Here is a 1,153,433-nt window from a genome sequence, read left to right as displayed (position 1 = left end):
TCATTTAATTCTGGACCTAACTCCCTATTTGCTAAAGGATGAGCTCTATGATTTGTCTATCTAGCTATATGTCATTTTTTCATCCACTTGGCCTATCCTGTATGATGATTAGATTAAACTCTTTTGAACACAATACTGGATTTGGAGTTAGGAAGACCTGAATTTGAATCCTGTCCCAAATACTTATTAGCTATGTCACTCTAGTCAACTCACTTAAATTCTCAGGTTCAATTTCGTCATCTGTAAAATGGGATGATAATAGCACTAACACAAAGTTATTGTGAAGCTCAAATGAGATAATATATGTCTAAAGTTCTTTTCAAACCTTAAAGTACTTCTTAATGATAATCAGAGAGCCATTAAACAAAGTTAAACCTGTTGTTCCAACTTTCAAATAATCCTGTATGTAAAGAAAATTGAGCAAGGGAGTCTGTTCAATCTCATCAAGCAAGCAAGCAACAAAATGTACAGGTGCTATGATTTCTAAACAACTGGATGAAATTTCAGGTCATGAGCCTTTGGAAAAATCTTTGAAATACCACACACAAAAAGCATAAGCACCTGTATTGGCAAAGGAAATTTCCAATCTGAAACTCCCCTGTGCCAATGATATTATAGATCCAATTCTTAGTTTCTAGTAAATGGTGAGCCTAAGTAGGTTGGTCCTCAGAAAGTGGATAAAAGCTGATACAAGAAACCACTGAAGACATTTCAGTGTGATAAAACATTTCTATGAGTTTCATTCACCTTCCAGGGCAGCCTAGAACACAGGATTATCTCTGCAATACAAAGGTTCAGGGGAAGACTTTGTAAAGGATATGAATGAAAGATCTTGTCAGAGGAAGATTGTATAGTGCAGTGATATCAAACTCAAAAAGAAACAGAGATTTCAGAATTTCTATCAGTCGCATATTGACTTAGTTTTAAAGTATGTTATTTGCACATTATTGTAATTTTATTTATTTTGTTAAGTATTTCCCAGTTGTATTTTAATCTTGTTTGAACTATTCAAGAATGTGGTAGGCCACATGAAGCCAGAAAGCAGCACATCTGAACCCTCTGGAGAGTATATGGATTGGCAGTGAGAAGACCTAGCTTCTAGTTCATACTTAGCCTCCAACTAGATATATAACTATGCAATATTTTTTGTGACATGCAATGTTGTTTGTGATAAACTGAGAAGAAAATCTATACATGTTTAATTCTTTGACTTATATCATCAGAGCCTAGTACAATGCTTAGCACAGTAAATGCTTAATAAATTTATTGATTCATTAATTATGCACATCACATGTCCTTCTAGTCTTTTTTTGGGTAATTTATCATCTTAATTCCTCCAGCATCATGATGATTCAAGATTTATCATATAGCATCAGTGAAAGAATAAGAATTAAAATAATCAGTTTTGGCAATAAGTAGTGCGGAAGCAATAAATGAATTCCACAGGGTCTCAGATATAATCCAGCTGGATCTTGTACAGCCCAATTGTTGGCCAAGGTCACTCATAATCTTCAGGTCCCATCCAAGGTATGTGTGTGTGTGTGTGTGTGTGTGTGTGTGTGTGTGTGTGTGTGTGAAGACAGTGGGGGAAAGAGGGAGGGGAAGAAACAGAGACAGAGACAAAGAGAGAGAGATAGAGGGAAGGTGGAAGGGAGAGGGAAAGGGAGGAAGAATGGCATTGTGTACTCTGGGGTAAAATTTCTTTTTCATTTACTTTGTTTTTCCACTGCGGACGTTTAAGCTAATCTTTTCTGTATCACTGTATATTTCACTAAAGAGATGTTGGAGTTTTGGGGGACTCACTGCAATTAATATAATATCACAATGTCATTTATGAATAAAAGCATTTGGAGGAGAAATTCTTCTGTATTTGTGTTTGCTTAGAAAATGATAGTAGCAATTTCCTTAAGTGATCACCTATACTAAAGTCCTGCTTCAATCCCTAAACATAATCATATGTTTCTGGGCTTTTAATGATTACATAGATGAGTGAAGCACTAGCAGTCTAACAAAATGGAAAGGTTTGGAATACAAGCACAGGGACAAGTTCTATCTGTCATCTAAGATCAAAGCTAAGTCATTTGGAGAGTTCCATCATCAGAAGGCTGCTTGCCAGAGATGAATTTTTTGGACATAAAAAATAAAGCATTAAATGGCTATTAGTCATCTGTAATTCCTTTTAACTCTTCACAAATGTGGCAATGGAGTGATTGAAAAGAAGGTAGAAGATACAAAATACATAGTACTTAGACTATCTGAAATCATTTATTTAACTCCTAGTACTTTTAACTTGCAATCTCAGTCCAATAACCAAAAAGCTAACACACAAATATATTGATCAAACCATATACATTTTGATAATTTTATAAATGTTACTCATATTAGCATTATATCTTCTAAATATTAATAGAATTGTCCAATATTGGGTTTAGGGATTTTGATGGATTGTTGGTATTAAATGGCAAGTGGGCTTGAGCTTTAACACTTTCTTAATTGGTGGCTGCTTTTAGGCCTTCAGAAGACACAAAGATTGTAGCAAAGTAAAAGGTGAGTTTGAATGTTTTGTTTATAGAAAAAAAAAATCCCTCTTAGTTCTGGTACCTATTCTTTTAAAAATTATTTTCTATTTAACCTATAAATGGCTTATTTCTACTTATTTGTACTTGTATTTGTATTTATTTAGTCATTTTCAGTCATATCTAACTCTTTGTAGCCCCTTTTTGAATTTTTTTCAGCAAAGAGATTGGAGTGGTTTGACATTTCCTTCTCCAACTAATTTGTAGATAAGAAAACTGAGGCAAATAGGAGTAAATAATATGCCCAAAATCACATAGCTAACTGCTAGGTGATACCATGGATAGAATGGTAGGCCTCAAGTCAGGAAGACTAATCTTCCTGAGTTCAAATCTGGTCTCACTTATTAGCTATGTCATAAAGTCAGATCCAACTGAAATAACTAAACAACAGCAAAATATATTTGTTTGCTTTCTATCTCCCCTGTTAGATTGTGAGCTCCTTAAGGGCAAGGATTCTCTTTTGCCTTTTTTTTTTTTTTTTTGCCAAGTGCCTGGTATATGGTAGATGCTTAATAAATGCTTATTAACTGGCTGGCTGAAATAAAGAAATTGCTGGGGTCAGAATCATTCGAAAGCAACAAGAAATATCATTTTTGGAATATTTGGTCTTCTCACCTTGCAATAATAAGAAACAGTATACAGCAATAGACAGAGAATTACCCTTGGAATCATTCAGATCCAAGTTCAAATTTAGCTCCAGATTCTTACTAATTCTGGGACTCTGAGCAAGCCACAGATCCTCTGTGCCTCCATTTCCTCAGCTACAACTACTAAGGAGATTACGCTTGATGGCCTCTAAGGTTCCTTTGAGAAATAAATTTATGATCTAATATTTAAGTAAATGACACGTGTCAACATGCAATGAACAAAAAAAACCCATTTAAAATTTCAATTGGCCAAATGCAAAAGCAGATAAAAAGCTAAGTGAAGAAAATAATTCACTAAAAATTAAAATTGAACAAATGAAAGTAAATGACTAGTGAGACTTCAAGAATCAGTCAAACAAAACCAAAAAAAGTGAAAAAATAGAAGAAGGTGTAAAATACCTCATTGGAAAAACAACTGACCTGGAAAATATATCTAAGAGACCCAATCTAAAATTAATAGACTTCTTGAAACCCATGATGAAAAAAGAGCTTAGACATCATCTTTCTGGAAATCATCAAGGAAACCTGCCAAGATGACCTAAAATCAGAGGGTAAAATAGCCATTGAAAGAACTCATCAGTTACCTATGGAAAGAGAATCCAAATTGAAAACTCCAAGGAACATTATAGCTAAATTTCAGAATTATCAAATCAAAGAGGAAATATTGCAAGCAGCCAAAAGGAAACAATTCAAATATTAAGGAATCACAAACTGGATTACCCTGAACCTAGCAATTTCAACTTTAAAAGATCAAAGGACATGGAAACTGATATTCCAAAAGGCAAAAGAACTTGGATCACAGCCAAGAATCAAATATTTAGCAAAATTCAGGGGAAAAGATGGACATTCAATGAAAGAAGTGAATTTCATCTATTTCTGAAGAAAAGACTAGAGCTGAATAGAAAACTTTTTCTTCAAATAGTAAACTCAAGAGAAGCATAAAAAGATAAAAAGGAAAGAAAAAAATTAACTTTCTTTTAAAAGTTAAAAAGCTTATAAACACATACGGAAAGGTGATATGTTTACTATTGTGATCTGTATCTCTGTTATGGGTATGCACAGAGGGTACAGGTATAATTTGATTTTATTGTGATGATTGAAAAAAGAAATTACAAGAGGAAAGTTGATTCTATTGGAAGAAGAGGAAAAAAAGACTTATTGCAATTGAGGGAAAGGGGAGAGAGATGAGTATTGTGCAAATCTTACTCTCATCAGATTTGGCTCAAAGAGAGAATATCAGACACATTTAGCTTCACAGAGAAGTTTATTTCACCCTGTATAGAAGTAGGAGGTGAAGGGGGAAAAGAAAGAGAGAGGGTAATACAAGAGAGAACAGAAGTACAAGGGGAAAGATATAAGAAAGGGAGAGGGACTGCAAAAGTAGAGGGCTGTTTGAGGGAGAGGATGATCAATGACAAAATACTGGAGAGGAGGGAAAGGGAAAAAGGGAAGGGAAAAGTATAACTGCAGGTAAACAAGATAGCAGGAAATACAGAGTTAGTAATTTTATTGGTGAATGTGAATGGGGTGAACTCTCCCAAAAAAAACAGAAGTGGATAGCAGCCTGGATTAAAGGCCAGAATCCTGCAATTTGTTTGACAAGAAACTCATTTAAAGCAGAGTGATACATTTAGAGTAGAGGTAAAAGGCTGGAGAAGAATCTATTATGCTTCAGTTGAGGTTAAAAAAAAAAAAAAATCAGGGGTAGCCATCCTGATCTCAGATCAAGCAAAAGCAAAAATAGATCTACTTAAAAGAGATATGGTTAAGGAATGGTTGTTGAAGATGGCGGAGAGGAGGCTCACAGCTGCATAAGCTCCACGCTTTCTCTCACTATCCACTTCATTACAAGCCTCTGAATCAATGCTTGACTGAAAAAAACCCACATATAGTTACCAAGAGAAGCCATCCTTGAGATTCGCCAAGAAAGGTCTGTCTTTACTGGAGGGCTGGGGCGGTTTTAGATCGGGCGCAGGCTGAGGGCAGAGGCAGTGAGAGCACAGGAGCAGACTGGAGAGGGGGTGGAGAGTGATCATAGCCGTCTCTGTGGGAAGAGCTTCCCTACAGGTTTGGATACTTTGCTCCGGCAGCAAGTCAGCAGCCCAGCAGAGAAGCTAAAAACACCGGGGCTGAAGAATACAACCCCAAACAGCTGGAGTCTCTCGGGACCTGACCGCCCCCCCTTCCCCCCCCCCCCCCCCCCCCCCAGTGACTCAGCACGCTCTGGCAACACAGTCCTGCTAGTGCCTCACTGCTGCCTCCTGCAGTCTGTAGAGGAAGCTCGATAACATACCCAGCCCCTCCCCCAAGAAAGACTCCAGTTTTTTCTGTTTTTCTTTGGTAGTTTGTCTCTGATTATTAGACAGAATGAGCAAGAAGCTGAAGAGGACTTTAACCCTTGACAGCTTCTATACAGATAGAGAGCAGACTCTAAATCCTGAGGAGACTAAAAACAGACAGTCCCCAGGTGAATCCCCAAAGGAGGAGATCATCTGTTCCTCAGCACAGATGGACCTCATAGAAGTAATTAAAAAGGCTCTCACGAGGGAGCTAGAAGAAAAATGGGGAAAGCAGAGTGAGGCTTGGCAAAAGGAGAGGGAAGCTTGGGAAAAGGAGAGGGAGGCTTGGCAAAAGGAGAGGGAGGCTTGGGAAAAGAGCCTGGAGAAAGTTAAAGAGAGAGTGGATAAAGAAGTAAAATCCTTGAAAAATAGGATTAGTGAACTGGAAACAGAAAACAGCTCTCTAAAAAACAAAATTGGCGAAATGGAAAAAAACTCCACAGAACAAAAGAACTCAATTGGACAATTAGAAAAAGATTTTTAAAAAGTGAGTGAAGAAAATACTTCACTGAAAATCAGAATTGAACAAGTGGAATTGAATGACTCGAGGAGACAAGAAGAATCAGTCAAGCAAATCCAAAAAAATCAAACAATGGAGAAAAATGTGAAATACCTTCTGGGGAAGACAACAGACCTGGAAAACAGATCCAGGAGAGACAATCTGAGAATCATTGGACTTCCAGAAAAACATGATGAAAAAAAGAGCCTGGACACTATTTTCCAGGAAATTATCAAAGAGAACTGCCCAGAAGTCATAGGAACAGAGGAAAAAATATTGAAAGGATTCATCGATCACCCACTGAAAGGGATCCTAAAATCAAAACACCAAGGAATATAGTGGCCAAATGCCAGAACCCTCAGATGAAGGAAAAAATACTGCAAGCGGCTAGAAAAACCCAATTCAAGTATCAAGGAGCCACAATAAGGATCACCCAGGATCTGGCAGCATCCACATTAAAAGATCGAAGGGCCTGGAATATGATATTCCGAAAGGCTAAGGAACTTGGTATGCAACCAAAAATAACTTACCCAGCGAGAATGAGCATCTTTTTCCAGGGAAGAAGATGGACATTCAACGAAGTAAGCGAATTTCATCTATTTCTGATGAAAAAACCAGAACTTAACAAAAACTTTGATCTACAAATATAGAACTCAAGAGAAATCTAAAAAGGTAAAGATTAATCTTGGGAACTATATTTTGACTATATAGATGTATAAAGAATACATGTATACCTTGTTCTAGAAATTGATGTGGAAAGGACATTGTATCAGAAAAAGGGTAAAGTGGGGGTAGTACATCTCATGAAGAGGCATAGGAAACCTATTATATCTGAGAGAAAGAATGGAGGGGGATGAATATAGTGGGTATCTTACTGCCTTCAGAATTGGCTTTAAGTGAAAAATCTTAAGACATATTCAATCTATGGTGAAACTTCTCCCACCTCATTGAAAAGTGAGAAGGGAAAAGTGAAAAGGGAAGGAATAAGCTAAGCAGAAGGGAATATGGGAACTGGGAGGGAAAGGGGTAAGATAGGGGGAGGAACTCTAAGGCGGGGGGAGGGATACTAAAAAGGGAGGGCTGTGAGAAGCAAGTGGTGCTCACAAGCTTAATACTGGGAAGGGGGGAAAGGGGAAAGAAGGGAGAAAAGCATAAACCGGGGTTAACAAGATGGCAAGTAATACAGAATTGGTCATTCTAACCATAAACGTGAACGGGTTAAACTCCCCCATAAAGAGGAAGCGGTTAGCAGAATGGATTAAAAGCCAGAATCCTACAATATGTTGTTTACAGGAAACACACCTGAAGCGGGGAGATACATGCAGGTTAAAGGTAAAAGGTTGGAGCAAAATCTACTATGCTTCAGGTGAAGTCAAAAAAGCAGGGATAGCCATCCTGATCTCAGATCAAGCTAAAGCAAAAGTTGATCTAATTAAAAGAGATAAGGAAGGGCACTATATCTTGCTAAAGGGTAGCATGGATAATGAAGCACTATCTATATTAAACATATATGCACCAAGTGGGGTAGCATCTAAATTCTTAAAAGAGAAACTAAGAGAGCTGCAAGAAGAAATAGACAGTAAAACTATAATAGTGGGAGATCTCAACCTTGTACTCTCAGAATTAGATAAATCAAACCACAAAATAAATAAGAAAGAAGTCAAAGAGGTAAATAGAATACTAGAAAAGTTAGATATGATAGATCTCTGGAGAAAATGTAATGGAGACAGAAAGGAATACACTTTCTTTTCAGCAGTTCATGGAACTTATACAAAAATTGACCATATATTAGGACATAAAAACCTCAAACTCAAATGCAGTAAGGCAGAAATAGTAAATGCATCCTTTTCAGACCACGATGCAATGAAAATTACATTCAACAAAAAACCAGTGGGAAGCAGACCAAAAAATAATTGGAAACTAAATAATCTCATACTAAAGAATGATTGGGTGAAACAGCAAATCATAGACATAATTAATAACTTCACCCAAGAAAACGATAATAATGAGACATCATACCAAAATGTATGGGATGCAGCCAAAGTGGTAATAAGGGGAAATTTCATATCTCTAGAGGCCTATTTGTATAAAATAGAGAAAGAGAAGGTCAATGAATTGGGTTTGCAACTAAAAATGCTAGAAAAGGAACAAATTAAAAACCCCCAGTCAAACACTAAACTTGAAATTCTAAAAATAAAAGGTGAGATCAATAAAATTGAAAGTAAAAAAGCTATTGAATTGATTAATAAAACTAAGAGTTGGTTCTATGAAAAAACCAACAAAATAGACAAACCCTTAGTAAATCTGATTAAAAAAAGGAAAGAGGAAAATCAAATTGTTAGTCTTAAAAATGAAAAGGGAGAACTCACCACTAACGAAGAGGAAATTAGAGCAATAATTAGGAGTTACTTTGCCCAACTTTATGCCAATAAATTCGACAACTTAAGTGAAATAGAAAAATACCTCCAAAAATATAGCTTGCCCAAACTAACAGAGGAAGAAGTAAATATCCTAAACAGTCCCATCTAAGAAAAAGAAATAGAACAAACTATCAATCAACTCCCTAAGAAAAAAATCCCCAGGACCAGATGGATTTACATGTGAATTCTACCAAACATTTAAAGAACAATTAACTCCAATGTTATATAAACTATTTGAAAAAATAGGGATTGAAGGAGTCCTACCAAACTCCTTTTATGACACAGACATGGTACTGATACCTAAACCAGGTAGGCTGAAAACAGAGAAAGAAAATTATAGACCAATCTCCCTAATGAATATTGATGCTAAAATCTTAAATAAAATATTAGCAAAAAGATTACAGAAAATCGTCACCAGGATAATACACTATGACCAAGTAGGATTTATACCAGGAATGCAGGGCTGGTTCAATATTAGGAAAACTATTAGCATAATTGACTATATCAATAACCAAACAAACAAAAACCATATGATCATCTCAATAGATGCAGAAAAAGCATTTGATAAAATCCAACATCCATTCCTAATAAAAACACTTGAGAGCATAGGAATAAATGGACTTTTCCTTAAAATAGTCAGGAGCATATATTTAAAACCATCAGTAAGCATCATATGCAATGGGGAAAAACTGGAACCTTTCCCAGTAAGATCTGGAGTGAAGCAAGGTTGCCCACTATCACCATTATTATTTAATATCGTATTAGAAACACTAGCCTCGGCAATAAGAGTCGAGAAAGATATTAAAGGAATTAGAGTAGGCAATGAGGAAACCAAACTATCACTCTTTGCAAATGATATGATGGTATACCTAGAGAACCCCAGAGATTCTACTAAAAAGCTATTGGAAATAATTCATAATTTTAGCAAAGTAGCTGGCTATAAAACAAATCCCCATAAATCCTCAGCATTTTTATACATCACCAACAAAACCCAACAGCAAGAGATACAAAGAGAAATTCCATTCAGAATAACTGTTGATACCATAAAATATTTGGGAATCTATCTACCAAAGGAAAGTCAGGAATTATATGAGCAAAATTATAAAAAAGTCTCCACACAAATAAAGTCAGACTTAAATAATTGGAAAAACATTAAGTGCTCTTGGATCGGCCGAGCGAACATAATAAAGATGACAATACTCCCTAAACTAATCTATTTATTTAGTGCTATACCAATCAGACTTCCAAGAAAATATTTTATTGATCTAGAAAAAATAACAACAAAATTCATATGGAACAATAAAAAGTCGAGAATCTCAAGGGAATTAATGAAAAAAAAAATCAAATGAAGGTGGCCTAGCTGTACCTGATCTAAAATTATATTATAAAGCAGCAGTCACCAAAACCATTTGGTATTGGCTAAGAAATAGATTAGTGGATCAGTGAAAAAGGCTAGGTTCACAAGACAGAATAGTCAACTATAGCAATCTAGTGTTTGACAAACCCAAAGCCCCTAACTTCTGGGAAAAGAATTCATTATTTGATAAAAACTGCTGGGATAATTGGAAATTAGTATGGCAGAAATTAGGCATGGACCCACACTTAACACCATATACCAAGATAAGATCAAAATGGGTCTATGACCTAGGCATAAAGAACGAGATTATAAATCAATTAGAGGAACATAGAATAGTTTATCTCTCAGACTTGTGGAGGAGAAAGAAATTTGTGACCAAAGATGAACTAGAGACCATTACTGATCACAAAATAGAAAATTTTGATTACATCAAATTAAAAAGCCTTTGTACAAATAAAACTAATGCAAACAAGATTAGAAGGGAAGCAACAAACTGGGAAAACATCTTCACAGTTAAAGGTTCTGATAAAGGCCTCATTTCCAAAATATATAGAGAACTGACTCAAATTTATAAGAAATCAAGCCATTCTCCAATTGATAAATGGTCAAAGGATATGAACAGACAATTTTCAGAGGATGAAATTGAAACTATTACCACTCATATGAAAGAGTGTTCCAAATCATTATTGATCAAAGAAATGCAAATTAAGACAATTCTGAGATACCACTACACACCTGTCAGATTGGCTAAGATGACAGGAAAAAATAATGATGAATGTTGGAGGGGATGCGGGAAAACTGGGACACTAATGCGTTGTTGGTGGAGTTGTGAACGAATCCAACCATTCTGGAGAGCAATCTGGAATTATGCCCAAAAAATTATCAAATTGTGCATACCCTTTGATCCAGCAGTGTTTCTATTGGGCTTATATCCCAAAGAAATACTAAAGAAGGGAAAGGGACCTGTATGTGCCAAAATGTTTGTAGCAGCCCTGTTTGTAGTGGCTAGAAACTGGAAAATGAATGGATGCCCATCAATTGGAGAATGGCTGGGTAAATTGTGGTATATGAATGTTATAGAATATTATTGTTCTGTAAGAAATGACCAGCAGGATGAATACAGAGAGGACTGGCGAGACTTACATGAACTGATGCTAAGTGAAATGAGCAGAACCAGGAGATCATTATACACTTCGACAACGATATTGTATGAGGACATATTTTGATGGAAGTGGATTTCTTTGACAAAGAGACCTGAGTTTCAATTGATAAATGAGGGACAAAAGCAGCTACACCCAAAGAAAGAACAATGGGAAACGAATGTGAACTATCTGCATTTTTGTTTTTCTTCCTGGGTTATTTATACCTTCTGAATCCAATTCTCCCTATGCAACAAGAGAACTGTTCGGTTCTGCAAACATATATTGTATCTAGGATATACTGCAACATATCCAACATATAAAGGACTGCTTGCCATCTAGGGGAGGGGGTGGAGGGAGGGAGGGAAAAAAAAATCAGAACAGAAACGAGTGGCAATATAAAGTAATTATTAAATAAAAATTTTTTTAAAAATTTTAAAAAAAGGAGGGAAAAAATATAAATAAAAAAATAAAAAAATAACAAAAAAAAAAATAAAATAAAAAATAAAAGAGATATGGAAGGAAACTACATCCTCCTTAAAGGTACCATAGAAAATGAAGTAATATCAATACTAAACATATATGTACCAAATGGTATAGCATCCAAATTCCTGGAAGAGAAGTTAAGAGAACTGCAAGAAGAATTAGACAGCAAAACTATATTAGTGGGGGATCTTAATCTTGCTCTCTTGGAACTAGATAAATTAAACCACAAAATAAATTTTTAAAAAGAATTTAATGAAGTAAATAGAATTTTAGAAAAGTTAGGTATGATAGATCTTTGGAGAAAATTGAATGTAGATAGAAAGGAATATATATTTTTTCTCAACAGTACATGGGACCTATACAAAAAAATGACTGTGTATTAGGGCATAACAATCTTAAAATTAAAGGGAGAAAGGCAGAAATAATAAATGCATTTTTTCAGATCATGATGCAATAAAAGTTATATGCAATAAAAGGCCAGGGAAAATAGACCAAAAATTAATTGGAAACTAAATAATCTAATCCTAAAGAATAAGGGGTAAAACAACAAATCATAGACACAATCAATGATTCCATCCAACAGAATGACAATAAGGAGACAATATACCAAAATTTGTGAGATGTAGCTAAAGCAGTTATTAGGGAAATTTTATATCTCCAGATGCTTACTTGCATAAAATAGAGAAAGAGAAGATCAATGAATTGGGCTTGCAACTAAGAAAGCTAGGAAAAGAACAAACTAAAAATACCCAATTAAATACCAAATTTGAAATTCTGAAAATAAAAGGGAGATTGATAAAATTGAAAGTAAGAAAACAATTGAATTAACAAATAAAACTAAAAGTTGGGGTTTTTTTGGGGGGAAACAAAAATATATAAACCTTTAGTTAATTTGATTAGAAAAAGGAAGTAAGAAAATCAAAATACTTTTCTCAAAAATGAAAAGAAAGAACTTTTCACCAATGAAGAAGCAACCAGAATAGTAACTAGGAGTTATTTTGCCCAACTATATGTCAATAAACTTGATAATCTAAATGAAATGGAGGAATACTTACAAAAATAGATATTGTTCAGATTAACAGTCAGCCACAGAGATCCCATCTTTGATCAGCCCTGTGGTGACTCTCCTGCCTCCTGAACTTTGAGAGAGAAGACTTGACTATTATTCTGGAGGCTCTCCTGCTTCCCTCCACTGAAACCAAGACCTATTTGGGAGGACCTCCAGAAACCTAGCCAGGCCTCAGGTGAAGGAGACAGACTGTGAAGGAGATAATAAAGACTCTGGACTCTATTCCTGACTATTCTCATGGTTATTATTCTGCTGAGACCAAGGCTGGTCCCAAGACCTCCAGAAAGCTAATCAAAACATTACTTTTTGGTGTCCAACATGGGGAATGAACCCACAACCCTGAGATTAAGAATCTCATGATCTACTGACTAGGCTAGCTGGGCCCCAGGTGAAGGAGATAGACTATGAAGGAGATCACAGTGGCTGACTTTATCCTCAGCTTAAATACTCTATTACAATTACATCAACTGTGGAACTATTACATCACCATGCTAAGTACTAAGTATATGTAAACTAGATAACCATTGTTTTATCAATTCCACTGAGTTAATACCTTGTTGTAGGATTAAATCAATCATACTGAACTAGAGAACTCACTTGCTAAACTAGATAACTGTTGTTTTATTAATTCCACTGAGTTAAAACCTTGTTGTAAGAATCCTTGTTTCAAATATATTTCTCCAGAGTTCTGGCCCATTACATAGCAGAAGAGGAAAAAATTACTTTAATATTCCCATTTTAGAAAATGAAATAGGGCAGACACTTAATACTTCCTAGTTTTGTGGCCTTAGCCAAGTCACTTAACCCCAATTGCCTCAGCAGAATGAAAGAAAGAAACAAAGAAACAAAGAAAAAGAAAAGAAAAAGGGAACAAAGAAAAAAAAAGAGAACAAGCTATTAATAAACTCCCTAAGAAAAAATCTCCAGAGCCAGATGGATTTACATGTAAATTCTAACAAATATTTAAAGAGAAATTAATTCCAATACTAGGCAAACTGTTTAGAAAAATAGAGAAAGGAGTGCTACCAACTTCCTTTAATGGCACAGATATAGTGCTGAGACCTAAACCGGGTACAGTAAAAAGAGAGAAAGAAAATTATAGACCAATTTCTCTAATGAATATTGATGCAAAAATCTCAAATAAAATATTAGCAAAGAGATTACAGCAAGTTATCCCCAAGATAATACATTATGACCAAGTAGGATTTATACCAGGAATACAGGGCTGGTTCAATATTGGGAAAATTATTAGTATAATTGATTATATCAATAATCAAACTATGATTTTCTCAATCCTATGATTATCTCAATAGATAAAAAAAAAAATTGATAAAATCCAACATCCATTCCTATTAAAAACACTAGAGAGTATAGGAATAATGAACTTTTCCTTAAAATGGTCAGGAGCATCTATTTAAACCCATCAGCAATAGGGCCAGCTAGGGGGTAAAATGGATAGAGCACCAGCCCTGATGTCAGGAGGACTTGAGTTCAAATCTGACCTCAGACACTTAACTATTTATGTGACCCTGGGACCTAACTTCAACTGCCTCAGGGGAAAAAAAAAAAAAAAAAACAACCATCAGCAAGCATCATATGTAATGGGGACAAACTAAAACCATTCCCAATAAGAACAGGGTGCAACAAGGTTGCCCACTTTCACCATTACTACTCAATATTGTATTAGAAATGTTAGCTTTGGCAATAAGAGAAGAAAAAGAAATTAAAGGAATTACAGAAGGTAATGAGGAAACCAAATGATCACTCTTTGCAGGTGATATGATAATATACTTAGAGAACCCTAAAGAATCAACTAAAAAACTACTAGAAACAATTCACAATATTAGCAAAATTGCAGGATACAAAATAAATCCATATACATAATACCATTTTTACATTTTACCAACAAAGTCCAACGCCAAGAGATGCAAAGGGAAATTCCATTTAAACTACCTGTTGATAATATAAAATATTTGAGAGTCTACCTGCCTAGGCAAAGTCAGGAACACAATTACAAAGCATTTTCCACACAAATAAAGTTAGATCTAATCAATTGGAAACATATCACGTGCTCATGGGTAGGCCAAGCGAATATAATAAAAATAACAATACTACCTAAATTAATCTACTTATTCAGGGCCATACCAGTCAAACTGCCAAGAAAAATAGAAAAAATATCTAGAAAAAATAATAACAAAGTTCATCCATAAGAACAAAAGTTCAAGAATTTCAAGGGAATTAATGAAAAAAAAATGTGAATGAAAATGGCCTAGATGTTCCAGATCTAAAACTATATTATAAAGTAGCCGTCATCAAAACCATTTGGTACTAATAAGTAGAGTAGTGGAATAGGTTAGGTTCATAGGGCAAAATAGTCAATGACTATAGTAATCTACTGTTTGACACACCCAAAGATCCCAGCTTTTGAGATAAGAACTCATTATTTGACAAAACTTCTAAGAAAATTGGAAACTAGTATGGCAGAAACTAGCAAGGCCTTGATCCACACCTAACACTATATACCAAGAGACGGTAAAATAGGTTCATGATTTAGATATAATGACATTATAAGCAAATTAGAACAAAGTATCATTTACCTCTCACATTTGTGAGAAAAGAAGAAATTTGTGGCCAAAGAAGAATGGAGTTCATTATTGAATACAAAACAGATAATTTTAATCATATCAAGTTTTAAAGTTTTGGAAAAACAAAACTAATGCAGACAAGATTAGAAGGGAAGCAATAAAGTGGGAAAACATTTTTTACATTCAAAGGGTCCAATAAAGGCCTCATTTCTAAAATATTATGTAGAGAATTGACTCAAATTTATAAGAAATCAAGCCATTCTCCAAATGATAAATGGTCAAAGGATATGAATAGACAATTTTCAAATGAAGAAATTGAAACTATTTTTAGTCATGTGAAAAAGAAATTGAAACTATTTTTAGTCATATGCTCCAAATTACTATTGATCAGAGAAATACAAATTAAGACTATACTGAGATACCATTACACACCTTTCAGATTGGCTAAAATGACAGGAAAAATAATGAATATTGGAGGAGATATGGGAAAGGTGAAACCGATACATTGTTGATGAAATTGTGAACTGGAGAGCATTTTGGAACAATGCTCAAAGGATTATCAAAATGTGCATACCCTTTGATACAGCTGTGTTTCTACTGGGCTTATATCCCAAAGAGATCTTAAAGGAGGGAAAGGGACCCATATGTGCAAAAATGTTTGTGGCAGCCTTTTTCCAGTGGCAGGAAACTGAGTGGATGCCCATCACTTGGAGAATGGCTGAATAAGTTATAGTATATAAATGTTATGGAATATTATTATTCTATAAGAAATGATCAGCAGGATGATTTCAGAGAGGTCTGGAAAGACTTACATGAACTGATGCTAAATGAAATGAGTAGTACCAGGAAAACATAATGCAATAGCAAGATTGCACAAAGATCAGTTCTGATGGATGTGGCTTTTGTCAACAATGAGATGACTTAGGCTAGTTCCAATGATCTTGTGATGAAGATAGCCATCTACACTCAGTGAAAGGACTGTGGGAACTCTGTGTGCATCACAGCATAACATTTTAACTCTTTTTGTTTTTGTTTGCTTGGATTTTTTTTCTAAAAAGAAAGGTAAGTCTTAGAAGTAGGTAAGACAAAGAGGCTGAGTAGGATTTGGACAAATGGAAAGATGGGAAAGGTGAATGCTAGGCCAGGATGAAAATACAAAAGATGGAGCATAAGTAGAGAATGGCCTAACTAGAACAGAGTAATTTTCTCCTAAAATAAGTTTGGATAGATAGATTAGAGCCAGGTTGCAGGAATTTTTAAACCAGGTAGAGTTTAGATGATAAGAGTGTAGTTAACTGGCCTTCTTGAAGGGAGTTGGTAGTGACTCAGGAACCAAGCAAGAGAGTGTCCAAGAGGAAGTAATAAGCCTCTGTATCAAAAGATGCTGAAAATGTGCAGAAATTGAATCTGTAAAGGATGAGAGAATACTTCAGAAGTTTTACCTCAAAAATAGGAAAAGGCAATTAATGTGAAAATTACCCTTCTGAATTAAGTGACATTACTCTGAAAGCCTTTGCAGGTAAGAATTCTAAGAGAGGAGCAGCAAACAGATTCCAAGGGAAAAGGTTCTCCTGGCATAACCCTAAAGAATGAGCTATCTTCATCAGTGACAATAGTGAAACCATTTGGATACTCATAGTGCTATAGGCAGAGGAGGTAAATTACCATACGTAAGAAGATGGAACCGGAAAGAACAACTTACCTGACCTAGTACAATCAGGTAGAATCTATGCTAGAAGCAACACACTCAAAGAGATCTTTTATCAAGAAATTACAAATAGGGGGAAATTCCTTAGAATGAAAAAGATTATAAAATGATACTTAACAAAAAAGGTTGGAGGGGGATAAGTTTAAAGCAATCAAGTACCAACCTATGTGCTTTTTTTTTTATCTTAATAAAACTTTTATGAAAAAGTTCTATTCATACAATGAGGGTAGTCTAAATGAAAACAAGAGAAGGGAGATGATTAGCTAGAGCACACCACTGATTGAAGATAATATAAGAAACATCTAAATATATTGCTTATTGGTTTTTCAAAAGCATTTGAGTTGGTAGAACAAAATAGAACTTTAAATGTTCTCCTCAGGACAAAATCATATAAAAATATTCTCAAAGAGTTATGGAAATAATTGTTCAGCAATTTCCTAAATAATGCCATCAATTAATGTTCAAGCATAAGAGTGGAAGCAACCAGTTTAATTGAAAAAGAAAAAAAAAAGAATTAGTTGATTATTTTACTCTTATCTAATTCTGATAACATAAATGAGGAAGATATTACATGTATTGCCTCAATCATAATCAGTTTTCTAAAGTATTCAAAAAGTAATAGGCATTTTAAATAATTCTGTCCTTCAAAACTGAATTACTCATTTTTTCCCAAACCTTTTCTTTCCATCCCTATGTCTTTACAAGCACTTCCTCCCAGTCTTGAAATTGACTCCTCTTTTTATCTCCTCTTTTTGACATGTTTCTCCTTAACCTCATAAAGTTATCATTGATCTTTCCCATTTTATAGAAATCTTTCTCTCCTCAAATCTCTCAGCTCACTCTGTTTGACCTCCTTAAAGGGCTTAATTGTGTTTTAACTTATATCACATTTAGTTGTGTACATGCCTATTATAATTCTATTCAGATGCTTTTTCATAGTGTGGTGATAAACTTGAGTTCTTGAAATTTGTGCAAGTGCAAGAACAAATTCTTGTAAAATTGACCAAGCTGGACAGATTTAGTAATAATATCTCCATTCCAAAGTCCATTCTGGTCCATTTTAGAGAAGCTCATCATCAAGTTGGCAATGGCATGATGAATGCTTTGCTTATAATATACTTAGAGGGAGGACATACATCCTTATGAAATCACGCGTCTCTGAAATACTGAGGCAATACATGACATAACTATGACTCTCTTGGAGTAAAGTATTCCTTATTCTCCATCCTTGTAAACCCAGTGCCTAGCAGACTGCTTTGCTCTTAGTGCTTAATATTTATTGAACTACATTAATTATCCACATTGTTATCTAAGTTATTGAATAGGAATAGAAAATCAGAGCTGTTTTTAGGACCAACATAAATACAATTTTATTCCATTGAAATCTGAGCAGTACTTTTGAAATCATTCCAATGTGACTTTTGACAATCACAGAATTTTAAAGTTACAAAGTACCTCAGCAGCTATGTGGTTCATTACATGAAAGGAATCTTCAATGTAACATACATGACAAGCGGTCATCAAATCTATGCTGAAAGATGGCCAGGAAGAGAAAACTTCCTACCACAGAAGTAACCCATTCTACCTTTGGACAGCTCATTAGGAAGTTTTTCCTGAAATAGAAACTAAATTGGTCTCTTACTCATCTCCTCTCTAGGACCAAAGCAAATTTAATTTGTCTTCCACATAAGAGCCTTTCAAATATTTGAAGACAACTATCATGTCACCCCTGAGTTTTGTCTTCTCTTTTCCAGATTAAAAGACCTCAAGGCCCCTCTGCATTCTAGTTGTCCTCTCCTGGATTTTCTCTATCTTCAAAATTTTCTTCTTAAACCATGACACCCAATACAGGTGAGATATGAGATTAGAGCATATTAGAACTATCACCTTCCTTATTCCTGGAAGTTACAACCCTTTTAAGGTAGCCTAAGATTACATTAGCTTATTAGATAGCTTCAGTATCACACTGCTAACTCATGTTGATCTTTGGGGGCAATAAAACTTTTTTTTTTCAGATCTACTGTCTATCCTTGCATTCTCCATGTTGCACATGTAAAGTTTATTTTTTTTATACCCAAGTTAGACTAATAGACTAGCTCTGAACTATGCTGCAATTATTATTGTCCTATATGGCAAGATTCAAGGTCAGGATTAAGTTCTAAAATTTACAGATTTCCTTCAAATATCTTTGGCCATTTACCAACTCTATAATTTTATTAGTGTATGAAGCTTCTAGGGAGACTCCCTTTGCTTCTGTAGATAGCAGTTTTCTTCGGTTTATATCTTAGACAATTGCTTAGAAACTTATGATTTAAATGATTTGCCCAGAGTCATTTAGCCCGTATATATGCTAGAGATTAATATTGAACTCAAATCGTCCTGAGTCTGAGGCCAAGTCCTTACCTGCTCTTCCACATTGCCTGTTTTCTATTTATAAAGCCATGATTTTTTTTTTAAAGCTACACAAAATAAAATAATATATGTCAGAAGAAAATTTTTCGTCAAGAAGAGAGCCATCTGCACCCAGAGAGAGAGAAATGTAGGGACTGAGTATGGATCACAACATAGTATTTTCACTCCTTTTTGAGTTGTTTGCTTGCATTTTGTTTTCTTTCTCATTTTTTTTCCTTTTTGATCTGATTTTTCTTGTGCAACATAATGATTGTAGAATAGGTATAGAAAAATTTCACACATTTAACATGTATTGGATTATTTGTTGTCTAGGGGACAGAGTAGAGAGAAGGGAGGGAAAAAACTTGGAACACAAGATTTTGAAGAGGTGAATGTTGTAAATTATCTATGCATATTTGTAGCGGGGCAGGAACTCTGAAAAGGTATACTTAAATTACGGCATGGTGCGTGTGGTGACACATGTTTAATGTGGTGTTGTGAAGTAATCGTACTGAAGGATTTAAGGGCTGAGGAAGGGACATAGAGATCTCTTGGCCTCAACACTCTCAGACAGAGAAGACTTCAGGCTCCAGACTCCAGAGTCCAGACTCTATCTTTGACCAACCACATGGTGGCTCTCCTGCCTCCTGCATTTCTCCACCTAAATTCCAAGGACTCTGGTTGATTCCAAGGTCCTCCAGAAAGCTAGCCCTGACATTCCACCCTGGCACCAAATGTGGACTAAGAACCTACATTCAGCAGTTCAATTGACACTAAGGTCAGTGGAGAAGTCCCTATGACCAAGAAATAGGATGAGTATAAAAATAGACAAACAGGAAACTTTGGTAAAGGCTAAACTAGTCACTTTCTTTTTTTGTTAGCTGAAATGGGGCAAATACCAAGAAAAGAGCCTCCTCCATCCCAAGGGAAGTATGAAGAAAGCATAGTTAGATTAATAAAAAGCCAAGGTTTGTTGGTAACTCGGGATCAGATCCTTGGACTTTTAGAAACATTAGAGTACATGTCTCCTTGGTTCTCTAAGGAAGAAGGATTAGAGCCAGATAAGTAGAAACTAGTGGGAGAGCAACTATTTGAATATTATGAAAATAATAGTCCTGATTCAATTCCTGAAAAAACATTCTATAAATATAATACAATTCAATTGGCTTTAAGGAATTACGTAAGTTTTAGAATAAGGAAAAAGAAGAAAGAGCAAGAAGGGACGGGTACTAACAAAACAGCAGAAAGATATGGAGAGTGGGATCTTGAGTACCATGCCAATAAGCACAGCCAGATAAGGAAGTGTGAGGAGAAAGAGGAAGAGGGGAATTAGACTGGAGGGCATAGCCAATTAGACCAACTCAAGTATCATGCTGCCTCAGTTTCACCTCCATCTACACCCAAGCAGGTTCCCTTAGGGTATTCCCCATCTTCTGACCATTCCCCTCAATTTCACCTTAGTGGGTGGAGGGAGGAGAAGGAATGGGAAAGGCAATGACACCATCACCACTGCCTATACAGAAGCTCTGCTGAGTCCCTATGACAAAATTACATTAAAGCCAAAGAGGAAGGACAGGATATATCTGATTTGAGAATAGAAACTTATCCTGCCATTGAAGAGATTAACACTTCAAGTCAAGAAAAAAAGAAGATTCACTCCTTTTAATCTAGAAATCATCAAAGATCTGAAAAAGACTGTTAAGATGTTATTGGAGAATTTGGCTTTTGAAATTTTAACCCCTAATGTTTGGAAATCTATAGAAAGGACATGTATAGAACCTGGACAAAACTTGTTGTGGCTTTCTGAGTATAGTGAACTCTGTAGGATACAAGCCCAATGAAAAAGGCTACCTGGAGTTAATATATAAGTCACCTCTGATCACCTAACAGGTGCAGATCTTTATGTAGAAACTTTAGCATAGATTAATTACCCTATAGCAGCATAGCAGCAAATTGTTACTACTGCTATCAAAGCATGGGGCACCCTCCCAGGAAGACAAGATAGAAGGGAAGCCTTCATGAAAATAGCACAAAGTACAAATGAACCCTTTGCTAATTTCATGGGATGTCGCAAACAGCTGTCATAAGAAGCATTGGTGAAAATGTAGCAACAGAAATTATGATAAGACAACTTGCTAAAGAAAATGCTAATGAGGTTTGTAGAAGAGTTATATTAGGACTACACAAGGATGTTCCTTTAGATGAGATCATAAGACACTGTGTCACAGTGGGCACAAATACCTTTTATACCCATGCTATAATGCAGACTTTTCAAAATATGAACATGGGAAGACAGAGTCCCTTTCGGCAAGGGACTTCCAAAGAGACTCATCAATGCTTTCAATGTGGTAAAATAGAGCATCTGAAAGCTCAATGTTGGCATAATGATAGAGTGAAAAACAGGGTGGGAGAACAAGACCCAAAACCCCATGTCCAAAATGCAACAGAGGTTTCCATTGGGCATCAGAATGTAGATTGATTAAAGGAAATGAGATGCCTTCCCAGGCAAAAAACAATTGAGTCATGATGGCAGCCCCTGAAGAGGTGAAATCTGTTCCTCTCCGGCGATAGATCCCTTACCTCCACACACAGTAAGCTTAACCATTTCACCTCCTGAGAGTTCTTACAAAACAATGCCCATACATACACAGATTTGGGAAACTAGGGACTGTGTAGATAATATCAAGTCACTAATACAGGTAGACCATGTGTGACTTATCAACCAGGAGAAGTAGTAGCATCAGACTCCTGATAGGCAATCTGGTAATATTTGCCCAGATTTTGACTCCCAACAACAGAATCCCAGAATATTCTGGACTGCAGCTATTACATTTGACTGACCTATGCTCACTGTCTATGTAAATGGCATACCATTGAAAGGGTTGGTAGACATAGGTGCAGATCATACAGTGATTAGAGATGCTAATTGGTAAAGTCATTGGCCAAAGATTAATGCAAACATCTATATGTCTGGCATAGGAGGATTAATAGCAACTGAAATTAGTGCTACCCCTTTGAAATGGAGATTTGAAGGTGAAATAGGAGTTTTTCCTCCTTTTATAGTTGAAAAATCCCCATCAATCTATGGGAAGAGATATCTTACAACAGTTAGGATTAGAAATGAGTACTTCAGCTTTTTTAAGCAGGGCTGCTGTTGAAGGCCTGCCAACACTCTCACCTGTTCCTATTCAATGGAAATCTGATACACCAATGTGGATAGAACAGTGATCCTTAACAAGTGATAAGATTCAGGCCTTATTAGATATAGTACAAGAGCAACTTGACCAAGGACACTTACAACCTTCTCTAAGTCCCTGGAATTCCTCTGAATTTTTTGTAAAAAAGTAATCTGGAAAATAGAGGATGTTGACTGATTTAAGAAAAGTAAATGAACAGATGGAAACTATAAGAACTCTTCAGGCTGAACTTCCATCTTCTACTGAATTGCCTAGAGAATGGCCTCTTTGGCTTATAGACATTAAGGATTGTTTCTATTCTATCCCTCTAGATAAGGAGGGTATAAAAAGATTTGCCTTTTCAATGCCCAACGATAACTTAGCTGAGCCTTATAAAAGGTATGAATGGACAGTTTTGCCACAAGGAATGAAAAATAGCCCTACTATGTATCAAATGTATGTTGCTGCTGCTCTTACTCCAGTAAGAAAAGCATTTCCAAAAGTTATGTTGTGACATTATATGGATGATATATTGGGATGTGCACCTGAGAAGCAAATGTTAGAAGCATGTCAATGAAAGGTCATAGAAACATTAAGGAACTACAAACTGCATATGGCTCCAGAAAAAATTCAAAGGCACATTCCTTTTCAACATGTAGGATATGAAGTATATCCTAAGGTACTCAAAGTACAACAGCTTTCTTTAAGAACAGAGAAGTTGAACACCTTAAATGACTTTCAGAAATTGATAGGATATATCCAATGCATGCGACCAGTGTTAGGCCTGACTACCTATCAATTGCAACTATTGTATGACATTTTAAGGGGAGACAGTGCTTTAAACTCATCACGCCAGCTTACAAAAGAAGCTCAGGAGGCTTTGAGAGAAGTTGAACTGGCTTTATCCAATGTGATTGAAAGAATCACTCAAAAACCCTTGGAAATATCAGTTTTTGCTATAAAAGAGGTACCCACAGTAGTCCTTCATCAAGGAGACAGTGTGATAAAGTGGGTGAGTCTCCAAGCATAACCAGAAGAAAATCTTACTCCTTACCCAGTTCTTGTGGCTAGAATTTTATTAAAGCCCATTAAGCGGATAGTACAATTATCTGGGATAAGACCTAACAAGATATACACATTTTATACCAATGCACAAATTAATGTATGCTGTGGAAGCATCCCAGAGTGGCAAATTTTATTGGCCACAGCTCCAAATTTTACAAACAGGTTTCCATTAAAGATAACCTGGCTATGACAAAATTGGCAATGGATTCTTGAAGAAAAGGTTTTTAAGGTTCCTCTTAAAGGACTATCTTTACAGATGCATCCAAACATAACATTTGTGCTGTATATTCTCAAGAGAGTAGTCAGAACTCCTTTTCAGTCCACTCAGCAGAACGAATTATATGCGATCATGCTAGCTCTCACTTATTACCCAGGAGACCTAAATATAATATCTCATTCAGTAGGTGTGGTACAAAGAATTGCCATAGCCCAAATAAAATTTGTAGCTTCCAATATATATCAGCTCTTTAAGGAACTTCAAGATCAAGTGAGAAAGCCTCCAGGTTAGATTTATATCTTGCATGTCCACTCTCATAGTGGACTTACAGGTCCTATTTTTTATGGAAATTCAAAGGCAGATCACCTTCTAACCATGTTGGCCAATATTCTTCTTTTTCAGGCAGCCCAAGAATCTTATTCTAGATATCATCAGGCTGCTCAAGCTTTACATTTGCAATTTGAGATAACAAAAGAAGCTAGGAGCATAGAAAAAGGCTATACAGCTTGCCTTCCTTTCCATGCTCCTACACTCCCTCCAGAGAAGGACCCTCATGCTTTGAGACCCGATGAAATTTGGTAAATGGATGTGACCCATTATAAATCTTTTGGTCATCTGTCTTTTATCCATGTTGTAGTAGACACCTTTTCATGGTTTACTTTTGCAATACCAGCAGCAAAAGAGACAGCCTCAGTGGTCACTGAATTTCTTATCCAAGCATTTGCAATTAAGGATATGCCACAAGCTATAAAAACATATAATGGACCTGCATATAATTCTAAACATTTTGCACATTTTTGTGTGTAGTATCAGATTTTACATACCACTGGCAAATCTTTTAATACTCAAGGACAGGTGATAGTAAAGAGGAGAAAGAGACATCAAGATGTTTCTCTAAAAACAAAAGAAAGGGGGAGCCACAGGTAACCATAGAGAACTTCTAAATTTAGCTCTTTATACAATTAACTTCTTGATTTTTGATAAAGATTCACTGGCTCAGGCAGACAGGTTTTATAGCCCACCAGAAGGGTAATGTCCAATGCGAGCAGCTCCACTATTTTTTGCTAATCACCAGAAGATGTGGAGAGACCTAGAAAGCAGTGAATAGAAGGGGCCAGATAGGTTAACTGCTTGGTGGAAAGGGTTTGCTTGTATCTCTACAGATGGAGAAGTGCCATCAGATGGGTGTCAACGAGCCATATTTACCTTGTCCATCAGAGAGAGATGGAGAAGACCCTTGAAATGAAGGAGAAGACCCAAGAAATATCAGATGGTTCCATCGCTGACTGTGCCCACCACTGAAAGAGCATGGCAGTTATGGCAATTGACTCATGAACATTAAACATTGTTGCTAAGACTGCTGTAGGACTTTAAAACCAGCAGGAATCATTGGATTCCCTGACACATGAATTAATGGACAATAGATTGATTTTGGACTATCTCTGGGATGCTGAAGGAGGTGTATGTGTGATTGTTATTTATATACCTTCCTTCTAGGACTTATGGACATGTATATCCATATTGTATGTCATATCACTATGTTGATTCATACTATTTGTTATATTACTACTTGCCTGTGTGATTCCTCTCATGCTAATTCATGCTGTTTGTTACATCACTACTTGCTTGTATAATTCCTCATGCTGATCCATGTTGTCTGTTACATCACTACTTGCCTGAGTTATATTACTATGTGCTTGTATAATACTATGCTGATGGATTTATGTATACTGTTTCAATTTCAGCCCAGAGGAAACCTGCTAACAATATCTGGTTTAATTCCCCATTTCCTTTCGGTTTTTTCATTTCCCTTCCTGAGAAGTCAAGAAGGGCATGACCACCTGTGTTCTAAAACAAAGGAAAACGGGAGATGCAGTGGACCAAAACTCTGAAAAGATATACTTGAATCACAGCAAGGTGCTTATAGCTACACATGCTTAATGTGGTGTAGTGAGGTAATCATACTAAAGGATTTAAGGGCTGAGGGAGGGACACAGAGCTCTCTTGTTCTGCTCTCAGACAGAGAAGACTTTAGGCTTCTGACTCCAGAGTCCAGACTCCATTTTTGACCAACTATTGTGGTGGCTCTCCTGCCTCCTTCACTTCCCAACCTAAAGACCAAGGACTCTGGCTGATCCTGAGGTCCTCCAGAGAGCTAGCTCAGACATTACACATTTTGAAAATAAAAAGTTTTAATAATTAAACAAAAGAAAAGAAAAGAAAAGAAAACTTCATCAAAACTGTAGGTCAAAAGACCTTATTAGCTTGAAAAAAATATGGTCCCTTAATCCATTGAAATAGGCAGCTAGAAGGTATAGCAAATAGAATGCCAGGCCTAGAGTTAGGAAGACTCATCTTCCTGAATTCAAATCTGGCCTTAGAAAAATGGCTCTGGGAAAGTCATTTAACTTTGTTTGCCTTAATTTCTTCATTTGTAAAATGAACTGGAGAAGGAAAGAGCAAACTACTCTAGTATCTTTGCCAAGAAAATCCTGAATGAAGTTATGAAAAATTGGATATGACTAGAAATACTGAACAACAACAAACCCAATGAAAAAATAAAGAATGAATGAAAGCAGGGTGTTAATCAATCTTCCATCAGCAAAGCCATCCATTTATGATATTTACTCTTCCACTTCTCTTGCTGTTGTTTCTTTTACAAGAACCTTAGATACATCTGATCCCAGAAGAATGAAATTAGAGGCAATAGCACATCATATGCTTTTTTTTTTTCTGAGACACACAGGAAATGTTAAGTGTCTGAGGCCAGATTTGAACACAGGTCCTCCTGACTTCAGGGCTGATGCTCTATCCATTGCACCACCTAGCTGCCCCTCATAGTATGTTTTTAATAAATGTATGCTGAAGGGATGAAATGGGTGAATTAAGGAGAAACAGGGTTTCTGTATACACATAGCTGAATTGGATAGGACTAAAATGTTTCAGTTCTTCAATGTAACATCACAGCACAAATTGCAGTTTGGGGAACTAAATAGATCTAGAATCTAAATTATATGAGTGTTAAGGTGATTTTCCAAAGACCACACAGCCAGTATTTATGAGAGATAGTCAACTCTCTATCCACTACATATAAGTAGAAACAGAATCTTAGAATTTCTGATTTGAAAGGAACCTCACTGGTCATCAAGTACTTACTATACCTATACAAAAATCTTATACACACACACACACACACACACACACACATATACGCACACATACACACACGCACACACACATACGTACACACACACGAAATTGCCACTACTGTCTTTGTTTGAAATTTCACAAAGAAGGGAGGAACCTTCCTCTTCTGCAAGGTAATCCCTCTCACTTTGGGATAACTTTGATTCTTGGGAATCTATTCCTTGTTACCAAGCTTGAATTTGTCTCATTGCAATGTCTCATTGTACTAAAACTGTTCCTAGTTCTAGTACAGAGTTAACCTCCATAGGTCTTAGTTTTTTTCATATATAAAATGAAGGGATTAAAGTATATGTTCTCTGAGATCCATATAGCTCTGGAACTATGATTCTAAGACCAATTTAAGCATTAGCCTTGTTGCCAGTTCTACATCAGCCACAAATTTCATAAGTATACCATCTATGTCTTTATCAAATTATTGATTTTTAAAAGTTGCTGAGCAAAGTCAAGTAAAGAAATCTATTTGATTTTCTTTGGGTTCTGTCAGTCGACTAGTGCTAAATCCACCTGATTATCATCTCTGCATCCACAAGCATTATAAGAGATTTTGCTAAATGTACTGCTAAAATCTAGATAAATTAATATAGTGGAAAATTATTTTATAGTAAGAGGTGATAAAAATGAGCTATATGGGAAGATTTATGTGAAATGATACAAAGTTAAATAAGCATAAGTACTAATGTATGCAATAACTACAAGGACTAAGTTACTAAAAAAACAAGAAAGGCCCAAGAGAACAGATATGAAACATAGCTTCCTCCTAATGGGAAAGAGGCAGAAGGTTAATTAAAACTAAATTTCATATGTATTATAAGATGAATCACAGCATTAAAGTTTTTGCTTGCTTTTCTTTGTCACAAGGAGGACTTAACATGACAAAGGAGACAAAGTTGAAGTGGCATTGGTATAATTAAAAATGCCACTGATAAATCATATTTTTAAAAATTCATATATGCTATATGAATGGCACTCGCGTGGCCTACGAGTCTAATGAAAACCTTACTTGTAAAGAAAAAAAAAAAATGAGGCCACATTATTATTAATTAACTTACAATAGAAATTGATCCTTCTCTTTTTAATTACTCATAGACCAGTTCTTTAGAAGGTAGCAAGGCACAGCAGAAAGAATGATGAACTGAAGTCAAAAGACCAGTATTTGAATCTTGCCTCAGATATTTAATAGTTGTGATAAATTCTTTATCCTCTCAAAGAAACAGGTTCCTCACCTAAAAAATGGAGATAATGGTTTTTGTACTCTATCTCCTAGGATCTTTCTGAGAAGAGTGCCTTGCAAAACCAATATTATCTGATTGAGTCTCATATTTTCTAATCTGAAGAATCTAATATAATCATTTTGTGAAAATTGGTGCAATGTTTAGCTCGTTTAAGTTCTTAGCAATTCTCTCATTCTTCATGATTCCTCAAAGACCACTTTTAGCACTTCAAGAATCCTATCTCCAAAGCTCTAAGTATCCTATGATATTTCCCAGCAACATGACTTAAATTTAATGAGGACTGCTAGGTTTTCACTTATCATTTCCTTAGTTATCTTAGGTTTCAATTCTCCATTAATCACATTTGTTCTGCTTTTCCTAATCTGAAGACCATTCCCCTCCACAGAGAAAACAGAAACAAACTATTATTTAAGGAAATTTGCTTTCGCTTCATACCTTATCATTGAATGAACTCTCTGAAATAATAGAATCATTTCTTTCTTGGTTTGTTTTTCATCATGTGGTGATTTTTTTTTTAGCAATTATTGTAAGCCTCTTGTTTATGTCTTTAATTTACCTATTATTAAAAAATGATTTTTCTACTACTACTACTTCTATTAATTACTACTACTATGAAAGAGAGAGAGCAGCAGACAGAGAGAGACAAAGAATACTACTATCCTACATTTACTTATACTACTATAACTACTACTACCACTATTACTATTACTACTACTAGGACTACTACTACTACTCCTACTACTACTTCTATTACTACTACTATTATCTTATATTCATTTGTTGTGCTTAATTACCTGCCTTATCTTCCATCTACCTATTCTTTTAAAATATTAACATACCATCAAGAAACATTTTAAGTCAAGTGAATCTCTTTAGGAACCTTTTTCTTATTCATTAAAATCATTTACATCTGGATTATCAGCATTTCTTTTCTAAGAACTCCTCTCTCTACTGATCAGACTTCCCTCTTAGTCTTAGAACATAGGTCCCTGCTGGTCTCTTTTCCAACTTTTGAAATTAATTATTCTGGAATATGTTTTCAGACAATGCTCAGTATTGGGTCCTTATCATCTCCTTATCAAGGACAAACTCCAGGATGGCTGTTTGTTTCCATCATTACATTGGAAACCAGTTCTTAGTGTCAAAATTAGGTCTGAAAAAATAATTTTGGGCAGTGTAATTTGGATTTCAGATTCCTCTGTTTAGGATATATTTAAAGTCTATTCATAAATAACTAGGTTGCCCTGGTAATGACTATCACAATTGAAATGTGTCTCCAAAAAGGATTTCAGCCAAGCTAGCAACTGGCTTTGTTAAACACTTAGAACATACAAATAATTTAAGATGAAACACTTGAACCTTCAAATTGCATTTGTCAATTAAAACTGCAGAGTTAATGAAAATGCACCAAAAGTATGGCCCCACATTAATGGCTCTTCATTGACTGCAGTTTGCTTTACCAGGCCTATAGTTCTTCCCCCCAGGTTTGCTGAGCAAATGTAAAATCATTATGTCTGGGACCCTATCATTGCTTTCAGAGCTCTGTCGTCCAAACTATTATCAATATTCCACACACTCCAAGGTTTCTTATAAAAAAGGACTTCTCATTTAAAATAACACTTCCCTTTGCCATGTGGAAGAAAGGTTGGCAGTGCCATTTCAAAGCATTCAACTCCAGAAGGGCAGACATGATGGAATGCAAGTAAATGAGATTGATAGGAAGAAAAAATACAAAGACACTGTGGCTTGCCATGTGGCAGGGTCATCAATTGCTGGGAAATGACAGCCAGAAAGTCCTTGCAGGCCGGGAAGATGGAGTGCTTCAATTCAAGTAGGCTGGGAGGTACAGAAACACAACTGTACATCATCAGGCGGGCAAGGCTCCTGTGGCTGAGCTGGCAAGGCAAAGGTCTGTGATGCCATGCCACTCAATGCAGCAACTTTTCCAGTGATATTGTTGGGGCAGGCATGTTAGCAGGAGGAGCTTGGCACTTGTCTAAGGCTGCCCCCTCCTTCTGGCCAGAGAAAATTCTGGCTCTTCCTCAGACCGCTAAGTAAATGTGAGAATGCCCTCTGGGGTACTCTATCACTGCCAAAAGCTACTTCATCTTGTAATATGAAGACCAATGATCTATAAACACTTACCACAACTATCAACAATTCTGAGCTTACCAAGGGAGCAATAAAGTTTCCACAATCACTTAACGTTAATGTAGCACGATTGCTCTCTTAAAACACACTTTGCTTATTTAGATCAATTAAGCAAATAATGCATGGGATGCCTATTGTGTGCCTGAGCATTTTATTAAGAATTAGGGCATAGAAAAGAAGTATAGAACATAGTTCTTAGCCTCAAAGAACTTGAAAATTTGGGGAAAATCTAAAACACATGCATTATCATTATTCTCATCATCATTGCATTCATATGATATTTTAAGATTTGCAAAACATTTTTATATATGTTGTCCATTTGATCATCAAACAATAATCCTATTAGGTTAGGTCCCATTATTTCCCTCGTTTTATAAATGAGAAAACTGAGGCATAAATAAGCTAAGTGACTTGCCCCAAACATAGAACAAATAAATGTCAGAGGCAGTACTCAGCTTTGTACTTTATCCACAGCAATACATAGCTGTCTATTTTTTTTAAATACTCTCCAGCAGTTGGTATGAGATCAGGGGCATAGTAGGCATTTAGTAAATGCTTCTTGACTGAAGTGAAACAAAGAGTATTACACAAGTAGTATGTAATATACTCAATTAATCTATGAAGTGTCAAAATGCAAAGTACGGTAGCTCTTATTCAGGAAGGGGAGAGATTGGTATGGACCAAAGTTATCAGAGTAAGCTGGATGATGGTAGCATAATTTGACATGAATTTTAAGTAATCAATAGGATTTATATAACAGAGTAAAGGAAGGTTATAATAGGAAGATCTTAAGGAAAGTTATAAAACCAAGCATGGTCTTAGTAAGCTGACCAGCCTAGTTGAAGATGTGAGAGACAGAGATGGAGCTGACATAGAGGGAGGGAGAGACAGAGACAGAGGGACAGAGAAAGACACAAATACAGAGAGATAGAGACAGAGACAGAGGCAGAGGCAGAGACAGAGAACAAGAACAATGGGCCTTGGTTTTGTCATATATAAAATGACCTCCATGATCCCTTAAGTCTCTAAATTTTTTATCTGAAGATCCTATACTTCTCTTGCACTTTAGGCTTTAAACAAAGTAAACTATCAACCTCTTAAACAGGTGATAAGGCTTAATTCAAACCTAGAATGCCTGCCTTCAGCTCCACTACTGACAGTCAATGCAACTTTTAAGTCTCAATTTAAGTGTCATCACTTCCACAAGACATCTTTGATCTCCGGGAAGGAATCTTTCATTACTTTTGCCTAGGCTTTTGTAACAGCTTATCTGATACCTTCAGCTGATCTCTCTGCCTTTAATCTCTCCCCTTTCAATCTATCCTTAGTAGTCAAACTGCTATTGCTAAATCACAGGTCTGGACATATAGGTGATGCATGGATAGAGCACCAGGCTTGGACTCAGAAAGACTCATCTTCATGAGTTCAAATCTGATCTCAGACATTTATGAGCTATGTAACCCTGGGGAAGTCACTTCACCCTGTTTGCCTCAGTTCTTTATCTGTAAAATGAGCTGAAGAAGGAAGTGGCAAACCACTCCAATATCTCTACCAAGAAAATCCCAAAGGGGGTCACACAGAGTCAGACATGACTGAAACAATTTAACAACAAAAAATCATGGGCCTGACCATGCCATTTTCCTTTTCTATTGGCATATAAAATCCTTTGCAATGTGGCTCTAGTTCACCTCCCTAGGCTTATTATGTGATACTGCCCTTTAGATAAAATAAAATACATTCCTGTCAAATGTCCCATTTGCTATTTTCCTGTGACAATCTATCCTACATTGCTATTTCTTTACATGGTCTGTCCTCCATGCACACTTCTTCCTTCTTTCCATTACAGAATTCCTAGTTCCCTTCAAACTCAAGTTTAATATTATTTTCTATATGATGCCTATTTTAATCCTTCCACTTATTTATTTATAAAATAAAATTATTCAGCAATTATTGATTGCCACTTTTCCCTTCTCCACAGGAACCACTCTCTTGGATGATGACAGAATTGGGGGGCAAACTGGGAACAATACTAAGGGGTACTGTTTTTCTAAGGATTTGGAGAACTATAGTACTTAATTGTCTTTACTGGGGTGTTAGACAAAGTTGTAATTGAGAAAATAGTAATGGTTTAATCAATCTACCTCCTAGTGTTCCTTCAGATTGCTTTGCTGTTTCAGTCAGGTTGCCTGCCCATTGGTAGCAGGTGGTAGGTAGCTAACAGGCCCCCTCCTCCACAGGAGTTTCTTTCCTGAATGATGGCTATAGGGGCCATATATGAAAGCAAAATTGGGGAACACAACTGTTCTCATATAATTTTAGTCTACATTCCTATAGCTAACATTGGTTAGCTGATGTTGATGATACCTAGAACAGGCCCCTTTACCACAAAAGGCACTCATCTCAGTGATGGCTTACCTCTAAATTGAGCCTTTGAATGAAACATATCAATTGCAATTCTTTCTATGAAGAAAATCAAAGAGTGAAAGGAAGTTGTAGCTAAATGGAAGGATAGTTAAGAGATTCTCCTCAGGAAGTAAATAAAGGCAAAAACAAAGAAAGACTTAAGGATTTTTTGAAAACCAACAAGAAGGTACTAGAAGAAAAAATGGCAAACTACTCTGTATCTTTGCCAAGAAAAAATCTGTGGACAATATCAACATCCTAAAAAATATATATATTTCACCACAGAATCCCTCAGGTCAGAAGAGCTCCTGTAGTAGTAATGAGGTGGCAGACAAAATCAAAAAGAATCTCAGTTATGGATATCTGGTGACAAAAGGAAAGACAAGTGCTATAAAAATCAATATTTCATAGGAATCTAGAATTTAAGATCTATGAACAAAGGTAAGCTGCATGTGGTTAAACAGGAGATGGAAAGATTAAACACCAATATCTTGGGCATTAGTGAACTTAAATGAATAGATGAATGCAATTCAGGTGATTAATACATACAGTACTGTAAACATAATCAATAAAAGGGTGAGAAAAGCAGTACTAAGATATAAAACTCAAAATGACAAAATGATATCTGTTCAAATCTAAAACTATTCAACATCACAGTAATACATATCTGTGCCCCAATCACTGATGCCAAAAAGGCCAAAGTTGATTAGTTTTATGAAGACTTACAACATCTTCTAAAAATAACATTTTAAAAAATGTCACATTCATCATAGAGAATTGGAATGCTAATATAGGGAAACAGAAATTAATCAGAATAACAAATGAATTTGGCCTTGAAGAAGAAAATTAAACTGGGCAGAAATTATTAGAGTTATGTCAAGATAACTCACTGGTCATAGTAAACACCCTTTTTTTTTTTAAACAACCCAAAAGGTAACTCTCCATATGAATGTTACTAGATGGTTAATATCAAAATCAGATTGATTATAGAATTTACAGTCAAAGGTAGAAATGTTTTATACAGTCAGTTAAAATAAGACATGGAACACTTAATCACAAGCTTCTTATTGAAAAATTCAGGCTCAAAGAAAATAAGTGTAGAGGGCTGAAACTCTGATTCAGACAAGAGAGCATTTAAGGCTACCTATTCAAGGTGAGACAATGGTTCTATTAGCATGTATTTGGATGATGGCTTTCCTCACCATTGGTGCTTGCTGAATGTTTAGTAGTAAGACAATCATAAGCAAGGATTGGAAGGTGGAGGGAGAGAAGTGAGTCACTTGGCAGCAGGACAAGGAGGAGAGAGGCTGGAGACTCCGGACTCCAGAATCCAGGATACCTCTCTAGCATGGCAGCTTGCCTGCCTCCTTCACTTCTCCCCCTAAAGACAAAGGACTTTGATTTATCCTGACTCTGGCTGACCCTAAGGCTCTTCAGGGAGCTAGCCCATACTTTACAAATAGGGAAAGTTATCAGATTCCATGTGTGATTTAAATAACATTCCTTATGAATATAAAGTGAAAGCAATAAATAGATAAGGAATTAGAAATGGTGGGTAGGGTTCCTCAAAAACTATGGACAGGACTTCACTATATTGTATAAGAAGCAGCAACAAAAAATATTATAGAGAAAAAGAACAGAAATAAAACAAAATGGCTGTCTGGTAAGGCTTTACAAATAGCTGAGGAAATTAGAAAAGTGAAAGGAAAAGAATGAAGATAAAGAATTCCAGAGATTAGCAAAGAGAGAGAAGGTTTTCATAAATGAGCAATGCAAAGAAATAGAAGAATATTTTATTTTAAAAATGGACATAATAAAAGAAAAATGACAGAGGACTTAACAGAAGTAGAAGAAATTGAGGAAAGGTGGCAAGAATATACAGAAGAATGATACATGAAATATCCCTGATAACTATGATATTGTGATTACCAATCTAGAGCAGAAATCCTAGAGAATATCAGGAGAATTGTAGCAATGTAGCATTGCTAACAATAAAGCAAATGGAGATGATGAAATTACAGCTAAATTATTTAAAAGCCTAAAAAATGATGCTGTTAAAGTGCTGCATTCAATATGTCAGTGAATTTGGAAAACTCACTAGGGGTCAGTAGACTGAAAAATATTAGTTTATGTCCCAATGATAAGGAAGAGCAATGCCAAATTATGTTCAAATTATTGAACAAATGCACTCTTAAGATTCTGCAAGCCAGCTTCAGCAACATGTAAACTGAGAATGAACAAAAAAGCAGGCTGATTTTTAAAGAGGCAGAAGAACTAGAGACCAAATTGCCAATATTCATTGGATTATGGAGAAAGCAAAGGAGTTTCAGAAAAATACATCTACTTCTGATCTATTGACTACACTAAAGCCTTTGATTTTGTGGATTACAATAAAATGTTCCAAGTCCTCAAAAGAGATGGGAGTGCCAGATTATCTTACTTATCTCCTGAGGAATCTGTTGATCAAGAAACAATAGTTAGAACTGAGCATGGAACAAGTGATTGGTTTAAGAGAAGATAGTGGATAGAGGAACCCGGCAAACTATGATCTCAGTCATAAAGGACTGGACACAACTGAACAGCAACAAAACCAACAAGCAACGCCATTCCATGGGACATTTGTTGTCTTGTATTATAAGTATTTGTAGAAAGACCATCATAAAAATAATTCCACTTGATTATTACTCCTGCGGCAGAAGATAAAGTTTACAAAGATCTTCCAAATTAAAGCAATTTATACTTAGTTTAATGCAAAGATATGTGCTTAAGCATATGAACTAAGGGTCAAGACCAAAAAGCCAAAGACAAGACACCACAGAAGCCTTACACGTTTTTATCATTAAATTCTTACAGAGAAAAGAATCAGATATGGATTACCAAATAATATGAAAATAAAATTATTTATATTTCAACAGACAGAAAATGGCTAGTTACTGAGATGGGAATCATTCCTGAATTACCTACCTATAGATAGATCACTGATTACGAAAACAAAGATCAATATTAGTGTAAAAAGAAAGAATGAAAATGAGAAAATGAATTAAAACAATTCCAACTTTATTTGAGTTATTCATTCCAAAATATAGGGTATGTTCAAATAAACAATGGAGTCACCAATTACAATGATTTTCTTCTATTCCTTCTTGTTCTTTTTATAAAGCAATGCTACTCATAATCTTCACCATAATCCTCTAAATATTTTACAAGTTAATTAATATTTTAAACTGACATTGCATTTGGCGGCCATGAAGGTTTTGGCAAATAAGTTGTGTTTCTGAATTTCTATTCTCTTCTTTCTCCTATAATAACTATATGTGTATGTGTGTATGTATAATGATGTTCTTGGTTAAACTTGTGCATAAAATTATTATAATCAGTGTTGATTATGAGTCAATACAATGCTGATGATCTGCATTCCAGGTGTATTATCAATATCTCTAACAAATAGAAACATTTGAAACACTCACTGTTGGTAGAAAATTATTCTTTTTTGGACTATGTAGGACATCCTTATGCCACAGACAAATATTTGAGGTGAACATATATCTTCTCATTTTATGCTTTCATCAATGATATTCATTGGGCCATTGAACAAAACCATATCCATGGAACTATTTTTCAAATTTGAATGATTTTAACATAAGCATAGAAAATGTTAAAGGAGAGTCATCAAGGCTGTATTTTGTTCTTGCAAATCAAATGTTTGTTGTTATTTGAAATGAACAAACATCAGGCACAACAGGATCTTATATTCTTTATGATTCAATAAATTTAAAATAATCTACAAAAGTTTGTCTCTTCATATTTTAAGTCTTCATTGAGGAATAATAATGATAATACTAATAGCTATTGTCATTTTTTCTTAACTAAAAGAGTAATTTGTAATTGTACTTATTTTTATCTTGGTAGATTGAGTCACTGCTATTTTAATGGATGTGAAATCTTCAAATTATTCTAAAAAGTTGTTATCATCAAAACTATTTGGTACCAATTATAAATAAAAAGAAAGTGTAGCAATAAAATAAAATGGCTAAGGAAGAATTAGAAACAACTTAATTAAATAATTGTGATCAACAAAACTTGAGAGCATGAATTACTTGGAGGGAGAAGTAATTCTCCATTGACAAAAATAACTCCAAAAACTGGAAAGTAGTTCAGCAGAAATTAGGTTTATATCAGTATCTTAGTTTGAAGCTCAAAATAGATACGTAACTTAAATATTAAAGGTAAAGAACTATAAAAAACTGAAAGACAAGCCTGTCAGATACCTGTGACAATTATAATTATCATGAGAATCACTAATCAGACAAGAGATAGAGATAGTCACCAAAAAAAAAGGTCATTTTAATTATATGAAATCGAGAAGCTTTTGTATGTATCAATACAACTAGGATAAAAAGAGAATCTATCAAATTGGAATTGTGTTAAGAAAGCAACTAAAATGTCACTTTGACCCAGAGATATCAATGTTAGGCATATATTTGAAAAGAAAATTAAAGACAGAAAAAAAAGTTTTATAATTATTCTTTTTGTGGTAGCAAAAACTAGGAAGATCATTGATTGCTAAACAAACTTTACATGAATGTAATGGAAAAATTATGTCATAAAAAACAATGAATATAAAGAATATTAAAAATACAGGAAGGCATTAATTCATACAAACTGGAGAAAAAAGCAGGAATCTGTGAGGTCTGGACAAGTTAGAATTACTATGGCAGTTGATGCTAACTCCATTACATATATATATATATGTGTGTGTGTGTGTGTGTGTGTGTGTGTGTGTGTGGGTATGGGTATGAGTGTGTGGGTGTGGGTATATGTGTATGTGTGGGAAGGGTGTATAGATAATGAGTTGTTTGCATTTTGTATCCCGTATTAGACTGTGTACTCCTTGAGGACAAGGATAGAATTTTTTATCTTTTTTGTGCCCTCAAGCACTTAACACAGTTGCTATTACATTGTAATTACTTAGTAAATGTTCACTGTGGGTGATGGGAAGCTAGGAGTCATTAACTACAATTCTACATTATTTTATAACACTCCATCTCTCAGCTGCAGATATTTTCTTTGGCCATCCTACATGCCTGAAATGCTTTTCCTCTTTAACTTTGCCTATTCACCTCACTGGTTTCCTTTAAGTCCCAACTAAAATCCCATCTTTTATTGGTATCCTTTGATAATCTCTATTAATTCTCATGCCTTCCATCTATTATATATATATATATATATATATTATATATATATATATATATATATATATATATATATATATAGCTATATACAGGACAAATAGAAAAGTGTATATATAATATGTTTAATGTTTAAATGTTTTCTCCTCCACCAGACTGGAAGTATCTTGAGGGCAAGGACTATCTGTCTTTTGTCTCTTTTTGTACTCCCAGAACTTAGCACAGTGTCTGATCTATAACAGGAGCTTAATAAATACTTAGTAAAATTTGGGGGTTTGTCCTATATCATATTTGTCACTTTTATTTTTACAAAGGATTTTTAAATGGCATAACAAGCATATGTACTCCATGTAATTACAGCCCTAATAAAAGTTTCTCTTCTTTGAGTCTTCTGGTGATTGAACACTTGGTATGTGATTTGTTTTCTAATTATAATCAATCATTGCCTCTTTGAAGCCATTCTGCCAATGCATCCCTGTGACTATTTTTAGAGGTATGACAAATCTTGGGTTCTGAACTAATTCAGAAATGTTTGCTATTGAATAGATTTTTTTTCAAATGCATGTCTTAAGAAGGTATAAGAATCTAATCAGAGGAGCTCAAAATTGAAAGAGATCTCAGAGGGCATCTAATTTGATTCTACACCTGAAACATAAATCCTCTGTATAATATTCCTCATCTATTAAGACTTCCAGCAATGGGGAGCTCACTACCTCTCAACCCATTCCATTTTTAAATGAGTCTAATTGTTAGACAATTTTCTTTTTACTGTATCAAAATTATTTTTTGATGTCAAGTATTGATTATGGTTTTATCCTCTCATAACTATTGATATGTGCATCCTAACACATACACATATAGAGGCAGACAGAGAGAAAGAGAACTAAGTTGTTGGAATCTTTACAAATTGTTAAGTTATTAGAGTTGATAGAGACAATAATTATCTAATTTAGTATGATTGATCTGATCTTACAAGGAGATATTATGGGCCAGAAGAAACAAGGTACTAAGTAGAACTAATTGATACAATGCTTGTGTTCACACCTTTACTCATTGGAGTTCACAAGTATGGGAGATTCACAAAGTTAACTGTGTAACTTTGTGAATTCACACCTCCCTTGAAGCTCTTAGGGTCAGAGAGCACTCTGGGAGATTGAGAGCCAGAAGCCCTCTCTCAGAGGCAAGACAGATTCAATTTGGTGCCGTCTGGAGGCTGAAGAAAGTAGAGACAGAAGCAAAGGACAAAGCTGCAAGAGCTCTTAGAACCAAGGAGAGAGGCCTCAACTAACCGGGCTATTTTGGAAGGAGAAAATAAACGTTTGCATTTTTACCAGCTGGCTGCATTTTGAGTGATTATTACTCTTAACCAAAACTAAGGCTGCCTCCAGAAAACCTCCCCAAGAAACCTGCTCTCTCCCAGAGAGAACTATTATTTTTAAAGAAGAACAAAAATACCACACTAAGTCATATCCCAGTCTAACATCTTCTAAATGACAATTCTTCAAATAATTAAAGACAGCAATTATTTTTAATTAAATTAAATTTAAATTAAATTAATCTGATTAATTTTTTAAAAGATCCTTTTACTTCAAAGAAGGGAAATTATTAAACCTTGAATGATAGAATAGTCTGTAACAAATTAAAATATATTTTATTCTACATGAAAAAGTTTTGCCATCCCCTGCTATTCATGGGAACATTAATGTTTCCCTTCAGGAAATACAGCAAAACTTGGAATTTAAGCAATTCATATTTATACAAATAAACCATTAAAAGAGAAGAGTCAGTTTCAGATTTCTTGGAAGCATTTAAAGAAAGTCCTATAACAAATATAGATGCAAGTGGAAGACGACGGAGAAATCAGTAGTTTTCAGTACTTTTTATATCCATTATTGCTGATTCCAAACAGATTTCAGGTAAGAATCAAACACTTGGAACTAGAATGCATCTGTATGAGCAGTTATCTTCTCCTGGTACAAGAACCCAGATAACAAAGGCTCCACACCTCCTAAGACAAACTTGATCCTTCCAGTTTTTGTGCCATCATCTTGTCACAAAATTGTCCTTCCTTGAAGCACTGGTATTTCATGAAACAACTTCCTCTGGTACTAGGTTCGGAAGAATGATTCCTAACCTCAAATTTCAGAACTTTAGTGAAACTGAGATTGATCTGCTGGATTCTATAAGATAAATATAGGCATAATGGAACATTTTGGTTCCAAATGAAACCCTTTTGACAAAGTGTCTGATCAAAAGACAAGCAAATTCAGGAAGTGAGAAAAAGATGATAGTAAGAAAACTGGAAGAAGCAAACTTGTCTCAGAAGTTTTTCACACAATACTGATAGGACATCCTTATCATTCTTCACACATGATATTACATCTTGTATCTATTTCTCTTTCCATTTGAAAATTAAGGTGAACTGAGAGACAGTATTCTGAGCTTGATCAACTTATTAATTACACTAACAGTAACCAATAGATCTCATTATCTTTCACAATGACTAAAGACCTGGACTGACGGATGATTGAATTTTTTTAAACCAAATCTAAGTCTTTCTGATTGGCTTGAGAGCAAAACGTTTGGACTTCCCCTGCAAAATGTAAGATAAAATGATAAGACATTTTAATTAGGAGGTAAATTGAGTTACTTCAGTTCTTTCCCATTACTCCCTCCTTGGAAAATGGAAATAATCCTCTGCTGATAGGATTAATCTGTAGATTCAGGTTTAGTTTCCAGGGGAACCATGTGGTGAAGTGGTGGATAGAGCACTGTACCTGGAGTCAGATATATCTGAACTAAAATCTGGCCTCAGACACTTATTAGCAGTATGACAGTTTGCCTCAATTTTCTCATCTATTAAATAAGCTGGAGAAGGAAATGGCAAACCACTCCAGGATCTTTGCCCAAAAAAAACCCAAAATAATTAAATTCATGAAAAGTTTAGACAAGACTGAAACAACTGAATAACAGCAATATGGTTATAGCGGCAATGGCTTTGATTGAATCAATTTGAATTTGAATTAAATGTGTGGTGAAGTTACAAACATGGAAAATACCAGTGTAGAGATATAAATTTAAATAATAAAATTAAGACTCAAAAAACTGACTGGAAGCTACCTGAGTATAGGGTGGAGACAATTACAACACAAAAGGTTGCTCTTTAGGCAAGTTTCTACAGAATATAAATGAAGGGTAAAGTTACAAGGGCAAGAAATTTAGACTCATGTGGCTATGGGAGAGGATTAAATCTATGCCAGTTTGATTATGTCTCTAAAATAGAATTAAAATCAATTTGCAAGTTTAATACATGACTGAAATGTACTCCCCTTTTGCCTCTGCTTCTTAGAATCCATGGTTATCTTGAAAACTGAGTTCAAATTATCCCACAAGGGATAATTCCTAACCACTCCTCACAACTGAAAATGTCTCCCCTGCCTCCAAAAAATTACTCTGTATATATTTTTATTTATATTTTATACATTCTTTTTGGGGTACACATTGTCTCCTCTGATAGAATATAAACTCCATGAGGTCAAATACTGTTTCATTTATATTTATATCTCCAGCATTTGGCATCATTTGGCTCATAGTAGTCACTTAAATATTCACTGGTTAACTGCTTAAAACTAAGAAAGCAAGAAGCTTTCAGTCTTTAAATTCCCACTCTTCTGGCTGGGTTATTTGTCTTCTTGGTAGTCATCTCTATGGATTGACGTAACTGTTCTTAGTTTAAAATTCTAACTTTATATCAAATCCATTCAATAAAAAAAAAAAAAAAAAAAAAATGACACCTGGAATGTGTGAGAAGGTTGATGCATGTAGACAATTGTGCTAAAAAGCAGCCTCTTCCCAGCTATCACTGCAAATGGTGTAAGTGCACTCAGCATAAAAAGGCCTTCCTGTTCTTACACCCACCACTCATTTTACTGCAGGTATTCAGTACAAATGAAAAGTTATTTGGTTGTGTTAGATTTTGTCTGAAAAGTATTTGTAATCCATTCTCTTTCCTTTAACCAGCATATAGACTAGAAATCATGTCCATACAGTTCTCCACAGCAAAATCCCTCATTTCTCAAAGTAATTCATGTGTAGCTCTCCATCAGAGCAGTTGCAGCTATACAAGGGGTAACTACCAAACATCATTTATATTTTAGTAGCCTCTGGCTCAGTTTTACTACATGGGGAATCAGATGTTGCACTTGCAGTATGATATGAAATGGCCACTGCTGACAAGAGCTAGATCTAGATGGGATTGAAGCAAAAAGAGGGATTGATACAACTCTATCCAGTGAGTTAAGGCAAAATGTTTGTTTATATCTGAATTCTTCAAGGAAGTGATTTTTTTCCCCAGAATTTGATTAATAGGAACTGTTTACCACTAACTAGGTTCTGAGTTTTTTCTACATGGAATGATGCTTTTGCTAGGGAGATAAATGACCTGAAGATTCATTTAAAAGATTATACAAGGAAATTGGTAAATTGAAGAACAAAGAAATTCAAGATTGAGACTTGGTACCACCCTAGGAAAAGATAAACTAGAAAAATTGGAATATTTCATTGTTGAGAAACATGGAAATCATTTTGATTGTAATTTGACTATTGCTTAGAAGACTTCTATATTGTAAAAATCAATCTCATACTCCCTTGGATCATTCTGTTGATTTTGATTTCCTGCATATGCAAAATCATTTACTCAAAGTGACTACAGAAGTGGAAAAATTGGAGTTTCATGGTTTACGAATTGGAATTTATACAGATTATACAGCTTGGCTTTTAAAGAAAAGAAAATGTTTTCTGCAGTTAAGAAATCACTCCAACAGATGGGCCTATCTCCTCTATTTTTATTTCTAGTTGGCTTGGGGGTGAATTACTCTGGACATAGTTATAAATTTGAAATTATAGGAACTGCTGAGGGGTAGTAAGGTTTTTTTTTTTTTTTTTGGCAGTAAAACACAATAAGGACACAGCTGCAGTGTCTAGAAAGTGAGGCAGGCTAAAGTATATAAAATTATAAAATATAAAAAAATTTCCTCTTCCTCATTTGAGATGCATGCTCAGATATAAGAACAAGCTTATTTATAATGAGACAATGTAAGGCTGTATTCCCAAAAGAATAATTAAGTAGTCAATTGCTTCACTTCAAATTCAGTCATTCTGATTGAAGGGAGGTTTACTATAACAAGTGGCAAAATATACAAAATGCCAAGATAGAAAGCAAATTTTCTGCAATACAAGGATACACGATGTCATAAGTGTTACACCTTTCACAAATGTAGATTATGAGCACTCCCTGCCTTTGGAGATAGGTTAGCGAGTTGTTGTGCCAAAAAGTTCATGATTTAAAGACAACCTCTCTGGTACTGGGCCCCCCTCTCAATTTGGCTAGGCTGATGCTCAAAGAACAGACCTTTGGCCAGGTCTGTTTTTGAAGTCTTTCTAGTTTGGTTAGACCTAAAGACTTTGAAATCTGTTGGCTTTGTCTATTAGGATTCAAGGATTTGGACTATGATGAACCATCAGAGTATATCTTTATGGAATTAAAAATAAAAAGAATGATTTGTTAGTTAATAAGGGAGGCAGGGAAAGCTTTAGGGATCATAGTGCATCAAAAGTAATGCAATACTTTTATTTATTTTGGATTTTAGTCAACTTTCAATTAGCCATTTTGTATATAATCTTTAAAAGATGTACAATTCTGATCTGGCTGGCATTGCCATCCAGTTAACCTCCATATGTGCTACCCAACTCCCTTTGGCCTTTTTATATCACAACTCTAATCCTCACTCTCCTTTTGTTCTCAAAAAATGCAAAGTAATTTTAATGTGGCCTAGGTTAAATGTGATTAAAAAGGTAAACATACTCCCCCCCCCAAAAAAAAAAAATAGTTAAATACGAGTACCTTTGGGATCCTCTAAGGCACTGTTTGCCTCTATTAGCATAACTAATTATAGGTTAGTTATATAATTTGAATAATCCACAAGGTAATATCCTCATTGCAAGGAGCAATGGTCAAAATATTATTCTATCTAGTCTCAGTTCAATACCCTGAGAGAAGCAAAGAGCTTAGAGAAGTTCAGAAATGATGAATGAAAATAATCAGAAGGTTAAAAAATAATTGAGGATTTTCTTGAACATAGTTTCATATTCTTCCTGAAAGACTGAAAGGTTACTAATAACTGTATTCAAGTGTACAATCATATTGTCTTCATCTGTACTGCTAAAATGTTTGGGTTAGTGTTGCAAAATGATCTTTTTTATATTGAGAACTAATATTGTAAGTAGAGTGCCAACCTCAAAGTAAGGAACACCTGGATTCAAGTTTTACTTCTAACATTCTGTAGGAATGTGAGCAAGTCCTTTAATGTCCCAGTTCTGAGATTCTAAGTTGCAGAGAAGATACCAAACTACAATAGAGGGAGTTTTTAGGAGTTTCTAATAACAAGGAAATCATAGTTCTAATCCCTAGTCTTATTGTCAGTGAATATTATAATATTGCTGCATATTAACTTTTTTCCCATGGTGAAATTGCAATGAAACGATTCTGAATGAAGAAGAGGGATTCTTGGTTATTGGGGAAGGAGTAGGGCTAGAAAACTTAACTGATGAAAGAGCAGAAATAGGAACTTATGGAATATCCAAAAAAATTTGAAACAAAAAGAGTAAACATTTTGCTTTTGACTCTTAGAGAAAATGGCTACAAAGGAAACAAAACTCCAACAATGACAGTGTGTATCATCAGAGTACACATCATCATCATCATCATCATCATCATGGTTAGTATTTAATAGCATCTACAATGTACCTGAACCAGGCCCTCTATAGTTCTTAGGACTTGGTCAGACATCCAAGACACTAAGGTCATCCAGATTGACTCTTGAAGAGAGAGTGAGGCTGATGACTTTGCACACCTCATTGTTTGCTGTTATCTAATTGTTTTTCAGTTGTATAGTTGTATCAGACAGACTCTTCTTGATTCCTGCTGGTGTTTTCATTGCAAAGATACCAAAGAGGGTTGTTATTCCCTTCTACAATTCATTTTTATAGATAAGGGATTGAGAGAAACAGGGTTAAGTGACTTGCCTAGGATCATATTGCCAGTAAGTATCTGAGGCCAGATTGGAATTCAGGAAGAAGAGTCTTCCTGATTCCAAACTCAGTGCTGCTCTATCCACTATATCACCTAGCTACACCCTTTGCACTACTTTGCCACATTTAAATCCAATTCTTGCATAAGTCAAGACGTCACAGTATGATGTAATTGGATCCTTCAAAAATGTAAAAAAATGAACAATATAAAATACCAGGCACTGTGAACTAAGCATGTTATAAATATTATTCCTTTTATCCAGACAACAGCCTTGGGAGAGAGATGCTATTATTATCCCCCATCTTACAGTCAAGGAAACAAAAACAAAAATGGTTTTGTATCTTTCTCAAAATCACACAGTTACTAAATGTCCAAGGTTGGATTTGAACTTATGTCTTCCTAACTACAGGCTGAGCTCTCTAACCATTAATAAGATGACAAGCCCTAGGTCTTGCCCTAGCACATTGTTTTTCTATTACCAGTGAGACAATATTGATCCACAACCATTTTTGATCGATTTTTTTAATCTTATTACTGCTACTATAAGCTATAAACCGAAAAACTGACACTTGAACCAATTGATTGATACCCAAAGTCAATACAGATGGGTCAAAGTTCTTAATTTTTTTTTTGGATGACTGATCACATATCTGAAACACAAGACCACTTGCCATATGTAGACAGATACAGTCATGATATTGAAGTAAAAATTAAGGAAGTTGCCACAGATGAGTTAATAAGTAAGTGTGTGTGTGTGTGTGTGTGTGTGTGTGTGATATAATCATGAGTTTAATATCAAGAACTCAAACAAAATTCAGTGATTAATCTAGCTACATAAGATGAACAGACTTGTTTTCTACCTCTAAATAGAAATTTAGAGAACTATGGGCACAAATTAATGTATATACAGTCAGACAAGGTCACTGCATCAATTGATGTTACTCAACTGGACCCTTTGGGGACAGTGTTCTATAAGGAAATGACTAGAGTGTTTTAAAAAGTATATTAACATTTTTTAAAACAAATAAATAAGGACAAAAATAGAACAAAACAAACTACACCTGTTCTATAATTAGGTAACATTAATTTTTTTTCATAAAACTATTTTTGAAGGCCAGAATTATGATCCACTTTACAGGCTTTTATCAGCATTTTGCTATATTGATTTGTTTCAGGAAGCATTATTTAACTCACAGCATATTTAAATCTAAGTAATAAAATATTATGGAAAAAAAATCAGCATTCAAAATGAAGAAGCAGTCCATAATACAAATATTATTATGAAAATGTATAAAGTTCACAAATGTTTATAATTCTGAGAAAATATGGTGTGTAAGCATTAATATCTGGTATTTTATGCTGAAGTATATTAGTGATATAAGGAGAAAGTTGGCCTTAGAATTTTTATGATTAATAATAGCTACAAATCTCAATTACTCAAAAACATACATTTCATATTTTTCTTCAAAACTATAAATTGCAAAATAGGTGCCAAGCTGGTAAGCATTGGTAAGAAAAAAATTCTTACTTTAAATTTTTTAGTCAATAAAATAATATATACATATATGTCTAATTATATATATATGTGTGTGTGTATAGTTAGATTTACTTATGTTGGAGTATATATATATACATACATATGTGTATATATATAATTGTATATATTTATATACATATATGTATAAATACACTCATGCACATATATATTATATATATATATAAACAAAAATCACATAGAATGAAGAGACACGGATAGATTATAATCTGCATGAATGGAGCTAATAATGACATCAAAGAAATTTCAAATATATCCAAAGATCACAGAATTATATACCTATATGTAAGCATTCATGTATATATGAATTCAAAATCTAAAGTGAATAGAGTGCTGGACCTGCAGTCAATAATATTTGAGTTCAAATCAAGCTTCAGACACTTACTAGCTATGTGACCCTGGGCAAGTCATTTAACCCTGTTTTTCTCAGTTTTCTTATCTGTAAAATGAACTGGAGAAGGAAATAGTAAAGTGTGCCAGTATGTTTGACAAGAAAAGCCTAAATGAGATCACAAAGTTAGACACAACTGAAAATGTCTAAATAGTGACAACAATGACATTATGTCCCTGTCTTTTCCAATTTATAAATTACCTTTTTTCCTTTTCCCAATTTTTATTACTTAAGTTCCAACCTGTTGATAAAGGAGTGCGGATTTGAAAAGAAAGTTATAAAATTTTCCTCATCAAGGATATTTAAAAATAACCTAGGACTTCCAGCCTTGCCCCTTCTCTTTGCTTACACTGACCTATATTCTTGGAATAAACTATTCTCTTAATTAAACTGTTGAAATACCTTCTTTATTTAAAGACTTTAGTCCAACATTACCTCTCTTAAATTTTCCATTATTTCCCTAGTTGAAAGTTATTTCTGTCTTCAAAATTTCTCATATACTTTTATTTTCTCCTTTATGTTTATCAGCTACCATTGTCAAAGGTATTTGTGTACACATCTTATCACCCCTTACTAAACTGATCCTTAATGATCAGTTTGCTTCTTTTTGAATCTATCTATTTCCAGTACTTCACACAGTGTCATGTATATAATGGGGTCTTAATAAATATTTATTTGTAAAAGCCCAAAGAATAGACTAGACTAGAATAGAATAGAATGATCTCTCTAGATTCTGAAGTCAACAATCATTCCAGTCAATGCAGGACCATCTTCTGGCATGTCTCATAAAAATAACATCAAAAGCTTTCTATTTTTATCTTTATATGAATATAATCAGATTTTCAATTCAGATAAGCTTCTAAAATATATGTATATATCAGTTTTTATATACATATGTATATATATTTTTAAAAGAATAATTTAACTCTTAGAATCTTAATAAATGTATACATTATTACATCTCCCACATTCACCATACATAAATGCTCTAATTTATATATGTGTATGTGTGGGTACGTTTAGTTAGACAATTCATCTAGACTAGACAAAATAGACTAGACTAGACAAAATAGGCAGTGTAATTTGAGGATGAAACAATTTCTTGTCCTTCCCCAAATCTTTTGTAATCATGTTTCATAGTTCTCTAAATTATATTATTAAATATTCATTCTTTACCATCTAATAGGTCCATGAAGTCTCATAAATCACTCAAAAATTAACATGTCTTTTTTTAGTGAGAATGATACATTCTATGTAATAGGCACTATTAAAAATAGAATATAGAAAATATAACACATAGTCCCTCCCATCAAATTGCTCATACTTAATAAGTGATTAATTTAAAATACAGAATAGAACATACATTTTTAAAAATTTGGCCAATTGGGAATTCATTTTGCTAGACTAGTTTTATACTGAGAATTTTGTTTTACATAGGTGGGAAGTGGTATTTACTCAAATAGGAATGGAAGCAAGGAAAGATGAACAAAATTTTTAAATGTTGACTTCATGTATTAAAAATAATTACATTAGAATGGAAATGAGTATTACCACTTTAATTTTCACAGAAGTTTGGGTTTTTTTTGTTTTTTGTTTTTGGGGGGGGTTTTTTGTCAGCTATAATGTTTGAATATCTATCATGTAAAAGAAGAATTATACTTATTTTTGTTGGCAATGGTGGGAGAGGGAAGAGAAGGGAAGAGAATAAGCATTTACATAGTCTTTACTATGGGCCAAGTACTTTGCTAACCACTTTTGCAAGATATCTTTAGCAAAGATTCAAAACAAGTCCAAGATCCAAGCAATTAGTAGAAACAAGAGTCCCATGTAAGAGGATTATTAGCCTCAGGTAGTTCTGACAATAGAGGGAATTGAACTTTGAATATACAACATCAGAGGTTCTAGTATCATCCCCATTTTATAACTAAAGAAACTGAGGCAATCAAGGTTTATTTGACTTGCTTAGGGTTTCACAACCAGTAAGTGTCTGAAGCCAGATTTGAACTCAGGTTCACTGCTCTATTCACTATACTATGCTGACTTCAAGGCTGGAGCAAGAAATAAAAAATTGTATGTGTTTGTTAAATTTCCTATTTAAGAAAATTATTATAACTTTTAGAATTATGCAAAAGCACAACATAAGTTCCTCATCACTAGAAATCTTCAAGCAGATATCATGTGATCACTTATCAAATGCTATAGAAAAGATTCCTTTTCAGGTAAAGTTTGAAGTTTATGATTTCTGAGGTCCCTTACATTTCTGTGAGGCTTTATATCTATGTAAAGCTAAATCTGAGTCTTTTATATTATTGTTCAAACTGCAAGATGAAAATAACATTTCCATAGCAACCTCAGAAAAACATCATTTGAGAATGATGAGTAAAGAAATGTAGTTAACCTCTTTAGAATGTGGCTATGCCCACTAAGTGAACACTTCAGTTCTTAGAGAAAAAACCTAAGTCCAGTAATCTTTGCAACTATGATAGTTATCAGAACCTTTAAGTTCTACCATCTTGTAGAGGGCTCAAACTATTGAGTCGATGCAATGAGTTCAGGACTGCCAAGCACTTGAGGCTAATTACTGATTGGACAATGCTCTATGGACATATGCTTGGAAAATGGTCCTTTTTACTATCCTGTGCTGGCTCAATGATTGGTATATACAGAGGATTGTAGGGGGGACTAGGAGTGGAGTAAAACTAACCAGAGTCTCTTTGGCGGGGGACAAGGAAGAAGGCAGTTTCGGAGATCCTACTTCCATCCCCTTCACTTCTACCCCTAAAAACCAAGAATAAAGACTAAGGACCTTTGCTAATCCTGACTCTGGCTGATTCTGGGGTGTCCTGGGTGCCAGCGCAGTCATCAAACCATCTTAAGTAATATAAAGTGTCTTGTCCAATTTCTGATGGACAAGTGATATAAATGCAGAAAATTAGCAGAGATTATGCCTATAGGTGTGATGACCATATATTTAAAATCAGCCGGAGTTAGGAATTCAGATTAAGCGAAAAATCTTCAATTTTATTCTCAGTAGAGGGGAAGAAAGATTGCGATAGCAATATGGGCAGCTGCGACAAGAAGCCAGCTAGCCAAGGTGAAGGGAGATTGCAGGTGAAAAGGAGATCGGAGGTGAAGAGCGGTCACGATAGCAATATTAGCAGCTGTGTCAAGACGCCAGCCAGCAGTCTCTCTTTCCGCTTCCCTTTCCACTTCCCTGCCTCCACCCACCAAAATCGTCATTTCCTATACAACACATCAGGACTTGCACAAAGAGTGTGGGTGGGGGCCATTCTTTCTCCAAGCATATATATTAATAGAGTATGGTCCAGTTACTATTTAGCCTCACATGCTTGGGATGCATCAACTCAAGCCTCAGCCCATTCCATATAGGAATACAAGTTTTAATAACCACAGTACAAACTCCAGAAAGATTAGCCAAATTGAAGAAGTTTTCAAATGTTTATTAAATTTAAGCTGAATATTAATGTTTGTTCTGAATTTAGCCACCTGACTCAGAAGCATGGTTATTTCAATAAGAAAGTTTTAGGTAGATCCATGAGGTCATATGAAGACCAGAAAGTCTGATCTTGGTGTAGTGTCCGGACTAGCTTCCTGGAGGATCTCTTAGGTGGAGAAATGATGAGGGCAGGAGAGGCACCATGAGAATGGGCAAGGATGGAGTCCACAGTCTCCACTGTGTCTGTGTCTAAGTTTCTGAGTCTGAGATCAAGCTCAATCACATACACTCATCTCCTGTCCTCTCAGCCCTTAAATACCTTAATACAGTTATATCACTACAGCACACTGAGCATGTGCCAACTGTAGAACCATTACATCATCATATCATACTAAATATATGCCAACTACAGTGATTACATCATTACATCACACTAAGTATATGTGAAATAAAGAACCATTATCTCATCAATCACACTGAGTAAACACCTTGCTGTAAGTATCCTTGCTTCAAGAATTCCTCACTATCTGCAGTTCTCTACATCTCCTGCTTTCTTTTGTTTTAGAACACAGGTGGTCATGCCCTCCCTGAGAAGTCAGGGAGGGAGGTGGGAACACCAAAGGGAAATGGGGAGCCAAACTAGATATTGTCAGCTGGTTTCCCCTGGGCTGAAGGGTCTTAGGTATATATAAATTCAGCAGCATGGTAGGTATTACACAAGTACATAGTAATATGGCACAGACTAGTAGTAATATAACCAACAATAAGAATCAATATGAGGAATTATACATGTCCATAAGTCTTAGAAGTAGGGTATATAAATAACAATCACACAACACCTCCTTCAGCAGCCAAGAGATAGTCCAAAACCAATCTATTGTCCATTATTTCATGTGTCAGGGAATTCAGTGATTCCTGCAAGTTTTGAAGTCCTACAACAGTTTCATCAACAATTGTTTAATGTTCATGAGTCAATTGCTATACACATTGAGTTAATAGCCATGTTCTTTCAGTGGCACATGTGGTCAGAGATGGAACCACCAGATTTTTTTTTTTTTTTGTCTTTTCCTTTGTCTCAAGGGTTGTCCCTTTTTCTGTCTCTCTTTGATGGGCAAGGCAAATACGGCTCATTGGCACCCATCTGATTCCTTCTCCATCTGTAGAGATACAAGCAAACCCTCTCCCCCACCCAGTTAACCTATCTGATCCCTTCCATTCACCACTTTCTGGGTCTCTCCACATCATCTGGTGATTATCCAAAGATAGTGGAGCTGCTCTCAATGGACACTGCCCTTCCAGTAGGTATAAAACCTGTCTGCCCAAGCCAGCATATCTTTATCAAAAATCAAAACATTAATAGTGTAAAGAACTAAATTTAAAAGTTCTCTAGAATTACCCGTGGTTCCCCCTTTCTTTTGTTTTTGGAGGAGCATCTTCATGTCTCTGTTTCTCCTCTCTACTATCGCCTGCCCTTGAGGATTAAAAGGTATGCTAGTGGTGTGTGAAATATGATACTGTGCACAAAAGTGTGCAAAATGTTTAGAAGTATGTGCAGGTCCATTGTCTGTTTTTATTGCTTGTGGCACACCCATAATTGCAAATGCTTGTATAAGAAATTCAGTGACCACTCAGGCCATCTCTTTTGCTGTTGGTATTGCAAAAGTAAATCCTGAAAAGGTGTCTACCACAACGTGAAAAAAAGACAGATGACCAAAAGATTTATAATGGGTCACATCCATTTGCCAAATTTCATTGGGTCTCAAACCACAAGGGTTCTTCCCTGGAGGGAGTGTGGGAGTGTGGAAAGGAAGGTAAGCTGTACAGGCTTTTACTATGCTCCTAGCTTCCTCTTTTGTTATCCCAAATTGTAAACATAAAGTTCAAGCAGCCTGATGATATTTAGAAGGAGATTCTTGTGCTGCCTGAAATAGAAGAGTGTTGGCTAACGTGGTTAGAAGGCAATCTGCCTTTGAATTTCCATAAAAAATAGGACCTGTAAGTCCACTATGAGAGTGGACATGCAAGATATAAATCTTACCTGAATGCTTTCTCACTTGCTCTTGAAGTTCTTTAAAGAACTGATATATATTAGAAGCTACAAATTTTATTTGGGCTGTGGCAATTCTTTGTATTACACTTACTGAATAGGCCAAATCAGATTTTATATTTACATCTCCTGGATAATAAGTAAGAGCTAGAATGATTCCATACAATTCATTCTGCTGAGTGGACTGGAAAGGAGTTCTGAGTACTCTCTTCATAGTTAAGTCATGAGAGTATACAGTACAAATGTTATGTTTAGATGCATCTGTTAGAATAGTTGGTCCTTTAAGAGGAATTTTAGAAACCTTTTTTTCAAAACTCCATTCCCAATTATGTCATAGTCAGGTTATCTTTAATGGAAACCCGTTTGTAAAATTTGGAGCTGTGGCCAATAAAATTTGCCACTCTGGGATGCTTTCACAGCATACATTAATTTGTGCATTGGTATAAACAGTGTGTATCTTGTCAGGTCTTATCCCAGATAATTGTACTGCTCGCTTAATGGCCTTTAATAAAATTCTAGCCACAAGCACTGGGTAAGGAGTAAGGCTTTGTTCTGGTTGTGCTGGGAGGTTCACCCACTTTATCACACTGTCTCCTTGATGAAGAACTGCTGTGAGTGCCTCTTTTGTAGCAAAAACTGATATTTTCAAGGATTTCTGAGTGACTCAACCACATTGGATAAAGCCAGTTCAACTTCTCTCAAAGCTTCTTCAGCTTCTTTTGCAAGCTGGCATGGTGAGTTTAAAGCACTGCCTCCCCTTAAAATGTCATATAATGGTTGCAATTGATAGGTAGTCAAGCCTAACACTGGACACATACATTGGATAGCTCCTATCAATTTCTGAAAGTCATTTAAGGTATTCAGTTTCTCTATTGTTAAAGAAAGTTTTTATACTGTAAGCACCTTAGTATATACTTTATATCCTAAATGTTGAAAAGGAGTGTGCCTTTGAATTTTTTCTGGAGCAATATGCAATTTGTAGCTCCTTGGTATTTTTATGGTCTTTTGTAGACATACTTCTAACATTTGCTCCTCAGGTACACACCTCAAGATCATCCATGAAATGTAATAAGATTACTTTTGGAAATGCTTTTCTTATGGAGTAAAAGAAGCAACAACATACATTTGACACATAATAGGACTATTTTTCATCCTCTGTGGCAAAACTGTCCATTCATATCTTTTATAAGGCTCAGCTAAATTAATGCTGGGAACTGAAAAGGCAAATCTTTTCATATCCTTATCAAGAGGGATAGAATAGAAATACTCCTTAATGTCTATAACCCAAAAAGGCCATTCTCTAGGCAACTAAGTAAGAGATGGAAGTCCAGGCTGAAAAGTTCCCATAGTTTCCATCTGTAGATTTATTTTTTTAAATCAGTCAACATTTTCCATTTTTCAGATTTCTTTTTTTACATCAAATACAGAGAGATTCCAAGGACTTAGAGAAGGTTGTGAGTGTCCTTGGTCAAGTTGCTCTTGTACTATATCTAATAAGGCCTTAATTTTTTTACTTACTAAGGGCCACTGTTCTACCAACATCGGGGTATCAGTTTTCCATTGAATGGGAATAGGTGAAGTGCACGCAGGCCTTCAACAGCAGCTCTGCCTAAAAAACCCAAGTACTCAATTGTAATCCTAACTGTTTTTTTTTTAATTTTTTATTTAATAATTACATTAAATTGACACTCGTTTCTGTTCCGATTTTTTTTCCCCTCCCTCCCTCCACCCCCTCCCCTAGATGGCAAGCAGTCCTTTATATGTTGGATATGTTGCAGTATATCCTAGATACAATATATGTTTTCAGAACCGAACAGTTCTCTTGTTGCGTAGGGAGAATTGGATTCAGAAGGTATAAATAATCCGGGAAGAAAAACAAAAATGCAGATAGTTTACAGTCGTTTCCCAGTGTTCTTTCTTTGGGTGTAGCTGCTTTTGTCCGTCATTTATCAATTGAAACTCAGGTCTCTTTGTCAAAGAAATCCACTTCCATCAAAATATGTCCTCATACAATATTGTTGTCGAAGTGTATAATGATCTCCTGGTTCTGCTCATTTCACTTAGCATCAGCTCATGTAAGTCTCGCCAGTCCTCTCTGTATTCATCCTGCTGGTCATTTCTTACAGAACAATAATATTCCATAACATTCATATACCACAATTTACCCAGCCATTCTCCAATTGATGGGCATCCATTCATTTTCCAGTTTCTAGCCACTACAAACAGGGCTGCTACAAACATTTTGGCACATACAGGTCCCTTTCCCTTCTTTAGTATTTCTTTGGGATATAAGCCCAATAGAAACACTGCTGGATCAAAGGGTATGCACAATTTGATAATTTTTTGGGCATAATTCCAGATTGCTCTCCAGAATGGTTGGATTCGTTCACAACTCCACCAACAATGCATTAGTGTCCCAGTTTTCCCGTATCCCCTCCAACATTCATCATTATTTTTTCCTGTCATCTTAGCCAATCTGACAGGTGTGTAGTGGTATTTCAGAGTTGTCTTAATTTGCATTTCTCTGATCAATAATGATTTGGAACACTCTTTCATATGAGTGGTAATAGTTTCAATCTCATCCTCTGAAAATTGTCTGTTCATATCCTTTGACCATTTATCAATTGGAGAATGGCTTGATTTCTTATAAATTTGAGTCAGTTCTCTATATATTTTGGAAATGAGGCCTTTATCAGAACCTTTAACTGTGAAAATGTTTTCCCAATTTGTTGCTTCCCTTCTAATCTTGTTTGCATTAGTTTTATTTGTACAAAGGCTTTTTAATTTGATGTAATCGAAATTTTCTATTCTGTGATCAGTAATGGTCTCTAGTTCATCTTTGGTCACAAATTTCTTTCTCCTCCACAAGTCTGAGAGATAAACTATTCTATGTTCCTCTAATTTATTTACAATCTCGTTCTTTATGCCTAGGTCATAGACCCATTTTGATCTTATCTTGGTATATGGTGTTAAGTGTGGGTCCATGCCTAATTTCTGCCATACTAATTTCCAATTATCCCAGCAGTGTTTATCAAATAATGAATTCTTTTCCCAGAAGTTAGGGGCTTTGGGTTTGTCAAACACTAGATTGCTATAATTGACTATTCTGTCTTGTGAGCCTAGCCTTTTCCACTGATCCACTAATCTATTTCTTAGCCAATACCAAATGGTTTTGGTGACTGCTGCTTTATAATATAATTTTAGATCAGGTACAGCTAGGCCACCTTCATTTGATTTTTTTTTTCATTAATTCCCTTGAGATTCTCGACTTTTTATTGTTCCATATGAATTTTGTTGTTATTTTTTCTAGATCAATAAAATATTTTCTTGGAAGTCTGATTGGTATAGCACTAAATAAATAGATTAGTTTAGGGAGTATTGTCATCTTTATTATGTTCGCTCGGCCGATCCAAGAGCACTTAATATTTTTCCAATTATTTAAGTCTGACTTTATTTGTGTGGAGACTTTTTTATAATTTTGCTCATATAATTCCTGACTTTCCTTTGGTAGATAGATTCCCAAATATTTTATGGTATCAACAGTTATTCTGAATGGAATTTCTCTTTGTATCTCTTGCTGTTGGGTTTTGTTGGTGATGTATAAAAATGCTGAGGATTTATGGGGATTTATTTTGTAGCCAGCTACTTTGCTAAAATTATGAATTATTTCCAATAGCTTTTTGGTAGAATCTCTGGGGTTCTCTAGGTATACCATCATATCATCTGCAAAGAGTGATAGTTTGGTTTCCTCATTGCCTACTCTAATTCCTTTTATATCTTTCTCGACTCTTATTGCCGAGGCTAGTGTTTCTAATACGATATTAAATAATAATGGTGATAGTGGGCAACCTTGCTTCACTCCAGATCTTACTGGGAAAGGTTCCAGTTTTTCCCCATTGCATATGATGCTTACTGATGGTTTTAAATATATGCTCCTGACTATTTTAAGGAAAAGTCCATTTATTCCTATGCTCTCAAGTGTTTTTATTAGGAATGGATGTTGGATTTTATCAAATGCTTTTTCTGCATCTATTGAGATGATCATGTGGTTTTTGTTTGTTTGGTTATTGATATAGTCAATTATGCTAATAGTTTTCCTAATATTGAACCAGCCCTGCATTCCTGGTATAAATCCTACTTGGTCATAGTGTATTATCCTGGTGACAATTTTCTGTAATCTTTTTGCTAATATTTTATTTAAGATTTTAGCATCAATATTCATTAGGGAGATTGGTCTATAATTTTCTTTCTCTGTTTTCAGCCTACCTGGTTTAGGTATCAGTACCATATCTGTGTCATAAAAGGAGTTTGGTAGGACTCCTTCAATCCCTATTTTTTCAAATAGTTTATATAACATTGGAGTTAATTGTTCTTTAAATGTTTGGTAGAATTCACATGTAAATCCATCTGGTCCTGGGGATTTTTTCTTAGGGAGTTGATTGATAGTTTGTTCTATTTCTTTTTCTGAGATGGGACTGTTTAGGATATTTACTTCTTCCTCTGTTAGTTTGGGCAAGCTGTATTTTTGGAGGTATTTTTCTATTTCATTTAAGTTGTCGAATTTATTGGCATAAAGTTGGGCAAAGTAACTCCTAATTATTGCTCTAATTTCCTCTTCGTTAGTGGTGAGTTCTCCCTTTTCATTTTTAAGACTAACAATTTGATTTTCCTCTTTCCTTTTTTTAATCAGATTTACTAAGGGTTTGTCTATTTTGTTGGTTTTTTCATAGAACCAACTCTTAGTTTTATTAATCAATTCAATAGTTTTTTTACTTTCAATTTTATTGATCTCACCTTTTACTTTTAGAATTTCAAGTTTAGTGTTTGACTGGGGGTTTTTAATTTGTTCCTTTTCTAGCATTTTTAATTGCAAACCCAATTCATTGACCTTCTCTTTCTCTATTTTATACAAATAGGCCTCTAGAGATATGAAATTTCCCCTTATTACCGCTTTGGCTGCATCCCATACATTTTGGTATGATGTCTCATTATTATCGTTTTCTTGGGTGAAGTTATTAATTATGTCTATGATTTGCTGTTTCACCCAATCATTCTTTAGTATGAGATTATTTAGTTTCCAATTATTTTTTGGTCTACTTCCCCCTGCTTTTTTGTTGAATGTAATTTTCATTGCATCGTGGTCTGAAAAGGATGCATTTACTATTTCTGCCTTACTACATTTGAGTTTGAGGTTTTTATGTCCTAATATATGGTCAATTTTTGTATAGGTTCCATGAACTGCTGAAAAGAAAGTGTATTCCTTTCTGTCTCCATTACATTTTCTCCAGAGATCTATCATATCTAATTTTTCTAGTATTCTATTTACCTCTTTGACTTCTTTCTTATTTATTTTGTGGTTTGATTTATCTAATTCTGAGAGTGCAAGGTTAAGATCTCCCACTATTATAGTTTTACTGTCTATTTCTTCTTGCAGCTCTCTTAGTTTCTCTTTTAAGAATTTAGATGCTACCCCACTTGGTGCATATATGTTTAATATAGATAGTGCTTCATTATCCATGCTACCCTTTAGCAAGATATAGTGTCCTTCCTTATCTCTTTTAATTAGGTCAATTTTTGCTTTAGCTTGATCTGAGATCAGGATGGCTACCCCTGCTTTTTTGACTTCACCTGAAGCATAGTAGATTTTGCTCCAACCTTTTACCTTTAACCTGCATGTATCTCCCCGCTTCAGGTGTGTTTCCTGTAAACAACATATTGTAGGATTCTGGCTTTTAATCCATTCTGCTAACCGCTTCCTCTTTATGGGGGAGTTTACCCCGTTCACGTTTATGGTTAGAATGACCAATTCTGTATTACTTGCCATCTTGTTAACCCCGGTTTATGCTTTCCTCCCTTCTTTCCCCTTTCCCCCCTTCCAAGTATTAAGCTTGTGAGCACCCCTTGCTTCTCACAGCCCTCCCTTTTTAGTATCCCTCCCCCCGCCTTAGAGTTCCTCCCCCTATCTTACCCCTTTCCCTCCCAGTTCCCGTATTCCCTTCCGCTTAGCTTATTCCTTCCCTTTCCACTTTTCCCTTCTCACTTTTCAATGAGATGGGAGAAGTTTCACCATAGATTGAATATGTCTTAAGATTTTTCACTTAAAGCCAATTCTGAAGGCAGTAAGATACCCACTATATTCATCCCCCTCCATTCTTTCTCTCAGATATAATAGGTTTCCTATGCCTCTTCATGAGATGTACTACCCCCACTTTACCCTTTTTCTGGTACAATGTCCTTTCCACATCAATTTCTAGAACAAGGTATACATGTATTCTTTATACATCTATATAGTCAAAATATAGTTCCCAAGATTAATCTTTACCTTTTTAGATTTCTCTTGAGTTCTATATTTGTAGATCAAACTTTTTGTTAAGTTCTGGTTTTTTCATCAGAAATAGATGAAATTCGCTTACTTCGTTGAATGTCCATCTTCTTCCCTGGAAAAAGATGCTCATTCTCGCTGGGTAAGTTATTTTTGGTTGCATACCAAGTTCCTTAGCCTTTCGGAATATCATATTCCAGGCCCTTCGATCTTTTAATGTGGATGCTGCCAGATCCTGGGTGATCCTTATTGTGGCTCCTTGATACTTGAATTGGGTTTTTCTAGCCGCTTGCAATATTTTTTCTTTCATCTGAGGGTTCTGGCATTTGGCCACTATATTCCTTGGTGTTTTGATTTTAGGATCCCTTTCAGTGGGTGATCGATGAATCCTTTCAATGTTTATTTTTTCCTCTGTTCCTATGACTTCTGGGCAGTTCTCTTTGATAATTTCCTGGAAGACAGTGTCCAGGCTCTTTTTTTCATCATGTTTTTCTGGGAGTCCAATGATTCTCAGATTGTCTCTCCTGGATCTGTTTTCCAGGTCTGTTGTCTTCCCCAGAAGGTATTTCACATTTTTCTCCATTGTTTGATTTTTTTGGATTTGCTTGACTGATTCTTCTTGTCTCCTCGAGTCATTCAATTCCACTTGTTCAATTCTGATTTTCAGTGAAGTATTCTCTTCACTCACTTTTTTAAAATCTTTTTCTAATTGTCCAATTGAGTTCTTTTGTTCTGTGGAATTTTTTTCCATTTCGCCAATTTTGTTTTTTAGAGAGCTGTTTTCTGTTTCCAGTTCACTAATCCTATTTTTCAAGGCTTTTACTTCTTTATCCACTCTCTCTTTAACTTTCTCCAGGCTCTTTTGCCAAGCCTCCCTCTCCTTTTCCCAAGCTTCCCTCTCCTTTTGCCAAGCCTCACTCTGCTTTCCCCATTTTTCTTCTAGCTCCCTTGTGAGAGCCTTTTTAATCACTTCTATGAGGTTCATCTGTGCTGAGGAACAGACGATCTCCTCCTTTGGGGATTCACCTGGGGACTGCCTGTTTTTAGTCTCCTCAGGATTTAGAGTCTGCTCTCTATCTGTATAGAAGCTGTCAAGGGTTAAAGTCCTCTTCAGCTTCTTGCTCATTCTGTCTATTAATCAGAGACAAACTACCAAAGAAAAACAGAAAAAACTGGAGTCTTTCTTTGGGGGGGGGCTGGGTGTGTTATCGAGCTTCCTCTACAGACTGCAGGGGGCAGCAGTGAGGCACTAGCAGGACTGTGCTGCGCCTGCGCTCTGAGATCCCAAAGCGTGCTGAGTCACTGAGGGGGGAAGGGGGGGGCGGCCAGGTCCTGAGAGACTCCAGCTGTTTGGGGTTGTATTCTTCAGCCCCGGTGTTTTTAGCTTCTCTGCTGGGCTGCTGACTTGCTGCTGGAGTAAAGTATCCAAACCTGTAGCGAAGCTCTCCCCGCAGAGACGGCTATGATCACTCTCCACCCCCTCTCCAGTCTGCTCCTGTGCCCTCACTGCCGCTGCCCGCCGCCTGCGCCCGATCTAAAACCGCCCCAGCCCTCCAGTAAAGACAGACTTTTCTTGGCGGATCTCAAGGATGGCTTCTCTTGGTAACTATTTGTGGGTTTTTTTCAGTCAAGCATTGATTCAGAGGCTTGTAATGAAATGGATAGTGAGAGAAAGCGTGGAGCTTATGCAGCTGTGAGCCTCCTCTCCGCCATCTTAACCTGTAATCCTAACTGTTGTAAGATGTCTCTTCCCCATTCCCCATAGATTGATGGGATTTATTTAACTACAAAAAGAGGGGAAAAAAAACTCCTGTTTCACCTTCAAAAGTCCATCTCAAAGGGGTAGCACTAATTTCAGTTGCTATTGATCCTCCTATGCCAGACAAATGGGTGTCTGCTGTAATCTTTGGCCAATTACTGGGCCAACTGGCACCTCTAATAACTGTACGATCTGCACCCATATCTACCAACCCTTTCAATAGTATGCCATTTACATAGATAGTGAGCATAGGTTGGTCAGCTGTGACAGCTGCAGTCTAGAATATTCCGGGATTCTGTTGTTGGGAGTCAAAATCTGGGCAAATATCACCAGGTTGCCTATCATGAGTATGGACCTCTCCTGGGTGATAAATCACACATTGTCTACATGTATTAGTGACTAGGATTTTAGCTACATTTTCCCCAGTTTCCCAAGTCAGTATATGGATAAACACTGTTTTGTGAGCACTCTTAGGAGGCAAAATGGTCAAGCCTACTGGGTGTGGAGGCAAAGAATCTATAGGCTGGATAGGAACAGATTTCAGCTCTCCAGGGGATATCTCAGTAGTCCCAGGTACATATAACTCTATTCTCCTCAACTGCAATCTCTTTGGCCCCTCAGATTGCTTCTTGGCTGATTGATCATGTTGGAGCACTGAATTTTTAAAGATTCTCTGGGTGTAACATTAGTTGCCATCATGCCCCAAGTATTTTTTGCCTGTGGCCCTGAAGCTGAGCCCTGCTTTCCATTTCTCTGAGTCACTCTACATTCTGATGTCCAATGGAAGCCTCTGTTGCATTTTGGACATGGGGTTTTGTGTTTTGTTCTCCCACCCTGTTGTTTCACTCTGTCTTTATGCCAACATTGCGCTTTCAGATGCCCTACTTTACCACATTGAAAACATTGATGAGTCTCTTTGGAAGTCCCTTGCCAAAAGGGACTCTGTCTTCCCATGTTCATATCTTGAAAAGTCTGCATTATAGCATGGGTATAAAAGTTATTTGTGCCCACTGTGACACAGTGTCTTATGATTTCATCTAAAGGAACATTCTTGGGTAGTCCTAGTATAATTCTTTTATACTCCTCATTAGCATTTTCTCTAGCAAGTTATCTTGTCATAATTTCTGTTGCTGCATTTTCACCAATAATTTGTATGACAGTTGTCTGAAGACATCCCATGAAATCAGCAAAGGATTCATTTGGACCTTACCCTCTTTTTGTGAAGGCTTCCCTTCTATCTTGTCTTCCTGGGAGGGTGCCCCATGCTTTGATAGCAACAGAAGCAATTTGCTCATATGCTGCTATAGAGTAATTAATCTGCGCTAAAGTGTCTACATAATAACCTACATCTGCAAGTTGATCAAAGGTGACTGGTATATTAACTCTAGGTTGCCTATTTTGTTGGGCTTGTTTTCTACAGAGTTCACTATACTTAGAAAGCCACAACAAGTTTTGTCTAGGTTCTAAACATGTCTTTGCTATAGATTTCCAATCACTAGGGGTTAAAATTTCATAAGCCAAATTCTCTAATACCATCTTAACATAAGACAATGTAGACTCATAAAGATTGCAAGCCTTTTTCAGATCTTTGGTAATTTCCAGATTAAAAGGAGTGTATTTTTTCCTGGATTGACCTGATGAGTCTAACTCTTCAATCACAGGGTATGCTTCTATTCACAAACCAGATGTATCCTGTCCTTCCTGTTTAGCTTTAACTAATGCCTTTTGTAATTGTGTCATAGGGGGTGGACAAAGCTCCTGCATGAGTGGTCTGATGGTGTTGCTGCCCCTCCCCTCCTCCTCCTCTCTCTGCCCATGAAGGCAAAATTGAGGGAGGAGGGTCAGCCGATGGGGAATGCCCTAAGGGCACATGCTCTGGTATAGGTGGAAGTGAAACTGAGCTGTGAAAGTGAGAAGTACTATACTCTTTAAACTCATCAGCATTGTACTTAACTCCTTACTTGTCCAGCTCTCCATGCCTTTCAGCTGCTTTGTCAATACCATCCTCCTTCTGCTCTTTCTCCTCACACTTCCTTGTCTTGCTGTCCACGTTAATATTTTTCCTTTTTTTTTTTTTTTTTTTAGAACTTGCAGGCCTCTTTAAAGCCAATTGTATTATATTGTACATAAGGAACATTTTCTCAGGAACTGAATCAGAACCCATAGCTTTGTAATATTCAGTTAGTTGCTCTCCCACTATTTCCCACATATCTGGCTCTAATTTTTCTTCCTTAGAGAGCCAAGGAGATGCTCACTCTAATATATTTAAAAGTCCGGTGATCTGCTTCCAAGTTACCAGTAAATCTTGCTTCTTTATTAACCTAACTATGCATGCTACATAATCCCCTCAGGGTGTGTGAAATACTTTTCTTAGTATTTGCCCCATTTCAGCTGAAAAACAAAAGTGACTAGTTTAGCCCTTACCAAAGTTTCTCACTTGTCTATTTTTGTACTCACCCTATTTCCAGGTCCCTGGGACTTCTCCACTGAGCTTACGAGTATGTCAGTTGAACTGCTGAGTATAGGTCCTTACATCCAGAGCCTCACATCTAGGACCACACATTTAGTTCCCATGTTTGGATGCCAAAATGTAGTATCCAGACTAGCTTTCTGGAGGATCTCTTGATAGGCCTTGGTCTTTGGTGGAGAAGTGATGAGGGTAGGAGAGTCAACTCAAGGCTGGTCAAACATGAGTCCAGAGTTTTCTCTGTGTCTGTGTCTGAGTCTCTGAATCTAAAATTGAGCTCAAGCACACAATCTTGTCTTCAGTCCTCTCAGCTCTTAAATACCTTAGTATAATTACATCACTATAACACACTGAGCATGTGCCAACTATAGAACCATTATATCACCATATCACACTAAATATATGCCAACTAAAATGATTGCATCATTACATCACACTAAGTATATGTGAACTAGAGAACACATTATCTCATCAATCACACTGAGTATACACCCTGCTGTAAGTATCCTTGCTTGATGTATACTTTTCCCAGAGTTCTCCACTAGCTTCGGTCCTCTATACATGGAAAAAAGGAAATAAGGAAATGAGGCTTATTAATGCATAGCGTCAAAGAGCCAGAGGTAGAAATGCCTCAGAGGCCATCTTGTCCAAACCATTCTTTGTACAGTTGATGAAATTGAGACTCAATGAGGTTGTCATTTTACCAGGATCACAAAGGTAGTAAGTGTGGACATACAGTGAAATAAATGGAGAATAAATAATTAATTTTGAGATGAGTCTACAGAAGAAAAGATAGTATAAGCACAAATATCATTAGCAAAGATTCGAAACAAGTCCAAGATCATATGTCATTTAAAGCAGGAATGGTGTAAGCAATTAGCAGAAGCAAGAGTTCCAGGTAAGAGGATTGTTAGCATCAGGTAGATTCAATAATAGAGGGAAAGTCTTCCACCTGTATTCTAGCTAGGCCTGCCTGCAAGAATAGAAGAGAAATATTATTCCATTAGGTCCTTTCACTGGTCCCTTCACCTGAACCACTAGTACACAGATATGATCCCACCATGAAACTGGTGACTTAGGGTGATGTTGATAACTTTCATGAATTCATTCATCTACAATTAACAAGCTCCCATCTGGTCATATCCATTTGATTTCAGTAATTTTCAACCCTAGATGAGCCCTAAACTTCATTCTCCATCCCCATGGTCCACTCCTTTATTCTCAATCTTCTTAACCCAACACCCACTACCAATATCACACTCTAAAGCTATTCATCCTTCCACTGTGCTGTCTGGAGTGCCTGCTCCATATACAACAAGCATATTTTCATCTTAAATCTTTTCCTTTCCCATTTCTTTCATCTTCTGACTCTCATAGAGCCCTGGCTCCCACCTGAATTCAGCATTTATCTCACAGGCTTCTCTTCTCCCTACACTTGCCTTCAACCTGGAAACAGCAACATACATATTGATACTTCCTCAAACACCTTAATATACCAGTTCCTCAATTTACTCATATTCCATGATCTACTTTTCACTCTGCTTCAGTTAGATATAAAAATAAAAATTATATCCTTAATCTTACTGTCACCCACAAAATCACTATTTCCACATTCACAAACTCTGAAATTTCTTTATCTGATTACAAGATGTTGATATTACTTGTCTCCTGCTTTGCAGCTCCAAACTATGTTCTTCTTCTTTGATTTCCAGGTTCTCTAAAGCTGACCATAACCCATTTGGACTGCTTAAACACCCATATGGCTTAGATGAAATAAAATTCCCAACTCTATTCCATCCTATGAACACCAAGCCTTAGTTCTTTCCAGGGCTACTATCCTCGCACTGGCTTCATTCTCCTACCGTTCCCATTCTGATACTTTTGTGAATTAGTACAAATTGTACTGGCCTTTTCTCTTGCATTCATTGTTCCTGTATTATATGGCCTATTGTGTCCTTGAATTATTCAATATGAAGCTTCTACTTCTATCCACGAGGTACCAAACTAAGCCAGAGAAATATCACAAAACCATGATGTTACATAGTTTCAACTCAGTCTTCAGAGCAATAAGTTAATACTTTCCATCTCCCCTAATTGACTCACCATCCCACTCATCACAGTAGACTTTTCAAACATTTTCATCCTTCTTCAAACCTTCCATAGCTCCATATACTCCTTCCCTCTCAGCACAGAATCTTTTTTCTCAGTTTTTATCCTTTTGATCTCTGTAGCCTCTGACATTGTTGATAACCTTCTTCTTGATATTCTCTCCATCCCCGTTTTTTTTTCTGATACTATTCTGTCCTGGTTGTCCTCCTACCTATAGATTACTCCTTTTTAGTATCTTATGCTAAATTTTTATCCAGGTCAAGTTCACTAATTGTAAGTGTTTTCCAAGGCTTTACATGAATCTTTTTCTTTGTTCTCTTTATGCTATTTTCTATGATGATCTCATCAGCTCCCATGGATTCAATTTTTATTTCTAGATTAATGATTCTCAAATCTACTTATCCAGTCCCAACCTGTATGTTGACTTTCATCTGCTTATTAAGCATCTAGAACATCCCCATAGACATCTTCATATGTCCTATATCTATTTTAGTATGTAATATATTCTACAGAGATCTTAAACTTAACATGTACAAATGGACCACATCTTCCTGTAAAACCACCCCCTTTCTAACATTCTTCCTAAAGTTAAAGGTACTAACCATCCTCCCAATAACTCAGATATATAACTAAAGTCCTCAATCTCTCTCTCTCTCTCTCACTCTCTGTCTCTGTCTCTCTCTCTTTCTCTCTCTGTCTCTCTCTCTGTCTCTCTCTTCTCTATCTCTCTGTCTCTCTCTCTCTCTCTCTCTCTCTCTCTCTCACACACACACACACACACACACACACACGCACCCCAGTCCTATCAATTTTACCTTTCCAAAATCTGTTCAGGTTGACCATCTCATTCTCTTTTCAAAAAATAAACAAAAAAACACCAATGCTTTCCTATTAAATTCAGGATCAAATATAAAGTTCTCTGGTAATCAAAACCCATCATAACTTCCCTCTCACCTTTCAGTATTATTCTTTTCTCACCTCCTTTGCTTTATTTTACAGTAATATTGGCCTCCTTACTGTTTTTCACTATAGCTTGAGACATTTTAATTGACTGCCTTCTGCCCAGAATTTTCTTCCTCTTTATCTCTGCCTCTTGAGTTTTCTGGTTTCCTTCAAATCTCTAATAAAATCACACTTTCTCTGTCAACTATCTATTTATGCTGTCTAGAGCTTGTTTGTATATAGTTGTTTTCATGTTGTCTCCCTCGTTACGTTATGAGCTTCTTGAGCACAAGGATCATCTCTTGCCTTTCTTTGAATATCCAGAAATCAGCATAGTGTCTCACACAGAGTAAGAACATAATGTTTACTGACTAACTGACCTTCCCTTTCTATACTTTATTTTCCCTTATGCTTCTCACTCCTACAGAAAACTAATCACTTCCCCTTGGGCTGTCCAGGATTCCATACAACTTTGATCTTCCCTGAGCAGAAACACAGATTCTGGGGCCATATTGCTCTCAGCTTGGTATCAGGTTAAAAGGAGTTGATTGATGCATGACTAGGTAAAAGAAAAACTGAAAAGGATCTGATTAATTCACAACTAGTTAAAAGAAAGAAAACTAAAAGATGACACCAATGTTTCAAATACGATATTGCCACTGACAAGTAGGGAAGTCAGAAGGAAAAGTAGGTTTTCAGGACCAGATTAAATTCTGCTTTGAACAAGATTACATAGTGCCAGTTGAACATCTAAGCAAAGATAGATAGTAGACAATTTGAGACATGAGTCTTAAAGCTCAGGATTTTAATCTTTTAGGGAACTTGGCATGTATAGAACATGCTTAATTCTAAAAAGTTATTTTCTAATAGTGGAATTTCAAGACTGAGAAGCAAGCCCACAAGGTGAACCTTTTTGGCAGTTCTCAAATCTCTTCTTTGATGAAGTTTCTTATGCCAACAAAATCCTAAGTCCAGTCCTTATCCAATATCCCAGTCCTCAAATATCATTTATATAGGAAACCACTATTCCATCTACTTATATAAGAATAGGCCCTGAAGCCCAGCAAAATAGTTTGTTTAAACTACTAGTAGAAATAAATGGGACTCAGATAACTGAAATATTACTTTAGTTTCCTGTTCTTTTACAGTGAACAACTACATAAACAAGCTATGTTAGGTTGCTGACTTGGTTGGCTTAACCTTAATAATGATTTACTATTGGTTGAATTTCCATATTACATTTATCTCTAAAATCTATCTCTAAAAGTGAAAGGGCTAAAATCTCTCTCCTACCTGATATAATGCAATCAACAGAAGGCCTAAAAGCCTCACTTTAATCAACCAACAATTTAAACTGATTGTTAAGGGATTTTCTCACCACAATATATGAATTAGTCATTAGACAATTTAAAAGGCTTGTATAAAAGCAGATAATACCACCAAAAACAAACCAATAAATAAACTGTATCTTGTAACTAGATAAAAGAATCAGACATACCACTAAACTTATATATAAAAACAATATCTAGTTAAGTGACATATCAGTCTGATAGTAGAGGAATCCAAATTGGAGAATGGAGGATTACAGAGTTGGAGCTAAGTCTCTAAGACAGATTTGATCTTGGCAATAGCAAGGTTTCTCTTGTTTTCTCTGCCCTCCTTTCCTCCACTAACTATGTCACTAGAGAGTTTGGGCAAGTACCAACAATGAATCCAGCTGGAGTCAGAGAAATTGGAGCATTTGGAGGCAACATAGTCATATAGGAGTAGAATAATTCACTAAATACAAATACAAAAAGATAGTCACTCTAAGTGGGAAACAAAGTCAAGAGCATGGTTCCTTTTAACAAATAAGAATCCTTGTTGGAAGTTTAAAAAGAACTTACAAGTCATAAAGTATCAGAAGTTAGGAATTACTTCTTTGCCACAATGCATTCAATGCATGTGTCCCATTACCACTCTATTCTAGGGTTAAAGCCCATTCTTCCCATGAACTTGTAAGAAAAGTGCTTCCCAGGCTTTTAGGGAGAGTACTTATTATATCACCTTAGCAAATGTCTTTTCTTCAATCTTATTAAACTGATTGGGTGATTGTTAATGGGAAATACAAAAGTGGAACTTTATGAGCAATAGTATTATGCAGCAAGGTAGTACACAGAGCACTAGACCTGTAGTCAAGACCTGAGTTCACATTTGACCTATAGTACCTATAGCTTTGCAACCCTGATAGTACAATGGATAGATTGTTGGACCGGGAGGCAAAAAGACCTTTATAATCTACTATCCCCTGTAGCTTACCCTATTTCTCATTCCAAAAGAGTGTTGTCCTCAACTAGCTGTGAATAAATTCTCCTTGTAAAATAGCTAGTCTCTCCTGTCCACACCATGGTTCTCTAAATTGAGTTGGCAGCCAATAATACTACAAACTTGATATTCCAATCCTTATTGATTGATTTCTTTGTCTGGATTTTCTGCCACCAGATCTGAGGCTCTCCGTAACAAGGTCCAAAAAGTGCTGACAGATTTCCCTAAAACCTACTCCTTGCCTTTGGGGACGTGACCATCTTTTTTTTTTTTTTCATTCTGGCATTGGACTGTGCTCTCCTCTCAATTTAATATGACAAACCTTTCCTGCCAGCTTCTAAGCCTTCTTGAGTGTCTATGAGCTGAGAGGTCTGGAAATCTCCACTGCTGCCACTAATTCAGAGGTTCCTAAGGACTTCTCCTGGTTTGCTGGAAACAGGGATAAGTTGTGTATCCTGCCCCAGACTGTGCTCTATTCTCACCCTGATGCAACAGACCTTTCCTGCTGACCTTCTAAATTGTTTCACACTGTGTGTGTGTGTGTGTGTGTGTGTGTGTGTGTGTGTGTTTTGATTTGGGGTTTTTTGGTGGGTGAGAGTTCTGACACTGGAGAACTTGTTTAGAGTCAAGGTATTTGTAGGGATTTGATGAGTCCCTAACTTTATTCTGCCGTTTTGGCTCCACCTCCAAGGCCATAATCCATCTTTCTTAGCAAGACCACTGGATCTACACCTCTGTGTGTGACTTTCTTATTGATTGTGAACTTATTGAATGTGATATGTGATTGATATGTGTGTGTATCAACATGCTACCTTGTCCCTTCACTCCAACTGCTCGTTTCAAAACCAATTTTGAGATTCATAGCTTTATCCCTAGATCAATGTGACCATAATACTTCCATGTTTGAATCTCCTCAGCTTTCTTTTTACTCATAATTTTGGTGTTGCTCTCCCCAAACTGATTCAGCCACCACCACCACTACTACCACCATCCCCTGACAACCCTGGGATTCTCCTTCAAAAGACCATACCTCCCATGGTAATCTGCATTTTAATAGGAATTTCCATCAAACTAAAAAGGTTTTAAAACACAAAGGAATAGAGCTAGGAGAGCAGAACTATAGATTGCCTAAAGCATCTACTCCTTTTCCAGCCAGTAGACTATTAATTGCTTAATCCAGTTGATAAGATTAGGCCTGTTTACTCATCCCTGACTCAAAGTGACTTGGACTTTTAAAATTGAAAACCTTTTAGCTCACAAATGAATGCATTATTCCTACATACAAATAAGCCATGTTTTAAAAAATGGGAGTTGGGAGAGAATGCTTTTGTATGACTTTTAATTCTTCCCTGAATTTGTATTCCCATAAGGTTATTGATCACTATCCTCAGCAAAAGACTTTAGCTTATTACCCCTTCAAAAGACCTCTTCTTGCACTAGGCATCAGACCCTGTCTTTTTCCTATCGATGTGTTAATGGATGAATTATTACCACTTTCTCAAAGTTAAAGGAAATTGATCCAAACATTACAAATGTAAAAATCTATCCATGAAACCATTGGACTGGAAAGATGAAATGTCTATACAAATAAAACAATTAGGAAAGAATTTGAGCAGGGGTCATGTAAAAACCCTATTGGGACATTCAGGCTAATTCCAAGGACAAATCTTTGTAAGATTTTTTTTTTTTAATATTTAAACCTTTAGCATCCTTCAAGTACCTAACTCCATGTCCAAAAATATAATAAAAATGAAATGAGGGTTGTGAATTGAGGGAGGAGAGATAGTTGTAAAAATGCTTTATGCATTGAGAATGATATAAATGAGAATGCAAATTGAAAATGAGATGCACTTTTAGACTCTGCAGAGAACTACTTGGTGAATCTGGTTATGCTAATCCATGACCTTAGAGAAAGTGGTGACAGAGTCAAACAATCTACTCACAATTATCCATTCTAAAGGAGAGTTCCAAATGGCTATAAAGTAAGTCAACACCTTTCTCCATTCCCTGAGGGAGGACTTTAGGGAAGAGGGATTTTGTGCTTCCCTTTTTCTCTCCATTAAGAAAATTACATGTACCCCAGTTTGAGAAAATAGGAGAATAGCCTTCCTTAAAAATAGCAAGGAGAGAGTAAAAGCCATTGAATCAGACTGTTTGACATGTGGAAAGTGTGACCTTAAGATGGTTTGGTGGCAAGAGGACTCTGCAGTTAGGATTGGGAAGCAATAAGATTTCATTCAGAACAAATTATCTCAGGCAATGAAAAGAGCTCTAAAGTCAGGAATTGGATTCAAATCAACTCTCTGAAGTTTATTGTCTTTGTTACTTTGGCCAAAGCAACTAGTTGGCAAAATGGAGTATAGAATCAAGCGCCTTGAAATAAGAAGGAAGACTCAATTTCCTAAATTCAGATATGGCCTAAAATTAGCTGTGTGATCTTGGGCAAGTCAATTAACCCTGCTTGCCTCTATTTCCTCACCTCTATAAGAGCTGAAGAAGTAAATGACCAATACTTCAGTATCTTTCCCAAGAAAAACTCCAAATGGGGTCATGAAGAGTCAGGCACAATTGAAAACAAATTTTGGCCAAATCAATTGACCACTAGATGGCCAAATGAATAGAGGTGCTACGCTGGAATCCGAAAAACCTGAGTTCAAATCTGACTTTAGACACTTACTACATGATTTTATATATAACATAACTTCTCTTTGCTTCAGTTTAGTCATCTGATGGGGCTGATGGGGATAATGATGATACCTATCTGAAAGCATGGTTGTAAGGACCAAAAGAAAGAGCAATTATAAAGCACTTAGCTATTTTTGTATAATTGAGTTGATTTTCATTTTGCTTAAAAGTCTCTCCTCTCTAATGCAATCTTCATGCTGACGTTACCAAATCATTTTCCTAATGTGCCACTCTGCTTATTTCTCTACCAAAAAAAAAAAAAAAAAAAAATTAGTGGCAAACAATTAATATTCAAATTAAAGAAGATTGAACCATTCAAGATCTTTCACGGTCTAATTCCAACTTACCTTTCTAGCCTTCTCATACCTTCCCAGCTTTATCTTAATTTAGCTCCCTTGACATATTGTATATTCCCTCTAAGTTCAACTAGTCAATAAATCAACAAGAATTTATTAAACTCTTATTATTTGCCCAGTTCTGTGCTAAATGCTGAGAATGCAAGTACAATCAGAAAGAAGAAAAGATTTCCCATATGAGAACATAACAAAGAAAGTCCAGAGAGTGAGGAGAAGAGCCCAGAGAGGAAATTAAAACATGGCCCACCTGGGTGTTTTCATTAAATGGCAGTCTTGGGAAGAACCAATGAATCAGAGAATGTATTCTCAGGAGCAGACTACTTATCCCCCATAATTTGTTCTGCTTTCTCCTGCATCTATGCCCTTCATACCATTTTCCAGGCATAAATTGAGAATCTCTCTTTTCTTTCAAGGTCTAAGTCAAAGTATCAGTTCCTCTGGTAAAATTTCTCTGATTCTACTCCCCACACTCCCACTTTTGGCTGAGAATCATCTCTGTTTCCTCAAAAATATCTCACATACTTTCACTGTTTGAGTTTCCCCCTTTGCACTTGGCATATACTGCTTTTTATCATAATTGGAACATAATTGGGTACATTTTTTTTCCTTCTTGCAAATTCTGAACTCCATAAGAACTATATTTGTTCTTCTCTAACAGTGCTTAATAATAATAAGCACATTAGATGCTTAGTAAACATTTGTTCCATTGGATTGTCTTCTTTTTTAATGGTGAGGAGGAACATCTGGAATCTTCCGTAGGAAGCCATGTCCCAGGATAACTAGCTTTGCCACAAAGGTCTCTTTTGCTCTGAAAATTCTGAAAGAGAGAGAGAGAGAGAGAGAGAGAGAGAGAGAGAGAGAGAATACAGGCATTCCTAAATTAATCCACTTTAAAATGACAATATGAACAAATCATTTTCAAGTTTTGGGAGAAAATGTCTTGTAGCAACATACTCTAAAAGATGTCAATCTGATGACTGCACGAGGAAGGTAGAAATAACTGAAGAAATTGGCCAGCCTTGTACATCACATGGCAGCCTTTGCCATCTGCTTCCTCTTGTTAGGATGCCAGGAAGCAGTGCCTGCTGTCCTCATGAAAGGAAATGCAAAGAGCAAGTAGGCAATCTCCCAGGAAAAAGGAAAGGGAGAGTTCTTCCTCACAGGTGACAGGGGGTTCCAATTGAAACTTAACACTGAATAGAGTTGTGTGTTGTAGTTGTTGTTCCTAAAAGGAAATAATTGAGCAGACTACCAAATAACAAAACAAAAAAGAAAACTATGTGGAGGAGGTGGGAGTGCAATGTTCAATAATTTAATTACTGTCAGGTGGTTTTGGAGCTGTGCTAGGGAAAGGGGAGGGGAGAAGCTTCTGACAAGATCTATTACTCGGAAAACAAGTTGAGTTTCTAGCTGTGTTCCTTTTAATCAAATGAACCCAACCATTTTAAAGGACTTGACTGACCGCAGGTTGATACATGCAATAGCTGCTACTTGCTAGAGCACAGTGTTAATTGAGGTCAAAGTCTTCGTTTGACAGGGACCAGTCACCTTTGCTCTGTCCCCTGGCTCTAGACTACTGATCCAACCCCAGCCAATCACCTCACAAATTCCTCCCATTGGTCAAAAGGGAGACTAAGGAAAGGAAAGCAGAGATAACTCAGCACCCACCCATCCGGGCTGGGGGAAAAAAAAAAAAAAAACTCACTGCCTTATTAACAAAAGAATTCATTCCCACATAAAGGGCACGCTTTTAGCATAATGGAAGGAAGGGAAGAAAGGAAACCACTGGAAGGGAAAGATGAAAGATTCAAGTCCAAACCTCAGTTCCTCCATCTGTAAAACAGGATTAATAATGAGACTATTATTGGGTCGTTGTTAAGAAAACAATTTGTTGATATATAAGCAAGTTGCTATATAAATTTCAGTCAGATACACTTTGATACAAATATTGAGTTACATAAACACATTGAACTTAAATTTCATTAAATTCACATTCTTTGAATGATTCCATCCCATCATTCCAATCAATGAGCTCATAAGATTATTAGAATATAAGACTATTAGATTCCAAAGTCATAAGGTAAGGCAAAATTAAGTACTGTCAAAATTACTCTATGAAGAACAGTTAAATAAACCTAAAAATTTATCTCAGCTTGTGGTAGATAGGTCTTCATGGAATAGATTCCCTTCTATGAGCTAGTGAAACTCTGCTTTACATACATCCAGCCCACATTGCCTGTCTTTCCTAGATCCACTTTCCCATCCCCACCCCAAGAGATGAAGGGAGATAGAGACAGTAAGATTCACAAGAACCTTGCAGACTGGGGAATCTCACAGACTAAGGGTAATATCAACTTTGTACATGGGCCTATTTCCTGGTGCTGATGGATGTTTTGCATATGCAAACCCATATGATAATAAACATATATTTCTCTTTCTTTCTCTTTTTGACCAGACTTGTATGTTTGAATTTATAAGTTAAATAGGTCTATGATTTGAATATGAATATGAATTGTTGGCACATACTCTGCATCCAGGCCTAGGCAACAGGAGCAATCAAAAGGAAGACCTTAACTGTCATTCAAAGTCTCTGAAGCTACCTTCCCTAGTCCCTAGGATTCTTGCCATCCCCCAAGATGTAGTCATATATCATAACCTTGACTATATGCAATTCCATTATATCAAATTATTAGTATTATTTTGTGTTGATATTTATAATGCTATACAAATCACATATTCCTATTTGCAATAGCTATACAACATTGGTTGGAATAATATGGCTTATAGAATACTCCAAATGACTAAAATTAAATTTTTAGTTTTTATTCTAGCCATCTCAGAGGGATTAAGTATACATTGATGAGAACAATTACAGTAGGACCAATAGTTACCAGCTGCTAAAATCCAAACATTAGGTTGCTTTCTAATGACTGGATTAAAAATACTATAGTCAGCTACTCATTACTATTGAATTATCTTCTTTTAGGAGTAAAATGGCACAGTGTTATTTTCTTTGGCATATATTATATAAGTCAGAGAAAGAAGCTCCACCTGAATTGATGACCACTAGGACATTATTAGCCACACTAAAGCTAGAAAATACAAGATTATAAAAAGTATGTTTGATAATAAAGCCATTATAATTACAAATTAGCCAAAAATGTATATTACTCTATATCCTAAAATTGTGATTAAATTTCAAAAGAAAATTAGATGATGGATCAATTGACCAATAGATATATTGAATCCTGTTTCTGGCCTTGATAGTCCCTCGGATGACTTTGGGGAACCAAGGAGCTTTACCATGCCCATCTGCTCATTAGACAAATATGTGTGTGTATATGTATTTAGCTGCGTGTGTGTGTGTGTGTGTGTGTGTGTGTGTGTGTGTGTGTAGGCATCTTAAGGTTTGATTGATAAGAAGTCTAGGTGTTACCATCTTATATCATCTCTAGATTTATGCATTGAAGGCTCTCTGAGGAATATGATCAACTAACTGGATTGAAGAGACCTTCCTCACCCACTCAAATCTTATCATATACTTTTCATTCATAGCCTGTGGACATTTTGCAGTTCTGCTTTCAAACTCTTTGGAAAGGGAGGCTTGACATGAAGAATACAGACCAGCAAAAGAGAAAAGTATTATTATAACTCTTGATAAATATATCATAGGATCATTTGTTAAAGCTTAAAGGGCTTTGGAGATCCAGTACAACTTTCATTTTACAAATAAGAAAATAAAGTAAGTTAGCTGACTTGCCCAAGTCATACAGCTAATAAGTGTTTGAAGCCATATTTAAACTCAGGTCCTCCTGACTCCAGGGTTAGTGCTCTGTTCACTGAGCCATCTACCTGTCCCCTACTTAACTTTCTTTTTTTTTTATTAGAACTTATTATTCACAAGTTATATGCATGGATAATTTTACAGCATTGACAACTGCCAAACCTTTTGTTCCTATTTCTCCCCTCCTTCCTCCTTTCCCCAATGGCAGATTGATCAATACATGTTAAATATTAAATTTTCATTTTAAAGTAAAAAAGGATTGGTTTTGAAAAAGGAAGAGAAGAACTTAAAAGAAATGTCATGTTATTGGCCCACAAAAGAAACTGTACTTAACAATCACTTTTTGAATTAAATTGAATTATGAGTCAATTACTAAGTAGCAGGCATCCATGGAGCACCCCCCACCCAGGATCCCAGTACCATTAGCATGTAGAGGATAAGCAAACAGCAAAAATAAAAGCATCACCCACTGGAAATGTTTTGACATTTGATATTAACAAAAGTTTCTCAAGGTCCTGATATATGGGATATAAAGTCCTAGGCACTAGAGGAGATCCCAACTAAAAGGAAAATGCTGGTGTTACTATTGGGCTTATATCCCAAAGAGATTTTAAAGAAGGGAAAGGAACCTGTATGTGCAAGAATGTTTGTGGCAGGTTTCTTTGTAGTGGCCAGAAACTGGAAAATGAATGGATGCCATCAATTGGAGAATGGCTGAATAAATTGTGGTATATGAATGTTATGGAATATTATTGTTCGGTAAGAAATGACCAGCAGGATGATTTCACAAAAGCCTGGAGAGACTTACATGAACTGATGCTGAGTGAAATGAGCAGGACCAGGAGATCATTATATACCTCAACAACAATACTATATGATGATCAATTCTGATGGACGTGGCCATCTCTAGCAATGAGATGAACCAAATCAGTTCCAATAGAGCAGTAATGAATTGAACCAGCTACACCCAGCAAAGAACTCTGGGAGATGACTATGAACCACTACATAGAATTCCCATCCCTATATTTTTGTCCACCTGCATTTTTGATTTCTTTCACAGGTTAATTATACACTATTTCAAAGTCCGATTCTTTTTGTACAGCAAAATAACTGTATGGACATGTATACATATATTGTATTTAATTTATACTTTAACATATTTTACATGTATTGGTCAACCTGCCATCTGGGAGAGGGGGTGGGGGGAAGGAGGGGAAAAATTGGAACAAAAGATTTTGCAATTGTCAATGCTGTAAAATGACCCATGCATATAACTTGTAAATAAAAAGTTATAATTAAAAAAGAAAGAAAAGAAAAGAAAAATGCTGTTCTTTCCTTTAAGGACCTAAAATGTAAATAACTATTGGTTATGTATTTAATTTCACATAGCATTGTATTGGATCTTGTACAAATAAAACTCAAAAAAATTTGATCATTATTCTCTAGTAGTTTTCATCTAAAACTCCAGCATATCTTATGGAGACAAGGTGTCTTGTAAAAGTGTTATTGATGGGCAAGCGGAAATTAGATAACACAATGAATAAAGTGCTGGATCTAGAGTCAAGAACACCAGAATTCAAATTGGAACTCAGCACTTATTAGCTGTGTGCCTCATTTTCCCTATTGATAATATGGGCATGAAAATGGTAAACACTTCTTAGGGTTATTGTGACAATAAAAGGAAATATTTTTAAAGGACTTTGTAAACCTTTAGGCACTTTATAAATGCTAAGTATTGTTACTAATCTAATTGACTATTGTTACTAATGAACTAATGATCTAGTCATTCTTTTCTCTTACAGAGTTGGAAACTAGAGATTTTCAAATGGGGAAAATACAGGACTTTATATCAGCTATTCTAAGAGTTTCTATCAGTACTGCAAATTGGAAATGAACTATGATGTGATACAGTGACTGCAAATCGAATTCTGATTTTCCCTGTGCACAGAGACATCACTGTCACACCAGGAAGGTAATAGCTCCTTCCATTCTGCTCAGGTTTGTTAGATTCCACACAGAATCCAGTTCTCAGTTCTGCCACCTCCAATAGCAAAGAGATCTCAATACCCACGAGTTTAGGATAATGGCTTTGGATTAGAGCTGGAATATTTCTTTAAGTATTTTTTTAAATGTCACTTTTATCATATATCTTGATAGACAACTAATTCAAGATAAATGCTATGGCTCTTTTATGAGTTTAAATTTCTCTGATCTACTGAATGACTGGGGAGCTGATAGAGTGCTGTTCACGCTTTTTATGTATTTCTCAGATCCCTATACACCCAGAATCATAGTTTCCAGGCTTTTTCCATATACAACTAGGAGGATGCTATAAAAAAGATTTTGCTGAGATAAATGTTTGAGAGAATCCCTTAAAACTCACTCTCAATCTTATTTTCTATTCCTCCATCCCTTTCCCCTTTGGGATCTTCTGGCAATTTTCTTAGGTCTCTGGAGGCTGAAGGGAGGGAAAACAGATGGAGCTCTATCTCTGCTCTCTGGGTTTTATAAAACTGTAGCTGCTGAGTCATATGGAGGAAGTTCCTGATCAAGTATCATAAATGAACACATTTCTGCTCTTTCAAAGAGGATTAATGTATCCTCCTTTCCCCACTCAAGTTATAAGGAGGAAATCCTCCTTGAGGGTCTAATGAGGGCTCTCTCTCTCTACCACCCATCAATGTTCTAACATGATGAGGGCTTCTTCCTTATTGGAGCAAGATTCTGTCTCTATGGCTACAGACAGGCAACAACAGTAGCACAATTGCCTGCAGTACAGCAAGAAAGGAAGGGAGCAGGGCACAGCCTAAAAGCCTTGTAGGGGGCTGTTCTAAGAATCACTTGACATGAGGGGAAATTTTTTAAAAAGTAATTAAAGTGAGAAGAGGTGGGGTCAAGTAAGAGAAATGAATTGATGGGGAAATTTTTACTTCCAACCTGAGTTCTAAATATCTCTTCATTGGGAATTTTAGAGAGGATACCTGCTAGATAAGAAAGACTGGAGATCTAGTTGTCACTTCCTCCAATACACCTGCATCAGGCACAGAATTTTCTGCTCCATTTTTCACTTTTTCTCCCAGACCTCCTCGGTTTTCATTTTGCTATGACTGAGAGCAGTCAGACATTGAAACTGATGCTTATGCTTCCCAGATAGATACACACTTCTAGGAACCATGTGATAAGATCTATTAAAATCTTGGATTTATCCAGGCTCTCAGTCATCTTTAAGGACAGCTAAGTGATACAGTGGAGTGCTGGTCCTGGAGTCAAGGCACTGGGCAAGTCATTTAATCCTGTTTGCCTCGGTTTCCTCATCAATAAAATAAGCTGGAGAAGAAAATGGTAAACTACTCAAGTATCTTTGCCAAGAAAACCCCAAAGGAAGCCAATAAGAATCAAACAAAACTAACAATGACTGAACAATTTTCTTTCAGGTGGCACACACAGCATGGACAATGTGCACTAAGCTGAGAGGCAGCAGGGAGAGATGCCTTCCCCTTAGACCTTGTGGCTCCAAGAAACAAGCTTGAGGTTTAGGTCTGTGTTCAATTGTTCTTTTTCAAATTTAGACACAGGAGTAGCTAGCAGCTAGAGAGATTTCAAAACTGCCTATTTCTTCCAGCCAAACAACAAAGTGCTGAGAAGCCAGGTGCCAGGTCACAGTCCCAGGTGTGACTAGGCTCTATAGGAAGTGAGTTAAAAAGGGAAGCTAAACTTTCCCTTCCACAGAGACTGAGCTGGTGCAGAGGGGATTATTCTCCCATACATACCAGAAGCTTTGGAGGATGGAACAGAATGTTTGCAGGTTTGTTCTACTATTTCTTTGAAATAATAATTACTATATAAAAGCTAATCAGACTACTAAATGATTAAATGGATGTGGATTGTTATTGTTTGGCCTTTTTTCTCTGTACTGCTGGGACTCCTAAAAATGGAGGAACACAAATGATAGGAGCTTGAGCCAATGGCATGGTATTGACAGCATCACCTCCCCAACTCCTTAAAGTTTTGGAGAATCCTGAATGAGAACTGAAATACAACACACTTGGCCTTCAGGTAGTGAGAGGCAGAGTTGTTAACAATTATAAAGTTGTTGGTTATTTACATTTATCCTTGTATTTGACATTTCAGTAAGATTTTAAAGCCTTCAAGTTACTTTACAAACATCTTATTTGAGCCTCACAACCCTGTGTGGGAGAAACTACAGAGATAATTATAATTATTTTACAATAAAGGGAAATGAAGCTCTAAGGAATCATTTGCCCAAGATTATTCAGCTAGTCAGCAGCAGAAGATTGAAACCCAAAGCTTCCTATTTCCACTACTATCACTGTCAGTACACTATATTGTCTCTCAATTAGTTGAGTGTTTAAATTGAATTATAAGATATAAAAGTGTAAAGATTGCTTAACTGCAACATCAGTATATAAAATCACAAATATTCTGATGATAGAGGGATAAAAGTTGAGAACTTAAAGTTACTTCTGTATCTCTTAACAAAGATGTGGCATGTAGGATGATGAAATGCCAGTCAGTGCTGGAATATAGCTTTTCCAAAGCACAATGATTTTTAGCAAAAAGGATATTTGGCTTCTGTTTCATATTTCCATTCAGAAGCAATCTTAGTAATTGTATTTTTCCACAATAAACCCATAAGTAATAAACAATAAAAAAATTTGAGTAGTGGAAAAGGAGCCAGTGAATGGAATGCATTCATCCAGAACCTTCTACTCCTACAGGCTGAGACCAATTTACTCCTTGTGACTTAAAGAGCAGGTGAGTTGGAAAACGGCACAGAAGGTCACAGAATCAAAGAATCCCATGGGCTTGGTCACATCAGCAATGAATTCTGTGTGTGGGAAAGATTCGGTCTTAGGGCCAACTTCATTTTCAAAACTTTATAAAATAGAAGTTTACTGTATCATTGCTGGAGAATACTTGCTTTTGTATATTATGAAATGATAATGTGAGAAATTTGAAAGACCAAATAGTCAGTCACACTTCATAACTCTCTCAACTACCAAATAACAAACAGCATCTCATATTATCCTTTCAGGCTTTAGTTTATTAATTTGATTCAATCTTACAATTCAAAAGAATATTTAGTAATCAAATATTGTGTGACAAATATGTGCCAGAAACAAGTATTTTGGGTATACTAGGTAGCCTCTCTCTGTGCATATAGCCCAGGGCTCTATTTTGGGTCCTCTTGCCTCATCATGGTCCATGGGATCAAGTACCAACTCTGTGCGATGATATTTACTCTTTCCATCAACAACTCCCTATCGTATATTTCTAATTGAATGTTCTATAAACATCTCAAACTCAGCATGTCCAAAGTAGAAATTACCTTTTCTCCAAAATTCCTCTTTTCTTAAATTCCCAATTCCTAAAATTACCACTTCCTTCTAGTCATTCAAGTTCTTCATTCTAGAATTATCTTCAACTCTTTATCACTATCCACTAACCAGTTCTACCACTCATGTCTATCCCCTTTTCTCCACTTAAAAGGGCATGACCTTCATCCCTTCATCACGTCTTGTTCACACTTTTTCAATAGCCTTCTAAATGGTATCTTTGTCTCTGATTCTACAACTTAGTTGTGTATTCTCCATCCATTTCTCTTCTTTCTCCTTGTATAATGTCCATCCTAGTTCAAGCTCTCAGTACCTCTTCTCTGCAATATTATAAGAGCATTCTGAATGGCACTGTTTCTGTTATCTCCCTTCTCCAATCCATACTTTACACAGCTGCCAAAATATTACTAAAGTATAAATCTGACATGTCACACTCCTACTAAAAAGCTCCAATGGCTTTTTATTGCCTGTAGGATCAAATCTAGACTCCCTGTTTGGTATTTAGAACCTATCAAAATGTGACTCTGACTCCTTCCTGACTTAGTATACATTACTCCCCTTCATGAAATTTTGGTGTAGCCAAATTAACCTACTTGCTGTCCCTCACATATACCATCCATCTCCTCCTCTATCTCCCTGTGCAGGCTATTCTCTCCTTCAAATGTGCTCACTCATCATTTGCATGACTTTAAATCCCCAACTACCTTCAGAGCTCAGTTCAAACATGACTTTCTTCATGAGGCCTTCCTGGTCACTGCTTCCCACTTGCTAGTGTATCATTATTGTTTTTGAGTTGTTATAAGTTGTATCCAAGTCTTCATTACCACATTTGGGTTTTTTGGCAAACATACTGGAGTTGTTTGTCATTTGCTTCTCTAGCTCATTTTACAGATGAAGAAACAGACTTGCTCAGGGTCATACAGAATAGTAAGTGTCTAAGACCAAACTTGAATTCAGGTCTTGCTGACTCCAGGCAGCACTCTATCCACTGCACCATTTGCCTTGTTAGGTCCTCTCCTGCTCCGAAACTTCCTTGTATTTACTCTCTGCCTGTATGCCTATAAGCATTTTTCTCTTGGTAGAATGCCAGATGCTGGAGGAAAAGGACTATTTTATATCTTTGTGTCTTCAGCCCCTAGCGTAGTATTTGGTACAAAATAGGTACTTAATGATTGTTTATTGAGTCATTACTGAGGGAGGTACAAAGCTTAGATAAGACACCATGCATTCCTTTGCAGAGTTTAACAATCCAATAGAAGGATGTGATGCTTACATATGTGACTATAGCACACAATAATACATAAGTTCACCAGAGAGGAGTAAAGCCTTATGGGGGCAGGGAGGGGGAGCTGAGGGAGTTAAAATCATTATGGATTAAAAGATTAAAGGAAGGCTTCAAGAAGTCTTTAGTAAGACAAGAAGAAAGAATAAGATTCAATAGAGATGGTGGAAGAGGATGTTCTAAGCATAGAGGCTGGAAAGGAGGAAACAACAGAGAAGGCAATAATCCCTTGAAATACAGCTTTAATGAATCCACTCCAATCCAACTCACATTTTTAAAATGCCTACTTTGTGAGAGTCACTACCAGACAGAACTGAGAAACAAAGAAGTAAAAACAATCCCTTCCCTCAAGGAGCTTATGTTCTATGGCAGGGGAGAAAATTAGTGGGAGATAAGGTTTGAAAAGCAAGGCAACAAGAAACTGGAAACTGAATAGATGCCCATCAATTGGAGAATGACTGAATAAATTGTGGTATATGAATATTATGGAATATTATTGTTTGGTAAGAAATGACCAGCAGGATGATTTCAGAAAGGCCTGGAGAGACTTACATGAATTGATGCTGAGTGAAATGAGCAGGACCAGGAGATCATTATATACTTCAACAACAATACTATATGATGATCAATTGTGATGGACCTGGCCATCTTCAGCAATGAGATGAACCAAATCAGTTACAATGGAGCAGTAATGAACTGAACCAGCTACACCCAGCGAAAGAACTCTGGGAGATGACTAAGAACCATTACATAGAATTCCCAATCCCTATATTTTTGTCCACCTGCATTTTTTATTTCCTTCACAGGCTAATAGCATACTATTTCAAGCCTGATTCTTTTTGTACAGCAAAATAACTGTTAGGACATATATACTTATATTGTATTTAATTTATACTTTAACATTTAACATGTATTGGTCAACCTGCCATCTGGGGGAGGGGATGGGAGGAAAGAAGGGAAAAATTGGAACAAAAGTTTTGGCAATTGATAATGTCAAATTGGCAATTTGGCAATGTGAATTTACCCATGCATATAACTTGTAAATAAAAAGCTATTTTTTAAAAGACTGTCAATAATAACTGTAGAAACATTTAATAAAAATGACTGGCTGATTGAAAAAAACAAAAAAAAGCAAGGCAACAACAAAGACCAGAGGGCAGCTTCATGTTACAGTGGATGGAATGTCAGGCCTGGAAATAGGAATCCTCATCTTCCCAAGTTCAAATGTGGCTATGGACACTTATCAGCTGAGCAAGTCACAAATTCCCTCTGAGCCTAGATTTGTTCATCTATAAAATAGAGATGACAATAACGTCACACACACTTGTGCTCTGTGATAGAGATGTTGTAAGAATCAGATAAGTTAGTATATATAAAGTATAGGGCAAACTGCTCCAGTAGCTTTGCCAAGAAAACACCAAATGGGGTCAGAAAGAGTCAGATACAACTGATTAATAAACTTTAAAGTGTTAAATGGTTTGTTTGGGTTTCGGGGTGTTTTTTTGTTTTGTTTTGAGGTTTAGGATTTTTTTTTTTTAGTCTTGACCTGTGTTTCATTTGTTTGAACAACTCCCAGTTAGGAAACACTATCTACCAACGCAAAATAGCAAGTGTAATTCAATCCATAGTCAAGTCACCTGAGAATTCAATGGCTTGTCCAAGTCATACAACCAACATGTGTCAGTCGGTTCGCAAATCCATTTCTCTGGGAATCTAAGGCCAGCTGCCTCTCATAATAAAATTTGTCATCTTTGTAAATGTTATCTATAGATTCAATTTTGTCATGGCAATGCTTACAAAATCATGAAGCATAAACAGTCAAGACAGAGGAAAATAGAAGCCGCTTCTGATGACAATAGTAATTTACAAGCCAAAATATCAAACCTGGCATTTCTCCCTTTTCTGTAAAGAAACAAGAATATTTTAAACTATGGCAAAGGGATTACTTGGTAAGTTATTAAAACACATATTTGGAGTGACTAATACTTTGTTATTTATGCAGATATAGAAAATCTATTATGCTGTCAGACATTAAGCACAGATGGATAGGGACTTTTGTTTCCTCCTCTATAACAAACTATTATTTTTTCTAAGATATAAACTCCACATATATGGATAATCATATCTTTCCTAGCTTTTGGTATTATCTATATTCCTATTTTAGAAGGATAGCTTTTTATTTTCAAAATACATGCAAAGGTAGTTTTCAACATTCACGCTCGCAAAACCTTCTCTTCCAAATTTTTCTCTTTCCTTTCCCTCACCTCCTTCCCTAGATAGCAAGCAATCCAATATATTTTAAACATGTACAATTCTTCTACACATATTTCCACATCTATCATACTGCACAAGAAAAATCAGATCAAAAAAGGGAAAAAGTGAGAAAGAAAACAAAAAGCAAGTTAACAACAACAAAAAAAAAAAGGTGAAAAAATTATGTTGTGATTGATATTCAGTTCCAACAGTCCTCTTTCTGGATGCAGATGGTTCTCTCTATGACATGTCTATTTGAATTGGCTTAAATCTTCTCATTGTTGAAAAGAGCCACATCCATCAGAATTGATCATTACATGACCTTTTTGTTGCTAGTACAATGGTCTCTTGGTTCTACTCATTTCACTTAGCATCAGTTCATGTAAATCTCTCCAGGCCTTTCTGAAATCATCCTGCTGATTGTTTCTTATAGAACAATAATATTGCATAACATTTATATCATAATTGATTTAGTCATTCCCAAATTGATGAGCATCCACCTATTTTCCAGTTCCTTGCCATTACAAAAAGTGTTGATACAAACATTTTTGCACATGTGAGTCCTTTTCTGTTTTTTATAATATCTTTGGAATACAAATCCAGTAGTGACACTGCTAGATAAAAGGATTAGCACAGTTTTATAGCCCTTTGAGCATAGTTCTAAATTGCTCTCCAGAATGGTTCATAACTCCTCCAGTAATGTTTTAGTGTCCCAATTTTCCCCACACCCCCTCCTGCATTTATCATCATCTTTTCCTGTCATCTTAGCCAATCTGAGAGGTATACAGTGGTACCTCAGAGTTGGCTTAATTTATATTTCTGTTATCAATAGTGATTTAGAGCATTTTTTCATATGACAAGAAATAGTTTTAATTTCTTCATCTGAAAATTGCCTATTCATATCCTTTAATCATTTGTCAATTGAAAACTGGCTTGTATTCTTATCAATTTGAGTCAATTCTCTATATATTTTAAAATGAGGCCTTTATCAGAATACAATTTTTCCCAATTTTCTGTTTCCTTTCTAATCTTGTCTGCACTGATTTTGTTTGTACAAAACTTTTTAATTTAATATGATTAAAATTATTCATTTTGCATTTCTTAATGTAGTGTAGTTCTTCTTTGGCTATAAATTCCTTCCTTCTCCACAGATCTGAGAGATAGAAATGCTGTCTATTAAGTATTGTCTATTTTCCTATAGATAAAAATACATAAATGGGGGTAGCAAGATATAGTAGAAAGTAGTTCTGTCTGTAAATCAAATTATTTACCACAGCCATTTCCATATTTACCAAAGTATACTAGAGTAAGAGCAACAGACTTTTGACAATTTCATGTTAGTTTATATGTTGACTTTTTTACATCATGATGAGATTTCTACAGTATTTCAATGTGACTTTAATATTTTAAGATCGTCTCTTTGTCTTTGGATATCCTTTAAAGGTTGGTTTTCCTGAAATTAGCATATCTTAAAAGATACCTTTAAATAAATTTTGAAACAAAATGGTGGCTAAGAAGTTATGAAATGGAACTTCTATTCTAAAATGAGCATTCCAGTTTCTCAATTTCAAGGAAGATCTGTAGCTGGATAAAGGGCATGGAACTTGAACAGAGTATATACTACAGTTGACAGAATATTAGAATGTATTTTCTAGTAATATTTTTCTACATGAGAAAGAATGTTAATTTTTTTTCTTATTTTATCTTTTCAAAGTTTGAGACAGCAATTGGTATAAAGAAAAAGGAACATGAGCCTTTAGAGAGACACTAGAATGAGATTATGGCTTAAATGAAGCCCAAGCACTAAATGGATGTGTGATATCTTACATTGATTCTGTATATAATGTCTCAAAATACAGTTCTGAGACAAATTATAAAAATATAGGGAAGTCTTGAGAGATGGTAACATTTTTGTATTGGATCTTATGGGAATCTATGCAGTAGCTATGAAATTACTGTGAAATTGCTATATGTAGCATGATGGGACTTGCAAAATTCTGATATTGGGATTGGATTTGCTTAGAATGCTTTTCATTGGAAAGCAAAGAATTGTGACTTAATGATAATAGCTTCTGAAAGCAAACTCTTTCATTATTCATATTCAGAAAATGCAAATTTATTGCACACAAAGAAATTTATTTCTTTTATGGAACAAAAGAAAAATTGGGTGCTAATACTTTAAGGGGTCCATACATAAACCAAAAAAAAATCAATTCTCTTCCTTAAATGTCTCACTAGGGAGTATCTTGGGAATTAAGGAGATTCTGTCTCCTTATGTTTGTGATTAATCAATCACTCAAAAGATTTAAGATAAATGTATTCAGAACCTTCTGTTTCATAATAAAGATGAATTGACAATTTTTAAGAATACTCACAAATGGAAATTTTCTATAGACAGACTAGAGATTATGGAGACAGAAAGAAAGAGAGAGAGAGAAAGAAGGAGGGAAGAAGGGAGGGAAGGAGGAAGAGAAGGAGGAAGGAAGAAATACATATGTATGGAAATGGAAATGAGTGGAGAGACAGACAGGTAGAAATGTGAGTGTAAATATAGATGTAAATATAGATATGAAAAAGATAAAGCTATAGCTATCAATGTTAGTAGGTACAACGGAAAGATTCTTGTGTTTGGAATCAAGGAATCTGGATTCAAATCCCAGCTCTGTCACTTACTATCTATGCCACTTCCACTTTCTGGAAAATTTCCTCAAATGTAAAATGAGGGGGTTGAACTAATTCTACTAAATTTTATTAGAGATTTGAAACTCATAGGGTCTGATTTAGTTAGGTAGTGATAGTGAGTCATCAAAATTAATAGGTAGTCAAGAACAGAAAGCCTTGTAACTATAACTCAGTATTAACTATATGAACAATTACATCAAAGTTTCTTATAAACTAAAAATAAATGGCCCTTTTTTTTTACTTTTAATAGTGGGTATTATAAGGTGTCAAACTGTCAAAAAGAGAAACTTGAGCCATTTATTAAAAATAATTCATCTTTTGACAATGAGGAGAAAAGTATATTAATCTTTACATGGAACAGAAATCATTCTTATGTATAGAGAGTCATAAATAAAATATACTCATTGTGTACATAATGACCCTTTCTTGAAGGATTTATAGACCAGGTATGATTTAACATTCAAATACATCTTTCTCCAAGGGCCTAACATCCTCCAAATACATAGAGGAAAAGATAATGTCATAATCTAGGTTTCTGGGCTCTAAAACTGAAAAAAAATTTCCAGAGGCATTTTTGTTCTTATTATATCCAACAGTAAATCATCAAGTATTTATTGAGGAGTAAGTAGGCAAAAAAATAAATAAGTATTTATTAAGTGTCCATGACATGCCAAGTATTACCATAGTAAGCATTTTACAAATATTGTCTCATATAATTCTCACAATAATCCTGAGAACTAAGTGTTATTATCTTTGGTTTACAATTGAAAAAACTGAGGCAAACAGAGGTTAAGTAATAAAGGATTGCCCTGTTCCTTCAGCTTTCTAAGCATTAACCAAAATGCAATACGCCTGCTTTTCATTTCTATAGAAGGACTATTTATGATATTTATCATCTTAAGTAAACTTTAAGTTAAAAAAAAGATCCTTTTAAAAACAAAAGCTTAATCCTTCCCAAATCCAGAAGGAAACAGAGAGCCCAGAGAAGGAAGCATATCCTAAATAAATGATAATTGTTCATAATATATTACTTCTCTAAAAAGAGGAGGAAAGGACTTTATACCTAGACTAAGCTAGATCTGTGGCACAGGATTCATCAAGGAAACAGTTCATGGTGAAAACATTCTTATTATCTGGACTTAGTACCACTGATGGTTTCTTAAAATTTCCATCATCCCACTTTTCAGGGCCCTATATTCCCACAATATACTTACTATGGCATCTATTCCCTCACCCTTTCTGCTCTCTCTTCAGATGGTCGGCTTCCCATCCTATTTATCTACAAGTGCCTTTTCCACAGAGGGAAGGAAAAGATTGCCAGGCGATATACCCAATGAGTAGTTAGTTTAAAATATCTTAAAGTAATACATGGCGTTTAGAATACTGAAATAAATGCTCAAGTTCATCCTTATCTATTGTGTTTCTTTATCAGTTACCAGATCAAGGGAATGCCATACTAATGAGGGAAAAGGAATAAGCATTTACACAAACCTATTCTGTGCCAGACACTGAACTCAGCCCTTTACAAATAATATATCATTTTACAAATATGCATAGTCAAGCAAAACTAATCCCAACATTGGGCATTATAATTCACCACCTCAGTATTATTTAATATCACAAAATTATCTACGTCTGTCTCAATCTGCACCTAAATCCATCACCTCTCTGTCTTTTTATGGGAATATTTTCAACTGAAATAGGGGTTGATCATTCCATTGATGAAAGTTCTTGAGTCTTTAAAATTGTTTGTATTTACAATGTTGCTATAATTGTATAAAATTTTCTTCTGGTTGTGTTCACTTTATATTAGTTCATACACATTTTCCCTGGTAGGTGTCTCTAAAAACCATTCTCTTTGTCATTTCTTACAGAACAACAGTATTCCATTGTTTGCATGTACCATAATTTGTTTACCTACTCACTAATTGATGGGATTGATTTCCAGCTCTTTGCTACCACAAAAAGAGGTGCTATAAATATTTTTGTATGTATAGATCTGTTTCCTCTTTCTTTTATCTCTTTGGAAAATATTTAGTAAAATAAATAAAAATACAATAGAACATAGATGATTTTAATATTGATTTTCTAAACCAATATGCCTGATAGGGATCCTTATGTATAGTTTAGTAGCCTGTTTCTATTTGAGTTTGACACCACTTTCATAGAAGATAGGCTAAATCTGAGTGAAGAGTGAAGGGAACTGAACAAGATTTAGAAATGATATGATCCTTGCCCTGATGAGGCTTGTAGTTTAATAGGGACACAACACTTATAATCATGAATTCTTACACATATACTTAATGAGTATGTATAGTTAGATTGTTTTTTGTTTTATATCCACAATAATATATGATAACCAAATTAAAATATAACAAAAACATGTTGTATGAGGCCTTAGGAAAGAAGCTTACTGTCAGGGGAGATTAGGGAAAGCTTTCTAAATGAAGTGACTTTTGAGCTGCACTTTAGTGCAATCCAATAGTTGACACAGGGAATATTATGAACAAAAATACAAAGGACAGGATCATATATGTCCTAAGAACAGGGAGCATCCTAGTTTGGTTATACCTAAAACATCGCAAAAATTATAAAGTCTAAAATTGTAAAGTGGCATCAAGTTCCCAGAAGGCCTTGATGCCAGGAGTTTAAGCTTCATTTATTGATAGGGATCATTGAATGTGTTTAAGCAAAATGATACAACAACTCCATGCCTAACTGCTTCTAATGATCTCTGCCCTTTCTAACTTCCTTTATTACTTCATTCCACTTTTAAAATAACATATGATGATATGATGCTTTGCATTGATACTTCACTATTTTATATAATCTGTACAAGTTAATAAGTAGTGTGAACTACAAAGGATTACCATGTTAAAGATGAAAAATTAACATTTATTCATCATAATATTTATCATTCACCACCTTAGTATTATTTAATATCACAAAATAAAAGAAAATAGCAAAAGGCTTATATGTCTGTATATTCCTTGTCTTTCCAAGCAAATTGTAAATTCCTAAAGGCAAGGACTGTGTTTTAATTTTTTTTTTCCTTTCAACCAGTTATGTGCACCCAGTAGGGATTCATAATTACTTAATTACCTAATTACATACTTGAAGTGAATGTAGAGGAAGATGTGATAAAATGTCCTGAGCTAGAGGAAAGAGGGTGAATTAATTAGCCAATAAACCTATCTACAAAGCTGTTTAATTTATGTATTCCTTCTTCCTCCTAAAAAGTTGATCATTTATAATTTATCCAGTGCATCACACTTCATGCATGAAATAGCAAATAGTCAATGAAATTCTGTTCAGGTTGATAAGTAATGTGTCCTACAAAGGATTACCATGTTAAAAATGAAAAATTAACATTATTCACCATAATCATTATCATTCACCACCTCAATATTATTTAATATCACAAAATAAAAGAAAATAATAAAAGACTTATACTGAATACAAGCAATATTTCTTCCCAACTCCCTAGGATATAAATATATAAAAATAATAATAAATTTCTGAAAACAATTTCACATGATCTCTACATATTTATTTAGATTTCTTTTAACTCAATGAACTATTGAAACTTGGTTCATTAATTTTGTCATAGCGAAAGCTTTGGTTTTGCAATCCAGAGCTATGTGGTATGAGAATTTCTGGAAGCCTTTTTTCTTTTTTTTATCCTAATAGCATTTCATTTTTCCAATTACATATAAAGAAAGTTTTCAACATTCATTTTTGTAATATTTTGAGTTTCAATTTTTCCTTCTTTTCCTTCCTTAGCTCCCCCTCCTCACGGCATCAAGCAATCTGATATAGGAAATTCTTTTTATAAATGTGTTGGCAAACCTTACATATGTACTGACCATTTAGAGTCAACCAAAGGTGCCTGAGATTACAAAATCTTATCATAGATTGTAAAGTCCTTGCTTTCTCTATATCCAAAGTTCAGAACCAAATTATATTGTATCAGTAACATTATATTTTTTTTATAATGAAGAGGCTTTTTGATGCAGAATGAAATAAAAATAACTCAAGTGGCTCATAATTTAGCCTTGAGGATAGTTTGAGAATTTTAATACTGGCTAAGGTAAGAAGACTAGCCAACAACTCATGATCATGGATTAAAGAAGTTTTATAGGAAATGCAAGGATTTGGTGAGATTGTACATAAAAGAAAAAGCAGCAAAATGGTGGAGTTGGTGATTTTGCAGATTCTTATTTTTGGAAACCTAGACAAATCTGAAGAAAATTGAAAAGACACAAGACAAAAAAATTATTGTATGTTTCACACAGTTAGAAAATGAAATAAGTCCAATTTATTACCCTAGAGACACAATATATTATCATAAACTGATAGACTATAAGCTCCTTGAGGGCAAAGATAGTGTGATTCTAACCTTTCTATTCCTCATACTTAGTACTTACTGACACATAGTAGGTGTTTAATAAATGCTTGTGGTTAATTGACTAGAATTAGTGAAACTGGGAACCAGAGATATGCAAGGATTCTTCTTAAAGAGTTATTCCTGATGTGTATCCCCAAAGGGGATTTATTGTGACAACTTTGAAATGACAAATAAAAACCATCCTCCTCCTCCTATCCTTAGCCATCATGCAGTTAGATGGTTTCTAGAAATTGTTTCTGGTTTATGTGAGTTTGTACTCCTGGATGATAGAGAAGTATTGGAAGAAGGCCTTTCCCATCTTCATGTTTGGGAGAGTTTGTACTCTTCTAGACCATGTTATTCAGTGGAAAGAATCTAAAATCAGGAAATCAAAAGGCCAGGCCCCAGGCTTTCTACTAACAAGTTGTATATCTTGAAAAAGTCACTTTACTTCTGAACCTCCTTATCTATAAAACAATCCAGCTGGAATAGATGTTCTCTAAGCTTGTTCTAACAATCTACAGGAGATTCAAGTAAAATGACTATTTCCTTCTGCAATTCCTTTTTTCTTTTTGAGGTTTCCATTAAGATTTTTCCTATGATTATTTTTCATTTTTCTCTTTTATTTAGAAGAGGAATTTCAGTGTAGTTTAGATTTTTTAGTCTACTCTGATATACAGAAATTTAAAGAAATTGTCCCCCTTCTTGGTACATACTTACATGATTATATTCCTATTGTCCCTTGTGTCTTTAATACTTCCTATTATTTTTTCTATTTAACATTCCAATTAATATATTTAATAAGGTATCTTATTTATTCTTTAAAGACAAAACCCTCAGGGTTTTTTGATGCATTATTATGCTTTTAAAAATGTAACTGCACTTACTTGCTCTGTAATTGGTCCCACTTTTCTACATCCATTTTAGTGGAATTTAAAAAAAAATTCTCTTACCTTTTTGTTCTGTTCTCAAAAACATAGGCTCATCTAACTTCACTTGCCTATTGATGGAGTTTTTGAAGTGACTCTAGTTATAAGTGGCACACCTGCTGAGAAACTGTTTGCTCATTGCTGAAGATCTGCAGTCCATCAGACCTGCCAGCAATATTACAAACAATTACTACTGGGCAAAAGAATTTGTATAAAATAAACCCTGAGAGATGCTCAGATTCTACAGGCCAAACTGTACTGAAAAAGAAACTTTTAAGAGGCTTCACTACCAAGACAGTAATTGTTAGAGGACACGGATATTTTACTTTCATGCAGACCTACACTGGTGGTCTTTTATATGATGGCACCTAATTGAGATAGGATATGTCAAAACATTGCAAAGACAGCTGTCACTGAAATCTCATTTTTTAGCCTGGTCAGAAGAAGGATGCTCTAAAAAGCAGATTTCAATTCCCATATTATTGATAAATAGAGCCCCATTTTATAGATTTTAGTAGGTCTCAAATATATGTCAACATGTGAAGAAGGAATAGCCAGCATTTCTAGGTATAACCTTCATCTTATATTTTTAAAGGAAAATTTTGTGATGATAGTTTGCTGAGTCAAGGAATTGAAAAATCTGATTTGCTTTATAATCACCATTTTTAAAATCATAGATTCACACACACACACTTAGACTGCAATTAGATTATAAACTCTTTGAGGACAAGGATTATCTTGCGTTCAGCATATAATAGGCATTTGATAAATGTTAATTAATTGACTAATTGACTGTTCTCTATGTTTTCACATGGCAGCCTTTCTAATAAAGTTGTCTTCTCTTATCACCTTATTTGTGTGACATTGGGCAATTCGCTTAAACTCTTTAGCCTTCATTTTACAGATGAGGACTAGAAAGCTTCTGAGATCAATACCAGCCTGATGGTCCTGATGATCCTGATGATCTGTGATTCTATGCTCCCTCTAAGTCCTCTCTTTTTCAGATTAAATACCCTAATTCTTTCACCTGATAAAAGCATGTTTCCTAATTTTCTCACAATCCTGACTATCCCCTTCTGGATATGATTCAGCTTGTCTATGTCCTTCCTAAAATGTGATCTCAGCTCTGATCACAATGTTTCCAGATGGGGTCTGACCAATGCATAATATAGTGGAAACAACAACTCCTTCTCATAACCATAACTTATTGCTTGTCATTTGATATTATTGACTCACATTAAGCTAGTAATGCTCCAAAATCTCTAGCTCTTTTTCATAGGAACTATTATCTAGCCATGCCTTTTCTATTCTGTATTTGCAATGCTGATCTTTTTCTACCTCAACTATATAGAACTTTTTATTTTTCCCTATTACATTTAATCTTTTTCAATTCGTCCCATCAGTCTAGCTAGTTAAGATGCTTTGGATCTGGATTTTGTTAGTCCATGTGATAGCTATCTCTCAAAACTTTACATCATCATCAAACTTGATGGTGATCCCACATATAACTTCCTTTAAGTCATTAATAAAAATGTTTACTAGTCTAGGATCAATGATAGATCCTTTGGATGTTTCTATAAAGATACCCCTAAATATTAAGTCCTTTCATCTCGATATATTTCAATTTTCTTCTTCTATAAAATAAGGGAATAGGGCAAGATGACTAGTTGATCTCAAAGGTCAATGAAGGCATGACTAAAGCCAAGTGCTTAAGTAGATTGTGATATAATCCAGATTCTAAAATAAACAAGAAGATTAATATTTTGACAAAAAAAAAAAAAAAGAAATGACTTCACGTACTTTTAAAAACTCAGGAAATCATGCCAAATGGGTCTACCATAAATTTATGTAAATCTCAACTGGGCCTTCAGCTGCTACACAATTCTTTTATTCTTTCCCAACTGGTTCTTTGTCACACTCCACAAAGTAGTTATTATGAACCATTTCCTATCTCTCTCCAAGGCCTGAAGGCCTCCCCTACTTATATCTCTCAACAAATGACCTTCCCTCCTACTTTACTGAGAAAATTGAAAAGTCTTTCATGAGCTCCCTTATCTCTTATTCTACTCTTCAAAACCATTATACATCTTAGCATATTCTTTCTTCCTTTTCTTCTGTCTCTGAGGAAATTACCCCACTCCTTTTCAAAACTAACTCTCCTGTACCCCTAAATTCATCCCCTTCAGCCTCTTCCAGGAGTTTTCTTGTCCCAGTGATCATTCCTTATCTATCTCTCCCTTTCTAGTTGTTCCTTCCCTATTGTCTATACACATGGTCAGTTCTTGCCAATTCTCATTCCTCTTCAGAAAGTTTTAGAGACTCCCAAATGCCTCTAGAATAAACATAAACTCCTCTATTTGGCATTTAAAACTTATCATAATCTAGTTTCTGCCAGTCTTCCCAGACTGATAACATATGATTCTGTTTCATACATGCACAAAAGGCAGTGTGATATGATGGTTAGAGAGCTAGCCTTGAAGTGAAGACCTAGATTTTCTGACAAATATTGTGACAACCTCTCCATGGTCTAGGCAACTCTTTAAAATTATATCTTGGAGAGAAGATTCTGGCCTTCATGTGAGAAAACATTTCCTCATTTAGGAATTTCTTCTATCAGTGAAATTGCAGTTTTGATATTCATCTCTTTTCTATGTATACTCTGCTACAGAAAAATGATCTTTTTCCTCTTCACCATATACATTCCATCTCCTAACATTACCTAGCTCATCATACAAATCTGGATTCACTTTTTCTTTATCTCTGAAATTTCTAGTATCCTTCAAGGCTCAGGTCAAGAGCTACCTCTTTTGAGAGTACATTCCTGATTTTCCCATGATCCCACTTCTAACTCCAAATCATTTTGGATTGATTTTGTTGAGTATATCAGGAAAGAATTCTTGTTCAAGGATGGTTGGTTTAGATGGTCTCTAAGGTCTCTTTTAACTCTAAAATTCTGCAGTGCTATGGTTCTGTAAGTCTTGAAAAGTGAAGTTCACTGTGACAGTAGTGAAAATGGAAAGGTAAGGAAATGATTCAGTCAAGAATATAATATATCATCTCAAAGCTGTAGGAAAAAAATAAGGCCAGTCAAGTGAATAAAGACTAAAGTAAATAATCATGTTTCCTAATATGGACAAAGATAGACAAGAATCCCAAAAAATGTAAGGGGGTTATTACAATATTGACTCTATAAAGTTATATCTTTGAATTAATGCTTTCAGAATTTCTTTATCAAGAAAAATAGGGATGTAGGGTTTTTTCAGGGAGGACTAGTACTTCTGGTGTGAAGACTTGCTGGGCCCTTTTCAGGATTACTCACCTACCTTTGATATCCACCCATGTCCCAATTGTCACCTGGGGCTCCAGAAGTTGTATTTTGCACAGTGTTTTCACCCCTTTAAAAGCATCTTGAGACATGGGCTAAGACAAAATTGAGAGTGACTGAAAGCCTCAAATCTGTTGGTGAGTTTGAAGGATGTCTACCCCCATGCATGTGAAGACCTTCCCCAGTGGAATGGGCAGGTAGGAACAATTTGTTCCAATGGCCATGAAGACTGCTAAAGCAGGCACTTTGGAGTGCTTAGAATTTGGTTATATATCTAATATACCAGCATCATTCACTGTACCCTAGAGCATCACCACTCATCCTGACTTTTGTCCTGCCATTGGAGTTTGATGGTTCTGGAAGAGAGAATGAGGCTGACTTTGTGCAAGTCTAATCTAATCTAATTTATGTGCAAGTCAAGACATCACTTCATGATGTCTCATTGTCTTTGAAAATGAAGGTTTAAACAACAATAGTAATAGTCACTAAATATTCACAATATCTTCTGAAATAGATGTGATGAATAACAATTTTTGTTCCACTTTTTTTTAACACACACTATCCTGCCTCACTTAAATGCAATTCACACACAAATCAAGACATTTCCAACCACATCATGATGTCCCTGATGTTCTTTGAAAATGAAGAACTAATAACAAGAACAAGAACAACCAAGAAAAATGAAGGAAAAAGACTGGCAATTAGAAAAAATGAAGATTGCAAAACTACTTATTGACAGCAGACACAAACTGACTACTTATTTATTTTCATAAATTCACGCATTAAAACAGTCGTGCTTTCATTTTAAGCAACTCAAATTATAGAATATTTATTTTACATATATGTGTATATACATATGTAAAGACCAAGTTAGCACCTGGATACCTTAGAATCAGGCAGAGTCAAAATAAACAAAAGTCCTTGGTCTTTATTCTTGGTCTTTAGGGGTAGAAGAGAAGGGAATGGACACAGGATCTCCATGACCTTCCTTTTCCACCTCCACTGCCAAAGTGACTCTGGCTTGTCTTACTCCACTCCCTAATCCTTCCCACAATTCTCTGTCTACAAAAAAATTGAACCAGCACAGAATAGTGGGAAGAGTCATTTTCCAAGCATATACTAATAGAATATTGTCCAATCGGTAATTAGCCTTAAGTGCTTGGCTGTCCAACCCCAGTGCATCAACTCAGAGTTTCAGCCCTTTATATACATATATGATTTTATTTTACATATATAATCTATTCCAGAGAATCCTAACATTGACAAAAATTGTTATGATTAGCATTTAATTATAGTAGAATTGGAGCATAGAATAAAGGGGAATGTTGGATTTGGAAATAGAGAATCAAGATTCAAATCCTGGTTTTGCTATTTATTACTTTTATTATTTGGGACAAGAAACTTAAGCAAAAGAGTAAGACCTACTTTGCTTTGGTCTCAGTTTTCTCATATATAAACTGGAACATTATATTAAATAATACTCACTCTTCTTCCTTATATCCTCCTACTATGTCCTGTTCTTATTTACCCATAATGGTGTCCAGCATAGTTCATCCATAAAATACTTATCATTCTCCTATACAATGGTGCTGATTTAGTAACCATAGCGATCCCAATTCTGATCCATGTAGCTGTGTGGCCCTAGACAATTCATTTGATCTTTTAATTTCTATTGGTAAAGGTAATTTCCTCAACTGGAAATTTCCTATACCAAGTCAAAGGTCAAATACTTATAGAATATAGAAAAGTATAGAATTAGTGGGAAGAGTGACATCTGTGGAACAATCTATGTAACATCATTATAGATAGTCTGTAATAAAGATAAAGCTTCTCTCATTTAGTTCACATACCTTGCTGTTATTTTATTATGAAGTTCATTTTTGGTAATAAGATGGTTCAGTGGATGGAGGACAAGGATAGGAGTCTGAAAGGTCTGAGTTCAAATTTGGCTTCAAACAGTACCTGTGTGACCCTTGGTAAATTATTTAAACTCGATTTGTCTTAATCTGAAGAAGGAAATGGCAAATTACTTTATTATTTTTGTCAAGAAAACCCCAAATGGGGTCACTAAGTATTGGACATGACTAAACAATACTAAAAACTTTGTTCATTTACATACCAGTTCCAAAGCGCTAAGTTTCTTGTATAGATATTTAAATTTACTCTAGCTTAAGCAGTTATCAACAAACATTTATTTTGTTGTATCAATCATTATTCAAAGAACGAGAGATATAATTAAAAGGAAAAGCAATCCTTGAACTCAAGCAACTTACATTTTAACAAGGGAGACAAGTAAATAAAAAGAGGCAAGTGATTTGAGTAGAAAGAAGGTAACCTTACATGGGAAGACTCTAATATTTTGGATATTTAGGAAAGGTCTACAGAAGATGGCATCTGAGCTTTTTTTTAAAATTCCTTTTTTATCATTGCAAACTTGCCAAAAATCAATAACTATGAACATCTTTATACAAAGAAAAACAGAAAATGAAGACTATGTAAAATCATGGATCTTTATTAAATACAAATTTAAAAAAAAACATAATTCAAATTTAATATGGTAGGTCCAACACTTCCCAGATTGTCTCAGTCCCCTTCTAAAATTCTTTTTGCTACCTGATATTTTTCTTCTTTTTTCTAAATAGTAGGCTATTCAGGATGAATACAGAGAGGACTGGTGAGACTTATGTGAACTGATGCTAAGTGAAATGAGCAGAACCAGGAGATCATTATATACCTCAACAACGATACTGTTTGAGGATGTATTCTGATGGAAGTGGATCTCTTCAATAAAGAGAGCTAATTCACTTTCAATTGATCAAGGATGGACTGAAGCAGCTACACCCAAAGAAAGAACACTGGGAAATGAATATAAACTGCTTGCATTTTTGTTTTTCTTCACGGGTTATTTTTACCTTCTGAATCCAATTCTCCCTGTGCAATAAGAGAACTGTTCAGTTCTGCACACATATATTGTATCTAGGATATACTGTAACCTATTTAACATGTAAAGGACTGCTTGCCATCTGGGGGAGGGGATGGAGGAAGGGAGGGGAAAAATCGGAACAGAAGTGAGTGCAAGGGATAATGTTGTAAAAAATTACCCTGGTATGTGTTCTGTCAATAAAAAGTTATTTTAAAAAATAAAATTAAATAAAATTTTAAAAATAAATAAATAAATAAATAGTAGGCTATTTTCCAACTACCTGTAAAGACAATTTTAGATGTTAATTTTTGTAAGATATTGAGTTCCAAATTTTTTCTCTATCCCTCCTTTACCTTTTCCCTCTCTAAGATAGTAAAAATAATCTGATGTCTGAGCTGAGTCTTGAAGAAAATTAAGACAGAGTTAAGGAGGAAAAAAAATTCTAGGAGGGGAACACAACCTATAAAAATCACACAGATAGGAGATCTCTGATACAAAGAATAGTAAGTAGATAAGTATCAATGAATCATAGCATTTTTTCCTTTTTATTTATTTATTTTTATTTTCCCCAGTTACATGTGAAAACAACAATTTTGGATTATACATTTACATCCATTTTTTTTAAACATATTTCCTTCTAAATCATATTGGGAGAGGGAAATCAGAATAAAAGAGAAAAAAACACGAAGAGAAAACAGAAGGAAAAAAAATTGAACATAGCATATGTTGACTTACATCCAGTCTCCATACTTTTCTTTCTAGATGCAGATAGCATCTTCCATCCAAAGTTTATTGGGATTGCCTTGGGTCACTGAATCACTGAGAAGAACCAAGTCTTTCATAGTTGATCATCATACATTCTTGCTGTTACTGTGTACACTATATGCTTGTTTCACTCAGCATCAGTTCATGAAATTTTTTTTCAGGCCTTTCTAAAATCAGCTTGTTTGTTATTTTTTTCTATAAATGATACTCCATTACTTTCATATACCATACCTTATTTAGCCCTTCTTCAATTGATGGATCTGAACTCAATTTCCAATTCCTTACCACCATAAAAAAAAGCTGCTACAAATATTTTTGCACATGGGGGTCCTTTATAATTTCTTTGGAATACAGATCTAGTAGAAACACTGATAGGTTAGAGAGTATGGACAGTTTTATAGCCTTTTGGGCATAGTTCCAAATTTTTCTCCAGAATGGTTGGAGCAAAAATATTTTTAAAGGGAGTAAAATATAAGAAAAGTAATAAAGAAAAAAGGGTTCAAGTTAGAAAAATATTAAATGTCACACAAAGGACTTTATATTTTATCGTGTGTATAATAGGAATGTAGCTTACTGAGCAAGAGAATGAAGCAGCCAGACCTACTATTTAGAAATTATAATAAACTTTTATTAAGAGCTAAAGCTAGAAGAAACTTTCAAGATCATTGTCTTTATTTTACCTAGAAGAACCTCGTGCCCAGAGAGCTTATCAAAATAACCCCAAATTACTCAAGATTAGACCTGCTCTTTTACCTATAAGAGACAGTCAGAACTTGAACTCATTTCTTCTGATTCCAAATCCAACTCTGTTTCTACTATATCCAGCTGTTTTCATTTAATTTGCTATTTGTGTGAAATTATCTTAATCGGGACAGCTAAACATCTTAATCAGGAATGCTCACTGTGTTGTATTTAAATTTTTCTTATCTATATCTAGCCTTGAATCCAGCCAAATGATGCTGTAATTTTGCAAGCTTTAGAGTTACCTGGTTTTGCAATAGTTAAACTAACTGTAAATAGGAAGTACTTTTCTGGATTTTCTCTCTGAGACAGGCCTGAATTAGCTCAGTTGTTTCTGATGGCTGTGACCCATCCAGAGTGAGAGTTGCGTCACCAGCTCCCATTGGCTCTTACCTTTGGCCCTATTCCAATGATAATCTGTTTTTAACCTCTAGGATGTCACAAAAAAAAGTAATTTTGGTTCCCAGGAGATGGGAATGCCTGTATGGCAGTTTCTGGGTCCCACCAGTTGCAACTTAGGTCAAAAGGACCCAAGGTTTGATTCTTCATTCTATTCCTGCCTCACAGGCCAAAAAAACTACAGGATAAAAAAATCAATGCTTTATTACTTGAAAAACCATAGAGACACCAAAAGATAAGAGGAACTGTATTTAATGTTACAAAAGGGTAGTTCTTTAGGAATTGATTCCAGTCCCCTACCATGCTGCAAATGACATCTCTTAATGGCCTACTCACCCCATGTATCTTCTCTACACATAGGAAATGAAGCAGGAAGCTACTACAAGTGGAACAAAAGAATAGCAAGGCAGTTCCTCAATCCCAAGGTTTAGACTATTAATAAATGAAATTCTTCGTTCGTGAATAAGCTTTGATCCTACAATTTAAACAACCACATATAAATTTCACATTGTTAGTATTTTCAACTCATATTATCTTTTATATGTATATCTAAATTTAACAAAATGTTTCTAAAAAGATCATCACAATTGAATAACTTAAATCATATTTTAATATTTTAGTTTCCTTAGTCTTTATTTAAAGCAAGGCTTTTTGAATCTTTTTTGTATTGTGGACCATTTTGTCAGTCTGGTAAAGCCTACAGACCCCATTTCAGGATAATGTTCTTAAATGTATAAAGTATAGAGGATAACAAAGCAAGCCATGATTTAAATAGTTATAAAAATGCTAAAATATTGAAATTAAATATTTGATACATTTTTAAACATGTTCATTGATCCTAGGTTAAGAACCCGGAGTAAATTTGGCAGATTTAGACAGTGCCAGAGTGGAAAGAACTTAAAATAGGTTTGAAATAAAATTTTAAAGGAACCCCTTTTGGCTGAATTCTTTTGTAAAATTCATAGCTACTCATCAATGTATTGTGTAAGTTGGGATTTTTTGTATAGCAGATTTTCTAAGAATGGAACACACCTATGTTGTAGCCAGTGCCTCCATTAACTGTCAACTAATTTGGTTTAACAAGATGACAATGCTGCCTTTCTTTTAAATGAGTATTCAGCAAAGGAAACAATACACAAAAGATAAACCTTGGCAGTCACCTTTAGACCCTGGATGAAATCAATAGATAACTATAAGTTGCAGCACTTTTCCATTATGAGAACTACTTACAGGTTGAACCTGACAAAGCCCATCAGTAGAACAATAAGTCATTTCATTAAAAATGGGGTGAATTGGGCCATCTAGTCAGCCAGAGTTTTTAATGGAAAATTATTTGAATCCCTTTCTGGCAAGGAAGACAAAATGAAAATGATTTCAATTACCCTGTGGTTCAAGGCTTCCAGTTCTGAGAACAGAGCACTGTTGCTAATAGTGACACACATCACAAAGTCTCCATTCAGTGTCATCCTATGTTGGGAAACCTGGTTTAGGTTTGCAGGAAGGTGGGAAATAAAATTCCAAGTCATCTAGGCTATGTCTATACCAGTGGGATAAGGCAAAGCATTGGAGCAATTGTCTGGAGAGGGCAACAATCCCTCCTCCCCTACCCCTTCACCAACCCCATAAGGAAAACTAGTATTGCTCAGAATAGATATCAATTATTTTTTAACATTAGTATAAAGAGAATACCCTTTCCCTGTCCTATATTCTTTTCATCCATTGATGGAAATTTTGTTCTGATGTTTATAATAGTCTCCTTAATAAGATGTGAAATTTTCTTAATGAGGGTAACTCTTTGATAAAGTATGAATCCTCCTTCCTCTGGACACCTGCTACCCCATTGATACCATTTTAATATCGATGGAGATTCATTTCCAGTTCATAAATATATACAGCCTAGGATTTGTTCTTTAAATAAAAGAGTAGGATCTCAGTAGTATTAAAACTTGAGTTGAGAAGTCAGAGAGAATCTAGTCATACATGGACTCTCAGGTACATTGAGAGAAGACATACAGCTATATAGCCCAACTACAGAACAGTATATTCCAAGTAACTAACAGATATTCTAAAACTGAGAGGGAATTTCCAAATCAGGAAATTTCTGTTTCAATTAAATCATAGGTCCAGACCAAAGAATAAAACTCCCATGTTATCTATAAACAAAATGAAGAAATATTAGCTAGCTAAATGGTTGTACTGTTAGGTAGACTCAATACTTTTTGCATGACCAGATCCAAAGATTAGATGTTAATCTCACTTTCAGTTTCCTCATCTGTTAAAAGAAGGAAGATCGATCATGAAGAGTGTTAAAGAAAAAACAGTGTATATTTGATCTTGGATCACTGGATTTTCTCAAATAGGAGAGTGACACCTGCACTTTAGAAAATCATTTTGGAAGTTTTATGGAAGACAAACTGGAGGGAGAGGCTAAAGAAAGGTAAATGTAAGAGTAAGTTCTAGTAAGAACTAGAACTTCAATGGAGGGGAAAAGAGAACAGGTGCAAGAGATATTATGGAGGTGCAAATGACACAATTTGGCCACTGATTGAATCTGGAGGATGAATAAGAGTAACAATCAAGCATAAATGGAAGTCAATAATCAATAAATATTTATTAAATGTCTACCAGGTACTGTGCTAAGCACTGAGATACAAATAAGAAAAAGAAAGACGGTGTCTACCTTCAGGAAACTTACATTCAAATGGGGAAAGATAGTACTCAATAAGAATATTTTTGTGGCATTGAAACCAAGCAGAGCAGCTAATTGGAAATGAAGTGGGGATAATAAGGACCCAGAGTAACTAAAGAATACAGAGTCCCAACAGAAGTAGAAAAATCCATTCATTCATTACAAATGTATTAAGTGCCTAATATGTACCAGACACTGTATTAAGCACTGAAGATACAAAAAGAAGCAAAAGGCAGTCCCTGTGTTCAGGGAGCTTATAATTAAGGAGAGAGGCAATGTGCAAAATAATATATACAGAGCAAGCTATATACAGAATAAATAGGAATAATTAAAAGAGAAAGTCCTGGAATTGAGGAGCTAGGGAAAGCAAAATGTTCTAAGCATGAGAGATAGCCAGAGAAATGGAGTGTCTTGTTTATGGAAGAGACAGGAGGCCATTATCACCAGACTGAAAAATATGAGAAATAGAGAATAAAATGTAAAAAGAGTGGAAAAGTAGAGGGGAGGCATAGATTATAAAGGGGTTTGAATGTCAAATGGAGTATTTTGTTGCTCAAGACAATAGGAAGCTACAGGAATTTGAATAGGGAAATGACATGATCAGGCCTGCATTTTAGGAAAATTACTTTAGTGGCTAAATGGAAAGTGGAATAGAGTGGGGAAAAAAGCTTAAGGAAGAGAGACCCACCATCAGGCTGTATGTCAATGAAGGGATGAGGTTTGCACTAGAAGGGTGGCAGTGTCATAGGAGAGAAGAGATTATATTCAAGAGATGTCACAAAGGTGAAACTGTTAGGCCTTGAGAACAACTTGAAAATGGGGAGTGAGAGACAGGAAGAATTCCAAAATGACTCCTAGGATGCAAGCCTGAGATCCTGGAAACATAGTATTGTACTATGTAAAAATGGGAAAAGTGGGAGAGTAGTTGAGCAATTTAGGTTTTAGAGGGAGGAGATAATGAGTAGCCATATGATTAGCATCTATACATGTTCATATACACACAGAAATATACATTTGTTATTTAAGAAAAGAATCCAGAATGTAAACTTACAATTTTAGATAAAAAATGTAAATGTCTGATTTTTTTTTGTAATAATTTTTATGCTGCTAATATAGTTTAGCAAAAGGATAATCCAATATCTGATTTGCCCATTATATTCCAATGGCCTGCCTCCCACTGAGTTTACAAATATCTGCTTCAATTAACTTTGGTAAATAAAATAGCCAAATCATTATTCAATTTTTCAATAAAGCTGCAAAATTAATCTGAAAATAGCAAGATAAATCACTGCTTCTACATATATAAGCAACCTCTAAAAATGAAATCTACATCTACCTCTGCATTGGAAAGAACCTGTATTAAATTTAGAACAGATAGATATTCACATTTTATGGGAGAAATGGGATCATTAAATCAAATTTTCATGACTATTGATTTTAACCCTAGTTTAAACTGGAATTGACAAAGTTTGTCAAATAATTACTCAGTCCTTCACTTCACATTGTATTTGTAAGCATTTACCTTACAATTGTTTCATCTTTATCTTTGAATCCCCAGAATTCAGTACATCACAGACAATTGATTGAATGATTTTTAATTGTTATATTGATTCTACAGGGGAAAGAAATTACTTGTCTGGTACTTTCTCCTTGGGGTCTTTTCCTATGTGATTTATATCCCTATCATTATATATCTATGGACAGTAAAATGGAGAACTGACTAAAGAATTTGAGTTCAGGACTACTTCTGATATATATTAGTTAGGTAAGTCATTTAATTTCTCAGTTTCAGACAACTCTCAAAGACGGTAAGTACCAAACTGCTTTAGTAGGAGTTTCCTAACCCAGGATTTCCCTATAACAATGAAAAACTTCAGTCTCCTATTCCTTATCAATATTCATGCCAATGAATCACATGCAAATACCTTTGAGTACACATGCTAATAAACCTAACAATTATCTGATCAACTTATGAACAAATTATGACATGTAAAGTAATTATTTTAGAAATTTTAAAAGCTAGAGCTATATTGATTATTAATGATTTCAAGGTGAAGTAATATTTCACTTCAAGACCTATTTCTGTAACAGAGAAGGTAAAATAGCTCTGAGAAGGACTTCAAAACTATCAGGAAAAGAAAAAAAAATTAGCCATAGGCTCAATTCTAACATTTGTCAAAGAATGCATGCTTCTTAAGCAAGAGAGATAAAAGGGATTTCTATACAGCCAGAAAAAAAAATTTTTTTAAATTCAATTTGGCTTACCTAATCAAGTCTATCTGATTTCAGAATAACGCTACCACTGGGAGTGGCGATCTGAAAGGCTTCCAACTTAGCACTTGGATGGAGAGATAGGACACTGTGCCAAAGATCAGAGCCTTGGAATCCCCTTGAATGCTCAGGTAGCCAGGCTATTGCCTGCTTAAGTCCTATGGGAGACTAACTTATGTTTCGTGGTTTAAGCAGAAGGAAGGTCAAAACTTCAAAGCATTTTCTAAATACCATTATTTCTGAGATTAATTTGATTTCCACTCTGGTGAGTTACACAGCTGGAGAATATGAACAATGAAAACCTGCTCAAGCTAACAATGAAATACAACCACAAATGCATTTTTAAAAATCCTGGCCATCTCATCAAAAGCTCTAGAGTGGGATAGGCCTATGAACTTATGCTGTTTTTGAAGAAAATATTTTTATATCACATTCAATATAATTGATTTCATTTGTGATTTTATGTATATTTTTTTTCTTTTACTCACTTAAAAATGTGTTTCTTAATGCATAGACTTTTCCAGACTGTGGCACAAAAAAAGTTTAAGAAGCCTACCTTAAAACATAGAAATAAGTCCCACATCTTACTTTTGAACAAAGATCTCCATAGATGGAATTTACTCATTATACCATATTACCTAGTCTAGTACCAACAAGAATTCATTATGCTTTATTCCATTACTTTAACTAAAGACTCATTATGGCTATTATAGTTATTGCATGTTGGCCTGGAATAGAGTGCTTAATAAATTTTCATTCATTGATTGCTATACAACCCACATATTTAGTACATTGAAAAGCAATAAATTATTGAGGCTGAAAAAAATTTTTAAGAAGCAGGTGTTTAGGAGAGTTACTAGAATATTTATGGCCAGGAATGAGCTCATACCCTTACTTTTTCACCCACTGTCCTGACTCCCAGGCACATTTTCATCAAGAACACATAACTAAAATGATGGGTACATCCAGTGAGTGTCCAAAGGTTTCTGGACACACAAATAACTTAGGGCATATAAGGAAGTATCATCTACAACTCAGGGAGCAGACATTGTAACTGAAGCAGCTTGAAAGGAATCTCCAAGAGTGCCTCCAAGTGAAATCAAGCCTTCCTCTTTCAGATATTGTTTCTAGTTATTTCTGCTCAAAATTTACCTGGCATCAAAACAATAAGGAAACTAAAGAAAGCATATTAAGCTGGATTTACAAAATAGACCATTCTGCTTTCCAACTCTTTCAAAAGACTTTTGATTCAGCTAAGGTCTTTAGAACCTGTCAAGCACAACATTCATCAATCATGCCAACCTGGGATAATATTCTTGTGGAAGGAGTAAAAATGTCTGCGAGTATTTTCTTTTTAGGATGCAGAACTTAAAAAAACACACAGGATTAAAATAAGGAATTTTGTCTTTTCACAACAGTCCTAAATTCTCAAGTTCTAAACATTTTTAAGGAGGCAGCATGTTTTTATTTTGACATATGACAAGCTGAATATATCTTCTTTGACATATAAAATTAGTAAAAACTATACCTTCCTTGAACTTCATTACAATTAAATGCATTCATTGAATGTCCGTATATATGTCATCCAGTTCACTTTGTCAACCATTCAGATGCAGAGGCAGTTGCTGAAACCAGAGAAAACAGATCATTGAATTTAATAGTATGATAGGAGGGCTATGACAGATACATGCAACCTTGGGAGAGGGTAGTGCATAGAAGAGGGAAATTACCTAGTAGGAGATGAAAGTGGGGAGATAGAGGTCCTTGTATACATGCAAGTTGATTAAAATCAGTACTTCATGAAATTACTTTCTATTTTCTGCATGAAAATTAATCATAAGTGGGGCATGGAAATAAAAGAGGGGGAGGGTATCCTTATTTGTAAGCCTAGTTTAAAAATATTTTCATGTTAACCATCTTTTGCATTACAACTCACATATTTTTCACAAGCTAATAATATGAAAAGACTCAAAAAATAAACCCTCTCCTTTTTCTGGAATGTATGGTAGTATTCACAGAATTACTTTTCCAATTATGATTTTAGCAAACTCAGTTTGAGATAGAAATATCTGTAGATCAGATGAGCAAATAAATAAATGCCTAATGCATGGGAGAAGTTAGGCCAAATATCACAAGAAATAAGACTATAAGCAAGGAAAGATTTTAGAATAAATTAAAAACTGTATTGGTAAGAACACTCTTGAGTTTGTCAATATATATTTCCTGTCATCAGACACATCATTAGCATGACATTTTATAGAGCAAGATGTGCTATTGAAAATGCAGGTTAAAGAATTAGGATTTACTCATTTTAAGATTATTTTATATTATTAATGTTCCAAAATAATACATTCTTCCATGATACCTTCTGTATATCATATAGCCAATTTGCATCTTACCCCACTTTCCAATTCAACCAATTATCCACACTCATATTCTGTCATTTACTTTGGTTGCTTCTATTTAAGTAACTGCTGACTCATCCACAACAAAAGACATATATCATGCCCATCACTGACATCTCTGAAAGACCCAGAAGCTGAACTAAAGCCTTAATAATTAACATTTTCACTCCTATTTCCATGGGAAAATTGAACAAAAAATGCTATCTTTCAAATTATAAATGGTATCTATATATAAATGGAACCAAATATGAGGTAGAGGCATAGCAGAAATCAATGACAGAAGCCCTTGCTTCTAGCTAAACTCAAAGTAAAGGAAAAGGTAAAATGATATTATAATATCAGGTATGATTTTTAAATTCCCTTTAATTATTAAAGATATTGAGTCAAGATATGAGATATCACTTTATGGATCTCTGAAAGAAGACTAATAATACTTTATCCTTATATCATTTTTAATTCTTTTTAAAAATTATTTTATGTCACAGAAGATTATATGACAGAGATTAAATATTAATTTTATTTATCCCTAATGTAAATGTTGGAATAAGGAAGAATTAGATATGACTTGATTTTGTACCTGTTTACATGCTAAATCATTAGAAGCAGTCATTCTTTTTTAATAGTATTTAACTTTTTTCCAATTATATGTAAAAACAATTTAATACATTATTTTAATAAAACTTTGAATCCCAAATTGTTCTCCCTTCCTCCCTCTCTTTCCTTGTCTCTAAGACAGCAAGCAATTTGATATGTATAATCATGAAAAATAAATTTTCATAATAAGGGGGAAATGGTGGTCATTTTTAAGACAACATCCAGCATGAACATTCCCCAACCTTAATATAGAGAGAGACAGAGAGAGAGAAAATCAGAAATTAACAACACAGCTCTAAATCTATAAAATTCTCCACCACCACTTTCCTAAACTATTTCCCAGAAAGCAAATAAATATATCCTCAGGGTTGTGGGATGATAGGCAACAGAATGGAGTAGGAAAAAAAAAAAAAAAAAAAAAAAAAAACCTTTATAAAAACTGATCATCTTAAGGAACAAAAAATAAGTTCCTGAATACTGAAGAGAATAAGACTCATTGTTTGCTGTCTCTGCAAGAGAGGAGAAAGAACCAAGTTAGAGAACATAAGAGAACATAAACAAATAGCTGGGAAAGAATTATTAAATCCCAGTTATACTAGAAATTTCCCTTTTTTATGTAGATAGGAAGGTGAGATATGTAATGTATCATTGTCAACATAATACATTTTTAGCCCTGTTTTTTCTTTTTTCTTTTTTTTTTTTAAGGAAAGCAGCAACTTTGTTTCTATCAACAAAAGTCATCAGCTCACATTTATTCACTTTGGTGTTGATCCTGATCGATCAGTAACCAAGATTTACTAGGACTTCAATTAAAATGATGGGAGTGGGCCAAAGCATATCATTATATTTATTTTGAAAAATTACAATTAAGTTTCTTGTCTGAATGTTTGACCAATTTACAACTCCACAATAGTGCAAGTCTTTTGAACTAACTGTGCCTCTGTAGTACCTACCATTCCATGACCACATTCTACCATAAGAATAATATTTCTAGAGCACTAGTTTATGATAGGCAGCATATACTTTTGATTAGGATTAGAACACTAATTTTAATTCCTTTCCACTCCCATCATTTTAATTGTGCTTCTTGCAAATCTTGCTTACTGATTGATCAGGATCAACACCAAAGTGAATAAATGTGAGCTGATGACTTTTGTTGATATTGCAGTTACGTGTAAACTCTGAGAGACAGAAAATTCTCATATAAACCAAAATGTTTCTATCAACATTTATTTTTTTTGTAGCAACAAAGACCTGGAGGAAAAAAAAATCTATTAGAGAAAGGCTAAACAAATTATAGCAGAAGAATAGAGCAAAATATTCTTTCCTTCAAGAAGGCTGAAGAACTGATGCCAAGTGAAATAAGCAAAGAAATTGAATGCTATATAATTAAAATGACCAAGCATGTCCCTAATGAAGAGATTAGAAAATAAACTTCCTTGTCTTCTTTTCAGAAGGGAATATGAGTAACACTGGATGAATTGTTAAACAATCAATATATAGGGTTTTTTTCTGAACTGTTTTTTTCCTTCTCTTTTGCCATTTTTTTCAAGACATGATTATATGTAGGAGAAAGTGAAAAGGATATATCTCAAAATAAAGGTGCCATGTCACATAAAAAACCAAACATTTTCAATATTTTTTAACCAGCTATTAATAGATCCAAGGAATTAGGCAGAAATAATATAATCTAAGACAATCAGATACAAAAGTACAGACTGTGGAAATAAATAGGGTCATGTATAAAGCAAATTCTGAGAAAAAACACATACAAAGGGGGAGATAAGGGTTTAGATACTGCCTATTGTTTCATGAAGAGATTTGGTCCCTCACTAGCTGAAAGCCCCTCCCAACTCAATAGAGGTAATTCCATTGTGTGCTCAACTTCAGGAGTTCTCTAAATCTGGAACTACCTCTTTTCTAAAACTGTATTGGACAATTTCTATGCGCATATCATATGCAGAGACTAAAAACAGTATATGCTTGTTCTCCTCAAAGACCTGACATTCTAAGAAAGACCTATGCAAACAGGAAAAATAAAAAGGGGATTGTTAATGTAACAGATCTACTTCAAGGCAAATCTTTAACATCTAGGTAAAATAAGAACTATAAGTCCTTCAAATATGTTTCCAAAAGGGTTTGTCTACTGTGAAAAATAAAAATCTTAAATATTATTAATAGTAACATAAAAATCTAGAACATGACGCCCCCTTTCTTTATAAACTATTGTCCCTATTAAATAGTAAAAAAAAAAAAAAAAAAAAAAAAAAAAAGAACAACCATGAAATACTCAACACATTCCTTTCAAAGCGGGGTTTATAGCAGAAGTGAAGTGCCATGTGCAGTCACCATCTCCATGGTAACTATATTCCTTATTAAATGGTAAAGGGAATGGTATAATTAGCTTACATGACCCCTATTGCCCATGATATTCAACAGTCTACAATGAATATGCCAGATCATTGTGACGAAAGTGTTTTGAAAACCTTAAAGCAACTTAGACGAGGTTTAATGATTATTATCATTTTCATCATTTTCAATCTTTTACAGTTAATAAATGCTGGTTGACAGTGCTTACTATGAGTCAGGCACTGTGCTAAGTGGCAGGAATATAAGTAAAGGCAAAATATTATCTTGGTTTTCAAGGAGTTCATATTTTAATCAGGGAGTCATCTTGTACAAAATTAGATACATATATGATCTATACAGTGTAGATAAAAGGTAATCTCAGAAAAGAAATCACTAGCAGCTAGGTGGAAGGGGGAATAGGATATAGGAAACAGTCTCCTGCAAAAGACAAAATTTTAAAGTTTTGAAGGAAGACAGGGAAACTAAGAAATAGAAGAGAGGTGAATAAATTCCAGGCATAGTAGAAAGCCATTGGAAAAAAAAATTCAGAGAAATGAATTGGGATGTTTTTTGTGAGGAACAGTAAATGGGTCAATGGACTGGACTATTGTGTGTATGGAGAAGAATAAAGTATAAAAAGACTGAATTGATAGGAAAGGACCATGTTGTAAAGTTTTAAGTGCTAAACAGAGGATGTTTTATTTGATCCTTTAGGAATTATGATGACATTAGAGATTCTTGGGTAGGGTAAGGAAATGGCATACTCAGACCTACACTTTAGTTAACATTGCTTTTGCAGCTTTATTGAGGATGAATTGGAGCAGGAAAAACATGAGGCAGGTATACCAATTAATAGTCCATTTGAGAAATGATGAATGTGGATAGAGAGAAAGAGACATATAGATACATAGGTATATGAGATGTACAGAGAGAAACAAGACTAAACAATAGAATAGCTATGTTGGGCGAGTTAGAATAAAGAGTTGAAAATGCATCTAAGTTTCCAGGTTGGGAGATTGAAAGTATAAGCATATGGTTAACTTCCTTGTGAAATAGAAGTGACAATGAGTTCTTCAAACTATTCCAAGGGATCATACTGAAGGTGAACTTTTTTTCCTGTTGTGAGAGACCTTTAGCTAATTTCAAGTTTTTACACCAGGCTACTCTCAGACTGATGGATTTTTCAGTCATAGCAACTCACAAGAATCATCTCTTAAAGGCTGATGAGGATCAAGATTTGGACCAATGAAAGCAGTTTCAACTATGCTGAACATTTTGAAATCAGACCCATTAGCAAAGGACATCAGTAAAGGCAAAAATATAGAATATTGAAAACTGTTAGGGTTTGGTTGTCACATACTAGTGTCTTTGCAGTGTGATATTTCTAGCTTTCAAAAGAATGGACTGATGAACTGGCTTCCTTTCATCATCAAGGCTGAATTAATATAGTCCCTAAAATTGTCAAAACTTCTCAAATCTTCTAATGGATTCATAATCTCATCCATTCAGATTCCAATATTTCAAATTACAACCCATCCATACCTATTCATTCTGTGCAACTCTTGTTTGTTTCCTCCCATAAAGTCACCAACAATGTGTTCACTCAACTGGCTGGAGGTGTACTTTGATTTCTCCTAAGTTTATAAAGATAGCAATAGAGCATTCTGGTTGTCTATTTGATTGTCCCTCTCAAACAACAACAACAACAACAACACAAAAATCACAGACTTTTGAGTGTCTGGATCATATGTTAGGATCAGCTGACCAAAAAATAATCCCCAAAGAAAATGACATATTTGAGAAATAATAAAGACAAAAATAGAATAAATAGTTTAGCTATATAAAGGACACACCTCCATTCCAAATCTTTATTTGGACAATTTGTACTTAATCTGTTGTAGAGCCTTCCAAGCTCTACTGTTATTCATATTGGTATGACCAGCCACAATCAGAAACACTGTATCTTGATTCCAAATAGTTATGTCATTTTGGTTCTCTTCAAGAACAAAGGACAATAATTAACTATATGTTTCTATTCCAATTTGATGTCTCACCCTATATTAATACTCTTATTGAGTCAATTGTTTTATTGTCCAAAAATCTTGTATATTTTGATATATGCATGGAGAGATACTATTGGAAAAAACTTTTAAGATAACATTTTTCTCTATTATCAACATACAAATAAGCATGAGGAGATTGTACATTGTCTTTGTCTTTGCAAAAGTCTCTTTTTCATATAAATATGATCACCAAAGATACCCTTGATAAATTTGTAGATTATTTTCCACAAAAAAAAAATTTACAGAGATGAGAAAGTAGAGATATAAATAGGGAGTCAATGATGTTCTCACAGTCATCTTTTCAATATACAAAGTTTTAGAATTTTCCCTACCTTTGATATCTTCTTTCCTTCAGATAGCTTGTGAATTACTCCCTATATCCTAATGTATTCACATGTGTCACGTATAGCAACAATGTCATCTATGTATACTTGGTCTAAGGAAACTGCTTTTCCTTTTTTGTTCCCTTCAGAATCATTTGTATACTTATAATTAGCATCTAGAACTGTTAGATTCCAAATTTGGGAACTTCACTATCCTTGATTTCCAAAAGTCTTATTTACTAAAAATCTTTGCAATTTACTTCCACTCTGATCCTTTTGTTCTCTTTCTTACAATTTTATCCTTAAATGCCATTGAAATGGTTTTGTTTAGTGGACTGCTGGCCAAGCTTTCAATAAACTAGTTTTTACCCTTCACTGCTTTTCTTTGTTTTATGACATGATATTGCTCATATTATTCCACTATCCTTTTTTAAAAAAGTCTTAAAATGAGTTTATGTTTTAAAGCTGAGTTGCTCTCAGATGTGTTATGTCTGCAATTTGTTAATGAAGACACTTATTAAGATCTTTTGTTTTTACAATGGATTTATATTGGTTAAATTTTATATGAATCATTTGTAATCTATGTCTACATTCTTTTTTCCAACCTTATCCATTTTTCAACATTTCATCAAATTGGTTGAAGTTGTTTTAATTGTATGTCCTAGCTTTTACTTATTTTTATTCTTTCTTCTAGCTTTGTACTAGATCCTACTCTGATACCTTATCCTAATACAGAAATTACCATGGGTTCCATAAGACTTTGCCAGCAGAGTAATTCTGGCAAGGCCTACCATGCTAGAAAGATTTTAATACAATTCCAGCAAGAGATAAAGTCAATTTTCTGAGTACCAAAGTGTAGTCAAGTAAGGAAAGGACCTTCCCTAATAGTTTGGTCACTTGATGAATTTTTTGTGCTTGGTGACCTTTGAAACAAGGAAAAATACAACACTCGACAGCCTTCAGCCTCTGTAATGTCATTTAACATACTTTTGGAAAAGGGGGAAAAGATTTTAAGAAGACAGACAGAAATTATAATTAAATGGAAAGTTGGATTACAGATTCTGTTTGGAGAGGCAAATAAATGAATTGGTAAGTTTGGTTGTATTGTGAACTTAAAGATAATACAAAATAAAATTTCATAGAACTTTTAAATTACCATAGTATTCCAGAGCTCGTACACTGATAAAAATCATAGAACTGGACAAAATAAATATGCACTAAATTGTGCAAAGCAACCAATCCATCAGCAAACATTTATTAATTTATTAGGCATTTACTAAGCACTGCAGCAACAAAGATAATACAAAATATAGATATGATTGATCTTTAAGGAATTTGAAATATAGTAGGTGAGACAAATACACAAACATGATACAAGTGAAAATATAAAGGCCCAAATAGAGTAATATGACAAATTCAAAAAAGGACCTAATAATTGAGAAGATGGGGGAGGGCTTTGTTGGAATCCTTACTAACTGCTAAGTAATTAGAGTTGATCTAATCTTACAAGAAGTTGTTTTGGCCAGAACCTGAAACAAGGTACTAAGTAGAACTAATCAAGACAAGGCTTGTGTTCCCACCTTTACTCAAAGTCCACACCTTAAAGCTCTTTGGGCCAGAGAGCACTATGGGAGAAAACCCATAATCCCATTCTCTCAGAAGGTTCACATATAAGGCGAGACAGCCATTCCAGAATACATTTTTTCCTCTTGGTTGGCTGATCGCGCTAGACTCGAGAGAAACGACTCTGCTGCAGAGAACACTTTTGACGGACTTCAGTGGAGCTACGCCAGAAGCCCTCTCTCCGCGGCAAATTGGTGGCTGGGCCCCCCAGAAGGAGATAAGAGAGATCTTCCATCTCTGTTGGAGGCAGAAGAAGGCAGAGGCAGAGGCTGAAGGACAGAACCTTTGGATTTGGAGACATCCGAAGGGCTCTAAGCCTCTAAACCGGCTGTCCTCTGAGAACAAACTCCAACATTTGAACTCTTAACATTTGGATTTAGAAGTTCTCTAGGGTTACCCGTGGCAGTTAGCCTATCTGGTTATCAAAGATTAAAAAATTAATGGTATAGAGAACTAAATTTAGAAGTTCTCTAGGGTTACCCGTGGCACTTTGTAACAGATATACATGGTATACATAAATCCATCAATATGGGAGGCATTATACATAATTTACATGAGCACATAGCAATATAACACAGGCTAGTAGTAATGTAACAAATAACAAGAATCAATCTGAAAATTTACACATCAGGGCTTCATGAAGAAGGTACAGCAGAGCTAACCCTTGAAGGAAGAGAAAGTTTTTTAACCAACAGAGACATGGATGAAGAATATTCCAAGCATAGAAAACAGTATGAGCAACATTAACAAAGCAAGAAAGGACTGTGCTAGACTTAGGAATGATTAATCTAGCGTGACTGAAATATAGGTACACATGATATGGATGAAAAGGGAAATTGGAACCTCTATTTGGCAAGCAATAGGAAGTCATTGAAGATATTTAGTTAAATTTTGATTTTGTTTGTTTATTTTAAGAAATGATGTAGCCAGAACAATGGTTTATTTAGATTTCTCTTGCAGCAATATGAAGGATGGAGTAGAGAGGAGAAATACTAGAAGCAGAGAAATCAGATGGAAACCGTTATACTAACTCAGCCAAGAAATAATAATGGTGTATAGCATTAGGAGTGGATAGCAGTAGGAGTGGAAAAAGGAGAAGGTTAAAAAAAAAAAAGACATTTCAAGGGTAAATTTTATAGTACTTGAAAACTAATCAAGACATAAGAACAAAGGTCATCTAGGCCTAAGTACCATCAGCAGAAATATAAAAGGTTCATTTTGGGGGGAAAGAATAAGAGTTCAATTTTGTATTTTTTTAAGATTGAAATTTTGGTGTGGTTGAGATAATATGATCAAAGATTTCCAACTACTCAATGATATGGTTATAAGGTTCTGCACAGGAGAGTATGAAGGCTGAATTTTGTCAGGTGGCTTGGTGTTAACAAGAGAGAAAGGTGTGGTGGTAGATGTGGCACAGGATTGTACATGCCCAAATTTGGTCTGTCCAATCTTTGACATATATGTACTTCCATAACATCTACATCAGTATGGTTAAATATCCCCCCTCATTTTCAGCCTGATTATGCTCTGATTTTGAGGACTCTTCAAGCGAGGCAAGCTACTGGGGATGTGTCTTACAGTTAAATTTGTAGCAGATGTGAAGTATATGACAAAGGTAGAATGGGTAGAACTCAACTATTCCTTTTTTCCCACAAGTAGCACTGAACATGCTCAATAATGGCACAGACATGAACCAAATACTGTTAGGAATAAGGAACTGTGTCTTGCAAAATTGTGGTAAACTCTTCATTCATCCTTTCTATAAGAGTTAGTATATAATCACAAACATGAAGTGGCTCCTTAAAATTTGATAGGTTTCACTATTTTCTAGGATATTCTCTCCAAAAAGGTGCTGTAAAAAAAAAAAAAAAGAAAGAAAGAAAGAAAGAAAAGCAATTCTTCCACTTCTCTGGTTTCATGCGTATGATCAGGTTAGAGTTGTAGTCATAAAGGGAAAATTTCATTTTCTGGAGTGCCCTTCTATTTCCTTTTACAACTATTGTGAAATTAAAGAGTCCAATTGTTCACCTTGTCAAGAACCACAAGTATTCACTATATGCAGGCCAAACATATCTAAATGAACCACAAACTTCTCTTGACCGCACTCTTTTCTTAATCTGGAACCTTATTTTGCACTATTGCCCACTTTTTCCTCTTTCATGAGGTCACCAATTATCAAGGCATATGTTGACTTGGTTTAAGCTTTACTTCAAACACTTAATAACATTCTTCTGCTTGCTTCTCCAAGGATAACATGCAAAATGGCCCTGAAACTTTATTGTGTCTTCTGTTCTGGCTTAAAGCAAGAAAATAAACACTAACATGATTAAGATCCTCTAGTAGTATATCAACTTATTTCTCATTGGACAAATATATTGTCCTCAGTGTAACAAAGTCAAAATACTGTTCAGTTAGTCTGAAAGACAATAACTCTTAGCATCCTCTACTTTCTTTTCTACTAATCAGTTGCTATAACTTTGGAAGAGGAAAGGACCCACAGAAAAGAGATGATTCCTTCACATTTCATTTATTTTATGATTTGTCATGACCAAAAAATCCATTACTTAATAAATGAACTGTTAGCAATGATACTTACTTTATTTAGATAGTCTGATTCTTAAACAGCATATATAGCTAGTCTATCATTGGAACTCTTATTTAAAACTTTTCCAACTTGGCAGATTCTTTCAACAGTGTCCACATCACTGGCAACATTTTTTAAAAACCAAGGTTACTTTCATGTTCCGAGGAAGCATTGCTATTAAATGTCTGAAAATTCTAATATATATCCTCCAAAGACTGCCGTATGTTTTGAGTTCTTCAGTGAACAATAAACTCCATGGGAACAGAGCCTGTTTGTTTAATTTTTGTGATTATATCTCCAATGACTGACAAAGTGACTAACATGTAATAGGTATGGAGTAAGTACTTTTTAAATTGAATTGAACTTCAGGATCTAGCCTTTTAGATATCCTTACATTGATAAATGGCTTAATTTGTCCTTATAAATGGCTTTATAAAAAGCATTGGACCTCAAAAATCTTTCTGGTCTAAAAATATTCCACTAATTCTAATAATGTTGGCCAAGATCATTCATTGGCTTGCCTATCCCTGGTATCTAAGGCTCTGGGGAACTCAAAACTGAATCCTATCCATTATTTTCTCTGGAGAAAAGAGAATTTAAGGAAGAACAGGCTAGCCATCTCTAAGTATTTGAAGCACTGACATGTTAAACTCTTTCTGCTTAATCCCAAGTAGTAGAACTAGAGCAGAAATTGAAAGTTGACAAGAAGAGAATTTAATAATGCTAAAATATCAGACATTTAAATATCTTTAAAATCCTCAAGTATCTTTAACATACATTGTTTCATTTGAAGCATCAGAACCATTTTATAAGACAGGTGCTATTATTTTCTCAATTTTACAAATTAGTCAAATAGTTAATAAGCATTTGTTTTTGCTTTTGTTGTTCAGTCATTTTAGTTGGGTACAACTTTTCATAACTTCATATGGCAAAATGAAATAGTTTGCCATTTCCTTCTACAATAGACATTTATTAAGCTTCTACTAAATATCCAACACTTGTTAAGTGCTAGCAATATAAAAAAAAAGACCACAAATAATGCCTATTCTCAAGAAATTAGAGAGACAGACAGAGACGAAGAGACAGATGGAGGGAGCATTAAAACAACTGGAGATCAAACAACTTAAATGACTGACTCAGAAACAAATATGTGTAAAACTGAATATGAACTTAAATGTTCATGATTCCATGACCAATATTCTATCACTAGACCATAATGACTATTTTAGGTTTCATGTAAACCTCTTAATAATTAGCTTAAAACTGGAAATCACTTATTGGATATGATATGGAGAAAATTTGGGCTCAGTTGTGGCACTGAAATAGTTTCCCTTCCAACTCTGAGGATTTTGTAATCTTTGCAGTTTCCCTTAACATTTCAATCCCATTCCTCCAGGATATCAGCTTCCTTCTCCTAGCCTCAAAATATCTTTACATACATCAACACTTTGCCACTATAGAACTACCATTTAGCTAAATCATCTTCATATCTATCACAATTGTTCATCTTCCACAGAGCCCACCAAACCATTTAACATATTAATAAATATTTATGTAGCCTCTTACTTAGGAACCTCTATTTTATGATATCAAAATAAAGTACAGATCAGCATATGGAATAAATTATCAACATTCTTCTAGAAAATCTATGAATACAGATTAGATTTTTAATTATCAGAGGTCAAGAACTCTGTCTTTTCCAAAAATACAATTTTTCTAATTTGAAAGTTCAATACATAATAGTTGTAGATGATGATGATGATAATGACAATGATTTAGAAAGCATTCAAAGTTCTCACAATCTGGCACCAACCTGTGCCACCTTTTCATCTTTATTTTCTTCTACTGCCTTTCACATATTGCATGGTCTGGCCTGAGTGGATAACTTGCTATCCCCCAAATACACCATAAGAGGTATGCAAAAAGTAGTCATTTTTTTCTAATGCTTTTCCCTTTTTCTACAATGTCTTCAGCCCCCACCTCATGTTGGATTGTTTAATACTAATCATTATTCTAGCTCCAGAGTAACGTCTATCTTTTCCTTGAAAACATATTTAACTTCCAGAAGGAAAGTGGTTTTCCTTCATCTGGTATTATAGAACTCTGAATTCTTCAAACTTTATTATATTTACCTGTGTACACATCTTTTGTCCTTATTAAATTGTAAGCATTTTGAGGACTAGCCCAGGTCTCAGCTCTGCTATCTCCCTTATAACTAGTCTAGAGTATTGCACAGAAAGAGCCTTAATAAATATATTTAAATGATCAATTTGCCCATTTATAATTCATCCCCATTTATTCATTGTCAACATTTTTTATGCCAAATGGTCTGCCAAAATCATGCTTTACACAGTAATGTATTCATTCATAAACAACACACTCACAGAGTCTTATAGTCAACAAAAAAGGCGGGGGCAGAGTTGCATTACAGGCATGCAGCAAATATTCCATGGGGCAGTTAGTTGGATAGAGGGCCAGCCCTAAAGTCAGGAGGACCTGAGTTCAAATTTAACCTCAGACACTTAATACTTCCTAGCTGTGTGACCCTGGGCAAGTCACTAAACCCCAATTGCCTCAGCCAAAAAATAAATAAATAAACAAACAAACAAAAAAACAAATGTTTCATATTAAAGCTGTTTTATAATGCCCACTATTTTATAACAAAGCAAAAAATAAAATTTTTAGCATTGAAACTGTGAAGGAGAAAGGAAGTATAGATTACTTTTTTTACTTACCATAAGAAAACATGTAAAAGAATTCCAGGAATTGTATCATACATTTTTCATGATCTGTGGCTGTCAGAAAATTCTGTCTTCTACTACTTTAATGCATAAATAGTAAAGTTCTTTAAAAACTGCACGTGAAATTATTTATTCATTTATTAGACATGAATCAAAAGTAAGGAAAGATATCATATTTATTTGATAAATCTAATTATATCTAAACTATTTCTAATAGAATATGATGAAAAATGAAAAGAAGGAACAAACAAAAGAAGAATAGGAAGGTTTTAGGAATGAAAATCATGTTTCTAAATGGATAAATGATCTTAAGATAATTTTTAAAAAGTATATCTACATATTTGAAAGAATTCCTTATTAAGAGTATTAGAGAGGAAGCCAACTACAACTGTGGGGTTATTCTAGGAAGATGTATACAAATCCCCCAAGAATTATTTTGCTCTGATGCTATTGAAAATATAAATGAGCTGGAAGACAACACAAAATTGACCTGCAAATAAGAAATACATCAGTCAGTCCACTTTGCTGGAATGATCCTAAAGGGAATGGAATATTGGACTGCTCATTTGCATGCCAGTCCCCAGAATCCTTTTAAAATTCACAGCTGTTAAAGAGCTCTTCTCACCAAAGCCTGGGAACAAACTGAAAAGTGTGAACTTCAGTGGCATGGGCAATGAACTGTCTTCTGTGTCTAGCTCTTAGGAACACAGCATGTATCTTATTGGAGACATAAATATTAGTGTTAGGTATTTATTGTTAAATTGGCCTTATGCCAATTTTTAAAGAAAACATCTCTAAGAGCACAAAGGATGCTTTTCCATCTTGATCTCAATAATACTAATGACCCACAGAGCCCCATTAATTTCTGTCTCTCAAGAAAGGCAGTGTCTTACCCTTCTTGGGACTGTCTTTCTTATTTATAGGCTTACAGTTGGTAGATGCTGTATATCTCTGGATAATTCCTTTTCTCCTTTATCTTTTTTTTAAAAACCACAGCAAAATTTATTACTACAGTACTCATCCTTTGACAATCCCACAATTTTTGATTTGAACACAATTCCTTATAAATAGTACATAATTAAGAAATTATTGTTGAATGAATAAATATCTATAGCAAAGGTATTGTTTCAAATTTACAAGCTCTGCTTCATAAAGACCACAGTTCATTTGAGCATGTTTCTTTTTTAATGTATTTAGTATTTTATTTTTCCCCAGTTATATGAAAAAAAATTTTAGCATCTGTTTTTAAAACTTGAGTTTCCAATTCTCTCTCTTCCTTTCTTCCCAGTCCTCATTGAGAAGACAAACAATTCAATATAAGTTATACATGTGTAGTCATGCAAAAATTTCCATATTAGTCATGTTGTAAACAAAAATGCTGACCAAAAAAAAAAAAAAAAAAACAAAAAACAAGAAAAATAAAGTTTTAAAATGTATATTTCGATCTATATTTAAATACTATTAACTCTTTCTCTAAGGTTGGATAGCATTTTTCGTCCTAAGTCCTTCAGAATTGTCTTGGATCATAGTATTGTTGAGAATGGTTAATTTATTCATAGCTGATCATATTACAATACTGCTGTTACTCCATATATAGTACATTTCATTTTGCATCAGCTCATGGGCGTCTTTCCAGATTTTTCTAATAGCCTCCTGCTTATCATTTCTTATGTAGCACAATAATACTCCACCATAATATTATATGATGATCAACTGTGATGACTTGATTCTTCTCAATAATTCAGTGATTCAAAGCAATTCCAAGAGACTTGTGATGGCCAAAAAAAAAAAAAAAAAAAACTGGTCTTTTCATCAAGAATATTTTAAAGATTTCTATTTCACTGAGTATCAATTTTTCTCCTGATAGGTAATACTCACTTTTGCTGAGAGGTGATTCTTAATGGTAAACCTAGCTCTTTTGCCCTTCAGAATATCATATTCCAAACTCTCTGATCCTATAATGTAAAAACTGTTAAATCTTGATTAGGGCTCCACAATTTTTGAATTGTTTCTTCCTGACTGCTTGCAATATTATCTTCTTGACCAGGTTGCTCTGGAATTAGATTTTAATATTCTTGAGAGATTTCATTTTGAGAATTCCTTTAAGAGATTATCAGTGAATTTTTTTCCCATTTTGCCCTCTGTTTATAGAATAATTTGTTTGTTTGTTTTGGGGTTTTTTTAAGTTTTTATTTTCAAAACATATGTATAGACAATTTTCAACATTCACCTTTGCAAAACATTGTTCCAATTTTTTTTTCCTTTCTTTCCCCCCACCCCCTCCCCTAGATGGTAAGTAATCCAATATGTTAAACATGTGCAATTCTTCTATACAAATTTCCATAATTATTATGATGCACAAGAAAAATCAGATAAAAAGAGAAAAAATGAGAAAGAAAACAAAATGCAAACAAACAACAAAAAAAGTGAAAGTACTATGTTGTGAATCACATTCAGTTCCCACAGTTCTCTCTTGGTACAGATGATTCTCTTTACCACAAAACCATTGGAACTGGCCTGAAACACCTTTCTGTTGAAAAGAGTCATATCCATAAGAATTGATCATCATTTATAGAACAATAATATTCCATAACATTCATATAGCATAACTTATTCGACCATTCTCCAACTGATGGGCATCCACTCAGTTTTCAGTTTATGCCACTACAAAAAGGGTTGCCACAAACATTTTTGCACACCTAGATATTTTCCCTTTTTTATGATTTCTTTGGGATATAGGTGTAATGTGCGGGCTAGGTTTTTGGAGTAGTGCAGGAGGCAGGAGAGCCACCAGGAGACTGGTCAAAAATGGAATGTCTCATTTCCCAGTCCTTCTCAGTTCTTAAATACCCTATTACAATTATATCATTACAGCATACTAATTATGTGTGAACTAGAGAACCATTACATCATCACGCTAGGTACTAAGTATATGTATGCTAGAGAACCATCATCTCATCAATTCCACTGAATTAACACCTCGTTGTAAGTATCCTTGTTTCAAGTATACTTCTCCAAAGTTCTGGCCCTCTACATCTAGGCCTAGTAAAGACATTGCTGGATCAAAGGATATGCACAGTTTTAATAATCTTTTGGGCATAGTTCCAAATTGCTTTCCAGAATGGTTAGATCAGTTCACAACTCCACCAACAATGCTCAGTTTTCCCATATCTCCTCCAATATTCATTATTTTTTTGTCCTATCATCTTAGCCAATCTGAGAGGTGAGTAGTGGTACCTCAGAGTTGTCTTAATTTGCATTTCTCTGATCAATAGTGATGCAGAGCATTTTTAAATGATTATGAATAGTCTTAATTTCTTCATCTAAAAAGTATCTGTTCATATCCATTGACCATTTATCAATTGGAGAATGGCTTGAATTCTAAGTCTTATAAATTTGAGTCAATTCTTTTTATAGTTTAGAAAAGAGACCTTTATCAGAATCACACTTGATATTTTCCCAATTGATTTGTGTGGAAAGTGTTTTGTAATTGTGTTCATATTGTTCATGACTTTGCCTTAACAGGTAGTCTTTCAAATACTTTATATTATTTACAGTTATTTTAAATGGAATTTCTTTTTGTGTCACCTGCTGCTGGATTTTGTTGGTAACATAAAAATGCTGATCATTTATGTGGATTTATTTTGTATTTTTCATTAACTAAAGTTTTGGATTTTTGCTATATAGTTTTTTAGTTGACTCTCTAGGATTCTCTAAGTATACCATCATATCATCTGCAAATAATGATAATTTGGTTTCCTCTTTAAAATAATTTCTTTAAACATGATGTCTAAACCTTTTTTTTTTTTTTGAGCATAGCTTTCAGCTAATCCAATAATTTTTAAATTATTTCTACTAGATCTAGTTTCCAGGTCAGTTTTTTTTTTAATGAGATATTTCACACTGTCTTCTATTTTTTCATCCTTTTGGCTTTCTTGTACTGTTTCTTAAATTCTCGTGAAGTTATTAGCTTACATTCGCTCAGTTCTAATATTTAAGGAATTATTTTCTTCAGTGACTTTTTGTACCTCCTTTTCCATTTGCCAATTATATTTTTAATGACTATTTTCAGTGAATTTTTGTGCTTTTTCTTCCAGTTAGCCAATTCTGCTTTTTAAGGCATTCTTCTACATACTGGCTTTTGGTACCTCTTTTATCATTTGGCTTAGTCTGCTTTTTAAGGTATAATTTCCAATAGTATTTTTGTGTATGTCTACTTTACCAAAAAGTTCACTCATTCATGATTTTCTTGCTTCACTCTTATTTCTCTTCCTAATTTTCCTCTATCTTTCTTAATATTCAGAATACCTTTTTTTGAGCTTTTCCATGCCTTAAGATCATTTCATATTCTTCTTGGAGGCTTCAGATGCAGAAGCTTTGACTTTGTTATTTTCTTCTTAGTGTGTGTTTTGATCTTCCTTTTTACCATACTAATTTTCTATAGTCAGAATATTTTTCTGTTCTTTGCTCATTTTCCCAGCCTAGTTCTTGACTTTTAACTCTTTGTTAAGTAGGGCTCTGCTTCTAAGGTAAAGGGCATACAGTCCCAAGCTTCAAGAGTTTCATACACTGTTTTCAGAAATACTTCTAGGGACTTATAAATTTTTAATTCTTCTAAGGTAGTATAATCCAAGAAGAGGCATCTTTACTGCTATTTTTCTGTCTTGTGCTCTGGTTTGTAAGCAACTACAAGCAGTCTTTTCTGCTTTGGAACTGTAATAAGGTTCCCCCTCTCCACTGCGGTCACAAGCTCTGGTATGCTAGTGTTTCTCCTTGCAGAGACTGCTACCTAGGATTGTGACCTGTATCCAAATGTGGGCAAAGCAACAAAGTCCTATCTCAGTGTTAGCAAACAGACATCTGTAATTTACTTCTGACCCCTTTGTTCCCCCAAACACCCTTCCCCCTTAATGTCTTCAGGCTGAGAGGTAAGAAAACAACTGCTGTCACTGCTAATTTAGTGGCTCCTAAGGCCTGCTTCTAGTTTGATAGGCTGGATCTGTGCTGGTGAGGCTTTTAATGGATTATAGTCCACTCTCCCCGAGGTGTGACAGATTTTTCCTGCTAACTTTCTAAACAGACTTCAAGTAGAAAATTATTTCATCCCATCCATTTGTGGATTTTGCTATTCCAGGGATTTTTTATGACATTATTTAAATGTGTTCAGAGGGATTTCGGAGAGAGCTCAAGCAAGTCACTGCCTTTTCTCCACCATCTTGGCTCTGCTCAGACCATGTTTCTATATGGATTATCAGACATATATTTTCTTTCAATAAAACTCACTTGTTTCTAAAATTTCTTCTTCCTCACATCTTTTCAAAGAACATAATTTATCATTACTTCTGAAATTGAACAAATGTCCACAGGAAAATTGTGTTAATTAGAGCACAACATAGAGCATCCCTGCCTTTAAGAAACTAACCATTTAAAATAATACTAGTGTGACAAAAATGGACATTCTTTATTACATAAACCATTCAATTCTGACCAAATTCTTGAAGGAAGAAAAAGTGTTCTTAAATACAAGCACTTGGAAGGATATATTTTTGTAGAGTTGGGAATGAAGGAGAAGGAATCCTGGGAGTTGTATTTTAGATAGATTGGAGAGTAGGGGAAATATATCTCATTTCCCATTCAGAGACATGATAGAATATCAAGAGTGAATACAAATGAACTAGGAGAGCTTCAGTGTTTCTTTATCTTCTGTAAGGAGAGGACTAGCTCTTCTTAGATGGGATTATTGTTTTAGATGTGGCTGGGTAATAGATTTCATCAGTTTCATTCACAAAGCACAGATCAACTTTGATACATGACCAACCCCACAGAGCAGGGCTGAGATTTGAATTCCCAGTCATTTTTGTTAGTAACATTCTAACAGGATCAATGGTCTGGTTGCTTAACTTCTTGATGAAGTACTACACAGGGAAAATGCATAAAGGCAATGAAGTAAATTGCACAATGGTTGTTTAAAAATAATAAGCCATAAATAGCAACATCCACACCAGAAGACCTGGCCAGATAATTCTGTAAACACCCCATGTGTTCATAGGGACACACATATACACAGAGGAGAGGGGGGGAGATGGTGAGAGAGGGAGAGAGGAAGAAAGGAAGAAAGGGAAAGAGGGAGAGAAGGAAGAAAGGGAAAGAGGGAGAAAAGAAGAGAGGGAAAAAAGAAGACAGGGAGCAAGGGAGAGAAGGAGAGGAGGAGAAGAGAGAGGGAGAGAGGGAGAGAGGAAGAAAGGAAAATAGGAAGAGAGGGACAGAAGGAGGAGAGATGCACACATACACAGTCTTCTTCCTAGTTTCTCTTGTGATCTACTGCTGCCATGACAGCTAATATCACAATCCAATTTGTGACTTACAACAACAAATCTCATTTTTTCCACTTCAAGAATCAAAAGAAAATATTTAGTATATATCTTATTAGCTTTTTATCTTCAAAGTACATTATGCCTTACATAAAGCAGATGCATGACACAGATCCAATAAGATACTATTTGTAAAGTATTTAGCACAGTACCTGGTAGATAATGACAGATAAATGCAATCTATTATTATAAATGTTAGCTACACATATTAATATTAACAACTTCATTAAAGAAACTAAGGAGGGTGGAAGGGGTGAATTACAAAGGCCTCATATCATATGAAATGGAGAACTAGAATATGAACTTTAAGGGTCCAACTATTCATAAACAAATATCACCACCAGAATGCTAGAGCTCTTACTGGGGCATAGGGAGTTCTGGCACATAGTGGTCAGGTAATTGACAGGGAGGTAGGTCAGAAAGCATACTTTTCATTATCATAAGAAAAGGAAGACTGATAGAGATAAATAAAGCATCATTAAGGAGTCCCTAGATGGAAGCAATTTGTCAAAGTACATCAGAGGAGTCATATACAAATGCTATGAACAAGAATGTTAAGAGCTTGAGTTTCTTACTCCCAGCAAATATGAAGCACAGCAGTATATTGCAATAAATTGCAGAGAACAAACAACATTTTATTTCCACCATTGCCAAATTAAGATTACATATGAACATGTTTAGATGATAAAGTAAAATATCCAAGGAAAACCTTTGCATCTGTACAAGTTAGCAGAGAAAATAATTTTTTGAGCTTCTAGAAGAAAACTGGGATTTTAGAGGGCCTTAAGATAATGCCATGTAAGGATCAATTAAAATATTGACCCTTTAGAGCTTGGTGAAAAGAAGTCTTGTGGATGGGAAAGGATATGGCAATCATACTTGAAAGGCTGCCATGGGGAAGAGAGATTAGGTTTGTTCTGTTTGACTTCAGGGCAACAAGGATCACAAGTCTCTGTGTCATGAGCCACGGTATTTATGGTATTTTACTAATAGTGGTGCTAAATAATGAAACTTTTCCTAACAGAGGTATTCAATGAAATATGCTTCATAGAGAGTCACTCTTCCCCTAGTAGAATTAGGTAATCAAAGGCCAGATGCCCAATTATTGTGTATATTATAAGAGAAGATTCTTGTTCAAGAGTTTAACTAGACAACTTCTGAGGTGCCTTCATTCCCTCTCTGTAATTTTGTGATTATGCTTCAATCAATCAATAAACATTTAAGTTCCCTCTATGTTATAGGCATTGTGCTAAGATTCTGTGAATTCATTTTCCTAAAATATAGTATTTAGAAATGAATACAAACTATTGGTATAATCTGACCAATTCAGAATACAGGGAAATTATTCCTTCCTGAGTTCTAAACTCTATGCTCTTAAAATTAAGCAAAATACTGTACCAGTTTTTTTCACTATTTCATGGTCTGACCTGCAAACTACTTATATCCACAAGCTCTTTTTCACTAGGGAGTCTTCCTCCATAATGTACTAGCTAATTTGATTTTTTTAACCCAAATTTAAGGTTTTACATTTATCTTTCATACATTTATCTTATTATATTTGACACAGCCTTCTAGTCTGTTAGGGTCTTTATTTTCTCACCTGAAATGTTCAGCATTTTTCCCAGTTTTATGTCATCTGACAGTTTGATAAGCATCAAATCTTTGCCTCTACTTAAATTACTAATAAAAATGTGAAGCAGTATAGGGCTGACCACAGATCCCTATCCCCCTAGAAGATATTTTCTTCCATTAATGGCTATCAATGACCAAGCCCTGTAGCTTCTACCTTTCATAATGATGAGATGAGGAAATTGATATGGGAAATCCCCCAACCCCAAAGGGGACTCTTGTTGTGTCCTGCTTTGCAGAGTCCCCAAGTTGGGGTGACAAAACATACTGTGCCTTCTAGAACCCCCACGCCAGGGTGATTGAAACATACCATCTTAGTGGAGGAGTGAAGAGGCAAGACTCCAGAGGATGGTGGAAATGTGGAGTCCATTTATTCCAAGTTCTTTCTCCCTTATATATCCTCACCCTTATATAACCAAAGCCACACTGCGCATATGCTAAGTATATACTGCACATGTGGAACCACATAAACAACTTGCTATTGTATGTAGATTGCCACTTAGTATCACTCTTAGCCACCTAGTATTATTCTGCTTCAATCATAACATAGGTTATCACTGCCTCCTGACTTATCAGGAAAGCTGAGAACCCTTAGGGGAGATGGGGAGCCGAACCAGACATTGTCAGCAAGCTCACTCTGGACTGAAAAATCTTATACCTCACCCAAATTTCCCTCACTATCTGCAGCCCGTTACATCTCTCCCTTTTTTTTTTTTTTGTTTTTTTTTTTTTTGTTTGTTTTAATTGAAGCAGGTTTATATTAGTGGTTAAATCCATCATCATGGGAGAAATCACACAGACAAGTTGTAGTATCACCCAAGCAAGTAGTAATACAACAAACAATATGAATAAACAAAATACTATAAAAGATTTCCATGAGTCCCAGAAGGAAAGTGTAGAAAATAACAATCAATTTACAACATTCCTGCAGGTTTTGAAGTCCTGCATCAGTCTCATTAACAACTATTTTTGATATTCATGAGTTAATTGCCATACACATAGGGTTAACTGCCATGCTCTTTCAGTGGTGGGCACAGTCAGCGATGGAACCATTCAGTGTTTCTTGGGTCTTCTCCTTCATTTCAAGGGTCTTCTCTTTTTCTGTCTCTCTCTCTCTGTTGGACAAGGTGGATATGGCTCATTGGCACCCATTGGGTTCCTTTTCCATCTGTTGAGATACAAGCAAACCCTCTGCCGAAAGCAGTTAGTCTGCCTGGTCCCTTCCATTCACCACTTTCCAGATCTCTCCATATCACCTGGAGATTATCTAAAGAGATTGGAGCTGCTCTCACTGGACACTGCTCTTTCAGCAGGTTATGAAATCTATCTGCCAGAACCAGTGCATCTCCATCAAAGATCAAAAAAATTTTAATATAGAGTTAACTTTAGAAGTTCTCTAAGATTACCTGTGGCTCCCCCTCTCTTTTGTTTTTGGAAGAGCATCTTGATGTCTATTTCTCCTCTCTACTATTGTTTGTCCTTGAGAATTAAAAGGTATGCCAGTGGTGTGTAAAATATGCAGGTCCATTATCTGTTTTTTGTTGCTTGTGGCACACCCATAATCGCAAAAGCTTGTATAAGGAATTCCGTCGCCACCTGGGCTGTCTCTTTTGCTGCTGGTATTGCAAAAGTAAATCCTGAAAAGGTGTTCACTACAACATGGATTTTCCAGATTTCTTTTTTAAAGCAAATACAGGGGACTTCCAAGGACTTAGAGAAGGTTGTAGATGTCTTTGGTCAAGTTGCTCCTGCATTATTTCTAATAAGGCATGAATTTTTTCACTGGTTAAGGGCCACTTTTCACCCACACTAGTATACCAGTTTTCTATTGAATGGGAATAGGTGAAAGTGCTGGCAGATTTTAGACAGCAGCCCTGCCTAAAAAACCAAAGTATTTAATTGTAATCTTAACTGTTGTAAGATGGCTCTTCCCCATAGATTGATGGGGATTTTTTTTTTTTACAAAAGGAGTAAAAAAACCTATTTTATCTTCAAATTTCCATCTCAAAGGGATAGCACTAAGTTCAACTGCTCTTATGCCAGGCACCCATATGTCTATATGCTATAATCTTTGGCCAGTGACTGGGAAATTAGCTACACATTCCCCAGTTTCCCACATCAGTGTATGTATGGACACTGTTTTATAAGCACTCTCAGGAGGTGAAATGATCAAGCTTACTGTGTGTGGAAGCAAGGAATCCATAGGCCAGATAGGGACAGATGTCATCCAAATGGGGTATCATCCAGGGTGGAGATGGTGACGTTTGAGAATGGGACTTTTGCAAAAAATGCATCAGGTCCCATCTATGGACCCCTTTGGGGGTGTTGATGGCACACCCAACAATCCTGAATGCCTCCACTGTCCAGAGCTTCCTTGCTGAAAAGCTAGGAAGGAGTTAACTGCTGGCAGGGGCCAAATATGAGTTAAAAAAAAAAATAATAATCATTAGAAGTGGAGTTAGTATAGGGGTTATTAGGGACCATAGCCAGGAACCCCACCCAAAGGAAGACTGGGGAAGGGGTGGTGAGGAGTTTTCCATGAATGTCTTGCATACAGCCCACTTTCTCTAAAATTCAGTATGAAGTTCAACCTTCTCTGAGTTGTTAATGTACATATAGTAAGAGATATTGACAAGGGCACAGACACCTCCACTGAAGGCAAAGAGATAATTCAAGACCATTCAGTTAGCAAGAGAAGCCAAAGATCTTGGAGCTCCCAAAAAGAGTATGTAGTTTTGTTGGCCAGCTGGTTGATTGTGGCAGTCAGGTTGGAAAGGATGTTTTCATGTTCTAAGTATCCCACCCAGAGGACTACCATTGCTGTGCCTTTCTTTAAGTATCAAAGACCATTGTCCAAGAATCCCCATCTTTGTCTCCTTGAAGGGGTCGGGGCAGTGTTTGAGGCACTGGCATTATATACACTGAAAGGAGCATTTAAGTGGCCTAGAGTGTAAAACCCATAGTGCTTAAAAGGGATTAAGCATGGAGTAGAGAGAATTGTGGGCTGGGGAGGGTTCCAGTCAGAGGCATTCCTCTTAACAGGTCCCTTAGAAACATTGAAGTAGAATAGAGATCTTACTTTACAGAGAAAAGCATATTTGGAGTCAGTATAGATGTTCACTTTCATTCTCTTCCCCAGTTCCAAAGCTCTGGGTAGGGCAATGAGTTCAGCCTTCTGGGCAGAAGTCCCAGGAGGCAGTGGCTTAGCTTCCAGAGTGCCATGGAGAGTCACCATAGAATATCCTGCCTTTCTTTCCCCATTTTAAAGAAAGCTCTACCCATCTGTAAACCATTCACCGTCTGGGTTGTTACAAGGAATGTCCCTTAAGTCAGGTCGGCTAGAGTAGACAGAATCTAAAGCTTCCTCACAATTATGAATAATATCTCCCAACTGGTGTTTCAGGGAGCAGAGTGGCAGGATTAAGAGTGTGACACACCCAGAGAGTCAGGTTAAGTAGGAGAGCCTGATATCTGGCAAGTCTCTCACCAGCAAATCACTGATGCCTTTTTTTTCTAAAATGCTCTGAACCTGGTAGGGGATTAGAACTTCTAATGGCTGTCCCAAGATTAGCTTTGAGGCCTCCTCTCCAAAGCACAAGAGCCATTCTAGGGAAACTGAGTCCAATTCCTTTGAGAATTCACAATTGGTTTGGAATCACCCAGAGCATGGCCCTGCCTTTTGGGATTGTAAATCAAGATAAGAATTCAGGTAAGCGGCTCCAAAGAATGGTTCTTAAGAAATATCTCAATCCTGGCTAAGGCTGGAGCAGGAAAAAAAAATCTATTTTCTCCCAGATTTCAGAGGAAATATGGGGAGAGCTTTGGGAGCAGCACAAAAGGTCATCTGGATGTCTGAGAAGAGAAATTTGGGTGCCCAGTTTCATCATTAAATCACTTCCCAATAAGAGAGCAGGATAGGAGGAAATAATAAGAAACGAGCATTTAAATGACAGGCCACCAAGCTGGTGAGGCAGAGGAAAGGTCTCAAAACAATTCTTAAGTTCCCCTGCAATCCCTACTCTATGGGGAGAGGGATAAGAGAGACCAGAGTGCCAGAGAGAGAATGAAGAAGTCCCCATAGCAAAGAGAAATTCAATTGACTTAATGGCCACATCCAGGGATAGCCAGGGTTCCAATGTCGTGGTGGAGCGAGGGTGAGCTTGATTCCTGTCAGAGGTTAGGGTATTGGGGAGACAGCTCCTCCCCTGCAGGCAGTCCATCCTCCAGTGCTCCTCCTACTCAGCAGCCAAGAGTAGGGACTTTTCTCCAAATCTCACTTTAATTCTGTGGTCTCTCTCCTCAGCTGCAGTTTGATCCCTATCATTAAAGACTATAACAGCTATTTCTAAGGGAGAAATTTGAAGGCCCAAAGCTGGCTTCTGTAGCTTCTTCCATATTTCTGGGGCAGATTATTTAATATTAACATCTCCCAGAACATATCAAGGAGGGCATTGGTCTTGAACCTCTCAAAAATTGGATTGGGTCCTCAGAGTAATGGCCAGGTTTTTCCTTAGTCTGGGAGAGATCTGACATTGAAAGAGGCACCTCTGCTCTGTGTCTCTCCCTGAGAGTCTGGTGCTTCTCTCAGGGGGCAGAGGTTAAAATCAGTATCCTGAGGAGGAGAAAAAAGTCTGGGAGTCTCAGGATCTGGTTCAGATAAGAGAGATAGAGTTAAAGAGATATTGCTGCACATAAGGTCCTATTCTGGAAGGAATTCATAAGCCTCCTGATAGAGACTGCATAGAGATACAGAGGACTCCAGTGTCCCAAGGAGCAAGAAAGAGGGAGTTTGATTTCCTTCTGACAAGTTTAAGCAGCATCCTGCAATGCTATTTTAAGTTTTGAAATCTTTTTTTTTTTTTTTTTTTTTTTAGTTTTGAGATCTTTTAAACCAAGTTTGTCTCTGTTTTTAAGAGACTTCCTAAAGAGAATCCTTAGAGATGGAAGCTGATTGTCCCTTCTTACCACAAGCCCCAGATTTCCCAATTCTATAGCGCCTCATCAGTCTCTAGGCATCCCCAGAGATAGAGAGATGACAAAAGACTCCCTGATTAAGGGGAGCTTTTGTCAGACCACAGGATTTCCCATTTTCAGGCATCTCAGAGAATTGTGCTTGAGCTTGGAGCTCCAACGATGACCCAAATCTTTCCTGGAAATTTTTGGGTGTCCTAACTATAGAATAGACAACAAGAAAAGGCAGATTCTCAGGGATCCCCATAATAGGCCCACCAAATGACAAGGTACAAATAATGAGGTGCGAGAATTGAAAGAGACTCTCTTAACAGCAATGGGATTCCCTTAGCCAGTAGCAGGCTTTATGAAAAAGTTCACAAATCTCAATGAATACACGAGGTTTGTGGCAAAGGATGGGTTTAATTACAGTAGAAGTCAGCTTGCTGGGAAGACAGACTTCTTAGTGGGCAAGGAATATAGCAAAAGTGGGTTACACTGAGAAGAAAATATCTTCAACAGTGGGCATAGTCTTGTTAGGATATCTGTGAAGATTGGGGTTCAGAGTTGTCTTTTATTAGCTGTCTGAGGCTTGAGGTTTCAATTGAATTCAAAATTGAATGAGATTACTTAATTGGGAGTTTGAGCCACCCAATGTTGACAATGCACCAGGCCTAGATTTCCAGATGAAAGGAGATAACTTATCTTGGAAGTTTCTCTTATGGACAGAAGGGTGTGGCCCCTCCCAAGAGGCTGGGAGAGTTTGAGACTCAGGAACTCTCCCCCAAAAGGGGACAACGTTTCAGGGCCCCTCCAAAGGTTAAAGGGGACATAATTTACATCAATAACATTATTCATATATATCCCCTTCTTTCTTCTGACACTGCCACCATACTGATAAGAACCTCATTTCCTCACACTCAGTGTAGGTAATCATCCCATATTATCTTGCCTTAGTTAAACCACTTCTAGAGTAATAATTTTAATGATAATAACAAAATTTATAGTCATACAGTGCTTTAAAGATTACAAAATACCTTCTGTAATCTATCTCTCTTTATTCTCATTATAACCAATTGAGGAAAATGAAATTATTGTGGTTATTTCCAGTTGCCACATTTTAGGAAGGATACTTTGAAATGCAATTGTTCAAAGAGAAATGACAAGAACCATGAAGTACATGTCACACAGTTCAAGGACCTAAGTGTGTTTAACTTGGGAAAGAGAAGGTTTAGTTAACATAGAAATAGTCTTCATGTAGCTAAAGGAACATCACATAGAAATGAAATTCAATTTGTTCTTCTTAACTCAAAGTAGCAAAACTAGGAGCAATAGAGGAAGAATGCAGTTTGCCATAATTTCTAAAAATACTAATAAATGGAACTATCCAAAAGTTGAATATGGAGATACAAAGAGGGGAAAATCTCAAGAGATAAAATGAAAGAGTAAGCAGAAAGGGATTCTAGTAATACCAAATCTTCAATGACACTACACAATAATAATTGCCAAAATTATTTAGTATTGGATAAAAAACCAAAATGCTAATCAATGGATCAGACTACATACACAAAATACATGAGCATACAAATATAGAAGTAAAATTTTCAATTAACCTAAAGATGCCTATGTTGGGCATTCCTTATTAAACAAAACTTCAGGGAAGCCAGAAATCAATCTAAAAGAAATCATATAAATGTAAATATCTTAAATAATATATGAAGTTGAGCTCTAAATCCATGCTTGAAAAATTTTAAAAATCAAGTTATAAACAAATTAGAGCAACAAAAAAGGAAATTGTTTTATTACTATGATTAGGAGAAAAGGTTAGGAAAATAATACTATGATTATGACAAAATAAAGGAGGAAGGATAACAGAAGATAAAATTGACAATTATTACATAAAATTAAAAGGGCAACTAAGTGGTGCAATAGATAAAGAACTGGTTTTGGAATCAGGAAGACTCAGGTTTAAGTCAAATCTTTACTCGAATACTGACTAGTTGTGTGACCTAGGGCAAATCACTTAACCCTGTTGGCCTCAGTTCCTCATCTGTAAAATGAACTAGAGAAGGAAATGGCTAGCCTCTCTAGTATCTTTGCCAAAAGAAACCAAAATGAGGTCACAAAAAAGTCAGACATCGCAGAAATGACTGAAAAGCAGCACAACATATAATTTTAAAAGTTTGGCAACTTCTGGTAGCCAAGATTGGGAAGTAAGCAGGAAATTGTTGTTAACTTTCCCATATTCACCTCCAAACATCCATAAAATAGCTCCTGAAACAAATCCCTAGAATTATAAAATGAGCAAGATAGGGTGAAACAATTTCTAACCCAAAAAATCGGTAAGGTTGATGAGAAAGGTCTGTCTCATTAAGGTAAGTGTAATTCAGAACAAGAAGTCTTCCAGCAAGCCAGCAGCAAGTCCTGCCTCAACAAACCAGTGGGAGATCCTGAGCTCCAGAGTGGTGGAACAGATAAATGTCAACAATCAACAGGACTTATTATGTGCCTTAGCATAACTAGAGCAACAAGCATCCTCCAATAGCCAGATCACCACATGCTTCAGCTAAACCCTACACAAACAGTAGACATCAACTGTACAGGTACCTTAGGAAATGGGCAGATACCAGAGCCAGGACCTCACACATATCATATCAGAGCTAGGCAAATAAGCATCTGCAGCTTCAGATCCTACCATTTGCTTCAGCGTAGTCCTAGAAAAACAGGTAGCTACTAATGCTGGTCTGTCACATACTTCAGTGTCGTTCAGAGAAAAAGACAGAAACTAAGGCAGGAAGACCACTCTGGACTCAATAAAAATGAAACACCGACATTGGAACTCTGGATCAGCACTGGAAAAGCTTTCAGGATTCTGCAGTCTCCAGTAAGACCAGCCACCTCCTCCTATCCCATTCATTCAGCGCAGCACCAGACACAAAGGGGCCCCTGGAACTTCAGGGTAACAATAGTGCAATTCCAGGCAGACAGCCAATCCCCGCAGCCCCTGACTCAAAATGCTTGAGACACTGCCTCTTTAACTCCAGGAGAAGGGCTCAAATTTAAAAGAAAGGGGAGGAAAAGATGAGCAAAAAAAAAAAAAATCTGACCATAGAAAATTATTGTGGTGATACGTAAGATCAAGACATAAACTCAGAAGAGGACAACAATAGACAAAATCCCACAGAAAACCAGGAAGTGATATCAAGTCCAGAAAGAACTCATGGAAGAGCCCAAAAAGGAGCTTTAAAATCAAAAGAGGTGGGAGCACAATTGGGAAAATGCATGAGTGTTGCAAGACAATTGTGGGGAGGGAGTATCAGCAACTTGGAAAAATAAAACAAATACTTAAAAAGAATAAATAATCAAGTGGAAAAGAAAAAAAATTTAATCTACTGAAGAAAATAACTCCTTAAAAAGTACAATTGACAAGGTTGGACAAGTAGAGCTAATTACTCTATTAGACAGAATCAATCAAACAAATTCAAAAGAAAAAAAGAAAATGTAAAATAGTTCATGGGAAAACAACTAACCTGGAAAATAAATCCAGAAGAGACCTCAGAGTCACTGGACTACCTGAAAGTCTTAATTAAAAGGAGGACCTGGTAATCATCTTTCAAGAAATTATTAAGGAAAACTGCCCTGATATCCTAGAACTAAAGGGCAAAATAGGCATTGAAAAAATTCACCAATCACCTCAGGAATGAGATCCCACAATAAAAAATCCAAAGAACATTATATCTCAATTTCAGAACTATTGAGTCAAGGAAAATATACTGCAAGTGGCCAGGAAGAAATCATCAAATATTGGGGACTTACAACCAGGACTACACAGGACTTAGCAACATTGGAAGACCAGAGATCATGGAACATGATATTCCAGAAAGCAAAGTAGCTAGGACTACAATCAAAAATCACTTATCTGGTAAAATTAAGCATAATACATTTGGGAATGGGAAGATTGACCTTTTGAAAAAAAAAAGAAATATTTTTAAGTTTTCATAAGAACAAAAATTTGATCTCCAATATTAAGATCAAGAGAAACATAAATAAGTTAAGAGGGAAAAGAAAACATGAGGGATTCAATAGAACTGAAGTGTTTACATCTCTACATGGGAAGATGGTACTTGTAATTCTTAAAAATTGTATCACTAAAAAAAATTATCTTTAAAAGAAGGAATACAGGTATAAATTACAAGGTAAATTTGAGGGCATGATAAAAAAAAAATCATGAAATGACAAAGAGGAGTACACTGGGTATAGAAGGACAGAATAGGTAGGACAGGGTAAATTAGTTTATAAGAAGAAGAGGAAAAAACTTATTATAGTGGAGGGGAAGATGGGAGAGTAGGTGTAGCCACCACTTAAATTTTACTCTCATCAGTTATACACAATAAGTTTAATATGGAAGTCCATCTTACCCAAAACAGAAGTAGGAGGGGAAGAAATTAAGTAAACATGGAGGACTGACAAAAAGGAGTGTGAGATTGGGACAAAAGATGAGCAAAACACTGGTTGGAAGGGAAAAGGTGAACGGAGAGAGAGGACAAACAGGAAAAAAAATAAGCTGTGACACATGAATATAATGGAATACTATTATGCAATAAGAAATGATGAGTAGACAGATTTCAGAAAAACTGGAAAGACTTACATGAACTGATACAAAGTGAAATGAGGAGAACCAAGAAAACATTGTCCAAGCATCAGCATTGTTTTATAATCAATTATGGATATCTTAGCTCTTCTCAGGAATACAATATGCAACTCAAGTATAAAGGACTCATGAAGAAAAATTATATATACATCCAGATTAAGAAGTGATAGATGACAACTCTGAGATACCATTACACAACTCTCAGATTGGCTAGAATGACAGGAAAAGATAATGCTGAAAGTTGAAGGGGATGTGGGAAAACTGGGACACTGGTGCCTTATTGGTGAAACTGTGAATGAATCTAATCATTCTGGAGTGCAATTTGGAACTAGGCTCAAAAAGTTATCAAACTGTGCATATCTTTTGATACAGCCTCCTACTGGGCTTATATCCCAAAGAGATCTTAAAAAAGGGAAAGGGACCCACATATGCAAAAAATGTTTGTGGCAGTCCTCTTTGTAGTGGCCAGAAATTGGAAATTGAATGGATGCCCATCAATTGGAGAATGGCTGAATAAGTTGTGGTATATGAATGTTATGAAATATTATTGTTCTGTAAGAAATGAGCAGCAAGATGAATACAGAGTGTCTTGGAAAGACTCACATAAAAAGATGCTAAATGAAATGAGCAGGATCAGGAGATCATTATATACTTTAACAACAATACTTATGATGATCGATTCTGATCTCTCTCTTTAACAATGAGATGACCCAAATCAGTCCCATTTTGCTACACCCAGTGAAAGAACTATGGGAAAAGACTATGAACCACTACATAGCATTTCTACTCCCTCTGTTTTTGTCCACTTGCATTTTTGATTTCCTCCTCAGGTTATTTTTACCTTATTTCTAAGTCTGATTTTTCTTGTGCTGCAAAATAACTATATGGATATGTATACAGTATTTAACATATGCTTTAACATATTTAACATGTATGGATCTACCTGCCATCTAGGGGAGGGGAGAGGGGGAAGGAAAAGTTAGAACAGAAAGTTTTGCAAGGATCAGTGCTGAAAAATTACCCATGCATATATCTTGTAAATTAAAAGCTATAATAAAAAAAAAAAATGTGAATAGAAAATTATCTAGTTACTTATTTAATGAGATTGAGAGAGGAAGAAAGAGAAAAAAGCAGAGAAAATGAACAGCATATGTGCTTCACTAGGATACATAAACTATTAAGAGAATACAAATATGTTCTTCAGAATATCAGGTGAATTCTCTGTAGTGATTTTATGGGAATACATGAATGAGAATTTCAATGCATAGACAATTGTGCATGTATTGTAATATGCATCGTTGGAGGGAATACATATTTTTATGAGATCATATATCTATTGATATACTAGGGTATTGTTAAGCCACAATCTGCGAGATGGAGATTATTAATAAAAGCTCACATTTCTCTTGTGCTTTAAAAAAAAAGTGATAGACTCTAAATGTAGATTAAATTACACTTTTTTTCACTTTATTTTTTTGTGGTTGTTTTCTATTAGATCAATTTTTTTCTTTTACAACTGTGACTAATATGGAAATATGTTTTACATAATTGCACAAATATAACCTATATTAAATTTACTATCATTTTAGTAAGAGGGGAGGGAACAAAAGGAGAAGAATTTGGAATTCAAAATCTTGTAAAACTTAATGCTAAAAAAATCATCTTGATATATAATTAGGGGAAAAACAGAAAAATTTTAGAAAAGATTCTGCATAAACAAGAACAATGTAGTTAAAATTAAAAGGGAAACAATTATCTGGAGAAAAATATTTGCAGTATTTTTCTGATAAATAAATATCCAAGACATGTAAAGAACTCCTTTACCAAACTTTTGATTCTCTTTTCATTTTTTTGTACCACTTTCATTTCTCTACCCAATTTTTCCTCTTGATTTTTAAGATTTTTAAAGATTTTTAAAAATCTTTTTTGAGTTCTTCCATGATCTGAGAACAATTCATATTTTTCCTTAAGACCTTGAATGTAACAGTTTTTACTTTGTTTTCTTCTGAGTGTGTTTTTTAATCTTCCTTGTCACTATAATAACTTTCTATAATTAGGATTTTTTTTTTGCTGGTTACTTATTTTTCCAGCCTATTTCTTCATTTTTAACACTATGTCACATCAGGGCTCTGCTTCTTGGGAGTAGGGAGTACATTTTCTCAAGCCTTAGGATTTTTATGCAACTGTTTTCAGAACTCATTCTGAGGGTCTGTAAGCTTTCAATTCTTCTAAAGTGCATGATCTAAAAAGAAGTGCCTTTACTACTCTCTAGGCCTGTGCTCTGATCTACCAGAAGTATTCTTTTTTATCCTGGAATTGTGAAGAGGATCCCTGCTCCACAAACTCTGATGTGCTAATGCTCCTCATAGACTGCAAAGCAGATCAGAGTATGAACAATGGAACAAAATTCTATCTCCACCACCAGCAAAGGATACCCTATAATCTCATCAGTTGTCTGTTCCCTCTTATGGTCTGTGGACTAGAAACTCTGATAAGCAACTGCTGCTACTGCTGATTCACCTGTTCCTAATTTGCTAGAACTTGGTCTGTGTTGTGTGTTCCAATCTCATCCTGGTGTGGCAAACCTTTCCTACAAAACCTGCTAAGTTATCATGGACCAGAAAATTGTTTCACCCTATCCTTTTTTCGGTTTTGCCACTCCAAAATTTGTTTTGAGGTAACATTTTAAAGTATTTAAAGGTATTTTAAAGGTAAAGGAATTTAGGAAAGTTCAGGTTAGTCTTTGAATTTTCTTTGCCATCTTTACTCTGCTTCCCTATATAAAGAACTGATTCAAATTTATAAGAACAAAAACTATTCCCCCATAGATATTTGATTAATAAATATTAATTGAATGTTCTCAGAGGAAGAATTTCAACAAATGAAAAGTTATCCCAAATCATTAATAATTAGAATATAAAATAAAATAATTCTGAGTGAGGCTTCATATCCTTTATTACCATTACAAAAATGGCAAAAATGGAAAATTACAAGTGTTGGAGAGACCAGAGAAAAATAGACATAACTAAAATAGTTGAAAAAGCTGTGAATTAACTTAGTCATTCTGGACATCAATTTGAATTATTCCCAGAAAGTCACATCCTTTGAAGTAAGAATACCACCATTAAATCTATGTGCCCAAACAGATCAAGAAAGAGGGAAAGGAATCAAAAAAAAAATTATAGTAGCTCTTTTTATCATGATAAAAAATTATAAATAATGGGGTATTCATCAGTTGGGCAACTTAAACAACAATGTAGATACAATGAAATGTTATTGTATGTTTTTGTGATAATAAAAAAAATTGGAGGAAAAGTAGATGTCTATCAATTGGTGATTGACTAAACAAATACACACCACAAAAAAATTTTAAAAATAAATATAACAAAATTCAAAAAATATTAAATAGGACTTCAATGAAGAGATATGAAAAGAAAATCTCAATTTTTGTGAAGATGGTAGATTTATAAGAGTTATATATCACATGTTTTTGAACTTTTTCACTCTATCAACTAGGTGTGTTGATTTTTTTCTCCTTTTTAAAAATATTTGTTATATTCAAGAACTCTCAGGGAGGGGGGAAAGGAGAGATGATTGGGGTGACTAGGATGATATAAGACACAGAAGATATAAAAACTTATTTTGAAAAAAATAAATATTATTATGTCATCAGAAATGATAAGAGATGCATCCAGAAGAACCTAGAATGGCTTGCATGAACTGAGAGAGTGAAGTGAGGTAACATATACAATAAAATTCCTGGGGGCAGCTGAGCTGGTGGGAAGCCTCAACTTAGAAACTTTCATCTCACAGGTAGTGTAACTGATATGATGACTGAACAGGAGAAGACTGAAGTATCTTTTACCATTAAAGGATGCCAAGCACAACTTTGCTAATCTGGGGCAGCCTTCTAAATAGAAGGAGTTAGCACATACTTGGTATTTGCATTAAAAAAGAGTCAGTGCTATGGGCAGTTGCAAGAGAGCAGAGTCCCTGGTTTCCGGTATAGGGCAAAGAGGACAGCTGATATTTGCAGCCATTTGAAGAACAGAAGTGAGCAAGATCATTTGCAGGACATCATGACCAGGGACCCTATCTTGGGAGTGGAGAGGAAAGCCCAAGTCCTGGGCAGACCTCAGAAAATAATTGTAAGAAATACCTGAGACTTGGTGCATCATTCCTCATACATCAAGACTAGAACTTGATTATATTAATAGATTCAAAAATAAACTAAAAATAAAAATGAGTAAATAAAAAACAAAGAACTTAACCATAGATAGCTACTACACAATAAAGAAGATCTCAGTTCATATTCAAAAAAAGATAAAGCTTAAAAATCTACTCCTTTTTTCCAATGAGAAATGTGAAATGGTCCTAAGCACAAAAAGAATTCTTGGAACAACTTTTTAAAATATTCTTAAAATCAAATAAGAGAAATCAAGGAAAAAATAGGAAGAAAAATGAGAGCAATCCAAAAAAATCAAGAAAATTAGGAAATGAAATTCAACCAACTTGAAATAGAAAATCAAAAATTGAAAAAAAAATTTCCTTGAAAACTAGAACTGGGTAAGGGAAAACAAATGATATTATAAGATTCTAAGAAATAAGAAAAGAAAATCAAAAACTGGAAAAAAATAGAAGAGAATCTCATCAGAAAAACAACTTATGGTTCTTTAGATCAAGCAGAAATAATATAAGAAATATAATAATATATATAAGAAATATAAGAAATAATAGAAGAATAATCAGACTACTTGAAAATTATGATGAAAAATATCTTGATAAAATATTATGAGAAAGTATTAAGGAAAATTGCTCTGAATCTCTAGAACAAGAAAGCAAAGTAGAAATAGAAAAAAAAAATCTACCAATTACTATCTGAAAGAGATTCCAGAAAGAAAACTTAGAGTAATATCATAGCCAAGTTTGAAAGCTACAGGTTAAGGAAAAAATATTGGAAGCAACAAGAACAAAAAAAGCAATTTAAATATCATAGTTTGATAATAAGAATTACATAAGAACAAGAAGCTATTACATTGCAGAACTGTAAGTCTTGGAATTTGATATTTTGTGGAGCAAAAGAGCTGGAGTTACAATCAAGGGTAGCTTACTCAGCAAAAGTAATTATAATACTGAAGTGGTTTTTTTTTTTTAATGATATTTAATGAACTGAAAAACTCTCAGGTATTTGTGACAAAAATGATAACACTTAAAGAAAAATTCAACATATCCAGGGGAAATATTAGGTAAAAATTAAAGACTAATTATAAGTCAAATAATTATAAGACATAAGGTCAATTTTTTTAATATGTGAAAATATTATGAGGAATTTTATGATTGTAATCAATATTTGAGTAGTTTGAAAGTAGGCTTAGGCTGAGCTGAGTATCATGGGGTAAATTAAAAAAAAAATAAAACTATGTAGAACGAGATAAAAAGGAATAATTACCTCATACAAATGAGGCCAAAAAAAATTTAATACAGAAAAAGCTAAAAAGGGAGAAAGCAGGTAGTGCAGGAACCTTATTCTCATGTCTTCTAAATTCAGGAAGAAATAACAAGGCAAGGAAATGGAGGGGGCCATAGCTAAAAGAAAAACTCTTGTTGTGGTATGTAGATTAAAAAATAGAAGGTCAAAGTAGTGAGTAAAAGTAAAGCAGAGGATTAAAAAGGAATGGGGTAAATAGGGTGAGTAGGATAGTGAGGAAAAATAAGGGGGGGGGGGAAATACACAAGTAATTATAGCTAAAATATGAATGGGGTAAATATACTCATAACATAGAAACCACAAATTAAAAATTTGAATTTAACAATACGTGGCTTTTAAAAACACTATAAAAATGAGAGAGATATCCAAACACAAAATAAAGGGCAAAAGTAAAGTTATTTTATTTAAAAAAAAAATAGGAGTAGTAATCATAGTATTAGACAAAGTTAAAGCTAAAATAGATTTGATCAAAAGAAAAAAATAGAGAAACTACACAATGTGTCAGGAACATTATCAATATTATTTTAGACTGTTGTAAATTACTTGATATGACAAAATGTCTGAGGATATACCTGTCAAAACAGACACAGGAACTATATGAACATAAATATAAAATGCTTTTTATCCAAATAAAATCAGATCTAGATCATTAAAGTAATACATATTATTCATGAGTAGCTAAACCCAACACAATTTTTGAAATAATAAATATATTTATTCAATACCATTCTAAATAAATTACTAAAAATTATTTTACTGAGTTAAAAAAATAACAAATTCATTTGGAAGAATAAAAGGTCAAGAATTTTAAAGAAACCAGGGGGAAAAAAAGCTATAAATAAAACAAATTCAGCAGTATCAAACTTTAAACTACATTATAAAGCAACAACATTGTTGAAGAGTAAAATGGAATGGAGAATTCTGGGAAGATGGCAGAGTAGATTGGTGAATTTCAAGCTTTCCAGATTTCTCCCAAAAACAGAAGAAATATGCTTCAGGGCAAATATTGACTGGTAAAAGATCAAGAGGACTTGGAGCAGAACAGGGGTCCTCCTGGTACAACCCAAGCAGCCCTGAGCAAGAAGGAACCAGCACATCCAATGGGTACAGAAGCAGTGAAACAAGAATACTGATGGCCACCAACACTTGTAGGAGCATGGAGTTTTTGGTTTGGGCTCCATTTTTTAAAAATGTCCAGGAAAAAATGAACCAGCAAAGAAGAAAGAACCCAACCACAGAAACACACTATGAGAATTGGCAAGACCAAGGTTCATCTTCAGAGGAGGAAATTGAAGTTTAAAAAAAAACCAGCTTCTTCTTCTATCCCAAAGAGAATGTTAAATGGCTCCCTGCCCAGAGAGAATTTAAAGAACTCAACAAAAAAAAAAAAAAAAAAAAAAAAAAAAGAATTTAAAAATCAAATAAGAGACATTGAGGGAAAACTAAAAAATAAAAATAAAAAGCATCTAAGAAAAATAAGAAAATTTTGAAAAAAAAAAGTTAATCAACTATAAAAGGAGATCCAGAGTGTTAAAGATTAAAATAACTTTTTGAAAATTAGAATTGGGCAAGGGGTAGTCATTGTAGTTATAAGAGATAAAGAAATGGCAAACAAAATATAAAGAATGAAAAAATTGAACCCAATATGAAACATAAGAAAAATAACAGATATGGAGAACAGATCAAGAAAAGAAAATGTTAAGAATAATTGGGCTACCTGAAAGTTGTGACCAAAAAAAGAACTTTGATGCGATAATGCAAGAAATAATAAAAGAAAATTACCCTGGAGTGATAGAATATGAGGGGAAAGTAGAAAGAGAAAAAATCCACCAATCACCCTCTCAAAGAGATCCTTTGTGGAAAACACTTAAGAATATTATTGCCAAATTTCAAAAACCCCAGGTCAAAGAGAAAATTCTATAAGAAACAAAGAAAAAAAATAATTCAAGTATGCTGGAGCTACAATTAGAATTGTACAGGACTTAGCAGCCACAATAAAAGACTTCAGGACCTGGAATCATATATATTGGCAATCAAAATAACTAGGCCTATGGCCAAAAATATTATATCCAGCAAAATTATCCATAATATTGAATGGAAAAATATGGATATTCAGTGAATACATATAAAAATATGTGTGTGTTGCTCTATGTATGAGTGTGTATAGATGTGTGTATGTGTGTGAGTGGATCTGTGGGTGTGAATATATAAAGATATAGATATGTGTGTGGATGTTTATGTATTGGAAAGGTAGGGAAGATGTGTGGAGTGTACATGTGTGTATGTTTATATCTATTTAGGCATGTAATATATAACTGTGCTTAACTATACCCTGCTTGTGGGAAGCGAGGGCAAGGGATTAAAGGGCACAAAAAGAATAAAGTTTTAAAAGTGCATAGTAGAGAACAAAAGAATAACCTACAAGGAAGAAAAGAAAAGATGGACACATGAATATATTTTTTCTACTATTACATATTCTTTCTTGAACAGGTAATTTATTATTATACATCATGAATCCTCCCTGATGTTCTTCTGGTTACTTGACAATGTTCTGTTCTGTTTTGTTTTTGTTTTCCTTTTATGTTTTTTCTTTCTTCTATTCTATTTTTTTTATATAAAATAAGTTACAAATTTTTCCTAGATATGGAATAGTGGATAGGATAGACTCGGATCAGGGAACACATTTTTCTGCCCAGGTGTTGCAGAATGTGATTGGGGCCTTAGAACTCACTTGGGATCTCCACACCTCTTGGCATCCTCCCTCTTCTGGGAAAGTAGAAAGGATGAATCAGGAAAACAGGAACTGACTAAATTATTTAGAGACCCAACTACCTTGGACTAAATGTCTTGCTCTTGCTCTGGTCAGAATCAGAACCAAGCCACATAGAGATAGAGGGTTTTCACCTTATGAAATAGTTGTACATCATCCTTTCCAGGCTTGTCCTATGGGAAACTGGGACCCTATCTTAGAGACAAAGGATTTATTTCTTAAGAGATGTTAAATCATCACTAAGACATTTACAAGGACTTCAACAGAAGGGTTAATAGCTCAGACTCCTCTAGGTTTCCCTGTTCATAGAATTCAGGTAGAGATTGGGTGTTGATCCGTTCCTGGAAGGATGAGAAGCTGACTCTGTGCTTAGACGGACCCTGATGGACCCTACCAGATAATACTGACCTCTCGGACACTGCAATTCGCACCCGGGAGTGAGGCTGGACATACCACACCAGAACAAAAGGACCTGTGGCTCCACCTTTATCCGAGTGGACAGTTGAAGATGGGGAGACCTCAAATTACATTTGAGGAGGGGACCTCCACTGAATGGGACACAAATTCTGAATCCAGTGCATCGTAACTGTATGACTTTTCTTACATTAATTACTTTGGAAAACTCTCATGGCGCTTTCTCTGAGCTTTGGGTTTGCCTATTTCCTCATGATAACTGTAGAAACCAGACCTTTATCTTCCAGAGATGAGAACCAGATCCTTCTACTCAGGCAGAATATAGGGAGAACTTTTAACTTATCAAATTGTTGGATCTGTGGTGGATCCCAACTACTGAGCTAATGGCCATGGGTACCTATACCCTTAAGCCCAGCCTGGATCCTTAGTAACTGATCCCAAATTCATAATGGGACTGATTTCTGGAACTTAGAAGAGAAATATCAGTGGCCATTGACAGAAGATAGGATTTGTTAAACCTAATAGGTCAATGGCCAGTTGCCATTTGTAGGAGGAAGGATCAAGGTTTATGGAAAGTCAGTATGTCACCTTTGTAGGGGAAGGTCCCCCAGGGACGAGAGAACAGCAATATTGTCCTTTTACAAGGAATAGTTCAGACGTATTTTCGAGGGAACAACCTATTCTAATGGGTCATTATTCGATCTGTGCTTTAACTGCTTATACTCACCTGACTCTTAATTGGACAGGGATTTGCTATATTGGACTAATAAGGCCAAAATTTTTCTTTCTTCCTGAATAGACAAACCAATATTTAGGGATTCAGTTGTACGATGATTTGGGAAGAGAGAAATGGGGTTTAGACACCTCCAATGGAGAGGTATACCTCCAGACTGGAGATGCAAATGGTTGGGGTGATTCCTGGCCTCCAGAAAGAATAGAGTATGAGCCAGCCACTTGGGCTCAAGATGGAAGTTGGGGATATAGAACCCCAATATATATGTTGAACAGGATAATTAAGCTTCAAGCAGTTGTAGAGATTATCACCAATCAGACAGCTGAGGCACTAGATCTTTTGGCTGACCAAACTACTCAAAACAAGAGAGGCTGTTTTACAACAGCCTTGTGCTGCATTATTTGTTAGCTGAGGAAGGGTAAGTTTGTGTGAAACTAAATTTGTATATTTTGTTGTATAAAGATGTTGAAGAGATCTCAGTGTATAAATAAGAGGGGGGACTGAACGAGATAAAGTGAGATCTTTCAAGACAGTTGTGAAAATCGAGTAAGGCTTCATATATTTCAAAGTTTGAGTAGGCCTGAAGGACTTTAAGTATTAAGTCAAGGGCATACTTAAAGTGTCTCCTCCCTGCTATTTTCCTAAGGGCATACTTAAAGTCTCCTCCCTGCTATCTTAAGGACATACTTAAAGTCTCCTTCCTGCTATCCCCTCCCTGTTATCCCCCTAAGGGCATACTTAAGCCCTCTTCTTGTTATCCTCCCTATTTCAGCCAAATATGGGCACCTATGTACTTATTGGTCAAGTTCAATTTCTTGGATAGTTCCCACATTTAGAATGTAAGATCCTCAGCCAATAAGGATGAGGGTCAGTGGTGAGAAGGGAATTTGTGTTAGGGATTAAAAGCGTAGACCCTGTTCCCTGGATGAGTGGGATGCCCGATTCTCGTGAGAACGTATAATAAACTTTGCTTTGCTTCTAAAAAAATAAAATAAATAAAATAAAATAAATTACAAAAAAAGGAAAAGGAAAGTGAATAATTTCAATTATTTTAAATTAATTTAATTTTATAATTCAATATATATTTAAATATATATAAATATAATTAAATTTATAATTCTATAAATAAAACATGTAGCAGAGTAGGAGACAGAACTTTCATAGATAATCTCTCAGATAAAATGTGATTACATTGGAATATTGATGAGGGATAGGAAATGATGAACTGGTTGATTTAGAAAAACATGGAAAGACTTGTTCTTATAAAGGAAGATGCTATCCACCTTCAGAGAAACAGACAAGCAGAAATAAGCACAGTACGGTGTTTACAAATATGTGTATCAGTATATATGTATCTAAATATACATTTATAGATTTCTAGGTATATATTTACATATACACACATTTAATTGTAGCCTTCTTTAGAGAAGAAGGAAAAGGGGGAAAAGGAAAGTAAAGTTCATAGCAGAGAACAAAAGAAAACCTACAAGAAAGCAAAGAAAAGCTATGTAGCTTTAAAAATGTGTAGAATTTATTATCTAACTTTTCTTGAAATAGAATTTTATTATTTTACATTGAATCCTCTCATGTTTTGCTGTGTACATGGAAATGTTCTTTTTTCTTTTGTCATTTTGTATTTGTTTAAAACACATTTTAAAATCTACCCCCAAAAATGAAGTCTGGAGTTGAGATAGCTCTGAATAAGATGCCCAACAGAAACCAAAGAATCCCAGGTGACAACTAGAGGGAGGGAACAACAAAGACCAAAAATCCAGGTGCAAGCCCAGGAGAAATCATTTTATAGCAGGAAGCAAGCCCAGAGAGAATTGTAAGATAAAATTACCAGGAGGCATAGGCAGCCCATTATTATTAGTAACATTAGATGGATTGCCACACATGTCCCCTTGTTTCATAGGCCACTAATATGAGTTTCTAATATATACTATTTCTTTATGTCCAGTCTTCTCACTAATGAGATTAGGGCACCTGGGAGGAAGAGGAAAGGAATAAGCAATTATTAAACACTTACTATATGCCAAACACTATGTTAAGAACTTTACAAATATCACATTTGAACCTCACAACAGTGAAGGAGGTGAGATTATCTTCCTTCTATAACTAAAGAAACTGAAGGAGACAGGGGGCTCAATGTGCCCTCTATTCACAGGGGAAATATTCTATTGCTACTTTTATCACTAAACTATTTCATCTTAAAAAAAAAAAAAAAAAAAGAACTATGTCCTTATTGAGAGTCTAAGGGGTATAATATTGAATGAATATAGACCTCCAAAATATCTCAGTTCTACTGTAGCTATTGTGAGAGCCCAACGTGTGAGGGGGAGCTTTTGTGCTACAAATGAAAAATAAAAACAAAACACCTACTTTTAAGGAACTTGTGTTTTATAGACAAAAAAAAAAAATTACACTTAAGGGGTAAAAGAGTTGTCTAAGATTTTCAGCTAATCAGTAGCAAAATCAAGATTTGAACTCAGGAACCTAGATTTCACAACCAGGGCTTCTCATACTACGAAGTGTAGCTAGCTCAAAGAATAGTTTGTGTGATCCAAAGCTATAAATGAGGATTAAACATGATTATATATATTAAGATGGGATGGTATTGACTCTTCAGTTGTTGCTGTTTATTGTTTATTCTTCATTTTTGTAGAGGATCAATGACATCATGAGGTAATATCTTGACTCCTGCATAAATTTGATTTAAGGGAGACATAAAGTCATCAGCCCCACTTTCTCTTCCTGACTCATCAAAATCAAGTAACAAGAAAAAAATCAAGCTGTCTGGTTATGATCCAAGATGCAATGGATATCCTTGGCTTCTTAAAAGCCTGGCCAAGCTTCAGCTGCTTTCATGGCCTTTGTAACAAATTGTTCTCATTTGTTCATTTCATTGGTGGAAGATTCCACGTGTTTAGGGTAGTCATCCTCACAAACTCACAGGTGAGTTTGAGACCTATCAATTACCTTCAACCTGATTTAGCCTATCTTCCAAGAAAGTTTTACTGAGTTGTGACCACTGAATATGCTACAGCTTCTTGGAACCACAGGAGAGAAATGAGTGGCAAAAGTGGATGAGCAGCCCTGAAAGGAGCTCAATAAGCTCTCACATCAAAAGTACTAGTCCTCCAAGATAATAGATCAAGAATTTGAGGAAAGCCAGGGCTAAAGTTAAAGAGTGATATTTAGCTATAAAAGATTTAAGCATAGCAAAGCAAACAAGCATTTATTAAGCACTTGCTACATTGCTGGCATTGTTCTAAAAAGTGTCCTATTGTCTCTAGGGTGAGACAGAAAAGTTAGTACTGTAATGAGATGCTGATAAAAATAAAGGTAACTAGTAACGATTGGACTTTTGTTACAGAAGTAGGTAATAATCTGTTAGCAGATATTTCAGGACAACAATCACTGAAGGACAACTGTGGGAACATAAAAATACATGGGAGAAGAGGTGACAAGCCACATTCACCACTATGACCTTGTCATTTGTATATGGTAGAATTTAAACAGCTGCCCTACTACAGTATACTTTAATATACCTTACTAAATCAATCACTATTTAAGTTTTATAATACTCTATCATTATCAGTTATATAAATAACATTATTCCCATTTGAAGATGGGCTGCCAAGGACACAAAGACACACAGAAAGCTATCCGTGGGTAACAAAGCAAATTAGTGTTGGGAGACTGGCCTTCCATCATCTTCATACCTCACCCCCACAAAAATCATTAAGTAGAGTGATGTTTAGAAAATCTTACTTTCATATTCATATAAATTTTTTAGAACTAAGAAAATATGGAATGCATCTTAAGTCGTACACTTTGGCAAAATCTGAGAGGTCAAAACTTTTTAGTCCATCAAACTATACTGTCTCTAAAACAAACAAATATTTGTCTATTGTAAGTTCCTTGAGAGTAAGGACTGTTTCATTCTTTGTCTTTATCTGTAGTGATTACATAATGCCTGACACATAGCTAGAACTTTAAAAATGTTTTTGATTAATTGATGTTTTACTCTAAAAATATACAAAAAAACTAGAATTAATTTGTCCCTATTTTGACAATTTTTCCTATATTTTGTAGGATAAAGAGAACTCATAGAATAATTTGTAGGATATCTAGTAAGGCCATGTATGAAGGGTAAATATAGTTTTAAAAGAGGCTTTTCCTCCCTTTTTCCTCTACATGTAGCTAATATTGCTTTTAGCCATTCTATATATCTACAGTAGTGAAAATTAGCAGACCTTTGTCCAAAATCCAGTTCTGCCATTTATTACATGTGAATAAGAAATGTACCTTATCTAGATCCTAGTTTCCTCATTTGTAACATTAAGGTAATATATTAGTCCAAAAGTATCAAACTCTTCATCCAAAGGTCCAATGCTCTATCCATTGAACCATTTAGCTACAAGGAAATCAAAAGCCCATAGTTGCTACATAATATTTATTGTGAGCTATAAGATTGAATGAGGATGAATGTATTTATCACACATACCAGGTAAATCAAAGCATCTCAGAAGCATCATTTTTATATAGTCTTCTGACTTCTTGTCGTCTGCTTCTATGTGTCTACCAAAAATCAGCCCTGGTAATGAAAAAAAGGGCATAATCGTGTGTGTGTGTGTGTGTGTGAGTGTGTGTGTGTGTGTGTGTGTGTGTGTGTGTGTGTGTTTTCTTACCAAAGCACTGGAAATAGCATTTAGTCTTGTTTATTTCAATAGATTTCCTCTAACCCATAATGCAGAAAGAAGAGCTTGAAAGTTCTACTCAGTTCATCAGCAGCCTTTCTTACTCCACAATGGTCAAGTAGAATCTCTCCAGCATCCCCAGAAACTATGTCAAAGCACTTAGCTTTGATCTTGACACCACTCATTTCTGTGTCAGAGACTTTTAACATGGGAAAGTGGAAATCTCTAATGACCAAGTAAACAGGACCATCTCAGATTATGTCACCTTCACTGACACAAAAAGTTTGATAGGTGATGCTGTAAAGAATCGAAGTGTCATAAATCCTACCAACACAAGTCTGATTGGAGAAAGATTTGTTGATGCAGTTGTACAAGCAGGAATGAAGCATTGGCTTTTCATAGTAGTGAATGATATAATAGGCAGGGCTAAGGTCCTAGTGGAATACAAAGGGGATACCAAAAGTCTTTATGCAGAAGTAGTGTCTTGACCAAGATGAAAAAAAAAAAAATTGCTCAAGGTTATTTTGGCAAGATTGTAACAAATAATGTCATTACAGTACCAGCCTACTTCAATGTTTTCCAACATCAGACCACCAAACCCTAGAACTGTTGCTAGTCTCATTTTCCTTTAAATCATCAGTGATATAACTACTGCTGTTATTGCTTATGGTATCTGTAGAGAAAAAGATTGAAGCTGAGAGAAATATGTTGATCTTTTACTTTACAACTGGTACTTTGAATATCTCTCTTCTTACATTGAAGATGGCATCATACTATTGTTGAACATCATTCCTCTCTCCCTTGGAATTGAAACTGCTGGTGAAATTATGAGTTTTCATCAATCATAAATACATCAACCCCACCAAGCAGATAAAAATTGTTACCACCTACTTAGATAACCAACCTGGCATGCTTATTAAGGTTTAAGAGGATGAGAGAGCAATGAGAAAAGGCAAGTTGGAGCTCACAAGATCCACACCTCCTTTCTCCAGGTGTATACCTCAGATTGAAGTAACATTTGACCTTGATGCAAATGCATATTCAATGTTTCTGTGGTAGATAAGAGAACAGGAAAGGAAAATATCACTATCATCAATGACAAAGGTTGTCTAAGTAAAGAAGATATTGAGTGTGTAGTCCCAGAAGTTGAGAAATACAAGGCTGAATATGAGAAGTATAGAGACAAGGTGTTTCCCAAGAATTCTCTTCAATTTTATCCTTTCAACATGAAAACTACTGTAGAGAATGAGAAATTCTAAGACAAAATTCCTGATGAAGACAAACAGAAGAATAATCAACTGACTGGATAAGAATCAGACTGCTGAAAAGAAAAAAATCTGAGTGTCAACAGAAGAAATTGGGAGAAAGTTTGCAACTGCATCAGTATTAAGCTGCACCAGAGTACAGGGACATTCCAGGAGACCTGCCTGGAAGGTTCACAGAAAATAGAACAATCTCATCTGAAGTGCTTCTTCCAAACCCATCATTGAAGAGGTCAACTAGGTACACTGGGAGAAAAAGCATTTCACACAACTTTCTAAAACTTTAAGGACTCAAATTTATAGCCAAGGTAGTAGTAATTTAAAAGTAACATTTAAGCTACCATGTAAATCTGGGCATTATGAATGTTTAAATGTGTGCAGAAGGAAAGAAGTGAACAACATCACACTTTATGAGTACTGTAAACCAGTGAAAATATAATCCTCATCCTGAAGAATAAAATCTACTTAAAATTGGCATCATAAAAAAAGAAAGAAAAGAGCTAGAAAGGATGCTACAGTTGGAGTTAAAGAATCTCAGTTCAAATCCAAGCTTTTCAATTTACCATCTGTATAACCTTGGAAAGTCACTCAATCTCACTCTACTTCAATTTCTTTATTTTTAAAAGGAGGAGGGTTGTAAAAGATTAGAATCCAAGTTCCTCTCCAGTTCTAAAGTTATGACCTATGAAGCAGCATTGTCTTTAAAAAGAAATATTATACTTTCACCACAGCCCACCTTTGATACAGAATCCCTTCTTATTCAGAAAAACAACTATGCTGATGACAACTTCGACAACGGCAACAGCAACAAATCTGACCTAAGTGAGTAACATCTGGTGAAAAGAAAGAATGACTTTTGTTGACTAGTCAGAACATCATTTCTTCTCACCCTTGTTTTCATTCAAGGTTATGTGCACTTTGCAAAAATATTACATGAAACCTGCTTGCAAAAGTCACCATCTCTATTGATAACAATATATAATTGAATAACAGAAAGCAAAATCTGCCTTTTTTAGCCTTCATAGATCTTTCATTTTTGTATCAAAAGATAAGAAGTGACCCTATTCCAGTTGGATTATTATGAATGTACTTTCTTGTAGGATTAAGACCTCGACACTCATACAGTTGAGACTTAGATGCAATTTTTAAAAAGGAGTATCTCCAGGGACCACCTGTGCTATGATCCAATACACAATACAGTAAATTGCGATTCAGATGTTTGAGAATGAGCCAAGACATATAATTTGAATGGAAAGGATGTGCAAGTCTCCTTTTTAAAAAACTTACATCTTTTGTAGTGTCCTCGGTATTTATGAAATGTTACACCCAGCTGACATCTCTAGCCCTTTAGGAAGTTCTTCCAAAAGAGGCCAGTCTTTCTGAGTTAAAAATAAAATGTGGCACTGTGAGGCTAAATGTTTTCCAGCACATTTTGGCGGACAGGCTGGCAGCGTTTGGCTGCATAAGAGATTTTCACCCTGCATGAGATCTAAACTTGTATCTGTCAAGGATGACTTGCTAAAAATCATTCCTTATTTTTTGTGATGGAGTACCTTAGTTGTGTCATTTAGAATTTTTCCTCAAATGAAAATTTTCTTACTGTATGCCTCTGGGAACTTGGAATACACCACCATATCCAAAAAGGACTTTTCTTTCTCCTAGCTCTTTTCTTCACCAAACTTAATTGCAACCCAAAGTACAGTTTAGCATGGGGTGGGGGGTTTCCAATTTAATTAATGGCATTTAGAAACAATACCCACAATCTCTGGGATTTTACTAGAAGATATCCCCTCATCCTCATTCACCTTCACATTTTAATGAGTTAGATCCATTGAGGGGAAGGAAATGACAATTTTTGTTTATTTTTTCCCCAAATTTATTTTATTTGAAGAAACAGAATAAGCAAAAAGAAAAATAGAAAAACAATACAAAACAAAATAAGCTCTCAAAGAACTTATACTGTATATCTATCTATAGCTATCTATCAAATATTGTATATGCTTGGTGTTTTTATGTAACAAACATAAAAACACCAAGCATATACAATATTTGATAGATAGCTATAGATAGATATACACAGATATATCTTTATATGTTTGTTTGTAGGTATGTATGTATAATATATGTAGTAAATTGTAGACAATCTTAGAGGAAAGGAACTAGCATTAAGGACAACCAGTTATCACCCCACACCAGAACTGATGCAATAGCCTGCTAGTTGGGCTGCCTGCCTCAAGTCTTTTTCCATTTTAATCTATCTCCCATTCAGCTAACAAAGTGATCTTTAAGGTCTGTATCACATACATATCACATACACAAACCACTGCCCCTACACATACATATACATACCTCTTCAGTAAATTCAATCGATCCTCCAGGATCAAATGTAAAATCCATTGTTTGACATTCAAAGTCCTTCCTAATCTGGCCCCTTCCTACATTTCCAATCTACACCTTACTTACTCCCAGGAAGTCTAAGATCCAATGATGCTAACTAGCCTTCTTGATGTTTCTAAGAATCAGGGTCTGTAACTCAGCTAAATGGCACAAAAGATAAAGTGTCAGGCTTGGAATCAGGACTCATCTTCCTGTGTTTAAATCCAGCCTCAGACATTTGCAAACTGTGTGACCCTGAGTAAGTCCTTTAACCATATTTACCTCAGTTCCTCATCTGTAAAATAAGCTAGAAGAGATTCAAAGCACTCCAGTTATCTTTACCAAGAAATCCCCAAATGAGATTTAAAAGATTTAGATAGGTCCAAATGAACAACAAGAATACCTCACTATCATTAGCAAGATACTACAACCAACTGAGACAATTAATCTTAGACAATAAAAAAGTAAATTCCAAAATGATGGATTTTTACTAGAAAACAGACCACTCTCCCTTCCCTAAAACACAGTGGGCATATAAAACTTTGCATTCAGGAGCCTATCCATATTTTCCTTTGTTAGTCACTGTTTTCCCAATAGATTTAAAAAAACACTAAATCTCATTGCTTGAAAATGAATTATTTCCTAAAAAGATTTTTTTTCTCTAATGCTACTTCCCTGTGGATTACATAACTTTTGAAGGCCTACAAGAATGAAGGTATCAGAGAAGTAGTGAAATATCCTGATTTTTTTTATCCAAGTTTAAGTTCACTTTTATTCTGGCCTAAACCCAAAAGTGACTACCACTCAATATAGACTCCCTTTAAAAAAAAAAAAAAAAAAGTATGTGAAGAGACAAATATAATTTTGCTATAAAACCAAATTCTTGCAACCTTGGAAGATCTTGAATTATGTATTATAAAGAAAACTGGTACATTTTTGAGTCTCTTATTGGTGCTTACAAAATAAAAAAGCCTAGAAAGGATAAAGTTATAGTAAGAAACCATATTTAAGAACATTTTTCCAACATACCAATGAACTCCTTAGGAAATAACAATAGGTTCTAAAGATACAGAAGTGATTTAAACATCTTTGGTAGGCTTCCATAAAGAATAACAATTATCTTTTCATGTAACACATTTGCCTCTTCTAGTTTGCTGTCATTCAGCAAATAAAAATAAATCCAATCAACATAATTCACAAGTGTTCTACCTGTCAGGAGTGATTGCCTGTTGTATTTTGGCCACCAAAATTCAAGAGTATAGACATTTAGATTCTCTTTATAATCAAGCAACTCTATAATAGGTGCCAAGAATTTACTGGTATAAATGCACTTGGCATATACTGGGAAAGCACTAGGCAGAGAAACCCTGAGTTTTTCCCATCATGCATACATAAATGAAAGAGCATCTTCAAGGATCAACAAGCTCACCCTAGTAATTGGCATATAGATTTAGACCTGGAAAGCATTTCAAAGCCCATTTTGTCCAACCCTTTCATTTTATAAATATAGGAAACTAAGGCCCAGAGAAGTTAAGTCGTTTATTCAAGATCAAATAGGTAATAAATAACAGAGTCAGAATTCAAACTCAGATCCTATGACTTTTAAGTTCAATGGAAAAAATCAATACTTTTTACTACACTCCAGTGCTCCCTTTTAGTCATTCGGGTAGGCATTAAGAAACAAGCTTAGGGGGCAGTAAGATGGCACAGTGGATAGAATTCTGGCCCTGAAGTGAGGCGGACCTGAGTTCAAATCCGGACTCAGACACTTAATACTTCCTAGTTGTGTGACCTTGGGCAAAGGTTGATTATAAGCCTAAAGAAATTCCTGCCTAAATGGAAATTTGAATATTCCTCTTTTTTTTTTTCTCCATCCCTTCCTCAGACCAGGAGTTCCAACTTGTTCAGGCAGAGTAATAGCACTTCCTAAATCCTCTCCCTTCCTCTTTCCAATCCCAAGCTGTCAGAATTCCTCATATTTATCCACTTGTCCATTAGAGTAGGACTTGGCTCAGAAGAAGCCAAACATTCTCCATTTAACCCATTTATAAGGGTTTAAGATTTTCGGAAAGATAATAAATAGCAGTTTCAAAGACAAGAAAATCAAACATATGTGTATGTATGATGTATGTATATATGAATGTATGTGTGTATATGTGCGTATGTGCGTGTGTATATATATTATATATATATATGAAAGAAAGCATGTGTGTGGTTAGTATATGCACATATCAATGGGTCATATTCTAAAACATATAAGAGTATAAGAAGATTTTCAAAGGAAATTTTAGAGTGGTCACAACTGAAAATTATGAAGAATCTAAGATTTGGCTGAATTTTTGATATTTACTGATATTAAGAAAGCATTTTCTTGGAAACTTACAAAAATGCCAGAGTAATAGGAAGTTTAATACCCTTTTTAACATGTGTTGAAAAGATTGAAGAAGATTATTACATAAAGAAGTGATCAGGCAATCCAAGGAGCAACTACAGAGGCGTTTCCAGTCTAGGTTGGCAAAGGGAGTGAGTGGTTCAATTAGGAATAACATTTACAGAAGGCTTCCAGAATATGGATCCAGTCTGGATCTACTATGTACCAAGAGCAAGAAACACCCCACCAGGGTAAGTCTACAGCTACATTGCTAAGACCCTAGATAGGGTATCTGGGAGCTTTGTAACGTGCAGGACAGGGCTGAGGTTTGAAGCTATATACAAAAAGAAGGAACCCCAAGAAGGAACAAGCTTGTAATTCTATCACTTGGACTCTCTGCAAAGCCTTTTAAAGCACAAAACAGGACTCACATGAAAAACTGTACTGGGACAAACAGGGTAAAGCTGTACAGAGCCTGAAGTTTTCATTCTCTGATCTTGTGGAACTTGCTAGCATGTTTACAGACTTTTATCTGAAACCAGTAGCTATATCCTGAAGCTCCAGGCATGTCTAAGTTTGAAACAATGTCCTCTGGACCCTGAACTAGATTTAGAAGCCTGAACAGTTCAGAACAAGAAGATAGTTATTAGACTATAACCTAGACCAGACTTCTCAGAGAAAGTACACAGCTGAGTGGCCAGAGCCACTGCTGAAGTCCTTGAGGAAAGTAGTATTTAGAGGAAACAGTGACAGAAACCTACATGATAAAGATCAAGGCCAAACAAATCTCTACATCATATATATATGCAATGAGAATAATCAAAAATGTAAGGTATCTATTATCTAAAACAATTGACCTAGAAAACAGGTCAGAGGAGGAAAAAAATCTGAGAATAACTTAGATAACTGAGAATAACCCTGAAAACCATACATCCCCATCCCCTAACACAAGAAAAAAACCTGAATACCATAATTCTAGAAATTATGAAATAAAACATTCAAGAACTAAAAAAAAAAAAAAAAAAAAGAAGGCAAAAGGAAGGGATAAAATAAAAAATTCACTGGTCACTTTCTGACAGAAACCTCAAAAATCAACACTCTCAAGCATAGCATTACCAAAATCCAAGACTTTCAAATAAAAAAGAAAATACTGCAACTAGATAAAAATGAAGAGTTCAAGTATCAAAAAACAAAAGGAGCAACTAAGTGGATCAGTGGATAGAATTCCTGGTCTAAGATTAAAAAGACTCAACTTTATGATTTCAAATTTGACCTCAACCTCTTAGAGCTGTGGGCCCCTGGATAAGTTTTAACCCTGTTTACCTCAGTTTTCTCATCTGTAAAATGAGCTGGAGAAAAAAATGGCAAATCATCCCAATATCTTTGTCTAGAAATCCTCATATGGGGCCATGAAGAATCAAATACAACTGAAAACAAATATAAACCACAGCAACAAATTAAAGAGAAACAATCAGGATCATAGTAGATTTGGCAACTACCATTATAAAGGACAGGACAACTTAGAGTATAATATACCAAAAAGCAAGATAGAAAAGTTTACCAGCAAAAATTATTTATCTGGAAAAAATAAGTATAATCCTGGTAGATGAAGGGAGAAGAAGAAACTTATGAAATATAAAACTTCTAAGCATTCTCGATCAAAAGATCAGAGCTGAATATAACCTTTGAAATGCAAACGCAGGAGTCAAAAGAAACCTGAAAAGGTAAATAAATTTGAGCATTTGGAAGGAACTATATAGAAGGATTAAATGTTTACATTCTAATGAGAAAGAAACAAATATCTCCTCAGAACCTCAATATCAGCATGTGTCATAGAAGTTTAATAAGACTGATGGCTAGGGATTGTTTCCCTACCTCTTTTATTTGCCAATCATGCCTTAAGTCACATGTACTAGACAGTACGTGTCCAGTATTTTTACTGCCACTTGTATGCTGCTGAAGAAAGATGAAGAAAATTAAAAAAAAAAAAAAAAAACTATGCTGATTGGGTCCACTACAAATCTGTTTCATCACTGAGATCATACTGAAGGAAAGTATTTTATACCTCCCTAATAAATTCACTTTCCTATTTGCTTCATCCTTCATACTACTAGTTTCTCTCTCTGTGTGTGTCTCTCTGTGTGTCTCTCTGTCTCTCTGTCTCTCTCTCTCTCTCTCTCTCTCTCTCTCTCTCTTTCTCTCTCTCCCCCTCTCTTCTTCTTCTTCCTCTCCCTTTCTCTCTCTCTGTGTCTGTCTCTGTCCCTCTATCTCTCTGTCTCTGTCTCTCTCCTCTTCTCAAAAGTATGTTTTGATTCTGACCACTTCCATGCTTAATTACCCTCTCTTTTATCATACATATCCCTTTCTTGCCCCGTCCCCCTTCTATTACTTCTTTGTTGGGAATTGAGTATGTATATGGGTATATCCTTTCCTCTTTGAACCAATTCATTAGATGTTCATTTTTCCCCTGAAAGATTGTACTCATTTTTGCAGGGTTACTTATTATTGGGCTGTGATCCCCTTTCCTCTGCTTGGCATTAAAGATGCCAAGTTCAGGAAGAGAGAATGAAACTGACAACTTCGTTCAATTCTGCCTCATTTAAATCTTATTCACATTACTTATGATGTCCATTGATCTGAAAAATGAAGGATAAATAACAATAATCTCTCATTTACTTGTTTATATAGCTTACATGTACATTGTTATTTGCATATTGTTTCCTCCAAAAGAATATGAAGTCCTATATGTTGATGGAAGTGGATTTCTTTGACAAAGAGACCTAACTGAGTTTCAATTGATAAATGATGGACAGAAGCAGCTACACCCAAAGAAAGAACACTGGGAAACGAATGTGAACTATCTGCATTTTTGTTTTTCTTCCCGGGTTATTTATACCTTCTGAATCCAATTCTCCCTGTGCAACAAGAGAACTGTTTGGTTCTGCAAACATATATTGTATCTAGGATATACTGCAACATATCTAACATATATAGGACTGCTTGCCATCTAGGGGAGGGGGTGGATGGAGGGAGGGGGAAAATCGGAACAGAAACGAGTGCAAGGGATAATGTTGTAAAAAAAAATTACCCTGGCATGGATTCTGTCAATATAAAGTAATTATTAAATAAAAATTTAAAAAAAAAAAAAAGAAAAAAAAAGAAAAAGAAAGGAGGAAGACAAGGCAGACTAGAAGATGATGATGATAATTTGTATTTTTGAAGAATGTTATGTTTGACAAATTGCCTGAAATGCATTATCTTACTTGGATTTCGTAATCTTTATAAGTTAAGCTTTCTTATGATCCCTATTTTACAGATGAGCAAGCTAATGTAGAGTGACTTTAAGTGATTTACATTGGTTGAACCATTAATAAATATGCAAGGGATTTTTTGGATTCAGGCTTTCTTCTTTTTTTTAAATTTTCTTTGATATTTTCTCCCAGATACATTCAAAACAATTTTAAACAAAAATATTTGTTTTTAATTTTTTTGAAAAAAAAAAAAGAAAAAAAATAAAATTTTTGAGTTCAAAAAAAAAAAAAAAAAAGAATATGAAGTCCTTGGGAGCAGTTTTTTTTTCATCTTTTTTTGTATTCCCAAAAATTAGAAAGTCTGTCACATAGTATTTACTAAATGTTTGCTGCTGCTGCTGCTGCTGCTGCTGATGATGATGATGATGATGATGATGATGATAATGTTGATTGATGGTTGTGGTATACTAAAAATATTTTTCTAACAGCACCCTATATTTTATTTTTAAAATATGGCAAGAGTTGAGGGCAAAGAGAATAAAAAGTTTAAGATGATAAAATGCAAAGAAATACACAATTAACAATCATAACCATGGATGTCATTGGGATGACCTCACCTATAAAATGGAAAAGAATAACAGGCTCCAACAATGTAGTGTCTACAAGAAACATTCTTGAAATAAAAAGATTCACACAAAGATAAAATATGGGACTAGAAATAGAAGATATTATTTTAGAAAAACTCAAAAAAAAAAAAAAGGGAAAGCAATTATTGTCTCAGACAAGGCAACAATAAAACATAGATATAACTAACAACATAAAACAAGGAAAATAAATATCTAAAGACACTATAAACAAGGAATATATATCAGTACTTGACATATGTACCAAATGATGTAGCATCTAGATACTTAAAGTAAAATTTCTTAGTTGATATTAAGATCTCAATATACTCTTCTCAGGCTTACACAAATCTTAAATTTAACAAAAAGTTAAACAAGCTTGTAAAAATTCAAATAAGATTTTATAAAAATTAGATATGATCTATCTCTACTACTGAATAAAGAATTATTATATTCTATACCAATTATTATTAATTAACTAAGCCTCCTAAACAAGTACATAAAAGCAGAAATATTAAAAATACCTTTTATTGACTATACCACAGTAAAATTATATTCCATAAGGGCCTTTGGAGGAAGGATTAAAAATTAATAGGAAATTAAATTACATTCCTAGTGAATAGATAATTCAAAAAGAAAATCATAAAAACAATAATAACTCTACTCAGTTACTAAACAGTGCATATACTTTATTTCAACAAGAACTATAATGCTCCCCCCAAAGCAAAAAGAAAAAGAAAAATGAATCATACATACAAAAAATATTTATAGTACTTCTTTTTGTTTATAACAAAGAACTGAATACTAAAGACTTATCCATAAGAAAAAAGAATGTATGAATAAATTATGATGTACTTATATATAAATATGTATGTATATATGTACATGTATGTAATGAAATATTATTGGGCTATAAGAAATGATGAAAGGGACTTTTTCAAAAAAAAAACTTGAGAAGACTCACACAAACAGATATAGAATAGAGAAAAATCTGAAAACTATTTAGAACAATTTATTTAATTTTTTTTTAAATCAGTCAGTAAAAAAAATTATTATTTTTTATTTGTTAACTAACTACTATATGTCAGACACTGTACTAAAGTCTTATTGCTTATTATCCATTCTTGAAGAGGACCATGAGAGCAGGGCCCAAACAATACAAAGTGGTATATGACTTACTACCTATTGCAGACCAGTCAATGACAACCAGAGTGATTTGGGTTTGAGGCATAGTCCTTAAGAAAGAATTCTAGACTGAAAGCTCCAAGGTATCTTAGAAAGTATCAATGAACCAAACTTACATTGCTTTGGGTAGAACACCCAAAAGTAAGGTAGTAAGTATTAGAAATACAGAGAAAAGCTAAAGACAGTCCCGGTTCTCAAGATTTTCACAGTTTAATGTGGGAGACAACATTGCATGAATGTTGCTTGTGTGTGTGTGTATATATATATATATATATATATATATATATACACACCCACACCCACAAGATAAATAGGAAATAATCAAAAGGAAGAAGGTACTAGAATCAAGGATGATAGGGAAAACTTCCTGTAAAAGGTGAACTTTTATCTGGGACTTAAAAAAAACAGTCAAGAGATATAGGAGGTGAAATTGAAAAGATAGAATATTCCAGGTATATGGAACAAATGCATAGGGCATGGGAAAAATGCCCAGAACTAGAAGATAGAGTGTCTTGTTTGAGAAACTTAAAGGAGGACAATGTCACTGGGTAGCAAAATTCAGGGGAAGCTAAGGTATAAAGTAAGCTAATTACAGATTCACAGTTTCATGTAAAATTCTCTTTTTCTTAATTATTTTTATATGGAAATGCTCATCTTATTTTGTTAAGGTTGGAATTTTTTTAAAAAACTAAACGCTAAAAATCTATTTAAGTATGGCAAAATATAGCTTTAAAGACTCTCTCCAAACTTCCTCAATGGAAATCATAGAAATGTGAAACAAATTGATCTAACCATCTATATTGGAGAATCAATTTGAATGAAAACTACATTTTGCCCAGGTAATGCTATACATATTAAAGTATGTACATCTATATACTATACATCTAAGCTAATATATGTTTATGGGTAAGGCTTTGAATTAATTCCCTTTGTACATTTTTGTTAGATAACAATGACAAACAAATAATGATATAGCCTTATAACTGAATAGAAAGAAAATTGAACTGGCTAACTCTCAGAAAATCATGCAATGCTTTCAATAATATCAAACTATCTTCTGATATACGTCCATCTCTTTATCACCAATATTCTCTAGACAATAATATATGACCGTGAAACTGGAAACATCATTATTTAAGAAAAATAAAATTACAACAACAGCTAGCATGCTAAAAGTTACTGTTGGGTATGCTATAATGGAAAAATAAAACTCAGAAGAAACTGGATTTGAATACCTGTTCTGCTATTTTATTCTATGTGGTCTTGACCTAGTCACTGACCCCTGACACAGCTAACAAGCTGTGTTTCCCCAAATATAAAATGGTGATAAAAATATATTCCCTACCAATTCATAGGTTCATTGTGAAGAAAGTACTTTGTAATTGTGAATCACTATATAAATGAGTAATGATATTGCTGATGATATTTAAGTAACATGAAAAATATTATCAAAAACATATATGGTTATAAAAGGACACAAACCAATCAAAAAACTTCTATAAGTGACTACTTTGTGCAAGGGGTAAATGCTGGAGATACAAAGGACAAAAGACAGTCCCTTCTTAGGAGATCACAGTCTAGTGGAGGAATACAACAAGATATAAAAACAATAAAATGGAATAATCAAGAGAGAAGTCATTAGAATTAAGAGAAATGGAGAATGACTTTTTTAGAAGGTAGGATAGCTAAGTCTTGAAGGAAATCAGGGAAGCCAGTAAGTGGAAATGACAAGGGAGAGAATTCCAGGCATAAATTAATGAAAATGCCAAGTCAGGCATCAGAAGATAGAAGATCTTATGAGAGGGACATCAAATATTCCAGTATAACTGAATTGCAGAAAGGAGGGAGGGGGAAGGCATAAGGTGTAAGAAGACTGGAAGGATAGGGGTAGGGACAGATGAGGAGCAATCATTTAATGAAAATAAGAGAGCCCTAAAGGTATATCAGTGTTGTGTCCTGCTTTCTGGAGCCCCCAGGTTGGGGTGACAAAACCTACCATGCTTTCTAGAGCCCCCACACCAGGGTGATTAAAATATACTGTCCTAGTGGAGAAGTGATGTGGCAGGACTTCTGAGAATGGTGGAAAAAAAAGAGTCCACTTATTACAAGATCTTTTCCCCTTTTATACCTTCCCACTCTTAAAGAGCAAAAACACTGCTCATGTGCCCAGAATATACTGTGCATATGGGACCACATAAACAACTTGCTATTGTTTGTAGCTTGCCACTAGGTATCATTCTTCCACCTGGTATCACTCTGCTTCAATCACAACACACGTTGTCACTGCCCCCTGACTTCTCAGGAAGGTTGAGAGCCCTTAGGGGAGAAGGGGAACCCAACCAGACATTGTTAGCAGGTTCCCTCTGGGCTGAAGGGTCTTATACCTCACCCAGAGTTTCCCCACTGACTGTGACCTTCTACATATCAGTGTCTCTGAGATACTTAAAGAAGAAGGAAGGTCTTAGCTAATTGTATAAATCCTCTATGGATCTTTTATAGGAAAACAGAGAGGATCACACAACTAAGGAAATGGTTATATCCACAAAATCAAAATTCCATCAAAATACCAAAGAAATAGAACAAAGGAAGCTATATTCTCTCCCAGACCGACCATCTGGAATATTGTGTCCAGTTTTGGATGTCACATTTTAATAAGAAAAAAGACAAATTGAAATGAGTCTAAGGGGGAATGGTGACTCAAAACAGTGTCACGCATTGATTGAATCAAGTTGGCACAGTTAGCATGACAAAGAGATGTGATTGTAGCTTTCAAATATTTCAAGGGTTGCATTATGGAAAAGAGATTAGATTTGTTCAGAAAAGCTAGAAACATAACCAATGAATGGAAGCTTTGGAAAGACAGATTTTGACTCAATATACAGAAACATTTCCTAATACTTAGAGATACCCAAAAGTTGAATGGGCTGTCTTATTAGGTAGCAAATTGCTTAGCACTTTTAATAGAGGCTGGATGATTACCTGTTTAACCTTTTGTAAAGAGGATTAATGCTTCTGTTGGGATTTGTACTAAATGGCCTCAGAGATTTCTTCTAACACTAAGATTCTATGAGTCTCTTTCCTACATAATACCCACACAAATTCAGGATTAATTTTTATTTTAAAAACCATCATATTAAAATACAATTTATTTTACCCCCAGATGATAACCATAAAATTATAAACTGACAGCAATTCTACTTTTTAAAATCCATGTCAAATTTCTTTTGCAATTGTCAAATGAAAAATATTTCTAAAAGCTTTCCCTGGTGACTAAATGATAGAATCTTTGAAACTCTCCCATAATTGATTCAATTATATCAGTAACATAAAGAAATGCACTTTGGAATAACTTTATTTGAAGATGAAATTTTTCTATAGATTTATGCTATTTGAATGACTTGATTGCTACTTGTTTTCCCATCTTAATTATAAAATAAGGTAAACATGAACTGGATTGAATTATAGTAAAAGTGATAAGCATTATAGTATTGTGCATAAATAGTATAAGAAAATCCTCTCTAGGAAAAAATATGATTCTTTGAATGAAGATTAAAAGCTGTTCTTACAAAAGTCCAGGTGGTTCTCTCCATGAAAACTTACACTATCCCCTCAATGCTTTGAATTGGTTTTCATATTGTGCTTTAAATTGGGTTCTATACTTCAACTATATTCAGAGAGAATATACAGATTAGAAAAGCAAGTGAATACCTACAGTGTAGGTAATTTGAGAGTTTCTTCCAAATCTCAAATCAAATAAATTCTGAAACTTTGTCTTATCCTAATATATATATGTATGTATACATATGATTTCATCACTTCTCTATCAGGAAGTTGTTAACATGCTTAGTCATTGGTTTTCCAGAATCATGTTTGGTCATTGAATTGATCAGAATTCTCACAGGGTTGACATAAGAATCAAATGAAATGATGTATGCAAAGTGTGTTGCCATCTCCTGAACATTATATAAATGTGAACTATTATTATCATTTGTAGATGACAGGCAGGATTTCACCAGGTTTTGACCATAATGCCCCAGGTCCCTCTCTTCATTGTTATCTCCACCTGACTTCCAACTTCACTAACGCCTCTTTGAATATATTTGGAAAGAAATCTGACAGCTACTCTAGTGGATAGAGCTTTATGTTTGGAATCAAGAAGACTCATCTTCATAAGTTCAAATCTGGCCTTAGACTCTTACTAGCTGTGTGACCCTAGGCAAGTCACTTCACTCTGTTTTGCCTCAGTTTCTTGATCTGTAAAATGAGTTGGCAAAGGAAATGTCAAGCCATTCCAATATCTTTGCCAAGAAAACCCCAAATGGAGTCATTAAGAGTAAGACACTCTTGCTGTTCTCTCTGATGATTCACTATTATCATTGCTGTCCTTGGCTATTGTAGTCAATTATTAGCTGTCAGCATTTCTGTTGTCAGAGGCATTTGAAAGCAAATAGTCTCTTCAAGTTTGGTTTTTGTTCAAAGAATATTTCAATACTTCTTTATTAATCTTTATTCATTTTTGGTTAAGCTCGAATTTGCAGAGCAGGATACTCTAATGGTTAACAGGAACTCCATTGCTCTTCAGAATACATTTCATTTGTCCCTATGGTTTTAGGTGGGTGCAGAACGGTCTTATAATGTTCAAATTTCCTTTTCTTTTAATTTGAATATCTTTTTTCCCTCATTGCTTGCAGAATTGTTTCTGAAGTGAATTGTTAAATTTAACCACTGTGTCTTTGTAACCAATATATGAATTCTTTCAACTAGCATTTCATTATCTATATTCAGAAGTTTTAAGCGGTTCTATTCTATTATTTCCTTTACTGTAGTGTTAAAGTGTTTTGCCTTGTCATGTTCTTCTGAAAGATATAATCTTTAGGTTATTTATCTATATCTAGACAGATAGATTAATATATAGAAAGAGATCTAGATAATGTGAGTATGTGTATCTTTTCTTCAAAATCAATATGTTTTGCTTACATACTGAGCATATTTTTTCTTTTAATATTAATATTTTTGCTTCTCTTCTTCTAGATTGTCCATCACTTTTGTGTACTTGAATTGCCAGTCTATTGTTCTCCTTTTGTTTCTTTGGGAAGACTTGCCATCACAGATTACGATTTTTCTATTCTGCCCAATATTTTTACAATGCAGGCCACAAATTCTGCTCTCCTAATTCTCATTTCTCCTTTAAATCATTCAGGAACAATATGTTTTAGGTCCATGCTATCCTCAAATTCCACATTTTCTATCTCAACAAGTATTAGATCATTTTCTTTTACTTTGATATATTTATTCTTAGTCGCCTAAACACATCTAATAGATCTGAAGGCCATATTTCTTTCTGCTGTTAATGTTTTTCCTGTTGATTTATCTGCCTCTGTTCAGGACATTTGAGTTTTTTCTTCCTGCGATCTTTTGGTTATTTCAGATTTTTCCCTTTAGTTTCCCTTATTGTTCAGTTTCAGAATGACGTCATCACCTACCATGGGGCTTGATCCCAAAGTATCTTAGCTCTTCCTGTTCTGGGCAATTCTCAATTTACCAAAGTAGATCTCTGACCCAAGTGATTTTTATGTTGGTAGAACTGGTCCCAGCTATGCTTGTTCCATCAGTGGAAGTGTTTGTCATGTAGCCCACCGTACACACACTGTATCCTATCTTGCATCCTATCTCATTCTTTCTTTCCTCAGTTATCTGGCCCAGTATTAACAGTTCAGAGAGCTGCCCACACTGTGAAAGGGATGATCTTTGTAGTTTGAGACTCTGAGGTTCTGTGGGAGGAGGGGTAGAAAAGGAATGTGTTGTTGAACTTTATTTTTAGCCCAGACACATATCCTGCCCCTTTCCTTCTATTCCTAACTGTCCTGCAGATATCATTTGCAGCACAGAACTATCCTCTGTGGGTTGGCTTTCTGGTTCAGCAAGCTTCTATAGTCTTCAGCAAGCTTCTATAGACTAGAGTACTGCAGAGTAGTCTGGCTCTAGCAGAGGAGATGAGCTGTGAGGTTTGGTTTTGTTGTGAGCCCCTGTGGATCAGCTAGTGTAGCTCTGCTATTTGTAGGGTGGGGCATGGAAGAAGAGTACAGAGAGAACTCAGTGTAGATATTAGTTCATGGGTTTACTTATTTGGTTGGGTTTTGGGGGGAGTTGGAGTTGGGAGAGAAACTTTTTTTTAATTCCATATATGCCAAATCATAGGAAAAATTAAAATTTCTTTACATTTGTTGCATAATTTCTGTTATGGAGAGATTTAAGAGGTTGAAGGGATCACAGAAAATGTCAAATCTTCCATCTTTTTTATGACATGAACCAGAAGAATCATCAATGAGTTTTTTTTTTTTTTTTTGCCCACATTCAGTGGGGTTTTTTTGCTATTGTATGTCCTTCTTGATTTCTCTGTACCTTTTGTCAATTTTGATCACCCCTCCTTCTGGATGTTCTCTTCTCTTTGGGTTTCCAAAAGATTGTTCTCTCCTTTTTATCTGTCTGACCAATCCTTCTCAATCTCTTTGACAGGATTATATAAATCATGCCATACTCCATATGCATCTATGTAATCCAGGGTTCCATTGTGGTGTCTTTCCTTTTTTGCTCTTCACTATTTACATAATTTCCTCAGCTTTAATGAATTCAACTATCATATCTATCCAAATAATTCCTAAATCTATATATGCAGTTTTCATCTTTCTCCTGCTCTGTACTTCTATATCTCTGGCTCTGTCTACCTAGATATCCTGTAAGTATCCCAAATGCAACATGTCCAAAACAGAAGTCATTAATTTCCCCTGCAACACCTCTATTTCTAACTTCTAACTTTTCTTTTTCTGTCAAGATCCTTCTAGGCTGATTAGGAGGTTTGCAACTTTACTCTCACTCACTCCACCATATCCAAACAGTTTCCAAATTTTTATTGATTCTGCTTCACAAACAAGTCTTACATCTGTTGTTTCTTCTACTCATACCACAACTACTCAAGTTCAGAACCACTTGTTTGGATCATTGCAACAGCCTTCTAGTTGGATTCCTTCCATAGGTATCATATTGAAATTCCAAAAGCAAAAGTTGAAACTTGACATTCTCTTGTTCAAAAAGCTTCTGTTTGGCATTTAAAGCGCTTAACAATATTATTGCAGTCTATTTTCCTAGGCTTATTACATTTGATTTCCCTTTATATAGTCCATGTTCCAATCAAACAGGTCTAAAAACAGATCTACCCATGCACAACATTATGTCTCCCACCTACATGACTCTATACAGATTGTGTCCCATCCCTGGAATGCTTTTCTCATCTCTGCCTCTTGGAAAAATCTAAATTTGTTGTTGTTGCTCAGTTGTTTTTCAATCATGTCCAGTTCTTTTTTACCCCTTTTAGGATCTTCTTGGCAAAAATATCAAAAATTACCAGGACTAGCACTCTATTCACCTAACTGCTACAGGCATAGGGACTAGCATGAGCAAAAGTAGCAATGGAAGAATACAATTAATATATATTGGGATAGTGGGGAGGCAGCTGGGACAAAAAAAAGAGTCTAGTTCTGATTGGAGAAAAGAGGCAGCTAGGTGGCACATTGGATAGAGCACCGGATTTGGAATCAAGAAGATTCATCTTCATAAATTCAAATGCACTTTCTAAACTGTACGACCCTGGACAAGTCACATAACCCTGTTTGCCTCAGTTCCTTATCTATAAAATGAGTCAGAGAGGGAAATGGCAAACCTTTCAGTATCTTTGACAAGAAAACCATAAAATGAGGTCATGAGGAGTTAGACACAACTAAAACAATTCAGCAACAAGAATTCAGGGAAAAGTGTGTAGAAGGGAATTGTAGAAAAGAATACTGGAAAGTCAGGGTAGTGTCAGACTGAGAAAGGGAATGAAATCCAAGGAGTGAGAAATTTAAAGGTTTGGGTGTTGCCTATTTGAAACAATGCCTCTGAGATGGAAATGCCTGAGGAAAACATGAGAACAATGACATTCTGGTAAGACAAAGCCCTGGAGAGAAGCACTGAAAAATAATATAGGTAACATAGGAGATCTTTGGGTATTTTACAGTCTTGCCAAAAGAGTCTGTATATTTATTGACTATTCCCTTGAAAATACTTAGAGTGGCATATTGTCTCTAAGTGCATTGCAGCAAATGCCACTGATCTAATCACAAGATCAAATTGACAACATTGGTAGTAATTGTCTTCTTACTTAATCACCACTGCAATCTCAATAAATTTATCATTGTATAATAGAATCACAACTCTAAGAGTTGAAAAAGATTTTTAAAGATCATTTAGAGCAGGGCTCTTATTTACAAATTCAATCTATTGAATTACAAATAACAAAATGAAAAATTGTTGGCACTTCCTTAGAACGCAAAGACTCCAAGTTTGGGGAGGTTATTTTTCCTTATCTTGAAAATCTCTACCCAGTCCATTACAGATGCTGTTACTTTCCCTTTAAGGTAATTCCCGACAAAAGAAAAGACCCCAGCAATAACAAAGATTATTGTAACACTCTAAGTGCTTAACAAACACACACACACACACACACACACACACACACACACACACACACACACACTCTTAGGGGAAGAGAAACAGGGATACAGAGAAAAGAGAGAGAAGAAAATGGGCAGGAAAAGCAGTTGCCCAACCTACAGACGCACTTGATGGCTGTATTCCAAGCCCCAGAGCAGGAATCTTAACAATTTCCTACTTATCCTAAGAATAAAAGGTTTATTTATTTGGCCTCTTCCCCAGTTTCTGAAAGCCCTTAGCTTACAGAATCTGGTAGAATTCTCATTCAATCATCATCTCTGAAGTAACTCAAAAAGTCAGCAAGTTTTCCACGGTTTTTCTGAAGAGAGCAAGATCCTGGCAGATGCTAAGGATACATTCATAAGTATGGTATAGTGAAGAAAGCACTGAATTTGCAAGTAAAGGATCTCGGTCTAAAACCTCATTGTCACTTATTAATTATGTGACTTTAGGTAGGTTTCTGAGTTTCAGGTTTTTTTTTTTTTCATTTATAAAATGATCTCAGAAGACCTGCAAGTGGACAGCCTTCCACTTCTAATTCCATAATTTCATTGCCACATTCCCTCAAAGCATTTTAATAGAATATTCATAATCCTTCCATAATCCAGAACAGTAGCTCTGTTTCTGCTGTGTTGTTCTTAGGTAAAACTTGTCAGAAACAATCCAGTAGTCAGTCTATTTATTATCAGCTACTGAATAGCTGGATAACTCATAAACTGTTGAAGTTTTTGGAGAGAAACAACAGCAATTTTAAAAGGATATATTTATTTAGAAATGCACCCAGAACAGAAAGAGAATAAAAAATAAAGAAGACTGCCTTTCAGATTGAAAATATACTTTTCTACTTAGGTTAATCTAGCATGGTAGTGTGACCAATTTGAATTACATTTTACTTTTTTCTCTAGAACATTCACACCAAAGAGAACTAGAAAGTTTAACTGAATTATGAAAATAACAGATTCTGAACTGGTCCAAAACAAAATATGGAGTTGAAATGAAGAAGCAATAGCTTTTATTCCATTAGATTTACCTATGGTGATCTCATTGAAAGACTATATAACTGTCATCCAAAGATCAGCCCAGCTAAATGAGAAAACACCATTATTAGATTGACTAAAGGATGATAAATTTTTCAGACACAGCAACTCTTCAAGAATTTCTATCCAGTCTTAAAAGAATTGTGATGAAGATAATGAATATAGTCCATATTTTAAAAATATTATCTCTTTTTTCTTTTGTTTTTTCAAAATTTGTTTTTTTAGACTGAATAAATCAAAGATATTGGAATCTTATTATCATTGACAATAAATCGCTTTTTCCCTCCTCCCTCCAATTTAAGCCCTTTCCTCTACCATCACCTCCAATCCTGACTATTCCAGGGTGCCCATACTCTTATGTCAATCAGACCTACTTTAGGGGTACCTAAGATCTCTTCCTAAGACTGAACAGCTGGCCACATCCTTTTTGTTTTTGTGAAAAAAAAGAAGTGTTTCTTTTTTTTTTAAGTTGAGTGAAAAACGAGCTAACTCCAGGGATCCTCAAACTATGGCCCACGGGCCAGATGTGGCAGCTGAGGACATTTATCCACCTCACCCAGAGCTATGAAGTTTCCTTATTTAAAGGCCCACAAAACAAAGTTTTTGTTTTTACTATAGTCTGGCCCTCCAACAGTCTGAGAGACAGTGAACTGGCCCCCCTATTTAAAACATTTGAGGACCTCTCTACTTTCTCTAGTTCTCCTCCTCTCAAAACCCACACACAAAGGTATAAATTAACAGAACCTTGGAAGGTGGTTACTATTATTATTCCCATTTTGTAGTTAAGTTGTTTTTTAGTTTTATCTAAGTATCCATAATCCATTTGGGTTTTCTTGACAATGATACTAGAATGATTCACATCACTGGAAATTATCTAAAGACAGTGGAGCTGCTCACTCTGGACACTGCCCTTCCAGTGGGTTATAAAACCTGTCTGCCAGAGCCAGTGCATCTTTGTCAAAAATCAAGACATTAATAGCATAAAGAGCTAAATTTAGAGGTTCTCTAGGGTTACCTGTAGCTCCCCCTTTCTTTTGTTTTTAGAGAAGTATCTTGATATCTCTGTTTCTCCTCTTTACTGTTGCCTGCTCTTCAGGATTAAAGGGTATGCCAGTGGTATGTAAAATCTTATACTGTGCACAAAAGTGTGCAAAATGTTTAGAAGTATATGCAGGTCCATTATCTGTTTTTTTTTTTTTTTGTTTTGTTTGTGGCATATGCATAATTGTAAATGCTTGGATAAGGAATTCAGTGACCACTCGGGCTATCTCTTGCTGCTGGTATTATAAAAGTGAATCCTGAAAAGATATCTACCACAACATGGATAAAAGACAGGCAGCCAAAAGATTTATAATGGGTCACATCCATTTGCCAAATTTCATTGGGTCTTAAACAACAAGTGTTCTTCTCTGGAGGGAGCGTAGGAGCATGGAAAGGAAGGCAAGCTATGCAGGCTTTTACTATGTTCCTAGCTTCTCTTTTGTTATCTCATATTGCGAACGTAAAGCTCGAGCAGCCTGATGATATTTAGAATGGGCTTCCTGAAATAAAGGAGTATTGGCCAACATGGTTAGAAAGCTATCTGCCTTTTAATTACCATCAAAAATAGGACCTGGAAGTTCACTATGAGAGTGGACATGCAAGATATAAATCTTACCTGGATATTTTCTTATTTGCTTCTGAAGTTCCTTAAAGGAACTTAAAGACTATAAATTTTATTTGGACTATGGCAATTCTTTGTACCACACCTACTGAATAAGCTGAATCAGATATTATATTTATATCTCCCAAATAATAAGAGCTAGAATGATTGCATACCATTCATTATGCTGAATAGACTGAAAAGGAGTTCTGACTACTCTCTTTATAGTTAAGTCACGAGAATATACAGCACAAATGTTATGTTTAAAATCATCTGTAAAGATAATTGGTCCTTTAAGAGGAACTTTAGAAATCTTTTCTTCAAGAATCCATCACCAATTATGTAATAGTCAAGGAGACCCATGTGTAAAATTGGAGCCATGACTAATAAAATTTGCCACTCTGGGATGGTTTCACAGCATACATTAATTTGTGCATTAGTATAAAAGGTGTATATCTTGTCAGGTCTTATCCCAGATAATTGTACTGCTCGCTTAATAGCCTTTAATAAAATTCTAGCTACAAGCATTGGGTAAGGAGTAAGGTTTTGTTCTGGTTGTGCTGGGAGGTTCACCCACTCTATCACACTGTCTCCTTGATGAAGGACTGCTATGGGTGCCTCTTTTGTAGTAAAAACTGATATTTCCAGGGGTTTTTGAGTGACTCTTTCAACCATATTGGATAAAGTCAGTTCAACTTCTCTCAAAGCCTCTTGAACTTCTTTTGTAAGCTGGTGTGGTGAGTTTAAAGCACTGTCTCCCCTTAAAATGTCATATAATGGCTGCTGTTGATAGGTAGTCAAACCTAACACTGAATGCATCCATTGGATATCTCCTATCGATTTCTGAAAGTCATTTAAGGTGTTCAACTTTTCTGTTCTTAAGGAAAGTTTTTGTATTATAAGCACCTCAGGGTATACTTCATACCCTAAATATTGAAAAGGAGCATGTCTTTGAATTTTTTCTGGAGCTATGTGCAATTTGTAGCTTCTTAGTGTTTCTATGGTCTTGTGTAGACATGCTTCTAACATTTGCTCCTCAGGTGCACATCCCAATATATCATCCATGTAATGCAATAACATTACTTTTGTAAATGTTTTTCTTATTGGAGTAAGAGCAGCAGCAACATACATTTGACACATAGTAGGGCTATTTTTTATTCTCTGTGGCAAAATTGTCCATTCATATCTTTTATACAACTCAGCTAAGTTAACACTGGGCACTGAAAAGGCAAATCTTTTCAGTTCCTCCTTATCTAGAGGGATGGAATAAAAATAATCCTTAATGTCTATAACCCAAAGAGGCCATTCTCTAGGCAATTGAGTAGGAGATGGAAGCCCAGGTTGAAGAATTCCCATAGTTTCCATCTGTTCATTTACTTTTCTTAAATCAGTCAACATCCTCCATTTTCCAGATTTCTTTCTTACAACAAATACAGAGGAATTCCAAGGACTTTGAGAAGGTTATAAATGTCCTTGGCCAAGTTGCTCCTGTACTATATCTAATAAGGCCTGAATTTTATCACTACCTTTTAGGCCACTGTTCTATCCACACTGGTGTATCAGTTTTCCATTGGATAGGAACAGGTGAGAGTGTTGGCAGGCCTTCAACAGCAGCCCTACCTAAAAAAAACAAAGTACTCATTTGTTATCCTAATTGTTGTAAAACATCTCTTCCCCACAGATTGATGGGGATTTTTTCAACTATAAAAGGAGTAAAAACTCCTGTTTCACCTTCAAAAGTCCATCTCAAAGGGGTAGTAGCACTAATTTTAATTGCTATTGATCCTCCTATGCCAGACATGTAGGTGTCTGCCTTAGTCTTTGGCCAGTGACTGGGCCAGTTGGCACCTCTAATGGCTGTATGATCTGCACCTGTATCTACCAACCCTTCTAATGATATGCCATTTATATAGATCGTGAGCATAGGTCAGTCAGCTGTTACAGCTGCAGTCCAGAATATTCCTGGATTGTGTTGCTTGGAGTCAGAATCTGGGCCACTATCATCAGATTGCCTACTAGGAGTCTGTATCAGTAAACCTGATGCTACTACTTCTCCTGGTTGATAAGTCACACATTGTCTACCTGTATTAGTGACTGGGATATTATCTACACATTCCCCAGTTTCCCACATCAGTGTAGGTATGGACACTGTTTTGTAAGTGCTCTCAGGAAGTGAAATGGTCAAGCCACTGTGCCTGGAGGCAAGGGATCCATAGGCTAGAGAGAAACAGATTTCACTTCTCCAGGGGGTAGCTCAGTAGTCCCAGTTGCATACAACTCTTTTCTCCCTAATTGTAATCTCTTTCTCCCATCAGGTTGCTTCCTGGCTGATTGATTATATAATCCTTTTCTCCCATCAGATGGCTTCCTGGCTGATTGGTCATCCCTGAGTACTGAACTTCTAAATACTCTCTGAATGTAGCATCGGCTGTGATCATGCCCCAAGTATTTTTTGTTTGGGGCCTTGGGGCTGGGCTCCCCATCCCGTTTCCCTGAATCAATCTATATTCTGAGGCCCAATGGAAGCTTTTGTTGCATTTTGGACATGGGATTTTGGGTCTTGTTCTTCTCACTCAGTCTCTATGCCAACACTGAGCTTTCAGATGCCCTACTTTATCACATTGAAAGCATTGATGAGTTTCTCTGGAAGTTCCTTGCCAAAAGGGACCCTGTCTTCCCATGTTCGGACCTTGGGAAGTCTGCATCATAGCCTGGCTATAAAAGGTATTTGTGCCCAATCTTATGATCTCCTCCAAAGGAGCATCCTTATGTAGTCCTAGTATAATTCTTCTACAAACCTCATTAGCATTTTCTTCAGCAAATTACCTTATAATTTCTGCTGCTGCATTTTCACCAGTAGTTTCCATGACAGCTATCTGTCTCACAAAATCAGCAAAGGGTTCATTTGGCCCTTGTGCTATTTTCATGAAGGCTTCTCCTCCTGTTTACCTGGGATAAAGCCCAATGCTTTGATAGCAGCAGAAACAATTTGCTCATATGCTGCTATGGGGTAATTAATCTGTGCTGAAGTGCTGCATAAGAACCTACACCTGTTAGTTGATCACAGGTGATTTGTAAATTAAATTCAATTTACCTATTTCATTGGGTTTGTATCCTGCATAGTTCACTATTCTCTGAAAGCCACAACAAGTTTTGGTCAGGTTCTAAGCATGTCCTTGCTATAGATTCCCAATCACTAGGGGTTAAAATTTCATAAGCCAAATTCTATAATAGCATTTTAACATAAGATGTTGTAGTCCCTAAAGAATGCAAGCCTTTTTCAGATCTTTGATAATTTCTAGATTAAAAGGAGTGTATCTTCTCCTTTCTTGACCTGAAGAGTTAAGCTGTTCAATCACAGGATATATTTCTATTCTCAAATCAGCTGTATTCTGCCCTTCCTCTTTGGCTTTAAGTAGTGCCTTTTGCAATTGAGTCATAGGAGGGGGTAATTGCTGAGGGGGAGGTGCTGGTGATATCACTGCCCCTCTTACTCCTCCTCTTCCCTCCACCCAGGAAAGTGAGGTTGATGAGGGAGGGTCAAGAGCCTGCTGGGATATAGGCAGAGTTGAAGATGGGCAGTGAGAGTGAGAATTACATTCTTTAAGTTCACTTAATTCCCCATGCCCTCTGGTGATATTTCTATTATTCTCTCCCTTCTCTTTCTCTTTCTCCTCACATGTCCTCATCTGGCTGTTCTTAAAACTTCTTTTTTCTAGAACTTTCAGGATGCTTTAAGGCCAATTGTATTATGTTGTATATATAGAATATTTCCTTAGAAAATTAATCAGGACCATTATCATTGTAATATTCACATAGTTGATCTCCTACTAGTTTGCAATTATCTGCCTCTATTTCTTCTTCCTTGAAGAACCAAGGAGACGTGCATTCTAATGTATCCAAGAGTTCATCAATCTGCTCCCAAGTTACAAGCAAACCTTGCTCCTTTTTTAGTCTGAGTATGTTTCCTCTAGATCTCCCTTGGGGTGGGGATGGGGGAGAATCTTTTCCTAATATCTGCCCCATTTCAGCTAAGAAAAGAAAAGTTACTAGTTTAGCCCTTAACAAAGTAAGTTCTCTATTTGTCTATTAAAATACTCACCCTATTTCCTGGTCACTGGAACTTCTTCAGTGAAATTAGGGTCCTTGGTCCACATGTTGGGCACCAAATGTAAAGGACAGGCTAGCTCCCTGGTGGGCTTCAGGGTGAGCCAGAATAGGATGAATCAAAGTCTTTGGTCTTTAGGGGGAGAAGTGAAGGAGGCCGACAAACTGCCATGAGGCTTGCCAAAGATCTCTCCTGGATTCAAGAGTCCTGAGTCACCAGCCTCTTTCCTCCTTGTCCCGCCACCAAGTACCTCTGGCCTCCCTCCCTCTGCCCTTCAATCTTTGCCTATGATTATTTTAATACCAAACATCCAGCAAGCACCAACAGTGAAAAGAGCCATTTATCCAAATATATGGTAATAGAGTCATTGTCTCACATCGAATAGGTAATTAGACTTAAGTGCTCAGTTCTGATTGTATCTGATTCAAGCATACCTTTTTGGAGTTTCAGCCCTCTATAGGAAATAAAGAAGTGAGACCCAAATGTACAGATGACTTTTTTTAGGAGTTTAGCTTCCAAAGGGAAAAGGGATAGAAGACAATAGTTTGGGGACATGCTAGGGGTAGGTGAAAGATTTTAAGAATTAAACTTGGACCCGTGTATAAGCAATAGAGAAAGAGAGAGTAAATAAGGAGACAATGAAGATGGGAATAAAGGATAAGCAGAAATGGGTACCTTGTGGGAAAACAGGAGGAGAGATAGGAGATAAAAATTCACAATTATGGGCAGCCTGAGACTTTTTTGACTCTGTACACATCTGCTATCCCTTTACAATTATTTAGTGAGAATACACAGAGGGAAAATAAACTAGTTGACATTGTATTCTCAACTTGAGAATTCACTACTCAAATTATATTAATGAAGTGGGTGGGATAGTGTTTTCCAGCCTTCTGGAGATAAAATTTATTATCTGAAATCAAGTGGAGGGAGTTAAAATTCCAGCTTTATGTTTTAGGTTTCCTAATTAATTCCTCACAGACATTGAATGATTATCAAATCTATATCCAAGCAAAAATGCTTGTGAATTCAGAAGCTCTCAATATCCAATTATCTATGTCCAATAATGTAACAATTAAAAGAATGGAGAAATTCTTGCTTTTATTGCATTTTCATGCTATAAGTTTTCAAAATTAACCTTTTTAAGATTCCAGGTCAAGCAAATCCCAATAAGTAACTAAACTGACCAAAATATATATAATCTAATCTTCAGGATTTTTTTTAACCATTCTAGTTCAGGCCCTTATTAGCTGCTTTCTAGCATGCTGCAATAGCTTTCTAATTGATTTCTCTGCACTCAGTCTCTTCCTTCTCCAATTCATCCTCCATACACCTACCAAATTGATATTCCTAAAGCAAATTGCTAAAGTCTGACTTCCTTTCTCCTTTGTTAAGAAATTTTAAGGGATCCCCATAAACTCTAGAATAAAATATACCCCTCTACAATATGTTTTGTTACCCATGCTTTCAACTTTCTCTCTTACTGCTTCTCTCTATAAACTCTATATTCCAGTCAAATTGGATTACTAGAATTCCCTAAATTGTTACTATATTTCTTACAATTGTATGTGCACAAGCCTTAATCATTGTCTAGAGCCATTCCCTACTGATCTCAACATTTTACAATACTTGTCTCTCTCCAAGTTTCATTCCATGTACTATATCTTCTCTGAAGTCTTCTCTATTCCCACTAGTTAATTCTTCATCTCTCAGTTTACCAATGTAGCTTCATATTTATTTGTTTATGTATTATATCCTTTCAATAAAATGTCATTTCCTTAAGGACAGGTACTTTCATTTTTGTCTTTGTATCCCTGACATTTAGTTTGTTTTCAATAGGCATTTACTGTTTAATTTATTGAAATAAATGTATTAAGTTTAGGATTACATGAAAACTTGAAGACATTCTCCTGATGCTGATAGTGAACTAAACAGGAATGTACCCCACAGATATTTATGATAAAGAATAGAATGAAGCCAGTGGGTACAAGAGACAGAGATTTAGTGTTTGTTTGGAGTTATTGCCTGTGTGATTAGTTGATATGATTTAAAGAGAAAATTATTGACAGAAGGCTGTGAGTAGCTGATGATTCCTGTGCAATTTGAGAATGAGTTTTATAAATCTGAGTGTGAATCTAAGATAGGAATCTGCCAGTCACCAAGAAAGAAAAAGTAAATTCTGTGTGCAGAGAAAGTAAAAGTTTCATGAAATGTGGATTCATGAGAAATAGGGGTTCTAAAAAAAACAAAACAAAAAATAAATATATCCCTTGGTTGTGTAGCTAGATAAATAGTTTGTACAGTCCTAGATCCTACTACAATATGAGACTAATGCAATACAGTTAAAAAGGTAACAGAATTAGAGGCAAGAATAGCTGATTTGAATCCTGTTTTAGATACTTATGGCAATGTGACTCTGAGCAAGTCACTTAGCCTTTCTGTAATTCGGTTTCTTCATCTGCAAAAATAAAGCTGTAGACTTAATGGTATCTAAGATCCCTTCCAAATCATCAAAGCAGATACAATAACAATGAAACAGTTTGAAATATTAGGAGAATTATCAAACTGTGAAACAGAGAGATGATGTGAACACATGCTGTTAGAAAAACAGCACTAATAGACTAGCTCAATACAGGGTTGCTACAAACCTTCAATTTGTAAAAAAAAAAAAAAAAAAAATATATATATATATATATATATATATATATATATATATATATATATATATATATATAATATATATATATATATATTTGTGAAACAATAAAATTCAATAAAATGAGGTATGCCTTTACAGGTTTATGTAAAAGCATGGAGTACAATTTCAATAAATAGAACCCATTTGTCTGTCAGGTGAGAAGTGTGAAGAGAAACAATGTGAAAGAACTTAGAAAGATGGATTGGAGGCAGATTGTGAAACACTTTTAATCCCTTTTCCCACAATCGATGTTTTGGCAAGACATTCACTTTTATAAATGGGGGAAAATCATTTTTCACTCTCAGTATTGATATTCAACATAATTTGTTGATAACTTTACTTCATTCTATTGTTGTCTTAGTGTTTCTCTTTATCAGACAATCTTTTCTCTAGTTTTTTCTACTTATCTATAAGGCTACCAGATGCTCTTTTCCTTAGGGTATAAATATTTAGATTGCTTGAACCTTTTTCATAAATCAATGCTTTTACCTTTTAGAAGTTATTATCTATGTTCCTTTCTAAATGCCCTCATTCATAAATTATCTTTTAATGCTAATGGCAATAGTAACCATCACCTAGTTTAATTAAACTTTACCCAGCTTCCATATCAATACATCTTATCAGGTGTTTTCTAATTTTTTTAATGAGAAAAAAAGCAGTTAGTCTTTTGTTATGATTCTTAAAAGATGCTAAGTCACTGGAATTGATAGGCACTCCGGGAGATTCACAAGTCAAGATTCAGTCAGGAGATTCACAAGTCAGAAGGACAAGCCCACTAGAGGAGGAGCTCACTCTCAGAGGCAAGACAGATTCATTCCATATTCCCCCTTTGTGCTAGCTGGAGGCTTTGGATTCAGAGAGAACTAGAGGCTGAAGCTGAAAGAGACAAAGGACTAGAAGAAAGAGCTCTTGGAACCAAGGACAGAGATAGGCCTCAAAGAAAGCTAACCAAGCTATTTTGGAAGAGACAATAAAGAACTGGACTTTAATAGCTGGCTCATTTGAGGTGATTATTACATAGAACTGAAAGGAAGGCTGCCTCCAGAAGCTCCCCAAGAAACCTGCTCCCAGAGAATGATTATGTTTTAGAGAAGAGAACATTACAGTCTTTCTTTTTTGAATATAAATTATTGAAGATCAGTAAACTTGAGTTGGGGTTAAGGATGAAATAGTCCCTAAATAACTTAATACAATATGTGACAAAACTGAGGCCTAAAGATATTAAGGGACAGCCAGGGTCACGCATATGGTAAATAGAAAAGCCCATATTCAAACCACATCCTCTAATCCAAATCTCCATGTTTATTCTGCTATAAAGCATTATCACTTGTACTCAATGAATAACAGGTTATCTGTGTGTTTATTACTATACTGCTTCATAAATATTTGTTGTTTTGATTTGATTACAGAAATACAAGATATACAAAAATAATCCTAATCATATAAATAATATATGTAATCATATAAAGGAATTGGGGTATAACTATTAAGAGTAATAGAATTTCAAAATAATTTATTTATAAATACCTCAAAGTAAATTAATAGTTCTCCAACTCCTTTTTGGGGGAGTTATAATTTAGAGCAGAGTTAAGGTAATAATATCAAAAAGATACTATATTTGAAACCAGAAGATCTGGAATCAAATTGCAATTTTTCTACTTAATAGCTATGAGCCTCAGTTTATTCATCTGTAAAATGAAATGTTAATTTTTAAGATCCTAGGTTTCAAACTGGAAGGGATCTTAGAAGTCATTTGTTCCAACTTCTTCATTTTAAAAATGAAGAAACTGAGGTAGTAGCAGATTTAAGATTTGAACTTAAGTCTTTCAATTCTAAATACAACACCAGATTTATATAAATCTGAGTGTGAATCTAAGACAGGAATCTGCCAGTCACCAAGAAAGAGACCAGATTTATATAAGAAACAAATACTGTGTATTACTGACTATAGATTACAAATAAATAAAATCTGAATATGACCTATAATCAGCATTATCTTTCAGTGTTATTTATGTTGGGTTTTTTTGCCTTTCCAAGAAATCTCATTCAGGAGTGTAGCCTGAATTCAAAAGGGGCCTAGATTCTAGCCTATATGATATGAAAGGGTGGGTAAAAATAAAGTGCCACAAAAACATGATATATTTTAGAAGCTATTATTGTCTCCCTTTTCCTAGGCTATAGATAACTTTTTTCTTCCTAATAAATGCATTTTTCCATAATATGACTTGTGTTCTTTCATACTGGTCATCTTAAACAAATCATGAACTTATAAGTCATCTTATTTTTTAAATACATGCCATTTTACTTTGATACATCTCTACCAATGCCTAACACAATGTCTTATTATGGCACAGAAATTAGCATGGATAATATGTTAATACAGTTCAAGCTCCAGGAAGACCTTCCAGATTGGAAAGGTTTCAAGTCCATGCTCGGAGGTGTAAATCAAATGTGCATTGGCAGACGATTAGTCCCACTGGGTTTGGAGAGGTTCATCATCAGTTGGCAAAAAGGCATGGTGAATTTTTAAACCCTGGAAACTCACAAAGACAGTCTACTAAGGCTCAGGAGGTACTCTAGTGGCCATACTGTCCACATTGATGAAATCACAGATCCGTGAAATATAAAAGTATGACATAATATAAATATGAATTCACAAAGACCAAATTAAAAGCAGAAAACCTAATTTTCATTACAATTTTTGGGTACCATTGTTCAATTTGCAATAGAAAATTGGGATTAATGCATTCTATCATACACATAGATCCCTCCTATCTAGACATGATATAGTTGTTTTTTTAAAGGCACTGAATTTGAATTTGTAGAACCTGGGTTAGAACTTCACCAAAGCCATTTACTAGCTGAATGTGGTTGGCAAGTAATCTAATCATTCTAGAGCTCAGTTTCCTTATCAGTAAAAGGATAGTGTTAGATTAGATGGTTTCAGTTTTGAAGGCATTGATTCACACTCTGTTTCTCATACCTCCCATTACTCTGACTTTTCCTTTAACACAATACTACTATTAGAAGTATAAGAAGGGAAAGGATTTATATATATATACATATATATGTATATATGTGTATATATATATATATATATATATATATATATATATATGTAAAGCAGCTGTTTTTATAGTAGAAAAGAATCAAAATCTTAAGTGCTCATCAGTTGGGGAATGACTGAACAAATTATGGTATGTGAATACAATGTCATACTATATGAAAAAAAAAATTGTGGAGGAGATGTTTTAGATTTGTATGAAGTAATACAGAATAACATTAGGACACCCAGGAGAAGAAATAATGTTTATGACACTATAAAGGCAAACTTTTTTGAATGGCTTAAGAATTCTGATCAATGCAATGAGCAATCATGATTCCAGAGGACTGATGATGAAGCATGCTGCTCACCTCCTGATGGAGAGGTGATGGTCTCAAGATGCAAAATGAAGAATATATTTTTGAATAGGGACAACTCAGGAATTTGTTTTCTTTCACTATTCATATTTGTAACAAAGGTTTTGTTTTGCTTTTGCTTTTTCAATGTGGGTGGGAAAGAAGGTGGTAGGATGAAGAAAAATATATTTTTGTCAAACAAAAACATTAAATTAGAAAAATTAAATTATATACATATATGTGTGTGTGTATATATATATATATATATATTATATACATGCATACATATGTGTGTATACATATATATAAACTCTGGCTTCTGACAGCTCAGCTGGAACAAACTAAATTCAAATCATAGCTGCCAGCTTTTTAGAGGCCCTTCATGGACAACAGGAGGAAGCTTAATGATGGACTCCAGGGACAGACATTGTCACCATTAATCACAGGAAGCATGGAGGCAAAGGCTTCACATTGGTAGAACTCTGCTACATTTTCTCTTCAAAATGAAGATAGCTTCCAGCAAAAATAATGCAAATGACTGTCATATATTCAAATCCATGCCCAAATGTCAGGACCACATCACTTCCATGCTAATTAGAGTGATGAGTAGGTTCCATGCTCTGTACCTCTCAGTGCAAATGAAGACTATTTTTTAATGTTTCATAAGTAATAAAATTATTAACAACTTGGAAACAAAGTAGAAGGCAAATAATTGCTAGTGTGGGTTTTATAGGGAAAATATTAGAATATTTGATCAAATTCATTATGGGGTAAACAATATTAATGGACTTAATAGATATAATTTGTCCAACTTTCAGAAAGGACAATTCCTATAACTTTATGAACTTTTTAAGATACAAGTAATAAGTATATGGCTTATTCAGTCTATACTTGGTCAGGTAAACAAAGGAAAGATTAGATATTCTATAGTGCTGTGGAAAGAGTATTACATTTGGAATGAGAGGATTTTGGATAAAATCCTGGCTTAATCATTTACCTATGTGTCTTTACATAAATAATAACTTCCCTGGCTTCTGATTCTTTGTTTATAAAATGTGGAAGCTGCAAGATGCCTTAATTTCTAAATGTCCAATAATATGAATTTTCTTAGAAAAGGAAATTTGTTAGTCTTTAAATGCAAACTTCCTCCAAATGTAGGCTTCCTACTGAAGTATCCCTGCCATCCAGCTTCTACTCGAACACTTCCAGAGATCATGATCTCACTACTTTGAGAACTTTTTCCATTTTTGACAGCTCTAATTTTTAGAAAGTTTTGCCCTATATTGAGCTAAAATCTTCTTCCAGCAAATTCCTATCCATTATCTGATTTCTGACTTATGAAACCATATAAATAAGTCTACTTTCTCTTCTACTTCCCTGGCTTTGTTTAAATTTCAAAGAATTTTGGGGATGTAAGGAACCTGCTTATTTTAATGAGAGGAGAATGACTTTAAGATTATCTATAACTTGCATTTTATATTCTATCCTAAAACCTAAAAGATTTTCCAAGGATCACACAGCTAGACAGCTACCATGTCTCTCTTTAATCCTCTCTTTTCAAGGTTAAAACAAATAGCCAATAATTTTTAATATAGCATAGTTTGGAGTTGATTTGATTTTATATATATAACATAATTATTAAGCACTGAACAGGTCCAAGTCAATATATAAATATACACACTATGTGTATACATGGTTGTGCATGAATATATGAATATATATATATTTATGTGTGTATATGCTTATGTACATATGTGTGCATATATACCCTTATATATAAAATATATCCTTATATATAATCTACACCCTTATATATAATAGATATATAGATATAGATATAGATACTCTTTAGAAGATATATTGTACAGAAGAAAGAATGGGAAAAAAATAGAAAACTGTCATAATGATCCAATCTGATTTAAAAGAAGACAAAATCAAATTTTAAAACAATGAACACAGTGACTCACAAGAAAACCAGAAGAAATAAAAAGAATTGTCAGAATCCACTATGCACAATTCCATACAACGTGTACTGGGAACACAAGAAAAATAAAGGAATATTTTCAAAAATGATAAAATATCCAAACAAAGAAGACCAAATACAGAGCTTAAATAATCCAATCTCAGGAAAAGAAATAACTGTGAAGGAACTACTAAGAAAAAAACATCTGGTCCTAATGGATTTAAAGGGGCATTCCATGAAATTTAAAATTAGTAACAATACTGAACAAATTATTGTCAAAAATTGAGAAAGAATACCCTTTCAGATTCCTTTCATGAGACAAATGTAATCTTACTACCTAAATCAGAAAAGGAAGACAGGAAGTAAGCATTTGTTAAACAGCAAAGACATTCCCAAGCTTCAAAGAGCATACATTCTAATGAAAGAAGACCACACATAAAAGGGAGCTGAAAAGTGGAGGCATAAGGAAAGGATAAGTGAAGGTCCACAGATTAGTTTTTAAGACCAGAAAATTAAGAAAAAAAGAACTAGAGAGAGAATAAAGATACATGTTGGGCCCTTCCACAAAATGAATGCTCTAGTAGTAAATAACCAATGATAAAGGAGAGCCAAATCTCGTTAAGGGATATTTGAAGATACAAAGATGATAGATTTTTGTTCTGTGGGAACTCAGATGTTGAGAGAAGTTCCAAAATGATTCATAGTAGAGGAGTTGTGGTTTCAAAGTCCAGAAAGTCAGGAACACAATTGAGAAGAAAATTAAAGCAGTTTCACCTGAGGTTTTCCTCAAAATAGAAATTCTAAAAGGAATTCACCAATGAGAGAAGAGGAGCAGACTTTGTGGAGCAACTCCAGCATGAGCAGATCAGAGTGGGATACAGACTATTTAAGGATAAGGAGAAACATTGACAAAGCACAAAAGAGAGGTAGATCAACATCATTTCTTGTTCAATCATTTTTCATTTATGTTCAACTCTTTGAGACCCTATTTGAGGTTTTCTTGGCAAAGATACTGGAGCGGTTTTCCATTTCCTTCTCTAACTCAATTAATAGAGGAGGAAAGTCATACAGCTACTATCTGAGGCCATATTTGAACTCATGAAGATGAGAGTTCCTGACTCCCCGCATGGCACTCTATCTACTGCACCACTTTGCTGACCAATATCATTAATAATTATCAATTTAAAAATCATAAATAAGATTCTGTCAGACTAAAGAGATTTATCCAAGAACTCATTCCCTATTAAGAAAATAAATAACAAATATGTTTTTTAAAGAAACTACAATTCCAAATTTCTCTTCCATCTATACTCTTTTTCTCTTCTCTATCATTCTCCTGTGGTACTTTTCTTCCCGGCTTTTCAGCTTCCTTTTGTGTTTTGTCTTTGCCATTTGATTATAAACTCCCTGAAAGGTAGGTAGTCTTTCTTTATAATATTTATATTCCAGTACTTAACACATTTCCTGACACATAGTAAGTGTTTTCCAAATATTTATTTACTGCTTAAGAAAACACAACTCTGATTAATGAGGAATAATACTTCCAGATTTCAAACAATTTTTTAAAGAAGCATTCATCAAACACTGATTTTTTAAAAAAAAATAGAGATAAATCAATAGAACAAATTAGTCAAAGGAAAATCAGAAATAATGGAATTCAATAATTTGAAGTTTGATAAAGCAGATAATATAAATTACTTCAGGAAAAATCCCTTATGTAATTTTAAAAAATTAGGAAAACTTAAAATCAATATGGAAAAAATTAAGCTTAGATCAATACCTTATACATTCTAAGTGGGTACATAATAACATGAAAGATAGTACCATTTAAATTTTAGAATAAGATTAAATTTCATAGTTATGGGTAGCAGATGTATTCTTAGCTAAAAAGGGATGGAGGCAATTACAAAAGATAAAATAGATAAATCTGATTACATGAAAACAAAGAGCTTCTGCACAAATAAAATTAATGCACCTAGGATTAAAAGAGAAATATTTAATAAGAAAAAAAATTTTTATCACATTTATCTGATAAAAGACTGCTATCCAAGATATAAACAATGAACAGATATATAGGTAAAGAACAAACAATTAACAGATATATAGATATAAGCAAATAACTATTTCTCAATCTATAAGCATTGTCAAATATAAACAAAGAGATTTCAAAGGAAGAATTGCAAACTATTAATAAACTTGAGAATGTTCAAAATCACTAATAATAAAGGAAATACAAATTAAATTACCTGTTAGGTTTTATCTCACTCCCTGCAAATTGGCAACAATTACCAAAGATGTGAAGAGTCAACGTTGGAGGGATTGTAGAAACATAGACACACTGGTACATTGTTAGAGGAATTAGGAATCAGCAAAATGAAAAATAATTTCAAATTATGCAAATAAGGTGACTACATTTGCTATCCATTTTGGTCCAGAGATTCCATTACTAGGCTTATGTCCTAAAAAGACCATTGATAAGAGAAAAATGTATATATATGTCAAAATATTTATAATATCACTTTTTGTAATAGTAAGAATTGAAAACAAAGTAAATACCTTTTAATTGATGAAGGTCTGAACAAATTGTGGTATGTAAATACAATGGAATATTATTATGTTGTAAAAAAAAATAAGTACTATAAATATAGAGAATATAAGAAAGAATTATATGAATCAAAGCAGAATGCAGTAAGCAGAGCCAAGAAAACACAACATACAATGACAACCACAATGTAAATGGGGAAAAACAATCTCACAAATCAAAAGTGAGTGTTTCAAAATAACTAAGAACAAAAATTATTTGAAAAGATAAACATGAGAAGACTAGCTTTCCACCAGCCCTTTGGAAAGAAGGTGTCTAAGTGTCATACATTGCACATATTTTCACACTTTTTAAAGGTACTGATCAGTTTTGCTGATATTTATCTCTTCTTCTTTTTCTTTCTTTTTTTTTTAATTTAAAACTGCTGTTGGTTATTTAGTAAGAATACCCTTCCAAGTTCTCTGAGAGAGCAAGGCGAAATAGTAGAAAAAAATCTAGTGATTTTTTAAAAAATCAATAAAAACAGATTTCAAAAAACAATAGTTCTAGTAAGAGACAACAAGGCTCTGAATTACAATAGTGTCCATGTAAATAGAGAAAGGAAAAATTTGAATTATGTGATGTATATAAGTATTGAAAAGAATAGATGATTTATTAAATATGAGGGTAACAAGCAAGACATACATGTAATATTCAGCAGGTACTTTATAGTATGGGTCTGGAATTTTATTTGGACTGAATATATAAAAGTATGATTTCATGATGAGGAATTTTAAAAAATGTGCCAAAATTATGTAAACATGACAGTGTCAGAAGTTATAGAGATGTCGTGGAGAATAAGAACTTAAAAAAGTTAATTAGGATTAGCAATTAATATATCATAGAAAATTTTTCAGAAAGCAGAATCAGTGGAGTGTTGAAATCAGAAGCCTAATTTTGATAATAGAGGCAAATTTTTAGATAATTCATTCTGGAAATTTGTCAATAAGTGGAAGAAGAATTATGATAAGAAATTCTGGGGAGTTTGTTTTTTGTTTGCTTGGTTTAAAAATGGGAAAATCTAAACATGTCCATAGATGGCAGTTAAAGTACTAGTAGATAAGGAGAGGTTGAAGATGGAAAAAAGAGGCAATGAATGAAAATGAAATATCTTAGAGGAGATAGAGAAAAAAAAATGATGGGCACAAATTAAAAGGTTGGTCTTGGTGAGGAGGATGACACTTACTTTTCAGACAATGGAGTAAAGACAGGTCAGGAGATCAACAATGAGAGTTGCACAAAATGAGCTATCATAATAGGCTTTGAAATGCACCATTTCTGAGAATTTTTTCATTTTAAGATTGTAGACCTAGACCTAGAAGAGTTTTCAGAGACCATCTAGTCCAATTCTCTCATTGTATTGATGAGATCATAGATCCTTTAGAATAGTAACGTCAAACTCAGTGGAAATGGGAGACCACTGAACCATTTTTTAATGGGCTTCATGTTGACTTAGAAAGTCACATATTAATATTATATAAGTCCAATTGCATTTTTATTTCTTTTATTCAATTTTTCCCATTACATTTTAATCTGGTTTTCCCAATTACATTTTAATCTGGTCTTATTAGAGAGTGTTCTGCCTATAACTTTAGAGGAACACATTGCTTAGAAATTTATTTGTTTTCCTCACAGGAATTACTTTCTAGCCACATCTTTCCCATCTCAAATTTGTGAAGTTGATTTTTTAACCCAAATATGGGTTAAGTCTTTGTCTTTCTTCTGTATGGTTTAGTTCTGCATCTTTGTCAATGATTTAGAATCATAGATCTAGAAGTGACAAGGACCAATCAGTTCATCATACAGATAGAAAATTTATGATTTGATAGAAAACTAAGGCCCAAAGGAAAAAATGCCTCAACCAATGTCACACAGATAAGTAGCAGAGCTTAATAAAATTCAGGTAACAAAATAATCAGCATTTCCACAACCCTTTTTAAGTTTGCAAATTGCTTTGTTCATAAGAGTTTTATGTGTACATATTACAAGTGCTATCAGCCCCAATTTATAGATGAAGAGCATGAAGCTCTCAGAGATTAAATAATTTGCCCACAATTCTACAGTGAGTGTATGAAGAAGGATATAAACAAGATCTCCCAACTGCAAGTCTAGGGCTCCAATAACAACTCTCTGCTGTTTTTCAGGCATATTATGTCACATTGCCCAATCTATAGTCTAATAAATCTATCAAAAGGGGAAAAGAGATTTGTCTAGTGTGATTCATTGTTAATAAAATCATCATAACTCTTAAAAATCACCTGTTCTTTCCTCTTACTAACCATCATAAACTATTCCCTAAAATCCATCTACAATCATGCCCCCTTTTTGTTCTATGATTTGATATTCACCTCCTCCTTTTTAAATATTATGACTCTAATATCTGAGCTTCAGTACTATGGTACATTTCCCATTTGTTATAATTTCTCAAAGCTTATTGACAAGACTATAACAACTACAGCTCTAAGTTCTTCCTCAACTCCTCTTTTTATATGTTGGATATATATACATAAACTCCTTGATTTCAGAAACTGTCTTTTTTTGCTTTTATTTGCATTCTCAGCACTTAACACAGAGCATGGCATATAGTAAAAGTTTCATAAATCCTTGTTGATTTGTCAAGTCTAGGGCCAGCCAGGTAATTTCCATATTAAATGAATTCCAGTGGCTCCCTATCATATCCAAGATCAAATGCAAAATCCTGTTTGGTGTTCAAAGCTCTTCATAACCTAATGTTCTCCCTATCTTTCCAGGAACTATTAATAAGGGAGTAAAACTTACAAATAAGTACAAATAAAGGATATGATTCATGATATATTAAACTCAACAGAAAGAAAGGTGGGAATAGGCAAAAGAAAAGAGAAACTTAAGAATTATGGTAGAATCATAAAGGGAATAGTCATGAGCAAAAAAAAAAAAAAAACATCCTGTTAGTTTGGAGGTTGATTTAAAGTGAGGAGAGAATATTAAAAGTAATAGAAGGGGCACTAGGTGGCACAGTGGATAGAGCACCAGGCCTGAAGTCAGGAGGACCTGAGTTCAAATCTGGCCTCAGACACTTAACATTTCCTTAACTATGTGACCCTGGGCAAGTCACTTAACACCAATTGCCTCAGCAAAAAAAAAAAAAAAAAGTAATAATAATAATAATAATCTTGAAGGAAAATTGTAAGAATCACTGTTCGAAGTTTGGGCAAAGAAAAGAGAAGGTAGACAGTCAAAAGAAAGCAAACTGCTTCAATTAGTGATCACCTTCCTTCATTTTCACAAACTTTTTCTATGTAGGGAGGTGGGGTGAAAGGAAAAAGACAAAAACTAAAAGAACATATGACATATACTTATACTTATGAGAATGGAGATAAATAGTTTGAACTCACCCATAAAATGGAAGACAACAAAAATGTGTTGTTCACAAGAACCATAAAGATTAACACAGAATTAAAATGAGAAACTGTAGTAAAATTTATTATATTTAAAATTAACTAAAAAAACAAAAAACAGAAGGAACAATCATGATCTGAGAGAAATCAAATGAATACTAGATGAACAAAATTATGCTTAAAATTTATGCTTAAAGGTCCCATAGACAATTAAATGATATCAATAATTGATACATGTACACTCATTGGCATATCATCTAAATATTTAAAGGAAAAGTTAATGAATTATAGTGAGAAAAATATAAGATTTGGGAGCCTTAATGTAAAATTTCTCAGACATAGGAAGCCAACTTGTACAGCAGATAGGATAATGGGCCTGAATTAAGGAAGATTTGAGTTAAAAATTCAGTTTTCAATTAATTAATTTAATTAAAACACTTATTAGTTATATGACCCTAGTCTGCCTGATTTTCTTCAACTGTTAAATGAAAATGACAATAAAGTCTCAGTACATTTACTTTTTCAGCAAAATAAAAAACTACTAAAATCTGATGGAGAAAAACATCAAACACAAAAGGAAAATGAAAAGGGAGAAAAGGAAGAACATGCACTGGAGAGTACCCAGTGCCAGGACATGATGTTCATGAAGCAGAATAGCTAATGGGAAATGAAGAGTTTATCTGGGAAGTTGTATGCCCTTAATAAAGGAACATTTAGGGAAGAGTTTTATTGCCTCACCTTTGAGTTCTCTTATTAGAAGCAAGAGGTAGTAAAAGGTGATGAAAAGGTATTGAGTATCAAAGCTGGATCAATCTCTACCCTGATGAGATTTCAGGTACTGAGTTTATCCTGGAGGAAAATGCATAATGTTCATGCAGTCCAAACCAAGTAGAACAAATAAGGATAAATGTTTTATCATTTAAAAGAATTTCAAAAATAAGTTTAACAACACAAAAAGCAAATACAATTGAACTGATAAAGTTAAATAAGCAATTGATAAATCATTAGCTAACCTAATTTTTTAAAGAGAGAAAAAGTAAATTATCCATATATTTAAGTTTTTTTTTTAATTCCAACAAATTCAAATAAAGAAAATTATTAAAATTTATTTTGTTTATTTGCCAAAAATTAGTAACTTAAGTGAAATTCTGAGATATAAAACTATAGAATATCCAGATTAAGAAAATGGTTGTTTAAAAAAACTTAATCTCAGAAAAAATAAAATTTTATTTTAAGAAAATGATTATTTAAAAAATTTAATCTCAGAAAAATAAAATTTTAAATTCATAAATGATCTAAGGAAAAAAATCAGTAACAAATGTATTTCAATGTAGATTCTATCAAGCTCTCAAAGAGCAATTAATTCCAATATTACATTTTTTTAAAGTGTGTTAATGAAGCATTTAAAAAAATAAATAGTGGGAAGCAGAAGTAAGTACTTATATGTTAAATTTAGTTTATATTTTGAAAAAAAATTTATTCTAGTAATATTCACAATTTCATATACAATCCTTTTTTCTGATCTTCTTTATGGAGGGAAATGTTCCTGTTTGTTTCTATTTGTCAAACTCAATATAACATTTTTAATTTTTTTTTAAAGATGGCCCTTTATTTCAGTAATTAAAAAAACTTTGCAAATATCCACTTGCTCTCCTGTTCCTTTTCAATTTTGGACCTAATTCTCCTATTTTTCTTCAATTTGGAGCCCAACTCATTGTATATTTGTAGCATTTGCCAAAGATACATATGCTGACAGATGTGTTCTATGAGTTGTCCAGACAAACATAATCTGGTCGATAAAAATGCTTTATCCCCTTGGTTCTTCCTAAATGGAAAATTAGGCCAAATTTTTCTGAATCATTATAGATATCATTCGGCAGGCTCTGTGATGTTTGAAATGGGGACAACATCATTTACAAATGGGAGCATCTGAGTACCTAGCCATCTACAAAACTTTTACTTAGATGTCTGCACTGGATCTCCTCCATGATAATAGTTACCTCTTTTGACAAGTACACATCTACCCCTTTTGTTCCTTGATAATAACCAAAGATCATCAATCAAGATTATGTTGTTCTGTCCTTCAAAGAATCTTATATTGTTTTTGCCTAGGTATAAGAGGACTTAGTTGGAGCATAGCCTTTGGGTGTTTTTTTTTTTTATTCTATTGAATGAAATTATTTTTCAATAATCAATGAAAAATAAGCACAGTAGTATCTTGTGTTCTCCACATTTCTCAGTCAATTAAGTGAAAATAAATATATGAACTATACTCCTGGACTAACACTGACAAAAAAATCCATTTGTTTCTTTCTAATATACTCATAAAAGGTAAATGCAGCTTACTCCATGAAAAACATAAGATGATAACCATTGATGAGATTCTCTTAGGTTTTTTTTTTAGGTTAATAAGATTCCAATTTTTGTTATGCTTTTGGTAGTTTTCTTTCCTTTAGATAGACACCTTGAGAATTGAACCTATGGACCCTCAAGATTCCATTTGTTGTGGATTGGATATCCTTTGTATTTACTTAAGCTAATCCATCTTTCTTTTTGAAAAATTTGTAAAATTTTCTTTTGTGTGATTTCTACTTCTTTCATAAAAATATCTAGGACTATAATGCTAGAGTTCACAAGTGATAGGTCTAAGGTCTTGAATAGTGCCAAAAATCTTCTAGATTTTTCATTTCTTTTCTTTCTTCTGTCTGCTTATTGTTCTTCCAGTTTCATCCTACAATGCCTTTAGTATTGTTTCAATTAATTGAATCTCTTACCAAATTTTCTTTAAATTGTTTCTTGCTCCACTGCTTTTCCTTGTTTTATTAAGTAACACTGTTCATAACCTCTCTTAATAAATGCTTGTGTTGCCTGAATGACTAACCATCCTTCTCCATAAGATTTCTAAAATGAGTACATATTCTAAATCAGCTTTGCCTTTGGCTTCAACCTCTCTCTGTTTGACCAGCATGTCAAGAATGTGCTGATTAAGGTAGCTCTTAGATTCCTTTGTTCTCCTCATTATAACAATTGATTTCCATCCATTAAATTTCTATGGAGAGTTGTTATAATCAGTGTTGATGTCCTCTCTTCCATCTGTTTCCCATTTTTCAGCATCAATAACCTGTTTAAACTGATCAGGTTGAATTGTTTTAATTGCATGCCACATCTTTGCCCCACTGTTATTCTTTCATCTGACTGTATATAAATTTTTATATTTGAACTAAGTGTTCAGTAGTCTGATTCAGGAATGACTCCTACATCAGTAACAAGATATTTCCTGTCTGTTTAAATACAATGAATTCTATTTCTTGTAACATTGTTCAGTATTTGAGATGTCTGGCACCTTCTAATTATTCTCTGAATAAAAATATTCATAATATATAAATGTGGGATGTCTTTGCAATCTACAAAATTTTGATCTTTCTCATTTAATATTTATATATATATACATATATATTTCTGAATAATATATTTCTTCATATTTTTTGCTATCCTCAAACATATCTATCTTTATATCAAAGTATATATTGATTTAATCTAGTGGGTTTTTCCAGATTCTTCACTGAATTTGTCTACTTCTTCATGAAAAGTTGTTGACACAAAAGTTGCAATTAATTTCAAGCTCTATTTTTTTGGCAAATATTTATGATAAACAGTGCAATACCATGACCAAAACTAGCTTCAACTGCAATGTCCGGACTAGCTTTCTGGAGACCCACATGGGCCTTGGTCTCAGCAGGATAGACACTATGAGAATGGTCAGGAATAGAGTCTAGAGTCTTTATTGTCTCCTTTATAGTCTATGTCTGTCAAAGTCTGATCCATTCTTAGTCTGCTTCTCTCCCAGTCTCTTGCAATCTGTGACAGTCTGCCAGTCTGACCCAGTCTTGATCTTAGTGGAGGAGTGCAGGAGGCAGGAGATCTACCAGGAGGATGGTCAAAAATAGAATGTCTCACTTCCAGTTCTTCTCAGTCCTTAAATGCCCTATTATAATTACATCATTACATCATACTGATTATGTGTGAGCTAGAGAACCATTACATCACCATGCTAAGTACTAAGTATATGTATACTAAAGAACCATTATTTCATCAATTCCACTGAGTTAACACCTTGTTATAAGTATCCTTGTTTCAAGTATACATCTTCAGAGTTCCATCCCTCTATATTCAATAACTTTCAATTCTATGTTTATAATCATCCAGTGAACCTCTTTATTTGCCTCATTGATTGAAACTGTGAACCATCCTTTCATTTAACTTCAATTTCCTTTTCTATCCTGATTTCACTTTAAATAATAATGTCAAAATTAATGTGATTTGGTATCTTTAGCAATATACATATACTTTCTCTCACAGTTTTTTTAATGATTTTCTAGATATCCAAAAATTTGTCTTAATGCTTTGCAAACTTTCCCACTATGTTTACTATTCTGCCATAATCTGTAGAAATGGAAGCAAGCTACATAGGACTGAGGGTTCTTTTGTACTTTCCTTTGTCTCATGGGTAGCCTAGTAGTGATGAATTTTTCTATCTTTAGTTGGGTTGCTACTCAGAAAGCATACTCAAAAGTCATTTCAATACACACATATTAAAGCTTGTGAAGTCAATACAACTAATAAAAAATATAATTCCACTGGACTCAGTTCTCAACTACATCTTATAATTTAGAGAACATTGATAAGTTGAAGACCACACAGAGATGGCCATTTTCTTCTAAGTTAATGATATTAGTTACAGCAAGAAGCTGTTCTGCTGAAGCTAATTTAGGGGAAGATAGAAGCAAAACCTAATTTCTAACAGGTGCAAGGCTCCAATGGGTGTAACAAATTGTCTCAAACTTATTAAGAAGATTGAGACTTACTTTCGTTTTATATTCTGAATTTTCAATCTGACTTTAGGGACATATTTCTGTGTCTGCCTCTCATACTGTGCTATCTATCACCTATTTCTGATTCAGACTTCATCTCTGGCTGCCAGTACACCTGTCTCTACATAGGTACTCCTGTCTCTAAAAAAGCTAGATGGCTCAGTGAATAGAGTGAATAGAGTGTTAGGTCTGAAGTAAGAAAAACTTGAATTCAACAGACAAGTAGAAGTCTTCTTTAGTGTGGGGGCAGCAGTGAAGAATTGAGGAGGAAGGAAAAAATAAAGTAAAAAGTGACCAGCAGAGAACAAAAGAAAACCTATAAGGAAGAAAAGGAAAGCTGGGAAGCTTTGAAAATAATGTATAGTATTTATTACATAGGCTTTTTGTGAAATGGAAATTTCTTGATGTATATTGAATCTTCTCTTATGTTCTGCTATGTAGATGACAATTTTTTTTTCTTTTTTTCATTTTTATTTCACTTCAAAATATTTTTTTTTAATTACAAGAAAACATGAAGAACGGGGTTTGGCATTGTTAGAGGGAGAGACTGTGATCAGATAGGAGAATTTCAGAGTTCATGAACATGAAAATATTCTGAAGCACAAAGATTAAAAAACATTCCAAGGGTCATACAGGTAAGTATAGAGGCCTTGACTGTCAAATTAAAGAGATTGCATTTAATCCTAGAACCAATGGAAAGCCATCTTAGTTTGGGAAGGAGGGGGTTGTTTGTTTTTTGGGTTTGTTTTTTTTTTTTTAAACAGATAATGTACCGTGTCTTAGGAAAATCATTTTGCTAAGTTTGCAAAGGATGTATAAGGAAAGCAAGACAATTTTAGAAGTTATAATAGACCACAAAAGAAGTAATAAGTCCACAGGGAAGTAGAAGGGTGAGTAGTTAGGACTTTGATAGAAGAAATACCATGGAAGTATAACTAACAGAATGGAAGCAGGAAAGAGGGGAGAGGGAAGGGTCAAGGATGACTTCTAAGATTATGAACCTCAGTGACAGAGAAGATAGTGACATCAACAGTAATAGGGAAGTTGGAAGGGCAGGTCATATCAAGGAGAAGTTGTGAGTTCAGTTTTGAACTTGTTGAGTTTGAGGTACTGTAATAACACCCAGGTAGATATTTCTATCAGGCTATTGGAAGTGTGGTACTGAATTTAAGGAGAATTAATAGAGCTAAATATAAAGATTTGGAACATCCTCTATGTCAAAATTATTGAACCTCTGAGAACATATGAAAAAGGGTTTTGGAGTCAAAAGACCAATTACAAAAAGTTAAAGACTCAATTAATTGTAAGCATTTCTAGGAGAAACATGAAGGGGAGATCTAGGACAAAAGCATGGAGAGATGGATAGTTTTAGGGAAATTTTTGTAAAGATAAAAAGACGAGCATATTTGTGGATGGTCAATCAATGAAAGTTAAAGAGGGAGAAAGGGGGAAAGGAATGATTAATGGAGCACATTTCTGTAGAAAATGAGAAAGAATGGGATCAAGGACACAAGACATGAAGAATAACCTATCATGTGAAACTGAATTAAGAGAAGACAATGGAAAAATATGTTTAAAAAATTCTGGAATTACATATTTATGTGTGTGTACACATATATATGTTGTATATATACATATATATACATGTGTGTCTGATATGTATTAGAGACATAAGGAAGCTAATGATGGATGACCTCAATATCAGTAACAGTTGGAGTCATTTGCTAAAGGAAAAGAGGGTGAATCAAGTTGGGGATTTGAGGAGAGAAAGTTAAAAAGAACTTCTTTAGAGAACAAGATTGTCAGAGATGAATACAAGGATGGATATACAATGGTGAGAGCCCAGTTGAAGTTATGCCCAAATTGATGCCTATCATCCATCTAGAGTTAACCTAGTCCACACAATTTTATAACTTCCTCGGGCAGTCTTCAGCTCATGAACAGGAACAGAAAGGGAAAAGATAAATCATGATCCATATTGAAGATTAGCAGGGTATGAATTGCTGAAGGGTAAGGAGGGGAATGATTTAAGGGTGTATGGCTGCCTTTTTGAAATAGTTAATTTCAGAGTTGTAAAGAACAGGAAAAAAAGTTAGAGGAGAGTTGATAGACTCTGAGAATAGACAGAAAATTGATGGCCTGGAAGCAGAAGGAAGAAAAGATTTAAAAGAAATAAGACAATGGCAAAGTAGAAGGGCAAGGTTTAGAGTAATAATGAAGGTATTGTAATGAATGTAGTGCTGAGCTTGGAGTCAGAAAGACCTGAGTTCAATTCTTACTTCAGTCACTTCCCAGCTACATGATGATGAGGATGTTGTTTAACCTCTCTGTGCCTCATTTTCTTTATAAATTGAATGGCTTGAGCTCAGTGGCCTATAAGTTCCCTTTCAGCTCTTGATCCTATTGTTCTTTGCCCACTATGGACACTGAGAAAGTACAGACAGAAATCTTGGGAGATGAAGTAGTTTATGAGAAGCCAAAGTTTCAATGTTTCATTTTTTTATCTTTTTTTAAAAGTTTATTTATTTAAAACTAAATACAAAATAAGATGAAAAAAATAGAAAGACAGAAAAAAGAAAACAAAAAATTGTCATGTGCCCATCAAAACATCAAGGGAAAATCAACAATAAATTTCCATTTCAAGAAAGCATATATAATTGTAGAGACATTATATTCATGACTGTGTATCTTTTCTTTGTTGTCCTATAGGTTATTCTTTTGTTCTCTTTTGTGTACTTTCTACTTTATTCTTTTTTTCTTTTTATCCTCCTCACCTCCCCCAGTAAGTTATAATTAAGCATGGAGATATAGAGAGAGATACACACACACATACATATGTATATATATAACATATATATATGCACGCACACACATACCTTCATTCATAAATACACACATAGACACATGTATATATACAAATACATTTACATATATGTAGATATGTGCATCTAAAACATTAATATGACTAAGATATAATGCAAATTTCTCTCTTGACTGACTCTTTGACTTTGAGATGAGTGATGACTAGCCTTATTTTTTTTCCTAATAAGTTCTACTCCTGATCTTTGTTATTATGTTTGTATATATCTCATATTTCCTATCCCTGCTAAATCTTCCACTTTTGTTCTACTCCTTGACTTGATTTGCTATTACTTGGTCTCCCCCCACCTATGGATCATTCCCTTATCTGCTCCCCTCACCTTTTTCCTACCCATTTATCACATTCCCATTAATCTACATAACTTATCCACTCCCATTAACCTAAACACTCTTCTGTACTCTACCTTATCCTACCTACTTTCCTTTTTATTTCTTTATAGATTTTTGGATGGTGCTATACCTTTTTTGGTGTGTGTGTGTGTGTGTGCGTGTGTGTGTGTGTGTGTGTGTGTGTGTGTGTGTGTATCTCCAGAATATCTAGATCAGTTCACCATTCCAACAATAATGCATTAGTGTCCCAATTTTCCCACATCCCCTTCAAAATTTATCATTATATTTTCCTGAAATCATAGCCAATCTGATAGATGTGAAAAATTGCATTTTTCTAATCAACAGTGATTTAGAGCAATTTTTCATATGACTATAGATGGCTTTAATTTCTTCTTCTGAAAATTGTCTATTCATACCCTTTGACTATTTATTAATTGGGAAATGACTTTTATTCTTATAAAATTTATTCAGTTGTCTATATATTTTAGAAATTAGGCCTTTATCAGAAACATTGGTTGCAAAAATTATTTCCCAACTTTCTTCTTTTCTAATCTTGGCTGCATTGGTTTTGTTTGTGTAAAAAACTTTTCAATTTATGTGATCACACCTATTCTTTCTGCATTTTATAATGTTCTCTCTTTCTCTCTCTTGTTTGGTCACAAATTCCTCCCTTCCACAAAGATCTGTCAGGTAAACTATCCCTGCTCTCCTAATTTGCTTATAGCAAATTATTTGTTTATAGCAACTTATGCCTTTATGCCTAAAATGTATCCATTTCTACTTTATCTTGATATGAGTGTGAGATGTTGGTCTATACCTTCTTTCTGGAATATTATTCTCCAGTATTCTCAGCAACTTTTGTCAAGTAATGAATTTTTATCCCAGAAGCTGGAGTTTTGGGGTTTATGAAACAATTTCATAGTCATTAATGATTATGTCTTATATGCCTAACCCATTCCACTGATCCACTACTCTATTTCTTAGGCAGTACTAGATGGTTTTGGTAACTATTGTTTTATATTTCTCTTGAAAATTTTTATATTGTCTAATATATTTTTTAGTATTTTACTTTTTCAAATACATTAAAGATAGTTTTCAACATTTTTTTAAGACTTTGTGTTCCAAATTTTTCCTTCCCTCTTCCACCACCCTCTCCTCAAGACAACAAGCAATTTGATGTAAGTTTAATATGTGCAATTTTTAAACCATATTTCCATATTTGTCATATTATGCAGGAAAAATCAAATCAAAAGTGGAAAAAATATGAGAGAGAAAAACAGTAAAGATGAAAATACTATGCTGCGATCCATATTCAGTCTCTATAGTTTCCTCTTTAGATGCAATTAGTATTTTCCATCTCATGTCTATTGGAATTGCCTTGAATTACCTCATTTTTGAGAAGAGTCAAGACCATCATAGCTGATCTTGTTGTAACTATATACAATATTCTCTTAGTTCTGCTTGCTTCACTTATCATCAGTTCATGTAAGGCTTTCCATGCTTTTCTGAAATTAGCCTGTTCATCATTTCTTATAGAATAATAATATTCCACCACATTTATATACCATAACTTATTCAGCCATTTCCTAATTGATAGGCATCCATTCAATTTCCAATTTCTTGCCACTACAAAAAAGACTGCTATAAACTTTTGCACAGGTGAGTCCTTTTTCTTTTTTTATGATTCTTTGGGATACAATCCCAGCAGCCTACAATTATTTTAAGTGGAATTTCTCTTTTTGTCTCTTGCTGCTGGTGTTTATTAGTAATATACAGAAATGCAAATGATTTATGTGGGTTTATTTTATATTCTGCAACTTTGCTAAAAATTTGTATTGTTTCAAGTAGTTTTTTTAGCTGATTCTCTAATTATACCATATCATCTGCAAAGAGTGATAGTTTTATTCATTTATTGCCTACTCTAATTCCTTTGATGTCTTTTTCTTTACATTTGCTAAAACAAATCTCTCATTTGATCTTTAAGTTTTTCTTGAGTTCTTCCCCTCTGACCTAGAAGCCCAAACCAAAAACTCCATTCTCCAGCAAGTGCCCATAACCAGCAGTGTCTCTGCCCCACTACTTCTGCACTCACTGGATGTACTGGTTCCTTTTCATCCAGGATCATGTCTCTGTAGCACAGCTGGGCTTGCTGTTCCTTATCAAAAGAAGTTCACTCAGTCTTCAGAGACTCAGATCCACAACTCCCCTTGCAGTCAGTAAAGTGAAAGTCCTTGTGGTTGGAAATGAAAATACCTCTAAACTCAGCTAGCCCCGGGGCTCCCCATTTGTAGTTTCTTCAGAGCTAGCTTAAAGGTGTTTACACTTTTTAAAAAATATATATTTTATTTTATTTTATAATAACTTTATATTGACAGAATCCATGCCAGAGTAATTTTTTTACATTATCCCTTGCACTCGCTTCTGTTCTGATTTTTCCCCTCCCTCCCTCCACTCCCTCCCCTAGATGGCAAGCAGTCCTATATATGTCAGATATGTTGCAGTATATCCTAGATACAATATATGTTTGCAGAACCGGACAGTTCTCTTGCTGTACAGGGAGAATTGGATTCAGAAGGTAAAAATAACCCGGGAAGAAAAACAAAAATGCAAATAGTTCACATTCATTTCCCTGTGTTCTTTCTTTGGATGTAGCTGCTTCTGTCCATCATTTATCAATTGAAACTGAGTTAGGTCTCTTTGTCAAAGAAATCCACTTCCATCAGAATACATCCTCATACAATATCGTTGTTGAAGTGTATAATGATCTCCTGGTTCTGCTCATTTCACTTAGCATCAGTTCATGTAAGTCTCTCCAAGCCTCTCTCTATTCATCCTGCTGGTCATTTCTTACAGAACAAATTGAGGTGTTTAAACTTAATTAAGCCTCAATCTTGGAGTCTTTCTTTGGGTTTTCTCAATTTGTCCTAAGAGGATCCTGTTCTACTCCAAGTAGTATTTGTTTTTCACTAGCCAATGTTTGCCCTGAGGCACAATTTTGCTTTGTTTGTGGATGAAATCTAGAGATATAGGAATTTTCTGACCTACTCTGCCATCTTCCCAGAATCCTCCCCTCAATGTTTCATTATTTTGAATATGGACATCAATATTCATCAGGTATTTAATGCAGGAACAAAAGAGAGAAATAAGAATCTGAATAGGCTAACATACAGATAGTGACAACTTCAAAGAAGGAGAGGTGACTGAGTTATATCCAAAGGAGGTGAGGCCTTTAAGTGTCAGGACAAAGCAATTCCTTCTCTTCACCCTATGTGTCCAGAGATGTATTAGGAGAACAATGGAAAGAGTGACAGGGATTAACTAGATTTCACTGAATCTAGAAAATGTAAAGAATTTGAGAGGAAGGGATCTGTGACAAGAATAATCTATTTCCTTTAGAAATGGAAGAGATTCTAAAAGGTACAATGGAAGAAGAGAGCAAAGAAGGAGTAAGTCTGAACTGGAAAAAGATGAGAATGTGAACAAAGGAAACAAGGAAGAAAGACTTATTGCAAAATTGTTCTGAATCACAAAGATTAAAGAAGCCATAGAGCAAGAGAAGTTCCAGACAGGGAAAAGGTTCTGATTAGAACCCATAAATTATGTTTTTCAGGTGGGATCCCCTCTGTTGATTGCACTGTGAAGGATAAAAGGGACCCAAGTCTGGAAGCAATCTATAGGGTCTTGAGGTAAAGAAACTACTGAAGAACCCATATCCTAAGGATCACTCCTTAAATTGATTGCACAGCATCAAAATAATCCATAAATCAACAATTAACCTTTTCATTACCTTTTCCTGTTTTTTACAGGTCTCAGCTTTCTCACAGAACTTCATTCTTCAGTGTCTATTCCTTTATTTTGTGTTTGTTCTTGACTATCATTCTCTCTTCTGGCTTGACCTTTGTGTGAACAAAAGTCCTACCTCAACAGAAATTGGAGATAATCTTAGATTATCAAATACTTTTTTCCAGGGGAAATTTCTGGAGGATCTTTCAGGATGAAAAACCTGAAGTTTGGACCCAGAAATGGATGGATAGCTATCATTTGAGGATTATTCTGCTTCAGTGTAGTGAAGTTCATCTACAAAAGATAGGCCATCAGATTATAATTTAATTTTGGTCAATTGATTTGTCTTTTGGTTAAGGAAGAAATATTTTTGTTTAGTCGATAGATTAAAGTATTTTGCTTTTTTGGGGGGGATGGGGGGTAGCTATTTTGCAATGGGAATTTATAACAATTATTTATGAAGCTATTGACAGACTGTGACTTAAGCTAATGGGAAAAATAGACATATTGATGAGATCATGGCTCCCTGAAGTTTTGAGATACTTGTTCCTCCTTCCATACTGAATCCTTTTAAATCTCATTTCTCTTCATCAATATTGTTATCATTAGATGTCACCTCCTTTTTTTGTTGTGTATCACTTATGAAGAGAAGCAAATTATACTGGAAAGACTCAGGGGCTTAGAGTAAAATAATTTGGGATTTAAGTTCTTATTCTATTATTTTCTGTGTGATATTGGGCAAATTATGTCACCTCGCTTGACTTCTGTTTTCTCATTTGTAAAATCCCTTTGATTGGACTAAAAAGTAATGTCTAAGACCTTTTATAGCTTAAACATATTGTAAATCCATCTGTATAAGAAAATAATCATTTAAACTTATAGGGTCTCAGTACATATCATATGTATTTTTTTAATATTTAATTTAAAAAATAATATCTGAAAATCTTAGGTTTGTGTCTGACTTCTGTCATGATTATGAGCACCAAGCTGCTTTTGTTATCTTCAGGCAGTATTTGATTCTACACCATCAACCTTTTTTTTTTCCTTGAGGCAATTGAGGTTAAGTGGCTTACCCAGGGTCACACAGCTAGGAAGTGTTAAGTTTCTGAGACCAGATTTGAACTCAAATCCTCCTGACTTCAGGGCTGGTGCTCTATCCACTGTGCTACCTAGCTGCCCCTAACCAATTTTTTCTAATTAATTAGAATTAAGTTCAGAACAATTGGATCTGGTGGTTTTTTCTCCTTTAGAGTTGGGAAATTGTTAGCAAAACAAGTCAAGAATTCATCAAATGTCTTCTTTTTAAATTTTCAGAAGATTTCTTAATTGTCAAAGTCTCTTCCTTTATCAGTACTATAATTCAATCAATTAAAAAACCAATAAACACTCATGTCCCAAGCACTATAAGCTATGCTGAGTATACAAAGGAATAAAAGAAGCAAAGAAGCTCCTGGTCTGAAACCCTTCACAATCATCATCATTATAGAACTAAAAAAAATTCAATGTAATTTAACAATCATTTATTAAGTGCACTGCACTGGACTAACAAATTCAAAAACAAAAATAAAACCATCTCTACTATCAAAGAACTTACATTCTACCTGAGGTCAAATATATACATACACAAAGAAGCAAATAAAAAGTACATACAAAATAAATGATGAATAGTCTAAAGGGAAAAGGAGAGTAAAGTAATAATGGGGAAAATCAGGAAAAAAAGTAACACTTGACCTGAATCTTGACTGGAGCCATGAATTCTAGAAAAATCAGAAGAGATGAGGATGGATTTCAGCTGGTCAATCAATAAACATTCATTAAATGTCTATTATGTGCTAGTCACTGTGATAGGCATTCCATAAATATGATCTTATTTGATTTTCACAACACCTTATGAAGTAGGTGCTATTATCTCCATTTTACAGTTAAGAAAACTATACATTTTGTAAGTCTCTGAGGCCATATCTGAATTCAGGTCTAACTCACTGAATACTTAATGTTTTTCTTACATTTCTATTGTTCTACACAAAGAAAGTGTGGTTTCCTCAAATTTGTATAGAAAAATCATTCCAGTACAACATTCAGTCCTGTAAACTAGATAATATAAATAGTATTATCCCTGTTTAGATATAAGAAACAGAAATTAAATTACTTTTCCAGGAACATACAACTACTAAATATTGGAGCCAGGATCTGAATCTAGTTCATGGACTGCATCTTTCCTATTTATCATGTACCTCTTACAATTCCATTGACCTGAAGTCTTGCTAGAAAGCTGATTTGCAATCAGAATTTCTGTCTATATTAAAAAGTATCATTCATATTCTTTGATATGTTCTATATCTGATTCACATGTCTGATCCTTTTCATATCTTCCAAAGTCAAGATTTTCCCAGTGGAACAAATGATGAAAACATTACCTCTGCCTCAAAGTCCTATAGTTTCCTATATAGGGTTTCTACAACATGAGAGATATGTTCCGGTTTTGCTTCTCAATTTATGTCTTTCCATAACCATCATAGATCATGTAGAAATGAATAATGGTCGGTAGGTTTAATGAACCATCTCTTTGATAACCACTTCTCCTCTCTCAAGGATTTTCATCTTTTTCTAAGAGAATGACTAATCTAAATTTACAATACCTATATAATCACTAACTGCCTCCAGAAAAGGAAACGTGCACATTAGTGTATGACCAGCAAATAGCTTCAATGTCCATACTTTCTGGGAATCCAACTTAATTATAGTCCTTAGTAGCTTTCCTTTAGAAACTGACTCACAATCTGCTTATTTCTGTTAAATGTTGCCAAGTCTCAAGGGGGGATGGCTATTCCTGGAATATGATGTTTTATGACTAATTATTCTGCCGACTCTTCTTTAGCTCCTAACTAGTCAACCTTATCAAGTGTCAGCAATTAACGAGGTAACAGTTGTGTATATTGATTCACTTTTACAATATGTTAAAGAATCTTCCAAAAGAATCACGGAGCCCAGTCTTCCAACTCTCACAGGAGGTCTGCACAGGAACAAGCTGTGCCCAGCTGTCTGAGAACATGCACCTTGTTTATTGATTGATTAAGTGAGTGAGTGAGTAAATCAAAATAACAGTTAATTTTTTTTATAACCAAAAGCTTACCACGAGATATGATGAACAGAAAGTAATTAGAAAGCATATTTATTAAAAATACAATATCAGCCAATTTAATTTAAGCTTCCCAGGACCTCACTTACTTCATTAGATTGTAAACTTCTTGAAGTCAGGGACTATTACGCCTTTTTTATATCCCCAGTGCTTAGCACAGTTTCTGGCACCAAGTAGACATTTAATAAATATATATTGACTCTGATTTCATCAGATACAAATTTAAAAGGGGCATTATAGGATCATTTAAGGCATACAAACAAAATTGACATAGTTAACATCAATGTAAATGGCCTTAATACTGAAATTAATTTTTAGTAATCTGCTTGTCTGTACCCACAAGCACAAAACAGATCAGACCTCCTCTATCATATTGTTCTCTAGATTATCTCCCATTTCCCCCTGTATATAATTTGTACATCGTTTTTTGTGTCTTGCCTCTCCCATTTGACTATGAGCTCCTTAAGAGCAGGGACTATTGTTTACTTTTCTTTGTATATCCAGCACCTAGCATAGTGCCAATATATAGTGAGCAGTTAATAAATGCTTATTGACTTAAGTCACCATAACTCTAGTTTCCCTAGAGCTTTTGGCCTTCACAGCTGCAAACTTTGACATTTATTGATTCTTTGTTCAGAACAGGCAAAGGTGTAGCATGAAATGAAAATAGACCTTGCCTCTAGAGTACCCAGGAATATGCATTCAATTACAACTGGGGCTCTAGGAAGAAGAGATTACTGAAGTAAGAGTGAGGTAATACTGTGGCCTCTTGGTCCCAGGCTCATTTTTTGAGTGAAAAATATCCTAACTATAAATGGATGGATGGATTGATGGATAGATAGAGGGAGGGGTGGATGGTTGAATGGTTGGGAAAAAATAATTAAGCTCTTGCCTAAAAACACAATCCTGAGAATTAAAAATGAGTTTGACATTGAGAGCAATAAAGAGGTACTGGTGTGCATGAGCAGGCAGCCTACAACATATATTCAAAGGAGGGACTCTAAAGAAAAATGGCAACATATATCCATTGAGAAACTCTAAAGAAAGAGAGTGGTAAAAAGTGTCCAAAAATTATGTGAGGAGATAAAATAAATCTGTTGTGTGGTAAAAGTAAAGGATTACTGGTTGAAAAGTCAGAATATTTACTCTTGTAATATCAAGAGAAATCTAGAAAGTATCCAGGAACATTAGGTAGATCCACCTATGTAATATATATGGAAGGATATGGGCAAGAATTGTACAGAATAAGTAGTTAACAGATGGGTTTCAATCTATGTTGTTGAAGGAAATTCCTGATTCTATGAGATCACACATCCAGTTGAGTATACATGCCAGGTGCTGTGCTGGTTGCTAAGGCCACAAAGACAAAAGTAAGACAGTTCCTATCTTTTGAAGATTAGGAACTTCTAATAGAAAGTAACAGATAGTGGACATAGGAAACAGTGGTCATCAAAGGAAGCTGTGATCTGGGAAGTCATAAGGATCATGCGTTTAGCCACACAGGTGTCACAATGATCATACATTTTCCAGACACATTGGTGGTATTGATCTGATTACAGTTCCCAGAGGAAGAAGTAGAAATTAGGTTCTAGAGGTATCCACAGTAGTAGGCTCCACAGTAGTAGGTGGAATGTCCAAGCTAGCTCTCTGGAGGGTCTCAGAATCAGTCAGTCAGGATTTGTCAAAGTCCTTTCTCTTTAGGAGAGAAGTGAAGGAGGCAGGCAAGCTGCCACATGGCTCCTCAAAGATAGATCCTAGATTCTGGAATCTGGAGCCTGAAGTCTTCCCTGCTGAGCAAGCTGCTGCAGAGAGACTGACTCTCCTCACCACACCACATTCAGTAGGTGCCAATTGTGAGGAAAAGCATCACATCACCAAATCATCTAAGTATCTCTTTATAGAATCATTATCACACGGTTGCGTAGATACTTAGCCTTAAGTGCTCTGCTATCTTAGATTCAAGTACACCTTTTCAGAGTTCCAGCCCTCTACAGAAGGGCAGAGAGCAAGATGCCCAGAATGGATACCAGGATGCCACCTGCAGCATGATCTGTTCCCAAAAAAATATAATGGGTAAGGGGGCTTTGCAATGATTTTCTCATTGAATAGTCAAGACAAGAAGAATTGATTTCCAAAACCAAATAGATTAATCTCCCCTAGAAAGGGGAGGAAATAGTTTCTGTAGTTCCTGTCTAAAAACGCTGTTGTAGGTTGGTAAAAAGGAAACACTGAAAGGAAATGGCATAGGAAATGTCAAGGTGCCTAGAATCAAGGTTAGATGGGATAAAAAGCATCATGAGAGCTTCATCTCCCCTATCAGACCCATCCTCCCCCAACCATATTGCTTTAGCATAAGAACATTGGGGAGGGTAATCAGTCATGACTTCTCCCCTTCACATATATCCTTTATTCTTTGGGCTTTAATTTTCCAAACTGAAGAAGCAAAGAAAAATTTTGGTGAGATGTTCCCCAGCTGAAATAAGTTGCTACCTTGGGAGAAGTAATGGAAATGATTTAGGGGCTAGAATACAGAGAAAATAAACTGTTCTCACCCTTCCCCTTAAAATACCTTATCACTACATAAAATGTATCAATTTATCATCATTGTGTTACTTTCCTCACGTTTTATTGAAGACTATGTGAAGAAGTATCTATTTTGGCAAAAGCTGATCTAATAATAAAACCAAAAAATCCTAAAAGAAAAAAAAAAATCCCACAAAGTCTGACGAATATTGAATCAGAAATGAGAACCATGAAAGTAGAACCTGTTTAGTGCTATGTGACTCATTCACAGAAAATAAGCCTACTCTGCCTTCTGCCTGCATCAGTAAACTGAGTACATAGGGAGAGAGACATACCTAATATGTCACAAAAGTGATTTAGTTTGCCCAAGAGGAGAAATCATTAAATAAAAACTATTAGTTATGTTTATCATTGACCAAAAATAGCAATGATAATAAAAAAAAAAGCTCTAAAAATAGCAACAAGATTTTTTCCATTTTTTTTTTAAACAAAGCAGTAATATCTGGCAACATGAGTAGATTTAGAGAGAGAATAGAGGACAGCCAAGTAGCACAGTATAAAGAGCACCAGCTACAGAGGTAAGAGAATCTGAGTTCAAATCAAGCCTGGAACAGATTATACTAGCTGTGACCACAGACAAGTCACATAACCTTGATTGCCTCACCCAAAAAAGAAGTGAGAGAAAATGAGCACGACAAATAAAATTTTCTACCTTCTCCATCTCCATCTTAATAATTATACAAAATGCATATTGCAATTAAATAGAATCATTGATTAACTGTTTTCTAAGCCCAAGATCTTTCTGAGCACAGTGAGAGTTCTATTAATGTTTGATTTATATGTGACAATGCCCTATTTGGTGAAAGTACCACATGTAAATAACTGAAGAATCCACATATGACCCAGATCACACCCAAAAGGATTGTTTGTTTCAGAAGTAAAATCCTCTGGCATCACACAGTACCAACTTTGGGGGATTTTTCTTCAAAAATTGCAATATTAAAAAGCAAAGCAAAACAATTATGATATTATAGAAAAGTCATTTTAAAATGTTACAATACTGTTTAAATAGAAAGAGGCCTACTGTCAAATGAGTTAATAATGAATGTTTTTAAGCCTTAAAGTGATCCATGAAATCAGGAATATTTTATTTACTTTGCTTTAAACATTTGTGTTTTGATTTAAAGAATATACATACAGGATATTAGTACTGAACTATTTCATTTTTAAAGCAGAGCAAGAATTTATAAGCTTGTCAAACAAAAGATGAATTATAAAGTATAAAAATCATATTAACTTTATTAAATAAAATAACAAGAAAGTAAAAGGAAATAAATTTGAGAAGAGCTGATAATCATCCAATGAAATTTTTTAAATCTAATATGATAAGGTACTTTTCCAATTATTACGAAAATTAAATTGTACAAAATTTAACGATTACAATGCTGAGTACTTCATTGAAGGGGACAAGTTGGGACATTAAGGAATCATGTAGCATTGATGTTAAACTTGAAACAGGGGCCACTGGGAGTAACTTGATGTTACCTGGAAATACCTTAGAGGCTTTGGCAAACAAAAACATTAATGACCTGGAATATATTCTTTGTCCTGATAGCACTGAGCCAGTTCAAGAACTAGAATTCAAGCTCCAAGTCTCCTGTAAAAGGGTATTTAGTGAATAGAAAGGGAGAGGGAGAATTCAACCATCATAACAAACAATATATCTTGGTTTGTTTCAGCAGAGCTTCCACTAGAGAAAGTCAATTTAGATACTACTTGCTAATCAAAACATTTCTGTAAACTTGAAGGTCTCTTAAGCACTTGCTAAATGCATCTGTTGGGAAATCCAGCATTGCTCTGCTCTGAGGAATCAAGATCATCACATGGTGAGTGGGGGGGCGAGGGGGGGAGGGAGGAGAGGAGATAAGCCCCCTTTCCCTCTTTATACTTGTGAGTATTTATATATAGAGATGTTCTAAGTAATGTGCAACAGTCGACCCCCAAGGGACTCAATAAAGCTCATTATTCATGGTATACCTAACCTACAAAAACCTAAAGTAAAAACATACTTCAAGTGTGAATAGTTTAATTTAACAAGACAATTACAAAAGATACTTCAAGGATCTTGTCAGTTTGGTGACTTGCTCCACTGAATCCAGGCAGAAACCACTTTGTACTTTAGTATATAAGTAGTCATTATGAATTCTCACAACTTAAAATTCACCAACTATACTAAAAATGAGACTGAAAACTCAGATTGGGTTGGTCCTCAGATGACAGACATGTAGGCTATAATGAAGCTATGCTCAAAGTCTTTCTAGCTTGACAGAATCCATTCTTCCCCGGAATATCTTTGGAGCATCCAAGATGATATTCAAAATGATATATAATTGGTACCTATGATAAAGAGGAATAGAATGCCCCACTATTCTCTTGGACTTCATCACATGTTCCATCCTACAAGATCACACCAAACTCCTCAGCACTCTGCCCATCGAGCAGTAAGAGTAGACATTGGAAAGCTCCTTCTAGTTCTTCCATTTAAGGAGGACATTCAAGGTAGGGGATGCTGCAATACTTTACCATGCTTCCAGACTATATCCTTTCTCCCCTTTTCCCTCTATTGCCATTTCTTCCCTTTAGTAACATTTTTTTTAATATGCTATCTTCTTCCATTAGTTTGTGAGTTCCTCAAAAGCAGGAATTATCTTTTGTCCTCCTTTATATCTCCATTCTTACAGTATCTGAGAAATCACTGGTTAAGTTTAGGGATACGCACAGGATTCTGTGGCAAAATGAGGCAGAATATAGGGCATTCCCTATATTCTCCATTTATTGGTTTGAGTAATGCCATTTTAGGAAGAAAAACCTTCCATTTCAACATAAATTATCAATCACATGTAATTCCTATGATTTGCTTTTTGTTGTCATTACATCTTGGACGAAGCCAACCAAAGAAGGAGTTGATAGTCAGATCCTGAAGACCAATTTTGATTAGCAGATTAGGAAATTTCTGTCCCTTTTCCTGAAAAACAGATTGCCCTAAAGGTCAGTGGGCAATCAAATGTGAACTCAGCATGCCTATGCATTCTTGTGTGTTTTCTATATGTGTGAGTGTACGTGTGTGCACGTGCACATGCACATGCATACATGTGAGTGGAGAAAAAGTAATATCACTTTATATTGGGGTTCCAGTTTCTCTTGAAGTATTCTTGGGTGTATTTACTCAAACCCCAAAGATATGTATATCTTCCCTCCAAGAGCTCATAAACAAACAGGAGAGACAATAAACAAACACTTATATCCAATTAATTATAAAGAAGATAAATTAGATTTAATCAACAGAAGGAACACACAAGAATAAAGAGAATCAAGAAAGGTTTCTTGTAAAAGTTGGAACTTCAGTTGAGACTTGAAGAAAGTCTGAAAAGGCAGGAAGCAGGAATAAGGAAAGGCAGTATCCCCATATGGGAATAGTCAACGGCATTGAGTCACAAAGTATGCGAACAGGAGTAAAGTGGAAAAAAAAAATACTGGAAAGGTAAGACTGGAACATGACATAAAAGACTTTTAAAGCTAAAATGAGAATTTTATATTTGATTCTGGAGGTAATGGAGAGTCACTGAAGTTTACTGAATGAAAAGGAGTCTATTTCTTCTTACTAAGGAATAAAGTTCTTGATAAGTTTGACACACCTGGGAAATATCACACAAATAGTAAGGGGAAAATTCATAATAAGGCCAATGTGAAGCATTTCTATTTCTGTTAAAGAAAAATAAAGCATTTAGTTCTCAATACTGAGACAAGTTAGAGTGTAATCTTATGGTTCTTTAGTTCAATCATGAATTATTCACATGAATTGTGACAAACATTTAACATAAGATTTCTAAAAGGAGTAATTATGTCATCAAACTTAGTTTAAAGGTATTAAGTTTCTTTCTGAAGGGAGGGCAATTAAATATTTACTTTCTCTTTCTTAACCTATATCTTAATTCAAAATAAAGCAAAGAATTTAAGTTTCTAGTTACTTTTTCCAGTACCGGTAAGTAAGACATTTCAGATAAGAAAAGAGAGTGAAAGGAAGAAATTCATTTATTGATTGACAAGACATAATTGAATCACAGAATTGCAGAGCTGGAAGAGTTGTCAGAGACCATTTATTCCAACACCTCCCTGAAGCTGAATCTCCTTTATAACCTACTCAAAAAAAAAAAAAAAAGAAAAAGAAAAGAAAAAGAAAAAGAAAAAATCTTTCCTTGAAGACCTCCAGTGAATAGAAACAATCCATTTATGAATCACAGTAATCCATTTCACTGTTTATCCAAAAGTTTATATAAAATTTATTCCATACATGTAGCCTAAATATGGATCTCGGCAATTTCTGCCCATTGCTCCTAGTGCTGCTTTCTGGTGCCAAGTACAGCACTTCATTGACTTTTTGGTGACAGCCTTCATATACTAGGACACTGCTATCATATCACTGAAACCCTAAATTCTTTCTTCAAGATAGATATTGTACATTCCTTCAGTGTTTCCTCTTATAGCGAAATTTTAAGGCACTTCTCCAATCTATTTATACTTTTGTAGATGTCTTCTTAAATTATTGATGTTTTTGAATAAATGAATGAAAACTTTTTATTTAGTGTATTCTATATGTTGGGCATTATATCTAGGCGTACTAATATAGAAGGTAGTCCCTGTCCTCAAGGAATTTGCATTGTAAAGGGAGAGGCATCACAGATGGTGTTAACCAGGGAAGGGTGAAGTTACACAAGTAACAAATAGAGTAATAGGGCAATCATGTGATGTTCCCTTTCCAGAAACATTACTGGTGTAATTACTTAGTAAAGCGGGACTGGTAGTAATAGCAGGAAGTAACTGGGGCTGGCTATGTGGAGTGAACTCTCGTCAATTAACTTGGCCCTTGTGCAGGAGCTAGATAACTAATTGAAAAGATATACAACAATAGGGAGAAGACTCCTTCCTAAAATTAAAAAAAAAAAACCTGAACTGAAGCCAATATGCTAGATGTATTTGACCAGGTCAAAGTAGGACTATCACCTCTTCACCTCTGGTTAGAATTCCTTTCTTAAAGCAATCTAAGATCACATAAAATCACATTTCCTGCCATAGATCACTTTGCTGAGTCATATCAAAGTAATGATACACTAAATATTTTTCAGACAAACTGTCTTCTAGTTCTATCTCCCCTCTTTTGTGAGTCTGATTTTAAACCATTTTTACACTTAAATATTAAATTTTATTTTCTTAGATTTATTCAAAATTCCATAAAAATCTACTCAAAATTTCATTTCAGATGGATATTTTATCTATGAACATGTCAGAGATTTTTCTAACAATGGGAACAAGTACAAAGAGGATCAGTTTTACCAATTCAAGCCTAATTAATAAAAAACAATTACAAAATTTTAAAATAAAAACAAGGAGCATAAAGAAATATATATCCATTTTCCCATTCAAATTCAAATACATTCAAATAAAATAATGTAAATAAAAAGACACAAAGTACATATAAGAAATTTATTGATATAATATTTAACAAGGAATCTACCTAATTTCAGTTACTATAAGAAAACCATTTCTCTAACCAAGAGGAGTCTTTTGGATTTTTTTCTTTTTGCTTTGCATTTAGTATACCTTAACAGAAAGAAAGGAAAGATCTTTAACAAAGCAAACCAACTAAGATCACTTTAGATACTACTTTTGTCCAGATAATAGGAGACATCCTGTTTTTCAGAGCCCAGCAAGCAAGGTTTGCCCTGAGTTTATCATAACAACAATTCTTTGTGTTCATACTCTAGATTATCTCATCCTGGACAGAACAACTAGACGAGCTCAAAAAATTACCCATGTAGTGGTCATGAAATCCTACTCTGAATCAAACTTGTCTCATCTTTGCTTTTACCCCTCATCATCAGGTCTACAACTTACTGTGTAGTCATAGATAAAAATATTGAGCTCTTCCTACACTGCCTCAGGACCCTCCAACTAGAGGCAGGACTCTGGTACATATGTTCTTGTTTCTAAGTCATTTTTCCTCATTTTGAAATTAAACTTCTGTTTGATTCCTGACTTTTCTGATTCTTGCTTGCTTAGTTCATCTCTTGTCACCCACAGGTTAGAGGATGGTTCCATCCCATTGACATCTCTGTCTTCCAATATGTTGACTATTTCTACCAGTTTGATATCATCTGCTAACGTGATAATCTGCAATTTATGACTATTTCAAAGTTATTGACAAAATTTAATCAGAAAAGCCCAAACTTAGATATCTGGGGCATACCATGGGAGATGTCCTTCCAAGTTTACATGAATCATAATGACTCCTTAGGTCTGGGAATTGAATCAAATCCAAATTTACCTAACTATACTATTTTTTATCCCATAGTTCTCCATCTCATTCACAAGAATAATATTCTCTCATATTATTGCTTTGCTAAATTCTAAGTAAAATGAATCCATGTGTGTCCTCTATGATCACTTGTAATGGGCTGAGGCTTGAGTTGATGCACTGAGGTCCCAAGCACATGAGGCTAAATAGTAATTGGACCATACTCTATTAATATATAAGCTTGGAGAAAGAATGGCCCCTGCCCACTCTTCGTGCAAGTCCTGATGTGTTGTATAGGAAATGACGATTTTGGTGGGTGGAGGCAGGGGAGTGGAAAAGGAAGGGGAAAGAGAGACTTTTTTCATTGCCATTGCAACGGTTTGCTCAGCTCAGATCTCTCTCTGTTAGCTGGCTTCCTGTCGCAGCTGCCCATATTGCTATTGCAATCTTTCTTGCCCATATTGCTATCACAATCCTTATTCATCTCTTCACTTCAATAAATATTGAAGATTTTTCCCTTAACCTGAATTCCTGACTCCAGCTGATTTTAAATACACGGTCATTACATTTGGCGCCCAACGTGGGGCTGTTTTTCATTCCCTGTGGCAAAACTGTCCATTCATATCTTTTATAAGGCTCAGCAAAGTTAACGCTGGGCACTGAAAAGGCAAATCTTTTCATATCCTCCTTATCCAGAGGGATAGAATAGAAACAATCCTTAATATCGATGACCCAAAGAGGCCACTCTCTAGGCAATTGAGTAGGAGATGGAAGTCCAGGCTGAAGAGTTCCCATAGTTTCCATCTGTTCATTCACTTTTCTTAAATCAGTGAGCATCCTCCATTTTCCCAGTTTCTTTTTTACAATGAACACTGGGGAATTCCAAGGACTTAGAGAAGGTTGTAAATGCCCTTGTTCAAGCTGCTCCTGTACTATATCTAATAAGGCCTGAATTTTATCGCTACCTAAGGGCCACTGTTCTATCCGCGTATTTAAAATCAGCTGGAGTCAGGAATTCAGGTTAAGGGAAAAATCTTCAATATTTATTGAAGTGAAGAGATGAATAAGGATTGCGATAGCAATATGGGCAAGAAAGATTGCAATAGCAATATGGGCAGCTGCGACGGGAAGCCAACTAACAGAGAGAGATCTGAGCTGAGCAAACCGTTGCAATGGCAATGAAAAAAGTCTCTCTTTCTCCTTCCTTTTCCACTCCCCTGCCTCTATCCATCAAAATCGTCATTTCCTATACAACACATCAGGACTTGCACAAAGAGTGGGCAGGGGTCATTCTTTCTCCAAGCTTATATATTAATAGAGTATGGTCCAATTACTATTTAGCCTCATGTGCTTGGGACCTCAGTGCATCAACTCAAGCCTCAGCCCATTACAATCACTAACATTTCTTTAATGATTTTTTTTTTCTTTAATGATTTTAAATAAATGTTTGAGTGATGTTCTTTTTTTTAACCTCATTGACATTTCCCCTTGATGTCATGGTCCATGCAGTGGACAGAATACTTACTTGAATCAAAAGACAAACCAGTAAACCTTAACACATTTACCAAATCTGTTAATATATGTCTCATTCCACATTTATAGTCTATCACTTTTCTGCTGAGAGAAGAGAGGCATGCTACATCATCAGTTCTCTGAAATAACAACGGTTTACAACAGTAACCAGAATTTTGATGTCTTTCAAAATTATTGAACAACGATTCTTCCTTCCTTTCCAGTCTCTTAACACCATATTCTTCTCTAAACTCTATAATTCAGTAACTGACTACCTGTTATCCTTAACATATATTATTTTATCTCCCAACTCTACATTTACACTGGTTATCTCCAATACCTACTCCACTCCAATTCTTGGCTTTCCTTGACTTTCTTTAGGTTCTAGATGAATTTCAAGAAGGGTTTCCTAAAACTAGTGCCTTACTTCTGTTATTACTATCAATTTAATCTATTTATAGTTTGTTTTGCAGAGTTGTTTGTATGTAGTATCCCCCATTAGATTGTAATCTCCATCAGGGGCATAACTTTGTTTTTCTTTGCATTTCAAAATTTAGCACAGTAACTGGCATATAAAATGTGCTTATCAAATGCTTGTTAACTTGATTTGACTTGCATTTTACAATAATGTAGCCATTGTAAAAGGTATTCTCTAGTTTCTACTTATTTCTATCCTGCATCCATTCATACAAATCTACAAATTCCTTTGATTTCTTTATATTTTGAATTCTTAGGGTATACTAATATTCTCCTTTATTTATATAGCACAATTAGAAATTTATTTATTTTGTCTATTACAAACATCTCTCTCCCTTATTACTTTAAGAATTCTCCCACTAGCCATAGTAAAAAAAAAAAAAAAAAAAAAAAAGATATTGATCTAACTTGGCAAATTGCTTTACAATTTTTCTATTTTATGGAGTAAGAAGTTCTTACCCCAATAATTTGTGTTCCTAGATTTGTTAAACTTTGGCAAGTATGTTCCATTGCTTCTAGGTCTCATTTACAAAATCTATCCTAATTGATCCCTATTTTCAATGCAATACCAATTTTGCCATTTTTATCTCATTCTATAAAATAATACTTTAGTAACCAAAGTGATATGGCAATAAATATATAGAATAATTTTGATAATATCATTTTGTCACATTGACATAACACATAGACATTGAAAATCTTTCCATCTATATTTTATTTGTGTAAAGATATTTTATATTTTGTGATATAAGATATTTTATGCAATTTACATTTATTTTGAATGAAAATTCTTCTTATAGTTTGACAAGTTTTTCTTTTAAGTACTTGTTTGTTATACTATTTGATGCATACATATATTATAATATTGATATCTTCTTTTTTCTGGTGTCTTTAAGCATGATGTAGTTTTCCTGGTCACATAACTTAGCCATATCATTTTACAGCTCCCTCACTTGAAAAAACATGATTATTTCATTTGCTTTTTTGAATTTAGTTGAGATGTAATAAGGCCTACTCCAATATCATATGTTAATATTGTATAAATCATTATTTTTAAGTGTGTTTTGTGTAAACAAAAATTTCTTGGATTTTGATTTATGATTCATTCTGCCAAACCTCTCTATTTTATGTATATTTCTGACATTCAGATTCTCAGTTATGATCATTATTCCCACCATCATATTCTTTTTTTTTTTGCTTTATCATCTTTTTTTAAATTTTATTTATATTTTTATTAAAGCTTTTTATTTACAAAACATATGCATGGATAATTTTTCAACATTGACCTTTGCAAAGCCTTGTGTTCCAAATTTCCCCCTCTTTCCCTTCACCCCATCTCCTAGATGGCAGGTAATCCAATACATGTTAAATATGTTAAAATATATGTTAAATCCAATATATGTATATATATTTATACAATTATCTTGCTGCACAAGAAAAATCAGATAAAAAAGGGAAAAAACTAAGAAAGAAAACAAAATGAAAGCAAGCAACAATAGAAAGAGTGAAAATGCTATGTTATGGTCCAGACTCAGTTCCCACAGTCCTCTCTCTAGTTACAGATGACTCTCTTCATCTATACTGGTCCATCATATTCTATTATAATGTTTTTTTCTCTTTGTCCTGTATTCTTATATTTAAAAGGACAAGAATAAAATAAAAGAAGGTATAAGGAAATTAAATCAGTGATAGTTATTTGTGTTTGGAATATTCCGATAATCTGTCTTTTTACCCTCCCTTTGTTATTCCCCCAATCCAGATCCAGATCACTAAGTTCTTTTTCTGTTTTTCTCTCTTCTGACACTGTGTGTGTATTAAGATTTTCCCCTCTGTACTTCTACCCTATGTCTTAAACTTACCATCTCTCAATTCTCCCTGCTTTGTGCAGTATTTCTGGTTCTCTCAATAGGAAAACATAGAAGTATCAATAAAAGATTTTTTTTAATTCATTCAGAACTAAAATTAGCTTCGTACAACAGTTTGTTGTTGTTTTTTTTTTTTCCCTGACTGGATCTTTTTTATTTCAGTTTTGCTACAAAATATCCCATTTTTTGCTATCTTGTCTTATACTTGGTATTAAGATTCTTTAGTAGAGCCATACACTGGATAGAGTATTGGGCTTTGAAGATCAAAAGGACTTGAATTCAAACCTAGCCTCAGACACTACATTTTTTTTAGACACTTATTTATTTATGTAAACTTGGGCAATTTACTTAACATGTCTCTCTCAGATTCATCAATGGAAGTAACAGCATCTACTTCAGAGGGTGGTTGTGAGATCAAGTGATATAATAATTTTTAAAGCACCCAGCACAGTGGCTGATATATAATATTTAATAAATGCTTGTTTGCTTTCTTCCTAGAATGTCTACAATTTGGCTACCATATCTTTAGATATTTAAATTTTTCTTCCAGATGACAATCAATGAATTCAATATATTTTCAAGTTTCCCTCTGGTTTCACTAGTTCTGGGCAACTTTCTTTTGTGATTCCTTGAAATAGGGTATACAGACTATTTTGTTTTATCATGCTTCCCTCAGCTTGTTCACAAATTGGATGTTTCAGAAAAATTCACCAATGGAAGAAGGTTAGCAGGCCTTGTAGAAAGATATCCCATGATAAACCCAAAGACCCTAGCTTCTGGGATAAGAATTCACTATCTGACAAAAATTGCTGGGAAAATTGGAAATTATTATGGCAGAAACAAAGTATTGACTCACACCTAACACCCAATAGCAAGATAAGGTCAAAATGGGTTCATGATTTAGACAAAAAGAGTGATACTATATGCAAATTAGAAGAATAAAGGATAGTCTACCTCTCAGATCTTTGGAGAAGGAAGAAATTTGTGACCAAAGAAGAATTAGGGTATATTATGGAATGCAAAATAGATAATTTTGATTATATTGAGTTAAAAGGTTTTTGTATAAACAAAATCATTGTAGACAAGATTAGAAGGGAAGCAATAAACTGGGGAAAAAATTATATCCAAGGGTTCTGATAAAGGCCCCATTTCTAAAACATATAGAGAATTAACTTAAATTTATAAGACTATAAGACATTCTTCAATTGATAAATGGTCAAAGGATATGAACAGCCAATTTTCAGATGAAGAAATTAAAATCATTTCTAGTCATATGAAAAAATGCTCTAAATTACTATTGATGAGGGAATTACACATTAAGACAACTCTGGGGTATCACTATACATCTCTCAGATTAATTAAGATAACAGGCAAAATATAATGATGAATGTTGGAGAGGATGTGGGAAAACTGGGACATTGTTGGCAGTGCTATGAACTGACCCACCATTCTGGAGAAAAATTTGGAACTATGCCCAAAGAATTATCAAACTGTGCATATTCTTTGATCCAGGAGTGCCACTATTGAGCCTATATTCCAAAGAGATCATAAAAAAAGGGAAAAGGACCCACATGTGCAAAAATATTTGTGGCAGCCCTTTTTGTAGTGGAAAGGAAATGGAAACTGAATGGATGTCCATCAGTTGGACAATGAATGAATAAGTTATGGTATATTATGTTATGGAATGTTATATAATATTATTGTTCTATAAGAAATAATTAGCAGGATGATTTCAGAGAGGCTTGGAGAGACTAACCTGAACTGATACTAAGTGAAATGAGTAGAAGCAGAACACTGTATACAACAATAGCAAGACTGTATGATGATCAATTCTGATGGATGTGGTTCTTTTCAACATCAGTCTAGATAGATGTTGGCCTGATTTTTCCTCTAGCTTTTGAAGAACAAAATAATCATTAATATAAGTAAAGCAATTATTAGCTGTTGTGACTGGATTGGAGAAAGTTTCAGAAGATGTCCAGATCATTGAAGTTCTCCCTCAATATTATATTTTAACTTCCTTCCTTCCTGAATCTCACCCATGTCATTAGCATTCCCTATTTTCTGAAATTATTTTTTTATTACTATAGATATACTTTGTATTTATTTACCTACAAGTACACAAGCTGGTAGAAACTAATGATAGAGTATTGGCCTTGGAGTCAGAGTCAAATACTACCAGTACAACATCTTGTGACTCTGGGTAAGTAATGTAACCCCTCTTAACCTCACCTTTCTTGTCTATAAAATGGGGATAATAATAATATCTACATAACAGGTAGATCAAATAAGTGGTAAAGCTCAAAAAAGAAACACATAGGCCTACTGATACTGTTATTATTGTGGTTAACTAGCTTTACTTTGTAAGTTAGCCAATCTTATTGCTTTTGAATCATTGCTGTATATTGTGAAGATGCAAGTACTTATAAAAAGTGTATTTCTTATGTCTTGTATGTAGATAAATATGTTTTCATTAGGTGATTCATTTGATGACATGTCTACTAAGTGTACTGTTAATGTGCATTTGTTTTATTTTAGTTTCAATAGTCCTAGATGCCAGGAAAATTATCCTTGTTGTTTTAAAACACTGAAGTTTGTATTTATACATTATACTTATACATTTGTACTTTCCCCAAATGATCTTCAAAAGGAACTGTAAAAGTTTTGGCCCAGGGAAGGAATGTATCCCCAGACCCAAAGGCCACTCCTTATTGGTGGAAATCACTGCTGTGCATCTGAGTGATGAAAAAGAGTGAAAGGATGAGGCTAGAGAGAAGAGAAGAGAGAAGCATCCTTCAATTCTCTTTGCGTTATGGAATCCTATGTATTTCAAGGAGTACCTCATTTTCCCCAATAATTTGGAAAGTGGAGAAGTGCTACTACATCCCTCTTTACCCTTCTCTAGACTATCCTACACTATAATGCCAGAAATACAAATATTCCACATTCTATACTGGGTAATGCAAAATTCATCCTTCTCTCTATGAGAATATTTGTAAATATTTAACAACTGCTGAAGAGGAGGAGTGAATATATATACAGCACATCTTCATATTTAAGCTTCATTATTAACATTTTTTCATCACCTTCTTAAATCAACAAAACAACAACAACAAAAACAAAAGCCCTGATTGTAGTTTTTCTACCTGAAGGACAGTTCGCATACTTCCATAAATAAGCTTAAAGGTTTTTAGCATCTGGTTCAGAGTTTTTCTTTTTAACTATAGTAGCCTGCTTAACTATACATTATAACTATACTGTGAATTGAAAAAGTCACTTTCTCTTAATTCCTGTCACTCTAAAACAAAAGATACTACCTTATATCTACATATGGGACCGGAAGGAGAGGAGAGGGAAGTTTCAGATAAGGGTGGAGTTGAACTATTAACTAACACCCTCTTGGAAAGTTCTTTTCAAAAGTAATACAAAAAAATACTAAAAGAATAATGGATCTGCAGAAATTCAAGGCAAGTAGCAAGCCTTGAACCTAACAAAATGAATGAATCAAGTTGCTGCCACTTTTCATCAAAGGAGTCCATTTAGTTCTCATGTCCAAACCACTCAGTGGTAGTGAAGGAGAAAGGAATGTAGCAATGACCTTAAAAACATTAGCTGACTTGACACAGCAGTTCTCCAAGAATAAGGAACAGGTTTGCAAACATTTTCAAAGTCACAAATCAATTGGTTAGGTGTACAATATAAATCTGCTTCAAAGGATTGAAGCAAAACCATCTTTGAAACAAATTAAATATGTGTAACAGAATTTATCAGAAAATGGTTTGGGAAACAGTATATAAAGATTTCAAAACCAGTGGATATCTGCCTGAAAAATAAAAGCACATTTTTTTTTTATAAAAAGGTCTAAAACATGAAATATGGTCTCCTAGTAACAAAGACATTACTAAGTAAATAAGATAGAATTCAGTTTGTAGCAATCAGCAACCATTCAGTTTCTAACTAAAGAGTAAACTCATTGAGATATTACTTTTTCCTTATTCTTTTTTCCTTCAGGTATAGATTACCAGATAAACAAAGTAATCAACTTAAAAAAAAAAAAAGATACTTGCTTTCTAAGCATTAAATTGCTTTTCAAATTAAATACTTTAAAATGTATGGACAACTTCATCTGGAAGGTTTAGCCTTTTTTACTAATAATAACAAGAATGATGGCAACAATGATAATAATAATAACTAATATTTATTTACAAAGTGCTTAATATATGCCTGGCACGCTACTAAGTGTTTTACAATTATTATCTCATTTGATTCTCATAACATCTCTAGGAATGGATGCTATTTTTATCCCCATTTTATAGATGAAGAAACTGAAGCAAACAGCAATTAAATAACTTGCTTAGTTGACACAGCAACAGTGTCTAAGGCCAGATATAAATTCAGGAAGATCTAAACCAGACCTAGTACTCTTAATATTATGCCACATAGATATTCCTTCTGAACATAGTGTGTAATTACTCTGGTGATGGTCAGCTTACGCTTTGGCAGAGTAATCAATAATTTTAGAAATGCTGAGAAAACCACCCCAATTGCCACATATGAAATTCTATAGCTAGAAATTCTCCTTTACTTTGACTCCTTAGTCACTAATAAAATTCAAATACCAGTTGGACAAACTTAGCTACAAAGCATTTAGCTAGATTTGAAAGGGGAAAAAGTCATAATATTATTATAAATATTTCATAGTTCATATCTTTTTTTGTATAAAATCATAGAACTTGAAAGATAGAAGGGAAAATAGAGCCTTTCCTATAGTACCACCAACAAATGATCATCCAATTTCTTCTCAAACACTTCTGGTTAAATAGTAAGGGATCTAATAGGTAATCTAGTCTAGCTTCTTCTTTTCTCAGATCTAATCTTAAAAGTAGTTAAGTGACTTATATAATGTTGCACAGACAGTAAATCAAAGAGTAAGAATTTGAATTTAAGTCCTCCACATTAAATTCTTCACTTTTTCCTATTTACCATGCTGTCTTAAATAAACACTATCTTATATAAAACTTATATTAAACTTATATAAGCCTTATATAAGGGCCAAGTATTTAATAAGATAATGATAAAGCAAATGAATGTTATAAGCACAATTCAGTTTCATCTAAGGTGTCATACAGTACCTCATTACACCCTATAGACAAAGTAAACAAAAAAAATAATAATAATAATAAGGTTAAATGACCATTGAATTGGCCTACATGTATAGAAATAATGTCCAGATGCATAAATATCACCATCTCACTCTATTCTATGTTGGTTACATACAATTTGGAGAAATAATCTATTTGATTTTGTGCAGCATTTTTAAAGAAAGAGGCACTCACTATCAGGGGCTTGTCCAGAAGAAGGAAGGCATGATAACGGGGACCAAAATTATATCTTACATGAGGAGTGTAATTCCAAGAAATGGCGTGTGATTAATCTAGAGAAAGAAGACTGAGAGGAATCTAACAATTTTATTCTGATAAATTTAAGACTGTCATGTGAAAAAGGACTTGATTTATTTTCTATAGTTCTAAAAGCAAAAGTAAGACTAATGAAATATGTGTCATAGGGCAGCTTAATGTAAGGAAGAATTGTCTAATAGACTGCTTTACATAGTAAGAAATCTTCTGTAATTAAAAGAGTTTTATCAGAAGTCAGTTTTTTTTTTCTTTTCCCCTATAGGGGAAAGTTCTTGCTTTGGGTGGATGGGATTTTAAACTTAGAGAACCTCTATAAATGCTTCCACCACTCAAATTCTATAATTCTATTTATGAAAGACATGGACTTTGAGCTGTTTTCAGTCTAGGGAGTAGAAATGCTTGTAAACTGAAGAGCATATTCTAGGGATTAAAATCATAAAGAAAAGGCAACAAAGTACAGCAGATACTGAATACTGAAGTGGTAAAGTAAAGATATGGATATAGATCTGTGGGACAAAGCAGAAAATGCTTCATAGAACTGACTTTTAAAATTCATTTCAACAATGAGATGCTTTAAGGCAATTCCAATAGACTTGTGATGAAAAGTGTCATCTTTATCCAGAGACAGAACTATGGAGATTGAATGTGGATGAAAGCATAATATTTTCTTGTTTTTGTTGTTTGCTTGTTTTCTCTCTCTTTTTTCACATTGATCTGATTTTTCTTTCATAGCATGATGAATATGGAAATACGTTTAGAAAAATTGCATATGTTTAACCTATATCATATTATGTGTTGTCTTGGGAAGGGGGTAGTGAAAGATAGAGAAAATTTTTCACTACAAGATTTTGCAAAGGTGAATGTTGAAAACTGTCTTTTCATGTATTTGGAAAAAAATAAAATGCGATAAAAATATTTTGATAAGTGTAAAAAATAAAAATAAGTGATTTGTGAGTTGCCAAATAGATAAGGGAAGAGTATCCTAGGAAAATAGAATAGCAAGATAATCTTCTGTCTGGATTTTAAGGAGAACTCTCTCTCCTTATTTTCTCCCTACTGCTCCTTTTCTCTTTTCTTTGCTGAATCTCTTCCAAATCATACTCTTTAAGCATAGATATCCCTTTATATTCTGTCCTCAGCCCTCTTTGCCCACTATTTCACTTGGTGATCTTATCAGATCCCAAGGATTTAATTACCATCTCTGTGAAGATGATTCTCAGATCTATCTTTTCAGCCCCAATCTCTTTGCTGACCTCCAATCTCACTGCTCCAATTGCTTTTCAGACATCTTGAATTGGATGTTCAATAGACATCTCAAACTCTATATAGCTATAATGGAACTCATCTCTTCCCCTAAATCTTCACTCCCCACATCTCCCCTATTAATGTACAAAGCAATGCCATCCTCCCAGTCCCTCAGACTCATAACCTAAGAGTCATCCTAGATTCTTCACTATATCTTTCCCCCTAGATCCATGCTGTTGCTAAGGCCTCCTGATTTCATCTTTGCAACATCTTTTGAATATGCTCCCTTTTCTCTTTTGATAACTTGCACCCTCTAATACCCTCATTACCTCAAGCCTGGATTACTGCAATAGTTTGCTGGTGGATCTGCTTGCCCCAAGTCTCTCTCTATTCCAATCCATCTTCCATCCAGCTACTAAAGTGATTTTCCTAAAATGCAAGTCTGATCATATCAAACCCATCCATCCACCATACCCCAACCATCTCCCACAAGGACATAGACATGCTATAGATTCCAGTAGCTCTATATTGCCTCTAAGATTAAATATAAAATGACATTCAAAATCTTTATAACCTAAGCCACTTTTTCAGTCTTCTAGCATCTTACTCCCCAATATGTACTCTTTGATCCAGTGCTACTAGTCTTCTGGCTGTTGCACAAACAAAATATTGCATCTCTCTGCTTTAGGAATTTTCTCTAGCTGCCCCTCATGCCTGAAACACCCTCCCTCCTCTCTGACTACTGATTTCCCTGGCTTCTTCCAATCTCCAACTAAACTCCCATCTTTTATGATCTATGTCCAAAGGACTATAAAATTGGTTATTTTTTTTCACTTAACAATACTACTAGTAGGTATGTATTCCAAAAGAGGCTTTAAGAAAAAAAGGAAAAGGACTTATATGTACAAATGTATTTATAGCAGCTCTTTTCTCAGGGTAAAGAATTGGAAATTGAGAAGATGCTCATTGGTTAAGGAATGGCTAAATAAATTGTGATGTATCATTATGATGGAATACTATTTTTCTATAAAAATGATGAGCAGGATACTCTCAGAAAAATCTGGAAAGTCCTACATGAGCTCATACAAAATTAAATGTATTGTATATCATATGCAAAAAATGTCGGTAGCAACCCTTTCTGTAGTAGTGAGGAACTAGAAATAGAGTGAATGTCCATCAGTTGGAGAATAGCTAAATAAGTTATAGTATATGAATGTAATGAGATATTATTGTACTATAAGAAATGGTAAGCAGGCTGATTTCAGAAAAGCCTGGAACTGATTCTAAATGAAATGAGCAGAATATTGTATATAGTAACAACAAGATTATGTGATGATCAACTGTTATGGAACTGGCACTTTACAGCAATGAAGTGATTCAAGGCAATTCCAATAGACTTGTGATGCAAAGTGCCACCTGCATATAGAGAGAGAACAATGCAGACTGAATATGGATCGAAGCATAGTATTTTCACTTTGTTTGCTTGCTTGCTTTTTTCCCTCTTTCTTGTGTTTTTTTTCCCTTTTGATCTGATTTTTCTTGAGCAGCATGATGAATATGGAAATATGTTTACAAGAATTGCACATGTTTAATCTATATTGAATTGCTTGCTGTCTTGAGGTGGGGGGAGAGAAAGAGAGTGAAAAATTTGGAACTCAAGGTTTTGAAAAGGTGAATGTTGAAAACTATCTTTGCAGGTATTTGATTTTTGTTTGTTTTTTGCTGTGGCAATTGAGGTTAAGTGACTTGCTCAGGGCCACACAGCCAGGAAGTGTTAAGTAGCTGAGGTCAGATTTGAACTCAGATCCTTCTGACTTCAGGGCTAGTGCTTTATACATTACACCAACTAGCTGCCCCTTCTTTGCATATATTTGAAAAAAAAAATACCATTAATAAAAAAAAGAGAGAGAGAGAGAAATGTACTGTGTACAGAACAGTAGCAATGTTGTGGGATGATCAGCTATGAATGACTTTACTATTCTCAGCAACTACTCTGAAGGACTTGTGATGAAAAATGTTATCCAAATCCAGAATAAAAACTGGTTATATATGAATGCAGATTGAAGCATATTTCTTAACTTTCTTTTTCTTGAGGATTTTTTGGGGGTAGGGACAGGATATATCTTTTCTTTTGCAACATGACTTTATAGAAATATTTTGTATAAATTCATATGTGCCTTCTCAATGAGGGGGACAGGTAAGGAGAAGGAAGAAGGCAGAGAATCTGGAACTCAAAGCTTTAAAAACAACTGTTTAAAAAAAGTTTTATATGTAACTGAAAAAATAAAATATTATATAATGACCAAATAAAATCTCATCTTCTAAGGAAACCTTCCCCAATCCCTATTAATTCCAGTGTTTTCCCTAGGTTAATTATTTCCCATTTATCATATATGTAGCTTGTTTCACATATATTTATTTGTATATTGTCTCCCTCTTTAGTTTATAAGCTCCTTGAAGACAAAGACTAACTTTATGTATCCCCAGCACTTGGCACAGTGCCTGATGCATAATATGTACTTAATAGATTCTTATTGATTGATTGATAGGTTGGTGTGTAAGGTCTTATTAATATATTACTGGCAAGCAATTAGGTGGAACTCAAGTTATAATCAATACTTTTAAGGAAATAAAAGGGGTGGAAGAAAAGCATGGGCCAAATTAGAAATGGGAGCATGCATTCTGAGGGACAATCTTAATTACAGAAAGCAAAATATTTCATTAGAAGTTGATCCTATCTGGGTTCAGCTCAAGTATGCTGTAAGGACTTGGCAAAGTTAGGTCTAGGAATATATACATAAAGATATGTTCCTCTGCTTTTAAGTTCCCCTGTTTTGGGGAACATATTGCTCAGGAATCCCTTAATTTTGAGATTTATATACCATATCAGTGTCTACTTATTGACCCTCTTTCCCATCTCCATCTTTCCATACTACCCCCTAACTAAGCCTCTGGTGAAGCAGGAATATCCCTTCTGTCTCTAATGGGATCAAAATCTTTTCCCAAATGTCTCTCCTTCTCAGCATTCATCACATTAGACAAAATTTCAAAAACTACCAATTTTGTTTATAATTTCATACAAAAAATATATGACAGTGCAAACTGAGGTGGAACTTTCGAAGGCAAGCAGCATCAAAGGGCACTGGCCACTTTTGCTGGGGTGGGAGTTGGGGGGAAGTTGGAGATTTCTGTCTCTTCTTTCTCTTATTAAACAATTGGGTCATTAGTGAATATCTCATCTGTTTTGTCAGACAATCTCTCTTGAAGTCCAATGATTATGGGTCTAAGATAGGACAAAGTGAAATTAAAGACACTTATTAAATACTAAGGAATCCATTCTCATTGATTACAAATTCAAATTCCTACATTACAGATTTAGTTTTTATAACTTTTCCTGGCTCACCTAGAAGTAACAATCAATCAGCATCATTCTATGACAATTTAGGATAGAAAAACAAAGCTTTTCACAGGAGAGGGAAGAATAAAGAAAAAGAGAGAATAGTCAAGGAGGAAAAGAGTTTTTAGAATGCAAGTGGCAAGATTTATTCTAAGAATAAGAAAATATTCTTTTTCTGTTCAAGAGCAGAAGACACAGGGAAGAGACCAAATACTTTTACAACCATAGAAAGAAGTCCTTTTAGACCAAACTACAAAGTCTATTATGTAAGGACAAGTAATTGTTACAACAGTGGACAAGAGGATCTGCTTTACTGTGTTACTCTATATTCCAATAATTGACACCAATGGTTGAGAGAGTTCTATCTTATTAGTCCAACAAGATGTCAAAAAAAAAAATGATCCTTATTTTTCTCTCACAATGCTAAAAACCACTATCCCATTGCTGTATCCAGTCAGAGAATGGGAAGAGAGAAACAGGAATGCTGGCATAAAGAAATAAGTTATGTTTAGACCCTATTAATGGCACAGCTGACAATCTAACTCCTCTCTTTCAACTCCCCCTTTCCAGAAGCCTCCAAACTAGTGAGTTCTAGAATAGCATCTGTCTTCCCTACAACAATACTATCTGGGCAGAGATCCCAGAAAACCAGTGTTGCATATGCAAAGACAGGAGTGGAAATAAGTAACATTTATACAAAGGAGGACAAACAGATTAATTTAATTTAAGTAGAAAGCCAAAAATAAATGAGACAAAATTGGAGAGTTGATGGAGGATCTTAAAGACTGGATTTGAAGAAAATTGGATTTGCTACCAGCTATCAAAGGCAAAAGTACAATTGATTCTTTAATCTCTTGATTATGCCTCTTTTTTTGACCTTCCCTTTTAATAGTAGCTGACATTTACATAGTACTTTACACATGTCTTCTTTGATCCTCATAATAACCCTGAGAAACAAATACTGCAGATATTAACATCATGACCATTTTATAGATAATCAAACAGATTCTTGCCCATAATCACACAACCAATAACCCAGTAATATTAGAAGTGAAATTTGAATACCCCTATTCCTGACTCCAGTTCCACCCTTTTTTTCATTATACCATTTTCAATGATTGTCCTTTTTACACTTTTTAGTATTTTCTGTGACGGCATTAAATTCATTATATAATGAAGAAAGGATGGCAAAATGATTTAACTTACTTTTTCAGTCTGAGTACTGCAACTCAGGTACCAAAAGACACAAATGGAGAGTTATACATGAAAGATATTTAATGAAATGCTGAGGAAAAAATAATCCTATACAATTAAGGAACAGGGAGAGGAGAGTCACTATTTATACTGAGAATTCCAATTATATATAGGGCACTATATGTTAGTGTTACCACTCGTTCTGTGGTCTAATGGTAGGGAGAGTCATTGTAATCTTGAATTTTGCAATTAATGGAATGAAGGAGAAATCTCTGGATTTCTATCAGTTACAGAAAACTCTATTAAAGATTGCCAGGATTAATTTATTTCAGCGAGTGCTATTAAGCATTGTAGAATGTAGAAGTTCTTGTTCAAAACCAAAACTGATGAAATATAGACAAAAACTAAAATGGTCTTTGTTCTCAAGAGTCTTACAATCTTCTGAGGGACATGCATGGACACAAATAAGTATAATATGATATTGACCACCCTGGTTCCCACTGTCATAGAACCAGATAGATTACATTTTTCACTCCTCTGTCAGTACCCTTAAGAGAATGTAAAGTTATCTAGTCTCTCTGCAAATGACTAGAGCCCCGACTAATGGTATTTCCTCCATGGTAGGGGTGGGAGCCTGCATTTCAATTCCACTTAACTACTAAAAAATCAGATTAGCATTTATGAAGGAATATTTATTTCAAGAGGTATAACATAATCACAGATATGCAAACTTACCTCCCAACTCTCCTTTGTGCCACAGCATTCTCTGGGAATAGGTTATAGTTTAGCTGAGTTCCAAAAGAGTAGTCTCAGTTACAAGTCCAAAACCCCACATATTCTGGAGTCCCAAGAATCCAGACTTCTCAGACTAGCACCCATCTAGGTACATCTGTTGGAGATAAGTAGTAAGATAAAGGCATTAATTCGCAGGTCATAGGAAAAGAGCCAAAGGTATAATCAGTCAATGCTTTATTTGAATTCAGAGAATGTAGAAGTTCTTGCTCAAAACCAAAACTGATGAAACATAGACATGTTTCAGACTAGTTGCAAATTCCTGATTAAAATCCTGACTCTAAAGTCATCATGGCTCAAACTCCCAGATCTGTGGAGATTATTGTCCAGCACCTGAGATACTGAAAAGGACAAACGAAACAGAACAGAAACATAAACACTCTCTGACTAAGAAAAATGTGAGAGCTAAGAAGTAAAAGGGAGTTTAGGGTAAGGAAGTTCTTCCTCTCTCACCTATTTAGTTCATGGTGCCCTTGACATGAGCGAGCAACAATCTCTGCCCTCTGAACAAAACAGTATGGAGCATGCAGGAAAGAGAGTATCCTAGTTAAACCAGTTTTAAGGACCTAGACTTTCTGGCTACACAGTCAACAGGAGGCTTCCTCATACTATGACGAAGGATTCAAAAAGTCTTCATGTTAGCAATCGGGTCAGATCCAAGCAAGCATCATTATACAAGCAAATGCAAAATACATTCAAAAATTCTTTGGTTAGGAAGTAGTCAAAAGGGAACTAAGAGTTTTGAAAGGCATAGGTAAGGAGAGAAAATCATTGTGATGAGCTACTGACACCATTATTCAATAAAATAATAAAAAATTAAGGAGTAGGAGAATTGGGCTATAGGCCTTTTCACTCCATCCTCACCCTTCAAGAATGCAAAATAGAATCTCTCAATAACAGACTAAGCCTCATGGAACATTTCACAGGATAATCACTGAAGACTTTTTCTTGTGGCCATAAAAAGAAAAGAATATAAGTCATGATATTCTACCATTTCCATAAGAATTCAGATAATAAGCACAGGAGCAGTAAATTTGAAGGCCTAAGATAAAGAGATTCTTGGCCTTTAATAGCCATAAGATGAATAAGCAAACTAGTCACAAGCTTTATGTGCACCAAAAAATATTTATTTCCTATAGCTTTTAGCTAAAACTAAATAGATTCAACAAAGTGCTTAGATAAATCTAGGTTCAAGCTATGCAATCTTTGACCCTGCCAATATGAAGTAATGATTAAAGAGGTCTCAAGAGAGAGGAAAACCTCGGTTCAAGAAACGCACTTTCTTTGTAACTCTAGGATATCCTCACCTCTTAGTATGAACCTCCTTTCCCTTAGCACTACCACCTCCTTTCCCTCTAACTCCCCATCCCCACAACTCTCTAAGCTTATAAATTACAAACTAGTTGCAGATCTGCCTTGGTAAATGGAGTCTTCTCAATGAGTACCCCCTTATGAAATTACAGATCCAAAACAAAGGTTTAAAAAAATAACTTGATCTTAAAAGGCACTGACAGAAAGGGGCAAGAAATAATGTTCTATATTGTGGTCATTATGCGTATAACATTAATGTAAAAACCAATGGGTTCTGGATTCTGTGACTTTCATATCAGCCTCACCAAAATGTCTTGTCTCATTGGTCTCATTAGAATAGCTCTGGGAAATCATGGTAACCCCTATATAATTTTCTGTTCTCCCAAAGTAACATTTAAAATCTTTTTTTTTTCCCTTTCTAATGTTTCCACTGTGTGTTCTATTTCGCTACCCACACATCCTTAAGAATAAAGTAAAAACACAGTATGTGGAATTACTCCTGATTCTTAATCATGGTACTATATGTCATCAGGAAAAAAAAAAAAAAAAGATCAATTCAAGAAAAAGGAGAGATTTTTTTTTTAGCCATCTTGGTACATCTGTTGAAGATAAGTAGTAAGATAAAGGCATAATTCGCAGGTCATAGGAAAAGAGCCAAAGGTATAATCAGTCAATGCTTTGTTTGAATTCAGAGAACCATGAGCTGGAAATCAAAAGCAAGCTAATAAAACCTTTGTTCAAATAATAGACCCCATGACATTATAACTTTGTGTTTCTTTGGCAAAGATCTAAGTGAGCTCTAGTTCATGTAATGAATCCATGGAGAAAGTTCTTGGATTCTCATTATAAAAAAATAATTGAGACTTGGCTTAAGATTTGACCAGCAAGAACACATGCTAGAGACCAAGAGAAAATAAATCTAAATAATTTAACATATGCAAATACAACCATAAAACACTTACATTAAATTTTTAACTCTGCGTTTGGTTGAAATGACCAAGAAATCATTGTCCTCTTCTTCCTGAATCTATAACACCTATTGTCTTCTTGAGATCTAGGTGAAATGTACTCATATGAAATAGCACACTCAGAGTTAGCTAACTAAATTAGCTTCTGTTATATCATCTATAATCCCTAAGTCCTGTGCTCTATTACAGAGCATTAAACTTAAAGGGAAAGAACATTATATTAGAATATATGTAGATCATGAGGATAGGGGAAAGGCCAAGCATTAGATTTTAAAATTCAATAAAGTAAAATCATCTATTGAGCATGTTCTAACAGCAGAATTCTATACTAGGTACTGGGAGTAGATACAAAAGAATCAGACATAAAAAATATTTGTTGAATGAATGGTGAATTGACAAACAAATAAATGAGTATGAAGAATAGTTACCCCCAATTCAAGATACCCACTTAAAATTGGAGTTTAAAAACTCCCATGGATATATGTATTGTACAGGCAGGCAGAGGATGCATCAGTTCTAAACAAAGGAAATTAAATAAAACAGCATGAAAAACAGAATAACTAGGAAATAAATCTATCCTCCAATATACACATGATGAATTTTCTCCCACAAATTACCACTATTGGAGGAGGGCATACATGAAAGATTATATACATGCATAAGGAATATATGTGCCTAGGATACATATGGAAAAAAACATTTATGACAATAAATAAATCTATGATAGAGACAACATACATCTCTGATACAGAAATGCTGATGTCCTCTGGTCATGTCATTATATAACTCTATGCTACTCTCGGTCCTTTGTATAGCCTCTTTCTACTTGCAGGGGATCAAAGAGTAATTCCATTGTTTAAGTTATCCTGACCCAAACTTCTATCAGTGAAGGGTCAGGGAAACTTGCCTATCATTCGGGGGCCTCTTCATGATCGCTTAGGGTATTTCTGGCCTACAAGGGATCAGAAAGATATCATTCCATTACCTTCTGCACCATGAACTGACCTTCTACAAGTTTGCAGAAAACCCTGCCTATAAGGGACAGAGACACTATTCCTTGCCACTCATTCCATCTGCCCAGCCTGCCTGCAAGATTAGGACAGAAAAGCTATTCCATCAGCTTCCCACACTAGTCCTGAAGCCTGAACCAAACTCCTAGAGAAATTAGTAACCTTCATGATTTCATTCAGCAATGATTAACAAACTTCTACCTGGTTATACCTCCCCATCATACTCACCCTAAATCCCCTCTATAATTATGGAAGACCTGTTCTCCAGCGTCCAATTTCCTGCCCCCTTATTCTTATCCTCCTCAGTGTAACTCCACCCCTAAGGTCATATTCTAAAGCAATCCATTCTTCACTCTACTCTGTGAAATACTCCCTTGGTAGGTAGCAAGTTCCTTTGATCTTAAATTTTTCCCTTTTCCATTTCCTTCATTTTGGTTGTAATTTCACTCATTCACTCCAACTCATTGGTCAAAGTAAGGAGTTGGAATTCAACTTGAGCACTGCCATGACCAAACTCTTCCCCTTATTTCTATCACTCAAGAACCTCTCCTCCTTTGAGGTTCATTGGTATTTCTACCAGTCAATCAGAATTCTAGTAGCTATTATCTATTGACTTTTGGGACACTTGTTTTCTTTCAATGAGTTCAATGTTGGTCTCAGTCTTTATTCCCAACTCCTGTCTTCATACTAGAAGTCATCAGTGTAGAGAGAGAGAAAAAAAGACAGAGATATATTGATGTTCTCTCAAATTCCCTAACTTCCTTTTTCCTCAACTTGCTCCTTTCCCATGTCCTATTCCTTCCTGTACTACATCTCAGCTATACAGATATTGGCACACCCTTGATTTTAGCATATAAAGCAAAAAAGCTTCTCTTCTATATTTATGAACTCTGAATTTCCTTTATCTGTTATTCCATCTCTCTCTATGCCTTACAATCCCAAACCTTGCTCTCCAATCTCTTCACCCCAGAGTTCTTTCCCAGGTTACCACACTTGCACTGCCTATACTTTTCTTTATTCCCTATCTTGATCTTTTTCTGAAGTAATTCTATTCTATACTATCCTCTTCTCCTGAATCTCTTGCCTCCATATTCTATTGCCAATCTTACCTTTTCAGCCCTGGATCACTCCCACTACCTCCTGCCCTTGGTTCTCTCACACTGATGAATGAATGTGGGAAAAAATCATTCAACTGTGCTAACTGGGTCCACTACAGATTTATGCTAACAATCTCAACTGGTCCCTCATTCCAGCAAAGCAATACTTTTATATTACCCTAATTGACTCATTGCCCCCTACTAGATTTTCTAAATCTTTTCATCCTTCCTCATGCCTCCTAAACCTCCACATCTCCCCTTCCAGCTAAGAACTTTTCTTCATATTTCACTGAAAAAAATTGAGGCCATTTAACTGAGCATTTGCCCTTCTCCTCTCCTCCACAGCTCACATCTCCCAGATGCCTTTTATCACTATCTCTTCCTTTACTTTATTTTACATAATGATGTGGCCAATCTTGCCAAGGCAACCCCCCTACATGTCCAAGTAATCCCATTCCATGCCAGCTGCAGAGGCAATTAGTGACACACTTGAAGTTAGGAAAACTTGATTCCAAATCCAGCCTCAGACACTTACCAATTATGTGATCCTGGACACTTAAGGACAGGACTTAGGGCTTGGCTGCCTCAGTTTCCTTAATTGTAAAATAGAGATAATAATGGTATCTACTCCCAGGATTGTCGTGAGGATTAATTATAAAAGTGCCTATCACAGTGCCTGACACATATTAAGCACCATAGAAATGTTAGTTGCTGTTATTGTTATTATTATCTTCTCTAATTGATTGCCTGTTCTGGCCTACCCAAGATCCTATAATTAGCATGTAGTCAAGACAAGATTTGAAGCCAGATCTTTCTTACTCCAAAAGCCAGACTTCTATCTACTTAAAAAAAAAAATTCATAGTGTAATAAAAAGAAGTGGTACCTAACATTTTGAGCAGAAGTTTCTACTAGAGTCTTCTCAGACTATACCATATTAGTGACCAGTTTTTGAGGTAGATTCAGTTATTAAAAGTTTTCTGAATGGCTGTCACTATCTTGACAGTTTCTCCTTATCTGAGTCCTTTTTTTTATTATTACTGAAATGCTATATAAAAGCCCAAATATGTTTTATCAGTTTTCTTTTTCTTTAGGGGCATAGGAGAAGAGGAGAATTTTTTTGGTTTGGATTTTTTTTTCTTTTTGTCTTGTCATGAAAGTAATAATAGATCCAGAAGACTTGCTTAAAAAAAAGTTCTTTTCAAAATTGTCTGAATTCTCCCATGAATGAGTACATAACCTTTTCTCTCTCATGTTTGTTTTAAGCATTTGAAAGAAGATTTTATGAATTAGATTTTTTAAAAACATCATATTATATCAGTGTAGTCTTCCAAGAGCCCCTGAATTAATGAAACTACATTTGAAAGTACTTATCTTTTATCATAAACTTTTAAAATGTGATAGCTATTGATGACATTTTGAATAGCATTGACCATATTGTAAATTGCTGAATCATTTTTTCCTAAAGCTGAATTTTTTGTATTCAAACAGGTTTCTTTGCTGAGATTATTAACTACCCAGGAAAGAAATGAAAGAAATATTTTTTGTTTGTTGGGATGAAAGGAATTGACAATTTATTCTATTTCTATAAAGAATGTTTTAGGGCAAATAATCAACAGTGAAATTTTCTAATCTCTACATCTTCTTTATAGAACCTTCCCTAATTCTCCCATTTATTAATGTTTTTTTCCCTCCTGAAATTAACTGTTTATTTGTCTAGTTATATGTTTTGTTGCATTTTTTTTTCTCCCAACAGAATATAAGGTCTTTGTGGGCAAGGACCATTTCTTTTTTTTTTTCCTATCTATGTGTCAATTAGGGTTAAAATGGTTTTTTATATAGAAGCCGCCCTTCTAACTTCTGGCCAGTCACATATGATTCAAGGATTAGGGGGCTTGGGTGTTTTGAGATGACAAACCATTTCTCTAATTAGCCATTAGTTCAATCTAAGAAATGTGTAATATCACCATCCCCTGACGGTGTTCTTGGAATCTCCATGTGGCCAGTATATTTTCCTTAAGGGATTTGGAGACAGACTGCCCTTCCTCCCCCAGCAGAAATCCCAAACACATCTGCTAAAGCATACGCCCTACCTGATAGAGTCTGTCTCAGATTTAAGCTAATCTTTTCTTGTTTGTGTGTCTTTGCCTGATCATAGGTGAACAAGGATAGATCCTATGTTGGACAAGTCCAGTTTTGGTGATGTTGATGGGACTAGTCAGGGACTAGTAGCAAGTGGAAGAATCCCCAGTAACTACACCAGTGCTCTTAGAAAATATGACCGTCAGTATAAAGGAGTCCTAACCCTGGCATAGTTTTCCATAAGACGTTTATCATAAAGGGAATGTTTGGGGTGTGTGGAGTGTTCAGAGGAACTAGCATCTCTGGTGAGAGCTTGTCAAGCCTTTTACAGGGCTGCTCACGCACCTTTGGCAGTATCTTCATCTAACCCTTACCTGTAGCTCCAAGAAGATATAGCTTGCCGAGTGGCTACACCCCAATAAAATCATCTTAGCAAACAAGCTAAACTACACTGAGGGTAACCAACATGTCTTAAAACCATCAGTGAGTTAGCAGAAGTCTGCCACAAGCATTGTGAAGACTTCCCTCAGCTGAACAGATAGAGGAGAACAATTTGTTCCAACAGTCACAAAGGTATTAGAAGATTCTGTGGAGTACTTGGAACTTGGTCAGACAATGCAGATGCCAAGATTATCCACTGCATGCCAGGCCATTACCAGTCATGCTGACTTTAGTGCTACTGCTAGACTTGGATGATTCAGGAAGAGAGAATGAGACTGAAGGCTTTGTGCAACTGTGCCCCATCTAAATCCAATTCACATATAAGTCAAGACATCTCCCCATATATCATTGCCTTTGAAAATGAAAGCTAAGAAACACCATAAAGGAGATAGTGCAGAGCCTAAATGAAATATAAATGTCTTCTTGATAGTCCCACAAAATTTTAAAAATAAAAATTTTTAATTGCTTAGCTGAAGTTTAAAAATCAACCTACTGGTATAGTATAACAAATTATTACTGCCATTTATTTGTATTTGTTTCTGTCAGATGAATGCTTATGAGTATATAATGTACCTACTTTTGGGTGTAAGAAATAAATACCTGTTATATAACTAATTTATATTGTACTTTGAGTATCTTTCTACATCTCCCTCTAGGAAGACTTTAAACATGAACCAAAACCTGAGCTTTAATTATATCTGCTTCACTGGGGTGTGGATATAATGAGCTGAAGAATGGGAGCAAAGGGGCCTAAGCTTTCACATTAGAAAGCAAGCTCCCCAACACTGAAACCAATCTGGACCACATGCCTGCATCCAGAGCACAGGGACCCATTAGCAGAAAAGGGAGAATGCAGTTCTTATTGTTAGATGGATAATACCAGTAACTGGAATGATACCTAGTACCTATTAGGCACTTTATAAATTTTTACTCAATATAATTTCAATGAAATTGTTTTTCACTGGTATTGGCTGAATAACAAAACAAACTCATCAACTAGTTTATTCTCTTTAAAAAGACAATTTTTCATAAGCTGACAAGTTATATTTCCATTTTCATAGCCTGAGTCTTTTCACTTTCTCCACTCACAAATCTTTAGTGGCTCCCTACTGCCTTTTCAATAACTTCAAATGTCTTCATTTATCATTCAAAATCCTCCAATAATCTGGCACCCACCTTTCCTTTTTGCCTGTATCGCATAAATCCTTATGTATATTCATTGTGCTTTTGCCAAACTCTTTTCTTTCAAAAGAATCTGCTTTTTTGGCACTTTCATGCCATTATTCATAAAGTTCCTTATATCTGGAAACACCATCACTCATATTCATCACCTATTGAATTAACATCAATCCTTCAAAATTCAATTCAAATTCTACTTATTCCCTAAATTCCTTCCTGATCCCTCTTTTATGTAATGACCTTCCCCCAAGGCAAGATTTTATTTTCCATCTCTCCAATGTCTTTATGAGGTATTATTTTATATTATAATAATATCATGTCATTCCATATAAATATGTGTATATACATTATATACATACATATATATAACCTGAGTGTGTATGTATATGTATGTAGTATATATATGGTATAAGAACATGGCCCATATCTCATCATTTTGTGTTTTGCCAAATGTCCAACAGTGCTGTGAAGACAATAGACAATTAATTTGTTGAATTTTAATTTTTGAATATTTTAATTTGCCTCTTCTATTTCAATGAATCTGACGTTGATTGCTGGCAGATTCTACATCCTATTACTAAAGGAATTTTTAGTAAATGTCTCTAGGAAAAAAAAAAGTAGATTTTACAAAGACCCATTACCAATTGCAAATGATCAATAACTATATAAAAATGCCCCAACTTTCTAATAATAAGAAAAATACAAATTAAAACAACTCTGAGGTTCTCTTACAGATTGGCAAAGATGACAAAAAGTGTGAGTGTGGAGGGGGAGAGAGGGAGACACACAACAACTACTCTAGAAGGCCAAACTTATTAGGTGATGGGCTATAGGTACAGAATGAGATGTGTTTTCACATTTAGCCAATATTTGTTTGACTATGCTTACTTATTAAAAGGGAGGATTGTGGATTTTTTTTTTTTGGAGGGGGGAGCGTAAAAGAGTTGAGGGAGGAAAGAAAGGTATTAGTGGTAATAATTTTAAAAAGTAAAAAAAAAAAATTCGAAGAAACATTTAAATAAATCCACAAAATAGAGCAAAAAAATAGGAAAGTGCTAGTCTTATAACATATTGAATTTGTTAAATATTTTTATATATAATAGAAATTTATAGTTTTATATAAAATCTATTTATTCTAATCTTCCTATTCTAATTCTAATTCTATTCCTATTCTAATCATTCTAAAATGAGGTTTAGATTTAGGGAACCAAAAATGAAATTTGAGTTTCTGGTGGTCAGAGCATTAAATGATAAGGTCTAATGGCAGGTTTGGGATTCAGGGAACCAAATGGAGAGGTTTGGCTCCCCTGCAACCCTTTGGGATTCAGCGCAAGGGTAGGAAGTTTTGAGGACTCCCTTCGGGTGATGCAGAGGTTCTCTATAAAGGAATTTACAGACCAAAAATCTAGATTGATAAAAGAGGTTTATTATGGGGATTGGAAGTAAAGTTAGAAATCCTGACAGAGAGGCATGAAGTCTGGTTAGGAAAATAGGTGAGGGTAAGGAGAGGATAACACTGGAAAAGAATATTATTCAGTGGGCAGATCTATGGAAAATGGAGTTTTGCACTGAGAATGCAGTTCTCAGTGGACAGAAGGTCCTGTAAGCAAAGGAAGCTGCCAAGGTCCATCTGCAAAGACCTTAGTTGGTGGAAACTCATTATATTGCTTGTCTTGGTGGGGGTTGGGAAACCTGAACAGATCAGAACCAGTCGGGGCTGGGAGAGCCCAAGTTGGCTCAAATCCAGTGGGGGCTGGGACAAGCCTGGATCTCTTATTGGAATTCAAAGGGATGCTTTTGACCAGGATTTGTGAATCAAAGGCCCTGGCATTCAGGAAAGATAATTTTGTCTGGAGAGGATATGTCTCAGCCAGGAGGGGCTGAGAATCTGAAAGGAATCACAGATAAATAGGAAATATAGTTTCTTAAAGGGACCACAACCCGCTTCATTCCCCCCACAAGCAGTTAAAATTTAAATTCATTTAAGAGAAAAAGGACTTGGGGCAAGGTCTCTTATTGAAGCAGAATTTAAGGAGATTTTCTCCTTCAAGGATTTTCAGAGTTTTGGGGTCCCTTCTTCAGATATGTTTATTAATTTCTTTGTGTATGTCAATTTCAGAATAACAGAATTAAAATCCTAAAAAAAAAATCAAAAACCTCATTTCCATCATAATAAATCATGTCATATTAGTTTCATTTCTTTTTTTAAACAAAAAATATCAACATAATACTGTGAATATATTTAACCTTTATTCCAGGAGGAAAAAACATTTGACAAAGTCTCTCATGTTACTTCAATAAGCAATAATATATAGAATCAAAAAAAGCTAAATGACAAGTTCCAAAAAAGTAATCATCAATTGGTTAATGTTAGTTTGGAGGGTCTACAATGCGCTGCCTCAGAAATCTCTCTTAGCCTGAACTATTTAACATTTTTATCAATTACCAGATCTTGCCCATTCTATCTCTACAACATCTCTCTCATCTATCTCTTTTCTCCATTCACAAAACACACTTTATCATCTTTCAAACTGTTATTGTAATAGATTACTACTATTTGGCCTTCTTGCTTCAAAATGATATTCTCTCCAAAATAATATTTTGCCAAAATATTGTCACTTCTGCTCAAAAAAATCTACTGGCCTCCTATTGCCTCTAGTAGTAGATGAGAAGTCCCTGTTTGACATTTAAGACCAATTACATGTGATTTCAGTCTACCTTTCTAGATGTATTATGTATTACTCTTTTCTTTACACTCTACAATTTAGCCAAAGTGGCCTACTCTCTATTCCTAATGCATAGTATTTCATCTCTGGTTTTCATACCTTTACACAGACTTTATAACCTCCATCTCCCTAATAAAATTTAGCTTTGACTAGAGCCCCCACCAAAGAACTGTTATATATAGAATTAGAAATAGAATAGACATACCTAAGGGCAGTTGGCTTGATAAGAATTTAACTGAGTAGCAGCAGGAAAACAAGGATGAAGTCCAGAAAAATAAAGTTGTAAATAGAGAAGAGGATGACAAAAGACAGAGACTAGCCCCAAGTTACATAAGTCCTTTTTTTAAGTGTTGCCTGAAAACCAGAGCAAATTGGAACTATGCCCAAAGGATTATAAAACTGTACATACCCTTTGATCCAGCAGTCTTACTACCAGATCTATATCCCAAAAGATCATAAAAGAGGGAAAAGGAAACATATATGCAAAAATGTAGCACCACTTTTTGTGGTAGCAAGAAATTGGAAATTAAGTGGATGTCTATGAATTGGGAAATGGCTGAATAAAATATGTTATATTAATGTAATGAAATATTATTGTTCTTTAAGAAATGAAGAGTAGACTAATTTCAGAAAATAATGAAAAGACTTGCATGAACTGATGCTGAGTAAAGCAAGCAGAACAAAAAGAACATTGAACACAGTAACAAAATTATAAGATGATTAGCTGTGATGGACTTGTCTCTTTTCAACCATGTGGTGATTCAAGGTAATTCCAATAGATTCAGAATGGAAAATGCCATTCACATTGAGAGAGAGAAGTATGGAAACGGAATATTGATAGAAGCATAATATTTTCACTTTTTATTTGTTTGTTTGTTTTTCTTTCTCCTGGTTTTTCCCTTTTGGTCTGATTTTTCTTGCACAATATAACAAATATGGAAATATGTGTAAAAGATTTATACATATTTAACCTATTTCAGATTACTTGCTATCTTGGGGAGGAGAGAGGGAAAGAAAGGGAGGGGAAAATTTTAAAACATAAAGTCTTACAAAAATGAATGTTGTGTGCAAAAATGTTTGGGGCAGCCCTTTTTTGTAGTGGCAAAAAACTGGAAACTGAATGGATGCCCATCAGTTGGAGAATGGCTGAATAAGTGGTGGTACATGAATGTTATGGAATATTATTGTCCTATAAGAAACTATCAGGAGGATGATTTTAGAAAGGCCTGGAGAGACTTACCTGAACTGATGTTAAGTGAAATGAGCAGAACCAGGAGATCATTGTGCATGGGAATATCAATATTATTCAATGATCAATTCTGATGAACATGACTCTTTCCAACAAGGAATTGATTAATGCCAGTTCCAATAATCTTGTGATGAAGAGAGTCATCTATACCCATAGAAAGGTCTGTGGGAACTGAATATGGATCACAACATAACATTTTCACTCCTTTTGGTGTTGTTTGCTTGCATTTTGTTTTCTTACTCATTTTCTTTCCTTTTCTATCTGATTTTTCTTATTTAACAAGAGAATTGTATAAATATGTTTACACATATTGGATTTAACATATATTTTCACATGTATAACATATATTGTATTGCTAGCCATTTAGGGGAGACATGGGGTAGAAGAAGATGAAAATCTGAAACATAAGTCTATGCGACAGTCAATGATGAAAAATTATCCATGCATGTTTTGAAAATAAAAAGTTTTAAACAAAATAAACAAAAACGAAAAAAATGAATGTTGAAAATTATCTTTACATGCATTTGGAAAAATAAACACTATTGAAATTATTTTTTAAAGAGTTGCTTCAGAGACCCCCAGTTTAACAGTAACTAGCATTTGGGAGAAAAAAGCAATTGCAAGGATAGAAAGTTGCTGTTCACCTGATCTGGCCAGAAACTATCATTCCTGAAGTCTGTTGCATGGGAAACTAGAACCAGGTTAGGAAGTGCAATAGATGTGGACTGTTGCATGCACTTTCAGATAAAATCATTATATTTTTTTTTATTTTTACTTTGTTTAAATTATTTATTTGTTACAAAAGACTTCTCATGAAGGGCAAGTAATCTGTAAATATTTGTAACATAAAAATGAAATTTTTAAAAATTTTGGTCAGAAGACAGAGAGGCAAGGAGAAAACAATTGCCTGAAACTGCTATATATTCAGATTTTCCATCATGTATCTCTGCTTCCTGAATTCTTAGCAAAAAAATATTTAACACTGTTTTAGTTTAAATATTTATTCTTTGCCAAAATGTAAATCTCAGGTCCCTCAGCAATAATTTACTTTTACACTATACCCCCTCCCAAACTTATGTTTATTTTATACAAATTTTGCATTTTCTTACATATATTTGTGTTATTTTCCCCCAAAAGCATGTAAGCTCCTTGAAGGCAAAGACATTTTGTTTTTGTCTTTGTTTTTCTAATGCCTGATGGGATCTGCCACACAGCACACAATAAAAGTCTGTTAGTTGATTGGTTCAATTAAACAAAAAGAAAGATTGAATGTTAAACAGATTTGAGTATGAAACAAAATTAGGAGAGATAACTGAATATCAGGAGTCAAAAATTATTCACAAAGGCTGTTAAACTCTATTGTTGTTCAAATGTTCAACTTTTCATGACTTATTGAACACACCAAGTTCTTCTATTCTCCACTATCTCCCAAAATCTATTCAAGCTCATGTTCATTGTTTCCAAGTCACTATCTATCCATCTCATCCTCTGCCATCACCTTTTCCTTTTGCCTTTATACTCTCCAAATATCAATCTTTTCCAGTGAGTCCTGCCTTCTCATTATGTGGCCAAAGTAAGCTTCAGCGTCAGTGTTTGATCTTCCAATGAATATTCTGAAATAATTTTTACTATTGATTATTATTAACTATTGACTGATTTGATTTCCTTGCTGTTCAAGGGATTCCCAAAAGTCTTCTCTAGTACCACAATTTGAAAGCATAGATTCTGCCCTACTCAGATTTCCTTCTAGTATATCGCTCAAAGTCATATATTGATACCAGTCATATATAGAATCATTCTGATTCTATAAACCTTTGTCAGCAAGATGATGTCCCTGCCTTTTTTTTAGTATTCTGTCCAGATTTGTCATAGTTTTCCTTCCAAGAAGAAGAGTCTTATAATTTCATGGCTTCAGTCATCTTCTATAATGATCTTTGAGCACAAAAATATAGTAGTCTGACACTATTTATATTTCTACTCTATTTGCCAGGAAGTGAGACCAATTGCCAAGATCCTAGATTTTTTCATGTTAAGCTTCAAGCCAGCTTTTACACTTTTCTCTTTCACCTTCAACAAGAGGCTTCTTAATTCTTCTTCCAAGTGTTATCATTGATCATATTAAACATTAGGTCAAATCTAGAATTAAAACTCTAAAGTCTTACATTTGGCCTCAAAAAAATGACTTCATATGTACAAGATAAATTCATGTGTTGGTCTAAGAAATCAAAGGGATAGTTAATAGAGACATTGATGAATCAAATTATCCCCCCTTTTCAAGAAGTAATATATAGCATTGATTTGATATTTCTCAGAGCAAAAGATTAGAAAAGACAATAAATTATAGAACAGGATGAATAGCAAAAAAGTAGCCCAAGTGGTTGGTGTTAAGTATATTCTGGTATTGTGGGACAAGACAGTTGAAAAGAAGATGGCCAGGGTGGGCATATAGAAAAAATATGGAGGAAAATAGCAAGAGTGTGCCTAGATAGCAGTTCATCTTTAAAAATATAAAGATGTTAGTGGACTACATCATTAATATGAGTCAACAGTATGATATAGTTATAGGAAAAGTTTGTGGAAATAGATTACAGTAAGAGAAGTATAACCTCCAAAATGAGAAGTGATCATTTCCTCACACTCTGCCCTAGTTAGATCACAACTATTTCATTCTGGGCACCACATTTTAAAAAGAACATTTGTAAATTGGAGAATCTTCAGTAAAGGCTGGTCATGACAATAAAGAGCCTCAATACTATATTGAAGGAATTAGGGATGTCTAGCCTGGTATGGACATGATGGTTATCTTTGAGCATTTTGAAAATTTAAAAAATTATTATGTAGAAAACCAATTAAGCCCATTCTGATTAATTACAAAGAAATAGATGGAAGATACAGATGGGCAGATTTGGTCTTGACTTAAGTGAAAACTTCATAACAACTAAAATAATCTAAAAGTAGAATGGGCTACCTGAGTTAGAGGTAGGTTTCACCTAAGCAAAGGTCTTTGTGCCAAGCCTTCAAAATTACTTGTTTAGGGTACAGAAAGAATTCCAATTCAAGTATGAGTTGGAATAGACAAAACCTTTTGAACTATAAAGAGATGAGATAATGCTAGTTTATAAAATATAATATAACTTTATCAAATTCGCTCATGTTTCCTGAAAGCATTAGTATATACTTTATATAAACTCAACAAAGAATTTAATCTGTGGGAAAGAATTCATTATTAACATTTTCCTTCCTTGAAGAGGATTCACCACATTCCTAAATTTGTGATTGAAGCTACCATATCATAAATAAAATAGCTTTTTTAAAGTTTTCTAATATTAAGAAAATACTTAAACATTAATATGGATTTACTTCAAAGAGTTGGAATGTTTGTTTCTAAAACAGAATGTGATTACATTCAATATTCCTTTCAGAAATAGCTCTCTCCATCCTGAATATAATCTCTGGATGATAGAGATAAGAAAATATTAAATCAAATTTTGAATGCAGATGGCTGAGATGAAACCCAACTATTGAAAACAACAAAAATAACAGCTTTTCTCATTTTCAATTGTGAAAAATTACAAATAAAGTGACCACCTGTGTTCATGAAACTAGTTTGTTAAACTTTTGACTAATGCCACCTACACATGATAGGGGAGGATGAACAGCTTTCATTTCTCAAAACTTTGCCTTTTTATTTTTTTTTTCTCTCTCTCTCTCTTTTTTTTTTTTTTTTTTTGTGAAAGCCAATATATTTTTAAATGACAAACCACATATTCCACTCTGTTGTCTTGCACATGGTTACTGCTGGGTGAATTTAGCAATTGTTCACAGTTTATATTTGCTTCTACTTTTTTCTTTGATTTGTCAACAGAGGAAGCAGAATATGATAGAAAGAGTAGTGGAGGAGTTGGAATTGGAGATAAAATAAAATCTTAGTTCAAATACGGCTGAATACTGAAGATACAAGACCAAAGAATGAAACAATCTCTACTAGCAAGGAAACAATAAGTACATATGTGCATATATAATATTACTATAAAATGGATAAATACAAAATAGTTTAGGAGGGAGTTATTACAAAAGGGGTTGAATCAACAACAGCTTCATGAAGAACATGGTGACTTAAAATATAAAATATTAACATATGTGTCTTAAAGACATAGAGAAAGTGTGAAAGGTAGAGGTAAGGAGAAAGTGCATTCCAGGCATGTAGGATAGCCAGAGAAAAGGCACAGAGATAAGATATGGAGTGTGGTAGATGAGGCATAGAAAGAAGTTTAGCTGGATCATGAAGTGTTCGAAGGGAATTAATACCAAATGGGGCTAGAAATATAAAGGTAGGACATACAGGGCTTTAAAAGCTTAACAGAGGAATTGAAACTTTATCCTAAAGGCAATAGAAAGAGCCACTAGAGTTGAGTATGGGAGTACTATGGTCAGATTTGCATTAAAGGACAATTACTTGGGGAACAATATACAGGATAAACAAAAGAGGCAAGAAATTTGAGTCAGGGAGACTGGAAAAATGAAAGCTAATGACTCCATGACACATCAAGAAATAGTCAACTAAAATCAAAACAATGAAAAAATATAATAAATGTGAAATGTCCCATTGGAAAAAAAATTTGACCTGCAAATTAGATCCATAAGAAATAATTTAAGAATTATTGTACTACCTGAAGGCCATAATTTAAAAAATAATAACAAAAAGCCTAGACATAACATTTCAGAAAATTATCAAAGAAAACTTCCCTGATATCTTCAAATCAGAGGGGAAAACAGAAATTGAAAGTTGTAATTTTCTCTTCTCTAAATTATAATGTTCTCTGGGAGCAGGTTTCTTGGGGGAGATTCTGGAGGCAGCGTTAGTTTCAGGTCAGTGTAACAATCACCTCAAATGCAGCCAGGAATTAAAGTCCAAATCACTTTATTTCCTTCAAAGACTTGTCTCTTTCCTTGGGCCCAGTTAGCTTTCTTAGAGGTCTATCTCTGTCCTTGGTTCCGAAAGCTCTTGGCACTAGTCCTTTGTCTCTTCATCTTCAGCCTCTAGCTCTCTCCAAATCCAAAACCTTCAGCCAGCACAATTGACTCCTCTTCTGAAAGTGGGCTTGTGGGCTTCTGACTTGTGAATCTAGTGGGCTTGTCCTTTAGTGGGTTCCTCCTTAAATATGCTCTCCAAAGGTGTGAACTCTAAAGGTGCAAAAGGTGTGAATTGTCTTAAAGGTATGAACTCTAATGTATGAACTCTCTTAAAGTGTGAACTCTAAAGGTGTGAACTAAATACATAAGCATTTTCTCTATTAATTCCAATATCTTAGCACCTTGTTTCAAGTTCTGGTCTATAACAGAAAGTATCCACCAATACGAAGATAAAGTCAAAATGAGTACATGAGTTAAATATAAAGGGTAATACTATACATAGTGGCGCATTTAAAAAAATTAATTTATCCAACATATCTGTGAATAATAGTCCTTTCACCATTTTCCCCATGATTGTCACAGGATGACTGATTTACTTTTCCTTTATAGAAATGGAAAGTGGAGGCATCATTGAGCTCCTGGAGAATAATCTCCTCTTGCTATATCAGCCTGGAAAACTTCAATCAGCTTTTGTATGAACAGTGCCCCACCAAGTTGTAAATATCAGCTGGAATAGAATCAATACTGGTTCTTTTGCCACAGGAAAGTAGCTTAATGTCATTCAAAATCTTTTCTTCATTTTGAAGCTCAGCTAGAGAGGAATTGACTTCATTCTGAAGTATATGATTAGTGACTTCAATTTTGATTAATGACAGTCTGTTGAGAAAACTATGGAAATGTTCAACTCATCTTTCTAGCATCATATCTTTATCACTAATCAATTTGACTCCATCAGCAATGATGGCTCATAGATCTTTGATCCCTAAATAGCCTTCAGAGCATCATAAAAGCACTTTGAATTGTTACTATCAACATAAAAATGAACTTCATCTGTCTTTTTTATTTTTTTATTATTATAGTTTTTATTTACAAAACATATGCATGAGTAATTTTTCTTTTTTTTTTTTTTTTTTTTTTTTTTTTTTTTTTTTTTTAAATAAATTTTATTTTATTTAATAATAACTTCGCATTGACAGAATCCATGCCAGGATAATTTCTACACGACATTATCCCTTGCAATCACTTATGTTTCGTTTTTTCCCCTCCCTCCCTCCTCCCCCCCCCCCCCCCAGGATGGCAAGCAGTCCTATATATGCTAAACATGTTGCAGTATATCCTAGATACAATACATATTTGCAGAACCAAACAGTTCTCTTGTTGCACAGGGAGAATTGGATTCAGAAGGTAAAAATAACTCGGGAAGAAAATCAAAATTGCAAATAGTTCACATTCATTTCCCAGTATTCCTTCTTTGGGTGTAGCTGTTTCTGTCCATCATTTCTCCAATGAAACTCAGTTAAGTCTCTTTGTCAGAGAAATCCACTTCCATCAGAATACATCCTCATACAATATCGTTGTCGAAGTGTATAATGATCTCCTGGTTCTGCTCATCTCACTTAGCATCAGTCCATGTAGGTCTCTCCAAGCCTCTCTGTATTCATCCTGCTGGTCATTCCTTACAGAGCAATAATATTCCATAACATTCATATGCCACAATTTACCCAGCCATTCTCCAATTGATGGGCATCCACTCATTTTCCAGTTTCTAGCCACTACAAACAGGGCTGCTACAAACATTTTGGCACATACAGGTCCCCTTCCCTTTTTTAGTATCTCTTTGGGGTATAAGCCCAATAGAAACACTGTTGGATCAAAGGGTATGCACAGTTTGATAACTTTTTGGGCATAATTCCAGATCGCTCTCCAGAATGGCTGGATTCGTTCACAACTCCACCAACAATGCATCAATGTCCCCGTTTTCCCGCATCCCCTCCAACATTCATCATTGTTTTTTCCTGTCATCTTAGCCAATCTGACAGGAGTGTAGTGATATCTCAGAGTTGTCTTAATTTGCATTTCTCTGATCAATAGTGATTTGGAACACTCTTTCATGTGAGTGGTAATAGTTTCAATTTCTTCATCTGAAAATTGTCTGTTCATATCCTTTCACCATTTTCCCCATGATTGTCACAGGATGACTGATTTCCTTTTCCTTTATAGAAATGGAAAGTGGAGGCATCATTGAGCTCCTGGAGAATAATCTCCTCTTGCTATATCAGCCTGGAAAACTTCAATCAGCTTTTGTATGAACAGTGCCCCACCAAGTTGTAAATATCAGCTGGAATAGAATCAATACTGGTTCTTTTGCCACAGGAAAGTAGCTTAATGTCATTCAAAATCTTTTCTTCATTTTGAAGCTCAGCTAGAGAGGAATTGACTTCATTCTGAAGTATATGATTAGTGACTTCAATTTTGATTAATGACAGTCTGTTGAGAAAACTATGGAAATGTTCAACTCATCTTTCTAGCATCATATCTTTATCACTAATCAATTTGACTCCATCAGCAATGATGGCTCATAGATCTTTGATCCCTAAATAGCCTTCAGAGCATCATAAAAGCACTTTGAATTGTTACTATCAACATAAAAATGAACTTCATCTGTCTTTTTATTTTTTTTATTATTATAGTTTTTATTTACAAAACATATGCATGAGTAATTTTTCTTTTTTTTTTTTTTTTTTTTTTTTTTTTTTTTTTTTTTTTAAATAAATTTTATTTTATTTAATAATAACTTCGCATTGACAGAATCCATGCCAGGATAATTTCTACACGACATTATCCCTTGCAATCACTTATGTTTCGTTTTTTCCCCTCCCTCCCTCCTCCCCCCCCCCCCCAGGATGGCAAGCAGTCCTATATATGCTAAACATGTTGCAGTATATCCTAGATACAATACATATTTGCAGAACCAAACAGTTCTCTTGTTGCACAGGGAGAATTGGATTCAGAAGGTAAAAATAACTCGGGAAGAAAATCAAAATTGCAAATAGTTCACATTCATTTCCCAGTATTCCTTCTTTGGGTGTAGCTGTTTCTGTCCATCATTTCTCCAATGAAACTCAGTTAAGTCTCTTTGTCAGAGAAATCCACTTCCATCAGAATACATCCTCATACAATATCGTTGTCGAAGTGTATAATGATCTCCTGGTTCTGCTCATCTCACTTAGCATCAGTCCATGTAGGTCTCTCCAAGCCTCTCTGTATTCATCCTGCTGGTCATTCCTTACAGAGCAATAATATTCCATAACATTCATATGCCACAATTTACCCAGCCATTCTCCAATTGATGGGCATCCACTCATTTTCCAGTTTCTAGCCACTACAAACAGGGCTGCTACAAACATTTTGGCACATACAGGTCCCCTTCCCTTTTTTAGTATCTCTTTGGGGTATAAGCCCAATAGAAACACTGTTGGATCAAAGGGTATGCACAGTTTGATAACTTTTTGGGCATAATTCCAGATCGCTCTCCAGAATGGCTGGATTCGTTCACAACTCCACCAACAATGCATCAATGTCCCCGTTTTCCCGCATCCCCTCCAACATTCATCATTGTTTTTTCCTGTCATCTTAGCCAATCTGACAGGAGTGTAGTGATATCTCAGAGTTGTCTTAATTTGCATTTCTCTGATCAATAGTGATTTGGAACACTCTTTCATGTGAGTGGTAATAGTTTCAATTTCTTCATCTGAAAATTGTCTGTTCATATCCTTTGACCATTTATCAATTGGAGAATGGCTTGATTTTTTATAAATTTGAGTCAGTTCTCTATATATTTTGGAAATGAGGCCTTTATCAGAACCTTTAATTGTAAAGATGTTTTCCCAGTTAGTTACTTCCCTACTAATCTTGTTTGCATTCGTTCTGTTTGTACAAAGGCTTTTAATTTGATATAATCAAAATTTTCTATTTTGTGATTGGTAATGGTCTCTAGTTCATCTTTGGTCACAAATTTCTTTCTCCTCCACAAGTCTGAGAGATAAACTATCCTATGTTCTTCTAATTTATTTATAATCTCGTTCTTTATGCCTAGGTCATGGACCCATTTTGATCTTATCTTGGTATGTGGTGTTAAGTGTGGGTCCTTGCCTAATTTCTGCCATACTAATTTCCAGTTATCCCAGCAGTTTTTATCAAATAATGAAATCTTATCCCAAAATTTAGAATCTTTGGGTTTGTCAAACACTAGATTGCTATAGTTGACTATTCTGTCTTGTGAACCTAACCTTTTCCACTGATCAACTAATCTATTTCTAAGCCAATACCAGATGGTTTTGGTGACTGCTGCTTTATAATATAATTTTAGATCAGGTACAGCTAGACCACCTTCATTTGATTTTTTTTTCATTAATTCCCTTGAGATTCTCGACTTTTTATTGTTCCATATGAATTTTGTTGTTATTTTTTCTAAATCATTAAAATATTTTCTTGGAAGTCTGATTGGTATAGCACTAAATAAATAGATTAGTTTAGGGAGTATTGTCATCTTTATTATATTTGCTCGGCCTATCCAAGAGCACTTAATATTTTTCCAATTATTTAAATCTGACTTTATTTGTGTGAAAACTTTTTTGTAATTTTGCTCATATAATTCCTGACTTTCCTTTGGTAGGTAGATTCCCAAATATTTTATGCTATCAACAGTTATTTTGAATGGAATTTCGCATGAGTAATTTTTCAACATTAACTCTTGCAAAACCTTCTGTTACAAATTTTCCCCTTCTTCCCCCCACCACTTTCCCTAGATGGCAGGTATCCCAATATATGTTAAATATGTTAAAATATATGTTAAATCCAATACATGTATACATATTTTTACAGTTTTCTTGCTGCACAAGAAAAATCACATGTAGGAATAAAGAAAAAACCTGAGAAGGAAAACAAAAAATGCAAGCAAACAATAACAAAAAGATTGAAATTCTATGTTGTGATCCATACTCATTTCCCATAGTTCTCTCTCTGGGTGTAAATGACTCTCATCATTACCAAACAACTGGAACTGGTTTGAATCATCTCATTGTCAAAGAGAGACATGTCCATCAGAATCGATCATGGAGCAGGACCAGGAGATCATTATATACTTCAACAACAATACTATATGATGATCAATTCTGATGGATCTGGCCATCTTCGGCAATGAGATGAACCAAATCAATTCTAATGGAGCAGTAATGAACTGAACCAGCTACACCCAGCGAAAGAACTCTGGGAGATGACTAAGAACCATTAGATTTGAATTCCCAATCCCTATATTTTTGCCTGCCTGCATATTTTTATTTCCTTCACAGGCTAATTGTACAGAGTCCGATTCTTTTTGTACAGTAAAATAATGTTTTGGACATGTATACTTATGTTGTATTTAATTTATGCTTTAATATATTTAACATGTATTGATCATCCTGCCATCTAGGGGAGGGAGTGGGGGGAAGGAGGGGAAAAATTGGAACAAAAGTTTGGCAATTGTCAATGCTGTAAAATTACCCATGCATAAAACTTGTAAATAAAAAGCTATTAAAAATCAAAAAAAAAAAAAAAAAAAAAGTAAAAAGAATTGTTGTTGCCGGGTATAATGATCTCCTGGTTTTGCTCATTTCACTTAGCATCAGTTCATGTAAATCTCTCCAGGTGTCTCTGAAATCATTCTACTGATCGTTACCTACAGAACAATAATATTCTATAACATTCATATACCATAATTTATTCAACCATTCTCTGACTGATGGGCAACCATTCAGTTTCCAGTTTCTAGCCACTACAAAAAGGGATGCCACAAAGATTTTTGCACATATAGGTCCCTTTCCTTCCTTTAAAATCTCTTTGGGATATAAGCCCACCAGTAATACTGCTAGGTCAAAGGGTATGCACAATTTGATAACTTTTTGAACATAGTTCCACATTCCTCTCCAGAATGGCTGGATTTGTTCACAGTTCCACCAACAATGTATCAATGTCCCAGTTTTCCCACATCCCCTCCAACATTCATCATTTGCTTTTCCTCTCATCTTAGCCAATCTAATCTGAGAGGTGTGTAGTGGTTTCTCAAGGTTGTCTTAATATGTCTGGTCAACAGTGATTTGGAACACCTTTTCATATGACTAGAGATAGTTTCAATTTCTTCATCTGAAAATTGTCTGTTCATATCCTCTGACTATTAGTAATTGGAGAATGGCTTGAACTATTATAAATTTCAGTCAATTTTCTATATATTTTGGAGACGAGGCCTTTATCAGAACCTTTGAATGTAAAAATATTTTCCCAGTTTATTATTCCCCATCTAATCTTATTTGCATTAGTACAAAAACTTTTTAACTTAACATAATCAAAATTATCTATTTTGTGATCAATAATGATCTCTAGTCACAAATTCCTTCCTCCTCCAGAAATCTAAGAGGTAAGCTGTGGTGTTTTTCTTCTTTAAAATATAATGGTTCTCTCTGGGAGCAGGTTTCTTGGGGAGGTTTTCTGGAGGCAGCCTTAGTTTTGATTAAAAGTAATAATCACCCAAATGCAGCCAGGTGTTAAAAGTTCAGATCTTTTATTGTCTCCAATATAGCCCGGTTAGTTTTCTTAGAGGCCTCTCTCTCTCCTTGGTTCTAAGAGCTCTTGCAGCTTTGTCCTTTGCTTCTGCCTTTCTTTTCTTCAGCCTCCAGCCACACCAAGGTGAAAGTTGGAAATGAATCTCCCTTGCCTCCGAGAGAGGGCTTGTGGACTTCCTCCCAGAGTACTCCTCTCTGATCCCTAGTAATGTTCCAAAGTAATTAAGTTAAAGCTCTAAGAGCTTCTACATATATGATCTCCCAAAGGTTGACTCTTCCTTCTGGAGGCAAGGATTAAGGGAGGCATAAATTCACAAAGTTACAAAGTTAACTTTGTGAATCTCCCACACTTGTGAACTCCAGTGAATACTTAAATACTGTTTGATTATATGAGCTCTCTAAAAGTGTGAACACAAGCATTGTATCAATTACATTGAGTTAACACTAGGATTCTAACATCTCCCTTGAGTTATCACCTTGTTTCAAGTTGAGATAACACTAGGATTCCAACATCTCCCCCTTTCTTTTGATTTAGAACATAGGTGGTCATTACCTCCCTGACTTCTCAAGGAGGTGAGAACCCCAAAAAGAGAAGGTAATCATGCCTTCCCTGACTGCTCAAAAAAGAAGTGAAAACACCATAAAAAGAAGGTGGTCACACTCTCCCTGACATCTCAGGATGGGAGATGAAAACACCAAAAGAAATAGGAAGTCAAATCAGATTAGCAGGTTTCTGAAGGGGCTCACTTAAAACAGGTATAAAACAAGGTGTACATAAATCCATCAATATGGGAGGCATTACACATAATTACATAAGCACATAGCAATATAACACAGGCTAGTAGTAATGTAACAAATAATATGAATCAACATAAGAATTTATACATGTCCATAAGTCCTAGAAATAGTCCAAAAGGAATCCATTGTCCATTAGTTCATGTGCCAGGAATCCAATAATTCCTGTAAGCTTTGAAGTAAACGATTTTTCATCTCAAGGAAACAGTCTCGTCTTGTGTTAGGAAATCCAATGATTCCTGAAGATTTTAAAGTTATTTTAACAGTCTCATTGTCAGCCATGCTCTTTCATTGTCAGATGTTTCTTAAATCTTCTCCTTTGTTTAGAAGTTTTTCTGCTTTTTTGTTTCTCTCTGATGGACAAGGAGAATACAGCTCATTGGTACCTATCTGATTCCTTCTCCATCCTTAGAAATACAAGCAAACCCTCTTCCCCAAGCAATTAACCTATCTAATTCCCTTCTATTTACCACTTTGGGGATTTCTCCTCATCATCTGGCAATTACATTGGAGCTATTTGCACTGGACACTGCCCTGTTAGGTTAAAAAACCTATATTTTCCCCAATTGTAATCCTGATTGCTTTTCTATTAGTTGATGATATCAGAGCCCTGAATTTCTAAAGACTCTCTGGGAGTAACCTCAGTTGCTATCATGCCCCATCTGTCTTTTGATTGATACTTTGAAGCTGGGCCCTGCTTCTCATTTCTCTGAGTCAATCTACATTCAGAGGCCCAGTGAAAGCCTCAGTTACATTTTGGACATGGGGTTTGGGGTTTTATTCTCTCACCCTATTTTCTCATTCTATCTCCATATCTACACTGAGCTCTAAGATGTCCAACTTTTCCACACTGAAAACATCTACGAGTTTCTCTAGAAGTCCCTTGCCAAGAGGGACCCTGTCTTTCCATGTTCATCATAGTTTGGGTATAATAAGCATCTGTGCCCACTGTGGCACAACGTCTTATGATCTCCTCTAAAGGAGCATCTTTGCTAGTCCCCATATAATTCTTTTGTAAACTTCATTGGCATTTTCCTTAGCCAGATGTCTGGTCATTATTTCTGTAGCTGCATTATCTCCAATGGTTCTTATTACAGCTGTTCGCAAACGTCCCACAAAATCTGCAAAAGTTTAATTGGGACCTTGTTCTATTTTTGTGAAGGTTTTACATCTATCTTTCTATCCAGGGAGAGAATTCCAAGCTTTTATTGCAGCCTTAGAAATTTGCTCATACACTGTTATGGGATAATAAATCTGTTCTGAATTCTCTCCATACTGACCTTCACCAGCTAGTTGGTTGAAAGTGATTTGTCCAATAACTCCTGTTTGCCTATTACATTGGGCTTGAATCCTACATAATTCATGAAACTCCGAAAGCCATAACAAATTTTGTCCAGGTTCTAAGGATGTCCTTGCTATGGATTTCCAATCATTTGGGGTTAAGACTTCATAAGACAAATTATCTAGTAACATCTTCATATAAGATGATGTAGCACCATAAAGAGTGCAACCCTTTTTCAAATCTTTAATTTTTTTCCAAATTAAAAGGAGTGTATTTTCTCTCTTTTTGACCTGAAGAGTCAAGCTTTTCAATCACAGGATATGCATTTATAAAATCAGATATATCTTCTCCTTCATTTTTTGCTTTAATTAATGCCTCTTCTAATCTTGTCATTCTGCTTCACAGAAGATGCTTTAATAGATGGTTCTAATTGCATTATTCCCTCTCCCCCTCTTATTTCTTCCTCCATACATGAAAGGGTAATTGAAGGGGGAGGGTCATGAGATGAGGAATGATCTAACTTCTCCTGCTGTGAAGTATCACACTCAGAATTGTACTTAACTCCATTCTTATCTGATTCTTCCTGCTTTTCACCTAGTTTAGTTGGCATCTCTCCCTCCTGCTGTTTCGTATTTTTCCTTATTTTAATACTTATAAAATTTCCTAAAGCCAGTTGTATTAAATTATATGTATTAAGTATGTCTTTGGAAATTGAGTTAGGTCCATTTTTATTATAGAATTGACAAAGATCCTCTTCTACTAATTTCCATTTGTCTAGATCCAATTCTTTTTCCAGAGAGAAATAAGGACATATGTTCTTTACAGTTTCTAAAAGTTCAGTGATCTGCTGCAAAATTATAATCAAACCTTGGCTTTCCATAACTTTGACAATGCTCTCTAAACATTTTCCTTGAACAGAAACAGAAGGCTGTTTTCTAAACATCTGTCCCATCTTAGATGAAATTCTACTTTAACTCTTTTAACAAAATTTCTTTATTGTACTCACCCTAATTTCTGGGTTGAGGAGACTTTTCCACTGGATCAGGATCAAAGGCTTTTTCATTGAGATCAGGATCGGAGCTTTTCCACTGAAATCCACTGAGGGGTCTGTCAGCCCCACATTCAGGGCACCAAAATGTGATGTTCTTTTTCTTTAAAATAATAAAATGTGGTATTTTTCTTCTTTAAAATATATTGGTTCTCTCTGGGATCAGGTTTCTTGGGGAGGTTTTCTGGAGGCAGCCTTAGTATCAGTTCAGATCAATAATTATCCCAAATGCAACTAGGTGTTAAAAGTTCAGACCTTTTATTGCTTCCTCCAAAATAGCCTGGTTAATTTTTCTTAGAATCCTATCTCTCTGCTGGGTTCCAAGAGCTCTTGCAGCTTTGCCCTTTGCTTCTGCCTCTGCTTCCTTCAGCCTCCAGCCAGCACCAAGGTAAAAGTTGGAATGAATCTCTCTTGCCTCTGAGAGAGGGCTTCTGGCTCTCAATCTCCCAGAGTGCTCCTTCCAAGTCTTGTCTCCTTGCCTGGGACTGGGCAGCTTTCTGGAGAGCCTTTCAGACCAGCTTTGGTCTCAGTGGGGGAAGTACAGGAGCCCGGCCACCACAGTGGTGTGAGATGAAGTGAATCTGGTTGTGCCTCCAAGAGAGGGCTTCTTCTGAACTGACTTGATGCTCTCCTCTCAATTTTCTCAGCTGAACTCCCTTGACTGGCTCACTGAAGCTCTATTTATGCTCCTTCTCCAAGAGAGTGGGATTATGGATTTCCTCCCACAGTGTTCTCTGGCCCTAAGAGCTTCTTGCTTATATGAGCTCTCTAAAGGTGTGAACACAAGCATTGTTTTTTATTAGTTCTACTTAGTTTCTTCTGACCCATAACATCTCCTTGTAGGATCAGATCAATCATATTGAACCATGCTAAATTAGATAATTATTGTCTCTATCAACTCTAATGACTTAACAGTTGTAAAGATTCCAACAGTAAACTATCCTTCTAATTTGTTTATTCTTTATGTCTAAATCATGAACCCATTTTGACCTTATCATGGTATACAGTATTAAGTGTGGCTCAATACCTAGTTTCTACCATACTAGTTTCCAATTTTCCCAGCAGTTTTTGTCAAATAGTGAATTCTTATCTATTATGAGCCAGAACTCTGAAACAAGGATTCTTACAAGGTGCTAACTCAGTGGAATTGATAGAGACAATGGTTGTTTAGCATGGTGCTTAACAGTTCTCTAGTTCAGTACATGTACTTAGTACTTAATATAGTTCCACAAGTTTCACACCTATGATAAGAGAGCATATAAGCTCAGACAAACAACCAGAATCAGAACTGGAAGACTGAGACAGTGGTGGTGGTCCTCCTACCTCCCCCACAGAAACCAAGACACATTCAAGAGGACCTCAAGAAGCTGGTAGAGGCAAAGGGCTGGAAGCAGGAGATCAAGCTCTCAGAACCAAGGAGGGAGAGAGAGGCTTCTAAGAAAGCTAACTGGACCCCAAGAAAGGAGACAAGACTTTGAAAGAGATAAGAAAGGATTTGGATTTTAATACCTGGCTGTACTTGTGGTAACTGAAATGAAACGAAGGCTGCTCACAGAGACCCCAAGAAAAGCAAAAAAGAGAACATTATGCTTGTCTCAAAAGATGGGGTCTTTGGATTTGTCAAACATAGATTGCTATAGTTATTGACTATTTTGTCCTGTGAACCTAACCTATTTCACTGATCAACTACTCTTTTTCTTAGCCAGTACCAAATGGTTTTGATGACCACTATTTTATTTATGGTTTATTTATATATTTATGTATTATATATTTTATTATACATAATTTGTATATTTATACTTTTAGATCTGATACAACTAGACCACCTTCATTTGATTAGCTCTCTTGAAATTCTTGACCTTTTGTTCTTCCACATGAATTTTGTTGTTATTTTTTTCTAGATCAGTAAATTAGTTTCTTGAGAGATTGATTGGTATAGCACTAATGAAATAGATTAGTTTAGGTAATATTCTCATTTTTATTATATTTCTTTGACCTATCCAAGACCACTTGATATTTTTCCAATTGCTTAGATCTTACTTTATTTGTGTGGAAAGTATTTTGTACTTTTACTCATATAGTTCCTGAATTTCCCTTGGCAGATAAGTTCCCAAATATTTTATCCTATCAACAGTTATTTTAAATGGAATTTCTCTTTGTATCTCTTGCTGTTGGATTTTGTTAGTGATGTATAAAAACACTGATGATTTATGTGGAATTATTTTGTATCCTGCAACTCTGCTAAAGTTATGGATTACTTTTGATGGTTTTTTAATTGATTCTCTAGGGTTCTCTAATTATACCATCATATTATCTGCAAAGAGTGATAATCTGGTTTCCTCATTATCTACTCTCTTTTTCTTCTCTTATTGCCAAAGCTAACATTATTAATACAATATTGACTAATAATGGTGATAGTGGGCAACTTTGTTTCACCCCTGATCTTATTGGGAATGGTTCCATTTTATCCCCATTACATATGATGCTCGGTGATGGTTTTAAATAGATGCTACTAACTGTTTTAAAGAAAAGTCCCTTTATTCCTATACTCCCTAATGTTTTTAATAGGAATGGGTGTTAGATTTTATCAAATGCTTTTTTCTGCATCTATTGGGATGATCATATGGTTTTTGTTAATTTGTTTAGTAATATAGTCAATTATGCTAATAGTTTTCCTAATATAGAACTTCCCTGCATTCCTGGTATAAATCCTACTTGGTCATGGTGTATAATCTGAGGGATGATTTTCTGTGATCTCTTTGTTAATATTTGATTTAAGATTTTAGCATCAATATTCATTAGGGAGATTAGTCTATAATTTTCTTTCTCTGTTTTCATCCTACCTGGTTTAGGTATCAGTACCATGTTTGTGTCAAAAAAAAAAAATTTGATAGGACTCCTCCATTTCCTATTTTTTCAAATAATTTATATAGTATTGGGGTTAATTGTTCTTTAAATGTTTGGTAGAATTCACATGTAAATCCATCTGGTCCTAGGGATTTTTTCTTAGAGAGTAGATTAATAGCTTGTTCTATTTCTTTTTCTAAAATGGAACAATTTAAGCAATTTACTTCCTCCTCTGTTAATCTGGATAATTTATATTTTTGTAGGTGTTCCTCCATTTCACTTAGATTATCAAATTTATTGGAATAAAGTTGGGCAAAGTAACTCCTAATTATTGCTCTAATTTCCTCTTCATTAGTGGAAAATTCTCCCTTTTCATTTTTAATACTAACAATTTGATTTTCTTCTTTCCTTTTTCTAATCAAATTTACTAAAGGTTTATCTATTTTGTTGGTTTTTTTCATAAAAACCAACCCTTAGTTTTATTTATTAATTCAAGTTTTTTTTGTTTTTTTGTTTTTTTTTTTTACTTTCAAATTTGTTAATATCTTCTTTTGTTTTTAGAATTTCAAGTTTGGTAGTTAAATTGGAGGGTTTTAATATTCTTTTTTTTTCATAGCTTTTTTAGTTGCAAGCCCAATTTATAGATCTTCTCTTTTCCATTTTATGCAAGTAAACCTCTTGAGATATAAAATTTCCCCTTATTACCACTTTGGCTGCATCCCACAAATTTTGGTATTTTGTCTCATTATTGTCATTCTCTTGAGTGAAATTATTAATTATATCTATGATTTGCTGTTTCACCCATTCATTCTTTAGGATGAAATTATTTAGTTTCCAATTACTTTTTGGTCTATTTTCCTCTAGCATTTTTATTGAAAGTAATTTTTATTGCATCATGATCTGAAAAAATGCATTTACTATTTCTGTCTTTCTGCATTTGATTTTGAAGTCTTTATGTTCTAATATATAATCAATTTTTGTATAGGTTCAATGGAGTGCTGAGGAGAAAGTGTACTCCTTTCTGTCTACATTCAATTTTCTCCAAAGATCTATCATACCTAACTTTTCAAGTATTCTGTTTACCTCTTTAACTTCTTTCTTATTTATTTTGTAGTATGACTTATCTAGTTCTGAGACTACAAGGTTGAGATCTTCCACTATTACAGTTTTGCTGTCTGTTTCTTCTTGCAGCTCTCTTAACTTCTTCTTTAGAAATTTCCATGCTATACCACTTGATGCATATATGTTTAGTATTGTTATTGCTTCATTATCTTTAGTACCCTTTAGCAAGATATGATTTCCTTCCTTATCTCTTTTAATTAGATTAATTTTTGCTTTTGCTTAATCTGAAATTTTTACTTCACCTGAAGCATAATAAATTCTGCTCCAGCCTTTTACCAGTACTCTGTATGTATCACCCTGCTTCCTGTAAACAACATATTGTAGGATTCTGGTTTTTAATCTAGTCTGCTATTTGCCTCCCCTTTATGGGAGAGTCCACCCCATTCACATTTATGGTTAAAATTACTAATTCTATATTTCCTAATATCATATTATCCCCAGATTATACTTTTTTTCCTTTCCTTTTCCCCTTTCCCCTCTCCCTAGTATTTAACTTATGAACACCCCTTACCTCAAGCAGCCGTCTCACTTTAGAATCCCCCCTTTAGAATCTCTCCCCCTTTTTTATGTCTTTTCCCTACTATTTATATATTCCTTTCTATTTAGCCTACTCCTCCCTTTTTGCCTTTCCCCTCCCACTTTTCAAAAAGGTGAGAGAAGGTTCTCTATAAACCAAATTTGTCTAATATTTTCTCTTTGAGCCAAATCTTTTGAGAGTAAGATTCACACAATGTTCATCTCCCTGCCTTCTTTCCCTCAAATATAATATGTTTCCTCTGCCTCTTCCTGAGATGTAATTTCCCTCTTTTTACCTCTACTATCCCCTTTTTTCCCACTTCTAGTTCCTTTTTTATATTATTACAGTAAAATCAAAATTATATACGCACTCTCTATGTATACCTACAACAGAAATACAGTTCTCAAGAATTCTTTTTACCTTTTTATGCTTCACTTGAGTCCTATATTTGGAAATCAAATTTTTTGTTTAGCTCTGGTCTTTTCATCAGAAATAAGTGGAATTCATCTGTTTCATTGAATGTCCATCTTCTTCTCTGAAAGAAAATGCTCAGTTTAGCAGGGTAATTTATTCTTGGCTACATTCCAAGTTCCTTTGCCTTTTGAGAATATCAGAATCCAGGCCTTTTGATCCTTTAAAGTGGAAGCTGCTAGGTCCTGAGTAATCCTTATTGTGGCTCTTTGGTATTTAAATTATTTCTTTCTAGCTGCTTGTAATATTTTCTCCTTGGTGTGATAGTTCTGAAATTTAGCCATGATATTCCTTAGAGTTTTAATTTTGGGGTCTCTTTCAGGTGGTGTTCAGTGAATTCTTTCAATGGCTATTTTACCTTCTGATTCTATGACATCAGAACAGTTCTCTTTGATGATTTCCTGAAAAAATAGTGTCTAGGCTCTTTTTTTCATCATGATTTTCAGAGTCCAATAATCCTTAGATTGTCTATTCTAGATCTATTTTCCAGGTTGGTTGTTTTCCCAAGTAGGTATTTTACATTTTTTTCTGTTTTTTCATTTTTTTTTTTTGTTTTGCTTGACTGATTCTTGATGTGTCATCAATTTATTCATTTCCATTTGTTTAGTTCTGATTTTTAGTGAATTATTTTCTTCATTTACTTTTTTCCTTCTTTTTTGTATTTGTCCAATTGAGTTTTTAAATGAGTTGTTTTGTTCTATGGAATTTTTTTCCATTTCACAAATTCTGTTTTTCAGGGAATTGTTTTCTTTTTCCATTTTGTCAAATCTATCTTTTAATGAGTTATATGGCTTTTCCAAACTCCCTTGCAAAGTTTTCCTTTAATTTCCCCATTTTTCTTCTAGCTCTCTTTTGAGATCCTTTTTAATTTCTTCTAGGAGAGTCTTGTGTGATGGGAACCAGATAATATCATCTTTTGGAGCTTCACCTTGAGGCAATCTGCTTTTAGTCGTTTCACAGTTTGAAATCTGTTCTTTGCTTTCACTATAGAAACTATCTATAGTTAGAATGTTCTTTGCCTTTTTACTCATTTTTTTAAAAAGTTAGGATCTCCTTTTAGGGCAAGGGAGGTTTTCTAAGACTCCTCTACAGGCAGCAGCAAAATAGCCATGGCCTCACTGGGTTCTGCTGACTTACTCCTAGTGCTTAGTGAGCGTAGCTACATCCTGTGAGACCTCTCTGATTCATGTTTCTCTTTTTTTCCCCCCTTTTTTTCTTTACCTTTAGTGTTTGTGTTGAATGTTTTATAACTTCTCAGCTGACCTACTGGCTTTCAGCCAGGGTAGAGTAGACAACACTGGTGTAGATTCCTCCCCAAAGATTCTCTACCACACAGAGTCTGCAGTGCCCCAAAGATACCACCCACCCACTCCATTCTGCACAACATGCACTAGTGCCCTGCATTTGGCCACCTTCTCCCATGCCTGACCAAAACAGACCTTTTCTGGCAATCTTCGAAATTATCTTCAGCTGGTAATTTGCTGCACTCACAGTATTCATGGATTCTGTCAGTCCAAAGGTAATTCAGAGGCTGGTTTTAGTAATTAGTGTGAGGGTAGTAGGACAAGATCAGTCCTTGTCCTCTCTGAACATGAAGAAACATGTGTCCTCTCTGCCATCTTGGCTTTACCTTCCCCATCTGTCTTTTACTGAACCATGAATCTTGCTTTTCTCTAGGTTTCTTTTGCTTTTTATGGAATTAAATTCTGCCTTCTTACAGAAGGATGAACTATTCTTCATACCTTGTGGAGTTCTCATTTTTCATTTAGCAGCTTCTGAATTTCCCCAATATTTTTGTCTATACAGTCTTGATGTTTTTTGAACATTCTGATCCAGATGAACAAATGCAGTTCTGTACATCAAATCTCTGAAAGCTGTGCACTCTTTTTCTGCTCCATTGTTGCCAATCATGTGTTGATTCAACTTTCCAGACAAGTTAGCAATAAATTGCTCCTGCTCAGAGAAGCACTCTAATCTGCCTTTATTAATTCTTCTGATAGTCATTTTACCTTAGGTCAATCATGTACCACAATTTCTTCAGCCATTTTCCAATTGATGGATATCCCTGCAATTTTCAGTTCTATATTACTATAAAGAGAGCTGCTATGAATATTTTGGAACATTTCCTTTTTCCATAATCATCTTTGGAAATAGATCTAATAGTGGTATTGATGGGTCAAAAAGTATAATCAGTGAATAGAAATCACAATATACTTTTTCACCTTTTTTGTTGTTTACTTGCTTTTTATTTTTTCTCTTTTTTTACCTTTTTGATCTGCTTTTCTTGTGCAGAAAGATAAATGTGGAAATATATATAGAAGAATTGTACATTTAACATATATTGGATTATTTGCTGTCTGGGGAAGGGGATAGGGAGGGGAGGGAGAAAAATTTGGAACACAAGGTTTTACAGGAGTGAATGTTGAAAAATGTCTTTGCATATATTCTGAAAATTTTTAAAAGGTATGGTCAGTTTAATAACTATTTGGGCATAATTCCAAACTGCTCTCCAAAATGGTTTGATCAATTCAGTTTCAAAAACAATGATTTAGCATACCAATTTTCCACATCCTCTCTAACAATTATCACTTTCTCCTGTAGCCAATATGATAATTATAAAATGATATCTCAAGACTGCTTTAATTTGAATTTCTCAAATCAATAATGATTTAGAGCATTTTTTCATATGATTGTAAATTGTTATAAATTCTTCACTGGAAAACTGCCTGTTTTCACCCATTGACCATTTATTAATTATAGGATGACTCATGTTCTTATAGATTTAGCAAAATTCTTTATATATTTGAGATATGAAACTTTTTATCTGAGAAACTGGCTATAAAATGATTTTTCCATACTTTCTGCTTTCCTTCTGATCTTCATTATATTTGTTCAAACCCTTTTAAATTTAATGTCATCTAAATTATCCATTTTATATCTCATACTGTTCTCTATTTTGTGTTTATTGTCCTACATCTCTTGTTTATTGTCCTCCAATAATAAGGACATTATTATTATATAATGTCTGATTATATACATCAGTCTGTAATGTATAGTCTAATATATACTATATATATATATATATATATATATATATATATCATCTAAGTCTGATAAGTAATAGGTTCCATGCTTTTCCAATTATCTTATAATGTATCCCTTTATATTAAGATCATATATCCATTTTGATCTTATATTGGTAAATGATGTAAGATATTAGTCTATGCTCAATTTCTGCTGGATTGCTTTCCAGTTTTCTCAACAATCTTTATCAAATAATGAATTCTTAGCCCAAAACTTAAGCCTTTACACTTGTTAAATACAAGATTATTATAATTTTTTGCCACTATAAATTGTATTTCTACTTTGTTTCACTAGTCTACCTTTCTATTACTTAGCCAGCACCAGTTTGTTTTGATAATTACTATCTTATAATATTGTGTAAGTTTGAGGACTACTAAACCTCCTTCTTTTACATTTTTTAAAATTATGCATGACTTTTTGTTCTTCCAAATGAATTTTATTTTTTTTCCTAATTCAGCAAAATTGCTTTTTGACCATTTAATTGGGATGACATTTGGTGGTTTGACTATCTTATTAATAGTGAAAGAGACTCTTTGAGGAACATGTGAAAGTGGTCATTCCATGTTCTTCAAATTCCTCCCTTCCTCTTTCTGAGAACTGAGGCCATATTTCGGTTCAGGAAAGAATTTAAGCAAGGAATTTGTAGGATTCCGGGTTCAAGGCTAGTAAGTATCTTAGAGATCAGCAAGTCCAACCCCCTCACTTTGTAGACTAGGAAGATATCCAGAAAGATAAAGTGAAGATCACACAGGAAAGGAGGTATTTAAAATAACTATTTGAAATAATGACAATAAGGGGCAGCTAGTAGATGTAATGGATAGAGCATTAACCCTGAAATCAGGAGGACCAAGTTCAGATCTCACCTCAGACACAACACTTCCTGGCTATGTGATCCTGGACAAGTCACTTAACCCCAATTGCCTCAGCAAATTTAAAAAAAAAAAAAAGACAATTTAAGATTAGAATATTGCTGTGGTGTCAGAAATGATGAGTTGCATTTAGAAAAATTTGGAAAAACTTGGACTTATGAAGAAACATGTTATCCACCATCACAGACACCAGCAGAGTATGATCTTACATAGATATATATGAATGAATATGTTTATATATGTGTGTGTATGATTATAGATATCTATGTATAAGTATTGTATCAATGTGTATATGTATAAATGTGTGTGTGTGTGTGTGTGTGTGTGTGTACATATCTGGACTCAATTACAATTGAGTCTTGGGGGAAGAGGGAAGTAAAGAAAGGAGAATAAAGTAAAAAGTACATACCAGAGAACAAAAAATAACTTGGACAGTTCTGAACACAAAGTATAATATATACACAGGCTTTCTTGAAATGGAAATTTATTGCTTTATATTTTGAATCCTCTCATGTTCTGCCATGTACATGTTTCTTTTCTTTTTAAAAAAAATAAATTTTTTTTTTAAAGAGCTGGTATTTGATCCTAAGCTCTATGATACCAAATTTCTTCCTACCAAACCACAAAAATGTCAACTATTTTACTTTCTAAAGGACAAGTATTTTTCCAGATTAAAAAAAGAAGTTTAAGGAAAGGAAAAAGGTGGGAAACTGTGGCCTACCTGGGTCTAAAGTACCTCTCATTTAATTCCTTTCAGGGTAGTACTAAGCCTCCATAATTTATCTTCATCGCAAATAACCATTTTCTTCTTCCTCTCATAAATCATAATTTGATCTCTTTGTCCCCTTCTCAGGCCAAGAAGAAAATTCAAAAAACAGAATTGTCCCAGATTTGTAGGAAAGAGGGAGAATGCATTGAGAGGGTCAAACTTCAAAAGATGCATTCAAGATTTTTATTATATATAATGATAAAAAATTCATAAATTAAAACATGAGACCAGCCAAAGCAAAAAGATTTCTTTTTATTTAACAATTTTTAATCTAAAAAAAAAAAAATTGAATGAGGACAGACCGTGTTATGGTCAACACAACAAAAGACATTGCCGCTCTTCTTCCATGCATTCTTCTAATCAAGATGTAGAATAGACATTTCTACATTAATTAGTGGTAAAATCTTAATCATCTCCCACCCTTTCCTCTCCTTCTCTTGTTTCTCTTAGCTCTTAGGTATTACTATGCTATACTAGACAGAAGCCAAAGCTTGACTCATCTTAAAGCCAAGAGCTGTGAAAGTTATCTGATTCACATTGGTCACACCATATTTATTTCTGTGATATGATTCTATATTTGCAACCAGGTAGGCAATTCTGCATAATGCCTGCCAAACAAGGTATTAAAACCATGCCCCAGGTTGCCCTGAAACTGCTGCCTACAACCCACCAATTAGTCTTTAATAGAACAGCAGGAGTTCCTTGGGGGGAATGTGGACAATCATAATTGGCAACCAGCATCTGATTCCCCAGAAGGAGGAGGAGTACAAACTAGCAGCAGGGAGACTATTGGGACAGACAAGCAACAATAAGGAAGTGGCAGGAAGGTGTGTGTATATGGTTGAAACCACTAAGTTTTGGTATATAGATACTTGCCTTGAGGTACTGGCAGCACCTTGTTTGGTTGCAGCGAATGAAAATTTTCATTATGGTTTGCCCTTGGTGAATTTTGCTCTCTTTCTGTGTGTGTGTGTGTGTGTGTGTGTGTGTATTTACTTCAGCATGGAACATTATGTGCTTAACAACTAAATAGAAGTCCCTATGATGCATTTTATTACCTCGAATGACAAATTGTCTCTCCCCTCAACCCTGATCTTAGAGTATGCAAATAAGGAAATGAAGGCAGTTATTTGAACAATTCAGGCAAAAACTAAAAAACAAACAAAAACAAAACATATATATGTTATAAATTACACAGGTTTCTTGAATACTGGTCAAAAAGATTGGTAATGAGGTAGAGAGGCAATATTTCTTTCTTTTCATTCAATTATAATGAGAAGATGGTAGGAGAAGGAAACCAGTATTTATATAGCATCCACTATGTACTAGGCTCCAGGGTCCTCAAACTACGGCCAGTGGGCCAGATGCGGCAGCTGAGGACATTTATCCCCCTCACCCAGGGCTATGAAGTTTTTTTTTTTTTTTAATTTAAAGGCCCACAAAACAAAGTTTTTGTTTTTACTATAGTCCGGCCCTCCAACAATCTGAGGGACAGTGAACTGGTTCCCTATTTGAAAAGTTTGAGGACCCCTGTAACTAAGCACTATACTAAATGATTTATATAAACATTCATTATAATAGGTAACATTTAGACATCACACTACATTGCAGGCACAGTTCTAAGTGTTTTACAATCATTATCTTACTTATCTTCACAACAAACCTCAGAGGTAAGTGTTATGATTATCCCCATTTTGCTGATGTCCTCATTTTGTCCAGGGTCACACAGCTAGTAAATATCAGAGGCTAAATTTGAGCTCAGGTCTTCTTGACTTCAAACCCAGCTCTCTATCCACTATACTATCAGCTTCCTCTCAGGGAAAGGGACTTAATTTGGAATCAATGAACCTGGGTTCAAATCCTGACTTCTGTCTTTTACCTGTTTAATCCTGATCAAATCATTTAACCTCTCTAGAACTCAGTTTCTTCATCTACAAAATGATGAGATTGAGATGACTTCTAAAGGTCTCTTCCAGCTTTAAATCTATGATTCTCTTTTGTCTGATTTTTACAGAAATCTGTGTTTCAAGGAGAGATTTAAGTATATATGCAGTCTGAAGTCTACAAGTTCATATTCAAGCCCAGTGAGTTCCAAGAATTTCCTTTTTTTACAAACTGTTTTAGACACCAATAATAAATTATTGTGAATTTCCAAGATAATTTAATACATTACTCATAATAACCTTTATAATTATATACTGCTTAAACTTCCATTGTAGAATTTTTAGCATGAATCCCTTAATATTGGTGAAGCACCAAATAGGAACCACTGCCCTAAATTTAAGGGGAGTAATAAAAGGAGATAAAAACCATTCCTCTGAATTTTCTAGTCTTCATATTTGGTTGCAACTTCCTTTGGTCTTTTGGCTTAATTTTTCATAAGAATGTCATCATAGATTAGGTAAGTTTGTTCCAGTAAAGTTTCAATTCATTTGTTACTGGACAAAAATAATATATTAAAGTGCTAACTGTTCATTGTATTTAGAAGTTGTCTATCCAACTCCTTCCTATTACAGATGAGGGAACTGAGACTTGTGAAAGTAATGATTTTTGATGGAATAAGAATTTGGATGTTTAAAGCCCTTCCACCTCTCTTCTTTCACCAAAGAAGCAAAATCAATCATACAGTGTTGCAGACAGTCTAGAGATTTTGGTTCATCTCATAAATTAATTATAGGCAGATCTTAACTTTGGGGTAATGAGCTTTTCTGAACTTAGATAAGATGTGTTAAAAGTACTCTTTCAGAAAAGAATCTGGAGGCACAGTTACACACACACACACACACACACACACACACACACACACACTGACCTGTAGAAATCTAAAGGAAATCCATATTGGCTAAATGGAGGACTTTTAAACAAATTAAGACTAAAAATGAGGACATAAAGTAAGATTTGTATGTGTAGAAAAGAGAAGGGTATTTCAGACAGAAGAGTCTATGCAAAGTATTTTTTTGAGAAATTTGTACATAGTATAAAGGATAATGTAGGATTTGGAGTTAGGGAAACATGGGTTGGAAAAAATTTACCTGTCATCTCTAGGATCAAATATAAAATCCTGTAGTTTGCAGAATTTACTTGTCCCCACTCACCTTTTCAGTCTTCTTACACCTTATATCACACACACACACACCACACACACACACACACACACACACATACACACACACACTTTGATCTAGTGACACTGGCTTCTTTTTTGCTCCTCAAACAAAACATTCCATCTCCTGGCTATGGGTATTTTCCTGGCTGTCTTCCACAAATTGGATGTGCTCCCTCCTATCTTTGCCTCTTGACATCTGTGACTTCCTTCAAGTCTCAGCTAACATTCAGCCTTCTTCACTTCTAGGGGTGAAGCCAAGATGACAGAGATGACCTGCATTTCTCTCTGAGCTTCTCCTACAACCCTCAGTTTAATTAGCAAATCTAGCCTCTAAATTAGCTCTGAACCATCAGAACCCACAGATATTGGGAGGGTGACAAATTACTAGCAGAAGATAATTTTGAAGATCACCAGAAAAGGTCTGTTTCAATTGGAAACAGGAGGGAGACAGCCAGCACAAGTAGCTGAGCACAAATAGCACAGAGTGGGGCTGGGGGGATGGGGGGAGGGTATGCAGACTCAAAGTGGCAGAGAATCTATGGGGAGGAAACAGACCAGAAAAAGTCTATTTCAACTGGAAATGGGAAGGGGGCAGTCAAGCACAAGCAGCTGGGCACAAACACCAGCTCAGACAGCAACAAATCACAGGGTGGTGCGGACTCCACAAGTGGTGCAGACTCCATGGGGCAGAGAATCTATAGGGAGGAATCAGAGTGTTGGCCACTCTGCCCTTGTTGTAAGAGTAGATCAGCAGAGAAGTTAGAAAACATCAAACACAAACACAAAGGTAAATAGTAAACCCCAAATTGCCAGAATCTCAAGGGACCTGGCCATGCCCACCCAGCACCAGGAGTGAGTCAGCACTGATCCAGAACAGCCATGGTGACTCCCTTGAAGGCACTGCTTGTAGAGGAAGCTTGGAAAAACCTCTCCTATTTTAAAAGCAGACTTTAACATTTTAAAAAATGAGCAAAAAAGTAAAGAGGACTCTGACAATAGATAGTTTTTATCATAAAAGAAAAGAACAGATATCAAACCCTGAGGAGACTAAAGGCAGATTGTCTCCAGATAAATCCCCAAAAGGTGACATAACCTGATCCCAATCACACAAGGCTCTCCTAGAAGAAATTAAAAAGGATCTTAAAAGAAAAATAGAAGAAAAATGGGGAAAGGAAATGAAAATTTTGCAAGAGGGTTTGGAAATATAACTCATTAAAAGATAGATTTGATAAAATGGAAAAAGAAAACTTCCAGAAAAACAGAATTTGTAAAACAGAAAAAGAAAATAATTCTTTAAAAAACAGAATTTGTGAAATGGAAAAAGAAAATAACGCTTTAAAAAACAGAATTTGTGAAATAGAAAAAAAAAATGCCATAGAACAAGACAACTCATTTAAAAATTCAATTGGAAAATTACAAAAAGAAGTTTAAAAAGGAAATGAAGAAAATAACTCACTAAAATTCAAAACTGAACAAATAGAAATGAATGATTCAATGAGACAATAAAAATCAGTCAAGCAAAACCAAAAAAATGGAAAAAAATAAAATAAAATACTTGGGAAAACAACTGACCAGTAAAAAAAAAAAAAAAGATCTATGAGAGACAATCTAGGGATTATTGGACTCTCTGAAATCCATGATGAAAAAAAGAGCCTAGACCACTATTTTTCAGGAAATCATCAAAAAGAACTGCCTAGATGTCATAGAATGAGAAAGAAAAATGACCATTGAAGGAATTCACTGACACCTCCTGAAAGAGACACCAAAATTAAAACCCCAAGGAATATTGGGGCTAAGTTTCAGAACTATCACACCAAGGAAAAAATATTACAAGCAGCCAGAAAGAAACAATTCACATACTGAGGAGCCACAATAAAGATTACTCAGAACCTAGCAGCTTCCACTTTAAAGTATCAAAGGGCCTGGAATCTGATATTTAAAAGGTGAAGAACTTGGAATGCAGCCAAGAATAAATTACCCCATTAAACTGAGCATTTTCTTTCAGGAAAGAAGATAGACATTCAATGAAACTGGTGAATTTCATTTATTTTTTGTGAAAAGACCAGAGCTAAACAAAAAAATTTGATTGCCAAATATAGAACTCAAAAGAAGCATAAAATGGTAAAAAGAAAAAAAAAAAAAAAGAACCTTATGAGAACTATTTCTGTTATAGGTATTCATAGAGAATACATGTATAATCTGATTTTATTGTTATAATATAAAAAAGAGACTAGAGATGGAAAGGAATTGTAAAAGGCAAAAAAAGGGAAAAGTGGAGATAAAATGAGGGAAATTACATCTCAGGGAGAGGCAAAGAAAACCTATAATAATTGAGGGAAAAAAGGGAGGGTGACAAATATTGTGTGAATCTTACTCTCATCAGAATTGACTCAAAGAAAGAATACTAGATATATTTGATTTTACCAAGAAACTTTTCTCAACTTATAGAAAAGTGGGAGAGGAAAGGGGAAAAGGGAAGGGGTAAGCTAAAGAAAAGGGAAAACAGAAATAGTAGGAGGAAAGTATGAGAAAGGGAAAGGTTCTCTAAAGGGGGAGGACTGCTTGAGGTAAGTAGTGTTCATAAGTAAAATACTGGGGAGAAAAGAAAGGGGAAAAGGAAAGAGAAAAGTATAATTTGGGGTTAATAAGATGGCAGGAAATACAGAATTAATAGTTTTAACTGTAAATGTGAATGGGGTGAACTCTTCCATAAAATGTAAGCAGATAGCAGACTGGATTAAAAGCCAGAATCCTACAATATGTTGTTTACAGGAAACACATTTAAAGCAGAGTGATACATACAGAGTAAAGGTAAAAGTCTGGAGCAGAATCTATTATGCTTCAGGTGAAGTCAAAAAAGCAGAGGTAATAATCCTGATCTCAGATCAAGCAAAAGCAAAAATTGATCAAATTAAAATAGATAAGGAAGGAAATGATATCTTGCTAAAGTCTACCATAGATAATGAAGTGATATCAACATTGAACATATAGGCACCAAGTGGTGTAGCATCTAAATTCCTAAAAGAGAAGTTAAGAGAGTTGCAAGAAGAAATAGATAGCAAAACTATAATAGTGGGAGCTCTCAATACTTGCTCTCTCAGAACTAGACAAATTAAATCACAAAATAAATAAGAAAGGAATTAAAGAAGTCAATAGAATACTAAATTTGGCAATTCATGGAACCTATACAAAAACTGACCATATATTAGGACATAAAGACCTTAAAATCAAATGTAGAAAGGCAGAAATAATAAATGCATTTTGTTAAGATCACAATGCAATAAAATTACATTCAATAAAAGGCCAGGGGAAAATAGACCAAAAAGTAATTAGAAACTAAGTGATCTCATCCTAAAGAATGAATGGGTGAAACAGGAAATCATAGACACAATCAATAATTTCATCCAAGAGGATGACAACAATGAGACAACATACCAAAATTTGTGGGATGCAGCCAAAGTGGTACTAAGGGGAAATGTTATATCTCTAGAGGTTTACTTGCATAAAATAGAGAAAGAAAAGATCAATGAATTGGGCTTGCAATTAAAAAAGCTAGAAGAAGAACAAATTAAAAATCTCCGATCAACTACCAAATTAGAAATTCTAAAACTAAAAGGAGAGATCAATAAAATTGAAACTTAAAAAACTATTGAATTAATAAATAAAACTAAGAGATAGTTTTATGAAAAAACCTACAAAACAGATAAACCTTTAGTAAATTTGATTAGGAAAAGGAAAGAGGAAAATCAAATTGTTAGTCTTAAAAATGAAAAGGGAGAACTATCCACCAATGAAGAGGAAATTAGAGCAATTATTTGGAGTTACTTTGCCAACTTAATGCCAATAAATTTGACAGCCTAAGTGAAATGGAGGAATACCTACAAAAATATAGATTGCCCAGATTAACAGAAGAGGAAATAAATTATTTAAGATTCAGCCTTCTCTAGGAAGCTTTCTAGATCCTTCTTACCAGCTTCCTTCTGTTTATTTCCTATTTCTCCTATACATAACTTATATATGTGGGGTTTTTTTGCATGCTGTCTCCCTAATTAGATTCACAAATACTTGAAAATAAGAACTGTCTTTTATCTTTTGGACATCCTCATAGCCTAGTGTAATGCCTGGCCCAAAGGAGATGTTTAATAAATGTTTACTGACTGAGTGACTCTCTTGGTCCAATTTATAAAATGAGAAAGTAGATTATATTACTTCTAAGCTCTAAATCTATGAACATATGACCTCATTAATTTAGACATGTTATGAATTGATGCCAAGTGAATGAGCAGGACTAGGAGAACATTGTATACAGTAACAGCAACATTGTTAGATGATCAACTATGAATGATTTAACTTTTCTCAGCAATACTATAATCCAAGACAATCTTAAAGGAGTCATGATAGAAAACACTGTCACATTCAGAGAAAGAATTGCTAGAGTCTGCAGATTGAATTATATTATTTTCATTTTCTTTGGGGTTTTTTTTTTTGTTTGTTTGTTTCTTTTGGTCTATTTTTTCGTTCATAACATAATCGATATGGAAATATGTTTTTCATGATTGCACAAAACCTATATCAAATCACTTATAATTTTCGGGAGAGGAAGGGAAGCAGAGGAATAAAAGAATAAAGCAAAGGAATAAAATAAATAAATTTGGAACTCAAGTTTTTTAATGGACATTAAAAATTGCAAGTGTCATTGTAATTGAAAAAATAAAATAATATTTTAAATAATTATACACAACAGTTATTTTATTTCAACTACAACTATGTTTAAATTTTAACAAACTTTTAGTTTCAACTTTAGAGATTTAGAATACTTTTAAAAATAGTGCTACAGAAATTGGCCCAAAAAACAAAATAAGATTTAATAAACACTTAATCAGGGCCTTCTCATGCCCCAGCTTTTTAAACTGTGGGTTGCAACCCCACAGGATCTCATAACTCAATGTGGGGATCACAAAATTGTGTTTCATTATCAATAAATATTGAATGTATTTATTTTATATATTTATATACGCAGGATTATATTAAAATTTCTCAGGTGAAAAGGGGTCATGAGTGTATGAAACAATTGCAAACTGCTATTATTATATAAACATATATTTTATAAGATGTTCCAATAGAATTAATAGTTCAAAGAAAAATGACAGGCAACTAGACAAAAGAACATGTAGGCTGATTAATTAATCCGAAATTCCAAAATGATCTATAAATTCTCAATAATTGACTGTTTAGCCCTATTCTAGACTTACTACTAAAGCAAATTCTTCAAGTTCTCAGATTGCCATTGGTGAAGTTCAAGAGGGTGGAACTTTATGAGATGAGTCTTTCAGGCACAGAGATTTCAGCATGTTTCACACTATATCTGCATCTGCTATAGTTTTAACAGCTCTTAATAACTGTGTTTTCTTGGCTAAGGAAGTGCTTGTTGAGTCATTAAGGGAGGGAAGGGAAAGAAGAGGAATACTTCATACTTCCCCTATGAATTGTAAATTTCCACTCTTCCTTTCAAATAAGGAGCTGGATTGCATGGAAGACAGGAGCCAATGTTGTCTTCTGAAGTGAGGCTGAATTCTTCTTCATTGAAGATTAGGAACTGAATACCATCACCACCATATTCAACCTCTAGTTCCTGGTCCAATCATCTGGCAAATGTGTGACCTGAAAAATGCCTCTGAAGCATTATTATAATAATAATTGTTAACATTTATGTAGTGTGCCAGGCATTGGTCTAAATACTTTACAATTATTCTCTCATTTGATGTTCAAAACAATCCTGTGAGCTAGATACTATTACTATGTTCATTTTATAGATGGGGAGGCTGAGGCAGACAGAGGTGAAATGATTTTTCTAGTTAGTAAACGTCTGAGGCTAAATTTGAAATCTGGTACCCTTGATTCCAGGATCAACATTCTACCTACTGTGCTACCTAGTTGCATCAGTATGACTAGTCTATTTTTTTAAGGACAAAGTTATATGTAAACATTTTACTATAGTCTAATGCCCATTAACAAAAAAATATTATTCAATTAAAATATTCAGGTATTATAAAATATTTAATCTGGCCTCCTTAAAAAATGATAATGGATTTATTTATAGAAATTTGGTAAAATAGAATAGAAACAGAGAGAATAATTATAAAATAATTTTAAAAGCCAGCAAATAAATACAATTTTCATACAAATATTCTATTCTCATAAACATAGATAAGAATGATGATGAAAAAAATTATCATTTGAAATTACTTTGTGAATTGAATGATATTGTGTCAGTGTTCAAAGATCAATGAAGGTTATAAAAATTTTGAAGCCAACTATAGGAAAGTCAGCTAATTTTCATACTAGAAATCATTACCTACAATGTATAATTGGATGCAGGTTTAATTTTCTATTTAATATTTTGTGATAATATTAGTAGCATAAAAATTCTCACAGAATCCCTATTCAAATCATGTGACTAGCAAGTCTCCATCTGTCATGTATGAAACCCAAACCTGAACATCCTGTCCTGATGATGATGAATAAAGGTAGCATAATTCAGATAAGAAATTCTAGCTCAGCTTTCATTCTCATTTATTTTTTAATTCTTATACTATTGTAAAGAGGCATTCAAGTATCAGGAACTACACCCCATTCAGTCACAAATGTTCATTGATGTTTCCACTTACCACAATAAAAGAAGAAGAGAAATATCCAGGAGCAAATAATTCAGTTCCACAAATATTTAATAAGTCCCTATTGTATTCAAGGCATTGTACTAGACATTAAAGATTTAAAGATTTTTTAAAAAAATACAAGGTCATTGTCCTCAAGAAGCTTGTATCTATTGGGAATGAGGGACAATGTGAATGGCAAGCACAAAGAAAAGCATAATCAAAAATAGAGCATGCTGAAACAAAAGAAAGAAAGAAAATAATGGAGAGAAATCTGAGAAAGAAGAGAATGCTTTTAACTGGAAAATTAAGCAAAACTTCACAGGGAAGGTGATCCACTAGAGCAGAGATTGGAAGGAAGAGAAAACTTTTACTAGCAGAGGTGCACTTCAGGAATAGAGGAAGGCCTATATAAAAGCATTAAAGGTAAAAGGATTGCATATCACAGTCAGGAAATAGCTAATAGGCTAGTACAACTTAGAATGTGTCAATAGTAATATGAAGTAATGCTAGAAAGTTAAGTTGAGCAATATTGCAGAAGACATTAAACAGAATGCTAAGTAATCTATTTTGTTTGTTGGGGGCAGCATTTGAGAAGTGAGGCAGAAAGAAGGAAGAAGTATATTCACTATTCCTGATGGGAGGTGGAAGTAGACTTAGTTTCACAAGATGAGAAATATTTTTTGATGGTAGCGAAGTGAACTTCATTGGAAGAAATAAAAATAAAATAAAAGCATTGAATTTAAAAACATCTTAGATGTTATATCAATTAATCCTTTCAAAACTGACATTAAATGCTCTCTACAACACCATTAACAAATAGTCATCCCGTTTTTTCTTGAGTATTTCCATTGAGACAACCAACTCATTTTCTTCAGAGACATCCCATTTGTTTATAATAATGCTCTAATTAAGGAAGGAAAGTCTTTATTCACATTGAGGCAAAACCTATTTATTTATAAATTATAACTTCTGTTTCTTATTCTGCTTTATATTATCATTAATATTCTTCTTTAACATGATAACCTTCGAAATAATCATAAAATTTCATGGTTCATGGAGTCAAAGTATTGTTTCACACTTTTAGTTTGAGATTCTAGTATACCTGGTTCTTACTAGGAGAGACCAGCCTCAAAGAAAAGATCTGACTCTTCTCAAAATTTTTTGTTCTTTATACCCCTCATTGAATCTCTGAAGACATTTGTTTAAGCTTATAATTAACTCATGCCGAAAGTATCCCTAAAAAAAGAAAAGGATTAATTCTAGAAAAGTAGTCATTGTATGAAGTAGATCAGGTATAGAACAGTTATTTATTTACTTTTTAAAATTTTTTTAAATTTAAAAGGAATTTTTAAAACACAAAAGATATTAGCAAATATTTAAAACACAATATGGTCATTCATTATATGAAACACTATGAGATTACTGAATAAAAATATGCTGTGATAAAGAAAAATCTACAATGAAGTGAAACTGAGGCACAAAATGCCAAGCATGATTATTTATTAGCAAAACTAGCAGTTGTAAATAAGCCCCTCTGCCAGGGATACACCTGACAGACAGAGCAGTTCTTATACAGTTTATTATATAAAGTATAATTGTGTAATTATGTGTAATTATGGCCTATAGCCTATAGCCTAATTAGTAATAATTATGTAAACTAAGCTAAGACTATGATTGTACTTAGATAGGCAAAGTTGAGCTTATATTTGATAGCCTACTCACAAAAGGTTTTCTGAAGCCCATGATAAAGAAAAAACACAGAGTTAGTCAATATCTTCTAGAAAGTCTGGAAAGTCCCATGTATGAGACACTACACCAGAAGGGTCCAATGCTAATTGAGGCAGAATATCTTAAGTCCAAGTGACTCAGCCTGCCTCCATCTGATAAAGAGGATTAAGTCCATTTTATAGACTCTAATGTTAAGAAGTCAAGTTTTTTTAAAAATCAAACCAATTCTTAAGTATTGAATCCAATGATTAGATAAAATTCTCAATCAATAAACAGTACAGAATAAAATGGGGTGTCAATTTTCAGTTTCACACATTCACATCATTTTAGCTCTTCACTGTCCATGCAACTCAGTAAGCTTCCTCCAAGAAGCTGTTGACAGGTAACTTCCTTTTGAGCATCCAGCATTTATTCTCTCAATCTCTAGAATTCACAAGGTTGCTAAAGATGCTAAAAATACATAGGGGACCAAAGTTCAACAACTTCTCAGTAAAAGAAATAGAAGCATAGTAACTTTGAGATCTAGTCTTAGGCTCACCAAAACAGCACAAGATTTTACCACCTCATGCAAGAAATTGTAACAGCAACCCAGAAAAGAAGAAATCATTTTACCCTCACTAAAAGTCCAAAAGAAGTTAGCAGAGTTTTTGCCAATAAGAAAGAAGAAAAAAAAAAAAAAAAAAGAGTGAGAATGAAATTATCTCTCCCTTTTAAATGCTTTCAATTAGACGATCATCTTGTTCAGCAGTTAATCCTTTTCAACACAGCCTTTCCTCTCAGCCCCATCATTAATGGGAATGGACACAAGTAGGATTACACTGGAAAATATACAATAGAGTCATTTGAAATTGTATTGCTAAGATCTAGGTCTATTATAGTTGATCATCACACAATCTTGCTGATACTATAAACAATGTTTTCCTGGTTCTGCTCATTTCATTCAACATCAGTTCATCCAAGTCTTTCCAGGGTTTCCTGAAATCTATCTGCTTATCATTTCTTATAGAACAATAGTATTCTATAATACTTATATATCATAGCTTGGTCAGACATTCCCTAATTGATGGGCATTCCCTTAATTTCCAATTCTTTGCTATAATAAGAGTTGCTATAAATATTTTTGTACATATGGATCCTTTTCTCTTTTTTATGAATCTCATTGGGATATAAGAATAATAGTAGTATTGCTAGATCATAGGGTACATTCAATTTTATACACCTTTGGGTATAGTTTCAATTTTTCTTTAGAATGGTTAGATCAATTCACGACTCCACCAACATTGCATATGTCCCGTTTCCTACATGTCCTCCAACATTTGTCATTTTCTTGTTCTGTTATATGAGCCAATCTATTGGGTGAGAGGTGTTACCCCAGCGTTGTTTTAATTTATGTTTCTCTAATCAATAGTGAGTTAGAGCATTTTTTCATATTAACTATAAATAGTTTCAGATGGAGAAATTAAAGCTATTTTTAATCATATTTTAAAAAAAAAACTGTTCTAAATGACTATTAGAGATATACTCTTGATTTTAATTGACCTCATTCCTGACCTCACTACACTTATTCTCACCATTCTCTCCTCACTATCAGAAGTTTTATTTAATCCAAAATATCTCCAACTTCTTTCCATTATTTCCTTCCCATAAAAATTCTGGTAGAAATGCCTGGGCAATCAACTGCCACAAAATTCAATTGTCCATGTCCCCTACTTCCCCATCCCAGAGAGGTCTTTATAGAATCTTTTGTACACAGTAGTATCCTATTATTTTTATTGTAATAACTCTGTGGAGCAATATTTGGGGTATACTGCTACAGAGAAGTATGATATTTTAATAACACATTAAAATTTTAAAAACATTCATTTTTAAAAGCTCACTGGCAATTTGAGGATTTTTTGGTTTTGTTTTGTTCTGGGAGAAAGGGTGATACTGGACTAGTCATTTTATTAATGTGTGCAACTCCTACTAAAGAGACTTCCTCTACTAATATAAATTGTCATTTTCTATTCAACTTATACATTTTGAGAGTTTTGGGGTCAGTGAGAAGCTAAGAAATTTGCTTAGGATAAGACAATCAGTATCAGAGACAATACTTTACCCTATACTTTCCTAACTATGAAGATACCTCTCTAACCACTACTTCACCAAGCCGCTCAACCTATTCCCCAACTTACACTAATAAAAATCTCAAATAAATACCTGAAGAAACCAAAGTAAACAACCTATTCAATTTTTATTTTATCTTACAGAATGGTATTTTTGGAGATCATGAAATCCAGTAAATCAGCCATATGGGAAATGCTCCCCTTCCCCTAAATCTTTCGGTTACTGAGCTGTTGGCTGTTACAGTTCCTGAGACAACACCTTAACAGTAGTGACCTAAATGGTCAGTAGGTGATACTAGGAACTAGCCTCTAGACCAGCAAAGGTGAGAAAAGAGCTAAAAGAGAGGAGAGAAACCACTTCAGGGACTCAAAAGGGCCCTAAAAATTAAAAATAAAAAGTTTTTTAAAAAGCAGTTTTCATTTCACACTTTGGGGCAGGGCCCTAGCTATGTTCTAGAAATATGGTGTCAAAGTCAAAACATTAAAAACAGATGAATGTATAACTACTAAAGGGATGGGGGGGAGAAAGCAGACATCTCCTTTATTGTTCTAACAGAGATAGCAATTCTCACTTTCATGTTGAAATCTAATTTATCATTTTTTCTTCCTTCCAAACATACCTTATTGAACAAGCTGAAAAATCAGTAAATAAATGCATTCATTAATGATTTAAATGAACACAAAAAGAAAAGAAAGCTGCCAGGGCCAGTCTGTAGTCCATGAGGTCTTCCACTTTGCCAAAAAAAAGGACATAGCTTTCATCAATAGTGATTGTGGGAATCATGCTCTCAAGGGCAGGGGACTGACTGCTGAGATGGTGGTTGCTGCTGCTGGCATAGTTAGAGCTTGCTGAGGTGGTAGTGCTCTGACCTGAGGATTTGCACACTCAAACTAGCTGAGAAAAGGGAAATTTTAATGTATTCATGTGGAGAGGTGTTTTTTTTTTTCCTCCTCCCTCCCCTGCCCCTTATTTTGTGCTAAGGGATGTTCTAGTTAAATTCAAGACATCAGCTTAGAATATGTTAATGCTCATAAATTAAATTGTTCACAGAAGGTGATCAATTTTTAATGTTTACACTCAAGATGTTCTTTTTAATTAACACTTAGCTACATTTGTACTCTCTGTTCGAAGCTGAAAATGTCTGAGCTTGCAGAGACTGGCAGCAAGTTGTAAGATATCCAGTTGTAGTAATCCTGAGAGTTACACCCCTCAAGCAAAAGAAAGAATGAGACACTAGATTGGGATGGATGGCACTGGGAAACCAAATTTTTCCATAAGAACAAACCTTTAAATAATCAATCAATGAATCAATCAGCATTTTTAAGGTTTCCAATGTTCTTTTTTTAAATTTTTTTATTATTATATCTTTTCATTTACAAAACATATGCATTGATAATTTTTTCAACATTGACCCTTGCAAAACTTTCTGTTCCAAATTTTCCCCTCCTTCCCCTCATCCCTTCCCCTAGATGGCAGGTAGTCCAATACATGTTAAATTATATGTTAAATCCTATGGATGTATACATATTTATACAGTTATCTTGCTACACAAGAAAAATCAGATCTAGAAACAAAAGAAAAATAAAAAAAAAATTGAGAAGGAAAACAAAAACACAAGCAAACAATAACAGAAAAAGTGAAAATGCTATGTTGTGGTCCACATTCAGTTCCCATAGTCCTCTTTCTGCATGTAGATGGCTCTCTTCATTACTGAACAATTGAAACTGGTTTGAATCAACTCATTGTTGAAGAGAGCCCCGTTTATCAGAATTGATCATCATATAATCTTGTTGATTCTAATGTATAATTATCTCCTAGTTCTAATCATTTCACTCAGTATCAGTTCATGCAAGCCTCTCCAGGTCTCTCTGTATTCATCCTGTTGGTCATTTCTTACAGAACAATATAATTTATTCAGCCATTCTCCAATTGATGGGCATTCACTCAGTTTCCAGTTTCTGGCCACTACAAACAGGGCTGCCTCAAACATTCTTGCACATACAGGTCCCTTTCCCTTCTTTAGTATCTCTTTGGGGTATAAACCTAGCAATAATACTGCAGAGTCAAAGGGTCTGCACAGTTTGATAACTTTTTGAGCACAGTTCCAAATTGCTCTCCAGAATGTTAACTAGCATTATTAAATATTTACTATTAAGTAAGTACTGTGGTAAGTTCTGAGGATACAAAGTAAGGGAAAAGATGATTTATATTTTCTGAATATGTGTCCAGAAAGTTCCAATTCTAAAGGGGGAAAACATACAACCACAAATGCACAAAATACTTGAGGTGTAACTGGGAAGTAAGACCAAAGGGAAGGCACTGAGGAGGATAGAAAGGGGAAAAGAAAAAAAAGCAAGGAGTTCAGGAAAAACTTGCATAATATAGAAGTTAAGCTGAGTCTAAAAAGAAACCGAGAAGCCAAGGCGAGAAAGAAGAATATTCCAGACTTATGGGAGGGGAGGCATAAATTGGGAGGAGATGTCCTTTTCTAGGAATAGCAAGAAGCTCACTTGACTGGAACTTTTTTTTAGGGAAGCAATCAACATTAAGTCATTTACCCAAGTTTACACAGTTGTTAAGTGTCAAGTGACTGAGGCCAGATTCAAATTTAGGTCCTCCTGACTTCAAGGCCAGTACTCCTAGCTGCCCCATAGTATCTTAAAGGGAAAGTATAAAACTAGGCAGGTAGGAAGGGGTTGTTATAAAGAGTTTAATAAAGTCAAAGAGACATTTTTATATTTGATCCCAGAAATAATAATAGGGAGTCCCTGAAGTTTATTGAATAATGAGATGACATGGGCTTTAGAAAGATCACGTTGGCCCAGAAAAATTTATATGAATTGATGCTGAGTGAGACAAGCAGAACCAAGAATATACAATACACAGTAACAGAAAGATTATGCTGTGACCAACTATGAAAGACTTGGTTCTTCTCAGCAGTTTAATAATCCTAGTTAATTCTAATAAACTTGGGATAGAAAATGTCATCTGCCTCTAGGGAGAGAACTATGGAGACTGAATGTAAATTAACACATGCTATGTTTACTTTTTTTCTCTTTTTTTTTCTTTTGTACTTTTTCCCTTTTGTTATGATTTATGATTTTTTTCTCTCCCAACATGATTCATAAAGAAATGTATATTTTTTTAAAAAGTTGATGAACACATATAACCAGAAAAAAAGAAAACGATAAAAAAGGGAAAAAAAGAAAAATCCCTTTGGCTGCTGAGTAGATGGATGACAAACTAAAGTAGGGAAAGACTTGAAGCAAGGAGAACAATGAGAAGACTACTACAATAGGCCAAGTGTAAGAGGATGATGGCACTAGAGTGGTGTTTGTGTAGATAGAGTCATAAGGGTAGATAAAAAAGCAACCTATATAATAGATGTTGTGAAGGTCCGAATTATAAGACTGAACAACTGGATATGTAGAGTGAATGCAAGAACAGCGTCAAAGATGACATCAAGGTTGCAAGCTTGATTGACTGGGAAAATAATAGTGCCCTGAAGTGTTGAAAGGAAACTGTAGAGGTCATTTAGTCCAAACCTCTCATTTTACAGATAAGGAAACTGAAGACTGGAGAAGTCAACTGACTTGTTCACAGTCATACAGGTAATAAGTAACAGTGCTAAAATTCATACACAGGTCCTACAACTCTAAATCCAGTGCTCTTTCTACTATACCATGAAGACTGCGGGAGTACTTTATGGTGATGATATTATGCCTCAATTCATGTTTGTAAATTGGCATATGCCAATGAAATATGATTGTCAGTGGTATACATAGAAAAAGAGCAAAAACATGAAAACTTGTAAAGCACTTGAGTCACATAAATGAACAGTAACATAATTCAAAACTATGGCAAAATCTCATTAATTTGAACTTCATTAATTACTAATTTGGAATAACTTAGTCCAATAATAAGTATATTGCTATATTTACTTATATAACTTATCCTGGTATTTTTATTGTAAGAGGAATAGGGAAGCAGTGGAGGAGGGAAAGGAAGAAGGATTACAGCTGGGGAAAATATAAAAATCTGACATTAACAAAGACATTCTGGGGTCTGCCAGAAAACTAGCTTCATTGTCCTTTATAAAGCTATTTCTATCCTTGTTAACTAAATGATATAACTTCTTTCCTTTTCCCCAATAAAGTATTCTAATCTAAATTACTTATTCTCTAGCTGTGAAATTTTATCACACACCCTAATGATTTTTGCAGAGAGGAAATAAAACTTCCACAGCTTCTACTACTATGGTTCTTAAATTCCAATGTGTGTTGATGTGTCATTGATACATGGTATTATTTATAATTCTGCTTCCTCCCAAATCTAGGAAAATTTTTATAATAGGGATCCAGGGCTGCTGTTGTAAACAATAGCATTCACAAGTGGACCCATGAAATCCCTTTTATTTGTTGTCAGCTACAACAGGTTTAAAAGAATTATGATTAGAAGCAGCCATTCCCGATAAACTTTTTTTTTTCTTAAAAGTAAACACTTTTAAGGTGGACGTTGTGGAATACTGTGGGGATTTTTTTAAAATGTAAATGGTCCACCATTGCAGGAAGTTGATCCAAATAATGATGAAAGGGAATTCAAGGTGCATATTAACTTCCCCTATTTCTTGGCAACAAATGTTCTCTAAATAACAGAGTTTTGTAGTATCAAGAATCATATCAGAGAAATTAAAGACAACCCATCCACACAAATTATATATCTAAACAAAATTGTCTATTGCTCATTTTGGAGGATTACAGCATTATAGCTATATACATTGTAGTGTGTGTATGTGTGTATCTATCAATGTATATAGATAGATAGATAGATACACACACATATAAACAGTGTGTGTGTGTGTGTGTGTGTGTGTGTGTGTGTGTGTGTGTGTGTGTGTAGAATGAATACAGTTCCTAATTTGGGTCCAGGACTCTTGAAATTGGGACTTGTTCTGCTAGGTGTGTGGTGTCCCTGGGCTTACACTCACTGCTGATTCCATTGGCATAAAAGTGCCAATAGTTAGGTTGAGAAAGGAGTATCTTAAAGCTTAAAGGTTATGAATCTTGTCCTTTCTTATAAACAGAAAGGTATTTCACTTCCTTAAATGAGTAGTAAACATTAAGTATCCTACTTCCAGTATTCATACTATGTAAGACTTATGGAATCAGAAGCCAAATGAATTTTAATTATATGATAATCCTTGGTCTAGATCTTTGAAAAGGCATTTTTATCTGCCCACAAGCTCAGGATGGAAGAAGAAATTTTTCAGACAGATGATTTAATACAAGAGATTACAGTTTTTGCAAGTTTGGGTGTAGAAAAAGATCATAGTAACTATAGAAATTAAGGGAATTCAAAGGAAATGATAATCAAAAAAAATTACCTAGGAAGTTTTTTTTTAACATAATCAGAGTACAGATACATATACACATCTTTAAGTGTGTATGTATAAACACTTATAAATGCATACAATCATATATATTATATAATTTTCAATTTTAAAAGCATATATATGAATAGACAAGAAATTCATTGCTAAACTAGTAGGGAATGTTTATTTCTTTTATTAATAGCTAACAAAATGTATTTCTAAAGCAGAGGTCCTTACTCTTAATCTTTTTTTGTGTCATATATCCACTTTTCATAGTATTTCAAAATGAATCAAATAAAAGATACAAATTAAGCCAAAGGTTAATGAAAATAGACATATAATTTTTTAAATCATCCATTCATTGACCCTTGCAAACTGGACTCCAAGTTAAGATCTTTTGACCTCAGGGGAGGAAAAAACCTTTTAGGCTCAGTCTCCTCAAAGTCAAAGTTTAGATTACACTAATTTCACACACACATAAAAAAAAAAAAAAAAAAAAAGAAAAAGAAAAAGAAAGAAAAAATCTTAATTCAAAATAACAAGCAAACAAATGTATTCTTAGATTGAAAAGTGGGAGAGAGTGAGGAACATGGGATTGTTTTGGTATCACTCATTGGGAGTAAGAAAAGAAAAAGTCATAAAATAAAAATATACATATTTATAACATATACATATTGTATATATATGATGTGTATGTAGCAAAAGTCTTACTGTAGGATAAGCTTAAAACTGTATACATATATTATAAATAATATATAATATATTTATATATCAATCATATATGTTATTGAACAATGATATAACATGCATATTATATATGTATTTGTAAAATGCATTTATGTAATAATGGTGCTACTTGTATTTATTCTTCTATTGATCCATGCATACAAACATATATAGTCATTTATATATTTATGTATACTTGTGTGTGTGTGTTTGATTAAATATGAGTAGCACCATTATTGTGCATGTGAATTTTATATACATAGAGAAATATAGTTATATATGCACATATATAATATACATATTGTACCACTGTTGACTAATTGATGTAATTTAAATACATATATATGTATATATACTTTTTAAAATATCTTTGATACTTCTTGAGAATTTTCTTGCATGTTCTCAAATGAAAGATCCTCTCTATCGAGTTATTATGTACAGAAGGCAAAAAGATATCTGGTAACCCTTCCTTCAGATGATTGCTTTGAAATGGAAAGCATAATTGATGATCATTCTTTCAGGTGACTGTTTTAGGCAACTGAAAATTTAATATAAAAGGGAAAATCAGAAAATAATATCATGGAAACTAAAGGAGAAAAATGTCAAGTAAAGAATTGCCATTAATATCAACAGCTTCAAAAAGGTCAAAGAACCAAAACTCTCACTTGATCTATATGTGAGTGTGTGGCACAGAAAGAGTCTTAATTCTCTTCTCATAAAAGAATATGAAAGGTCAGGAAGGGAATGAGAAGAATTCTAGATTTTTAAATGTGAGTTGTAATCAAAACAAATTCTTCAGACTAATAAAAGGTTAGTTATGGCAAAATAGATGACAGCTTCATCTCTAGAGAAGGTCAACATGTCCATTGGGCTGGCAAAATGTTAAAAAAAAATAGATATATAATTTTTTTTGTGTAACATTCCAGTTCAGGATATCTTTAAATATGTACTTGTAAGTATGCATAAAACATGAGATCTTGAAGCTATAATTAATTTTGATGTGGTCTTGGGTAATCAGGTGGGCATTGGCAGATAAAGCCTAAATCTTTGTAAACAATCTGAAAGACTAATTGCTCCCTGAAGTAAGCTGAGAAGAGAACTGAAAAGACTATAAATGGACACTTTGAATTTTTTTAGAGCTTTTGTTCTTAAATAGATCTTTTGTTCAAGTGGATTTTTGATTGCAGTACTACTTCAGGGGGAGGTCTCTAGAAACCTTGTCTTTACCACAACCAATCAGAAAGCCAAGTTAAATGTCAAATCCCTGAGTTTATATTTCCCCTATAAAAGATCTGCTCATATTTTAGAGCTCTGCTAACCTTCTCTATGAATTTAGCCCAGTCGTCAATGGCAAACCCCACCTCATAGTGTCTTCTTTTTTAATGGCATCTTCCTCTTGGTTAATTTTAAATCAAACTACAAAATAAATAAGAAAGAAGTTAAAGAGATAAATAGAATTTTAGAAAAGTTATGTATGGAGTTCCAGGAGTGGAACCAGGATGGTGGAGTAAAGTCAGGAAACTGCTTGAGCTCTCCCAGTTTCTCTCAAAAATCACATGAAACCAAGCTTTTCAACTGATAAAATAAAACCATTCTCCAATTCAAGATAGAATGAAAAAACTTCAAGACAGGTCACTCTCACTAGAGCGAAAAAAGTGTTCAGCCCAGTTCAGATAGACTCTTGGAAAGCTGGTGAGAAGGTTGTAATCACAGCAAATTGGCAATTAAGACTCTCAGTCCTAGCTCAGTAGAAGAGAAAATCAGTGGAGCAACTTCTAGCCCCAGCTCAGAAGGCAAACTCTGGGAAACCTGGCTGTTTCCTGAACAAAGCAGGCAAAGCTACCTCCTACAAACACAAAGAATCTCTGTGGTCAAAGCCAAAATTCAGAGTTGCACAAGAAGCTTGGGACAGTGTTCTTTTTTACCCCAGGAGTAGAATTCCACCTTAAAAGTAAAAAATAAAAATAAAAAATGAGGAAATACCAAAAGAAAAGGAAAGAAAATGAGCAAGAAACAGAAAAGAAACTTGACCATAGAAATCTACTATGGTGACACGGCATAAATTCAGAGGAGGACTGAAGAAAACTCCAAGAATGAGATAAATTGGTCTCAAGCCCAAAGAGGCTAATTGGAAATGCTCATAAAAGACTTCAAAAGGCGAATAAGAGAGGTAGAAATAAAAATGAGAAAAGAAATGAGAGGTATGAATGAGAGAGTCAACAATTTGGGAAAAAAAGAAAAAAATTTTTCTGAAGAAAACTTCTTAAACAGCAGAATAAACCAAATGGAAAAAGAGATACAAAAGATAACTGAAGAAATCACACTTTAAGAGTACAACTGGGCAAATGGAAGATAATGAGTTTGTAAGACAGCAAGAATAAGTCAAACTAAAAAGAATGAAAAAAATTGGAAAAAAAAATGTGAAATATCTCATTGGCAAAACAGCAGATCTGGAAAATAGATCCAGAAAAAATAATTTTTAAATTATTAGCCTACCTGAAGGCCATGACCAAAAAAAAAAAAAGAACCTGGAGAGAATTCTGTTGGAATCTTTACAAACTGCTAACTCATTAGAGTTGATAGATTATTGATCTGATCTCACAAGAAGATGTTTTGGGCCAGAACCTGAAACAAGATACTAAGTAGAACTAATTAATACAATGCTTATGTTTATACCTTTACTCATTGGAATTCACAAGTATGGGAGATTCACAAAGTTAACTGTGTAACTTTGTGAATTCACACCTCCCTTGAAGCTCTTAGGGCCAGAGAGCACTATGGGAGAAAACCCATTATCCCTCTCTCTCGCATCCCACAATTCCTCTCTCTCGAATAAATAGAGCTTCAAAGGGACCAGTCAGAAGAGTTTTCAGAGGAAGAAGCTACAAGTCGAGAGTTCAGCTGAAGATTGGGAAGGCTCTCTCAGAGGCAAGACAGATTTAACTTGGTGCTTGCTCTGGAGGCTGAAGAAAGCAGAGGCAGAAGCAAAGGACAAAGCTGCAAGAACTCTTAGAACCAAGGAGAGAGAGAGGCCTCTAAGAAAAGCTAACCGGGCTATATTTGCGATTGAGAGCCAGAAGCCTTCTCTCTGAGGCAAGAGAGATCCATTCCAATTTCCACTTGGCTGGCTGGAGGACTGAAGGACAAACCTTTGGATTTGGAGACATTCGGAGGGAGCTCTTGGAACCAAGCAGAGAAATAGGCCTCTAAGCTAACTGGGCTATATTGGAGACAATAAAAGATCTGAACTTTTATCACCTGGCTGCATTTGGGGTAATTATTGATCTGAACTGATACTAAAGCTGCCTCCAGAAAACCTCCCCAAGAAACCTGCCCTCTCCCCCAGAGAGAACCATCATATATTATTATATATTAAAGAAGAAAAACACTACAGTAAGGAATTGAAAAAGGAATGGATGCCCATCAATTGGGCAATGGCTGAACAAGTTGTGGTACATAGAATATTATCTATGTAATAAGTAATAGAATATTATCATTCTATAAAAAAAATTATGATCAAGCTGATTATAGAAAGACCTGAAAAGATTTACATGAACTGATGTTGAGCTAAACAAGCAAAACTAGGAATACATTGTGTGATGATCAACTATGAAAGGCTTGTTTAGTCTGAGTGGTTCAGTGATTTGAGCAATCCCAATAGACTTTGAACAGAAAATGATATTTACATCCAGAAAACTAAAGAGACTGAATATAAATCAACACTTCTATGTTTATTTCTTTTTTCTATTTTTTTAAATATCTCCCATGGTTTTTCCCTTTAGCTCTGATTTTTCTCTCCCAACATGATTTATAAAACAATGTGTATTAAAAATAAACTTGCTACCAAAAAAAAAAGAAAAAAAAAATGAAAGCAAAAAAGAAAATAGGTATAATAGATTTTTAGAGAAAATTGAATGAGAGAACAGAATATACTCTTTTTTTGGCAGTACATGGGACCTGCACAAAAATTAACCATGAATAGAGCATAAGAACGTCAAAATCAAATGCAGAAAGATAGAAATAGTAAACGCTTGTTTTTCAGATCATGATAGAATAAAAATTACATGTAATAAAAGATCATGGAAAAATAGACCAAAAATCAATTGGAAACTAAATAATCTAATCTTAAAGAATGAGTGGGAGAAAGAACAAATCCTAGATACAATCTGTAATTATCCAAGAGAATGACAATAATAAGATAACATACCAAAATTTATGGGATGTAGCCAAAGCAGTTCTTAGGGGAAATAGGCCTAGATGCTTTGATGCATAAAATAAAGAGAAGTTCAATGAATTGGGCATGCAGCTAAAAATGCTAGAAAAAAGAACAAATTAAAAACCCCAATTAAATACAAAATTTGAAATTCTGAAAATAAAATGGGAGATTAATAAAATTGAAAGAAAATTATTGAACTAATAAATAATACTAAGAGCTGGTGTATGGGTGAGGGGAAAATGACAACCAAGGTTAGGAAAACTATTAGCATAATTGACAATGTCAATAACCAAACTAACAAAAATCATATTATTATCTCAATAGATGCAGAAAAGGTATTTGACAAAATCCAACATCAATTTCTATTAAAAGATACTACAGAGTATAGAATAAATGTACTTTTTCTTAAAATAATCAATATAAATTTATTTGAAATCATCATGATAAACTAAAACCATTCCCAATAAGAACAGGGGTGAAACAAGGTTGTCCACTATCACCATTACTATTCAATGTTGTATTAGAAATGTTAGTTAGAGAAGAAAAAGAAATTAAAAGAATTAGAGTAGGTGATGAGGAAACCAAATTATCATTCTTTTTCTTTTTAGATAATATGCTAGTATATTTAGAGAATCCTAGAGAATCAACTAAATAACTACTAGAAACAATTCACAACTTAGTTAAAGTTGTTTCTTTTTTTTATTTTTTTTAATATCTCCCACAAAATTCACAACTTTAACTAAATTGCAGAGTACAAAATAAATCTACATAAATCATCAGCATTTTTATATGTTCCTAACAAAGTCCCTCAGCAAGAGATACAAAAAGATAAAAACTTCCATTTAAAATAAATATAAAAAATGTAAAATACTTGGGAGTCTATCTGCCAAGCCAAAGTCAGGAAATATATGAACACATTTACAAAACACTATTTATACAAATAAAGTCAGATCAGTGTCATACCAATCAAATTCCCAAGAAATTATTTTACAGAGCAAGGAAAAATAATAACAAAGTTCATCTGGAAGAACAAAAGGTTAAGAATTTCAAGGGAATTAATGAAAAAAATGAAAATGAAGGTGGTTTAGCTGTGCCAGACCTAAAACTACATTATAAAGCAGCAGTAATCAAAACCATTTGACAGTGGCTAAGAAATGCATTAGTTAATCAGTGGAATAGGTTAGGTCACAAGACATAATAGTCAATGACTATACTCTTCTAGTGTTTGATAAACTCAAAGATTCCAGTTTCTGGAATAAGAATTCACTATTTGATGGAAACTGCTGGGAAAATTGGAAATTGATATTGCAGAAACTAGTCATTGATCCACAGCTAATAACCTATACCAAGATAAGGTCAAAATGGATTCATGATTTAGACATAAAGAGTAAGAAGATTAGAAGAACAAAGGATAGTATACCTCTCAGATCTTTGGAGAAGGAAGGAATTTGTGGCCAAAGAAGAACATGAGTATATATGGAATGCAAAATGGATAATTTTGATTATATTAAGTTTAAAAGTTTGTCTACAAACAAAACTAATGCATACAAGATTAGAAGGAAAGCAATAAACTTGGAAAACATTTTTACATTCAAAGGTTCTGATAAAGGTCTCATTTCTAAAAAATATAAAGAATTGACTCAAAATTATAAGAATTCAAGCCAATCTTTAATTGATAAGTGGTCAAAGGATATGAACAAACAGGCTTCAGATGAAATTAAAACCATTTCTATTCATATGAAAAGGTGTTTTAAATCACTATTGATCAGAAAAATGCAAATTAAGACAATTCTGAGATACCACCACACACCTCTCGGATTGGCTAAGATGATAGGAAAAAATAATGATGAATGTTGGAGGGGATGTGAGAAAAATGGAACACTGATACATTGTTGGTGGAGTTGTGAATGGATCTAACCATTCTGGAGAGCAGTTTGGAACTATGTCCAAAGTGCTATCCTACTGTGTTAACCTTTTAATCCAGCAGTGTCTCTCCTACTTGGGCCATAAAAAAGGGAAAAGGACCTCTGTGTGCAAAAATGTTTGTAGCAGCTCTTTTTGTAGCAGCAAGGAACTGGAAACTGAGTATGTACCCATCAGCTAGAGAATGATTTAATAAGTTATAGTATATGATATGGAATATTATTGTTCCATAAGAAACGATTGGCAGGATGATTTCAGAGAGGTCTGGAGAGACTTACATCAACTGATATTAAGTGAAGGGAATACATTGAGGAGAACATTGTACATAGCAACAAGATTATATGATTATCAATTCTGATGGACATGGCTCTTTTCAACAATGAGATGATTCCGACCAGTTCAAATGATCTTGTGATGAAGATGCACTCAGAGAGAGGACTGAGTGTGCATCACAACACAATATTTTCACTTTGTATGCTTACATTTTGTTTTCTTTATCATTTTTTCCTTTTTGAACTGAGTTTTCTTGTGTAGCATTATAATTGTCAAACTATGTATAGAAAACTTGCACATGTTTAACATGTACATTACTTGTTGTCTCAGGAAGGCGGAAGGAAGAAGGGAGGGAAATTTTGCATGCCAATGTTCTGCAAGGGTGAATGTTGAAAATGATGCAAGCATATGTTTTGTAAATAAAAAGCTTTAATAAAATTTTTTAAAATAAATTAAACCATTTATAGCCATATGAAAAAATACTCTGAATTGCTATTGATCAGAGAAATGCAAGTTAAGATAATTCTGAGATACCACTACACACCTCTCAGATTGGCTAAGATGACAGGGAAAGATAAGGATGAATGTTGGAGGAGATGTAGGAAAACTGGAACACTAATTGTTGGTGGAGTTATGAAATGATCCAATCATTCTGAAGAGCAATTTGGAACTATGCCCAAAGGGCTATTAAATTGTGCATACACCCTTTGATTCAGCAGTGTCTCTATCCTGTAATCCAAAAAAGATCACAACAAAGAGAAAAGAACCATATGTGCAAAAATGTTTGTTGCAGCCCTTTTTATAGTGGCAAGAAACTGGAAACTGAGTGAATGTCCATCAGCTAGAAAATGACTGGATTAGTTATTGCATATAAATGTTATGGAATATTATTTTTCTGTAAGAAATGATCAGCAGGATGATTTTAGAGAAGCCAGGAGAGACTTATATTAACTAATACTTAGTGAAGTGAGTAGAACCAGAACACTGTACACAGCAACAACAAGATAATATGATCAATTCTGACGGACGTGGCTCATTTCAACAGTGAGGTGATTCAGACCATTTCCAATGATTTTGTGATGAAGAGAGTCATCTGCACCCAGAGAGCTGTGGAGACTGAGTATGAATCACAACATAGCATTTTCACATTTTTTGTTGTTGTTTGTGTGCATTTTGTCTTCTTTCTCATTTTTTTTTCCTTTTTTGATCTGATTTTTCTTATGTAGCATGATAATTGTAGAAATATGTAGAGAAGAATCATACATATTTAACATATATTACATTACTTGCCATCTAGGGATTGGGGTAGGGGAAAGGGAAGGATTTGGAACATGACATTTTGCAAGGATGAATGTTGAAAATTATCTATACACATGTTTTGAAAATAAAAAAACTTTAATAAAAAAATTAAAATAAAATTTAGCCCACTCTTAGCAGCATAATAAAATCTTTGCCTTTTGATTTGGAGGTCTATGCCTACAAATTATTTTAAGATGACTCATGACATTAGCCCATAATGTCAATATACTTTTAGTGTATCACCCCATTCCTCATCATTTAGTGGTTAACCCCATCATTCTGGTAGTTTGGTATGGAAGAAGATGACTGCCCCCTATAACCTCAACAGCTTCTAACTTGTATAATGCTAATCAATAATCTAGTATGAACTCTTCATGGTATGGTCCATACAGTGCTAGATTTGAATTCAGGAAAATCTGGGTTTGAATCCTGGCTATATAATCTACAGTGTTATACTTTGTTTTTCTAAAGGAAATTTTGGTAAATACTTGTATCATGTCACCTCTATTCAATAAATTCTTCTATTTCCCTTTACTCTAGAATTTCCAATCATTTTCTGGTTTTGATTATTACTTTTAATTCATGAGAAATTGTTCCTTATTATTCCTATTTACTTTATTGAGAATTAGTTATTGTAGGATGCTTTATTTATGATGAGCATCCTGTCTTTGTAGGTGATATGACAACACTGTCTGTGCTCAGCTGTTTTTGATTAGCATTAGTAGCCTGCTAACAATCCAGGGTACACAGAAAGCTTCCTTAGGATATCCATGAAGAAGGAATCCATTTAACAGCAAATTCTATATAATTAAATCTAACCAACCACCTCTTTTTCACTCTTCCCACTGAGAGTGAAGATATCTCCTTTTACTTCTATAACCCCCATATTCTTCATCCAAACAAACTTCTGTAGAAAAATATGAAGAGGAGAAAGATTACTACCAGCTGAATGGAACAGGAAATAAGTTAAAAAAGAGATAGGCTATGGGCTGTGACTTGATGGAAGAGAAGGATTTCCATAAATGAGGGAAAAGTTCATTCAAGATATGGAAAATGGCTTTTGTGAATTTCAAAAGTCAGAAGAGAGCTACCTCAGATGAGGAAAAGCTAGTAGTATATTTTATCAGGAACACTGAGTGTGTGAAAGAAAGTAATAAGCAAAAGACTGGAAAGGTAGATTTGAATAAGATTGTGGAAGTTCTCAAAAGCCAAGATAAAGAGTTTGGATTTTAAGCTATAGACAATAGAGCTCCACTAAAAGATTTTTGAACAGAAAAATAATATGTAAGTCTTATGCATTAGGAAGATTTAACTTTGACAGCTTTAAGAATAATAGATTGGAAAAGAAAGAGGTCAGAGCTAGCCTTGAGAATATTTACTACAGAGCAATGATGATAATTAATTTGATTCTTTCTGAGAATAAAAAATGCGATGAATGGGGGCAGGGGAAAGAAATGCTAACTCATAGAATTATAGAAAGTTACAAGCAGAAGAGACCTTAGGAATGATCTAGTATGAACTCTTCATGGTATGGTCCATACAGTGCTGGATTTGAACTCAGGAAAATCTGGGTTTGAATCCTGGCTATATAACACTGGAGGTTCAATTATCTTCAGTTCTGTCCACAATAAGATGGAATTAATAAGTAATTCAAATATTTGTTTCAATCAAATGAGGTAACAGCTAGTTACATGACACAGTAGATGGATCCAGGCCTTGGGCCCAGAATAATAAAGACCTGGAGTTCAAATCCAGACTCAGATACTTTACTAGCTATGTGCCTCAGGTTCTTCAAATGTAAAATGGGAACAATAAAAGCACCCATTTCACTGGATTCTTGTGAGAATCAAATGAGAAAATATTGTTAAATCTCTTTATACTGTGCTTGGCACACCATACATACTTGATAAATGTTTATTCCCTTCTTTTCCCAAATAACTTAATAAATCTCAAAACACACATAAATGTAAAATACATATGTGTAATGTACATATGTGTGTGTATTCTGTGTGTATAGTCATACATATATATGAGGAAACAGAAGTCCAGAAAAAAAAGGCAGTGACATTTCTTTTGTTACATTTCTTTTCTTAGAGTATTTAGCTTATCCTGTTTAATTTTTAAAAATATTAACATTAACCATAATTTTTATAATATCATTTTCTTTTTTAAAAATTTTCTCTACTTTTCCTATTTATTAATATGGGTTATAGCCCTATTTTTTTCATCCTTTAAAACAAGGCATATTTACTATTTTTAATTTTTCAGAATAAATAATATGTTTTCAGAAGAGAGATGTTTTGAGTAGAAAGATTTCATCAATGTAAGCAGCTAATTTTTAAAAAATAATTATAACTTTTTATTGACAGAACTCATGCCTGGGTAATTTTTTGCAACATTATCCCTTGCACTCACTTCTGTTCCGACTTTTCCCCTCCTTCCCTCCACCTCCTCCCCCAGATGGCAAGCAGTCCTATATATGTTACATATGTTGCAGTATATCCTAGATACAATATATGTTTGCTGAACCAAACAGTTCTCTTGTTGCACAGGGAGAATTGGATTCAGAAGGTAAAAATAACCCGGGAAGAAAAACAAAAATGCAAGCAGTTTATATTCATTTCCCAGTGTTCTTTCTTTGGGTATAGTTGCTTCTTTCCATCCTTGATCAATTGAAACTGCGTTAGATCTTCTCTTTGTTGAAGAAATCTACTTTCATCAGAATACATTCTCATAAAGTATAATTGTTGAGGTATATAATGATCTCCTCATTCTGCTCATTTCACTTAGCATCAGTTCATCCTGCTGGTCATTTCTTCACAGAACAATAATATTTCATAACATTCATATACCACAATTTACCCAACCATTCTCCAATTGGTGGGCATCCATTCCAATCTGATAGGTGTGTAGTGGTATCTCAGAGTCATCTTAATTTGCATTTCTCTGATCAATAGTGATTTGGAACACTCTTTCATATGAATGGAAATAGTTTCAATTTCATCATCTGAAAATTGTCTGCTCATATCCTTTGACCATTTATCAATTGAAGAATGGCTTGATTTCTTATAAATTAGAATCAATTCTCTATTTTTTTTTGGAAATGAGGCCTTTATCAGAACCTTTAACTGAGAAAATGTTTTCCCAGTTTGTTGCTTCCCTTCTAATCTTGTTTGTATTAGTTTTGTTTGTACAAAGGCTTTTTAATTTGATATAATCAAAATTTTCTATTTTGTGATCAACAATGATCTCTAGTTCATCTTTGGACACAAATTTCTTCCTCTCCACAAGTCTGAGAGATAAACTATCCTATGATCCTCTAATTTATTTATAATCTTATTCGTTATGCCTAAACCATGGACCCATTTTGATCTTATCTTGGTATATGGTGTTAAGTGTGGGTCCATGCCTAATTTCTGCCATACTAATTTCCAGTGTTCCCAGCAGTTTTTGTCAAATAATGAATTCTTATCCCAAAAGTTAGGATCTTTGGGTTTGTTAAACACTAGCCTGCTACAGTTGATGATTATTTCTTGTGAACCTAAGCAGCTAATTTTCTGAGTAAAATTCCCTAAAACTACAAAAAAAAAGTTTTTTTGTTTGTTTGTTTTGCAGAGTTTAAATTAGGTAAAATCTCCAAGGATTTCATATTTCAAGATGAATGTAACTTGTAAGAGACAAGTCACTTTTAAAATACTTCTTCTACCTTTCATATATTAAAGCTTAAATATGAGTAGTGAATATTAAATTATTTCGTTTCTTGGGGCACTACCCAAATATGATACTACTTAGTATTTGAGAGAAGGAAGAATTTGGTCACTATTTTGTTACAAAAATTTTCCTAAATCTGCTATTACTTGTAGCCTCCTTTTGTAAAATTAGTATTGACAATATTATCAAAAAAAAAACTTTTAAAATTGTCTAAAAACGACTTTTTGTTAAGCTCATTTTTGGGAGGAAGAGAGTTTTATTTTTGGGAACATCCCCAATGACAGTCATGTTTAACTCAAGAAAGCAAACTAAATCAATGCTGACATATCCCTAAGCCAAACAGTTCTAGAACTTTCTTATTGCTTTGAAATCATATTTTCATCCTCCTAATTTATCCTGATTATGGTACTATAATCTTCAGCACTATGTAATACAATCTCAAAAGGAAAAAGGAAGTGCAAAGAAGCATGTTCTCAAAAGAGAGAGAGAAAATATTTTAGGCATTCTCTATGTACTATTTTTGACAATAAATGAGTTTTTACTTTCTAACACACTAATTGCACTTTAAATTCAAAAAGATTTTGTTGTTATTATTGTTTTCTTATGCCACTTAACCTCTGTCTCAGTTTCTTCAAATGCAAATTGGGAATACTAATTGTACCTATTTCACAGGGTTTTATAGCAAACAGACAGCTGGTAGTGCAGTAGATAGTACAGTGAGCCTCAAGTCAAAAAGACCTGAGTGCAAAGGTGACCTTAGATATTTTACTAGCTGAATGATCCTGAGCAAATTCCTTAACTTGTTTATCTAACTTTTTTTCGACTATAAAATGGAGATAACAATAGTATATACCTCACAGGGATATCATAAGGATCAAATGAGATAAAGCTCTTAGCACAGTATCTGGCACATAGGAGTATTACACAAACGCTTGTATCTTCACATACTGATAACCAGTAATTCAAAGATATCTAATGTCATAAGACCACTTTTTGTGTTAAATAAAAAAAAATCTTTATATAAAAATATAGCTCATTAATCAATCAGTTATATGAATTAATCAATTGGCCATTAAACACTCCTAAAAAATAACAAAAAAAGCCATATTTTAAATGAATGAGAAATTATGAATGTTTAATGTACTTTCTAGTACTTAAACATACTTTCTTTTAATTGCTTTATTCTAAATTACTTACCAGTTCACTCATTCCTAAAGAAAAGATTCTCAAAAATTACAACTATGTCTCCCTTATCTCAATGATTCTCCAGCACTGATTCTATTGTTTTGGCTCATTGTTGCTTCAATACGTTTCAAGTGTTGAGACTAAGCAGGTTAAACTTTAGAACTTTTATTTTTTAAAGTGATGAAGCTGCCTTTAATGTTGGGTGTGGTTAGCAGAAGAACTGATAAAAATTAATCCTTGAGGCTAATGGAAAGAAGGAACTGATAGAGATCAGTTTAGCTCCAAGGTTCCACCCTCTGGGGAGGTCAGTCAGAAATCCAAGTTATGTTAATCCCTGAGACTTACCTTCTGTAGGAATCTCCAGCAACCTCATCTTGCCACACCCTGTCAGAAATCCCCGTCATGTCTCTGAAGTTAAATTTTCCCTTATAAAATCTACTTATGGGCCATCCCATGGCTTCTGCCTTCCTTTGAGTCAGTCCAGGAGGGCACTCTGGCTTGGTGTCTTTTCCCTTACTCTTCCCCCATGTTACCTGGTGGTATATCTTTAACCATACCACTACTTCTCCTCTTATAGCTAATTAATTCTTTTAAGGTGCTAAGTGCCTTTCAGGTTTTAGCCTACCAGCTAAGATCATACCCCAACCTCAAGGGGTGCTCCCTTTCGACTGGATAATTGTGAATTCCACTGAGGAACTTGTCTTTAATATGCTCTCCGACTCTGTTTCATATTCACCACTCCTGGTATTTATTGTATCCCTTCATTTTGTCTGTAACCACATCCCTAGGTCTACCTTTTGCCAAAGAGAATGGCCATTTTGAATTTTTCACATGACCAAACTCCAACTTTTGGTGTCTACTATCACTGGGTGTCTGCATCATCCATATCAGTAATAACATGGGCATTGATACCTGGGTGCATAAGAAAACTAAAGCCTTCTATCTCTCTTCCTATTTCTCTCAACTAATGGATATTAATAAGAATATAGTGACTGTTCTATACCAGTCTCTGAATTTCTTTATATACTCTGAATTAGTATATAAAGCTAGTAGTTTCTTTGATGGGCTCCTTATATCCAGTTTATCCTTGATTGCTTATAAGACAGCTGTCAGCCAATCAAGGAATGATAGGAGGATACTAGTGAGAAGGTGGAAACTACAAAATTCTATGAACTTTTCAAAGCTTAAAAGTTCCTCCCCTGGACAAGGAGGGAGAGAAATAATCTAAGTCCAGGCCAAGGTTAAGTCCTTTCTTTTCTTCCCAATAGTTCCCAATCAAGGATTTTATTTGTTTTATACCAGTATCTGAAATGACTCACTCTTTAGAGTGAAGCCAAAATCTGTATTGCTAGAGATGGATTATTCTTATGTTGTTTAGAAAATCAGGGAGTCTTCTTACTCTGAGTGGGATAAAGTAACTTGGTTAGATAAATCAATTAACTCCACCTATATAATGAGAAATGTAAAAAACAAGGAATGAATCTCTAACAGTGAAATTATAAGTAGTGTGGCAGATGACTAGAGAAAATTTTTGCAGGCAACTTTCCCAGCATCTCTCAAAGCATACCACATAGAAGACTACCTGCTCAAACTGAGAATAAGCCTGGCTTTGCAGGAAAGATTTAGGTGCTTCTTATATGGGGACCATCCTACTAAGATACTTTTAAAACAACTTTATATCCTTGGAAGATGTGAATAATATCAGCATAAAATAGTCTGAGGTATTTATTAATGATACCAAAGATATGCTCTTGTCCCACTCCTCTCCCCTCCCCCCAAAAAAATTACAGCTTCTGAAAGCTATGTAGAACAGTATTCTAAATAGTATATATAAAGCATTATTTCATTTCCCTCTTCCAAGCTTCCCAGAAATTTTCTACTGTTCTGGAATTGTTCACTCATAGAATTTTAAAACTCTGTCAGTTAGTTAGTTGGAGCTTTTATTTGGGCTTTTAACTTTCCATTTTCTTTAAATAATGCATATTAGGTTTTTTTTTAATAATGATCTCAATTTAGCTCATTCAGTAAAAAAGTAAAAACCAAAGCCATCACAGGTATACTTCTGAAAATTCCTTTTGACCATTAATTTTGCTTTAAAACCAACATTTATAGCAACTCACATTGGTGTTTCCAATTTTCAGTGACTAATAACATTTTATGTTACTTTTTATTTATAGTAGTGACATAACTTCTTATTATTGTTCATTACAAATGTCAGCAGTATAGAAGTAGCAATTGAAACACTCAGCAAATAATAAGAAAATTACAGTGTTGCTGTTATTATAGTTCCTACTACAGAACCTCCAGTTAATGCAAAGTTAAGGTAAAATGTTAATTTATTCCTTTAGCAATCATTTATTGCAAACCTACTATGTGCAAAACACTATGCTAGATTTGGAGAGAAATATTATTGCCTAGTCATTTAGTTGTATCTGATTTTTTGTAACATTGTTTACTATACTGTCCATAGGGTTTTCTTGTCAAAGATACTAAAGAGGTTTGCTACTTCCTTCTCCTACTTCCAGTAGTTAAAACAAACAGGTTAAGTGACTTGCCCAGGGTCACAAGCTACTAAGTATTTGAGGCTGGATTCAAAAGAAGATCTTCCTGCTCTAGGACCATTTCTGTAGCCACTGGGCTATTTGGCTGCCTCAGTAACTGAAAGAAGATATAGAAAGGAATTAGATATAGAGCATGCCCTCAAAAAGCTTACAATAGAAGAAATCAATCATGTTCATAAATAACAACAGGATAAATTAGAAATTATACAGTTCTATAATAGAGATACAAATAAAGTGCTGTAAGAATTTGGTGGAAGGAAAGAGAACTTCCAACTGAGAAATTCAAGGAATAATAATCTTATGGAGTATCTAATTTAAATTAAATTTAAACTAAGCCTGGAAAGATTGGTAAGTTTTTATTAATCATGGATAGATAAGGGGTTGGTAACAAGCATTTCAGGTTTTAAAAAATCACTACCAAAAAAAAAAAAAGTAAAGCAATATATTCAGGGGAATTCTAACAGAACTTTGAGCCATAATCTACGTCTACTTAACAACAACAAAAAAATAGGTAAAAAGAAAAAAGAGGACACTTTAGGCATGCAAAGAATGTCTTAATAAGTGGAAAAGACAGTGTGTATTTCCTCAAGGAAAGTAGACCAAAATGGCTAGAACTTAAGAGTATGTGAAGAGAAATAATATAACTTATCTACTCAGGGTAGTGATGATTCAGACCACCCCTCCATGGGTGAACATACTTTTGGTAGGCTTTTGTCCTTTGTTCTCAAAGAGGACTGAAACAATACCACTATGTTAAAGTCAAGTTACAGTGTGTCCAACTGAGACTGATCAGACAAATATGAGCTCAGAATGCTTTGCCACAGGTCAGACACAAATAGTCCCTATGAACATTTAGGGTAGACTCTAAGTTTGTGCATCTTGTGTTCTCCTGAACTAATTCTGTTGCTACGGTCTTAAGAGCCCTTTGATCTCAGAGGCCAGATGAATGAGGCAAGAAACTCATAGAGTGTGAAAAGACCTTCAGTTTATTATGCCATACAGCCTTGTTGATATACATTTTTGCAAGTGTGATCAGCGCGTGAACAGCAGGCAATCCCCAATAACCATTCAGAGAAGCAGCTTGTGGGCTCTGTATGTGCATGGTATCTGCCAATGAGAGGAGAGCCAATCCAGCAAACTAGCAACCCACTCACAGGTGAGAGGCCCTGTCAAGGCATCCCTTCTTATGAGCAAGTAGTTGAGACCTTTAGACCAAACTCATTCCCATGGTCAGGAATCATAGCTCCTTGCTCAACGAGGGTGTTTCTACAACATGGCAGAAAAGTTATTCAAAGGTCAAGGTGGCCTCTATACTCCCTCTCGGCAGGTCCCATACCTAGCATAATTCAATTCTGCTTTGTTCATAGACCACAGCACCTTCTCTGATGTAGGCATGCCTTGCTGGACAGTCCTGTGCCAGTGTCTCTCATGTTATACAATCAATTCTAAAGTTTTTAAGGGAAACCTTGAGTGTCCTTGTATCACTTTTTCTGATCATCTCGTGGGTGCTTATCCTGTGTGAGTTTTCCTTAAAAAAATAATTCTTTAGGTAAGTGTACATTTGGCATTCAAACAATGTGACCAGCTTAACTGAGTTGCACTCTCTGTGGTAGAGTTGGAACGTATAGCAATTTAGTTTGAGAAAAGACTTCCATGTCTGGTATCTTATTCTACCAGGTGATTTCCAAATCTTCCCAAGACAATTCAAATGGAAGCAATTTTATTTCCTGGCATGACTCTGACATACTGTCCTGGTTTCACAGGCATATAACAATGAGGTCAGCACAATGGCTGTGTAGACCTTCAGTTTGGTAGTATTAGAAAGTATTTTAGCTATACTTTTTTTATCTTATGAATTTAAAAACATTATTCTTTAAAGACATCCAGAAACTCTATCAGACTACCCAGACTACCTAGCTAATCAAGAAGGAAACAATTAGAAACTGTATTTTATTCCTAGTTCAGCTAAGTCACAATATTGTAACTTAAGTAATAATAATAGCTAACATTTATAGAGTGCTTACTATGGCATTGTACTAAACACTTTATAATTATTATCTTGCTTGATCCTTACAACAATCCTGGGAAATAGATGCTATTATTATATTATATGATTATATTATATATACATTATTATTTTACAAATTGTAATTATATACATTATATGTTATATATTATACTTATATACATGTTATATGTATTATGTTACATATGTATATCATGTTATACATCATAATAATAGTACTTATTATCCGTCAGAACACTGAGGCAAATAGAGGTTAAAAGACTCGTCCAGATTCACAGAGCTAGTGTCTAAGGTTGAATTTGAAGTCAGATCTTGTTTTCTTGGGTCCAAGGCTGATGTTCTGTCCTCTATGAAACTGTTCTCTCTCTAAGCTATCCTTCACACAGATGTGAAATACATATTCTTAAAGTACAAATCTGACCGTTTCAATTCCTGCTCAATAAATACCAATGGCTCCATATTTTCTCCAGAATCAGAAACAAACTTCCCCCTTCAATATTTGAAATTCTTCACAAGCTGGTTTCAGCCTGTCTTGCCTGACTTATGCATTATTCTTCATTCTGCATTCAATAACCCAGGAAAATTAACTTTTTTTGTGTTCCTTACCCATGATACTCCAGTTCCCATTTTTTTACCTGTACACCATCTTCCATGCTTAGAATACATCTGGCTCTCTCTCATCTCTGCTTCTTATACTCCAATTTCTCTCAAGGTTCAGCTCCTCCTACAAAAGTCCTCTACTGATCTTCCAGTTACTAATGTCTTCCACCAAAAATTATCTTGTGTTGATATTTAGACTTTGTATATATCGAAATATGTACGTGTTGTCTTTCCTAGGGAATGGGGGAATTATTAAGCTTCTTATTGAGGGAGGGAATGTAAAATTTATGAACTTGTATCTGACTAGTCCACTATCTGGAACATAATAGGCACTTAAATGCTCACTGACATTGCTTGTCACATAGTCGCTACTACATAAATAGATCTTCCTTTTCCTCTTCTCTCCTTGTCGGGGAGAAAGCAATATTATAGTTCTGTAGACATTTGAAATAACTGCATGCAATGTAACTATTGCTGCCTCAAGAAAGATGTGACCAAGATTCTATGTCACCCTTACTGCACAGTTTGTAAATTGCCTATTTAAGTGTGGACTCAAACTGTGTTACCCACTTTTAAACTGTGTTAAGTTTCTTAATACTTTAAAGTTGCTAGTGTGAGCCATTTTACTGTGACAAAGGACTCCTTTAAAATTGGTCTTTTACTTTAAGCAAGTGATATTTCTACTTTAAGAAGTCTGACAAAAAAGGGCAGGATTTATTAACTGTACATTCAATTCAATCAAATGAATATTTATTAATATTCTTCTTCTATGGAGAGATAATACAGCATAGTGGAAAATGTGTTGAATTTAAGAGTCAGAACACATGGGTTCAAAGCCCAACCCTCCTCCTTACTGCCGATATGACTGTGAACTAATAATGTAATCTCTCTGGTGCTCAATTTCCTCCTCTATAAAATAAGGCAGTTGGTCTAGAAGGCTTCTAAAATACCTCTTAACTCTAAGATTCTAGATGTTTAAGGTTGGATAAAAGGAGAGAAGAAGAGGGGATGCAAAAAACTTTAATTGCTTTGTCTCTGCCTTTCAGGGTTTTTCATGTGATTTATTTTTTTTTTTTTAATTTTTAAAGCTTTGTATTTTTTAAATACATGCATAGATAGTTTTCAACATTTGCTCTTGCAAAACCTTTTGTTCCAAATTTTTTTCTCCCTCTCTTCCCCAAACCCCCTCCTTTAGATGGCAAGCAATCCAATATATGTTAAACATACACAATTCTTCTATACATATTTCCACAATTATCATTCTGGACCCTCTTTGTAGTGGCCAGAAACTGGAAACTTGAGTGGATGCCCATCAATTGGAGAACGGCTGAATAAATCGTGGCATATGACCATTATGGAATATTATTATTTTGTAAGAAATGACCAGCAGGATGATTTCAGAAAGGCCTGGAGAGACTTACATGAACTGATGCTGACTGAAATGAGCAAGACAAGGAGATCATTATATACTTCAACAACAATACTATATGATGATCAATTCTAATGAACGTGGCCCTCTTCAACAATGAGATGAACAAAATCAGTTCCAATAGAGCAGTAATGAATTGAACCAGCTACACCCAGCAAAAGAATTCTGGGAGATGACTATGAACCACTACATAAAATTCCCAATCCCTCTATTTTTGTCCATCTGCATTTTTTATTTCCTTCACAGGCTAATTGTACACTATTTCAAAGTCCAATTCTTTTTGTACAACAAAATAACTGTTTGGACATGTATACATATGTTGTATTTAACTTATACTTTAACATATTTAACATGTATTGGTCAACTTGCCATCTGGGGGAAGGAGGTGGGGGAAGAGGAATAAAGTTGGAACAAAAGATTTTGCGATTGTCAATGCTGAAAAATTACCCATGCATATATCTTGTAAATAAAAAGCTATAATTAAAAAAAGAAGAAGAAATACCAGTTCAAAAAAATTATCATGCTGCATAAGAAAAATCAAATCAAAAAGAGGGAAAAATGAGATAGAAAAAAAAAAGCAAGCAAACAACAACAACAAAATGTGAAAACACTATGTTGTGATCCACACTCAGTCCCCACAGTTCTCTCTCTGGCTTTTTACATCACAAGACCATTGAAACTGGCCTGAATCACCTTGCTGTTGAAAAGAGCCATGTTCATCAGATTTGATCAACATATAATCTTATTATTTTTGTGATGTATTTTAAAAGGCAAAACATACTAAAAATGGTTGACATAAAGTATTTAAATAATGCATGATTTCATCAGCATGAGTTCTCTCTTGACACTTTTTCTTTGTGCAGGTCTCCTCTCAACTCCCCCATGCCTTAGTTGCAGATAATACTAATAATAATAACAATAATAGTAATATGTAATTTTTTGTGGCTGCTTAATCACCTGGTGACCTACCTTCTGGAAATAAGTCTCTTTGAATTTAGATGCACAGATCTTACAGCAAGAGATATATGATCATCTGTTGCCAATCCTGCACTTGAGGCTTCACTAGTTTGGTGGGACTGGCATAACCTTCTGAAACAGGGTTCCCTCCATATTACAAGTAAGCTTCAAAGGACTTTAGTGGAGAGGATCATAAACACACATTCAAATTTTACAAAAGTGGAGTTTGAATCTTTTGATATGCTAAAATCACAGAATTAAATTCATTTATTCCTTAATCTGCATGTTTCTTTGTATATTTTTCATAGGAATATAATTTAATTCCAAAATAGTATGCTTGTCAAAGTATTTGGCTGTTAGATGATTGATGCTCAAAGGAGATATTCTAAGTATTGCTAAGAGGTTGTTTGTCCTCAAATGCCTTTCTTCTAGACAACAGAAAATGCTCATATTTTGCAAAAGACTACCATTATTATCTGCAATCTTTGTATGGCATTCCACTCATAAGTACCTATAAGTAATCTGTCCTATGGAAAAGCAGTTTTCTAATATAGCAACCTCTAGCTGGGTATTATAGTTGTTGTTTGGCTATGTCCAATTCTTCATGACCTCATTTGGAGTTTTCTTGGCAAAGATACTAGGTTTGCCATTTCCTTCCCTGAATCAGTGTACAGATAAAGAAACCAAGGCAAAGAGGGTTAATTGACTTTCCCAGGGTTCTACAGATAATGAGGCTGCATTTGAATTCAGGTTTCTAACTCCAAGCAAATTGCTCTATCCACTGCATCAAAAATTGCAAGGCATTGGCTGGCTACAAAGGCCCTGTGATTTGTAGACAGTTCTTCCCAGATTGAAAAGAAGAAACTAATGGAAATTAAGATCCTCCACATATGGCAGAAGTTTGGAAGAACTAAAAAAGAGAGCAAGGAAAGGAGAATGAATGGAGGAGTGTTGGTCCTCTCATTGCAACAATGTGATCATAGCATTTGGTGTCTTCCACATCTGTAGTTCCTTTCTTCATGATCACAAGCAATGAAATACGAATGGAGAGATGGAGAAACATGTAACTGTGTTGTGTTTTGTTTTTGTTGTTTTGTTTTTTTAAGGCAACTTCAAGGAACAAGTAGTCTCTATTGCATCCCTGTCTTAACTCCTGCTTAATTGTATGGTTTTTATAAAAATTCAATTAAAAAATATATTTGCCAGATTTAATAGTTTTTTCTCATAAAAACCAGTGGTAACCCTGTTTTTATATTGCCTAGTGTCCTTTTGTTTTTAGAATAAAGGTACAATGGGAGCCACACAGAAAAATGACCTTTCCTGTCACAGGGCTTGGAGCTCAACCCACAACTCATTGTTAAAGAGAGTTGCTCTTTCACTGGAACATAAGCACAAGTCATTTCATAACTATACTTCCAAGTGCAGAATTACTATGAACTCAGGCCAAGTTTTATAAATCTGGCTCATAGACAAGAGCTTAAGTGTAACCAGATCTTACACTGACACTGGCACCATCTTTCACATTTCATTCTTTCAAGGACTCTTGAGACTTTCAGCATCTATATTCCACTTAATTCTATTTTAAAACCTCTGTCTAGTGGTTCAGTCCCAACAGACTCATCAAACTTCACATGTCTTTACTGACAAATAGGTATTGAATTTTTCTTTTTTTTTTTTCCTGAACTCTTTGTGGTGGACTCCCTGAAGGTAGCACTTTATTTCCATCAAGAAGCCACAGCTAAGTGGTCTGATAATAGATGCTTTTGAATTTTAAGCTGAGTTATGGAGCTGACATTAGGTAAATCAGCTCTTATGTAGAAGCTTGGGATTCTAGATTTTGGCACTTTGTTTATAAAATGCAAAATCATTTTATTCCTCCAAAAAACCTCAAATTGTTGTTCAGTCTGCCATATATTAACTAATTCACTTGAGATTATATCATTTTTTGAACACCTATAACTAGCATTCAGAAGTTGGCCAATATTAAAAAGTAGGTCCTGTAACAAGAGACATGTTCATGGAAACAAAAAAAAAAAAAAAAAAAAAAAAAAAAAAGTCCATAAGAACTGAATGAACTGTATATGCACAATGGAAATCAGAATTGGGGAAATGAATACAACTCTTAGACTAGCTAGTAACTACTTGTAAGACTTTGAGTAAATCACTTAATTGCAACCAACTAATCAATCAACAACAATCTTTATGATTTATATAGCATGTCCTCATTTTGTCCTCATAACAGTCCTGAGTGGCATTATCAAGGACTATCATTACCCCATTTTGCAGATGAGAAAACTGAGGCAGAGTTCCAGTGACTTGCTCAGAATCACATAGCTAACAAACATCTTTGGCTAGATTCTACCTCAGGTCTTTCTGATTCCAAGTCTAGCATTCTAAGCTCCTAGCCATAATATGTGGGAATTGGACAATACAATCTCTCAAAAAAATTTTTTTTAATCTGTGAACTTTTTTTATCAGTATTTCAATAGATTTCAATTTTGAGGGAGTATTTTATGCATTTAAAAACATTTTGAGAAGAGGTTGATAGGCTTCACCAAATTGAGAAAGGGATCCATGACCCCGTTCTAATGTGCCTTCCAATACTAAAGCTATGACTCTTTGAAGTCCATTAACTTATACTCTCCTTATCCTACTCGGTTTCACCCTTCTAAATTCTATTCATCATGAATTGGAGGAATTTTCTGCTAGGAGAATCCTGTAGACATCAGCAAATCATTCAGTTTTTCCTTTTTATTTTGGTGTACCCAGGTGGTCAAGGTGGAAAATTACAAGATGGTCATAAGGCAATTGAATCCAAACTGAAGCAAGTGCTTCTGTATCATTTAAGCAGGAATAGTCCCTGAAGGGATAAGGAGGAAGAAAGCATACAAAGCCTTAAACTTTTCCCTAGAGTCCCATTACCATTGGGAAGAGGATGTTTAAATTAAGCTCTATTTCCTCATCATACTCTCATACAAAGAACAAAGTGTAAGCATTAAGGACAAAGAATCATTCAAGGCTCTCAGTAGCCAAGGATTCAGATTTCATGAGTTCAGACATGCCAAGAACATTATGATTCTAAAATCCTCATGTTATTTCCTTTTAGGTCGGCCTCATACTATGTTGGCAGATATCCTGAGGATAGGCTGACTCATCTGACTACCCTGACTTCAGGAGCACTTCAGGAGCACTAACCCCTCAATTTCTAACTGTTAGAGTACACTAATGCATAATTTTCCCCTCTTACTCCTAGGAGTTCCAGGAAACCTCCCTTCTGAAAGTGATAGGGCCTGACAGAGTGCAGAGAAAGGCATTTAAGATGACTATGGAGTTTGGGGAACCAGAAGAAGGATATTGCCATATGAGGAAGGAAAACATAAAAAAGGGGAAGTTCTGTCAAAAAAGACAAAAGCTGAATAGAGTTGTTATTGATGTCTGAGGAACTAATGAATGGAATAGATGTGGTGAGTACAGATATATTTACCATATGCAAGAATATGAAAAGGAAATAATATTCTAAGAATTATGAAAAAGGTACTTTTAAGATATAAGTATTTCTTTTAAATGAGTAGCAAACATATGGAATTAATCATTCTAAGAGGGAGTAAAAAATAAAAAAGATAGCTATATAATAAAGTTGTTGATTTGTTTTTTTGTTTCTGTCAGAGACAGAATCCCTGAAGGGCTCAATATTTATGGCAGTGTACTTTGGCATTTCTACATTAACTCAAGCACAAATAAGAAGAGGAACACAATTATTATCTTTGTCCAGTTCAATAATGGGCTAAATATGTTTATGCTAAATAGAAGTTCCTTTGACATAAGTCAGTTTTTTACAAGTAAGCATCTTGACTGTGCATATGTGGATATAGTGAATTACTGTGGATTTTTAATTTAGTTGGCTATCCATTGAAGTATGAAATTCTATCATAAGTATAGGACAAAATTTCCTCAATGAAAACAGTTAGAAAACACCCCAATAAAAGGTGGGGAGAGGGAGGATACCACTTTTTAAATAACTGTTATGACATCTTCAGACTATAACTTTAAAGTTTAATTTGAAATTCACTCTAACACAAATTCAAATTTTTTCTGATCATTTCATCTTGAAAGCCAGAGATAGGGTGGGCTTAAAAGATGTAAAAACTAGGGGCAGCTGGATGGCGTAGTGGATAGAGCACCGGCCCTGAAGTCAGGAGGACCTGAGTTCAAATCTGGCCTCAGACACTTCACACTTCCTAGCTGTATGACCCTGGGCAAGTCACTTAACCCCAATTGCCTCAGCAAAACAAAACAAAACAAAACAAAAAAAACAAAAAAAAAGATGTAAAAACTAGAGAAAAAACATTATTTCATCCCTGTTGTTACTAAAAAGCACTGATGGAATTATAGTCTCAATAAAGATAGAGGTAGAGGTCACAGAGTAAGATTTAAGCTTCTTTCCAAATTACTTTTCTGATAATATCATCACAGAAATGAGTGGGATCTTGAAAAGGAAATAAGTTTATCTATGAACTAGGCCTCTACCTCCCTTGCCTGGCACCAGCCCTAAACCATGCTTCTTGAGGGCAGAAATTTTCTTGTTTCCTTGGATTTGTGCCCTAGTGCTTAGCTTAGCATATAGTGCTTTATAAATGATATATAATAGCAAGTATTTATATTGCACTTTAAGATTTGCAAAGTACTTTTACATTAACTCATTTTCTCCTCACAACAACCCTGGAAAATAAGTGCTATTATCCTCATTTTACAGATAAAGAAACATGAATACATATATAAATAAAGGTGTACAGGTGTATGTATTATGTTATATACGTGTCTATATGCATATGCATATACATATGTATAAACAGTTATCCCTTCCAATCATAGATATTAGAGTATGGCAGTCATGTGATCTAGAAAATTTTTGGTGCTCCTTCATACCAGAGAAGTCTGAATTATTGTGGTATTAAAAGATAAAACATGGTGATAGTATATAATACTACACATATACTTTATGTATTTCTGAATTTCTACACTTTTTCTATATGACCGTCCATTGGCCTTCACATGTCATTTGTAGCCATGCAAAACTCCCCAAAGTTTCCCATTTAATTTCTTATTATATATCACAATATTATATTATTATATCATAATATTATAAATCACAATATATCAAAACCATAATGAACAAATTGTGATATGGAAGGGATAACTGTGGGAGTATATATATACTATATATATGTATATGTATATGTATTATGGTACTAGTTTAAACTTTAGTAATTCAATACATACATATATACATATCCATATATTTATGCCCATATACATGTATATGTATGTTTTGTCCAGTCATTTTTTCAATTTTGATCATATTTGGAGTTTTCTTGACAAAAATACTGGAGTAGTTTTCTATTTCCCTCCCTAGTTCATTTTACAGATAAAGAAACTGAGGCAAGCAGGATTAAATGATTTATCCAGAGTCACACAACTACTAAGGGAGGCCAGATTTTAACTCAGGGAGATGTCTTCTTGAGTCCAGAGTCAGCATTCTAACCACTGTGCCATTTAACTACTCATATGTATGTATGTGTGTAGACACATATATGAATATGGCCACACACACATGCCCATACATATATATTCCTCCTATAGTCTTCCATTTAAATTATCATTCAACAATTTTTTATTAAGAAAAATCTAAAGGCAATTCATTTTAGGCACTGAGAATATTGATTTAGTCCTCACTTCTCAAGAAACTTACAGCTTAATAGGAAAATATGATATGCTCATGAATACTAAAATCCAAGTTTTAAGTAGTCAAAAAGAAATCATACAGAAAGGAATAAAAGATTCTGGAAAAGGAATTCTACTTAGGAGAATCAGGGAAAGTGTTAAAAATGAATCTTAAGAAAAACATTTTAACAAGCAATGATAGAGACAGTTACTATTCCAGATATTGAGAATGATCTATACAAATGCACAAATTTGGTAGGGAATTAGATGAAATCATAGCTAGTAGTTTTATTTATCTTAAACTGAGAATGTAACAAAGGAAAAGACTCTGGAGTACTGCAAAGGTAATTGGGACTTGTAGGTAGAAGAGGGCCTTGCATATATGGATAAGGAGTTGTTAATTAATCCTGCAAACAATAGCCACTTTGAACAAAGTACTGATCAGGCTCAGACAGATATTTTAGAAAGGTATAAATTAGAGAGGGGGATGACCAGACCAGGAAACCAGTTAGGAGTCATTTTTTTCACTCTAGAAATTCCCAGTAAGTTAGACTGAGTGTGTTGATCACAGTTCTACAAATATAGTTCAAATCTTCATCTGGTACCATCTCTGCCAAAAAGAAGACAGTACCATAAATTAAATAACATAGAATAGCAAAGTAAATAAAAGAAATAAAGGAACACTTTGTACCCACTATGTATAAAGAGATATAGCCTCCCATGAGATATAGACTCCCATGCTATCCTAGCAAAAAAAAGCAATACTAATCACATAATTCCTACTCCTGAGTTAGGAATCTTCTCTTGGCTGTGTTTCTTAGCATTGGCTATATTTTGAAACAGTTCCTTTCTTTCTGATCTTTTCTGACTCGATAGATTCCATTTCTTTTTACCCAAGTTGCTGCTGTCGTCTACTGAATCTGTCATCTAGCAAGTGTTATATGGGCAGCTAGATAATGCTGGGCCTGGCATCAAGAAGATCTGAGTTCAAATCCAACCTCCTCGCTATATGATCCCTGGACAAGTTATTTAACTTTACTTGTCTCAGTTTACTCATTGTAAGATGAGTTGCAGAAGGAAATGGTAAACCGCTTGGCCAAGAAAACTCCAAGCAGGATCATGAAGAGTTGAACATAACAGAACAAAAACAAATTTTTATATTCTCCTACTCTATCTGACCACTTCTCTGTCTACTTTGGTAGATCTTCATTCAGATCATAATTGACAACAATGGGTAAAGGGTAGGGGTAGAGATGGAAGTTAGGGTGGAGAGGAGTCTCTAAAATTCTGTCCTTAGTCCTCTTCTTCCTCTATATGCTATTTGACTTATTGATCTTATAAACTCTTATGGTATCAATCATTACCTCTATGCAGATAATTTTCAGATGTTCTTGCTAGACTTAACTTCATCTAGTTTCCTATCCTCAACTACCTTTCTACATCTTAAACTACATGTCCGATTATTATTATCTCAAAACTGAACTAGTTTTTGTCCTCAAAACATCTCTCATATCCTGCCTTCCTCTGATACCTCTAACACCCTATTTCAGAACTACAATGGCGTGCTTCCAGTCTTTCTATACTGCAATCCATCCTCTGTTCAGTTGTCAAATTGATCTTACTAAAATGTAGGTCTGACCATATCACTAACCTATTCAACAAATTCCACTGGATCCCTATCATCTCCAGGATCAAATATAAAAGCTTCTGTTTACCTTTTAGGCCCTTCATTGAGTATATGGGGTGTTCAAGGAGGACTAAAACCTCTGGTATAAGGACTTTCAGTCTATTCATCCATATTTTGTGTCAACCTGTTAGGGTTCTGAGTTTGTCACATTGTGTTGTCTGTAAAAGAATTCAGCTTCTGTCTGGAATCCAAGCAAGGGCATTTATTTGGGATTGGGGTAAAGCACTTAGTGGGCTCTGATCCTTAAGGGAGGCAGCAGCAATTTAGTGGAATGAGACAAAGGTTTATATAAAGAAAGAAGAATATGGGGTAGGAGGGAAGAATTGGGCAGATCAGGAAAATTGAATAATCTCAGATGAGATTTTGGGTATATTTGAACAATCTCATATAAAGTATGCATAGGAAAAGTTCCTGGGAATGGATTTATTTTAGATAAAGTAGGAATGGACAATGTCCTTTTGTTCTTATGAGGCCCAAGTATGCGTGTGAGAAACAGACAGAGACAGAGACAGAAAGAGGAAGAAAGAGAGAGAGAAAGAGAGAGAGAGGAATAGAGAAAGAATTATGGGGGATGAGGCAATTTCATCATACTTGCCACAAAACTTTCAATGGTGACTCCAAGAAGCTATAGCATGCACAAGAGCCACATCCAGTAAAAACCTTTTGACAAATAAGCTAATCCAAGTTGAGAGTAACCAAAACACCTCACAACCATTGATGAATTAGATGAATACCTACCCCTACAATGTGAAGACTTCTCCCAACACAACGAATGTATGAGAACACTGTGGAGCACTTAGAGCTTGGTCAGATATCAAAGATCCTAAGGTCATCTACTGTATCTGGGACCATTGTCAATAATCTTGACTTTTGTACTGCCATGGACTTTGATGACTTAGAAATAGAGAGTAAAGAGGATGGAGGTGGAACCAAGATGGCAGAAAGGACACATGCTTCTTTCTGAGATCTACTTCCCTCACATTAATTACAAAATTCAGCCTCTGAAATAGTGCTTGACTGGCAGAATACACAAATATTGAGAGTTCAGCAAATTACCAGCAGAAGATAATTTCGAAGATTGCCAGAAAAGGTCTGTTTTGATTGGGTGCAAGCATGGGAGGAGGCTAGGCACAGGCAAGGAGACAGAGCACAGAGACCAGCCCATGCTAAGCAGACCAGGGGCAGGGTGTCTATGCGAGGCAGAGAATCTACAGGGAGGACTCTTCCATCGTGTTGGCTATTCTGCCCTAGTTGTAAGCCAGTAGATCAACAGAGAAGTTATAAAACATCAAACACAAATGCAAAAGGTAAAAAGTGTACAAAAAAGCACCAGAGTCTCATGGGACCTGGCCACACTCACCCAGCACCAGGACTGACTCAACATGATCCCAGCACAACGCTGTCACTTCCTGGTCTGTAGAGGAAGCTTGGAAGCTCCTTGGCCTAAAAATAGATTCCCAGCAATTTTTTTTTAAATGAGTAAAAAGGCAAAGCAAGCTCTAACTATAAACTGCTTCTATATTGAAAGAGAATAACAGATTTCTTTTTTTTTTTTTTTAATTTTTTTTTAATAACTTTTTGTTGATAGAACGCATGCCAGGGTAATTTTTACAGCATTATCCCTTGCATTCACTTCTGTTCCAATTTTTCCCCTCCCTCCCTCCACCCCTTCCCCCAGATGGCAAGCAGTCCTTTACATGTTGAATGGGCAGTATATACTAGATACAATATATGTGTGCAGAACCGAACAGTTTTCTTGTTGCACAGGGAGAATTGAATTCAAAGGGTATAAATAACCCAGGAAGAAAAACAAAAATGCAAGCAGTTTATATTCATCTCCCAGTGTTCTTTCTCTGGGTGTAGCTGTTTCTATACATCTTTGATCAGTTAATGCTCTCTTTATCCAAGAGATCCACTTCCATCAGAATACATCCTCAAACAGTATCGTTGTTGAGGTATATAATGATTTCCTGGTTCTGCTCGAGAATAACAGATTTCAAACCCTGAGGAGACTAAAGCAAATTGTCTCCAGGTGAAGCCCCAATGGGTGACATAACCTGGTCCTCACCACATAAGGCTCTCCTAGAAGAAATTAAAAAGTATCTTAAAAGAGAACTAGAAGAAAAATGGGGTAAGGAAAGGAAAATTATGCAAGAAGGTTTGGAAAAGGCATATAATTCATTTAAAGAAAGATTTGATAAAGTGGAAAAAGAAAACAACTCCCTGAAATGTGAAATGAACAAGGTAAAGAACTCCCAGGAAAACAGAATTTGTGAATTGGAAAAGGTAAAGAACTCCCAGGAAAAGAAAATTTGTGAATTCTATAAAGAAAATAACTTCTTAAAAAAGAATAGTGAAATGGAAAAAATCCCATAGGGGGACAAAAAAAAAAACTCATTTAAAAACTCAATTGGACAAATAAAAAAAGAAGAAAAAAAAAAGGAAATGAAGGAAATCATTAAAAATCAGAGCTGAACAAATGGAGATGAATGACTCAATGAGACATCAAAAATCAGTCAAGCAAAACCAAAAAAAAAAAAAAAAAATAGAAAAAAATACCTACTTGGGAAAACAACAGACCTAGAAAATAGATCTAGGAAAAATAATCTCAGGATTATTGGACTTCCTGAAAACCATGATGAAAAAAAAAGAGCCTAGACACTATTTTTCAGGAAATCATCAAAAAGAACTGCCCAGCTATCATAGAATCAGAAGGTAAAATAGCTATTGAAAGAATTCATCAAACACCTCCTGAAAGAGACCCCAAAATTTAAACTCCAAGGAATATTGTGGCTAAATTTCAGATCTATCAGACCAAGGAAAAAATATTATAAGCAGCCAGGAAAAAAAATACAAATACCAAGGAGCCAAATACCAAGGATTACTCAGGATCTAGCAGCCTCCACATTAAAGGATCAAAGGGCCTGGAATCTGAGATTCTGAAAAGCAAAGGAACTTGGAATGCAGCCAAAAATAAGCTACCCAGCTAAAGCGAGCATTTTCTTCCAGGGAAGAAGATAGGCATTCAATGAAACAGGTAAATTCCATTTATTTCTGAAGAAAAAAACAGAGCTAAACAAAAAATTTGACCTCCAAATAGAGGACTCAAGAGAAGCAAAAAAAGGTAAAAAGAATTCTTGAGAACTGTATTTCTGTTATGGGCATACATAGAGAGCATATGTATAATGTGATTTTACTGTTATAATATAAAAAAGGAACTAGAGGTGTCAAGGAGATTGTACCAGAAAAAGGGAAAAGTGGAGGTAAAAAGAGGGAAATTACATCTCATAAAGAGGCAAAGGAAACCTGTTATATCTGAGGAAAGGAAGGGGGGGGGGGTAAACATGTGAATTTTACTCTCATCAAATTTGGCTCAAAGAGAAAATATTAGACATATTTGGTTTACAGAGAAACTTCTCTTACTTCATTGAAAAGTGGAAGGGGAAAAAGTGAAAAGGAAAGGGGTAGGCTAAATAGAAGGGAAAACATAAATATTAAGGGAAAGGTATAAGAAAGGGGAAGGGATTCTAAGGGAGAGGGATTTTAAAGAGAGAGGGCTGCTTGAGGCAAGTGGTGCCCCTAAATTAAATACTGGGAAGGGAGGGTAAGGAGGAAAGGGAAGAGAAAAGTATAATCTGGGAATAATAAGATGGCAAGGAAATACAGAATTAGTAGTTTTAATCATAAAGGTGAATGAGGTGAACTTTCCCATAAAAGAGTCTGCCAGATGGCAGACTGGATTAAAAACCAGGATCCTACAATATATTGTTTACTGGGAACACATTTAAAGCAGGGTGATACATACAGAGTAATGGTAAAAGGCTGGAGTAGAATCTATTATGCTTCGGATGAAGTAAAAAAAGCAGGGGTAGCCATCCTCATCTCAGATCAAGCAAAAGCAAAAACTGATCTAAAAGAGATAAGGAAGATCTTGCTAAAGGGTACTATAGATAATGAAGCAATATCAATACTAAATATATATGCACCAAGTGGTATAGCATCTAAATTCCTAAAGGAGAAGTTATGAGAGCTGCAAGAAGAAATAAACAGCAAAACTATAATAATGAGAGATCTCAACCTTGCACTCTCAGAACTAGATAAATCAAACTACAAAATAAATAAGAAAGAAGTTAAAGAGGTAAATAGATTGCTAGAAAAGAGAGGTATGATTAATCTTCAGAGAAAATTGAATGGAGACAGAAAGGAGTATACTTTCTTCTTGACAGTTCATTGAACCTATACAAAAATTGACCATATATTAGGACATAAAGACCTGAAAATCAAATTCAGAAAGGTAGAAATAGCAAATGCATTCTTTTCAGATCATAATGCAATAAAAACAATAAAAAGCCAGGGGAAAATAGAAAAAAAAAAAAAAAAACGTAATTGGAAACTAAATAATCTCATCCTAAATAATGAATGGGTAAAACAGCAAATCATAGACACAATTAATAATTTCATCCAAGCGAATGACAATACTCAGACAACATACCAAAATTTGTGGGATGCAGCCGAAGTGGTAATAAGGGGAAAATTTATATCTTTAAAGGCTTACATGCATAAAATAGAGAAAGAGAAGATCAATGAATTGGGCTTGCAATTTAAAAAGCTAGGAAAAAAAACAAATTAAAACCCCCCAATCAAACACTAAACTTGAAATTCTAAAAATAAAACTGAAAGTAAAAAAAAAAAACAAACAAAACTATTGACTTAATAAATAAAACTAAGAGTTGATTCTATGAAACATCCAATCAAATAAATAAACCTTTGGTAAATTTGATTAGAAAAAGGAAAGAGGAATATCAAATTGTTAGTCTTAAAAATGAAAAGGGAGAACTTTTCACTAATGAAGAGGAAATTGGAGCAATAATTAGGAGTTACTTTGCCCAACTTTATGCCAATAAATTTGATAACGTAAGTGAAATGAATATTTCAAAATTTACAAAAATATAGGATGCCCAGATAACAGAGGAGTAAGTAAGTTGCTTAAATAGTCCCATTTTAGAAAAAGAAATAGAACAAGCTTTTAATCAACTCTCTAAGAAAAAATACCTAGGAGTAGATGGATTTACATATGAATTCTACTAAACATTTAAGGAACACTTAACTCCAATACTATATAAACTATTTGAAAAAATAGGGAATGATTAGTCCTACTAAATTCCTTTTATGACACAGACATGATACTGATACCTAAATCAGGTAGGATGAAAACAGAGAAAGAAAATTATAAACTAATCTCCCTAATGGATATTGATGCTAAAATCTTAAATCAAATATTAACAAAGAGATTACAGAAAATCATCCCCAAGATAACACACCATGACCAAGTAGGATTTATAGCAGGAATGCAGGGTTGGTTCTATATTAGGAAAACTATTAGCATAATTGACTATATAAATAAACAAATTAACAAAAACCATATGATCATCATAATAGATGCAGAAAAAGCATTTGATAAAATCCAACACCCATTCCTATTAAAAACAGTAGAGAGTAGAGGAATAAATGGACTTTTCCTTAAAATAGTCAGTAGCAACTATTTAAAACCATCAATAAGCATCATGTGTAATGGGGATAAACTGGAACCATTCCCAATAAGATTGGGAGTGAAACAAGGTTCCCCACTATCACCATACCTATTCAATATTGTATTAGAAATTCTATTCAGCAATAAGAGATGAAAAAGAGATTAAAGAAATTAGAGTAGGCAATGAGAAAATCAAATTATCACTCTTTGTAGATGATATGATAGTATACTTAAAGAATCCCAGAGAATCTACAAAAAAGCTATTAGAAATAACATAAAACTTTAGCAAAGTTGCAGGATACAAAATAAATCCACATAAATCATCAGTATTTTTATATATCACTAACAAAATCCAACAACAAGAGATACAAATAGAAATTCCATTTAAAATAACTGTCAATAGGAAAAATATTTGGGAATCTGTCTGCCAAGGGAAAGTCAGGAAGTATATGAGCAAAACTACAAAACACTTTCCACACAAATAAAGTCAGATCTAAACAACTGGAAAAATATTAAGTGCTCTTGGATAGGTTAAGCAAATATAATAAAGATGACAATACTATCTAAACTAATCTATTTATTAGTGCTATACCAATCAAACTCCCAAGAAACTATCTTACTGACCCAGAAAAAATAACAACAAAATTCATCTGGAAGAAAATAGTCAATAACTATAGCAATCTAGTGTTTGACAAACCCAAAGACCCCAGCTTTTGGGATAAGAATTCACTGTTTAACAAAAACTGCTGGGAAAATTGGAAACTAGTGTGGCAGAAACTAGGCATTGATCCACACTTAACAGTGTATACCAAGATAAGGTCAAAATGGGTTTATGATCTAGAAATAAAGAATAAGATTATAAATGAATTAGAAAAACATTGGATAAAACTATCCTCTCAGACCTGTGGAGGAGGAAGGAATTTGTGACTAAAAAAGAACTAGAGACCATTATTGATCACAAAATAGAAAATTTTGATTATATTAAGTTATAAAGTTTTTGTACAAACAAAACTAATGAAGACAAGATTAGAAGGAAATCAATAAACTGGGAAAACATTTTTATAATCAAAGGTTCTGATAAAGGCCTCATTTCCAAAATATATAGAGAATTGACTCATTTATAAGAAATCAAGCCATTCTCCAATTGATAAATGGTCAGAAGATATGAGCAATTTTCAGATGAAGAAATTTAAACTATTTCTAGTCATATGAAAAGGTGCTCCAGATCAGAGAAATGCAAATTAAGACAACTCTGAGATACCACTACACATCTGTCAGACTGGCTAAAATGGCAGAAAAAGATAATGATGAATGTTGGAGGAGATATGGGAAAACTGGGGCACTGATACATTGTTGGTGGAATTTGGAATTAATCCAACCTTTCTGGAGAGCAATTTGGAACTATGCTCAAAAAGTTATCAAATTGTACATACCCTTTGATCCAGCCATGTTACTACTGGGCTTATAACCCAAAGAGATCTTAAAGGAGGGAAAGAGACCCACATGTGCAAAAATGTTTGTAGCAGTGCTTTCTGTAGTGTCTAGGAACTAGAAATTGAATAGATGCTCATTGATTGGAGAATTGCTGAATAAATTATAGTATATGAACGTTATGGAACATTATTGTTCTGTAAGAAATGACCATCAGGTTGATTTCGTAGAGGCCTAGAGAGACTTAACATGAATTGATGCTAAGAGAAATAAGCAGAATCAGGAGATCATTATACACGGCAACAACAAGATTATATGATGATCAATTCTGATGTGGCTCTCTTCAACAATGAGATGATTTGAACCAATTCCAATTGTTCAATAAAGAAGAGAATCAGCTACACCCAGAGAAAGAACTCTGGGAAATAAGTGAGGACCACAACATAGTATTTCCACTCTTTCCATTATTATTTTCTTGCATTTTTGTTTTCCTTCTCAGATTTTTTTTCTTTTTTCCTAGATTCGATTTTTCTTCTGCAGCAAGATAACTGTATAAATATGTATACATATATCGTATTTAACATATACTTTAACATATTTACCATGTATTGGATTACCTGTCATCTAGGGAAAGGGGTGGGGGGAAGGAGGGGAAAAGTTGGACCAGAAGGTTTTACAAGGGTCATGGTTGAAAAACTATCCATGCATATATTTTGTAAATAAAAAGCTATAATAATAAAAAAGGAAGAGAGAGAGGGAGGGAGAGAGAGAGAGAGAGAAGAGAGAGAGAGAGAGGAGAGAGAGAGAGACACAGAGAGAGAGAGAGAGAGAGAGAGAGAAGAGAGACAAAGAGAGAGAGAGAGAGACAGAGAGAAAGAAAGAAAGAAAGAAAGAAAGAAAGAAAGAAAGAAAGAAAGAAAGAAAGAAAGAAAGAAAGAAAGAAAGAAAGAAAGAAAGAAAGAAAGAAAGAAAGAAGTTGATGACTCTGGGCAACTCTGCCTCACTTAAATTCAATTCCATGGGCACATCAAGATATCACCTATGATGTCACTGGTCCTCTTAGAAAAGAAAGGATTAACTTATTCTTTTCCTACTTGTCCAATCTTCTAATACTTTGCCTCTCTTGCCCCCTCTCCCACCAACAAACACACATATATCCCCATACCTTTCTCTATTATTCAATGTTTCAGATCTCCTTGCTACTTTTCCCACATTATACTTCATCTCCTGACTCCAAATGTTTTCTCTGGATATCTCCCATCCCTGGAATGATCATGCTCTTTTCTCTCTGCTTCCTAGCTTCCCTGGCTTTTTTCTAGTTTCAGGTAGTCTCACTTCATGCAAGAAGCCTTTCCTAGTTCTTCTTAATCTTAGTACCTTACCACTGAGATCATCTCCAATTTATCCTGTCTCTATCTTGTTTGTACATACAGCACTTGTTTGTATGTTGTCTCTTCATTAGACTCTGAGCTCCTTGAGTGCTCTTAAGTGTTTGGAGGTTTTTTTGTGAGATTTTTGTTGTTGTTGTTGTTTTATTTGGGGGATTTTTTTGTTTCTAGCTCTCAGGAACTTACCCTAGGCAAGTCAGTTAACCCTCTTTGTCTCAGTTTTTTTTTTTTTATCTGTAAAATGATCTGAAGAAGGAAATGGCAAACCATTCCAGTGTCTCTACCAAGTGGGGTCCAAATGGGGTCAAGAAAAATCAGACATGATTCAATAACAGCAAGTCATTCCCCCCCCCACTACCTCCCACTCCCCCTACACACACACCCACACCCACCCCCGCCCCTTAAAAAAAAACCAGCAGAAATTAGGCCAAGGAGCGTTAGAGAAAGTAAATTACTTTCAACTTCTATTTTACCTTAGGAAACTAGGACCTGTGCTAGGTAAATGATCTTTAAACTTCACTAAATCTTAATTAAGGAAGCTTTTAATAAGGCAGAGATGTGAAATGTATTTCTGATACTTAAGCAAAGAAAGGTAGTTTACCACTTGAGGTCCAGGTGAGGATGATAATGACTTAATTAGGTAGTAAAAGTAAGAGTAAAAAGTAGCCCTAAATTCAGGAAATAAGGAGATTGGATTGGTAATTCTTAGAAGTAGAAAGGGAAGATGAGGGAAAAGTCAAAGACAAGCCAAATATTTCAAACCTTTGTGGCTGAAAAATAATATGGAGATAGTGAAATTAGGAAGGGACAGGCTTAGGGAAGAAAATAGTTTCTATTTGGAACATGCTGGTTTGGAAATACCAACAGGATTTTCAAAGAGAAGTAGTCAACAGTTAAGAATATAACACTAGCCCTGAAAGGTGAAGATAGAGATTTGGGAGTAATTGTAGTAGAGATGTAGCCTAGTATTGAGGTAATAATTGAAGCCAAAGAAGTAAATGAAATCACCAAGAGAAAGTGTATACAGAGAAAATAATGGTACATTCTGTTTTTAAAGACCACTAGGGAAAGAGTTCTCTTAGTAGTCCATCCTAGAGTCTAATAACTCTCATTTTTATAGCCAAACTAAATTCTTAAAATTGCACTGAAGCTCATTTCCCTTTCTGTAAGTCTCACTGCAGATGAAAAACAGCTAGCCATCATGACCTATATAATACCACTTTCATATTCTGAAAGATTATTATTAGAGTATACATCTTCTGCTTCATTTCTGAAGGTGCTTGTCCTTCAGAAACAATCAATGGGCTGCAGGGGCTCCAAAACCAATAGAGCCTGCTCATCAAGCTCAACCCTACAATTTTTATGCATCTCTTGGTCTTACTCCACAGCATGGTGGCACTAAGAAAACACATCTCTACCTCATCTGACAGAGAATATTCAACCTTCAAAAACTTAGGAAATTGATGAAGAGATAGTAACAAGTAAGATCACATATTTATCTTTTGATTTCGATGACAAGCAGTGGACACTTCCAAAAAACAAACTCAAAATTATTTTTAATCTCATTAGCATTTTACTTTTCACCATTATGTTTTAATGATATGCTTTTTAATTATACTCCTGTGCAAGCACTTCACAAGGTCATGCTAAATGTATATTTTAATAGTTATTCTGCCCCAAATAAGATACTGTCAACATCTCAAAATTCAATGAAAAATGAATATGTGTGTTTTGAAACCTTGATAACTTTCTTTGCAATATAGATTTTAGTGAGACTGTACATGGATTGAATTAATAAACATATAAAGTAGCTAGGAAAAGTAAGTGGTACAGTAGATAGAGCACCAGACCTAGAATAAGAACTCATCTTCCTGAGTTCAAATCCAGCCTCAGACACTTACAAGCTATGGGAACCTGGCAAATTATTTAACCCTGTTTACCTCAGTCTCCTCATCTATAAAATGAGCTGGAGAAGGAAATGGCAAGCCATTTGTCTCTTTACCAAGAAAACTCCAAAGGAAGTCACAATTAGTTGAACAAGACTATAAAATGACTAACCAACAAAAACACCACCTACTATCTGCAAGGCACTGTGCTAAGGACTGAGAATATAAAGATGAAAACGGGAATAGTTTTTGTACTCAAAGATTACAGGATTTATTGTTCACACTGATCAAGAATTATCTCTATAAAAATAGGATTGTGGAATTGAGGCAATTAATGATTTTTACTAGTTATCTTGATTTGTTGAAACTCCCCTACTATCCAAAGGAGGACAGACTGATTTGGGAACCAAAATCAGCCAAGCAGGAGGCAAACTTTGTCCTTAAGTTGGACATACCAGAAATCCTTTGAATTATTCAGTTGCTGAACCCAGAATTCCATTTGCCATGCCAACAGTTGGTTCATGTTGACGCCCAATGAACTAAGAAATCCCAACTTTTCACTCTGACCCACTTCCCTACACTCACTTCCCTATAATCTCTTTGAACAGACCAGTCCAGTAGCCAAACGTGATTAGGCCACAATATGACTTCTGAGAAATAGCTCAGACCAGTGGCCAAACCTGATGAGATCACTGTGATGACCACGTATTTAAAATCAGCCGGAGTCAGAAATTAAGGTTAAGGGAAAAATCTTCAATCTTTATTGAAGTGAAGAGGTGAAAAAGGATTGCGATAGCAATATGGGCAGCTGCGACAGGAAGCCAGCTAGCAGAGGGGGATTGGAGATGAAAGGCCGCAGCGATAGCAATGTGAGCAGCTGTGACAAGACGCCAGCCAGCAGTCTCTCCTTCTGCTTCCCTTTCTACTCCCTTGCCTCCACCCACCAAAAACGTCATTTCCTATACAACATATCAGGACTTGCACAAAGAGTGGGTGGGGGCCATTTTTTCTCCAAGCATATATATTAATAGAGTATGGTCCAATTACTATTTAGCCTCACATGCTTGGGACCTCAGTGCATCAACTCAAGCCTCAGCCCATTATAGATCACTATGCAATTACACCCCACCTCTTGATTTGTGGTGTTTCTTAGACCAAACCTTAGGAAAAGGTTGACACAATATATTGTTCTTGTTTGTCCATTTTCAAAAAGGATCAGTGACATCAAAGATAATATCCTAACTGAAGCTAGAATTGGATTTAGATGAGGCAAAGCTCTTAGCCTCACTTTCTCTTTGAGAGTCATTAAAGCCTAGTGGAAAGAGAAAAGTCAGGACAAATGGGGATGGTCCAGGATGCAGTGAATAAACTTGGCGTCTTAGATGTCTGAACACTCTAGAGCACTCCAGAGCACCTTCTTCTCTAAGAACTTCACAGCATCTTCTTCAATCACCTCCATGCCCATTGGAACAAATTGTTCTCATTGGCCTATCTCAGTGGGGGAAGTCATTATATGCTTGGGTAGACATATTTATATAGCCCTATTGGTTACCCTCAAAATGATTTAGCCCATCTGCTAAGATGGTTTTACTGGGGCATAGCTAGTATGAATGTCTTCAAGCCACAGGTGAGAATTGGTGAAAATGGACACCAAAGATGGACGGAAGTGCTAAAAAAGAGCTCTGCAAGTCCTTTCACACACCAATCTTACTAGTAAATAGGATAAAGAGTATTGCAAAAAATTGCTATAGGGAAATTTGAAAAAGAAAGATCATTCTTAGTCAAGAAAATCTAGAATACTAATAAAAAATATCAGATTATATCCTAGCTCAACTCAACACATTTAACTATCCAAAATACATTAAAACAAAAATCTATTTAATAGCTATTGCATATATAGTGTTCTATTAGATTCCAGATGCTGATTTTGACAACTCTCTAGTTTACAATTTGGAATTGACTCATCTTCCTTTCAATCACATTTACTTTAATTTAAGGGGAAAAGAAGACAAATGGTGGTTTATGAGGCCTCTTTCTAATGCTCTGGGGCCCTCTGAATACAGCCCTCCTTTCTCTACCTGCCTCCAAATTTATTCTTTTCCATTTTAGTTGGAGGGAGGGTGATGTCCTAGAACCCAACCATATTTATCTTGTGGCCAGTCAGCATATGTGTCATGAAGAGCAAAGGGTGACATTTAGGATCTAGGTCAGTAGCTGCTGACATAAAGATCCTTAGTTATACTGCATTTGAATATGAACTTAGTAGGACCAATGCTATATAGAAATGAGGTGGAAAAGAGGAGAGCACATCCCCCAAGGTGTTGGGAGGAAATATTTATACTTTTGTTCTTGCTATTCATTCAAAATAAATATCAAGTTAATTGATGTTAATTAATTAGTTACAAGGAATTAGGGTAATAGTCACTGAAGTGAAGGGAAAACAGAAAAAAAAAACAGTAGGAGGCATGCATATTGGACATGGTGATGCAGAAATTTGTTATCTTGGACTACATGTATTTTTTGTGAAGGTTTTTCTTAATTGTTCAGTAGTGTATATTTAAGAAGAATACAAGCAAGAGATAATAAATACTTGTCTAAATAAAAATAATTTGTTTAAAAAAGAAATAATAGAGCATTTAACAAGAAAGCATTACTTTGACACATGGAGATTGACACCCCCTCCTTTTATTGAAAAGTTTATAAGAGGACATGGCCAAGATTGGTTGCAATAAGCATTACTTGCTGGATTCCCCACATTAATGAGGTCACAGATACATCAATATACTATAGTTATCTAATAACACCGATGGAATTTCTTCCCTTAAATATGGACAAACTCTATTTCTTTTCATATATAGAACATAAATAGAGACAGTACTATGTAGTAATAAAACTATCTATTTGGATAGAGTCAAAAATTATCAATATCTCTAGCACTTAGTGACAATGTGCTTCAAAACCTAATTTCTCTGATTCTCAGTTGTTTCATATCTAAAATAAGTATTATAATACTTGCTTTTTCTAATGGAATTGTTGTGTCTTATAAACCTTAAAGTGTTATGTAAGTATGAGCTATTAATTTTTTTTTTAGTCTCTTACAGTTCCATTTTATTTTTCTAAAATGAGGATAAAAGGTTTAAGATTGTATAGGGGAAGAAGAAATGACATTTTTTCTCCCTTGACAATTGTTTCTTGATTTTATCAAGACCAAAAAAGGAAAGGGAAAAAAACTGCATTAGACCTTGCTATTAGTTACTATGTTACTCAACTAGGAAGAAAAATATTTTTGTCAATGTAGTAAAGACATTAGATGAGACTTGTACGTTCAATTGCAAATAATAGAGCAGATTCTGTTTGAGAGTTATACAAGGAATATTTCCTTAAGGGAATAAAACTCAAAGAATAGCATTATTGTTAACAAGTAATATAATCATGGATGATACTTACAAAGAAAACACTATTTTATGGAACAAAAATAAAAATAAGACTTAATGACATGAATATTTTCAATAATATATCAAAATGTAAGATGATATATTACAAGAAGATAGATAGCTCTTGCTCTTATTTAATCAAAAACCAATAAAACAAACTATCTTTAAATTCTTACAAAAGAACATTTCTCCACATTCTCAGATATTGCGTGCCTAGAGTCCAAACTAATTACATACAATCAAATTGGTTATATTGCAGCATCACTATTAAATCACAAATGCTTAGTTCTCACAGCAAAACCTATAATTCTGACAACCTAAAGCAAATATCAGCTAACATTTCAATATTAAGATAAGGGAAATAAAATAATAGAAAATTTAAAAAAAAACATTTTTTAATAATAGAAATATATTGAGATCTCAGATAACTTTTATTTAACCAAACTAATCTAAGATTGTTCTCAAATGTAAATATCTATCTCTTTGAAATATAATGGTCAGCATATAAGAGAGAAAAGGACCCACATGTGCAAAAATGTTTGCAGCAGCTCTTTTTAATAGTGGCAAAACATTGAAAATCAAGTGAATACCCCTCAGTTAAAGGAATGGCTGAATAAATTATGGTATATGAATGTAATGGAATATTATTGCTCTATAAAAAAAATGATGAAGAGGCTCATTTCAGAAAAACCTTGGAAAGACTTGCATGAACTAATGCTGAGTGAAGTAAGCAAAACCAAGAGAACATTATACACAATAACAGCAAGATTATGGGGTGATCAATTGTGATGGACTTGGCTCTTCTCAGCAATGTGGTGATTCAAGACAGCTCCAATAAGAACTATGGAGACTGAATGTGAATCAAACATATTATTTTCACCTTTGTTTGTTTGTTTACTTTTTTCTTCTCATGATTTTTCTCCTTTTGCTCTGTTTTTTCTTGCACAACCTGAAAAATACGGAAATGTGTTTAAAATAATTGCAAATAAATAGCTGTATGGACGTGTGTGTGTGTGTGTGTGTGTGTGTGTGTGTGTATGTGTGTGTGTATACACACACATATTGTATTTAACATATATTTTAATATATTTAACATGTATTCATCTATATGCCATCTGGGGGAGAGGGTGGGGAGGAGGGGGAAAATTGTCAATGCTGAAAAATTAACCATGCATATATCTTGTAAATAAAAAAACTATAATAAAAAATAAAAATAAAATAATTGCACATGTTTAGCCTGTATCAGATTGCTTGCTGTCTTGGGGAAAGGGTGGTAAAGGAAGAATGATGAGAGAAAAATTTGGAAGCCAAAGTCTTATAAAAATGAATCTTGAAAACTATCTTTACATATATTTGGGAAAATAAAATACTATTGAGGAAAAAAAATTTAAACAACAAAGAAACCTAATGTTCAATATATCTATCACAGATGTAAATTTATCTGTTCAAATTACTTCTGGCCTCCATTGACGGTGTAAGATATGAACATTGATCAATTGTCAGTGTTTAAAGTGATAGGGAATGCTCATGTTCCCATGTAATCATAAAATCACGAATCTAGAGATGACAAGAACCTCAAATAATCATTGTGTATGATCCCTTCACTTTACAGATGAGGAAACTGAGGCCCAAAGAGGATAAATAACTTACCTAAAGTCACATATGCAGGAAGTACCTGAGATAGGATTAAGATAGGATCCAGATAGGATCTGGTTCCATAGATTCTAAATGCATTGATCTTTTTATTTACCTTTTTTTTTACTTAATATATTTTGTCATACATGAAATGGCAATATATTCAATTAATATATTTAATGAATGCCAAAAAACATAATCTGATTTCACTTATTAAATTCAAGATATGTGAATTTCTATTTCACAGAAGGTAATATAATTATTACCTTATCTCAGCATCAAAACTACTACTATATATAAACTTAAATGGGAGAGTAATTATCTGAATCATGTTCTTCAGTACTCTTCTAAAAGCCCCAAATGCTATATCTTTTTCATTAAATAATTATGAATTGTGAATGGAAAAGGCAAATTTTTTTCTAAAATGTGTTTATCCATAGAAAATATGGAATTGACAAATTGATGTAATTTTTTATTAAACATATTTCTTGTGTGCCTACCTTAATTTTAAATATTATATTTCTTTGATTAAAATGGCCAATCAAAATATATTTGTTTTTATTGTCTATGTTTTGTTAGTTAAAAAATATGGAAATTTAGAAATTTTCTTCTGAAAAGATTATTTGCCTTTATGAGAAAGGGAAACCTCTTGAGCTGAATATGTCATTAGTTTTTGCTAGGTATATTATCATCTATCTGGGAAGATTTAGATGTGACCCACCTAAAAGCAAATACATTGGAGTAAGTGGCCATAAGAGATTTTCCTTCAATGCTTAGTTCAGGTATCATTTTCTGAAAGCCTCTCTGGAGTCCTCTCTAGAGCCCCCTCATGTATTAGTCTGTCCCCTTTCCTCTTGAAAGCACCCTGTATTTTCTTTGTATATATTCTGACACATTTCTTCTTGTATTATTTCTACAGATAGAATATAAGCTCCTTAAGGGCAGAGACTGTTTCATTCTTTATTATATCCTTGTGGCAAAGAGTAGATGTTAATGGATGCTCATTGATTGATTGATGCCTGGTCCAGAGATTCTACAATTAATATTAACTACATTGCAATCAATATTTGTTTAGATTTGCAATTTCCTCAAGGCAATCTATGAAATCATTTTACTCCAAATTTATGTATTAGTCAAGCTGAGAGACCTAGAAACATTTCACCAGCTCTAGTTCTGTTCTTTAGGAGCACAACACCACTTATTCAATCTTTTTCTAAGTATTCTCTTGCTGAAACAAAACTTATGTATCCAAATAACTGTTCATTTTCTAAGTTTTCAACTTCATGTATATAAGTGTAATTCACATTAATGGGCACTCATTAAGCACCTATCATGTTCAAAGCATTATGTTAAATTCTGGAGATAAAAAAACATGATCAGTGTAGTTTCTCCTTTTAGAGAATTGAGAGTTTAGAACATGTAGACAGATTAATGGGCAAAAACATCTGCAAAGTGATGCTGTTAACTTTCATAGGTAATTTCAAGAGAATGGGAGAGTTGACATTAGGTTATAGAAGTTCATGAAAGTACTCATATATATGACTGTGCCTGCTCTATGCTTCTAAAAGGCAGAGATGAGACAATAGCACATTAGAAATATGAGGGACCATCAATGCAAAGAAAGAAAACTGGAAAATAGAATACAAAAACATTTCATCACACAATTTTTTGTTAGAGTTTGAACTTTTTTCTTTACCTATTAACTTTGTTACAGTGCTATTAAACTGGACAAACTGGCTCACACAAATCCAATATAGCATTACAGGTCTTCCAATGGTCCATGTTTGTAGTATGGAAGAAATAATACATGTGTTTTGTGCTTGGAAAATGTAATTAATATTTTAGACAAATTGGGTTTTTCTCTAAAATGTCCCCCAAAAAGGTAATTTTCAAAACCAGAATTTTCTTCTATCTAACCATGGACAATTAGTAAATGTTCATGTTTATGGAAGCTGAATAAGATCTTTGGGTCTTTGGTAGAAAAGAGTGGCATCAGGACAGAGCCTGAATTATTATAAGCTATCTGGAGGCTTAGCTACTCCCGGAGGCAAGTAGGGGGCATGAATATAGAATTCTGATTAGGCCTTTTGTTCAAGTGAACTTTTATTATAACCCCATTCCTGGTGGAGGTCTCTGGTAGAATTCTTAGTTGAATTCGATACATTGACAAAACCATCATAACTCCACAGTTACTATATCTAATCAGAAGCCAACTTATGATGCCAATCCCCTGCGGTTATATAAAAGTTATCTGTACCTCAGTAACTCTCTAACTTTTTTGAGTTTCATTTTCTTGCTAAATGTCACAATAGCTTATGTCTGTTAGGACCCTAACTCCTTTAGGATTTAGATTAGCCTACCAATCAGTAGAGTAGTCCTCTACTTGCTATGCCTTAAAGGCATATTCCTTCTAATAATGGAATCTTCCTCCTTAATGGTGTTTTAGACCTCTTGTTAATTGCTAAAACCTCTTTTCCTTGCTTAAAAACTCTCTCATGCATTTATGAATTTAATCCTCTCTTAGCATCATAAATCTTTGTTTCTGATTTGGAGAAGATCTAAGCCTGCTTTTGAGATACTTTTGTGACACCAGTCTAAAATTCCTATACTTTTGGGATCCATCAGCCCAAAATCCTAACATTTGGTGGCCTAGATGAGGAGAGTCTGACTATACCCCTTAAACCAATCAGAGTCTTGCATTTTTAATGAAATGATATATGTACACAAGCATACCACACCTCCATGACTTCCATGAATAAATGAGGATTTAAGTGTTGTTCTTTGCTTAAAAGAAAAAAGAAAAAGAAGGAAAAACAAGAAAAGCAAGGATCTTTAAGGGCCAATTAAAATATATTCAAAATTTTTCAAGAGTTAATATAATTACAAACAGGCTTACAGGAATCTTGCATATTAAGATTTTTCATGTTACTTCTTTGGTTCCAGTGCTCTCATTAGTTTCTTTTCCCAAATGACTTTTTGGAATCCTTCAAAGTTTTTATTAAGTTTCAGCATATGAGCCTATTCATTATTAACATTCTTTGCTAGAATACTTAAAGGAAATACCCTAGAAAGCTTCTAAACAAATCATGGAGGAGAGAGAGTAGGAGGGAAAGAGAGGGAAAAGTATCTCTTGTGTGGGACAGGAGCTAGACCCCCTTTCCAAAATTAACTAACCAGAGACATATTCAGGTACAAAGAGAAAACATTTATTTAGTCCCTGCAGGAAGAAGCCCAGACACACAACTGGGAGTCATCCCAACTCCTGCCATGTGCTAGTGGAACCTGACCAGATTCCAGCTTTTCCAGGATTTAAAAAGCAAAAGATTGGAGCCTTTTCATTGGATGTCTAAAAGGACAGAACCATCCTTGATCAATGGTCACCAATGTTATCTTCTTCCCACAGGTTACGGTCACTTCCTGCAACTTCGGGTCTGACATTTTAGAGATCATGTGACTGCCTACAATCCAAAGTGCAAGACTTGATCTTCTGGGAATAAGGATGAAGTGACTTAGTCTCAAACTGAGAAAACTTCATCCAATCAGTCCCTGTCACTGTGATTTCACTGATATAGAGAACTCTCAGATAAAGAAACTCCTTTTAATAATGCAAAAAAAAAAACCACCTCTATAACTTACAATGTTAAAGAGTTATCTAGAGTCAGGCATTGGGGGGTTAAGTTATTTGCCTAAAATTTGTGAGATCCTGGGTAACCAGTGGGCATTGGCAGAGGAAGTCTGAATTATTACAAGCAATCTGGAAGTTTAGCTACTTCCAGAGGCAAACAGGGAGGAGCAAATAGGATTATAAGTGGACCAATTGGATTTTGTTTAGACCTTGTTCTTAAATAGGCCTTTTGTTCAAGTGTATTTTCCATTATAGTCCCACCTCAGGTAGAAGTCTCTAGAAACCCCAGCTTTACTATATCTAATCAGAAAGCCTTGTCAAATCCTCTGAGGTTATAGTTCCCCTATAGCAGATCTGCTCATACTTGCAGATCCTTACTAAACTTATATTCAAATTTAACCCACCACACGATGTACTTTTTTTTTTTTAATAGCTAAACTACTTTTAGATTTAACCTGCTATGGTGTATTTCCTTTCGAAATGTCTTTCCTTTAGTGGCTTCTTTCTGGTTACCATTAAGGAACTTGTCTTTCCTCTTATTGATTACTAAAGTCCTTTTTCCTTACTAAAACCCCTTCTGGATTTAACCTATCTTAGCAGCACCATAAAATTTTTGCCCTTTGATTTGGAGGATGTCTAAATCTACAAATTTTTTTTTTTTTGCAATGACTCAAGACATTGGCCTGTAATCCCAATATACTTTTGGGGTATTACCCCATGCCCCATCATTTGATGGTTGAATCCCATCATTTTGATAACCTTGTATAGAAAGAGTCTGGCTCAATCCTATAACTTCCACAGAATAATTGGAATTCAGATCTTTTTGATTTTGAGGCTCTTTTTCTGATAATTTATGTGAATAATTAAACTGACTAATATTTATAATTTTTGTAGAAGCACATTAAAACCTCCTTTTAAAATTCAGCTAAAAACATTTAAAATGATATTTTCTCCAGTCTAAAAACTCTTTATAGATTTTTTTTTTTTTTTTTACCTATTCAAACAGCTAAGTGGAACAGTATATAGAACATTGAGCCTGGAGTTAAGAAGACCATCATTCAAAACTAGATGTTTGACTCTGGACAAATCATTTAATCTGGTTGCCCAGTTTCCTCAAATATAAAATCAGAATAATAATAGCACCTGCTTCCCAGGATTTTTGTAAGAATCAAATGAAATAGTAAAGCATTTAGCATGGTGTCTGGCACATTGTAAGGGCTATATAAATATTAGCTATTATGATTAACACTGTGGAGGAGGCCAATAATAAAGGCTTTTGTAGGAGAAATGAGTCCAAGGGAGAAAACATACCTTGAACAAAGAGTACTTCTCCTCTAGTTAGATTCAATGTTTTACTCTAACCCAGAAGCTTTAGCCTGGGACTAATGGAAGGGACTGTCTTTTGCATTTAGAGAAAAGAGCCATCTTTTTCATTCAAAAATGATTGCTTTTCAATTTTTGAAGTTAAATGTCAACATCAAACTTTTTAAAAACCATATCATAACATTTTCCTTGTTCAAAAATTCCTGTACATAGAGTAAGAACATGTCTGAAGATATGGGGAAGAAGGATTATGATACTTTTTTGATAGGTCTTTCTAACCCAAAAATAACATTAAATTAACTTTAAAAATGTTTCAGGTGGGACAACTAGATAACACAGTAGATAGAGCTCCAGCCTGCAGGAGGACCTGAGTTCAAATGTGGCCTTAGATATTTAACACTTTTTAGTTGTGGGACTCCAGATAAGTCACTTAACTCTAATGACCTCAGCAAAAAAAAAAAAAAAACACACACACACACACACACACACACACACACATGCACATGTATGTTTCAGGCATATTTGTACCTAAAATGCAGAACAGACTATTATTATTTTATTGTTTTTATTATTATTTTCATTATGCAGCCAAGTGACACATGGGTAGTGTTGGAGGTGGAGTTAGGAAGACAGCTTCATACATTTGAATCTGGCTTCAGACACTTAGTAATTCTATGATCCTGGGCAAGTCACTTAACCATGTATGCCTCTGGTTTTTATCTATAAAATAAACTGGAGAATGAAACAAAATAGAAAACCATTTAAGCAGGATGGTGGGATGGAAAGAGCACTAACCTTGAAATCATAGGACCTTATTCAAATTCTTATTCTGTCTTCTATTATTTGTGTGACTCAGGGCAAGTCACTTAATCTTTCTAAATTTTTTAATTTAAAATTTTAAATTTAATTAAATGATAGAAATGAGAAAGAGATGGTAATGTAAGGGGAGTGTGATTTATGGATTAAATGATCTCCATAATTCTTCTGGCACTAGATTTATAATTCTTTAACTATGGGGGCAGGGGATGGAGGAGAGCCCTAGAAGAGCAGAGAGGGAGGATAAAGGTGGGAGTAGATGTAAAGAGTCCACCAAAGGATACCTGGCATGGAGGCATAGTATTCCAAGCCAAACAGAGCTGCTGATGGAAAATGAAATTGCCGAAAAGATTGTGAGGTTGCTTATAATGGAAGTTCTTGAGTTGACCCTGGGGAAGAATAAAAGATCAACAATGGAACCAATTGAACTAGCCAGAACTAAAACAAAATTTTTTTTATTATTTAAGAATCATAAGAGTCACTATAATGCCGGAGAAACTGAGGCAGGAGAGAGATTAGAGAGTTTTTAATATTTTATTAATGGGAGAGTAAGATTGACTGGACAGGACTCTCGTCTCAGATTATCCAGTCAGACAGAGATAAGTATACTGGGACCAAGGAATTCATATTGGTCCCAGGGCTGGAGGACCCAAAGAATCCAGCGTCCAGCATACAGCTGCCAGACGCCATTCTCCAGCAATGAATGAAGGAACCCCAACTTCTTAAATACCTTTTTGGAGACAAAGAAGAGAAAGGGAGGGAAAGTTTTTTTATCAGGGAGGGGAAGCCATAAAACCTAAAAATTCCAGAGACAAAGAAGTAAAGATATCATGGGTTAATCTTGGAATATTCTAAAGGAATATTGTAAATCCATAAAAGAATCAGGAGATCTACTCTTTTATCTTGCTAATTCATAACCCGAGAGCGAATAATCCTTAGTTTTACTGGGTCAGAGACAGAACAGTTAAGGTAACTGAGACAGGGAAACTGAGTCAGGACAGTTAAAGAAAACTGTGGCATAACATCACTAACTCTAGTTTGTTTGTTTGTTGAAATTATTTTTTGTGCTGTTTTATAAATAAAGTTTAAACTAGAGATAGCTTGGATTGAGTGCCCAATTTGGAGTCAGGAAGAAATGAATTCAAATTAGGCTCCAGGTACTAAGGTGTGGCCTAAGAAAAATGACTTAACCTCTCTGAGTGTCAGTCTCCTCCTTTGTCAAATGAGAATGATAACAGCAGTTATTTCATAGGGCTACTGTTCATTCATTCTACAAACATTTAAGTTACTAGTATGTGGCAGACACTGTTCTAATTGCTGAATATACATAACAGGAAAAGGAACATCTCCTACCTCAGTCCCTTCCTTCAAGGATCTTATAGTTTAATAAGAAACATGCAAATATGTATGTGCATATATGATATATACAGTGCCTTTGGGAAGAGGCATTGGAAGAGAAAGGAAACCAGAAAAAACATTTAGTAGATGGATTTTGAATATAATAATGCTGAATATAATAATCCTGATTAACTGATTAATTTTAGGAGGGAAGTGATCTCAGAAGGTAATCAGAAAAGGTTTCATTTCAAGGTTCCACCTAACTGAATCTTCTTAGGATTAAATGAAATAATGCAGCTGTAATCCCTCCATTGAGGTCACTGCCTTGGAACCTTTGATAGGGCAGCAATATAAGTGCTCAGTTATTACCCAAAGTTCTCAGGGTTCCAGGGTGCTAGTTTTTTTTTTGTTTATTCATTAGTTTATCTTAGAAAAGACTTCCTTTTGGGAGAGAAGTTATGTTATTTGTTCTTACTTATCAAAGAGAACCATAAAGTCAAAGAGATGATGCCATGACATGGAAGTGAATTGAATTTAAGAGACAGAGAAGAAGGATGAAAAAGAAGACCATGAGTTATATTAGTTCTCCATGCTTCTTTTTGTGGTAGAGCAGAGTTCCTGAAGTGAGGGCTAAGAAATAACAAAATGAGGCAAAGAAGATGAAGAGGAAAGAAAACAAACTAATCTATAGTACTTGTTTCCTCTATTTCCCTGGAACATTGCCCATAGAAGCCATTCCACGTAGACATTCTCAAACACTTTCTTTTAAAAAATAATTAATTAATTTTATTGTTAGTAAAGCTTTTTATTTTCAAAACATATGCATAATTTCAACACTCACCCTTGTGAGTGTTCCAAATTTTTTCCCTCCCTTCCTCTCACTCCTCCCCCAGATGGCAAGTAGTCCAAAATATGTTAAGCATGTGCAATTCTTCTATACATATTTCCATAATTATCATACTGCACAAGAAAAATCAGATTAAAAAGAAAAAAATTGGAAAAGGAGACAAAATGCAATCAAACAACAACAAAAAAGGTGAAAATACTATGTTGTAATCCACATTCAGTCCCCACAGTCCTCTCTTTAGGTGCAGATGGCTCTCTTTATCACAAAATCATTGGAACTGGCCTGAATCACCTCACAGTTGAAAAGAGCCATATCCATCAGAATTGATCATCATATAATCTTGCTGTTGCCATGTACAATGTTCTCCTGGTTCTACTCACTTCACTTAGCATCAGTTCACGTAAGTCTCTCCAGGCCTCACTGAAATCATCCTGTTGATCATTTCTTAGAGAACAATAATATTCCATAACATTTATATACCATAACTTATTCAACCATTCTCCAACTGATAGGCATTCACTTAGCACAACTATTTTCTTATTAGATAGTTTCTCCCTCTGACTAGTAGGTAAGAAAGGGTTAGGAAAAAGAAATTCAATTGTCCTCCACTGTATGTCATATTTGTCATATTATATTTAGTAGTTGTTTTAGTAGTAGGCTATTCAAAATTGCTATAAAAATATATGCTATCAATAGTGATTTGAGTCTAAGCTTACATGTCCTTGGTTTGGGATAAAGAAAGTTTGTATCCAAAAAGTAAGAGGAGATATTCCCAAGCCCAAGAATATTGGGAAAGTGGGAGGGATAAACCAAACAGAGAAATAACTTATGCAGTTTTAGACATATTTTAGGTACCCACATCCTAGACTGCTTTGTGAATCTAGAGAAAGACGCATAAAAAGGAAATGAGTTAGTAGCAGTGAAAGACTAAAGTTGATATATTTTTTTCAATTAAATACACATATAGCACTCAGTTCAAGTTTCCATCTAGATTTAGTATTACACAAATATAAATTGCTACTAGTAGTACTATCATGAGGAAGCAGGTTCAAAGCCTTAGAATGTTTCCATTGATGCCCAAAGAGGACCAAAACTTTTGGAACCCTACAAGAAGAAAACAGTCTCAAAGATTGCTTTATAGTAGTTGTCAGGAATTGCCTATCTCTGGGTCTTTATCTCAGTCATGTATTTCAAATTACCTGGTTGCCCTGGGCTGGATCCTTTTGCATTCATCCCCTATTTAAAGAGAGGAAAGTTCTGAACCTGAAGGAGAAAAGCTGCTTCAGTTAAGGCCTTCCTTTGATCTTAATGAAGATCAAATTTTATCCCCTTTCTCTTCAATACTATCTTTTCTGCTCTTAAAGGATGACCTAAACTTTTGACTTTGGTTAAGACTCTTCAACTCTTTGACATCTCATTGTTTTTAATTGAATGTCTGCCTACAAATAGTTTCATTCACCTGGTTTGTGCCTTCTTGCTTGGATTTTAACTTCATGCTTCTTCCCTTGACTCTTCCTTGCCATATATATCTTAATCTTGGCTTGTCTATATAGTTCTAACTACAAACATCCATGCTGTATCTTGCTTTTCTATTTAGTTGGTACCAGATCCCAGTTTTGCCTTGATGATGTAGGGAAATTTCTCAGCTCAAAGATCCTAAAATCCAGCTGAACAGTAATTTCTCCCATATTCATCCTTTTGATTGTAAGTCAATAAATCAGAAGGCAAGACTAGAAGATACAAAATTTAATTAACATTAACTGATGAGCAGTTGCCAAATGGCTAAAGACTCACATGAAAAAAGAGATATATCCATATACAGCACAATTTAAGGTTTTACATAGCCTTGGGATACATAATAAAAGGAGTCTATTGATTGAATCAGCTCAGTTGTTTTCCATATTTGGACACTAGGGGAAAAGGTCAGGTGATTTTAGGGGGTAAGATTGTTCTTATCTTGTTTTAACCTGATAACCTAGTAGCCCCAAAACAGGTTTATTCCAGTTGAGATGTTTCTTGGTAGTCAATCACATCAAACTATCTTGGTGGTGCCAGAGGGCTCTAGTTAATCCTATCAGAATGTCTAATTGAGCTGAATCTCCAAGATAGAGGAACCCTTCTTGAGGGAGAATTGAAATAAATCATCCAGCTGACAGTGTTGTCTCTATTTACAGAACCCTGAGGACTCAGCTACTTGGTTTTCTAAGACTCACAACACAAAGATCTTATCCATTTCCTACAAGAAGGTAATTTTGTGGTCCCAATCTAAATTGTCTCATATTTCTATTAACAATTGTATTTCTTCTTTCCTATTCCTGTAATTAAAAAAGAAGTAAAATCGTTAACACAATGTAATTGGTTTGGATGTGGAGTTTGGTCCCAAAATGATATGGGTGATGTACATACTAGATAATGGTAGGCACCAAAAGTTGGGGTTCGGTCATGTAAAGAATTCACAGTGACCATTCTCTTTGGCAAAAAGAAGGGATACAATAGACAACCAGAAATGGTAAATATGAAAGAGTTGGGAGACATATGAAAGACAAGCTCTTATTATCTCATGGAAAGGAAACATCCCATGAGGTTGGGGCATGTCCTTAGCTTGCAGGTTAAATCCTGAATGGAGATGAACACCCTAAAAAAGTTTACCAGAAGGAAGAGAAGTAGAGTTGGATGCATGATGGAGTTAGAGATACTATGTGGCATGGGGGAAGTGAAAGGGGGAAAGATACCACAGGCAGATCCTTTGATTCAAAGGAAGGCAGCAACCATAAGGTGACCCATATGTAGATTTTATAGGGAAAATTTAACCTCAGGGACATGCCCAGGATTTCTTAAAGGGTATAACAAGGTGAAACTGCTTGAGACCCTACAATGAATGAGTTTCAGGGGATTGGCACAACTTTGATTTCTGAATGACTGATCTCTATCAATGCTTTTTCCCTGCTTGCCTCAGGGATCAATTCTTTAGTTTCTCTCAGTCCTGGAAGAGAGGGGAATAATAAAAGCAAGACAACTTATAGACTTGTAGAAATTTGTTATGTTTGTCTTGCCAAGGACACTCACCAACTGTACTTGTGAACTAAACACAAGTAAAAGTTCTGTAGAATGCCTCTATATCCTGGCTAATTAGAGATAATGAAGATTTGTTAGAGGAAGAAAGAAATAATCATTGAAGTAATCCAAGAGGAAAATGACTGGAAGATACCAATGAAATCAAATGCATCATCAAAAGGCTGATAAGTAGAAGAATGTAACAGAGGATGAAGGACAAAGAAGAAACTGAACACTGGAGTGATGTGACAAACAGGCTATTTTCATAGAAGTTGAATCCCAACCTTCTAAAGAAACAGTATCCCATGCTCCTGAGAACAATAAGAATAACTCAGGTGTAAATAAAACTGTTAATTAGTCCTAAGAGGAATAAATGCATCTTGAATGTTGATGACAACCTTCTGAGGATTACAGAAGTGGATATATACAGATCTGACAAACCCACATATAGATGTGCTGCTTTCCTGTAGTAGGCATCTGAACTATGATGGAAAGCTTGCCAAGACCTATCAAACTTATTGACTCATACTTAATTGTTTTGATTCATGTGGGAATGAATGATACCATCAGGAAAACAAAACAAAAGAAACCTTCCATGAATTTAGGAAATTATTTAAAGCCCAAAGAAATACTTATAGATTTTCTACAATTGCAATTCATGGACTTTCGAAAAATTAAGACATTTTAGAAAATGAACAGCTATAATATAGATTGTGTCAGGGAGCAGGATTTAGTTTCTAGTATATGGTTGAAATAATGAAATCAGGGAGGAAAGGAGTTCCTTTTTGTGTATGTGCATGTGATGATCAACTATGATAGAGTTGGCTCTTTTATTTACAAAACATATACATTGGTAATTTTTCAATATTGACTCTTGCATTGACCTTTTGTTCCAAATTTTCCCCTCCTTCCCCCTATTCCCTCCCCCAGATGGCAGGTAATCCAATACATGTTAAATATATTAAAATATATATTAAATTCAATATATGTATACATATTTATACAATTATCTCACTGCACAAGAAAAATCAGATCAAGAAGGAAAAAAAACTGAGAAAGAAAACAAAATGCAAGCAAACAACAGAAAGAATGAAAATGCTATGTTGTCCACACTCAGTTCTCATAGTACTCTCTCTGGGTGTAAATGGCTTTCTTCATCACAAGATTATTGGAACTGATCTGAATCATCTCTGCTGGAAAGAGCCATGTTCATCAAAATTGATCATTGAATAATCTTGTTGCTGTGTACAATGATCTCTTGGTTCTGCTCATTTCACTTAGCATCAGTTCATGTAAGTCTCCTCAGGCATCTCTAAAATCATCCTGCTTATCATTTCTTTTAGAACAATAATATTCCATAAAATTCATACATCATAACTTATTCAACCATTTTCCAAATAATGGGCATTAATTCAGTTTCCAGTTTCTTGCCACTACAAAAAGGGCTGCCACATTCCTTTTTGTACATGTGGGTCCCTTTCTCTGAAAAGAGTGCATTTCATGAGTAACAGGAAGAATATGTTGAGTAGAAAGTTGTCAGTCTAATCAAAAGAATTTTAAAATTACTATAGTGAGAAAAAGTTTCCAGCTAAAAATGTTTAGCCAAGTACTACAGAAAGTAAAGTGAATATAGTGAGAGTAGTTAATTGAAAATATTTTAGTTAATAGGAAAAATTAACTTAAAAGACATTAGAGGATATCTATGACCTTATCTATCATAAGTGGGAAAAAAGGTTGGATTTGGAACTGAAATCTCTGAGTTCAAATCATATCTCTACTACTTACTATTTTTGTGACCTTAGATAAATTACCTAACCTCTCTGGGTCTTACTTTCCTCATCTGTAAAAATGAAGGAGTTAGTCTAGATAATCTATATCTATGATCCTCTAATTCTATGTTTTCATACCAAAGCACATAAAAGTGACTAAAAATTAAAATGAACTCAATACTTCAATGGAGGGAAGTGAATATAACACATATATTACTGAAATTAATTGGATGAGATTCAAAAGTAGAATGTTACAAGGGAGGGATATTATATAGTTAAATAGAACAGTTAAGGAGTGACAGAACAGTATTTTAAAATAGGTACATACCTGTGGAGTGAGACTCTGGATTTACACTTCTAATATACACATGCCCTAGCAAGTCCTGTCCCCAGAGTTTGACTAGCTATATCTCCTAGGGGAAGCCTTAAGAGAAAGTAATGCTCCTCTATGCAGTTATCTTGAAATCTCTACCTACTATATTATGCTGCCTCTTATGTTTGTCTATATGCATGTGTAAAAAATGTTTGCATTAATACTTTGCAACTATAAAGTCTCTTAAGTATAGTCAAGTCCTATGAAGTAGTTATATGTATTCAAATTCATACTATTTGAAGTTATAATTTTGTAAATTATAGTTCTAGTTTAATGAAAAGGAATAAGGCATGTTCAAATAATATAGATGTCATGGGATTCAAGAACTCACTGTGTATCATCTAATATGGTCCTCAAACAATTCTATGAATAAAGCATTAGTATTAGCTATTTATTAGTTCCATTTTATTTAATCTAATACTTTAGTGATTTATGGTTTTGATGTTGTAGGTACTCCCTTCATAAATGCAAATTACAATTCTTCTGTCTTAGTAGATAGTTACCATAAGTTATAATTTTACATAAAATATTGCTTGGGTTTTTTTTTTTTAATCACAACATACAAGCCATTCTTTCTGTGTCCTCTACTGAGCCTGTCTTCCAAGACTCTCCAGCTTGATAGAGTATGACATTCCATTTTTATTTAGCCTAGCTTTTAAGAATCCAAGATTTTCTCCATGCCATGATAAGATAATGGAGTAGGGCTTTAGGAGAGAATCAGTTCTTCAAGAATTAGTTTGGATGAAAAAAAATGAGATTCAGGGAAATAAAGTCAATGTCATAGGTAATAAGGCTTCTAGCTGAGTCTATCTCTAATTCTGGAAGTCTTCTGCAAATGAACTGGTCCATGTTAAATTGACTACTTTTTTTTTATTATTATTATAGCTTTTTATTTACAAGATACATGCATGGGTAATTTTTCAGCATTGATAGTTGCAAAACCTTTTATTCCAATTTTTCCCCTCCTTCCTCCTTCCCCCTCCACCGGATGGCAGATAGATCAATACGTATTAAATATGTTAAATTGTATGTTAAATACAATGTATGTATACATATCCATACAGTTATTTTGCTGCACAAGAAGAATTGGACTTTGAAATAATGTACAATTAACCTGTGAAAGAAATAAAAAATGTAACTAGACAAAAACAGAGGGATTGGAAATGTCATATAGTGGTTCACACTCATTTTCCAGAGTTCTTTCACTGGGTGTAGTTGGTTCTGTTCATTATTGAACAAATGGAACTAATTTGGTTCATCTCATTATTGAAGAGAGCCACATCCATCAGAATTGATCATCATATAGTATTGTTGTTGAAGTATATAATGATCTCCTAGTCCTCCTGATTCCACTTAGCATCAGTTCATGTAAGTCTCTCCAGGCCTTTCTGAAATCATCTTGCATCATTTCTTACAGAACAATAATATTCCATAATATTCACATACCATAATTTATTCAGCCATTCTCCAATTGAGGGGCATCCACTCAGTTTCCGATTTCTGGTCACTACAAAGAAGGCTGCCACAAACATTCCTGCACATACAGGTCCCTTTCTCTTCTTTAAGGTCTCTTTGTGATATAAGCCCAGTAGTAACACTGCTGAATCAAAGGGTATGCACAGTTTGATAACTTTTTGAGCATAGTTCCAAATCACTCTCCAGAATGGCTGGAAGTATTCACAATTCCATCAACAATGTATGAGTGTCCCAGTTTTCCCACATCCCCTCCAATATTTGTCATTATCTTTTCTTGTCATCTTAGCCAATCTGACAGATGTGCAGTGGTATCTCAGAGTTGTCTTAATTTGCATTTCTATGATCAATTGTGATTTGATATTGATCATCTATCTTTCATATGAATGGTAATAGTTTCAATTTCATCATCTGAGAATTGTCTGTTTATATCCTTTGACGATTTATCAATTGAAGAATGGCTTGATTTCTTATAAATTAGAATCAATTATCTATCTATTTTGGAAATGAGGCTTTATCAGAACCTTTGACTGTGAAAATGTTTTCCCAATTTACTGTTTCTCTTCTAATCTTGTCTGCATTGGTTTTGTTTGTACAAAAGGTTTTCAATTTGATATAATCAAAATTTTATATTTTGTGATCAATAATGATCTCTAGTTCTTCTTTGGTCACAAACTCCTTCCTCCTCCACTGGTCTGAGAGGTGAACTATCCAATGTTCTTGTAATTTATTTATAATCTCATTCTTTATGCCTAGATGATGAACCCATTTTGACCTTATCTTGGAGTACAGTGTTAGGTGTGGGTTAATGCCTAGTTTCTGCCATACTAATTTCCAATTTTCCCAGCAGTTTTTGTTAAACAGTGAATTTTTATCCCAAAAGCTGGGATCCTTAGATTTGTCAAACACTAGATTATTAAAGTTATTGACTATTTTGTCCTATGAACCTAACCTATTCCACTAATCAACTAATCTATTTCTTAGCCAGTACCAAATGGTTTTAGTAACTGCTGCTTTATAATATAGTTTTAGATCTGGTACAGATAGGCCACCTTCACTTGATTTTTTTTTTCATTAGTTCCCTTGAAAGTCTTGAACTTTTGTTCTTCCAGATGAATTTTGTTGTTATTTTTTCTAGGTCATTAAAATATTTTGGAGGGAGTCTGGGTGGTATAGCACTAAATAAATAGATTAGTTTATATAGTATTGTCATTTTTATTATATTTGCTCACCTATCCAAGAGCACTTAATATTTTTTCAGTTGATTAGATCTGACTTTATTTGTGTGGAAAGTGTTTTGTAGTTTTGCTCATAAAGTTCCTGACTTTCCTTTGGCAGACAGATTCCCAAATATTTTATACTATTTGCAGTCACTTTAAATGGATTTCTCTTTGTAACTTTAAGTGTTGGATTTTGTTAGAGATATATAAGAATGCTGATGACTTATGTGGATTTATTTTGTATCCTGCAACTTTGCTAAAGTTGTAGATTATTTCTAATAGCTTTTTAGTGGGATCTCTGGGATTCTCTAAGTATGCCATCATATCATCTGCAAAGAGTGATACTTTGGTTTCCTCATCACCTACTGTAATTTTTAAAATCTCTTTCTCAACTCTTATTGCTGAAGCTAGCATTTCTAGTACAATATTGAATAATAGTGGTGATAGTGGGGAACCTTGTTTCACTCCTGATCTTATTGGAAATGATTCCAGTTTATCCTTATTACATATGATGCTTACTGATGGTTTTATAGATGCTACTGATTATTTATTCATTTATTCCTATATTCTCAAGTGTTTTTAATAGGAATGGATGTTGGATTTTATCAAAAGCTTTTTCTGCATTTATTGAGATGATCATATGGTTTTTTGCTAATTTGGTTATTGCTATAGTCAATTATGCTAATAATTTTCCTAATATTGAACCAGCCCTGCATTCCTGCTATAAATCCTACTTGGTCATGATGTATTATCCTGGGGATGATTTTCTGTAGTCTTTTTGCTAATATTTTATTTAAGATTTTAGCATCAATATTCATTAGGGAGATTGGGCTATAATTTTCTTTCTCTGTTTTCAACCAACCTAGTTTAGGTTATCAGTACTATGTCTGTATCATAAAAGGAATTTGGTAGGAGTCCTTCATTCCCTATTTTTACAAATAGTTTATATAACATTTGAGTTAATTGTTCTTTAAATGTTTGATAGAATTCACATATAAATCCATCTGGTCCTGAGGATTTTTTCTTAGAGAGTTTATTAATAGCTTGTTCTATTTCTTTTTCTAAAATGGGACTATTTAAGCAATTCACTTCCTCCTCTGTTAATGTAGGAAGTTTATATTTTTGAAGGTAGTCATCCATTTCACTTAGGTTATCAAATTTATTGGCATAAAGTTGGGCAAAATAACTCATTATTTCTCTAATTTCCTCTTCATTGGTGGAAAGTTCTCCCTTTTCATTTTAAAGACTAACAATTTGATTTTCCTCTTTCCTTTTTCTAATCAGATTTATCAAAGGTTTATCTATTTTATTGTTTTTTTTCCCATAAAACCAACTCTTAGTTTTATTTATTAATTCAATAGTTTTTTTTTTCAATTTTATCAATTTCTTCTTTTAATTTTAGAATTTCAAGTTTAGTGTTTGATTGGGGGTGTTTAATTTGGTCTTTTTTTAGTTTTTTAAGTTGTAAGCCCAATTCATGGATTTTCTCTTTTTCTATTTCGTTCAAGTAAGCCTCTAAAGATATAAAGTTTCCTCTTATTACCACTTTGGCTGCGTCCCACAAATTTTGGTATGTTGTCTCATTGTTGTCATTCTCTTGGGTGAAATTATTAATTGTGTCTATGATTTGCTGTTTCACCCAATCATTCTTTAGAATGATATTTAGTTTCCAATTACTTTTTTGGATCATTTACCCCTAGCTTTTTGTTGAATGTAGTTTTTATGGCATCATGATCTGAAACGAATGAATTTACTATTTCTGCCTTTCTGCATTTAATTTTGAGGTTTTTATGTCCAAATATATGGTCAATTTTTGTATAGGTTCCATGAACTCCTGAGAAGAAAGTGTACTCCTTTCTGCCTCCATTCAGTTTTCTCCATAGATCTATCATATCTAACTTTTCAAATAACTAACTTTTACCTCTTTAACTTCTTTCTTATTTGTTTGATTTATCTGATTCTGAGAGTGCAAGGTTGAGATCTCCCACTATTATAGTTTTGCTGTCTATTTCTTCTTGCAACTCTCTTAACTTCTCCTTTAGGAAGTTAGATGCTATACCACTTAGTGCATATATGTTTAGTATTGATATTTCTTCATTGTCTATGCTACCCTTTAGCAAGATATAGTTTCCTTCTTTATCTCTTTTAGTTAAATCAATTTTTGCTTTTGCTTGATCTGAGATAAGGAGGGCTACCACTGCTTTTCTGACTTCACCTGAAGCATAATAGATTCTGCTCCAGTCTTTTACCTTTACTCTGTATGTATCCCCTTGCTTTAAATGTGTTTCCTGTAAACAACATATTGCAGGGTTCTGGCTTTTGATCCAGTCTGCTATCTGCCTCTGCTTTATGGGAGAGTTCGTCCCATTCACGTTTATGATTAAAATTACTAATTCTGTATTTCCTGCCATCTTATCCCCAGAGTATGCTTTTCTTTTTCTTACTCCCCTTACTGCTCTCCCCAGTATTAAACATATGGGCACTACTTGCCTCATGCAGCTCTCCCTCTTTAGAATCCTTCCCACCCCCTTTGAGTTCCTTCCCCTTTCTTTATACCTTTTCCTTATTGCTCTTTTCCTTTTCCCTTTCCCTCTCTTTCTTTTTTAATGAAGTGAGAGAAGTTTTTCTGTAAAGCAAATATGTCATTTATTTTCTCTTTGAACCAAATCTGATGAGAGTAAGATTTACACAATGTTCCTCCCCCTCCCTAAATTCCCTCAGATATGATAGGTTTCTTTTGCCTCTTTGTGGGATGTAGTTTCCCTCTTTTTGTGTCTCTTTTCCCCTTTTTCTGATATTATCCTCTTTCCACTTCTACTTCCCTTTTTTTATATTATATCAGTAAAAGCAAATTATACATGCACTCTTTAAATTTGTCCATAACAGAAATACAGTTCTCAGGAGTTCTTTTTACCTTTTTCTGCTTCTCTTGAGACCTATATTTAGAGGTCAAATTTTTTGTTTAGCTCTGATTTTTTTCATTAGAAACATATGGAATTCACCTGTTTCATTAAATGTCCATCTTCCTCCCTGGAAGAAAATGCTCAGTTTAGCTGGGTAATTTATTCTTGGCTGCATTCCAAGTTCTTTTGCCTTTCGTAATAGCAGATTCCAGGCCCTTTGATTGTTTAATGTGGAAGCAGCTAGATCTTGAGTGATTCTTATTGTGGCTCCTCAGTGTTTGAATTGTTTTTTTCTGGCTACTTGCAATATTTTTTCCTTAGTTTGATAGTTCTGAAATTTAACCACAATATTCCTTGGAGTTTTTATTTTAGGGTCTCTTTCAGAAGGTGTTTGATGAATTCTTTCTATGCCAGTTCTTTCTAAGGCAGTTCTCTTTGATGATTTCCTATAAAATAATGTCGAGGCTCTTTTTTTTCATTATAATTTTCAGGAAGTTCAATAACCGTCAGATTATCTCTCCTAGATCTATTTTCCAGGTCTGTTGTTTTTCCAAGTAGATATTTAACATTTTTTCCTATTTTTTTCTTTTTTTTTTTTTGATTTTGCTTGACTGATTCTTGATGTCTCAACAAATTATTCATTTCTATTTTTTCGGTTCAGATTATTAGTGAGTTATTTTCATCATTAGCTTTTTTTTTTTTTTTTTACTTCTTTTTGTATATGTCCAATTGAGTTTTTAAATGAGTTGTTTTGTTCTATGGAATTTTTTTTTCCATTTCACTAATTTTTTTTTTTTTTACTGAGTTATTTTCTTTTTCCAACTCACAAATCCTGCTTTTCTGGGAGTTCTTTATTTTTTCCAATTCACAAATTCTTTTTCCTTGAGAGTTCTTTACCTTTTTCAATTAACATTTCAGGAAGTTGTTTTCTTTTTCCACTTTATCAAATTTTTCTTTTAGTGAATTATATGTCTTTTCTGTACTCTCTTGCAGAGCTTCTCTTTCCTTTCCCCATTTTTCTTCTAGCTCTCTTTCAATATTTTTTATAATTTCTTCTAGGAGAACCTTGTGTGATGGGAACCAGATTACATCCCCATTTGGAGTTTTGTCTGGAGACTGTCTGCTATTAGTCTCCTTAGGGTTGAAAATCTGCTTTCTTTCTGTATAGAAGCTATCAATGGTTAGTGTTGGTTTGGCTTTTTTACTCATTTTTTTTAAAGACCTTAGGGTCTGCCTTCAGGGCAAGGAGGTTACCAGCTTCCTCTGCAGAACAGGGATAGATATATAGACAGTAGTCCTGCAAACAGGCTGCAAAGAGCAGCTGTGGAGGTGCTCTGGGAAGAGCCTTGCACTGAAAGTGTCTCTGCTCTGAGAAGCACAGCTTCACTTCAGAAGTCCTATTGCCCCAGGCAGAGCCCCTCTGCTGTGCAGATTTGTGGCTGCCCCAGTAAAAGCTCCACACTGCAGAATGAGGGTGCATGGCTGTGCTGCAGTCTGAGCTGAGTCACTTCTGATGATGTGTGGATCCTCTTAAATTCTGGTGTTTCTTGGAGTACACTTTACCTTTGTCCTTTTTGTAACTTCTCTGCTGATCTACTGCTTTGCAATCAAAGCAAAGCAGCCAACCTCTGGTAGAGTCCTCTCTGCAAATTCTCCACTCCCAAAGACTGCCCCCTCCCAGTCGGGTCAGTGTACTAGCTTCTGGTTCTGCCTCCTGCCTGCGCTGGCCTGCTACCAGCAGATCAGGACAAATCTTTTCTGGTGCTCTTTCAGATTATCTTCTGCTGGTAATTTGATGTACTCCCAATATTTGTGGATTTTATCAGTCAAGCACTATTTCTGAGGCTGAATTTGGTAATTAGTAGTGAGGGTAGGAGAGGAACTTAGAATGACATGTGTGTTTTTTATGACATCTTGGCTCCATTCCCCCCCTCCCCCCATTTTTATACTAAGGCCAGGAATGTAAAAAATTCTTTAAGCTAGTCACAAGATATTTCTAATGTGACACTATAGGGTTAAACCCTAAAATCCTCTTGAATGAATGACTTATACTTTATAGTGTGATTGTAAGAAAATTCCTTAACACCTAGTTTGCACTATTGCTTGATTAATTCAATAGAAGTATCTGTGCCTTCTTTAATTACATAGAATGAAATTGCGATAGAACTCACATTCTTAAAGATTATAGGTCTTTCAAGGGAAAAAAAAAGTTAAGAAAAAAAAAAACAACACAATATTTCAGGGAAATGATAAGGAACTCTTTTCCAAAAATGCTTCTTGCCCAGAAATATAGGAAGGAGAAAGTCAACCAGAGATTGGAAGATAGAGAAGAACAGACACAACAAATTTTACTCACCAATAAGCATAGTACTCCAGGTTAAGATTCCATTTAGGTTCCAATTAGTACAAATAATGAGTCCTGTGAAGTAGTCACATGCATTCTAATTCACAATATTTAAAGTTATAATTATGCAAAATATTGGTTCCAGCCCATTGGAAACATGCAAGGAATTAAAATAATGTGATGATTTCATGGGATTCTTTATTTGCACTTATCTAGCCCTGGCTATACAATATCAAACAAAAAACTTTGCAGGTAGATAGGAAAAAGAAAACCTTTTACATCATTATTCATTATTTATAGGAAATCTGAGGGAAAATTATAACATCTCTTGCAAATGTGAAAATAATACCAGAAACAAAAAGCTAGACTTTGAGCAAAATTGAAGAATTCAAGACATTCCTCCAAAAGAAAACTAAGGTGAACAGGGTATTCAACATGCAAATTAATCAAACAGAAGAAAATTAAATGTTTTGAGATAGAAATAAAATGTTTGTTTTCACACTACTAGATCTAGATAATGTAAAAAATTTAGGCAGGGGAGGAAATATTTTTGTCTGTTTCTTTAAAGAAAAAAAAATTGTGCTTCTTATGAGAGATGTCAAAAAGAGAAAGATACCATTAATAGGCTAAAGAATCTAAAAAGAACCACTCACATGAAAGAGTGTTCCAAATCACTATTGATCAGAGAAATGCAAATTAAGACAACTCTGAGATATCACTACACACCTGTCAGATTGGCTAAGATGACAGGAAAAAATAATGATGAATGTTGGAGGGGATGCGGGAAAACGGGGACACTGATGCATTGTTGGTGGAGTTGTGAACGAATCCAGCCATTCTGGAGAGCGATCTGGAATTATGCCCAAAAAGTTATCAAACTGTGCATACCCTTTGATCCAGCAGTGTTTCTATTGGGCTTATACCCCAAAGAGATACTAAAAAAGGGAAAGGGACCTGTATGTGCCAAAATGTTTGTAGCAGCCCTGTTTGTAGTGACTAGAAACTGGAAAATGAATGGATGCCCATCAATTGGAGAATGGCTGGGTAAATTGTGGTATATGAATGTTATGGAATATTATTGCTCTGTAAGGAATGACCAGCAGGATGAATACAGAAAGGCTTGGAGAGACCTATATGGACTGATGCTAAGTGAGATGAGCAGAACCAGGAGATCATTATACACTTCGACAACGATATTGTATGAGGATGTATTCTGATGGAAGTGGATTTCTCTGACAAAGAGACTTAACTGAGTTTCATTGGATAAATGATGGACAGAAACAGCTACACCCAAAGAAGGAATACTGGGAAATGAATGTGAACTATTTGATTTTTGATTTTCTTCCTGAGTTATTTTTACCTTCTGAATCCAATTCTCCCTGTGCAGCGGGAGAACTGTTCGGTTCTGCAAATGTGTATTGTATCTAGGATATACTGCAACATATTTAACATATATAGGACTGCTTGCCATCTTGGGGGGGGGGGGGAGGGAGGGAGGGGAAAAAACGAAACATAAGTGATTGCAAGGGATAATGCTGTGTAAAAATTATCCTGGCATGGATTCTGTCAATACAAAGTTATTATTAAATAAAATTAAATTAAAAAAAAAAAAGAATCTAAAAAGAAAAAATATAGAGAGAGAAAATCAGAAAGACAATAGAAAAAAAGTAAATTATTACTTTAGAGAGAAAACATATCATTCCTTCATTAGTAAATCAGTATTGGTGATATGATAACACCCTGGAACTCTTCTCAGTCAGGCAAAGATGATGGTAAAGTGATACTCACAAAAAAAAAAAAAAAAAAACTGCTCAGAACTCAAAAGGAGAGGTAAATGAAAGACATTTGGTTTCTTCCTTTGCCTTTGTGGAGGTGAGATTGTAAGGCTAGAACACTTAGGAAGAAGTCACAAAAGGAAAATTGGGATTTTGGTCTTGCCCAAAGAAAAAGAACGTTCTTAAAATATCATAAAAATAACCTTACTGAAGAAAGAAGGAATAAAACATCTTCCAATAAAACAGTACTTGTGAAGAAGGTAGCAGATGAGATTGTATACTTTAGATCAGATTTTTCAAAGCCAGGATCATGCTTCTCAGTACCAATCCTTAATCAGGGGAGAAAATGATTGGGATCTAGGAGAGAAAACTCATGATTGAAGAGGAAATTCAAAAGGGTTTCCTAAGTTTAAATGAGAAGATATCATGATATGAAAAAGAATAAGCAAAAGAGAAAAAAAAAGAAAGAATAGAATCAAGTCCAAAGTATGGGAGGACAGCTAGATAGAACAACAGATAGAGGGGTAGGCCTGGAGTCAAGTAAACCTTAATTCAAATCCAACCTCTGGTACTTATTAGCTGTGTGACCTTCGGCAAATCACTCAATCCTGTTTGGCTCAGTTTCTCATGTGTAAAATGAGCTGCAGAAGTAAATGCTATATTCCAGTATTTTTGCAAAGAAAATGTAAAAAGGAGTCACGAAATATGGGACACAATTGAAACAATTAAACAACAACAAAGTATGTGAGATTCAGTCTATTTCTCTTGGTATTCAACTATTTCTGAATTTTGCATTCCCAAAAAGGGGAAAGGAATAAGAAAGAATGCAGAATAAAACTATTTCTTGGGAGTAGATGCTACAAATTAATATTACTGAAACTGAGAAAGATAACATGGGAAAATACTGAGGGGCAGAAATGGAAGATGAGATATGACTGTACTTTTATTTGAACTTGGAAAGGGACAAACAAAAATAGGATATTAATAAAAGTAAACTTAAGGAATTTGGATTTGAGCTGGTAATTAGTGGGAGACAGAGATAAATTGAGAAGATAGGGATCAGATAAATGTAAGCAAAACAATCCACAGAAACAAAGTGCTGACTTGAGAGGAGGAAAAATACAAACCAAAAAATATATCATGGGGGGGAAACCCATAAACTTATTTATAACCCAAAATATGAATGGCTTGAATTCTTCAATAAAAAAGAAAAAGAATTGAATTACTGATTTTTCAGATCAGTAATTTACAACATAAAAGAGATTAATTTAATAATACAGATAATGTATTCACAAAGGGATGAAATAAAACTTATTTGTAGCAAAGGCCTGGAAACAAAGTAAATGCTCATCTTTGAGGGGAATAGTTAAACAAATTAGCTATAAATGTAAGAATATTCCTATCCTGTAAGAAACAATGATTATGATGAATACAAAGAAGCATGGAAAAACTAATGTGAATTGATGTAAAAAGTAGAGCTGAGAAAATAACAGACATAATGACAACAATGTTTATTTAAAAAAACCCCACAAAATATTTACAAATGAATATAGAAAAATTAAAAGAATAAGCATGACCCCAAAGAAGAGAAAAGAGAAGACAACTCCCCCATTTTGCAGAGGTGGGGAGGAGGTATGTGATTGTGGATTGCATATGTTGTCAGATTTTTTTTTCAGTATATTGATTGATTTTACTGGTTTACTGACTCAAAAAATTCCATGTCATGAAGGGAAAAGAAAAGAGATTCAGGGAGGGAATTTAAACAATATGAAAACAAATTATATTGACAAGATACATTTTTCAAGAAATTATATATATATATTTATTTACATATATATATGAAAAACTTTTAAAACTCTACAATTTGCTATATTGAAAAGATACTCTAAATGTATTTATGTTTTATATATAGAATAAAATTTGGATATGTAACAAAATCTATTACACTTCAGCTAACTCCAGAAAAGCTTAGATAAGAATAATACATTATGCTCAAAATCATCTTATATATTTTTAAATAGTCTTATGATAGTATTAAAAGGTTCCCCTCCTTTTTAGCTTTACTAGAAGCTTTACTGAGCTTTGCCCCCTACTTTTTTTTTTCTAGGATAATAATTGTTTATTCCAGTGTTATAATCATGATAAATATTAGAATTAGCATTGGCAGACTGCTCAAACTGAAATAATATTTATCCCCCAAAGTTAGTGAATATGTCACAATTAAGCTAATTACACAAAGCTGTCTGCTGCTGGCCTGCCATCCAGAGAAAAGCTACTGGAGGTGTTTAACATGTAATAACATCAAGATATTCAAAAGATCAAACTTGAGTTCCGAAAACACTAACTAGAAGATCCCTGAATCCCAGCCAATCAGTGTTCCTCAAACCTTCAAGGTCAAACTATAGGCAAAACTTTGCTGACCAATGAGAGACTTTTTTCTCTAAGGAAGTAAGAACTAGTTAATTCCAAGCTCACATCTCATCTTTCTGCTCTAACTACTTTACAGAAGCAATTGTCTCTCACACCACCTATGACTTCCTAAATGCCAAATTAAATGGGCTTCTTTCAGTCTATCTTCTTAGGCTGTAGCTTTTGACATGGTTCACCAACCCTTCCAACTGGATTCTTTTTTATTCTTTAGCTTCAGAGATAATTGTACTCTCCTTGCTCTCTTCTTCTCTAAATATTAATTCCTTTTTTCATTGGTTCTTTCTCAACTTCCATTGCACAACCTGAGTCACACACAAAGGTATATTTGACTATGTTTCATCTCTTTCTACTTTACACTCTCTTCTTTGGCAGTTTCATTGACTCTTATGGCTTGATATACCATTTCTATACATTAAATCTCTATTTCTATTACTGATCTCTTTTCTGAGATCCAGATCAACATTTCTAACTTCCTATAATACCTGTTTACCTGGATATCCCATCTTCAGCTCAAAGCATTTCTAACTTAAGCTTATTATCTTTTCCTTTTTTACCTGTACATTCTCCTTTCTTGAATATTTATATCTGTACTCATGATCTTTTGAATTAGTAAATCTAGTAACCCTATCAAAAAATAAAAAGGACATGAAGTTACAATAATCTTTAAGAAAAATATAGAAACATAGTATACCTCAATTTCTACAAGACTTCTCACAAATTCTCTCTTGATAATCTTATAGCTAAGGTAGAGAACTATCAGCTAGATGATAGTTCATTAATAGCTAGTTGAGAGATTGGACATGAATATGTTAATTAATGAGCTGTCAGAGTATTGTCCTTAATCCTTATGTTTCATTTTTTAAAAAAATCAGTGATTTGCCTAAAAACACAGGTATGTTTATCCAAATTTTGGATTACAAAGCTCAGAAGTACAGTTAATATTCCAATGGCAGAATCCATAAAGCTCATAAGATGAAATTTGATAGACAAAATACTGTAGCAAAATACAATGGATAGAGAGTAGGTCTTGTAACCAGGAAAACCTAGTTTCAAGTCCCACTCCTGACACATTGACTATGTGATCCTGGTTCCAAAGTCAACTCTCCATTGTGCAATGAAGTTACTCAAAGAATAACTTTTCTCGTCTTTTTTTTTTTTTTTTTAAGTTTTTTAGGCAGTGCTGCTTTTTTTTTTTTTTAATAACTTTTTATTGACAGAACCCATGCCATGGTAATTTTTTACAATATTATCCCTTGCACTCACTTCTGTTCTGATTTTCCCCCTCCCTCCCTCCACCCTCTTCCCCAGATGGCAAGCAGTCCTACACATGTTAAATAGGTTACAGCATATCCTAGATACAATATATGTGTGCAGAACTGAATAGTTCTCTTGTTGCACAGGGAGAATTGGATTCAGAAGGTATAAATGCTCCGGGAAGAAAAACAAGAATGCAAGCAGTTTACATTCATTTCCCAGTATTCTTTCTTTGGGTGTAGCTGCTTCTGTCCATTCTTGATCAATTGAAACTGAGTTAGATCTCTTTGTTGAAGAACTCACCTTTTCTTAAATCTTATCCCTGTCCCATTGCAATTTTTAAATCTTTTTTTTTTTTTAAAGTGATGATATATATGCCTTAGAACAGCTATTTTGTCAGCTATGGGAAAACAGATTGGCGAAAAGGAGGCCAGAAATAAAAGGACCAAATGAAAAGATTATAATAAGTGATAAGTATCTGAAATAGAGTAGTAATAGAGTAGAAAAAAGGACCTCATCTTAGAATCCCTTTCAACAGATGACTCATGAATGGAGTTCCTACTATGACTATGGAATCATGGAAGAGCTATCCATTCTCTTCTTCCACTATTTGATAAGAGTTAAATCTACTACTCATCTACTAATCTATTTCCTTGCTCACAGATTCCTCTAGGAAACTTCTCTCACCCCATTGATTACTCCAAGATTAATAGCAAGAGCCCTCTATTTCATAGTCTCACTGTCTTAATTTCCTGATACAACCAACACAAAAACATTCAATTCATACTTCCTATTTCCAAAATATCTTGTTAAAAAGAAAATTTATGGAAATCCTTTCAGATGCCTAAGCAATAATTAAAAGTGTGATGGTTCATAATGCCAACTGTGTGTTTCCATGATATTTGATTTCATAGATAAAAGAATCACTTCAAACATAATTTGCAAGATGAAAATGTTAAGTAGGACAAAATGTTGCACCAAATTCCAGAGTTCATTAATACATAACCCTAAAACTACTTTAGACATGCTTCCAGACATAAGTGATGACAGAGTTAAGGAGAAAAACTGAAAAAAAAAGTCATATTACAGAGGAAATGCCAACCCCCTCCAAAAAAGGAATAAAGATGAATACCATAAGATTCTTTCAAAAAGTCACTAAAGAAAGTACTCTACCTTGAGATCTAATTTGTAGGTAATTTACTGTATTTGAGACTCAGCATTGGAAGGACCTTTGTAATTCATACTGTACTCTGAAAAGAAGAGTCCTTAGAAGCAGTAAACAAGGAATAAAAGTAAACAAGTGCTTTTGGTCAGTTCCCTGTTATATCAGAAGGGAGAGGAGGAGATGAGGAAAGTCTGCTATCATTCCTCAGGTCAATTTTGGCAGATAGTGTTCATTTTTGAGATAAAATAATTTTATACAGTGGTTTTAAATTTATCATTAAGGTTTTTTTTTTCCTCCTTTAACAAAAATCTTTAAAGAGAATGAAATAAAATAGTAATACACCACTTGCCCCAACAATATAGAACTTTAAGGTCTGCAAAATCCTCCTGACTTCAAGGCATGTACTCCAGGGACTGTACAAATTGTTTCTATTTTGACCTAAATTATCCAATTAATCTATTTGGGACAAAATTCTGAATACCATAGGAGCATAGGCTAACAGCCTCAGAATCATTCTTTCTTCCTCTCTCTTTTGCTTTACAAATCCAATCTATTACAAAGTTTTGTGGTTTCTACCTTCACTGAATCATCAGTATCCATCCCCTTCTCTCACACAGGCACCACTTTAGTGTTATTCTCATCACCTGAACATTAGGTGCTTTCAGATTAGTTTTTCTTTTTATTTTTTCCTACTTTTAAATTGTCTGTTTGAAACTTTTTTCTCTCTTCAAGTCTCCTATACCACCTTCTCTCTATCCTCTCAGCTGAGAGCCAGTTTCTTTCTCTACAACTTTTCTTACAAAAGTTCCCTTTTCTGCATTTATATACTCACTACCTTAGTTCAGGTCCTTGCCCAGAGTATTATCATAACTTCATATTAAGTCTCCATGTCTCAGGTTCTTTTCCACTCCAATGCATATTCTATGCAATTGTCAGTAATTTTACTAAAATTGTAGAGCTGACCATTTTTCCTTACTTAGCAAACCACAATGGTTCCTTATTATATCTACAATAAAATATCAGTTCCTCTATTTTGCATTTAAAATTTGTGGTATTTTTTTAATCTTTTCATTATTCTTATGTATTTCACTTCTCCACAAATTTATTGGTCAAATCATATTTATCTACTTGCTGTTCCTTACATACAATACCTTATTTCTCATAACTGCATTTGCACAGGCTCTTACTCATACTTGGAAGGTATTGTTTCCTCACCTCTACTTCTTAGAATAGAATCCCTGATTTCTTTCAAGATTCAGTTCAAATATTATCTTCTATAGGAAGCCTTTTCCCATTTGCTAGTACTTTCTTTAAGATTTCCCCATGTAACTGGGAAGGGGCCAATGAGCCCAGTCCTTATGAGTATATATAGGTTGTTTGGGTGGAAACAATCTCCATGTGGATTGTTGAGCATGTGGGGATATGTTCTCAATGGTTCTGGTCTTCTAATTATGTAATGAAGAAAAACTTTTTTTTGATTGGCTGTATAGCTAAAACTGGGGTTACATTCAAAAGGCATCAGCCAATCAGAACTACTTTTTAGTGGATTTCATTCTTCCTATCTGGTGACATTTCAATGAGAGAATGACAGCGTTCTAATGAGAGACATCTCAGATCTTCCACATTTGAGGATATGACACATGATTTGTGAATATTTATCTTGTTCTTTGATTTAGTATTTGGTTTTTTTTTTTTTTCCCCTTGGTAAGAGTTTATAGATGAAGATTAGAGACTGTGAGCTTTGAGAAGTCAAGAGAGTCAGCCAACTAAGATTAAGATTCATGTGAGTTCTATAGCCAGTTCCACACTGAGCTTTTGAGGCAAAAAACAACCTTTGCCATCTAGCCCATGAGTAGCCAAGACAAAGATTCATCCACCAGCAGTTATTCCATATTTGGACATGAACTTGTTGGCTTTCATGCTGTATAAAAAGTACATTAAGTCTGAGCCCATTCTTCCCAAGAATCGAGGTTTTGGGTAATGGAATAGGAATGTTGGGAATAGGAAAATAAATATCCTTATGTAAAAACTAATCAATGTTAACTGGTTAAATAGAAGTGAGATGTTAATTATTGGCATTTGACAATGAGAAGATTATATGAGATTGGGATTCAATAGGGTGAAACATTCCTAATCACTTAGGGACTCTTAGAACCTTTAATGGATTGTAGCCATTCTTGCTCTGTGAAGGGGAAGACAAAGAAAAGTGTCTGACAAGTTTGGGGAATTTAGAATCTGTGTTTGTTGGTAAGGAAAATTTCCTTATGTGAAGTTACCTCTACTGTCTAAACTACAGTCTTCACCCATATATAACAATTACAACAACAATTGAGAGTTGACACTGATATGAGATTGCAATGTGTCAGGCACCATGTGAAACATTTTGCAAATATCTCATTTGATCTTCACTACAATTCTGGAAGGTGGATGCAATTATTATTCTCATTTTATAAATGAGGAAAATGAGGTAAACAGTAGTTAAGATTTTTGCCCAGGATAAATCATATTTCTAATAAGAATCTGAGGTTGGGGCAAAATTCTTCCCAACACTAGGCCCAGTGCTCTATTACTGTACCATCTTTCTTCCTTTTCTCCCATCCTTCCATCCATCCATCCATCCATCTATCATCTATAACCTGTAAAAGAAACAGAGATCTTTTGATATAGCTTTTAAAAACAGTATTAAGTTTTCTGTGTGGTTTTTCTCTATAGAAAGTCAACCAGATCATGATATCATAAATTTAGATTTGCAAAGTACCTCTAATCAAATCATTTCACATTACAAATAGAGAAACCAAGGCTAAGAAAGGTTAAATTATTTGTCTTCCATGTATATTCCATGGGAAAGTAAATATCCTTACTTTAAAAACTAATCAATGTTAACTAATTAAATAAAATATCCATCAGATTTCCATCACTTTTTCTACTTCAAAGGGAGAAGCAAAAACAAGTAGCATATTGAAGTGGGGAAAGGACACTGGGATGATAATGGAAACCACTTTCTTTTCTAAGTGTAACTTTATGTGAAACCATTATTCTTGTTGAAAAGAACACTAGATATATGTAACATTATAATTTCAAGCCATGTGACCTCTGTTCTTTTAAATCCTAGTCAATAGATAGAGTAATATTTTAACCATAATTATACTGATGATATTGCAACATTATTATATATTCCATTCAATATAAACTAAATTTGGCTACAATTGTTTTAAAGCAAATAAAGGGACCAGTAATTGAGCTGTGTTCAACAATACATACCACATGTACATTATCATAGGATTAATTCATCAATTGCACCTCAAACAAAAATAATTTTTAAAGTGCATTCATCTACCTGACACAGAAATGAACCACAGAGTGGATGTACTAGATGGCCCCTTAAGTGCTCTTAGCTCTGTTTCTCTGCTATTTTTTTTTTTTCTGCTGAAATTAATTCTCATGGTAGTAATACAGTTTTATGTATTTGAAGTTACCTGTACATATATGCAAGGTAGAGTCAAAAGTACCCATATAGTTATAGGTTAGACTTTCTAATTCCCTTTCCCCCCTCTATCTTTTCACTTTGAAAGTGCATCCCCGGTTCTTAGGTGTTAGAGACAGGTGTTAGAGCACAGGTCTGAGAATGGCCCCATGCATAGCCTGTCATTTGACAGACCAGAATGACAGGTAAAACCAGAGAAATACTATAGTTTATCAGCTGGATAGATGGCACATAACAACAGCCTTAACCTAGCCAATACCTCATGAACAAGAGAAAGGCTATAATACTTATCTGATGTGCTCTCATCCAGTGAAATACCAGGAACACAATGACACCACTCTGATTCTGAATAAATGATTGACAGTCTGTTGGCTCAAAGGCAACCGAACTTTTGCAGAAATTTTTCAGTGAATTCTTTTATGAATCTTTTTCATGTTTAAGTGAGTATTTTTCATCTGAAAAGGATTCCCATATTGATAACCAGTTTTCTACTTGAAAAAATTTAGTCACTTTTATTTTGGGAGGAGTGATGGTGAATTTTGCCATTTGTTGTGCGCTACATCCAGTGTGTTCCAACTTTCTTCTTTAAGGACAGATTCATAATTTCATAATAAATCTACAACTAAAGGCCCAAATCAATATCAAATTAGGATAAAAAATCAGAAGTCATTCCTTATATGTACAGCAACTGTTAAACAAACTTTCACATAAAAAGGGGAGGGAATAAAAATTAAAATGTTCACTTCATTATCATTTCCTAATAAAATTTGAGTAATAACAAACAATTGTCAAAACAAGAAACTTGAAACTGTCAAATTAGCAATTTGTCTGATCTCCTTACTCAGTGAATAGAATGGATACTTAAGGCAAAAGTATATTCCTATAAAACTGATTTGCAAAATATTATGGAGAAGGAAAATGGAATATTACATTACATTACATAAATAAAGAGGGCAACAAATAGATAAGATATGGAATAGATCTGCTGGCATTTTACAGTATTCAGTTCTCTTTAATGAGAACATACTGAAACTACTACATTTGAATTCCACTACTTCATTACTTATATTAAGATATAAGGTATCATATTAAGAAAGTGGCAGTAACATGTAAGAATAAATAGTTGAAAAAAGTACTTATGTGTGATTCAATAGTTACAAAAGAATGTTGTTCTGGAAGTGATATGATTTTAAAGACAGAGAATGATTTTTTCTAAGATATTGCAAAGAGAGGAAAATTACAAAAGAATAAAAAAAGAATAGATACTAGTAATACTTCTCCCTTTGTCTCCCTAACCTCTGCCAATAGGAAACAAAAATCAATATTGTTGACTCATGCTTACTTTCTCTTCTCTTTTATAGTATTGTTCTTTGTGTACATTAAAGTCATCCTAGATGAATATGAGAAAGGAATAGGCAGATTTTCTTAATTTTCCATAGCAGACTGCATCTTCTATAGTACAATTTGTTTGAGTGATATAGAATATAGTAAATGTCACTATATCTACTTTTTGACCATTCTCTCAGTAGAACAAAATGATACCTTAAAATATCTGTTCAAATAAGGTGTGTTCTATACAATTTTAAATTTGTATAAAATCCCATGACAAATCAGACCATAGAAATAACTTTATTTAAGAACTCATAGAATATCACCAAATACTATGTATACATGAAAAATATTTAACAGTCTCACATAGTATGTCCTTTGTAAAGACCAAATTCCAAAGGGATTTATTACCATTGGTGAGTGTAAGGTTACTCAGTATTTCCTTCCTCAATTGCTCTCTCCTCTACCTTGGGGAATCTTCTGAAATGGAAACTTTTAGATAAGCATCACTAGATAGAAATCAGACATTATCACTTAACATTGTTCATTACTAGAGTACATAGCATAGAAGGGACTCAAAAACAGTTTAGAGGCTCTGCCCCCAGTGCAAATTCCTATTGTAATGCATTCTTTCCTTTTGACTTCAATGCTTTCCAAAAATCAGTATATTTGAACTATATTCACAACAACTCTAAGAGACAATTCCCCAAATTCATTGCATTTATTAAAGTTTTCACCCTCATACTTAATTCCAAATCCATTCTCCAACTCACCACAACCTCTTTCAAATATCTTTCCTACTTTTTCTTAATACACACACTTCATCAATTATCCCTCCCTTACAGTTACACTTAATGCACTCAGGCTGATCTCCAAACAATATATAAAATTCTTTACTTCCTAATCCCACTAATTTCTTCTCCCTTCCTCAAAGCCAAATTACAATCACTTGCTTCCTTTTGCAGCCACCCCTCCCAGAGGGAGAAACTTCCTGAAAAAGGAGCCCATCGCTTATATCCCAGAGAAATACTAAAGAAGGGAAAGGGACCTGTATGTGCCAAAATGTTTGTGGCAGTCCTGTTTGTAGTGGCTAGAAATTGGAAATTGAATGGATGCCCATCAATTGGAGAATGGCTGGGTAAATTGTGGTATATGAATGTTATGGAATATTATTGTCCTGTAAGAAATGACCAGCAGGATGAATACAGAGAGGCTTGGAGTGACTTACATGAACTGATGCTAAGTGAAATGAGCAGAACCAGATCATTATATACTTCAACAACGATACTGTACTGGAAGTGGATTTCTTTGACAAAGAGACCTAACTCAGTTTCAATTGATCAATGATGGACAGAAGCAGCTATACCCAAAGAAAGAACACTGGGAAATGAATGTAAACTATTTGCATTTTTGTTTTTCTTCCCGGGTTATTTTTACCTGCTGAATTCAATTCTCCCTGTGCAACAAGAGAACTGTTCGATTCTGCAAACATATGTTGTATCTAGGATATACTGCAACATAGTTAACATATATAGGACTGCTTGCCATCTAGGGGAGGGGGTGGAGGGAGGGAGGGGAAAAATTGGAACAGAAGCAAGTGCAAGGAATAATGTTGTAAAAAAAATTACCCTGGCATGGGTTCTGTCAATAAAAAGTTATTATAAAATTTAAAAAAAGAAAAAAAAAAAAGGAGACCATCAACTTGTCTTCTCTTCTCAATATAGCATGACAAGCTTATCATAGTAAGGTTTTCTAAATGTTTCTTATTGCAGATGATACTAGGCCCATTGTCCAGAATATTATAGAGTATCTTCAACAAGATATATATTAACTCAAAATTAATGACAACCACCAGAAATTTTAAAACATTTACTATTTAGATTATGAAATGAGACTTGGATGAGCAGTCCACTGAATTAGCCAATCAAGACATAAAACTTGAAGAAGTGCTGTAGATCAAAGCTTCTTAAATTGTGAGTCATAACTCAATATAGGAATAACAAAAAAATTGGCAATAGTAAAAGATATCAAGTATTCTGCCATAATTTAATTCTTTATGTAAAAATAAATAGCAATACATCCTCATTAGTATGTAAATTTGCTTTAATCTTTAATAAATGGTAAAATTATATGCAAACAAAAGAATTATTATTATTTTTCTTATCATTTTTTAAAAAATAATTATAACTTTTTATTGACAGAGCCCATGCCTGGGTAATTTTTTACATTATCCCTTGCACTCACTTCTGTTCCAACTTTTCACTTCCTTCCCTCCACCCCCTCCCCCAGATGGCAAGCAGGCCTACACATGTTAAATATGTCACAGTATATCCCAGATATAATATATGTATGCAGAACTGAACAGTTCTCTTGTTGCACAGGGAAAATTGGATTCAGAAGAACCAAAATGCAAACAGTTTACATTCATTTCCCAGTGTTCCTTCTTTCAGTGTAGCTGCTTCTGTCCCTCGTTGGTCAATTGAAACTGATTTAGATCTTTTCTTTGTCAAAGAAATCCACTTCCATCAGAATACATGCTCATACAATATTGTTGTTGAAGTGTATAATGATCTCCTGGTTCTGCTCATTTCACTTAGCATCAGTTCATGTAAGTCTCTCCAAGTCTCTCTGTATTCATCCTGCTGGTCATTTCTTACAGAACAATAATATTCCATCACATTCATATACCATAATTTACCCAATCATTCTCCAATTGATGGGCATCCATTCAATTTTCAGTTTCTAGCTACTACAAACAGGGCTGCCAGAAACATTTTGGCACATACAGGTCCCTTTCCCTTCTTTAGTATTTCTTTGGGATATAAGCCCAGAAGTAACACTGCTGGATCAAACTGGATGCACAGTTTGATAACTTTTTGGGCATAATTCCAGATTGCTCTCCAGAATGGTTGGATTCATTCACAACTCCACCAACAATGCATCAGTGTCCCAGTTTTCCCGCATCCCCTCCAACATTCATCATTATTTTTTTCTGTCATCTTAGCCAATCTGACAGGTGTGTAGTGGTATCTCAGAGTTGTCTTAATTTGCATTTCTCTGATCAATAGTGATTTGGAACACTCATATGAGTGATAATAGTTTCAATTTCATCATCTGAAAACTGTCTGTTCATATCCTTTGACCATTTATCAATTGGAGAATGGCTTGATTTCTTATAAATTTGAGTCAGTTCTCTATATATTTTGGAAATGAGGCCTTTATCAGAACCTTTAACTGTAAAGATGTTTTTCCAGTTTGTTGAAAAGCTTACATTTTAATGGAAGAGACAGCAGTACTACATTTGTGATACATACAAAGTAATTTTAGAGAAGATACTAATAACTGGGAGACACCTGGAAAAGACTTGGAAGAAGGAAACACTTGAGCAGAATTTGAAGAAAGCTAGATATTCTAAGAAGCTAAGGAGAAATCTAGAACACTTGAGATTTGAGAGAAAACCAGTACAAAGGCATGAAATGAAAGGTGGATTATTGTGTGCAAAAAAATAGTGTGTAAGCCATTATAAATGAATTCAATGGATGTGGGGAAGAGTAATATAACAGGAATCTAAAAAGAAAAAGGAATCATGTTGGGAAAGAACTTCAAATACCAAACATAGGATTCTGTATTTGATCCTAGAGGTAAAGATGTAAACAATAGATGCTGAGTGGGGGAGAAGGCATGGCTTCTCAGATCTGTGTTTTAGGATATTTATTTTGGCAACTGAGTTCAGGATGGATTGTAGTAAGTGGAGATCTGAGGTAGGAAGAACTTAGGAAATTATTGCAACACTTTTGGCAAGAGGCAATGAGGAATTGAATAGGATTTTGTAAATGGAGAGATTATATTTTTTTAAAAATTTGTTGATGTGGTACTGAATCAATTTATTTAGTTCTTATTTATTTAAAATTTTTGTTTTTAGCTCCAAATTTCCTCCATCCTTTTAAAATAATATAATACCCATTATACATATGAAATCATGCAAAGCATATTTCTATATTAGCCATGTTGAAAAAGAAAAAACAAGGAAAAGGAAAAAAAACACATTCATTTGCCCTTAACATTCATCAATTCTCTCTCTGGAGGTGTATAGAATTTTTTATCAATTCTTTGGAATTGTCATGTATCCTTTTATTAATCAGAGTAAACAAGTTTTTTACAGTTGATTATTATTACAATATAGCTGTTATTATATATAATATTCTCCTGGTAATACTTATTTCACTTTGCATCAATTCATATAAATCTTCTTAGATTTTTTTTGAAATATCCCTAAAAGGGCATGAATATTATAGATTATGTAAATATATAAATGACAGAATTCAACTATTAACTAGATACATGAGGCAAGGGAGGATGTTGAGGATGAAACTTGTGTAAACATGAGTGATTTGAAGGATGAGAATATTTTGGACAATAATAGCAAAGTTCATAAGAAGTGGTTGTTTTTGGTTGGTCGTTTTTTTTTGTGGGAAATTTAAAGAGTTTTGTTTTGGACATACTGAGTCTGACATGCTCATCAAGCATCCAGTTTGAAATGCTCATTATAAGCCACTGGAACTGAAGCTCAGAAGAAAGATGGGATGAACATATAGACCTGGGAATCATCTGCATATCACTTCAAACTAACTGGAAGTTTTAGGGGAAGGAATTACGTATTACTGTAATACATTATCTTACTGCCTGGTATTATATGGTAGAAGCTCTGATATTTAGTGATTACCATTTATATCTTAGCTATTTCTTTAAAAAGAATAATGCATATTTTAGAATATATGGAACATATACTCTGATCAAATAGGATTTATGCCAGGAATGCAGGGCTGGTTCAATATTAGGAAAACTATTAGAATAATTGACTATATCAATAACCAAATTAACATCATATGATCATCTCAAAAATGCAGAAAAGCATTTGATAAAATCCAACACCCTTTCCTATTAAAAACACTAGAGAGTTAGAGGAATAAATGGACTTTTCCTTAAAACAGTCAGCATCTATTTAAAACCATCACCAAACATCACATGTAATGGGGCTAAACTGGAACCATTCCCAATAAGATCAGGGGTGAAACAAAGTTGCCCACTATTACCATTACTATTCAATATTGTATTAATAATGCTAGCTTTGGCAATAAGAGAAGAAAAAGAGAGTAGGTAATGAGGAAACCAAATTATCATTCTTTGCAGATGATATGATGGTATACTTAGAGAACCCCAGAGAATCAATTAAAAAACTATCAGAAGAAATCCACAACTTTAGCAAAGTTGCAGGATACAAAATAAGTCAACATAAATCATCAGCATTTTTTATACCTCACTAACAAAATCCAACAGAAAGAGATGCAAAGAGAAATCCCATTTAAAATAACTGTCAGGAGGATAAAATATTTGGGAATCTATCTGCCAAGGGAACAAAACACTTTCCATACAAATAAAGTCAGATCTAAGCAACTGAAAAAATATCAAGTGCTTTTGGATGAACAAATATAATAAAGATGACAATACTACCTAAACTAATCTATTTATTTAGTGCTACACCAATCAGACTCCCAAGAAACTATTTTACTGACCTAGAAAAAAATAACAACAAAATTCATCTGGAAGAACAAAAAGTCAAGAATTTCAAGGGAATTAATGAAAAGAAAAGCAAATGAAGGTGGCTTAGCTGTACCAGATCTAAAACTATATTATAAAGCAGCAGTCATCAAAACCATTTGGTACTGACTAGGAAATAGAGATCAGTGGAATAGGTTAAGTTCACAGAACAAAATGGTCAATGACTATAGCAATCTAGTATTTGACAAACCCAAAGACCTCAGCTTTTGGGATAAGAATTCACTATTTGACAAAAACTGCTGGGAAAATTGAAAACTAGTATGACAGAAACTAGGCATTGACCCACACCTAACATTGTATATCAAGATAAGGTTGAAATGGGTTTATGGTCTAGACATAAAAAATGATATTATAAACAGATTAGAAGAACATAGCATAATTTACCTCTCAGATTTGTGGAGGAGGAAGGAATTTGTGATCAAAAAAGAACTAGAGATCATTATTGATTATAAAATAGATAATTTTGATTATATTAAATTTTTGTACAAACAAAACTAATGCAGATAAAATTAGAAGGGAATCAATAAACTGGGATTACATCCAAAGGATCTGGTAAAGGCCTCATTTCTAAAATATATAGAGAATTGACTCAAATTTATAAGCCATTCTCCAGTTGATAAATGGTCAAAGGATATGAACAGACAATTTTCAGATGAAGAAATTGAAACTATTTCTAGTCATATGAAAAGGTGCTCCAAACCCTATTGATCAGAGAAATACAAATTAAGACAACTCTGAGATACTATTACACATTTGTCAGATTGGCTAAGATGACAGGAAAAGATAATGATGAATGTTGGAGGGGATGTGGGAAAACTGGGACATTGATACATTGTTGGTGGAACTGTGAATGGATCCAACCATTCTGGAGAGCAATTTGGAACTATGCTCAAAACGTTATCAAACTGTGAATACCCTTTGATCTAGCAGTGTTTCTACTATGATTATATCCCAAAGAGATCTTAAAGGAGGGAAAGGGACCCACATCTGCAAAAATTTTTGTGGCAGCCTTTTTTGTAGTGTCAAGAAGCTGGAAACTGACTAGATGTCCATAAATTGGAGAATGGTTGAATAAATTATGGTATATGAATCTTATGGAATATTATTGTTCTGTAAGAAAGACCACCAGGATGATTTCAGAGAGGCCTGAAGAGACTTACATGAACTGAATGAAATAAGCAGAACCAGGAGATATTATACCTGGCAACAACAAGATGATTCAATGATCAATTCTGATGGATGTGGCTCTCTTCAACAATGAGGTGATTCAAATCAGTGCCACTTGTTCAGTGATGAAGACAGCCATCTATACCCAGAGAGAATACTTGGGAACTGTAGCATTCTCATTCTCTGTTGTTGTTGCATTTTGTTTTCTTTCTTAGTTTTGTTTTTCTTCCTTCTTGATCTGATTGATCTGTGCAGCAAGATAACTGTATAAATATATATATATATGTATATATATTGGATTTAACATATATTTAAACATATTTAACATGTATTGGACTACCTGCCAGCTAGGGGAGAGGTAGGGGAAGGAGGAGAAAATTTGGAACAAAAGGTTTTGCAAGGGTCAATATTGAAAAATTACCCATGCATATGTTTTGTAAATAAAAAGCTCTAATAAAAAAAAAAAGGAATATGTGGAACATATTTATATTAAGTATTAAAATAACCACCTCAATGACTGGAAATATAGGTTTGGTGATTGATGTTCTTGGTAATTGTTGAAGAAATTATTTCTGAGTAAAATATGACAGATTGTTCCCCTTTATGTCACAGGTGCCTCCTATAATTGAAAATGCAAAAAAATAACTTTGTTAGCTAGTATTTTAATCTTCCAATGTAGTTAAAATCATTATGCTAAATAAAATAATCAAAATATATTAAACTCACTAACTTCTATTAATGAAAGGGAAAAGAAGTATAGAGAATTTCATATAGGTCACTTATAATTCACAAATTGTACCTACTTGATTTTGGAATGTGTTTTGATAATTATATTTTATGTGAGTGTGTCTAATCTTCTGGGAATCCATTTCAAAGAAAATAATGAAGTAACACAATAAACTCTCACTTAGGAAAGGTTGAAAAACCCTCTAGTTCCTCATTTTAACCTCTGCTCCATTACTCTGGGAGCTCAAATACCAAAACAATGAAAATTTTTCCTTTTCTTAAAACTTTCTCATACAGGATCCAGTGGTTAAATATGTATGTGTATTATGTATATATTTATATGTGTACATACATACATATGTTAATATTACATATATTTAAATAAAAGTAAATTGTAGTTTAAGTCAACCAGGAAGTGATTACAATAATTATGTGCTAGCACTCATTGACTTGAAAGGAGATAATTACACATCAAGTTCTTCTGTAGAACAGGAGTTAACTACAAATAAACTTGATTATAGCCATAAGTTAAATTTATGGATAATTGAGAGTTGACCAAAGTTTCAAATGATTTTCCAGATAGGTTTTTTTCCTACTTTAGTGGATATTTGAAACGATATTATGTTAAAACAAAAATTCACAATTCATTTGACATGATAATTTTTAGAAGCTGGTCTTTAAAATTAACATTAAAGACTTTTAATATATGTTTAGTGTTGAATAGAAAAACACAACTTTCTATCCAGCAGTGAATTCTTACTTCCAAATTAAGGTTAATCAATTCTAGAGATTTTTAAATGATCATTTTAGTGACCTCTATTAAGTATTTAATTAAATAGTTCTAACTATTCTAAGATTGTATTAATACAAACTGTCAACTTTTTTTTTTTAATGTCTTCAATATAGTTTTTCAAGGCATGCTTCTCTTGAAAATGTTTAAACTTGGGTACTTCTTGGTAATATGTTTAATAAGTATGAAGCCATCTGATACCTACTTTTTTTTTTCTTAAAATGCATTGAAAATTGCCTGGAAGTTTTCTTTTGACTAATATGTAGTATACGTAGATAGTACTCTCCATTTCTTATGAATGATCTTGATAAGGTATAAAAATAAAATGAAGATTTCAATACAGTTATAATTGGTCTATCATGATTCCACCAAGATTGCAGTGACCATTCTCTTTAATAGGAGGCTCATCATTTAAATGTCTCTGGAATTAAGAGAGGTTCGGAAAATACCTGGATTTTTACTGACAGTTTAATTCCATCCCTTTCTGGAAAAACACAATGAAAAGGCTAAGGAGAAAAAGCAAAACTTTCAGTAATGTTAAATTAATTATACAAGAAGGCAATCTAGTTTTTGCTTTCATTTCCTAAATATCCTGTTGGAGTTAGGAGAGGGTTGTACTTAAAACCAACAAGTGTTACCATTTCCTGACATGTATATGAACAGTAGCATGAATTGAAGGCTATCTTTTAGTTTATATTTACTCACTTTAAAATATATATTTTCAACTTCTGAGTGATGGTACAATATCCCAAAACAAAGCCACCAATGAATTAATTGAATCAAGGTGCTGTATATATGTGTAAACTCTGATAGGATTTCTAAATACAGAAGGTCTTAGTTTTCACTTTTGTTGTCTTAAATTTTGTAATTTTTCCGTTCTTCCATATTTAATTTTTACCTATATTAGTATTTTGTAAGAGTATTTGGTGTTTTTTTTTATTTTTTTATTTTTATTTTTTTTGAGTATTTGGTGTTAATCTTAAATTGAGATTCACATGAATATTTCTTTCAGAATACTTGTAGTATTTATAAATCAATAAATCAATTTACCTGGATAAAAGATTTCCTAGAGAAAAAAAAAAGATTTTCCTTTACAAATGTAACATGGCGCAATTCTTTTATAATTGTGGTTTGGCAAACAGGAGAAAGAACTCTTCAGATTAGCACAGTGTTTTGCACATAGTTGGTAATCATTAAATATTTTTGTCAAATTAGACTACCTGTGTTATGTAAAGCTCTTGTTGTTAAGTACACTTTTCTGTGAGATATAATTTGCCCTATAGTATATTTTAACCCGTGTGACAGAGGATTTAATTCACAATAGATTTTTTTGTATTTTTCGGTGGACATGATGCTAACTCTAACATGATTAATCTTGATGTACTAGAATCAAATAAATAGATCAATTTAATAGAATTGAGTGGGATAATATCTATAAAGTACTTAGCACAATGCTTGGCATATAGTTGGTGCTTAATAAATGCTTATTTCCTTCACTCCTGATATCCATTGATTCACTTAAAAACAACATATACCTGCCACTTCACAATAAATATCATTACTACATAAAATATATTTATTGAAGACAATTGGATATTGAAGATTGAAGAGTAATAATGTTAGCAAAAGAATCATTTTTGTTCTACTATTACTTCATTTCGATAGGAAAAACTACAGTCCTACCTTACCTTTAATTACAAACTTGCAGCAAAAATTATATTTCAAACCACATTGTTAAAACAGATGACTTTTGTTTGTGCCTGTAAGATTTACTTCATTTGGGAAGCATAACTTTATCCCAACCCTAGGGCTAGAGTGGGAATCAGTCACATTTTCATGTTATTTTAAAGTCTCTGTACTGTTTACATCTCTCAATTGGGAGGGAGGCATCATTAATCTGAAGTCCACACGAGAGAAGTTAAGAAAATATTTAAAAGCAAAGCTTTGTTCTCCTCAAAACACTCTACGTTGTTAGTGACTATATGCTTACAGGCTGGAAGACAACCATAAGAACTATTTGTTGTTCAGAGTTCTATACTGAATGCGTTACCGTGTGACAAGTTCTATTTTAAGTTGCTCGCATGTGTGCAGGTGTCAGCCTCTTTTATAGCTATAGAAAAGACCTACTAGACTCCATCTATATTTTTCCTCCTTACAATGCAGGATTGTTTCCCACGGTATTTCTGTTTCTGCTTTGCCCAGCCAGCTTTTCTCTTGGGAAGTTGCAGAGAGGGATGATGAAGAGGAGCAGAAAGAGGTCTCCTGCCACTCCCTAGTCTTCCTGGGCACCCAGAAATGACAGAAACTGCAGGGGATGCAACTCTGATGATGGTGCATCTTCTTTCTCCTAGCAAGAGGATATTAAAAGAAGGAGGCTACAGAGAAGGCAAGCTACACGCTGTATCTTTCCCTAGAGGGAAAATTTACCCTCAAGAGAATATTAAATGGAAGCCAATACCCGCCCGTACCCTGCCAGTTAGCCCTAGCTCTGGCAGCAGTCCCTGTGCACCTGCTCACCTGCCTATCCTTTTTGTGTGGTTAGGAGAGGGATGAAGGGTATAGGGGTGGTGTGTATAAGGTGGGGGGTGATAGGGAGAGGAGGGCAGGACCGGGGGAGGGGGCTGCTCTTAAGGCTCCGCCCCCTGGCGGCTCTGCGCAGGCGTAGCGGCCGCTACTGCAGGCAGGGGGCGGCAACATGGCGGAGTGAGCGGCGGCGTCGGGGCTTCACAACAACAGCGGCAGCGGCGGCGGCGGCGGCGGCGGCGGCGGTGGTGGCGACGACGGTCGCGTCCAGAGTAGCGGTCACAGCTTCAGATCCGGCTAGCGTTCGCTGCCTACGTTTCCGGCCCCCCCTTCACCTTCTCCCCTGGTGACGGCTTTTTTGGAGCCCAGCAGCATCCCCACGGGGGGCGGGCCGGATCGAGCCGGACCGAGAGAGAGGAGGGCACCGTTGCTAGCGGGGCAGCAGCAGTCGCCGCGGCGGTGGAGAATCGTTCCGGGATTAGCTTTTCGCTGCCGCCTGCGCGCCCTCCTAGGCTCGGGCTCTTCAGTCGCCCAGGCTGACCTGGCCGGCGCCGCGGCGCGGCGCTGGTGGATGCTGGGTCTCAGCGGCCGGGGGCGGGGGGGGCGGGGGCTGAGCCAGGTATAACGGTACCAGCGACGGTGGTGGCTACACCTCCTCCCTTTTCGTCTTCCTCCTCCTCCTTCTTGTTCTCCCCTTCCTCCTCCTCTTCCCCCTCCGCGGGAGAGGGGTAAATGGCGAGCGAGAAGCCCGGGCCGGGGCCCGGGCCGGGGCCGGAGCCTCAACCTGCGGGGCTCATCGCCGTCGGGGCCGGAGCCGGAGGTGGCCCTGGAGGTGGCAGCTGCGGTGGCGGTGGCGGCGGCGCGGTTAGTGGTTTGGGGGAGCTGAGAGGGGCGTCCGGCTCCGGCTCAATGGTGCTCCCAACGGGGATGATTAACCCATCGGTTCCAATCCGCAACATCCGGATGAAATTTGCTGTGTTGATTGGACTCATACAAGTCGGGGAGGTCAGCAACCGGGACATCGTGGAGACGGTGCTCAACCTGGTAAGAGAAATGGGCTTGTGTCTCTGAGAATATCTCTCTACTAACTCCCTCCACACCCACCCCATCTTCCACTCCCCCGCTCGTCCCCCTCCCCCCATGTAGCACACGCATCACGTCTCCTGGAGCCTAGATCGTCCAGCCTGTATCGCCCTGTGGGTGATCCATATGTATTCGGAGCTGCACCCTGGAGTCCCCTCCCTGTCCCCTTCTGTGATTTGAGAATAGTGTCCAACTTAACACTCCCTGGTACACTCATTGTGATTAGGAGTGGCTATAGGAAATGTTGATCATTGTAGGGGGTTCTCTTCGATCCCAGAGTTTGGTTACTGGTGAGAGGGTGCGTTGTCTTTGGGATTCTTTCCCTAGGTTTTTTTTTTTTTTTTTTTTTTTTTTAATTATATCTAGTATTGCTCCATAAAGATGAAGGTTTATCACCAGAAGCTGAAATTCCCTGCTGTTGAAGGAGTGTGAAAAGCGTTAAGCTTTAGTTGGGTGTGATGTTTTCCAGTGAAGAAGAAATAAAGATGCGGTTTGCATCTATCTTTAAATGTATCTTCATTATATTAACATATGATAGAAACTTAATGATTTTTTTTCCTATTTTCTCACACCTCTCTTCACCTCCATGAGTTTATTTCCTGCCCAGGAATTGTACATACTATGAGTTTGAAATTGAAGTATCAGAAGTATTGAAATTGAACAGATTTATTTAAATGGCCATAGTGTTTAGAGATCATGGCATGTTTGCAAAAACTAAAGGAAAGATATTAAATGTAGTCCTTTTGGGGTTTTTTTATGATAAGGAGTTGCTGCAGGACTGTGTATGACTTAATGTTTTGCGCTAACCACGAGAAAGGCAGAGAAACCTACAAGATGTCATAGGAAATAAGAAAAATGGATTCATAAATGAATCCTTTAACTATAATTTTCAGTTTTTTCTGAATGCAATTTTTATTGCAGCATAGCTTTTGAAGCAATTCAATCTACAACATTCAGACTTCATGTAACAGAGGGTGAGAAGGCATGGCTAAAACTCAATGGCAATCAGTTGTCTATTGTATTTAGTGTAGAATCATGGGAATTTTACATTAGGCTTTTATGGGTACTACGAAGTAACAATTCGATGCACTTTATTTTCTTTTAAAGAAACAAAAGTAAATGGATTGAGTTAGGGCTCTTTGGTATTTGAATATGTGCTTTTCTAATAGTAATCAATTGTTTGCATTTGACCTGCTGGAAAGCTGAAAGAAAGAACTGCAGGTACAGCAATGTGATGTTGAAAGGGGATATATTATGTTTTACTGTTTATTTCTTAAATCATAGAAAAGTTAGAACTGATTATTAGTTTGATAAGTGTTTAAATACAAAGGTGAGGACTCTGCTCAGGAGTTAACTCTTTTCATGTATAGTCTATTACTGTTTCTAAGTCAAACATCTATTTTCATAAAGATATGTACACAAAATAAATCTTCAAATAAAATTACTCTACAAAGTCATTCTGAGTTAGAGGCTACACACCATTTTGTGTTATACAATCCTATTATTTTCAAAAAGTAATAGAAATACAGCTCAATACTTATTTTAACTAGCTACTAAATAGGAGTTTTAGATTGTCTCCTAACTATCGTATTTGCTTTAACTTTTTATCTAACAACCTTTTAAAAAATATTTTATACTTTTAGGGTATGGGTTCTTAAATTATTTTTAATTTTGTGAATTTATGCACTTAATAGGTTGGTGTCAGATAAAAGCAATAAAGCTTTAATAAACTGAGAACTGATCTAAATGTGGAAACCAGTTGAGAAGCTGCTGCTGCAGCAATGTATGCTAGATCAGTCATTGCCTAACGGATGGGCTTCATAGATGTACAATGAATTAAGAAAGAGAATGAAATAACTTTTTTATCTGAAAAGATAATTTTCTGTCATTGAAGTGAAAATCTTACTTGATGTTTCAATATGCAAACCTATTTAAAAGTTTATTTAAACCACTTTAAACTTAAATATGAAGTTAGAAACAAGGAAATAAAAACTAAAATGGTCCATTCCTAAATCAGCTGAAGGTTTTGCTACTGCATTATTGATTTTTGGAATAAAGACTTTGGTAGATTTTTCTGCATTTTTATAAAGAATGATGATTTTTTTTTGGTTGTAAAATTGGAGAAAATAATTGATTAGATTTATCATTTATGATTTTACTTAGTGGTATGTGAATTGATAATTGGAAGTGTGCTTTTTTAACTTAAGAGGTTTATGTCAATCTAAGTATTTGGGACTGCCTTATAAGGCATTGAGTGTTCTTAATAATTATGTAATCTTAATTTTAATTATTCTAAAAGTTATGATGAGCACATTTAAGTATCATATTTCTGTGGCTCAGATTTTTGAATCAAGCAAAAATATAACAAATTATTCCTTCAATTTACAGTTTAATTTCTTAACAGATTTCTAAAGATCACTCACAATACAAGAAAAGAGAGTATAAGACAATTACCCTAGAAATGCCTAAGTAATTTTTTTATGCTAATGAAAATCAGAAAATTCTGTTTGATATAGTAAGAAAAACATAGGAAAAAAGACTGTTTTTTTTTTTTAATTTGAAGGTTTATAGTTTATAAAGTAGTTTTCCTGATAAACATCTTTGATAGTCATCTTCTCTATCTTATTTTCACATCAGTAAAATGGGAAGAGTCATAGAATGCTACAGTTGGAAGCAACCTAAGGGATCATTTAGTTCAGCAACTTCATTTTTACTGACCTGACCTCAGAATTTTTCTGTTAAGTGACTTTTCTGGTCAGGTAATCTTTTTACTGTGACAGAACTGAGATTTGAACCCAGGTTCACCTTATCTGGATAAATAACAATAAAAGAATGTCTTTTGTCATGCTGCTAGATGAAGTTGGCAATTCTTATGCATGAGAATAATTTCTTTTGTAGAGATTGAGAGAGTTGAGGAGAATCATCAAGGTGATAGAACTTACCAAGCTATACCCTCCATATTAAGAAAAAATAAATTATATTAATTAAACATAGTTCAAAGATCTTTATCATTTCTGATATGTGGGAATTCTTTTTACTATTTCAGATTGCAGCTTTTCCATAACTTAACATATAATAGTTTTTGAGAATTATTATGACTAAAAAAAAAAATTCATCTCCATAAAGCCAATCTAGTGATTAGTATTTAGAACTAGTCCTTAGACAACAAATAGTTCACCTGATTTTTATCTAATCAGATCTTTCATTCTTGGGTAAAGCCTTCTATATATAGCTTGTGTTCTGCTGGCATAGCTTTTAAGAACCTTTTAAGAATATCTCTCTCTCTCTCTGTCTCTCTCTCTCTCTCTCTCTCTCTCTATATATATATATATACATACATACACATACAAGACTCCATTAAAATGCCACTCATGTTATAAAGGAGTGATACTTTAGTGGAGTCTTGTACACATATATACATTTTTTGTTTACATTAAATCTGTTTAAATTTTAAGTTTAATGTTGGAAGATTAAAAAATTAATTAAAATTGCAGTGGAAAATAAAGTATACTGCTTAAAATGGTCTTAGATTTGCTTCTAATAGAAATATTCTTAAGACTTGTTTTCTCAGTTACTCAGATGAATCTATGATTTCATAGATTGGATGCAGAGAATCTTTTATTTCCCTCTCTTAAGTTTGCCACAGGCCTTATGATCAATAGACTTTTCCTTGCTTTTTCCTAACATTACAAGGATACTAGGAGTATAGTCTATTGTTTTTCGGCTTATGTGGGGTGAAATATTTAGTTTGAGTTAGCAGTTCCTGCTGAAAAAAGAATTTTATCTTAGTATTTGGGAATAGAGATTACTACCTTGAGAATTCAGTGTTTGTATTTTCACATTGTAAAGCTCTGCTACATATTTTATTCTTAATTCTTCAATTCTGCAAGCATTTTTTTTTGGTCATTATTTGTTGTTTTTCAGTTGTATCTGATTCTTCATGATCTTTTGGAGATTTTCTTGGCAAAGATATTGGAGTGATTCTCCCACTCATTTTTACAGAATGGGGAAACTAAGGAAACCAGGGTGAAGTGATTTGCCCAGGGTCACAGAGTGTAAGTGTGTGAATCCAGATTTGAACTCAGAAAGTCTTTAACTTCAGGCCCTGCAGTTTATCCACTGCATTGCCTATTTAAGCATTTTTCTGTGTTGTGTGTCAGGCATTATTTTAGGTGATGAGGATAAAAAGATAAAATGTAATTTCTCCTGCCCTCAGGGAGTTCATACTTTACTGGTGAGAAACACATATAATGGTGAATAAATAATGAAGTTATATCTTTCCATTGGCTTTCCCTAATGCCAGAGTTGCACTCCCTTCCAATATAGCTCTGCCTTCTGGCCATTTCCAGACTTCTCTCTCCTTTCCTTTCTTCGCAATTATCACCCATCTACTTTGAATATATTTTGCATATACAAAATTATTTGTATTATTTCCTCCATTAAAATGTGAGCTCTTTAAAAGCAAGAACTGTGTTTTCATCTTTTTTTGTGTCTCTAGCTCTTAGTACAGTACTTTGCATATAGTGTTTAATAAATTCTAGTTGACTGACAATTTCTGAGCAGTGGGGAGATCATTAATAACCTCAGGGAGCAGAAGAGGTCTTATGCAAGAAGTAACTTTTGGAGTGAATTTTAAAGAGAGCTTGAGATGAGGAGAGGAGACCATATCTCCTTTGGATCATCATTTATTGTATGTTCACTATCTATGGGCGTAACTCCAAAAGCTCTGTCCTATCCTGGGCCACATTCTATCTACATACTCTTTTAGTAATCTCATTTTCTCCCATCTTAGCATATTTTGCCAAGATTTGCTTGCTGTGCATTCAATTCTCTTGTGTTTCAGGTCCATATTACTATCTACATATTGGACATTTTGAATTGAATGTTCTGTAGACACTTTGAATTAAATGTGTCCAAAACTGAATTTATTGTCTCTAACCTACCCAGGATCTTCCTGAGTTCTTCTTTTTTTCTGTAAAGGGCACCATCCATCCAGTTTACAAGTTTGCAGTCTTGTCATTCTTGATGTCTCATTTATTCTATCATCACTTGCCAAATTTATTTCAGCCTTTATACCATTTCTCATATGTATTCCCATGTCTTTACTAACATAGTTTACCAGTCAAATCCCAAGTCCTCATTACCTCTCAGCTGGGCTATTATGAAAGTCTCCTATTTGGTTTCCCTGCCTCACCTATCTTTCTACTCTAATCTGTTCTTTATAGTACTGATTTTCCTAAAGTACTTAGCTGACCATATTACTTCCCTATTTGGTAAACTCTAGTGATTCTCTGTTAACACTGGATTCAAATATTTTACTAAATTCTGGTTTGTATTTAAAAACCTTTACAACCTGATTGTAACCTGTTTTTGTATCCTTATATGCCATTCTTCTTCCTGCATTTTAGAGCCCAGTCCAGCCAAATGGATCTTTTTATTATAACTCATATATACTACTCCATCTCCTTTATCTGTTTCTATCTGTAAAATGTTTCTCACGCCTGTAGTGTACTTTGTTTATACCTCTGCCTCTTTAAAATTCCTAGGAATCTTTAAGATTTAGGTTTCTACATTAAGGCATTCCTCATTTCCTCTCCCTCACTTCCATTCCCAATAGCTAATCCCTCTTTCCTTAGGATCTGCTCCCTCCTACCCTACCATGCCTTGTATCTGTTTTGTCGCTATATCTATAAGAGTAAGCCTGTCTTTATGTTCCCACTCCCACCCCTAGCCAATGACATCGAAGATTTAAATTCCTTTATTGAATCTCTCAGGCAAAGGTGCAAAATAGATCTCAACAAGTTTTTAATCTTAATTAGTTTGGAAGTAAAGTAATACTTTAACCACTGGATGAAATAAATGAATGAATACACATAAGAAATATATTGGGACTTAACAAAAAACTCAGAAACATCTCTGGAACTTTGTATATTATGGCAAGCTTGTTCCAAATGTGGATTCCAGGAACATTGAGTCCATGGTGAAGGGAGGGAAGGTTGGAGAGGGAAGAGGGTCCAATAAGGATTAGTTTTTCTTTCCTTCTCCCCTTCCCACCTTTGACCAAATGATAAACTTGTGAATTTAGGTCAAATTTGGAATTTCTCATTGGCGACAATAGTAATGACCTCCAAGAAACAGTGGCTGATGGCAGTTTCTTTATCTGGAATTGAGAGACACTAAGGACAAACCAACATGTCCAGAAAGTGTCTGAACTCTACAAGGACATTGACCCTCACAGCCTTGCAGAAAGTCATATACCTAAAGTAAATTGTATGCGTTTCTTTGTAAAGGGATAACTTCCATATAATCAGAAACTGAGTTTACCCTTTGGACATAAGAGCTCTAAGTTTGAGACCACCGTCCCCAGGAAATCTTGTACATGTATGTACATGTTTATTTTTTAAAAAAACAAAGTAAAAAGCATTTTAAGAAAGTATACTTATCTTTGAATATAATTTTCTCCTTTAAAATTTTTCTATTCTGTTTGAATAACTGAAACAACTTTTTTTTTTCAGATACTTGGAATTTTATGAAGAAAATAGGCAATTTGAGTTTGAATTAGGTCAGTTTTTAATAAAAATAGATATTGTTGCATTCTTGGTAGAAATAGACATAGGTGCCTTAATAAAACTGAATTTTGAAACATTAAGTGGCTTCATGATTTATATTTAAGCATTTTTGTAATATGATTTGCTAGTGGGTTTGACAGTATCAACAAGGGATGCTTATGGAAGAGCCTACTTGTTTTCTATTATTTTAGCTTTGAAAAAGACTTCAAAAGACCAACAACTGAAATTAGATTAAAAATGGTAAAAGAATTTTAAAATGGGTATTAGCAATGAAAAGGAGGGGGGATTTATTCCTATGCTTCAAATCCTAATTTTCTCTTACTAAAACTTTTATGAATCAAGTTATCCTGTACTTTTACTTCATGACTTAAAATATTTGGATCATTGCCCCCTGCAGCCCTACAAGCTTTTATTTTAAGAGACTTAAAGTGTTCTTTTTTTAAGGCCTTTTAGGAAAACCACTCTACAGATATTCTCTACTTTCATTATGTTTTATTGAGCTATGAGGTAAACTATAGCTTTGAGGCATAGCTCTGTTTTTATTGAGGTGTATTTAAAATATTCATGGTATTTACAGTGATTTTACTTAAGAATACCATCATAGGATCACAGATTTAGGGCTGGAAGGGACATGGAGATAATTTGGTTCAGTCCTTACTTTTTACAGATTAAGAAGCTGAATCCCAGAGAGGTGACATGATAATGACTGTCCTTTGTGAAAATGGATATGTTTCTCTGGTGGTATACTGACTGTTTTCAGAGAAAAGCCTTTAAATCTTCCTTGGACTCCTTCTTGGATTGCAACTGATAGCTCAGCATAATCTAATTTTTAAGTATCGTTTTTAATTATTCCTCTCCCATATTCACTAATACTACTTTCCCAGGTTAACATTCTTCCAATTTTTTGACTAATTTCAGTTTTTGGCTTTATGATTCAGATTATTTACCTACTTAAAACTTGTTACCTGGAATGATTTGTCATTGGGAAAAGTAAAATTTCAGTTAATTCTCCTTCGTGACCATTCATGGGAATACTACATGATTTCCAGTACTAACATTTTTGGAACTCTAATGTTAATATTTTCTCATTCAGAGAAGTTCCTGTTCATCCTTACCTCTTCTTTGAAAATATTAAAGCAGGCTAGGAAAAAGATAAGTAAATACAGCAACATAGAACTGTTGCAAGTGTAGGCTGAAGTTTGTTCAGTCTTCATCAATCAGCACTTAGTATCTGTCATGTGCTAAGAACTGTGCTAGGGTCTATTATATAAAGATAAAAAAATGTAACTTCCAACTTTTAAAGAAACTTCTTTTTTTTGGCCAAGGTAGTTGGGGTGAAGTGACTTGCCCAGGGTCACTCAGCTAGGAAGTGTTAAGTGTCTGAAGCTAGATTTGAATTTAAGTCCTCCTAACTTCAGGGCTGATGTTCTATCCATCATGCCACCTAGCTGCTCCAGAAATATTTTATTGAGTAGACATCATATAGATAAATAAATATATATAAATACATGCGAAACAAAGGAATTTTTTTGGAGGGAAAGAAGTTGTTAGAAGTACAAGAAAAATTTTTGAAGGAAATGGATTGAGAAGTGAAAATGAGATGGGAATACATTTGAGGCATGGAGAGGTGGTAGTGGTGGTGGAACAGTCAGTGCAGAGATGAAGAAATGGGGGATAGTATTAGCATGAGAAGTTTTGATCTATTGAGCAATAGAATGTAAACTTGAGGACTGAGAATGTTTTATTTTTCCTTTATCTCTAGAACCTAGCACAGTCCTTTGTATACAGCAGGTGCTTAATAAAGGTTTGTTGATTATCTTTTTCCAATAAGTATTACTTGGTAAGTTCTCTGCACTACCACAATAGTTTCTTCAGACAATTGGTTTTTTTCCCCCCCTCCTCTAAAGAATTGTTTCCCTTTCTGTTTTTAGAATTTAATGGTTAGGGGCAACTAGGTGGCATAGTAGATAGAGCAAATTGATAAAAATCTGTAAGACTAAAACACTTAACTAAAAGACTAAAAGATTTAACACTTCCGAGCTATGTGACCCTGAGCAAGTCATTTAACCCCAATTACCTCAGGAAAAAAAAAAAAAAAGAATTTAATGGTTAAAAGTTTCCTGTTCTTTCTTGGATTACTTCTTTTGTAGAATTTTAGTCATTACCTCCTACTTAACCTTTAGTTAAACTGTTTGAAATTTGTGCTCCCAAAATGTGGAATTTTGATATCTCTGTCTAAAAGAAATTGAGTAAGTAAAAGGTAAAAGGAGAAGAAGAGGTAGAATTATGTATTAAGAATGTATGCTCATGTGAAAAAAAGGAAGCATGATAGAGAAGACAACAGAAGGTACAATATTAGTGCTGCTGTAATTGTAGTATACTACATATTATATTCCTCCCCAAATCTTGGGAGTGAGTGGCCAAGATTCTCACTTTTCACTCAAGTGACCAGTTCTTGGTGAGTTTTGGCTTCAAAATACGTTTTTCCACTATTTGATTGCTTCACCTTTTGAAGAATGAAGTTATCTTGAAGACAACTCAGGAAGTCATTATCTGCTCTGAATTTGGCCAAAAAAGCAATCTAGCCAATGTTCATATACTTCAAGTCTCATCACTGAGCTCATTACTAACTTTGTGATCTGTGTGGTGAACACAAGTATTTTCTCTTTCTTTAATATAGCTTTTTTTTTTTTTTTTAGTTATATTTGTTTAGTAATTTCAGTCGTGACTGACTCTTCTTGACCAGGTCCCCTTTAGGGTTTCCTTGGCAAAGATATTGTGATGTTTTGCCATTTCCTTCTCCAGCTCATTTTAACTCATTTTGAAATCAGATATTCCTGATTGCAGGTCCTGTGTTCTGTTCACTTCACCACCATCTTTCCTTTACTAGTTGTTGTTATATAGTTTATTATAGCATACTTCAGTTCAGCAGTTAAAGCAGCACTACTGTTTTATCTTTTTTTGATCTTCACTCTTATTCTTTATGTCATGCTTCCTTTTTCTGGTTCTACATTTCTTCAGATGAATTTACCTTCTTAGAATATAATATTTTCTTCTTCCCCTCCTTTTTACTTACCCGATTCTTTTAAATAGGATATACCAATTAAACCATCTTTTCAGTTATGTGTCCTAGTGACATGTATTTTAGGGAATCTGGCTCTGTAGTTCATGTTCCTTATTACCTTACGTTTGTAAATGGACATTTTTGATTATGAGCTTTTTGATGTTTGTTTGCTGTTTGTTGCAAGGCAGTTAAGGTTAAATGAATTTTTCAGTCACACAGCTAGTAAGTGTCAAGTTTCTGAGGCTGAATTTGAACTTAGGTTCTCTTGTCTCCCGGGCCAATGCTCTATCCACTGTGTCACTTAGCTTTTCCAAGCCACAAGGTTTTTTTAAACAAGCATCAGCCTTCGATTTTTAAAATAAATTTAAGTGAACTCTGATGTCTTAGTGTTTTTTTTTTTTTAATGTAGCAATCCTCTATTTCATTTTGCTTAATAAATATAATCAAATAGCTTAGGTAGCATAGTGGGTAAAGTGGATCTGGAGTTAGAAAGTTGTGAGTTTGAATTTATTTAGCCTGAGATATTTCCTAGTTGTGTGATCCTAGACAAGTCACATAATCTTTGCTTTAGTTCTTCAATTGTAAAATCTATCTAGGTTTATTGTATGAGATGACATATAAGTTCTTTGTAATCTCACAGCATTATAAAAATAATAGCTGCTATTATAATTTTCCCTTCTCTATCCATTTAAAACCCTTTTGATGAGTACTTTGTGCAAATATGTCTTGCCTATTTTATGCGCCTCTTGGCCCTTGTCCCCTTTTTTGGTAAGGACAGGATAATAGTGGAACCCACCAGCTCTCCTTCTACTGTATTTCACTCTTTCCACATGACTGGCTCACTAGTTTTTTCAATCATACATTTCCTTGATGACATTGTTACTTTGATTCTTTATAAATACTTGTTGTAATGTATTATAGTTTGTTCGTACTCACTGCGTACTTCTCCATTGTCCTGTGGGTAATAGTTGTTTTTAATTCTTTAGAGACTGTGGCTTGAAGTAAAAACTTTTTACTTTCTAGAATGAAACAAAATAATGAAATTTCCATAAAGGAACAACAGGTCAAGAATATTTAGGGAAATCATGAAGGAAAAGTGAGAATGAAGAAATCCTTCCAATATTGGATTTCAAGTTGTTAAATTGTCAAAAGTGTCTGCTATTTGTTAAGAAGAAAAGTAAAACAGTGGAATAGAGAAGATCTATTTAATATATAGCAGTTAATTATGCAGCCTAGTTAGTTTAGTAAACTCAAGATCAGTGGTTCTCAAACTTTTGTTTTCAGTATCTTTAGCCTGTTATATTGAGGATCTCTCCAAAGTGTTTTTGTTTATCTGGATTATATTTATAGACATTTACCATATTGGAAATAAAAACTATTTTTGAATTTGTAGACCCTCTAAAAGGATTTCAGAGATTCCTCAGGATTCTCTAGACCATACCTTGAGAATCACTGCATCAAGATCATAAACCAAGTGGTAAACTAACAAGAACTTCTTAGAAAATGGGAAAGCACTTTGAAAAATGTAAATTTCAACAAGCATCTGGTACCATATGAAATTTTAATCTGAGAAGAAATTCCAAATTGGTAAAAGATATAAAGATAAGCATTTTCACTAATTTTTTCACCATTTTTAAAAATAAAAAAATTTAGAACTACTTTTTCAGTTGAAGTAAAGAAATTCAATTAGGTAAGGAGATTATAAAAGACAAAATACATAGTTTTATAGCATAAGATATAGAACTGGAAAAGATTTTTGAGGTAATAAAATCTAAACATGTTATTTTTTTTAAAATGATACTTGAAGTTAAGAGAGATTATGTGACTTGTATAATATTATATAGGTAGTAAATAGATAAGTTGGATTTTGAACCCAGGACCTGTGACTCCAAATAAAAAACTCTTTTGCGTGCGCGCGTGCACACACACACACACACACACACACACACACACAAATTGGTACAGTCAGAATAATAAAAATTATTAATTGGAGGAAAATAGAATGCATTGAAAATCTTTGCTAAAAGTGACTAAAACCTATAAAAAATTGATAAAAATCTGTAAGACTAAAAGCTTCTAACAGACAAGTGTTCAATGAATTTTAGCAGTTTTCTTAAGTAGAAATATGATCAATGACTGTAAGAAGAAGTTTTCAAAATCACTAATAAGAGAAATAATAGATGAAAACAACATACACTATCTTGTTGCTTCTGTCGTATTGTCAAAGAACGCAAAAAATGGAATGAAAGTTTAAGTTCTTTCTGGGTAACACACCTTAAGAAAGATGTTGATAATATGGAGTGTCCAGAGGAGGGCTACTAGAATGAGGAAGAGCCTGGAGTCCATGCCATACAAGCACTGGTTAAAAGAGATGATTAACCTGGAGAAGAGGAGGTTGGGGTTGGGGTGGAGGGAGTGGAGTGGAGTGGGAGACTAGCTACTTGAATTTTTAAAGAACTCACATGTAGAAGTTGGAGAGATTAGACTAGATGTTTAGAGTCTGGGCAGAACAATAACTATTTGTGTGAGTTGAAAAGAGGTAAATTTAGGTATGTCATCAGAAAAAATATAACAAGTTAGAATTGTCCAGATGTGGTAAGGGCTAATTTGGGACTAGAATTTCTTTTCTGAAGGTTTTCAGTAGAAGTAATTAAGTTTTTAAAAATCCAGTGAGACATGAGATTGAGCTTCATTATCAATGCTTGGTGTAAGGAAACTCATAAAATTAAAAAAAGTGAAGTTGCTTCTAGTTTCAGTTAAGCAGAACAAAACTACAGAAAAACAAAACAAAATATTTTCCTCATACTTCATGAAAACAGGATGTTTAAAGGGGTGAGAAGTTTCAAAAATTTTTTTTCTTAGAAAAATAAAAAGCTATCAGTGGCTCTGAAAAATAATTCAAAGAAAGTACTTGTTAAAGTATTTGGCTTAAAGAGAAAGTGATAAAAATGTAAATCTGCTGCCTCTGGAATTCAGGTGACAGAATAAATTTAGATTAGAGAATGAGTCAAATTTAACTCGCATAAGAATTATAATTTCTTTTTCTTGAATGTTCAGGGAAACAACTAGAGAAACTGGTGGGAAATGACAGGTAAATGAGTTACTTTGAATTCTTTTTCAACCTTACTTATGGCATGGAATAATGCTTTTTACTGCTTTAAACACAACTATTTCCCCTAACATTGCTATCTGACCAATCATGGAATTCAATGATGAAAAATTGGGATTTGTAAAATCTTTCAGGGTGTCTTATAAAACATTTCCTTCATTTCTTTTTTCTTTTGAAGGAGTCAGGCTAGTAGCTATTTAATGTTTTTAATTACTATCTTTTTTTAGACCTTATTGTTTTTTTTTTCCTTTAATAATTTGCAGCACAATCTGTTATAAGTCTATGGGCTAAATTTTTAAAGATTCTTTTGTCTTACCTATTTAAAAATCATTGAAATTTAAGTTGGGAAGGGGCTAAAGAAATTATCTGGTTTTAACCTTTATTTTACAGAAGATGATTCAGAGTAGGTGAAGTGAATTTGTTTAAGGGCATATACGCTCTTGCAGAGTTGTTACTAGTTTCTGTAGTTTTCTCTGGCTTCTTCTGCTCTAGAAAATTAAAATGAATTTTCAGGTGATCATTCATATGTAATTATTAACTAGTAGATCAGAATCTTGGTCTATGTAGCTTAGTTGGACCATGCTGTTGACAATAGAGATCTCTAAGAAATTATTTTTTTGCTAAATGTCAGCTTTAAAGTTTAGGTAGTTATGTCATTTTAAATGAAGCAACATGCTTTTCTCAGCTACTAAGTGTCTCAGGCTTCTCTCATTGGATTTGAACTTGCATCTTCCTGACTCCAGCCACTTAGCTGCCCTCATCTATTTTTTTTTCCTTAAAAAAAGTTCACCTCTTCTTTCATAAAATAATCTATACATTGTTAGGTCATTTTGTTAAAGTCAGAAAATAGTATTACGATTTAATAGCATATTTATTATACTTAAATCTTGAGCATTCAATAAAATAACATTAAGATACATTGATATTAATTATAACAAAATATTAAATTAAAAAAGTGAGTGTTAAGACTTATCTTTTTAATATGAAGTTTCTCAAAATGTGTTAACATTGATATTATTTTTCATATTTTTAAACCACTAATTGGGATTGATATTTTGTGTTTATAACTGTTATTGCCAGAGCAATAACATATAATAATAACATATAAACTTACATATAAATAAGATGTATGAGTAGTAGTAAATTTGCATTAGTTTGTTTGATACACTAGAGGGCTCAGCCACTCATGGTTAAAATTATTAGATTTTCAGGTTCAAGCTCTCTTCAGTACTTGTAAACATTATCATTCGTATGTGGTAAAACAAAATGTGAGCAAATTAATTCCTTATACATTAACATCTAGAAGTCTTTAAAATAAAATGAGAATTCCTTTTGAAGCCCATCCAGGTGATTAATGGGAAATATTTAAAAATTTTAAAAATTTATTATTCATAACTTTTTAAAATAAGTACACTCACTAAAAATTTTCTTGAATATTTTGTATAACAGTATCATTTAGAGTACTCAGTTTTCCACTTTTTTTCTTTGCATAATATTTTAGAGTACTCAATATTTCAAAAATACCTATACAGATTTCAGAAAATTTACTAAATGTTTCATTTTTTATCTTTAATAAAAATTACAGTTTCTTTTTTCAGCTCAAAAACTGCTGAGGATACTGTGACATGAGAAAGTGTTTCACAAAAATGTAGAAATGCCCCATACTTGGCCCCCATCGTCTTAGACAGTTTCAGTCTTTACACTTGGCAATCTTGTAAACTACTTTTATGATAGAAACAATTGTTTTAATGTAACTGGTACTTTCTTTGAAAGAAAAATAAGATATATTTAAAAATATCTAATCTTAATTCATTTTTTTTTTTAACACTTTACTTTGCAGGAATTTTTTCAAGATATTTTTCAGTTCCTTAGGTTTTATCTTTGGAAAAGATCTTATCTGTGGAAAAAACATTTGTATTAAACAAAGCACTAAAACTTTTTTCCATTGTAATTTTGAATCTCAGTGATATAGTGTATTATTTTTCCTAGATTTAGGCTTTTTAACTTAAGTTTTATATTCCTTTTGCTTAAGCTGATCTTTGCTTTTGTTCATTTCAGCTGCTCCATTAAATTTTCTCTTCAAACATATTATGTATTTATTCATAATAAAATGATGTTTTACTTTAATAAAATTTGAAATAATAAAATATAAGACAAGTAAATTTAAATTTGGTTGTTGACATTTTCAAATATCTGTTGAGTAATTTCAGTTTTTAAAGAAATTGCATTTTTTTAAATAAACTAGCTTATTACATATTGTATTTATCAAAGTGATACTGAGAAATATACTAGGTACTATATATTTGAAATTTAGTTTGCCTGATTTTTTTCAAATGTAGCAAGCAGTGCTATAAGCCAATTCAACAATGTTATAAACCTAGAACCAGTGGATATCGATGGTAGCAGATAATGCTCACATTGAGATTGGACATGAGCCAATTGAAATTTGATTTCATTTACATACATGGCATTTAATAATTGATGTTTCAGTCTTTGTTGGATTGAATTAATAACATTGATCTCTTTTTCCCTTTGAACATTTTTGTTTTCCGAGTATATTTAATCAAAAATTAATTGTAGTAGAAAATATATATATATAATTTAAAATATTTTTAAAAATTATGGCATGTAGTTGGTGCAATGGATAGAACACCAGCCCTGAAGTCAAGAGGACCTGAGTTCAAATTTGACCTCAGATGATTAACACATCCTAGTTGTGTGACCTTAGGCAAGTCACTTGACCCCAATTGCCCTGACCAAAAAAAGTATTTATGTGTATGTGTATACATACACATTATGTGGAGGGGGTGCATAAAAATTTTTGGCCATTACTTTGTGCCTCACGAATTGGAAAACTGCCATAATGTAATGAGATACTTATATTGAAGAGAATCATCTGTTAACCAATTCTGTGATTAGCCTTATTATATTTTGCTAGGTTGGGCTTTGGTTGACAACTTGTTATCACTTCTTTGTACCAAGCCAGTTTAAGCTCTTTTAGAGCTTGCACTTTATTTGGCATAGTCTTCATGTTCTTAGGATCATTTCTGGACTATGAGGAGAATTAAGAGTAGGATTTTAATGATCTATTCAGTTTGAAATATTGAACTAAAATTAATCTTTTGATTCTTTATTAAGTGACTTGGCAAATTCTATACTCTGAAGGAGAGTGCCCTGTAAAACTATTCCTGATAAAGGCAGAAAAGATGAAGTGTGAGACTAAAGTAAAGGATAAAGGGAAAAAGTGCTATAATTAATCATTAAATTATAAATAATGTATCTTTTGAGATAAAATTTATTTTTATACATTATATATACAATATATTTTAAAGCAGTTGAAGTTAGAATTTTTTTTCTGATTGTAGCTTTTATTTTGTTTACCAAATCCAATTAAAGGTATTTATTAAGTCATTGAGCAGTAACTAACTCTTTTCTAATTCAACAAAATCATAACTAGTAGAACACTTTAATTGCTATATAAGAATGACTACAATTATTGCTAAAAAGCAGTAAACTTTTTTTAAAAACAAGATTCTTTATTTTGTATATACTTAAAAATAGAATTGATTTGATAAATTACATATTTTTTGAATTTTTAGTGCTTAGTGATAAAAACTGAGAAAATAGAATCAACATAAACTTAAGCAATTAAAAAAACTTTTTATAGATGAATAAAGAAAAATGAGGTTTCCTGCTTTTTCCAGTGCAAAGTGATTTTTAATTTTAGATATTTTAGGAAGAAAATAGTCTTTTTGCAACTAACATATAGGAACTACTGCTCAGTGAGTAGGAGTTCTTGCGCTTGAAGACAGGAAGTTCTGAGTTAAAATTCAGTCTCACACACTTACTAACTCTGGGAATCTGGGCAAGCCAATTAACTTTGATTTGCTTTCATCCACTGGTAGAGGAAATAGCAAACCACTCCCATATTTTGCTATGAAAACCACATGAATATTATGCTACATGAGTCACAAAAAAGTTTGTCTAAAAGGCTAAACAATACAGTAAAATAACTGTTAGGATATGTATACTTATATTGTATTTAATTTATACTTTAACATATTTAACATGTATTGGTCAACCTGCCACCTGGAGAGGGGATGGGGGGGAAGGAGGGGAAAAATTGAAACAAAAGGTTTGGCAATTGTCAATGCTATAAAATTACTCATGCATATAACTTATGAATAAAAAGCTATAATAAAAAATAAATAAAAGGCCGAACAAAAAGTGTCACTTTATTCATTCATTTATTTATTTTGTGAGGCAATTGGGATTAAGTTACTTACCCAGGGTCACACAGCTAGTAAGTGTTAAGTGTCTGAGGCCAGATTTGAATTTAGGGTCAGTGCTCTATCCAATAATGTCGCTTAACTCATATGCTGGGTATAAATTATCTGCAAAGGAGGTGCTTAAATCCTTGTCATGAATCGTTTGACATTTTTATTGATGCCTTTTGTTTTTATACCAGGTTCATTTCTAATTAGGTCCTGTCTCCCAATTTGTACCTAGTAAGATAGGTAGTGTTCAGCAAAACAAAAATAATGTAATCATTTGGCAGCATATGTAGTATGCCATAAACTTAAAGTAAAAAGGGGAGTTAACTTTCTTTTCTGTTCTTTTTAAAGTTACACCTGTGATTTCATCTTCTTTAAGAAGTTCCCTGTGAGAAAACATCTTCACAGTTAAAGGTTCTAATAAAGGCCTCATTTCCAAAATATATAGAGAATTGACTCTAATTTATAAGAATTCAAGCCATTCTCCAATTGATAAATGGTCAAAGGATATGAACAGACAATTTTCAGATGATGAAATTGAAACTATTTCCACTCATATAAAAGAGTGTTCCAAATCACTATTGATCAGAGAAATGCAAATTAAGACAGCTCTGAGATACCACTACATACCTGTCAGATTGGCTAAGATGACAGGAAAAAATAATGATGAATGTTGGAGGGGATGCAGGAAAACTGGGACAATGATGCATTGTTGGTGGAGTTGTGAATGAATCCAACCATTCTGGAGAGCAATCTGGAATTATGCCCAAAAAATTATCAAACTGCATACCCTTTGATCCAGCAGTGTTACTTCTGGGCTTATATCCCAAAGAAATACTAAAGAAGGGAAAGGGACCTGTATGTGCCAAAATATTTGTGGCAGCCCTGTTTGTAGTGGCTAGAAACTGGAAATTGAATGTATGCCCATCAATTGGAGAATGGCTGGGTAAATTGTGGTATATGAATGTTATGGAATATTATTGTTCTATAAGAAATGACCAGCAGGATGAATACAGAGAGGACTGGCGAGATTTACATGAACTGATGCTAAGTGAAATGAGCAGAACCAGGAGATCATTATACACTTCAACAACGATATTGTATGAGGACATATTTTGATGGAAGTGGATTACTTTGACAAAGAGACCTAACTGAGTTTCAATTGATCAATGACGGACAGAAGCAGCTACACGAATGTGAACTATCTGCATTTTTGTTTTTTTTTTCCCGAGTTATTTCTACCTTCTGAATCCAATTCTTCCTGTGCAACAAGAGAATTGTTCAGTTCTGCATACATATATTGTATCTAACATATACTGGGACATATTTAACATATATAGGACTGCTTGCCATCTGGGGCAGGGGGTGGAGGGAGGGAGGGGAAAAATCGGAACAGAAATGAGTGCAAGGGATAATGTTGTAAAAAATTACCCAGGCATGGGTTCTGTCAATAAAAAGTTATTTTTTTTTTAAATGAATGTTGAATTTTATCAGAAACTTTTTCTGCATCTTGTTGATATAATCGTATAATTTAAAAAAACTTTTATTATTGATATGACCAATTAGTTTTTCTTATGTTAAATCATGCTTCCATTCATTGATGAAATTGGTATATAGTTTTCTTTTTTTATTTTTATTTCCTGGTTTAAGTATCAGTATCATATTTGTTTATAAGAAGAGATTGGTAGAATCTTTCTTTTACTTATTATTCCATATAATATATTTAATATTAGAATTAATTGATCTTTAAATGTTTGATAGAATTCACTTGCCAATCCATCTGCTCTTAGTGCTTTTCTCTTAAGATCATGGATTATTCCATTTCTTTAGGCAGATTATATTTTTGTAAATATTCTTTCGCAAAATAACTCCTTATAATTGCTTTAATTTCATCTTCATTGTTGATATATTTGTCCTTTTTATTTTTAATATTAGTGATTTGATTTTCTTCTCTTTTAAAAAAAATCAGATTAATCAATCGAAAAACAATGAACATTCATTTTTAAAAATTTTGAGTTTTAAATTTGCTCTCTCCTTCAGTTTTGTCCTTCCTCATTGATAAGGCAAGCAGTTTAATAGCTTATATGTGTGCAGTTGTACAAATGTTTTCATATTAGTCATAATGAAAAGAAAACACAGGCAAAAAAGACAAGAAAAAACACACACAAAAAAGTTTGAAAATACTCTTCAATCTGAATTCACACTATCAGTTTTTCCTTTGGAGATGGTAGTATTTTTCATCTTAAGTTCTTCTGAATTGCTTTAGTTCATTGTATTGCTGAGAATAGTTAAGTCATTCACAATTCATCATTGTACAATATTGGTGTTATTATGTATGATGTTATCCTAGCTCTGCTCATTTCATTTTGGATCAGTTAATAGATGTCTTTTTAAGAAATCTAATATGTACAGTCTTTTAAAACATTTCCATTTCAGTCATTTTGAGAAAGAAAAATCAGAACAAAAGGGAAAAACCATGAGAAAGAAAAAAAAGTGAAAAATAGTACTCTTAAGTCCACAATTAATCTATATAGTTCTTTCTCTGGATGCAGATGGCATTTTCTATCTCAAGTTTAATGGAATTTGATCATTGTATTCGATCTGAGTTACTTAAGTCTAGTGAGATATTTTACATGTTCTATTTTTTGCCTTCTTTTAATTTTTTTAATTTTTTTTTTTTGTTGTTGTTGTTGTTCTTTCATGGAGTCATTAGCTCCCATTTGCCCAATTCCAATGTTTAAGGAATTACTTTCTTTATTGAGCTTTTGTAATTCCTTTTCCCTTTGGCCAACCTTTTTAAGGAATTCTTTTCTTTAATAAAGTTTGTACATTTTTCCTCCTTGTGACCAGTTCTTTTTAAGACATTTTTCTCTTCATTGGATTTTTGTGTCTCTTACCATTTGGCCTATTCTGGTTTTTAAGATATTATTTTCTTCAATATCTTTTTGTGCTTCTTTTACTAAGTTGGTAACTCCCTCCCACTGCTCTCCCCACCAAGATTTCCTTGTACCACTCTTAATTCTTTTCAGAATCTGTCCTCTCTCTTTCTTATTTGATTTTTAAAATACTTTTTGAGCTTTTCATCACCTGAGACCAGTTCATATTTTTTTTTGAGGCTTTGGATATAGCTGTTTTGTCTCTTTTGTGTGCATCAAATTACTCCTTTGTAATATGTTTGATTTTCAGTTTATGGTACAGTTATTTATCTCATCTTATGTTTTTCATCAGGGATAAACCCATATAAATCATTGACATTTCTTTGTATTACAAACAGAGCCCATCAGCAAAAGATAAAAAGAGAAATTCCATTGACAATAACTGTAGACAGCTTAAATTTTTGGGAATCTACCTGCCAAGACAAACCCAAGAGATAGATGAACACAAATACAAAATATTTTTCACATAAAGTCAGATTTAAACAACTGAAAAAATATCAGTTGCTAATGGGTAAGTTGAGCCAATATAATAAAATTTCTGTTCTACATAAATTAATCTACTTATTCAGTGCTATACCAATCAAACTGCCAAAAATGTGTTTTATAGAGCTAGAAATAAAATAACAAGATTCATTTGGAAGAATAAAAGGTCAAGAATATCAAATGTTTTAATGGAGAAAAATGCACAGGAAGGAGGCCAAGCTATACCAGATTTAAAACTATATTATAAAGTGAAGCTATCAAAACCACTTGGCCCTCGTGAAGAAATAGAAACGTGGATCAGTGGAATAAGTTAGATAACACACAACAGTGTAATCAATGATTATAGTAATTTGTTTGATACATCCAAAGACTCTAGCTTCTGGGATAAGAACTTGATGATTTCAGAAAGGCCTGGAGAGACTTAGATGAACTGATGCTGAGTGAAATGAGCAGGACCAGGAGATCATTATATATTTCAACAATACTATATGATGATCAATTCTAATGGATATGGCCCTCTTCAACAATAAGATGAACCAAATCAGTTCCATTTGTTCAATAATGAATAGAACTAGCTACACCCAGCGAAAAAACTCTGGGAAATAAGTGTGAACCACTACATAGCATTTCCAATCCCTCTGTTTTTGTCCTGTTGGGATTCTTTTTGTACAGCAAAATAATGGTTTGAACATGCATACTTATTTTGTATTTAATTTATACTTTAATACATTTAACATATATTGGTCACCCTGCAAGAAGGCGAAGGGGTGGGGAGGAGGGGAAAAATTGGAACAAAAGGTTTAGCAATTGTCAATGCTGTAAAATTACCTATGCATATAACTTGTAAATAAAAAGCTGTTAAAAATAAAATTAAAAAGATAAGGTCAAAGTGGGTATATGATTTAGGCATAAAGGGTGATACTATAAGCAAATGAGGAGAGCAAGGAATAATTTACCTATCAGATCTTTGGAGAAGGAAGGAATTTATGACCAACAAGAAATAGAGAATGCAAAAAAGAATAATTTTGATTACATAAAGTAAAAAGTTTTTGCACAATCAAAACCAGTGCAGCCAGCATTAGAAGAAAAACAGAAAGCAGGGGAACAATTTTTACAGCCAGTGTTTCTGATAAAGGCCTCCTTTCTAAAATAGATAATTAAGTCACATTTATAAGAATACAAGTCATTCTCCAACTGGTAATGGTCAAAGGATATAAATAATTTTCAGATGAAGAAATTAAAGCCATCTATACTCATGAAAAATACTCTAAATCACAGTTCTTAGAGAAATGCAAGTTAAAACAATTCAGGCTAAGATGACAGGAAAAAATAATGATAAATGTTAGGATGTGGGAAAACTGAGACACTAATGAATTATTAGGGGAGTTGTGAGTTCCAGTCATTCTGGAAAGCAATTTAGAACTATGTCCAAAGGATTATAAAACTGCACATATAATAATGTGGATAAGGATCCATATGTGTAAAAACTCTTTTAGTGATAGCAAGGAATTGGAAATTGAGTGGATGCCCATCAGTTGGGAAACGACTGAATAAATTGTGTTTTATGAGTTTAATGGACTATAATTGTTCTATTAGAAATGATGACTAGATTTATTTTAGAAAAACCTGGAAGAACTTACATGAGTGAAATGAACAGAACCAGAAGAACATTGTATATAGTAATAGTTAAATTCTGTGATGATTAACTATGATAGCAATATAGTAATCCAAGACAATAGTGATCCAATAGACTTGGGAGGGAAGATGCCATCTGCATCCAAAGAAAGAAATATGGAGATTGAACGTGTATTGAAGCATACTATTTTCTTTTCTTTTCTTTTTTCTTTTAAAGCTCTTTGTTTTCAAAACATATGCATAAAATTATGTGATGAATGATTTTGACGGATGTGGCTCTTTTCAACAATGAGATGATTCAGGCCAGTTCCAATGATCTTAATGATGATGAGAGCCATCTACCCTCAGAGAAAGGTCTGTAGAAACTGAGTATGGATCACAACATAGCATTTTCTCTTCTTTTGTTGTTGTTGTTTGCTTGAATATTATCTTCTTTCTCATATTTTTTCCTTTTTGATCTGATTTTTTTTTGTGTAGCAAGATAATTGTATAAATATGTATGCTTATATTGGATTTACAAATATTTCTTACCATGTTTAACATATATTGGATTGCTTGCCATCTAGGGGAGAAGTTGAGAGGAAGGGAGGGAAAATTGGAACACAAGGTTTTGCCAGAGTCAGTGGTGAAAAATTATCCTTGCATGTGTTCTGAAAATAAAAAACTTCAATTAAAAAAATATATAATGCATAGCTTTCAACATTCACCCTAGCAAAGCCTTATGTTCCAAATTTTTTTTCTCCGTCCCTTCCTTCCATCCCCTTCCCTAGAGGCAAGTAATCCAATATTAAGTATGTGGAATTCTTCTATACATATTTCCACAATTATCAGCATACTATTTTCACATTTTTTATTTGTTTGCCTTTTTGTTTTCCTCATGGGTTTTTCCTTTTTTGCTCTTATTTTTCTTTCCCAGCATGACTGATATGGAAATGTTTGGAATTATTGTACATCTATAATCTATCAGATTATATATATATATATATATATATATCAGATTGTTCTTACAGAACAATCATTTTCCATTACATTCATATACCATAATTTATTCAGCCATTCTCCAGCTGATGGGCATGCACTCAATTTCCAGTTTCTTGCCACTGCAAAAAGGGCTGCCACAGACAGTTTTGCACATGTGGATCTTTTCCCCTTTTTTTATGATCTCTTTGGTATACTAGCTCAGTAATTTGATAGCCTTTTGGGCATAGTGCCAAATTGCTCTCCAGAATGGTTGGATCAGTTCACAGCTCCACCAACAATTCACCATTAATTGTTAGAGCTGAAAGAAATCTTGGAGATAATTTTGTCCAATTCTTTCATTTTATACATGAGGCCTAAAGAAGCTCCTGATTGTATCCTTTTCCTTATCCTCTCAGCTAAGAATAAGGATGAGGCTAACTTTTTCCAAGGATTTCTCTTCATTTTCTTCTCATTTTACATCCCCTTAATATCTATTTATTTAGGCTAGTCTCTGATTAAGAGATGGCTTTTATCAGGCCAACCCTTCTCAATGAACACTTAATTTCATTTCCTCTTGACTTCTCCAGCATATTGTACAGAATGTTACATTTTCTCTGTCTTTAATTTTCAGTCTTTCCTTTTGTACTTGCTTGTGTGTGTGTGTGTGTGTGTGTGTGTGTGTGTGTGTGTGTGTGTGAGAGAGAGAGAATTACAAAGCCATATCTTTTCTGTCCTTAAAAAAACTTGCAGTAGGACCTATTAGCTTAGCTTTCTTTTTCTCCTTTTCCGTTAAATTCTTTAAAAAACCATCTGTACTTAGTGCCTTGCCTCTCATTCTCTTCTAAACCTATCCTCTACAAGGTGGCTTCTGAGCTCACTCTACCAATAATTACTTAGTTACTACTGGCTTTTTTTCAATCTTCTACCTTCTTGACATCTCTAACATTTAACACACCTTTGCCTTTTGGATAACTTCTTTTCTCTGGATTTTCATGACATATTCTCTCTTGATATTCCTGTTCTCTAGATGACAATTCATTCTTAAGTCTCTTTTGCTAGATCCATCCATGTCATGCCTAAACATAGAAATCTTCAAGACTCTTCCTGGGTCATCTCTTTCTTTGTGTACTGGCTCACTTTATCTTAACATCTTCCAAGATTTCATATATATGCTGCTGATTTACCCATCTATTTACCTAGTTATAATCTGCCTTTTGAACATTTCAAACTTGATGTTCTATAAATATCTCAAAACTTTCAACATGTTTAGAACATATATACTTTATAGTTCCCCTCATTCACCTTTATTCAGAGCTTCATTATTATTGTTGAAGGCAGCAGCAGCATTCTAATCATGGTTTGTAATGTCAGCATTGTCTTCAATTCCTTATTCTCTTTCCACATTGTATTAGTTATATCTATAATTTGTTCTTTGAACCACTAATTATTTAAGTTTTCATCATCAAATTTCCATTAGGTTTGGTGTAATTTGTTCTTCCAAAATTGATTGGTATTTTTACTATGTTGTAATCTACATCTTTATTTATCATGTCTTTGCGCCCTAACACATGGTCATATGTTTATAATATATATATGAATTATATAATTCTGTTGGTACTAAGCAATATATGTAGTATATAGTAGTATCCCTTATAAGTATTTTAGCTCGAATTTCTCCAGTAATTTATTCATTTGTTTTCTTTTGATTATCTTTTTGTTATAGTTAATACAAATTTGAAAACTTGAAATCTGTCACTCATATTGAAGAAATTTGTATCTTCTTTTAATTCAGTTTATTTTTCCCCTGTGGATTTAGATGCTAAGGAATTTGTAGCATATAGCATTAATATTGATAGTGATTTGTTTGTGGTTCCTATCAACATAATGTACTTATTTGACTTTTTATGCTAAGAATTTAGTTTTTGATTTCTTTGAGAGAAAGATTGCAACTCTCTCTCTTTTTTTTTTTTTTCACCTGATGCATCATAAATTTTGTTCCAGCCTCCCATTTTTAGTTTCTGTGGATCTTTATTTTTAGGTGTGTTTCTTGTAATCAACAGTCATGGCCCTTTTTTCCTTATATAAAGTTGCTCTTTTTTTTTTTTTTCCCATATCTTGCTCAATCCATTTAAATTTAAATTCATGAGAATTGAGTTTATATTTCCCTCCATTTGTCCCTGGTATTTTTCCAAAATAGTATTCTTTCCCTCCACTTCTTTTGTGAAGACAATGCTTTTTCTTTTTAGTTATTTTAATTTAATCCAATATAAAGTAGCCCTGTTTGCATTGCCTCTCTTCCCTTTATCCTTAGTCTTACACATAAATTGACCTACTTTCTATTTGTCCCTCCTTTCCCGAGTTTATGGGGTTTTGTTTTAACTTATGAATTTCTTTTATCTGGTTATTTGAACTCCCTTTTTTTCTTCAAAGTTTGTAAGTAGTCAAGTAACTTTTCCCTTTTCTCTCATTCAGTTTTGTTAGCTTTTATTTCATTTTCTGTGCCTTTTTCTGAAAAAAAGAATTTCTTTCCCTGGTTCTTTTCCCTTTCTCTTTATTTTAGACTTTTATTCTTTGATTCATGGCTTCTGTGCTTAAATGATTCTTTAGTTCTTTATTTCTCATTGAATTAAAACTTTTAAGATAACTATTTGAGTTACCATTGCTGAGTAGTTTTTGTGTTACTGCTGCTGTACAAATCTAAAGGAGACAAGTAGTGTCAGAGTACATAGAGGTATTGAGCTGGAGTCAGAAAGAAGTATCCAGCCTCAGATACTTACTGGCTTTATGACCCTAGGTAAGTTGATTAACCTCTTCTTGTCCACTTCCTCCAGCTGTGAAATGGGGATAATAATAATATTTACCTAACAGGCTTTTTGTGAAGATAAAATGAAATAATTAAAAAAAAATACTTCCTGGTATGTGGTAGATGCTACATAAATGCTTTTCCTCATCACTATGTTTTTTTCATTATTCTTCACTCAGAAATACCAATTCAGCAGGTGATCCTTCAAAGGAATTTTCCTATTTTCTTGATTCTGCAATTTATTACCACCCTTTGCTCTCCCAATGTTAAATTTTTTTTTTGTCATTTGTCATGAAACCTTTTTAATGGGTCTGTGCCTTCCCATGATATCTGTTGCTCCTAGGAGGTGATTCCCTTTTCCCTGAGACAGACTAAGTTGTCTCTTTAAGCATCAGATCTTTTTAGATTATATCCATCATGAGATTTCCATGACGCTTATTGTAAATTATTTCTTCCTTCTTGGAAGTCTTCTGTGACATTGCCCTCTCACCACAGTACAGATTTCCTCCTTTTATGTTAAGTCCCTTCCATTGCTTCCTCACTCATTCATAGTTAACTATTTCCTCGGTTAGTATATGCACTTCTTCATCTGTATCTTCTTCCTTTATTTCTCCCCTTTTTTTGAGACCTCCATTCCACTGTTTAGGTCCACAAAAACATTGATTCACTTTGTATTTGGGTGTTGGGAATTTTAGTCCATGATATCTCACATCCATTACTCTTGCTGTCCTATTTGGTTTTTGCTATTTATTCTCATTTACTTATGTAGTTTTAGAAAGTTTTCTTTCTAAAGAAGTTGTTATTTCGTTATTGTTAACTGTATGGGAGCCTTTCTCTTTTTCTTGTGATGGTTGTGGCAATTTAGTTATCTATACCTTCTTTTGGTTTGTTTATTTGTTTACTTTTTATTATTATTATTTTGACCTTTCTGATTTTTGGGTTTTTTGCAAATCAAGAAATCTGTTCAGTTCTGGTTTTCTTTGTGGAAATGCTTCTGAACTTCCATCTGTTTTTTTGGTTAATGTTTTAGGTCAGATGTGCTGTATATAATTTACGCTGTGCTGCTCCTTTGACCTTTCCCTTTCCTTCTTGATTTCTGGTGGATGAAGACTATTTTTTTTCCTATATATTTGAAGGTCTGTATCTGAGTCTCTTGCAGAATTTGTTGTCATTGGAATTGTTAAGATTTTACCATTGTGTGTTTTGGGAATTTGAAGCATAGTTTTTTTTTTTTTTTTGGTTTTTTTTTTTTTTTGGAGTCAATCTATGAATTCTTTCTATTGGCATCATTTGTGTATGTATGTAAATTGCTAAAATTGTGAATTAAGAGTTCACATAATGTGTGCACACAATTTTAGTATTTAATTAATATTAAAGAGTGCATTCATCATTTTTGGTGGAGCTGGATTGATGGAAAAAGAAAGTATCAAAGTATTTTTAAAATAGAAAGTAATGACTATGGACTTAAATTTTAAAAAAACAAAAAAAAACTGCTTATTTCTCTGCCAAAACTTTGCTTTTGGAGTGATTAAATAACAGTAAATATATATGTATCCCCCAAGGCAGTGGGGGTTAAGTGACTTGCCCAATGTAACACAGTTAGGAAGAATTAAATATCTGAGGCAGGATGTGAACTCAGGTCCTCCTGACTTCAGGACTAACACTATCCACTGCACCAACTAGCTGCCCCTAGTGATATTTATATAAATTACATACATACTTATGTACATGGAATTATTTTGTTTAACTGTAAATGATGAGGTAGTCAAAAGGCTGACCTTATAGTATGAAGTTATGGGGTTCAAAATATCATCTTGGCTGTATAGCCTTGGACAAATAAGTCTCTGTTAGCCACTCACTGCCTTAGACTACTCTTAAGATTTTAAGTTGCTAAAAAAGTATTGATCTGTCTTGGCAGAGGAATTTTCCACACCAGAAATTTCCTATTTCAATGAAATAAGTGATCAAGTTCTTATTCCTAACGTAAATAATTGGAAAACTCTTTAGTTGCATTGATGAATGTTATTGTTCATAATAAATGCTTACAAGTTTTTAAACAAGAATTAAGCATCCTTGGTAACAAAAAGTTTTAAAAGCTATTATACATTTTTACCTGTTTAAGTTCAGTAATATGCTGTCATTATACTGTATATCATGTTGTACAATTTAGATTTTCTTTGGAGATAATGCTATTTTTCAAGTATTGGTATAAATTGCTATTAAAAGGCATACTCCATTGGAGTGAATTTCAGTTGCAAAGTTCTCTCATCAGTTTAATAATAGTATAACTTGCATAAGGCTAAAGAGGAAAATTAGCCCCAGAAGTAAAACTTTAGTTATAAAATTAGAAGTACAAAAGCTACCTATGGTTAGTGGTTAATAAAAGACTCTCTAATCACTAAAGGTTTAATGATTGAAATCTTTCAATGGAAACAGCATATTATAAATGATAATTGTATTGTACTGTCTAAGATTATGATGCTGTATTATATTTTTATTTAAGAAATTTTTTATTTTTTGAGTATTTTTGAATAGTTAAGCCATCTTGTCAGGAAGTAATTTTTTTCTTTACTTTTATGACTTTATTGTGTCCAAAAGACCATTTCCCTCAAAAAAGATATATCTGACACTGAAATGTAAGCAGATAGGAAATCATTGACTTATAAATTGGTAATTTTGTTGAGACATATTTTTAAAAATCGTATCTTATTTTTTCCCAATTACATATAAACATAATTTTTAACACTCATTTTAAAAAGATTATGAGTTCCTAATTTTCTCCTCCCCTCCCTGAGACAGGAAACAATTTGCTATTGGTCAAGCAAAACATATTTCATATTACTTACATTATAAAAGATTTATTTATATTATTTATTCTTATTACATTATTATATTTATTCTTTATTTAATTATATATATTAAAGAAGATTTATATAAAAAAAGATGTTGGAAAAACCCACAACAAATAAAGTTAAAAACAATATTCTTCCATATGCATTCAGGTTCCATCGGTTCTTTCTTGGACAGTGAATAGATAGCATTATGTCAGCATGACTGCTTTGGAATTGCCTTGGATCATTATATTGCTGAGAGGAGTTACTTCATTTGCAGCTGATCATTACACAATATTGCTGTAACTGTATACAATATTCTTCTGGTTCTTTTCTATTCACTTTACATCAATTCAAGTCTTTCCAGGGTTTGTCTGAAGTCAGCCTCCTGTCTCTTTCTTATCGCACAATAGTATTCCATTATAATCAATCATATACCACAACTTGTTCAGCTTTTCCTTAGTTGATGGTCATCTTCTTAGTTTTCAATTATTTGCCACCACAAAAAAATAGTTATAAATATTTTTGTATAAATAGTTCCCAATGCTCTGCCTTCTCATTAATCTTTTTGACATACAGACCTAATAGTGGTATTGCTGGACCAAAAGCTCTGCACAGTTTTATTGTCTTTTATAGTTCCAGATTGTTCTCTAGAATAGTTGGATAAGTTTATAGCTTCATCAACAGTGCATTAGTGTGGGGCATTTTTTTGTAGAACAAAAGATATGGGCTATAGTGATTATAACATTATATTTATATAAAGTTTTATTTTGGTATCTCATGGTAGTGAAAAGATCCTGTGTTTTTAAAAGCTATTCCAGCCTGAAGTAAAACTGAAAAATTCTACAAAGATGGAAGAAACATTAAATAGGGGCTTAACAATGTGCTGTTTAAAGACTGGCCTAAAGTTTTGAGATACTTCTGTCTTGAAAGTTAGCTACTCGATATGGACCATTGAATGAAGGAATGAAAAAGTATTAAAGACTTTCTACGAAGTCATAGCACTCTGTGAAAAATCAAGGATGCAGATGTAAAAAGTGAGATGGTTCTTACTCTAAAGGAGCTTACATTCTGATGAGAGGAAAACAGTACATATATGGGAGTGTGGTTATGGAAGGAAGTATTTAGCAAGTCACAGGGATGGTAACTGGAGCCATACTTAAGTCATTTGACATACCCTTCTTTCAAAAAAGAAAGATGATGGAATAGTTGCCTTTCCGTTTCCGGACCTCTCATCCTCTCCCTTTTTAAGTTCTATAGGCCGGTTTGCATCCTAGCAAAGAAATTATTCAAATTAAGGAGTTGATCAGAAATTGTACAGCTTTATCTTATAAAATTTATTTCACCTTTGAGGCAAAAACTAAGTATGAAATGAAACAATGCATAACTGAGATTTGGACAGACATTTTACTTCCCTTGTTACAAAATGTCTTCTTGTTCTTTCATCCCAGCAAATCACTATCAACAGATAGTGAATAGTAAAGAATGATCAATGATAATGATTTCTTCTGTGTTGTATATTTGAAGTTATTTTGATTTTTAGGTTTTTTTTGGCTTATTGTATAGTTGGCCATTGGAAATTATAATGCAACACTTCATTTATTTAGGTCTTCCTTTAGTTAAAAGATAACTTGAAAAAATGTTTTAAAGTTTTTTGAAATTATTTTCAATTTTCAATGGCAGATCTTTTCAGAACTCAGTAAATCTTTCATTTATTAATTAAAGTGGTTATTTCTATTTGTAGTGTTATGATACCACCCTCAAAAGAGTTTTAATGTTATTTTTATTGATGTTTTTTGTTTCTATAATCCTTTCAGAACATTCCTACCTCCCTTATTAAATAGCAGTTTCTCGAATAGATGAAAATTTGCAAGGGATACAAATAGAAAAATGACAATCCCTTTTCTCAAGGAGCTTACTTATATAATTGGGGGAAATAAACATGTATAGGATAATTCAGCTTTCCGGGAGGTTAGAAAGGCCTGCAAGTCCTGATGATGCTATGATAGGATTGAGCCCAAGTATTTAGAAAGACTGTACTAGGGAGGTTTTGTGTTCAGCTGACAAGGAAAGGAAGAGGGAAATTTACTGAAAATGTTAGTAAATTACTTTTGAGGCACTTGGCTCTGGTGGGCCGTGTGATGTTTTTATGGGGTCTGGGCAAGTGTGTCAAGAAAAGAGAGTTAAAAGTATCCTTTTAACAAAAGATAAAAAACACAAGCAAAAAAACTAAGTTAACCCAAACTAACCAAAATTTGTTATTATCCCAAACATGCTGGATTTGGAACTGGTCTTGGATCATTTAACCTCTCTGGGCCTCATATTCTCATCTGTAAAATAAGGGGGGTGAATTAGGTGACCTCTAAGGTCCCTTCCACTAAATCTGTGATCCTGCAATCTATCAACTTCTGATGAAGAGATTAATCTTAACTAGCCCACTTCTGGATTTGGAGTGAGTCAAGGATTCATATTTTCTTTTTTTCTTTCTTTTTTTTTTTTTTTTTTTTTTAGGGGGGTAGAGCTGTCTTTCTTTTTTTCTTTTTTTAATTAAAGCTTTTTATTTACAAAACATATGCATGGATACTTAACTCTTCCCATATTTTATCATCTTTTAAATTTATCAGCTATGAGGTAAAATCTCAAAGTCACTTTGATTTGCATTTCTCTTACCATGTTATCTTTCATATGGTTTCAAATATTTGCAGTTTTTTTGTGTATTAACATAATTTATATGTTGATGAATATCTTTTGTTTTTACATACATTTGTTAATTTCCTATATTTATCTTGAATATCAGACTTTTTTTGAAATTTATTTGATAAACATTTTTCTGAATCAACCACTGAGCTTTGTTAATTGGCAATAGTTTTCTTACAGAAACTTTAAAAATTGTAAATGATTCCGAACTAGAAGAGATTACTAACCCAGTAGATGACAAAGAATCTTGACAAGGTAGAACAGATCAATCTAATAATATAAAATTCAGCAGAGTTAATTGTAAAAGTTAGCAATTTAATATGAAAAATCATCCTATCAAATATAACATGTGAGAGTCATTGTTAGACAATATATATAAAAAATCTTTAATTGCATTAAGAATCGTAGCTTCTTAGAATAAGAAAGTAATTCCACTGCATTTTGTCCTCCTCAGATGACAATTGAAATAATTTGTTGAGTTCTTGACATCCCAATTTTAGAAAGATATTGATGAACTGAAGTGAGTTGAGAAGAAGGTAACTAGGATGGTGAAGGGCCTTGGCCATGTCAAAACTGGCATAGTTAACCTGAATAAAAAGAAGATTCAGAGGGAGTATGATAACCATCTTCAAACTTGAAGGACTATTTTGTGTAAAGAAGATTAGATGAGTCCCAGAGCATGACTACTTCTTAATAAAACTCTGCTGGCTTTTGTAATACTATTTCACTTTCTAAAAATTCACCAACTGTCGCTTTAATGATTTATTTTAGAATTTTACCTGAAATTGAAGTCAAGGTTATTGGGTTTGTAGTTTGCAGACTTTGTTCTCTTTTATTAAAAAAAATCAGAACATTTATCGTTCCTTAATGAACTGGTACCTCTCCCCTTTTCTTTATTTTTTTGGTTGTCACTGAGAGTAGCTTAGCAATCCCATTTACTAATGAGCTTCTCTCCCTGTAGTTACCTTATCTTTATTTTGCATATACTTACATGTTCATCTTTTCTTTGTTAGGAAGTTCCTTGAGCAAAGGGACTTTTCATTTTTGTCTTTCAGTTCTCTGCAGTTAACATAATACCTGGCATTTTGTAGGTATTTAACAAGTGTTGATTAAATGGTGCAATGTTGGACATCCCTTCACTCATTAGTTATCATTTATTACCATAACATCAATATTAGTAGCTTTTATCACATGGGGTTTCATACAACTTTTGAATTTAAAAGCAACCCTTATGTGAAAAAAAAAATTTGGGAACTGTTATTTCAGAATATAAAACTAGAACTACTTAGTGGTACAGAAGCAGATACTTGATTTTTTTCTAATTTTTTCTAATAATTTTTCTAATAATTAGGTTTGAAAACCATAATTTTGTTCATTGGAATAGACTAAAAATGGTGCTTAGAGAAACATTACCCATGAGTCACAAAACAAACTTAGATATGTCATAAATGTAAAATAATTGCACAGAAATATTGGTATCTTGAAAAATAGCCATTCAGTTTTTGTAAAATTATTTTCTATTTTCCATTTATAGTATGCCGTGGCATTTCCCTAGTTTTTTTTTTTTAACATTTAGCAATGTTTAGCTTGGACTAAGGGATTTGGATCAAGGGAAAGAAGGCAATATGGGGGGAAAAATGAGTTTGATACTGCTAGAGATCTTCTCATAGGCTTTTCCCCCTTTTTTATTTTGAGTTTTCAATGGTAATAATTGGTCCAAAATAAATATAGATTAAGATGAAAAATAAAGTGAAAAATTTGTACTCCTGTGAAAATCATCTTTTATATGCTCCGTAAAGTGTCAGAAATATTGGATTGAGTTGAACAAATTTATTCTAGTCTCATTTTTGCAGCTAACTGGTTACTTCAAATTGCTTAGGATTTTAGAGTTAGACGGGATGGTTCTTGCCCATAACCTTAAAGGTAGTAAATGGCCAACCAAGATTGGAATCCCAAGTCCTCCAACCTCAAATAACACTTTTCATTGCACCAGCTTTTCTTTGCATCAGTTTTTTCATCTCTAAAAGGAGTTTGGGCTCATTGGTTTTTGACTTTTTACATATTCTGTAACTTCACTGCAATGTGATCTCTGTTTATTTTACTGTTGAGTTTTTTTTTTTTAAACCACTAATAGTAATAATGAAACAATAATTGTTTTGTTGACTGGAATCACAGCCAGATATGCCAAGACATTTTGTTTTTCTCTGGAGATGGATGGAATTTTCCATCCAAAGTTTATTGGGATTGCTTTGGATTACTGAATTGCTAAGTAGAAGCAAGTCTGTCATAGTCGATCACCTCACAATCTTGCTCTTATTATGTACAACATATTCCTGGTTCTGCTTGTTTTGCTCAAGACCATTCCATGTGAATCTTTACAGGCCTTTCTAAAATCAGCTTGTTTGTCATTTTTATAAAACAATATTACTTTTATATACCATAACTTATTCAGCCATCCCTAATCGTTGGACATCCACTTATTTTCCAGTTCTTTGCCACCACAAAAAGAGCTGCCGCAAACATTTTTGCATGTGTGGATCCTTTTCTCTCTTCTCTGATTTCTTTCAGATATAGCCAGTAGTGGCACTGCTGGTTCAAAGGATATGCACAGCTCTTTGGGCATAGTTCCAAATTGCTCTCCAGAATGATTGGATCATTTCAATGCATTAGAACCCCAGTTTTCTCACATTACCTCCAACATTTATTATTATTTTTTCCTGTCAGTTTAGCCAATCTGAGAGGTACCTCAGAGTTGTTTTAATTTGCATTTCTCTAACAATGATTTAGAGCTTTTTTTTTCCATATGACTATAGATGGTTTTAATTTCTTCATCTGAAATTTATTCATATCCTTTAGCCATTTTCAATTGGGGAATGACTTGTATTATAAATTTGACACAGTTCTTTATGTATTTTAGAAATAAAGCCTTATCTTTTAACCATATTATAAATGGAAGATTTTAACTTACGAAACAATAATAAATTTAGTTTTTGATAACAATAATAATAGCTAACATTTACATAATTCTTAATGTATTCTAGGTAATGTGCTAAACATAGTAAATATTATCTCGCAACATATATTGGTCCCTTTGGAGAAAGGTCCTATCATGACAGTGAAGCTGAGGAAAAGGTTAAGTGACTTGCCCAGAGTCAGACAGTTATTATATGGAAGACCAGATTTGAATTCAGGTTTTCCTGACTCCAGGTCTAGCTTCATCACTTAGCTGCCTCAGAGACCTGAGATTACAGTGGCACTGGACTAAGTAGCTGATAAACATGAAATAGTGATCAGCATACCAAGTTATAGTGATTGTAAAGTTTTAGGTTGGAAACCAGTAGAATAATAGGGATAGGGATCATTTAAAAAGAATGAATAACTTGAGGACTAGGAGATACTGATATCCTGAATGGAAGATAAAGAAAAAAACTCCTCACTTTTATTTTATGGATGTCTTTGTTCATTTTTAAATGTATTTCTTAAAAGCTACAAGTTATGGATTTTTGAATTTGAATCCAATGTGTTACTCTTTTTCATTTTATTGGATTGTTTAACTCATTCTTATGTAAAATTATGAAAGTTGGGCTTAGATTATCTTTTAATTTGTCTCTAATATTGGTTTGTTTGATTTTTTAAAAGATTTTTTTCCCCTTTCACCATAAATAATTATTATATCTCTTCAATTACTGTAGTTTCAACATATGTTTCTCAATTCAGTTCTCATCAGCTCTCTTTCACATATCCCTTTATTTCCCTTCTCTCCCCTCCCATGTGTTATTCCTTTCCTTTTGGAGTTTTGTTTATTTTTTTTTTTCTTGCTTGCTTTTTCAAATGGTTATTTAATTCTTCCTTTCTTTCCTTTCAGTTAACAAGAATTTTTCCTTCTCTTTTTAATTAGTTTTTTTTTAATTCATATTTTGTAGAGAGGATTTCTTTACTGTTCAAGATATCTTCCCTTTCAGTCTACTCTAGATCCCTATTCTCTGGGTCTTGCCTCTTATACTTAACTATTTGCTTTCTAGACTCCATATTTCTCATGGCATCAAAACTTTGGAGGTATTCATTCTGTGTTTCCTCTTCTAAGCAGTATCTGTCAAATGTTTTGTAAATCTTCCTCTTTACCTCCTGGCCCTCTTTCTAATTGTTCCTCACTTTTTGAAGAAGACAAATTCTTGAGGATGATAAAGAGGACATTGCTTCCTGGCAATGGCCCTTGCAACTATCTTCTTCTCCCTCCTTTTCACCCTTCCCCAGCATTCCTAGTGATGTCTTTAAACATGGATCTTTATTTTCACCCAGTCATAATTCCTCTGTATTTTCCTCAGTAACTTTTCCCTGGGTTCAGGCCCTCCTACTCCCTCAGATTCAGGTTGCCTTACAGGAATTCTGACTACCTCCTCTCTCCTCCTGAGGCAAGATTAGTAGTCTCTCCAAGCAACAGTATCTGGTGTAAGTTCCCCATCTTCCTTCACAGAACATTTGTTTTCACCCATATATTTATCAGTGGTGCCTGCTCACACTTTGAAAACAAAGCCTTTCTCCTTTCTCTATTTTAAATCTCCCTACCTCCTCACCATTCCCCTATAAGCTCTTCTCTTCCTAACAAACAAAAAAAAGTCACCTTCCCCTCTTTAGTACCCTTTAGCTTGATCAGGATATATCATATATTCCTCTTTATCTTACACTTTACCTTTTCTTCTTCCCATTTTGTAATTTAATCTCAGAAAAAACATTGATTCATCTATTGACAGGGTGCCTTGAGGTTTAGTCCCATGGAGATCTCCCACCTACAATAAGAGAGACTGAGGCAGAGGTCTGAGCCAATGGCACTTTATTGAAGGGCCTATGGTTCCCTCTAATGAAGTGAACTTCACATCTTATAATCTGAGATGCCACCTCTTTCCAAGGCCCTATTTTTATAGGGCTAGATGTCCAGTCATTCCAGAACAGCTATACCAAATACAGAACAATTCTAGTGAATATGCAAAATAATATGCAGGTTCTTAAGTTAAGTGAAGCAAGGAATATCTCCACATAAGATGGACAGGTGTCTCTTTAATTCGGGCAGAAAAAAATGGTACAGGTTGTCACAGTCAGTGACCTAAGTAGTTATAAGATTTTCATCTGCTCCTATTGGCAGCTGATTGGTCTGAAGGTACAAAAATACTTTGGGAGATTTTCCATGTAGTTGTCACCTCTGCCAAGCTGGGCTTGGTCATCATCACAAAACAAAACAAGGATGGCCAAGTTTCTGTGTGAATTTAGAATCTGCAGATCACAGCTCTGGGACCTTATATATATATGGAACTTTGATATGATTCTGCAAAATTGATTAATACTGATTGAAATAGAGTAAGGATCCAAAACAAATTATTTTTCAAAGTCCATAATGCCCCAGACCTGATTTTTCTATCTTTATGTCTAGTTACTTCTGCCTTCACTCCTGTTCCTTTATATAGTTTCAGAAAGAAGTTTCTTACTGATGCCTTTGCTATCACTTTGTAGCTGTTGTTTTTCTTGGCTGCTGTATTTGTTTACCTGTCTTAGATTTTTGTTGTTTGGGATATTTGAGATGCAAATGAACTCTTCAGGTCTCTTTTTTCTTTCTGATAATATTTTTAAAACATATATATTTTTCCATTCATGGCTAAACTCACATTTTCATATTTTGTCACTCTAGACTTCATCTTAAAGTCCATTGTTCTTTAAGACACATTATTTCATTTCCTTCCTTTTTCTGGTGGGTGCAGAACAATTTTAAATTATTTGAATTTTCTTTTTCTTTTTTTTTTTTTAATTTTAAATTTGAAGGGCCTTCTATGGTTACTTGTAAAACCATGTTGTTTCTACTAATAATAATGAAATCTAACATTTATCTGCCAGGTACTGTAATAAGTGTTTTACAGTGACAGTGATTATCTCATAGTTAAATTTAACTGCTGTGTGTCTTGGAATTTGCAGCCTTGGATTTTTCTCCGAAAGTGGTCTATGCATTCTTTCTGTTGGCCCTTTATTTTCTGTGTTGAGAAGTTCTGGGTAGTTTTGTTTTTCTTTTATTATGATCAGATTTTTTGACTTGTATTCTTCTGGGAGATTTGCAATAAATAAACTATATCTTCTATATCTTGTCTTTAAGATACATATGTTTTGCTTATGTGGAGGATTTTTATTTTTTATTTTTTGATAACATCTTTTAATGTTATTGATTTTTTTCTTCTCTTCCAGATTATTTTTAAGTTCAGTGTATTTGCATTTCCAATCCTTTATCCTATTTTTTATTTTTCTGGTAAGACTTGCTGCTTGGTGTTCAGATTTACTATCCTGAAAGTTATTCCTGTAATGAGAGTCATAAATTATGCTGTCATAATTCTCATTTCTGCAATGTAATGTGCTACCATACTCTCCTTCACAGGATTTTCTCCATCTTTAGGTATTTAGGAATCATTTTCCTATGTTTTGTAATATTTATTTGTATATTTCTGAATTTCTTTCTGATGTTGATGTCTTTCTTGTTGTATTAATATGCTTATGAAATATAAGGCTTTGAGTTTTGTCCTTCTAAAATATTTGTTAATTTCACTTTTGTGAGTGTGCTTATTTTCTCCTATTGCTCACTTTGTAACTTTTTTTCTTCTGATGGTGGTTTCCATGGAGCTGAGTTTTAAAAGCTCCTCAGCCTCCTCCCATTTGGGGCAATTTATAATTCACCAGCCCAGACCTCACTGCTAAATCTGAAAGTATGGAGTAGGAGGAGATGGAGGTTAAGGTATATTGTTGAGCTCTGTTGCAAGCCCAGACATATGTCCTTTCTGACCTTCTCTATTTCTGTATGTTTCTTTTCCCCGATGTCTTGAATTTAATGCCTTTACAATCATCTCTCTTTCTCCAATCTGAGAGCTCCCTTTTCTTCCCTCTTCATTGTCTCCTATTGCTCAGGTGCCCCACTATCTCACTAATCTTTATTTTCTCCCTGTCACCTGACTCCTCTACTTCCTACAAAACCCTCACTTTCTTTCTTTACTAAAATTATAAGTTTGTTATTTTGGGGGTAATGTTTTACACACACACACATTCTTTATCCTTTCTGATCCTTATAGCCAAACTTCTTGAAATAATTGTCTATTATGCATGCCTCCATTTTGTTTCCTCTCATTTTCTTCTTAACCCTTTACAATCTGGCTTTTGGCCTTATTGTTCCATTGAAACAGTTTTATCCAAAGATCTTAGTTGTCAAATCCAATTTCTCAGTTTTCAGTCTCCTCATCTTCTATGCAACCTTTAAAACTGTTGATCACATTCTTTTCCTTATATTCTTTCTCTCTAGGTTTTTAGGATATAACTCTCTTCTGGTTCTCTTCCTACTTATCTGATCATTTTCACATAAATGCTCTCTAAGTGTAAGTAAGTAAGTGTCTTTCCTGGGCTGCCTTCTCTTCTCCCTCCATACTGCTTCACTTGGTGATTTCATTAGCTATTGGCTTCAATTGCCATGTCTGTGCTGATGTCTCTCAAATTTACCTTTCCTGTCCTGATTTCTCTGCAGACTTCTAACTTCATATTTTTAACTTTTAGCCAACTTGAATTAATATCCTAAAGACATTCAAACCTCAAAACATAATTCATTTATGCTTCCTCAGACTCTTTCTTTGTGCTAGTTTTCCTTTATTATTGAGGACCTCATCATCCTACTTAGTCTTGCAGCCTCAGAGTCATCCTCAGCCCCTCATCATCTTTCACCTTCACTATATCCAGTCTGTTGTCATGGTCTGTCAGTTTTACTTTTGCAACATCTCAAATACATTTTCCCTTTTGATATTATGTATAGGCCCTTATAACTTCATTTTGGGACTGTTGCAATAGTCTCCTGCTGGGCCAGCTTTCTGGTGGAAATGCCTACCTCAAGTTTCTTTGATTGTCCTTCAATCTGGAATGCTCTTCTTCAACTTCATCTATATAGACTTGTCTGGCTTCCTCTTAATCTCAACTAAAATCCCATCTTTTATAGGAGCTTTTTCCAACCTCTATTAATTCTAATGCCTTCTCAATTTTAATTACTTCCCATTTAAATACTTTCCATTTGTATTTCTCAAATACAAAAATATTTCCTATATTTTGTATATGTTTGTTTACCTGTTGTCTCCTCCATTAGATTGTGAACTCCCTGTGGGCAGGAATTTTTGTATCCTCACTGCTTATGACTGTATATGGCTCTTATTAGGCACGTAATAAATGTTGACTAATTGATCAATTAAGGGAAAATTATTTTAACTTGCATGAGAGAAAGAATCTGGGTATTGCTCTGCCACATATGCATTGTTTCTCCTCCGAGATTATAAACTTTTGTGATTGTGGTATCTTGTTAGCCATCAATAAATATTTGTTGAATGAACTCAAACTCCCTGGATTTTCCCCTTCATTAATAAAATAAGGAAGTGAGATCTCTAGGTTCCTAGAAGTAGTAATTAGCTTTCATGATATATATTTTCAAAAGAGTAAAACCTCCCATCAATTATGAATAAATCAATTCAAGAATTCATGAACTCAAAGAGTTTTAGATGACAAAAAAGGAAGTTTATTGTTGGATGAGAAGTCAGCTTTGCTAAGAGACTGACTTCATAGTGGCAAAGACTTATTAGGGAAATGGAGGCTGACACTGAGAAGAGAATGTCTTCTCAGTGGGTAGGGTCCTGGCAGCTATAACAAGGGATAAGGCACATTCCTGCTTTGGATATTATGCAAAGAAATGAGTAAACAGAAACCTATTATATGAGCAGATCTTGGCAGGGGGTTGGGGCAGTTTGAGCTGATCAGACCAGGGTCTTCCAAATGAAATTGCTTTGAAGGTTTTTTCAGTCTGAATTTGAATAGTGATCCGGCTTGCCTTAGAAATGGCCCTGTTGGATGATGCCACTTAACTTGTCTGGGGAGATATGCTTCCCAGGAGGGCCTGAAACTGGAATCTCCCTTCTTTACAGATCAAAGGGTACACAATTTTAGTGTTAATTTTACAGATTAAAGGGAATACAATTTCACACCTCTGTAAAAACCAGAGTGATATTTAATGCTTAAAAAAAAAGAATATAGTATTATTGCTTGCAATTTTCAAAACTACTGTTCATTATGCTTCTTTCCATATTTCTGTTTTTTACTTTTCCATTAAAAAATTGATTGGTCCTTATTTTTTGTTATTATTATTACTTTTTTCTATTACTATAATATTACTATTACTATTTTCCCTAGGTTTTCTCCTGACCCCCTAAATCTATCCCCTCAAATTAAAACCAGAGAAAATAAAATCTGTTTAATAAACAAGTAAGAGAAATCTACATAGTGGGCATGTCAAAAAAAATTATGTCTCTGAATGAAGTGAACTGTGAAAGCTGTCTCACAAGATGGAGACAGTATTCTAAAGAATGAGTGAGGGTCAGCTGTGCCCAAGGGCCAGGTTTATTGCTCCACCTTTTCTTTGTGAGACTAATTTGGAGCCACCTTGGCATTGAAACTCCCAAATAAAGTAATTTAGCAATCCTAAAGATTTGGTTGGGTTGAAAATTTTCCTCATTTATAACTTAGAATGGGAAGTCATTTGTCCTGGCTAATGAAGGCAAAGATCAGCCTATAGGGAGTGTTAGCCCAGGCCCCTATATAATTCTTGTCTGTTAACTGGACCTTACCTCTCCTTGCCTATTTTAAGACAAATGGGGAGGGAGATGCCCTTTCTGGCGAGATCATAATAAAATTCCTTTTTGGGACCTGTATGTGCAAAAAGTTTGTGGCAGGTCTCTTTGTAGTGTCCAAAAACTGGAAACTGAATGGATTCCCATCAATTGGAGAATGGCTGAATAAATTGTGATATATGATTGTTATGGAATATTATTGTTCTGTAAGAAATGACTAGCAGGAGGATTTCAGAAAGACCTGGAGAGACTTACATGAACTGATGCTGAGTGAAATGAGTAGGACCAGAAGATCATTATATACTTCAACAACAATACTGAATGATGATGAATTCTGATGGACGAGGCTCTCTTCAACAATAAGATGAACCAAATCAGTTCCATTTGTTCAATGATGAATAGAACTAGCTACACCCAGCGAAAAAACTGAGAAATGAGTGTGAACCGCTACATAGCATTTTCAATTCCTCTGTTTTTGTCCGCTTACATTTTTTATTTCCATCACAGGTTAATTATACATTATTTCAAAGTCCAATTCTTCTTGTGCAGCAAAATAACTGTATGGATATGTATACATATATTGTTCTTTAACATATACTTTTACATATTTAACATATTTTGGTCTACCTGCCATCTGGGGAGGGGGCGCGGAGGAAATTGGAACAAAAGGTTTGGCAATTGTCAGTGCTGAAAAAAATTACCCATGCATATATCTTGTAAATAAAAGCTATATAAATAAAAAAAGAAAAAAAAAAGAAAATTCCTTTCTACTTTTGCCTTGAGAAATCTCCTTGATTTTTTTGAGCTGGTGATCTCATTCCACACATCTCTATTCCAGAAATCTTTTTCTCAACAGTTATTCATTTTCTCTATCACTGATGCCTGTAATATTCTCCTTACTCCGCCTTGCCTACTGACCTTCCAGTCCTCTTTTAAGCCCCAGATAAAGTCCCAAATTCTATAGGAAGCAATCTTAATTTTTGTTCTTTTCTTTGTTATCTTCTTTATAGCTTGTTTTGTATATATTTGTTTAGACAGTAAGCTCCTAAGATCTTGAACTGTTTTTGCTTCTTTTTATATCCCTAGCATTTAGCACTTAGCTTGGTGCTTAATAAAATGTTTATTCCTTGACCATTTCCCACTTGTTTATTCTCCTGGATTTCATGATCTTCACAACCTGCAAGATATATTCAATTCTGTAATTCATATGTAGATATCAGATGAAGGTAGGCACCAATGTGAAGAATTCATAATGACCATTTTCTTTGGTAAAAGGTAGATTTATTTAGGGATATAGGTTACAGATAAAATGAAGGATTATAATAGACACCAGGAATGGTAAATATGACATAGAGTGGAAGAGCATAGAAAGTCAACTTCTTCTATGGAATTCAACAAGGGAGTGTAATGCTGGAGTAACTGAGCAAGATAGAGATTAGAGAACAATTTAATAGTTTATTAAATGGAGAGATTTACTGGGACCAAATGGATCCATGTTTGGTCCCAGGACTGAATGAGACTATCATCTCAAAGAATCCAGCCCTGAATGTTGGATACAAGATTCTTTTGTAGGGTAACAAGAACAATGACATACTGGGGGACGTACCTGTATGAAGATGACCTAAGGAGGGGGGAGGGGCACCCAGGATGAAGTAATGGGAGGTACTGGAGAAGCTCCTGATATTCTAATAATATCTAAAATGGATAAAGACCTTTATCCCATTAAACATTAAAAGGGAATGATTATAGCCTAAGGTCTAAGATATAAGATCTTTATCCTATCAAATATTAAGAGGGAATGGTTATAACCTGAGGCAGAGTAACTAAATAGGACAATTAGGGAAACTGGGTCAGGACATTAAAAGAGAACTGTGGCACAACAGAAGCACACCATGAGGTTGGGGTGTGCCCTTAGCTGTCAGGGTAAAAATCCTAAAATATATTTAGCATCCTAAAAGAGTTAGTTAGCTGTAAAGAGAAATGGGGTTGAAAAGCATAATGGAGTTAGGGGAGATACAATGTGGCATGGGGGAGGAGTAAAAAGAAAAACACCAGGAGGCAGAGTGCCATGGCAGACTGACCCAGATGAGGGCAGCAGCCAAGGATGGCCCATAAGTAGATTTTAATAGGGTAAATTTAACCTCAGGGACATGACTAGGATTTCTCACAGGGCATGGCAAGGTAAGACTGCTGGAGACCCCTACAGAGGGATAAATCTCAGGAGTTTGTCATAATTTAGATTTCTAATAACTTCCTTAGAGAGGGGGAACTTGGAGCTAAACTCATTTTTATCAATGCCTCCTCCCTCCCTGTCTCAGGGATTAATTTTTATTAATTCCTGTGCTAATCACACCCAACAGTGTAGATCTCATCAATACCTTCTCACATCATTTCCCAAAATAATTGTAGCACTTCTTTTAGGCACTTTACCTATGCCCCTCCCCTCCAATTTCTTTTTGTTTTCTTCCCCCATTATATTGTGAGCACCTTGAGATCATGGACTGTTTGTGGCTTTTTTTTTTTTTTTTTTTTTTTTTTTTGGTATCCCCAGAATTCAGCTCTGTCCTCTTGCAATGAATTCCATATCCTTGAGTTTTCCCAGGTGGCCTTCATGACCTCTGAACAAAGATCTTTGTAAACTATATGTTTCTTTCTCATCTTTAATTATACTGAGTCTTTTGGGGAATGGCTTTTCTTGGCACCCTTTTATCTTAAGTGTTTTTGGATAACGCGAGTGTGTGTGTGTGTGTAGTTTTTGATTGAAGTGGTTACTTTCTATAGTCTCTCATTGGTCATCATTATTATTTACTCCAGTAGTATTGTGCCACAGTTCCCTTTTATTGTACTGATTCAATTTTCCTAATTTTCCTGACCCAGTTTCCCTAAATTGTTCCACCTGGGATCCTAATTGTAATGCTCAATCCTGCAACACCACCGTTCCCTCTTAATCATTGGAATGTTTGATAGGATAAAGATCTTAGATCTTAGACATCACTAGAATATCAGATGCCTCTTCCCATCCCAATTAATTAGAATTATCAGGTGCTTCTCTCTCTCTGGTGCCTCTCCCATTATGTCATCCCCATCCCAGGTGCCATCATGTCATCATTCTTTTTACCCTCTAAAAGAATCTTTGTATCCGACATTCACTGTTGGATTCTTGGAGACCATAGTCTCATTCAGCCCTGGGACTATATCATGGATCCATTTGGTCCTAGTAAATCTCTTCCTTTCAAATGAAATATTAAAAACTCTCTAATTTCTATCTTGCCTCAGTTTCTCCGGCATTACAGTGTAAATTTAAGGGTTCTTTTGGATTTGATATGTGGAAACCAGGTGGCAATTATCTTGTATGGAAAACTTCAAAATAATTTTCATATAATGCTTTCTTTCAGTTGTAGCAGCCATATTTACCAAATGATATCTCTCTCTAACAACCTACTTAATTTTAGATTGATTATAAGCTGAATTTTTGGAGGTAAAGTTCACACTGACAAAACTCAAATCCTTTAAATATTCAAAATTAGTTTGTTAAGAACAAAAAAAGACTCAGAAAATTTGAGGATGAACCAAGCATTTTTAACTTGGCATGGGGGAAGATTAGGAAGGCTTTCTAATAATGTGACCTGAATTCTTCCTTAGAAGGAAGGAATACTTGGGGATTGGCCTTATGAAAATTGGAGTTTTGGAGTTATGATTCAAGTAGAAATACTAAATACTGTCCATTAAAGCTTGCCAACATGGCCAGTGGAAATGTTTTAATTTTACAAATTTTGCATAGAGTAAATTTCATATTTTATTTGTCATATGTAATAGAAAAGTTTAAAAATGTAAATAAACTTAGAGGTCTTCTTAGAATTAATGTTGCAAACAGAAATTCCCTTGTATGTAGGCTGCATTTTGCAATGTTAACCAATGAACAGATGAAATGAACTTGGTGGATTTATTTGCCATTTTGTCTTTGAAATTGTGAGAATTGAATGGGGGTTTAGTTTCCACAGAGTTATGAAAATTAAATTAGATCTTTGAGGAATGAAACAAATTAGAAAAATAAAATTGAAACAGAGCTAGGATAAGGAACAAGGAAACAAAGTTAATAAAAGGAAAATTAATCACGAGTGGGGGATACTACTCAGCCAATAAGGGATTCAGGGAATAAGGTAAATACCTAGAGAGAGGTAATGATGCAATAAGAGTTGGAAATTCACATTCACTCCTGATAGGTTGTGACTTCTTTGGTACTTAGCCAATTGGGTATCAAGGGAGGGAATTGCATTTCAGATATTAAAAAAAAAAAGATCCCAGGAGTTCCTATGCTATATAGGATACCTCTCTGTGAACTTGTGCAATTAAAGACTTTTAGCTTCACCCCTCATAAGTCCAGTGAAGTTATTTCTCACAAAGGACTTTTTTGAACTATTGAAAACAGAAATTAGCACCTCCTCTTTCCATGTATGAAGTCTGCATTTTGCAGTCATAACTGGCGAACAAATGAAATGAACTTAGTGAATTTATTTGCCAGTTTGTCATTGAAAGTCAATAGATAGACAAGAATATAGATGTAGATCTAACTTGACTGAGAACTTAAGTGTAACATCAGTGATGGATCTACTTTTCTGACAATGAAAATACAGATCAAGGCCCGTTTCCTATCTTATTCTAAGTTTACATCCTCCAGCTGTCTTGCAGTAGTATACACACACACACACACACACGCAAACACCCCAAAGATCAAATTGATTTTTATGATTAAAAGAAAAGAATTGCTTTGAAATCAATATTTGTAGAGTGCAAGTCACTATTCTAGACTTTGAGGGTACAAAGAAAGGCAAGAACCAATCCACAATCTCAAGAAATTCAGTCTGGTAAGGAAAATACACAGAGAATATCAAGGTAATCTACAAAGTCTCTTTTAAAAGGTAAATTTCGAGCTATGTCTTAGAAGAAGCTAGGGAAAAGTTGAAGGGAGATGTCCAGGCATGATGATATACAGCTACTGCAAAAGCAAAGAAATGGGAGAGGGTGTATTACTGCTGATCACATAATGTATCTGGATTGTAGAATATGGGAGACAGAGGGAAAGCATAAGAACAGATCAGTTTATAAGTAACTTTATTTTTTTTAAATTATTTTTAATAGCTTTTTATTTACAAGCATGGGTAATTTTACAGCATTGACAATTGCCAACCTTTTGTTCCAATTTTTCCCCTCTTTCCTCCCACCCCCTCCCCTAGATAGCAGGATGACCAATACATGTTAAATATATTAAAGTATAAATTAAATACAAAATAAGTATACATGTCCAAACCGTTATTTTGCTGTTCAAAAAGAATCTGACTCTGAAATATTGTATAATTAGCCTGTGAAGGAAATCAAAAAAATGCAGGTGGGCAAAAATACAGGGATTGAGAATTCAATGTAATGGTTCTTAGTTATCTCCCAGAGTTCTTTTACTGGGTATAACTAGTTCAGTTCATTATTGCTCTATTGGAACTGATTTGGTTCATTTCATTGCTGAAGATGGCCAAGTCCATCAGAATTGATCATCATATAGTATTGTTGTTGAAGCATACAATGATCTCCTGGTCCTGCTCATTTAACTCATCATCAGTTCTTGTAAGTCTCTCCAGGCCTTTCTGAAATGATCCTGTTGGTCATTTCTTACCAAACAATAATATTCCATAATATTCATATACCACAACTTATTCAGCCATTCTCTAATTGATGGGCATCCACTCAGTTTCCAATTTCTGGCCACTACAAAGAGACTTGCCACAAACATTCTTGCACATACAGGTCCCTTTCCAACTTCTTTAAGATCTCTTTGGGATATAAGCCAAGTCATAACACTGCTGGATCAAAGGGTATGCACAGTTTGGTAACTTTTTGACCATAGTTCGAAATTGCTCTCCAGAATGGTTGGATGTGTTCACAATTCCACCAGCAATGTATCTGTGTCCCTGTTTTCCCACATCCCCTCCAACATTCCACATTATCTTTCCCTGTCATTCTAGCCAGTCTGACAGATGTGTAGTGGTATCTCAGAGTTGTCTTAATTTGCATTTCTCTGATTAAGAATGACTTGGAGCATCTTTTCATATGGCTAGAAATAGTTTCAATTTCTTCGTCTGAGAATTGTCTCTTCTTATCCTTTGACCATTTGTCAATGGGAGAATGGCTTGATTTCTTATAAATTAGAGTCAATTCTCTATATATTTTGGAAATGAGGTCTTTATCAGAACCTTTGACTGTAAAAATGTTTTCCCAGTTTATTGCTTCCTTTCTAATCTTGTCTGCATCAGTTTTGTTTGTACAAAAACTTTTCAATTTGATATAATCAAAATTTTCTATTTTGTGATCAGTAATGATCTCTAGTTCTTCTTTGGTCATAAATTCCTTCCTCTTCCACAGGTCTGAGAGGTAAACTATCCTTTGTTCCTCTAATTTATTTATATTCTCATTCTTTATGCCTAAGTCATAAACCCATTTGGACCTTATCTTAGTTTCCGTGTTAAGTGTGGCTCAATGCCTAGTTTCTGCCATACTAGTTTCCAATTTTATGAGTAACTTTAAATGTCAAATAAAGGATTTCATATTTGATTCTGAGGTAATAGAGGAAAATGGAGATTATTGCGAGAATCAGGCAGGGCATGATCAGATTTTCACCTAAAGAAAATCAGTTTGCTAGTTGAGTGGAGAACATTTTGGAAGTGAGGAGAAACTGTATGCAGGGAGAAACAAGAAACAATTGTTATAGTAGCCTAGGTGAGAATGATGAAAGTTTACATAAGGGTGGTGGCTGTTTTAATGGAGAGAAAGTAATATATCTTTGAGGTTCAAGGGGACCCTTAAAAATGTTGGGGTTACAGACCGGCATTGTAAGGTATCTCAAAAGAATTTGTAGGCTCAAACCCATCTCCAGGTCAAGGAGCAAAATTTATTCTAATTGTAATACTAATTAAAATTGGCTAAGTTCCAAAAGAAGTTAGAAAAAAACCAGGGGTAAGAAGATAAATTTATAGGAAAAAGTGAGAGAAACCAGGTGCTTGTCACTGCTTTGCTTATTTTATGGCTTAGAAGTGAAGTTGAGGAGTAATCTGATTCTGACTTTGAGCACAAGTTCAATATCCATAATTTTCTGGGCAGGTTTAAGGTGGGAACCTTCTGAAAGTGTGTGTCACTAGGTCAAATGGCGAACATCCAATTTTGTTCTGCGCCTGCCTCAATTTTAAGTGCCTCATTAGTCTCAGAAATTCTGTTATTATCACTAACTAACAGACTTATCTGACAACCAACAATATTTGTAGCCCTAGCATCCTGGTCATATAGAATAAACTGGGATAGGATAACTTAGGGAAAGAAATATGTCATTTACAACTATGTAATTCCCAAACCAGGTGGCTTCAGGACCACTGCTACATCTTCCGTAGGAGTGCACCACTCAAGAATTGTTGTGAAGGTAAAAATGGTGAGGTTTGACAGATTGTGGGATGAATTCAAGTGAAAAGTCAGAATTGGCACAGAGGTTGAATCTGGTTTACTGGGAGGATGGGGGTACCTTTGACAATGATAGACATTCAGAAGTGGGGAATATTTTGGGGAAAAGATAATGAGTTTTATTTTAGACATGTTGAGCTTGAGATGTCCAAGAAGGCAGTTAAAAATATGAGATTGGATCTTAATAGAAACTCTAGAGATACTTAGGTTTGCCAAACAGTTTTAAAGAGATTATAATGGAAGCCATGGTAAGCTAATTGTTTAGATTTTAGTGAGAAGAGACAAAGTGGAAATTGCTGATTGTAGATGAATTTCTCAAGGAGTTCTGCTTGGAAGGGGAGGAAAATAGAGAATGGTTGCATATAGGAGTAAACCAAGCATGTGAGGATTTTTTTTTTTTTTTTAAAGAATGAAGAATCTACAGGCAAGTTTATAGGTAGTAGGGAAGGAGATCACAAGGAGGGAAATACAATTTCTAATTAATTAACTTATTTATTAAAGTTTTTAAGTTTTCAAAATACATTCATGGATAAATTTTTCAATATCAACTCTTGCAAAACCTTGTGTTCCAATTTTCCTCCCTTCCCCCCACCTCTCCTCCCTTAGAGGGCAAGTAATCCAGTATATGTTAAACATGGTAAAAATATATGTTAAATTCAATAAAGGCATACATATTTATACAATTATCTTGCTGCATAAGAAAAATCAAATCAAAAAGAAAAAAAATGAGAAAATAAAATGCAAGCAAACAACAGGAAGAAGAGTAAAAATGCTATATTGTGATCCACGCTCAGTACCCATTGTCCTCTCTCTGAGTGTAGATGGCTCTCTTCATCACAAGATCATTGGAATTGATCTGGAACATTTCATTGTTGAAAAGAGCCACATCCATCAGAATTGATCATTTTATAATCTTCTTGTTGTCATGTACAATGATCTCCTGGTTCTGCTCATTAGCATCAGTTCATGTAAGTCTCTCCAAGCCTCTTTGAAATCATTTCTTATAGAACAATAACATTCTATAACTTTCATATATGTTTGTAGAGTCATAGATAGTGGGGGAACTCTCAGTGAGGTATAAGACCCTTCAGCCCAGAGAGAACCTGCTAACAATGTCTCTATTGGCTCCCCATCTCCCCTAAGGGCTCTCATTCTTCCTGAGAAGTCAGGAAGTGATTGAAGCAGAGTGATACCAGGTGGAAAGCTACATACAATAGCAAGTTGTTTATGTGGTTCCACTTGCACAGTGTATACTTAGTGTATACCCAGTGTTGTTTTGCTTACATAAGGGTATTAGGGTATATAAAGGGGAAAACCTTGGAATAAATGGACTCCATATTTCCACCATCCTCAGGAGTCCCACCTCATCACTTCTCCACTAGGAAGGTATATTTTAATCACCCTGGCATGGGGCTCTAGAAAGCACAGTATGTTTTTTCACCCCAACTTGGGGGCTCTAGAAAGCAGGATACAACATACATTTCTTACAGAACAGTAATATTCCATAACATTCATATACTATAACTTATTCAACCATTCTCCAACTGATGGGCTACCACCAGTTTCTTGCCACTACAAAAAAGGCTATTACAAACTTTTTTTAAATTAAAGCTTTATATTTTCAAAACATATGCATGGATAATTTTTCAACATTGATCCTTGCAAAACTTTGTGTTCTAATTTCTCCTCAATCTCCCCACCTCCTACTCTAGATGGCAAGTAATCCAATATATGTTAAACATGTTAAAATGTATGTTAAATCCAATATAGGCATATATATTTATACAGTTAACTTGCTACACAAGAAAAGTCTGATGAGAAAGAAAAAAAATGAGAAAGAAAACAAATGTGTAATGTTCCCTTCTCTCAAATATAATCTTCTCTGGGTGCAAGTTTCCTGGGGGGACTTCTGGAGGCAGTCTTAGTTTCAGTTCAGAGTAATAATGACCTCAAGTGCAGCCAGCTGTTAGAAGTTCAAATTCTTTATTGTCTCCTTCCAAATAGCCTGGTTAGCTTTCTTAGTGGCCTATCACTCTCCTTAATTCATAGAGCTCTTTCTGTAGTCTTTTGTCTCTGCCTCTAACAGCTTCAGCCTCTCACTCTCTCTCAATCCAGAGCCTCTCAATCTCCCCAACTGACTCCTGGCTGAAGCTCTCAGAGCTTCTAGTGAGCTTGTCCTTTTATGTGCTCTTTTAGAGGTGTGAACAAAAAAGTTGACTCCTCCTCTGAGAGAGTGGGATTGTGGGAGCTGTGACTTGTGAATCTGCTCCACTGAACTTGTGAACCTCCTGGACTTGTGAATCTCCCGACTGAATCCTGATTTGTGAATCTCCCGACTGAATCCTGATTTGTGAATCTCCCAACAACAAAAAGAATGAAAATGCTATGTTGTGACACCCACTCAGTTCCCACAATCCTCTCTCTGGGTGTAGATGGCTCTTCATCACAAAATCATTGAAACTGATCTCAATCATCTTATTGTTGGAAAGAGTCATGTCCATCAGAATTGATCATCATATAATCTTCTTGTTGCCATGCATAATAATCTCCTGGTTCTACTCATTCCACAGAGCATCATTTCATGTAAATCTCTCCAGGCCTCTCTGAAATTATTCTGCTGATCATTTCTTATAGAACAATAATATTCCATAACATTCATATACCATAACTTATTGAGCCATTCTCCAACTGATAGGCATCCACTTAGTTTCCAATTTTTTCCCACTACAAAAAGGCTACAAACATTTTTGAACATGTGAGTCCCTTTCTCTCCTTTAAGATCTCTTTGAGGTATAAGCTCAGTAGAAACAATGCTGGATGAAAAGGGATATCAGATGCATATTTTGATAGCCATTTGTTCATTGTTCCAAATTGCTCTCCAGAATGGTTGGATCAATTCACAACTCCATCAACAATATATGTGTCCCAGTTTTCCCACATCTCCTCCATCATTGTCATTATCTTTTCTTGTCATCATAGCCAATCTGAAAGGTAGGTATGTAGTGGTACCTTAGAGTTGTCTTAATTTGCATTTCTCTGATTAATAGTGATTTAGAGGACCTTTTCTAATGATTAGAAATGGTTTTAATTTCTTCATCTGAAAACTGCCTGTTCATATCCTTTGACCATTTATCAGTTGGAGAATAGCTTGAATTCTTATAAATTTGAATCAGTTCTCTATATACTTTTAGAAATAGGGCCTTTATCAGAACCTTTGAATATAAAAATGTTTTCCCAGTTTATTGCTTCCCTTCTAATCTTGTCTGCATTAGTTTTGTCTATACAAAAAATTTTTAACTTAATGTAATCAAAATTATCTGTTTTGTGTTCAATAATGAACTCTAGTTCTTCGTTGTCCACAAATTCCTTCCTTCTCCACAAATCTGTGAGGTAAACTATCCATTGTTTTTCTAATTTGCTTGTAATATCACTCTTTATGGCTGAATCATGAATCCACTTTGACTTTTTCTTAGTATATGATATTAGGTATGGTGCCTAGTTTCTGCCATATTAGTTTCCAATTTTCCAAGCAATTTTTGTCAAATAGTGAATTTTTATCCCAAAAGCTGGGGAAAGAGGGAGATATTGAAATAAGAGAGAGTGGAAATGATAATGGGACCAATTTGCTGGAGAAGATGAAATGGAATGAAGTCAAGGGTACATATAATTCAAGAGATTTGTCTTTTTGGTCACAACTTTCTGGCAGTCCGATTATTCTTATATTTTCTTTTCTAAATTTTTCCAGATTTGTCATTTTTCTCATAAGATGTTTCATATTCTGTTCTGTTTTCTCATTTTTATGTGTGTGTGTGTTTTTTTTTGTTTTTATTTTTTTTTTTTTATTTCTTGCTCTCTCATAGCTTCACTGATTTTTAAAAGTATTGCTATAAATATTTGTGAAATTTCAGGGAAGGTGCTGGACTACGTTAATAGAGTTTCCTCATCCAGGGCATTTCCTGTATTAATAAAATAACAGGTCTAGTTCCCATTCCTGTGCCTCTGATTTTGATCTTTTTGGTGACTATGCATAATAGTTATATCACTGGGTCAAAGGGTTTTTAATATCTTTCAATGACCTTTTGAGTAGTTCCAAATTAGTCCTCAGAATGGATAGAAGAATTCACAGTTCTTACCAACAAGTCTTAGTTCTCCTATAGTCCTTCTCACAGTTGCTATTTTTTGTTGTTTTTTTTAGCAAAATAAAAATATATTTTAAAGAAGAAATGACCCTCCCTCCCTATAATTTGTTTTATTATTTAAATGTTTTCATTTTTGTGCTTTTCTTTCTTTCTTTTTTTTTTTTTTAAATAACTTTTTATTGACAGAACCCATGCCAGGGTAATTTTTTACAACATCATCCCTTGCACTCTCTTCTGTTCCGATTTTTCCCCTCCCTCCCTCCACCCCCTCCCCCAGATGGCAAGCAGTCCTGTACATGTTAAATAGGTTACAGTATATCCTAGATAAAATATATGTGTGCAGAACCAAACAGTTCTCTTGTTGCACAGGGAGAATTAGATTCAGAAAGTATAAATAACCCGGGAAGAAAAACAAAAATGCAAGCAGTTTATATTCATTTCCCGTTGTTCTTTCTTTGGGTGTAGCTGCTTCTGTCCATCCTTGATCAATTGAAACTGAGTTAAATCTCTTTGTCGAAGAAATCCACTTCTATCAGAATACATCCTTGTACAGTATCGTTGTTGAGGTATATAATGATTTCCTTATTCTGCTCATTTCACTTAGCATCAGTTCATGTAAGTCTTGCCAGTGCTCTCTGTATTCATCCTGCTGGTCATTTCTTACAGAGCAGTAATATTCCATAATATTCATATACCACAATTTACCCAGCCATTCTTTAATTGATGAGCATCCATTCATTTTCCAGCTTCTAGCCACTATAAACAGGGCTGCCACAAATATTTTGGCACATATGGGTCCCTTTCCCTTCTTTAGTATCTCTTTGGGGTATAAGCCCAGTAGAAACACTATTGATCACAAAATAGAAAATTTTGATTATATCAAATTGAAAAGTTTTTGTACAAACAAAACCAATGCAGACAAGATTAGAAAGGACGCAATAAACTGAGAAAACATTTTTACAGTCAAAGGTTCTGATAAAGGCCTCATTTCCAAAATATATAGAGAATTGACTCTAATTTATAAGAAATCAAGCCATTCTCCCATTGACAAATGGTCAAAGGATAAGAAGAGACAATTCTCAGACGAAGAAATTGAAACTATTTCTAGCCATATGAAAAGATGCTCCAAGTCATTCTTAATCAGAGAAATGCAAATTAAGACAACTCTGAGATACCACTACATACCTGTCAGACTGGCTAGAATGACAGGGAAAGATAATGTGGAATGTTGGAGGGGATGTGGGAAAACAGGGACACTGATACATTGTTGGTGGAATTGTGAACACATCCAGCCATTCTGGAGAGTAATTTGGACCTATGCTCAAAAAATTATCAAACTGTGCATACCTTTGCTCCTCCAGCAGTGTTTCTACTGGGCTTGTTGTTGTTTCTTTTCCAAGACTGGTAGGAAGGTAGTTTCATAGTAATTTTTAATTTGCATTTCTCTTTTTATTAGTTATTTGAAACATTTTTCCATTTTTGTTTGTAGTGTAATATTTTTTCTTTTAAGAATTGTCTAGTCCTAGGGTAGCTAGTTAGTGTAGTGGTTAAAACACCAGCCCTGAAGTCAGGAGAACCTGAGTTCAAATCTGGCCTCAGACACTTAATACTTAACTGGCTGTGTGACCCTTTGCAAGTCACTTAACCCCAATTGCCTTAGCGGAAAAAAAAGAAAGAAAGAAAGAAAGAAAAAGAATTGCCTTTTTCACATCATTTGACTATATATCTTTTGGGGGAGAATGGCTCTTACTTTTAAAAGGTTTGTACCTTGACTGACATCAAAGAAATTCCCTTCAAAATTTTTTACCCTGATTAATGATTTTTCTGGTAATTCAAACGGCATTTTTTTTTTTTTTTTTGGTAAGGGAAAGATGCAAAAGGAAAGGAGAGGTACAAAGTCTTATCAAATTTTATGTATTCAGAAGATTCTATTTCAATTCTTGAGATGCTATACTTTGGTCAACAACTCTTTCTCTCAGAACATTTTTTCCTTTACTTCTCTTCTAAATTATTTCTGTTACAACCTTTTATATTTAGATCATTTATCTGTTTCCAGATTATTGTGGCATATATAGTGTGAGGTGTCATTCAATTCATCATTTATTAAGAACTTACTCTGTGCTAGGCACTATGAGATGTTAATCTAAATATAATTTCTGATTGGTGGTTTTGTGGTTTTTGTTGATTAGTGACCTCCATTTCGGTTGTGACCCTTGACTTTGATCATTTTTATTGTTTATCTCAGTATTTGGATTTTCATGGCACTGTACTATCAATTATGCCATATTCTTTATATAAAAGCTAAGAGAATTACAGCAGGAATAGATCTCCCTAGCTTAGGTGTTTTCTTTTCCATGGTAGTAGTGGTCCTAAAGTATTTTGATATATCACCATGTACATCATGTATATAATTCTGTTAAGGCACCTTAGTTTTATCTTTAAAAGTGAGTAAACACTTTATTTTTGATTGGTAAATTTGGTAATTATTAGGGGAAACAATAAAATTGGATTTGGAATTGATTTAAGTGTTTATCTTCATGGTTTTATTCTCAACTCTAGGGCAGGGCTCTTAATCTGAGTCCATGGACTCCTCTCCCTTCCCCCCATCCTCACAAGTGGATCTGTAGATAAATTTTAGGGAGTTTTGTGAACTTCATTGAGGAAATAGTTATGTCTTTATTTTCACTAACTTCTAAGCAAAGTTCAGTATTTCTCTTAATTATGATTGTAGGCACCAAACAAATAACAGTAAGTTATTAGTAGTACCTGTGACTTTGTCATCACTAAAAATCTTAGATATTATATTACATTACAGTTGTTATTGATATCTCCAGATATAATTCACATTCATGACTACTTCAAAATTACTGTAATAGAACTGTCAGATATATTGCTAAAATATTTAATTTCCCTATACCTGGTTTCTTGTGATTTTAAATAGTATGCATTTAAAAATATTTTTTTTGAGATAAAATCCATATACTAAGTATAGAATCCCATGCTCTAGTGGTTTTATGTTGATTTTTCTTAAGGATCTTTAACTTGTGACTGAAGCTTATTAATGCATTATCTTTTTCAGTTAAAAGTGTGAAGTCTTTGAGAGCAGAGACTGTCTTTTACTTTTTTTTTTTTTTATTAATCACCAGTGCTTCCCATATTGATCGATAAAAAATATGCATTTAATGCATTTTCCTTCATTCATTCATAGAAACCTTTTTTCCCCTCCCTTTCACACTTCCTTCCTTCCCTCCTTACCTTCTTCTTTTCCTCCCTTCCTCCATTTCTTCCTTCCTTCATTCCTTTTCTTAAAATTTTGAGTTCCAAATTCTATCTTTTTTCCCATTCCTACATGCCTAGTAGGGCAGTTTGATATATAGGGCAGTTTGATATATAGGTCGTAGATGTGTAATCATATAAAACATTTCTATATTAGTCACTAGGTGCAAGAACACTAAAATTTTTAAAAAAGAGAGAATGTGAAAAATAGCAGGCTTCAATGTATTCAGATAACATCAGTTCTTTCTCTGGAGCTGGATAGTGTTTTTGTTATGAGTCTTTGGGGATTGTCTTGGATCCATGTATTACTGAGAATAGCTAAGTTATTCACAGTTGATCATCATACAGTATTGATGATACTGTGCTTACTGTGTTGGGGTTATGCTCACTTCACTTTCTCTTAAGTCTTTCCCAGTTTTTCTGTAATCATCTACTTGTTATTTCTAATAGCACACAATAAAATTCCATTACAGTTATTTATGGCAATTTATTCATTCATTCTCCAATTGATTTGCAGTTCCCAAAAAGAGCTGCTAAAAATATTTTTGCATAGAGGTTCCTTTTTCTTTCATTTTATCTCTTTCAGAAACATACCTAGTAGCGATATCAAAGAGCATGCACAATTTTGTAACACTTTGGGCATAGTTCCATATTGTTCTCCAGAATGGGTTGCATCAGTTTACAATTCTACCAACAGTGCATTAGTGTTCTAGTTTTCCCACATCCCCTTCAACATTTATCATTTTCCTTTTTTTGTTATATTAACCAACATGATGCAGATGAGGTGGTACTTCAGAGTTGTTTTAATTTGCATTTCTCTAATCAATGATTTAGAGCATTTTTTTATATGACTATAGTAATTTTGATTTCTTAAATCAGTTGGGGAATGATTCATATTCTTATAAATTTGACTCTGTTCTTTATATATTTGAAAAATAATATCTTTATCAGAAATACTGTAGTCTTTTCAGTTTTCTGCTTTCCAGTTTTGTTTGTGAAAAAAAATTAAATTTCATATAATAAAAAGGACTCATTTTATATTTTATAATGCTTTCTATATTTTGTTTGGTTTTAAATTCTTCCTTTAACCATAGATTTGACAGCTAACCTATTCTATTGTCTCCTAATTTTCTTATGGTGTCACCCTTTATGGCTAAATCATGGCCTGATTTTGACCTTATTTTTGTATACAATGTGAGATGTTAGTCTAGTTTCTGCTATACTGTTTTCTAGTTGTCTCAGAAATCTTGCCAAATAATTAGTTCTTCCCATCTTCTCCCTTCTCTCCAAACAGTAGATCTTTGGGTTTATCAAACACTAGATTAATATGCTTATTTACTACAGTGTACTGGGTATCTAATCTGTTCCACTGATCCACCATTCTGTCTCTTAGCCAGTACCAGATTGTTTTGATAATTACTGCTTTATAATATTGTTTGAGATCTGGTATTGGTAGGCCATGTTCTTTCACATTTTAAAAAATGCATTCTCTGGATATTCTTGATGTTTTTGTTATTCCAGATGAATTTTTTTAATTATTTTTTTCTGCTCTATAAAATAAACGTTTTTGATAGTTTGGCATGGTATTGAATCAGTAGATTAGTTTTGATAGAATTGTAATTTTATTTATATTTGCTTGGCCTACCCATTAGCAATTAATATTTTTCCAGTTGTTTAGATCTACTTTTGAGTGAAAAGTGTTTTGTAATTGTGTTCATTTAGTTCCTGGGTGTGTCTTGGCAGATAGACTCCTGAGTATTTTACATTTCCTACAGTTATTTTAAATGGATTTCTCTTTCTATTTCTTGCTGCTGAACTTTTTGGTAATATAACATAATGCGAATAATTTATATGAGTATATTTTATTTTATTAAAGCTTTTTATTTACAAAGCATATGCATGGGTAATTTTTTCAACATTGACCCTTGTATAACCTTTAGTTGCAAATTTTCCTTTTCTGCCCCCCATCCCCTCCCCTATCTGGCAGGTAATCCAATACATGTTAAATATGTTGAAATACATTAGATCTTGTTGTACAAGAAAAATCCAATTAAGAAGGAAGAAAAAGAAAAACTGAGAAAAAAAAATAAGCAAATAACAACAGAGAGAGTGAGAATGCTATATTGTGGTCCACACTCTGTTCCCATGGTTCTCTCTCTCTGGGTGTAGATGGTTCTCTTCATCACTGCACAAGTGAAACTGGTTTGAATCATCTTAGTGTTGAAGAGAGCCAGGTCCATCAGAATTGATCATCCTATAATCTTGTTGCAGTATGTAATGATCTCCTGGTTCTGCTCATTGCACTTTGTATCAGTTCATTAGGTCTCTCCAAGCCTTTCTGAAATCATCCTGCTGATCGTTTCTTACAGAATATATATGAGTATATTTTATATCTTGCAGCTTTACTAAAGTTGTTATTTCAAATTTTTAATTGATTCTCTAGTACACCATCATATCATCTTCAAAAAGTGATGTTGTGTGCTTTGTAGAGCCCCCAAGCTGGGGTGCCAAAATACACCATCCGGACTAGCTCTCTGGAGGACCTCGGGACCAGCCTGAGTTCTTGGTCTTAATGGAGGAGTGATGAGGTGAAACTCAAGTGGATGGTCAGATATGAAGTCCATTTATTCCACATTTTCTCACCCTTATATACCTTATATACCCTCTGGAGAAGTATACTTGAAACAAGGTGTTAACTCAGTGTAGTTGATGAGATGATGGTTCTCTAGTTCATATATATATTTAGTACTTAGAATGGTGATATAATGGTTCTCTAAGTTCACACATAATCAATATGTTGTAATGATGTAATTACAATAAGGTATATAAGGGCTAAGAAGCCCTGGAAGATAGACATTCTATCTTTGACCAGCTCTTTCTATTTCTTACCAGCCTTGTGGTGACTCTCATGCCTCCTGCACTAAGATCAAGACTGGACCAGAGTCCAGTAAAGAATCTAGGATCTATTCTTGACCATTCTCCTGGTGTCTTCCCCTTTGGGGGGAAAGAGATGTAAATTCCCTAGAGGCTGCCTTTGCCTTGGCTTACAATGTGATCCAGGAGATTGTCAAAGACCCTATTAAAACAAGGCTTTCAGAATTGAATACATTCTTCCAGTTATAGTCCTATCATTGCATTATCTCCATTGAGAAAAGAGCATTTGGTGTAGTGAATCTGGTAAACCGATCCCAGAATCAGGCTGACTAGATCTCAGAGTTTTACAGTTTTCTCTTCTTTCTCTTGTCTAATGCTCAGTTTGAGCCCCCTCCCCCCCATTCTGGTATCATTTCTTTCTACTTTTAGGTATCAGTGATTAATTTCTCTGTTTCATTAATTAGCATAATTAGCTTTTATAATGAATTAGTTACGTTGAAGATATAGCAAGAATTGAACAACTTTTGGTGGAGGTAAAGAACAGTATAAGCTGTTGTATAGAATGTAGGGTCAAATTTAACAGAATTTTTACAAAACTAAAATATCTACAGAGTTTTGATTAACAAATATTATTCTCCTACAAAAAGAATATTTTTAAAGGTATGTCTTACCTGTTGCTAGATCAGATCCTGCTCTCTAGAGTATTCAGATCTGTTTGCAAATCTGGCCAAGACTTGACTTGGGTGGATCATTTTCCTTTTCTTCCCAAACTCATAAACGTGTATCTTCCCAGATTAATATTGTTTGCTGAGTCCAAACATTGAGGAAAAGTGTGGAGGCTCACTAAATTTATGGGGCCACTTGTTAGTCTCAAGTTGGGAGGATTGAGAAACCTTTATTCTAACATTTTCTCTTTTCTCTTCATAAACAACCATTTGTTAAAATAATGAGGCGTCAGAAACTTTGCTTAGTTAAACAGAAAGCAATTTCCTAAACAGGAATCAAACCAACATAGGAATCATACTAACAAAAGAGAATATTGCTTCATTTGTCTATAACTTGGATTTCTTCTTATTGAAAATTGCCTATTCGTTTTAATTGACCATTTTATCAATTGAAGAATGATTCTTAAACTTACATATAACTCACTTGAATTTTTTTTTTCTTGGTAACAATATGGGAGTGGTTTCTTACCTTATTCTCTAGCTCATTTTATAGATGAGGAACTGGGGCAATGAGATTTAAGTGACTTGCTCACACAGCCAGCATCTGAAGTGAGATTTGAAATTGGAAGATGAGTGTTGTTGACTTCAGGACTGTCACTCTATTTTCTGTGTTGCCCACCTACTCACTGGATTTTTTAGGCTTGCTAAATAAATTATCACTTGCAAAAAAATTAATTTTGTGTTCTATTTTTGTAAGCCCTTCCCTTGATTTTTTTTTTTTTTTTGTCATTACTACAGGTAAAATTTTAAACGTAGTAGTGGATATCCTTGTTTTACCTGTAAAAGTGATGGAAAAACCTCTGTATTTTCTTCTTTATTTGTTTTCTCTTGGATTTAGATAGATTGTACTTAATATGTTAATGAAATGACCATTTATTCCTATGTTTACTCAGGTTTTCAGTAGAAATGAGTTCCAAATTTTGTGAAAAAACTTTTCATCATCATTGTTTAATCATAGTTATTATATTATTAAAATGATTTAGTGGATTGATGGTCCTCCTTATGTTTACTTAATACTGAATTCCTAGAAGAAACCCAATGTGGTCATAGTTTATAAATTCCTTTTAATAGGTATACTCTACTAACTAGTATTTTATATATAATTTTTATGACAATGTTCATTAGGAGAATTGATCTGAGTTTTTCCTTCTCCATTTTGTAGCCTCTTTTAAATATAGTGACTGTAAATCATAGGAAAATATTGAAAGATGGCCTTTTTCCATATTATTAAAAGTTTGTATAATATCAAATTTAAATATTCTGAGAATGTTTTAAGGAATTCATTTTTAAACTCCTTTTGTAATGGAATTTATTCCTTTGAGAATCCATTTTTTAGGCTTGTTCAATTTGTTGTTCTGATGTTGAACTTGATGAAGTTAGTGGCAGTGCTGATTTGAGGTATGGGAATCCCCTTCTGGTCAGCGCAGGTCCTTTGTGAAAGAATTCACGAACCCAAAAAGTTTTAAGTGGCAAAAAGGGAAGTTTATTGTTGGATGAGAAGTCAGCTTAGCTACATGATTGACTTTCTCAGTGACAATGTCAGAGCAGAAAAATAACAAAAGATTTTTTTGCTGAAAAGAGGGCCTCTTCACAGCTGGCAGGAGTCCTGACAGGCAGCTATGCCAAGGGAAGAGGCATAATCCTGCTTTGGATATTCTGCAAAGAAATGAGTTTAAAATTGCCCTTTAATAGGAAATCTAAGGTTCAGGTTTCAAGTTGAAAAGAAAGCCAGTGCCCCCAGGCCTAGATATATGAAGTTTCAAGCCACTCAGTATCAGACCCAGATTTCCCAATAGAATTTGAATGGGAATCCCCTTATCATTGCTGGGGGAAGTGGGGGGTGGGGTGGGGGGGTAATTTGCCTTAAAAAGGCCCAGCCTGAGAAATATTCTCTGTCATAAACTCTATGGAGCCTGGGAGACCAGAAATCTCCCTTCTTTTACTTATCAAAAGGGGACATAATTTCAGAGTGTTTCACACCCCCTTCAAACTCTTGTCTTTCTATTTTGATTAATCTCTTGATTTTATATTTTGTAAGTTTTCATTAATTTCCTTTCAATTTGTAGATAATTAGCCAAATTAGTTTCTGCTTATTTCCTTTGGTTTTTTCCTCTTTAATTGTAGTAAGTTCTCCTTTTTTCATTTTTGTAAGAAATAATTTGGTTTTTCTCTTTTTTAAAAAAAATTGGATTAACTTTTTCTATTTTTAATTTATTTCCCCCCCCAAATTCAATTAAGTGGCCTTTTGCTTTCAATTTTCTTAAACCGCTTCTTCAATTTTTAGAATTTCTACTTTGTTGCTTAGGTGGGATTTTTTTCTCATTCATTCAGTAAATATTCATTAAGCTGCTACTATGTTCTATGCAGGATCTACTCTAAGCACTGGGAATACAAATCAGAAAAAGGGACTGTCTTTGCCCTAAAGAAGTATACTGCCTGAAGGAGAAAGATACCACACATAGGCATAAAGCTGAAAAGTGTGAAAAGAAAGGGATGAGGGAAGTGATTATTACCTTGTATGAGAGCATCTTGTTCTATGGTGACTCAGCCAAGCAGAGCAGATAATGGATTAATGAATTTCCCAGGAAAGTTATGAGCCCTGTTTAAAAAAAATATTTGGAAAGAATTTAGTCTTTTACTCCCTACCCTCTCTCTAATCAGAGCAGAGAGTCAGCTGATGGTGATTTGAGAGTAGTAGTATATCAAAATTTAATTCATTCTTCATGGTGATGAAATTTCAGGTGATCAGCTTATAAAAGGAGGACTGTTTAAAGGTGAGGAGAACATGTTCCATCGAGTCAAATCCAAACAAACCTGCTCATGGAAGACGGGAGCTTATGTTTTGTAGTTGTATTCCCAAATCCTTGGTTTATTTACTTTCTCTTTTTGATAATGAAAAAGTATTGAGAAAAAAGAGATTTTCCCCATATTGCTTCTTTTTTGTTTGTTTGTTTGTTTTTTTTTCTCTCTCTTTTTTTTTTTTTTAAACTTTTTATTGACAGAACCCATGCCAGGGTAATTTTTTACAACATTATCCCTTGCATTCACTTCTGTTCAGATTTTTTTCCCTCCCTCTTTTCTACTCCCTCCCCCAGATGGCAAGCAGTCCTTTACCCATATTGCTTCTTTAGCTGTGTCTCCTATGCTTTGGTATTTTGACTTATCTTTCTTTCATGAGATTTTATCTGTTATTTTTATAGTTTGTTCACTGACCCACTGGTTTTTTAAAATTATATTACTCTCTTAATACTTAGAAAAATGAGTTTTTCTTGATATCTTGAATGTCTTTTTTTTTTTTTCTACAAGTTCAAATTCCTTTTCTTCCATGGTTTTTGGTGGTTGTAGAATAACATTTGATGTATTCAGATTTCCTTTCTTTTATTTTTGAAGGTCTTTATCCTAGTCAGTTACAGAATTTGCTGTCATTGGAATTGTTCAATTTAACTACTGTGTCTTGGAGTTTGCAATCTTGGATGTTTTTCTTGAGGCATATCTGTGGATTCTTTTGAGTGGCATTTGTTTTCTGTGTTCTGAAGTTCTGGACAGTTTTCTTTTATTATTTCTGCATTATGGTTGCATTATGGCTTTTAAATTTGTGTTCTTCTAGGAAACCTATTAACCCTAAATTGTCTTCTTGCATGCCATTTTTTGTTAGTGTGGAGATCTTGTTTTCTTTTAATGTTACTGCTTTTTGCTTTCCTTTCTCCAAATTGTCTTTCACTTTTATGTATGTACATTCCTATTTAGTTTTTTGTCTTCTCTGTTTCTCTAGATGAGATTTGCCACTATAAGTTTTTCAATTCTGTCAGTTAATTTTTCTGGCAAGACATAAATGTTGTTTTGATAATTGCTCTTTTAAACAATTCAGAAACATCAATGTTCTCTTGAGGCTCTAGATGTCTTCTGCTTTACTAGATGTTGATTAATTTTCCTCTTTTTTTTAATATTCCTTTGTAGATGCCTAGACTCTTAGCTGATCAAAGGGCTGTTATTATTTTTAGTTATAATTTCCTTGTTTTCATTTAAAATAATACACATTTAATGTGCATCTCATTTAAATAAATATACATTTATTTGCCTTCAATTCCCTCTTCCTCGTTTAGGGTTGGTATTTTTTTAGTGTTTTATATGCAATTCTTATTTTGGGGGACATTTCAGGCATTGTAAGGATCAGAGAAAATTATCTGGTCCCTTCTCTTGATCATATGACCTAGAATTCCTTCCAATTACTATTCAGGAAATAATGTGTACATAGAAAATTAAATACAGAATTTGTGAAAGTAATTTTGACTTGGGAGGGAGGATATATCTTTGATACAAAGGGCAATTTAATAATTGGATTGCATAGGGTATACCTAAACAGACTGGCAGCTATCAAATATTTGGTCCTGTCTGCTAGTCAAAGTAGCAGTAGATGGAATTCTAGGTAGGAATAGATATAATCCTAAAGTCTCAAAGCTAATTCTTAGCCTTGTTTTGGTATGACAGATATAAACTCTAGTTTCACAAGCCTTCTGAGAATTTGTTCTTTTTCTCATACCTTTTGAGAACAGGTCAATTTCTCACTATGATGAGACTTGCTTACTTGGGTCTCAGTCCTTCAGTAAACTACTTTTCTATTGCATTGTTTTTCTCCTTTTGATATAATATTTCTCTTAATTTTTTGCCATCTTTTTTGGTAGTTTTTTATAAAAATCATCTTCAAACCCTATATTAGTAAAAAATTGAGATTAAGTGCATTTTATCCATTTTTCAGAGTATGCAACTTGTTTAAATAGTTGGTAGTATACTTTTTGCAATTTCAAATATTTTTTTCTCATCTTTATTATTTGGTTCACATTTATTTTCATTAGTGCTCAATCTAGCCATACACAATTGATTTTTGAAATTATCTTCATCAATTACTAGTCATTTTTAAAAATATTTTATTTTATTTTATTTAATAATAACTTTATATTGACAGAATCCATGCCAGGGTAATTGTTTTTTTAATAACATTATCCCTTGCACTCGGTTCTGTTCCGATTTTTCCCTTCCCTCCCTCCACCCCCTCCCCTAGATGGCAAGCAGTCCTATATATGTTAGATATGTTGCAATATATCTACTAGTCATTTTTTGACAGTAAAATAATAGGTCATTTGATTTTTACTGATGCTGTTTGATGCTTTCCATGCCCAGTGTTTTTTGATTCTTTTTTTTTTTTGAACAGAATATTTGTGATATATTATTTAATTTAATTTTTTTTCTGGTTTTACATATAGATTAACTTTTTAAGTACACATTTCTTTGTGAATATTCAGCTTAAAGAGGTGGAATAGTATTCAATGCTCAAAGACAATGTTGTGCCAATATTGACAACACTACCAAATTTAATGCTATACCAAATTGTCAAGGGAACACTTTACAGAACTTGATATAATAATAATAATTAAATTCCATTTATAGGAACAAAAGATCTAAAATATCAGGAAAAATAATGTAGAGAAATAGGACAAAGGGAAAAACCACACTTTAAATCCTCAAGCTACAAAGCAACAGTTTTTTTTTTTTTTTTAATTGAAGCTTTTTATTTTCAAAACATATGCATGGATAATTTTTCAACATTGACTCTTGTATAGCCTTATGTTCCAAATTTTCCCCTCCTTCCCCCCACTCCCCTAGATGGCAAGCAGTCCACTATATGTTACACATGTTAAAATATATGTTAAATATAATATATGTAAGTATGTTTATACAGTCATTTTGCTGCATAAGAAAAATCAGATTAAAAAGGAAAGAAAACAAGTAAGAAAACAAATTGCAAGCGAACAACAACAAAAAGAGTGAGAATGTTATGGTGTGATCCACAATCAGTTCCCACAATCTTCTCTCTTTATCACAAGATCATTGGAACTGGCCTCAAGACTCTCATTGTTGGAAAGAGTCACATCCATCAGAATTAATCGTCGTTTAATATTGCTATTGCTATATACAATGATCTCCTGGTTCTTCTCATTTCATTTAGCATCAGTTCATGTAAATCTCTCCAGGTCTCTCTAAAATCATTCTTCTGATCGTTTCTTATAGAACAATAATATAATATTCCATAACATTCATATACCACAACTTTTTCAGCCATTCTCCAATTGATGAGCATCCCCTCAATTTCCAGTTTCTTGCCAATACCAGAAGGGCTGCCACAAACATTTTTGCACATGTGAGTCCCTTTTCCTTTCCCTCCATTAAGATCTCTTTGGGATATAGGCCCAGTAGAAAGACTAAAGCAGCAATTTTCAAAGGCATTTGATTTTGGTTAAAAAAAAAAATGAGACAAATGCTATAAATTACACAAGGGAGATTCAGAAACAAAGGAACTCAAGTAATATAAAATAAAAGTATTCTATGTTTGATAAAAAGTACTGGAAAAAACTGGAAAATAGTCTGGTGGAAATTATAATACTTTATGCCATTTTTCTACAGTGTATTTTAAATGCTTATGTGACTTTAATATTGTGTCATATCACAGAATTAGAAGAGGGAGAAGATCATGTACTTTCTCAACTATGAGTAGGAAATTTATTCTTGGTCAGACAAGAAATAGAACCATTTACAAAAGGCAAAATGAACAAATTTAATTACAAGGCACTGAAAAGCTTCTATATAAACAAAATTAATACACATAAGGTCAGAAAAAAAGTGGTTGAATGGGAGAAAAAATCTTTGTATCAGATTTTGCTAATAAGGCTTTGCTGTATCTGTGTAAACACATTCAGAAATAATATTAAAAGATATTCCCAAGTAGATAACTGGTTAAATGATCTACACATACTGTTCTCAAAAAAATTGCGAACTGTTACCCATATGAAACAATGCTCAAAATCTCTAATAATAAGATACTTGCACATTGAAAGAACCTGAGGTTTACCTTATATCTTCAGATTATTGATGATAGTACTGTGTTACTGGAGTTGATCATTATGATTACTGTTTTGGGAGGAAATTTAGAATAATGCAAATAAACTGATTAAAGATTCCATTACTAGGCTGTAATGAGGGGTGGAGATTCATGTTCTATAACTTCTGTAACATCTGATCAATGAGGAATTGGGGAGGGACTTATGCTTCAGAATAGGAAATAAAATGCGGCCTTTCGAGGTTCAAAGCTACTCATCTTGGCACCTATTCTTGCAAGAATATAAAATTTTTCCTGCATTCATCAGTGAGTCAGTGGAGTTCTTGGTAAGATATTTTGTTTCTTACAAATGGGGGCTTTTCCAGGATCCAGACATTATGAGCTCGGGGTGGCCTTGTCAAAGCAGGAGGAGATGTATCCTGTTGATTTCAATGGTCTTGGGCTTTCCCCCCTCACAGACTGTCCAAGATTTCAGGATCATATTGGTAAATAAGGTCCCTGATGAATCCAGGAATCAGGAATCAGGAAGCTAACTAGAGTAAGTTCGGCAGCAGCCAGGCAAACTCTGTGCACATTCCAAAGGTAAGAAAGTAGACTATCCAGTATTGCCTTTGGTGCTTGGGGCCATCTTATGGGGTTTGAAGTGTCAGACAGTTTAATAAAATGGAGAATTTAATGGTGCCGTGCCAACGAGTGGGAACTCTTGGGACATAACTCTCACATAGTCCTGGAAGAGAGGGGATGTCAGAAAATCTAGAGTTGAGTAAATATTAGTGATCTGGGATCCCTGAAATGTGGAGATTTCTACACTGGGGTGCAGGAAGGATCTGCACAAGATATGCACTTACAAGAAACTCTAGGGGAACTGGAGAAAAAAAGAGGGGCCTCAGAAGAGAAGAGGTTCTTTTCCAGGAAGTAGGGAAGGAACAAATACTAGACAGAAAAAAAATGAATTTAAAAGTAATTTGTGTATTAGTATGTCATTCTTCCATGTTTTTCTCAGTCAGCTGAATTACAAAGTAAAAGAAATAGCCAATTTAGGATTTAAAACTGCTTGTTTTGTGCATCTTGATGCAAAGTACCCTGAATTTGTCTTAAGCTAGAGGGGACTGAAAATGACTAATGCTGCTGTATATGGACTTACATCCTCTCCAAAGAACAATAGGCTCCCCCAAATCCCATGCTTTAGAGTCAGTCTCAGTTTTTCTCTAGATAGATCCTGATGTTCTCTGTCCGAAAATTCTTCTCAGGAGACTCTGTCTTCTGTGAAAGGGTATGGTCTATCTCCATGTGACTTGGGGAAACCTAGGGAAATCCATTTTACATAAAATCTTTCTCCCTTCCCAATGTAGCAAGCAACGTAGTGAAGAGTATAAAATTTAGGGGAGGAGATATGAGCTATTGCCATTTTTCTCCCAGAGGCCTGTGTCTCCACTGTTTGCCAGGTTTGGAAAAAACCTGGTTCTGGTTATAGAGTTCTATTTACATTTCTGAAGGTTTTTGATTGGGAATTTTGATAGTTAATTTAAAATTGAGGATTGAAAACCATGTGCTAGTTATTTGCATGATCTGTCAGCTTGAGAAGGTGAAAGCTTAAGTCCAACCTTCCCTCATTAAGTATGGCTTCTCCATAGAAGTGAGAAAACAAACCCACTCACTAGAGTTCATCCCGTTTCCAACTCCCCAGTATAATGAAATTACTTTAACATTAATTGTTTAAAAGAAAAGCTTATGTTTACATAGTGTTAATAACTGAATGTTTTTTTTTTTTCAAGTCTGTGCATTTTTTAAGGCAAAGTCATTCATGACGGCTATATATATATGCATTACTATATAGTAGTGCAAGAAACTTCAAAGAGAAGCTTCTTAGATTTCTGGTTAACGGCAAATTCTCTGAAAATGGCTATTTCAAAACCTATTCAGCAAATTATCTAATTTATTAAATGCATTATGATCTCATTTAATGAATATAATAGCAGATGTGCTTTCTTGAAGTATCTAAGGCAGGATTTCAACCTGACAATCCAAGGATCTAATTTTGTCTGTGCTATCAAGATAAAAACTCTTGGGATTATAACTGATCCTGTTTTGAGTTTTGAATTTGAGAATATAATCTGAATTAAGTTAGTAACCCACTATTTGAGAGCTGAATTGCCTAAAGTGGGATTGCTACTGCATGATTGGTTGTCAATTGTGCCCTCAGGCTAAGACCTTGAAGGATCGATTCTGATGCTATTATAATCATGAACCTGCTTTTTCCTCTTGTAAGTGGTCAATAGAAGCCATAAGCATATATAATATTTTGCTGTTTTCAATCTGAACATATGTAATATATTTTATGTATATGTAGTCAAAATGTAACTTATAATTAGGTAATAAGTATTTGGCCTGGACATTGATGTATTGCTAGATGTATGTATCTGATGAAATAAGGTCCTTTAAAGGACCTTATGTAAATATAAAAACAATTGATGAATTATTGATTATTGAAACTGAAGCTGAAATATCTTATGATTTTGAGAAGAGGTTTTCTTAGAGGGATGTAACTTATGGAATGTTTTGTTAAATCAATGGGAAAATCACTTTTATTTAAATTTGATACTAATGTGGAATAACATTTGATTGTATAATATTATGTAGTTTGTATAGTGTTTTCTTTTGAATAATTTATATTGAAAAGTTGCTGGCCGAAACTGGAAAATGAGTGGATGCCCATCAATTGGAGAATGGCTAAATAAATTGTGGTATATGAATGTTATGGAATATTATTGTTCTGTAAGAAATGACCAGCAGGATCATTTCAGAAAGACCTGGAATGACTTACGTGAACTGATGCTGAGTGAAATGAGCAGGACCAGAAGATCATTATATACTTCAACAGCACTACTATATAATGGTCAATTCTGAAGGATGTGGCCCTGTTCAACAATGAGATGAACCAAATCAGTTCCAATAGAGCAGCAATGAATTGAACCAGTTACACCCAGCAAAAGAACTATGGGAGATGACTATGAATCACTACATCGAATTCCCATTCCCTTTATTTTTGTCCGCCTGCATTTTTTATTTCCTTCACAGGCTAATTGTACATTATTTCAAAGTCCTATTCTTTTTGTACAGCAAAATAACTGTTTGGACAGGTATACTTATATTGTAATTAATTTATACTTTAACATATTTAATATGGATTAGTCAACCTGCCATCTGGGGAGGTGGTGGGGGAAAAGAGGGGAAAAGTTGGAATAAAAGGTTTTGCAACTGTCAATGCTGAAAAATTACCTATGCATATATCTTGTAAATAAAAAGCTATAAAAAGAAAGAAAAAAAAAAGAAAAGTTGCTGGCTAATCTATATTAATCTTTCCAGTCCGTCCTACAACAGATGTTTGCAAAGGAGGGGAAGATTTTTTTTTTTTTTTTTTATTTAATACTGGCAGGGGCGGCTAGGTGGCACAATAGATAAAGCACCATCCCGAAGTCAGGGGCTCCTGAGTTCAAATCTAGCCTTAGACACCTAACACTTCCCAGCTGTGTGACTCTAGGCAAGTCACTTAACCCCAGTTTTGCCTTAGCACCCCCCTCCCCCAAATTTTTTTTAAATTAATTAATACTGGCAGAGAGGCTTTACATATATACCTCATGTAGAAGTTTGGGTTATTTTCTCCATGTCAATATCCTGCTTTTGAGACCTGTTAATGAAGATTTTTTTGAATACTTCTGTTATTCTGATGGGATTCTACCTTTTTTCAAAATTGCTTTTGGGTTATAATGTAATTCCTATTTAAAGAGATGATGCTTAAGTATCTTGCAGAATCTTCAGGGGAATTATGAGCACACCCCTCAAGAATGAGGGTCTGCTCTTTGTACTTGTTCTCTTGAGTTGTGTAAGTTTGTTTTTCTCCAGGCTTTGAACAATTTACCTTCAGATGACCAGCACTAGCAACCATATTGACCAACTTCAGGGGTCTGACTCAATCCCCTCAATTTTCAATCCCCTCCAAATGGGACCCTGTAGGATGACCCAACTCAATGCTCATTCTCAGTAGGAAGTAATTTCTTCCCATACCTCAAAGGACTTTGGGTTCCTATTTGTTTGGGAAGACACTGGGATTGTTTGATGAATAGACTTCAAATTACCCAGTATCTGAGTGGGTTTCCTGTAAGGTTTCTATCAATCCTGTGAAGAGGACAGTTATTAAAACTACTCCTCTGCTGCAATAGGTTTTAGGAAGGGAACATTTGGTTAAGATTTGGATTAATATTACTGGGAAAGCCCACAAACAATTAATTTTGATGCTTGTTAAATTATAGAATTATAGAGGCTTGACTGGCCACAGAGAAGTATGTACAATAAGTGTTTGTGTCCTAATAGAGAAAAAGGAGGTATATGGAACTGATTATCCAGTTTGGAATAATGTTTAGTTTGCTACAAAGACTGGACATTCAGAAAATGCAGATCAAAGAATAATTTGGTAATAGGTATAGATCTCTTAAGAAGATTTGGAATCTAGTTAAGGACTTAAGGGAAATGATGCTTGGGTAGAATAAGTAAAGAGAGTGTGAACAAAAAGCAATTTCTGTGTTTGTGCTATAGGTTGCCCCATGCCTTGATAGTACCATTTCTTTTGGGCATAGAAAATCATGAGAACAAGTTCCTCCTATTCTCAAAATAAACATTTCTGGGCAGAATTGCAATGCTAGCCCCTTATCTCTGGTCAATTAGCTTGCCTTTCTTGGCAGGATGAAAGATTCCAAAATCTATTTTCCTTTTTGTCCCCATTCAATTTTCTCCAAAGGTCTATCTTGCTTAACTTTTCTAAAATTCTCTTTGTTCCTTGAGGTTTGTTTTGTTTGTTTGTTTGTTTGTTTTTGTTTTTGGTTTTGTTTTTGGTTTGTTTGTTTTGTGGTTTGATTTATCTAGTTCTGATAGAGCCAGGTTGAGCTCTCCAACTAGTTTAGTTTTGCTATCTATTTCTTTTTGCAGCTCCCTTAACTTCTCTAGGAATTTGGATGCTATACCATTTGGTACATATGTTTAGCATTAATATCACTTCCGTAGTATGCATTAGCAAGATGTAGCTTCCTTCCTTATCTCTTTTGATTGGACCTTTTTTTTTTTTTTTTTTTTTTGGCTTGATCTGAGATCAGGATCACTATCCTTGCTATTTTTATTTCAGCTAAAGCATAATAGAATCTGCCTCTAGCCTTTTATTTTTACTCTGTATGTATCTCCCTGCTTCAAATGGGTTTCTTGTAAATAACAAACTGTAGGATTCTGAGTTTTAATCCAGTTTGCTATCTGCTTCTATTTTATTTGCAATTGAAATCACTAACTGTGTTTTCTGCCATTCTATTTTTCCCTTTATACTTTTCTCTTTCCTTTCCCTCTTCACCAGTATTTTGATTCTCTCCCCCACTTCCCTCAATCTGCCCTTCCTTTTTTCAGGCTCTCCCTTCTTATCCATTTTCCCTTCTATTTCTGTCTTCCCTTCCATTAGCCTTCCACTTTCTTTCCCCCCTTTCCCTCCTACTTTCCCATTTAATCAGACAAGTTTCTATATCAAACTAAATATGTATGATATTGCCTTCTTGAGCTAAATCCAATGAAATTGAGATTCAAACAATGCTCACCTTCTCCCTTTCCCCCCTCAACTATAAGTCTTTTTTGCCTCTTCATGTAATATTACTCCATTTTACTTGCCTTTTCCTCTTCTTCCAGTACAATACCATTTCCACCCTTAGTTTCTTTTTTTTATATCATTATAGTAAAGTCAATTTATGCCAACACCCTCTAAATATATACTATCCTAACAAATACAGTTTAAAAATTTTTTTATTATGCTCTTTATTTACAAAACATATACATGGGTAATTTTTCAACATTGACTCTTGGAAAACCTTCTTTTCCAAAATTTCCCCTCCTTCCCCCCATCCCCTCCCCTACATGGCAGGTAGTCCAAGATATGTTAAATATGTTAAAATATATGCTAAATCCAATATATGTATCCATATTTATATAGTTATTTTGCTGCGTAAGAAAAATTGGATCTGGAAAGAAAGGAAAAAACCTGAGAAGGAAAACAAAAATGCAAGCAAACAATACCAAAAAGAGTGAAAATGCTATGTTGTGTCCACACTCATTTCTCAGAGTCCTCTCTCTGGATCTAGATGACTTTCTTCATTACTAAACAATTGGAACTGTTTTGAATCATCTCATTGTTGAAGAGAGCCACACAAAGATATAGCTCTCAGTAGTTACATATATCATCTTTTCACATAGGAATGTAAACATTTTAATGTTTAAAAAAGTTTTAAAAAGTATTTTATCTTTCCTTTGTACATCTCTGTGCTTCTTCTCTGCTTGTCATTTTTTCTTTTTCTTTTTCTCTGGCTTCTCTTTTTTATGTTTCTGTCTTTGGGTGCCTGAAGATTCTTCATTTGGTTTTATAGTGTTTTTTTCTCCTGTATTTTCTTCTTAAGCAGTCTTATCTATTCTTTTTGTTTTCAACTTTCACTGCTGCATTTACTGAGGTTTGATTGCTATACAGTTCTAGCATCTTTTCTGAGTTTTATGGATGTATCTCTTTAGCTGTCTTCAGAATGTTTTCAAATTCTATTGGTAAGTACATCAGACTTGTCCAAAACCAAACCTTTTCTCTTTCCTCTTTTTAATCTATTTCTGTCAGGAGTCAGTTAGGAGGCATAGTAGAAAGTATGCTGAATTTGGGATTAGAAAGAGCTGACTTTAAATCTAGGCTCAGACACCTCCTAGCCACATGATCTTGGAGAAGTCCCTTAACTTTGGTTTGTTTCAATTAACTTATCTGGGGTAATATTTCACTTTTAAAGTTATTGTGAAGATCAAATAAAATATTTGTAAAATGTGTTGTAAATCTAGTTAAGTGTTATATAAATGTTAGATATTATTATTGCTGTTAATATACTAGTACTCACTTTCTGTGTCACCTTAAGATTCTTATCTCATCCAAAGTCACTCTCATTATTCTATGCCCTGGATTCCCTGATTTTATCAACTTGATCTGCCTGTCACAATTTTTAATAACTTTATTTGCCATGCATACTACTAAAAAAGCCCTAGTTCTTTCTTCATTTGACTTTACAAAGTTTTCATATTCAGCAAGCTTTCTCCCTGATAAACTTCAGTCACTATAACTACACCCTTTTCAACATCCTCTTCTCATGTAGATTTTATTGTAGTATGTTAATTTGCACTCACTTTATATGTTTCTTTTAATAAAAACAAAATTCAATAAGCATTTATTGAGTTTCCAACCCTATGTAGGGTACTTTGATGTCAGAGAGAAAAATTAGCTAAGATCCAATCTTTGCCTTTAACCTTGGGCAAGTCTAATAAAAGGATTTGAATTTATTATGATAGGGAATAAATAGTTACTTTAGATTCTTGGGTACCAGAATAATGTGATGAATATGGTGGTTGAGGGAAGAAGTTTCTTCTTATCAACCAGTCTCCTGAGAAGTATAATAGAATAGAGAGTCAGTGTTAAAATTTTGATAATGATACATAACCAATACATTTATATTGTGGACATTGTGAAGTTAAAATGAAGTTAAAAGATCTCTAGGATTCTTGAAAGTTGAATGTTATTTTATTTCTTAGTTGGATTGATTTGGGATACATCAAAATTCTTGAATTTATGATTACAACATTTGGAACTGCCTCAGGGAAATTGAAAGGAATTAAAGAGATTTATTTTCCAACCTTCCATAGGTTGTCCTAGAGATAGTGACATTTATTCACAGGATTGTCGATCTCAAAGGGACCTTAGAGAGCCACCTCATTCAATTTTCTCATTTGAGATGAGGAAAATAAGTCTCAGTTCACATCTAGAATGTTGTGTTCCCTTTCAGATTCACATTTTGGGAAGCATATTGGTAGGACAATAATGGCTGCAGTAGGCAATTAAAGATTCTAAAGGGCCTTAAGTTCATGCCATATTAAAACAATTTGAGGAAATAGATGTTTAGGCAGGAGAGAAGAAGGGATGTGATGCCAATCTTTTTAGGTTTTTTGGTAAGTTTTCATGAAGAATAGAATTAGACTTATTATTATATATAGCTTAAGGAGAAAAAATGAAGAACAATGAATACAAATTGGGGAGAGAAAAATGTAGGAGTCTAGAGAAACTTCCTGGTGATTGGAGCTGTCCCACTGTGAAGTGGGCTGGTTCCTTCTCACTTGAGATCTTGGAAGAAGATAGCCATTTTTCAGTTACATTATAGAGGAGATTCCTGTTCCGGTAGAGGGTTATCTGGGAAGATGGTATCACAGAATCTCAAAGTAGGATGCCTAGCTGACATTTTCCATGGTCACATCTACTGTTAGAAATAGAGTAGAAACCTGATTTCTTCCATTTAAGCCTTTTCATTTGCCAAGTTCAGTAATATACTTATACTCAATATGTTTTTTCCTATTATTTAGGAGCAGAAAGATCAATTGTGGGATTTATTTTTCACATTGAAATGAATTTAGGGGATTGAGAGGCTTTTTATAATACTTTTTGGGACATTTTTATTAACTTTACAAACATTGCCTAACTAATATGACCATTCTATGTACAAAAGAACAGATGGGATTATAAATAAAACTATAATTGTATTATGTTCAGGTTTTTTTTGCTGAGGCAATTGGAGTTAAGTGACTTGCCTGCCTCCCTCCCTCCATCCTTCCCTGTCTCTCTGTCTCCTCTCCTCCCTCTCTCCCTCCTTCCCTCCCTTCCTCCTTCCTTCCCTCTCTACTTTCTTCTCTCTCTCCCCCCCTTCCCTATCTCAACACATTGCCTGCCCAACACACAGTCTCTAATGGTTTTTAACTGATTAATTAAAAAAAAAAAAAGAAAATTAGAGCAATTCTGAGATTCTATCTCTCTCCATATGTGCAAATATGATAAAAAAAAAAAAAGGAAAAGTGATGCATATTAGAGGGATTGTGGGAAAACAGACACATTGATTTAATGTTGGTGAATATATAAATGGGTACAACCATTCTAGAAAGCAATTAGGATTTATAAACAGAAAGTTTTTTAACTTGTATATCCTTTTATCCAGCTATATCAATATCCCAGAATGATCAAATAGGAAAAGGTCTTATCTGTTAAAAAAAAAAAAAAAATACTTAGCAGTTTATAGTTGCAAGACACTTTTTTTTCCTGTGTTGATTAACTTCATGTCTCATTTACCAAAGAAGTTATTCAGACCTTTTTTTTCCTTCTCACTCATCATGATCTCTCTTTTACTCTTTCCTCTCCCCCTAGAATCTTTTGATTTTATCCCCTAATTATCTCCTTTCCCTCCAGTTTCTGATGTTGTATCTTTGTGTATATAGAGAAATGGGGCTGGATGTAAGAGATATTTTGTAGGGGCCACAAATTGTATTTGTAATGTTAGCAGAGTTGCAAATCTTGATGACCAGAAGGATGCTGGCAACTGACAGAAAAAGTGAAGTTTGGAAATAGGAAATTTTTAAATAATAAATTTACTTTGGGGCATATTTTGAATTTTCATTAGGTAGTTGAAGTTGTATGACTATCTCAGAAGGGTGACCATAGCTGGTTATGTAGATTTGGATATTATCTGCAAATAATTAAATGTTGACAATTAAACTAGACACTTAGAGATAGCATGGAGAGAATAGAGGCTCTAATTCAGTTTAGTTATGTTCATAACAATGAGAGCTAGGCAGAGAAGCATGCTTTGTATGCTATGTTGTTTTAAAATAGTTTTAGTACAAGCAGTCCCTAGTCAATGAACACATTTGTGTTCTGATAGCTTATATGTAATTAAGTTGCTTAATATTAATCATACTTTTTCTCATAGAAATCACGTTTCAAATGGTGTGAAGTACCCAAGGCTCCCCCCCCACAAAGCAAATCCCTAATTAGTTCACTGTGTATGTGAACTTTTAATACTAAAAAATTAGCTTTATCAAATTAGAAGAATAAAGAATACTCTGCCTCTCAGGTTTGTGAAGAAGGAAGGAATTTACAGCCAAAGAAGAACTATAAAGTACATGATAAAATGCAAAATGGATAATTTTGATTATATTAAGTTTAAAAGTTTTTGTACAAATAAAACCAATGAGACAGGATTAGAAAGAAAGTAGAAACTGAGAGGGGGAGCGGGATTTTACATCCAACGGTTCTGATAAAGGCCTTATTTCTAAAATATATAGAGTATTGACTCATTTATAAAAATACAAGCCATTCTACAATTGATAAACACTCAAAGGTTGTGAACAATTTTCAAATGAAGAAATCAAAACCATTTCTAATCATTTGAAAAAATGTTCTAAATTATTATTGAGCAGAGAAATGCAAATTAAGACAACTCTGAGATACCACTACACACTTTTGAGATTGGCTAAGATGACAGGAAAAGATAATGATGAATGTTGGAGGGGGATGTGGTAAAATTGGGATACTAATGAGTAATTGGTAGAGTTGTGAACTTATCCACCCATTCTGGAGAGCAATTTGGAACTATGCCCAAAGGGTTATCAAACTGTGAATACCCTTTGGCGGTTTCTCTATTGGGTCTGTTTCTCCCAAAGAGATTATTAAAAGGGGGAAAGGGATCCACATGTGTAATAATGTTTGTAGCAGCCATTTTTGTAGTGGCAAGGAATTGGAAACTGAGTGGATGTCTATCAGTTGGAGAGTGGCTGAATAAGTTATGGTATATGAATGTTATGGAATATTATTGTTCTATAAGAAACAATCAGCAGGATGATTTCTGAAAAACCTGGAAAGTCTTACAAGAATTGATGCTAAATGAAGTAAGTAGAACCATAAGAACATTGTACATAGCCACAACAAGATTATGTGATGATTAAACTGTAATGGACATGGCTCTTTTTCAATAATGAGGTGATTCAAACAAATTCTGATAGGCTTGTGATAGAGCCACCTGCATCCAAGAGAGGATTATAGGGATGGAATGTGGATCACAATATTTTTACTTTTACTGTTGTTTTGCTTGCTTATTTTCTTTCATTTTTTTCCTTTTGATCTGGTTTTTCTTATGCAGCATGATAATTGTGGAATATATATACATGAATTGCATATGTTTAACATATATTGGATTACTTGCTGTCAAGGGAAGGAGGTGAGGGGCAAGGAGAGAAAAAATTTGGAACACAAGGTTTTGCAAAAGTGAATGATAAAAACTATCACTGCATATACTTTGAAAGTAAAAAGCTATTATTAAAATATATGTAATATTAGCTTTAGCTTTGAGTCCTGGGAGTTTTATAAGTGGAGGGAGAAATTGTTTCCTGCTTGTTTTTCACCCATGGATAAGATGGAAATGGAAAACTTGTATGTAAGTCAGCTAGCTTTTATTTTAAAAGAACCTGGCTTTTTTTTTTTTTTTTTTTTTTTTTTTTTTTTTTTTTTTTGGCACAACACTGAAGTCTGGGAATACAGATACAAGCAGAAAAAAAAATAATTTCTAATCTCAAGGAGATTATATTCTAGTGGAAAAAGAAAACATGGAATTAATAAGTTGGAAAAATAGTGGTACAAGGTTTGGTGGCATGTTAGACAAAGTCTAGAAGAATAAGGAATATATCTGGAAAGCAACGAAGATACTACCTTGGATGTACTTTTAAAATGGAGATTCTGGGAAGAACTTTGCCATCAAAGGGAGAGGTTACAAGGACCCAGGGTATGCGAATTTGAGATCTAGCATAAAAAGTTTGTAGGACATGTTGGAGAAAGTTCTAGTGATGGCAAACACAGAAACCCATTTCTTACAGATAGAAATCCATTTCCTACAACTTTTTGATATTGTTAATTTAGTTTGGTGTGAACCCTCCTCCTCTTTCCTCCCCTTCTTCCCCCCAGTGGGGAATTTTGAGTTTAGAATATGCCTGGATAGGAATAAAGTATGTTATAGCTGAGGTTTTATTTTATTCACAGATTAAGTCTTTTTAAAGCATAATCCTTTTCGTTGGTTTTAGTGACAGACTATATGCCTTTTAGGTGAGGACTAGACTACGTAGTTCAATTAAGTACCTCATTCTATAAATACTTATTAAAAATGTACATAAGGTAATGGATTTTTAACCATTTAACCATTCATTAGGATTATGAATGAAGACTCAGAAGGGCTGTTATTGTGTTGTTTAGAGGGCATAGTTAATACTGATTGCCAATCAATTGAAGTGATTTTTTTCTAAATTTTTAATGGAGATCAGTAGTAGAATAAAAAATTGGATTCACTGAATAGAAACTTTTTTTTTCAGAGAATATTACATTTTAATTTAGGCATAGAATTTTAGAACTTTAAAACAATTTTTAAGCCCAGCCCGCACATTTTATAGATGAAGTTAAATAACTTGCTCAAGATCTTGCAGTTCATTTGTATTGGACTGAATGTCTTTTGTTTATATAAAAAAGTATATCTATCTACCAATATTTTTCCATAATGTTTTTCAGTTGTGGTTAATATTGGCATGTACAAGATTTGTAATCAAAGGATTATTAGATTTTGTTAAGGTGAATTGTCACAGGTGATTTTGTGTGGTTCAGAAATAGTGAGGGGTCACCATTAATAAAAAAAGCTGGAGAGATCTCTAGAAGCAAAGCAAAGTTTATTATACATTCTTGAGATAAAGGCTTCCACCCCTCCTGCAGACAGTTAGAAGGAGGAATCACTTTCTGGGGCAGGGTTAACACTTTAAATCCCGCAAAAACCCCCTCCCACCACTGACCCTCATCCTCATTGGCTGAGGATCTTACATTCTAAACGTGGGAACTACCCAAGAAATTGAACTTGACCAATATGTACATAGTTGGCCATATTTGACTGAAATTGTTATGCCACAGTTCTCTTTAACTGTCCTGACTTTGCCTGTTTCAGTTTCCTTACCTGTTCTGTCTCAGTCTCTTATAAATTAGCATCTTCAGAGCTTTTTATTGCCCAGGCAAGGCTAAACTTGAATTTTATTGCTCTTTACTCTAGTAGGCTTTTCCTTAAAAAAATTTTTTAAATCACAAGCAAATTTTCCTTAATCATTGTTCTTAAAACTTAACAAAGCTCTTAAATCAGCAAACAGACTAGGGGCTGTTTCCAAGACCTCCACCCCCAGAGAGAGGTTTCTTTCACCTTGAATTCCCTTTTCCCATTCCAGAATCCAAAGGGGTTTCTGTGAACTTCCAAACCCATTTAGTGCTTTTCTCTGCCTTCACAGAGAATGCCTAGATATTCCATTCAAACTTCTTTCCTTTAAATGTTAGCATACTGCTGTATATTAACTTTCCAAACTTTCTAATCCCTTTCAATCTATTTTTTCATTTCCTTTTTTTTTTATTTCTTCCTTTCTCTCCCTTTTCTCCCTTTTTCTCACAGGCTGCTGATATTTTCTAAGCCTGCAACATAGGCTGAATTCTTATCTCTTACAAGCTTACTAAATTTTAACACAGACACACAGAGACACACGTGGAGCTCCAATTTACTAAGCACAGTTGCAACGTTGTTCTTAAAAATTTTCAACCAACAACATAACAGACAAACAAATCACACAGAACATAGAACACACATCACAGACTACACAGTTACAACATTAAACAAACATATAACATATACCATATACCCAGAGGATGTTTTCCAGCTTCCCAGAAAATACCCGTCTCAGAATTTTTAAACCTGTCGGTATTTATTCTGAGACCACAGGTTGCTAGCAACAGACCAGAACAGAACCAGAACCAGAACCAGATGGTACCCCAAAAGGTACCCAGACAGACTTACTCTCCCGAATGCCGAATCAAATGCCGAATCGATTTTGTTGTCCACTGTAGGCTGGACTGAGGCTGAAGAACCGCTTCCTTTTCCTAGGAGTGCTGGTCTTTTCTCAAGGAACAGACCCAGGTCCTGAGCCCCCCTCAGGCCTAGGTGGAGACCGAGAGATCTCTAATCTCTAATCCAGTTCTCAGTTTCTATTATCTCGGTGGGACCTCCAAATTGTAATGCCGGAGAAACTGAGGCAGGAGAGAGATTAGAGAGTTTTAATATTTTTATTAATGGGAGAGTAAGATTGACTGGACAGGACTCTCGTCTCAGATTATCCAGTCAGACAGAGATAAGTATACTGGGACCAAGGAATCCATATTGGTCCCAGGGCTGGAGGACCCAAAGAATCCAGCGTCCAGCATACAGTTGCCAGACGCCATTCTCCAGCCATGAATGGAGGAACCCCAACTTCTTAAATACCTTTTTGGAGACAAAGAAGAGAAAGGGAGGGAAAGTTTTTATCAGGGAGGGGAAGCCATAAAACCCTAAAAAATCCGGAGACAAAGAAGTAAAGATATCGTGGGTTATCTTGGAATATTCTAAAGGAATATTGTAAATCCATAAAAGAGTCAGGAGATCTACTCTTTTATCTTGCTAATTTATAAGAGACTGAGACAGAACAGGTAAGGAAACTGAGACAGGGAAAGTCAGGACAGTTAAAGAGAACTGTGGCATAACAAAATAGGGAGACTGATGTCATGGGAGGATAGCAGAAAGGGGACTTAGGTATGCCCTTGACTCAATACTTAAAGTCCTTCAGGCCTACTCAAACTCTGAAATAGATGAAGCCTTACTCGATTTTCACAGCTGTCTTGAAAGATCTCACCTCATCTTGTTCACTTAATATCCAGTAAAGTTTATAATCGTACCTTTTTAATTAAAACATATTTGTTTTGAATTTTTTGTTAAGGGAAGAAAATTGTGGACACAAAATTTGAGAATATTTAAAAATCAGTGGCTAAGGCTATCATTATCATAAACATAAACTTTTTTTAAAAAAAATTTTATTTTATTTAATAATAACTTTGTATTGACAGAATCCATGCCAGGGTAATTTTTTACAACATTTTCCTTGCACTCGCTTATGTTTCGTTTTTTCCCCTCCCTCCCTCCACCCCCCCCCCCCCCCAAGATGGCAAGCAGTCCTATATATATGTTAAATATGTTGCAGTATATCCTAGATATAATACATATTTGCAGAACCAAACAGTTCTCCTGTTGCACAGGGAGAATTGGATTCAGAAGGTAAAAATAACTTGGGAAGAAAATCAAAAATGCAAATATTTCACATTCGTTTCCCAGTATTCCTTCTTTGGGTGTAGCTGTTTCTGTCCATCATTTATCCATTGAAACTCAGTTAGGTCTCTTTGTCATAGAAATCCACTTCCATCAGAATACATCCTCATACAATATCATTGTCGAAGTGTATAATGATCTCCTGGTTCTGCTCATCTCACTTAGCATCAGTCCATGTAGGTCTCTCCAAGCCTCTCTGTATTCATCCTGTTGGTCATTTCTTACAGAACAATAATATTCCATAACATTCATATACCACAGTTTACCCAGCCATTCTCCAATTGATGGGCATCCAGTCATAAACATAAACATAAAACATAAAATGTTTTAAATGAGGAAGAATTTGAAAAGAATAGCTCCTTTTAAAAGTTTAATTTAATTTAAATTTTATTTTTCTTCAGTCACATATAAAATAGTTTTTTTTACATTTAAAAAAAAAAACCTCTTCTGTTCCAGATTCTCTCCTTTCCTCCTTCCCCATTGAGAAGGCATATGTGAGGTTATGCCAAACATTTCCATAAAAGTGACTTTGTGAAAGAACAGTCTCTCTCCCCAACCTCCCCTCCTCCTCCCTCCAAAAAAAACTCAAAAAAATTTTTTTTCAAAAGCCAAACCACCAAAATATGCTTCAGTCTGTATTTAGACACAATCAGTTCTCTTTCTGGGTATGGATAGCATTTTTCACTAGTCCTTCAAAATAGTCTTGGATCATTTGCATTGTATTGCTGAAAGTAGCAAAGTCATTTATAGCTGACCATCCCACAACATTGCTCGTGTTTTGTACACAGGTTGTTTCACTTTGCATGAGCTTATGGAGGACTTTCCAGGTTTTTCTGAGTGTAACCTGCTTATCATTTCTTGAAGAATATAATGTAACATCATAATCACAAAGCACAATTCAGCCATTCTCTAGTTGATGGGTGGAAGGAGAGCCCCAGGAAATAGCAGTGGCAGCAATAATAGTAGCAGTAGCAGCAGCAAAAAATTGAAATGTTATAGAGCCGAGGAAAATTTGTAGGAGGCGGGAGAAATAGGGAAGAAGAAATAAAAGGGTATATCAGGAGAATTTGGAAAATGGGAATTTGCAGAAAGGAAACATTATGTAACTAGGCAGATTTAGGCAAAAAGGAAGAGTTAAAAAATAATGAAGACAGAAAAAGCTAAGGCCTTGAAATAATATTTATAAAACATTGGAATATTTTTCAGTGGACTTTTTTGGTGTGAAAAACAGTGTTACTTATATGAAAATATTGGGCTCTCAGCATTAAAAAAAAGGGCTGCTATCAGGCAATTACAGTTTGAGCAAAATCAGATTAGTGTTTAGGAGCACATTATTTTATGAAGTTTCAAGATCAGATGTAAAATGTGACAGTAAATCATAGGTTTAAGAATTTTTTAAAAAGTACTTAAGTTAGGTGCAGCTAGTTGGTGTAGTGGATAGAGTACCAGCCCTGAAATCAGTTGGACCTGAGTTCAAATATGACCTCAGACACTTAAAAACTTCCTGGCTGTGTGACCCGGGGCAAGTTACTTACCCCCACTTAACCCCAATTGCCTCAGCAAAAAAATAATAATAATAATACTTATTAAAATAATATTATATTTCCCTTTTAAGGATTTTCTTTTTTTTTTTTTCCCAGTATCAATTTGTTTGCATTTGTGACTCTGAAATATCTTTTTTTTTTTTTTTTTTAATTTTACTACAAAAGAAAAAAAGTAGAAGATAGAAATTACAAAATGGACCTATTTCTGGAGATATGTTATTCCATTGATAATTTTTATAATTTATTTTTTATTACATTTTAATAGTTTTAATGACATTGTGATATTAAACAAACCTTCTTGTAAATTGTAAGACATACAGGAACTTTAAAAAATAATGTAGCTTTTTTAGGATACAGGGAAGTCATTCCATTTTGATGCTTAAATGTAATAGTAAGTTCAGCAAACTTGATTGGCAGTTGCTATTTGTATATGAACTAATGAACCAAATACATTTTTAATGGTTTCTTATAATAAGGTGTTATAGTGTGGTGCAGTAAAATGGATCTAGGATTTGATCCAAAATCGTAGCTTTGCCAGTTTTGCATCTGTAAAATTAGGAGATTATACTGGCCTTTTTATTTCATTCCAGCTCTCATCTATTAATGAACTATGATATTTTGGGGAGTAGTGTCAGATGATGTACATTCTGAGTAATAGTTTTTATTTTTCTTTTCAGCTTGTTGGTGGGGAATTCGATTTGGAGATGAACTTTATAATCCAGGATGCTGAGAGTATAACATGCATGTCAGAACTTTTGGAGCATTGTGATGTAACATGCCAAGCAGAAATTTGGAGTATGTTTACTGCCATTCTACGAAAAAGTGTCCGTAATTTGCAGACCAGCACAGAAGTTGGCTTAATTGAGCAAGTATTGCTGAAAATGAGTACTGTAGATGACATGATTGCAGGTATGAGTTCACATGAGAAATGTGTTATTTTAACATTCATGAAGACTCAAACACATTGATTTTGCTACTTAAAATTATGCATTCTCCTGAAATATATGGAATAATATTTACATTTTATTTTTAAAGGATATCATGAAATTGAAAGCATTTTCTTTATTAGACTTTGAATAATTTGGTGATGTAAGTGAATTGTTGATACTCCTTAATTAAGGACACATAATCTTTTGCTCTTCTAGTTTTATTTACTCTCAGTATTGTAATTTTCATCCTACCAACCTGCCTTTCAATATTCATTGTAATTCAATATATAACATATAATTGAGAGATAAGGTAGTGTAGTGAGAGTGTTGGACTTGAAGTTAGGAGAGACCTCACTTTAAATCTTTTCTCTTATACTTTATAAGTCATATGATCATGTATAATTCACATAATCTCTGAGTTCTTTTCCACATCCATAAAATGGGGATAATTTATATAAATACATAAACACATACATTTATTTATTTATTTCATATATTTGTTATGAAGATCAGATAAGAAACTTTAGTTGTAATAATTGGAAAATCTAAGGTGCAATATCAGTGTTAACTATTTTTATTCTGATCAGTCATGAAACAAATTTTTTTGCAACAAGCTTACTATTTCAGTGTTTTTTTTTTTAAATAGAATTGAATCTTACAACATACAAATTATTTTATAACAATATTTATCAAGCTTCTCCTAGAACATTCTTATCATTAACGAAGACATGAGTTGAACTCTTTTGGACATCACTGTCTTCTTTCTTCAGTATAAGCAGTCATCAGTCATTTCTTAGGTATTTTCTTTGTGTAGGTCCAGTACTAAACACTTGGGATAGAAAGACAAAAATGAAATCGTCTCTATTCTCATGAAATTTCTGTTTTATCAGGGATACAACATGTACAGATAATCTATATAAAATATGAACAAAAACAATACAAGTTTGGAGTTAAAAGTAGTTGTTGGGACCAAGAAATGTCACAGATAAAAGTCTGATCTGCTTTGAAGGAAACTAGAGATTGTAAAAGGGATAGACGTATGGAGGGAATGCAACTTGGGCATATGGGAACACTTTGTGAAGTAATGGACTCTGGAGATGGAATATCATATGTAAGGAGCTACAAGAAAGCAACTTTGGCTGGAATATAGAGTGTTTGATAAGTCATGAAAGAGAGTTTGGAAATAGGATTTGAACATTTTTGAGTGGCAAAAAGAGGAGTTAATTTTTGATTCTATATCCAATAATATTTGAATAAGGGAATATTATGATAAAAACTGATTTTGCATAACACTTTGGTGACTGTCAGGTGAATAGAAGGGAGAGAGAATAATATTGAGGCAGGGAGACTGATTAGGAAACCACTCTAATACATGGAGTGAAACGTGGATCTGAACTGAAGTGATGGCTGTGTCAAATATGGAAAGAAAAATTTGACAAGACTTGACAGTTGACTTGGATATATGGAATAAAGTAGAGTGAAGAGTTGAGAAAGAGAATGAGAACCATGTTAACTTGAGCACTTGTATCTTCAACAGAAATAGGAAATTTCCAGATGGGGATATTTTTTGGAAGGGAAGGGAAGATATTGACTTCTTTTAAATATGTTTGAGTTTGAAATGATGACAAGATATCTAATGGATATGTATAGTAGGTAGTTGGTAATGTGAGACTAGAATTGAGAAAACAAATGAGCTTTGTATAGATTTGGAAGTTAATTCTGTAAAGATAATTGAAACCAGGAGAATTGATGAGGTCACCAAGAGAATATAGAGAAAAAAGAGAGTATAGGATCCTTGAGAAGTTAACATTAGGTTCAAAGTGTGTGGGGGGGGGAGAGGGGGGAGAGGGTGATGTATGGAGTCATATATGGAGAATGACCCAACCAAGGAGTCTGAGAAGTGCTCAGACAGATATATATTTTAAGCAGATGGTTTCTGCATTAGCACATTGTATAACTTCCTTAAAAGCTTGAAAGTGCATAAATGACTCTCTAAATATCTTTTTCACCTGTATTAGAAAGATCTTGTTTCTTTTAAGTTTAGGAAAAATTAAAACATTTACAATTTATTTTATTTATTTATTGTTAGTTTCAGACTTTGATAATGATCCATTGAACTTAAAATAATTATTAATAAATGTTCAGGATTCTTCTTCCTTTCTTCATGGTAATCTAGTGAAATTCTCTTATAGAAGAAAAAGAATAATTTTGTAATCTCTTTTCATTTCCCAATGATGTTTTAAAATGATAAGTATTTTTTTGACTTTATATTTTTCCTCTGAATCTAATGTTTATCTCCTTTTATATGAAAGATTCTATCTTATTTGCTTTATATTGTTGTTTTAAATTATGTTTTATATAACATTTTATATTTTTAAATTCCCAAATCCTTTGTAGAAATTGGGTATAAATAATATTTTGTATGTCAGATATAGACTGTATAATTCCAGTTTCCTTTGTGATTTCAATTCATTTCATGAGGAGATTATATATTTGGACAACATAATATTTGATAGAAAAATAAGAAGATGCTGAGTTGTTTTAATTAAAAAGTTTGCTTTACTGAAAAGTTTTTAGCTTATTAATAGTGAACTAGCTTCTGATTTCTTTCAAGTGGATATACATACTTGTATTTAAGATAATTAAAAATCTCTTCTTTTTTATGCTCATCATTGATAAAGTGAAAGGAATAAGCGATGGCCAGTTAAATACCAAATATAAACAATCATTTGATGAAAGGAAAACATGGCATTTTATTCTCAGGATATTCTAAAATTTATCACAAAGTTATTGTGTGTAAACTGGCATTTTTGCCGGTTTTGCGTGATATCATTTGATTTTTGCAAATAAAAGTTTAGTTTCAAAAAAATTTTTTTTTCTCTTTAAGGACTATGGAGTTATCATTGAAATGAAACAGCATGGTTTTTAGGTTACTGTTGCTTCATTAATGTTTGACAGGCTTTTCCTGTTCAAGATTAAGTTGATAGCATTACAGAAGTTCACATTCTGATATAGCTTAATTCTATATAATAAAGCTTGTTGATTTATTTACCATCCCCATTTCCTCCCTCTTGTCTGTCCTGTACTTTCCAGAAAGTTTTCTTGTTTTATTCTGTTACATTGTTGATTTTATCAGAGACTGAAATCTGAAGGAAATAGTAAATAGCATTTATGTAATGCTTATGACATAAGTATTTTACTTATAGCAACCTTGTGATATAACAAAATTGAGACTCAGAGAGGTTAAAAGATTTGTCCAGTCACACAGATAGTAAGTATTGAAAACTTGAACTCAAACTTAGACCTCTAACTTTTCTACCCCATTTAGTATACTTTTAAAATATATTTGTTAAGAAATAAATATACTTTAACTGATAAATGTAATAGCAATAGTATCTGCCTTGGTGTGCAACATCCTTTAGGAGAGGAGAGAAAAGTTCAGTTTCTTTAAAAGTATTGATGGCTAAATTAAGGGAACATTTTTTTCTTTATGCAAATTTCACTTCTATTATATACAGAGAGAGATTCATATTTGAAAATGAAATTAAACTTTTCAGTAACTATTCATTTACTACCTTTCACACTTTTGTAGTAATTATCAAATTGGATGATTTTAGAAAGAAGACTTCAAAACTACTCTTTCATTATTCTACATGTATTGACGAATACTATCTCACATTAGCCATGATTTTTAAAGTACTTCAGTAAAAGATTCCAGATTGTATTATTTGAGTAGCTCAGGGGATGAAGACTCAACTTTCATTTGTATTTTGAAAGATTAAACTTTGTAGAAACTCTTTCATTATCCCATTAAGATTTCCTTAATCATTTTCCATTCTCAAATATGTGCTTTGTATATGTTCATGTAAAAGTCAGTCATTTGTTGATATGAAAATGGTTGAATATGAAACAGTTCAATCTTCAGCCATTTACGTACACAATAAAAATATTATTAACATGCTCCCAAATTATATATGAAGAGATATGATTACTGGTAGAGTTTTTAGATAATATTTATTGTTTAATCTAATTAAGCACTATTAGCAGTTTTTCAGAGTTTATGTGCATGTAAAATAAATTCTAATAAATTTTAAGGGCATTTGAGATGTACAGATATGAATGTATAATTTTTTTCATTATTTGATTAGCTTATGATATATACCATGTAGTTAAAGGAACTTCATGGATGTAATTATTGGAATATTTTTGTGGTTTTTGGACATGAAGAAATTGGATTATACATAGACATAATGTTAAGAGCATATCATTACTTTAGAAAAGAAGTTGTACATGTTACATAGTTAATTTTTGGTTATTCACTTGGGTATTTTTCAGGTTAAAACCCTGTTATCAATAATAGTTCTAATACATTTCTCCCTATAATAGATGGTATATGCTCAGAGAGGACAGTTTTAATATTAATCTTCTAGAAACCCCTTTTAGACATAATTTGTAATGAAAAAAATTAATATACATAATAAATCATTCCTTGATGTCTGAATTATTGCCTTTAATTTTCCTATTTTTTAGAATGGTTATTCAGTAAATGAATATTGTTATGGTAAAGGTTTATAGGTATTCATGTTAAAATTTGTTAATGAAACTTTTTTGTGAAAATATTTTCTCTGTTATAAAAATATTGCTTTGACTAATTCTGATTTTCAAATAAAGTTCAGAATAACTTTATTTTCCTTTGAAGATCTCCTAGTTGATATGTTGGGGGTTCTTGCAAGCTACAGCATCACTGTCAAGGAGTTGAAGCTTTTGTTCAGCATGCTTCGAGGAGAAAGTGGAATCTGGGTAAGCTGTAATAAGAGATGTTTTAAGTATCGGTGCATTAGTGCTTGTGATTCAATAAATTGTCTCTAGAGAGCTATAAACTTAAATTTTTAATGTTAATTGAATGTTTTTTCTAAAAGAAATTTTAGCAACTGATTTAAAATTAATTTACTGTTTAGTTGGAAAGTGGTCTTTTGGCTAATATGGCATGTGAGAAACTATTACTGTATGGCTGCACTGACATTTCTTCTATTTTATTGTTTCCTCAGCCAAGACATGCGGTTAAATTGCTGTCAGTCCTTAATCAGATGCCACAGAGACATGGGCCTGATACTTTTTTCAATTTCCCAGGCTGTAGTGCAGCAGTAAGTTTTTTTATGCATTTGTTTTTAAGATAAATAATTTATTTTGTCATAGAATGTTGTAGTTCTTAAAAATGTAAGTTATAGTACCAATGCTTAACATTTTATAACTCAAGAGTCATAGAGTTGTAAGGTTTAGGTCGCACCATTGTCTTTGCTTGGAATATTGCTGCTTAAATTTATGAAGTAGGTAAATTCTTTCCCTACTTTCATTTAAAAACACACACACACACACACACACACACACACACACGCACACACACACACCTCCCCCCCCAAATTTCAGGGTTGAATCAGAAAATAGAAAGGCTTAAGACTTATTCTTTATGACAGAGAAAGAGGGAGAGTCAGAGAGTTGCGGGCGGCAAGGGGTAGTGGGGAGGGAGGGAGAAGGAGAGAAGGAGGGAGAGAGAATTTTAATTAGCTTTAAAATGTTAGACCTAGACTCTGCTTTCTGGTCAAGACTTTCAGGTAGTTAAGTGATTCTAAAATTTGTTTTCAATTTTTTACTGATTTAGATGGTGTTTTTGTTGGGCTTTTTTTTTTTTTTCCTATGAGATAACTTACATTTTTGTTTCTGTTTTTTGACTTTATTTTAATAATTCTCATTTTCTTTTGATGTTATTGGCTTCTTTTTGGTTTATTCTAATTTTCAGAAAGTTTGTTTCTCGGATACCTTTTATGCAAGTTAAAAAACATCCATAAGAGGATAACCCTTGTACTAGTTAGTTAATTCTCTTTCCAAATCTTCCATAGTTCATTTCCTCCACTTTTTCTTCTGATGCTTGCATTTCATTTATAAAATCATTTTTTTCTTCTTTCTAAAACTCATGCTGAAGTAAGAGTTTCTTTTAGAATTTCAACTTGAATTTGTAATCGTGTTTTTCTTTGAAGCTTTTTTTGCAGATATTTTTGAGCCATTGTCTTCTGTTTTTGTGTCTTGACTATTCATGTCACCACAATAGTTTTTTGTAGAATTCCTTTTTTTTTTCATTTGCTTCTTTTTCTAACCTGCTTTTTGACTTTGGACTCTTGTTAGAATCAGGTTTTGCACACTTCTGGAGGCGATATCTGAAATGTTCGTGCTGCTACTTTCTTAAGTTATTGAGTATTGTGTTGTTCCATGCCTTCAGAGGCAGCTCTGGCTGGAAACCAGCAAGCTTTCAATGCTCTTAAAATGATCTGTTCCAGGCCAGGAGAAAGTCTGATTTCTGCTATCATGGTCTCAATTATGTAAGTTTCTCAACTGAATTTGGGTCTGGATTCAGCTATTATCAAGTCAGTTAAAAGGCTCTGCTTGTTTGGAAAAATAGAACTATAAATTTTCCTTTGAATTGAAATTCCTAATATAGTTATTCCTTTGCAAGCTTCAGATTAGATTAGAATCTGGAATAAGGCTTTTCTTTATTCCTAGGTCCCAAGCCATATAGATTTTATTTGCTTCTAAACTTGCTCTTTATTGGATGCACAGGAGAGGGTTCACCACTACCACTTTCCCCAGAATGCTATCCATAAGAGGTAGATCTCTTCTTCTGTCTGCCCTAGATATATGATAGTTCCAGTTGTTGATAGTTGTTCTTAAGATGATAGGCTGTACTTCTCCAAAATGTATTTTCCCCTCACTGGTGACTGTGAAGGCTGGAGTGGAAATAAGTCTAGTTGCTTATTTTCACATCTTTGGGGGGCAGAGTCTGGGACTGTCTCTAATATCTCTGAGTAGAAATAAGGATCAGACAATGGTGGTGGTGGTGGTGGTGGTGGTGGTGGTTTGACCTGTCTGGCCTTACTGTCTCTTATCTCCCTCTTACAGTTCCCTGATACTTAAGTCTCTTGGAATTTAAAAAGAAAATTAATGTGGCATTTAAAATAATTCTTTTTTAGACATATTGAGTTCAAAATTTCTATAAGTCATTCAGTTTTAAATGTTGCACAGGTGGTAGATTATGTGAGATAGAAGAAAATGGGGCTGGATATATAGAGCTTATAGTAATAAATGTAAAGAGATAATTGAACCTAGATTCTGATAAGGTCACCAAATGAATGAGTATAGTAAGAGAAAAGTGACCAAGATAGAGCCTTGGAATAAACTTAGTTGTTGGTCAGTAACTTTTTAGTTGTGTTCGACTCAGGGATAGACTGTGTCAGTTCATTAAGGGGAAGAATAACCGACAAATCTGAATCTTTTGACAATTAGCACAGTACCTGATATAGTAAACACTTAATAAATGTTTAGCTATCTGTAAGCAATGTGATTTCATTATCCAAATTAATTTCTTCAAATGCCAATCATTATTTCTATTCAAGCATTTTAGTCATGTCTCTTTGTGACCCCATTTGGGGTTATCTTGACACAGATATTGGAATAATTTCTCATTTTTAAAGATGGGGAAACTGAGGCAAACAGGATTTCCGTGATTTGCCTAGGATCAGTCAGCTTGTATTTGAAGTCCAAATGTTTAAGTTACTTGAAACCAAATATAAATTCAAGTCTTCCTGACTGGCACCTGGCACTCTATCCACTCTGCCAATTTCGCTGCCCCAGTTAAGGGACAAATATGGATAATGAGTACCAAAGGAGTGGTGTTGGTAAGAGAAGTATATCAGAATGTAGTAGTTAATTCATGGTAGTTAGCAGTCTCAAATGCTGCAAAGAAGGCAGTGAAAGATTATCAGACTTGACAATTAAAAAATCTTTGGTAATTTTGGAGTGAGTGTTTTGTGATGATTCACAAAGTTGGAGACCAGAATGCAAAAGGTTGAGATGTAAATGAGAGAAGAGAAAGTAGAAGTCTACAAAGTATCACAGGAGAAAGAGGAGGTAAACAAGCCTCTTTTGTGAGGATAATGTTTTTTACATATGAAGCGGTAGATGATATAATGCAAGACTTCTAAAAGTTTTGTGGCGGGGGGCATGTAGGTTTATAAAATAAGTATACAAATCAAATATTTACTGATGAGAAATTGTAATTTCACCTACATTCATTTAACAGTACCCCATTTGGGGTAGTGATCCACAATTTAAGAAGCTTTGATATAAAGGGAAAAGTGCTGAGTTCAAATTCTACCTCAGAATATTAGCTGTTACTTTGGGTTAGTTAGTTGACTTTTCCTTCAACACCGACATCAAGGGCCATTCAGGGGATAGAATTGAGGAAGATGAGACTCTGAGACCTGAAGAAGTAATCTTTGGAAGTCATTTGCTAAGTAGGAGAGTAATAGGCTAATTTGGGGTTTTTTCTAGCCTTAGGGTTATAGAGATTTATTGATGAATTATATTGCTCAGTAGTTCTGCCTTGAGGTGTTGGAGCCATCATTTAGGAATATGGACAATCTCCATGACTGAGGCTTTTAAGGTGGGGTCCGATGAGATTAAAAAAAAAAAAAAACCCAACAACTATGTTTCCAAATAATTGGTTGCTTTTGGAATCCTTTGTATTTTATTTTGTGTATTTTAAAACATAAAAAAGAAAGTATCTAGCAGCATCTTCAGACAGCCAGATGGTCTATGACTTGAAAAAAGTTAAAGATTCCAGTTCTGGGCTCCTGCTTACCTATTCCTCTGGGCTTGGGGGAACTGTTCTTTGAATGTGGCATTCAGTCAATCCCAAATCCTTCTTAACTGTATTAGCATCCAGTGTATATTTCTCCACAAGAAAAGTATGAAATTCTTTATGTAAAGTAAAGTCTAGTAAAATCTATAGTTGGCAAACTACATGATGTGCAGGATAATGATAATAATTGTAGAAAAAAAGGAAACAGGGTTCATTTGGCATGCTCTGTCTTGGATGAAATTATGATGGTTCTTTGTAATCAACACCTCTCTTGGCTAGATTTCATTAACTATTCCATTAAATTAAATGTCTATGGTAAAATTTTCCAGGGAATTGAAATCAAACTCAGTTCGCCTGTATTTTTTGACTGTTCATTTGTGTGCATCCACTTCTCCCTCTCTTTTTTTGGGGGAGAGGGGATTGGTACATTTCTTCACTTCCACTTGAGTGGTACCTCTGCTATTTTCCATAATCTTTCAGACAAAACTGAGAATGACTTAGTCACATCTCTTAGTTTTTTCAGTATCTGAAGAAATAGTTCATCTGGATCAAATGACTGGAGTTCATCAAGGACAACTAGGTACTCTATTACTATCTCCTTCCTTATCATGGCTATCAGCTTACTGTTATCCATTTTTGTTCTGGTGTTTTTAATTATTAGCCTTGACAGAGAAAATAGAAGTAAAATAATTAAGCAGCTGCGCCTTTTTTCTGTTGTTACCTATCTTCATATAATTCTCTTCAAATAATAGTTCTATTCTTTTTTATCATTCTTCTCTTTAATAATAATTGAAAATAAAAAGGCAAAAATCTAACATCCTTTGTGGATGTTTATTTCTCTTGCCACCATTTGCTAATTCTTAGACTGAACACTTTTGACTGCTTTTTTCCCCCAAAATAGAATCAATCATTCCGCACTTATATTTATTTGTTATTACTTGTGTCCACATTACTCTTTTGTTTGTATCTTTACAAAAATCTGAATTGGTTGGTGAGTTTCCGTTTAGCCATTTGGCTCTCTTTAGACAATTCTCTCTCTCTCTCTCTCTCTCTTTTTTTTTTTTTCTGGTTTGAATTGTTTATCTTCATTTCCTTAGAATTTAGTTTCCTAGACTAACTTTCTTTTTATTTTATTTTATTTTTTTATTCTTGGTCTCTCAGTTTATTCTTTTTTTTATTATTATTATAGCTTTTTATTTACAAGATATGTGCATAGGTAATTTTTCAGCATTGACAGTTGCAAATCCTTTTGTTCCAACTTTTTCCCTTCTTCCTCCCCCCCCCCCCCTTTCCCCCATATGGCAGGTTGACCAATACATGTTAAATATGTTAAAGTGTAAGTTAAATACAATATATGTATACATGTCCAAACAGTTATTTTGCTGTATAAAAAAAATTGGACTTTGAAATAGTGTACAATTAGCCTGTAAAAGAAATAAAAAATGCAGGCAGACAAAAGTAGAGGGATTGGGAATTCTATGTAGTGGTTCATAGTCATCTCCCAGAGTTCTTTCCCTGGATGTAGCTGATTCAATTCATTACTGCTCTATTGGAACTGATTTGGTTCATCTCATTGTTGAAGAGGGCCACATCCATCAGAATTGATCATCACATAGTATTGTTGTTGAAGTATATAATGATCTTCTGGTCCTGCTCATTTCATTCAGCATCAGTTCAGTATAGACTAACTTTTATTATTGAAATTTTGACATAGGATCCTATTTATCTTTTTTTGGGAACCTTTTCAAATCTGTTTCCCAAAAATCTAGAGTTCATAGACTATACCTTTTGTTTCTTAACTTTTGTTTCTTCTCTCCTAAATCCTTTGAGGAGTGATTGTAAGATTCTTACCATTTCCATTCTAACAACCTGTTTTTTTCCTGCTGCTAAAAATCAGATACAGTTTAGAATTTCCCTTTTTGGTCCTTTCATCTTTTGAAAAATGAATTTGTCATAGTTAATGAATAGTAATGGCAAGAAATAAATAACTCTGCAGAGAGAAATCTAGTGATGGATAGATAATTGAAGTCTCCCATCTATACTGTATTATGCTTTTATGGCAGAATTGTGATCTGTTTTTTGAGCTCCTTTTTTTTTTTTTTTTTTTTTTTTTTTTTTTGCCTTTCTTTCTGCCCAGTTTACTATCATCTAGTGAACTTTGATGACAATCACTTCTCTTTTTCTTTATATGTATCTTTACTATTACTTCTTCTGTCTTGTTCTTAGATTTTTTTAATGTGAATTTATCTTAAGATTTCTCTCTCCCCATATATACTTATTTATTTCCTCTGTTTCTTTTGAATAAAGGTATGCCTATCCAGAGTCATATTACTCTCATGATTTCTGTAACAAATTTCAGTGATGAGATCTTTTTATGCAATTATCTTGAATCTATGTTCCTCTCAGAAAATGCCTCGTGAAGCAGCAGAAATCATTCTGGTCACAGAGCAAGTATTGCCATAGGCCCAGACTGATTCAGTGTCTGAAACAGAATCTGATAGTGATGGATCAATACTAGAGCTTGAGGACCAGGATTCTACAGGGCAATCTTGTCAGAGTTCCAGCTGGCAGTAGGTTTTGAAATCATCAGTGAATCAGTCAGTAAAGCAAAACTAAATCTAAGTAAAAAGGAAGTGTGGAAGAATGTTTCCAAACTGGGATTTCAACAAATGATGGGGGTTACTGGAATAACCATCCAGAATCTTAGAATATCCTGTCATCACAAAACCAGATGTCTACAAGAGCCCAGCTTCAGGTACCAATACATAATCTTTGAAGAAGACAAGATTAAGGAGCTTTCTCAGCAAACATAACTAGCTGCTGCTGAAAAATTCAAAGTTCAGGGTGAAATTACCTCAATAATATAGGAAATTCGCTAATAGCAACTGTATTAGAAATACAGAAATTAAGGACATAGAATTGGTCATGTTCCAAGCCAGTGTTTCTAAATGTCTGAGCCCTAAAGAACAACAGTAATAATAAGCTGTTATGAAGTTGAAGTTGTAACAATTCGGAGACAGGGACATTTTTTTCAGTGTTTCAGAGAAAGTTAAATGCAACTTGATTTGAAATTTGTACTGATTCTATCAGTAAAGTTGTGGTCTCTTATTGGATGAAGAAAAAATTTCAGTGATACTCATAAGATCAACTCTGTTTTTGCTTGTTGCCTACATGTTGGTCTTTGTCTACAAATACCGGAGATCACTGGTTTTATTGTCCCCTATGACTAATCTTGATAACAGTTTTTTGAAATCAGGACCTGATTTAGAAGGCTACTTCCAATTCTCAGAAAAGCAATTGTTTTTTCTTCTCTTTGGATAGTCCTAGAAAAATTAAGAGATTTTTATATTCCTGGTGTAAATCAGAATCAGATCAGATACAATATTATCAGTGATTAGCTTGGGAAGATCTTCACTTAAAACCTGTTACGACAGCTTTTTTGCCTTAGAATCAACAGTTACCATCACTCCCAAGCACTGCAAAGAAAGATAGAACACTGCTATATCTGTGTGCTGGATTGAATATTGAAGGCTCATACTGTACACTAGCTGTTCCACATCAGTACCAAGGCAGCCAGAAAAATGTGAATCTGCTCTGACAAGACAATTGATCCAAATCTTTTTTTTTTTAATTCATTTATTTTTATTGCATATTGTTTTATGAATCATGTTGGGAAAGAAAAATCAGAACAAAAGAGAAAAACCATGGAAGAGGGAAAAAAATCCAGAAAAATGGAATGAACATAGCATGTGTTGATTTACATTCATAATTTTTTATCTGAATGCAGATAGCATTTTTCATTCAAAGTCTTTTGCGATTGCCTTGGATCATCGATTCTTTTTTCTTTTTAATGTTTTAAAAGCTTTTTATTTTCAACACATATGCATAGTTTTCAACATTCACCTTTGCAAAATCTTAAGTTTCTAATTTTTTTTTCTCCCTCCCTTCTCCCAATTCCCTCTCCTAGACAGAAAGTAATCCAATATATTTCCACAATTATTATGCTGCACAAGAAAAATCAGATCAAAAAGGAAAAAAAGATGAGAAAGAAAATGCAAGGAAACAACAACAAATAGTGAAAATACTATGTTGTGATCCAGATCTGTGTGTTGAGATCTGTCTCTGGTGCAGATGGCTGTCTCCATCACAAGACCATTGAAACTGGTCTGAATCACCTTACTGTTGAAAAGAACCAAGTCCATCACAGTTGATCATTATATAATTTTGCTGTTCCTATGTACAATATTCTCTTGGTTCTGCTCATTTCACTTAGCCTTAGTTCATGTAAGTCTCTCCAAGCATTTTCGAAATTATCCTGCAAATTGGTTTTTTATAGACCAATAATAATAGTTTTAATTCCAAAAGTTCAGCCTTGGATTTAAAGTATCTTTGATTACATTACTTGTGACAGTTGTTGTTTTAATTGTATCTCACAATGTACACCTGGCTCCTTGTCTGTCTCATGCCAAACAAAAATCCAATTCCAGTCACAGTGACTGACAAAAATAGACCAACTAGGATGCAACTGGATGATGCAATGGATTGAGTACTGGCCCTAAAGTCAAAAGGACCTGAGTTTAAAATCAGGCCTCAGACACTTAACACTTTAACTGGGTGATCTTTGGCAAGCCACTTGCTTTGCCAAAAAAAGAAAAAAAAAATAGATCAAGTAAAAGAAGAAACACATACCACTGCTAAAAAGTCTAAAAGATTTTATACAGCAAACCATGTCTTTACAGTTATATAGTTGCCTGAATGATTTAGAGAAGACAAGATTCTGATGATTTTAGTGTTGTTTTTTTTTTTGACTAAAAATTTCTCTGAAGAGATTTGAGTATTATCATCTAAGAGCTCTCTTCCTCCCTGACCCCCCCAATTAGAATTGTATTCTAATTTTTCCAGTTATATGTGAAGATTGTTTCAGCATTTTCTTTTTTGGGGATGGGGTGAGGCAATTAGGGTTAAGTGACTTTCCCAGGGTCACAGCTAATTAAGTGTTGAAATTCAGATTTGCACTCAGGTCCTACTGATTCTAAGACTGGCATTCTATCTACTGCACTATCTAGCTACCCCCCAACATTTATTTTTATAAGATTTTGAGTTGCAATTTTTTTTCTCCCTCCTTCCTTTTCACCCCAAGACAACAAGCAATTTTATATAGGTTATACATATACAGTCATTTTAAACATATTTATGTATGTCATATTGGGAAAGAAAAATCAAAACAAAAGGGAAAATTCATGAGAGAGGGAAAAAAAACTGAAAAGGTGCTTTAATCTGCATTCAGACACCATAATCCTTTCTCTGGATCGGACATCATTTTCCATCCCAAGTGTATTGGAGTTGTCTTGGATCACTCTTTTGCTAAGAAGAGCTAAGTCTGTTATAATTGATTATTACACAATGTTTCTGTAACTGTGTACAGTGTTCTCCTATTTCAGTTCATTTTACTCAGCATCGGTTCATGTAAATCTTTCTAGACTTTTTTTGAAATCAGCCTGCTTATCATTTCTTACAGAACAATAGTTTCCCATTATATCCAAATACTACAATTTATTTAGCCTTTCTCTGTTATGGGCCAAAACTCTGAACTTGAAACAAGGTGTTAAGTCAGTGGAATTGATAAAGACAATAGTAGTTCACTAAGATGACGGGAAAAAATAGTGATGAATGTTGGAAGGGATATGGGAAAACTGGGACACTGATGCATTGTTGGTGGAGTTGTGAACGAATCCAACCATTCTGGAAAGCAATCTGGAATTAGGCCCAAAAAGTTATCAAACTGTGCATACTCTTTGATCCAGCAGTGCTACTACTGGGCTTATATCCCAAAGAGATACTAAAGAAGGGAAAAGGACCTGCATGTGCCAAAATGTTTGTGGCAGCCCTGTTTGTAGTGTCCAGAAACTGGAAAATGAGTGGATGCCCATCAATTGGAGAATGGTTGGGTAAATTGTGGTATGTGAATGTTATGGAATATTATTGTTCTGTAAGAAATGACCAGCAGGATGAATACAGAGAGGCTTGAAGAGACTTACATGAACTGATGCTAAGTGAAATGAGCAGAATCAGGAGATCATTATATACTTCAACCACGATACTGTATGAAGATGTATTCTGATGGAAGTGGATCTCTTTGACAAAGAGAAGATCTAAATCAGTTTCAATTGATCAGTGATGGACAGAAGCAGCTACACCAAGAGAAGGAACACTGGGAAATGAATGTAAACTGTTTACATTTTTGTTTTTCTTCCTGGGTTATTTCTACCTTCTGTATCTAGGATATACTGTGACATATTTACCATGTATAGGACTGCTTGCCATCTGGGGGAGGAGTGGAGGGAGGGAGGGGAAAAGTTGGAACAGAAGTGAGTGTAAGGGATATTGTTGTAAAAAATTACCCAGGCATGGGTCCTGTCAATAAAAAGTTATAATTATTAAAAAAAAAGAAGAATGGGACATTTATTATTATTGATGGAATGGTCATCTAAACTTTTTAAAAGAGCAATTTGGAAGTATTTCAAAAGGACGATAAAACCATATATAGGTATGGTTTTGATCCAATCATCATCAAGTGGAACAAACCTGTAATTTTCACTGTCATTAACAATATATAATCAAAATCTTTCCAATATGGCAAGATTTGTTGGAGTTAGCATTTTGCTGTCATAGTTTTATAGAACTCAGTGTCACCTCCATTACAAGATGAGTATTGGAATCAGATTTTGTGGAAGATCAGTTAGATTATGTGAATTATCTCAAGTTGCAGTGTTGTTCATAGAAAACAGGGATTTTGGGGAGGAGAATCAGATTTTAATAGAGCGTATTATGAGTTCACTTTGATTAATAGAGCGTATTATGAGTTCACGTTGATTAAACCAATCATCAAAGTAGAGTTACCTAGCAAGCATTTGAAGATAGGGTTCCTTAACTCAGAGGAGCAATTAGAATTTTATAAAGATTTAGGAGTTAATCTGTGTAGAAATGATGTTAATCAATAGGAGCAGATGTGATTAACAAGTAAAAAGCTTGGGGGAGACAAGAAGATGGTTTGGGATATTTTCTTGGAAGGATTCTTACTTTTAGAGAATAGAAAGAAAATAATGAACTATCAAAGGAACTGAGAAGGAGGCTTCAGACTGATAAAAAGAACTCTTGTATGTGTTCAAATGTAAGGAACTATATTTTAGTTTAGAAAAGAAAATATAATCTAATTAATTCATTTAAATTCTATTCATATCTTTGAGAAACAATTAAATTCTATCATTATATAAAATGTGTGCACAATACCTACTTTTGAAGTTGGTTGAGAAGACAAGAAATAAATATATAAAACAACTTAGAAATTGTCTGGAAGTATATATTCCAGTAATAAATTTCATTTAGCAATGTTCTAGGTGTTATTGGACTGAATAATAATGTACCATCTTTTTATAGTTACTATCCAAAAATTCTTTTGGGCAAAATTTCTTGCTAAATTCTAATATTTCTTATGTTGCTGAACTTCCAATAATCATTATAGACATTTTATAGTGTTTAGTCTTGTTATCTGGGTCAACCTAGAAGAATCTTTTGGCATTCATAATTTCATAATGTTTCAAGTTCATCTTTGATCGTTTCTTGGATGAAATCAGGGTTCAGCAAATATGAAGACATATATTATGATAATGTTGTATAGATAGGAAAATGATTAACATACTATTTCATTAACAATCTTGCATGTAAGTAATTTCTTCAGTGAAACATGTAATTAGCATAGTTTTAGCTGTATATATCCCGTTTCTATGTAACTACTTGTATCAAATTAAAATAGAAATAGATCTTTGCAGACTACATATTGACTTAAGAAACCATGCATTAACAACATCTCTGTTTTCTGTTAGTCTTATTTATTTATTTTAAACATTTCCTGATTTTATTTGTAAGCTGATTCTGATTTTTCACAGGAGTTTTGCTGGCATTTGGACGAGTTTGACATTTCTAAGCAACTTTAGATATTTGTTAAATAATGTTTTAATATTACCAGATACCTTTACTGTGTTGTTCTGTGATCTATAAATGTTTTTTTCCTTCTCATTTTTACATTCATAGAAGATGCTAAGGAATGCTGTTATTTAGCTTGCTTTGTTGATATGAATTTTATATAATTAGCATGGAGACTAATAATTAAAGAATGGCATTCCTTAGTATGTGACTTTCATAATGTTTAATAAAAAATTTAATTGCTTACGAATTAAGGCTCTTATTCTAATCATCTTTTTCTGGTTTACACAAACCAGATTTGGAGAATTAAATTGCTATCTTTATTTAGAGCAATATCAAATATGATATGGAATTATATCTCTCTACAATCTCCTTCTAACTGCCCTGACCAGAAACCAGGCCTTGGTAAAATTTCAGCTTTGGGGTTCCACTTTCAAGGGACACTATTACTGGAAAATCAGTATTCAGCAGATATGTAAACATCTCATATATTATGTAATAGTTTTAGATAGAAAAATAATTAACATACTGTTTCATTAACTTCCTTTTCTACGACCCCTCCCTACAACTTTCTCTATATTTTATTTAGTCTTCTGCCCTCTCCCTCCATTTTTGAAATCTTAAAATATTGCACCAGAATCAAATCTACTTGTGTGTGTGTGGCATGAGTGGGTGATTTTCTCAAGGAGAACTTAAGCTGTTTTTTACTTCCTAAGAAATGATTATTTATTTATCCCTTGTATTAGCTGTTATAAAATGATGAACTTCAAATTTTAAATTTTTAAAAAAGACTTTTAATATTCTTTTATTCCTCAAGTGTGTGCCTGGGGAAAAAGGCATTGCTGTTATTTGCCAAAGATATGCAGTACTTTTTATTTTTATGCCATAAGCATCATTAAAAAAAAATCACCTCTTAATTATATTTCCTAATGTTTCTTCATGGTAGAGGTAATGAATTGACATTTGATGACATTTTTGCATTTTATTTGTATGGTATGTATTCTCTATGTACTTACTTATGCCATTGTATTTCTATAGTATTTGCACAGAATACCTACTGTATAGGTAATATATAGTACCTAATTATAGAGATACATATTCTTGTATATTTTTTAATATATTAAATATGTTACAACTCATGTATAAATGTTTCATCAAAAATGACTTTTTTTATTGTTAATTGATACTTTTCTTTTTTCTTTTTTTTTCCCCTTTAATTTCTTTTTTTTGGGGGGTTAGGCAATTGCATTGCCTCCTATAGCAAAGTGGCCTTACCAAAATGGGTTTACACTCAATACTTGGTTTCGTATGGATCCATTAAATAACATCAATGTTGATAAGGATAAACCTTATCTCTATTGGTAAGTAACTTGTTTAAATTTTAACATATATATAAAAGCCTATTTTACTTATTCCTATATTTATGAGCACATTTTTGTTAAATAATTACTTTTGTATACTTTTCTATGCAAAATATATTTATTTATATTCAAATACATATAAATGTATTTGTTAAGAAGTACTTTTTCTCCCACAGCAATCTTTTAAAATACTTTATATAGGTGTTGTTCCCATTTTACAGATGAAGTAATAGACTCAAGGATGTTAAACAACTTGGCCAAGATTACACAGCTACTAAATGGTTAGATGTGTATTTAATTCTCTTTACTAAAATCAGGTCTTTGTATTATGCTATGTTGTTTCAGATACACAGATAGTAAACATAAAATGAAAATTTGAGTTTGTGTATTTTTTCTTCACATGAATTTGAAAATATATATGTAATAAATTTCTGGCTTTCTTTTCCATAGCCAGACCAACTACACTATGTGCCCAAGATTATATGGGTCTACCTAAGGGGTTGAGTGTTTTTTTGTAATGCTACTGACTTGAATTCCCATTCTGGTCTGTCTTCCTTACTGTTAACAGTCGTTAATTAACTCCCCAGTTCCATTTAAATAATTATCAAGTATTAGCTTTTGCTAATTACAGGGGTATTTACTTTGAAGAAAAGCTAGAACAGAAGCATAAACATTTCCTTCAACATGAGGAGAGAGGAGTGTGTTATTCTACATATTGTCTCTGACCATAGGGAGTATAGGCTTATGTTTATTATAGTTTCAAAGGAGCATTCATCCTACCAAGTTCATGTTCAAGCTAATTGTTGCCACTGGATGATTCCCTATCCAAGTTTCCATTTCTTGATCCATGGGGTTTCATTGTTTAGTTTGGCTAACTGCAAAACTCAGTTTGGATTCTTCTCATGACTGCCTAGTGGCTCATTCTCCTGATCTCTTGAAATTTATAAGATTATAGCTATTTTCAGCTCTAGACACAACAGCAACAGAGGTAACAGCAGTGTCAAGCTTTCAGGGGCTATGCTGTGCTATCACACAAGTAAAGAGATAAAGGTTTAATTGCCTCAATCCCTTCTTACTTGAATACAGCAGACAATAAAAAGCCAGACCCAGGGAGAAATCTCAGCTGACTGGGACCTTTTGGATGAGCCTCTGATCTGGCTACATTAACAGTCAAAAGGATACATCTTCACCTACTTAACAGTTGGGGGAAAAGTGACTGATTTGAATGAGAATATGTGTGTTTGCACACATGTATACTCATACATGAATGCAAATATGAACAGTCATTCTAAAACTTTTACATGGAAAGGTTTTTAGAAATTTCTTTTGTAGTTACTTTCAGAGTCAGTGCGTAAAACATCAAATATAAAGTATGATTATTTTATAGTTTTATCTTTTTCATAATTTAAAACAACATAATTCTGGTATAATCATTAACTTTATAAATAGCATTGATTCTTAATTTTATTTGAGTGTTCCTATGTGTCTGGTTACTCTACACTGCACATCAAAGTTGACATTTTCTTTGCAATTTATGGTTGAAAAGAGTTTCCTTGAATACTGAGAGATTCAGTGACTTGCTGAGGGTCACACAGCAAATGTATAAGAGGATTTGAACTGCCAAGGATGTGAACTAGAACTTTCTGCTTCTGGGACTATCTTTTTTGTCCACAATTGCCATCCTGTCTTTCTAAGAGAGCTAGTTATCTTTTAAAAATGAAACAAAAATCATAACTGGATGCTATTACTATGGTTATTATAGCTAATAGCAAATAAGCATTTATTTAGTGATTATGTACTATGTGATTATGGTTTAGATCATGTAGGAAAAAGTCAGACCATAGAAGTATGACCAAATAATATCCTTTATTAATATGAAATGAAACTGGTAAATAGTTTCAAGGAATTAGATCCAGTAAATATAGTTCCTATAGAACTATAAAAAGAACTTTGAAATATTTTGTAGGAGGCAGCAACAAAAAAATTACAATGAAAAAGAAGGTCAAGAAAACAAAGTGACTTATCTAATGAGGCTTTCTAAATAGCTGAAGAAAGAAGGAAAGTAAAAGAGAAAGGAGAGGAGAAAGATATATTTAATCAATTGTAAAACTAAGGAATAGGAAAGGGAAAAACTTCTCTTAACTGAGTTGTGCAAAAAAAAAAAAAAAGGAAAAAACCAATCTCTTCAAGAAAATCAGAGATATTAAAGGAATGTTTCATGCAAAAATGGACATGATAAAAGATAAAGACAGAAGGGACTTAAAAGCAAAAGAGATTAAGAAGAGGTAAATTGCTAGTATTCACTGGATTGTTGAGAAAGCAAGAAAAAAAATTATGGAAATTTTAAAATTTTACTTTTCCTTCATTGACTACATTAAAGCTTTAAACTATGAGTATAACAACAAAATGTGGAGAAATGAAGTACCAAACCATCTTATTTCCTGAGGAAGCAGGTCAAGAAATAGCAGTTAGAACTGAACATAGAACAGTTCATTGGTTTAAGATTAGAAATGAAGTTCAACAAAGCTATGTATTGTAGAGTATATCTTTCAAAATTCTAGGCTATATGAATCAAAAGCCAAAATTAAGGCTGTGGGGGGAAATATAAAAAATCTCAGATATGCAGATATCACTCTCATAGTTAAAAAGTGAAGAATTAAGAAGCTTCTTAATGAAAGTGAAAAAGGAGAGGTAAAAGCTGTCTTGAAGCTTAACATCAGAATAACTAAGATCTTGGCAATTGGTCTCATTACTTTCTGATGAGTAGAGTGAGAAGAAATTGAAGAAGTATCAGATTTTGTATTATTACGATTTTTATTCTTGGGCTCAACAATCACTGCAGACAATGACTGCAGCCATGAAATTAAAAGATGTTTTTTCCTTGGAAGAAAAACTATGGCAAATATAGACAGCATCCCAAAAAATAGAGATATCTTGCTGACTAAGGTCTATGAGGTTAACATTACTGTTTTTTTTTTTTTTGTTTGTTTGTTTGTTTTTTTTTTAGTAGCAATATATGACTGTGAGAGTTGGTTTATAAGGAAGGATCAGCACTTTCAAGTTGTAGTGCTGGAGTTGTGGTGTTAAGTGTCTCTTGGACAGCAAGGAGATCCAGTCAGTTAAGATTTAGAGAAATTCAGGTTATTCACTAGAAATTCAGAAAGTGATCCTGAAACTTAAATCCTTTGGTTGTCTAATAAAAAGATAGTACATATTGAAAAAGCCTCTAATATTTGGAAAGACTGAAGATAAAAGGAGAAGGGGATGGCAGAGCATGAGATGGATGGATAATAACATGGAAACAAGGAACATGAGCTTGGATAGACTTTAGGAGATAGTGGAGGATTGAAGAACCTAGCATGTTATGATGTATGAGGTCACAGAGAATTGGACATGACTGAAGAACTGAAAAATAGCAATGGGACAGGAACTCTCTTATGTGCTGGGGATAAAAATAAAAGCAAAAAGAAACACAGTGCTTTCCCTTGATGCACTTGGCTTAATGGGGTGGAGCAGAGGGAAACATACAGAAGGGACCTGACAGGTAGGAGCTGTAAGAAAAGGTACCTATCAAGATTCATGTCAGAATTGGGAAAGGTATGAAAGAGGGCTAACCTAGGTTCTTTTCCAAAATGGAGGCTCCAGTAAGAGCCTCAAAAAAGAGGGAGAAAGGGGAGAAAGTCAGAAAGATGTTTCTAGGATGAGACGACCCAAGATTCTAAAGGAAATTTCAGGTTCAGACAACTGCTGAGGTCTATTGACCAAGTCCAGAGATTCAGAAGGGGATTGATGGAAAGCTAGCTTACAACTCTTTTTAATATGGAGGTCTCAAAGTTACTTATAACTGGGAAAAAGGGTCTAGCATCATAAAAGGATGTTCCAGAGTGAGAAAGTGCTAAGTGCTGAGGAAGGTTTCAGAGCTGGAAGAGAAATAATTATAATGTGCCATCCTGATTTGTGTTGTTCTTTTAAAAGAGAAGGATAAATAGAACTAACTATTTTTTATAGTGTCAACTATGTGCCAGGCCCTATGCTAAGTGCTTTCTATAAACATTATCTCATATGATCCTCACAACTCCATGAAGTACGTGCTCTTAATTTCCCTTCATTTTACATTTGAGGAAACTCAGACAAATGGAGGTTTAAAGACTTGCCTATAGCCAGTAAGTATTTGAAGTGAAATTTAAACTCAAGTCTTCAAATGGAAAAAGCTCTTTCACATTTATCTTATTTGCCGTCTTCTTCTCATGATTAATGTCTCTAAGTATTATGAGTTATTAGTACTTTCTCCCTCCTTAAATTATCTTATGTTTGTCAGGCAGAATAGAGCTATAGAGACTTTTTTTCATTTTAAATTTTGTCACCAATGCCTTATCTTACATTTCAACCTTGTGTGTAAGCAAATTTGCAAAGGAACTATGATTTCTTTGCTATAGGAAGCTTCTAGAGTGGGGACTCACTCCCCCAATAAACAATTGGCTACACATTTATGATTTAGTAGATAAATCTTAGGGGAATTTCTGAGTGACTAGCTCTGTGATTACTGAAAAAGTCACTTAATCTTTGTGTGCCTTGGTTTTTTCATCTATAAAATAAGAGCAAAAAGTATGTAGTACTCACAGGATTATTGTGAGGATCAGTTGAGATGATGGATGTAAAGCTGCTTACAAAACTTAAAAGGTCATGTAAATATGATTTAAAATTATTACTCTTTTATTATTGTGAGAAACTGGCCTTTGATTGATAGATCAGGACCTCTGTCAGTATTTTTGAGCCAGTAATGTATCACTCTGTGTACCTGAATATAACATTAAAATTAAAAATAATATTTTTAAATTCTTATTTTCAGTATTTCAGAAGACCATTGCTTCTGTGTACCTCCCCCCCCAAAGTACTCAAATAGTTTCATCATATTACATTTTATTGTTTTATCTGAAAGTATATATCTATTCTACTCTGTATGAGAAGTTTTGTGTATCTACTTTTAGTTGGAGTTTGTTACTGCTCAGCTTAATTCCTTATTCCTATTTTTTTTAAACAGTTTTCGTACTAGCAAAGGTGTTGGTTATTCTGCTCATTTTGTTGGCAACTGTTTAATAGTTACTTCACTGAAGTCAAAGGGCAAAGGTTTTCAGCACTGTGTGAAATATGATTTTCAACCACGAAAAGTAAGTAAAATGCAAATGTTTTTGGACTGTTTCTTTTAGGTGATGTATTATTTCTAAAATTTACAATATAAATTAGACTGTATTTTGGAAATATTTTTACTTGGTCTAAAAGTTCAAAGGAACTAAAATCCGCTGAAGAAAACATTCAATAAACTCATGGCCTTAGATATTTTTATAGATTGACAACATGTGGGTAATAGGCAAAATAGAGGATACATCTTAGAGGGAAGACAAATTTGATTTTGCTGATATCACTGAGGCTTGTGGAAATGATGCCTTTAACTGGAAGAACAATTAGTTCATACTGTGAATAGTTTGAATTGGATGGGACCATCTAGTATAACTCATACACAAATAAGAATCTTCTCTATTAATGGCTGACATAGGAGATTTTTTTAAATGTACTTTGCAAACTTTGAAGTTTTATGTAAATGCTTGTTTTCATGGTGATTGCTGATATTCCCATTTAGCCTTAGCTTGAAGATTTCCAAGGAAGGGACACCCACGGCTTCCCAAGAGTCTCTTTCTCTTTTTATATAAATATTTTTATTATGAAGTTTTTTCTTACCTCAATATTTATTATTGTTTTTTCTTTTTGAGCTTTGACTCAGTGGTCCCAGTTCTACTTCTGAATCAACTAGAACAAAGTCTGTTCCTTCTTTCATGTGACAAATTCTTCAAATCGAAAATTGTCATATCTTCTGTAAAAGTTTTTTCCTTGGTTAAACCATACCCAGATTTTTACTTCCCTTTTCTTTTACAAAAAAAGCTACAGTGTAGATTATGCTTATTCTTGAAACTTATATAAACTTTAATCAAGTTTACACAGAAATTTGTAATTGCCAAGACTAAATTAAATGTCAGCATATTGTAAAGGATAATTACTTCATGTTATCATCACCTTTGACTTTTGTTAAATAAAATAGCATAAACTAAAACAGTGAACACTGATAGAACAATAATATCCAGCACTCATTTTGTGATTCCTCTGTATTTTTCCATTTATCTGAGATGGTAACTGGACATTTTCAAAATGGAATTAATTTTTATTCATTGTCTCTTAAATTAATGTTCTACAACCATTTAATGAGGGAGGAATAAATCCTAATGACAAAAGTTTCATTATTTGTAAGACATTTAGATTTAAGAACTTTGCTCTGATGACTTTGAAAGGCAGAGCAATTTAGGAGAAAGTAGTATTTATTTGATAAGTGATTTGTGTATTCTGCTTTCCTGAAATCATTTATTAGATCTAATGATTTTAATGGCATGAATGGTTCACCAAACTTTCATATTTTTACAAATGGATAGTTTTATTCCCCTGGGATCTGAGCAATATATTACTATAGAAAATAAATTATTACTCAATTTCTAGACCCAGAGAGAACTCGTCCCATTTTTTGACAGTTTATACAAAATAAGTTGGAGACAGTTTTAAAGGGAAGACTAAGATGAAGGAGGACTTGGAAAGCTTCTTTCAGAAAGTAAGATTTTAGCTGAGATTTGAAGGAAGCCAGGAGGGAACGATGAGGAGGGAGAGCATTCCAGGTATGGTGGACAAGCAGTGAAAATGCCTAGTTATGGGCAATACAGAGTGCCTTGTGTAAGGAGGCTAGGATCAACTGAATTTCAGAGAATGTGGAAGGTAATAATATTTAAGAAAACTGGAAAAGTTAGAAGGGTTCATGTCATGAAGGACGTTATAAGCTAATTAGTTTTGTTTTGTTTTCGATTTTAGAGGTAATAATGAGCTTTATTACATAGGGAAGTGATATGGTCAAGTCATTTTGGTGTTTCTGAGTAAAAAATGTACTGTAATTAAGATAAGTGACACAGGGAATTTAAGTTTAAGACAGTTGTCTGGTATGTGGTAATCAAGACTTCTTACTAGATCTAGACTGCTTTATACATGTAGAGGAGACATATTGTGAACGTTGAATTAACCAAATCTAGCAACAAACTACGAATGTGGAGTGAATGAGTAGTTGACAATGAAGAAGAGGTTGTGAGTCCATATTATTTAGAAAGAGGATGGTACTTTTGACAGTTATAGGGAAGTTTGAAAGAGAAGATTTAGAGGGAAAGATAAGTACTGTTTTTGACACAAGAGTTTGGAATGTCTGTGGGATGTTCAGTTTGAGATGACCAGGAAACTTTTGGTAATGTTAGACTGTAGGTTCTTGAGAGAGCTTATTTGGACAAATAGATCTCAGAATCACCTGCTTGGGGTTATTAATTGAATTCATGGGAGCTCATAAGAACACCAAAGTAAATAGTATGAAAGGAGATGAGAAAAAGATGCAGGTTGAATCTTTAAGGAATTTCCAGTGTTCATGACACTGATGAAGATTTAGCAAAGATATAAGAGGAGTAGCCTTCTGTCACATAGAAGTATAAGAAGAGCATCATGAAAACAGGATCAATTATCAAGAAGAGGGTAGGTAACAGTGTCAGAGGTTACAGTGAGGTCAAAAAGAATGAAGACTGAGAAAAAGCCATTAGGCAGGAAAGACCTCATTAAGGTTTTCAGTTCGTTCTATTCAGCAAAATTGAAGATTAGATTTTTTACCCTGATTCTCATGACCTCTCAAACCTCTCTATAATAGGAATTGCCCTTGAGATAAAACAGTCAACTATCTCCAGATATCAAGATTGCAAACAAGAAAACAGTTCATTGAAAAAAACTAGAAGAGAAGACTGACCTCCAATTCTTAACTTGTTTTCTCAGTACTCCTTGTCTCATTACCCGCCACAGTTCAATAGTAGACCTGCAGAACTGGATCACTCAACCCTTCCTTCTCTCCTAGTTGCAGAAAATGTGAAAAAGCGGAAGATTAGGTTGAGATAGCTACAGTGGCAGCTATCTGTTTCCAACAAATCTCAGTTGGAGAATAAACAGAGGAAACTAGGGCAAGACACATGTGGGAGGCAGTGGAATTTTCCACTTGTCCTGAGGGAAAGAGTCCATTATCCAGCTGGGCCAGCTCTGTCCTGTCATATGAATTACCTGTGATTTTCCTGACTTGGGAAGAGACTGTGAGAAGGCTTTGAAGTCCAATTTCCTGAGGAATCACTATCAAAGGAGAAAGTGTAAGAGAATTAGTGATAGGAAAATAAAACAGCAATAACCTACAATTGTCAAAGATCTGAATTAAGTACTAAATTAAGTACCTTGAACATAAGGAAATATACAAACAAGAAAGATATTAGTAACAGAAGGAATTATTATCTCAGATCAGGTCAAAGAGGCCAGAAGTCTATAAATAAATATAACAAGACAAAGGATAATGAATTAACACCTTATCTCAAGCAGATCCCTCAAGATAGCATGGGACTATAACAAGATCTGTTTCTAAATGATTTAAAAGAAAAATACAAGATTTTTAAAAAGTTTTAATATTTTTATTTTCCCCAGTTACATGTAAAACAATTTTTTTTTTACATTTGTTTTTAAAACTTTGAGTTCTAGATTCTGTCTCTTCCTTTTTACACTCCCTCTCCCATTGAGAAGACACATATAAAATTATGCAAAAATTTCCATAAAGGCCATGTTGCAAAACAAAACATAGATCTCTCCCCTGTTGTTCCAAATCTCAAAAAACCCCCAAGGGAAAAAAAAAAAAGGTTTTAAAAAAACATATGCTTCAATCTGTAATCAGTTCTTTCTCTAGGTATGGATAGCAAAAAATACATATTTTGAAAGCAGAATTTATGGCCTGCAAGGCAGAAATAATTGGCAAAGTAGGAAAACTTGAAGATATCATTGGCATTTATATTAAAACTAAAAAATTATCTAAGACAATAATCTAAAACTAAATTACACCTTTCTGAAACAGTCTTTTTCTAATTTTACTATTGCTATTAATATTAATAATCTTGTGAATTATAGTCAGTTCTTCTTTATCCTCTAACTTCCCTGAATATCAAATTTTAAAGTTTGGTATAAACTTTATAAAACATTTTCAGTTGAATGTTGATGTTAGGAGCCAGATTATAGAGGGCTTAAAAGAAAGTGAGGAAATGGAATGACTCTCTATAAATGGCTTTTTCTGAGGAACTATAATTGAGAATGCAGGAAGGATATAGAATGATAACTAGCAATGATAGTTGAATTAAGCTGAGGGTTTTTTATGGATTTGGTGGCGAGAAATGCATGTTTGGAAGCATCAGTGACAATTATATAGAACTTGAAAATTAGCTTGAAGTAGAGAAGGAAATCTGCTTAATAAAAATAGTATAGAATAATAGGATGAAGGGGCAATGTAGAGTAATGTCTAAGAGAATGACTACCTCTTCATATGAGATGAGGTGAAAGAGGAAATAGTGGAGTAAGACATCTGAGTGAGGTTTATAACTGAGGCTTCAGAGATACATATAGTCTATGTTGCATATTTTCAGATTTGCATCTCATTTAGCAGTCTCATTGGCTCTTTGTGATATCATTTGGAATAGGGTACAATAGTAATAAAGATGGCTTCCCAGCTTTCTTTTAACATATAGCAAAAGTCTTATATATTATATTTTAGTGATACTTCCCTTTTTTTTCTTGGCAGTGATTTATAAGGAGGGAAAAATGTTCTCTGTTAACTTTTTTTGTATTTATACAAAAAAATCCTTTAATAATTTTGTGTGAAAACAAAACAGAGAGCAAAGAAATAAGAATGAGAATCTGATTCAACTCCATGGCTAACTTTGTTGAGCCTTTTCTCACAGAGATAGGGCTTTACTTTTTTACTAGGACCCTTTTTAATGCCCATATGTAATGGCTTTTTCTCAGTCTTCTTTTTGAATCTCTCTTCATTCTTTGTAGAGAGAGATTTGCTGAGATCTTTTGTTTCAAAATTCATAGCATCTCTTATATGTGCTTTCTTTTCCCCACTGATAACTGCCACCATCCTACTATAAGCTGCCATCATCTCATATGTGGACTATTATAACTTTCTTATTGATCTGCCTGAATTTTCTTTGTACTTTATACATGCTACTCTAAGTTGTCAAATTCATCTGAAAGGGCAAGTCTGACCATGTTCTTACATATCCCTCCTCATCCCATTCATCCACTGGTTATGAGATCCAGTGACACTCACCTCCTTGCAGTGCAGTAGACTCTCCATCTCTTGACTCCAGGCATTTTTACTCTCTATCCTCTATGTATGCAATTCCTCATTTCTACTTCCTGGCTTCCTTGGTTCCCTTCAGGTCTCAAGTTAAAGTCCCACTTTTTTTTTAAGATGTTTTTTCATTCCTCCCTAACTATAATGCTTTCCCCCCCCGAAACTATCCCCAATTTGTTTTGTATATATCTTGTTTTAGACGTAGTTTTTTATTTGCCTTCAATAGACTTGAGGGTAGGAGGCTATTAGAAAAAGTCTAACCCATATGTGAGTAATCGGAATGAAACAGATAGACTGATAAAAGATCTAGTCCAGTGGTCCTCAAACTTTTTAAATAGGGGTCCAGTTCACTGTCCCTCAGACTGTTGGAGGGCCGGACTATAGTAAAAACAAAAACTTTGTTTTGTGGGCCTTTAAATAAAGAAGCTTCATAGCCCTGGGTGAGGGGGATGCTGCCGCATCTGGCCCGCGGGCTGTAGTTTGAGAACCCCGATTCTAGTCTAAAGATACAATTGCTGAAACTTTAAAATTGATATTCAGGGAAGTTGGAGGATAAAGAAGAAATGACTATAACTCACAAGATTATTAATATTAATAGCAATAGTAAAATTAGAAAAAGACTTTCAGAAAGGTGGAATTTAGTTTTAGATTATTGTCTTAGATAATTTTTTAGCTTTAATATAAAGCATTTCTTCAGAAAGATATTTATTTAAAAAAAATTAAATGATAGCCACAAAATAGGGAATTTCATCTGTATCTAATTATGATAACAAAGATCTAAAAATAAAGCATAAATATTTAGCAGCAGATTTAGTAAAGCACACTACTTTTTTTATTGACTAGTCTGAAATACATAGTTGGAAACTTTAAAATTTAATTATAACTATTTTCTATCATAAATTGAATTTTATTTTGTGTGACATGAGCATTTTAATCATTTTTTGGTCTTAATTATTAAAAATTTATTTATGCACATTGTTCCCTTTTCCTCCCTTCCCTCCCAATTCCCTTAAGTGGTACATGATCAGCATTGTTCACATCTACAACCGCTGGAGAAATAGTGAAATACGATGTTATGTTAATGGTCAGCTGGTTTCATATGGTGATATGGCCTGGCATGTTAACACAAATGATGTAAGTTTATTTTCTATATTATTTTTTAAACTTTTTATTATTTTTACTATTTTGGTATAATTAGAACTAAGTTCATTGTCAGAAAAGTTATCAATGAATATTGAAAATAGATGTAAGTACATTTTATTTTTTTTAAAGCAGGAAAAATTGAGCATTATTAAAGCAAACTACTGCTAATAGTTTGTTTAATCTTAATTTTTTTATTATGACACATAGTAATGAAGGGAAAAAGTATTTTGTTCAGGTGTTATTCAAAAATAGCATATTTAACATTATATATGTGCTTTTTTATTTTTCAACAGAGCTATGATAAGTGCTTTCTTGGATCTTCAGAAACTGCTGATGCAAATAGAGTATTCTGTGGTCAACTTGGTGCAGTTTATGTGTTCAGTGAAGCACTCAACCCAGCACAGATATTTGCAATTCATCAATTAGGACCTGGATATAAGGTAGTATATTAAGCATTTTATTAATCATCTTATTAAGATTCTTATGAGCATATCAAACTACAGATAAAATTAATATAGATTAGTATCTAGGATAAGTTCTTATTTAAATGTTTTGCTAAGGCAATTGGGGTTAAGTGACTGCCCAGGATCACACTTCTAGGAAGTGTTAAGTGTCTGAGATCAGATTTGAACTCAGGTCCTCCTGATTTCAGGGCTGATGCTCTATCCACTGTGCCACCTACCTGCCTCCAGTTCTTATTTAAATTAAAATAGAAGTATTAATAATTTGGGGAGTTAAAAGTATGGCTTTTTAAACTTTACAAAATTTTCCATTCCTTCTCTTCTTAAGCATTTTTTTGTCCCCAAGTTCTTGTGTGTGATTACCCTTCATTTAATTTTATAATGTTGACAAAATATTTTGTTAATCTGTTCAAAAATAATAAATCTGATAAGACTTGTTTTTGTGAAACTAGAAAAGTAGTTGTTAAAACAATGCAATAAGGAGAGCTGAAATACAATTTTAAAAAATTAAAATACAATTTTAAAAAATTAGATTCAGGGTAATGAGAAAAACAAAGGAAATAACAAAAGGCATGGAAATCAAAGTCATTGATAACTTGCCTTATGCTGAAATACGTGAACTTCAATTCCCTCCATTCCTCATCCTCAGTAAAGACTACACAAAGAACTTAAAACAACTAAAATATTTTGCATGAATTTGCTCACTTTTTGTTTTGTCTATAATAGAACCTTTCTGTTGTGAGCTTTTTCTTCTCAAAACACAGCCAGGTGATAAAAGTTCAGATCTTTTATTATTTCCAATATAGCCCGGTTAGCTTAGAGGCCTATCTCTCTGCTTGGTTCCAAGAGCTCTCTCCAAATGTCTTTAAATCCAAAGGTCTGGTCCTTCAGCCTCTGCCTCTGCTTTCTTCAGCCTCCAGCCAGCTCCAGTCTTCATGTCATTCCAGTGAAATCTCGACTTGTAGCGTCTTCCTCTCTAGAGCACTCTCCGACTGGCCCATTGGCCTATTTATGCTCCTTCCAGAGAGAGGGATTATGGGTAGTTCTACTTAGTACCTTGTTTCAGGTTCTGCCCAAAACATCTTTTTGTAAGATTAGATCAACTCTAACTACTTAGCAGTTAGTAAGGATTCCAACACCTTTCCTATACTTTAACACCTTTTGAAGGACATTATTATTGTGCTTCTAGTATTCTGTAGCTTTCACATCCTCTGTAACTTTTAGTTGTATTAGAAAAAGAAACTGAATATGAAGAAAGACTTTGAAGAGTCTCATAGTATGTACTACATTAGAGAAATAGGATGTTTTCACTTAATTCACAATGAAAATATTGACATCCAAAATGCTAACTTAATGTAAGACTATATTATGCATTCTCACTCAAGTCCTTACAGCCCTTTTACAGCATTAATATGATTTAGCTTTGAATAAAAATTAATATTGAAGCACCAAGTTCTAAATGACATAAAGTAGAAGTGCTATATTTTTACAAATATTTCTTTCTTCACTTTCTGAATGTAATACATCATTCCAGGAGTTCTTTTTGTACTAATGCTTTTCTTTTGATTTTCTCTACTATATTTTTAAACAACTCTTAAAATATATTTTAAAAATTGTAGTTTATTTAGGCAGAGAATTTTACTATTTTGGTAAATGTCCATTATTCCATCAATACTGGGAATATAATAATTATGTCCTTTTATATGAGTAGTTTATCACAGAGAAAGAATAGTAATGAATTACAATGTAGAACACACTTTCTTTAGAGTCAGAGTTCAAATCCTATCCCTGATGCTGTCACCTTGACCCTGAGGCATCCTGACTTGTCACCTTGGGCAAATAGCTTGATCTTATGTTTTTTCACTAGAAAATAGGAAGCTTAGACAATATGACTTCTAGTTCTAAATCTGTAGTCCTTTGACTCTATGATCATATGTAAGGGCTGGGTTGACTTGATTTTTAAAAGTAGCTATCTAAAAGTAGTTACCAGATAAAAGTATCTATACAAAGATAGTTTTCAACATTCACTTTTGCAAAACTTTATATTCCAGGTTTTTCTCCCTTTCTTCCCCTCCACCGTCTCTCATAGACAGCAAGTATTATACTTTGCACATGTGCAATTCTTCTAAACATATTTCCATATTCGTCATGCTGTGAAGAAAAAAATCAGATCAAAAGGGGAAAAAAGGGGCAGCTAGGTAGTGTAGTGGATAGAACACCAGCCCTGAAATCAGGAGGACCTAAGTTCAAATTTGACCTCAGACACTTAACACTTCCTATCTGTGTGACCCTGGGCCAGTCACTTAACCCCAATTGCCTCAAAAAAAAAAGGAGGGGGGGGAATAAAAAGAAAGAAAAGAAAAGACATAAACAAAAACAAACAACAGAAAGTGAAAATACTATACTTTGATCCACATTCATTCTCCATAATTCACTCTGGATGTGAATTCAGGCTCAGGAATGTAAAGACTTTGAAGCATCTAGAGCTGTAGAACAACTGTTTTCATTGGGCATCTAAAGAAGTTAAATTTATTAATTTCAATTCAGTTAATACATTTAAGTGCCTCATGTCTTTCTTACCATTCTTCTTTCCAACTGACCTAAGGAATCATGAACAATCCTGGAGTGAAGGAACCACCCAGACTTAATGAACAAAGATTTTGTCTAAATTGTAGTTCATAATAGTCTTTGAAATAAGAGTTACTTTTTTGTGATAAATGTCTTGAGATTTTAAAGTAAAACTTTTCTTTTTGGTTAAAATGATCTTATTGGCAGAAGTATAGGGCATAATATTTTATTACCTAAAACTTTTAAAGTATAGGGAATCAAACTTATCCTCAGATTTATTTTATATAAACAGTACTAATCATAGATATAGAAATTTTGGATTTTGTAGCATAGTTATGTTATAATTGTGCCCTTTCTTCCTCTAGCTGCAACCAGCTGAATTTCCAGATTATGGTAATGATTTGTACTTTACCATATTTTTAAAATAACACATTTGTAAGCATGATCCAAAATGAGAGCATTATTAATAAAGAAATCATGAGATATCAATCAAATGATCAAATCATTTAGTCTTCAATACTTTTATATACATATTTTACACAAATATGTATATAATTAGTTTAAATTTGGTCCTTTGTATATTTGGGGTTACTGACGAATCAACACTTTCAACAATCAACGAAACAACTTTTCAATGCAAGACTTTTTTTTTTTTGAAATGTTTTCTTGGAAGTTAGACCAAATATATGGATCTTAGTGACCATGTTTAATAAAGCTCTAGAGTAGTTTCCTGATAATTATTAGCTATTTGCCAATAGTCTGACAGTTAAATGTTACAACAAAAAATTGAACAAATCTTCATGTCTTGGCAGGGACTGGGCATTTTAGGTAGAAAGATTGGATCTTAGAACTGAAGGGGAGCTTATAGTTTCTAAATTTATCTTTTTTTAAAAATGAGAAAACCAGCACTCATAGAAATTAAATAGTTTATTCAAGGCCATATAGTTAATGTCAGGTTTGGTGAAGAAGCCTAATTCATCCTGATTTCTTAGTTCATTGAGTTTTCTATCATATCATAATGAATTCTTTATTCTATATCCTTATATCACAGAGATATTGGCACACATTATAGAGAGATCTCTTCAGGTGATCTTCTTGGAAAGATTCCAGGAAATTGAAGTGATTAGGAAAAACTTGCAAAATAGTAAAAAAAAAAAAATTATGCTTCAAAATATTCATTGTTTTATCATTATTTATACATCATTATACTTATATAGAATATAAATTTATCATTTATCATTATAAGAAGCCTGCATGATGCTTCTTAATAGATTTTTTCATGAATTATTCTTCAAATTTCACTTAATGACCAAAATTTTGCTGATTGAGCATTTCTGATATTAGGATATTGAACATTTCTGATAATTATTCTGATATTAGGATATTCTTTTTGAGCATTCTGATATTACACTAATTCTCAGATAACTTTTCATTTCTAGGCCTTTAACTTTAATGTTTCCAGCTTGGTAGGAATAATATAACACAAGGTGATCTATTTTTAAAATAAGAAGGATTTAAACCATACCTTAAAATTCTCCACCTATAAAGATTGTGACAAATGTTATAAAATATTCTATTCATGAGATTTAAAAAAAGTAGGTTATCCTCTTTTTGCTGTTAAGAATTAGCCATATCAAAAAGACTTCTAAGATCCTATTTAACTGTCAATTATGGTTTAAAGAATCTGTAATGATGGTTTGAAATTGGTAGTAGGAAAAAAAGATATTTTGGTAATTTTGTTTTACAGGTTTTGAGGATTAAAAGAAAAAAAATGAAATAGCCTTTATTCTTAAGGAACTTCTATTTTATAAATAATATATAATATTAATACACTTAGTTTGAGAAAGGAGAGAATATTTATAATAGTATCAGATGTAATATTCTTTTCAAAAATGTAATCTTCTCTTTTTTGGGGTTTTCTTGGGGTTCTCTGGGAGCAATCTTCATTTCAGTTCAGTAATCATCCCAAATGCAGCCAGAATTTAAAGTCCAAATTCTTTATTGTCTCCCTCAAAGCTTTGTCTCTTTTACTTGAGGCTTGGCTAGTTTTCCCGAACGCTTTCCAGATCTTGGTTTCAGTGTTCTCTACAGGACAGCCTGCCACCACTTCTCTGTCTTCCTTAGTTCTCCCCAACTGCCTTCTCTGGCTTCTGAATCTCTTGGACTGAGTCCTGGTTGAGGCTCCTAGCTTATATTTGCTCTCTTAAAGGTGTGAATCTTGTGGAACTATAGTGAGTACTAAGTACATATACTGAACCAGAGAACTGTTAAATACCATGCTAAATAATCATTGTCTCTATCAATTCCACTGACTTAGCACCTTGTTTCAAGTTCTGGCCCATAACATCAGGGAAAGATTTTACTGAAAAAGTGATATCATAGACAGGATTTGAAGAAACTAAAAAATTCCATTTGGAAAAAATATTTCCAGAATAAGGGATTGCTTATTCCAGGTACAACAAGGTAAAATATGGAAATCTGAATAAATAGTAAGGTGAAATAAGATGGGAAAAATAGTTGAAACCATATTTTAGACGCCTGTAAATGCTAAACTGAGATTGTTATTAGTCATTTTCTGTTGTGTTCTCTTCTTCATGTTCTCTTTTCTTCATGTTCTCTTCTTCTTTTTGGGTTTTCTTGGCTAAAGATACTGGAGTACTTTTCCATTTCCTCTTCTAGCTCATTTTACAGAGGAGGAAACTGGGGTAAAAAAGGTCAAGGGACTTGCCCATGGTCACATAACTAACAAGTGGGAGTCCACATTTGAACTTCATTCTTACTGACTCTAGGCCCAATGCCTCACCTATGGTACCCACTTAGCTTTTTCAGTAGTATGAGCTGGCCAGACCTTGTTTTAGGAAGATAATTTAGTCAGCTGTTTGAAGAGTGGTTTGGAGATGATCAGTCATGATAGAGATTAATTAAAATTTATTCTAAGTAGTTCACTTGAGAAGTAACAAAGTATGAACCAGATTTCTTATCTTGGGAGTAAAGTGAATGCTCATATAAGATGTATTCTGAAAGTATTATTAAAAGAATTTGGCAAGTAAATGGATATAAGGGACTAAGGAAGTGGGAAGAGTCATCTATTATATCCAAATGAAAAGTTGTGGGCAAGGGTGACTAGAAGGATGGTAGTGTCTTTCAACAGAAGTAGGGGAATTTGGAGGAGGGGCATGTTTGAGTGGTAATGAGTTCTATTTGACAATTCTTCAAGAAATTTCCCAGAGAGAGATATGTTGAAGTCTCATTTAGAGAGGTCTTAGGACTAGAAATCTTGATCAGAGCTTTCCTATGTAGAGAAAAATTGATCTATAGGAGATGGTAGTGAATATACATAGATATATACAGAAACATATAAATGTATCTGTACATTTGTATACAGATATATACATACACATACATACATATATGTATATAGAAACAGTAAACTTAAAGAATGATTGTTGAGTCAAATTTTCAGAGAATCCAGAAAGAATTTACTTAAGGCTAATTAAAAATAAGAAGGAAGCTAATTAAAGAGAAAAATAATTTATTTCTTAGAGAATGAATCAAAGAACAAGACTGGAAAGGCATAAAGGAATTTTATGTCAGAATAGGAAACAAATGAAAACTCAGGAGAGATGCCCTCTTAATTATTTTTGATTAAAATAAGAGGTAAGATTCTCTTGTGGATAAATGAGGTATCTTGTATCAATAGGGAAGATAGAGGGGACTTGGAAAAGCTTCTTCTTGAATAATGAAAAATTAAATAATTTCTCTGTATCACAAAAGGCAATTTCTGTCTTTATTTAATTTAGTTAAAGTTTTGTAACTTCCTCCAATTGATTTTAGTAACTTGTGAATAGGAGCCACAGGCATTATACAATGAAACAAGGTTGATAATTGTCATAATTTTCAATGCTTAAAACATAGAAGGAAAATTAAGATATAAGTGGGAACATTGTGAATGAACTTCGTACTTTTAAGGATTTGGTACTTGAGTCTTTCAAAATTATTGTGTCCAATCTGGTGATAAGTTTCTCCAAACACAGTTAAACTAGTCTTAGAACCTTACTAAAAGCCTTTTCTACTTGATTATTCCTGTTGGAGCTGGTACTATCTTAAAAAACGCAGGCCACCTCTGTATCCTGATTGCTGCATTGCAGATGTATTTAGAGGACTTTAAATGTAGTAATGTTGAATTGCAATTTTCAGTGACTGCATGTTTTGTCTTTCAGATTTAAAGAATATAAGTAAATAAGAGTACTCCCTAAATTAACTTATACATTCAATGCCATGCTACTCAGTCTACCACTGGAGGAATAAAAGGATATAGAGGAAATAAGGAGACAAATAGGAAAGAAAAAAATCAGCTCTCAGAATATCTTAGAAAGCAGTAATAATCAAAATGACATGGTGCTGATTAAATCATAGAGAGGTTAATCACTGGAAAAGATCCCAAATACAATGTACAGAAGTTAAAGTCATATACTAAAGTAGAATTTGATTCAATCAACCTATAGACCCTACTTACTGGATTAAGTATTCACTATTGAACAAATACTATTGAGAAATGTGGAGAACAATCTGGCAGAAATTAGAATTACACTAGAACTTCATTTCATGTAAGTTTCAAATGAATTTATTATGTGTATTTAAAAAAAAAAAACGAGCAAAATGTCTCCTGAAAAATCTATGGATAGGGGAAGAGTTAATGATCAAACCAGGGTTAGAGCAAATCACAGAAGATTAAATTAGCACTATGCTGGCACAATTTAAACTTGAACATTACTTAAATTTTCAGTATGTATGTTTAGAGCTCAGATATAGGGGAAATATCATAAGTAAAAGCTAGACTTTTTGTTATATTGATTGTCTAGATACAAAGTGATATGGGGAAAAAAGTTTGTCATCTGTTCTTTTTTTTTTCCCTGGAGAGCCATTTGTTAAATATTTATCTCTGTACTTCTTGATCATTTCAATGGACAATTTTCATTTCATAAAATTAAAATGTTTTGGCACAGATAAAACCAATATTGTTAAAATTAGAGGGACTGTAGTTTATTAGGCAAAAAAAAAAATCATTGCAGAAAATTTCTCTGATAGAGATCTTATTTTTTAAAATATGATAGGAATTCAAATTTATAAAAATAAGGAAGCAGTTTGTTCCTTGACAAATGATCAAAATCTTTGAACAGGAAGTTTTCAAAAGAAGAAATCCAAAATATCGTGCAGTTCCATGAAAAAGAGTTCCAAATCACTAATAATGAGAGGGATGTCAAATGAAATCAATTCTGATCTCCACTTTATACCAATCATACCGACAAGGATGACATAAAAAGGGAAATGACAAATGTTGAAAGGAGTACAAGAAAATAACTGTGAATTAGTCCAGTTCTTTTGGAAAACAATTTGGAACTAAACTTTTAAACAGTTGCTTTATACAGTGCAGAACTTTTAGCTCGTGGGTATTACTACCAGGCCTATACACCAAAGAAAAGAAAAAAACCTATATGTATTCTCTCTCTGTCTCTGACTGTCCCTGTATCCTCCAACTTCTCTCTGTATGTATGTGGGTAATAGTTATTTTTATAATGAAAAAGAACTGGAATTATTGAGTTGCCTATCAATCAGTTTTGAAAGGACTAAAAAAATTTATGTCATGGGAATGTAAAGAAATACTTGTTGTGCCATAAGAAATGAATAAAGGAAATGTTTAAAAGAAACCTAGGAAGACTTATGTGAACTAATATAGAATAACTCATGTAAAAAGAACTAGTTTATATGATAATAACATTGTAAAGATAAACACCTCTAAAAGACTTGAGAACTCTGATGTATAGATACCCACTCTAGAGAATGAATGATGGTACATTTTGTTAACCTCCTGACTAAGAAGTATTGGAATTAGAATTAGGATGCAGAAATCAGACACGTATTTTTGGATAATGCCAGTGAAGCAATTTGTCTTGCTAATTATGCAAAATATTTTACAAAGATTTTGTTTCACTCTTATTTTCTTAGTGAGGGGAACAAGTTTCAGGGAGAGCAATGCTTGACAATTGAAAAAAAAAAGACTGAATATTATATGTTGTTTTTGATTTCCGAACATTAATTTTCTATTGTTTTTTACAGAGCACTTTCAAATTTAAATCTGAGAGTGATATTCACCTTGCTGAACATCATAAACAGGTTCTATATGATGGGAAACTTGCAAGTAGTATTGCTTTTACATATAATGCTAAGGCTACTGATGCTCAGCTATGTCTAGAATCATCACCCAAAGAAAATGCATCTATTTTTGTACACTCTCCTCATGCTCTCATGCTCCAGGTTGGTTTTCACACTCTGTTCAGTGTTAAAATAGCCATAATTTAATGTTTACCATTATAATCTTTGCCCTTATTTAACTTCTGACTTTTCTAAGTTTAGTTATTATCTATTATTTTCTTGGGATAGGATTTTCTTCTGTTTCAGAATTTACCTTATCACTTTTTACTAGCAATTGAAAACTATCTCTTACTGCATAATTACAATATATAGCTTAATTAGACTCTTTGTTAAGAATGTAGAATTTTATTTATTAGTATATCCTATTTCATATAAGCTGTATGATATAATAATTATGAATCCAAGTTCCTGGATTCATATTTCAATTCTGACACATCACTACCATTTCATTAGGCAAATTGTTTATAGAATTTGAGAGTAGAAAAGGATCTCAGAGATCAGTTCATACATTCAAGTTGAATTTTCAGGGGTCCTAGTTTTTTCATCTGTAAAATGTTTGCAAAATATTGGGATGGTCTAGAAAGTCTATCAGGTCCCTTCTTGATGTATGTCCAGTTCAATATATGATCCTACTTCTATTTTTATATGATGTTATGTTATGCTATTCTATATTATAATATTTAATAATTATATGTTAAGATTTACAGGCTATTTATAAAAGGTGTTGCATGTATATTAATTTGTAAATATATAGGTAGTGCATGCTTATGGAGAATATTAACTAGTTAATGCTTATTCTGTTTCTTAAACAGGATGTGAAAGCTATAGTAACACACTCAATTCATAGTGCAATTCATTCAATTGGAGGTATTCAAGTACTTTTTCCTCTTTTTGCACAACTGGACAACCGCCAGCTCAATGATAGTCAAATGGAAACAACAGTTTGGTAAGCTTTTTTTTTTTATTATTATATGTATATACAGTTATTGATATTTAACATTTGGAGATCATTGGTGATGTACTTTTTAAAAACAAATCTTAAAATCTGATTCATGACTTTTGAAATGTTATGTAAAATTCTAAAGACACTCAGACTTTCCTAAGCACCTGAAGGGGGAAGACTGAGTAGACGTGCTATCAGAAATTCTTATCAATTCAAGCCTCTATGGTACAATTTAGAGTAAAAGTGTAGGCTTACAATGACCTTTGCAAATTTTTTCTTTTGGGTTATATATAGGAGTTTTGCTTAATTGGAAAGAATAATGAGAAAATGCTTATTTATATAATTATTTGACTGAAAAGTATAAAATTTTATCTTAATGAAATTGCTTTGAAATTCTGTTGTCAGGGCACAGGGTAAGAAGCATATAGATCGGTGGGTTTTCCAGCCAGACTTTTACCATTTGTTAATTATATTTCAAGAAAAATGTGATCTGCCCATGGTTTATATAACCTCATATATTAATGATGGTTTTTAGTGGTTTTAAATGATTTTAGAAGTTAATTCTTAAAAGTTGTTTTTCTATTTAAAAATAATTCAGTTAATACAGTCTAATTTAATGTTACACATTAGAATAATATATGCTGGAAATAAACTGTGAAATGAGAAAGCCCATATATGAAAATTTCATTTGCTATTAAATTAATTTAAAAGAGAAATGAGATATTGGCACATCATTATTTTACTTGGATACCAATACAGGAAAATGCCATGAATTTTAAATAAATAAGTAAATGTATGTATATGTACACACATATTTGAAGCTCATATTGATAATTTTTGAATTGGAGAATAATTAGTAAATTTAGGTGTAATGAAAAAGCCATTGCTCTTGAATTTTCATTTTGCTTATAGCATTATAGTAAAACAATCTCAATAATACTGCCCCATAATAGAAATATAATGTTTTTCAATCAAATAAGAGTGAATAAAAAAGGGATTCATTATATTATGCAACTCCCAGATGTTTATTTTTTTGTTTCAGTATGATATTATGTAAAGAAATACAGTAGTTTGTTTCTGCTGTGATACAAAGTTAATTTGTTACTCTTTTTAATTCTTGTTATCTTTGTTTTTTCTCTATAGGATATTGTTCTTGCTTTATTGAGAGATATACTTAAGTGTAGTTTGATTTCATTATTGTACTCTGAACAATTTTTTAAAAATTACAGCCTTTTATTGACAACATATGCATGGGTAATTTTTCAGTGTTGACCCTTGCAAAAACTTCTGTTCCAGCTTTTCCCCTCCTTTTTTCCACCTCCTCCCCTAGATGGCAGGTAGTCCCATACATGTTAAACATGTTAAAATATATGTTAAATACATGTATGCATATTTATACAGTTATTTAGTTGCACAAGAAAAATCGGAGTTAGAAAGAAGGTAAAAATAATCTGGGAAGAAAAACAAAAATGCAAGAAAACAGTAACAGAGTACAAATGCTATGTTGTGGTCTACACTCATTTCCCAGTGTTCTTTCTCTGGGGGTAGCTGGTTCTGTTCATCACTGATCAATTAGAACTGATATGGATCCTCTCATTGGCAAAGATAGCCACTTCCATCAGAATTGATCCTCATATAGTATGGTTGTTGAAGTGTATAATGATCTCCTGGTTCTCTTAGCATCAGTTCATGTAAGTTTCTCCAGGCCTCTCTGTATTCATCCTACTGGTCATTTGTTACAGAACAATAATATTTCATAACATTCATATACCATAATTTACGCAGTCATTCTCCAATTGCTGGGCATCCATTCAATTTCCTAGCCAATACAAACAAGGCTGCCACAAACATTTTGGAATATATAAGTCGCTTTCCCTTCTTTAGTATCTCTTTGGGATATAAACCCAGTAGTAGCAGTGCTGGGCCAAAGGTTATGCACAATTTGACAACTTTTTGAGCATAGTTCCAAATTGCTCTCCAGAATGGTTGGATCCATTCACAGTTCCACCAACAATGCATCAGTGTCCCAGTTTTCCCACATACCCTCCAACATTCTTCATTATCTTTTCCTGTCATCTTAGCCAATGTGACAGGTGTGTAATGGTATCTCAGAGTTGTCTTAATTTGCATTTTTCTGATTAATAATGATTTGGAACACCTTTTCATATGACTAGAAATAGTTTCAATTTCTTTATATGAAAATTGCCTGTTCATATCCTTTTACCATTTATCAGTTGGAGAATGGCTTGATTTTTTGTAAATTAGAGTCAATTCTCTATGTATTTTAGAAATGAAGCCTTTACCAAATCCTTTGGATGTAAAAATATTTTCCCAGTTTATTGCTTCCCTTCTAATCTTGTCTGCATTAGTTTTATTTGTACAAAAGCTTTTTAACGTGATATAATCAAAATTTTCTATTTTGTGATCAGTAATGATCTCTAGTTCTTCTTTGGTCACAAATTCCTTCCTCCTCCACAGGTCTGAGATGTAAACTATTCTATGTTCTTCTAATTTATATATAATCTCATTCTTTATGCCTAAATCATGAACCCATTTTGATCTTATTTTGGTGTACAGTGTTAACTGTGGGTCAATGCCTAGTTTCTGCCACGCTAATTTCCAATTTTCCCAGCATTTTCTGTTAGTGAATTCTTATTCCAAAAGTTGGGGTGTTTGGGTTTGTCAAACACTAGATTGCTGTAGTTATTGACTATTTTGTCCTGTGAACCTAACCTATTCCTCTAATCAGCTAGTCTGTTTCTTAGCCAATACCAAATGGTTTTGGTGACCACAGCTTTATAATATAGTTTTAGATCAGGTATACCTAGGCCACCTTCATTTGATTTTTTTTATTGGTTCCCTTGAAATTCTTGACTTTTTGTTCTTCTGTATGAATTTTGTTGTTTTTTTCTAGGTCATTAAAATAGTTTCTTGGGAGTCTGATTGGTATAGCATTAAATAAGTAGATTAGTTCAGGTAGTGTTGTCATCTTTATTATATTCGCTCAATCTATTTAAGAGCACTTAATATTTTTCCAATGGTTTAAATTTGGCTTTATTTGTGTGAAAAGTGTTTTGTAATTTTGCTCATATAGTTCCTGACTTTCCCTTGGGCAGACAGATTCCCAAATATTTTATACTATCGGCATTTACTTTAAATGGATTTCTCTTTGTACCCCTAACTGTTGGATTTTGTTAGAGATATATAAGAATGCTGATGACTTATGTGAATTTATTTTGTATCCTTCAACTTTGCTAAAGTTGTGGATTATTTCTAATAGCTTTTTAGTATGATCTCTGGAGTTCTCTAAGTATACCATCATATTATCTGCAAAGAATGATAATTTGGTTTCCTCATCACCTACTGTAATTCTTCTAATCTCTTTCTCAACTCTTATTGCTGAAGGTTGCATTTCTAGTACAATATTGAATAGTAATGGTGATAGTGGGGAACCTTGTTTCACTCCTGATCTTATTGGGAATGGTTCTAGTTTATCCTCATTACATATGATACTTACTGATGGTTTTAAATAGATGCTACTGATTATTTTGAGGAAAGGTCCATTTATTCCTATACTCTCAAGTGTTTTTAATAGGAATGGGTGTTGGATTTTATCAAATGTTTTTTCTGCATTTATTGAGATGATCATATGGTTTTTTGTTAATATGGTTATTGATATAGTCAGTTATGCTAATAGTTTTCCTAATATTGAACTAGCCCTGCATTCCTGCTATAAATCCTACTTGGTCATGGTGTATTATCCTGGGATGATTTTCTATTAGTACTTTCGCTAATATTTTATTTAAGTTTTTAGCATCAATATTCATTAGGGAGATTGGGCTATAATTTCCTTTCTCTGTTTTCAACCTACTTGGTTTAGGTATCAGTACTATGTCTGCGTCATAAAAGGAATTTGGTACAAGTCCTTCATTCCCTATTTTTACAAATAGTTTATATAACATTGTGGAGTTAATTGTTCTTTAAATGTTTGGTAGAATTCACATATAAATCCATCTGGTCCTGGGGATTTTTTCTTAGAAAGTTGATTAATAGCTTGTTGTATTTCTTTTTCTAAAATGGGACTATTTAAGCAATTCACTTCCTCCTAAAGAGGAGTTAATCTGGGAAGTCTATATTTTTGAAAGTAGTCATCCATTTCACTTAGGTTATCAAATTTCTTGGCATAAAGTTGGGCAAAGTAACTCCTAATTTCCTCTTCTTTGATGGAAAGTTCTCCCTTTTCATTTTTAAGACTAACAATTTAATTTTCCTCTTTCCTTTTTCTGTTCAGATTTACCAAAAGTTTATCTATTTTATTGTTTTTTTTTTTTTTTCATAAAATCAACTCTTAGATTTATTTATTAATTCAATAGTTTTTTTTTTAAACTTTCAATTTTATTAATCTCTTTTATTTTTAGAATTTCAAGTTTAGTGTTTGGGGGTTTTTAATTTGCTCTTTTTCTAGCTTTTTTAGTTGCAAGCCCAATTCATTGATCTTCTCTTTCTCTATTTTATTCAAGTAAGCCTCTAGGGCTATAAAATTTCCCCTTATTATTGCTTTGGCTGCATCCCACATATTTTGGTATGTTGTCTCATTATTGTTATTCTCTTGAGTGAAATTATTAATTGTGTCTATGATTTGCTGTTTCATCCATTCATTCTTTAGGAAGAGATTATTTAGTTTCCAATTACATTTTGGTCTATTTTCCCCTGGCTTTTTAATTGAATGTAATTTTTATTGCATCATGATCTGAAAAGGATGCATTTACTATTTCTGCCTTTTTGCATTTGAATTTGAGGTCTTTATGTCCTCATATATGGTCAGTTTTTGTATATGTCCTATGAGTTGCCAAGAAGAAAGTGTTCTCCTTTCTATCTTCATTTAGTTTTCTCCAAATGTCTATCATAACTAAATTTTCTAGTGTTCTATTTACCTCTTTAACTTCTTTCTTATTTATTTTGTGGCTTGATTTATCTAATTCTGAGAGTGCAAGAGATCTCTCACTATTATAGTTTTGCTGCTCAATTCTTCTTGCAGCTCTCTTTAGGAATTTAAATGCTATACCACTTGGTGCATATATGTTTAGTATTGGTAGTGCTTCATCATCTATGCTACCCGTTAGCAAGATATAGTTTCTTTCCTTATCTCTCTTAATTAGATCAATTTTTGTTTTTGCTTGATCTGAGATCAGGATGGCTACCCCTGCTTTTTTGGCTTCCCCTTAAGCATATAGTAGGTTTTGCTCCAGCCTTTTACCTTTACTCTGTATGTATCGCCCTGCTTTAAGTGTGTTTCCTGGACACAGCATATTGTAGGATTCTGGTTTTTAGCCCGTCTGCTATCCGCCTCAGCTTTATGGGGTAGTTTACCCCATTCAAATTTATGGTCAAAATTACTAATTCTGTATTTCTTGTCATCTTGTTAACCCCAGATTATGCTTTTCTCTTTCCTTTCCCTCTTATCCCTCTCCCCAGTATTAAACTTATGAGTACCATTTGCCTCATGCAGCCCTCCCTCTTTAGAATCCCTCCCCCTGCTTAGAGTCCCTCCCCTTTTCTTAAACCTTTCCCTTAGAATTTCTGTATTCCCTTCTATTTAGCTTACTCCTTCCCTTTTTTGCTTTTCCTCTCATACTTTTAATGAGATGGGAGAAGTTTCTCTATAAACCAAATCCATCTAATATTTTCTCTTTGAGCCAGTTCTAATGAGAGTAAGATTCACACTATGTTCATCCCCCTCCCTTCTTTCCCTCAGATATAATAGGTATTTTTGCCTTTTTGTGAGATGTAGTATCTCCACTTTTTCCTTTTTCTATTACAATTTCCTTTCCATCTCTTGATCCTTTTTTATATTAAAAAAAAAAAAAAAAACAAATTGAACATGTTCTCGTTATGTTTACTCTTAACAGAAATACAGTTTTCAAGAGTTCTTTTTACCTTTTTATCCTTCTCTTGAGTCCTGTATTTGGAGGTCAAACTTTTTGTTTAGCTCTTTTTTTCATCAGAAATAAATGCAATTCACCTATTTCATTGAATGTCCATCTTCTTCCCTGGAAGAAAATGCTCATTTTGTCTGGGTAAGTTATTCTTGGCTGCATGCCAAGTTCTTTTGCCTTTCAGAATAACAGATTTTAGGTCCTTTGATCCTTTAATGTGTAGGCTGCTAGATCCTGAGTAACCCTAATTGTAGCTCCTCTGCATTTAATTTTTTTTTTTTTTTTTTTTGTGGCTGCTTGTAGTATTTTTGTCATGGTCTGATAGTTCTGGAATTTAGCCACAATTTTTCTTGGAGTTTTGATTTTGGGAGCTCTTTCAGGAGGTGATTGATGAATTCTTTCAATGTTTCTTTTACTTTCTGTTTTTATAACATCTGGGTAGTTCTCTTTAATGATTTCCTGAAAAATAATGTCTAAGCTCTTTTTTTTTCATCATGATTTCCAGGGAATTCAATAATCCTCAGATTATCTCTCCTAGAGCTATTTTCCAGATCTGTTGTTTTCCCAAGTAGATATTTAACATTTGTTTTTGTTTTTTCATTTTTTTGGTTTTGCTTGACTGATTCTTGGTGTCTCTTCAAGTCATTCATTTCCATTTGTCCAATTCTAATTTTTGATGAATTATTTTCTTGATTTACTTTTTTAAAATTTCTTTTTGTAATTGTCTATTTCAGTTTTTAAATGAATTGTTTTGTTCTATGGAATTTTTTTCCATTCGCCAATTTTATTTTTTAAGGAGTTATTTTCTTTTTCCAATTAACTAATTTTATTTTTCAGGGAGTTAGTTGATTTCTTTTTCCACTCTATCTTTTAATGAGTTATATGTCTTATCCAGACTCTCTTGCAAAGCTTCCTTTTCCTTTCCCCATTTTACTGTTAGCTCTCTTTTAAGAGCTTTTTAAATTTCTTCTATGAGAGCCTTTTGTGGTGGGGACCACATCTTATCTATCTTTGCTTTTTCATCTAGTGACAAATTGTTTTTTGTCTCCTAAGGGTTTGAAATCTGCTCTCTTTCAGTATAGAAGCTATCCATAGTTAGAGCCCGCTTTTCCTTTTTACTCATTTTAACCAAAAAAAAAAAAAAAGCTCCAGTTTGCTTTTGGGGTAATGTAAGGTTACTGAGCTTCCTCAGCAGAAAACAGGAAGTAGCAGTGAAACAGCAATTGGACAGCACTGGCTGCACTGAGATCAGCCTCTGAGCTGGGAACAGCATTTATGCTGGGATTAGTGGTTGGAGCTGAGATTGTGCTGAATCCCTCCCAGTACTGAGTGGGTGTGGCCAGGTCCTGAGAGGGTCTAGTTTTTTTTTTTTTATTATAATCTTTACCCTTTGTTTTTATAACTTGTCTGCTGATCTACTGGCTTGCTTCCAGCAGATTAGCCGACAGTGTGACAAAGTTCTCCCAGTAAACTTTCAGCTGGTGAAGATCCCATCCCCTCCTTCAGTCTGAGCAGGTGAACTTTTTTTCCATGCTCTCACTACCTACCTGCTTGAGTCTCCGCCTAGCTATCTTTGCTTGTGAGCAAAAAAGACCTTTTCTCGCAAATTTCGAGATTATCTTCTGTTGGTAATGTGTTCTACTCCCAATATTCATTTGTTTTGACAGTCAAGCACTAATTCTGACCTGAGTTTCATTAAAAATAGTGTGAGGGTAAAGGAGAGCTCAGAAACACATGTGGGTTTTCTATGCCATCTTGGCTCCGCTATCTTGGCTCAACCCTTGAACAAAATTTTTAATGTAGAAGTAGTAATTGCTTTGTGATTCTGTTACTATTTGTCTTGGAATGAGTTGTCAGAATTTTTTTCCCCATCAGTCAAATATTTAATAAAATAGTTACTATGTGGAAGAAGTTGTGCTAAGTACTGAATCTTAAATTTTGAAGATTACAGAAGAGAATTAGCAAGATAAAGTGTTTGAAAATGTGCCCCATGAAAGAGACAACATATAGCTGATCATGATTTTTTTTTTTTTTAATACAATTCCAAAGACAAAACCATCTTTGGTTATTCCATTCTATTCCTCTGTCTCAAAGCAGGACTGTATTTAGTATGTTGTCATTCACATTTCTTTAAAAACTGAAAGTATGATGCTTGCTGATACTTTAAATAGATGCTACTGACTGTTTTAAGGAAGTCTATTTATTCTTATATTCTCTAGTGTTTTTAATAGGAATGGGTGTTTGATTTTATCAAATGCTTTTTCTGCATCTGTTGAGATGAACATATGGTTTTTGTTCATTTGGTAATTGATATAGTCAATTATGTTAACAGTTTTCCTAATACTGAATCAGCCCTGCATTCATGGTATAAATCCTACTTGGTTGTGGTGTATTATCCTGGGGATTATTTTTTGTAATCTCTTTGCTAATATTTAAGATTTTTGCATCAATATTCATTAGCAAGAAAGAAAGATTTTCTTTCTCTTGTTTTTGTACTACGTGATTTAGGTATTGGTACCATGTCTGTCATAAAAGGAATTTGGTAGGACTCCTTCATTCCCTATTTTTTCCAAGTAATTTATATAGTATTAGAGTTAAGTGTTCTTTAAATGTTTGCTAGAATTCATGTAATACTATGATTAGTTTTGGGGAGGTCTTGGGACCAACCTTCGTTTCAGCAGAATAATCACTAGAGACTAGTCAGGGATATTATCTCTTTCACAGTCTTGTCTCCTTCCCCTGGGACCCAGCTAGCTTTCTGGAGGCCCTCCATAATGGGTCTTGGTTTCAGTGGAGGAAATGCAGGAGCTAGGCAGCCACCAGAGGCTGGTCCAAAATGCAATCTCTCTTGTCTCAGTGTAGAAGTGAAGGAGATAGGACAGCCACCAGAAGGGTCTCTTTCTGGAAGTCTGTCTCTGGCTGAGTTTGTTCCCAGTGTTTATACTCTATTACAATTACATCATTACAGTATACTGAGTATAAACCAATCATTATATCAGTAGGAAACCATTATTTGTTGTAAGATTAAATCATTCATACTGAACTAGAGCACTCATATGCTAAACTAGATAACCATTGTATTATCAATTCCACTGAGTTAACACCCTTGTTGTAGGATTAAATCAATCATATTGAGTTCCGGCCCTTTACAAATTCACATGTAAATCCATCTGGTCCTGGGGCTTTTTTCTTCAGGAGTTGATTAATAGCTTGTTCTTTTCCTTTTTCTAAAATCGGTCTATTTAAGTAATTTATTTTCTCTAATGTTAATCTGGGAAATCTATATTTTTTTAGATAATTCTCCATTTGACTTAGGTTGTCAAATTTATTGGCATAAAGTTGGGCAAAGTAACTCCTAATTACTGCTCTAATTCATTGGTATAAAAGTTCTCCCTTTTCATTTTCATTTCATTCTAATCAAGTTAAGTAAAGATTTATATATTTTGTTGGTTTTTTCATATGTTTGGTTTTTGATTGGGGGGATTAAATTTGTTCTTTTTCTAGCTTTTTTAGTTGCAAACCCAATTCATTGATCTTCTCTTTCTTTATTTTATGCAAGTAAGCCTCTAGAGATAAAAAATTTCCCCTTATTGCTCCTTTGGCTGCATCCTACAAATTTTGGTATGTTGTTTCATTATTGTCATTCTCTTGGATGAAATTATTGATTGTGTCTATGGTTTGCTATTTCACCCATTCATTTTTGAGGATGAGATTATTTCGTTTCCAATTACATTTTGGTCTGTTTTCCCCTGAGCTTTTATTGAATGTAATTTTTACTTATTATAATCTGAAAAGGATGCATTTCCTATTTCTGCCTTTCTGCAGTTGAATTTGAGGTCTTTATGGCCTAATATATGATCAGTTTTTGTATAGGTTTCATGAATTGCCAAGAAGAAAGTGTACTCCTTTCTGTCTTCATTCAGTTTTCTCCAAATGTCTATCATACCTAACTTTTCTAGTATTCTATTTATTTCTATAACTTCTTTATTATTTAAATTGTCGTTTGATTTATCTAGTTCTGAGAGAACAAGGTTGAGATCTCCCACTTTTCTAGTTTACTGTCTATTTCTTCTTGCAACTCTCAACTTCTTTAGGAATTTAAATGCTTCACCACTTGGCATATATGTTTAATATTGATATTGCCTTATTATCTGAGGTACCCTTTAGCAAGATATAGTTTCTTTCCTTGTTTCTTTTAATTAAATCAATTTTTGCTTTTGCTTGTCCTCAGATCAGGATGTTTACCCCTGCTTTTTTGACCTCACCTGAAGCATAATAGATTCTTTTCCAGCCTTTTACCTTTACTCTGTATCACTCTGCTTTAAATGTGTTTCTTATAAACAACATATTGTAGGCTCTGGCTTTTAATTCAATCTGTTATCGATTTATACTTTATGGGAGAGTTCATCCCATTCACATTTATGGTTAAAACTACTAATTCTGTATTTCCTGCCATTTTGTTAACCTCAAATTACGCTTTTCTCTTTCCTTTTCCCCTTTCCCTCCTCTCCAGTATTTTACTTATGGAGCACTACTTGCCTTATGCAGTCCTTCCCTTTTAGAGAGACCCTCCCCCTTTCTTATACCTTTCCCTTACCATTTCTGTTTTCCCTTCTGTTTATCCTACTTTTTACCCTTTTCCCCTCCCACTTTTCTATAAAGGGAGAATAGTTTCTAGGTGAAATCAAATATGTCTAATATTTTCTCTTTGAGCTAATTCTGATGAGAATAAAATTCACACAATGTTCATCCCCCTCCCTTCTTTCCCTCAAATATAATAAGATTTTTTTGCCTTTTCCTGAGAAATTTTTTTACTTCCATTTCCTCCTTTTTTTTCCAGTACAGTTCCCTTTCCATCTCTTTTTAAAAAAATATAACAATAAAATCATATTATGTATGCACACTCTATCTGTATCCATACACAGTTCTCAAGAGTTCTTTTCTTTTTACCTTTTTATGCTTCTCTTGAGTTTTATATTTGGAAGTCATATTTTTTGATTAACTCTGGTCTTTTCATCTGAAATAAATGGAATTCACCTGTTTCTTTGAATGCCCATTTTCTTCCCTGGAAGAAAATGCTCAGTTTAGTTGGGTAACTTTTTCTTGACTGCATTCCAAGTTCTTTTGCCTTTCACAGTATCAGATTCCAGGCTCTTCGATCCTTTAAAGTGGAAGCTGCTCAGTCCTGAGTAATCCTTATTGTGGCTTCTCAGTATTTGAATTATTTCTTTCTGGCTGCTTTTCCTTGGTCTGATAGTTCTGTAATTTAGCCACAGTATTTCTTGGGGTTTTACTTTTGGGATGTCTTTCAAGAAGTGTTCGGTGAATTATTTCAATGGTTATTTTACCTTTTGATTCTATGACATCTGGGCAGTTCTCTTTGATGATTTCCTGAAAAATAATGTCTAGGCTCTTTTTCTCATCATGGTTTTCAGAGAGTCCATAATTCTTAGATTTTCTCTCCTAGCTCTATTCTCTAAGTCACTTTTTTCCAATTAGGTATTTTACATTTTTTTCTTTTTTTTTTTTTTTTTTTTTTTTTTGGTTTTGCTTGACTGATTCTTATTGTCTCATTGTCATTTATTTTCATTTTTCAGTTGTGAATTTTAGTGAATTATTTTCTTCTTTTACTTTTGTTTACTTCTTTTGGTATTTCCAGTTCAATTTTTAAATGAGTTATTTTGTTCTATGGGATTTTTTTCCATTTCACTAATTCTGTTTTTCTGGGAGTTGTTTTCTTTTTCCATTTTATCAAATCTATCTTTTAATGATTTATATGCCTTTTCCAAATCCTCTTGCAATGTTTTCATTTCTTTTCTTTTTCTTTTAGTTCTCTTTTAATTTCCTCTAGGCGAGCCTTGTGTGATGGGCACCAGGTTATATCACCTTTTGGGGGCTTCAATCTGCTTTTAGTCTTCTCAGGGTTTGAAATATGATCTTCTCTTTCACCATAAAAGCTTTCAGAGTCCTCTTTACTTTTTTTTTTTTTTTTAAACTTTTACTTTTTTACAGCCTTCAAAACTTAAGTAAGATAGGAAGAGTAGGTTATGGAAGGCATTAAAAGCCAAGTAGAGGCTTTTATATTTTATATATCACTGCTTTTAGGGCAGTGAGGTTTTCCAAGCTTTCTCTAAAAGTGCCACAGGCTGTGCTGTGTTAGTACTGACACTTCTGGTGCTGGGTGGGTGGTGCCAGGTCCTATAAGATTTTGGTGTTTCAGAGTTCACTATTTACCTTTTGTGTTTGGTTTGGATGTTTCATAATTTCTCTGCTGATCTACTGTCTTGCAACTAGGGCAGAGTCGTCAGCACTGCTGTAGATTCCTGTAGATTCCTCCCCGTAGATTCCTCCCCGTAGATTCCTCCCCATAGATTCTCTGCTACCGGGATTTTGCCACTGCCATGTGGAGTCTGCACCACCTCATGGAATCTGCACTGGCCCAGTTCTGCACTTGGCCTGCCTTCCTCCATTTCCAATTGAAACAGACTGTTTCTGGCATTCTTCAGAATTATCTTCCGCTACTCATTTGTTGCACTCCCAGTATATTCATGGATTCTGCCAGTGCAGAACTAATTCAGAGGCTGGATTTGCTAATTATTCTGAGGGTCTTGGGAGAAGATCATAAAGAAGCATGTGTCCTCTCTACCATCTTGTCTCCATCCCCAAAAGTCCCAGCCTGGGGATCTATCTCCTATTGTTTTTGAAATTACTTCTTTCCCTCTGAAGAGTTGTATTTACCAAAACAAAACAACAAAAAAAAAAAACTTTTTGTTTTTTTTTTATTCCTTAATAGCAAATTTTGTGACTATAGGATTGGTAGTTACCACTGACCAGTAATAGGTTATTTAGTAAAGTTGATTGCCTAAAGCTTGATTGAGTTACATATGAATTTATATATATATATATATATATATATATATATATATATATATATATATATATATATATATATATATATATATATATATATATATATATGTTGTAGAAAAAAGCTATTAAATTCTATTAATGTAGCTTCCTTGATTATTTCCTCTATTGTATGACTAATCACATTTCCTTTTTCTGTTATTTTAAACATTATCATTTCCATTTAGTGAACAATTGTTTTTTTCTCCCTTTTTTTGTTAGTACAATAGCTTTGCTTATTCTTATATGAGTTTATATAGACAGAGCTTGTGGAAACAAAAAGATCAAAATTATTTCATTGATTTTGAGCCTTATGATAGTCATTGTGATCATGACTCAATAATGAAAAGTGGTTTGTTTATACTCATTGTGTCTTTACCTGGCTGTATTCAACATTTATCATTAGAAATACATAAATATTTCTTATAATACTTAAGGTAAATAATAGTGAATGACTCTAGCCTTCTTATTCTTTCTCTTCTTTCCCCCCTTACTTCTCAGTGCAGACAAGTGGACTATAGGCAATCACACTTAAGGAACTTGGATCATTTATCAAACCTCTGTGTAACTAAGACCATCTCTTACAAGTGGACAACTATCTTCAATTGAAAGACTTCCTTTGAAGAGGACCTAAAGCATTCCATAAAATTATTGAATCAATGAGCATACATATATTAAGCATATACTATGTTTCAGACACTGTGCTAAGATAGCACTGAGTTTGCAAAGGAAAGCATAAGATAGTCCCTGTCATCAAGGATTCATAATCTAATGGGTTAAGGAAGCATGTTAATCATGAATTATGAAGAATCAGCATATATTCAGGATTAATTGGAGATAATCAACTGAGAGATGGTACTAGCTTTATGGTATGTCATGGAAGGCTTCTTGTATAAAAGTAGCACTTTAACTAAAACTTGAAGCATGCCAGAGAATCTAGAAAGTAGAAATGTGGAAGGGGAAGAGCATTCCGAGCATAAAGGGACAGCCACAAAGAAAATGCCTAGAATTGAGAGAAGTTATTTGAGGAACAACAAGGAGACCAGTGTAGAGTATGTGGGGGCGAATAGTGTGATAAAACCAGTAAGAGCCAGGTTATGGAAGGCATTAAAAGCCAAGTAAAGGTTTTTATATTTTATCATGAAGTACATAGATGATCACTGATGTTTATTGAACAAGAAAGTGGCATAGTCAGACCTGAGTTTTATTTAGAATGAATACTCTGAAAGCTGAGTGGTATGCACTAGAATTGGGAGTGACTTGTGGCAGGAAGACCAACCAATAGATTATTTCAGTAATTTAGGTATGAGGGAATGAGGGGCTTATGCCAATGTGGCAACAATGTAAGAGGAGCAAAAAGGATTTCATATAAAAAGAGAAACAAACAGACAATGAAATAAAAATAGGGTGAGATCAATACTGAAGAGCTAAGGATGGCACCAAAGTGGTGAGCCTGGGTGACTTGAGTAATGATGGCACCTTTCATTGTAATAGGGAAATACGGAAAGATCTGGGTTTGGAGGGCAATTTTAGTTTCGTTTTGGACTTAGATATTTAAGTTTAAGACTTAGATGTTTACAGTGGCCAGTAGAAAGTCAACATGTTAGACTAGTGAGCAGGAGAGGTTAGGGATGAATAGATAGATCTAGGAATCACGTACATGGAAATGATGCTTGAAATGTGACTTAATGGATGAAGTGTGGTGCCTGGAGTCAGGAAACCTTGAGTTTAAATGCAGTCTCAGATAGTTACTAGCTGGGTGGTATCTAATATTTGCTTCAGTTTCTTCTGTAAAATGTGGATAATTATAGTCCCCTCGTCTCAGGGTTGTTGTGAGGATGTAAGGAGATAATTGTAAAATGCTTGTGCTGGCACTTAGTAAGATCTGATACCTAATAAGAACTCAATAAATGTTAGCTATTATTATATCACAGAGTGAGAGAAGATGAAGGTTTAGGACAGAGCCTTGGAGATACCAAGCATTACCTGCACAAAGATTTAGCAAAGGACATTAAGAAACAGTTTTCTGACAAATAAAGTGTCAGAAGAGAGAATGGAACTTATTAAGAATTTAGAAAAGATAGAACTTGACAGCTGATTGGATATGGAATGAGAGCCATTGAGGAATTGAGAATGATACCTTATTGAGCCTGATTGACTGGGAGCATGGTAATATCCTTGACTTGTCCAGTTTTGGAAAACCCTGATTAGGAATTATAGTGTATGAATAGATCAGTTTTCTAGCTTTCAAATAATAATTCCATTTAAATAAAACATTAAGACTGACCGTGTTATGATGTCTGACTAGATCAGTTTCCTAGGTACCAAATAATGCTTCATTTGAATAGAATTTCTTGTCATGTTTAGCCACAAAAAAGTGTAGATTCTAATATGCATGGCAATCATTGGGGCCACACAGCCTTCAAAACTTAATCTGGGCCAAACATGCCATAAAATTACAATTTTAAGTCATAAATATACATATAAATTTCCCTTTTGTCTCCCCCTTTCTGTACAATTTTTTTTTCCCCTTATTAACAGCAGTTTTGGAAGAAAAAGAAAAATTATTCCCCAAGGTATTTATGTATTAGAATTGTTTATTGGTGGTCCAAATCAGAGTTTTATGTGTATGTAGCATAAAACATGTAAGCAGAAATGAATATATTTTAAAATACTTTCAAGTTCTGAGTTGTACAAAGATAGAGTTCAGGACTCCAAGAAAGAAGAAAGTAAGAGGCTTCAAGTATTGCAAATAAGTAATATGAATAGAGAAGCTACTCTTTATCCTGTATCCTATCCTATCTATTGCAACTAGTGAATTTTGTTCATTGTCTTTGCTTTATATTAAACTCTTATTTAATAACTAAACAAATTTTGAAAAACCCGCTACCAAACATATTTTCCATTTTAGAGATAAAGATATCCAAAATAGCTGAACAGTGCAATTAATACTTTAGTTTCATTTATGTATTTATATATTCCTTTATGCCTTTACTGAATTAGCAAATGTTGTCTGTATACCTGACTTGTGCAGGGCATCATACTTAATTATCTGAGGGTTGAAAAAATGAGTAAGAATATTGTCATGGAGTTTTAATCTAATAGAAATATTACAATATAATAGTTTCACTAGCTTTTTTGGCTTAGAGATTTTATTCTGTTTATTATTTGAACATGACTCATTCTTGCTTCATTTTTAGCTTTTGTGCAGAAAATCCTGAGAAATATTTTGAGTCAAATAATTTATATATTATTATTTGTGTTGTGTATTTGTGTGTATGTATGAAAAGACTAGTAAAATGTTTATCACATGCAGACAACACCATAGCCATCTTTTATTAAAGCTACTTATTTCTTTGCTTTTTTTTAAGATCCTTTCATAGCTTAATCTTTATATTTTTCTTTAAATATTTTTAGTAACAGTTCTGTTGTATTAAATTATTTATAGCTTTTTATTTGGCACTCAAAGGCATTAATTTTAGAGTTACTTTTCTTCATTTGTAGCATTTTCTTTATTCTTTACATTATATGAGAATTATCATATTGAATAGAAACTCAAATTCCAGGCACACTATTTTAAATATACTGGAATCTAAATTTATATGAAATTAGGACATAATTTCTCACTTTAAAGAAATATAAATGTTAATTTCTTTTAAACAACCAATCCGCCCAGTGAATTTAAAATGAAGCAGCTAGTTTGCATAGTGGAGCGCCTCAGGCTTGGAGTCAGAAAAACCTAAATTTAAATATGATCTCAGACATTTATTTATTAGCTCCGAAATCCTGCATTAGACACTTGACCTTTGTAAGCCTCAGTTTCCTTATGTAAAATGGGAATAATGATAGGACTTATCTCTCAGGGTTGTTGTGGGGATCAAATGAGGTAAGAATTGTAAAGTGCTTAGCTTAGCTCCTGACCTATGTAAACATTAACTGTTATTGTTATCATTAAAATATTAAATTTGTAAAAGTTCACTGTCAATATAAACTTTGAGTACAAGAAGAAACTTCTCTACATATTGTGTGGTTAGTGAGTCAGCAAGAATTTATTAAATACTTACTACTTGCTTAGGCAGACTGTTAATTGCTAGGGATATAAAGAAGGACAAATACAAGCCTTTCTTTGTGGAACACTTACATGTGGATGGTAAAGACAGCATGTAAATAACTAAATACATTATTTTTAAGTCAATTCATCATTATTTTCTGTTTGTTTACTTTTATTTTGGAAGTTTTAAATCTCAGATTACATAATTACAAATTATTCATATACAAACCACTTTAAATTCAAATATTTAGCTAATATGTAAACTAATATTAATTAAACTAAAATACAATTTAATATTAATATTTAAGAAATAAAAATATTTCATAAAATTGAGCATTTTATTCACTGCTCTTAGCAGTTCTTTCAAAAATAATAATGTTGGGTTTTTTGGCATGATTTATTTTCTAACTTAATAGCATATTATTTTTCAAGGACCTATGTTCCCCTGGATATTTATTGTGCATTTTTAATGTTTTGGGGGAATGGGGGATGGGACTTGATTGCTTTTGTTTACTGAGATTGGAGATGTAATAGTTTCCTAGTTTAATTTTTAATTTTTAAAAATCATAGCTTTATTTTAGCATCCATTTTTATCATGATATATCTTCACTTCTGAAAGATTTACCTCAACAATTTTTTCATTATCATTTCTATTTGCTTTATTTGATTTTTTTTTTGGAGTCAATACTTATATTTTTTTTATTTTGCAGTTTTTCCAGAAACATTTCTTTTAATCGATTAAATCAAATACTACCATTGATTACTTTTCCTCTTAAATTCTTTTTTTTTTTTTTTTTTTGCTTTGGATTAGTGTTTTTGTTCTTGTTTATTTTACTCATACTACCTTATTATATCTATGTATATCTATATATAGGTATTTCTTCTCTCCCTTCCCTCCTACCCCCCCTCCTCGTTGTCAAAGTTATTCAGTAAACTGCAGTTGTATTCCCAGGAATGCAAAGGAAGAGATTGGGTACTAGTCCTGGGGATAAACTGGATTTCTTGAGAAATAATAATCTAGAGAGTAGATCTTATGTAGTGATTTTATAGAGCAGCATGCTGTATAAGGTTCCTCTGAAAAACCTGGTTTCACAGTATATGAGAAACCATTTATTAATGGTCAGGATCAATTCCCTTCTCCTTTCTAGGAAGTAATAACTGTAATGGGAACATTTGAAATCCACTAGATAAGAAATACAGCTACTCTAGATATTAGATACCAAGACAGATCGATCACTTGAGGTTCTAGGACATGTTCAGCTTAAGTCAAAAGAGTATCTTATACTTTTTGGAAGTCCCCTTGATCCTCATGTTTCACCATTTATGCTGTTTAGATAGGAATAGGTGGGAAAATAGAAATCACTGGTTCTTCTTGCAAGTGAAAAAGAGATAGTTATGGTCTTTGCATAGACATTCTTGTTATTCTTCTTTGTCATACTGGAATCTTGCTTGGAGATAGAGGCCTGAGCTGCCTGTTAGAGGCAAAGTACTAAAGATTACACATCCCTCCTCTTCCCCCCCCCCCCACCCTTTCTTTTAGGATATAATAAACTGGAGTGGGCAGATGTATGAAATTTGATAGTAATGTATCCTTACCCACCAAAAAAAAAAAAAACCTACAGATTTTCATAATTATCAAATGGGATTAATAAGAAAATATCATTAGCAGGATAAAGAATGTGAGATATGAATCATTTATCATTAGTGTGGATTAAATTAATTGGGTTTCTTAATATCTAGCTGAAATGTGGTGAGGGGAAGCATTTAGGTTTGGGTAGAGAAAAGCAAAGGAGAAGGAAGTAGTTGTTGTTTATGAGGCCCTTTGGGGCAGGATAGTCCCAAGTGGGAGCCCCTGGAATTATGCAGTCCATAATACTTTGTATTGTATTCTATTATCTGTGATTTATAGATGTGAATGTTCTTACACTGGTGCAGATTGCAAATTCTTGTACATCATAGTATATGGGCTTTATTAGTTGTTATCATTCCGTTGGCTGATTCCTAACATGTTGTGACCAAAAAAAATTCCCCAAATGCCAAACTATGATCTTTTGACTATATATGGTCAGTCTTTTACTACTGGATTCTAAATCCAATGAGGTTTACCTTTTAATATAGTATATTATAGTGCTTATAGTCAAAACTTTTCAAACTTAATCGAACCTGTCAGAATTGTTGAGTAGTGAAATGAATGCCAAATGTAGAATTATAGAACCTGGATTTCCATTCTACCTTTCCCACTTACTAATGGTGTGACATTAGGCAAGTCACTTTCTTCTGGACTTTAATTACTTAGCCTTTCTAATGAAAGTGTTGGATAAAGGATATGTAATATCCCTTTTAGTTCTAATATTTCTGACTTTATACTCTTATGGTCCATTGAAATAACTTTCATTAATCTAAGATTTTGTCATGTTAAACAAGTACATGGACATCAATGATAAGTATTTTTGTCCAATGCAAAAAACTGTATCTCTAATATTAGGATTTTCTTATTGTTAAAATTACTGTAATATTCTTTTGAAGATTGTTTTCATTCTGGTCAGGTACTGAGACATATATTCTATTTGGATATGGTTGGACTTAAAAGAGAGCCACCATGGAATCCTTGTCAATCGGTCCCCTTTAAATTTCTAGATAAAGAGGTCAGATAACTAATGAAAGGCATAGAACTGAAGTGTCTGACTTAGAGCCTGCACAACTATATTAGGAAACTTTTTTTGTTTTTATTTTGCTGAGGCAATAAGGTCAAGATAGGAAGTATTGTCTGAGAACAGATTTGAACTCAGGTCTTCCTAACTTCAGGGCTAGTGCCTTATCCACTCACCACCTCCCTGTCCCCATATTAGGCAATATTTAAGAAAATAAATAAAAAAAAGAAAATATTTGTTGATTTGTAATTTTCTAAGTCAGTATTCAGGTCAGGAGGGATCTCTCTGTATTTGAATTTGACTCTACTGAGAATCTATAAGCATCTGTGACAGTCTCAAAGCTTGGTGCTGAGGATAAAAAGAAAGTAAAGAATCCCTGCTTTTAGGGAGCATTAATTGGTCTAAAGAAAGGACAACAAAAGTAAATGCTCTGGCAGTGATTTACTTTAAGATAATTGTCTCCAGTATGGTCTCCTGTGATGTATACATATAAAATTGAGCATCACATAATAGCTAAGGTTATTTATATTTGTTTTAAATCATTCTTTTAATTATTGAATTGGCAAGGAATTAAACTTTTCCAGACTTTCAAAAGAATTTTTGAGTAATTTAGGAAAACTGGTCTTTACTGTAACCTAATATGGTTTCCTTCATGATGACTTTTTCTTGTTGTGGATAGCATCTTTATTTAGGAAAAGTTTTGCTTCAAGAAGGGAATAAAAAAGACGGCATTAGTTAACTCAGGTCATTTCATTGTAACTTTCTAGAGAAGTGGAATATATTCTTAATGCCAAACAATTTTCCTAAAGCATTTATTAGTGCCAAAGTACATTGGACCATCTGCATATGCCAAAGTAAAGCATTATTGTGTTTCTCCTCTTTCTTTTGCCTATAGTTTTTTAATTTCCTTTGAAACTTTTTATTCTGTTCTTAATGAATTCACTAATCCATTTTCTATTGCTAGTAGGTTTTGCCAGCCTTAAAAATGATTATAAACTTCTAAATATCTTTTAAAAGGAGGAATCATAAATATCAGACTCCATCTTACTGAGTTTATCTCCATTTTAAAATTAAATATCATCTATTGGATTGTTCTTGTTATAGTGCTTGCCAATTGCAGTACCAAAAGCAAGTTAAAACAGAAGCTTTTTGCCCTTTGGCAACTTTCTTCCTATTACCATTGACTTTAATGATTCATTCTTAAATCAAAATGTTTTCCAATTGTTTTGTTTTTCACAGTATTCTGTTTCCTGTAATGAATAAAAAGTCAACATTTCCTAAAACTCTTGAGATTATGGTTACCATGTATATAATTTATCAAGCATTTCTCATTGGTAATTATATTAAACATTAGAATAATTTTATATAAGTGATTTCTAAATAATTACTAACGAATCCATATTTACTAGATTTTTAGTAGCATCAAAATATAGGTCAAAGTTTAATTAGAAGAACTTGTATTCATACATAGTTTCTAAATGTCTTCTGAGTATTTTGCATATATGCTAGGAATATAAGAATGTCTGTGACTAATAGGCCAGAGAGCTATAGACAGAGGCAATAAAGAAGAAACTTGGGGGGAGGGTTGTCATTTCTGTCTTCTTGATTATTCTCAAGAAATCTTTTTAGAAGTGTGAAATTTCAGAGAACTATTACTTCCTGGTTTATTTGTAATGTATTAAGGATTTTAGGATTCATTAATTTTAAGGAAAATTTTAGTTTTAGATTATCAATGCCATCCATATTCCTTAACAGATAGGTGAGAAAAAGCCTCCTAAAGCAGTTATTCTTTTTATTTCAAGAATTTATTACAGTATAGTGCTATCTGTTGAAAAGTTTACCAATTTTATAATGTAATGATTAATATGTTTTTTGCTTTTTAGATAAAACGTTACTGAAAATTAGTTCCCAGTATTGTTATACTTTTCAACAGAAATTTTGCCTGTTAGCTTTAGTAGACCTGGATACTTGTTATTTGGTATATATATTTAGTTGCTCACTAGATGACCTGATGTGTTCTAGACAGAAAGTGGTATGTAGGAGTATAGGAATGGGCTGAAGTATCCTTTATATTTGCCTTTGTATCTAGGGGAGTTGGAAATAGGCAAGAATGGAGAGCAATTTTGTATGGCAGTACACAGAATTTTGCAAGTTTAATGTGAGCCCTGCAGCAAACCGATGAATTTTAGTTACTGGTAAGTTTGTTAAATTCTGTTTGAAATTGTTCCACTTGGAAGATGGCCATCTAATTACTTTTACTCCCACCATGTCAAATCAAAATTATATTGATTTAAAATGATATGGTATTGCTTACATGTCCATTGGTTGTATCTGTAAGTTCTGAAATATTTTATTTAGTAAATGCATTTGTCTTTTCAGTTGCTGACTTAATTGATGTTGAAGTCCTTTAAAATCCCAGTTAGCTAAGTTTGAAGATTAGGGGATAAGAGATAATGAATTAATGGCTTTTTTCTTTGTGATTTAAAGTCCATGGTATTTGGAGGTCAGATTTAATTTATTGGATTCTTGATGCAAGTTAGTCATGAAACAAAATGAGGAAACTCCTGACATTCTTGTAATTTAATAGTGATTCTGCATAGGAGAGGTATCTCTAGTATCCAATATAGTTTTTTGAATTATTTGATGGACCATTGTGAGGATTTTCTTGTTTTTTTGTTTTTTTTGTTTGTTTTGTTTTTTTGGAAATTTTAATATTTAGGAACTATATTCACTTCCTCCCTAATTTGCATATCTCTGAATTCCATCTATAGGTTAGGAAATCATGCAATCTACATGCTACAGGTGTTAGTGATCTTTGCAGTCAATTGTATAAAAGTGTTAGGTGCAATAGCATTTAATAAGCTAACACTTACAAAGTGCTCTTGCCTTTTTGCTTGTTTCATTTATATGGAAGTGATTTCTTATTAGCTTTAATTTGATAATTTGGTATTTGTGTCTTTATGGGAAAAGTCTATTAACACTTTGAAGGAGAAAAACTAGAAAATTATTGATTGCAAAATTGTTTAGTAATTAAATTTTTGTGGTTTGACACTATAGGGCCAGGTACTACTTTTACTATTTTGTATATGAGACCTTATTTTCTGGTAAAGGAGTCTTTGAGTTTTGGATATTAGTTTTTATCTCACCCAAATAAAATATACCACCAATTTTTTCTATCTTTTATAATAATTTTTCTAATTGACATTAATTCTATCCTTAATTGTAAGTCTGACTTTGAACATGATTAATATTACTAAACATTAATTTAAAAGAGTGTGTTATATGGCAATTGTAAAGAAACATGAAAAGTGTTCTTGTTTAGGATGACCACATATAATAAAATTATTTCTGGGATAACTTTCAACCTTTCATCCTATAATTAAATTTGCTCTTGATTATGGGACATAAAATTTTTAACTATTAACTTAAAATCAATTTTCAAATTATTTTAGCTTCTATTAGTCAAATATATGGAAGTCAGTTTGGAAATATTTGATATAAATTTTAAAATTGCAAATAAGTATTCTCTGAATGTTAGTGAATCTTTTAAATTACTGATTTTTATAATTCTGAAATAAGGAACTTAAAGGATCAAAACATTCATAATTGATCCTACAATATTTCTATGTTAATAACTTTCTTAAAAAGTTATTTTTTCTGGTTGATTTGACAAGTCTTTTTTTGATGAAATTTAATGAATGCAAATTTTTTTTCAGTATATATGTATGTACATTTTCATTTGCTTGAAATCTAATCATTTTAGTTTTAATCTTTTCTATTTTTCATTCTTTGCTTAAAATGAATGCACATATATATGTATGTGCATATGTTTGTGCTACATATAATGTAACATAATATAATCTCTCCCTCTTTTCCTAGTTTTACATAATAGAAGTTTTCCTTAAAAGTCATGCCTTTGCTTATATTTTAAGCACATTGGTATTTTATAATTTGAAAGCAGGTTTTTAGTTTTATCTTTGATAATAGGATTCAACTTCTGATGTGTTTTTTACAACTTTAGAATTTCATGTACTTGTATTTATTTAAAGAGTGTGTGTCTCTGTGTACATATAAGAGAGAGAAAGAGGAGAGAACAAGAATGTGAGCTATATATGTAGGTTTGAACCTTGTCTTTATCCAAGGTCTATGTTCTATTTGTTGAACATGGCATTATGACAATCAAGTATCTAATATGAAATAAGTTTCTAATTGAAATTTAAAGAATGAAAGTGTAATTTTTTCATATTTGTTTTTAGTGAAAGGTAATGAGAAAATAAACCTATCTTAGTAGTTTTGAATGTTATTTTGCCATCTTTTTTTTTCAGTAAAATAATAGTATAAAAAGAAATCTATTTGTAATCCAATTTTGTTCATTATCTATATAACTATACTTTATATACAGTGCGACTCTTTTGGCATTCCTCGTTGAATTGCTGAAGAGTTCAGTGGCCATGCAAGAACAGATGCTGGGTGGAAAAGGCTTTCTAGTCATTGGTTACCTCCTTGAGAAGGTAAGTGATGGTCTTTACTATACAACTACAAAATATGGAAGATAAAATATCTTCTATATTTTAGTTATTTTTATCAATTCTTTCCCGTTGTTATTTCTTTCCGAAGTCATGCATTTTACGTTGTAGACAGATTTAAATAAGATTTACTTGCAGCTATATGGACTTACAATTTTAAGTTATTAAAATTTTTTGAGTAAAAGAATGTTAGAAGTCAAATTCACAAAGGTACTTAAAAGTTCATTTACTTTATTTCATGTTTCATGTAGTATAATTTGTTTTAAACTTAACCTATTATGTTCCTAAAATAGTCTTTCTGTTGTTTAAAACATATTGTTGTTCAGAATCTTTCCAAAATATATCATTGTTTTAGATTTGTCCTAGCATTTGCATTATAAAATCGAATAAAAAGGCTATACATTTATGGAATTTTCCTTCTTATACTTGAGGTAAATACCACTTGGGAGACCCTTTTCCCTTTTTATTATTATTATGTTAATATATTCTTTATGTATAAACTTTTGGTCTAAACTACATGTAATATAACTTAAGTTTAATTCTTAATATTCTTCTGTATTTACTAGGATGTTTTCTTTTTTTTTTTTTCCTATTTCCCTTTTATTCTGATCTTTATATGTAAATTGGTATTAGTGATAAGAGTCCTATCCATTTAAATTTTACTTTGGTGAGAAAACATTCACTAGTATTTATTTTGCAAAAAGCTCCATATTCTGAGTGAAAGCATTTATGGATTATCTAAATTTGAAGAAATCATCAAAACATAAAAATGGTTCAAACAAAGCATATATAGATATATGTGCGTATTAATTTGTCAGACATTTTATTTCTACTCTTTAATTACAATGTGCTAGAAATTGAGAGATTAAAATTGTCTTTTCTATAACCATATTAATGAAAGTACAGTCATAAATTGAGAGTCCACTAAATGGTACTGACATTTTATTTCAGTGCAGCCTAATTTGGATGAATATCACTTGGCTCGCTTTTTCTGTTAGAGTGCATTCTTCATTTTATTTTGAAGCATTTTGTAAATAATGCTTTAAATTGGAAGACAAGAACTGATTTATTAGTTTCCCTTTCATTAGGAGAAGTGATATTGTGAGTAATATAATTTTACAGAAAGCTACAATAAATATTGGTAGCCTCATTTTTGTTACTGTGTAAATAGATTACCAAATACCTTATGATTGGAAGTTGATATTAATTTATGACTTGAGACTTGGGAGATAAACTATAAGAGCTCAAGATCATTTGTATAAAAAAAAAACACACACCTAAAAGTAAAAGCATTTGGAAAATATATTTAAATAGATGTTTAATAACATTTGTTTATAACTTTAATTTATAAATAACATTCATTTCTCTTTAATCAACAGGCACTATATAGTTTTACAGAGAGATATAACAACAAAAGTCAAATCATATCAAAGTAATGATATGTAGTCCTGTCCTAACTATGAACACCTGGAGAATATTAACAGAAAAATCCAAGATCATAAACTAGGGGGGGAAAGGAATTTTTTTTTTTTAACAAAATATCTGCTGTGAAAACTCTTGAGGGTATTAGGCTGTGAAAATAGATTTAGGAATATTAGTATTTTATGTAGTTAAACTCCAAATTAATGAGTTATCCATATGTAAAAAGCATGTCATCATACAAAACTAAAAAGAGACATCTCAGGGATTCATAGCCAAAGACAGGGCAGGAAAAAAATCACAGAAAATGAAATAGATTTTTGTGATATATCTTTAAAATTTTTACAGTAACATACTCAATGCAAGAAGTGTCAAGGATAAATTTTATAGTGTGGGAAAATAGCATTAAATATTGTTTCCATCTGAAAAATATAAGAAATTAACATATATAATATATATATATCAAAAACACATTTCCAATAGAAAAATGCTGAAGACATATTAATGTTTAAAAAAAAAAAACTGAAAGCCACAGACAAAATCATTAATCAGCAGCTCTTAATTATTAAAAAATGGAAAATAGCAAATTCAAACAACTTTGATGTTTATATTCATCAAATTGATAATATTGGGGTAATGATGGAAATAGTCAATAGGAATAGAGGCCGTGAGGAAGACAAGCATACTATTACATTGATAGTGAAAATGTGATTTAGTTCAACTATTTTGGAAAGCAATTTGTATTTATATGCAATTTGTATTCATATAAGAACCGTCATAAAATTTGTTCATATTCTTTGCATCATCAATTTCACCGTTGGTCACATACCCTAAGGAAATCAATTCCAGAGGAAAGGTTTCATATATAAACAAAATATTTATAGTCCAACTATATTGTAGTCTAGAAACAAGAAGGTTCCTCATGATTAAATTGTCCAGAATTCCCCCCCGCCCCCAAGGATTTGGAATCCTACTTTCTTTCAGATTGTTTTATAATCCTTCCTCAACATTTTGTTATCCCTAGCATGTGCCTCCATCGTATACATATGGTTGTTTTGGGCTAGTTAAGTGCTATTTCTATTTTCTCATGCAAGTCTAAATCTGCTACTTCCCCTTCCATTGATACAGTAAAGTACTTAGCATAAAAATATCTTAACAGAGCTCTCCTGTTTTGTGTCTGTTCTTCTAATTTCATCTTTGATTGCCCAGAATTTAAATTCTAAATTTTCAGTGTATTTATTTATTTAATCATTAAGAAGATAAAATGTTTGCTGGCTGAGATGTTTTCTAGGTCCTGTAGCTAAGTTAATAAGAAAAGGTATATTTGTTGCCCTTTTATCCATATTTTAGCATATTGTTTACATAGGTCAAATGGGACTACTATCAGTTGATTATCTCTTTATTTTTATTCTCATGGTTTGTTATTGATTTGAGCAAAGATTCTGATCCAGATATGTTATCAAGCTTATATCCAAAAAAATGATACATCATTAACTATTCATTTCATATCTGTTAAAAGTGTAACAAATTTTATCTTTTAAAAGTTATTTGATACTACTGTGTTCATGACTTACTTTCTCAAAGTTGTTTTGATATAATTATCACTTAAATGATGATTCTCAAATATACTTTTCCTACCCCAGTCTCTCTGCTTATCTTCAGTCTCACTGTTTCATTTGTCTTTCAGACATCTTGAACTAGATGTCCAGTAGATATCTTACACTCAGTATATCAAAAATTGAACTCATAAACTTTTCTCCTAAAATCTCCTCAGCTCTACTTTCCTTATTACTCTAAAGGGCTAAAATCATCATTTCAGTCCTCCTAGCTTGAAACCAAGGAATCTTCCAGGATTCTTTATTATCTCTCACCCTCCATATACAAGCTGTTACCAAAGCCTGATGATTTTTCCTTTGCATCATTCTCTGAATATACCCTCTTCTCTCTTCTGACACTGCCACAATTTTAGTGTAAAATCCTCAACTTCTTAAAACTTGATTTCTGTAATATCCTGCTGGTGGACCTGCCTGCCCTAATAAATCTCTCCTTATTCTAATCCATTGTCCACTCACTCATTAACATGATTTTCCTCAAATGCAGATTGTATTATTCCCAGACTACTCTCAACCATATCTTCCAAATAAATTCCACTAACATGCTTTTTCCTTGAGGAAAAAATATAGAATGATATCTTTTGCATTCAAATTCTTTTATAACTTAGCACCTCGCTTTCTAGTTTTCTTGCACTTTACTATCTAACATGTACCCTTTAGTCAAGTAATATTGGACTCCTAGCTGTTCCAGGAACTAGACATTGTATATCTTGGCTTGTGGTGTTATTGCTGCCTGTCCTTCATGCCTGGAATGCTGTCCCTCTCACAACTTCCCTGGCTTCCCTTGAACTCCAGCTAAAATACTCCCTTAGAGAAAGTCTTCCCCAATCCTTCCAGAGTTTTCCCTTCTTAATTATTTCCTGTTTATTCTGCATATAGCTTTTTCGTGTATATTTATTTCTATGTTGTTTCCCCCATTAGATAGTAGGCTTCGCAAGAACAGAGACTATCTTTTGCCTCTTTTTGTATCCCCAACCTTTAGCTTATAATAGCACAAAATGGGCACTTAATAAATGTTCACTGCATCAAGTTGATTTATTGTATAAATACAATGGTTCTATGGTCTGTGAGGCTTTGACTTTTCTTGTTTGTTACTCCTTGGCCGTGTTTTTATTTGAAGGCATGCATTATTTAAGTTTATGTTAATTTAATCATAAGAAGCCAAATTTAGGGAGATCCCTTCAGTCACAAAATATTTTTCCACCATTTTGTTTCCTTAGCTGAAAATGAAACTTTATTTAGGTGTTATTTCACTTTTTTTAAATTGTCCCTAGTGTAGTACATTACTCAGGGAACATTAGTGTCTCTGGTTTGAAGGTTGCCAAGTCCTTTACAGGGCTGCTTTCTCCCTTTTGTATCCCACCTGCTTCACCTAACTCTCACTTGTTTACAAGAAGCAGCAGCCACACCCCAGGATACTGTTTTGGCAGGCAGGATAAACCCAGTTGAGGGTAACCAAAGGGTCTCATACCCTGTGGTGTCTTAGGGGGTATCTACCCCCGGCATATAAAGACTTTCCCTGGTGCAATGAGCAGATGAGAACACTATTCCAATGACTGTAAAGGCAGGTGAAGCTGATGCTATGGAGTCCTTGAAGCTTGGTTAGACTTCAAAGTCACCAGGGACTTCATCTCCAGTTGTCACCAGCCATCTTGTTCTACTGACACTGAGTAGTGGTAGCGTTAGAAGAGAGTGTGAAGCTGATGACTGTGCAATTGCCTCATTTCAGTCCAGTTTATGCACGAATTAAAAGATGTCACCAATCAACTAACCAACACATATACTGGATGTATTTGGCCAAGTTTTTCCTGCAATAGTTATGAGACATAGTTTCAAAAATTTTTTTCTTTAGAATATTTTAAATATCATAGCAAATTAACATAATTAAACTGATCTTAGAACAGAGCCTAAAGAAATTATGGAGGGAAAAAAAACAACTCAACTATGTGAATATGTGAATAAAACCTTATTCTTTTACTATAGTTGACATTTTCTAGTATGATAATCTGGAAAGACATTTAATTCTAATAAAAATTTTATTTTTTTAGTCATCCAGGGTTCACATAACCAGAGCAGTTCTGGAACAGTTTTTATCTTTTGCAAAGTATCTCGATGGTTTATCTCATGGAGCACCATTACTGAAGCAGCTTTGTGATCACATACTTTTCAACCCAGCTATCTGGATTCATACTCCTGCAAAGGTATTTGATTCATATTATTCATTCTCCATTTGTTTTAATATTTCCACATAATATTTAATTAATTAATAATTTGATTCATTATTATATTATTAATTAATCTAATTATTTAAATAATGAATCCATTTAATATTTAATTAAAATATTTAAATGAAAAAACTAATAATGTTTTCATGTTAAATAATTCATGTTAAATAATTTCATTTTGAAGTAATTTTTTTCCTTTTAGTATAGAAGGCTTTTGTTTTTCTTTAGGCCTGTGATTTCCTCCCTGTTTTTAGAATTACTGGGTGTGGAATATAACTCTTCTCTTCTAGTTAGCAACTTCTCTCTAATCTAAATTTTAGAGTGTTGCCTAGAAGCATCGAGAGATCAAGTGTTCTCATCCCTATGAGAGTAGCTAGGATGTATGAGAGGCAGGGTTAGACCTAACTATTGCAGATAACATGACAAATCTTCTACCCACTATGCCATATTTTCTATCCAAAAGAAAAATCCTGAAGGGTTTTTTGTTGTGTGTTTTTTTTTCCCAATATAGTTCAATTTCCTGATAGAAAGGATGTTTTTTCTTTGTTTATTTGTTTTTAATTGTGTACTGCTTTTGACTAAGGAAATGTGTTTAATGTATTAAGTTTTCATTAGATAGTATAAAGAGCATTGAACTTAAAATTGGGAGATGTGGATTTTAATCACAGTTCTGTTGTTGCCAGCTAAAAAATCTGCTCTTAACCATGGACAAATTCTTTATTCTCTTTTAATTATAATTTCCATATTTGTAAAATGGGGATACATTTATAGGAACTGGCCTCAGATTCAGGAAAATCTGAGTTTAAATACTTTCTTAAGCACATTAAAAAAAAAACACAATAAAAAATCCAACCACTGAAGCATCTATAGCAACATTGTAAGGAACGTGAGGAAGATAAAGAAGATATGGTGGCAGCAATGGTAGTAATTGTAGTAGAGTTCTTTAGAGGAAATGGAATAGTATGTAAAGCTACTTTGTGATCACAGTAGGATTTTCATACAATTTAGGGACTTAATGAGCATTAGCCATTTTGTGATACAGCTTAAAAATTCACAGTGATATTTTACAATGCCTTAAAATTTCTAGGATCAAAAACATTTAAAAATGAAACCAAAATTCATAACATAATTCTATGTTTATGAGTGAGTGGATTTATAAATATATAATTCATTTTTCTATTTTAAAAACATTTTGCCTATATGCTTGGAATTGATACAGCTCCTGAAGCCATAAAAAAAAAAAAAAAAAAAAAAAAAAAAAAGGTACAATTCCTGTCTTCAAGGAATTGAGGCCTTTAAACTCAGTTTTATAGGTAGGAATTATTATTATTGCTCATGTATAATGGAAATTAGGTTTATTCTTTGCCCTCTGAAGTCACCAACTAGAAGTAATTGTTATAAGTTTTTAAGAGGCAAAAGTTACCTGGTATCAGGAAAACTTTCCTTATATTGACTCCAAAGTCAGTTGGAGTACTTTGATTGGAAATGGGTCTAACATTTCTTTCAAAATTTTCACACTTAGCATTCTTTAAAATTTTTAAAGGGCTGTCCTCATAGTAGTTCTTTGAGGTGACAGGCCTTCATCATCTGCCTTACGGATGAAGCACTGAGGTCCAAGGATACATTGACTTGTTACATGCAAAGCAGTAATGTGGGAATTGAAGTTAAGCTTGCTGCTAGTACTCTGTATTCTACTGCATGTTGAATAACTTTGATGCTCAAAACTGTGGTTTTATAAGGAAGAGGTATATTTAGGCATTGTCAGAGCATATTGATTTAAGTTAAAAGTGCTTGCTCTCTAATCAAAAAATTATTCTAGGCTATTATACACATTTCATCATTTTTAGTATTATAAATCATGTCATATCATTAATTTTGCTTTTTTTTTTTACTGAAATGTTTCAATGAACAAATTTTTAAGTATAAATGTCTTTTTTCAATGTAAAGAATTGAAATTTAAATGAAATATAATGAAATGTTTTAAAATTAACATGCTTTAAACCTATCTGAACATTGCTTGTTTTATAATATCTTAAATTAGAGGGTTGGTCTCTAAGGAATCCTTTCAACTCTGGATCCCATTTGATTCTGTCTTTTCTGGCAGATTGTCCCCTCTATAACCCCTACTCTCTCACTTATCTTCAATCTCTCCCAGCTTCTTTGTTGCCTACAAAAATGCCCAGGTTTCTCTCATCTTCAAGAAATCATTACTTAATCTTTTTATATCTTATAGATACTATCCCATATTTCTCATCCATTTTCTTTCTTTAAAAAAAAAATGTTTTTTTCATTCCTTTTTTCCTCTTTTGCAAAACAATTGGAGTTGTGACTTGCCCAAGATCACACAGGTAGGAAGTGTTAATGTGTCTGGGACCATATTTGAACTCAGTTCCTCATGGCCAGTGTTCTATCATTTTGTGCCATCTAGCTGCCTCTCATCCATTTTCTTATTAAAGTTCTCTGAGAAAGATGTCTTCATTACATCCCTCCACTTTCTTGCCTCTCATTCTCTTCTTCACTCTCACCAGACATCCTCATTATTCAACTGAAACTGATCTCTTTTAAATTATGATCTCTTAAATTCTAAAGCTAATGGCTTTTTTTCAGTTCTCATTCTTTTTGACTCTGAAGCTTTTGGCATGTCATTCGTCTTCTTCTTGATACTCTCTTTCTTTAGGTTTTTGTGACACTTCTCTTTTCTGGTTTTCCTTCTATCTGTCTGAGCACTTCTCAGTTTCTTTTGCAAACTCTTCATGCCTCCTAAAATGGGTATCCCTTTTTTTAAAAGTGGACTGAGGCATTTTCTCTTCTCTTTCTATACTGTTTATTTTGTTGATTTCATTAGGTCTCATGGATTGAAATATCATGTTTCCTGATGATCCTCACATCTACCAATATGGCTCTGACCTTTCTATGGATTTCCTGATTTGTATATATAGTTGCTTATTGGACCTCTTGAATTGGATGTGCTTAACATGTTAAAACTCAACATGTTGAAAACTTAACTAATCTTTCTTCCATAAATACTCCTGGTTTCCTACCATATTTCGTGTGTGTGTATGTGTGTGTGTGTGTGTGTGTGTGTGTGTGTGTGTGTGTGTGTAGCATTTAGCACAGGGCCTTGTTGGAATCCTTACAAATTGCTAACTAATTAGAGTTGATCTAATCTTACAAGAAGATGTTTTGGGCAGAACCTGAAACAAGGTACTAAGTAGGACTAATTAATACAAGGCTTGTGTTTACACCTTTACTCATTGGAGTTCACAAGTATGCCAGCTTCACAAAGTAAACTTTGTACCTTTATGAGTTCACACCTCCCTTGAAGCTCTTTGGGCCAGAGGGCACTATGGGAGAAAACCCATAATCCCTCTCTCTCGTATCCCACAATTCCTCCCTCTTGGATAAAAGAAACAGACGGAGGCTCTCGGTCAGATTTCACGGGAATGACATGAAGAGTGGAGCTGGCTGGAGGCTGAAGAAAGCAGAGGCGGAGGCTGAAGGACCAGACCTTTGGATTTGGCGACATTCGGAGAGAGCTCTTGGAACCAAGCAGAGAGATAGGCCTCTAAGCTAACCGGACTATATTGGAGATAATAAAAGATCTGAACTTTTATCACCTGGCTGCGTTTTGAGAAGAAAAAGCTCACCACATTTTGGCGCCCGAACAGGGACCGATTCAGATCCATCTGAACTAGATCACAACAGGGCCTGGCACATAGTAGATATTTAATAAATATATACAACTGACTGGTTCAATGAACTTATTTTAAAAACTAAAACATGTACTCCCTCTTTTAAACATAAACATAAACTATTATCATTAAAATTAAGGAAAATAGAGAACTTTATCCAAGAAGCAAAATTCAGCAAATGTATGCAAAAGAACAGTTTTCAGTAAATGTGTAGAAAATAAAAATTGAAGTATTGATTAGCAAGATATATTTTGAAAAATAATATAGCCTTTTGGTGAGAAAGTGGATTTAGACATTCTTTGCATACTACATAAACTCCTAGTCTTCAAGAAGCAAACAAAAGTCTGAGAAGAAATGTATTAGTAGTTGTTTAATTTTATTTAAATTTATCTTCATTAATAAAGAAATGCAATTTTAAAAATGTTGTGGTATTATTTTGTCCTCAACTTGGCAAAAAAAAGTTAAAGGAACTGAACTTAATATTTTTAAGTTTGATAGAAACACATATATTATCATAGCTCTTGAATTGAAAAAATTGTAGAATCCTTTGTAAAGCAATCTAGTAATAAATAGTAAAAATTACAAAAACAGTCATATTTTTTAAATTAGTAATTAAAATAGTTGTGGGAGGGTCTTTTCAAAGATTGCTCTAGCGGTGTTATTTAGTATTATAAGAAAACTGTAAAAAATAAAAATGTCCAATGATGGAAGAATATTTTAATGAATTATAGTAGATCAATTTAATGGAAATAATTCAGTTACTTTAGGAGAACCAAAGAAAAGTACAGAGACCTTGTAGAAGGAAATTGAATGGGAAATAAATACCCAAATATTTTGAGGGATAGTTGAATATTGTGTTCAAATTTATTTAAATTTTAATATTTAACTTAAAATAACATTTGTAACTAATAACAATTAATTCTTATCCTTTCAGTTCCCTTAATTCCTACGCATTCATTCATTCATATTATGTTTTATTTTTTAGGTTCAACTTTCTTTGTATACTTATTTATCTGCTGAATTCATTGGAACTGCTACCATCTACACTACCATACGCAGAGTTGGAACAGTATTACAACTAATGCACACATTGAAATATTACTATTGGGTTATTAATCCTGCTGATAGCAGTGGCATTACTCCTAAAGGATTAGGTGAGTACAATATTGCAACATTAATGTGTTACTTATATGCGTTTATTTTTAAATGTTATCTAATTTTATAAGTTAATATTACCTTGGAAATACGCAGGATAGATGAATGCTTCGTTGAATGAAGGAATGGCGTATGGAGAATTGTGTCAGTGAAGAAGTCAATTTTTTTGTTACACTATTAGGATGCTTCATAGAGGAAACTTAGGTGCGATAGTGGATGGAGCAGAGGACTTGGAAATAGAAGACCTGAGTTAAAAAAATAAAACTTTAGACTCTTAATAATCTCTGTATGACTCTGAGCAAGTTACTTAAATTTTGTTTGCCTTTGTCTATAAAATTAGGACAATTATAGCACCTACATCTCAGGATTGTTGTATTGATAGAATAAAATGATATTTGTAGATATCTTTGCAAACCTTAAAATGCTATATAAATACTAACTATTATGTCATTTGCTCAACACCTCCCACAATTTATGTAGAAAGAAAATAATTATATTTTTTTTAAAGCAGACAGTTCAATGAATTATTCTACTAAGAATATTTTAGTGCTTTAGTTTTCAAGCATTTAGAGATTTAGCTTTTTTCTCCCTATAATACTTGTCTATTATAATATTCTCTTGTAATCATTCTAAAAGGTTAACTTTTAGGATCTCACTGAGAGTGGTACATTTCAGTGTGTCTTACAGTTTTTCTTCTATAGAAGCTACTGTAGATTTCATCAGCCATTCTCTTTTCTGTTGCTTTTGATTAGAGGCATTGTTGAGCAGAGGCATGTTTAGAATGTTGGACTTGGAATCTATAATAAATCAATCAATAAACAACAAATACTTTGCAGGAACTGGTCTAATCTTTGGTCTTTAAAATGTAAAACAATGAGACAGTCTTTCCTCTTAAGGACCTTTCTTTCTAGGTGGAGAGATACCATGTAGAAATACAAGTTATGAAACAAATAGAGATTAGTACAAGGTTGTTAGAGAGAAAGAACACTAGCAACTGGGGATAAACATAATAGCTTTGGGTAGAAGGTGTTTGAGTTGCATTTTGAAACAGGAGAGGAGAGGGAGATTTGACTATTTTTTTCAACATTTCACTAATAATCTCATCATTTTTTCCTTCCCAGTCAATTTTGTTATTATTTCTAATAATTATACAAAAATAATTCTTGAGTGGTTTGATTGATATAACACTGTAAACATAAATTAATTTAGCCGATATTGTCATTTTTATATCATCACAACTTAGTCATAAGCAATGAATATACAATAAGAATTTTTCATCAAAACTAAAGAGAGTTATGTTTGTTTTCATACCAAAAGTTTTCCAAAAAATTTTGTTATATAACTTTAGATATCAAAATTTCTGTTGAAAATCTCATAGACATCAACATTTTCTTAGTAAATCTCAATTCTCTTCACATAGAATGTCAGGATTCTGATTATAAAGAATTAATAAAATTGTCTTCTTTTCTGAGCCCCAGCTTTTTAAACTATGGTTTGTGATCCCAAATGAAGTCTCATAAGTAAATGTGAGGGTTGTGAAATTATGATTTATTATCATTAAAGGTTGGATTTGCATACCTATTTAATATGCTTATATATTCAATGTCAGGTAAAAATTTCTTGAGTAAAAAGGATTATGAGTAGAAAAAGTTTAAGAATCCATGTTCTAAGCAAGCACTAATCAAGCTCTTTTGGTGGTATATTCTCTGAAAAAATAGAGAATAGTTTTACATCAAATTTGCCTGTTGCTACTGATGGTAGATGCCTGAAGTAGAAGTAGTTGATATAAGGGAAAGGTGAGGAATATGATAGAAAATCTTTTATTTTTTCATCAGAATTTACTCACTAAAATACTTATTTTTAGAAAATTAATTATAAAACATATTAATATGCATATTTGCTTTACTACATATCATAGACAATGTTAAATTTCATGCTAATGCTTGCTTTCCTAAAAGCAGAAGTCTTAATTATTTGAAAATTTAAATATTTTAGCAATATTATTTTTATTCTGGGAAGAAGAGGAAAAAAAGGAATGTTTCCTAAGGAAAAATAATTTTTCTTGAAGGCAAAGGTGATAGATAACTCTTCTCTATATGATGAATATTTATTAACTATCTTTTCTATGCTGTGTACTGAGCTAGGCTTTGTTAGAAATAAAGATAAACATAATATTTTCCTATCCCCACTCCTTTCTGTCTCTGTCTCTGTTTCTCTGTCTTTGTCTCTGTCTCTCTTGCTCCTTGTGACAAATCTAATAAGGGACATTTTAAACTGTGAGAACAAGAAGCTCTTGTATTATGGGGTAGATGGGAGTTGTTGTTATTGTTTATTCTTCCATGACATCAGGGAGCTATGACATGCATGTGAATTGGATTTAAGTAAAGGAGAACTGTACAAGGTCATCTGCCTCACTTTTTCCTCCAGAGTTATCTGGGTCCAGTGGCAAGACATAGATCAGGATGATGGGAGATGGCCCTGGATGAAATGGGAGACCTTGGCCTTTTTAATCTAAGGTCTTCAGCAGGTCTCAATTTGACTCAGGCTGCACCCATTCAGTGATTAAGGGTAGGTAGCAATTGAGGCAAAGAATCTTCTTTCGCTTAATCAGAAAAAAAAAAAAAAAAACTAAATAAATGAATGAATCTAGCAGGGGAAGAGGTAGTGTAAGACAAAGTGATAGTGTATCTGGGGAACTGAATATTTAGTACTATATAAAAATGGATTTTATATATGCCACAGAATTGGAAAAGGGAAAAATGTCATTTTAAAAAATGGTATATGTAGTTTATAAACTCTAGGCCATTGTGCTTGTCTTTAATTCCTTTAATTCCTATCAGAATTTTTTTTTTTTGAATAACAGATTTGTTTTTAAGCATTTTTGGAGGAAAGTAATTACAGAGAGCTTTGTGTGACTTTGTCTTTCTCACATGACACTACACTGGATATTTTCATTGGTATTCCCCATATACAAAATGTTCTGCTTTTCATCTTTACCTCCCAGCTTCCTTGTTTTTATTTAAATTTCAGGTAAAGTTTCAACTTCTGAAAGAAGTGTCATTTCTCCTTAATCTTAGTTAAGCTCTGAGATTATCACTAATTTATCCTATATGTATAAAATTTTAAAACTATACAAAGAATTTTGGAATACCTTATATTTTGTTAGCATATAGTTGTTTGTGTTATTATTTTCTCCAATTAGAATGTGAGCTACTTGAGAGAAGGAACTGTTTTTTGCCTTTCTTGTTGTCCCTGGGATTATAGCATAGTATCTGGGGCATAGTAAGTATTTAATTTTTATTTTGCTGACTATATTAGAATATTATTATTATATTTAATTCTGGGTTGTTTATTTTTTGCAATGACATAAACAAATTGTACCATGTCTAAAGAAGATAAAGCAGGATTATGAGTTTTAGGTAATATTCCTTTCAGGAATTAGTTGAAAAAGATGAAAATATATAGGCCCAAGAAGATAGTTAATAGCCTTTCATCTTTCCTCTGGAAGAGTGGTTGTTCACTTTATTGTTCAGAGTTCTTAAGTCTTTCAATATTTCTTGTCTTTATGAATTTAAGATGGAAAGAATCATGTTTTTGGACTGGGCCAGTTTGAAATTTCTATTGTTTGACTATGCATATTAGCTTTCCTTTTAAGGAAGGGAAGAGAAAATTTGTACTTAAAAAAATTTTTTTTTAAAGATAACCTTTTAGGGTTTTAAAGAGCTATAATGTTCACAAAGGAATTTTTCAATGTCATAGCACAGTTCTTAGAATAAATAGAAACTTGAAAGTTTGATTCAGTTTTTGTTAAGATTAGGGGCAAAATTCAATACTTTCTCAATAGTTAGAGTTAGAATTGTCTAGAAATGGAAAGAGCTGATTTAGTAGATTAGTAGTTCCCAATCATTGGAAGCCTTTATGTGGACTCAGGATGAAGCTTGCATATTTTTAAAGGAAATTTTATTTGAGTAAAAGTTGGATTAATAGCTTCTGACTTCCCTTGTTTTTTCTGGGAATTTTGAAGTGAGATTTTAGTTATATTGTTCCATTGATAACTGAAACTGATTTTCCTTTTTACTTTTTTTTGCCTTTGTTCATTTATTTCCAACTCTGAATCCAGCCTTATTTTAGAATTTACCATTATTTGGAGTAAATGTCTTCTGAGACTAGTTCCAACTATGTTTCTGTGATTCTAAGATTCTTTTTCGTAACAGCTATGGATTTCTTTTCTTTCTTTTTAAATTTTTATTTAATAATTACTTTATATTGACCGAATCCATGCCAGGGTAATTTTTTTTTTTTTTACAACATTATCCTTTGCACTCGTTTCTGTTCCAATTTTTTTCCCCTCCCTCCCTCCACCCCCTCCCCTAGATGGCAAGCAGTCCTTTATATGTTGGATATGTTGCAGTATATCCTAGATACAATATATGTTTGCAGAACCGAACAGTTCTCTTGTTGCATAGGGAGAATTGGATTCAGAAGGTAGAAATAACCCGGGAAGAAAAACAAAAATGCAGATAGTTCACATTCGTTTCCCAGTGTTCTTTCTTTGGGTGTAGCTGCTTTTGTCCGTCATTTATCAATTGAAACTCAGGTCTCTTTGTCAAAGAAATCCACTTCTATCAAAATATGTCCTCATACAATATCATTGTCGAATTGTATAATGATCTCCTGGTTCTGCTCATTTCACTTAGCATCAGTTCAACAGCTATGGATTTCAACTGTCCTATACCATTTTTAATGAGTAGAAGATTATAGATTTAGAGCTAGAATGAATTCTATTGGTAAGGTTTAGAAGCATAGATATATAAAGCAGAGTTTCCTGGGAGTCAACAAGTTCAAAACTATTTTCCTAAACATAATAAAATATGCAACTATTAAAATATTCTACCCATGAAATTGATTTTTCAATTAGAATTTATTTCTTTTGTTCTCTCAACTTTCATTCATGCATAGTTTGAGGAGTGCTGGCTATTAATAATTTCAAATTGATAAGTGATGAAAAGTTAAAAAGTTGGATTTGATGATGTGATTATAAAAATATATAGTAGCACTTTCTAAACTGAATTGGTCTTGGAACTATTTTGTGAATTGAAATACAGTGATTGTAACTCCTAAATCATGTTCTTCCAGATTGTATATCTATCTTACAGGCTAACGCATGTTTGGGGGCATCCTTAAAGCAAGATTAGAGAAAATTTAAACCCATTTTTAATTGATATACTCATTGTTGCATTTTGAATTTTGGAAAGAAAAATAACACCACAGTTGAAATGTTCTCAAGAAAGCCTTTACTCATATGATCTAGTGAACTTTATAGGAAATACTGACGTATGATCTCTGAAATACAGAAAAATCTGATAATCTTTAGAATAATTGCATAAAAATAATTTAAAGCAGCATTGTTTCTGTTTTATTCTAGATGGGCCACGACCCTCACAAAAAGAAATTATATCATTACGAGCATTTATGCTGCTTTTTTTGAAGCAGCTTATATTAAAGGTAATTCATTGGAGTTTTGTTTTGTTTTGTTTTTTGCTTTTTTATTTTTGAAAGAAATTGTATCCTTTAAGTCTTAATGTCTTAGAGAATTACAATTACAAATCTCTGTCATAATGACAACGAATAACCTAGCAGAAATTTTTTAGTTTTATCAAAATAACATTATCTATTGGGTTTTGTTACATTTATCATATTTTATTTAAGAAAATCATTGTCCCAGGAAGAAAATATGTTGAATAGGAAAGAAAGTTATCTATGTGAGCCCTGCATTTTAACATATGCACTATAGAGTGGAGGAAATTCATTGATATATAATAAATAGAAAAATGGAATTTGATTGTAATCATAAATTATCTAAAAGTAAAGAGATGTTTAATAATATTTGTCATCCGCTTTTTAGTGATGTTTATTTTCCATTCAAGTGTAATAGTGTGGTTACTGGTTTACTTAAATTTAGTTATATTTAAGGTTTATAACTTTGAAACTGTTTTTATTCTGTGAAATACAAAAGTTTTAATCTCTGACACAATTTCCATTTATCTCTAATTTGTTTTATTTTAAAAAGTAGTTCTATAGTTTTCTTTACTAATAGGTAAACATTTTGCATTTTATTAGGATCGAGGGGTCAAGGAAGATGAACTTCAGAGTATATTAAATTATTTATTAACAATGCATGAGGTAAGTTTTATGGATATAAGAACCATTCTTTATTTCATTTATGGGATGATTAAATTTAACATGTGAAATATTGTTGATCTTTTCTTGTAGGATGAAAACATACATGATGTTTTGCAGTTATTAGTGGCTTTGATGTCAGAACACCCAGCCTCAATGATACCCGCCTTTGACCAAAGAAATGGAATACGGTAAAATAATGATATTGCTAGGCATTAACATTGAGTATTTGCAAAAAATAAAAGTATTCATTAAATTTGATATGGAAAAAAAATTTCCAAGATAAAATAATGTGAATAAAGGTACTGTGATGTCAATTTCTTGAGGAAATATAATGGTAAAATCAAGCCTTCCAGTGATATTCAGTATTGGAAAGACTACATTTTAGAGAATTTATGATTCTGTTTAACACAGAATTTCCTTTTCATGGTTTAAGTTATCCACCTCCTTTGTTTATTTCTTTGTAGTAACTGTCCCCCATGCCTAGAATGATCTGTTTCTTCTCCTGTGCCTTAGTTTTCAAGGCTCGTCAAAAACACTTGTTAATAAATATGTTAATTAGACCAGATATTCTGGAAATATACTGGGAATTATACCCCCAAAGTTACTAGATTGTGAATAAATACCATTTGATCAAGCAGTGCCATTGCTAGGTCTGTGCCCCAAATAAGGAAAAAAGGACCTATTTGTACAAGAGCATATATTGCAGCTTTTTTTGTAGTGGCAAAGAAATGGAAACTAATGAGTTGCCCATCAGTTGGGGAATGACTAAACAAATTGTGATATATCCATGTAATAGAATACTATGTGACAGAATACGTGATGAAATGGAGGGAGAATTTCTGAGAAACCTGGGAATACTAATATGAATTGATTTATATGAAATAATCAGAAGTAGGGAAACAGTTTAAACAATTACAAGAACTATAAACAACTTTAAAAGATTTAAAAACTGAATAATATGTTCTTTGAGAACTGATGATGATATATACTATCTGCCTCCTTTAAGTAAGTTGATGACTTCAAGATGCAGAAAAAAACATATAATTTTGAAGATAAGCAGTGAAGAAATTATTTTGCTTGACTATTAAAGAAAGAAAAAAATTAAAGCTTCTCAAAAAAATTAAGTTTGAGTTCAAATGCTTCCTTCTATAAGAGGTCTTTTGTAGTCACTCTAGCTGCTATAATCTCTGATAAAGTAACCTTCCATCTACTCTGTGTATTTACCATATCATTTTCTACATCTCTGCTTGCAGGCCAGGGCTGTTTTGGATTTCATTCATTATCTGTTCTTATCACATACTAGACAATTTTTTAGAATTTCTTTTCAAATATTTTCATTTTAAAATTTACATGTTAATTTTTTTTTTTAACAGTTGTTTTTTGAAATTTTGAGTTCCAATTTATTTTCCCTCCCTCATTATCCTGTCCTTTCTTTGAGAAGGCAAGTAATGTCATATAGATTATACATGGCCAAAACATGTTTCCTTATTAGTCATGTTATAAAAATAATAATAAAAAAAAAACCAGCACACACCCCCCCCAAAAAAAATTTTTTTTTTTGAAAAAGTATGCTTTAATCTGCATTCAGATTTCATTGGTTCTTTCTTTGAAGATAGATAGCATTCTTTCTTTTTTTTTTTTTTTGTCTTGAGTTCTTTGGGATTTTCTGAGATCACTGCATTGCATTATTAGTATATAAATGCTTGTTGATTGTTCAGATATATGCTGAATCTTAGTGACCTTTTGGATTTCTTCCAATTTTGAGATGATGCAATTCACACCAAGATGGAATTTTGAAAAATTAGGGAATAAGTAAAGCATATATGAAAACTTCTATTTGGACTAAATTGAGTGAAACTTTTTTTCATACCTACTTTTTATAAAATATTGTGCTAGCTTTAGAGGAGATAAAATATTTATATAAAACAGTGTCTCTGTCATCAAGGATCTTATTCTCTTAACAGAGAGGCAACTCATATGACAAGTACAAGTTTTATATATATATATATGTGTGTGTGTGTGTATATATATATAATATGTAATATATATGATATATAAAAATAATATATTGTGAAGCGTGTTGAAAGGTGGAAGAAAGGGCTTTATAGTTCAAATTTGCTACAAACAAACTTTTTTCCTTAAAATTGTCACTTCTATCTAATAAGCTCAGATTTTTTTTGTATCATTCACAACTTGTCAGTTGCAAAGTCTTGTCGGTCTCACGTTTACAGTATCTTACTTCTGTCCTTTCCTTTTGTCTAGATTTTAGTTATAATTTGATAACTGCCCTTTCTAATTTCAAAGAATTTTGCTTTCTCGCATAATTGGAGTATATAATGAGAATATTAAAATATGGAAGAAGTAGTGGAGAGAATGAACATAAGATCTACTTTATTCTTATTTGAACTAAACTTACACCTATTTTGACGTAGAAATACATAAACATGAAAAGGAAAATAATAAAGATGGCAGTGGGTGACTGGTAGGTTAGAAATTACAGTAATACTGAGCAGGGGATAGTCATAAGCCAAAAAAAAAAAAAAAATCCATCTTGTTCCCAGAGGAAGAATAATACTAGATGGGAAATAGTCTCAAGCAGAACAAAATTCCTTATCTCAAAAATGGAATTAGAAGGAAGAAAAAATAGAATTGTGTCTTTCAGTTGAAATGTGAATGAACAAAAATTGTTTATGAATGTAGTAAAATAATTTTTGCACTTTAAGAAATAATGAAAGAGATGGTTTCAGAGAGTCCTAATGAGATATACTGAAGTATATTGAAGTATACATATTTTTTGACCCTTCTGTTTTTAATTTGAGGTGGAGTAGCTGGGAGAGAATTGTTGACAAATTTTGTTTTTCCAAAATACACAGAAAAGAAGTTCAGAAGTCAATACGGATAGTAGGATAGTTTGGAAAGTAATGTGTGGACTTTTATATAATTAAGAAAAACAAGTGACATGAAATTCAGATTCCTCGTTTCATTTAGAAATGCTATTGGTGTTTATATTAATTTAAAATTGTGCAAATATCCATTATCATAATTTCTATAATTATAGAAAATTTGAGTGACTTCATGTTTTCTGTTATTTTCTTAAGAAGCAGTTCCAATAATTAATGATATGAATATTTTATGTCTTCTTAGAGTGATCTACAAATTATTGGCTTCCAAAAGTGAAAGTATTTGGGTTCAGGCTCTGAAGGTTTTGGGATACTTTCTCAAGCACTTGGGTCACAAGTAAGTTAATTATTTTTAAAACAAATTATAGGAATATCAAGTGGGACTAGTTCTTTTCCTTTTATAATGCTAAAATCAATTTATAACATGCATTCAAGTAGTACAACAAAAGGAACATCGTAATTATATTGTGTGAAGTAAAAGCAATTGTAATGATTTTAAAATTAATGTAGGCCAATTAAGCTTGTAATTTAAGGGTCATTGGTGTTTAAAATGATTTTTAAAGATCTCATTTTTTATTTTTGATGATAAAACATTTACAATTCTATTAAAATATCTTTTGTCATACTTTATTAATTGAATTTATTCTCCCCTCCCAACTCTCTGTGACATTTGACATGTTTAATAAACTCCTTCTAGTACCTTTATTTATCTTCACTATCTTGACATTCTACTCCTTTCCCTGTATACCCTCCTCCTAGTATCTTCTTGGCCATTCCTTTATCACGTTTGCTTTTCTTCTCTCTGTGCCTGATTCTCCTAAGACTCTATTCTTAAACTTCTCTTCCCTCTCCATATTCTCTTCTGTAGTCATCTGTTATTATGATTTTGATAATTACCTCTATCAAGATGATTGTCACTTCTGTACTTATTCCCCTCAACTTTTTTCTAGTACTGTATCATATTTACCATTTGGCTGTTGAATACATCTACCTAATAATTAGTTGATGCTTCAAATTTAATATATGTAAAACTATAATAATATTTTTCCTTAAAACTGTCACTTCTTGGATTTCTCTGACAAAGAGACTTAACTGAGTTTCATTGGAGAAATGATGGACAGAAACAGCTACACCCAAAGAAGGAATACTGGGAAATGAATGTGAACTATTTGCATTTTTGATTTTCTTCCCGAGTTATTTTTACCTTCTGAATCCAATTCTCCCTGTGCAACAAGAGAACTGTTCGGTTCTGCAAATATGTATTGTATCTAGGATATACTGCAACATATTTAACATATATAGGACTGCTTGCCATCCTGGGGGGGGGGGGGGGGGGAGAGGAGGGAGGGAGGAGAAAAAAACGAAACATAAGTGATTGCAAGGGATAATGTCGTGTAAAAATTATCCTGGCATGGATTCTGTCAATACAAAGTTATTATTAAATAAAATAAAATTAAAAAAAAAAAAACTGTCACTTCTACCTATAAGCTCAGACTCTCTTATTGCTCATAATCTATTAGTTGCCCTATGTCTACAGTGGCTTACTTCTGCCCTTTCTTTTTGTCTAGATTTTAGTTTTAACTTGTTAACTGCTCTTCCTAATTATAAGCCAGACATTTTTTGTCTTTTCTTTTAAAACATTGTCCAAGTAATTTTCCTAATGACTAACTCTGTCATGTTATTCTTCTACTTTAAAGCCTTCATTGGATCCTATTAAATCCTAAATTATTGAGTTTCATTTATCTGGCTCCAGTCAACCACTCAAACGTATTTTATTCCACTCTTTTTTCCACCCTCCATTTCAAAATTTGTTCTAAACTTTCAGTCTTCAAAATCCCGTGTCACTTTCTCAACCCCCTTTCAGAAAAAAAAAACAAAAAACATCTTTTTTCATTATTGAGAATTTAGAAGTAACCTCTTTTACTCCTTTCTCCCTCATTTTGTTTTTCAAAACACTTATGCATCCTTATGAAATATCAGTAGATATGGTTATAATAACTACATGAGCGGTTGCAAGGTAGTATCTCCCTAGTGCGTTGTTTACTAGGATAATGGCTGCAGGCAGGGGCTTGAAAAGCTATCCATAAAGAAGGATTTATCAACCTTGTTAGAAGCTGTGATGAAGAAGCAGAGCAGTTTGGTCATTGAGCAGAGCAGGAGCATTTCCCAATTTTAGCTATGTGATCAAAGCAGAGGAATAGATAGAAATGTCATCAGGAGTGAATTGAGTGGACAAGTATCAGATGTTCATTTGGTTAGACCAAATCTAGTAGATTACTCATACTTGTGACTCATGCATTGGTAGTAAAGCCTAGTGCCAACAAAAGACTACCAAGAGAAGGTCTCTCTGATGGTAGAACAAAATAGCCAAATGGTTACTGGCCTGGAATTGTGGCCCTTTATGAAAGGTGCCCTTAACAGACATCAGAGCTTTTGATTACAGATCTTCTTTTCCAATAGTTGACAAGGGAGATTTCTTAAGACTGCAAAATACACTTGGAGTTCCTAGAATGCTGCTGGGCATGCCCTTTAGGAGACCAGTAAAGTGTTTCCTTGAAGATATTAACCTAGATGTTGTCTGTGCCAAGAGAATCACAATCAAGCTCAAAGACATTGAGTTGACTCACAGGATATAGGAAGAAAATTTAAGTAAGGAATTTTATAGTTTTGTTTTGTTTTTGTAGCAAATTTTGTAAAATAATTTGATTTTAATTTGTGATCTTTTTTTGTAAGAAATTGTTTATAACATATTACAGTTTTACTTAAGTCATCCCATCTTTCATTAAGGACAAGTGGAAAATGTGCTTGTTCACAGATCTACATGATCTGTTACATGAGTTACATGAATGAGCATTATTGCTCATGACTGACAAGTTGCTAATATGAGAAGGGATGGAGGATGTTTTTTTTTTTTTCCCTCTTGATGCATGTTTCTATATGTTAGTGATTTGGTGCGTACCTAAAGTCATAAAATGCTAGAATTTTTAAAATAAATCTATATAGATTCCTTTTACAGTCAATTGAAGATGAAAATAAGAAAAATCTTGCCATCAAGCCCTTGGTATTATTTATTATTAAAATGGTTCCACATCATAAATCAATTTGATTTTTTTTTTATCATTAAAGAAAAGTCATTGCTATTTACTTTGTCACTGCATAGTAAGAACCCTGAGATGTTTCCACATGATTTGTATCTGAAAATTTTCATCTGGGTCATCTCTCTTATTACAGTAAGTTCTTTGAGAGGAAGGATTTTTTTTTGTTTCTATGTCCAATGTTCTGCACATAGTAAGTTAATTCTTTCTTTGTTTGTTCATTCCCATATTTACCTATCACACTCCATCCCTACCCCCCATTCTTTCACTATAGCCCTGGCCCTTATCATCTGTCATATTCAAATGATTACAACATTTTCTTTATTGTTTTGAATGTCTAGACTCTACTCTCTCCACTCTGGAGACAACCATTTCTTAAAGATCTAATATTTTGAAGCTATTAGGATTAGTCCTAATTAATACAAAGCTAGAAAAAAAGAATAAATTTGAGAAAGATACAGCATATGGTTAGAACCGATTTTATGGGAAATAGAAAAAGAGGGAGGAATAAAGAGATTTCTTAGCATCCTAGAGGACTCCATCAATATTTGATGTTGGTTGAGAGGTTAACTAAAATAATTGCACAAAATCAGTCAGGTAATGTTGCTCACAAATCTTCATCATAAAGGTAGGAATGTGTTGTGAATAAGTGGAAACCACAAACTTTGCCACTTTATCTTACCTTTTATCTGAACTCAAATCTATTAGCTAAGCCCAAGAGAATCTTAGGTCTGTGCAGTAGCTACCATAGTTTAGATTGTTATCTTGTTAACAGAAGACTTTGATTTAGAAGGCAGAAATTGGAAAAAGGAAAGGGTTACTCTTGACTGGATATTCTCCCTAATTTTTATTGGCTTTATGGGATGGTTGAGACTAAAAAAGGATCTTCTCTTATCAGAGAGAGGTTCTGAACGTCATAGTCTAGGAGATAGAAACTGAAAGCTTGTCTGATCCAACAGATAGTAGTAGGAATGTAACAGCATCTGCCAAGTGAAAAATTGGGGAAAATGTTTTCTAATTATGTCTTCTTTTAACTTAGGAAGATAACTTTTTGAACTCTTATATAAAACATTTTTCCTTATTAAGTGTAATTGGATTATATTTGACCTAATATTCTACACCTGTCAAGATTTTTTTTTTTAATCTTGCCTCTGTCATTCGATGTTTTAAATTACCCTGCTACCATTGTTTTTACACTACAGTAGACCCATTTTTCTGTGTTCAGAAGTATAAAATATATTATTCCTATTTTCCTAAAAGTCTTTTAAGTGCTACACCTGCTTTTTCTTCCTTTTTTTTTTTTTTTTGCTGAGGCAATTGGGGTTAAGTGATTTGCCCAGGATCACACAGCTAGGAAGTTTTAAGGGTCTGAGGCCAGATTTGAACTCAGTTTCTCCTGACTTCAGGGTTAGTGTTCTATCCACTATGCCACCTAGCTGCCCCTAAACCAGCTTCTTAATCTAAGATTTCTCAACCAGAGGTCTATGAATTTTTTAAAATATTATTCTATTTTACTGTTTTTTTTAAATCTTACAATTTTTAAAAATAGTATTCTGAGATGGAATTCCAAAGGATCCATGTCATAAAAAAAGGTTATAAACTCTTGCCTTATCATTTCCCTTTGTGTACAGTAGCTCTTTTATCCTAAAAGTCTATTTACCATAGTTCTGCTAAGTAGTTATGAAAACTTTAGTACATTATTTCACTTCTTAGCCTCTTTTCCTATCTACAAAGTGTAAATCTCCCAAGACTGTTCCAAAGATTCTCCTTTTTCTACATTTTTTTTCTCATTTTCTACAATGGATTCTGTAATCATCTCTATATTGATAGAAAAGTGTTTGTGTTTTTTTTGTTTTTTTCTCACTTGCATTTTAGTCTTGAATCCACTTACTATACACCTTAATTTTGTTATAGAGAGGGTTTTAAAAGTCAGTATGGTAAAAATGAAACTCATTTTCCCCAATCGCAAATTTATAAAGTTTTGTAAACTTTTCTTCTTTGGACTTACATCAACCCTTTTTTGGATGAGGGAGGAGGTCCTTTTATTATTTTATGTGCTATGTTTACTATCTTGGAATAATCCTTGACTTTTTCCTCACCTTCAACTTCCATATGCAATAAATTTTCAAATCTTATTGATTCTACTTCCAGAAAATTTCTTGCATTGTTTCATTTTTACCTACATTTTAAATAGTATTTTACTTTTGTCCTCGGGTATATGTTAAGAAAATTTTTAGATTTTTTTTTTCTTTTTTTTTGCACTTAGACAGTTGGGATCAAGTGACTTGCCCAGGGTCACATAGCTAGGCAATGTTAAGTGTCCGAGATCCGATTTGAATTCAGGTCCTCCTGACTTCAGGGCTGGTGCTCTATGCACTGTTTCACCTAGCTGCCCTTCTATTTCATTTTTACAAGATTTTAAATTCCAAACTTTTCTCCTTACTTTTCTCCTTCTTTCTTCAGAAGATGGTAGGAAGCTTGATCTAGTTTATACATAGGCATTTAAAACATTTCCATAGTAGTCACTTTTTTGAAAGAAGAAACAGATTTTAAAAATGAGAAAATAATAAAGTAGTGGAGGAAAATTACTTTGGGCCTAGTTCCAAATTTTTCTTGAGAATGATTGGATCTGTTCACAACTCTCTCAACACTGCATTCATATTCTTCATTTTTCTTTTTTTGTCATATTACCCAATCTAAAGGTTTAAGGTGGCATTGCAGAGTTGTTTTAATTTGCATTTCTCTAATCAAAAGTGATTTGCAGTACTTCTTTGTATGTCTAAGAATAGATTTGATTTCTTCAACTGAAAACTGCCTGTTTATATCCTTTGAATTTATCCATTGGAGACTGTCTTGCATTATATATTTGGTTCTCTCTCTTCATATTTGAGAAAGGAGGCCTTTATCAGAGATATGATGTGCTTATTATTTCCTAGATTTCTGCTTTCCTTCTAATATTGATTGCATAGGTTTTGCTTATAAAAGAGCTTTTAAAATTAACATATTCAGAATTATCTATTTTATATTTCATAATTCTCTCTCTCTTGTTTGATCATGAATTCTTTCCCTTCCCATAGATCTGACAGGCAGACTATTCCTTGTCCTTCTGATTTGCTTTTGATGTCATCCTTTGTGTCTAAGTTATATGTCCATTTTTAATAAGTTTTTATTTTTCAAAGTAAAAAGACAGTTTCAACATTCAGCCTTGCAAAACTTGGATTCCAAATTTTTCTTGCTCCCTTCGTATACCACTTCTTTTCCCTATATATAGCAAGTAATCAAATATAGGTTAAACATGTGCAATTCTTCTAAACATATTTCCACATTTATTATGCTGCACGAGAAAAATCAGATCCAAAAAGCAAAAATATATTAGAATTAAGGAAAAAACAAACAAACAAGCAACATGAACCTATTTTGACCTTATTCTGGTATATGGTGAGAGATGTTGGTCTATACCCAGTTTGTGTCTTCTTGTTTTCCAGTTTTTCCAGCATGGTCTTTGGATTTATCAAACACTAGGTTACTGTGGTTATTGACTGCCTAAACTATTACATTGATCCATTACTCCATATCTTAGTATTAGATAATTTTAATGATTACTGCTTTATAAATAGTTTGAATTCTGGTATTACTAGATCACCTTTCTTTGTATTTTTTCCCATTAATTCCCTTATTATTCTTAACCTTTTGTACTTCCAGATGAATTTTACTGTTATTTTTTTCTAGCTCAGATAATTTGTAGTTTGATTTATATGCCAGTGAATAAGTAAAATACTTTAGATAGAATTGTCTTTTTTATTATGTTGTCTCAGCTTCCCCATGATCACCTTGATAATTTTCCAATTATTCAGATCTCACTTTATTTGTGTGAAAAGTGTTTTATAATTGTGTCCCTGTTTTGGCAAGTAGACTCCCAAGTACTTTATATTGTTTACAGTTATTTTAAGTGGAATTCTTTTTCTGTCATATGTTGCTGGGTTTTGTTGCTCATATAAAGAAATATTCATGATTTATGTGGGTTTATCTTATTGCAGTTTTACTAAACTTTTAATTATTTCAAGTAATTTTTCAGCTTAAACTCTAAGAAGTATACTGTCATATCCTCTGCAAAGAATGATAGTTTTGTTTCCTTATTGGCTATTCTAATTCCTTTGATTTATTTTTCTTCTCTTATTGTTATAACTAACATTTCAAATATTTTATTGAATAATAGAGGCCATAATGGGCATCCTTGTTTCACTCCTGATCTTATTGGAAAAGCTTATAGCATATTCCCACTACAGATAATGCTTAATTGATGGTTTTAGATAGCTATCTAAATTTTAAGGAATATTCCCTTGATGCTTTGATTGCTAGTGTTCTTGATTTTGCTTGGATTTTCAGATTTATTAACATATATTTGGGTAAAATATTTCCTAATGATTTCTTTGATTTTTTTCCTTCAATGATAGTAATTTTACCCCTTTCATTTTGGATACTGGATTTTTTATTTCTTTGGTATTATGAAAAAAAGATTCAACAACTTCGAAAACTTGTATACTTTCTTTTCCTTTTGGCCATTTCTATTCTTTAAGCAGCTATTTTTTTCATTGCATTTTTTGTTACTTCTTTTACATTAGGCTACTTCTACTTTTTGAGCATTTTTACAAGCTGAATTTTTTCCCCCTATAATCATTGCCTCACTCTCATTTCTTTTCCCAATTTTTCTTCTACATCTCATATTCTTTTTAAGCTCCTTCATGAGTCCTTTGAGCTTGAAACTCGTTCCCATTTTTCTTTAGAGTTTTTGCCCATAGATATTTTGATATTACTGTCCTTTTCTGAATTTGTCTTGGTCTTCCCTGTCACCATAGTAATTTTCCATAGTCAAGATTTTTTTTTTTTTCTGTTTTTTGCTCATCCTTTCCCTCCCCCATCCCCACACTGGTTTGTTATTTTTGCCTATTTCTATTTTAAATTTGAACCCTGCTTTCATGGTAGGGGTACTGTCTTAGGCTTCTTGTTCTAGTGGTTGTAGGCCTAATATTATACTATTGTTGACCATACCCTCACTCAGGATGCTTGTGTCTATTGTTGAGCTGAGGTGGGGTGGGCTTTATGGTGACTGGCATTACTGGAGACTGAAGGGATCTGGCAGTTTACCTGATGTTAAATTGGCATCCTGGTGGTGTCTAGTGTGTGCTGAGGCTTGGTGAGATGTTTATGCATTTGCAGGGACTGTGCTGAAGCACGTGGAGGTCTGACTCCTGGGGGTTGCTTATTTTAGGAGACTGGCTAAAGCATGTGCAAGTGTGGTCCCTGGAAGATGCCTGTTTGCTTATTATTACACTGAACATGTGGTGTGGTTCCCCTAGTTGGAACTGATGAGCTCCCTTAACTCTACTAAGGTATGATGGCAGGGAGTCCTTAGTGTTGGTATTTGCCTGCTGTACCACACTGGAACTAAGAACCTCCTACTGCTTCCTGTCATTAACTGTGACCCTCTCTTTCCCCAAGTATGCTGAACCCCTCTTGCCAATCTTCCACTTTTCATGGGCTAAAAGATTGTTTCACCCTGTCTCCTGTTCCAGGACCTGTCTTAGGGTACTATGTTATGATTGCCTAAGGTAAACATGGATCAGTTGCATCTTACTTGTCTGTCTTGGCTTCCGAAAGTCTCTAGCATTGTCTTTCTACAGTTAACAACCTCTACCCTAATTCACCCCTTCTTCAGCTCTCATCTGTATCATTACAGTGGCATCTTAATTGGACTGCCTTTCTCTAGTATTTATTCTCCAATCCTTTCATCCTATAGATTTGCAAATTGATTTTCCTGAAATATCTGTCTGTGTCATAACTAATTGAAAAATTTTCAGTGGCTTCCTTTTTTTTTTTTTTTTTTTTTTTGACTCTAGGATTTGCTACCACCTCCTGGCTTTTCTAGTTTTACTTGATTTTTCCCCCATTCCCACATTCTTTTTTTAAAGTAAAACCATTTTCTTAGCTGTTTCTGTCTGACATTATATCTACTTGTAGTATTAACAAATGGTTATTTCTGTTTGGGTCCCCTCTTTCCTCACATATATGTTCTAGATTTAGATTTTTTTCTGCACATAATTCAGGTGACATCTCTATGTGAGGCCCTTTCTTATTCCACCCCCTCAAACCCAATTATTAGTACTTTAATTCTTGAAATTACATTGTATAAATTCTGGGTTTACTTCTGAAGATAATGTATTACTCTAGAAGTATATAAGCTTTTGGTGGCAAGTATGGTTTCATTTCTTGCTTTTGTATCTCCAGAATTTAACACAATGCTTTGCATACAGTAAGTACTTAGTAACTATTTGTTTAATTAAATAGTATTGTATATATAAGAAGGAGTTTCTTTCTTTGTCCTAGGGGAAAATATTTTTTAAAATACTCTGAGATTAGTCATTGATTATTGGAAATGCCTCCTATTTAGATTTAATCATTTAGGATGACAGCGTTTATATGATAGTTAGAGGCAAAAAGAGTTTCCTTAAAATAGCAAGCATTGTGATTTCAAGAAATTTTATTCTTCTTAAGAATTCCCAGTACTTATTATGTACTTTGCCATACCACCTCATCTATACAGAAATTTGCTGGGGTGGAATCTTGTGAACTCATCTTGGTCCCTACCTAGCATAGGGAAACAGGTCAGTCACTTGATCAATAATCATTTATATGCTTACTGTGTCTGGGCATTGTACTGAATGCTGGAGATAGAAAAAAAGAAAAAAAAATGTGTCCTATCAAAAGTCCATGTTTTGATAGAGCAAGAAGCCATTTGTAAATTTCCGTGTCATCAATCTTAGGAATCTGAAAACCATTGCTGGACAACATCAGAACTTCAGTCAATTTCCTAGTGGAGTAGCCTTTACCCAGAATATGGAAAAATATGGACAATTTTGAGTAATATAGCTAGATAACAGTGTGGGCAGTAAAAGCCATCTGGGTTGAATCAGCATTGGTATGTCAACATACAATATTAAGTAGAAAGTCACAATCTTAAACCCAATAAATCCGTGTTACTTCCATAACTTGTGTCAACAAGATTCTCTATTTAGGGTCCATACTAGAATTGTGTCCTGTTTTAGTATGCCTCTTATCAAATTAATTGATGTTAAGATTAATTACAATTTTTGAAAAGTCTTAACAGAATAGAGGTTAATTCATTTTATAAAAAAGTTTTGGTATGAGCTTTTTTTTTTTTTTTTTAACTATCAGCTTAACAGCAATTAAACGATTGTTTTCTCTTTTCTATCCATGTAATACTATGTACTAAAGTAACAATTTAGAAAAATGTTGTATTTTAGTTATTTCACAGTTGGGAAAATTTGAGTATTGTTTCTATGTATCTCTTATAGCACTTTGTAGAATATTTGCATATATTAAAAACTCAACTCTGTAGAATGCATGCCATCCAGCCACATTACCCTCACCACCTCAGATATAGGTAATTACTCACCAAAATAAAGTTTGTACAAAGATCTCAAAACTAAGAGTAAGAGATGGATTTATTTCTATCGCTAGAAACTTCATTTCTATTCAGTGCATTACTTTTATTTATATTAGATTGGAGGGATTCTCTCTGTAGAATCAGATTTTGTAACAGGTTAAGAGAGAGTTTGATTAACCTTTGCTGCTACTTTGGATTTTTATGTAGGCACTCAGGATTACCTTTAAATTAGCTAAGGTATCTCCTTTCTTTCATGTAAATTTACTGTCACTATAACTATGCAGAAATTTTTGCCTCTGCCATATCATTGGAAAGTGGGGCACCTTCCAATAATTCTGCCCCATGCTCCCCCTAATTTTCAATGGGAAGGAGTTTTCTGAACTATTTTGGGGGGAAAGAGATCTGCCAACTGAAGGGGGGACTTGAGTTCTTTTCCCTGTGTTCATAGAGCTCACTGAGTGACCCAGGAACTTTGAGGCCCCAAGTGACTCTTTTGACAGAGTGGAACCTGAGGAAGGAAGGACCTGAGAGAGTCATTTGGAACTATATGTACACGCAGTTCGTCATTATAAGATAAATCTTCCTGGAACTGAGAACCAAATATTAGATTAACTGGAAAGACTTTTCCCTTCCTAGATTAACAATAGTATGTTGAGGACATGGCTTTTGAGAGATTCCATCTTCCCCACCCTCCCATCCTTCACCATCCCATGTTAATTAGGAATGAATACAGTGGAATATGGTGGTAAAATTATTATTTCAGAGCTCATTCCATTTTTCATCTTAGCCATTTTCCTGAGAGGGTACAAGTGATGGAAAAATCATCCAGTGGGCCTAATCACTGATCTCAGTGAAATGGGTCTTCTGATTAGGAGCATCAGTGATACAGGTGATCCATAAGGAAAGGGAGGATTTGTTCTGTGGAAGATCTGCTAGTTGCTGCACAGTGGTAGACTTGACTGGCATTGTAGTGCCATAACCTAAATAGATGGTCACCAGGACAAGGGCAAATTATTTGCCTTGAGATATAATGGCAAGAAGGGCAACTTTAGCAATTTGCCAATTGGATACAAGTTAGCAGCTATGAAAGATATATACTATGCTTGTCTTTTAGAGATAGATATTTTGATTGGCATGAGGAACAGAATTGGGCAGAAATAGTTACGTCATTTTTTGTTAAGGGAATCATATGACTTGCAGCTTCAGTAATATGACATCAAGCCCCCTTATCCAAATAGATAATTAAACCAATTACTTGAACTTGGCTATTCTCATAAAAACATTATCTTGTTTATTCTGTTCAGAGGAGGGAATAGTATGTCTTTGGGGTGCAACAATATGTCCCATAAACAATTGTATGTGTTGGAAAAATCCTTCATTCCTTTATTGAGCCTCACCCCTAAGGACATTGCTTATGATTATCTAGTCCTCTTCTTTCCAGTTTTAAATCATTTGGTCAGACACATAGCCATTGCCCAGGAATCAGTGTAGATTTAGTTTTTCTCTTATCACATTTCTTTGAGGCTCTCTTGCCTCCCAGCTTCATCATTCTATTCAGTTCACTTGGAGAACTTGCCAGGACTTTTATCACTCAGAATATTTGGTTAGCAGATTAATGGCTGCTAAAGCAAAATATGCTAATTGCAGTAGGCACAGCCATTGTTAAACAAGGCAAAACAGTGTTTCTCAGCCTCATATGTAGGCATCTATTGACCTCATTGAGGAGTTAGATTATTGAGTTTTGAATTTGAAGCTCTTGCTCTTTAGATGCTTAATGGGCAACTCTGGGCAGTAAGTGATGATATTATCTTCTGTCATCCAGTAAGTAGCAATTAGAGCCAAGTAGTAAGAGAGTATCTTTATTTCAAAAGTGTTTTGTTAATTTAAAAAGCTTGCAACTTCATAAACCTGATGGTTATTTGGTTTGGCCACACCTAGGTGCCTACCAAAAATTTCATTTTGTTTGATCTTTATGGCTGGAGACTTCTAATAATGTGGACCCCACAAGATCCTAAAGGCCTAGAGAGAGAAAACACTGGATGGCCTGATTTAGGTCTTTTTCTTAAAATAGTATTTTATTTTTCCCAATACAGGCAAAAATAGTTTTCAACCTTTGAAAAACCTTGTGTTCCAGATTTTTCTCCCTCTCTCTTCATGGCAAACAGCCCCATATAGATTAAACATATGCAATTCTTCTAAACATATTTCCATATTTGTCATGTTGTGCAAGAAAAATCAGATCACTGATTTAGGTCTTTCAATGCTGTGTCTTGTTTGATCTTCTTTGAAAGAGTTAGCCCTGTAGGTGACTTTGTGAATGGGGGCCAATAAATGGAGTATATATATTCCCAAGAACCAGTAATGTCCAGTAAATCTTGCTTCCTTTTTAGATTATGGGAGAGCCAGTGTCAGTAATCCATTCCAAATTATGTCCCAAATCATCTGGATCTTTATTGCTCACTGTTTTTCTCAAAATTTGTCTACATGGGCTTGATTGTATTTTTTTGGTGATAGTTTTCCACTGTATTTCTTGTATAGGGCATCTTCTGACTTCTGATTTAGGATCTCAGTTAATTTCAGCCTTACCTGGAAACAGTGTTTCATTGGTATGGTAATATACCTCAATACCCTGAAGAAGGGAAACCTCTTCTGGGACTTTATTCAAACCAGACTGTGGCAGTTTCAGAGTGAGTTTTGGTAGCTCTGGGAAAGGATGGTGAAGATATATTGGATTCTTTCCCAAGTGAAAGCAGTCTGTTTCTGATTAGTCTCAGTCAAAAGTGGGGGGGGGTGAAGGAGGGGAAGGAAGGGAGGGGAATAAAAAGCATTGGAAAAGTCTATAACTGATACCACTCACTGTGACCTTGGGTTACTTGGTCTACTACATTGAGTGAGTTGCCATAAACTGGGCTTACAATAGAATAGGGTTACCATAAATGTGGAATAGTTCATATGTCATGCTTTATGCTGGTTATTCTCATGGAACTTCTTATTTCTTTATAGCTCTATTTAAATATTTGATTATATGTATTGGCTCTCTAGAAAGAGTTGAAAATGTAGGTTATATGAAAACAAATATAGCAATAAAATTTATTTTAAAAATTCATTATGGAATATAGCCATTAGTTAACATTCAGATACTTAAATTGTAATTTGGACTTTTGATGACATTTTTCCATTGAAATTTTAATTTGTATACATGATTTTTTGTAAGATGAATGTTTCAGATAGTTACACATTTGTTTGTAGATGCCTTCTTCCATTGTTTTATGACTAGAGAATCAATTATGTTGTGGTTTTGTTTCTTCTGTAGGAGAAAAGTTGAAATTATGCACACCCACAGTCTTTTTACTCTTCTTGGAGAGAGGTTGATGCTGCATACAAATACTGTGACTGTTACTACATACAACACACTTTATGAGGTAAAAGAAAAATAATAGATGAAAGCACATGAACAGTTTTTATTTTATCTAAACAAATTTATGAATGCCTTTGAGTTTTGTATAATTTCATGTTATGGAGTTCACCAACCATTTATTAAGCATTGGCTACATGCAGTTTGTTGTACTATGTATGTTTTGGGAAATATATCATAGATTCTAATTTCCTGAAATTTAAGGAAATTTAAAGTCTAGTAGGATGAGACAATATGATTCAAAAGAAAAGTGAAGCCAAAATGCTATGAGATATTTGAAGAATGGAAAATCTTTTTTCAGGGGAAATTTAGGAAGGTTCCATGGAAGAGACAGTGTTTGAACTGTCCTTGAATGAAACAGGAGACAAACAGATAAGGACATGGAAAATCCATTTTTAGTAACTTTTTCCAGGCCAGATAGGTAAGACAGAAGTAGCCCCAATTTGTCTTCATATCAGCCATTTGACTTAATAGGAGACTAATGTAGAAATGAACTTAAGAACAAATTTGGGGAGGACTTGAATGTTAAAATTATTTTACTCAGTTTGATGGTAAGTAAGTATTAAAGCTTTTTTAATAGAGAAGTGACTTGTTCAAAGTGGTTGTATTGTTCATAAGCAATATTGTGATAAATGATGGGTTGGGGATTAGATAAAAGTTTATCTAAATGACACAGTAGCCTTAAATAACTTAGTTGCAGTGGAAATTGAGAGAAAGAGAGGAAATTAGTAGATACTGTAGAATAGAATCATTATTATCTGTCAGTTGATCAGTTGTGTAAATAGTAGGGGAGAGAAGGAAATCATAGGTGATCCCAAGGTTAGGAACTGGGTTACTAATAGAATGGTAATGTCATCATTAGCAATGTGTCAGCAGATAGGATGCCACTTCAGAGGATGCACTTAGAGCATGCTAAGTATGAAAAATATCCAGGTAAGAAATATAATAAAGGCAATTGAAAATATGGATTTCAAACTAGAGAAAAATTGGGTGTGAAATGGAGATTTGGGTGTCAATTGTATTTTTGGCCTTTTGAGTTTGCCTTTGATCATCAGAGAAGGGAATGGACTGAGAAAATAAATAAAGCCTACTATTGCATTTTGCCTGACGTCTGTTTTAAAGGAACAGGAACAATTTGAAGAGATGGCAAAGGAACAAAGAAAGAATAGATCAGAGGCGGGGCGGGGATGAAAACCAAGAGAGTTGTTAATGAAATCAAGGGGAAAGACAGTGAAGGGAATGGATAATAGTGTCAGATGCTGCAAAGAAGTCAAAGAATAGAGAAAGTAAACACTGTTCATTTGTTTTAAGAGTAAGTAGAACATTAGTGACTATGGAGAGAGTTTTTTTTTTTTTTTTTTTTTTGGTAGAATGCTAGAGATGGAAGTTTGGCTGCAAGTGATTGAGAAGTAAATGATTAGTGAGGAAGGGTCATAGTGAATCTATTTCTAGACATTTGGCAATAAAGGGAAAGAGAGATAGGCATGTAATTTTAATGGATAGCAATTTCAAGGGAAGGTTTTTGTTTAATGATGAAGAAAAACTAAGCAAGTTTGTTAATTGAGTGGTAATAATCAATGTCATTTAGTTGTCTGGTTCCTCATAACCCTTTTTAGGTCTTGACAAGAATACAAGAATGGTTTGTCATTTCTTTCTGTAGTCGATTAAGGTACAGGTTAAGTGACTTGTCCAGGGTTATACAACTAGTAAGTGTCTGAAATCAAATTTGAACTCAGGTCTTTTTCATTCCAGGCCTAACTAAACCACCTAGCTGCCTCTTCAAAAGTGATTAATCTTTAAAATATTTTAAATATTTTACAATCTTTAGGAAAAAAAGAAAGGGAAGTAGATGGAATGCCACTAGTGTCTCTCCTCTGGAGAGAATAAGGCATGATTTAGGAGAGTCTTCTTATATCTTTTCTTTTGGGATATGCTTGTTCTTTACAATTTTTTTTTCACTTTCATTCTAGTCATTATTATTTGGGTTTTGTTTTGGTTATTTTTCCAAGTTCTGTAAAGCATCCCTTTAATAATGTGATTGACACATAGCATTAAAGAACTAAATATAAAATAAAAAGAATAAATAATAAAATAAAAGAATAAAAATTTTAAAAGTATATAGCATTAAGAGAGTAGATTTTGCAGTATTATCATATTTATTGTATTGGCATGGTCTAGCCATTACTACTAATTATTTTTCTAGCTATTTAAGGTATTCTTTACTTCTTTAAGGAGCCCTGTGTAATTGAATATATGGATCTTATATTCAGCAAAGCTTTTGCTCATATCTTCCTTTTTTTTTTTTTTATTACTTTGGTTTTTCCTCCTTATATTGTGTTTAATAGGTATACAAGATATTCAATTAAAGATATTTGTTAGGTAGTTGCAGATGCCTAACTGTAGAAGAAAAATAAATAAATAAATAAATTTTGTTGGGAATACCAAGTAAGGAAAATCAATCCAAAAGAAAGTATTTACTTAAAAGATTAGAACTCCAGGACTTAAAGCAGTACAGGCATTATTATAAACGTCTTTCACTTTTCCTGATAGTGTTTCAGCCCAAGATCCATAAATTAGTTCATTTAGTTTTGGGATCATCACTGGAGTGGAAGGAATTGGCAGCTTGTTTTCTGTTTTCCTGCTTTTTATACATGACTTGTGCCTTTCCCCAGATTCCTATTTCACCCCCTCCCTCAAAATGCACATTCATGATAAAACACACTTTCTCCCCTCCTTTTGCTTAGGTTTATTGATTTTTTAAACAACTTATCTTACATTTCCCCACTTCCCCACCCCTCTCCAACCTAATAGAATTCTGCCCTATTTTTTAAAAAAAGTATAGTTAAGTAAAACAAATAAACATCTTGGCCTTGTCAGACAATAAATGACTTAATCTAAGCATATCACCTTTTGCTTCTCTGACAAAAAAAAAGGAAGCATTCTTTACTTCTAGTTCCTTGAAATCACATCTGGTCATAGAATTGGTTCATTGAGTTGTCTTAGAGTGTATTTCTTTACATTATTATCATCATGGTTAAATTGTTTCTTAGTCTTTTCCTACTTTAGCCTGTCAGTTCATAAAACATTCTCCAAATTATTCTGACCTTTGTATTCTTTGCTTTTTGATGGTGTAATAATATAGTTATAATCAAAATTTGGTTGGCCATTTCCCAATTTATTACTATCCAGTTTGTTTCTGTTTCTTTGTTACTGCAAAAAGTGCTATTGTAACTGATCTTTGACTTTCTTGGGTATATAAAATATCCCAAAAGTCTTACTGTATTTTCAAACACTACCAATTTAAAAGTGGAGTGAGATTTTTAGGACACTGTATTACTAGTAGTGGTGTTACTTGGTGATTGGGTGTATATGGAGTAATGACTCTTTAAGTATAATTTCAAATAATTTTTTAGAAAGGTCAGAAAATTCACAATTCTACCAGTGATGTATTTAGTGTTCACTTCCTGCAGACACTTGGACATTTGCCATTTTCATCTTTTATTATTTTTTCTAATTCAGTGAGTAAGAGATGAAACTTCAGAGTCTTGTTAGTTTTTTCAAGTAATTTTGAGCATTCTCTCATGGTTGCTTAGCGTTTTCGTTATTTTTTGAAAACTTATTTATGTTTTTGACAGCTTATAACCACTTATGTGTTTATATAATTTTCCTATTTTGTTGTTGTTTTTAGGTCATTTTTTACTCCTTTTTGACTCAGTCAACTCCTTTGGGGTTTTCTTGGCAAAGATACTGGAATCGTTTACTCTTTGCTTTTCCAACTCCATAATACTAGCTTCCCCCTTTTTCCTATTCTTTTACTTATTTTTCAACTTCCTTTGGTCAGATTAATTAATTATCTGTGTCTCTGATGATTCAGTACTAAGTATTTGGTTAATGCTACAAAATGTATAAATTAATTGAGACTATATCATCTCTATTAGATTATTATGACCCAATAATGTAATCATAAGTGTGTTTTTTGTTATTTTAATTTTTATGTCAGGAATGTTTTGGAATCATCCTGATTGTGTGTTACTAGGCTACCTCGAAAATATTTTAAAGCTTCTTCTTTTTTTTTTTTTTTTTAATAGCAATTTTGAGTAGCTTTACTTTTTTGCTTCCACCAGATATTATTTTGTCAGCAATATACAGAAAGGCTTGTAGGTTTTTGTTGTTATTTTATAAACTGCTACTTTATTGTTACAAATTATATGTATATATAAATCTTTGGGGTTCTCTAAGAAAAATATTATTTCCTCTTCAAATAGTTAATTTTTCATTTTGACTCTAGTCCTCTTAATGTCTCTTTCACTTTCCCTTCTCTCCTTTTTCTCTTTTATACTTTCTCTTCCTTCTTTCTTTTTTGCTACAGCAAGGCTTTATGGTATTGTACCAAATAATAGCAGTGATAGTGGATATGCTGACTTTTTGACCTCTTGCTTCACTTATCAAAATGTCATCTTGTATTGCTGTTAGGAGTACTATTAATTCTTAGTTTTAGATAAGTTATTATGTATCATATTTAAGAAAAAGTCCATTTTATTCATTCAAGCCTATTTTTTCATTAGAGTTGAATATATTGAAGGAGAAATTTCCTGCATCTTTTAATATAATTCAGTTTTAAAAATTATTTTTATATTAATGAATTACATTTTTTATATTTTAGATTTTGACTGAGCAGGTGTGTACTCAAGTTGTACATAAGCCACATGCAGAGCCAGATTCTACAGTGAAAATTCAGAATCCAAGTAAGTCAGTCTTAATATCTTTTTGTAACCAGTTAACTTGGATTATTTGTATCAAAAGTGGTTTGTGTTTTTTTTTCCTTCAATTAACAAAATCTTAATTTATTTTTTTTTGGAAATCTCATTATCATTATGGCTATTCTCATAGTTCTAGGCACAGAGGTAGTGGCTAATAATTTTTGAATTGCAGAATTAGACTTTATATGATTTTAATTTTATTATAACATTTCATTTGCAGTGATTCTTAAAGTTGTGGCAACCTTGTTAAAAAACTCAACACCAAGTGCAGAACTAATGGAAGTCCGCCGTTTATTTTTATCTGACATGATAAAACTTTTCAGCAATAGCCGTGAAAACAGGAGGTATATACTTTGAATATTTTGTGATTTTTTTTTTTTCTCTTCCAACTTTGAATCTTTTTCTACTGTTTTAAGTCAGTAGGATATTTGAAATCATTAGACTATTAGTTTGATATCAGGTTATGAGTTTGGACCAAAAGATGTAAATTTGAACCAAATTTATATCGTTTTATAATTAGAAAATTTTAGTTCAATTTATATATGTATAAACATATATATCTCATTTATGTATGTGGAAATTATATTAATAGTCAATCAGTGGCACTTAGATTTATTTTTCCAGTTTGGTAATGGGTTTGCATTCTTCTTCCCAGTTTCTGTAATGATAGAGTATGTGCATTAATTAAATTATTAACAAGATTCAGTTTATAAACCTGGAATAGAGAAATATTGGTTATATTAGATTTGATATAAATAATTTCTTTTCCTCTCCCCAGATGTTTACTTCAGTGTTCAGTGTGGCAGGACTGGATGTTTTCTCTTGGCTATATTAATCCCAAAAATTCTGAAGAACAGAAGATTACAGAAATGGTGTACAATATTTTTCGGATTCTTTTGTATCATGCAATAAAATATGAATGGGGCGGCTGGAGAGTATGGGTGGATACACTTTCAATAGCTCATTCAAAGGTACCAACTAATTTGAAAACTTCTTGTTGAATCATTATTGCATCTCAAGCCATTTTTAAAAATAGTTCAGTGCCATCTTGTGGACAGCACAAATAATGGCAGATTTAGTTAAAAGAAAATGTGGATGTATGTTGTTTTATTAAAATAGAATCCTTTTATTTTAAAGCTAGATTGGGGTCTAAGAAATGTAGTCTTACCATTATTATGTATATGAACACAGTATTATAAAATCAAATTTAAAGCTAAAGGAATCTTCAATATCATTAGTCTAAATCCCCACATTTTATAGATGAGGAAACTGAACCTTAGAGCAAATAAGTGACTTTTTCAAGTTTACATAAATTATTGGATCAAAATTTAAATTATGTTCTCTGACTCCAAAAACACAGCTTGTCCCATTGTATCACAGATTTGTGAGTTTTTTCTGATATAATTGATTAATGAAGTAAAATTTGAAATATAGTTGTTTCCTGTCCAGTAAAGTGATCATAATTAAGTGTATTTTAAATGTGTTTGTCTCTGTTGCACAGCATGTTTTCTTCTTAATTATGGGAGATTTTATATCTAGATATAAAATATGCATTTAAAATGTTTCTGAAAATATTAATTTAAGATAAAGTTGGCAGTGAAAAATTCTAAACTTCCCTTTAATTTTTGTTTAGTTGACATGAAAAAATTAAATTACATTAAAATGATCATATATGACATCATAAATTTTTGCATTTTATTAAGAGTAGTTGATTTTTTTGTATTGTAATGTTTGTAAAATTCTTTTATTTATATTCATTTAATCCTCACATTAGTAACTCCATGAGGTTTATGCTAGCAGTATTGTTTTAAAATTTTTACTGAGGAAACCATCTTAGTTGAAATGCTTAAATAGTTAGGAAGCATTGAAGGTTAGACTCAGATAAGTTTTTTCTAATTCAAGAGTCCAGTTCTCTTTTCATTACACCATTCTGTTTTTCTTTTTAAAATAAACAATTACTAAAAGATTATGGCTATTACTTATGAAAATGAGTATATATAGTGCTTTCAGATTTGTAGAGTGCTTTCCTCAGAAAAGTCCTGTGAGGCATACAGTATGATAGCATTATTATGCCCATTTCTTTTTTTCTTTTTACAGATGAGGAAACAGACTCTGAAAGGGTGTGACTTGCTCATGGTCACATAGCTTGTAAGTGTCTGAGACAGAATTCAAGTTCAGGTGTTCTGACTATAAGTCTAGCATTTTTTCTACTGTACCATATTTTCTTTCATTTAAAAAAGAAAATGTAGCTAGAACTATAGGCTCCAAGTTATTATAATTTGTAAAAATAGTATTATTTTACATTTTAGATAATCTTTTAAATTTTGCAAAATGTTTCTATAAACATTTTGTCATTTGATCCTGTCTTCATCATCTCTTTTCTTTTTTGGGAGTTTTTATATTTGTTGATTTTTATATAATCACAATTATTATTTATTGGTCTGATTCAGTTTTTTACATTTTGCATCAATTAACATAATTTTTTTCATATTTTTGTATTATTCACATTTGTCATTTTTAGTAGTTCAGTAATTCCATTTCATTGATTGAAATTTTATTATCAGTTCCAAATTTGTTGATTGGTAATTTTAACTTTTTTGCTATTATGGATAAAGCTTTTATTATTATTCTATACAAATTGGTCTTTTTTCTTCTTTTAATAAAAATCTTACAGCATAGTCATAGTAAGAAGAGATCTCTAGGATAAAGGATATAAATTGTCTTGTATCTCTTAATCTTTATTTTTGTATTGCTTCCAAATATGAATATTTTATTTCTAAGATTCTCCAGAGCCCTTCATGTGCAAATTTGAATAATATTTGTAACTAGCATTTAAGTTGGCGATTTTATGCTTATTATTCTCTAAAAATTTAAAATTAAGATCCCTCATTTTGTTGGTTAGTGGATATAATATTAAATTGTGAGTCAGGACATCTGTTATAGCTAGCCTTGGCTCTGCCAAAATTGTATGCTACAAATATCCACAAATTTGACCAAATAAAACTTTATCTTTAAAATGAGTTGCTGTTTTAGTTGCTCTCTACAAAGTTGATTTGAGCATTAAAATTCTCCAATTCTTTTTTCTTAATTTTTATTTACCATTAAATGAATAACCTTTAATTATTTTTAATACTATGAAGTTAGCAGTTTGATACGAATTATTATTAGAAAGATACTTGAATTTTCTCTATATTCATGACTTCATTTTATTATTAGACATGTTAGCATATGGTGAAGGGGAGGGGACAAAAAAGGAAGTTATGTTATTCCATCACATGACTTTGTCTTGAGCATATCAAGGGTAAGCATATTCTCTCACCTTCACAATGAACCTAAAATAGGCACATTTGTTCTTTTAAATAATTTATAAATGCAAGGTTTTCAAAGAAATATATATGCCTTTTTTCTCAATTATACATTTCAGATGTAATTAATAACACTTAATCATATAGTAATTTGCATATTATATATGTATATGTCCATTTGTAATTTCCTAGTATCTTAGAGGAGGATTGAATGTGAGATGCTGAGGAGAATGGAATATAGCAGGCTTTAAGTGAATAGGAAATGCAAGAGAACATAAAAATTTGTCAGAGGACTTGAGTTTGAATCCTGTCTCTTACCACTTACTATCAGTGTGACTTTGCCTAAGCCACTTTATCTCTTGAGGTATCATTTTAGAATGAGTTGTGCTAGATGTTCCATAAGGCCATTTCCCTTTTTCATTCCTATGATTGATTCTAAAACCCTAAATCATTTGTTTTTCACTAAGGTCCTTCTTCCCTCCCTCTACTTGTCTTTACTGTACATTGCTTAGTTTAAATTTATTTACCCTCCTTGTTGAGCATTTGAGGAGAAGTAACCTAGATATATTTATCAGTATAAAATTCTTCATGTAAAAAATTCCTTTACTATTATTGGAGGAATGGCTTTTCTATAATGTTCTTAGAAATATAGTTCTTGTTTTTGTTATTCATTCATTTTAAATCATGTCTGACTTCATTATCCTATTTTGGGTTTTCTTAGCAAAGATATTGGATTGTCTTCCTTTTCCTGTTCATTTTACAGATAAGAAACCTGAGGTAAACAGTTATTTGACTTGTCCAAGGTCAAGCAGTTTGTATCTGAAGTCAAATTTGAACTCAGGAAGATGTCTCTCCGAATCCAATTCTGGCACTTTATTTACTGTCTACAATCATCTAACTGCCCCTTCACAGAAGTCTTAGAGACTTCTTAGAGCAGGAGTGGAGAATGTCTGGCCAGAAGGCTGTTTAAGGCCTGTCAAATCATTTACTAAAGCAGCCTCAGGCAATGAAGAGCTGAAAGCTAGGTACAACAACCTCTCACTGCTTGAGCTCTGTAAGTTGATAATTCTGTATGGCCTGGAATGATGTTATAAATATCCAAATGGCCTTTGGCCGATAAAGGTTCCCCACTCCTGTCTTCGAACATTACTTGAGAGTGCCAAAAGTTTAAGTGACTTTTTCAGTGATCACATATCTAGTATATGTCAGAAAGAGAATTTAAAACCAAACTTTCTGATTTGAAAGCCATTTTTTATCCACAATGTTATACTTTTAATTGCAAATTAAAAATGGGCTGGATTTTAAAACTATAAAATTGTTTCATAAGAGAATATCTAGATTTATCATTCATTTTTCTTCTATTTTGTACATAAAAGTTGTCTTTTTTTTTTTTTTTTAAATATCACTTATCTATCTTGTTTTTAAGGTCACCTATGAAGCTCACAAGGAATATTTAGCCAAAATGTATGAAGAGTATCAAAGACAAGAGGAGGAAAACATTAAAAAGGGAAAGAAAGGGAATGTGAGCACTATATCAGGTCTTTCATCTCAGGCAACTGGGGCAAAAGGTGGAATGGAAATCAGAGAAATAGAAGATCTTTCACAAAGTCAAAGCCCAGAAAGTGAAACTGATTACCCTGTTAGCACAGATACCAGGGACTTGCTTATGGCAACAAAAGTATCAGATGATGTTCTGGGAAATTCAGATAGATCAGGAGGTGGTGTGCATGTGGAGGTACATGATCTTTTAGTAGATATAAAAGCAGAGAAAGTGGAAGCAACAGAAGTAAAGCTTGATGATATGGATTTGTCACCTGAGACTTTAGTTACTGGAGAAAATGGTGCACTTGTTGAAGTTGAATCTTTGTTGGATAATGTATATAGTGCTGCTGTTGAGAAACTTCAAAACAATGTCCATGGAAGTGTTGGCATCATTAAAAAGAGTGAAGAAAAGGATAATGGGCCATTGATAACATTGGCTGATGAGAAAGATGAACCCACCAGTAATAATAACTCATTTATTTTTGACAAAATTCCAAGCCAAGAAGAGAAACTTCTTCCTGAACTCTCTAGTAATCACATTATTCCAAATGTGCAGGAAACTCAAGTACATCTTAGTGTTAGTGATGATCTTGGACTACTTGCTCATATGACTAATAGTGTTGACTTAACTTGTACATCAAGCATAATAGAAGAAAAAGAATTCAAAATTCATACAACTTCAGATAGAATGAGTAGCATGTCTGAAAGAGAATTAACTTCATCCTCTAAAGGTTTAGAATATGCTGAGATGACAGCCACAGCACTTGAAACAGAGTCTTCTGGTAATAAAATTGTGCCTAATATTGATGGAGGAAGCATAATTTCAGATACTGAAAGATCTGACGATGGTAAAGAAGTAGGAAAGGAAATCAGGAAGATCCAGACTACTACTACAACTCAAGTAAGTTATAGTACATGAGTTCTAAGAAATGAATAAAAAATGTACCTGAGATTTTTTTTTAGTAATTTCTCCATGATTATATCACATTATTATTATCATTATTTTAAACTTTACTTATGATTTAGTGCTCATATTTGTGTAGAATAAAGTGTTGCTTTATACTGGTGCTTTGGTCAAAGTTCCATTATTAACAACATGGTAATTTTGACTTAGTAAAGATAGTAATCAATGCTTGCTTACTTTTCCACCACAGGGGAGAAAGTATGTGCAGAAACATCACTGCTAATTTGCCCAATTATTAAGCTAAAAAAACAAAGGAAAAATACTTTAGGAAATTTATACATATATATACATATATACTGGACCACAATAACAAGTAGTTAATTCAGAGATTGCAATTATTAATTTTTGAGTCATTCATTTCATTCATTCAGTATTTCAGAAGTATTGTGTAGTCAGATCATAGGATCATTAGAGCCATCTACTCCAACCTATTCATTCTATAGATAAGAGAACCAAGGCCAGGAAAGTGATTTACTTTAAAGATGTAGAGGTGGTAAACAGCAGAATGAAAATTTGAACAATTGTCACTTGACTCCAAATCCAGCACAAAACAGATTACAAAGAACACAATTTAGATAAGATACTATCCCTGTCCTTATAGCATTTCATTTTAATACTTGATAAAACATTTCTATATCTGCCTCAAGACTTATTTCTTCCTTAGACCTCTCTTTAGTAAGTTCATTGGGTCTTATATACTTAAATTATATGAATGACAACTATGTGCTAAGTCTTCAGTGATTTCTTTGTTTTTTATCTTAACTTTTCACTGTTGTTTTAATGCCTTTGAGAGTGAAATTGATGTATTATAATTAAAGTTTTCATACTTGAGTTCAAAGAAATCACCTTTACAAAAAGTAAAAATTAGGGAAATTATGGTTAGATATTAGTTTGGCTGAAAAAAGGTCTGTTTGTTTTAGTGTACTGAACACTCATTTTGAGTTAGCAATATGACATGGTAGTCAAAAATCCAGTTTAATCTTGACCTGTATTTAGAGGACATTAAGGATATAATTGTCACTCTGTATGTTTTCATGGGTTAACTACATCTGGCCTATAGAATTCAATTTTGTGTATTTCAGTTTAAGATCACTGAGTAATGTGCAGAGTACAACTGAGATCATAAAAGAGTCTTAAGTTAATATCACATGAAGATAAATTGGAGAAACTGACAATACCTAGAATGGAGAGGCAAAGACTAGGGAGGGAAGTTCTGATAGTGTCTGATTAAGGAATTATGATGTTTGGATCAGCCCCTGCAGTGTCACCACTTTTAGCTTAATAAGATAGTTAATGATTAGAATAAAAGTGGAACAGTAAAATTACAACACCATCACTACAATAGTAATGTTACAAAGATAAGCATAGTAACAAAAGGAAAAAAAGAAAAGTAATAATATTGAAAGAAAGACATCAACAATTCAGGGAAGCACCAACTCCTGAGTCAAGTAGCTGGGGAGTCCTAGATCATAACTCTCAGGTTTCCTATTGGGAAGGTCCCAGGAAGAGCGTCCTCTGCATGGGTGAGATTCCAAAGATACCCTGCCCTAAAGGACTTATTATCACTTTAGACAAAGAAGGCTCAGTGCCAACCAAGCTCTCGGCTGAACTATCCCAGACACTTGCTTTGGAGGGGTAGCCAGCCCCCTCAATGAGGCTCTTGTAAGTTACTTACTTTCAGTGAACTGGCTAGGTTCTTGAAGATAAATTACTCTTGATGTTTTGACTTTCAAGATCTGGCTGGGTGCCTCAAGGTTATACATTGGCCTTCATCTAAAGTCTCTTACATCTTCAGGCTTAGGTTCACCTTTAGGGCAAATATGTATGGAATCTGCACTGAGACATGGAGGAGCTTCTATACTATGTGTTTACCAATCAGATAGTTATCTATTTAAATGTATTTAAAGAGGTATCATATGTGAGAGTGTTTAGAATTGTTCTATTTGTACCCTAAGGGCAGAGCTAGAAACTATAAATAGGTAGAAACTGAAAACACTAACTGAAGTTTAATGTTAAAAATAATTTCCTAACAATTTTTCACGTGTATTTAACTTTGTGACCTCATTTGGTGTTTTCTTGACAGATATTGGAGTGTTCTGCCATTTATTTCCCCAACTCATTTTACAGATGAGTAAATTGAAGCAAACAGGTTTATATGATTTACTTAAGGTCACACAGCTTATTAGTATATTACCAGAGTCTGGATTCAAAATTCAGGAAGATGAGTCTTTCTTACTAGAAGCCCCGCATTCTTAAAATTGCACCACCTAGTTGCTAACAATTAGATATGCCCAGTTTCTTAACATATTTTTCCAAAAGTGAAATGGAATGCCTATGAAGGTGATTAAGGGGTTCTCCTTCATTTAAGATCTTCAGGCAGAAGTCAGATGATATATATGACAAGTAAGGGCATTTTTTGAATTATTGGTTGGACTAGATGACTTCTAAATTTTTTCTGACTCTGAATTCTGTGATCCTGAGATTCTATGAAACAAGTAAGACTTGCTTTATTTACCTCTTTATTGATTTTTCCTTGACATTGTCAATTTTTTTTTTACTTTGACCATAACTCCATAAAGAGAGATTCTCTTTTTATGCAAAAGGCATGTGTATTTCTATTAGAAACTGTTAAAAACACTTGTGTAACATTCATAGTTTTACTTGGGGGATATTCTTTAAAAAAAGATTTAAATGAGGCAAAATATATTTATCATTGATCATAATTATGTTAGTGTACTTATAAAATATTTTTGTATTGTACTTATGAGAAATACATTCAACATAGAGATTAAATTGTGTTTTGATATAGCCTAGATCTCTTTCATTATTTACATTTCTTAACACTGAAAGAAATGATACAATTTATTGTTTTTCCTGATTAACAATTTTTATTTCAGCCCATGATATAAATGGTAATTCATTAATAACATATTGTTACTTTGGCTGAATTATTTAACTTCTGAGTTGAAATATGGGGATAGTTCTGGGTTTTGAAAGGTTATACTACCAGAAGATAAGCTCTTTGGCTAATTTCTGTTGAGACTGAAGGTTTAGATAACAGTACTCTGGCAATTCTCTATATTCAGAGGTCTAACTTAACATAGTGTGAAAAATTACCCAAAGCTTGTCCATCAGGCAAATTTACAGAGAGAGAAGGAGGGAAAGGCATAGGGGGAAAAGGGGGTTGGGGAGGAAGGGAAGAAAGATGTATATTTTCTTTTGGGTCATAAGAGCTCATGTAAATTGTCTACTGAAACATTGAATTGAGATCTGGGAGGACAGTTGGGAGAAGAGTAAAAGGGAGTGGGTATGGGAGATATTTTATTTATAGACAGCATATTTTATAGGAAATCCACATTACATTATATTCTGATTGCTTGGGAATAAGATTTAGAACACTTGGTTCCAGTTTAGATTTTGAAAATATCCATAATCATTAAATTTTGTCTCACTTTTTTTAAATCTGTAAAATAAAGTGAGGCTCTCTGCTTAACTCTCAAGAGATGCTTATACAAGGGATTCCCACAGAAATCATGCATTCTACTCATCCTGTTATATGTCTATATTTGAAATTTGGGATAATTTGTTCTTAACATTTTTGAAGTCATATACTATATGAACTTAAAAAGAATCTTTTGTTTAGGCAGTTCAAGGACGGTCTATCACTCAACAAGACAGAGATCTCAGAGTTGACTTAGGATTTCGAGGAATGCCAATGACTGAGGAACAGCGACGTCAATTTAGTCCAGGTCCACGCACAACTATGTTTCGTATTCCTGAGTTTAAATGGTCTCCAATGCACCAGAGGCTTCTCACAGACTTGCTATTTGCTTTAGAAACAGATGTACATGTTTGGAGAAGGTAGAAATATTTCTTTGGAATTAATAAAAAAAAGTATTCTTTTTTAAAAATTCATTTAGTTAAAAGTAAAAATTGATATTTTGTGCATAGGAATGATTGAACCACATATTGAAAACTTATTTAGGGTTGTTAAAATGACATATCTATCATGAATATAACTGTTCATTCCCTAGTTATAGATGTAGGGATTAGATTAAAATCTGGGACCTTCAAACAAATCTTAATTTTGCTTTTTTGATATATTAAGGAGAATGAATAAAGAAATATGACTTTTGAACAGCTCAGGAGAATTTAATGCTAAGTTAAATTTCTGTTATAATTAAATCATGTAAAATGTTTGGCTGAATCAAAAGAATTTATAAAATAGTATATGGCAATTTAGATATTTCTTCATAAGAAAAATAACTATTGAAATTAACAATCATTCTTTTCATGATAAACATGTTGACATAACAATTTTAAATTAGCTTTTGCACTTATTTTTATGGCTGTGATGCTCTACATATTTTTATTACTGTACATATTCTTAAAAATAAATTGTACCAGTTTTTTTTTTTTTTTGCTTAAAATAAACGCATCTTTTAAAGTTATCAATAATCAAATTTTATTCAGTTGAGTTCAAACTATGTTCTGTCTTTCCTGTGGCTACTCTCTTTCAGCATTAGTATATAGGAATAGTACATTGAGTTTTTCAGGATCTTGGGATATTATACATGGATCATCATATGGAAATCACTGATTTTTTTTTAATCAGTGACTTATTTTTCTAATTTTTTTTCAACCATTAATCAGTGATCAATTATTTTTATGTGCTTTTTTGTTTCAAGCATGTGGGATATAAAAACAACAATGAAAAATTCTATGCTCTCAAAGAGCTCATATTCCGTTGGGAAAGACAAAAATAAGTTTATATAGAACATATGTGAAATCAATACAAAGGGACTTTGCAAGGAAGGGCACTACTAGGAGCATATGCTTTATATAAAAGGTATACTTGGTCTTATTCTACAATAAAATAAGTGATTTAAAGAATCAAAGATGTGAAAAGAGCTACTATTAGGGATAAAGGACAGCCAGTAGAAACATTTTAAAAAATGGAGTTTGAAGATTTTATGTAAGAAATATACATATTATTTCTTGTTTGATTGAACTCTAGGAGACAAGTAACAATGGACTCAGATTGTAAAGGCTTTAAAGGCCAAAAGTTGTTTATATGAGACCAATTCAATGGTTCTATTAATTTAGCTGCATATTGTCAATTATCTGTGATAGCTATCCATGTTGTATAATTATAACTGATTGAAAGGAAGAAATCCTGTTATTAAACATAGTTTTGTGTGTATAACCCCAATTATTTTGACTTAAAAATTGACTAAATTGTCTGCTTTTCTGATACCTAATCTAAAGAAAGAAAACCTATAGTATTGCAGTTGTGTACTTTTAAACTTAAGCCATCGATAATACATTTTTCAGTTGTTCCTTTTTATTAATATAGAAACAGCTGTTAATTTTAATTTAGATTTTTTTTGATGCTCATAATTCATTTGCATTTTGAGCTTAATGTTGTTATTTAATTTTAGATCCAGTGTGAATTTCTAATGAAGCCATAATTTTAGTGATACAATAATATAAAAGCATAAAGTATGTTTTCCTCTAAATTAAATTTGTGTTCATTCATGTGTATTCCCCCCCCCTTTTTTTTTTTTTTTTTTTTGGTAGCCATTCTACAAAGTCTGTAATGGATTTTGTCAATAGCAACGAAAATATTATTTTTGTACACAACACAATTCACCTCATTTCTCAGATGGTAGACAACATCATCATTGCTTGTGGAGGAATTTTACCTTTGCTCTCTGCTGCTACATCTCCAACTGTAAGTACAATACTTCCATCTAGTGGCTGTATATTAAAATGATATCACTAGGAGCATTTCTGTAGTCTCCCCTACAAATAAATAAGGTTTTTATGTATGCTTTTCCCTTATGAATTTTGTTAGTTTATTAATAAATACTTTATTCTTTCAATTTTGTTGTTTAAAATCTAAGCACTTTGTTTTATTGTGTTCTGCACACTATAGAAAATAGAAATTTTTGAAAAGTCATAATTTGTTTGAAATGCAAGTTCTAATGGGAGAACTACTTGAAATGACATTCATAAACATAACAGCAGAATTATGCTTAGAAACTTCTCATATTTTTTCTGTAATACTACACACATTCAAAGATAGTAGTAAATCATTTTACAAATATATCCAAGTTGTTTTCACGTGAAAGAACTATTGGTAAAGTATCTTTTAGTCCAGTTTAATGGTAAATTCTCCAACACTCTCATATTTTCTGAATTTCCAAGCAAACCCAAAATTTGATATTTAAAATAATGTAACATTATCTTATTGATTGGAAGAGGTTCACACACTTGAAAAATTCTAGCTGAATCACTTCTAATTTCTTGAAATGACATTCCTAAATGTAACAGTGAAGAACTATGTTTAGAGACCTCTCATTTTTTTTTTTATATTAATGTTACACATTTTCAGAGATACTAGTAAATCATTTCACTAATGGAACTATTACATATGAAAAAACTATTGGTAAAGCTGTCTTTTGATCCAGTTTCATGGTAAATGAATTCTCTAGTAATCTTCCATATTTTTCAAGTTTCCAGGTATCTCCAAGGTTTAATATTTAAAATATTGTAAAGTTATCTCATTGACTAGAAGAGCAGCACACACTAGAAAAATCCTAATTGAATTACTTCTAATATCAGAATTCATCAGAACTTTATTCACATTTTAAACATAAATTTTAGTAGTATGAACACTTATTCTTTTTACTACACTGTATATAATTATGTGCTACTAGCAAAATGTGGATTTAAAAGGCATAAACAGTTTGTAATTTTGTGTATATAAAAAGTATATCAACTATCTTTTGTTGTTGTTGTTTTGTTTTTTTGGCTAGGCATGTGGAGTTGCTCGGGGCCACTTAGCTAATGAGTATTAAGTATCTGAGGCTGGATTTAAACTCAGGTATTCCTGACTCCATGGCCAGTACACTTTTCACTCCACTATTTAATTACTCTTCTTTATTTTATGTTGAACATATCTTTATTTAATTCAAAATTAAATGGAAGATTCTACCAATCTAGATAAGGAAAAGTAGGAATGGTTCTATTTGTATTGTTTTTTTTGGTCTATGACAAGCCCTTTGGACACAACCTGTCCAAAAAACATTTATGATCTGGTGGTAGTAGTATTATTCCATATTTCTCTTGTTCTTATAGGAAATCAGTTGATGGCTCTTCCCTACGTTATATATTTGTTTGTTTTTTGTTTTTTCCGTGAGGTAATTGGGGTTACCCAGAGTCACACAGCTAGGAAGTGCTAAGTGTCTGAGGCCAAATTTGAACTCAGGGACTCCCGACTTCAGGGTTGGTGCTCTCTCCACTGCACCAACTAGGTACCCCATGTTATATGGTTTTTACTATCGTAATTATTCATGATAGCATATCTTGATAATACATATAGAATGACACAATAGATAGAAAACTGGTCTTGGACCACAGAAGACTTTGAACATATACTGTTTGGGATTCTGGGCAAGTTACTTAAGCTCTCAGCCTCTCAGGTAATTCTAAAACTAAAAGTTTCAGGACAGATGCCAATTTTCACTGGTAAAAGCAATTTCTTTGTAATATCATTCTAATTCTGGATAGGGCTAGGACACCTGATATCTATATAGCATTTACGTGTCTTTAGGGCAATTTTATTGTTGCATTGTTTTTACCTTGCAGACATTTTCCCTGATCTGTCCTCACCACTTTCAGCTCCCTGGGAGCTAGAGTCAGAAAGCCATGAGTTCAAATTTTGCCTTAGATACATACTAGACTTTGAGCAAATCACTTATCTTTATCTAAACTAATAATAGCACCTACCTCACAAGATTGTTGTGAAGATCAATTGTGATCCTGTTTGTAAATTGCTTAATGTCATACCCAGCACATAGTAGGTACTAAATAATGGTTTGTTTCAACCCTTATCCTTTCCCTTTATAAGTAAGAAAATCATTTAAGCAAAACCAATTGATACAGTGGCTGGATCTTACAACATATTCCAAATTCTACATTTCTATTTTCACCCCTCTCTATTTATTTAGAGAAGAGAGGTATATTTCATCATCAGTTAATTTGGAAAATCTTTTACTAGATCCATCTATTCCCCACTAGCTATCATCTTCATTTTAGTGGTAAAGCTCTTTGAGAAGGCTATCTACAGTAAGTACCTCCACTTTCTTTTTTTTTTTTTTTTAATTCTGTTTTTAACTTTCCAATCTTACATCTCCAACTGACTATTAGATATCTTTGACTGGACATCTTAAACTAAACTCATTATCTTTCTTTTCAATCTTTCCTCCCTTCCTAACTTTCACGATACTGTTGATGGTACCATCATCTTTCCCGTCTTTCAGGCTTACAACCCAAGTGTCTGTCATTTTTAACTTGGCATTATCTTTCTTATATACCCCTTTTCTCTTTGTTGTTGTTGCCACCCCAGTGCAAACCAGTATCACCTCAGGCCTTCACAACTTGCCAGTAGACTGCTGACTGTTCTTTCTGCCTCAAATCTTCTAAAACATAGCTACTTAAAACAAAAGTCTAATTATATCAGTCTCTTTATGAAAAAAATTTTGCTGGCCACTGGTTACCTTCACAATGAAATAGAATATTATCAGTTTGCTTCTTAAAGCCCTTCGTATTGTAGTCCTTCCTACATTTTCAATCTACTAAATTCTTACTACACTCCAGAATCATTGCATTCTCTGGAATCTGGATATTTTCACTGATTTGTCTTCCATTCCTAGAAAATTCTATTTCCTCTTCTCTGCTTCTTAGCTTCCCTGGCTTCCTTCAGGTCTCTACCAAAATCCCATCTTCTGGGACCTGCCTTCTGAGATTGTCTTCTGTATATATCCTATTTGTAGATAATTGTTTGTAAGTTGTCTCCATCATTAAGACAATTTTTGAGAGCGAGGTTTTGTTTTTTCCTTTTATTTGTATCGCCAGTGCCTAGAAGAGCCCTTGGGATATGGTAGGCCCTTAATAAGTGGTAGTTGACTGACTCACTGAGGCATCTGTGACCAAATTTGATCAGTACATCTAATCAAATTTTGGTTGTTTTTTACTGTATTTATTTGCATTACTATAAGCATTGTATAGATTGGAGTTTTGGGGTCATTTTTATTTCAATTTTCAACAATTTACAGATATCTCAATGCTTATCATCTGAATTTCTCACAGTAGTTACTTATATCACAGTAATATTTCATTTTATTCACATATACAATTTGTTCAGTCATTTTCCAGTTGACAAGTACCTAATTTATCCAAGTTTTTTTTATAACAACAAAAACTAGCTATTTTTGGTGTATGGAGGAGCTTTACCTCTAACTTTGGTTTCACTGGGATAAATGCCCAGTAGGGATATTGCTAGATCAAAGGATAGTAGTACTTACGTAACTTTTCTTGCGTAATCCAAAGTTGTTGTTTAGAATGGTTGTACTGTTCATAATTTAATAGCTATGCATTATAAATCTTCTTCCAACCCAATCAACATTGATTTGGTCATCTTTCCCAATTTGAGAGGAATGAGATTAAATCTCAGAGATATCTTAATTATGTTTATTCTTTTACAAATGAATTGAAAAACTCCTATGTGATTATTCATGATTTGTGATTTTTCTATTTTTTCATCTCTTTTGACCATTTATTGGGGGATAACTTTTAATCTTTTTTTTTTTATCAGTTCCTTATGTATCTTAGAAATCAGAATTTGATTCTCAGATATGTTTGTTGCAAATGTTCCCCAATAGATTATTTCTCTTATTTTAGCAACATTTATTTTGTCAGTGAAAAAAAAAAATCTTTTTACTTTATTTAATATGCCCCAAATTGTCCATCTTATCTTATATGGATTTTGTTCGTTTGCTTATGAATTTCCTCTTTAGTTATTATACTGAAAGACAGCCTTCCATGCTCTCACAAACTTTTTATTAAGAAAAAAAATTATCTTTTTTATATTTTGGTCTAATAACCATTATGAGCTTTTTGTGCTACATGGTATCTGATGGTGATCTACATGTTATTTCTGCCAATGTGCTTTCCAATTTTCCTAATTGGTTAATAGAGAATCTTTCCTTAATAGTTTGTTTTTTAGAATGTATTGAATATGGGAGTTCACATTTTGATACTTTTAAGTTTTACAAAATAGATTATCTCATATGATCCTCATAATAACTTGAAGTACTTGCTACAGATATTGTTAGCCAGATTTTTCAGATGAAAAAACAGACTGAGAAAAATTTAATGATTTTTTTTCCTCTGAGTTTCCTTAGCAGTATGTGTCTGAGGTGAGATTTAAATGTAGATATTCTTAACTCTTAAATGCAGTACCTCATTATCTATAAATACTGCTGCATAGTAAAAGTAAATACTGCTGCATAGTAAAAGTAAATGCTGCACATTTAAAGATCTTTGATTTGCAACATTTTTGTACCTTGTCAAATGGTTTTCATGAGCTTCAGTAATAAAGTCTCCATTCCTATTCTGACCATCCTTTAAAAAATACATCTTTTAAAAGTCAATTTTAATGATAAACTTCTTTCAACTTTGATTATTGGGTTCTAGGGCAACAAGCATAGAACTAAAAACTGTTTCAATGTGATGAAATTCACCAGAGTTCATGTTCCCTAGGCATTTTCTTTGAGACTCTAACATAAATTCTCTGTACTGTGATAATACACACTCTACTCAGAGTTGGCCTTTAAAGTATCTCAAAGAAAAATTATAAAGGCCAATGCAGTGTCTAAAGTAGAGAAGTGGTAAGAAAATGTTTTCATGGATACAACTGTCTATGGTCTTATAACAAAGCATTAATAATTGCCTGACTTCTTTCATTTTATTTTGTTTATTCTATGTACCTCCCAGCATGACCCCATAATACAAGTTTCCCTAGGTTTCCCATATAACTTGGAACATAGATAAAGCCATCATAGAGATCAGTTATCAGATGCCCACTTAGATATGCCAATCTAGAGCTTCTGTTTCTTTATGCATTATGAAGTGCCCGCAGAAAGTCTCAGAGGGATAGAGACCAGTCCTCGTTTTAGAACTTTTGGTAGTCATCATTGCCTTCTTATACTTATATTCAACTGCCTTGCCCCCATAATTGTGTTCATAAAAATTATAATTTATTTTAGTTGTTAGGGAGATTTTTTTTTCATATATACCAATATTGGTGGCAGGCAATTTATGTTTCTTTCATTCTTCCTTTTAGCCCTTGATGTACTTGTTTAGAAACTCTAAACATTGTCATTTAACACCCACTTAGGAAAACATGTGGCCAGGGAGAAAAAGAACTCAAGCTACAACCTATCATTACAGAAGCAAAGAGCCTTAGAGAAGGCCCTTCAACTTCTGATTCTAATACAGCAGATATAATCCTTGCCATTGTTTACAGAATGTCTTTTAAAAAACTAGCAGTAAAAATTTTAAAATACATATATTTAAATACGTGCTGATATTTCTCTTTCCCTCCTGTGTGTGTGTGTGTGTGTGTGTTGTCCCAAAAGTCTTTATGAACTTATAAGCCGTTGAATTCAGTTTAAAACCTTACATACTCACATTATATATCTGTCTTTTAAAATCACTAAAATGTATTTTGAAAACAAAAGGCAGAATAAAAACCTAAAACATAACCAAAAGGCTTCCCCATCATTTTCTTCTGAATCATATTTTTTAATAATTAAATATGTTTTAGCTTCACTTTTTTCCTTTTCTTAAATATATTCCTTAACTTTACTCTGTAATAATAAAAAGCAGAAATAAGAACCATATAAGAGTTCTGGAAGCACAGGAAAAATTTTGGGAAAAAAAAAGTTCATGATTAAAATGTACCTGTCAGCCAATTAAAGATTAAAAGTATTTTATGATTATAGCAACTAAAGCACTGGTCTGTTTGACATGGTAGATATACTTAAGTTTTAATTTCATGTTTATTAAGTGCCTAATATGCACATGGTAAGGTACTAGTTGTTGAAAATATTCAGAGAGAAAGATAAGGTACTACCCACCCTGAGGAACATACATTCTATAAAAGAATAAAACATGCACAAATTTAACTAAATACAAAATTATAACAATGCATAGTAATTTCAAGAAAGAAGGTACACTAAGAGTATATGTGTATGGTAATATACGATGAAATATATTAATGATTAAATTTTAAAGGTTGCATTAAATAATTATGTTGTCCATATGTGCAGCATAATGGTCAGTGTTGCCAAAAATATTTGACATATAATTATGCAATTTCATCTTTTCATTAATCCTATTTGATAAGCATAACAGATATTTTTATTTAATTGATTTATTTTTAAGTAAGTTTAAATGACTTGCTTAACATTGGTCAAAAAGCTAATATTAAAAATTGATTTTTAATCCATTGTTCCACTGAGTTAAAATCAAGCATTTCTTAATACTACTTTAGTTGAAAACAAACATATTAAGTAATCTGAGAGCATCATATTAAAATATGTAATGTTCGGGCTAGTTTTCTGGAGGATCTCAAGACGAGCCTTGATCTTATTGGAGGAGTGCAAGAGGCAGGAGAGCCACCAGAAGGATGGTCAAAAATGAAATGTCTCATTTCCAGTCCTTCTCTGACCTTCTATAACTTAGTATAATTTCATCATTACAGCATACTGAATATGTGTCAACTAGAGAACCATTACATCACAATACTAGATACTAAGTATATATGTGAACTAGAGAACCATTACATCACAATACTAGATACTAAGTATATATGTGAACTAGAGAACCATCTTCTCATCATTTCTACTGAGTTAACACCTTGTTTTCAAGTATACTTCTTCAGAGTTCCAGCTATTCATCTAGGAGTGTTGTGAGGATGAAATGATTTTTTTGTCTGTTTATTTCTATCTTGTAGTGGGCAGTGCTAGCTTTAGTTGGTGGAGTAAATCTGCTTTCTGTGGCATTTAACAAGTCACATTATTTTTGGTTTGATTATTTTAACTAATTTATACACCATAAGATGTCACAAAAAGAAAATGTTTTCTTAAATTCTTACCTAAGGTATTGACTATCATGATCAGGAAAGGGACTTAATCATATTTAAAATTGTGGGTATAATTAATTTAATTTTTGTGAAGTTTTTATGTCAGGAATTAGAAAATGATGTATTTGTCACAATACTAGAAGAAAAATTCCAAGTTTCATCTCATATGTGGGAAAATGATTCCTGGTACAATATAAATTCACAATCCTACAAATTGATTTCTACTCTGTTACGTAGTCTAATTTGATAGGATAAATTCAAGATATTGAGAAAATAATAATCTTGAAACCATGATATGTGCAGAAAAAAGTCAGGAAAGTTACCAATCTTCCCAAATTATTGTATACTTGACTTTTATAGAGACTATGTTAATATGCTATATATTTCACCAGGAAATTCTCTCTACTCTACTAGGAAAGTAAACTATTTGTGAAGTGTGTGTGTGTGTGTGTGTGTGTGTGTACATATACATATATATGAAAGGTAGTGTGCTGTAGTAGATAGACAACTGGTTTTAGAGCCAGGAAGAAAGACCTGAGTTCAGTTCTCAGTTCTTCCACATATTGGCTGGATGACTTTAATCAAATAGTGTATTCTTTTAGTGTGCCAGCCTGTATACTCCTTATGAACTACAGGAACAGAGAAGTTTCTGATCTCTACTGATAGAAGAAAGTCTTTACAAGGAACTTCCTACGCCAATGAAATTGCAGATCCAGTCTCTTCTTCCTCCCTCCCCTAGATATTCATATATATTGTCACTTGAAAAAGTCTTTGCAATAGAAATAAATAATAGTGGTATTTTAAAAGTATATTCTTTTCACTGGAAATTTTTGTTTCATACAGATGAACATTTTTGCTTTTAAATAAAAATGCTATATAATTTCAAAATATTTATTTCAATTTTACATTGCATTTTTATTTGATTTTAATATTTTTCTTTTTCTTGTATTGTTTTGATCTGTTGTCTGTTTTGTCTAATGCATGTCCAGGGTTCTAAGGTTAGTATTACTGCTGTAAGTTTTAGTTTTTTAGTTTTAAATATTATTTTTGACATAGTTCTTTTTTATGTTGCCATATCATATATACAACATGAAGGAATATTTTTGCTATATTTAACAGTTTCGTGAAGATTATAACTTTACATGGTCATTATTTAAGTTTATTGATTCCCACAAATTGCAATATATGTATATCCCAAAAGTTGTTCAGCCAAGTAATAAATCAGGTGTTAACAGGTTCTAAGTAAAGGAAGTTGGCTGAAAAATGCAGTATCTTAGTTTTTTAGAAATAAACATATTAAGAAGTAAATTAGTTTACTGCCTTTTATTTTATTTATATAAAGTTTCATTGTGACTTTTGAAAAGGCAATTTAAAGATGTGCTAAAACTCATGTTCTTATTTTGTGGGAATGTATATATTAAGATATTTGTTACAGGTCTTCATAATTAGGAATTGGTAATTATTCAATCCCAAATGAAATATTTCACACTTAGAATTTGTTATATTCAGTACTCAGTATCCTTATAGAACAATGCAATTATAATGTAAGTATGAATTAGTAAAAATTACCCTTGTGACCTGGAGCAAATCATTTAAATGTCCTGATGCCTCATTTTCTTCATCTTTAATTTGAGTGGGTTGCATTATATTATTTCTGAGGTCTAAATAGCTCGATTTATGATCCTAGGGTATCCTCCTTCTCTTCCTCAGTCCCATTTGTATAGCTCTTTAAGGTTTGTAGAATCTTTTTTTTACCAACAAATCTTTGAAGCAGATGTTGTTCAGTTGTTTTAGTCATGTCCAAGTCTTTGTGATTCCATTTGGGATTTTCTTGGCAAAGATACCAGAGTAGTTTGCCATTTCTTTTTTCATCTCATTTTACAGATGAGGAAACTGAGGCAAACTGGGTTAAGTGACTTGTCCAGAGTCACACAGTTGGTAAATGTCTGAGGCCAGATTTGAATTCAGGAAGATGAAGTTTCCTGATTTTATCCAATACTTTATCCACTGCAACCTAGATGTCTCTTGGGGTAGAGCAAGTATTTTTGGCTCTTTTTTATTAAGAAAGAAGTTATAGTGTAATTCTGAGGGAGTAAGGAACTTTGCCCCTTATCTTGCATTTAGTATTTATTTAAAGCATGATTCAAGCATAGATAACTTAATTTCAAGTTTAATATCTTGTTTATCACATCACATTTTGTACCTCTTGTAAAATATAAAATCTTCACTTTGTTTAAGTTTTTATATCATAATAATAAATGTTGGTTAATATATAAAGTGTATAGTAGTGGCTCCTTAAAATAACTTAATTATAAAATAATAAATATGTAGATAGTAAGAAAATAATTTAAATAAATGATTTTGTGGAAACTAATATTCAGATTTACAGCATGTATAAGTTTTTATCTCATTGGTATGCATACTATTCTAATTTGGGATAAGGATATACTTCAAAATCAAAGCAATCCTAACACAAGTTCATTTCCAAGAGCAGAATTTCATTCTAGTTTTATGATAGAAGAAAAAGTTTAATTGAAATAAAATAAGTTTTTAGCTGTTAGTTCAATACTAATTTTACTGTTTTATCAAGTATGCAGGTGAAAGAATTTCAGTTACCTATCTGACATCTCTGTTACTCAGCAGGTAGGCAATTCCTAATATGAGATGTAAAGAAGATGGAATAGAGTAGTTACGTATCTACCTAGTAGAGAGGTTTGCAACAAAGTGAATTTAATCATTCTGCTTGTTATGGTAAATTTGTTGAAAATTCAAATGGTAGAATTTTTGGTTTATGAAACATTACCCTTTTAAGCAAAGCATAGAGAAAATAGTGACTCATAGTAGATTTTATAACATGAAAAAAATTAAAAACAAAAGAGCAGCATATGGAATTATTTTCTTTTTGCATTGAAACTTATTTACAAAACCATGAAGCGATCATTTTAGCAACTTCAAAGTACAGAAAATCTTTTGGTATTTATCAAAAAAATTTAAATATCATCATAGTACTTTAATAAAACTACTTCACTGAGTTCAGAATTTCACCAGTTCTTTCTTTATTGTGGCTATTTCATTATTGGAGTAAACACCATATATATATAACTGATCTTAACAGTTTAGTTGTACAAATACAGATGATTATTTTTGCAAAATTTTAATAGTATCATCCTTAAACAAATTGTATATGAAATTAATATACTTTATGATATCAGCATTCTATTTTTACATCACTACTACTTATTAATTCTTTTGTGAGAACATTTTTTCCATTTTCACATTGTTTAACTTAAAGGTTTTTTTAAAATAGCCAGAAGATTTTTTTGTTAAGGAGATTGGGAACCTAAGAGCAAATAGCAGTTTTTATTCTTAATAATGGAACAAATGGCCATAATTTCAGTTTTCTCTTATTTTCACAATTTTGAAATTCAAGTTCACTTTTAAAAATACAGATTGTAATAACAGCATGAACTTTAAGTCAACTGATTTAACTTTTTTTTAAAGCTCAAATTGTGATTATTAGAAAAATGATCTTACTATGTAATATGCCAAATTCTTGTTCAGTGAATTGCTGAGTTTTAATAATGTTTTGCTCACAAAGTTTATATTTAATTACTACTTCTTTTAAAGACGGAATTGGAAAATATTGAAGTGACACAAGGCATGTCAGCTGAGACAGCAGTGACTTTCCTCAGCCGACTGATGGCTATGGTTGATGTTCTGGTGTTTGCCAGCTCTCTAAATTTTAGTGAGATTGAAGCTGAAAAAAACATGTCTTCTGGAGGTTTAATGCGACAGTGTCTGAGGCTTGGTAAGTCTAGTACTTATTAATTAATGACCTACCCACTGATCAGTGTTCTAATATTCATTATATGTAGTCCATAATACAAATTGGCCTTTTTGTACATGTGATAATATTATCCTTATGATACTTCAAATTTATCAAAATTCTAATAAAATAAAATAAAAATATTACCCAGATTTGGCAGTATTTTGACTGTTTAAATTACTGTGAAATATTTAAAGTTCTTCAAACTCCAAAGCATTTGACTATTTTCCACTAAAAATTGTCTGATAGATACTCATTTCTGAAGGCTGTTTAATTTTTCTGGGTTCAAAAAGTATAAGAATGGTCTTTAGGCTCATAAAACCCAAAAGCAAAAATGGATTGTATTAGATTCACTATCCTTTATAAACCTAGAATATACTTCATAGATTTTTACAAAGCAGAGAGTTTATGACTAAGAAATCTTACACTAACAAAGCAATAGTAGCTAGGATCATTTTTAGAAGGAATTATTCATTTCTAATGGATGAAAACATTAGTACTTTATTTCCAAATGGAACCAGGAGTCTGAGACAAAGGACATGGTAACAATATTCACACCAAATTAATTAATATTTTGGTCTCAGAGCATTGACTAAACAGTAGTGGGGCAGAAAGGAAATCTTCATGTACATTCCTTTCAGTGACCTTTTGAGTAGATTGGAAGTCTTTGTCCTATCTCACTTTACAGAAATGAGTGAAGTTATATAAAAATTCTTTCTATTGGTAAAGCCCTCCTTGGAGAATATTTTAGAAAGAACCTAGAAGGGGCCAGATGAATAGGACCAGACAGAAGAGGGATCTTTTCCAGAATAAAGAATATTTGAGAATTTACCAAGCTGAATATTCTTTAAAAAAAAAAAAAAATTCCTGCTTTTCTCTCTTTGTTCTTTGAAAAAATAAGACTATCTTTTCCAGCTTTTATGTTAAGGTTTTTTGCAATTGTAAATTAAGAAGAGAAAAAAATAGGGATTTATTATCATTCTTAATTTCAGTAAGGCACCATGCCAAGCACTTTACAAATATTATCTCATTTGAGCCTGACAACAGTCCTAAAAGGGATGTGTTACTATTCCCATTTACAGACAAGGAAATTGAGGTAGAAACTTTAAGTGATTCACCCAGAGTCATACTAAGTTAGTATCTGAGAGCAAATTGTAATTCCGACTTTTCCGACTCCAGGCCCAATACTGTCTGCCAACTTGAAATATTTCTGAGAACTTGATTCTCTCTAGCTTTCATTCTTAGGACTCTCAGGAAAAATAGATAGGCAACTGTTCCTGATTATATTCTGTGAGGTGGGAATAAGGCAGTATTACCTTGAGGAATGATACAGGTGTTTGTGAGACTCTCTGAATCCTACTTGCTCAATTTTGCTTGAGTATAAAATATTAGGCTCAATGTCATTTTAATATTAAATGCTAAATTTATCTGATACTGGGAACAGATTTTTTTTAAAAAAAACATTGCTAGTTTTCTAATTAAAATTAACATATTGAGGTTGTCTCATTCCATTTCATATTACTGTTTTTAAGTCCAATCATTGATACAAATTAAGCAGCTGTTATTTTTAATGTTAAAAGGCTACAATGTATTTCTATTGATTTATATTATTCATTTTAGTTTGCTGTGTTGCTGTGAGAAACTGCTTAGAATGTCGACAAAGGCAAAGAGAAAGGGTCAACAAATCTTCCCTTATCAGCAGTAAACCTCAAGAAGCTCCCCAAAATGTGACCATAGCTGCAACTTCAAAGGTAGCTAAAATTGTATTTTCATAAATAGGTTGTATTTGTGATCTTTCTGAAAAGTAAACCAATGAAAGGAGCAGAGAAAATCTGAAACATTGTTGAAACAATAATTACTGATAATTTTGCACTTCTTTTTCTTATATTTTTTTCTCCTCCCTCTGAGTGATAAAATTTAAAAACATAGGTTATCCATCCCTGTCTCTGCCTGAAGAAAAATCTCTTTTGTAACATTTTGGACAAACCTCCAATGAATGATCTTCAGTTTTGAGGTGGCTTTTAGATGTGAAGCTTCCCATTCCAATCTTTGTCAATCTTATTTGTGAAGATATTTCTTTAATGAGCTGAAACCTATTTTCCAGGAACTCTGATTTATTTTCCCTTAACTTCTGTTTCTGCTACTATACTGCCAAATAGAAAAAACCGAATCCTTCTTTCACATGATAGCTAGATGCCAAAAATGCTAGCATATTAGCATTTGTTTGTTCAGCTTTTTTTGTTCCTTCCAATTACACAATCCATGTTCTCCAGCAGATATTCATGTCTCCAGTTCTCTCACTGTCTCACTTGGCCTCATTTGTATACCATATAATTTGTAATCATTCTGCAAAAATTTGACTGTAGGCTGGATAGTACATAGTACTATAGTGGGGCAATCACTTTCTTCATGTCTGTATTATTTTGGTCTAAATTCTGTGAAAATATTTTAAAAAGTTAATGCTCTTTGTTCACAGGATAAGAATATGAGTCAGTAGTTGAATACCTCGAATGCTCCATTACTATCTTCAAGATAAAAGAACTATAGGATCCCCCATATATACCAAAATATTTAAAAGCAGCACTTTTTGTGGTAACAAAGAACTGGAAATGAAGTGGATGTCCAGCAATTAGGAAATACCTAAACAAATTGTCAAACATGAACGTTTTGGAATATTGTTATGTTAGAAGAAATGACAAGGGTAATGAATACAGAAAAACTCAAAAAGACTTAAATAAACTAATACAAAGTGAAGTAAGCAGAGTCAGAAAACAATATTTACAGTGACTATTGTAGTACAAATAGAAGGAATAGTAATTGTTTTTAAAAAATTGACACTAAATATAGTGTAATTTAAAAATAAAAGTCACATTACATGAGATTTTGTAATTATGTTGATTAGTTTTGAAGATTTTTTTTCTTTTTTTCTTAAATTTTTTTTTATAAGAACTAGTTCTTGGAAGAAGAAAAATCCAGGGGCAAAGTTAGTGAGAGAAAACCAAAAGCTATCAATCAGAAAACTTTCAAAAAAGAATGACAGGAAGATTTTCTATTTTATCAAAAGAACATCTGTAGAAGAAAGATAATGAAGAGAATTTTACAGGATTTGAGGGGACAACGTGGAGTGTTTGTGATGGTAGAAGGTACATACACACTGATGAAATCACAGATCCTAGATGGCTCAGAATGAATAGAGTGGAAGACCTGGAATCAGGAAGACTCCTCATTGAATTCAAATCTTATCTCAATATACTTAGTACCTGTGTACTGCTTGGAAGGTTGCTTAACCCTTTTTGCCCCAGTTTTCTCTAAAGTAAAATGATCTGGAGAAAGAAATGACAAACCATTCCATTACCCTTGCCAAATAAATTGTAAATGAGTCAGAGTTGAACATGACCAAAATGACTAAGCAATAACAATACTCAAATATATAAATATTAACATTGCTAATATTACCAAATACCATTAAAAATTTTTGAATCTGAGCCAGATTTGACTTACTTGAAACTTATAAATTATTATTAAGGAATTGCCTTAGGGACAGCTAAGTGGCACAGTGGATAAAGCATTAGCTTTGGAAGGAAGAAGAATCATCTTCCCGAGTTCATATCTGGCTTCAGACATTAGCTGTGAGGCATTGGATAAGTCACTTAATTCTGCTTGCCTCAGTTCCTCATCTGTAAAAATGATGTGGAAAGTAAATTGGCATATCACTGTAGTTAATCTTTGCCAAGAAAATCCCAAATAGAGTCACAAAGAATCAAGCGTGACTGAAACCACTGAACAATAACAAAGGAAAGCACTAATTTGGAGTCAAATGATTAGCCCCCAACTCTGTTGCTTGCTGAATGTGTGATTTTTGTTAATTCACTTAACCTTCCTTGGTTAAGTCTATATAAAAGTCTAAGGTTCCTTCTTTCTTCAATGATATTTTTATAAGCAAGATATGGCTATCATCGGATTTACCTAGGTGTATTAAAACATTTTTTATTATTATAACTACTACTAGCTAGTGTAAACAAGTAGTTAATTTCATAGTTTTCTGCCTAACTTTTAAGGTCCTTCTACAGCTTAGTGCTCCCATCTCTTTCTACATTTCCCTCATATTCCTCAATCCAAGTCCAATATCCTGTCTAACTGTGCCATATTAACATGCGATATAAGGCATTTTAAAATATACCTTTATAAGATTTTATAATGCAGTTCTGTAATTGATTCAACTCAATGTTTATAATCTTATTTCCTCAAGTAAATGATCCTATTAGAATTCTTTTTATTGTTTTAGACTCCACTTGAAAGTGTTCCTGGTAATCTTTCTCCCATCAAAGATCCTGATAGACTACTTCAGGATGTAGATATTAATCGTCTGCGTGCCGTTGTATTTCGTGATGTGGTAAGTCTTATTTTTTTCTTTTACTGGAAAAAAATTTTCTACTTTGATGCTTTAGAAATTTATGGTTTTATTTATGTGGGTGCTTAAATGGATATTCCATTGTTGTCTCAAGCTCAGCATTTTCAGGACTCGTTGTCTGTTCCTTCATATCGCCCATTCTTCCAGACTTCTTTGTCACTGACACAACTATCTTCCTATTTACTGAGGCTGAAAATCTCAGTTATCCTCAATTTCTTAGTTTCACCCACTGACCTGCTTTGGGGCCAAATTTTGTTATTTTTTACCTTCACAATAATTCTTTTACTTGTTTCCTTCTATAGAAATCCTTATAACCTCTCACTTGGATTATTGCAATAGTGTTCCATTTTATCTCGTTGCCTCCTGTTTTTTCCCACCATAATTCTTTCTTCAGTCAGCTATGAATGACTTTCCTAAAATAAGGTCTAACCATAACATCTCCTACTTAGCAAATTCTACTGGCTTTTTATTACCATTTTGTCATTTAATTCTCTTTAAAACATGGCCTTTACATTACTTTCAAGTATTTTTTATGATTTATTCCCACATGCTCTATAATCTGGAAATACTGACATACTTGTTGTTCCTCATAATGACATTCCATCTGTCCATGCCATTGTAGTAGTTGTTCCCCATGCCTTAGAAAAGCTATACATAAGAGGTTCTAGTATTTAACAGCAGCTGATAATTTCTCATTCTGTTATTGCATATAAGTCATAGGCTTGGTGATAAAACAGTTATATAAACTCAGAACCATTTGACTAGCTAAACTTATACTTTGGTTAATGGTCTTATGGAAAGAATTCTGGAAAGAACCATCTAGTGGAGTGGCCCAAGGATCTGAATCTGGGTAACCAAGAAGGTAAAATATCTTGAAATCATGACTTTTGAAGATCATTTAAAGTAAGGTAAAGTAAAGAAGATGCAGGAGAAAATGTATGTGATATTTAAATATTTGTATGAGGATTAAATATTTATGTAAAAATATTATTACATGGGTAAGATACTAAAATTATGCTTCAACACAGAAAGCAGAACAGAAACCATGAGTAGAAAGTTATAGGAAGACAGAGTTTAACTTGTTTACTTAGAAAATTCAATAATTGGAGAAACAGGCTTTCTTACTAAGTAATGAGTTCTACCACCCTTTATCTCCCAACCCTCAATGAAGTTCCTCAGAGTCTGAATGACCACTTGTAAGTAAATTATAAAGGTTATTACAATTCATCCATGAGTTAGAGTGATGTTTTTTGAAATTTCTTCCAAATCTTACTTAGATTTGATGATTTTATAGCATGATGGTGAGTTTTGGTGAAAAACAACAGCTGTTTTAAAGAATTGAAACAGTAATTATTATACTAATTTATTATAGAATCACAATCACAGATTAAATCCGAGAAAGGTTCTTTAAGACTTAATCCTGTCTCCTCATTTGACAGATGAAAAAAGTGATACTTACAGGGATATATTAGCCAAAATATACATATATAGTAGTGAGGGGCCAAATTAAAGCTCAAAGTCAAAACTTAAATTCCATGTCTAGTTTACTTTTCATTATGTTGCACTGTTTTTTTTGTTTGTTTGTTTGTTTGTTTTTGAAGATTGTTTGCAGTACTTTTTCTATATGTTATACTTCAAAAGAAAATAGATATATCCCTTCTTCCCCTTGAGAAGTATAAAAGGATCATATGGATCTTGAAAGTAGCTAAAATGTACTTTAAAATGTCTTTGAGACAGCCTTTTAAAAATTTCCATTGAAGAGAGATAGTCTGCTAGAGTAGATTAAATACTGACCCTAAAGATAGGAAGACATAGGTTCAATTCCCATCTTTGACACATATTGATGTATGACCCTGGGCAAGCCACTTACTTTCTGGTGCTCTAGGGAGGTATCTTAAGACTCTCAAATTTCAGAGAAGATACAGACTTGCATTGTTGAAGAAAGTTTGCTCACTTGAATGTTCCATATACAAGTGAAACCATAAGATGTCCAGTCCATTTTCCCTATTGATGATTTAAATTATAAAGAATTTCAAAAGTACATCCTGAGGATCTTATGAAGGTATAGGAGTGGAGGTACCAACTCTTTATGAAGCTAAAAAATTTTTTCAAATAGCAGGTTTATTAAAAAATTAGGATCTCTTCATTTTATTGGCTTTTTCAAAGATTAATGAGTGAGGAAATTTTCTGTATGGATATAAATGAAAAAAACCTGTACCACACAAGAGGTCATTTATATAGTTTGCTCATGTCAAACTTGCTCTTGACTTTCCTGTTGTAGTATTCATTTTTTCTTTTCTTTTTTAAACATTAATTTTTTTTGTTTTAAGTTTCAAATTCTCTCCATTTCTCCAGTTTCTTCCCCCACCCATTGAGAAAACAAGCAATATGATACCTATTATACAGTTGCTTTATATATGCCAATTGTATATAGTTAATTAAATTTTCATTTACTTAGATTTTTTTATTAAAGTACAAAAATCTCAATACATAATATAATTAGTATTTATCTTTTACTTATTAGTTCTTCGCCTTATTGAAGCTATGTCATATTGGAATCATTGGATTGAGAGCTATTTTTCTTTGAAGTTTTTGAGACATCAAAAATTAGTTTTGATTTTCTTATCTTCTGAGTTTGTTTTGGTTTTCCTTGTCACCATATTAACTTTCTGTGTTCAAATTAGGGCTTTTTTGCTCATTTTCCTAGCCTATTTCTTGACAACTTTATAGTAATTTTGGGCTCTGCTCCTAGAGTAAAAGTACTTTTCAAGCTTCAGGTTTTTTGGTATTGATATTTTTCAGAAATAGTTCTGGGGAGTTCTTGAAATTTTAGTTCTTTTACAGTGATAAGATCTAAGGAGAGTTGTGATTATTGCTCTTCTGGCTTGTGCTCTGGTCTGTGGGATGTCATAAGCAATCTTCTCTATATAGAACTGTGGCTCAGAGTCCTTGGTCCTCTCTTCCTCTAGAAACTGTGATTCAGAACCATATAACAGTAATGTAACAAGAGTCCTGTACCCAATGTCAACAAAGAAAGTTTAACTCCTACCTGTAGCCTGAGAAGTCCAGTATCCACTGTCCTTATTGAATTCTTTATCCTCAGGGCTTATACTGGACTGCTCCGACTGCTTACTCCCCAGTAAGAGACCTTTTTTTTTCTACCTACTAAGTTTTCTTGAGCTGGAAAAATTGTTTCACCTTATTCTTTTATTGACTCTGCTGTTCTAGAATTTGTTTTGAGGCTTTTTTAAAAGCTGTTTGGAGAGGAATTTGGGGATTTTTCTGACTTAAAGAAATAACATTTGATTCTTGTTTTATCTGTCCCTAATTTATAACTGATTTTTTTTTAAAAAATCATAGAAATCTTAACTCAAGAGATATTTGAAGTTACCTTGACCCACTTTCTGCCCAGAATCAAAATCAGTTCCTGATGTATCGGTTTGATCACTTACTTGTGTCAGAAGACTTTTGTAATTTACATTGTAATTTACAAATGTCTCATTTTGGAATAGTTCTTCTTATTAGATTTTTTTTTCAACAAAAATAATTTGCAATAAAATCTACCTCAAAGATTTATAAGTTGGACCTCTGAAGCTACAGAGAACAAATTTAGTTCCTCTTCCATGACACATCCCTTGAGATACAGTTTTAACAAAATTCTTTGCAAAGTACTATGTAAAGATAAGCTGTCTATTAGTATTATCAACCATTATCATTTAAAAAAAAATGAACATGATTGTGACCTTTGCCCTGTTTTCTTCTCCTTTTCCCAGAAGGACTTTTTTAGGTAAAAACATTAGCTCAGATGTTGTCCTGATTCTTTATATTCTCTGGATTACCCCCAATTTGTTCTGTTAAACTATAGGTGTCACTTTAGGTTGAACACAACTCTATTACATTTTATCTCATTAATGCAGAAGACTTCAATGATAAGTGGGTAGAGAGTGGTCCATATTTGCTTTGGGGGATACTATTTCACACTAGTATTTGGAATTCAAAATCAATTGAAATTCACAATGTAGGTTTTCCTAAGAGTATTTTTAAAGCCGAAATATTGCAATTCTGCATTTTTTAGTGGGTTTTTGTAAATTCAAGTGTAGATTTTATATTGATGATTTATTAGTAGTTTCATGTATTTCCAGTCAGTCTTTTAAAATCTTGATTCTTTAAAGAATATACGATCTATTTTCCCTTAATCTTAAATCATCAGGGATGTTGTAAATTTCAAATGAGATAATATTGTAAAGTGCTTTGTAAACCTTAAAACAGATGTTATCTCCTTTTCCTCCTCTTTATCTTCTCTTCCTCCTCCTATTGATTAGTTGTTAACTTATTGATGAAAATATTTAATAGGAAAAGGGCAAGACTAGAATTTTGTGGCTCAAGAAGAGAACTTTCCAGATTCCTAACAGAGATTTCTAATATTGCTATAACTAAAAGTAACAGTGAATTTAGGTTCATATATTTTAAGAGCTATATTAGACATAAAGCAGCATTACTAAGATTCAGAGCCAAAAATGAGCACCCACCTCCAAAGTTAATTAACTTCTGAACCTTAATTTCCTTATTAGTAATGTTGAAATAATATTATTTTATAGTTACTATGAGGCTTAGAGGAGATAATATATTTAAATGTGCTCTGCAAAGTTTAAAGGCCAGATAAATATCAGTTACTATAATTATTGTTTATTATTTTATGTTTTGCTTTATTTTTACTGGGGCTCAGGTAGAAACAGTTTACTATTTTTGTTGTCAGTTTTTCTGATCTTTTTGATTCTCTTAGAAATAATCAAGGATAAATTGGTAGAATATCAATTTACTCTTTTATACTTCATGTTCTCTGGAATGTTGCACAAATGGATAAAATTATTCCTTCTTGTAATTGAATAAACATGAGGGAAAGTTATATTGATGATAATGATGATGGTGATGATGATAATAATGGATGTATTACATAAATAAATGATGATGGAGTTCTCTGATTGCAGAAAGCAACTGAATCTGATACTATCTAGGAACTTAGATTTTTTTTAAAGGCAGTTTTATTCAACAGAGTGAGCCTCTCAGCATTGTAGTCAAGTGATCTATTAGGTTCAGTTTCCTTCTGAGTCACTTATTAATTAACCATGGACAAGTTAATTAAACTTTCAGCTCTTCAGTTTTCTCGTCTGTAAAGTGAGACAGTTGGACCAAATGATCTCTAATCCACTTATATTTTTGTTCACACAATTATCATGAAAAGCATGAAAGGAAATCTTTAAAGAAAGATAGTTAAGTCTAGAGTAATATAGTTGAGTAGTGGATATGGTATGAAAAAACATGAATGAGAAGATGCCACAAATAGGAGAAAGAACATTTGATTCCTTTAGCATATTACTATTCTTATTTGAAGAGAATATGTTTAGTCAAAAAATCTCTATATATTTTCATGCTAAAGTGACAAATCACACCAAAGCATATTGTATATTCTTATTTCCTTTTTTCATAAATTTTCTTTATTTGGAAACATCCTAGGAATATGTAAATTTTTATTCTGATATCTCTCTTTTTCTTTCACATAGGATGATAGCAAACAAGCTCAATTTTTAGCTTTGGCTGTTGTTTACTTCATTTCTGTTCTTATGGTCTCCAAATATCGTGACATACTAGAACCCCAGCGGGAGACTGCACGATCTGGAAGCCAGGCAGGTAGAAACATGAGGCAAGAAATTAATTCGCCAACAAGCACAGGTACTTTTTCTTCTTACTTGATTTTTTTACTATATTTCATTTAACCTTTTAGATATTCAAAATGTATAAAATTGATGTTTCTAGCTGCTTTGAATTTTTTTGGGTAGATAGATATAAACAAAGAAACTTAAATTGAAGAAAGAACATGTAGACTAATCACACGAAATTTACTATTTTCTCATCGTTGCTTTTATATAAATATTGTATTTGTTATATATTAATAAAATACTTGTGAATCTATATATTATTTTCCTACATTTTAGGTGTTTTTATAAAAAATTTACTTATAAGAAGGAGAAGCTCTTGTAGAGTTTAGGGCAGAATCTAGAATAAGCCAAGATATAATTCTATCAGAACAACTACATTGTTTTGGGGGTAAGGGGACATTATTTGCTTGCTGTGTCAATATCAAATATTCAATCTAAATTCATTATTATAGAAACACATGTTCTTAAGTTGATTTGGCCAACAATGAAAATTTAAAAAAAAAAAACTAATACTGAAAACATTGTTCCTTTTCCTGAGTCTTTTTACATTTTTCTAGTTTTCTGTTTGTATAATAGAAAGATCCATTAAAATAAAATATTAAATTATGTGTTGCCTTTATTGGCCTTATTTTTTTCTCTTTGGTTGCTATAAACAAATGTTAGAAACTTTTAATTGTAATGTTTTCTGACACTTGGTATCCCAGCCCTCAGTGGTGGGGTCTTTCAGCTGCATTGTTCCTTGGGAGTTTTAGATTAATACAATTTCTGATGTTAGTTTCCTAATTCAGTGGCCATTCCTTTTTGGATTGGTTTGTGGTTTATATTTTCTTTAAAAAAAAAAAAAAAAAGCTATGTAACAAATAAATGGACTTTAAAAAGTGAGTAGAAATCAGTGGTCAAATCTCTGCATGGTGTTCTTCATGAACTATCATTTCTTTTGGAGTGGTGTTGGGTTTTTGTTTTTGTTTTTCTGAGTTATTAACATTACTGCTTTATCTATAATGGCATGTTGATATTTCATCTTTAATTTTTGTCATCATCAACATGGCATAAAATCCTAATGTCTTTCAATTAAAGAGGGTTAGATTGTTTTTCTTTTTTTTTTTTTTTTTTAATTGCCATTTCATTTCATGTTCAATGTATTCATGATGCTGGAATGGGAAAGTCTCATTATAATGAATCTACTCTATTCTAATATGCTTGTATATTTGTCTTTTCTATTCTGTGTTTCTAAAAGTATACTTTTTGATGTTGTTTCCTATCTCTTAGTACATAACTTGTTTTTTCTCCTTCAGAGAGGCATTCTTTGTTGATAATGTCATATTTGCATGTTGTAATGAGATAGGATTTTTGTCATGGATCCATAAGAGACCAGGCCACAGGCTGTTACAAGCTGGCTCACATTTGATTCATGATTTTCTTCACAGTTGTGGTCATACCATCTATCCCTCATCCAAGTTTGAACCATGGATTCCTTGCCAAGTTAATTCCTGAGCAGAGCTTTGCCCACTCATTTTACAAAGGTAATATTGATATCGCCTGACCCATTTCAGTATTCTTATTTAACATATTTTAATTCAAAAAATGATCATGATGTAATATTTTATTTTAAAAAATATGCCTGAGGTTCCATGAAGATCTATCAGTCTCTTGACATAATATCTGTGTCTGAAGAGGTTATAGCTTTTCTATTTGTGTTCATTATGGTCCTTTCAATAGCATTAATAAAATTAAGCATTATGTTTCTATATTAATATGTGAGGTAAATTAAAATACATATTTTAAAATGAATACATTATTGCTAATAATTTTTGTATTTGTATGAAACTATAACAGCAAACTACTTTTACATGTAAGATGACTTGTTTTATCTTAATTCCTTCAGTATTTTTAATTTTTGCTAATAATTTTTTAGTTGAGGATATTTTGAGGAAATTTCACAGACAAAAATAATCACAGTTTTAGGTAATATTTTCAATGAAACAAAAATGCTGGCATGTGAATATTTAAATAATTATAGTATTGACTTTTGTATGTATTAACCTAAACCATTTATTTTCATTTGTTAACAAATAATTTTGCTTTCCTAAACATTTGCATAGGATGCAGCAAGGACATTCCTTGTCTATGAATGCTTTACTCAATCATGTCAATAGTTAAATTTACCAGTTTCTTTTGGAAATTCAAAAATAGTCTTAGTTTTCCATCTGCACAAAAATGTAATTGTCAAGACTGGTTTATCAGTTTAATGGTGAGAACATACTTTTATTATTTAAAGTAAACATAAAATATTCTGCTATCATATTTTGTACAGATTATACATTCAGGTGAAAAAGTAATTTTTTAAAGCAGATTCTGGCTTAAAATTTTACATGATTTTTTTTTCCTTTCTAAATGTATGTATAGTTTAAAGGTTTTATTTTAGGATTTTAAATGTTTTCATTGTGACATAACTAAAATATGTAATCTTTTATTAAAACAGTATCAAATCCCCAACCCTTAAAAGTTTAATTGAATTCTTTTTTGTTGTATTTGTAAATCCAAGAAGTCAGAAAAAGATACTGAGAAAAACATAGACACTCACAAAAGGTAAATAGAAGGAACAAAAGGGAAATTCACATGTTGTAATTATTGTATTTAAAACAGTGTAGTCACTTAAGCTGTAGATATGATTTTAATTTTTTCTATATTTGGAAGCAGATACTTTTTTTCCTTTCATTTAGTTGAAAAATTAACTTTTGAAGTTAAAAGAAAAGGTTCCTATGAGATTCTAAAGATTTTATATTTATGTTCAATAAAATTCACTTTAAAATTTAAAATTAGCAGTAGCTACTTGAAAGACCAATTAAAGGGCACGGTGGGTAGAGTGCCAAGTCTAATGTTAGGAAAACTCATTGTATCATCTTCCAGAGTTTAAACAGGGTTCATATATTTTCTACCTGTGTGACTTTGGAAAGTCACATAACCCTGCTTTCTATAAAATGGACTAGAAAAAGAAATAGTAAACTTCTCCAGCATCTTTGCCCAGAAAACCAAATAGAGTTTGAAGTCAGACATAACTATAAAATGGCTGAACGACAAGCAACAAAAATAGCTGCCTAAAAAGAAACATGGAGTAATAGGTCAAAAAATAGTCTCAAGGTATAGAAAAACCTCAGTTCCAATCTCATCTCTGAATTTGGGTTAATGAGTGAAAATGAGCAAAATAATTTATTAAAAATAAGGAAAACATATATTCTTATTTCATATTTTGAAGAATCATGAGATCACATTTATGACAACCTGGCCCAAATAAAAATCTATCACATTCCCATTTGTAATTATCTAGCTTCTGCTTAAAATCCACTCTACTTTTGGATAACTTGATTTCTTAGTCTCTGCTTGAATAGAGCTGAAATATGCTTTCTTTACAGTTTTCCTTCTGATGACAAGTTAAATATATTCATAAAAACACTGATCAATCCTTTATTTTTCCCCTTTTCAAATAAACTTTTCTTCTGTAAAATCTAGTTCATACCTTTCACCATCCTAATGCACATCTCGGTATACCTTCTTCTTTAATACTGTTCTTATAATATGGCATCATGTACTGCTTGAAAAATATAATCCTAGCATGTCAGAGTACAGCAGGATTTAATCATTTTTTTTTTTTTTGGATAATAGGTTGATATCAACATGGGACATAATTATATTAGCCTGTTAATTCATACTTTACCTATTTTCTAGCCATGCTTCCCCTCCTCCTACTTATACAATTTTTGTCTCATATCTCCCATAAATTTATTTTAAAACTTTCTATTTAGTAAGAGCTTAAATCATTGAGTAAAAACAATTCAGCATACAAAGAAACACCAAAAAACTTTATTTGTGAAACCAAGATTTTTTTTAAAGTACAGAATAAAGTTTAACCTGATTAGTAACAAAATTATCCTATTTATTAGTGTAACCCTCAGAATTTTTTAATTATAGTTTTAATGTTTTATTAATGCTCTTTTAATTTGCATCACAGTTGCTATTGTAATATCATTACTGTCATAAGAATATTGTTGTACTTTTTTTGGGGGGAGGGGGTTGTATTTTTTTTTTGTCATGCATCCCTTCCCCTCTTTTTTTGAGTCTTTGCGGGGGATACAACTGGTCGTGGTTTATGAGTCAGATGATTTTGCATAATTTAGTTAGTTTAGGAAAGTATTTCAAAACTGTGGTATGCCTGTCAAAAAGCAACCCTTCCAACAATTACCATTTTCATTTTTTTTTTTTAATCTTTTTTGTCATTTCATTTGAAGGGAGTGGATCCTCATTGCTATCATAATATGAATTTTTACTAATAGTAGTAAATTAGAACTTTTTTCATGTTTGTTTTCATTTTCTCATTTGAAAATTTCCTATTTATGTTCTTTAACCATTTTCCTATAGGTATACAATTGTTTTTTTATTTATGCCAAGTTTTTATATATATATATATATATATATATATATATATATATATATATTCTGGGCATCAGATCTTTATCAGAAAATTTTCTGCAACCTTTTTTTTTTTTTTTTTTAAACAATTATAACAACATAGATTCTGCTTGTGTGAAGTATTTTCTGTTAGGAGTAATCAAAATTAATCTCTTGTTATCCTCTTGTTTGATCATGAATACTTCCAAAGTTATAAAAGATTTATCCTTTATTTCTTAATTTTTTAAAATGATGTGACATTTTATATTTAGTTTCTATATACAGTTGCGACTTTTTGTGGTGTATGGTATAAGGTTTCTAAAATTTAATTTTTTATCTGCTGAACATTCCAACTAGTTGGTGATCTTAAATTTAATAAAATAATGTGTTTTTCTGTTTGCTTCTTAACCTCATTTACACAGTCTACTGATAATTTTCTTCCCTGTTTTTCAACAAGTAATATCATTTTAAGGATTATTATTTTTTAGTATGAATTATTTTGTACTGTAAAATTTTCTTCATTCCTACTTTTTTTCCATTAGTTCTCTTGAGGTTCTTCTTTTTTTGATCCCTCAGTTGGATTTTTTGTTACTTGATCTAAATTTATGAAGTAAATATTTATTAATTTCACTGGTATAGACACTAAATCTGTAAATTAAGTAACTTTTATTATCATATGGACTCAGGCCAACTGAGCATTCAAGTTTCTCAAGTTTTTTTTTTTTTTTTTTAATTTCTTCAATGTTTTATAGTTGTATTCATGTGGGTTCTAAGTGTAGATGGACTCTCCAGTATTTTATACATTTTGTATCTATTTTCAATGGGCTTTATTTCAATTCAGTTCATTTAACATTTATTAATTACCTATTATGTGCCAGGCACTGGGAATATGAATAAGAAAAAGAAAAAATGTTTACTCTCAAGAAGCAAACAATCTAATAGGGAAAGACAATTTACAAAAGGGAGCTACTTGGCAGAAGGCCTTGATGGTCCATGTAGCAGAAACTAAGTAGAATTCTGCTATTGGAAAATCTCAAGTTGCCTTGAAGATTTTGAAAGTTCAGAGCCCTTTATAAAGTAATGCTTTGGGAATAGTTGATTGCTGTACTTCATTCCTCCAATCAGAGGGTAAAGGCAACCAAAACAATTTAGAGAACTGATTATCAGTGTGGGTGTTCAGTTGTTTTACTCTTGTCTGACTCTTTCTGAACCCATTTGGGGTTTTCTTGGAAGAGATTCCTTCTTTAGCTCATTTTATAGATGGCAAAACTGAGGCAAAGAGAGTTAAACAACTTGCTCTCCAGGGTCACATAGTCTGGGGTTAAATTTGAAATTGAGTCTATGGCACTCTATCCACTGTACCACACTTCTTGAATAACAAAAACTGAGTCAGTGAGAACGGTAATGAAATTCTGGGTATTTAGCTTATTTTAGAAGACATGATATTCATTAAAGTTTAAACCAAGACTTTTGTGTGATCATTTTTAACTCTCTCTCTCTTTTGCTGTAGTTCATAAGAAAAATTTTTTAAAATACTGATTATTTTCTGGGTTTATTTTATATAAATGATAATTTACTAAAGCTATTGTTTGAATTAATTTTAAGTTGTATCTCCAGGGTTTTAAGTTAAATCATTTATTTTAGCTAGTTTGGTAAACCTCTTGCTTTTCAAGGCTTACCATATTAATAATAGATAGAGGATACACACTTAATTGGCTTTAGCATTATTAAAGTTTAGAAATCCCATATTTTACTTACATGTTCATGTATTTGCAAATTACTTTATGTGATCATAATTTATTTTCATTCTATATTTTCCTGTACCTTTTGCCTTCAATTTCTGTTCTTCATCCTTTATGACCTCTATTATCTGCATCTCTCCATTCATTCCATTGATACAATTCTCTCTTTTCCTTATTTTTAATCCTTTATGAACTAACTCAGATCTACTCTGTCCTTTACCCTAAATTCCCTAACCCCACTGTTTTATTGTTTACCTTGGTTTGCCAATTTCCAGAACCTTGGAGTATTCTCCCCATCTGCTTGCTTTGACCTCATTCTTGGCAATCAATCAGCTAGCATCTATTGGATGCTAACTATGAAAGTAATTTGGAGTTATGTTTAGATGTGTTATTGCTGGGCATATGCTGGCTATGTTCAAGAATGTGATCAGAGGAGCAGCTAGGTGGCTCAGTGGATAGAGGACCAGCCCTGAAGTCAGGAGGACCTGAGTTCAAATCTTGTCTCAGACACTTAACACTTCCTAACTCTGTGACCCTGGGCAAGCCACTTAATCCCAATTGCCTCAGCAAAAACAAACAAACAAAAAACAGGAATGTGATCACAGATTGAAACATAGTTCCAAAATATATGAAAACATTTATAATGAATTACAGACAAGATGGTGGAGAAAGACAGGGGGGATTGATCTCAGTTCTTCCGAATTCCCCTCCAAACAACTTTAATGCCTCAAAATGAATTCTGGAATGGTAAAACCCACAAAAGGTCAGGGTGAAATAATTTTCCAGCCTAAGATAACTTAGAAGATCAGTAGGAAAGGTCTGTCACACTATGGTGAGAGTGGAGTTCATTCCAATATGGGCAATGATTCAACAAGTCATACTATGTCATGGCGTCAAAGAAATTGGGAGAAGCTACTTCCAGAGCTCTCAGCCCACAGATAATGAGAAGATCAGCCAGCTAGTCAGAAAGAGATTACAAAGATCCTTTCACTGACACTGGGTGCAGGACTCTGTTGGATTGCTTTGTGCACCCTGGATCTCTGCCCCATGGTGAGGAGCAGCACTGGCTCCTAGAACTTTTAGCTGCAGTAGAGTGGGAACCCTAGTCAGTTTCAGGGTAGAAAAAAGTTCTGTGATCTCTCACAGAGATCAGTGACCACATCTCTCCTTAAATCTCCTTTAAATCTCCTTAAATCTTACCATTGTGAAAGAACTGAAAACTTACAGACTCACTAGCACCAGCTCTGAAAATAGCAGCACCAGTAATATGAAAGCTTGGGATAGTGCCCCCTTTATGACAGGAGTAGAGCCCAATTTTAACATGAAGTTAAAAGTCAAGAAATAAACCGGGAAAATGAGCAAAAAACAAAAAAGAACTTAATTGAAGAACCTGACCATGGTGACAGGGAAGATCAAAACATAAAGTCAGAAGAAGATAACAAATTCAAAATTGCTTCATCCAAATCTCCAAGAAAAATATGAATTGGTCTTACTATGGCAGAGCTCAAAAAGCATTTTATTTTATTTTTTAAAATGGATTTATTTTTAATATATGCATTGCTTTTTGAATCATGTTGGAGAGGGAAAAAAAAAACAGAACAAAAGGGAAAAACATGTGAGAAAAGAAAAAAAAACAGAAAAAAGTTGTGAAAATAGCATGTGTTGATTTACATTCAATCTCTATAGTTCTTTTTCTGAATGCAGATGGAATTTTCTGTCCAAAGCCTGTTGGGATTTCTTTGGATCCCTGAATCTTTTATAGTTGATCATCAGACATTCTAGCTGTTATTGTGTATAATGTATTCCTGATTCTGCTTGTATCACTTAGCATTAGTTCATGTAAATCTTTCAGGCCTTTCTAAAATCAGCTTAGTTCATCTTTTTTTTTAATAGAACAATAATATTCCATTATCTTCATATACCACAACTTATTTAGCCATTCCCCAATTGATGAGCATCTATGCATTTTCCAATTTTTTGTTACCACAAAAAGAACTACTATAAACATTTTTGCACATATGGATCATTTTCCCTCCTTTATAATTTCCTTGGGAAATAGACCCTGTAGTGGCACTGCTGGATCAAAGGGTATACACAATTTTAATATCCTTTGGGCATAGTTTTATATTGCTCTCTAGATAGACAATTTGAAAACTCCACTAATAATGCATTAGTATTCCAGTGTTCCCACACTACCTCCAACATTTATCATTCTCTTTTCCTCTCATCTTGGTCAATCTGAGAAGTGTGAGGTGGTACCTCAGAGTTGTTTTAATAATACCCATTTCTCTAATCAATAGTGATTTAGAGCATTTTTAAAATATGATCATAGATGGCTTAATTTGATCATCTGAAAATTGTCTGTTCATATCCTTTGACCATTTATCAATTGGTGAATTAGTTGTACTATAAATTTGACGTAGTTCTTTATATATTTTACAAATGAGATCTTTATCAGAAATAATGGCTGTGAAGATTTTTTTCAAGTTTTCAAGTTTCAGAGGACCTCCAGAAAGCTAGCCTGAACATTACAGTTGATAATGGTAATAGTATTCCTGATATTGAACCAGTCCTGCACTCCTGGTATAAATCCTACTTGATCAAAGGATATTATCCTCCTGATAAATTACTGTAATTTCTTTGCTAATAACTTATTTAAAATTTTTGTATCAATATTCATTGTGAAGATCTGTAATTTTTTTTTTCTCTGTTATGGCTCTTCCTGTTTTGGTACTTAGATATCAGTATCATATTTCTGTAATAGAAGGAATTTGGCAGTATTCTTTCTTTTATCTGTTTTTCCAAATAGTTTACATAGTATTGGAAATAATTATTCTTTAAATGATAGAGTTCACTTATGGATCCATCTGGCCCTGAAGATATTATTCTTATTCATTAAGGGCTTGTTCAGTTTCTTTTTTCCAAAATGGGACTATTTAAATAATTTATTTCCTTTTCTATTAATCTGGGTAATTTATATTTTTGTAAATATGCATTTTTCAAAGATTGTTGAATTTGCTGCCATACAGTTGGACAAATGATCCCAATTATTGCTTTAATTTCTTTTTTCATTGATGATAAGTTTATCCTTTTCATTTTTGATGCTAGTGATTTCATTTTTTCCTTTTTCTAATCAAATTAATCAAAGGTTTATCTATTTTGTTGCCTTTTTTCATAAAACTAACTCTTCGTTTTATTAATTCAATAATTTTCTTAGTATCAGTTTTATTAATCTCTCCTTTGGGTCCCTGTGATCTGAAAAGGAAGCATTTGCTATTTCTGCCATTCTGCATGTTGTTGTGAGGTTTTTATGCCGAAATGGTCAATTTTTGAATAGGTGCCTTGTACTGCTAAGAAAAAGATGCAATCCTTTCTGTCCCTATTTAGTTTTCTCTAGAAGTCTATCATCTAGGTCTTCTAGGATCCTATTAACTTTTCTAGTTTCTTTTTTGTTTATTTTGTGATTAGATTTGTGTGATTCTGAGAGGGGAAGGTTGAGGTCCCCACTGTAGTTTTGTTGTGTATTTCTTCCTATAATTCCTATAATTGACTTAAATTCTCCTCTAGGACCTTGTATGTTTTACTACTGGTACATACTTCATTGTTTATGGTACCCTTTTCTTCCTTATTTCTTTTAATTAGATCTATTTTTAACTTTGTTTTATCTGAGGTCAGAATTGCTACCCCTGTTTGTTTTTTACTTCAGCTGAAGCATAATAAATTCTGTTTCAGCCTTTTACCTTTACTCTTTATGTGTCTCTTCTGTAAAATGTGTTTCTTATAAACAGCATAGTGAAGGATTCTGTTTTTTAATCCACTCTGTTATTGCCTCCATTTTATGGGAGAGTTCATCCCATTCACATTCACAGTTATGATTATCAGTTCTGTATTTCTCTTCTATTTTCTCCCCTGTATATCCATTTTTCTCTCTATTTACCTTGTTCTTAGTAAGTGTTTTGTTTTGTTTTGTTTTGTTTTTTTAACCCACTCCACCCATTACTTTATCTTCTAACATCTTTCTCCCTTTGTCGTGTTTTTTGGTCCACCCCACACTACTTTGTCCATCAATCCTTCCCTCATCTCTTACCTTTTATCTTGAGTTTCTATCTTCCCTTCTATTCTATCTCTCCCTTTTCTTTCTTCTTTCTCCTCCTACTTCTTTATAGGGTTAGATAAATTTCTATGCTAACTCAATGATTAAGTTATTCCCTCTTAGGATCAAAACTGATGAGGTCAAACTTCAGACAATGTTCATCCCTCTCCTTTCTTTCTCTCCATTGTAATAGGTTTTTTTCTGTCTTTTCATGTGAATTAATTTTTCCATTATACTTTCCCTTTCCTCTTTTTCCACCCCAATGTCTTTTTTCTTTGATGTCATCACATCAGAATCCATTTACAACTACACCTTCAGTCCATGTGATGACCCCCTCTGTCTGCCCCAATAACAGATACAGTTCTTAAGAGTTTCAGATATTGTTTTCCCATCTAGAGATATAAGCAGTTTAACCTTTAAATAATATATATTTTCTCTCTGTTTATTTTTCTATGCTTCTCTCGAGTCTTGTGTTTGTAGATTAAATTTCTGTTTAGTTCTGATTTTTTCAGTAGATATCTCCTAATCCATTGAAGATCCATCACCTCCCTTAAAAGATAATGCTGAGTCTCACTAGATAGTTATTTCTTGGTTATAACTCTACATTGTTTGCCTTTGGAGTGTGGTATTCCAGGCCATTCAATCCTTTAGTGTAGAAGCTGCCAGATCCTGGATAATCCTGAATTTTGCTCCTTGATATTTGAATTAATTTTGTCTGACAGATTGCAGTATTTTTTTTTCCTTGAGATTGTTGTTCTGGAGTTTCACAACAATGTTTCTTGGGGTCCTCCTTATGGGATCTTTTTCCAGAGGTCATCAATGGATTCTTTCAATGAACATTTCCCCCTTTGTTTCTAGAATATCAGACAGTTTTCCTTGATGGTCTCTTGAGGAATGCTATCCAGGTTCTTTCTTTGATCATGGCCTTCAGGTAGAACAATAATTTTTAAATTGTCTCTTCTGGATCTATTTTCCAGGTTGGCTGTTTTTTAAATGAGATGTTTCACATTTTCTTGCATTTTTTTCTTTTTTTAGTTTGACTGATTCTTCATGTCTCATTGAGTCATTAGCTTCCATTTGCCCTGTTCTAGTTTTTGTTTTTTTAATTTTTAAAGCTTTATATTTTCAAAACATTCACAGATAATTTTTCAATATTGACTCTTGCATAACCTTGTTTCAGATTTTTCCCTCCTTCCCCCACCTCCTTCCCCTCCTCTATTTGCCAAGTAATCCAATATATGTTATACATGTTAAAATATATGTTAAATCCAGTATGTATAAACATATTTATACAATTCTTTTGCTGCACAAGAAAAATCCAATCAACAAGGAAAGTAAATGAGTAACAAAACAAAATGCAAGTGAACAGCAACAAAAAAAGTGAGAATGTTATGTAGAAAATATCCATTTTCTACAGTCATTTCTCTGGGTGTAGATCTCTTCATCACAAGATCATTGGAACTGGCATTAGTCATCTCATTGTTGGAAAAAATTTCATGTTCATCAAAATTGATTGTTGTATAATATTGATGTTGCCGTGTAAAATGATCTCCTGGTTCTGCTTATTTCACTTAGATCAGTTCATGTAAGTCTCTCCAGGTCTCTCTAAAATCATCCTCATGATCGTTTCTTATAAAACAATAATATTCCATAACTTATTCAGCCATTCTCCAGCTGATGGGCATCCACTCAGTTTCCAGTTTCTTGCCACTATGAAAAGAGCTGCCACAAACAGTTTTGCTCTTGTGGGTTCCTTTTCTTCCTTTAAGATTTCTTTGGGATATAGGCCCAATAGAAACAGTGCTAGATCAAAGGGTATGCTGTTTCATAACTTTTTGAACATAGTTCCATATTGCTCTCCAGAATGGCTGGTTCTGTTCCCTGTTATAGTTTTTAATGTGTACTTTTCTTCAGTTAGTTTTTGCATCTCTTTTCTCATTTGGTTAATTCTATTTTTGAAGTTGTTTTCTTCAAGTGTATTTTTTCTGCATTTTGGCCAATTGTATTTTTTAAGAAATTACCTTCCTTTTCCAAGGTGTTGATTCTCTCTTGCATACTTCTCATTTGTTTTCTCATTTTTTTCTTTTACTGTTCTTATTTTCCTTTTAAAGTCTTTTATGAGCACTTCTAAAAAGCCTCTTTAGACTTGAGACCAATTCATATCTCTCCTCGAGATTTCTTCTGTGGATATTTTGTCTTCCAAAATATCTGAGTTGGTGTTTTGGTCTTCCCTGTTTCTTGCTCATTTCCTTTCCTTTTGGTATTTCCTCCTTTTTATACTTTTATGGTTGGGTTCTGCTCTTGGGGTAAAAGGGACACAGTCCCAAGCTTCCTTGTGCATCTCTGAATCTTGGCTTTGAGCACAAGGGCCCTTTATGTTCATAGGATGAGCTTTGCCTGGTCTTTTCAGGAAAAAGCCTGATTTCCCAGAGTTTGCTTTCTGACAGGCTGAACACCTTTTTTTCATCCCAATGAGATTTACCTTTCTTGAAATTTTTTCAGTCTATCTTAATTGGAGAGTGGTTTCATTCCATCAGACTAGGATTGGAGGCTTGGTTTCATGTGGTTTTTGAAGAAACTGGGAGATCTTGAATACCTTCTTGGCTTCACTGTGCTATCTCGATTCTATTCCCAGAAGTCTCAGAAAGCATTTTGAAAGTCAGGTAAGAAAGAGATGAAAAGTTGAGAAGAGAGATTGTTAGAGTTCAAATGTTGGAATTTGTTCTTCTCAAGGCACAGCCGGTTTAGAGGCTTGGAGCCCTTCGGATGTCTCCAAATCCAAAGGTTCTGTCCTTCAGCCTCTGACTCTGCTTTCTTCTGCCTCCAACCAAGACAGAGATGGAAGGTCTCTCTTATCTCCTTCTGGGGAGCCCAGCCACCAACTTGCCGCGGAGAGAGGGCTTCTGGCGTAGCTCCACTGAAATCTGTCAAAGTGTTCTCTGCACAAGAGTCGTTCCTCTCGAGTCCAGCGCGATCAGCCAGCCAAGAGGAAAAAATGTATTCTGCCATAGATCCCTCATCGCTGGCCTTTTATATGCCTCTTCTGAGAGAATGGGATTATGGGTTTTCACCCATAGTGCTCTCTGGCCCAATGAGCTTTAAGGGAGGTGTAGAAAGTGTACTTTGTGAAGCTAGCATACTTGTGGACTCCAGTGAGTAAAGGTGTGAACACAAGCCTTGTCTTAATTAGTTCTACTTAGTACCTTGTTTCAGGTTCTGGCCAAAACAACTTCTTGTAAGATTAGATCAACTCTAATTACTTAGCAGTTAGTAAGGATTCCAACAAGAGATGAAAGTGATGGAAGAGAATCATGAAAAAATGTATGAATAACTTGGTAAAGGAGACACATTAAAAAAGAGAGAGAAGAAAATAATACCTCAAAAACTAGAATAGGCCAAATCGCAAAAATGGTACAAAAGTCCACTGAAGAGAACTGGACACATAGAAAAAGAGGTACAAAAATTCACTGGGGAAAACTCTTTAGAAAGTAAGCTTGAGGGGCAGCTAGATGGTGTAGTGTATAGAGCACCAGCCTTGAGGTCAGGAGGACCTGAGTTCAAATCTGGTCTCAGACACTTAACACGTCCTAGCTGTGTGACCTTGGGCAAGTCACTTCACCCCAGTTGCCTTAGGGGAAAAAAAAGAAAGAAAGTTTGGCCAAGTGGAAAAGGAGGCACAAAAAGCTCACTGAAGAAAATTTATTAAAAATTAGAGTTGAGATGTTTTGGGCCAGAACCTGAAACAAGGTACTAAGTAAAACTAATTAATACAAGGCTTGTGTTCACACCTTTACTCATTGGAATTCACAAGTATGGGCGACTCACAAAGTAAACTTTGTAACTTTGTGAATTCACACCTCCCTTGAAGCTCTTAGGTCCAGAGAGCACTATGGGAGAAAACCCATAATCCCTCTCTCATATCCCACAATCCCTCTCTTTCGAAGGAGTATAAATAGAGCTTCAATGGGCCAGTAAAGAAAGTTTTTCAGAGTGAAGAAGCTACGAGTTGAGAGTTTGGCTGAATTAGATTAAAGAGGAGCACGCTGGGACAGACACAGAGCACTCTGGGAGATTGAGAGCCAGAAGCCCTCTCTCTGAGGCAAGAAAGATCCATTCCATTTTCCACTTGGCTGGCTGGAGGCTGAAGGACAAACCTTTGGATTTGGAGACATTCGGAGGGAGCTCTTGGAACCAAGCAGAGAGATAGGCCTCTAAGCTAACCGGGCTATATTGGAGATAATAAAAGATCTGAACTTTTATCACCTGACTGCATTTGGGGTAATTATTGATCTGAAATGCAACTAAGGCTGCCTCTAGAAAACCTCCCCAAGAAGCCTGCTCTCTCCCAGAGAAGAACCATTATATTATATTAAAGAAGAACAAGAACTCCCACAGGCAAATAGAAGCTAATGATTACATAAGACATCAAGAAATGATAAAAAACAAAATCAAAAGAATGAAAAACAAAAGAAAATGTGAACCATCTAATTGGAAAAACAAATGACAAGAAAAGGAGATAGTTATTAAAGAAATGTGAGAAGCATGATTAAAAAAGAACTTAGATGTCACACTTAAAGATATTATTAAGGAAAATTATTTGATATTCTAGAATCAAAGGGGAAAATAGAAATTGAAAGACTCTTCCAGCACCTTTTTTTTTTTTGGTTGAGGCAATTGAGGTTAAAAGACTTGCCCAGAGTCACATAGCTAGGAAGTGTTAAGTGTCTGAGATCAAATTTGAACTCAGGTTCTCCTGACTTCAGGGCTGGTGCTCTATCCATGTACCACCTAGCTGCCCCCAATCACCTTTTGAAAGATATCTTGGTATGAGTATTCCCGGAAATATTATTGCCAAATTCCAGAGCTTCTAGGTCAAGGAGGAGATTTTGCAAATCGTCAGAAAGAAACAATTCAAATATCATTCAGTCACAGTTAGGATAGTTCAAGATTAAAGGATTTCTTAGAAATCCTACCTATTCTGGTAAACATAGAACTCAGCATTGCAATTAAGAATCACAACCTGTAATGTTCTTCTCTAAAATATAATGTTCTCTGGGTGTAAGTTTCTTGAGGGGTTTCTGGGAGCAGCCTTCCTTTCAGTTCAGTTCAATAATCATCCCAAATGAAGTCAGGAGCTAAAAGTTCAGATCCTTTATTACCTCCTTCAAAGTAGCCCGGTTATCTTTCTTAGAGACCTATCTCTCTCCTTGGTTCCGATAGCTCTTGCCACCAGTTCTTTATCTCTTCCAGCTTCAGCCTCTTTTCTTCCCAGTTTCTCCAGCCAGCACAAAGATGGAAGTTGGAATGAATCTGACTCCCGCTTCTGAGAGAGTGTGCTTGTGGGCTTTTGTGGGCTTGTGGAAGCTCCTCCTTATATATGCTCTCTTAAAAGTGTGAACTCTAATAAGTACTAAGTACATAAGCATTGTCTCTATCAATTCAGTGACTTAGCACCTTGTTTCAAGTTTTGGCCCATAACAACCACCTACCCAGCAAAATTGAATATAATTTTTACATTGAAAAATTGTATGAATAATGAAATAGAGGACTTTCAAACATTCTTGATGAAAAAAAATTAGGGTTGAATACAAAACTTGATTTTCAAATACTAGATTCAAGAGAAGCACAGAAAAGTAATCAGAAAAGAGAAATTATATAGTAAGTTTAAACTTTTTATATTTCAACATGATGAGATGATACTTGTAACTCCTAAGAACTTTCTCTATATTAAGACATTTAGGAACATACATAGAGGGTACAGGTATAAGTTTATTACAATTGGATAATTTTTTTTTTTTAATTTTGTCTACAGTAAATTTATTTTATGTTTTTTTATTATAACTTTTTTATTGACAGAGCCCATGCCTGGGTAATTTTTTAAACAACATTGTCCCTTGCACTCACTTCTGTTCCGACTTTTCCCCTCCCTCCCTTCACCCTCTCCCCCAGATGGCAAGCAGTCCTATACAAGTTAAATATGTCACAGTGGGATAATATTTTTTTTTAAAATTAATTGGGGGGGAAAGAAGGATGCACTAAGGGAAAGGAAAAAGGCAGAGGTAGAGTGGGTAAATTATTTTCCTTAAAAAGAGGCACAAAGGTGTTTTTACAGTGGAGGGGAAGATGGGAACAGTAGGTGAGGAAGTACCTGAACCTTAGCTCCAAATTGGAATTGGCTTCAAAAGGAATGGCATACATACTCAAGTGGATATAAAAATATACCTTACCCATATGGGAAAGTAGAAGAGTTAGTAAATAAAAAGAGGGGGCTAATGGATGGGACTACAGATTGGGAGAGGCAGTAGTCAAAAGAAAAACACATCTGAAGATAGTCTGAATGGAGGAATGAGGGAGAGAAGGAGAGAGAGAGAGAATAATATGTAGGGAACTATACAGTAACTATAGACATGAAAAAATGTTTATAATAAGTTTCTCCAATAAATTATTTCTCAGATATGTAGAGAATCTAGTCAAAATTTTAAAAATCAGAGCCATTCTTCAATTTATAAATGGTCAAAATATGTAAATTGGCACTTTTCAGATGAAGTGATTAAAGTACGTTAGCTTAGTAAAATACAAATTAAAACAACTCTTAGGTACTATTTCCACCTATAAGATTGGCTAATATGACAGAACAGGAAAAGGACAAATGTGAGAATTAATGGGGAAAATTGGAATAGTTGTGTGTTGTTGATGGAGTGAGTTTAGCATCAAAATGGAGAGCAATTTGGAACTATACCCAAAGGGCTATAAAATTATATACCCTTTGACCCAGTATCACTAGTGGTACCACTAGGTCTGAACTTGAAGACATTTAAAAGAAAAAAAAAGGAAAAGGATCCATATGTACAAAAATATTATAGCAGCTTTAATTTATGCTAGTAAAGAACTGAAAATTTAGGGGATTGATTTGGTCGTCCTGATGCCAGGGCTGGTGCTCTATTCACTGAACCATCTAGCTGTTCTACGTCCATTAATTGGGGAATGACTGAATAAGTTGTGTTATATGATTGTGATAGAATACTATTATTATAGCATAAAAAACGATGAGCAGGATACTCTCAGAAAAACTCATTCAAAAACTGATTCAAAATGAAATGAGTCAAACCAGAATGTTTTATATAGCAACATCAATATTATAGAACTACCAACTGTGAATGACTTAGCTATTTTCAGCTATAATATAATGATCCAAAATTGTTTCAAAAGACTTAATGATGAAAAATTCTGTCCATCACCAAAGAAAGAAGTAATGGAGGTCAAGTGCAGATAGAAGCATAGTTTTTTTCTTAGCCTTATTTTTCTTCTTTTTTTTTCCATGTGAGTTTTCTTTCTCAACCAATATGGAAATATGTTTTGCATGAATGCACATATGTAAACTATATGATATTGTTTGTCTAATCAATGATGGACTAGTGGAAAGAAGGAAGAATTTTGAACTCAAAATTTTAAAAACAAATGTTTAAAATTATTTTTACATGAATTAGGAAAAAATGTAATAACCCTTTTTTGTAGTAGCAAAGTATTGTGAACAAAGTAGAGGTCATTTGATTAGGGATGACTAAGAAAAGTAGTAGTACATGAACGTAGTATATTATTTCATCATAAAAATATGATGAATATGGTAACTACGGGGAAGTATAGTTATGAAGTGATTCAAAGTGAAGTAGGCAGATATATAGAAAGACAATGAGTCAAACAGAATCACAGATCCAGGAGCTCAAGTTCTTTTGGATAACATGCAAACTACTATATGCATACAGCATACAAGTAATTTCAGAAGGATGTCCTAACAATAAAGGTGCAAGAGGATGAATCAGGAAAGGCCCTTTAAAAAGACAATTTGTGCTGAGTATTGACAAAAGCCAGGAAACCCAGAAGATAAGAAGGGGCAAAAACTAAACTGAATAATTTATATTTCGTTTTGGAGGTGATAAGAGGATAGTAGGGAGTTATTGAAGGTTCTGGACTATCAAAGTCATACCCTTGTTCTATCAGAAGAATATTTTAGCTGTAATATAGGTAATAGATTGAAAAGGGAAGAGACTTGAAGGAGGCATCCACTTAAGAGTCTCTTGTGATAATCTGGGCAAGAGATAATAAAGATAGTTCCTTTCCAAAGAGCGAAATGAAGGGAGAAGAGTTAGATTTTTATGGAGATAGTAAGTTCTAATTTAAACTTTTTGAATTTTTTCTTTAGTTTTCCCCCCTTTTTATGTATAATTTAGGTTATTAAAAGAAATGCAAAATAAGAAAAATTGCAGAATAGAAAAAAGAAAAGGAAAATAAAAACAAACCATTTTCATTTTGCCGCAGAACACGTGGAAGGAGTCAAAATATTTAACAATAAATTTCCATTTCAAGAAAGCATATATAATTACAGAAAAAATTATATTCACCAGTGTCCATCTTTTCTTTGCTTCTTTGTAGGTTATTCTTTTGTTTTCTATTGCAAGCTTTGTACTTTATTCTTTTTCCCTCTTTCATCCTCCCTTTTTTCTTTATTTAACATTTTTATTGTCCCCAATTACATGTAAAATAATTTTTATATTTGTTTTTCAAACTTTGATTTCCAGATTTTCTCGCTATCTTCCCATTCCCCCTCATTCAGAAAGCACAAGTGAAGTTATGCAAAACATTTCCATAGTCATGTTGTAAAAGAAGATAATAGATCTCTTCTCTTACCCTCCACTTCCCCCCACTAAAAACCGTCAAGAAAAATAGTTTTTTTTAAAGTGTGCTTCAATCTGTTTTCAGTTCTTTCTCTAGGTATAGATACTTTTTATAAGTTCTTCATAGTAGTCTTGGATTATTGTAGTGTTGAGAATAGCAAAGTCGAACATAGTTGTTTTTACCATTACATTCATACATTAACATCACCATCTAGTGGCCTTTTATGATATTGTCACTAAATCGAACCATATTGTCAACAGCTATTTAATTATTGATTGCCTATTGTATGTAAACATAATTAAATGTTGTGGGAGATAGAAAGAAACTTAAGAATATTCATTATCCTGAAAAAGCTTAAAGTCCTTTGGAGAGATCAGATGATTTTCATCCATCAGATGATTTTCATCCATCAGATGATATCCACACATTCATGTAACTTTTTTTTTTTTTTTTTTTTTTTTTTAATTCATGTAACTTTTTACTCAGAGCACATACCTCCTACAAAGTATTCTGGTTCTGAATTGACAAAGATTCAGAATCCATGCTGACGAAGGAGGTAAAAGGTGGGTCCGTCTTTTAACTGCTTCTCTAGTTCACTTGTTCCACTATGGAATAACTTAAAAAAAATCTCAAATAAATTTTAGGTTTGATTTCTATCTGTGGTCACCTTTTAAAAGGTGCATTATGGTGTTTTATATAAAAAGTGCTCATTGTTCGTTTATATAAGGTTTGTTTTTCTAAAACTGAAAAATTATAAAAGCACATAAGATTCATCGGCATGTTTGTATCTACAAATACAAAAACATAAAACAGCATTTTGCCACATGCATCATGTATTCCCTAAAGGTAAAGACATCTTCTGAGTATTGCTAAAATAAATAAATCTCTTTCATCTCAGATCAGCATTGTCTGATTAGCTTATAAGGTTTCGTTCTCCTGGCCAGACATAGCTTGGCTCATTTTTCATAATATAAAATTAGCAAAAATTTATAAGAATATTATATATAAACTAAAAACCATGAAGATCTTTCAATGAATATTTTTAAGTGTTTAAGATAAAAAGAAAATGCTATTTATTCCTTATCATTACAATTGGATTTTAAACTTTGGTTTGTTTTCTAATACTGACATTTGGTTCGCTCTCTGCCAGGTTTGCTCAGGCTGTAGAGGGCAGAATCAGATCAAGTAATAACGTGTAGTCCAGTTTGACTATTTTTTTTTTTAAAGGGGGGAATAGTGAGAAATAAGCTAATAAACATGAGTTTGAGCCAGATTATGAAACACCTTGAATGCCAGAGTAAGGACTATTTTTTAAAATTCATTACATATTAGAGAGCAGGTTACTGTTTTTATATAGAGAAATGATATCATTATAATTGCCCATTAGGAAGCAAAGAGGGGAACAAGAGAAGGACTGAAATCAGCCAGCTTCCATTTCCCCCTTATGAAACAGACACTTTTGACTTTTTAAGACTAGCTGAGTTCATACAAAAAGCAAATCTATAACCTGGTTTCCTTTAGTTCTCAAAATTGGAAACTTGCATTTGAGTCAGCATTGGAATGCTCTTAGGAAAATTAAGACCTAAAAAAAAAATTCCCTATTAAAAATCATTATAAACCAACAAAAACTGGATACATACATGAATATAACATGTGAAGACTAAGAAATAATGCTTCTATACACTAATGCTCAATTGAGTACATGTGTACCTTAAACTTAAAATTTTTTAGGAATAAATTCCTTTTAATGGCTGAATAGAGGCGGACTTAAGGCAAATGGCTGATTTTCCCAGTGGCTGCAACAATGTGATTCAGAATAGATGGCAACAACTATGATTAAGGTACAAGCCTCTTTGAGGGGACCATTTCTTTGGTCGAGCAAGAGGAAGATAACACAGAGTTCACATGATTCCATCATTAATTATTAGGAATAATGTTGCCTAGATCACTGACTTGTGTATCCTCCATGTACTTGGGTTGAGAACCATCCCAAAACAAGCTACTCCGATATTAGATTTCTTTTCAGGGTTTCTTTCCTTAGTTGAATAGAAGATAGGAAACATGTCTTACCAAGTGTGTCTTTTAAAAAATAGGTTTTTACTTTTTATTTTTCCCCAATTGTGTTTAAAACAATTCTTAACATTTGTTTTTAAAATTTGGGGTTTCTAAATTCTCTCCATCCCTTCCCTCCCCACCCCTCAGCTAGTAAACAATTTTATATTGTTTATCCATGTGTAATCATGCAAAACATACTTCCATATTAGTCATGTTATTAAAAACAAAAAACAAAACCTCCTTTCCCCATCTCCCCCAAGTGATAAAAGTATGCTTTGATTTGCATTTAGACTCCATTAGTCCTTTCTGTGGAGTCACTTGGAATTTTCTTGGGTCACTACATTGAAAAAGAGAGAAAAAGCTCAGTTATTCACAGCTGATCATCATACAATATTACCGATACTGGTTTCCCTGTTCTCCTGGTTTTGCTCACTTCATTTAAATTTAGAATTTTTCAGAAAGCATTTGCTTGCTCATCATTTCTTTTATAGTACAATACTATTCCATTATAATTATATATTACAATTGTTCAGCCATTCCCTAAATGATGGGCATCAAATATGTCTTTAAAATAAAATCCAGTTTGTTGACATTCTAGCTTTGATTACTGTATTTTTTAAAAATTGTGCAAAAAGTCCTGAAGGAGGTCATAGGATAATTTGATTATTGCTAGTGGCTAAAGCCTTTGAGATGTGTGTACATCCTTAGGGAAGGAAGAACTTGTTAGAGATTTAGGGCATATAATTTATAGCATGCAACTGAGGTTGAAGACACTGATTTTGTCACTGGATGATTCTTGTCAGCATTTATATTGCCTTGCCTGCCTGCTTTCACAAGCCAGTACTTCTGTGATCACTTCCTTCTCTGTGTGAATATTAAACATAACCATTGATCTTATTCTGAATGGGCTATATTACAAACTACAGAGAACTTAACATAACAAACCTACAAAGAAGTGAATATAGAAACCTGAAGGACCACTGAGATTACATAAATTCATCAATTCATTGTTAAGAGATTTTTTTTCATCTTCTTTTTTCCCTCCTCCTCCTCCTCCCTTTTTTCTTCTTTTCCTTACTTTATAGATGAGGAATTATAAGGCAGACGGGTTAAATGACTTATTTAGTGTGACACATTTGACAAGTATTTGAGGTTGAATTTGAATTGTGGGACTTCCTGATTCCAGATTTAGCATGCTATCCACTGTACCACCTAATTTCCTCTAAATCTTTTATCACCTCTATCTGGAGCTACTCTCACCCTTGATCTTAACCTAAACTTTGACCCTAGATCGGACCCCATTATCTGCTTGTTCTCATTTGACTACAGGAATTCATGAAAAACATCCAATGTTCATTACAAACTTAAAATAATCTTACATCATTGGGCTTTTACTGGTTCTTTCTATCTCTTACTATTAGCTAGGTAGCAAGATACATACCAGCAGCCTGAATTTTACTGAGTCAGGCATTTAATTAACTTTGACAGACTACTTAATCTTTCTCAGCTTCCATTTTCTCATATGTAAAATGAGCATGATGTTAGCACCTACCACATAGGATTGTTTTGAGGAGTAAAAACTACATACAAACTTCTGTTCAAGCTTCAATACTATAATCATCATCACCATCATCTCTATCTATGTCTTACCTTCCCCACCTATTCTACAAAAACTATTTCTCAGATCCTGTAATATTCCCTTCGAATGCTTAGCCACGTGATTTATTGAAAAGAATAAGGTCATCAGGTTATAGTTACCTTACTTTTCCTTTTGTAAAGTACTAAACCTTTGCTTTTTTTCTTCCATTCATTTCTCTTTCCCTTCAGTCCAAAGGATGAGCTGCCATACTTTCTTGCCAAATTTCTCCCCTGTTAGCAAGATGGAGTAGAAAGATTACAGGATTTGGAATCAAAAATCTTGGGTTCTAGTCCATGTTCTCTGATTTATAAAAGCTATGGTCATAAGTAAATCTCTTTGGGATATAAGCCCAGTAGTAACACTGCTAGATCAAAGGGTCTGCACACTTGAGCATAGTTCCAAATTGCTCTCCAGGATGACTGGATGTGTTCACAATTCCACCAACAGTGTATCAGTGTCCCAGTTTTCCCACATCCCCTCCAACATTCAACATTATCTTTCAGTCATTCTAGCCAAACTGACAGGTGTGTAGTGGTATCTCAGTCAAACTCTCTTTCTTACCTTCTAAAAGAATAGTATATGCTGGGGCAGCTATATAGCACAGTGAATAGAACACCGACCCTGAAGTCAGGAGGACCTGAATTCAAATCTGGACACAGACACTTAATACTTCCTAGCTATGTAACCCTGGGCAAGTCACTTAACCCCAGTTGACTCAGGGAAAAAAAAAAAAAAAAGTGGTAATATGCTCACTACCTCTATTTCCTCACTGATTTTTCAATCTTTTGTAGTGTGGCTTCTCTTTTTGGAATATGTTTGAATAAAACTAGTATCTGATAAGGTAACCAATCACATCTTAAATCCCAAATTCAATGACTAATTCTTAGCCTTAATTCTCTGTTTTTATGCCTTGTTATACACTGTTAATTATAGCTTCTTCATTATTCTCCACTCTTGGATTCTTTTACTTTATTTCTTTCTTCAACTTATTTCTATCTTTTACACTTCATTCTGCTTATCTTTCCAGTTTGTTTGTTTTTTAACGTGGAAGTCTTCTATTATTCTATCTTTTCTACCACAATATTCCCTCTCTTTTGGTAACTTTTTTCCACAACTAATTTTAATTATCACCTGTATGTAGGTGATTTCCAAATCATCCCTGCATTCAGCCTTTCCTTGGAAGCTAGTCTCACATCTCCATTGGTCTGCTGGATGTCTCAAACTGAATGTGCTGTTCAAACCTTAAACTTAACAATTACCTACATTTTGTCCACGCTTCTAACTTCCATATTTCTACTCATGGCAATACCATTTTAGTCAACATGCCTTTGATCTTTAGAGTCATCTCTGTCAATTTCCTCCTCTTTATTCCTTAGGCAATTCATTGTCTAATTTCATTCAGTTTTCTTTGACAGTGTCTCTCACATCTGTCACTTCCTTTTCATTTTTCCTTGCCTCCTTATCTTACCTAGGTAACTGCTTTCTAATTGGTCTCCTTAGTCCCACTCTTTCTTTTCCATTCCATCATTTTTTAATCTTAAAGATATCTTACTAAATTTAAGGGTAATCTCAGTTCTACTCTACAAAAATTTAAGAACCAACCCTACCCCGCCAAAGCCTCATAATGTAAGAGACTTCATGTTCTCTATTTAGCCTGTTGCTTTTCATAATAGCCATTGCTTTCTATAATCTGAATCATCTGCTTTTTCCAAATTTACATTGTTATTTTTCTCTATATACTTCAGTCAAAACCATTTTTTCCTGATGTAATTCTGCCTCCATGCACTTTTTATGTTGTTGCATATATATCAGAATGATTTTCCATCTCTTTCCTTTGCCCAGTAGAAAAAAAAAATCAACTTATAAGTCCCCACTTAGAAATATCTTCTGTAGAGTATTTCTTGATTCTACCCATCTTGAAGTAACCTTTCCCTTCTTGATTTTCTTATGTTGCTGTGAATTATCTATGTTGTAATAACCCATCACCTAATTAATATCATAGCTATTAGTTTCTTTTACTTAATAGGTTTCAGCTATGTGGCACTAAAAACCAATTTATTTTTAAAACTTTCATAGTCTCAATTTCTAATACACTGGCATTTCACATAATAAATCTTTAATAAAATACTTAATGGAATTGAGTTGAATCTCCTGAAAATCCTGGAAATCCTTCAAAATATTCTTTATTTCTCTCTCTTTCAAAGAAACAATCTTCTTCAAACTTCTCAGACCAGGAACAATCCCTGCATTGATATTAATTTCTTTGCCTCCAAGAACTTCTCAAATTCTTTATTATTCTCTAGAATTTTGTTTAAAGTTTAGATTTGAAACTCCTTAAAAATAGAAACTGTGATTGATTTTTGTATTGGTCAGCATGTGTGAACATATTGACTTGTGATTCTTTTCTGTGATTAAAGCCTGTTAATAAGAATGTAAGACAAGTTGTGGCTGGAAAGAATTGTTAAGCCCCCAAAGTAATCAGGATTCCATTTTTTAAAAAAAGCTTATATTACCATTAAAAAATTATTCCAGGATATTACAATAATTTTTTAAACTTGTAAATGATTCCCACTATGTAGGTATGATAATTCTCCTTTAGGTGAAATGCATTGAGCAAGTCATTTGAAATCTTCTCTTCCTTTTGCTTTGAATATTCAAAACTTAGTGACTAGAAGGCATGTATGTATGCATTTGTATTGTGAACCTCAATTTATCCTAGGAACTAAGCAAAATTGCTTTAAAATGATAATTGTCTTTATAATGTGAGTCTTTTCCCTTAGATATAAATACAATATGTACATCACTCAAAATTTAAATTTGTGGAGGCTTTGGTTACATAAAAGATTTGCTGTGTTTAAAGAAGAATTTTTGTTTGGCATGAGGCATTTATGTTGCCTGATTGTTTTTCTCTTTGTGTCAGTAGCTATATTTTTTTGTGATTTCCAGCTAGGTGAGAAAATGAAGTTCTTAAAATTTTGGTATAGAGTCCCATTTGCCCTTTACCACATTTGGTAGTTTGGGGCAAAAGAAAAGTCAGTCAACAAGCATTTGCTAAACTTAATAGGTTAGGGGTATAACACTGGGTACAACAGAGGCAAAAATGTAGTTCCTTCAAGGAGCTTACATTATAATGGAGAAAAAATTAGTACAATTCAGTTTCTAAGAAATTCTTTAGCATTGAATTAAAAAGTCTGAGATTAAACTAGCATTTTATTGTTTTCCTCTGTAGTATGTACCTAAATTTTCATTTTACTGTTTTTACAGTGTGTAACTATTTCTTTAAATTATTTGTCTTTTTTTTTTTTTTTTTTTTCATTTTTACTCACATTTTCAAAGTTTGGACTTCCTAGAAAGGTTGATTTGAAATCCCAAGTATAGAAATGGAGAGAATACTTTGGTGATAATTCCTTCTTTTATTTTGACTTTCTTAGGTATTTTTTTTTTTTTTGCCTTTGTGAATTTATTTTAAAAATTAAATTGAGTTAAATCTTTAAAAATATCTTAAAGAACAGAAAAATAATTTTTAAAGTTGCCTGATTTTTATTTCCTATTATTCCTGTGAAGACATTTTGGAAAACAGCTAGTTGAGTAACTTAATAGGTAATAAATAGTGAAAAACACTTCATAAATTACAGTAAAACAAGATATTTTTAGGAAGAAATGTGATAGATTAGGTCACCATGTAGACACCATGTCATTTACTGAATTTAAGCTCATATTTTCCCCTAAAAGTATTAGACATACTCATTAGATGCAATGAAAAACAGTAAGAGAACAAAGCATCTGGCAACCAACTGCCTGTTTCTGACAAGGTTAAAATCACTCAGACTAGTAATGTTCCTGTTTTGTATACGGACATGGCCTATTGCAACAGAAACTGATGAGAACTGTTGAAAATTTACAAGCCTACTGTCATTGTTATAACATGCACAGATGTAATCAGTTATACTTTTGCTGCTGTTGTTGCTTAACTTCCCATTCAAATGAATTGGATTAAACACTCACCGTTCTTTAATATTATAAATATTTCATACATTTCTATATTTCATACTAGAAAGGTTAAAGAAAGTCTTTTTAATTGAAAGCAAAATTGGAAGCACATCCTTTATAATTTCAAATTCTACAAAAATGCTAATAAAATTAATGTATTAAGATAGGTAAGAAAATCAATAAAAAATTTTGGTAGTTCTTTGCATTCTAAAATACTTTATTATTATTTCTGATGAAAATCTTTATGTAAATGTTTTAGTTTAATATGTATTTATTTTCATTGAAATACTATTAACTCATTATTTTCCTGACTTGATATTATTTGTTGAATTAAGGTAATATATAATTAATATTTTTTAAGTTTATATAAGCATATATTTTAAAAGTGATTTTTCAAAGTGAGATAGCTCTCACTTAGAATTTATTTTCTGTTTACTGTAACTAATATTTTTTGCATTGTACATTTTATATACAAAGAATTGAATTTATACATACATATATCTGTATCAGTCAGTCAGTAATTACTTATTAAATACCTACTCTGTCTCAAATACTGTACTAAGCACTGGGAAATACAAAAAGAGGCAAAAAAAAAAAAAAAAAAAAAAAAAACCAGTTCCTGCCCTTAAGAAGTTCACAGTGTAATGGGGAAGAAAATAAACAAATATACAAGCTATATAAAGGGAAAATAAGAAATAATTAGCAGAGGGAAAACCTTAGAATTGAGAAGTTGGACTATATGGGTACAGAATATATATTAGAATTAACACTTTTATTTAGAACCCACCATACTTTTAAGGTAGAGAAGATCATCTTTATCCATAAAAAGATCTTTCCCCAAGAGTTAAAGAAACATTAAATCAAATATTTTGAGGTATCTTTATTACTAACCAATTCCTTCCATTTTTTGATGTAACAAAATTCTATTCTCATGTTTTTCTTACTTTGAAAACATACTATAAATAGTCACAAATTCTTAGATACCCTGCTAAAATAAAAGTAAGTTTCTAAAATTTAGTCCATAAATCAGCCAAATTCAGAGTAAAGGCTAGTGTGGACCATATGCTCTCTAATAATTAAAGGGAAGTATGTGTGTACATAAATACTTAATTTTGCTCAGCTTGTTTTGTAGACTTGTAATAATTATAACAATGTACTTTATATATATATATATATATATATATATATATATATATATATATATATATATATATATATATGATAAAAACATTAAGGAAGATAAAGAAAAGATAAAGATATAAATAGATGTGTTTTTTTATGAAATCATCAGCTAAATAATATTTCAAATAGACGTGATCAATTTAAATTTAAATTTAATTTATTTATTCTGTCATTTATTTTGATTTCATTGTTTTTTTCTGTTTATCTTACTAGGCAATACCTTTTTTTTTTTTTTTTTTTTTTTTGAAAGATGATGTTCTTTTATGTTGTATATTACGATACAAGAAACTCTTAATTTATTCTTGGAACATTTAGAGTACAGATTTTAGTGAAATAATTTTAGTTGATTGATGTTTCTAGTAGTTAGGTCCAAACATTATATCATGACCTCATAGTAATGACTGGGTTTCTTTTTCTTTTCTTTTTATTTCTTTAATGATACTTTATTTTTCCACATACATGTAAAGATAGTTTTCAATATTTTTCCGTCTCTCCTCTCTCCTTCCTTCCCAAGACAGCAAGCAATTTGATATAGTCTAAATGTATGCAGTTCTTTTATAAATATTTCCATAATTCTCAAGATCAAAAAGGATTTTTAAAAAGGATAAAAACAAAAACAAAAAACAACTGTAATGTTCTCTCTAAAATGTAATTTTCTCTTGTTGGGGTTTTCTTGCGGTCTCTGGAGGCAGCCTTATTTTCAGTTCAGTAATCATCACACGAGTACAGCCAGGGGGTAAAGTCCATATCCTTTATTGTCTCTTTCCAAGTCTTGTCTCCTTTCCTGCACCCAGTTAACTTTCTTAGAGGACTATCTCTCTCCTTGGTTCTGAGAGCTTGAGCTCCCTCCTGCCTTCTCTGCCTTCTGAATGAATCTCCATGACTGAATCCTGGCTGAGGCTCTGAGAGTTTCTAGTGCGCTTGTATGTGTGGCCCTGAGAGGTTCTTGCTTATATGCCCCACACTTGAGTACAAACCAATCGTTATATCACTAGGAAACCATTATTTGTTGTAGGATTAGATCAATGCTAAACTAGATTTAACCATATTCTCCTCAATTCCACTTAGTACCTTGTTTCAAGTTCTGGCCCATAATATCTCCTGTGGGATTAAATCAGTCATACTGAACTATGCTAAATTAGATAACTGTTGTCTCTATCAATTCCACTGTCTTAGTACCTTGTAAAAATCCTTTGTTTCAAGTTCAGAGTTCTGGCCCATAACAAATAGCAAAGGTAAACACTATGCTTTGATCCACATTCAGTTTCCATAGTTTTTCTCTCTGGATGTGGATGGCACTTTCCGTCACAATTCTATTGGAATTGCCTTGAATCACTTCAGTATAGAAAAGAGCCAAGTCCATCATAGTTGATTATCACATTATCTTGTTGCTGTAGATAATGTTCTTTCAGTTCTACTCACTTCACTTAGCATCAGTTCATGTAAGTCTCTCCAGGCCTTTCTAAAATCATCTTGCTAATCGTTATCGTTTCTTATAAAACAATAATATTCCATTACACTCATATACCATAACTTTTTCAGCATCCACCCAGTTTCTAGGTTCTTACCACTACAAAAAAAGGATTGCTACAATATTTTTGTACATGTGATCCCTTTCTCCCTTTTATGATCTCTTTGGAAAACAGACCTGGTAGAGACACTGCTGGATCAATGGATATGCACAATTTAGTTCTAAATTGCTGTGCAGAATGCTTGGATCATTACATAACTCCACCAACAATGCATTAATGTTCCAGTTTTCCCATATCCCCTATAACATTTATCACCATCTTTTCTTATTATCTTAATCAGTCTGAGAAGTCTGATGTGGTATCTCAGTTGTCTTAATTTGCATTTCTGTAATCACTTGTGATTTAGAGCATTTTTTCATGTGACTAGAAATGGTTTTAATTTCTTTGTCTGAAAATTGTCTGTCCATATCCTTTGATGACTGGTTTTTTTTTAAGAACTGACAGTTGTAGCACCTTTACGTCCCCAAATCTTCTTTATGAATGGATTAAGGGAACCAGTCAGAGAAAATTTATGTAGTGTTCCAGAGCTGATAGAATAACCATGAATCAAGATTTCTAACTTCATGTGATGTTCCCAAACATCCTATCCACTTGAGTGGTAAAGTAGCATAGTCTTGTGGGAAGGTAGCTTGTTTGAAGACATATAGGATTTTTATTTGAGACTTGGTTTGACGCTTACTATACCACCTCTCTTTCTGCTTCCTCAGGTATATTTTTGAACCTTAATTTATCCAATTGTCAAGTGGAGTAAGTGTTTTATAAACAGAAGATTTGTGCAATTGTGAGGACTTGTTAGTATTTTTATTTATAGAAATCACAGAAATGAGAATGAAAATTTCTCTTTTTCCATATCTAAGATTTAGTCACTGAATACAGATTTTATTTTATTTTATTTTTATTTTTTTATTTATTGTTCACTATGTCCATTGTGAACTGGATGTAATGAGATAAGTTGTCTCAACTGAAAGACATGATAGAAATATCTTCAGGTCTATTTTTTTATTTTATTTCTTATGCCAAGGGATAGTCTTTTTTGTTGTTGTTGTTGTTGTTCTAGTAAAAGAAGTATTAGCTATTTAGAAGTTATTTTTTCATATTTTAGTTCTTCAATATAAGATTTTTAAGTTACAGTATTTGATGCTGTAATATCAGGAGGTAGGTGGTTTGGGATGTTGCTGGGGTTTTTTTTTTTTTTTTTGTTGTTGTTGTTGTTTTTTACTTTAGGAAGAGTACTTATAAAGAAACGAAAAATAGTAAATAAATTTATACACCTTTTAGTTGAATATGGACAAAGAAGCTTATAAGCTGCTTTTTCTTGATTTTAATCATAAAGTGTTTTCTTATGCAATTGTCATAATATTGTAATAAGACACAAACCTAGAATCTGTGTGAAAAGGTAAAAGTTAAGGATGAAGATAGAATTTGTTTTTCCTCTTCTCATCATCATTAGAACCTTTTCAATCCCATATTTCTTTTCATAAGAAGTTTTTAACTTTTATTTAAAGTATGATGTTTTTTCTTCTTAGTCTAGTGTAATATAGAAGTCTTTTCAGAAAAATGCAAAGAATTCCAAAATAAAATTATTTTGCATGCATCAATGAATAAAATGATAGTATATGAATTGATTTGATATAAAATTATACAAATTTTTATATAACTAGAGACTGAGTAAAATCAAGTAGATTTTCTAATTAAAATAAATGAGTAAGTTAAATAAATTTAATTCTGTCTTTCCTTTTCCTTCATTTTTAATTAGAAATTTGTTTTTGTTTTGGTAATTCATTTTGGCTACACATAGACATGATTATCATGATTGAGCATAAGCATTGAAGTGAAACTATGCCCCTTCTCTCTCCCTCAGTGACTTTAATTATCACTTTCTACAGTGTTAAACTAATTCATTCCTTAAAATGCCCTGCAACTCTGCAATCATTGTTTTCTGTGTCAATAAAGAAGGATGCAAAGCAGAGATTTTGGCATCAGTAACAGCAAATATACCCTGCATCAACATTGTTGTTCCAGTAATCATTCTTACTCAAGTTTTAAACTTATTTCTCTATGTTTCTTTGCTTTACAAGAGAAAAAAAAAATAGGTGAATTGTTGCTGTTGCCACTCTTTCTTCCTTTTCAGTGTTGTCAGTGTTGTTTCTTTCTTTCAACCTCCTTACCTCTTTTTTTCTCTTTTTTTTAGGCTTACTAATACCATATTCTCATACTTAGTTTGATCATCTACTTTACTACCCAAAGTCCCAAACTCTGTAATTTAGAAAACTAAATTTCTATCAAAATACATTTACTGGTGATTCTATACTTTTTTATCTTTGGTGATGGAATTGAGATAGGAGTAGCTTAATAACTGTCACCAAGATTGTGTATCTGTTGATTTTATGCTGTCAATCATTTCATGGATGCTAAAAGCTGTGTCAAATTATTCTATTTTTTTTTTTAATAATCACTATATCTAGATCAACCATAGCTATTAAAGAAACCAGCTATTTATGGGCAAATTACAAAAAAAAAAAAATTTGTTCTTAGCACATTTTGGCCAAATTTTTAATTTGTTTTTTATCTTAATTGTGAAGTGTAGTTGTAAGATAATAAGATAATTTATGTTTTAATTTTTTTCATATTCATTTTCCCCAATTATATGTTAAACAAATTTCAAACTTTTTTTTTAAGTTTTGGGGTCCAAAAACAGTCCGATTTTATACATGGGCAATCATGTAAAACATATCTATGTTAGTTATGTTGTACAAGATTTGTACAAGAACACAAAGAAGGAAAGAAAGGAAGTATGAATTATTGTGCTTTAGTCTGTGTTGATTCAATATCAGTTATTTCTCTTGAGCTAGATAGCCTGCTTCATCATGAGGTCTTTAGGATTGTCTTGAATCATTGTATGGCTAATAGCTAAGTCATTCACAATTCTTCATTATACAGTATTGCTTTCTATTGTGCACGGTATTCTCCTCATTCTGCTCACTTTATTTGCAAGTCTTAAACAGGTTTTTCTGAAATTATTCTACTTGTCATTTCTTTTAGCACAGTAACATTCTATCATAATCATGTACCACAGCTCATTCAGCTGTGGCTATCCCCTTGATTTCCAATTCTTAACCACCAGAAAAAGAGCTACTATGAATGTTTTTGTACAAATATGTCCTTTTCCCAGTTTAAAAAATATCTTTTTGAGATACAGAACTAGCAGTGGTATTGTTGGATCAAAAGTTATGCACAATTGTACAGCCCTTTGGTCAGAGTTCTAAATTGCTTTCTAGAATGGTTGGATCAATTCACAACGCTACTGAGTTGTGTCCCAGTTTTCCTATATTCCCTTCAAGATATATCATTTTCCTTCTTTGTCATATTAGTCATTCTGACAGGGTTGAGTCAGTTTTATTTTAATTTTCATATCTCTAATCAATAATGATTTAGAGCATTTTTCATATGACTATAGATAGCTTTGATTTCTTCATATGAAAATTGCATATTCATAACCTTGGATCATTTATCAATTAGGGAATGATAAACAAGTACTTATTAAGGACATCTATATACTAGCCATTGAGCTATAAACTGTAGAGCAAATGAAGATAGTCTGAAAAGGGAAAACATTAACATTAGAGGGGGTGGAGAAGTGGAATGAACAGGGATGGCCTCTGGAAAAAGGTTGGTTTTAACCTAACTTTTTGTAAAAGCCAAAGATACTTATAGATATAGGGATAAGAGGGCAAAGAATTGCAGGCAGAGAGGACAGTGAAGGCAAATGCACAGAGATGAGAGACAGTGTCATATTGAAGGAAACATAGTCTAGATAGTTGTAAATATGTAGAAGAAGGTAAAGTTTAAGAAGGCTGGAAATGTATGATACAAGACCTAGTTTATGAAGAGTTTTAGTGACAAACAAAAGTTTTTATTTGGCCTTAGAGGGAAAAAAAAAAAAGGCATTTGAACTGTTTGACCAAAGTAGTGATATAGTCAGACTTATGTTTTAGAAAAACCATCTTGGAAGTTTAGTGTAGGATGAATTAGATTGATAAGGAAAACAGAAGTTTTTTGCAGTAGTCCTGGTAAATGGTGATGAAGTTCTGAAAGTATGATATAGCTGTATGAGTAGCCGAGAATATTAGATGTTGTGAAGACAGAAATGACAATTTGTCAATGGAATGGCTATGTGTAATGACCAAGGAATAGAGAATGACACCAAGATTGTAGCTCTGAGTGACCTAGAAGATAATAGTAACTTAGAGAGTGATAGTGAATTTCAAAAGGAGAGGGTTTTTGGGAAAAGGTGAGTTCTCTTTCAAACATATTGAGTTTGAAATACTCAACATTCAGTTTCATGTGTTCAAGAAGAATTTGGAAATATCTAACTATAGTTCAGTCAAGACATTATGGCAGCTGATATAGTTTTATGGTTTATGTGCATAGTGATGATAATTGAAACCATGGTAGCTGATAATATCAAGAAAATAGAATAGAATGAAGAGTCCAAGAATAGAGACTTAGGCTTTATAAATTTGAAAATATTTTCTTTATCTTTGAATACTACTGCTATTTGAGTGGTATAGAATTAAGCACAGGCTTATAAGGTACTCTGCTGGGCATTACCTGACAAAGTAACCTTCAATCATTGACAATTTCCTTTTGACTTTGACTGTCTAGCAATTTTAATTTATTATTATCTAATTTGTGGCCAATTTAATTAGAATGTTGACTTGCAAAAGGGGGATAATGTGTAAAAAAAATCTAGAGAAGTAGATTGAAAATGAGAGTATGAGAAGATTAAACAAAAAAAAAATTAAGATTTATTTTAGAAAACAAGGGAGACATGGTCATGTTTTTGGTCCTTGGGAAAGTACATAGTTGATAAGCAAAAATGGGAGATAAGAAAGAAAATATAAGGGACGAGTTCTCAAATCTTTGGAGGTAATAATAGGAATGACACAGAGGGTTTAAGTTTTGGTAGAAAGAACTGAACCTCTTCGTTAGTGAAGGGACCAAAGGAAGACCAAATAAGAGATTATTTTAAGAATTTTTGACATATATAGTTGGCAGTGAAGAAGGAGATCAAATTTCTCTCTTTTCAGTGAAATAAGAAGATTCTGCTAGAAGAACACTAAGCTTCTCATTTTGTGTGTTTTCTCTCTCCCTTTCCACTCCTTTCCTCTTGCTCTTGTTGGATTATCCTGTTGGATTATGAACTTCTTTAGGCCATAAACTATTTTATGCCTTTTTTTTTTAATCCTTAGAGTTTAGGATAGTGCCTGGCATTTAATAGGTGCTTATTAAATATTTATTGACTCTAACATTCTTTTTATTTTAAAAACATGTTTATTCATTATTTATTCATTTTTTTATATGTTTGTTTATTTGTTTTGCTGAGGCACTTGAGGTTAAGTGACTTGCCCCAGGGTCACACAGCCAGGAAATGTTAAATGTCTGAGGCCAGATTTGTACACAGGTCCTCATGACTTCAGGAGTGGTGCTCTATCCACTAGACCAACTAGCTGCCCTCTGACATTCTTTTAAAAGGAGAAATAACCATTACAGGAAATGTATTATATTAGACCAGACATTCTTTTAAAAGGAGAAATAACCATTACAGGGAATGTATTAGACCACCTTCTGTAAAGTGAGTATGTGAGGATCTATGTCTTCTTGGATAAATGTAAATTTAAGAAGTTAATCCCTAACTTAGACTAAAGAGCCTTATCCAGTATCAGAGATCCTGGAGTCCTGGCACTAGCATTTATTACCTGTGTGATGTGGACAAGCCATTTAAGCTTTCCATTTCTGTTATTTCATCTTTTGAATCATGGGGTTGGATTAGAACATCTTCAAGGTTCCTTCCAACTCTAAATTCATGATCTATTTCATAAAAAGTATGTTACATATATTTCCATATCCTTATCTGTGGCTGGTCTTCCCAAAAGTATATAAATTTGATAACTGAAATCTTGCAAATTAACTTGGGGTTTACTGAATAGATTTCCTTTCTAAGGACCCTGCTTTAAACGAGATTACTGCCTCTCATTGATTGGCTTACAACAGGTCTCAAACCAGCCTCACGTGATCATTGTTTAGGTTCTGATGGCTGAGTGAGAGTAAATAACAATTGTTTCTGATTTGACTGGGAAAACCTGAGTGTCTTCCCCCTCAGGTTGATTTTTTTTGGTTGACTAGGTAGAAAGAGGCTATTCTTTGGCTCATTTAATTATTTATCTTTAATTACTGAATGGATTTTGCCTCAGAGAAACACCTTAGCTTAAAAAGGACTAGGTCTTCCAGTGTATTGGGGATATTTCCATTTGTCCTTATGTGTATCTTGCCACTGATTCTAGACTGATCTGGAGGAGAGATGACTGCACAACTCTGCCTCATTTAAATCCAATTCACTTGCAAGTCATCTCATCACCCTCCTAATGTTTGTATGTTTTCTTCCAGAAGAAAAGACAAACATTAACTAATTCATGGATTCATAGTTCTCATTCCACCTACTTCTAATCTAGTATAAGCATTTTTAAACTTATAAATGTAAGTTTATTGTTATATAGGTTTTACTATCTTGAACAGGCACTTTTATTACATTTGAATGTTTTTTTCATATCTTTCACATGGTTCAGTTTTTAAAGAAATATAACTTGATAGGTTTTTAAATAATTTTAGCAAAATATCAGGAATTCAGTTGTAATTGTGATAGTAAAGTAACTAATAATCAAAGAAAACATTAACATAGTAAATTCTAATAAACTGTTATTAAAAAGTATCATAAATGATATTTCCTAATGCTTTTTTAAAGTATTGATTTTCTTGTCCAGCTGATGTGCTAAATGAGTATTTCCTATATAATTGGATATTTATCACATGGAATATTTTTATATTTTTAAAAGTAATTTTATAACCATATATTATTGTTATTTACTACTTAGTACATTTTTTGACTCATTGTTATTTAATAATCAGCAATTTTATAAAAAATGTTTAAAAACTGATTCTGATGAAGAAAAAGGCCCACAGCACACTTTTATATATAATCTATATATTATTGACATTTTTCCATACTTTCTTAAGTGTAAACAATGGAAGCAATTATACTTCGCTTGCAATATTTGCAAATTCCTCAAGATATAAATTTTTATATTGAAAATGTAATGGTCAGTTTTCAGGAGTTGTTTTGAGATGCCTCCTACTTCATTGTAATGTAGAAGTATTAAAATATTCAAATTTACATAAATCACTGGTAGAATTTATTTAATTTCTTAAACATTTTATACCTACTTCTTTGAATACAGAAACTCCAGCTACATTTCAGGATAACATGAAAGAAAAAGACACACCAACCCCTGGTGAAGAGATTCAGCTGGAAAGTTCAATTCCTCATACAGATTCAGGAATTGGAGAGGAACAGATACCTAGCATCTTGAATGGAGCAGAACTAGAGACTAGTGCAGGTCCTGATGCCATGAGTGAATTATTATCTACTTTGTCTTCTGAGGTGAAAAAATCACAAGAAAGCTTAACTGAGAGTCCTAATGAAATGCTCAAGCCTGCACCATCCATATCTAGCATCAGCCAAACCAAAGGCATTAATGTCAAGGAAATACTAAAAAGCCTTGTAGCTGCCCCTGTTGAAATTCCAGAATGTGGTCCTGACCCTATCCCTTACCCAGATCCTGCATTGAAGAGGGAAACCCATGCTATTCTTCCTATGCAGTTTCATTCCTTTGACAGGTATGTACTGAGCTTATTATTCATATTATTATAAGTATACATGTGTAATTAGATCATTAAACCTTCAAAAATATTTGGAATCTGATATTTAAGTGATAATTAATTAGAAATTAAGTCTAAGAGTGTTTTGTAATTACATAATTCAGAGCATTATAATTGAATTGAGGTCATCAAATTGAGAGAACCAACTTGATTAATTTTAGAATTTCATTGAAAGCAATTTTATAATTTAATAATTTTTTATTTATAATATCCTTAAAGAATACAAGCCAGTATGATTTGAGTAGAAAATATTGAACTGGGCAGGAAACTTAGATTTTATATTAGGTTCCTCTGATTTATGCTTTTACTCAGACAATAGCCCTGGGCCCCTGCTTCCTCACCTGTAAAATGAACAAAGTGATATGCAGTCTAGTTTCTAAGATTCATAGGTTTTATGAAAATATCATAGTAGACAACTACCCAGATATTTAGAGATTACATTTCAAGTTTAAATGTTCAAATGTGAATTCACACAAGTAAAGAGGAACAGAAGCTTTTGTGATTTTCTCATGTAGATACGCTTCATTGAAATATAAATTTCATTGTAAGGTATAAGATTATTTTTTTGCCAGATTTCTAAAACACCTAAGAAGAACGAAAAAATCTCAAGTAACTAGATTAGAAAATTCTTAAGAGTTGACAATGTGTTGAAATGATTCAAGAATATTTATAGTTATTTTTATTTTATTCAGAAGGAAAACATCTTTCTCTAAACCCATGGAAAATAAAAGGAAATAATAATTCATGAAAATGAAATAAGAATTTTGACCTGACATAACTTTCCATGTCAGTAATTTAAGAGAATGCACGTGTAGAGGAAAATTAAAAAAAAAAAAAAAAGTTATACTGTAAAATACTTTACTAGCATGAATGATATACATTTACAAGAATTAAAAAATGTATCACATTGGCATGTGAATCAAATCATTATCATTGAAGTTTGAAAGTACTTTTTTATCCAAAGAAATAAAATGTTTGAAAGTGACTAGTTTAAATGGGAATTGATTTATTTGTTTTAGTGAAGAAAAAAAATGATCCAAGAATTAATAAAATGACATTGAAAATGTAGAAAGAATAGAAAACCATAATTATACACCAATAAATTTTATCTCAGATAGATTTAGAAACTTATTTTAAGAAAGTTAATTCTCTTCTAAATTTCATAGTAAATTTCTACTTTAGCCTGCTTATTGAGAAAACTGTACTTTTCTGCTTGTCAACTGATTTATAATGATTTTAGAAAAATATTTTGTTATAATTTTTTTTAAAAATATCATACAAATATATGTAATGTTTATGTAAACAGTGATTTTGGCAAATATTTTGTGAGGATAGATTATATGTCCTGTGTGATTTCAAATTTTTATTATTTCATATATTTTGAGAAATGATTTAGGGAACAAGGAAATTCTATCTTGTTAACTTTTCTTGGCATGTTGGTGTTTTGTTTTTATTATAATTTTGAAAACAATGTTAATCACTTTTAGCAAAATGTACAAAGAATAACTGGACTTGTAAAAACTAAGAATTTTAAGAGGATTCATGCTAGTTAAAATTGATTTTGTTGGGTAACATGATGAATATTGAAAAGAACTTATACTTTTTTAAGGAGAAAGTATCTTAATAGTTACAAATTTGAGTTTAGATTGATAATAACTACTCTAGTATCCTAGTATTCTATTATACAGGGTTTTTTTTTTTAACTTTAAGCCAAGAATAATGATAAAACAATGACATGTCTTTTCAAAATGTAATATATACTTCCATTAAAATAAAAAAGCCATTATTTTTAAACTTTTACATAATGGTTTATTTTTAAAATCATCATCATGGGGCTAAAATTTTCATAAAAGGCTTCCATGTCAAGGGTTATTGAAATTCTTTTAAGAGAAGCCAAATCAAATATAGAATAAGTAGGAATATATTAATAATTTTTATATATTTTAATATGGATTTCAATTAGAATAATTTTATCTTCTAATTTTATCCTGACTAAAGATTAAGATTTCACTAAATAATTCCCAGTAACATCAAGTTTTTTAAAAATCACAAAACTTTTATGTTGTTCTAAGTAACACCTAGAAATATGTAAAGGAGTGCATTTGTTTTTTTAAAATGTACAAGTAGGAGTGATGTAGCAGAACACAAAGCATTTTCTAAGTCATTTTAGGAAAAGGGACTGTATAGTTAATATATGCAGGAGCTGAAGTACTATCAAATGTAAATGATGAGGTGATATTGATGAAAGGAGGGGATTGAGGTCTCGGGGGGCGCTGATGAAGGATTGAACAGAAGCGGCCTTGCTCTGCACGTAACTCAAGTCTGTCGTCTTCACTGCTCAAAGCCATAATGGGAGGTGGCAGTCTGAAATGAGTTGCCACGGCAAAGAGTATTATTTTTGAAATGCTTTCACACAAATCACTAGGCCCTGCATACAACTTAGTTTCATGCTTTAATGTCATCAGGAGGCACAAATTGGTGTGTCTAATTGTTTGCCACCTGCCAGCAAAATGAGCTGCCAGCCAGCCAGACGGGTTTGATTGTCTGTCAGCCATTCAATAGATTGAGAGTGACAACATCAAAAATTTCACTTCAAACTCCGAAGCTCTGAGCAGCTTTTCAGAGACCTCTTCCCCACAAGTGCTTCTGGACAACTGCATTTTTCAATTAGATTTCAGTATATTGCTGCCTTCTGCCTCATCTGTCTTAAGGTAGATGTAATTACATTATGAGCTATATAAACAGATTTGAGACACTAGAGTCTGAAATCTAAGTTATGACATGTCTTTTGACGTCAGATTGAATTCCTTGAAAATAGGATTTAAGAGGTGAACGATTTTAGAACCAAATTTCTGAATTGTACTAGTTTGATACAGAGAATTATAATAGAGCTGACCCTGCTAATAACCCATTTTTCATTCTTATCTTCATTTGGAATATATAAAATAACTATTCCAAGTACATGAATTATATTTCATAATATTATTTGAAAATCCTTATGGAAAGCACTCAGGACATTTCTTTAAAAAAAAAAAAAAAAAAGCTTTTCCAGCTCTGCTGAAAAGTTTATACCAGCTTCCATATATTGTTATCAGTCTTGTTTTCTGGGGCAAAACAATTATAATTCCACCTCCATATGGTAGCTCTTAAATTATTGGAAGATAACTGTAAGTCCTATCTTCACCAGAATAAAAAAACATTATTTGTGTTCTTTCCCAGTGTGTTTTCAAAATTGAGTGTTTACTTTTTTCACTGTTTTAAAGTTTGCAGAAGTAATTGTTTTTATGGCATGCTTTTATTCTCAGATTTTATTTACATACAAGTTATGTATTTGGGAATTGTTAAAAATGATTCTTGTATGTTTTTATTTCTTTCTCAGAAGGAGGCATTCAAATTTGTATCAAAAGTATACACTATAATCAAAAGATTATACACTGATATAACATGAAAATTTACTAAATGAAAGGCACTGAAAGTACTGTCACCTACTTTTAATTTTATTTGTATGTAGAAAGTAAATGCAATTTAGAAATTATTGAATTTTAACAAAATGTTGATTGATGTAAATAAAGTTTGCATGAAAGCTTTATTCTATCAAATTACAGAATTGTTTTAAAGTGAAGAAAAATTTCATCATTGAGTAAGTTTATTTAATTTCCATATTGGTTTAAGTATTAGAAAATATTATAATTGAGTACTTATGTTTTAGCTTCTATTATCACTCACATATTAATATATGAAACATGAGATGAAAGGTGTATGTTTTTCCAAAGTTGATATTTTAGGTATACATCCTTCCTTTAAGCTAAAATTTCAGTTGAAATTGAATGCTTTTTCCTGATCATAATAAAGCTGTTCTTTAGATAATTTTCATCTTCTGAGAATATACACAACTTCTTAGAGTTCCCTTCAGGTTTAGGCCAGAAGATGAAAATATTTATTTGTTATTTCATTGCTAAGATGAGTAAGAAAGAAGTGCCTTATCACTGAAAGATTATAACTCTTTTTTCCATCTGTCTTTGTAGTAGAAAAATAGAACATTGAAGTAGAAAGGAAGTTGAAGTTCCTTTGATTAATAAAGTATTTAAGCTTCTTTTATTTTTAAAATATAATCTGGGTTTAAAGCATCATTTTGTCATTATTAATAAGTGAAGAAGTAATAAATGTATTTTTGTTTGTTAATAACTTCTGAGGTTATTATTCACAGGTAAACTAATTTATTATGTAGTAGACAATGTTTTCCATTTTAATTCTAATCAGCTGACAATCTTTTCTATAATTAAGCTGGAAGTAAAAAAATATGTACTCATCTTTAAGCTATGTGATGATGTGTCAGTTTTGCTTTATATTGTGCCTAAAAAAATTAACAAGAATAAATTGAGACATCTTGTGATCCTTTTACTTTGAAAACTTTTAACTGTAGGATCATTGCCTAGAATCTCTAATATTATTTGAAGACTAAAGAATCCATCCCCAAAAAAGACTAAAAAAATTAGTTCTAAAACTAATATTTTCTATTTTAAAGCATTTTATATTAATTTTAGCTTAGCATATACATGGTTTAGATAATTGTTTCTTATAATATGCTGTGTTGTGTAGTATCTATCACTAAAGCAGTCTCTGTCTTTAGACATACTATTTTGCTGGATATTGTCTTTTACAGTCATTTCTTGTAACACAAAATCCTAATAACATATTTGATAGATAATGATTTCACTTGAAGTGTTTGCCTTTTTATGTTGACACCATCCTTGAGTAGCTAAAACTGGAATAAAACAAATAATATTGAATGATTAAAGTATTGGAGGTAGTGAAAAGTGGGAAATGCCTCTGTCATTTAAATTACAATATAATTCTGTCCATTTTTTTTTTTTTTGGCAATTTACTGGAAATTCTTACTCTACTCCAGCATATTTTCATTTTATAGAAGAAAGCCAGGGTTCATGCAATTTGTCCAAAGGTAAAACAATGGCTCCAACCAGAATTAGAATCCGGGTTTTTTTTTTTGACTGCCTACTGATCTTTCTGACATTCTCATTTGCTTCAAGAAGCAAAGTTTTATTAAATATCATTACAGATATCTTTAATTTAATGTTATAGAATTGAGTGTATTCAGTTAGTTAACCTGAAACTAAGAATTTTCCACAATTCTATGATATGTAGCTCTCTTATCCTGTCTATATCTGCAGAAACAGAATTATAGAATTTGAGGGTAACTTGGAGGGTAATTCATAAATGGAAAAAATTCTTTCATTAATATATATAGGTGGTTATTAAGTTTTTGGTTGAAGATGACCTTGGAGGACACCTTTCAAAGCAATCCATTCTGTTTTTGAACATTTCTAAGAGAAGCTTTCTTGATAGTAAGCCTAAATTCAAGGCCTGAAGACTTATATTTATCAGGAAAATGCAGATAATTGCAGGAAAAACAGAATAGCAGTCTGACCATCACTACAGTTGTGTATACATTAGTTTCCTCATAGTCAGTGCCACTTTTTGCTTTCTCTAGTAATATGCTATATATCTTTGCTTCCTCCTGAAGTTGATGCAACTATCACTTGAGGGCCTTGTTTGATAAGACATAAGAAGTACATCTGGTGCCAAAATAGTAGAAGGTATGGGAATATGGCAGAGCATAAAGACATAGAAGGAATTAGATCCATGACAGATATACTCCATTGAAGCTCCAGAAAGATAATATATAAATAAATAAGCTATAAACCCCTCCTTCAATCTTAGGATGACACCAAAAAAGCTAGACTTATAGAAGCCTATGTTAGTTAAATATGTAGAAGACAAAATACAAATCATCCTAATCCCAGAGCCAGAGATAAAGCTAAATAAGCACCTAGCACAGTAACATCTAGAGGCATGACTCAGGATCCTCATACAATCTCTATGAAGAGCCAAGCAAACAGAATTTTATTAAGATGCATGTAGAAGATTAAAATATGCAGAATATTAACATTTATATAATAAAATATTTTAAAGTACTTTGTGGGAAGACAAAAAACTTTTTTGCTTGAGAGAATTTTCTCTTAAACAAAGCACTTTTATTTTATATCAGGAACTTATATAATTTGTTGTAAGTCGTCTTCGATTAATTGTAACTTGTTTACCACCTATGACAGCCCTATCACAGAAAGCTAAACAAAAATCAGAGAAATAGCCTCTTTGATATGACAGTAATTGCAAATAATGTTTTACAAGAAATATTTTAAAAGTTATGTATTTATTTCAGAGTAAGAATTGTTAGACAATGGCCAAATAAAAACAACCATGCTCCTAGTTGTAGGGAGTAAGTAATAGGGACTCCATGGTTTCAGTGTCATTCTCATCTTCCTCAGCTGTAGTTGGAACTTTTGAACAGGATCTCTTGATTTACCATGTTTTCCCTAAACGCTCTTCTGTAATTGCAAGTAGAATTCTGTCATTCTCCATTGCCACTTTTATCATTTTTTCCTCTTGGTACTTTCAAAAGTGCTAACATTTGTTCTATGACCCCAGTGTTCATTACCTTTTTGGACAAATCACTCCTGTTTATCTGGATTTATTGGCTGTTCATTAACCTTTTTATGGCTTTTATTATTTCTCCTTTCATATGAGGAAATAGATACTCCTAATAACAGGTTAATTCTTAATCTCCATGAAGAATTCCAGTTTGACCTGGCAGATAGATAACATTTGTCCAGCCTTTGTGTAGACAGCTTGGTCCTAAATGACAACAGGAGGCAAGACTGGACCATTCTTAAAGAAGGCAGAACTTGATTTTACAGAGTAAACTCAGGATGAAGCAAGATCTATTCACATTATCCAGAAATGTGGAAGTAAAAATTTGCCTAAAATAAAAGCTTCTAATCCATAAATTGAAGCTTTCTATTAATAAATAGAAAGAACAAAACAAAAATAGAAGTATGGAACACAATCAAAAATCTCTTGAACCGAGAGGATCCCAAGGAATAAACATAGAAGAAAAGAATAAATCCTACACAAATCAAAGTCTAAGAGAAGACTGATTATAAAGACTAGAAGAGAACCTAGAAGAATGAAACGAGAGAAAAAGCGTGCACTAGTAGAGATTTAAAAAATAATGGCAAAGGGAATTATTAATACCTTAGATCAAAGAGTGTTAAACCTTATAAAAGAATTGAACTACCTGAAAATTACAATGGTGAAAAAAAATATAATTCCATAAGAAAATTTTAAAACAAAATTAAAAAACTGAAAAAAGAGAAGAAAATTCAGAGTATAAAGTATCAATAAATAACATGACATATAGGGCAAGGAGAAGTAATCTAAGTTGGTTGAGTATCATTTCTTCCCTACCCCTGCATTAGATGACATATTTCTAAAATTTATTAATGAAAACTTCCTAGATGTTTTAGAATCCGAAGTCAGAATGAAAATAGAATCTACTACTCACTGAAAGAAATCTTCATGTGAAAATTCCTAGGAATGTCAGAACCAAAATGAAAAGCTTCCAAGTCATAGGAAAAAAAAGTTGTTTTTTTTTTTTTCCCCAACCCAAAGAGCTAGTCAGTATCACCCCAAAATTCCATTGTTGCTGCAAAGAGAGAGGGTTCATATAGAAAGATCCAAAAGATAAAAGTGTTCCTGTTCAGTCTTTTTTCAGTCATATTTGACATTTTTTTTTTTTTTTACCCCATTTGGAACCATTATCTTGTGAAAGATACTGGAGGGGTTAGATATTTCTTTTGCTCATTTTAAAATGAGGAACTGAGGTAAATAGGCTTAAATAACTTGCCCAGTATTTCACAGTTAATAGGTATCTGAGGCCAGATTCAAGCCCAAGAATATGAGTCTTCCTGATTGTAGGCCCAGCATTCTATCCACTGAGCCACCTGGCTTCCTTTTAAAAAACAAGAAGCAATGAAGCTTAAAACCAAAAATATTCTTTCCAACAAAACTCAATATGTTTCTACAGGAAATGGGAGAGAAGGAGAGAGAAATTGATCTTTCATGAAATATAGGATTTCTAAGTATTTTTGGATAAAAGGCAAAACTGTATAAATGCAGGAGATGGGAAAAATACAGAAAGGTACACACATTCATTCAGTTGAAATGGAGCATGTGAAGATGAATTGTCTTTCAAAGACTTAGGATTCTCAAAAGATCATTGTGGTGAGCTTTTTCTTCTCAAAACACAGCCAGGTGATAAAAGTTCAGATCTTTTATTGTTTCCAATATAGCCCGGTTAGCTTAGAGGCCTATCTCTCTGCTTGGTTCCAAGAGCTCTCTCCAAATGTCTTTAAATCCAAAGGTCTGGTCCTTCAGCCTCTGCCTCTGCTTTCTTCAGCCTCCCCAGCTCCAGTCGTCATGTCATTCCGGTGAAATCTCGACTTGTAGCGTCTTCCTCTCAAGACCTCTCCGACTGGCCCATTGGCCTATTTATGCTCCTTCCAGAGAGAGGGATTATGGGTAGTTCTACTTAGTACCTTGTTTCAGGTTCTGCCCAAAACATCTTCTTGTAAGATTAGATCAACTCTAATTACTTAGCAGTTAGTAAGGATTCCAACAGATCATCAAGAAAGTTAACAAGTTAGGAAGAGGACTTGGGGATGATTTATTCTGTTTTGATAAAATTAAGAAAAGGAAAGCAGAAAATTGGGAATTAAAGAAAAATTAGAATTTGTAGACCCCTGGAAATTACTAAATGGAAATAGAAAGTAGTCTAAATATGTTTTAGTTGAGTATGACACTTTAAGAGACAGGTGGGGCATAGTCAATGGAAGGCTGGGCCTAGTGTCAGACCTAATTTCAAATCCAACTTCCAGACACTTCACAGTTGTATGAAGTTGGTTAGGATACTTAATGTCTATTTTCCTCAGTTTTCTAAACTGTAAAATGAGGATAACACCTACCTTAAATGGCTGTTATAAGTTTAAAATGAAGTAATACTTATAAAAAGCACTTAGTGCAATATCTGGCATCTAGTAGATGCTCTATAAATGCTCATTCCCTTCCCCCTCTCCTCCTTTACAAAAATACCTGACTATATATTGACTTATAAAAATCTCAGTGAAATGCAAAAAAAAAATTAAACATATTTAACTAATTAACATAATTAAATACTAAATAATTAAAAACTAGATAACATAATTAAACTAATCAAGGATTAGTCATATTAAAATAAAAGTTCTATTCAATAAAGAGTCTTTGAAGAAAAAATTTAAACTAATTAGAGAAAATAACTTATTCCTAAAGAATTGATGGGTCAAAGAACAAATTTTAAAAACAGTAAAATAATTTTCAAATAAAATGATAATGATGAGACAATATAATAAAAATTTTGGAATATAGTTAAACCTATTCTTAGGGAAAAATTCATATCTACATATTTTCATCAATGAAACTAAAAGAAATACATGAATTTAGCCTGTAATTTTTAAAAATGACAACTTCAAAAGGCAACAAATCAAAACTCCTCCAACTTGAAATAAACTTAGAAATTCTGGGATTCAAAAGAGATGAATAAAATTGAAAAAAAAAATCATTGAATGAATAACCAAAATAATTATCTAGTATGTTTTGGCCATAACTAATAAGAAAAAGCAGTAATATCTAATTTTATTTAAAAAGAATAGGAAGAGAAAGATAAGGAAAAGAATAAGGAAAGGAATAAGCATTTATATAGGGCCAGTGAACTATGGAGCACTGTGTTATTACAAATATTTTCTCATTTTACTTATTTGAGGAAACAATTTTTTAAAATAAAAAAATTATAAAAGAATTTTTTAACAAAGTAAGAGTAAATAAAACCATCAGAAATGTTTCCTCCAATTATAGGCCAAGAATACTGATAAATTAGAATGAATCAATATTTATTAAAAAATTTAAAATGCCTGTTAGTAGCAGAAGAGAAACACAGTATCAAAAACAAGACATTGTGCATACCATTAATATATGTCAGAGCAAGGGTAAGGAATGGGGGTTTTCAGTGAAACATTTAATGACATGTTGAGATTATTTATTTTTGAGTTATTCAATTAATTGAATTAACTCAAATTTTTGAATTTAGCTTTTGAAGAGTAGCTGAAATGCTGTTGGCAGATTAGTGAGTCAGTAAATAGAACATTCAGTCTGGAGTCATAAGGAATTGAGTTCATTTGTGACCTCAGATTTTACTAGCTGTATAATCCTCAGCAAGTCATTTAATCTCTATTTACTTCAAAGAGTTTTCGTGAAGCTCCAATATGATCAGCATAAAGAGCTCAGACCAGTGTATGTCATACACTAAGCATAATGTAAATGGGAACCTGTTGGAATCCTTACTAACTGCTAACTAATTAGAGTTGATCTAATCTTACAAGAAGATGTTTTGGGCAGAACCTGAAACAAGGTACTAAGCAGAACTAATTAATATAAGGCTTGTGTTCACATCTTTACTCATTGGAGTTCAATGAGTTCACACCTCCCTTGAAGCTCTTTGGGCCAGAGAGCACTATGGGAGAAAACCCACAATCCCTCTCTTGAGCATAAATAGAGCTTCAATGGGCCAGTCGAAGAAGTTCTTCAGAGGGAAGAAGCTACAAGTCGAGATTTTACCGGAATGACATGAAGAATGGAGCTGGCTGGAGGCTGAAGAAAGCAGAAGCAGAGGCTGAAGGACCAGACCTTTGGATTTGGCGACATTCGGAGAGAGCTCTTGGAACCAAGCAGAGAGATAGGCCTCTAAGCTAACCGGGCTATAAAGGAGATAATAAAAGATCTGAACTTTCATCACCTGGCTGCATTTGGGAAGAAGATGACCACACAGACAAAATCCTGATTCCAGGGAAGGCACCCAGAGAGAACTTTTATAATATTTTAAAGAAGAACAAGAACTCAACATTTGAACTGCAACATTTAAAAGCTCACCACATTTTGGCGCCCGAACAGGGACCGATTCAGATCCATCTGAACTAGATCACAACAATCTAATAATTTCTCTTTGAGCCAAATCTGATGAGAGTAAGATTCACACAATGTTTATCCTCCTTCCTTCTTTCCCTCTATTATAATAGGTTTTCCTTGCCTCTTTCTGAGATGTAATTCCCTTCCATTCACCACTTTCTGGATCTCTCCACATCACCTGGCGATTATCTAAAGATAGTGGAGCTTCTCGCACTGGACACTGCTCTTCTGGTGGGTTATAAAACCTGTCTGCTGGAGCCAGTGCATCTTTATCAAAGATTAAAAAATTAATGGTATAGAGAACTAAATTTAGAAGTTCTCTAGGGTTACCCGTGGCTCCCCCTTTCTTTTGTTTTTGGAGGAGTGTCTTAATGTGCCAGTAGTGTGTAAAATCTTATACTGTGCACAAAAGTGTTCAAAATGTTTGGAGGTATATGCCGGTCCATTATCTGTTTTTATTTCTTGTGGCACACCCATAATTGCGAATGCTTGAATGAGGAATTCAGTGACCACTCGGGCTGTCTCTTTTGCTGCTGGTATGGCAAAAGTGAATCCTGAAAAGGTGTCTACCACAACGTGGATAAAAGACAGACGACCAAAAGATTTATAATGGGTCACATCCATTTGCCAGATTTCATTGGGTCTCAAACCACGAGGGTTCTTCCCTGGAGGCAGTGTAGGAGCGTGGAAGGGAAGGCAAGCTGTACAGCTTTTTACTATGCTCCTAGCTTCCTCTTTTGTAATCCCAAACTGTAACCGCAAAGCTCGAGCAGCCTGATGGTATTTAGAATGGGATTCCGGGCCTCCTGAAATAAAGGCGTACTGGCCAACATAGTTAAAAGGCTATCTGCCTTTGAATTTCCATCAAAAATAGGACCTGGAAGTCCACGATGTGAGTGGACATGCAGGATATAAATCTTTCCTGGATGCTTTCTCACTTGCTCTTGAAGTTCCTTAAAGAGCTGATATATATTAGAAGCTGCAAATTTTATTTGGGCTGTGGCAATTCTTTGTACCACACCTACTGAATAGGCTGAAACAGATATTATATTTATGTTGCCTGGGTAATAAGTGAGAGCTAGCATGATCGCATATAATTCATTCTGCTGAGTGGACTGAAAAGGAGTTCTGACTACTCTTTTTACGGTTAAATCATGAGAGTATACAGCACAAATATTTTGTTTGGCTGCGTCTGTAAAAATAGTTGGTCCTTCAAGAGGAACCTTAGAAACCTTCTCCTCAAAAATCCATTGCCAATTATGCAGTAGTCTGGTTATCTTTAATGGAGATCCATGTGCAAAATTTGGAGCCATGGCCAATAAAATTTGCCACTCTGGGATGGTTTCACAGCATACATTAATTTGTGTATTTGTATAAAAGGTGTATATCTTGTCAGGTCTTGTCCCAGATAATTGTACTGCTCGCTTAATGGCCTTTAAGAGAATCCTAGCCACAAGCACTGAGTAAGGCGTAAGGTTTTGTTCTGGTTGTGCTGGGAGGTTCACCCACTCTATCACACTGTCTCCTTGATGAAGGACTGCTGTGGGTGCTTCTTTCGTAGCAAAAACTGATATTTCCAAAGATTTTTGAGTTACTCTTTCAACTACATTGGATAAAGCCAGTTCAACTTCTCTCAAGGCCTCTTGAGCTTCTTTTGTAAGCCGGCGTGGTGAATTTAAAGCAGTGTCTCCCCTTAAAATGTCATATAGGGGTTGCAATTGATTGGTAGTTAAACCTAATACTGGACGCATCCATTGGATATCTCCTATTAATTTTTGGAAATCATTTAAGGTGTTCAACCTCTCTGTTCTTAAAGACAGTTTTTGTAGTGTAAGTGCCTTAGGATATATTTCATATCCTAAATATTGAAAAGGAGCATGCCTTTGAATTTTTTCTGTAGCGATATGAAGTTTGTAGTATCTTAGTGTTTCTATGGTTTTTGTAGACATGCTTCGAACCCTCTTCCATATTTTTAATAATTGTAGCTAACACACACACATCTATGTGAAAGACTGTTATGTTTAGTGTTATTTAAGTTTTGAGTTCGGAATAAAACTTTAAAAAAAAATGTTAAAGAGATCAAAATGGGGAAGGAAAAGCTAGTTTGAGGTTAAGCCTGAAGGAGCAAGAAAGGAAAAGGACAAGTGGACCAGTGGAGGCCTGGACAACTAACTGTGCATCAACTCAGTTCTTTTACTTAGAGTTAGTCCTGCCCAGAAGGTAACTGATACTAGTGGAAATATCTGATTTAGAATGAATAGTGTTATTTTTAGAATCAACTAGAACTTAGACCAGTGTTAATGTAATAATAAATAGGTATGTTTAAATTCATTCCAGGCTTTAAAACAAAGCAGAATATTCAGTAGAAGAAATTAATGGGAAATAATTTGCAACTCCCTAACTGAAAACTGGGTGCTAGGCCTGGATTCAAGAGGATCTGAGTTAAAATCCAGTGTTAGACACTTACTAGCTATATGATATTAGAAAGGTTACTTAATCTAATCCTCTTTGCTTTCATCTATAAAATGAGTTGGAGAAGGAAATGGCAAACCACTTCAGTATTTTTCTTAAGTAAATCCCATAGACAGTATAGTTCATGGGATCACAGATCATAGATCTGATCATAGAACATATGGCTGAGTGGCTGAACAATAATTGGAAACTAACTAGACTAAAAAACAGCAATATACCAAATGATGAGTACAGATAAAAATATTATAAAGTTTAAATCAGATCACTTCTGCTTGAAATAGGAAAAACTGCACAAGGAATAGCAAGTTGTACATAATAGATTTGCAACTTCACGTATAATCATCTTTTATTATTCTGCCATGTCATGGAAATGCTTGATTCATTTTAAAAATAAATAATTTTAAACCTCCAAAAAACAAAAGGATAAAAAGATTTCATCACGGTGTAATTTGAGCAGAGCTTTTAAGGGTAGATAGGATTTGGAGGGAGAGAGAAGAGAGCAAAAACACAAGGAAAATTTTACAAAGGTATACAACTTTTTTAAGTAGCAAAAAGACTTGTTAAAATAAAAAAATTTTTATCAGTCTAATAATTAGGCATTAATTTAGGTTTTATACTGAAATTAGTAAAGATAAAACTTTACAGAGAAAACTCTCCACACCTGCATGAATGGGTAGGTTACTTAGAGAACGTTATAGAGGTATTAGGATTAATTGAACATAAAAATATCTTATCTGATTAATATGTTACCTAGTTAATTTAACCCTTTTTTGAAAGTACCTGTTATTTGGAGTTTCTCAGTAGCTAGTACCAAATGATGCAGCTAGATTGTTAGAGAACTAGGACTAGAGTCCAGAAGACCCAAATTCAAATTAGACTTCAGATACTTACTGGCTAAGTCAGTTCATTAATAATTACAGAGTTTGGAAGGGGAGAAGATTTGGGGGAAAAGTTAAGTTCAGTTTTGGGCATGTTGAATTTAAGACATATGCAAGACATTCATTTTGATTTTTCTGAAAGATTTTTGGAGACTGAAGAATGAAAGTCAGGAGAGAGAGGATAAGGCTGAATAAGTAGATTTGAGAATCATTAGCGAAATGATTATAATTCAAACCATAAGATCCTATGGAATAACCAAATAAAATAATATATAGAGGAAAAAAGTCCAGATTGTGTGACATCCATGGTTTAGTGGTCATGAACTGAATAAAGATCAAGCAAAAGAGCCTGAAAAGAAATTGTCAGATAAATATGAGTAGAGCCAGGAGAGAGTAGTGTCTTGAAAACTTAGAAAGAAGGAATTTTCAAGAAAGGTCAAGTAGTAGAATGAGGATTGATAAAAGGTAATTAAATTTGCTAGTTGTTATTACCTCTTGTTAGTAACTCTTGGAGAAAGCAGATAAAGTAGAAACTGGGCTTAGATTTAAATATCTCTTTTGGGTTATTAAAAATAAATCTTTTCCTTGCAACAAAAACCTTCAACATTCTATTCATCATGCAGGTAGGTTCAGAAGTTTAAAAACTGCTTTTTTGATTTGTCATGTCCTCATGTAGAATTAAAATTAAATTGCATCATTGTTTTCTTTGTAGGAGTGTTGTGGTACCTGTGAAGAAGGCTCCTCCTGGTAGTCTTGCTGTGACCACTGTAGGGGCTGCCACTTCTGGAAGTGGGCTGCCTGCAGGCAGTACACCTAATATATTTGCTGCTACTGGAGCTACACCAAAAAGTATGATTAATACAACAGGTATTGTCCTTAAATATTTTTGTGACCCCTCATCTTTTGCTTTTTGTTTTTTTTTGTTTTTTTTCTTTTTTTGATATATAAAAAATAAACATCTTGAATAGTAAGACTCTTTTAACTTTTCTGGGAATTAGAATTAAGGGGAATTTGCCTGCAGTTTTAGAATTCTTTGCTTACTATTTTAAAGTGTCCATGCTTGCATTTTTTTTTTTCTTCACTCCCTATTTATCTCTTAGAACAGAAGCTGCCATTTACTTTCAAAGGGAAATCTACATATTGAAAGATATATGGGGTGCAAAAACAATTGATTTTGAATCTTTAAGACAACATTGTGCAAATAACTAATTATATCAGAAAGTTATAATATGATCCACCATTAATCAGCATCCTACCCCCTTTTACTAGTAGAAAATGACTTTGAGATTATATATCTATATGCATTTAGATATATAATTCAGTCTGAATGGATGATTCTGCTATGTCCCATAAGGAATGCCAATATTCCCTTAAGATCTCTGGCAGTATACTCAGAGGATTCATTCAACTTAGGTTAAAATTTAATGAAAAATGCATGTTAAAGAGAGTAGTCCTGATTTGTCCTCAAATTAATTTCTAATCTGAGATGATGTTGCTGTCCAGGTCATTGACTACCTTTTCCAAAAGACTCTTTATCACAGAAAATTCCACAACATGAATTTTTAAAAGCCCTACTGAAGTTAACTTTTTTTTTTTTTTTAATTTACAGGAATGTTCCTGTTGATGCTTAGTTCAAATAAATCCTTACCCAAATCTTTGTGATTCCCTTTTAGGTATTTATACAACGCAAGATGATCCCTGCCTTTCCTTCCCTGACTATAGTAGCCTTCTCTTCTCCAAACTGTATAGCCTAAACTTTTCCATCTGTCATCATTACTTAGACCCTTCCCATTTTGATTAATTTTGTGCTTTCTGTATCTTGTTTATCATCCTACCCTTGAGTCTGACAAACCATCCACAACACATTTATGGGACTAGTTAAAAGGAGAAAATGCTCCTAGTTTTATCAAGCTTAAATACATCCATTAACAGTATTGACATTTATATTTGACCTGGTGTAAAAGGATGATTTGCCATTTCAGATTTATCTGGTTTTGTTCAAACATCTAACTTATCTAAAGATTTGTTTGAAAGCCTTCTTTTCCCCAGCTTTGATTCCCTATCTTTTCCCCTACTCTTCTCATTGTAAAAAAGAGCACATTTTAATGTCATGAACAAAAAACATTTACCCAGTAAGGGTCCTTTAAAATATAACAAAATATTTTTTAAAATTATGTTTGTACTCCATATTATTGATTTGGTTTAACTAATTTTTACTATGAGAAATGAAAAGCAGCATAGAGGATGCATTGGAATAAAGATTTAAAGTTGGATTAGACAATAGAGATTATCGTATCCAAGATCCTTATTTTACTGATGAGAGGAAATTGAGGCCCACAAAGTTTAAATAACTTACAGAGTGGCAGAGTTTGATTTAATCCCAGGGATTTTGACTCTCAGTCCAGCAATTTTGTGCCTTATCTCTTTAGTTATTTTTTCTATGGAATATTTACTATAGTCAATTTTAGATACATATATTCTTTAGAAATAAATTGCCTATTTCTACTTTTCCCTGGTTGAATTGCCTTTATTGTCTTTAAAGATGCAGTGAAAAGGAGTGTTTTGTTTAGGAAAATGCTTTATGATTTGATAATAAGAAGGGACACTAGATGTCCCTCAACTCCACTTCTATTTATTATGCCTTTATAGTATATCATTAACAACTGTTCTGAAATAATACTCTGTCATGGAAGAAAACGTATAGCAATAGTATTTTAAAATCTTAGACTTAATAAGTACACTATAGCTTTAGCAAATTCATTCTCAGTATGATTCTTTGTGGCTGCATTTCTAAAATTTAGACCTAGAAATTCAATTCAGAGATTTAAAAAAATTTTTTAAAAAGTATTTCATAACCTAGCAACAAAAGAAGGGAAATTTCCTACTCAAGAATATGCATTGTTTTGGAGGGTTTTTTTTTTTATCAGTTTCATTTTTATGCTGAAGTTTATTTTCATTTGTTGTCTTTCATTTTATGTTAAAGTATATCCCATTTTGTAACATTTGTTAATGCTAGACAGATGTATAAAACAATTTAATTTTACTACAGCAAATGCTGCTTAAATCTACAGAAAATTATAATGTACAAATGGCTAGTTGTTTTTAAACAGTACTATACTGTTTTGTTTAAAAATTGAGAAAGTTTTTGCAAAACCAGAAAAGAAAGCCATAAATCTAAGAGATGTTCTGTTAAATCTACAACTAACTTAATTTTTAAGACTTAAAGTAGAATTGTTTTGGAAACAGGTGCAGTGGATTCAGGGTCATCTTCATCCTCCTCCTCCTCTAGTTTTGTGAATGGTGCTACCAGTAAAAACCTTCCAGCTGTACAAACTGTAGCTCCAATGCCTGAGGATTCCGCTGAAAATATGAGGTATGAAAGGCACAAGTGTCACCTTTTTTTTTTTTTTTTTACTTTAGTTAATCTTACTTCAACATTTAATCCATTTGGTTTCCCATGTTTGCAAATATGGAACTATTTTTTAATACTTTCTTCTTTTTATCCCTTGGATAAGTTTGGGAGGAGCCATAATTTTCCAGTACTAAAATGTCCTCATCTAGAGAATAAGGGAATTGGATGAGATGGTCTCTGAATTTACCATACATTTCTAGTTATATGATCCTCATTACCCTTATCTCTCCTATCTAATACATTATTGAGTTGATAACCATATCCAAAAGATTTCTGGATTTTCTCTCTCTTTTCTTCTCCTACTACTATCACTTAAGTACAGATACACATTACAAGGCTGAATCATTCTAATAACGTCTTCACAGATAGTCCTGCAGTTATTATTTTGCCCTTCAAACTATCCTAGATACTTCTTGTTTATATTCTTGTTTATCCATAGATATAGTCCTATTGCTTTTCTACCTTAAGAATTCGTGGGTCCGGGACAGCTAGATGGCATAGTAGATAAAGCCCTAGAGGAAGGAGGGCCTAAGTTCAAATGTGGCCTCAGACATTTAACATTTCCTAGCTGGGTGACTCTGAGCAAGTCAACCCCATTTGCCTTTAAAAAAAAAAAAATCATGGTTTCCATATTGCCTCCGAAGTAAAATACAAATGCCTTTTCTGGTATTCAAGAGACTTATAATTTGTCACTATTCTACTTTCTCACCCTTATTTCCCATTAATCTTTTCTAGAGTCTCTATTTGCCACTCCGATTAGATTGGTCTTTGCCTCAGGACAAGCATTATGTTCCCTTAACTTTGCTCTTTTCTTCAAACTATTCCCAGTGCTTTAAATGTTCTTCCTTCTCCTTTACCTACTGAACTCATCCTTGTAATTTCTCATGAAATGCCATCTCCTCTAGGAAATCTTCCCAGTTATTGTCAGGAAATAACAATCTTGCCCCTTAAATATATGTCATCTAAAACTTTGTTTTGTAATTTTTCATTTTTTTGTCACATAATGTATATCATAGCTAATTCTGTATCTTATATAACTATTAAGTTCCTCTAGACAAGGGAATCATGTCTTATCTCAAGTTTATACCTTGCCCATTGATTTACCAAAAAAAAAAAAAAAAAAAAAAAAAAAGGTGAATGTTAAATGTTTGTTCTATTACTGATATAAGTTAAAAAATAAACTTTATGCGTAACTAATTTCTGAATTGTTTACTTCTTAAAAACTAAGGTCTTACTATCTTACAAATTTCATTGTTAGCTAGAGCTATTTTGTTTTGTTTGTCTCTTAGCACAAATGAGTCAAATATAGAAGGTATTTATCTGCCCAAAGGAAAGATAGCAATCCCAGAGTATTGATTGAACTCCCATATTACTGTATAAATTTAATAGTTATTTTACCAAACTACTTAATACCAAGGACAGTTTATTTTTAACTTATTAAATATTTCTGATAGCATAGTAAAACTGAGATGTAATTATCTTGAAGCACTTCCATCCTTTACATGTGGTGCCAGATGTTGTACATAGCCCCATGTTAGTAGGTAGGCACCCTGATCAGAGAAAGCATACTTCCCTTTGTTCCTAATACTCCACATGCCTCTCCATTGTCATACCCCTTTCCATTAGCCTGCCTGTAAATTCTGCCATAGTTCAGTTACATCTGACAGAGTAGATGAAGTTCATTCCATCTGATTAGGGGACTCATACCATGCAGGACGTCAATGACTCTGGCAAAATATACTGGCTTTGGGTTATTGTTAGAATCCTAGTATTAACTCAGTGGAATAGATACAATGCTTATTGGTTCACACCTTAGAGCAAATCCTTACAAAGTGTTAAGTCAGTTGCCTAATTTAGCATGGTACTTAGCAAATTCTCTAGTCACTAATGTATTTAAGTACTCATTGGAGTTCCGAAGTATGGGAGATTCACAAAGTTAACTTTGTAACTTTGTGAATTCATGCCTCCCTTAATCCCTCCCTCAGAGGAGGAGTCAATCTTTGGGAGATCATATATAAAGAAGCTCTTAGAGCTTCAGGTTAGTTAGTTCTGAATGTTGCCAGGAGTCAGAGAGGAGCACTCTGGAAGACACAGAAGCCCACAGCCCGCTCTTGGAGGTGGAGTCAGATTCATTCCATTTTCTACCTTTGTGCTGGCTGGAGACTGAAGGACAAACCTTTGAATTTGGAAACATTCAGAGGAGCTCTTGGAACCAAGCAGGGAGATAGACCACCAAGAAAACTAACCAGGCTATTTTGGAGGAAGCAATAAAAGATCTGAAATTTTAACACCTGGCTGCATTTGGAGTGATTATTGATTTAAACTGAAACTAAGACTGCCTCCAGAAAACCTCCTCGAGAAACCTGCTCACAGAGAAAACCATTATATTTTAAAGAAGAGAACACCACGGGTTATATTCTAAACTCTGCCTGTCCCACTCTTCTCTGCTACTCTGAATTTACTTGGGTGTCAGAATTCTCTTATAGTGCTGCAAAGAAATAATGTTTTCAAAATCATATTATATGATGATATCGGTGTCTGCTAAAATGTTAAGAGGCTGATTGCTCCAAAATAATTTTTAAAAATAATTTAATGTGGTGACTCCTTGATAATATTGATTTTTTAAAAAATTGATTTCATTAGTGTAGATTATGGAAACTGTTACTAAACAATTGTTCATATAAAAATTGGGTGAAAGGGAGCTTTTAGTGAACAATGTGACAAAGCCCCCCAAAAGCAAATACTAATTTAGGCTTCAGTAAAAGGAGTATAGCATCTATAATCATGTGAGAGTTGGGAAGAAAAGAAGGATGTCATATAGCTATAATTTGGCTTGGAAAGGAAATATCAGGACTCTATTGAGTTTTTTGCAGTATATTTTACAATAAGCTAGAACATGTCCAAAAAACAGGGATCTGGATGTGAGGGGACTGGGTAATATGTTATATTCAGGTTGTTTGAAGGGATTGGGGTATTTAACCTGGCAAAAAGAAGGTAGTATTTAAAGAGCTGCTACATAGGGAAGAGATTAAATGTGTTTTATTTAACCTCAGGGGAAGAACTAGAAGCAACTGTATCTAGAATTAGAGCACCTGACTAAATCCTGCTACTTTCTTGTGGAACTTTGGGTAACTCATTAAATTTCTCTGGGCCTTAATTTCCTTGTGTGTAAAATGTAGGTATTGGACTACATGATTTCTGTATTTCCTTGTAGATCTAAATATGAATCTTGAGTTGAAGAAGCAAATTTAGTCTTGATATAAGGAAAATCTTCCTAATGGTAGAGTTCTTTAGAAGAGAAAGATTGATACAGAAAATATTCATAATAATACTTTCCATAATAGCAAAAATGTGGAAATAAAAGCATCTATGCATTGATTTGATAGTGACTGAACAGATTGGAACATGTAAACATAATATGTTATTGTCTTGTTAAGAAACAAACAATATGAAGCAGCTAGTTAGTATAGTGGATAGAACACCAGTCCTGAGGTCAGGAAGACCCGAGTTTAAATCTGGTCTCAGACACTAACACTTCCTGGCTGTGTGACCTTGGCAAATCCAACCCAAATTGCCTCAGCAAACAAAAGAAAAGAAAAGGAAAGAAACAAACAATATGAAGAACAGAAATTTGGGAAACTAGTTTTAGGAATGGATGTAAAGTCAAGTAAGCAAAATTAAGATTTGGTTTATGCAATTACCACTGTAACATAAAAGAAAATCCCATCCCAAAAATCCAAATTATGATTGATTCAATGAGCAATGTTTTCTCCAGAAATTTGTTAGGAAAGTCTGACAAAGAAACCTCTCTCACCAGAAAAGTGTTTATCTACAGGTATGAAATGAAGCATAATTTGTCAGACATTACCATTATGTTTAATTGTTTAGCTTAACTTTGATTTTTGTTGCAAGGAGATGTTCAGAGTGGAGAGTAGAGAAAACAGTGTTATTGGTACATAAAAATAGTATTTCAAAAACATCAAACATATTTTAAAAAATTAGTTTTAGACAATTCATAACCTCCGAGTGTAATGGAATCTCATTTTTGACAGAGAGGAAAATGTGTTCATAGATTGGAATAACTAACTCCCTAAATAATATTTAGGGAATTCTTAGAAGGTCTCTGAGGTACATTTTCCAGATTCTTTGATTCTTTGATTTTCTGATTATGTTTTGTTTTATACCTTATTGGTCCATTGAATATTTTCTCTGCGTGAGAACTCTTAATTGCTTGTTGTTAAATGAGCCAATTAATTGAAAAAGTTTCTTCCTTTTCTCAGTTTTTTAAAACTTTAACTTATAGTGCATGGTAACTTATAGCACATTGACCTAGAATGAAGGATAATAGTAATTCAAAATATATGACAAAAATTCACTTTGTATTTGTTGTAATTTGGTTTTTAAAAATATATTTGCCTTAATCAAATTTTGAGAAAGTTTGTATCACTACATGCTTGTAACCACTAAGCACATATTTCCCAACTGTAGGAAAACTAATTACCTCAAAAAGCCATACCCACCTTGCAATTCAGTGATGGAAACTGCAAATAATTGATAATTAGGAATTTTCCATGTGCATACAAATTCATACTTGCAGAACTTGCAGTGAGGTAAACTTGAGTTTGAATCCTGCATCAAACAATTATAAAATAGTATTTGACCCTGTGAAGTCACTCTGTGCCTCAGTTTTCTTGTCTGTAAAATGGGGATAGTACCTGCTTTCTGTGGGTCTTTAAGGATCAAATAACATAACATTAAAATGCTTTATATACTTTAAAGCTCTATATAAATACTAGCTATCTTTATATTTTATCTGTATACATATATATATCCACAAATATTTACAGTTGTTATACTTAACACACAAATAATACACATATATAAAAATAAGAGCACCAACATTCAGATTTTTATAATTACTGGATGACTTCACAAATTGACAGTTTATATTTGCTCTAAATCAAAATGTAATCATGGTCAACATTACTATAAGTTTTTTTTTAAAACTTATATAGTGGAAGGGGCAGTTAAATGGCACAGTGAATAGAACATTAGGCCTAGAATTCATATCCAGCCTCAGACCCTTAACAGTTCTTAGCTGTATGACTCTGGGCAAGTCATTTAACCCTGATTGCCTTACTTGGGGGGGAAAAATTTATATAGTGAAGTAACATAAACATCCAGTTGAGAGAACATCAGTTTTTTTGTTTTTATGTGACTAAAAGAAAATGACAGTGCTATATATTTTCACATGTACTGTCAAATTTCTGAATTTATGTTTAGGTTTTACAGCTATTGATAAACCTATAATTTTGTTAATTTGTATATGGTAAAGAATAACAATACTTAGTTCTGTTTCTGGAGATGAATTTAATATTTCAAATCAATTATAACATTAAATTTGGGTCTATAATTAGCATTTTTATGTTTAGTTACCAATAATATGCTACCAAAAATCCTTCTCAGTTGTATGGAAAATTTTTCTTTCAGACATACTCAATAAAATCTATCCATATCTCCACCATTTGGTATTCCTTTTAAACAACTAAGCCTGCCATATCCTATGTGACTGGATAGGTCCACTGTGCTTGCTTCAATTTCTGCTGATATTGCAAATATACCCATGGAACTCTCTGGCTATCCTTTCCATCTCTTAACATGTAACTCTTCATCCTTTTTTTTTTTTTTTTTTTTTTTTTGCATCATTCATTTCTTTGATGATACATATTTGAAGATGCATGTATACACACACACACACATATACATTTAGTAAAAGCAAAAAACAAAACACCCCCAGTAATTCTTAAACCTATTAAAGTTGATAGGCAATCTATTTAAGTCTGATGTTTTCTTAGATTGAAATTAGAGAATTATAAATTTTCTAGGTTACTTACCAGTTGAGATCTTTAAACAAACCTGAAATATTAACTGACATTTCTGTGATTGTTCCCTTCCAAAATAAAAACAAATGAAGCCTTTTTGATGCTACATCTATTTAACATTTAATGGTTGTTAGAAATTTTATTTCATTTTTTCCATTTGCTATTTAAATTTCTACATCAGCTTTATGGTTTATGTATTTATTTCATTATGTGTCATTTTGCTGCACAGCACTTTGGAAGCCCTACCTAAACTCCAGCCTAGTAATTTTTGTGGAGTTTCATTTGATATGTTAATTGGAAATTGAGTTTTTCCTCTTCAGTTTTCTTCTCTTCCTTAGATCCATTTACATATTAGTTTCCTTCCATTTCTGCAAAACAAGCAATTACTAATTCCCAAACATGCACTCCAGGAAGCTTTTACAGTTATCTGGGAGCATCCCCAGAGATGCATTAAATTCAATAAAACCTTGAACATGTTTATTTGGAATTCAGCATACCATATAAAGGCAGTAAACTTCTTGAACAAAGACAGATAGTATTTAGCTTTTATTTTTTAATTTCCTTATAACCTTATCGGATTTCTTAGAGCATACATGACATTTAAAGTTTTTATGTTGTTTAGTAAATCCATTCAAAAGGCATGAAGGAAAAATAAAAGTCAGATTTTAATTTTAAATATTGAACTGAATAAAATGAATATATTTTATTAGCATTTTTGTTACTTAGTAACTACCATCAAAAAAATTGTATTATCTTGAAAATGCTGTGTCACAAATACTGAAATTGTGTTAATACAATACCAGGCATTTATTTAGGCAATTAAATTCATCTGTATAGGTAGTTGATTCAATGGGAGGGGAATGGAATTATGCCATGTGATTAACATTTTATTGACAAACCTATTTGATAACTTTTGGTGATTTTTACTTTCAATAGATTATTTTAATATATAGGCTTTTGTATAATCAGCAATTTCATCTTTTTTTCCTTTGTTTATTTGAGCATTTCACTTAATCTTTTTCTAGATTAGATTTCTTAGTGGTTATAAAATATAATTATTAAAACATAATATTTTATAAACAAATTTTACATAATTACTTAATAGTAATAACATTTTCCAAAAAGTTCCTTTGGCCATATTATATAAGGGCAGAAAATTGCTTTTTCTACTTTCACTGGATTTCATTACTTGTATCTATTTTTTTCATAACTAAAAAGAAACTGAACCCTTGATTTGGAATCAAAAAAATCTGGATTTGAATCCAGATTTTGTTCTTTTATCTTTTATACAAATTTTAAGTCATGCAACTTCTCTGGGCGTTAATTTTCTCTGTAAAATGAGATCGGAGCAGAAAACAATTAAGCCTCCTGTCAGCCCTAAATTGTGGGTATTACTGTTCTCAGTTGCTCTCTCCATAGTCTATAACCATCATTGTGTGGCATGAAATCTGCTAGAAAGGATATTTGATATGTTTTGGACAAAGTGACCTCTCAAGTTATTTCTAGTTATGAGATCCTGTGATTCTGAATTGTACAGTTCTTTTGTTCCAAGTAAAGATGAATTTATTATTTATTCTTTAACAATATTCCTTCATTGTAGTGCTCTACTTTCTGTTATAAGTCAGTTACATTTATTGCTATGCAGAGTTGCAACAATTGTAGTTAAACATTTGGAGCAACACAAGGCAGCTGCATCCAATTGAAGCATTTTCTCAAACCACCGTGGTACCAGATTAAATTTAAAATATCGCATCATGGTTTTGTTGTGGTTTCAACCAAAGAAGTATTTTACTAAGCACTTTGTAAATTGCCCCAGGTTCAACTTTTAACAGACAAAAAAAGTAACCTTGATTTTATGAATAGACATAACCACAAGGAAATTTATAGAACTGAAGCACACAGTTTTTGTAATATTTTAAATAGAAACAGAATTAACTTTTTATTCCTCAAAAGGAGTTCTAAATTAAAAACCCAAAATTTATAACACTGTATACATTCTGTAGTCTTTAAACTTCAGTTTCCTCATCTATAAAATGGGGGTAGTAATACGAAAAATATCTCAGTGGATTGATATGAGGCTGTAAATGGTATCATTTTAAAGCTTTCCAAATGTTTTACATTATCATCTTTGGTTTTTTTATTTGTTTGTTTATTTTTTGTTTTGTTTTTCCAACAGGATTCAGTTAGGCATGTCCTTAGGACATAACACTTTCTGGCTGACTGACATTCCTTTTATACTTACCATTCTATAAACTATTGTGAGGATTTTTAATTATCCCCTTCTTCCTTTTTAGTAATTAAGTGTTAATCTTCCTATAGCTGCCTTAGTTTGACAGGCCTATTGTTGTAATTATTAACTATTATAAAATCATTGGTTTCATCTTGCTAAGTGGAGTGCAAATAGAAATGATCCTGGGTTAAGCCAGTGTTTTGCTGTTGTTCATATTTAACATTTTATCCATTTGGTGGATAACATAAATGTTATCTTTTAGAGTTAAATAAAAGCATTAAGATATAAACTAAAATTCATTGCTTGAAGAGGTAAAAGTTAGACTTTGTAAAGAGTAAATCCTCAAGTGAGACTAGGATGAAAAAGGACTGTGACAGAAGATCTGTGTATCTACATATTGGTAAATGTGTGTAAATGTGCATATACATATACATATATATATATGTACATACATGCACATACATAATCACACATACACATATATATCTTTTTTCCATATATGTGTATATATATATGTATATAAGATAAGAAAGAGAGGGAGCTTATAGTGATTGTGTTGCATTTTTCTATAATATTTGAGACAAGGTTCTCAGCTAAAAGGGTTCAGGAAATGGAATCAAAGGTTATATTAAGGAAGAATGAAAAAGTTTAGAAGAGCTTTTATGGAGAATGGGATAGTAAGTTGATAAGAAATTATAGTAGTATTATATTGCCTGTCAGCAATGACAGCCCAATTGAGGTTGTGTAATAAATGTGTAGTGGCCTTAGAACATGTGTGATTTTCATCATCTTCACTCAGTAGCACATGTATGAGGTAGAGAATGGGAATGGAGGTGATCCAAGACTGTGGCTTGGCAGGATGCAATCAGAGAAATGATAAGGGATCTAGGAATTCAAAAGAAAAAGATGGTGTTGAGGTGTATTGGTTTATTCAGAGATAAGATGAAGAAAACAGGAGAAAATGGGAGCTAGGGAAATAACCAGTGAGAGAATTGAGGGGTCTAGGAATCAGAAGTTATGGTGTGGACAAATGGTAGAATTTTGATAAGGAAAGGCAGAGGAAAAGGTGAAAAACTATGTTTGAATAAGGGATTTCAGAATTCTTGAACACAGAAATGTTATATTTTTGGGTGGTGGCGAGATCATGTATAATCTGTATATGGTGGAAATAAAGTGGAGAAGTAGATCAGCGGAAACTGAATAGGTTGAGAAATTAATTAAGGTATTTAAAGGAGAATCAACATGTATATTGCAATCCCCTAGTAAGAACATAGGCATTAGGGAAAGGGGAAAGATTTCGAGTTGGGAACCAAATTAAATGGGAAAGGAATGGAAGTGCTCTGAAAGTCAATAAACATCAGTGATCAAGATTTTGATTAATAGTTATGAATAACATATACCCCAAAGAAGGAGAGATTATTGAATGATAGAGGTAGAGAGAGAATCTGTAAGTATCAGTATGGGGCAAAGAGTGTCCCAATTTTCCTTGCTTTGAACAGAAGAATGAATGAAGGTGCAGCTAGTACTAGAAAGGGTATCCAAGAAGGCTGTGCTATCAGGAGAAGCCAAAGTTCACTAATAATGAGTTGATGGAAGGTGCATAAGAAGAAAAAATTTAGGATGAAGGAAAGTTTGTTGCTTAAGAAACAACATTCCAGAGGGCACAAGAGAAGTGGTGAGTAATTTGAAGCTACAAAGGCTGAGGAGATGCGATAGAAAAATTGAATTGTGGGAATGGAGAATCTCATTTGGGTAAGAACCTTCAGAGGTTCAAAGCCAAGTAGATTTTGGGAGCTATCATACTTCCCTATATTTAAATTTAATTGTTTTTTATAACAGATCTAGCGGCTTCAAATTTCTTCCCACCCCATCCCCACTCCATCTTCTAAAAAGCTACAGAAATCAATTATGTTAAGTACAGATCTGATTATGTCACTTCTTCATTTAGCAAATTCTAACAGCCCTCTACTGCTCTAGGTTAAAATATAAACCTGTTGTGATGCAGGATACAAGGAGACTGAGAGGCCATTGTGTTGTCTGACCTCTCCCTCCTCTTCCTTTTCCTCCTCCTCTTCTTCCTCTTCCTTTTCTTCTTCTTTCTTCTTTTCTCTCTCTCTCTCTCTCTCTCTCTCTTTCTCTCTCTCTCTCATATTTTGGCAACACACTTAATTGAGAAATATATTTTGTATGACTTCATTGTATATGGGTATCCCATATTGCTTACTTTGAATGGAGGGAGAAAACTTGGAACTTAACATTTAAAAAAAATAAATGTTAAAAATAAGGACATTTTAAAAATCATCTTTAGTGTTCTTTTTTCCTCTCTTCCTTTCCTCCTTTCCAGTTAGTTGACAGATTTTATTGATTCTACTTCCATATTTCCCATTTATCCCTTTCTCCCTGCTCACATAGTCACATGAGAGTTATCTTATAATGAAATGTGAATGATATAATTATAATTATGTAAATTATCATAATTGATTTTTCTTTTTGTCTTTACCTTTGGCAGTCCTCAACATAATAGCTAAAATAATTGTTTTTTTAGTCATATGTCTAAATGTTTTTGTTTTTTGGATTTTGTTTTGTTTTTGCCCAAAAACCTTTGGCATTTCTCACTTTTGGAAAGTAATGTTTAATTTCCTAGACAACAAGTAGGCCTGTTTAGGTGGACTGCAGAATGCATAAGAAGTAATTTTAAAATAAGCTAGAAAAATTGTTTTCAGCCATATTGATAGAGGCTTTTAATGCTTGATAATTTTGTATTTTATTGTTGAGGCATTAGGGAGTCAATGAAGCTACTTGAATAGGGGAATGATACATGTGGAAGATGGATAAGAAAGAATTTTTCCTGATAGAAAGGCAATCTGGGAGAAAGGTTTGACTCAGCATTTTGTACATCTTCGACCCATAAGATAAATATACTGACAAACTAATTGGTTTTCCAATGCATGTCACTGCCTGGACAATAGACATATTTCATCTATTTAATTGGCCTATATAAATTTGTAGGTCAATCTCTTTTGTATTATTTAGGAGGCTTTTTAATATTTTGGGGAGTGATACAGACTATATAAAATCATCCTCACACAGGAAAAATATGCCCACTGACAGATTGTCAGCTTTCCAAGGTCCAGCATAGATAAAAACAGAAATCTTCACCAGAAGGTTGGCTAATGAAGCAAAAAAGGAAAAAAAAAAGAAAAATGTTAGAACAGTGGCAATAACAACAAAAATTTTGAATAGTTTTTAGTTTTTTAAGGTTTTGTTAGTTTATTCAGTTTTATATTACCAGTGACTCCTAGTTCTCATTGGAATCTAAGTGCAACCAGCTATAGTCTGTTTGTTCCTTGTCCCTTTAGATTATTATTATTGTTATTAATAAATCTATACCTTCTCAAGCACTCTTTTACTTTATTAGTCTTAGGGCATATTGCTTTGAGTTTCCCCTTGGTTTGATAAGGAAAGAGAAATTCATGCTTCAGCTGAGTATTAAAGCAAAGGGTCTTTAAGATATTTTTTCTAATTCTGTAGTTCTGGAATTTCAGTTTTATTTCCTACTCTAAAGCAGTCTTAATTAGAGACAGCTAGAGGTAAAAAGCTATATGATATAATTGAGAAACAATTAAGTTTCCTTTGTTTAATTTTTAATTGTTCCAGACTTAAATGTGGATGCATGTTCAGCCTTGAACTTCTCCCTCCTCTTTAATCAACCCCTTTAATACTTTTTTATTCATCAGCATTGACAACTACTTATTGAATGGCTAACCCAAAGACTTCCTAAATTACACATATGCAAAACAGAAATCATTTTTGTCTTCTAAACTCTGCCTCTCTTCCCCCACAATCCATCCTATTCATCTAGTCTTGCCACCTTGGAAATCTCCTTGATTCTTCACTTTAATTCACTGTTATATCCAGTTAGCCTTCATGTTTGGTCAATTCTTCCTTCATAAAGTCTCTTTATATTGATCTCCTTCTCCCCACTACCATGGTCACCACTTTAATTCAGTTCTTCATTACTTCTTTCCTAGAGTATTGTTAATTGCTTAATTAGTTCCCTTCTTTCAATCCTTTCCTTTTCAGTCAATATTCCATAAACCCCCTAGCTTTACAGAAATGATGTTTCTAAAACACAGGTCTTACCCTGTCACTTTTCCTTTCAGGAAGATCAAGTGGTTCACTTTTTTCTCTAAAATCAAATACAAACTCTTCTGCAATTTAAAGCCCTTCAAAATTTATTGATTATATTTCCCAATTTACATATTATTTTTCTCTGCATCCATCTAGCTAACTATTTTTCTCTGCATCCATCTAGCTAACCAGTTTACTTCTAGCTTTTAGCTTCTAGCTGACCTATTTATTTCCTATCATGTACAACATAAAATCTCCATCTTATTTGCCTTTGCAAAAAGTGCCTGTTCTTTCTTAACGTAAATGTACTACTTTCTCACTTCTATCACTTTCAAAGCTTGGTTTCAGGTTCAAAGATGTACTTGAGGCTTTCCTAATTCCCCTAAATGAAAGGTCCAGGCCACCAAAAAATTATCTTTGTTTTGTATCTCATTATACATATAGTTTCTCATTGAAGAATGAAACTGTTTTATACTTCAACATGTCCCTTAAATGAGTCCTTAACAGTTAGCACATTTTCCCCACATAGCCTGCCAATTTGGGTTCTACAGTAGTCTCTATCCTCTTTGGAGAAGTTATTTAAACTCTTTGGGACTCAGTGACCACATGTATAAACTGGGAATAATAAAACCTTGCTTATCTGAAAGTAATGAGCAAAATTTTGCAACAAAGGTACTAAATTTCCCCTTAGTTTTATGGCATCTATTTCTTGGCTTGAGTCCTAGCTCTATGGTTTACTGCTCATTTGCCCTTAAGGAAGTCACGTAAATTTTCAGGACCACAGTCTCTCCTGATCTGTAAAAGTTACCCTCTAGATTTCTTCTAGTTTCTCCCAGTTTTTCATGTTCTGGCTTCTAAATTTTTCTTCTACATATGTATTGGGTATCTAATTTGTTACACTAATCTCCCAAGCTATTTCTTTAGCAATACCAGATTGTTTTGATGATTACTATTTTATAATACATTTTGAGTTGTACTACAACTAAGTTACCTTCTTTCTTGTTTTTATTCATTGATTCCCTGGAGATTTTCGACCTTTTGTTCTTCCAGATGAATTTTGTTATTTTTTTTCTAGATAGCTATATAAAACAGGTTTTGGTTTTATATATTTGTGTGTGTGTGTGTGTGGTGGATGTGTGTGTGTGTGTGTGTGTGTGTGTGTGTGTGTGTGTGTGTACCTAAATATATGAAGTAGAACTGTCATTTTTATTATATTAGGTAGTTATTTGTACCTATTTCTATTTGTATTTTGTACTGTGTTTATTCTTTGCATTTTGTAATTGTATTTATATTTTACATATATTTATTATATATTTTTATATATTATATATGTTTGTCTTGTCGGCTAGACTTGCAAGTATTTTACATTATATACTGCATTAATTTTAAATAGAAATTTCTCTTCTCTCTGCTGGGTTTTGTTATAGAAATGTTGATGATTTATATGGGGTTTGTACAAGTCTTACATCTTTGCTGAAGTTGTTCCTTATTTTTACTAGATTTTGTTTTTCGTTTGTTTTTTTCTTTTAGGATTCTCTAAGTGTACAGTCATATATATTATTTGCAAAAATGATAGTTTTTTCTCATTACTTTTTGTAATTGCTTCAAATTATTTTTTTGTCTTATTGCTATAGCTATCATTTTAGTACCATATTGAATAATAGTAGTAATAATGGCATCCTTGTTCCACTTCTGATCTTATTGGGAAGACTTCAGGTTTATTCCTGATACAAATAATGCTTGTTAATAACTTTACATACATGCTACGTATAATTTTAAGGAAAAACTCCATTTATTCATTTGCTTTCGCGTGCGTGTGTGTGTGTGTGTTTTAATAAAAATAGGTATTATATTTTGTCAAAAAACTTTTTTATATATTTTGCGATAATCATATGATTTTTGTTGTAATTTATGTGGTCAGTTATGCTGATTGTTTTCTTGGTATTGCACCAGCCTTTAATTTCTGATATAAAACCCATCTGGTTATAATGTATCTATTTGCATAGTATTTTATTTAAATTTTTTTCATCAATATTCATTAGGAAAGTTGTACTTTAGTTTTCTTTTTCTGTTTTTGTTCTTCAAGACTTAGGTATCAGTACCATGTTTATGCCAAATATAGAATTTAGTAGGACTTCTCATTTATTTATTTTTCTATATATTTTATAACTGGAATTAATTGTCTTTTAAATGTTTGGTAGAATTCACTTGTGAATACAGTTGGTCCTCTAGATTTTTTTCTTAGTTTATTTATGGCTTGTACAATTTGTTTTTCTAAGATAGGGTTATTGAAGTGTACTATTTCTTCTTCAGTAAATCTGGGCAATTTGGGGCAGAACAAAGATGGTAGAAAAAGGCAGTGACTCACATTAGTTTTCAGAAATATTCCTCTAAATAGCTTTAATGCCTCAAAATAGATTTTGGAATGGCAGAATACACAGTAGAGTAGGGTAAAAGTTTTCCAGCCCAAGACAACTTAGAAAGTCAACAGGTACTCCATTGTAGTACAGACCCGAGAGCTTTAGGAACAGACTTTAGGCTAGAATTAATATTATCAGTGGCTGCTTCTGGAACTCTTAGCCCAGAGACAATAAGGAGATTTGGAGAACCAGTAAGAAGGGGTTTCTTTGCTGGCAGTTGTTCAGAACTGTCTCATGGTTCATTTTGGATCTAAGGCCTTGGTCCTGGCTCACATTCTCAGAGCCAGGAGACACAGATTGTAGCTGTAAAAATGAGAGAACTCTGGTCACAATTCCAAGGAAGAAAAGAATGTTTGTGGTCGCAGACTGGAGCACTGGCCAGTAGAGTAGTAGTAAACACACTTCTTCTAGATCTTAGTATATTTGAAAAACTGAAAGCATACAGACCTCCCAGAATTAGCTGTGAAAGCAGTGATACAAAAAACTGTAGGTTGGGGCAGTGCTCCTTCCAACTTTGAAGCAGAGCTCAATTTTAATGCAAAGTTAAAAATCAATGTATAAGCTGGAAAAATGACCAAACACAAAAGTTCCTGAGCAGAGACATTATTATAGTGATAGGGAAGAATCAAAACACAGTAGAGCACAAAGTAAAAAATGCTACAGTTAAAGCCCCAAATATAAATTTGAATTAGCTTCAGGTCCAAAAAGAATACCTTAAATAAATCAAAAAGAATTTTTAGAATAAAATTACAGAGGTAGAGGAAAAATTGGGAAAAGAAATGACAGTGATGCAAGAAAATAATGAATAAAGAGTCAACAGTTTGGTAAAGGAGGCATCAAAAAAAAAAAAAAAAGACGACGACAAAATCTTTAAAAAAAAAAACAAAATGGCCTAATGGTAAAAGAGACACAAAAATCTAGTGAAGAAAAGAATACTTTTTAAAAGCATAATTATCCAAGAGAGAAAAAAATATATATGCAAAAATTCATTAAAGAACTCCATTAAAAGAAAAATTGATCAAATGGGAAAGAAAGTATAAAAGTTCCTTGAAAAAAATAATTCCATAAGAATCAGGCAAGTGGAAGCTAGTGATTTAATGAGACATCAAAAATAATGAAATAAAATCCAAAAATTGGAAGAAGGAAAAAAAAAACACATGTGAAATATCTCTTTGGAAAAACTGACCTGGAAATTACATGGAGAAATATTCAAGAATTATTGCACTATCTAAAGACTATAATCAAAGATCGAGCCTACACATCATCTTTCAAGAAATTACCAAAGAAAACTTTTTTCTCATAGCTTTATTTTTTTAATTTAATGCTTATTTTTTTTTTTCAATTTTACTCACTTCTTTTTGGATTTTCAGGATTTCCAATTTATTTTTTAATAACAGATTTTTATTTTCATTTTAATTTAATTATTAAATTAATGATTTAATTATTAAATAATGAAATTAATTAATTTCTTTTCATAGGTTTTTATTTTTACATGCCCAAATCGTTGATTTATTTCACTATTTTATTGATATTAGCATTTAGAAAGAGATACAAATTTTCCATTAAGTATTACTTTGGCTTTATCCCAAATAGTTGGTATTTTCTTGTTTATCTGTTAATGAAATTACTTTGGGTTCTTTTTGACCCACTTACTTTTTAAGATTAGATTATTTGGTTTACAATTAATTTTTAATTTCTGTTATCATATCCCTTTGTTGAATATAATTTTTATTGCATTATGGCCTGCAAAAGAATGCAATCAATGCCTCTTTGCATTTGTTTTTGAAGTTTTTTGCCTTAATACATAGTCAATTTTTGTGAGTCAGGTGTAGCTTAGAAAATAGAATATTCCTTTCAGTTCTCATTCCATTTTCTCCAGAACTTTTATCATTTCTGACTTTTTAAAAATTCTACTGATCTTAACTTCTTTCATGATTATGATTAAATTTATCTAGATAAGAAGAAACTATAGGTCTTCTATTAGTCCAGTTGTACTTGCTATTTGCTTCTGGAATTTGTTTAGTTTTTCCTTTAAGAATTTGAATGCTATCCCATTTTGGTGCCTATGTGTTTAATATTAATATTTTACTTCATTGTACAAGGTACCTTTTAGCATAATGTAGTTTCTTACTGCTGATTTTAAATAGATGCTACTGATTATTTTAAGGAAAAGTCCATTTATTCCTATACTCTCAAGAGTTTTTAATAGGAATGGATGTTGGATTTTATCAGATGCTTTTTCTGCATCTATTGAGATGATTATATAGTTTTTGTTAATTTGATTATTAATATGGCCATTTATACTGATAGTTTTCCTAATATTGAACCAGCCCTGTATACCTGGTAGGTATACACTTACTTGATCGTAGTATATTATCCTGGGGATGATTTTCTTTAGTCTTTTTGCTAATATCTTATTTAAGATTTTAGCATCAATATTTATTAAGGAGATTGCTCTATAATTTTCTTTCTCTGTTTTTAACCTGTCTAGTTTAGGTATCAGTACCATGTCTGTGTCATAAAAGGAATTTGGTAGGACTTCTTCATTCCCTATTTTTTCAAAAAATTGGGGCTAATTGTTCTTTGAATGTTTGGTAGAATTCACATGTAAATCCATCTGGTCCCTGGGATTATTTTTTAGGGAGTTGAGCATAATGTAGTTTCCTTGCAAATCTCTCTTAATGTGGTCCCTTTTTGCTTTTATTTTTTCTGTGATCATGATTACTACCCCCACCTTTTGCGGGATAGGGGAGAGATCTCAACTGAAGTTCTAGTTCTTCACTTTGTGTGAATCTCTGTTTCAAGTTTGTTCATTGTAAACTAAATATTATTGGATTTTGAGTTTTAATGCAATTGCTATCTGCTTCCATTTTTACAGAGGAGGTCATTCCATTCCATTTACACTTATCATTACTGTGTACTTCCCTCTATCCTAATTTTTTTTTTCTATTTATCTTTTTCTCTCTTTTAGCCTTGACCTTCTTCAAAAGACTGTATTAATTCTACCTACTATTTCCACTTCCTCCTCCCTTCTATTAGTCCCTTCACCTTCTCCTGTTCTCTTTCCCTCCTGTTTCCCTCTTGGGTAAGATAACATTCTCATTCATTTGGATGTAGAATTCTATTTCTTCTTTGAACCAGCTACAGTGAGAGCAAGGTTTAAACATTATCCACCTCCCCAAGTGCTATATTTCCCATTCATTCATTGTAGACAACATTTATTTTGCATGTCTTTTATGTGAGTTAGAGTTCATTTTTCTTATTCTTCTACTCCCTTCCCCCTTCTCCTAGTGCATCTCTTTCTCACTCCCCTCTTTGAATCATCTCATTATATTCTGTACAATCTTTCTACATATGTGCCTTCTATCTGCCCTCTTAATGATAAACACTTAAGAATTATAATTAGTGGAGGATGTGCAGGGACAAGAACAGTTGTATTCTTATATTTGTGTTTCTTGCTCAGTTCCCTTCCCTTTCCCCTTGAGACCCCTCCTCTCCATTATCCGAATCTTCCAGACTGAACAATCCGAAGAGTCCTGCTAATGCCTAAGCATCTGTGAGTGAGAAAAAAAAAAAATGGGGAATTATCTCTGAATCTCCATATTTCTGTTATTTAGTGGCTGAAAGAAAAGAATTGTTTTGATGTGCACGTCTCTCCTTGTGAGAAATTTGGTTCATTTTGTCATATTGATAGCGTGGATTTCTTTCTTTGAAAACTTTTTGGAGATTTCTGGGGCAGAGCCAAAATGATGGGGTAAAGCCAAGAAGATTCTCAAGCTCCCGGTTTTCCTAGAAAACCATATGAAACAAACCTCTGAACAGAGTCTGATAGAATGAAACCACTCCACAGCTCAAGTTAGACTGAAAGGACTTCAAGAAAGGTCAGTCTCACTAGGGTAAAAAGGGTGTTCAGCCCAACTCAGATAGACTCTAGATAAGCTGGTAAGTGAGTCTTAATCACAGCAAATCAGCCACTAAGACCCTCAGTCCTGGCTCAAAGGAGCAAATTAAGGGGGACAGCTTCCAGTTCCAGGTCAGAAGGCAAATTGGGAAATCAGGCATTTCCTGGAAAGAGCAGACAAGCTACCTCCTGCAAACACAAGGGGCCCCTGTGCTGAAAGCCAAAACTCTGAGCTGTACAGGAAGTTTGGGACTGTGCCCTTTTACCCCAAGAGCAGAGCCTAACTATAAAAATATTAAAAAAAGAGGAAATACCGAAAGAAAAGGAAAGAAAATTAGCAAGAAACACAAAAGAACTTTGACCATGAAAGCTACTATGGTGATAGGGCAGACCAAAACACAGGCTCAGACAAAGATAAATGTGCTCAGAAGAAATCTCAAAGAATAATATGAATTGGTCTTAAGCCCAAAAAGGCTTCTAGGAAGTGCTCATAAAAGACTTTAAAAGGCATATCAAAGAGGTAGAAAGTAAAATGAGAAAGGAAATGAAAAGTATGCACAAGAGAGGCAACAGTTAGGAAAAGGGAGGAAAAAATTTTCTGAAGAAAACAGCTTCTTAAAAAGTAGAAATAACCAAATGAGAAAAGAGATACAAAAGCTAACTGAAAAAAATCACACATTAAATACTAGAATAGTACAAATGGAAGCAAATGACTCTGTGAGACAGCAAAAAGCAGTCAAACTAAAAAAGAATGAGAGAAATGTGAAATACCTAATTGGAAAAACAACTGACCTGGAAAATAGATCCAAAGGAGATAATCTTAAAATTACTGGTCTCCTTGAAAGCCATAACAACAAAAAAAAGAGCCTGGATATCATTTGTTTAAGAGATAAAGTAGCTCTGTTATATTAGAACTAGAGGGCAAAATAGTCATTGAAAGAATCCATCAAATACTTCCAGAAAGAGATCCCATAAGGAAAATTCAAAGTAACATTGTTGTAAAACTCCTAAACTAGGAAAAATATTGTAATCTGCAAGACAAAAACAATTTAAGTATCAAGAAGCAATAGTCAGGATCTGTTACAATCTAAGGAAAGAAGGGAGGGGGAATTAGTATTATCTGAAGCTTGATTTCATCAGTTTTTGCTCTGAGTGAATAACTTAATCATTCAGTTGGGGAATAGAAATTTATCTAATCCTATAAAGAAGTAGGAGGAGAAAGAGGAAAGAAAAGGGAGGAACAGAATAGAAGGGAGAGCAGAAACTCTAGGGAAAAAGGTAAGAGAAGGGGAGGGGATGATAAGAGATAAAACAAAAACATTACTAATGCCTGGGTGGCAAGAGAGAACAAAAGTATATATAGAAGGAAAAATATGGAGGAAAATACAGAGCTGGTAATCATACCTGTGAATGAGATGAACTCTCCCATAAAATGGAAGCAAATAGTCAAGTGGATTTAAAAACAGTGTCATACAATATGTTATTTACAAGAAACAAATTTGACAGAGACATACAGAGTAAAGGTGTAAGGCTGGAATAGAATTTATTATGCTTCAGCTGAAGTTAAAAAAAAATGGGTAGCAATTATGATCTCAGATAAAGTAAAAGCAAAAGTAGATCTAATTAAAAGAGATACGGAGCAAAAGTACATCTTGATAAAGGATACCACAAATAATGAAGTATTAATGACATTAAATGTGTATGCATCAAGTGATAGAGCAGGCAAATTCCTAGAGAATATTCTAAGTCAGTTACAGGAAGAAATAGAAAGCAAGACTATTGGTGGGCTACTTCAATCTTTCCCTCTCAGAAACAGACAACTCTAATCACAAAATAAACAAGAAACTAGGAAGTTTCTAATATCCTAGAAAACTTACATATGACTGATCTTTGGAGAAAATTGAAGAGGGACAGAAAAAGACACCTTTTTTTTTTTTTAAATAACTTTTTATTGACAGAACCCATACCAGAGTAATTTTTAACAACATTATCCCTTGCACTCACTTCTGTTCCGATTTTTCTCCTCCCTCCCTCCACCGCCTCCCCCAGATGGCAAGCAGTCCTATACATGTTAAATATGTCATAGTATATCCTAGATACAGAAGGTAGAAATAACTCAGGAAGAAAAACAAAAATGCAAACAGTTTACATTTATTTCCCAGTGTTCTTTCTTTGGGTGTAGCTGCTTCTGTCCATCATTGATCAATTGAAACTGAGTTAGATCCCTTAAAAGACACCTATTTCTTGGCAGTACGTGTCAGCCTCCACAAAAATTGGCCATGTATTAGGGCACAAAACCTCACAATCAAATGCAGAAAGGCAGAAATAGTAAATGCTTCCTTTTCAGACCACAGTACAATTAAAAATTATATTCAATAAAGGAGCAGGGAAAGATATACTAAAAACCAATTGGGAATTAAATAGTCTAATTCTAAAAAAGGAGAGGGTCAAAGAACAAATCACAGAATCAATCCATAGTTTCATTTAAGAGAATGACAATAATGAGGCAGCTTACCAAAACCTGCGGTTTGCAGCCAAAGCAGTTCTTAAGGGAAATTTTATATCTCTAAATAGCTACATGAATAAAATGAGAAGGAGGAGGAGATCAATGAACTGGGCATTCAATTAAAAAAGCTAGAAAAAGAACAAATTAAAACCCCCCAATTAAATACCAAATTCAAAATTCTGAAACTTAAAAGAGAGATTAATAAAACTAAAACCAAGAAAACTGTTGAATTAATTAATAAAACTAAGATTTGGTTTTATGAAACAACCAAAAAATAGATAAACCTTTAGTTAATTTGATTAGAAAAAGGAAAAAAAAAACCAAATCATCAAAAATGAAAAAGGTAAACTTACTACCAATAACAAAGAAATTAAAGCTATAATTAGGAGCCATTTTGCTGAACTATATGACAATCTAACTGAAATGGATGAATATTTACAAAAATACAAATTGCCCAGATTAACAGAAGAGGAAATAAATTACTTAAATAGTCCCATTAAATAGAAAAAGAAATTGAAGAAGCCATTAATGAACCCCCTAAGCAAAAACCTCCAGGGTCAGATGGATTCACAAGTAAATTCTGCCAAACATTTCAAGAACAATTAACTCCAGTACTATGTAAACTCCTTGGAAAAATAACTAAAGAAGGAATATTACCAAATTCCTTCTATGACACAAATATAGCATTGATGCCTAAACCAGAAAGAGCCAAAAGAGAGAAAGAAAATTACAGACCAATCTTTCTAATGAACATTGATGCAAAAAATTTTAATAAAATATTAGCAAAGGGATTACAACTTATCCACAAGATAATACACAATGACCAAGTGGGATTTATTGCAGGAATGTAGGGCTTATTCCCAATATCAGGAATACTGTTACCATAATCAATCATATCAGTAACAAAACCAGCAGAAATCATGTGATAATCTTGATGCGGAAAAAGCTTTTGACAAAATACAGCACCCATTCCTATTAAAAACACTAAAGAGAAGGATAAAGGGAGCTTTCATTAAAATAATAAGCAATATCTATCTAAAACCAACAAGCATTATTTGTAAAGAAGGAAAAAAATTAGGGAGTGAAATAAGAATTCCCATTATTACCACTGTTATTCAATATTGTACTAGAAATGTTGGCTTTTGCAATATGGAATTAGACAATGAGGAAATAAAACATCACTCTTTGAAGATGATATATTTAGAGAATATTAGAAAATCATCCCAAAATCTACTGGAAATAATTAACAGTGTTAGCAGAGTTTCAGGATTGTAAAATAAACCCACACAAATCATCAGCATTCTGTATAGTATTGATAAAACCCATTAGCAAGAGATAGAAAAAGAAATTCCATTTAAAATTACTGTAGACAAAATAAAATAATAAAATGCCTGCTAAGACAAATTCAAGAACTATATGAATACAATTACAAAACACTTCTCACACAAATAAAATCAGATGTAAACAATTGGGAAAATATCAATTGTTTCTGGCTAGGCAGAGCTAATATAATAAAAATAACAATTCTACCTAGATTATTCTATTGTTCAGTGCCACACCAATCTGACTACCCAAATATTATTTTATAGAACTGGAAAAAATAATAACAAAATTATCTAAAAGAACCAAAGGTCAAGAATATCGAGGAGATTAATTAAAAATATATACAAAGGATGGTCATTTAGCAATACCAAATCTAAACCTGTATTATAAAGTAGCAGTCATCAGAACCATTTGGTACTGGAAAAGAAATAGAGTGGTAGATTGTTATTAGCCAGAACTTGAAACAAGGTGTTAAGTCACTAGAATTGATAGAAACAATGTTTAAGTTTACACCTTTCAGAGTTCACACATTAGTTCACATGTTAGAGTTCACAAGTTCAGGAAATTCGCAAATCAGAAATCCTCAATCCCACTCTCACAGAGGAGGAGTCAACCTTTGGGTTCATACCTTTAAGAGATCATATATAAGAAGCTCTTAGAGCTTCAGTGAAAAGACTTGAAGAGATTTGAAGAGATTCACAAGTGAGAAGTCAGTTGAAGAGATTGAGAGCCAGAATTCAGTTGGAAGATTAAGAACCAAGATTCAGAGAGAGCTGGAGGCTAAAGCTGGCAGACAAGCTGCAAGAGCTCTTGGAACCAAGGAGGGAGATAGGTCTCTAAGAAAACTAATCCGGCTATTTTGAAGAAGACAATAAAGGATTTAAACTTTTGACACCCGACTGCATTTGAGGTGATTATTACTCTGAACTGAAACTAAGGCTGCCTCCAGAAAACCTCCCCAAGAAACCTGCTCCCAGAGAGAACGATCATGTTATACAAAAGAAGAGAACACCATAGTAGGTCAGTGAAATACATTAGGGTACACAGGACACAATTATCAAGCCCTATAATAATCTAGTATTTGATAAATCCCCAAACTCTAGTTTCTGGAATGAAAAGTAAACTATTTGACAAAATGGCTAGAAAACTGGAAAATAATGTCAGAAACTCAGCATAGATCTATATCTTACATCCCATACCAAAATAGGGTTAAAATAGGTATATGTTTTGAGCATAAAGGATGATACCATAAACAAATTCGGAGAGCAAGAGACAATTTACTTTTTAGATCTTTGGAGAAAGAAGTAATTTATGACCAAAGGAGAACTAGAGAAGACAATGAAAGGAAAAATTGATAATTTTTAGTATATTAAATTTAAAAGTCGTTATATAAACAAAACCAATAAAAGCAAGAGTAAAAGAGAAGTACAAAGCTTGGAAAAAAAATCTTTACAATCAGTGTTTCTGATAAAGATCTCATTTCTAAAATACATAAAGAACCATGTCAAATTTATAAGAATACAAGGCATTCCCCAATTGATAAATGGGTATGACCATACAATTTTCAGGTGACAAAATTAAAATCATCTATAGTTATATGCAAAAAATGCTTTAAATCACTATGGATTAGAGAATTGCACATTAAAATAATTCTGAGGTACCATCTCACACTTCTCAGATTGGCTAAGATGACAGGAAAAGGTAATAATAAATGTTGGAGAGGATGTGGGAAAACTGGATACTAATTTATTGTTGGTCGTGTTGTGAAATGATCCAACCATTTTAGAGAGCAATCTGGAACTATGGGCCATAAAACTGTGCATATCCTTTGACCTAGCAGTTCCATTACTTAGTCTATATCCCAAGGAATTCTTAAAGAAGGGAAAAGAACCCCCATGTGCAAAAATGTTTGTAGCAGCTCTTTTTGTAGTAAAGAATTGGAAAATGAGCAGATGTCACTTGTGTTATATGAAGATAGTGGAATATTGTTGTTCTTTTAAAAATGATGAACAAGTTGATTTTAGAAAGACCTGGAAAAATTTATATGAACTGATACTGAGTATAACAAGCAGAACCAGTAATACATTGTACACAATAATAGCAAGAATATGTGATGATCAACTATAAATAGTTTTTATTAGTGGTTCAGTGATCCAAAACAATACCAATAGAATTTGGAAAGAAAATGCCATCTGCATCCAGAAAATAGAACGAAGGAGACTGAATGTAAATTTACTCATACTATGTTCACTTCTTTTGTTGTTGTTGTTTTTTAATCTCTCCCATGGTTTTTCCCTTTTGCTCTAATTTTTCTCTAACATGATTTATAAAGTAATGTATATTAAAAATTAATAAATTTATTAGGAAAAAATAAAAAAGAATTGTAATTAGTATTATGCAATTTAACTTTATTCTCTTATGATTTCTCTTTTCTGTTTTTATGATTTTTTAAATTCTGTTGAATCTTGTTATGTGAAAGTCAGATTTTTCTATTCAAGTTTGTTCTTTTCATCAGGAATGCTTGAAACTCCTCTATTTTGTTAAATTTCCACTGTCTCTCCTTCCCTATCCCCTGTACCTGAAAATATGGTCATTTTTCTGAATAGGTGATTCTTGCATCTAATCCTATCTCTTTTGTCTTCGTGATAGCCTTCTCTAAAGTCTTTGATCCTTTACTGTGAAAACTGCTAAATTTTGTGTGATCTTCACTGGGGGTTCATGATATTTGAATTTTTAGCTAATTACAGTATTTTTTCCTTGACCAGGGGGCTCTGGAATTTAGCTGTAATATTGCTGGGGATTTTCATCTGGGGATCTCTTTCAGGAGGTAGTTGGGTTATTCTTTCAGTTTCTCTTTTACTGTCTGGTTCAAGGATATCTGTTAAGTCTTCCTTGGTAATTTCTTGAAAAGGCTATTTAATCCCATTTAATTATGGTTTTATAATCCATATATTCTTTTTTATTATAGCTTTTTATTTATAAGATATATGCATGGGTAATTTTATAGCACTGACAATTGCAAAACCTTTTGTTCCAACTTTTCCCCTCCTTCCTCCTATCCCCTCCCCTAGATGGCAATACCATGTTAACCAATACATGTTAAATAATGTTAAAGTATAAATTAAATACAATATATGTATACATGTCCAAACAGTTATTTTGCTGTACAAAAAGAATTGGACTTTGAAATAGTGTACAATTAGCCTGTGAAGGAAATAAAAAATGCAAATGGACAAAAATAGAGGGATTGGGAATTCTATGTAGTGGTTCATAGTCATCTCCCAGAGTTCTTTCACTGGGTGTAGCTGGTTCAATTCATTTCTGCTCTATTGGAACTTAATCCAATAATTCTTAAATTATGTGTCCTTGATCTATTTTTTATGCCAGTTGTTTTTCCAGTGAGTTACTCACATTTTTTCTTCTAATTTTTTTTCGATTTTGTTTTATTATTATTTTGATGTCTTATGGATTAGCTTCCACTTGCCCAATTTTCACATATAATTATTTTCTTCATTTAATTTTTGTGCCTTCTTTCCCATTTGGCCAATTCTACTTTTTCAGGAGTTCTTTTCTGTAGTGAGTTTTTGTATTTTTTAAAAAAGTTTTCCAGTTGTCCTTTTTTAAGGATAAGTATAACCATTCTTCAGTGGTTTTTGTGCTTCCTTTACCATTTGGTGTAATTCTGATTTTTAAAGAAATTTTTTTTCTTTAGTATTTTTGTGCCTCTTTTACCAAGCTGTTGACTTTTTTCCTTCATTTTCTTACACCACTGTCATTTCTTTATTTTTTCTCTCTTTCTCTTAATTTGATTTTTAATTTCCTTTCTGCCATCTTTTAGTTATTCTTGTTGGGTTTGTGTTCAATTCATGATTTTCTTGGAAGCTTTCAATGCAGCAATTTTGGTAATGTTTTTTGCTAAGTTTGATTTTACCTGTAACTATTGTCAGTTTTGTTTTATTTTTGTTTTGCTGATTTTTCTTGTATGTTTCTTGATTTTAACTTTATATTAAGGTTAGGCTATCCTTCTGGGTTGCAGGGGACACCATCCAAACTACAGGCTATATTTTTGCTTCTGTTTTCAGAGCCACTTCTAGATTATCTCTGTCTTTTCCGTTTTTCCAAGGTGGTATTATCCCTTCTTTTGGCCTGTGCTCTGGTCTTTACCCAGGAAAGGACCTTGTTTTCTTGGAGCCACAGCATTCCATTTGATCCTGGATTTGCCTCAATCACTGCTGCTTCTTTCAGCTTTGGAATTGTGAGCAAGACACATGCTTTTCTTTGATTGCAAATGCCAGTGCTCTTTTCATCCTGGGGTCTGTAACCTGGATCTGCATATGGGCAATGTAAAAGGATCCTCTACTTAATACCAGCAAAGGGTCCTCCTGTAATTTCTTTTTGATCAATTATCTCACCTCTTTACTGTCAGCTGGCTGAGAGCACCATAAGGTGCTGCTACAACTGTTGCTGCTTGTACTGCAACACAACTTGCACTGTTTTCCTGACCTAACTCCCACTACAGTGAAACATATCTTTCTTGCTAATCTTCTAAATTGTTTTAGGCTGGAAAACTTTTTCACCTGATTTTTTTGCTTTTGCCTCTTCAGATTTGATTTGAGGTATTATCTTAAAGTTGCCATACATAGTATAATTATATATACTATAATCCTAGAGTTTTCTCTCACATGAATTGTGTTAAATTAATGTGATTTTTAGTTTACTTATTGTTTTCAATTATTCACATTTCTGCTTTTGAATGAAGATAATCAAAGTTGTATTATATACTTATTCAAGTAGAGGGAAATAAATCTCTGAGGGTATATGCCTATTATATTCCCATAGTGGGCTCCCTAGAAAGAGATAAAGAACCTTTTGGAACATGATCTTGGTGTGTGTTTTATCATATCATTCAAAAGTATAGTCATTGTCATTTTATTATTGATTTATCTCTATTTGTTCATTACGAAATGGAAACCCATTTCATATGGAACTTTCCATTATGATTGGATTATAGGCTTCCCAGGTTAGGTTTTAATGTCTACTCTTAAAGTCATTCTTACTTCAAAGAGCTTTGGTATATACAGAAGTCCACCTGTGTTTGATTCACACATTTCAAGCATTCTTCTATCTCTGAAAAACTGTATTTTCTCATCATCAATTTTCATGAGATTGAACTCCAGTTCACTAGGTGAAGAATTGCATTTTAATAACCTTTTGAGGAAAAAAAAATAATTAAAAGCTAAGCTTAGGAATGTGGCATAATAGGTATAATGTTGGGTTTAGAAGCAGAAACACTTGGGTTCAAATTATATTTTCTGTTTATGAGACTTTGGGCACATTACTTTATCTCTGTGATCTTTGTTTTCTTCATTTTGAAAATAGGGGTAATGATATTTACATCACAAAGCTGTTGTGAGGTTTGAATAATGAAATATAAAGCAACTTGCAAATTCTAAAATATGACACAAACGGCATTATTGGTTCTATTTATTGTTGTTAATTATTTTTCATATCTTATTTTCAATAGCATAACTGCAAAACTTGAAAGAGCTTTAGAAAAAGTTGCCCCGCTTCTTCGTGAAATATTTGTAGATTTTGCTCCATTCCTCTCTCGTACGCTACTTGGTAGTCATGGACAAGAACTGTTGATCGAAGGTACAGTATCTTTTTTTTTTCCTACTCTGTCTATGCTAAGTATTTTTCAATATATATTAATCTGTGTGCTTTGAGAACTTTTTTTTAAAGAAATAATTACTAAAGAAATATGATATTTAGTAATGGTATAAACAACTTGCACAAATATAAAAAAGCAAAGTCAATATCTTCTTTGTTCAAGAACATACATATACACATACATATGCACACAGGCGCATATCCTGGTTAGCCATTTCAGAAATACATTCTATGAATCAAGAAATAAAATGAAAGAATGGTAGGAGACCTCATTAAAAAGCAACCACTATTCAACCCACATGATACTGTATAGTGTCTAAGAAATGTTTCCTGAATTAAATTTTAGTGAGTTAGCTAAATTATTTCATATGCAGTGGGGAGCGTAGTTTAATGAGTATATAAAGAAAATGAGTAAAAACTACATTTTTGGAAGTCAGGTGGGAAGGAACTGGGAAAATAGATCAAATCATCCGTATCTATGCATAAGGAATGGGAAAATAAATGTATGTTTCTCCCATCAGTCCTCATTAATTCCATAATTGATCATAACGTGGTGAATTCTTGGTGAATATAAACTTAGAACAAACTAAAATAAACAAAACTATTATGATATATGGGAGTATATTCCTAATTAATTTGCATTTTTAATATTAATATGATTTGCATGTGATCTTTCTGTCACTGTATAAATAGCCTTCTATACTCGAGTCAAATCAACCATCATTTTTTAAGTAACAAGTATTACCAGAGACACTGTGACAGCTAACTCTTCACTTTATCTTACTACTTAGCTACATACATACTATGTCCCTGTCCAGCATGGTTAGTATACTTTTTATCACTTCACCTCCTTGTTCTGGATAAATTTATTTAAAAGGAATGAGGAAGCCTGAATGTGAATACTGATCAAAAATATCTTTAAAATACACCAAATTGTCCATTTGCACTAGGGAACTTCTTGCCTCTAGGATATTTGTCTTAATAACACATATGTTGTCTCCCCCATTAGGCTATGAGCTTCTTGAGAGGAAGAACTATTTTTTTATTTATCTGTACTTCCCCAGTGCTTAGCACATATTACTAAGCATGCATAGTAGGTGCTTAATAAGTCTTTGCTGTCTAATAATGCAATACTTATAACATAAAGGTGTTTAATCAGTCCTTGTTCTTTTTTTAATAAAACGAAATTAGGTCAGTGCAGATATAGCAATACCCTGATGAGAAGGAGAACATTTAAGGTTTTTATATTTGTCAAGTACTGTGTTAGAAATTCATGTTGGTACAGGAATAAATAAAGAAGACAATTGCTGCTCTCAAGGAGTTTACACTCAAATGGGTGAAGATAACCATGCTGGACAGGTTGCTAGAAGAGAGTGAAAGAAGATATTCCTACCTTGAGCAATAATTAGAAAATTGCAGTAAATAGAAATGGAGAGTTAGTTCTCCTGGCAAAACAGGGCAAGAAGCTTATCTTCCAGAGTCCAAGACAGGGGAGAAAGGGATAAAATTATTATTGTTTTAGGGAAATTATAGTAACCTTTTCTTTTATTAATTAAATATTTCAGGTATTATTTATATTACTCCTTAGAAATTTAAAAGTTTCCTTCAAGCAGTAGTTTGTTTTTATCTAGCAACCTTTTCTTTTTGTATTTATAATACAAACTAAAATTTTAATAAAATTTTGTTTTTTATATTAGGATTATCTAAATAAACTATAGTCCATTTTTATCACTTTACCGTGTATGATTCTACAGAAATAAAGTGTAAATCATTTAAAGTCATTCATAAACAATGGGCATTATTTATATTTTGCCTTGTGATTCTTATTTCTTGGCCATATTTAAATACTTTGGAAAACAGTATTTTCCTGAAGTCCAATTGAATAATTTTTTGGGTAGAGGAAGGAATAAGCATTGATTAAAAAAAAAATAACCTGCTATCTGCCAGACAATATATTAATTACTTTTCACAAATATTTTTCTCGTTTGATTCTCATAACAATTATGTGAAGTAAGTACTATTATTATCCCTGTTTTACAATTGAGGAGATAGTTAAACTGAGGTCAAGTAATTTTCACTGAGTCAGACATCTGTTAAATATCTGAGACCAGATTTGAGAATCAAAAATTGAGAACCACTAACAACAGTGAATACTATAGGAACTGGCATCTAATTCTTGAATCAGTCTTGAATCTTGAATCAGAAGACTTGTGGTCTTCCAAGAGTATACAGTGGAGTTTCTGTTAAGTGATTGGGTCAAAAGTCAGATAGTAATGATTATAGGGGCTTAAATGGAAAGTATATTATAAGAATTTGACTTTTCCCCTTGAAAAAAGGGAGATATAGGACAATAGGAAAATAAAGATTATTTGAAGATTTAGTAGGCATCAGAATTAGCAAGTAAGTAGACTTTAAGGATAGTTTTTACTTGGGAGGATGAAAGTGATAATTAGAGATAGCTCCTGGAGAAGATAAAAGGAGATGCAATCAATATGATCTTTGTATTTCCTTCCATACCTTGGACACATGAAAGCTTAGGAAAGATCTGGGGGAGCATTTATAATTGCTTATCATTACAATATTGCTTTTACTGTGCATAATGCTCTCTTGGTTCTGCTTACTTTACTTTATCCCAATTCAGATAGATCTTGACATGTATTTTCTGAAACCATCCCATTTATCATTTCTTGTAGCACAATAGTATTCCATCATAATCAGATACCATTTATTCAGCTTATTCATCTATTCCCCAATTGAAGGACAACCTTTCATTCTTTGCCATCACAAAACAGACACTGTAAATATTTGGTCCCTACAGATCTTTTTCCATTTGCTTCCATGCCTTTGGGATATAGATCTAAATGGTATTATTGGGTCAAAGAGTGTACGTGGTTTTATACCCCTTTGGGCATAGCTCCAGGGTGTTCTGCAGAATGGTTGGACCAGTTCACAACCAGACCAGTAGTTCATTAGTATACCTATCCCTAATTTCCTCTAGTATTTGTCATTTCTGATAGGTATGAGGTGATAACTCAAAGCTGTTTTAATTTGTGTTTCATTTTTCTACCTCTCCTTCACTTCTCACCCAGTGCATTCCCCTTTCTCATCCCTACATGTGTTTTGAGATCATCTCCACATAATTGACTCACTCATATCTATGTAAATTCCTTCGAACTGCTCTAATAATGATAATATTTTTAGGCATTACATGTAACAGCTTCCCATATAGGAATATAAACAGTTTAACTTTATTGAGTTTCGTATAATATCTCTTTCATATTTACCTTTTTATGTTTCTCTTGAGTCTTCAGTTTGAATGTCAGTGTTGTTCTTTTCATCAGGAGTGCTTCAAAGTTCTTTACTTCATGAAACGTCAGTTTTTTTACCCCTGAAGGATTATACTCATTTTCTCAGGGTAGGTGGGTATTGTCGTAGCCAGAATTCCTTTGCCTTCCAAAATTTCATTCTATGCCTTTCATTTCTTTAAACACAGAAATTGCTAAATCATGTGTGATTCTGAGTGGGGTTCTGTGATAGTTGAATAGTTACTTTTTGACTGGTTGCAGCATTTTTTTTCCATATTCTGAGAGTTCTGGAATTGGCTTTAATATTCCCAGGGGTTTTCATTTTGGTATTTCTTTATTTAGAAGGTGATCAATAGAGCCTATCAATTTTTGTTTTATCTTCTGAATCTATAATATCAAGTCAGTTTTTCTTAATAATTTTTGGAAATGTGACGGCTAGGCTTAATAGCTTTCATGTAGTATAATAATTCTTAAGTTATTTCATTATTTATTTTTCTGGGATAGCAAGGTGGTTCAGTAGAGTGCCAGACCTGAACTCAGGAAGAGACTCATCTTCCTACATACAAATATGGTCTCTCATACTTATGTGACCCTGTGTAAATCACTTAATGCTGTTTGCCTCAGTTTCATCACCTGTAAAATGAGCTAGAGAAGGAAATGGCAAATCATTCCAGTATTTTCAATCACAACTGAAAACCACTGAATGCACATTTATTTTCTGGGTCACTTGTTTTTCTGATGAAATTTCTATTTCTATTTTTTTTCACTTTCTTTTTTTTTTTTTTTTTTTTTACATTTACTGTTTCTTGCTGCCTTATTGAGTCATTAGTTTCTACTTTCCCAATTTCAATTTTTAAAGAATTATTTTCTTCAGTGATCTTTTGTAGCTCTTTTTCCATTTTTTTTAAAGCAGTTATTTTCTTTGGTGAATTTTTGTACCTCCTTTTCTAATTGGCCTCTTCAGCTTTTTAAGGAATTCTTTTCTTAAGAATTGTACCTCATTTGCCATGAGGCCAATTCAAACTTTTAAAGTTTTTTCCTCAATATTTTATGTCTCTTTTACTAAGCCATTGACTTTCTTTTCATAATTTTCTTACATCACTCTTTTCCTAAGTATTCTTATACTTATCTATGTTTTTACTCTTTAGGAATTCTTATTGGCCTTTGAAAGTCCAATTTGTCTTTTTTTTTCCTTTAAAACTTTGTTTGTAGCTATTTTTATATTGTTATCTTCTTTTCAGTTTTAGTCTTTGCCTTTCTTGCTGCTATAGTAGTTTTTATGAGCAAGTTCTTTTGTTGTTGTTTGCTTATTTTTCCAGACTATTTCTTGACTTTGAATTTTATGTTAAAGTTGTGCTCTACTTAGGGATGAAGAGGCACTGTCTGAAAATTCTGGCTTTTTTTACGCTGTTGTTTTCAGAGCTTTCAAGTTATACTGATAGAGATATGATCACTGTTCTCTTGTTTGCACTCCAATTTTTACCCAGGAAAGCCTCCTGCTTTTCAGTAGTCACCAACTCTAGTGTTCTTCTTGATTCTTTTACTGTAACCAGGTCCTCTGTTCTCCTGAAGCAGCAAGTATTAGAGCTCTCCTCTCTGCCTTGGAACAGGGTTCCCGTTCCCTTGTGACAAACCCCAGGAGTTTCTCTCTGCTTTGGAACTGTGATGCAGAACTTCATATGGAGTTGGTTAATCAGCACCAACAGCACCCAGATCCAGATAAAGATTCCCTGTAATCTCTTTCTGATCATTTTTCCAAACCTCTTTTTCTTTTCTGAGCTATCTCATCATGACTTTTTGTTACCTCTGCCCCTTCAAAATTTGATTTGAGGTGTTATTTTAAAATTGTTTGGACAGGAATGTTGATTGACTATAGCAGTAATTGCCACTTCTACTCCACCATCTTTGTTCTAACCCATTGGTTAATTTTTCAATGACCCAGTCCCCTAGCATTGGTGATTTTCATTCTTGTTTCAGTATTTCTGAAGCTTCTGAAAGCTTTTAAGAAATTAGAAAGTAACATTATAAAATTAGAAAATAACAACTGCTAAAGAATCATTTGATTGTTTACGTTGTTAAAAAGAAAAAAGTACTATGTGTCTGCCTGTATGTTTTCCTTAAAAACCAATATGAACGTAATGTTTTGAAAACATTATTAAAAGAAGGAAAATATGCTTCCCACCTTTTGAAAGTGTAATGGACCAGGTACATGTTTTGTGAAGCTTTTTAAACAAGGAGAAATGGGATAGCTAGGTGGTAGAATGGATAGAGCATCAGCCCTGAAGTCAGAAGGATCTGTTAAGGACACTTAACACTTCCTAGCTGTATGACCCTGGGCACGTCACTTAACTCCAATTTCCTCTGCAAAAAAATAAAATAAAATGAAATAAAAACAATGAGAAATAAGGAAGTTAGGTTTCTTGATTAGATGGATGCCTAAAAGAGGACAAGTAACCCAGTTCCTATACACCCACCACAGCTAAATGAATGAATGAATGAATCTTTTAAAACCACAACAAATTTAGTAATTATCAGTAAACTCAATGAGAAATTGTAGTACTTGATTTCTTCTATACAAGAACTACCTAAAAAATCAGCACTTTGTAACTCACATATCCAGGGGGACTTGGATAGCCATCAAGTGCAGGAATCCAGTTGACTCAGGTGAAGATAGCTGTGGCAGTAGTAGGTAGATCCTGACTGGCTCAGATATCAAATTTAGGAACATTCAATGCTGAAAAGATAAGCACAGTAAAATACAGAATATTATAAAGAATCATGGTAGCACAAGAAACCTAAAAATTCAATTTAGGAAAGAATAACATTGTAAGAAACTCAACAGAAAAATTAATTTTACTGAAGTACTACATAACTACCTAGAAGAGATAAAGTAAGAGATTAATAAAATAAAAGAAAAAGTTCAGCGGGAAAGAATTGAAGGAGAATAACTACAAAGTATGAACGCCATGAAAAATCAGAAGTAAACAGAAATCAATGACTCCATGAGACAGCGGGCAATATTAAAACAAAATGAAAAGGATTTTTTTTAAATGGAAGAAAATGCAAACTGACTTATTACAAGAACAACTGGACTAGAAAACGTAACAAGAAGAAATAATTGAAGAATTTAAGAATCAGTCATTGAATTCCTGAAAGTTAATGGGACAAAAAATTCTTATGGCCTCTCTTTGAAGAAAATTAAAATTAGATTTTAACTATGGCATTCCTCACATTTTTTCTTTTTGGATTTCCTTCAGAAGGTAAGGAGTGGATTACTTCTATTTTCACTTTGCCATCTTGTTCTAAATGATCTGGCTAATTTTAATTTTCTTCAAAGAGAGGCCATAGTACTTGAAGCAACCAGAAAGAAGGTATTAAAATATAGTAAGGAATCATAAATCAGAATTGTCTTTTAGAATCAGTCAAAACTTGGATTACAATATTGCAAAAAATACTTACAATCAAAAATAGCTTATTCTAAAAAGCTGAATTCAACTAAATAGCAAAAAAAATGGATATTTAATCAAAAATGAGACTTTCTAACATTAAATGCAAATGTAAAAGTAAAAAAGAAAATCAAAAAAGTTAAAATTTACATGAACAGTTCGAAGAGACTTGTCAATCAATAAAAGGCTAATTTTCCAGTAGGGGAGAAGAAACTAGTATTTCTAGGAATCTTGAATGTCTTCAAAGGGTATTTCATAAACTAAGAAATTACTCTGGGGATAGATTGATTTTTCTTTCCCTGAAGGTTCAAAGAAGGAAAAGAAAATAATAATATTAAAGTAGTACACTAAAGTAGAGTATAGGAAAATCTGGGATTTACAATTTCTCATAATTTGTATTCTTGAAATGAGAATGCAATTATGTAAAAAGTGGTGGTATCTGGCAGTAGGTGAATCTCATTCTTATCTGAACCTGGAAAAATTATATGTGTGGTATAGCAAATGTAGAAATCTCAAGAGGGAAAGAAGCAGAGAAAGAGGGGAAGTTAAAAGAGGAATCTGAGCAGGGAGTATTCTACAAGTTAATAACCTTCTTAATCTCAAAGCAGATTAAAAGGGGGTAGAAAGTAAAGAAAACAACCTGGAAATGAAAAAGTCTCTTCAATTAGGGAATTGTGGTATGACAATGTAATGAAATATCATTATACCAAATATCATTTTACCATGCCAAATGACAAAAGAATATTTTAGAGATTTCTGGGAAGTAGGAACTTAGACAGATAAAAGTGATCAGAATTAGGAAAAGAATGTTGTCAACATTTAAAATGAAGGATGAATTATGTTTTTAAAGATGATGTGACCCACCTCTTGAAAGAGAAGTGATAGGTTCAGTATGCTGGAAGAGACAGATTTCTGCCCATGATGTAGATTCATTTTACTTGATAATACATATTTTAAGTACTTCTCTTCCCCCTGCCCCATTTTTTATTTGAGGTGGAAGAGAAGGGAGATTCTTATAGTCCTCCCATAAATAAGTAAAATAAAGAAATTTATTGAAACATTTTTTAAAATACACAGAAAATTACAAAAAAAATTCTGAAGAAATTACATAAAAACTACAGGTTAAAAGTTATAAGTCTTATTGTGTAAGTTCTGGGTTTTTTTTTTTAAGACAAGTAGTGTGGCATGGAGATTTATGTTTTCATGTTCTTAATAAGTGGAAATGTTTTGTGGTTATGCACTGCAACTATTTTTAGTTTAAAAAAACAAGTAAGGCAGTTAACTTATTTTCTTTACATGCAGATTGAATAAAGTTACTTATAATCAAGTTAAAAAGCAAATTCTTTCATACATAAGATGAATTAAAGAAATTAATACTAAAATCAGTGTTTCATATAATCTCATTATGATCTTGATGGGAAAAAAATTAGTTCATTTTCTTTATCACTTTCTACAAACTTGAGCAAAATAAACAGATCCAATCCTGATAATCATTTCCCACAAGCTTCAATCCTTGGATTCAACTTTATCATCCTCCTTCTCCTCCTGGGACAAGCTCATCATCAGAAAAGTCATTATTGTGGAGAATGCAAAATCCTTATTAAAGAGGTCTGAAAGATTCATGGCCCAACCATTTTGTATATGCTATACTTCTTGACTTGGACTCTACCATCATCATGCTCCTGTGCTGAGTGCTTTCTCTGTCCCCTTCTTCTCTTTTCTCAGTTTCCTTTGGTGTAATGTCTTCCTATATTGATTATAAGCACTTTAAAGACAAAGACTTTATTTTTCTTATTTGTATGCCCAGCATATACATAGCACAATGTCTGGCACATAGTAAATACCTTAATAAATATCTATGGAATGGAATTATTGATATCTCCTTTTGTACTTCTTGTATTTGTCTCTTGTAAAGAGTTTTAAACTATTTGTGGATACTTTTTACTAAATTTCCTTAGATCAAGAGTTAAATTCTTCTTGCCTTAGCTCTTCCACTACTACTAATGTGCTCTTAGAAAAAACATTTAATCTTTTGGAAAACTAGGGGTGGCAAGTATTAGAGAACTTTATCTTAAAATCAGAAAGATTTGAGTTCAAATCCAGTCGCAAACATTTACTAAAACTTTGGGTAAATTTCTTAACCATTATTTGCCTCAGTTTCCTTCATTGTAAAATGGGGATAATAATAGCACTTATCTTCTAGGATTGTTGTGAGGATCAAATAAGATAACTGTTGGAAAGCACTTAACATAATGCCTGGCATACAGTGGCTATTTAATAGATAATAGATACATAGATACATAATTATTTTTATTGTTACTACTATCACCACCACCACCACCATCTCAATTGATTCATCTATAAAAGGAAAAGTTTGACCCATGTGATATGTAAGAATTCAGTAGCTTTGAAATTCTCCAGTTCTAGTGATTTAGTCACTAAATTTAGTGATTTAGATGTGATCATCATATCTGTGACTTAGGATATGAGTATGCAGTTGTGACTGAAAAGATCATAGTGACTTGGAGTAAGGAAGACCTTAGATTTAATCTGCATCAGACATTTATTTACTAGCTATATAATCTTGATTGTCATTAACCTCTGCTAACTTTAGTGTCTATTTGTAAAATGGGTAAAAAACAAATCTATTTCTGAGGTTTGTTTTAAGGCTCAAATTAGATCATATTTGTAAAGTAATATGTAAATATTATAATTACTTATGCTGTGAGGCAAATATTAAATAGTTACTTTAATAAATTACCTAGTTTATATTCTATTTAAGAGTATAGACTGGGTGCAGCAAGTTGCCATAAATAGTTTTAGTATCCTTGAGTCATGAGACTGGCATTGACTACAATATGTATTGCCTGTGTCACTTCAAGAAAATCATTTCAGCTCTCTAGACCTCAGTTTTCTTAACTACAAAATTTCAGAGCTTACTGGTAAACTCATCTAAGTTCTTTATTTAGCTTTGTATCTATGACCCTTTGATCCTTTTTAGTTTCCCCTTCTCACCATAGTTGTTGCTCAAATAGTGCAACTTTATTTCCTGTTAGTAAGTCATAAAATTTCTTAGTTGCTATGGATTTTCCAAGCCATAGATGAGCTATTAAATGTGCTATTTGAGATTTTGCTGAAGTGAAGTATTTGAAGTACTTTTTAGTTCCTTGTTTTTGATTACTTCTTCATCTCGCTATGAAACATTTTAGGTTGTACTGCTATTGAACGCTATTTCTCTGCTGGCTTACAGGGTGAATTCCAAAATTTCATTATTTACAGTATTGTTATGAGAGGAAATGGTCTTTCAGTTATTTTGGGTAAAATTTGAGGTTTTTGAAAAAGATTCTGTTTGCCTGTTAATATTGTGGGTGAGCAAAGAAATAGGAAGTTCACATTACATTTTGTTAAATATCTGAAAAGTCTTAGAGATTTGGGAATGACTTTTTTTTTTTTTAATTTGAGATCTATGATTTCAATTCTGTAGAAAGTTTCCTGGGAGGAAAAATTTCTTTACTTATACAAATCTGTAATTCTTCTATAATTTATGTATAGTTTCAGAAATTTGCTTGTGGGGCTAAAACATTAAATTATTTGCTCATGGTAACGATATGTATCACTTCTTAACTGTCTGTAAGAGACTAGATCTCTATTCACTGTTGCCTTCCTTTGTGACTAGTAGATATCCAGTTAAAATCATCTGTGGCATATATTTCATTAAGCAGCTTTTCTGGTTCCTTAGGCACTTAGACACCCATTGATATTTAAGCTTGTGATCCCATTAATTTACTCTGACCTTGAACATATCGACTTTATCTCTCTAGGACTTCAATAGCCTCATCTATAAAATGACAAAATTGAACTAGGTGACTATTAAAATCCCCTCTAGCATGCATTCTTTGATCTTGTAATAAAGTTCTGTTGATGTTCCCTCCTACCACATAAATAAGTGTTATCATCTTTTATATTTTTAATAACTATCAAGATTTCTGGTCTCTTCAGTTATGCATAGAGATATTTAGTGAGACATACCTATGAAAAACCCTAATATAACACCTTCAGAGCTAGTCTTTAGATACAAATCATTCAGTAACCTAGTTATTTACTAATTGCCTATTTTTTCAATTGTGTTTGGGATATCTTTTAAACTTCTCTGGAGAATATAGAAGTATAGGGTATTATCCTTCCCCTAAAGTTACTTCTAACATAGTTTAAAGAGAAGACTACCACACCTGAAATGACATATTAAATAAAAATGAAAACATATAATAAAGTAATTTACTAGACAATTTGATTTAACAAAAGGTAAATTAGATTACTTCATAAAGTTCATTTGACTTGAGCTAAGCCTTGAAGGATGAGAGGGAAAAGGAAAATCTAGGTGAAGGGAGTATGAACAAAAAAATAGAAGCAGAGATGAATATAGACATCCTTGAATACTGGCTAAAGAATTTGAAATTTTGTATACTATAGGTTGCTATGAAAATGTCTGAATAAAAGAGTGTTATTTGCATGCAAAAAATAATATTGTTTTGATAGCGAGAAAATAAAATCAAGAAAACTTATTAGGCTATTGCAATAATTTCAGAGTCACAAATAAATTTAAAAGACTGAAAAAATAGAAAAAAATCTTCAAAATTTCTAATAACTGGAATAATGCAAATTAAAATAATCCTGAATTATCACCTCATTATGCTACCAAAAATGCTAAAACAATATAAAAATTCTTCTTTGGATGGACTGTGGAAAGACAGCTATATTAAATTATTCCTGATAGAACTATGAATTGGTTATACTGTTCAGAAAAGCAACTTGTAATTATACAAGAAATTCATTCTTGAGACTTTATCCTAAAAAGATTTCTGTGAATAAAAATGTTCATGACGGCATTATTTGTATTAAAAATAAAGCTCAAAACAATTTATAGTCAATTATGGGAAAATAGTTCAACAAATTTTGGCATATAAATAAATTGGAATGTTAATTACTACATTGTAATAAATAATATTCATTCATTGCCAGTAAATGGCATTTTCATAGGAAATATTCAGAGCATAAGAAGTATTATACAAAGTAACGTATAGTAAAGAAAAGACTTAGAAATTCCATGCTTGAGGCTACAAGTAAAATTTTAAAAATCTTAAACTTTATCCTGATTAATTCTACATCACAGAGAAAAATAACTTGTAAATTATACCACCTTTAAGTGATTGATATGAGAAAAAAAAAGTAAATACAGCATTTAGACATAGTTATAAATGCTATCATTTGGTGAATTTCATTAAGTGTATGTTTTGAAAGTTAAATTCAATAATAAGAAGTGACTTCTTAATGGGAAAACATTTCCCAATTATAAATAGAGTACTGTATAATCTGTGGCCTGCTGATAATACATTGTTTATTGCATTTGGCCCTATATAGTGAATAGGAATTATTACAGGACATGATTGGGGCAAATCAATACATAATTGTGATCCTTAGTACAATTGAACTCAGTAATCCAAATAGAGAGAATATAGATAGGAAGAAAGCTTTACTCCTACCATGAAACTGATGTAGTGATAATAGAAATAGTCAAATTAGAAGATAAATGCACTGGGTTATATTGTTATATTGTTAAGCTAAACTAACCAAAAACCAAAAGCAAAAAAAAAAAAAAAATCCTTGTTTTCAGAAATCTTACATTCTGCACTACAATAAATTTCAAATGTGTAGATGGAATCTTAATGAAGTAAGTCTTAAGGATTAGTTAGCATCTAATCAAGAGTTTTAAAGGAATTCTCAGATAAGAACTTTTAAATAGACAAGTGTAATCTAGAAAGATAAATAACTGTTGAGGACTGGTGTGTTGCCAATGGGACCTTCATTAAATAAATGAACGTCAGAGAGAACCCACAGGAACATAGTAGAATATCTCATTTAAATATTTGCAAGGTTCTAGAGTCTTTCCTATTCTTCAGCAAACATGAACTGTGCAGAAAGGCTATATGATTTTTGTAAAATGAAAAACATAAAGCATTTTTCTGAAGCACCTCAACATGCAAGCAAGGCAGCTGAGGCAGATTACCACATAGATGAGTTAAGGATTCGAATATATCTTCTCACTCCAAATACCGCTACCTTACTCCTTATTACTCCACCTCTCATTTTCTTTTAATTTATATTGGTATGATTTATTTGTAAAGGTAAAATATACACTTGGGCAGTTAGATGGTATAGTAACTAGAGCACTAGGCTTGGAGTCAGGAAAATTCATCTTCCCAAATTCAAATCTGGCCTCAGATTCTTACTGGATCTGTTACTCTGGGCAAATTCTTTAATCCTGTTTACTTCTGTTCTTCATCTATAGAATGAGCTGCAGAAGGAAATGACAAACCACTGTATTATCACTAACACAAAAACCTCAGATAGGATCATGAAAAGTTAGACAAAATTGAAAAATGACTGAACAATAACAACAAATATACATTTTTGCATGAAGGAGAAAACTATTAGATGTAATTTGTCTTTAGTTTTATTAAGAAAATGGAGTTACAGTTGGTTGATGCCATGATTATAGATTGAAACCTTAGAAACAGAAAAGGAATATTCAGGTCCTTTTATGTACAACAGTATTTTGATAGTAATATTTTCTAGTGTAGTACTCTTATGGTCTTAGGATTTAAGTCTTCAGACAATCAACCAGCACTTATTAAGTGCTTTCTCTATGCCCAACATTATGTTAAACCTCCAGAATATAAATTAATAATTAAAATCAGTCTTTGAGTTTAAAGAGCTTACATTCTAAAGGGGGAAATAATCTATATATAACATACAGATTAGTAAGAGGCAAGCTTACAAAGACAAAAGTGGAAATAAGTCCCTGCTACACAAAACATACACAAAGTAAATTACAAGGTAAACTTGGGAGGCAGAATCTTGAGAAAGGCTTGGGGGATTTACTTGATTTGAATCAAAGATGAAGCCCAGGATTACAAATGTAAGAATGTGCTGGTAGAATATTCCAGGCCTGAGGGCACACTGACCAAAAGCATGCAGACTGGAGATAAGAAGAATGGCAAGAATGTTAGTGTAGCTAGAAAAGAGCATAAATACAGGAGATCCATGTGTAAATAAGAAGTGGCAAATGGGACTAGTGTATGGATTGTATGGGGATAGATTTAAGACAGAGGTAGATTAAGCTATTCTAGTAGTGTAAGCAAATGGTGCAGAAAACCTATTAATAATGAGGAGACACGTGACACATGGAAATAAAAGCAGTGGGATTTGGTGATTAATTAGGTATATGAGGGTGGTGAGTGAGAATGACGCCAAAAAATGTTTCAAATAAATTTAATTTAACTTAGAGATTTAGAATTGCCTTAATTGCTCTGGGCAGTTAAGGGAATTATCAGGAGATTCCCCAGCTTTTGAATAACTGAGACATAATTTGGATCCTCTTCTGGATTCCAAATCCAGCTCTTTTCTCTCCATTTTCTCAATATTTTGATCATAATTGTTGGAAATAAAATATAACTTACCTTATTATGTTAAATTGTGTGCACAAACAAAAGCTGCACGGTATAAAAATCATGGAGGGATTTCATCTATACTATTGAAGGCAGTAGCTACTTAGACAAGGTGCATTAAAGTATAAAACATTCACACCTGGAATTTTTTTTGTTTTTATCATAATATTACAAGAAAAATATAAGAGAAATGCAAAGGAAATTAATTCAACTCATCAAAATATCAGTGCCTTTTAAATACTAACAAAAATGATCAATGCCTTTTCAGAAAGATAATGTTTATAAAATTCTGAACAGTAGACACAAGGTCAATGCCAACTTGAAGTTCAGTGAATTCCAAAGTGCCGGATTTTGATTGCACAGTAAATATAGGGAATTCTTAAAGGACTTAGAATCCATTATAAAGATATCTCAAGTCACAAAATACAAAGCTATACTTATGAAATTAGGATGTTTTGTGGTATCTCAACTTTGGGATTGACAACAAGATTTATCACTATTCCCATATTCATCTTTAACATTAATTTCCACTTCTATCAGGTAAAGAATACTTAGCTGGCTTGACTGGTTTTATGACTCTCAGAAATGATTAGTGAACCTATTTGTAATGTGATGAGAAGTCCATTCCTCTAAAGGAATTGTTTTCCAAATCTTATCTTTCTTAATTTGTTTACAAAAGTTTGTCATGAGTGCAAATTAGCAAGACTTGTTGAGGTAGGGACGGTTAAAAGGCTATGTGTTTCTCTACAAAATAGATAGCTATTTTTTTTAGTTTTTATAAATGATAATGGAAATATTTTAATAATTGTTTCTGACTTTGCTATGAATTATTTACCATTAGCTTTCCTCCTTTGAGCCAAATAATAATTATAACCTTTTTTCTAGCTTGCTGTTATTTCCACTGCTTATGCTATAGTGCCTCATTCTTCATTTCTTTTTATTAATTTTTTTAGGATATAAAAAGTTTAACTAGCATTAGTTTTTGACTATAGCAGAAAATCTCAGAGATTAAAAATTGACACTTTAGTCTGCTTGAATATGAAGTTCTTAAAACATTGGAAAGCTTTCATGGTATGATTTTTATCATTCACATTATGGCTCTACTCAATGGTCTCTGAGGGATTTTTTTTTTTCCTTAGCAAGGTAATACTTTATTTTGATTGAATATTCTCTTTATAAGAAAAACATGGGAAAATGTTATTTTAAGAACTATCCTAGTAATCAGTTCCCAATGCACATATGATTTAACAAAACTTCATCTTCTTCCATTAAGATCATAACCTTTTTATTCAGTAATTTGTATCTTTATTCTTTAAGAGGGTAAAATTCTCAAAATGTGTCAGTGTGATACGAAGCAGCCAGTTTGGTCAGTTCAAAGAGAGAAAAAACAAAAGCCCGATCAAAACTGCTTTTTGTTTTTCTGTAGATCCAATTCTAGTTAATTTTGATAAAATTCAAACCTGTATCAAAAATCTTAAGTATTTCCATCTTACAACTTTAGAGGAATGCCAAGCTTACCCTTCTCATAAATGAAGGGATTTTTACCTCTTCTGGGACATAGAGAACCTCCAATGAAGTAAAAAATACAGTATCAGATGTTCTTCTTTTGTAGTGAAAAATAATATTACATTCTTTTCCATCTTTCAAATACTGAAAAAGATTTATATTCATTTCTAAATATTTTTTGAACCTCCTCACTTTTTAATATACTTTGATATTTAAAACATTTTTCTTTGCCATAGTATTTTTACCTACAGTAGATCCTTTTTAGTTATTACCATTTACCATAGACTATGTGCATGCCATGACCTTAGGGATTTGGGTGAATGAACCAAGAAAAATGTAAAGAGAAAAATCTCACTTTCTCTAATATTTTGAATACTTTTTTCACTTGAAATTTATAAATTGAACATTTAAAACATTAGCTCTCTTGATATGGTTTTATTTTTTAAATAAAGGAGATTCAGTATTATTTCAATTCCTTTCCATTAATACTACACTTGATTGCATTTTCATTGAGATTTTATGTTAACAAAGTAAAATCACAGAAAGAAAATGCAACAAAATCTTTTTAAGGTCCAGCTAAAATAGGAATAACATACAGTAAAATTCCTAAGCATATTCTTTTGTTGACAACAGCAATGATATTAAGAGTTTGTACAGTGATTATTTCATAAGAACTTTTTAAATGGGTTTTTACATATCTTACCTGGACAGAAGTAGAAATTCATTCTAAATGAATAGTTCAACTTGCTTTTTATATTTTGAACTTTAATGGTCTGCATGTGCCATAGGCCTAACTAAAAATTAAAGTTCATTTGAATCTTTATTAGTTACCAAGACAGTATTCTGTTATTAGTTTATTCTCTTAGTAGAATACTAAGAGAATAAAAAATTAATTTCAATGAAAATGAAGTTTTTAAAATGGTGAAAAAGAAACAGTATAGCAGTGCTTTTCAAAGTAATTACAAGCTGTGTGAAACCTTTTCAAATAAAATAAGCTGTCTGATCTTTTCATAAGTAAAAATATGCTCTATGTATATTTTCATTACCATTTTAATTTATTTTATTACTGTGTATGTTAGCAATGAAGGAAAAGGTATTTTCTCTATTCTACCTTTTAAAGTTTATGAAATGGCCTATCATGATTACAGTACAGAATAAAAATTGTGAAAAAGAAAGAGAAAAGTCAGTGGTTTTGCTTGTTTCCAAAAATCAAAAGCCATTTAAAACTGTATTTTTAAAATTCTTGATATATTTTCTTTTTATAATATAAATCATAAATGGATTCTTAAGTGAACCCATTATATTTAATTAACATAATGCATCATCTAAAGTAGATTTAATATTCAGTAACAGTAAGTCAAAAAACATTTAGTGTAGGGGATATAGTTGAATCATAGTATGCATAGAAAGGAATAAAGTATAAGAGGAGTAAAAAGATAAGAAAGGGTCAGTTTTAAAGGCCAAACAGAGAACTTTATATTTTATCCTGAAGGTAATGGGAAGCTGTTAAGAGTTTGAATCAGAGGTAAGAAGTGACATAGTCAGAATTTCATCTTTAGGAAATGTCACTTTGGCATTTGAGCAAGAAACTCGGAGGAGGGAGAAAGGTGAGACAGGGAATCCAATTAGAAGGCTATTGTAATAATTCAGTAAAGTAGAGATTAAAGGCCTGAAGTAGGGTAGTGTGAGAAGATGTACATGAGAGATGTGTACATGATGTCCCATTATTAGTCCCCCAAGGGCAGAAACTAATTTTTTTTTTTTTTTTTTTTTGTCTCAGAGCCTGTCATGGCACAAATTCCTGATAAGTATGATTTGTATTTGTGACCAAACCTGTGGTTCCATTATTGTAGGGAACTGCTGTTATAGAAACTTCCTCTACCAGTACATATAGGCAGATATGCTGCTATTTATTATCTTGGAGATGAGCCCGGGACTCCAAAAGTCTGAGTGGTTTTTTCCAGGATCACACTGCCAGTAAGTGCCAAAAATGGAATTTAAACCCAGATTCTCATGATTATTCCCTATATTATCTTAAGTAGTTGTTGAAATGAATTATCATTTTCATTATCACTATCATCACCATTCTTCTCCTCCTTAGTATTTATCCCAGAAGGATAGGCTACCTTTTCATGTCCTTTGGCCACTTATGTTTTGAGAATTGGCCCCTGTTATATTTTAATGTTGATTTTAAAAAATATAACTTGTTCAGCCCTGAAGTCAGGAAGACCTAAGTTCAAATCTGATCTCAGACATTTAACACTTCCTAGCTGTGTGACCCTGGGCAAGTCACTTAAACCCAACTGCCTCAACAGCCACCAAAAAAATAATAAAATAAAATATATAACTTTTATAGCAGATCTTAGAGATTTTTTTCCTCTTTCAGTAGTTTCTCTGACTCTTATTCTATTGATTTTCTTATTGTGTAATTTTGTGAAATCTAAGTTAGCCATTTTCCTCTAAATGATAACCTCTAATCCCTTGCATGAATAATCCTCCCCACAATCAGAGTTGTGAAAGATGCTTCCTTTTATTCTCTTTTAGCTTTTATTTATGCTGCAGTGTCATAACGCCTTAAGATCACTTTATCAAACATTAGGCTCTTTATGTTTGACCTTTCTCATCTTATTTGCATAATTTGTTCCATTGATGATTTTTTTCCCCCTAATGCCAAATAGCCTACTGCTTTAAGATAAAATTTTGGGGTACAATAATTCTAGAGCAGGTTATTCCCACTATGTTTTTTATTATTTCTCCTTGACTTTTTGTTCCTTCAGATGAATTTTGTTATTTTTTTTTTTGTATATTTCTATAAAAGTAGCTTTTGAAGATTTTGATATGGTAACAAATATAATTTCATAGTATAACCATTTTTACTATGATAACATTGATCAACCATGGTCAGTGAAAATCTTTATTATTTTGTCTGTTTCTGTAAAAAGTAGTTTTCATTTGTATTTATATGTCTTGAGTTTTTATTGTTAGAGTAATTATAAATATATTTTATGCATTTTGTAATTGCCTAAATGGGATCTCTTTCTCCCTCCCAAGTCCCAATTTCTTTCTTCTTATCCTGAGTTGTCTTAGTGATATAAATGAAGACCGATGATTTTAGTTTTATTTTAGGTCCTCCTATTTTACCAAAATTATTGTTTTTGTTAATTTTTTCAGTATCTCTAGAACTATTTAAATACACCTTAATATCCACCAATAATAACTTTGCCTTTTCAGATATTCCTATTCCCTCAATTTCCTTTGATTGTCTTATTGTTAAAGCTAGCATTTTTAGGACTATGTTACATATTACAGGTTTAATGTACATCCTTGCTTTTCATCTTTTTTGGAAATACATCTTGTGTTTTGTTTTAATTTTCACAAATATTACCATTGTTTATCATATTAAGGAAAGGCCCTTTAATTGCTCAATACATTTTAGATTTTTAATCTTAAATTATTACTTTTTCTGCATTTACTGATAAGTAATTTTTATTATTTTATTATTAATATGATCTATCATTTCTTTACAATGTTCAGCTATCCTTCTATCCTTACTTTTCAGTTGTAAATCCAACCTGCTCATGATGAATAAATTTTTTTTTTGCCATAGTCCAGATGAGTGGTGATGAAAGTATAATCAATGGTGGTCCCTTTCTGAAGGGAAAGAAGGGAACGGAGGAGAAATGTTGTAGAGAAAGAAATTGTAAGAGCTGACAACTGATTGAATGTGTAGATTAAGTAAGACATTAAGAATTACAATAAGGTTCTAAAATTATATGGCTTAAAGGATTTTAGTGCTTTTAATAGAAAAAGGCAAGATTGAAAGAAGGTTGAATTTGAAAGAAAAGGCATTGAGTTCTATTTTGGACATGTTGAACCTGAACCTTACTTAAGGAAGAACTTGCCCTCAACACTATTTTTACATATTTTTTCCAATGGCTGTGCATCAGAACAAATTCAAGCTAAAAAAAAAAAAAAGTTTATTTTTTCAGCATACTCACATATTTAGGTAACTTTATGTAATTAACCTTTTTCTTGAATTCTTATAATAATCTGTGTTTTTTAAAGATGTATATTTCTAGCTAAATTACTTTTCTGTCAGGTCAGCTATTGAAGAAAAGAGTAAAATCAAGTAACAGCTTTGTGATGAGAGAATTTTAAACCAAGGAATTTTAAACAATCATGCATAGTACTTCAAAATTTTCAAAATACTTTCTTTATTAAAAGACAATTACCATAAAAACAAAATAAAGTGAATAGTGCACAGCTATTTGGCTATTTTGGGTTAAAATAAAACTAATTTTGATTAAATAGTAGATATTATTGGAGGTATTAAAGGTTGATTTTAGAGGTAAAAGAGGTTGATTTTGTTTGTTTGTTAATTTCCATTATCTGAATGGCTGTCTCAGGTTTTCACTTCCCTTCTTGTCACCATAAACCCAAAGCAGGTGTTTGTTTGGGAAGAAGAATTTTACTACTATTATTTATTCCATTTTTGTTTTATTTCCTTTTAAAATACAATATCCCTTTGAAAAGTTACTTGCTTTTTTCTTCGAAGTAGAGTTAAGGTATTTGGAAATAGAGAAAGGTTGGGGGGTGGGAGTGGTTTTGTGTGTGTGTGTGTGTGTGTGTGTGTGTGTGTGTAGCAAGTTCTCACAAAAATGGATTATAAAATATTACAAATTACACAAATTCCTTTTGAGTAAATGTACATTTATTTCCCACCTTATTTGTACTTTGCCTCTAGAAACTCATCTTCCCATCAGATTACATCAACTATGAAACTCATGTTTGCTCAGAATCTCATGCCCCATACATAGGCCCTTCTCCCACTGATTGGAGAGGAAGGAGAGCAGATTTAAGAGAGGCCCTCTCAGTTCCTCTATTTTCCACTACAGGCATCTCATCATCCCCACCATTGATGTATATCTCCTCTCTTTTCTTGTTTTACTCCCATCCTTTTCAGCTTTTTTTAATATGTAGTCTTCAGCCATCAGATTCTAATTTCTTTGAGAGCTGTCTTTTGCTTTCCTTTGTATCCCTCGTACTTTGTATACTTCTTAAATATAGAAGGTGCTTAATAAATGTTTGCTTGGTGAAGAGAAAAGGGGGAAGCAAGTATTTGTTTTCATCAGAATAGAAGGTAATTCTTTTGCTAGTTAAATATACTCTAGTGGTCATGTAAATTATATTAACATAGCTATATAACTTGATCTTTCATTTAGACTTCCTTTGTTACGTTTAGTTAGGTTACCTGCAGTTGATAAAGGTGCCATTTTAATCTTTTGGCTCTTCTAATGAGAAAGGATGAGAGTTGTTGATCAGTTATAGTAATTGTTTCCCCTTAAATGAGCTTTACACATCTTCCTCTTATGTCATTAACTAACTGTCTGCTGAAAGATAAAATAAAATACTAAAGGCTTTTTATAGCCTAATAAGAATAGGGATGTTAACACAGTGGGCATTAAAGTATATTTAACTGCTGCCTACAATAAATATACATGTTTTTCCATGAAAGGCATTTGACTCTAATCTCTATTTGTTGAAAATTAGCCATAAATCCCTTGGTATCTAACTTTAGCATATGACATTTTTTCTACTAGCTTTTTTTGATGACTCACTTTTCCTTCTACTGGAGGATTTGTTTTGTTTTAGTGATCAGTTTATAAAAACTGATGAGTATCATTTTTAAAATGGAAGCCAACAAATAATAATGTTAATCTTTTCAAATTAGAGAAAACCATTGTTAACTCCTTCTAAGAATTTTGATTTTAATAAGCTCTTATAAATATTTTCCAAACTACTGGCATTTCTAAAACTGTAAATTACAATGAATTTTTCAAAGTGTGTATATAAAACTTTGAATATGAAATTAAATTCATTATGAATTGTGTTCAAATCTTTTAAAAAAGAATTAAAAAGCTACTGCTTATTGATGTAATATTAAATTATATTGCTTTTTCCTTAAGAACCTGTATTAGGCATTAAAGGAATGAGGTCTGAATAAAACATTACTCAAATATTTTAAAAATGTTTTTTCTGAAATTTATAATCTTTATAGGCTTTTAACGATATCATACTGTGAAAATTATGTTTTTGGACGGAAGATTTTGATACTCATTTAGAACCTAAGTAATAAGAAATATTTGGTTTAGAAAATAAGCCTGTGCTGAATTTTGGCTATAATAAATTTTTTTAAGCTTATAAACTTTAATAACTTAATGAGAAATTTTTAGCTATTTGAAATATCTTGAAAAATAGTTCACCTTGAGATGTATAAATGGCTTTTCTCTTTTCCTTCATTATGTTATCAATCTTTTTTAATTGAAGGCTTTCAAACATTTAGCCAGATACTGAATTCCTTATTTTTAAATAAGGATATAAATTGAATTTTATGTTTTCTATGAATCAAGGTTTTCTTTCTGGAAAATTTAACTTTGCCTAAAAATTACAACTCTGGGCAATCTAATAATGATGTTTCCTTTTAATATGTTCTTGTTGCAGGCCTTGTGTGTATGAAATCAAGCACATCTGTGGTTGAGCTTGTTATGTTGCTTTGTTCCCAGGTAAGCCTTTTTGCTTTAATAATTGCATTATACTTCCATTAAATTCCTTCACATCTGTTCATGGGATTGGTGTTCATTTGTTTTTTTTGTTTTTTTGTTTTTTTGGTCATTAATTGCCCCCCAAAAAATGTTTCCTTCTTTCTTTGAGGATATGTATATGAAAGAAAGAAGAGAGAGAGAAACAGAGAAAAATGAAAATGTGATGTATATTTTGCCTTTATTCTATCACTGAAAAGTACCTCCTTATGCATAATGATGTATATATTCACATATATGTAATTTTATCTATACTTGTGATAGAATCTTTCAAATGCAGATATTTTTAAAAAATATTTCTACTTTGATGTACAATTTAAAAAGATGTATTTCCCCAGAATTTTTATGCCTTCATATTTCATGATTTATGTAGAGAGTTTATTGATGATGGAAACCTTGATCTTTTAAGTATGGTATATGAAAAGTATGATAAATGCTGTCCCACAATATTTAAAATAACAACCAAAAAACTGTGCAGGAATTTCCATTAATAAATAGTTTGATAAATAAAACTTTTAATTTTTCTGTTATAATTTATACTATAAATTTTTAGTATGATTGAGTTAAAACAAAAAAAGTTAGAATTTTGCTTCTTTAAGAGCATTGTCATTATTTCTCATATTTGTTAACAACCAGAATTAAAATAGAATTGGAATGACTAGATCATCATTATTGTTTGTCATCTCACTTTTTTACATTTGACAACATGACAGTTGACATGATAATTATCAGGGTGGGGGGGATAAAGAAGGGATTATAGGTTTCAATTATAATTAAAATTAGGCCTTTATTGCTACCTTATGTTACAAATTCTTCAATGATGTAATGTCATTTAGACATTAAAATTTCAAATAATAATTAGAATAATGAAAATGTGTATGTTCAAAATAGATTGCATGATTACTAAGAATCATTAAATTGTCCAAATTTTATGCTGTGAAAAACAATATACATCTATTACTGGTAAACCTCCCTGACTAATTGTACAGCTACCCCAAATGAATAAAAATATAAAACGGGTTAGTCTTTTTAAACTTACCTAGTAGGTTCCATTCCTTAGATTTCATTTCTTCCAGCCTGTATCCATAAAGAAATGATTAGGTCCAGTTTTTCCTGTATGTGTTTGTTTGTTTGTTTGTTTGTTTTTCCCCCTGTTAACCAGAATGAATTTTAGTTCAGGAACATCTGAAGAAAAATGCATCACTGGCAGGAATCCTCAATGGGATTCAAACTTCAAATCATCTCCTGCAGGGTACTTGAAAAATTTGTTACCTAATGATTAAGCCCAAAGTTCTAGAGAAATTCCAAGAAATCATTTATAGGCCTTGAAGTTTCATATTGTACTACATCTTTTAAATAGCTTTTAAAGAGTGTATGAAAAAGAATAATTTGAAGTGCCTTCTTCCTTAGCCTTGGGTTTCCCTGCAGTTCAGAAGAATATAGAAGAATGTAGCATTAGGGTCCAGTGTTTTTGATGGCCTCATCATCTAATCATAGGTTTAACATTACTCATTTGCTGGCTCCATGAATTCCTGCCATTAAGGGCCCTAGAGATGAAACTCTGCCTCAGATATTGATTGAAAGGAAGAGTGAGAAATTTAAGCTCTCTTTGCAGTGCACTTTCTTCAGAGGTTTCAGTGAAGCAGAGTTACAAATGAAATTGCTAATTTTTATATTTATGGCAAATATTATAGTTTACTGTGTTTGCATATACACACATATACATGTATGTATATATGGATGTGTATATGTCTACGATTGCTAAGTTCATTGTTACTCATATAAGGGAAAAAATGTGTGTTCACTGAAGATAATTATTTGGTTTGGTTTGGAAAGGCTAAAATCCATTATATCAAATGCTTTCTTTTCCTCTAAACTTTTGATTTAATACTATTTTCATATAATAGAATGATTTCCATATAAATAAACATCCTTTATTTCAGTGCTAAATAAATGTGAAATTTTAGAAGACTCTCTTAGAATTATCAGGTAAAAAATTTGATTGTCCTGAAGATATTTCAAACATTTGAGTTAAGGATAGAAAAAGTCTAAATAATTCTAGGAATTGACTCAAATTCCTTTTAGATGATGTGCTAGTTATTGCTAGTTTTCACAGTTGTTTAATTCCCAGCTACCACTTTTTGCTCAAAGTGCCCTCAAAATAGGCCTTTGGCAAAATAGTAAGACTGTACCCTCTAGGGCTATCCCCTTTTATGTTTTCTACCAAGCCAGAATGTTTGCCACACCACTACTAATGTATCTTTAAAGCTGCACTTTTCAGAGTTGCATTAATATTTCACTTTCATAGTCTGCTTCTTTAAAAAGACACTATCAGGTATGTACTATAATAGTGTCATTATTTAAAAAAAAAAAAAAAGTCTCAGCAGCCATCTTGAAGAGCTTACATCATTTCATAACTGGTGATATATTTTCTTTTCTTTTTTTATAATAATAGAATCTTAGTTTTCAAAAAACATAAGTAGTTTTCAACATCTACCTTTGCAAAATCTTGTGTTCTATATTTTTCTCCTTCCCTTTTCCCCTCTCCCTTCTCCTAGACAGCAAGGAATGCAAAATAAGTTAAACTTTTCAATTCTTCTAAACATATTTTCATATTTATTCTCCTGAACAAGAAAAATCAGATCAAAAAGGGGAAAAAATGAGAGGGAAATAAAAGCAATAAACAACAATAACAAAGGTGAAAATATTGTGTTGTGATCTACAGTCTCAATAGTTCTCTCTCTGGATATGGATGTTTCTTTCCATCACAAATCTATTGGAATTATCTTGAATCACCTCATTATTGAAAAGAACCAAGTCCATGGTAATATGTTTTCTATAATGTAATTTAATCCTTAGCTAAATTAGGTCTTCAAAATAAATTATATTTTCTAGCTTATTTAAGTTTGAATTTTGTTTCTTTTAATAGGAAAAAATAATAATATCATGGAGACCTTTAAAAAGTAAGATCTCATTTTTATAGACTGAGTAACTAAGACTTTAAAAAGGGAAGAGAAATGCATCTTTTGTTTTCTTTTAATTTGCTATAGCAAATTAGATACTGTTATGCTTCTTATGTTGGAAATTCCATGTTAACAACTACAGATTAGTAAGGATGTCAAATTTTTTTTTCTTATCTGAGCTCCTGAATAAACTTACTTTTGCCAGCAGCTCTTCCAAAGTATGGTCTAAATTTACGTGAAATATCACATTACAAATGTCTGAAGGTACATGTCATGGATAATTCAGTTCATATGGACAGCCTTTTAAACTCTGAAGAATATGCAATCAAGTCAGTTTCCCAAAGGAATTTTATGTCTCTGTGGAAAATATAATAAGTTTTAAAAAGACTCCTGTGGACATAGTATGTCATTTGGATGGAGTGGGAGATGGGAAGGGGAGGAGAAGGCTAATTTTGAAACATTATTTTTGGTCTTATGGAGAAACCTTTGGCATTATCTCCATTTTGCAGATAAGAAAACTGAAGCTTAGAGAGGTTAAATGACTTAGCAGTTGTATAAGTGTAGACAAGTCATTTATTCACTGAGTCAGGATTTCTATTGTTTGTAAATGGGCATTATAATTCCGTTAGTATGTACATGGAAGGGTTGTTGGTATCAAATGAGTTATCTTGCTTTTTAACCCTTTAAGTGCTATTGAAATAGTAACCATTATTATGATTCTTATTCTTATTTTTACAAATAAATACTTTGCTTAAGTCACTAGACACAAAAAATAATATTTTTTCTTATTTAGTTCCTTTTTTCTTCTCATTGAGTATTATGTGGTGAATTGTTTGTCCCTCCTCACACTGTAATACTTTCATTTCTATAAACATTACCAATTAAGAGTTGTAATAACTAACTCAGTGAAGGGAAAATTAGATTGCCTCTCATCTTAGAAAAAATTTATTTTCAAGGAGAACAATTAGGTTGTATAGTTGACAAGGTCATTGCTTCATCAGTTAGTCTTTGTTTCATATCGTGCTCTTTAATGTTTCACATTATTAATACTGTCCGTAATGGAATTTTTTAAAAGTATAATTTGGGTGATTGGGCTAAAATTTGCTTCCCTTCTTAGTGCATTTCCTTTGATACATAGCAGATATGGGTTTCATGTAAACTTTTTTTTTAAGTACTATAATAGTTTCTAATTATTTCCAGATTTTTTTTTTAAGGAAGTTCTTTTTTAGAGGTACTCTTAGAAAAATTGAGTAATACTATCCCATAGGATTCTTTTAAGTTTTCATAAGTAAAGCCTTAGCAGATGTCATTTGAGTTTTTTCTGTGCCATGTATGTCAACAAGAAAGGTTTTATGATATGGTAAATGTTATATAAAAAGTAACGTGTCAATACTCGTTTTTTAGCAGCCTGAAAGCATAAGATATACAAATAAATATTTAATTGTATTAATATAACTTCATTCAAACCTAAATGTAACAAAATAATGTGACAGTACATTAATTTTTTAAAACCGTGCATATAAGTTACTAAGCAGTTACTTTGTGGTTTTCTTTTACTGGAATCTTTCCACCAATCATCTGTATTTTTAAATAAAAAGATTTTCATAATTCACCCTTCATTTTGGTCAAATCATAACCCTAGATTTTTTTAAAGGCATTTACGAAAGAACCCCAATTATAAATCAAATCTTAAACATTTAAAATTTTAGATTATTTTCTCATGAATATGTTATTTACCTTGTCATAGAGAAAGAAGTGAAAATTGAGAGAACAGTAGACAAAGGAAAATTGGTTATCTATGGAGATTACACATTGCTTGTGGATAGTTTTTATGGCAAGAACTCTTGGTCATGAATGTGATGATTAAAAAGGTTCAAGAGAGTTAATCTTTGATTAATATAATAATTTTGTTAATAATGCCAGCATCATTTGGCTGATTCTCTCTTATCCAAGGACCATTACAGCATGAACTCATGGCTTATGTGCCCCATTGAAAGGAGGGCATTCCCAAAGGTGGCAGTCACCTCTGAGTGATTAAGAATTAAGCAGAGAATGAATATTATCATAAAGTTCTGGCCTTGAACTTTTATTATGTCATTTATTTCTAAGTTACCATCAGCCTTGGACAATCTATTCAAAGAATTTATCCCCACCTAAACGTGAATAGCACAATGATAGAGAAGAAGATAGATCAATCTTCAAAGACCACAGTCTTGAAATAAAGATAAAAGTTAAAAAAAAGGGAAATCTCAATCTCCCCTAAATCATTAGTAATTAATAATAATTTCTTTAATTATTTTCCTTTTGAACCTACTATATATATTAACAATGCTAGTATCAATGATATTTTGAATCCCAAATGTAGTACCAGATTTCTATCCTTTGACTTGTGAGTAAATAAATAACATGTCTTTCTTTAAATTATATGCTCCAGCAGAGGATTTGCTATAGAGTATATTCAATAAACATTTAAGTTTCTGTTATGTGCAAAATACTATCCCATATTGTATTAAATTGTATAAATCATCATGAGAAGAAATGTCAAATTACATTAAACAGTTGCTAGTTGAGAAATTACCACTTGCCTAGCACTATTTAGGGAATAGGAGAAAATTTGTGGCGAAATTGTCTTCCAAGAGTTTGTCTTAGACAGAAAATGTATAGACATAAAATAAATTAGATATAAAATACAAAAAGACAATGTATAATTAAATAATAAATTTACAAAAAGTCTGATAGGCCATAGAGAAGGCAGGGATGGGAGATTAAACTGGAGTTATAGAAAGAGTAAAATTTTACATAGGCCTTAAAAGATAGATAGTAATCATATAGGCAGAAGACAATAATGGAGTATGCTACAGGTGTGGTGAACAACATAAGTATATTTAATTCAACAACAACATCTGTTAATTAGTCAGTCAGTAAACTTATTTTAAGTTCTTCCTATGTGCCAAGCATTGAACTAAGACCTAAAGATACAAAGAAAGATAAATGACAGCCCCCTGCTTTCAAAGACCTCACTATTTAATGGAAAGAGATAACACATAAAACAAGCTGACAAGCCTGAAAGAGGAGAATAGTGGAGTGGGAAGGGAATGCTGTGAAGGTCTAGAGGAATAAAGCCAGGTGAAAAATGATGAGACAGCTTCCAGACACTTTCTTTAAATGGAGAATCAGAGGAGTTCTTTATTATTGTTCTTTCCAGTCAGAGGAAACAAAGATTCTCAGAAGTAGGGGGTAATGAGTTGTGAATTTCAGAATTTAATGTGATCTTGTAGGATGATGAGATTGTGGCTGGTCGTGGATGAAGTCTAGAGATGTAGTCTAGAGATGTATACCAGGTGGGAAATTATGAGAAGACTGTCCTGGGTGCACTCGTTAAATGGAGTACCTGCACTGTGCTGGTTTCTGTGAGAATACAAAGGCAAAAAGTGAAATTGAACAGAGCTTATACTCTACTGGGTGATATGTGTAACATAGCTAAGTGAATAAAAGATCATTTGAGAAATATAGCACTAAAAAACTAGGGAAATAAGTGATAATAAATAGCTTTACAAATTGGTCATTATTTCACAGGATTCAGTTTCTATTTGGGGAAGCTGTTTCCATTTACATTTCATAATTGTGTAAATTGTTTTCCTGTTTCTACTTGCTTTTCTTTATAGAAGTTCATATTCATCTTGCTATATTTCTCTATACTCTAATTTTCTTCATATATTGAAGTATACATCTGTATAACACAATTTTAGTCATTGCCTAGTCAATGAACATCCTTACAGTTTCCAATTCTTTGCTATTACACATTGCTAGCATATTTTTTTATACTTGTAATCTTTCTTTTTTTATTATTGACCTCATTAGGGTATATTCATAGCAGTGTTCAAAAAACTTTGGATATTTTAGACACTTTTAAAATTTAATTCCATTTGTTTTTACAGAATGTTTGGCCAGTTTATATAGCTCCACTAATAGTGTATAAGTGTATCTGTCTTTTCACATTCTCTCCAAAGTGAACTATTAACATTTTATGTTATTTGACCATTCTAGTTCCATGCTGAGAAGCTTTTAGTACCTCTCAATTTCTGGGATTATTGCACATCTTTCTTATTATAAGAAATCCAGATGAGTGGCCATATTCTGTCTTTCTCCACCCTTTCCCTGCACTTGGACTTTGTACCCCATGCTCTGCCCATGTTTGAAAATTGTCTCCATCATCTTTCTCTGTAAAGTACAGGCTAGCTCCCTGGAGGATCTCAGGGTCAGCCAGAGTCAGGATAAATCAAAGTCCTTGGTCTTTAGGGGAAGAAATGAAGGAGGCAGGCAAGCTGCCCCAAGGCTTGCCAAAGATGTCTCCTGCATTCTGGAGTCTGGAGTCTCTAGCCTCTCTCCTCCTTGTCCTGCTGCCAGGTGACTCTGCCCTCTTTCCCTTCACCTTCCAATCCTTGCCTACAATTATCTTACTACCAAACGTTCAGCCACCAATGGTGAGGAGAGCCATCATCCAAATATATGCTAATAGAGCCATTGTCTCACATTGAAGAGGTAGCCTTAAGTGCTCTTGTCTAATTCAGAGATTCAGCCCTCTACATTTCTCCTTTGAAATACATCTCTTATTTTTAAGTGTCAAATTCATTTGTTATCTCTTCCATGAACTCTAATCTTTGAAGCTAATGGCAAATTTACCCCCTTCAAACTTCTCATATCACTCTATTTGACCTCTCCTATTAACATTTTAATGCTTCTTAAAGTTACCTCTGTATGTAACTTATTTTATCCTCCACTATCCATATGCACAGATTGTACCAGGGGTTCCTGACCTTTTTTGTCACTGATTCCTTTGATAGTGAGGTAAAGCCTGTGGACACCTCAGAAAAATGTTTTGAAATGCATTAAATAAAGTAAACAGAATTACAAAGATAGCCAATTATATTAAAGTTATTAATTAAGGAAAAAATCAAGTACACAAATCCCAGTGAATTTGCACTAGAATATATGATCCGTGAAGCCTGATACTGCACTAGAATATATGATCCGTGAAGCCTGATACTGTGCTGTTAACTTAGCTTTATATGCATAGTGACTAACACTGTACATGGACCTAACAGGAACCTATGAAACACAAATTGTGTTAAATTTGTAGAATGATCTATCTGGTGCCTCTCCATTTAAAAGTCACTCTCAATAGAATATCTGGAATCTTAAAATATCCTTCACTACTCCATGTATATGAATCTGTCCAATGTATTTTTTTTCATGAGGCAATTGTTGTGAAGTAGAATGAGTGCTTGCTGTAAAATCACAAGACCTAGATTTTTAGTCTGTTCTGATACTACCTTCTAGGAAATCCAATCGACTTGTCATTTTTCTTCCACCCTCTAGATTTGTGATTGGGAAAATAATAATAACTTCCTGCAATTTGGTCTTTTCAAATTTAAATTGTAGAATACTCAAGTTGCATACCTTATAGAATGATTGTAATTCAAACAGTGCCTGGCACATAATAGGCACAATATAAATGATCGCTATTAAATGTAAGCTATTCAACTTCTTGTGGAGATCTTATTCTGTAGGAGTTTTTATTTTTATTTTTCTCATATTAAATTGTAAAATTCTTCAGGAAGAGGACATGTCTTCTTTTTCTTCTGGAAATGCCAGCTGGTATTGTGCTTTTACACATAATGGGCTTCATATAACATGGAAGTTGAGCATTTGGTGTTATGTAAACAAAAACAATTAATCTTAGCAGTTGATTCACGAACCTTCAGATCTTTTCAGATTTCAGCATTATTAGAATGAAGAATATTTTCCATACCCTGTGAACATTGAATCATATACTATCTTACTCAAATTAAAAAGTTCCATCTCTTAGACTAACAAATCTCAAGATTTTTAATGTTTATGTTATCTTGACCCTTCACTTATATTACTTTGATTCAACAAACATTTGCATTGAAATATAAGAATAGCTGCTCTAATATTTTTGCTACTGGTGCTGCCTATTCTTAATTATTTCCTAATTATCCTGTAAATAGTTTATTTGTACATATTTGTTCATTATCTCCCCCTTTAGACTGAGCTCTTTGAGGCCAAGAACTTTCTTTGTCTCTTTTTGTATTTCTAGTACTTAGCATAGTGCCTTCTTGTCATGTAGTAGGTGCTTACTAAGTGCTTATACACTGACTGATTAGCAACTAGCATTAATACTACTACCCCATAAACTTATTATGGACATTCTTGTTTTGTAAATTTTATAACACTGTGTAAAATTAACTTATGCCATTGTTGCTGCTGTTTTGACTATGATGGTCAATTCTGGCTTCTTGAAAGATTATATATTATGTAAATAATAATGTATTAGAATTGAAACTACAAAGTAATATGTAAATATAAAATATCAATATTTTATTACAAGTTTGCATAGAATTTGCTCACATAATTTTGTTATTTTGAGGTGATTTATTGTTGGAATTGTAATGGAGCGATGCTATATACAACCTAAAAAGAAACTTGAAAATAGTATGGATATAATTGTACATATAATGTCCAAATATTCAAAGAGATTTAATATTCATAATTTTATTCAATGCATTATTACCATAATTATAAATTTTCACTTTGTGGTGACTGGAATTATGATTTAGATGAAAGAATTGATTCAGGAAAAATCTTAGCAAAAATGAAGACCTTAGAGCCACAAATTATCTTTGTTGCCTATTGCCTAATGATTCAGGTTGCAAAGGTAAAAACAACATTTAAGAAATTAATAGCTAGCCAAAAAAGTTAGTGACTGATAAGGGGATTTGGATTTCTGAATTAAAGTTTATAATAGAGGGTTGACAGATTGCTTGCCAAAGATGGAGTATACCTAACAAAGGCTGATTAAAATAGATTCAGCAAGGGGTTTTTTGGATTTTTTTTTTTTTGCCAGATCTATGAAAAAAATTGAAAACTTAAAATGATGGGAAAGGGAGAAGACTGATTATTTATATTCCCTAAGTCAGTCAAGACTTTTTATATTTTTATTCTTTATGTATACTTAAGTGCAACATATACTTACGTGCAACATATTACATGTTAGATACATGTTAATATGCTATTTTATTTATGTATTAATATTTATTAAGTATCTACTATATGCCAGGCAGTGTGTTAAAACATTGGTAATACAAGGAAATGCAAAAACGATAGCTACAAAGAAGGAAGCATAGCATCTAAACTCAGAAATACACAGGAGTCAAAATCTGAAAAAAGGCCCAGTGGTAAAACCTGTGGCCTCATAGTTTGTTTCCCAAAGGTATAAGCAACAACAACAACAAAAAAAAAAAAAAAAACAGGAATTAAAAGATCTTAGGACAAAAGAGAAAATTTGACCTCAGGTTTGAGACTTAGGAGGGAATCCATGACTGGACCATTGCTCTGATTGAGTACTCTTTAATCAGAAAAAATCATGTAAATAAGTAAAGAGTAAGTAAAAGAGATGGGGTGGGGGAAGTAAGGAACTGCATTATTATATATATTACAAAAGGTTTATTTATGTGAGGAAATGAAAAAATGGGGTGGGAAATCATGATGGAGAATATTTGTGTAAAAGTCAAAAGGAGGAGAAAAATGGAAGTATTTTGGTCCATATACCACCTGAACAGAATGAATGGATGTTTGCAAAACAGATTACAAGCCTGACATAGAGGAAGACTGCCAAAAGTAAAGAAGAAAATAATTTATTTATTTTTTCCTTCAGAAGATGGAGAAAATAAGAGAAAATTTTCTCCTATGCCTCCTCAGTAACAGGAATGAGCTTGTTGCTGGAATTCATTTATGTTCCAGCATGGAATTTCCAGATGGAAACTTTTGCGGGGAGTGACCACTATATGCTAGAGTTGGGTGATAGTGAAGGAAAGAACTTGACGTTGTCTTACATGTATTCTCAATATTAGGAAATTAAGTTTCAGAAAAACTTGAGCATAAAGATGGGAAAGATTTGATGAACTAAAATGCTTTGGGGAAGTCTGTTCAAGAAGACTGGAAGATGCCTAATAATAAAATTCTCAAGATAAAAAGGAAAACCATTTCCATGAGGAGAAATAATGGTATCTGAAGAGACCAATATGGTTGCACAGAGACTTTCACATATCACCCTAAATTTTTTTACATATTTAGAAAACAAGGTCAGGTAACAGAAGATGAAATTAAGTGTATAATATGGTCTTGTAAAAATAGCACCAGGAATGCCAAACATCTGAGTGTACTGAGCCTGATAAGAGAAGAAAGGACAACTTGAATGTTTTTAAGCTATATTGAAAAGAAAAAAGTAGTATCAAAGAAGAGATAGAATCTTTGCATAAGGTGGTTAGACTAATGACAGCTGACAATAGGAAAAAACAAGTACAGCTCAACTCATTTTATTTTTGTTTTTTGATGTTATTTATTTGTTTGGTTTTTTGGAGTTTTTTTTTGACACAGCCGAATGACCTTTGCATTGAAAATGACAAGACAAAAATTACCAACGATTTGACACTCATGATTTAAAAAAAAAAAAAAAAAAAAGTCACCTGAATCAAATAAGCTACATCCTAGATTCCTGAAAGAATTGGCAGATATGAATCTTTAGCTAGTGTCAGTGATGTATGAAAAATCATGGATAAGTAGTAATAAATTGTAATGTTAATTTTCAAAAAGAAAAGAAAAAGAACAGACTCTGTAAACTAATTCAAGAAGAAAAAATAACTGGTCCTCCTGACTTATGTGCAGGCCAGTACTGTTTCAACTCTGCCATCTAGCTGCCCCTCCAGGGGTAATTCTGTAGAATGGTCTGTTAGGCATTCAAAGGTCTTGAAAACCTAGTGCTCTCCTTCCTTTCCAGTCTCCTCCCAGCAAGTACTTTCATTCAGTGACACTGACTTTGTAGCTGTTGCACAAACAAAACACTCCATATGTTGGCTTCTGGCATTTTTTTTGGCTATCCCCCATGTTTTCTCTGCTTGGGTCACTGACCTCCTGGCTTTCTTTAAGTCCTCCCTTCTTCAAAAAGCTTTCCCTAATCCCTCTTTATTCCAATGCTTACCTTCTAATTTTTTTTCCTAATTATACTATATGTAGTATTTTTTATCTTTTATTTTTTGTATACTACGTGTAGTATTTTTTATCTATTTATATTTACCTGTTTGTGTGTTTTCTCCTCCATTAGATTAAAAGGTTTTTTAGGGTAGGGACTATCTTTAAGCTCTTTTTATATGCTCAGAGTGTTACACAATGCCTCATTATCTGTATTAGGTGCTTATAAATGTTTATTAATTAATTGGTTGAATTCTGTAAGAGTCCAAAACATTCTAATATCATCTACCAGAATTCAAGCATAGCTAAGTAGAAGATAGTGACTGACTAAATTTGTTTAAAAACTTTGCTGTATGAGCTATTATAATGGTATAGATGTCTTGATCCTAGTGCTATACTTATATAACTATACCTATATCATATTTTGGGTGAAACTTATATTTTGATTCTTAAAAAAACATTCTCTTGAATATTTTAGGACAACAGAAATATGATCAGGTTCTTGACATCATTGGAGAATAGAAAGATTCTGCGATAGTTGATTCAGTTAGCTTTTTCATCTTTAATCTATTTTTGTGAAAGAAAAATTTAATTAAGCATATTCCTTAGACTCCTTACTATTTGTTAGCAGAAGAATTCTGTATATCAGGGGTTGGGCATGCCATTACTATAGGCATATTCTTTACCAGTACAGATAATTATGCTTTTAGTCCTCAATGGACAATCTTCTTGGTTTTTCTCTAGCTGGAAAAAAAAAAAATCCATCACTGGTGAGCCTGTGGACCAATCTTTTGGTGATGAGAATCTCCAAGTATAACCATAATGCTGAAAGACAAAGCACAAGCTATGTATTACTGGGCCTGTGCAACAAGCATTTATTAAGTATCTAGTGTATGTTAGGAAATAAGTTGAGAAGTATCTAAGAGACGTAGGTGAGCAATTCAATGGTTTTAGAATCCAAGAGAAAACATGAGTGATCAGTCAACACGTATTTTATTTACTATATGCCAGGCACCATGCTAAGCCCTAGGAATTTAGATAGAGGCACAAATAAAGACAGCCCCAGCCTCTAAGAAGCTTATCTTCTAATTCTGGAAGATAACACATAAAAGGAAGCGGAAGTGAGGAATGGGCCAGGTAGAGGAAAGCTAAAATGAAGTCAAAAGAAATGAAACTTAGCTGACTTTAGCAGCTCTTCAAATGGAGCATCTGGAAGAAAGCATCCAACAGAGGGAGATGCCTCAGAAAACAAGAGTATTTCCAATATGTGATTTACTGGACTGCAGTAAAGCTTCAGATTATTAATAAGTTTTCAAAAATTAGGATGTAAATCTTCTAATGATGGAAATCACAGAAAAACTATTGGTTATTAATTTCTTGTTAATAATTAGTAAAGATATATTTGTTGTACATGTTTTGTAGCCACATTTTAATCATGGACCTTTCTAAAAGTTCTAATATTTCTTAGACTAACTTTTGTAACTATCTCATGGAATTGTTTACTATCATCTTAAATAGAATTTAGAGAACTGTTTTGAGTTAAAAGCAAATGTTGTGTGCCCATAAAAATCAAATCCAGCTTTGTTTTTTTTTTTTTTAACAAAATAAGTCTGAAAACCTAAAGCATTTTCCATAATTTATTCATTGCAAATTCTCATTTTCTGTTCTAGTTATTTCTCGCAGATGTTTCTTCAAAATATATCAACTAGCAGCATCCTATGCATGTAGCTAATCTATATTTGTATAGAATTCAGTTTTTAAAACAGTATGTTTAAAACATTTTGGATTTTATCTATTTCTATTATATTCATACATTTATATTTACAAATATGGAAGGAGTTGAATTTTTTTTTGGTATACTTTAATTTGAGGTCCTTTAAAAATACAAATTTCATAAAATGTTCTATTGTGTAACAGTCAAATTTGTTTTATTTTTATATCTACTTATGGTTTCCCTGTGTTTTCTAAACATAGTTATGATTTCTCTATGAAATGGAAATTGATTTATTTTAGGAGAACAGACTTCAAAGGATCAAAGAAAGATTAGGTAGAACCCCAGACCAATAATCTTAGCAAAATTAGCAGAGGGAAAACATGGGAAACTCAAAAAATAAATGCTGAATACACAGACAACTCTGATAAGTAAGAAAGTATGATAGTCTCAAAGAGATTGTTTTGGATGCACAGGCCAATATTAAGCAATGTAGATTTTTTTTTTTTTAAAGCTGTGTACAGAAAATAGAAAGGAGAGGTAACTAGTTGAATCAAAAAAATATGACACAGTTTCATCAGAATAGCACTAGTTTTAAAGAACTGCATGAACTGGCCAGCAAAACTAAATATATATTTTAAAAAACATAAGAAAAATTGATATGGGGACTTAAAAACAATTTTGGGGGAAAAGGATGAAAGAATCAGTAACCATTTGTTAACTGCCTGCTACATACCAGTATTTATTAGGCACTGAGAATACAAGGATAAAAAAGAAATAGTTCTTTCTGTCATGGAGCCTATGGAGTCAGGGAAGACAAAAGAGGTACATATATGCATATACAAACAGAATAAATGAAAGGCAGTTTAGAGAGGGAAGGCATTAATTTTTTAATTAATTTTTTAAGCTTTTTATTTGCAAAGCACATGCATAGATAATTTTTCAACATTAACACTTGTAAAACCTTGTATTTCAAATTTCTCCCTCTTCCCCTATCCCCTTCCCGTAGATGGCAAGTAGTCCAATATATGTCAAACATGGTAGAAATATATGTTAAATCCAATATGTGAATAAATATTTATACAGTTATCTTGTTGCAAAAGAAAAGTCAAATGGGAAAAAAAATGAGAAAGAAAATAAAATGCAAGCAAACAACAAAAAAGTAAAAATGCTTCGTTGTGAACCACATTCAGTTCCCATAGTCCTCTCTCTGGGTATAGGTGGCTCTCTTCATCACAAGATTATTGGAACTGGTCTGAATCATCTCATTGTTGAAGAGACCCACATCCATCAGAAGTAATTGTTGGAATCCTTACTAACTGCTAACTAATTAGAGTTGATCTAATCTTACAAGAAGATTTTGGCCAGAACCTGAAACAAGGTACTAAGTAGAACTAATTAATACAAGGCTTGTGTTCACACCTTTACTCATTGGAGTTCACAAATATGCCAGCTTCACAAAGTAAACTTTCTAACTTCAAGGGAGTTCACACCTCCCTTAAAGCTCTTTGGGCCAGAGAGCACTATGGGAGAAAACCCATAATCCCATTCTCTCAGAAGATTCACATATAAGGCGAGACAGCCATTCCAGAATACATTTTTCCTCTTGGCTGGCTGGTGGCAGACAAAGAGTTTTCAGAGGATAAAGCTACGAGTGGAGAGTTCAGTGTACAACCAGATTCATCTTCATCTCACACCACTGTAGTTGGTGACTAGGCTCCCCAGAAGGAGACAAGAGAGACATTCCATCTCTGTGTTGGTTGGATGCTGAAGAAAGCAGAGGCAGAGGCTGAAGGACAGAACCTTTGGATTTGGAGATATTCGGAGGGCCCTAAGCTAAACCTGCTGTGTTTTGAGAAGAACAAGAACTCCAACATTTGAACCCATACCAAGTAATCATCTTATAATCTTGTTATTAAGGCATGAAGAGTTAGGGAGATCAGGCAAGGCTTGATTTTGAAGATGATTATTGATCTGAGATTCAAAGTAAGAGATTCAGCAAGGTAGGAGAGCACATTCCAGGCCCAAAGAGTGCAAAGATGTGGAAATGAGAGTTGTATAGTAACTCAGAACTGAAACCAGTTGTGAGGAAGAATAAGAAGACCAGTTTAACTATATTGTATATTGCAGAGGATTGAGTAATGAGGTTGAAAGAACCATGTTCAGCCCAGATTGTGAAGGACTTTCGAAGTCAAATAGAGGAGTTTTCCTTTAGCCTAAAACTTTAAACTGCAGATCTCAACTCCATATGGGGTCATATAATTAAATTTGGAGGTTGTGAAGTTATGATTGATTTTTTTACACCTATTTTATATACCTGTATACTCAGGATCACATAAAACTATTTAGGCTAAAAAGGGGTTACAAATAGAAAAAAAAAAATTTAAGTGCTGCTTTAGCCTAGAAAGCCATTAAAAAGTTTTCAAGTAGGGGAATGACACTTAAGGGAAATCAGTCTGGAGCTATGTGAAGGAAAGGATGAAGAGAGGAGAGATGTCATAGAAACCAATTAGTAGGTGATTATATATAGTAGGTTGCTATATAAGTAATTGGAAGGGAGCTGATGCAATAGAAGATATTAAAACTTGGCAACTGATTGAATATTTAAGATGAGCAGAGTAAAAAATAGAAGATGATTCAGAGATTGAGAATATAGATAATGGATAAGACCTGGACAGAAGTAATAATATTAATATTATAATTTTTTTTACATATAGAATATATATTATATATTATATAGAAGTTTATAATATTAATAATAATAATAATGAGTCTCAACCTTAGACCACATGCACAACAAAATTAAAGATTCAATAAATAAGCATTTATTAAGCATCTGTATACCAGATACTGTGTTAGAAACTTGAGATGGAAAGACAAAATCCCAAGCGTTCTTGCCCTCATAGAGCTGACATTTTATTGGGAAAAAATTTTCATGCCAGTTTATAAACATAAATATGTATAAATACCTATATATACAAAGACAAGATATTTAAATGAGAATTTTATGTAATTTTGAGGAAAGAACCAGAATTTGCATGAGGCTTGTATGAAAGTATATAATTGTGAGGAAAAGAGGATGCCTCACCATCAAGACTTCCCCAAGTCTCTCCTGCCTGACTTCCAGCTTCTCTTGACAGTCTCTTAATGTTGTAATAAAAGGAGAGCATTTCTGGCCTGACCTAAGTGCCAATTTATCATACTAGTCTTCTGCTACTGAGTTGAGGTGAGAGGGCTGCATATGATCTCATTCCTTCCAACTCACTGATCAAAGTGGGGAATCTAGTATGCTTTTTGCTCTCCATTGCTCCCTAAAGTACTCCTGCCACTATCACTTTTATTTGAGGTTCATAGAATCCACATAATCAGAATTCTGGTAGCTATTATTTATAGACCATTAGGATACTCCCCTTTCTTCCTCAATAATTTCTATACCTAGCTTTTCCCCAACTCCTGCCCTCAGAGTAAAGGTCTTAAACAAAAATATTGATACTCCCTCAAACATCTTAACCTTAATTTTCTTCAGCTTACTCCCTTTCTTTGACCTATTTTTCCACCATGACTCAGCCACATCATTGTAAGATAGTCATGCTCTGGATTTTGTCATCATCCATAAATGTACCACCTGCATGTTCAAAAATTACAAAATCTCCTAATCAGATCATTCTATTTGCTTTCTACCTCTCCCTTTTGCCTTTTATTTCCAAACCTTGCTCTACATGTACACCGTAATGCCTGATACTTTGACCTTTCAGTTCTTTCTCATTCCCTCATCTATGCACTAGCTACTCTCTTGTTTTCCGGATCCTAACTCTTTGTTAAATATTCAACTCTGCATTGTTCTTTTCAGTCACTTTTCCCCTTATCATGCTTCTGATCTTGCTATTTTTTACCTTATACTTCCATCACTCACATCATCCTCTGTCTTTGCTCCTACCATGTGCTGCAAAAGCAGGTAGAGAAAATTACACAACTGTTCTAATTAAGTTCACTACAGATTTATGTGATACCAACTGGGCCCTCATTACTACTAGGCAAAATGTTTGTGCTTCCCTGATTAACCAGCTATCCCACTCACCATAGCAATTATTCCAGGATCCTTTTCAAATCCTCCTTCAAACTTCCCATCTCTATCCCTCACCCCACCCTCTTAGCTGAGAACAACCATGCCTCATATTAATGAAAAAAAAAAAAAAATGAGGCCATTCTCTGATAGCTTTGTCTTCTCCTTTATTTCATATCACCCAGATTTCTCTCTCACTATTTCCCCCTTCATACCTTGTCTCACATGAAAAGGCAGCTCTTCTCCTTACCAAGGTAAACCTTTCTGCTTGCATAAATGAACTCATTTTAGCCTGTCTTTTCCAGTAAATCATCCCTTCTGTCATCCCCACACTCACTTATCTTCAGTCTCTCCATTTACAGGCCGTTTTACTGCTACCTACAAAGATGCCCATATCCATCCTCACAAAACCCTCATTTGATTGATCCATCTCTGCCTTCATTATCTCTGTAGCTTTTTCTTGTTAAATTCCTTGAGAAAATCATCTAAAATAGGTGCCTTCACTTTACCTCTGTCTCTTCTTAACTCTATGTCGTCTGGCTTCCAATCTAGTCAAACTGAAACTGTGCTCTTATCCTTCTTGATCTCTCTGCAATCTTTGACAATGTGAATCATTCTCTTTAGTTTTTCTCGGATAGTCTTCTCTTCTCATGGTCTTCTCTTTTACATGCTTGCTCCTCACTATCCTTTGGAGGTCAAGTCCACTAATACCAACTAAGATGCTTTGAGCCCTCTTATGTTTGCCCTTTATACTATTGTATAGCCCCCATACATTCACTTATCATCTATGCTAATGGTTCTCCTATCTGTCCAGCCCTCTCTATTGGCTTCCAATCTCTTTATAATTGCCTGATATACACCTTCAAACAGGATGTCCTGTAGATAACTTAAAATAAAGATACTACAGCTCCTTTTCTTTTCCCCAAAATCATTCTCAATTGTATATTTATCTGTTATTGTCAAAGATGCCACCATGTTTTCAATTAACCAAGCATGCAATCTTGACTCTTCACTTTGTTCACATACCCCAGGTACTTTTTTTCGATCTGTGGCCAAGGCCTCTTCATTTTACATTTGTGATGTCTCTCTTATGTGACCTCTTCTCTCCTGTGTCATCCTCCCAACTCACTAAGTTCTAGTGGCTCCCTGTCACCTTCAGAATAAAATATAATAGCCTTTGTTTGGCATTCAGAGCTCTCCATAATTTAGGCTTTCTTCCTTTCCAGTCCTTTCATACCTACTGTTTCACTCTTCCTCCTTTAACCCCTCATTCTTTGCTCTAGTAAAACTGATCTTGCTGTTTCTAACACAAGTTATTCTACTTCTTGGCTCCAGGATTTTTCCCCTATTGTATCCCTGCTCCTGGAATGCTTTCTCTCCTCATCTTTGCCTCCTGAATTTCTTCCCCTTTACTCTTAATTCTAGGACCTTCTCTCTATTGTTTGTTTCCAGTTTAATCTCTGTTTATTTTGTTTGTACTTACTAGTTTACATGCTTTTTTACTTGTAAATTGTGAGTTCCCTAAGGACTAGAAATGTTTTTTATTTGTCTTTGTGTCCCCAGCATTTAGCATAATACCCAGTATATAAAAGGCATTTAATAAATGTCCATTGACTGGCTGACTGATTCTTGTAGGAAGCTAAGGATTCTGGAGGGAAAAAAGACAGATGTAGTGGAAGATATGCTTTCCAGGCATGGGATACAACCTATGAATGACATATAGAAGGCTATCAAAATAATCCTATTTGACTGAAATGTAGAATGTCTTAAGAAAAATAATGTTCATTAAATCTAGAAAAATCTGTCTAGGATGGAGTCAGATTGTGAAGTGCTTTGAAATGCCTGAGAGTTTTGGGTTTGTGTTTTTTTTTTTTTTACATTTTTCCTAAAGATAACTTGGGAGCCAGGCATTCTCTTGAATAGGATCTGCTAAAGTAAATATACTTAAAGAAACAAGATCATTTACGAAGATATTGCAGGAATCTTAAGTGAGAGTAAGGCAGCTAGCTGGTAGATGAATAGAATGCTGAACCTGCAGTCTATATATCCATTTTTGCCTTATACAGTATCTAGTCCATAATAAGTTGATTATTTTTAGTTGATTCAGTCACATGTGAATGATCCACATTTATGAAACATTTTCAAATTAAAGAGGGATTAGTCTTGTACTTCTTGACTTTGAGGGCAGAACTAAATACAAAAATAGGATATATAAAGAGGCAAATTTGGGTTTTATATAAAGAAAACCTAATTATGAGAGCTATCTACAAGTAGACTGGACTGCCTTAAGATTCCTCTTCACTGTACTTCTCTGTAAGAATGGACTGGATGACTACTTGTAGAATGTGTTATAAGTTAGAAGTATCAGACATGGTCCGCTGCTACAAGGGAACAAGACTAAAATATAATTGTGAAATATTTAATAAAAGAGTTAATAATAACAAAACATGTTACAACTTTACTACAGCAATATGCATACCATAGGGGTCTGTATGTAAAATTTAATAGACTTGTTTCTGCTTGAGTTGGATACTACTTTTATAGGAGATTCAGTGATTGGTTGAACTAAATCTCTCAAGTCACTTTAAATTTTGACATATAATTCTGGGATTATTGATTTCACACACTAACTCTTTACACAAGGCAATCATATACATATAATCTTTATAGGTAGAATTGAAGAGGGGACCCTGAAACTCTGAAAATCCTTCAAGGAGAAAATCTCCTTCAGCTCTGCCTCAATAAGAGACCCTGCCCCAAGTCCTTCTTCCCTTAAATGAATTTAAGTTTTAACTGCTTGTGGGGGGAATGAAGTGGGTTATGGTCCTTTAAGAAACTGTATTTCCTATTGATTTGTGATTCCATTCAGATTCCCAGCCCCTCCTAGCTGAGGCATATCAGTCCAGGATGCCAGGGCCTTTAATTCACAAATCCTGGTCAGAAGCATCCCTTTGAATTCCAGTAGGAGATCCAGGTTTGTCCTAGCCCCCACTGGTTCTGATCTGCTCCTGTTATCCCAGTCCCCATTCTGACTTGCTTGGGCCTCCCTGCTCAGGCTTCCCAACACCCACCAATACAACCAATATAATAAGCTTCCATCAACTAAGGTCTTTGCAGATGGACCTTGGTGGCTTACTCAGCTGCCAGGTCTTTCTGTTCACTGAGAACTACATTCTTAGTGCAAAACTCCATTTTCCATAGATCTGCCCACTAGAATAATATTCTTTTCCAGTGTTATCCTCTCCTTATCCTCACCTATTTTCCTAACCAGACTTTATTCCTCTCTGTCAGGATTTCTAACCTTATTTCCAGTTCCTATAATAAATCTCTTTTATCAATATAGTTTTTCAGGTCTGTAAATTCCTATACAGAGAACCTCTGTGCCACCAAAAGGGAGTCCCCAAAACTCCCTACCCTTGCGCCAAATCCCAAGGTGTTACAGAGGAGCCAAACCTTTCCCTTTGGTTCCCTAAACTCTGAACCTGCCACTAGACCTTATCATTTAACTCCCTGACCACCAGAAATCCTAATTTCATTTTGGTTTCCTAAATCTAAAACTCATCAGAATGATAGTTATTATTATATACATTGTGTATATAGAGTTTTTATTTTCATATAAATTGAGAAAAATTCAGTTTTATGTCCTACATAATATTGATTCCCACTATTAGTTTTGTTTTTTTTTTTTTTTTTAAGTTCTGGGGATAGAGTCCAGGAAAATTTTATTTCAAGTCCAGTCTGGACAAATAATACACCTTTCTGTGACTCTCAAAGTATATGTTGGAACAGTTGCTGATTAGCATCATTTAAGCAGTTTTTTTAATAGAACTTCTCTTCAACAATGAAATGACAGGCCTAGTGACCCCTCCTTCTAACTTCTTCCCCTCAAAGTACTAATTAGATCCCTTAGACAATTATAGTCATATTATTTATGTCCATGAAGCATGCATAAGCTAAATGTTAAATGTTTTCCACATGAAACAGAAGAGTAAAATAAAATCCTGAGATGTAAAACATTTTGTCTTCTTTAGTATCCTTGTCATAAAATCTCAAAGTTGAAAGTTATCTCAAAAATAGTTTTTGTCATCTGATATTTATTCCTTCTCAGAAATGTTGCTTAATTTCAAACTGATAAATGCATATTTTCAAGATGTCTGAGCAAAAATAGATTTCTTAGGATCTTAAATATAAGAAGGTACAAGATATGTATTCATCTCAAATGATTAGGATAAGATGGGCTGGTCCTTTTTTTTGTTTTTATTTTGATTGTATATATGAATATATGCGTGAATGTGTGTGTGTGTGCACATGCTAATTTATTTCAGTTTTTAAAGAAAAGTTCTGGGCCTGAGATTTCTACAAGTTATCTATCTTATCTATCAAATCCTATCTTGCTAACTGTGATTTTGAGGAAGTGTGTGACTTTCTTTTAGCCTTAGTTTCTTTATCTATAAAATGGAGAGAAAATCTTCCTTAAAGAGTTGTTAGGAATACCAAATGAAAAAATATATGTAAAGCACTTTACAAATCTTAAAGCATTATGTACATAATGACTATTTTGTAATTTCAGCTGCTAGTTTTATTATCTTTTACATTTGACAAACCTAATGTAAATTACACAAAATTAATCTACTTAAAGAAAAATGTGTATCATAATCTAAATTTACCCAGTTACTACATTATTCTTTGATAGGTGGGGACTTTAATATGTATATTTAGTTAGGCTATAAGAAAAAATGAAATTAATATCATAATGTGAAAGAATTCATCCTCCTCTTCCCACTACAAAAGGTCACATGTAATAGAATGTAGAGGGTCAAATGTACTTGAAACAACAAGGTGTTAACTCAGTGGAATTGAGATAATGATTCTCTAGTTTACATGTATTTAGTACACAGTATAGTTCTATAAGATTGACACCTAGTCTACAAAATTGACATCTATGATGATGTACTTAGAATATATAAGAGCTAAGAGATCTGAGAGGGAGATAGCCAGAAAAGACAGAGGACTGGAGGCTGGAGCCCAGCCTGGAAGACAAAGACCCTTGTGGTAGCTGTCCTGTCTCATTTACTTCTCCACTAAGACCAAGGCCCATTTGGAGGACCTCCAGAAAGCTACCCCGGACATTACAATAGAAAACATAAACTTAATTCTTCTTAAGCAGAACTAGAATAAAAATTGAAAGTGTTGATGAGAATTTCTACTTCCTACCTGCTGTTTTAAAGGTATTTCCTTTCTGTGTTTGATTGGCAGACATCTTTTACCACCATAAAACCATGGCTTTTGTATTGCCCTTGCTTGAGGTCCTAAAAATCCGCTTCAGCCAAAGGAAACAAAAGGAGGTAGTGCCAGATCTTCTTTAGTTACTACACACTTTTTGCTCCCTGTTTGTTTCTAGCTTTGTAGTTCTGCCTCCTTACTTATCTTCCCAATGTTTTTATATCATATGTATTTCTTCATTTTCTACGAATATGAGATGAAATGGAATAGTTTTACTTTTTTTTTTTTTTTTTTTTTGCTTTTGTCATTAGATAATATTTTCCAAAGCCAAAAAACCACATTAAATTCTGGTATAATTTTTGTTAATTTAAGAAGTTGAAAAAAATTGTATTTGTCTGTGGTTCTTTTTAGTTCATGCCCTAGCTATTGTATTGACTATAGTAAAAAGCAATTTCAAACAAATGCTTTATGCTTAAGACTCTATAATAGCTACAAAGTTTAAAATGTACACTTTATTTCTACTCCAAAAGATGTATCAATCAATTTAAAACAAACTTCAAACTCTTATTAAAGTTGGTCTTCTCTTGCATAATACATATATACGGAATACTGGGTTTGGAATCAGGAAAACACGTCTTGTTGAGTTCAAATGTGGCCTCAGATACTTACTAGTTGTGTGAACCTAAGCAAGACACTTCACCCTGTTCACCTCATTGCTCATCTGAAAGCTCAATGTTGGTATAGAGATAGAATGGGAAGACAAGGTGGGAGAACAAGACCCCAAACCCCATGTCCAAAATGCAACAGAGGCTTCCATTGGGCCTCAGAATGCAGACAGATTCAGGGAAACGGGATGAGGGGCCCAGCCCCAGGGCCCAAGGCAAAAAACACTTGGGGCATGATAGCATCTGAGGTTACACCCAGAGAGACTTTAGAAATTCAGAACTCTGATGTCATCAACCAACAGAAAAGCAATCAGGATTACAGTTGGGAAGAATACAGGCCTTTTAAGACAACAAGACAATAGCCAATGCAAACAGCTCCAATGAGTAAAAGTGTGAACACAAGCCTTGTATCAATTAGTTCTACTTAGTACCTTGTTTCAGGTTCTAGCCCAAAACATCTCCTTGTAAGATCAGATCAATGATACTGAACCATGCTAAATTAGATAATTATTGTCTCTATCAACTCTAATGACTTAACAGTTTGTAAAGATTCCAACAGTTCTTCCAAAAGAAAATTCAGTAAATGCCAATTTGGTCCTTCACTTAATACCTGAGCCATCATATACATTTGTGATGCTCTGTGTACAAATTTATCAAAATAACAAGAAAAATAATGCAAGGATGGACATCGTCACAAGCCATAGAAAGCAACCTTTAAAGTCCTAGATTTTCACACTTCCTTTATTACTTCTTCCAAAAATCTTTTAAATCTCCTTATATATGCAGGCAAGCTTCCTTTGATGCTTTATTATATTTATATATATTTATGTTATTATGGATACTTTGAACATGAATTCAAATCAAGATCCCTTCATAGCATAGTCAGTAGTCTTCTTCACGAATTAATGTATAAAATTTTTGAAAATTTTTGTCATCTTTTTAGTGATGAACCTCTTAAATTTAAATTGATCTTTGAACACATGCAGAAATTATTTTGATTGACCCATAGTAGAAATTTGTTTCCAGATAACACAGAGGAAGGGGAAAAATCATATTAAGAGATGCACTTCATACATGAAGGCTATTAGGTCTTAGCAATTCCCAAGAGAGATTAAGTGACTTTTCCAAAGTAACACAGGTCAGATAGTAAAGCAGATAGTAAAGATAGTAAAACAGTAAAGCCAAGATGCAAATCTGCCACACTGTCCACTATGACTTATCTTTCTTCAATAAACATTTTTGAATGAAATATTGTAAACAAGGTACTCTACTAGATTATGGAGGTAGAGATGAGGAAAACATTATAATCCTCGTCTTTATTTTTTAATTTATTATAACTTTTTATTGACAGAACCCATGCCTGGGTAATTTTTTTTAAAACATTTTCCCTTGCACTGTTCCGACTTTTCCCCTCCCTCCCTTTACCCCCTGCCCCAATTGGCAAGCAGTCCTATATATGTTAACTATGTTGCAGTATATCCTAGATACAATATATGTTTGCAGAACTGAACAGTTCTCTTGTTGCACAGGGAGAATTGGATTCAGAAGGTAAAAAAATAACCTGGGAAAAAAAACAAAACTGCAAACAGTTTACATTAATTTCCCAGTGTTCTTTCTTTGGGTATAGCTGCTTCTGTCCATCATTGATCAATTGAAACTGAGTTTTCTTTGTCAAAGAAATCCACTTCCATCAGAATACATCCTCAAACAGTATCATTGTTGAGGTATATAATGATCTCCTGGTTCTGCTCATTTCACTTAGCTCCAGTTCATGTAAGTTTCTCCAAGCCTCTTTATATTCATCCTGCTGATCATTTCTTACAAAATAGTAATATTCCATAACATTCATATACCACAATTTATCCAACCATTCTTCAATTGATGGGCATCCATTCATTTTCCAGTTTCTAGCCACTACAAACAGGGCTGCCACAAACATTTTGGCACAAACAGGTCCCTTTCCCTTCTTTAGTATCTCTTTGGGGTATAAGCCCAGTAGAAACACTGCTTGTATCAAAGGGTATGCACAGATTGATAACTTTTCGGGCATAATTCCAGATTGCTCTCCAGAATGGCTGGATGTATAATCCTCGTCTTAATGGAATTTATAGTTCTTAGATCATGATACAATAGAAAGTTTGTTCAATTATAGATTTTCAAGTAAGAAGTAAACCATTTGTTATGTTACAGGGAGGTTTCTATTTGGGTATGAGTTGGACTGCATGGAAGCTTAAGTCCTTGCCAACTCTAATGGTCTTTGATTCTGTGAATTGAATTCTTGCTCTGTCCCTTACTTTATGACCTTGGACAATCAGATTCCTATGAGAAAGGTATTAGGGGAGGATTCTGGGGAAATGGCAGAGTAGTTCAATAGAGTTCAAACTCTTCAGATTTCTCCCACAAACAGAACAAATTTGCCCCTCATAGTGAACATAGACTAGTGGGGGGAAAAGACTTTAGACAGAATGGGGGTCCTCCTGGCACAACCCAAGAACATCTAAAGACCTGGACCGATGATTAACCCATGTGAAATGAAAACACCTCCTAATTAGCTCCACAGAAACACCAAATGGGGAATCCTGAGGCTGTCTGGGTTTGACTGGGAGCCTCAGCAGGGACCACAGAAACTTTCGCCTCCTGTACTGTGTACAGAGTCAGGAGTATGAGTCTGAGAAGACTGAGAGAACCTCAAATGATTAGGAATTCTAATCATTACTCATCTTTACTGCAGAGACATGGCCCTGGGTAAGGAAGAACCAGCATGCCCAGAGAGTTCAGAGGTAGTGGGGCAGGAACACTACTGGCTGCAGGCACTTGAAGGACAGAAGCTCTTGGTTTAGGGGTGCTGGGGCAGAGGAGAGAGCTAAAGTGAAGCTAGAGGCATCATCCCCCCTCATTCCCATGATTAGAAATGCTTACACTAATTCGTTTCATTTAAAAAAAAAAAATTGAACCAGCATAGAAAAAAGAATCTAATTATAGAAATTTACTATGGGAATAGGAAATATTGTGGTTCATCTTCAGAGGAGGGAACTGAAGTAAAAAAAAAAAAAAAAAAAAAAAACTGCTTCTTCAAAGAATAATGTTAAATGTCTTCCTGTCCAGAGAAAATGTATAGAAGAACTAACTCAAAAAGAATTTAAAAACCAAATGAGAGACACTGAGGAAAACCTAACAATAAAATAAAATAAAAATGGTCCAAGAAAAACAAGATTATTAGGGGAAGAGGGGGAGTTTTCCAACTAGAAAAGAAGAGTCTTTAAAACAAAAATAGAATTGAAAAATAGAATATTGGATTTTGGCAAGGGGAAGCCAATGAAGCTATAAAAGACCAAAAAATAAAACAATATAAAGAGTGAAAAAATTGTACAAAATATGAAACATCTTATAGGAAAAATAGTAGATAGGGAGAACAGATCAAGAAGAGAAAATTTAATAATAATTGGACTACCTAGAAGTTGTAACCAAAAATAGAACCTTGACATAATAATGCAAGAAGTAATCCAAGAAAATCGTCCTAGTGTGATAGAACATGAGAAGAAAGTAGGAATAGGAAAAAAAATCCACTACCTCAGAGTGATCCTTTGTGGGAAACACATAGAAATATTATTGCCAGATTTTGAAATCCCCAGTTCAAAGGGAAAATTTTGCAAGAAACAAGAATTCAAATATGCTGGAGCTACAATTAGAATTGCACAAAACTTATCAGTAGCCACAATAAAAGACTCTAGATCCTGGAATCATATAGACCGATGATGAAAATAACTAAATCTGTGGCCAAAAATATCATATCCAGCAAAATTATCCATAATATTGAATGAAAAAAAAATGGACATTCAGTGTGTAGTATCTTAATTTACATTTCTCTGGTCAGTAGTAATTTAGAGCATCTTTTCATATGATTAGAAATGGTTTTAATTTCTTTATCTGAAAATTGTCTGTTCATATCCTTTGACAATTTATCAATTGGAGAATGGCTTGAACTCTTATAAATTTGAGTTAGTTCTCTATTTTAGAAATGAGGTCTTTATCAGAACCCTTAAATGTAAAAATGTTTTCCTAATTTATTGCTTCCCTTCTAATCTCCAAGATTAATTTCAAGGAATTTTCAATGGACAAATTGTGTTTTACATGAAATGTATACCATATGTTTAAGATTGACATCAGTAATTAGGTAACTCAAAAGAAAGATTGGGCCAGAGTTGAGTATGATCTTACTAAAAAGCAAAACTATGTAGGAGAAAATAAAAATAATAATTAGTTACATAAAGTACAGAGGAAGAAACAGACATGGGTGACATTGGGTGGGGGAGGGCTAGTACTTTTGAAAACCTATTCACATTGGGAATGGGTTAAATGGGCAACACTACATCTTCAACTTCCTGAAGCAACCTTCAAAATCTATAAAGAAATAAATTGGGAAGGATGGGTAGAGGGGGACACACAGAATGGAGGAAGAAGACAAAGGAGAGATTCATGGATGGGGGGAGATTAAGTAATAGCAGTATAAGTTAAGGAGCAGAATTAAAGCAGAAGAGATAGCAGGGATAGGAAAGAAGAGATATACAGAAACACTACAACCAAGATCACAAATAGACTTTATATTTTTTAAAAGTATGACTAAAGATAAGGTCGAAATGCAAATTAGGTGAACAAATAATAATCTATACCTCTCAGATCTCTGGAGAAAGAAGGAATTTATGGCCAAAGAAGAACTAGAGAACATTATAAAGTACAAAATGGATAATTTTGGTTATATTAAATTAAAAAGGTTCTGTACAAACAAAGCCATTGCAGACAAGATTAGAAGAGAAGCAGAAAACTGGGGGAAAGTTTTATATCCAAGGGTTCTGATAAAAGCCTCATTTCTAAAATATATAAAGAATTGACTCAAATTTATAAGAATACAAGCTATTCTCTAATTGATAAACGGTCAAAGGATATGAGAAGACAATTTTCAGTTGAAGAAATTAAAACTATTTCTAGTCTTATGAAAAAAAAATGTTCTAAATTCCTATTGATCAGAGAAATGCAAATTAAGACAACTCTGAGATACTGATACACACTTCTCAGATTGGGTAAAGTGATAGAAAAAAATTATGAAAATAGTTCATACTAATACATTGTTGGTGGAATTATGAACTGATCCAGCCATTCTGGAGAGCAATTTGGAACTATGCTCAAAGGGCTATTAAACTGTGCATACACTTTGATCCAGCAGTGTCTCTACTGGGCTTATATCCCAAAGAGATCTTAAAGAAGAGAAAGTGATCCACATATGCAAATGTTTGTGGCAGCCCTTTTGTAGTGGCAACAAACTAGAAACTGAGTGGATGCCCATCAGTTGGGGAATGGCTGATTAAGTTATCATATACGAATGCTATGGAATATTGTTCTATACAAAACAATCAGAAAGATGATTTCAGAAAGGCCTGAAGAAACTTACATGAACTGATGCTGAGTGAAGTGAGTAAAACCAAGGGAACATTGTGCAATGCAGTAGTAAAATTATGCTATGATCAACTCTAATAGACATGGCTCTTTTCAACAATGAAATGATTCAAGCCAATTCCAAAAGACTTGTGATGGAGAGAGTCATCTGCATCCAGAGAGAGGACTGTGGGGACTGAGATAACAACATAGTATGATCACTTTTGTTTGCTTTTTGTTTTCTTTCTCAGTTTTTTATCTGATTTTTCTTATTCATCATAATAAATGTGGAAATATATTTAGAAGAATTTCACATGCTTAACATTTATTGAATTATTTGCTATCTAGAGAAGTGGGGTTAAAGGAAAGAAGGAAGAAAAATTTGGAACACAAGGTTTTGCAAGGATGAATATTGAAAACTATCTTTGCATATATTTTGAAAATAAAAGGCTGTTATTTTTTTAATAGCAAATACAGCTAGTAATTATTGATCTTAGATAAAGTTGAACCTAAAAATTTAATTGAGAGAAATCTACATTAAATGTCAGCCATACTAATATTGTTTTAGATGCATGTTTACATATGGGTAAATGTATATGTGTATATTTATTTATATATATATATATATATATTCTATGTACATGTATATGTGTGTGTATCTGGGGGTGGTTGTGAAATGTATATTTATATCTATATATATGTGTGTGTACTTGGGGGGTTTTTGTGTGTCTGTGTATGTATGTGTATGTGTGTGTGCTTAACTGTAGCAGGGGGGGAACTGTTTGAAGAAGGAGGGAAGGAGGAGGAAAGGGGAGGAAAGGGGAGATGTTAAGGGAAAAAAGTACGCAGCAGAGAACAAAAGAACAACCTACAAGGAAGCAAAGAAAAGATGGACACTAATGAATATAATTTCTTCTGCTACTGTATGTGCTTTCTTGGATTGGAATTTTATTGTTACATAGTTTCAATCCTCCCTGATGTTCTACTGGGCACATGACAATGTTCTGTTCTGTTTTGTTTTTATTTTCTTTCTATTCTGTTTTTTTCCTTATTCAATGAAATAAATAGAATTTTTTAAAAAGATGGTTGCATATGAAACTACAAAACTATTATGTACAATTTGCTATTATTTTAAATATATAATAAAGATACCATGCCAAAAAAAGAGAAGAGGGTTGGGCTATTATGACTGGAGGTTATTTCTCTTGTAAGATCTTTATAAACAGAAAAAGTATACATCTTTATATCTCCTCAGTGTTCAGTAGAATAGGTATGTTATACATTTTTGGTGAATTAAATTGAATTCTTCCCAAACTGCTCAAGTACCTCACTGATTTATATTGTCATTAGCAATATGTAAATTATTAATTTCTCTAATTCCCACCCAATATTGAGTTTATCATTTTATATATTTTTAATTTGATAAACATAAATAGCAGAAGCAAATACAAAATAGTTTTAGAAGGAAAAGACTTTGACTACAAGAGTGGAGAGAAGAAAAAAGTTGTAGAGGCAAATTTGGCAAGAAATGATAACTGACTGAAGGATGAGGAGAGGGTAGAGTCAAGAACAATTCTGTGACTTCATGGTTGTGACTGAAAGAATGGTTGTGCCTCCCGTAGGACTGGGAAGTTTGAGAGATATATCTCATGGGTACATCTAGGAAAAGATGTCCAATATGAAATTAGCAGTGTAGGAAGGCAATTTAATAGAAAGTTTAAGGCTCAAAATATAGATTTAGAAGTCATCTAGATATAGATTAACATTTAATCCATATAAGCTGATGTGAGGGTATGAAGATAAAAGAAGCTGAAAAGGACAGAACTTTAGGAGATACCCAGAGTGAAGGACCAGGATGCAGATAATTATCCATTAGAGGAAATGGAGAAAAAACATTTAGAGAGAAAGAAACTCAAAAGATCATAAGCCAGTTAGTTAATTAATGATTACTTATTAAATGTGTTCTATGTTCCAGGCACCAGGGATATAAAGAAAGACAAGTGACATTCCCTACCCTTGAGGACCTCACAGTCTAATGAGGCATATGACATGCAAATAACTATGTCCAAACAAACTATATATACAGGATAAATAGGAAATAATCAATAGAAAGTAAGCACTTAAATTAAGAAGGATTGGGAAAGGCTGGAATTTTGGCTGAGACTGGGCGCAAGCTAGGGAAGCCAAAATATGGAGATAAGATGGGGAACCATTTCAGGCATGGGAGACAGCTAGGAAAAATACCCACCTTATTCAAGAGATGCATTGCCTTTTTGAGGAACAGCTAGGTAGCCAGTGTTACTGGATCACAGAGAACTTTGGAATGAGAAGTTCTTGTAAGGTATCAGAAACTGGAAAAGTAGCAGATTATGAAGGTCTTTGAGTGACAGAGAATTAATTTTTTATTTTTTTGCTAAGACAGTTGGGGTTAAAGTGACTTGCCCAGGTTACACAGCCAGGAAGGGTTAAGTGCCTGAGGCCAGATTTTTAACTCAGGTCCTCCTGACTTCAGGACTGGTGCTCTATCCACTCTGCCACCTACCTGCCCTGAGAGTTAAAATTTTTAAAACCACTAGTCTATTTTGAATAGGAGGGTGACATGATTGTGCCTGTACTTTAGGGAAATGACTTTTAACACTTAAGTGGAAAATAATGGGGAGGAACTTGTGGCAGGTATAACATACAGCTATCTATTATAATAGTCCCAAGGTGAGGAAAGATTCTACATTCTACAGTAGGTGGTAGTGTTAAAGAGAATAGAGTGCATGTGAGAGAGTTGTTACAAATGCACAATCAATAAATGTTGGCGACAGATTATTATGGGGGAGAGGAAGTAAAGAGGCAGGGATGATATGTAGTTTTTAGTCCTAGAGACCTGGAAAGATGGTGTTACTGTCAATAGTAATAGGAAAATTTGGAAGGAGAGAGGATTTGGAGGAAAAATTAATAAGTTCTGTTTTGGACTTGTCAATTTCAAGATGTCTATGGGGCATCAAATTTGAAATATCTCTTATGAACAGTTGGAGATATAAAATAAAGTCAGCAGAGAAATTAATGGTTTTATTTTTCATCAGCATAGAGAAGATAATAGAATGCTTGAAAGCTTATAAAATAGCTAGGTAAAGTTATATATAGAAAAGCTGCTTCAGCTTTTCTCACTCACAAGAGTTTTTACATGACACTGGGTATATGAAATATATTTACAAATCAAACATTTACTGATAAGAAGTCGTAATCCCACATCCAGTTATGCAACCCTACATAGGGTTGTGACACACAGTTTAAGAAGCTTTGATATAGAGGAAAAAGAGAAGGCCTAGGATAGAGCACTCTGGAATATCCATGGTTAGGTGACCTGACCAGGATGAAGATCTACCAAATGAAGGCAGTCTTAAGGGATCCTTGATAATTTGAGAGACAGCAATTTTGGTTGAATGATTAGGTTGGAAAGCAGACTGTAAAGGAAGAAAAAGAAAGGAAGTGGAGAAACTCATTGGAGACTGCATTCTTAAATTTAGCCAAATATGTCAAAAGAAATATGGGTTGAGAGTTATCAGAGACAGAAGAATCAAGTAAAGGTTTTTTAAGGATAAGTAAGATAAAAATGGGAGACAATAATGAATTATCTAATAGACTGATAAAGTAAATGAGAGTAAGGATCATAAATTAGTTGTGCTTGTAGAGAAGTTGGCCTTAATTTAAAGGCCAACCTCATCTTATGAGTCAGAGGTGAAGGACTAAGTTAATAGTAAAAGGTATCTAGGTGATGTGAGATCAGAGAAAGGAAAGAAGCTGCAGAAATATCTAAACAGATTAATGATGAGAAAAGACTATGAAATTTTTAACAGATAAGGATTATTAATTACTCTTCTTAGAATAGTTTTAGTGGGGAGTACCCATACAGAAGTAGCCTTGCAAAAAATTCACAAATGGGAAGTAAGGAAATGAGTTTATTAAAGATTTGAAAGTCCTATACATCTTTCTAGACAGCAGCAAATTACATACATGTATATATATAGTTTAAAATAAAATAAAGAAGAGAGAGAATGACCAAAGGAACAAGATTTTAATGAGCTTCCAAGAGAAAAAGGATGGGGGAGTGAGGGTGGGTAGATCCAAAAAATTTAAAGGTAAGAAACAATGTATAGTTCAATTGATTAAATACATAGTGAAGACTATAGGAAAATGATGAGCCTCCAAATGCCAAAATAGTGATTGTAATCACTAGGAAAAGAGAGGAGTGATTGAGTGACTGGAGATCTTGATTTGGTGAGAATAAACTTAAAAATAATGGAACAAAAATATATCCATTTTTAATAGTCCTTTTAGAGGGATACAGTCAATATCACACCATTTTCTGAGCCTTTCACTTCTCACGTGTGTCAAACACCCCATTCTTTCTCTTTTTGGCAGTATCGTGTGATGCATCAGAAGATTCATCAGAACCTTATAGGATTTTATCAGTTGAGATGAAAATAAATAAAAAAGGTTGCTCTTTGCTTTCCTGCCATTACCTAAGGATCTTGAGGTCTTTCTATATGAACTCCAGTTACTTCTGCGTTTGAATATGAGTTCCTGAAAAATAGACTATCATTATTTTCTTTTTTTATCCCCACTACTTAACATAGTGTTTTATATGTAGTAAACGCTTTTTCATTTATTCCTTCATTACTTCAGCAATTCCTAACAATAATGTTAGGAATGTTTTCCACTTTTTGTGATCCATGGACCACAGCATACCTAGATTCTTTTATCCCTTGCTGTATCTCCAGCTTTTCCTGATTTCAGGCCTGGCATTATATCCACTGGGCCAACTAGCTGCCCACTGATAAATGATTTTTTACAGTGACCAGTTTACATTTTACACTCCTAAGTTCTCATAATCTTTTAAGCACTAGAAAGGTAAAGTTTTGTGGCAATTGGCTTTAATATTGTGTATTTTCCCTGATAGCAAATAATTCAGTTATTTATAATTAACTAGAATATTACAGTAATCAAAATATTTTCTTTTCAAACCATTTGAAATAAGTAGCTATTTACTATATTTTTTTCACTTTAAAATTATTAGAAGTTAAAACATGAAAAGATATCATTTGGACTAATATTTATGGGTTTAATTATTTAGTTTTGATCCCAATTACTTACGTTGATTGCAAGCACATGATGATTGATCATTTGGGAGTGAGATTTTTTTTTGAGAACTCAACTATGCAATAAAGTTTATATGTAGTATAATAGCAGACAATACAAATATATGTATGCATTTATGTAAATATGTGTTTTTATTCCAATCAAGTTTGAAATAATTTTGAAATAAAATCATATATGGGAGTTTAAAAATTCAGCTGTTCAACCAACACATTTCTATTGTTCCATTGTTACTCTTAGCCAGTAGAATCAAGTATATTCATCTTATTCTACCACCCCTACTTCTTTAAACATGCTCTGGTTTGTTTGTTTTTCCATTTAGGAGTGGCAAAATTCGATTCAGAAGAATGCAGGACTTGCATTTATTGAACTCATCAATGAAGGAAGGTAATTATTTTCAGGTTTTTAAAGAAGTAGTCATTTTATATTTTAGTTTACTAGGCAACTATATCCTTTAACTATCAGCTCCAAAAAGACTTAAAAATTCTTTTTAAATTCAGTGAGCATTACTATATAGGCATTTGGGTAAGACATATTTATTTTATTAAAACATAAAATGTTAGGCTCATTTATTTACCGAAAAACCTTTTACAAAGCAAAAAGGCCAGAAAGGTTTATGAGATTTATTTGAGATTTGAGCCACAATCTCATTGAGTAGCAAGGTTTTTTACACAGAGGATCAAGAGAATCCAATCTGTAAACCCATCTGCCACTCCATCTGTTTGGGGAACATAGTGTTTACTGCATACTTCCTCAAATTTATTATGAAGCCAATGTTTATCATGTACTCAAAACAGACAAAATATTGAATTATTCTTCTATAAAGTTGATAATCTACGATGGAATACTTATTCTATATATGTGTATCTTGAATTTTAGCTGTCATTTTATTTTCCTTTATTTTCCATTCCTTTATTTACAGTCGTCTAGTAAAGGACTTTCTTTGGCTTAGTTGGCAGTGACATATCAAGCCAGATGTACCTATCTCTTCTATGACATGCCCTGCTTCTAAGCCAGATACTTAAATTCTTCACAACCCACTTTTTAAAAAAAATTAAACTTTTAACGTGCATTTTGGTCACTATTGCTATTTTTCTTCAAGATGATTTATCTTCTTGAAATGATACTGTTTTGCTAAAAATTATTTCCAATTCTCTAATTTATTGTATTTCTGTGAACTTTTAAAAAATCATTATAGTATAGGTTAGATTAAACAAGAACCTCTCTTTGGTGGAATGGAGTGAAAAAGATTTGAAAAAGACTTACTCTGTTTATAAATTAATAATTATGATTTATATGGCATTGCTACTAACAATCTCAAATTTATTTTTGGTGGGCAAATGATATAAATTATAAATCATATTCATAGATTAAGAATTTAATTCAAAGTTATGCAGAATACATTTTAATTTTGAGTTAAGAATTCAGGTGTCTTAATTCATAGGACTGTATTAATTCATTTGAATTGTGTAAGATACATTACCTTCTAGGCCTCAGTTTTTCATCTGTTTAATATAGAAGTAAGATGAGATGATCTCTCAGATTTCCTTCAGTTCATAATCCCAGTCACTTCTATGGCATCACTGCTGTAGGCTCATCTTCCTTGAATACTCCTAATAAGAAAATCACTATCATAAAGGAACCATTTAATTTTAAATTCTAGTGACTTTTTTCTCTCTCCAAAAAGAAAAAAAATATTCATCTAGTGCTCTTAGTTCTGGCCTTTGAAGCAACATAAAAATCTATTCTTTTCAAAATGAGGTTGTTTCAATGTACAATTCTGTCTTCCCCTTAGTCCTTCCTTCAAACTGAACTTTCCCAGATTCTTGAATTCATACCTCTTCTAGTGGTATGATTTCTAGATTCTTAAGCTTCCTCTTATTTTTTGCTTCATTTCTTATTTTCAGAGTCCTTACTTAAAGTGAATTGATTGCTTTTTGTGTAGCCTCTCTAACAGTAGAAAAAAGAATAATTCCTTTCATTTGTATTCTATTAATTTAGCAGCCAAAAATTAGATTAGCTTTCTTAGGAATTATATATTCTTGTACTATCTTATGGTTAACTAAAATTCTCTAAATCTTGTAAGAATTTATAAACAGTCTTCTTTCCCCCATGCAGTATTTTGCATACTTTTGTTAACCCCTAAACTGGTGAGGTAGAATTCTTTACTTTTTCTTTTGAAACTTTAAGAAAATATTTTAAGATTTTCACAAAAATTTATTTTGTTGTTGACAGTTTACATTTTTCTTATTAGAAAGATAATGAGGGAAGTTTAGGGCTGATAAATCAAAACTTGAGATGAGGTATTTGCTTTAGTAAGTAATTGATATTTTTTATTATTTTAGGTTTCTGAAAAGGGTACAGAGAATTGTTGAATAGGGAAACTTAACTACATGTGAACTATGCTCTGGCTACTGCTTTGGAAATATAATGTTGCCACTTCAAAATTTTATTTGAAAGTTGGTTATTAAAAAAAAATTATCTGATACTCTAACTAAGGAAAAGGAATAAGGAAATTTAAAAAAAAAAAAAAAACAGTTGAATTTGAAACAGTTTTTCAAATAATAATGTATTTCTCGTCTAGTTATCCGTAGGCCCCAAATATCTTTACTACTCCATAACAACTCACTAAAAAAGAAAATTCCGGTAAAACATGAAGGTTTCCTTTTCTTTTTAAATGTGTATTGAGAAAACTTTGAGATGTTTTTCTTAGCCCTGATAATTTTTGTTTAAACTTATAGTCTATTCTAAAGTGTCATGTCGGAAGTGCTGGATTACTCTTTATTTATAGTCTATACAGGACAATGTAAGCCTTGGTAGATATTCTTGGCTTTCATTCTTGCAAAGAATTACCTGTATAGATATATCTAAATTAATACAAACAAGCAGTTTAGTGCCTTAAAGAGTTGCCTAGGGAGCTAAGATGTTATGTGACTCACACAACTAGTATGTGTCAGAAGTAGGCCCTTGCCTGAAGTCTATATGTCCCTCAAGGCACGCTACAACACTATTTCTCATCTGGAAAATATTTACTAAGATGAAAAGGTTAGGTTTTAACCAAATGATTATGTGTTTTTTATGTAAGGATCAGCCTAGAAAAGTTCAGAAAGCTATATTACTAGATTATTGGACTCTAGATAATATACTTTTAATCATGGTAATATATAAAACAGAAGCAGTGACATCAGTTTCTCCAGTGAGAGCACTCAAACCCTTTAAATCATGAGTCTTTTAGACTTTAAATTAATAATAATTTCATATATTTAGATCCTCTGAAAACAAAGAGCAACTATCTTTGTATCCACAAGGATTTTTTATAATCATTTTTACAAATAATTTTTACTAATAAAACAGATATAGACAATGAGAAGATGAGTTCGTTGTATTCATTCTCCTGGTGCCAGTTTATTTGTTTATTAAGTATGAATTTTATCCCCCAAATTAAATTGAATGCTCCTTAAGGGAAAAATCCATGTCTTATAATCCTTTTTATTACCTTATACAGTTGAATGTAAAATTGATGATCACTAAATGTTAACACCTCCATTTTCATAGTCTCAGCATACTTAATAATTGGAAAAGATTTTTAGAGATATTCTAACCCTTTTATTTCATAATGAACTGATATGACCCTAAGGGGATAAATAATTTAGTTATTAAGGTTACATAACCAATTAGTATCAGAATTGCTTTTATAAAATCATTCATACATACACACACACACACACACACGTATCAGTGTATCCTCTTTTTAACATTTCTTACTGTCATAAATCTGACATATGAATTTTAGTCCCAAAATATGACATCTAAGAATTTCCTACAGAAATACCATGAAAGTCTCTCTTCTGTACCTAAAAGTATATATTCTTTTACCCAATGTTTTCAAAGGTTTAAATGGTATGTGAACTAAAATACATTCACTCTACTTTTAGGATTTCAATCTTTAATGGTTTAATGGAGATGAACATAAGAATCAATAAGTGGAAATTGTTATAAATATTTATCCTATTTAACATCTAAACCTAGGAATATAATTCATCAATCATTGCTAGAGAGTATAATTGTGCAGTTGTCATCAATTAACAGGACAAAAACAGTTGATGAATGTGCAGTTGAATTAAAATACTCCCTAGTTCAAACTGAAATTATAACCTAGATCATTTAAAGAAATCTAACAAAGGATCTTTGTAATTAAAACAAAGCAAGGTTAATGAGATATAAAATTGCTTATAATCTCTATGCAATAATGATCTCATTTAAAATTGTTAAAAATGTGAATTGAAAAATTAGAAGAGTCTGAAAGACTTAAATTGAGGCATTCAGGTAACCAGATTAATAAATAAAAATTTAGGTTAAATTATCCAAAATAAGACATCATGGTTCTTTTGGAAAGTTCTATGGAATAGAGGGAGTATTTGTAGCATTTACCATTTAATTTTTTAATTTATTTTAAACAAAAATTCTTAATTATTATCTTCTTAATTCATTTCATACCAGGGAGTACTATGATTTTAATTGAGGAATTAAAAAATATAAAATCGAAAAATATATTTTTCTAAAAAGGTTACTTAATTAGATTTTTGAATCTTAGACATATTTTATTTATGCCTTTTAAAGAGATATGAGATAAGCTGTAAATATATACATATCTCTTTTAAGTTTCATAGAATAGATCTAAAGCATACTCTTTAAGTGAGACATAAACAATATTTATTTATAGTATCCCAAAAGCCTTATGGCAGTTTTAAACTTTAATAGCTTTGAAAATAAATGCACATTTGCATGTGTGTGTGTGTATTTGCATTTTTTTTTTAAAGAAGAGAGTCATTTGCATAAACAGAAAGGATAACAAATATCTATGCTGTGTCAAGGATCTAGAATAAAATTCCTAGCATATTGAGGAAATTTCCTATGAATGATTTTGGGGAGGACATGAACAAGAATAGGATGACAGGGAATGGAGATTTTTTTTTTTTTGTAATTTGAATAGTCACATTGAGTGTTCATATCCATGAGAACACAGAGGCATCAAAGTATCTAATTTTTAAATAAATTTATAGAAATTAAGATATATAGTTATTTTTATAAATAAAAATCAATAAGTTGCTTTTTATATTGAGACTTGAAATCATGAGATATTTCAAAATTATTTAGGGTAAATTAATTTTATGTGAATTTAAGCATAGCTTATAGCCATTTTAATGTACTTGAATAATTATAGCTCAGATTTTTACAATATTTTATGGTTCACAAAATATTTTCTTTATGGTACTATGATCAACATAATATACATATTCTCAGCCTCACAAAGGTATTTACGGAAAGTCATGTAGCTATTAAATATCAGAACTTAGATTTGGACTTGTATTTCCTGATTTCAAATCCATTTTTTTTCCTACTGCTTTCTCTACTGCCTTTTCATGCTGCCATCTCTTAAATGAGTAAATCAGCAAGCATTTATTATGTGGTGGGTACTGTGCTAAAATGCTGGCGATACAAAGTAAGATAAAGTAGTTTTGATATATTACATGTGTACATGTGCTAGAAAGGGAAAATTTTCTTTAAAAAGGTGGGATTTGAGCCGAGTCAAGACTTATGAGATCTGTAGGGCAAAAGTTGATCTAGTATCCACATTGAATGTGGTGCCAATATGTCCTGGTAGTGGAGAATTAGCATGATGCCTAAGGAGAGCCCAACCAGACTAAGTCATTAAAATAGAATAGGTTAATGCACCCATGCCAGTTAGTATTGTTATTGAGCAAACTGATAATCTTCTGTACTCTCAGTGAGATATATAAGCCCAGTCTCCAGAAGAACAAAAAAAAGGCAGACGTGAGTTAGTGGAACATTCTACACTTGGTAGGTTTGTTTTCCTGATACAAGTTTCTCCCTACTCTAGGCTATTCTCCACCCATATATGAAAATTATCTTTTAAAAGCATAAGTCTTTCCATGTTATCCTCATATTCCATTCAGCAAACAGGTCTCCTGTTACCTCCAGGATGAAGAATATATATATCAATGAATGACTTATTAATTACAGTTACAATAATTATAACTATAATATATCAACTGAAAGCAAATGCCAGACTTTTTTAACTAATCCTTTGGCAGTAGTCATGATTACAGTAATAATGATAAGCTTAAATATAGAAAATTGAGACAATTAATTATTCATTTTTATATCCTCTTTTTTACTGTTCTATGATTTACTCATTCTTTCTCAGTTATTTCCTCCCAAATACAAAATGTAGACCATGTTCTCAAAAACATTAGAGTCTCCAGATACTTTGAGGGGGAGCCCAACATTTGAACTTTTCAAGAGCCTAAACAGTGGTTGCATGGGATCAGGAGGTCCTTTCTGTCTAAACTAGCAGAAATTTCTCACAAATATAGTTTCATTAATTGATAAGAGGGATGGAGCTAGGAAGAACCTTAGGGAAGCTGTTGTCTAATTTTCTCAAAGGTAAGTGACTTGCTTAATGTAAAATAGCTAGCAAAATCATAGAACCAGAATTTTAATCCAGATATTATATATCTATTTCTAATCTTCTGAATAACACATCATGCTGATGTCTTCTCTCCTTCCTAAAATAAAATCTCTCTCTATAGTACTTAGCAGTCAGAATACTTCCTAGTAAGGATATTTTGTTATTAGAAATCTCTGAATTTGAGAGGGACCCAAGGCACCAGTAGAGCAGAAAAACTTAAGAGAAAACTTAAAATGAGCTCCTGAGGCCATGGCAACTATTCTGAAACCAGAATAGATTTTTGACAAGACTTAGCTAATAAATATAAATATATATGCACATATATATGTAATGGCATTGTTGCTTTTGCTTACACATAATTCTACTAAAAGTCTGACTTAACTGCAGTGATCTGAAGATTAGTCTGCAAAACTAGATGATAAATTGTTATACTAATTTAAAAAGAAAAGTTGTATCTTCATCCTGAAGGCTAAAAAAGTTGATTTAAATTCATGAAAAATGTATAGGACAAATTATTATGCCATAATTGCATATTTAAATTCTTATAATCATCCATAATAATAATCAGTTATCTTATCCCCAACCTGGTCTCTAGACCTGTCCTTCTGGATACCACATCAATACCTCAAATTCTGCATATCCAAGGCAGAATTTACAATTTTTCCCTCTGACTCTGACCTTTCGTCAAACTTTAATTATGTCTGTTGAGAGAGCTTAAAAATACTTTTTATTGATTCCTTTTATTTTTATATAACATCTTTATTATTTTCTTGCATAATTCCAAATGGAAATGCAGAATGATTAGACTACTTTTCAGTTCCTTGCATTTTCCTTCCTCAAAAGTGATGGTTCTCATCTTTTTTTTTTTTTTTTCATTTTTAGCATTTGTATGACAGTATAAGTTGAATCATCAGTTTAATTTGCATTTCATTTCCTATTTGTGATTTTATAGCTTGGGTTCATATGGACAGTTCTATGTAGTTATTTGTAAATCTGTTTGGCCATATATTGGACCACTTAGCTATTGGGAAATGATTCTTTATGCTATTGATATTTGTACATCAGACTTTTGTTATTGACATTTTGCACAAATATTTTCTTATTCTACCACTTTTTTCTAATCCTATTTTCATTAATTTTATATGTGTAGAAGCTTTTAAAAATGTATGTAGTAAAAATTATATAACTCATCTTTTTGATACATATTTTATCAGTCTTTTTCTAAAGCCTATTGAAATGATTATGGAATTTTTTCCATGATTAATTATACAAATTTTTTGTTTTTATTTTTAACTTCCCAATTTGCTATTTCCTTTTCTTCAGAAAAATCTGTGGAGAATTTCTGTCTTTTGTCCTAAATTCTCCAGTCAGAATGGTTTACTTATACTTTAAGAACTTCAATTATTAATTGTCATTTGTTTGCTGTTCTTATTTATTTGATTGTTCTTCTTAACTATTATGGAAGTTGATAGAGATGTTTTATTATTATTTCAAGTGACCTTGCAGAATAACTTGCACTTTCTTTACCTTTCTTAAAAGATTTTGACTCATTTTCCTTTATTTCAAGGTACTTTTATTTACTGAATTGTATCTTTTTCTTCAAATGCTTGTTCGTTATTTTTTCTAGGTCAGATTTAATCGTTTTGAAACATTCTCATTTTTCTAGATGTTCTTGCTGGAAATTTGGCATTAAAAACCATTAATTCATTCCCTTTGAAAGATCCAGCCCTATTATCCCCTGCCTCCAGCCCTTGCTGCCTCTTTTCTCTGACTCCCTGAGTTAGATGAGATCTGTTTCCTTTGGAAAGTTGTTACCGATTGAGAGACTGCTTTAGGGAGACTCCAAACAACTACTGAGCTATGACCTATCATATACCATTTCCTATCTCACTTTTCTAGGCTTTGACATCATTTCAGCAACAGATTTTCTTGATTCCTTAGGTCCCTGGTAGCTGGTTTCAAAGGGGGAATGGTCAGGAAGTATCCTCCAGAATGTTCTAAGTTGAATGCTCTGAAAATCAATAGTTGATAAACATTCTTGTGGAATTCCTAGGCAATAAACATATCAACTGTACCTTGGCTCCTTCTGAAGCTACACTGGCTTTTGGGTTGATGATCAACTGTTGGAGTTCAAATGTGGGGTTCTTGTTCTTCTATAAAATATTATAAAAGTTCTCTCTGGGTGCCTTCCCTGGAATCAGGATTTTGTTTGTCCCTGTTCGGGCGCCAAAATGTGGTGAGCTTTTTCTTCTCAAAACGCAGCCAGGTGATAAAAGTTCAGATCTTTTATTATCTCCAATATAGCCCGGTTAGCTTAGAAGCCTATCTCTCTGCTTGGTTCCAAGAGCTCTCTCCGAATGTCGCCAAATCCAAAGGTCTGGTCCTTCAGCCTCTGCCTCTGCTTTCTTCAGCCTCCAGCCAGCTCCACTCTTCATGTCATTCCAGTGAAATCTCGACTAGTAGCTTCTTCACTCTGAAGAACGCTTCTTCTGCGACCAACCAACCAAGTGGAAAATATTCTGCCTTGCCTCGGAGAGAGGGCTTCTGGCATAACTCTACTGAAATCTGACCGAGAGCTTCTGTCTGTTTCTTTTATCCAAGAGGGAGGAATTGTGGGATACGAGAGAGAGAGGGATTATGGGTTTTCTCCCATAGTGCTCTCTGGCCCAACGAGCTTCAAGGGAGGTGTGAACTCATTGAACTCCAATGAGTAAAGGTGCAAACACAAGCATTGTACTAATTAGTTCTACTTAGTACCTTGTTTCAGGTTCTGCCCAAAACATCTTCTTGTAAGATTAGATCAACTCTAATTAGTTAGCAGTTAGTAAGGATTCCAACAATCAACCATGATCCAAGTGTAGTATCAGCCTATTAAAGGGGACTCTGGCAAGTATCTTGATAGCAATGATTAGGAGAGAGACCCTCCCCCTCCCTGTGATTGTCACAGGACAATGGACAGTGGAGGCATCCTTGAACTCCTGGGGCATAATCTCCTCTTGCCATATAGAAAATTTCAATCAGCTTTTATATGAACAATGGACCGACACACACACGTTGTAAATCTCGGCTGGAATAGAATCAGCACCCGGTGCTTTGCTACACAAAGGTAGCCTAATGGCCTTTAAAACCTCTTTAGTTGGAGCTTCAGCTAAGGAGTGATTGATTTTAACCTGAGATAAATGTTCAGTGGCTTTAGCCTTGATTGATAATGTTTTGTTGAGAACACTATGGAAATATTTAACCCATCTCTCTAGGATCATGTCCTTATCACTAATTGATGTGCCTTCATCAGCACTGAGTAGTTGAGATGCATCATATGTAGGTCTTTGTCCCACAAATAGCCCTCAGTGCATTATACACTATACAATACTTATAGATCTGACCAAGCCTTTGACACTATAAGTCTTGAGGGCTTATGGAAAATTATGTCAAAATTTACTTGCCCAGAGGAGTTCATCAATTTCATGATTGCATGCTTTCCTGAGTTTTGGACAATGGGCTGTATTCTCAAGATTTCCCAATCACCGATGTAGTGAAAACAAGGCTGTGTGCTTTTTCCTATTTTTTTTTTTTTAAGCATGATGTTCTTAATCATGATATCAAATGCCTTCAGTGAATATGAACATGGCGTCAAAGTCAGCTACTGTACAGATGGTAAATTCTCCAACTTGAAAAGGCTATAAGCAAAAACTAAAATGGAGGGAGTATTGGTGCATGATTTTTTGTTTGCAGATCATTATCCTCTCAATGCAGCCTCCTTAGCTGAGATGAAACGAAACATCGGTTGATTTTCCGCTGGTTGAGCTAATTTTGGCCTAACAATTAACAGCAAGAAAACACAGGTGGGACTTCCGGTTAAGATGGCGGAGAGGAGGCTCACAGTTGCATAAGCTCCGCGCTTTCTCTCACTATCCACTTCATTACAAGCCTCTGAATCAATGCTTGACTGAAAAAAACCCACAAATAGTTACCAAGAGAAGCCATCTTTGAGATCCGCCAAGAAAGGTCTGTCTTTACTGGAGGGCTGGGGCGGTTTTAGATCGGGCGCAGGCGGCGGGCAGTGGCAGTGAGAGCACGGGAGCAGACTGGAGAGGGGGGGTGGAGAGTGATCGTAGCCGTCTCTGCGGGGAGAGCTTCGCTACAGGTTTGGAACCTGCAGCAAGTCAACAGCCCAGCAAAGAAGCTAAAAACACCGGGGCTGAAGAATACAACCGCAAACAGCTGGAGTCTTTCAGGACCTGGCCGCCCCCCCCTTCCCCCCCCTCAGTGACTCAGCACGCTCTGGGATCTCAGAGCGCAGGCGCAGCACAGTCCTGCTAGTGCCTCACTGCTGCCCCCTGCAGTCTGTAGAGGAAGCTCGATAACACACCCAGCCCCCCCCCCAAAGAAAGACTCCAGTTTTTTCTGTTTTTCTTTGGTAGTTTGTCTCTGATTAATAGACAGAATGAGCAAGAAGCTGAAGAGGACTTTAACCCTTGACAGCTTCTATACAGATAGAGAGCAGACTCTAAATCCTGAGGAGACTAAAAACAGGCAGTCCCCAGGTGATTCCCCAAAGGAGGAGATCGTCTGTTCCTCAGCACAGATGAACCTCATAGAAGTGATTAAAAAGGCTCTCACAAGGGAGCTAGAAGAAAAATGGGAAAAGAGCCTGGAGAAGTCAGTTAAAGAGAGAGTGGATAAAGAAGTAAAATCCTTGAAAAATAGGATTAGTGAACTGGAAACAGAAAACAGCTCTCTAAAAAACAAAATTGGCGAAATGGAAAAAAATTCCACAGAACAAAAGAACTCAATTGGACAATTAGAAAAAGATTTTTAAAAAGTGAGTGAAGAGAATACTTCACTGAAAATCAGAATTGAACAAGTGGAATTGAATGACTCGAGGAGACAAGAAGAATCAGTCAAGCAAATCCAAAAAAATCAAACAATGGAGAAAAATGTGAAATACCTTCTGGGGAAGACAACAGACCTGGAAAACAGATCCAGGAGAGACAATCTGAGAATCATTGGACTCCCAGAAAAACATGATGAAAAAAAGAGCCTGGACACTGTCTTCCAGGAAATTATCAAAGAGAACTGCCCAGAAGTCATAGGAACAGAGGAAAAAATAAACATTGAAAGGATTCATCGATCACCCACTGAAAGGGATCCTAAAATCAAAACACCAAGGAATATAGTGGCCAAATGCCAGAACCCTCAGATGAAAGAAAAAATATTGCAAGCGGCTAGAAAAACCCAATTCAAGTATCAAGGAGCCACAATAAGGATCACCCAGGATCTGGCAGCATCCACATTAAAAGATCGAAGGGCCTGGAATATGATATTCCGAAAGGCTAAGGAACTTGGTATGCAACCAAAAATAACTTACCCAGCGAGAATGAGCATCTTTTTCCAGGGAAGAAGATGGACATTCAACGAAGTAAGCGAATTTCATCTATTTCTGATGAAAAAACCAGAACTTAACAAAAAGTTTGATCTACAAATATAGAACTCAAGAGAAATCTAAAAAGGTAAAGATTAATCTTGGGAACTATATTTTGACTATATAGATGTATAAAGAATACATGTATACCTTGTTCTAGAAATTGATGTGGAAAGGACATTGTACCAGAAAAAGGGTAAAGTGGGGGTAGTATATCTCATGAAGAGGCATAGGAAACCTATTATATCTGAGAGAAAGAATGGAGGGGGATGAATATAGTGGGTATCTTACTGCCTTCAGAATTGGCTTTAAGTGAAAAATCTTAAGACATATTCAATCTAAGGTGAAACTTCTCCCATCTCATTGAAAAGTGAGAAGGGAAAAGTGGAAAGGGAAGGAATAAGCTAAGCGGAAGGGAATACGGGAACTGGGAGGGAAAGGGGTAAGATAGGGGGAGGAACTCTAAGGCGGGGGGAGGGACACTAAAAAGGGAGGGCTGTGAGAAGCAAGGGGTGCTCACAAGCTTAATACTTGGAAGGGGGGGAAAGGGGAAAGAAGGGAGGAAAGCATAAACCGGGGTTAACAAGATGGCAAGTAATACAGAATTGGTCATTCTAACCATAAACGTGAACGGGGTAAACTCCCCATAAAGAGGAAGCGGTTAGCAGAATGGATTAAAAGCCAGAATCCTACAATATGTTGTTTACAGGAAACACACCTGAAGCGGGGAGATACATGCAGGTTAAAGGTAAAAGGTTGGAGCAAAATCTACTATGCTTCAGGTGAAGTCAAAAAGCAGGGGTAGCCATCCTGATCTCAGATCAAGCTAAAGCAAAAATTGACCTAATTAAAAGAGATAAGGAAGGACACTATATCTTGCTAAAGGGTAGCATGGATAATGAAGCACTATCTATATTAAACATATATGCACCAAGTGGGGTAGCATCTAAATTCTTAAAAGAGAAACTAAGAGAGCTGCAAGAAGAAATAGACAGTAAAACTATAATAGTGGGAGATCTTAACCTTGCACTCTCAGAATTAGATAAATCAAACCAGAAAATAAATAAGAAAGAAGTCAAAGAGGTAAACAGAATACTAGAAAAGCTAGATATGATAGATCTCTGGAGAAAATGTAATGGAGACAGAAAGGAATACACTTTCTTTTCAGCAGTTCATGGAACCTATACAAAAATTGACCATATATTAGGACATAAAAACCTCAAACTCAAATGTAGTAAGGCAGAAATAGTAAATGCATCCTTTTCAGACCACGATGCAATGAAAATTACATTCAACAAAAAAGCAGGGGGAAGTAGACCAAAAAATAATTGGAAACTAAATAATCTCATACTAAAGAATGATTGGGTAAAACAGCAAATCATAGACATAATTAATAACTTCACCCAAGAAAACGATAATAATGAGACATCATACCAAAATGTATGGGATGCAGCCAAAGCGGTAATAAGGGGAAATTTCATATCTCTAGAGGCCTATTTGTATAAAATAGAGAAAGAGAAGGTCAATGAATTGGGTTTGCAATTAAAAATGCTAGAAAAGGAACAAATTAAAAACCCCCAGTCAAACACTAAACTTGAAATTCTAAAAGTAAAAGGTGAGATCAATAAAATTGAAAGCAAAAAAACTATTGAATTGATTAATAAAACTAAGAGTTGGTTCTATGAAAAAACCAACAAAATAGACAAACCCTTAGTAAATCTGATTAAAAAAAGGAAAGAGGAAAATCAAATTGTTAGTCTTAAAAATGAAAAGGGAGAACTCACCACTAACGAAGAGGAAATTAGAGCAATAATTAGGAGTTACTTTGCCCAACTTTATGCCAATAAATTCGACAACTTAAATGAAATAGAAAAATACCTCCAAAAATATAGCTTGCCCAAACTAACAGAGGAAGAAGTAAATATCCTAAACAGTCCCATCTCAGAAAAAGAAATAGAACAAATTATCAATCAACTCCCTAAGAAAAAATCCCCAGGACCAGATGGATTTACATGTGAATTCTACCAAACATTTAAAGAACAATTAACTCCAATGTTATATAAACTATTTGAAAAAATAGGGATTGAAGGAGTCCTACCAAACTCCTTTTATGACACAGATATGGTACTGATACCTAAACCAGGTAGGCTGAAAACAGAGAAAGAAAATTATAGACCAATCTCTCTAATGAATATTGATGCTAAAATCTTAAATAAAATATTAGCAAAAAGATTACAGAAAATTGTCACCAGGATAATACACTATGACCAAGTAGGATTTATACCAGGAATGCAGGGCTGGTTCAATATTAGGAAAACTATTAGCATAATTGACTATATCAATAACCAAACAAACAAAAACCACATGATCATCTCAATAGATGCAGAAAAAGCATTTGATAAAATCCAACATCCATTCCTAATAAAAACACTTGAGAGCATAGGAATAAATGGACTTTTCCTTAAAATAGTCAGGAGCATATATTTAAAACCATCAGTAAGCATCATATGCAATGGGGAAAAACTGGAACCTTTCCCAGTAAGATCTGGAGTGAAGCAAGGTTGCCCACTATCACCATTATTATTTAATATCGTATTAGAAACACTAGCCTCGGCAATAAGAGTCGAGAAAGATATAAAAGGAATTAGAGTAGGCAATGAGGAAACCAAACTATCACTCTTTGCAGATGATATGATGGTATACCTAGAGAACCCCAGAGATTCTACCAAAAAGCTATTGGAAATAATTCATAATTTTAGCAAAGTAGCTGGCTACAAAATAAATCCCCATAAATCCTCAGCATTTTTATACATCACCAACAAAACCCAACAGCAAGAGATACAAAGAGAAATTCCATTCAGAATAACTGTTGATACCATAAAATATTTGGGAATCTATCTACCAAAGGAAAGTCAGGAATTATATGAGCAAAATTATAAAAAAGTCTCCACACAAATAAAGTCAGACTTAAATAATTGGAAAAATATTAAGTGCTCTTGGATCGGCCGAGCGAACATAATAAAGATGACAATACTCCCTAAACTAATCTATTTATTTAGTGCTATACCAATCAGACTTCCAAGAAAATATTTTATTGATCTAGAAAAAATAACAACAAAATTCATATGGAACAATAAAAAGTCGAGAATCTCAAGGGAATTAATGAAAAAAAAATCAAATGAAGGTGGCCTAGCTGTACCTGATCTAAAATTATATTATAAAGCAGCAGTCACCAAAACCATTTGGTATTGGCTAAGAAATAGATTAGTGGATCAGTGGAAAAGGCTAGGCTCACAAGACAGAATAGTCAATTATAGCAATCTAGTGTTTGACAAACCCAAAGCCCCTAACTTCTGGGAAAAGAATTCATTATTTGATAAAAACTGCTGGGATAATTGGAAATTAGTATGGCAGAAATTAGGCATGGACCCACACTTAACACCATATACCAAGATAAGATCAAAATGGGTCTATGACCTAGGCATAAAGAACGAGATTATAAATAAATTAGAGGAACATAGAATAGTTTATCTCTCAGACTTGTGGAGGAGAAAGAAATTTGTGACCAAAGATGAACTAGAGACCATTACTGATCACAGAATAGAAAATTTCGATTACATCAAATTAAAAAGCCTTTGTACAAATAAAACTAATGCAAACAAGATTAGAAGGGAAGCAACAAACTGGGAAAACATTTTCACAGTTAAAGGTTCTGATAAAGGCCTCATTTCCAAAATATATAGAGAACTGACTCAAATTTATAAGAAATCAAGCCATTCTCCAATTGATAAATGGTCAAAGGATATGAACAGACAATTTTCAGAGGATGAGATTGAAACTATTACCACTCATATGAAAGAGTGTTCCAAATCATTATTGATCAGAGAAATGCAAATTAAGACAACTCTGAGATACCACTACACACCTGTCAGATTGGCTAAGATGACAAGAAAAAATAATGATGAATGTTGGAGGGGATGCGGGAAAACTGGGACACTAATGCATTGTTGGTGGAGTTGTGAACGAATCCAACCATTCTGGAGAGCAATCTGGAATTATGCCCAAAAAATTATCAAAATGTGCATATCCTTTGATCCAGCAGTGTTTCTATTGGGCTTATATCCCAAAGAAATACTAAAGAAGGGAAAGGGACCTGTATGTGCCAAAATGTTTGTAGCAGCCCTGTTTGTAGTGGCTAGAAACTGGAAAATGAATGGATGCCCATCAATTGGAGAATGGCTGGGTAAATTGTGGTATATGAATGTTATGGAATATTATTGTTCTGTAAGAAATGACCAGCAGGATGAATACAGAGAGGCTTGGAGAGACCTACATGAACTGATGCTAAGTGAAATGAGCAGAACCAGGAGATCATTATACACTTCGACAACGATATTGTATGAGGACATATTTTGATGGAAGTGGATTTCTTTGACAAAGAGACCTGAGTTTCAATTGATAAATGACGGACAAAAGCAGCTACACCCAAAGAAAGAACACTGGGAAACGAATGTGAACTATCTGCATTTTTGTTTTTCTTCCCGGATTATTTATACCTTCTGAATCCAATTCTCCCTACGCAACAAGAGAACTGTTCGGTTCTGCAAACATATATTGTATCTAGGATATACTGCAACATATCCAACATATAAAGGACTGCTTGCCATCTAGGGGAGGGGGTGGAGGGAGGGAGGGGAAAAAAAAATCGGAACAGAAATGAGTGTCAATATAATGTAATTATTAAATAAAAAATTAAAAAAAAAAAAAAAAGAAAACACAGGTGCTCCATCAGGCAGCACCACACCATCCATATGTAGAACCATTGGTTACAGCAAACAGAGAAGTTTTGAATGCTGTGGATAAGTTCATTTTCTTTGGTAATATTCTTTCCAGAGTTTTCCACATTGATAATGAGGTTGACACAAACATTGCCAGAGCTCACTCAATGTTTAGGAGGCTCCAAGGAAAAATATGGGAGAGGAAATGTATTAGACTGACTACCAAATCAAAGGTCTACAAAGCCATTGTGCTTACCTCATTGTTGTATGCCTGTGAAAACTAAACATTATATTAATGCCATTTCAAGAAACTGAATCACTTCCATTTGAATTGTTTTGGAAGATTCTGAAGGTCCCCTGGCAGAATAAGATACCAGACACTGAAATTCTTTCTTGAACTAAACTGCCAAGCATTCAAACTCTGCTTCAGAGAATGCATTTCTATAGGGCTGCCACATTGTTTGAATGTCAAATGTAAACTTGCCAAAAAGACTATTTTATGGAGAACTCACATTGAGCAAGCACTCACAAGAGAGTCAAAAATGTGTTTCAAGGACTTCCCCAACATATTTCTTAAAAACTTGAGAATCAGTTGTATGACATAGGAGACAGTGGCACAATGACCACCCAACATGGTGTGTCCTCGTTGGAGAAGATGCTGTGCTTTGTGAGCAAAACATAATTGAATTAAGCCAGAAGGAAATGTGAGATGTGCAAAGTTAGAGAATCTACCCCAAATGTTCTTATGGATTATTTGTTTGAGGCTTGTGGCAGAACATTCCAAACTCATATTGGTTTGATTAGCCAGAGTTGAAATACACTAACTTGACTGCAACATAGTGATATCAATTTTGTTCCTTTCCAAGAATGAAGGACAACAATCAATAAATAACATTATTAAGCAATTACTCTGTGCTAAGTCCTGGAGAAGCCATTGTGATTGGGATCTTCTGTCTCCTTTCCCTCCTTTTTTTTTTTTTTTTTTTTTTTTTCTGGCTAGAGTTGAAGAAAATCTTTGTAGTCTACACTTTTAGCTAACTTCTGTCAAAGATAACTAAAGGGTAAGTAAGAGTGGCTTGCCCAGGTTCAGATTTGAGAACATATTTGAATTCAGAAAGATGAATCATCTTGATTCCAGGCCCAGCATTCTATCCTCTTTGCTTTCTTACTCAAGGTGTTTACTTGTTAATATTTCATAAAATAAAAAGAATTTTTAGTGGATATACTTCTATGTTAGGAGGTTTCTATATATGGCATATATGTATATGCACACAGACATAATATAAATGCTCTCTATATATACATATTTATATATGTGTATATGTTTGTATATAAATAATTTTGATCACCATTGGTTTTGTACTCTCTTACCTTTTCCATTTTCATATTCCCCAATCTTTATACTCCTCCACAAATTTCCTTCCTCTGAAAATTCAAAATTAGTCTACTTCTTAGCTCTCAGTTCCTTCATATAGTGGAATAATGTCATAAATTAATTCAAAAAACCAAGTTTCAGAAAAGGTAGCAAACACAAAAGTATTCTAATGCCTCAGACTGGAGCAGGAGATACAGAAGCATGAAGAAATGAGAAATGGTGGGAAATGTGAAAACAACTGACTGAAGTTTTGGTCTATGGTTATTTTTTTCTTTAAGATGTACATTGTGATGTCAAACCTTAATTTTCCTCTTTTTAACCGGCACCCAATGATTGTTTTTAGTTGAAACTAAGCAAAATTAGCCTAATTCCTAGTTGAAGGAATAGTCCTCCAAATACCTAGAGATAGTCCTCACCCTCCTTTTCCTGCCCTCTCCTCTCTTTTCCCCCTATATTCTCACTGGGAGATCTCCTTAGAAATAAATAACTTTTTCTTTTTTTCTTTGTTTGTTTGTTTTGGTGCAACAATTGAGGTTAATTGACTTTCCCAGGGTCAAACAACTGAGAAGTATTATCTGTCTAAGGTCAGATTTGAATTCAGGCCCTTCTGACTTCAGGACCTGTGCTGTATTTACTGGACCGTCTAGCTACCCCAGATTAAGTATCTTTTCTATGCAGATGAATCCTATATCTATGTAACTAGCCCTACTATATAGCAGCTCTAAATCCTATATCATGAACTGTCTGGTTTGGACATTTTAAACTAGGTGTTGACTAGGCATTTCAACCAGCATGTCTAAAAGAGAACTCATTATCATTCTCCCAAAACTTCCTCAACTTCCTTATTATTGCCATTCTTCTAATCAGCAGGTTAGTCAGTTTCACTCTTTTATAATTCCTCTCTCACTCATCCCACATATCTAATTTTTCCCATTACAGTATTTCTCCCACCTTAGTCCACATTAGTTTAGCCTCTTTTATGGACTTTTATAGTAGCCCCCTAACTGGTTTCCTTGTGTCAAATCTTTCTCCTAAGATAAATCTGACTTGTAAACATTTTTTTAAATAATAGCTTTTTATTTTCAAATTATATGTTTTCAACATTTACCCTTGCAGAACCTTGTGTTCCAAGTTTTTCCCCCTCCTTTCTCCCATTTCCTCCCTTAGATAGCAAGTGATCCAATATGTGTTAACCATGTACAGTTATTCTATACATATTTCCACATTTGTCATACTGCACAAGAAAAATTATATCAAAAAAAGGGAAAAAAATCAACCAAATAACAACAAAAAAGTGATGATATTATGTTGTGAATCACACTCAATCCCCATAGTCTTCTTTTTGGGTACATATGGCTCTCTGCATCATAAGTCTTATTAGAATTGGCCTGAGTCACCTCGTTGTTGAAAAGAGCTACATCCATCAAAGTTGATCATTCTCATAATCTTCTTGTTGCTGTGTTCTTCTCTTGGTTCTGCTTACTTCACATAGCATCAGTTCATGTAAGTCTACCCAGGTCTCTCTAAAATCATCCTGCTGATCATTTCTTACATAACAATATTCCATTACATTCATATATCATAACTTATTCAGCCATTCCCCAGCTGGTGGGCATCTACTTAGTTTCTAGTTCCTTGCTGCTTAAAAAAAGGCTGCTACAAACATTTTTTGCACAAGTAGGTTCTTTTCCATTTTTTATCCATTTTTAGGGATACAGACCCAGTAGTGACACTACTGGATCAAAGGATATGCCCAGTTTGATAGCCTAATTCCAAATTACTCTCCAGAATGGTTGGATTAGTTCACAGCTCCACCAACAATGTATTAATGTCCCAGGTTTCCCACATCTCCTCTAACATCATCGCTTTCTGTCATTTTATGCAATCTGACAGGTGTGTGTAGTAATATCTCAGAGTTGTCTTAATTTACACTTTTCGTATCAATAGTAATTTAGAGCACTTTTTCATATGATAGAAATGGTTTCAGTTTCTTCATCTAAAAATTGTCTGTTCATATCCTTTGATCCTTTATCAAATAGAGAATGGCTTGAATTCTTATGAGGCAGTTCTCTATATATTTTTAAAATGAGGCCTTTATCAGAACCCTTGAATGTAAAATTTTTTCTTAGTTTATTGCTTCCCTTCTAATCTTATCTGCATTAGTTTTGTTTGTACAAAACCTTTTTAACTTAACTTAATCAAAATGATCCATTTTGTGTTCAATAATGTACTCTAGTGTGTGTGTGTGTGTGTGTGTGTGTGTACATACATATATATATATGGGAAATGGGAGCTTATGAGATCATCAAGGAAAATAGTATTGAGGAAGAAGAAAAGAGGATCCAAGATAGAGCTTTGGGGGCTCATGTCATTGTGTACTACTGTGAGTCAGTGTGTTCATGACTAGGTGAATCCCAGCAAAGAAGACTTGGAAAAAGTAATCAAACAGGTAAGAGAACTAGAAGTATTATGTAAACATAGAAAAGAGAGTGATCAGTAGTGACTGAAGCTGCGAAGAGAACAAGAATAAGGATTGACCAGCCATTCTGGAGAGCAATCTGGAATTATGCCCAAAAAATTATCAAACTGTGCATACCCTTTGATCCAGCAGTGTTTCTATTGGGCTTATACCCCAAAGAGATACTAAAAAAGGGAAAGGGACCTGTATGTGCTAAAATAAAATGTTTGTAGCAGCCCTGTTTGTAGTGGCTAGAAACTGGAAAATGAATGGATGCCCATCAATTGGAGAATGGCTGGGTAAATTGTGGTATATGAACGTTATGGAATATTATTGCTCTGTAAGGAATGACCAGCAGGATGAATACAGAGAGGCTTGGAGAGACCTACATGGACTGATGCTAAGTGAGATGAGCAGAACCAGGAGATCATTATACACTTCGACAACGATATTGTATGAGGATGTATTCTGATGGAAGTGGATTTCTATGACAAAGAGACTTAACTGAGTTTCAATGGATAAATGATGGACAGAAACAGCTACACCCAAAGAAGGAATACTGGGAAATGAATGTGAACTATTTGCATTTTTGATTTTCTTCCCGAGTTATTTTTTACCTTCTGAATCCAATTCTCCCTGTGCAGCGGGAGAACTGTTCGGTTCTGCAAATATGTATTGTATCTAGGATATACTGCAACATATTTAACATATATAGGACTGCTTGCCATCTTGGGGGGGGGTGGGGGTGGAGGGAGGGAGGGGAAAAAACGAAACATAAGCGAGTGCAAGGGATAATGTTGTAAAATATTACCCTGGCATGGATTCTGTCAATACAAAGTTATTATTAAATAAAATAAAATTTAAATTTAAAAAAAAAAAGAATAAGGATTGAGAAAGGGCTATTATATTTGGCAGTTAAGAAGCATTGGTAATTTGGGTGAGATCAATTTCTATTGATTGATGAGATTAATGGCCAGATTGCAGAGAGTGAGTATAAAGGAAGTAAAGACATCCATTACCTAACTTTTTCGAGGAATTTATCCAAGAAAGTGAGAAGAAATATATGTGACAAATATTGGGAAGAGTGGATTAAGCTAGGCAAGTAGCAAGCAGCCGAAGACTGAAGATTAATAATGATAGAGTGGGGATGATGTGGTCTGTGGCGATCCATTGGAGAAGACAGGAGGGAATTGGGTCACTCATACATATACTTGTACGTGTTAAAACTTTTGTTTCATCAAGGATTGTCTCATCTCTTAGTGTGAAACAGGATAAAAGGGGAAGATACTGAGGAAAAGTGTGAAGGGAGATAATGAGGAGGGAAGAATTCATTAATTTATATTCTCTACAGATCCTTAACCATGGGTCTGACCATGTTACTTCTCTCCTCAATAAAATCCAGGAGCTCCCTTTAGGATTAAATATTAGCCCTTTGCTTCTTTGGGGGAGGGAGGAAATAGTTAACACAACCTGATCCCAACTTACTTTTTCAGTCTCATTACATGTTACTTAATGGTCCATCAAAACTAATCTTGTTTTTCCTGGATAGCCTCCAAATCCTATCTCTTTACATTTGGAGGCTTCAGATTGTCCTGTTTCCAGATGGCACTATGTCTTTACTATACTACTTAAAATCCCTTGTTCTTGTTATACAACTTAAATACCACCTTTTCACATGAAGCAATACCACCTTTTCACATGAAGCCTTCCCACATATATCCTTCCTCCTCAATCCACTTAAATATGTGCATATTTACTTGTGTGTACATAAGCTCAGAAAGTTTTATTTTTGTCTTGCCTAGTTTATTATTGACTTGTAAATAGTAAGAACTTAATAAATGCTTATGAATTCATTGATGGCATTCCTATTTACTGAATTGCCTCAGATGGCCTGCTGGTCCATTGCAACAATGTCTATTTAATCAAGATGAGCTAAATCTACAGCTAGAAGCAGCTATATAGTATAGTGGATAGAATGCTACGCTTAAAGTCAGGAACTTAATATTGTTCAGTAGTTTCAGTTATGAGCATCTCTTATGTGTCAAGATGCTCTGTCAAGTACTTTACAAATACATCTCATTTACAACAGTCCTGAGGTATGTGCCTCCATTTTGCAGTTGAAGAAACTGAGGTCACTCAGCTAGTGCCTGACACTTATTAGCTGACAAGTCCCCTGTCTGCCTTAGTTTCTGCTTCTGTAACAGGAGTTGGAAATGGAAGTGGCAGACCACTCCATTATCTGTACCAAGGAAACCCCAAATGAGGTCAGGAATCTTTCCTCTTCTCTTTACCTCCTCTCCCTTTCCCTTCTTTTCCCTTTCTTCTTCTCCCCTTTCCTTAACTTGTTTATTTTCTTCCTTCTTTCCTTTCTTCCATCCATCACTGACACCTCCTGCCTTCCTTGTCCTCCTTCAAGACTCAGTTAAAAATCTCATCTTCTACAAAAATCTTTTTCCAGTCCCCCTTATTACTATAATTTTCCCCATTTAGATTACTTTCCATGTATTATACACAATCTTAGCTCTATAGCCAATTGCTTATTCTCTCCCCCCTTCAAATAAGAGCTCTTTGAAATCAGGAGCCATGTTTTTTCCTTTTTTTTGTAAAGCACTTATCATGTTGCCTAGCACATAATATATACACTGTATATAAGTCTCTAGGCTTAGCACAGTGTATGCCAGACAACTACACATGCTTGTTACATAATCTACATTTTGGGGACTCTTAGAAATTATTTATAATAAACTATTATACATTTTGCCCCTAGAGTGGTGATGAAAGTGGTCTTTTCACTTGTTTCAAAGTTTTTCATTCTCTTAAAGTAGCCTCTGTTAATTGACCAAACTCTTAGCAGTTAGAATTAATTGTCCCACTAAGTTCTCCTTGTCCTCCTACTCAACTGAACAAAAATTTGTTAAGTATTGTATACAGTACTAGTCTGACAAAAAAAAAAAAAAATGCCAGAGTCCCATCCAGGAACTCTTAACATAAATATTCAAAAGTCTTTTTGTGATTCTTTTGTTGAATTTCTTTGCAAATTATAAACAAGTATTTTTCAGTGGAAAATCCTCTGAGTTTGAAATATATTTTACAACAATTTTCTTTTTTTTTTTTTTCCCAATTTCAGGTGATTAGGATTAAAGTTCTCTCTGTCTAGTTATCTGGTATCTTAATTTAGTTTTTTAGATATAATTTTATTTTTTCACAAATTATAGTTGTAAAAGATTTTTTCAGTCATTACAGTAATTTAGTATCTTTTGCTGCCCTTATCTTTATTTTTCCCAAAAGCTAGAGAGAATTCCCATTGGAATATGTTTATATCATTTTCAGTTAGTTTTGAAGGATTACTGGTGCATATTGCTGTTTCACCTTTCCTTCTGTTGTCAAAGATTGTCACTACTGTCTCTGTCATACTTGCCTGTGCCATTCTCGTGAGATGAAGAGTGACAGGGCAGTTATTCAACCCAAATCTCATCATAGAGTAATTAATTCTGTGTCAGACAAGACATAGATTTTGGAAAGACTGCTACTGACAACTATCTTGGACTTAATTTTTCTCAATACTTACATAACTGACTTGGAATAGAGAAATTATGCAACTACCACATTTGTAGGTAATACAAACCAGATACTGAAAATCACTTTAGAAATATTAAAATATAGTTCATTATAAAAAAATATTGATAAGAAAATGCAATGAAATCAAATCAGCTCAAAAGAGTATGTATAATTTTCTGGAAAAAGTTATTTACATAATGCACTGCAGAGATTACAAAATTAGATTGTATAATTACAGAACATTACTGTTGTAGGGAATCCTGTTTGATACTAAGCAGTCCCCAGTGGTAGCCATTTGTTCACTTATGATTAGAGTTATCTTGGTCAAAGTTTACATGATTATTCCTTTTCTCAGGAATTGAAGAATTATAGAATTTTAGAACTGGCAGCCTTTTTAGAGATCATCTATTCTACCCTCCCTTTCAGTGTAGAAATTTCTTCTATAGTACCCCTAAAAATAATCATCAAACCTTTGTTTTAATGTAGTTAATAAAGAAGAAATTCCTAAATTATAAGGCCACTCACTTTTATTAGACATCGTTAAAACTTTTTCTTCAATTTAAAATCTTTCTAAAAACAAGTTTCATTAACAGAAATTGTATTTACAAGATCTCTTATGATTTTCATGTAAGAATTTATTAGTATATTTTTGTTTTAAAAGTACTCTGAAATAGAAACAAACACAAAAATAATTTTATTTAATAGTTTAGTCAATTTGGATGACAGTTTAATATTTGCAATATTCTGATTCTTGAAAGAATTTAAAAGAGTCAAAACTATAAACAGAACTTAATCAAATACTTTTTTTACTTCAGATTGTTATGTCATGCTATGAAAGATCATATAGTGCGTGTTGCCAATGAAGCAGAGTTTATTTTGAATCGACAGAGGGCTGAGGATGTGCACAAACATGCAGAATTTGAGGTAAGTTTTTGAGAAGAGATGGAAATTCACCATTTCTGTTTTTAGATAGCCATTACTTTTGTGTAACACTGAACAAAAAAAAGTGATTGTTCTTTTTTATTTTTGAGAAAGAAAAAATTCTTTGAAGCCATTTTAGACCATTAAAAAAAAAAAAGTAGATAGTTTATTTTCTCATCTGTCACCTGAAAGCCAGGAGAATATTCTCAACTTGAAGATATACTTTAATCAGAATACTTAATAATGTGATATAGCAGAGGATCAAATATTTAAATAGAATTTTGCTAACTTTATTTAGAGAAATGCAAATAAAAATTTTAATGTAATTTTTTAATTTGCCAGATTTTCCAAACCACTAGAAAGATGAGGAAGGTAATGGAGTGGTAGTAAATAGTAATATAGTAGTAATAGTAAAGAACTAACCATTTTATCAACCATTCTACAAATTGTCCTACTTATCAATCCAGTATTTAATTCATTATGGCATTAATTTCATTTTAATTTTCTTGTGTATTATCTAATAGATTACTTCTAAAGAATTGCTATTTGTCATCTAGTTGTCAAAATCATTAAGCTCTAAGAATAGTTTGAAAAATCTTTCATCTCTAGTGTAAAGTAAGATAAAATATTCAAATTCCGTTTTTATAGGAATACCCAAAATATTTTAAATGTTCTTTTGTGGTTTTATATTTTCAATAATTATTTGCCCCATTCTGTACTGATAATCTAACATGTATTCCATTTAAAATCTCTGAATTCATTATTTTAAAATATTTCATTAGGCAATATTTTCTGCATTTTATGAAACCAAATTTATTGTTTTCTCATATTAATATCTAAGATATTTGGGTGGGCTCATGTTACAACTGGTTTGAACTATCATACTAAATAAAAAACAAAATGGCTGTGCTATTTTATTAACATGCACCATCAAGTATGGTTTGGTTGGGAATTGGAGACCACATTCCTAGTTTTGATGAAGTTCTTATCTAAGTGAAGCAGCTCTCTCAAACTTATAGTTTGATGGACTATTTCTTTTGCTTTTTTGACCTTGCTGTAAAGTATGAGACGCAGAGATATCTGTTGTTGTTTTCAATACACTTAACCTTTACTTCACTTTGTCAGTCCAGACATCAGGCACTTGTCATATGGTTCTGCAACAACTTTATTACCATCTGTATACTAGATATTTTAAACTTTGATAAAAAGCAAATTTACAATAAAGTGTATATCAAAGTGAAGTTTCATATTGCCTTAACAATAAATAACATTGGATCTTTATCAGGATATGATGCAGTAACCTAAGATGACAAGAAAAGATCAAGTTATCTGTTCTTTGAAGAATATGTTTAAATATACAGTCTGTCAGAACTCTATACAAAATGAGAATATTCAATTAGCTTCCAGCTTCTGTTAGCAAATAAGATTTGGAATATTAACTAAATTCCCTAAAGGAACAGTCTTAAATCAATCTTCTTTTCCAGTAAGAAAACCAAGATGCTTTATAGACTATGTACATTTTAATTGTATTTGTCATATGAAAACCCCCAAAATGAGATTTAAAGCAAAAAGATAATATTTATAAGATTTAACAATTAATTAACATGTAGAGTGCTTTAATGTAGGTCTCTTATAATTCCACTGTCACTGTGAAGATTATATGATGTACTTTTGGCAATATTAGTTATAGATTATATACTTATATCTCACTTAAGAAAAATGAATATCATATATTGTTTCTAGGTTTTGCTCAATAATTGTAACTTGCTTTTTAAACTTAATTGTTACATTTTTTTCTCTAGGCTAGAACTGACTTAATAAATGAATGCATGTTTTACTCTTGTTTAAAAACATGCATTATTTTATATTGGACTTTGTAATTATATGAATCAAGGATCTTTTAAGAAATTAAAAGAACATTTGTAGGAATTTTGTAAAGCTTATTTTATAAACCACATATAAAGAAGAAAAGTCAGATTTATTTTATATGATATGATATGGTGTGATAAGGTAACTTCATAGTTAACATTCATTTTGTTAGCCTCTGTAATTGTTAAGAAAGAAAAATGAAAATTTAATTTTATTGTCCAATGAACTGATGAAATATTAACCTCATTACTGAGGCAGATCATTGTACTAATTGGTGCTTCCCTGTACAAGAAGATAAATTGAAAAATGAATTAACCCTTTACAGATTGCTATGGTGGCCACTTTTCCAAAGTAGTAAGGTAGAATAGTGATCTATAATAGTAAATGGGCTGCATATGTGGAAATATTAAAATGCCTAAATATTTACAACAAAAAGTTTATTTAGAAATATATAGAAAAAAGCAAAATCATTTGGTGGGAGTACAAGGGGCAAAAAGAGGAAGAAAAATTCTAACAACTGGAGGGATTCTGGAAATGCATCTGTATAAGGTAGCACTTGAGCTACTTTGGCCTTGAAAAGACCTGGAAGTTCCTAAGGGAAGAGGAAAAGAGAAAGTATTTCAGGCAAGGAGGATAGCCTATACAAAGGCATGAAGGAGTTAAATTGTCATGTATGACACTGTTGCCTGGAATGCAAAGAACATAAAGAATCATAAGCTCTAACTAACCTGGAAAAATAGGCTTACTAAATCCAGATTGTAAAAGGTTTAAAGTGAATCAAAGGGGTTTATTCCTTATCAGGAATAATTCAGTAGGGAAGCCCTGAAATTTCTTGACCAGAGGAGTGACATGTTCATATCTGTATCTGAGGAATATTAGTTTGGCATTTGGCAATAAGGATTGTATAGGGAAGTAACTAAATGCCTAACTCTACAAAGGCTAATGAATAGCTATGTTCTAGACTAGAGATGGGTAACATAAGGCTGGCAGAATAATTTGCTAAGGCAGCTGCAGGTGATGATGAACTGAAAGCTGAGTATAATAACCTTCCACTGCTTGAGTTCTATAAGTTGATAATTTTGTATGGCCCACAAATGATGTTACAATATCCAAATGATTGTCAGAAAAAAGGTTCCCCACCCTATCTGCAGACAGACACTGCAGATAGTGAATTGTATATGAAAAGGAGAGTTGGCTAGATTTATATAGTACTTTTAATGACAACCCAAGTTTTTCCTGAAACAAAAATCAAAAAAAAAAAAAAAATCCGCCAGTAAGATCATAGCATACCATCTCTAGAAAAAATAAGTACTAGTGAAGAGGAACATGATTGATTCTCCAATTGAAAATTCACAGGAGGACATGAACTAGAGTCACAAAAGTGAAAGCATTTGATTTGTACTGATGATTTCTAAGTATATATATTTGCCCCTAGTCTGGTTCCTGAGGTATAATGACAAATTTCCAACTGTCTCTTATACATTAGTAACTGCCCCTCTCAGAAGCATGGAAAGTTCATTATATCCAATATGAAATCCATTCTCTTTGTCCTTAGGCCTTTGTTTCCTATAATATTGCTGACAGGGTAATACTGTCCTTCATTTATGATCTTTACTTTTGGAAGGAGCACTCACATGAATGAAATTATAACAATCAAAATAAGGAAGTATGATAACATTTGTTTTCTACTGAGCCACATTAGATTTTAAGTTAAAAAAACAAAGGCCAAGGAATCTTATAGTTTTGACTTATGTCACTAATTAGAACAGGGGCCCTAGAATAGATGCTTGGAGGTGAAAGAGTTAAATGTTCTAAAGCCTTGTTCCTAGTCCAAGACATAGCAGTTGATGAAATTGCCATGAATAAAAGGATTATAAAATCTCATAATCCTGTAATGTGAGTTTAATTCTAATTGTTAATCTGAGCACAAGAAAAAGAAAAACCCAATCCATAAGAAAAAAAAAAATCTGTATTAACTGAATCTTTGTATAGAGTTACTTATTTCCACTTTTTATTTATGGTTAAAATATAATTCTATTTTGTAAAAGTAGAAAAATTAATCATTATAAATTGTTGTGTTCTTCTGTAGTCACAATGTGCCCAATATGCTGCTGACCGAAGAGAAGAAGAAAAGATGTGTGACCATCTAATCAGTGCTGCTAAGCATCGGGATCATGTCACGGCCAATCAGCTGAAGCAAAAGATTCTTAATATTCTCACAAACAAACATGGGGCTTGGGGAGCTGTATCTCATAGGTAAGTTTCTAGTATGAATCTTTAGAAAAGCAAAATATGACAAAGCTAATTATACTTATTGGAAAGCAATTTTTAAAATGTATTGCCAGTTGTTTGTTTTCCCCTAGAAATTGTTCCATGATTTTAATTTAGGGAGCTTTCTTATACAAGCTTCTCAGAGACGCAAATACGAGTATTTTACCTTTATCTTTCAAATCATGCTTCAAAATTTGTGAATGATCTAAAAACCTAAATGTTACTGTTTTGCTTATTTAATTTGTATCAATTTATAATGCTTTACATTACAAAATGTAAAAGAAATTTACATTTTGGCTGTCCTTTACAAAAACAATAGGTTTTTTCTTTGATTTCAGTTAATTTTTTTTTTTTCAAACTGGCTTTTTTGAAGGCATTTTAATTTTTCATGGAAATGTTCTTATTCATTCTTCTATAGTATTAACAATTCCTCAAATACAAGAAAAAAATTAGATTCATCATAAAGATTTTCTTCTGTGAAATGTCGAAAAGAACCTGTGGTTTCTTTATTCTTTTGAGACACAGAGATAGATCTGAAATCATAACTACCTAGCCTCAGATCCTAACTCCAGCACTTCTTATCTTTGTTAAGACATACACATGATTTAACCTCTCTGACTCCAAATCCAAAATATAAAACAAAGCATGCTTTTGAGAACCGTGGCATAATGGATGGAGTTCAATTCCCACCTCTGATACTTCCTAGATGAGTGACCATGGGCAAGTTACTCATTTGTTAATGAACACAAAAATATCTATATCATCTCTCTCAGAGTTATTATGAAGTTTGGATAAAATATTTATAAAATGCTTTTTGCAAACTTCGGAGTGCTATATGTTATTTTTATTATAGATCTAATTCCTTTTTTCTTTTGTCAAAAGTCATTTCTTATGTTCCTCAAGAAATTTTACTATTATGACTATTCTGCTGTATCATTTCATGACACAGCTCAGTTTGGCAAGTTTCTGTATGTTACCTGTTACTATTTCCTAAATCCTGGGCAAGCTACTCAATTTCTCCCTAAATCAAGCAACTCCTTAAGTTTTATTATTTACTGAGTCATGGATGAGTTGGAAACTGAGTTGTGGGACAGAGAGCCCACTCCAGAAATTCCTTACACTGATTTAGGTCACATTCTTTTAATTATGTTAATTCTTTTAATACTATATTTAATGATGTTTTAGACTAGCAGAAAATTGAGAAGGCTGGTCTTTAGTATAATTAATGCAGAATTGATTAACTCTCTAATGTTTTGAGGGTCAAAAAGGAAGTGGAGATGGGGCATCAAGATGATGATTAGAATAGTCTTGACCTTTTGTCATGGAATTTTGAATAACTCTAGCTGAGGGGATTTTTTTTTTTTTGTTTTGGTTTAGTTTGCCTTCCTGTTTGAGGTTGAGTACAGTGAATAAGGGATTGGGCTGGGAGTTAAGAAGACTTGAGTTCAAATTTAGCTTCAAATACTTAGTAGTTGTGTCAATCTGGGCAGGTCACTTAACTTCTCTTTTCCTCAGTTTCCTAAACTGTAAAATGAGAATAGCATGGGCTACCTTGGGGAGTAGAGAGGACTTTGAGGACTTTGCATAGAACATGACACAGAGTAAGCGCCTAATAATCTTGTTCCCTTCCCCTGCCTCCACCATGGTATTCTACATATAGTACGTTGGTTTTGTATTTATCTATTTTCTTTTTTTGTGGATACTTTCTTTGTGGATGAAAATTTTACTCCCTCTATACCTTAGTAAATAGACTCCTTGATAGTTGCTGCGGTTAAATAAATTCATGCCCCAAAGATTAACTTTCTGAGGAAATGCCTTTCTTTACTTGGCCAGGTTGTTCTTTGGACAATATACCCATAGCATGCCATTAGGCGTGAAATTTTGTTTGGCAGATCTGACAGATCACTTATTATGCATTTGGTATATGTTTTATACTGCTAGGAACTGTGTTACAAAGAAAAACAAAACAGTCTTTGCCCTCAGGGAGGCTGCATTTTATTAGGAAGCAAAATGTATTTAAGTAAATTTAAAACATGAAAAATAAATTCAAGATGATTTGGGAAGGTAAAGCACTTTGCACCTGGAGAGATCACAAAAAGGCTCTTGTGAAGATGGCAGTGAGCTGAAATTTGAAGCAATATTGAAGGTTCTGAGAGGCAGCGTTGAGAGAAGCATTCACTCTGAGCACGGAGATAGAAGATGCACCATTGTATTGGAGGAACAGTGAGGAGGCTAGTTTGATTTGTACTGTGTAATACAGGAAATAAGGGAGATATAGTATAGTGCAGGAAAAATGACCTGGTTACAGACTATAAAAGACATTAAATCCCAATCAGAGGAATTTGTATTCATCCCAGAAATAACAGTAGCCTCTGGAGATTTTTCAATAGGAAAGTGACATCATCAATTCTGTACTTTTGGAAATATCATTTTGACTATTCAGTAGAGGATAAATTTGAGAGACTTTGAGTAAGGAAACCAGTTGATAGACTGTTTCAGAAATTCCAGTGAGAGGTGAGGACCTGAACCATGGTGAATTGTGGTGGTTATGCTTTCTGATAGTTCAATTAAATTACCTGTCCTCTATCCATTTTCCAGGTCAGTTGTTTTTACTATAAGATATTTTATATTCTCCCTCTGGGATTTTTTGTTACTCCATTGCAAAGCCTCAGTCCTCTTTTAGTTCTTGTGTTCTAGAATATTGCATGCAGCATAAATTTCCCAGTTTTCTTGGCTAGAAAGATTATTGACTGTGATTCTTTATTTGATTTATCAATCAAGAGGATTTGTATTAGGGAATCTGGGCTATACTTCTTCCCACTGTTCTGCCATGTTGATTGACTGCTGCTTTTTTTTTTTTTTTTTTTTTTTTTAAGGAGAATAATCTTAGATTATGTAAAGCTACTAGGGAATTGTAACGCAAGTAGAGAAATGGAAGTAGATCCCATTATATTACTATACTATACCACTATACCAGGAATAGGCAAATTTGGATTAATAATCATGGTCAGTAATCTTATGAAGATACTGGGGAAAAAAGGAGTGGTACAGTCAGACACCTTCCTAATTTTTTTTTTTTTTTAAGAAAAAGAAGAGATTAGTAAACTAATAGATCAGTGAATTTGAATTCAATTCCTAGAGTTATTCTTGAGTTGAAGGCATGGTTGTTGAATATCTAGTTAAGAAAGTGATGGTGATCTAAAAAAAGAATAATATGTATGGCTTTATACATAATATGGAGCACAGGGGCAAATGGATAGAATGCTGCACCTTGAGTTAGAAGGACAAGTTTAAATCAGTTGTGAATCAATCAAGTTTAAGTGTCACAATCAAGTTTCACAAAAATGGTACATATTTTTTTAGGAATAATAAGCCTAAGGTATTATCTGATCAGCAAAAGTAATCATGGATTAATTGGATGGGATTAAAATGAAGACTTGAAGAACCAATTGAGCAACTACTTCCATTCATCATTTTTTTGAGGTGGTCATTTAATTTTAAAAATTTTTAAAAATAATATTTGATTTTCCCTCACTTACACGTAAAGACAATTTTAATGTTCTTTGTTTTTTTAAGTTTTAAGTTCTAAATTCTATCCCATTTTGCCTCCCTTCCCTCACCCATTGGGGCCAATAAGCAAACAATCTGATAGGGTAACACATCTTCAATTGTGTAAAACATTCCCATGTTATTTCTTTTGTGAAAGGAAGGAAGGAAGGAAGAAAAGAAGGAAGGGGGAAGGGAAAGTAGAAAGAAAGGAGGGAGGGAAAGAACAAAGGAAGGAAGGAGGAATTCCTAATCTATATTCCGATATCATTTCTTTCTCGGAGGCAGATGGCTTGCTTCATCATGAGTTCTTTGGGATTTTCTTGAATCTCATTTTATTGCTGAAAATAACCAAGAAATTCAGTTCTTCATCATAGAGTACTGCTGTTACTGTGGACAATGTTCTCCAGGTTATCTTCATTTCACTTTGTATAAGTTCATGCAGTTCTTTCTAGGTTTTTCTGAAAATACCCTGCTTATCATTTTTTATAGCTCAGTTATACTCTGTTACAATCTATACCTGAACTTGTTCGGTCATTTCCCAATTGATAGACATTTCCTCAATTTCCAATTTCTAGCTACCTCAAAAAAAGATGCTATAAATATTTTTGAACAAATGGATCCTTTTCCTTTTTTAAAAAAATCTTTATGGGATAAGATTTAACAGAAGTTTTGCTGAATCAAAAGATATGCACAGTTTTATAGTCTTTTGGGCGTAACATTCCAAATTGCTCTCCACAATGATTAGATCAGTTCACAACTCCATCATCAGTGCATTAGTGTCTCAGTTTTCCCATATCATCTGATCATAAACATTTATTATTTTCCTTTTTTGCATATCAACCAATATGATCATATTGGTTGATAGGTATGAGATGGGAGGCCCCTCAAAATTGTTTTAATTTGCATTTCAAATAAAAATGATTTAAAGTATTTTTTCATGTCTATAGATAGCTTTGTTTTTTTCACTTGAAAACTGCCTATTTATATCCTTTGATCATCTGGGAAATGAATCATATTATAAATTTGATTCAGTTCTCTATACATTTGAGAAATGAGGTGTTGATAAAAATATTTGCTATAAAAATTTCCCATTTTCTCCTTTTAATCTTGATTGCATTAGTTTTGTTTGTACAAAAACTTTTTAATTTTATATAATCAAAGTGATCCAAATTTTATTTTGTAATTTTCTTTGTATCCTGCTTTGTTCTAAATTCTTCCCTTATCCACTGATCTGACATGTAAACTATCTCATGTTCTCCTAATTTGCTTATGGTATCACCATTTTTGTGTAAATCACATATCTTTTTTGACCTTGTCTTTGTATATAGTGTTCAAGATATAGTCTGTGTCTAATTTCTGCATACAATTTTTCAGTTTTCTTAACAGTTTTTGTCATTGAATTTTTCCCAAAGTTTGGATCTTCGGGTTTACAATATATTGTGTATCTAAAGTATGCCACTATTTCTTTGACAAAGAGCTCTAACTCAGTTTCAATTGATCAAGGATGGACAGAAGCAGCTACACCCAAAGAAAGAACACTGGGAAATGAATATAAACTGTTTGCATTTTTGTTTTTCTTCCCGGGTTATTTATACCTTCTGAATCCAATTCTCCCTGTGCAACAAGAAAACTTTTTGGTTCTGCACACGTATATTGTATCTAGGATATACTGTGGCATATTTAACATGTATAGGACTGCTTGCCATTTAGGGGAGAGGGTGGAGGGAGAGAAGGGAAAAATTGGAACAGAAGTGAGTGCAAGGGATAATGCTGTAAAAAGTTACCCTGGCATGGGTTCTGTCAATAAAAAGTTATTAAACAAACAAACAAACAAACAAACAAATAAATGGAGTATGCTACTGATCCATCATTCTATTTCTTAGCAAGTACCAGATTGTTTTGATAATTTCAGTTTTATTATACATTTTGAGATCTTGTATAGCAGGACCGCCTTCCTTCATTTCTTTGATGTTCTTGTTTTTGTTGATTTCCTTGATATTGTTATCTTTTTGTTCTTATAAATGAATTTTTTTTGGTAGCTCTATAAAATAATTTTTGGTAGTTTGATATGGTGCTGAATAAGTAGATTAACAGGCAGAATTATAGTTTTTGTTAATTGGCTTAACCTCCCCATGAGCAATTAATATATTTCTGATTGTTTAAATCTGATTTTATTTGTATATAAAGTTTTTTTGTAATTTAATTCATATAATTCCTGAATTTATCTTCGTAGACTCCCAAATACTTTATAATTGTTTACAATTATCTCAAATGGAATTGCTCTTTCTATTTCTTGCTGCTAGACTTTGTTGTTTATAGATAGAAATGCTGATGATTTATATGGACTTTATTTGTATACTCCAAATTTGCTAAAGTTATTATTTCAATTAGTTTTTTAATTGATTCTCTAGAATTCTCCTTCCAGTCATCTTTTTTAAAAATTGAAGTGTACTATGAATGTCTGCCTATGGAAAGTGATGGGTTTTTTTGTTTGTTTGTTTTTTTGGTAGGAAGTTAAAAGGCATTGCAGGATTTGAACAGTTTTTGACTAATACTCTAATCATTGAGCTTTCCTGTAGAACCTTTTATCATCACTATCAATAAACATTTATTAAGTGAATCTTTTTTGTGATGCATTAGATTTGATGGGTGAATAATTTGTTTTTCTGGAACATTAAGGAATTGTGTGGAAGGCATAGGCAGAAGATATGTAGAGAAGTTTTTGGTAGCCCATATAAATGTTATTTTTCTGAAAGGTGTTGGCTTCAGAAATTGTGACTAAATTCTTTAAAAAAGCAGTACACTACTACCTGAGATTCTGTGGTAACAAATTATATAATAATAATTTAGTAAATTTAGTTAGTACTGTTATCATTCAATATAAACTTCATTGTTATGTGAAGTAATAGAAAATTTTCAAAGGCAACGCTGAGAGAGCTTAATTTTTACAGTTGACAAAAATGAAAAGACTACAAACAGTTGAATAACAAATTTTCATCTAAGGGTCAGACTGAAAAATTCAGAGGTGTATATCACCAAAATTATGTCTCCAAGGAAATGTTTTTTTTGCCTGTTTATCAACTTATGAAATCAATGTCTGAAATATAAAAAGGATTGTAATGTGTATGAGTGGAAAGGGAATACATTAATAAGATGATAGATTTTTTAAAGTAATGAAGTGATTAGGAATAAAGAACACAATCAGTAGTTGGGAAACTAAAATGAGGCCCTTCACTTACATTGGAATACCTCTCAAAGCCTGAGGGGAAAAAAAAAACTGTATTTTTTTCATGAAAAACATACGTATACACACAGAAAACTCTGTGTGTGTGTGTGTGTGTGTGTGTGTGTGTGTGTGTGTGTGTGTCTGTAAACTTTGTTACTGAAGTATCTTTATTTGTTATTTAGCCTACAAAACTTATAAATGTTCACTTTTTATAACAAGTGCCTTAGGTTACAGCAAAATTATCGTATTCTGTCATTCTTTATTTACATGCTAATTATGAAATCTATACCAAGCTATATAAAGTACATTTTAAACTGTAACATCTGGGTTTTGGGCAGACATCTAAGGCATTTTTGTTGCAATCATTGGAGATAGTACATTATTAAACTAGTGAGGAAATCTCAAGACTCTTTTGATGTGTCTTTTTTGAGCTTGCCCCTCAGTTTGGAAGATTTTTGTTTATATTTTTCCCTATTCTATAAAATAGTGTATTGGCTTTAAGTCTGTTTATTTTATTTTTAAATGTTATTGAAGAAAGTGAAGACTTTGAGATTCATGTAGGTATACAATATAGTTAAGCCAGTGTTTTTTTTCTTTGAAAATATTTTGTTCATTTTACATCTTCACATGATTTATATTTTCTTTATAGAAATAAAATGTGTTTCAAATGATTATATATTGTATATGCATCCAAAAGAAAAGTATGATAATGTATCAGACAATAAACATCTCTTGATATTTGTAGTTTCCTATACATTAATCTCTTTTGTCAATAATAAAGGCTCTTGGTTAGATGGGAATGCTTCCTTGCCCTAGAGTGCTATGTTTTGAAATTAGCTGTCATGGATGCATTGTAGAGAAAGAGTACTATTTATGTTTATGGCATTTTAAGTAACTTATTTAAAACCCTTTGGAATATACAGACAAAACCTTTTTACTGTCATCACTGCTCACTTAATCTTGAATTATATCTATATTATATATATATCTTGATTTATATTTATATATATTCCCAAATAAATTTGAACAAGAATAAACTATCCTTGATGTGATGACCGCATATTTAAAATCAGTCGGAGTCAGGAATTCAGTTAAGGGAAAAATCTTCAATCTTTATTCTCAGTAGAGGAGAAGAAGGATTGCGATAGCAATATGGGCATGGGCAGCTGCAACAGGAAGCTAGTTAGCAGAGGGGGATAGGAGGTGAAGGGCAGTTGTGATAGCAGCTGTGTCAAGACACCAGCCAGCAGTCTATCTTTCTACTTCCCTCTCCACTCCCCTGCCGCCACCCACCAAAATCGTCATTTCCTATACAACAACACATCAGGGCTTGCACAAAGAGTGGGCAGGGGCCATTCTTTCTCCAAGCATATATATTAACAGAGTATGGTCCAATTACTATTTAGCCTCATGTGCTTGGGATCTCAGTGCATCAACTCAAGCTCCAGCCCATTACACTTGATATTCACAGTATTTCTCAATTCCTACGTTTCTTTCCTTAAAACTCTGCTCAGCTTTCTCTGGTGACTGTTCTCTTCTCCTGCAGCTCTTACCTCAAGCTCAAATTTTTAATAATTGGAATTGCAAATTTTATGACAAATTTGTTAGCTGATTTTTAAATGAATACCTTGCCTTTCTCTTATTCCATATAACATGCTGGTCTTTGGTAATATATTTGTTACCAAATATATTCTAATCCCCACTATTCACAACTATTGCAAGTCTACAAACTAGTCTCCAATTTCTTCTTATTTTATCTTATAAATAACTTTCAAAATTGGTATAGTACATAGGCTTGTTTGTACATATGTACATGTACATATAGTACATAGGCTTGACTATAACTTCTCTGAAGAAAAACCCTTCAGTGGCTCCCTAGTTTTGTTCTTTTTTTTCTTTTTTTTTTTTTTTTAATTAAAGCTTTTTATTTTCAAAACATATGCATGGACAATTTTCACCATTCACCATTGCAGAACCTTTTGTTCCAAATTTTTTCCCTCCCTTCCCTAGACGGCAAGTAATCCAATATATGTGAAACATGTGCAGTTCTATATATATTTCCACAATTATCATCCTGCACAAGAAAAATCAGATCAGAAAGGAAAAAAATGAAAAAAAAATGCAAACAACAACAAAAAGAGTGAAAATGCTATGTTGTGATCACACGCAGTCCCCACATTCCTCTCTCTGAGTGCAAATGGCCCTCTTCATCACAAGAACAATTGGAACTGATCTAAATCCCCTCCTTGGTGACAAGAGTCACCTCCATCAGAATTAATCATATAATCTTGTTGTTGCCTTGTATAATGATCTCCTGGTTCTCTCATTTCACTTAGTATCAGTTCACGTAAGTCTCCTCAGGCCTCTCTCTTGGTCATTTTTGCTGGTCATTTCTTACAAAACAATAGTATTCCATAGCATTCATATACTATAATTTACTCAGTTTCCAGCTTCTTACTACTACAAAGAAGGCTGCCCCAAACATTTTTGCACATAGGTCCCTTTCCTTTTTTTAAGATCTCTTTGGGATATAAACCCATTATTAGATCAAAGGATATGCATAGTTTTATATCCCTTTGGGCATAGTTCCAGATTGCTCTTCTGAATGATTGAATCAGCTCTCAACTCCACCAACAATCTATCGGTGTCCCACTTTTTCCTGCATCCCATCTAATGTTCATCATTATATTTTCCTGTCATCTTAGCCAATCTGAGAGGTATGTAGTGGTGTCTCAGAGTTGTCTTAATTTACATTTTTCTGATCAATAGTGATTTAGAACCCCTTTTCATATAATAGAAATGGCTTTAATTTCCTCATCTGAAAATTGTCTGTTGGAAAATGGCTTGAATTCTTATAACTTTGAGTCAGTTCTCAATATATTTCAGAAATGAAGCCTTTATCAGAACCCTTGAATGTAAATTTTTTTCCCAGTTTATTGCTTCCCTTCTAATCTTGTCTGCATTGGTTTTGTTTGTACAAAAAAAATTTTAACTTAACATAATCAAAATTATCCATTTTGTGTTCAATAATGCACTCTAGTTCTTCTTAGGCTACAAATTGCTTTCTTCTCCATATATCTGAGTGGTAAACTATCTTTTGACCTCTAATTTACTTATAATATCTAATTTACTTATAATATCACTCTTTATGTCTAAATCTGGAACCCATTTTGATCTTATCTTGGTATACGGTATTAAGTGTGGGCTAGTGCCTAGTTTCTGCCATAATAATTTCCAATTTTCCCAACAATTTTTGTCAAATAGTGAGGTCTTATCCCAAAAGCTAGATTCATTAGATTACTATAGCCATTGACTGTTTTGTCCTGTGAACCTAACCTATTCCACTAATTGACTGCTCTGTTTCTTAGCCAGAACCAAATGGTTTTGATGACTGCTAATTTATAATATAGTTTTAGGTCTGGTAGAGCTAGGTAGGCCACCTTCATTTGCATTTGTTCATTAATTCCCTTGAAATTCTTCACCTTGTTCTTTCAGATGAACTTTGTTATTATTTTTTCTAGCTCTATAAAATCATTTCTTGGGAGTTTGGTATGGCATTAATTAAGTGCATTAATTTAGCTATTTTTATTATATTACTTCAGTCTGTCCATGAGCACCTGTTTTTTTTCCAAGTGGTTAGATCTGACTTTATTTGCATTGAGAAGTGTTTTACAATTGTGTTTATATAATTTATGACTTTGCCTTAGCAGGTAGATTCCTAAATATTTTTATTACCTACAATTATTTTAAATGGAATTTTTCTTTGTATTTCTTGTTGCTAGACTTTATTGGTAATATATAAAAATGCTGATTATTTATGTGGATTTATTTTGTAACCCGCAACTTTGCTAAAGTTGTGAATTGTTTCTAGTGGTTTATTAGTTGATTATCTAGGATTCACTAAGTGTACCATCATGTCTTCAAAGAGTGATAGTTTGGCTTCTTCTTAATTTCTTTCTTCTCTTTTCTTTTATTGCCAAAGCTTACATTACTAATATAATATTAAATAGCAATGGTGATAGTGGGCAACCTTGTTTAACCCCTAATCTTATTGGAAATAGTTCTAGTTTATCCCCATTATATATGATGCTTGCTAATGGTTTTTAATAGATGCTCCTGATCGTTTTAAGGAAAACTCTATTTATTCCTATACTCTCTAGGGTTTTGGATTTTGTCATATGCTTTTACTGTGCATCTATTGAGGTAGTCATATGATTTTTCTTAGCTATTGCTAATTGTGCTAATAGTTTTCCTAATATTGAACCAGTCTGGGATTCTTGGTATAAATCCTACGTGGTCATAATGTATTATCCTGGGGATAACTTGCTGTAATCTCTTTATTAATATTTTATTTAAGATATTTGCCTCAAAAAAAAAAAGATATTTGCCTCAATATTCATTAAGGAAATTGGTCTATAATTTTCTTTCTCTGTTTTGACCTTATCTGGTTTAGGTATCATCATCATATCTTTGCCATAAAAGGAATTTGGTAGCACTCCTTTCTCTTAGTTTTCCAAGAAATTTTCATAGTAATGGAATTAATTTTTCTTTAAATGTTTGAATTCACATGTAAATCCCTCTGGTCCTGGAGATTTTTTCTTAGGGAGTTGATTAATAGCTTTTTCAATGTCTTAATTGGGACTATAACTTATTTTCTGTTAATCTGGGCAATCTATATTTTTGTAAGTATTCCTCCATTTCAATTAGATTATCAGATTTATTGACATATAATTGGGCAAAATAAATCCTTATTATTGCTCTAAATTCTCTTCATTATTGGAAAGTTCTCCCTTTCAATTTTGAAACTAACAATTTGATTTTCTTTCCTTTTTTCTAATCAACTAAAGGTTTGTTTATTTTGTTTTTTTCATAAAACTTAACTCTTAGTTTTGTTTATCAATTCAATTTTTATGTTCAATTTTATTAATCTCCCCTTTTATTTTCAGAATTTCAAATTTGGTATTTAATTGGGGATTTTTTATTTGTTCATTTTCAAGCTTTGTTGTTGCATGCCCAATTTATTTATCTTCTTGTTATCTATTTTATGCAGTAAGCCTTTAGAGATATAAAACTTCCCCTAAGAACTGCTTTAGCTGCATCCCATAAATTTTGGTATGTTCTCTCATTATTGTCACTCTCTTGGATGAAATTATCAATTATGTGATTTGATTTTGAAGTTTTTATATCCTAATACATGGTCAATTTATGTGTAGGTTTCATCTACTACCGAAAAAAGAAAGTATATTCTTTTCTTTCTCTATTCAATTTTCTCCAAAGTTCTAATGTACCTGATTTTTCTTGAATTCAATTTACCTCCTTGTAATGTATGGGCTAGCTTTCTGGAGGTCCTCCATAAGGGCCTTGGTCTCAGCAAGATAGATATCACGAGAATGGACAAGAATAGAGTACAAAGTCTTTATTGTCTCTTACACAGTCTGTGTCTGTCATAGTCTGACCAGTCTCATTGTAACCTAGTCTCCTCCAGCAATCTGATAGTCTGCCAGTCTCAACCAGTCTCCCTCCTAGAGCAGAACTATGGGAAAAATTCTGCAGGAGTTTTTGGTGGCTGGAGAGCCACTACAAGGATGTTCAAAGATAAAATGTCTATCTTCTATATAAGGTATCTTATATACCTTATTGTAATTACATCATTACAGCATACTGATTATGTATAAGCTTAGAGAACATCATCATACTAACTCAATTCCACTGAGTTAACACCTTGTTTCAAGTATACTTCTCCAGAGTTCTGGCTCTCTACACCTTATTAACTTCTTTTTTATTTGTTTTGTAGTTTGATTTATACAGATCTGATAGACAAGGTTGAGATTCCCCACTATTATAGTTTTGCTGTCTAATTCTTCTTGCAACTCTCTTGACTCCTCCTCTAAGAATCTGGATGCTATATCACTTGGTGTATATATATTTAATATTGATAATACTTCATTATCTATGATACCTTTTAGTAGGATGTAGTTTTTTTTCTTTATCCTTTTTAATTAGATCCATTTTTGCTTTTGCTTGATCTGAGATCAGGATCGCTATTCCTGGTTTTTTTTTGTTGTTGTTGTTTTTTTGTTTGTTTGTTTGTTTTTTTACTTCAGCTGAAGCATAATAGATTCTGCTCCAGCCTTTTTACCTTTATTCTGAATGTATCACTCTGCTTTAAATGTGTTTCTTGTAAGGATTCTGGCTTTTAATCCAATCTGCTATCTACTTCCATTTTATGGGAGAGTTCATCCCATTCACATTCACAGTTAAAATTACTATTTCCTGTCATCTTGTTTTCCCCAAGTTTTACTTTTCTCTTTCCTTTCCCCCTTTCCCTCTTCCCTTGCATTTTACTTCTGACTACCACCTCTGTTAAACAGTCCTCTCCTTTTACAGCCCTTCTCTTTTTCTTATACTTTCTCCTTCTACTCTTATTCTCCCTTCTATTAGCCTCTTCCTTTCTTTTCTCCTTCCCCTTCCTATTTCTTTCCATATTTCTAAATATGTCTGATATTCTCTCTTTGAGCAAATCTGATGAAAATAAGATTCATACAATGCTCATCCCTCTTTCTTCTTTCTCTCAATTGTAATAGGTCTTTTTTGCCTCTTCATGAAATGTAATCTACCCCATTTTAACTCCATTTTCCTCCTTTTCCAGTAGAATCTCATTTCTTCCTTGTTTCTTTTTTATCTCATCACAATAAAATCAAATTATACTTGCACCCTGTAAATATACCAAAAACAGAGATACGGATCTCAAGATCTGTAACATATCATCTTCTCATATAAGGGATATAAGCTTTTAACTTATAAAAGAAAGATATTTTTTCTTTCCTTTTTACAAATTTACAAATTTTCTATTCAGCTCTGGTCTTTCCTCAGAAATAAATGAAATTTACTTGTTTCATTGAATGTCCATCTTTTTCCTTGAAAGATAATACTCAATTTTGCTAAATAGTTGATTCTTAGCTTCAATTCAAGTTTGCCTTTTAGAATATCAGATTCCAGGCCCTTCACTCCTTTAAAGTGGAAGCTGTTAGGTCCTGGGTAATCCTGAGTGTGCAGCTCCTCAATATTTGAATTGTTTCTTTGTGGCTGCTTGCAATATTTTCTCTTTAATCTGATAATTCTGAAATCCAGCTACAATGTTCCTTGAAGTTTTAATTTTGGAATCTCAGGAGATAATCAATGAATTCTTTCATTGGCCACTTTGCCCTCTGGTTCTAGGACATCAAGGCAATTATTCTTAATTTCCTGAAAGATGATGTCTAGTCCCTTTTTTTCATCATGATTTTTCAGGTAGTCCAGTATTTCTTAGATTGTTTCTCCTGGATCTATTTTCCAGGTCAGTTGTTTTTCCATTTAGGTATTTTATATTTTCTTCTATTTTTTTTTCATTTTTTCATTTTTTTTTTGGTTTTGTTTCACTGATTTTTGAAGTCTCTTTGAGTCTTTCACTTTCATTTGTTCAATCCTAATTTTTAGTGAATTATTTTCTTCAGCTAGTGTTTTTATATCTCAATTTGCATTTGGCCAATTGAACTTTTAAATGAGGTATTTTGTTCATTGGATTTTTTTTCATTTCACAAATTCTGCTTTTCATCAAGTTGGTTTCTTTATCAAATCTATTTTGTAAGGAGTCATATGCTTTTTTTCATTTCACTAAATTTATTTTTAAGCCATTTTCTACCAAAAGCTACCTGTGGTCAGAGTTCTTTTTGCTTTTTTACTCATTTTTTAAAGGTTGAGGTCTGCTCATAGGGCAAAGGGGAGATTGTGTGAAACTTCCTCTACAGGTGACAGTGACTGCGGTGTCCCACATGCTTCTGGGGTTTGGAGGCTCACTATTTGCCTTTTCTATTTGTGTTGGAGGTCTCACAGCTTATCTGCTGATCCGCTGGCTTCCAAACAAGAAAGAGTAGCTAATGCTGCTGTATTTTGTCTAAGAGCCTTCTGGTGGTTTCCCAAGTGTGGGGATGCTACACCACCCTGGGTCCCTGCCCTGCACCTCTGTTTGCCAACCCCCACTCCATGCCCAATTGAAACAGACTTTTTTGAAGTTCTTCCAAAATATTTTTAAAAAATTTTTTTATTATAGCTTTTTATTTACAAGTCATATGCATAGGTAATTTTATAGCATTGACAACTGTCAAACTTTTTGTTCCAATTTTTCCTCTCCTGCCTCCCATCTCCTCCCCCCAATGGCAGGTTGGCCAATACATGTTAAGTATGTTAAAGCATATATGTCCGAACAGTTATTTTGCTGTACAAAAAGAATCGGAGTTTGAAATAGTGTACTATTAGCCTGTGAAGGAAATCAAAAATGCAGGCAGACAAAAATAGAGGGATTGGGAATTCTATGTAATGTTCATAGTCATCTCCCAGAGTTCTTTCGCTTGGGTGTAACTGGTTCAGTTCATTACTGCTCTATTGGAACTGACCAAAATACTTTTTTTACTAGAAATTTGTTACACTGCAAATATTTGTGAATTCTGTCACTCCCAAACCAGTTCAGAGACTTGATCTAGTGTTGATCTGAGGGACCAAGGAGAGCTCAGATAAAGACCTGTCTATTCTCTGCCATCTTGGCTCCATGCCCCACCCTACTTTCATTTTTATGTGGAAATTACTAACTCATCTTTATCCTGAAACACCCATATAACCATGTAATATGTTTCCACTATCTATCTTTAGATAGATAGATAAATATAGAGATATATATTCATCATCTCTCTTTTTTAATCCATTCATTATAATATAAAATACAAATACTTTTTCCTGACATTTTAGGCTCTCCACAATCTAAATCCAAACTATCTTTATCTTACAAATTATATATGAGCATAATCGCACATTATTTCTCTTTAAACATTGAAGCTTCCAGTTAAACTAGAATACTGTCTCTCTCCAGATCTTCTGTTGCCATCTCCAACTCTATTCATGTGTATAGGATTATAAATTCTATTAGTTATTTTAATCTTACAGGTAACATTGTTTCTTTTGTATTTTTATATGAAAATAGATACATGACCTTGAAATAGTTTCTTTGATTGTATGTGTATTGGTCTTCAAGTTTTTGTTCTTTCAGAGAGGTTATTAATCTACATGTAGTATTTCCAAGTCAGTTCTGCTCTATAAATCATACTAAAATGCTCCACCTTTGTTTTAGGGACTTTCTTTATACTATCATGTATCTTTTCACTTAATTCCTCTGAATTCTTATTTTATTCAAGATTCATTTTGCTCTTAATCTCATTTAAAACATTAAAACTGAGTGGATTGAGCACCAGCCCTGAAGTCAGGGGGACCTGTGTTCAAATGTGTCCTCAGACATTTAATATTGCCTAGCTGTGTGACCTTGGGCAAGTCACTTAACTGCAGTTGTTTCAAGAAAAAAAAATTAGAACTAAAATCCTTCTCAAATAATACTTTTCATGTGGATCTTACACCCAAGAGATTCAAAATATGTTTATTAAATAAATTTGCTTAATGAATTTGTCAAAGCTTTGTATTGTAGAAAAGATTTGTGGAAAATGTATTTTTCCAATAAATCATTCTGGATGAAGTAGAATTAAGATTTTTTTTCTTCCTTACCTTAAATGAATCATGCTCTGATATTACAGATTAATCGCTCATTCATTTTTTACTTAAACTACACAGGAAACATTTTCACTAATTGTTTTTATTCAATATAATATTGTGCAAATTTTCTAATAACATGATTTATTAGTACCATTCAAACATTGTAATTTTCTCAGATTTAGCAAAAGCTAAATATTTATATCAGTATTGATATTAGCATGTCCAATGTAATTTATACAAGTGAAGTGAACTTTGCTGAAAACTAAATTATTTGGAATACGTTGCCTTAAGGTATTCAGAAAGAACATTGATAGTGCTTCCTAAAAGTCTTATGTGTGTGTGTGTGTGTGTGTGTATGTATGCATGTGTATGTGTGTGTGAACCTGAAATAATAAACTCTTTTCCATAGTAATTTATTTTTAGTTATAAGTAATTTTAATTGGTAGTTTGGTGTATGCTTAATATTTTAAATTAGTTCTTTTTTTACTGTTTTGTTTTCCTCTAGAAGCTTTAGTAAAGCTTCTAACTAGTATGCTGTTCCCCAGATATTATTAGATACTTGAGAAAGTGATTCTCCTAAAATTTCATTTTTGGTGTTGTTTTTATATATTGTTTAAGGAATCTATAGGTAAAGATAAATGATACATCATTTCCTTGATCTATAGGTTTTACTGCAACAGCTGAGCAGCTCAGTGTTAATTCAGTGCTACAATAACTGTTCCATTAATATGAGAAACTGTGATCAAATATGAAGCTCTAATCATTATAACATTGCTATCTAATATTTGCCTATTCATGTCACTAGTGTTGGATTACCAACATATGGTAGTAATAATCTACATGACTTTTTTTTCTAGATTTTTTTTAAGAATAGCTTTTTATTTTTCAAAATACATGCAAAGATTTTTTTCAGCATTCACTCTTGCAAAACCTTATGTTCCAAATTTTTCTTCCTCCTTCCTACTTTCCTCCTTCCCTAGACAACAAGTAATTCAATATAAGTTAAATATATGTAATTCTTCTAAACATATTTCCACATTTATCATGCTGCACAAGAAAAATCAAATCATAAAGGAAAAAAATAATTAAGCAAACAACAACAGCAACAAAGGTGGTAAATACTATGTTGTGATTCATATTCAACCCTTATATTCCTCCCTCTGGATGTAGAAGCTGTCTCCATCACAAGTCTGTTAGAATTGGCCTGAATCACCTCATTGTTAAAAAGAACCATGTTCATCAGAATTGATCATCACATAATCTTTTTGCTGTATACAATGTTCTGTTGGTTCTACTCGCTTCAGTTCAGTATCAGTTCATCAAAGTCCAGGTTTTTCTGAAATCATCCTGTTGATTATTTCTTACAGAACAGTAATATTCATAACAATCATATACCATAACTTATTTAATCATTCTCCAACTGATGGGCATCCACTCAGTTTCCAATTCCTTACCACTATAAAAAATGGGTTGCTATAAACATTTTTGCACATATTGGTCCTTTTCTCTTTTTTATGATTTCCTTGGGAGATAGGCCCAGTAGAGACACTGTTGGATCAAAGAGTATGCACAATTTGATAACCTTTTGAACATAGTTCCAAATTGCTCTCCAGAATGGTTGGAGCCATTCACAACTCCACCAACAATGCATTAGTGTCCCAGTTTTCCCACATCCCCTCCAACATTTGTCATTATATTTTCTTGTCATCTTAGACAATCTGAAAAGTGTCACATGTTGAGGGCCAGCTTTGAGAAATCAAGAGGATTCAGGTCAGCTCCAATTTTTCCTGTAGCTTGTCCTCTGCCCTTAAGAATGTCTTGGAGGGAGGAAGGGAGGGAAGGAAGGGAGGGAAGGAAGGGAGGGAAGGAAGGAAGGAAGGAAGGAAGGAAGGAAGGAAGGAAGGAAGGAAGGAAGGAAGGAAGGAAGGAAGGAAGGAAGGAAGGAAGGAAGGAAGGAAGGAGAGAAGGAGACGTCATGGTTAATGTTCCCAAGAAAATGCATAAAAGATATATAAACCATTACCCTCAGATTAATAAATGAAGCTTGTTCTTCATATCTCCCACCTGGCCAGTGTGATTCTTTCTTCATACTCAGTCGACATCCAACCACAAGCAATGGATGCAGGTATCTGTAGCAGTTAAGTGGTTTCTCAGAGGTGTCTTAATTCTGCAGGAGGTTTCTTTTTTTTATTTATTAAAGCTTTTTATTTACAAAACATATACATGGTTAATTTTTCAACATTGACCCTTGCAAAACTTTCTGTTCCAAATGTTTTCCTCCTTCCCCCATCCCCTCTCCTAGATTTCAGGTAGTCCAATACATGTTAACTATGTTAAAATATATGTTAAATTCAATATATGTATATATAACTATATAGCTATCTTGTTGCACAAGGAAAATCAGATCTAGAAATAAAAAAAAAAAAAAGAAAAGAAAAGAAAACCTGAGAAGGAAAACAAAATGCAAATAGATATCGACAGAAAGCGTGAAAATGCTATATTGTGGTTCACACTCAATTCCCACAGGCCTCTCTCTGGGTATAGATGGCTCTCTTCATCACTGAACAATTGGAACTGTTTTGAATCATCTCATTGTTGAAGAGAGCCATGTCCATCAGAATGGATCATCATATAGTCTTGTTGTTGTCGTGTATAATGGATCTCCTCTACTGGTTCTGCTCATTTCACTTAGCATCAATTCATGTAAGTCTCTCCAGGCCTCTCTGAAATCATCTTGTTGGTCATTTCTTGTAGAACAATAATATTCCTTAACATTCATTATGGTACAAATGCCTTTCTGCATTTGATTTTGAGGTTTTTATGCCCTAGTATATGGTCAATTTTTCTATAAGTTCCATGAACTGCTGAGAAAAAATCAAACACCTTTATGTCTCCATTTAATTTTCTCCAAAGATCTATCATACTTAACTTCTCTAACATTTTGTTTACCTTCTTAACTTCTTTATTTATTTTGTGGTTCAATTTATCTAGTTCTGAGAGAGAGCAAGGTTGAGAGCCCCACTAGTATAGTTTTGTTGTCTAATTCTGCTTGCAACTTTCTTCTATTTTTTTTTTCATTTCTTTGTTTTTGTGTGATTCTTGAAGTCTTATTGAGTCATTCACTTCCATTTAGTCAGTTCTAATTTTTTGTGTATTATTTTCTTCAGTTACCTTTTTTTAGCTCCTTTTGCAGTTGGCCAATTAATTTTTTTTGTTCATTGCATTCTTTTTCCATTTTTTCCATTCCTTCTTGCAATGATCTCATTTCATTTCCCCATTTTTCTTCTAACTCTTTTAAGATCCTTTATGCAACTTTTAAAGAAAGCCTTGTCAAATGGGCACCAGTTCACATCTCTCTTTGGGGCTTCTTCTGGAATTGCTTTGCCTTTAGGAACCTCAGGAATTAAGGTTCTCTTTCTCCACAAAAGCTGTCTATGATGAGAGTTCTTTTTCTTTCCTTTTTTTTTTTTTTTTTTAAGGCCTGAGGTTTGTTCAAAGCAAAAGGAGTGACAGCGGCTTTAATTTGCTCTAGAGCAGTTCTGCTGATTAATTTCCAGTGGCTAGGTCTAGTGTTCTTCCAGGGCTCAGTGATTTACAATTTGTCTTTTACAGAAGGCAAATTTGCCAAACCACCTGCTTGCAGCCAGTACTGAATGGCCTAAGAGGCTCACAGAAGATTCTTGAGTGCATGGAAGCTGCAATGCTCCGACTCCTCTCCAGCTTCTTGCCCTGGTCTCCCTATACTGTGGTCTGGACTTGGCAGACTGTCCCTCTGCCTGATTGAAACAGACCTGTTCTGAAGTTCTTCCAAGTAATCTTTTTCTGGGAATGTGTTGTCCTACAAATATTTGTGGATTCTTTGACTTCAAAACCAGTTTAGAGGCTTAATTTGCTGTTGGTTTGAGAGAAGGTTAGAGGAAGTTACAGAGAGTTGTAGCTGCTCTCTACCATCTTGGTCCCAACCCTGGAAGACCTCTGCAGAACTTTTTTAAGAGTGTTGTTTGCTCCATTTTTATGTAATATAGCAGACATTAATTGTGCTATTGGCTAATCAGTAAACATGTTACCATTAGGTATATGAAAAAATTTTGTTAAAAAAGATTTTTTAAAAACCAAAGTAATTGTTTGTTAGGCTTGATTTTAAATCCTTTAGTTATGTTAGAAAATTTTTTCATCTGACATTTTTGTATATAAATGTAATTTTTCAAAGTATTAACTTGGTTTGTTACCAAAAACTTATGTGACTTTTTCAGAAAAGGCCTTATCCAAATCTACCTCTTCTTCTAATATAAAAGTTAACTAAATCTCTACTTTACATCTGAATCAACTATACTTGGAATTTTCAACATCTTGCTTACCTTCAACTATGTAGTTTTTCAATTTCTTGGGGAAAATGTTGTTATAGCTGTCACAACAAACTATTTTACCTCTTTTTTATATAGTATATAACTATATGTTATAGTATATAATTTACCTTTTTGCATTCTTTCCATCTCCAAGAATCTAATTATTCTAGACTAAGTATACTATATTGACATACCTTCTGTAAACTTCTTTTCAAACATTAATTATATTAAAACTTCCAGATAGCTGATCACTTTAGGAAATTGTGTGTATGGGTGGGTGTGTGTGTGTGTGTGTGTGTGTGTGTGTGTGTGTGTACTTTTGTGTATGTACATATAGTTTGTATTGGGACAGTTAGGTGGCTCAATGAATGCAGTACCTGACCTGAAGTTAGGAAGACATCTCTTTCCCGAGTTCAAATCTACCTTAGACAATTATTAGCTATGGGCAAGTCACTTAACCCAATTTGCATTAGTTCCTCATCTATAAAATGAGCTGAAGAAGGAAATAGCAAACCATACCAGTGTCTTTGCCAAGAAAATCCTAAAGAGATCACAAAGAATCAGAAACCACTGAAAAATGACCAAACAAAAAATATATATGTATTAATATACATTTACATGGGGCAGCTAAGTGGCATACTGGATAGAGCACTAAGCTTGGAATCAAGAAGACTCTTCTTTATAGGTACAATTCATTAGCTTCATACATTAGCTATATTACGTAACCCTGTTGGAGAAGGAAATGGCAAACAGCTCCCAATATTTTGCCAAGAAAACACCAAAGGGAGTCATAAATAGTTGAATACAACTGAATTATACATATATGTGTATATGTATATACACATACATAGACATAAAAATACATGTACATATAGAATGTACTTATTGCATGTGTTTAACTCCCCAAATAATACAAATAGTGATTTATTTTTGTATTGTTATTACCAATGTCTATTATAGTTTTTAGTAGATAGTAGATAAGTAAATAGCTACTTAATGAATACTTGTTGATTAAGTAGTTATTTGACATTATTATACTTTTTGAACACTGTTGCACTGTGATTTCATCAGCTTCCATGTATAACATTTTACTATCAGCTCTTGGCAGACAATTCTCACATTTTTAATCTTTCTCCGTAATTCTAATCACATAGAATCACAGATCATTGTAAATGATGTTAGAAATCCTCTAGAACATTTACAGGTAAGGAAACTTAATGACATGTCTAACTTCCCCTAAGAAGTAGCAAAGATAAGATTTGAACTCTCATGCTTTGCCTCTAAATCTAGCATTCCTTGCATTGTCATACTCTTTTCATGTATATTTATATTTGCCAGTAGTACTTTTCAGCATTGTTTTGAAGATTGTCTCATCAGCATCTTTAAAGTCACATTTTGACTGTTCTGAAACAAACTTATTATCTTTTCCTCCATCTATTCTCCTTAACTTCCCTACTTCTTTTTTAATACAATTTTATTTTTAAATAGTATTTTTCTAATTACATACAAAGACAACTTTTTAACATTTTAAAATTTAAATATTTTTATTTTCTCCACTTAGATGTAAAACAGTGTTTATATTTGTTTTTAAAGCTTTGAGTTCCACATTCTTTTGCTTCAACCCCACCTCAACCCTCCCACCCCATCAAGAAGTTACATAGGAAGTTATATAAAACATTCAGAATTCATGTTGTGAAAATAAAAATAGCTTCAAAAAATCTCCAAAAAAAAAACCCTCAAGAAAAATAAAGTTTAAAAAAAGTATGCTTCAATTAGTGTTCAGACACAATCAGATCTTTCTTTGAGTATAAATACACTTTTTCATCCTAACGTCTTCAGAGTAGTCATGGATCATTGTATTGCTGAGAATAGCAAAGTCATTCATAGATGATTATCCTACAACGTTGCTATTACTTTATACACAGTACCTATCACTTTGCTTGAGTTCGTGGAGGACTTTCGAGATTTCTCTGAGAGTATTCTACTCATCATTTCCCATACAACAGTAATATTCCATTATAATCATATACCACAATTTATTCAGACACTCACCAGTTAATGGGTATCCTCTCAATTTCCAATTCTTTGCCCTGAGAAGAGAGCTGCTAAAAATTTACTCTTTTTCTTTCTCTCTCTCTCTCTCTCTCTCTCTCTCTCTCTCTCTCTCTCTTTCTATATATATATATATATATATATATATATATATATATATATATATACACACACACACACACACACACACACACACACACACATGTATGTATGTATGATCTCCTTTCCCTTTTTAAAAAAATCTCTTTTAGGATTCATGGTTTGAAGTGGTACTATCAGGTCAAAGGATATGCATGATTTTTATAGCCTTTGGCACTTTGGCATTGTTCATATCTTTTGGTCATTTATCAATTGGGAAAAAGTTTGTTTTTAAAAATAAATATGATTCAGTTCCCTGTATATTTGAGAAACAAGAACTTCATTAGAGAAAATTGCTAAAAAAAATCTTTTCCATCCTACTCCCATTTATTCCCCACTTCTATTCTATTCTCTCCTTTCACACTGACCCTCCTCAAAAGTGTTTTGCTACTGACCACATCCTCCCTCAATATACCCTTTTTTTTTTTAATCAACCTTCTCTCTCCCCATATCTCCTTCCCCACCTACTTTTCTACAAGGTATGATAAGTTTCTCTCCCACTTCTGCTTCTTCCAACCATTGAGAAAACACTAGAAATAAAAACTTTTACAAATTTGTTGTTATTCAAAAAAGAAAAAAATTTCTATCTTTTTTTTTGTTTTGTTTTGTATTTATTTAAGTTTTAAATTTTAATTTAATAATTACTTTATATTGACAGAATCCATGCCAGGGTAATTTTTTTACAACATTATCCCTTGCACTCATTTCTGTTCTGATTTTTCCCCTCCCTCCCTCCACCCCCTCCCCTAGATGGCAAGCAGTCCTATATATGTTGGATATGTTGCAGTATATCCTACATACAATATATGTTTGCAGAACCGAACAGTTCTCTTGTTGCACAGGGAGAATTGGATTCAGAAGGTATAAATAACCTGGGAAGAAAAACAAAAATGTAGATAGTTCACATTCGTTTCCCAGTGTTCTTTCTTTGGGTGTAGCTGCTTTTGTCCGTCATTTATCAATTGAAACTCAGGTCTCTTTGTCAAAGAAATCCACTTCCATCAAAATATGTCCTCATACAATATCGTTGTTGAAGTGTATAATGATCTTCTAGTTCTGCTCATTTCACTTAGCATCAGTTCATGTAAGTCTCGCCAGTCCTCTCTCTATTCATCCTGCTGGTCATTTCTTACAGAACAATAATATTCCATAACATTCATATACCACAATTTACCCAGCCATTCTCCAATTGATGGGCATCCATTCATTTTCCAGTTTCTAGCCACTACAAATAGGGCTGCTACAAACATTTTGGCACATACAGGGCCCTTTCCCTTCTTTAGTATTTCTTTGGGATATAAGCCCAATAGAAACACTGCTGGGTCAAAGGGTATGCACAATTTGATAACTTTTTGGGCATAATTCCAGATTGCTCTCCAGAATGGTTGGATTCATTCACAACTCCACCAACAATGCATTAGTGTCCCAGTTTTCCTGCATCCCCTCCAACATTCATCATTATTTTTTCCTGTCATCTTAGCCAATCTGACAGGTGTGTAGTGGTATCTCAGAGTTGTCTTAATTTGCATTTCTCTGATCAATAATGATTTGGAACACTCTTTCATATGAGTCGTAATAGTTTCAATTTCATCCTCTGAAAATTGTCTGTTCATATCCTTTGACCATTTATCAATTGGAGAATGGCTTGATTTCTTATAAATTTGAGTCAGTTCTCTATATATTTTGGAAATGAGGCCTTTATCAGAACCTTTAACTGTGAAGATGTTTTCCCAGTTTGTTGCTTCCCTTCTAATCTTGTTTGCATTAGTTTTATTTGTACAAAGGCTTTTTAATTTGATGTAATCAAAATTTTCTATTTTGTGATCAGTAATGGTCTCTAGTTCATCTTTGGTCACAAATTTCTTTCTCCTCCACAAGTCTGAGAGATAAACTATCCTGTGTTCCTCTAATTTATTTATAATCTCGTTCTTTATGCCTAGGTCATGGACCCATTTTGATCTTATCTTGGTATATGGTGTTAAGTGTGGGTCCATGCCTAATTTCTGCCATACTAATTTCCAATTATCCCAGCAGTTTTTATCAAATAATGAATTCTTATCCCAGAAGTTAGGGTCTTTGGGTTTGTCAAACACTAGATTGCTATAGTTGATTATTCTGTCTTGTGAACCTAACCTTTTCCACTGATCCACTAATCTATTTCTTACCCAATACCAAATGGTTTTGGTGACTGCTGCTTTATAATATAATTTTAGATCAGGTACAGCTAGGCCACCTTCATTTGATTTTTTTTTCATTAATTCCCTTGAGATTCTCGACTTTTTATTGTTCCATATGAATTTTGTTGTTATTTTTTCTAGATCATTAAAATATTTTCTTGGAAGTCTGATTGGTATAGCGCTAAATAAATAGATTAGTTTAGGGAGTATTGTCATCTTTATTATGTTCGCTCGACCGATCCAAGAGCACTTAATGTTTTTCCAATTATTTAAGTCTGACTTTATTTGTGTGGAGACTTTTTTATAATTTTGCTCATATAATTCCTGACTTTCCTTTGGTAGATAGATTCCCAAATATTTTATGGTATCAACAGTTATTCTGAATGGAAGTTCTCTTTGTATCTCTTGCTGTTGGATTATGTTGGTGATGTATAAAAATGCTGAGGATTTATGGGGATTTATTTTGTATCCTGCTACTTTGCTAAAGTTATGAATTATTTCTAATAGCTTTTTAGTAGAATCTCTGGGGTTCTCTAGGTATACCATCATATCATCTGCAAAGAGTGATAGTTTGGTTTCCTCATTGCCTACTCTAATTCCTTTAATCTCTTTCTCGACTCTTATTGCCGAGGCTAGTGTTTCTAATACGATATTAAATAATAATGGTGATAGTGGGCAACCTTGCTTCACTCCAGATCTTACTGGGAAAGGTTCCAGTTTTTCCCCATTGCATATGATGCTTACTGATGGTTTTAAATATATGCTCCTGACTATTTTAAGGAAAAGTCCATTTATTCCTATGTTCTCAAGTCTTTTTATTAGGAATGGATGTTGGATTTTATCAAATGCTTTTTCTGCATCTATTGAGATGATCATATGGTTTTTGTTTGTTTGGTTATTGATATAGTCAATTATGCTAATAGTTTTCCTAATATTGAACCAGCCCTGCATTCCTGGTATAAATCCTACTTGGTCATAATGTATTATCCTGGGGATGATTTTCTGTAATCTTTTTGCTAATATTTTATTTAAGATTTTAGCATCAATATTCATTAGGGAGATTGGTCTATAATTTTCTTTCTCTGTTTTCAGCCTACCTGGTTTAGGTATCAGTACCATGTCTGTGTCATAAAAGGAGTTTGGTAGGACTCCTTCATTCCCAATTTTTTCAAATAGTTTATTTAGCATTGGAGTTAATTGTTCTTTAAATGTTTGGTAGAATTCACATGTAAATCCATCTGGTCCTGGGGATTTTTTCTTAGGGAGTTGATTGATAGTTTGTTCTATTTCTTTTTCTGAGATGGGACTGTTTAGGATATTTACTTCTTCCTCTGTTAGTTTGGGCAAGCTATATTTTTGGAGGTATTTTTCTATTTCATTTAAGTTGTCGAATTTATTGGCATAAAGTTGGGCAAAGTAACTCCTAATTATTGCTCTAATTTCCTCTTCGTTAGTGGCGAGTTCTCCCTTTTCATTTTTAAGACTAACAATTTGATTTTCCTCTTTCCTTTTTTTAATCAGATTTACTAAGGGTTTGTCTATTTTGTTGGTTTTTTCATAGAACTAACTCTTAGTTTTATTAATTAATTCAAAAATTTTTTTTTACTTTCAATTTTATTGATCTCTCCTTTTATTTTTAGAATTTCAAGTTTAGTGTTTGACTGGGGGTTTTTAATTTGTTTCTTTTCTAGCATTTTTAGTTGCAAACCCAATTCATTGACCTTCTCTTTCTCTATTTTATACAAATAGGCCTCTAGAGATAGGAAATTTCCCCTTATTACCGCTTTGGCTGCATCCCATACATTTTGGTATGATGTCTCATTATTATCGTTTTCTTGGGTGAAGTTATTAATTATGTCTATGATTTGCTGTTTCACCCAATCATTCTTTAGTATGAGATTATTTAGTTTCCAATTATTTTTTGGTCTACTTCCCCCTGGTTTTTTGTTGAATGTAATTTTCATTGCATCGTGGTCTGAAAAGGATGCATTTACTATTTCTGCCTTACTGCATTTGAGTTTGAGGGTTTTATGTCCTAATATATGGTCAATTTTTGTATAGGTTCCATGAACTGCTAAAAAGAAAGTGTATTCCTTTCTGTCTCTATTACATTTTCTCCAGAGATCTATCATATCTAACTTTTCTAGTATTCTATTTACCTCTTTGACTTCTTTCTTATTTATTTTGTGGTTTGATTTATCTAATTCTGAGAGTGCAAGGTTAAGATCTCCCACTATTATAGTTTTACTGTCTATTTCTTCTTGCAGCTCTCTTAATTTCTCTTTTAAGAATTTAGATGCTACACCACTTGGTGCATATATGTTTAATATAGATAGTGCTTCATTATCCATGCTACCCTTTAGCAAGATATAGTGCCCTTCCTTATCTCTTTTAATTAGATCAATTTTTGCTTTAGCTTGATCTGAGATCAGGATGGCTACCCCTGCTTTTTTGACTTCACCTGAAGCATAGTAGATTTTGCTCCAACCTTTTACCTTTAACCTGCATGTATCTCCCCGCTTCAGGTGTGTTTCCTGTAAACAACATATTGTAGGATTCTGGCTTTTAATCCATTCTGCTAACCGCTTCCTCTTTATGGGGGAGTTTACCCCGTTCACGTTTATGGTTAGAATGACCAATTCTGTATTACTTGCCATCTTGTTAACCCCGGTTTATGCTTTTCTCCCTTCTTTCCCCTTTCCCCCCCTTCCCAGTATTAAGCTTGTGAGCACCACTTGCTTCTCACACCCCTCCCTTTTTAGTATCCCTCCCCCCGCCTTAGAGTTCCTCCCCCTATCTTACCCCTTTCCCTCCCAGTTTCCCTATTCCCTTCCTCTTAGCTTATTCCTTCCCTTTTCACTTTTCCCTTCTCACTTTTCAATGAGGTGGGAGAAGTTTCACCATGGATTGAATATGTCTTAAGATTTTTCACTTAAAGCCAATTCTGAAGGCAGTAAGATATCCACTATATTCATCCTCCTCCATTCTTTCTCTCAGATATAATAGGTTTCCTATGCCTCTTCATGAGATGTACTACCCCCGCTTTACCCTTTTTCTGGTACAATGTCCTTTCCACATCAGTTTCTAGAACAAGGTATACATGTATTCTTTATACATCTTTATAGCCGAAATATAGTTCCCAAGATTAATCTTTACCTTTTTAGATTTCTCTTGAGTTCTGTACTTGTAGATCAAACTTTTTGTTAAGTTCTGGCTTTTTCATCAGAAATAGATGAAATTCGCTTACTTCGTTGAATGTCCATCTTCTTCCCTGGAAAAAGATGCTCATTCTCGCTGGGTAAGTTATTTTTGGTTGCATACCAAGTTCCTTAGCCTTTTGGAATATCATATTCCAGGCCCTTCGATCTTTTAATGTGGATGCTGCCAGATCCTGGGTGATCCTTATTGTGGCTCCTTGATACTTGAATTGGGTTTTTCTAGCCGCTTGCAGTATTTTTTCCTTCATCTGAGGGTTCTGGCATTTGGCCACTATATTCCTTGGTGTTTTGATTTTAGGATCCCTTTCAGTGGGTGATCGATGAATCCTTTCAATGTTTATTTTTTCCTCTGTTCCTATGACTTCTGGGCAGTTCTCTTTGATAATTTCCTGGAAAATAGTGTCCAGGCTCTTTTTTTCATCATGTTTTTCTGGAAGTCCAATGATTCTCAGATTGTCTCTCCTGGATCTGTTTTCCAGGTCTGTTGTCTTCCCCAGAAGGTATTTTACATTCTTTTCCATTGTTTGATTTTTTTGGATTTGCTTGACTGATTCTTCTTGTCTCCTCGAGTCATTCAATTCCAATTGTTCAATTCTGATTTTCAGTGAAGTATTTTCTTCACTCACTTTTTTAAAATCTTTTTCTATTTGTCCCATTGAGTTCTTTTGTTCTGTGGAATTTTTTTCCATTTCGCCAATTTTGTTTTTTAGAGAGCTATTTTCTGTTTCCAGTTCACTAATCCTATTTTTCAAGGATTTTATTTATCCACTCTCTCTTTAAATGACTTCTCCAGGCTCTTTTGCCAAGCCTCCCTCTCCTTTTCCCATTTTTCTTCTAGCTCCCTTGTGAGAGCCTTTTTAATTACTTCTATGAGGTCCATCTGTGCTGAGGAACAGATGATCTCCTCCTTTGGGGATTCACCTGGAGACAGTCTGTTTTTAGTCTCCTCAGGATTTAGAGTCTGCTCTCTATCTGTATAGAAGCTGTCAAGGGTTAAAGTCCTCTTCAGCTTCTTGCTCATTCTGTCTAATAATCAGAGACAAACTACCAAAGAAAAACAGAAAAAACTGGAGTCTTTCTTTGGGGGAGGGGCTGGGTATGTTATCGAGCTTCCTCTACAGACTTCAGGGGGCAGCAGTGAGGCACTAGCAGGACTGTGTGCGCATGGGCTCTGAGATCCCAGAGCGTGCTGAGTCACTGTGGGGGGTGGGGGGGGGAAAGGGGGGCGGCCAGGTCCCGAGAGACTCCAGCTGTTTGGGGTTGTATTCTTCAGCCCCGGTGTTTTTAGCTTCTCTGCTGGGCTGCTGACTTGCTGCCGGAGCAAAGTATCCAAACCTGTAGCGAAGCTCTCCCCGCAGAGACGGCTGCGATCACTCCCCACCCCCTCTCCAGTCTGTTCCCGTGCTCTCACTGCCGCTGCCCTCGGCCTGCGCCCGATCTAAAACCGTCCCAGCCCTCCAGTAAAGACAGACCTTGGCGAATCTCAAGGATGGCTTCTCTTGGTAACTATTTGTGCGTTTTTTATTTTTTTTCAGTCAAGCATTAATTCAGAGGCTTGTAATGAAATGGATAGTGAGAGAAAGCGCGGAGCTTATGCAGCTGTGAGCCTCCTCTCCGCCATCTTAACCGGAAGTCCCAAAAATTTCTATCTTAATAACACGTCCAAAACCAAAATAAAACAAAAATCCAAAACCACTTTAATCTCCACTGAATCTATAACCTCCCTCTCTAGGAATTGGATAGCATTTTCATCATGAGTTTTCTGGATTAGGATTGGTTCCACTAGTTGATTAGAATTCCAGAATCTTTCAGAGTTATTTGTCTTTTCAGTGTTATAGTTGACATTTTAAATTTTTCTCCTGGTTATACGCTTTTCACTTTGCATCATCTCAAGCTGCTGTATTCAGATTTTTCTGAAACCATTCCCTTCATCATTTCTTAGAGTACAATTATATTTAATCTCCTTCATATATCTTAGCTTCTTCATCCATTACCCAATTGTTACATACCCCTAATTTCCAGTTCTTTGCTACCAAAAAAAATTGCTACAAATATTTTTTTCTATATATAGGTCCTTTTTTTCCTCTGATCTTTCTGAGCTATTGTATTATTGGGTCAAAGGCAATGAGCAATTTAATACCTTTTGAGATATAAGTTCCAAATTGCTTTCCAAAATGAGTAGACCACTGTAATTCAAAGCTCCACTAAGGTATATTAAGGGACCTATTTTCCTATTAGCCTTCCCACATTTGTGATTTTCCTTTTTTGCCAGCTTTGCCTGTCTTGTCAATGTGAGGTGTAACAATGAGAGTTACTTTGATTTTCATTTCTCTTATCATTAATAGTTTGGATTATTTTTAATGTCTTCTAATATCCTCAGTTTCTTCCTCTGAAAACTGCCTAATGAAATGCTTTGAATAGTTATCAATCAGGTAACTTACTTTTTTCTGTTCTACTTACAAATCTAGCCATAATAATAACTTTGTATTTAATTTAACAAAACTGATATCCTAAAAAAATCAACCTGCCTTTAGTAAAATAAAATCAGAACAAGAGAAGGAATAATAATTAAGGCAAGCTTCATAAGGGCAAGAGCTATTCCATTTTGGTCTTGTATTCCTAATACAAGGGGTTCATGCTAAGTATTAAGTAAATATTTAATAAATACTTGTTAAATTTAATTAAATTGAATTTTTATAAAATAAATTATAACGGTTCCACAACAGGATTTCTCTGATAAATTACTGCACAGGCATTAAAAACATTAATATATTTTTATACATTAGTGTATTTTCTTAGCCTTTTCCCTCTTACTTTACCTAAGCTCAGTTTTGTGAAATAAATTGATGAGAAATAGGAGAGATAGACAATCATAAAAGAGGAAGGAAAAAAAATATCCCTTTGAAAGAATAAAGGAATGTTTTATAGAAAGTGTGGCATTGAGCTGGGGCTTAAAGAAAAAAAAGATTTTTGTAGCTTTAATTGACATACAGACATTCATCCCATATGATATGTATTGTTAAAATGAGGTCACAGGATAAGGAAAAGGAAAAGGAAATAAGCAAGAATAGTACTCATGGGTGATATATGAGAGTGAAAAAAGCTTGGACAAAGTAGGGGTCAGAATATTTATCATTTATCATTCTTTGCTAAAGCAGTGATGACATAACTAGGTTGTGGGCACGGGGAGTTTCTAGTAGCATTCAAGATACTGAAATTCATTGAATAACTCATTCCATTTGAATCACAGCTCCTGGTGATGACTTCTTTATCCTTTTTTTCCCCACACAGTGAAATTAATGTTTCATGGTGTTTTCCTATACAAAAAGCACATACCATTTTATTTATTTTGCTATCCAGTTAATCTTACTATTTAGAGAAAATAAAACACCCCTTACCCTAAAGTCACTGGAAGTATACAAAACTGAATAACTGTACAAATGTTTTAACAGGGAAAGGGCATTTCATACATTTTTATATAAAAAGTGAAGGGAGGAGAGTCTGATCTAATTTTTTTCATCAGCTTGGGAAATTCCTGTATAGAAATTAACCCATCTGATGTAGACCAACAACTGATTATTACTTGAGAGTTACTTGAGGCCTTGAAAGGTTTCATAGGGACATTTGCCTGTATTGACAGAGCTAATGTGTCCAGAAACAATACTTCAAACCAACTCTTTCTGATTCCATTGCCAATCTAATATATATACTATTCCAAGATGCCATTCCTATGTAAATGAACTTCTTTCTAATTTTTATTGCTAAATAAGCTCTCAAATCAAGCTTTACATTAGGACCCCTCATACCTTTCCCAAATTGATTTGTCACATGGTAAGCACTTAATGTTTCTTCCCTTCTCCCATAATACATATGTAAAGAAAACTTAAAATGAGAGTTATAGTCATTTGAATTTGTATTCACTTACAAAGATTAAAAATCTAAATCTTTATGGTGTGCCCTGAAATTTAGAAAACAAATTCTAAAGGTTTATAATTCCAAACTTCCAGAGAAACTACCCTTTTAAAAAGTGTGTCCAAAATTTTAGTGAAACTTTGTGTAAGTATAAATGTAAGTGAAACTTTGTTACTAATCACATTCTCAAATCTGACTAATGAAATTTCTCTAGATTAAATCTTGGTGTCTGTTTTGGTATCTTCCATATAATGTAGTAATTTAATATAGTAACCACAATAGGTTAAATGTTAATACCAAACATATTCACAATACATTTATAATCCCATTTGGATTTTAACATTTAGAACTACTACCCATATTACATTTATATTGATCAAGCATAAGAGTATTACAACAATGTTTTCTTTCACTTTTTATTTTTCTTCACTTTTTTTTTCCTAATTTGGTATACTTGATGTGATTTCCATGTTAAAAACAAATTTTTAAAAAGTTTATTGGAGGTGTTAATTTTTTTCAAGAATAACATCCTTTAGGTTTAAGATTTCAGGAGGACCATAATTTGCACCACAGATAAGAGACCAAAGAATAAAGTTATACATAGAAAAAGGTAAGTTGGAGTTGAAGAATGAAATAGTTGTAACTAAAGATAATTTTTTTTTTATGAACAGAATGAAAGAATTGATTGAAACAATATAAAAAGTGGTAAGGAAAATTAAATTAGTGGATACACTTAAAGCCCAAAGAACAGAAGCTTTATGATCCTCTGAATTATATGCATATGCTCATAGGAAACCAGTGTAAGATGTTTGATGAAAACATTTGTTATTGCTAAATGTCTAGCTAGGGGGGAAAACCTTCAAATAAAATTGTGATATAATTAAAGGAAGAATAATAGGAATAAAACTTGAGGATAAGTTTGATCAAGCTTTATGAATGCAAATAAGACCAAAAAGATGTTGGTAAAAAAGAAGTAACATAACATAATTAAATTAAGTTAGTATAAAAGAAAAATAAAGTGATTCTAAAATTATGATCCTGTATTTCTTGCTTCTGAGCTTTGTTATTATATATAGAAATGCTGATAGTTTGTGTGGGTTTGTTTTAAATCCTGAAACTTTGCTAAAACTGTTCATTGTTTCAGGTAGGTTTTTGAATGATTCTTTAAAATTCCCTAAGTATACCGTCATATCATCTGCAAAGAGTGATAACTTTATTTTCTCGTTACCTATACTAATTTTCTTTTCATATTGCTAAAGTCAACCTTTCTAATACAATATTGAAAAAATGGCGATAATGAGCATCCTTGCTTCACCCTTAATCTTATTGAGAATATGTTCTATCTTTGTTAGAGTTAACACTTTGTTTCTAGTATACTTTCAAGTATACTTCTCCACAGTTCAGCCCTCTACAAGTTTTGTTATTGATATAGTCAATTTTGGCAATAGGTTTCCTAACATTGAACCATCCAGGTATTCCTGATATAAATCCCCCTTGTTCATAGTGTATTATCTTGCTGATAAGTTGTTATAGTCTCATTGCTGATATTTTATTTAAAGTTTTTGCATCAATATTCGTTAGGGAGAGTGGTCTGTAATTTTCTTTCTGTTCTGGCTCTTCCTAGGTTATGTTCTGTGTGTTATTTGTGTCCTATGAGAAATTTGACAGGCCTCCTTCTTTATCTATTTTTCCAAATAATTTGCATAGTATTGGAATTAATTGTTCTTTCAATATTTGATAGAATTCAATTGTAAATCCATCTGGCCCTGAAGATTTTTTCTTAGGGAGTTCATTGATGGCTTGTTCATTTTCTTTTTTCTATAATGGGGTTAATATAAGTAATTTATTTCCTCTTCTGTTAATCTGTCAGTTTATATTTTTGTAAATATTCATCCATTTTAGTTAGATTGTCAGATTTGTTGGCATACAATTGGGCAAAATGGCTCCTAATTATTGCTTTGATTTCTTCTTCCATTGTTCTAAGTTCAACCTTTTCATTTTTGATTCTGATAATTTGGTTTTTAACTTTTTCTAATCAAATTAGCCAAAGTTTTATCTCTTTTGTTGGTTTTTTCCATAAAACCAGCTCTTAGTTTTATTAATTAATTCAATAGTTTTCTTAGTTTCAATTTTATCAATCTCTCCTTTGAGTTTCAGAATTTCTAATTTGGTATTTAATTGGGGTTTTAATGTTCTTTTTCTAGTTTTTTTATACAACTATTTAGAGATGTAAAATTTCCCCTAAGATCTGCTTTGGCTACATTCCATAGGTTTTGGTATGTTGTCTCATTATTGTCAGTCTCTTGGGTGAAATTATTGTTGTTTGACTGGTCATTCTTTAGAATTATGGTATTTAATTTTCAATTGATTTTTAGTTTTTATTCTTTCTTTCCTTAGCCCTTTGCTGAATGTAATTTTTATTGTATTATGGTTTGAAAAGGAAGCATGTACTATTTCTGCCTTTTTGAATTTGATTGTGAGGTTTTTATGTTCTAATACATACTTAGTTTTTTGTGCAGGTTCCATGTACTGCTTAGAAAAAGGTGTATTCCTTTCTGTCTCTATTCATTTTTCACCAGAGGTCTATTATATTTAAGTTTTCTAAGGTTCTAGTAACCTCTCTAGTTAATTTCTTATTTTGTGATTAGATTTATCTAATTCTTAGAGGGAGAGGTTTAGGTCCCCCATTAATATAGTTTTGCTGAGTATTTCTTCCTGTAACTGGCTTAACTTTCCCAGAAATTTGTATGCTTTACCACTTGGTGTGTATACATTTAATATTATCACTACTTCGTTGTTTAAGGTAACTTTTATCAAAATATACTTTTCTTCCTTATCTCTTTTAATTAGATCTATTTTTACTTTTGCTTTATCTGAGATCAGAATTGCTACCTCTGCTTTTTTGCTTCAGTTGCTCCAGCCTTTTACCCTTTCTCTGTATGTATATCTCTGTTTCAAATGTGTTTCTTGTAGACAGCATATTTTAGGATTTTGTTTTTTAATCCACTCTGCTATTTGCTTCTGTTTAATGGAAGAGTTAATCTCATTCACATTTACAGTTGTGATTACCAGCTCTGTATTTCCCTATAGCCTGTTTTCTTCTGACTACATACTTTTGCCCTTTCTTTTCACCCTGTTCTTAGTAGTATTTTTTTTTTCTGTTTTTGCCCTCCCTTCTATTCAGCCCCTCCATTTTTCTTTCTCCTCCTGATTCATTATAGGATAAAATAAATTTCTATACGCAACTAAATAAATGTTCTTCCCTCTTTGAGCCAAAACTGATGAGATTAAGCTTCAAACAACGCTCATCCCCCTCACTTTTTTCCCTGTTTTGTAATAGGTCTTTTTTCCCTGTTTTGTAATAGGTCTTTTTTACCTCTTCATGTGATCTAATTTGTCCCATTTTGCCTCCCCTTTCCTCTTTTCCCAGAACTATCTTTTTTCTGCCCCTTAATGTCTTTGACATCCTAACATCAGAGTCCATTCATATTCACACCCTCTATCCACATTTGCCCCTTTTACTGCCCCAAAAGCAGATATAGTTCTCAAAGAGTTACAGATGTCATATTCTATCTAATTTACAGTTTAAATCTTAAAATGAGTTATATTTTTCTCCATTTACTTTTCTATGCTCTTGAGTACTATTTTTGAAGATCAGATTTTCTGTTTAGTTCTAGCTGTTTTTTTGTTTTTTTGTTTTTAATAGAAATGATTAAAAGTTTCTTACTTCATTGACAATCCATCTCTTCTCCTGGAAGATGATGCTCAGTCTCACTGGGTAGCTAATTCTTGGTTGTAAACCCAGATCCTTTGCCTTCTAGAATATGGTACCCTCCAATTCTTTATCATAGAAGCTTCCAGATCCTGGGAAATCCTGACTGTTGCTCCTTGGTACTTGAATTGTTTTTGTCTGGCGTCCTGCAATATTTTTTTCCTTGAGATTATAATTTTGGAATTTTGCACTAATGTCTCTTGAGGTTTTCCTCATGGGATCTCTTTCTGGAGGTGATTGATGGATTCTTTCAATAACTATTTTGCCCTTTGTTTTTAGTATTTCAGGGTTGTTTTATTTGATAATCTCTTGAAGAATGTTATGTAAGCTCTTTTTTTTGGTCATGGCCTTCAGGTAGACCAGTAAATTTTTTAATTGTTTCTCTTGGATCTATTTTCCAGATCACCTGTTTTTCCAATGAGTTATTTTACATTTTCTTCCGTTTTTTCATTCTTTTTAGTTTGTTTGACTGATTCTTGATATCTCATCAAGTTATTAGCTTCCATTTGCCCTGTTCTAATTTTTAATGTGTGACTTCATTTAGCTTGTGTATCTCTTTTTCCATTTGATTAATTCTACTTTTCAAGAAGTTGTTTTCTTCAGTGATTTTTTTTTTTTTTTTTTTTTTTTTGGCATTTAGCCAATTGTATTTTTTAAGGAATTGTTTGTGCCAGTCAATTTTTATTTTTCCTTTTCCAAAATTTCCTTTGATTTTTCCTGTTGACTCTCTCTTGCATACCTCTTCTTTTTTTTCTCATTTTTCCTTCCATCTCTCTTATTTGCCTTTAAAATTTTTTTATAAGTGCTTCTAAGAAGCTTCTTAGGGCTAAGACCAATTCACATCACTTTGAGATTTCCCCTGTGGGTATTTTATCCTCATCCAAGTTGGTGTTTTCTGTCACCAAAGTAACTTTCCATGGTTAAGATTCTTTTCTGCTTCTTGCTCATTTTCTTTCTTTCTATTCCTATTTTGTGACTTTCATAGTCAAGCTCTAATCCTGGGTTACAGGAGGTATTGTCCCAAGCTTCTTGTGCTGCTCTGAGCCTTGTGTGGCTCTTGTGTTTGGTGTCTTGATTCCAGAAGTGTGTAGCCCTATCTGCTCTCTCTAGGAAACAGCCTGGTTTCTTTTGCTGCCTCATTGGTCTGCTCCACCCTGAGCCAGGACCAATACTGATCTGCTATATTTAAAACTCTCTCATTGGTTTTCCCAAACAGTGTCTGAGTTGAACAGTATTTTCACCCCAGGAGACTGATCTTTTTTTGAAGTCCTTTCAATCTGTCTTGAGCAGGAGAGTGTTTTCTTTCCATTAGACTCTGTTCAAATACTTAGTTCATATGGTTTTCAAGAGAAAGTGGGAAAGCTCAAGCAGATTCCTGCTTTCACTCTGCCATCTTGGCTCCTCCCCCCAGAACTGTCCTACAATTTATTTAATAAGGTTGTGACATAATTAGACCTATACATTAGGAACTTCACTTTGATAGATGAGGAGAGACAGGAACAGGGACATATTTGGAGTGATAGACACACCAACAAGCAATCTATTGCAGTAGTCCATACTTGAGGTGATAGGAGTCTGCAGGAAAGCAATGACAGTGTCATAAGAGAGAAGGGTGCAGAGGAAGAGAGATTATGAAGGTGAAATCGATATGTCTTGGTAATGGATTAGAAACAGTGGAGGGGAAGAGACACTGACAATAAAGCTTCAAGGAAAACATGCAGCCTATGTGAGCTTGAATGATTTGGAAAATGGTGCCTTTGGCAGTATCAGGGAAGTTTGAAAGCCAGGAAGGTTTTTGTTAGAAGACAATGAGTTAAATTTTACTCATGTTTAGTCTGAAATATCTAGGCAACATCTAGTTCAAGATGTCTAATAAACACTTGGAGATGCCAGACTATAGGTCATTAGAGAAGTATATTTGAGAATCATCAACATAGAGGTGTTTATTAAAACTGTTGGAGCTGATGGCATCACTGAATGAAACATTTTATGCTTTTATGTATTCTTCACTATCATCATGTCTTACAGTACAGTACTAATCCATGATATTCATGTACTATAATTTGTTTGGCCACTCTCCATCAAAGAACTCTATTTCATTTCCAGTTCTTTGCTGTTACAAAAAATGACACTAAAAATATATTTCTTTAATGGGGAATTTCTTCTCATTGTTGTCCTAGTAGTAAAATCAAAAGCCTAGCAACAAAATCTCTGGGTCAAAAGACATTGACAGTTCTAATCACTTTCTCATAATTCCAAACAATTTTCCAGAATGGTCCTACTGATTCAGCTCTAGCAATAATGCACCAATGTACCTGTCTTCCCACGGACTTTCTAGTAACAATAGTTTGGAACAGATTATGAAAGCCTTTAAATTCCAAAAAGAAGAATGTGTATTTTATACTAGAGGCAAAAGAATCTTCTACTATAGCTTCTCAAGAAGAAATGACATGTGATTTTTAGAATGTTAGTTTGACCATTTTATTGAGAATTACTCATGGGGAAGAGAGACTGGTGGGAAGAACAGTTAAGATACAATGAGAGCCTGAATGGTGGTGGCAATCTTATGAATAAAGAGGAGATGGAAAGGAAATAATGGTTTATCAGTAATTCCATGGCTCCATGGGTATTCTATCAACAATAGAAATCACAATTTATATCCATCTTTTCTTATTTCATGTTTCCTGTCCATATCTAACTAAATTTTACACAGAGTCCACCCAATATGTTAGGAGTCTAACTCTAGGACTCTTGAACTGGTCTGCTTTCTGGCTTCCTTCAAGTTATAATAAAAATCCCAGCTTCTACAGAAAGCTTTTACCAGTCCAACTCAATGCTAATACCTTCCTTTGTTGATTATGTTATTTTACACATTTTGCATGTTGTCTCTTGTTAGAGACTTTCCTTCTGAGAATTGCCATGTATGCTATGACAGCTGGTAGGGTGGGCCCAGGAGGTAAAAAGGGCTTGGCCTCTGAGGCAGGAGCTTGTGTCTTACAGGTGTTTCCTTGAGATGACAAGAGGTGTATCCTCTTGCTAGATCTTTTCTTAGGATGCAGCACTGACTCCAGATGGCTCCCTTCTGTGGATCAACCTATGCAGTGCTGAGTGGGCTAAATGCAGGGTAATCCCAGAGGAGAATAAATATAAATCCAGCTTTGCCATAGGCGAAGAAGAATGCACAGAATTGTAGAGAGATTCAGAGACGCTGAAAGAGAGACATGGAGACATACATATATACACTTCTGTATCCACTTGGTTTTTCTTATGTGAATAGACTGAAGTCTTCTGGATGAACATGGATTTCATTTAGAAGATTCTGTAGTATTCTAAGACTTAATTTAATCAGTACAACGTAATTGGTAAACATTGGTAAAAATTGGTAAATCTGGAGACCCTTATTATTTGTAAGGAATACCTCTTTTATATGACCTTTTTTTCCCCTGAGGCAATTGGGGTTAAGTAACTTGCCCAGGGTCACACAGCTAGGAAGTATTAAGTGTCTGAGATTAGATTTGAACTCAGGCCCTGAGATTTATATGAACTGATGCTAAGTGAAATGAGCAGAACCAGGAGATCATTATATACCTCAACAATAATACTGTTTGAGGATGTATTCTGATGGAAGTGGATCTCTTCGATAAAGAGAGCTAATTCAGTTTCAATTGAAGCAGAAGCAGCTACACCCAAAGAAAGAATACTGGGAGATGAATATAAACTGCTTGCATTTTTGTTTTTCTTCCCGGATTATTTATACCTTCTGAATTCCATTCTCCCTGTGCAACAAGAGAACTGTTTGGTTCTGCACATATATATTGTATCCGGGATATACTGTAACCGATTCAACATGTAAAGGACTGCTTGCCATCTGGGGGATGGGGTGGAGGGAAGGAGGGGAAAAATCGGAACAGAAGTGAATGCAAGGGATAATGCTGTAAAAAAAAAATTACCCTGGCATGTGTTCTATCAATAAAAAGTTATTAAAAAAAAAAAAAAAAAAAAAAGAACTCAGGCCCTCCTAACTTCAGGGCTGGTGCTCTATCCACTGTACCACCTAGCTGCCCTATGTGGCCTTTTTACTGCACATCATCCATATTAGTGACAAATAACTTTGATTAGCATATATCTCCATTTTATCTCTCTGTGTCTCAAAACTTATTAAACAAAGTCATTTCTCTCTGTCATTGTATCAAAGAATCCTATATGATCCTAACACCTTTTTGGAGAAACCTTAAGAGCTACCTTTTGTTTCTAAATATATGCTTTTTTTTCAGAAAACATACCAGAAACTGTCATATTTTGTGTTCTCCCTACCTTTACATTAGTTGCAGGACTGTAAAAATATAATTTAATATATAATATGATTTCCTCTCCATATTTGCATCATATATGTCTCTTCATTTGTAAAAATATTTTCATGAAGCTAGATGGGTTAATTTCATCTCTATTTCTTTTTTGTGATTATAACTACATTCAGTATCTTTTCCTTCTTAAGATCTCTTGAGAAGCAATTCCTCAGAAAAATGTATTACCTCCAGCAGAACTCCTCTTTATATATTGGTTAAAAATAGAATCAGCTTCTGAGTCAGCTGTTCATCCCATCATTTAATTCTTTAGTGACATTTCCCCTTCCTCAGGCAGAATATCAAAGAATGGGATGTTAACATACATACAAACATATAGCTAGATATAGATATATGGTTCCACTGTCACTGGTAAAGAAAATAATTTGATATAGAACTCTTCAAATATCTTTTTTTTGTGTGTTTTGTCTGTTCATTGCCTTTCATTTTCATGTCTGATTTCCATTTCATTTCATCTGATTAAATTGGGTTTCGTGTCTTCAAACTATCTATAAGCTCATTTTCTCCTCTGCTGTTTCTTGTTTTTATGAGGCAAAATTGCTTATAATCTTCTAGTTCCCTTTTCTATAAGATTTAACTGATTTTGTTTTAAACCACTGTTATCTTTGAAAGCCATGTATGTCTTTAAGTGTTTGCTGACAGAAGTGGCTGCAAGCCTCTTTTACTCTCCCTCATTGTGAGGGTTGCTTTAGTCCGCTTAAACTTCCCCAGGAAATGATAGCAGTTTCATGTCACAGGCCAACCATGTTTTATTCCTCTCCAAGCTATATTCCAGACTTTCTCTACACCCACACTGCCTATCTTTGTCTCCATATCCCCCTTTCAGCTTCCTTTTATGTTTTTCTTCTTCCCTTAAATATAAGTTCTTTGGGGCAACTAGGTGGTACAGTGGGTGGGTAAAGCACCAGCCCTGAAGTCAGAAGGACCTGAGTTCAAATCTGGCTTCAGACAGTTAACACTTCCTTGCTGTGTCACCCTGGGCAAGTCATTTAACCCCAATTGTCTCAACCCCCCCCAAAAAAAAACATACAAGTTTTTTGGAAGTATATTATCTTTCTACTTGGTATTGTTATTTGCAGCTCTTAGCACTGTGCCTAGCCACTATTAAAAACTTTATAAATGGTTGTTCACTGTTTTTTGTTATAAGCAGTAGCTTTCAAAGATATCTGGCTTGCATGTGCTTCCCTTTTTTCTTTTCTCTGCACTACTTATCTATTGAAAAATAACTTTGTTTTGCATATATGTGTTTGTGTATATATAGACACACATACTCATATATATACATATATATCATATGTATACTTAAATGTACATAAGTGTACAAATATATGTATCTATACATATGTTAGATTACAAACACAGCATTTTTCCCACATTTGATCCCTTCTCTTCTTATCCTAGATGCATAATTTTGTTCAAAAGTGACTTTTATGTAATCAAAATTATTTATTTTATCTTATATAATTGCCTACAATTCTTGTCATTAAGACTACATTTCTCACCTATAACAATGAAAGGTAGATGATATAATTATTTTTATTGCATGATATTTAATATTAAAGTCATGTATTCATTTAGAATATATTGTGGAATATGATGTAGGTATTGGTCTAAGACTAATTGTTACCAGACTACTTTCTAGTTTTACCAGAAGTTTTTTCCTCTCAAAATAGATGTTTATTTCCTAAGTAATTTGTGCTTTCAAATTCATTGAACACTGAATTATTAAATTCTGATTCCCTCTTGTTTATTATGTTTCATTGATATACCTCTCAATTTTTTAACCAATACCAGCTTTTTCATGATTGCTTCTTTATAAGTTGGAGGTCTGAAAGTACTCTTCTCTTTGTCCCTATTTCTTTTCATTATTCCCTCTGATACACTATGTCTTTTATTTTTTTAATGAATTTCATCATTATTCTGTTGTCAGATTCTGAATTTGGCATGCATTCTTTTAGTAATTTGATTGGTGTCACATTAACTTTTATAAATTAACTTTAGAAGTATATATTTAGAAGTATTTATTATATTGACATGGCCCTTAAATGATTCCACAGCTTATTCAGTCATTCCCCAATTGATGAGTATCCACTCAATTTCATGGAGTACTTTCTAATTGAATCTATATGAGTATTTTGTGTTTTACTGGATTGATCCCCAGATATTTTGTATATTTTGTAGTTATTTGAAATGGACCAATGATCTCTTAATTGCCAAATTTATTTTCCTTTTCTCCCTCCCAATTCTTTCTGATTTTTTTTGTCAGCCATTTCTAGTGTTAATGACCCCTTTCTTGACATTTTCTTCACTCTAGGTTTTCATGATACTTCTTTCCTGGTTTTCTCCTACTTGTCTACCACTTCTCTGCTTCTTTTACTTGACTCTTATCCAGGTCAAAGCATCTTCACTATGGATATATTATAATCACTTGACAATCTAATCAGTTTCTTTGAATTCAGTTATCATGTCTGTACAGATGATTCTCAGTCAAATTATTCATCCCTAACCTCTTTCCTGGCTTCCATTCTTTCATGATCAATTGACTTTTGCACTAGATCTGTACAGTAACTAAATGTCCATAAACATCCTAAATGCATTTTGTTTTTTCTTCTGAAGTTATTTTTTATCTTCTTTCTAAATCTGATCTTTCTTGTACAACAAGATAACTGTATAAATATGTATATATAATATTGTATTTAACATATACTTTAACATATTTAACATGTGTGTGACTACCTGCCATCTAGGGGAGGGGGTAGAGGGAAGGAGGGGAAAAGTTGAAACAAGTTTTTGCAAGGGTCAATGTTGAAAAATTACCCATGCATATGTTTTGTATATAAAAAGCTATAATAAAAAAAAAAAGTCCTAAATGCAGTGTGTCCAAAATAAAGCTATCTTCTCAAATCTTCCCTTCTTCCAAATTATAACTTACCAATTGCATCAGCTGCCTTGTAGTCACTCAGTATTGCAATCTTAGCATCTCGATTCTTCAGGCACACTCAACTCACATATATAATCTCTCTGACTTTTCTACTTTTGCAATATCTATTATATGTATTCCCCTTTTTTTTCTTCAACACAGCTGACTTCCTGTTATAAGCCTTTATAATTTCACTCTTAAACTATTTTAGTAGTAGTTAGTTTCTTTGCCTCAAGTCTCTTCTTTTGTCAGTCCATCTTCAATTCAGTTACTAAAGTGATCTTATTAAAGTGTAAGTTTGATGTCATAACCCTTTCCCATCAACACATAAACATAGTCAACTCCAGTAGCTTCTTATCTTATCATCTTCGTGATCAATTATAAAATCTCTTTTTGGCTTTTAAAGTTCCCAATTTAACCCTTCATTATATTTCTAGTATCCTTTACACTTTGCCCATTCCACACATTCTGTTGATCCTCCTTGTTTCTCTAAGAAAAACTCCCTCTCCCAACTCCTTTCCTTTTTGTTACTTGTCTCCCGTTCCCAGAATTCTATCCCTCTTTGACTACATTCTGACTTTCCTAACTTCTTTCAAGACTTAGATCAAATCCCAACTTCTTGAGGAGTTTCTTTGTCAGTACTATCTTGGCTTTCTAACTTCTCTGTTCTTTGAGATTATCTCCCATTTTTACTGTATGTATATCTGGTATGTACATAATCATTTGCGTGTTCTCTCATTAATTAAAATGTGAGCTCCTTGAGCTCAGAGGCTGTTTCTTTGTATCTCTAAACTTTCTTTGTATCTCTAAACTTAGCACAGTGCTTCACACATAGTTAGACCTTAATAAATGATCATGCTAAATTAAGACAACTCTGAGAAACCACTACACACCTGTCAGATTGGCTAGAGTGACAGGGAAAGATAATGCGGAATGTTGGAGGGGATGTGGGAAAACAGGGACACTGATACATTGTTGGTGGAATTGTGAACGCCTCCAGCCATTCTGGAGAGCAATTTGGAACTATGCTCAAAAAGTTATCAAACTGGGCATACCCTTTGATCCAGCAGTATTTCTACTGGGCTTTTACCCCAAAGAGATACTAAAAAAACGAAAGGGACCTGTATGTGCCAAAATGTTTGTGGCAGCCCTGTTTGTAGTGGCTAGAAGCTGGAAAATGAATGGATGCACATCAATTGGAGAATGGTTGGGTAAACTGTGGTATATGAATATTATGGAATATTATTATTCTATAAGAAATGACCAGCAGGATGAATACAGAGAGGACTGGCGAGACTTACATGAACTGATGCTGAGTGAAATGAGCAGAACCAAAAGATCATTATATACCTCAACAACGATATTGTATGAGAATGTATTCTGATAGAAGTGGATCTCTTTGATAAAGAGATCTAACTCAGTTTCAATTGATCAATGATAGACAGAAGCAGCTACACCCAAAGAAAGAGCACTGGAAATGAATATAAACTGTTTGCATTTTTGTTTTTCTTCCCGAGTTATTTATACCTTCTGAATCCAACTCTTCCTGTGCAACAAGAGAACTGTTCGGTTCTGCACACATATATTGTATCTAGGATATACTGTAACCTATTTAACATGTAAAGGACTGCTTGCCATCTGGGGGAGGGGATAGAGGAAGGGAGAGGAAAAATCAGAACAGAAGTGAATGTAAGGGATAATGCTGTAAAAAATTACCCTGCCATGGGTTCTGTCAATAAAAAGTTATCAAATCTCTGGCCACCCCCCTAAAAAAAAATGATCATGCTATTAAAAACAATATTTGTAAATTACTTTGCACTGTTCTGGTGGTACAAAAAAAAAAAAAGAGAGAGTAAATCTTTTCTTAAGAAGTTTATTTAAGGGTAAGACAAAATAAATTTCAGAATCCTATTGTAGAGCAAATGGAAAAGACTGTTAGTCTTTATTCAAAAGCAGCAAGAAAGGTAGTAGTGAATTTTCTTTTACTGCCATTTTCATTGATGAACCCATACCTATTTCTAGTTTTGAATCATTTGATAAAGCCAAGGACTTTGGTATCAAGAATATTTTTTCCTACATCTTTAGTAATTGTAACCACCAAAGAAATAACAGCAGGGGCAGTTGGATCTCCCCAAATGGTGATTGGGAAAGAGTAGAATTAGAAACAGTGATGAAAAAATTATTCCTTTTCTTACTTGCAGGGTACACTTTACACAAGTGTTTGAGGACAGTTGGTGATAATCAAGGCAGGAATAGTGTGGGAAGTTTGCCTTGCCTGGTCATTACTGGCTAAACCATGAAAGTATTTGATTATCAAGGAAAACGACGAGTTGGAAAGCATCTTTATCCCAGTGTTTTTAAACATTAAGTTGAAAATCAGATTTAAATGGAAATTCTGTCCTCAGTGAAAATTATGGAGCAGTAAATTACTTCTCTCTGGCATTAAATGGTACCCTAGGGGTCAAAAAGAGTAAATATATCTTCAGAATTGCCTAACTTCTACCAAGGGAGTAATTTGTTCATTCACACAAGATTGGCCTACTATCGTCAATGCTCTATTCCTAGTGCCTTACCAAAAAATTATAAAAAATTTTAAAAGAAATGCTAAACTAAAGACTATGAAAACTTAAAAATAATGTAAAAATGACCTCTGGAAGAATTTTTTGTTGCCAGTTTTCTCCTAGGCTTCACAGATATTATTCACTTATGGTTTTAGCTTTTGTGGATAAGTGAAAATATTGCATGATTCTCAAAGCTTAAGCAAAAGCTATCTTGAGAACAGTTTGAATAGAATGTAATTTGGAATATTTTATCCATGGCAAATCAATTTATTCATTCAAAAGTATCAAACAAAAATTGATATTGTTGTATAAATTCTCTGGCCTTGAAACCGTACTACATCCCCTCCTTCCAGTTCCAGATTTGGGTTATTTTGTTATAGCTAATAAATTGGTAAAGCTTCTCCAGTCCTAGTTAGGTTTATAGTTTCAACCCCAGTAAGAATATAAAACTTGATTAATTAATATTGTGATCAAATTTTGATCTAATTCAAGAAAAGCTAGACTTTTTTACCTTTGTGTAAAAAAAAAAGTTTGTTTTTTTTTTATTTTTAAAAGTTTGTCGAACAAAAATTTATCAGTTTACTTGCACAGAGACATATTTGAAAGATTTTAAAGAAAACTAAGGGGCATAATGGAATAGCATACCTAGTCTGGAGTCAAGAGTTCAAATGTAGCTTCAGATACTTCTTATATGTGTAACCCCTGGATAAGTCCACTTAACCCTTTTTGCCTTAGTTCCTTATTTATAAAATGAGCTAAAGAAGGAAATGGCAAGCCATTCTAATAGCTTTGCCAAGAAAATTTCAAATGAGGCCACAGAGAGTCAAAGAAGATTGAAGGATCTCAACAACAAACGATGAAATCTTATGAAAAGGTTTGTTTAACTTTATATAAGAGTGGTTATGGAGAAAGAAACAATATTTATTTCAAGACGAAGAGACTTACACTTTGTAAAGTTTCAAGTACTAAGACTAGATTTATTTAACATAATATTTTATATTTGTGTTATGATAGTTGAAAATTCAGAGTTTTCACTAATGTATTGTACCTTTCCCTTTAGAATGAAATGCTTTACTATACCTAATAGAAATATGAACTTGCATGATGCTTTTTAGTGTTATGGCTTATGTTTTGATGATGTATTTTAAACTCTAAATAATATTTATTTTTTTCTAATTATATGTTAAGACAATATTTAACCTCCATTAAAAAAAAACAATATTTGAGTTCCATATTTTCTCCCTCCTTCCCTTCCACTCCTCCCCCAAAGGTAAGAATTTTAAACTGGTTATATATGTACAATATTGGTAATGTTGTGAAAAAAAGAAACAGATCAAAAGAAAGAGAAAATATCCTTTCATCTGCATTTAGATTCCATCAGTTCTTTCTCTTTATGTGAACAGTATTTTTCACCATGAATCTGTAGAATTATTTTGGTTTAATATTGTTTTAAATATTTAGGGGGTTTATTCATAGAATTAAATAATGAGCTTAGGCAATTGCAGGATGAGATTCCTACAAATATTTAGAGCTAATGTAACTTAGCACCTAGTAGTAGGACACATAATTTCTTCTCCTTAATAAATGAGGAAAGTAAAGTCCTGGCTCCCTTAGGCAGCGTCAGGATTCCCATCCAGATCTTTTGTCTTCAGACACAGGTGCTCCTGGAGCATGCTGCTTTCCCATAATAACAGAAAAGTCACATTTCTTGTCTCACATAATGTAAAAATGTTTGAACCCTTGTGCTTACATATTGTTTGAGTCTCTGATTTCTATGAAAATTCTAGCAGCACAAAATATGCTCATTGATCAGAGTTCTTTTTTTTTTTTAGCAACAGAGCTGATTATATATGTACAATGTGGTAGACTTTCAAAAGCCCTGAAAAGATGTCTGCTAACAAAAATCAGTGTCATAGAATCTTTTAACTTTAAATGATGCTTAACTCATTCCCACAATCTGACTCATTAAGTATGATTGTTACTGTCAATATTTGACAGTGTCCAAAATCCTATTTCTAGAAAGTTGCCAACACCTGAAATTATATAATTATTTTATAGTGGTATGACTATTTTTATAACAATCTCACATTTATATGGCATCATAGTTACAAAGCCTTCTGTATATATTTGAGACTCTTTTAATTCACGCAACTTCATAATAATACTAAAACTTGGATTAATAGTTTACAACATCCATTCCTCACAACACTTCATGAAACAGGTAGGGAAGCTATTATTTCCCCTGTTTTATAGCTGAAGAAATTAAATACCAGAAACATTTAATAAGTCTAGTGTAGTAGAAAGAACAAAGAACTTGGAATTCAAGTTCCTGTATTCTAATTCTGCCTCTGCCATTTAACCCATCTTTATGACCTTTGGCCAGTAACTTAATCTTTGTTGTACTCCTTTTCCTCATTTGAAAATTTAGGGGGCTAGAGTAAATCAGCCATTTTCAAACCATTTGGTTTCAGGACTTCCTTTTATTCTTAAAAATTATTTAGGATCTCAAAGAGCTTTTGTTTATGTTTAGTAAGTTATTTATCATAGTAGATATTTAAATATTTTTATATTCACCCTATTAGAAATTAAAATATTTTAGTATTATCATGGCAGCCGTTTTGTACCTGCAAACTCTGAAAAGATCTTGAATTTTTAAGAGTTAAATTTTTAAAAAATAATAATTTTGAAATTTGGTAGAATGTAACAATGATTAGCAACAAAGCAAATAGAAATCTGAATTTACTTGATCATTTAATACATTTGGCTGAGTAAAGCAGAGTTTTGTGAAATAAATATTGCCTTTTTAGTTTGTTGATGAATGTTCTTATACTAAGGTTATATCAGAAAATCAATATTTTAAAAAAATTGAAACAGTATAGGTTTGTATTGATCTATGAGGCTAAATCAAAACGAGAGGTTTTGTAACAGCTTTCTTAGACAGTCTGCTCCCTAGTAATGGCAAACTATCAATTTTAGCTTTCTCCTGATAAATCAGCTTGAAAATTGGATGTCAAATTTTTTTCATTGAAGGAGTGATTTTTCTGTGCCCCTTAACCTTTCCTGATGTATTAGATTGGTTTATAAGACTAAGCTCTATCTTAGTAAAAGTAATTGTCAAATCTGACATTTATACATTTCAAACATTTTCTTGTTCTTGGTTATATATATATATATATATATATATATATATATATATATATATATATATATATATATATATATATATATATATATTACAAACATATATACATAATGTTTGTTTTATTTTGCTTTCTTTTATTACAGTCTTTGAAAATTGTAGCTTAATAATTCTTAAATATAAATTTCTGTTCACTCTGCTCTTGGAATTTCAGTAAAGGTCAGGGTCTCAACTGGCAGATTAAGAAACAGTGCTTCAGAAAGTATTTTAACTTGCATTGAGGAAGTAAGGAAATTGATTTCTTGCCTCATGGATTGATTTTTTTTTTCCTTTCAAGTATTATTTTTTTCCTTTTTAAAAAATCCTTATGGGTTAATTGATGACAATTATTCCGTGTAGTTGAGTAGTTAAAATGCTTATTTGGTATGACTTTTAGCATAATGTTTGGCATTCATTGCCTTCTCATTTTGCAAGAAATAATTGTGAACACTTGGAAAAAAGAATTATGAAAGACTGATTATGAGCAAAAACTATACTGCTTTAATTTGGATTTAATGTACTGGATCTTCCTGATAGTTGACAGTACCATAGCTTCATGCTTGAGCAGCAGATCTTAAGTTAGCTCAAGCAGGTATTGATTGTGAAGTTTTCTATTGTATAATTACTTTTTGCTGGAGAAAAAAAGATGCCATGTGTATTGATCTAGATGGAAGCATTTGAGCAGCAGCTTCCCTTGGCTAACAGTGAGTGTCATCTTTCACCCATGATAAATGGTAACATTCTGGCTCAGCATAATTACTTTGTGGTGAAATGAAACTCCTCTACCCTTCTCCTTCTTCCATCAAGGAGATACTGTAATCATCTTTATCTGAAAGCCATGATTTACTGAACTAATCATCTTCTTAATAGAAGAGTCTTTTTTCAGAGTATGCCTGGTTTCTGCTAACTGAAAAAGAACTGTGTTATGAAAAAAGAGAAACACATTTTAAAATTTGTGATACATAAGTACATATTATTTTTTAGAACCTATGAGTTGTCCTTGACCTCGCTATACATTTTTTGTTTTAAATAGAAAAAAATCTATTTAGACTTATTTTGACAACAATAGAAATTTCTGAAAGACAATTTTTTTATTTTATCTAAAACCTGTGCAATTTTGAATTCTATGACCATAAAGCAATTTATTTCATATTAAAGAGGAAAGCATTATCAGGGCATAAATATAGCCTGTTTGTTATAGATTTAAAATTTTAAAAATTCCATTTAGATTTCTCGGATATTTTTCTATAACTATTTTCTTAAGAAGTAATATATAGGATGTCATAAATGTGGAAATCATACATTTGTTATCAGTTCTGAAAAACTAAGATGATATGTTTTGTTTGTCAGACTTTTAATAGGGGTGTTCAATGTGTTATCAATTTTTCATTAAGATTTTGTAGCACATTGTTGAAAATGGATTTGTTGTTAGTTGCCAGTACTATAATATGGCCCCTGGGTAATGATTTTTTAGTAAGTAATGTTATATAAAAAAATATCTGGCAATAGTTTTAGATCATTTTAAGACAGCTGTGAAGAGTTTGGATAAAGGTCATTTTCAATGATTGTGCTTAGTTAAATAAACGTAAAAGGTTTCACAAAGGGAATCTTGCTTTCCACTATGCTGTCATAAATTTCCTCTTAGCACATCTGGGAATAACAAGCCAAATGTAGTTGTTTCTGCCCTGAAGGCAGTATATTTTATATTTTCCCCACTTTATTTATTTCCTTAACATAATTGTTTATTCACATAACTGAAGTTCAAAGGTTTTATTTTATCATAAATTAAAACAATCATTGTTTGACAGTTTGTAGGATCTGCTGTATTTGTTTGAATAGTTGTAACTAGGAAGATTTTACTGGTATTTATTCATTAAAAGTGTTAAATTTTCTGACAATTCAGCCTCTGGTATGACCCTAGTTCAGTATTTGCTCCCTCCTTGGCCACAGCTGGCCTCTTGCTGTTCACAGCTGAAAAGTGAAATCGATGCTTGGTCTAACAAAATGCAGATGAAAGTCATTCTGATCATATATAGTCATTTCCCGTAATTTTATCGGGCTTCACTTACTTAAAGGATTTCTGGAAATCATTGTTTGTTCAAGTGAATACAATACCAAGTTTGTGTTGAGATATACTGTCTTTTAGGAAAATAATACTTCCTTAAAGCCATTAATATGTATAGCTCTTCAAAATAAAGTAAGATTTTCTAAAACTTAGTATACCTCTCTTTAAAAGGTAATTCTGCTTATCCAGTTTTTAAAAAATTGTCAGTTTAAGTTGCTGTTTGAATTTAGCAATTTAGACATTTTGCAGAGATCCTTTTCTTCTAAATAGGGCATATGATTCAGAATTTTAAAACAATTCACAAAGTGCCTTAATGCAAATTTTCACTGAATTAACCTATTTCAAAAATATTTAATTGAATAATTTTAGATGGAAAGCTGTATGATACTTGTAAGTAATAGTGTATAATGAAGCCAACTGCTTCAGAGATTACAGACCTACATTGCCTTTGATTGAAAACAGTTTTAATCCTTATTTTGAAAAGTTCCTGCTTTGATTAAAGACATTTGTTGAAATTAGCAGGCAAATTTGTCCAATATTATAGAATTCTTATAATGGAACCATTTCAAAGGAATATAGTGAAAGTTTATTAAATTGGCAAAGGGAAGGACCCCAAATGAAGCCATTGCTTTTTACAAAAGCTTCAATTGCTAGCTAGTTGTAATTCAATTCTTTTTCTATAGTTGCTTTTATGGCTAAGGTTTCAAATTGTTTAATTAAAGTCTATTTGCTGAAAACATTTCACAACTGTTACATTTATATTTGTTTAGCATACATGTGAATAAGTAGCTATTAAAACTGTAAAGATATTGCATAGGTTGTCAGATTGTCATATGTACATTTTTCCTCAAAAAATTGTTTTTTTATTTTAATGTCATATTTTACTTTCTAAATGTTACTATTTCTACCAATGATGATGACATAATAATAATATCACATATTATGTTTTAATATATATACAAATTATATATTTCCTTACAACATTGCTGTGCAAGTATTGTGATTTCCAATTTATAAAGAACCATAGCTTCAGATAGATTATTGAGTTACTCATGCTTGTACAGCTAATCTCATGTAAGAACTGGGAGGCCCATTTTGGTCTCCAGGTTTTTCAAATTCTTTATAACATAGTATACTGTCTCTGAAATGATGTATCTAGCTACTCTGAACCTCTTATACAACCAACAATTCATCTGTAGCAGCAATTACTCTGTTAGTATTGATACTTCACATTCCTGATAAAATATTAAAAATTATATGAATGTTCATTTCACATATTTTAACATAGGTATTGTAGAAATTCAATCCAAAGACTAAAATTTATTTAGTAGTTTGAGCAATCAGCAAATTTCCCAAACATTAAATACTCATTATATTCAAACTCTGGACCTGGCTATAAGAATAAGGCAGAAGAAAATAGGACAAATATGTTGCTTCTGAGATTTTACAAATCAACAGAGGAAAACATAAAATATACACAAATAAAAATAATGTGAATTCGAATGAGATCAAAGTACTATAAAAAGAAATATGATATGATAATTCAGAAGAGACAGCAAGAGGTCACTTTTAAAGATTTAGGATCTGGCAAAGTTTGATTGAAGGGAATGGGCCTTAAAGAAGAGGTAGAATTAATTTAGCATCTGGAAATAAGAATGAGGAATTGGTAGAACTTTAAAATATAAATAACATCTTGAGTTGCAAAAGTTATTGTTACACATTTTATCGGATTTCTATATATAGAAGTTCATATTTAAAGAGGTTGTCTTATTCGGTTCCCTATCTTCAAGTTATATTTAAAATATTTAAAGAGGAAAAGTTTTGACTCCTTTAATAGTTGTACAAGGAATCTAGACTGGAAGAGTAATGTTTAAAAAAATAAAAAGACTAGAAGGAACATCTATTGTGAACTTAATTATAGGAATTATGTTAACAACACCATAGTTATATAAAGATTACAGGGTAGAAAAGAAATGATACTTTCCTTGTTGGAGAAAGGATTATCAGATAATAAATAAGTAAGCAAGGGCAGCAAGGCAGGGCAGAAATGCTGATACTGGAGTGAAGAAGACTTATTTTCCTGAGGTCAAAGCTATATGACTCTGGGCAAATCATTTAATCATGTTTGCTTCGTTTCTTCATCTGTAAAATGAATTGGGAAAAAAAAATGGCAAACTACTACTTCACTATCTTTGCAAAGAAAACTCCACATAGGATCATGAATAAGGACATAACTAAAAATGACAGAATAACAAGCACTGAAGGTACAAAAGGAGGCAAAAGACAATCTGAGGGAGTTTGTAATTTAATGGAGCGAAAACATGCCCCCCACCCCACCCCCCAAAAAAAAAATATATATATATTAAAAACAAGCTATATGAAGATTAAATTGGAAATAATTAACAGAGGGAAGGCACTAAAATTAAAACCTTCCAGTAAAAGATAGATTTTAGTTAGGACTTAAAGAAAGCCAGGGAGATCAGTCATAAGAACAGAGGAAGGAGAGCATTCCAAGCATGGGACAGCCAGAGAAAATGCCTAAAGACTGTGTTATTCATGAAACAGCCAGGAGGAGACTAGTGTCATTGGATTGAAAAATAAGGTATAATAATCCTGGACTAATGGGAGTGGGTTAGGTTATAAGGATTTTGAAAGCCAAACAGAATTTTTTCTTTAATACTGGATACAGAAGGTAGCCACTGCAGTGGAGGAAAGGGTCACATTTTAAGTAAATTTCATTCAGTGATTTGAATAAAGGCAAACAGGGGTCCTCAAACTTTTTAAATAGGGGGCCAGTTCACTGTCCCTCAGACTTGGAGGGCCCGGACTATAGAAAAAAACAAAAACTGTTTGTGGGCCTTTAAATAAAGAAACTTCATAGTCCTGGGTGAAGGGTGATAAACGTCCTCAGCTGCTGCATCTGGCCCACAAGCTGTAGTTTGAGGACCCCTGATAGATGGTATATTTCACACTTTTTGTGACTCAGAACTAGGAGTGATGGTTAAAACACTACATTACAAAAAATTTTAACAGTATAAAATGCTGGGCAAAAGTCTAGTAAGATCAAATTCTATGGGGTTGAATATAAAGCCTTACACTTGGATTACAAAAAATCAATTATGCAAATACAATTTTGAGGAAGCATGACTTAAATACTATTTTGTCTTGAAAAGTTTTGAGGCTTTTATATACTGCAGGCTCAATAAGAGCTATATAGCAGACCAGAAAGTTAATGTGATCTTAGCTGCTGCATTAAAAAAGACATAATATGTGAAACTAAGAATATTATTGTAGCCATATATTCTGCCTTGGTAAGATTGTGTAATATATTGTGTTCAATTCTTGATACTACATTTTAAGAAATGTATTGGAATGCTGGAGAGGCATGTAAAATAGGGTAGTAAGGAGAATGATGGGCCTGGAGATTATACCATAGTAGAGATGTTCACACTTTAGAAGATATTTGGAGGATGTGATATTTGTTCCAAGAAAATGAGGGGTTGTCATTTAGAAGGAAGAATTAGACATGTTCTCCTTATCCCTAGAAGCAGAGCTAGGTTTACTAGTAAAAATTTCAGTGAGACAAATATAAAATTAATGAAAAGAACAACTTCCTAATAATTAGAATGGCTTAGAAATCAAAACTTAGACTTGCTGAGAATATTGTAGTTTCCCTGTCCCCATTACTGGAGGTCTTAAAGTAAATGTTAAATGACCCTTAGCTAAGTATGTTTTTGTTTTTCCAGTGCAATTTCAGGTTCTTAATGCTACATATCAAGAATTATGATAGAGTTCAAATGTAGTTGTTCCCTTAAACTTGACAAAATTTATGTGTGTGTTTTAATGTTTCATTGTAATATGCTAGATCAACTGAGTTGCTCAATAAGACTACTCTAATTTTTTTTTCCTTTTCAATGTTTAATGAGATTATGCTGCTTTATAACTTTCCATAATCCTATATAAATTTTTGCAATTAAGATAGTAAATCAGCCAGCATTTATTAAGCACCTTTTATATGCCAAGCACATAATTCTGGGGATACAAAAAATGGGAGTGGGAGAAGTCTATGTTTTCAAGTAGTCTCATAGTCTAGTGAGGGAAACAATATACAGACAACTATGTATAAACAAGTATATACAGGTTGGGGGCAGAACTAATTTTAGAGGAAAGGTAATAAGATGAAGGAGGAAAGACTTCTTTTAGAAGATGAGATTTTAGATAAGATTTAGAGGAAGCCAGGAAAGATAGGAGGAAAAGCTAAAGAGGAAAATGGGAGAGAACCATTGAAAACTGTCAGAATTGGGATTCTTATATAATATTGCTTAATATATGTGAGGAAAAAAGTAAGGAGGCTAGTATTATTGAATCACAGATTATATGGAAAGGGAGTGAGATGCAAGAAGATACAAAGATAGGAAGGGGCTAGGTTATGAACAATTTTGAAAGCTGTACAGAAGATTTTAAATTATTTCCTGGAAGTACTGAGGAGTGACAGAGAAGTTGGGGATAGAGAAGATTGAGATGCTTAGATCTTTGTTTTAGGAAGATCAGTTTAACAGATGAGTAGAAAAATGGACTGAAATAAAGAGAGCCTTGAAGCAGGAAAATGGAACAGCAGTGTATTACAATATTCCAAGTGTAAAGATTTGTACCAATATAATGGCAATATCATGAGAGAAGAGAAGTGAACAACACTTCACTTTGTTGTGAAGTTAGAAATGATAGGACTTGACAACTGATTGGGTATGGGAAAGTGAGAAAGAATATAGAGTCCAAAATGATGAATAGATTATAACCCTGGGTAACTGGGAAGATGGTAAAGTCATTAAAAATAGGAACATGGGAGGGTGTTGGGGAAAAGATAATGTGGTTTTTGTTTGTTTGTTTGGTTGGGGAAAAGATAATGAGTTCAGTTTAGGACATGCTGATGTTAAGATGTCTATGGTTCATCCAATTTGAAATGTCCTGTAGGTAGTGGGAAATGCAAGGTCAGAAGAGAAGGCTAGACAAACAAATCTGAGAGTTGTCTACATAGAGAGTATCATTGAAATCATGGGAGTTGATTGAGAGCGTAAATGAAGTAGCAAAGGAGCAGTCAGGAAAGTAAAATTACGAGCAAAGAGCAGTATCACAAAAAAAAGAGAAAATCAAGAAGAGGTCAGTTGGAGGTCTTAAAATAAATACTAAATGACCCTTAGCCAAATATGTTTTGTTTCCAGTGCAGACTCAAGCTGATGAAAGATCAGGAAGGATGAGAACTGAGATAAGTTCATATAGCAGTTTAGACCAGTAACTTTCAAGAGAGCAATTTTGATTCAAATTGCAAAGAGTTTAGAACCAAGTTCAAGAAAAGGAAGTGGAGGCATAGATTACAGATGGTCTTCTCAAAGAGACTAGGCACAAAAGGGAGGAGAGGTAAAGGATATTAGTTAACAGATAGAAGAAGAAAGGATTTTTTTTTTTTTAAACATAGGTGAGATATTAAGCTTGTTTGTAAGCAGAAAGAAAAGCTATAGATGGAGCAATTTAAGATTAATCAAAAGGCAAAAGTGATAATGGGATGGCCTATTGGAGAAGATGAGATGAAATAAGATCCTTTTGCATGTACAGGGGTTGGTTTTATCCAAATATAAAATTAGTAACAAAGAAAAGATGATAGTCATTCTGATGAGGGGAGCCCTGAAACTCTCCTTCTCGCTCTCTGAATTTGGGGGGAATGCTAAGCTCTCCCCTGAGAGACCTGCCCCAGAGACTCAAGATAAAGTGGTTTAATTCTGTTATCTGGGTGGAATTAGTTGAGTTCAGGACCACTCCTACTACTCCGAGCTGAGATTTCTATCTAACTCTATTGAGCTGGAAATTAGCCCAGAGATACTCATTCAATTCCAAGATTTTCTATTCTGATTCCAGCTCAAACTGCTCCCAGCCCCCACCAATAGCTGCTCCCAGCTTCTAGCCAAGGTTTCAGTTATAAAAAGAGGCACCTTGGGGCTCATTCCTTGCAGAGGATCTAACATGCCATGTCAAGGAGCCTCTTTCTCCCCTTGGCATAAACTACAACCCTCTACTCACTGAAATGATATTCAGCGTTACTCCTCCTTTATCTCTCTCTCCTATTTCCCTAAGAAGACCTTATTCACTTTCTCTGCTAGGATAGGATTTTTCTGCTAAAAATTTTATATCCCTCTGTCAGGACCTGCCACCAAGGAATTCAGTCTTTCTAGCAAAGGCTGACTTCCCAATGCCAATAATAAACTTCTTTTTGCCAGTCTAGCTTTTCAGGTTCATAAATTCTTTTACGAAGGACCTCTGTGCCGACCAAAGGGGTTCCCACAATTCCCTGCCCTACACCGAACCTCATCATTTGGGGACACAACCCAGGACCTCTTCATTTGGTTCCCTGACCGAGAATCGAGGGGAGCTGAACCTCATCAATTCTGGTACAGAGCAGAAGAGGGATCTTTGTAAATGACTTCAACTTTGTCAATGAAAAATGAGGCAGGGTTCTCAATTGAGAGGTTAAGAGAGGTAAACAGTGTTAGAATTTGTCAGTGGGTTTATATTATAAAATTGTCTCGCCCTTCCTGGACTACTGTTTCTTTACATGTAGCAAGGAAAACAAGTATTTGGTAAAGAAACAGAAAATTCCATAGCTCTGCAATCTGGTAGGTGTAAGAGAAAGAATAGGCTTTCTGTTTGGCAAAGGGGGAGAGGTCCATGGTAATAAGTTATTGGCAGACAAGGGGAAAAATGGGAAGAGGCTTCTATAAAATTGATCAAGGAAAATAGATGATTAGGAAATAGAAGAGAAACAAAATATCAAGTGACCAGTAATTGCAAAATATCTCATGAAGTAGAGATAGAAAGCATGATATGTCAGGGAGGTTAAATTATCACCACTATCTCAATTTCTGTCCTTTTTCTGCAGCCACAGCCTTTGAAATCTGCAGACTTTGAAAGAGATTCTCTGCAAAGAGTTAGGAGACAAAGAATAGTTTTCAGTGATAACTTCTTGATGAATAGTATCAAAGAAGTAATTTGTTGACTTGTCATTATTTGGAAGGTTTACTGCCTTAGCATGATCTGGATGTGATCATTCTAAGCATGATCTGGATGTGATAAAAAGCCTCAAATGATATTAAAAACCTGATGGTCACTATTTATTTCCAGTGGATAAAAATGATATTGCTAGAAGTAACCTAGAAACTATTGCTAAGAATTATGAAGTCCGAGGCTCAAGTAATTGAAGACCTTCAGTGTACTTTATGTTATTTTCATCCTTGCTTCTGATTGAGGATGAGGGCTCCAAAAAAGAAAGACAGACTTGAGAAGTGAACAGCTGTTCAAGAATATGTATAATAATATTTGAATCTTTGAACACATATTCAAATTAAAATATAACAATGAGCAACTCTTGACTAGCAATAGATAATACCTCAAAGGAATGATTTAAAAATTATATTTGCTTAGTATCTTGCAGATCTCATTAAAAGGAATTTAAACTGAAAAGTAATAAGGAAGACTCAGGAAGAAAAATCCCTATTTTTTATAGCGTGTTAGATACTATAAGGAAAATCAGTTACAATGTAATATTGGCAGTTTTCAAATATCTGGTCATCTCATGGATCTTTTTGCCAAATTGCAAACAACTAATTCATCTTTGCTATTACATAGAGCAATGTAAGTGAACATCTGAAGTGTTCCACTGGCATCAAAAAATATTAAAAGAAAACGGAAAGTTCTCTAGTACCTGGCAACTTCCTGTGGCAAATTTATGGAACACATGTACAAGTCACAGAAAACGGAAAGCATGAGTGAGTTTCTGTTATGGGCCAGAACTTGAAACGAGGTGTTAACTCATTAGAGTTGATGGAAACAATGCTTGTGTGCTTAGGATTTATACCTTTGGGAGAATTCACACATTAGAGCTCACACCTTTGAGAGTTCACACATTAGCTTACACATTGGAGTTCACAAGTTCGGGAGATTCACAAGTCAGGAACCCATAATCCCACTCTCTCAGAGGAAGAGTCAATCTTTGGGTTCACACCTTTAAGAGATCATATACAAGAAGCTCTTAGAGCTTCAGTCAGTCAGTCAGTTCGGAAGATTGCCAGGAGTCGGAGTTGAGCTAGAGGCAGAAGCTGGCAGAGGCAAAAGACAAGCTGCAAGAGTTCTTGGAACCAAGGAGGGAGAGAGGCCTCTAAGAAAGCTAACTGGGCCCAAGGAAAGAGACAAGACTTGGAAGGAGAAAATAAACGTTTGGATTTTATCAGCTGGATGCATTTGAAGTGATTATTACTCTGAACTAAACTGAAACTAAGGCTGCCTCCAGAAAACCTCCCCAAGAAACCTGCTCCCAGAGAGAACGATCATATATTATACAAAAGAAGAGAACACCACAGGTTTCAATCTGCATTGCCATGGGAGTCAAATCATTGATGAGACTACAGATCTACTGAGTATTTTATACATTCTTTCTTTGTTTTCAATCATTTGTCAGCTCTTTCTGATTCTTCCTGTCCCCTTAGGATTTGTTTGTTTTGGTTTGGTTTTGGCAAAGATAATGGAGAGGTTTGCCCTTTTCTTCTCCAGCTCATTTTACATATCGGGAAACTGAAGTAAAAGGTTAAGTAACTAACCTTGAGCCATGGTGCTAAGGATTCTTCCTGACTTCAGACCAAGTACTATATTCATTGCACCATCTAGCATATATTCTTGGCTAAGTTAAATGATAATTTCATTCTTTAAAAAATAGAGGAAATAGACTGTCCTGATGAAATTGTAAAATGGTAGGTCTAAAGAGTGCTTCCTCATGTTTTTTTAAAACAAAGTAGACACTAAAGATGAAAATTAATTTTAAAAATCTTGCAATAGAATAAAAATCAATCAAAATAAGAAGTAAACAAAGCGACCATAATTATCGGTCCAATGAAAATCCCAGAAAATAATTTAGTATCAACTGAAGTATAAGAAGCAACACAGATATGAAGAAAAATAATGCAAGATGTCATGGGTGACATCCTCAAATGAATAAATGACCACATATGGTATATAATATTAATATATAATTATATGTATATAAGATTTAATATTTAATAATCTTAATAGACAAAATTTATCGCTGGTACTAGAATTACCATATCAAAAAAAGAATAATTTTAGGGGAAGAATTAAGGTAAAGCAAAAAAAAAAAATGAGAAAATAAGGAAATAATTATAATATACAAATCAGAAGAAGAAAAAAGAATCAAATTTAACTAAATTAGAAAGGAAACTATAGTCATTACTGAGACCTGGAGGAAAAACATGCAGAAAATCACTTAAATTATTTAAATTATAAGAAAATATGCAGAATTGAATGAATGAATTAGTGAGCACTGATTAAGCAAACTATGCCAAATACCCTTAGGTTTACTTATATAAAAGAACTAAATAGTTCTCCCATCAAGATACTTAAATTTTAATAGGGGATAACAAACATATAAAGAGGACTGGTGGCTAGAAAACAGTGTTTATCTCAGTTTTTATATCTGTCTGTCTGTCTCATATTAGTGTCTATATCACAAACATATAAAGAGGACTGGTGGCTAGAAAACAGTGTTTATCTCAGTTTTTATATCTGTCTGTCTGTCTCATATTAGTGTCTGTATCTCGTATTAGTGATTTGGAAATTAGATCAAGATTCACATTATCTGAGCATTACTGACATATCAGCAAATTTAGAAAAAGAAATTAATCATCTTATGACATGTTCATATAATAGATCTGACTCCCCCAAAATGATAAAGGAAGTAAAACTTATATAAGCTAATCCAGTGTGAGATCAATTTAACAAGAATTATAAATTGATTGTCATACAAAAAAAGAAAACAAAGCCAAAATAGTAAATTATTAGATGAAATTTGAAAGGAATGCAACAAGCCTATTATTTATCATTTATTTATTTTCTTGCTTTTGTCATTTTAAATGATAAATGTCTTATGAGATTCTTTTTTGCATATTTATTTGGCTATTTTCTTTATTGATGAATAGGGATAGAGATCAGGCCTGAACCATAGAGGTACTAGACAAAAATAATTCTCTTTTTTGATGCAAGTCAGCACTTTCTTTGAAATTTTGAGTCTAAAAATTGCCTAGAACATTGAAAAATTAATTTGTTTGCTGAGGGTTACACAGCCAGTATATGTTACAGATGGGATTCATATTTTGCTGAATCTGAGGCCAACTTTCTTCTGCTATATTATGCCTATAAACAAGTATAAGTTTATAACAATTATAATGTATGCATATATACACTCATTTATTATGTATATGCTTATATGTGTGTATGTGTATATGTGTATGATTCTTAGGGCAGCTCCCTACCTATTCCCTACCCACATACTTGTTATTAAGTTTTTAATAATTGTAACGTGTATATATTATATAGTTTATAATATATATATATACATAATAAATACATATACACACATTAACAGATTGATGTGAAATATTCTAGACTTCATTTGATAGAGTCAAAAGAATGTTAAAATTACAGTCAGAAAAAAGAAAGGGTTCATATACATTCAAGTATTTATAGCAGCAGTTTTCATGGTAGCAAAAAACTTGAGAGTACATACTCATAATTTGGGGGAAAGTAGAAAAGGTTTTACATGAACTGATGCCAAGTAAAATAAGCAGTGTCAGAAAAACAATATTAACAATGATTTTTTGTAATGATATAAATGGAAAAACAAGCATAAAGCAGTCAACTGAATTTTATAAAGGTATAAAGAGCAAGCTTGGCCCCAAAGAAGATGTAGGAAAAGATATCTCATGGCATTCTTTTGCAGAGGTCAGAAATTGATGTTACGGAACTTTACATGTAATATCAGCTTATTTTTTAATGTGTTGAAAGATTTTTCTAATTTTTTTTTTCTTCCCTTATTTGGAAAAAAAAAAATCTTGAAAGGGAAGGCTATCTGGAGGTACAGGAAATAATATATAGGAGAAATCAGGATATTTAAAAACAAAAAATAGTAATAAAATCAGTTATGAAAATAAGTAAAAGAATTAAAGTTAGAATATTTGAATTTGAGTCCTGGCTCTCCTCATTATTCTATAACCTTTAATTACCTGATAAAAAGGGAGGGGGGAGAGATGCCCTGGATTATAGGATTTCTAAAATCTGTTTCAGCTCATAAGGATGTTCAGCTCAAATCATGTTTCTTACTACTAAAGATCTGGCTGCTAAAGTAAAAAAGATGGGAACTGTGGGATAAAAAGATCACTTCATCTTAAAATTCATGCCAAATACTTGTCCTTAATTTTTTTTAACCTCAGTAATGTCAAGGAAAAGAAATATCATTTCCAACAGAAGTATAACTATTGGAATGTAATAACTACAGTGAAAAAGCCAAAAGCTCACTAGCTATCTTAGCTAACACATACTTGGTCTCTTTCAAAGTGGAGAGAGATATGGAAGCCAAGGAGAGTGTTGGTTTTTAACAGAAGCTGTTTACACAGCATTGCAAAAAATAGTGGTAGAAGTTTATGAATACGGTTCTATCATACAACAGCAGTTAAGAGTGGAGAGGTAAACAAGCAGGGTTAGACTATTGCACAAGCCTAACTAAGTAACCATCCCAGAGCTGGGAAAAAAGCAAAGATAAATAATGGAACAAGCATGCCAAGTTCTTTATAATAACCTGTTTATTGTCATCATTTATAACAGTTTTGCCCCTGCATTTGGTCTCATGTACTTGATTCTCTGATGTTCTACATGAGAAAGTAGAAATAGCACCCTCCAAAAATAATGAAGTCAGAAAAAGGGACTACTGTAAGTGCCCACGGGACATCCGTATTTTTCTGAATAATTTTGAAAAGGTATTTTTTTTTCTTTCCAACTCTTCTGATAACCAAAATCAGGCAATCAGCAAGACATAAATAACTGATATGCCTACTTTCATATCTTCATAAAATTTTCATACAAATGAAGTATATATGCATCCCATTAATGAAAATATGAGAAGAGCAATAGCAGGCTTTTGCAATTGCTATTATATTACAGACTAAATCTTTACAATTGCACCATTTATAGGAAAATGTAAAAAAAAAGAAAGCTCCATCTTTGATTATTGTTAGTAGTTGAATTTTTCTCAAAGTAAAATGTAACCTTCAAAGATCTCCTTCAACAAGTTGTCTCCACATGCATGTAAAATTAAAAAAAAAAAATCCATAGATTCAACTACACAGAAACTTCGTTCAGGAATCTGATGAAATGTCAGTATCAAAGAAGACATAAGTATGTTTACCAAAGGTGTCACATTTGTTATGAAGGATCTACTGCCTGAAATCTTATTAGAAGAAATATCATTCCTTATAGAGGCAAGATGTTTCTATTTGTACATAATATTGATGTGGTTGCATCAAGCTTCAACATATTACAGAAACTTTTTAAACAAATTCATGACTACTTAAAAGAAATAGACCCAACACTCTCTTTTGAACAGAGATACTAAGTGGATGAAGATGTCAATTTCTCAAGGAATAATATTTAGCTGGATTGGGGCGTCTAATAACATAGTTGTATAGTTAGATGAACTGGAGTATTCAAAGTCTTAGGGAAATTTAAGAGTGATGAGATGAAAAAAAAAAAAAAGATACTAAACTTGAATATTTTCTTGTTGGAATCCTTACTAACTGCTAAGTAATTAGAGTTGATCTAATCTTACAAGAAGATGTTTTGGGCAGAACCTGAAACAAGGTACTAAGTAGAACTACCCATAATCCCTCTCTCTGGAAGGAGCATAAATAGGCCAATGGGCCAGTCGGAGAGTCCTGGAGAGGAAGACGCTACAAGTCGAGATTTCACTGGAATGACATGAAGACTGGAGCTGGCTGGAGGCTGAAGAACCAGACCTTTGGATTTAAAGACATTTGGAGAGAGCTCTTGGAACCAAGCAGAGAGATAGGCCTCTAAGCTAACCGGGCTATATTGGAGATATTAAAAGATCTGAACTTTTATCACCTGGCTGCTTTTTGAGAAGAAAAAGCTCACCACATTTTCTGCCTAGGCAAGATTAAGGGCCAGGGAATATACAAAGGCTATATAGATGGCACAGTCATGGGAGCTGAAATATGCCATGTTCTCTTTACTCCAGGTAATCAAAACATCTAAAAAATAACACAGATTCATGATAAGGAAATCCAAGAAAAAGTCATAGTGAGTTACTAAAGAGAAACAGAAAAAAAGGTCTTTGTATAGTAAAAATAGAGTCTGTCCAGAACAGTGCCATGTTGACTACTTTAGTGCAGGGAGAGTCTATGAGCTGGGACAAGACAAGGTTCTAGACCCATAACTCATAGTCAGGTAAGATTATTTATAGGGTGTTAGAACAGGTGATAAAAAGCAGAGTAGATTGAGGAGAGGATTTGCAACCAGGTGTGACATTTAAGGTAAAGAGTATTTGAAGTTACTTCCCAAGGGGAAACCTTAGTACCAATTCTTAATTCATTCCGAATCCTGCAGAGTAATAACCAGGGCAAAAGTCCCCAATCCAAAAACCTCACCCCGCACCAGCAGAACTTCCCACCTGGCAAATAGTTGCTGAGTGTAAAATTAATCTCCCATTGCTCAGATCAAAACCAGGTTAAAAACTTGCAGATCAAAGGCTGGGGAGGAGAGGACAAGGTATAACCATCAGACTTTTCTCTGGAAAAGATTTGGAAATACTGAAATCTAGCAGATTCCCAGCCAGAACTATTCTCAAGATCCTAAATGTGGTGAGCTTTTTCTTCTCAAAACGCAGCCAGGTGATAAAAATTCAGATCTTTTATTATCTCCAATATAGCCCGGTTAGCTTAGAGGCCTATCTCTCTGCTTGGTTCCAAGAGCTCTTGCTGCTTTGTCCTTTGCTTCTGCCTCTGCTTTCTTCAGCCTCCAGAGCCAGCACCACTCTTCATGTCATTCCCGTGAAATCTCGACTTGTAGCTTCTTCACTCTGAAGAACTTCTTTGACTGGCCCATTGAAGCTCTATTTATGCTCCTTCAAGAGAGGGATTGTGGGTTTTCTCCCATAGTGCTCTCTGGCCCAAAGAGCTTCAAGGGAGGTATGAACTCATTGAACTCCAATGAGTAAAGGTGTGAACACAAGCCTTGTATTAATTAGTTCTACTTAGTACTTGTTTCAGGTTCTGCCCAAAACATCTTCTTGTAAGATTAGATCAATTCTAATTAGTTAGCAGTTAGTAAGGATTCCAACACCTAAAGTGGTGTAATATTCAGTATCACAAAGAGAGCAATAATAGGACTACCCTAAATCTTCCCTCTGGAAGTTCACAGAGCATAGCCCTGCCATCAGATCTGAAGTTGTAGACTGGGAAAAAGTAGGAGGAAAAAAATCCTACCATAAAAAGTTATTATGGGGCAGCTAGGTGGTGCAGTGGATAGAGCACCAGACCTGAAGTCAGGAGGATCTGAGTTCAAATTTGGTCTTGGACACTTAACACTTCCTGGCTGTGTGAGGGGCAAGTCACTTAATCCCAATTGCCTCAGGAAAAAAAAAAAAAAGATATGCCAATAGGAACTCTTAAGACACAAACCCAGAAAAGAATCACTCAAAAACATTTACAAAAACTCAAAGAACATATCTTATGCACAAATTGAACTATAATTTCTGAAATAAATAAAAGTTTTTTTGAGACTTTAAATAAAAGTTTTTTTGAGACTTTATATATATATATATATATGAAATGAGAGTGCTAGAGGGGAAAATGAAAATTAAGAGTTATTGAAGAAAGAATTGCAAAGGGAATTAGCAACTTGTCACAAGAGGTTACCCATGCAACAAATTCCCTGAAAATTATAGAAGCCACTGACTCCATTTAGATAAGAAGAAATTTTTAAAACAAAAAAGATTAAAATAATAAAAATAAATGTGAGGTGTTTAATAGCAAAAACACCTTATCTGAAAAAGAAATCAAGGAGAAAAAATTTAAGAATCATTGAGCTACCAGAAGATGACAGAGAAAAACCTAGACATTATATTTTTTAAAATCTTAAAGGAAAACTGCCCAGGTGGAAACAAAAGGGAAAGTTGAAATATAGTCTGCCAGGCACCCTGTGCAAGAAATTCCAAAATAAAAACTCCTGGGAGCAACAGCCATAATCCATGTATTCCAGGGCAGGCAAAAAAATAAGCAGAAGAAAGAAAAAATTCAAGGACCAATGAGCCACAGTCAGGATCACACATGATTTAGTATATACTACTGTATAATGGAGTAGAAATTTTGGAATATAATATTTCAGAAAGCAAAGGATATGGGCTTAGAGTTAATAATATCTTACCCAACAAAACTGAGTATAATCATTCTGGAGGGGAGGAGGGGAGAGTAGGGAAGAATGAAACATTAATGAAATACAGAACTTCCAAGCATTCCTGATTTTAAAAATGATCAAAGCTATGTATAAAGTTTGAAATACCAACACAAGAGTTAAAAGAAACACTAAAAAGTAAACAAGTAATTATAAAGGACTAAACAAGTATAAACTCCTTACATTTTAAATAAGGGAAATAATATATCCCTTCTCAGCCCTATCATCATCACTAAGGGTAATAGAGGGATTATAATTAGGCAAAAGGCATGAGAATGGTTCTATTGTATTTTGATGAAATTAAAAGATAAATAAGAATAAAGAGAAAGGGAAGATGAGGGTAAGTTATGTAATCAGAATATACAAATAATCATCTATATGGGATAAGAATTCTCCTGCCCACTAGTTGTATAAGACCCTAGAAATTATTGGGTTAGACCCTACCATCACAGGTGAGGATGAGCTGAAAGCTGAGTACAGCTCCCCATTACTTGACATCTATAAGTTGAAAATTTTGTAAGACCCCTGAATGATGTCATAAATGTCCAAATGACTCACTACAAAAAAAAAATTCCCCACCTCCATCTATATAAACAAGGAGAAAGGCCTGGCAGATTACAACATTTGAATCTCACTCTCTTCTGAACTAGTCAAAAGAGGGAAGAGATCTTTCCTTTTCTCTCTTCCTCCCTCTCTCTCTCCCCTCCTTCCCCCAACACACAAAGGAGATGTAAGAGTGTTCCCATATATTGAGGAATTGCTGAACAAGTAATGGAATATAAGGATAGGCAATTCTTTTGTGCTGTAAAAAAATGATGATGGGAATGGTTTCAGAGAAACTTGGAAAAACTTATATGCACTAATGCTGAATGAAATATAATGTAGAGAATAAATTTTATTGTCACAACAATATTCTAAAGAAGAAAAAATTTTGGAAGACTTAGGAATTCTGATCAATGTGATTGCCTATCACGTTTCCAAAGAGCTAGTAATGAAAAATACTACTTGCTTTTCTGATAGAAAAGTAGAAGACTCAGTGTGCATGGTGAGACAGATAAATACATATAAATAGATTTTGATTTAGGTATAGATACATTTTCTTTTGGATATAACCAATGTAGAAATTTGTTTGCTTGGTTAAACATGTATCAACAGGTTTTGTTAGCTCTCCTCCAAAAAATAAGTCTGGTTATTATATTTCAGGAAATTATAATACTATAATACCAAAGAAACTGAGGCAAGACAGAGATTGGTTTTTAATCTTTTAATGTGGAGAGTTTAGGCTAGCCTATTGGGATAGGATTCCTTTCCAAATCATTCCAACCCCGAGTATACAATATCTTATAGGGAAAACAAAGGTAATAAAAGTGGGGAGAGGACTTTGGGTAGGTGGATAAGCCATAATTCCACGAAAGGATCATAACTTAATCCCGACAGGATAGGAGTTAAGAAGATTGAGGGCAAGAGACAGCGAAGCTCCAGAGATTTTCCTGACTCAGTTCTCCCAGTCCTAATGTAAAGGGGAGGGGGTGGAGGGGAAGGTGGCCATAATAATTTTTTTATTCAATGCATAACAATATGAGGCATAAATAGAACAGAGATGGCAAGGAAAAAATAGAATCCGCCAATTATTTCCTAAAAGAAACCCCAAAATGAAAATTCCCAAGAATATAATAGCTAAAAATGCAGAGCTCCCAGGTAAAAGAAAAAATTATAAGCAGCCAAAAAAAAATTTCAAATATCTTAAAATTAATAAAGAAATGAAAACTATGGAGGAAATACTTGGAAAATTAATACTTTAGAACATAAAAATACAAAACCTCACTCAAGTATTAAATTCCATGAAACCTGGGAGAGACCAAAGAGAAGGTAATGATTCTATGAGACAAGACATAAAACCAAAACCAAAAATCCAAAAAAAAAAAAAAAAAATTGAAGAAAATTTAAAATATCATATCAAACAATTGTCCTCAAAGCATACCAAGGATGTAATAACTGTTCAGCCAATAAAAGGACCATTAAAGACAGAATTAAAATTTCATTAGAGACTAAATTAATTACTTTTAAAGAATTGATGGATCAGAGAACAAATGTTAGATAATTTCTTTTAAGAACAATGATTATAATGAAACAATTTGCCAAAATTTGACACATTCTTTGGGAGTGTGTGTATGTGTATGTGTGTGTGTGTATGTGTGTAATATGTATGTATATATATTTATGTACCATCTATATATTTACATATACATATAAATGCTTTCATCAACAAGAAAAAACAGATCATTTAATGCATGCAACAAAACTAGAAAACCAACGTTTTAAAAAAATGTCATTCAAACAACCAAATAGAAATTTTTGAAAATCTAAAAAGAGATTAACAAAATTGAATTTTTTTAAATGAATAGATTGTAGAGGGCCGGAACTCTGGAAAGGTATGCTTGAAACACAGATACTTACAACAGGGCGTTTACTCAATGTGATTGATGGAATAATGGTTCACTAGTTAAATATATACTTAGTTTGATATAATGATGCAATCACTTTGTTTGGCATATACTTAATGTGATATGGTGATGTAATGTTTCTATAGTTGGCACATGCTCAGGGTAATGTAGTGAGATATTTAGGGACTGAGAGGACTGGGAAATCAGAGTCTCAGCTACAGACACAGAAAAGAGTCCCAGACTCCAGACTCCAGATTCCATCTTTGACCAGCCTCCTGGTGGCTCTCCTGCCTTTATCACTTCTCCACCAAAAGACCAAGGCTCATCCAGAGAACTTCAGAAAGCTAGATTGGACATTGCAATAGACTATTAAAAAATAAAATAGATAAACCATTAGCTAATTTGATTTTTTAAAATGTCAGAGGAAAGTCAGATTAATAGTATCAAAAGTGAAAAAGTAGGATTCATAATAACTGAAGAAATAAAAGAGATTATTAGAAATTATAACCCATCTACATGATACAAGACTGCAGTGGACTACTGCGATTATCAACAGCACGTACTTAACATTCTTAGCTTTTTACTTTACCAGTACTTTAGCTCACTTCATTTTACTGTTGGATATTTTTGTAATTATATAATATCAATGAAATTCATTTTAAAGTCATATTAATAGAGTATGGATTGGAGAATTGTGAATCTTGTGAATTTTCTGTTCCTGGTTTAATGTCAATATCATAAGACTTTCCTTGAAAAGGGGAAATAAGAAATTAATTAGAACATTGAGCAGGGAATATCCATCTGTAAGTTTTTATATAAAACCTATAAATCTTAGTCTTTTTTTTTCCAAAAAGTTGTTTTAATTGTTAAACTGATATTAAAGAGTTAGGCTATTATAATAACCCAGTGAGACAATCATGACATAGATAGATCTAGGTTCAAATCGCACCTCTAACTCATACTAGCTCTGTGTTCCCAGGAAAGTCGAAACCTCATGGTGCCCTAGACAAAAGATGCCAGGTTTTTTTGGTATTTCGAGGCCCTAACTAGGCTCTCACACCAATGAAATGTCAAGCCCAGTACAAGTGGGAAGGAGGAACTAAAATTTTATCAAAAAACAAAAAAAAGAAAAAAATGTAACTATACTCACTTCAGAATTAAAGATTCCATAGAGTTTTGTTTTTATACATTTGTGGTTTAAATTTTATCTCACATTTGTATTGAAATTTAGTTAATTGAGATTAAGTAAGTTTATACATGTCTATATATGGAGGTATATGTCATATAAGTTATATTATACTTTTATTTTAGCTTTTAAGAATCAGTTCTAAAAAGAAACATAAAATAAAATGCATTAATTTATTTTTTACCTAGATTTGTGATTTTATTAATATAGTGAATTATCAGTGAAAGAACTTCTATTAATGCAGGTAGTTAAGTTTTCTGTAAGGTATAGGTCCCAGGCAAAAAACACTTGGGGCTTGATAGCAACTATTACCCTCAGAGAATCTTTTTTTAATTAATTAATCAATCAATCAATCAATTAATTAATTAATTAAGTTTTGTATGGCTTTATTGACAGAACCTATGCCAGGGTAATTTTTTATAACATTATCCTTTGCACTCACTGATGTTCCAATTTTTTCCCCTCCTTCCCTCCCCCCCTCCCTCAGATGGCAAGCAGTCCTTTACATGTTAAATAGATTACAATATATTCTAGATACAATATATGTGTGCAGAACTGAACAGTTTTCTTGTTGCACAGGAAGAATTGGATTCAGAAGGTATAAATAACCCCGGGAAGAAAAACATAAATGCAAGAGTTTATATTCATTTCCCAGTGTTCTTTCTTTAGATGTAGCTGCTTCTGTCCATCCTTGATCAATTGAAACTGAATTAGCTCTCTTTATCGAAGAGATCCACTTCCATCAGAATACATCCTCAGAGAATCTTTAAGCAAGCCTGTCGGGGAAAGGAGATTGCAATTAGAGAGAATAGAGCTGTATGCCTCTGGGACTCCTGAGATATCCCCTGGAGAGCTGAAACTTGTCCCTGTCTGACCTATAGATCCCTTGTATTCACACAAAGTTGGTATCTGAGAGTGCTTACAAAACACTGTTAATCCATACAGAGATTTGGGAAACTGGGGAATGTGTGGCTAATATCCCAGTCCCTAATATAGGGAGTCAATGTGTGATCTATCCCCCAGGAGAAGTAGTAGCATCAGGCCTCCTGATAAACACTCTTGAAATGCAATTTGGTGATATTTATCCAGATTTTGACTCCCAACAACAGAATCCAGGAATATTCTAGACTGCAGCAGTTACAGCTAACTGTGCTATGCTCACTATCTATATAAATGGCATACCATTAGAAGGCTTGGTAGACACAGGTGCAGATCGTATAGTCATTAGAGGTGCCAATTGGGCCAGTCTCTGGCCAAAGATTGAGGCAGACACCTACATGTCTAGTGTAGGAGGATCAATAGCAGCTGAAGTTAGTGCTGCCTCTTTGAGATGGACTTTTGAAGGCGAAACAGGAGTTTTTACTCCTTTTGTAGTTTTAAAAAAAACATCAATCTGTGGGGAAGAGATATCTTACAACAGTTAGGATTACAATTGAGTACTTTGGCTTTTTAGGCAGGGTTGCTGTTGAAGGCCTGCTTGCACTCTCACCTGTTCCCATTCAATGGAAAACTGATACACTAGTATGGGTAGAACAGTGGCCCTTAGCAAATGAAAAAAATTCAGTCCTTATTAGATATAGTGTACAAGAGCAACTTGACCAAGGACATTTACAACCTTCTCTAAGTCCTTGGAATTCCCCTGTATTTGTTGTAAAAAAGAAATCTGGAAAATGGAGGATGTTGACTGATTTGAAAAAAGTAAATGAACAGATAGAAACTATGGGAACTCTTCAGCCTGGACTTCCATGGCCTGTTTGGATTATAGACATTAAGAATTATTTCTATTCTCTCTGGATAAGGAGGATATGAAAAGATTTGTTTTACAATGCCTGGGGTTAATTTAGCTAAGCTTATTAAAAAAAATATGAATGGATAGTTTTGCCATATGAAATGAAAAATAGCCCCACATTGGGTACCAAAATATATTATGTTTTCTAAAGCCCCCAAGTTGGGTGACAAAACATACCATTACTTTCTAGCACCCCCACACAGGGATGCCAAATATACCCTCTGGATTAGCTCTCTGGAGGATCTTGAGACCAGCCCAAGTCCTTGATCTTAATAGAGGAGTAATGAAGGCAGGAGACTCAGAAGATGGTCAAAGATGAAGTTCATTTATTTCAAGGACTCTCAGCCCTTAAATACCTGAGTAGGATTACATTACTAGGGCATACTAAGCATGTGCCAACTGTAGAAAAATTACATCATCATATCATACTGTACAAGTACTAACTATAAGCACCCTGCTATTGATAGGTAAATACCTCTCTTTATTGTAAATATCCCTTGCTTCAAGAACAACATCCCTGACTTCTCAGGAAAGCCAAGAACCCTTAGGAGATATAGGGAGCCAAACCAGATATCGTCATCAGGTTCCCCCTGTGCTGAAGGGTCTTCTACCTTACCCTGAGCTCCCCTACTATCTGCAACCCTCTACAGCATTTAGAAGACTAATAATTGACAAATTCATCTTAAAAGGAACCTGGGTTCAAATTGGAACAGCCTGATACTGACTGAAATCAAGTCAATATTTTATGTATATATATCACTTCTTGGTTTTCCTTCCTGAAAGACCAGTCTTTGGAAGTCTTCTTAATAATGATGATAAAAATAATCACCATAATACCTAGCATTTATAGAACATTTTATGGTTTCCAAAGTACTTTACAAAATGTCATTTTTGTCTTCACAATTCTAGGAGGTGGGTGCTATTATTATTCCCATTTTACAGATGAGAAAACTGAGGCAGACTTGCCTTCAGTTAAATCAGCTGGTAAGTGTCTGAGACTACAGTTGAACTTGGGTCTTCTTGCTTCTGAGTCTGGTGCTCTACCTACTACATCACCTACCTTCCTCGACACTGTGGTACAGTGAAAAGGATGCTAGATTTGGACCCCTTTTTTTTTTAAATTCTATCTTTAAAGGTCAGTTACTAAAGGTGTGATATTTCTCGACCTTGATTTATTTATTTTTAAAATAAGCTGGCAAAATGACATGTCTTTAAGATTCCTTCCACTTCAACTTATGATTCTATCTTCTGTCTTATATATAGCCAAACATGTAAATTTCAGGGAGTTCGGTTAGGAGGAAAAGAGAGTACATGAGGGAAAATATTACACAAAATTAGATTGAACTCAGAATATCAGACTAAAGCATTTGTATTTTATCCTGTAGGTAATATGAAATCTCTGAAGGCTTTTAAGCCGGGGAATCTTGTGTATATCCAGACCTGCATGTTAGGAAAGTTTTTTGGCTAGACATATAAAGCATGGTTTGAAGAGAGGAGAGAGTGGAGGCAGGAAGACCAGTAGCCAGGTGAGATATAATGAGGGCCTGAACAAAGTCATATGAATAAATGAAGCATTTATTAAAAGCTCACTGTATGAATTAAAAAAAAAAAAAAAAGCTCATTGGGTACAATACAAAGTGTTAAACTGTGGAGAGAGAAATAGAAAAGTAAGACAATCCCTGCTCACATTTTAATGAGGAAGAAAACATATACGGAAATATTCAATGAAAGTCAGATGGAAAGGTCTCATGGGCGGTCCCCATGATCCTTAGGGAATCACACATACAGCAAAGATGATAGTAATGCCTCCTTTTTAAAGTTATTCCACTGAAAAATAGTTTCATTTTTTGAAATGTTTGATAACACTAAGGATTTTGATGCCAAGAACTTTCTTTTCTCTGTGTGCAATAAATAAGGCTTTAGTCCCTCCATTAGTTGCTAGATACATTTCCATATGAGTTACTTCCTAGGCTAATGGTTGTGGATACTGATGGGAAGCATTGCTATTCCAAAGGCTCTTGGGATCAGATTCCAGAGCTTTCTTCTTTGAGGCTTAAGGGATGATTATTGTCAAGGTGGCAGTGCTCTAACTTGTCTGGCACATTCTCCCTCCTACCTCTCTTTCAGGGTATGCTACTGCTTCAGTTGAACTGCCCTTTGAGTGCCATTTGGTGGAAATAGTTGGTCATGGATTTGCTGAATAGTGGTCATGAGGGCTGTTGCACTAGAAGTGGGGGACCAGTTGTCTGCGAAAACAGTATTGCTGCTCCCGGGGCTTTTATGCATATCTTGCCTGTAGGTGGCATTGATCAATAGTTATCACTATCTCAATTGAGTGCAAAGGAGGTTGGACATGAACTTAAGTAGACACAAGTTCTAATTCTGCTTCCCTTGGATTGCAAGGCAATCAGTTTAAACTCCAATGTCAATTTGCAATTTTAGTAGCTATTGCAAGCTTTTTCCATCCCCATTCAAATTTTCTGTGGCATCCCTCTCAGTTGAGGACTTTGATTTATAATTCACAAAAATAAATAAATAAATGAATGAAATAGTTGAGGCCATTCACTAGGAATGCCCTCTTCTAACATCAGACATCTTCAAACATGTCTCCTTTTTCATCCCTGTCTCATATGAAGAGATGACACATCTCCTTTCCAAGAAAAAGCTCTCTATGTACATCCTTGATCTCAGCCTCTCCTGTAGGAACCCATTACTCTATGTGGATGATTGCCAGATCTGTTCTCTCTCTCAAGCTCCATTTCCACATTAAATCCCTTGTGATCTCTCTAATTAGATATCATCTCATAGATATGTAAAACTGAACATGTCTGAAACAAAATTCAATAAATTTCCCCCAAAAAAAACTTACTTTATTCCTAGGTTTAATGTTTCTGTTAAGGGACATCATTCTCATAGTAATTTACACTCACAACTTCTTTGTCATTCTTCACTTATTACTTGGACCCATTTCACTTATCCAATCTGGTCAAAACTTGTTGTTTTAAACTTCATATCTGTCTTATAAGATTCCCATCTCTCCACTTACACAAACACCAACCTTGTACCAGCCCTCTCCATCTCCTATCTAGACTATTATTGCACCCTTTTGGTTGATCTTCCTGCTTAAAGTCTCTCCTCAATCCACTCCATCCTCCACTTAGCTGCCAAAATTATTTTCCAGAGGTGCAGAATAGACTGTCACTTCCCTACTCAACCAACTCTAGTGGCTTTCCATTATATATGCCATGATCAAATAGAAAATTTTCTCTTTGGCTTTTATAGCCCTTCACAACAACTACCTTTTCCTTCTTTTTACCTCTTACTTACCTCCGTACTTTCTACAATTCAACTTCACTGACTGACATGCCTGTAGATTTGTTTCAGTATTCATATGTGATATTCTGTAGCCTAAATCCAGTATCTTTTCACTGATTGACTTTGGAATATCACTTATTGAAGCCTGCCTGTTCCTTCTCATTATTCATGAAAAATTAACTTAACTATGAATGGATATAATTCTCATAAAATTTTTATGTTGATGAGAAGGTATCCATATGAGCTGGCAACCTTTAATGTTCTTTTGGTCACCTATTTTCAGTACCAATGTAGTCTGAAATATTTTGCACATTCTTGATACCTTCCTCTCTTTTAAATGCCTTTAATACTCTCACAGTTGTGTCTCCTTGAGCATGGATCTCTATGCAGTGTTTAAATCTCTTTGCTTTTCCCATTTATTCTTTTTAGATCCAATTTTAGTTCTTTATAAGTACCTCCAGCACAATGATATTAAGTTAATAAATGGGGTTTTATTATTCTTTGTGGCAAAAACTGTCATAAAATATCTTTGTAGATCCTTTCCATTTTTTCTTTTAATAATTGTCAATCCACTTTCATACTTCATGGTCCTTTTAGAATGGTTTGCCATAATAGTTGTATGTCTTTCCAAACTTTCTTTTAAGTGGTTTTAACCTCCACTGTGTCTCTTGGTTTTTGTGAGATAATTCTGTTTATTCTCTTCCATTATCCTACTCATTAAAATATTACATCGCTTGTTTTTAGCCACTCTTTTCCCTGCTTGGAAAAGGAAATCAAGTAGTTGATGACTGAGCCACTTTAAGGGTCTTTTGCTTATTTTATTGTGGCAAATGATTTATATTATTTAAAATTAAAATTATTCTATTTTTATTATATATATTTTATATCATACATTATTTAATTATAATTATTGTAACTGATGTTAATATTTTTATTATCTGTTATTCAATTTAAAATTGGCATTAACTTATTTAAATAGGTCAATTGAGTTGTTTCAATTCCTTGTCACATCTGTTCCTCTCTCTCATTCATCCTTTTAACTTGATATTAATTCTTTACTACAAAAGTTTTTGGTTATAGTATTCACAGATAAATAAATCAGGGAAATGTCCATAATGAGACTTTTCCTGTAGGTTAATTTTATGTTATTCAGTATCTTTCATTTCCAATGCTTACTGATTATTTAACAAAGTAAGGATTCATGATATAAAGACAATACCTCTTGCTGAACCACATTTTAAAAAATATCTCTGAATTTCCCTGCCTATTCACAACTTTTTAATTAATTCACTAAATATCAAAGTATATGTTGATTTAATTTGGAGTGTCATTTTTTTTTTTGCATAATCTCTCTATAGCTTCATTTCAGCCATCTGTGTTGCTTCATTAGACAAAATTATTTTCATGGTGATGATTTTGCAAATTCTTATAATGAGCCCTATATTAGCAGATCACCACAAGCACATTTAGATAGTATTTATTTAACTTCCTTCTTAAAAATATTTGTCTAACTTAAAATAAATCAAGAGGAACTTTGAAGGCAACATTTTCTACATAGAATTTAACAATATATTATGAGCCAGCCTTTAATTACATATTTTATTCATGGAAAACATCTAACTTTGGGATGGAAATGAAAGTAATGGCTTATTTAATAGATAAATTTATCCATTTCTGATATAAGTAAAAATAAAAATGAGTAATAGTTTAATATTATATAATCATAAATTTACTGAATTTGATAATTACCATCAAAATAACTCAGAAGTTTAAAAATTATATTCATTAAGGTTTGAAACATTTTAAAAATTGAAACCAGAAAATATATAATTTGGCTTATAGAGCATTAGAATTGAGGCAGATAAGGTGACTTGATAGGTAGCAGTAAGAAAGAGTGCTAGGCTTGGAGGAAGGAAGACATGAGTTCACATCTGTCTCAGAGAGTTATGGAAGTATTTAACTTCTATCTGCCATAGTTTCCTTATTTGCAAAATAAACTATAGAAGGAAATGGAAAAGTTTTTCAGGATCTTTCCCAAGAAAATCCCAAATAGGATCACAGAGAGTTGGACATAACAGAAAGCAACTAAATAACAACAATACATTCGTTTAGTGGGTAGGATGCTGGCATTGTATTCAGGAAGAAGTGAATTCAAATTTGGCATATGCTTTCTGTTGTTTTACTCTGACAGGTACTAGCTATATGACCCCTGGATAAGTCATTTAACATGTAAGTTTTTCTCCTCTGCAAAATGGAGAAAAGAAGTACCTAAATCTCAGATTTATTAGGATAAAATGAGACTATTACCTAAATCTCAGATTTAATAGGATAAAATGAGACTGTTTTAAAGTGCTTTGCAAACCTTAAAGTGCTGTAGAAAAACCTATTCTTATCAGTAGTAGTAATATTAATATACCTGTAAAATATAAAACCTCTCCTCTTTGTTGTATTTCTTATAGATACTATGAACTTTAAAAAAATTATTAATGTTATAAACATGTTACTTTGTCCAGTATCAAAACTATAAGCTGTTGTATCCTGCTTTCTAGAGCCCCTAAGTTGGGGTGACAAAATGTACCGTGCTTTCTAGAGCCCACACCAGAGTGATTTAAAAAAAACATTCTAATGGAAAAGTGATGAGGTAGGACTCCTGAGGGTGGTGGGAAAATAGAGTCTGTTTATTTCAACGACTTTCCCCTTTTTATACCCTCATACTCTTATGTAACAAAAACACTGGTCATGGGCTAAGTATATATTGCACCCTATGAGACCACATGAACAACTTGCTATTGTACATACTTTGCCACCTGGTATCACTCTTCCACCTAGTATCACTTTGCTTCTATCATAATACAGGTTGTCACTACTTCCTGACTTCTCAGGAAGGCCGAGAGCTCTTAGGGGAGATGGGGAACCAAACCCGACATAGTTAGCAGGTTCCCTCTGGGCTGAAAGGGTCTTATACCTCATCCAAGGTTTCCTCACTGACTGTGATCCTCTACAATAAGCCTTTTGATTAAAATAGTAATTTCTAGGAATCCTTCACCCAATCTTGTTCATTAAAAATAATAATAATAACAAGGAAACATTTATTGATTTTTGTATTGTTTAAAATCAGAATTTCAGCATCGAACAGTAGTTTTAGGTTATCTATCACTAGAGATTTTCTAGCAAGGGCTAGGTTATTGGGTTATTTTATGAAGAACATTTTTATTCAAATAGAGATTTCACTACATGACTGCTGAGATTGTTTTTGTCTCTTACCAGTCTGTGTGTCTATATTAAATGATAGTTTGTTTTATCATTAAAATTTCAGTCTTTAGAACTTCTCAATTCTTAGTCCATATAATCCCTCTCATTGGGTGCCTGAACTGCAGTCTACTCTTCCACAATCTGGAATGTCAACTTGCAAACGACTTTCTTTTTTGTCAGAAATTCCCAGATAGAGCAGTTACTTTGTCCCAATAATAACATATTTATTTAGTACTTACTATGTGCCAGGTCCTTTATAATTATTATTTCATTTTATCCTCATAACATTCCTGGGAGGTAGGTGCTATTTTTATTTCCATTTTAAAGATGAGGAAGTTAAGATAAGTGACGAAGTTAAGGGTTATGCAGCTGGTATCTGAGGCTAGACTTGAATTGGACTCTTCCTGGTTCCAGGTCTAGGACTCTACTATGTCATCTAGCTACTACCTTCAGTTTCTCCTTTTTTGTCAAATTATTAAGTCAGTTTTGTTTGAAGGGAACAAGGATGAGGATTTTGGACATGAGATTGAACTGAAAGGCTATTGCAATGGGCCAGATGGGTAATAATGAGGGTTTATAGGATTATGGCAATAGAAAGAGAAAGGAGAGGAAAAATAAATGTAGAAGAGGGATAATTGAGAGGATTTGTACCTGGTTAGTTGTAAGATATAAAGGAAAGAGAGAGATCAAAAATAACACTTAGCTTTTGCACAAAGATATCTAAAGTCCTATTTACAGAAAATGGGGATTGAGCATATAAATTTAGATACATAATTAAAAATGGACTCACAGCTCCCTCATCAGTTGGGATTGTGCTATGTTTTTAGTATGTCAAGTCTGGAAGTCAGAAGAGCTGGAATTGAGTCTGAGTTTTGAAGGGGGAGAACAGGTCACTTCACTTTCCTGAGTCTCACTACCCTCATTGTGCTATAGAGGGAAAAGCATTTTGTAAAATATCAAATACTAGATACATGAGAGTTACTAATTCTCCCTTTTGGCATTGATTTATGCTTTATTATTTCTCATGCAGTACTAAGTAGAAAACATGAACAGTGTAACCTTCACAGATTCTGACTTTATATCTAGAATTCAAAAACAGGTTTTAGTGTCCTTCAGCATATGAAAAGTTAAATTCTTCTTATTAAATGCTCAACAACATAAATTCAAAAATTGGAAACAAAAATTTGAATAGCACTTGAATCCAGGGAATAGTATTTTATTATGTGTTACTTAACATCTTTCTCTTCATTTTTTTTCTACCTCTTCCCACATACAACTGAATAATTACAATAATTGAGGTATTTTGTTAGTAAATTTAATGTGGATCTGTGGATTCCATAAATTTGGGTACACTATCAATGTAAAGGATTTTAAGGTTTAGTAGATAACTGAGTTGCAGTAGTTAGGAAATTTTATTGTTTAATGGACAATTTTTTTGGTAAGCAATCCTTCTGTAAATTTAGCTAGCTTGCTCTTTGGATTTTAGACACCGTCTGAAACCATACTTTAATCTTCTTGTTTGGTAAGACCTGGAAGAACCTATATTCCTCCAAGAATTCTAGTCCTATATTCCTCTAAGAATTCCATCCCACACACATACACACATATATGTATATATAAATTCACACCCACCCAAATACACACATATGTATAAACACATATATAGAGAGCAAACATACATATCTGCATTTACTCACATATGCATTTATCCATATGTAAACATGTCTAAAACAATATTAGTAAGGCTGACATATAATGTAGATTTCTCTCTTGATTGAATCTTAAGTTTGATTTTGTCTAAAATTTATTGTAATGTTTGTGTATATCTCTTCTTTCTTGTCCCTGCTAACTCTTCTGCTTTAATAATGTTCCTTAATAATAATAATGCTATTACTTAACCTCACCCCACCTATGGCTCCCTCCCTTGTCTTCTTTCCCCACTTTTTGCTTCCTACTTTGCCCATCCCTTTCTCTTTATTTGCTTTCCACTCTACCCATCCCTTCCTCTTTATTTCTTTATATATTTTGGAGGGTGCTATACCCTTCAGAATATATATGCAGTGTTGCCTATTTAACCCATTTCCAAAATGAGTATGATTTCAGAATTACAAGCCCTACTCTCCCCTTAAATGCCTCTGTGTCTATTCCTCCTCTGTTATATAACTTATTTTTTTTTTTTTTACTTTTTCTAAGCAGTTTTGCTTTTTTAAAGTTAAATTATGCTCAGTTCTACTCCAGTCTTTCTTTTGAGCCACCCAGTTGCTGATGTCAATCCTTAAACACATAGCATACATTTCCATGTAAAAAACAATTTGTCCATGTCAAGTTTCCTGAAATTTGATCTTTGATACTGGCTCATATATATTAAATTATCTATTGAGTTCAGATTTGGTTGAGAAAAAGTCCTGAAAATCTACAAGTTCATAGCATGTCCTTTTTTTCATTCAATAATATGGATAATTTTTCTGTATATATTGTTGGTTTTAGGCTTAGTTCTTTTAATTGCCAGCATATACGATTCCAGGACCTGCAATCTTTAATTGTGATTGCTGCTAAGTTCTGTGCAATTCTAATTGTAGCTCCAGTGTATTTTAATTGCTTTTTCCTGTTTCTTCCAAAATTTTCTCTTTGATCTAAGGGTTTCAAAATTTGGCAATAATATTCCTATGTGCTTTCCACAAAAGATTTCTTTGAGATGGTAATCAGTGAATTATTTCTTCTATTTCTACTTTCCCCTCATGTTCTATCACTCCAGAACAATTTTCTTAGATTAATTTTTGCATTATTGTGTCAATTGGTCACAGCTTTAAGGTAGTCCAAGTACTCTTATATTTTCTTTTCTTGATCAGTTCTTCAGTCTGTTCAGGTTTTTTGTATAATTTATTATATTATATTTCATTTTTATGTTGCATTGTTTATATTGTTATTTCTTGTTCTTATATAACTTCATTGGCTTCCTCTTGCCTAGTTCTAATTTTCAAGGAGTTATTTTCATCTTTAAGACTCTGTGTCTCCTTTTCTAGTTGGTTAACTTTTTTTCATAATCTTGTTTTTCTTGGTAGTTTTTTGTTTTTGTTTGTTTTGGCTTGGTTTTTTGTTTTTGTTTTTGTTTTTTGTTTTTTGTTTTAGTTTTTCCTCAGTGTCTCTCATTTAATTTTTTAATTCTTTTTTGAGTTCTATAAATTCTTTCTGGGTAGGAAACCCTTTAACATTACTTTTTGAAGTAGAATAATCTTTTTTTTTTTTAAACTTCAGTGTCCTCCTCTGAAAATGAACCCTTTTCCCTATTCACTATTCCCATTGTAAGTTTCTATGGATAGGTTCTGTCTTTACCAGTTCTTTTTTTTTTTTTTAATGAGAAGTATTAATGTAAACACTTCTAATTGTCAGATGAAGGATGGTGCCTCTAGCTTCGCTTCAGCTATCCCCTTCTGCAAATGCTGGCAGCCAGTAGCATCTCTTTCCTCAGCCAGGTGCTGGTTCCATCTTGTCCAGGGTTGAATTTCAGAAGAAATTGAAGAGAAATCATGCATTCATATTTAGGAAAAAACAAATTAACATATTGGACATATTAAAAAAAAGTCTTTCTATATATTTACTCTTATGACCTCTCTATCAGGAAATGAGTATAATTCTGCATTATTGATCTTTCAGGATAATGGTTAATCATTGCATTGATCAGAGTTCTTATGTTTTTCATAATTCTTCTTTTCACAGTATTATTATAGCATAATTTGTTCTTCTGGTTCTTCTCATTTCACTCTGTATCAATTCATACAAATCTTGCCAGGTTTCTCTGAAACTATTTCATTCATTTCTTACAGAACTTTAGCATTTCATTATATATAACATACCATGATTTGTTTAGCCATTTCCCAGTTGATGTTTCCTACTGGATATTTTCATTGTATATCCCACATCACTCCATATAACTTTTCTTCTCTCTTTTCCTATTTTGAAATATTTCCCACTTGTATAATTTGAAATTTTCAATAGGCAATTGGTGATATCATACTATGGGAAAGACTGAGATCAGACACATAGACCTGTCTCTTATCTGTAGAGAAGTCATAATTAAATCCATGAGAGATGAGGAAGAATAAAGGGAGAAGATAATTCAGGACAAAATCTTGAAAGACATCCACAATTGGTGATCTAGCAGAGAAGAACCAACTATTAGATAGGTACCAGGAAAGAATAGTTTCACAAAACCTATAGAGGAGAAAATATCAAATGTTACAGATGGATCATATAAGAAAGTGACATCACAACATAAAAAGCATGGGCTTTTAAAGCTCAATTGTTTATATATTTAAAATATATACATATGCACATATCTTAATTAAAATATTGCTATATTATTATTCAGTCTGGTGTAGATTATTATATCTAAATATGCCTGCTTAGGATTCCTCTTTAGGAGATGTAACTATCTCATTATCATATAACTGCACTAAAAAATGTTTATAAATCCTATTGACATTGAGCATTCCTGACTGTTCATTGTATCTGGAAGAATTGATTCTATTTAAAGAATAATGACAGAATTAGTTTATATTTAATCATTTGTGGAAAGAAATAAGTCACAAAATTAAAAAGGATAATGTTTTATTTTTTTATTTTCAAACTACATGCAAAAGGATATTTTAAAGCTTAAATTCATATGTTACAAGTAAATTAGAATGATTTTGTAAAATCCTTTGAAAGCTCTAAAATTGCTGATTCTGTCATAACTTTAAAAAGTAACAAATGTAATGTACTGTTTGTATATCAAATCCTTATAATTACAAAGTTGTCTTTGATATTTTTGCAGTCCCTTATAATTTTAAAATTTGTCTTCAAGTGATATATAAAGTAAGCTTTCATGAACTAAAATTATAACACTTCTGAGATTAATTTTTTTGGTTTACATTCACATATCCCCTGTTATTATTCAGATAAGAATTGTTTTCCTCCACACTTAATCAAAATCATGTATTTTTGGCATAAATTTTACAAATTGAACTCTGAAGTCCAAAATCATTCAGGATGTGTATTTTAGCACAGTGTTTGGGACTTAGAAAAGCATTTTTAAAATGTTTATTGATTGACTGATTAGAAATTTAGTATGCTTTCTTGAAATCAATATTAACAAAGCACAGGGAAAAAGTGACAAGTATAAATGTTCTCTTATGCAAGATATTTAGAAAATTAGACAAAAACATATATTCCTAAGTCTTGGCTTTCAGGAAACTGGTTCTTTACTTTGATTTGAAGATCAAAATAATGACACTGACTCAGGTGTTCAATTGGATATAGATTGATTGTAGTTTTTAAGAGTATTTCATAGCCCTTTAATATTGGCTTTGAATGTTAAAAGGCATTGTAACCTGATGATGGTCATGGTTGTTAATGGTTTGTATTAGCTGGAAGCTATAAAATCATCCAAAGACTCTGTTATTGTTAGAATAATAATTTACCAAGACAATTACCACATGCTGGAATTTTTGTGCAGTGCTAATTCAATATTATTAATAATGAATAAAATTGCACTTTTTCAAGTTCCTAGGGGCAATGGGGAATTATTTCAATGAATATTTCAGCGCATTATTTTAATCATAGCTCCACAAAATTCAAGTGGGCAATATTTTATACTTCTAAGTTCAGTCTACTCAGGGACCACAGTCATTAAATTGCAAACTATTTGTACTGAGGTCTATCCTATGATTTACAAGCCTTGTTAAAACACTATAAAAACAAAGCAGGTTGTGCCATTAATACTTGTAATTTGATGCTACATTTGTTATTGATCTCACAGTGGTTATATTTTTAATAGTAGTAAGTGCATTTTGAAGTTGAATGCTTTAATGCTAAAATAGTAAAATAAAATATATATTAGTATAAATTTGGGGGGGGGATTGCACACAAATGTTTGCATGACATTTGTAAATTTCTCGAATTTGACTAATGAAAAAAGAAATAGAAAATCCTAAATTTTGAGGAAATAACATTTTTTAAAATTATTAATTTTTTATAAATATTGTGTTTAATATTGTGGGATTTTATTTCTAATTTTTAGCCAACTGCATGATTTCTGGCGCTTAGATTATTGGGAAGATGATCTGCGTAGACGGAGAAGATTTGTTCGCAATGCTTTTGGTTCCACGCATGCTGAAGCCTTGCTCAAAGCTGCTGCAGAATATGGTTAGTAATTATGCCTGTGATGTAAAAATATTTCAATTTATTTGTGTCTAACTATGGTTGAGAATTCATAATTTTGTTGGCATTAGCAGACTTTTTTCAAGTTAGTCAAATACAAAGATTTTTTACTTTTTTTCAATTTTGGTTTTAGCATCAAAACCTCTCTACTTCTAGTAACTCAGAAATTCTTTCACTCTGGCATTTTTCTTTAATAAGTCACAAATATTGACATAGTTCATTGTTATAAAATTTATTAGAGCCTTTCTTAGAGCTTGAGAAACTAAAGCTAGAAACTTCTCTCCTGTACATTGCAGATAGCATATGTCAACATTACAAACCTATCACCATGGTAGAATATGTACTCATTGTTGTCCAATCAAAAGTCTTGGATACACTTATATTGTCTAGCTGACTATTGGACCCATTTTTAATGCTTTAATGAGCTTGGTTTAGGTTTGTTGTTACTTATTTATGCCATATATACATGCAAGGGATATGTGTATGCATGTATGTATATACATAAACATACACATTTTTTTCAGGGGAAAAATATACATTTCCATTTCTCATTTATATTCTTATGCAAGTAGCCCATATTCAATATTCAAATAAATTCAATTTTGTTCCTTTATTTATGCTCACACTTACTTGTTTGAATTTTTCCTTTATGTCAGTTTTTATATATTTGGTGGATGTTAGAGCTCTTTGAGGATAAGATTGTTTGCTCTTTTTGTATTATCAGTACTATGAATGTGTCTTGCACATTGTAAACACTTAAAGGTTTGCTGAATCCAGAGTAAAATAAAATTCCAAATGGAGCATCTGTTTGTAAATCATATCCCAAGATAGATTTAATGCAATGATATTTATATCTTTGATAGAATTGCATGGTAAATAGTTGTAATAAAAAGAAATGCTCACTAAAACATTCAGTGTCATAAAATTAGCCCTGTTCAACATTCAGGCATATAACTTATTTAACAGGCTTCAGAGCATCAGTAAATATCCTAACATAAATAACACAAATTCATATTTTAGGATTTAAGTGGATTTGTACTATTTACTTATTGAAAGAAAGGGTTGTCTGGAAAATTGAATAGCAGAATAGTATTGCAAGGGACATGTTTAACCAATTTAACAGATCAACTTTTAAAGTATTTAATCTTAAGAATAATCTAAAAGGCACTTCCTAATCAGAAGTAACTTTTATCTATTCATTAAAGTAGGCCCTGCAGTGCTTTCTCTTGGAACTACTTCTTCATTAGTAGCATATGTACCCAGAAGTAGCTCCAGTCTTCTCTTTATCCATCATCCACATCATTGTCAAAGCAATTTATCTAAATTTTAGGTGTGATATTATTCCTCAACTTAATAAACCCCAATGACTGCCTATTGACTTTAGAATCAAATATAAACTTTTATGTTTCATTTTAAAGCTCAGCAAAACTTGGCCCTAATCTACCTTTCTAATTTTATTATTGTACATTACCTCTCTTTCTATTTTGTACATTATTCTTTATGTTTCTTATTTACAGCACCCATCTCCCACTTCCAAACTTGCACACTGCCCTTCTTTCATGCCTAGTATGCCCCTCCTTCTACCTCTTGAAATCCCATTTCCTTCACCATTTTTTCCATCTACACTTTTCTGACCCCTCTCCCATACCCTTCCACAAACATTCTCTTATATTGATTTTGTATACTTAAAGTATTTGCAAAATACTTGCCTTTTTTGGCTCCCAATATGGGAGCTCTTTAAGGGGAGGAAACTTTTATTTTTATCTTTGTAGCATAAAGCATTGTGTACCTAATACATTTATCCATTTGATACAAGCTTGTTAACATAAATACCATAATTCAAATGTTAATTTATACTAAATTGGGTCCCCCTCAGTGAAATCAAAGAGGAAAAATTTTGAATTGTGGATTATTCAATAAAATAAATAGAAAGTACCTACTGTGTATAAGTTCCTATACCAGGTTTTAGGAATACTGGGTGAAATAGACACAGACCTAGTTCTCAAAAACTTTATAATACAAGAGGGAGAATAAGACATACATACATACATAGATGTATTATATGAAAAAATGTAATAAGTACTTACAGTTATAAGAATTTTAAGGGAATAGGCCACTTTTATACAATTTCAAAGTTGGAAGGGACCTCAGAGGTCATCTAGTCTAATACCCAACTGAAGCAAAATTCCCCATACAACTTCCCCAGCTGACTCTCTTTACTAAAAGTATATATGTATAGCATACTTTTAAGCTTACATCTTTCCTAACTTGGGATCCTGTAGCCTTTCCTATAATTAATAATATTCATCATAATAATTGATATCCATAGTATCTCAAGGTTTGCAAACTAATTTATATTTTTACCATGTAATTTGGTATAACAAATTTGAAAGATAGATGCTACTGTTATCCTTGGAAGTTGAGTAATTAGGTCAGGGTACTAGAGCTGGTAAATGTCTAAGGCAGATTTTGAAATCAAGTCTACTTTACTCAAAGTTCAGCCTTCTTCCCACTAACCTAATATGCCTTTTTGAAGACTTCCAAGTGGCTCATCTTCAGGCACTCAAGAAACTTTTTTTTCATGGTCAAGATTTTTAGGAGATTCTTGTTTATGTCTAGTAAAAATCTGCTGCTCAGCAAATATCAACAAAGAGAACCAGAGGTGTTTTTCTGCATTAAATAAGCCCAGGGTTCATCCAGAAAGTACTGGAATAGTTTTAGCTAGAGAGGGGGAAGTAGCAAAGCATATAACAGACACTTTTCTGGAGTAGGTGGAGTTTGAGATTTTGGTAGAAATCTTATATGTTGAGAGAGAACATCCAGATTACTGATTTGTGTTTTTCACTTTGCACCCAAATGTTTTGGTGTGAAATACAATTCGTCAGAGTATACCTATTTATATTTAATATCCTTGTGGGGTACTCTTTGCAGGAATTCTAGGCATTGGTGTGCTGATAAATGTTTAACAACTTCCCCCTCCCCCCAAAAAAGGCATACATATCACACTTTTAAGTTTAATCTACATTATTAACATTTTTCTTCTATCACTTTTATAAGTCTAGACAGTCAACAGAATAATAAATGAAGTCCTGCATTTTAGTTTGCTGATTTTCACGGAGGGAATCACACTGAAAGATGTAAATTCATTGGATGTTTAACACTCTAGAGCAGGGGTCCTCAAACTTCTCCCCGGGCCAGATGCATCAGCTGAGGATGTTTATCCCCCTCACCCACGGCTATGAAGTTCCTTTATTTAAAGGCCCACAAAACAAAGTTTTTGTTTTTACTATAGTCCGGCCCTCCAACAGTCTGAGGGACAGTGAACTGGCCCCCTATTTAAAAAGTTTGAAGACCCCTGCTCTAGAGGGTTCATGTTAACTCTAGCATACCCCTGATTGTAAGGTACCCACATTATTACCTCCATGAATAAATTTGCCCTTATCAATCAGCTAGTCAGTAGGGACAACTAATTCACAACAAAGGCTTTTAATAATCTTTTATATGGAAAAAAAAATACTTCACAGAAACCTGGTGCATACTGTCCCCCAAATCCACAGAAAAAAAGGACATAAATTTAGAGTATGATTGAGGCACTCTTCTAGTTCTTAAAGGCCTTTCTCTTCTGAAGTCCTCTCTCTCTCTTGAAGTCCTCATGCTGTTTTCCTCTGGGAGTAGTGTTTCTGAAGGGCAGAACTTCAACTCTTAAGGTCTGCCCTACTCCACAGATTAGCACCCTTCTGTCAGGATTAGTTCTCTCTTGAGTCAAAGTATGCTCTTTTCTACTCCCAGGGGAACCACTCTTTGAAGTGGTAAAAATGAAGACTGTTTTCAAGTCTAATGACATCTGCTTTTGAAGGGGTCACCTGGATTGTGGCTAATCTTAACCAAATGGCCATGTTCCCCATCTGATCAATCAAAAAAGGATCTTTCCTATTTCCTAAAGGATTGGTATATATCAGTGCAGCATTTCTTTGCACTGTAATTAAGATATCTTTGCTTTCTATGACTATATTAAAGAAAGTTGGGTGCGGAAGAGAATCTGTTAGTTAGAAAATAAATATTCCCTCTTCCTAAAAGGAATGGGTGATATGTGGAAACAGAATAACTATGAAATCTGAGTTTCCAAGAATAAATAAAATCTATCTTGTTGCCTCTGAGTTTGAGATCTTTACAGATATTAGAATTTATATTCAGTTCTGAAAATGTTTAAATTTCTATTACAGAAAGAAAAAAAAAAAAAAGATAGAATAGAAAGCTGGCCATAGAATCAAAAAGACCTGGTTCAAGGCCCACCTCTGACATTAGCTGTGTTACCCTGAGAAAGTCATCTGATCTTTCAGTGCCCTGGACAATTGTCTAAGACCAAATTTCAGAAAGATACTATCTTCATTGGTAAAGAAAGTGCATTACCAAAAGCTTCCTAGACAGATTTTCAGATCTAGTTTGAAAAAACAAGACAGTATGATAAATTCTGGGAATAGTTATCAAAAGTGGCATTTTAGACTTAAGACTGAACCAATCTAGTGATAAATTTTTTTTTTTTTTGGTCAGAACCATCTTCATCATGGTAATAATAACAAAAATTATACTTTTTTTTTTTTTTAAATAAAGGAAGCTTTCTTGTTGAATATATTTCATTCAGTGGTTCTATCTTTCTTGATTTTGAACAAGTTGTGTGAAGCCTCAGAAAGCTGTCTGGAATTGTGTAAGCATTAACTGTGTATATAGCCATAAATCTACTTTATAAAACAAACCCCACTAGGGTTTGATACATTTGTCAGTCGTTTCCAGCCATTAGTCTCCATCAGATATCAAGAGAAGGATCCTAGAATAGAGTAAAATAAATCATACCACTTTGGTTGTATGACTAAATCCTCCATTAAAATGGTTTAAGCAACTTTCCCTTTCTTCCTTTTTAAAGCATTATATCTTAAGTTATGTATAAAGCTTGTTAAGAAGAAATAAGAATTTCTAGTTATGAACTAACTTACAGTGACATTAGTAACCCTTCTCTTTTGATAGCATTACAAGAGAGATATGATAATTAGTAAGTTTCCTGTTAAAAGAAGAACCAATTAAGGTGTCATTTTATCAGTAAAATTTTAAAATTATGAAATAAAATTATAAAAACATTTCTAAAATAAAGTATGTGTTTACTTTTCAGGTATTTAAAAACTTGTAATTTACTTCTGTAAGAAAATATCTTTACCATTGACGGGGTTTTTAAATTCTTCTCTGCAATACTAATTAGCTGAATAATTTATGAGTTGTAATGTGAGAAAAATTTGGGGTGTGTTGATATACTTTTTGCCTCTGGTCTTAGAATGTAATTAATAAAAATCTAAAAACTTGTAGGGTTTTTTTTTTCCATTTTCCTTGTTAAAAACTGATAGGATTTTGATGTTCCATATTTTCACATAGCAAGTTAACTAATGAGAAAATGATTTCGAAAAGATTTTTGGCAGTCATTGTATAGTAAAATTTAATCCAGCCAAGGAAGTCTCAGTGAAGATGTTTCTTTAGTTATCAATAAGAGCATGAAAAATTTCCTCTGAATTTTGGTACATTGTGTTGATTGTCAGGTGTTATTTAAGTTTTTATTTCTCCTCCATAATATTACAATGAAACAATGTTATTAAGGTCTCCAAAATAACAAACTCCTCCCTATCTATGTTCAAAGACATCAGTTTAAATAGATTTGATCAGGCATTGCAAGATCAGGCATGGCAATTTCTGCAGGAGGAAAAAAAAAACAGAGCAATGATGACAAAGTTAATCAGTCGTTTCTTTGGCAATAAATAATGAGATATGCTGAGGCCTACAGATGAGAGCATTTCTAGGTTCCTCGGAAATGAGTCTGTTTACCATCTGATTTATCTGAGCTTGTGGAATCATCAAAATATGACCTTGATGAGTAAAAAGCTGCTGTATAACAGATTTAAAATTAAATCTTTAGTGATGGTATGTATGTATATATATTCATACCTATATTCATATGGCTATTCTAATAATGTAGTGCTTTCAATCAGCAAGGAATAAGAGTTATCTAAAAAAATTTAATATGATTATTCACCTATTTGAGAAAGCAATATAAAAAAATTTAGCTTCTCATGGCTATAAAGAAAAAAAGAGTTTTCAAGGTTACCCTAACAACTGTCAGTTTGCTCATTAAAAATCATTTTTAATTTCCAAGGGCTTTAAAATAATTTACCCAAGCTTAATTTTAAGATTTTATTTTTACCCCCAATTACATGTAAAAACAATTTTTACATTGATTTTTTAAAACTGAGTTTGAAATTCTTTCCCCTTCATTGAAAAGGTACAGACTTCTTTTTTTATAATACAGAATATATTATAGAATTTTTTTTACTATGTTAAATTGATTTTCTCTATTTTATTTGTATTTGTGCTAAAGCATTAGATTTGATTATTGTTTAAAAGTTTCAACAAAATCAAATTATATAAATTGAGGGAGAGGGAATATCCAGTGAAGCCTTCTGTTGACTATTTTTTTAAGCCATGTTATCATTGATGCATAATCCTTTTCATGGTCCTGCAGTGTTTGCAATCTTTTAAAATAACTAGCATAGCTTAGATAAATGCTAAATAGCAAAAAAAAATTTTAAATTATAGAAATACCTAGTATAAATGTTTTAACAAAATAAATATCCACATCAAAGCCATCCATACCTGTAGGCATCTGGAGAAGCCAATATTTTCAAATTATCCAAATCAGTTAATTTGTTTGTAGCGAATAGCAATGTCTTAATATAGGTACTGTTTTAATTCTTACTATTCCCTTGGTGACAGAAATTTCTCTATAGTGTTTATGATCATATCCTGTCTTGAGGTGTACACTCAGTTTCATAGATTTATTACTCCTCCCTCCTCCCATCTCACCCTTCTCACTCCCCAAAAGAAGGACTAACACTTTAATTTATAAACATTGCTACATAATGGTAGCATTGTCTTAATAAAAGTACTAAATACTAGAGATTTTTTTTTTTAATTTGCTATTAAAGTTCCAAATCCTAGATTAACCCTGGATGGATATTGTTCTGTTTACTTTTTTATTTAATAAAATACCTTTAGTAAAGCATTACTTAATGAGATTACACACAAACAATTTTTCATTCTTACTTTGAAACAGCTTTTTAAGGAAATATATGCTGCATATATAAGTCAATGCCTTTGCCCTCCCATGCCCATCATAGCTGTAATCAAGCTATTTTAATTCTGATATTCTTCTATCTTGACTAAAATATTATTTTCTAATTCAGTCTACTGTACCTAGAATTTAAAAATATATATATTCTGCTTTCTAGGTATTCTGTATGGTCATGATGAGATAAAGACAAAAAACAAAAAATATCTCTGTCCTCAAGATGTTTACATTCTACTGAAGGAGATTTTCACACATATATAGAAAGCATATAGAGTAAAATTAGGAAGACCTGACTTGAATCCTATATCAGAGACTAGCTAAACCAACCACTACTTCTCTCAGCCTCTATCTGTAAATAGGGATCTGTAAAATAGGGATAATAGTAGTACCTACTATACAAGGTCAAATGTGAATCAAATAAGATAAAATATAAAAAAAATTTTGCAAACCTTAAAGTGTTTCATATATATTAGCTGTTATCAGTTATTACTAAGTAAATATACAGTATATTTAAAGTCAATTCTTTATCATAGAGAGATAAGCACTAAGATCTGGGAAGGAGGGAGTAATTAGCAAATTCTTTTTTGTGTGTGATAAAAAGTGATTAAACTATCTCAGAAAGAAGGTAGGGATTGCTGTGATGTACTATAAAGAACTTTGATAAGGACAAGAAAACAAAAAGTAAGCTGTCATGTGAGGAACAAGTAGACCAGATTATCTGGAATGTAAAGTAGAGGAAGAGGAATAATATGGAATAAATGTGGAGTAATTAGATCCTAGAGTCATAGATTTAGAGCTAGAAGATACCACAAAGGCCTGTTTCTATAACTTTTCTGAACTGTAAATTAAGTTCTCTGATTTTACAGATTAGAAAACTGAGGCAAATTGAAGTTAAGTGACTACATAGCTAATAAGTGTCTAGACCAAATCTGAACTCACGTCTTCACAGCTCCATATTCAGTTCTGGATCCATATGGAGAAGAATTTTAAAAGGCAAATACAGGAATTTGTACTTTATCTAAGAGGCAAAAGGGAGCCACTTTTTGAGCAAGGTGGTTCATGGCATTATCAGACTCATGGTTTAGAAATGTTATTTGGAAAGCTTTGGGATGTGTAGCCTCTTTACTTTCCCAACTGTACGAGAGAAAAAAATGATGTTGGGTCAAAATATATTATCTTCTTTCCATTTTCTTGCTGTATTTTCTCCTATGTCTTTATACAGATGCATGCACATAAACTTGCAACAAGAGAAAGGGATGAAAATTAAAACTTACATAATTCATTTTTTACTTAGCTTCTAGGATACCTCATAACCATTTTTCTCTAGTACAGTTAGTTTTCCACTTTATTCTTTAAAGGATAAAAAAAATCACTTTATTCCAACTGACCAAGCAGTAATTGGGTGAATCTACTCCTTTCATACATCCTATAGCATTTATAATGTACAATATGTTAGGATTTAAGTCTATAAAATTATGAAAAATATAGATACATGAACATGAAGTTCTTTACTAAATTTCATGATACTAAAACTAGACAATACCACTAAAATTTCCAACAAATACAGAAGAATGTTCTACTTTATGCAAAATGTAGAACGATGTTTCCAATGAGATTGAATAGGCTTAGATCTTAAGTATTCAAGTAAATTTACTCATTATGTAGAGAGCCATTATAAATTATTTAGAGAAATGAGTATTTGGGAAATCTGGCCTCCTAAACTTTTGAAATTAACTTTTTAAAATTAATTACAGTGGGAAAATAATTAAGTGTTTATAGGAATCAGATGGTCTTAAGGCATCAGACAAGGTAATTATATATATAAGACAATCTAATGGATAGCTGATGATTGGTAACTATCTTCCATGTTGAACCTAGAATTTGGAGCAGCTCTAAATCAGACTTACTCTGCCCCAAATAAGGTATTAGACTAGGAACACTAAGGTATTAGATATCCCCATGCAGGTTCCAGATATGAGACCCACCTCTAGACAATAATCTACACTTGCTAAAAACCAAATAACTTTTCAGGATAGATCAGCAAGATTATGTTAACTTTGTTTTCTTTGTTTTTGATATCAGTGTTACTTTTCAATTCCTTTCTTTTCTGACATGACAGCATCTCATTTGTAATTTATTTCTTCCTTCCTGTTTTCCCCTTTTTCTTTCCTATTTTTCCTTTTTGTTTATTTTTCATTTTATTTTCCATTCTCCTTTACTCATTATTTTCCCAATAGTATATTCTTCCATATTTATTTAATCTCACAGCTCTCAAAATCCTTCTTCTTCCCATGAATTCTCTGCCAACCACTTTAATATCACAACCCTAAATTGGCCTCTACTACAAATGATTGTGCTTCTATATGCTCTCACAGAAGCACTGATATCAGTCCTCCAACTAACAAGTAAGATAGAGTGACTGTAAGCTTATTTTTATATCCAACTGTGTACGTATGTTTCTGTGTGTACTGTTTTAGTCCTATCTCATGTCTCTAGCTGGAGGACTGATGCCAGTAAGTACTTACTAGCATGAATGTTCTGCACCCTTCCCTCCTGACTATCTCTCCATTTTATATCTGGGAAGGCATCATTCAGCACTATGAAACTTCTTGGTAACAATCCTACCTCAGTCAAGGCACAGACATATAACAGAGTGTTCTGTATTTGGTAGTAGAAAGAGTTCTTTGTTTGGAGTTAAAAGATCTGGGTTTGTATCTTCACTTCTGCCATTTAACAGTTTGTGTGACATTAGATAGATAAGTCACCTTATTCTCTAGATTTCAGTTTCCTTACATGTATAATGTGGGAATTGCAATAGGTGATCTTGAAGTTCCTTTTAAACTTTAAATCTTTGCTCCTATAGTAAGTATTAAACCTTCACCAGCTGAATCACATCTTTATTTTCTTTTCATGTACTAACCTTCTAAATTTTAACAGAAAAAAAATTAAGAAAACAGAAATCATCCATCCTTGTCAGTACCTTTCAGAAATAGTTTTCAATCAAATGAAGATGGTTCTTAGATCCTGGCAACCAACAACTACTAATAGGTCATCTTGGGAACTGATAAGCCTTAGTTTGTACTATCTAAATGTATCAACTGATCTATAAATTGCTATTTTTAAAATGATTCATTATAATTTTTGCTTTATTAATCCTTTGAGTTCAAAATTTATTTCTATTTCTTAGATCATTGTCAGCTAGTCTAACTTATTCATTTCATAGATGGGGGATTGAATCTCAGAACATTCTAAATTTTCCTTCATAAGTAAAAACTATAGGGGGTTTTTTCAATATAATATATCCTTGTTTTAAATATTTTCTTTCAGTTCCTTTACTGAGTAGCTAATCAAAATCCTTCCAAAATAACTGCCAGTCCTAAATGCAAAAAGATTCCATAGTTGCTATCACATATATTCTTTAAAGCATGGTTTATCAAATTTCCTTTGAAAAGCATAGAATACATTTTTCTATATTCACTATTAAGAAGATTATTGCATTAACATTTCATACTTATGTAGTGCTACATTTAAATTCAATCATATTTTCTTTCACCTTTTTAATTGCATTTTTCTATTGAAAACATTTGCTATTTATGAATATCCTTTTTGGTGGTCTGTCCTAAAAAATCTTGCTTACATATGAATATTTTGAATTAGAAATAAATGAAATTCCTTTTTTGCTGTCAGAACCAAATTGTAAAAATGCATTGTATGTCTTTGAAAATCACTATACTCTATTAGCAGACCTGTCAATATAAAAAGTGCATTCCCTTTCCACCTCTTGCTCTAATAACCTTTTCTATGTTACTCTCAGGCAGTTCACATAATCAGAGTATATTGTCAGCTTACCGGAGTTGGGGAAGCATGAAATGAAAATCGCGTTAATATTGATCCAGCTCTTTTACTTGCAAGTGTCCTAGATGTCCTTTCCATTGAGCAATAACTGTTGGGGTTAGGTATTTTTTTCAGTTATTATTTAACCTTTAAAATTATTGCAAGCATAATTGATCTATATATTGTGTTTACCATTTAGAATCACTTCTATTTACATGCAATTTTAATTTGTGTCCAGAATATTGATGTGCATCTTTACTTATAGCTTAGAAATTTTACCTTATTTCCTACTCACTGTATTGTAGTATACCTACAGAAACATCTTGTCACATAGAAAACACTTAAGAAAATAACTGAGTTTAGAAATTCTGGGATTGTTATATTTGTAATGTCCTTTGAGTTTAAGTTGATTTGAGCATTTTTAATGATAAGATAAAAGCATATACAAATGCATCACAAATTTGAAATTGGCTTTAAAAATAATTAATCTTGGATTATTTCGATCAAGGATGGACAGAAGCAGCTATACCCAAAGAAAGAAATGGGTGGGAAATAAATGTAAACTGCTTGCATTTCTGTTTTTCTTCTCGGGTTATTTATACCTTCTGAATCCAGTTCTCCCTGTGCAACAAGAGAACTGTTTGGTTCTGCAAACATATATTGTATCTAGGATATATTGCAACATATCTAACATATATAGGACTGCTTGCCATCTAGGGGATGGAGTGGAGGAAGGGAGGGGAAAAATCACAACAGAAGCGAGTGCAGGGGATAATGTTGTAAAAAAAAAAAAAATTACCCTGGCATGGGTTCTGTCAATAAAAAGTTATTATAAAATAAAATTTAATTTAAAAAAAAAAAGAAAAGAAAAAAAAAAGAAATTATAGCCATGTGCTATTAAAAAAAAAAATCTTGGATTATTTCATCTAAACCTATCAACACATGCAACAGAGTAAGGATTTTAGGTTGTTAACAAATTATTTCAAACTAGAAAATGTGCTGTTGTTGAATAAGGAAGTTAGGTTCTGATTCTCTCAAACCAGCTACCTAGATTTATTAAATTTTAAGACATTCAGCCTTGCTGCAACTGAGGAGATAGAAGCAAAATACTTCACTTCTTCTATTTAAAAAATCTGTGAACTTATTGAATTTGTTGGTGCTCAAAATGCTCTATGCTGAAAATTAATGATGTTGCATGTATATTGGAAGTCAGGATTCAGATTCAGGTAATAAGGTATAAAATAGAAAAAAGTAAACTAAAATTTCTAGTCATATTTTCTGATAAGGTATGGTTTTTCAATGTCAAAAAGTAAGATTCTATTATTAAAAAGCAAAGCATATACATGTATATATGTTTACATCAAAATATAAATAGATTTATATGCATGTATCTTTGTGTAAACCTGTACATGTTTATATATATATATACGTGTGTGTTTGTACTCATGCATGTTTATATATTTAGATATATGCAACTAGGTGGTACGGTGGATACTGTGTCAGGCCTGATTCAAGATGTTCAAATCTGGCTTCAGATACTTTATTAATTGGACATATCACTTTACCATGTTTACCTCAGTTTCCTCATCTGTAAAATTAGCTAGAGAAGGAAAAAGTATCTTTGCCCCGAAAACCCAAAATTGGGTCATAAATAGTCAGACACCACTAAAATAACTAAACACTTGACTCTCTGGATACATTTAGATATATAATGTATATAAAATCTTATTCATTCCTTGCCAGCAATCCTGTAAAGTAAAAACCATTATTTCCATTTTACAGATGAAGAAACTGAGGTACAACAACTGAGGTACAAAAATTTAACTCTAGGAAATTGTAGAATCAAAACTTGAAACCAGGTTTTCTGATTCCAAGTGTGATACTTTATCTACTCTATTGCAATGTAAGTTTAAGGAAATTGAATGACTTTTTTAGTTTATTTTTTTTTAACCACATTCATAGTAGTATTTTATTATTCTAATTACATGTAAAAACAGTTTTTAGCATTCACTTTTGTGAGATTTTGAGTTACAATTTTTTTCCTTCCCTCTGTCCTTTACTTTCCCCCTCTTCAAAACAGTAAGAAATGTGATACAGGTTATACATGTACATCATTTTATTTTATTTTATTATTTTTTAATAGCTTTTTACTTAGCAGTTATATGCATGGGTAATTTTATAGCATTGACAATTGCCAAACCTTTTGTTCCAATTTTTCCCCTTCTTCCTCCCACCCCCTCCCCTAGGTGGCAGGTTGACCAGTACATGTTACATATGTTAAAGTATAAATTAAATACAAAATAAGTATACATGTCCAAACAGTTATTTTACTGCATGTACAATCATTTTAAACATATTTCCATATTAGTCATGTTGGGAAAGAAAAATCAGAACAAAGGGGGAAAAACCATGAGAAAGAAGGAAAAAAAGATGAAAATAGTATGCTTCAATCCACATTCAGTCTTGACACTTCTCTCTCTGAATGTAGATGGCATTTTCCATCCTAAATCTATTGAAATTGTCTTACATGACCACCTTGCTATAAAGAGCTAAGTCTCTCATAGTTGATCATTACACAATGTTGCTATTACTGTGTACATTTTCTCTTGATTTCACTCAGCATCAGCTCATGTCAGTTTTTCCAGGCTTTTCTGAAGTCTGCTCATCATTTCTTATAGAACAATACTATTCCATTGATATACTGTAACTTATTCAACCATTCCCCAATTGATCAACATCTACCAAATTTCCAATTTCTTTACTCCACAAAAAGAACTCTTACATTTTTTCACATGTGGGTCCTTTTCCTTCTTTTATGATCTCTTTGGGATATAGACTCACTTGTGACATTGTTGGATTAAAAGCTATGCACAGTTTTATAGCCCTTTGGGAATAATTCTAGATTTCCAGAATAGTTGGATCAGTCATGATTTTCTTTTTAAATTCTTGGTCAGTTGAAAAAATGTTGTGCAGCCCATGTTGTGTAGATTGAACTACTAGAATTATCTCACAGAAACATTGGCTTAGCATACATTTTTTTTTCAGACAGCAGGTTTTGTACATAATTGAAAGCATTCTTTTAGCTTTGACCTAATAAAAATTATAAATCTCCTGCTTAATAATAAATTACTTACATGTTGTACAAGTTTAAAATTTTTGATTCTTGGACATTTTGAATAGGATCATCTCACATAATGTAATCATTTTAGAATACATTATTCTAAAATCTCTTGCTTTTATTTGTCATTAAATATCATCTTCCAGATTTATTAAATTTCCCAAGGTATTCAAATTGAATTAATACATTTTATTTAAGGCAAGGTATTTAAATTTTAAATTAATATTTTCTGTGATACTGATTTTTATTTTGTTGAAATGCCCTTTTCTAATTCTCAGTAATAAAATACAGTATATGAAATAGAATTTCTATTTCCTAAAAGAGGAGCATTGTCTCATGAAACTTATTCCCAATTATTTGGAAATATTAAGAGTTTCCTGACAGTATATTTAGATAATTTTGGTGTGAAGTTAATTTTCCATTCTTCTGATGCCTTTTCAAAAATTAAAGAAACTGTATAAATCATCTTATCTATTTACACTGTTTGTAAATTTTGTGACAATCCTGTGACAAAAAGTAAAACATTTTTCTTGATGTTAGAGATATTAAGTAAATAGAGTTAAATATAACCAAAATTAGTATTCTTCACACTTACTTGATATTTAAATAGCTCATTACAAGTAATCAAGGCACTGTTCATTTTGTAAACTATGTGTTAAGGAAAACCAGTTTTTGCATATGCACTATTTTATCTCTTTCTTTCACAGCTCACTCCTTAAACTGTTAGCTACTTGAAAGCAGGATCTATCTTTTGCTTTTCTTTGTAATCTTAGTAGTTAGTATCACAGTTCCAAAATTATATTACTTGCAAGTGGATTAAATATTCCATAGTACTTATACTAAAACAATCCCATAGTACTTATACTAGACTAAACTAAGTTACAAGAATGGTAGTGTCATTGACAGTAGCGGTGCTTGACACCTATCAACTGATAACAGAGGAAGTGAAGAGAGGGGAATTTGGAGGAGAAATATAATGAACTCAGTTTTGGACATGTTGAATTGAAGGTGTTTATGAGTCAGAGGTATTAGAGCTGGGCAAATCTGACAATTATCTGCATTCAAATGATAATTGAATTCATGGAACTGAGGAGTTCACCAAGGAAATTAGGATAGGGAGAGAAGAGAAGTGAACCCATGACAGGACTCTGTAGAAGGGAAAGGAATAAACATTTATTAAGCATCTACTATGTGTTACGCACCATGATAAGGAGTTTACAAATAACAAGTTTAATCCTCATAACAACTTAACAACAACACTAACAAAGGTTAGTGTATTATTTTTCAATTTCTGAAATTGAGACAGGGCAAGGTGATGTGACTTCCCCTGAGTCATTCAGCTAGTAAGTACCTGAGGCTGGATTTGAACTCCGCCTGACTTCAGACCAAATGCTCTCTCTACCTATTAATGACATCTAGTTTCCTCAAAACTGGGAAAGAGCAGTATAATGAAAATATAGAGAGAAGTTATCAATAAGAGAATAATTGGAAGTGTTAAAAAAAAACTATAGAGGTTTTTAAAAATGCAAATTAAGAAAAAGATATTAGATTTGGCTATTGAAATCATGGGATTTGAATCCAGATTTCAGAGAGATAAAGGGAATAAGGGGAAGGGAAATGGAAACATCAGTTGTAGACAAAAAATTCAGTTATAAAAGGGAGGACAGGTAGGATGATAACTAGCTGAGGTAAAACCAATCAAATGAAGGTTTTTTGAGGTTGGGGCAGACCTGGTCATTTTTGTAAGCAATAGAAAAGCAGCTAATAGACCAGAAGAGATTGAAAATAAGTGAAAGAATGAGGAAGATAGAGTTCTCTTAGAGAAGACAAGGTAAAATGGAATTACTTTTCCATGCAGGGAGGTTTGTCTTGGCAAGAAAAAAGGCCACCTCTTCATATGAGATAGGTGAAGGATTGTAAAGTGGCAGAACGTATCTTAGTGATATGAGATGAAGAATAGGGTAAGACAAAGCTCAGAGCATATGGCCTCAATTTTTTCTTTTTTTTATTTTTTATTTTTTAAAAATATTTTCTTTTATTTTATAATAACTTTATATTGACAGAATCATGCCAGGGTAATTTTGGCCTCAATTTTTTCAATGAAATATCAGCAAGGTTTTCAGATAAGAGAGTGAAGAGAGAGCAGGAGAACTATGGGAAGTTTGAGGAGAGATGAAAAGATTCAGAAAATGTGCTATGGTGAGTGCAATAGTGAGTCAGTTAGGGAGATATAAAAGGATTGCCTTTAGCAAAATGAGACTCTGCTTCAAATTATGTAACATGAATTTTTTTGTAGGCCCAAGTCAACAGTTTTATGATATTACCCAATTCTGTTCTGTTCTGTGAGTAAGGATAGATAGCAGGTAATGGCAGTAATCCAGGAATAAGGTTTGGCAGCACAAGACTGATGATAAAATAAGGGATCAAGGCACTATGTTTCTACAATTAAACTGGTGTACTAAAGTACAAATTTGGAGAAAAAGATAAAAGTTTAGCCAATGCAGGATTGATGGCTTGGGAAAAAACTGAAAAATTGAGGAATTAGTGGTCAGCATAAGGACAAAGGACAGATTTGGGGGTTGCAAGGGAGAGTAAGAGATGGAATGACAATAAATTGTGACAAGATAAAGGAATCTCAAGAGACCGTGAACAAAAATGTGTAGTTTTTGGCATCTTTGTGTAGCTCAGATGAAGTAGAGGAATAGGTTAGGAAAATTAAAAACTAAGGAACTAGGAGGTTATAGTATTTGAGGCAGTATCAATATGTATCTTGAAGAACCCAATATGAAAAAAGAAGTTGAGGAAAAGAGACTATGAGTGAAGCACTAAACTTATTAGGGAAGGAAGGAGGGTGTCCTTGAGGATAGTGGACGGTAACCACTAGAATCTTTATTAGGTGATATATATGAATTGAATGAGCCTCAAAGGGAGGAAGTATCTTGAGTGATGGTGTGAGAGTGACAGCATGAAGAAACAAGTATTTTCTGTCTTTGTACTAAAACCAGTGAATCAGAAGTATGAGGAGAGAAGTTTAATCAGTGTTGGAACTGGTGGCCAGGAAGCTGTGTCATCAGGAGGGAGCCAGGTCTCAACAAGTGAAAGAAAATGGAAGATGCAGGAAAGAAAAATAAGATGAAAGCACGTTGTTACCTGTGGAGCAAGCAACAGAGTGAGAGAATAGTGAAACAGTGAAAGAAATGGAAAGAAGGAAGGAAACATTTCTTAAGCACCCATCATGTGCCAAGCATTGCACTAAGGGCTTTTACAAATACTAATCCATTGATTCTCAAAACAGTCTATTATTATCCCCATTTTACTGTTGAGGAAACTGAGATAGGCAGATTAAGTGACCGGCCTAAAATTATCTAACTGGTAACAAGATTACATAATTAATAATATAACATAATTCAGGTTTTCCTGACTCTAGACCAGAACTTCTTAAACTTTTTCCACTGATATCTCCTTTTCATCTGAGAAATTTTCACATGACCTCAAGCATATAGGCATATAGGTATATAAAATAGGTATGCAAATCAAACATTTACTAATAATAAATCAAAATTTCACAATCTCCACATTCAATTATGAGACTCAGTTATCCATATATAATTTAATTTTTTCATCCACTTTACTTGTGTGTAGGAATAGCTATATTGTGTTGGTTTTCATTTATATTTTGTTTTTATCAGGGACCATCTTTAATATACTGTTATATACTCAGCCCCTTCAGTTTTCTAAGTTATTTAATTGCTATTACCATATTTACTTTAATTGATTCTCAATAGAATTTTATGAAAGTGGGGGGGAAAGAACACGTTTTGGTTTATGTTGTGTAATCTTCATCTTAGGAAAAAAATTTCAAATAGTTTTTAACAACTAGGTATATTAGTGGGGGCAGGGCTTGCTTTTATAATAATAGCTTTTTATTTTTCCAAATACATGTAAAGATAGTTTTCAGCATTCACCTTTTCAAATCCACGTGTTCCAAATTTTGCTTCCTCCCTCCAACCCCAGGTTAAACATGTTCAGTTCTTTTCTACATATTTCCAGATTTGTCATGTTGTTCAATAAAAATAAAATCAAAAGGGAAAAATGAGAAAGAAAAAAAAGTAAACAAAAAAAGGTAAAATACTATTTATTGGTCTATATTCAGTCTCCATAGTTCTCTCTCTGGATGTAGGGCTCTTTCCATTACAACTCTATTGAAATTGCCTTGACTCATCTCGTTGTTGAAAAGAACCAAGGCTATCATAGTTAATCATCCTATGATCTTTGTTGTTACTGTGTACAAGGGAGTCTTCCTACTCACTTAACTTACATCCTTTTAAGTCTTTCCAGGCTTTGCTAAAATCAGCCTGCTCATCATTTATTTAAATGGAACAATAATATTCCATTACATTCATATATATCATAACTTATTTTTAAGAAAATTTATTTTATTTTTTAAAAGGTTTTTATTTTCAAAAACATGTGCATAAATAGTTTTCAACATTCACCCTTGCAAAAACCTTGTGTTCAAAATTTTTCTCTCTCCCTTCTTCCCACTCCCTCCCTTAGATAAGTAATCCAATATATGTTAAACATGTGCAGTTCTTCTATATATATTTCCACAAGTATCAGCCATCCCCCAACTGATAGGCACCTACTTAATTTCCAATACTTTGCCACTACAAAAAGAGCTGCTATGAACATTTCTGCACATGTGAGTCCTTTTTCCTTTTTTATGATCTCTTTGGGATACAGACTCTACTGGATCAAAAGGTATGCACAGTTTGATAACCTTTTGGGCATAGTTCCAAATTACTCCCCAGAGTGGTTGAATCAGTAATGTGTTGGTGTCCTGGTTTTCCCACATTCCTCCAATATTTATCATTATCTTTTCCTGTCATCTTAGTCAATCTAAGAAATGTGAAGTGGTACCTCAGTGTTTTCTTAATCTGTATTTATAATCTGTTTTTATTCTTTAACCATTTATCAATTGGGGAATGGTTCCTATTCTTATTTTGTGTACAAGGGAGTCTTTTGACAGTGTTTTGACAATGAGTTCTATATGATAAATACTGGCTGTAAAAATGATTTCTCAGCTTTCTGCTTTCTTTCTAATTTTGGCTGCATTTGTTTTGTTTGTACAAAACTTTTTTAATTTAATGTGATCAGAATTATCCATTTTTCATCTGTTCTCTAGTTCTTTGGCCTTAAATTCCTCCCTTCTCTACAGATATGAGAAATGGACAAGGGGTACCTTGTTCTCCAAATTTGCTCATATGTTTAAATCATGAACTCACTTTGACCTTATCTTGGCACATAGGGCGTTAGGTGTTAGTCAGTGTCTAGTTTTTGTCATAACTATTTTCCAATTTTCCCAGCTATTTTTGTCAGACAGTGAGTTTTTATCCCAGAAGCTGGAACCTTTTGAGTTTACCAAATACTAGATTATTATAGTCATTGACTATTGTGTCTTGTGAACCTAATCTATTCCCCTGTTCCACTACTCTATTTCTTAGCCAGTACGAAATGGTTTTGATGGCAGGTGTGTTATAATATATCGTTTTAGGTCTGGTACCATTCAACTAGGTATAATATACTATGAATTCTAAAGTAGGAAGAATGTTGTCATTCTTTAGATGAAGTTTAAAAAATATCAAAATCTTAAGTCAAATACTTTTGTATTGTATATTCTTCTGTTTTATGGATGTTTATTCTAATTAGAAAAACCTACTAGGGGCAGCTAGGAGGTGGAGTGAATTGAGCACTAGTCCTCAAGTCAGGAGGACCTGAATTCAAATCTAGTCTCAGACACTTAATACTTTCTAGCTTTGTGACCCGAGGCAAGTCACTTAACCCCAATTGCCTCATTTTAAAAAAAAAGAAAAAGCTACTTTAGGATACTTTGAAATTTTCTTAGAAAAGCAAGAATACAAAACCTCTGACTAATCTAGCTTTAAATATAATTTACATTTTCAAATCCAAGGAAAGCTCTGGTTAGTGACTAGTAGTATTTGCTTGCTAATTTATTGATGAATGGACAGAGACACCAGGAAGTATACTGTGACAATGTGCTGGGACCCTGGATACCTTAGAATCAGTCAGTCAGGATAAGCAAAAGTCCTTCATCTTTATTCTTGGTCTTTAGACACAGGATTGAACAGGTCTCAGAATCTCCGCGACTGCCTTCTCCCTCATCTACCGCCAAAGTGTGACTCTGGCCAGTCTTACTCCATCCCCTAGTCCCTTCTACAATCCTCTGTATACACCGATCATTGAGCCAGCACAGGATAGTGGGAAGGACCATTTTCCAAGTATATGCTCATAGAGTACTGTACAATCAGTTATTTAGCCTCTAGTGCTCAGCAGTCCTGACCTCAGTGCATCAACTCAATAGTTTCAGCCCTCTACAGTATACTGTCTTCTGAAGAATGATAATCAAAAATGAATTTTCTTCCCAACCAGTTTTTGATTTGTTGGATATCTCACAAATTCTTTGTAAGGGCAGTGTTTACAGTGCTTATAACCAGACAGCCCTTTGAGACTTTACCATTTCTGCTTATAATCTTGAAAAATGGAACCTTGATCTGTAAAAAAATCTAGTGATTAAAAAGCCATATGCTTTGATTTAGATAAATATATGGTAAAGGATGACAAAACCAAGTAGCTTAATTCACAGCTAAGTTATATATTTAACAAACCAATAAAAGTGAAATCAAAGTTAATAAGGGAAGTGATTAATTTCATATATTTCTTTTAGATGAATGTTTATTTTATGGCTGCAAAATTAAGTTGTTTTCAATGGTTCATATAGATCTTATAGCTCCAGATTTATTTACTGAAGCTTTTTACTGTCTTTTATTTGTTCATTAATTTCAACTATGTAAAACAAATAGCATTTTTTTCAATAATCTAGCAAATTAGCAAGGTATTCAGCTTTCAATAAAAAACATTGGTTTAGCATTTTTATTCACCTTTTTAAAGGGATTCACACAAATGACTGAGTAAAAAAATCAAGAAATTACTACTTGGAAACTCAATCATAAATATAGGATGTTTCATGAAACCTTTTAGAGTAGCCATATATACCTATCCAGTAGAACCTACAGGAAATATTTCTTATCCTGTATACTGTCCCACTTCTTTAAACATTAAGTAGAAAGCTGTTCCATTGAATAATTAGTGCCATTATATGCAGAACTGGATGGATGAGAAGATTTAACAGAATTGTAATTAATGGTTTTAATGTAAATATGGCAGGAGATGTCCAGTGTAGGATTCCAAGGACATATACTTAACTTTACATTAGCATTTTTATGTATGATAGACAAGGCATAAATGGCAGTTTCATCACATTACAAAGGAATAGCTAACACTGGATGTCAGACTGAGAATCCTAGAATATTGAACTGATTCATATAAGATGAGTTCACACAGGAGATCAGCGTAAAGTCATGCCCTTGAGTAAAAAAAAAAAAAAAAAAAAATTAAATAATTTTACAAGTTATGGAAAAGTCAGCAGGTATTTTGGAAAAAAAGGTTTTAGAATTTTAGGGGACTACAAATTCAAATTTCCTATATCAATACTACATCAGTAGTGTGACATGGCAACCAAAAAAGCTAATATCTGTGTCTGTCTGTTATCCGTTACTACACACCAACACTTTAAAAAAATATTGTAAAATAAGAGAATGTCTAGAAAAGAGCAATCAGGATGGTGAAAAGAGCTGAGTCCATGATAGATAAAGATTAATTGAAGCATCCAAGCATATTAGCTTACAAAAATGGTTCAGGAGGTATATGCTATTGTATGGGTGAGGGTAAATTAGACTTCTCTTTGTCTCTGCCTGGGCTAAAACCTTGAGTACTGGATGCAAATTACAAAGCAGACAATTTAAGCTTGATATCAAAAAAACTTCTCAACAATTACAGCTTCCCTAAAGTGAAATGAACTAAGAATTCTTCTTCTTTGGAGATCTTCACATGAACTTTAGTTACCCATTTATGGGATATGTTATAATAATGATTTTTTTGTGCATTTATTGGATTATGAGTATACTTTCCAAGTTCAAGGAGTCCAGATTTCATTCTCTTCTGTAATTATGTTATTTGTCCATGGCTATGGTCTTGTTATCATTTTATTTTAAAATGGAAAGAAAAGTAATTTTAGAATAAAAAATTATTTCATTAACTGAAAAACTTATACAACTGTTCCAAACAATTTTTACTATAAAACATCCTAGTGATTAGAAAACACATGAATTTCTGTCTCTAAAGGATAAATTCTTAAATTATTTCATGAAACTCATATTGACATACAAGTAAAAAAGTTGAGGTAGAACTTATTGTGTGTATGAGCAATTACCTTGAGAGAGAAAGTTAATAAAATATATATATCAGTGTCAGGAAAAAAAATTATTAAATAGCTAAAGCCTGTCTTTGTCACCCCAGATTTTTTCCCTGTTATATCTATCTTAAAATTTCTAATAATAATAATTATTATTATTATAATTACCTTTTTTGCCAACTGCCTTACATATTTTATCTAATTTAAGGACAATGGCAAATTTGTAAAATAGTTAATGCAGTTATTTTCATCCTCATTTTTCAGATGAAGAAATTGAGGTTCATAAAAGTTAAATAACTTGCCAACAGCCACATGATTTGTAAATGGTAGAATTTATACTGATCCATTGTCCAAATCCAGTAGTTCTTTCTGATATATTCTTCTACTTTTTTTTAATATTTTCTTCATTCATGCGAAAGCTTGCTTTTAGAAAAATACATAATAAAATTAATCACAGATATATAAATAATGAATGAAATTTAATCTGTTGGTTTTTCAAGGGGTATTTGTATTTTTAAAAATAAATAATCCTTTTAAATCAAAAATTGTGTTTCTAGTTTTGAATTTCAAATCTTGAATTACCAGTTTAGACAAATATGTATATATATAGAAGCTGCTACTTCTAAGGCAAGTCTTATCCTATAGTGTTTTGTTGCCTTAAAATTTATCAGGATTGTCCAATTTTAAATGCTTTTCACACTGGCAACAGTTTGACAATGTACACTTCAATACTTGGGTGATTTCACTGATACGGTTATTCCTTGTCCTATATAGATTGCAATCCTGCTGTGCCTTATAAATATTCTTTGTTAATCATTATGGACAGTAATGATATAGCAGTTGTAAGAAGCGCTATAAATAAATGAAACATTTCATTTTACAAAACATTTTACACACATTTATGATATTTTTATATATATTTAACATATATTAACATTAATTATAGTAACATTATTATAATTATATCATCATATATTAATATTAATATGTAAATATATGGTATATATATATACATATACATATGTGTATATATATATATATATACTCTTTGACATAGGCAATGTATTTATTCCCATATAACTATGAGCAAACTGAATCTTATAAAGGTTAAATTAATTATTTATGTTTATATACATACTAAGTATCTGAGGCAGAATTTGAATCCAGATATTTCTTGCTTCAAGTTTGGCACTTGAACTCCTATACCATGTGTGTATGTATGTACATACACATAATCTTAACAAGTAGCCAGTCTTCTGATGATAAGCCTCACCAAACTTCAGATGGCCAGACAATATATTAAAACCTTTTCAACTTGGCATGGGACCTACAATAAAGTTCATGTTAAATTAAAATAGAATTCAAGAACGAAGTTACTCCGTGCCATGATGAATCACTATAGTCAGTAGGGCTTAAGTGGAGACATGATAGACAGATAGATAGCAAAGTAGATAACTACAGACATGAGAAATAGGTAAATTGGTATATCTATCTCTATGTAGAGTCTGACACAATAGAAATAACTAACTGAACAATAACATACCCCTATCTATATCCATGAGAAGCTCACTCTATCAATGCAGATAACATCTGTTCTTCAGTTAATACTCTGACTCTTGAGATTTTGAGTGTTTTGCCCAGTGTCACAGTAACTATAAGAGGCACATGTTTTCACACATATGTAAATAATATAAGTAAAATAAACATGAGGGATCTAAGATTTTCTTAGTGTGGAATTGCAGTATTAGAATTCTTGCACTATACAAGTTGCAACCCAACCTGCCTGTCACTTAACAGAAAAGTTCTAAAGAATTTTGACCACAAAATATAAAATTTTGATTATATCAAATTGAAAAGTTTTTGTACAAACAAAACAAATGCAGACAAGATTAGAAGGGAAACAATAAACTGGGAAAACATTTTTACAGTCAAAGGTTCTGATAAAGGCCTCATTTCCAAAATATATAGAGAATTGACTCTGTAAGAAATCAAGCCATTCTCCAATTGATAAATGGTCAAAGGATAAGAACAGACAATTCTCAGATGAAGAAATTAAAACTACTTCTAGCCATATGAAAATATGCTCCAAATCATTATTAATCAGAGAAATACAAATTAAGACAGCTCTGAGATACCACTACACACCTGTCAGATTGGCTAGAATGACAGGGAAAGATAATGCAGAATGTTGGAGGGGATGTGGAAAAATAGGGACACTGATACATTGTTGGTGGAATTGTGAATATATCCAGCCATTCTGGAGAGCAATTTGGAATGATGCTCAAAAAGTTATCAAACTGTACATACCTTTTGATCCAGCAGTGCTACTACTGGGCTTATACCCCAAAGAGATACTAAAGAAGGGAAAGGGACCTGTATGTGCCAAAATGTTTGTGGCAGCCCTGTTTGTAGTGACTAGAAGCTGGAAAATGAATGGATGCCCATCAATTAGAGAATGGTTGGGTAAAATTGTGGTGTATGAACGTTATGAAATATTATTGTTCTGTAAGGAATGACCAGCAGGATGAATACAGAAAGGACTGGCGAGACTTACATGAACTGATGCTAAGTGAAATGAGCAGAACCAGGAGATCATTATACACTTTGACAACGATATTGTATGAGGATGTATTCTGATGGAAGTGGATTTCTTCGACAAAGAGAAGATCTAACTCAGTTTCAATTGATCAAAGATGGACAGAAGCAGCTAGAACACTGGGAAATGAATATAAACTGCTTGCATTTTTGTTTTTCTTCCCAGGTTATTTATACCTTCTGAATCCAATTCTCCCTATGCAACAAGAGAACTGTTCGGTTCTGTATACATATATTGTATCTAGGATATACTGTAATCTATTTAACATGTATAGGACTGCTTGCCGTCTGGAGGAGGGGGTGTAGGGAGGGAAGGGAAAAATCGGAACAGAAGAGAGTGCAAGGGATAATATTGTAAAAAATTACTCTGGCATGGGTTCTATCCATAAAAAGTTATTTAAAAAAAAATAAAATAAAATACTCATTAAACCTTAAAAAAAAAAAAAAAAAGAATTTACCTGAGATATGTAAAAGTGAAATGACTTAACCAAGATCAGATAGCTAGTATCATAAAAAGGATCTGAACCCAGTTATTCTTAATTTCAAACTTAGCACTTTGTCTACTTAACCACCATGTTTCTAATTATAGATTAAAAAGTAGAGGTAAGTTTTGACTACCTGAAATAATTGACATTTTAGCAACTAAGTGTAAAGTAATAAAGGGAAATTTTTAACATCTTCTGTTATTATGGTATATTTATTTCCATTATATATTTTATGTAGTATATAAAATATATAATATTATTTATTACTATAGTATAATATTATTATAAGAATCAACTTTCTAATGTTTAGTAACTTTTTTAAAAACTTGAAACTGGATGACCGACCTAAGTTACAATATTTTATTAATCTTAGGCACTGAAGAAGATATACTCAAGTCAAAGAAAGCATTCAGAAGTCAAGCTGTGGTGAACCAGAATGCAGAAACAGAGCTCATGCTAGAAGGAGATGATGATGCAGTCAGTTTACTACAGGAAAAAGAAATTGACAACCTTGCAGGTAACATTTTAATATTTGTCACACATATATAAAAATATAAGGCTATTTGGTTCTCTGAATGTACATATATAGATTATCTGTCTATAGCCATATCCATCCATACACACACACACATACGTCTTTGTGAATACATGGAAAAGCTATTCCATAGGTACATATTGCATTTCCAATTCAGGGAATGAAAAATATGTGCTAGTGACTTAGAAGAAGTTTATAGTCTTAGAGAACAATTTCTACCTTCTTAGTAGAAAAATCATTGCAAATTATATAATATATGTACACCAGTGCCTACTTAATATTCTCTGTTTACATTATAATTGTTGCCTTGAACATAGTGCTGCTCTTGCCCACAGGTACTTTTATTGCATTTCTTCCTTATTGCAATTTTTGAGATTTTTCTTGCTCCCTAACTGCTGTCGATGTTTCTTCTACCTGAGGCTGAAGAATGTAGCTGCCATCTCTGCCCAGTTCCACCCCTATACTCTGCCAAACCCCATTGCTGATTTCAATCAGCAGCACTTTCCAAACTTATACTCCTTTTCAACCACCAATATTCATCTAAAGCCCTAATATTTATAATTCCATTTTCTTCCCTGAATTTTAGGTGCTGAATATGAACTTTTTATTACGTATTTTTACCATTTTTTCTCCCAAATAGTTCTAAGATCAAAAGCTAAAGAAGACATTTTTGCCCATTGCTTTTTTGTAGTTACTAGAAAGTTAAAACTAAAAGAAATCACAAAAGAATAATGTAATTTTTTCAAAGGTAGAAAGCAAATTTGTATTTTATTCTATATCAGAATTCTTAATATTTCAATAATTGTATTTTGATGTAATTGCTTCCCATTGTAATTCTATGTGTTATTTGGGTATTTAATGAAGTGTTTAAAGCAAAGAAGGGGTCAAAAGGAATCTGTCACAAAAATTAAGAACTGTTCAACAGTATAAGTACAACAGTATAAGACACTATAGAAACAGAAAGTGAAGGTACATCTCAAAAGAAAAATAAAGTGATAGAAAATCCTTCCAGAATAGAGACATAATCCTTTTTTCTGACCTAAGGAGGTACTATCCATCTCCCCTTCAGTCTTTTACTTCTTATTATAGTCATCTTCACTTCCCTAACCCCCATGCACATTACAATGGTTTCCATATAATAGGTGGTCTTCCTTCTGGTTCAGGACCAAAATGACATATGTATGTTAGAATCAAGTTACAGCGTATCCAACAATAGCTGATCAGACCAATACAAGCTCAGAATGCTCTGCCACTGGTCAGGTAAAAAGTAGTCTATATGAACATTGGGGGTAGATTCTCTAACTTTGCACATCTCAAGCTACTTGCTACTTGAATTCTGTTTTACCCATACAGCACAGCACCTTCTCTTCCAGTGTCTTCCCTGTCATGCAATCAATTCTAAAGTTCTTAAGAGAGACTTTCCTGGAAATGGCTTGAGTTTATTCCTCGGGTTGAGGTTGGAGTGGGAATAAAACATAGTCAGAAGAGACTGGAGTTGTGTGTATTCAAAAGCTCTCTTATAAAGTCGACACATTTCTATTCAGGGTAGATCATGTCTGATGGACAATATCAGCCCGGCATGCATTTATTTTACTCATTGATAGAAATAGCACAGGGACAGATAATTTTTTCTCCTTATTTCCTCTACTGCTGCTTTGAAATATCCATTAGAATGCCTATCTAGCATCTTTGGGAAGTTGTATTGCTTCAGGGTTGCATAGGATTAGGCCCAAAAGTGCTGGGAAGGAGGCTGCTAATATCCTGCCTATTTCTACCTCTTCCTAGAATGTCCTAGTATAGCTTTTTTTCTGACTATCTAGTGAGTGATTGCCCTTTGTGCAATGCTGTGATTTTTTTTTTTTTGAGAATCATCCATTTGGCATTTGAACAATATAGCCAACCCAATAGAGGTGGTTCCTCTATAGTACAGTTTAAGTGCTTGACAGTTTATTTTGAGAAAAGACTTCAGTGTCTGGTATTTAACCTGCCATGTGACCTTCTGCATCTTCCTAAGACAATTAAATTTGGTTTAAGGCTTTGGAAGGAAATCTAGCCAGTAAACCCCAAGATATCTTGGGAGGAAGATTCAGAGTTGCAAAAGAGGAGGGGAAAAAGCTTTTAAGAGTATCTATAGGTAAGGGTATGATACACTGTGTGGATAGATGGAGGGGAGGACAAAGTAAGACAGCCGAAGAAGAATCCAGGAAAGTCCTGACTTCCTGGGCCAGAGGTTGGCCTGATTGATACTGGCTACCTTTAGACAAACATATGTTTACAGATATAGCTATGTATATGTATATTCATATATGTCCCTATACATATACATATGACACATATATACAATTAAGATTAGATAAGTTGGCCACACAGCTAGTAATTGTATGAGGTTGGATTTAAACGTGGTTCCTCTTGATTCTAGGGCTGGTATGCCATCTACTGTACCACCTAGCTGCCTTCCCCTTTTTTTTCCTATTAAGCTTTAATAAATGTCATGACTCTTTATAATAATAATAATTACTATTATTATGATATAATAATAATAATAAATGACTTTATGAATAGGTACATAGTAGTATGTTAATTTTTAAAATACTCAGTTGTTTTCATCTCATACCTATTGATGACTAATTTTAAAATATTTTAATGTAATTTAAGTGATTAGTTACATGATTTTATACTTTGAAAATTGTTCATTTTTATGTGATATATTAATAGATTAAATGAATCACTTAAATAATTTTGTTCCAGTTAGTTGAAAACTATCAGTTTTAAAATCAATTATGTTAAAACAGTTATACTTCTCATATATTTTTAATTTTTTTTGAAGTTTTTGAATTACTGCAAAGATGTCAATTACATGATTATAGAATAGTGTTTTAAATTCTTTCAAAGCTACATATCTTAAGAGGCAAGTCATATATGTGATCATTAATGGCTTCTATAGTGAACTGCTACTCTAATTGAATACTAAAGATATACCAAATAAGTAGTTATAATATTCATAATACTATATTCTACTTATTTTCATTGTCACTAAAGCATAATTACAGTTATGATTTCCTCAACCACCTAATATTGAAATAGAATATTAATTCACAAACATTTTAGAGGTGATTTCAGACAGAAATGGCTAAGTTTTATTTTTGATTCAGGTTTGTCTTTAAGAATGTGGTTGGTTGGTTTTATAAAATGATGCATAACAATTGATGGAAAGATTCTGGGTCTCACATATGACATACAGTTCATTAGTATTAAAATGTTATTTTTCCTTAGCACATCAGTCAACAATGAGAAGTAATGTTGTAGAAGTGCATTTCACCTGAAATATCTTTATCAAAATTATCAAAATTTAGTTTTTATAGGTCCTCGAACTGTAACTGAAGTGCAGATGTCATTGAAAATTATAATAATAGTAATAAAATTTTAATTATACTAACAATTCTTTGTTTTTCTACTAAGGGCAAAGTAAAACACTGGGCTTGTAACCATAAAGACTCATTTTCATGAGTCAGGTACACTCAGACAAGGACACTAGTTGTGTCATGGGATAAATTGCCCAATTTTGCTCTTTCTTATTTGTAAAGAGAAGCTGGAGAAGGAAATGGCAAAGCACTTTAGTAACTTAAACTCCAAAATAGTCATGAAGAGTTGAACATGACTGAAATGATTGAACAACAACAATTTTAATGAATCTATGATTTCATCATGTGATAAATATTTTCTCTATCTTTACGGTTTAGAACCTAGCCATTCCTTCACATTCTGTCCCATGTTCATTATCTATATTCTTTCATAGATCTTCTGAAGAGATGTTATCATTTCAATGTGCTAGAGGTCTTACTGTAGATTCTTTTCATATTAGATGATTACCAATGTAGCAGTTAGACTTTTGATCTATTCCCCTTTCAGTGTTACTGTGTAACTCCCCCATTTCCTGTAGATTTTACCTTTATAACGTCTCCTTTTTTTCTTTTTATATTGCTCAGTACTCTGGTGGAGGCCATCATCCCCTAATAGCTGGACTATTATTATAATAGCTTTCTGATTGGTCTTCCTGTCACAAGTCTTTCCTTCCTCCATTGCATCCTCCACTCACCTTTCAGTGATCATCTTTCTTTTCTTTTTTTTTTTTTTTTTTTTTTTTTTTAAGAACTAGAATGGGGTCTCTCCAGGTTATATGACTTGCCCAAGGTTACAACTATCAGAAGCAAGATTTGAATCCAAAAGTCAATTTGTCCTCCCTATATGACACCAGAGCCTCTTTTTTTTTTTTTAATGACTTGTTATTCTTCTGGTTTGTTTTGCAGGCGTTAAGAATTTCTCCTGAATGTAATTCCTTTTCTTTTTTTTATTTTTTTTTGGGGGGGGGGTTATTTTCTTGAAACTGAAATCATTTAAAGGACTTTTATACCTTAAGTTTACCAACTAATCTTTAGTAGTGTTTTTTCTACTTATACATGTATATTAATTTTTTAATACAGATTTCTTTATGAATTGTGTTGGGAAAGAAAAATCAGAACAAAAGGGGAAAACCATAAGAGGAAAAAAAAAAATAAACCAATGATCTTCTTGAAATACGGGTCTGACCATGTCACCCACTACTTAATAAATGCCAGTGACTCCTATCACATTCAGTATCAAAAATCCAACTCACTTTGGCATTCAAAGCACTTTATAACCTGACCTTCTCCTACCTTGCAGTGTTCTTGCACCTTCTCACCTACCCTATATTCATTCCAGTGATAGCAGCCTCTTTTCTGTTTCTTAGATATTCCATCTCCCAGTTTTCAGCATTTTCACTGACTGTTCTCCATCTATAGAATTCTTTCCCTCCTCCTCTTTGCCTCCTGATTTCCTTCAACTCAAATAAAATATCTGTAGAAAGATTTCTACCAGGAGTCTTTCTTGGTACCTTCTATTTTGATTATCCCCAATTTACATAGCTTGTTTACATATAGTTGTTTGCATGTTCTTTCTCCCATTTAGATTTTTAGCTCTTTAATAGCAAGGAGTGTCTTTTACCTTTTTTTGTATTCTCATTTTTTAGCACATTGCCTGGCACAAAGTAGACAATTAATAAATATGTAGTGACTGGTCAAACACTTCTTAGATACTATTCCTTGCCATGCTTCTTGGGAATGTAATAATACATAATTATTTTATTTAATGTACTTACATGTAATTGCCCTCCTTTCTTTTCAACCAGAAATCTATATATCCATGTAGTGTTAATAAAATATAGAGATGACAGATTCCTGGCCAGAGATGGAATATATCTAAAAAAGGCTAACAAAAATTTTCCAAATGTTTTACAGATCTAGGCCAGAGAGTTTAAACTAAAAAAGTTTTTTGTTTAGAAAAAAGATAACTTCAAATTCTATAGAGCAAAATGCATCTGGGAATTTAATCCCAGGAAAGATGGGAGATGTTCAAGAATGAAATTCTGAAGACATAAAAGGAAATATTTATCTGAAGATTGATAAAGATTCATAGTGGACTCACTAGCCACGTTAGACTTTTAAAAAATATCAGATTTAGAAATCAAGATAAGGAAAATATAACATCATGTAAAAATAGTTTCAAGAATGTTGAAGCTCAGTATGAAGTGAGGTTACAAGAGCAGTGCCTTTTTACCTTAGCCAAAAGAGGTTTTAGCTACATCAATGCCATATCCTGTTTCTGTCTTCACAAAATCGGGCATACAACCCTTTTTCTTCTTTGACACTGCTACCACCCTAGTGCAGGCCATCATCTTACATATATATAATTTCAATAGCCTGCTGTTTTAGTCTTTCTCCTTCAAGTTTCTCCCTACGATCCTCAACTCCTCCCTTCAGCCTTCAAATTAACCTTCCTAAAATATAGGTCTCACTATGTAAGCCTTGCCTCATCAAGTGGCTTCCTATTTCCTATAGGATCAAATATAAATTCTCTGTTTGGCTTTTAAAGCTTATCCTCAATTAACTCCTTCCTACCTTTCTGATCTACCTATTCCTTATTCCTTTCCCATTTACTGTATAATCCAAAGATACTGTTCTCCTTTCTTTTCTTTGAATATGACACTCACATTTGCCAATCACAGGTATTTTCGGTGACAATCCTATCTTCACCTCTTGAATTTCTTCAGATCTTAGTTAAAGGCCTATTTTCTTTAAGGAACATTTATTTCCTAATTCTTCAATTCCTCTCTCTCTCAGATTATCTCCAATTTACTTTGTCTATTTTTTTTTGTAAATAGTTGTTTGCATGTTGTCTTCATCATTGGATTGTGAACTTGAGAGCAGGAACTGTTTTTATGATTTTTCTCTTTTGCTTTTCTTTATATCATCTCCATCATTTAGCACAGTACCTAGCAAATAATAGGCACTTATGAATGTTTCTTGTTTTTTAAACTAGAAAAGCTTGTTTGATACATTAAAATGGGAATTGTTTTTATGTTGAATTAGATAGGTTTTGAGGTCTCTGTCTCTCTTAAGGAGTCCCAAATGATACAGTTCTGTGAAAAACTTGACCTGTTTTTAATCATATACATATAGAAGGACGCAGCATTTTTTTTTAACCAAGATTCTCTCATCTCATTTCTTCCTTTTGAAATCCTACCCATACTCTAAGATCCATCTCAAATGCTATTTATTTTATGAAGTTTACCTTGATTATTCCTGGGGGGTAGAAAGGGGAAGTGATCCCTCCCCTCTTTGAGTCTTGTGAGACATAAGTCAGTCATATTCAAATATAAAACACTCAAATATTTCTTGAATGAATGGATATATTAAAAGATAAAGTGCTAAAAAGGGACTCTGTTAGGAAGAAACTAGAAGATTTGATACCTATTCAACCCCTAGGATCTAGTGCAGGGGTCCTCAAACTTTTTAAATGGGGGCCAGTTCACTTCCCCTGAGACTGTTGGAGGGCCAGACTATAGTAAAAACAAAAGCTTTGTTTTGTGGGCCTTTAAATAAAGAAACTTCATAGCCCTGGGTGAGGGGGATAAACATCCTCAGCTGCTGCATCTGGCCTGCGGCCATAGTTTGAGGACCCCTGATAGTGGGTAACAATGAAATTGCAGAAGATGTAAATACAATCTCTAAAAACTAAAAAAAAAAAAAATTTTTTTTAAAGACAAAAGTTTAATTACATCATTAGGAGTAGTACCTCCATGCACTTGATTGAAAAGAAGGTAATCGTCATTTTGGATAACTTCAAATTTATTCTCTATCTTGTTTCTTTTAATATCTATCTAGTACATAATCTGTTTCTCTCTTTTTGTCCTAAATTCAGAAAACACATTTTCTCTTGAGCTTTTGAGCTGCTTGCCCATGAAACCTGTCCTTTTTTGGCCAGCAAATTTTAGGGCCTCTTGTGGTTTTTCCAAGTCTTTTATAACATTTTTACCATATGTTGATGTTCACATATATTTACTACACTTAAAATAACAACATGAATGTATAGTTAAAGCATCATTAACTTTGCAGCAGATAATGAATATAAATTCATGGCATTATTTTAAAGTATTTTTAAGGCATTTTATATATTAAATAACACATTATTTACAATAATTTACAGTATTATTTTAGAGTGATTTCCAAATTTTTCTTTTTCTACTTCTACTGGGATAGGGTGGGTATGAGTATGAGTGTGTATTTTCTTTATTCCTTCCTTCTTAATAGGTTAAATTTTTTTTTTAATTTATTTTTCTTTTCTCCTCCAAAATCTATCCCTCTCATATATGCCTTTCCTCCTGAGAAAGCAGGAAAAATAAAACACATTAGAAACACATATAATTAAGCAAAACAAATTCCTGCATTAGCCATATACCACAAAACAAAAAACCCTCAATCTTCATTCTTTACTACATTATCTCTTTGTCTGGAGATAGATAGTGTGTTTCATCATGAGATGATAAGTATATTTATCTTTTTTAAATGTTATTACTAATAATAGTTACATAGTATCCTTGAAAACAAGAACCTCAAAGAGACAAAAGACTGAATAATTTATTGTGGCACCTTGAGCAAATTATTAGAATAGCATGAAATGGAATAGTTCTTGACTTTTAGAATATATTTCACTTGAGAGCTAGGCAATTATATGGATAATTTAGTCAATATAAACAGTTAATCTGGATAATATAGGCCAAAAGAACAATATCATCTTTCAACTGTAAACGTTTTCTTTGCCTGAATTCGACCAGATAATTATTTCAATTATCCACTTTTATGTAAATTCATTAATTAATAAAATTATTGTTATATAAATTCATTAATTAATAAAGTTATTTTTTTTAAACAAGATGTTATACTGGGCACCTTAGGCACAAAAATATGCATAAGGAATGGTGCACTTGTCATCAAAGAACTTTTAATTTAGTGTGGGAGATCATACAAGTATAAAAATAATGAAATTAGAAGTTAATAGTTGTCATAACAGTGATGAAGCCAAGGTTGTAATTCATATAAGTTTTTCAGAGATTGTATTTACATCTTCTGCAATTTCATTGTTACCCACTAGATCCTGGGAGTGAATAGGTATCAAATATTCTAGTTTCTTCTTAACAGAGTCCTTAGTTTCTAGCACCTTATCTTTTAAGTATGTTCATTCAATCAAGGAATATTTGAGTGTCTTATATTTGCATATGATTAACTTATGTCTCACAGGATTCAAAGATCATGGTGTTTTTGGATTATATATGATTGTTACCTTTAGTATTTGGAATAACTATTTATTGTAATAGATGTTAGGTAATCAAATGGAATGGAGAATTAAGACAAATATCTAGGCACACCAGACCCATAGAGAGCTTTTACATGAAGTGTGTGTGTGTGTGTGTGTGTGTGTGTGTGTGTGTGTGTGTGTGTATATTTTAACTAAGGTAAATGCTTTTATAGGTTGTATATTAGATTGTTGCTTCTCTACTTCATGTTTCTTAAATAGAACTGAACTAAGGAAGAGAACCAGGCAAAGTGCTGTGAAGGGGGAACCCTAAATAGCTCAAAATTTATGAATATGAGTTCTATATAAGGACACAGAGAGAACTTGAATAATAAAAGAGAACTAGGTAGAAATCTAAACAGTACTCAAAATGTTAATTAACATCTATCATATCATATAGATTCAGCTGTATTGGGGGTCAGATTATGTCTTCTAAACCTACTTTTGTACAATAAAAGCCTTATATTAGTCTTCTCCAGTATTACCATCATAAAGAAGTTTCATCATGTGTTTATATGTTTTCTAGAATTAGGAGCTTATGATACAAGAGCCTAAGATTTTTTTTTTTATCAGAATATCTTTTAAACATTTTAGGTTCATTGAAACCCCAAATGCATTTTTGCCTACTTCTTTCCCCTTAATTTTTAAACCCATGTGTATTCAAGGGAAATTTAATCCATATGTTCCTTACTCACTCACACTTAACTCATCAAAATGTTGTTTTGTAAAAGCTATTTGATGTCCAACAAGTCTTATGAGCCTTTTTATAAGCCCCCTTTTTTTTCCTCTTTGAAACAGGAAGTTTTTTTGCCTGTCATAAATACTATTCCCAAAGGATTCAAGTTCAGTTTGAAACTTAGAACCCATAAAGTTCTAAAGTTGAAAAGCTACATTCACTCATCCTTGCATCTAACAAATGCTATCTTTAAATTTCCAGCTTTAGGTTTTTAAAACCTTATGTAGGACCAAACAAAAATAATATAAGTACTTTCATCTGCTCAAAATATGGACATAATTTGTTTTCTGTTCACCAAGGATGCAAAATTAAACAACATTGAAAAATAATATTTTTTTATTGCCCCTACCTTCTAACTCTCTTCGTAGTAAGTTGATAAGGACAGCTAACTACTAATAGTAGAAAGAATATTTCATTTATAATCAAGTAACCTGGCTTCGATTTTTGGCTCTGTTAATTAATACCTGAAGTTTATTTCCTAATCTGTAAAATAAGGATTATAATTTTATCTCACATCATTGTTTTCAAGGTCCAATTAAATAATTAATTTAAAGTGCTTGTAAAAAATAAGGCACTATATAAAGTAAGTTAGAGCACTTTCTGATTCTGGCATTAGAGGACCCTGGAGATCAAAGTTTTTCACTAATGATTTAGGGCCTATGTGATTCTGAAAGCAAGTCTTTACTACCCAGGGAAAAGGTTCCTCAGCTGTAAAGTACAGGATTTGGGCTTGATGACCTCTGAGTTCTTTTCCACTTCTCAATTTATAATGCTTTAAAAATGTATTTGTACTTTGAGTCATTAATTTTTCCATTTGTACCCCCCCCCAAACATTTAGTACACAGCTTTCATATTGAAAGCAATTAAATGACTTTTTTCATTTATTCTATGATTCTTCTAAGTTAATTATTAAAGGGAAGAAAAAGTAATTGACATTTGCATTATTCATTGCTGCTATCCACAATAGTCCCTTATAGTAACTTGAAAGACTTTGACTATATCTGAAGAAAGTGATTCAAAACATTTGTGGAAGACATTTTCTATCATTATTATTAGAATTTGGCTTTTGAACTCTTCATTAGCAACAGAAACATTTTCAGGGACAATGCACTGAAAACATTTGATTGAGTATTTACTCTCCATGGATTCTGAGTTACATATCTGGCCAAGGAAGGTGCCTAAAAGTACTTCAGCTAAGTACTGTAGCAGAAAAGTCAAGTATTATATAGTATTTGTTTAACCATAACCACTACACAAAGAACTACTCCCATAGACTTTGTCAATCAGTTCCTAGCTATCAGGCAATCAAGCTGGTTGCTTGGGAGAAAAGAAAAAAGAAAAGCCTAACCAAATCAAATTTCTTAATGTTACTTCTGTTTTCAGTTAAAATGGCATAAGGATTTTTAATAACCACCAAATGATTAAACTATTTTTGTCCTCTTTCAAAATATTTTGGCTTTCATACATTCCCAAATAGCAAAGTTGTGATCAGGGTATTACTGCAGTCAAGGAAACTGAAAAGTGACACAACCATGTCAATCTTCTCACAGACTTATCTTCTTGTTTGAATATTATGTAAAGTTGTATTTTTTCATGTTCTGTCATTGTAAAATAAATAGAAAATAGTTTTTGTTTTGTTTTTTTCTGTTTAAATCCAGTCAAAGAACATATAATTTGTCAAAGTGTGAACCATTATATAAAAATTTCAGTTTTCTAGGCTTTGGGGGAAGGAGTCTTTTCTATCCTAATTTTAAACTTTTTCCAATATGATTTTATTCATAGACGTTTAAACCATTTCCAGAAATTTACAGAACATAATCAAAGTTTTTGGTTTTGTTTTGTTTTTAATTTTTTTTTTTTACATCAACAATTTATTTAATAAGGCATGCAAATTGGGGCCGGCTTTTGTTCAGCCTAGGGACCCAAAGGCTCATAGCTCTTTGGCTTTTACTCAATTTTCAACACAGTACAAGCGATGAACAGGAATATATCAGTCAAATGGTAATTAAATTAGGATATATGCTGATATCTCTTGAGACAGGGTTTTACAAAAAACATCTAAAGGACCCATAAGTGTTGAGAGGTGAAACTTAAAGAGTCATAAAATAGAGAACTAGTCACAAAATGGAGGTACTTTGGTCTAACAATTTTAATTCCTTTCATTGGGACCTAGAGCTCCACACACCCTACAGATCTGCCATTTACCTTAAGAAGATTTGATCTAGATTGAGACATTGAAGGTAGAAGTAATCTACTGGCACAGACTTAAGTAACAAGAGTCACCAGGAACAGTCTTAGAACTTTGTGAGGTGGAGCTATAGAATAAGGAATATAAGAAAGAAGTAATGCTTCATTCCCTACCAAAGAGGTGTAACGTGGGGAGAAGGATTTCATGATAATAGGAGGTTGGCCAAACAGCATTTCTAATGGCAAAAGGCAAAGTTCCCTCCTTAGTTTACCAAGGAAGTAGAACAAAATGACTGGTCAGACCTCAGGCTGTCTCAGATGTGTCTCCCTACAGTTTGCCCAGCAGGTTCTGTGCTAAGTGCTTTAAAAATAGTATCTGACTTGATAATACTTTTTGGCAGCTTAATTTGAGATAATAGTAAAATTTTATGTTTTATATTTCATTAAATACTATTTTAGTGTTCTAAGAGAATTGTCACTTTTACTTGAGTGTACCACTACATCCCAATCACCCAAGTTCTAAATTTCAGTGTCCTTATTCTCTTTGCCTTCACTTTCACTTATCCCACACATCCAATCAACTGGCATATTTTATCTTTTCTATTTCCACAAAATTGCTCATAAATGGCCTCCTTTCTTTACTTAGGTAACCATCACTAAATTTTAGGCCCTCATCACTTCTCTTATAAATTATTGCAATAATTTCCTATGTAACGTCTCTACCTCAAAACTTTCCCCACTCTAATCCAATATTGCCAATGTGATTTCACTAAGCATTGGTCTGACCATGTAAAACCTTTCCTGTCCTAATTACAGTATCTTCCTGTTATCTTTAGGAAAAGGGCTTCTTAACCTGAGGTTCATAATTTTAAAAAATTATAATTTGATCACTCTTTCAATATAGTTTCCTTTGTAATGCTATCCATCTTATTTTATAAATTTAAAAAATATGATTCTGAGAAGAGTTCCATACGTTTCAATAAGCTGCCAAAAAGGTCCATGACACAAAAAATGTTTCAGAAGTTCTGGTCTAAGATTAAATATAAATTCTCATTGTACTAATATTTAAAGCTTTTCACATACCAATGCTTTCCTACCTTTTCAGTCTTCTTACACATTATTCTTTTTTAGGGCCATATGATGTTTTGTTCCATTTCCCTTTTCTCTGACCCAAGTGACTAGAATGAACTCCTTTCTCACTTAGACCTCTTCCACATTAAGTGTTTTCTGAACCTTTCAGCTTCTACTTCCCTCCTTCTCAAAATTATATTAAATTAATTTTGTATATTTTGTATGTAACTCATTTTTTTAGATATCATCGTTCCCATTTGCATGCTTACTTAGCACAGTACCTGGAACATATAGGCGCAAGTGCTTGAGTAATTCTGAATTTATCAGTACATGTGCTAGCTTATTTATCCAACTTCCTTATTTTTTTAATTAAATATATGGTCAAAAAGATTTTTAGAGATCCTTCCTCTCACCCAAATTTGGCATAGAATGATGCACTAAAGATTTTTTTTCCTCCACATACCAGATTTCCTATGCTAGAAATAACAAGAGTAAAACAGAGGCTCAGAATTGGAACCTGTCAGGTTTTGTTTTATTCTGATCCCTTAGCTTTCCTACTTTTCAAGATAAACAGTAAATAAATAGGCAAAAAGGAGTATAATTTTAATCTTGAATAGGGAACATCATTTTAATTTTCTCATGTGGTAGAATGAACATCAAATTATAGCAATTTGAAAGAAAGAAGGGATACTGTGTTCCCCTTTACTTGTTTATTTCTTCTAGATAAATTAGGTGCTTTGAGAAGTGCACTAAGGACTGAAAAGATGAGGTACCTTTTAAATACTTGATTTGTTTTGGAAGGTGGGTAGTGAAATTAGCTACTTTTGATTACCTTATTTAGTATCAGTTGACTAGGTAAGAGTCTGTTAGTACTGCCTAATAAAAGTAGAGGGGTATTAGCTTATACAATCATAAATTTAAAGCTGGAAGAGGGACCACAGATGTCAGTCTTAAACTCACATGTAGGACCTATCCAAAGAAAATCACACAGATACATAAATAGTATATTTTAGGGAGTCAGTGGATTCTTTGACAAAGTTTTTTTTTTGGTTTTTTTGTTTTTTTTTCTGGAGGCCTAAAATTTTAAGTATGTGGACATGAGTTCCTTATTTCTTGACTATATAAGAACTAAGTCATAATCATGTTGTACCTAGATAATTTTTTTACTTTTTTAATCAATCAGCAACATTCTTTAAAAGTGAAAAAAGCTTTTCTGGGTCATTTTATTAAGATAATTTTTTTTCCAGGAAGAGGAGTTTTAGCTATTTGAGAATCAGAGCAAGGGGATGGGCCCAATAAACTTGTAAACCTGGAATCTTCAATTTATTTTAAAGATTTCCCACCAGCCTTCTTCTCCTTCTCCTAACAAACAAGCTAATCCATATTTTTAGATGGTTCAATATTTAAGTTTAAGCTATATTGAAAGTGAGCTCCTTTTGATCAAGAAATATATATATACATACAATTTTCCCCCTTCTTTGCATTCCCAAGTCTTGGCACTATACCTGGCACAGACCAAGTTCTTAATAAATGATAGCTGATTGATATTAAAGCCTTTGGACCTTATTTAAAAATACAGTTACCCAAATACCGTGATCTCTTAGGCCTATGTAATAAGAGCATTCCTTCCAGCAATGCAGATAGCAATCATCTTTTACTTTCTAGGGCACAAGGAGATTAAATAACTAGTTCAGGATCACAGAATTAGTAAATATCAGAGGAGGAATTTGATTCAGGGTTTTCCTGACTACAGGCATTATTCTCTATCCACTTTACTATTTCCCCCAAGGGAGTTTTGAAATAATGCTGTGAATTAAAAATATGATGTTTAGTTTCCTAGAAATGTTCATTTTAGATGTTTTATAGGGTCCAATACTTCAGAACTCCATGGGCCATACTGCCGATAGGATTTTCTTGGCAAAGTTACAGAAATGGTTTGCTGTTTCCTTCTCCTATGGATTAAGGCAAACAGAAGTTAAATGACTTGAACAGAGTCACAACTAGTAAGTAAATGAGGGTGGATTTGAACTCAGATTTTCCTGACTTCAGGTCCATTGTTCTTTCCTTTGAGCTATTTAGCTGCCTCAAGTTAAATATATTAATCCTAAAAAACAACAAGTAGCACAGATTTATGTAAATTAAAATTTTCATAATTTTTTTCCTTCATTTTTTTTTTTAAGTATGGAGGCAACTTTATCATCTGGCAACTATCATTTTCTTAATTTTCATCCCTTTCCTAGGGTAAAATTGTATCCCAAAATTTATATTCTTTGACATATTGCAAAAACAAACTAAGTTTTAAAAACTAAAAAATTCACAGGGAGGGAATCCATGTAGCAGTTTATCATTGCCATAAAGATTAATTTGTAATGCTCTATGCAATAAATATATCTTTCCCCCCCATGTACTTTCTTATTCGCCATGTATTTGCTACATCAATAAGAATTTTTTCTATATTTAAAAAAAAATTATTCTTAGCTCTTACATTTTCTGAAATTCAATCACTGAAATAAAAATTGAGAAGGCCAAGGACAGTATTTGCTAATTCATTTTAAATTTCATCCTTTTTACTTTAGTAATTAATAATAGTTCGTAAAACTTTAAATTCACATTGTCCTTATTGATTTAAATTTGAATTTATAAATATCAAATTATTAGGAAGAAACTACTAAATTTAGTCTCCTGATTTTAAAAGTACTTTTCAAACACAAATTTTTTTTTTAAACAGCCTATCTTTTCAGTATATCTGACTAATACTTCCCTCAACAGATACAAAACATATGTATTTATTTACCAAACTGTATTTAAAATGAAGTTCAAGGTCCCGACTGACTTTAGAGCCTTTGGGACTTAATATTGAATTGCTGAATTTTTTGTTTATTTTTTGTTATTCATTTCCTTTTCAAAGACTGATCTTTGCTCAAAATACTTGTTAACCACAATATAAAGAAATCTGTCTTTTGTTCAGCTGCATAAAATAATATGGGGCAATGCTCTTTAAACCACTAAATTCTAGGAGGGACCAATGTCTTTTGTTGCCATCTCAGGTGGGAGATTGTAATCCTTAGGTTATAGTACAATGGGAGAAAGTTTTAGTATTATCTATTTGTATTTCTGAACCTACATACTATTTATGTAAAGAGTACTGAGTAACTATCATTTATGTATTTGTATGGTTGTTTTTATTATTATTACAACATTGGGGACAGCAATGAATACATTTAGGTTAACCCCCAAACCATAGTAAAAGATTACATTTGTAGGCATTCACCTTATCTTTCTAGATTAGAGTTAGCCAGAATATCCTCTGCCTGGTACTAGGAAATGGTGTTTTTAATGAGCATTTATATTTGGAGGGGCTTTCAGAACTTCCAGATACTCAATTAAAGAGCTGCAATTATTATTGTAGTTTTTATTATGCAAATGGTTGGATGACCCATGAAAGTGCTAAAGTTATTATAGTTGCTATTATTATTATTATTATTATTATTACTATTACTATTATTACTATGCCTTATGTAAATACTTTAGTATCAGATCCTTAAAACCCAAAGTCTCCCCTAAAGGAGATTAAAACATAATCTCTATATAGCAATAGTGGATTAACTTCATTTTCCCTCAACCACTAGTTTGCTCCCTGAATGTTGTAACTAAAAGACTCAGTACGCTTTAAATATTCTGTGATATAGGAAGTTGTAATTGGAGATTTCCAAAGGACAAGTGTAAAAATTATACACTATTGAAACTAAATGTTTTATTTTGTAGTTTTCTTAAAGAATGACTCCCTCAGAGACCTTTCAAAGCTAGTACTTCCTTCAGAAAATGTTTTAACCTCTTAAAACTAAATCAGTTAAATGTGAAGGGACTTCTTTCCTATTTCTATAATGCAAAATTCTGAGAAGAAAAAAATTGTTCTCATTAGGAGTTATTGAAAATGTGCGCTTTAGTAATTTTATCTGCTAATAAGAAAATCAGAAAAGTATAGTTAAATATTATTTTATAGGTTTCCTATTAATGTAGATTTCTTTTAAAAATTAACAAGTTCACTGATTTTCCCAACTTAGATTAAAGACTTAACATTTATTTTTTGGACTTAATCAGAGGATGAAATTATTTTTCCTAGAAGAAACTTTTTACTCTTTTTTTGTGAACTTCCCCGAGTGACCAAGTGACAGTACTCTGCATAAAACCAGACATCACCGACCAATTATGGGGTCTTCTGAAAATTAGCAAGAAGTAGAAAGATTTATTGGGACTCCTTTTCTAACTAAATCACTTCAATCTTACACACACACACACACACACACACACACACACACACACACACACACACACCTTTCCCCAAATCCCAGCCTTCATTTCTTTTTTTTTTTTTTCCAGAGAACCCGTTAGTCAAGTGCATAGAAAGAAAATTCCATGGCCTTCGTAAAGTAACCTGGCTGCTGAAGAGTTAAAGGAGGGGATGGATGGTCTATTTAGAAGGGCAAATGGATCAGCAAATCAGGGAACTGCTGTCTGTATGAATCTTTCAATAAACACAAAGAAGGGGAGCCTGGGGAATAGAAACCCAAATCCACTTGTAATCGTACAAGAGAATCAGGCATAATTACTTGAGCAGCCTAGATTAAGATTGATGAGCCTTTAAAGTGGCGCTTCGGATCGATCGCCTTGCCCTTTGGAAAGAAAAGGGTTGCTGGGCCAAGGTGGATCTCGATTCTGCTTGGCTCCCACTGTGGAAATAACGGAAAGAATATGGAAGGGAAAAGGGAAAATGAACCCAGCCACCAGGCGCATGTGATCCACATCAGCTGACTAGGGTCAAGAGGCTATGCTGGCTTATTAAGGGATAGAAAACAATAAAATGAAAGAAAATAGAGTTTGCGTCAATAGTATCCAAACTGTCACCATCAGAGGCTGAAAGCTGTCACTGAAACAGTTTGTTTCAGATACTCCTTTACACAGAAAATAAATTACTCTCGTCTTTTCTTTTAATTCGGCAAAGGAATTGACACTTTGCTGTGCAGTAGAATCACAAATTGAGTGTTAAACCAAAGTAAAACATAAACAACGTGACAGATATCATGATACAGGGCTAATTCAGTCTATGTGCTTATTGTAAAAAGGGGGGAATGAATTAAAAGGCACGCAGTGCAGGAATCGGCTCCCTCCTCCCTGAGACTGCCAGCCCCAAAGCTTTGCTGCCAGAGACGTTGGAGCTCGGCCCGAGGCTGGGACAAGTATCCCCCCTTTTGCGCACCCCCTCCTTCCCTTGCTTTACCCCACACCCCAGGCTACGTTCTCTCCTCCCCCGCCGGCTCCTGGAGAGCTTGGGGCGAGTTGGGGTAAGAAGGGAGGAGGCTGGCTTATTGCTAGTACGGGACATTTTATGAGATGAAGTTGAAGCTTTGTTTGGGAGGGAGCAGGCCGAGTTCTTAGACACAGTAGCAGAAGAGCTACCTGGCGCCAGAACCAGAACTGGCTTCCAGTTTACCGATGTGCGTATCCGTGTGTATGTGTGTGATAACTTCTGTAACCCCATTACATTAGTACATCTTTTTTCAATTCACGAATTCCCTACTTGAGCTGATCTCTGGTCCGTTGAATCAAAAGCCCAAACCGTTCCTCCCTACCTCCCGCTTGTTGGCCTGCACACTTTCAGAAACCCTTTTGCCCCTAAATCCAGCTCCCTCACCTTGATTCTTGTAAAAGTTTCTCCTCAGTTTTCAGCCTCTACTAACTCCCCAGGAAGATGATCTCTGTTAGTGTTTTCATTGTCTTATAAATGAGATATCTCGTTACTTTGAGATCAATTGAAATTAATCTGACTTTGCTAAAAAAAAAAAAATGTGAGAGCCGAATATAAGGGCTTTCCTCTTTAGTCCCTTTTCCCCAACCCCCTCTCCTTGGAGTCCCTTGAGAAGCTCAGCTTTCTCGACCCTGGCACCATTCTGCATAATCCTGTGTCCCTGGGATAACAGTGACCATCAAAGGCCTTCGGAAAGACTGAGCTTTCATTGGAAAATGTGTGTGCGATGTCCCCCAGCGCCTTCAAAGTAGATAATGCTGGCCACTTAGCCCACCGTACAGTATTTCCAGGGGAAGTTTTGCACTGCTGAGGGGCAGCTTTTAGTGTTTTACAAAATGATAATTCATTCTGAGACTAATGATAGATTAAGGGGTAAAAACTGTTTAGATTTTTTTCATACAGGCAGGATTTCCCTGAATTGTGGAAAATGACATAAGGCACCATTCTATTAGCCAAACCTGTAGTATGTAGGGGTACCCATCTTCCTGGACAGCAAAGGCTTCGGCTGCTCAATGATTGTATGACACCCTGTACTTGTCTTGCAGGCCCCGTGGTCCTCAGTACACCAGCTCAGCTCATAGCCCCTGTGGTGGTGGCCAAGGGGACACTCTCCATCACTACGACGGAAATTTACTTTGAGGTAGAGGAAGACGATCCTGCCTTCAAGAAGATCGACCCCAAAGTGAGTACATGTACTGCAAAGGACCCATTGACACCGTTAGTGAATTTGTGGCTTAATTATTACATGGAAGAAGGAGAATGTTGATAGACTAAGGGATTTTTGTTATTGTTTGTTTTTAATAACCAGTAAAAAGGAAAAAAATGGAATCTGCTTTCTAAAGTGCAAAGGAAAGAGATGCAATATATCTGCAACTCTAATTCTTAAATTCGTGTGGAGGTGATGAAAGTCAAATATATTCATAATTTTAAATCCTCTATTACCACAGCAGGAACATTTTTACCGTCTTTCAGTGAATGCCTTTATATGAACTTGGGCAGATTTGGTAGTTAAGCCAATTGCCCTGAAATCCCTAGGGGTAACTGCGATCTCATACTGTCTCAAAAGATTTGATGGGCTTTTCTCTAAGAATGGGTTTTAATTGTAATGCCTTTAATTCCCCACCCCCTCCAAAAAAAAAGTGTAAATAGAAGCAATGTGGATCTTTTACTGAAAGCTTAAGTTGCAACCAAAGGAAAAAAATAAAACCTTAGAAAATTCTACCTATATTTTTAAATTGATTGTGTTCCTTAAAATAAGAATTACTAGTAGATTTAAGCTTTTCCAAAAGCTTCAAAAAAAAAGATTTTCCAAAAAAAAAACCCTTAACTTTTACATTGTTTGATTTTAAGCATTATTTTTGAAAGATGTATGTATTTGTATATGAAATTGCAAAATACCTGGTCACATTTAAGAAACAAATTATAGTATTTTTGTTTATACAATTACTACTTTAGAAGGTTATGGAGGAGAATCTGGTATTAGGATTTGACTGAACCACAATACTTTGTTTTCTATAGTCAGCTTTCTGTTTTTCATATTTATATCATAGTACACTTGTGAATAGAATCTTCTGTATTTGAGAAGAGAGGTAGGAAAAGAATCTTTTACATTGGTTTGCAGAGATCTTTCATTAAAATCTTTCTCAAGAATAATTATTCCAACATTTCAAAAATAAATTCCCAATAGTATTGGAATTGGGTTCCTAGACATGCCTAGTGTTAAAATTCTGACCAGTTAAATAAAATAATTATCACAGAATTGGTCTTTCTGAAACAGCATTTGACATACTAAAAATCATGAAGCAAATCTTTTAACTGGAGATCTACAATTGATTTGCTCTTTTCAGCACTTGTTGACTATAAATATTTAATTTAAGCAGGATATTTTTCAAACTCTTTTCTCTCACAACAAATCAAATAATTTCAGACACATTTTAATATTAAGTAATTTCCATTTGTATTGCATTTTGTCATTGCCTTTAGGCATAGGCTGGTTAGAGTTCTGATTTTAGGATTCTGCTGTCATCTTTATCAAGCAAAATATTGTAGATCAGAAGTAATCTTCATCTTATTATTTTGCTAACTATACTATATCTATCAGTCATCTCCTTTTATTGTAGTATTCTTTGATTCAAATATTGAGATGGATTTCATAAAATTAGCCAGATTCAGTAACCTTTGTTCTAGTAAATTAACTTTTCCTTAATATTCCTAATGAAAATCTAACTGGAGTAAGAAAATCTTTTCTAGCGGGATTATATTTTGATCACTAAAAAGTAATGCTACTGATAATTTAAAAACTGCCAGTTAATAATCTATAGCAGTTAAAGTTGTAGTGGTTTTCATCATTATTTAAAATTATATTTTCTCTAATTATACTTTTACATTTTTGAGGTGTTAAAGAATGTGTAGGCTTAATTTTCAAAATGAAGCATAATAAATTTTCAAATAGAAAAAATTTCTGAGTTGACATCTTTTCTTTTACTTCATTTATTAGCTTGTAATTAAATAAAAACCAGCAACAGAAATTAAAATCTAATTCACAAAAGTAATAATCCAGTGTATTTCAAGTGCATTTTTTTCAAATATATAATTCAGATATTCAAGCGTTATTATATAAGCAGAATCCAAATTTCTTCTGAATATATTTAAATAACATTTCAAGTATATTTGTGGAATGTTAGAAATAGAACAAGCACTATATTTGAACAGAAATGTAAACTTTTAAGTTCAGACAATTTTAAAGACAGTTAACAAAAGTACCATGAGAAAAATCTACCTTTAAATGGTATCTCCATTAGCAGAGAATGTCCTGAAGTATCCAAAAAATGGCATTTTAACTTCTGTTCACCAAATCACAAAACACCAACATCCACACTTTCAAAGACAATGTGAGATCACAATATTTGATACACATTAAAATGTACATTAGACGTGTTTTCTGATGACTCATCCAAATATCATTTACTCATTGACAGAGGTACCTAAAATCACCAGAGGTTGTTATAATCCATTGATGTTATAGACAGGATAGTCACTAACGGGTTGTCTTACAGCGGAGTTGTTTCCAGGTGTTGCGGACTTTTCAGGGGAGACGAAAAATTCTTTGAAGTCTCTCAATACTCTCGAGTTTAAATTTTTCTCCCCTCCCTTGTTCCCCTTTCTCCACCCCCACCCCCCCCCCCTTCATGATGCTTAAGAGGTAAATTCCTTTTTAATGACGCTATTGTTTGCATTGTCAAGTGAAATATCTGTGATTCAAACAGGAAGTTTAATTTTCATCGGGATTTGGGAATTGTTTCGGCCCTTATTAAAATTGTCCTCTAAAGTTTTTCCAAACTTTTAGGATTAGTAAGTATCTCTCTAGCCAGTCGCCACGTTTGTTTGGCAGCATTTTCCAGAGCTGAATGAGGTTTGCCCTGAAAGAGGTCTAAGTTTGGTAAGAAGTAGTGAGGACACCGCCTGCACTGTAAGCAGGATATAAGTTGCAGTAAAATTCCGTTGAGGCGATCGCCCAAGCAAGATTCGTCCCAATCCGATTCCCGGGGGTGCTTTTCACACTCGTAAGAAACCAGAGTCTTCATATGGTAATTGTTCAGGGGCTGGCCTGGCAATTCCAGGTGTCGATCACGTAAGGTTTTGAGAATGGAGAGGCATTTCTTTCTGCAGCCTCCCATCTGTAGTCTGTTCTCTGCTTCTGCGAACTGCAGGACCCAGGCATCGCTTTCCGCCGAACTTTGTTTGCCTGCTAGAGAGTGGCACTCCTTGGATAAGAGGTTGAACCCTTCAGCTTTGACCTCTGCTACCCTGTTGGGTCCTGGCCAGGGGATGTGGGGAAGTGGCCAGTGGGCAGCACTTCTTGGCCAGATCCCCGTGCACTTAAAAGCCGGGGTAATCTGCACCACGTATCTATCTCTTATTCTCAGTTTCACTTCGCTGGTGTCTGCCACCATCTTTACCACATCCCTATAACTACATTTATCCACTGCTTGAGCCACCAGGGTCTGGAATCTGGACCTGATTTTCCGAGCAGAGAGGTAACCGGAGGCTGTTATGAACTCCACCCATAGAGACATGCTCCTTTTACGCCCATCGCTTAACTTTAGCACCGCACATCCCGGCAGGGAACCATCATCCACAAAGTTGAAGACCCCCATTTGATTAAGATAAAGCACCACTTCAAATTCTGTGGGTGAAATGACCTCCAGACCCTCATAACGGTTGTCCATTTCATTGAGAGAACTGATGAAACGGGGCTCCTGCACTTCCACTTCCTTCAGTACATCCGAAACTACTTTGCAGACTTCTCGGATAGTTTTGGCGATGGCAGCTTTCCTGGCTTGGCATTTTTCATTGTAGTATTTATTCAGATGATAAACCAACTTGGCCTGGGCCGCGATCATGTTGGGGCAGAGATCCGGATTGTACACCGGAGTCTCACAATAGGCTGTGGGATCCAATGCGGCTGCTATAGCTGGAGCCAACTTCAGAGGAGAAACAAGCTGCTGTCCTCTGAAACGTAACCCCCCCCAAAAAAAAAAAAAAAAAATCTTTCCAATGCGTTGTAGCTGTTGTTTCTTAGTTGCTGTGTTCCAGTTGCTTTTATCTTTGAGCCCAGCCGGTTTTAAAGGGAAAGATTACTTTTCCCTACCACCTCCCTCTGTCTGGCTCACTTTCTCTGTGTCTGTCTGTCTCTCTTCCTCTCCCTCTTTTAAAGAATCCGTATGAGAGAAACGCATGGAGAGATCACCTTCCCAGCAATAAAAACAAAAGTTGCACTGAGACACAGAAAAGCTCTTCCAGTAGTCAAAATAATCAACTGTTTTCGTATTTATTTATGTTTTCCTGTAATCACAGTGTGTGCCAGGCTGTTAATCAGATGGTGTAAAAGTGTTGGATGGATGTGTGTGTGTGTGTATGTGTGTGTGTGTGTGTGTGTGTGTGTGTGTGTATGTATGTCAGAAGAATCTGCTGTTGGTTTGTATAAGAGCCCAGATGCACTCGAGTGGAAATTATAAAGGCAGGGCCAGGCAGGCGGGCGGCCAATCGCCACTGGGCTCGTCACCGCAGCCTACTTCAGCTCAAACCCGGTTAATTAATCCCCCCTCTTGGATGTAGACACGCAAACCAAAGGTAGGAGGCTGCTGCCGGCAGAAAACCACCCAGGCTACCTAGATACTTTTGGAAAGCAAGAGGAATCTTAGCTTTGGTGTTACTTGAAGCATATTGACGTTTTTTGAAAGAACTTGGCAAAATCCTTCTCTTCTGCAATGAAACCCTGGTTGTATCTCTACGGCTTGAAATGTGACTGCAGGTGTATTTGATGGTCATCCATCAGTCGGTGAACTAGAAGGGAGTTTTCATAGACAAATTCATTAACTGGTGTTTGCTGTCAGATTCTTTTTCTCCTTTTGACCTTGTAGATGTTTGTAATTTTTCAATTTTGAAATTTTCTTTTTAGATAGCTGGCATCTATGAAATAGCTTTCAAATAGCATTTTACATGTGCCACTGAATTAGATTTGTTTTGCTTTGTTTTTGTTTTTGAGCTATGCATATTTGGTATACTCTTTACTTGACTCATGTGTGGCAGTTGAAACAAATCTTTAAAATCCCAGTTGTTAAATTGTCTGGTGATTTCTTGATTAATCAACTAAGTTTAAAAAAAAAAAAAAGTTAGATACTTTGTAAACCTTCTCTTCCTCACCTCCCCCCCCCCCCAACTCAGTTTCTTGTCTTTTGTGATTGCAGGTTTTTCTCCATACTTAGTACGCTGAGCTATGTAATATATATGGAGAATTTAAAAATACTTGAAAAATAAATAGCAAATTATTTTTCTTCATACTTTATTTCAATATGAAGTTATTTTAAATTGTGTTGTAATCAATGTGGGCACAAGAGAGATTGCAGATATGCTGACATATTACTAACCTGACAGTTTGAAGTTTTGGAATTTGGGGTTTGATTGTATTGATTGTATTTTAGGAACTATCTCTCAAGTGTCCACTGTTGTAGCCTAACTGTGCAGAGTGTAAAAATGCCAAAAACTACTTTGTAGCATCTCTGCTTCTTTTAGTAACCTTCAAAAGAAATAGTTTATCGTATTTTAAGATGAATCAAACATCAAGAAAGAAATGTTTCATTTTGGTAATTTTAAAATAATAAAGATTTAATCATTAAAAAATTTTAAAACACAGAAAAGAATAAAGCTTCTCTTATATAGCATTACCTTAATGTGCTTAATAGTTTTCTTTTGTTTTAGCAAAATGCATCAAAATAGAAGGAATACTCAGTCGGGTTCTCCATTGTGTTTAAAAAGTGAGATGAATTTTGAAAATACCCAAACAAATTTCCACATTTTGTGGGAAGCTATTTTAAATTTTCTCTTCCAGTTTAAAATAGTTCTTTTGCGTCTTCCTCACAGACACCCTTTCCTCTCCCCCAACCCATTTATAGGTAACTGATCTCAAGAGAGTTTCTCTATTTGTATTAGACTATTCCTACAACTTATTTTTTACATTTTTTAAAAAATTCACAAAACCATGCATTTTTTGCCCTCTGGTAATCTATAGAAAATTCTGTTAAATTCTGTTACATGGTAGAAATTACAAAGTAAATTCTGGGTTTCCACCATCCGTAGATTTCTTTAGCCAAGTACTGATCCTTCTGAAAGGACTGGGAATTGGTTTTAAAAAAACACTTTAAATGCCCCTTCTTTATCTTTGCCTAATTTTTAGTTACTAGTAAATGCGAGGCCACCTTTTGTAGAAGGAAAAGAAAGCAAGAGAAGACAAATCAGAGCAGCAGTTTTGACTAGCAGAGTATTTTGCTGTTGCCTCTCAGGGAAAAAAGGAAGAAGCTTCCTCTACTAGTGCCTAACCTAATGAAAATTGCTTTTTGCGTCCAGCTCCTCTTTGCTGTCTTTTGCCCTTTTTCCCCCACTGCTTCCCCAGACCTTACTCCCTAAGCTCTTCTCTCAGTAACTGTCCTATACACCTATCTGCTTCTTTTTTGCTTCCCTCCCTCTCTGTCTCTGCATCTGTTTCTGACTGTGTCTCTACTTCTGTCTCTTCCCCCAATTACTCCCTCCCCCTAGTCTTTTCTCTGTCTCTGCTGGTCTCATCCCCCACCACTTTCCTTGTTGCCCATCCCCTCTCCTTCCTGTTTTCTTCCTAACTTTACTTTACCTCATTGTCCAGCAGTCACACACAAAATAAACTCAACGTGAATTCCCTTGAATGTTTCTCAGTTTTTAGCTATTTATAATCGAAATTTATCAGCAATTCTACCTCAAAGTAGAATGAAGTTACTTTATTTTTCAAGAACACCCAAAAATCCATAGACTCTTCTGATGTATTATTTGTCTATTATAATTGAAGTTTTGGTTTTGCCTTCTTTTTGTTGTTTTTGTTGGTCACCTGGAAATGAACACATTTGATTCTGGGTGTGATGGAATATGGGGGCAAATAAATCCCCGGGGCAGTTTTGGGAGACATTAACACCCACTGAGGTGATTTAATATGTTTGTATCCATGCTCAATCAAGCCCTCCAGTTGAGTTTAATGTGAAACGCGATGGGGATGCAGTGGGCGGGAGCCATAGACCCTCTGGAAAACCCAGACACGCAGGTGGTAGATCTTAGAGACTCTAGCCTATTCGGCCTAATTGGGTTAAAACGAAGCTAAACAACGAAACATTTTGTGCAAACTAATTGGTGCGACCTGGGGCTTTTCACTAACGATTTACACTTTGAGGAAGAAAAATGGAGAGAAGGGACTAAGGTAACTCGTTAGTCAAAGTGTATTCCAGGAAAGTGAAGTAATTCAGTTTCAAGGAAAGTGAGTCTACTGCTTTTTTTTGAGCTGCTTTTCTGAACACCCTTCACATATGGAGCTGACAGTGATTTACATAACACAAGATTCACAGATCTGCTGCTGTCACTGTTGGTGAACTGGGCGACCTATAATATTACTCCTGCGCAAGTCCTGCTTGTTGCTGCAACACAGTGATTTTCTGTTACAATGAACACGTGAAATGAATTGCCTTGTATAGTAAAAAACCTTTCAGTTGATCCTAGACACACTAGTTATTGCTGAAAAGAAAATTAAAATTAAAGTCTTAAATGAAGTTGTGTATTCTCTTTTTCTTATGATTGCAATGTCCCATGAAAGGAAGATGTTCAATCAAGACTTGCTGGTTTATACACTAATTCAGTTTAAATGTTTTTCTTTGCTTTGAATATTGAAATATTTTATGCATCATTTCTTTAAAAATATGTACTTTATCTCAAAAGCAAACTTTTTAAAATTGTGGAATAATATACCAAGATAACATAAAACTCTTTGATTAGCATATTTGGTGAACTTATAAAAATTAGCTGTGGTACTTTTGGGAACTGATTTTTTGAATTGTAAATATTTTTGCTTAAAATATGAGAACATTTCATTTTTAATATTGCAGCAAAAAACTGATTATTAGTCTCTCCAGCTTGAAGAAATAAATGCTGAATTGTTTCAAATGGTATGCATGCAGACATTCTTGACATGAGCTAATAATAGAATGATAATTGTTGAAAACTGACCTAATTGAAAGGAGAACAAGAGTCTTATGATTTATATGTTTACATTTGTATGGTATTTAGAACCCTGAGGTATAACAGAGTCTGCTGTAGAATCTTTTCTTTCTGTGACCATGTACTGAACTTATTTGGTTACCCTGTAGTCTAACCTTTTGAAAATGTGGCAAATAGAGTTAGTATTTACATGCCCTTTTATCATCATAGATTATATAATTATTAATGTAGCTATTTCAAATGTTTTTATTCTCAAAAAAATTTAAGTATATGAAACAGAAAGGTATATATCCTAAAGTATGATTCCCTAAGTATCCCTCCCCTCATTATCTAGTCTTTTGTACATACATACTGTAGACAAAGTGACATGTAAATAGCCACCTTATTAGCACATACATACAGAAAAAGCCCAATTATGTTGAGGAATGTATGAATAAAAGGTTTTTGTGTTTTAATAAATCTAATTTGAAAAATTGAGTTTCAGGCTCATAAATTTCCACAATAATATCTTTTCATGTAGGAAAAATAATGGTTAATTAGAGCATATGCACATATATGTAAAGTGCTTGTGGAGATATTACTTCCTGTGTTTTTTTCATTATTTGGTGGCTATGATTCTATATAACACTATTCATGAATTTCAAGTTTTTTTTAATATCTGCTTATTGCACCAGGGAGATAAAAAAGAATATGAAGTTGAGTTTATTAAATTATTTATCCCTACTGCTGGAGTGACTTTGAAGGCTCACTGAATAGGTCTTATTTCCATTCTTCTTTCCTACCTCTCTTACCTTTCTCTCATACTATTTTTTTAATGCATCTCAACTATTTCATCTGTTTTGTTCTGCCAGCCATAATACATTTTTTGTTACACTAGAGAAATTTAAGACAGATATTTGTGGGGAGTTTTCTTTATGTGTCACATTACATAAAGTAAAGTAGAGGGACCCTTTCTGAATATTCACTTTGATAGTACCTGTACTTTTCTTTCCCCCATTCCCATTTCGACATATAAGAGCATTTGAAATAAAAATAGTTTAAACCTTTAAAAAGTTCCAATAGTTTTCTAAAGTGATTGTTTCATGTTTTTGTACTGGATAAAGAAAAACGTACATAGATGACATCATGGGTCTATAGAAAAATATTTATTTTAATAAGTCTAAGAAAGCATATAGAAATAAGGGAAGCATGTCAGTCAATATACTAGGTTCCCTCAACATTTCTTCACCTGAATTATCCAATTAAGTGTGGCTAAAATATATATTTCAGATTTGGCAAGGGCATTCCTTACTTGAATATTAAGGTTAACTCACTTTACCTATTCACTATAGACATAGCCAGAGATGTACATAATTATGTCTTTATTTGTTTTTTAGATCCTTTTTCCCATGGTGATTATCAAATTTTCTATTGGTGGTACCAGATGTTGAAGGGATAATATTTTTCACATTAAAGATTCAATTTAGAAACATACAAAAAATGTATCTACATATACAAACACAAGTAAAAAATTGAAGCAGTGATCTGGATCTAATTTTTTTAAACCCCACAATCACTTCAACTATCTTAATATTTGTTAGAAGGTTTTCATTTTTATATTCTCTAACTCAAATTAACTGGATAATGCCTCAGTTCCCCATTTCACTTGGGAATATAAACCGAAGCTCTTGAGCCTTCTGAATTTCATCATGAATTCTAAAATTATTATATCATAAATATATATTTGTCACATTACAATATAAGGTAAATGCCTCCAAACCTTCTTAATAACAGTTTATGTTAAAGCTCCTGATTTATTGAATGTAATAAAGCAAATGTTGAGTTCATATATACCAAGTAATCAGTTTCATTATTAATTTTAAATTCTTTTTGTAGAGTAATAGGTTATATTTTGTTTTGTTTGCAAATTTTAGAAATATTCAGACAGGACATGTTTCAGATGGCTCTTTTTTAGATAAATCATAACAAATTAGCTGTTCCTTAATACAAACATCATCCAGGTAGTATACATACATATTTATATTTTAAGTCTTCATAACTATCCAGAATGCTCTTTTTTTGTTAGACTCCAGCACCCAGAAAATTGTATGTGATCAGTTAGGATTTGTATTTATTCTACTAAATTTGTAATGGGTCATTCAGGACTAAAGAATTCTCATTATTGTTTCATGCTGTATATTATTAAGCAACTAAAAATATTCAATGTTGACCTTGAGAATTTAGCTCCGTGATGATCAACTTCCAGTGACTGAATATCCTTTTTCATTCAAAATGTCTAATTTTTGAAGTTGACTTATGATGAAAGATCTCATAATCCAGTATTTTAAATGATAGAGCAATGCAATTATAAGTCTAAAAAATAATTTTAGAAACTATAAAATGACTAAATTACTTTTATTACATTATCTTCAACATAAAGTCATTCAGAGGGGGGAAAGAATAAAATTAATTTATTAAATCATAAATCTCTTTTTTTAGCTGATTATATGGATTATAAAAGATATAATTTACCTACTTTCTACTTTATAAACAATTATTTAAATACTATCTAATATGCTTACTAATCACTAATATGCTCTAATTAGAATCACTGGCATTCCATTTTGTTCTCTTGTTGCTCAAAAATGGTTGCTCAAGAAAAGTAGTATTAGAAGTAAATGCTTATGTATGAAATTATATATTAAAATGCATATGTCCAAATTAAGGATGCAAAAGTTAAAAGAATTTTCTTGTTTTCAAATATCTTAGAAAATTTGATAGTTTGGGAGAATTAAAATTGTACCTTCAGCTTTATTTTCTTAAATAGTTTGCTAACATTATGTTAGTAACTAATATTTCATTCACTTTGTTAATTGGAATGATTTTGTGTTCTTCATCTTAGTCTCACATGAAACTCTTACTTTTAGGTACCTTAAAATGATGAGCACTCTTCGTGATTAAAAATTTATATTGGCATACTTAGAAACAATGGTTTTAAGCAAAAGAAATTAGTGGTATATACAGCATCTAATTTAGGAATAGCAGTTCTTTAAATATTCCTTATTTATGTTATATATAATAATTTTTTTTGGAAGTAGGTCTTCCTTAATTTACTTGACAAACAGTTGGGGTTTTCATGGCCATTTGTCCAATGGAAAAAAAGCCAATAAAGTTATGTTACTATATTTATATGAATTAGACAAATAAGAATTTTTATAATTTGTTCACCAAATATGAAGTTGAAAGCCAGAGTGTACTATAAAGGAAAAAAAATTTATGGCATAATTGATAATACATTTGTATTCTTTCCTTGGGGACAAGTCTTTTCAAGTTTAAATAGTAATTTTGCTTCCAGTATTTCATGAGTGGGTTCTTTTTAAATTTTTTCTGGAGCCAGTATTAGTCTCTGTGTCTTGTCTCTCTCTGTGTCTCTTTCTCTCTCTTTCTCTTTCTCTCTCTCTCTCTCTCTCTCTCTCTCTCTCTCTCTCTCTCTCTCTCTCTCTCTCTCTCTCTCTCCTCTGTGTGTGTGTGTGTGTGTGTGTGTGTGTGTGTGTGTGTGTGTCTTCTGTGCCTTTCTTCTTCCCTCTTCCTCTGAGTGTGTGTGTGGGAGGTGGGGGGAGAGACAGAGGGAGGGAGGAAGGGGGGGGAGAAAGAGAGACACACAGAGAGAGAGAAAGAGAGAGAGAGAGAGAGATATGATGGAATGCTTTTTTGTATCTGCTTTTTAGAAATAATTTGCATTTAAATTTAAATGGCTATAAATATCAAACCTTAGCGTAATTAAGGTTTTTAATTTTTCTTGCTGCTACATATCTACAAGTGCCATGGTCAATATTCTGAAAATATTAGATCCTTTAATAAATATTTTTCATTGATGATTATAATCGTGAAATCCTTTCTATTACTTTTATTTAAATATCGAAATGGGCTTTCTATTCTTTTTTCTTTACTTAGTAGATTATTTGGATAATTCTTTTATTTTAAAAAAAATTGTGAAATTCATGTTTCCCAGTAGAGAAATTAATGCAATCTCAATAATTTTAAGATGTTTCCAGTAGTGTTTACTTTAATGCTTGCTCTTTCTCCTTACAAAACAAAAGCAAACTTTAGGTATACCAAAAAACCTGAATATTGCTTTCTCATTATTTGACCTTTAACAACACTGGCAGAAGAAATAGCTAATAACTATAGAAATCTTCTTCATGCTAAGGAAGTAACTAAGATTAATAAATTCTTCTTATTTTCAGTTGTACTAAGATAAAAGTAATTACAAATACGCGTTTGTATATACATATATATTCACATACATATTAACTGCAATATTTTTTAATGTGTTAGCTTTTAATTGGGGAAATAATTTAAATATTGACTATCCAGTTTTTTTAAATGAACTTTTAACGTGTGTTTGTATGTTTATGTTTAACTTTACATTTTTGTTTTCTGTTTTGATTCAGCAAACTAAATTTAATGTTATTGTAATCTTAATCTCTATTTGGTAAGGAAAATGCATAACTCAATGAGGGAAATAGTGTTTTTCTCTCCACAAATTCAGTTCTTCATTTGTTTTGCTCTCCACGCTGCATTAGCACAGTTTTCCCCTGTGTGCATCTGCCAGTGTACAATTTAGCCACGGGCATCTGTAGACCTTGTGGTGATCAGTATTGCAGGCAAAAGCCATATGTGTTTAAATAAAAAAAAAAAAAAACTCTTTATTTCATTTGCTGTTTTAACTGGATGGATAACTTTTGTGCCTCAAGACAGAGGAAGAGAAAATACAGAAATAATTAATTGCCTCTATTCTTGAGGCAGTTTCATTTTCCCCCTCCAATATGGAATGCTTGTCAGCTTTCCTGATAAATGACTGCATGTATTTGCATAGATTTTACATTAACACAAAAATTAGTTTTATTTGTGAAAACTAGTTTACATAATAATATAAAACTGTAGTGTTATTGATTACATTTCCTAACATTGAAGATGACTTTAGAAAGTGTAATTTTCTTATTCTTTCAAATAGATAGTTTTAAATGAAATCATTTCAATATTTAAACTTTCTTTTGCTTAATAGACCCTTGAATGGAAAAAAATACCCAAAATTATAATTGTATGATTATTATGAATTTTTATTTTCTGAAAAGTCAAATTGATTACAACTTTTGGGCCCATGCATCTCTAGTTGGTCTAGTTTATTAAACTGTAAAGCTAACTTTTCAAACATTTCTCAGAAAAAGAAACAACTTTCAAGCAAATCATTAAGCCATATGACTCAAATTATTTAGACAATTGAATGTCTTTATAGCATTTTAAACATATAGAACATGGTCATCATTTAATTTTGACTAATTTCATGCCATATTCCAGATGTGAATTCAATTCAAGAGAAACTGTCTTTCTCTTTTCTTTTTTGAGGGGGAGAGGGAAGTACTTGTATCATGCCTAGAGTGTCTTGCAAGTAAAAGACCATTTATAAATGTTCTTTGAATTAAATCATTGAACAGACTTTTATTAAGTACATACTAAAGGCAAGATATTGTGTTTGGCACTGGGATACAAAAAAGAAATAACTATAAAGTTTATTTACACTTTTTATAGATTATAGAGTGAATTAAAACTTGTTAATTAGGAAATTAAATTTTATCAGGGGGAAAATACTTTTTTAGAGTCAATGGTTTTTTTGTTTGTTTGTTTTGCTTTGGGTAGACTTAATAAATTGAGCATCTTAAGTCATAGAAAAATACACAACCTTAACTGTTTAAATGCTATAAACTTCTATTCCTCTTTGGTAGCAGCAGGGAATGTTTATTCATACTGTATGCTGGCATCTTGTTGTCTAGAGGCATCCTGCTAATTGTGTGCTATCATTTTATTATACATGTTATGGAAAATTCAAAATATGTTCACTAGTGTTTTATCATAAAGTTTTACATAAAGAATTCCTTGATTCTCATGAAACATGCTGTATTTAATGGCAACTTAAACTAAGAGAGTACCTCTGCCACTTCTTGAATCTGGGACACCCTGGGTGCCAGCTGTCACTGCTTAGCTAATGATGACAAATGCCCCTCTCTATGCAGATTGCAGAGCTTGCAGGCTGCTGTGAAAGGCAACCAGATTACCTTACTTCAGATAGTAACTTAACCTTTTACACTCATGTCAGAATGAAATTATCAGCCATGATAGTTTTAGTATCTGCATTTTTTAAAACAAATCACAAACTTCTTAAATGGTACAGGCTCACATTTTTAGGTATTTTCCATATTCCATTCATATTTACATTATATGCTTGTAACATTGTTGATAATTTTCCTGAATTAGTTTTTAACTTTAAAGGTATCTTATTATTTCTTCTATATAGTTCATTATGATTTTTGTCTATAGAGGCTCAATAGAGTGAAAAAATAATATAACTAACATATTCATGCCAAAAGAGAAATTGAGATTTGGATAATAGAATGAAAACTTTTTTATTTTTTCACTTGAAAGATCCAGGTGTGAGAGAGAGAAAGAGACAGAGACAGAGACAGAGACAGAGAGAGACTATAGACTGTAGACACAAGTCAGAGAATTTCTAACAATTATCTTCAATAGCTCTTTAAAGTTATATGGACTAATACTTTACAAAGTGCATGAGAACAACTAATGAATGGATTTATCCAATTATTTTAAATTTGAGCATTTCCATTGAAGACATTTTTTGCCTTGGGAAAGATGCAGATGTCTGTATAAGATAAGTAGTAATAAATAGCTTTCATTAATACTTTATGGTGTTATAGACTTTATTGAAATATAAATGAAATTAATACCAAATATGAAAAATGTCCATTTGTTTCTTTTAAAAATAAATTTTTGTCACAGAATTTCTATTTATTGAATAAACATCAAAACAAATTTACTTTTATATTTGAAAATATATTTTGTTTAAAAACAAAATATTCCATGTATATGTTTTTTTAATAAAACTATATTTTGGAAATAATAAAAATTTGGCCAGAAAATTAAAGTGTCCTAGTATCATATAAAGTGATCACCCCAATATATGAACTGCTAAGATTAATGGACTTCTGATAACATAAACCACAAATATAAGTAGCCATTTCATTATTATTTATGAAAATTTATTCATGTAGGTTTTACTCTTAAAATTTAACACTTTTGAAACAGATTTGCATTTAGTGTGAATTTTAAATGAAATTTTTCACATAAAATACAAATAGTTATTTCTTAGCATTTTCTTTAATCATAGATATTATGATGTAAGACACACTTTACAAATTTTAATTTTTCTTAGAACTTCCCCTTGTATTAACATTATTTATAAATACTACTTTCCAAGAAAATGCTGTTGAACAATATTATTTCTATAATAAAAATATGTCTACAGTACTAACTGGAAGTTCAATTAGAAATTTGTGAATGTATGTGTGTATGTGTGTTTGCTTGCTGTTTATAATAATGTTGACTTGGAGGATGTGGGACAAATTTTATTTTATTGACTCTTCAAATCATATCACACCTTTTGACAGTGGGCTAGATTTCACAGACCAGAATCTCACTTGTGAATCTGTAAAAACATACGGTGTCATAATGAACATTTATATTGACTTATATAAATGTAGACATTATCAAATATAACAACTCTTAAGAATTACTGCTAGGCAGCATTAATCACAAAGTAGAACTTTACAGTAATAATTTTGAAATTTTCATATAGCTACTCTTTAGGGCTATATCATCTTAATTAAATATATAACTTTAAATTCACTAGGTCTTGCACAAGTATGTTCATACAGTGGTACTCAGGCTATTTTTATAAATAAGATTTAAATTATAATTATTCTAAACTATCAAGACCATGTTGTAAAAATTATACAATATATAACCCAACCCAATAAGCCTTTTCTGATGAAAGAAAATATTTACTATTTTAACATTTGTCATATATTGACAAATATAAATGTGTTGATAAATATGGATAACCGTTTTTTGTAAATGCAATATGAATATATATGTAGATTATTTAAAAATTCTGAGAAACTTTTTTAAAAAAGGTTTGTAATTATAGTACATTTACAGCACACAGGTTTTATATTATTACAGGGAATTCTTATATATTGCTACTTAAAGACTTTAACTTTGAAAATATAATTTAGTGTAAAATAGTAAATTGATGTTTCAAAACAAAAGAATTTTTATTCAATTGGAATTCATATAAAAATTAAAAGGTTTCAGTTATTTGTCAGTAATAAATGACATTGAAACAGCATTTGAAACATGAAAAAAGAATATAAAATGGATTTAATATACACAGTGATAAAACTTTTTTCATATATAACTTTTGTTACTGTATAGTTAGAGACAAATTGCAGCAAATACCATTTAGGTAAGTGTAGAAGCCAAATAAGAACGTGTTCATAATTGCAATGGTTTTTAAATCATTAAATTTTGTGTGTAAATGATCGTTTTTGCTCAAACTTCTTAATAAATATATGTGAATGATCAATATCCCATATCATAAAATGATGATATCTGTATAATAAAGCACAAAGACATAGATCCAGTATATGAGTTTCTTGTAGTTTATTTCTTGAATGGATTTCAAAATTCAATGCTTCCACAAAAGAAACTCTCACATATAAGATTGCCCCATCTGTGTCATCTAGTAGTTTATGCAAGAGAGAGAAGAGGTATTATCACATGAATCCAAATGTACAAGCAGTTTTTTTATGAACTCTTTCTGTGCTTAGAGAAGTTTATAAGTTGCCCACTCTATTGTATTTCATTCCCAGCTGACATGTCCACTCTGGTAAGCATAGTTCAGAGATAATTATAACTAATGAAGTCTGGAACACAGCTTGTTCTTTAAGTGATTTATTTGTATTCTTTTGTGTGATTCTTGAGGTTTCTGAAAAATGATTATAATCTGTGCCAGTTTCCCCTGACTTTATCATTGCTTGTTTACATTTTAACTTTATTTTTTAGTAAACGTTTAAAATCAGTTATGAATTTGAAGATTTGGGAAATCTACAACTAAAATTCAACAGGCATTTATTAAACAATATGTACAAAGTGTTAGGATAGAGATAGAGTGTGGTGTGGTAAATTGGATTCTGTTTTTGAAATCAGGAAGACTTTAATATCTGTGCAACCGGGGAAAGTCACTTAATCTCTCTTATCCTCAGTTTCCAAACCTCTAAAATGGAGGTAATAGTAAAACTATTGTCTATTTTAAGGACCAATTGAGATAATATGTGTAAAGTGCTTTGCAGCACCCTTAAGGCATTATATATAAATGTCAGATATGATCTTTAGTAGTAGTAGTAGTAGTTAGTAGTATTCAAAAGATACTAAGATGATTGAGTGTCTTTTCCCTCAAGAAACTTCTGTCAGAGATAAGGCATAAATACATTAATTAACTTGATCTTAACTGAAAAACATATTTTCAAAATCAAATGAGAATCAAATTATTTGCTCCTCCTCACAAAGTTGAATATTATCTCTTTTTAATGTTTATATTGGAACTGATTTAAGTTCATTTTTAAAGTGATATTAGACATGAGCAAAATAGAGATAAACAAGAAAATATATTAGGAAAAGTATACCTCTGGGAAACAAAATCCACAAATAAAGGTTTTATGCTATCTTCTTGAAAGATTAATATAACAATCATTTTTGAATTGGTTTCTTCATAGAAATCTGAAGTAAAGAAAAAGCTTATTACAAATAGTTTTCACATATCAGATCTGTCTTTAGTTAATTCTGTATACCAGTCATGATGAGATTGACATTTCTTACCACGTCCTTGCCAAATATTCAGTGCCCCAATAACTTGTAAAAATCTATAGGTTCAAAGTTGCTTTAAATCCCTACTTTCCTGTTACAAATTTACTTTAAATGGCATTTCTATAGAAGTCAAAATTTGGTAGTTTGCTGAGAGACAACCAGAGTGAGAACAGATATACCATTTGGAGAAAAAAAGGCAACAAATCTTTTAAGACTTAAACTCAGCAATGATAGTGAAGTCTATAAAGATAGGCAATTTTTGAAATTCATATTCTGCTTAGTCTAGTAGTGATCATACCTAGATCCCATTTTCAAGACTCAAGCCATGAGATCTAATAATTTCAATATAATTTAATATCAAACAAATTCTAGGACTTATATCAAACTTCCTGAGTGCAAATAGTATTGGGCATCATATGGTAATTGCACAAATAACTGACATTCACATATCTTCTACACCCTGAAATAAGGGAAAAGAGAAGGAAAATCCCACTGGTTCTCATCTAAAAATATATTATAAGAAGAAAAAATACTCATTTGGAATTCAGAATCCTGGTATAAAAGTGACTAGTTTTGTGAAATTAGGTAAATCCCTTCTCAGTTTTAGTCTATAGTTCATCTTTAAAACGGAAGTAATAATATTTTTTAAACTTCAAAGGACTTTATTTTGAAGATCAATAAAATATAAAGAATGTCAGGATATTTAAAATGACTGAATACTTTATAAGTGTGAGTCATTATGGTTAATATAAAAACAAAACTTTTTTCCACACCTAAATAAGCCAGAATCTTAAGAGGGTTCTTTCAGGAGGACCTTACTTTGATATCTTTAATTAAAAAAATAAAATTCAGTTGAATATTTTTTAGCATCCAAAGAATTCATAACATTGTACTTGGTACCTGAAAACAATCTCAGATATTTACTAATTACTTAGTAATTAGTCATTTAGTCCTAATTTATTTAGGACTCCAGAAAAGTTCTTTGTCATCACAAAGGGGGGAGGAGGGCGGATAGGAAGAGAGCAGCAGAGGTTAAAAATATATATATTTTTTAAATATAATGGTCATTTTCCTCTTTGGAGTATGGAGACATATTTAGAATTAATTCTTAGGGACATATACCCTTAACAAAAAACATATACCCTTTCAATAATAACAAGTTATAGTAAAGAGCAGGTAGATGGCACAGTGAATAGAACATCAGACTTTGAGTCAGGAAGATCCCAGTTCAAATTCAACTTCAAGCAACACAATCTCCGTGAGGTAGGTAAATTACTTAACCCTGTTTGCCAGTTTTCTCATGTATTAAAAAAAAAAAAATAGAAGAAAGAAATGGCAAACACTTAGTAAAAAACCCCAAATGAGGGCTAAAGAGTGTGAAATTATTGAAACAACTAAACAACAATATTTCATTTACTCTTTTGATAGAATAGACTGATGAATCTGAGGAATGGTATTTCTCTGACATAATATACTTAGATTTTGGCAAACTATATGACAAAACTCTCTCAAGCAATACATGTAGAAAAGATGAGGAGAAATGGGTTTTATAATCATATATTAAGATGATTTTGAAACTAGATTAGTAAATATGATAAATTTAATGAGCATTCATGAACCCAAGTTAAAGAGAATTTAGAACTAAATGAAAGAAAAATAATGGTATCAGAAATGATAAACCTATAGGAGAGAAGACATAATAGAAATAATATGATAGTTATCTCCATATATTTTAAAAGCTGTTAGACTTAATAGGGGATATACTTAATTGGAATATCTTTAATGGATAGAATTAAAGATTTTAATTTAGCAATGAGACAAATCTGACTGTGACATATAATTGGAATAGGTATACCATATTCAAAGGTAAAATAGAGGCAAAAGTAAGATGAGGAGTGATATTGTAATAAACCATATTAATCTGATATATTCATGTGAACAAATTCATGAATGAATGAAGGGACAAACTAATAATTCTTGTATTTCAGTGGAGAAGAGACTTGGAAAGAGATCTAACAGCTTAGTGCAAGAGATGTATAAACTTATCCAAGAAACAGATTCCTTGGAGTTAATAACTCCATGAGTATCAAGAAATATTAAAACAAAATATAAAAGATTTTGGGGGACAAAAATCTATAAAGCTTTTCATCAAAGTAACTGATCTGGTAACAGATCAAAGAGCAGTAATTCTAGAATCAGTGAGCTACCTGAAAGCCATGAGCCATAAAAAAAGAGACTGCATTTTATATTTTAAGAAATTATGAAAGTTGGACATAACAATTAACACCTATGATCCCAGCTATAATAGAGCAGCTCCAAGCATTCCTGGTGAAAATATCAGAACCGCGTAGAAAATCTGAAATAGGAATAAAGGAGTAAAAAGTATTGGAAAAATACAAACAGAGTAAGCAATTGAAAGGGATTTCATAAAGATGAAATGTTTACATTTTCATGAGGGTGGGGATGATAACATGTGTCCACTCAGAATCTTAATATCAGCATGGGTTAATAGAGGCAGGCTTATAAGACAAAAGATTAAAGCTACTGCATCTTTTAAAGATGAAGAAAAGAGAAGGAAAGAGTAGAGATTGTGGGAAGAAAAGTTATCTCATATAATCTGGCTATGCAAGTAGAAATCTATATACATGAGGAAGGGAAAGTATTACTTGAAATTTACTTATATCTAAACTGCCCAAAGTAGTAAGGAACACATGTGGAATTTTGAATTTTTAACCTATATTTTGAATATATTTGAGAGGGAAACAGAAAGAGATAGGGAGAATGACAAAAAGGAAATAAGAGTAGGTAGATTCTAGATGGAATTAATAATAAGCCAACAAAACTTTAATCTTAGAAAGGAGATCACATCAGGAATTTGGAAGGAAAGAAAGAAAGAAAGAGATAGATGGAAAAACCTCTGATCAGGGTTTAAGTGGAAGGAAGTGAAAAGGGGCATTAGTGCTAAGTACATTCTTTCACTATATTTTTTGTGATAAAGAGTGAGTGGAAAATAAAGAGGAAAAAAGTATAAGACAATAGAATGAAGGGAAAAAAACTCATAAAATAGAAGAGGAAACCAATTACCAGTATAAGAAATGAAAAAAACAGAGTTCATTACAAATGAATAAGAAATAAAGTATGTTATTAGAAACAATTTTGTTCTTTTTGTCAGTTTAAAAAAAAGGTTAATTCCATCTTGAATCTATTTATTCTTTTATTCCCTTTTCATTATTCTCCCTGTCTCTTCCTGTTTCTCTCTTGAATGTAATGTATTCAAAATATAGGTAAAATTCAAAATTCCACATGTGTTCTATACTACCGTGGGCACTTTAGATAAAAGTAAGTTTCACGTAATACTTTTCCTTCCTCATATACATAGATTTTTATAAATGAATGACTATTTAGAAAAATAGAAAATATTCAAATTATTGGGAAAAAATTGAAAGTTTAATAAACTCATTCTCAGAAAAGAAATTGAATAAGCCATAAAAGAATTGCTAAAGAAAAAAGCTGAACTAAATGGATTTGTAAGCAAATTCTATCAGTCATTCTAAAACCAATTTAAATATTACCCAAATGCTTGCTAAAAAGGAAAAGACAGTAGCTTACAAATTTCTTTTGTCATATAAATATGATCTTAATGCCAAAACCAGGCAGAGTCAAAACAGAAAAAGAAAATGATAGACCAATACCCATAAAATGGATGCAGAGAATTTTAAATAAAGTTTTAGCAAACCTCAGCAGCATGTCACAAAGATTATATATTATGACTAGTTTGGATTTATACCAGAAATTTCAGGTAGATTCAATATTTAAAAAGCTATATATATAATCACATTTTTAATAATCAATTATCAAATCCATAGACTCAGAAAATAAACTTTTTATAAAATATGATGCCTTTTTCTATTTTAAAATAACATCAAAAACATAGAAATAAAAGGAATTTTCCTTAAAATGGTAAGTGGCATATATCTAAAGTCAAGAGACAGAGTCTTTCCCAGTAAGAATGGGGTAAAGAAAAGATAGATGTATCCATTATCACTACTAGTGTTTGACTAGCTATCTTAGCTACAGAAATAATAAGGAAAAATAAATTAAGAGAATAAGAACAGGCAAAGAAGAAAGAAAATTATCGCTTTTTACAAATGATGTGATGGTTAGAGAATCCTGGAGAGCTACTTACAAAATTAATTAAAATAATAATTTCCAACAAAACTTTGGGACATAAAACAAAGTCATACAAATCATTAGGATTTCTTTACATTACCAATAAAATTCAGTAGAAAAAGAGGACAAAATTCCATTTAAAATAACTGTAGGATGGGGGCAGCTAACTGATAAAATGAATAGAGTTACCAACCCTTTATTCAGGAGGACCAGAGTTCAAATTTGACCTCAGATACCTACTAATTTGTAACCTTGGGCAAATCACTTAAACTTGATTGCCACCCAAAAAAGCCCCCAATCAACAAAATATAGGATGTATAAAATACTTAGGAGCCTACCTTTCAACTAAAGCAACTATTGAATATAATAACAAAAACTTTGGTTAAAAATAGGAGAAATATTATTTGCTGATGACAGTATTGTATAAATTTGTTCAGTGCCATACCAATCAAACTTCCAAAAAAATCACTTTAAAGAACTAGAAACAATTGATGAAAATCATCTTGTAGAACAAAAAGTCAAGAATCCCAGTGAAAATAATGATAAAAGGGACCTTAGAAATACTAGATCTCAAACTAAAAATAAGGCAGTAATTGTTATGGTGATCTGGTATGGACAAAAAGTAAAATAAAATAGAAAGTTTGATCAGTGAAACAGGTAACAAATAAAGCTTAGTAGTCTAGTGTTCAATAAACCCAAAGACCTAGATGCTGGTTTAAAATTTAACTATTTGACAAAAACAGTTGGAGAATTAGATGATCTTATGTCATTCATTAGATTTTGGATGATATCTCCTACCATATTCAAATTTATATAGACATTCAGAAAATCAATTTGGAACTATGCCCCAAAAGTTACAAAATTGTGTATGCCTTTTGGCCCAGCACTATTGCTACTAGGCCTATACCCCAAAGAGATCAAAGAGGAAGAGGCTGTTCTGTGTGCAAAAAAATTTATAGCAACTCTTTTTCAAGGTAAAATCTGCAAATTAAGAGGATACTTTTAGGAAAGGTCTGGGAAAGAGATAGCTAAACAAATTGTATAGAATGTCATGGAATGCTAATCTGCCATAAGAAATGATAAAAGGGACCAAACCTAAGAAGATGTGTATAAATTCCTCTAGAAAGAAATGAGCAAAACCAGAACAATTTATTCTATAGCAGCATTGGAAGAAGAGCAATTTTCAAAGTCTTAACAAGGCTTTTGATGAACCATGTTTCCACATGATCAATAATCAAAAAAAAAAAATTGTTACCTACTTCTTGCTAGAGATAATAGATTAAATGTGTAAAATGACATGCATTTTTGTACACAGTCAATATGGGAATTTTCTTGATTATGGATTTATTTTACACATTTTATATATACATATATACACACACTGTAGATGAGTGGACTACTATGTATTGTGCTAAGCACTTTGGATTAAAAAAAAAAGAAAAGAAGATAGTCTTTTTAAGAAGCTTGTATTCTACTAATGTAGGACAAATGCTGTATTTATATATTGCCATTGTGTGTGTGTAAAGATGGGAAAGAGAAAAAAATGAATCCTTGATAATTAAAAAATTAAAATTTAAGAAAAGAAAGAGGAAATAGAAAGTCAAGCATAATCTGTCATACATCCTAAATTTGGGAATTGATTTTAAAGGTTTAATGGAAAGAATATTTAGAATCCAGGATATAAAATATAGGACGTTCATGGTGGGCTTGGAGGGAGTTGGGAGAGAAGAAATACTTTAAAATGATGTAATGAAAACACAAAGAGAAACTATTTTTACTAGGGAGGAAATGGGAAATGTCTGAAGAGTTGGTGGAACAATATAGAAAACTTGTTAACTAGCTTAGCTTTAGCTTTTTACAAGAGGGAACCAAAAGCAGGTTATAAGGAATAAATGGAAAAAATTATGGTCGTTGTCATATTAGAAATAGTGTTTAGAGTGCTGAACTTCATAGTGAACTAAATCTGGCAAGGAAAGTTAAAGACAGCGTTTATTGGGAAAAAGAAGTTCAAAAAAACCTTTGGGGAATTACTAAGAAGAAGAGGGTTGACAACTGAAAATAGATAGATGGCATGGCTACTTATTTCTTTCTTTGCTTCTCTTTTCTATACTAATAAATCTGACCTTTGTGTGGAAGAGGGCAGAACAAAAATTATTAACGGGAAAATGTTATTAATTTAATTTTCATTATGAATTTAACTATCATCAATAAACACAAATCCTAGAAAGTATTGGATATGAAACTGTACAGCTAATCATCTCATTGGCCATTTTTCCACCACAATTCCTAACTTCATTCCAAAGATTTCTAACATAACATATTTTTTTTTACTCTAAATTTTCTGTTTCTCAAGCTAATGAATTCCCATGCCTGGCTCTTCCACTCCACCTTAGTTACCTGCAGATATGGTCATCCAGTTGATTCTGCCATCTCCCACAAGGTTTGTATTTCCATATACATGAACTCTCAGAGTCCTTTATCTCATCATAAATTTCCACCATTCCACCTTCCCTCTACTTTGTTATCCCTAAACCTATTATTTGTTTGACTTTCACTCCCTCTCTCTCAGTTCTTTCCTAGGCCATCTCTTCTTCAACTTAACTGCACTCTCCTCCCTACCCTTTCTTCACTCTTCCGTGGAACAGTTCAACTTTCCTATTTACTGTTCCTATTAATGTGCTTACTATGTAATGATAGAAAAAATCATTATGCTATACTGACTAGATCCATCATAAATTTATGGACCCTCACTGCTGGCCTGGTACAATCTTTTACATTTCCCTGATGGATTTGTTATCCCACTTGCCTCAGTGGTAATTTCAAATCTTTTTAGCCTTCTTCAATTAATCTCCTAGGGAAATCTCTCTACCTTCTTGGCTAAAGACATCACTTTATACATCAATGAGAAAATTAAGGCCATTCCCCAGCAGTTCCCTCTCCCTCTTTTCTCTTCATCTCTTATCACTTGCATGTTTTCCCCACTATCTCCTTTACCCTTGGTTCACAGGAAGTTGTCCTTCTTTCCTAGGAAAATTCCCTCTTAATTCAATTTCATCCAATTTTTTTCAGCAAATTGACCCTCTATTATCCCTATTCTCTTGCTAATCTTCAAAGTTTTTTTTCCACTAGCTACTTCCTTCTTTCTAACAAACTTCCATAACTTTTCAATCTTTAGAAAATCTACAGCTGAATTCTACTATTCCCAACTAGTTTATTGTTAATATTTTATTTTCCCTCTCTTTGTGGCTAAGCTTTTTGAGGGAGCTATTTACAACTCATACCTCCACTTCTCCTCTCTCTCAATTCTGAATCCTCTGCTATCTGGCTTTCATCCTATCCAAAACCAACTCAGTGACTGGTGAGTCCCTGATTGGAACCATCTTATTAGAGTATCCAGTCACTTTGCTGCTCACTTTTCCATTTCCAGTTCACCTTTGAGTCATTCCATTACCATACCAGCTACCTCCTATCCAAACCCTCTACCTCTCTCTCAGCTTTCCTTTCTGTTTTGTCTTATCCTATTAGACTGTAAGCTTCTTGAGAATAGGGACTGTCTTATATTTTATGTGATTAGCACAATACACTTAAACGCAGTCTTAACTATGTATCTTTGTCATTCAACTAAAACTCCTCTCTCTAAAAGTTACCAAAGATCTACTAATTGCCAAATGTAGTAGCCTTTTTTTTTTCAGTTCTCATCCTTTTGACATTTCTGCAACATTTGACAGTATTGGTCACCATCTCTTTCTAGATCACTCTCTATTCTAGATTTTCATGACATTCCTCTTTCCTATTTCTCCTACTTATTTCACTACTTTCTTTGCTGGATTTTTACACAGTTCAAGCCTGCTAACCCAAGCTCTGTCCTATATTCTTTTTTTCTTCTTCTGCATTATCTTTCAATGAGTACCCCCTTGGGATTCTATTATCATTTCTAGGCACATGATTCTCAGATTTGTTTATCCAGCCCATGCCTCTCTCCTACCACCAACAGGTTTTTTTGACTTCATAAAGAATCTTGTAGATATCTCAAACTCAACATGTCCAAAACTAAACTTATTCTTTTTCTCCAAAAGCTTTCCCTGCTTCTCAACTTTTCTATTTATGTCAAGGAAATCACCATCTTTTCAGTATCAATTCATGTCATCCTTAACTTCCCTCTCATGCTTCTTTCACAGTCTTCTGACAGTCTTTTCTTTCTGCTTTCACAACTTGCCCCTTCCTTTCCTCTTACACTGCCATCACCCTGCTGGAGGCCCTCATCATCTCAAACCTAGACAATTTCAGTAGCCTTCTAATTGGTCTCTACCTAAAATATTTCTTCGGTGTTCTACGGAGCTATTAAAATGATTTTCCTGAGCTATTAAAGGTCAAATCTGGCCATATCACCTTTCAGTCAAGTTCAGTAGCTCCCTATCACTTCGGGGAACAAATTTTATTTGTTTGATTATTTGTTTGATATTTAAAGCTCTTCACAACCTGGCCCCTTCCTGTCTTTGCTATCATCTTAAATTTTATTCCCTTTCACATACTCTACAGTCTAGCTGCATTGACCTTCTTGCTGTTCCTAGAACTTAATACTCCATGTCCTGGCTTTTTTATTGGCTCTCCCACAAGGCCAAACTGGTTTATCTTCTCAGTTCTATCTCCTGGTTTCCCTGGATTTTTTTCAAGACTGGTTCAAATTCAAATACCTTCTTTGCAATTTTACCACTTCTCCCCTCTCTCTGCCCCTCCCATTGCTAGTACTTTCCTTCTGAGATTATGTTGTAGCCTTTCTTTGAATTTTGTATGCACATGTATTCAAATATGCACTCCTTAAGGGCAGAATAATTTTTTTTTCCTTTCTATCCCCAACATTTGACGTAGTACAAGGCATATAATAAGTACTTAATAAATGCTTTTTGATTTACTCAGGTATGAAAATATATGTTTCATGCTAATAGGAAATTAATACTATGACAAAAAAGAGTAATAATTGCCCTTTGAGTAATTCATTTTACCTGGCCCAAATGAGGTACATACTTATGTTCTACATTAACTGACAGACATGACTGCTGCCATTGTGAGCACAAATGTCCTTTTTTTTAAATGAAGAGAATAGAACTGTAGCCAACAAACAAAATAAAAAATAAAACCCCTAGTGTGGTGATGAGACAGCTAGGATTCAAATCCTGGTTCTTATCACATTTCCTGTGTTATTTTGAATAAATCATTACTTTCTGGATCACAGTTCTTAACTTTGATGACCCTTAAGGTCTAAATCTATGATCCTATTGTCTTATGAAACTCTTTACTTAAGTAATAAACTTATTTCCTGGAAATTTCTAAAATATGTTATTAAAAATATAATTAGTTGTAAAAGTAGGGGGAAATGCAGTGATTACAAAGAGCTTAACATTCATTTATAACAAAACAGATTATATTCTTTTTCATAGGTTATTTTTTTTAATAACTTTTTATTGACAGAACCCATGCCAGGATAATTGTTTTACAACATTATCCCTTGCACTCACTCCTGTTCTGATTTTTTCCCTCCTTCCTTCCACCCCTTTCCCCAGATGGCAAGCAGTCCTATACATGTTAAATATGTCACAGTATATCTTAGATACAGAAGGTAGAAATAACTTGGGAAGAAAAACAAAAATATAGATAGTTCACATTCGTTTCCCAATGTTCTTTCTTTGGGTGTAGCTGCTTTTGTCCGTCATTTATCAATTGAAACTCAGGTCTCTTTGTCAAAGAAATCCACTTCCATCAAAATATGTCCTCATACAATATCGTTGTCGAAGTGTATAATGATCTCCTAGTTCTGCTCATTTCACTTAGCATCAGTTCATGTAAGTCTCGCCAGTCCTCTCTCTATTCATCCTGCTGGTCATTTCTTACAGAACAATAATATTCCATAACATTCATATACCACAATTTACCCAGCCATTCTCCAATTGATGGGCATCCATTCATTTTCCAGTTTCTAGCCACTACAAATAGGGCTGCCACAAACATTTTGGCACATACAGGTCCCTTTCCCTTCTTTAGTATCTCTTTGGGATATAAGCCCAGTAGTAGCACTACTGGATCAAAGGGTATGCACAGTGTGATAACTTTTTGGGCATAATTCCAGATTGCTCTCCAGAATGGTTGGATTCGTTCACAGCTCCATCAACAATGTATCAGTGTCCCAGTTTTCCCGCATCCCCTCCAACATTCATCATTTTTTTTCCCATCATCTTAGCCAATCTGACAGGTATGTAGTAGTATCTCAGAGTTGTCATAGGTTATTTCTTTATAAGACTACTGAACTGATCAATCAAGAGAATTCTACAAATTTAGTTCACCTAAATTTTAATGAGGCATTTAATATAGTCTTTTACCGCTATAATTCTATGGAAAAGATGGTGAGATAGTAGACTAATATAGTCTAATTATAATAAACTAATAATAATAGTCAAACTCAAATAAAATGGTGGCCACTAAATTGTAAATAAGGATCTTCAGTTTCTTTCCAGTGCTAATAAAGTCTATTCTTGTTCAGTAGTCAGAAAATGGAGTCCAAAGGAAAGAGACCTGTGGTTTTGTTGCCTGATAAAATTGAGTTAAATGACAACTCATCCCATTAGAACATGAAGACATGACCATATGATATTATTTTATAGATGTTTTCAAGGAATGCTAAATGATGAAATACTTCTCTTACTGGATTGAGATGATTTTTCAGCTATACCTTTTAAAAAGTTTCAGAATAGTTTAAAGATAAATTTAGTGTGATATTAAACATTCCTATCTGTATATTCAGCATTTAAGAAGTAAGAAATTTTAAATATTTCCAGTCAAAAAAATTACAACAGATATACTCACAAAACAGGAAGGATTTTCTTTAAAGGATGTAAATTCATAAGCATAGCACATGGAACCCAAATAAAATTACTTCTTTAAATGTGGATCTTAGTAAAAAACAAACAAACAAACAAAAACAAGTCATACTTTAAAGTATTGGGACATGAAACTTTAAAGTAACAAATACTATTTAATAATTATTCACTATAGTATTCTTGTGATATCTGTCTTTGCTAAAGAACTAAAAACCTTTATTTTCTTTTTTTCTTAGTATTTTCCTTTCATATATAGTTTGTACAGGCTGCATTTATTATTAGATATAATTAATGCGAGAAGTTCAGTTGTAAGCTTTGGTTCAGTTCTTTCTGATAAAACTCAAATTGTTAAGTTTCTGTGACCATGCTCTGAAATGTAAGCGTATGGATATGTCTTCAACCTTGGGTCGATAGTCCAGTTTAATATCATCACTTTTTAAAAAGAAATCATTTTGCTTCATAAGCACATTGTTTTGTTTTGTTGTTGTTTTTTTTTTTTTTTTTTTTTTTTTTTCAAATAAGAGAAACCTGAGGTAATCCTGTCTCCATACTGCTCTTTTACCTAAAAGCTCGGGATCTGTTTACCTGGTTGAAATTCAGATTGTTTTATTATGGTGTCAATTCTTTGGTTTTGGCAGCACTTCTAAAGTATCTCTATACAAAAAGAGTACCACAGTGAATGAATGCTAGTGTTGACACCACCTAACAAGCAGGGATTATGTGTTTACAGACGAAGTAATATGATAGGTCAAGTATAAGAGGCACTTCTCAAGAGCACTTCACCACATAATGAGTGACTGACTAGAAAGTGCAGAGCTGCCACTCTTTAGCTTCATTTCCGTGTTGATGCCTGCCTCTCTCCTCCAAAGCCCTCTTGATCATGTTCAGCTGCTCTGTTCTCATGTGGTGAATAATAGTAGAGTAAAGCTGCTTTTCTGTCTCATTTTTCTTGCTAATTTACACATTCAAGCCATTTTTTGTTTGCTACCCTTATTTGCTATTCCCTTTTGTCTAGGCACTGTTCTCCTTTTTGCCTGAGGCCTATGAACTAATTTGAGCTTCTATAATTACTTCATGTTTTACACCTGTCTGCATATCATGCAACCCTTGTCTCTGTACTTAAGCTGTGTATTTCCTTGCAGAAAAGCTAGTTTTCATATACAAGGAATCCCTAAGTTTCTTCTCAGACTTCCTACAGACAAAACACAATTAAACTGTTGAGATGTTCTCAGCAATGAAGCTGACCTTCTGGGTTCATGAAGGACAAATGAATGCTGTCTGTTCAGACAGTTTGTGTTAAGACATTGTTGAGCAAAGAGCCCTGAGCTTTGTTCCTCTTGAATGAAGCAGTGGTTGTAGTCATTTTAAAATCATTAAGACTCTGAATGCACACTATCAGTCTACAGTGTTTGCTCTACAGCTGCTCTTCTGCTTTAATAGCAGCTTATTAAATTTGGGTCAAGCGCACTCTGAAGAATATCACAATGAAGAAACTGTTCAAAAAGTTACCTGTTTAAAAAAGGCAATTGATTAGATTTTTAACTTAAGTGACAGCTGCAATTCATTGCCTGCTCTTTGTGGTGTCCTGCAACCAGAGCAGCCTTTTGTAATTTGGTCTTCATTTTGTAAGAGCTTTTTTGAATAATCCAGGGTTGCTTTCCTCTTGGAGCCTGCCTCAATCCAATTAGGAGTTTAACAAGGGTCAAATTAAGGAGACTTTACACTTCATGTCTGCATCATTAGCTATAAGACTGTTCTGTACGCGCATGACTGTGTGTCAGGGCAAGGGGGGGGAAGGCTGCAAGATGGGATGGACACAAAGCTGTCTGTCATCTACCATGTGGTGCAACCCTTAGCTGAATGGAGACGCAGCAGGCTACCAACAACATTTCCAGTTGTCTTTTGGGGTTGTGTCTTGTAGAATCAGCTGGTGCAGAGAGTTGTTTGGAGGTTACAGGTGCTAGCTAGGACTGAAGAAAAAGAGTATGCTTTATACCAACTCTATTCTCTGCTGGTATCCTATTGTTATTGGACAAATGACTAGGAAGATATGAATTTAGAAACCTCTTGAGCATTCATTATTTTTGATAAGATGACAACTATCTAGGTTCTTGTTCTCACTCTTCATACTATTTCCTACTATTTTTGAAAACATAATTGTTCCTTCTGTTTAGTATTTCATATAGAATTGAAGCAATTTATTTAAAGGGCTAGTATGTTAAAGGCATTGGGAAGATTGGTTTCATGTTATCCAAGAAAAAACTTTAATGAAAATTAATACTCTTTGAAGAAATACATTCCTACAATAATATTTTATTTTGTTCTTCCATTATTATGGGTTATATTTTAGACCCTCTTAGTCTGTTTTAACTATTTTGTATTCCTATTTTTAAAAAGTAAATGATAGGACTGAGAACCTATTTTCATAAAACTTTGGGGAAAAAAAACAACAAAATTCTGCTAATCAGTTCTTAGATGTGTGGGATATTGCTAGATTGCAATGCCTCTTCAGCAAATGCTTTGTGCTACATACAAAGTAACGATTTATCTAAAAATAACACTTTCATTGTTCCTCCCCCCCACCAACCCATTAATAGGTACTTTAGTATCATGTGAGTTTTCATAGTTTAATCCCTTTTCAAAAGCTTTTCAAAATAAAGGCTCTAAATGGTCCTCAGTATTAATTTGATGTGACTTCTGTACAATATGGTTTGAAACTCTCAGAAGCACGTTTTTACAGCTTACCCTTTTTCACTGAAGCAATGTGTGGAAAATGTGAGCTAAATGTTTAATGGAGTCTCTGATGTAAGTCGTTTTTGTTGTCTTTTAATACTACAGCTTTCCAGTTTAAAAAAAATATTGGCATCATTATTAGGTAATGCTTAATAGCTCAAAGGATTGCATTTTGGGTCATCCATTGAATTAAAAACTTTAATGCCCTTTAAGATGCTGATTTTTCAAAGCTTCTTTTAAGCATTTGATTTTCTGAGAGTTTAGTGTGCCAATAAAGAGTGCATGGTAAATAGCAAGCATGCTTTATTGTTGATTTTGCTTTAGTCAATTATATCTTTGTTTACTTTTGTACAACAGTGGCTCTGGGGTTTCTACCTTAGCAGCCTGCAGCTTATCTGTCTCTGAAGTCTTAGTATGGAGTAGAACAATCTTCACTGGCAACAAATCATTTTAAACTTGGCCTATAAATTTCTCATTCCAAAATCTATTTCTTAATCTCTTTGTAGAAGGAAAAATTTATTGAAATTTTTTTATACTACTTTTGGGCTCAGAACAAATTTTCTTAGCAGATACATTTTAAATAGATATATCTAGCCATAAATGAAGACACCATAACTCTAACCCTAATTAGTGAGTATTACTCATAGTGATATAATGTCTGCATAGACCTGTCTTTTTACTCATAGTGAAATGTCTACCTAGACCTATCTTCTTTCTAAGTACAGTACTTTATGTATCCAGATAACCAGCAGCTTTATCATTCTAAATTGACTTCAGAAGTTGCTAATGCAAAAGACTGTCAAGAAGTCTACTTGATTGTATTAAGTTTTATTGCTATATTTTTAAATGTAGGATCAAGTCATTTGGCTACTATAAAGAAAGTCTAGATATATATCTATCTCTTCTATTCACTATAGCTGATAAAAAAAATCTTTAAGTTTTAAATTGGAGAAAACTTATAATTTTAAAATATGGGAATCCAGTCAGATATCCATAGCCGTATGAAAAAATGTCAGTGTAAAAATAAACATAAACACTCCCAAAACTTATGTGTAATTTTTCTTTTCCTCTAAATTGCTTAAGTATTATATATGTACATTTTTTGAATGAACATTCATAACCTCAAAATTAGGTATAAAGGAAATAAGGATAACGTGGTGAAATGGCATTGCTCAGTTACTTAAGAATGTGAATAATATCTCCAGTTTATTGTGTATTATATTTATTATTGATTCCATTTTATTCCATATATGTATTATTCGAACCTCCTTTTGTATCCCCAGAACTTAGAAAACTATCTAACACAAAGTAGGCTCTTAGCAGTGCTTGTTGGTTTGATTTGATAATTCTATATATTCAAACTTTTTTTAGTATTTATAATAAAAATTGTTTGAACACCAGTGTTTTCAAGTCAACAGGCTTTTATTTATAAGTTTCTACTTTGTACCAAGCAATGGGCTATGGTCTGGTGGTACAAAGAAATCCACCTTTTCTCTTCCCCACCTCCCACCCCCCCCCAAAAAAAAAAAAATCCCTGCCCTCAGGGGGGAGACAGCATGCAAACACCAGGTACACAGGGGAGAGAGAATCTTGAGAGCAGAGAAAGAATGAGAGTAGATGGAAATAATTTCAGAGGGAAATAAGGTTACATCAAATAACTGTATTCTGTTTACTTCATAAGTAGTTAGAGCCCTAGTGAGGTCAGTTACTTCTGATCTTTGATTTAGATCTGTAAAAGACCTTAAGGTTCAAATCATCAAATCATCATCATTTTACAGATGAGGCAACTAAGGCCCAGAGAAATTAAGTGACTTGATCGAAAAATCACTCAAATAGTGATAGATAGAATTTGAGCTCAATAAAGCCTTCTTCTAGAAAAAGGTGATATTTGAGTTTACTCTCTTAGAAGAGTAACAGATTCCATGGGATGAATATCAGAAATAGATCTATGGTTCAGCCAGTACAAAGGCAAAAGATTAGAGATGAAGTTATATGACTAAAGAACAGAAAGGAAATCATTTTGTTTGCTGGAAAGATTGGAAACAGACTGCAAAATACTTTGAAAGCCAACTAGACGAGCTTATATTGAGTCCTATAGGCAATAAAGAGCCCCTAGAGTTTATTGAGTAGGGAATGGCATAGTCAAGCTTGTGCTTGACAACTTTGTAAAGTATCATTTAAAGTGGGGAGAAATGAAACAGAGATACAAATTAAGAAGCTGTTATAATAGTCCAGGAGGAGATATGGGCCTGAACTAATTTGTTGTCAGAAGGTAGTGAAAAAAGAAATGGATGGAAGAGACATTATAGAGAGGGAAATGGAAGATTTGGCAGTTTATTGTATATATGGAGTAAAAGAAAATGGAGGATTCAAGTATAACTCCGAGGTTATAAACCTGAAATTAGAAGGATGGTAGTATTTTTGACAGAGAAATAGAGTCTTGTCTCCAACCATTTTCTTTGGCTATCTTTTATGTCTGAAATTCTCCCTCTCCTCTGCTCCAACTACTGACCTCCCTAGATTTTTGAAGTCCCAGCTAAAATCTCACCTTCTACAGGAAGTCTTCTGATGCTCCTCTTAATTGTAGGGCCTTCCTTCTATTAATTAATTTCCTGTTTATCTTGTATACACCTTGCTTTATATATATTTAGTTGCTTGTTTTTTCATCAATTAGATTGTAAGTTCTTGAAATCAGGACTGTCTTCTGCCTCTTTTTGTATCCCAATACTAATATAATGCCTGGCACATTGTAGGCATTTCATAAGTGTTGATGGAATGAATCTCAGTAAAGGAGGGCTTGTGGTAGATGGAGTGATTTAAAAATTAGTTCTGTTTTCATGTTGAGACTGAGATGGTCTTATGGGACATCCTATTTGAAATGGCCAGTAAACATGGAGATGTGGAACAGAATCTCAGGAAAGGGATATGGTGTATATGTGTGTGTGTGTGTGTGTGTGTGTGTGTGTGTGTGTGTGTGTGGCTTAGGAAAGGGATATGGTGTATATATAGCGAGATATAGATATAGATCTCAGATCACCTCCATAGAGATAATAAAACCTTGGATGCTGGTAAGATCATGGAGAGAGAAAGAAAAGAGACAAAAGACTTGAGAGAGAGGAAAAGCAGGTGAAGTACAAAACCTTAGAGATATACCCAGAATTACAGTCAATCAAATGGACAACTAGGTGGTCCAAGCACCAGACCTGGAATCAGGAAGACCTAAGTTCAAATCTGTTCTTAGATACTTGCTAGCTAATGTAGGCCTGGGCAAGTCACTTAACCCTATTTGCCATAGTTCTTCATTTGCAAAATGAGCTGGAGACAGAAATGGCAAGCTACTCTAGTCTCTCCATTGAGAGAATAAATGTGGTTAAGAGTTGGACACAACCAAACAACTAAATTACAATCAGTCAGATAAAAGGAGAACCAGGAAAAAGGTGGAAAGAAAAGAATGGTTACCAATGTCAAAAAGAGATCGAGGAATTTATTAAGAATCGAAAATAAGAAAATGCTGTCAGATTTGCAATTAAGAGTTCATTGATAACTTTTGGAGGGAGAAGTTTGAATTGTGTTGAAGTCTGAAGACATTATACATATCAAACGGGAAAGGAACAATAAAAAGTAGCAACAAGAATAAACAGCACTTTCTAGGAGTTACATTAAGAAAGAGAAGAAAAATGGAAAAGTATAGATGAAGGGATGGTAGGATCTTATAAACATTTTTTTTTAAAATGTGGGAAATTGGACACATTTGAAGCATATAGAGGAGTCAAGTCAAAAAATTATGTCAGCAAGAATTAATTAACCAGCTACTATATGCAAGATGTTATTTTAAGGATAAGGAATACAAAGGAATGCAAAAAAATAAAATTAGCTCCTTTTCTCAAGGACCTCAGGCTCTAAGAGGGGAAACTATATGCAAACAACTCTGCAAACAAGCTATATAGACTTAATAAATTTGAGGTAAACTCAAAGGGAAAATGCTGATTAAAGATGACCAGGAAAGGCTTTATGAAGGCATGATTTTACTAGGCACTTGTAGGAAGTGAAAGTGAGGAGAGAAAGTTTTACAGGTTTAGGGGATAACCAGTGAAAATCGTCAAGAGTTGGAAGATAGAGTGTTACTTTCAGGAGAAGCAAAGAGGAATTTGACAATGAATGGTGTGTATTTTCTTAGTCAAGAATAAGGTCCTCAATTAGACTTCCAAGAAAATATTTTAATGATCTAGAAAAAAATAACAACAAAATTCATATGGAACAATAAAAAGTCGAGAATCTCAAGGGAATTAATGAAAAAAAAAATCAAATGAAGGTGGCCTAGCTGTACCTGATCTAAAATTATATTATAAAGCAGCAGTCACCAAAACCATTAGGTATTGGCTAAGAAATAGATTAGTTGATCAGTAGAATAGGTTAGGTTCACAAGACAGAATAGTCAACTATAGCAACCTAGTGTTTGACAAACCCAAAAATCCTAACTTTTGGGATAAGAATTCATTATTTGATAAAAACTGTTGGGATAACTGGAAATTAGTATGGCAGAAATTAGGCATGGACCCACACTTAACACCGTATACCAAGATAAGATCAAAATGGGTCCATGATCTAGGCATAAAGAATGAGATTATAAATAAATTAGAGGAACATAGGATAGTTTATCTCTCAGACTTGTGGAAGAGAAAGAAATTTGTGACCATTACGGATCACAAAATAGAAAATTTTGATTATATCAAATTAAAAAGCCTTTGTACAAACAAAACTAATGCAAAGAAGATTAGAAGGGAAGCAACAAACTGGGAAAACATCTTCACAGTTAAAGGTTCTGATAAAGGCCTCATTTCCAAAATACATAGAGAATTGACTCAGATTTATAAGAAATCAAGCCATTCTCCAATTGATAAATGGTCAAAGGATATGAACAGACAATTTTCAGATGATGAAATTGAAACTATTACCACTCATATGAGTGTTCCAAATCACTATTGATCAGAGAAATGCAAATTAAGACAACTCTGAGATACCACTACACACCTGTCAGATTGCTAGAATGACAGGGAAAGATAATGATGAATGTTGGAGGGTGTTATGAGTTCAAATGTTGGAGTTCTTGTTCTTCTCAAAACACAGCCGGTTTAGCTTAGGGCCCTCCGGATGTCTCCAAATCCAAAGGTTCTGTCCTTCAGCCTCTGCCTCTGCTTTCTTCAGCCTCCGACCAACACAGAGATGGAATGAATCTCTTGTCTCCTTCACTTGGGGCTCGGCTAGCTTTCTGGTGAGTCTTTCAGACCAGCTTGGTCTCAGTGGGGGGCGTGCAGGAGCCCAGCCACCAGCTACAGTGGTGTGAGATGAAGATGAATCTGGTTGTCCACTGAACTCTCCACTCATAGCTTCTTCCTCTGAAAACTCTTCGTCTGCCACCAGCCAGCCAAGTGGAATATATTCTGCCTTGCCTCGGAAAGAGGGCTTCTGGCGTAACTCCACTGAAATCTGACCAAGAGCCTCTGTCTGTTTCTTTTATCCAAGAGGGAGGAATTGTGGGATACGAGAGAGAGGGATTATGGGTTTTCTCCCATAGTGCTCTCTGGCCCAAAGAGCTTCAAGGGAGGTGTGAACTCATTGAACTCCAATGAGTAAAGGTGTGAACACAAGCCTTGTATTAATTAGTTCTACTTAGTACCTTGTTTCAGGTTCTGGCCAAAATCTTCCTGTAAGATTAGATCAACTCTAATTAGTTAGCAATTAGTAAGGATTCCAACAGGAGGGGATGCAGGAAAACTGGGACACTGATGCATTGTTGGTGGAGTTGTGAAAGAATCCAACTATTCTGGAGAGCAATCTAGAATTATGCCCCAAAAGTTATCAAACTGTGCATACCCTTTGATCCAGCAGTGTTTCTATTGGGCTTATACCCCAAAGAGATACTAAAGAAGGGAAAGGGACCTGTATGTGCCAAAATGTTTGTGGCAGCCCTGTTTGTAGTGGCTAGAAACTAGAAATTGAATGGATGCCCATCAATTGGAGAATGGCTGGGTAAATTGTGGTATATGAATATTATGGAATATTATTGCTCTGTAGGAAATGACCAGCAGGATGAATACAGAGAGGACTGGCGAGACTTACATGAACTGATGCTAAGTGAAATGAGCAGAACCAGGAGATCATTATACACTTCGACAACGATACTGTATGAGCATGTATTCTGATGGAAGTAGATTTCTTTGACAAAGAGACCTAACTCAGTTTCAATTGATCAAAGATGGACAGAAGCAGCTACACCCAAAGAAAGAACACTGGGAAATGAATGTAAACTATTTGCATTTTTGTTTTTCTTCCCGGGTTATTTTTACCTTCTGAATCCAATTCTCCCTGTGCAACAAGAGAACTGTTCGGTTCTGCACACATATATTGTATCTAGGATATACTGCAACATATTTAACATATATAGGACTGCTTGCCATCTTGGGGAGGAGGGGAAGAGAGAGGGAGGGGAAAAATCGGAACAGAAGCGAGTCCAAGGGATAATGTTGTAAAAAAAATTACTCTGGCATGGGTTCTGTCAATAAAAAGTTATTATAAAATAAAATTAAAAAAAAAAAAAGAATAAAGTCCTACAGCCTTCTTTGTAGTGGCCGGAAACTGGAAAGTGAGTGGATGCCCATCAATTGGAGAATGGCTCAATAAATTGTGGTATATGAATGTTATGGGATATTATTGTTAAGTAAGAAATGACCAGCAGCATGAATACAGAGAGGTCTGGAGAGACTTACATGAACTGATATTAAGGGAAACGAGCAGAACCAGTAGATCATTATAACTTCAACAACAAGACTGTATCAGGATGTATTCTGATGGACGTGGATATCTTCGACAAAGAGAAGATCCAAATCAGTTCCAATAGAGCAGTAATGAACTGAACTAGTCAAATTGTATGTGTTACAGTGGTCAAAAACTTCAATATAAATATATTTTCACATCTTTACATACCTTCCCAAATTCAAATCCTCCTGGGCATACTTACATTAGTATAACTATAACTGCTATATCAGTTTGGAATATATATAGTAACATATTAGATGATATGGTTAGATTGAAGGCTAATTTTTCTTCTTGAATAGATTAGATGAAAGGTGACTTTTTTCTCTAATAAATTTAAGTTTTATTTTTTTATTATAGCTTTTTATTGACAGAACATATGCATGGGTAATTTTTACAACATTGTCTCTTCCACTCACTTCTGTTCCAACTTTTCCCTTCCTTCCCTTCACTCCCTCCCCTAGATAGTAGGCAATCTTATACATGTTAAACATGTTAAAGTATATCTTAGATATAATATGTTTGCAGAACGAACAGTTCTCTTGTTGCACAGGGAGAATTGGATTCAGAAGGTAAAAATAACCCGGGAAGAAAAACAAAAATGCAAATAGTTTACATTCATTTCCCAGTGTTCTTTCTTTGGGTGTAGCTGCTTCTGTCCATCATTGATCAATTGAAACTGAGTTAGGTCTCTTTGTCAAAGAGATCCACTTCCATCAGAATACATCCTCATACAGTATCGTTGTTGAAGTGTATAATGATCTCCTAGTTCTGCTCATTTCACTTAGCATCAGTTCATGTAAGTCTTTCCAAGCCTCTTTGTATTCATCCTGCTGGTCATTTCTTACAGAACAATAATATTCCATAACATTCATATACCACAATTTACCCGACCATTCTCCAATTGATGGGCATCCATTCAATTTCCAGTTTCTAGCCACTACAAACAGGGCTGCTACAAACATTTTGGCACATGCAGGTCCCTTTCCCTTCTTTAAGATCTCTTTGGATTATAAGCCCAGTAGTAACACTGCTGGATCAAAGAGTATGCTCAGTTTGATAACTTTTTGAGCATAGTTCCAAAGTGCTCTCCAGGATGGCTGGATCTGTTCACAACTCTACCAACAATGCGTCAGTGTCCCAGTTTTCCCGAATCCCCTCCAACATTCATCATTATCTTTTCCCATCATCTTAGCCAATCTGACAGGTGTGTAGTGGTATCTCAGAGTTGTCTTAATTTGCATTTCTTTGATCAATAGTGATTTGGAACACTTTCATATGAGTAGAGATAGTTTCAATTTCATCATCTGAAAATTGTCTGTTCATATCCTTTGACCATTTATCAATTGGAGAATGGCTTGATTTCTTACAGTCAATTCTCTATATATTTTGGAAATGAGACTTTTATCAGACCCTTTTACTGTAAAAATAATTTCCCATTTTATTGCTTCCCTTCTAATCTTCTTTTCATTAGTTTTGTTTGTACAAAGACTTTTTAATAAGATATAATCAAAATTTTCTATTTTGTGATCAGTAATGGTCTCTAGTTCATCTTTGGTCACAAATTTCTTTCTTCTCCACAAGTCTGCGTGAAAAACTATCCTATGTTCCTCTAATTTATTTATAAAATCTCATTCTTTGTGCCTAAATCATGAACCCATTTTGATCTTATCTTGGTATATGGTGTTAAGTGTGGGTCAATTCCTAGTTTCTGCTGTACTAATTTCCAGTTTTCCCAGCAGTTTTTGTCAAATAGTGAATTCTTATCCCAAAAGTTGGGATCTTTGGGTTTGTCAAACACTAGATTGCTATAGATTGCTATTTTGTCCTTTGAGCCTAACCTATTCCACTGATCAATTAGTGTATTTCTCAGCCAATACCAAATGGTTTGGGTGACCACTACTTTATAATATAATAAAATATAATAATTTTTAGATCGGTACAGCTAGGCCGCCTTCATTTGATTTTTTTTTTTATTAGTTCCTGTTATTAGCCAGAACTTGAAACAAGGTGTTAACTCAATAGAATCGATAGAAACAATGCTTAAGTTTACATCTTTAAGAATTCACACATTAGCTCACACATTAGTTCATAAGTTCGGAGATTCACAAGTCAGAAACCCACAATCCTACTCCTTCAGAGGAGGACTCAACCTTTGGCTTCACACCTTTCGAGATTCATTTGGGGATATTGAGAGCCACAAATCAGTGAGGAGACTTAGGGAGATTCACAAGTGAGAAGTCAGTTGAAGAGATTGAGAGCCAGAATTCAGTTGGGAGATTGAGAAGCCAGGAGTTGGAGTCGAGTTAGAAGCAGAAGCTGGAAGAAGTCTTGAAACCAAGGACAGCTTACTGGACTATTTTGGAGGAGACAATAAAGATTTGGATTTTAACTCCTGGCTGTATTTGAGGTGATTATTGATTTGAACTGAAACTAAGGCTGCCTCCAGAGAACCTCCCCAAGAAACCTGCTCTCAGAGAGAATGATCATATTGTAGAAAAAAGAACACCACAAGTTCCCTTGAAATTCCTGACCTTTTGTTCTTCCATATGAATTTTGTTCTTTTTTCTAGGTCATTAAAATATTTTGGAGGGAGTCTGATTGGTATAGCACTAAATAAATAGGTTAGTTTAGGGAGTATTGTCATCTTTATTATATTCGCTCAGTCTATCCAAGAGCACTTAATATTTTTCCAATTATTTAAGTCTGACTTTATTTGTGTGGAAAGTTTTTTGTAATTTTGCTCATATAATTCCTGACTTTCTTTTGGTAGATAGATTCCCAAATATTTTATGCTGTCGACAGTTATTTTGAATGGAATTTCTCTTTGTATCTCTTGCTGTTGGATTTTGTTGGTGATGTATAAAAATGCTGAGGATTTGGGGGGATTTATTTTGTATCCTGCAATTTTGCTAAAGTTATGAATTATTTCTAATAGCTTTTTAGTAGAATCTCTGGGGTTCTCTAAGTATACCGTCATATCATCTGCAAAGAGTGATAGTTTGGTTTCTTCATTGCCTATTCTAATTCCTTTAATCTCTTTCTCTACTCTTATTGCCAATGCTAGCATTTCTAATACAATATTGAATAATAATGGTGATAGTGGGCAACCTTGCTTCTTTCCAGATCTCACTGGGAAAGGTTACACTTTTTCCCCATTGCATATGATGCTTACTGACAGTTTTTAATATATGCTCCTGATTATTTTAAGGAAAAGTCCATTTATTCCTATACTCTGAAGTGTTTTTATTAGGAATGGATGTTGGATTTTATTAAATGCTTTTTCTGCATCTATTGAGATTATCATATGGTTTTTATTAGTTTGGTTATTGATATAGTTGATTATGCTAATAGTTTTCCTAATATTGAACCAGCCCTGCATTCCTGGTATAAATCCTATTTGGTCATAGTGTATTATCCTGGGGACGATTTTCTGTGATATTAGCAAAAAGACTACAGAAAATCGTCCCCAGGATAATACACTATGACCAAATAGGATTTATACCAGGAATGCAGGGCTGGTTCAATATTAGGAAAACTATCAATATATTTGGCCATATTAATAATCAAATTAACAAAAACCATATGATCATCTCAATAGATGCAGAAAAAGCATTTGATAAAATCCAACATCCATTCCTATTAAAAACTCTTGAGAGTATAGGAATAAATGGACTTTTCCTTAAAATAATCAGTAGCATCTATTTAAAACCAGCAGTAAGCATCATATGTAATGGGGACAAACTGCAACCATTCCCAATAAGATCAGGAGTAAAACAAGCTTGCCCACTATCACCGTTACTATTTAATATTGTATTAGAAATGCTAGCTTTGGCAATAAGAGTTGAGAAAGAGATTAAAGGAATAAGAATAGGCAATGAGGAAACCAAATTATCACTCTTTGCTGATGATATGATGGTATACCTAGAAAACCCCAGAGATTCTACCAAAAAGTTATTAGAAACAATCTACACCTTTAGTTAGCAAAGTTGCAGAATATAAAATAAACCCACATAAGTCATCAGCATTCTTATATATCACTAACAAAACCCAACAGTTAGAGATACAAAAAGAAATTCCATTTAAAGTAACTACTGATTGTATAAAATATTTAGGAATCTATCTGCCAAGGGAAAATCAGAAACTTTATGAGCAAAACTACAAAACACTTTCCACACAAATTAAGTCTGATCTAACCAATTGGAAAAATATTAAATGCTCTTGGATTGGGCGAGCAAATATAATAAAGATGACAATACTACCTAAATTAATCTACTTATTTAGCGCTATACCAATCAGACTCCCCAAAAACTACTTTGATGAATTAGAAAAAATAACAACAAAGTTCATATGGAAAAACAAAAGGTCAAGAATTTCATGGGAATTAATGAAAAAAAAATCAAATGAAGGTGGCCTAGCTGTACCAGATCTAAAATTATATTATAAAGCAGCAGTTATTAAAACCATCTGGTATTGGCTAAGAAATAGACTAGTTGATCAATGGAATAGGTTAGGTTCAAAGGACAAAACAGCCAATAACTTTAATAATATAGTGTTTGACAAACCCAAAGACACCAGTTTCTGGGATAAGAATGCATTATTTGACAAAAATTGCTGGGAAAATTGGAAATCAGTATGGCAGAAACTAGGCATTGACCCACACTTAACACCGTACACCAAGATAAGGTCAAAATGGGTTCATGATCTAGGCATAAAGAATGAGATGATAAATAAATTGGAAGAGCATAGGATAGTTTACCTCTCAAACCTCTGGAAGAGGGAGGAATTTATGACCAAAGAAGAACTAGAGTTCATTATTTACCACAACATAGAAAATTTTGATTATATCAAATTGAAAAGTTTTTGTACAAACAAAACAAATGCAAACAAGATTAGAAGGGAAACAATAAACTGGGAAAACATTTTTACAATCAAAGGTTCTGATAAAGGCCTCATTTCCAAAATATATAGAGAATTGACCCTAATCTATAAGAAATCAAACCATTCTCCAATTGATAAATGGTCAAAGGATATGAACAGACAATTCTCAGATGAAGAAATTGAAACTATTTATAGACATATGAAAATATGCTCCAAATCATTATTAATCAGAGAAATGCAAATTAAGACAACTCTGAGATATCACTACACACCTGTCAGATTGGCTAGAATGACAGGGAAAGATAATGGGGAATGTTGGAGGGGATGTGGGAAAACAGGGACACTGATACATTGTTGGTGGAATTGTGAACACATCCAGCCATTCTGGAGAGCAATTTGGAATTATGCTCAAAAAGTTATCAAGCTGTGCATACCCTTTGATCCAGCAGTGTTTCTACGGGCTTATACCCCAAAGAGATAATAAAGAAAGGAAAGGGACCTGTATGTGCCAAAATGTTTGTGGCAGCCTTGTTTGTAGTGGCTAGAAGCTGGAAAATGAAAGGATGTCCATCAATTGGAGAATGGTTGAGTAAATTGTGGTATATGAACGTTATGGAATATTATTGTTCTGTAAGGAACGACCAGCAGGATGAATACAGAGAGGACTGGCGAGACTTACATGAACTGATGCTGAGTGAAATGAGCAGAACCAGGAGATCATTATATACCTCAACAATGATACTGTTTGAGGATGTATTCTTATGGAAGTGGACCTCTTTGATAAAGAGAGCCTTAATTGATCAAAGATGGACAGAAGCAGCTACACCCAGAGAAAGAACACTGGAAATGAATATAAACTGCTTACATTTATGTTTTTCCTCCCGGGTTATTTATACCTTCTGAATTCAATTCTCCCTGTGCAACAAGAAAACTGTTTGGTTCTGCACACATATATTGTGTCTAGGATATATTGCAACCCATTCAACATGTAAAGGACTCTTGCCATCTGGGGGAAGAGGTGGAGGGAGGGAGGGGAAAAATCGGAACAGAAATGAATGCAAGGGATAATGCTGTAAAAAATTACCCTGGCATGCATTCTATCAATAAAAAATTATTTTAAAAAAAAAAAGAAGTGAATGCAAGGGATAATGCTGTAAAAAATTACCCTGGTATGCGTTCTATCAATAAAAAATTATTAAAAATTTTTTTAAAAAAAGATTTTAGCATCAATATTCATTAGGGAAATTGGTCTATAATTTTCTTTCTCTGTTTTCAACCTACCTGGTTTAGGTATCAGTACCATGTCTGTGTCATAAAAGGAGTTTGGTAGGACTCCTTCAATCCCTACTTTTTCAAATAGTTTATATGACATTGGAGTTAATTGTTCTTTAAATGTTTGGTAGAATTCACATGTAAATCCATCTGGTCCTGGGGATTTTTTCTTGGGGGTGTTCTATTTCTTTTTTCTAAAATGGGACTGTTTAACCAATTTACTTCTTCTGTTAATCTGGGCAAGCTATATTTTTGAAGGTATTCTTCTATTTCATTTAAGTTATTGAATTTATTGGCATAAAGTTGGGCAAAGTAACTCCTAATTATTGCTCTAATTTCCTCTTCATTCGTGGCAAGTTCTTCCATTTCATTTTTAAGACTAACAATTTGATTTTCCTCTTTCCTTTTTTAAATCAAATTTACTAAGGGTTTATCTATTTTGTTGGTTTTTTCAGAAAACCAACTCTTAGTTTTATTTATTAATTCAATAGTTTTTTTTACTTTCAATTTTATTAATCTCTCCTTTTATTTTTAGAATTTCAAGCTTAGTGTTTGGGGAATTTTACCCCTTTTCTACCTTTTTTAGTTGCAAGCCCAATTCATTGACCTTCTCTTTCTCTATTTTATGCAAGTAGGCCTCTAGAGATGTAAAATTTTCCCTTATTACCACTTTGGCTGCATTCCACACATTTTGGTATGACATTTCATTATTGTCATTTTCTTGGGTAATTTAAATTTATTTTAAGATCTTTAGAATATTTTTGCATATGACTTCTTTTTCTAATATGTAAAATAATTCCATATAAAGAGGTTAAAATTTTTCTTTTTAAATACATATTTATAATCAAATTGATTTTTGTTTCAGATAATAATATTGTTTTCTCTCCTTTGGTTGTAAAGCTGTTCATGCTCTTAGCCCAGGAATATTAATGTTGTTTACTCATTCCAGTTGTATACCAATTTTTCTAACACCATTTGAAATTTTGTTGATAAAGGTACTGGAGTGGTTAGCTATTTCCTTCTCCAACTCATTTTACAAATGAGGAACTGTGGCAAACAGTTAAGTGTCTTTCTCAATCACATAGCTAGTAAGTATCTAAGGTCACATTTGAACTCAGGTTTTCTTGATTTTACACCTGGTGATCTATCCACTGCACTACTTTGCTTCCCAGAAATATTAATATTGTAATTTAGCTCAGCAGTGTTATTACCTAGAAAGAAAGAAAAAGAACTATCATTCTAAAAATTTTCTTGTAGTACTATACATCACTAAGTACTTGTTAAACCTTTCCAAAGCCACCCCTCTTCCAAATTTCTGTTTGTTTTGAGGGCACTGCTATTTTTCTCATCAACCAAATTCATACTTTCTTAGGTTTCATCAATTCTTTACTCTGCCTCCAACAACATATCTCTGGTTGTTCCCTTCCTTACCACAACCATCTGAGTAAGATTCTTATTACCTTTCTCTTGACTTACTGGACTAGACCTCTAATTCTTATCTCTTCCTTACCTTTCTCCTTTCCCTTTCCTAAGTATATCCACTTCATGAATGTCATAGTGATATTGTAACTACTTTATTTCATTGCTCATATAACCTTCAGTGTCTCACCTATAAAAAAAAAAATCATCTGGAATTTAAAGTTTTTTGCAATCTGACAACCTATTTTTTTCTTTTTTTTTTCTTTTTTTTTTTTTTTTTTTGCTAAGCATTTTTTTCTTTTTTTTTTCTTTTTTTTTTTTTTTTAATTTTTTATTGATAGAACCCATGCCAGGGTAATTTTTTTTACAGCATTATCCCTTGCACTCACTTCTGTTCCAATTTTTCCCCACCCTCCCTCTACCTCCTCCCCTAGATGGCAAGCAGTCCTTTACATGTTGAATAGGTTACAATATATCCTAGATACAATATATGTGTGCAGAACTGAACAGTTTTCTTGTTGCACAGGGAGAATGGAACGCAGAAGGTAGAAATAACCCGGGAAGAAAAACAAAAATGCAATCAGTTTATATTCATTTCCCAGTGTTCTTTCTTTGGGTGTAGCTGCTTCTGTCCATCTTTGATCTGAATTAACTCTCTTTATTGAAGAGATCCATTTCCATCAGAATATATCCTCAAACAGTATCGTTGTTGAGGTATATAATGATCTCCTGGTTCTGCTCATTTCACTTATCATCAGTTCATGTAAGTCTCGCCAGTCCTCTCTGTATTCATCCTGCTCAACCTATTTTTTTCAAGATGAAATGTCTTGTGTTGACACATGGTTTATATTTCAACCAAACTGGTCATCTTGCTGATTCTCACATATAACGTTCCATCTTCCATTTCCATGCCTTTTCTCATTTCCTCCCTACCTTCTCCTCTTTAGTCCCTGGTTGCATGCAGCTTTTCATGATTTACTCTTCCCAATTGTTAATGCTTCCCCTTATATTTAATTTATAAAAACTTACAGGTACATGTTGTACCTGCCAGTAAAATATAAAATATAAGTAGAATATAAGATTTTCTAAGATTCTTGGTAGAAGGAACTGTTTGATTTTTATCTATTTCTGTCGCTAGCCTGGCACATACACTAGGCAATTTAATATTTGTTGAGTAATTGATTTGTTTAATAAAAGAAAAGGAAACAGTTCACTATTAGAGGTAATAGGAAGCCTTTGTAAGTGAGTGAATAAAGGGATGACATGATCAGACCTGCACTTTTAGTAAGATATATTTGACCTCTTTAGAGGATTGACCAATGGGAAAGGAACTTAAGGCCTGAGACCAAACACTAAATAGCTATTGAAATAATGCAAGCATGAGATGAGAGCCTACACCAGGGTAGAGGCAGTGTCAAAAGAGAGGAGAGAGCCTAGGTGACAGAAATTAGGAAGATGGCATTAACAGACTTGGCAGCTGACTAGCAGAGAGGCATCCAGGATGACCCCTGTACTGCCATTCTAAATGATCAGAAGAACATTAGTGCCTTTGAGAGTAAGAATGATGTTAAGAAGACAGAGTTGGGGAGGAGGGAAGAAAAAGATAGAATTCACTTTTGGGATTTGTTTAGTTTAAAATGTTTATGGGACATCCAATTCAAGATATCTGATAGACTGTTGGAAATGTGAGACTAGCCGGCAAGAGAGAGGTTAGGGCAGGATAAATGAATAACTGCCTAGCAGTGATAATTGAATCCAAGAAAGTTAGAGATCACCAAGCCAAATAGAATAGAGAAAGAAGACCCAGGAAACAGGCCTAGAATAGGATGGGGAATATCCACAGGTATAATAGAACACTGTCATGAAAACATAGAGAAGAAAGTAGGAGAAAAGGGTGATTGGTAGTGTCAAAAGCTACAAAGAAATCGAGAAGGGTAAGGATTGAGGAAGGGCCACTTAGTTTGGCAATTAAGATATCACTAGGAACTTTGGAAAGAGTTGTGATCAGTTGCATAAAATGTGGTCTATAGCTCGCCTACAGTTAAGAAGAAAGGAAGAGGAAAGGAAGTGAAAGCACTGATTATAGATGCCCTTATTGAGTAGTGTAGGCTTGAAGGAAGGGACATAGAAGACAGAAGCTAATGGGGATGTATGGATCAAGGCACTGACACATTTTTCAACACCAGGGAAGCAATCAGTAGATCCGGGTGGGGGTTGAGGGGTAAATGAGAGTGGGGATTTTGGAGGGAGCAATCTACAATGAATGGATGAATTAACAAAGCACTTATTAAACACTTCCATGTACAGAGCACTATGATCAATACTAAGAATTCAGATAGAAAAGACAGCCCTTGCTTATAAGAGCTCACATTTTAATGGGAAAGACAACATATGTGAAAGTTTTCAGCTACAAGTCATTTGAAAATATCCCATGGCCCTTAGTGTACAGTGGCAGAGCAATTTGGGAGTTGGCAGGGGTGGGGGGGGGGGGAGGGAGGGAAGCAAGTGGAGTTAAAGTGACTTGCCCAGGGTCACACAGATAGGACGTTGTCTAAAGCCAGATTTGAACTCAGGTCCTCCTGACTTAAGGGCTGGTGCTCTTTCCACTGGGCCACTTAGTTGCCCCAGCAAAGCAGTTTTTTAATCTCCACTGATAAAATTCCTTCACTTGCTGATATTGAATCGTTTGAACTTTCTTTTTTAAGTCTTAAATAGATGTAGCTGTAGCACCTGCAGGAGCAGTTGCCAGCCAGGTTGTATCTCCACTGGATGGATGATTTCTGTTGACACTGTGCTGGAAGCATTGCTATTCCAAAGGCTTTGGGGTTCAGAGCTTTGGACTACTGCCATCAAAGCCTGGATGGTGGCTATAGAAATAGTCTGGAGGGTGTTTCCATTCCTAAGGCTGTTATGTCTGTTGCCTGCCTGTTGGTGGCAGCTATTCAGCAACAGTTGCTGGTTTTCCCTCACTGATGTCTGTGACACCTGGGCTAGAAGCATTTGGGGAACATTTGTCCAGGTATATAGGTTTGCCTTACAAGAGGGGCTATGTCTTCATGTTAGCAGGGAGGTTGAGTTTTAAAGGAAGAGATTGTGTCAGAAAACCTATGAGTGATGTGACATAAAGAGGGGATAAGCATCACTGTCTTTCAGTGAAATGTGAAAATGTGAAAAGTGTTCAACAGAGAAGGTAGACATGTGAGATTTCAAAGATTTAAAAGTTTGGTGAGTGGGTAACAAATTACTTAGAGTAGTATAAAACGATGGCTTTAGCAGTCACAGTAAAGGCCTGTTTATGTACATATATTTGTAGTGAACTCAGAGATCTAAGTTCCCTTGGCCACATGTGTTAGTCTACATGCTTCACTATAATTGTTCTCTCAATTTGTACCCACTCTTCCCACAGATGTTTTATGTGTTTATTGGAGAGTGTATCCCTTGTTTATGAGGAAAATATTTTGTAATTATAATTTTTCAGTGAGCCATTTTAGTAAGTGCTGATGCTTTGAGCTAATTGTAAATTCTGGATTAATGTTAATGGTAAAGTTAGCCATAAAAAAAAGTTAGCCACTGAACCTAGAAGTTTGGAATAGTGATTTTTCTCCAGGAATTTAAACTAGGAATGTGAATCCAAGTTGTAGAAGTAGCCCATAAGCACTTTTCATTCAGAGTGGCAAACAGATTTTTGGCAGTTTTTATCCCTCATACCTGGAATGTGTTTCCTCCTAACCTCCTTCTAATGAGATTCCTTTCTCCCTTTAAGACACATCTCAAGCACCATCTTCTACCTGAAGTCTTTCCCTGACCTCCTAATTGTTAGCCAGGACCCTTTTCCCCAAACTACCTTTTATTTTACTCTTTGTATTTCTTCTGTATATATGTTTAAATGTCTTGTGAGTAGGATTTGCTTCATTCTTTGTGCTTTTACTTTAATGCTTAGCACAGTGTCTAGCACTTAACACTTGTTCATTGATTGATCTGCATTGTACTTTATACAGTATCATGTATTATCTGTTCTTCAAAGCTGAAGATATATAATATATATTCCTATTTTATGTTCTTCTGTTGACTGTTAACTATCAAATAGATTTCAAATATATTATATTCCACATATTAGAAGGTAAAAGTGGACAGTAATAAGAATAAAATGTTAATTTAATTCAGTATAATATTCAATGAAAGTAAAGATAAAATTTACATAGGCATCCATTGTAACTGAAGCTGTGTATGTATAAATTAAATATTTTAAAAGTAAATGTTTCTTTGACAATATGAAGACAGCAAATAGTAATGATAACAAGTAATATTCAGCATAGACTGAACAATTTGAGAAATTTACATATCCATTGCCAGTATTGAATCAGTTCTATCCGCTTATTACTTTAATAAATGTTTATTTAAAGGTATTCAAGGCTACATTCTAGTTGCTGGGTAGAATTTCCAGTAGAGTATTTTAATTGTTAGTTAAAATTACTACTGAGTGGAAACTTATTCAAATATTTAAGGATTGAAAAGCACAGATGTATATTAATATTTTTTCATAATTATTTACTTTTTTCTTTAATTTTGTACATGGGTATTCAGATTATTTTCAATTGAGTTAAATTTTCAACATGTAAAATATAGAACAAACTTATATTTTACCTTTGAGTCAATATAAATTTCAGAAACCAAAAGAAAATGATAGGGCAATCACAATTCACTAATAACTCTTGAATTTGTTATCTACATAAGCTGCTACCATCAGTGATTACCAGACCTTGACTATGACATGTACATTTATTCCATACTAATTTGCTTACATTTCTATCCAATTGACAGTGAAAATTCAATATATTTTATATACATAAGTAATGAGATTAAAATTTATTCTAACTTTAAAACTAACTTTAATTTTCAATTCTTAAGTGTAATCACTGTGCCTACATATATACAATCATTTTTTTTTTAAGTTTTAAAGAAGTGACATTCCTGTATTTACATTGTGCTCTTCATAGAAGATTTGAAAATACACTTGGGCTAATTAGAAAGAAATAAATCAAGTTTTAAAAAATATAATATGTGATAAATACTTTCATTTATACATATAAATAATTTAAAATCTTCCAGTCATTTTCTTTTGATAAATAAATCCTCTTTAGCCAAATAACATTTAAAAGGAATTTAAAGAAACTGAAAAGGGTTTTTTTTTTAAGATCTTTTCATTCTTCATTAATTCTTCATTATAATTGCTTCATTGACATAATCTTGTTATATCTTAGTGATGTTCTAAATTGTAGGTGGTAAATGTGAAATCATAAGTGCACAATAAAATTAACTTATTTTTACTGGGCTTAATTTATTTTAATCTCAGCCTCATTTCCCAAAATAGCACTCCAATACCTTCTGAAAATATTATTTTTTTCTTACACTTTTTTCTTTGGGCTCTTCCTCAGAAAAAAAAGAAAGAAAGAAAGAAACTGATTTTATTTTTATATAAAGGAAGCCCTTGAGGTGGAAGGTTAGGAAAGGCTGCATGGGTTTGTAGCCACAAAATGTCGCTTGCATTTTGCTGCTCAGTAGTTTGATATACTCATTTGCTGATGTGAAATGACGAGGGCTTAGAAAACAGGGTTTTGTTTTTTAGCTGCCAGTAGACCTAGTGGGGCCTTACAGAACCCAGTCAGCAGGTCATTAACTCTGGAGAAAACAGCTTGCATTAATATGCTCTAATCCGGTATAATTAGTCAAATTACTGCACGCCGACCAGCTTGTCATGTGTTGTCAGATTTGGCATACACGTTGGATAGCCTGGGTCCCTCTGGAATGCCACCCTGAATCAGGGGAAACTGCTCATTTGTAGTGGTCCTGAACTTTTGTTGAAAAAAAAAACGAAGTTAATCAGCAACTCTGAAATGCATTTATAAATTATTTAAGTTAAAGAAAGCCTTCAAAAAATTTAATGGTTACAAGAATAAAGTTTTGCTTCCTAATATTTCCTATAGTTTACATACTGAAGGATATGCTATTCTATGTGAGATTAACATTCATAAAAAGATTTAAAATAAATAATTACAAGAGGATCAGCTACAAATTACCTACCACACTGTGAAACAGATTAGCAAAATACCAGGATGTGTGAGCCTATATTTGGGTGTGTTTATGTGAGTGCTTGAGTATATGTATGTCTTTTTCCAGTAGGGAAGGAGGTTATTAAACTATAAAAGGACCATATTAGCATAAATTTACAAGCGCTCTTGTTCTGGCGGCATGATAAAAACCCATGTTACCTTTGCATTAACACTGAATTGCTTGTTGTGCTTTTGGCAATGACAGATAAGTCAGTGTAATTCCCCATCGCAACAGAAATGATGCTCCAGATTCCAAACGCATCCTGAAGATGTCACTGACAATAATCTTCAAAGAACGGCCAGTGAAAGTGGGCTGTATGTTTGCAGGATGATATACTGCAAATGACAGGAAGAATTATGTGAGTGAAGACGAATCTGTAACATATTATTAAGCAATTTCACGAGAATAACAGGGATAAAAGGATAATGGATGAGAGTGTCATTATTACCTTCATGTAGAGGGAAAGCAAAAGCAAAGGTAGAGAGACAAGATTAATTGAGGAAGGGTGAAGCATTCATTGCTCATCAGCTCTTTTGTACTCTTTGCTCCTGAAATTCCAGACAAAAAAAATGCTCAGAGCTGCATTTTAATGCATTTGGCAAGAAGGAGCAGAAAACTGACAGGGCACTTTTTAGTCACCTCCCTATTTGTAAAAATACACAATGGCTATTACCTCTTAAATGTTCCATAGCTACAATATAAAACAAATTAAAGTTTTATTCTTGATAGCAGCTACCATTGGTAGTCATGCCCTTAAAATTTTCCTCTGTTATAGGATTTGGAAATGCATTAGGTGTATGCATTATTTTTGTCCTCTATATCCATATGGGCAGAAGAGAACAGCATTGCTCGAAGGCTATTTGGAGATTAGACTGGAGAATGATTAAGATTAAATTGTATGAAGGTATTTCCTAGACTGGATAGAGATGTATATAATTGAAGTAAAGGCCCAATAAGTTCTTTGATCAATTTTAACTCTTTGTTTTCCTATGCATATTTGTCTTTCATAGAGCAGCTATTTTTCATACAGAATAAAAAAATTTTTTGACCCTTTCCTGCTATTGTATATTACTGTGGATATAATTAGTATAAATTATAATATTATTTATGTAGTTTTATCTATCAGCTTTCCATTAACTTTTTCATATATTATTTTATATTTATCAATTCTTCAGAAACATATGTTTACTATACTAGTACAATTCAATAAGCTATACTAACTGCAATCTTTTTGATCTCATAATAACAGAAATGTTTTCCCTAAACCTTAGAGTCCTTTGGAGACCAAAATTCCCTTCTAATTCTGAAAGTCCTATTTATTCTAGCTATGGAATCAACTTTTAACTGTTGCAATTACTTAAAAAAATTCCTGTGTAACTTAACTCATAGGGGGTCAAGACTTCAAGGCTCAGTGTATATTCAATAGATTGCTTTACTTGATGCTTAATTGAGGAACAATGACTTTGAATTTTATATCCTTTCCCTTACAAGAAACTCCTGTGAACATAAAGATAACAAAAGGATGAGATTTAAATGATCATGAAAACTAAAAACCAAGTCAAATATATTTTCTTCAATTAGTAATAATAATAGCTCAATGTTTTCAGTGATGTGTAGGCAGGTGCATCTTATTGTGTGCAATGTCATTCTTTCTAAAGGAAGACTTTAAATATATCATTATCTTCACAGTTATCTTAAATATTTCTGGATTAGAAGACTATCCCATCCTTGTAGGCTCACACATAATCTTATCATCGCCATATAGAGACCATTACAACTAACTCCTTGATGTGTAACTAAATGGCACTGAAACTTTCATGATTCTTCTTTGCACTTTGAATTATTTTATTTAGGTGTTAAATTATCTTTTTGCACATTGCACCTTCATAGTTAATATAATTAAAATTTTTTATTTGGATGATTTTTCTCCAAATAGTAATTTATTTGGGCTTTTTGGCATCAAACCATATTTTTAAAAATATTCACCCTCATGAATCTTGTGGTTTTTTCCTTATTTCACTTATCTTTATAATAAATTCCAATTTATTAATAATCTGAGAATATAATTAGCAGTTGATATCTTTTAAAGGAAAACATGATTTTAAAAAAGTTGGTCTTGTCATTAACCTATGAAGTAAGTTGACTCATGCATATTTGTTTATTTTTATAATAAGTATATATTAAGTATATAATAAGATTTAATGTAACTACTTTGTATAAAAATATTTCCAAAGGAAGGTTCTTTGCCTGGGCTTTTCATAGGTTTTTTTCAGGGTTAATACTCATTGTCCTCATTTTACATTTGAGAGATAATTAATAAACTTGAGTAACCTGTAAAAGGCAATGCTCTATAGCTAAATATGTGAGCAAGCAAAGCATAGTTTCTCTACTTAGCAGATCTGTTATTTGCAGCCATCTGGTGCCAAGGTGAAGATAGAGCTGGATCTGGCACTACATCTGGCTTTCTTCCTGATGGTATAAAGAGGGAAACTCTTAGCCTCTGCTCTTTCTCTACATATATTCTCTCTCTCTCTCTCTCTCTCTCTCTCTCTCTCGCTCTCGCTCTCGCTCTCTCTCTCGCTCTCGCTCTCGCTCTTTCTTGCTCTTTCTCGCTCTCTCTCTCTTTTACTCTCTCTTCCCCTCTTCTCTTTCCTCCCTCCCTCCTCCTTCTTCTCCCTCTCCCTTTCCTCTCTCCCTCTCCCTCTCCCTTTCCTCTCTCCCTTTCTTCCTTTCCCTCTCCTTTTCTCCCTTTTTCTTCTTCCTGTCTTCCTTTCCTTCTCCCTCTCTCCCCTCCCTATGGAAGATTGGTCTATTGAATGACCTCAAGCAATAGAGTAGTTTTCCCTTGTCATTTAGCAAACTTACTCTCCTTAGTAAAGAATTGAGTTGAATTTTATGAGATTGAGCAATAAAATTCAGTCCTCCCTTTCAAGCATTCCTCAAAGCTGTATCAGAGTACTAGACTAATCTGCCCTTTCAAACCTGAAGTCCATGGCTTCCTTTTTTTCATTCCATATGTTAACTAATTCTCATCTTTGCCTTTAAATCTTATCTCTAAGAAAGGAAGATCCTATGTATTCTTTCACAAAATGCCAATATTCTTGGCTAATACTCTAGATTTGCACTTGATTTAGTATTTTAGGATGTTCACATACACACCACACACACACACACACACACACACACACACACACACACACCTTGGGGAGAAGGAATAATGACAGAGTACTCAGATCTGTGATTTCATCAGGGTATAAAACTTCTATTATAGAATTTCCTTTCACATATGCAGCTCAGCAACTCATCTATAATTTTAGTCTTAGAGCTGGGGAACGGGGAGGGGAGGAAGGGGCAAGGATAAGAAGATAATTACTAACAAGTTAAATGACTTGCCCTGGGTATCACAGCTAGTACCACAGAATGAACTTAAATCCCACTTTCTGCCTCCAGGGTCATCCTTCATGCAGTATACCATATTATTTCTTGTATATGGTTATCACTGCTCCATTTAGATATGTTTGTACATTTTTGTCCTGTTGTAGTCAGCATTGCAATTGTAAGTCCTTAAACCCTATTATAATGACTTTTGATGATGAGTTAATCATTTAAATTGAGGTTAGGTTTCGTAGGCATAGACAAATGAAATAATTATGTTTTATTCTTACAGAGGACATTACAATTTTTAAATAGCAGATTATTCACTTGTTTCATGGATATAAACTGTCTTATATGGGCCATTTGCTCCCTTTGGGGAAATAGTGTCTCTTCCTTATATCAGAACCTATTATTTTATCCCACAATGTTAAAATACTGGCAAGGCACCTAAGAAGAAAAAAATAATGAAGGGGGTTTTGATAGAGGAAATTTTATAAAGCTACAGTTGTGCCACACTTTGTAATGAAGTGGTTCCCAACTTTTTTCAGTTCATATGTATTTGTGAACTTATTAATACTAAATATGCCCAAACCACCATACAGGTTCATCTGCAACCATTTTTCCCACTATCTTCCTCTTTCCTTTTCTTACTTTTTATCAAGTAACCCATGATTCAGCTATTTGCACTGTCCAAACATATCTATTATACAAACATGCAATTATAGGTAAAAATATTCTATAGCTATTCTTTTCTTCCCTTCAACAGTGACTAATACTACCCCCACTTTTTTTAAAACTAGCAAAGGGAAAGTGAGAAAATTTTCATTTACAATACATAAAAAGTCTTTTATATATTAGACTTATGACATGTTAGTTGAGAAGCATGCTTTGTGACATTTAAAAAACTCTTAGATATACATATTCTGAACTGGAGTTTTCTTTCAACTTAGACTATGTACTAGGAAAAAACAAACAGTCTTACTTTGGAAAATAGTTTTCTTTTTCTAGTCTTTTCTCTTGTATCTAGGAAATACTGCATTGAAACTAACGATTTCTTCTATCCCCTATAGTTAAATGATTCTAGAAAGTTTTTTCCATTGTCCTAAACAGTTATATTCATTTCAAATGCATGAGTTCTGATAATGTGTATCCTAAACATTTTGTCTATCATGATGATGTTATTAGTTTCAAATCTCCTGGAAAATAGGAAGGAGTTATTTATAGTTAATTTTGCATAAAACCTATTATAGTACCACCAAGGATCAGATACATAAATGCTTTTGGTGGTGATGTTCTTTCTTTAGCCTGCTTTGTTTTGCCTAATTTAACCCAATTCCTTTAGTCTTTCCTTATAAGATAGGGTATTTCCCGATATTTTCTATAAGATTTTTCATTTTATATATGGATTAGCTTTTTCTAAAATTTCATAGTATGACTGGAAAGTTTAAACCAAGCATAGCAAATTTTTGTATCAGTTTGATTTTTTTTAAGTAACAATTATTTTTATTAATTTGTCCTTCCCACTGTTCCTTTTACCATTGAACAATTTTTAAGCTTATTTGAAAAATAGATTCCTTATTACATGTCTACATAATCTGGCTAATCATTTCTCACATTAGCTGTGTCCAAAATGTATGGGTCTTTTTTCATTTTAAGTTAATCACCTCTCTGTTAGAAGATGCTAATGTATTTCCTTTCCATTCTTTTGAATTTAAGGTTTATCATTGTTTTGATTATATTTTTAAAGTCTTTGAGTTGTTTTTCTCAATTTTATTGCCATTGTATAAACTGTTGTCTTATTTCTGATCACTTCACTATGTATCAGTTTATAAAATTCTTCCCAGCTTCCTCTGAATTATCTAGTTCATTACTTCTTATGGCACAATAATATTCCAAATTTTAATTTGTTTAACCATTTCCTACTTAGAAGACATTCTCTTAGTTTCCATTTTTTTTTACTACAGTGAAAAGAGATGCTGTAAATATTTTTGCGCATATATACCATTCTTTTTTTAGTTTGCATTCTGACTACTTTTTAATGTCATTACAGATTTTTTTTCCTTATGTGCTTTCTTTTAGTCACTAGTGTATAATGTAAAAATTTTGGTGACCTACTTCATTTAAAAAACTAAATGCAACTCTATATTCCTGTGTTTCCCGGGTTAGTATTCCCTTTTACCTGAGTTAGATTTGGGCTCTAATACTAGAACTGATACTCAACTTTAACAGTGTTACCTAGGGTAAATCATTTAATCACTCTTGAAGTTAGCTTTCTTTGTTTTCTTTTGCAAAGAGAATTATCTTTATAATGAAGGCAATGCATCAGAGATTGCTAAGAGAAGATTAAAACTCAAAATAAAAGAATACTTAGCTATCCTAAATGATCTCATGATCTGGAAGAATATCTTACATTTATGTATGGTGAAAAAATACACAGCTATAATTGCTGAACTGTTTTTTGATCCCTGAAAGTCATGAAGAACAGAGATTCCTACTGAAAGTAAGTGTGTGTGTGTGTGTGTGTGTGTGTGTGTGTGTGTGTATGTGTGTGTGTGTACATGATTTTTTAAAGTTATAAGGAAGAGTCCCTCAAGCCAAAATTCTAGAATGTAGTATTTTAAATATGTTCTGTGAACATTTAGAGAAGTAGTAAACAACATGAACTTAGTATGTGTTCATTAAAAATAAGTTAGACTGTTCCTTTGCTTTTTCATTTACTAATATCCACAATTGGAATATACTCCTATTTCATCTTTTTCTTTGAAAATCCTTCTCTTCCTTCAGTGTGAAGCTCTGCAACGTCTTCCAGAACCTCCAACCTCCTACCCTCAGTTGAGAATGGTCTCTCTTTTTTATTCATGTCATATTTCCTTTCATTTTCTCTTATAGAATTTATTTAAGTTTAGGTATTATGTCATTGGGTGACCTATGGGAGGGTAGGAACAGTTTCCACAATCCTTATATTTAATAGGTATTTAAATGCTTATTAAATGAATAAAATAATGCCAGATTAAATCTGTTTTACTTTTTAATCCTCTATGTTGTATTAAAAGGAACAATAGACATCTAATCCATTAACAGGACCCAGAGTTGGGTCCTGGCTTTGATGAACCAAACATATTATCTAATTAAGTTTAATCCTCACTTTTCTCAATTATAAAATGGAGACAATAACACCACTACTAACTCAGGTTTGAGTTGTTGTTAAAGTTATTAATATAATATTAAGTTGAGATGTAACATAATTATCATTACTATACTGTTATACCAATGCAATGCTGTATATTTTCAGAATATTGTGGAGAAATTAACCCAAAAGAATCCTGAAGGGATATAGTACACTTTAGACTACTTCATAAAAACTGCCATAGAATACTTTTGCCCATGTCAGATTTAGGTAAAATTGATGAGACTTTTAGAAAATAGTTAAGACTTTTTGATTTAGAATATCAGAATTTTAGTCATAGCTTTGCAATCTGCTAACTATGTATAGTATTTATACTAATTACCTCACAAGGTTGTTGTGAGGAACAAATGAGATGCTGTATGTGGAAGCACTTTATTCCATGCTACACATTGTAAGTATGAATGATTATCATTATTACTAAAATGAAACATCATTCGAAAACTACAGTTGTCTGGTAAGGAGGAAAAAGCGGAGCAGTGTTCTGACAAAGGATAGTACAAAGGAGCTAACACCATAAAGACTTCCTTGAGACATGCCAAAGCAATGAAAATCTGCTTGGATTGGTACTTTTGCCTACTAATGCATAAGCAGAATACTTATAGGAGGAAAATAAGATGAACGGGACTAGTACATCTTTGGAGAGCATTATTTGTTGCTGCAGCTTGAAGAGACATTACATGAAAGGCTAATGATACCAAGTTTAGAGGTGTGACATAACAGAATCCTAGTGGTAGAAAGTCCATTGTAATGTTCAGTTTATGTGTATTTATGTGATACAATCAGGTGTATGCTATTTTGCTATCTGGAAAACTAGGCATGTTTTCACCCATAGAGTAAGATAAAATGAAGGATCAGAAAAGCCAGGTCCTAGTTGACCAGACACTTTCTCTGAACCATTCCCTCTCCTGAATATCAGGTGCTAATTAATTGGTTCATGGAATTTAAACACACAATACTATACATGCAGATTTCAAAGGGATATCTTAGTTTAATGGGAGAAAAAGACCATGAAATCAAAAAATTAGAATAATAGTCTTGACTTTGGCATTTATAATAACCATGTAGACTGTGGGCAAATCATAACCTCCAAACTGCAACTTTCTGATTTGTAAGATGGTCATTAATCAGATTAGTGAACAAGTACTTTATATTAGGTTATGTGTATAAAATTAAAAAAAAGTGAAACTGGATATGTCCAAAATGAGTTTTGTCTAGCAAGAGAAACATGTACATATACAATATACACAAAATATAAAACACTAGCAATTGGGAATGTGAAGGAAGGTGGCATTTGAGATGACTCTTGACAAGAGTTAGGAATTCTAGATTCTAATAATAGCATGTAACCTATCTACCTGACAAAATTGTTGTGCTAAGAATTTTTTTTTTAGTAAAGCATAAAACATATGTGAATTTTTGCTGTTATTATTATTTCAGTGAGAAAGTTGATAAAATCTCCTTAGAACCTAGTGAATAAAATGAAGAAATAAGGGTGGATTATAGCCTAGTTAAGTGTATCCATAACTGGTAAATGGATAATGATTAATAGATTAATGTTGACACAAAGGCACATCTAGAATATCAGACTTTCTCTTTTACTTTGCTGTGTTCAAAAATTTTATCAGTTACTTAGCTGAAGAAATTTTGATCAAATTAGTAAAGGACATAATGCTTTGAAAAGTACTTCATTTATTAGGTGGCAGAAACAATATCTAAAGCCATTTTGAGAGGTTGAAATGATGGCCTAAATTTAAATTGATGAAAGTTAATGGTTATAAAGAGGTCTCTTCAGGCACCAAAAAAATAAGTTCTATAAATTTTCACATGTTAAAACCCTGTTATGCTGAATCCAAAGAATATTGATGTTCAAGAACAATGAAGAGATCTGGAGAAAGTGAGTATACAGGGGAATGGGAGGGGGAGAAAACAGAAAACTCATGGAACTGAAAAGAGTAGTAGAAAGTGGTGTGCTGAAGTAAAAATCAAAGTAGTAACTGGTGAAAATAGGGGTCATAAAACAGAGACCAGAACAATGGTCAAGTTGAATGGCAATGTGAGGCCATCACAGTAGAACTAATAATATGACAATTACAAAATATGAGCAAATGATTATTTCAGAAGGAATTTTTCCCCTCAGTGGTATTAGTTTCTAGTCATACTCTCTCCTTTCTCAGATACATCAGTAATGAAATGGGCCTAGACACTATCCATGTCTGTCCCCCTTTTTCCCACCTCTAAATGCCTTGATGGAACTCAAATGATAGAGCTTAGTGGGATTGTTTTAGTAGAAAGTTCCTATTGTTTCTGAAGTGTATATATCATATCCTGGTTTGCATGTTCTCTCCTCAAGTCTAGGTCCCTGCCAATCATGTTCTTTCATTACCTATGTGAATGTATGACCTCTGAACTGTCTTATTCTCATCTTTTCACTGATCAGGTTGGGCAACCGATTCAGCAGATATGGTTTAGCACAAAATTGGAGGCATCACTACAAGGGCTCTTTGAATATAGAGTAGATGTGAAATGAAAATGGTAATACTGTATGATTAGACCTCGGGCCTTAGAAAAGGCCCATTACTTAGTCCACTAGTTTCCAGGAAAGCCTTGTAATATGTAAACATTAGGATAAAAACGAGATATGATTCAGAATATGATGAAGCTTCTAACTACCTTTATTTGTCAATAGTTGTAGGGACTAGATAACTATAGGGGAAAAAAAACTGGAGATAAAAAGCATATAGTAGCTCATGTTTTGAATAAATAAATAAAACATTATTATAACAGTTTCATGATAAAAAGTGGGATAATTGGCTTTCTTTAATGATAGATTGTAGAATTTGAAATGCTCTTCAAACAGCTAGTTTAGCTACTGGACCCATCTGACAAGGAAACGCTATGTCATGGAATGGGAATTTTTTACTTAAAGAATCATGAATAGTGAAATGCAAGACAAATTGAGGACCTTGGTCAGAGATGATATGAAAAAAGAAAACTATGGAGCCAAAAAAATGCATTCCAAAAGAATTGGACAGTCTCAGCAGGAGTCCACCACAGAAGTTAGCCATTCTTGGTTATGAGTATATGACACAACTTGTAACATCATTCTTGTAACTGGAATATGGCAAGTCCATATTACCATTTAAATCTTCAAACTCTTTCAACTGGCTTCTTCCCTATTGCCCCCTAACATGCCTTAGTCTCTTTTCATCCTTAAAAACTTTCAGTATACCCTGTAATCCCTTTAAGCTATTGTCCTCTATCTTTCCTGCTTTTCTCAGCCACACTCTTTGGAAAAGTTGTCTCCACTTAATTGCACCTACTTCCATTTCTTTTTCTCCTTAATACTTTTTATTCTTTTTTACTTTTTTGATGAAGCTTTTTATTTCATCACTCAAAATTATTCTCTCCAAAATAACCAACGATCTCTGCCAAGTCTGATGATCTTTTTTGGCCCTCTCATCTCAGCATATTTGCTGCATTTGACACTTTTGACCATGCTTTTCTCACAAATACTTTTGTCTGTATATATGACTCTTTCTCTTACTTTGCCTCCAACTTATCAGTCTACTTTGTTGGCTCATTATACAAAGCATATATCACAGCCTTTGAGTTTTCCCAAAGATTTTATCCTAGGTCCTCTCCTCTCATCTCTTTCCTCTATATCTTCTTCATAACCTTGTTAACTCCCATGGGTTTTACTATTATTTCTCTATAGAAATCACCTCTTTTTCCTTAAATTTCAAGTCTACATCACCACCTGCTTCAAAACTCAGTCTTAATCCAAAACTGATCTAATTGTCTTTTCTCCTAACCCTTCTCTTCTTTCAAACTTCCCTGTTTTTTTTGAAGGCATCACTATCCTTCTAGTCTTTCAGGTTCATAATTCCAGCATTATTACAGGAGCCACCTAGTGGCTGCTGGGAATCTAACTCTGACCATCAGAATAGATCCTTTCATGTGAGAGGATGATTGATAATGATACAAGGAGACTGAGAGGCAGTTGCATTCTCTGACCTTTTTCCTATTCCTTCCGATTTATTTCATTCCCAATTCACAAGCAATATCAACTTCAGTAAATTTGTTAACAGTAAAGACTGATTTGCATTTCCTTTAACTCTGTTCTCAAGTGTGTTATAATTCACAATTGTTGGGGCTTCAGAGAACTGATCTGTCCCTTAATGGTACAGTCCCCTTTAACCCTTTACAGACTTTCTGGGTTTCACACTTAGACATGGACCTTAATTCAACATTATCCTGAACTCACTCCTTTACACATATTCAACTAGTTGCCAAATCTTGCCATTTCTGTCCTTATGTGAACCCCTTTTTCTACTCACAAAAGAAAGTTCCTTTTTTTTCCATTAGGATGTAGTTACACCACCATCATCTACATGAAATCCTCTTTTAATTCCCTCAATTATTAGTGTCCTATCTCTAAAACTATCTTGTATTTAATCACTTTATATTTATGTTGCATGTATTTTTTAATATTTGTTGGCTCCCCTATTAGAACACATACTTTTTATAATTTTTGGTATTCATATTTCTAGCATCTATACCTAGCTTATATTACACTTTTTTTTCTTTCTCTTCTCTCTTTTTCTCTTTCTCTCTCTCTTTCTCTCTCTTTCTCTCTCTCTCTCTCTCTCTCTCTCTCTCTCTCTCTCTCTCTCTGTCTTGCTCTTTCTCTGTCTTTCGCTGTCTTTGTCTATCTGTCTCTCATTTTTTTAACCAATATTTTGTTCTATTCCTAACTATCCAGTAGTATTCCAGGTAAACAGAATTCATTTGATGCCTCTCATGACCAAATAAATACATTGATATGCATAATACTTTTCAGGAGTTTAACTACTTATGTAACTTGGGGACATAGGTATATGGTTTTAAACTGATCTCACCTGAACCTCACAGATTACTTTGCCATATTCTTGCATACACAATAAACTCAGATGTTTTCAGTGAAATAAGTAAATACTATAGAATAATATTTGAATTTGTTTCTAATGAAATCTTTGAATAAGCTTTTATTACATATGTTAATTATTAAATATATAAAACATATCACTATATTACATAGTTTATTAATTTTACAAAGAAGTTGCTGGTTTACTTTTTAGAAAAGCATGATTTAATTAAGAGATTGCTGGTTGTGGAATAGAGATGGCTTAGAATCAACTCCAGGGTTTAACTTTTAATAAGTATGTAACTTTGGGCAGATCATATAACTGTCATTGCCTCAGATTATTTCTCCATACTGTGAATTTTCCATTTTCATATGTCTTTATAATATAATTGAAAATCACGAACCACATGGCATACTGGAAAAAGTATTGACCATGTAGACTAGAAGATCTACATTCAAAGCCCACCTCTGCTACTTATTATTAGTTCTTTAACATTGAAGATATCACTTAATTTCCCTGAGCCTTAGATTTATTCATCTATAGGATAGAAATACTATTGCTCATAGTATTTACATAATAAAGTTGTTATAATCAAATAAGATAACATGAAAAATATTTCACAAATCCAAATTTTCAAATGCTAAATGAATATTATCCAATTTTGTTATAATTCAACCCATTAACTAACTAAATATGTCTACTATTAACTATTTTAAAGCTGAAAAATATAAGCCGTGGTTGGTATCATATTGAGATTGCCATAGTGTCTTAATCATTTATATAGATCTATTTGTAGTTTAGAAAATGTTTCTAAATGTTTATTTAACATTTCATCCTTATGGGAAGTTTTATTAATCATGTTTATTATGTTTAATTTATGTTTTTTATATTTAAGTCATCATAATTAAGAAATTTAGCCAATAGCCAAGCCTATAGGTTATTCTAAATTCCATTATTAAATATGTTGACTGATTTAGTTTTTTCCAACACTAAAATGATTGTTATTTCTACATGACATCCCATTTAACTGATAGGAAAGACTCTACTGAGTTGATTACATATTTAAGAAATTTATCACTAGAATAGGTTTGCATTTTCTGCATACTTTCAGCAAATCATTTTATTCATACAGTAGATTTATTTGAGACTTTATAGATACATACTTGATTTTTCATTTTGTTGGTTAATCTGTTGCATAATAATTTTATTCAAAGGATGTTTTCTTTTTCTTACATGTTGAATCCAAGAAGGATAGAAAAGTTAAACAGATTCCAGAAGGCATATTTCAAGTCATTGTCATGCAAAATAGCTAATAGTAGATAGCATTTATCTATTGTTTTCAGATTTGTGAAGCAATTTACATTTGTTATATAGTGATCCTCACAATAACCTGAGGTAGTAGATGTTCTTGAGGAAACTGAGAATAAAATCAGTTTAGTTGATTGACAAGAATCACACATTTTGGAAATTATTTGTGGTAACATTTGAGTTCTGATCTTAATGACTCTGGGATCAGCACTTTATCAGCTTTTCTACGTGGCTCCCTAGGTGTTTATAAGCATTGATATTCGTTAGAAAACCTGTAATAAGAAAGATCTTAACTTTTCCTGCCTCTTCATCCTTTAGATTATTTCTAACACTGAGAAATTTCTAATATAAATGGACATAAATTAAATTATGTTTATGCAGAAACAAAGTAAGTCATTAGAATATAGCTATTTTTAATCATTTTGAGGTAAATAAGAAAAAACAATTTCATCACTTATTAAAGCAAGGAGTTTTCATTAGTTGTAAGTAAATTTAGATGAAAAAACATGAATATTTACTGTAATAAGAATGGGGTTAATATTTCAAGGGTTGAAGGTTGGCAGAAGAAAAATTACATTAGTTTGCAAAAAAGAAATTTGTTTCTTTAGGTGAAAATTGGGGTCAAAAGGCCAAAGCTCTCCTTGCACACCTACATGAATGAAATGAATTAAATAAAGCATTACTGAGTAAGCTAATGACAAAATCTTACATGATGCTTGAATAAAATTGGTACACATTCAAATGTATGTTTGCATATTATATGAAATACATATTATATGAAAATGTGAAATTCTAAAGTATGCCCTTTTCACCTCATTTATCTTCTAAATGGGATATAAAATTGAATTCCTGTCCTTTTGTGGCACATTTGAATAAGCAAGCTTGTTAATCTTCATTTTCTAGAAGTATTTCCTTTTCAGTTAGTACATTTTACCTACCTATTTGCGACATCAATTTAACAACAAAATTGAGCATAGTGTCCCATTCAGAAGAATCATTTAGTGACTAAACTGATTTTTATGTTGTATAAAGCATACTTTGGGGTCATTTGGGTAAAGCTAGGTATATAACATTAATATATAGGTGTAAATCCATGATTTCAAGACAGTAATTGTTTAAAAAAAAACCCATTTGAGAAATATACTTAAAGTTAATATATCATTATATTAATATAGCATTCTGTTAACCATATATCATTAATATATCATTCTGTTAAAATAGAAAGAAATTGTGATGCAGTGAAGAGAGAGGAATCTTGACACCAGAAAGACCTGGGTTCTCTTTCTGCCTCTGATACATACTGGATGTGTGGCCCTTCAACAGGTCACTTAACTTCTCAGTGGAACTCTATTAAGTTGCAAAGAAAGCGCTGGTCTGCATTGATAGATCAGAGTTTCATTGTCTCAGAGTTTTCTATAAATAATAGGACCCACAGAAAAAGAAATCCATGTTAAATGTAGTTTTACTATCTTTGTTTGCATAATCTTTTGGAACTCATTAGTCTTTGATACAGTAAATTTTTATTGTAACTTAAAAGAATGAGATCTTTTAAACATAATCAGAAAGTGATTGTCATTTCAAAATATATTCTGAGTTTCCCTATTCATGTATCTATAAATGTACATGTACGTATACACATCTTTATATTGTGGATATGTGTTTATAGATGTATATTTTATAAATAAAATTTTATCTATAATACATTCATATATGCATATATGTGAGCACTTGGGAAGCTTTTCATTATTGAATGTTAACAATATATCATGAAATATTCCTTAAAAATACCAGTAGATATGAAGGAAATATGTATGTACAAATGCATCTTCATTTACTTATGCTTAGGCATATAATGAGCCAATATAGTCAGACCTTTTGATGTCTCGTTATCTTTTCATATAATTAATTCATTGTCATTGAAAATATTAAATAATTCCAAAACAATAAATTGATAATCATCTTAGCTGATTGAAGCAATGAATTAATTTTCTAATTGATAATCATCTTAGCTGATTGAAGCAATGAATTAATTTTCTAATATGTTATTTGAAAGTATAGACAAATACAGAAAGATTTGAATAATTCCTACATATACCCTTTTGTTGGAGTTATGTATTCTCTACTAAATTTTTTTCTTAATGACACTTTCATTCCAAATATAACAGAACATAGGAAATACTCTACTGATATGGGAAAATAAGAATGTTACTCTTTTCAGCTCTCAAATAAAAGGAAAACTGATTCTGTCTCATCTATTGATCATATACCTGATTGTGTTTATGGACGGAGTACAATTTAAACCATAAAAACTAAAAAAATTTAAATATTTTAGAACTGTAGCTTTTAAAGAAGTGACAAGAGGTAGTCTTATTCCTATTTTTCTCTCTATCCACATTATCTAGACAACTTCTGCATCTGCTTCTTTATTTTAATAATGACATTTACACTGAGTTGTATTAATATGAAGCAGCATGAAATGCATGTGCCAGTAGATTCTTTTTAATTACTGTGTGAAAAAGGTATATAATTGAAACAAAAAGCATTGTTTCCAGTCCTAATTTTTTTTTTCCTTGAGTCCATCCTGTCAGGCTGAAAGCGTGAAAGTTATTTTCTGGTGGTGTGATTAGATTGGGGCTGAACTCTCCAGCTGGCAGGCCTGTCGATGACTGGCGGCGGCCTGTCCCCAGTGCTTGTCATTTCCTGACATGCCTGACAGGATGGGGACAGCCGCCCCAGACAGGTTCATTAGATGGTATTTTCTACAGCTGGGCTAAAAATAAAAAAAATAAATAAATATAAAGGCTGTGCTTTGTCAAGGTCCGAGCTGGAGGGGCCCTTCTTGTTGGTTTAAACCAGGGCCTTGTTTTGACAAATTTTGATCTGTGCAGTTTTTAGATTTTCTGACACATTTTTGTTTTCTTCCCCTTTGGCCTGCACTTTGTGCACTCAGCCTTGTTGCTGCTTCAGAATCCTAACACAGCCTTCCCAGGAGAGCAAGAACACAGTTAGTGAAAGCTTAAAAGAAATATTGTACAATACTGTAAAATACAATAATTATGTGTTTCCATGATGATCGGCACAATGGTAGAAAAAACAATTCAAGGACTAGCAATAAGCCAATTACAAAAGAAGGTTAAGCACTTATATAGTGCCAGAAACATGCCATCTACATGAGAATATAATATCATTACCGGCAATCGACATGGTCAAATACATTGTACTCCAGTCCTGCCAGAACTTTAAACTGTCTTCATTCTTGGTCTCTTAAGAAGCTGCCAGCATTTTCTGGGTGTGTTAGTAGGTTTTGATTTCATAAAGAAAAATTATACAAGATTGTAAATTACTCTCTAATTAAAACCAGAAATAAATTCTGAATAGTGATTTAGAAATAAATGATACTTCTTCAATGATTATAGATCATCTGAAAGTAACAAATTTGCAATAAAATATAATTTTCATACATATGCTACCAAAAGTTATTTTATCATTGGAATTTGAATACTAAGGACAATATCAAGTGACTTCTTATCTTGGTGAATTTGTAATTAGAAAGAATATATTGACATTTCTAATCTATAAAATATTAGTCATAATCTATAATAGTATTTGATAGCTACCCTCCTTTGGGAAAACCATGAAATTCTGAGTATTTTTAAGTACTTAATACATATCAAAATGTTAAAATATGTGGCATTTTATAGTAAAATAAGCTAACTGAAAAAAGTCATATTTATATCTGTTAGATCTTAATAGTGTTTTTGTGCCTGTTCTGTTTAGCCATTGGTGGCATAAACAGCATTGTTGAAAAGCAAGCCCTTCATTCGTGGAAACCCTTACACTTACCTTTCCTTTGTATTGTTAGTTATTGCTGCTTTAGTTCACCGTCACTATGACAACTGTTTAAATTGGGATGGGCAACTGTCATCTGGAGTATTACTGGAAGAAAAGTGTTAGTGAGCACACAGGCCCATAGATAGAGCATTTCAATATAATCCAATTTTAATTGAGCTCCAGAGACTTTGATGTGCTGCAGAAGGTTGGGAGAGAGCTATTCCAGGGAGAAATTAAAGCAGCCCAGCAAGGCTTCACTACTCCAGACTGTCACCATTTTAAGTAAGCATTAGCATCAGACTTAACCTTCCCCTATGGAACATCTCACTTCTTTTCCATTCTTTCACAATTTTGGGTTTGGAGTTTTGGAGTGGGTTTTTTGCCTTATGTAAAAGCAAAGACACTTTCATCTTTTTATTTATGTTTTTTATGCCCCTTTGACAAAGCTTGAAAAGCTTGTACTGGACCTGAGATCCCTCTTAGGCTGTCTGTTGGCCTTTGCAGTTCACAAAAGAAATAGAAAGTAAGGTAGGGATTAGTTTGCAATTGTCAGCTGTCATTTTCTTTATAAAACTGTTATGAAGATAGCCTACTTCAGTGCTAAAAAAAATCAAGGGAAAATAATTTTTACTTAGCTTTAGAACTTAACTTTTGAATTCCTTTTTAATACCTAGATTTTTGTGAGAGGCTAAGATTTTTCTTCCAAGTGAAATCATTTTTCCCACTGTCACATTAAAAACAGATTTTAATCTATAAAAATAGTAAAACAAAAATACATTATTAACAGGGGAACATACTTTTTAAAAGTAGTTGATGGAAATTGGTCTTACTTCATATTTCAATGTCGATTAAATTTTTTACATACTAAATTCATATTAGGTGAATCCATTAAAAATATTTATGACATAATTCACAAATAAAATAAGATTGAATGAACTTTGAATATATTGTTTTGTTCAATTTGAGGGTACATTAAATTGAAAGAAATAATTGCCTTTTCATAATATTCCTTTGAGATTTCTGATTTGTATGCTCACAAGTCATAAATTCAATTATATTTATGTAGACGTATATATGAATAAAAAAATCTGTGAAGTATAGTGAGAAGGGCTTGATTTAGAGTTAGGTTAGCTGTATTTAAATTGTCTGAAACAAAACTAGCTGACCGACATGAGTGGTCATTTAACTTCGAGTTCAAGACTTTTCTCATTTGTAAAATGAAAAAAAAAAAAATACTTTTCTTAACTCACAGAAACCTTAGTAAAGCTTTGTAAACATTAAAGAAATTTATGTGTGGGTTACTGTTATTATGGAAATTTTACACAAGATTATCAGTCTTGGCAACTATTATCTCAAGTATTTTTTAGTATTCTAGATGTAACTACAGGTTTTTTAAGAAAGTAAAACTTTAAAAATATCTAAAAGTGTAACTTTAAGTACATAGCAAGTACTTAATAAATATTTCTTAATTGATTGGCTTCCCCAAATGCTTATTTCCCTACCCACCCTCAAATTTAAGTCTCAATAGGCACCTTCATTGCATACAGGCATACCTAAATGTCCTCCTTCGTTTAAAAAAAGTTTATTTTAACCCTATCTTATACCCTTTCACTACAATTTTTTTAATTTATTTTTTAAAATAACTTTTTATTGACAGAACCCATGCCAGGGTAATTTTTTACAACATTATTCCTTGCACTCACTTCTGTTCTGATTTTTTCCCCTCCCTCCCTCTACCCCCTCCCCAGATGGCAAGCAGTCCTATACATGTTAAATATGTCACAGTATATCTTAGATTCAGAAGGTAAAAATAACCTGGGAAGAAAAGCAAAAATGCAAACAGTTTACACTCATTTCCCAGTGTTCCTTCTCTGGTGTAGCTGCTTCTGTCCATCATTGATCAATTGGGACTGAATTAGATCTTCTCTTTGTCAAAGAAATCCACTTCCATCAGAATACATCCTCATACAGTATCATTGTTGAGGTATATAATGATCTCCAGGTTCTGCTCATTTCACTTAGCATCAGTTCATGTAAATCTTGCCAGTCCTCTCTGTATTCATCCTGCTGGTCATTCCTTACAGAACAATAATATTCCATAACATTCATATACCACAATTTACCCAGCCATTCTCCAATTGATGGGCATCCATTCATTTTCCAGTTTCTAGCCACTACAAACAGGGCTGCCACAAACATTTTGGCACATACAGGTCCCTTTCCCTTCTTTAGTATCTCTTTGGGGTATAAGCCCAGTTCACTACAAATTTAAGTAATACTTATCAATCTCTTGAAATTCTACTTTCAACCATGCCTTTCTATTAGACTGTTTACTGAAAGATTTTCAAAATTTTTTTAACTTTTAAATCTGTTCTCTTTTCTATCTTCTGATAACTTGCAGTCTCTGACATAGCCTTCTTATAGATGGATTTTCTTTCTTAGATTTCTGGGGTATTGCTCTTCTTTTATTTTTACCTACAATTGGGCCTATTCTTTTTTAATATCTTTTCATCTTAGATGCTTTTCAAGCATCATCATTCCCTATCATCTAAACTTTTTCTAAATTTCTGTCTAGGCTCTCTTTTCTTCTCTTCTCTCTGTAATCTCTTCCTTCTTAATCATTTCCATAGATTTTAATATCTTTTAAGCAGCTTATTTCAAAGTACCTAACCTTGCTTTTCAACTTTAGCCCAATTTTGCTAATTGTTTTTTGGACATCTTTATCTTTATGGCCTAATAGTATCTTAAATTCAACTTAACCAAAAAATCACTGTCCTTCAAACTTCCCCATTCCTGTCAAGGTCACTATCATCCTCCCATTAACCCAGATTTTGTAGAACCATGTCATTTGTGAATTTCACTTCTCTTTCTTAGCTTTTTATACCTAATGAGTTGCCAATTCCTGGCAGTTTTACCTTATCCAAATATTCTTGAATATTCTTCACACACATAGTTACCACCACAGTTCATGTCTCCAGATCCCTTTTCCCAGAGTTGTTATAAAAATATCCTTAGTCTTCGTGTTTCTATCCTCTTCCTTTTCCACTCTACCTTCCATGCAGCTGCCAAAATTATCTAAGCTACAAACCTGACCAAAACCCTGCTCAAAAGCTTTCATTTCTTCTTCCTTACATCTTGGTTAAAATAGAAGCTTCCTAGCCTAGCATTTGAGGGCTTCCAAGATCTGCCTCCAATATATAGATGTGAACATAGATAGACATATACATATATATGTTTAGTCTTATTGATACATCAGTCATTTCTGAATTTTAGAAGGGGGGGGGGGAAGTAGGGTGGTATGGTTTTATCTCTGTATTCCTAGTATTTTGCTTTTCCCTTACTATAAGGAGTTAAGGTTTCCAGACCTACTGAATTATTTATCACAACAGTTTTCTTCTCTATAAAAGGAGTTTTTTTAACGGCAATTTAAAGAAGAAATTTAGCTGTTTGACCACTGATAGCCAATCATGTAGCTTTTGTATGTCGGTACACCCTCAAATGGTTAAAAAATGTTGGTTAGGAGCAAATATTTTGGCAGTGGGAAGGTATAGATTGGTTATAATCTATATTATATATCCCATTTCTGTTATCACCAGTAAATCACTTTACTAAATATTGCTTTGTTGTAATACCAATAGATTTAAATTATAAAATATTTTAAGACTTTGTCTCATTATTTCAGATGTTTATAGTAACTTTATTAAAAATGAGCATGTAAAGTGATTATATCAGAAACCTATTCAAAAATCTTCATTGTTCTTCATGTTATGTACAGAATTAAAAAAAAAATTTAGGTGGCAATTAAGGTTCTTGCTTTATGGCATCGATCTTATCTCCTACTACATACCACCTTTTATGCATTTTATGTTCCAGCCAAGCAGAAACATAATATGTTTCTGTCCTTTCTTCCCTCCAAGTATTTTAACACATTCTCTGGAACATGCTTTCTATAAAATAGAAAGACTCACCATGAATTTCTTTTTTTTGATGAAGCCCAGCCCAGTTGCCAACTCCTCAGTTAGACTTTTCCCCTTCCCAACTAGAAGTAAACCAGTATATATGAGTATGAGGCAATAAACATTTATTAAGGTTTTGTTTATGCTCAGATTTGGGCTGAAAAAATAATCCCTTCTCTCAAACAGTTTACTTTCTACCAGGAATATATTAACTGTATACAGATAAACGAGTAGAAGATGATTTGATAAAAGAAAGCACCAATTAAACAATCATGGAAGGTTTCCCTTGGGAAATATCTGATAAACCTAAAGGTTTTAAGGTGAGAGAGAATATTATTCCATATGGACAATCTATACAACAGAAGTATAAGGTAGAAATAAACAAGTTTAGTTGGACCATGGAATATGTAAAGGGGCAGATGTCTAGAGCCAGATTGTGAAGATCGTTAAATGCCAAGAGCAGATGTGGATATTTTATCCTGGAGGCTAATATGGAACCTCTGGAAAATTTTGAGCAGGGGAATGGTATGCCTGGTCACACCTGTCTTAAGGAAATTATCTTGGTGCTGTAAAACCTCTTGGAATGTTCAATCAAGTAAGTTAGACGTAATAAAGTCCTGAACAGGGTATTAAGTCATGGAGAATGAACTGTACCTAGAAGTTAAATGACTTACCTTGAGTCACACTTCTAATAAGAGAAGGAACCTAGGTCTTCCTGACTCTTAGCCCAGTAGTCCAGCCCTTTCATTTTAGTGCCTCTGTTTTTCCCAAGAGGAGAATCATTTAAACATTTTTTGTCCCCAGCAAATCACCTAGAGTACTTTTGGCATATTAATCCATAGCCCCAATTCTGGATATTTCTCTCATGATTTGGGCAGATTTAAGCATTGTCTTTTTCAGTGTCTTTCCCCAGTACCTTTTACTAAAGAGTCTCAGCAAAGTCCACATATTCTTAGTTTGAAAATAAAGTCTTTGATATGAGGGTCCAGGTCTACTATAGCTGGTAGGCTTGATAATTACATTCATACCATATTTCCATATATATGATTTTAAAACAAATGTATAACATTTTACAAAAATGTTACCCATCTTTGTTTTGCAAAAGTCTGTTCCAATCTTAAAAAAAAAAAAGGACAATTGAATTTTTTACTTCAACAAGAAATTTTTGTTCCAATAAAATTCCCAGAATAAATAGGGAATCTGGGTTGATGAGAAATCAATACCTAATTTTCTGATGAAAAACCAGTTTGGGTAAAAATTCCCCAGGGTTCTGAGAATGCGTAGAGGAGGGTTTCTTAAACTTTTTCCACTTGCAACTCCTTTTCACCCAAGAAATTTTTACATGACTTCAGGTATATAGGTATTTTAAAATAGTTATATAAATCAAGCATTTACTGATAATAAATTTTCTAATTTTGTGAACCCCACATTCAGTTATGAGACCCCATATGAGATCACAAACCACAGTTTAAGAAGCTGGAGCATAGAGCACCTAAAATTTCTTCAATGAATCCCTGCAACACATAGGTTATTCCAAATACTTGCTCAAACTAATCTTGCATTAGAACTCAGAAATGATCCCCAGCACTATCCATAAAGAAAGGTATAGAGGTCTCAAAAAGTATTATTAAGCACTTGAGATTGATTGCTGAATGTTTCTAGGTTATCTGACTATTTCTATCCTGTGATACTGCCATCCTGTGCCACTGGCAACATGGTAGGATTAGAGTACCTTCTTTACTACTTCTCAAAACTCTCCAAAATAAGAATTATACAAAAAGAGACAAAGCAATTTTAACTCCCCATTGGATTTTAAGCTCTTTGAGAAAAGGTACTGCCTTTTTTTGTGTACCTGGCACAGAATAGATGCCTAATAAATATTGATTTGTTGATTGAGCTCTACCATTTCAGGAACTCTACCTGACTTTGGTAGGTTTGAGAATCATCAGCATAAAGATGATAATGAAATATCTGAGAGTTAATGAGATTACCAAGCAAGATAATATAGAAGGAGAAGAGAAGAAGGCCCTATGGGATCCTCATGGAACTGTGGATTATGGAATAATCAGGAATATTGGATTATTATTAGGCTTTATCTGGTTGAAGATTCAACAAAGGAAACTAAGAAGGAATTGTTAGGTGGGAAGAGAACCAGAAAGAATTTAAGAGAGATAAGAATATTAAGGAGAAGCAGGAGATTAACAGTGTAAAAGGTGTAAAAAGGTTGAGAAAAATGAAGACTGACAAAACCCTATTGTATTTGTCAATAAGGAAATCATTGATAAATTTGGAGAGGAATTTCAGTGGAAAGATGAGATGGGAAGCCAGATTAAAATGAAGTTAAAAGAGAATGAGAAGAGGAAAAGTACAGCTTTTTTTTACTAGATGGCCTCAAGGAAAAAGATGACCGAGGGATAAGAGATTGAAATTTTCAGTGACCTTAGGAGAAAGGAAAGTCAGTTAGAGAACTTGAACATATAAACATATAAACCAAACAGGAAGATAGTAGTAACAGGAGGAAATACAGCCTCCAGATCAGTTAAAAGAGTCCATATATCTGTGTATGGCAAGATAAAAGAAATTGACTTAATGCCATTTTGAGCAGAGGCCTCTGTGGATTGTCAGGAGAGCACAAAACTACAGTATGCTGTTCCTGAATATTTTAGAAGAAAAATAAAAATTATAAACAAAAATTATGGCCTACACAACAGAAAAAATCGGAACAAAAGAATTTGAATCCATAGTGTCAAAGAAATGAGAGAACAAATACACCAAAGAGAAGCAAAAAGCAACAATGTTTAAAAAAAAAAAAAAAAAGGTCTTCACACAAGCAAGATTGATCTCAATTTAAGTATTATTAGTCTTCTAAAAGAACACAAGTCAAAAAAACTGAACACCCTAATGTAAAAAACAATAAAAGGCAACTGCCCAAATCTTAATAATACATAAAACAAAGTGTGAATTGAAAGAATCCACAAATAGCCTCCAGAAAAAAAAAAGTAATATACTATAAATGCATTTTGAGGTATAAAGATTCTGAGATACTAATATCAACTTCTGCATTGCAATGGTCACAGAAATACTAGATATTAGATCCTTGGGCATTCAACAAAAATACTTTTTTCCCTCAGGCAGATTACAGCCACACAAATGAGATCACAAATATATACTGAATGAGTATAGCACTCTGTCTAAGGTACCACCTCACCCCAACTTATACTCATAAATTTAATCTCCAAGGGAGCAAATACTTCTGGTTCAAGATGTTCTGTGGGTCCACTCACTTGTGTGTTTGCCTTTACTATTTATCTAGTAATGGTAATTAGTTCACAGCAAGATCCATTGTGCTTTTTCTTCTCATGGTGTTCTCATCTGGCTCCCCCAGATGCATTCTTGGCTAGACAGATTACTTACTTAACTGGATTTTCTTGGCCTTTTCCACTCCACAGCTTACTCTTCAGTAACAAGGCTCATTTTCCAAGAGGTGAGGAGCAGTTATCTCTAAAGATCTGGGTTTTTCTTTGTACTTTGTTTTCAGCTACCTACAAAGCCCATACTTCTCAGGACTACCTCTTGTCTCAAATCACTCCTTAGAGAATTCTTTGCTTTTGAAGAATGAAGTCCATTAGGAGCTGGCTGATCTTCTAGCCATTCAGTAGTTGACTGCCTTGTAATTCCATCAAATTTAACTAAGTAACATCGTTCTACCTCCTAAAGGAATAACAGTGCAAATGCAGATATGAATACTTCTTTTCATTTCCTTTAAGACTATACACTGGTTTTTCCTTTGTTACCTGCTGCTTACATTGCATAATTTTTTCAAGTGAAGTATTCCCTGATCATTCCTCCCAGGTGCATCAAAATGTCATATTGGTTGGGGGGAACGGGGGGAAGGAAGGGTGGTTTCCTATCATTTTTCAGCTCCTAATTACTGTTGTTCCCAATTATTCTATTTCACTCCAAAAAAACCTCTCGTATAAATAAATTAATGTAAAAGTATTTATTAAGCCCCTTCTGTTGTAGGCATTGTGCTATCATGATACACAACACAAATGAATACATATCTATCTGAAAATTATACCTCATTTTATTCCCATTGCATAGTCTACCACTTCATTGCTAAAATACAGAAGCTAACGTCTATATCATTGTTTTTGCATAATTTCTTATTGTACGATGTTCCTCTCAGTTGAAGGATAGAATATTTCAAAACTTGAAGCTATAACCAAAAGAATCACACACACACATACACACACATACACACCCCAAAAAAAGGTGTGTTTTTATTTCGGCGAGAAGTTTCAGGTCATTAAAAGGATTTTATCATTTCCCAAGGCAGTCTAGAGCTTTAAGGTCCAGGCCATTGTTTCTTTACAATGTCTGTTCTAATAAATATGAACCAGTGGAGAAGCTCTGTGATTGTATGTCCAAATTACAGGCTTTTTTGTCTAATTTACATTTCTTCTATAAACCAACTTAACCCTTTGAATGATTATGGATCTTACTTAGGAGATTACACAATATTTCAGGACTTAATGCATTAAGTACAGTATCATTTCCAAATAACAGTATCATGATAGCTATGTCTAATAAAGACCATTCTGGTATCCTCCATGATGTTGAGTGCTTTTGTCAGATATCTATCTCCCTGGTTTATGCATCAAAGTGTTGTGAAGCAGGTATTTTCATTTTTAGTATGTCTTTCAAAGAACCTTATGTATGATTTTGACCTATGTATGATAAATGCCTGTTGGAATAAAACTTTTTACATATTTTTGCTTTACCAAATTAAATAATTACAATAATTACAGTAAGATCTTGTATTCTCTAAACCTTCCAGCCAGTTTGTGAGTCAAAAGGTATGGTATACTTTAAAATATAATTTGAGATGTTGCCTATTTCTAGCTTAAACCCTATAAATTACAGGTGATCTTTCAGGATGAGGTGGTAAAACACATACATACCTAAAAATAACAAGTATAGTCAATTCTTTTAGACTCTTTCTTAAACCTAGACCCAATTTATGTTCAATGTATACGAAATGTTTGCCTCATTATAAACTACATCTTCTCTATGATTATGAGCAGGTAACTTAGTCTTTCTGTGCTTCAATTTCATTCATCTCTAAATTGAAGGTTTAGACAAAATCATCCTTATGATCCTGTCTGCCTGTGAATCCTGTAATCCTCTAGCTTCTTGTTCTTTCAGTCCTCCTTTTTCAAGCTATTGATTTCCTAGTCTGTCCCTGTCTAGGGTAATCTCTCTAAATATAGACTTGATCTAGCTTTGTGAAACCACTGTTTTGTTATATATTCTGGCTCTTCCCCAAGAAAGGCTGGGGACAATATTTCTATTTTGCCTGCTAACACACAATGCCTTTTTATGGTAGATGACATTCAGTGATGTTTCCCTGCTGTTTCCCTAATACTTTATGATTAGGGTCATTTAGTGACAGTGTCAAATGTCAGTTCTGAAAAGAGACCTTGTCCTGTTCTAGATTTGAACTCAGAAAAATGAGTCTTCCTGACTCCAGGCCTAGTACCCATCCATTGAGCCACCTGCCCAACACTACGTCTTATGTTTCCAGTTTTAGAAATGTTATGTTTTTAGTGGTTACTTGGTCCAGATACTTAGACTCAAATAATGCCTAAACCATTTAGTGACTAGTAACTTAATCTATATCCCTTTCATTTCCCCATCAGTGATGTTGTTAAAAACTAGAAAATCAAACTTTTGTAAATAGGCAGTAAACAATTAGTGATATAGTCAGACTTTCATAAATTCAAATTGATAAGCCCTGATATTGATTGAGACAAAAAAAGAAATAGTATTGTGTGTGTTTATGTCTGTATAAATACATATAGTAACTCTTTTTAACTTTTTATATTAGGTTCTTGCATACACAGAGGGACTTCATGGAAAATGGATGTTCAGCGAAATTCGAGCTGTATTTTCAAGACGTTATCTTCTACAGAACACTGCTCTGGAAGTGTTTATGGCAAACAGAAGTATGTCTCTAAATATTTCACAGGAAATTATGGTCATAAATTTTAAATTATTAAATATTGTTTGAAATTATTCTCCATGTTTTTTTCTTTCTTACATTTGTCCTTCTTATATCCAAGAAAAAAATATTTCTCATTTTGACCCCAGCTGTAATGACCGCGTATTTAAAATCAGCCGGAGTCAGGAATTCAGGTTAAGGGAAAAATCTTCAATATTTATTGAAGTGAAGAGGTGAATAAAGATTGCGATAGCAAATATAGGCAAGAAAGATTGCTATAGCAATATGGGCAGTTGCAACAGGAGGGCAGCTAACAGAGAGAGATGTGAGCTGAGCCAACCATGGCAATGGCAATCTCAAAAGTCTCTCCTTCCCCTTCCTTTTCCACTCCTCTGCCTCCACCCACCAAAATCGTCATTTCCTATACAACACATCAGGACTTGCACAAAGAGTGGGCGGGGGCCATTCTTTCTCCAAGCTTATATATTAATAGAGTATGGTCCAATTACTATTTAGCCTCATGTGCTTGGGACCTCAGTGCATCAACTCGAGCCTCAGCCCATTACACCCAGCTACTTTCCGCACAGAATGTTTAAAAAAAAGTTGGTTTTTAAGATAATGCATTACTATAACAAATAAATCAATAAATCATCTCAATAAATCAACACACAACACTTAAAGCTTATATTGTAAAATTTATACTTTGTACTTTTCTTGTTTTCTAAATCATATTTTTTTCCTCACACAGCCTCGGTAATGTTTAACTTTCCTGACCAAGCAACAGTAAAAAAAGTTGTGTACAGCTTGCCTCGGGTTGGTGTAGGAACTAGTTATGGTTTGCCACAAGCCAGGTAATTGTACAGTGTTGCAAATTTTTTTGTGGTTTCTTAATATAGTTCAGATTCAATATAATAGTTATAAGATAGTTATACTGTTATAACTAATAAGTTATGTGTGCTCCAGAAATCAAAGAATATTCTCTATTTGTAAATTGTTTGAAGGAAAATATATTTCTGTAAATACAAGCTAAATCTCTGAAATGAAATTTATTTGATAGAAAAAAAATTAGGTATATTTTATACTAAATTCAGTTAGCCTGTTAAATGCATTTTGTCTAATTAAAAAACCCCTTGCTTGCTGTCTGGGAATTGATATTCTAATAGAACAAAAAGATACTCATGCATACAACTTTTGAGAAACAATGTACATGATAAATGCACACATTGGTACAGACCAAATAGTTTTTTGAAGCCTTAAAAAGAAAATTATTTGGGGCAGTGAGGTGCCACAGTGGATAGAGCACCAGCCCTGAAGTCAGAAGCCACTGAGTTCAAATCTGGCCTCAGACACTTAACACTTACTGGCTGTGTAACCCTCAACAAAAAGAAAGAAGGAAGGGAAGGAAGGAAGGAAGTTATTATGAACGAAAGTTGGGGAACAAGAGATAGTTTTATGGATTATATGACTTTTGACTTGGTCTTTAAAAGTTGTATTAAGAACTCAACAGATGGAAAGGGCTGGGGCAGGCAGGACACAATAGATATAGGCAGCAGAGTGATTAAAGTTGTGAAGGCTGAAGTGCTTGAGGGATAGATAGTTATTCAATTTGATTGAAGCATAAGTACATATAGATAGAGATTATAGGAGCTAGGGTGACAAAAATGGGGAAAACCTCATCTCAGGAAAAATAATTTTAACCTTATTTAGAAGGATACTATGAAACCATTGCAAATTTAGAATAAAGGAATGATAGATACAAGGAAGAAGGGAAGTTAGGCAGTCAACCAACATGTATTAAGCTCCTACTTTGTGCTAAGAACTTTTACTAGGTGAAAAAATAATCTTAATTAGGAAATTATACAGTAGATACAGTAATGAATACCTGTACTCTAGTCAAATAAACAATCATTTATTAAATGCTGGCTATGTGCAAGCCCTATACTGAGCTCGCAGAATATAGATGTAAGTAGAAATGAAAACTGTCTTTGTCCTCAAAGAGCTTACATTCTAAAGGAGAAAAAATATTAAATAAAGGAAACTAGAAAGATGAAAATACCTAATATAGAAGAAACAGAATCAGGAATACAGCCTACAAAGATAAATGAAGACATGGATAGCAGAGGAACTTCCAAAATGAAGAGATTTTTGTGGCATTAGGGATAAAGTCTGAGTAAAGTGTCCGAAGTGTAGCTTTGAGGGGAAAGAAAATAGGACTGACCTGAATAGTCTCTCTGGGTAAAACTAGCCAATTAGAGGGGAAAGAGGCAAGGGCAGAAGTTTTTTCCATTGTATGAAGTCTGAAACTGGAGAATAGAGAGGAAGCATGATGGCTAAAAATATTACCAGTGGAAAGAAGCAATAGAATTTGATAACTGCAATAAGATATGAGAAGTAAAGAAGAAATAGTTAAAGATAATCCCAGAAAGTTGAATAAGAGAGCCTAAGTGAATAGTGAGATCATAAGAAAGAACAAGTTTAGGTAACTAGTTCAGTTTTGAATACATTGAGATTGAGGTGCCAGTGGAATATTCATGAGAATATAGGCCATAGACAGTAAGAGATATGGGGCTGAAACTCAGAAGAAAGATCAGGAGCAGAAGCAGAGGTCATAATTGAAACCATAAGAATGAATGATATTGTTTATTAAGGAAATAGGGTACAAACTTTGAGAAATACTAAATACAGGATATTGAGAATATTCTGCAAATATACATAAATTATAGCCTAAAAATAAAGCTGATTATTTACGTTTATGAAGAACTGTCGCAACTATGCATGGTATACTAAAAATATCTATAAGACAGAAACAATTTTGACCATAAAAGAAATTCTATTTTCTACATGCCATATGAAAATTTCTTTGTTAGCTAACAAAAACTCTTAGAATATCAGAATGTATGATTAATATACATGTATTTAAGGGTCTCCTAATTGCCAAAACTATACTAAACATTGAGGGTAATTTAAGTACAAGGTAATGGCAGTTGGGTGACATAAAAGATAGAGCTCTGGGTGTAGAATCCCAGCTTCAGATACATGCAAGTAAGCTTTGGCAATTCACTTAACCTCTGTTTTCTTGACATCGTGCTAAGTACTTTACAAATATTATCTCATTTAATTCTCCAAACAGTCCTGGAAGATAGGTGCTGTTATTATTCCCATTTTACAGTGAGAAAATTGAGGGAAATAGAGGTCAAGTGACTTACCCAAGATGTCATAAAACTAGTAAGTATCTAAGATAGGATTTAAACTTGGGCCTTCCTGACTTTAGACCCAACATGCTGACTACACTATCTAGCTTCCTCTATAAACACATAAAATGGAGAGTGTATTGAAGGTTTTGAAGTAGAAAAATAGAACAAGACAATGATAACTATTTTATATTTATAAGTTATTTGGAAGTTTGGGTAACAAACTTCTATTGATTAATGACCTTGATACAGTTTCTGTAATTACTTACTATTATTATTATCTCTTTCATAGGCCAGTTTCTGATTTTTCATTGTTGAAAGGATCCACATTGTTAACAACAGTATATTGCAAGCATTAAATAGGATTACTTTTAATAGAAAATATCATGTGACATTTAACATACCATATTCTCAATGACAAATCTTTCAGGTGTTAGTCAAATCTAGTATTTATTTTAAAGTGTAGTTAGTGTTTATTGATTAAAAAAAAAAGTTGAAACACTATTTAGGTCTATAATAATGGTCATTGAAATTATTCATTTGAATATGGATGTCAGATAATATTTAGTGCATTGTGAATTGAAAACACTTATAGCTTCAAAATATCAAATTTATATTTAATTATTAGGAGAATATCCTTGGCCACCCCTCGACAGCTTTATAAATCTTCCAATATGACACAACGTTGGCAAAGGCGAGAGATCTCTAATTTTGAATATTTAATGTTCCTCAATACCATAGCAGGTAAGGCATCTGATTCTTTAATCCCTTATAAACATGTTAATGTTTGTCAAAATCATCAGCACTATCATTGATAAAATATATTGATATCTTTTGAATTTATCAACAATCTTATGTTAGATTGATTCATATTGTTTTATTAGAAAATATGCAACCTAGCACCTAAGTTTTAGATTTTTTTGATGAAGAGACTATTCCTTGCTTTTTCTGCCATTTCTGTTTCTGACAGCTTTGTCAGAAGCTTTATTAGAGTCAACAAACCTTTGTCAGGGAGTATCTGGAAATAATAATGGGAAAATATAATTTCACTACTTTGTCATTTTCAGCAACAGCAGTTAGACAGGAGAATAACAACGGTATTCTGCCTCGTACAGATGTCACCTAGATTGTGCCATGATTGGACTACAGTATCTTTTCTTCTTTAGATAAGACCTTCAAAATAAAATATAAAAGCAGATTAACTATTTTAAATAGTGAATAACTGCCTTTAGCAAAGACAGTACTATATTTGCAAATTAAAAAGAGGCATTGGTTTTTTGCTAATCTAGTGATTTTCATTAATTAAGCACATTTGTGGTGTTTTTTTTTTTATTTCTAAATCATAAGGTCAGTTGGAAAGAAATGATTTTTGTTTTATTCATTACCAATAATAAAAACTTAACAGATTCGTCAGCACTATCATCATTTTTTTGGCACATAAAAATTCCCAAAACAATGGAAAGTCATTCTTAATATGGAAGAAAATGATTATTTTCAACTTTACCAGTAAATCAAGTATTCCAAGGGAGAAGTATTATTATAGTGCCTTGGTAATAGGATTATGTGTCTTATATTTGCTCGGGATAATAATTCCAGAGAGCTTTGTACCTGTTCAGAAATATGGATAGCACAGGCCAGCTTGCATCTTTTTCTCAAATGCTACACAGTAATGTAGAAGAATATTTTTCATGTTACTTTTAAACCAGTTTATTTTATTCCTTGCATTTTATAAATATAATTAAAGCTTTGACTAACTGGTCATTGATAATTTTTCTCAAATTTGGTCTCTAGCAAAATTATCACCTGGAACATTATTTTTCATGCAAACAAACAAACAAAAAAGGAGCCAGGAAAAATATGGCAATCAATAATATGGTCTGATTATTAATCAATTATCATATATTTTAAAAATATCTTATGTTCAATACTTTTGGTGCTTTTATTCCAAAGAATTTTGTTATATATGAGACTATTTTGTTGACATTGACTTTAGAAAAAAGTTATATTAACTTATTTTAAGTAATTTTTTAAATAGCATAAATTCTTAATAGGATATTATAGGAAAGCAGATGTTATATAATAGTATATGCTGGACTTGAAGACCTGAATTTAAATTCTACCTCAAACAACTTATTAGCTTTGTGATCCCAGAAAAGGTTTTAGTTTCAATTAAGTAATCTTATGTAAAACTTATAATTATATAACACTTTATATTAACCATTAGATTTTGCTTAATTGTGGCATAGATATGAACTTTTATGAAAACTTATTTCCTTTCAAGAAAAAATCATGAATTTATGGACTATATTTGCAAAATTATCTTGGTCACTCCTTCTTAAATGTATCTTTTGAGGGGAAAAAAGCCTCAAAAATCTCCCTCTTAGACCAAAGAAAATGCTACTTCCTTTTTCCTTTATGGGAAACAAATTTTTAATGTACTTAAACTCTCTAATCCAGAAGACTACTTGTAATATGCTGTCTCTATAACATTGAGGAGAAGAGCTTTCTAGATTTTCTTAATTGATTAAGATGGAAAAGTGGAACCTAATAATTTCTTGTAACAATCCTAAATAGCCAGACAGCAAGTGTTTATTGAATGCTTAGTTTATTTTAGGCACTGTGCTAATCACTAGGGATATATTAGAAAAGCAACAAGTAGTTTCTTCTCTTTAGATGCTTATATTGTCATGAAAGAAACAACATAAATATATAGAGGAGATGAAAAATAATCAAAACAGGGAAGAGGTTAGCAATTAAGGAACCAGAAAATGGCTGAAAGAAAATGGACTTCAAGGTCAGTCTTCAGGAAGCTAGGGAAACTGAGAGGTGAAGGTGAAGACCAAGAATCAAGTTGTTATTAGAAATACCTAAATTGCTTTCTCTCTAAACATTTTTTTTAAATGAGATGCAGGTAACAGACTGAATTATCACCTACTTATGGCCTCAGCCTCAGCTTAGTTCAGTGACTCTTACCATCAACAATCATTTACTGAAATCCCACTATGTGAAAGTATGAAGAAGTGTGAAGAAATGTAAAACATGGTTTCTGGCTTAAAGTATGTTACTCTGTAATTATATGACTTTGTATAATTATGTGTGTTGTGTGTACATGTATCATGTATGCATGGGTTTGTGTATATCCATCTACACATATATGGATACATAGACATACTTTAGACCAGGGGTCCTCAAACTTTTTAAATAGGGGTCCAGTTCACTGTGCCTCAGACTGTTGGAGGGCCGGACTGTAGTAAAAACAAAAACTATGAACAAATTCCTATGCATGCTGCGTATATCTTATTTTGAAGTGAAGAAACAAAATGAGAACAAATACAATATTTAAAATGAAGTAAAGTTAAATCAACAAACTTACCAGTATTTCAATAGGAACTATGGGTCTGCTTTTGGCTAATGAGATGGTCAATGTCTGGTTCCATATTTGTCACTGCTATCGTAACAAGTGATGCAAGTGTGCATCCGTTAGTCTTGATCTGGTTGGAGATTTCAAATGTTTCATTCTAGAAAAAGTCTGTTCACAGACATAAGTGCTGCCAAAGATGGTTGCCATTTTGAGTGCATCGTTCCTGAGATGAGGATCTCCCCAGAGGGGAGAGATGCATAGAAATTATGAAGGCTGCTTGACTTGAAGGCATCTTTCAGAGAGTCACAATTCTGCAGTTCAGCTAGTTCCATTTGGTAAATTGTATCCACATTTTCAATGTCAAGAGAAAATGAGTTTTGGAAAAGGTGTGTGTCTTATTCATGGAGATGAAGCTCTTTAAATCTAAATTGGAACGCCTTTTGCATTTTTTTCCAGTGAATCCATACATGTTTTGTTTGGGAATGCAATCAGCGGTTTTTCTGCTAACAGATTTTGAGTTGTGGGGAGATGGCAGAAGTTTTCCTCCTTCACTTGTTTGATGAGGAGGCCTAATTTTACTTCAGATGCTTTGACATGTGATTGCATATCACAGATGAGCTTCCCCTTTTCTTGAAGTTGCATATTGAAATTGTTGAGTAGCTCTGTTACATCTGTCAGAAAGGCAAGGGGTCGTTTCCATTCTGCATCATTGAGCTCTGGTACTTCTTTGTTTTTTGAAAGCGGAAAAGTTGTAATCTGTGGAAGTAAGTCATAGAAATGTTTCAAAACTCTCCCTCGACTCAGCCAATGGACTTTTTTGGGATATAGAACATCTTCATACTCAACATTTAGCTCAGACAGAAATTCCTGAAATTGTCTGATTTAGTACATTAGCTCTAATGAAGTTAACACAAAATACCACAATTTTCATAACAGAGATTTACTACACAGCACTTGGTGATGGATGAGGCACTGTATGGCTATTGGATGAGAAGGGTTATGTTTGTCTATCTCTTGGTGAATGAGAGCAATTACTCCTTTCTTAGACCCCACCCTGCTAGGAGCACCATCAGTTGTCATGCTGGTTAGTTCAGCCCAGTCCAGCTCCAAACCATTCATAGTTTGGCAAACCTTTTCATAGATATCCTCTCCTGTAGTTGTTCCTTTGATGCTTTTCTGTGCAGCAAGCTCTTCTATGACTTCAGAATAATCATTCATCCCATGAATAAAAATTAGAAGGTGTGCAGAATCACGAACATCATTGCTTTCGTCGAGTTGCCAAGGAAAAATATGAACATTTTTTAATGGAGTTTTGCAAATGCTGATGCAGATTGTCTCCCATTTCTTCAATCCTCCCTGTAATTGTAGGTCCTGAAAGACTCACTGTACTAAATAAATCGGCCTTCTCTGGACACATCTCTTTGGCAACAGAAAGAAGGCATTCTTTAACAAATTCTCCCTCCATGAATGGGCTGCCAGTGTGTACTATTCGCTTGGCAACTTGAAAACTTGCTCACAGTGATGAAATATTTAGCTGCTTCTGCTTCACTTTGCTGAGTTGTCCATGTATTTTTCAGTTTTAATATTTTATCTTTTCTCACTTCTCCAACCAAACAATCTTATTTATCTTTATGTTGAGTTTCATAGTGTCAATGTAAATTATATTCTTGGAACACAGACACTATATTCTGGCATATCAGACATACAGCTCTTTTCTTGTACTGCATGAAAAAGTAATTATAAGTCCACTGTTTTTTGAATATCCTACACGCCAAGTCAGTTTTTCTTTTTCTTGACATCATTATTTCCTAGGGATTCCAAATTGCTATTAGTAAATACATATATATATATATACCAACAACGCCCAACTTCCTCCAAGCGCTTCTGCACTGCGATGTCTCCGTTTCCTGCACTCTCTCTCCTGCTCTTCGTGCTCCCGCTTCCAACTTTCACTGCTGCAGTGAATTCCCCCTGCAGCGGCCGTGACATGCGCAGCATGCACTGCACATCCCCTGCGCCTGCCTGCTGTGGTGGCTGCCATTACTGTACAAGGCCGCGGGCTGTCAGTTCTCCATCTTCTGCATCTCTCTCCCTTCCCCACACCACACACCCCAGTCTGGAAACTCACCTCACCTTGGTACTGCCTCACACTCTGTCTCCGCCGTCTCAGCCCAGTACTGGAAATGGATATTGCTAACAGGACTTTAGGTCAAATGTCATTTCCAGTCTGATTTTGCCATAACCCGACAGGCCGCATAAACATCCTCAGCGGGCTACATCTGGCCCACAGGCTGTAGTTTGAGGATCCCTGCTTTAGACATACTGTGGGTTTGGTTCCAGGCTACCATGATAAAGTGTACTATCTCAATAAAGAGAGTCATTAGTTTTGGGCTTCCCAATGCATATCAAAGATATTTTTACATTTTACTATATCTGTTAAGTGTTTGGTAATATTATATCTAAAATGTATACATGTTTTAATTTTAAAATACTTCATTGTTTAAATATGCTAACTGTCACCTAAGCCTTCAGCAAATCTTAATCTTTTTTGTTGGTGGAATCTTGCCTTGATGTTAATGGCTACTGACTGATAAGGGTAGTGGTTGCTGAAGGTTGGGGAGGCTGTGACAATTTCTTAAAGTAAGACAACAACAGAAGTTGCCATATCAATTGACTCTTCCTTTCACTTGAATACTTAGAGACCATTGTAGGGTTTTTAATTGACTTAATTTCAATATCATTGTATCAGAGAATTGGGAGACTTGAGAAGAGGGAGAGTGGAAGTGTGAAAGTCAGTTAGTGAAGCAGTCTGAACACACACAACACTTATTGATTGAGTACACTTTCTTATATTCTTATATTAATTATGGTATTAACATAAAATGTCACTGATCACAGATCACCATACTATATAATAAAAGTAGTAAAAAGTTTGAAATATTGCAAGAATTACTGAAATGTAACACAGATATAATGAAAGACTTACTAGATACAGAGTTGCTATAAACCTTCAGTTTGTTTAAAAACAAAAAAAAGCAATTATCTACAAAGCACAATAAAGTACAGTTCAATAAAACAAGGCATATCTGTGTATATGTGGATGGGTAGATGAATGTGCATATATGCATATATATACATATAGGTGTGTATGTAAATATGCATGTATACACACATCATACAATTATGTATGTATGTTAGCAAGCCAATTGTAGCATAGTTGATAATTGACATTGTAACCAGGGAATTGTTAATTCTTATTTTGAATGATGCCTGTTGACTATGTGATAGTCAGACAAGTATATGAGATGAACCAAAATTCTTTGAAACAATAATTTCAGAAAAAATACAGGATATATGTAATAAATTGATAAAAATCAGCATTTCTGTATAATAACAAAACTGAGAAGGAAATGGCAGAAAGAGAAATTCCTTTTAAAACAACTAAAAATGTATAAAATACTTGGAAGTCTATCTACTAACATACATTTTAAAATTATGTAACTAAAACAATTTTTAAAAACAGATGTAATGACATACCTAAATTAGAGAAATGTCAGTTTCCCATGGATAGGTCACATCACAAAAAAATTGTCCATACAAACCTAAATTATTTATTCAGTGCTATGCCAAACTACCAAAACCTTATTGGTTAGGACTAGAAGAAAATAACAAAATTCCTATGGAGGTAAGAAAGAGGACAAGAATCTCAGTGAAATTTTTTAAAAAGAGAGAATGAAGGAGACTTTAACAGTACCATAATTCAAACTATACTACAAAGCCATAATTCATTCTAGCAGGAATCCCAATAGGCATAAATCCACATCTCAACAGCATTTATCAAAATAAAGCCAAAATGGGTACATAATTTAGAAAGTGATATCATAAACAAATTAGGGAAGGATGAAAAAAATTACTTGTCAGATCAGTGGATAAGGAAAGAGTTTTTGACCAAACAAGAGATAGAGATCACAGAAAGTGAAATGGGAAATTTTGATTACATTAAGTTGAAAACAATGGCACAGACAAAATTCATGTAGCCACAATTAGAAGATAAACAAAGAAGCAAAAAAAAACTTTAAAATGATGGAGGATTAAACAAGGAGAAACGCTAACATTCAAAATGGAGAGAATGATACATGTGTTTCCTCTAAATTCTAACATCATCAAGAGTCACAGAGTCGTTAGATGAAGTCTAGGAGTGATTAAGTTATGTGTTGATGATTTTAAGAATGGAAGGAAATAGGAATACACTGCTTAGGAAGGGAGGTGAAATAGGGAGAAGAAGCATGCCTCATATAATCAGGATGTGCAGATAGACATCTTTGCAGCAAGGGGTGGGGGGCAGGGAATAGCTGACTCTTGAACCTCAGTCTCATCCAAATTTTCAAAAGGAGGAATACACACACACACACACACAGTTGAGTACATTGCAAGAAAATAGAAGGAAAAGATGAGTAGAGGTAGAATAGACTGAGGGACAGAATAGTCCTAAATAAAATAAACTAAGCATATCACATATAGGGATGTTATATTTCTACACCTATCTATAGACATAAGGGGTATGTATATGTGCTTTCTGAGGTTGCAACAAATGGGAATCTGAAGGTGTATCCCTAAATTGGGGAATAGTTGAACAAGTTAGAATATATGAAAGTGTTGGAATATTGATAAAAATGTCAGTATAACACCTTTTGCCTTGGCAAAAGAAGGGCTACCTCTTTATTATAGAAATGAGAAGATAAGTGGATATTTTTTCCACTAATTTTTAATTTTTACAAGTAAGAGGGCAAAAGAGGGAGTTCTAGGATAATAGTCTCAATATTTTATTAAGATCCAAATTGAAGTTCTCAACTTAGAACAAAGGGAAGGAGTATCATGAGAATCTTGGGGGTCCAAAAAGCTTGAGACAGTCACCATAGTGAGAAGGATGAGGAATCAATAAAGAAGGAATAGAATATTTGCCTTGCTACATTGAGGACCCAAATGAAATTAATGGAACTAATCATTAGAATGTTACAATTTCTTCTAGTTCTTTTCAACGGCATCTAAAGAGAAACAAAGGAGGCACATAGTAGGGGTTATTTTTTACAGCCAAGTTATTTAAATCTAAGATACTGTCCATTAGATATAATAGTTCTTTATTTCAGATACATGGTGTTTAATGTGTTAAAATTAGGTCCAATGATTCCTGTATTTTTCTAGTGTTTTTTACAAAAAACTATTGCTGTCTTGTGTCAAAACAAAAAAAATGTTTCTGTCTCTTGATATTAATCCTATGATTTTCGTTGTTTCTGTTATTACTATAGCTAAGTTTATAGTTTTCTGAAACTAGTTAAACCAACTCTGCATCCCTGCAAAACTCCCATTTATTTATGTCTCATATTTGTGATCTTTACTCTTAAGTTCTAAGTTTTCTTTTTACTTTTTTGACTTTCCCTGATTTATATTCCAATACCATATTATGTATTCTAGGGAAAAAATTGTTTAAAAGTTATTATTTTGCTTTTCTAAAAATAGTTTATGTAATAGTGAAGTCATTGGTATTTGAATACTTGATGAAACTAATTTTTTAATCATTCTGGTCAGACTGCGGTTTGTTTGTTTTTTCCTTATTTAGTTTGTTTTTCTGAGATTGAATTAGATTCCCTATATATTATTTCTTTAATCTCAGTGTTTTACATTTTGTAAATATTCGTTTCTTTCATTTAGGTTGATTTTGTGGGCAAAATAGTAGTTTATAGGAATATCTTTTAAGCTTTTTTTCTTTTGCTGTGGATTATCCTTTTTTGTTTTTGATAGTTATGTTGCTTCTCTTCTTCACCATCAAATTATTTTATTTTCCCCATGAAATTAGTTTATTTAGTTAGTTTTTTATTACTTTTAGTTTTGTTAATCTCTTCCCTGTTTTTTTTAATTTATATTTTAATATTTATTTTATTTTCTTTGGGTTTCTAGTACTTTTTTTCAATTGAATGCTCAATTTTGGTGTTTTTATATTGTTTTTTAAGAAAACATTGTTGCTTTTGCAGCATTCCAAAGATTTTACTATGTTGTTTCATTGATGTTAACTATCACTTCTATGATTCGTTGACCTAACATGTTCCTTCATGTTGTTAAATGCTTTTTTTAGCAGCTTTTTTAAAGCATAATTTTTATTATATAAGGTATATTTAATATTTCTGCTTTTCTCCATTTTAGGGTTTTATGCTCTGTGGTCAATTTTTCTTATGATACTATGCACAGCAGAAAAATAAGTTTTTCTTGTATTCTTATTCTTGTTATTCTTTTTTATTCATATCACTTTGGTTTTTCTTTTTTTTTCCCAGAAGGTGATTGGTATATTCTTTTTTTTTTTTTTTTTTTTTTTTTTTTTTTTTTTTTTTTTTGTGAAGCAGGATGTTTTATTGTTCCCAGTTTACTAAAGGAAAAACTGAGGTTCAGAGAGATTAAGATTCAGAGAGCAGGGTTATAGAGAAGGAATTGAAGCTGGATTAATCTGAGGTCTCCTGACTCCAGAGATAGCACTTTATCCATTACACCATGTTACTTTTATTTAGATGGGTACCACTTATAGTAGCTGCAATAATAGTGGTATTATTTACATCTGTAGGTTGCAATGTGGTGTGGAGAGACCAAAAAAAAAAAAAAAATTAGAGAAAGAGTCAAAAGACCTGGCTTCTGTTAACACTTCTCTTTGCTTTTTTTTTAATAATAATAGATTTTTATTTTTCAAAATATATGCAAACATAATTTCATCATTCATCCTTGCAAAATCTTGTGTTCCAAATTATTCTCCCTTTCTCCCACTCCCTGTCCTCTAGACAGAAAGTAATCCATTTTAGGTTAAACATGTACAATTCTAATAGACATAGTTCCATATTTATCATTCTGCACAAGAAAAATCATATCAAAAAGAAAAAAATGAGAGAAAAAAAAAAGCAAGAAAACAATAACAACAAAGGTGCGAATATTATGTTGTGCTCCACATTCAGTTCCCATACTCCTCTTTCTGGATGCAGATGGTTCTGTCATCACAAGTCTATTGGATTTGCCCTGAATCACCTCATTGTTGAAAATAGCCAAGTCCAACAGAGTGTTGATCATTGCAAGATCTTGTTGTTTCTATGTTCAATCTTCTTTTGGGTCTACTCACTTCATCAATTCATCTAAATCTCTCCAAGACTTTCTGAAATCATTCTGCTGATTGTTTCTTTCTTTTTTTAAAAAAAAATATTTATTTTTAATACACATTGTTTTATTATGTTGGGAGAAAAAATAAGAGCAAACAGAAAAAACCATAGAAGAGATAAGAAAGCAGAAAAAAAAAAAAAAAAGTGAACATAGCATGTGTTGATTTACATTCAGCCCCCTTAGTTCTTTCTCTGAATGCAGATGTCATTTTCTGTCCTAAGTCTATTGAGATTGCTTTTAATTACTGAACCACTGAGAAGAACCAAGTTTTTCATAGTTGATCATCACAAATTCTTGCTGTTGTTGTGTATAATATATTCCTGGTTCTGCTTGTTTCACTCAGCATCAGTTCATGTAAATCTTTCCAGGTCTTTCTATAATCATCTTGTTCATAATTTTTTATAGAACAATAATATTCCATTACCTTCATATACTACAACCATTCCTCAATTAAAGGATAGCCACTCCTTTTCCAATTCTTTGTTATCACAAAAAGAGCTGCTACAAACATTTTTGCACATGTGGATCTTTTCCTCTCCTTTATGATTTCCTTGGGACACAGACTCAGTAATGGCACTACTGGTAAAAAGGTGGTATGCAGAGTTTTATAGCCCTCTGGGCATACTTCTAAATGCTCTCCAGAATGGTTGGATCGTTTTACAATTCTCCCAACAATGTATTAGTATCCCAGTTTTCCTACAAATCTTCCAACTTTTATCATTATCTTTTCCTGTCATCTTAGCCAATTTGAGAATTGTCTTAATTTGTATTTCTCTAATAATGATTTAGACCATTTTTATATAATTATAATTGTATTATTATATATTATGTTTTATATATGTTATATAATTATAATTTAATTTCATCATCTGAAAATTGTCTGTTCATATCAGTTGGGGAATGACATGTATTTTACATTTAACACAGTTCTTTATATATTTTAGAAATGTTATTTTTTTTTTCAGAAATACTGACTGTAAAGATTTTTTCCCAGCTTTGTACTTCCTTTTTAATCTTGTTTCTGTTGGTTTTGCTTGTGCAAAAACTTTTTAAATTAATATATTCAAAGTTGTCCATTTTGCCTTTCATAATGTTCCATAGTTCTTCTTTGGCCAAAAATTCTTCCCTTCTCCAAAGATTTGATAGATAAATTACCCCTTGTTCTCCTAATTTGTTTGTGGTATCCTCCTTTCTGCCCAAATCATGTATCCATTTTGACCTTATTTTTCTATGGAGTGTGAGATATAGTTCTATGCCAAGTTTCTGACATCTTATTTTTCGATTGTCTCAGCAATTTTTGTCAAATAGTAAGTTCTTATTCCAGAACCTGGGAGTTTGGGTTGCTGTAGGCCTTGCTTATTGTGTCATGTGTTTCTAATCTATTCCACTGATCCACTACTTTATTTCTTAGTCAGTACCAAATAGTTTTGATAATAGCTGCTTTATAATAGTACTGCGAGGCCACCATCCTTTGTATTTTTTTCGTTAATTTCCTTGATATTCTTGACCTTTTCTTCCAGATGAACTTTATTATTATTTTATCTTGTTCTACAAAATAATGTTTAGGCAGTTTTATTGGTATAACACTAACCATATAGACCAATTTAGACAAAATTGCCCTTTTTATTATATTAGCTTAGCCTAGTCATGAACAATTCATGTTTTTCCAATTGTTTAGACCTGGTTTTATTTGTGTGAGAAGTATTTTGTAATTGTATTCATATAGTTCTTGGGTTTATCTTGACAGGTATTTTATTTTGTCTACAGAAATTTTAAATGGAATTTCTCTTTCTATTTTTTGCTGATGGCCTTTGTTTGTATTATATAGAAATGCTGCTGATTTGTGTAGTTTATTTTATATCCTGCAACTTTGCTAAACCTGTGAGTTGTTTTCAGTAGATTTTTGAATGATTTTCTAGGATTCTCTCCTGATATCATCATATCATTTGCAAAGAGAATAGTTTTTATTTCCTCATGGCCTATTCTAATTCTTCTAATTTCTTTTTCCTTTCTTATTGCTAAAGCCAACATTTCTAGTATAATGTTGAATAATAATGATGATCCTTGTTTTACCTCGATCTTATTAGGAATACATTCAGTTTCTCTCTATTACAAGTAATGCTTGCTGTAGGTTTTAGATGGATACTAATTATTTTAAGAAAAGCTCCCTTTATTGCTATGTTCTAGGAATACTGTAGGAGTGGGTACTATATTTTGTCAAAAGCTTTTTCTGCATCTATTTAGATTATTATATGATTTCTGTTGATTTTGTTATTGATATGGTCGATTATAACAATAGTTTTCCTGATATTGAATCAGTCCTGCATTCTTGGAATAAATCCCATTTAGTCATAGGGTATTATCCTATAATAAATACTGTAATCTCTTTGCTAATATTTTATTTACAATTTTTGCATCAATATTCATTAAGGAGATTGGCTTGTAATTTTCTTTCTCCGTTTTGGTCCTTTCTGATTTAGATATCCGTGCCATATCATATCATAGAAGGAATTTGGCAGTACTCCTTCTTTACCTATTTTTCCAAAAAATTTACATATTTTAAATTTTCGGTAGAATTTACTTGTGAATCCATCTGGCCCTGGAGATTTTTTTCTTAGGAGTTCATTGATGACTTGTTCAATTTCTTTTTCTGAAATGGGACTATTTAAGTATTTTATTTCCTCTTCTGTTAACCTGGGCAATTTGTATTTTTGTAAATATTCATCCTTTTTGGTTAGATTGTCAAACTTGCTGGCAAAATAGCACCTAATTATTTTGTTAATTTCTTTTTCATTGGTGGTAATTTCTCCCCTTTCATTCATGAAATCACCTTTCATGCTAGTGATTTGGTTTTTTCCTTTTTTCTGATCAAAATGACCAAAGATTTATCTATTTTGTTAGTTTTTTCATAAAACCAACTCTTAGTTTTGTTTATTAGTTCAATAGTTTTATTAATTTCTATTTTATTGATCTCTCCTTTGAGTTTCAAAATTTATAATTTGGTGTTAAATAGTGGGGGGTAAATTTATTCTTTTTCTAAATTTTTAAGTTGCATGCCTAATTCATTGATCTCTTCTTTCTCCATTTTATTTATATAGCTATTTAGAGATAAAAAATTTTCTCTAAGAGATGCTTTGGCTGCATGGTATGTTGTCTCATTATTGTCAATTTCTTGGATAAAATTATGGATTGTTTCAGTGATTTGTTATTTGAACCACTCCTTTAGAATTAGATTATTTAATTTCCAATTGGTTTTTAGTTTTATCTTTCCTTGACCCTTTATTTTTATTTCATTGTGGAATGAAAAGGAAGCATTTGCTATTTCTGTCTTTTTGCATTTGATTGTGAGGTTTTTATGTCCTAATACATGGTCAGTTTTTGTGTAGGTGCCACATACTGCCAAGAAAAAGATATATTCGTTTCTGTTCCTATTCAATTTTCTCCAGAGATCTATTATATCTAGATTTTCTAAGATTCTGTTAACCTCCCTAGTTTCTTTCTTATTTATTTTGTGGCTAGTTTGTCTGATTTTGAGAGGGGAACATTGAAGTCCCCCCCAAAATAGTTTTACTATTATTTTTTCCTGTAACTGGCTTAAAATCTTCTCTAGGAGTTTGCCTGCTCTATCACTTGGTATATATACATTGAGTATTGTTACTACTTCATCATTTATAGTATCCTTTATTAAGATGTACTTTCCCTTCTTCTTATCTCTTTTAATAAGATCTACTTTTAATTTTGCTTTATCAGAAATCAGAATTGCTACCCCCCCTTTTTTTTTACTTCAGCTGAAGCATAATAAATTCTGTTCCAGCCTTTTACCTTTACTCTGTATGTGTCTCTCTCTGTCAAGTGTGTTTCTTGTAAACAATATATTATAGGATTCTGTTTTTTAATCCACTCAGCTATTTGTTTCCATTTTATGGGAGAGTTCATCCCATTCAGTTATAATTATCAGCTTTGTATTTCCCTCCATACTATTTTCTCCCCTATATATACTTTTGTTCTCTCTTTCCACTTTGTCCTTAGTTGTATCTACTATCTTGCCTTTCCCCCTTCTCTTACCTTTTTCCCTAGACCCTTCTATCCTGTCCTTTTTCTTTCCTATTTCTCCTCCTGCTTCTTTATAGGATTAGATAAATTTCTATACCCAACTGAATAATTAGGTTATTCCCTCTTAAAGCCAAATTGATGAGATCAAGCTTCAGACAATGCTCATTCTCCTCATTTCCCTCGATTATAACAGGTCTTTTGAGCCTGTCATGTAAACTAATTGTCCCATTATACCTCCCCTTTCCTCTTTTTCCATCCCTTAAAGTCTTTTCCTTTGATGTCATCTCCTCAGAAATCCATTCACAACCATACCCTCAGTGCATTTGATGCCCTACTTTGTTTGCCCCAATGACAGATATAATTCTTAAGAGTTACAGATATCATTTTCCCATCTAGGAATATAAACAATTTAACCTTTAAATAATATATTTTATATCAAGAATTTTCTTGAGTCCTTTAGTTCTGTTTTTTTTTTTTTCAATAGAAATTATTGAAAATCTCTTACTTCATTGAAGCCCCATGTCCTCCCCTGAGAGATGATATTGAGTCTGGCTAGATAGTCAATTCTTGGTTGTAACCCCAAGTCCTTTGCATTCCAGAATATGGTATTTCAGGCCTTTCGATCCTTTATTGTAAAAGCTGTCAGATCCTGGGTAATACTAACTGTTGCTCCTTGATATTTGAATTGTTTTTGTCTGGCAGCTTGCACCATTTTTTCTTTGAGATTATAGTTTTGGAGTTTTGCTACAATGTTCCTTGGGGTTTTCCTTTTGGGATCACCCAGTAGATTCTTTCAATGAGTATTTCCCCCTCTGTTTCTAGAATATTGGAGTAATTTTCTTTAATGATCTCTTATAAAATGATATCTAAGCTATTTTTTGGGGGGGAGATGGAAGGAGGCGGTCATGTCCTTCAAGTAGGCCAATAATTTTTAAATTGTCTCTTCGGGATCTATTTTTCAGATCGTCTGTTTTGCCAATGAGGTATTTCATATTTTCTTCCATTTTTTCATTCTTTTTAGTTTGATTCTTGCTGCCGCACAAAGTCATTGGCTTCCATTTGCCCTGTTCTAGTTTTTAATGTGTGATTTTCTTCAGTTACTTTTTGTATCTCTTTTTCTTTTGATGTGTTCACTTTTTAAGAAATTTTCTCATTTTTTTTCTTCCTTTTCTAAGTTGTTGACTCTTTCATGCATATCTCTCATTTTCTTTCCCATTTTTTCTTCTACCTCTCTTATTTGCCTTTTGAAGTCTTTTATAAACATTTCCAAGAAGCCTCTTTGGGCTTGAGACCAGTTTTTATCTCAATCTGAAATTTCTTCTGTGGAATTCTGTCCTTGTCTAAGTTTGTATTTTGCTCTGCCTTATCACCATAGTAGCTTTTTATGGTCAAGATTCTTTTGTGTTTCTTGCTCATTTTCTTTCTTTTTCTTTTAGTATTTCCTATTTTTTACTTTAAGGGTGGAACTCTGCACTTGGGCGAATGGGAGTACTGTCCCAAGCTTCCTCTGCTGTTCTGATCTTTTCTTTGAGAACAGAGGCCACTTGTGTTTGAGGGTAACTTTGCCTACACAGTTCAGGAAACAGCCTGATTTACCAGAGTTTTCCTTCTGAGCTGGGACTGGTGCACTGATCTGCTCCTATACTGAGCCAGTACTGAGGGTCTTAGTTGCTGATATGCTATGGTTAAAACCCTCTCACTGGCTTTCCCAGAGTCTAAATGACTTGGATTGAACATCCCTTTCATTCCAGTGAGACTGAATTTTCTTGAAGATTTTTCAGTCTATCCTGAACTGGAGAGGCTTTTCATTGAATCAGACTCTGATTCAGAGTCTTGATTTGGTTTTTAGGGGAAACTGGGAGAGCTCAAGCAGCTTCCTGATTTTACTCTTCCATATTTGTTCCACCCTCAGAACCCTGCTGATCTTTTGTTGTTGTTGTTGTTGTTTTTACTTTATTATTGTATTCATTGGAAGTATTCAATTTGTTAAATCATTATAATAGTTCATACAAGTCTTCTTACATATTTTCTGAATTCATCATATTCATTATTGCTTGTAGCATAATAAAGTTTATCACATTTCTATATTCTGATTTTCTCCCATTCCATTTCTTTTTGTTGTTGTTGTTTTTCTTTTCTTTTTCTTTTTTTTTTAAATTAAAATTTTTTATTTTCAAAACATGGACAGATAATTTTTCAACATTGACCCTTGCATAGCCTTCTGTTCCAAATTTTCCCTCTTTCCCTCCACTCCCTCCCCTAGATAGCAAGCAATCCAATATGTTATACATATTAATATATATATATATTGAATCCAATATATACAAACATATTTATACAATTATCTTACTGCATAAGAAAAATCACATCAAAAAGGAAAGAAAATGAGTAAGAAAACAAAATGCAAGCAAACAATAGCCAAAAGAGTGAGAATGTTATGTTGTGATCCACACACACAGTTCCTACAGCCCTCTCTCTGGGTGTAGATGGCTCTCTTCAACACAAGATCATTGGAATTGCCCTCAATCATCTCATTGTTGGAAAGAGCCACATCCATCAGAATTGATTGTCATGTAATTTTGTTGTTGCTGTATATAGTGATCTCCTGGTTCTGTTCACTTCACTTAGCATCAGTTCATGTAAGTCTCTCCAAACCTCCCTAAAATCATCCTGCTGATGGTTTCTTATAGAACAATAATATTCCATAACATTCATATACCACAATTTAATTCATCCATTCTCCAATTGATGGGCATCCAATCAGTTTCCAGTTCCTTGCCACTACAAACAGGGCTGCCACAAACATTTTGGCACATGTGAGTCCCTTTCCCTCCTTTAAGATCTCTTTGAGATATAAGCCCAGCAGAAACACTGCTGGATCAAAGGGTATGTATAGTTTGATAGCCCTTTAGGCATAGTTCCAAATTGTTCTCCAGAATGGTTGGGTCAATTCGCAACTCCACCAACAATGTATTAATGTCCCAGTTCCTACATCTCCTCCATTATTTATCATTGTCTTTTCCTATCATCTTAACCAATCTGAGAGGCATGGAGTCATACATCAGAATTGTCTTAATTTGAATTTCTCTAATCAGTAGTGTTTAAAGTATTTTTTTTCATATGTCTAGAAATGGCTTTAATTTGCTCATCTGAAAATTGTTTATTCATCTTTGGTCATTTATCAATTGGAGAATAACTTATATTCTTATACATTTGAGTCAATTATCTATGTATTTTAGAAATGAGGCCTTTATCAGAACCTTTGAATGTAAACATTTTCCCCAGTTTTCTGCTTCCCTTCTAATCTTGACTGCATTGGTTTGGTTTATACAAAAACTTGTTAATTTAATATAATCAAAATTATCCATTTTGCATTTCATAATGTTCTCTAATTTTCCTTTGGCCATAAATGTCTTCCTTCTCCACAGATTTGAGAGTTAAACTATCTTTTGTTCTTCTAATTTGCTTATATTATCACCCTTTATATTTAAATTATAAACCCATTTTGATCTTGTTTCCGTATAGGGTGTTAGGTGTTGGTCATTGCCTCATTTCTGCCATCCTGTTTTCTAGTTTTCCCAGAAATTTTTATCACACAATGAGTTCTTATCCCAGAAACTAGACTCTTTGAGTTTATATAACACTAAATTACAATAGTCATTGACTATTTTGTCTCTATTTCTTAGCCAATACCAAATGGTTTTGATGACTGCTGCCTCATAATATAGTTTTAAGTCTTAACATAACTAGGCTACCTAAGTTTGTGGGTTGTTTTTTTTCATTAATTCCTTTGAAATTCTTGACTTTTTATTTTTTCAGATGAATTTTGATAGTATTTTTTCTAATTTTACAAAATTATTTCTTGGCAGTTTTGTATGGCACTGAATAAGTAAATTAATTTAGGCAGAATTGTCATTTTTATTATATTAGCTCAGTCTATCTATGAACATTTGATATGCTTTCAGTTGTTTAGATCTGACTTTGTTTTTGTGAAAAGTGTTTTATAATTGTTTTATAATCCTGACTGTCTTGACAGATAGGCTCCTAAATATTTTATATTAGGTGATTGTTATACTCCTATTTTCTCATTGCTCTGTTGTTCTAATATATTTCAACAATTTAATAATTAGTTGAAATACTATATATAGAATCTTTTTTATTCATAGATTTTAGTTAATTCAGTGATTATTAAGTTATCATCTCTCCTTGATCTCTTCTCAGTTGTTTTTATGTATGAAATACTTTATTTACATTTTCGTCTATTTTTTCAATTTCTTGTCTTTGTTAATTTAATATTTCTTGTCTCCTGAAGTATTATTGACTTCTAATCTATACTTTCAGATTTTTTAAGAAGCCTCTTCTTAGTTGGTAAAGTCTTGTACCTTATTGTTAAGCTATTAACTTTTTTTCAAGTTCCTCTTTCATATTTTAGAATTTCGTTTTTTAATTCTATACTCTTACATCATGTCTTCTTAGTAGTTTAATTGATCTTTATGATAGATTTTTTTTTTCCTTTTATGCTTTGAGTCTAGGTAGTTTTGAGTTATATAAACCTCAAGGTTTGTAACTTAGAAATTCTTGGTATCCTAAAAGTTTTTTTTTTTTTTAATTTATTTATATTATTGTTTACTCATTCTTGGTGCTCAGGCCTCAAGAGCTATTATAGCTCTCTTGTACTTTAGAAACCAAGTTGTGGTTGTTTTCTTTGCCCCTGGGAGGGACAGGGTGGTGGTGAGGAGGCAGAAGAAGGCTAGGGTTTTTCTCTAAATCAGGAGTAAATTAAAGCCTTTGGGGGCAAGAGGATTGGGAGAAATGGCTTTTCATTTACATTTTTTTTTTTAAGAATTGACAGCAAGTCTAAATTGAAGCATTTTTCTTTACTCTCCACACTAAACTCATTTTCAGTTTCCTCCTCCTTGTCAAGAAAAAAGGGGGTGGGGAAGGATGAATTATATATTAATCAGGTTGCTTAGTGGTAGAAGAGAGCTGACCTGGACTTCCTTTTTTTTTTTTTTCCATCTTAGTCTCTCTAATCCTTCTTGCCAGAATAGACCTGTTTGGATTAGAATGACAAAAGATAGGTCATGGAGAAGAGGGGATTCAAGAATAAAGGATAGTGTAGGGTGGAGTTGGTCCTTGGTCATCCAGAGAGCAGTTTAGGAGGCTCAGTAGAGGGCTAGCCCTAATCAGGGGTACCTAAATTCAAATCTAGCCTCAGGTACTTACTAGTTGTGTGACTGAGTAAGTCACTTAACTATGTTTGTCTCAATCTCCTCATCTAAAAAATGACCTGGAGAAGGAAATGGCAAATCTCTCTGATATCTTTGCCACCGCTACCACCACCTCCCTCCAAAAAAAAGAGGTCATGTAGTAGTGATAGCTTAGGAAAGTACTGAGGTATGAAAGAAATATAGATCACAGTGAGGATGAAGACTAGAGTTTGGCATCATGGAACTGATGGAATGATGGACTGACAAAAGACTATGATTAAGTAAACAAATTTCAAAGTTCATGGGCAATGAAACAGAACTTTTAGGTGTAATAGTGAGATCAAAGATATGATTATTTCTTATGTTGCAGCAGAAAATCAATGGAAGAGTATATTTTAGAAATATCGATTGCATAACTTTGAGGTAAGGATGTTTGAGGTGGCTAGTATATGTTGAAGTCCCCTAGTATGAATAATAAACATTACAATGGAAAGGAAGACTCTGAGCCTAACACTGAATTCATTTAGAGTGTCCTAGAGGTTGGGCTACCAGAATCTTGATTGGGTGAGAAATTTGGATTGAATGAATCTCAGAGGCTGAGAGATGGCAGATTTATGGTTGTAAAGGAAGAGCCTGGAGAAGCAGTAGGCAGCAAGGAGTATCTGGCTCCTTCATTATGATCAGCAGTTGATACGAATGAAAGAACAACTAGTTCTGAATAGCGTAGCCAGGGAACCTAGGTCCCAGTGAATGCCAGAAGTTGGAAGGGATGAGAAATGACAATGTTAAGATAAAAGCAAAAATTTTATTCAGCTTGTGTTCCAGAGAGCAGAATGGAAACTGCAGGCAGAGCTGTAGAGGGGTATTGATGTGGGGAGAGGCAGGTAGGGTTGTGAGAAATGGGAGGGATGTGGCTTTGTATGTGGGAGGGCAGAACAGTAGAATTGCATGACAGGGACAACATAAAAGGTTGGGATTATACTAATCACTGAGGAATTTTGTTGTTTATTCATTGAAAATAATTTCTGCTTCTTTGTGACCTAATTTGGGGTTTTCTTGATACTGAAATAGTTTTGCCATTTTCTTCTCCAGGTTATTTTAGAGATAAGAAAACTAAGCAAATAGCATTAAATGATTTGTCTAGCATCACATAGCTATTAAGTGTCTTAGGCTAGATTTTAACTCAGAAGATCAGTATTCTTTACCCTAAGTCCAGCACTCTTATCCACTGCACCATACCAGACTTTAGAAGTCTTCTTAGGGAAGCAGATGATTAAACTGTTTTAACACTGTCCCCTAAATTCATGACATATTGTGATGTTGGGCCTTGGAAGGCCTTCCCTCACAGCAAGCAGCAATAGATCCAAGAGGTATAATGGTAAGACAGGAGAAGGAAGTTCTAAGTGACCAACTGAAGTACTCAGGGGCAAGGATAGAAACCTGAACAGGAGTTACCCTGCTCTATCCCTATCAATAGACAGTATGGAGCTGAAAAAAGACCCTAAGACAAAGACAGAATCTGAAAGGACCTTCTTAGTTTAGATTATTAATCCAGTTATTATGTAACCTTCCTAAGAACAAAGAAATATGTCTTATACTTCCTCTTTATTCTATACAATGCATGTTAGACATTACTAAATGCTTGTTCAGTTGATTTAATATTTATTCATTTTAATAGCAGGCTAATTCGGTAATTCTTTGAGCAAAATTCTTTGCATATACTAGGCATTTAATAAAATGCTTATTGGTTGGTTAGTCTTAAAAATGTGGTTTCACCTCAAATTTCTTTTCCAGTTTTCCTTTAGAATTTTTAGTGTTTTGAAATTGTAACCTAGGCTAAGGAAATTACATCAGTGGCTTAAATTTCGGTTCTTAACATTCTCTATGATTTTGAACCTTTCAGAGACTTCTTGTTTGCTAGTATTGTGTGAGCTCAGTTTAATCTCTTTATAGCCTTCCCAAGACTTATGGATTGAGTGTTTTACTATTGCAGATTTTTAAAAAAATATACAAAATGTGCTATTCATTTTGAACCTAATGTTAGCTAATGCTTCTGAATTTGAACATACATTATCTGATTAGTTTTGCTTTTCTTTCTGTCAGAGATGTTCTTTAGCTATGCAACTAAACGTCATGTACTTAAATGAATTAAGTATACAGTAGATTTCTTTACAGTATAATACATTAAGATCCCCAAAGGTTGGATTTCAAATACCTAAATATGATTATTGAGAAAAGAAAATAAGCCACTTGAATTATAATTTGACCATAATGAAAATTCTTATTTACTTGAATCTCATGATGCCTAGCAGTTGACTAAAATCTAGTTTCACTTTATAATTTCTGGTTTCCATTATTTTGTTTTAATATATTCCTAAAATATAATATCTTTTTTCCTCATTACTTGAATAACATTAAAAATATTTAAAATTCACTGTCTTTAAAAAAAAAAATGATTTCCCATAGCATGTTAAAAATGAGCCCCTCTAACTAAACTTTTTGTAAAGGTTTGTGAAATTTTTATATGATTAGTTAATGAATTCAGTATAACTTTCCCCTACCCCAACCTTTTTCTCCTGTTTAGCATTTTCCACTTTTTTACCCTGTGATGTACAAGCCCTCACTGGTTAATTATGTATATATTTAGCTACTGCATGTGTTGGGCTTATTATTGTCATCTAATTAGATGTAACTTGAACTGCTTGCTTCTAGAAAAATCATTAAAAATTCTTTCCTAATGACCTAGAGATGACAAAATGTCTGTAAAGTGTGAAGAAGCAGACAAGCATAGGAACATCGCTCTTAAAGAGTGTTAATCCAGATGCTGCAATCATCTAATTAAACAATATTTTGCTGTCATTAACATTTTCACCAAGGAATTGCAGTTATAATTTCTTTGTCAGCTGTCTCTAGATCACTTTACCTTCAAAACTAAAGTGCCATATAAAAACATTAAATTGGATGGTTTAATTAAAAAGGTTTTTTTTTTTTTTACCTTTTTTTATAATGAAGAAACATACTCAGTATTTCTGAGATCTCATTTACTGTGCCTCACTTTTATTGTTCAAGTAGATTAGTGTCATAGGCTTGTGATATTTAATATTCAGCCTTTTAACATTAATCTTTATATTCTTAGTTGTTGAAAAATCTGCTCTTACTATTGCTTAAGAAAGTGTGGAAGCTACTAATTGCATAAGCTAATCTATTAAATTAGCTCACTTAAAAATAAAACTACATAAGTTAAATAAAAACAAAAAAAACTTTGTTTTTAAAAACAAATTACCTTACATAGTTTAATGAATAGCAATCAACCATTTTTTAAAATAATGGAAATTATATTTGAGTAGATTAAAATAGTGGACCTTATTCATTGTTAAAAATTATGGGCCCTCGAATTTTATACTATCCCTTGAAGTGACAGCCATACATAATTATATTCTTAAATATATTTGAAATTCACATACTTTTTCCATCCTTTAGTGTGAAAATTTTATATTTATAATTCCTACTAATTAAAATCCTTTAACATTTTACTTGTATTGTTTACTAGAATTAATATCTTGCTAAATAGTTTATAATTGAATATATTTAATTATTACTATAGTTTTTTTAAAAATATAAATACTTTTGCAGTTATTTCAAAAGTATTACAAGAAAGGTCACAATAAGGGAGCATGTAAAACTTGAATATTGAGCTGTATCTTGAATAAAGAGAGGGTTTCTTTGAGGAAGAAGTATAGTAGGAGTAAATAATGGGAGATGGAATGGCATGTAAAAGGAATAGAGAGACCATTTTGGCTAGATCACATAGTGTGAAGGGGTAAATAATGTCAAGTAAGTTTAAAAAGAAAGTTTGGGGCTAACTTGCAAAGGCTTTTATAAATTAAAAGATGAGTTTATATATGTAAATGTATATTCACATTTATTTCAGATAAACAGAAAATGTCAAAAATGTGGCTTTTTATCTTGGTTAAAAATTAGCATGATGCTTTTCTTTAATAATTTCCATTTTTAACTGAGATTATTTCACTTCCAAATCATCAGAATAATAGCCATATGTTTATAGTTTTCAATTATATTTGGAACAACTGAACATTTTAAAGAGATGGTCCTTTGATATTGGTATTCATTATTTCCTTTTCCCTATAGATTAAGTATGATAGGAAGTAATTCTAATTAAAAATTTATGCTCTTAACTTGATTATTATTTTTAATGTTCTTCATTTAGATCATATTGGGTTTGCAAATTACAGATTAAAACACTTAAACAAAATAATTAAAAGTTACATAATTGAAATTGGTTTTTGAATTTATACATTTGTATCACATTCACTTAAATCAGCCTCTGCAACACAATATTTATTTTGTGAATCCTGTAAGTAGTACTAATGATATATTCTATTTGTAGCACTGTATAGTCTTCAATGTTTTCACATAAATTATTTCATTTGATCCTCATGATTGTGATCATCCAGTTGTTTTGTTGTGTCTTACTTTGGTGACTCCCAACTTTCTGTGACCTCTTGATGGTATAGTATTTTCTTGGCAAAGATACAGGAATGATTTGCCATTTTCTTCTCCAGTGGATTGAGGCAAATAGAGATTAAGTGACTTGCCCAGTGTCTGATTTGAGTATCTGATTTGAAATCAGGTCTTTCTGACTCCAGGCCCAATTCTTTATTAATTTGTTTAGTGTGCAGTATGGTTCATTTTTATTTAATGTCTTTCATTAATACATTGACCTATTATTATGTCAAAAAATCTGGACTCTTAGGCACACTTATACTCGTATGGTTCAATGTCATCCTAGAACAGGGACCAAAATACATATAGGTTAGCAAAGCACACATATATCTTAATTATAAAATTTATGCTTTTAAGATAAGTGTTCAAAGACCTACCACAACTCTACCTTTTCAGTCTTATATAACACTTTCCCAATGTGTCTGCTATGCTCTGACCAAACTCATAAAAATAAATCCATATTCAGTACTTTTATACACATTAACTATACTTGGAAGAGTCAAAAAGTCTTCCTTTTGGTCCTAAAATGGAACTTTATTGTCTCTTATAATGTTTACCATGGTTTTTACTGCATTATAGCTATCAAAGAATTATAGTTTATTTGTATATGTCCTATTCCCTTGCTAATTTTTAAGCTCTATAAGGTGAGCACTATTTTCAATTATCTTTATATCTTAGTTAGCAAGATAAAATGCTTAACAAAATAAAAAAGCTAATTTAAACATGGTATCTATCCTTATTGTTGATGAATTGAAGGAAGAATGGGAGCAAGGGAAAGAGTTGAGCAAGGTTGCATTCTACTGAAACTCTGAAGTATATTCCTTTTCATAGTACCTAAATCCTGATGCAGAAGATCAAAGATACTAATGTAGAAAGTTTGAAGATTTGTATCCTTCTTTGTTGTGTAGGCAAGTTGTGTCTTATATTTTTTTTTAAATGTTATAACTGAAAAGATTACTTTATATTGGCATGGACTGATAATGTTGTGATGTTAATTAACTTTTTTTTATCTTGTCAAATTTTTGTAGTCTTGAATATTTTTCTCATATTTCACAGAAAACATCTATCCATTGATACCTAAATTATATTTTAATTAATAAACATAACGGATAGATGAGTACTTTTTAATTAAATAGAAGTTACAATTTGGCAAAAAGTAAAGTTTCAGGACTACAGTTTATTCTCTGATATATATACATACATATACATATAACATTTAATAATTATTCACATATAATAATTTTATATCTTATTTTTTCTTTACTAGGACGAACATACAACGATCTGAACCAATATCCAGTATTTCCATGGGTATTAACAAACTATGAGTCAGAAGAATTAGACTTGACACTTCCAGGAAACTTCAGAGATCTTTCAAAGGTATCTTTTAACAGAAAACTAGTTTGTTCTACAATATACAAATATAATTTGCTTGAAAGAGCATATATGTTTCATGATGATTAAAGACATACTTATAATAGCATCCAATTAGCATAGTATAGTAGTATAATGAAAAAAGTATTAAATTAACATCCCAAAGATCTTGGCTCTATCTTATCCTAACTCCATGATCTTAGGCAAGTCATTTGATGTCACTAACCCTCAACTTTCTCATGACTAAAATGGGAATTTTAACTTAGAATTGTTAGAACAATCCAATGAGATAACATATGACTGCTCCAAGAAAACAATCTGATGAGATTACATATGAATGTTCCATTCATATCTAGAGTAGTTTATTATTTGGCATAACCTGCACCCTATGCTTAAAATAGAAGACATTTTAAGCATAGGGAGCAGGTTATGCCAAATAATATAAGATAACAAACATTTAATATCTTAACACATGCAAAATGGAAAGGTTATACTATAAAAAGAATAGATAATAAAAGGTTTTATTCTTGATAGCCTAGATTTTAAAACAAGATAAAATAGGATAAGACTACCAAAAAAATGGTCTTAATGCAAAGTATGAGAAGCAGTCTTCAGAAATACGATGAGGTAGGCAATGAATGTATTAAGAATATGGGCAAATAAAATGACTTGTCATATTATAAAAAAATACATATAAGATAGAATAAATATAAAACATGTGTTTTATATATGTGTACATATATAGACAGAATATATATATAAAATAGAATAGATATAAAAGAAAATGTTGGTGTGAATGTCAATGAGAAGTTTGCATAGTTTGTTAAGGACTTAGGGAAAATTTAGCAAAAATATTTTTAAGGATTTTTTTTTAAATAAAAACAAATGACAAAATTAGGTGGCATACATGATGAACATTTCTAAGTATAAAGGAAAACTTCCAACAATACTACATATGTTTATGAGGTTACTTTCCTGGAAATTTCTTATCATTGGAATATAATCAAAAATTCAAATTTCCAGGCACCAAATAGAAGTCACAGAGTCCATGCATTAAAACCAGTGAGTCTCTGACTTTCATTTAAAATGTAGTTATGCCTGTTTTATACATAATTCTGATAACTTTCACCATTTAGCTTACCAACCAGAGGTTTTTAGGTACAACAAATAGAGAGGAGGAGATTCTACAGATCGACACAATAAGAGTTGATAGCAAGAAGGGAAATAAGACACCAGTTACATTAATGTAGAGTTACTACATTGGAGCCATGTAGTATTGGGACAGACAGATTAACCTCAGTAGCTCTGGAGGCCATCACTGTGTTACAGACCAATATGCTAAATATTGTTCAAAATGATGACTTTAAGTGGCTAAAGGTTAGTAAGTATTTGGTAGTTCTATTTAGGAAATCAGAATAGGGAGGGAGCAGTCATTTTTAGAGTACTTCAACTGTGGTAAGCACTTTAAAAAATTCTCATTTGATCCTCACAACAACACTGGGAAGTAGGTACTATTATAACCCCTGTATAGCTGTATGTTACCCCTTGTATATATCCTGCAGCTAATAGAAGTTAGGTAATTTGCCTGAGGTCACACAGATAATAAATTATTGAACTCAGACTTAAACTCAGGTTGCCACCTAGCTACCAAATAGATAGGCATTTTAGAATTGATTGCTTTTTTGAGTAAATAATATTTGTATTTATCTCAAATTCCACTTTGATAGTTTCTATTATAATTAAAAAAGATTTATTATCTATTTCTGTTAACACATTAACTATAGAGCAAAGTTGGATTTCAGGTATTTAATAGTTTCTAATAATTATCAGTCATTTTAGATTTCCTCTTCTACCCTTTTGTTAGGCTTTTTTTGGTTCTTTTTTTGCTAAATCTACCTAAGATAAAACTTGGTGAAAAGAATCATTGTTTCACAAATAAACTTAGGATAATTAGTTATCAATTGAGTACGAAAAAAAATTATACTTAAATCTCATAATAGATATCTTAGTGCATTCCAAATGGATAACAGATTAAAACATAAAAAGAGCCATAAAAAGAAAATAAAATTATGTATTTATCTGAGTTAGGTAGAGAAGATAACTTATTCTGCAAATAGAAGAAATTATTAGAAATAAGTCAGATTACTGAAGTACATTAAAATAAATCTATTTTATATAAACAAAAATATTATTAAAAGAAGAGATTCGGAAATAATGTTGCAAATAAAACATGGTATTTGAAATACATAAGGAACTGGCATATGATATGAAAAGACCATTTTCTCAACTAACTATAAATTTTCATTAAGCATCTGAAAAAATGTCTGCTCTCAGTGGTCAGAGAGATGCAAATTCAAATAGTGTTGAGATGTTACTTCACACTTATCAAATTGGCAAAAATCAGTAAAAGAAATGCTGTTTAATTCTGGTAGGGATGTGAAAAATAATCCGTATGCATTTATAAAGTGTCTATTTTGTGTCAGAGTTGGAAAGTTACATAGTCTTTTGGGATGCGGTTTAGCAGTACACAGTTAAAATTAGAAAAACAAACACACATTTGGCCCAATAATTCTATTTAGGACAATAAACCCTGAAATTATTAAAAAAAGCAAAATGGAATATCTATGCAAAGATTTTCATAGCAGCAATATTTAAAAATACCAAAAATCCCTGAATTTTACCTAATTAACCAAAAATGATATATTAGTGTAATAAAATATTATAATGTAATCAAGATAAATAATTATAAGTACTATAAATAAATCTTACAAAACTTATGAAATAATGTAAAGCAAAAGCCAATTAGATTTGGTCATGGGGCATTTGGGCAACCTTTGAAGAGTAATTTCATTAGAGAGCAGTGAGTAGAAAAGCCAGATTACTAGGTGTTTAGAAGTGAGTGGGTAATAAAGGAAAAGAGAAAATGAGACAGTCTTTCAAGGCAAAAAATTATCAAGACTTTTTTTTAGGTGTGGGGTAAACTGACCATGTTTATATGCATATGGAAAGATGTGTTAAATATGAGTGAGAGAAAAGACTGAAGAAGCGAGCTTTAGAGCAGTAAAAGGTAATAGAATCATGGACACTAATTGAGGAATTAACTTTGATGATTAGTAAACAAAGATTCATCATATTTCAGGCTTAAGCAAAAGAAAGGCTGGAGCAGTAAGAGAATAGAACTCAATCATCAAGTGCCTATTGTATACTTGAGAGAGACAAAGAAATTGAATTATCCTATCTTTCAAAGAGCTTATATATAGCCATGGAAATACTTGGGAAATACGTGGGAAATGGAAAAACAGGACCAACCAGGTATATAAATAAGTGCCAATAAAATGTCTGGTGGCATATAACACAATAATTGTTATAGGAGGAGAGGGAAGATGTCACATTAAAAAGTGACTGACATTTATAGAGAGCTTTTAGGTTTGTCTTAAAGAACTTTACAAATATTTTCTCATTTGATCTTTAGAACATTTCTGGAAGGCTAGTGCTATTATTCCCCTAATTTTTCAGAAGAAACCATTGAGTCTGACAGGGGGAAAATGAGTTGCCCGATTACCCAGCTATTAAATTCTTAAAGCAGATTCACACTAAGATCTTAATCTAAGTCTTTCCTATTTTGTTATCTTGCTTCTATATTAACTTCTTGTTGTTCACTCGTTCAGTGGTGTCAACTTTTAATGATCCCACGGACCATGTTATCCATAGGGTTTTCTTAGTAAAGGTGCTAGAATAATTTGCCATTTCTTCTCCAGTGAATTAAGGCACACAGAGGTTAAATGAATTGCCCAGAATTACACAACTATTGTCTGAGGGTAGATTTAAACTCAGGTCTTCCTTACTCTAACCCCAGAGCTCTATCTACTAAGATATCTAGCTGCCTTTAGGGCAGTTAAGAAATACTTAAATGGGGGCAGCTAGGTGGTATAGTGGTTAGAGCACCATCCCTGAAGTCAGGAGCTAAGTTCAAATCTGACCTCAGATACTTAACACTTCCTAGCTGTGTGATCTTGGGCAAGTCACTTAACCCTAATTGCCTCAGCAAAAAAAAAAAAAAAGAAAAGAAAAGAAAAGAAATACTTAAATGAGGAAGAAGAGGAGGAGGAGGACAAGGTATATATAACCTTTATTGGCCCCAGTTTCCTCATGTGAAATAGCTAATAAATAAAAATAACTTCCAGGATCATTGTGAGTATAAAATTAGGCAGTTATTTATAAGGCACTTTGCAAATCTTAAAGTGTTTTGTTTTTTTGTGTTTTTTTTTTTTTTATTTAATAACTTTGTATTGACAGAATCCATGCCAGGGTAATTTTTTACATTATCCCTTGCACTCGCTTATGTTTCGTTTTTTCCCCTCCCTCCCTGCACCCCCCCCCCAAGATGGCAAGCAGTCCTTTATATGTTAAATAGGTTACAGTATATCCTAGATACAATACATATTTGCAGAACCGAACACATCTCCTGTTGCACAGGGAGAATTGGATTCAGAAGGTAAAAATAACTCGGGAAGAAAATCAAAAATGCAAATATTTCACATTCGTTTCCCAGTGTTCCTTCTTTGGGTGTAGCTGTTTCTGTCCATCATTTATCCATTGAAACTCAGTTAGGTCTTGCAAATCTTAAAGTGTTATACAAATGCCAGCTTTTATTATTATAATAGATATTTGCTGTTCCCTATTTTATTTATTCAACCTAATCCTGGCTCATAGTCTACTTGATTATTTCTCATCAGAAGTCTCATAGGCAGTGGTTAGTTGATTTCCTATAGCATCTAATACAATAAACAAATGATAAAAATGTGTTGAATAAATGAATCAATGTTGTTTGTATAAATATAGTTTGAGTACATAGTATCTTGGTGCCATCCTCCTCTACTGAGGCTCAGAAAAAAGAAATTAGCATGACTACATCGTTGAAAATCAGACATAGCTTTGCTTTTACATCTGTGTGCCTCAGCTGATGCTTGCTTATTTGCTATTTGTATTGAAAGATAAAAATAGGGTTTTCTACTCTCAGCATCAGGTGCTAGAAGTGATTATTCTAAAAATGCCAAATTTGTTTGTCTTCAGATAAGAGTTTGAATTCCGTTTGTGTATTTGGGCATGTGCCCAGTGATCAGTTTTATAATCGATATAATGACAAATTGAAGTTTATCATGTATGATAAGACTGAAAAAATATTATTTGTGAAGTTATGACTTTTATGGAAAGTTCCGATTGTACAAATAATATATGAGTAATAATGTTTATAACATTATTGAGTTGGTGATATTATTTTAGTCCTCTTTAATTTTACAAAATATTGAATAATTTTCTGATAATATGGTATTCTAGTTTTTAAAAATCAGAAATATTATCATTGAGTTTAAATATTAAAGTTGGAGATTGCTATTTCTCAAAATATCTTTGTTTTCTATGTCTTGATTTTTCTTGCCCCATTTAGTTGAATATTTTATTATAAAAGGAGGGAATAATCAACCTCTATTTTATCAGTAAGATATATTGAGTCTCTCATTTACTTAGAGATCATAGGTTTAAATTTTTATCAATTACATTTGTAAGTGTTAGAGGTTTGTATTTATAGTTTGACAAAAGAGATAGCTAATGAAATCAGCTTTGTAGATAATCATTCAGTATAAAACTATGAATCAATATGCTCATTTTTCTCCCTTACCAAAGTTTTCATAAACATACCAATATAGTAAAACAGACCAAATTTAGGTTTTACACAGATATTTCAGTTGTGTACACTCATTACATGAGTTTGACATTTCCAGCATCATATTGTCACTGCTTATTAAAGTGTAAATTGGAATTTTACCTCATTTACTTTGTCATGCACTCAGTTAAATAAAATAGTTTTCTCACAAGAGAAAATTCTACTAATATTGACATATGTATGAGACATCACATATATCCATCCAGTGAGTGGAAAAATATATTTTGTTAATATAGGAGTTGTTTGATTGACAGATGATGATAAGTATAGCCATTCTCAGAAATTATTATGGCACTTAAAAAAAAAAAAAAAGAAAGTGATAATGCCTTGAGGCTTTTAAATGTAATAATGCAAATGAAGGCACTGAAGTGTGAATATTCTTCAACAAGCTACTCTTGATACTGCCAAATCTCTGAGCTCTGAATATAACAACGTTTACATTGTAAATGAGAAGGAAGAAAGATCTCAAACCAGAACCTGCATGTTCTTCCAGTTTATTTTAAATTTTTGGTTTAAATTAGGATTTCACTAGAAGGTAATTAAATAAAATGAATTAATTAGGTTTTCTATAATGTTGGTATGAATCACTAAAAAGAAGTTTGTTGTTTAAATGAGGGAAATTATTAATGAACAGAATTACTGCATGCATATAGCTGATTATTATAGGTGCCATAGATTAGAAAATGGAAAAGGGAAGAATAAGGGACAAATATTTAAGTACTTGCTATGTACCAGTCATTATGCTATGTCATTTACAGATATCTCATTTGAATGGCTAAACACATCATAATCTTTTAATATAATGTTTTTGTGTGATGAAAAGCTCTTTGATGAATTTAGAAAAGCACTGAATTATATGAATTTGTGCAAAGTTCAGTAAGCAAAACCAGGAAAGCAATAAACAAAATGACTACAAGAGTATAAATAGTGGGGAGAAAGTTTGGATGTTAAGAAGAACTGGGAAAACATCCTTCTGTCACTTCATTAGAATTGAGAATTTGGAGTATTAGTTAGCTTTTTTTTTTTTTTTTTTTTTTTTTTTTGGACTCTTTCTAATATTTGTTACTAGGGATAGTTCCCTGGGTAAGGAAATAGGAAAGTGTCTAGTCAGGAATAACAATGAATAAAAATTTATCAGTGAAAATAAGATTAAATTATTAAAAGAAAATTTATCTTTCTCTAGTCCTGTGATAGCTGTACTATTTTCCATAATTTTTCAAACATTGACAGCAATCTCAGCCAATCATATCTGGTTGGTCTTCTAATACCTTAAGACATCATTGGTATGGGCATGATGATTTGAATTCATGGAGAGCATTTTGGGGTTTATTCTCTACTCTTAAAGACTGGAAATCTTCACACTCTAATATGTGATTTGACTTAGATCTTTGTTTAGAGGATTCATATTTTCATATGTGTGGGCACTTTCTAGTGATGTAGATTGAAATCTTTATGCCTAAGAGAGATAAAATATTTACTAAGAACTCATTGTGTGCACCAACACCTAGAAGATAATCTTTTTTTTTTTTTTTATTGATATGGCAGAAAATAGTCCTCACTTGCTGACCAACCCTCTGATTTTATTCACAGTGAGATTAGATGAAAGTATTAGCTGCAGAGAATCACTTCCCAAAGCATCTAAAGAGAAGATTTTAGAGGAGATAGTCTATTCACCAAACAAATATGAAATGCCCTGGGAAATAGAATTGTCTGGCATTAAGATAAATATGTTCATACATAAAGAATTGTATTAAAAAGTATTAATCTTTACATTGTAGAGTGCACTGCCCCTCCATATTTTAATTTAGCGAACATTTATTAAACAAAGTTTCTTATCCTTTGTTTAGGTGCCTAATAAAGTGTACCTATGCTTTGAAAAATTGTTTAAACTGGAAGTGATGGTTCTTAAGCATTTCACATTCCCTACTTTTCTTTGCTAATCTCATTTTTTCTCCAGTGGTGAGACAAGACCTCTCTCCTACTACCTTCTGAATCCAATTCTCCCTGTGCAACAAGAGAACTGTTCGGTTCTGCAAACATATATTGTATCTAGGATATACTGTAACATATCTAACATATATAGGACTGCTTGCCATCTCGGGGAGGGGGTGGAGGAAGGGAGGGGAAAAATCAGAACAGAAACAAGTGCAAGGGATAATGTTGTAAAAAAAATTACCCTGGCATGGATTCTGTCAATATAAAGTTATTATTAAATAAAATAAAATAAAAAATTCTATCCAGAAAAAAAAAAAAAAAAGACCTCTCTCCTACTTCTTCCCTCAGCCCTTAGACCTGGCTACCAGAATATAACTTCTTTCCATTATGTGGTGTGATAAGGCTGCATAGCAGTTTTTCTTAGCCAGATCTGCTGAAATCCATAGAACCATTATGTCTAACACTGAATTTTCAGAAGTTTGGAGAATTTTGCTTTGTGTATGTCTTCAACTGAAATCTTAGGACACAAGTATATATGATGGGAGTTTCTTCTATATATAGATATGCACGCCTCAAGTAGATGCTAACAGTTGACAGTCAGTTATTTTGATCTGATAATTCTGGAATTTTGGAGCCTCAGGGGGTGATAGAATTTTTTCAATGTCTATTTTACTGTCTGGGCCTAGGCTATCAGGGCAATTTTCCTTGATCTTTTGAAAGCTGTTGTGTCCAGGCTCTTTTGTTCATCATGGTTTTCAGTTAGTCCAATAATTCTTAGATTGCCTTTCCTGTATCTATTTTCCAGTTAAGTTTTTTTTTTTTTCTAATGAGGTATTTTACATTTTCTTCTATTGTTGTTGCTGTTGTTTTGCTGGGGGGAGGAGGGGAGATAAAGGGGAGAGTTGATTCTTGATGTCTCATTGACTTCCATCCCATTCACTTCCAGCTGTCCAATTCTAATTTTTAGTAAATTATTTTCTTCAGTTGCCTTTTTTATCTCCTTTTGCATTTGGCCAATTATACTTTTAAAGGAACTGTTTTGTGCATTGGATTTTTTTTTCCATTCCACCAATTCCATTTTTCAAGGAATTGTTCTCTTTTTTCCATTTTGCCAAACTGTTTTTAAGAAGTTTTCTTCAATATATATATATTTTCATTTCACCAAATCTATTTTTAAGCAGTAGCTTTCTTCAGCCAATTTCCATTTTGTTTTCCAAACTCTCCTGCAAAGTTCTCATTTCTTTTCCCCATCTTTCTTCACTCTTTTAAGATCCTTTTTTAATTCTTCCAAATTTTTGAGGAGACCAGTTCATATCCCACTTTGAAGCTTAATCTGAAGGTTTTTTTGCCTTTAGTGTCCTCAGGGTTTGAGTTCTGTTCTTCTCTTGTCTCCATAATAGCTATCTTTGGTCAGAGCTCTTTTTGATTTTGGCTCATTTTTAAAGGTTGAGGTCTGCTCATAGGGCACAAGGGAGATTGTCCCCTCAAGCTTCCTCTTCAGGGTGACAGAATCTTTACACTGCCCTGAGGCTGATGGTGCTGCTCTGCACTACACCTATCCTGGGCCATGTCCCTCTTTGCCCAATTGAGACAGACCTTTCCTGAAGTTCTTTCAAGATAACTTCTACTGGAAATTTGTTACACTCCAAATATTTATGGGTTCTGTCACTCCAAAACCTTCAGAGGCTTGATCTAGTGTTGACTCTTGAGGGAAGCCAGAAGAGATCAGGTAAAGTCCTGTCTATTCTTCATCATCTTGGCTCCGCCCCACAATCAGATATTTTGGATATCTGTAATAGAATATTTCTTTCTGAATACTTGTGAATTTACTTACCAGCAAGTCCTGCACCCTCTAAAAGCAAAGCTGTACTAATAAGTAGCTTCACAGTTAGTTAAAAAGTGGTACTTACAGATTCATTAATAAATGTGAAGATCCTTATTGGAAAGTCTTTAGGCTCTTAGTCCTTGCCCTTATCTTGCTTCACATTCCTGTCAGCTCTGTGATTAAGGTATACTTATCAAATTTACAAGTTATACATCTTATATAGAGAAAGAGATAACAGGAATACATAAGACCCAAAGCCATTCCCCAACAGAAAAATATCAACGTGTATAGACAAACATTTCTCAAAAGAATTGAAAACTATTAACAAGAATGCTTCAATTTGTCAGCAAGCATTATTATATACCAGGAAATATGCTAAATTCTGGGCAAAGAAAGACAAAAAAATACCTCAAGGGGCATATGCTCCTAGGAAGGAGACACCATGAAAATAATTATACATAAGATCTGTTAAGTATACATGGAAGGAAATATCAAGGATGTAAATAATTCATAGATGAGGGATCTAAGAAACTCTTCCAGGAAATAGTGTGATTTGGATTGATTTTTGAAGAAAGCTAGGGAAGCTAAGAGGTGGAGTTGAATGAACAAGACATTCCAGACATGGGAGATAGTGCAAAGGCACTAAGACCAAAGATGTAGTGCCATGTTTGAAAAACAATTCAACCCTCAATCCCTCACAACCCTCTTATCTAATTCCTAAATACGAAATAAATGATCCTGGAGATAATAGAAACTACTTTAACTCCTTGAGGAGAGTGATGGCATAATCAAACCTTTTGGTTTAGAAAAGTGACTTTGGCATCTGAGAAAGAATGGATTAAAGGTGGGAGAATTTTAATATAGGAAAACAATTTCTATAGTGTAGGCAATTGCAAGTAGTCTAGGCAAGAAAGGCTTGAGCTATGATGATAGCTATGTGAATAGAGAGAAGGGGGGTGTATATTAGAGATGGTTAAAATGCAAATGACAAGATTAGGCAACAGAGTGGATATATGGGATGAGTCATATTGACAAATCAAGGATGAACATATAGGTTTTGTACTTAAATTGAAAATATTGTGCTACCGTCTATAGTAATAGGGAAAGTTGGGAAGGAAGAATTTTTTAGTGGAGAAAAAGGAAGGAGAGTTAATGAGTTTGTTTTTTTTAAGACATTTTAAAATTAAACTTTTTTTGTTTTCAGTTCCAAATTCTTTCTCTTCCATTGAGAATATGAAAGAAACAAAACCTGTTACAAACATGTATAGTCACACAAAACAAAATCTCATATTATGTCCATGCATAGGTATATGCATGTACATGTGTGCATATGTTTCAGTCTGCTCTCTCAATCAATTATTTCTTTATCTTGAGGCATTAGCATCTTTCATCATGAGTTGAAACTAGAATGTACTTGATTCCATTGTGATTATCAGAATACGTAAATCTTTTAAGAGTTGGTTTTCTTTATAGAATTGTTATTACTGCATACATTTCTTTCCCTTAAGTCCCTTTAACTTTTTTTGTGTCAATTCATACAGGTCATTCCAGGTTTTCCTAAAACCATCTTGTTCATCATTTCTTAATACACAATTGTATTCCGTCCTTTTATATGCTAGTGGATTCCTCCTTAGTTTCTAATACTTTACTCATCAAAAAAAGTATTTCTCTAAAAATGTTTGTACATATGAATCTTTTTCCTCATCTTTTGATTTCTTTGTAGTATAAACCTAGTAATGGCATCACTAGGTGAAAGGGTACAAACAGTTTAATAACATTGGGGACATAATTCCAAATTCTACTCTGAACTGGCTAATTTAGTTCATAGCTTCATAATAGTTCATCAGTGTACCTGTTTTTCCTTAAAACCTCCAGCATGACATTTTTCCTCTTTTGGCTACTTTTATAATCTTATGGCTATCACAAAAACAGAGACCCTAACAGGGGTCCTCAAATTACGGTCCATGGGCCAGATGTGGCAGCTGAGGACATTTATCCCCCTCACCTAGAGCTATGAAGTTTCTTTCTTTAAAGGCCCACAAAACAAAGTTTTTGTTTTTACTATAGTCTGGCCCTCCAACAGTCTGAGGGACAATGAACTGGCCTCCTATTTAAAAAGTTTGAGGACCTTTGCTAAGAGGACATGATGATGAACAGCATGGAAGGCTGCAGAAAGGTCAAGAACTGTGAGGATTTAGAAAAGACCATTAGCAATTAAACTAATTGGCAACTAAGAAAACATTGTTAATTTTGGTGAGAGTTGTTTTATTTGAATTTTGAAGTCAGACTTCTGAGAGTTAAAAAAATGTATAAAAGGAAAGGAAATAGGAGAATTGATTGTTGATGGCCTTTTCAAATTTAGCCAGAAAAGAGAAGAGATATGTAAGACTGCTGGGGCTAGATGGATCAAGTGAGGGATTTTTTTGTTTGCTTGTTCTGGAGAGACATGAGAGTATTTGTTGTTGTTTGTCCTTTATTCTCAAAGAGAACCATGATATCAGGGAAGTGATGCCATGATATGCAAAGTGAAATGGATTTAAGTGAGAGAGGGCTGGGCAAGGTCACCTGCTTCCCTTTCCCCTCTGGAGCCATCTGGATCCAGTGACCAGATATAGATCAGAACAAATGAAGATGGCTTTGGAGGCAATGGGAGACCTTGCCCTTTTTAAATAGGTCTTCATGTTATCTATAGCAAGTGATAATTTTGATTCCTTTTTCCTATGCTTATTTCCTCAATTTATTTTTTCTTATGTTATTCCTATAGCTATTAGCATTTCTAGTGCTATAGGAAATAATAGTGACAAAAAATGAGTATCCTTGCTTTGCCTACCTATCAGAAAAGTGTCTAGTTTTCTCCTTTACCTTTATTATGAAAGAAAAGATCCTTTTACCTGTATGCTTTCTAGTGGGAATTTTTTCTATTGTCAGAAATTGATATTCTGTTTGTCAAGAGCCTTTTTGTTCATCTATTAATAAAACTATAAATTTCTTTGTTATTAGCATTGTCAGTGATCTTTTTATTTTACTAATATTTAACAAATCCAGCATTCCTGATATAAATTCAACTTGGTCATAATAGTGTATCATTCTTCTAATATTTTTCTATGGCCTCCCTGCATTTTATTTTTATTTTTAGTATATTTGTGTCAATATTAATTAGAGGTATAGAGCTTTAATCTTTATTTTGTACTTTATCTCTACTAGTAATAGCCTTACTTTTTCTATTTTTTTCAAACAGTTTATATATTAGAATTACTCTTCAGATGTTTCATTTATAAATCTCTCTGATCTCCTTTTTCTTACCTTATTATGGGCCAGAACTCTGTTTTTGAAACAAGGATTCTTACAAGGTGTTAAGTCAGTGGAATTGATAAGACAATGGTTATTTAGTTTAGCATGGTGATTAACAGTTCAGTATGATTGATTTAATCTTACAACAAATAATGGTTCCCTAGTGATATAATGATTGGTTTATACTCAGTGTAGAGCATATAAGCTGGGACAAACTCAGCCAGGGTGGACTCAGAAACACATTCATCCCATTTCCCATCTTTTTGGTGGCTGGAGGCTGGAGCACAAGCCCTCAGACTCAGAGATTCACTCCATCTCACACCACCATGATGGCAGGCTCTCCTCCTTCACTTCTCTACTGAAACTAAGATTCCTGAAGGGCCTCCAGAAAGCTAGCTGAGCCCCAAGCAAGGAAACTAGGTTGTGAAGGAAATAATAAAGAATTTGAACTTTAACACCTGGCTATTCTTGTGGCAATTAATCTGCTGAACCAAAGGCTGGTACAAAGACCTCCAGAAAACGAACCAGAACACTATACTCCCTTCTCCTTGTTTTGAGGAAAATAATGATTTACCAAATTTTTTTCTAACTGATTTATTAAATTCTCTGCTTGTAAAATCACTTTTTGTGTTTTTATAAGTATTCATCTATTTGCTTTATTGGCATATAATTGAGCAGAAAAGTTTCTCATAATCGCCTTTATTTCCTCTAAATTATTGTATATTGTCTTTTTTTCTATACTAGAAATTTTACTTTTCATTTTTTTTTAATCAAAGTAGCTAATAGTTTGATTTTATTAGTTTTTTTTTTCTTTAAAGTCTCTACTTTTGAAGTGATCTTTTTGTTTTCAATTTTTCTCATTTCCCATTTTTTAATATTTTAACATTTCTAGTTAGGAATTTATCTAGACTTTTTTATTTGTTGTTTTTCTTTTCTTTTTGTTATGTGCTCAGTTCATTAATTACACTTTTTTAGCTATGTCCAAAATATTTGGCATAATATCGTATTGTTTTATTATCCCTGATAAAATTATATATTTTTCCTTTAACCAACCAATTCTTTAGGATTAATTTCTTTAGTCTCCTTTTAAGTCTGAATTATTGCTTCAAAGTCCTTTTATTGATTGTCTTTTTATTATGTTGTAGTCAATAAAAGATATGTTTAATATTTCTTTCTGTTTCTGCATTTATTTATGAGGTTTTATGGTCTATTTATGATTGGTGATTAGTTTTCACAAAGTTTTGCCATGAACAACTGAGATTATGTATATTCCTTTCTATTCCCATTTAGTAATTTTCAGAACTCTATGATAACCTTTTCAGAAATTTTATTCAGGTCAGACTTCTTATATCATTGTTCTTTGTTGTAATTTATTGTATTTTCAAATCACAGAACAAAAACATTTTTATAACACAATACAATAAAAATGATGATTGTCTGTGAAACTGCAAATCTGTGCATAACTTGCTATTCCTTCCAAGTATACAACAAAGTTATCATATAAATATCTTTTTTTCCTTTTTTTTTCCTTCCCCTGCCCTAGAGATGGCTACCATTAGACATAAATAGGTATGTTTGTATATATAAATATATATATATGTAAAATTACACACACACACACACTTTCAGTTATTATTCCTTTCTCTGGAGACAGATAGCTTCTTTTTTTCATATGTACTTTATTTTTAGTTCTTATAATAATCAAAAATGACTTAGTCACTCAAAGTCAGTCTAAAAACTACAAGTCTTCTCTGCCCTTTTAAGATCATTGAGCTTATTATTGCTTACAGCAAGTAGTACTCTGTCACAACCATATACCACAACTTATTTAACGATTCCCTAATTGATGATGATCCTTGCAACTTCCAGTTTTTTGCTACCACAAAGAGAAGTGTTATAAACATCCCACTCACATTCAGAGTTCTAATTATTATTTGTGAATTTCTCTCCCATCTTTTTACTCACTATTTTCTTTCTCAGCTTCTTTTTACTGTATCCCTGTTTTACCATATCTTCTCTCCCATTATCATTATTAATTGCATACTTCCTTCCAACATATCCAGTCAGTTAACATTTATGAAACACTGTTTGTCAGATAGGCTTTTAGATGGTACAATGGATAGAAGGCCAGTTCTGATGATTCATCATCATCCGAAGTTCATATTCGTCCTTAGACATGTATTAGTTGTATGATCCTGGACAAGTCATTTATCCCTGTTTGCCTCATTTCCTCATCTGTAAGATAAGCTGGAGGAGAAAATGGCAAACCATTCCAGTATCTTTTACAAGAAAACTCCAAGTGGGGTCACAAAGAATTAGACTCAACTGCAACAAATTGAACATGTGTCAGACCTAAACATCAGAGATACAGCATGAAGCAAAAGATGTTCTCTCTCCTGATAGAGAAAACAAGAAAAAATATATAAATAAGCTAATATACTGAATAAATAGGAAAATAAAAGGAAGAAAGCACTAGAATAAAGGGGTTGGGAAAGACTTCCTGTATAAAATGGCATTTGAGTTGAAACTTGAAGAAAGCCAGGAAGCAGGGATCAGAAAAAAAAAGAATTTGAGAATTCCAGGCATGGGCAACAGCTAGAGAAAATCTCCAGAGGCTAAGAGTGTCCCTGGATCAAAGCATATATGTTGAAGAGTAAGATATAAGATTAGAAAAGGGACAAAGGCAGAAATGGTCGTTAGATATGAAGGACTTTTGAATGCCAGAGGAGGTGAGAAGTGAGATGATTATAATTTGCTTTAGGAAAATCATTGGCAGCTGAATGGAGAATACCTTGAAGTGGGGAAGAGACTTGAAATAGGCAGACCCACCACCAGGTTATTGCAACAGTGAGTTGATGAGAATCTGCATCAGAGTAGCAGCAATATCAGAGAAGAGTACAGAGCATATTTAAACAGATGTTATAAAGGTGAAACTGAAAAGCCTCTTATATTTTTCTTTATATACTTACTTTCTGTCTCTGTCTCTCTTGTTTTCCTCATTCCCTCTCTCTCTTGTTTTCCTCTTTCCCTCCCTCTCCTATTCCTCCTTCATGACCTACCCTACAAAGCTGAATTTTGAGTTTTCCCATTTCCCTTTTGAGTGTAATGTACATCAGACTCTTTGCGTGTGGATGTATGTATGTTAAATTCTTCTTTTTCTAGTTTAAACAATAATAAGATTCATTATGATGCCCATTCTTCCTTCTCCTTCCTCCATGGTTCTGTGCTGTTCTTCCCATGTACCTCAGTTAGAAAAATTTCTTCCTTCTTTATTTCTGTGGTACAATGGATGTAACTCTGGATCTGTAGTCAGGAAGACCTATGTTCAAATATGCCTTCAGACATTTATTAGCTGTGTGATTCTTGGTTTGTCACTTAATCTTTTGTTTATCTCAGGTTCCCAATTTGCAAAATTGGGATTACAATAGCATCTATATCCCAGAATTCTCATAAAAATCAGGTATTTGTAAAGTGCTTTGTAAACCTTAATGAGCTATACAAATCCTAGCTATTGTTTGTATTGGGCCACAGATAGTGGAGGAACTCTGGGTGAGATAAAAGACCCTTCAGCCCAGAGAGAACCTGCTAACAAGGTCTGGTTCGGCTCCCTATCTCCTCTAAGAGCTCTCAGCTTTCCTGAGAAGTCAGGGGGCAGTGACAACCTATGTTTGATTGAAGCAGAGTGATACCAGGTGATACTAGGTGGCAAACTATATAGATGTAGGTGGCAAGTTGTTTGTTGGTCCCATAGGGCGCAATATATACTTTGCGCATTCATATGAGGGTATTAAAAAGGGGGAGGACCTTGGGAATAAACGAACTCCATATTTTAACCATCCTTGAGAGTCTCGCCTCATCACTCTTCTGCTAAGACGGTATGTTTTATCACCCCAGCGTGGGGGATCTAGAAAGCACAGTACATTTTGTCATCCCTACTTGGGAGCTCTAGAAAGCAGGACACAACAATTATTGTTTTTCCATTCTTCCGTAATGTGTATCACGTTTTTGTTTGTTTTGGGTTTTTTTGCTCCTTTTTAGTTCCTCTCTTAAGGTCATTGAAATAGAATATAACAACTCCAAGCCCTCTTAGTTAACCCATTTTTATGACCCTTAATGATTTTATGGTTCTGAAAGGACTTTTGTTTCTTTGTCTCTTTTAGAATATCAGGATTTTATCAGAGTACAAATCTTTCCCAAATACTTAAGTGTATTTCCCTTTTTATATATTCCCCTTTGCTATTATTTAAATTTCATAGTTTTTACTTAGCTTTGGTTTTTCCATCTGGAATGCTTGAAATTTCTCTTATTTAATTAAAGGTCCTTTTTTTTAACCTTATAGAAAGTTTTACAAAGTTAAGTCATTCTTGGTTGTAAGCCATTATTTTTTGCTTTATGTAATTTCATATTACAAAATTTCCTCTTTTCTGTTGATCATCTGCCAAGATGAAAATTTGGTGATCATCTATTTATTATTGTACAATTTAAAAGAATAACCAAGTCACAATTGTATTACCTTTGCGTCTCTGAGAATGAAATTCTAAACTTATGCTGTATTTGCTTTATGCAGCAATTTTAGAAAAGGAATATTAAACTATAATGAAATATTTATTTTGCAAATAAACTTTTAAAAGATCTTCCTTTCTTTCTAGATTCAGGATTCCTTGTGAGGAAAGGAAAAATGGCAATAAAGTTGAACACATGCTTAGACCATGAATTTTGTGAAATTGATATTTTTTATTCATTAGTGAAAAGAAAATAGAAATTAAATAACATCATTTAATAACTTTCTCATTTGTTAGAGGATTTAAAATCCAAAATTAATAATCCATAGCTGTTTCTTGCATAAGTACTGTTTTTAAAAAAGAATAAACTGATTATAAATAATTAATTAATCCCTTTTTCAGAAGTTGAAGAAAAAATTTAAAAAGATTAGAGTGGAGCTTAAGTTGCTCTTTCTTGAATATTTTGTGAGGTTTCTAGAGCAAACTATCAGTTAAGGTTAATTGTTTTAGATATATTTTTAGACACTTTACATATGTGAAAAATAGGTTGGCATAATCATGACATGGTAAATGTACTAAGTATTGTTTTTGACTAACGGGGAAGGATTGAGGGGGATGTTAAGGATTGTTAAAGGGTCACCTAAACTTTTTTTAAGTTGTTCTATTTTCCAGAAACACTGGACCCAGAGCATGCAAGAGGCTCTGAATGTGTCAAGGATGAAACTTCTTTGCTCTCTCCTCCTTCCCCTGAGCTGACATAATTTGTTATTTGCATCCCAAACTGGACTTCCTTTCCTTTATGTTCTTGAGAGTCAAGACAGGTTCTAGTCAATCCACACTAGGTTTGTTCAGCTGGCTCCTTGTAAATAAAAAGATGATCTTGTCTTCATGATCTAGCAGTTCTCAAGAGAAAGGAATGTGACTTTTGCAGTTGCCCTGCTTCTTTTCTTCTGGTGGGGTTTTGTCTTTTTTCCTACCTTTATTGCACCTTCCTATGCAATGCCCCTTCAAGTGGAATTTTGTGTTTCCTACTCCTTTTTTTGTCTTGCTGTCACAAATATGCAAATTTCTGTATGAATTCTTTGAGTTCCTCATGTATGTTCATTTCTATTGTAATAAAATCTAGTTTTCTGGAAGTGGTATAAAATTTTGGTTGTCTGTTGACAGTACTTTTTAACTATTTAGAAAACCTAAGATATTAATGACATTCCCCTAAATATAATTTACAAATATAAAATAATATAAAGCATGTGGATTGCAGATTACTTCATTTAAAATGGGGGGAATGGCATTTTTTCTATATGTTTACTGAAAAGTTACATTAATTTTTTTAATTGAAGGGTTTTTGTTTTTATGGAATAAATTAGTAGCTATAACTATACACTTGTAGTAAATTTTACTATAAATATTTGTCATCATGTTTAGGGACATTAAATTAACTTTTAATCAGAAATTTAAGATGACTATAAATAATTCATTAGGTTTATTAAAGAATGAAGCTATGTCATAATTTTTAAATGTTCAAACTAAATCTGTATAATTATAGAATACATATTCAAGTCATGTATTATTTTGAAATAATAAAATACAAAAAGTCTGTGAAATTTAAAATGTTATTACCTTTATGTACTAAAAACTGTAGTTTGAGTAGTATTGATTGTTTAAATTGATTATGTTAGGTGAAGTCACATATAGGGTTTAGGAAAAAAATTTAACCAAACCAATAAGTAAATTTTATATGCAGCTTAAGAATCCTGACTCATTAACTGCTTGTTTCATTGTGCTATAAAAATTAGCCTTCTGGGAGGAAAAAGAAAATCTCTTGAGCCATTTATTAGCTGATTCCTTTCCCTTGTGTGATATTTCCCTCTTTGAAGTCCTAATTTTTATCCTAATTTTAGTGTCAAAATTAAGCCTTGGGGGAAACTTGCAGAATTCTATTAGCATTAAATTATGAAATAAAGTAATTAGATATGATACATATTACTCATCTAATCATTTATTCTCTAAAATATGTCTTTTACTAGCCAAAAACAAAATAACTTAAGTCTTTTAGTGCTTAAGACCATCGACCAGAGCAAAATCAGGTGAATGGTACTATTACAATCCTGAATTTGAAATCAGGAGGGCTTTTAATTATTAATGTCTAGGTCCCATTGGAGACACAAAGCAATTATACAAATAATATAGGTTTTAAAAAGCCACTTCAGTTTGAATTATAGCAGTGTTGTCTTAGAAAATATGTTTTTCAACACGCATCATAGAAAAATTCTTCATAGGGCAAAGAATCTTTTTCCTGACTTGTCTGAATGTATCAATATTTTGATAATTCTTCTATATGAATGATATGAGTATGCTCTTCAAAAGTACAAATTTCAACCTGTTCATCATCATAATTATTAATGTCATAATCATAGCTAGCATTTATATAGCACCAATTATGCACCAGGCACTGTTAAGCACTTTATAAATCTTATCTCATTTGATTCTCATTAACAGCCCTATGAGGTAGTAACTATTAATTTCCTCATTTTATAGTTTAAGAAACAGTTAAGTGACTTATCCAAATTAATCATAGCTGATAAGTCCTGAAACTGGATTTGAACTCAGATTTTCCTGATTTAAGACCCAGTGCCTTATCCACCAGATCACCTTGTGGCCTTATAATGCCTTCTCACAATTAATAATTCACATCTATATATGCATGTACATATATACCACACACATTTCCAAAAATGCTGATAATTATTCTGATACTAATATTGTAGACAGCATTAGCACTTTGATTGTTCTCATGCTTGTTATACAGCTATACTACCTCATTTTTGATCATAAATATTTTTAATAATTAGAAGTACATTTCATTTTGATACATCAGATGAACACATACACATATAAACCAAAGCATATTCTTCTCCAAACAGGCAAAATTGCCTGATGCTATATTTGTAATGGTTAATATAGCATAAGATTCTTGATAAAGTATTCTATAAATCTTCTTGTGCAAAATTCACTGTTGGTAATAGCTCTAGCCTATTTATACTCACAGTATTAACCTATTAAGTACTTGCAAGTTTGATTTTTCTGAAATCATCTTATTTCTCCTGTTTTCAGCTATGCATAACCCTTTGAGAGTATCTGTGTCAAAAAGGTCTTTTTGTTTTGAGCAATTTGGTATCATTAAAAGAATAGTGTAGTTTCCCAAGTACAATCTAGTCTGATCTACTGTGACCATTCTGTTTGGAGTCTAGTTCATTGTCATTCTGCATTTTCTGTTCAAGATACATACTAATGACAACATTTTAGGAAGCACATGTATAATCTGGAGAGCAGCCAGAGTAAGGCAAACCATGATGGTGGAGGATCTCAAAATTATGCCATATAAGGATCAGTTGAAGTAACTGGGAATGTTAAACTTAGATAAAAGACTTATGAAAAATATAACAACTGTCAATTCATGTGGTGTTGCAACAGAATAAGCACTTAATTTGGAATTTGAAATATTAGAATCTGATTTTGGTCCTAATACTTGCTTTTGATTCCAAGATAGCTTAGGCTTCCTTGGGCCTTGATTTCCTTTATCTGTAAAATGAAGGATTTAGACTGATATCCCTTGAGATCCAGTTCAATTATATATCTATAAATTTTTATGACTGTTTAGACTTACTCTGCTTGGTCCCAGAAGGCAGAATTGAAAGCAATGATTGGAAGTGACAAGAGACAAATTTTAAGCATTATATAAAGAAAAACTTCTGGAAATTTAAATTTATTCCCAAGTGGAATGGACTACCTTAGATGTTAGTAAATTCTCCTCCAAAGAGGTCTGAGAAGTAAATTGGATGACAACTTTTTTATTATGCTATAGAGAGGAATCAGATTCTTGCCCTGCTACTTGTTACCTGTCTTTCTTTGAGTAGTCACTTGGCCACTTTGGGCCTCACTTTCATTTTATCTATAAAAGGAGATTCTTAAAGGTATACCTTTTTGTATGTCATGGACCCCATTGACAAACTGGTAAAGTTTATGGATTTCTTAAAATAATGTTTTTTAAATACATAAAATGAGATGTATAGGATTACAAAGGAAACCATCTATACTGAAATAAAGACATAATGTTCTTTTCCCCATCCAAGTTCACAGATCTTTTAAAATCCATTCACAGACTCCTTAGAAGTACAAAGAAGAAAACCCCTAGATGAACTGTGAAGTCCTTTACAATCTAAGTTGCAAATCATAAACTTGCATTTTTTTCATTTACTTTGTTTTTTTCCCTAGATAGATAACTCAGGAAATCTAATTTGAAGTACTGTTGATATAATTGAAGAGACTTTCTAGAAGTATGGACAATAATTCAATCAGTACAATTTCGTTGAAAATCATTGGGGATAATTTTTCTACGTGGAATGTGCTTTTATTGTATTTTATGCCTTATCAATATTAAGTAGATTAGTGAGCAAAGTTATTTTAATAAAACCTATGGAAATCTGCAAAAAAAAAAATTGATTCAGCTATGCATGTTGGAAAAACAAAGTAAAGGAAAAATAAATTGTACAGCTATATTATCCCTATGTCACAGACAGATGAATGGCAACCTGTAAAGTTAGTTTTTCAGGATATATCACTTGTATAGACATTAAAGATTACTCCCAGGAGAGAGTAAGAGGAAGAGATTGAGCTGGATCATATTTGGTAATTATTTGGTATCCTAAATTGCTGGTATATAGCAAAAGTCCATGTTTTTAGCACTAGTATTTATATATGGAACATATGATCTAGTTGCCCAAAGTAAAGACATCTGACTATGACATATTACTAACAATAACCTCTGCGTGAGAAATTACTTAAAAGAGAACTTTGAGAACATATATGATTACTAAAGGAGATATGCCAATTGTATAACAAGAATAAGAAGCCAAAAAATGTGAATAGATCCATAGGTACTTTTTTTACATTAAAAGAATCAGAAGAGCTATGCAGAATTAGGTTTATCCTATATGAAGGTTTGAAGGAGTTATGATCTATATTGATGAAGTATGTAACCACACTAATGAAGTTGTGGACTTGTAAAAGCTGAAATTCTGAATAGGTACACTTGAATCTGACAACTAAGCACTTAAGGCTAATTACCTATTGGACAATAACTCTATTAGCATGTTTGGAATGTCTCTTCTCTCGGTTAATGCTAGCTCAATGCTTGGGGTTAAGAGAATTATAAGGAGGGATTAGGGGATGGAGTGAGGCTAGGCAGAGTCACTTTGGAGGAGGATGAAGAGAAGGGAGGCAGCTAACCCGGACTTCACATGGACCTAACAATGGAATGCCATAAACTGAGGCAAATCGGAGTACAGATGCACAATGTGGATATTAACAAACATAAACAAAAATTCCCAGAATTTTTTTCTGAGAAATTATTATGGGGAATTATTATGTTATTGGAGGATTATTAAACAAATAATATAAGACTAGTGTAGATTGGACTATTACTTTTCAGACCTTGAAGCTCTCTGTACGATTATAAAATGCCTTCAGTTACCCAACAAGTATTCATTTTGTTCTTAATAATGTGGTAGGCTAAAGATATGATAATAAGAATTGACTCAGTATTGTTTGGTTGATCGGCAGTAGGGAGCCATTAAGATTTCTTGATCAGTAGAGTGATGTTTTCAAACCTGTGCTTGAGGAATATCTACTTGGCTTTTGTTTGGAAGCTTTGGAACAATTATTAGTGGTTCAAAGCCAGTGGGACATGAAGTTCTAATGGAATAGCTAAAGAACCCATACTTGGCTCTGTGACATATCATATATGTCTAGAAATAGGCAACAAGGACTGTCTAAATCTTTAAGTTCATGTCATATCAAGGAATGTGTATTTTTAAGGAATTCAGTAGCCTATGAAATAATTGGGCATGTTTAATCTAGAAAAAAGATGATTTGGGAAGTATATCCTAGATTATTCAAGTATTTGTAGTATCATCATATGGAGGAAGAATTACACTCATTTAGTTTTATTCTAGAAGAAAGAACCAGGAGTAATGAATGGAAGTTGCTGAGAAGAAAATTCAGCCTTGAGGTCAAGAAAAACTTCCTAAAAATTAGAGTTGTCCAAAAGTATAATGACTATCCCAAAGAGGTTGTGGATTCCTTGTACTTTAAGGAGAGGACTATTGATCACCCATTATGTATGTTGTAGTAGAATCTCCTAGGTTCTATTAGATGATCTTTTCAAGTCCCTAACCAATTCTCCAATTACATGATAGTCCTTGACTTTAAGGAGCTTGCATTCTTCTTGGGGGAGGGGAAAAACAACAAATAATTAAATATAATAAATATGAAAAATAAATTTAAAGGAATCGGGGGGAACCAGTACCAATCAGAAGTCTAAAGAAAAGCTGCTCGTAGAAGGAATATTTGAACTAATTTTTTGAGGATGCTACTGGTTCCAAAGGCAGAAGTCAGAGGAAAGTATGACAGCCTATGTACAAAGAAGAGACATTGTAAGATGGGATGTACAGGAAGCAGTAAGGAGGTCAGTTTGACTTGCATGTAAAGTAAATGACAGGTGGTGATATGTATTGAGCCTGAAAAGATTGACTGGAATTAGATTTTGAAGGGTTTTATATGACAAAAAGAGTAGTTTTTATTTTATCCTAGACACAATAGCCACTGAAATTTCTTGAGATTGGACTGACATATTCAAATCTTGTGCTTGAGAAATATTAGTCTGCTAGGAGTTTAGGGGATGGATTGGAGTGAGGATGCTGAGATCCTAAGTAAGAGACCTCTGTAATAAGCCACATGTTAGGTAAGAAAGGCTTTAGTTAGTGTGGAAAGTATGGGAGTCGAGAGGAGAATGATTCAGGAAATGTTGTTGAGGCAGACTCAACAAGACTTGCCAACTCATTGAAGGTGAAAGATGAGTAATAGTAAGTTACTGAAAATGACTCCTAGAATTCAAATCTGGCTGACTAGGAGAATGGTACTACCTTCAATACAGAAAAGGGGCAGGTGGTTAGAGGGAGATGTAAATTCAGAATTAAAGATGGAATTCAATGTGGACATGTGCTCCCAGAAGGGAGTTTTGAGTAAGAAAACTCAAACAGCATTTGTTAAGTGCTTGTTATATGTGAAACACTGTGCTAAAGGCTACAGATCCAAAGAAAAAGGGGGAAAGTAACAAGAATTTCACATTCTAATAGGGGAGAATAGGTGAAAATAACTAGGTACATAACCAATCAAAAAAAGAGAAAATGAAAGATAAGTTGAGTGGAAAGCTTTGTGGAAAGTGGAAAGAAATTGGTTTTAAGCTGAATCTTGGAAGATAGCAAGCAAACTAAGAGAAGCAAAGGAGAGCATTGCAGGCAGAGGATTTTGATAAAACAAGTGCATGTAACTTGGACAGGGAGTGTCATCTTGGGAGATTCACAGGTAGGTCGGAGTAGCCAGGCTGTGGAGAAAGAAGCTTAAAAAGCTGGGAAGGGATCTGGTCGTGACCAACTTGGAGAGGAGAGGGCATTGCTGAAAGTTTTTTGAGGAGAGGATATCACAGTCAAAACTGCACTTCAGAAAAATCACTTTAACAGCTGAGGGGAGAATTCATTGGAGTGGAGAGACCTGAGAAGATTCGTGGGAAGATAGTGCAACAGTCTGGACAAAGGGTAATGAGGCCTTGGAGTTAGGTGGTGGCTGTGGAAGGAAAGAGAAGGGAACATATATAAGAGACTGTAAAGATAAAAATAAGATGTGGCAGTGGCTTAGGTATGTGGGGTGAGCCCCAAGGCTGCAAATCTGGATGACTGGAAGCATGATAATAAGGAACTTCAGGAGGGATTAAATCTCATAGACGAGTATTTATAACCTTGCAGTGTTGCTTAGACAATGGAGAACAGTTTATCTTAACCACAAGGGAAATTATATTTTAGGTCCATAATAATTCTATCCTTTGAAAGGGAATTCCAAATCCTTTAGTATATATCCTTCATAATATAAAGAATCTATGCTCTGTGAGCTTTAAATTCATTAATGGGGAAAAACTCCACATTTTATAAGAATACATGATGTGATCATCTGGAACATATTATCCTAACTTACTAAACAGCAGAGTTTCTTTTTTTCTTTATAGCCAGTTGGTGCTTTGAACCCTAAAAGAGCAGTTTTTTATGCAGAGCGCTATGAGACTTGGGAAGATGATCAGAGCCCACCCTGCCACTATAGCACACACTATTCAACAGCACCATCTACGTTATCCTGGCTACTTCGAATTGTAAGTACTTTTATGGAAACTTTTTTCCTACAAAACTTGTGAAATATTCTGTAACATAAGACATCTTGTATTCTAATTCAGTGCCCAGAATAATGAAGCTTATCCTTGTTCCATGACTAATTTTTGAGAAATAAAGTGGTTAGTTGGTTTTTTGTTTTGTTTTAAATTTCTAAGTAAACTTAATACATAGTTTTTTGTTGTGTTTTTAATCTTCGCTTTGGATTGAGTTCCAGCTAACTGACACTTCTAAGTTCTCCACTTCCCTCCCCGCTGTCTCCAATAAATAGAATGATAAGGAAATATCCTGATTTCTAGCTTTATCCACTATCATTGTCTCTCTTCAAACTCACCAGTATTTAAAAACACTTAAATTTGGTTATTGGATTGGCAGGTAGGTACTTTTAAAAAATCAGACCTTCTGTGATTGCATTTGTTTGAGGAAATCCCAGTTTAAAAAACAAAAACAAAAAACAACCAAAAAAAACCCTTTATCAACGTAGATCCACAGCTGTTATGCAACCAGAGTCTTAGAGAGTTTTCTGTCACTGAAACATCATGAGAATTTTCTCAGTCACATAGCAAGCAAGTATTTTTCAGAGCTAGGATTTGAACCCATATTTCTTCCATTCTAAGACCAACTCTCTATTCAACATAACATACTGATTAAAGATAATATTAATAACCTGCTAGGACATGTTAATGAAAGTTTTCTTCTATTATTATAAGAATTTTGTTATTGTTGTTGAAAGGGCAGCTAGGCAAGAAGAATCATCCTCACTGAGTTCAAATCTGGCCTCAGACATTTACTAGTTCTGTGATCCTGGGCAAATCATATAACCCTGTTTGCATTAGTTTCATCATCTGCAAAATGATCTTGAGAAGAAATGGCAACTTATTTCAGTATTTTTGCCAACATAGAATTGAGAATTTTCAAATTAGTCCTATTTTAATGCTTCATGAACAATGCAGTTGAAAATATTTCTGGGTTTGGACTCAAAATACTTGAGTACATTCCCAAACATACCATTTACCAGGTATGTGACAGTGAGCAAGACACTTTCTCTGAGGCTGACTTTTCTGATATGTAAAAATCAATGTTAGGCTATATGATCTTTTAGCTCCCTTGCTGGTCTGTCTGTGAACCTGTGAGCTATAATGACATTTGCTATCTTTTATGCTATTTCTTAATAGAGAGGGAAATCAGAAACACAGTGATTCCCAAATTCAAAAATTAGGAAATAATATCTATGAATAATTCTCTCTCTCTCTCTCTCTCACACACACACACACACACACACACACACACACACACACACCAGAAAGTGAGAGAAAAGAGACTGAATGAGTAGAGTACAGAATAAAGAGACACAGAGAAAGTATATTGAAGGTAATCCCAGAGGGATAGACTCTACCATCTGAGGGAACAGGAAGGACCTCCTATGTAAGGTAGGGTTTGACCTAAACTTTGACAGAAACTAGGGAAATAGGTGGAAAGGAGGAGAGTGTTCCAAGCATGGGAGACAGTCCATGTAAAGGGCTGTTACTTGGCATGTAAGAATTCTAGGCTGTTTAATTAGAGTCGTAATTTTATTTTACTAACATTTATTTTTAGAGTGAAGGAACCATCTAATATTTGTTAATGTAAAATAAATTATTATGTACATTTGAATCTAAATCTTAAAATTTTGGTAATCAAAACCAAAATATCTATTTTAATTGATTTTTTAAAATAATATTCAAGTAACTATCACTTTAATGAAAGGTAGTTACTTTCTGATGACTTCTGAAATTTCTTAGTGACTAATAAAAGAAATACTTTTCTTAATATAAAAGTACTTGGTATTCCTAAACTCCCTTTCTCCAAAGATCTGAAAGCATTTTACATACTTTTTAAATTTTACTCTCAAAATTTGAAATATATTATTAGTCAATATAAATTCTTAGTCCCAGGAGTTTAGACTCTATGGAGTAAATATTCGCCTTCTCTCCAAATTCCTCCCAATCCCAATACATCTTTTATATTTTAAAATATTTTAAAGTATATCTTAGATATTTCTACATTCATTATTATTTAGCTTTCTTTTTTTTTTATTTCTAGTTCTTACCAATGCTTTGAACATAGTAAGTACTTAATTTTTTATTGATTGAAGTGCAAATTTTATGCCTTTAGTTCAATTTTTCCCAATATTTTTATTAAGGAATTTTGCTCAACTTTTTATTTTTTATTCAGTGATTTCAGTGTAAAGATAGATAAAAGGGAAGATGATGAGAAATTTAACAGTAAATATGGTTTAGATTAGAGAAACAAAAGAAGTTGACAACTTTAAACTCCTTAGAAGCCTCAAATTTTTATAAATATTTTTTATCTTACAAAAGTCAGAAGGGTACAATTATATCACAAAAATTGAAATTAATAGTATATTATCAGACAGGAAATGAAGGGTAACCAAAAGTGGGAATCATGTCAAAATCAGCTGTCTACATATAATTATATCATTGACTAGTTGAACAAAAGCCAAATCAGCCTACAATTAAAAGAAAAAAGATGAAAAGATACTGTGAATTATTGCAATAATTGCATTCAACTTAGTTTGTCAGTGATTAAAAAAGAGAAAATGGAAAAAGCAAGTCAGTTATTGAACAAGCAATTGTTAGGTACCTGCTTTGTAATAGGCACTATTCCTAAGAGTGGAGGAGAGCAAAAATAGACCCTACCCCAAAGAGCTTACATTTTTTTCCAGGGTAATAACAGGTTCACAAATAAGTATTTACAAAACAAATAGAAGGTAATTGAAAAAGATGGGAAACTATTGGGAAGGGGGAGGAAGAAAAGACTTCCAGAAGATTGCATGAGCAGAATTTTGAAAGAACAAGGCATTCTTAGTGAATGTGGAAAGGTGGGAGTTCATGTCCCAGAAGAAGAGAATACAAATAACAGGAAGGTCAGGATGACTGAACTATAGTGTTAGAAAGGGAGCAATGAATAATTGCGTTAAAAAGAAGGGCATATTTGGGACAATATGTAGAGGATTTTAAAAACTCATCAAACTTTTGTTTTATCCTAGAGGCTAGAGGGAATCAATGGAGTCTATTAAGGAGGAGAATAATGATATGAGTCACACTTGTACTTTAAGAAAATAACTGTAGCCTTCTGAGTGAGAAATGGATGAATTGGATAGGAAAGAGAATTTAGCCACTTAGATAATCACCATTTTCTGCAAAGAAAGCCACAAAAAGCCAAAAGAACTTTGAAACTAACTTATCCAACAAACTTGATCTCTTTGCTAAGTAGAGAGAGATGGAATAAGGATATTGCAGATTGATAGTATAAACTCATTTGTAAAGTTCTAGAGAGGAGTACAATAGAAGATTAAGAGCAGTATTGCAAGTAGACATTTAGTTTGTATTTGGTTTTGTACATTTTGCCTCCCCCCAGTAAAAGATAAGTCATTTGATATCAGAGACTGTTCAGTGTTTGTATTTATATCCCAATACTTTGTGTAGTACCCAGCATAAGGAAGGAGTCTAAAAACTACTTTTTTTATTAGTTTATTGATTAGCAAGCAGAATAAAGAATTTCTTCAAAGGAACATATGACTGGAAGAAACGAGTAGGTAAATCACATAACAACAGTAAAGAATATGAAGTCAGAAAGATTAGTGACAGGTCCTTAATATTCATGTGGAGTTTCTTTACATTTTCTTGGAGCACATGGATGGGAGCACAGGATTACCTGACATAGTGAGGTACAGTATGCATACAGTACAGCATACAGTGATTAGAATCACAACCATAAAATCACAGTTCATTGGAATACTAGAATTATATTTTGTAGCTCCCCTGCTGGGAAGTAAGCTCCTACATGCCAGGAATTATTTCATTTTTATATTACTGTATTACCAGCTCCCTTACATGAAGTAAGTTCTTAATATTTATTTATTGAATAAACTTGAAGGCTCAGAACATTTCAAGAACTGCTACAGGAGATCTATGATTTCAAAAATGACTGAACTAAAAATCCATACAGGAAAAACTAAATGGATTTTTAAAATTTATATTATCCAGACCATAACATACAGTTGGGGAGAAGGGCTAGTCCATTAAATAATGTATAGACAATAAGTTGGACCAAAACTTAAATAGGAAAATGAGAATAAGCCAATTTACATTAAAAATGTTACAGCATTCATTTAACAGTCCAAGCTGCTCTCTGGTTTAAAGCCCTTATTAAGACAAATGTTGTCTTAGGGATATTAGTCGGTTGTGATTCTTGAAAGCACACTATCTCTAGAAAAATTTATTGTTGCAAATGAATACATTGGAGAAATGCTTTATAGATTATGCAAGTATCAAAGCTCCTATTTTGGTGATTAACGTATGTATGCAAAGGGACATAAAATATATTATTGAGGAAACATATAATCATTAATCAGACCAGATCAATCATGCAGTAAGATTGAAGAATAAAAAATATGATAGCCAAAACCCCAAAAGAGAAAGCAATCTAGATGAATACTTCTATTATATTGAATGTTTCCTCTTTGAAGAATCTGTAAAAGAATGTAGATAAGAATTACATAAGATGAGAAAGTATGTGTGAGTAGTGATCTGTACTAGGTGAGGAAATACCCAATTCAACAATATCACACTGTTATTGAAATAAAATGAAGGATTTAAAGGAGGAACTACAAATACTGGCCTTATGATTTGTCAATATTGTGAAGATGGAAAGCATAACTCAAATGATAGATGACATAACAGGAACCTCTTAAAGTTCTCAACATGTTGGAAGATTTAACTAAATCAAATAAATTACTAAGGCCAGTCACCAACACAAGAATAGGTAACTATTTGCTTTAAAAAAAAAAAAAGTCTGGAATTTTACTTGACTACAGTTTCAATATGTCACTAGTAAAATGGCTGCCATGTATTAAACTTCGATAAATGACATATAGTATCCACAACATTGCAGGTGATAAGTATACTATATCCTGTGCTGGACAGATCACATCTAGAGTATTATAAGATCACATTCTATAGTTCAGTTACACAGAGTATTACATATAAGTATTTAATGTTCAAAAGTTCAAGTTCTTTGAACTTATAGTCTCATGAAAGAGATAAAACCACAGTATAGAATGAAATATAGTAAATATTAAGAGGTAGAAAAGTGCCAAGCTGTTTCTAAAGAAGGAAAGATTACTTTTACATGGGTAGACAAGGAACAAGTATTTATTAAGTTTTTACTTTATGCAGGCTTCATGTTATACAATGAGAATCATCATCATCATAATGACATTATATAGTATTTAAATTTTGAAAAATGTCTCTCCAAACATAATCAACCAGTTGTTTAGACAACAGACCATATAGGTTATCACATTTTGTGGAAGAACTAATGGAGGCCCAGATAAGTCAAGTTACTTGACTAGAGTACTATAGCTAGTTGATGGCAGAATTGGATCTGAAACATAGGCTTTATTAGTACTTGATACCAGATGGTTTTAAAGAGCTTCAGTTCTTAGGAAAATTCCAAAAAGGATCATTAAACTGATGGTCAGTAGGCACCTCCCTAGGGAAAAAAAGCCATGATTACAAACAATGATCATAGCTTCTTTAAGAGCTACAGACTAACTTAGCAAAATTCTTATTTCGTTATTTGAAAGGATTTTGCTAAGCTAGGAGATCAAGGGAATATAAGCAATTGTAAAAGTATTTCATTTTTGAGAAGATATATTGGTATAATGTGGTCTAATTTATAATACAATTAAGTTCATTTAGAGCTAATTAAATGTCATTTCTCAAAGAATATTTTTTAATGATTTGTTGCTAGATAAGCAAGAAGTCTCCAGTTCGGTTCCATGTTGTTTGTTACTTTTATCAATGACCTAGATAAAAGTATAGATGATATATTCTTCAAATTTTTAGATAACATTGAACTGAGCGGGGATAGCTCAGGATACAAAAGAATTGACAGGTTAGAGCATTGGGAATAGCAATAATAATGATAGTGATGATAACAATAGCATTTATATACAACACTTTGAGGTTTGCAATGTGTTTTATAAATATTAACTCATTTTATCTTCTCAACAACCCTGGAAAGCAGGTGCTATTGTTATCCCCATTTTACAGAGGGGGAAACTGAAGTAGATATAGGCTTACTTATCATCACACATCTAATAAGTGTCTGAGGCCAGATCTAAACTCCTGACTCTAGGCTTAGTGCTCTATCCACTGTACCACTTAGCTACCTAAATGTAGTAAGATGACATTCAATAAGAATGAATGTAAAGTCTTCCATTTAGGTTCAACACATCACTTTTATAACTATAGGATGAAGTTAGCAGTTTGTTGGGGTGGTAGAATAGGGGCAATAGAGCTGAGAAATTCAGTGGTCTGCAAGGTCAGTATGAGACACCAATATTGTAAAAGTCAAACAAAAATGTTAATTCAACTTTAGGCTACAATCATAGAGACATAGTTTTTAGAAAAACTGAAGCATGGAAGTGTGGAAAGGGTCCTGTATTTGGAGTCAGAAGATCTGGGTTCAAACCCCTTCTCTAATGCTTGTTACCTCTGTGATTTATCCTCCTGCATCTCAGTTCTCTAGTAGGCAAAATGAGAGGGTTGAATTGAATGGTATCTAGTTCTAGGTCTAGATCCTGTGACCTCTAGGAAGAGAGAGGAAATCAACTGTAGATACAGGATGAATTTCAGACATGACCAATATGTTGATTTGTTTTGTTTTATTATATGTATTTATTTTAAGTGAAAGCTTCTTTGTCAGAAGGTGGGGGCAAAGGATAAGTTGAGTTAGTGATAAAAAAAAAAAAACCCAAAAAGCATCAAACAAACTTTTTAACATAAGAACAAAGTACAGATGGGGACACAGTAATCTTGATACAGTCTTGTTAAATTCAATATATATTTTAAAGTTTAAATTGCTTGTAACAGAAATTCAGTTTCTTATGCCTTACTTTTATTCCTTGTGGGTGGAAATGCTTGTATTTCCTAATATCTGTTTGTTGGAATCCTTACTAACTGCTAACTAATTAGAGTTGATCTAATCTTACAAGACGATGTTTTGGCCAGAACCTGAAACAAGGTACTAAGTAGAACTAAGTAATACAAGGCTTGTGTTCACACCTTTACTCATTGGAGTTCAATGAGTTCATACCTCCCTTGAAGCTCTTTGGGCCAGAGAGCACTATGGGAGAAAACCCATAATCCCTCTCTCTGGAAGGAGCATAAATAGGCCAATGGGCCAGTCGAAGAAGTTCTTCAGAGTGAAGAAGCTACAAGTCGAGATTTCAGAGATTCATTCCATCTCTGTGCTGGTTGGAGGCAGAAGAAAGCAGAGGCAGAGGCTGAAGGACCAGACCTTTGGATTTGGTGACATTCGGAGGGAGCTCTTGGAACCAAGCGGAGAGATAGGCCTCTAAGCCAACCGGGCTATATTGGAGATAATAAAAGATCTGAACTTTGATCACCTGGCTGCGTTTTGAGAAGAAAAAGCTCACCACATTTTGGCATCCGAACAGGGACCAATTCAGATCCATCTGAACTAGATCACAACATCTGTTAAGTTTTTTGTTGTTGTTTTTTTTTTTCCCTTAATTTTAAAGAAATAGGAGCACCAGCTCTGGAGTCAGGAGGATCTTGAGTTCAAATCTGTTCTCAGACACTTAACATTTACTACTAGCTTGTGTAGGCAACCCTAATTGCCTCTCAAAGGAAAAAAAAATTAATGGGAGGTAGACCATTTCTAATGAGGGGCTGGGGGACATGACTTTGATTATGTCATTCTTACTGAACTCTACAACCAGCCCAAACCTGTCTCAAGCAATTTAGACAAAAGGGATCCCCAATCCTATCTGAAGAGAACACAATGAATCCCAAATTTACCTCATTCAGTTCTCTTTGTAAGGTGGTCTAGTTGAGTGGGGCCCAAAGCAGATATCCAAAGGAACTGGGCGGTCTCATCCCCATAATATCCTTCACAAGGACTGGACTTTGAGGAAATTGAAAGGGGAAAACCCCTATGTCCCAACACCCACCCCCATAAATTAGTAATTGATTATTAACAGTCATTTCTCATTTAGTCTTTACTGTTGAAGTTAAAACATCTTATAACTTTTTTGCAAATTATTGTTTATAATGCAGTACAGAAAAAGATTAGTAACTTAAAGAGTTGTGTCAAAGTTCCTGCAAATTAATCAGAGTAGAGGGTAAAAGAAGTCTTGGAAAGCCTATTAGAGAATCATTTAGGAAGTTTATAGGATCATAAAGCAAACGGGAAGAGATGGAAGGGACATAGGTATGACTATGTGCACCTGCCCCCTTAGTTTACAAATTTAAAAAACTAAACCCCAGCAGAGTAGTTAAATGAATTATAACTGTGTTTGAGGCAAGACTAGAACACATCTTCCCAATCACAAAGCTGTTTCCCTATCTTATACACCATTATTTCTCTCAATAATCTTCTTTATGAACAATCACAAAAATAAGTAATTCTTCCTCATTCTTCACGTGTTTTTAAATTTTTGCTTTTACTATTCTTCACTTAACCTGCATTTGATAAAGATAACAAAAAACCTTCAAGTAGAATACATTTAAATTATCTAAAAGATTGAAGGGAAAATATATTCTTTAAGTGCCAAAATAAAAAGATTGCCTCATAATCCCAGCAAAATTATATATAATTCAGTAAAGAAAGCTAATTATAAAATTCATCTATATAGGATCCTGTTTAATAAAATAACACATGAACTAAATACAAATAAAATATTCAGTCATATTAGAATTCAGAAGTAATATCCAAGAATTTATGGGGTGTTTTACATCCTCCCTTGGATAAAAGTAAAATATTAAACTAAATATAGCTCACAAAACCTCACTGATGGGTTTCTAATTCTCTTTTGTTGCTTTCAGGCATTCATTAGCTGTATACAAAGAAATCTTGCAAAATAGCTTTTTCATCACTGAAGTTCTATTATTTATAGTACACACACGCGCAGGCATACACACACACACAAAATCATAGCTTACATTTTCTGTACTAACTGAAGTTTTAGCCTGATGGATTGTGGTGATGGTGGTGGTAGTGGTTGTTGCCATAATTTAAATTAAATTGTGTTGGGAGGAAGAGGGTTTGAAAGGAGATAAAAGAGTATTTTTTAAGTGTTTTAGTTCAATAGTAGAGACAGTCAAAATATAACTTTAAAAGACTCTTAATTGAATATCCAGTCTGTGGATTATACAGCTTCATTGCTTTTCCCTACTCATCTTGCTTTCAGCAAGTCTGTTCTTTATTATTCATCAGTGACTCTGATGTGGGTGATATAGACAACCAGATGATGGTAAGCACCAAAAGTTGAGGTTCAGTCATGTGAAGAATTCACAATGGCCATTCTCTTTGGTAAAAAAAAAAAAAAAAAAAAAAAAAAAAGATTTATTTAGGGGAATAGATGACAAACAAAATGAAAGGATACAATAGATACCGGTAATAGTAAATATGAAACAGAGTGGAAGAGCATATGAAAGACAAATTCATCAGTGGAACTCACAATTATCCAGTATACAGAGAGCACCTCATTTAGCTGGTAGGCTAAATCCAGAAAGGGACTTAGCGCCCTAAAAGAGTTAGTTAGCCATAAGGAGGAAAAGTGGGATTGAGAAACATAGTAGAATTGAGAGATACCACACGGCATGAGGGAAGAGAGGGTAAGGAGAAAGATATATATATATGAGGCAGAGAGGGACCCAAAGAAGGGCAATAGCCAGTAGATGGCCCATAAGTAGATTTTATAGGGAAAATTTAACCTCAGGGACATGATGGGATTTCTGACAGGGCGGAGCAAGGTGAGACTAGTCGAGAACCCTACTGAGGGTGGGTTTCAAGGGTTTGACGTAACTTGAATAGACAACCTCCCCAAAGGGTGGGACCATGGAGCTAAACTGATCTCTATCAGTATACCTTCTCCCTGCTTGTGTCAAGGATTAGATTAGTTCTTTAGTTTTTCTCTGTCCAACACACCGTTCTGGACCTCATCAACTTCACAAGACTTGTAACAGAGGTGCAAATTCATTTTAGACACCATAAGAGCTAAGTTGTAACCAAAGTAGCAAAGTTTTTGTGTCATTTTTGGATTTCATTTAACACTGTTATTTTAGAGATCCTTGAGCTATTTTAATAAGATTGACTTGAATAGTCAAAAGTTAACTGTAGGTTTAAAAATATTTATTGTCTGTTATCACATTAATTTCTAAGTGAAGAAACAAAGAGAAGTAATTATATAGATAGTAGGTGTTGTGAATCCAAGAAAGATGAGGGTCAAGAAGTCATTGGTGTAATCTGGAAACTAAGATTCTTATCCTATTAGAGGGGGAAAACTACATATAGATATATGTATATCCACACATGCATACACACACACACACACACACACACACACACTGTGTGTGTGCTATTCTCAGATCTCTTGAAGGTTCTAGTTATTTTGTCCCAAGAGTGATTTCATTAAAATTGAAAACTATATCTTCTCTCCTATAGATGCCATTGACTTGCCAACCATTTTTTCTTTCTTATTCAAAAATAATTTTGAAACTGATTAATTTATACATTCTCTAACTCAACCTTCTGGACCATTTTCATTATATTATGTTAATCTATATGAAAGGCATTGAAATGAACATAGATCTGTGGAGGGAGATCTGCTTTCCATTCTTAGGGCCACTGAATTTTGCATTATTTTATGTTTAAATGGTAGTTTTCTCATTCTTGTAGAAAAATGCAAATATTTATTATAGTCTCTCTTTTTTCTTGTATTTGTCTATGAAACATTTAATAGGTACAAAAAAAAGACTAACATTTAAATGTGGAGGATCCATTGAAATAGTTAATAATAAGTATTTTGAGGATTCAGAACAGGGAACTCTGTCCCTGTCTATTGAATTTTCATATTTCTAGTGATTACCCTAATGTTTTTTTTCATCAAATATAGGTGCTTAATAATTACTTGATGGATTGGATTAAATATATTTCATCATAAATTGAATGTTTTTTGTTATTTTTAAGTATGTATCTTCAGACTGCCAAGCCACAGAGATAATAACTCTCGAATCTTTCTTAGTGAAAACCAAATAGCTATATAACATTTAGGTCAGGAAGAGGGTAAAGGGTCATTAAAGTTTAGTGATTATTTGATTTAAATTTCTTTATTAAAAACTATCATGCTAAGTAGAAAGAATACAATGGATAACTGTACTACTTAAAGATTAAGATTATACACTCAAAATCAATGTCAAAAACGTATATTAGAAGATGCTAAGTGGAGACAAATTGCCTGAGTTGTTTAATTTGCTTTTTAAGTGAAAAAAATTCAAAATAACATCTCTCTAGTTATTAAAGAGAAAACTAAATTCAGGTTTAATACTTTTTATATATTATACTTAAGATAGTTGAATATTCTTTCATAGGACTTCAGCTATCTACTTAAAGACATTTATTTCTGAGGATTCTCCATTGTCTTGCAGTCAAAGTGATGTCCATTAAAAAAAAAAAAAAAAAAAAAGCAGAAACTCCATGTATTTACTTTTCCTTTTCCTTAAATACCAAGTTTACCAGTCTATATCTAGCTGATCATAAACAGGACTAGGAATTGTACAGATATTTTGTTTTCTACTTCACTTTGTTTTCTGAGGACTTTTCTAAGACAGAATAAGCTTTTAAGTCAGGAAAACCTGGATTCAGCTCTCACTTCTGACACTTTGTTTTTGTGACTTTGGGCAAGTCAAAATAAATTTTAAATTCCCCCAGAAAACTTTGTAAGATGCTAAATTTTTCAAAAGTTACTGATCTATAGGGATAAAAGGACTTTATACTCTCTGGGAATTCTCTATTCCAGTGAAGTTTAAAGAAAAAATATGACTGCCAATTTTTTTCTTTCCTATTCAGAAAGAAGTTTTGAAACTGATTAATTTACTCATATAACTCCTTTGACTCAACCTTCTAGCCCATTTCATTAAATTGTTAATCTGTATAATCAGCCTTGAAATGAACCTATGTTTAAAGGAGGATATCCATTTTCCATTCCTGGTGCTCCATTATTTTGCTGCCTTTTTTATGTTAAAAGCTATAGACTTTTCTCATTTCTGTAGAAAAGTACTAGTATTAATAAATACTAAAAAGTATTATTTTATTTAGTAAAGTCTTTTTTTTGTATGTGTATACAGATAAAAAAACTAACATGATGAGAACAAAGGAAAATTAGAAGTTCAAGTTACTTCCTTGTCCCATTCATGAAAATAGAAAGTGTCTCTTTTAAAAGAATATTGAGTCCTAATTATAATATTACATTTAATTCAAAACTATTGTTCTCTTAAGACTTTATATGACTGTGTTCCAAATTTTTCTCCTTACTTTCTCCCTCCCCAAGACAACAAATAGCCTAATGATAGACAAAGTATATGCAATCCTTTTAAGAAAAATCAGACAAAAAAATCAGCATATTTGTAGCACTTTAATAAAATTTGCCAAATTTTGTATAATGTTTTAAAGTTTTGCTGAGTGCTTTGCAATATCTCTTATGATATTCTGGAAAGATCAACCTGTGAGAAAGATGTTTTTTATTTAATCTCCATTTTACAGAAAAGAGGGAGAAAACTTAAGTGATTTAACCAGGTATCTAAGACTGGATTTTAATTCAAGTCTTTCTGATTCTGAGTTCAGTACTATCACACCACTTGGTGCCTACTTTACCAACTGACAATTAAATGTAGTATAAAGTCTTTTCTCATTGTTAATTCATTTTAAATTATTCCCTCCTAAGTTTTTTTTCCTCTATGTTAAATATTCCTTCCTCATTCAACTTATTTTCACATGGCATGATCCTCTGACTGTGCCCCAGCTTGTTACAATCTTTCTAACATGGCATTACATAAAACTAGACAGTACCATTTGATGTTACCTGATCAGGATAGATTATAATGATTATTGTTTCCCTAACTTTGGGTTTCTATTAGCTTTTTTTTTGGCAATTGCAACATACGGCTAAATCAACTGGCCCTATAGTTCACTAAAAAACATGGTACTTAAACTAAGGTATTATTGTGTATTATAAAATAAAGCTATTATTTAGGTACCTTTGGCAGCTCATTCCTAGATACAGAAAATAGATCATCTCTCTGAGTCTTCCTCTATTAAATGAGAAAGATGATCCTCAGTCCCTTCAAGCACTAAATCAGTGTTCTTGTAATCAGACAACACTTCCTCTAGGAGGTTGTATCCAAGTTACGGTTTGAAGAACAATAGGGATACCATAAAGGTAAAAGTGAAGAAAGAACTTTCTAGGTATGAGGGACAAGATGTACAATGACATGGAAATTGGAAATGGATTGTCATATAAGTAGGCCAGTTTAGCTGAAATAATAAAGTTTATGAAAGGGAATAATAGAATATCAATCTGGAAAATGTTTGAACCAAATTGCAAAAGGCTTTAAATGCCAGGCCAATTGTTTAGTTTTTAAATTTTAAAGGTAATAGAGAACCCTGGAAGTTAGGGTTAGTAGAAAATGAGATTAGTGACTGGTCAGACTATGTGCTTTAGGAATACCTTTTTACTAAGGGAATACTAAAAGGAATAGCAAAACTAGCTGTGGTATATTAATGTGGAAGAATGTTATTGTGCCATAAGAAATGGTGAAATCGGCAGCTTCAAGTGACACTGGGAAGACCCATATGATATGATTCAGGGTAAAATAAGCAGAATTAGAAGAATATTTTATGTAAGGATATCATGTAGAAAAACAACTTTGAAACACTCCTTTAAGTCCAAAGGACTAAAAATGAAATACATTATCTCCTGCCAGAGAGGTGATAGATTTAAAACTCATATCTGTGCAGTGGCTCTCAAACTTTTGTTCTCAGTATCTTCATGTTGTAAAAAAACTATTGAGGATCTGTTCAAAGAGTTTTTGTTCACATGGGTTATATTTATAGCTATTTACTATATTAGAAATAAAAAACAATTTTGAATTTATAGACCCTCTGAAAGGGTTTCAGAGACCCCAACAATTCTTTGGACTACAGTTTGAGGACCACTGTGTTAGAGTCTTGATTTTTTTTCTTGCTTTTTAAAAATTGCTTAACTAATAAATACTGTGATAGGGAGAGATAATAAAATGCTTATAAAATAAATAATTTTAAAATAAATATCTCCTTTATAGTTATATGCAATTTAGAACTGAGAGGGGAAAACAAGAGACAAGATGATGAATAGATCAGCTAATAGTCCAACAAGAATTAAAATCAAGTCAACTAGTATTTATTTAGCACTTTCTTTCTTGGTTCTCCTCCTACCTGACAATACCTTCTCTGCCTCCTTTTGCCAAGTCCTCTTTCAAATGAAACCCACTAATTGTAGGTGTTCTTGGGATTCTATCCTGGACTCCCCGTTCTTCTCCCTCTATACTATTTTACTTGGTGATCTCATCAGCTCCCATAGATTTAATTGCTATCTCTATCTCTAGATTACAAATGTACCTTTCCTGCCCAAACGACCTCTCTGCTGACCTCCAATCTCATATCACCTACTCTTCAGACACTTCAAACTGGATGTCCAGTAGACATCTTAAACTCAGATCCCAAAGAAAAATCATTAATTTTCCCCAAAAACTTTTCCTTTCTTCCCTGTTATAGTAAAGGAGTACACCATCCTCCCCATTCCTCAAACTCACAACCTAAGAGTCATCTTGGATTCCTCACTATCTCTTACTCTTCTCTACCTTGTTGTCAAGGTCTGTCGATTTTTCACTTTTTTTTAACATCTCTTGAATTATGCTCACTTCTCTCTCTGACACCATCACTGCTCAAAAACAAACTCTCATCATCTCATCCTTGGAATTATTGCAATAACTTGCTAGAGAGTCTGCCTGCTTCCCCATCCCAGTCCAACCTCCATTCAGACACTAAAGTGATTTCCAAAGCATAAATTCAGTTAAATCCCCACTTTCTGCCTCTACCTAATAAACTCTAGTGACTCCCCACAACCTCCAGGATCAAATACAAAATCTTCTGCTTGTCTGTCAGTCTTTTATAACCTAGCCCTGTCCTGTCTCTTCAGTCTCTTTGTGCCTTGTTGTCTGCCTCATATTCTTTAAGTATCATTGGTCTCTGGCTGTTTCAAGAAGAAGGTCTTCTCTGCTCAGGACATTTTTCTTCCCAGCTTTCTCTCTCCTTTCTCTCTCTCTCTCTCTCTCTCTCTCTCTCTCTCTCTCTCTGAACAGATCCTCAATAGTTTTTTTACAACATGAAGATACTGAGAACAAAAGTTTGAGAGCCACTGCACAGATATGAGTTTTAAATCTATCACCTCTCTGGCAGGAGATAATGTATTTCATTTTTAGTCCTTTGGACTTAAAGGAGTGTTTCAAAGTTGTTTTTCTACATGATATCCTTACATAAAATATTCTTCTAATTCTGCTTATTTTACCCTGAATCATATCATATGGGTCTTCCCAGTGTTACTTGAAGCTGCCGATTTCACCATTTCTTATGGCACAATAACATTCTTCCACATTAATATACCACAGCTAGTTTTGCTATTCCTTTTAGTATTCCCTTAGTAAAAAGGTATTCCTAAAGCACATAGTCTGACCAAGTCACTAATCTCATTTTCTATTTTCATATTTGGAGTGCTCTCCTTTCTGATCTTTGCTTATTGATATCCCTGGCTTCCTTTAAATAATCCTATTTTCTAAAGGATGCCTTTCCCTACTTCCTTTTAATTCTAGGGCCTTCCCTCTCTAAGTGATTTCCCATTTATCTTCTGTGTAGTTTGTTTATATGTATGTTGTCTTTCCCATTAGATTATGAACTTTTTAAAGGCAGTATCTATCTTTTGCCCCAGTACTCAGCACAATGTCAGGCACATAATAAGCTTTTAATAAATGTTTATTGATTGCTTGATTTCTATTTGTAAATTTTGACCTTAGAACTGGAGATAGTGAAAAGAAAAAACATAGGCCTTACTCTCATATTCTACTAGGAGAGACAACATGCAAATAAATAAGTGTGAAAGATATAAAATATTTACAACATTTATAAACTATCACCTCAGAGGGAAAGGGGGGGGGGGGATTAACAGGGAACTGGAAGAAGTATTTTGCAGAAGGTAGAATTAGAGCTGAGTCTGAAAGAAAGCCAGAAAAACTAAAGCGTAATAGCTGAAAATAAACATACCAGGTAGAGTGGTTAGCCACGCTACTGAAAAGGTATGGAGTAGGGAAAATGTCTGGCAAAGAATCAGAAGGAATAGAATATAACTAGATTTTAGAGCATATGGAGGGAGGAATAAAGTATAAGAAAAAATAAAAACCTCAGCTAGATTGTGAAAGATAATAAAAGAAAAACAAAAGGATTTTATATTTGACCCTGGATCAGTAGCCTATTTCATTAGTCTAAGTTTAAGGTGATGATGGCCTCTACCAATATGGTGGCAGTATCAGATATTGTGAAGGTAGAAATGGTAAAACTTGAACAGAAGATATGTTGGATGAGTACAACTAAGGAATCAAGCATGACAGTACAGTTATGAGCCTAAATGATTGGGAAGAATGGTGGTGCCCTTGACAAAAAGGAGATAGTTTGGAATAAAGGCACGGAGTTTGGTTTTGAACATACTGGGCTTGAGATGTCTATGGAATAGTTCAGTCAAATCCTATTGGACAGTTCAAGTAGATTTAAGAATCATCAATTTAGAGATAATAATTGAATCCATGGGAACTGATGAGATCACCAGTGAAGTAGTATAGAGGGAAAAGAGAAGAGGGCCTATGACAGAGCCTTAGGGGACAGCCATAGTTAGCAGACATGACTTGGATGACGAACTATCAAAAGAAACTAAAATGAAATGGTCAGAAAGTTAGGAAGAAAACTAGGAAAGATTGATGTCTTGAAGAACTAGAGAAAAAAAAGTATTGTTATAAATAACAGAAGTGGCCAATATTTATATAGTGCTTGTCATGTTCCTGGCACTGTGCTAAGCATCTTACCATGATTATTTCATTGATCCTCACAACAACCTTGGGAGGCAGATGCTGTTATTATCTCCATTTTACAGATGAAGAAATTGTGACAAGCAAAGGTGATTTGTTACATTACTAGGAAATGTCTGAGGTCAAATTTGAACTCAGATCTTTCTGACTCAGATCTGGAACAATGTCTACTACTATGCCATCTAATTGTTGCACCATGGCCACCAGATCTTATCACAGACCTGCACTTGGACCTCATGCTTGCCGGCCTTGAACTGCATTCCCCTTTTATCCAAATGAGACATCTTTCCTGATAATCTTCCAAGTTGTCTTAGGCTAGAAAATTATTTCATCCTGTCTTTTTGTTTTGCTGTTGCAGAATTTGTTTTGAGGCTCTATTTTATAGATATTTGGATATGAATTTGGGAGAGTTCAGATGATTTCCAGCTTATTTTCTATAATCGTGGCTCTAGCACTCAATAAATGTGTTGAATAAATTGATAAAATTGCTTTTATACACAACTATAATAAACAGGCTTTAATCCTTTAAATTTTAAGCTCTTTGAGATCAGGGACTATCTGTTCATTGTATCACCATGTTGACTGGGACTGGAATGGATTGAATTGGCTAGGTTAATTAGGCATAGTTCAATCATTTATTTAACAAACATCAATTACTGATTGAGTTCAGAGCACTGGCTTAGGTACTATTGACTGATAAGAAATAAAATTCCATGTAGGAAAGAGTATTAAAATTCTGTTAACTAAACCTACAAAGAGAGGCTTTTTAAATGCCAAGTATGGAATTTCTAATTTATTCATGGATATTTCTTCTATTCACATTGTTTTAGAATCAGAAAAAAAATTTATATATTAGAAAAATATAAGATGTGGAGAATCCACTACACCATCATAGTTCTATAAACACTAGCAATTTGTTTGACTGAAACTATTTGGGAAATTTCATTCCTAATCATTTTTTAGTAATCACTAAAGTGCCAACAAAGCCAATATAGAGAGGAAAGTCCCAAAAAGCATTCTCTCTCAACTTAATTTTAATTCTTATCTTTTCATGTTTTATCTATGCATTTTGTATTCTTTGCATCACAGTCAATTCCCAATAAAATTCTCCCTTTGTAACAAAGTAAGCAAAACAAACCAAAACATTGAATTTTGTTTTGCAAGTTGTGTTTTGTTCTACTTTCATACCTCTCTAAGTCAAGAAGAAAAACATGTTTTATTACCAGTTCATTGTGGTCAAGACGACTCATTATCATGTTGGATTGTTCTGATGTAGTTTAAGATTTTTTTTCTTTTATCGTTTTCAATGATAATTTCAATGAAGTGGCTATATCTCACATCATTTCCAGAACAAATTTTGTGGTAATTTCATCATCATCTAGTTGTATATGCACCTTTTAGTTGAGTAACCAATGAAGTCCCAGGTACAACCTTACTCATTTTTTCTGTTGTCTCTTTAATATTTCTCTACCCTTCACTGCACTATGAAATATATGCTCCATAATCCACTCCAAAATGTCTGCTGTTTCTGTCTCCTCTTCCTGTTTCTCTTCATCTTTCATTTTTTTTTCTCCTTCCCTCTCTCCTCTTTTTCTCTTTGCATATGCATGTACACATATGTTAAGAAAAATTACTTTGTTTAAGGGGAGAAAAATGGATTACAGTTAAATAACTAAGAAAAAAATAAGTTTTAATCTAACCTAAAACATTTTGTTCTTAGTAGTTAAAAAATTGAACTAAGGTAAACAAGTAGATTAAATAATTTCAAAAGGTTGTGACCTTGCATCAGTAGAGGGAATACTAAATAAAAAATAATGAAATCTCAGAAATTTCAGGGTACCATAGTAATGTAAGATGGTTATCACTGTAACTTGGAAAGAATCTCATTATCTATTATGAATGATAATTAATATTGTGGTTTTTTTGTTTTGTTTTGTTTTTAGGAACCTTTCACAACATTTTTTCTTAATGCAAATGATGGGAAATTTGACCATCCAGATCGAACCTTCTCATCAGTTGCAAGATCTTGGAGAACAAGCCAAAGAGATACATCAGATGTAAAGGTAAGCTTTAGTAAATTTAGGAAGGAGAGGATTTTTTTTCCTGCATTTCAACTGCTGAAACCTAAAGTATATGCTCTTAATTTTGATATTTTTTCCAAATGGGAATGAAAATTTTTTTTACATTTCATTTTTGGCACATTATCATAATTTTAAAAGATACACATCTAAACTTCTAAAATAATCTTATATATAATAGAAAATGATTAAATATTCTTTTTTTAATTCTATGGTCAAGTGTTTTGTTCTTTTAAAAATCCAATCTAATTTAGATCAAATAATCAGGAGGTGGAGAAAAGCCCAATAAATTGCTCTTTCCTGCTGTTAATTCAATATTTGGTCTATTCCATAAAACACAGCAGGAACTGGATTTGACCTTAAAGTGTCATATTGTTATAGCTTGCCCAGTCCTGGGTTTGCATAGCCTGGGGCAATTAATAAAGCATTAATGACAAGACCCATTTAAAATGTAGGCTTTTCTGTACAGCTTTAGCTTTTACTTGACTGTGCCTGAGGATATTATGCAACAATACATATTAGATTAAACCAACATACATACAATATACAGAAACAGCCAAGAGCAGAGTAATTTTACAGTCATTATTACTTAACTGTTGTTAAATAGAAAAGTTTATTGTACATTTACATGTGATCTTGTAAAAAAAAAAAATCTTTCAGGATTCTGAACAATAAAATCATTTCCTTATTCTCATGGTTCTCATTTTCCCTGGTAATAAGGCTACTTGATGAAATTTGTCCATGTTTAGGTGTGCTTCATTTGTGCTTCATTTTAAAAGCAAATTTGTTTCATTATTGTCCATATTGTGGAATATAAAAATTTGCTGTTATGAAAGCTTTTTTTCTAATTTAAACTAATGAAAGATAGTAAGGTCATGGTTGCCTTTTACTTCCTTTATTGGGGGGGGGGAGGAGAGGGGAGAGAGGAGAGAGAGAGAGAGAGAGAGAGAGAGAGAGAGAGAGAGGTGAATTTTATTCCTATCAATAGGCATTTTCCCAAGTATTAATGTATAATAATGCACATGATTAGGAAAAAAGAAAACCTAAAGCAAATCCCAGATTTTTCAAATTCTAAAAGCTTACATTTTTCTTCCAGCAATGTAATCTTTCACTGAAAATTGATCTAAAGATTTAAACAATCTATTTTCTCCTGAAGTTTAGACATTTTTTTGTGCCATGCACTTCTTTGTCTGATGAAGCCTATGGACCCCTTCTCAGAATAATATTTTTAAATGCATCAAAGAAAGTACATAGAATTACAAAGGAAACCAGCTATCAAAATATTTTGTAAAGACAAGTTCATAGCCCTCAGGTTAAGAACCTTTGCTCCAGGACATCTGACAAAACCATATTCTTTATTTGAATGCTTCCCCTATCCTGCCCCAACCATGGACTCTCAAGTGGAGATGAACACTCCTAATGCTTTCAGCCGCACTATGATAAATATTGTGGAACTTGTGAGGTGGAAAATTTCAGAAGATATAAATTAAAGACTGATATTTAGATTAAGTATGTTTGAATAAGTATATAACACTTTTCCCAAGGGCTTCTGACTTCAAATTTAGTGTCCTTTTCTACCACTCCTTCCTAAGAATTGGTTCTGAGAAATCAAAAAGCTATTGAGATAAAGAGCCCAGAAATAAGATTTATAACAAAAATATTCTGTTGGGCTAAAATCTGTGTTGTGAATTGTAGGCTTCTTGAGGACAAAAACTGTCTTTTGTCTCATTTTGAATCCCCCGGACTTCACAGAGTGCTTAGCACATAGTAGGCATTTAGGTAACTACCTAGAGAACTGAATGGTACCGAGGGAGACTTGAGGAGGGAGGCTAATTAGGAAGCTGCCAAAATAGTCTAATTAAGAAATGATGAGGAAGTGAACTGTGTTAGATGCTTTGTAAATGCAAAGAAGGTAGTTAAAGCCCATTTGCTTTATTTTTGCAATTAAAATCTGACTAAAGGAGAGATACATTTTTAAGTGTTCCTGTCTTTATTTATTTATTTTATTTGAAAAAACAGAGTAAGAAAAACAAAAGAGAACATTGTCATGTGCCCAGCAGAACATCGGGGAGAATTCAAAATATACAACAACAAATTACCAGATCAAGAAAGTATATATGTATTAGTAGAATATATATATATAATATATACACCACACACACATCGGGGAGAATTCAAAATATACAACAACAAATTACCAGATCAAGAAAGTATATATGTATTAGTAGAATATATATATATATATATATATATATATATATATATATATATATATATATATATATATATATATATATATAATATATACACCACACACACATACAGATACACATACATATCTTTCCAATTCCTGCTGACTTTAAATTCTGCTCCATAACTTGCCTTTCTATTTCTTAACCTCCCCCCACTCAGGGATCCTTCCCTTGTCTTCTTCCCTGCCCCTTTGCTTTCTCGTCCACCTATCCCTTTTTTTTTTTTCTTTTTAGATTTTAGAGGGTGCTATACCCTTCTTGGCATATATGTAGAGTTGCCTATAGAACCCATTACCAATATGAGTAGTTTGCAGAACTAGGAGCCCTCCTCTCCCTCTAATGCTTCTGTGTCTATTCTTCTGCACCTCATTTGTATAACATGATTACTATTTTTACCTTAACTCTGTCAGTCTTTCTTTTGAGCTGCCTTATTATTTTTGAAGAACCTTAAGTATATAGAATACATTTCCCACTTTAAAAAAAACAATTTGCCCATGTTAATTAAGTTCCTTAAAATTTATCTTTGATACTAGCTCTTATATATTAATTTTTCTGTTAAGATTGGATGTGGTTGATAAACAATCCTGAAAATCCTCAAGTTCAATGAATTTCCATTTATTCTCATTCAAAATTATAGATAAGTTTGCTGGATATGATATTTTTGACTGCAAGCCTGGTTCTTTTGATTGTTGGTAGATATGATTCCAGGACCTAAGATCTTTTATTGTAGCTGTTAATAAGTCTTGAACAATTCTAATTGGAGCTGCAGCATTTTGAATTGTTTTTTTCCTCTTGTTTTGCAAATTTTTCTCTTTGATCTAAGGGTTCAAAATTTTACAATTATATTCCTGACATATTTCTTATTTCCTAATCATGTGCATTATTATACATTAATACTTGAGAAAATGCCTACTGATAGGAATAAAATTCACAAATTACCTCTTTGAGATGGTGATCGGTGGATTTTATTTATATTTCTACTTTCCCCTCATGTTCTCTATCACTCTAGAACAAATTTCTTGGATTATTTCCTGTATTATGGTGTCAAGGCTCTAATTACTCTTTTATTTTCTCTTCTTGATCTGTTCTCCAGATCTGTCATTTTTCTTATATTTCACATTTTGTTCTATTTTCTCATTCTTTATAATCTGTTTTGTTATTTCTTAGTCTCTCATAGTTTCACTGGCTTCCCCTTGCCCAATTCTAATTGTCAAAGAATTATTTTCATCTTTGAGAGACTACCTCCTTTTCTAGTTGGCTAACTTTTTTTCCATAATCTTCTTGTTTTTCTTGGATGGCTTTCATTCATTTATTTATTTATTTATATTTGCCTCTCATTTGATTTTTAAATTCTTCTATAAATTCTCTCTGGGTAGGGAGCCATCTCAAGCCATCCCCTCTGCCTTGGTAGCCCAAAACAAGAGCTCCCCGCTCCTGCAAGTGCCCATAGCCAGCAGTGCCCCTGCTTTGCTACTTCTGTACTCACCAGGTGTTGGTTCTTTCTTGCCCAGGGCAGCTGGGTCTGGTGTTCCCAGTCAGCAGAAGTTCCCTTTGCTATTCCCAATCTGGTGTTCCCTGGTCTTCCAGGATTCAGACCCTGACTCTCCAAACAGACTAGGAGGTGAAAGTTTCTGTAGTTGGGGTGAGGCTCCAGCCAGAGTCTCCACTTGCTGTTTCTGTGCCCGAAGGTGTTTGAACTTCAGAAAGATTAATCCCTTTCTTCAGATCTACACTGGTTCTATCCGGAGGACTCCTGTCCTTGAGTTTTCACCAGTCTGTGTTCACCCTGTGGTACAAATTTGTTCTGTTTGTGAGGGAAATTTGGAAAGCTTGAAATTTACTAGCCTACTCTGCCATCTTCCCAGAATCCTCCCCACAATGTTTCTTTCTTTATCAATAATTTTCTGCTTAGATTAAGATCCCTTTAACCTATGCATTGGTAAATAGGTTAGGTCTATTGGAATTAACCTGAATCATCTCAATGTTGAAAAGAGCCAAGTCCATCACAATGGATCATCACATAATCTTGTTGCTATGTACAATGTTATCTTGATTCTACTCACTTCACTTAGCATTAGTTTATGTAAGTCTTTCCAGGCTTTTTTGAAATCTTCCTGCTGATTGTTTCTTATAGAACAAGAATATTCCATAATATTCATATATCATAACTTATTCAGTCAGTCTCCAACAGATGGGCATCCTCCCAGTTTCCAGCTCCTTGCCATCACAAAAAGGGCTGCTACAAACATTTTTGCACATGTGGTCTTTTTCCCTTTTTTGTGCTCTCTTTGAGATATAGACCCAATAGAAACTGCTGGATTAAAAATGCATGATTTGATAACTCTGAGCATAGTTCCAAATTGCTCTCCAAAATGGTTGGATCAGTTCACAACTCCACCAACAATGTATCCGTGTCCTAGTTTCTCCACATTCCCTCCAACATTGATCATTATTTTTTCCTGTCGTCTTAGCTAATATTAGAGGTGTGGAGTGGTACCTCAGAGTTGTCTTAATTTGCATTTCTCTAATCAATAGTGATTTGTAGCATTTTTTCATATGACTAGAAATGGTTTTAATTTCATCTGGAAATTGTATTTTTTGGTCATTTATCATTTGAAAAATGGTTTGTCTGTACATGTTTTTAACAATTTCTTCCACCCTTAAATTGGGGGAGAGGAGAAAGCATATGAAAGCTGATTGAAAAAATGAAATTTTATGTTCAAAAATTAAAATATAGATCTTTATATGCAAAATTTGAAAAGATATTACTTGTAATATTGCATCTAATTGTCAGAATGGATATATTTGAATGGGTTGGTTTTCTTTGTTACCTTTATACAAAAGTATTTTCAAACTAAAATACAAATTATAAAGCAATAACACTACTGAAGCGTATGAAAAAAGAATGATTGAATTCATTCAAGCATAATTCAAAATCAACTTCTTGTCAGCTTTGTTTTCAAAATAATCAGATGTATTATTTTTAATTTTTCAAAACTTCTTTATGTTTATAATACATTAATGTTAACTTGTTCATATCTTGGTCTTAGTTGTTTTCACTGACATAATAAAGTGCAATTTCTTCAGTCATTTGCAAATAAAAACATTCATTCCTTGTTTTGATTTAAACTTGATCAATAGAGCATATATTTTTATTAGCCTGGAAAAACTGGCATAAAATAAATAGTTTTATTTTATCTTCATTAATATCAGCCTTCTCCTCCGGTAATGACTACAAGTTGGGTAAAGGATATGTCTTAATAAACTAACCTTTCCAGATACAAGTTTTCTAGAAATAGTCTTAGTGTGATCAGTGAGCTTTCAAACATTTACTCTTCCCTCTTCTAGGACAGTGTTCAATAGCATTGAAATTCAAATAACTTATTTTTCTTCTATTAATATGTCCTAATGCCTTACAAACTTGTTATACTACTTTTTCAATAGCTGTGTAGATGTCAAAAGAGGTAGCAGTGACAAAGTGTCATTAAGATGACATAGTATAAATTCACATGGTTAATGGAGGTGCTCACCACTGGCTCATTGACCCATAATGAGGCTCTTGCAGAATTAATGGATGTCCTGGGATTAATCTTTTGGAAAAGAGAAAGGAAAAAAAAAAGATGGCAGCTTTAAAGCCTTTTGGTGAATTATATTAGAAAAGTGAAAACGTCTGGAATGGATTTTATTTCATTGTAAAACTATAAAGTGGTATAGTCCCTTAGCAAACCATATTAAACTGAAATGTCAGATTTGATGTAAAAGGTATACAATTATGATAGTGTTAATAGTGGTCTTCTATCACTTTAAGACATACTTTTAAGTTTAATTTCTCAATAGCTTGCACTTGTCATAAGCTTATAAATTAGAAAATAGTTTTGAGGATGTTTTCTTATATGTAGACAGAAGGCATATAATATTATTAACTGTACCTTGGGGTTTTAATATAGCTATTAAGACAAACTAGGGATCACATTTACAGATACAAAATGCCTGTTATAATATTCATTTTGTCATTTCTCTAACAACATTTGGGTTTTAACATTTTTATTTAAGAAATTTTAAGCTACATGAAATCCTTTGAAAGTTATATATTTGTATTGAAAAATGGAGATCTAACCTGTTTTGCTGAATAGATGCATGAAAAGAAATGGAAGAGATTACTAGTATAAAGAATATTAAAGAAAACACATTGGAGCATAATAAATTGAGGAAAATATTACAATTTAATGGAATTCAATTCTAAAGTACTTGCTGACATTAAATAGCATGACAATATAATAAATTCTGTAATAAAATAAAGAAATCTGTATAAAATTTAGATTTTTGTGAAGGAAACATAGTGACCAAGCCTGTTGCCCCAAAATTATCTTAAAACAGCCATCAGTCCTATCAGGTAAGAAGTCCAGTGAATAATTCTATTTCTAATCAGTTGTTTGTCTTGCAGTGCAGGGCCCAGGTTTGCAGAATCAGCTTGAACCTAACTGATCATTAAATTTTTCCTTTGAGCATTTGTGCTTCAAAAATCAATGAATACTCTAAACCAGGCCGTAACGTATTATTTTGTTTAATAATCTAGACAAGATAGTAATCAGGAAATCTTAATAATGTAGATTAAACTTCAGGAAGTGTTGTGGGCATATTTTCTTTTCTTTTTTTTTTTTCTTGGAGAGCCTCTTCTTAAACATTTACCAGCACATCTGAAGATGTGGGTTGAGGTATTCTAAAGTTATGGTTTGAACCCAAATCTTCCTGCTTCCAAAGCTAATTGTCTACTCAACTTCCTCTTAATTTTTTTATTACATAAAAAAAGAGCTTGTTTGATGAAATTTTATGCTTTTCAACAAACTTGGTACAAACAGCCAAAGTATATTCAAGTTCCAAGAAAGTTATAAATTTCCTTAGTCATAAAATGTTGTTTTTTATAATATGCACATACTTAAAATTTCAAAAATCTCTACTGTGATTTGTTTAAAGGTTATAACCCTTTATGTCTTAGCTGAAGGTTTCATGAATTCACATGGCAAAAATAAATAGATTACCTGTCAACCAAACTTCTGGTGATGAGTTTGTCTATATTTATCTTGAATGGTTCTCAGATCATAGACACATAATCTCTTGCCAGGCCTGTATTTGAAGTCTTTTTTTTGTTCAGTAGCTGCCAAAATTACAATGATATATAACATTTAAAATCTAGGATTAGTTCCATATTATAATAAAGCATCCCAATAAAACTTTATAGTAGAGTTAAATGAGCAATTCCTATTACATATTGTTATAAACATTGTTGTCAAAATGAATTATAAAATTAAATAAGTAATTTGAAAGTTTTATTTTTTTCAATTTTTAAAAAAACTTTTCATTTTTTTCCTTGCATATAGTTGTTTATTTATGGACCATAAATGCATTGTTTGGGTTATAAGATCATAGTAAGGCTTTTTAATGTCAAGATAATAAGAAGGGGATGGAGCTATAGCTACATTTTTTGATTAGTAATCTATTTTAAAGTTTACATTATAATGTAGTGATGTTAAATTATTTGGCAGTGCCTCTCTGATGCTCATAAATATAAATCATTCTTAAATGGTAACTTTTGTCCCGTGAAAGCATTTTCATGTTTAGAACAGATTTCTCTGTAGTGTTAGTGAAATATGTTATTAGTAGTTTTACTAGAGGCTGGGGATTTCTCCCTCCTGTTTTCCTTTTAGGCATCAGTAAGAAATAAAAATGCAAATTGCTGTTATTATTATGGAGTGCTAGATTATAGGATTATAGAAGTAGATTTGGAGGAGACTCTAAAAAGATCTTCTCATTAAAATCCCTTTTTTTTTTTTTAATAGATAAGCCCAAGCATTAAAGGTGGTTAAGCATAAAAGGATAGTTGCCCATATCACTGCTTTTTCCAAAATATTATACTGCCTATTCTCCTCAATTTCCACAAGTGGTATTCACTGATGCATATCTGGAAATATTTTTAATACAACAGGATTCTATAAATTTTAGAACATAAAGTATTAATGTCCTTATGTAGCTCCAAGTTCTAATTCTTTTACATGATTATATCTTTATACTCAACAACTTAGTTGTTCAGCAAACATTCACTAATACATACTACATACTATTTGCTAAGTATTAGCAATACAAAGAAAAGCTGAGACAGTCTCTCCTCTCAAGGAGTTCAAGTTTTAATGGAGGAAGCAACTGTGTACCAATACAGTATAACTTGGGGAAAAGAATAGAAGTCTTCAGATAAGAAAGGAATCAGGAGGTAGCACCATCATGGAAGACAGAGAAGAGGATAATTAAAAGGAAGTGATTGGTCAGTACATCATACTAGCAGGAAGATTAAGGATGAGAACTGAAGAAAGACCATTGGATTAAGCAATTATTGGTGACCTTCAAAAAAGCTCTTTCAGTGGAGTGATGGGAAGACCTACCTCTCTTGGTTGCTCTCTATATGCAAATGACACCAAACTTTACGGACCCAAATTTCATAATCTGTGTCTAGATCTGCATTGATCCTGTATTTCTGACTGCCTGCTGCACATCTCCACATAAATATACTGAAACCTAAAACATCCTATTGCCAGTCCACCAGCACATCAATATGACATTCTCAATGCTTTCTCATGTCCCTGGCCTAGTACACGTAATACTCTCTTGTCAAGTCTTTTGGACACTTGCTGTACTGTAAGTACATTATTATTGCATCCCAGTGTCAAGCCCAGAAATGCCTCCCTTCCCTTCTGCTTCCCCTTTACTAGTTCCACCTTCTTGCAAGGATTAGAGAGTCAGGATTATTAGCTGCACTACGAGGTTACTGGGCCAGATTTGAGGTATTGGGTGGGGGGGGTGCAGGAATGAGGTTGCAGGATAGGCACTATTGTACCTTCCGTGATTTAAATAAAAGTCATCAATACATCATGAAAGTGAAGGCAGGATGCAGCATAAGTGGGTCTCCTAAGGTCTTCCTGAACCCCTGATGAATTCATCTTTTGATTTTCTCTCCCTCAGCAATAGCCAGCCTCGACAACTTGGAAGTCTCTCCCCAAGGATTCTTCCCCACAATTTCCCAGGTTCTAGAATGACTTAATTGTAGCATGTTAAAAATAAAGAATTAATACGAGAAAAGCAGTGAAAAAAGTATTAATAGGGAAGTAAATGATTGGTAAACAGGGTATAGTAGTCATCTAGGGACTATGCAAGATAACTAAGAGATATCCTGTATACTGTGGGTATCTTTGCAGTGTCATTTTCACTTTCCCCTGCAAACCTGACCATATGCCTAGCCTTCCATATACTTCTAGTCACTTTTACTCTCAAAGTCTTAGAATCATATTAATTTTTCCTTCTTCCTCATCTCCCATATCCTGACAGTTGCTGAACTCTATTGATTCTACCAAAAAGGTATTTCTTGCATCCATGTAAAATTGATTTATTCTTTTATTGATTCAGTAAACATTTATTGAGATCTTATTAGGTGAGATATACTATGCTAAGTACTGTGTGAATTACTAAGATAAATACAGTATGATCCTTGTTGTTAAGGAGTTGCTCATCTGATAAAGGTATAAGCATGACATATATGTAAATAGTGATAATAAAATCAGAATATAATCAAATATAAGTACTACCAATAAAATTCTATGAAGAAGACATCACTATGGACTGTGGAGTTCAAGAAATCATCATGAAAAGGGGAGTATTTGAAATAAATGGGCCTTAAAAGATATTTTCCATTAAGGTAGAAATGGATTGATGCTGATAAGGAGCAAATAAGTTAGCTGGCCTTTTTTCAGAGATACAAATTTTAGTTCAACATATTATTTGTACTAATGGTCTTTCTACAATAATAAAAAGCACCTGCCTTCTTTCTCTTCATCGTATCCCAGAAGTAAGAGGTCTTAACACTTCAGCTTGCTCCCTCATCCTTACCAATAAAATGATACAGCAGACTTTGCATATGGGGTAGGAATGGCTTTGCTATACCTGCTTAAGTAGCTTAAGTAAATATCACCATGAAGGTGACAACATACTGGTAAAAACCAGTATGTGCCATAAGTGGAAATCATAAGGGCTCCTGAACCCCTGGTGAGTTCCTGAATTGCTCTGTCCTATCCCAGCAGTAGTCTGGAAGCTCTTCCCAAGAGCTCTTCCCCATGATTTCCCAAGTACCAGAATGACTAGTTGTGGCTCTCTGATAGTTTTATTTGTGAACTTATTCTGATATCTTATCTGTATTCTGTTAGCACCATTCTAGGACTGGGTTTAAAAAGACCTTAACATAATAAAATGATGGGTCAAATATTAATAGAATTAAATTTAAAGTGTTATACTTGGTTTCAGAAAATCAGAAGAAGAAGCTTTTAACAAACATTTTTTCAGTGAAGCCTGAGACAAGGTCCTGAGCTGAGATGATGAAGAGAGAAATAGAGATCCATAGGAGACCTGAGGAAAAGCAAGAATTATCTAGAACTGGTGGGACAGCAAATTGATTAGGGAGGTATAAAAGGCTTATTCCTCTGCAATGATGGTCCAGTTGAGATTATGTAGCAAAATTGTAGGATAGTATAAAATCTAAATTAATTTACAAAAAAGTAAAGGTAGGGAGAACAGAAGATTTACCCAGTCCAGCACTAGTAGAGGAAGACCTTAAAAGGGCAATAGGAAGGAAGGACTATTATAACCCTTCTCCCTCAACCAGCATTCCTGAGGGACAAAGAGTGGAAGTGTTAGCAGTACAGAGGAGGGTAGTCAGAGTTGGCCTTAGTGAGGAAACCAGCGAGAGAGCTAGAATGGAATAACATTTCTGTCCAATCCCTTCGCACAGGCCAGACCAGGAGATTGGTGGACGGAGTATGAAGGAGTAAGAAAATAGATATTTGAAAAAACAGATGTTCATTGAGAATAGTATTTTAAATTCTAATTCTAGGTCAGCTGCTTAAATAAGATAACCACAAATGGAGAAATTTATGGTTTTAAAAATCATATCTATTTTACTTTTTCTTCAGAATGATGATTTAAATTGCCTAAAAGACATCACATGTTTCCAATCACTTTATTGCAGACATGAATCCAAGCATCCCAAGTATTCTTTCCTTGCTATTATTATTTACGATTCAAATCATATGTGTTAAATAATTTTGAACTATTGACAATTTTCATAACATCCATTAGTGAATATAAAAATTGTTTTATTTGAGTTTTCCTTTGACAAATTCAAAGAGTTAATTAGGAATTCCATTTTTAAAAGCTCAATGTAATTAAAGTATGTTATAATTGATAATGCTGCTGAAAAAAAACAAAAAAAAAAGTAATAGGAACTTACTTTTTAAATTTTACACATAGTTTTCCTTGATGAAGTCTTGATGAATTTTTTTAATTGTGTGAGATTTGATTTCATAAAGTGACTATCTTGGGCTTAATAAAACTAGCTCATATTTGTATATTATTTTACAGTTTACGAAATATTTTAGATATATTTTCATTAATCAAAGAGTTTTCTGTTGTTATAAAAATGCTCTTTTCCTTGATGCTAATGTGGCCTGTTTTTAATTAGTATTCTCTCTTTAGTACAAGATGAATGTTCAAACCACATACAAAAAAAAAAAAACTTAATCATATTTTCCTTGAATATCTTATTCAAAGGGGAAAAACAGAAGGGTTGCTTTGTGTTACACGTGTGTGTGTGTGTGTGTGTGTGTGTGTGTGTGTGTGTGTGTATAATGTTCAATAATAATTCAACTGTTTTATGCAGCAGATGTAATATGCTGTGCTTTTGTCATTGACAGGAATTAATTCCAGAGTTTTACTACCTACCTGAGATGTTTGTCAACAGTAATGGATATAATTTGGGAGTCAGAGAAGATGAAATTGTTGTCAATGATGTTGACCTTCCCCCATGGGCAAAGAAACCTGAAGACTTTGTACGAATCAATAGAATGGTAAGATAGATTTTGATTTCTGCTTCAACTATTATGTTAATGCTAAATAATCTATATATTTATTTTTAATGTTAACAAATTAGAATTTCATATATGTGAAAATATGGAAAAGTTTTAAAATTTAAGAAGAGAAGGGTTTTACTAGTTTATTTTTTGACAGATCTATTGTATAATGAATATTTGTTCTCAACATACATCTTTTCTAAATTTACATTGATGTAAAAGATGTAAATTTACATCTTTCCTTCACAGATATTACAGTCCAATCCTACTAAGCTCACTATGCTTATCTCCAATATTTTATCTTTCTCCCCTCTCTGTGCCTTTCCTTTGCATAAGCTGTACCTCATTCCTGCAATGTATTCTCCTCTCAGTGTCTTTCATCTAGACTACTGCATTGACTTCTTATTGGTTTCTCTGCCTCAAAGGACACCATATCCCCCATTTTCCACTCAGCTGCCAAAATGATTTTCTTCACATTTAGTTCTGTCTGACCATGCTACCTCCTTCCCTCAGTTAACTCCAGTGATTCCCTGTTACTTTCGAGATCAAATAGAAAATCCTTTGTTTGGATTTAAAACTTTCATGACCTGGCTTTTTGCTATCTTTCCAGGGTTCTTTCTCTTTGCCTCCCTTTATATGCAGAATTATTCCTCTAGAGTTACACTCCTTTTTCTGACTCTATAAGTGCAGCGGCTATACCCCTTGCTTGCTATGCTCTTCCTCATCTCCAATTCCTTGATTTCCTGACTTCCTTTATATTCATCTTAAAGCCCTTCATCTGTACACCTTTCTTTCCACTTTTGTATAATTCTCATTATTAGGAAGATTTTCCATATATCATTATTAAATGTCTTTTTGTACCTTCTACCCATTGCTCTCAGTCCTGCCTTGTGGAGACTCTTCCCAGATTAAAATTCTAACTTCTCTTTCACAAAGCCAGATGTTTTTAACTTTTTTTGTGTCATGGTCCCCTTTGGCAGTCTGAAAAACCTATGGACACCAAAGAATAAAATTTTTTAGTCCACAAAATACATAGGATAACAAAGGAAATCAACTATATTTAAATATAATTATCAAAATATTTTAAAAACAAGTTTCTAGGTTAAGAAATCTTAAACAGAAGAAACCCCTTCAAATATCTGAAGACAGCTATTGTAGCTAAATATCTAGACTTCTTCCCATGAAAAATGCCTAATGCCTTCAGTTAATCTCAATATAGTATAAATTTTAGGTTCTTTACCACCGTGGTTACCTTTTTTCTAGAGATCCTTAAGCTTAGCTATGTCCTTTCTAAAATGTGACCATCTAAACCATGCATAATATTCTAGTTTTGGCCCAACCAGTGTGGGGTGATTGTGTTCTCCTGTCCCTCCTGGAATCTGATCCTCATTTAACATACCCTAAAGCCACACTGGCCTATTGAAATAAGGCCACTCACTTGCAGCCATTGGAATCAGGGCTCCTTAAATGTGAGGAATTTGATATGACATTTGATCAATTTCTCTTATCCTTTTCAGTTTATTTGGTCTTGACAGATTATGTGGTAACACAGTTATCCTACAAGTGAGAAGAGGACATCCACAAAATTTATGGATCCAAAAGAGATCTGTAGAATGTAATGGATATGCTTTGAGGTCAGCTAGAAGGAGATGCTAAAATCCACCAAAAAAAAAAAAAAAATCTGCGTCCAGATTTGGCATGATGTTGTAGTTCCCCAATTTGGGCTGGCGTCTCAGCTTCAGAGATGACTTCTCTTCCATTTTGAGAGGAAAAGCCCTGTCTCTATGTGTGTAAGAAATGATCCTTCCTTTTTGAATGATCCTTTGATCAATAAAGAACAGCTATTTCTTTCCAGATATACACTTGGGGATCTTTGGGAGCATTCAGTGACAGAAGGAAATGAGAATATGGAAACTATATTTCCTGATTTACCCAAGGGCTAGTCAAGAAGAGAGGTATAGAAAATTTTATTTAAGATGGTAGAAGCTACAGGACCACCTGAATACAGATGAATATTTATCTATTACATTATTAAGCAAAAAAGATACCTCAGACAGTTTTAAGTGTGGAAGCAAAGAGAAAGAAATAATTAATGCTAAAGAATACATGCCATGTGATTTTTATTGTTCAGTACTGTGCAGTTCTTTGTGATGCCATGAACCATAGCACACTCTTCTTTCTTCCACTTTCTCTCAAAGTCTGTCCAGTTTCATGTTCATTGTTTTCATAATTCTATCCATTTCATCTTCTGCCATCCTCTTTTCCTTTTAACTTCAATACTTTGCAACATCAGGGTCTTTTCCAAAGTCCAGTCTTTTCATTATGTAATCAAAGTATTTCAGCTTCAGTTTCAGTATGACCTTCCACACAACAGCCTGAAATAATTTCTTTAAGTATTTAACTGATTTGATTTCCTTGCTGTCTCAAGGACTCTCAAGGTTTCTCTAGCACCACAGTTCAAAAGCATTAATTCTGCCACACTTATCTTTCCTACATTGCAGTGACAGGAGAATTTCCTTGGGTTATTTTCTCAAATAAAGATTTAAAAATTTCATTGCTACTTTTTTTTTCCCTTGATATTCTACATGTGAAATGTTTGCTCAGATTCCATAGAGGAAACATAGACTCTCAATGCATGGAAATCCTAACAAAGCATTACTAATTAAGTTAAGTATATTTATATGCATGTATGTATATATTCTGCAGCAAGTGGTTTAATTCATTGACATTTTTCAAAGTGATAAAATGCAGTTTGAAAATTTTTTAATTTTTAATAAGTAAAAATTATGTTATACATGTAATAAAAAGGAATATAGAACTATAGACACTAAATATTACAGATATTGCATTTTAGTGAAAACACTCTTCACAGATGTAGATTATGGTATAGTAACCATGTAGGTAATTTGTAAATCCACATGAATTGTCTAAATGTGGCTTAAGGAGAATTAGGAACAGATATTTCTGAAATTTTGCCAACCCCTTTCTGTTAGAATCCTAGTATTAACTCAGTGGTATTGATACAATGCTTATTGGTTCACACATTAGAGCAAATCCTTATAAGGTGTTAAATCACTAGTATTGATAGAAACAGTGCTTAAGTTAACACCTTTGAGAATTCACACATTGGCTCACACATTGGAGTTCACAAGTATGGGAGATACATAAAACTTTGTAACTTTGTGAATTCACACCTCCCATAATCCCACTCTCAGAGGAGGAGTCAACCTTTGGGTTCACACCTTTAAGAAACCATATACAAGAAGCTCTTAGAACATCAGTCAGTCAATTTATTTGAAAAGATTGAGAGGGGAGCATCAGTTGGAGATTGAGAAGCCACAAATCAGAGTTGAGCTAGAGGCAGAAGCCAGAAGAGCCAAAAGACAAACTGCAAGAGCTCTTGGAACCAAGGAGGGAGAAAGGCCTCTAAGAAAGTTAACTGGGCCCAAGGAAAGAGATAAGACTTGAAAGGAGAAAATAAACATTTGGATTTTGTCAGCTGGCTGCATTTGGAATGATTATTACTCTGAACTGAAACTAAGGCTGCCTCCAGAAACCTCCCCAAGAAACCTGCTCCCGGAGAATCATCATATCATATTATAAAAAAGAAGAACACCACACCTTTCCAAGGGACATTGATACTTTCCTAAAGATGATATGAAGGTGGTCAAACTGTTTCTGTTCTCATCTAATAAGGTAACAGACTAGAATTATATCTGTCTATCCTCCCAAATATTTCTAGTATAAAAGATTCTTTTTAATATTCAAGTTGCTTTCTTTGTCACCATTCCATAATGAGGACAAAGTGTACAGACTTGGATCCTGTCCAAATATTGATTAAGTGAAAGGCCATTGAAAATAATTAATAGTAAGCAAATCCATTTATCCAAGCAGATAGCAAATAGGAGTCAGAGAAATTTTACAGATTAGATCATACCAGAAAATAGAGATTGAATGAGCTCTTTAGATGGGAATAAGATCTCAGCTTAACTAAAAAAAGCATTGATCTCACCCAAGGGAAAATTCTCCAGTCTCTAGGGAGGTAAAGTGGAAATCTAAAACATATTGAGGAATCAGTTTTCCCCTAAAATGCTTTCCAAAATCTTTTCTCTTGTTCCCTGGAGTCAATCCCAAAGAGTCTGAAATTTCCTGTGTACTATCTCAAAGAATGAAAATTCTCTCCTCTCCAACAGACTTTGCCTCTCACATAGATGCACAGTATTATTCTGTGTACTAGTTATGCAAATTATTCCAGTCTTGAAATCTTTATTATATAGAAATACTTAAAGAATTGGAAAGATATCAATTACTTGGACAGTGATAATATAATAATAAAAATGACAAATACCCAAATTAACTCACATATTCAGTGTCATACATGTTAAACTACTAGTTATTTTATATGATTAAAAAATAATAATAGAACTCAATTTGATGTTCAAAAAAAATCTTGAGAAATAATTGGGGGTGAGGAGAGATGAGAATGAAAATAAAAGAGACCTAGCAGTCCTATTGTCAAACTATTCTATAAAGTTTTAAACAGCAAAGCTATTTTCTACCAATAAGGGGGAAAAGCAATGGAAAATATTAGCTATATAAGTTTTAGAAGTAAAAAACAGTTTCATAGCATCAAACAACTCACTGTTGGGCCAAAAACTGCTGAGAAAACTAAAAAGCAGCTTGATAGAAATTAAGAGTAATCATTATCTCCTATCACTAAAAGCACTATGTGATTGCATGATTTAAACATAAAAGGGATATCATAGTCATATTATAAGAGTTTAGAAGCAAATAATACTGGTTAGAAGAAGAGTTCTTGACCTAATAAGGAATAGAATCACAGGGATAAAATGGAAAATTTTGATCACATAGAGATGTGGGGGAATGAAGGTATGATTTGTGTATGTGTGTGTGAGTGTGTGTGTGTGTACACATATTCCCAAATAAATCCCACCAAAAAGAAAATCCATATAAACCAAAATATTTATTTTAGCAAAGAACTAGAGACAAAGTGAAAATTTCTACACATTTACTCCAGAAATGATAAAACAAAAGAGCATCATAACAAAAAAATTTAGAAATAAAAAGAAACCAATTTGAATACTTCATTCTTAATGTACCAAAGGAGGAAAGCCTAAGCTGAAGAACTTGTGAGGCCTTCCAATTCCTATAGCCTCTGAGTGCTCTAACCAGGAAACTCAGGTCAATCTGCTCTAGCCAGAAGGTTAGGAAGAACACAGGATTTCAACAAGGAGATTCCTGAGCAGTGAAGCAGCCAAAGCTCCTACTTAGAGGTCTTCAATCAATTCAAATACCTTTAGGGCCCAGTCCTATAACTATCATCATCACCACCCCTGTCTCATCAAGAACAAAAGAAAAACAAAATCTTTATTACAAACAAGCAAAACAGACTTACACGATGGTCATATACACACACACACACACACACACACACACACACACACACATAGATAAATGTCTCATTCTGTGCTCTAGAGTCCACCTCTATGTCCGGAAATAAATGGCATGTTTTCAATATTAGACCTCTGCAATTGTAATTGGTCAGGACATTGATAAGAGTTCCTTATTTTTTTTTTAAAGTTGTTTGTCTTTAGTAAATAAACATTTATTAAGCACCTACTAAATGCCAGACACTGTCCTAAGCACTGAGGATATAAAAAGAAGTAAAATATTGTCCCTGCCTTCAAAAAACTCACAATTTAACATACAAATAAATGTGTACAAACAAGCTATATATTACAGGATAAAGACACAAGAATTAAGAGGAGTTGAGAAATAACTTCCTGTAAAATATGAGATTTTGGTTGACACTTAAAGGAAGTTGAGAAAACCAGGAGGTAGGAACTAAGAAGAAAGTAGAGCATTCTAAGTATGGAGGGTAGTCATAGAAAATGCTCAGAACTGAATAACCAAGAATGCTCTTGTTAGTGAAACAGCCAAGGGTCTACCATTATATTGGATAGAAAGTATAAAGAAACGAGAAAGATAGGTTGAGGCTAGGTTATGAAGGGCTTTGAATGCCAGATTATGTTTTTGATCCTGGAGGCAATAAGGATCTCCTGGAATCTTATTTTTTATTGTCTTTACTGCATTGTCGTCTTTGTATAAATTATTCCCTGGGTTCTATTCACATTCTATAGCAGGCCCCCCCAAGTCTTCCCTGGTTTCTCTGCAACTATTTTCTTCATTTCTTACTTACATTACTTATATTTCATTACTTAGCACATTCATTTTTATAATTTGAGAATACAAGCAACATTCAGATTTGTTTGTATTCTTCATAGGAAAAGAGGCATCCTAAAGTTTTAAAATGTAACTTTGACATAAATTATTATTAATACTGAAAAATAGCCAGTTATGTTATTAAAAATAGCATAGAAATTGGTATTTTGACCCAAAAATGGGCTTTCATAAGCATCTTTATTTTTAAATATCTTAGATATTGTACCTTACCAAAAGAATAAAATATTTTCTCAGTATAGGATTTATTTAAATCATATGAATAAATGAAACTAGATAATTTTTAGAAATAAGAAAAATCTTCACATAGATGGATGATTAGTACTAAGATACTTGTTTACTTTTCCCATCTGCAGTTCTGGTCAGAAATGCTAACTTCAAAGAATACATTCTAGTGATTTAGATTTAGAATGTTGCTAACTCACCACATAAGAAAAAATTATCTGGAATTTTTTTTTATTTCTTTTGTTTTCCCATTTCAGGCCTTAGAAAGTGAATTTGTCTCCTGCCAACTCCATCAGTGGATTGATCTTATTTTTGGCTACAAACAAAGAGGACCAGAAGCAGTCCGTGCCCTGAATGTTTTTCACTACCTAACATATGAAGGCTCTGTGAACCTGGATAGTATCACTGATCCAATACTCAGGGAGGTAGGTGTTAAATATGATATTATTCTAAATTTTTATGACATCTCTAAAACGTGAATTTGACTTAGCTTCTTTTTAGAATAAATTTCCCAGTGACATGGCTTTATACAAAACACTGAATTTCAGCCCTTGACAAATGTGAAAAAATGAATGTGTTATATGTCTGAAATAAACAATGAGGTCAGTATGTTGTTGTTTTCTCAGAATTTCTGACATACATCAGATGGTACATTTCAGCATATTGTATTCACTTTCTTTTACTTTCCAGTGTATTCTGGAAGATGAATTAAGCATTTATTACATATGTTATTCATAAAACTTAATATGAACATTTAAATATAAATATTTCATATGAAAATATGGTCCTACAGTTTTAAGATAGAAAAGTAAAATTAAAACATTCTAGACAATACAGCAAAAATTTTTGAATAACATGGAAAAATTCCTTGGCAGATGTTTTATTTTTCAATACATTCACATCATGAAATGTTTATAATTGTAAAATGGATTTATACATATATATAGTATATTTTAGGGAAATTATTAATATAAAACATTATTGAAATCACTATAACAATACATAAAAGATTTTTTAAATGGGTGAAAACTGTGAAGATGCAGCAGCTGCTAGATCAGTGTTGCTGCAACAAAACTGGACTCCCAGTGTTCCATTCCTAGAGATAGCTTCCATCTGCTGAATGCAAAATGTTTATATACTGCAAGAATATGGAATTTTTTTTAATCTCAAGGTTGAAAAAAATTATTGATTTAGAAATTAATCACTACTGAAGGAACATTTATATCCATACAGGTTATTTCTTATCTTTTTTCTTTTAAAAATCCATTTATTTTGAATAGTTGGGAACAGAGAAAAGTAGAAGAACTTCATAAGTATCAGACCCTTAAGCTAACTATTCAGAGAACACATTGTAAGTATGTAATTAGGGGCAATATTGTACAAAATTACATTCATAAAAAAATAGAATTTTTCCCTGAAGCAAAGCTGAGAAGCCAAGTACTAAACAAGTAAAAATTAGGAAATTGCTTTGTTTACCAGCATACCTGATGTAGTGTTCCAATTGTATACAAGCCTGTAACCAGATTTTCAGAGACAAAAGCCTAAGTGTGTAAATCATGCCTTGAATGGCATAGTTTGTACTTGTTACATATTTGAACTTTCATTCTATTGTGGTCTTATGTATGACATTTAATTGATTTCCAACAAGTTAAAAGGAAAGAAAATTTTATATTTCTATTCTAACACTGAAGTGAAAATATTCTTTGATTTAAAATAAGCATATTTTGTTTAAGATTAAGTATAGTAAGTATATTTCTGGTATCCTCATCTCTCAACTGTGATTTCATAGGCATGGAGGAAGCTCCCACTAAGCAAACTCTCCACCAGTGAAGATCAGCAACTATTCTGGAATTTACAGTTTAATATATGACTGAGTTCCTGAGACACTAAAAGTCTTGTTTAAGATCACATTGCTAATATAGACAATTCTTGCTTTACATAAATTTGCATTATAAAAATTCAATTTTACCTAAAGAATTCTGAAAGAAATATACCTTCCAAAAAAAAATTTACTGTGCAGTTCATACTCCCTCCCTTCTTCTTGCTCTCTCTCTCTTTTCCTCTTCTCATTTCCCATTTCCCTGTCTACTTCTCTCCCTCCCTCTCCTCTTGTTTCCCTTTCTCCCTCCATCTGTTCTCTGTCTCTGCTTCTGCCCCTCCCCTCCCCTGGTCTCCCACTTCCCATGCAAAATAAAACAAAGCCCCAAAAAAAGACAAACTAAAAACCCTCCAAATAAAAGTAGGGGCTTGGTTTGAGATCTCTGAAGCCAAAAGAGGAGATCTTGAGGAGACCACCCACCCACTTCCAAGTCTAGCTCCATATGACTATCTTCCAACCTTTCTTGCCTGCATGGGTACTATATGCCTGTCCCTGCCTTTATTTGATCAATTCTCTCCTGAGTCCATATTCTGACCTTAGCTCTGGTGTTCCTCCTGCTTTCTCTTCTCTGTCTCCAGCCTCCACATATCCTTGAACTGTGTGTCAGCCCCCTCCTCCTGTAGACCCCTAGTCCATCTTTTACCTCCCTACTTCCCTTTCCCATCCCTGGGCAAATTCACATTACAAAATTGCTGTATGTGGAGATTTGCAGATAGTGCACATGAAAAGCTTTCTGTATATCAGAGGCAGAATCAAACCCAGATCTCCCTGCTACTGAAGCCAGCTATCCGTTCTCCATGAGACTTTAATGTGTATTGATATTTATGGAATCTGAAAAACTGCAGCAGATCATTATTGTGATGAAGAATAAACTGATTTAGGTTAATACAATGACGAATTTGATTCTAAAGAACTGGTGATGAAATATGACTTTAGAAGAGAAGTGATGGATTATGGGTGTAGAATGAGGCATGTGTTGTTATTTACCAGGTATTTGTTCCTTTTACTTTTTTGTTATAAAGGAGTATGAGGGAGGAGCAGAATAACAGCAAATGACAATGATATTAAAAAAGGAAACCTAAAGTATCAATAAAACGTAAAAAAATTAAACTGATTTGTATAAGGATGGATAATAGTCCTATCCACCACTCAACTTGGGCAAGTTGTTTCCTCAAGTGTAAGATGAAGTTGGAGTAACTGAAATCAAAAGTCTTGTCCTAAATCTGTGTACCTGTGATCTGAGCTATGTGATATCTAGTAAAAAAATTCATAAAATTAGTGCTTTTCGATCAGGAGACTTGTCATAAGTGATTTCTAGCCAAAAATGCTTGCTTATCATAGATAGATAGCCAAAACAGTCTGCTAACTTGTTTGGTGACTACTCCAGGTAACTTAACAGGTGACTAACTAAAACATGACTGGTTCTTTGTATTAATTATGGTAAACATAGTTGCCCATGCTTCATATAGCTTTATTCTGAAATGTTTCTACTTGCCCCTTTTTCTTCCCATGTACAAACATGAACATCAAATTATTTTTAGGATAGGATTATAGGTATCCTAAGGAGCCCCAAGAAGTATTAGGCATAACTCTCTAAAATCACTTGCAGTATTATTCTATTTATCTTACTCCAAAAATGTCAAATATTTGAAAGGCATATTTAAAATTTGCCCATGTAATTCTTTTTCCCCTAAATAAGCCAATATAGGTCCTAGTATGTACTCCAGAGATGTTCACTTGGACCCTAAATTAAAAGTAAAAACAAATTGCTTAAAAAAGAAATTCTATCTCCTAAAATCACTAGAACTTCACTGTAGTTCTAAATTAGGAAATGGTCCCTCCTGGCTAAATGTACCTTTCAAGCTCCTTATTTCCACAAAATAATTTTGCATTTGTTACAGTTAAGGCTCCTGTTTCTTAAAATATACATTGGTATACCAGCAGGTAGAGAGGAGTTAATTCATCTCCTAGAGTGCCAAAATAAGATTAGAACTTTTAAGATATCATCTGAATTCACTAACTTCCTCTTAAAATGATAAATTAATTTTCCCCCATATTTTTAATCATAGTATCTTTTTAAATTTGCCTTTTCAAAATTACTATAATCGCTAGTCTTTTAGCAAATAGTCTGCTTTTTTTTTTTTTTTTTGGTAGATCTTATAATTTTATGGTTTTAAACTTTAGTTACCTTGAAGGAGACAATAGTTTAGGGGTTAGGTCTAAAATGACTCTATATTTCTAATTTGTGTGTATGTGTTTGTGCATTTGGTTTCTTTTTGTTAAAACATACACATAACTTTGAGCTTTGAAATGAATGGTAAAACTTGAAGAGCAGCCTAAGGTTATTGATTCATTCTTCTTTGACAGGTGAAATCATGGTAACAGCACTAACCACAGCAATTATGGCATTAAAATGTCAAAAAATTAGAGGTCAGAATAACAGATAATTTTCTTTCCTATGTCAGATTAAAAATTGACACTTTGACAGCATAGGATCTCTGGTTGAAAAAATTATGACAGCTTAACTCATCTTGTGCTTGTAAAGCAGTAATTGATAATGAACTTTATCATGACAGCCTTCTCCCGTGGAGAAACATGACAGAACAGTCCTAGTACAAAGCCAGTATGTCTTTCCTCAATATGTAAACACCAAATATAGTGGATATTTGATGATATTTCAAATTATCTTAGCTCTTGATTTACATCATAATCTGGACTTTTTTTTCCCATGGATGAGCTAAAGTATTGGATGAGTTTAAGTAAAGTTTAGAATGTTAATACTTAAAAAATCATTGAGAATATCACATTCAATTTTGTCCCATCTTATTTATTATATTCTATTCTTTGCTTTGCATATTAAGGTGTACTCTCACCTCTATACCTAATTAGTGGCAAGGCTGGAACAAAAACTAAGGCCATCTTACCTCTAAGCTAGTATTTTTTTTTTTGTACTACGTTTTTTATACAATACTTTATTGAAAAAATTATGCTATTTTTACATATTTGAGCTTTAATCCTTTAATGGGATGGCATTGGCATGCGAACTTCATCCATGAAAGTTGTCCTTCTGCCTTTTGAGAGATAACATAGTTTAAAAGTAGGCATCCTGCAATTAATATGATGAACTTTGTTAAAGACAGACTAAATCTTCTCCTATGAGAGATTGTCAGTTTATTGCCAGACCATACCAAATAATTAAACTATAGTGAATATGATCTTAAAACTATTTAATAAATCATAAGTATTTTATAATTTTTCACTGCTTCATCATTTTTTACATTGCTGTGCCCTAAATAGCAGAATATAAAAATGCTGATTATAGATTTCAAAAAAGGCATACAATCTATATAAACTGGTTTTTACTATTTGTACTTTCATTTTAACAATGAAAAAAATACTTTTAAATGATTGTTTACATTGATAATCATAGAAATACTTATATCAATCATATTATCTCATAGACCAGATAATATGTGTGTGTCTAAAAAACATAAGTTTAAGTGACTATAAAATAGCTTTGTTTTCATGATAACCAGTCAAAAACATTGATCCATTAAAAATAACCACATTGGTTGTTCAATCATATCAGCTAAAGCATTTATTTGATTGACTTAAAATTTTTTTCAAGCATTTTTGTAGCACTATATAAAATCAGCTTAACTAAGCCATTTCGGTCGCATACTTGCACACATTTTTATCAAAACTTTCATTATGCCTAGGTTCTGAACAGTCATATTATGCAGAATACTTAGGCAAACCTATAGTTTATGTGGCCAAAATGAAAAATGATTAAAGTGACTATTGTTTAACAATTCCTAAAAGCTAATCCTATAATGTAGTTTTGCTAGCAGCCACAGAAATATATGGTTGATGAAAAATATCTGGTGTAGAGCTGTTTTTTAAACTCAGAGTGCAATCTTGATCATATTTAAGTAATATAAAGTCATTAAAATATGTTCTTTTAGCCTATTTTTCTGTTACTGATTTTCTGGGTTTTACTTTTCTAGATTATATTTTCTTCTTTTATCTCTTTCTTTGATCTGACAAGAATAACAAAGCATCCCTTTGGATCTCTTATAGTGAAAATATGCCCACAGGACACAGAATAGATCACATCAGTTTTCACTTTATTTTCTTACTGAAATATTCCTTGCTACTACAGAGAACTGACATGATGTGGCTGTCAAGAACCAACAAAACATATATGTCTTTTGGACAAGATCTAGAATCTTGGTCTTTCTTGATGGTTGAATCCAAAATTTATGAGAAAAAAATTAATATATTTTATCATTCTGGTTTTCATAAAGACTTCTGGTGATAGCTTCTAGAATTTGTTTGTTTTGATGTTTATTACTTACTCTAGCTTTTGTCCTTTTTTTCCCCTTGCCTAGTGGTGGTAGAGTTTGGGTTTTTGTTTTTTTCCCCATTTCTGATTTCTTTGATCTGACAAAGGATTTCAAAACCACCCTTCTAGATCTACTTGAATAAATCATACCCACAATACTGCATATTTACAAATTCATGGGGGCCTTCTTGTCTCCACATATGGGATGGAAGATATGCTTCTCCAGGGAAGTAATTTCATGAAGAGATTATAACCAGTCAAAAACATTGATCCATTAAAAATAACCACATTGGTTGTTCAGTCATTTAGCTAAAGCAATCATTTGATTGACTTTGATGACAAAATAGTTGATAAGGATTTCCAAAAGTCTTGAGTTTGTTTCTGTAATAATTATAATAATGAGAATTTTCTTGAAATAAAAGCCTTAATAAATTCAAAAGCAAAAATCATAATGAAAATAATAATCAAAATCTGGAATTAAATTGAGATTCTCTTGAATTTCATAAGAATTATTAAAAAAAAAAAAAAAAGAATATGACCCTTGACGTTAGGCTGGAAAAGACTTTAGAGATCTGGTAGTCTATATAATTCTTATTATTTATGATAAAACTTGGAGGACCAAGATGTCATCCTTCAATCTGAGAATAGAATTAATATCAAATAAAAATGGCATCAAATTTATTTTGATTAATGAATAAAATTTTAGTTGATTTAGTTTAGTTATGTTTTCCCCTAGTAATAAGAATAGTTCTTAGCTAATTCAAGCTCATCAGTTGTCTGCCTTTTAGTATAAAAGCATAAATAAATAATGTAGATATCCCAAGAATAATGTATGTCATTTATATGAGATATACTTTTCTTTATCTACATGCTATTTTTATTGTGTGGTGTTGAAATGTGCTAATTATTGATTTTCAGAAATTAACAGTATACAATTTAACATGCATTTAAAGTCATATTTTACTCAAGGGAAGCCTGCTGATTGTAACAGAAATAGCTGGAAAGGATTTCCTTTTCTTCTATTAACATAGATTTCAGCTATATTACATCCGTTATTACCTCAGCATAAATTAACAATTATTCAAAACACATTGTATTGCCTCAATTTGTTGAAGCAGATATTACTCAATCTAAGTACCTAGCCATTTCAGTTAAAGATGTTCAAGGCTTGTTTTTTAAAGGTTTTAAACATATTGATAATGTGCCTGCTTAAAGCCATTTTTGAAGTCTGTACAGTATATCTAAATTATGGTTTTCCATTTATGTCAAGAATAGAGAGGAACATTTTAAAGCATGTCCTGTTGCCTATAACCAAACCTAATTATTTCCTTAAAATGAAAATTCAATTTTAAAAAGTACATAATTTTGATTTGGAATAATTATACCACCTGCCTAAAGACTGAGTTTTTGTCTCTAAACCATAATACATATGTTTATATAAATTAAGTGCAGCTATTTTTAACCCTTTAGTGACTAGATCTTCCATGTTAACTAATTTTTTTAATGTGTATATAAGGAAGAAAGGTTACTTTTTCTTTGTTACACATAATTCATGTCTGCAATAGGCTCAGCTATACAAATCCTGAGACAGTAAGGACAGGTCTCATTTAAACTTGAACTGTTACAACACCCAGAATGTGTCAGAGAAGACTGCCTTTTACATGTGCATTTGTGACAGTAAGCTACACGAGGGCAGGGATTGTATGTTATGCAAACAGAACATAAATAAAATATTGCTGAATGCATAACTGGTATTTAAAAAAAAAAAACCAAGAAGGTATTAAGTAAAGAATGAGTAGCACTATTCTGCCTTTATGCTACTCACCCTCCCTGGCCTAATGAGTAAATTCAGAGCTTCTGGTCTCAGTGTGAGTCACCAAATTTATGCCTTAATTCTTTTCTTGAAGATTAACATGAATGGATAAGAGACATTACAGCTTCTTTCACGGGCCTATACGTGTGCTTTTTTTTTTTTTTTAATCACTCAGGCAAACTAAAAGTTCTATAATACTGGACCTGGAATCAAAACCTCTTTCTGAGGTCAAATATAACCTCAAAAACTTACTAGCTGTATGAATCTTGGCAAGTCACTTCACCCTGTTTGTCTCAGTTTCTTTATTTGTAAAATGAGCTGGAGAAGGAAATATCAAACCCCTGTAGTATCTTTGCCAGAAAAACCCCAAATGAAATAAGACTAGGACGTGACTAAAAAATAATTGAACAGCAACACATTCAGTCTTCAAACACAAAGGCAACTTATTAAAAACCTTCACATAATCAGTGAAATCAGTCTTATCTTCCTCTTTCCACCAAAATGTTTCTCATATTCTAATTTGTATATAATTTAATGTTTACAGAGCAAAAAATAATCAAATAGGAACATTTGCCTGATTTACTTTGCTTTTATTTTTCTAGCATTAAAAATATCACATGTGATCTTGCCTTATTATAATAATAAATTTAAATAATTTAATATTATTATGTCATTAATATATGCATAATTGTCATATACAATATGTTAATAATAGATAAATAATATAATTGATTAATTTAAATAATAAATTTAAATAAAATAAAAGTCAAAATGTTATTACTTAAAGTACTTTAAAATCTAGTAGTCTTTTGCATCTTTTTCTTTCTATTGAGCATTGTCTTAAAAAATATAACAAAATACAGTATAAGTGGTATACAGTATAAGTGGCCTTTTTCACCTGAAGAAATAAATTTTCTAGGAATTGAATTCTTTATCTCAATCTACATAAGAAAGAAAAAATATTGGTCAAGTATTATATAACAAAGATACTCAAACGTTTTCTGTGGTTTGTCTTATGGAGTTACCAACATGATACTCAAAAACTTAGGTAAAAAATTAAATATTTGCCAACAGAAAACCAATATGATTTTTTTTCTTATTAGTTTTTTCATTGATCAATTATGTTCATACTTTGTCAGCCCAATATATTATACTGCATTAAGAGAAATCGCCTGTTTCATTCATGTGTGCTAATTTTTCTCATTCAAATTTATTTTTTATTAATTTTATCAAAAAAAACCTACCTTCTCTCTCAACACTGTCTCCCCAAATGAAAAAGAAAGAAAAACAAAACCCTATAATAAATATGTATAGTCAAGCAAAGCATTTCCTTATTGGCCATATCAAAAAAAAAAAAAAAAGTATATCTCATTTTGCACTAAGCCTTTCATGAAACTCTCTCTAAAGAGGTAGGTGGCATGTTGAAACCAAATTTAAATGCTTTTATGGCTCAAGTTTAGGAAAGAATGAATTAAATTAGCCACTTGTTGGCCATAATTATTATATTAAACTTTGGATTTTATCCATCCTTTTTTTTTTTGCTAAGCATTATCTGCTTGATTGTCTGAAAAGTAATGTTTTGGAAAAGAGTATGGGGAAGAAGAACAAGTATCAAATTGTAAAGCCATCATAGAAAAATATCTCTAGGTTAAGTTCAAAAGCAAGGTTAAAGAGTCATTTGGGAATTTCCTATTCTAAATCTCCATGAAAAATATGTTAATAGTGCCCCACCAGACACAAAGGGAAAATAAGGATAGTATTAGGTACTTATATTTATATAGCTAATTTTTTAAAAACTCTAGAATAAGAATTTGTATACTTAATTTTTTCCTATCATTTTTTTTTTCTAGAAGCAAAATCTTATCTAAATATAGGGTCAATCTGTAATGTTTTGTTTTTTATATGACAATAAAGAAGTGAAGGTATGATTTCATTGATAAAAACTCCTGGGTACCTTTTCTGCAACTTATAATCTTAGTTAACTAAAGTACTCAGAGACTTAAATGATATGACCAATTACATAGGCAGCATATGTCTGTCCAGGTCAGGACTTGAACCCATATTCTCCTAAACTTCAAGACCAGCTCTCTATTCACTACATCATGCTTCCTCTCCAGGTTTTTCTAATTCCTATATTTAGTCATACCAATAGGAATGTGCACATTTCACTTCCTCCAGGGAGAATAATACTGTGATATTGTTTTGTAACTATATTTTGATCAAGAGAAAAATATGGTTAGTTGGGGGTTTGGAGGCATTATAGAAGGGGAGAAAAAGAGAAAGAAAGATACAAGAAAGAAAGGAAGAAGTGCCTTTATAAAGAGCTTTACATGAATTATTTAATTTGAATCTCACAAAAACCCAGTAAGGTAGATATTACTGCGATGATGATGATGATGATACAAAATATTAGGAAACTGAGACCAAGGAGGTAAAGGAACTTACATGACATAGAGCTCTTTATTGTTGTTTAGTCTTTTTCAATGGGGTCCAACTCTTCATGACTCCATTTGGGGTTTTCTTGGTAAGGATACTGGAGTAGTTTACCATTTTCTTTTCCAGCTCATTTTACAAATGAGGAAACTTGAGTTAAATGACTTGCCCAGGATCATATATCCACTTTTCCAAGAGGAACAGTTTTTAATCATTGAAATATTCCTTTAATTTAGAGATCTACATGTACCATTGGTGGAGATATGTATTGAGCAGCCTACTCTCTTCATCTATTCTTTCTATACCTAATAATTCATTTCTGAGGTGGGTTCCCCAGTATAACTATTCTTTCTTTACTCTGGGAAGCTGGAACAAACAATCTATAATTCTTTTCCTTTTTTTCTTTCTTTTTATTTTTTAAAGCTTCAAGCCCCAGACAAAGAAAGTACTTTGACATATACCCTCAGGTCTAAATCTCTCCCTTACCTCTCCTGGAATGCTTCAACCTCAATCATCACTTCCTTACTGCAGTCCCAGTAAGCACACTCAAACAAACAAATGTCTGTTGTTAACTATACATAAAGACAGTAAATGTTTAAAATAGAGAAAAACAAATACACTTTTAAGAAATGTATTTTTCTCTGTGTCCAAGAGAAAAGACTTTAGACTTCCATGAAGGATACTGATAAAAGAAAGGAAATGACAAATAATAAAAAAAATTACTGTCAAGAAGGATGTATTAAGGCATTTGAACTCAAGAGAGTGTTTAATAACCAAGAATCTATCCTCATGCTTCTAATAATACAGCATCTGTCCATAAGCCCCTTACATTCCCTCTGCTCACACACTCTCATTCCTAAAGACCCGGTAATGACTCTTCATGGTGGGAAGACCCCAAGAAACTGGGTGGAACTGGAAGAGTAGGATTTCAAATAGAGGCAGACACTAGAAAGAATCTACACATCTCACTAGAGCTAGGTTAATCCACTAAATTCATTTAAACTGCCTTTCTTTCTAGCTGTTCTACTACCACTACCATCTTTTTTTTTTTTTTAATTTAAATTTTATTTTATTTAATAATAACTTTGTATTGACAGAATCCATGCCAGGGTAATTTTTTACAACATTATCCCTTGCATTCGCTTATGTTTAATTTTTTTCCCCTCCCTCCCTCCACCCCCACCCCCTAAGATGGCAAGCAGTCCTATATATGTTAAATATGTTGCAGTATATCCTAGATACAATACATATTTGTAGAACCGAACAGTTCTCTTGTTGCATAGGGAGAATTGGATTCAGAAGGTAAAAATAACTTGGGAAGAAAATCAAAAATGCAAATAGTTCACATTCGTTTCCCAGTGTTCGTTCTTTGGGTGTAGCTGTTTCTGTCCATCATTTATCCATTGAAACTCAGTTAGGTCTCTTTGTCATAGAAATCCACTTCCATCAGAATACATCCTCATACAATATCGTTGTCGAAGTGTATAATGATCTCCTGGTTCTGCTCATCTCACTTAGCATCAGTCCATGTAGGTCTCTCCAAGCCTCTCTGTATTCATCCTGCTGGTCATACCTTACAGAGCAATAATATTCCGTAACATTCATATACCACAATTTACCCAGCCATTCTCCAATTGATGGGCATCCTTTCATTTTCCAGCTTCTAGCCACTACAAACAGGGCTGCCACAAACATTTTGGCACATACAGGTCCCTTTCCCTTTTTTAGTATCTCTTTGGGGTATAAGCCCAATAGAAACACTGCTGGATCAAAGGGTGTGCACAGTTTGATAACTTTTTAGGCATAATTCCAGATTGCTCTCCAGAATGGTTGGATTCATTCACAACTCCACCAACAATGCATCAGTGTCTGCATTTTCCCGCATCCCCTCCAACATTCATCATTATTTTTTCCTGTCATCTTAGCCAATCTGACAGGTGTGTAGTGATATCTCAGAGTTGTCTTAATTTGCATTTCTCTGATCAATAGTGATTTGGAACACTCTTTCATGTGAGTGGTAATAGTTTGAATTTCATCATCTGAAAACTGTCTGTTCATATCCTTTGACCATTTATCAATTGGAGAATGGCTTGATTTTTTATAAATTTGAGTCAGTTCTCTATATATTTTGGAAATGAGGCCTTTATCAGAACCTTTAATTGTAAAGATGTTTTCCCAGTTTGTTGCTTCCCTACTAATCTTGTTTGCATCCGCTCTGTTTGTACAAAGGCTTTTCAATTTGATATAATCAAAATTTTCTATTTTGTGATCACTAATGGTCTCTAGTTCATCTTTGGTCACAAATTTCTTTCTCCTCCACAAGTCTGAGAGATAAACTATCCTATGTTCCTCTAATTTATTTATAATCTCGTTCTTTATGCCTAGGTCATGGACCCATTTTGATCTTATCTTGGTATGTGGTGTTAAGTGTACCACTACCATCTTAATACTATCCGGGAAAATGGTCATTTATTGCTTGGCCACTAGCATTGCTTCTTTCTGAATCAAAGGATTTGATTGGATTCATAAAGGGGATACCGAACATGGCCACATTTTTTTAATGTTAAATTAACACCTCATTGTGGTCCTCTTGTTTTCTGTGATTATATCCTGAGTTTTTAAGATCAATTCCCTTTTAGACATATTATAGCTAGAAAAAGAAATAAGATCCAAATATATGAAAAACATTTAAACTGAAAGTGATTTCATTTTAATTCATGTTTTATAATATGTTCTTTTATATTTGCATTTTTGGAACATCTTGAATAAAAATTTTAACTAATAGCATATTAGAACATACTTCAATCCTGTAGGTTCACACTAGTTGCATCTTGCTGATCATCTCCTGACATTTCATGGTAGATAAATGCAAATAGATACACATAAATATTACATAATAGAAAAACAGATTTGTAGCTCAATTTTGTCAAAAGTAATAAAGGTTTACCACTATAAAATGTGTGTGTGTGTGTGTGTGTGTGTGTGTGTGTGTATGCTGTGTTTTGGGTTTTTTTTTTGTTTTGTTTTTCATTTTTGCATTTAAGTGTTAAATATATATAAAATTGTCATGTGCCTGGCAGAGAACATCAGGAAGGATTCAAAATGTGTAAAAAAAAAAAAAAAGATTCCATTTCAAGAAATGTGTAAGTATATAGCATATGGAATAATAGAAGACATTGTATTACTAACGATCCATCTTTGCTTCCTTATAGGTTTTCTTTTATTCTTTGCTATAAGCAAAAAAATTTTTAAAGTAAACTGATATTATTAGTACATAATAATATCTCAAGTTTTATATCTTTCAAAGAGTTGCCAATCACATGTCCAGCAAGCACAATGTTTGGGAACTATCAGTTGTGTTCATTGGGTAAAAATTGAGAATATTAAGAATTCATATTCTTGTTATGTAAAACTCAACCCAGTAGGATACTACTGAGGAGGAGTGAACTAATCCAGATTAGAAATGAAACGGGTCAGACCTGTACATGTCAGTAATGGGATTGGCCCATGGGTACCTGCAAGACAGACCCAATGAGCAAGATAGGAAGACCCAGTCTCAAAAAAATTACCCCAAGATGTCCAGAAAGGGATTTTATAAATTTTTTCTGATATAACTTTTCAGAACAGATTTTTTATTTTAATACTAAAATGAAAGTTTGCTGTTATTTAAGCACCCTCATGAAGTATTCAGATGACTATTCTTTTATGCCTTACATAATATTTCTTTTCTATATCCTTCCAAAATTCCTTTTGGAACAGAAATTCTTTTTTTTTTAATTTTTAATAACTTTTTATTTACAAGTTATATGCATGGGTAATTTTACAGCATTGACAATTGCCAGCCTTTTGTTCCAATTTTTCCCCTCCTTCCCTCTTTACCCCCCCTTCCCCCCAGATAGTAGGATGACCAATACATGTTAAATATATTAAAGTATAAATTAAATACAAAATAAGTATACATGTCCAAACAGTTATTTTGCTGTACAAAAAGAATCGGACTCTGAAATAGTGTACAATTAGCCTGTGAAGGAAATAAAAAAAAAAAAATGCAGGTGGGCAAAAATATAGGGATTGGGAATTCTATGTAATAGTTCATAGTCATCTCCCAGATTTCTTTCCCTGTGTGTAGCTGGTTCAGTTCATTACTGCTCTATTAGAACTGATTTGGTTTATCTCATTGCTGAAGATGGCCACGTCCATCAGAATTGATCATCATATAGTATTGTTGTTGCAGTATATAATGATCTCCTGGCCCTGCTCGTTTCACTCAACAGCAGTTCGTGTAAGTCTCTCCAGGCCTTTCTGAAATCATCCTGCTGGTCATTTCTTACCGAACAATAATATTCTATAATATTCATATACCACAATTTACCCAGTCATTCTCCAATTGATGGGCATCCACTCAGTTTCCAGTTTCTGGCCAATACAAAGAGATCTGCCACAAACATTCATGCACATACAGGTCCCTTTCCCTTCTTTAAAATCTCTTTGGGGTATAAGCCCAGTAGTAACACTGCTGGATCAAAGGGTATGCACAGTTTGATAACTTTTTGAGCATAGTGGAACAGGAATTCTTAATACTTTTATGTCTTGAATTAGGTAAAGCCTATGAACTCCTCAGAATAATGGTTTTAAATGTATAAAATAAAAAACAGAATTACAATGGAAACCAAGAACATTGAAGTATGGTTGTGAGGGTTGAAGTATGTGCCTGTGTGTGGACATGTTGAAGGGGGTCTTACTTAGGTTAAGAACTCTTGCTTTGGAGGATCTACACAGCATGTGAGAGGCTTCTGTTTGGTCTTTTAGGATTTTATGCATTCATAAAATCTCTCATCTAGAAGGCACTCTAAATCCCATTTAGTCCAACGTGTGCTTGAATTAGAGTCTCCTCTACAGTTCTGAAGACAGTGGTCATCCGGCTGCACTTGAAAACCACTGTTAAGCATAATACCTTTTCCCTTTACCAGTCCATTCCACATTTAAATGGCTCTCTGTGTTTGCCTATATGTCAATCCTGAGTATTTCTTTTTCCAGTTCCATCCTTGGCTCCCAAGTCTGCTCTTTGAGGCCAAGCAGAACAAGTCATCATTATTTTATCCTTTTCGGATTCTTCAATTATCATGCCTTTTATTTTCCAGCAAATAAGGTACAAATAGAGTTCATTGTTGAGTAGTAATATGATCAGTTTTATATTTCAGGAAAATCACTTGAGCAACTTTGTGGTCAGCTAGCATCTGTGCAACACCTTTTCTGTACCAGGCACTATGCTAAACATTGAGGATATAAAGAAAGACAAAAGGCAGTCCCTGCCTTCTGGGAGCTTAAAGACCAGTGGCCTTGGGTGGGGCTCAATCACAAGCCCTTTAGGGATTTTCTTAGTGGAGACACTGGAGTGAGTAGTCATTTCTGCTTCCAGCCCATCTTACAGAGAAATTGAGGCAGATAGGGTAAGGTAACTTGCCCTAGGTCGTATAGCTTAGTAAGGGCCTGAGGCAGGCCACATTTGAACTCAGGAAGATGAGTCTTCTTGACTTCAAGCTGCACACACTATTCATTGCACTATCTATGTTCCACTTTGGGATATGTAATAAACTATTTTCAGAGTGTTAATTTTGTCGGTGTCAGTGGAGTAGTTACATGTCCTATAAGCAATTTAAGATAGTAGACTGAAAAGCTAAAGCTTAATGTGGGAGAACATATACCTGAGAACAGAAAGAACAAGGTTCTTCGAGGTCATGCTCACATTCACTTCAAAACTTAGCAAATTTATGGTTTTATCAGTGTAGGTCCTTTGCCCTGACATAGATTTCAATTCTTCTATGACTTAAGAGATCTTCATGAGTTATGACAAAAAAAAAATAATAATTCATTACTTTTTGGTCAGTCTCATGATGAGTCTTTCTCAGCTTACCTAAGTTGGTCCTTAGACAATAGATATGTAGTCTTTCTTTTCTTTTTTTTTTTTTTTTAAATAACTTTTTATTGACAGAACCCATGCCAGGGTAATTTTTTACAATATTATCCCTTGCACTTGCTTCTGTTCTGATTTTTCCCCTCCCTCCCTCCACCCCTCCCCCAGATAGCAAGCAGTCCTTTACATGTTAAATAGATTACAGTATATCCTAGATACAATATATATGTGCAGAACTGAACAGTTCTCTTATTGCACAAGAAGAATTGGATTCAGAAGGTAGAAATAACCCAGGAAGAAAAACAAAAATGCAAGCAGTTTATATTTCTTTAGGTGTAGCTGCTTCTGTCCATCATTGATCAATTGAAACTGAGTTAGTTCTTCTCTTTATCGGAAAAATCCACTTCCATCAGAATACATCCTCATACAGTATCATTGTTGAAGTGTATAATGATCTCCTGGTTCTGCTCATTTCACTTAACATCAGTTCATGTAAGTCTCACCAGTCCTCTCTGTATTCATCCTGCTGGTCATTTCTTAGAACAATAATATTCCATAACATTCATATACCACAATTTACCCAGCCATTCTCCAATTGATGGGCATCCATTCAATTTCCAGTTTCTAGCCACTACAAACAGGGCTGCCACAAACATTTTGGCATATACAGGTCCCTTTCCCTTCTTTAGTAGCTCTTTGGGATATAAGCCCAGTAGTAGCACTGCTGGATCAAAGGGTATGCACAGTTTGATAACTTTTTGGGCATAATTCCAGATTGCTCTCCTGAATGGTTGGATTCATTCACAACTCCACCATGATCCCATGGACAATGCATCACTGTCCCAGTTTTCCCGCATCCCCTCCCAACATTCATCATTATTTTTTCCTGTCATCTAAGCCAATCTGACAGGTGTGTATTGGTATCTCAAAGTTGTCTTAATTTGCATTTCTTTAATCAATAGTGATTTGGAACACTCTTTCATATGAGTGTAAATAGTTTTAATTTCATCATCTGAAAATTGTTTGTTCTTATCCTTTGACCATTTATCAATTGGAGAATGGCTTGATTTCTTATAGATTAGAGTCAATTCTCTCTATATTTTGGAAATGAGGCCTTTATCAGAACCTTTAACTGTGAAGATGTTTTTCCAGTTTGTTGCTTCCCTTCTAATCTTGTTTGCATTCGTTTTGTTTGTACAAAGGCTTTTTAATTTGATATAATCAAAATTTTCTATTTTGTGATCAATAATGGTCTCTAGTTCATCTTTGGTCACAAATTTCTTTCTCCTCCACAAGTCTGAGAGATAAACTATCCTATGTTCCTCTAATTTATTTATAATCTCGTTCTTTATGCCTAGGTCATGGACCCATTTTGATCTTATCTTGGTAAATGGTGTTGTGTGAGTCCATGTTATCCCAGCAGTTTTTGTCAAATAATGAATTCTTATCCCAAAAGTAAGGATCTTTGGGTTTGTCAAACACTAGTTGCTATAGTTGACAATTCTGTCTTATGAATCCAACCTATTCCACTGATCAACTAATCTATTTCTTAGCCAATACAAAATGGTTTTGGTGACTGCTGCTTTATAATATAGTTTTAGATCAGGTACAGATAAGCCACCTTTATTTGATTTTTTTGTCATTAATTCCCTTGAGATTCTCAATCACGAATTGTATTGTTATTTTTCTAGATCATTAAAATATTTTCTTGGAAGTCTGATTGGTATAGCATTAAATAAATAGATTAATTTAGGGAGTATTGTCATCTTTATTATATTCGCTCGGCCTATCCAAGAGCACTTAATATTTTTCCAATTATTTAAGTCTGACTTTATTTGTGTGGAAAGTTTTTTGTAATTTTGCTCATATAATTCCTGACTTTCCTTTGGTAGATAGATTCCCAAGTATTTTATGCTGTCAACAATTATTTTGAATGGAATTTCTCTTTGTATCTCTTGCTGTTGGATTTTGTTGGTGATGTATAAAAATGCTGAGGATTTATGGGGATTTATTTTGTATCCTGCTACTTTGCTAAAGTTATGAATTATTTCTAATAGCTTTTTAGTAGAATCTCTGGGGTTCTCTAAGTATACCGTCATATCATCTGCAAAGAGTGATAGTTTGGTTTCCTCATTGCCTATTCTAATTTCTTTAATCTCTTTCTTGACTCTTATTGCCGATGGTAGCATTTCTAATACAATATTGAATAATAATGGTGATAGTGGGCAACCTTGCTTCATTCCAGATCTCACTGGGAAAGGTTACACTTTTTCCCCATTGCATATGATGCTTACTGACGGTTTTAAATATATGCTCCAGACTATTTTAAGGAAAAGTCCACTTATTCCTATACTCTGAAGTGTTTTTATTAGGAATGGATGTTGGATTTTATCAAATGCTTTTTCTGCATCTATTGAGATGATCATATGGTTTTTATTAGTTTGGTTATTGATATAGTTGATTATGCTAATAGTTTTCCTAATATTGAACCAGCCCTGCATTCCTGGTATAAATCTTACTTGGTCATAGTGTATTATCCTGGGGATGATTTTCTGTAATCTTTTTGCTAATATTTTATTTAAGATTTTAGCATCAATATTCATTAGGGAGATTGGTCTATAATTTTCTTTCTCTGTTTTCAACCTACCTAGTTTAGGTATCAGTACCATGTCTGTGTCGTAAAATAATTAATTGTTCTTTAAATGTTTGGTAGAATTCACATGTAAATCCATTTAGTCTTGGGGATTTTTTATTAGGTTAATAGCTTGTTCTATTTCTTTTTCTAAAATATGACTGTTTAACCAATTTACTTCTTCCGCTGTTAATCTGGGCAAACTATAGTTTTGAAGGTATTCTTCCATTTCATTTAAGTTGTCAAATTTATTGGCATAAAGTTGGGCAAAATAACTCCTAATTATTGCTCTAATTTCCTCTTCGTTAGTGGCAAGTAGTCCCTTTTCATTTTTAAGACTAACAATTTGATTTTCCTCTTTAATTTTTTTAATCAGATTTACTAAGGGTTTGTCTATTTTGTTGTTTTTTCATAGAACCAACTCTTAGTTTTATTAATTCAATACTTTTTTTACTTTCAATTTTATTGACCTCTCCTTTTATTTTTAGAATTTTAAGTTTAGTGTTTGACTGGGGGGTTTTAATTTGTTCCTTTTCTAGCATTTTTAGTTGCAAGCCCAATTCATTGACCTTCTCTTTCTCTATTTTATGCAAGTAGACCTCTAAAGATATGAAATTTCCCCTTATTACTGCTTTGGCTGCATCCCACACATTTTGGTATGACATCTCATTATTGTCATTTTCTTGAATGAACTTATTAATTATGTCTATGATTTGCTGTTTCACCCAATCATTCTTTAGTATGAGATTATTTAGTTTCCAATTATTTTTTGGTCTATTTTCCCCTGGCTTTTTGTTGAATGTAATTTTCATTGCATCATGGTCTGAAAAAGATGCATTTACTATTTCTGCCTTACTGCATTTGAGTTTGAGGTTTTTATGTCCTAATATATGGTCAGTTTTTGTATAGGTTCCATAAAGTGCTGAAAAGAAAGTGTACTCCTTTCTGTCTCCATTTCGTTTTCTCCAAAGATCTAACATATCTAACTTTTCTAGTATTCTATTTACCTCTTTGACTTCTTTCCTATTTATTTTGTGGTTTGATTCATCTAATTCTGAGAGTGCAAGGTTGAGATCGCCCACTATTATAGTTTTGCTGTCTATTTCTTCTTGCAGCTCTCTTAATTTCTCTTTTAATAATTTAAATGCTACACTACTTGGTGCATATATGTTTACTATTGATATTATTTAATTATCTGTGCTACCTTTTAGCAAAATATAGTGTCCTTCCTTATCTCTTTTAATTAGATCAATTTTTGCTTTTGCTTGATCTGAGATCAGGATGGCTACCCCTGCTTTTTTGACTTCACCTGAAGCATAGTAGATTCTGCTTCAACCTTTTACCTTTAACCTGCATGTATCTCCCTGCTTCAGGTGTGTTTCCTGTAAACAACATATTGTAGGATTCTGGCTTTTAATCCATTCTGCTAACCTCTTCCTCTTGACGGGAGAGTTTACCCCATTCACATTTATGGTTAAAATTACCAATTCTGTATTACTTGCCATCTTGTCAACCCCTGTTTATGCTTTTCTCCCTTCTTTCCCCCTTACCCTCCTCAGTATTAAACTTATGAGCACCACTTGCTTCTCACAGCCGTCCCTTTTTAGTATCCCTCCCCCCTTTTTAGTATCCTTTGAGTTCCTCCCCCTATCTTACCCCTTTCCCTCCCAGTTTCCGTATTCCCTTCTGCTTAACTTATTCCTTCCCTTTTCACTTTTCCCTTCCCACTTTTCAATGAGGTGGGAGAAGTTTCACCCTAAATTGAATATGTCTAAAATTTTTCTCTTAAAGCCAATTCTGATGGCAGTAAGATACCCACTATATTCATCCCCCTTCATTCTTTCTCTCAGATATAATAAGTTTCCTTTGCCTCTTCATGAGATGTAGTACCCCCACTTTACCTTTTTTCTGGTACAATGTCCTTTCCACCTCTAGTTTCTAGAACAGGGTATACATGTATTCTTTATACATCTTTATAGCAGAAATATAGTTCCCAAGATTTCTTTTTACCTTTTTAGGTTTCTCTTGAGTTCTGTATTTGTAGATCAAACTTTTTGTTAAGTTCTTTTTTTTTTCATCAAAAATAGGTGAAATTCACTTATTTTGTTGAATGACCATCTTCTTCCCTGGAAAAAGATGCTCATTCTTGCTGGGTAAGTTATTTTTGGTTGCATACCAAGTTCCTTAGCCTTTCGGAATATCATATTCCAGGCCCTTTGATCTTTTAATGTGGATGCTGCCAGATCCTGGGTGATCCTTGTTGTGCCTCCTCTATATTCGAATTGGGTTTTTCTAGCTGCTTGCAGTATTTTTTCCTTCGTCTGAGGGTTCTGGCATTTGGCCACTATATTCCTTGGTGTTTTGATTTTAGGATCCCTTTCAGTGGGTGATCAATGAATTCTTTCAATGTCTATTTTACCCTCTGTTTCTATGACTTCTGGGCAGTTCTCTTTGATAATTTCCTGGAAAATAGTGTCCAGGCTCTTTTTTTCATCATGCTTTTCTGGGAGTCCAATGATTCTCAGATTGTCTCTCCTGGATCTGTTTTCCAGGTCTGTTGTCTTCCCCAGAAGGTATTTCACATTCTTTTCCATTGTTTGATTTTTTTGGATTTGCTTGACTGATTCTTCTTGTCTCCTCGAGTCATTCAATTCCAATTGTTCAATTCTGATTTTCAGTGAAGTATTTTCTTCACTCACTTTTTAAATCTTTTTCTAATTGTTCAATTGAGTTGTTTTGTTCTATGAAATTTTTTTTTCCATTTCATCAATTTTATTTTTTAGAGAGCTGTTTTCTGTTTCCAGTTCACTAATCCCTGTTTTTCAAGAATTTGATTTCTTTATCCACTCTGTTTTTAAATGAGTGGGATAACTTCTCCAGAGTCTCTTGCCAAGCCTCCCTCTCCTTTTCCCATTTTTCTTCCAGCTCTCTTGTGAGAGCCTTTTTAATTTCCTCCATGAGATTCATCTGTGCTGAGAAATAGATGATCTCCTCCTTTGGAGATTCACCTAGAGACACTCTGTTTTTAGTCTCCTCGGGTTTAGAGTTTGCTCTGTATCCATATAGAAGCTGTCAAGGGTTAAAGTCCTCTTCGATTTTTTGCTCATTTTGTCAGAGAAGAATCAAAGACAAACTAGCAAAGAAAAAAAGAAAAAAAAAAAAAAAACACATGGGAATCTGCTTTCTTTTTTTGGGCTGGGTGGTGTTACCGAGCTTCCTCTACAGATTGCAGGGGGAGGGCCAGCAGGGCAGCAGTGAGGCCCTAACAGGGCAGCGATGGCCTTACTGCGCCTGTGCTCTGAGACTCCAAGAGCATGCTGAAACACTGTGGGGGAGGGGTGGCCAGGTCCCGAGAGACTCCAGCTGTTCCAGGTTGTATTCTTCAACTCCATCCCCCCCCCCCAACTCCCCACTGGGTTTTTAGCTTCTCTGCTGGGCTACTTGCTGCCACCTGTAGCAAAGCTCTCCCCACAGAGGTGGCTGAGATCACACCCCACCCTCCTGCAGTCTACTCGGCTGTGCTGTTGCTGCTGCTGCCTGCCCTTAGCCTGCGCCCGATCTAAAACCGTCCCTGCCCTCGAGCAAAAACAGATCTTTCCTGGTGAATCTCAAGGATGTCTTCTCTTGGTAACTATTTGTGGGGGGGTTTTCAGTCAAGCTTTAATTCAGAGGCTTGTCATGAAATGGATTCTGAGAGAAAACGTGGCGCTTACACAGCTGTATGCCTCCTCTCCGCCATCTTGGCCAGAAATCCGATACGTAGTCTTTCAAGACAAACTTTTAATAGTCCTTCCAGATTGCAATATCTGCAATATCTTGATATGTTTCACTCACTGCTAGTATCAGTTGCTGACTAGCACTCCAATTCCATTTAGCCAATGAATATCAATTAGCTTTTTTAAAAAAGTATTTTCTTCATATATGTAGCAAGAACAGAAGTAAATATTTCCCCATAAATACTTTGGAAAACAAGGTTCGTGCCTTCAAGGAGAGTTCAGATCTACCCTCAAACATGTACTAGTTGCATAACTTTGAGAAAAGCACTTAACCTCTGTTTGCCTTAATTTCCTCAACTATAAAATGGAGCTAATAATAACACCTATTTCCCAGGATTCAAGTGGGATAACATTTGTAAAGTATTATCACAGTGCCTAGCACTTAGACACTATAAATGCTAGCTATTATTATCAATAATAATAATAAGGATGATGCTTCAGAGAAAAATATAATTTAGGGTTTTGCTTTTGAAATATTTAAAATTTATTAGCTATCTAATGCTTCAAAAATTCATTTTACCATGTGCTTGAACGTATATATAATGAAGTACTGCCTAAGAGTGTTTTTTTGTTGTTGTTGTTGTTTTTGTTTTTGTTTTTTTTTTTTAGTAAATGTTATTTGATAATAGTGAAGAACTCATATGTTGTCAGCGGAGATCCAAACAGTAGCTATATTAAAATTACTATATCCTTTTCTTTTTAACTTTTTATTGACAGAGCCCATGCCTAGGTAGTTTTTTTAACATCATCTCTTGCATTCACTTTTGTTCCAACTTCTCTCCTCCCTCCCTCCATTCCCTCCCCCAGATGGCAAGCAGTCCTATACATGTTAACCAGGTTACAGTATATCCTAGATACAATATATGTGTGCAGAACCGAACAGTTCTCTTGTTGCACAGGGAGAATTGGATTCAGAAGGTATAAATAATCCGGGAAGAAAAACAAAAATGCAAACAGTTTATATTCATTTCCCAGTGTTCTTTCTTTGGGTGTAGCTGTTTCTGTCCATCTTTGATCAATTGGAACTGAATTAGATCTTCTCTTTGTTGAAGAAATCCACTTCCATCAGAATACATCCTCAAACAGTATCGTTGTTGAGGTATATAATGATCTCCTGTTTCTGCTCATTTCACTTAGCATCAGTTCATGTAAGTCTCGCCAGTCCTCTCTGAATTCATCCTGCTGGTCATTTCTTACAGAATAATAATTATATCCTTTTTTTAAAGTCATTTTGTCAATATACACTTTGGGGTCTCATAGAAGTTATTATAATATAGAGGTTTTTATGGGTGTTAGCATTTTTTTCCTGAGGGGAAGTAGTGTGTTTCTGATTTATACTATATAATCACTATCTTTCAACTCTGTTCTTTTGGGAAATCCTAGATGTGAGCTATACTATTACTATCAGTAATTATTCCAGGGGTACCAGGGTGAAAGTTATAATAAACCAAAAAAGGTGATTAAAGGAGTCTGATCTTCAGATGCTCCTCACCCTGAACCTGGTCACCGCACAAATGGATCCAGGGCATCATGCAGTCATGGTGAAAGAGAGGGTGAAGCCCCCAGAGCCACAAACACAGGAGGAATTGTTAAGAGTTAAATGGAGAAGAAATAAAACAACAATTCTTGCCCTCAAGTTCATACTGCCGTAGCAATCGTTAGTGTAATTTCAAGTCTTCCTTTTCATGAATAAAATTAAAGCACATTTGAATTAGAAAAATGTGAAATATGCCTGCTGCTGCATATTTTTAATGAGTATAAACATAGACTTCAATCAGTATTTATTATTATAGAGCATTTTGCTACTATCAATACATTAAACTAGGTAATGGGCATTTGCTTTTTATAGAACATTCCTATCCATAAAATTACTGTTTCCTTTTTCCAAATAATTTTTAAATGTTTGTAATACAAATGAATTTAAACATATATACTCTCTTCCCCCACTCCCTTTCATTATCATAAATCTCCCACTAGTCTGCAAAATCAAATAATATTTATATAAGTAGAATTTAGTTGAGTTAGACTTTACTTATGAGTGGACACCATGCAAACAAATGTGTACATTAAAATTGGACAGCATTTAGAAATACAATAATTCACTTCAGTGCCTACATAAGGAAAAGAACCAGAGTTCCATTTATGCACCCATTAAAATATGGTGGCTAATGATGCATTCATGTTTAATATTGCTAATAAATTTAACAGTTCACATTTTTATTGATAAACATTTTCTTGAAATGTAGTCCAGGCAGACAAATTGTTAAATTTTAACACTTTATAAATGAGAATTGCAGAAGCTGATATAATTAGTTAGTAGCAACACTATATTATAAGAGACCTTCACCAACTTACCTGACTTTTTAAAGCCCTAACCAGTGATTTTCATATTTCACTTTTACGAGCAACCAAATTGCACACAATTTTCAGGAGAAAATAAGTGTGGTAACAAAATAATGATCATAATAAATACTAAGTTTCTGCTTGTTGACTGAAATTACGTACTTATATTTCAAGATAAAATATTTCTCTGTGAGTCTAGCTAATATACTGAAGTATTTTGTTCTTCAAATGTTAAAGTGTAGAAGAAATTTCATTTAATAATCCTTTGGAAAATTGCACAAGAACATATTGTGTGAAGCATAGAAATCACATTTATTTAGAGTTAAAATCTAAAAAATATTTTTTTCTACTGGATGTAATAAAATATTGTTAATGTTTCTATCTCCCTACACTTTTAAGAAATAGAGTCACTCAGGGTGCTTTAAATATTTCCCCTTTTCCCTTTTGGGGAGTCCAATCTGCATTGTGATTAAAAATTATAATAGATGTGAATTAGCATTCTCAAAAATAACAATAAAAATTCTAAAAGACACACAGGCACAATAAGCTAAAATAGCACAATGTCTTTTAAAAAAAAATAAAGATCTACCAAGATTACAAGTGTGCATTTAATATTCTGCTCTGACATCCTCAGACATGGTTGATGAGAATGTGTGATTTGGGGGAATGATTTTATTTTGTTATTTATTTGCTTTATTTTTCCATTTCTCCCTATTAAGATTCCAGAGGCTTTTTTTATTAGAGATCCTCATACTTTTCTTCTTACAAAGGATTTTATTAAGGTATATGTGTTGCAGTTTAGTGTTAAGAAATTTCCCCAATCCTTGGCTGCATGTCATCACAGGTTAACATTCTCACATGTACCCTAAGCTACTGGAAATATGAATGGTTATCTGGATAACTGCAGCATGCTTGAAAAGAGAAGCAAAGCTTGTCGACAAAATACTAACACTTGGATAAGTCTGCACCCTGGGAGAAGGGCACCACGTGAATCTTATAGACTTTTTTCATGGCTGACTTGGGATATGCTTGCATTGTCAGAAACTGTGTTGACCTACCTCTTTGATGCATATTGATTATGACAATCACTCTTCTTTTCCTGCAGGCCATGGAGGCACAGATACAGAACTTTGGACAGACGCCATCTCAGTTGCTTATTGAGCCACATCCACCTCGGAGTTCTGCCATGCACCTGGTGAGACATCAGCCTGTAGGAAACTTTTTATTTCCTTTTTACCTGAGTACCTTTTATAGGTCATATGAAATACCTGTTTAGGCAACACTTTTAAAAAATGCTTTTTACTTCATTCATTTACATCTTGACTCTCCCAAGAGAGAAAAGTTGGATTTATGTATACTTTATTGGATTGATCTTTTTTTGCATTCGCGGAAACATTTTACCTTCTACTTATTTCCCATTTTCTGTCCTACCCTCTTGTTGTATAAACTCACAAGTTTATTTCAAGAAAAGGAATAAACATTTACAAGTGTTTCTGTGATGATGTGTATATGATAAAAGCAAAGAATTAGTGATCTAATTATATGAATTTCTTTCCTTTATTCAGGGGAAACAGTAGAGGCATTCTTCTGATTTTAGTCTTAAACAACAACATTTATTCTCAAAAGTAAAATATTGATCTTTTTCATAAATAGTTTTGATACAAAGGTCCGTTAGACACATATTGATGTAGTAGATGCTTTATTTTCAATATCTTTTCAAATTGAAATTTCCTGAGAAACCTAATATATTTAACAATTACAGTTTTCAGTGACTTTTATATTAACAGTGAACTAATAAAACTGTGTTTACACTGTAGCAAGATACCTGCCAATTGTAGTCAAAGTAAGATTAAAAAAAAAAAAGAAATTTCAGATTATGGTCCATAACACACATGTATGCCATCTTCTATTCAATTATTTATTTGGTGATTAAGGCCATACATGCACCAATGATGCATATTTAATCATACTTTTAATAACAGATTCAGGGATCTTGGGGGGAGGGGGAGATTGCTGTCTGTTTCAATTTTCATCATATTTTGCAATGAAAAGGCAGGGGCACCAGGTCAGATGGTTGTGCAAAATCATTATGGCTGTATGGTAAACCTTTAACTTGATGAATTTTTTCTTTGTTGAGACAGAGCTGATAGACTTTTAATTAAACATTTTGCTAAAAATTTTCTCTTAGATGAATCAAGTTTCACTGTTAACAAGCTCCTTCCAGATACAGATTAGTTCATTCCTTCTCATAAAGTATTAGAATATTGTGTAGAAATTACTGAAGAGCATCAGAATACCCAGTGTAAAGTATTTTCAGTGAATTGTTCTGGGAATCACTACCAGCACTTAATTTTTGAAAAAGTTTGGCAAAGGAGTTTTATTCCCAGGTTAGTCTTCTCAAATTTAAAAAATGCTTATCCTGGAGAAATGCCTAGTCAAAATCATTGATTGCCTGAGGGATATTATTAGAACCTAAATTGGTATGGAATTGTTTAGCTAGAACATTTAAATTTTCTCATTTCCTGTAATGGAGAATTATTAGCTAACATAAGTGACTGCAAAGCATCATATTATGAAAGTTTTGCAGGTATCCAATAATAGTAATTTTGAACATTGTATTTTCCATATCCTTTACACATAACATTCACTCAACAATTATTTGTTGATTTGTATGTTTCAGATATAAAATGTTTATCTTGACACATTTTACTAATAGTTTATAACTATAAATATCAGAAACATAGACGTTGTTCATGTGACATCAAAACAACCAATTCTAAGGTTTAAAAAAAAAAAAACAGGTAGTGGATTTTCTATAGAAGGATGGGGGCCATGCTATACTAATGATTTATTAACTCATTTATTTTCATCAGGGCAAGTGATTTTTAGCCAAATCAGCTGAATTTAGTAGTTAATTAGACATCAAAAAAGAGATACTCATAGTTTGACTTTTCATTTATTTGCTGCATTTGAATTTGTACTGATTATTTTATTTTATAACCCATGATACTGACTATATAAAAACCCTTATGATTCTTTCTGAATATGAATCTGCAGGCTTTGTCCTTATGTCAAAGCTCTTCTCTTTCTGTCATATTCCAATTGTTCCATTTTGTACCCATACTCTATTTAACCTCATTTTTTCCTGGACCTCCTCACTAACTGTGTTATCCCTTCTGTTTCCTTCTGCTTTCCTCTCCTTTCTATTCAACAGTGTTTCCTTCCACAGAGTCCACTCATGTTTAAAGATCAGATGCAACAGGATGTTATAATGGTGCTGAAATTTCCATCAAATTCTCCAGTCACACATGTGGCAGCCAACACTCTTCCACACCTTACCATTCCTGCAGTGGTAACTGTGACTTGCAGCAGACTTTTTGCAGTAAATAGATGGCACAACACAGTAGGTATGTGCTCAAAAGCAAATGATTTATTAAACATTTCTTGAGTAGCAATAATTATTAAGATGAAAGTGATCAAGTGAATTAGAAAAATTGATTATCTGAAAGCTCTTGAAAGTGTTGGGTACACATTAGCACAGATAAATGAAGTAGACAATTGAAGTTTTAAAAATAATTCAGATCCCTAAAAACATTTTGACATTAGTAATTTAGAAACATAGAGGGCAACAGTTTGGTGCTGTGGATAGAGCACCAACCCTGTAATCAGGAGGACCTGAGTTCAAATCCAGCCCCAGACAAATATTAGGCTGTGTGACCTTAGACAAGTCATGTAACCCCACTTGTCTCATCAGAGGGGGGAAAGCACAACAATCAAATATTGAGTTATATAAATATGTTTTTATACCTGAATCCTCTGGATAATTGTCTCAGTTTTCCCTCTTTATTTTGGTATTTGTATATATAGTATTCTTTAGGAAGTCATTTTCTTTTTAAATTCCAACCACTACATGAAGAATGGTATATTAAGGCTTTATATTTCCAAGGCAGAACTGGATATGACCAAACAATTTGATTAGTCAAATTCACTAATATTTATTAAAATAACCTCTACCAGTTCCAGCCAAGGATTATACAAGTAAATTTTTCTAATATACTCATCTTTTAATTTAAAACTAGACAACCATCTTTTTCAACTTGTCTCATGGAAATTCCTTAAAATGTTTCTTTGGTTGATATTGCTATCATTACATTTAAGGAGGCAAAGCTTCTTTAATCCATTTTGAAATTATAGTAAAAATATCGCAAAAAAAAAAAAATTTTGATTGTTTTTAACCATGTGTCCCTCACATGTGCATCCAGAAATTATAAAAAAGTTAAAAATTAATCCTTTCATATTATAATTTTAGCTAAGCCAAGATCTGACCTATTTCAGTATCTGTATCTTTTCCCATGAGAAGCCAAGAAGATTTTTCAACTGGTTTCACCTAGGATAGAGTCAATGAATAGTCAGTCAACAAGAATTTATTTAGCATTTATTATTTGCTAGGCACTGTGCTAGCACCAAGGATAAAAAAACAAAAAACAAAAACAAAGTCTTTACCCTCTAGGAGTTTACATTCTAATAGTGGAGAAAACATTCAGATAACAAGGGGATAAACATTCATCTATCCCATTTAGGAACAGAAACAGGAATAAAAGTGGAAAGTAATACAGCTTGTAGATAATTTACATAAAGAACATTATATATCTTGGAGTCCTATTTGTCAGTTGTTCCTATTGTTATTGTTGCTTAGTTTCAGTCCTGTCCAGTTCTTCCTGTTGTTATAATTTACTGATTATTACATTATCTCTTGATATGTCATTAAGTCAGTATGTGCTTTGGAATTGTGTGTTTTTAATTTTCTGTTCATTAGTTTGTCAGTCTACAAAATTTGACAACCAAAAAGGAAATGATAAAAACTTTAATCTATTAGTAGGGCATTGGAAGCCTGAGAAAAATGACAAAAGTATGAAAGATGCTCTTAGAATGCCCAATTGTAGGAGGGAACTCTTTGGCAGCCCAGTCCAGGAAACTGTAAGCTGTATATATCATGCTATATGGCATTTAAATTCAGGTTCCATGTATTCACTCTTTCCAGATTTTTATGGGTAGAATCTATATGCAATTTATAAATAGGAGAAGAGTTTAAATTATTGTCCCTCCTCATTGTTATAAAATCAACATAAAAAAGCTTCATGAAAACCATTGCTGCCATCCAGGAGAATTCAGAACAGAACCAGGAAGATTTTGGTTCATTTATCCCTCTTGACATATCTTGGTTGTGGGACAAATTTCTATATCTTTCAGTGTTCTTTGAACACTGTAAATAAAAAAAGACAGACTGTAAATAAAAAATGCCAACCTGCTTTGGTAAAAGGAATTTCTCATTCAGGAGTTAAAAATACCTTTGAAATTATGAGTCCATTTGCTATTCTTAGATTCCATTCAATATGCTTCTGAATTCTCACTGTCAAGTTTCTTAGAATTTGAGCAACTCCCAAGTAAAAGAATGTAATTATTTTAGTATGGAGAGAATGAGAAAGTTAAGACTATCTGAACGTCCAAAGTAAAAGAGAAAATTTTAAGGAAAATCCCTGATTGATAGAAACCCAAAAAATTGATCTAAATTATACAATAGTTGATTCAAAATGGTAAATATCTTAGTTTTTCATATCACTTCACATGTACAGCCACACTTTAAAGCATGGAACCATATTTTTTCACTATATAAGTATGAAAATTATAACTTATTTTCTCAGCATTTGTGTTATGAAATATTTTTAATAGCCTTTAATGATAACCCTCAAAGGTTATCTATAAAACAATATAGCATACTACTCAAATGTTACACATAAAACACTTTGGAAAACACTACTTAAATTTTAGTACTCTTATCCTTAGAGGTGGTAAAATAATTTCATCAAAAGTGGCTATGTACATGTATATGTATAGATAAATGAATGAATGACTAAATATATATATGTGCATGTGTATTATGTACATAGTACATAATCTTAAAAAGCTTTTAATAGGTAAAAATTATTTTACATGATAGTTTATAATAATTTTCTTCTTTCATCTTTAGGCCTCAGGGGAGCCCCAGGATATTCCTTGGATCAAGCCCATCATCTTCCCATTGAAATGGATCCTTTAATTGGTATGTAAAACTTGAACATATGGTAAAAACATTTCCTAGGACAATAAGCCTCCATGTTTTTTGTATGGTCATATTTTGCATAAAGCCAAATATTTATTATAACAAGATTAAATTACATCTCTTAGTATATATCTGTACAAATGGGTAAGGCATTAAACCTATCTGGGCCTCATTCTAATCATCTGTAAAATGGAGCAGAGGGATGCACTGACATCTAAAGTCCCTTCTAGCTCTAAATCTGTGCTCTATGATCTAGAGAGAATTTGGGTGACTAGAAAGTGCCCTAAAGTAAGTGGTGTCCTAAGTAGAAACAGAGAAGTTAGGAAGAGGGAAAGGTTTGGTAGAGAGAATTGGAAATAATGAGGTCCTTAACATTTGTGATTGAGATACCTAGAAGACATCTAGGAGAAGCTATCCAGCATGAGCTGGTAAGATATAACTTGGGTTCAAAGATATCTTTTTGATATCTCTAGATATCAAATCTCTAGAAAAGAGTGTAAATAGAAAGAGAAAGCCCAGGATAGAGCCCTCAGCAAATATCCATGCTAAAGAAAAAGATGATGAATGATGATCCAGCAAGGGAAATTGAAGAGTGAACAAAGAACGAAGCAGGAAAAAGCCTGCAAAAGTAGGAAAAGACAAGAAAACCGGAAGAAGAAAGTCCAGTTGTGGGTAGTCAATAATATAAAAGGCTAATGAGATCAAGAGAATGCAGTGGATAGAGAGTGTCAGCCCTGAAGTCAGGAGGACCTGAATTCAAATCTGGCCTCAGGCATGTAATATTGTCCTAACTGTGTGACCCTGGGCAAGTGAGGGAGAGATAAGGTGCAGGAAAGATTTTGGAATGTAGCAATTGAAATCATTTGTGATTCTGAACAGAGCAATTTCATTAGAGAGGTAAAGGGTAAAGCTAATATTTTAGGGTGTTGAGAAGTGAATGAGAGGCAAGAAGTGGAGGCAGTGAATCTGGTGGACTTTTTAGACCTTTGACTGAATAGAAAAGACACAGGATGATAGGTTATCTTGAAAATGCTCAGTGGGTCTACCACAAAGTTTTAAAAATGAAAATACCAAAGGTTTCCATGTTAGGTAGACATTGTTTCTTACAACTTTGGTATATTAGATTATTCCCAGTATAAAATGATTTAAGTTGTGGGGAAAAGGAGTATGTTATTTCTTTGTTGTCACTTCATCTATATAAGACATCTATATATCTATCTCCAATCAAGAGGTTCCCTCTAAATCAGCAGAAGCTCTACAGCTTTTACTGTCTTATATGCTTAGAATGACAGCCAGCATGTATAAGCATCTGGGTTATCCTGACCACTCTCCTCACACTTCCTCTCCTATAAATTGAAGAGAGGATTTTAATAGAGATAAAAATGTATTTTCAATTGATCTCATTGTATAAGTATATTAAAGGAAATTGAGGAGGGGGGATCTGAAAATTATGTAAATTTTATACACTGATGCTTTTGTGGTACATTTAGCAAGTATTAGTTCAGGACTTTATATAAGACTAGCATTATTGAACCACCATTAATAAGGCTAAGGCATGCACTTTGATTTTCTGGTAGTTATGATAGATTTGTATTAACATTCTTTCACTGAACCTAAATGTCATGTATTTGCAAGATAATCAGTCAATCTTAAGGAGTCAGTATGTGGTCTCAGAATTAATTAGATCTTACTGATCCACTAAAAGACCTGAGTGACCCATCAAGTATGGTTGTTCCTTTTTATCACCCTACTGGTTATCAATGTGCATGTTGCCTAGAGGCTGGGGATTGAAAGAGAAAGTGCAAGAGGCAGAGAGCCCAAATTATAGTCCCCTCTTTGCCACTTACTAACTGTGTGACCTGAAGAAAGTCATTTAATCTCTGTGAGTCTCCATTTCTCCACAACCTGTAGTATTTAATAATGCTAATAATATTTGCCCTGGCCTACTTTACTGACTTTGATACTAAAAATCAACAAAATGCTTTGTGTAAACTATGAAGCATATCCAAATGCAAATTATTAGTATTGTCTCATTCATTATTAGATCTTCTCTGGTTTTTAAGGCTAAAAATGAGATAGGATGTAAGCATTTCAACAGTTACATTAGACTTTTTTACAAAATCCTCCTCAAATGCTTTTTAGAAAGAATCAACGTTAACACTAAGGAAATTTTAGGATACTCTGGTATAGTTTGCAATCTAAAAGTCATTGCCATTGTGATTGTCAATCTCAGTAGAATGTGATAGAAAAATTAAATTTCCATTAAATATCAATTATTCAGGCATTAACTATTTTCTACTATTGTCTGTCCTTGGATTATTTCACTATTCATTATTTTTAATATTTTTTTTAAGTTGAGTATCTTAAAAAGAGCGTTTCAATTTAATGGGTGCTAAGGCAGAATGGTGATCTTTTAAACATGTGCATATAGAAGGCTCTAGTTTCTTTCTAAGGATTCAGCAGAGTGACATATCCTGAAAAAGTAGAGAAGTATAGAGTACAGACAAGCAAAAAGACAGTAGGGAAATCACACTTTCTCTGGGCTCCAGATTTATTTTTATTCAGATTTAATTCCATTGCTGTACACTGATACTCTCTATTCTTCCTCCCTCTTGCTTTTTATTTTTTTTTTTTTTATTTCTCACTCAAGCCCATTCTGGAAAGACTTTTCTGTTGCTTCATAATCAAGGTTTTTAAAGCTACTCACCTAAAGCTCCCTATGGGATTGCCCAGAAAACAAATTTTTTTGTACATATTTCTATTTCATACAGATTTTCAAGTGCAGTCAGAAAGTAATAATCTGAGATATTTAAATATATTTTCATTATACAAATATGACCAGATATAGCATTTACTGATTAACAATTACCTGTTAATAGTTTTATTTTTTTACTGATACTTTCGAAATTGCACATATTCAAAAAATGTAGTCAACATTTTTACTGTGTTTTAAACATTTCCGTAATTTCTTATTTGTAAGAGATCTTAATTACTCTTTTTAAGATATGTGAAATAGTTTTATAATAATTGCTACCACTAGAAAAATAACTGATTTCTTTAAAGAGAAACCTCAAGATCCAGCAATCTTAAATTTCAGAAAATATCAATACTTTTAAATGTTTATATTTTAAAATATACAACAAATTCACAGTTTATTAAAATTTAAACATAGGCATTTTCTTTCACAATTTCATAGTGGAATTAAAAGAGTAATTTACTTATTAACTTTGTTTGCATTCATTTACAGCAAATAATTCTGGTGTGAATAAACGACAGATCACAGACCTTGTGGATCAGAGTATACAGATCAATGCACATTGTTTTGTTGTCACAGCAGATAATCGCTACATTCTTATTTGTGGATTCTGGGATAAGAGTTTTAGAGTTTATTCTACAGAAACAGGTAAAATCCTTATCATCTAACTCCAGTCTGCCTTTCAATTAATAAATAAACATTTATTGAGTATCTATTATGTACAAAACCCTACACTAAGCTCTGGAAATACAAAAGAAGGCAAAAAAAAATTCTCTATCTTCAAGGAGCTTATTATTGAATGGGGGAAGACAACTTGCAAACAAATTTATGCAAATATAAATAAAAAATAATTTAACTGATGGGAGGCACTGGAATAAGGAAGGATTGGTGGAGGCTTCTAGTAAAAGAAGGGATGGTAGGGTGTAACTTGAAAGAAAGCTTAGGAGGTTAGTAGTCAGATTGGAGGAGGAAGAGCATTCCAGCCATGGAAAACAACCAGAAAAAAATTTCTGAGATAGAAAAATGAAGTGTCTTATTTGTGGGACAGCCACAAGACTACTGCCACTAGATTGAAGAGTAGGAAGCAAGGTACAAGAAGAAGGTACGAAGTGTCTAAGTTGTGAAGGGCTTTGAATGCCAAAAAGAACACTTTGTATTTGCTCCTTGAGGCAATGAGCCGTAGAGGGCTGATGTGAACAAGCCTATGTTTTAGGAAAATAACTTAGTGGCTGAATGAAGTATGGACTGGAATGAGGAGAGACTTGAGAGAATAGCCACCAGCAGGCTATTGCTATGGTCCTGGTGTAAGATGATAAGGGCTTGCACTAGAGTGGGAACAATGTCAGAGGAGAGAAGATATTACAAAGATGAAATTGCCAGGCCTTGGCAACAGCTTGGATTTGGGGGGGGGGGGGGGGAGGGGGAAGGGTAAGAAAGAGGAAGGAATCTACAATGACTCCTGGGTTGTAAGCCTGAAGGATTAGGAGAATCATATAGCCCTCTATAATAGCAATAGGAAAGGGAAGGAGGTTTTGAGGGTTCAAATTTGGGTTCCTTTTTATTCAAAATTAATTGCATATGTCACTGATCTATAAGATTTTACATATTTTATCTTTGAATTAAAAAAAAAAAAGTTTAACACAGATAAGTCTTGCTTAATACTATTATCAGTCCAGGAGCTTATGGTTTCATTAAGCATAGTGATCACCTGGAAGGCATTTTCAGAATTCATTTAGATTCTTAATATTTGTTTTTTTAGTACATTATTGTACTTGTACATTAATCCTTCCAATTAAGGATTAGATGGAAGTTCCTCAATTTCATAGTTAAATGAATTTTGAAATACAGAAATTTTTTTCACTTGCACTGAGGTCTGAATGTAGTTTGAGCTCAGAAAATAAGTCTACTACAAATATGTGTATGGGAAATCAGAATCTTGCTACTTGTTTAACTTTTGTCAGCATGGGAAGATTATATATAAAGTAAATAGATATTACTGTGTGACTAAAACATTACAGGTTGTCACTGAATTGGCTTTACTCCAGTATAAAATATAAGCACTATTTTGCCTTGTAATTTTATGATGATTAAGATGATTAAAGTGTACGGCTAAAGCTAATCAAAGCCACTCAGTTTTCAGTTATAATGGTTGAATAAGGTTCTTCTCGTTCAGAACAAATCAGCTTCAACTCTGAGCTCAAAGACTCATGATAACGGTAAATACTGATAATAAAAACTATTTTTGGTACAGAGAAACACATGGCAATTGAAGTCATATCAAGGCAAAACTGCATCTCTGCAATTTTTGTAGTGTGCCAGGCAGCAATGTGAAGAATGCTACATAAAGATCTCCATCATTCCCAGTCAGAGTAGTTTTTCTTATGCAATAATAGCAATAAATAATAAATAAATGAATGATTATGGGGGATGTTCTAATAAAATTTTATTTATGGATGCTGAAATTTGAATTTGACACCATTTTCACATCACTCCCCCCCCCAAAAAAAAAAAAAACAGATTTTATTAAAAATTTTTAAACCATTAAAACAAAAATTTTTCTTAGTTCATGAGCTTACCCAAAAAGGAAAAAAAAAAAAAAAAGGCAGCAGGCCAATTCAGTCTATAGGACACAGTTTGTCTTAGAACCAGAAGATAAAATATAAACAGAAAAAAATCCACTGATCTCAAAAAAAACCCAAAATGAAAAAATCCCAGGAACATAATAGCCAAAATCCAGAGATTCTAGGGCAAAGAAAAACACTGCAAGCAACCAGAAAGAATTAAATCCCAAAGAGATACAGTCAGGTTCACATATGATTTAGCAACCACCATTATAAAGCAGCCAGGTTGGAACATGATATTCTAAGAGGCAAAAAATATAGGCTTAGAATCAAGAACCAAGCTAGAAATACTGAGAATGATGCTATACAAAGGAGAATGTAATTTTCATAAAACACAAGTCTTCTAAACATTTCTGCATAAAAGTTTTGAAGTTCAACCACATGAGTTAAGGTATGCTGAGCAATCTATAAGAGACTAAACAGGGATAAGCTACTTACATTCTAATATGGGGGCTAATATATGTCTTCTCTAGACCGTAACATCATCAGGAGTCAAAGAAAGATGGAGTCTAATTAGGCAAGGCCTAAGAGAAGAATAGAAAGAGAAACTAGCGGTGATTATTTAAACTGAGATTTAAAACAAAAGAGAGAGAGAGAAAGAGAAAGAAGTTGATCATATAATGTTACTGTGGAAATAGAGAAGATGGGTTCATCTTCAGAGTAGATTATTGAAGTAGGAAAAAAAAAATCCCATCCTACCCCAAAGAATAATGTCCAATGATAACCCACTCAAAAAGAATTCACAGAATTCAAAAAAGACTTTAAAAATCAAATGAGTGGGATTGAGGAAAAACTAAAAATAAGTAAATAAGAACAATCTAGGAAGAACAAGATTATGGAAAAAAGTCAATCAACTAGAAAAGGAGATCCAGAATCTTAAGAAATTGATTCCTTAAAAACTAGATTTAAGGCAGAGCCAAGATGGTAGAGACAAGCGAGGAAGGTACCCAAGTTCTCCCCAGTTTCCCTCTGAAAAAATGTTAACTCAAACCTCTAAACAAAATCTGGAGTTACAGAACCCAAAAAATTTGAAGTGAAACAATTTTCTAGCTTAAGGTTTCTTAGACTTCAAGAAAGGTTTCTCTTACTTGGGTAAAAGAGGAGCATTGCTCAGGCATTGTGTAGTAAATGCAGCCAAAGGCTCTTTACCATAGTACAGACCAGCAGCAGAGGCCTTCAAGGTCCTCGCTCAGCAGGTCAGTGACCCAGCAGGTCAGCTGTGACATCTCCAACTAAAACCAGAAGGCAAATTGTGAGACCCTATGCCCCAGCACAACAAGCAGGATTAGGCCAAGCCAACCAAGCATAGGGGGGAAACTGGCAGCACCTCAAGCTCCAGTTGAACTCAAGCTCAAAAGATTCTCTTGGAAGAGGCCAAAAGGGATTTTAAAAATCGATTAAAAGAAATAGAAGAAAATTGAGAAAAAGAAATGAGAACTATGGAAGAGAATTATGGGGGAAAAAGTCAAACAGCAGAGACGGGAAGCACAAAAATTGACTGAAGAAAACAAGATACTTAAAAAACAAGATATATTTGGTGAAATGGCAGGGAGAGGAGTAATATTGAAGAAATCAACTCCTTAAAAAATAATTTGGTAAAATGGAAAAAATATACACTGAAAAAAAACAGATTTGGCAAAATGGGGGACAGGGGGAATCCAGGGAACAAAACAACTCCTTTGAAAATAGAATTTCTGAATAGAAAGGTAAAAAAGACAACCAAAGAAAATAATACATTAAAAATTAAAATTGAACAAGTGGAAATGGATGAAGAATCAGTCATACAAAATAAAAAAAAAATTAAAAATAGAAGAAAATGTAAAGTAAAAAAGAAAATGTAAATAGAAGAAAATATAAAATAATTCATTAAAAAAATTGATCTCGGAAAACAAATCCAGTAGAAATAATTTATTAATAATCCAATAAATTGGACTACCTGAAAATCATAATCAAAAAAGGAGCCTAGACAGCATCCTTCAAGAAATTGTTAAGGAAAACTTCTCTGATGTCTTAGAACCACAGGATAAAATAATCATTGAAAGACTCCACTGATTACCTCAACAACTTCAAATGAAAATCAGGTAAGGAGAAAACACTGCAAGAAAGAAAAATGCAAATATCAAGGAGCTCTAGTTAGGATTCCTCAGGACTTAGCAATTTCCGCATTAAAAGATCAGAAGGCCTTGAATATGATATTTCAGAAGATAAAGGAGATTGGACTACAGCCAAGAATCAACTTCCCAGCAAAATTGAACATTATTGTTTAAGGGAAAAGATGGACATTCAGTGAAAGAGGAGATTTTTAATTATTCCTGATGAAAAGAGCTGAACAGAAAATTTGATCTTCAAATAGAAGACATAAAAAAGTAAACAAGAAAGAAAAAAACACTATTTACATCTTTACGTGGGAAGATGATCCTTGTAAATCTCGAGAATTGTATCTTTGCAATCAGGGCAGTTACAAGGTATATATATAGAAGGTGTGAGTATAAGTTTGATTGATGCGAAAATGTAAAAAAAAAAAAAAGACATTAAGGAATGGAACAAGGATTGGGAGAAGCGGAAACAAAATGAGGCAAATTACATCACATAAAGAGGCACAAAAGATCTATTACAATAAAAGGAAAGAAGAGAGGGAGATAAGCTTTGTTTGAACCTTAATCTCATCTGATTTGGCTCAAAGAGGATAAAACTCTCACATACCATATCAGATATAGATATTTATCTTACCCTAAAGGGAAGTAGAAGAGGAAAGGGGGAAAAAAAATGAAGAGGGAAAGTGATAGAAGGCCAAAGTAGAAAGTGATAGAATGCAAAGTAGAAAGGGAAGGAAAGGTAACAAAAGGAGGAAGTTATAGAATGGAAGGCAGATTGAGGGAGATGAAGATCAGAAGCAAAATACTGTTGGTGACAGAAACGGCAAAAGAAAAACAAAAGTATAAACAGGGAAAAACAACATGGAGGGAAATACAGTTAGTAATCCTAACTTTGAATGGAAATGAGGTGAGCTCTCCCATAAAACAGAAAGGGCTAGCAGAGTGTATTAAAATCCAGAATCCACAATATATTGTTTACAAGAAATATATTTGAAGCAGAGAGATATACCCAAAATAAAGATAAAAAACTGGAACAGAATGTATTATGCTTCAGCTAAAGTAAAATAAACAAACAAACAAAAAAAAAAAAAAACAAATTAAAAAAAAACAGGGGGAACAATCCTAGTTTCAGACAAACCAAAATCAAAAAATCTAATTAAGAGATAAGGAAGAAAAGTACATCTTGCTAAAAGATACCATAGATAATGGAGGAATATCAGTGCTAACCATATGAGCACAAGAGGTATAGCATTTAAACCGTTAGGGATCTCAACCTCCCTCGCTCTGAATTAGATAAATCTAACCACAAAATAAACATGAAAGAAGTTAAGAAGGTCACAGAATTTTTAAAAAGTTATGTATGATAGACCACTAGAGAAAACTGAATGGGGATACAAAGGAATATACTCTTTTCTCAGTGGTACATGGCAAATAAACAATAATTGACCATACATTGTAGCATAAAAACTTTACAGTTAAATACAGAAAAGCAAAAAAAAAATATTAAATGCATTATTTTCAGATCATGATGCAATAAAAATTATATATGATAAAGGGCTATGGAAAAACAGACAAAGATTAATTAGAAACTAAATAAATAAATACTAAAGAATGAGTGGGTCATACAACAAATCATAGAAACAGTCATTTCATTCCAAAAGAATTTCAATAATGAGACACATACCAAAATTTATGGGATGCAGCCAAAGCAGTTCTTTGGGGAAATTTTATCTCTCTAGATGCTTACATGAATAAAATAAAGAGATCAGTGAATTGTGCATGCAACTAAAAATGTTAGAAAAAGAAAAAAAGCGTTAAACCCTAATTAAATATCAAATCAGAAATTCTGAAAATCAAAGGAGAGACTAAAAATTGAAAGTAAGAAAAGTATTGAAGTAATAAATAAAAGTAGAAATGAGCAGAACCAGGAGATCATTATATACCTCAACAACGATACTGTTTGAGGATGTATTCTGATGGAAGTGGATCTCTTCGATAAAGAGAGCTAATTCAGTTTCAATTGATCAAGGATGGACAGAAGCAGCTACACCTAAAGAAAGAACACTGGGAAATGAATATAAACTGCTTGCATTTTTGTTTTCCTTCCCGGGTTATTTATGCCTTCTGAATCCAATTCTGTGCAACAAGAGAACTGTTCGGTTTGGCACACATATATTTTATCTAGGATATACTATAACCTATTTAACATGTAAAGAACTGCTTGCCATCTGAGTGAGGGGGTGGAGGGAGGGGAAAAATCGGAACAGAAGTGAGTACAAGGGATAATGCTGTAAAAAATTACCCTGGCATGGGTTCTGTCAATTAAAAAGTTATTAAATAAAAAATTAAAAAAGAAAGAATAAATAAATAAATAAATAAATAAATGAAGGTAAGAGTTGGTTTGTATGGGGGGAAGCAACAAATAGATAATCTTTTGTTAATTTGATTAGAAAAAGTCAATAAGAAAACCAAATTATCACTATCAAAAATGAAGAGTGAACTAGCCACCAGTAAAGAAGAAATTAAAGCAATATTTAAGGAGCTATTTTGCCCAACTGTTTGCCAATAAATTCAATAACCTAACTAAAATGGATGAATATTTACAAAAATATAAATGGCTTAAATTAGCAGAAGAAATAAAATATTTAAATAATCCCATTTTAGAAAAAGAAATTGAAGAAGCCATCAATGGATTTTTTTTCTCCAGGACCAGATGGACTTAGAAGTAAATTCTACCAAACATTTAAACAACAACTTTAGCAGAACCATCAGCATTTCTATATATTACTAACAAAACCTAGCAGCAAAAGATAGAAAGAGAAATTCCATTTAAAATAACTGTAGATAAAAGGTTCTGATAAAAGCCTCATTTCCAAAATATATGGAGATTTGACTTAAATTTTTAAGAAATCAAGCCATTCTCCAATTGATAAATGGTCAAAGGATATGAACAGACAATTTCCAGATGATGAAATTGAAACTATTACCACTCATATGAAAGAGCATTCCAAATCACTATTGATCAGAGAAATGCAAATTAAGACAACTCTGAGATACCACTACATACCTGTCAGATTGGCTAAGATGACAGGAAAAAATAATGATGAATGTAGAGGGGATGTGGGAAAACTGGGACACTGATGCATTGTTGGTGGAGTTGTGAACGAATCTAACCATTCTGGAGAGCAATCTGGAATTATGCCCAAAAAGTTAACAAACTGTGCATACCCTTTGATCCAGCAGTGCTACTACTGGGCTTATATTCCAAAGAGCTACTAAAGAAGGGAAAGGGACCTGTATGTGCCAAAATGTTTGTGGCAACCCTGTTTGTAGTGGCTAGAAACTGGAAATTGAATGGATGTCCATCAATTGGAGAATGACTGAATAAATTATGTTATATGAATGTTATGGAATGTTATTGTTCTGTAAGAAATGACCAGCAGGATGAATACAGAGAAGCTTGGAGAGACTTACATGAACTGATGCTAAGTGAAATGAGCAGAACCAGGAGATCATTATACACTTCAACAATGATACTGTTTGAGGATGTATTCTGATGGAAGTGAATTTCTTTGACAAAGAGACCTAACTTCTTTTCAATTGATAAATTATGGACAGAAGCAGTTATGCCCAAAGAAAGAACACTGGGAAATGTTTTTTTTTTCCTGTTTCAGTGAATATTTATTGATGATGGTAAGAATAGAGACAATGACAGTTCCAATGGCTTTGTTTTATTTTTTGTTGTTGTTGTTGTTCCTGAATTGGATTTATTTTTTTTTATTTTAAATAACTTTTTATTGATAGAACCCATGCCAGGGTAATTTTTTACATTATTCCTTGCACTCACTTCTGTTCTGATTTTTCCCTTCCCTTCTCCCACCCCCTCCCCCAGATGACAAGCAGTCCTTTACATGTTGAATAGGTTACAGTATATCCTAGATACAACATATGTGTGCAGAACTGAATAGTTCTCTTATTGCACAGGGAGAATTGGATTCAGAAGGTATAAATAACCAGGGAAGAAAAACAAAAATGCAAGCAGTTTATATTCATTTCCCAGTGTTCTTTCTTTGGGTGTAGCTGCTTCTGTCCATCCTTGATCAATTGAAACTGAATTAGCTCTTTTTAACAAAGAGATCCACTTCCATCAGAATACATCCTCAAACAGTATCGTTGTTGAGGTATATAATGATCTCCTGGTTCTGCTCATTTCACTTAGCATTAGTTCATGTAAGTCTCGCCAGTCCACGAGACTCTGTATTCATCCCACTGATCATTCCTTACAGAACAATAATATTCCATAACATTCATATACCACAATTTATTCAACCATTCTCCAATTGATGGGCATCCATTCACAATGGGAAATGAATGTAAACTATTTGCATTTTTGTTTTTCTTCCGGGTTATTTATACCTTCTGAATCCAATTCTCCCTGTGCAACAAGAGAACTGTTTGGTTCTGCAAACATATATTGTACCTAGGATATACTGCGACATATTTAACATATATAGGACTGCTTGCCATCTAGGGGCGGGGGTGGAGGGAGGGAGGGGAAAAATAGGAACAGAAGTGAGTGCAAGGGATGATGTTGTAAAAAAAAAATTACCCTGGCGTGGGTTCTGTCAATAAAATGTTATTATAAAAATAAATAAATAAATAAATAAACAAAAAAAAAATAAAATAACTGTAGATAATGTAAAATAAAGTCAGAGCTAAACAATAGGGAAACTATCAAATACTCATGAGAAGGCTAGTTAATATAATAAAAATGACAGTACTGTCTAAATCAATCTATTTGTAAAGTACCATACCGGTCAGACTACCAAAAATTATTTTGTAGAGGTAGAAAAAAAATAACATAATTCCTCTGAAAGAATAAAAGGTCAAGATTATCAAGGCGGGGGGAGGGGGAGAGGGGAAAGGAGAAAGGAAGGTGGCCTAGCCGTACCAGACCCAAAACTATATATTTTAAAGTGACATTTATCAAAACTATTTGGTACTGGCTAAGAAATAGAGTGATAAATCAATGAAATAGGTTAAATAAGACACAACAATCAGTGGAGTCAAATTTATAAGAAATACAAGTCATTCTCACAATTGATAAATAGTAAAGGATATGAACAATTTTCAGTTGAAGAAATTAAAACCATCTGTAGTCATGTGAAAAAAATGCTCTAAATCATTATTGATTAGAGAAATGCAAAGTAAGACAACTCTGAGGTACTACCTTACACCTTTCAGATTGACTAAGATGATAGGAAAAGATAAAAGAGAAATGTGCTTAAAATGTTTGTACATGTATATCAAATTGCTTGCTATCTTGTGGAGAGGGAAGGCAAGGTAGCAAAGAAAAAAAAGATTTGAAATTCAAAATCTTCCAAAAACAAATGCTCAAACTAAAAAAAAAGAAAACTAGAATTAGGCAAAAGGAAGCCAGCAAAGTTACAAGATACCAAAAAATAATAAAACAATATATATATAAAATAGAAAACATGAACGAGAAAGTGAGATATAAAACTCTGGAGAACAGATCAAGGAAAGAAAACATAAGAATAATAGAATTTTCTGAAAGCTACAATTAAAAGAATTTTGAAACAGCAAAACAAGAAAAAAAATTTAATTGTCCCTAAATGTTAAAATAAGAGGGAGGGGAAAGTAGAAATAGGGAAAAAATCCACTGATATCTGAAAGAGATCCTACAAAGAAAATCTATCTATAGGAACAAAATAGCCAGGTCAAGGAAAAAATATTACAAGCAGCACCAAAAAAAAAAAAACTTCAAATATTGCAAAACCACAGTAGTTTGAGTCACATAAGAACTAAGCAGCAACTCCATTGAAAAGTCACAGGTTTTGAATTACTATATATTGAAGAGCAAAAGAATTTAGGTTGTGACTGAAAATATTTCCAGAAGCATAATCATGAATCAAAAAAAAAAAAAAAAAAGACATTTAATGGACACTTAGACTTTCAAGATTTTGTTGCCAAAAAAAACCCTGAGCTTAAGAGAAAATTTGACATACAACATTCAAGAGAAATGTCAAGTAAACATCAAAGACAAATTATAAGGGACTCAATAAGGATAAACTTTTATACAGGGACATGTAGATGGACATCTCTGAGCACAGTGTTTATTATACTCTTTCTTGAAATGGACATTCATTGTTTCATATTTTGAATCTTTATATTCTGTGCATATGGAAATTTTTTTCTTTTCCTATTTAAATTTAAAATAAGTTTTTTTAAAAAGAACTGATAAAGGGGATGGTTTCAGAGAAATCTGGTATGTCTTTTATGAACTGATGCACAGTGAAGTGAACAGAATTAGGAGAATAATTTATGCAGTAACAATATGGTAAAGATAAATAACTTTCAAAGAATGAGGAACTCTGATCAATGCAGTTGCTAAACCACTATTCTAAAGGATTGATAATGAAACATGCTATTGGAGAAGTACAGAATGAAACTTTTTTTGGTCTGATAAAGGCCTCATTTCTAAAATATATAGAGAATTGACTCAACTTTATAAGAATTCAAGCCATTCTCCAATTGATAAATGGTCAAAGGATATGAACAGACAATTTTCAGATGAAGAAATTGAAACCATTTTTAGTCATATGAAAAGCTGCTCCAATCACTACTGATCAGAGAAATGCAAGTTAAGAACAACTCTGAGATACCACTACACACCTGACAGATTGGCTAAAATGACAGGAAAAGATGATGATGAATGTTGGAGGGGATGTGGGAAAACTGGGACAGTGATAAAGTTGGTGGAATTGTGAACAGATCCAACCATTCTGGAGAGCAATTTGGAACTATGCTCAAAAAGTTGCTATCTTGTGGAGAGGAAAGGCAAGGTAGCAAAGAAAAAAAAAAAAAAGATGTGAAATTCAAAGTCTTCCAAAAATAAATGTGTATTCCCTTTAACCCAGCAGTATTTCTGTTGAGTTTATATCCCAGTGATCTTGAAAGAGGGAAAGGAACAACATCTGCAAAAATGTTTGTGGCAGCTCTTTTTGTAGTGGCAATTGGAGAACGGCTGAATAAATTATGGTATATGAATGCTATTGAATATTATTATTCTGTAAGAAACAACCAGCAAGATGATTTCAGAGAGACCTGGAGAGACATGAACTGATGCCAAGTGAAATGAGCAGAACCAGGAGATCATTGTATATGGCAACAAGACTATTCAATGATTAATTCTGATGGACTTGGCTCTCTTCAATAATGAGATGATTCAAATCAATTCCAATTGTTCAGTGATGAGGAGAGCCATCCACACCTAAAGAGAGGACTGTGGGAGCTGAGTGTGGGCCACAACATAGCATTCTCATTCTCTCTGTTGTATTTTGCTTGCATTTTGTTTACTTTCTCAGTTTTTTTTCCTTCTTGACCCGATTTTTCTTGTGCAGCAAGATAAATATATATGTATTACATATGTATAAATGTAATTATATACTACATTATAAATATATGTGTATATATATATATATATATATTGGATTTAACATATATTTTAAACATATTTAACATGTATTGCACTACCTGCTAGCTAGGGAAAAGGGTGAGGGGAAGGAGGACAATTTAGCACCAAAGCCTTTGCAAGAGTCAATATTGAAAAATTACCCATGCATGTTTATAAATAAAAAGCCTTAATTGAAAAAAAATTTTAATAAAATAGGAACAATAATTGCATCTATCTTCTAGAGGTGTTATAAAGATATGAGTTAACATTTATAAAGTATTTTGTAAATAAATCTTGAAGCTTTAAAGAAAAAAAAGAAGAATGAAACCTTTTTTTTGGGGGGGAGGAGAGCATTACCCAATGTAGAAATTTCCTTTGCTTAACCATGCATGTTTATAACAAAGGTTTTGTTGGGGGGAAAAGGGAGTTTGGGAAGATTTTTTCTTAATTAAAAAAAACTATAATTTATTTTAGAAAAGATAGAATTGATATGACAGACTAGCTTTTCTCAGCACTACAGTGATCCAAGACAATTCTAATAGCGCTGGAATAGAAAATGTCATCTGCATCCAGAGAAAGAACTATAAAGAGTGAATGCAGATTAAAGTGCACTATTTTCATCTTTTATTGTTGTTTTTTTCTTTCTTGTGCTGCTTCCTTTTTATTTTGATTTTTCTTTCCCAATATGGCTAGTACCAAAATATGTTTAAAATTATTATACATATATAACCTATATCAGATTGCTTGCTGTGTTAGAGAGGAGGAAGGAAGGAAGAAAGGGTGGAAAAATGGGAAATCAAAATCTTACAAAAGTAAATGTTAAAAATTATCTTCACGTTTAATAGGAAAAAATATTAAGTGAAAAAAAGAAAAGACAAAGTTAAATATCTTAGTTATGTTACTTCATCCACTATGAATCCTGTACTGAGCACCAATTAAAGAGTTCAAAATCCACTGTATTGAGCCTTAGTCCATTTTCTCAGAACAGACTTAATGTACCACAGGATTCCCTGAGGCTCGCCAATCCCAAATTCCAGGAAGTCCTTATAGTATTATATTACTTTAATATCTACTTCCTGAAATCTGAGAATTGACCATTTATTATCACTTTTCAGAAATAAGCATACATCCCTATCTAGAGTTGGGCTGATATGTATATTTATTGATTGATCTCTAATCTTCTTTCCCCTGATTGCAATGGGATCAAAATATGTGTGATTCTATTTTTTAAAAGCAGCAAATACAAATGAACTTGTTATGTTTTGATTACAGGGAAATTAACTCAGATTGTATTTGGCCATTGGGATGTAGTCACTTGTCTGGCCAGATCTGAATCCTACATAGGAGGAGATTGTTATATTGTGTCTGGATCTCGAGATGCTACTCTCCTGCTCTGGTACTGGAGCGGAAGACATCATATCATAGGAGATAACCCCAATAGCAGTAAGTACTTGCATATAAATTGTCTTATCAGAGAATTAATTTTTATATATCCTGCCACAATTTTCTAGCTAGCTATCATAAATATTTTTAAATGAACAACTAATTGGTAAAATTAATTAAAAGCAGTTAATGATTTTATTATCAAGCTACTATTTTTAGTCAAGAGTACCTATCAACTATGCAGGCAAGTCAGATTTTAAATATACATATAGTGGTTAATATAATTAATAAAGATTACTTTATTAAGTAATAACATATCAAATTGCTTGCCTTCTTAGTAAGAGGGTAAGGGAGAGAAAGGGTCAGAATTTAGAACTCAAAAATTTTAAAAACATATTTTTAAAATTTTTGACATGTAAAAAGCACATATAATAAAAACCATTTGACTTTTGCACTCCATGGATTAAGTACACAATTTCAAAGATACTCTTTTCTAAGTCCCAACTTAACTATCAAACACAGATTTATTTTAATATTTGTGACACAGAGTGTATTCAAAGGAATACAAATGTATAGCTTCTGACCATTCTATACCTATTCTATATGGGTTCAAAATGATGACTAAGTGGATAACCAGTGGAGGAGTACTCGAAAGTCCTTCTAAGATGGCTTGCTTAAGCATAGTTGCTGCCCTGCCACCAACATAGTTGGCCTTTGAAAGTAATTGGGATACAATCTCAAAATCCCTCAAAAGCTCCCCTCACTTATGAAAAGCAGAGTGGATAAGCAATAATCTTTTAGGAGTGATAGTGAAACAGGAAAAGAAGAAAATACAGGAGAGAGATAACCAAAGAAAAAGACAGATATATTTAGGGAAATTGTAACATAAAAATACTTTGCTAAATAGAATATTTTCAAGTTTTAACACTGTTATTGTGTGGACCACAACATAGCATTCTCACTCTTTGTTGTTGTTTCCTTGCATTTTGTTTTCTTTCTCAGTTTTTTCCTTCTTGATCCGATTTTTCTTATGCAGCAAGATAATTGTATAAATATGTATACATAGATTGGATTTAACATATTTAACATGTATTGGACTACCTGTCATCTGGGGAAAAGGTGGGGAGGAAGAAGGGGATAATTTGGGACAGAAGGGTCAATGTTGAGAAATTACCCATGCATATGTTTTATAAATAAAAGGCTTTAATAAAAAATAAATTAATTAATTTTTAAAAATTAAAAAAAAAATTTGTTTCTGAAAATCACACACACATTATGCACCTTCCCTATGAGTGAATGATCATTGTCAGATGTAGTTGAAGGTTATATGTGATTTCTGAGATTCTTTATACATAGTTTATGAAAACTATGATTTTATATGTTTACGTAATAAAACATACATATACACACACAGTTAATGCAGTTTTGCGACAACCTATTGCAAGTGTAAAAAATATGTGTGTAAAAAAATAATGTATTAGAGGAATGTATGTAAAGATAATGAGAGAAAAAAAAAAATAATGTATTGGTCCCCTACCTAGAAATGCAAATTATAATGTTAATATTGATTTGGGATATATACAATATTATTATGAAGATCATAAATGCTAACATCTTAACAACTTTGTGTGTTTCTTTCTAATCTCATTTTTAAACAAAACGTTTTCTAAAAAGAAATTTTAACCCTTCATTTAGGCAAACTTCTAGATTTGACATTTTTTTAACTTGTATCAGATTTATCATGCTCAAGTACTGATATATTCATAACTTCAGATTATCTCTGTACATTGATTTTTCAGAAGTTTGCTTCAAATAATACTAGTATTAAATCTTAATTTATTAGTTAAAATTAAATATTAATCAAAATGTAATTAAAAATTAAATCACCATATCATACATGTAGTATATGTTACTATATTTGTTACATGCAGCATGTACTATATATGTGTATACATTTTATTTGTGTGCATATTTATATAGATACAAGTGACTAGGAGTTAATTAGTTTTTTAAAAAACAAAAATATAGAACATAGGATAAATTCAATTAGGTACTTCTTTAGAATTAAGCTACAAAATGATGCAAATGATATTTCAGAAAAGGATTAGTTTCTTAAAAGCTGTCATCTGGTAGCAGAGATAAGATATTGTATATAATAGACTCCAAGAAGGTGAAGAATTCAAAGAAAAATGTCAGTTTATAGTAATTTTCTGAGATAGCTGCTTTATTTTATAATGATCTTTTAACCAAAAGATAATTATCAGCTTTAGCTCCTGTATAGCCAATTATCAAGAAAAGTTTAAAAGATACTTATTCCACTTAAATTAATAATGTTCATAAAGATCTGCAAGTTCTGGAGAGAAAATATGTAAATGCCAGTAAATTTTTTTAATGAATATATGTAAATATCTTTTAATGAAGCTTAAAGGATATTTACTAAAAGTACCAGTTTTAATAAATCATTCTCATAGTGGTATATAACATGTAGGTATCTTTCATTTAGTCAGATCATCCAGGTACTTTTATATCTACATATCATAGACTATAACTTTTCCTACTTAAATTCTGCAGCTATTTATGGATCTGTATCATATAACTTACATCTGTCCCATTTTACTCAAACAAAAATCTCAACTGAACTTTAATGTTATCATATTTAGCTAGCGACTCGTATTTTATGGTCTATCATGTAAGAAACCATTTCACAGAATAATCAGGATTGAACAAATTTGTAACTTACGAAAAATAGCCACTTATGAAGCTGCTTTTCCTGCTGTGAAACAAAGTATCTATTCATTTGAATATATATTGCCTGAATCATAAATTGTTGCCATCTCATATCAACAAATATTTAAAGAGCATAAACAATATATACAACCACACATCAGATCTATATTGAATATTTCTTTAAAATTTGTATTTTCATGAATAACCATTCTAGCCATTAGAACAATCAAATCAAACTAAAATATGGATTAATAAATTGAGATGTTAGTGCAAGTGTTTTAACACTTCAATTTTCCTCTCTTATCTACCACTGTTTCATTGTTTAGATGGGTTTTTTAATATAATGCTCTGCTATGAAAAGTTGTCACAAGATCTGTAATTCTCTCTCTTCTCTAGGTATGAATCCTTAGACAGAGATAGCATTCTAGCAAGTATCTCAGTGTTAGATTTGTCTCTTCTCCTTCTCTGAAAATGTTCCCTCCACTTCTCATTCCCATTGCCTCCTCTAAACTGCATTTCCACCTGGACTAGCAAAGTCCTGCAATTAACAGTTTTTAGAGAGAAAAAAATTTAAAACAAAGAAATGTAAATAGCTTTCCCTCTGCCCAGATGGAAAAGTCAAGGTAAGAAAATGAGACACTGGATTACCTCCTTGGAAAGCAGTGTAGTACAATGGAAAATAACTGACTTTAGAATCAGAGGACATGGCTTCAAATCTCATTCCTGAGAATTACTGCTTGTGTGGTCACGGGCAAGACATTAACTTCCCAGGGCTTCAGTTTACTTATCTATAAAAATCAACTAGATGGCTTCTGAGGTTCCTTCCAGTCTTAGCTCTATAGTTCTAAGATTCTGTGATTATAAATTCAAATACACAAAGGACCAAATCAGCTGTATACAATGTCTATATCAGTAAAACATCAAGCAAAAAAATTTTTTTTATAAAATCACAGTGTAAATAAATTAACTGCCTTTACAATGATCTAGTCCAGCATCTTAGCATAAATACAGTTACTATACACAAAAAGCTTACAATTTTAGTTGTTTTAAGATTTTTTTTTCCCTTTACTGAAAAGTATTAAGGCAAAACTCTGGGCAAATTTACTTTCCCTTTTAACCATATTAATGCTTTGAAGACTTCTGGGTAGATTTAAAACTTACACCCTGTTTATCAGATTAACAAGTCAGAGATTTGAGCATGACAAGTTATTATGAAAAGGGGAGAAAAACCTAATTATAACTACATTAATATCTTTCATTTTAACAGGATCTATTAGGCTGCTTCTGATTTCCATTAGTTGGCCTAATTTAAGGTCTTATTATAGAGACTAAACATTTTATCCTGTGCCAAGTAGGCAAACTCTTAAGCAGCAGAGTGTTGCAATGACTAAAGCACTTGGGCCAGGAGTCAGGAGATCTTAATTCAAATTCAGCCTCAGACATTTAACTGTATAACTCTGAACAAGTCACTTAACCTCTGTCTGCCTCAGTTTCTTCCACTGCAAAATAAAGTTAAGAATAGCATCTACCAGGGCAGCTAAGTGGCACAGTGGATAGAGTAAGAGCCCTGAAATCAGGAGGACCTGAGTTCAAATATGACCTCAGACATTCCCTAGCTGTGTGACACTGGGCAAGTCACTTAACCCCAATTAACATAACCAAAAAAAAAAAAAAGAATATCATCTACCTCAAAGAATTGTTGTGAAAATTAAATGAAATAATATTTATAAAGTACTTAGCATGGAATTTGGAGTTTGGCATATTATAAGCCCCATACAAATGTTTATTTCCTTCCTTGCATATTCCCCTTTGTGGTATTTTCTTTCATTATCATTGTAAAATTATATTATTTATTCCTTAGCCCCGTGTGCACAAACCAGAAGATTTCTAAAAAGAAAGCTTAAGTGGTATGGTTCTGTGTTTACATTCCTTTTCTATGTATTTTTAAAAGATTGATAATCCTTCTTATATCCTAGAAGAAAAAGTTATTTTAGTATATCTATCTTGTAGGTAGAGAAACAGTCTGCCATTAGATCTTAAATCCTCTGGTAAATAATTCAGGCATCTCAACGCAGAGACTTTTAAATTATCATTACCAGTTCTGCTAATCTTTCTTTAAATGATTTTTAAGAACTTACCATATTGACTCATCAAAATAATTTAAAAACAAAATAATGCATATGGAATAGTTTCAGATCATAAAAATAACAACCAAAGATTACCTCAAATACACTATACTTTGAGTGTAACTGTTTTGTTATATATTTTATGATCTCTTTATTAAGTGTCACTCTTTAAAATCTGTGATTTTGAACACAGGAAATTATCTTGGAGCCTTGGACTACATACCTGAGTAGATGATAGAATTGAAGAAAAGTGAGGGACAGATGCTTTCATCTGAAACAGACTTTTATACAAAATCAGAAACTAATTTGGAAGTGATAAAAATTAATTTGCACACTTTAATTGGAAGCAGTTTCCTACATGAAAGAAGGAAGGGAAAAGCAGGCAGCTTCTATGAAAAGCTGATTGAATTTTTTGTCAGGCAGGTATGTTGGACTTGGCCGTTTATCCTCTTGAGCCTCTCTCTCCAATATATTACATTCTGCCTCTGACTGGTGTTCTTTAAGAGGATCAATGCTATTCCTCTTGTATCCCTGGAGTCTGAAATCTTATTGATCTTGGGACTTGACATTTCTCATTATATGCTGTAACTTCCAAGAAGATAGTCACAAAAGATGCAGGTTAACATTCCTTTAAGTTTGGATACTTGAAAAAACACTTATAATTGAAAACCAAAACTCAATATGCATTGACATCCTAAAGTAAGATAAATTTTTAAAGTACAAAGAGTTTTATTTAAAGTCCTTAAAATAAAATTCATAAGATATTCATAATATAAATGATTTTTAAATTATAGCAAAAACATTTTTGAGGGAAGAAAATTTGTCCTTTTCAAATGGAAAAGAATTAATGTTCAAATATCTAGACTGTCCTAGGTACCTTCCTCTTCTAATTCTCATTCAAAGAAGTATTTCCATTCCTTTGTTTTTGAAACCAGAAAACTTTAGTCTATACTTTCTCTTGACTCCCATCTTTTCCTTTTTAATACTAGCCAGCCCCTCAAACATATCACTCAATACTAAACATTTGCAAGCCTTATTTATTTTTTTCTTTTCTTTCTACCTTCTCTAATGAAACTTCTCCTAATGCCCAAACCCATTTTTCTCCACTGATCATTGAATATTTTTTAAATGTAAATGCATAAAAAGTAGTCTACAACTCTGTTTTTTCCTAGAGTGCTTAAGTTTCTGAGAGAAGGGACATTTACAGTATCATATATGTTATAACTTCAGTAGGCCTTATAGGGACTTAATCATGTCAAAAGATAATTTCATACAAAGTATTTTTGTTTACATTATAGTTTTGACTTTAATGCCAGTGTTTCAGTCCCCAAGTCAGTAATGTACAAATACAGATTCTACTAGAACTTTTCTTTTCTTTGTATGGCCAGTACTTAGCACTGAACCCTGGCATAGAGTAATCACTTAATAAACATTTGTTATTGATTCATTGATGTTCCTTCTACTTCTGGGAATAGGATTTTCCTGTCCTCTCTCAGCATAAATATAGATGTTTCTTTTCTCTCTAAAGGTTATATCCTAATGTTCCTTGGGTTCTTTCTACACCCAGTTTCGTCATGTCTCATTGCACACCCATCAGGCAGTGGTGGTTGAAATACAGCTTCTCCCCATTTGGTTCTACTCCTCTCCTTCCATATAAATAAGTCTGAGAATGAAGGTTAGGTTCTTATAAAGAAGTAAAGCAAGAGACAAGGTCTAGTACAAAAGTTGGTATCACTTAGAGATCATCTTTAGGGATCTGAAATGAATGGGACTTACAGTTGTCAAGATGAATGAAACCTTTTGCTATACAGTACCATCTTTCCATCTGACTTAATTTGAGAATGTTCTGAATGGAATGGTCCTGAGAAAGTGCTGTCACTTCAGACCTTGGGATTAGGGATTGCTTTGGCAAAAGAGGAATTCAGAGAAGATGGTTATTGCAATAACGGGAGCCACCTGCCAGTGGCCGCTGTAGAATGGATCTCTTCATGTGAGAGGATGATGACGATACAAGGAGAATGAGAGGCAGTTGTCCTGTCTGACCTCTCTCCTCTTCCCTCTTGCCTCCCATTTATTTCATTCCCAATTCACAAGGAACATCTGCGAAGGCTGCTTTGCAACTCCTTCAAGTTTATGATTCACAACTGTAGAGGCTCTCAGAGAAGTGACCTGTCCCTTCACCTAGGCATGGTCCTTAAACAACCCCTGATATTACTGGGAATGGTTCCAGTTTATTCCCATTACATATGATATTTACTGTCTAAATAGATGCTACTTATTATTTTAAGGAAGATTCCATTTATTCCTGATTTCTCTACTGTTTTTAATAAAAATGGGTGTTGGATTTTATCAAATGCTTTTTCTGCATCTATTGAGATGATTATATGGTTTTTGTTAATTTGTTTATTGATATAATCAATTATGCTAATAGTTTTCCTGATATTGAACCAGCCCTGCATTCTTGGTATAAATTCTACTTGGTCATGGTGTATTATCCTGGAGGTGATTTTCTGTAATCTTTTTGCTAATATTTTATTTAAGATTTTTGCATCAATCTTCATTAGGGAGATTAGTCTATAATTTTCATTCTCTGTTTTCATCCTACCTGGTTTAAGTGTCAGTACCATGTCTGTGTCATAAAAGGAATTTGGTAGGAATTCTTCTTCCCTATTTTTTCAAATAGTTTATATAGCATTGGAGTTAATTGTTCTTTAAATGTTTGGTAGAATTCACATGTAAATCTAGGTCCTGGGAAATTTTTTCTTACGAAGTTGATTAATTGCTTGTTCTACTTCTTTTTCTGAAATAGGACTATTTAAGCAATTTACTTTTTCCTCTGTTAATCTGGGCAATCTATATTTTAGTAGGTATTCCTCCACTTAGGTTCTTAAATTTATTGGCACAAAGTTGGGCAAAGTAATTCCTAATTAATGCTCTAATTTCCTCTTCATTGGTGGAAAGTACTCCCTTTTCATTTTTAAGAATTTAAGAATTACAATTTGATTTTCCTCTTTCCTTTTTCTAATCAAATTTACTAAAGGTTTATCTATTTTGTTGTGTTTTTTTTTCATAAAACTAACTCCTAATTTTATTTATTAATTCAGTAGTTCTTTTGTTTCAATTTTATTAATCTCCCTTTATTTTTAGAATTTCAAGTTTGACATTTGATTGGGGGTGTTTAATTTACTCTTTTTCTAGCTTTTTTAGTTGCAAACCCAATTCATCGATCTTCTCTTTCTCTATTTTATGCAAGTAAGCATCTAGAGATATAAAATTTCCTGTTATTATTGCTTTGATTGTATCCCATAAGTTTTGGTATGTTGTCTCATTCTTGTCATTCTCTTGGATGAAATTAATTAATTGTGTCTATGATTTGCTGTTTCACCCATTCATTCTTTAGGATGAGATTGTTTAATTTCCAATTACTTTTTGGTCTATTTTCCCGTGGCTTTTCATTGAATATAATTTTTATTGCATCATGATCTGAAAAAAATCCATTTACTATTTCTGCCTTTCTGCATTTGATTTTGAGGTCTTAATGTCCTAATACATGGTCAATTTTTATATAAGTTCCATGAATTGCCAAGAAGAAAGTGTACTCCTTTTTGTCTCCATTCAGTTTTCTCCAAAGATTTATCAGACCTAACTTTTCAAAAATTCTATTTACCTCTTTAACTTCTTTCTTATTTATTTTGTGGCTTGATTTATCTAGTTCTGAGAGAGCAAGGTTGAGATCTCCCACTATTATAGTTTTGCTTCTATTTCTTCTTGCAGCTCTCTTAACTTCTCTTTTAGGAATTTCCATGCTATACCATTTGGTGCATATATATTTAGTATTGATATTACTTCATTATCTATGGTACCCTTTAGCAAGATATAGTTTCCTTTCTTATCTCTTTTAATTAGATCAATTTTTGCTTTTGCTTGATCTGAGATCAGGATGGTTACCCCTGCTTTTTTTTTTACTTCACCTGAAACATAATAGATTCTGCTCCAGCCTTTTACCTTTACTCTGTATGTATTACTCTGCTTTAAATGTATTTCTTGTAAACAATATATTGTGGGATTCTGGCTTTTAATCCAGTCTTCTATCTGCTTCCACTTTATGGGAGAGTTCATCCCATTCACATTTACAGTTAAAACTACTAATTCTGTATTTCCTGCCATCTTATTATTCCCACATTATTCTTTTCCTTTTCCTTTTTCCCTTTCCCTCCTCCCCAGTATTTAATTTATGAGCACCATTTATCTCAAGTAGTCTTCCCCCTTTAAAATCTTTCCCCCTTTCTTAAACCTTTTCTCTATTTCTGTTTTCCCTTGTATTTAGCCTAGCCTTCCCTTTTTGCCTTTCCCCTCCCTCTTTTCAATAAGGTGAGAGAAGTTTTTCTGTAAACCAATTATGTCTAATATTTTCTCTTTGAGCCAAATCTGATGAGAGTAAGACTCACACAATATTCATCCCTCTCCCTTCTTTCCCTCAGATACAAATAAGTTTCCTTTGCCTCTTCGTGAGATGTAATTTCCCTCTTTTTACCTCCACTTTTCCCTTTTTCTGGTACTCTCCCCTTTTCACCTCTAGTTCCTTTTTTAATATTATAACAGTAAAATTAAATTGTACATTGACTTTCTATGTATACCCATAACAGAAATAAAACAGTTCTTTTTACGTTTTTATGCTTCTCTTGAGTCCTGTATTTGGAGATAAACTATTTTGTTTCCCTCTGGTCTTTTCATCAGAAATAAATGGAATTCACCTGTTTCATTGAATGTCCATCTTCTTCCCTGAAAGAAAATGCTCAGTTTAACAGGATAACTTATTTTGGGCTTTATTGCAAGTTCCTTTGCCTTTTGGAATATCAGATTCCAGGCCCTTCAATCCTTTAAAGTGGAAGCTGCTAGATCCTGGGTGATCCTTATTGTGGAGCTTTGGTATTTGAGTTGTTTTTTCTGGATACTTATAATATTTTTTCCTTGGTGTGATAGTTCTGAAATTTAGCCACAGTATTCCTTGAAGTTTTAATTTTGGGGTCTCTTTCAGGAGGTGTTTGGTCAATTCTTTCAATGGCTATTTTACCTTTTGATTCTATTACATCAGGGCAGTTCTCATTGATGATTTCCTGAAAAATAGTGTCTAGGCTCTTTTTTTCATCATGGTTTTCAGGGAGTCCAATAATCCTTAGATTGTCTCTCCTAGATCAATTTTCCAGGTCAGTTGTTTTCCCAAGTAGGTATTTTACATTTTTTTCACTTTTTTGGTTTTGCTTGACTGATTCTTGATGTCTTGACTCATTCATTTCCATTTGTTCAATTCTGATTTTTAGTGAATTATTTTCTTCATTTTTTAAAACTTCTTTTTGTATTTGTCCAATTGAGTTTTTAAATGAGTTGTTTTGTTCTCTGGAATTTTTTTTTTCCATTTCACAAATTCTGTTTTTTAAGGTCTTATTTTCTTTTTCTACTTCACAAATTCTGTTTTTCAGGGAGTTTTCTTTTTCCACTTTATCAACTCTATCGTTTAATGAATTATATGCCTTTTCCAAACCCTCTTGCAGAGTTTTCCTTCCCTTTCCCCATTTTTCTTCAAGCTCTCTTTTGAGATCCTTTTTAATTTCTTCTAGGATAACTTTGTGTGATGGGGACCAGGTTATATCAGTCTTTGGGGCTTCATCTGGAGACAATCTGCTTTTAGTCTCTTCAGGGTTTGTAATCTGTTCTTCTCAATCACCATAGAAGCTATCTATAATTGAAGTTCACTTTGCCTTTTTATTCATTTAAAAAAAATAATTGGAATCTGCTTTTAGGGCAAGGGAAGTTTTCCAAGCTTCCTCCACAGGCACTAGCAAAGCAGCAGTGTTTCTACTGGGAATGTGCTGAGTTACTCTCATTTCTGGGTAGGTGTGGCCAGATCCCATGAGATGCTGGCATTTGGGATTCACTATTTACCTTTTGTGTTTGTGTCAGATGTTTTATAACTTCTCAGCTTGCAACCAGGGCAGAGTAGCCAACACTGTGGTAGAGTCCTTCCTGTAGATTTTCCACCACAGGGAGTCTGCACCATCCTGCAGAGACCACTCCCCACCCTGGGTTTGTTCAGTGTGCACGTCCTGTGTCTGGCCACCTCCCTGCACCCAACCAAAATAGGCCTTTTCTGCCAATCCTCAAAATTATCTAATGCTATTAATTTGCTGCAATCCCAATATTCATGAATTCTGCCATTCTAGAACTAATTCAGAGGGTCCAAAGAGAAGTTCAGTAAGAAGTGTGTGTCCTCTCTGCCATCTTGGCTCTGCTCCTGCGGCATCATTTTCTAAGCACTCATAAAAAAAAAGTTATTCTCATTCTGGATAATGGTATATGTGCAATGTCAATATTTCTTCATGCCTTAGATACTAAAATGTCAAATTTGGAGATGGGCCTCTCCATTAGTCCTTAATCCCTCCTTATAATCTCATCATAGATGAAGATCCTCACATGGGAAGAGTGATTCTGGAGGGAAAGTGATGGTGTTTCTATTCTTCATAGAGTGATATCACCTGCAGCTCCCTCCCGTATAACCTTTTACCTCCAATTATCTCTTATCAGTTGTGATGGGACAGTGATGGGATACTTCTTAAGATTTGAAATGTTTTCTGGGATGTGTGACATCTGTCCCTGTCAGTAAAATGAAATATAGGAAAAGTTCCCTTCAGTGCTGGTGGTTTACTAAATCCAAGTACCCTACATAACATTTTAGAACCACTTCTAGTTTTCTCTATCTCCACATCTAATAATTCCTCACACCTGTTTGATGATACTACATGGTTGGTTATACACTAGTTTGTGTGGCAATCTTACTTGCTTTCATAAAGAATTTGAGCCTAAATTTGGAACTATGCGCAAAAAGTTATCAAATTGCATACCCTTTTATCCAGCAGTGTTACTATTGGGTTTATATCCCAAAGAGATTTTAAAAAAGGGAAAGGGACTGTATGTGCAAGAATGTTTGGCAGCCCTCTTTGTAGTGGCCAGAAACTGGAAACTGAGTGGATGCCCATCAATTGGAGAATGGCTGAATAAATTGTGGTATATGAATGTTATGGAATATTATTGTTCTATAAGAAATGACCAGCAGCATGAATACAGAGAGGCCTGGAGAGACTTACACGAACTGATGCTAAGTGAAATGAGCAGGACCAGGAGATCATTATATACTTCAACAACAATACTATATGATGATCAATTCTGATGGACGTGGCCATCTCCAACAATGAGATGAACCAAATCAGTTAACAATAGAGCAGTAATGAACTGAACCAGCTACACCCAGCGAAAGAACCCTGGGAAATAACTGTGAACCACTACATAAAATTCCCAATCCGTCTATTTTTGTCCACCTGCATTTTTGATTTCCTTCACAGGCTAATTGTATACTATTTCAAAGTCCAATTCTTTTTGTACAGCAAAATAACTATTTGGACATATATACTTATATTGTATTTAATTTATACTTTAAGATATTTAACATGTATTGGTCAACCTGCCATCTGGGGGAGGGTATGGGGGGAAGGAGGACAAAAATTGGAACAAAAGGTTTGGCAATTGTCAATGCTGTAAAATTATCCATGCATATAACTTGTAAATAAAAAACTATAATAATTTTTTTAAAAAATTTGAGCCTACACATTAATGTTTGTATCTACCTTCTCTCTTCCAATATAACTAGGATCTTCCTGGGTCTAGATTCAAATTACATTCCTGGATTTTTCAAAACTTTTTTCTGATCTCCTTTCAGCAATGCTCCCAACAATCTTTTTTTTTTTTTAACCAAAGCCCTTCATTGTCTGACATTATTTTCTTATTTAGCCACTTATTTAGCCATCTTTATCTCCTAACTGCCTCTTTGACACTTACACTTTGATTCCATTCAGCAGCATTTTGTTGAGCTCACATTTATTTTCTCATTCATTTAGTCCACAAACAAATATAATATCAAATATCCAATCATAGTGTTCTGTTTAATAATCAGTTGATCACTGCCTCACATTGTCCACATAATTTTTTCCAAGTTTGTTCAGTTCATTATTTTCTCAGGGTATAAACTTTTAGCAGGTCATGAACCAAATGTTTCATTGTCTGTTTCTTAATTACTACTTTGTACCCCAAAACTTAGCCTTGAAGCAGTCATTCACTAAAGGGCTTGAAAATATCAATAATAATGCTTCCTTTTCCTCATGTTGATATAATGATAAATTGAGTTATAGCTCTACACTAGGTTTACGATAATAAAGAAAAATTGTTATCCTTTTTCAATTTAAAACGTTTCACATGAATAATATTATTATCTGAATTGTGCATTCCACTACTGGAGATGTAAATTTTGTGTCTTTGCAAAAGTCACAGGTTTATTTCTGAGCATTGATTTTTGATAAGATGTTTCTGGTTTTTACAGGTGATTATCCTGCTCCACGGGCTGTCCTCACAGGGCATGACCATGAAGTTGTCTGTGTATCAGTCTGTGCAGAACTGGGACTAGTTATCAGTGGTGCTAAAGGTTAGAAGTTATTTTAAATCTTTCAAAATGTAGAATTTTCTTTTGGTGAGTATTTTTCCATTCAATTATATACTCACAATAAATAATTATAATCACTATCAATTCTTTAACTGCTCGATGTCAATATTTAGACTAGACTAGTATAAAATATATTTTAATAAATTCTGTGTGATACTTTTTTATTATCAAAACATAATTCCACCCCACAGTTTCAAATCTCAGTGTTGGATGGCTGAAATCAGGCTTGTATATTTATGTTTGAGTGTTGAGAAGTATATATGATTTCTTGATCCTCCCTTCCCCATTGTACATCATTAGCAAGCATTTATTAAGCACCATGCTGAATGTTGGGGATATAAAGAAAGATAAAACATGATCGCCTTCTCAGAACTCACATTTCAAACAAAGGTTTAAAATACAAAAACATTTCAAACTAGTGTGACTACCTTTATAATTTAAGTACTTTGTTTTAGTTAATATGCTACTATTCTCATGTTTTTATAATAATAAATCAGAATATATCTGTAGTATTTAGATTCTGTACAAGTAGCTATATAGTTTGTTATATTACCATTGATATCTGAATATTGCTGGTCTTTTCCTTTTCAGAAGGCCCTTGCCTTGTCCACACAATCACAGGAGATTTGCTGAGAGCACTGGAGGGACCAGAAAACTGCTTATTCCCTAGATTGATTTCCGTGTCCAGTGAAGGCCACTGTATCATATACTATGAACGAGGACGGTTCAGTAATTTCAGCATTAATGGAAAACTTTTAGCTCAAATGGAGATCAATGATTCAACCAGGGTAAATCTCAAAATTTTACACTAAAACTTCAGAAGAAAATATATTCAATTCATTAGGAAGTCCATGATTAATGATAGGATTTCTCATTGAAAGATAGGGTCTTAGCAGCAAATAACTTATTTATTAATCCCTTAACTTTCAGGTGAAAGTAAATTTGATGACTTTGTAACCATTGTTTTTAATAAACTTTTAATTAAGGGGAACTTTAATGAACATCTTGTAAAAATCCTTGGAGTCAAATTTTCCTGGACATAGGAAAGTCTCTTAGCATTGCTTGTTTCATCAAAAATGAAATACTATTGTCCACCTAACTTCACATAAAATAAATGCTTATGAAAGTACTTTAGAAAATATAAAAGTACTTTATACATAAAGGTATATTACATATAAGGCAAAAGTAAAATTTCATTGAGCTCTTTGCTGTAATAAGTTTTGATCATTTTTAAGAATGTCAGAAATTTCATATATTATTGTTTATTGAGAAAATAATATTTGATTTTCTGTTCTTTTGAAGGCCATCCTCCTGAGCAGCGATGGACAAAATCTTGTCACTGGAGGAGACAATGGAGTTGTAGAAGTATGGCAGGCTTGTGACTTTAAACAGCTTTATATTTATCCTGGCTGTGATGCTGGCATAAGGGCAATGGATTTGTCCCATGATCAAAGGTGAGTTACAGCAAAAAAGAAATCTAATTTTTAAGAATTGTAGCAAAAGATCCTTCATACGTGAACTAGTAAAGTGCAAGTTCCATAACACTGCTGTTAGTTTGCTCTCCTGCAATTTATTCCGAGGGAAAACCAGGATCCAAAGAGAATGAAGATGTACCTTAATAAGAGAAATTTAAGTGGTGAGAAAATAGCCATAGGAATAGTACTGCTAAAAAGCAAAAGAAATAGAAGTGATGAGGTCAAGCAGAAAAACGGGAAATTAGTTCTGGGAAATGCTCAGAACGACTAGTCTCATTGTTATACTTGTTTCCCCTTTCTCCCATTATTTACATTTAAAGTATTATAGATAATTTGTTGATATGTATGTCTTACTGTATAAATTGTATTAACTGGAATAATTTTGGTTGTACAAAGTTAATTAAGTTCATAATAATTTTTTTTTTTAAATAACCACCCCTTAGAATCTAATGGGTTTTCTAAATTCAATGGTTCAAATAAGCATTACTCAGTATTTATGTTAAGTAAAAGATGAATTTACAGTAAAACAAAGATTAGTTTTAGCTTGGGATTTGGTCTCCAGCCCACTAATACACCCAGAAAAATGTATGGATAAAATGTCTAGTCTGTGCTATCAAATTACCATCAGAGGCTTAATGGATACTTAGATTTTATTTGTCATTGGATATAATCTTTTCTTCAAGTTATTTGCGATTACTGTTCCATTAAAAATTAGATTATTCTTATTTTCAATTATATTTTTCACATAGAATATTAGAGATCCAAAAAACCGCAGCTAGATTTTGTAACTTGTACATTGATCATAGACTGAGAAAGAACCCTAGAAATCATAAGGCCCAGATACCTCATTTTAAACATAAGAAAACAGAGGCCCTCAGAGAACACAGGAGTAAAGGATTCATTGCCAGGTCTTCAGTCCAAATGCATTACTTTTTCTAAGAAATAAAATAAACTTTTAACAGGCCTCATGTGGCATGTAATTCCATACTAATTATTGTGCTTTTAGATATAAGCAATATGGCAGTTGCTAAATGGCAAATTGCTGAAATAAGAAATTGATTAGCTGAATGAGGGAGAACAAGACTAATGAGCATCTCCTAGGTTGAGAGGTTGGGCATGTAAGTGCATGTATGTATTTTACGTAGGAGGAAGACAAGAGGTTTGCATGGTATTGTGCTGTATGCTAGTTGGGGAACAGTATTGAGGGGAGAGAGATATCTCTTATTTCTTCATTCTCTCGTGTATTTTAGCCTTCTTTCAGCCCCTCTTCTTGAAGAAGACAAAGCTTTCTGTCCCTTAGAACAGAGAGGTTAATAGTCTCCGTTAGTTGATCAATAAGCATTTATTAAGCCTACTATGGACTAATAAGCACTTTTAAAAAGTTCCTGCTCTCAAGGACATCACTATCTAACAGGAGAGACAGCAAGGGTCCAAGCTAATGGTCTGACTTTGGACAGGTGTCTGGGTGGGCTTTGGTATCCTCATAAAGGGAGCCAAACTATATTAATCTCTAAAGTCAGTTCCAGCTATAGCATGATGATTCCTCTAACTGTGTTGTATTTCCTAGTTTCTTTCAACTTTAATACCTCAAAGGATTTTTTTTTTAAATCTTGGCCTGCGAAGGCAATTCCCTTTTCTCTATCATATTATGTATCTTAACCCCATCTAAATGATTGCATATTTTAAATTAGTGGAATTCTGAATGAATGAGATTTTGCTGTATAAAGTGACAGATCCCCAATGTGTCTGAATATTGATGCAAACACTTAACAAATATCTCTGCTCTTCCAGGACACTGATAACCGGCATGGCTTCTGGTAGCATTGTAGCTTTTAATATAGATTTTAATCGATGGCATTATGAGCATCAAAACAGATACTGAAGATGGATGGAATTGAAATCTAATGAAAGTTGAGAGCACAAGTGCTATAATGAAGGACGTTTATCTCTGGTGGAAAAACACGTCTCCATTGGCCTCCGTTGTACATTCCATTACACCCAGCAATAGCTGTACATTGTAGTAAGCAACCATTTTACTTTGTGTGTTTTTTCACAACCAAACACCAGCTGCTACCAAGCAAGCTTGTATCATGTAAATTATATGAATTAGGAGATGTTTTGGTAATTAATTTCATATATTGTTGTTTATTGAGAAAAGGTTGTAGGACCGTCACAAGAGACTTTTGAAAATTCTGAGGAACCTTGTGTCCAGTTGTTACAATGCTTATGCTAGGAATCTACATCCCATTTCCAGCCTTTTTTCAAGCTGAGAAAAAAAAAATACGTTTGATACTTTGTACATCAGATGCATCTTAACTTTAAAGGGATACTTTTGTAAAAGTAAAACCTTGTATAAAGAACAAAACGTTTCTTAATTTTATTGTGGAGTTACAACTTGCATGTTCTTTAAACCCAATGTCTTGATGGAACAGGTGTGTTCACACAAATTAAACTGGAGATTTGTCCGAGGGCACAGCTTGTGTTAAAGGGTTGAATTTGGACTCAATCAGTAATTTTTGACATTCTCACAAAAACATGGTTCACACTTTTAGACCTAAATTCATCCCTTCTAAGTGAAGTTTTCATAAAGCATTTGGATATTGATTCATTATTTGCCATCTTATACAATGAAAATTAAACCCTTTCCTTCTTAATTTGAAGATCAAGCAAAACGGGGGCTTAAGGATATGGTTCTGGTTTTCATTGTATAAGCAGGAGTCATGCTTGTTCAGTTCCCTAGTACTTAAATGACTCCCCGTCATATTGTGTCAAGAGTGCTATACTTCTGGAGTCAATCCAATGGCCTAGTTTGGTGATCAGATATTCACATTTTTCTCTTTATTTCTTCAAATAACTTGATTTCTTTAAAAATAAATCAAATTTCATTGTAATGATTGAAATTTTTTTAAGTTCTTGCGAAATCTTCATCTAAATCCACATTCTTAGCCCAAGGCATTTCATCTTTTATGATATTAAACAATGGCTATCAAATTATTTTCCATAAATTATACTGATCAAGTTATACATCCAGGGGAACATACACCTTACTTCATGTTTCTTCTTTGTATATTTGGTGACTGTATTGTCATAGATGTACATATTGTGTCAGTAGGGCTATGAGGCATGTAACAGGAATGTAATTTTCTCAGAATTTACACTCACTTGCAGTCATTTATTTAAAAGATAAAACAAGATAATGGATTCTTTGTATTGGCACTTTGCACCAGAAACATATCATTATTTATTGCTGTGATTACTTATTTGTTCCCCACCTTGTATTAGTAAGTTTTAGCACTGATTCCTTCTTCACTGTTGTTTGTATTTATAAGATTCTGAAATCATGAGGAATCAAAGTAATGATTAAGTTATTCATCACCAGTCTGTAAGCAATATTTGAGTTTTGTAGCTTAGAATTGGGAGAATACTGAACATCTGGAAGACAAGTCCATTTCATCTTGAGACCATGGTGAAATATTTTGGATATATAAATTCCTTAAGCTATTGTAACCATGTTTTATTGCAAAGATGTAAAATATGCCAGATGTGTGTGAGTTGGAAATCAAAAAAAAAGAAAAATAAAATATGCAAAGAATTCAGATTGTTTTATATTTCATTAAGAATTTCACTAACATGCATTAATAATGTCATATAGCCTTTAGAAAATAAATACCCCTTTCTCTGCAAGATCTACAATATCGAAAACACAAATCAAAATCCTAATGGGATTTAGTAATTTGATGAATAAACTGTTCTCCTGGGCCATGTGGCAGAGATTTGAACCAAGAGTGACCAGAGTGATACTCTCCCAGTGTAATCTCTCTCTCTGTGTGTGCTCACTTTCTTGGGAGAGGGGTGGGAGAGAGAGGAGAGAAAGGAAGAGGGAGAGAAATATATATAAGCTAATATATGCTGAATGTCATCACTAAGTAGTAATACTGGTTTGAAATCATGTCATTTATAGCTTACAGAGTAGTTGAATAGTGGACCATCTGGAGCACAATGGACAGGACTCAATATACTCAAGCAGCTACACCACAGTATCCCAGCCATGGGAAAGACTTATCCCATAAGGGAGCATACGGAACAAGTACAAAGAAGGCCCATTCAGCACCATGTTATTGAAATGCTGGAGAGAACAAAGCAGCAAAACTACAAGCATCAGTTCAGTCTGTTAGAGGAAGACTTTTTTACTCCAAGTGAAAAGAACTCCTGGGATGCACAGTAATCCAGAGATCAGCAACTTAAAACTCAGTCTCAACCCAATTTTATCACAAAGATGAATCTCCAGGCACAGTGGCCAAGTAACAAAGGTTCTACAGTTCTTTAATGATCTCTGTGGTGTCATTATGACTGAACAATGTCAGCCAGTTTCTCAAGTCACTTAAAACAGCCTAAGTTAGAAAAAGAAATTGACTAAATTCCTTAAGCAATTAATTTTAAGGAAAGAGAGAAGATAGCACTAATTCAGTCATCAAATATAATTAAGTTTTTTTAAATGTAACATCCTGTGATCCTTTTATCATGTGTGAACTCCTCTTTAATTGGATCAAAAGGGAACAACATGATTGCTAGTCAAGTATGTGAATCACAACAGGGTACTTTAAATAATGGAGGAAAATTTCAGCAGTCAATCAACTGTTACCCCCTACCCAAATCTTAAGAGTGACAGTGTAAACTACCCTTCTTCCCAGACCCAAAGTCCCAAACTTTGATCGCCAGGTTAGATCCTTCAAAAAGTGGCTTTTTTGTTATTTATCATTCATTTCAGTCATGTCTGACTATTCATGACTCCATTTGGGGTTTTCTTGACAAAGATACTACATACTTCACATTTCAGTCAATAGTTATTTTCACATTACAATTTTCCCCACTGCAGTTTCATTGTTTCACAAGAGCCACAGACAACATGTGAAGGGCAGCAGATGACACAGAAAAAGTTTAGAAATGCATAAAATATATTGTGTAATATTAACATATTTCATCTTTTCATACCATAATCTTCAGATTTCTTCTCTGGTATGAAAGGAGGGCCAAAAATTATTATGCAGATTTTTCCAGATTGATTGGGTGCTAACCCCAAGATGTGGAGGGAGTAAGGGACCTTTCATCTGGACAGGGGAAAGTAATTTTGGGGGAATTTTTTTTTAGTAGTTATAGCTTTTTTATGCTTTCTTAGTAAATTCTTTTTTCTAAAAGATAATTAAGTGTGACTGGAAGTTGTCAATGGATATAGCACCAATAGGGCCTGAGGAGTAACAATAATAGAGCCCTAGCTTTTTAAAGAGTTATTCTTTGAATTCTGAAAATAGCAAGTGGGAATCAAGAAGCCTTATCAAATGACTTAAGAAGAGTCTAAGAACCACAGCCAATTTCTTAGGCTACCCCCTTTTCCGAGTAGTGGCTCAGCCTCACAATCTACTTAGTAAGTGTTCCTCCAAACTTGGCTGTTTGTGGCATATACTTCGGGCCAAACTGACAAGAGAGTAAGAACTTTTCAGCAAAAGTTCTCCCACTGTTAGGGATGAAGAGCATCTTGAGCAATCACAGCTATCCAGAATTAAAATGTAAACTCAGTTGAGAGCACTGAGGGCATTTCCTTATGTGTTAAGAGAAACTTAGGCAATATCAATCAATCAGAAGTGATTTACACCCTAAAGGTTCATAGCAGGAGATGTGGGGAGAAAAATCTCATATTAATCCCTCCTACCCCTTATTTGCATATTTCAAGTGTTTAAAATATGAGAGACTTTTTCCATACTCCCCTTGTTTGGACTAAGGCAACAATCCTGTCAAATAGCCAGAATAGGTGCTAAAGAAAGATAGTATTGCTAAAGCTGGAAAGGACCTTAGAGATCATTGAGTCCAATAAAAAAATTAATAGCTATCATTCATATATTAATTTCAATTTTGCAAATATTCCCCATTTCCCAGTGAAACTGAGACTCAGAAAATTGAAGCAATTCCACACACAGCGTTGGATGGGTTCCCTAGAAGTCACTTGTCCATACTTCTCAATTTAGAGATGACAAAATAGAGAACCAATAAAGTTTTTAGGCTAACATACTTGGAGGTCACATAATAAGGAGCAGAGCCAGAATTCAGACTCAGTTTCTCTTGACTTTGGTCACAGTCACTCAAGTAAATTAAAAAGAGTATCCAGATCCCCTGACCCCAAGTCAGAGAGGTACTCTAGCACATGTCGCCCCTTAAACCTTCATTCTTCAGAATTTTAATCTCTCTGCAAAAAGATGAACACAGATTTCCAATAACTCTATTACAATCATCATTGGCACCTTGGAAGAAAAAACTCTTCGGTTTTTTCTGTCCTTCCATTGTTGACACCTAATGGATTCATTGCTTCACAGAATTCCCAAGTTGGGAATGGCAGAGGGGAGAAGTCCTGTTTCATCCCAACTTTACAGAGTACAAATTGCCAAACCAATATCTCTTAGGCAACATTTGAGTAAGGTAGGGCACTGAACACTCAGAGTTGGCAAGACAGATGTCATAGTGCTGTTGTGTGTGTGTATGGGGGGGAATATATGACGTCAAATTGCAGAGTGAAGGGAATATTCCAGCAGAATGTATGTCTCTAGAGACAGCCTTTTTTCATTTCATCTTTCTATCTCCAGCAGCTAGCACAATATCTTTCCTATATAGGATGTCCTTGAGAAATGCTGCTAAGGAGAAAAAACAGTTCAGCCTTCCAGTTCAGCCCAAAGACCTTCTGTACAGAAAAGAACTTTTGTATCATATTTACATTGCTGAGTATCCTTTCCTTAAACTCCCAGCCCCTACAATGAAGGGAAATGAGACAACAATGTCATTACTGGGCTTTGTTTTTGTTTTGGGGAGTTATCCTTCTCTTATAGCATAGGATTCTCTTTATCCATTACCACTACCCTCTCATCAAATAATATTCATCTGTGGCTCATCTTTCAATAATTGAAAAGTTCATTTAATTCATTTTCTTTCTTATCCTTTCCCCTTATTCTGGAATCCACTGTCTCCTGGATGTTACACTTACAGGCTTTATGTCTGCAATTTCTTTTTTAGTTCTGTCACTCTTAAAAGATAGTGGAGATTCTGTTTTAATATTTTTTCACCAATTACATGTAAAATCAATTAACACTCTTAAAATTTTTTGAGTTCCAAATTCTCTCCCCCTCTCGTAATATTCTCTCTCTCCCTCCCTCCCTTCCTTCTCCTCCTCCTCCTCTTCTTCTTCTTTTCTCTCTCTCTCCTCTCTCTCCTCCGCTCCCCTCCCCTCCCTTCCTCTCTTTTTCTCCCCTTCTCTCCATCCTGGCTCAAAAAGGCAAGCAGTTTTATAAAGGTTATATATGTGCAGTCAGGCAAAACATTTCTTATGGTATTCAAGTTGGGAAACGAGACCAAAAGAAGAAGAAAAGGAAATTGAAGAAAAAATATGTTTCAAGCTGCATTCAGACTCAATCAGTTTTCTCTGTAGATGAAAAGCATTTTTTATCATAAATCCTTCAGAATTGTCTTACATCATTATATTGCTGAGAATAGCTAAGTCATTCATAGTGGCTGTTATTGTATACATTATCCTCCTGGTTCTGCTAACTTCACTTTACACTAGTTCAGGTAAAGCCTTTCTATTTTTTTTTTTTTTTAAATCATCCTCGTCATTTCTTATAGTATATAGTATATATAGTATAGTAGGTTTCCATCACAATTATATACTACAACTTGTTCAGCCATTCCTACTTGATGGATTTCCAATTCTTTGCCACCACTAAAAGAGTTGCTATAAATATTTTTGAACATACGTATAGGTCCTTTTCCCTTTTAAAAAAAATTTTCTTTGGGATACAGAGATGATAGGGATTTTCAAAATTAAAAGTGAGTACCCTTCCTCTATTAAACACCCCATCCATTTGAATAATTATATGTGTTCTATCCTTCCAGTTATGTATAGTTTCTGATAGGTTCTGACATGTTTTCCCTTAAAATAGTTTCTGACATGTCTTTCCCTTAAAAACAAAAGAAGAAATACATCATGTATGTCCCATGAAATGTGACTATCCATTCTGCTTTACTATTATCTAAAGTCAACTGACTTTTGTTGAAACATCTGGTAATACACAAAATCAGAAAAATTGATTGGTAATCAAGAAAGCTCAAATCCTGACTTAAAATAATACTAGACTTGCTCAAATTATCTGGGCAAGCCCTTTAACCTTTCTAAGCCTTAATTTCTCTGCCTGTAAAATAGAGGTGATATTAGCACTATTTTTGAAAACCAAATGAGATGTGCCCAAAATATGTTGGGAATTTTGAAACTTCAGCTATTATTATTGGCAATAGTATGAATTATCAAAATACTCTTTTAATTATTAATAACTAAATTACTCTTGCCTGATAGAGGCCAACATTTTTTACTTGGCCATGACAAACTCAACATATACAAAACTTATTCCAACATCATATTCAATGAAGTACTCAGTGTCACAGAAGCATAGATCTAGAACAGGAAAAGACTATGAAGGTCAACTAATCCAGCCCCTTAATTCTAAATGACGAAAATATGAGGCCTATGAATATCAACTGACTTAAAGACTTAAAGAGACTTGAAGGCAGGTCCTTTGTTTCCAAATGAAAGTTCTTTGCAGTGTAATACTCTACTTCCCTAAGAATATAAATCCAAGTTTAGAGGGAATCTTGAGGATAAATTAGAGCTAATGCAGAGTATGGGACTCGATTATGTTTTGGAATAGTGATCTTTGGATTTTCTCTTTAGAGACTAGCTCAAGAGAATAAAATCAAAAATTCAGGCTAAGGGAAAAAAAATTTACCTATTTTTTGTGTGAGATAATGACCACCTATATATGGGAAGAGTTTTGCCAAAGTTCAGCCTTATTCTTCCAATTAATGATAAGGCAATTTAAAAATAGAACTCCTTGGGAAGACTTATCACTATATTAATTGGTTATTAGCATGAGTACTTATACAAAAAATTCTTAATCTTGTTTGCTTTTATTCCTAAAACCAGCCAAGGTCTTCCCATCTATTCAATTATAAGTTCATAGAGAAGTATCCACCCAGATGTAAACAACCCTTCATACTTGGGGCTCATGCAGGATATTATATTTACATATTTTTTGATAACAGACCTCAAGTATATTAGGAAATGGGGATGGAAATAGCAATCAAATCTCAAATTTCACAAACTCCTCAGCTGATTACAATGCTAAAAAATTCCAAAATACAGATCTAGAAATAGAGGTAACAGGTTAACTTCTTATTCCCCAGCAATCAGCACATTGGAGCCCTTCAAAAAAAAAAAAAAAAAAGTCCCAGAGATGGGACTTCTAAACAAAAGGGGAAAGCCGGGAAGCCATATTTGGAGCTATTTTTCTACCCATCTGGATGCCGAATTGGAGGACTGAAGTCTCCCTCACATCTCCTGCCAGCTATATCTTTCAATAATCTTTCAATAAATTTTATTTGAACCCTTAAGTCATGTACATGAGTTTTCTCCTTTTTCCTTCTCTAGTGCAGATGCTAATTTACAGTATCATCATTCATTTACAGAGATGCTTGTCACCAAATATTGGAATAGAAATAGATGGAAGAAAAAGATCAAATCTCATTTTAGAAACTCCTCAAAATAGCCATTGCAGTATGTGGTCTGAATTCCATTCCTCACAGAGGCCAACAAGCTTAACTGCATAAAAGCATTTAGTCTTGGCCTGGAATCAGGTAGAACAATAGAGTAATACATAATAGCAATAGAACAATGTATAATCAAATCTTTACTACCATCTGTGTACTACAAATTCTCCCAGGTCCCAAAAAACTGAAGAAATATATAAAAAGCCACTTCAAACCCAGGAGTTCTAAAATGTTCAGAGTTGAGCTTATTTTTCTCCACATGTATTCTTCAGTAAGAAGGCAAAGTACTGGGGACAGTAAACATAATTCAAAATTCAGTGCTCAATCCTGCTCCCTACAGGGTCAAAAGAAAAAAAACAAAACAAAACCAAGTACTCTGGACTCGGGGTCTCATAGCTTCTTCTCTGGTATGTGGGCATAAGCCTAGGGAAGGAGAGATCATTCCAGAATCAACAACTTTTCATTATCATTTATACTGTCATGCTAGGCCTTCAAACTCACCTTGACCATCCTCATGGTAAAGGAGAGTAGTGGCCCCAACAATCAGTTCCAACAAGGGGAATCATGCCATTGGCATCATATCCTGTATCCTTCCCAACCTTCACCTATCACCATCTCTGCTACATCATTTTACTTCTTATGCCCATTTTCTTGTGTTCCAGCCCAAAGTAGCTATCCAGGTGCTAGGGTCAGACAATTACAGAATAAGGGAGGGTACATAAAAAACTGGGCCCTCTCCCAAATAAAAGAGAAAGGCACATAAAATTATCAAGAAATAAGTTATCACATCTTTATCAATAATCACATCTTTAGAAGTTATTTTTCTTTAATTTTTAAGATAAAAAGTATTGGGTAGGAAGAAAAAAGGGACTTTTGAGGAACAGAAAAGATTCAAGGGGCTAAAGAAACTTGGATTATAATCTTTAAGATTCTGTCTTATTCTGACTCCTACAATTAGATGAAAAATAGTTTCATATTCATTTTGATTTGTTTAAAGGGACCTGCCTTCCCTGAAACTAAGATTCTAATACTTGAGGGTAAATAATGTCTGTCATGTGCCAGGTCCTGTACTGTACATATTACAAATGTCTTCTCATTTGACATAGTTTTTTTATTATTATCCTCATTTTACAGAGGAGGAAACTGAGTTATGCAGAGATTAAGTGACAGCAGAGCTCATAAGCATCTGAAGTCACATCTGAACTCAGATTTTCCTCACTCCAGACCCAGAGCTCCTGTGTACTATGGTGCCACCAAGCTAAAGCAAAAAAGAGATATTGGTAAGAGAGCTGCCACCTTCAAAATCTTAACAAGAAACTAAAAGTTATCAAAGCATCAGGTGTGGTCATTGAAGCCTAAAGAATAAAATCAACGGTGCTGTTAAAAAGGATGAAAGGGGAAAGGAATGACTAGTAATTCTAGAGGAGAAGGGAAAGAAAACATTCACAACCAAGAAAACAAGATTCCCTATGGAGCAGAAATTAGTCACCATTTTTAATGTCAGTAGACCCTTTTGGCAGTCCAGCCAACGTCTATGGACCCATCTTCAAGTGTTTTAAAATGCATGAAGTAAAATAGGAGAGTAATTATACTGAAATAAAGATGTAATTTTTTTTCCTATCCAAGTTTATGAATCCTCTGAAATGTATCTACAGAGACCATGAGTATGTTATACATGGATCCCAGGACAAGAATCCCTACCATAGGAGAAAAGAGGGGAAAAGAACCCCGAGGGAATCACGAGAAGTGAAAATCTTAGAATTCTAGAAAAAAGACATAGAATTGCAATGGCCTGTGAAATGGAAAAAGGAGAGAAAGCAAAAATAGGAATGTGTGTGTGTGTGTGTGTGTGTGTGTGTGTGTGTGTGTGTGAGTATACCATGTTTCCTCATTAATAAGACCTATCCCAAAAATAAGCCCTCCCCTTACTGTGTAAGATTCCTCTAAAACAAGCCCTCCCCTGAAAATAAGCCCTATTGAGATTGCTACTGTAGTGAAGGTGATCCCCTGCACTACACGCTACATTACGGTACCCTCTGTATGCATCATCCCCCTCTGCTCCCCCCCGCCCCCGGGTGAAACGCACGCCGCGCTCCGAGCTGCATCCAATCAGAGCTGCAGCAGTGAGCGCGTCATCCTGTTCTTCCCCAGTGATTTGCTTGCTGGCGCCATTGAGAGCAGTGCCGGGGAGGAGAGCTGAGGCAGGACAACATAAAAACCCGGTATGTAAGCGGGAGTGAGGGGCATGATGGAGGATAAAAGGGGCATGATGGAGGATAAAAGAAGAACTCAGGGGGCATGATGGAGGATAAAAGGGGCATGATGGAGGATAAAAGAAGAACTCAGCCAGCACTCATCACGCTAAAGAAATGAAGAACTTCCTTGCAGAGAGAAGAATAGATCAAGTAATGATTCCTGCAGGAATGACTGCCTATCTCCAGACCCTTGAATAAGCCATTCAAGGACCATTTGCGCATGGAAGTCAATGACTACAATGAAAATAGAATGGAAAGAAATCAGCATGGAAACTTTGTGAAGCCCTGTCTGCAAGAAGTCGTGACTTGGGTGAAGAAGTCATGGGATAAAATTACTGACAGCTGTGTTGCCAAGGCACTACGAGCAGGTTACCTGGACAAGACATGTTCATTTAAAGAGAGCTATATTGCTGGACATGACAGATTGGGTCCACTTCTTCTGAAGGAAATAGAGGCGCAAGACATCCAGGATGGAATTCAGGGTATGGACACTTATGACAATGTTGTTGAAGAAGATGACATGATCATTATTGAATAAAGGTATTTTTTTTGTTTACATTTACCTGTTTATTAAAATTGCTGTCAATGTTCATTAAAATAAGCCCTCTCCTGAAAATAAGCCCTCTGGTGTTTTTCTGTCCAAAAAATTAATAAGACAGTGTCTTATTATCAGGGAAACATGATATATATGTACATTTATATATTTGTACATATATATCAAGTTTATGGTAAATTATGTTTAATTTCTATATTGTATGCAAATATAACATATATGCTTATAAATACAAATATAATATGCATGCATATATAAAAAGTCCAGATGGATTATTATAATCTTTAATCATCCAGCATGTTTTTGAAAACTGATAGCATGAATATTATTTCAATTGGAGAAGAATGCTTTACCCAGAGTTTCACTAACCAACTAACCAGACTCAAGACTTCCTGAAAAAAAAATGAGAGGATTTCTTGCCTCATCTTGTCCTCATAATTCAGTACATGATCTTTTGCCACACAGACAGAATAAGACTAAAAATCCTACAGCAAGAGTCTAGAAGAGCTGTTCAAAGCTTTTTAGTAGATAATAAGTATTATGGAATTTTCACATTACAATTAGTGAAAACATTTCTAAAAGATTAAACAGAAACCAGATTATAAGGAATTTAGAAGGTACAGAATAAAGAATTTATTCAGGGACTTTGAAATAAATATAAAGGATGATAAAAGAAAGAATTTACAAAGAGAGAATTTACTTTGGGACTGGACAAAAAGAAAAATGTCATCCTCAACCAATCAACAAACATTTATTGCATGCCAGTCACTGAATTAGGAAAGCACAGGGTTTATAAAGAAAAAGCAAAAATGTCCCCTACCTTCAGGGAGTGTATAGTCAAGTGGAGAAAACATTTATATAAATAGGTACACATATAATATTCATACAGAGTAGCTACAAAGTAACATTCGAGAGGAAGGCTCTAGCAGCTGCAGGGTGGGAGATAGGGAAAACCAGTAAGTATCTCCTGAAGAAAGAAAGAAAGAAAGAAAGAAAGAAAGAAAGAAAAGAAAGAAAGAAAGAAAGAAAGAAAGAAAGAAAGAAAGAAAGAAAGAAAGAAAGAAAGAAAGAAAGAAAGAAAGAAAGAAAGAAAGAAAGAAAGAGAAAAGAAAAGGAAACAAAAGGAAGGAAAGGAAGGAAGTAAGGAAGGGGGAGAGAAAGAAAAGGAAAGAAAGAAAGAAAGAAAGAAAAGGAAAGAAAGAAAGAAAGAAAGAAAGAAAGAAAGAAAGATGTTTAAAATTGTTTTTACATGTAATTGGAAAAATAAAATATTATTCAAAAAATAATAAAAAGGGGTGGCACAGTGAATATAGCACAGATCTTTGAGAGAGAGAGAGAGAGAGAGAGAGAGAGAGAGAGAAGAAGGGAAGGAGGAAGAAAGGGAAAAGGAAAAGAAAAAAATGGGGTGGCAATTGGACTGAGTCTTGAATGAAGCCATGAGTTCTAGAAGGAATGAGAAAGAATATTTCACATAAGTGAACATTGATGATTTTCTAGTTCATAAAAATATAATGCATGTGCTAACTACCTCCTAGGTAGCTTATGAAGAAAGTTCTAGCTAGCAGATAGCATGATGTATAAATGTAAGTTACTCTGCTCAGTACTTGAATACATCACTGAGAATATCCATTTACTTAATGGTCCTATGCCCCTTTCTATTTTCTTATTCAGGACTCTTTCTGGTTCATATGGTTTCTTAAATTTTTCATAAAAGATTCCCCTAAGATCCTGAAGCCTTGTTCTTCTAACATTCTGCAAAGACCAATACAATTCTCAAGTTTTGTATCCATTACTTTTCTTTTTTTTATATTAGCCTTTTTTTTTTTTCAAAATACACTCAGAGTTTTCAACATTCACCCTTGCAAAACCTTGTTCCAAACTTTTCTCCCTCCCCTAGACAGCAATTAATCCAATATAGGTTAAACATATGAAATACTTTTGAATCTATTTCCATTTTTATCCTGCTATATAAGAAAAAACAGATAGATAAAAAGGGGGGGGGGGGGGGAATGAGAAAGAAAAAAGCAAGCAAGCATACAACAACAAAGGTAAAAAATACTATGTTGTGATCCAGATTCTGTGCCCATAGTTCTCTCTCTGTGGATACAGATGGCTCTCTCTCTCTCTCATGCGTTTCTGAAACCTTCCTGCTGATCATTTCTTATAGAATAATATTCCATAATATTCATAGATCATAACTTATTCAGCCATTCCCCAATTGATAGGCATCCACTTAGTTTCCAGGTCCTTGCCACTATACAAAGGGCCACTACAAATATTTTTGCACATAAGGGTCCTTATTCCCTTTTTATGATCTCTTTGGGATACAGACCCAGTAGAAACACAGCTGAATCAAAGGGTATGCACAATTTGATAGCTTTTTGGGCATAGTTCCAAATTGCTCTCCAAAATGTTTGGATCAATTCACAGCTCTACCAACAATGTATTAATGTCCCAGTTTTCCCATATCCCTTCCAACATTTATCATTATCACTAATCTGAGAGGGGTGAAGTGGTACCTCAAAGTTTATCCATTATCTTTCACTCTTCCCCCCTATGAACAGTGTATTTATTTTTCCAGTCAAACATCTCTTTCTCAAGACCAAGTCATTCATTAATAATATTTGATTCTATTTCAATAGATCCATTAAGGATCCATTGGGTTCAAAACACTATACATGCAATACTGATATTAAAAAGATTGATTTTGTTTCAGGGGGAAACTGGAAGTGAATGAAAGTATTACACAAGCTCTGATTTGCCACCTAAGCCCTTCCCCCTCTTTCTATTCAATTCTGAGCTCAGCTCTTCCTAGCACCATCCTTTGAGATGATTTTACTTAGCTGGATTTCTGACCAACCTTTTTTTTTTCTTTTTGAATTTGTTTTGATCCTTACATTTATTTTTTTTCTTCCACTGTTTCTCATTTTATAAGATGATCGTCCTTATATAACCATCCTTTTCCATGAGATTTTAAAAATATTGTTAAGAGCTTCCTGTTGTTTGTCTGACATTCTCAGTCTTCATCATCTTCTTCTCATTTCCTTTTAAGAAGACAGACCAGAATACAGCAGCATGGACCACTACTCTGGGAAAAAGAAAACCTGTGCCTATATGTAGTATTGTTCCCCTCTCCCTCTGCCCTAATTAATGACAACTTGCAACAATTGAAGCAAACCATTTCTTGCCTGAAAAAAAAAAAAAGTATTCCTGGACCTCAAGTTCTTGGCTATCTTCTATCTCAGCACAAATCAGAGACTAGACTTGAAAGGTGATGTCCCCCACTTCAAGAGCTTGTAGTGTTCAGGGGCACTGAAAAATTGCTTATAGAAGTCTATGGATGGAATAGACCTTGAGTGGAGAGTTCCTGAATCTGTCTGTCAATAGTAGTAGGTCTTCACTGGGGTTCCCAGACCCCAAGGCATCTGTGAGAAGATTTTGGAAGGTCCACGAATTTTAGAAAAATATTTTGATAGCTATATTTCAATGTAATTGGTTTCCTTAGTAACCCTATATATATAATGTTATACATTATTCTGAGAATGGCTCTGTAGGTTCTACCAAGCTGCCAATCAGGTTCACGGCACAAAGATTAAGAATTTTTAGTCAGGGAATTTTCTGACTCGGTATGCTTCCTGGAGAAAGAAAAGCATAAGCCACATACTTTCTGCCAGGCATTCTATTAGGAGGATAAGGCCAGTGGAGAATTCAGACAATGCAAGCCTAAAGGGAAGGAGATCGCGTGGGCAGCAACCTCCAGAGTATCTTTCATTCCAAAGGAAGCCTACATCATAGGAATAAAGATGTAGAGATGGATTAATAATTCCTACTTTAGGAAAAATTTATTTTGGCAGTAGTGCCAAGGATGAATAGAGAAACAGGATCCAGGAAGATTGATTAGCACCCTGCACAATAATCATCCAGGAGAGAGATAATGAGGGCCTAAACTGGATATGAGCAAAGGAAAAAAAATGCTAGAGACATTATGGAGATATTAAAAATAACAAGATTTAACAATGAATTAAATATGGGGGAGGAAAGGAAAAGGAAATACCAAAGTTACAAATTTAGTTGACTAGAATGATAGTGGTACCATATATAAATAAAGAGAAGCTTGAAAGAAGATTTGAAGTGTTTGAGTTTTCTTTTATATGTGTTACATTTAAAATATCTACAGGACATCTGATTAAGAAGTCTCATCCACTAAGTTGATGAAGTGGAACTTCACTCGAGAGAGAAACTAAGCCTAGATATATAGATCTGGAAGTCATACATACAAGTGATCATTGTATCCACAAAAATTAATAAGATTACAAAAAGAGATTATAAACAAAAAAGAAGACTCAGGACAGGGCTGTAGGGAACTCACATTGTTAAGTAGAGTAACAGTAGAGCTAAGATTCAAATTCAGATCCTAATATTCTTAATATGATGATTTTCTCACTATAGTTCATACTGTTTTGCCTATATTATAGCACCATATAAGGTTTTTTCCCCCTATCTTGTCCCATTCTACCATCCATGACTTTCAAATCATTATTGCTACTCCTCAAATTTTTGAGATTCAGTCCCATATTCATAACTGCCTATCTTTACCTGCAGCACTTCAAATTCAGTATCTTCCATTTTGAAATAATCCTCTTCACCTGTATGAATTAACATTTAAATTATTTAAGCATTAACTTTTTCTTCTACAAAATGGAAATAAAACTTTTGCTGCATAATCCCCAGAAAAACTTTCCTGAGGAAATTGTCCCCTTCAAATGTAATTCGTTATTCCTTAAAAACAAAACAACAGAAAAAAATGTACCCTATTTCTCCCTAACTTACCTTAGAAATCTATTTATGGCACTAGCATCCTCCAAGTCACCTTGGTTTTGGTATCAGAAAACAAAGCTTCACATCCTGCCTTTGTCACGTGCCTCTTTTGTCATCTTAGGCATGACATTTAAACTCTCTGTACTTCAATTTCCTCATCTTTGAAATGAGGAAGTTGAACTAGATGGCCTTTAAGATCTATCCTAGCATTAACACATACATGGTACATTATGTGTCTATAGACACACATATGACTGTGTATATATGTGTATAAAAACCCCAATTGACTTTTGACTTTCCTGCTCCCTTGCCTGAAAACACCAAAGTAAAAGGCCCAGATTATCAGTGTTAATAGTGTATGTGTGTGAGAGAGACAGAGGCTTGGGTCCTGCATCTTACATATCCTGGCAGGGTCACTTAACCTTATGGTTCTCCCAGGCAATTTTGTAAAACTATAAATTCCCTAACTAGGGCACACCTGCACTTCCTTCTCAGAAGCTCCCTAAAACAATGAAATCACAGGTCTGATTAAAAAAAATAAATAAACCATGAGAAAAAATAACAACAATAAAAAGATGGAGATTGTATGCTTTGATCTGCATTGTGTTCACATTTTTCTCTCTGCATGTGGATGGCATCGACAAATCTATGAGAATTGTCTTGAATCACTGCATTGCTGAAGAAGAGCTAAATCTTCCATAGTTGATCATCACACAATCTTGTAATTACTATGAATAATGATCTTCTGGTTCTGCTCACTTCACTTAGCATCAGTCCATTTAAGTGTAAGATTTTTGGAAATGAGTTTGCTCATAATTTTTTTTTTACAACAAGAGTATTACATTATATTCATATACTACAACTTATTCAGTAATTCCCTAATTGATGGACATCCACTCAAATTCCAATTCCTTGCCCACCACAAAAATCGTAAAGCAGACAATTTGGGGGGCACCTTTTTAAACTCTTTCCTCTGAATAAAAGGAGAGCAGTGTCCTGAGACAAGTATTCAGAGTTGTGGCTACAGTTACTACTGTATTCATACCTCCTACTTTATCACTTGCCTACATCACAGGATTTCAAGGCAGTAAGATAGTTAAAATAAAAAAATAATAGCCTATAAATTAGGCTTGGAAACAGAATTGTGCAGTTATCAGCCTCACTCTCTTTTCCAGAGTCATCTTAATCTAGTAGCAAGACAAAAGTCAAGACAAGTGATGATGGCCCAAGATGGAAAGGCTACAAAAAGCTACAAGCCAAGACAGAAGTGGAGGGAAAGTTGTTAAGCAGCTTTTTGTTCAAAGATGATTGTGTGTACTCAATGGGTTGAGACACAGCAGAATGTGGATTTTCTGTCACTTGTGCTAATTTTGGCCTGACAAATCAACACCAAGAAAGTAGAGGTCCTTCACTAACCTCTATATGTAGAAGCAGTGGTCACAGTAAATGGAAAAATTTTTAATGCTGTAGATAAACTTACTTACTTTGGTACTACTATTCTTTCTAGAGAGGTCTACATATGATGGCCTAAAGCACTTATTGCAGAGCTAGCTCAGTTTATGAAAGGCTCTGAAAATGTGGAAAAGGAGAAGTATTTAGCTGCCTTTTAACTAAAAGTCTACAGTCATTGTGCTTACTACCCTGTTGTATGCCTGTGAAACCTGGACATTCTATCAGTACAATTTCCATCTGAATTGTCTTGGGGAGATTATGAAGATCATCTGGCAAGATAAGGTATCAGACACCAGAAATGAACAACAAAGGACTGGTCACATAGCCAAAATGTCAAATGCAAGCTAATACTATTTTATGGAAAATTCACATAAGGCAAGGGCTCATAGGGTGGTCAGAAGGAAACTCAAGATCTCTCTGAATTATAGTATACAGTATGAGACATGGGAGATGCTTACACAGGATCATCCAGCATAGTGAACCCACATGAAAGGCAGTGCTGTATTCTATAAACAAAGCAGAAGTGCAGTAACACAAAGGAAATGTGAGCTGCACAAATCCAGAGTCATGTCCATCCCAAATGTTCTAAAGGATTACTAGTACCTAAACTATGGCAGAGCCTTCTGAGCTTGGGGCTCAAAATCAGCTACAGTTGGGAATACACATTAATTTGACATTATCATCATGATGTCACTGGTCCTCTTAAATAACTAAGAAGGACACAATAACAGCATACTCATTTCCCTGAGGGCCATCATTTTCGCTCTATCATAGAAGGAGACTTTTCCCCCTGAAGCTGAGAGGGCCAGCTTTGTTTTTATCTTGTTTTGGTCTTGTTTTGTTTATTCCAAGTCTCCATTACACTTGCAGGATACCTCTAGTCTTGTCATCGCTTGTGTACTTCCCCAATTCCAGAAATTGCTACTTCTCTGTTGTCTTCCTCTATTAGAAACTCCTTGAGGGCATTAACTGTCTTGCTTGCTTGAACTTGAATTCCCAGAGATTAGAACCAAAAACGTTAAGTGTTTAATAAATGCTTTATTTTCCAGGTTGATAACAAACTATTGATAGGTATTCTGGGAATAATCATTCCAACAAATCTGAAACTACTTAACTATAATATTATCAAGCCCAGTGAATCTTTTCATCTTGTCTAAAAGGATGGCAAAAGTTTTTTTTTTAATTTTGTTTTTAAAAAAATCTAACTAAACTATGTCTATAGCATTTTTCTTATGGACAATTTCATTATCCTATAATAACCAATAATGATAAATAGTATTTATATAGTACTTTAATGACTATAAAACACTTTACAAATATTATCGTAATTGAATCCTCACAACCACCCTGGGAAGTAGGTGCTGTTATCATTTTACAGATGAGGAAACTGAGGCAAAAAGGTTAAGTGATTTAAAGGAGGTCACATAATTAATGGCTGTATTTGAATTCAGCTCTTTGTGACTACAGGACCAGCATTTTATCCACTGCACTACCTAGCTTTCTCTCTAGGAACAGATAGCAAGATGAATCATGCTTAAAATCATGCTTGTCTTATGTTTTCTGCTTCTTTTTCTAAATGTTCAATAACCATCCTTTTAATAATACATTCCAGAATTCCAAGAATGAAAATAAAATTCACAAGTTTATAGCCTGAAGATTAAATATCTCTCTTCAGAATATTTGCTTTCCTATTTTTCAAAATTTTCCAAAGATCACTACCATGGTTTAACAATCATGTCCACAAGTCATTATATTCTATTGACATCAGTCATCTGGACATGGTGACTTCAACTCAATATCTCAATATTCTACTATTAAAAATATTCTATAGGCAAAGAAAACAAAAGCAAAGTCGGAATTGAGAAGTTTCTGCTTTTTCTCAATTTCCCAGCCACTGTGGTTATTCTTGATTTTTATTCCTCTTTTAATCTCTTTCCCTTAACAGAGCTTAAAACAACAATAAAAACAAAACAAAACAAAATCAAAGGACAACAAAAAGTTTTTCTCTCTATACACTTGTTTTTACATCTAGGGAGTTTAAAATTATCCCATAGGTAATGGACTACTATTTGAGCTTTTAAGCAGGAGAATACATACCTTGAGAAATATGGTTATTAAAAAAGAAAAAAAGGCCCAACTAAATTAAGGATCATAACCAATTCAAAAGGGAGAGGAGAAGAAAAAAGAAACCACAAGCTGAAAATAATATTGCTTTTTTTCCTTTGCCTGAGTAGAAAAAGATCAAATCTGTTGGGAGAAAAAAATATACTAAGCATAAGCTCATAATTATTTGTCCTATAGTTGGAAAATAGCTGGATGTACAATCATGAGCAGTAGCACTGCTATCTTTAGTATATTCGTGAACATTAAATTAGGCATCTAGATGATGCATTGAATAGAGTTCTGAACCTGAAGTCAGGAAGATCCAAGTTCAAATATGCACTCAAGACACTTATTATGTGACTTTAAGCAAGTCACATAATCTCTACCTCAGTTCCCTTATTTGTAAAATGAGAGTAACAATAACATCTACTTCTCATGGTTTTTGTGAGGATAAAATGAGATGATATTTGTAATGTACTTTGTAAACCTTAAAATTTCACAAATTCTACCTACTATTATCATCAGCTATATCATCAAATAAATCAAAAACAATTTGCCCGTGTTAAGGGAAGACCATCTTAAGCGTTCTTATTCTGGAGATACAATTCAGAAAAATGCTTGCTATTTAATCACAATGGCTTTATTTATCAGAGCCAAAAGACAGGCAATAGTATTTAATGAATAAAGGGTCCACCTTGGGTTTGAGAACACTTGGGTCCAAGTTCACCTTTTGACACAAACTCAAAATCATTTAAACTTCTCAGTACCCCCAAGTCATTCTCTAAAACTATAAAGAGAGGGAATCTAGCTAGAGGTAGATAGAGTTTCTTAGAGAAGTAAAAATCACAAGTGTAAGTTCCACTCCTAAAGAACAAAAGAAAGACAGGAATCCTGTTGATCCTTATCATTTTAGGATAGAACAGCTGCCTTATTTCCAAAAATTTTAAATTTATTATTTCCTTTATGATAGACAAGAGGTTAATTTTCCTCTCCTGGTTCTCTTGAACTGGAATGTGGGTAGCTAACCTAGCGGAAATGACTCTCCCTCCCTGGGCAGTATTTTCTAAAGCCCCCCTTCCAGTTCCTTCCACAAGTTAGCAAGGATTAGCTGGTCAAGTGAACTAGTTTTACAAGTCCTTTGCTGAGAGATAAAGTAGAATTCATTTAATCCTATAATCAGGTTTCTAACATTCTAATGCCCTGTGCTGAAGCTTCTCAAATTGACACTCTGTTGAATGATATCACTAATATCAGTTGACAGTTTGCCAGAAGCCATCAATTTTAAACTCTCCATTTCATCCTAAGCCCTATTAATTTTGTCACTGCTTTAGAAGTCAAGGGGAAACTTCTAGAAAAGTGGAGGAGGGGAAAGGATAGGTCTTTTAAGTACTAGGAAGGTCATTTTTGAAAGAGGGTAGGGGGAGGAAAACCCAAACTTTATGCAACAAGTAAAAATGAAATCAGACCTTTGTTTATACAGTTCTCTGCACTGGCCCTGGATTTGTTTTTGAAAGTTTGTAAACTGGTCCTCCAGTTAAAATTGAATAAGTAGGTGCAGCTGAGTAAATGGAGAGGGGCAGGGTTGCAGCCATATGTTTTCACTTTAAAATTATGTTGAAGAGGAACAGACTGGGGGGGAAAGACACAAAAATAAGAAAGAGAGATATAAGACAGGCAACTTTTAAAAGGAGAAGAAAAAAGTGAGAAAATGAAGAGTCAAAACAGAAGTCATCTGTACTTAGTTCCCAGATACTTTTGCCAGTGGCTAGCAGGAGCCCTACTTGACAAGAGGACAGAGACCAGGACTCTCAGACTGTACCACCATGTTGTCTCTTAATGCCATATAATAGTGGGAAGGGATTTCCCACAAGCTTTCAAAGAGGAAAGGAAAGGAGGGGGAAGGGGTATCAAGAAGTACATTTAGGCTTAACTCAATCCCACTCAAGGTTCTGTGGTGCCCTGACCTAAATTTAAACAACAGCTTCATCAAGGGCACTATTTTAGCTTCTTCATTCAAGATCTATGGTTCTTCTCAAAAATCAGCATAAAACCATGAGCATTCCTTGGTAATTAACATTCCCAAACAACAACAAAAATTACTTCCTTTACAACTACTCAAACAAACTATTCTCAAAACATTAGCTAACGGTTATTTTCTTTCCTGGAGTAAAGGTACTGGAAAGAATTTGTTTCTATTTTGTGGGTTCTCATGTTGATAGTTCCAGGATTAGGCACATTTAAATGCTCCCAGCAACCTTTAACTGCAACCTGCAAATGCCAGTTGGGATTTGAAATTAAAGGTAAGACTTTCAGGTGAGTTTGAGGCACTTCCCTCTCCAGAAAACTTTCCTCTAACAATTTGACATGTCTTTCCATTCTGGCAGTTTGCTTTAAAAAGGCAGGGAGGGCGTGAATAATGATAGCTGATGATTCCAATATTAATTCACCGGTGGTGTCTCTCAAAACATAATCTATATATGGGAGTTTGCTAGTTTAGTTCATTTTGTTTCCATGAAATTATGATTGTTTTTAAAAAAATTCTTATGAAAGGACAGCAACAAAAGCAACAAGTACATATTAAGTAACTATTGTGTGCCAGGTATTGTGCTAAGTGCTGGAGATACAATGTTCAAAAGAACATTGTATATGATAATAATATTGCTTTAAGAATGATTTTGAGTGAATAAATTATTTTAATTATTACAAATACCCAAATTAACTAGAGAGGACATATGAAAAAAGATGGCTATACAGCCAAAGGAAAAACTGAAAAACAGAAATATGTATAGAATAATTTTGCATATTGTTTGCATGTTGTCTCCCTGGTTAGAGTGACAGTTTCTTTAGGTAGAAGAGTGTGTGTGTTTTATATATATATAACAACATGCAAATAGCTATTTGTAAACAAGATCAATACAATAAAAATTAGAGCGTCATAAAGGAAAGGCACTAATGTTAAGGAGAAATAGAAAAGCTTTCTTACAGGAGGTGAGTTTTTATTTGAGATTTGAAGGAATCAGACAGCCCAGGAAGCAAGGAAGAGGAGGAAGAGATTTCCAGGCATGGATGGGGAACAGTCAGTACAACTGCCAGAAGATGGAGTTATCTCTTTTACGAATGAAAAAAAAGGCTAATATCACTAGATCAATTACTCTGTGGAGGGCAGTAAAGTATAAGATGACTGAAAAAATAGGAAAGCATTTTAAAAGTCAGAGTCAAGCAGTCAACTAGAATTAATTAGGCATCTACTATATCCCAGCTACTATGCTAAATGCTAGAGACACAAAGAAAATAAAGAAAATAATCCCAGCTCTCAAGTGGAGATAAAGGATATCATAATTTTATCTTTGAGGTCCTAGGAAGACATTGGAATTGATTGAATCTCGGAGCTAAGGGAGGGGGTAAGGTGAGGATGACAAGGTCAGACTATACCTTAAGATCAATATGGCAGCTGAGAGAAGGATAGATTGGAGTGGGAAGAGACCTGGAACAGGGAGATGAACCATAAAGTTATTTCAATAGTCCAGGCATGAGGTAAGGAGAGCCTGGAGTAGGATCTCAGTAGGGTCCAAAGATAGAAGGGGACATACACAAGAAAAGCTGCAAAGGCAAAAATCACAGGATTTTGGTAATCAATTGGATGGGGGTTGGGGGGTGGGGGGGAGTTGAGTAGAGCATGATACCTAGGTGTGAGGAGTGGAAAAGGTTGGAGGGAATTTAGGAAGAAGGGATGATTTGAGGTATCTATATCCCCCTTCTTCTATTACTTACTCTTGGAACTGCTTCTGAGGCTGCATGCAAAAGATGACAACAGAATAGTCCAAACTTTGCACTGGATGAAAATTGAAAATTTGTGAAAGGCTATGAAGCTGGAAAAATAAAGAATCAAGAACAGAGTCCTCTGGTACATATGCCCACAGATAATGGTTACTGACAGAGTGATTTCATGCTCAGAAAAATACAATAATTAAACGGAATGGTACTGTATGAGTAGTCTTAATTTTTTTTGTGTGTGTGTGCCAATAAGGTACTAGCTTGAGAACCAGGAGAAATGAGTTTTAGTTCTGGCTCCAACTTGTCCCAGTTATTTAACCTCTATAGCCCTCAAGTTCATAGGCTACAAAATAAGGGTTTGGAACTAGAAAACCTTCCTTCTAGATAAATTTTATGATGGAGGCAAGCTGCTACATTTTAATGACATACTCTAAGCATTAGACTATAAAATTCCTTTAGAGCAAGGACTGCCTTTTACCTTTCTTTTTATTTCCAGGACTAAATATAGTACCTGGCACACAGTAGCACCTATAAATGTTTGTTGACTGACAGACTGATCTCATTGTGCGCTGTCACCACGGCTGTATTTTCTAATCATACTGATACTTGTACCTTCTCTCATCAAATTCTCTTGTATGCAATTTGCAATGGTGAACAATGACTGAAGCTAGGAATATAATTTGTGATCCTTACAAGAGGCTTTTCTCTGTGAGAAATTGAAACTATCTACATAAAAAATACAATTTGAATTTGGCTTCATTGATCATATGCTGACTATCCTAAATAATTAATAGCAATCTAGTACTAGAAGAATCAGCCTGGATGCTGGATTGAGATTACATCTGGAACTCTCCCTATTCTCTTCTTCCCACCTACCCCACCTACCCCACCTAAAAGACTAGGAGCCCCCAGCCGCCAGAAGCTCACTCTTGAATTTTCTTACCTTAGCCTTCATGGGAGAAACAAAGTCAGAAAGGAATAAACTCCTGTTACATATGCATTCATTTGCAGATCAATGAATAGCACTGAAAGATCCCAGGTTAAAGATGGAAAAAGGCACAAGATTCAAAACTCAAATTCTGGCTCTGTACTTACAATCCATAGGAACCTGGACCTGAACCCAAATTAGGCACCCTATTTTTCAGTTTTCTCTTCTGTAAAATGGGAATATGGGAAGAAAGTTGGACCAGATGATCTTAAAGGCCCTTCTAGCGTTGAAATTTTATTGAAATGAGTTAAAGATTATCAATTTAATAAGTATTTATTGAACACCTGCTTTGTGTTATACTATGTTAAGGATCAAAGAATAGGAAAGATGAAGAAACAACATAACCTGGGGCCTAAAGGACTTTACAATCCAGTTTGAAGCTCATCCCTGCTATTAGTCCTCTTTCCCTCTGTTTTCCCTTCCTGCCTTCTTCTAACCATCAGGCTAGGTTGAAATCTAGAGAAGAGAAAGCTCAGTCCTTTAGGGACTACCTTGTTCTTTTGTTCCTTCTCATCTTCATTTTTCCTAGTAACAATAAAAACTATGTCTACTATGTTCTAACTGTCATGTGAAAAACAAAGATAAAAATATGATGCCTTCCCTCAAGGTGCATCCTTATCTAACTGAAGAAATAACACACATAGGGAAAGAAAATAAAAGGGAGTACGTATGAAAGTCCAACTGAGTTGGACAGAACACTCACTGAGTGCCACATGACTCCTGAGGCATCTATATGTAGTGAGACAGTCACAGAGAAGATTGGATTTGGGAGGATTGACTTTAGTGTACTAAATAACTATGGAACACACCTCCCCTCTTTTCCTCTTCTGCTTCCAGTTGCTCACAGGTTGTGGGAAGGGAGCAAGTTTCAACTGGGGAAGTTTAGGAAATAGGACCATTTGATTTTCTTCTGTTTCAAATTTTCCCCCTTAATTTTATTCATTTATAAAAGATATTTCTCTGTCCAAGGATTGACAAAGTAAGAATTCTTTAATCAGGATTAAAACCAACAAGTGCTTACTCCAAGTAAAACACAGCCATTAATTGCTAAAAACTTAAAGACAAAATGAAGAATTGTCCTTGCCTTCAAGGAGTTTATAGTCCACGTGACTGGAGCTATTCTGAATAAATAATAAAGGCATTTTAATTTCTGTGCCTCAGGATTCTGTGTTCAGGCAATTAATTTATAAGTATCCAGGGAAATGTGAATTATCCAAGTCTCAGTCTGTTAGTTCTTCTCTTACCTATTCATTATCACTATTGCTCAATAAAAATTGTTTCAGAAATGCCAATTCTTATCCATCTCTGTATCTCCACATCCCCTAATCATCCCTTAACCCCATGCATAGCATAATACCTTGCATAGCAGGTATTTACAAATTTTAGTCAATTGATAGTACAAAGAGATATGACAAAATAGGAGAACAATTGAACTAGAATTGGAATTCAAATTCAGACTTAAACACTTAAGCCATGGGACTGAGCAAAGCATTCTACTACCTCTATCACAGGGTTGTTGAAAGGAAAGTATTTTTAAACCCTTAATATGCTACATAAATGCAAGGTACTGCTACCTGAGAGGTCACTTGGTACAGAGCACTTGCCTCAAAGCCAGAAAACCCTGACTTCAAGTCTTGCTTCTGACAGGACTGGTTTTTGGAATGTGGGAAAGACAACCTCTCTGGACTCTAGGCACCTCTCTAAATTTGTGGAAATTTGTAATGGAAGTTTCCTCACCTGGAAGTTCCCTTAACTAATGAAATAAAAGCTCTTCTCTATATCCCTATATCATCTATGACAACATCCTTATTATAATAAGGAAGTACCTGATACACAGCAGACTAGTATTAAACAAAAGAGGTTTTAGATAAGAAATCATGTAAGGGATTGAGAATCACAAAATCAATTAGTGTGCCCTATTCTTCTGAACTGGGAGAAAACTGGGAATTGTGAACCCAGTGCTTGCTTCCTCTGTAACTTACAGATGGGTATCTTAGGGCAAGAATTCAACATTTATTCAATTTAGGATACTCCCTAAAATTTGTCAACTAACTCAGTTGACTTTTTTCTTAGTAGCAGAGTACCTGACAATTGAATCAATCATAGATCCTTTAGCATTTCATATTTCTGTAATTAGAAAGGAAGCTTCAGGGCAGCTAAGTGGTCCAATAGATAGAGAATCAGTCCTGCAGTAAGGAGGACTCCAGTTCAAATCCAGGCTCAAACACCAGTTGTGTGACTCTGGGCAAGTCATTTTAACTGCCCACCACCATCACCACTTCCTTAAAAAAAAAATAATAAGCTTCATAAAGGGACTCTGTGATTTAATCAATTTCAGACAATTATGAATAAATGTTGGAAATGTTGTGATGACCATCATAATGAGGATTATGAGGTCGATGAATTATTGTTGATTGCAGAGCCCTCTACCTGATGTTGAATTTCAGAAAAATTCCCTGCCTCTATGAGGCTTGAGGATGGGGAGAAGGGGAAAGAGGAAAAATAAAGACTCATGCCTTCCTCCCCACTCCAGATTCTTCCAAATGTTTTTCAATGTTTGAAGAATATTTCTGACTCCTTAGGGGGAGAAGGGTAAAAGCACTGCAACCCATACCTTTTACTTCTTACTTGCCTTTCCTTCTCCCTTCCTACTACAATAGTCTCTACACAGCA

At 33.5% G+C, this 1,153,433-nt stretch overlaps 2 protein-coding genes, 1 long non-coding RNA gene and 1 pseudogene across 3 annotated transcripts; 2 read left to right on the top strand and 2 right to left on the bottom strand.

Moving 5' to 3' along the window:
• Nucleotides 1-131,944: 131,944 nt before the first annotated feature.
• Nucleotides 131,945-153,610, top strand: LOC127557309 (heat shock cognate 71 kDa protein-like; annotated as a pseudogene).
• A 221,033-nt stretch (nt 153,611-374,643) lies between these two features.
• On the top strand, nt 374,644-1,128,774 carry NBEA (neurobeachin). The gene is made up of 58 exons (XM_051986470.1): nt 374,644-375,048; nt 458,875-459,106; nt 463,826-463,926; nt 464,175-464,270; nt 477,041-477,162; nt 482,204-482,330; nt 488,459-488,578; nt 488,881-489,027; nt 497,734-497,931; nt 498,642-498,775; nt 522,719-522,827; nt 527,923-528,075; nt 532,777-532,945; nt 538,372-538,451; nt 539,067-539,129; nt 539,220-539,317; nt 542,274-542,366; nt 555,903-556,011; nt 560,668-560,749; nt 560,985-561,108; nt 561,543-561,735; nt 565,496-566,512; nt 570,219-570,436; nt 572,156-572,309; nt 583,197-583,377; nt 585,016-585,146; nt 587,681-587,788; nt 593,368-593,536; nt 594,951-595,046; nt 630,171-630,609; nt 645,628-645,782; nt 648,162-648,288; nt 676,245-676,372; nt 698,654-698,715; nt 733,328-733,392; nt 757,905-758,013; nt 761,969-762,135; nt 846,603-846,727; nt 872,645-872,788; nt 891,861-891,997; nt 970,368-970,485; nt 971,230-971,332; nt 974,301-974,416; nt 999,279-999,391; nt 1,024,780-1,024,920; nt 1,043,922-1,044,041; nt 1,056,097-1,056,249; nt 1,062,996-1,063,163; nt 1,088,593-1,088,655; nt 1,088,979-1,089,068; nt 1,091,088-1,091,280; nt 1,093,902-1,093,973; nt 1,097,221-1,097,376; nt 1,110,192-1,110,362; nt 1,123,584-1,123,685; nt 1,124,295-1,124,491; nt 1,125,006-1,125,157; nt 1,126,970-1,128,774. Exons 1-58 carry the CDS (start codon nt 374,737-374,739, stop codon nt 1,127,058-1,127,060), a joined length of 8,913 nt encoding a protein of 2,970 aa, XP_051842430.1. The 5' UTR covers nt 374,644-374,736; the 3' UTR covers nt 1,127,061-1,128,774.
• Nucleotides 893,790-896,251, bottom strand: MAB21L1 (mab-21 like 1). The gene has a single exon (XM_051986471.1). The coding sequence runs from the start codon at nt 895,716-895,718 to the stop codon at nt 894,639-894,641; it is 1,080 nt and encodes a 359-aa protein (XP_051842431.1). The 5' UTR covers nt 895,719-896,251; the 3' UTR covers nt 893,790-894,638.
• On the bottom strand, nt 928,160-1,108,935 carry LOC127554675 (uncharacterized). Its single transcript, XR_007952036.1, has 2 exons — nt 1,105,862-1,108,935; nt 928,160-929,767 (listed from the first exon to the last, which is right to left on the bottom strand). It is a non-coding gene; the product is annotated as an uncharacterized LOC127554675 (long non-coding RNA).
• Nucleotides 1,128,775-1,153,433: the final 24,659 nt, after the last annotated feature.

Source organism: Antechinus flavipes, chromosome 3, assembly GCF_016432865.1.
Source record: "Antechinus flavipes isolate AdamAnt ecotype Samford, QLD, Australia chromosome 3, AdamAnt_v2, whole genome shotgun sequence".
NCBI classification, from domain to species: Eukaryota; Metazoa; Chordata; class Mammalia; order Dasyuromorphia; family Dasyuridae; genus Antechinus; species Antechinus flavipes.
Note: the sequence above shows the minus strand (reverse complement) of the source record. Positions and strands in the feature narration are given on the sequence as shown.

Coding starts and splice junctions, on each gene's coding strand:
- NBEA (XM_051986470.1), top strand. CDS start 374,737: ATGGCGAGCGAGAAGCCCGGGCCGGGGCCCGGGCCGGGGCCGGAGCCT. Junction 1,056,250..1,062,995: donor TTGTACGAATCAATAGAATG/GTAAGATAGATT, acceptor TTCCCATTTCAG/GCCTTAGAAAGTGAATTTGT. Junction 1,123,686..1,124,294: donor AGTTATCAGTGGTGCTAAAG/GTTAGAAGTTAT, acceptor TTTCCTTTTCAG/AAGGCCCTTGCCTTGTCCAC.
- MAB21L1 (XM_051986471.1), bottom strand. CDS start 895,718: ATGATCGCGGCCCAGGCCAAGTTGGTTTATCATCTGAATAAATACTAC.